The 842,018-nt window shown below is 36.9% G+C and overlaps 3 protein-coding genes and 1 pseudogene across 5 annotated transcripts; 1 reads left to right on the top strand and 3 right to left on the bottom strand.

Moving 5' to 3' along the window:
- The first annotated feature begins 62,867 nt into the window (after positions 1-62,867).
- On the top strand, positions 62,868-127,760 carry TSPAN12 (tetraspanin 12). 3 transcript variants are annotated; one of them, XM_004741897.3, is made up of 9 exons: positions 62,868-63,011; positions 63,270-63,445; positions 64,422-64,557; positions 76,987-77,069; positions 78,163-78,298; positions 100,077-100,151; positions 105,005-105,112; positions 109,223-109,366; positions 126,183-127,759. In XM_004741897.3, the coding sequence occupies exons 3-9, from the start codon at positions 64,492-64,494 to the stop codon at positions 126,486-126,488; spliced, it is 918 nt and encodes a 305-aa protein (XP_004741954.1). In that variant the 5' UTR covers positions 62,868-63,011; positions 63,270-63,445; positions 64,422-64,491; the 3' UTR covers positions 126,489-127,759. The 3 variants fall into 3 exon arrangements, with proteins under 3 accessions (XP_004741954.1, XP_004741953.1, XP_004741955.1); XM_004741896.3 differs by lacking the exon at positions 62,868-63,011 and having other exon boundaries at positions 63,074-63,445; XM_004741898.3 differs by lacking the exons at positions 62,868-63,011; positions 63,270-63,445 and adding an exon at positions 63,926-64,251 and having other exon boundaries at positions 126,183-127,760.
- A 34,114-nt stretch (positions 127,761-161,874) lies between these two features.
- KCND2 (potassium voltage-gated channel subfamily D member 2) lies at positions 161,875-649,053 on the bottom strand. The gene is given in 6 exon segments (NM_001310177.1): positions 161,875-162,296; positions 164,068-164,315; positions 167,203-167,295; positions 168,165-168,260; positions 177,687-177,849; positions 647,161-649,053. Coding segments are annotated over 6 exon segments (1,893 nt in total). The 5' UTR covers positions 648,276-649,053; the 3' UTR covers positions 161,875-162,118.
- On the bottom strand, positions 469,481-471,455 carry LOC101684547 (importin subunit alpha-1). Its single transcript, XM_045062915.1, has one exon. The coding sequence runs from the start codon at positions 471,312-471,314 to the stop codon at positions 469,725-469,727; it is 1,590 nt and encodes a 529-aa protein (XP_044918850.1). The 5' UTR covers positions 471,315-471,455; the 3' UTR covers positions 469,481-469,724.
- On the bottom strand, positions 577,376-585,537 carry LOC123394808 (annotated as a pseudogene).
- Positions 649,054-842,018: the final 192,965 nt, after the last annotated feature.

Genomic DNA, 842,018 nt, shown 5'->3' with positions numbered 1-842,018 from the left:
ACACAACTAGGAACAACTTTTCACCTGTTCTTTACTGCTACAATTCCATGTCCTGGCGTTTGTGAGTCATAGATTTCAAAGAGTGCTAAGCAAATAGAAAATGTTCTGACGCTAGAATAATCAGCAAAGTTCGGACGATTTGGATTGTTTAAAATAGAACTCTTTGTTGGAATTTATCCTTGGTATCACACTGCTAAAAATATAAATGGGACGTCTGGTGGGCTTCCTTGTAACTAAAATAGTGTCGCTAAGTATATGGGGGTGAATATGAATTTCCCATATTAAAAGATACAGATAGCCCTCGACAGCCTCTTGCATATTTTATGTTGCGCTCTCTCATCGTCATCGTATTGTGATTAAGCTATACGTAGAACCTGCACCCCCGGCTCCCCCGCCAAAGAAGAAATAGTGAGCAAGCGGAAATAACGGATGAAGACTTAATATCTAATGAACTATCCTAAGAATAACTTAATTATGTTAAGTGAATAGCCTGTATTGGCTGTCTATAGTCCTCGGCTGTGTCTTTTTCTACCTTTTGGCTCCTCCCCGAAACTGCTCACCCGTTGATATATTTAGATCTTCACTGGTCAATTTCCTTTTTCTTAAAAACGTTTGCACTCAGTAAAGACTGGGGATTTCGTTCTTTTTTTTTTTTTTTTTTTTTTTTTTTTTTTTTTCTTTCCCCACCTGTCTTACCTCTTCGTGTTTTGGGAAAATTTGTCTTTGGATCATAATTTAATGTTCTGTTTTTATATTTTTCAGATTGGAGTTGAAACATTTTATGCATTTGAGTTTCCACCTTTAGCCCTCCCTTACCTTTTCTTATACTCGAGATTTTTTTGCATTGCTCTTGGTAGGGATACTTATCTGTCATATTGATGAATGTCGAAGGAAACTTACCTCAATTCTAATAATTAACCTAGTTTACTTTCTGTGATTTTATGTAAAATCTAGTGCTTTCAGTCTTCCTCCTCCACTCCTTCCCTCCCTTCGTTTCTTCTGGCTGCCTTTGAGATTTGTTGGATGGTTTTGTGGTTTCTCAGTGGTGAATCTAGGGATCTAGTCATTTCTTTCTTCCTCTTCATTCCTACCATTCAAAAAATGCTTAAACCATGCTTAGGATTTTAAAGGATTGCTGCATCTCAGGATTAGTGTCCTGGAAAAATTGCAGAAAATTACCAACCATTATCTCTCCTATTTGCTTGTTTTCCATCTTCTCCATTATCTCTTAGAATATCTATGGAACATCTCTAAGACTTTCTCACTTTATCCCCCCTCCTTTTTTTTTTTTTTTTTTTTTTTTTTCTTTTCATATGGTCCATCTCAATATTTTCAAATAGCTTTTTTATTTTTAAAAATTCTATTTAGTTCTTTTTGAACCATTTTCTAATTTCTTATACAAATTAAACATATTATCATAAGATAAACATTAAATTGTCTGTGTTCTTCTATGTCTGTTAAATCCCAAACTGAAAGTTTTATGGGTCTTTTGTGCTATTTGTTGTTTCTTCTAGCTTTTGCTCATGGTGTCTATTTCTTTGTGGGTTATGGTTTTGGATTCTGCACTCAAGTTTCTGGGGTTGTAACTGTCAGGATTCTCTAAAGCCAGAGTTAAATTTGAGTTTTCCTAGACAGTATTTTCTTCTGCAAGTTGCATGGAGGCACCATTAACCCTACAACCAGATTAAATTTTCCACTTAAAGTGTTCGGACTGCACGGATAGATTTCATTTGGCCTCAGATCCAAGTGGCTTGGATTTGAATCTCAGAGGACATTCTCAGAAGAGACTTTATCTTCCTTTTCTGGATTCCAAGGTCAAGTCAACCATGTTTCTTTACTGACTTGTGCATCAGATCTCTTTCTCATTCACGCTTACACTGGGAATGCAGCCTTTTGGGGCCTCAGATTTGCCCCATGGTAGATTCCTACTCTTAGATGAATTCTTGGCTTTCTTTCCTGACCTTGGCATGCTGCACAGCTACCAAAGCAGGAGCTGTAGGTGTCCAGAATTTGACAGATAATCTCTTAGCAACATCCCACTTTGGCCTTTACTTATTCTCAGGTTCCTCTCATTTTGCTTTCTTTCTTTCTTTAGTTCCTTTTTGAGAATTCCTTCATTTCTTACCAGTTCATCAGTGTATTTGATTTTTTTTTTTTTTAATCTAGTAGGTTTCACTGTTTTCAGCAGGTGGTTATTCAGGGTAGCAAGAATAGCATGCTGTGAGAAATAAGAGTAATAGAAATTGAAGGCTTATCATTTCAGTGAAAACTGAGTTTCTTCAGGGAGTTTTCCATATTAAGGAAAATGAAATAATAGATGGATCCCAGTTCATTGAATATACATACACACTTTAGAGAAACCAAAAAATAATAAAAACATACATGCTATATATTTTAATGAATGTAATTCTTATCCTTGGATCATATATCAGCTGCAGAACATGGTACACATACACACATGATACTTTCTAACATTGTTAGGTTGTACAGGAGATGCTTCTTCGGGTGGCTACCCATTTACCCCCACTACCACGTTTCTGGGCATCATGGCTCATATATAGGGGTGTCCATATCTGTAGTACATTACTGCACTTTCTGATCCTCGCTCAGTAATTTACCAGGGACAAACCAGAGCTGGGCCTATTGGATGCACTCTTTTGGGATTTGAAATTGGGAATGAAGAGACTTGGAAACTGAAGGCATTATGACCGATCTGCAGCACAATAAATAGACGGTCCACGAGCTCCGGCTGCTTGGAATTCCTGAGCCACTCTAGGGTTCTCCTTGTCTTTCCCCCCCTTTATCTGTCACTTTTTTACTAGTCACAAGTTGTCTGACCTTGAGAAAATTATTTAACACTCTGTCTCCATTTCCTGATTTGTAAACTGGAAATAGCCATAGTATCTAGTGTTAGATCGAAATGATGTTGTCTATGCAAAGCGCTTAGGTTAATGCCTGGTAAATGATATGATGCGATCAGTGCCAGCTACTATTACCATCATCATTAAGACCCTTAAGTCCCCTCCTAAGCGATTCATATTGCAGATGCCTCTTTGTGCTTCTCTTACATTTGCTTTGTGCCCCTGCTTATTTTGTGGTAGGACAGATACCACCTCAAACTCCAGAATTATCCCACCTCCAACTGTTGTACCTCACCGTTGTGTGAAATTCAAAGGAGAAGTGATGAGGGGAAGGTTATGTTAAGAGGACTGTGCTGAAGGCTACTGGCTCAGGGGAAGCAATTAGAATGTAGGGAGAAGATTCAAAATGGATGCGAAATAGGCCTATAACCAGGAGTCTAAGAAAAAGGAAAATTCAACTCCTTCATATAGCATGTTTTCAGGCTGAACTTTGCCTTCTGTCTTCAGATCCTGCTACTTCCCTATCTTATAAAGAAAATCACCATTCGGAAACCTTGCTAGTAAAACTTTGAAATGAAATATTCTCTTAACTCTGTGCCCAGTGGTGTATCCTCCCTGAAAGACTTTCGTAATAGGGGAAGAATGCAGCTAAAATTCTGTCTTTACATGAATGACTCTGATTTTACATCTTTTAAAGTCCATTGACTCACTCACTCACTGGATCAGTTATAAGCAGCAGGATAACAGCCTTCACGTTACATACCTATGGATGTTTGCAGCCTTTTCTACTCCAAGTAGCCAGTAAGAAAGACCCTTCTAAGGAAGATTCTAGTTGCCTGACCTCACTTCTGGGTGTTTGCAATGGAGAATCTAGAGAAGGGAGGGAGAAGACAACATGGAATTAATGGGAAGAGAGTGGGTGTTTGCTGGGTGGTCGAGGGAGGTAAGGAGCAGGGGGATGGAAAGATGGATATGAAACGGTTACAAAACCATTCCCTCAAAAAAAATGGGGGGGGGGGTTTCTAGATAAAATATAAGAAAAAAAAAAAGCTTAAAACTAAGAGAATGAAATCCTTGGGTGCCAGAAGTGAAGAGTCTATTTAAAATTTCAGTAGTGAACAAGAGCTACAGCTGAAGGAGGCGAGGGTTTATAGGCCTTAACTTTTGGGTCTTGGGTTCTGACAGTAGTGAAGACACTAAAATGAGAAGTGAACTTCTAGGCCCAGAATGCAGCTGGGGTGCCAGGTCAGCAAACTGAAACTTAAATGATAATTTTCATGTCCTGTAAATGCTCCACTTGCGCAGAAATGCAATATCTCCCAATCAGCCAATCCCCAGATGCAAGTTAACTCTGGGTCCCATATTTATTTCCTTATTCTTTCTCATGCCAAAGAAGGGTGACCATGTGACTCCAGCTACTCTGATACTTTCTATTTTTTTCTTCCCTGGTCTTTATTCTTTATCGTATAAACCCATTTTTTTCTGCCCCATTTTTGTGGTTCTCCGAATGGAGACTGTCCACTTCATGAAGTGTTAAATAAAGGTTTTTTTTTTGTATCCTCTAAATTGTCTTCTTTAATCTTTTTTAAAATACAAGCCTCAGGTCATATTCTTGTTGGGAACTAAAGATAACCATCTTGCAAAAAGCCAGCAGTCCCAAAAGACTGCTTCTGTGAAACTGACTGGGAGAGACATCCAAGAAGCCATCCATCCACCTAAAATCAGGGGAGAGAAAGCAGCCCAGAGGAATTTAGACTGCACCGTGTGTGAGCGTGGAGTCCAAATTTGTACTTCTCACAAGGTGCAGGGACCCTTTGCCAAAACAGTGGCCACTGGCCTGGCCCAGTGAAACATGAAGGGGGCCCAACTGGGAGACAAATACAGTATACTCATTAGGATTGTGCCTCAAGCTAGGAAATAAAGAACAACTTCTGTTGGAAGTGAGCTCATATTCAAATATTATAAATCACTTAAGGAAATGAAAACTCTGAGAGACTTCAGCAGTTAGGAAAAACAGGGGAATTCTAAACATGCAGGTGTGGGAAGTCATGAATGAGGAAATCAGAAAGAACAAACAAGGAGAAAACAGAAAAGCTATAAAAATTGGAGAGTCAGTCTTCAAGATCAAAGTTCTAACACTTGATTAATAGGAGTCCCAGGAAGAGAGAACAGAAAAGAGAGAGAGAGGGAAAAAAAAGTAAACACTAAAGACTATATACTCTATGACAACATTGAGATGAAGTTTCAGAATAGGGAAAATCAATCCATGGTGATAGTCATAGGTGAGTGGCCATGTCTGGGGAAAGCAGGTGCTTGACTAATCTTAGAACCCTTGCTGACAAGAACTATTTCTTATGCACTCCTCTATTAATTGCTTGCAGAAGGCACTCAATTCATACCTGTTGCATGAAAAAAACAGAAGCAGGATTGGCTGGATTATGGCTTTTGAATCAGACAGACCTGAGCTTGAAGACCGACTATGTTATTGTTCATGAGACCTGAACCAAGTTACCTAACGTCCCTAAGATTGTTTCCTCATCCATGAAATGAGAGTAAGGAGTGGTACTTGCCTTGTCAAAGTGTGGGGAGCCTCAAAGGAAATAATGAGAGTACCTAGCACAGTGACCTGTGCAGAAATGTAATCATGAAACAATATTATTTGTAGAAGTGACAGTACCATTAGGTAAAGGGTCTAGTAAGTGCCATTCCAAGGGCTTTGGGATGAAAATGTTTGCCCCAGAGCAGTCAAATAAGGGAAATCATTGTCTTTAGAATTTAAAGACAATAATAAAACTAACTTTTACAGTCTGCTTTTTATTTTTTCTACATGCCAGCAATTCTAAGTAATGTCAGTGATAAAATATTTCTCCCTGAAAAAAATATTTTGTGGGTCTAAGTTCTAAACTATCTCTGAAATCATTGTTGAATTTAATAAAAGACATTACACATTCCTGTTAAGTAGTGGCTCAGAAATAAACATGGAAAACCAGTGACTCATAAACAGTGATTAGAAAGACAAAGACACAGAACTTGAGTTATTTTAATTATATAATGCTGTATGATCCCTTGGAGTTTCTCTTTGTATTTAAAATTTAAAACAGTGAAACTATAAGCTACTAGGTGTAATATTTTTGCTCATCAAACACAAATTTAATTCATACATGAAACATTACTGAATTTAAATAGTATCTTGAAAATAAAAAATGTGTTCTTTTAAAACTGTTATTTTTGTTAAATGGTACTTAATTGTTATTACATTTTAATGTAGTTATTAGTGCAACAAACCCATATGTTGTTCCCTTTTCAAAAAAATCCTTAAATATAATTAAAAAGAATTAATCTATTACTTTTTTCCTTTTCACTGTAAAATTAATTATTCATTACAAGCATGATTATGTAATGAATTTTTTAAAAAATTTCATTTATTTATTTGACAGAGAGTGAGAGAGAACACAAGCAGGCAGAGCAGCAGGCAGAGGGAGAGGGAGAAACAGGCACCTTGCCAAGCAAGGAGCCCGACATGGGGTTTGATCCCAGGACCCTGGGATCATGACCTGAGCCGAAGGCAGTTGCCTAACCAACTGAGCCACCCAGGCACCCCTGTAATGAAATTTAATAAAAGAAACTTTATGCTGTTTGAGTTTCCTTTCTGGCCATTATCATTATTTATTTCATTTAATGATTTTTTTGAAAATGATTTTCTTGTAAAGAAAAAGGATGTATTAAGAAAATGATTTGTTCCCATGTGTCAGATATGTTAGGTATAATTATTAAAGGCTTCTCACAGAAGGCAAGTGTAAGTTTACTTATACACAATGGTATCATTGTAACTATTTCCCGTGCTTGATTTTTGCAAGCCTTAGGCTCTTGAACAATCATTTTCATGAGACAGGTAATGTAAAGATAAGTTATCAAGCATCTTCTCTTTGTGATGTGATATGAAAATATTTCAGTGACTGGGAAGATTTTTAACATTGCTAGAAAACGTTTAAAGATTCTATTTTTCTTTTTCCTTTTTCCTTTATCAGTCATGTGCTCTCTGATATTGACAAGAAGTGCTGTTTGGAAAATTAAAGCTTTAAAAAAATTTTTTATTTAAAACTTCCCAATAATGAAGGGCTTAGGAAGCCTTATTTTGCTAGTAGGGGTAAAGTGTTTTTTTTAACTTGGTTAGGGTATTCCTCCCATAGAGGAAGTGAAGCGTCAAAATATGACAATACAGTGCATTTTTACACTGTGTATAAGTATCTTATGAAACTTAGTATGTTGTGGTATAGAACGTGCCTCGCCCACTAATCTGGAATTCCTCAAAGGTAGAGACCATGTTTTATTTATCTGTCGATCCACAGATCTGGCAGGTAATATGAGTTCAATAAAGATATAATGAATTATTGAATGAACGAATGTATGAACATGAAGCACAAGTTCCTAAGTTTCCAAGTTCAGATCAGACAGGGCAAGATGAAGTTATCATGATCGCTCACCACTGACATCTCTGTGAATAAAATAGGATCCCAGTGGTCATTCGACTAACTGGACTGGAATGCTGAGAAGAATTTCCTCAACAGAAGGCTTTGAAAAATTCTCAAATACAGTAGACTTACCTCCAAAGTGGTTTTTAATTAGGCCTGCCTAGAGGAGTAGGCAGAGGGAAGATGAAAGTAATGTGAAAATTTATATTTTTAAAAATCCACTAAAACCTAGATATTAACTGAGGCCAATAAATAAGCCTCTGCCTTTGGCTCAGGTCATGATCTCAGGGTCCTGGGATCGAGCCCCACATTGGGCTCTCTGCTCAGCAGGGAGCCTCTTTCCCTTCCTCTCTCTCTCTGCCTGCCTCTCTGCCTACTTGTAATCTCTGTCAAATAAATAAATAAAATCTTTTAAAAAAAATCCAAAATTTATAAATAAATAAACAAGTCTTGTAGGGAACATTAGAAAGAATATTAGACTATTACTACAGTTCATTTCAGTAGACTTTTTTTTTTAAAGATTTTATTTATTTATTTGACAGACAGAGATCACAAGTAGGCAGAGAGGCGGGCAGAGAGAGAGAGAGGAGGAAGCAGGCTCTCCGCTGAGCAGAGAGCCCGATGCGGGACTCGATCCCAGGACCCTGAGATCATGACCTGAGCCGAAGGCAGCGGCTTAACCCACTGAGCCACCCAGGCGCCCCTCAGTAGACATTTATTAAACAGCCAACACCACCAACACAATCATGACCAGGACACAGTCCCTATTCTTGCAGGATGCATAGCTCAGTAAGAGAAACAAAAGGTTAGGGATATCATTTAAATATGATGTGGTAGGTGCTATCATATGATCAAATTTTAAGGGAGAACTAAGAGGAATTTATAGAAATTTAATTAATGATGGTTTCTTTAATGAATAGTGAACACACAGATTCAACAAAAAGACAAAGTGCTGGAGACCAATATAAAGATGTAGTGGATGAAATATCCATGTATTTAAGTACTTTGTAGCCATTAAATGTTAGGGTTTTTTTTAAAAAGTATATTTATTTGAGAGAGAGAGAGGGAGGGAGAGAGCACCAGAGTGGGGAGAGTCAGAGGGGTAAGGAGACTCCCTGCTAAGCAGGGAGCCCAGCACTGGGCTTGATCTTGGGACTGGGGTCATGACCTAAACCAAAGGCAGATGCTTAACTGACTGAGCCACCAGGTGCCCCTAAATATCAGGCTTCTGATTCCTATCTAGCTAGATATTAAAACACAATATATTCAGAGATGCTAATCAGCTGATTTACACTGATATAACCCTAACCAGTTGTTAAAACATTTGGATAAGATGTTATACAGCATATGTCATCAGGAAAACACAAATTGAAAAGCGATACCACTACACACCTATTAGAATGGCCGCAGTCTGGAATTCTGAGAGACCAAATGCTGGCGAAGGTGTGGAACAAGAACTTTCATTCATTGTTGGTGGAGATGCAAAAGGGTACAGCCACTTTGGACAATGGAATATTATTCAGTGCTAAAAAGAAATGAGCTATGAAAGCATAAAAAGACACGGAGGAACTTTAAATGCATATTACTAAGTGAAAGAAGCCAATCTGGAAAGGCTGCATAGTTAATTCCAACCACATGACATTCTGGAAAAGGCAAAACTATGGAGGCAGTAAAAAGATCAGCGGTTGCCAGGGGTAGGGAGGGGGAATGGAGGTATTTTGGAGCAGTGAAAATACTCTGTATGATGTTACAGTGATGGATACATGTTTCTATATATTTACCCAAACCCACAGAATATGCAACACCGAAAATTAATCATATTTTAACTATGGACTTTGGGTGATTATGATGTGTCAATGTGAGTTCATCTACTGTGACAAAGGTACCTGTGGGTAGAGGGTATTGATAATGGGATCGAGCCCCGCATCAGGTTCTCTGCTCAGTGGGGAGCCTACTTCCCCTTCTCTCTCTGCCTACTTGTGATCTCTGTCTGTCAAATAAATAAATAAAATCCTTTTAAAAAATGTGTATGTGGTTAGATACACACAGATAACGGTTCTTCTCTCTCGATTAGGAAGTTAACAATAGCTATTTCTGAGCACAGTAGACTCTATAGGTGGCTCTATTTTCTTTACAAATTTCTCTCTTTCCCAAACTTTAAAATTATTTTGTATTCAGAAATATATACAGGGATAGAAAAGAGACGATGAGAAATGAGAACAATCAGATTATTAGCTTATGTATTGAGTTCTGTCTGCATCCGCAAATTTTCCAAGTCCTGTAACACTGAGCAAAAATCTCTTAACTCTTCTTAGCATAATCAATTTTGTTCTGAGTTAACTCATGCTGAGTTAATACTGCTATGAGGATCAAAGCGGCGTCCAGGTTTCAAAAGACCAAGCCAAGTAATTAAGCAAAAGAAGCATTCAGGATTTGGAGTCGCATTACCTAGTCCCATTACCGGCCCTAGGTCAGACACATGAAGGTCAGGATCTGGGGGAAGCAGATACACAAATAGGAAATGAGATCAAGAATACAAGGAGGAGAGAGTTATTTGCCAAGTTAAATCCCGGAACACAAGACAACATGAAAAATGCTAAGTTGAGGTCAGCTGAGGCAGTAGAAATAATATAATTCATGATTTGAAACTAATTAACTGTTAACAGAGAGTCTTCTGAATGGCGGCTTTGGTTCTGCCTCACCTGTTGGCGCTGTGCTGATAGCTGGAGGGGGCGATACTGAGAGGCAAAGTCCAATCAGCATCATGGTTATCATTTGGATAGCTTTTCCATCTAGCTCAACATGTGAGTGTGTTTTTAGGACTGAAATAAAGGGGTAAACATGTGAGTCTATATGTCACACTTTATGTCACATTTTATGCATGCACATTTTATATACTAAAAATTTTTAAATATGACTTCCGGAGATACAGGAACGACGATGTTACTGTAGAGGTTCTACCCAGTGTAACTGGATACAAAATAGAAAAGAAAGAAATGGAAAAAAATGGAAAAGAAAATTGCCCATATCAGTTTGCTAGGGCTGCTCCACAGACCGAGGGGCTTAAGCAATAGCTCTAGGTTTTGACTGAAAGTTTCGGATATTTTTCTGCTGACATAGCAAATATAAGATATAATGTTCCCTGTGAGTGCTGTCAACTAACTTTTCTGCATGGTAGAAACTGCTTTCTAGACGGTTCTGAGGATTTTGTCTCCCATTTACAATGCTTTCTACTTCAACGCCATGTAGTGTCACCTAGAAGGAGTTCATGATGATCTACAGGTGTCCACGATGTTGAGAGTTGTCTTTGCCTAGCTTACTTATTATGACTTTTGTTATTGTTATCAATATGATAATAATAGGGTTATTATGACTATTATTACCAAGGGGAAGGATAATACCACTGAATATTTTAAAAAATGGCTTATCTCAAACTCTGACTTTTTTATGTCATTGTTTTGTATTTTTGTTGACTTGACTACCTTGTGATCATGTGTTCTGTTTTGGTTCTACATTTTTTAAATTTTTTTAAGATTTTATTACTCTGACTTTTTTTTTATCACTGTTTTGTATTTTTGTTGACTTGACTACCTTGTGATCATGTTCTGTTGTTTCTACATTTATTTTTTTAAGATTTTATTTATTTATTTGACAGATAGAGATCACAAGTAGGCAGAGAGAGTGGGGGAAGCAGGCTCCCCGCTGAGCAGAGAGCCCAATGTGGGGCTCGATCCCAGGACCCTGAGACCTGAGCCGAAGGCAGTGGCTTACCTCACTGAGCCATCCGGGTGCCCTGTTTCTACATTTTAGAATTCATGGAATTTTTGTGACTTAATATGTGATTTTTGTAAATGCTTAAGGGTATTTCTGAAAAGTTGTTTTTATTTTGAGGATATTAAATGCAGTATCTGCCTATAACTTCTACAGTATTGTTATTTAGGGCCTTTCTAGCCTTACCTGGTTGATCTATCATGTGCTGAGCTACATACTGTTGTTGTCTTTCTACATCTACTTGTGTTTTCTGCAGCTTTGGTTTTTTGAGTTTTGCAGCTGTTATTTGATGCACAAAAATCCTTGAGAGATACTGTGGATTGCATTCTTTGTTGTTTAAAAAAGTGTTCAATTTTTTAATGCCTTTTGCTTTGCCTTAATAATTGCCTTAATACTAATATTACAAATCTTGCTTTTTCCAACATGATTCATATTTTTTTTGTTCTTTTTCTTTCAACCTCACTTTATTTTAAGTAAGTGTCTCATGTCTGGTTGATCATTATTTTATAGTCAATGTAATAGATTAATGTATTCTATTACATATGATAGGACAAACATGTGGAGATCTAGTTCTAATTGTGTATTGTTTTGTTTTTATTTGTTTCCTTTGTTTTCTATGATTTTTCCAAGAAAGAATGACATAATTTAAAAGATTAAAATATTGAAAAACTCTTCTCTCCCCAGCCATCAGTTGCACTGATTACTGCTTAAGTCTGGCTGTCTCTTCTACATTAAGGAAGACAGTAATCATGAGTCTGTCTTAGTGTCAAATCCCTGGTCATGTAAAATCTCGTGACTTCCCAGCTCTAAGCTTTTGAGTTCACATTTTAGGTATTTTTCTGCTGATGTATCACATATAAGACATAATGTTCCTTGTGAGTGTTCCCGACTAACTTTCCTGCGTGGAAGAAATTGCTTTCTTTTCCCTCTTGCTTGCAGTGTTTTCTACTTTAAAACCATGTGATATAATTAGATAGAAAAGGAGTTCATGATGATCTATGTGTGTCCCTAATTTTTAGAGCTATCTATTTCTAGTTTTGTTTTTTTTAAAGAGTTATTTGCTCAAATGGAACTTTCCTCCCGTTTCTTTAATGCTCAGAGCCTTGGAGTCAAGGCTTATTGAATTATTTAGGAAAATCTTCACTTCTCCTAAATCGTACCACTTACATAAACTTACATCTAATGGGGACTGTGACTCTTTTTTCTCCTCCCACATTCCCTTTCCAGTCTACATTATAAACACACGCTCATACACAACTTGGTTTTTAGGATTATGCAATCATACATTCTTTTCTCAGTAGTAAGCATGAGTGTTATCCGTTTTCATTGTAAACTCTTAGAGATAGCGATGTCAGTAAATGCAATTTGATGATGATAAATATTGAATAAATAGTGCCTAGCCACCAACATTTCATTTTTAAGAAAAAAATTTACTTTAAACCATGTGTAATTTCAACTGAAGAAATAAATTTGGGGTGGTAACTTATCTATTTCAAGATCAAGATGATTAATTATTTGATTCGTCAACAGGAAAATGGAATTTCCGTATATCTTCAAACTTGACTTTTAGCCCAGATTTAGACAAATACACACCTTCTCTTTTTAGTTCATTTCATTTACAGCTGAATTAGTCATAGTTTCCTCACAGTCTGTAAAAACATCAGCAGTTATTAACCAGTTTATTTCCATTTTATCAAAAATTTGTGTGCACTAATTTATGTCCTCATGATCTACTCCTGTTAGCACAAAGATCTCACATCTCTAAAAGTGGTAATTCTCAGACAAAAGTTTAAAAAAAATCTACTTCTACTTAACATTTTGTTCGTGTGTGTGGTTAAAAAGAACAAGTTCTGAACACCCATCTTTACAATTGTTTTATATGAGTTAAGATGTACTGTAATTTTAAAAGGTTTATTTTAGATCATTGAAGTAGTAGTGAACTATCTCCAAAAATGGACTCCTATTCAAACTTGTTGATTAGAGATGGTTTATTGCTCTTCACACTAAGGCAATATTAGATATATAGAGATATATTTTGACTTTAATTTTTCTTAAAACTTTTTATAGTGCACTGTCTTCAAAAGACAATGTGTGTTTTGAAAATAAATAATTGGTGTATTGATTAGTAGCATGTGCTTAAGAATTGGACAGCATGGGATTAAATGCCTTCTTCCTAACTCACTGTCCATTACATAAAGTCATGGAGTCTTCTTACCTCAGTTTACTTATCTATAAAATAGGGATAATAACAGTTCCTAGTTCACAGGGTTATCGTACAGATTAAGAGTGGATACACATAAAGTTCTTAAAAGAAGACCTGACGTTTATAAGCGCCACAATAATGTTAGCTACAGCCCCCCCCTCCAATATATAGTGGAGCAATTAAAATCATGGCCATCAGAACTGGGCAAACCTGGGACCAAATCCCAGTTCAACCACACGTCAGCTCAGTACGACCAGGGCACTTAGTTACTCTCTCTTTCAAGCTTGAATCGTCCCTCTCTGTTAAATGAGAGTAATAACGCATCCTTGCCATTTTAGAAGAAAAGGTCAGCATGATACCTACCATGCAGTAAGAACCCAATGGCCCAGAAACTCCCAATATGTTTTAGGAAGACTTTTAAATATTTTTTAAAGATGTATTTATTTATTTGAGAGGGAAGGGACAGAGGGAGTGAGAGTCTTAAGCAGACTCCCCACTGAGCATGGAGACTGACCCCATGACCCATGACATCATGACCTGAGCCAAAACCAAGAATTGGACCAAGGGCCCTGAGTCTTAAAAATATATATATATATAATATATATATTATATATATACTGCATATATATAAATATATATATATATATTTATATATATATATAAGAGCAACTTTTAAATGGTATGGTTTAAAAAAAAAAAGAAGGCCAAAAACAAACAGACAAACAAAAAGAGAAAAAGGAGCAGGGAAGAGGGGAGAAAGAAAGAAAGAGGCTTGTATTCCATGGTATTTTTTGGTATATAGAGAATATTGTTCTATTAAGTGCCAGACTTTGGAGGCGGACAGTAATGAAAATTCCCTCTGACTCAAGTTAACTTAACTCTGTGTCTCTCATTCCTTACTCTGAAACCTGTTTAGTCTATGTCCTCATTTATGCACATACAAATTTCATGCTGATCCTAAGTTCTTGCAGGATTGTTAAATGTCTGTGTGGGGAGGCTCAACTTCCCTAGAATAGTTCCTTCCCAGATAAGTCACCACTAAAAATACTGTTCTTTATAAAAATGCCTATTCCTTGGGAGTTGTCAGAAAGGAGTCTGTTTTGTGAATTGGCTTATCTATTACCTCTTAACAGGGAAGTGAGGAGCAGGGCACTACAGAATAATGTTTGAATGAGGTACACGATGAAGAGTATTTTAAAAATTCAGTTGATTTCCTGGAGGGTGTGATCTGTTCCGCAGGCCCTAGGAAGCTCAGAAAGTAACCACCTTTGAAGAATATTAGATGTAATTTTCTTTAAATTTAAAATACAAAATGAAATGGCTGTTTTTTGTAAATACCCATATCTTACAAACATAGCAAGAAATCATTAAACACACTTTTAGAATTTTTGTAAACTTTTGTTAATTTATGGATCAAGAAATCATAACATTAAAATAGTTCCTGTTTTACAATGGTTGAAAATAACCTCTTGGGGGAAAAAAAAAAAAAAGCACGAATTCAGGACTAGAGGTCAGTACAAATAAGGACCATGACTCACAGAAATCACTTTAGCATTCCATCTCAAAAAGCAAGCAGTATAATTTGTATTTACATTTATACTATGCACATATTAGATGTATTAAGACTGAATCAGAACAGTAGACCTCTCTCCACCAATTGGTCCACTAGCCTTTCAACTGTATACTTCCTCCCATCTAATGCCTTAGCTGAAAGCACATTTTACATAGGATATATTTAGGCATTTCTTTCTCCAAGTTCTCACTGCTGATTGAGCTCTGACCCTGTTCCTCAATTCTGAGTCATTGTCGTGGTAACCCTTGTGCTCTGAATATTGAGTATTCCTGATTTATTGTTATTTTCTGCCTCCTTCTTTATTGTTTTAACAATGATTGCCACAGGCATTATTTATCTATTGTGTCACAACAAATTTAAACTTAGTGACTTAAAACATCAAGAAACGTTTATCATCTTTCACGGTTTCTGTGTCAAAACTAGGGAGCTGCACAGCTGGGCAGCAATTCTGACTCAGGGTCTCTCAAGAGGTTATAGTCAAAACTCCTGCCAGGATGACAATAATCTGAAGGCTTGAGTGGGACTGGAATATCTGCTTTCCAGGTGGCTCTTTCATGAAGACTGTGAATTGGTGGCAGCTTTTAGCAGCGAACTTCCATTCCTCTCCATATAGATCTTTCCATATCATTGTGTGGCTGGCCTCCTTCAGCACAAGTAATCCAAGAGAGCTTTAGCAGAAACCACAGGAATGGCCTAACCTCAGTCTTCATGATTCAACTTAACTAGGACCCAAGAAATCTAAGTTCTACTAGATATACACATCTCAATTAATTTATCCAAGAATTAGTAACCATACTGTGACTCCCAGTGAATTATTAGCCAACAAGCTTTGTATCTTGTTCCCTTCTTAGGCTTCATAATATTACACCAGTCAGGGTAAGCCCCTCTGCTTTTTTTTGTCAGTTGGGGTCTTACACAATTCCCTTCTCTTAGATAAAGTATGTATGGAAACCAGAGAAAGAATATTAACTTCATTAAAATATACATTGGAACTTTTTGTTTTTCCAAACTGTCCTACCACACTTGTTTTCCTTAAAATTATTATTTGTTTGGGTTTTGACTCTCTATCCCATGTTGACCGTAGAGAACAAAACTTTCATGGAGGAAGTTACTGCTTGCTCTTGCTAAATTTAAGTTTTTGGGTACTAATCGCTTCAAGTATAAGTTTTCTTTGGTAAGAAGCAATTTTACCTGTGGAACAATTAATGGCACATAGCTCTGTAAGTCAAGGTACTTATACAAGAATGTGGCAAAATGATAATTCTATGACCGATTCAACCAAGGAGTGCGGTTATTGATGGAATTCTATAAGCATAGAATTCTATAAACAAAGATACTTATATAGAGAATGTGGTAACTCATACATTCCCTTTAGAACAAAACATTGTTTCATTTTGTTTTGTGTTGCTCAATTCTCTAAAACAAAAACTACAGCCCAAGGCAGGTTATGTAAATTATGTTGGATTTAGATTTGTAGATTTATTGAGCAGACATTAAATTTTTAAAACCTGATCTAATAGTAATTAATGGCCTATAATTTTTCTAAATATATATTTTAGAATAAATGTATGAATCTAGTATAAATTGATTGATTCACTGGAATTTCAACTAAAATCTATTAACACATACTAAAACAAAGCAAAACACATTTCTTTAAGAAGTAGGTCCTTGCTTTAAAGTTGGTATCCTTAGAATATTTTATTAAACTGTAGATCAGTGACTCAGTGAAATTCACAGGAGATAACATTTTCCATTAAAAATTCCTGAAACAGCTCATTGAAAAAGCTATATGAGTTAACTTTTGGTAATTTCTAGAAATATTCTTGAAGCTGGTAGAATTCAAAATTGAAAATTCTGGGGGAACTGAAATAATCTCTCACTTTGCTTCTACTAGTCCTAAATTTCCAGTCTGCATCCTTCTGGTCTTTCACTATCTGTCCTTTATCATTGGGAAGGGAAAAACAATAACAACAACAACAACAAAATCATATGAAAAGGTAAACAAGATAAGGAAGTGAAGATGGATAAGGCAAGAGGCTCACTTAGAGCCATTAGAACCTGTTTAGAAGTTGTGCTGTGGACTGAAAAGTCTGTGTCACCTCAAAATTCATATGGTGACATTTTATTCCCCAATGTGATCGTACTTAGAGGTGGAGCTTTGGGGAGATACTAGATTAGATGAAGTAATGAGAGTGGGACTCCATGATAGGATTAGTGCCCTTGTAAGAGGAGACCAGAGCCTCCTCTGTCACCCCCACATGAGGACATGGCAAGAAGGTAGTTCTCTATATTAAGAACAGGGCTCTCACCTGGTGAGGTACCGAATCTCTAGGCACCTGATCTTGGACTTCCCAGGCCCCAGAACTGTGAGAAATAAATGCCTGTTGTTTAAGACCCCAGTATGGTATTTTTGTTTTCATAGTCTGAACTGACTGATACAGGCAGATATGTCAAGGGCGAATGTTCTAGGCAGAGGGAACAAATAGTAAAAAACCTTGAGGGAGGTTATGGAAACAGCAAGTAGCCTGGTACCAAGGGAACAGGGTAGAAAAAAGGAGGCTACATCAACCAATAAAATATCCTTAAACTTGATCAACCAAAATGGCATCATTTAGTCTTATGCTAACCCAGTAGGCTTATTATAATCCTATAACCAAGCAAAGGTTGGTTTAATTTAGAGATTAAACCTTTTATTTAGAGAATAAATATTTTAATAATTTATTCTTAATAATAAATTATTAACCCTTTAATTATTAACCTTTTAATTTAGAGAATTAAACAAAATGTTCTGCTGTAAAGTTAGTGGCTATCACTCTGGGAGCAGCAGATTTGGAGATTATTAGGAAAACTCTTGTCCACATCATTCCAGGACACTTTCCCCAGAGGACATTCTGTCTTAATAACAACCACAGAAATTTTACCCTTAAAAGTTACTCTGTTTTGTGTAATGTCTTACTCATTCTGAGAGTCTGTCTCCTCTCTTTTCTCTAGAAGAAATCAATCTCCATAATAATACAAACTGCAGAGTCATGCATGTAGTTTTGAGCTCAACGAACTGATAAGATCCGTATGTTTTACTTTCCCTGAACAAACATACTGCGGCCACTTCCAAAATGCACTGTCAGCTCTCATCAACACTCTTTTAAATAACTCTCCAAGTTGGCCGACCTATCATAAGTTAGCATAAATGCCACAATCAGTTTGCTTTATGACTTAACGTACCTAAAGAAAATCCCTTGATTCTTTTTTGAATATAAACTGCACATCTAGCAAGCCTAATTAAGCAACTGAGGTTTGTTGAGAGTCACGCTGAATTTATGGGTCTCTCTCCCGTTCTGGCATTCTTGTAATTGACAAGGTCCAGCTGTAAAATCTGAGTCTATCATCTTATTTTCCATGACAATTTGCTGAAGAGTTGGGAGGATTGTCATATCCTGAGAAGATCGGAGGGAACATCAGGTTGAGGACCAGGTAGGAAAGATTAAAACTCTTGGCTGTTTTCAACCTCCTAGCTTCCTCTGTACTCTCCTGGGTTGTGGAAGCTGTTTTCATCCTAGATCTGTTTTTTTATTCAAAGGCATTGTTCTAGCAAAAAATTATAAACTAATTCTGTGTCCAGCTCCTGGGAAACTGGATAATTCCCGCTCTGAGTTCTTTCTGACACCAAGAATTCTGCAATCTCTGACACCGACTGAACATCTTATAATTTAATCTTATTCTGACATTAACTACCCAAAGTGAGCATTAGACTCCACAGATTTAAGGGTTCAGTTCCACAAGATTGCACTGACTTTGGATGGCAGTCCCAAGGCCCAAATCCCTGAGCCATCTGTACTTCTGCCTGACTTGGCTACAAATTATGGGATCCCCACAACTCCTCAAACCACGTCATTTCAGTAATTCACTAGAATTAGAAGGAAAAACCCTTTATTTATATTTACAAGTATATTATAAGGGATTCAATTCATGGACATCCACATGGTAGAGATCTCTGGGTCAAGATTCAAGTGTTGGGGGTAACAGGGAGCTTCCATACTTTCTCAGGGCACACCACCCTCCCAGCACCTTGATGGCCTTATTGTTTAGATTTTTGTAGTGTTTTTTTCCTAAATTGAGATTTCATTACATAGACTTGGCTGATTTAATCGTTGGGCTTGGTGATTGAACTTAATCTCCAGCCTTTCTCTCCTGCTGAGGGGTTGAGGAGTGATGCTAAAAGTTCTAACCCTCTAATTACCTGGTTGATTTTTCTTGGGATCAGCCTCATCCCAGAGCTGAGTTGGAGCCTGCCAAGTCATCTCATTAGTAAAAGTCAGGTATTGTTAAAAGGGGATCATTAAGAATAACAAAAGAAACTCCTATCATTCAGGAAACCCAAGAGTTTTAGGAGCTCTGGGTCAGGAACCAGGGACAAAGACCAAATGTATTTTTTATTATACAACACCTACCTATTTCATATCTTTCCTACTGGACACCGTAAAAAGTTTAGAGTGTTTTTAGGAACCGGTTTGAAGGTTCCTCGCCAAAGCTGGGAAAGATAAACTACAGAGGAGGAAAGACTTAAGTAGACTGTCAGCTATTAAATGTTGGAGGAATGATGGTGTTTATGGCAACCATTTGACAACAATCAGTTCGGGCAACAATCACCAGTAGATGCCAGAACAAGTAGTGTGAGTGTGGTGAGAACTAAGATATCTAAGTAGTCTCAAAGTATCTCTCCCAAAGGACTTATTAGTTCAAAGGGAAATAGATAATTTTACAATGGAGAAATCTCGCAGACGTTACCTAAACACAAGGGATTAATGTGAATATCAACAGAAATGAGACAAACCGATATCCTGAGTCTCCTCACATGATGCTTTGGAAGAACCCCAAATTTCTTTTGTAGTATTCTTGCCAAAGACGTAGAACCTGAATCTAATCATGGGGGAATATCAGACAAGTCCAAATTAAGAATATTCTACAAGATAACTGGCTGATAGTCTTCAATGATTGTCAAGATCATGAAAGACAGAACAAAAATGGCAAAGGAACTGTTCCAGATTAAAAGGGGTGCCTGGGTGGGTTAAGCCTCTGCCTTCGGCTCAGGTCATGATTTCAGGGTTCTGGAATCGAGCCCCGCATTGGACTCTCTGCTCAGGAGGGAGCCTGCTCCTGCTGCCCTGGCCCCACCCCGCCTGCCTCTCTTCCTACTTGTGATCTCTCTTTCTGTCAAATAAATAAATAAAATCTTAAAAAAAAAAAAAGAAAGACTAATATTTGTGAACTACATGCCATGTATGTTGATTCTGGACTGGATTTTTTTTTCCTTAATTAAGATGTTATTAGGAGAATTGAGAAAAATGAAAAGGATCTTGAGATAATAATATTGAATCATTGTTAATTTTCTGATTTTCACAATTTTACCATAGACATGTAAGAATGATTTTTTCCTCAGGAAATAAATACATGCTGAAGTGTTTGGGGCAGAGGGATTCATGTCTGTAGCTACTCTTGAATTGTTCAGAATATATATATATATATATATATATACACACACACACACATACACACACACATATATATATACACATAAGTATATGTATATACACATACACACTTATCTATATGGTATGTTAAGAATTGGGGAAACTGAGTGAAAGATAAACTTGAAATTATTTCAAAATATAAAGTTATACACAAGAAGTTCAGCTGCCCTACTTCTTTTCAAGCCTGAGGAAATCTATTGGCTTATGGGACCTCTTATAAGGCCCCAGAAAGGGCTCTAGTGATGAAATAGTGTGCCATAACAAATTACCAAAGTCTTGGTGACTTGAAACAAGAGAAATTTATTGTCTCACGGTTCTGGAGGCCAGAAGTCTGAAATCTAGGTGATGGCAGGACAATGTTCCCTTCTAGAGCCTCGAGGGGAGAATGCTTCCTTGCCTCTCTGGCTTCTGGGGGCTGTCAGCATCTTTGTGCCTGCATCACTCCAGTGTCTGCCCCTGTCCTCACGTGGTTTTCTTCTCCGTGTCTATGTCTCCCCTTCTCTTATAAGGATACTTGTCATTTGTTTTAGGGCCCACCTGGGGTATCCAGGATGATCTCATCTCAACATCTTTAACTTAATTACATCTGCAAAGACTCTTTTCCCCAGATGAGGTCATATTTGCAATTTTGGGGGTTAGAACATGGGTATCTCTTTTGGGGGCTGCTTCATACCGTTGTATGTTTTTTGCAAAGTTTGCCAAAAAAGATGTTTCCAGGGCACATGTCTCTTTCCACTGCAGTGTTTCCTTTGTCATATTTTTGCTAGTGTTAGGTGGATTTGGAGTTGTAAGCCATTTGAGGATCTGAGGGGAATTTGAGCTGGACAAATATTTAATGTGAATCTAAAAGGATATATGTATGTATTGTAGTCACTTGTAAGTACAGGTAAGTTATTGCTAGCATCCAGGTGTAGGAATGGCTTGCAGAAATCCTTCTGTACCCACTGTAGGGACTCACATAGGGCCAAGATACAAAGGTGCAGAGTCATAAGGATATCGTGATATGAATGTGTCTGACAGCAACCAGCATTGAAAGTATATGCGTCAAGTAAAAAAAGGTGAGGGCTTAAATTTGTGAAACGAGAAGTTAATATGTGGACATGTCTTCCAGTCATTTGGTGTATAAAATCGTGAGCAAAAGATTTAGTTCTCATCAATGCCTTGCCCGAAAAAGAAGAAGAAAAAGGAGGAGGAGGAAGAGGAAGAGGAGGAGGAGAAGGAGAAGGAAAGTTTTTTCTTTTATCAAGAATATACTTAATGGGGTGCCTGGGTGGCTCAGTAGGTTAGACCTCTGCCTTCGGCTCAGGTCATGGTCTCGGGGTCCTGGGATCGAGCCCTGCATCGGGCTCTTTGCTCAGCAGGGAGCCTGCTTACCCTTCTCTCTCTGCCTGCCTCTCTGCCTACTTGTGATCTCTGTCTGTTAAATAAATAAAATCTTAAAAAATATACATATACTTAATAATACAACAAATAGAAATGTAAATGCACAATGGATATTTGTTCAATATGGAAATTAAGCTAAATTTTACTTAACAGGATTCCTGTGTTTAGGAAACTCAATTTTAGTAGGGCTATGAGCATTTAGTGTAAGTGTGGGAAATTACACATTTTATATAGATACTGATTTTTGTATTGAATTTTGTATTTCTATTATTTTTCTTAAAGGGGGTCTCCAAACCATATGTGCCACCCCAACTAGTCTAAGGCATAATGAATAGACACTGAAATTTGAATATGCATAAATGTTAATAATTCCGTTTTAATGTGAAGCCATTTTTATTTTATAGATGCAGGACTTAGTCTCTCAAAAGAGGCCCCAGCACTGTTATTTATAAAAAACATAGTTTTTAAAATTAAAATGTTGTTCAGAAATCTCAAGTAACTGTAATCAATTGTTTAAAAAGGCATCCTCCCAGAAATAGACCCTCAAATCTATGGTCAACTAATCTTCGACAAAGCAGGAAAAATGTCCAATGGAAAAAAGACAGCCTTTTCAATAAATGGTGCTGGGAAAATTGGACAGCCACATGCAGAAAAATGAAATTGGACCATTTCCTTACACCACACACAAAAATAGACTCAAAATGGATGAAGGACCTCAATGTACGAAAGGAATCCATCAAAATCCTTGAGGAGAACACGGGCAGCAACCTCTTCGACCTCTGCCGCAGCAACATCTTCCTAGGAACAACGCAAAAGGCAAGGGAAGCAAGGGAAAAAATGAACTACTGGGATTTCATCAAGATCAAAAGCTTTTGCACAGCAAAGGAAACAGTTAACAAAATCAAAAGACAACTGACAGAATGGGAGAAGATATTTGCAAACGACATATTAGATAAAGGACTAGTGTCCAGAATCTATAAAGAACTTAGCAAACTCCACACCCAAAGAACAAATAATCCAATCAAGAAATGGGCAGAAGACATGAACAGACATTTCTGCAAAGAAGACATCCAGATGGCGAACAGACACATGAAAAAGTGCTCCATATCACTCGGCATCAGGGAAATACAAATCAAAACCACAATGAGATATCACCTCACACCAGTCAGAATGGCTAAAATCAACAAGTCAGGAAATGACAGATGCTTGCGAGGATGCGGAGAAAGGGGAACCCTCCTACACTGTTGGTGGGAATGCAAGCTGGTGCAGCCACTCTGGAAAACAGCATGGAGGTTCCTCAAAATGTTGAAAATAGAACTGCCCTATGACCCAGCAATTGCACTATTGGGTATTTACCCTAAAAGATACAAATGTAGTGATCCAAAGGGACACATGCACCCGAATGTTTATAGCAGCAATGTCCACAATAGCCAAACTATGGAAAGAACCTAGATGTCCATCAACAGATGAATGGATCAAGAAGATGTGGTATATATACACAATGGAATACTATGCAGCCATCAAAAGAAATGAAATCTTGCCATTTGCAACAACATGGATGGAACTAGAGCGTATCATGGTTAGCGAAATAAGTCAAGCAGAGAAAGACAACTATCATATGATCTCCCTGATATGAGGAAGTGGTGATGCAACATGGAGGCTTAAGTGGGTAGAAGAAGAATAAATGAAACAAGATGGGATTGGGAGGGAGACAAACCATAAGTGACTCTTAATCTCACAAAACAAACTGAGGGTTGCTGGGGGGAGGGGGTTTGGGAGAAGGGGGTAGGATTATGGACATTGGGGAGGTTATGTGATTTGGTGAGTGCTGTGAAGTGTGTAAACCTGGTGATTCACAGACCTGTACCCCTGGGGATAAAAATATATGTTTATAAAAAATAAAAAATTAAAAAAAAAGGCATCCTCCAATCAAATAATTAAAAAGTGCCTGATTTTTAAAAATGAAACATTTTCTGAGGGCCCTGGGTGGTGTGATCAATGAAGCATTTCTCTTCAGCTCTGGTCCTGCTCTCAGAGTTGTAGGATCCAGCCCCATGTTGGGCTATCTGCTCAGGGGGAGTCTGCTTCTCCCTCTCTCCCCAACCCCACACCCCAGTCCCCACCCCAGTCTCACTCTTGCTCTCTCAAATAAATCTTAAAAAAAAAAAAATGAAACACCTACTGGTAAAAATATAAAAACTTGGGTTTGAATTGTTTCTCCTAAATGACTACATGTATATATTTATATGCAGTTAAAATATATATGAATTAAGGAGTTTTGACCAAAGCTTCCAGCAAGTCTTACTTCAAAAATAAATTTAATTTTTGGTTTGATGAAAACAGTCCACAGGCTAACTAATAAATAAGTAGCTTAATTAACACAAGTATTTTTTTTAAAGGTAGTAGTTTTAAATCTTATTTAATAGAAAAAGCCCTAGATATAAAACATTTAAAGTTATGGGCAAAAGGTTATTCAAACCAACCTTACATCTCTCTATCCAGCTCCTCTTTATTTTATACAACATTTTGAATACACTTAATGACCCTGGATTGTTCACGTAAAAATGGTTAAAATGGTGGGGCACCTGGGTGGCTCAGCCAGGTAAGTGTCTGACTCTTGATTTTGCCTCAGGTCATCATCTCGGGGTCCTGAGATAGAACCCCACTGGGCTCTATGTTGGGGGCGGAGCCTGCTTAAGATTCTCTCTCTTTCCTTCTCCCCTTGCCCCACCTTCTGTTCTTTCTCTTTCTTTCTCTACCTGTCCAAAAAAAGAAAAGTGGTCAAAAAAGCAAATTTTCAGCCACGTGTATTTACTACAAAAATGTATAATTAGCATACAAATATTTCATTTTTATTTATTTATTTTTAAAATTTATTTATTTATTTGACAGAGAGAGACACAGTGAGAGAGGGAACAGAAGCAGGGGGAATGGGAGAAGCAGGCTTCCTGCCAAGCAGGGAGCCCAATGCGGGGCTCCATCCCAGGACCCTGAGGTCATGATCTGAGCAGAAGGCAGATGCTTAACAATTGAGCCACCCAGGCGCTCCCAAAATATTTCATTTTAAAAAGCTCTAGAGGTTTTCCAAAATTCTTTATATTTTTGGAAAAAACTTTTCATACGTCAACATCACACATAGTGCCATGATCAACATGTTTTGTGACATAAAATCCAGTATCTTTTTGATGGATATAAATAATAATCCTTATGAAAGCCAGTCAAGGAAACTCAGTTTGTGGCTGCCTCCTTCCTCCCTACTTGCAGCCTTAGTAAAACTTTGGCTGTATGGTTTCATGTCCCCATTACTTTTATTTATCTTTATTTTTATTTTAAATTATTTTAAATCCCATTACATAGATGTCTGCTTTTACTGTTTTTTTTTTTTTTCTTCACTAAGTGTATCCTCTTTGCTGCATTCAGATTTCCAAAAAGGGAGTCATATGATCACAGTTAGTCCCTATCCAAATCACAGCTTCTGTAATTAGCAGAGCTCTTAGAAGTTGCTGGACCAGGTCTTCTCTGGGTCAGGCAATGATCTATTCACCATCCGCTATGCATTGGCCAGATTTCCCAAGGCATGAGACACACACAATATCATCGAGCATTAAACAACCACTTTGAAGGGTTAGTGTAGCATGCATTGGATGCATAGATACATTGCATGCGTTGAACATCTGTATCAGCCTCATTAAAATTAAGGCCATCACTATGTACATGCCTAGGCACACACTGTGAAATAATGCACTAGCTGAAATAGTCACTCAAAATCCGCTGGACTGAAAGACAGACTTATCTCGGTTTTGGCTTCATATTCCTAATCCAACTAAAGGCTTAAAGAATGGTGATCAATCATGGCCTGTTGCATATTTGTGGAATCTCATCTGTCATAATTACTTTATCTTATTCTTAATATATTTCACCACCATCGATTAAAGCCATGGTTCATCTAAAATGACCAGATAATATCACCACAACGAGATAATATCACCCCTACCAAGACTCTGGACCACAGCCAGCCTTCTGGCATTTCAGGGATCCCCCATGCAACCCAACACCACTGTGAACAGGCTGTTGAAGCAGCTGTTACCATAAGCTGCAAGGGGGTCTTTGCAATCGTTGAGCAGAAGAAACCCACAGCAAATTACACAGAGCAAGTTCAAGTCTTGCAATAATGCCTTGAACAAAACAGAATCCTCTTGGGTAAGAGTTGACTTGAATAAGCCAAAGCAGATCTGGAAATACAGTAGCCATTTCCCAATAAAAGTTTCTCCCTTGGTAAAATTAGAGAATTGGTTAATTTATGTATGCATACATTTGTGTCAAGTATCTGACTCAGGATTTTAGTGGATATGATTTTTCAGATCACTCCTGTTGATAGAAGAAGAACGAACCAAGGTTAGGAGGAGTAGGAAAAGGAGGTAAATCAAGCAACAGGGAGAATGCTTTCTTTTGCAGTCAAGTCTTGGAAAAGATAAAGACTGTGAAAAAGAAGAAAGTCCTGAGAAGAGGCCTGAGTGAGCTGGGTCACGTACAAAGTAATGGTGGTGGAGATGAACTGGAGCTCTGGGGGCATAAAAGGAGCGGGGAGCGGGGGGGAGTGGCATGTAGATTTCAGTATGTCAGTATCTCTGCATCATTCAATCAGAAGGGCCTTAAGCAAAAAACAGTGTTCTGTATGCGAGATGGCAAATTTATTATACAATGAATGATGCTGGCCTTTCTCCTCCCCCTCATCTACTAAAATAAATTCTGAATTCATCTAGTTGGTTCCTACCACCCACCCCCAACTGATCTCCAGAAAAGGTCCTGTTGTGTTCCATTTGTCTTTGGGGCTTTCATGATGAACTATGAGAAGAAGGAATGTGGGCTGAATTGGGGAATAAAATGGCTTGAGGATTAAAACTCTCATGGAAGTTTTACAGAGGAATTTTGAAGAGAGTAGCACAGAATAAGAGAGAGGAGCTGATGAACGAAGGGAGAATTTTAAATATTATGTTAGAAATAGGCCTCCTTCGTGGACTTCAAGATATACATGTGAAGGGTTAAATTATTTTAAAATTATCTCTTTGGTTTCATTCTGACTACATTGCTGAGCTGAGCCTGGACCTCATGGGCTGTGAGTCCATAAACATCAAACAGCTGTGCATATATCTTATTGAAGCTGCAGTGGAGAGAGGGAGGCTGGGTAGTGATTTAAGTGGTAAATCAAAAATAATAGTAGAGAACAAATTATTGCTTGCTTTGATCAATCGTTATTGATCTAATCCTTAGCAATAAGAGTTTATTTTCTGCTTTGTGTAGTGAACATAAAAGTGTAACAACTTTAATTGGTTAATTCCTGAATTCAGTTACTCTAGTCTATTTTTCTCAACTAAATTCTGCTACACAGGAATTTTCAAAGATGTGACCTCTACAGTTAGGAAGCTATTATTATAGTTGCAAAACTTTCATTTTCCATAAATTTTATTGCTCACCCCAGCTGTACAGTTTTGTCTGTCCTTCTGCACGTAAATTTCAGACATACCATAAACATACAAAGAGACATGTATTCAGGTATGCCTTTAGACCCCAATCTTTCCCTTTCTTTCCCTGTCCCTGTCCCTGTCTCTGTCTCTTTTTTCCTCTCTCTTACACACACACACACACACACACACACACACATACACACTTTACTTACTGGCACAGCTGAAAAAAAATGACAATAAAAAAGATGAATAATGCATGTCCTTTGGCCAAAGTCAAATAATTGATGGCAGTTCTGTGAGACTCACAGTTTCAGCCATTATAAAAAGGATCCTGCAGTTTAAAATATAATTGGTAAAGGCCTAGATGTCCTGGCAAGACACAACTTGAATTTGCTGCAATCTGAGTTGAGTAAATTTGCTGCAATCTGAGTTGAGTAAATTTGGTAAAAGACCTCACTATAGCTAAAGAGCCTAGCTTCCAGTGGCTCTATTTATGACTTGTTGGACCTCAAATATATAAAGGCTCTGCATGCCCTAAAATGCTGCAGGGGATCCACAGCATTGAGTTAGCACTGGCCGAGCCCTGCCAGAGAAGCAGCCATCTGATCAGGTCCAACCCAGAGTTATTAACAAGGTCTGTTCCACAATAGCAACAGCTAGTGTAGAGCAGCCTTCTGGTTGACCAGGTGGTCTTCTCAGAGGTAGTACTATTAAAGGAAAACCAGAGCTGGACAGTACTTAGAGCACTAAAAACAGGTTTTATTCAGAAAAAACTATTGGAATAGGTGAAAGGGACCTCAGAATTCTAGCAAAACCAACTTAACAAGAATCTTGCTCAGATCGGACAAAGCGAGATGGACCCAGCAACCCCAAAGTCAGGGTTTAGTTGAAAATGGGCTCAGAAGAGCCTGATTCAAGTTTAGACATGGACAGAGTGTTTGTCAGTGTAGACTGGATGAGTCATCTGTGTCTGCATCCATGTTCTGTGACTCAAGTGTGTGGTTCAAAACGGGTCAATAGCAAGGGCAGCTTCAGAGCTTGCCCTCTCCACGAGTCCCAAACATAATGTCAACTTCTATAAAGTTTTCATTTTTCACTTTTGAAAGTAGATATAAAACTTAACTCACTTTCCATCTCTAATATATTTTATGAACATACAATTTGCTATTGGAAAGTTTTTCTTTCTTCAATCCTCTAAGACGATGGAAACTTCCTGAAGATAGTGAGACTAACTGATCTGCGCGATGAGAAGTCCTAAGAAAACCTATTCCCCCAAGTTTTTGCTTTTCCACAAGTGAAAGCTAGTCAACCAAGATGAACTCTTTGCTCTCCATGACAAGAGCCTTTCTTTACATTAAAATTCCTACTTCTCTCTGGAAAGTCCCATAGTGGCCTCTATCAGAATCTCCTTGAGGAAACTCTACAAATTTGGCTCAGTTTTACTCATCACACACCCACAAACATATAACCTTTTGCCTCACCCTTAATTGTAATTAAAACAAAATCACTTTCAGGAAGATGATATTTTATTGTGATAATTAGGGATTAATGGAATAACTTTAGATAGGTTTCTAGTTTTTTCTCGGCCTTGGGCAGAAGCATGGGACTGACCACTTTTTGCACTTAAAGTACCATTTCAGCACTGACGCAGCTTTTGAAACATTTGATGAGGGAGAGATATGTAGTGTCACAAACGATTCTCTCCTTCCCTCCTGAGAGTATGTATTCAAACCCCAGAGGCCTTAGTTTCTCCCAAAACACTTGTTGGTTTGTAGGCACCTGTGTTTAGCTAAACTAGAAGTATAATCTTTGATTCTTTGGTCACTCTTCTAATGAACGTGTGAGTGTCTAGCTTTGCTTCCCAAGGCCCCCTTAGGTTTCCATCAGCCTTCTCATTTCCCCCCATATCTCATTTCCTTGTGTATGTGATATTTCCAGGAAGAAAAGTAAATGCCACCGTGACAATTAGCTATGGCTTCCACACCTCTATCCAGGAGGGAGCCACGCCACTCAGGAGTTCACAGTGTTACCTTACACTGAATTTCCCTGGCCAACATCAGTATTTTCCAACTGGTACAAGAATCTGGGACCATGCATTCTACTTAGGTGGGATAGGGCTTAAATATGAGGACCTAATCTGCCAATGGTCTTCTTCCCCATACCTCGTCTGTGGAGACAAAGGCCTTCAGACTTTCTCCCTTGTATTAGGACTTGGAAACACGGAGAGACAGAGACATTCCACAGATTCTCCCTCATTAAATGAGCCATGAATTACTCAGGCCTAGATTTCAGTCACCACTGAGTAAGAGACTAACCATCTTTTCTGTGATTAATGTGGCATTGATGAGTCACTTACATATATCCTGTTTTCACTATGTTGTTAAACTTTAAACAGCAACACAGAAAAGGGTATGTGGGTCAGCACATTTTTTCCACTTTCTCCTTAAGAATCATTTCCTTATATTTTATACACCATCCTCTCTTTTCTGAAAAGATTATTGCCAAACCAAGATAACAAAATGCAGTCTTAAAAAGTTATAAAATGAGAATTAATGTTCTTTATAAATTTATTCTTAGAGGAATTAGAAAATCTCATGGATTAGCTCAATTTACTTAAGAAATTTCATTTCATCACATGTCTTAAGATCTGGTGCAGTTCCCTTGGAATCAACTTACTAATAGACAAACAGATTCATAATAATTTAGCTTGATCTATATTCATTTGAAATGCATTATAAAATTTTTGAAAGTCACAATTGAAAAGAAATAATAAATAAAGCTACAAGCTAGCAATATTTTATGTCATTTAACCAAGTTAGTTCATTGATACATTTCTTAAGAACCTACTCAGAAAAGAAAAAAAATAAATGCAAACCTAGGTCTAATTGAGAATATCAGTGTGAGAAGTCATTAAGTTATTTTTGAGGGTACTTGGCTAGAAAAAAATTGTGCAGGATAGATTTTGATATTAACTGCTCCGTGTTTGAATGGATTGAGGCCCTGGTTAACAATGGATCACACAATCAGTTCAAGAAGGAGAGAAAGGGCTCAAAAATGTCAGAAACCTGATGAATGTCTATTCCTTTTTTTTTGAAGATGTACTTAACTTATTTCAGAAAGAGAGAGAGAGAGAGCACTCACATGCACAGCGGGTAGGTGGCCGAGGGAAAGGAAGAAAGAGGATGTCAAGCAGACTCCCTGCTGAACACAGAGCCCAACTGGGGTTAGATCTCAGGAGGCTGAGATCATGACGAGCAGGAATCAAGAGTCAGACACTTAACTGCCTGAGCCACCCAGGTGCCCCATCCATGTCTACTCTTGATAGCCTTGTTCCATGTTATCTCTTTTTTCCAATATGATCCTTCTACTTTCCTAACAGATTCCTCAAACAAGTGCCTTTTATGTATTCCTCTGTATCTTGCAACAATTATTTGTATTTTATAATAATTTCTCCTAAAATTTTCCATTTTTATATCACTAAAATGGACATGTATGCTTAGTTTAAAAATAATGTTTAATTAATTCCCTTATTTTAAAAACCATGTTTTCGGGGCACCTGGGTGGCTCAGTGGGTTAAAGCCTCTGCCTTTGGCTAGGGTCATGATTCCCAAGGTCTTGGGATCCAGCCCCCGCATCAGGTTCTCTGCTCAGCAGGGAGCCTGCTTCCCCTTCTCTCTCTCTGCCTGCCTCCTGCCTACTTGTGATTTCTCTCTTTCTGTCAAATAGATAAATAATATCTTAAAAAAATGTTTTCTTGGTCTTTCCAGTTTGAAAAATATTATTTAAACTAATTATTTAATAAAACCAGATACTTGGCTACTTCTGACAAAAGAATAGATTTACTTCCCATGTACAAGTAAGGACTACCTAATAAACACCAACAGCTGCAAAGCCATCAACTTTCTGCTTATATCACACAAAACATACATTTTTAAAGAGGCAAACAGATGAGCTTTATATCATGTATACATAGGCATTTGTGAATTAAATACCAAAAAGAAAGCTCGGTCCCAAACTATAGTTACCTCCATCTCAGGGAAATCTATAAAATTAATACATCAGTTTTCGTTAGAGTTAAATGCTTCACTTAACATTAGTATATCTTGTAGTTACTAGAAAATATGTTCCTTTTTGTTGGTGGTGATATTTATTTTTTGTGGAGGTATAATTGACACAGAATGAAAATCATCATTTTTACATTTAAAAATACACACCACAATCAAGACATAATATAGTTCCATCCTTCTCCCCAATTCAATGATAGCCCTTTTGTCATTATCCTTACTCCCCATACCTAGTCCCTGGTATACAAAACTCTTCACTGAATTGTTTTCCATCCCTATAGTTTGCTACTTCCAAAATGTTGTGTAAACAGAATCAGACTCTGTGTAACTCTTTGACTCAACTTAAGCAATTTCTTTTTACCTAGTGTAATGCATTTGAGATTCCCCCATGTTTCTGTGTGTGATCAGAAGTGTTTTCCTTTGTGTAAACCTGGCAATTCACAGACCTGGACCCCTGGGGGGAAAATATATATTATATGATTATAAAAAATAAAAAAAATAAAAAAATTAAAAATTAAAAAAAAAAAAAGAAGTGTCTTCCTTTGAACAGCTAAATAGTAACCCATTAGTGGATGTACAGCTGAAGGTCATGTAGCTTGTTTCCAGTTTTTGGCAACTACATAAAACTGCTATAAACATTTAGTTTATTCTTACTATATTCTTTTTTTTTTTTTTAAAGATTTTATTTATTTATTTGACAGAGAGAGATCAGAAGCAGGCAGAGAGAGAGAGAAGGAAGCAGGCTCCCGGCTGAGCAGAGAGCCCGATGCGGGCTCAATCCCAGGACCCTGGTGAGCCGAAGGCAGTAGCTTAACCCACTGAGCCACCCAGGCGCCCCTCTTACTATATTCTTAAATCCCCATTTAGAGTGAAGACGAATTCATGGGAGTGAGAGTGGTTTAATAATTCAGTCCAATCAAAGCATTACACTTGACTTTTTTGGAGGTATTTTCCTGACAAAACAACGTGTTACTTATGATTGCCATATAGGTAAGTATTTCTTGTCTGATATCTTTGTCATCTAGGAATTCTTTAGAACTGAGGGTTAGGCCTAGAATGTAATCCTCACCCATTTGGGACTCAGTTGTCCTCAGATTACATAACATGAATATAAACTATTAAAATAATTCCATGCTTGCTCTTTTTTTTTTTTTTTTCCCATGCTTGCTCTTTAAAAGCAGTCAAAGAATGATAGGAATCAGAAGACCCTTACCTAGGAGAAATAGCATTTAATGGTAAAGTGATCAGAGATGCATAAAAGAAGGCTAATGTATTCCTTTTCGAAGAACAGCTGACCAAGGTGAAAATAAATTAGCATTACATGAGGCAAGGCAGAGAGTTTTGCCTAAATGCGTAATACAAATGTGAGACAGCGTCTTTTAAGCTACGTAGCACTTGATATCATTTAGAATAGTGCTCTATGCATAATGGTTTCAATAAATGTTTTTTAAATGATGCATCATGTACTTATCTGATGAAAAATAAAATAAAAAATAATACATCAATGGATATATGCATCAAGATGTATATATCATGTGTATATTGCATATGGCATATATGTATAGATGCATATATCATATATATGCATCAAGATGCATATATCAATAATGCATCAATATACATATATATATTTGCATAGAGAGATGATAGATAGGTAGATAGATAGATAGATAGATAGATATAGACACAGCAAGAACCCAAGGAAGAAACATCAGTGTACTATGATGTGCTTCATTTCCCACATTAATAAGTCACACTTTTTTACTTACTAAATATTTTTCTATCGTCTTTCTATTTTAATTCTCCATGCCCTAATTCTTCAGACACATAATATGTCCAAGAACAAGTGATTTATTTTATTATGTAAACTGAAAAACCTTTAAAATGCCTCCTGAGAAGCTGATTATTTTGGAGGAATTCTTTCACAGTGAAAGAAAAAATACAATTTAAAGAATAATGGGGAAGGAATTTGGAAATGAAAGACATTTACAAAAAATTAGGATGCTTTGTGAAATGGAGGATGTACACTAAATCATTCTTTTGAACCTAAAGTTGGCATTTAACGTTCATTAGCTGAAAATTATTTTTTCCCACAGAGTTAATATTGAACAGATACTTAAAGAAGGGGAAACAAATGGTGAACTTACATGGTAAACCACATGCCTCATTCTGACTTTCAGACAGATTGATCATTAAGGGAAATATTTACAGTTAAGCTAGCTATAGGTGAACTACTTTGAGAGCCACGGTTCACAGAGCTGTGAATAATATCGAGAGTATTTATTACACAAAATGTTATTAGGCTAAAATCACCTCAAGGAACTTATTGTCTAGAAATAAATGTAAAAATAATAAACAAATATAAAAATAGTAAGTAAGTATTTGCACATAAGAATATTTATTGAAACTTTCTTGTTAAGATTTTATTTATTTATTTGGCACAGAGAGAGAGAGAGAGAGGGCAGAGAGGGAGAAACAGGTTCCCCACGGAGCAGGGAGCCTGCGAACCCGGATGTGGGGCTTGATTCCAGGACCCTGGGATCATGACCCCAAGTCGAAGGCAGACAATTAACTGACGGAGTCACCCAAAGGCCCCTGTGGGAAATTTTTTAATGATTAAAAACTACAAAAGGTTTGAATGTTATTAATAGAAGAACAGGTAAATAAATTTCATATGTTCACATAATGCAGCTATCCGGAAGTATGAATTCTATGTTTATTGACTCAAAAGGATGCATATGATGTATTTTTAAAGAGAAAAACAGAGTGCATATGTATTGATGAATATATGACTTCATTTTTGTAAAATAACAAAACCAGTGAGGGTGTACATGTGAGAGAAAGAGAGAGTGTGAGAACGTGTGTATGCATTGGTTTGCTCCATCACGTGGAAATGCAGGTTATTTCTGTTAGGTGGGCAGAAGGTATTTAAAAAAGCATGGAGTAGTGAATCTTCCTTTATCTTTGTGTGACTTTTGCTTCGTTCACTTGCTATAATTAGCATGTGTTAATGTTATGATTTATAGGCATTTATCAAAATGAAGATTTTAAATTGCTGTCTGAGCAAGCATCAGCTTACTTATCCCTCCATCTGTAGCTCTTCTCCCTGTAACAAATTCATGGCTGACCAAGCAAAAATTCTTAATAACTGTCTGCCTTTGAGTGTGAGGACTCCTCTACCTAGAGGCATAGTATGAACTAGGCGTCCTCTCACATTCTTTTTGACTCTGCACAATAGTTATAGTCATATATTTATTCATTCAGATTGAACTATGAAATGACATGACACATTGTAGCCCCAAATATTGTTCTCCCATATAACTCTGTCTCTGTACAATTAGGAAGTATTTTACAATAAAGTCAAGTGAATGGCAGACTTTCAAGAAATTTCAACTAGAAAACTCTCATTAATTAATATATATACACAAGTCAAGAATCCTTCCTTCTTCATACATATATATATACAGATAGTAGAAACCTATAGGTACAAACTGAGATAGAAATAAATATGATGTGAGAACACAATGAAGCTAGTTACCATTTTAAAACAATAGTGTTTGCTAATGTAGCAAACCATATGTTTAACTATTCAATTGCTCCTTGGTTTTATCCCTCTGTTCTTCCAGTTATTATATGTAATATTTCCTTTCTATCTCAGAACTTCTAAAGGATTCTAAACAGTCTCTTTATACTAAAAAATTAACATTGAGGAAGTTAATGGGTAGAGTAATGAATGCCTTCTCTTTCTTTCCTCTCAGAGAGGAATGAGAACAGAAGGCACTAGAGATAATTTTTCATAACAGTTTTAAATAACTTAAACATGGAATAAAATTTAAAAACTATACAAAGAAAAGTAGAACTGTGTCATCCTCTTCCCCATTACACCAGGTGACCACAGCTACACAACAGCAATAAAAATCTACAAACCATAAGTAACTCTTAATCTCACAAAACAAACTGAGGGTTGCCGGGGGGAGGGGGTTTGGGAGAAGGGGGTGGGATTATGGACATTGGGGAGGGTATGTGCTTTGGTGAGTGTTGTGAAGTGTGTAAACCTGGTGATTCACAGACCTGTACCCCTGGGGATAAAAATATATGTTTATAAAAAATAAAAATTAAAAAAAAAATTATATATTATAAAATTTATATAATTATAAATTATATATTTTAAAATTAAAATATTGATATATAGAAGTATAAAAAAAAAAATCTAGTGAACCTTTCAACCATTTCCTCTTCCGAAACTGAGTTCGGGGAGGCAAGAGTCAGATCTCTGTATTTCATAAGTGTTCCTAGTGTGGTGTCTTCTATACTTCTATACATATTCAATAGTTAGATAAATATGGGTTAAAATATCTCCTTGCAAACATTTTCTGTAAATAATTCAAGAGTTTTATAAAGAAATAATTGCTACCTGGGCCCTGGATGACAAAGAGAAAATAAAACCATCCTCCTCTTCTTCCTCTGGTTTCCAGGAAATTTACAGATACAAATACTCTCTTTATGTGATATTCTTGTACGTAGATGCAGGCAATCCATCAGTTATGGGGGAATGTGGGATGTGGTCAAATTTGGGGGGTTGAAGGATGGTCCTTGGTATATAAGAAACAATTTAGAATGATCTGCTTATATAGTTCTATAACCATATGACTTAGTAAATTATAGCATTCTGTAACTTATGGGCACTTATAGGCAACAAATGATGTAACCTAATGGGCAACACTGATGTTTTGAAATGGGTACTGGGAATTGGTTAAGGGTATGAATTTTGCAGTCAAACCACTTGGACACCTGTCCTGCTCCACTCATTAGTAGCTAAGGATGTTGGTGATTTAATTTCTCTATATTCAGCTTCATCATTCTTGATTACACGGCCTACTTCATAGGATCATGAGGATTACAGAAAGGGTTGCTTGCTAAACGCTTAGCAAAATGCCGGGCACATAGTCAGTAGTCTATCTATGTTAGCCCTTGATGATAATATGTTCTGGGCCATTTCTTGCATTCACTGAACTAGAAAAATCATTTTGTTGGACTTCTGTATGCTTCCATTTTCCAGGTCCCACAGTAAATTAAAAACAAAACAAAACAGAAAAAGCCCAAACATTCAATGTAAGACTAATATCCTATCAGTACATATTTCCAAGATGGTCCCAGAAAAGAAAGATATTTCTATAGTTTCATAATACCAATTAATACTTTTTCCCAGAAATGACGTGTTACTTGCTCTCATATTTCTGTGGCCAAAGCAAATCACAGCACCCTGTGTCACCTCAACGGGTAAGAGAATGCAATTCACTCCTGTGCCCCAAAGTGCAAAAGCCAGAAATTCTGGTGAGGAGTGTTGATGTTTATCGAAAAAGAGGATTTCTTATTTTGAACATGAAGAATCTGAGGGTCAGCGATATTAACAACTTTGGCAAAACCTCTCTGTTCTTAGAATGGTGGTATTAGAATGTCAGACTCACCAGTCTATACTCTTTCCGTCACATGACTTTGCTTCACATACGTTCCCTTTCATATTTACACTGATGTGATACACACAATACAGATTCCACTTGAATCAGTGCGAAAGGGAGCACTGTAAGCTGTTCCAGAGCCGGGCGCATGCAAATAACGGCATTCATTATGATAACAACACCTAGTATCTTCCTCACGCATTTTGGATGAAGTATTTTTATGCATTGACAATGAAATAAAATGTCTTCGAATTTGCAGCGGCAGTGCATTATTTTGTTGTTTTTTTGTTTGTTTCTTTGTTTTCTAAAGGATTTTCAGACTCAGGTGTCCCGAAGAAACCTCTCTCTCTCATGCACTTACAGCCTAGTAAAATCCATGGCACGCAGTTCAAAGAAAGTGCACCAATTAGACTAAGAACATTTTTCCAAATTCAGGGAACCCTTCTCCGCATTTGAGCATGGTCGATGGATCAGTGAAGCTATTAGTTCAAAGGGACTAGTCAGTTTAGTAAAATAAGTACCTTGGTTACCCATTAAATTTGTCTTTGTAAATAAAGTACAGCGAGTTTCCCTTTGATCTTACGAAGATAGTTCAGCATGCCATACATAGCACAGAGATGAAAGTAGACAAGCCTGCTTAAAATGAAACATGCCACTGAGTGATATAAAGCTTTCAAACTCTTTTGAGCAGAAGCAGAAATGATCCTGTAAGTAATATCCTTTCTTTGCAATATTTTCCTACTGCATTTGGCATTAATTTCAGATTATTTTTGATTAATATGAATCAACAATGGGCACTGCAGGGAAAATGTTATAAAATATTAGGCATAAATATGATCAATGATTTATGATAGGCTGCATCTATCTGTTTCATTTCTTGAAAATTACATCTACCTTTCATATTATTTCATCAAGAATCCCTTGTCACTGTCCTCTCTAGCCAGGGCACCAAATTTTTAAAATTTAATAAAAATGCCTCTATATCCTTATATTTTATCTTCCCCTGGCTGGTTGGCATGATTTGTCATTATTGGTACAGGATGGTGCATTTAAAAAACAGAAAATAGGAAAAGTTGGATTGTCGTATTTTCCATTTCAATGACCCATTCCTAGCCTCAGGTAGATTTCTTCTGGTGTACTTCCCTCCTTAAATGTCAAGTTTTCTCCTAGTTTTTAACAAGTTCAGGCCAAGGCTTTTGCCAGTATTTAGCTTATATTCTGAGAACTGGCATAAGAGAGAATTTGAACCCAAGGAATAAATTTTTATTGAAAGAATTTTCGACAGAGGTAATAGGATGCAAAAAAGAGGTCTGAATCATGTGTAGCAAGTGGCTCCTACTGGCATTCTTTTTTTTTCCTTTTTTTTTTTTTTAACCGTGATCCCTGTACCCAATGTGGGGCTTGAACTCACAACCCCGAGATCAAGAGTCACCCGCTGTATAGACTGAGCCAGCCAGGTGTCCCTCCCATTGTCATTCTTGCCACAGGTTTGGGAAAGATGGCTGAGGGATATACATAATATTCATGATAATTCCTACTCCTGATCTATGGCAGTCTGATTTTATAGTCTTTTTAAAAGTTTATTGAAGAGGGGCGCCTGGGTGGCTCAGCGGGTTAAAGCCTCTGCCTTTGGCTCAGGTCATGATCCCAGGGTCCTGGGAACAGGCCCCACATCAGGCTCTCTGCTCAGCGGGGAGCCCGCTTCCTCCTCTCTCTCTGCCTGCTTCTCTGCCTACTTGTGATCTCTGTCTGTCAAATAATAAAAATCTTTAAAAAAAAATCACCAGATACTTAAAAAAAAACCATTTATTGAAGAAACCTTATTTTTTTGCAACCCTAAATTATTTATAAGGGTTGAGCTTTCACTATTTATATGACTGCCTTTTTTATTTGACAGTTTTAAAATGTATCTATTTTTCAGCTGAGTCATTATCATAAACAATGTCTTCCATTTTTTATTTAGAAGTTACTTGGAATAAATTAAAATTATGTCCATATTTGACAATGTGTTTCTTGCAGATTAAAATAAATTTCTATATTTTTTAAGTTATGTATAGATCACAACCAAATTATATTTCTGTATCTATAAGACATATGGCAGGCAGAACAATAGCCACGCAAGGATGTCTTGGTTCTAATTTCTAGAATCTCTGAATATATCACATGATATAAATAAAGAGACTTTGAAAATATGGTTAATCTTAAAGACCTTGAAATGGGGAAAATATGGTTAATCTTAAAGACCTTGAAATGGGGAAATTATCCCTGAGTGTATAGATGGGCACAACCTGATTACATGAGCCCTTACAAGAACTTTTCAGGCTAAGGAGACAACCAGAGGGAAGAATGGGTAGAGAGATGGAAAAAGCAGGGCATAAGCAAGTATGGATGGTCTCTAGAAGCTACAAAAGACAAAGAAATGCACCACTCCCAGAGCTTCCAGAAAGGAAGGAAGCCCTGCAAACATCTGGATTTCAACGTAGTGAGACCTGTATTGGACTTCTGAGCTCCAGAACTGTAATAAATTTGTGCCATTTTAAGTCACTTAGCTTGTGGTAACGTTACAGCAACAATGGAAAAATAATGCAGATTTTGGTACCAGGAATGCGGTTTGAGCCCATGCAGTACACAATATACTAAATATCACCTTTGCCTAGAAATGCAATTAAATAATGAATTCAAAACACAAAGCTACATATGCAACTTCATTTAATAACTTTGTGATCAGCAGTTCTGTTTCTTTTGGGTTCTCAATGAAAATAGCTTTATTGATTTTTTTTCCAATTATATTCATAACCTAAGAACATTAACTCAGAAAAAACAAACACAAACAAACCAAAAACCATCTGAATTCTCATTATCTCAAGAAATCCTCCATTAACATTTTAATGACTTATTATTTTGCACATCTCTCTTTTTGTACATACATACATACATACACAGATGTAAAATTTTTCATAAATAGAACCATTACACTTGCCATTTTTTATCATGCATAAATGATCTTCTCTTTGAACTATATTATTCATAAACAAAAATATTAAGACACATAACTAATGAATACATGACAATAATAAACATCTCCATACTCACCACCCAGATTAAGGAATAGAACATTCACAGTATTTAGAAAATCTCCTGTACACCTTTCCAATTGCATTTCCCCTCCTCCTCTCCCAATAGCAACCACATCTTTTTACTTTTACACTAATCTTCCTTTATTTAAAAAAACACCACTGGGGTACTTCAGTGGCTCAGTGGGTTAAAGCCTCTGCCTCTGGTTCAGGTCATGATCTCAGGGTCCTGGGATTGAGCCCGGCATAGGACTCTGCTCAGCAGGGAGCCTGCTTCCTCCCTGCCTCTCTACCTACCTGTGATCTCTGTCTGTCAAATAAATAGATAAAATCTTAAAAAAAAAAAAAAACACAAAACACCACCTATGTATTTGTTCCTAAGCAACTATTTTTCAGTTTTGAAAAACTGAGCAGCAAAGCAGATGTATCTATAAAAAGAAAGCAATTACTGCCATTAAATGAAAGTTCCCAGGAGGATGGAAACAGAGAAGAAGCTCTCCATCTCCCAGAGGAGTTTTAGATCCACAGAATCTATTTCGATTTTCCTGGGGACTGGTCATCCTTCATGAATTTGGAATTGAGAGGATTAAGATTGAATCATAATGGATCACGGTAGAGACATGCAAAGAGTGTTTAGAAAGGCAGACTAGCTTCCTGGCCCAGTGGAACTTGACATCAACCTGATTTAATATATTAATAGGAAAAACAAAAAACAAAAACAAACCAAAAACCCAACCACCTGCAAATGAGAAGAGGGATTGATCTGCAATAGAAGCCTGGGGAGATGAGAATCCCAGAGCCGTGTGCTGGCTCTGCTTAACCTGGCTCCATCAGCACAGAAGCGGTCCTGGTCCAGGTATACAAACAATCTTTTCCTGGTCCTGTGGCATTACAGATTACTCCCTCCTGGGGAGAGGGATGTCACCAAGGAATAAGTGGAGAGCACGTACTCCCCAATCTTTCTGTGGAAGGGTTCCACAGAAGAGAAGAGAAACATTCCTGGCTCTTCTTTCCTCTGTGTACCCCTTCCAGCAGAAGAAATGTCTGACCTCGTAAGTGAAAAGTAGAAGAGAGAGATGGTATGCTGCCATTCTCTTTCTATCTTTCTCTCCCTCTCTCAGTCTCTCCCATCTATGGAAACCAGCCTTCCCACAGGATGCCTGCATTTTGGTCTATCTCTTTCCCTGCTGACCACAGGTACAGGTACTGGTACTGCCTGTGGGAGTCACTGGGATTGAGCATCTGGACTAGTGACAGAGTCAGTTGGTCCAATTCAGTGAAGAAATATCATCAAACATCAAACACATTTAGTTGCATAGTTAAAGCTGTGTCTCTAGCCATCATGAGTTATAAAGTTTGCATTTTGAGCTCCATCTGTTTGATTCCATGCTTGCCTTATAGTTGGTACCAAACTTTTGGGGTGAGAAGGGATGCTATCTATTAGGCTCCTCTAAACCATGGTAGGTAGATGAGATGGTCTCATGCTGATGTCATTAATCATCCAAATCATATATTTAATTTCTCTTGTTCTGATTCATACTCACCGGGCAACCTTCAGGTAATAACTCATCTCTTTATGAGGTCTGATTAAAGGAAGATAATGTGTGCACTAGAGGATTTTAAGTGCCTGGCTTCCTTACCTGTCCTACTTCTCCTTGGCATTTTGTTTTGCTACTTCCCTTTTGTAAGCCGGGTTACTGTGCATCTGCCCTTAAGAGGTGTGTCTGTCAATAGAATGACCTTGGAAGTTGTGAGCAAAATAGTCAGACAAAGCTCCGAGACATTTTAGAATTCCGTATAGTATGGTTTTAATAGCAGGAAGAGTTGGATGGTTTGATGAATGTGAGAAAATGCAGGAATGCCTTACATTGAAATGTCTTTATACCTAGATGTGAATACATTTTACTTGTCTTAAGAACTAAGGAAAGCAAAATCCATTTAAGAGGCATGGCCACCTGGGTGGGAGTTAGAAACTCTAGCCTGACTTGAAAATTAGATAATAATGTGATTTCCTTTTAATGGCTATGACCCACATGATGTTTCCTTCTTTCACTTTCAAAGTCCTTATTATAGTTTGCAATATTCTACAGAGTTCAGTGTGTTCCCTCCCTGTCACAGACAGGATCCATTCTATCACAGGACTAGCCTCAGCTCATTGAGAAGGTGAGAAGGCAGCTCCAAAGGATATATAGGGATATAACCCCTAAAATTTTGTGAGACAGTATGTTTCCTTTGTGGAAAAGAATGTTACACATCTAGGAAGATTTAGAATTAGTTGCAGAAATGTTTTAGAGATCCAAAGCCCAAGGTTATTATTTTCACATTAATTAATGTGTGCATACTTATGATATTAAATATCTATAATGTATAGACTTTAACCTGGACACCATTTAAAAGTGGCTAATTTGGGATGCCTGGGTGGTTCAATGGGTTGGGCCTCTGCCTTCGGCTCGGGTCATGATCTCGGGGTCCTGGAATCAAGTCCCGCATCAGGCTCTTTGCTTGGTGGGGAGCCTGCTTCCTCCTCTCTCTCTCTCTCTCTCTGCCTACTTGTAATCTCTTTCTGTCAAATAAATAAATAAAATCTTTAAAAATGGCTAATTAAAAACTGACTTATAATTGTGCATCTAGATGGAATATAATTTGAACATTTGAACACTCAAGAAAACTTATAGGAAACCATTTTTAAAATTCCATTTGTTAATTTTGTAAATATGCTTAAATACTTGAGGAAGTTTGTTAGATGATTTATGTATGTGTTGAAAGAAATTGAGTATGTTAACTGTATCAATGCAATTTAAAATGTTAAAAGTAGTTTAATTAACAAGGTTTATAACTCATTTTAGATAGTAATTAAAGGCCTCCTTTAAAGTGTGAAAATTTGCTAGTCTTCTACATGAGATAATACAGTTTATAAAATGAACCGACAACTGTAAAGAAGAACTCATCCTTTTCTCCTTAAAACTATAATAAATTGAATATTTAAAAAACTAACAACCTATTAATGATTTTTTTCCCACATAAAAACCAGTCTGGAGGAACAAAAACTCTCATTTAATAGAAATAGCTTTTAGTATCAGACACAAGTCAAGCTCCTGATAAAGTTGAAGCTAGTCCCTCAATTAGGTCATGGGAAATTCTTTAGAGAATGCCAGCTTCTGAGGGCCCTTTGGGAGATGGGCACTGACCTTTACCATACTGCATTCTGACCACATTATGGGCAAGTGCCTTCCTTTTTTTGGAACGTCTACAATTTATTGAGGGCTTTATTAAAAATAAGTATTTCTTTAGAATGATGAATATTTAAAATACAGCATATCATTGAGATTAAAGCACATACTTTAAATAATCATAGTTTCTTATGTTCTCAAGCAAGTCAGCTCTGGTAATTATGAAGGTAGGTTTGTCATTTTAATAATAGAATTGAGCTAACTTCCTAATGACTTTTCATGAGTTTGCACTTTAAAAGAGCTTTTATTCCTTCTCTAGGTCCTGTCGCTATGTAGGAATAGATCACTAGTTTTTATTATTATTTTTTATTTTTTAATTTTTTTAGATCACTAGTTTTTAAAGGGATTTTGGGAACCAGATAGATCTTGATCAGAAATCAGCTAAGCCTTACACTAGTTCTGAAAACTTGGGCAGATATTCAACCTCTAAGTTTCTCAACCATACATTGGGGATAGTAATACTTATCTTAAAGGGTTGTTGTAAACCTTAAAGGAATTATATGAAAAGAGTTGGTACACAACAGGCTCTCAATGAGTAAGATGTGATTCTTATGGGCAGTGTGAAGTCAAGGGTATGAATGTATTATTAGGTGAGAAAGGGTTAAATTCTACAGTGGGTCGTGTGTGTGTGTGTGTGTGTGTGTACACGTACACAGAGGACCAGCTGCTTTGACAATATGCTACAGCAGTGAATCATGGCTGGCTGCCAAACAGAGGCTCCAAAGACCCTTGTACAATGTTAGGCAATGATCTGCATAGTGTAAACGATACCCTGCAAAAACTCTAAGTTCAGACTTCATGGGGTTGAAACTCTGGCCTCATACAATCTCTCAGAGATCACATATCCTGTATCCATTGGAGTGAGAAGAATCCCCCGGCCCAACAATTACCACATACTAGATTCGGGGCTGCCTACTTAATTCCTTAAGATCTCCTTCATTCACCAACCAAATGCCCTGGTGTTAGTTTTGTTCCTATAGCCAGTGGATGCCTAGGTTCTTCTTCGTTTTTTGTTTTTTTGTTTTTTTTTTTAAGACCATTATTATTTGATGGCAAAATAGAAGATTTTGAAACTCTAGTAGAAACTGTGAAAATTGTCTTCTACACACTGTTATGGTTGATGAAATGCTGAAAGTGGCGTTTTATATCAGGTGCCAATGCCAAACAACATTCAAAGAATTGACCATGACCTGGAATTCAGACAGAGAGAGCTTGCAAAGACGTTGACAATATTTGGGTAACAACAAAAGTGAGGTTTTGTAGAGAGCTGTATGAAAGGGAAATGATCCCCTCCATTTAGCCTTACTGGAATTCATTACTCTTCCATGAAGTCTTTGTACATCTAAAGACACCTAAATGGAATCACAGGGCTGGGATCTAATGAGAGACAGAGCAAAAGCGAAGACCCATTCCGTGAACTAAAGAACACTGACATCAAATACTCTCCCATCGACCCAAGGACACTTTGTTGATATCTTCTCTTTAGCATGCCAAAAGCCAAAATTTTCCAGCTGATAATCTGTTTCCTTGAACCCTTCCAGTCTGGCCTAGAGGAGACTGAATCTTTTAAACATTGAAATGTATGTTGATTGACTACCTTTAAATTACCTTCAACAGTTCATTACGCTTCTTGTCATGATATAGATTTTCATTGGGTAAAACTATTTTTATTATCCTATTTTGGAGAAGCTAACTTTTTTAAATTTGAGAAATAGGTTTACAGCATCTCTGTAGACGATTTTTAGACATTGAGGGAATGCACGAGAGAGACGGCTCTTAAGGAGGTTACAGTCCAGTGGAGAATATAGACTAACAGGTAATTATGACACACAATTTATGTGTTACAAGAGGTTACATAGGGTGTTATGGGAGTGTCAATGAGGGACACTTAATTCAGCCTGGGGCTGTCAAAGAGTTTAGTTTTAGGTGTCCTGTGTTGAAAATGCAAGCAAGTTGTCAATGGAAGCTGGAAGGGTGGTGTTGAACTTTTAGAGCAAGTAAAGGTTATGGATGGAACTCTAGGGACTATTCACAATCACAAAAAAGCCAAAGGCCTCTAAGAAGCATTTGTCACTCATATGCAAATGCTATGTTATTCCTTATGATTACTTTCAAGTGTACATGAAAATGCCATTTAAGTATAAGTATTATTTAGAGTGGCTTAAGAGTTAATGAAGACTTTTGATGATAGTTTTGCTCAGGAAAATTAGAAAGGAAGCAGAGTTTTTAAAAATTATAATTTCTAATCTCACTTGCAAAGAACCTTTTTGACTAATCCCTATAACACAATCTATAAAATTAATAAAAATTAAGTAAGTCATAAAAACTATGAAAGTGTGGCACCTGGGTGGCTCAGTCATTAAGTGTCTTCCTTAGGCTTAGGTCATGATCCCAAGGTCCTTGGATGGAGCCCTGCATTGGGCTCCCTGCTTAGGGAGGGAGGCCTGCTTCTCCTTCTCCAATTCCCCCTGCTTGCATTTCCTTTGTCACTGTTTCTCTCTCTGTCAGATAAATAATATCTTTTAAAAAAACTATGGAAGTAATGAAAATTTGGTCAAAAAGTTAATACAAAAAGGTCAAGTGTTTCAGTTTAATTTCGTTTACTTAATATATATATTTTAGTTACATCCAGACCTATTTAAAACTTCATAGTGGGGGCACCTGTGTGGCTCAGTGGGTTAAAGCCTCTGCCTTCGGCCCAGGTCATGGTCCCTGGACCCAAGGATTAAGCCCCGCATCGGGCTCTCTGCTTAGCAGGGAGACTGCTTTCCCCTCTCTCTCTCTGCCTGCCTCTCTGCCTACTTGTGATCTCTGTCAAATGAATAAATAAAATCTTAAAAAAATAAAACTTCACTGTGATTTTCTGATTATAGCTGGTATATGTTATTAGTAGAAAATTCAGGAAAATGCAAAAATAGAAAATTATGAAGAAGAAAACAAATTAATCATAATGTCACCTCTCATACTCCATTCCTAATATTCCTGAACACTTTGATATTTTCTATAATACATGTATTGACACACTTACACATGTGAGTTTCCTGATCCATTTTTAATTTGCGAGATATAAAAATTATTCCTCTGGTCACTATTCTTTTACATGTAGAGAAACAGTATAGTTTTAGTAAAAAGAACTCAAAATTTGAACTAGCTGGATCCATTTTATAGTTAGATGAAATTGAATAAGTTGTTGAACCTTGAGCTGGCTCATCTGGCTGAAAATTCTAGTGCTATCCATACAGCCATGTAAACTTGAGCAAATTTATTTCCCATCAGGAACTTCAGTTTTCTTATTTGTAACAAGAGGAAGATAATTCCTATTTTATATGGGGAATGAATTGAGAAGAGCGAATATATTGATGTGACAAAAGCTAACAAAGTGGTTCAATTGAAAGACTGCCATTTTCTTGCCTTGTTTGTTGCCAGTGGAGACAGAGAGTGGGCTGGGTTTGAGATGCCTTTCACAGTAGAATTGACAGAACTTTCCATCAGAGTGAATTAAGTATAAGAGAGAAATTTAAATCAAAGATAAAATTTGGGTTCCTGGTTGAAAAAATGAATGAATGGTGATTCCATTTACTCACTGAGGAGTGGTGTGGATTTCCATCACCGCGGGCCCCATTTTGCACACATGAAGTCCGAGATATTCTGTAGTTGAATACTAGAATCTGGAGTTCCCAGCAGAGGGAGCCTGGGATAGAGAGGTACTTACAGTTGTCATCAAAGTAGAAATATAATTTAAAGCTTGAGAACTCATTGAGATTGTATAAGGGAAGGGAGAGACTGTGGAGGGCAAGAAAAAAAGAAGAAAAATAACTAGAAGGGACAGAATGGCTGAGGATATGCAGCTGTTCCCCATTCTATCATTTCCAGTGCCCTGCAGGGAGAAAGAGCTCTTGAAATTAATCCGACTGTCTCTTTCTCGGGTTAATTTGGCTGAGTAGGGAGGGGACAGTAAAGACATATATGTAAACCTTAAACAGAAGCAGCTGCGGAGTCTTCTGGGTAGTAATTTGATGATGACTATTTATTTAGCTTTAGTGGAATAATTTTGTTGAGTAGATAAAACAACATAACATATTCTTATGCTGATTGTATATACCTTTATGTCTTACCAATTGTTTTAATTGCATGGGTGCATTTATAGAAGGACATTTTACTTAGAACGGAGATGTTTTTAAGATGTAAAACACTTAGATATGCTGTATGTTAGGTCTGAGTTAGTCCAAGGAACAAACATTACTGTTAAAATTCTAAGGCACTATATAATGATTAATGATAAATGCTCGGAATTTTGATGAACCGAATGCTCGATTCTCTTTGTGATTTCCACATTGTTATTACATACAATTAAAGTACATTGGCAATTTACATATATTATATTAGGGATAGTAGGTGATTTTTGGTGGGTATTTAAGTGGAAAGCAATAATTTAATAAGTCAAAAGGAGTTTAAAATTATTGTTTGAAAAAACCAAGACTCTTTTCTTAGTTTTTCTTATTTAGCTTGTAAAATTCAGGACTTTCCCCCACCTTCTTTCTCTTTTCCTGAGGAATGAAAGAGATGAAAATCTAAAGCATCCCTGTTATGGTCTGTGCTGAAGTTACTCAGTCAAAAAACAAGTTCAGCAAGTTTTAAAGAAAAGGCCTGTTAGTTAAGTAGAAGGCAAATATTTTCATTAGTGCTGAGTGGGAAAGAGAAAGTTTCATGTGACACATCAATGTTCAATCACTTCTCACCTGAGGCCCTTTTAACTCAGAGAAAAGGGAAAAAACAAAATAACGAAACTGAAATGAGGAGAGTTTACATCAGCAACATGTTTTCCTCTCACAAAATGCAGAAAGAAGAGACCAGTGCTGTTTTATTCAGCACCTCTGTGCTTTTTCATGTGAAAGAGAAGCTCACACAATTATTTTGGATATGTCTTTGACTAGGATAGAACAATTGAGGATAAGAGCTTAAAGAAAGATGTTAAATGTAGGAAGGAAGATGGAGAGAGGAAGTAGTTCTTGGAGCCCACTGCGTCCTCTGTATATAAAGGAGAGGAGAGCCAGATCACGTTTTATCTTGAGAGCATCATCTCACACCTACAAGGCGCCCTGAAGGTTTTATTTACCACCTGGAAGAGATGTGATGTCTGGACATGCCAGGGCCGAAAACAGGCTTTGAGGATGAGCCTCTAGAGCAGAGAGGGATTTCTCTTGACAGTAGTCCTACTCCTGGGGAGCTCAATTTGAAAAGGAGAAGTAAAGGTGTTTCATTTGAGACCTGTGAATGTAATTATTAGTGAGAAGTGTTGATTTCTGTTGGTCGTGGCACCTACAACCTAGCTCCAGAGAAAGCTTGCCCTGGGGAGATAAATCAAGAACTCACACTAAACAATTTGTAGGAGAAAATACTGGGGTCCCAAATCACTCTGATCATGAACCTATTAAAAGACCTATTAGGGGCGCCTGGGTGGCTCAGTGCATTAAAGCCCCTGCCTTCAGTTCAGGTCATGATCCGGGGGTCCTGGGATCGAGCCCCACATCGACTCTGTGCTGGGCAGGGAACCTGCTTCCCCCTCTCTCTGCCTGCCTCTCTGCCTACTTGTGATCTCTCTCTGTCAAATAAATAAATAAAATCTTTAAAAAATAATAATAAAAGAACTATTATGCTGGTGGGAGAAGGACCAGCTCATTCCTCCACAGACATATCCTTCTCCATCTTCACTCAAGGGAAGAGTGGAAAAGATGGTAGGAAGAAAGATAAGGCAGTCCCATGATCTGCCCCCATGACCAGGAGCCACAGGGTACTGAAATGGAGCTCAACAGAGGCAACAGAAATTAAGACACTACGTTGGCCCCTGTATCTATACATCAAAACTCCGGTGTTATTCAGAGACTCGATGAAACAGTCTGGACCATTTTAAAGGAAAGAAGGGTACACAAGCTTGCAGCGTAAAAACAAACAAAACACTGTGATAATTACATCATTCCTTCCCCTTGCAAACATATTCTCTCATGAGGTGAACACTGGCTGCACAGATCCCATTCAGAGGTTAGATTTAAAATTTCTAATACCATTATGGTTCAGATGCCAACAAGTTAGCGTGAATGTTCCAAAGCCTTGGGATGAATTCCTGGAGAACACATGCTGCCCGGACCTTAACGCTTTATTTTCTAGTTAGTGCAAAGATAAGAAAATGGACAGGGTGGCTGGGAGTCAAGGGCTCAGAGCAGCAACCATTTACCAAGTAGTTCAGGCCATTTAATGTTTTAATGGCCAGCACGACCATATCAATGCTTGTCAGATGAATAAAAACTGATGCAATTGAAGAACAGTTCTCAAGTGCTTCTTCCGTCTTAAAAACTTGGATCATGGTGTGCAGCTTATTTTTTACGTCTTATTTCAATCAATGAATCCGAGCATGCTTCCTTGATTATTCATCAGTATTTTGTTTACTAAACATTAATTTTGATGATAGAAAAGATTTAAAAACTCCTTATTTGGAAACTTTCTCTATACCTCAGATCTAGAATCAAAACTGAACAATTATCAAATGGCTTTTATAGGTCCAAATCAAGATTTCATTCATGTATTGAAATGTTTTAATGTATACACACATTTGCAATATCTCAGGACCATTACACATAAGGAGTTGGAAAGAATTCATTTAGCACAGCCTTTCCAAGCATGGTTTTTTAAAACATAATCAGAATAGCAAATAAGCTTTGCTCATCATAAATTATAAAAAAAAAATTACTCGTAGGAAAGATAGATTTTTTTTTTTTCTTCCATGAATGCAGACGGGGAAGAAATTGACTTGGCTGCAGCTCAGTTCAGCAGAGTGCCTAGATGGACTGTTGTCCTGCCTATCCAAAATAGAGCATGCACATTAAGTTGTTTTCCAGTCCTGATAAGAAGTTTGTTCCTACCTTCTTAAGAGCCCTCTGTTGATTAAGGGTCATATCTTCCAGGAGGCAGTAAGAACTTGTGATCCCAAGAATCAAGACAGACTTGGTCTAGTTGGGTGGATGAAAGTTTTCTTAGTTATGGGAGAAATGGAAAAAATATCATTGGGGAAGTTGGAGGGTTTTGTTTTGTTTTGTTTTTGAGAATCAGAGGCAGAAGTTAGTCTTCTCTTCCTTTACTTTTTCCCAGAGAAAGAATGACTTAAAAAAAAATCTATTGCCAAGCATATAGACGATAGATAGATAGATAGACAGTAGATAAGCAGGTAGGTAGGTAGGTAGGTAGATAAATAGGAGCCTCGGCTGGCTCAGTTGGTAAAGCATGCAACTCTTAATCTCAAGATTATGGGCTTGAGCCCCACAGTGGGTGTAGAGATTACTTAAAAATAAAATCTTTAAGAAAAAGATAACTTAATTTTTATCCTCTTTTAAAGATTTTATCTATTTATTTATTTTAGAAGGAGAAAGAGAGAGAGAGAGAGAGAACACAATCGGGGGAGGGAGAGGGAGAAGGAGAGAATCTCAAGCAGACTCAGTGCTGAGCTAGGAACCCATGTGGGGCTCAATCCCAGTGATCCCTGAGATCATTATCCAGGCTGGAATCAAGAGCTGGACATTCACTCGACTAAGCCACACAGGCGCTCCTAAACAGATAATTTTTTTTTAAAAAATCACCGTTGGAACACCAATGAGTGATGAGTGCAATCTTTGTGCTTTTGCTTCTATCTCAGCCAGCTGGTTAACTCTTCCTTTTTTTGGTTCATCCTTCCCTCTTTAGTTCAATCTTCTCCTCTCCTCTCCTCTCCTTCTCTTCCTCCCTCGCCCATATGGCTCCCCAGCCCTCACCCCTTCCCTTTCTTGTCCCTTCCCTCCCTCATTCCCTTTCTGCTGGAACTCAAGCTGCACAATTCTTCCCTAATCCTTTTTCTCCTCCTTTAGCACCTCAGCACAAATAACCAAGCACAATGTTGGAAATTTGTCTGGGGAAGTTTTGTGGAGGAGACAAGGGCGTATAAGAAAGATTTTATGATGTGGGTATTGTAAAAAGTTAAAAGTGGTAAAATATTCAGCTTTTCTATAGTTAAGATCATTAGAACAAAGTATGGAAAAAAGATACAGATTAAATGAAATGTGCCTTAGTGCTGCTAACTAATTAAACCAAGTGAATACTTATGATTTGTTTTATCATTTTTACATTAAGAAAATTTCTCAAATGGAGGATAATTACAGCAGGAGCCTAATTAGATGCTAACAGACCATACTCTTCTGTTCTGATGCATTAATGATTTCTTTTGTGTTATAATTGTTGCATTCATCAAGGCGAGTTAAGCGTTTCTTCGTCAGTATTCATGTAGAGGACGCTTAGTGCAAAGTGGGGGGTCTGACTTAGGAATGAGCCAGTTGTTTGAAATGAGTTTGATATTTCTAGTCCAACTCACTGCAGTTTTATTATCTGCATCGCAAAAATTTTTAAAACATTTGGCACTAGTTTTAGTTTTAGCTGAAAACATGTCTTTCGAAAACCACCTTTCCCCCTTCTATTCAATTGAAAATCTCAAATGTACTTAAACTGAGCTATTACTGATTACTAATGCACTAATTATTTTGTGATGACTGTCAAGTCATAAAAATCGTATCACATTGTCATTTTTATCCTGTAAATGAAAGAATGGTAGGTTAAATGCATCATGATTTATGATCTTGAATCTGAATTAACAGAGGAAATTAGCAGCTACTAATTAGCACAGATTTATAAAGCACAATTATGCCTACTATGAATGTCCAATGAACAAAAAAATTATAGGACTAAGTATGAATGTGGATGCATAATACAACTGTATGTTTCAATCAGAGCCATCTTCCAAGTTGAAAGACAAAAGAAGAATAAGAAAGCAAATTTAACATCTACAATGCCTAAGTATGCCTGGAGGAGACATGAGTATTTGGTTATATAACACAAGGACTATTTCTAAAGATATCTTAGAAACAGGAGATTGTCTTTGTTTTTTAAATTAAAGACAATATATAAACTTATATTGTAAACCCAATATTGAATCTTAACAATTGGGATGTGATCTGTCATAACAATATCAAATCACTGAACTATTGTTAACAATAAAGTTGAAGGACATCCCTTCCTCATCAGCACATAGTATTTAGATTTAAGAAAAGGATGTTAAGTCATAAATATTTTGCCTCTAAAGAAATTACTATAGGTAGTAACTTATCAGAACTATGAAGAACGATATTTTAAATGTTATTGAATTGTTCAAAGTTGGAACTATGATACTAAAATTAACTAAATTAAATTCTTTCTTATCCCTCCAGATGGAAAGCCATTAAACAACTCTGGGTTTCCTGGCTCAGGAAAAGTCTGGATTAGAAGCTCAGTCTTCTGTTTCCCAGGTCAGGGGTCATTTCACTCACTAGATAGGTGTGAAGTAGCTCAGATACAAAATCAGACTTGGAAATATCATGATCTGCTAAAAGTAAAATTCTCTTCAAATATTTCCTCAGTCTTTTTTTCAAATGGTTAATGTAATCATACTTTCATGACCAGAGGCCACCGAGCTTAAAATCATAGGTCCACAGAATACAGAGGGGTAAAAAAACACATGAACACACACACCTATACACACGATCCTTATGTGAAATCCTTATGCAAAAACAGGTAACACAAAATCCTTACACTAAAGCTCAGGGAATTTTCTAGACTTTCATTAGAGTATATTTCCTCTGATTTTGAGTTCTGTTCCATCATCTTGGTTCTGATTTTCTGCCCAGAGTAAATTAGAAAATTTGTTCCTTTGCTTTTGATTGGAAGGAGAGCAGGGAGCAGCGAAGGGGAGAGCTGTGCAGCTGATTGCAGGGACATTTTGATCAGCAAAAGTAACAAACAAACCAGCAAAGACCAGCTTGACAGTGAGGAGACAGAAAGCAATATGACAAACCCAGCAGAAAAGCTGATAACCCACTTACTTCCCAGACCTGTGAGAGCCACACTGAAGAGACTTCAGAGAGATCACGTTAGAATTTGAACATGTTTAGGCAAAACCAATACAAAGACACAAAGACCATAATAATCCCTACAGGTTAGTGTAGGAAAGGGCCAGACACTGTCCCAAGGGCTTGAGGTACATGCTGGAAGGGTCAGGCAGACCTAGACTTGCTTCATGCTGGCTTTGGTAACTAAGGAGATCCAACCATCTTGGTGCACAACATCAAGAAAACGCCAAGTTAAGCAGTCGGTAATGTTGTGATGGTTTAAGAGTCCAATCCCAACAGGTCCCAGAAAAGTAAGAAAGCAAATGAAACATAGCGAGCAAGATCTAGCCTCTGGAGGGAGAGATTAAGAATAGTACTAAGGCCTAACCAAGAAGATGGGGTTTGGGGAAACATTTCTGATTCTAAATATAACTCTAAATTGGAATGCCAGGTAGTAAAAGCCGAGGCAAGAGCCCATAATTAGTACTGGGCCAATAGAGCCAATCAGGATAGGCTGCAGCTGGAGGACAAGGGGATTCTCGGAAGCCCTGGCAGCAAATAGGCTTGCCTTTCCTGCTATAGCATCTGCATTGCACCACCAGGCTTGTTGCAGCCCCAGAGTGGGGGTGAGCGTGCCCACCAAGGCCGGCGGCAATTTAGCCAGCAACTGCTGGGGAAGACGGGTTGGTATCCTCGCCTTCGATGAAGCAGATGGGGTATTCCCTTTTCTTTTCTTTTTCTTTTCTTCTCTTTCCTTTCCTTTCCTTTTCTTTTTCTTCTGTTCTTTTCTTCCTTTCCTTCCTTCCTTCCTTTTTCCTTTTTTCTTTCTTCTTTTTCTATTTAATTATTTAATTATTGCTTCATTTTCTATTTAATTATTGCTTCATCACCCACGGTCATCTTCTAAGCCCCTCACAGCTTGCTTTGCTCCTACCCACCTCCTCTGGGCTGGTATTAGCAAGTGAATTGCAATTATATGATATTTCTGTGTTCTAGGCCTAACAACACATTTCATGCACACACACACACACGTATAACTATATATAATGTATTGATACATATACACATAGTTGCTTATACAAAATGTTCTTATAAAGGCCCAAACTATTGAGCCTAGAACATACAGCAACATTTGGTGATTTTTATAATCGATATCTTTTTATTGATACTCTCCGTGTGACATGACACTGCCATCACACCTTCCTTTCCCTCTGCAGCCCTACTTCCTTTTGTGCTGTGAACATATTTATAATGGCTACTTTGAATCTTTTTCTGTTAGATCCGACATCAGGTCACTGTCACGGGCAGTTTCTGTTGTCTGCTTTTTTTCTGGAGGATGAGTCATCCTTTCCTGTTTCTTTTCAGGCCTCAATTTTTTTTTTGGTTGTTGGAAACCAGACATTTTAGGTAATATATTGCAGCAACTCTAGGTACTAGCCGCTCCCTCCCACTTCAGGGCTTGCTATTGTTGTTTGCTTGTTTATGGGTTTAGCGATTGGCTAGATTATTTTCATGAAGTGTGTTTCTCCCTGCCTTGGGGGTAAGCCTCTGGTGGTGCTCCTCACAAGGGACAGCGTAGGGGGGACCACAGCCATTTCGGGGGGACTGTGGTCCTGGTCAGGAGCTCATCTACTCTTCCCCTGACCACAGTCAGCTGGTCAGTTCCACTAACTGCCTGCCAATCCTGGTATTGTTTTCAGCCACCGTCCCGGGTACCTATTTTTCTATGAAGTCATCCAAACGAAATGCGGATTCTTGGGGCACCTGGGTGGCTCAGTTGTTAAGCATCTACCTTCAGCTCAGGTCATGTTCCCAGGGTCCTGGGATCAAGCCCCGCATTGGGCTCCCTGCTTGGCAGGAAGCCTGTTTCTCCTTCCCCCACTCACCCTGCTTGTGTTCCCTCTCTCGCTGTGTGTCTCTCTCTGTCAAATAAATAAATAAAATCCTAAACTAAAAAAGGCAGTTTCTTGAAAGGAATAGCTTCTGAGGTCAGTGCTCTTAATCCCAGTTTCTTCTGAAAATTAGCGGTCTCTAGCTCTATCTTCATTAGATCTGTGGATCTCTTCACACTTGTTTTGCACCAGAATATCACTTAGGGGGAGAATTGTGTGAAAACTGAGACCTGTGGGGCATCGTTTCAAAGTCAGCCATGGAACAAAATAGATAGCTATGTCGTCCGCATGAGAAGTTACCAGGAATTTGATGTTGGAGTATAAGCAGTGATAAAAGGAGAGTGAGTCAATGTAGAGACTTCAGCAAAAGGCAACAAGGAAGAAATAAGTAGTGCTAGAGTAGTCTGAGAATTTCTAATATTCGTTTTTAAGTTGTATATGATGCTGCTACAGAAATCCCTTCAGCGTTTCTGAGATTTCAGTCAAAGGCAGCTACAAATGTAGGTTTGTGCGAGCCATACTCTGAAAGGGGAGGAATCTTTTCTTGAGGGCTGTCACCCTTCAGAGAAAAGAAGAGTCTGTGGGATGACAAGATGACCCATAAACGGCCTCAGAACTCTAGACGTAGTGTTTCCCATTACTTTTCATCAAAATAATGCCCAGAGGGACTGCAAGGGGAGAACAGAAGGACTTTGCCCACCGCTGGTGGGAAAGAGGCTCAACTGATTCTGTTTCAACCATTAAGGACAGGGTGACCCCAGCTAAATTTGGGCCACTCACACCTTCCATAATATTCATGACCACTTTAAGGGGAAGTACACAGATAAGGAAACGGAGGCTTTTGGAGGTAAGGCCGTTTGCTCATCATCACATGACTAGCAAGTTGTTGAAGCCAGCCTTCAAATCCAGGTCTGACTGAAAACTCCTGTTGTAGATTTCTTCTGTTATTCTCCTGCTCATGTCAAAACCTTCTGTGGCTATCCTTGCTTCTGAATGAGGTACAAACTCTTCTGCCCAGAATTTAAGATCTCCCTGAATCTGGACACTACAAACGTTTCTAATCTTAATATTAAAACTCTTTAAACTAGGACTGCATCACCAGGACACGGAGGTAGGGCAGCTTTCCTTGACTTTGTGAACATTTCCTGTTTTCTGCTGCCCAACCCCTGTGCCCCTGACTTCTGTTTGTCTGCCAGGGCACCTGCCTGTTCCCATTTGCTGGGCCTCTCTGATGCTGCCATCTGTCTTCCTGCTAGATTTCCACCTCCCGCTTGCCAACACATTCCCTTCATACTTAGTTCCGCTCGGCTGCCTGAATTTACATCGCCTTTTGATGGGTCTTCACTCAAGTTCCAGTCACACCCTAATTGATTGGTCTAGTTTCTAGGTTCTGGCCATCCGCGCCCACTCCCATAACGGAAGGAGGCACATTTGTGAAACTTTGCACGTGTAGTAAACATGGTGAGTTCATGGGATTCGTGGGATAGCTGGCAACACGAGCCTAAAGAGGGAGGTTGTGGAAGGGAGGGAAGAGGGGACGTGATTTATGATGCTCTCAGTATATGTGCAAGTTGGGAACAGTAAAAGAAGGAAAAGATCAAGAAACAGAGTACACCTAAGTAACATAAAGTTTTGGCTGCTATAGGCTGAGCTTTTACGCCCAATTCAAGGAATGGCTGTTGGGACCTACTTAATTAAGTTAACATATGGTCAGCCTTGCAGCCCTCGTTGGCTGCTGCTACATTTTAGGCCACCTTCCCCTGAAGAGAGAACCAACTCATCTTCACATTGGCAGGCTCGGAGTGATTCTCCTCTGTGACCCAGTGCTAATGCAACGGGGGTTCATAAAACACCATCAGTATGCAACTCACAGCAAAAACATATAATTTCATTCCTACTAGTCACTTGGGGAAAATATGTATATGTTTTCTAAATCAAACATATTACCTTCCAAGTCTTATTTCTAGTCAGTTACAATGATGATAAAGCTAAGAAAAGCATTAAAATGATAGAAATGCTTGTAAGTTTTTAAAACTATCTGTATGCATTATGTATGGATGTTTTATGTCCCTGACATGGTATCTCTTCTTTTATTACTGTGAATAGTAATCATTTAATACTGCTTTCTAGGAAAGAATACTGACAATACAAATATAGCAAAACATAATGGCCATTGTTAATTCTTTATAAAAATAAAATGGATCATCATCAAAGACAGCAGAGACACTGACTTTCCTTCTTAAACATTGGTCATTTAATCATTCATACTATGAAATACGAAATGAAAATTTACTATATCTTTAGTTTGCCATATATGTTGTAGCTAATACACTTACATACAGATAATAATATAGGAACAGAAAGTCCAAGTTTCAATGGTAAAACTTTTTTTTTTAAGATTTTTAAAAAATATTTTATTTATTTATTTGACAGAGATTCACAGTGAGAGAGGGGACATGAGCAGGGGGAGTGGGAGATGGAAAGCAAGCCTCCCACTGAGCAGGGAGCCCTGATGCTGGGCTCGATCCCTGGACTGAGGCTTGATCCCAAGGCTCTGGGATCATGACCCGAGTGGCAGACACTTAACGACTGAGCCACCCAGGCGCCCCGCAATGGTAAAACTTTTGTAAAAGCTGAATTATCACCACAAAATCACAGTTGTTCTTGTCACATAAAACAGTTGGTTTGCTACATGGTAAGATGAGGACATAAGTGTGTTTGCATTAGCTAACTAAAAATAGTTTCTAAAATTAAATATTTTAATCTAGTGTAAATAAATAAATGTTTTATTAAACCGCTTTTGGAGAAACCTGAAATCTTTAAAGCACAGTCAGTTGATTGGAAGGGGCAGCAGATGAAGACAAATGTTTAATATTCATGGTCACTCTCTTCGTTCTAGTTGTTGTGTTATGGGCATGACAGGAAGTTGATGTAGTGGGATAATGGAATAATTCCTGAGGGATCTTAGTCAAAAAGGTAGGCTTTAGCAGCTATTTGTAAATGGAACCCGTACAGTTTGTTTCAAAGACCTGTAAATTCAGACTTCTTACAAAGGGAAAGAGTTCTTACATTCTATAAATTTGGCTTTCTGAAGAGAAGCATTCTAATGAAGTGATAAATTCTTTGACAGTCAAAATTGTGTTAGAACTTTTGGTATCTCCTATCACAATTCTGAGTTTTTTATAGCAACAATTCAATTTGATAAATATTTATCAAATAAGACTGGATTTTTTGTACCAATGTCAACTGATGAAATTAACCCAAATCTCTGAACTTTGTACAGATGCTGGGTTTGGATAAACTTCAAGAGGAAATTCTTCCAGGAGATTTTATGAGGATGCGATCCTTTCATCAATGGTATGGTGTACAAAGGCAAATACGGATGCGAGACGTAAGCTTATGTCATGAGATGGAAACGATGTGATAGGGTTGTCTTGGGATCTTTTGCTGTTGCCAGTAGGTTCCTGCTTCATTGGTTCTCTCAGTAACTAAGGGCCTTTGCTGAGTACTGCCAAGAAATAGTTGGCTGAGGGCTAGTTTGTATTAGCAGTGAACAGGAAAGAAGATAGTAGCATCCATTCTTTTCTCTACTCTGAAGTTCAACCAGAATTCTGCCTCTTTTCAGGTATCTATCCTCCTCCTCCTCCTCTGTTTGGCCTTGTACTTCAGAGAAGTATTACCCGAGACAGAGGGAACACATCTGATTGTTTTAAATCAGTCATGGCAGGCTCACACTCCTTGCCAATAATTGGGCATACATGACTATGAGGCAGGCCTCTAGCTAATGAATCACAAGGGATGACCCGCAACAAAACTTCTGGAAGAGGTTTCCTTGATCCTAAGGGAGACCCATAGAAGGGAATAGTTCCTCCTCCTCTACAAGAAGTAGCAGACTAGTCTGGATTTGCACCGCCATCTTGCAATCATGAGAAGAGGAAGCCCAAGGCCACTAGCTTATACCTTGTTATATCAGAAGAGTAAGGTAGGGAAAGATCTGATTCCTTGATGTCATTGTCGAGTAGATAAGTTCTTCTTTTTGGACTTACTGTAATGTGAAATAGTATATTTACTTATATTCTTACTGCTGTGGTGTTTTTGGCTGAATTTTCTAGTTTGCATGGGGCTGTCAGAGGTAGAAAATAAAAATGTAGGATGCACAGCTAAATCTGAACTTCAGATAAACAATGAACAGTTTTTAGTATATGTAAGCTCCATGAGGTATTTGTCCCATGCGATATTTGGAACATCCTTACACCAAAACATCCTACTTGTTGTTTCTCTGAAATTCTAGTCTAACTGGGCACCTTGTATTTTATTTGTCAACATTAGGCTTGTAGTTGAGAGCAATTTATCTAATACTGAATTTACCTGATTTGGTAATGAAAGGCTTCTCTCAGATCCAACTGGATACAGTCTTTCAGAGGTAAAAGGTGAACGTAGAGTTACCAGTTCCAGCTTGAGTATGTGTATTTATGGAATCCAGCCTCATATTCTCAAGAACTGATAAAAATGTCTAAAATCTCTTTCTTCATGAGACTTATCAATGAATCCATTCCCCAATCTGAAATATTATTGTAAAGCAGATTAACTGTGGAAAGAGTCAGACAGATCCTAAAATCTCGGTTTCTTTATTTAACTCCCTGTATGGGGTAGGAGAAATCAACCATCTGAGTCTTGGCATCTCATATTTAGTTAGGAGGAATTAATAAGATACATTTTGAGAAGCACCATTTATGTCAGACACATATTACTTAAAACATATCAAGTCTCTTTCTCGTATTGATTGTAAAGAGCTCTCTGAGGTGCACTTGTAAGTCTTACACTAAGAGGTCAGAGAAGTTCATTCTTCCAACCCAGTCCCTATGCTCCTCCTACCCTCTGCACAACTTGAGCAGAGTGAGCACAATCGATGTGGACAAATGAGTTGCTTTGTGGGGTGAGAACCTTGTATCATCTTACCGCATAGCTGAGCTTTACTCCTTTTTATTTTTCAAGTATGTAGTATGCATGTATGTATGTATTTAAATAGCTGAGTTTTACTCCTAACTCAGGGACTCGCACACATGAGATTACTCATAAATAGTGGCTCTTAGTAGAGCCTAAACTGAAGAGTATAATTGGTAGAGCCTAAACTGAAAAGAATAATTTTTCCTTTTCCTGGAGGGTAGAGACCCATCTCTTTCTTTTTTATTTTTTTAAAAGATTTTATTTAGTTAGTTGACACAGAGAGAGAGAGAGAGCGAGAGAGAGCGCGCACAAGCAGGCAGAGCAGCAGACAGAGGGAGAGGAGGAAGCAAGCTTCCTACTGTGTTAAGAAGCCCTATGTGGGGCTGATCCCAGGACTCTGGGATCATGACCTGAACAGAAGGCAGATGCACCCCGAGGCCCATCTCCTTCTTAGTATCTTTAGCATGTGGCACTGTAGGTGCCTCACACTGAAAAAGTATATAACGAAGCCTACATGACCCCAAAGTTGGGTACTTACCTCATGGGCATGTGCAAAGACAACATGATCTTTCTACTGTGTTATTCTATATTCAAATTGTCATGTCCTATTTTTTTCTATCTTCCTTTTGTGCAAAAAAGAAGTTATTCTCACGGAGAATCTTCCCATGCTCCTATAATCCTGAGGAAGAAGAGAAATGGAGGTGGAGCGAATGGCAGCCCGTTAAGGAGTTGAAGTGCTGTCAGATGGGAGGCCTGCTCATGCTGGGGGACTCCAAAAGTCAGGAAGACGGTTGAAGGGGAGAAGATGAGTGGAGGAGGGGTGGGCAGGATTGAACAACCAGAACCACCTGCTGCTGCAATGCCTCCAAGGTGGTGAGGACACCTCCATGGAAGTGTTGACACAGACTCTGATGACTATTTATCAGGAATATTATAGCAGCTCTGTTCTTCCGAATTTGTAAAATGAGGATATTAATTCCAATTTATCAGCTCCCAGGGGAGGGATTTGATCCAGCTAAGTCTGAAGAGACTTGTTTGCTGGTTTTCCAGCATCTGTAAAGTGCTAGTTGCAATGGTTTCCAAACTTCACTGCAGAGTAAAAGTAACTGGGAAACTTGGAAACATCTAGATGCGTAGGCCACATCTGCAGAGATTCTGGTTTAATTGGTGTGGGGTATGGCGTAAGTATTGGGATTTTTTTCAGATCTCTCCAAGTGACTGGATTGTACAGATACTTTGAGAATCACTGTGCTAGCATACTAAGAAATTAGAATTCTGGATTTTGGTCTGGAATCTGATTTAAACAGAGATGGAACATTGAGCAACTTCTCTACCTTCTCTTGGCTCTACATTTCTTACTTATTAAAAGGAAGCGGGATGGGAAGGGTATGTGCTTTGGTGAGTGCTGTGAAGTGTGTAAACCTGGTGATTCACAGACCTGTACCCCTGGGGATAAAAATATATGTTTATAAAAAATAAAAAATTTTAAAAAAAGGAAGTGGGATATACATATTTCTAAAGTACTGTCCTCAAAAATTGTATTAATCTAGGGCCCTTAAAGGTTTACGAATTATGGGGCACCTGGTGGCTCAGTCCGTTGAGCGACCAACTCTTGATTTCAGCTCAGGTCATGATCTCAGGGTCATGAGATTGAGCTCTGAGCTCAGCACCTAGTCTACGTGAGATTCTCTCCTTCTCCCTTTGCCAGTCATGTTCTCTCTCTCGAATACATAAATAAATAAAATACATTATTAAAGTTTCTGAATTTTGAAAAGGCAACTTAACTGCTTTCTCCAAGTAGAAGAGAGCTCTATTCAGGGACGTGGGAATTCCTTTGCACTTTTTGTCAGTTTTCATGGCAGTCGTACAATCCCCTCAAATGGGGATAGTTCTACCTCACAGAGGAAGTTGTGCACCAACAGTGGTCAGATGCCGGGTTTCTCGGCACTCCTCTGCTGAGAGCTGGTGTACAGCCTAATTTGAACACAAACTGGTAGAAGACATAAAACAGGTTTCTTTACTCTTCTCCATGTTTCCAGAGCATACTCTGTTGCCAGAGTTAGTCATCTGATGGATTATTGCAGGTTCTTCTGGATCTTTTGTGTCAGAAGTCTATCTTTGTATTATTTGGGACTTGCTGCCTTACATTTCGCTTAGTGACTTGTTTACCAAGATTGCTCCTAACCCTAACCCAGAACTCTTGGGTTCTCTTTCAGTCTTGATTTTACTTCTACCCAAATGAGAGTGTGTGTCTCATTGTCACTCTGGTCATGCAGCGACTGACTGCAATTGGGTGACGAGAAACACAGAACTCCAATTTTCTTTTTTCCCCTAAAGAAATTTAAGGAGGGCTCCCATTATTAGGTTTTCTCAAAGATATTGCTTGTATTTCATGGACTCTGTATTTGTTGGTATAGTTTAATTTGCCACACAATGTGCACAGAAGTAATCATAGATATGTGGACTATCATGAAGCATAAAACATCAAAACTTTATATGGGGACCGATTGAGTGATTTTTTTTTTTTTAAGTGTGAAACTTCTTCCTTCCAAAAGGGAAGGTAATTTTGGAGGGATAGTCTACTATTATTACTTTACTACTTCCTGAATTTCTAGTTTAAAAACAAATTCAAAGACCCATTACTCTGTACCCAATTCAAGTTAAGTCATCCAGTTAAAACTCAGACAACTTTATTGGGAGAAGGTTTTGGAAACTTTGGGTTACTTGTGAGAGTTTAAAAAAATATTTCTTTCTATTCTGCATATCAGAGTGGGTGTTCACATAAATTCTATCAGTGCACCATGGAAGAGGGAATGAACAGTTTTTGTTTTTGTTTCTTTTCTTTTTTTTTTTCTTTTAAACCAGGAGGGCAACAAAGCAATAAGAAGGATCATAGGGCACCATGTTAGTGACAAATCACAGGGGGTGGTTCCAGAAAGGTTGTGAAAACTAGTTTCTCGTTGCAGGAATTGGGTTGGGCCACTCCTCCCCCCCTTCCCAAACACAAATATTTTCATATAATAAAAGCCTGTTTCCCTATGGTTATAACCGAGCCTCTCCTCCTCGGACAGCACCATTTTAAAGGGGTTTACTGAGCGGACCTTCCCAAAGTCCGTAGGCTTTCTCTCTTTCTGGACCGTGTCTCGTCGAGGTGAGGCGTCCCTTCGGGGGGCTCACGCCGGGTGAAGGGACAAGAAACACCCACTGGGATCCAGCCCGGGCAGCCGGCGGCCGGAGCATGCGCTGAGAGTTTGTGCAGCTGGCCCTGGCTGCCGCCGCTGCCTCGTCCGGACTTGGCGAGGACTTGGGAGGGACAGCGGCGCTGGGAGGTGGCTTAACAGAGACTTTCCAGCAACTGCTGCCCAGGACTTTTTTTTTTTTCTTTTTTCTTTTTTTTTCTTTTTCCCAGGAGGCGGCGACGGCGGCGGCGGGGGGAGAGGAAGAGAAAAGAGAAGGAAGCGTCTCCTGCTAGAGCCAATGCAGCCCTTCGGCTCCCCGGGAGGAGCGTCCCTGCCCCGATGAGCCCCCGCACTGCGTCCCCGACCGTCCCCCGGCGGGAGTGGGGCACGGAGCCCAGCGCCGACGGTGAGTGGCCGCACGTCTCGCGTCTTTCCAGCCGGCTGTCCCGCCAGCCCGCCGGCGGCTGTCCCCGGCGCTGTGTGCTAAACTACTTAGAGCTGGCGGTGGGGCTCCCCGCCGCCGGCGCTTCCCCCCGCGCCCTGCCGGGGGCGCGCGGACGCGGACGCGGTGGCGGGGCGGAGCGGGGTGGGGGGGGGGCGGGGGACCGTGCTCGGCTTTGTGCTGCTTTGGCGGCCGGGAGCGCGGGGTCGCGGCAGCGGCCGGGTCCGGGGGAGGGGGACGTGAGTGACTAACCCGGCGTCTGCACAGCTGCACCGGCCCTAATTCCCCGGCGCCCCTCCCCGCCCCCGCCCCGGGCTAATCCATCATTCCCGGCCGAAGCACCATTTCTCACGTTCTCCCAAAGAAACCCTAGTCGCGGGGCGGAATCCCAGCTCAGCGCCGCAGCCCCCCCCACCCCCCCCCAGTGCCCTGTGTTTACACCCGAACTGCGGATGGGGAGGGGGATGCGGAGTTGGGGGACCCAGGAGCTGTCCTAACGAGAGGGACACTTGCACCCGCGGACTCGCCGGCGGCGCCTGTGACGTCTCCCGGGGATAGTGTGGTTTCCAACCTTGGGGACAGTTCTGAGCTGAGCTGTCCCCGAGGAGGGGCGTGGACTGAGGGAGGTTTTAAAGCGCGTCTCATCAGAATGCAGAGGACACCGCCGCGCGTCCCCTGAGAACGGGAGTTTACTGTGTGCCTTCATTCATCCCGGAGTCAATCTTTTCTCTTCTCAGCAGGTGTTATCCGAAGCCAGTCTGGAACTTGAGGCGAGTTTAGGTTACAATTACAACTTTAACAAATGATCTTCGACGAAGCGATGTCTCGAATGACCTAGGCTTCGGACCAGACTCGGGACCCGGCTGAGGGCGGGCAGAGGAGGGATGGGCTGGGGGTGCGGAGCGCGGAGATAAGTCCCCTGTTCTCCCTGCCCCTGCAGATCGCTGCGACTTGGCCGGTGGGAGTAGGATGTGGTGAAAGGATGGGGCTTCTCCCTTTCGGGGCTCACAATGGCCAGAGAAGATTCCGTGAAGTGCCTGCGCTGCCTTCTCTACGCCCTCAATCTGCTTTTTTGGGTAAGTCGAGCAGTTCCTCTGCACTAACAGGTGGGGACGGCTGGACTCGGTTTCCTCCAGCCACCACTTAATGCGCCAGAGGGCATGGCTAAGCATTAATTAATTACATAGGATCGCACCCTCTACTTTTCAGAGAAGTCAATTTTGACCTTAAAATGCCTTTGATCTAGCTCAAGTGCCATTCGTGATTAGAAAAAAAATAAATGGACGCCTGGATACTGGTGGCAGTAAAATTAGACTTGAAGTTAATCTAGGGATATAAATAAATGCACGTGCTTGTGCTTGTAGATAAGAAAATTATGCCATACTACTTAGGGAACTGTTTGTTTTCAGGAATTTCAGATAACTGTCCAGGCTATAAATTGTTTCCTTACCTCATACTAGCCTATAAAATTTGGTTGGGGCAAGGAGTCCTACTCTGTTTTCGTAGGAATTCATACACAGATATCCTATCAAAGGACCGGGTAAATTTCTCTAGAAGATTCCATACAGCCTGAAAAGGTGGTTTTCATGCAACTCTTTCTAAGTTGGCAAAGTTTTAAGGAATTTTGTGTATGTATGCTTTTGGAAAATCCCATAACCATTTAAGGAAATAAAATACATAAAATTTAACAAGCTCATGGAAATCTTTATGCTGTATGAGCTAGTGACTTTCTATGCTTTGCGCCCAAGCATAAATTTTCATTATATGTTATTAATAATCACCTTATTATTTGTGAAACTTATGAGGAAAATATAAAAATTAAAACTGATGCTTTGAGAAGCTGTCATACTTAAGCGGATCATTCTTTGCCAATTTTGTGTTCTATTAATAATTCATACTTTTCTATTAGAAATATTAATGTGTGATTTATTTATGTGACTGACTGGCTAGCATTTGCCAACCTCTTTGCATAAGAGGTACCTGTCGTCTCTAGAGGATGATATTTTGGTTTGAATTAATTCCTATAGGTGCCTCAATTTTAAAGTGACAAATTAAGGTTTACTTTAGTGAGTAATCTGAAAGATAACCTAAACTAGCATAATTTTTTTCCTCTACATGAAAATGAATAAGCATCAAATAGTTAAATTTACCACTTGGAAATGTAAAATCACTAATTAATCTTATTGCATTTTTAATTCTAAATATGTACCTTTTTCAATGGGTCATTCAATTACCTGCCTAGCCATAAGGTTAAGATTTTGAACTTTCTTTTTTTTTTTTTTAATGTATAATATCACTTGTATTTACTAGCTTTTCACTTTTCTGCTTTATGCTTTTTGATTCTAGAATCATCACATTTTTATAACTAAAAGGAGATTTAAAGATGACTTTGTTGAACTTCTTTACTTTGAGAATGAGAAAACTAAATGTAGGTTAGTGGCTGGTTAGAGGTTAAATGGTCCAATGGTGACAGTATCAGGAGCGCCACTAAGTCTTCTTGCTCCTAGTTAGTGCCTTTACATGGATAATTACCAAATTCTCAATCTTGGAATTACTAGGATTTTTGTTGTTGCTGTCCAAAGAATGATGATTTGGATTTTCTTAATAATCCATATTATGTGGGGCAGGGGAAACCCCAATTATTTAACAAATGTATTGTTCTTCTGAGTAATGAATTTATTTAAAAAAGTTTATTCCTTCAATTCCTCCAGGGCTTGTTTTATCTTTGAAGAATGTAAAATGTTATGTCTTTGTTTTTATCCTGTACTTCAACTTTCTCACTTTCTATGTGCATGTTCTGATATATTTATTTATTAAGATCCCGTCACCCTTTGTCCAGCTTTCTTCTGCCAACTTTTCCTCCAGCAAAATAATCCATGTTAACCGCATCGTATGGATCCCTCTGAATTTTCCTTTATTTCATACAAAGATGTATTTAGTCATACCTATCCACATATATGCATTCATGTACATTTATATGTACATTCCCTATACATATATATATATTTTTTCGTTAAATTGTTTTTCTCATTTAGTCACATGAGTGGGATGACTACATTGGAGCATACCAGATATCAACAATAACAAAGTAGCTAATCTTTATATAGTTCTTACACTGACCAGGCACATTTAATGCTTCAGCCTAGTCTATGAAATAGGGATGAAGGTTTTTTAGAGTTGTTGGGAGGATTAGAGTTAAAATATGCATAGTGCTTGAACAGTTGCATTTAACGATGCTCTCCGTGTGGTAGTAGTGACAGTAGATAGTAGTATTTGCGGTCGTTACCACTCTGACTGCAGTAATGACGCTCAAGTAGATTATCAGGAAGTGGATTGCTTGGTCAAAGGAATGCCTGTGTTAGTAATAGCAGTAATTGTTATTCTTGTGATTAATACCGCTACCACTGCTACATTTCTCGGACCCAGAACTCCTGTCCTGGGAATCTGTTCCTTAGGAAGAACACAAATAACACCCCATTATATGCGCACAGATATTTGTTGTCATCTTGTTGGTGTACAAGCACCTTATAATTGTTGTCAGTTGGAAAAGTTTAAAGTATTATTTCACTGTTACTTTGTTCCCTGTGCCCCCCCACAGTTGAGCATCAACATAATTTTCTTTAGACCTATATATATTTCATGTATATTATTTCATTTCATGATTCATATTCATTAAATATTTCATATTTACCATATAGTATGCCTTATTGTTTGCCCATTGATTTCATTTATGTTGTTATACAATAGTTAAACAAAGTTTCATATACTGTTTTTAATAGAATTTTTCTCTAAGAATATAAATATTCTTTCATTTTCTCTGTTCTTTCAAAGCACCCCCTTTCTTGTTTCCATTAAGATTCCTTTTTGCCTATGGATTTTAAGCTTATTTTATATGATTAAAAATATCTGTTGGGGTTTTTGTTGGAATTGTATGAAATGCACATCTAACTTTGGGAGAATTAGCATTATTCTTTCGGTGTTAGAACAATATTTGCAGATGGTATATTTCCTTACTGAGTCAGATGTTGTTTTCAACCTTGTGCCAGGTGCATTCCTGGGCTTTCCTACACTACACAAGCATCTAATTCTCGTAACAGCCCCGGAAAATTGTTTGTTTTGCGGGGGGTAAACAGAGGTTGCTCAGAGAAGTTCAGTAACTTGCTAGTAAGTGCCAGAACAGAGACTCAAGATTCAAATTTTTTTCCTCCAAGGTTTGATAGAAGTTGTACTGCTGGACATGGTGGGGAGTTTACTTGCGGTGGAGAGGCAGACACACTCCCTAGGAAGGGATTAGCTGTCCACCTCCTCAATCCAAGTCCGCTGGAGCAGTGCTTCTCAAATCAGTCACCTGGGCATCTTGTCAGAAGGCAGATTCTGATTCAGGACCTCCGGGGCTGGGCTTGGCAGTCTGCTTTTCTAGCTCCTCTGTGATGCTGTTGGTCTGAGTGCCACGTGTTGCAGAACAAGGAACCCGTCCTTGCTTTGAGCTGTCACTGGAATCAGAAGCAGAATAAACCAGCGTAGCCTATAAGCCCCACTTCTTAAATAGACCTCACATTCGGAGTATGCAGAGGGATTGTTCTTGCCTCAAATTTTGCAGAACCGTGAATCCTGCCCTTATAACCTCTGGGATCAAAAGCTGTAGCCTTTTACTCCTCACTTGGCATTTTGAAATTCTTTTCTCCCTATCTATGTTCTATTATATTGCTACCATTTCCCTTTCTCTACCCAAAGGATGTTAGGGAAAAGAAAACCAAATCTTAACTGAAGACCTATACAGTTTTAGTTTGCTGTTCTGAGAGCTAAAACTTAAACAGAGTGGTTTTTCTTTTGAGTATGTTTTTATATGAGGCATGGACCTAAGAGGAAGCAAGTAGGTCACCAATGCACTGCTTTTTCCCCATTACTATGGATCCGGTCATCTCGATTTGCCCTCTGTTGAGTGGCTTTTCCATGTTTTGAAGAACCTTGATCCCAGTACAGCTGAACTGGAGTTGGCACACAGATATTGGACCCTCTGGGTTTCTCACGAGTGTTGTGGTTTTGTCATGAGAGAAGTCACTGGGGACGCCCTGCACGTGAGTAAACCGCCCCGAGAACTCTTTTGACACCATGATTCACATTCTGGCCACAAAGAAGCAAGGAAATGAGTTATTTTTACTTCGAACTTATCCCACTTTTACTGTTTAAATGGCATATTATTTAAGTAAATAAAAGCTTTCCTCCATTTAAAGACAGCTTCTGTGGCTTTATAATATGAACCCTTGCCATTCACAGATGGCAATTTTCTGCTATTACAAATATGGATAAATACAGTTGTTTTTGGAAGTTCCTGCCATTGATGAATACTTAACATTTATCAAATATGTTTGTTTATTATTTTCTAAAAATATAACATCCCATCTTTAGTTTTTAAGTCCTATAAGAGCCATTGCTTTTCGCCTACCATTACTAAAGATCGTAATAATAGAGATAAAGTTCTCTAACGAAAACCTGAAAAATGGACAGGGACTCTAGTTCACACTTGGGGCTATATGCAGGGTAAATGCCACAGCAGAAGTTCAGTGTTATGTTTCTTTTTCCTTGCCCATAGGTAGTGAACCTTAGTTGTTTGGCTCATGGCAGACCCTAAAGAGATTCTTGGCAAGAGGACATTTGTGTCCACATGGCATTTATTTAGTTATATAAAAACACGACTTTTTAAAATTAATGCCCCTAACTTTATACTCTGAAAGTCATTGACGTTTTCTTTAATTCTAAGGGATAGGTGAGAGCCTTCCAACAAATGTCAGTTTTTTGTTTTGTTTTGTTTTGTTTCTTTAATTTTTTTTTTTTTTAGATTTTATTTATTTATTTGACAGACAAGAGATCACAAGTAGGCAGAGCAGCAGGCAGAGAGAGAGGAGGAAGCAGGCTCCCCGCTGAGCAGAGAGCCCGATGCGGGGCTTGATCCCAGGACCCCGAGATTATGGCCTGAGCTGAAGGCAGAGGCTTTAACCCACTGAGCCACTCAGGTGCCCCTGAGTTTTTTGTTTTTTTTTTTTTTTTTAAGATTTATTTATTTTATTGAGAGAGAGAGAGAGCACACACAGGAGTGGGGGGGCAGGGGGAGAAGGAGAGAGAATCTCAAGCAGATTCTGCGCTGAGCACAGAGCCTGACGCAGGGCTCAATCCCACGACCCTGAGATCATGACCTGAGTGAAACCAAGAATAAGATGCTCAACCAACTGCCACCTAGGCACCCAAAAGGTTATTGCTTTTTCAAAATAAACTTTATATGAAGTTACATGCTTTTTATATAGTGTGGCCCCTGCTGAGCCAAGATAAGCCATCACATGGTCCATAAGGACCACACTTTGGAGAAGGGCATGGGGGATTCTTTGGGGCACGTCCCTACTGCAGACCCGAGGGGTACTGACATTGGGCTGCCAGTCTCCAAATAATTGAGAATTGATTTACCTTTATATTTCAATAAATCACAACTTGAACCCCCCCCCCCGCCTTTTTTATGACAGCAAGGAATTTTAAAAGTGGCTAGTTCAGTTCTCCATTTTCAGAATGAGCAAAGGTTCTAGAAGTTTGAATTACTTGTCCAGGTTCTCTGTAGAGATCGAACTGTAACTAAGTTCCCCATCTCTCTTCTGCATTCTGCTCTTTGCGACCAGATTTGACATAGAAAGGAAAATTCAGGTAGGTGGTTTTAAACATCTGTCAGCCTAGAATAGAAATTAGTGGTGTCACTGTTACCTTATATGAGACTCTATGTTATGGATGGCAGACAGTTGAAGGACTTAAAATTCTCTTTTGCGACTATGCCATTGCTATTTGGTGGAAACTATAGATGTACACCTCACAATACATTTAGGGAATGTGCACACACATGAAATTCTGATTTAGAAAACAACTTGATGCAATCCTTATTTTTACATAATTAGATTTGAGCAAAACCAGAATATGTTTCCAACACAGCAAATTTCATATGTATAAATATTTGTTGAGAGCTAACATTTTCTAAATGTTTTACAAGACAGAATGTAGCAAATGTCCTGCTAAGTAGTATATTAAATATATTTCTCTAAAGCAATATTTGTGTTATTTTCTAAACATTTGTGTTATTTTCTAAACATTTCCTTGAACTACAAACAATATTTTACAGTGCTGGAGAAAATGTAATAAGGAGTTATATGCCTAGTTACATATGATAACCAAGGTGTTCCTAATCATTTAATCATGATGAATTGAAGAATTATTTTAATTTGGAAATTAGTAGAAAATACCATTATTAATAAGGAGTACTGAATGGCTTGCATAATTTGTGCTTCTAGATTCAATAGCATCAAGGTTAGTATTGAAGTGACCTCATTTCATTTTAGCATAGTTTCTTGGGATAGCCTGCCTTCTGTATGTTATGGCTCTGATATTCTCAACCCCGATGAGTAACATCACTCCTTGAGAATGAAACTGTTCTCAGACATTTAATGTAGCTGGAAGTAATGTCATAATAAAAAACAGTTTAGTCTCAGAGTTGCTTGTTTGCCATAAGATAAGGCTTTGGATTGGTATTATTTATTTTGACTAATGTTCTAGGCACGGCTGCTGTGCTTGGGTAACTACTGTGCAAAAGAACAGTAGAGTCAAGTAGAAGTTTGTAGTTTAAAGGACACTTGAGAACACTTAAACCAGCTTCTGACCTGATATATAAATCTTCAGTCTTGTAATTCAGCAAGCATCTCTCTCCTGGAAAACTTCCAGTGGTACAAAGCTTAGCTCTTCTTAAAGCATCTCCTAATTTTGCTAATGTTCTCCTCTAGCAAGTTGAAATGATTTCTCTTTATTATAATTATTTTCTCACTCATTCATCGACTATCTCTTGGACCTCACTGCTGGGCCTGGTACTCTGCTTGGTGATGGGGCTTTAAGCAGTAGTCTGTGGAGTGAGATGGATGGGTGAAAACAGAAAGCAGTCGATAATTGCTCTGTGCAGTCTGTCCAAGAGCACTGGCTGTGGGTAAGGAGGGAGTAGGGAGAAGATCTTTACATGCTGGCTATTTGAGCTGGTCTTGATGGGTAGGGTTGCTCTACTCTGCTCCTGAGGATGGAAAGGCTGGGGCAGGGTGCATCCCAGACAGAGGGAACCACACAGGGAAAGACACAGGGGCTTGGGGCGTGGTGCATGTTGGAGAAGTGCAAACAGCTTTTTGTCATCTGAGTACAAAATGCATGTGGGAAGCAGCTGGCAGCGAACAGATTGAAGAGACAGTTTCAAGGTGATTGAAAAGGGCCTCTGTGCCCTGCTGAAGCATTTAAATTTGAGTCTCTAGGAGAGAGTTGGGGGTAGTGGAAGTGAGAGCCAAGAAGGTGCCCGAGGGGCAGCGAGGAAAGCTGGATAAGCAGAACTCCATCTGTGTTTCCTGCAGCTACCGAAGGGCAAATTTGATGTGGAATCTGTGAGCCAGAGAGTTCATCAGAAAGTGGTTGTAACTACCTGGCAAGAGACTGAGGGCCTGAACTAGCCAGAAGTGGCAGGAAGCGGGGAGGAATTCACCAGCCGTGGTGGGGGAACAATCTGTAGGACTTGAAAGTAATTAGATGTAGGACTGAGGAAGAGGGAGAGGTTCAGGCTGTCTGCCAAGTTGCCAGTTTCTGTGATTGAAGTGTTGATTACACCATTTACTGAGATAGGAAACACAATGGGAGGGACCCAGAGGTTTTGAGAGGAATGGGAATGAGTTCAGTTTCAGAGATGTCAAAACTGAGAAGGGCCATACAAGTCCAATAGGTAGCTGTATCACAGAGCTTTATCCCTGATCCGTTTGCTAGACCTTTAGATAGCTGAAGATTCCATTTCTGAACTGATTTAGGAGTCGTCTCATAAGCTGACTGAGAAAGATTAAGAGAAACCCCTGAGGTCAAAAGTGACTTGAGGTAGTAGTAGGTAATATACAGAAGAATCCTATTCCTTTCATCATATAAATCCTCTGTGAAGTTGGGCTTATTATCATAGCAGTTTGTATGTGAAAAAACAGGCTTAGGAGAGATTCAATGATACCCAAAGTCATAGAGCTAAAACGGGGCAGGCGTGGAATTCCAACCAAGGCTTTTGGATTTGGTGGTTTCTTACAATCATTATGGCCAAGCCCATATGCCTTAAATGGCCTCCAAGACTGTATTATCTGGTCCCTGCTTGGCTTTTCATTCTTACCACATGCCAGTTTCCCTTCCTTGAGCAAGGAACAAGTCATGCTGTCTTCCATCCTGGGATCTTTGCTTTTCTTTCTGACTGAATGTACTTTTTCAATCACTCTTTCCCTAATGAACTTGATAATTAACGCTCAGATCTTCGTCTCTGAGAGATGTCCCTTTGGCTCCATGGAATAGGTCAGGCATCACACAAAGGAGGCTTAGAGCAACTTGTATTATTCCTTCCCAGGGCTTACTACAGTTTGCGGTTACACATTTACATCTTTGATGTCTTGGCTAATGTGTGTCCTTTTAGTAAATTTCACCATAGCCTAGAGATGGTGCTGGTTACTGCCGTACCACGTATCTCCAGCACATCACAATGGACCTGGCCAAGAGCAGTTGATCGAGATATATTTTTTGAATAGAAGAACTACTTCAAAACCCATGCACTTAACCATTCTATGCTGCCAGAAATGTTTTGGAATATACCACGTGGAAGAATTATACATTTTTTGTTATAAATGGAAAAACAGTGTATAAATGACCACTGATAACAGACTATGCCAAAATAAAGAATCTGTTAATTTATGGATACCTGTCTCAGAACTATGGTATTGAAAATTAGCTAAACAGCCTATAAGAAATTAGAGGATGGAGAAACCAAGATGAGTTATTACATTAAAGAATGATAAAGAAAGGAATTATTTGTAATTGGCAAGAATTTGAAGTAATTAGGGACACCTGGGTCGCTCAGTTGGTTGGGTCTGCCTTTGGCTCAGGTCATGATCCCAAGGTCCTGAGATCGAGGTCTATAATGGGCTCCCTGCTCAGTGGGGAGCCTGCTTCTCCCTCTCCCACTCTGCCTGCTTCTGTTCCCTCTTTTGCTGTATCTCTCTGTCAAATAAATAAATACAATCTTCTTAAAAAAGTATTAAAAAAAGAAAAAAAGAATTTGAGGTAATTACATAAAATAGCACATTAATAGACTTTCCTGTTCCCCCATGAAACTTACAAGGTATTTAAAGGTCCACATACAGCCAAGTAGAGGGAGAGCACGTAGGTTCAGATTTAGTCGTGTGGTCCAGGTACCCTGCTAGCCCTGTGCATTTTAATAGGTTCTATTATTATCAGGTATAGAGAAGCCAACAGATCAGATGACTGCCATTGAAAAGATAGTTTATTATACTCACAGATCATGTGTGCAAGACAGTACGTGTCTCATCACAAGGGCTGAGAGGGGAAGCGTTGGGGTCCATCTCAAGACCATAAGAGAGGGACTGGCCTTGTACTTTTACTGTGGTTACATCAACAAGGAACAGGCCAACATTATATGTTAATAAACAAACAAACAAAAACAAGGAACAGGCCAGACAAAGCAAGTAGGTTTGGGATTGTCTAGTTTAAATACTTTGAGCAGCCGCTGGAGTACAGGGGCTTTCCTCGATTGTCTGGCACCTAGACCTTGGGGTAATTACAGCAGTTGTAGAGTGGTCCAGAGGGAGAGCCCACAATAACTGAGGCGGTTGGGTGTGGGGTCTGGATTGGTTGGTTTGTATTGGAAAATGGGAAGTGAGAACCTGGGAGAAAGACTCCTCCCGAGGGTGGCAGAGGGCAGGCAGCCAAGGCAGGGGGGCTCAGGTACGTTATCAATTTGTTCAGACCCAGGTGTGTCCAGCCCGAACCTACAGAGCAGATGGTAAAGCATCAAATTCACAGAAGCTAGAAGCATGCTTGATAAACTGCGGTTGACCCACTGTGTAACTTTTATTAAGTTTATCATCTGTTTTTATCCCATCAGGAGTGAGGATAGTAATAACTGGCCTTATTCTTCTCTGAACTGTGGTCCCAGGATCCTTACTCTGTTTTAGGCCATTGACCCCTGAGACTCTGTTCACCAAAGAATATACTTAAGACATTCAGTCTTAGCCTGGCCACTACAGACTACCCCCATTCTATCCCTCCCCTTTTCAAAAAAGAACCGGCTCGTGCAGGCTAGTCTCCTCCCTGTGGAAATTAATATGCTCATTTCTAAATGTGGAAGGGACTTAGTGACTAAGCCTAAAGCAAAGGCTTGGATTTGAATCTCTGCTCTGCCATTTAGAGTCTATAAGACCTTGAACAGATCACTTCATTTTCCTGTGCTGCATCGTACTACTTATAGTCCATAATTATCTGCCTTATCTGTTTATTCCTTGTGTCCCACAAGGAGCTTCACAAAGGCTGAGATCTAGCATCTCTTATTCATTGTTGGGTCTCCAAATCTAGTACAGACAATTTCAAGGCAGACAGTATGTACTGAGTAAATATTTGCCACTGGATGAAGAATGAGCGGATTCACTAGCTGATTTTCCAAGCAGGTAGCCATATTTCACTGTACAAGAGGTCACAGAGATCTGCCTGTTCTGTTTGCCTTGGGGCCTTTATCCAGAAAGCGTTTTCACGAGCATGGTTTGAGTCACTATAGACCCATTCCTGTCTTGTGTATTCATTATTTCTGTATTTAAAAGCGAAATCTATAATGCATAATGGTAATTGATGTTCACTGAGATGCCAGAAATGAAAAATCAAATTCAAGTCAAATTAAATTCTTAAGATAAGGATAAGGCACACGTTAGAAAAATTTCCATCTAAATAGGAAAGATCTTCAGAATTTAGGGGTTAACCTTCAACTTTTTGAAAAGCTTCCCAGACTCATTTTGAATGTGCTCTACATTGTTGCTTTTAAAAAAAAAAAAAACAAAAAAAACCGTGTTTTTTTTTTTAAGTATGGAAAATTTAAAGCATATACATAAGGATCCTTTAAAAAAAAAATCTTCATATCATTGTCTTATCTAAAACAACAACTTCTTAACATTTTCAAGTACCCAGTCATGTGAAAACATCCTCTGTCGTATAAAGGTCTCTCTGCGGCTGTTTTGTTTGAATTGGAAGCTAAACAAGGTCAACATACTGCATTTGGGTAATCTCTTAAATTTCTTTTAATTTATAATAGTTTCTCATTCCCTCTTTTTTTTCCACATGGCCAGTTTTTTAAATTAAAGAAACCAGATCATTTGTCCTGTGATTATTTTTCATATTCTTGATTTTGCTCATTGCATCCCCACAGTGGCCTTTAACAAGTTTCAATCTTTTCCCTGTATTTCCCATAAACTGATAGTTAGAGCTGGAGGCTTGGGTAGATGCAGGTTTGACTTTTTGGTAAAAATACTTCAAATACTTCTGATTGCCTCACTTTTGTGGGGGGAGGCACATTATCTCTTCTTGTAATACTAAAACTAATCAGTGGGGGCCGGTATATTACTTCAGTGTGATCTCCCTGTTCTAGAAGTTATGCAGTTTTATGCATATTTTACATTATGCAGTTCTCAGCCCTGAGTACACATTAGAACATCTGTGGAGCCTTACACATTTCTCATGCCTTTGCCCTACTTTCAAGAATTCATCCAGGGTGGTTCTGGGCTCATTCAGAGTGGTTCTTGTTTGTTTGTTTTGTTTTATTTTTTTAAGAAGTCCTAGGTGACTTTAATGCACAGGCAGGACGGAGAACTACTTACATAATAACTTAGGTAGTCATTGAGGATCTTTGCCTAGAGATCCATTATTTCAATAAGGGTTGTAAATAGTAATATTCTTTTAATGCTTTCTGCATGTATTAGCAGAAATTCTATAAAAACTTTCATGAAGTCTTTGATTCTTTCTTTAGTTTGTATAGGAAATGTAGGATTAAAAATTGGATTCATACCAGTTTTCTGAATATTGAGTTGAATGTCCACCATCCTACAAAGGTGACAAGTGAGTTTTAAGTATTATTATCCATTCACAGATTTTAGCGTAATTGATATTTCAAATCATTGCATTTATTATTATTATTACTGTTATTTTGATGCCCAAACTGTTTGACCTTTATCCAGTGGTAACTCTTTCAAGTTCTCTTGTGACTTTCTTGGCAACAACAATAGTATGGATTTGATGGCTTCCTTGTTATTTTGTATGACGTGTTTTAGGCTCATCTTGTACATCTAATAATTTAGTCATTTTGTGGCCTCTTCATCTTGTACAGTTCCTGACTTGAACCTAGAATCAGACATTCAATTGTTGAGCTATCTGTGTCCTCCTCCGGTGACATTCTCTTTAGTGACTATGGCAGGATTACAAAATGAAATGACAGATATTTATAACAATAGTGAATTTCTAAACAGTAATTGGAAAAAAGCATAATAATCATGTAAGAAAAAAAATCCTTAATTGCTTGAATGATTAATCCTGCAGAGAATGTTGTATAAATCCTTGATCACCAATTGGTATTTTTTTTTCCTTTCCAGTTAATGTCCATCAGTGTGCTGGCAGTTTCTGCTTGGATGAGGGACTACCTCAATAATGTTCTGACATTAACTGCAGAAACAAGGTAGGCTTCATAATCAATGGTTGCTTTCTTTCATCAGGTTTCCTTAGACCCTAGTTTCTAAGTCATTTTGCCCTCAGCTGTTTAGATGATAATGCTCTCCCATGATCAATAACCTTTGTTACAGACAGTTGCATTTTCTAGCATTCTCTTTAAGGTATGACACTTGTTCTAGAAAACATTTCTGGGTACGGTGGTGCCAGTTGCCTGGCCTCTGAACAGTGTGGCAGCCACATCATGTTGGTGCATAAAGGACAGCATAGCTACTTTTCTGAAAGAAAACTACTGCCAACCTTCTTTCCTTCATCTCCCTCAGCTAAGGAAAAACCAAACTCAACATTGCCATTTTCCTTTCAAATGTCAAAAGGTTAATCCACTAATATCACAAGGGGCAAATCACTTAACTTCTCCCAGTCTCCATTTCCTCATAACTGAATGCGGACTCCACATATATGGCTCTAAAACGTCTGGTGAATGGACTGAGGTACATGTTTGTAAAGTCCTTAGCACAGGGGAGCTAAGCACACAGTAATGGCTGATTTTTGTTTTAGTACTCTTACTAGTATGATTCTAGTTAATGATTTTTTCATGGTTTTCCAGCAGAAATCACCTCCCTTCCTCTTTCTTTTAATAGAGACCAATTTCCTTTGACACAGCAGTCTTTTGCATTTGGGGGAGGATCCGTGGTTTTGGGGGAGGGCCCAGAAGAGGTGCTGGCCAGGTCAGAGAAGAGAGAAACTCTTCTCAGCTGGGATACAGCGGGGCCTCTTTCTCCCCCACTCCCCAGGCTAAAGCTTCAGAGCTGATAGTAGCTGGACTTCTTATTGGGGACCCCATCTTATAAGGTATTTTACATGAGTTGAGGTAGAAATGCTACCACTTGTATAAAAAAACGTAACGAAATGAAACAAAAACAAGACAAGCAAGCAAATCAGTGATAGCGCAGTGATTTTGAAAATAGCTACACAGTCGTCAGCTTTGAGGCAGGACGATTTAAAGGATTATGAACATGAATCTCCGTTGTGTCTTGTACTGTGTCGTAGGTGCATTTCGGTTATATTTTATGTGTAATGTGACATCATTGTTCTTCTTTCAGGGTAGAGGAGGCTGTCATCTTGACTTATTTTCCTGTCGTTCACCCAGTCATGATTGCTGTTTGCTGCTTCCTTATCATCGTGGGGATGTTAGGATACTGTGGAACAGTGAAAAGAAATCTGTTGCTTCTTGCATGGGTATGGTGTTTACATCTTCTCTTTATTATGGGTGAAAAGACCAACCAGTACTGTATTATTTTTTCATCAGTGCACAGGATTACGTGCTTAGGGAACCGTGATAGCAGTTCTCTAATCTGTGGTAATTGTTCAACATCCTGTGAGAAGGGAAGCGTTCTTTCCATGAGAGATGATTTCAGCACACGTATTTGTTGTACTCAAATGATGAGGTATGGAAATGTGAATGCTGTTTAATTATTTCACTCAGGCTATGTGTGGATATTTTCATTTGAAAGTATGAGTTGTTTCCTTGTATCATGGACCTTATTACCACCCGGACAGGCCCCTCGGGACTAGAACAAAGAAGTTATGACAGAACACTTCGTTCTCTCTCTCTCTTCTTTTTGTAAACAAGCCTACCATAAAAACCTATGTGGAAATTCAGGTGGTGAACTCAGGATAGATATTAAAATCCCAGTACTGCGTTTACATAGATTAGTGGGTAAATGGGAGTCTTGGTTTTCCATAATCATAGAGGGTTTTGTTTTGATTCTGAAAGAGTTGGAGCAGATTTCTTCTTAAATTCCCTTCAGCACTCAAATTCTATGATGCTAAAATTTAAGATTCAACTTCTAATTCAAAAATTAGGAAACTCTCTTTTAACATTAAACATTTGAGTTAATTTAAATTTTCAGCTCATATGTGTGTGTGTGTGTGTGTGTGTGTGTGTGTGTATGAGCACAATGAGTGTATAAAATATTGCATGTTCGTGGCACCAGATAGAAAAGCTGCGACCATGTAATAATCACAGATATCTCAGATTCTGGAAGAATTAATTCATTAGATATATTCCTTTCTTCTCAATAGTTCTCCATGCTAGCCGTGCATTAAATTCTTATAGGGAATGTAAACGAACATTTTAATGGGGTGCTAATATGCTGGATATCTGAGCAGAAAAAAAATCCTGATTTGTAGCCTTTGAAGATTTCCATGAGCTAAATATGTGGTTGGTTTCCAGCCACCAACGTGGTGTCACTGAATGCAGAGCTGGGGAGAGATGGGCACAAATCGGTTCTCTCGGGGGTCAGCTCCTGCACACCAGGGCTTGACTGGCTCCCATCCCAAGCCAATTACAACAGAATCTCAGTGTGAAGCTGAACTAAAACTTTGAATTTCACAGAAGCAACCTGTGTGAATGTATTAGTTGGCTTTTTGGAGGCTAAGTCTTGGCTCCATGGACTCTTTAGGTCCATGATTGGGAGACAGAGAGTGCTCACTCAGGGAGGGGAGCATGCCTAGACCTTACTTTTCTCTATTTTAGTATACAGGGAGGAGCATGCCAGAAGGGTTTGGAATCTTATTTTGCCATTTAAGATATTTGGACAATAATTTAAACATCAACTCAAGGTCTTACTTTATATGAAACTTACAGTTTAAAGGTCAGAGAAGGTATATTGAACTTTAAAAAAGTCTCAGAATCCTTTTTTTCCCTTAATTTTATTTACTTATTTATTTTAGAGAGAGCAAGAGGGAGAGATTGAGAGCAGAGAGAGGGGCAGAGGGAGAGAATCCCAAGCAGATTCTGCACTCAGCACGGAGCCTGATGCAGGGCTTGATCCCATGACTCTGAGATAACGATTTGAGCAAAATCAAGAGTCTGATGCTCAACTGACTGAGCCACCAAAGTGCCCCACTCTCAGAGTCCTTTTTTAAAACTGCAATCTTAGGGGATCCCAGGTGGTTCAGTTGGTTAAGTGTCTGCCTTCAGCTCAGGTCATGATTTCAGGGTCCTGGGAGAGCTGCATCTGGCTCTCTGCTCATTGGGGAGCCTGCTTCTCCCTCTCCCTCTGCCTGCTGCTCTCCCTGCTGTGCTTTCTCTCTCTCTCTCTCTCTCTGTGTGTGTGTCAAATAAATAAATAAAATCTTAAAAAAACAAAAATCACAATCTTAGAATGCTGTCTGATTTACACAACAATTTAAGAATAACTGTCTTCCCCCTGTCTCCAGCTTGTGTGATTCTGGATGGTCCCTGGACTGTGGGTTGGGGCGGGGTGGGTTAACATATTTCATAGAACCTCAAAGACTTTTAGGAACACATTTTAGAACCATTTATGCGTTCCGTTAGGCTGCTTGAATGCTAGTAAAGCAAGTTGACGAAGAACTAATTTGGTCTTTGCTTGAGGTAGGAAGAGTCATGGTTACCTGTGATGAGAGTCTAGTTTGTGAGGCTGGAAAGAAGCTTATGATGCAAAGGTGACATGGGGGACTGCAACCATAATAATGGCAAAGATGATGATGATAAAGTAGTTTATATGAAGAGTTTTATATGAACGAATCAATTTTGTCTCCTCCACAATCCTAGTGAGATAGATACTGTTATTTTCATGATACAGATGAGGAAAAGAGGCACAGAATTGTCACTCTGCCTGAGTTAGCTAGTAAATGGAGAATATGCTCTTCAAACCATGGCAGTCCAGTACAATATATTTTTAACAGCTTCACTATTTTACTTTATAGCTGCTGCCTTTTCCTAAGTACTTACAAATGTTTCTCACATTATGTAAAACATTTTTGTATGATCTTTTTATTTCTTCAACCTGGTAACAGTTATCTAAGGTAGATAATTATAAATGAGGTTCAGAGACGTTCAGTAATTTGTCCGAAGTCACTCAGCAATAATGGGTGGAGCTTTGATCCAAACCTCAACGTTTTGGACTGCCAAACCCATTTTCATTGGGCCTTTACCGATGTCTCTAGTAGATGCTTCTCAACCTTTGAAGCCTAGCACATTTTCCTAATTATATATATTTTTTATAACAAGCTCAAACTATCAGACTACAGACAACTTGATAATATGAACTATTTATCTTGCCTGTAGCTTTTTTTTTTTTTCCTTCAAAGTCTAAGAGATCATGAGTGCTTCCCTAACCTCCTTTGTCAAAATCCCTAGCACAGCCTAAGGGCTTCCATTGTTTCCCAATGGCAAACTCCCACCTTTCTTTTTTTTTTTAATATTTTATTTATTTTATTTGACAGACAGAGATCACAAGTAGGCAGAGAGGCAGGCAGAGAGAGAGAGAGAGAGAGGAGGAAGCAGGCTCCCTGCCGAGCAGAGAGCCCGATGTGGGACTCGATCCCAGGACCCTGAGATCATGACCTGAGCCGAAGGCAGTGGCCCAACCCACTGAGCCACCCAGGCACCCCTGCCTGTAGCTTTAATAAATGTTTATTACACCGAATAATGGACAGGACATTAGAACAGTGCAAGTAGGAGCAGCCAGCATCTCAGAGGGAAGATGGAGCTAGGAAGGCATGAACAGAGTGAGATTTTTAAGAAGGAGACTGACCCACTAAACTGTAATTACTGTAGAATCAAAGCAGATCTTCATTTTGGTGCAAGAAGTAAACTACCATCCTCACCACCTTATCTTTGGATGTTATTTGAACACCAGGGTTGATGTCAAGCAGGTTTATTGTTTGGATCTATACTGAAATTGTTAAAACCCCATATGAAAATGATCATCTTTAAAAGCAATAAAATAAAATAAAATGAAAAAAAGGAGGAGCTTGACTCTTAGATAGGGTTCCACTTCAAGAAGAACGACTTCTTTTTCCCCCCAAGTTTTAATTTAAATTCTAATTAGTTAACATATGGTGTAATATTGGTGTCGGGAGTAGAATTTAGTGATTCATTACTTACATAGAACACCCAGGGCTCATCATAAAAAGTGCCCTCCTTAATCCCCACCATCCCTTTAGCTCACCCCCAGCCAACTCCCTCCGTCAACCCTGTTTGTTCTTTATCCTTAAGGGGAAAAGGCTGCATAAAGGAGTGGAGGGACATTAATGCAAAATATGTCAGGATGTTAGGTCTTTGGCAAATATTTGCATGCAACACTCTCACGTTTTCTTCTTGTGCCCTTTAGCTTATTATCTTAATCAATATTTAAAGAAGTCCAGTACCTTCAATCCAACTCGTTCATTTTCCTGTATTAGAAGTCTTGTTTCACTTGTAAATAAGACTAGCGGGAAGAAGTTTGTTTTTTGTTGTTTTTGTTTCTTTAACACAACCAGTACCTCAAAACAAAACAAAACAAAAAGACAACCAGTATTCCTGAGATTGCCATATCTTCTGAATGATTACCAAAAACCAGTCAGGCAGTGGAGCTGCTCAGGCAAAAGTCAGAACATCTTTATTCATTGGACTGATCAAGAAAATGTGGGAGACTCTCGAAACAAGTCTTTATAACCAACCTGCCCTCCCCTCACAACACTCCCCCCAAATACCAACAACTGGGCAGGCAAGAGGCCACCCACAGGAAAACATTTCTGGTGAACTTTGGTCATGAACTTTCACCCTTCTATTGAATTATGGTTGTAAGTTGTTAAAATGCCTTAATTTACGGTCCCCATATAAGGTACCCATATTGGATGCAGGACGTACAATTAAATTTGGAATTCAGATAAGCAACAAATAATATTTTAGTAGAAGCATGTTCCATGCATTATTTGGGATTTATATCTACAGAACATTATATATTGTGTATCTGAAACTCAGATTTAAATAGGCATCTAGGAATTTTGTTTGCTTAATCTGGCAACCCTACTCTAACTGGATTTGTTCTTAATAAATGTGAAGTTGTCATAGAACAGAAACTTTTATGTATTTATAAGAATATATCTTTTATATTTATAGGAATAATTAAATTCTAATTATATTATGAAAACAAGGCAAAAATGAGTAGGAAAATAAACTTGAATATGCCATGATTTTCAGAGTGATTTTAATAACAGAAATTCCTTCTCTTTTTTGAAGACAAATGGAAGCTAATGGAAATTGGTTTTAAACCTTAGTTGGGTACTCCCAAGGCTTTTAGCTGTAGACTAAATGAAATTCATTTGTTACTGCAATCCTACCTTCCTATTAACATAGGCATTAGGAAAGTGGAGCCAGCTCAGGGGAATGTAAACAGATTGAGCAGACATGTTTACAATATCGACAACAGCTGAATGTAGCCATCAGGAGATCAACAGCTGAATGTAGCCATCAGGAGATCGTCACTTGTCAGAGTGTGATGCTAATCTACATTCTACCTCCCGCAAACCAGTTTAGTCAAGCACTGGTCAGAACCTACCTTGGAAGCACTTCATACGTTTAAGACCAAGGACCTTGTGTTTCCAAGGGAAGGTTTTTTTTTTTTTTTTTTTTTAAATCCAGTTTTATTATCCCAGAACATTTGCATATGGCTAGTGATTATATGGAAGCACTTATAAAGCTTTCTTAAAATATACTGTGATTGAACCAGATTGAAATGATTCCCTTAATGAAAATCAAGTAAATTTTTTTTTTAAAGATTTTATTTATTTATTTGACAGAGAGAAATCACAAGTAGATGGAGAGGCAGGCAGAGAGAGAGAGGGAAGCGGGCTCCCCGCTGAGCAGAGAGCCCGATGCGGGACTCGATCCCAAGACCCTGAGATCATGACCTGAGCTGAAGGCAGTGGCTTAACCCACTGAGCCACCCAGGTGCCCCGAAAATCAAGTAAATTTTTAATGGCCATGAGGATATGAACCATCCTTGGTTCTTCTGTTGGTTGAAGTCGTCATGTAAAACCAGATGATCTTGAAATAATACTTTTCTACAGACTCTCCATTTAAGGGCTTCTTTCAAGTAGTTATAAATTTTATAATTATATAGCTAGTCATAAGCAATTGAGTTAAAATTAAACTATTAAGTTAAATAGCTTTTTTATTTTCTTTTTATGATTTTGGGCGATAGCCTAGCAAATATGTTTCTCAGTCGAGGTCCATCATATGATTGACCACATCTTCAGCATCTGCTCGGTGTTTTACTCTGTTCTCTGCGATTTTATATGGTTAGACTTATTTTAGAGATGGGGGAAGGAAAGCTGCCCAAAGATATACAGCCCCTAGTTGCTATCATTAGCATTCAAATACAGCCCTTGCTAGGGGCCTGTGCTGTTTCACTCCACCAAGCTACTGTTACAATACATTTAATTAATTATCAGCATTATTTCTGTAAGACTTAAGTATGCTTCATTTATAATTCCAAGGCATTCAGTAGTCAATTAACCTTTGAAAATATAATCTTTTAATGTCCTTATCATAAAAGAACCTCTAACAATTCTGCCACAGTTCCCTCTTCTTTTGTCAAAGAGTCCAGCCTTTCTCCTTTCCCTTCTCCCCTTCTTCCCTCCTAATCCCTGTTTCTTTCCTCTTTCCCTCCTTAAGCAGATATCGTGTACCCGCTCTGTGGTCGACCCTGGAGATACAAGGGGAAAGGGGAGAATACAAAAAAAATAACAAGCGAAATACAGCATGAAAGTTATAAAGAAATAAGTGTGGGAACACAGATTAAGGAGCAGTTGGAGACTTCCAGCAGGTTTCCAAGGAAGGTCTTTATCTGAGCTACTTAGAAAAGTTACTGAAAATGTGTCCGAGGTTTCTCATGGAGACAGGGGGGCAAGGGGCTTTAGAACCACACGGAGTGTGCAATGACACAGAGGAGTAAAGGAACATGGCAAGTTTAGGCAACTTAGATGTGACACTGTAGTGTCAGTGCACAGCGAGAAGCACATGTAGTAGTCCGATTGTGAAGATCTTTGTAGGAGAGAGTCTGATGTCCCTGGGGCTATGAAGAGCCCATGGGTTTTTCTGGCATTTAGGGCTGAAGACCCTGAGAAGCCCTGTTAGTAGTGACACAGGGGTCTTCGAAGCCATAGCTGGGGTCTGAACTAAGACTTTGGGGACTGGATGGAAGGTGGCTGAGTCCAGTAGACCTTGCTGAAAAAGAATTATGGATACATTTAATTGCACGTGCAAGTAATATTTGTATTACTTGACATCAGGAAATGAGCTATTATTCTACGTTTATGCACTTTCCCTATGATCGAAACACATCCCTTCAACACATACAGATTATTGTGACATTTCTTTATTGTGAATTCTTTAAAAGCTATCGTTTTCAAAGTTAGTTGTTAAACTCACAAAAGGTCTCAGGCAGAGGAAACTGAAGGTGATGCAAGTGTTTCTGGGTCCAGAAGCTCGGTTTTCACCACTTGCTTTCATATGCACAGAAGCCCAGCACAGAATTCCGTGACCTCTTTTGTTTCCTCAAGTCATGTTGGTTTGACTGACTCTAATTATGCCCCAGAAAAGCACATAAGCAGATGTCTTTAAAGTTAGTGTGTCCGAGACGGGGACCCTGGACAACTCTGTGATATTCCGGCCCTTAGCATTGGGTCTTTGTGACAGGATTTTTGAGTGCTTGTTGGACTTTTTGCTTATTTCGCGGTTCAAAGTGTGAACAGTTCAAGCTTTTATGTATATATTTTTAAAGATTTTATTTATTTATTTGACAGAGATCACAAGTAGGCAGAGAGGCAGGCAGAGAGAGAGGGAGAAGCAGGCTTCCCTCTGAGCAGAGAACCCAATGCGGGGCTTGATCCCAGGGCCCTGAGATCATGACCTAAGCTGAAGGCAGAGGCTTAACCCACTGAGCCACTCAGGTGCCCCAAGCTTTTATATTTCTGACCCATGCATAATTTAGGTGTACTCTGTTGTGGTAAACATTTTAAGCTTCGTTATATGTTGTTTCTTAATATTTGTTTGAAATAGCGTCAGTTAAATATAAGCCATGTACATGTCTATCCATTAATTTGGCAAATGTCATTAGTCTGCACAGCATTTAAATCCAGGTATCTCTGTGGCAACACATGCAACTGAAAGGTCCGTCCTATCCAGGAGTGTGGTCGCCCACTCAGCAAACGGTACCTTGGAGGCGAATTCAGCAGTTGTGTGGTGGGTTTTCTCCGTCATTTGCTCCTGCTTTGTCAGTCGGTTGACTTCCCTTGGCAAATGTAAAACAGTAGATGTTCCTTTAAAATCCTGTGGCTGTCTAGATGACTCGGAAACGGTTCTCTAAAAGTACAGAGTTAAAACAAGAGGGCAAGTGAACGCAGGTAAAAAGACAGAGAAGTGTCATTTCAGCCAATGAGGAAAGTAGCTTTCAGAGAAACTTCTTAGAAAAATGATGTTTAAGATTTACTTTATATGCAATGTCTCATTAAGTTGGTGATGAAGTAATAGCTTATGAATTAAAGGTTTCTTTTTTCATGGAATTTCATAGATTTAGAATACTTTTTCAGAATTATGATCCATATGTATTCCCCTTTTATCAGATAAAGGGTGATAACAGGACCTGGTTATGTGCTCAGATTAAAATGAATCTTCTCCACTCACGTGACAGAAACACTAAAGTTTATTTGAAATGTATAACTACTGTTGTGGTATCACTTAGCATTTGTTGAGCAATATATTTGAGTTAGTCTAAAATAAGTGTGGTTTTCCCTGACTTTTCATCAGGGGGGGCAGATGAGGGATGAATTGGGAGACAGAGGCAGGCAGGGGCTTACAACAGGGTCCCTGCTCAGGGAGAAGGTATTTTGGAGGAACCGAAAGGCTGGTGGAGAGGGCAGTTGTGATAGGACTTGGAAGCTCCTGATGTGTTAGGAGAAGGGCATTTGTCAGTCATAAGGTAAATATGTGCCAGGTATGCAGGGCGGAGAGTTGGCTATGTGAGCTTTAACCAGATTCTGGAAAGTCTTGAATGTTATGCATACCTGCTCTGCCGTTGGAAGTTCTGTGAGCCTAGGAGTCATATGATCTCTCTTTTGCTATTTAATGCTTCTTACTTGTTTCAGAGCCTTCTGCTCCTGTACCTGGGAGAAAATAGCTACCTGGTTTTAGCCACTCGGGGCTAAAGGAGCCTCACACTTAGATAACTTTTTGTTTGTTTGTTATAAAGATTGATTTTATTAATTTATTTATTTAGAGAATGCACGCACAGCGGCAGTGGGGTGGGGGCTGAAGAGGGGCAGAGGGAGAGAAAATCTCAAGGATCTGGTGGGCTCAGAGACCGACATGGGGCTTCATCTCAGGACTCTGAGATCACGACCTGAACTGAAATCAAGAGTCAGATGCTTGACCCACTGAACCACCCAGGCACCCCTTAGAAAACCTTTTTTTTAATGATAGAAGAGAGAATGGAAGACATATTTTATTCTAACAGTGTGCCTTTACTGATGAAGAAATAAAGGTATTCAGATGGGGAAGTCTATCTTTCATCTTAGAGTTTTTTTTAAGATGTGTATTTATTTTAAAAAGTTCTGGGGGCACCTGGGTGGCTCAGTGGATTCAGCCTCTGTCTTCAGCTCAGGTCATGATCTCAGGGTCCTTGGATCAAGCCCCACATTGGGCTCTCTGCTCAACGGGAAGCCTGCTTCCCCTCTCTCTCTCTGCCTACTTGTGATCTCTGTCTGTCAAATAAATAAATAAAATCTTAAAAAAAAATTCTGTTAATCTGGATGTGTTTAGTTCAGGGGTCATAGCAAAAACATGGTTATCCAGCTGAAGTAGGCACCAGGAAACTGGGTGCTGGGCTAAGGTGCCCTCAGGGAGACAAGCCAGGTTTAAGGATGCGTGGGGGAAGGGTTAGAACAGTAGTTCTTTGGAGTGCCACAGGAATTTTCCAGCCTTCAGGGAGAAAAGGTTTCATAAATAAATGGCTGGTATCAGAGGATTATTGTAGAACTGCTTAACTTGCTCAAGAACAAACTTCTCAAGCCCATGAAGCATTTACCCACAGATAATGGATCTGCTCCCTTCGAATGATCATTGGTCTGTTTATAAAAGCAGGTCTTGGAGGATTTCTAGTTTTCAGCATAGATATAGCTCAAATATTTGTTCTGACAAGGGTGCATTTCTTTAAAATCATTCTGTAATTCATACAATTTAATTCAAACCATTTGTCTTCACTCAATTAGACTGAATTATTGATGTTTGAACAACTTTGGTGAGAGTTTAAAGATTTTATCATTATTCACACGTGGTTTTCTTTCCCTGAACATTAAGCATGATTGTGAATTGAGTTATGTTCATATGCTTTCTTCTTTTAAGGAAGAAAATATATTTTTGGCTCAGGAAGAAAGTGTTTTTACTTGAGCAGATTGATCAAAACAAGAAAAAAAAAGACACACCTCTGTACTTATAATAAATATTCATATACATACATTTGTACAATTTAAAGGGAACTCTTTATTTTAATACTCTTTAACAAATAGGGTCTGTGATTATTCTGGAGAACATACAAAAATAAGTTCAAGTGCCTATCTTGTCTGAAAATAAAGGTCAAATAATTAAAAGATTGTGGTTTAGAGGAAGATACTTTCACAGACATAGTTACATATAGGTTCAAAAGTTACCGGCCGATACTAAAGTATAAACTCTCTTTCTGCCCAATAACACATCATTGTCTTGTAAAAGATGTTGTCATAAAGGTGCCTGCAAGAAGGAGCTCCTGGCCTTCTGGTTTTGGGGAAGAATCTGGCCACATTTGTTGGGTCTGAGTAAGAGGCACACTCTGGATGAGAATTGAATCTGGTGTTCTTTTGGCTACTGTTGCCTCGGATATTTCTTTCCTTTTTTCTTTCTTTTAAATTTAAAGATTTTATGTATTTATTTGACAGACAGAGATCACAAGTAGACAGAGAGGCAGGCAGAGAGAGAGAGAGGAGGAAGCAGGCTCCCCACTGAGCAGAGAGCCCGACGCAGGTCTCTACCCCAGGACCCTGGGATCCTGACGGAGCAGAAGGCAGAGGCTTAACCCACTGAGCCACCCAGGCACCCCGCTTAGGATATTTCTAAGCCTCCTTCCTGTTTGCACTTTCCTGCTCAGGGTCTGGTGATGGTGAGCCCTGTCTCAAATTCTGAGGAACGGCCCCAAAGTATATAAAGAGAGCCCTAACTTCAGAAACCAGTAACACCCTGTAAATCTTTGGAGCTCTGGCTAAGCACGCGGACCTGTGCTGACCCAGCTTACAAAGCAGCAGAAGCTGTCTGGTATCATATCCAGCTCCTTGACTGCCTCACCCTTAATGTTTTGCCCCCCATGATATAGATCATTGACCCTGGAACTCGCAGCCCCTGCCTAAGTCCCTCAGATTCTGGTGCAACACATTTCCCAAATAGTTTGAGCAGTGCATGAGGCAAGTATATACAAATCTGAGCTTTGGCAACATCCTTGATAAAGAAATTAGCTCAGCTCAGTGCAAACGCGCTGAAAGGGAGCACATTAAGAGGAGTTACTAGAAATATTCTTCCATAGTTATTCAGTCAGAAGCATGGACAAAGGACCACAGCGTGCCCATATATTTGTGCCTTACCCTGAATTTCTGCAGGGGTTCAGGAGTTACAAGATTGTGTTTCTTCAAAAATTGGCTTACAGTTCTGGCATTTTCCTAAATTAGACTGATCTCATTTCATTTATGATTCTGAGAAGAAGGGATATTTAATGTTGCGTTGTCTGTAGAATCTGTAGAAAGACATGGAACACGGTGAATAATTAATTGGCTGTCAGAAAGTACCAAACCTATGACATCGCTTGGAGAGCAGGCTTAAACGGAGGCTTTGTGTGGGTGTATATTTTAAGCAGCAAGTCCTCTTGGACTGTTAGTAGTTTTGTCCCAGTGGATTCTTAACAGAATGTCAGCTGTTCCATTATCTTGTACAAATATTTGGCACTGGAATTCTCTTATTTACTAACTATAAGTAATATAATATTTTTAAACCTCCAATCACCAGGAAAGGAAAAATAAACAACTGACATAGGGATACTTAGTGCTGAAATCTTGCAGAGTTTAATATTTGACAGGGTAGAGACTGGAGTTTATCATTTATCATTTCATGAATGCAGGCTTTTAATCAAACTTTTTGTTTATTAAAAGTGCTGAGTATGTGGCATGTAGCTAGAAGTCAAAAGGCACAGGGTTTTTAAAATATTAAAATGTCCAGTAAAGTATGTTATATTTTGAAATTATTTGTATTTGGAGGGAGGGGAATCTCAGGTTGTACTAATTTTCCAAGATAAGCAAATCTGACTTTTCCAGTTTCAAATTACTTTGAATGTTACTTATGATAAAATGACCTCAGTTTTTAGTTATAAACTAAGAAAGTAACAGGCTAAAATAACTTCCACAGTGTTTATAATTTTTACTTTTCTCCCAGTGAAATATATTCTTACCGAAAGTATTCTGTGATACTTGGTTGATTATCTGCTCACACAGAGAAATTTATTTAAAGGTGTTCAGGGAAAACATTATATTTTGTTTTAATATAAAAATTAATTTCCAGTTGACATTAATATAAAAAAACAGTTTGGGAAAATAAGTGCCTGGTCTATTTGTGGTAGGTTGGATATAGGGTTTTTTTGTTTTTGTTTTTTTTTTTTTGCTTCCTCTCTCTATAAAGCTGGATAGAATGAAGATTGTATTTGTATTAATTTGTATTAATAGAATATATTTTCTATAAAATTATTCTTCGTAATCAAAAATATTTTTCCTATATTTCTCAACTACTTATAAAATTCAACACTCTCTGAATTTAAGTGCTCAATACATTGATTGGCTTTGTTTGTTAGGAAATATTGCTTTTATGCTTTTATTAGACTAATAAAAGTTAGAAATAAAAATTTAAAATTAATCTATTTTCCCAAAAGTGAAAATTATTTGATATTTTATACAAAACAAATATTACTTTCTTAGAAATTTTATTATTATTGGTTATTAACAGTAAAGAATTAAAGGTATAAAAAGAAAATAAATCACTTGCTCTTATTAGAGTTTTTATGAAAGTTCCATTTAATGAACAGTTAAGCACTCATTGGCTACACAGCACCAGACTTCATTATAAAATTGTAAAATGTGAATAAAAGGAAAAATTAATTTTACTACTGGGAAGAAGCTGATCTGACTGACTTAATATAAGTTCAAAACATAAAAAGAAAAGATGGAATTTTTTATATAACTTGTCAAGGATTTTACTTTGCAATTGAAGCAGCTTTTATGACTTTAAATAACCATCATAGGTGGAAAAAAAAAGCAGAATTTTTTGCCATCCTTAGAATTTTGATATTATTGGTGGTCTTTTATTTTTTTTCCCCCAACTAGGAAGGATCAAGGAGGGAGACATGGTTTTTCATTTTTTTTTTTTTATTAACACATAATGTATTATTTGCTTCAGGGGTCCAAGTCTGTGATTCATCAGTCTTACATAATTCACAGTGCTCACCATAGCACATACCCTCCCCAATGTCCATCACCTGCCATAAGGTTTTAAATCATTCCCTATCAGCTCAAAGGTAAGAAAGGTAAGAAGTTGTGGGTCTAGAGATGGTGGCTTATGAAGTATGGCTAACACTACCACCACAGTCCCTCATAGAACACGTGCTATGTGCTAGCCACTGTTGGGTGTTTTACATGCGTTGAGCCATCAACTTCTGCTGACCAGACTATGGGGTTGGCACTACTGTTATCCCATTTCATAGATGAGGACACTGACACACAGAAAAGTTAAATGGTTTGCCCAACTATTAAGGGGCGAAGCTAGGATCAGAATCTAGGACGCTTGACCTCAAACCTGTGCTTCGTAAGACTTAGTGGTCTGTTGTCTCTCAGCTGGGGATGAATTTGCCTATGGCTCCATTTTCTCTTTCTAAGAAATAGAAATAATGATGTTTTTGTAATATTTCTTAAGGAGTAAATTATATAGTGCTTGTAAATCTCTGTGCATGCATTTATGTGTGCGTGTGTGTGTGTGTGCACTCACATACACATATTTGAATATATAGTTATATACTTGATTTTTTGTATACTTTTAATATACTCTTATATACTTTTCATTTTATTTACTCACCATACTTGAATATACAAACATATATATCTCCCCATAAAGTGAACTAAATCTAGGCCTCCCTCATTGAATGAAATTGTACGTAACATAGAGTTCGAAGCTTCATAATTCAGTGACTGAAGTGTACTTGCATGGAAAATATTCCAGCTCACACTGATTTAAGCAGACCATATGTGTGGTTTTAATGAGCAATATTGCAGGAGAGGTCCTAATTGCCAAAGACAGTCTAGTGAAAGAGAGAGACCTCTGAGTTGGGTCTATAAATCACATTTAACTATACGTTTTGTATTCTGTTACAGCACTCTTATTTTGAACTACTGAAGGTACATTGAGCAAAAAGATGACAGCACCTGAGCATAAAGTTTCCAGTTGCCACCCACCTCCTTTAGTTCCAGTAACCATGAAGTATAATTGGGCCACTTACAATTTTCAGCCTTTTGAATAACTTTGTCTATGTAAAACCTAGATCATCCTTCCCCCTCCGACTTTCTTCTTTTTCATGTCAAGGCTTCAGCGTGACTATTGTTTGTTCTAATTTTGCTTTTACTTTTACCGGAGTGCTTCATAATTTACAGTTAATTTAATTCTCAAAGTCTTATTATGAGAAATAACAGTCTTCCACCTTCCCATTTTCCACTCTAAGAGGTAACCACTTTCAATATTGTTTTAGCAGATTCCCTGAGAATTTACTTACCCATCTCTAAATCTCCTATTTATGTAACTCTTCTCACACTCTTTTAGTCTTTAGCTTTAAGCACTACCCATTGACCTCTTACGATGAAGAACTTATTAAGATGGAGATCTGGCACCCTGTCCTGTCCTCACGCCCCAACCTCCCATGCAAACTTCCTGTCACACTTCAACACGGATACGTCATAACTCCGGATAGTTCAGTCTTTAAGATTATAATTATGTAAATGCTATTCACAGCTGGGCCAGGGAAACACTGGGTTTGATTATTCTTTCTGGAATAATAACTTTGTTTTTCTTGGAATTAGTAACTCTATTTTCTATGTATTTCTGTCTAATTCAACTCTAAACTCTGGTGTAGCTCCTCTCTTTATATACTCAAATATTTGGAGCACTCAGTTGAAATTTTTTTTTTTTTTATTAAGAAATCTATCTCAGAACATCCTAGACCTCTCCAGTCTAGACCCACTGAAACTCTTGCACTTATGGGCTGTCCCTTTACTTACCATTCTGGGATTACCTTTACCTCACTCTTGTTTTAGATCCTTGTTTTCTAGATTCCAAGTCATTGTCCACACATCTTCCAGTAGTTTCCTGAAGAAACATACAGAGGACATACATTTTTAAAAGTCTCTATGGCTAAAAATGGCCCTATTTGCATTTTCATGATAATTTTAATTGCTATGGAATTATAGGTTAGAAATCATTTTTCCCCCTCAGCATGTTGAAGACATTCTTCCATTGCCCTTTAGCTTCTAGTATCCTACTAGAAATCCAAAGCTTATTTTGGTTTGATAGGAATTTTGAACCTTTGAGAAAAAGTATGTAAATTTGAACTTCACTGATCTTTGCCAGTACTGTACTCTGTCTTCCACTGTTTCTAGTGTCCTCTGTTTTGCTGTCTCCACAGGATAAATACCCCAGCTTCTGTATTGGTGGGTCTGGGTAGTCACCCAGCTGTCTAGTATGGAGAAAGGGACATGGGGTCTAACTTCTTCCTAAAGAGATTTGCAGCAAGTCATTCTGTTTTCAGCCCTACCTTCATCCGTGTCCCCTATCCATCCATCCTATCTGCCAGTACCTGAGCGTTCAGGGGATTCTGTTGTTTTCAGTTTTCCTCGCTACTAGTTAAGCCTTCAGCTTTTGGGGGACTGCTGAGAAGTTCGCACATTCCAAACTCTACTTGCTGTCATCTCCTCTTCCTTTACCCCTGAGTTTACACCTTTTATAGAAAAGATCCCTTATTTTTTATTTTAGCGAAATTTCAGGGGGGTGAAGGGATAGGGGCATACATTTATTAATCTGCTTTCTTTAGGAGGAAATCCTGGGGTGGGTGGTATCAGGGAGCGAAATCGTTTTTATAAATAAATGTTTCTTTAAGAAAGGACCTCCTTGAGATTTTCCTATTTTGTCTGTATACATATAATGAGATGAAATAACCTTTAATAGTGAGGAATAAATCCCCTCTGTTTCTACTAGAGATGCATTTACCTACAGGTCACCAAGGACTTAAATAGGAAGATTGGATTTCCGGTCCTTCTCTTCCTCTTCAGATACTTCCAGTGGACAAAGGGAGTGGTTCAGCCTTTCTTAACATTTTGTGGCCAATCTTAGTTTAAAATAACAAATTAAAAAAAAATAACAAATTGATTTCACTCCTTTTTAAAAAGAAGTTGGGTTCCCCACCCACCACTTCCTGCTTAGCTTCCTAAGAAAGATGTTTGGAAAAATACCAGCTATATTCTCACTGGATAGGGATTTTAGTAATGATTTTTATCAAACCACTTGTGGGATTGAATGTCCTTTGGTGAGAGTGATCCTGATGGAAGGAGATGAACAATGTTACTCACCATTATCCTCTGATCCCAGTACACCGAGCCAAGAAATAGGCCTCAAGTTCCTGCTGTATGCCAGTCAGCATGTTAGCATTTAAGCCAAAATGGTATCCCTTGTCCTTACTGAGTTTGTATTCTAATAGATGCTGTGATGTGATAGCTCCTATTAGGGGACGCTTACCACACGACACCACTCTACCTGATTGAATCCTTAGCACAACCCCACAATGTAAGTCTTAGCATTCTCATCTTACAGATCAGGAAACTGAGGCTTAGTGGTTTGCCTGAGTTCATCCAACTGATATGTACAGGAGCCAGAATCTAAAGCCCGAGTCCATTTTATTTCAGAGCCCATGTTCTTATCTGTCTTGTTTAAAATGAGAGAGTCAACAAAGCAATCTCACATACAGTGTTTTATTTGATCTTCTTTTATCCAACACAGTGAAGGCTCTCATTTTTTTTTTTTTAAAGATTTCATTTATTTATTTAAGAGAGAGAGAGAGAGAGCATGTGCCAGTGCATGAGGGGAGAGGTGAAAGCAGGCTCCCTGCTGAGCAGGAAGCCCCATGTGTCAGTTGGGGCGTGGGGGGCTTTGGGGAAGGTGTCTCAGTCCCAGGACCTTGGGATCACAACCAGAGCTGCAGGCAGCCACTTCACCAACTGAGCCACCCAGGTGCCTCCAGAGGGCTCTTATTTTTTAACTGGAAGTAGTTCTTCTCAGCTTGAGAGATTTGGTAGAAAAGAAAAATCACTAATTAATTGCATCATTTAGGGGGATGCGTCCTCTTTTCTGCTTGCTTTATTTGATGCAGTTTCTTCATGAACAAATGCTTGAAGATAAAACTTATTCGTAGAACACAAATTTTAGTTTAATTACAGTAGAGAAACTTAGCTATTTTAAGGAACTCTGTGTTGAATAATTTTCCAAGCAAACAAAATAGTTTGTCATGCAAATGATGGCATTCTAATTTACTTGTATAAACACCAGTTTCTCATTCTTCATTTGTTTGAAATGTTTAGTCCTTAGTTGCTGAGGAAAGACAGAGGAGTCAGTACGGGGCTCCTTTTCTTTAGCTTCGTTAAATTGTCCCAAATGTTTAAAGGCACCCCGGATTATCATAGAACAATGCACAAGGAAGACAATAGTAAAACTAGAGGGAAAAAATAATAGTAAAACAGAGAGGCAGTATTTCAGATTTCTTTGAATTTATAAGCAGAAGTCAGAGGGAGTTCAGTGTTAGCAGGAAACTCAGTTCAAATTAGAGAATCTCGAGAAAATCTTTCTCATTGGTAAACTGATCAGTATTTCCACCAAACATTCATTGACGACAGGTGCTGCTTAGAGATAGGTGCTTTCTGGGGATAAATTATGTTTAAGAACAAGATGTCTGCCAGCCAGGACCCATGGTCTGGCAGTTAAGTTCTGTGACCTGTGTGTGAGGCAGCCAGCTGGTTTAAAAGCCAGAGCCTCTGAAGCCTGGCTCACAGCAGACAGAGAGAGGAGTGCTGCTCCACGAGGAGGGAAGGACAAAAGTAACGTGGTAAAGAACCAGAGAGGCAATGCTGGAGAATGACGATGAGGCAGAGACCTTGTCACCTTATGGGGCACGCGGGTTCTCTGTAGGAGAAGAGAGGACAAGTCCATTTTGGATTGCCCTGTACAGAATGGTTCAGAACAGCATCCATATATGTTTTACAGGTTTAAATTTAAAAAAATGCAAACCACTTTCCCATTTATCCCATCAGCCTTGATGATAATAGCAAAGAAGGCTTTATTTTTATCTTCGGGACACAGAGGAGCAAACTGAAGCCGGGTTAATGATTCACCGGAGGTCACAGCGTGTGTTCCGACCTGGCTTTGGACTTCAGTCTTCCAACTCCAAATTCTGAGCTTTTCCCACCATTCAGGAAGGACTGCACCCAAGGAGACGAGAGGGGCAGATTGGTCTGCACACTGGATGGCACAGACCGTCTCACCCAGGCGTGTGCGCAGGGGGGATGCGTGGGAGGCACAGATGGACGCCGTCAGGAGAGATATATACATGTTCCCAATACTGTGGAGGATGACGGATGGCTTTGCAGGGACCACATACTGTAGTGTGTGCACCTCATACCCTCATACCATAGCAGAGGTCAGCAGGAGCTGTTGCTCTCTTCTTTGCTCGCTTTGCTCTGTTCAAACTATGGATTAACAGATGCCTCGCTCAGATCCAGCCCTTAAACAAAATAGTGGCAGAGTGATTCTCTGCTCTATAATCATTATGAGGATGACCATCGAGGCCTTGGAGCTCACTGGAAAAGAAAAAGTAGGGATAAATGAAGTTGATCTCTGTATGTCGTGTTAACAATGGATTTGGCATTTAATGTTTTCCTTGGACTTAGAAGACACAATGACACAATGACATCAAGGCAAGGGCAGCCGACCACAAAGATGTAGCATCGTTTGGAAAAAATATATATATATATTCATATTCATATATTTATGGTTTGAATTAAATTTTAGATTTGATTTGGTTCAAGAAAGTTTTATAGCGTGGTTAAAACGTGTATTTTTAATCTGAAGGTCAAATAAATCTGTGCTTCTGAGTATAAGTCGAAGAAACACAGAAGAACTGCTTTATGTGGAAGAACTTGCATCCGATGACATCACTGGAAATCTGAACCATAAAATCATTTTAGAGTTTTCCCAGAGTTAAAGGGGTGTCTTATATGGACACCCTCCTTCCCATGATGGGTAATTTTAGTTTTGAGTTTGTTTGTTTATTTTTTTTAATACGATTTATTTATTAGAGAGAGAAGGAGAGAGTGTGCGTGAGTACGGAGGGGCGGGACAAAGGGGCAGAGAATCTCAGACTCTGCACTGAGCAGGGAGCCCAAGGTGGGGGGATGGTGTGGGGCTCGATCTCACAATCCTGAGATCAGGACTTGAGCCCAAACCAGGGGTCGGAGAGGATGCTCAACCAGCTGCGCCACCGGGCACCCCTCGGTTTGGGGGTTTTAATGAGAGATTGTTTTAGTTATATGTATTTTAGGCATTCCTGGGGACGCTTAAGTTATGGTGTTGCTAAGCCATGGCAAAGCTCACCGCAAGAAATGAGAGGCGCTGTCATGCGTGTGGTCAGTGCGCGGCTTCCTGGCAGAGAGACTCAAGGTGTTGCAATATTGCTTACTTCTGGGCACTCCGCCCTTGCTTCTGCCTTCAGGGCCCTTCTGCTGCAGCGGTACGGTACGTCGTAAACTGGCCAGTGACTCTAGGAGGCGAGAAACAAGAGAAGTGACTCAAGTGGGACTTACAAGGATATAAAATCAATCCAGAAATCTGCATGGTGATCCCTAAGGCATAGTAAAGTTATCTCCTGACCAGCAGCAGCGGCCATGTCTGTGTTTTATTTTCAGGATGTTGTGCGTTTTCGGGGCTGCTTTGGTTTTCATCATAACCAAACATCAATTTTGGAAAAAAAAAAAAAAAAAGGTTAGGTATTTGGGAAAACAAAACTATCCCATGGTGTAATTTTTCTCTGAAGTTTACTGTCTGGTAGGGTCTTATCAAAGGCAGAAAAAATGGATCTAGCATACAATTATTGACTATTTGGTCTCTTTGTAACCTATGGTGTACATGTAGTATTGTTCATATCTAGAAATCTCTTAAATAAACCATGAAAGAGAGTTTGGAGAAAAACTGGCTTGGAGTGCTGTGTTCACAAAATTTCTTCTAATCATCATTTTAAGGCAAAAATCTTTAAAGTAAGGCAATGAGATTTGAGCAGATTGAAGCTGACCAAGAGTACTGCATATGTTGAAAATCAAAGTGCTTATAAAGTGGGCTACCCTTAAGAAAATATTACTTTATCTTTTGAGCCAATTTTTATTTTCAGTGTGTTAGTTTCTAAGATATTATGCAACCATGTCTATATTATTTCTGTCTTTACATGAAAGAAGTAAATTAAAACGAATAGCAGTGATTTCGGTTTTTAAATCATAGGAGTAGTAGAAAATCAGCTCAATTTTCTAGATCTTTTATTTCCCCTCCCCTTTTTGGGGAAAAATCATGAGCAAAGAAACTCAGCGTTCACGCTTTTGACAGCTCACAATCTTATTATCAGTCCACCCCCCCCCCCATTTCTCTGCTGCTGTCCTAGCTCAGCTATTTTTCACTTAGTTGTCCTGATCACATCTTTGCTTTCCTATAGGTTGTTTTTTGTTTTTTTTTTTTTTACAAAACCGCCAGAATTATGTTTTTATAATGTATGTCAGACCGTGTCACGTGCTGCTGGATTTTGATTACACTTAGAATAAAAGCCAGAGTCCTTTCTACGGCCCCTGGAGATCTGTCTGGCTCTATTTCTCTTCCTCTTCTGCTTACACTCCTGTACCCATCCACCCCGTGTGTGCTCTAGTTACCTCCCAGTTCTTCAGTAACTGGCTTGACCCAGAAGGTGGCCTGGCACTTGGTATTTCCACTTCCTGGATTGCTTTTGCACCAATCTTATCAGCCTTGCCTTCTTGTCTCTACTGACTCATCTTTTTTTTTTTTTTTTTTAAAGATTTTATTTATTTATTTGACAGACAGAGATCACAAGTAGGCAGAGAGGCAGACAGAGAGAGAGGAGGAAGCAGGCTCCCCGCAGAGCAGAGAGCCCGATGTGGGGCTCGATCCCAGGACCCTGGGATCATGACCTGAGCTGAAGGCAGAGGCTTTAACCCACTGAGCCACCCAGGCGCCCCTTTACTGACTCCTCTTAAAAACTACCTTCGGAAAGATCACCCAGCCCAAGGCAGCTCTTAGCCTTCTACTAGGCTATCACTCCGCTTTGTTTTCATTTATCGTTTAAGTAACAAATACTTACGGAGCACCCACTTTGTGACAATAAAGTTCCTGCCCTAAGGGAGATGTCATTGCAGTCAAGGGGGTTTGTCAATAATCATCACTCCCAGGGGCCCATACCCTGACCCAGTGACATAAAAGGAGCAGAAGATCCATGACGCCCTGAATTCTGCCAGCATTAGTGAGAAGAACTTTCAGGGAGCTCATTCTTTCTCACACTTTTACTGTTTATTTCTGCAAGGTACCTCTGCAACTGGAGAAGGGTCGAGGTGCCTGTGGCACAAAGAACACAGCCAAAAGGCTCTAGCAACCCCTCCCCCCAAACTACTATGCACATTCTTGAGCAACTCACATTGTCTACTTTTTGCATTAATTTTGTCACTTGTAAAATGAGGTAGTCCTATCCCTTTCACGAGGTCCTTGAGTGAATGAATTATGAAAGTACTTGATAAATAGAGCACTAGTCAGATGTCCCATTCAGGTGAGTATCAGATATTGCCCGTAGATTTCTTTCAATTTGTGGACACTTTTTTCCTTTCCTCCCAAGGGAGCTTCTTAAATATGTGTCTTTGTTTACTTGTCCTTTGGGTAAACAGCGCTGAATAATATTTAGCTCGTCTCTGGTGGCCATATTTTATTTTGATTCTATCCTAACAGCATTAATTTTTTGTTCTTCTGCAGTACTTTGGAAGTTTGCTTGTCATTTTCTGTGTGGAACTGGCTTGTGGTGTTTGGACATACGAGCAGGAAATTATGGTGAGTTCAAAGTGGGGTATAGTCACGTTCTGGAACAATATTCAGTTCAGCCTTTTGAATCATATACTTTGGAGTTATTTAGACACATGATTGTGGTTTTGAATGTTTTGTTTGTTTGTTTGTTTATTTATTTGTTTGTTTAAGTAGGCTCCATGCCCAGAGGGAAGCCCAAAGCGAGGGTCAAATTCATGACTAGGAGATCAAGACCTGAGCCTAGATCAAAAGTCAGAGGCTCAATCCACTGAGGCACCCAGTGCCTCTAATTTGAATGTTTATCCTGTATAATAACAATGCTGGTCCTATTTCTGAAAATGAACACTTTCTTGTCTGTGTCTAAAGTGTAGTTTTAAATCATAATTTGTATAATTTTATTTGCTGTACTGTATGTCTTTAATTCCACAGGTCTCTAAAACATCATTGTAATAGACCAGAATAATACATGTCCTAAAATCATTTTTCCAACTTCTCAGTATATAATAGGAAAGATTTGCATTCACAACAAGATCTGGGAAAACTTGAAAATCTACATGTAAGCCTCATAAAGTGCCCATCTCAGCTGTATTCTGATGACTAGGAAGCATGAATTTTCTGTTTCCAACAAGCTGAGCCAAATTCCTTGAAGAAGAAGTATATTTGAAGAGTTGCTGTGTGTTTACTTCAGCCTCGAAACACTCTTGACAGTTTGAGACTTGGCTACATGAAAACAGCTCTTAAGCATTTTTCTCTTTCATTTTAGGAATTGAAATCAACTTTCAGAGTGATGTGAGAATGAGCAAGGATAGGGGATTTTACCAGTCCCGTTGGGTGTATCACTTGCTCCTCACCTCCGCTCACATAGGGCGTGATGACTTTCCTAATGTTTGCCCGCTTCACAGGTGACAGGTGCTACATCTATCACCCATGAACTTGAGCCCCTTTGCATGTCTGTTTTCTGGCTGTTCTCACCGTGGCAGGCCAGGTTTGTCCCCTCCAAGTACCACAGAGTAATTCTGTTTTGGGAAGATGATGTTTTTCTTTTTCTTTTTCTTTCTTTCTTTTTTTTTTTTTTTTTTTTAAGATTTTATTTATTTATTTGACAGAGATCACAAGTAGGCAGAGAGGCAGGCAGAGAGAGACGAGGAAGCAGGCTCCCTGCAGAACAGAGAGCCTGATGCAGGGCTCCATCCCAGGACCCTGAGATCATGACCTGAGCCGAAAGCAGACTTAACCCACTGAGCCACCCAGGTGCCCTGGGAAGGTGATGTTTTTCAACAAGAAGTTCTCAGACAGTTTACAGGACAGAATCAGAATAGAGGGGAAAGCAGAGGAAGAAAGGGTAGGGACCGGGCATTCACATTTGTGACAAGTTCCCCAGATGAACCTTTAACATTGGAACATGTAGAAGCTTTCAAGAAGAGAGGGAGATCATTTTGTATTTGTTTCAGAGAGGTATTTCAGTACTGAAAGTGAAGTCCTTTCGGTACCGGTACTGATACTGCGGTAAATCTGTTACTGTATTGTGAGACTGTTTTGAATGCTAAGTGGTAATTACAGACTAATGAGTACTTTGCATACTCTAATTTGCATGTAAACGATGCTTAGGCGCAGCCACCCATCTGAACCTGCCTGAAAACACTCCTGCTTCCCATCCATGTCTGACAACTCTTAGTAAGAAGAGAGAATTTATGATTTTTTTTTCTATTAAAAATTGAAAAGTCAGGGCAGGTTCTGACTAGTTTAATAAAGTTAAAAGCTTTCTTCAAAATGAAATCTCCTGTTAAAATAGGAATGTTCTTGCTGTCTTTGAGAATCATATTTTTCACTCCATCCCTAGAAATATCATATATTTCGGGGAGTGAAAGAGTAGTTGGTGGCTCCAGACTCTGGTTCTGGGTTTCACTGGTAAAGAGACGGTCGCTTCTAAATTTTTTTGTTTTAAGGAAGTACCTGTATCTCCTTGACATTTAAGCAACAGATAATAGTCCTAGAATTAGTCCCTGATCCTTCACCACAGCTTTTCCTTATGTTCTTTTTGATAATTAAAAGGGATTTAGGGGCGCCTGGGTGGCTCAGTGGGTTAAAGCCTCTGCCTTCAGCTCGGGTCATGATCCTGGGGGCTGGGATTGAGCCCCACATAGGGCTCTCTGCTCAGCGGGGAGCCTGTTTCCTCCTCTCTCTCTCTGCCTGCCTCTCTGCCTACTTGTGATCTCTGTCTGTCAAATAAATTAAAAAACCTTAAAAAAAAATAATGATATGACATAAGAGCTATACAAACCGTTTCAAAATCCATAGAAAGTAAATTCATTTCTAAATCCCTTTTTTTATTATTTAGGATTTTATTTATTTATTTGACAGACAGAGATCACAAGTAGGCAGAGAAAGGCAGGCAGAGAGAGAGGAGGAAGCAGGCTCCCTGCTAAGCAGAGAGCCCAAGCGGGGCTCAATCCCAGGACACTGGGATCATGGCCTGAGCCGAAGGCAGAGGCTTTAACCCACTGAGCCACCCAGGCGCCCCTCTAAATCCCTTTTATTTATTTTTTATTTTTTTATTTTTTAAGATTTTATTTATTTATTTGACAGACACAGATCACAAGCAGGCAGAGCAGAGAGCCCAATGTGGGGCTCTATCCCAGGACCCTGCAATCATGACCAGAGCTGAAGGCAGAGGCTTTAACCCACTGAACCAGCCAGATGCCCCTGTCATATCATTATTTGTTAAATCTCCCAAGTTATAACAAATATGAAATGAATTAATTTAAGGGATTTGAAAGGAAATGTTTTGATTCTAATATAATCTAATTTTAGAAGATACTTTCTTCTATTCAGTTGGGGGCCATCTTCCTGGTGTCATGGTGGTACTGAATGGATAGACGCTGCCCTTGAAGTTGAGTGCATAAACCACTGTTTGCTTATGTAAATCTCCCCCATTAAGTCACCCGGAGAAAGCAAAGGCTGTTGGGGCTGTTTCCAAGGGAAATGTGGAAAATGGTTCCTTGGAAGAAAAGTTTGTCAGAATTTTTTTATTGCTTTTGCACTAATGGCAGTGTGAAAGAAAAGTGCCATTAAAGTTTATTAGCTGCCAAATTTTGCAGAACCCAGCCTTTGCATAGAATGGGCTTTGTGCTCTTAGCTGTTCCATGCAAGAAGCCAGTAAGTGTGTGTTTTCCTTCATGGCCAAATCACAGTATTTTGTGCCAGAACCTCAGTGATCTCCTCTGTTTTTTTTGCCATATTTGGTCTCACATCAATTGTGGTTACAAGAGGGAAACAACTTATATTTACTTTGTAAAATAAAATGTATAATAAGACTATTCTAATAACCAAATCAAGAGATTTGACATCAGTCTGTTTCCCATTATTTCTGTTGTTTATACGTGGTCACCTCCTATTCATGATTCCTTCTTCAGAAAAATCTGTCAATATTAACTGTTTCAGATTATAGACTTCTAGAGATTTACTTCATTTCCAGTTTTATAGACTCAAAGAGATATGAAAAAATAATGTCTAGTGAGTAGCTTGAAATTTGGTTTAGTTCCCTGAATTTTGTTGAGACCATGTGAACATGAAGTACACACAATCAGGCTAAAGGAGCAAAGTTGTGTGCCCAAGTGTTACCATGTTTTCTTTTGTATGTACATTTCCAAGTAATAAAAAAAGAGAATTAACAAAGGAAAACAATAAAAAACTTTTGTGGTCAGGAATTTTAAAGCTACTTGTACTGATACTGCTATTTTTAAAATAAGATTGCAAAATAGTCCTAATCTTAAGTTAGCGTCAGGCTTGCTTGGCTAAGCCTGGTCTGTATTACCACATACATCAGATATGGATGTCTGTCCAGTTTCCCAGTTATGCATTCTAAACATAATACCACATGTGTGGGGAGACGAGGATGTGTATGCGTCAGTTTCCCCCCAGGGCCCTGGAGATAAAGCACCACGTGATGCGCTGACTGGATTTTCGGCCAAATGTTGTGCTGTGTACCTTAAGCTCTGCCATGATTAAACACTCTGTTAAGGGACACGGTGCTTGGTGACGTGGGTCTAGAAGCACAAAAAGTGCTTTAATTTGTGAGGTATTCTTCATAAAGAAGAATACCTGCACCCAAAATCCAGTTTGGGGAAAGATATTTGCACACTTATTCCAGAACGAGGCATGGCTTGAGCTGAATTCTTTCCGTTCTTAATTCCTATCCCTTTATTTTTGGTACTACAATCTGCAGTCACTTCATTTTTTAGGAAGGTTTCATGTATTTATTTGAGAGAGAGAGAGAGAGAGAGCAGGAACATGGAGAGAGGCAGAGGGAGAAGCAGACTCCAGGCTGAGCAGGGAGCAGGACATGGAGATCCATCTCAGGACCATCCAGGACTATCCCAGGACTCCAGGATCATGACCTGAGTCGAAGGCAGATGCTTAACTGATTGAGCCACGCAGGCCCCCCTGCAGTCCCTTCAAAGACTGACTCCATAGCATTATGGAATCAGATCCAAGGGCATTTCTGGGCTGGGATCATTTATTATGAGGAGCTCTTCAGCCAAACATGTAGGACGTACAGTAAACCACTTGTTTTGTGATTTCCTTCAGCTTGACATTGGCATTAAATGATGTTATTTTTTTTTTCTTTTCTTAATGTAAAGAACTTCCTCATTTACTGCAAACATCTACACATAGAGATTGTTTCATAAGTAGCTAATAACCTTGAGCTTAATTTAGGCCGCAAACAAATACAAATTTTAAAATAGTATTTCTTAATTGCAATACATTCCAATATGTGTATGAGTGGGGGAGCAATTGTTTTTGGGAATATGGGAATGTTTGTGTGTCTGAATGTGTGTGTTTGTGTGTTCCAGTTGTGATATTTTGTTTGTTATCTCCAGGTCCCGGTTCAGTGGTCAGACATGGTCACGTTGAAAGCCAGAATGACAAATTATGGCTTACCTAGATACCGGTGGCTTACTCATGCTTGGAATTTTTTCCAGAGAGAGGTAAGTTCTACAATTTCTGAGGTAGAGGGTATGGAATAAGTGGCATACTTTCAAAACACATGTTCAAAGCTGTGGCTTTGGTCATTTTCTCTGCACTGAAAAGTTAAGCCTGTGATTCAGTTACACTGATGTAATTCTTTATTGAGAAATTCCTTAAGTGACACCATGCCCTGCTTTTCTTCCTGTATTTACCATTTCCCCTTCATTTCACGTGGTCCACGTATATTTTAAGAATTTCTTAAAAGCCATTTTGCTAAACTACTGTGAAATTTCCTCTTTCTGAACGTTTCTTGATAAACATCCAAGTTTTATTTGAGGAGATAAGTTTTCATGACTTTTAGAGCTGTCTTTATTTTAAACAGTTACAATGTTTTAAAAAATACTGGCTCTCGTTTGTGAATTAAGCATCAGTATATCATTAAAAGTATGAGTTTTCTAGTCAGAAAGATCTTGGTTCAGATTCTGGCTCTGTTGCTTACTAGTCCATGAACCTCTATAATTTCCTTAGCTTCTTTCAGCCTCAGTCTCCTCATCTGTAAACTAGGGATAAGACCAGTACTTGCCTTCTTGGGTTTTTGAGAAGATTAAATGGGATTGTGGGTTTGATCTCATTTAGCTTACGCTTATTGACGATAGCATGATAAAGCATAGGTTCTTTTTGCTTTTCTTCCTAAGTTCCATAGAGCCCCGCATGCATTCATCTTCTCAAACACGGACTATATGTAGATTTTTAAAATCTGGTGACTTGAAGTTCACCACTGGTATGGCTACAAACCAAGCTCTTCTCCCAAGCTGTTTCCTTGTGATTGGAGATTCCTGGGTGACCAAGTATACCTGTTTCTTTCCCATCGTTTTTGAGCTGAGCCACAAGACATGTGAGAGTCAGTGTCTTACAGGATGAATATCCAACTCTCTGCCCAGTTACTCTATCTGGGATATGGGCAGAGGTTTCAGTCCAGGATAATGGCCAAATTTGGCTCTTTGTGTTACCGTTGTTGAGATGGTGAAAATTATCATTGTAACACAGATTTCCTATTTATTTAAATGCTTCCTGGCTTTGTTTGTTTACCGTTCATTTGTACTAAAAACAACATGAAGGGAAAATAGATGAGACATTAGGGAATTTATAGTAAGCTGTGTTCAGCTATTGCCCTGGATAGAAGCTGCTCAGATTTTCTTTATTTTCTGGGGTTTCTGATGTAGACCATGATAAAAAAGAAGTTTTTTCAAGGGGCTCCATCTAGATAGACAATGTATAACATTGCAAATGATAGTATGTATGTTTTTAGCTTTATTGTGTGGTAAGTTCCCTCCTCCATATCATAGACTTATTTCACACAAAAGGAGGATGATGACCTCTGGGCACCCTGAACGGATTTTTTAAAGGCTCCCATGCTAGTGTGTCAGGGCTGCGGCCAAAATAAATGATCACAGACTGGGTGGCTGAAACAACAGGAATGTGTCATCTTACAATTTGGGGAGCTAGACGTCCGAGATCAAGGTGTGCAGGGCTGATTTCTTTGGAGGCCTCTCTCCTGGTCTTGTAGAGAGCAGTCCTCTCCTTTTGTCTTCACAAGGAGAAGATCTTCTCCTTGTCTGTCTTTCTTTTATATGTGTCTGTGTTCAAATTTCTTCTTATAAGGACATCCATTATATGGGATTAGAGCCCATCCTTGTGACCTTGGTTTAATTTAATTACCTCTGTGAAGATCCTATCTCCAAATATGGTCACATTTTGAGAGCTAGAATTTCAACATGAATTTTGGGGGCAGGGAACACAGTTCCTCTCACAACACCTGGCTCCTGCAATAAATTGTAGAGCTAAAAGTGACCTCATCAGGCCCCAGTTGTCCTGATGACTCCTTCAGTGCACTTCTGGGCATGGACCTCACTGTCAAGGACTTTCAGATGAACCCTAGGGATCTTTTTAAATATCTTTCTAAAAAACTGATTTTTAAAAATGTATTTACTTGGGGTGCCTGGGTGGCTCAGTGGGTTAAAGCCTCTGCCTTCAGCTCAGGTCATGATCCCGGGGTTCTGGGATCGAGCCCTGCATCGGGCTCTCTGCTCAGCAGGGACCCTGCTTCCCTTCCTCTCTCTCTGCCTGCCTCTGCCTGCTTGTGATCTCTGTCTGTCAAATAAATAAATAAAATCTTTAAAAAAATGTATTTACTTGCTTATTTTAACTTAATGATTGGAGAACCAGCTTTGAAATAAATAGGCTCTGCCACACACTAGCCTGTGGTCTCTGCAAGTTGTTTGACCTGTGAAAACCTCACTTCCGCTGTAGGTTAAATGGTGGCGGTATTTTTTTTTTCCAGTTTGACACGATGCTAGCAAGAATGGCTTTATCTCATAATGTGATTTTAAAGGAGGTGGGAAAACTACAAGGAAATGTAGATCATGGTCATGTGTGTGGCATAATAGTGGGTTCACATAGGGGAGTTGTAGGGAAAATTTCACTGCCAATCTACTATCTTCTGTTGACAAAAACAACTATGTAACAAGAAAAAATATCTCAGTGACTTATTAAAAGAAAAAAAAAATCTGACACTGAACATGATATGCTTAAGTTATTTGGAAAAATCATTTCTGTGGAGCCCCTCATTTCTTGATGAGGCCAGATAAATGGGCTGTTCTATTGTGGATGGAGTTTGAGTTCCAAGAACTGTACTTTTGTCATCAACATAGGAAAACACATGTCCTTAGGAAATGAGAGAAGTAGGTGTTCTCTGAGTGCAAGGACTTAAAAAGCCTGGCTTGGAAATGTAGTAGTTTATGATTTTTAGAAAGTGAAGTCTTTTTAACTACATATGTTTTTTTATGGATATTCAATGACTTATGTAAAATGCATGATGTTAAATTATGTTTGAGTTAATGTGTGATGTTTATGGCATGTCTGTAGCTTTTAGAGCAAGTTTATAAAAGGAAAATACTAAAAATATAAAAAATGTTTCTCTGAAAATTTTAGTATTACTCATAACACCAGTAGTTCATCATTTATAATCCTCTTAAAATGGTGTTTTCTTTTTAAAAATTAGATATTTAGGCAAATGAAAAATATAAAATCATTTTTCGTATTTTCTTTGTTTCATTTTACACAAGAAGTTCAGAATTCTCCATAGCTGATTTTAGTTGGATTTTGAAATGGTGGATTGTGATATTTTATCATACGGTGTTAATCCTGGACACAGATTGGTCTGTGGGGCTACATAATTTGTAGAGCCAGTCACTCTTGGCAAAGATCTTTTCAGTGATTGCCCAGAGTTCTTGTTTTTGACTATATGGAAGAGTAACTCCCTCCACCCAAGGGCAGAAAATTATCATGGTTAATTATTCTGAATCTAATCTACATATGTCCTTAAGCAGTGTTTCTAAACTTTGGCCAGAGAAAATTTTTGTTAAAACTTGGTGAAATGAGACAAAAAAGAACAGAAGACAGTGTAGTTTTTCTTGAATCCAATTTCATTCAAGCTAAAGGCACATCTTTTCTTCGGGATTTATGGTGAGAGAATACAATACTTTATTTCAAGACTCTCACTCAGTGAAATAAAAATGTGGTTGCTAAACTCGAGTTTGTGTCTCAAACATTTTTGAAAATCTACTGGTTAATGAATTCAAGTTGGGTCATTTTTGTGATGTGTGGTTTTGGTCAATAACTCTTTCTCCAGAGATTACAAAAACTTTTAATCTTTGAATTTGTTAAGCAGTTAAATTGGTAAGTAGGTGATACACAAACAGATTAGAACAGATAAACTGTTCTTTCGTGGCCAGAGGTTTAATGAGAACTGTAATAATCCAGTTAATTGTTACTGTGCATAATGACTCTGTTGCTGTATGATCACTTAGAGAGGATTGTACAGTTGGGGGAGACTCAGCCATGCCTCATCTGATTTCTTGGGTTATAAGCATTATTGTTCGGAATTGTTCCGCTATGGAGCCCTTTGCCACATTTCTGTCGTCAGTATAGAATGTACACATATCTTTAGGTGATGACAGAAATGAGTTTTAGCTCTGGGTACAAAAATTCAAGAAATCTAACGTTTAATCTTCTGTAAGTTAAGAAAATATTTGTGTAGTTTTTGAGCCTGACCAGTCATTCTTTTGCAGTTTAAGTGCTGTGGAGTGGTGTACTTCACTGACTGGCTGGAAATGACAGAGATGGACTGGCCCCCGGATTCCTGTTGTGTTAGGGAATTCCCAGGATGTTCCAAACAGGCCCACCAGGAAGATCTCAGTGACCTTTATCAAGAGGTAAGGTCATATGTGGTTAACGTATCATGTATACGAGTTTTCTTATAATGACTTTTAAATAAAGGATCAACAACATGGCCATGAAATTCTCCTCTTCTAAATACAAAGACCCTTGAAATTTTTCTCTGTTATGTGGAGAAACAGCATAAAGCTAAAAATCAGTATAAAAATCCGAACCTTATCACATGTGAACAAAGGAAATTGGAAAAGACCATGTTTAGACTCAACTGGGTTTTAAACTGTATTGTCTAGAACCAGTTTCTCTTGCCTCCTAAGGATCCTTTGAAAATAGGTCCATGAGGGGTATGTAAAGAACTCTGCATATTCAGGAAGACAAGGCTGGGAGTTCCCAAACACGATATGTATTTTAGGGCCTCCACTAAAACACATGTAGGGAAAAAAAATAATCAATACCGCTCTCCAGGGAAAATTCTGTCCTCTACTCTTCAGCTCCCCCTACTGGCTAATTAGGAACAGCGATGTTAGTTGTAGTTGGCAGATTGAATGGAGTTAGATGCTCACTGGGTTTAAAATCAGTCATCCCATGCCCAAGAAAGTTGCATGTCTGTGTTTTCTGGGAGAATTTATCCAAATCATCAGTTATTCCTTTATTATCAGAAGTTCTCCTACTCCTTCATTTTTAGTGGTGAGTTTTTGAACTTTGTTAGCAGTAGAATCTGAATTCAAACTAAAATCTAGAACTATACCATCCAGTACAGTGGCCAGTAGTAACCCATGGCTATTTAAATTAAAATTAAATTAAATGAAAATGTCATTTCCTTAGTTGAAATAGCTACATTTCAAATGCTTAAAGGCCACTTGAGACTAGCGGCTTCTGTATTAGGCAATGCAGATATAAGACATGGCCACATTACAGAAAATTTCATTGCCGACTCGAGCTAGAATGGAAGGGCAAAAGGCAAATCAGATGGAAGGGAGCTCTCAGGCTGAGGGGCTGGGATCATTTCCCAGAAACATCTCCAGTCAAGCATCTGGATATCAGAAAACAGTATTGAAAAACTCTGGCTTACTATAACATAAAAACTCCTACTGCATAATATGTCATCCATACCTACACATGCACGCACGCACACACACACACACATACACACACACACGTATATATAATATAGCTATGAAGAGTGAAACTTTAAAACAGAATGTCATGATTTATAAAACATGCATTTTTATACCTATCTCAAGACCTTAGGACGTTATACATTTTTCCCTAGAAATACTATTATTGTTCAAACCATCTTTTAGGCTGCCAAAATCAGTTGCAGAGTTGCACAGAAATCACTTTCATTAATTTATGGTGTGTATTATTTGAAGAAGATGGTGGATTACGTACACAAATCATCTATCTTCTTTATATCTTAGATACGAGTAGCTTTTGGCTGTTAAAAAAATTCATCTCAGAGGACAAGACTGTGCCTCATTAAGCATATCCAAAATAAAGTGCTTTGGGCTCCGAAGACATGCCACAGAGAAGCATGCCAAGTGTTTTTTTAAGAGACTCAGAATTGTGTTAGTTTCCTAGGGCTGCTGTAACAAAGTGCCACCAAGTGAGTGACTTAAACAGCAGGTCTTTGTGGCTTTGTGGTCCTGAAGGCTCGAAGGCTTGAGAGCAAGGTGTTAGCAAGCTTGGCTCCCTCTGAGAGGGGTGAGGAGAATCAGTTCAGTGCCCATCTGTCAGCCTCTGGCGGTTGGATGCAATCTTTGCTCTTCCTTAGTTGTAGAAGCATGACCCCGAACTCTGCCTTCACATTCACATGCAATTCTCCCTGTTTCAGTGTGTCCCCAGATTTTACCTTCTCCTAAGGACACCAGTCCTATTGCTTTAGGGAACTAACCTTTTGCAGTACAACTTCCACTTAATTAATTACATCTGTGATGAGTCCATTTCTAAATAAGATCACATCCTGAGGTTCTGGGGGTTAGGACCTGAACATATGCATTTGGGGGAAACACAGCTCAACTCATAACAAAAATTGTTGAAACAACTGAATCACTCAGGTTGTTTATTTGAAAAGATAACCAAAGAATAATTGGGTCAATGTCTCTGAGTTCATGATTATGCTACGTCTTTTCTTCTCAAAGTCTGAAATAAGGACAGTCAACTAACAAGTTCAACAGTGAAAGCCCTGTTCATTCCAGAAAACAGAAAACACAATAAAACAGTGCTTAATATTTCCAAGATATTATTAAATGCAAAAACAATTGTGGATATTCAAATGTATTATAACTCACCACTAGGTTTTAAAGACACAGGTGATTACAGTATAGATGTGAATGGAAACCTATCCACTTTCCTAGTGTGAACTTTTGTTAGTTTTTAGGAATGGCAAGTCAATATGGGAAATCACTGGGCTACACCACCATATATAATAATCTCTACCTTCTTTAGTGATTAATATTGATAATATGATTACAACTGGCATTGATAAGAATGGCAAAACATGAATCCATTTACCAGATCTTCCCATAAAGTCTGAATATGGACAGAGTCACTTTGATTGTACTTTCTTTAGTTGGAAAGCATTCAGTTAAACATCTGATAGGATTTTCTTGCTGTCAAAATGCAATTTGTTTTTACTAGTTTGTCTTAGATTATTTCCACGAGTAGTATTTGTCCTGGAATGCCTTACTTTGGGACTGTCTATAATTGCTTAATCCATGAATTTCGAGATTGAAAGAGGCCACAGGATTGTGTGCATGCCAGTTGAGGAACCAGACTATTTGAAAGGCTTTTTCATCAAAAGACTTTCAGTAGCAAGCTGGCATTGTCAGTTACGAGATGTTCTGTAGACAGACTTCCCGCAGAGATGGAGGTTCATTATATCAGAGTAAGTCTGCTTTTACATTTTATAATTAATAACAGATGCTGGTATTGGTAATAATATAGTGCATAATTATATGCATAGTTGACTTACCAAAGTGGATCACTTAGTAGCTTTATGGCACAAGTACAATTAAATCCATCATTAAAAATAAGATTTAATTCTACTTTGCCCTGGAGAACATATGTTTCCTAATTGAAGAGTGCCCAGAGACCATCCACCTGGAAGATGAGGGGTCTAGAGGGAGGGACAAGTGAGGGACAGCTGGAGGTATTTATGTTGCTTGTTCCGAAGTAGCAAAGACTAAGGGGAGATATTTTAGATGTCTTCAAATATTTCAAAGTTCATCACTCAGAACAGGAACTAGACTTACTCATTGTTGCTCCAAGGGCCAGACGCTAGAGGAAGGAAATTTTGAATCAATAGAAGGAAGACCTTGCTCATCAAAATCCGTCCGATTGTGACACAGGTTCTCTTGTAAAATAATGAGTGTCTCATCACTAAAAATATTAAAGTCAAGGTCAGATAACCATGTCATTGGCGGGTAGAATGGGTTTTTAAATTAAAAGTGGATCTGGACTAGATGAACTTCAAGGTCCCTTTTATCTTTCCTATTCTGTAAGCTCAGAGATAAGAACTGGCTTTCTTCCTGCAATCTTTCTTCAGTAGTCTGAAATCAAGGAAATAAATCATTCGCAACCATCTGGTGGCCTGCATGGTCCCTGACCCAATAATGTTTTATGACACTTTTGAAACCTGTGAAAAATGACAGAGCAGAAATACAGCGGCAATTGCACATTTTAGAAACATTCCCATCAGAAGTATTGTTGGGTTTGGTACACAGGTCCTCCAATACCTGTAATGAGCTACACACTTGTAGAGACGTGTAGTTGTAAAAGTCACAGATGAAACTATTTCTGATCAACAGTTTGGTTCCATCACACTCATGAAGTCAAATGTTTTGTGAGAGACTCCTGGGCCCCAGGTGCTGTTATAAAGGCTGAGGATACAGCCAAGAATGTTGCAGATAAAAATCTGTCCTGTATAATTTATATTCTAGTTAGGATGATAAATATTTAGCAAGATTAAAAACAGCAATAAAAAATAATTTCATGTAGTGGTAAAAGCATTTTGAAGATTCTGAACAGGGTCATATGCTGGAGGCTGGCTTTATTGGCGAGGGAGCTACTTAGAATGGTTAGGAACCCACTCTTTTAGGAATGACATTTGAACTGAGAGCAGTTGATGCCAAGGACGCAGCCATGCAAAGATCCGCTGAAGAATTTTTTTTTTTTTTTTTTTTTTTTTTACCCTAAGAAACTACAAATGCAAAATCCCACCCAGGGCTACCCTAGTGATTACTGACTACTTACTACCTTGTTCTTTGGGATTGCTTGTGGAACCGCAAAACATCAGACCCCAAGCTGAAGTTGGTAGAATAGAGGCCTGGGATGCGCCTCTTCTTTCTCTCACCTGCTGAGTCGTCGACCGTATCGTTAGTAAAGGTCTCTGTCTAGACCTGATCTGGAGTAAAAAAACAAAACAAAACAAAAAACCCAGAGAGACAGAAAAATAAAGAAGGCTAGCAGAGAGAAAGTCTTGCCTGTGGACCTATGCTCTTGTTGGACAGGCTTCAAGGGAAAGGTGATACCACTGAGATCGTTTTCACTATTTTTTTGTGCATTTTTTTTCTGTGACTAGGATCCATAGCTCTCACCAGCTTTTCTTGGGGTTTTTATACCTCAAAGCGTGAAGAACCATGGTTGTGGAGATAGTTGCAGTGTTTGTCACCGCACATACGAAACGAAGCATGAACATCTCCTCAAAGGGACTGAAATGCCATTTTCGTCGTCTGTGTGCCCCCTCAAGACAAATGCGTGGAAGTAGACAGGTTCACAACAGGTCCTACTTCAAATGGACCAACTCAAAATGGAAAACAAAGACGAATGGAGAGTAAAGTAAAATGTGCCCCCGTAGACACATGTCTTTGTTTTGTAGTTAGAAGAAAGACCGCTATGAAAAGATACTGACTGCTTCTTCAGAAAAATGGTATTCACAGCAGGTTATATGAGGGCTGGACAGAGAGACGGTTTCCGCACAGCTGAGTGCCTTCAGAACACTTTCCTTTTAGACCTTTAGTCTTTGCATATTCTGTGTGGTATTGGGTTTGAATAGCGCATATTCTTTATGATTATTCCCTTTGTGCCAAGTAGTTTTGCCCCAAACCATTTCTGCCTCTTTAGGTGGTAGGTGTTTATTTCTTCTCTGAGTAACAGAAAACATCGATAAACAGGCTGAGAGAGAAGGGCAGGGAGCATGGAAGTGCAGGGGTGTGATCTCTCTGAGCCGTGGTTTACAGGACGAGGAACCCAGATGGTGACAAGTATATATAGGTCTGCAGCGGTCACAGAAGGTACAGGGACATATAGAGATGTTGCCCCGCCTCACCCCAGTTCAAGGTGGAGGCAGCTCGCAGGGCGCCATGCTTGATGGTTCATGTTTTGGTGGACACCCAGAAGAGCAGAAGCGGGGCGGGGCAGAGAGTCTCAGGCAGACTCCGTGCTGAGTGTAGAGCTCCACGCAGGACTCGATCTCAGGACCCTGAGATCACAGTCTGAACTGAAACCAAGGGTTGGAGGCTTAACTGACTGTACCAGCCAGGAACCTCCTCCCTAGGAGATTCAAGTTTTTGCTCTCTCTGTTGTCTGTTATCTCCTGTGTGAGCCGAGAGTCATGAATCTGTGCTGCTTTCCCACAGACGGGAAGTCTGCTCCTCCTTATCTCCTTTATACTCTGTTGTTGGCAAATGGCATTTGCTTTATAATCTATGCTCCCTTTTTTTTTCTGGGCAACATCTCAGCCCTCAACACTTTTTGCTAACACTCTTCTCCTCTGAACAGTTAGAAGGTGAGTCAATACTATATCACACACAGCATCCTAAACATAACCATTTTCTTAGCAATTCTCTGTGGTAGAGACATGACAGAGTGTTGAAGATACAAAAGGAGTTGGTGGGAGATGGGGTCTCGCTTTCTGGCAAGTTCTACATAAGTATGAGATTGATGACTTTTCTCCCAGGTAAGCCGGCTCTTAAACAACTAGTAGGATTCTTCTTACAACCAAGGAAATTGCACACACACACACATACACACACACGCTAAACAAAATGAGGGCTAAGTGTTGAAAGAGAAGTTCAAGGCAGGACACAAGAAGAGGTAACAGTTTAGGGCCCCCCGCCAGGGGCTGGCCAGTTGCATTAACACAAAGTTAGTCGAGTCTGCATAGTAATGATCCACACATCAATGGCTAGAATAAGAGATAGGAACTAGATAAACCTAAATTGGGGCACAAGAAGGAGCCAGACACAGGGTACGCGATCTTTGATCGCCACGGTCTTTATGTTAGAGATATGCAATGCGAGCACGTAGAGGGGCTCGTCATTCATTGAGATAAACAGGTGCTAGTCACGTGCAGAAAATATTTGGAAGGCATGGGCCGAAGAGGGCATTGCAAGCGAAGGGGCCATGGTGCGAAGTTAGGGCTGGAACTCAGCTGGAGCACGGGGGGCGAGGAGGGCCCCCTGCCAGGGCTGGACGAGGCAGGAGGTGCATGAGGAAGAGCCCTGTCTGCCCGGCCACCGCAGGCATTTTATGCTGAATCCTGTGAGTAGTTCCCAAACAGAAAGGCAAGCACGTTCACAAATCTGAGGCATTATTATGAAAAGAAGGCTTAGCCCTGAGTAGTCACAGGATTCTGATTTATTAATAATGAAACTCCTTTCTCAGATAAACACACACACGACCTCCTGCCCAGATAGTAAATGGTAGGCAGCTTTCAGGCTCCATGGTTATTTAGATGGACTATCCCCAAGAAGTTCTATTCTCGGGGTTCTTTTATAGGAAGTCAAAGACAATCCCTCCTGCCTCTTGGCTGACTCCATGATCTCCTCAGCACCTGCCGGTGGGGGTCGGATTGCCTCTGACTTGGGGTGATGTCTGTTCTATCATCCAGAGCCCTGCAGGACCCGTTAGTGCTTGGTAGGGGAAAATCCCTTTCATCTCCGGGCTTCGCTTGATCTAATCGGGCTTCTAACTGTTCTGCCAGTTTTGCCTCAGGTATACACATGTATTCTTCTTTTCTTTCCCTCTCTTTCGGACATGGATCCACTGTAGGTTTCCTGTTCCCTCTTCACTGTTCCACTTTTCTTCTTGTGCCCCGTTAATGAAGGCTTGCAAATGTTGCCTTTAGAGTTTTGACGCAGAAGAAAGCCATTTATAATATTTTGACCTGAAAGAAGTACGTCCCAAAGTAACAATTTTAGGTCTGTGCTTCAGAATCATTCTGTGGGCATTGTGAAGCAGAGTGGAGGGGAGGACTGGGTCTCCAGGCGGGGAACAGAGCTAGGAAACGGTTGCACGCGAGCCATGGCAGTGATTAGGTGGCACACCGTAGACCTAATTTGGGCAGAGATGTGCATTTTGCGTGGACTATACAGGGAAAGAGCTGCTTCCAAATGCAATGAGTTGAATAGGGTGGGAGTCTATTTTTGTCTCATACACCGTAAACTGGTGGTGGGGGAGGGGACGGGGGACAGGCTGCTGGGCAACTCTGCTGCATGGGTTCATCCAGAGACCCAGGATGGTGAGAAGGCTTCATCTTTTTATAATACCTGTCTTCCAAAATTGCTCCTCTTTTTCTCCAGTTCCAGTCTGGGGGTCGAAGGAGCGCGAGGGAAGGAGAGCATCCAACACATTCATCGCAGCTCTGGTCGCCTCTGCTCCCGTTCCGTTGGGAAGGCTCAGTTGGCGCTGCTTAGCTGCAAGGGAGGCTGGGAAGTGGGGTCTCCGGCTGGGAGGCTGTGTTCCCGCAGAGGACACTGATTACTGTGAAGAATCACTAGTGAGGAAAACTAAGGAAGGGGGACTAACAGTTTACAGGTATTGTCAGTGTAGATGATGCAGTGAGTGCATGGCGGGAGATGAGGTCCCACATAGAGATGGTGTGAGATCTGCACTGGAGGACAAGGTTGGGAAATGCACCCCCTATGGGAGACCCACCTATTGAGGGCAGAGGAGAAATGGAAAGCAGTGTCCTGGAACGAGTTTCCTTAGTGAAGAAGCCTGGTTCAGAGGTGAAGACTTTGGAGGTTAAATCTTCTCTTGCCCCTTACTAGCTGTGTGACCTTGCGCAAGGTTTTTGTGTTTCTGTTTTTGTTTTTTTTCTCAGCTGCAAAATGCGGATAACCAAAGTACCCTGCTCAGGCTTTGTTTTGAGAGTGAATTAACATCTGTGAAACCCTTAGAACAGCGCCTGTTTACATGACATACTATAAGTCATAGCTGAAAGATAAAGTAAATTAGGGATTAGAAAGCACACCTTGGATTTTTCAAATAAGATACACGGTGATAGAGCTCTGTAAACATGCATGACCTTATTTGAGCTCTAAAATGTTTCTTTGAAGGAGCAGTATTATTAACTCCATTTTACAGATGAGAAAAGTGAGGCACATGAGGCTAAGTGACCCAACCCCGTGTCATAGCTTGTCAGTGACTGAGCTCAGATCTATATGATTCCAAACCCCGTATTTTTAGACACTAAAGTTTTTTTTTTTTTTAAAGATTTTATTTATTTGACAGAGAGAGAGAGAGATAGAGATCACAAGTAGGCAGAGAGGCAGGCAGAGAGAGGGGGAAGCAGGCTCCCTGCTGAGCAGAGAGCCCGATGCGGGGCTCGATCCCAGGACTCTGAGATCATGACCTGAGCTGAAGGCAGAGGCTTAACCCACTAAGCCACTCAGACGCCCCTAGACACTAAAGTTTGGAGATGTGGGATACCTGGTGAGGGACAAGCTGAGTGCTTGTAGCTTCTTTTTCCCTGGTGAACCACAATGTCTTTATTTGTAGAATGAGATAATAACAGTACCTACCTCATTCTAGTAGTACAAAGATAAATGGAGCTTCTTAATGAGAAACTCTTAGCAAACCACTTGGCAAATAATAAACACAAATCTTCAATGCGTGGTGGTAGCTAGTGACAGTAATGACGATAAATGTACGTTATGAATGTATTTATTAAAGTAAATAGAACAATTAACGATCTATGATTAGATTTTTAACCAGCCAAATTGCACCCAGTTCTGAGAGTAAATAGAAGAATAGTATGTATTTTTTGGTTATATGTATTTGTGCTTGCTGAAAGTAGATTTTCAGGTCAAGGTTTTTGGGGACGTCACGTGATTACCCACTCCCTTGTTTTAACACCTTCCCCCTTCTTAACAGTTGAAATTTAGGTGGCCAAATGAGAGCCCAATGAGAGACACTGTTTGAAGTAGTAGCTTGGAAATGTGCTTGTGCTCCTTCAGGCAGGGAGAGCTTGCTGCTGGAGGGGGCCTCACCGGCCAGGACGGCGCTGTCTGGGTTTTCTGACTCTAGAGTCTCTTTACAACCACATCTTTTTGTAAAAACGAAAAATGTTCTGTACATGCAATCTTTTACATTTGGTGATTCTGTCTATGCAATGGGAATATTGTGAGAAAGAAGGTATAAGGGACTGTCATTAAGAAACAGGAAGACTTTGGGTGCCTGGGTGGCTCAGTTGGTTAAGTGTCTGCCTTCGGCTCAGGTCCTGATCCCAGCATCCTGGGATCAGCCCAGAGTTGGGCTCCCTACTCAGAGGGGAACCTGCTTCTCCCTCTCCCTTTGTCCCTCCCCACCTCTCTCATGCTCTAGCTCTGCTGTGTCTTTCTCTCAAAAGAAAAAAAAAATTAAAATTAAATCTTTTGAAAAAAGAAATAGGAAGACTTTTTCTACTGCATTTCCTATGCATGGGTTTGCTTAACCTTACTCTTAAGAGAAGAGGAAGTCCCATGGTGAATTTTATTACTTGCTATTTAATTTTTTTTTTGAAGAAACATTTCTTTCCCTGCAACATTTATGGTTATCAGTGGAGAACATTTGGTCCAACCTGTGTGTAAATCTCATGGACTCATGAACTGCATTCAGCTTTTTTGATTTTAGAAGAAATAAGGCTGAAGATTATATATTTGTACCTGATAAATAACACAGTCATTTCAAACTTTAAAGTCATTACCAAACATCCATTAGAAAAATATCAATACTGGCATATATTGGCACCTAGATTTTATTTATACCTTATCTTCATAAGCTGATTACAAGTCTGCCTAATTTTTTTAATGTGGGCTGTGAATATTGAGTACTAAAGAGCCAAGGGGTTCTTCCAATTTTAGAAAATCATTTTGGAGATAGATCAGAGCCTAATTTCAAGTATATCATTTCCTCAGAGGAAATGAGCTCTCCTGACATGCCTTCCAACAGATTCTAGGAAATGGGGGGATTAGGGATTTTTTTTTCTCTGATAAAAAGGTACTGTTATTATTTATAATTGACAGTTCACCAGAATTTTAATATTTCAGCAAGTAAAGTAGGTTAGCCATTATGTTTATTCATACCTTTGAATTTTCTGAAGTTATTAATGTAGGACTAACATAGCTTTGTTTAGGAAGAAAAATATTCAAGGTAAATCAACTTTGAGTATTTTATTTTGAGAAAAGCAAGTAAGTGTAATTCAGTTCTTTCCAATTCTGAATAAAACCCCCTTTGTGAAATGGAATGCAGTTTTGAACTCTAACATTTCTGTTTCCTCTTTGACTCACTCAACAGAAATGTTTGTTTATGCAACTAAGTCTCTATGAATAGTACAATAGAATGTATAGAGAGGCACATCTGTATTTTTTTTTTCTCTAGACTTGGTGTCTTGTTTTTCAACAACAGTGTCCAAGTTTCACTGAAAAGTGTAAACCTTAAGTATGACTATCTGACTGGCTGAAAATAAGCTCCCAACTTAGGTTCAGATTGAATCTCTTTGATGAGGATGATGTGTGGAAGGGACCATCAGCCCTGGAGCTCTTTCTTTGAAGCCTGTAGAGTGGCGGAGGAGGGCGGTGCTTATGCACAGTGCTTATATAGGAATCTGGGAAAACACTGTCTTCAAGAAGAGGAATGCTCTTTTGGAAAGTTAATCTCTAACTTTAAGTAATTGTGTAAATGATTCACTGATATTCAGCATGAAGCTTGATATGCGGCAAGTTGCTACAATGCCTTCTGGTCATCATCAGAAAATATAGAATTGTATTCAGTATAGAGAGATTTGTACTTAAGGAATTCTTTTTTTTTTTTTTTAAAAGATTCTACTTATTTATTGGAGAGGAAGAAAGAGGGAGTGAGAGAGAGCCGAAGCAGGGGGCAAGGGCAGAGGGAGAGGGAGAGGGAGAAGCAGGCTCCCTGAGCAGGGCTCCATCCCAGGTCCCTGGGATCATGAATCGAGCCTAAGGCAAATGCTACTGACTGAGCCATCCAGGCAACACCCTCTATTTAATGAATTTTAATGACAAACTTAAATACTAAAATTCTATCTGGTTTGAGGGGTTATCTATGTGCTTTTTAAACTAAGTGAGGTAGTGATAGGGCTGACCTATTGTTATAAAAAATTAAGGAACCCAAGACGTTCGCTTTGAATAAGCAACCATCGCCCACCTCCATGTGGAAATAGTCTTTAGGGATTATGACCTGAGATCCGGAAGGAGACTAGGTCCTGACTCTGTGTCATATGATACACTCTCACGTCCACACTTCTCGGGAACCTGAAAAGCTTTTTGCTTGGAATCCAAACCTTTACAACAGTCTTGGCTGTCTGAACATTGTACTGCATTTTCTAGTTTTTTAAAGTTAAAAATCAGTGTTATTTTCAGAGTAACATTGACCAAATCAGCACAATCCAGAAAGAGCTCAGTAGGCTGATGCAGTGTATATATTTAGAAAACTTGAGGGAAATAGGAATATTTAGTTTGGAGAAGAGAGTAGTTCAAGAGAAAGTGATGGCTTCAGATAACCGCTCTCCACTTTATGGAAAAGAGATCATTGGAGAGCAGAACCAGGACCAACACATCTTATTCAGAAGGCAGGTTCCAGGGACACATGGGTGGCTCAGTTGGTTAAGCGTCTGCTTTAGGCTCAGGTCATGATCCCAGAATCCAGGGATTGAGTCCTGCATTGGGCTCCCTGCTCAGCAGGAGTCTGCTGCTCGCTCTCTGCCTGCTGCTCGCTCTCTCGCTCTCTCTCTCAGACAAATAAATAAATAAAGTCTTTAAAAAAATGGAAAAAAGAAAAGAAGAAGAAGAAGACAGGTTCCGATAAGGAAACGTTGAAGTATTAATGTTTTCAAATGTGGACAGGATGTCTCTTGAGGCAGGGAATTCCTTTCATTACAAGTACATTTTCTTTGAAAGTTCTTTCTGTGTGTATATGACCCATCCTTTCTTGTTATTATTATTATTTTTTTTACATCTTGTAATTTTTGTTATTGTTGAGAACTAGACCTTTTAAATAATAACCCCAGAGTTTGTTGTGGTTGTTGTTTTCTTGTTCCTTAATAACTTTCCTGAACGAATTCTGTGAACTCTGTATTCTTTGTCATGTGTGGCCATTGAAGTCTGCTCAGTTAATGTAGGGGTCAGTTGCTACCTGGAACTAGTAAGCCTCCCAGTCTCTGGCAAGGGTGCACAGAGCTTCAAATTTAGCCAGAGGTAAGATCTTAGTGCCTTCGGGTCTTTCCTAAGCATGGACATAGCCCTGGGCAGCAGCACCGCTCAACTCAGGTGTGTAACTTTGCAGATCCCCACAAGTATCCCAGAACTTTGTGAAGGCCTCTGGGGACTTCTCATTCCCCCAGATTTTCTTTTTAAGCTTTTTGGCTTGCTCCTCGTGTGCAGTTATTATGTGCTGCCTCAGGTAACCTCAGTGTTCCTCTGGTTGTTTTTGACAAACACCCTCAGGGAAAAGGCTATTGGGCTGGTGGTGCTCCAACTCAGGTTCAGAGAAAAACAGCTTGCAAGTGAGGTCTTCCAGGGAACCTCGAGATAGGACACATAATGACAATTCTCTGAGGATGGGGCTTTGAAGGGGCTCCAATCCTATTCTGTTGCCTCTGGCTTCCAGGCCACTGGTTTTCACCATAATTACGGGCTGTTGATTTTCAAGGCTACTGCAGGGCTGGGTAGAGGGGATAGGAGAGAGCTAATTAAAATGTGACAGAGCTTGCCTATCTGACTGAGACTTAGGTACTTTTCTTGAATAATGCTCCTCAGATTGGTACAAACTTTGGTTAATTTTCAAAGTTCTAAAAAAGTCGATTTTGCTAGTTCTTTCATTGCTTATATGGAGGAGAGAATATTGAGGGTCCTTTCTCTGCCAGTTTTGCTGATGTTGTTCTGGAAGTGCTTTTTAACCATATTTTTAAAGGTTAAAAAGTTGAGCTCATTAATTCCAAAGTCCCCTACCACTCTAGCACATTCAGTGTTAACTAGTATATCACATCTCCCAAACCATCCCAGATGATATAATTTACTACCCCTTTTTTGTAAACGTGGTTGTTTAAAATATAATTAGGACAGACTCTCCCCAAAACCAAAATATGAAAACACAATAGACTGTAGTTATCAGTCTCTGCTTGATTTTACTCACAGATTGGAAAAAGAAACATTACCTTTCCTGTAGCTTTTTAAAGTTAGAATGAATTATTCAAAAGGGGTAGGAGATCTTATGCTAATAGGAAGACCTATATATCATGATAATGCTGCCTCATTCATAACATTGTGCCCCAAAAGAAAAAGAAGATGATCTGGGTAGAATTTAAATAGCAGTGACTACTGAAAAGGTAAAAATCAAGCGATAATTGACTTAAAGCATTTCACAGGATTGAAGCATCACCGTATGTGTTTCTTGGATGGTTTACATTTTATTCTCAAGTTTATTTTAATTATTATAAGATTATTTATATGTCTATTCTGTTTATTTACTTATTAGACATCCATTTTTTTCTAAGTACTGAGAATATAGGTAAGGAATTAACTAAACATAAGCCACAGCCATTTTGTATCAATTTCTTTTTTCTAAAGATGGATCTGGTGATCTGGTACTGGCAGTGAGGTTAAATAATGTATCCATATAAATTAATTTTCCATATGTTTGAAGCTAAACCTTTTCAGTTTAACTCACTTTAATGTGACCCTCTCTGCTTCATGAGAAGGTAGTGATCTAATGTCTGAGTGACAAAAAATCATTTTAGATCATGACTTCACTGTCCTGAAAAACAGCATTAGCCCCCACGGCTCTTGGGAGCAAGGGCTGTTCCATGAATACTCAGTGGCCAACGCATCAGATCAAAACTGACAAGCCCTGGACTCTTACTATGGACTGACCCCACTCTAAGAATTAAGTATATTTATTCACTTAATTTTCCCACTATCCCAAGTAGGTAGGCACTATTATTATCTTTTTCAGATGGGAAAACTGAAGCAGAGAGAGTAAGTAACTTGCCCAAAGTCACATAACTTATAAGTAGGAGAGCAGGGATTTGAAATTCAGAATTCTGGCTCTGTGGTTCACGATCTTCTAGTCTATCGTGTAAGATGCAAGGATGCTTGTTAGAATTACACATAAACATAAGAGTGAGTTGGCTCTGAGAGCTTAGTTGAAGGAAACTCTTTGAAAAGTATTTGAGCTTTGGTGAATTTTCTTTGTAACACATAGAATAAGTCTGTGCGTGTATGTGTGTATGTGCCTGTACATGCATATTTGTGTGCATAGTAAAAAAGGAAAATGGCCAGAGAAGTGATTTTATTAAACCGGTGTTAATTTAGTATTAAATTTTAAATATTTTGGTTTTGCTCTTTGGTAAAATTGATGATGCTTTGCTTATCTTTTGCTGTTAATCTGCATTATATGATTGACCAGGAAACTGTCCAGAAATGTGTCTTTGGCTAGTTTTACATGATTTTTTGTTTCTTGAGAAAAATGACTAGCGGGAGTGAAGTTACTGATCAATGTCTTTGGAAATCTAAGAATTGTGTGTTATTCATTCTTCTTCAGTATAATGCACAGATTAACAAACTGATTCAGTAGTCTTGCTTTCCTTATTTAATTGAGTTCTTTGTGGAATCTGGAGAAGAAAACAAGGAAGCAATTTTTAAATTAATTATTAATTTCTTTTTATTTAAGTAGTTGCCTCAGTAGGGTAAGCAGGCTGAGACACTGTTACCACAAACTCAGAAGAAAGGTTTTGGAAAGTCAAGTTCTTCTTGTTGGGAGATAATTTTCCATGATTCTCTTGCATTTCTGCTTGTCTTGTGAATAGAAGCACTGGATGTGTTTGTTTTGGACTATCTTTTCAAGGGTGGTTTTTAAATTCTATTAATTAATTAATTAATTAATATGAGAGAGAGAGAGAGAATGAGCAGGGGGAGGAGCAAAGGGAGAGGGACAGTAGACTCCAGCTGAGCCTGGAACTTGATCTCATGGTCCTGAGATCATGACCTGAGCCGAACTCAAGAATCAGACACTTAACTGACTGAGCCAATCAAGCGCCCCTCTTTTCAAGGGTTTTTGCACAGAAAACAGCCTTGAAGGTAGAGTGTCTCCCTCCAGAGTAAAGGGTGGGTTTATTTACTGTGTAGTATGAGAAAGATAATGTCTTTCTTCAAAGCAAAGGACAAGTATGTTTACTGCCTACTGTGAAAGATTAGGGCTCCCAAAACTTGAGGGTTCTCCTCCATCACACAACCTGCTGCGTATGCAGGCATCATGTGGCTGTCTCTGTGTTGTCCTCGGATCTCCAGGAACTGCCACATACTCTGGCTGTTGCTATTGTTATGAGTAATAAAGTCTCTGGTCTCTTGTCTTCTGCCAGAAGTTCATGAAACTGCGACAAGTGAAATTGTTGGCTTCCAAATAGAGTAAAATCTCAGAATCTTCAAAATTCTTGAAATTTATCATTCTAAAATTCTTTCCTAGATTTTCACCTTCATTTAGAATGAACTTCACTTTAGAAGAATGAATTATCATTTCTTTGTGGGGATTCAGTTGGAGACATGGCATGTTCCCCAGGCTTTGTTCACTGGAGAAGTATCTTATGGCAATTGTTAGTCACATTCTCCCGCCTTTCCTTTGCCCCAGCCATCCCATGATCCTTGATTATAGTTCTTTTTTTTTGCCCCCTTTTCTCTTCTTTCGGAATTCTCTTCTATCTATCACAGGTACTCCATAGTCTTTTATACATAAAACTAAATACAAGCAAATGAAGTCAGGTGTCTTCAGTGTGTAGGGGAGCTAAAGATTCTTTCAAACCCTTATCTGGTGGAACTAGAACTTGATGTTATACGAGAAATCCACCCCCCCCCCATCCCCGGCCGCAGAAGTGTACTTCTGCAGGCACTGGGAAGAAGTGGGTGCATGTGGAGTTGGGGAAAGGGAAGAGATGGACTTCTGCCCACCAGCGTATTTCAGTAGTAGACTGGGCAAACATTCCTGATCCTTGGGGGAAAGTCTCTGACCAAATGAGCTATCATCTAACAGTGAACACAAATAATAGTAAGGAAACATTATGTTTGAAAATTTAGATTATTCTTTATCAGGGGTCAGCAATCTATGGCCTGTGCCCCAAATCTGGCCTACTGCTTTTTTTGTTGTTGTTCATGAGGTTTCGTTGGAACGCTGCCATGTGCATTCATTTACGTACTGTCTATGGTGGTTTTCTGGTTACAGTGGCAGAGGTGAGCAGTTGCCATAGAAACCATACAGCCAGCAAAGACTAAAAGATCGACTATCTGACCCTTTACAAAAAAAGGAGTTTACCAACCCCTGCTCTAGTCATGTTTTATGCCAGTGGTTTTCAATTTCCGGTTGTGAGGAAGACAGAAAAAGGACTGAGCTCAACAAAATCCCCTGGGCAGGCTCACCTCCATCTGCCCTCTGATTTCTCAGAGGTGTTCCCTATCGAGAGTCACTGTGTTAAACTTTCATGATTCAAGTTGTTTGGTTCCATGAACTGATGTAGATTGTTGTTTTCATTGTTTTGGCCCTCTGTAACGCCCCCAAAGTAATACTGTGTTATCTCTTTTACAGGGTTGTGGGAAGAAAATGTATTCCTTCTTGAGAGGAACCAAACAACTACAGGTGCTAAGGTTTCTGGGTGTCTCCATTGGCGTGACACAAATCTTGGCTATGATTCTCACCATTACTCTGCTCTGGGCTCTTTATTATGATAGAAGGGAGCCTGGGACAGACCAGATGATGTCCCTGAAGAATGACACGACTCAGCACCTGTCATGCCACTCAGTGGAACTGTTGAAACCCAGCCTGTCGAGGATCTTTGAACACACATCGATGGCAAACAGCTTTACTACACACTTTGAGATGGAGGAATTGTAGAGAATGTCCAAGAAGGAAACCACAAATTCATTTTATTGGACTTGTGAATTTTTGAGCACACACTTATCTGTTTCAGAAATGTGTAGAAATAAAAATGTGGCCATAAAGGAATGACTAAGCATAGAATTTTCTACCCTTTAAAATAAAGAGGGAAAATTTCATTTTATAAGTCACCCCCTGGACAATGGTTGATGCCCTTTATAATGCTGAGGACAGATCTAATACCCACTTTATAGCCTGTATAAGATTTTTACTGAACACAATTATGCTTTGAGGCTTAGACTTTGGCGTAGTTTGACCAACATTTCTGAAGCCATGTAAACAAGTTAAGCTATGATGGATTTGGGGCTACAGTAAAGTTTTATTTACTTCCAAAAACTTGCTAGTGTATCAAGTAGCAATGAACTTCTAACATGGGAAATTAGGCAGTATTAATGAACTATATTATTTGGTGACATATTCTTTTGAGAGTGGGTAGATTATACATAAGTAAACTCTGAAGATTGGTGACTACCTAAATGTGATTTTTTTTCTGGCTACTTAAAATATTCTTATTACTTACAAGAACAAATTAACACATTGTCTTAAACTGATCAGGGATCTATGTGTATATAAGAGTCTGTGTTAAGTCTGTAAAATTCCATAGATTTCAGTTCTTATAATGTTAAGAATAACAAGTGTGAGTGAAAAGGATAAAATTGTCCTGTATAGCACCATTATTTTTAACCTTTCCTGTTAATAGAACTTTAAAATTCCATCTTGGGCTTGTATTACGTACATAACTGTTAACTTAAATACTTAACCACTAATTTTGAAAAATTGCCTGTGTGATACATAGGAATCATTATAATTCAGAATGTAGTCTGGTCTCTAGGAAGTATTAACAAGAAAGCTTACACATAATGTAGTTCATTCAGCACAATCTTGGATGTTACCTTTCTCCCAAACTAAGGCCCTTTCTGACACTCAGCACTTTTTAAAATCAGTTCATCTTTGTCTTCTCCAAACAAGAGGCAATAGTCTACAAGTCCGAATATAATTCTGCAGAGAATAGTGTTCTTTTTCTCCAGAAAATTGCCATTAGAATCATTAAAATAAGTGACAATTTAACTAGAGATATACTTTGCCTTATTTCACTGATTAAGATACTGTGGTGAATTACACAGATTATTAAATTTTTTATGAGAGTAAAATATATTTATTTGAAATGGGGAGAGTGCATTTTACTGTATTTTGTGTATTATGTTCATTTCTCAGAAAATGGAAAGAAAATTAAAATGTGTCAATAAATATTTTCTAGAGAGTATTAATTTGTCTCTAATTTTTATACATTATAAGCATGTTTACCACTCAACAGGATTAGCAAGGGGAGAGAAATAAGAAGAAATCACTGAGGGGCACCTGAGTGTCTCAGTGGGTTAAAGCCTCTGCCTTCCGCTCAGGTCATGATCCCAGGGTCGTGGGATCCAGCCCCGCATGGGGGTCCCTGCTCAGCAGGGAGACTGCTTCCCCCTCTTCTCTCTCTGCCTGCCTCTCTGCCTACTTGTGATCTCTGTCTGTCGAATAAATAAATAAAATCTTAAAAAAAAAAAAGAAATCATTGAGTAAAGTGACAATAATGATTTCCAGACTCTGGAGCTAGTCTGTAAGAGGATGTATCTTCAGTGAAGAAAGATGAAAAGATACCCATTTATTTTTCAGGTTTGTTTTTGAGTTAAACAATAAATAATGCAACTTTTTTCTATAATATAAAAATATGCACATTCATGCTAATTTATCTTCTCAATGCTTTACATCCCAGTCTCTTAAAGTAATTTTTAGAAGAAAATGAGCCTAAGAAAAGCACTATTTGAAACCACCTGCCAGATTTCATCTCCTCCATAGGTTGAATTGAAAATTGAGTAAATTCTTTGCTCATTCATAACCAAAAGCATCCCTTTTTATAATTTCCTCAATACCCCCTCCCCATAACTTCACCTAAAATTGAGACAGCTATGAGTAGTATTTGAATTATTTGGATAATGGTCAAATTATCCAAATAGCTGCTTTTCTTTTTTTAAGATTTTATTTATTTTTTTGACAGAGAGTGAGCCATCATAAGCAGGGGGAGCGTCAGAGGGAGAGGGAGAAGCAGGCTCCCCGTGAAGCAGGGAACCCCATATGGAGCTTGATCCCAGGACCCCGAGATCATGACCTGAGCAGAAGACAGACAAACATTTAACCTACCGAGGCACCCCGGCGCCCCTGAACGCCTGCTTATTTTGTTGATGTGTCTCAGGGACAGAAAGAACAAGCATATATTGTGTTGACTTCAGTTAAAAAAAAAAAATCCTCAAATTATAAATAAAAGTCAATTTCTCCATTTTTAGACTTCTGATATTTTGATTTATCACCTGATTTAGTACTCTAGAACAGCCAGCATAAATTTAGGCAATGATCTTATATAGACTGTACTGGCTTAGGGAGAAGGAAGAAACGCCGTTGTGGGGTGGGGGGTGGTCGACGCAGACCTCTTAGGGTGGAGGGGGTGCATGCAGCTGGAATAACAGCTGCCAGACACCTTAAAAAGTCTATTGACTATGGGAGTGCTGAAGGAGCTCACTGTTTGGGTATGCTGCAAACAAAATTGCTAAGTATTTTGGGGAGAGTTTTTTCATAAGCTTTCTTTTTCAAAAATCACTACGTTTTTAAAGTAAAAATTTAAGACTATTTTCAGAGTAGTTAATAGTCCATTCAGAGCCTCCTGGAGATTCAGAATTGATAATAGGAGACAGTGTCTGTTCTCAAGCACTGTATGATCTGGTGGCGAGACGCTCGTGCTGATCACAGATAAAATTCATAGGAGAAGACACAGTGAGTGGGGTCGTGGTGAGGAATAGGAGGCTGAGAAGAGGGGAAGTAAGGCAGCTCCACCAAAAAGGTGGCTTTCCAGCTGAGTCAGGAAGGAAGAGTGATGTTTCCCTAACTCACGGAGAACATTCCATGACTCTGAAGTTAAAAAGTTTGTATTATCGGGGTGCCTGGGTGGCTCAGTGGGTTAAGGCCTCTGCCTTTGGCTCAGGTCATGGTCCCAGGGTTCTGGGATCAAGCCCCACATTGGGCTCTCTGCTCAGCAGGGAGCCTGCTTCCTTCTCTTCTCTGACTGCCTCTCTGCCTACTTGTAATCTCTGTCTGTCAAATGAATAAATAAAATCTTTTAAAAAAAGTGTGTATTATCTGGCGGGTGGAGCTTATCCTTTCATGTTGGTTAGACAGAGCACAGGATGCTTGGAGAGCTACCATGGAAAAGGAAATGGGTGAAATTTAGGTTTTTGAACTTCACTTCATAAGCTAAGCAGGGGATCATTGACGTATTTTCAGAAGAAGCGATTTGTCTTTCAGGAATTTAACCAGAAGAGCCGGTGAGTGAGAGACGGGCGGCAGTGAGACAGGTGCAAGTATCATGCAACCCCATGGGGCGGCCATTCTTTATCTTGTGTAGACACCGGCCACTCCAGGTTCTAGAACACGCCAGACTCTGGCAGAGGGCTGACTAGATTGCTGCTGCTGTGGTCCTGGAGAGAGAAGGATCCTCACCAGGGCAATGAAAGTTTAAAAAAAAAAAAAATGCATGCATTAAATTACACCAGGGTGACTCCACAAAAACTGGCATCAGATTGAGTATGGAATGAGGAGTAAAAGACCTGAAATTTCTGGATTTTGTAGCTAGTGCATTGGCAGTGGCATTAACCTGGATAGAAGACTGGAGGAGGAGCGGGTGTGTGGGAGGGTAATTAATTTGTTTGGGACATACTGAGTCGGACATGCCTGCAGGACCTGCAGATGGAGATGTCTTCAGGCAGCTGTAAATTCCAGTCTGGAGCCCAGAGAGTTCACTGTCGAGCCTGAGAATTTGTATGCATTTCTTTCTGATCTCAGAAAGCCTGACAGAAAATGGGCAGACAACCAAATCCAATACGAGAAGAATCTTAAGCGGGATGCTACAAGAGCTTCCTTTTGTCTGAACTCCCACTCCTGAGAAGGTGTCAAGCGAGGTAAAGAAAAGAGAAATGAACATACCACGGAATCTTCTGTGGCAAAAGGAGCCGCCCTTTAAAAAAGAATTACTGCCAAGTGCTGTGTTGCTTATCCAACCCCACTTCCAATGATTGCCCTGTGATTTACAAGTGGAGTCATCTTTCCTGTTAACGGAGTTCTTTTTCCTCCTCTTCAAGCATCTCTTAGAAGCATGTATGGGAGAGTCAGTCATGACCATCTTGAAAACCATTTATTTTCTCTTAGAATACGTTATTGCGATCATTCTTCATCTTATGCATTCCTGGTGCCTACCGAGGGCCAGGCCCCAGGGTGCTAGGTATATTACACAGATTTTTCTCAGCTCTCTACAACTTTTTTGCAGTCTACATGCATTGTGATCTTCATTTTACATATGAAGAAGAAGAGGGACTCAGACAGGCGGAGGAAGTGGTTTTTACTAGTGAGTGGTAGTGCTCTAACTTCCCCCCCTCACCACGTTGGGACATGGCATCTCCATCAGCCTGCGGTGAAATTCAGCCATTGCCTTCCATAGAAAGCTGAATCCTCCTCCAGGTCAATCAACATCTCAGGCCCAATGTGTCTCCGAATGAGTATTTTTTTCTAATTTCATTCTTTCCACTATTTCCCAGAACAAGTCCAAACTATCTAAAATTTTGATTGAAGCCATATGCTTCTCTTTTCTCCCACCTCTTGTCTCCTCCCAATGTGTCTCCGAATGAGTATTTTTTTCTAATTTCATTCTTTCCACTATTTCCCAGAACAAGTCCAAACTATCTAAAACTTTGATTGAAGCCATACGCTTCTCTTTTCTCCCACCTCTTGTCTCCTCCCATTGATCCATCTTACATGCATACACAGCCAAATTCATTTCTTTTTTTAAAAAAAGATTTTATCTACTTATTTACTTTATAGAGAAAGAAAGAGCAGGGAGAGGGGCCGAGGGAGCAGGAGGGAGAGAATCTCAAACAGACTCCAAGCTGAGTAGGGAGCCCAATATAGGGCTTGATCTCATGACCTGGAGATCATGACCTGAGCCAAAATCAAGAGGCAGATTCTTAACAGACTGAACCAACCAGGTGCCCCCAAATTAATTTCTTTAATCAACTTTATTTAGGTGAGATATATATATCTCACATGTTTTAAGTACTAGTTTTGCAAATATATACATGCCTATAACTACAACCAAAACTGAGGTGTAGAACATCTCATTATTTCAAAAAAGTTGCACCTCATGATTTTGCTATAAAACTCAACAATCCCCATTCCTAGCCCCAGGCAACACTGATTTGCTATGTCACTCATTTCTTATAAAACACAATTCCGATCATATCACTTCCTTATTCAAACACTTCCAGGAGTTTTTTGTTTGAATTAAGACAGAGCTTTCGAGCTCATTCGTGTATGTGTCATTTATGTGGCCCTTTGGGCTACATGAAGGTCAGAAATGACTGACTATCCTAGGTCTTGCCCGACTAAGTGTCTAATACATGGAAGCAATAACTCAGCGCCCAGGTGTGGCTGCAATACAGGGTCTGAAACAAAATAGAATTGAGTTTATGAGTCATAAAACATACATGTGTGAGTAAACCAAGGAGTCAAGGCCTTCTCTCCTGCTGCTCGGCTGTGCTAAGGCATTTCCCTGGCTCACGTGGTCCTACATGGCACACTCTACTTACACATACAGGCTGAAGGAAGGGGAAAGTGGAATGGGAGGAAACATGATTTTTCCTTTACGGGCACACACAGAAACACACATCACGCCCATTCACCTCTCAAAGCTCTAAAGAAATAGTTTTTATTCCAGAAACCCGTGTATCCAGTTGAACTAGGAAGTTCTATGACCATAGAAGGAAAAGAAATTGGTATAGGTGTCAGTTAGCAAACTCTACCACATTCCTCAGTGCTTGTAGGTTAAAATCTTCTACTTGAACTAATTTTTCCAGAACTATCCCTTTTACTTTCCCACAGGTTCATATATACCAGCCACATGGGTCAACCATGGTCTACTCATTGCCTCTGACATTGTGGGATGTATCTTGGACCTCCTTGCTTTAGCTCACTTCACAGTGTTCCTCCAACATAACTTTATCTCCACAGGCTCACCCTGTACTCAGCCTTTTTTATTTTATTTTTTAAAAGATTTATTTATTTCAGAGGGAAAGAGAGAGAACTCAAGCGGGGGTGGGGGGCAGAGGGAGAGGGAGAGAGAAAATCCTTAAGCAGTACAGAGCCTGATGTGGGGCTCCATCCCAGGGCTGTAGGACCCTGAGATCATGACCTGAGCTGACATCAAGGGTCAGACACTTAAATGACTAAGCCACCCAAGCACACCTACCCTCAGCCTTTAAATCAGTGACTCAGCAGCCACTGCCTATGTGCAGCTTCCCTTGACCACTCCAGCCCTCGGCAAACCTTCCTCCTCTGAGCTCAGCACTTATTAGTTGCCATGATATCTAGGTAGCTCCTTGTGTTTTCTATTTTATAACACTATTTTCATTTCATTTCATTTCATCTATTTTATAACACTAATTTTCATTTCAATTTCATTTATATTATTATTTTCTCTTTGCATGTTGTTTTTTCTTAGGAACAAGCATGCTACGTTGTATCCCACTCAACACTTTGCTTAGGGCTGGGTAGTGTTTCTTGGGTATCAGTGCATATCTATTCACTATGTGCATGAATTAATACATGCATGAATCATGAGTTAGTTAAGTGAATCAAAAGCTATTGTCCAAAGTGATTCCAATAAGGAGAAACTACTCTAAAGGAGGTTATCTGTTCTTGACTGGGATAGAAGACACTGGTTTATCATGGGCTAAGTACTAATTTAGCTGTAAGTGGTTATAGATTGGATCTGCAGAATGTAGTTAGAGCTCAGTCATGTCTTATATACGTCTGAGTGAACTATCAATATAATAGTCTTGTGGTGTAACAATATAATAGTCTTAGATTTATAAAATGCTTTTATGCCTAACTCCAAACCCTATAATCTACATTTGTTAAACTGGAATGTACAGAGTAAAAGCTGAGTTCACATCACTGGAAAAAAAAAAAAAAAACCAACTCTGTGGAGAGTTAAGGATTGTAGCAGATTACTACTAATCTTGTAATTTTCATGTGGTTCTAGAAAGTAACTTTAAAAAAATATGTGGCATTTGAAATTTCTGTCCTGAGTGTATCGATATAGCATTTCATTTACCCTTCTCATAGTACCAGTGAGGTAAGATTTATAAGAAAGAAAAGGTACCTGTGGATCAGAGATCTTAAGGAACATACCCAAAATTAGACAGCAACGAAGTGCAATTTTAACCAGGTTTGTCTAAATTCAAAGTTCAGGCTCTCAACTACTTCATAAGAGAGCTGCTATATTAAAAGATTTCCCAAATTATTTTCAATTTCTTTGTCATGACATGTTATTTCAATATCCTGCTGAATTTTGCTAATTTGTATTTTTTTTTTTTTTTTTTAACAGAGAGATCACAAGTAGATGGAGAGGCAGGTGGAGAGAGAGAGAGAGAGAGAGAGAGAGAAGCAGGCTCCCTGCTAAGCAGAGAGCCCAATGTGGGACTCGATCCCAAGACCCTGAGATCATGACCCGAGCCGAAGGAAGCGGCTTTAACCCACTGAGCCACCCAGGCGCCTGCTAATTTGTATTTCTTTAGAAACTTTTTGTATATATTCAAAAGTTATATTCATTTATTTTGTGTGTGAACTCATTTATATTTGATAGATATTATATCATGGACAAGCTAAAGTCCTACAAATTATTTATTTTCAATTTTTTTTTAGTCTGAGAATTTAGAAGGTATTCATCCTGTCTTTATTTCTATGAGATAAATTTTTTTAAATATGTTTATTATGAACATTAAGAATGCAAAAATAGGACTTCCACTACCAGCTAACATGGAATAATGGAGATTAAATGTATCCTTCTGCTTGAAATATACAATAACAACAGTTTTTGGGAAACAATGTTTTTTTAAGACACTGAAGATTAGGCAATAAAGAGAGTGATCTTTGAGAAGCTGGGTGCCTGGGTGGCTCAGTGGGTTAAGCCTCTTTTTTTGACTCAGGTCATGATCCCAGGGTCCTGGAATTGAGCCCCTCACTGGGCTCTCTGCTCAGCAGGGAGCCTGTTTCCTCCTCGCTCTCTACCTGCTTCTCTGCCTACTTGTGATCTCTGTCTGTCTAATAAATTAAAAAAAAAAAAAAAAAAAAAAAAGATTTAAGAAGCTGGTAAGGAATGAAGTGAGTGCTGTGGTTTCCCCAACTTGTTTCCTTGAGAGAGTTTCCAGAATATGGTGGAAGGAAAGAGAACCTAAGCAGAACCTGACTTCCATATTTAGAAGAGATAAAGCTCAGAGTATAGGGAGACCAAGGCGGGTGAGTTTGAGAATAATGGAGAAGAGAAAACATGGATAAAGAGCTCAACAGATATGTGAAATATCCCTTTTGAGTATTTAGAAGAGTACTGAGCAACACATTCAAAAGGATTATAATAACTTATATGTTAATAAAAAATAAAATAAATAAAGCCCACTTTCTATATGTGGTTGTTAAAATAAAGCTTTCTCACTGACCACTCTCCCCTTCATAAAAAAAAGATTAGAGCAAATGGTACTCATGTCCATAACAAACTGGAAATGGTGCTATTCTCACCAGCCAGATGAGAAAACCCCATAATTCATAGGGGTGTAGTACAGAAAGTCTGGGTGGCTGAGCCTGGGTGGCACAGTGGGTTAAGCCTTTGCCTTCGGCTCAGGTCATGATCTCAGGGTCCTGGAATTGAGCCCTGCATCAGGCTCTCTGCTCAGCAGGGAGCCTGCTTCCCCCCCCCCCACCTCTGCCTGCCTCTCTGCCTACTTGTGATCTCTCTCTTTCTCTATCAAATAAATAAATACATACATCTTAAAAAAAAAAAAAGAAAGAAAGAAAAGAAAAGAAAGAAAGCCTCACGTCAGTAGTGAGGGATCATTAGCCCTAGAATAAATATGGCTCTACTGGCACCCAAACAATTCACAGAAGTAAGACCCTAGATTATCATACTGTTTCCACGTAATACAATTGTATCCAGAATGAAGCTCAAAAATATTTCATGAAATATAGGGGTGCCTGGATGGCTCAGTGGATTATCTGCCTTTGGCTCAGGTCATGATCTCAGGGTCCTGGGATCAAGCCACACATCAGGCTCTGCTCTGCTGAGGGTCTGTTTCCCACCCACCCCCCTGCCTGCCTCTCTGCCTACTTGTGATCTCTCTCTCTCTGTCAAATAAATAAATAAAATCTTAAAAAAAAAAAAGAACATTTCATGAAATACAAAAATAACCAGTCTCCAGCAAGGGAAAATTCAGTCTGACATCCAGTCGAAGACTACCATCATGCTAAAAAACTAGACATTATGATCCATAATGAGAAGAAACATCACTTGGAATGGCTCCAGAACTGACAGAAACATTAGCAGATGAGGATATTAAGAGTAATTACAGTTATATTCTATGTGTTAAAAAAATTAAGTGAAGATAGGAAAGATATTTTTAAAGTAATCAAATCAAACTTTTAGAGATAAAAACGACAAAGCATGACATGAAAAATATGCTGCCTATAATTAACAGCAAATAAGCCATTATGGAAGAAACGATTAAAGAGTTTCAAGACATAACAATATAAAGTATATGAAAGAAACCTGAGACAGAAAAATAAATTAGAACCAGTGAAAAAGGCATCACTGAGCTGGGACAACATCAAGTGGTCTAATACACATGTAATCAGAGCCCTCAAGCAAGAGGAGCAAAAGACAGATTTGAAGAAACAATGTTAGAAAATTGTCCAAGCTTGACTGTGAAAGCTCCAGGAATATAAGAGGACCTCAACCACAAAAACATGAAGAAAGCTACACCAATGCACAGTATAATCATTTTGCTCAAAATCAGTGATACATAAGAAATCTTTAAAGCAGCCAGAGGAAAAAATAAAATAAGTAAAGCAGCCAGAGGGAAAAAGTCATGTTATACAGAGGAACAACCATCAAGAAAATGACCGATTTCCTGGAAAAAGCAAAGCATGCAATATGGCAGGTGAACAGTATTTTGTACTGAAAGAAAAAAAAAAATTGTCAAATTAGAATTTTCTATCCAGTGAAAATATCTTTCCAATGAAGGTAATACAAAGATTGTTCATACATACAAAAGCTGAAAAGCATTCATCACCACCAGACTATACTATAAGAAATGTTAAAGGTTATTGGAGGGCCTGTCACACAAGTATTATATAAGACATTTTTTCCCTCATTATACAAGGCAAGAAAAAGAAATAAAAAACATGCAGTCTGTCTGTCTTTATTTGAAGACCATATTATTGTCCATGCAGAAAATGCAATAGAATTTACAAAAGCACTACTAGTACTGGTAAGTGATTTTAAGTCAATATGAAAAAATAAACTACTTTCTATACGCCAGCAACTAACAATCAGAAATTGAAATTACACAACACAAGTTACAATTACATTAAAAATCCCCAATACTTAAGGTTGTATCTGGGGGAAAATGTGCAAGACATAAACATTGAAAATTATAAAATATGACTGAGAGAAATTAAAGAGTATTTAACTAAATGAAGACTTAGAACATGCGCCAAGATCAGAATGTTTAATATTCTTAAGATGATAATTCACCCCAAATTGATCTTTGGGTTCAAATTCCAGACACAATCCCAACAGGTGTTTTTGTAGACATTGGCAAGATAATTCTAAAACACACATGAAAATTCAAGAACCTGAAGTACATTTAAAAAGTTGAAAAATAGAGGTGCTTGCGTGGCTCAGTGGGTTAAGCCTCTGCCTTTGGCTCAGGTCATGGTCTCAGGGTCCTGGGATTGAGCCCCACATTGGACTCTCTGCTCAGCAGGAATCCTGTTTCCCCCTTTCTCTCTGCTTGCCTCTCTGCCTTCTTGTGATCTCTCTCTCTTTCTCTCTGTCAAATAAATAAATAAAGTCTTTTTTTTTTTTTTTTTTAATTTGAAAAATAAGAGCAAAGTTGGAGGAGTTAATACTACTGGATTTCAAGATTGTGTGGTACTGATGTCCAAATAGACAAACAGAGAAATGAAGCAGAATAGAGAATCCAGAAATAAACCTTCTATATATGGGCAACTGGATTTTGACAAAGATGCAAAGGCAATTCAGTGGTAAAAGGATAGTCTTTTCAACAAATAGTACCGGAACAATTAGATATCCATATGCAAAACTAAAACAACAAAACAAAATAAAACCCCAAATTTCTTCCATACTTTGCACGACTAAAAACAATGGTGCAAGACCATTACATGAAGATAAAATGGCATAATCCAACATGAATCACAGGCCTACATGTAAAACTAAAACAATAATACTTCTAAGAAGGAAACATAGAGAATCTTCATGACCTCAGAATAGACAAAGAATTTTTAGATAGGATACCAGAACATAATCTATAAAATAACAAATTGATAAATTTAACTATATCAAAATTAAAAACATTGCTCATTGAAAGACACCATTAGCAGAATAAAAATACAAAGCACTGACTGGGGAAAAATATTTACAAAGCATGTATTTATAAAAATCTTGTATCCTGAATCTATAAAAATTCTCAAACCTCAATAATTGGAAACAAATCCCTTGTAAAAAAAAAATGGGTAAGATATTTGATTGACACTTACATATGGAGAATAAGCACATGAACAAAATGCTAAAACCCATTTTTCATTAGGAAAAAGAACCACAATGTATCATTTTCTAGAAAGGCTAAAATTAAAAGCTTGACAATGCTAAGTGTTGATGGGGACACAAAGGAACCGGAACTCTCAGACCCTGGAGGTGCCAATGTAAAATGGCTCAATCCTTTTAGAAGACAGTTTGACAGTTTCTTAAAATGGTAAACATACATCTAACCTTTGGTTCAGCTGTTCCTCTCCTAGGTACTTATTTACTAAAGAAAGAACAAAGCACATTTCTGTACAGAGTCTTATACATGAATGCTTATGGCAGCTTTATCAGCAATAGCCCCAAACTGGAAACAAGCCAAATGTGTCCTTGAACAGGGGAATGGACAAACCACATTAAATCATGTAATAGAATATTACTCAATAATAATAAAAAAAATGAATGGCATATTGGCCCCTGCAACAACATGGATAAGTCTCAAAGTAATGATGTCTAGAGAAAGAAGCTTAACAACAAAAAGGAATGACCTATCGATATATACAACATGGGTCAAAGTCAAAAGAACTATGCTGAGTGAGAGAAATCAAACAATAAATAATGCATATTGCATGATTCCACTTATATCAAACTCTAGAAAATTCAAACTAACCCATAATGACAAAAGCAGATCAGTGGTTGCCTCGAGAAGGAAAGGGAGGGAGAAAAAATTAACACGATCTCGGGTATGATAGGTAATTGAAGATGTATCTCAAACTCTGACCATGTAGAGGTGAGGTCAGGTCCCCACTTGCCTGTTTGGAATTTGGTCTCCTCTTGCCTTGCTCCTACTTGGACGAGATATTCGCAGTCCTGACCGGAGCTTTGCTGATATCCGTTCCTCATTAAACATTAGAGTAATTTCCTCATCTCAGTGTCTAGTAGGTAGTACTTTATTAGGACTTGAGAACATTTCTCCTGTTTAGTGTGAGGAAATTTCCCCTGAACAGAGCTGAACACATCAAATGCTGAGCCTGCTCTTAAAGTAGATATATTAGGGCCTTGCAATGATTCAGCTAGCTAAGCAATCAGAGGCAGTATCTCTTTCTTTCTCAGAGATTTCATTCTACTCCAACCCAGGGCATCTCTACTGTGCTCCCAGAGTGTGTGTGTGTGTGTATATATATATATATATATATATATATATATCCTCTTAAAAGAAGTTTTAACAATATAGGCCTGTAAATAATGATCTCTGATTGATCTAGTAAGAAAGATGGAAGGCATCTGTTACTTACTGGAGCGGGAGAAAGTTCCCTTTGTTTTATAATTCATTGTTAGATGCTTGTCAAAGGGCAGGTTCCTGAAACTAGAACATTTAAAGGGAAAAAAAGTTGCATTTTCCAGAATTAAAACTAAGCGTCGGACTATTACCTTTTATGTATTATGGATGAAGTGTGTGAGAATTTAACTGCCCTTGTGTTGTTAAGTTCTTCACACGTGCATAGCTTAAAAACCTATTCCCCTCTGGAAAGCTGTGCTCTGGCAAAATTGGAGGAGAAAATTGCTGTGATGAAGGTATAATGTGTGTTATTATTCTGCTTAAGGTTCAATATGAATCAATCTGACAATCAGATTTCTAATGATGGTTCCTAGTTCCCTTCTACTTTTCCTAGTTTTCCTTGGAATTCATCTTATTTTCTCTTGCCAAGTTTGAGACCAATTCAATTCAATTTAGTAAGATTCGTTGAACATCTGCTCTGTAGAACAGGTTGGGCTGGACCCTAGGAAGATCAGAAAAAAAAACCACAAAACTATAATCCCTGCTTTGAGAAACTCCCAGTGTCATTGGAGAGATCAGACAAATGGACATGGAAGAGTTAACCAGCGCTTGGTACCGTTTCTGGCAGCTGAAGGGACTCATTAACGTGCGAAGAGAATCAACACCGCTGAAAATTTATATGAGGCTAAATGCAGAAGTACGTGGTACAGATATAGGATTTCAGAGAAAGCAAGACATCAAAGCAGGCTGAAGTTTTGGCACATCATGGGAAAATTGTACTCGTGGTGGGGCCGATTTTAATGAGAAAAAAATGAGAAGCATATTTCAGGTTAGGATCATTATAAATAAGCCAGAAAAGACGGGCATTAGCGGAGTGTATGTTCACAGCAGGAAGGAGCCCGTTATGACCAGAGAAGGTAGGGCAGGGTCAGAGAGTGGAGGGCCTCATATGAATTTTGGACTTTATTCGGAGGCCATGGAGAACCCCACGTGGGTTTTTAGCAGCAGGGCTGTATTTTTGAAGTTTACATTTGCATAGCATGCACAAGAGGCTGAAGAAAGCAAACACTTGCAGGCAGAGAGAACTGAATGTAACAGTGTAAGGAACTGGTGATGACAACTTGAAGTACCATGTTGCAGCTCGGTTGGCAAGAAAGAAACCAGCCATTGGCGAGAAAGAAACCAGCCATTGGAAGGTAGAAAACAATGAGATGATGACAAGGAAATAAAATTTGATCTCTGATTTGTAAGTCAGAGAGATTCGTCATAATACAGCCCCAGAGACAGAAGGGAAAACCAGAAAGCAGAAATGTTGTAAAGAAGATTTTGTTTTGGACTCAAAGTTTGAGATTATCATGGCAGAGTCAGGACAACACAGGTTTTTTTTTTTTTTTTTTTTTTTTTAAGATTTTATTTATTTATCAGAGAGAGAGAGGGGGAGAGAGCGAGCACAGGCAGACAGAATGGCAGGCAGAGGCAGAGGGAGAAGCAGGCTCCCTGCGGAGCAAGGAGCCTGATGTGGGACTCGATCCCACGACACCGGGATCATGACCTGAGCTGAAGGCAGCTGCTTAACCAACTGAGCCACCCAGGCGTCCCACAACACAGGTTTTTAAAAGAAAAGCTCAGGTTCGAGATAGATGTTTGAAAACAATTGAATTCTTTTCTGTGAACTCAGCAGCCTTCTGGTTCATTGTTGTCCCGTGTTTCATAGGAAAAAATTCTCGAACTCATTCCTCAGCTTTTCCTTCTTATATGGTTTCAGAGTAGATCATTTAATGAAGGGCCGCGTTCTTGATGTTTAGAGGCTATAGTTCTCACTTCCCCCTGCGGCTGCTGGAGTCTGGCCTCTCCCTGGTGGCCTCCCCCTTGGGAGCAGTCCCTTCCGGAAACCTGGTCACCTCCAGGACTTACTTTTGCTTCTTAAAGCTCTAGAATTGTGTATGCTTGTCATTCCCCATATTTCCTTCTTTCCTCTTGAATCCTGACACAAAGCAAATCTGTGTAAAGAGATTGCAGGCACTGACTAGATGGGGCTTCAGTTGTGTGTGTGTTGAGGAAATAGAACTAGTAAAAGGACACCGAGAAGAAATGGTCAGAAAATTGGGAGAAAAATGAACACGTCTTGTAAGAGAAGTCACTTAAGGGAAAATTATGGGATTTTTTTTTTTTAATCAGGTAAACAGACAAAACAAAGACACTGAGAATAATGTGGAATGTTTCTCAAGGTGAGGGACAATGTGCAAAAATTCAGTTTCAGTGTAATAGCATTCCCACACATTTCATTCCAGGGTCAGTTAGAATTATGCTGCTAAAACAGTGGGCCGACACAACGTTCGATGGCATGGTAAGATATTCAAGATCCCTAGTGCTAGGTTGTCAAAAGACCCAGAGGATTTTCAAAGCACAGGGTTAATACCGAAATCTCTAGTACTGTCCAGGGAACATAAAAGCAAATGCTTCTCTGGTCCTTACTAACTGGACAAGAGGAAAAGCATTTGCCAGACTTGATGATGGCATACTATCAGCCTCAGCTTGAACAACGGTGCAAATGGCGATGCTACTGATTACATTCATGATAATTCAATAGTTCTATAAGATCCATCTGTCCTTGGCATAGACTACATAAGCGAATTAATTGGGAGAGGTGACAGAAACACCCACCCTCTACCTTTGAGATTTGATAGTGGCACTAATTTCTGAAATATTATTGGTGATTTTCCACATTTGAAGGGAAAGGCTATTCCAGCTACATTCATTTGATTGTTGGTCTCACTCTATAGACCAAAGGGTTGAAGTGGGTATACTTCTTGATGTGTCTTTCCCCACTATACAGCCACGCTAGTTAATGATGGCAGGTGCCTTTGGGTAACTCAGAAGATTTATACAGCCTTCTGGTGGTGGTGTGGCAGGCAAATCCCTGAAGGAACCTAGTCCTCCTTCCATCACTTAAAGAACTCGTGTTTACAATCTGGTTCAAGAATGCAGGTTGCATGGGAGCGCCTGGGTGGCTCAGTGGGTTAAAGCCTCCGTCTTCGGCTCAGGTGATGATCCCAGGGTTCTGGGATCGAGCCCCGCATCGGGCTCTTTGCTCATCAGGGAGCCCTCTGTTCTCTCTCCCTGCCTCTCTGCCTACTTGTGATCTCTGTCTGTCAAATAAATAAATAAAAGTCTTTATAAAAAAGAAAAAAAATAAGGGGGATTGCATGACAAGTTGTGACTCCACTGAGTCAATTAAAGTCAAGACCATTCACAAGAATTAAAGATTACATTTTTTTCCCTTAGGATGTAGAGTGTCCAAATATATTTCTTCAAGGAACATGATAATCAGTTAGTACTACCAAAGATCTCTGTGGGCTAAACTCTTTTGATTACTGCCCTCCTGCTGCTGCCCATTTTGATAATCACCTCCAGCTGTCCCGTAAGGCTGAGAGCCAGGGAGCCCTTTTCAGAGGGAGCATCTCTCAACAACACCATGGGCTTGAAATACCTTGAGCTCTTTAGCATGTAAGTCCATTCTTTACCAGTATATTTCTCAATGCACTGGTAAAGGTAGTGTTTTCTGGGGGTACTGCCTTAAGATAGAGTTATTGGGTGGGTGAGTGGGCCACATATGATAAAAACATTCCAAATTCCTGTCCCCCAGCCTTTGAATCCCTTCTACAATAAACCAAAGACATTCTGGTATCTCATTTAATTTGCATACTCACCTATAGAGAATAATTTTTAAAACATAAGTAAACTTTGTAACAGATCTAAGGGTAAGGTTTGTGTATGGAAAACCAAGCAGGGAAATGAAATCTGGAAAAACTTCACCTGTAATTTTAAATTCTTCATTTCTTAAAAGTAATCTCTACATCCAAGGTGGAGCTTAAACTCATACCCAAGAGTCCCTTGCCACAAACCGAGGCAGCCAGGTGCCTATTTAATTTTGTTTGACGTTAAGAAAAAATTGTGGTCAGACATGTCTAATATAAAATTGCAGCTTTAACAAGTCAGCGGCATAAATCACATTTCACAATGTTGTGCCACCAACACCAGTATCTATTTCTAACATTTTCATCAACCCAAACAGAAACTCTGTACTCACGAGGCACTCCAAAACAATTTCAAGAGGAAATTAGAATGAAAAAAAAAAAAAATCACAGTTTATAGAGGGATGACTGGTACATGGTAATAAAAGGATCTAGTTACAAGAAACGAATGAGGGGTGCCTGGGCAACTCTGTTGGTTGAATGTCTGCCTTCTGCTAGGGTGGTGACCTGGGGGTCCTGGGACTGAGGCGTGAGGAGGGCTCCCTGCTCAGTATGGAGTCTCCCTCTCCCTCTGTCCTTCCCCCTGCTTGTGCGCGCACTCTCTCTGCTCTCTCTGTCTCTCAAATAAATATATAAAATCCTAAAATAAGCTTCCACGGGCTTCACTCTCCCGGGTACTCTGGTGCCTACTCTGGTGCTCTCTCTGTCTCTCAAATAAATATATAAAATCCTAAATAATAATAATAATAATAATAATAAAATAAAATAATGAAAGCATACCAGATCAAGTGTTTTACTATTCTAATTTTGTCATGGATTCATGAAGACTAGAGATGGCAATGTAAGGACCCCATGACCTCACAGCTGACTATCTGAGCAAGCTTCCACGGGCTTCACTCTCCCGGGTACTCTGGTGCCTACTCTGGCTCTGTTGCTTTTCCAGTTTCTACTGGAAGTTTGTTTCTTCCTCCCGATGATGATGCAGAATTAGAAGACAGAGGCTATGGGACTTAAAAGCTTACTTGGAAAAAGCTATAAGATGAAAAACAGAAAGAGTAGTTGGTATCCTACTTTTCAGGGGAGGAAACAGAGATGTGGAGAGGAGGTTGGTGGGCTGCTAGCTGCTGGGTCTGTATGTGACCTCCACCCCAAGGGGCTACAGTTTGTGTGTGGCTTTTTTCCCCCTTAACTTTATTGGGGGGGGGGTGGTTCATTTTTTATTTGAGAGAGAGAGGGTGAGAGTGAGAAGGGCAGGCAGAGGGGTGGGGGAAGAGGAAGAAGCAGACTCCCTCCTGAGCCAGCGCTGGCCTGGGGCTCGATCCCTGGATTGTGGCCTGAACCAAAGTAGGGTTCTTGGCCAACTGAGCCACCCAGGTACCCCTCTCTTTTCCCCCTTAATGTTAAAAAGTTTAATTCTTGAACAGCGAAGTAAAGTTATCTTGATCCTGTCTACCATTTTTTGTTTGTTTTGTTTTAACCAACCTCATTACTCTTTGGAGCAACTTTGGATCATGGTAATATTTGACTTAGTCAAACAGTAAGTACAAAGTTTGTTCAAACCTGCAGCTTATAAATTAATACTACAAGAAAGAGAAGACTCACAACATACGCCTTAATGGCTTAAAAAATCCACCCAGTATCTCCTTGTCTCACTGTATTTTAAAACATTTTCTCTGCTCTGTCCTACTGTTTTAGAGAATTAAAAAATATATTAATAATCATAAAAAATAATAGAACAATCTGAAGCAAACAAGTCAAAATATTAACATTTGTTTCTTCTTAGGGGTAAGAATGTACTGTGTGTTTAATTTCCCTACTTTACAGTATTTTCAAAATATTTCATATTAAAAATATTTTAACATCTCAAACAATTGAGATGAAGCCAGCAGTTGTGAGCAAATATGTTTGTTGTACAGATCACATTGCAAAACAATTTGCTGAAGTTCAGAAAAGTGATTCTTAAAATAAAAGCCCTTAAAAAGAATCGACTATAAACAAATTAACTTCTGAGAAGACAAAGACAAAAATAGATGAAATTTATGTTCTAACTTGAAATTTTTTATGAAGAGATGCCAATTCTGCATGTTTCTTTGACTAGTTATGTAGGTCAATCTCATCATTATGATGGTTTTATTCATTCACTCCTGGGGACCAGGAGTTTCCCCCACAAATGTTGTTCTCCTTTATATTAAAGGCAAGGAAAGGAGAAAGCTAAAAGAAAAAAAAAATCAAGTCTGATGCCACAGTTCTCTCTTTTTTTTTTTTTTTTTTAAGATTTTATTTATTTATTTGACAGACAGAGATCACAAGTAGGCAGGAGGCAGGCAGAGAAAGAGGGGAAGCAGGCTCCCTGCTGAGCAGAGAGCCCGATGCGGGACTCAATCCCAGGACCCCGAGATCATGACCCGAGCCGAAGGCAGTGGCTTAACCCACTGAGCCACCCAGGCGCCCCGCCGTAGTTCTCTTAATACCTAACTAAGAGCACAAATATTTTGTTTATACACATTTCATCTATATGTAAGGATTTTTCAAAGTATGGGTTTAATTTATAAATGAACCTTAATATGGTTATCTGTTTCAAGTTGACTGCTGTGATTAGCAGGATATTTTTTAGTGATTTCAACTCAGAGGAGAACCCGAAGCTAAAAATGCTAGCTACCCTGACTTGGAATCTACAACAATCCCCTGAGATTTTCTGTGTTTTTTTCCCAGATAAAATAGCTTATACCAAGACTTATCAATGAGGAGAAGGAACAAGCTCCTAATAATCACTTATAAAACTAAAACAGAAGAACAGCTGAATCAGGTGTTTAGAGCTATATGGGGACACAGGTAGAAATGTGTGCTTTGAAGCAAAATGTGCTGAGCTCATACACTATATGAACAATTTGAAAGAGGAACATTCAAGGTCACCTGAATAAATGCATTATATCCTCAAACAAATCAGTGACCTTTATCCACTATTCCCATCAAATATACCAGTAGTAGAGGGCGCAGACAGGATGGCTTGTGTGATCAACCTAAAGCCTTTTCATTAAAAGGGCTTTTCCCATATGTTATTTTATTTAACCCTTTCATCCATCTGTGAAGTGGGCAGATCTTCATTTTAGAGATGCAGACATTGAGGCTCAAAAGGCTTGGATGCAAGGGCACCTGGGTGACTCAATAGGTTAAGTGTCTGCCTTCCCCTTAGATCATGATCCCAGAGTCCTGGGATCAAGCCCCACATGGGGCTCCCTGCTCACTGGGGAGTTTGCTTTCTGCTTCTCCCTCTGCCTCTCCCCCTGCTCATGCATGCTTTCTCTCTCTCTGTCTCTCCCAAATAAATAGATAAAATCTTTTTTTTTTTTTTAAAGCCTGGATAGCATTTCCAAGTCCTCACCGACAGGTGCAGGGAGAGCCTGAGCTTCTATGCTTCTTTTATATCTCACTGACTCTTCATTCTCCTTACTCTCTGTATGTCCTCTTGGTCTTGCCCTTCCAATTTCAGGGAGACTTGGGGGCGGTGGAGGCTTTAAAGTAATTCGTTTTGGAAATACTTTGCAAAACCCATTGCGTGTTGAAGCTAACCTCTACAGATTGTGTTTTATTACCAGGAATACTAATGGAGTTAGACAGTTCTTTGACCAAAGTGGCTGACTATGGAGAATGTTCACCAAACAGGGGTCCATGCCACGAGGTCTCACTTCTTTGTGGAGAAGAGATATCAATTCTGTGTCTCTCTCAAACACATTTAACATACTTGATATTTTCCCCCTTAGGAGTAAAGTAACAAAAATATTAGAGGGGATACTTATTAGACATAGTTACAGAACATTTGTCATCTCTAATATGCTGATGAATTAATTATCTATTGCTTCTTCACATCTTACCCCAAAACTTGGTGGCTTGAAACAACAGACGATTGTTCTCTCATCGTTTCTGAAAGCTGCTTGGTGGAGTGGTTCTGGCTCAGGGTCTGCTGTGAAGACACGGGATGAGGCTGCCGTCATGACTGGAGGTGTGACTAGGGATGAAGGATCTACTTGATTCACTCATACGTCTGGCAAGTTGATGCCAGCTGTTGATTGTGGCTCTCAGTTCCACTCTGCGTGGGTCACCCCACAACCTAGCAGCCAGCTTCCTCGGCATTGGTAATCCAAGAGAAAGTGAGAAAAAGCCAGAGAGATCACCCAAGAGAAAAGCTGCGGTCTTTTTATAATCTAATCTTGAAGTGATAGCCCATCACCATCGCCAGATTCAATTCATTGGAAGTGATTCATTAATTGCAGCCCATGCACAAGGGGAGGGAAAGTCAGCCCCACTTTTTGGAGGAAGGACTATAAAAGAATTCATGGACAAATCTTCAAATCACCACAATGCCTCACCCCAATTCTTAGCTCTTGTAGAAGAAAGCACATAAAATTAGATTTATTTCTTTTCAGCTGGTTCATATGCTAGTAAAACTGATAAAAACTCTCTTGCTATTTCCCATCCTTCAGTGATAGTTCCTTCCATTTTCTTTGTTGCCCCTCCTCCTCTGTTTGTCTGAAAACGCTTGAGTGTCCCAGCTGTTCACAGTTTCTTCTCTATGTACACGCTCACCTACTAACATCCGCTAGAGTCATGCTTTGCCCGCCATCTTTATTCTCACAATTCTTGTATTTGTCTTCAGTCTTAACCTCTCCTCACAATTCAAGTTTTATGTAGGCAGCTGCTCCTTGACCTCTCCATGAAGATCGCGCGCACTGAGATGGACCACAGCTAAGAGAACCCTGAGCCCCTGCTTCTCTCCTGGGTTTCTCTTTCTTGGTAAGTCCACCCAGCTGTCTAAGCTCTTAGTTGTCTTATGTCTAGTCCCCCAGCTGGTCCTGTCAGTACTTCCTTCATGAGCTTTCCTGAACGCAACAGACTTTCTTCCTTCCCTGTTGATTGTGGCTGCTCCAGCTCTAGTTTGAGCTACTTGTCTTCCCGTCTGGACTGCTCCTACTGCCTCCTACTGGTTGTTTTGTCTCGTTTTGTTACTTCTTCTCTGGTCCTTGTAAGTATTCTCCATAGCCACGGTGCCAGTTTGAAAAGGAAATCAGTTCCTGTTACTCTTCTGTTTAAAACTCTTTGTGGCTTTCTATTTCACTTAGAATAATAAATCCAAACTCTTTGCTTCGACGTAGAGTTTTGTGCATATCCTTGTCCCTGCCCACTAGCCAGCCACACTGATCACACACACACACACACACACACACACCACACCCCCCCCCACACACACTTTCTCTCTCACATATAATACACAATTTGGGTGGGGGGAGCCTAGTTGGAATTTAAATCTTATTTCAATTAGAACACATGGTTTGAGTAGTAAATATGGGAAATAATTGAACAGAAGACCCAAGGTCAGGAGTATCATTATAAAAGTGAAGGAGATTATCTACTTGTGCATGTTCCATCAAAAAAGCCCCCCCCCCAAAACCAAACCAAACCAAACATGATGAGGAGGATTGGGATCAATAAGCTGGGCACACCAGTAAGTAGGGCGCTCTAATTTAGTGAACAGTAGGCTGATAAATAAAGATGGTAATATAAGTGCTATTACTAAAGGTATATTCCAAGTTAAAAAAAAATGCACAGTACTTGGGTATATTAACACATGCTGGCTGCACATGTGTATTTGCATTTATGTATTTATTTGACAGAGAAAGCGAGAGAGCCCAGGCAGGGGGAGCAGCAGAGGGAGAGGGCAAAGCAGGCTCTCTGCTGAGCAGGGAGCCCAATGTGGGACTCGATCCCAGTACCCTGGAATCATGACCTGAGCCAAAGGCAGATGCCTAACCACCTGAGACACTCAGGCGCTCCACGTATCTGCATTGTGTGTGTGTGTGTGTGTGCGCGCGTGCGCACGCACGCGCGTATGCTGTGTGGGTGTGTATAATGTACATACAGCTCCATGTGTTAGTATGTACCTTAGTATATGCATGTGTGTGTCTGGGCGGGGGGCTTGTGTGTGTATCTTGGTTTGTCTCTGTGTGAGCAGGACCATCCTGATTGATAAGCAGACTGGGCAAATCAGCTTCCTTGAGAATACTCAGGGGCCACAGATATCTTCTCCCTCAAAGAGAATATTTCTCCAGAGATTCATTAAGTGGTCTCTTTTCAATTGCAAATATCCTGGGAGCTGCATCCATCATCTGTATCTTCCTCTGAGTTATTGCAATTAGACTGTGTTCCTCCCAGCACAGCCTGAACAACAGTCAGAGATAGGAATGAATGCAAGGGGCTCAGAGAAGGAAACCCAGGAGACTGTGCTGTGCACACAACACTGGTTACTCCTGTATCTAACTGCTTACTTACAGACCAAAGCCAGAGGTCCCTGGATGTTAAGCTTCCAGGATTTGGACTCAATACCTGGAGTTCAATTCCAAGTTTACAACTTATTTGCTGGGCGACCTATGGATATTATGTAACATTTCTGTGCCTCTGCTTTATAAACTAGAGAAGCTGGATATACATTTTATAAGGGCTAATGATTAATGAAGTAATACATTTAAAGCACTTAAAAACCGTGTCTGACATAGAGTCAGCATTTAATAAACATTTACTAATGCTTTTTCATTTTGTTATTATGTCCGCCCTGCTCTTGGACGATTCATGGACATGTTCCAGCAGAACTCATCATTCAAGTTCCAGCAGAACTTGTCATTTCGGCAAATGACACTTTCCTCCTCTCACCGACTCGAATCAGAAATTGACAGATCTCCTAGAATCTCCTGGTGCTGCTCTCAATCATTACCAGGTCTCCCAGACTTTAACTCTAAAATGTTGCCTCGGTCCTCCACTCCTCTCAGGGGCCTACCTCAGTCATACCTTGTCACTCACTTGAGTTACTGAAAAGGTTTTCAGGTTGGTCTCCCAGCCTCCTTTAATGCCTTTTTTCCAACTCATTCTTCCACATAAAGCAACTACAGCGATCTTTTAAAAGCATACGTTGGATCATGTCACTCCCTTGCTCAAAATTCTTCACAGTTTCCCATTGGGCTGAGGACAAAGTGGAAGGAAGGTTCTGTAAGTTCATACCTCTGGCTTCTGCTGCCATCCCGTCTCTCACTCAACAGGGCCCAAGCTTCGGGCCTCCTCACAGGTTTTCAGATGGCCCAAGAGCTTTTCTATCTTGGGGATTGCAATTTTGTTTCCAGGATGTGTGTCTCTCCCTTTTGGATAATTCCCACATCTCCTTTGGGTCCCGTAAGTGTCACTTCCTCACAGAGAACTTTTCAGAACTTCGAATCTTAACTGAGGTCCTTTCTGTTATTTCCTGTTGTGCCACTTACCACGGGCGTACATTCTCTCTGTTGATTTGCTGCGTGGTCAGTCTTCTCAACCAGATGCGAGCACTGTCCTGACGGGGATCGTGTTTGCCACTTTGGTGATGAAAACACAAGCACAGAAGTAGAAGCAAGTCACAAGATGTTCCTAAACTTCTCGCCTTTAAGAGATGAAATCCAGAGTTGTGGGCTGGACTCAGATTTAGTACTATTTAATATTACTGTTGACAAAATGGGAGACTGTTAGAGGCAGAAATGCATGGGCTCTGAATTCAACCTGGAGCTGAATTCCGTCTTAATCATTTACCAGCCCCCTAGCCCTGGGCAAGTTGTTTAACTTCCTTTGACCTAAGATTCCTCACTTGGCAAATAGTTATCCTCATACCAGCTCGGAGGTTGTTACAGAGAAATTGGAAGGAAGTGAATGGCTTGGCTCGTGCTGATTGCTTAATGAATAAATGTTAGCTGTCATTTTCACTGATAGACCTTTGTTTTGGCACTTCACTAGGAAAGCGAAAAAAATAGCAGTGAAGAATGATAAATGATTGATTCCTTTAAAATATCCAGAAAAATCTGGCCCCAAATCAGATAGAGGCCTGAATTAACAGGGAATGGAAGGGAAAAATTAAAACCCATGAATTTCACTGAAGTCAGACAGATTGGTTCTTCACACTCCCAGGACAAAGGTTCATGCGCTTCCCAGGCCTGGAGCTCTTTCTTCTGCAGGTCTCACACAACTTTTCCTAGAGGCCTTTCCTTGAACACCATATGAAGCTTTCCCTCTGCTCACCTTCCCTCCTCAACACTGTATCTGCTGAGCTGAACACCATATATGCTTTTTCCTAGAACACATCTCACTATGAACTTAGTTTGCTTAATTATATTTCTACCTGTTTTGGGTCCAAGTCAACAAGTAGACTATGAATCCTGAAGCGTAGCAGAACCCACCACCCCAAAATCTGACTGTAGGCGGTCAGGACTTGCTACTCCCAGCTACTCGGCTTTGGTATGTTGATGACTTTGAGCTGCAGGCGTTTGAACAGTAGCAAATGACTGGGGGGGGGGGGGGCTTCCTCTGAATTCCCCTTACCTGCCTACCCCCTTCAGACAAACTTCGTCACAAATGATGATACCTGGGTGGCTCAGTGGGTTAAAGCCTCTGACCTTGGCTCAGGTCATGATCCCAGGGTCCTGGGATCGAGCCCCATGTCGGGCTCTCTGCTCAACAGGGAGTTTGCTTCCTCCTCTCTCTCTGCCTGCCTCTCTGCCTACCTGTGATCTCTGTCTGTCAAATAAATAAATAAAATCTTAAAAAAAAAATAAATTAAATTAAAAACAAATGATGATACCTTCAGGCTATTCTTCCTTCCTCAAATCATTTACTTTCATCTGCTAAGAGGCCTCCATTACCTTTCCTCTTTCCCCACTGAGGTGATGTCTGTTCCTGAAGTCTAGGCCACCCCAGATGGTTATTCACTTTCTTTGTGTCTCGCCCATGTGTGTATGAGGCATACTCACAAATGAATGTGTCTATTTTTCTCGTTTTAACCTGTGCTTGGTTACAGGGGGTCTCAGCTAAGAACTCAGAAAGTAGAGGGAAAATGATCTTTCCTCCCCTAAAACACCAACAAGGGCAGGACCTTGTTGTCCCTTTAGCCCAGCGCCCAGCACAGTGCCTGGAATGTACAATGTGCTCACACGGGAAGTCAATGAGTAGAATGGCGACCTCCTTCAGGTTACTTTTAAGTAAAGCAGCAGATAGATTTCTTTATCAGGAATAGGTGACCTCCACAGTCCGAGCTTCACTGTACAACTACCCGCCCCCCCTTGCAGTACTATTTTTGTCATAGCTGAAGTGTAATGCAAGACCATTTCTTAAAACAGAATCTCTCGCTAGTAGATCTCTTGACATTTGTTTAATTTTAAGCTGCAGACATTATTATACTGCCCATTCAGGAGCTTAAGACAATTTTCTGGAGTTGCAACTCACCCTCTAATATTCAGGATGCATTAACAGCCCCCTGAATGAGAGGACTTGCTTCCTTCCCCTTGGCATGTCCCCAGTTCTCCATGGACTGTGACATGCAGTGATTACCATGGACTGGAGAACATGGCCATGGGTACTCTCTGTGATCCCTACAAATTATGGAACCCAAAGAAAGTGGTTCAGCCACTTAAAAAGTAGGGAGGAAAAGAGGATAGAAACTCATAGATGCATTTTGAAATGAAGAATTTCCAGTTCTTGGTGCCCTCTTCCATTTCATGGCAATAAAATAATGGGAGTTTTTCACAGTTCCACTATAAGATATAGTTACCTTTAAATTTAAATTTAAAACAAATTTATCTAAGAAATGGATTAAATTTTAAGGAAATCTATTTGTTGCTTTACTTAAAAGTAACCTAAAAGACACAGATCCTCAATACATTTGCAAGTTTCTTGTCTGCCCTCCAGCTCACCACTATCTTATTTTCTCCTTGTACTCATTAATGCAAGTTCGGGCATTCATATTGAAGCTTCAGACAAAAAATAATGCTGTTTGGTAATCCTGAGAATGTTATTTTTGATCCGTCTTTTCAGGAAGATTCATTTAAAAGCCTAGACATAGCTACATTATAATTTTCTACAATCAACAAAGAAAAAAAAATGCACCAGAAGATACAATGATTACTGGCAAGAAAGTAACCTTAAATGTCCTTAAAGTTCTATCTCATCAGGTTCTGAAATAAATGAAACTCCACATTCTGCCGTTTCAGTGTGTGTATGTGTGTGTGTATGTGTGCGTAGTCCTCCCTCTAACATTTCCCTCCTGAGTTTTATCGGAGACATAAAAGAGATTTCATAACAGAACTACTACATAAATTATAGAGTGATCTATGATTAAAAATAGAAATGTACATACAAGACATTTTTTAAGAACTTATTTTTCATATAGTAGTATTTTATATATCTTTACATGTTCCTATTATGAAAAATGCATTGGATGCTTGCATTCACTTATTTGCTTGTCTTTCCTTTATATTGTAAATCCATTTGTTGAGGCTTTCCTCCTCTAATATATTTTGGGCATCAAATATATTCTTCTCTGTAATGAGAAAGGGAAGCACAACTATTTAAAAATAAACAAGAGCAATTATAAAGTTCATTTGTGTTTAAGTTTTGACCTCAGTCAGGAATTACCATAGAAATATACTTAACTAGAATCAGAGATTCTCAGACACACAAACTGAAGCATTTTACACACTCACTTTTTGATTAATGGCCTGAACTGAATTTGAGTTTATTGTAATTATTTTAACATTCAGTCTAAATGTATGTTGACATACTTAATATAATTCAAGGCTCTAGGTGATGGGGGAAATGATTTGGACTAATTTCAGATAATCCTACAAAATTCATAGTCTATGTCTAATAGTAAATAAATGCAGAACAAGCAAACTACATTCTCAGAATCTTGGCCCAGGAACTGAACACCAGGTAAGGTAGCCAAAGAAACAGATACGGTGTTAAATTTATTTGGTTTTCAAACTCCGCATCTTCCAAACAGTATGTGGGTTCAGGTTCCTGTAAGACACAAATGGCTGCATTTCTTTTAGTCTCTCATTAGTGGGCCCACCCACACTTGGATGAATAAAGCATTTCATTTTCAATACTAGCGGAGTCATTTGATATTATACATATTTGTCTCCTTTTCCAAAATGTAGTGTGGTTTTTTAATATTAGGGTTTACCTGCTGTATATTCCTACCTAGAAAAAAGAAATGAGAATTTTTACCCTTCATTATCACCATCAGTAGGATTTGACAACGATAAACCTTATATAATATTACATTTTCTATACATTTCTTTTTAATCCTAGTTTCAACTCAAGTTTTCATGGGAAAGTTTTGAACACACTTTTAATACTTATGACTAACACATTTACCTATTGAGAAGTAGGAAAGATTGAAATGGGAGGTAAAGAGATATTATTAATAGCCCAATGTTATTTTGGAACATAAAACAAGCAAACGATGAAGCTCAGAGAAGAAGTTTTATGGCAAGTAGTTATATCCCAAGTACCATTTTAAAAGGTACATTAAATTTTCTACAGTTCTATATAAATCAAATGTCTGTGTTTACACCTTTATTGAAGCTCTCTATTTTATTAGAAGCAAATAAAAAAGAATAACAAGGACTTACAGAAAAATTTTGGAATTCTTTGTGAGAATGTAAAACTCCAAGGATATTTTAAATTGTATCATATTAATTTGGGATCCTGCAGTATGTGGTTATTTTGCCTATCCAAATCTCTCTGTACCTTATTTTGCATGAGGTATTAAATGTCAATATGCACTTCCCGGTCAGCCTCTGGAGTTTTTGCCTACAAGAATCTGAAGAAGGTACAAAAGATAATGGAGGACGGGAATTGTGGTTATTGACCTTAATTCCAAAATATTTCTGTTCCGTTATTATAAGCCTCCTAGACATAGACTATGGGCCAATGAAATGCTACAGTTAGCACTATGTCCTTGATCAACAACCTTGAACATTTTGGCAGACCTTGTTCAACAGGGGAGCAATTGGAGAGAATAGATATTTTTAAAGATTTATTCGTTTATTTATTTTAAAGAAAGAGAGTGAGCACAAGTGGGACAGGCAGAGGGAGAGAGAATCTCAAGCCGGCTCCATGCTGAGCCCAGAGCCTGATATGAGGCTTGATCCCGTGATCCTGAGATCACGACCTGAGGTGAAACCAAGAGTCAGATGCTTAACTGACTGTATCACCCAGGTGCCCTGATAATGGTTGTTCTCTCTGTTACTGGAGAATTATCTCAGTGTGCATGCTGTGCTATGGAATTGTTGGAAAAATTTTTGTCAATTAGAACACTGATGTATTTCCCAGCTAGGTTCCATTTTTATTGTAATTCATCAATGATCAATCAGGAATAGTTAATAGAAGCACACTTTTCAAGATAAGAGAAACTTAGAACAAAGAAAATGGGAAGAAAAATTGTCTTTGGTAATGACATAGACTTCTTCTTGCTCCCATCTTCCATAAGTTTTGTTTCACACCAAAAAACAAAAGCAAAAAAAAAAAAAAAAAAAAAAAAAAAAAAAAGAAAAGAAAAGGAAAGGAAAGAGCAAGAATGTATATTTCTATAATATAGAACTTTATCATAGAAATGTAGAAATGCATGATTTAATTTAAAAATGTATAGCATATGAATTAGAATATCCAGAGCCATTGTTTTTTAATGTTAAAAGTTTTCTCAACAGAAATGTGGCTCCTGGGCACCTGGGTGGCTCAGGTCATGATCCCAGGGTCCTGGGATTGAGTCCCATTATTGGGCTCCCTGCTTAGCAGAGAGCCTGCCTCTCCTTCTCCCTCTGCCTGCTGCTCTGCCTACTTGTGGTCTCTATCTCCCTGTCAAAGAAATAAAATCTTAAAAAAAAAAAAAAAAAAAAAGAAAGGAAATGTGGCTCGTACTATCACCTAATGGATCGATCTCCAAGAAGCAATGTGCTGGTATATATTTAGAACACAATAAAAGCTAGCAGTCGTTATTACCATTGTTATCTTTTCATGATGGTTATAATCATTATTGTTTAGTGTTCACAACAAACCTACAGTAGAAATTGTGTATTGGAAAGGACATATTTGGGTTTTATTTCTGTGGTTTGTACATCGGTTCCTTACTAGGTGGGCTGGGAATAAACAGAATGCTTACCAAGTCCAGATTAAGTCCTATGTAGACTTATGTATGATGTTTTTACTTTTGACCATTTTAGATCCAGTGGTGCCTCGGTGGCTCAGTCAGTTCAGTGTTGGACTCTTGATATCTGCTCAGGTTGTGATCTTCGGGTCCCGGGATCCAGCCCTGCTTCCAGCTCCCTTCTAAGTGTGGAGCCTGCTTGAGATTCTTGCTTCCTCTCCTTCTGGCCCCCCACCCTTAACCCGCTCATGCTCTCTTTAAAAAAAAAAAAAAGGAAAGAAAAGAAAAGAAAATTGTGTATCCAGTGCCTCTGGTTGGGAAATTTATAATTCATCTACCCAAGGTTGAGGGTAGATACTTGGCTCTTTCAAATCGTTCCCATTTCTCAGTATCACTTCCTTATTCTGTTCTTTTAGGGATTTTTTCTCTGTTGTACAGGGAGCCCAGGAGACCTCTGAGCAATTTGTTGATGCTTGAATATTAAAAACTGATCATAGATTAAGATAAATACCTTTTGGTGTTATCATTTGTAGCTCTAACAAGGCTAACTTGATCAAAATCAAGAAGGCTGAACTTAGAATCAAAGCCCAAGGATGCTTCTCTACCACCTTGTAGCCCCTGTCACATCCCCATCTTTGTTCTGGGGTTCCTCCAAATTTCTCTCCACATCTTTGGTATCCACCCTTCAATACCCTTCTTCGGCCAGCCACATCCCTTGGAACTGACCACCTGGACCCACCTTAATGGTGAGTGCTGCTGCTGCTGATGATGATAAACTTAGCTTTCTCTCTAGACTCCCTGGTCTGTTGTCAGAGTATCTCTCAGATCTTTCAATGGGATTAATCAGATGAATAAATTCGAAATGGGGCATTAGGATTCACAGCAGTGTTATGTGGTACTCTTCTGGCAAAACTATTTTAATAGCTTTCTTTAGATTGCCTGAAGCTCTGGTAGGAAAGACAGAAGGGAAATTTAGGGAAGTCTAGTTTTTTATCACAATCAAATTGTAAATGTCAAGTTTGGCTTCCTTTCCTCTTTTATTTTGCCGTATCTAGTTTTCTAATCTTTCTCCAAGCCAGGAGGTAGGGATTCATGTGCCCTTTCCCTGCACTCCATGGAGAGAAGACCATGGCCTAAAGAAAGAGGGTTTTAATTATATTATGAGAGGGTTTTAGAAAGTACCTTGAAGAATACTACCTTGAAGAAGCCTCTGTTCAAAACACATTTTCAGGAGGTCGAAGTAGAAAAAAATGACTGCTACTATGGCAGAGAGAAAACTACTTGTAGTGTAAGACTGTAAACAGCAGTGCAAAACAGAGTATGTCGAGCTATTTTCCAGTATGTAACTCCTCGAGGATGATTTGGTTTGGATTTTTAATCTCCAAATCTCCAAAACCCATCACAATGTCTGGCTCATGCGATGGACTCAAGAATTTGAATTATATGTAGAATAGACAGTAGTTACCTAGTAGGTTTCCATATAAAAAAGAGGGGGGAATGATTAGGGAAAGGGAGAGAATAATCTAGTAAATGAATGATTAATGTTTGAAGAGAAAGAAGGGAAAAAATGTGGACAGTAGAGAACAAAGAATTAGAAAGTATGGATGTACTATTATTCCCACTAAAAGCTTTTTGCAATAAACATATTTTATAATTGTCTTAAGCAACTGTGCTGTTCAAAAGTAATAATTCCTTAAAAATAAAATATCTTTTGAGAATGTTTTACTAGCCTAAACACAACCAGCTGATGTAGGTCCAACTTAGGCTCTTTTTTTTTTTTTCTTCAAAAAATACAGTGTGTCTATGCAATTGTGTTGAAAATTCTGATGAAATTTACACGGTGCAGAGCAATAACCATTTTTGTACCTGTGAGTTAATAAAACAAACACCTGATGACACTCCAGGGAAGAGGAGATGCCTTTCTTATGAAACTCTGAGGAGTCATGTATTTGATATCAAGAACCCTTTTTATTCTTTTGAGTAATGGTGCCGGCAGACATTGATATAACTCCCTGGAGCCTATTTCCAAGCCAACACTGTAACTCAGTTGAAGGAATAGGGAGATGCGTTAAACCTTAACGCAGGATTGGCATCTCAATAAATCAAGGACTATAAAAGAAAAGAATTAACAAGGGAAAGAAAAAGGGCCTATCCACCAAGAAGATCACCAGTTATCACTATTTAAAATCACTCTCTGTACTAAATGATTTACTCCCTGTTTTTCCCTCTTCTAATGATCTCTTAACTTTTTCTTGCTTTTTGTTTCCCCCTGAAGAGATATCATCAGATGAGCACGTTTTTAAAAAGTGAATAAAAATCTGGCACTGGGGTGGCTCAGTCAATCAAATGTCTGCCTTCGGATCAGGTCATGATCCCGGGGTCCCAGGATCAAATCCTGCATTGGGCTCCCTGCTCAGTGGGGTGTCTCCTTCTCCCTCTGGCCCTCTGTCCCACTTGTGCTAGCTATCTCTCTTCTCCTTCCCAAAAATAAAGAAATAACATCTTAAAAAATGAATAAAAATCTATGTGTATATATCTGAACAAATATGTACAAATATACATACATACACAAACATGCAACTGGACAAATAAATCACTTTGTCTGTTTCCCTGAATAGAAAAGAATCTCTGACTAAGAATCTGATTGAGGGGGCACCTGGGTAGCTCAGTGGGTTAAGCCTCTGCCTTCGGCTCAGGTCATGATCCCAGGTCCTGGGATCGAACCCCTCATCAGGCTCTCTGCTGAGCGGGGAGCCTGCTTCTCCCTCTGCCTGCCTTTCTGCCTACTTATGATCTTTCTCTTTCTCTGTCAAATAAATAAATAAATATTTTAAAAAATCTGATTGAGTTCTGACCAAAGTTATTACCTCAGAAACTTACTTTGCTTAACTCAAGTAGCGATAGTCAAGAAGTGTGTAAGGTTCGTGCACCAGCCTTCTCTCTGGTGTGCACTGTCCAAAAGGCAAGTAGCATGTAGGGTGTAGGCTAATAAACTGGGTCACACACTGCACAGAATATCTAAAAGTATCACATAAACAAAGACAATTAGTTGTAACCATGCTACCCCTTTTTGGGTACTGACCAACAAAACCTCATAATACACTTAAATTAGTTAGTAGCTACGGAGTTGTACTTGCCAAGATTCCCAAAGCAGATTATCTAAAACAGTGGCAGTCTTTTATCTTTAAACAATATTAACTGTTTTTTAAAAATGTCTCCTCCTAAATTCCCATTGTTGGCAGAAATCTACTATCTCTACCGATCTGGACTAGACTTAAGTGTTATTCACAATCAATGGGTTCTGTGTTTGTGCATGTTACAAAGTTCTCCCAAATATGGGTATGACACATCTTAGGTTTTGGAAAGGAAGGAAGTCAAAGAAAAAGAGCAACAGCCAACCATGCTGTCCTGTTCAAGCATGCACATGTTTTATTTAAGTATTCTCCAAAGGTCTATTTTTTTTTCCAGCATAATGCAGATATTATGCTATCCTTTGAAATAAGATATATGAATTTCAAACAAAATTGTCAAAAACAATGACCTCGGTTACTCCATATGGTACACAGAAATAATTACATTTCACTTACAATACAGATGCACTTAACACAGTCATCAATAGTCATTCACCACCAACACAGTATATTTTTAAATCACCTAAAACACCAAAAAATTTTTTTTTTCTTTTCCAAAACTCTAAAGAAATTAATAGCTTGGGATAAATGATAAGTCAAAAAGGAGGCAGAATTGTCAACTAAAATACTCTAACTGTATTTTTTTAAATGTAGTATTAAGAACATGAAAATAGAACTTTTCATTGGGAATCAAAAGACCTAAGTATTCCCGATTGTGGTTTCCTTAGTCTACTTTTTAAAAAGTTTTTTTCAACAAATGCCATCAAAGAAGTTTCACTATATTTGCTCTAGAAGCATAAAGTGACATGAGGCAGGTGTTAATATAATTATTAATATTCACGCTCCAGGAAGATTAGTAACTTTTTAAAAGACATACTAGGAATGAAGCCAGTTCTTCCCAAGAGATAGTAGAGTGTATCTTACTTTTACTCAGCAAATGTTTATTAAGATCTACCATGTGCACAGCACTGTTCTAGAAGCTATTCTAGAAATGGGAAGCAAGAATTTCTGGCTTTACTTGAAAATGGTTGGATTAATTCCTTCTTATGATAAATTATGATAAGCATTTTAAAATCTCTATAGTAGAGGGATAATTATTCATTCTTTCCATGTATGGAAGCTAAACTTTATTTCTTACAGTGGTGGTTTGGAATGAACAAAACTTTTCATTGGACATAAAACTTTTTTACACTGTCACGTGCAGACATGTCTGCTGAAATATTTTAAAGGTGAAAAGGTATAAAGACTTTTCACTTAAATGTACACAGAGATCAACTTTGCATCATCAAATTCCTGTCCTCCTGATTTAGTGGAGAAAACTGCTCCTTGCAGTAAGTATATAGGAACCTTGCTCAGTAAATTTGTGCTGCCTTCTCCAATGGCGTAGAAGCGTGCTTTCGTCAAATATTGCTACATAGAGCACTCAAGTTTATCTCTGCGTTTCAATTCACATTAGTTATTCTCAAAAAGTATTCAAGATCTAAAGTAAAATAAATAATACATCAAGCAAGATTCTGGGATCACTGATTTTGTGATAATAATCCCAGCCTACTCTTTGCCTGAAACGCATAGTGAAAAATCCAGTGTCTGGGCTTTTTTCCCTAACAGCAAAGAGGTTAGAGAGCAGTCATAGATGTCAACTCCTTTTTCCTATTTTTTGACAAGGGGATTGATGATAGTAATCTACTTACAAGATAATATGTCGGGGAATACAAAAGTAGGAAAGTCATTTGAACTACAAAACGTTAGTCCAGTCGATGACGACAAACCCAATAGAAAGGCGCTATAGAAGTCCAAGAACGGATAATGCACTGGCACGGGGACACAGTGGACCAAAGGTTATTACTGAAAAACATTTATGGCACAACAGTTTTGGATTAAAAAGTTATCTAAAACCTGGCCACACCGGAAGTGTTTCTATGAACGTGGCTCTTACCGTTATCTATGAAGATCTGGAAAGTACGACAACAAAAAATCCTGATTCCTGATACAACAGGTGTACAATGAATTATTGCAGTTGTAACAGTATCTAGGTGCAAGGTAAAACAATAATTAATACTGAACTATCTGAACACTTTAGATTTACTAATGAGCATCCCCATGATAAATACCGCAGCTCTAAAAGGAGTGTATTGGCACAGCCCACCATGGAACATGAACAATCAGCTTGTTGTAAGTGCACAGAAATTCCCCTTTCTACAATTATAGTTTATCATGCCTATTCTGAAGACAACATAAGGACACTGAAATCACTGCTCCAAAGAATTCTAGCATGCATTATGATGGTTTCCTTCAGTCAATACAAATGTGTCATAGTTTTTTTTTAATATGTAATAATCTTCATCATAGCCAATGTTCATGGTTTTAACAGGAAAAATTTTTATCAAAATGTTTTCCATATTTTTTTTGTTTTGCATTCAACCGGAACATTATGTTCAAAGATTTGTTTTATTTATTTTATTAAAAAAAGAGTTCAGATCATAAGAAGCATCGATAGGCGGCATTTCATTGTGCTCATTCACAAAGTCAAAGGGTCACAGACTCTTCCTCTGTAGAACAGGTCAAACTCTGTCTAGAAATGCCATTTGGTGGTTTCATTTCCATCCTCAAGTTTGGAAGCTTTGCTTTTATTTCGCAGCCAACCTTCTTGCTTTACTCTTTTCATCTGCAAAAGGTTTATTGTTTCTTCTTTCTTCCACATTGGAATTCTTTCCACAGCCGGAGAGCTCAAATTCTCTTAGACCTGGTTCCAATTGTCTTACAAAGCAGACACTCTGACAATATTGCCTCCTGAGTACTCCGGAGACTCTGGCCTGTCATCTCCTTCAGGGGTGGTCACTGGAGGTGTTGGGATGCTTATTATTGCTGTAGTCACATAAGGTTGTTCACAGTTTAGTTTAACACATTCTTCCATTTTGGCGTTTAGACTGGATCGGCTGATGAGGAAGAAATAGATTTTTAAAAAGTAAGCTGTTTACTTAAACAACGTCTTCCTACAATTGAGGGATGTGTTTTCATATTTATCAGTAACATGTTAAATATCCGAGACCAGTCACCACGATTTTTTGAAAACTAAGGACCAAACCTAATGTGTGTTGAGGTGAACATTAGCCAGGTTATTAACATTAATCGAGTCTCTAAAAGCCAGCTCAATTTGGTTCAGTCGGTGTTTCTCAAAGTGTTTTCTACAAAAATGCAAGGAAGAGAATCGGGTCAGTTTTGGAAAGCCTGAGTTGAGCAAAGTAAAATAGTTGTCTTTAAGACCTCTGGAAGGGATGTACCTCAATGACCTGTGAATATGTCTCAGTTCTTTGGACCACAGGGTCATTTTACTATCCTGCCTCTTGGGGAAAGAGGATGCCTTTAAAGCTCTCCAGTTAGTGACAGCCAATTTTAAGAATCTCCAGAAAGTTAGCCATTACCAATAATTCAAGATTTTCCCAAGTGGTATTCTTGCATGAGTTTTACACTCCATGTAGATGAAGGGAAAAGGGGAGAGGAAGAAGAAGGGTGCACACAGGTTGCTAATTACTCCACTCTAATTACCTTATTTTCATGGAAATCTTATTTAAGATGTTTATGTCCTAAAATTTTCTTTCTGAACATTTCTCTGCTTTCTACTTAATTTTGGAACAGATGTAGAACAATACAGAGGTAGAATATCTTAGAGACACAAATCTTTCATTGTTCCAAAATTTAATATTCTGGTCCCAGAGACATCTGATTTATGTAAATCAACATAGCCTGAATTCAGAATGTCATCCAGGTTTTTCACAAAGATTGTTGAGTGAGAACAAAGGAGCAGCACTGAATTAATGGATTGTTAATATAAAAACATATTTATTTAATTTGGGGAACAAAGCAAAATTATGTTGGCAGAAATTGATCGTTTTAATGAATTGTATAGTTCAAATGGATTACTTTTTATTACATGTACTTGTTTGTGGTAAAAACAAATAGCAAAGAATGAGAAACGAAGGAAAATGCCAATAGAAAAATTTCACTTCAATTATCCACGAATGAACCAGAGGTGAACGAGTTTAGCTTTTTACTTATCTTTTCTTATATTGGATTGATTTTTTTGTGTTTGCCGTGGCCCCAAATATCTTTATGATCAAAATTGGATATTGATTCAAGAGATTTGTGTAGGTATGGTTTTATTTTTCATTCTTATGTTGAAGGTGTTGATGTATTTTTAGGTGCTGCTGAGTACTTTTCAATGATATCAGTGTCAATTTAATTTGTCTCCATAGTAGTGCTGCCTATCTACCATTTCCGGGTCCTTGCATTTACGTAGGGGGCTCCTGGGTATAAAGCCGTGTGCTCAAATAGGAAAAAAAAAGTTGCAGAGTGAATGAGGCAGATGTACAGATGTGCAGGCCTGACCATCTCAGCTTCTTTCTACCCCGCAGACTTACTCCTGACTCAATGAGTATCACAGCAGATCCATTTTCCTACTTGTTACTCGGGGTATTTGTTTTGTCTCATTCTAAACCCTAGGAACTAGGATTTGGATGCTAGGATGCTTCTAAGGTGTATTTGTTCAAAATAAATACAAAGTATTTCCCCCTCCTCCTCCCCCACCTCCCCCCAGCTCCTCGCCCCATACCCCAAATTGCCAAATACATCGAGGCAGCAGCATGCCTGCAGGTGGAGAAACGCTCCGGGAGGGGGCACAGGTGTGTGTACACAGGTCACCTCGGTTACCTGTTAGAGAGCGGGGTTCTCTCCACACATCGGATCTGGATGGTACTGAGTTCTTGCACACTGCCCCGGTGGCTGCCGGACACGTTGGCATTCGGGATGCGGAAGGTTTTTTTGTGTCGTCGTGAGCAGCAGGTGCTGGTGACCCCTTGTTGTGAAGAGAGAGAGGGGCTGTGGCTCGAAGGCCGGTTTCCCGTGGCAACTTCCATGCAGCTTTCCTCAAAGACTTGCTCATCCACGAACTCGTGATTCTGGGCCGGAGCGGGGAGGGCACGAGGAGGAGGCACAGAAACGCATTTCAACGTTAAGGAAGGCAACGGACGGCTTTATTTTTTAAAACCAACATGCCAGTACCCTGAGACGATCCCACGGGCAACTGAGACCGTTTTCATAAAGTCCGGAATATCGAAGCCACCTCGTGCTGGCTTTTGCTAGAAAATAAAATCTCCCTAGTTAGCCCTTGAGATGGACATTGACGGGCTGACTTAGGATCTCTTTATGGACTAACTTCATGTTGAAATACCACCTGTGAATTGAAACATCATTTCTGGAAGTGAAGAAGCAAAGCGGGAGAAAAAATTAAAAAAACAAAAACAAAAACAAAACAAAACAAAAAAACTCTTGAAAATGCACATAAGACGGTGCTCACAGTGAATGTGTTAATTCACATGGACTTTTCCTTTTTAAACAGATTGGAATCATAGATAAGACACTATTTTAATAGAATGCCCAGAATTAGACTGTTATATATTAGCAAATATTTTCGCCTGGGATTGAAAACATTTTTTTTAATTAGAAAATGAGATCCTGAAGATACTTTGTATTTCTTTAGAGACTCCTCTAAAGTTCCCAGTGTACAGACAAGTGATTTATTAGTTAAAAAGACAAAATACTGCAAAATGGCCCACTTTGTGTTTGATCCAGAAGGGGTTAGCCCTGAACTCGGAGATCTCCCTTCTTATCTTCATGATATATCACCACCTCTGCCTCTATTCGGAGTTCTTCTAGCCAAGAGGCACACAGTGTTGGGCATCATTTGATATGCCACATTTTAGAAAAACCACACTGCAAATTTTGCTTTTAGAATATTTAATAAAGACTCACTTCCTAAAGTGCCTGTGTAAGAATTTCGCCTCATAAATAAAAGGGAAAACATTTGGGTCTGAACTTCAGGAGAGTGACTTCAATTACTATTTTTTTTTTCTTTGTGTAGGTGGGAATAATCTCGTAATGGAAAGCTTTGCACGTGCCAAGTTCCACGAAACCATCTCTCATCCTGAAATATTAGCAAAACAATTGAAGCAATTCACTGGCCAAGAGCAAAAAGAGACTGTTTTCGTTACTCATTCTGTTATTTCTTTGCTGAGATGAGCATTTTGAAATAAACAAAATTTATACACTGTTTAAAGTCAAGAGAATCATATGACCAGACAAGACAGTTTCATTAAAAAATGAATTTCAATATCCAATTTTATGGAAAAAATATAGCTCACAAAGGATTCACATGGTGTTTTCTTCTTTTACAATGCACATCGCACACACATAATACAAGTATATAATGCATGAGATTCTAATTTATCACATCAGTGACTGTAAGTGAGAAAAGTCTTTCCGCTGCTAGTTATTTCTGTAGGTAGATTAATTTAAATGATAGCAATTGGTGTCAAATAATTTTTTTATTTAAAAGGTATAATAGTAAAAAATGAAAATAAAAAAGCATGGAGATAAATACATTTGACTATTAATGTTACTGTTTACCTTTCAAAGAGTTATCCTTAGCTACAGACCTTACCCTGTAAGTGATGGATCGTTAGTTACAAAGGCAAATATAATCATGTAACTACCTTGTTTAAAGCCTTCAAATAATTTTCCATTTATTATGAGATAAAGATCAAAATTCTTCACATGCCTCCAAAGCCTAGCCATTATCTAGACTTCCACTGTCTCCTCTTGGGTCACTCTACTCCTTGTCTTCTGATCACCCTCAAGTTCTTTAGTTCCTCTAAGGCCAAGTTCCAGCGCCGCCCCCCCCCCGCCCCCGCCCGCCTACATCATCTTTTACCCCTTCCTTTTTTGCCAAACTAGTTCTTCGACTTCCTGTGGTTCTCCACGCAAGTTCCTCTAGGAAGCCTTGTCTGATGCTGTCCTCTCATGGCTCTGCCTTCTTTGTGTCATTGCACTGTGGCCCCATTTTTCCTTCTGCGCTCATGACCCTTCTCCAGGAATATCGGTGTTTTGTCCCATCCGTGGAACCTTGATGAGGGCAAAGGCCACACCTGACTTCGTGGCGCATCTAGGGTCTGGCTCACTGTCTAACATGTAGTAGGTAAGCAATACAAATCTGTTGAATGACTATATAGGTAAATGAAAAAAAAAAAATGCATGGGCGATTTGTTGGAATTGGGAATATAAGGATATACCTCTGGGGAGTGGGTGAGCAGACCTGATTCAAATATGCTGAAAGTTTGAAAGTTTTGTTCTGCTTTATGGTCAAAGACTGTGACCCTTTTGGACAAGCCAGCCAGGGAATGGGTACCTCTGCTAATGTGGAGATCTGATTGAGAGCTTGTAAGCGGAGAAATGCAGACTCAAGCCTCAGCTCCAAGGGGCTTGCCAGTGAAGAACTGTGTCATTTTTCTTATGGGAGCATATAGTTTTTAATTACCTGTCTTGTTCATTACAACCTGTTAGGGAAAGAAATGCTTATATTCGGTTAGTCTCTATTTTTTTGTTACTGCTATTGGTATTCCTTTTATCTAAATGTCAGCAACGCTTGAACTACATTGGTTTTTGTTTAATCAGCATTTCATCATCAGGGGAAAAATATTTTCTAGGACCTGCAGTCAGCTCTTGGGAAACAACTTTCCATCCGCATTAAACTGATATTTCACACTAAAGTTAGGATAATCACTGAAGATAAACCTAGTTCAAATAATTCTTTAAAATACTTTCCAAGTTAAAATGTCACTCTAGTCTTTCAAAGCAATTTCAAATATCCGTGGTTTTTTTTTTTTTCATTTTTAGTATATTTTCCAGTAATGTAGACAGTGAAATCATACTAGGAAGCACTAAGTATTCACAAAAGCAAATGGGATTCCTGTCTCAGTAGAGGGACGGATAGTCATGCCTTTTCCTTACCGTGGTTTTTTCCAGGCAGTGAAGCAGGTGGTGGTGCTGGGTTTCAAAGCTGGAGCCGGATTTGCTAACAAAGGCTTGTTCATCCTCTGAGGACTGTTAACACACACAGAAGAGAGAAGTGCTTTCTATTTTATTTGCAAACAATGGGAACCTCAGCTACCCATTTCCACAGAGAGATCTAGCCTATTTCCTGAGATTAAATGGCAGCATTTTCATTTTTTTTTTTTTCTACTAAAAAGGAACCCATGTGCGGTTGCTTTTAATTTTGGCAATCAGCCTTTATGTTCCTGTCACATTAGCGGTCTGGTCTTTCAGGCTTGCCTCTCTGAATTGAAAACTTAAATAGTTTTTACTCATTCATCTACCAACTACCTTTGAAAGTCTGGAAGCTATTCTTTTTGGATAATAAAATTTAATCTAGTATTTAGATAATCCTGAAACCATGATCATGCTCACCTACATAAAAGATATTTTGATGGCACGATGACTGGAATCCTAAATATTAAAGGACAGTTTTGAGGTAAAAGTTACTGTTTCCCTTGGATTTCATACCGTGTGAGCTTTACAACACTGAAGGGGAGGGTTCCCTCTCCATTAAGAAATAAAACAAGGCATCTTAACCCCACTCAAATGAATTTTAAGGAACATAAATAATTTTGAAAGAAAAATAGGTATTTGAGTTGAGAATTCTGAGCTTTCTCTTGTTTACATAAGACAGTACAGAAATACTGCCCAGTCACGAATGGGAGTCACGATTCACTGGCAATATTTCATAGCCTGGGCCCTAACCTGCCACAGCCAGTAAGACCGTACAGCACCAGGTTATTTAAAAATGACAATTTTGTTGTTTGAGTAGCCATTTTCCTAATTACCCACAATAAAATTATATGGTTAAGTAGAAGTAAATCAATATGACACTAATAAATGGAACAGTTAAAAAAAAGTGAAATGCTGGACGGTACCTGCAGTTGGTTACTGAGTAAGCCATTCCGTTTGCTCTGCATGTAAGCATTGGCGCTTCCGGTTTTGGCTGCCCGGATCCTGGCGAGTCTGGCTTTCTAGAAGCCAGAAGAAAAAGAAATGTTGTGTTAATACTTATGGATTATTTTCTTCAGTGAATGCACTCCTGTCTCCTGCTAATGTTAGCATACACAGTTTTTAAAGTAGGCTAGCTTTTCACATGTAATTATTGAAAATTAAATTTTCACCATTGGAGTACTGTCCTTTCCTTCACTTCTTCAGGAAGATCAATTAACTACTTTGGAGTTGGGTTATGCATTTAAGACTTGTAATTAAGTCGTTAGAGTAAGATCCAGTTTATTTCATTATTGTTTCTGTCAATTGTGTTAAGAGAAAAATGGCAGTATTACTTTATTTATATTTTCACTTATCCCAATCTCAGTAACTTAATGAAATGAAGACTTAGCAAACCAGCTTCCAGATCATTTTCATTTAAATTAATGTCCTTTTAAAAACAGCAAATACATTCCAGGGACCAATGGCCTGCTTGCCCGCCTTCTTTCTTCTTTCCATTCTGCCTTTTGAAAGATTAAAACAAACAAACACACAAACAAACAAAAAAACTGCACTCCCAAATATCAATTTTTTGCAATTATTTTGTTAAATTGGGCAAACTGACTCCATGCTGAATAACATGGAGTCTCAAAAAAACCCAAAACACAAAAAACCAAAAAAACCTAAAAAAACCCCTGCCATAATTTATCCACTTTTTCTACTGACACTGGTCCATGCTAGAACATGCTTATCTGATTTCTTTTTCTTGAATTTGTTGAAATGAGAGCATAGTGAGCCAGTCCAAGGAGATTGATAACATTATTTTTAAAATTTTAAAACATTTCTGCAGTAGATAATTTTCTTCAATTTAGAGGGCTTATAGGGTGGTTACTTCAATTGTTCACAGTTCCAGAAAGATCACCAACGTGATAGTACTGAGCGAACCGACTGTTGAGCCAGATTTCTGGTATTTCATTCTCCTTCGGAACTCCTGTTGTTTCTGGAGTGAGTCACGGAACGAGTCTGGCTTTCACATCCTGGAGGGCCCTATTTTGGTTGAACATTCGGTTTGTAGGATTGTATATCTTGCAAATGTACATAAGAAAGCAACTGGAATAGTTTGGTAAGTTCTTACAGACTTACCCCATAAAGACTCCTCCTTTTCCCTGTCTAAACCATCCAGATAAATATTATCTGTAATTTCAAGCCCTGGGATGTTCTTTCTAATAAAAATGTAAACATTAACTATATTTTTTTTAATGGAAAATGAATATATACGTATGACAACAATTTTATTAATACAAAGTGCATCAAAAATAAGTAAGTCTTTCTGGATCCTGGAGCTGCCCTAATTCTGTGCTTCAGAGGAACCACTGGTAGTATTTCTAGAGAATCTTGCCAGAAATTTTCTAGGCATACAAAAGTGTATGTGTGTGTGTGTGTGTGTGATCATATATGTATACACACATGTTTTTACAGTTGGGACAATATGCATCATACTCCTTTGCACTCAGCTGTTTTCATTTAATCCAGTTTGGAATTCCTTCCATATCTACACATATAAACCCACCTCATTCATTACAAATATATAATAGACTCTTGAATAAAGCATCCTTTATTTAGCCAGCCAACCACCATGAAATCTTGAAAGCTTCTTTTGCTTATACTGCCTGCCTTGAACATCGTGATGAATTTATCTGTAAGACAAATTTCCAGAAGCAGAACTATTCCTAGATCAAAGGCTGTGCGTGTATGTTTTGTTTGATAGGTTTCACCAAACTTCCCTCCAAAGTTGTACCAAGATGCCTTTCCACTCACAGGGTTTGGGAATAGCACTGAGACGTCTGAAGCTCTCAAAATAGCATTAGGAGATCATCCGGGCTTCGACACCACCCCTTCTCTCTTCCTCTGTGAATTTATTCTTCCTGTTTGCTGATTCCAGGTTAAAATAACAACTTTATTCAAAGATCATATTTATAAATGATACGAAAAATAGACCAATTTCACTCTTTGCTGCCAGTATACTGTTTAGATCCCTCCAAGTACCGAGACAACACAAGAGAATGAAGTTGGAAGGTAGGAAATTTTTTTTTTTTAAAGATTTTATTTATTTTATTTGACAGAAGAGATCACAAGTAGGCAGAGAGGCAGGCAGAGAGAGAGAGAGAGAGAGGAGGAAGCAGACTCCCTGCTGAGCAGAGAGCCCGATGCGGGACTCGATCCCAGGACCCTGAGATCATGACCTGAGCCAGGGCAGAGGCTTAACCCACTGAGCCACCCAGGTGCTCCCCCCAAAAATGTTTTCTAATACAGCTGCCAAATGCTTGGAGAATGACATAGAGGAGACTAATAACTATGATATAGGCAAGGTAATTACATTCAGTAGTTGCCAAAGAAAGGGATAAAGGAGGGAGGGAGGGGGGGAGAGAGGGGGGAGGAGGCAGGTAGGGAGTGGGGAGGAGAGTGGGGAAGAATGAGACCAGGAAAGACACTAAATGTTTCAGAAGATTGGTGAGACTTTAGGATTCAAATTTCAGCAATAATCCTTTTCTGGAAACCAAATGTATATTTAAGTTACTTACTTCTGAATTATTACATCAATCCAAAGTCATTTTCAAATGTGCTTGTCATTTCCCATTGTTTTATCAAGACTGGCCTGAAATCCTGGCTGTGCGACCCAGCTTTTGAAGTTAAAAATTTCCTACCTTCCAGGGCGCCTGGGTGGCTCAGTGGGTTAGGCCACTGCCTTTGGCTCAGGTCATGATCTCAGGGTCCTGGGATCGAGTCCCGCATCGGGCTCTCTGCTCAGCAGGAAGACTGCTTCCTCCTCTCTCTCTCTCTGCCTGCCTCTCTGCCTCCTTGTGATCTCTGTCTGTCAAATAAATAAATAAAATCCTTAGAAAAAAACACTTTTTTTTCATAAATGAGACATTTATTTACATTAACCAAACATTCTGTCCAGCAAAGGAAAATGACATGGATTTCCCGCACTGGAAAGCCTATACATATGGTGGTAACCGCTGCAACAGAAGGAGTTCTAAGCTTAGGGAAAAAGAAGCAGTTGTCTTAGAGACAGAATAGCCATTTTGCTAAGCCATGTACGACGGTAGAAAAAACCTTCCATCTCAATTTCAATCACGGCTTTTCTTTCATTTTACAACAATACTGTATGAGTTAATTGGTTTAATTGGTTTTGTGGTACACCACACCAAATGTCTGTTGAATAATGCTAGCTTTTATGACCTGTGATTACATCTTTGCTTTCGGTAGGTAATTGAGGAAATTTCTTTTACAAAGATATTTTAGAAAATCAGTTTACTTCTGATCCACTCAGTATGACGATCTTGGCAATGGCGGCTATGTGAATGGGAGGTTAAAAGAAAACTATCCACTGGTAAGAGGAAATGTATTCCTCGCAGCCCTCCCCCTCGCCCCTCCCCCCTCGCCCCTCCCCCCACCCCCAGTTTTGTAGGAAATACAACTTCTTGACCATGCCAAGTACCAGCAAATGTTATGGACTGAAAGGAAGGTTTCAGTAAATACTTTAGCTTATTTGGGAAGTAGGAGGCTTCCAAATTTTTCATTAAACATAAAGGCTTATATTGTCTGGGTTAAAAAAAAAATAGCTTTGAAGTTATTTTCTGAATCCTTTATCTGCCTTGAGAAACACCGATGGTGTTGGGAAAAATAAATTGTCTAAGCACATTTCCATGTCCCCATGCGTCTCAATTCTTCATAAATTCAGTTTTCTTCTTAATTCTCTAAACTCAGAAGGATTTCTCAAGGTTGGGTTTCAAGGGTTATGGGTAAAATCCAAACCAGCCAAATGAAACAAACAACTGGTTCTGTGGTCACAAAAAGTTTGGGACATGCTGAGAGGTTAACCAGGTTTCTCTGCTATTGGATTCCTTACAACATACATTGTGGATGTTCACTGTGAAGTCAAAAGTGGGGGGTGTAGTATATAATTTTTCTCAAACTAATTTGACACAGAACCCTTTTATTGTGGAGTAGTCAGTAGCTTTCAGCAAGTAGATTGTTTTTTAATTGTACCAAATGACATTACATAAACTTTACAATGTAGTCTCTGGACTGGAGGCAGGGGACCCAATCAGAAAAATATGTAGAGTATAAGCCAAAAATGCTTGAGATAGCAATGTTCTTCAATGCAATCTATCTTCTAAATGAGGTACGAGATAGACTGTGAAAAGCTATTGGACCATGTTGCTGCCAGATCACAAACTGCTTTCAATACTTCTGAAAAATAAAGGTATCCTAGGTAGCTTTCAAAGTGAGGTTGCGAAAGCTTTTCTCTTTTATAATGTGAGGCAATTGCTCACTCCTCAAACACCAGCCCACATACTGCTTGTACCATCTATTCTGGAAATTCTACTTGGACTTGTTTCTTTCATTTAAGGTTTAGTAAAATGCCTTATGTGGAGGTATCATATTTAGCTTTATCAGCTTTTACAAATTTAAGGCATTTATTGGAATCTTTCCATTTGTTAAGATAAATAGCTCCTCTAGAAATGAGACAGGGGCACCTGGGTGGCTCAGTGGATTGAAGCCTCTGCATTCGGCTCAGGTCATGATCTTGAGGTCCTGGGATCGAGCCCCTCATGGGGCTCTCTGCTCAGCAGGGAGCCTGCTTCCTCCCCACCCCCGCCACCACCACTGCCTCTCTGCCTACATGTGATCTCTGTCAAATAAATAAATAAATAAATAAATAAAATCTTAACAAAAAGAAATGAGACAATTTAGTGCCAAATACTAATAAAAAGAGACAGAGGGAAGAAATCAGAAGAAGATAGTATAAGATCCCCACCCAGCTCTGGAGCTCTGTGAATCCTGGTGAAGGCAGGGCTGGGTAGAAACAGTGCTGGCATTTGGGTCAGTGGAAGGGACACTGGATGGGTCAGTGGAAGAGAGGGCAACAAGAGTTAGCTCTAAGTGGGAAGAGGGAAGAACTGAAAGAAGGTGGAGGAAGGCACCAGAGATAGAAATCATACTTCCCAGTATTGCTTTCAACTGGTCGTCAGAATGTCCACCCTACGCTAGGAATGGAGGACACTGTCAAGGTGAACAAGACCTCGTTGTTCATTCTTTCTTTATTACACAAACATTAAATGCTATTTATGCCTGGCACTGCACTCAGAACAATGGAGAGGGAGAATAGAGTGTAAAATATGATAATAGAATGAGCATAAAACTGCGGAAATAGAAGAGAAAATAGAGCAATTAATGGTGTCCACATCATTTGGGACATTTTTCATCATGTGGGCTGAGTGTTGCACCCTGAGTAGGAGTTTGCCTGGTGGCTCCATTAGGTGGTGTGGGGATGGAATGGAGACTTGAGGGCGGAAGTAGGTAACTCAGTAAGGCTGAAACACGGAGTGGATATCAAGAAGTATGTAACCTCCAGATTCTTACAAGTGTTGATAATGGGGGTTCTTAAACCACAGATAAAAAATCTAGTTATCCACAGAGATATGGCATAGGAACTCAGTGGTACTTTTTACAATTGGATAATCTAAGAGAGATCACACTCAGACTACAGCAGAGTGCTGTTTGTTTTAATTATTCTAGACTGCTATAAAATTATTTGATTTGGACATTAAAGAATGTCCTAGACAGATGTTTCTCAAAGTATGGTTCCCAGACCAACAGTATCACTATCACTTGGGAACTTGTTAGAAATGCAAATTTTCAAACTGTAATCCCACACTGCTGAATCAAATGCTTTGGGGGTGGGTGTAACAATCTGTATTTTAACAAGCTCTTCAGATGATTCCAATGAATCTAAAGCTTGAGAACCACCAGAGTAAAGTGTGATAAATGAGTCTTGGTAACTACTTTCTGTATCAATGTCAACATCTTTATGTGACAAGTAAAAAAATTCACTTACATTGTACCTTGGCTGCACATTGGCTCATTGGCTCACTGTATTTAGAATTATCTATAAGAAAAATCCCTAAAGAGACATAGCTCTAATGATGCCAGAATTTCCTTGTCTTAGACTTTAATCAATAGGCATGTAAGCATAAGTATGTCATCTGTGAAACGGAAATAATACACTTCTTTAGTGAGTTGATTGTGAAAATATAAATGACATATATAAGGCACCTGGGATATACTAGAAAATCTAGAGAGTGTTGTTGTTTTTGCTATTAGCACTATCAAAAATTATAATTACTATTACTATTATACATAACTACTTACAAGCTAGCCTTGTAAATATGCAGATGATAGACTGGTGTGATTTGTATCTTCAAGCAGGGTAGTTCCCTGCCTTAAAATATCAACCCTACCAAATGTCATTGCATCAACTCAGCTTTATTTTGGAAAACAATTTCTACTCAAAAAATACTTTTTGAATAATTGAGTGGATAAATAAATCTATTCAAACACAATTACCAGTGGTGGGGGTGAAGGAGATATGTCACAGTTCTATATTCACCCACAGGTCAGTGTTTAGTTAAGATGTGATCAAAGATGGCTAGAAATGGGTAAATGATGCACTCTTTTCAAGAGTGGGGCCAGGTAGTGAAAGCGGGAATACTTATGGGGGGAAGAGCCTAGAAGAAGGACAGTGTCCCTAAATGCTCAGGGGAATGTTGTCAAATGCATATTGTATATATTTCATGCTTTCACTTGAGCTTGAAGTTGAAAATGGGACGAAACACCAAAAAATATGGTCTAAAAAACATTTTGCAATATTTCTTTTTTTAAAAAAGATTTTATTTATTTATTTGACAGAGAGATTAGGAGTAGGCAGAGAGAGAGAGGAGGAAGCAGGCTCCCTGCTGAGCAAAGAGCCCGACGCGGGGCTCGATCCCAGGACCCTGAGATCATGACCTGAGCTGTAGGCAGAGGATTTAACCCACTGAGCCACCCAGGCACCCCTGTAATATTTCTTATTATTTGGTCTGACTGATATTTTTACTGAACGGACTATTTGCTTGAATGAATAAGCTGGCTATCGTTTCATAAATATGATATTTGTCAAATCACCAATTCCAGATACACCTGAATTCTCTTAACTAAACTCTTTTATCGAATATTTATTCCGTTTCTTTGCTTTTTTAATTTCTGGGAAGGAAAATAGGAAATATTCCTTGATAACTTAGTTCCATACGCATTGTTCTTTCATGGTAACTCTGGTCAGTTTACTGATCACAGACTATTTGCTGCACATAACACATTAGGTTATTACATTTGGTTTTATTAATTTCTCTAGTAGTTATGGTATATAAATAACATGGTTTTTTAAGTACCTTATTCAATATTTTAAAAATCTTATTTATTTATTTTTGTATTCTGGATTTATTTATGCAAAAGGTTTTCTGAATTATTCTAAGGTTTTTTTTTTTTTTTTTTTTTTTTACTGATTTGTCTGTTGCAGATGACAAAGTTTGAATGCAGATATTTTGGCATTCATTTTATTTGAAAATCTGATTTGTACTTCCTACAGTTTCAACATAGAAACTTTTTTTTTTTTTTTTTTTTTTTTTTACATTGAGGAAATGAATTCTTTTATCAGAGAAGAGGTTTCTAGAATGGAGATAGATGGGTCTTGGCAAACCAAGATTTTTGTTATTTTAAACAATGTACACATGTGCCCGGGAGAAAGAGTGTCATGTGTGGGCAGAGCCACAGCTGTGTGCATGAAAGTCTCTGGTGGAGGGGTCAACTGTGGCTAAAATTTCTCCATTTCTGCTTGCCAGAGGTGTTCCCTACATGAGACTCCAACTGCTCATGGGTGCCTTTTGCTAACCTCTGTTTTTTGAGTTATCAGTTCCATATATTCATATTAACTGGACTGTTCTATGCTCTATGATAATCAGTTAAATGTTGGACACCTTTCCAAACATGGGGGATTCTGAGAAGCAAGAACGGACAAGGCTGAACATGTGATTCTTTGCACATGGACGAGGATCTGCAGTGATGGACATGAACATGTTCTCTCACAACACGCTCAGTGATGCTAAGAGTTACTTTATGAGATTTTACACTCTACTAAAAGTCTAACATTGTTCAAAAAGCATACTTCAAATCCTGTTCTGGAATTATGTACAAAGCCCATTATGAACTGCACCCAAATCTCTCATAATATTTTATAGTTACACTACATTACCAGGATTTTGCATCCACAGTCATGGTTAGGGATAGTTTTTGGGAAAAAAAGAAAAAAACTATCCATAAAGGACAATGATACAGTATTCATGAAGAATACTGGAAATCTAGTACCACTATGCTGAGGAAACCATAAAAGAGATTCCCGAAATTATTTCTAGGCAGCTAAGGCCCTGACTCTAAAGGTGACTATTTTGACAAAAATCAGGGAAGGGAAGGGTTATAACATGTACTTAGTTCTTCTGAGAACAGTCTCCCTGGGTGGTTAAGTGTGTGAATCTGGGAGCCTGGTGGGCTTGGACTGAGTGATGGCTCATAATTTACTGGGTCTTTGCCCTCAGAATTTCTCACTTCTGGATACCTTAGGATCTTCATCTAAAAAATGGGGAAAATAATGACAACTCACTCTTAGACTCATGAAAACAATATGAATTATTTTTTAAAAACATCTGGCACACAGTAACCTAGCAATAAATGTTAGATATTGCTAGTATTATGATATGCTTACATAGATTTACATATCTTTGTGTATGTTCTTCATCTTTCTGTGAGGTAGGTATGTTTTCCCCCTTTCACAGTTGAGTACGCATCCTGCTTACTTGTAGAGGGATGAGTAGCTGGCATGAAGTTCAGAGAAACTGTAAACTGCTGGGCCAGGAATAAAACTCAGCTACTAATGATCAGATTTCTCCTACTTCCTGGGTCAACTATTTAAAATATCTGAGACATATCTTAGTTCCTCTTAATAGTCCTGGTCTACTGGAACCAGCTTGACCCCTGGTGGATAGAGACTAAATGAATCAGATCTAGAAATCTGATTCTGATAAAATTTGCCAAGACTCTTATCTTTGATTTTGCTACTATCATTAGTGCTGTTTACTACCTAATTCTTCCTCTCTGCTTCTGATTGCATAATAGGATTCTATTTCCCTGCCCACTTTGAAGCTACACATGGCCACGTGACTTACTTTGGCTCATGCAGTAAGAATGGAAGTGAGCTGGCCCACTTCCAGGAGGAGGTTTTAGGAGTATTGTGATTCATCATGCCCCGTTACCCCTGCTTGAATGATTGCAGAAGTACCTTGGCAAGATGGGAGTTTCTATCGCTGGACCAGTAATGGACCTGCAGCATGACTGAGAAATAGTCCTTGTTGTTTTAGGTCACTGAGATAGTAAGGTGTTTTTTTTTTTTTTTAAACTGTGAAATAGCCTAGCTTGTGCTGACTGATGCAGCTATCATCAGAATCTAGAACACTGAATAGCCAGTTAGGGATTTTAAAGCTCACTATAAAAAGTGGGAGATGCTAAATTATGGCTGCCTAGGGCTGAATACACACCTTCTGTGCTCTCCGTTTGTCTGCTCGTTGATTTTGGTGGTAGATCCGACTGAAGTTAGAGACGATCACTGGAACAGGTAGAGCAATGACCAAGACCCCACTCAGCGAACAGATGGAACCAAAAATCTTCCCTGCTATGGTTTTTGGTACCATGTCACCATACCTGGGTTAGAGAAAACAAAAACAAAAAACATATGGTTTTTAGTCACAGAAAGCTATTTCTGCCTGCTACAAATAGCTTTTTACCTTAAATTATTTTTTTTTGGACCAATCTATTTCTACTTCAGGATGACTATATACATGAGTTAAGGCTTTAATACAACAGAAATTATGAATATTTGAATGTAAAAAAATTATCTTTCAATCTTGGAGGAATTGATTCTAACATTTAGATATCATTTTGATTGGAAAATATTTTAAGCCAGATGGTGTAATGATAGCTCTTCAACGTGTCCTTTATATAATATGGCAAATTTCTTTATATTTATTTATGGTCAGTAATTCCATGCTGAATTTTATAATCTAGATAACCCACTTTTCCACTTAATTTTTCCAGCGTTAGATTGGTTACAAAATTTAAGTAGATAAAGTGGTATAGCACATTCCTTTGGTCAGATATAATCACTTAAAAAACAAGCTTTCCAGGGTCTTATTAACTTTCACTTGTTAAATTCAATGGCCATTTCTCCATGATGATCTTATTCATTCTCTCGGTTGTATTTAATTAGTTTTCTCTCTCCTTGGAACACTCTCTGTTCTGTTCCAGTATTGGAAAATTCCCTTTGTGGTCCTCCTACCTCATGGCTGCTTCTCCATCTTTTTTTCTGGCTTTTGTCTCCCTTATCTGATTTCTAAATCATGCAGTAACTTAGGTCTCAGACTCTTACTGTCTCCATATAAACCCCTTCCTATGTGATTTCATCCAATCCCATAGCTGGCAGTTACCTATATGCTGCTGGTATCCTACTTTATATTGACATCCCTGACTCCTATTCTGAAAATCAGACTCATATCTTCAATGGTCTGGTCTGCTTTTTCCTATCCCTGGATTTTTTAAGAACCTATTAAGAGCCAATTAAGACAAATGAGCCAAAAAAAAAAAAAGAACTCTTATTTCTGCCACCCTCAAATCTGTTCCTCCCACAGTCTATCGCCTCCGATTACATGGAACTGCAAACCGTCCAGTTGCTCACACCAAAACTGAAAGAGTCGCCCCAATCTTCACTCCCCGCATCTCATTTCCAAGCTAGTCTTGTTATCACTGACCCAGCTGAATTAGATCCCATTCAGGTCTCTTTCCTTAACCTCCATTTTATCACAACAATCCAAGTTATCTCTGTCCTTTGCCAGGGCCATGGGTAGATATAGCTTCTTACCTGAACTCTGTCTTCCATATTTATCACTTTACAATTCATGCCAACATAGCAGCCAGACTTATGGTTGTAGAATGGAGAACGGACTGTTGCTACTTTGCTTGAACCTTCTAATAGACTTGGAACTAAAATACATCCAAACTCCTCATGTTCATCTCTGAGGACCCATACTGTTGAATAACTGCCTATATTTCCAACCAAGTCCACTAGCCACCTGGCTTTCTGTCCACATGCGCGGACCCCAGATCATCATTATTCAGGTTGAGACTTACATGTGTCTGTTCCATAAGTTATTTTCTGGCTATCTTATCCAGATAGGGGTCTGGCTATCTTATCCAGACAGGGGTCTAATTCTCTCCTCTTGTCATTCTCAATAACATTTCCCCATTGACTACCCTTCACAGTACTGTTAACACAGGATATTTTATAATTTATGAACGTATTTATTTTTTGATTACCCACCCACCCTGCTGACATTAGAATATAACATCAGCAAAGCAGGATCTGCTCTACTGAGTGTCTCACCAAAACAAAGCAGGGTTTTAGTAAATATTAGTTGAAGAATCCATTTTTCCCTACCTTACTGATATAAGGATTTATCCCTAGGGAAAGGGAAAGAAGATCTTTTGATCATAAGACTAGAAATTACCCAGCTCTGCCTATAGATTCCCAACTAGTCCATGTTCACTTTGAGGCTCTGGGGAGCTCAGCACTTTGAGAAGAGCTTGGGTATTGGAATCCAGACCCAAGGAGGTTTAGAAGGACTTGGGATTGCATTTTATTCCAAAGGGTAGCCTAGGAAATGATCACTCTAATTAACATCGTTTTGTGGGAAAACATTTGTGTGTCAATATGGAAAGGAAAGTTGCAGAGGGACTGGCCCAGGGAAAGCTGGTGAGAGTGACAGCAGGCTCTACCGACTAGAACATTTGGTGACCCCAGTCCAGGCTGTGGTCCTTGTTTTGAAGGCTCAGTTACTCTCTCTTGTCAGTGTTTGCGGGTGATCAGCAGTTGAGCTAATTCCCTGTAACTAAAATTCCCACAAGGTTTTGGCCTCAGAATGACAATATTAATTTATAGTACAACAAACAAACACAAAAAATAAAAAGAAAGAATGAACAAGCCCAGGAATTGGAATGTTGTGTCCATATGAAACAGGATCTCTTTCTTTTTATTTTTTTAGGTTTTATTTGTTTATTTGAAAGAGCACATGAGAGAGCACGTGAGCAGAGGGAGGGGCAGAGGGAGAAGCAGACAATGGGGACTCAATCCCAGGAATCGGGAATCACGACCCAAGCCCAGGACTCGGAGATTACGACTGGAGCTGAAGGCAGCCCACTTAACCAACTGAGTCGCTCAGGTGCCCCAACAGGGTCTCTTTCTGTAGTCCATCAGGGAAGGTAAATCATAATCTGAGGTTTATGTTAGTAAGGAAACAATCACACATAAAGGAATTCATAAGGTGAGCAAAAAAGTCTTGAGGACTTTCTTACTATAGGGACCTATCAATGGAATTGGAAGATCAACTTTTTATACAATGCTGTGTGCGTGTGAACCAACTTCTGTTTGCCACAGTTCACATTAAGTGCCCAGTCATAGTTTATTGACTTCTTTTTTTTTTCTCTGTGCACTGATTATACAGTAGGTCCTGGAAAAGTCTAACACACACACACACATACACACACACAATCTGTTTTTCAAAAAAGGGATTTGATTTTAAGGTCTACCAATCAGGATCTAGAAAGTGTTTCTCAAAAGAAAAATAAATAAAACTCAACTATATTTGTTGTGGGCAGAATAGATAAGCATTGAGTCCATGCAATTCAAATAAACTTTGTAGGATATAAATACATTAAATACAATAAATAAGATAGAGAAATGAATCCAAAGTAAAGTTTGTCCTGTGTCTCTCCAAGAGATTTTTTTAAAATTAGTATTTATTAGCTACTTTTTGTATTCTAGGCTCAACTGTATCATAGAGTAGGCAAGGCTAGCACTCTTGTAATTACTGGAGAAAATTAATGGCTAGACTGTGTTGAATGGACCCAAAGTTCAGTAAGACTTTAGGAAGACAGAGGCTGGTAAGTTCGGGGGTAGGGGGTGGTGTGCAGGGATGGAAGACAGTCATACATCCAGAAAGTCCTCACCGAAAAGAAGAAGGGAAAAAATAAACTCTTGAGGAATTCCGTCAAAGCGATGCGAAGCCAATTGATAAAGCAGGATTTCTTGGGAAAGCAATTTTTGACAAGGTGCCCAGGATTCAACTAGAGAAATAATCACTGCAAATCCTTTTCTGAATGTAAACAGAGATTATAATATAAATAAATAAAGCAGAAAGTGAACTTGTTACTCAGAGGGGGGAAAATGGGTACAGTGCGATTTCTTGTTCATTTTGTAACTAAGGGGTAGAACGGAAGGCTCTGAGCCAGCTGGCGGAAAGGCAGGAAATTCACAGTCTGGAAGAACCCATGACGGAAGAGAGGTAACAGGGGTGCTTCAAGGTCATGCAGCTATGCTAATCTGCGTCAAAGCAGCATTTATTCTTTACCTCCACCATATTTGCTTGACAATCCAAATTTCCTTCACAATCAGGAAAGCAGGGTGAGTGCGTGAGGGGACCGGCCACGCCTGCGGTGATCACGGGATCATGGCACGAAGTGAGGGCTAACACGGTGCTCATCGGTGGGACCTTCTCCTCCCATCGTCCTACTCCTGGGTAGAAGGACTGATCTTTCTGGTGATACGGAAAATGAGGATGGGCCCCAGGGCCCCGCTGTTGTGCGGCTGGGGCAGAGGGTGATGTGCGGAGGGCACAGGGATCGGGGCAGGCACGGGGGTGGGGGGGTGCTGCGGTGCGGCTGCCCCTAAGGGCTCCGTGGGACTCCGTCAGGTGGATCCCCTGGGAGCACCTGCTGCTTCCTTCCACACTCCCCTCCGTGCTGTATCTGCTGCTCTTCCTGCTCTTCTTCCTGTACCCCCTCCTTTCCCGGATCGGACTGCTGTTGCCCTTGGCGATATGAAACCTGTATCACTAGTTCGACTCTGTCGGAGAATCAGGTCACATACCCAGTGTGGTTCGTGTCTGTTCTAACCGTGGTCCATTTTGTCTCTCTTCTCACTTAGAAATCACCTTGAGAATGGAAACAGGTAATTTTTATTTGCAAACGTATAGTTGGGCCCAGAATCTACTGGGGATAGGGAATAGCTTTCTGGCAAAATCAGCTGCTTTCCTTTGTTTAACAAAGGCTCTTTTAACTAGTATTCAGATTCCTACTAAGAAGCAGAATAGCATGATACACCTCAGGAATCATATCTCAAACTCGATAGAGGAAAGGCTTAGAATAGAAAGCTTCATAATGAGAGGTGACAGTCAGCTCGGCTAAATGATTGTGTAGTTTAAGTATTGCCTACAAAACTGCCATGTTTTAATGGTGATTTCTATCCAAGGTGTCTTGTTTACTGGTTGGCATTTTATTCTTTTCATTCCATATGAAAACATGCCTCATTTTTCCTGAGCCCCTATCTTTAAATTAATGCTAAGCCCAGTGATATTATATATTCTAGTCTTTCTTTTTTCTTCAGAATTTTATCTTATGTCCCCAGTCTTCAAACATCCATTACCCAAGAAGACTGACACCGAAACATTATGTAGACGTGGTTTTGTTTTTCACAGAGACTTTTTTTTTTCTGTTTTTAAAGAAAATTTGTTGAAAGATTTTATGGGGCCTCTAAGGTCTCCTAAGATAAATACTGAATTCCTAAAAGAGAGAAGAAAACAGGAGAAGGGATGGCATAGTATATAAGAATCACTCTCCAAAATTCTACATACTAGAAATAAGCAGACTTGGACTTTAATGCAAGGACGTTTCCCTCTCTTTTTACTTTGCTCCGCTTCTCACTTTTCTCACTTTCCTCCTCTGCTCACCATGTACAGCCAGTCCAGTTTCTTTCTGCTTTTTGTTTTTACTCTGGACATCTGCCAAACCTTACGTTTATTGCCTCTTTCCCTCCTCAGACCAGTGAAAAAGGTACAACATGGAGGTATCTCTCACATAAAAAGTACTAATTCTAAATTTGCACATACTTCCCAAAATGCTTAATTAAAATGGTGGGTTTTTTTCTGCAAGTTAAAGACCCTGGTGAACAGAAGGCCAATTCCCCAGAAGAAATTCCATTACTGGTTCTTGAAGATTTTGATTTCGGATGTCAACCAGAAGTTTTTGCAAAGTACTTAAACTATGGCATGCACTCAATGACAGAAGAGTAGCTAAATCTGGTTAATTCAGACAAACAAGTAGAATGCGTATATTTTCCTTCTGTCTGTCCATTCGTCCATCCATCCATCCATCTTCCCATTTTATCAAGTAATATGAAAAAGGTTGAGAAAATGTCTGCAAGTTTAAAAGATAATACATTGTAAACCAAATTTTATTAATATCTACTCAATTTTTCCAGAAATCATATGTCTAAAGTACAGTGTCTTTAGATCTCTAATGGAGAAATATTTCCTGGAATTTTCTTACGCAGTGCTCAAACACAATACTGTTAGCTTCCTCGTCCTATTCTTATAGTTTCTATTTTTTTTCTTCTCTTTTTATTTGAAGAGCATAAATGTAGGCTCATTTTATAAAGGAGAGATCTTATATAAGCAAAGCTCCTCAGTTAAGGAATGCCTTTTCATCTGTGAAACTATTTCCCATGGATACTAAGAAAGAAAACAAAAGCCATGGATTTTATCAACACTCACAAGGGTAGAAAAGATCTTCATATAACAGGAAGGAAATGTTGATTTAAATAGAAACCTCAATGCTTACTGGAACTCAATCTCTTGCTCTCCCTTTCTCTTGTTCACAATGAAAACGTCTTGAATTGCTCGGTGGAAGAAATCGAGCGAATGGATCGTGTGCACCTGCACAGAACTCCAGGAGCATCCTGTATATTGTCTAGGGCAGGTGCTGGCTCTATAAAGCTACCACATTAGGGAAAAACAAAAACGAAAGCAAAACCCCACAACATCATATGGAATATGAATTTGTATTTGGAAATGGAAGTGTTTGATAAAACAGGTCACTGGCTACGATATGTCTGAATGCGTCTCCCCCAAATTCATACCTTGAAATCCTAATGCTTCATAGGATGGTATGAGGAGGTGGAGGCTGTGGGAGGCGGTTAGGTCGTGAGAGCAAAACCCTCACAAATGGGATCGGGGCTCTTCTAAAAGGAGACCCTACAGAGTGCCTTAGCCCCTTCCACCACATGAGTTCATAGCAAGAAGGGCAGTCTATGAACTGGGAAACGAAACTTCGCGGAACCTGTTGGTGACATGATACCTTGAACTTCTCAGCCTCTGGAACTGTGAGAAATAACAGTTTGTTTTTTATAAACTACCAAGTCTGTGGTATTTTGTTATAGAAGACTGAATGGACTAAGACAGTATCCTTAAAAAAGTTAAATGAAAGTGATATGTATAATAACAACCTGGTGAAATCTATCAATTGATTGTGTGTGTGTGTGTGTATATTTTAATTACTGATTTTGTGCTTCAATTTTCTCCTGGTATAATACTGGTTATAATACAATAACCACTGGTCAGAGAGGTTTGTGGAATCATTTCTTCTGATCTGAAAGCTCCATCACTTCTCAACTAATAATTCTATTCCTTATGGTCTCAGTAGCTATTTATTCATGGATTTTCTGCTATCAGTTCAGCATTCTAGAAGGATCATAGTTTGATAGCTAATTTTTATAGTAGCTGCAATGTTTACAGAAAGCAACTAACTGTTGTTTTTAAGTGTTGCTATATAACACCTGGTATGCAACTTGTTTGCCAGAGGGACCCTAGTATTACTTCAACAAGAGGAAGATTCCTCTTTGACATTTTAAAATCAATGTTTGCTTAAAAAGCTGCTTTGATTTTATCTCCACCTCTCTTGCTTGTAGGCTCAATCCTACAATATTCTAGCTGCGTTGAAAGCTTGAGAATTTTTTTGGATTATCTCACATGTATAGTTATTTGAAGTAGTCTGTGTTCGCTTCTGTTTCTTTAAGTCTCAGCCAAATTTCTAGCTACTATTCTTTTAAAAGTGTATGTTTTCTTTTTCCTTTTCCTACTGTCTCAACATTAATAATTTCAGCACCTACTAAAAGAAAGGGGCAGCTAGAGGATGTCCCGCCTTAATTAGAGGACCTTAACCTGGAATCGATGAATTCTTAGGGAATTCATGGATAAAATTCAAGTGGGTCAGAGAACTCCATGATAGTGTGCCTTCATGGGCATTTTCCTAAAAGTTTTCAGAGCTTTTATTAAATTATCAAAATTTTCTGGCTCAATAAATGTTAAACACTTTGGTTTGAATACGTAAGGGCATGTCAATCAATGTCATATATTGTTGATATAAATGCTTGAGCACATGTTGCCCAAAGGAAATGCTGTAAAGATATCACCATTATTTTACAACTGCAGAAATGCCAAATACCCACTAGGGGGCATAAAAACCTAAATGAAAGTTTGGAAACCAACCAGGATCTTTTTTGGTTTTCGTAAGCTGAGAGAAAAGTATTTCCAGTAAGTCGCCTGTACCAATTCCTTATCTTTGCCTACACACATCCAATATTTAGGATATATTTTGGGCATCGTATTTCTCTGGAAATAGTTAAACAGGACAAAACCTCACCAATTTCATAGATTATCTATTTTCAGGGTGTTGCCAAAAAAGATGCAAAATAATTCTGATAGCATTTTCTATTTCTTTCAGCAAGATAGGTACGTTTCTGTAATGCGAGATATCACTAAAGCATAATTTTAAACAAGAAGCCCTTTAACCAAGACCCTTAGTGTGAAAGTTAGGGAAAATGAAAGGACTGGGTTTGCATATAGAGAAGAGGAAAATTGAGGAATGGCCAAAATGCTTTTAGCACGTCTACTCACATGCTCTAACCTCTCAATGTTGCATTTCAGTCGGGCTTACTAACCGTGTGCCTCTAGCTTGTGTCTTTTTCTAAAACAAATTCGTTCCTGACTCCTGTTTTTTTTTTTTTTTCCTCTTGTTTTTTTGCCTATTATACGATCAAATGAGGCTTTAAGGGTTATAAATGCAGCATACGATTATGACCTCACATCCTAATGAAGTGCTTTTTACCTAAATGAATATCATCAATAGAAGTCTTTATGGTCGCCTTTAAAGAGTGTTTTCTTATTTTCAAAGTATGCTAATCAGAGCCTACATTTGTAATATTTACTTTATTCATTTTTAACAAGGTTATAAAAACACGCGTACAATTGGTTCGGTGGGGCACAACCTTCTAAACACACCAGGAGCTGACTTTCCCAGCTGTGGGACCTCCGGAACTGCTTTCTCCTGCTTCGGGTTTTTAGTCTTGGTTGCCTGGAGCTCTCCTTTCACCCTCACATTGTTTAGAGTCGGATCATGTCATTCTCTCGCATAAAAGCCTTCCTTGTTGCTTTATCACCTGCAGGAAAAAGCTCCAGCTCCTTGAGAGGACAGTCACGGCTCTTCAGGGCCTGGCGGTCCCATCCTCCTCGGCTCACCCACACAGACCCGGTGCTCCATTTGGGAACAAATCCCTTCCAATTACTGGCATGTATTCTGTCTTTCCACGCCTTTGTGTATATTGTTCTTTCTAGAACATCCCCCTTTGCATAAATCCTTCCGGGGATCTCCTTCCTAATTGACATTGATAAAGCTCAAGGATCAGTTCTTAGTTGAAGAACTTTTTCCCTGCTTTATCTCTGTCCAATCAGAGTGATGTTTTCCCTCCCCACCGCCTCCAAGGCTGCTTGCAACTAACGAAGTACAATTAGTTCTTTAAAGGTCTGTTTTCTCTCTATAGTAGGAGGTCCAGGAGGTCAAGGATCAGGTCGTCATTATAAGCCCAAGTCTAGCACAGACCTTGCCCAGAGCTGAGCAAACACTTGAAAGCCAATAAATGTTTACTGCTTAAATAAATTCTCCAGGGAGAGGTCTGAGGGTAACCAATAAATACGGGAGGGACTGAGGGAGATACACATCCTCTGCTCTTTCTCATCTCCCATATTTCCTTTCTTTCTCCAAGCCTGGCACCATCTCCTTCCCTCAATATGTCTAAATTCCTCTTTGGATACTTAGATGATATGCCCAGAATAACCTAGCTCCACACTGTCAATTAATTTCACTTTTTATACCCAGAGAAATCATTTTTAACCTACATGATTTTTAAATGAACAGAGAAGCCGAGAGAACTGACAATTTTCCAATTCCTACTTGTTTTCCATTATCACATGCTTAACCAACGTGTACCCTGCTAGAATTTCAAAATACAAATCCTCCCAGATTTGACAGATTTTGCAATCCTCAAATGCCCAGCAACGTGAATGAATAGGACTTCGGGTTCTCTGAATCTTACATATGATGCTGGGAAATAAACCGGGCCTTTCCCTATCTCTCTAATCTTCTCGAAGATGCTGCTATTCTTAGATAGGGAGCACCAACAATTCTCTGAAAATTCCATTGTTTGGGATCCATTTTTCTTAACTTGGTCCTTTCCGGTTATGCCCTGGGAGTATATTGGAGGAGGTCTGCCTGTCTTTCCTCCGACGAACACTAATCCATCAAGCGTATCAGGGTCCCTGTGAATGGCTGGTCATTTTGGCTTTGGGCGGATGGCACCAGCTTCCAAAGGATGCCTGTCTTGGTTCGGCATCCCAGGGGGTTCATCTCCAATGCTATCAGAGCGGCTCTCACGCTGGGGGCTTTCTTCAGTTACCTGCGGCTGTCAGCTTCCTCTTTTCCTGTCCTTTGAAGGGTAGCTCTTGGAGGAAGAAGCTCCCTGCCCAGCCGCTGCCTGCGGGCGCTCACCCAAGGAGCCAAATCCCAGCGCCATTTCACCAGCTCTGTTCCTAAGTTTGTTTTCTTATAACCAGCCACCTATCTCACTTGCTGATACCATCGAAATTATTCACGGCCTACAATCCATTCAAAGACTCCTAAGTGCCTTTGCCATGGGGAGAAGTCCCCAGAGTCATGTCTGCCGCGCTAGGCCGAGGGAAGCAATCAGTTAGGCTGCATCAAAGCATGAAGTGGAGATGTTTATCCTGAAAGTTTTCATTTCTTTCCACTTGAGTTTACACAGTCTCAAACCTATTAGCCATTATAGGCCTCATGACACCTTTAAGATGTCTTTAAGTATTTACCTATTTTATTTTGGACTGTACTTTTTAAATTACTTATAGATTATCTAGTAATGACCTAACACATCTCTTACTTCTAATTCTGCCTAGGAAGACCTGATAATGTTGCCACCCGTTGTCTATTTGAGCTTTATGGAAAAGATTGCACAGAATTCTCACTGTACTGGAGGTAAGACTTCACCCTCTATTAGGCCAGGGAATTAGGCTCTGTTTTAACGGTAGCAGTGTCTGACTGAGACCCCAATGCAGGCTGTGTCCCTTCTGTAGATCTGGGAGCTGGGAAGTCCAAGGTCTAGGCACTACAGAGCTAGCGTCTGATGAGAACCCACTTCCTAGTTCATAGTGGGCCGTCTTTTCGCTGTGTTCTCACATGGTGACAGGGAGAAGGGAGCTCCCTGGGTATTAAGCCCACTCATGAGGCCTCCACTTCATGACCTGGTCACCCCCAAAGGCCCCATCTCCTAATACCACCATACTGAGTGTTAGGATTTAACATATGAATTGGGGGGACGCAGATATTCAGTCAATAGCACGATCTAATGGCAGTCCCATGACTGGCCTGGTGCCCCTCACTCAACTGACCACCTTGGGCAGAACTTAGGCTCCTGTTGTCTTGTGGTGGAGTTGAAGGTCCGGTCTGTAGCTCACCAAAAAGGCAGTTTCTCATGAGTCATACAGCCAGGTGGTAGACCTGCCTTGTTCCTTCTTCATGTATGCATGGCTCTGCCTAGTCACTGACTAGGGACTTCTTTCCTGCTAAAAATTCCAGAATTCTTTAGGCATAAATAATTTAATATGATTATGCTTCGGGTAAGGAGTCACAGCTGTTTAAATAGAAAAGGAAAGCAGTGCAGAGGAGCTGTGATTTAACCTCCCAAAGACAGTCAGGTATTTCTACTCAAATTCGAGTCTTCAATTTAACCCAGAAAGTTTCTATATCCTTAAACAAACTTTGTTTTTGATGAGGATCCAATGGCCTGTATTTACATTAGAGATGCTTTTGGAGAACAGTTCTATTCCATTCAACGTGAGTGAAAGTTACTTCCTGAAGTTATATGAAGATATTACATGGAATTTTATGTTTAGATTCTTTTGCCTCTTCTTAGGCAATTAGAGCATTGATTTGCCATTCTTTCTATTAACTATTAACTAGTTAACTATTAACTAAATTAGGGTATATCCCAAATAAGCATAAATGAAGAGGGTCTTAAGTAAATTCATAACTCTACCTCTATAATTCTAACTGGTCAGATTCCTATACGAAAATGCTCCTGTGGTTTCATTCTGACTGTATCTAGTTAAAAAATAGTAATAATAATATGAAATAAATAAAAATGAAACAAAAATATACCCAATTAAACATAAATGAACTAAAAAGAACCTTCTATAAAGAAGTTATTTGCAGGGGGCACCTGGGTGGCTCAGTCATTGGGTGTCTTCCTTGAGCTTGGGTCATGATCCTGGGGTCCTGGGATCGAACCCCGTGTTGGCCTCCCTCCTTGGCAGGAATCCTGCTTCTTCCTCTCCCACTCCCCCTGCTTGTGTTCCCTCTCTTGCTGTGTCTCTCTCTGTCAAATAAACTTTAAAAATCTAGAAAAAATAAAGTTATTTTCAGGGTGCCTGCCTGGCATGCAACTCTTGATCTTGGGGTTGTTAAGTTTGAGCCCCACGTTGGGTGTGAGATTACTTAAAAATAAAATCTTAAAAGAATTATTTTCCTGATGTTTCATTTTAAGGAAAAAGAGGAAACAACATAGGTGAAAATAAGTTGAAATTAGAAATTAAATTAAAAAATTTCCAGAATATGGCCTACATCCCAAGCACATAAAATGCATAATTTCTTACATCTCTTTGTATGTTCCTATCTACACTTACTTCTTCTGGAAATGAGATTAGATTACAGGCACAATGCCTTACTTTTAAGGTAATTAAGGTAATAGTATTGCCTGTATTCCGAGTCCAAACAGGAAAACAGAAACCATTCTAATTATTTCCAGCAGCACGGACTTCATGAAGAGAAAGAAGGGGCCGGGTGTGGCACTGCAGTCCCCGAGAGGGGCCAGCCCATCCTGGGGCTAGGGCTGAGGCAGGAGATGGCAGCCCAAGCTACAACCGTCCTGAGGCTGGAGAGGCAGAGGACGATACAGCTTTCTGAGCCCAAAGGCAGAGTCCCTCCCTCGTGGTGGCTGGATCTTTACAAGGCCTGTAGGGAAGGACCTAGAGCCACTGACGAGGGTCATCTGCTGTCTTAGGGGATGCAAAGAAGGACAAATACTCTGGGGTCTTCCCACCAACCATACCCTCCCATCTCCTGCCAAGGCTCCCTTTGTCCAAACTGGGAGAAAAATCAGATGACAGGCCAGCCTGGGAAATGCAGCCCACTGGAGGCTGGAGACTAGTAAAAGGCATAACCAAACTGGGGACCAGGGCTGCCCCCCCCCCCCCGCAAACCTGGGCTCTGCCTTCCTCACCAGAGCTCCCCGCTAAGGTCATTCTGGTCTAAGATGTTATGACCCAAATGCAGAGCTGTTATTTCGTGGACAGACTCCAGCCCTTCCCCTAAAAGCAGAAAATTACATTTGGTCCGAATGAGAATCCCGGTAGTGAGACTGAGGGGACCTCGCTGGGTTGGGTAGGGGCTCTGGGTGTCACGGCATCCTGTATTTTGAAACAGCGCATGCCTAGGAACCTGTGCAGGACTGGGGGATGGCTGGATCTTGTAGAGCAGGCTCTAGGCTTTTCAGTTTCTGTCAAAGAGGTGCATTTCAATCCTTTGTACATTTAAAATGAGCTAAACAACCGAAGTATCTGTTTTGACAGAGTGAGGAGAAAAATGCAAATGTGAAGCTACATTATAAAGATGTCCCATTAGATTTGATGATTGTAAAATGTTCTACTTGTATGAAATGGGCACAGTGTATAATAAAAGCTGGTCCCTGGGGCTTCTGAGCCTCATGGTGACTAAGTGCTGGCAAGAGGCTCTTAATTAGAATAAATCATTTCGGAGTTGTATCCTTCAACAGATCATTGAGAATACCATTAGTAATAAATTAAAGCATATTTTAAGGGCAGGTGAATATATGTAAAACGAAGCTGCCTTTTTAAATGAACGCAGCTCCACAATTAGTCCCGTTGCCCATGACCCTCTCGTTGCAGGGGCTTTTCTTTTTTGTTGTTGTTTTTTTTTATTACCGGAATGAAAGTCTATAGCTAAACATGCCAGAGCCAGGCTGTTAGTTATAAATTTAAATGAAGAAAAAATATTCTTATGTTTAAAGGAGACTATAAGATGGTGGGTGAGGGCTTGGCAATAAAACAAAAACATAGAATGTGTGCTTTAAATTAAACACAAGAAGGAACACAGTGGTTCCATTATAGATGTCATGAACATGGATAGCTAGAATACTCTTTTAAAATGTGTTTGACAACTTGATGTTTCTACCACTAATGAGAGCTGATGATAATGGCTTATTTACAGTTGTAGGGTAAAGCCTTCCCAAAACACAGCGCTTTAGCCTCTGAGAATAGTCACTACGGGATCAATGGTGGTTGATTTTCATTATGAGAAAACAAGGCTTACACTTGAAACAGGAGAAGAAACATCCTTGAAACATCCCTCAAAACATGTGCTGGTTTGATAAGCACAAATAAAATTGTCCGCTGGAATAAAAGTTCTTAAAGTAGTGACCTTCCACATATAAAAAAAAAAAAAAAAAAAAGAAAGAAAGAAAAAGAAGTTAAAGTAAATGATAAAAGCTGAATGTAAATATTCTTCTTAAATACATTTTCCTTCCTTCTTTTCTCCCTCTCTTCTTTCTTTCCTCAAAATTGTATCTAGTTCTAATAATGAGTGAGGTACTTTCCTACTGATAATAGATCTAACACTTGGTTCTTTTTTGCCTCCAAAAAGATCTCACAGTTAAGCAAGGTAGTAAGAGTAATAAGTAATTGAACTCTCATGATCTCAGGTTTCTATTTATTTATGCTTTTTTTTTTTTCTCCTATCTCCAAGATGCCTAAGGATATTGCTTGCATAGTGCTCTATCTGATCTACCGTCTACTAGAAATAATTGTTAATTATCTTGTTTACACTACTCTGCTCTTCACAGTAAGGAGGATCAGACCAATGGCTGACTCTTGTCAACCCTAAGTGAATCTCCTTCCCTCAGGCACAATTCTTTCTGAACTACTTTTTAAAAAAGATGTAAACAGTGTCATTGGGTTGCCTTTGTTGTTCTTAATATGCTCATTTAGAGCACTTTTTTTTTTTTTTTTTTTTTTTTGGTAAAGGGCAGAATGGTAATATTTTAGGCTTTGCAGGACATATGGCTTCTGTTACAACTACCCAATTTTGTTGTGGTACAAAAACAGCCATAGATACTCCAAAATGAGCAAGGATGACTATCATCCAATAAAAATGTCTACATTCATAAATAAATAAAAACTATTTATGGACGCTGAAATTTGAATTTCACAGAATATTACGTGTCAAGAAACATTCTTCTGATATTTTTTTCTAACCATTTGGATATGTAAATGCTCTTCTAAGATCTCGAACAGTATACAAACAGGTGGGCTCTATTTGCTTTATGGGTCCTAGTTTACCAACCTCTGACTTAGAGCGGCCATTCTCGGTACAACCAACTCGCTTTTGGGAAGGTTAACGTTTGCTTTCCTGTTGAAGAGTTGGAAACCATCCAACAAGACATTACCTCAATCCTGTTAAATGTATTTCATCAAACATTCTGTCATTCTTGACTGTAGGAAATGTACATCCTCGGGAAAAGAGGATGGGGAGCCTCTGTATCTCAGCTCACCCACTTCTTCCTCTACTGCCCTCTCCGCCATTATGGGTTGCCCGATGCCAGTAGGCATATGACAGGTGAATGGGGGAATGCGCTGGTTGCCCCGGTGTTGTCCAGTATTCACATAATTTGGGAATGGGGTAGGGACAGGGAGGGAAGGGTTTGTTATGTGCCAAACACTGTGCTGTGTGTGGAAAGGCAGAGCTTAAAGGCAGCAGTGCTCATTCTTAGTGACTTCTAGCAGGGAGAGAGGCAGCATAGGAAAGAACAACGAGGTGTAATAACTCCTGTGATAGAAATAGATCCTGGGACTTCTTGGGAGTTGAATGTACTTGGGAAATAGTTCCACAAGGAGGCAAGATTTGAACTGATCCAGAAGATTAAAAAGGAGTTAGCCCAACAATAAAGAGAAAGGATGTGTTGTCAAGAGGCTTTCAGGCAACTTCTTGCTGTAGAGATAGTCTTATGAGTAGGTGGGGTTAAGTCCCTGTCTACGAGGGTATTGAAATAACTTCCTGATAAATGTCTCTCATGCTCTTTGAATGACTCAAATTCGACAATTAGAGACTAATTCTGCCTAAGAATCCTTATCTTTGCTAAAATACAGCTATTCTTGAGAGTGGAAACACATTACGCCTATGAACTGTTGAGTATCTCTTTGGGATTGAATTTATACATCAAATTATTTTCTTGAAGGCAGGTTTTAATGGGGAGAGGCTGGCGAAGTCACATTCAAAGCAGGGAAAAGGGCCCAGGAATGAAGCCTGCAGCACTGAAATGCAAACTTGGACTGTTTAAAGTTTTACTCAGGGCTGGGTTGTGCCTAGAAAAAGCTTCCTTCGTGAACTGACTTTTAAAAGGGCGTTTGTTTGTCTAGCAAGAGTGAACGGAGCCAGCCATTATGCCTTAGAGACCCTGTATTGATCTTCGCAGACAAACCACTAAATAGGACTTGACTGCTACACAATGGAGGATTAATTCTCCTTTCCACATAAGCCTACAGTGGGCATGTCAATGTGCATTTATGAAACCCCCCTCTGTGTGGAGAAGGGAGCAGAGAATCTAATAAACAAATTAATGTAGGGAAGTCGAAAGGGGAAGGTGGCCAACAGGTTTTGTTTTTCTTACATTAAACTCTATTAAATGAAGTCAGAAGAAACACAGGTTTTTATATAACTTCCTAACTTTATTCATGTTTTTTTGCCTTACTGCTTATACATAGTATGCTGTTCATTATTTCACATTTTAGAATGAATAAAATGTAAATTTTTTTTTTTTTTTTGCCTTCGTGAGGCTTTCTTGTTGAAACATCCCAAAAGATTCTAGATTTGAAATGAGTGAGTCATTTCAAATTATGAGCTCTTGCTATCCTAGAAACATGTTCGTTTGAGTGGAATTTTGCTTAGGCTTACTAAAGTAAAGGGTAGGGAAGTTCTCTTAGTTGAGAATTTGTCTGAATGATCTCAAATAAATTTCACATTTATGGAAAGCAGTTTTTTTTTTTTTTTAAACTAGTCTGATTAGGCATGGATACAAGTTTAAGTCCCTAATTATTAATTAATGACAAAAGTCAAGTGAATCTACAAGTGGTTTTTTAGGGAAGATAGCAAGTGGAGAACTTAGAGAGTTATATGTTGCATTTAATATAAAGTCAGAATATTTTGGTTCTGTGAAGAGCTGTCACTGTATACCTACTGAAATATAGTGCCATTATTGAAAGAGGTTGTGATATGTGTTAATTTTAAGCCCTCTGATCTTTCTCATGATTTGTGATGTGCTGTTTTAGTATCTCAGCTTTCCTACTCAAAAACAAAAGTAATCTTGCACTAATTATAATTCTCGGATACTAACATAGGAAGTAAATGACTCTAAGGGCAATTTAAACAGGTTTGTTTTAGTCATTTTTGCACCTGTGTATATAGAACATCCTTCACGTGGCAATGTCTTCTGTGAGCAGGAATATCTCACTGGCATAGAGTCATGAATTCAGATAAGAAAGCAGCCAGCAGTTAAGGGTTATTAACTGAAAGCAAAAACATAAGTAAAGGAATATTCTCTATGCTTTCAAAATTAGATACGTCAAGTCCGAATAGTTTTTTTTTTTTAAAGATTTTATTTATTTGTTTGACAGAGAGAGAGATCACAAATAGGCAGAGAGACAGACAGAGAGAGAGATGAGGAGAAGCAGGCTCCCTGCTGAGCCGAGAGCCCAACGCGGGACTCGATCCCAGGCCCCTGGGATCATGACCTGAGCCGAAGGCAGAGGCCCAAACCACTGAGCCACCCAGGCGCCCCAAGTCCGAATAGTTTTAAAGGAGCAAAATCACCCTTGAACAATTTCTGACCTTACCCATTATGCAACTATCGTTTTTCTCTTTTTCAAGACTCATCGTAACATCTCTAAAACAAAATAAAACAAAACAAACCATCAGAGACAAACACCTACCAAAGCCATGCCATGTGCAAGCAGAGAGATGTGAGTCACCTATAGCAACAACCTCTACTAGACAAGATCCTTTTTAATCAGTCAGGTTTGATCAGCAGTGGCAGTGCCCTATCTCTAATGCCTCAGAAGATGAATGCCAAGGAAAGCCAGAGAAATGTGTGGAGGTATACTGGGGATATCTGGTCTGTGGTATCTTGAAGCTCTTGATTCACAATCGTTAATTGCTGGTATTCCAATAAGTCTTTAATTATCTCAAGGGCTATTTACTATTTCCAAATGGGTTTTTTTTTTTTGTAATCTAATTTGTATCCAAGTGACTGGAAGAGTATATATATATATATATATATATACACACATATGTATATATATATGTATATATACATATGTGTGTATATATATATATGCAATTATCCCCCCCCAATTAAAAATGGGTGTATGTTATAAAATCAGAACTTGAGAGGAAGGACCTCTCCATTCCCAAAGGCTAGGGATGGCTACTGTAATGAGATTTTCCGTTTTGATGCTTTATTTCATTATGCCGTATTGCCCCCCATGGGAAGGTAAATGCCATAAATATTAAATGTGAGCAAACAGGATGATCCAGAAAGAACAGACAAAATGTATCTGAACATTGCTGAATTCTTGTGATACCAAATTAATATACGATTCTGGGAACAAGAGTTCAAAGATCAGAAATAACAACTGGTAAACTACATCTTTGTGATCAGTCGTATCTATGGATAATTATTTGCAAGCACAATGTTGGTTCATCCTGTGTTGTAGTATAAACAAATCTATGAATTATAGCTGAACACTTTTTATATGTTAATTACATTGTGTTCTATAACCAACACATGTTTTTACTTACATAATTAGATAAAAACAGTAATTTATTTTCTTTGTCAGAACTTCTTATCATCTAAAGAAAGCTTTATCTGATCAACTTAAATGGTAAATTAAAATTCTCAATGATTGAACATATTTGTACCACTCTCAACGGAAGCATGTAGGAAGGAAATGACTTTTTTTTTTCTTGTATCAATTGCATATCTATTAGCATTTGAGATTAAATAATAAATGATGTGCTCAAGAGAGCACTGTAAAAGATGTACTATCCCCCATATATGAGTAAAAACCTCTTTTTGTTCTCTAGTTCTCCTGAAATAAGCTGTTGCCCAGGGTAAAATGCTGGCCATCAAGCCCCTGCTATTACTGCTATGTATGGAAATTGCTTCTGATACTCCAGAAACACTAAACCAAACCAAAACAAGAATAGCATGTCACCACAATCCAGACCTTCTGAAGTCCCATACCCTCACCTTTAAAACTGGGCAGTTCACATAATTAATAACATGATAGCAAAACCTCCCAATGATAGCGACGTTGGCAAGTCCCAGTTGGCACAACAGTCCCAGTTGGCACAACAGTTGTTTCGGGAAAAAACTGATGCAACTAAATTTCAGATTAGCAAGAGATGACAGGATGATAGGTTCATTGGAATGAGGGTTTTACATGGAGGCACTTGTCACTATTCATGTCCATCTCTGATGGCACATTTGCTTAGATTTGTGACCTCAAACCAAAAACCTCTACTACTACTGATTATCAAACACTAATGAGCACTAATGTATTATGCCTCTTGTTACTGTTCGCCAGTTGTAGGCATTTTAATCTGAAGCAACATGATTGTGAGTGATTTCATTTTCATTTTGACAAGACATGAAGTCAGAGAACCTGCAGTCAAGTTCAGCTCTGTCTCCTCCCAGCCTTGTGACATTGAGTAAATCATCTAACCTGAAACTGTTGGCTTATCTATAAAGCGCAGAGATGAGCATATTCACTCTTTAAAAAAAAAATTAAGATTTTATTTATTTATTTGACGGAGAGAGATCACAAGTAGGCAGAGAGGGGGACGGGGGTGGGGGTGAGGGGCATGCCCCCTGCTGAGCAGAGAGCCGAATGCGGGACTTGATTCCAGGACCCTGAGATCATGACCTGAGCTGAAGGCAGAGGCTTAACCCATTGAGCCACCCTAGGCGCCCAAGCATGTTCACTCTTTCTGCTTCCTGGTTTGTGTGGAGGTTATAACCTCAGGTGGACTCCTTGCTGTTGAGATGAGTTGGTGCCTGGAGTCCCCAGAGACTCCTGAGGAATTTTCCTGACCAAGGGCTGAGTGTCCATGACACTGGTCAGGTCAAGTCTACCTTGGCTAAAATAGCAAATCCATTTATTAGACATGATGGTAAGAAACTTATATGGAAAAATCATCTATAATACATTCATAACCCCACCATGTGGTAGGTACTGTTACTCTATCTGTTTTGCAAATAAGAGAAAGGAAGCTTGATAGGATGAGGTTCCTACAAGGACAGTCATGAGAGAGGCAAGAGGGGCTAGGGGGGCCTGACTTCACATTCCTCAAAGAGCTCATATGCCGTTGAAAGTTTTACAAATGAAACTGTGCAGACTGTTGCTGTGCAGGCTTATTAGTGACAGAGCCAAAATCTGAGCCCAAGTATTCTGGGTCTTGCCAATGAAATAAAAGTCTTTCCAGAAGCAGACTGGGATCAATCCTGAATCTGTTCAGGAAATTTAGGCTCAGTGATCACTTAGGGACCTGTAGCTGGTGTTTTTGAACTTCCTGTCTAAGATTACTGTTTCTTTTCGTTTCCTTCTGTTTTAAAATCAAATTTATTTTCTTAGATGGAAATGCTTTCCCCCTTTTCATTATGGACTTCTGTTTGCTCTCCTTGTCTAATGCTCTTTTATTCATTGATATTTTTCCTAGACTCTAAAGCTAGGTTAAAAAAAAATACATTTCAGAATCCAAAGTCAAAAGAAAACCATAAAATTGAAGTTTTAGAAATTACAGTGGTTCCACTGATACAAGTACAAATTAGACCTACCAGCCCGAAAAGATACAGCTTTCTTATCTCAGTGCTTTTCAGGTCCAGGTTGACAAAGAGGAGAGCAAGAAGCATCAGCAGAACCTGTTCACATCAACTTTGAATCTTTTCAATTGGGAGGAAGCACCAGAGACATCAACTATCATTCAGAGCACAAATACTATGAATATTCAGTCTTCTTAATTTTCCCTGACATTCTGTAGAGTTTTTGTTACACAATAAGTTCTTTTACTATCAACTTGTATATTTTGACTTGTTCAATTATTGAGTTGCCTGATTATAACCAGGTGCTTAAATAGAATAAATTATGACCCTAACCATAAATACAGACTTCAGTGAACCCTCATATTAAAAGAAACCAAAATAAAAAATAAACTCAATCCCACAAATCTGTACCAAACTGCTTTAAAAAAATTTTTTTAAAGACTTTTTATTAATTTGTCAGAGATAGAGAAAGAATGTGTGGGGAGGGAGAGGGAGAAACAGGCTCCCTGCTCAGCACGGAGCTCCATCCCAGGACCCTGGGATCATGAACTGAGCTGAAGGCAGAGGCTTAACTGACTGAGCCACCTAGGCATCCCTAAACCGCTTTTGCTGAGAAATCAAAGCTTCAGAGAGTAGAAATATTCTCTGAGCTAACGCTGAACAGAATTTATACAAAACACAAAAACCATTTGAAGTCTTTTACTTATTCCTGAAGATAGACAAAGAGTTCATGTCAAATCCTCAGTGACAAGAATCTTATCTCCTTAATGTGATCTAACTTAGGGAACCCTATTGGCTTCCTTTTCTGGACATGACCCTCCCCATAGCCTGTCTGGCTCTAGTTGTTTTCATAAGAGAACATGACTTTTTTCATTGTGGGCATTTGGTACTTTTCTTTTTGAGAGAGAGAGCACACGAGTGGTGGTGGGAGGGAGAGTGGTGGTGGGTTGAGGGGAAAGTGAGAGAGAAAGAGAGAAGGAGAGAAAAGCTTAAGCAGGCTCCACGCCCAGCATGGGCCTGAGGTAGGGCTCCATCTCGTGAACCTGAGAAATGACCTGAGCAGAAATCAAAAGCCAGACGCTTCAATGACTGAGCTACCTAGGCACTCCTGCCCCCTTTGGTACTTTTAAATTAAGTTTAAAATTAAGTTTGAGAAAGAAACTCTTCTTAGCGATCAGACATTGAACTGTTTTATACAATCTGGTAAAGTGAATACAAGTCATTCAAATACAATGTTGAATTCACTGCATTGCAGAAACTAACCTCCGGATTGAGTAAATTAAAACTGTTATACAGGATGTAGAACACAGACTTAGAGAACCAAACGTACCTACACAATATAAGGATGAAATCTGTGTCTTTGGTGCTTTGATCCAATGCTAAAATCAGTATTTTCAACGAGAGAGTATGACATCTCTCCGACAATTGAGACCTCTACTTTGTCATTTTATTTAATCACTTGTAAATCATATATAATATATTTTAATGTATATAAAATGTAATATATAATCCACATTGTATTTTTGGTATCATATATATGAATACTAAGGAAAAAGTTTAGGACAAAGTTTCTAGTTGCAGTGTAGTTTAAGGAAATATACTGTATATTTATAGCTTCAGATAAATAGTGGCAGGAAAGTAAAAAAAAAATACATGAGAAAGTGTAGACAGACAAAAATATGTGTACTCTACTGTATAAGAACATAACAGAGCTAACTGATGAATGTAAATTTAAACAGTGAGACAGAGTTGGGTAAAGGATACAATAGCTCTAGTTTGGGAGAATCACACAGATATTATCATCATTGTATCCCTGGCTTTCCTGAGCTTATTGAGAAAGAATTGGGTAACAATGCATTACTCTGCCAGCCCTGGGTACAAATTCTAATGCTACCATTTACTAGCTGTGTGAGTTTCTCAACCTTTAGGAGAATAAATTTTCTCATTAGTTCAACAGAGTAGCAAATCTGTTTGTTAATTTTCCTGATACAGGCTAAGTAATGGATATTTAAGCCAAGACAGTCTCAAGCTGCAATGGTAAATAAGAAAAACTTGTTTTTGTTATGGTGGCTAGAGCATATGTCCTCAGAATTGAAGTTCATGGCAGAAAAATACAAATTTTTTTCTGGAGAAAAATGCAAAATCAGCCCAGACCCAAAGAATGGTGAGGACGGTTGACCTTGTTTGTAATTGTCTCCTCTCTCCAAAAGAGGCTAAGAGAACGATGTCCTTCTGTCTAAAATATTTGCAATTGCATTATTGTCTAATTTAACTTTTACTCAATTTTAATAACGAAGCAGAGGAGAAAATATTGCTGCACTAAATTACCTGCTCCCTACTCAGATTTGAATATTTAATAGCTCAGTCAATGGCAAAGCAATTATAAATGTCTGCAAATAAAAATAATTCCTTATTCCTGGTGTATAAACATACGTATCTGCCTCCTTTACTAGTTACAACAGAAGTCTGAAAAAAGACTTGGGAGTGATTTGTCATCCTTCGTTGTCCTCCCAGTGTACTAAAATCAGGTATCTTTACCTTATTATAATATGATTCACTACTGCGAATTTAGAGTTTGGATATAGCACCCTCGGGCACAGATTAGCAACACACAGTGGATTGAGACACTCATGTCTGTGTGCCCTACGCAGAAGCACCAGACCAGGTGCTCACCCAGGCCCCCTGCTTCGTTTAATGCTCTGCTACTGAAGCTCTTAATAATTCTTTGTTTTTTGTTTTGCAAATGAAATCCTGTGGGACAACGGCGCATGTGTGCGAGCAGAGGAGATACACACAGCATTTGCGTCAGCTGTTCCTTGCCGCTCTATTTGCATATGGCACTCCACATGTCCCCGGAGCACAGAATTCTGGGGGACTCTCTGTGCATGAGAAGTCTGCATACAAGGCGATATTCAGATTTGCATCTAAAGCTGCTATTGCTCTATATCAAGATAACAGTAAATTTCATGGTAATAATTTAAAGTTTTAAGTTTTCCTTACTTAGAACCACATTCAGTAGCAAACAAACAAACAAAAAATACGTCAAGTGAAAGGGAGCTGTGGAAGAAAGAATAAAGCTTTATTTAAAAAAAAAATTTAATTTATTTATTTGACAGAGGGAGATCACAAGTAGGCAGAGAGGCAGGCAGAGAGAGAGGAGGAGGCATGCTCCCCACTGAGCAGAGAGCCTGATGTGGGGCTCAATCCCAGGACCCTGGGATCATGACCTGAGCCAAAGGCAGAGGCTTTAACCTACTGAGCCACCCAGGTGCCCCAAAGCTTTATTTTTTTAATACCCCTGCTTTTTGAACAAGGACTTGCTTTGAACAAGGGCTTGCATTTTTATTTTGCACTGATCCCTGACAATTATATCACCAGGCTGGCATGGGTAGGGTAACAGAGTGGTTCATTCCAAAGGCTTTGGAGGCACTGAGAGCTTGATTTGAATCTTAGCCATGGCTCCTCTTTTCTAAGCCTCAGTTTTCCCATCATTTGGTTATTTAGTCAACTTGCATTCCTTGAACCCACTGGGTATACTCTGACCTTACACGTAAAGTGGAAGATGGAAAGTATACCAATAAACAAAAAATAATTACATGATCCACATTATGGTAAGTGCTGTGAAGGAAGTCCAGGATATCTGGGGGGAGAAAGAGCTGGGAAGGATGTTGAGATAATGTATTTTGGGTGATGAAATATTTAAGTTGAGACACAGAAGATGAGTAGGAGATAGCTGGGAAAAGGATCGGGAAAGGGAAGAATTGAAAATACCTATTTCACAAGGAATCTGTGAAGCTTATGTGATACGTATGGAAAACAGCACAGTTCTGGCTAACAGAGAAGGCGTGAGGAGCTTTGGTCATTACTACAAGGCAGATATTAGTCAGTCTTAAAGTGATTTTTAGCCTTATTCTCACCTTTGGTTCATACTAGGCAATGTGTGTGTAAATATTTTTCTAGAAAGTTCATTAGCAACATAGTCACTCATTTAATGGTATTTCGCTGACCTTTGAGTACGTAATACAATTCCATTCTGGCAATTCTCTTTCTTTGTAGAGCTCTTTTGTAGACACATATATTAGTTTCTAACGAATTTACCTGGGAGACCCGGAGTTCACGGTCTGAATGGTTATGTTCTCGGACTCAGTCTTGCTTCAGTGGATTGTGAGAGCAAACTTCCCCTTGGGCACAAGAGCACTTCACTTAAGAAAGCTAATGAAGGTCTTTCCCTTTCTTTTCTTGTCCATCTTTAGTTTTCTTTTACTTGTCATTGATTTTTAACAACTGTTATGAAAATAAAAAATAATGTCTTTCTTCTCTTTGAGTTGTCACTTTTGCCTCTCTCTTTCTGCCAGTCACAGAATTGGTGTCTCCCATACGCCTTTTATCTGAAAACAGCCTCTTGTGTCATCTGGCCTGATGAAATCCCCAGTCTGAGGTCAATTTCACTAGTTTCTTGCTAAAGCAGACACATGTGGCAGGTGTTAGCAAATGTAAATCTACCCCCAGAAAAACGCTGTAATCAGTGAAGTTGGTTTTGCTGTAACTTCATCTACCTCATCACGAGCTTTCTTAATAGCCTTCCTTCAAGGTGACGGAGTAGACAGAATGATGTCTTTCTTTCTTTCTTTTTTTTTTTTTTAATATTTATTTATTTATTCATTTATTTGACAGAGAGAGATCACAAGTAGACGGAGAGGCAGGCAGAGAGAGAGAGAGGGAAGCAGGCTCCCTGCCGAGCAGAGAGCCCGATGCGGGACTTGATCCCAGGACCCTGAGATCATGACCTGAGCCGAAGGCAGCGGCTTAACCCACTGAGCCACCCAGGCGCCCAGAATGATGTCTTTCTACATCTGCCTGGCTGATTTTCGCTTTGTAGCATTCTGAGTGCTTGAAAATCCCTCATTATCCTAAAAAGCATGAGCTTCAGGCTTTGAGAGGAAGTCTGCCAATGTGGTCACAAGGTTGTGCATTTATACATTTAATTCTCCAAAGTCAGATATTGTAACTGGTACAGATCAGTGCTGCTCTTTCCACTTCAACTATCCCTCTTTGGGATTGCCTCTATGGTTAGAGAGTGTGGGAGCATCTTGTGGGATCTGGCTAAAAGGTTATGTTGGAGATATCTTTGGTTTGTTTAATGGGCTACATTCATGAGATCTGTAGCACTTCCATGAATAATTATTATTGCTATTTATCTATGTTTGTTTATTTTTAAATTCTAGTACAGTTAACATACGGTGTAATATTAGTTTTGGTGTACAATGTAGTGATTCAGCACTTCCATATATCACCCAGTGCTCATCAGGACAAGTGCACTCTCCCTAATCCCATTCCCTACTTCACCCATCCCCCACCTGCTCCCCTCTGGCAACCACTGGTTTGTTCTCTGTAGTTGAGAGTCTGTTTCTTGGTTTGTCTCTTATTGTAGCTCTTTTTTTTTTTTTCATAAATTCTGAGTATGAGTGAAATCATAGGATATTTGTCTTTCTCTGACTGACTTATTTTGTTTAGCATTACACTCTCTAGCCCCACCCCTGTCATTGCAAATGGCAAGATTTCATTCTTTTCATGGCTGACTAATATTCCATTGCATATACATGCCACCTCCTCTTTATCTGTTCATCAGCTGATGGACATTTGGGCTGCTTCTATATCTTGGCTATTGTAAAAAATGCTGCTGTAAACTTTGGGGTCCATGTATCCCTTTGAATTAGTGTATATATATATATATTTTTTTTTTGCATAAATACCCAGTAGTGTGATTACTGTATCATAGGGTATTCTACATCATAGTTCTATTTTTAACTTTTTGCGGAAACTCCATACTGTTTTCTGCAGTGGCTGCACCAGTTTGCATTCCCACCCACAGTGCACGTGGCTTCTTTTTCCTCCTCATCCTCGCCGACACTTGTTATTTCATGTGGATAATTATTATTGTTATAGCTGTCCTGGTGTAGGGACTCTCTCCAGGAATACACCTACCACCTTCTGTGCCCGTTTCCCTGTACCAGACACAAAGGCACAAGGTTAGACTCTGTATCAATATGTAAATGTGTTGGAAATCAGCTGACACTGGAAATAGGTAGGTTTCTCCCAGACTAGTCAGAAGCTAGTCTGAGAAAAATTCTTGCAGTCCTCATTTGTGTAAAGCAGCAAGCAAAAGCTGCAGCACTAATTAATGCCAGGTCAAGAGGCAAATTCTCTCCTGTCAAGGATAGAATTGACAATGCAAGGTACACTGCGCCCTGTACTTTTCATGGAAAATTTAAAGTAGAATTGAACTGCAGTACAATTCTAGAAAGACAGAATTTTTGTCTTTTTAGGAAATAACCCTATAATTATATAGCAAAAAATAAGTAGGTCTGTTTTTATGGCTCTCAACTATCAATGAGATAAAACCAAATTTTGATCAACCTTGCTCTAGAAAATACTGTTTACATTCTCTCTGAAGAAATACTACAAATATTATTACACAAATAAGTGAGCAACCTAAAAATGTAGGAAAATGTATTATATATATATGTATTAAGCAATTAATCTGTAGGGATATTTACTGGATTTTGTGATATTTATGTTACTTCCTCAAAGTGTATAACTTATTGCACTTTCTTTTCCAATTATAAAAAAATTTACTTTTCTATATATTTTGCATTCATAACTATTTATTTATTTATTTATTTATTTATTTATTTTGGTCTTAAAAAGGGGCTTCAAAATCATATGAGCTTCGGGATCCATACAAGTTGTATTCATCCTGGATTCCAACTCCATACATCTTTTCACCAGAAAATGAGTATTAGTGTGGAAACAAGCATTTTGTGTTACCCTTTGTACTAATTCTATGTTAGGGTTTGAGTCTCTGCTATGTACCCAACCCCGAGGGTCTTTCTATAAGCCAACTCTACGAAATGGACAGTGGGCTACCCCAATCACCTGACCACCCTCTGCTTGTACCCCCCGTCACAGAGCTGACAGTGAAGTAAAAGTTAGTAAATCAGGGACCCTGTGTGGAGATAAGAGATATGGAAGGCGGTTCCAGAGAGCTGTGGGTATTAAAGCAGGAAAGAGAAAAGAGAGAGAAATGGCACAGATGATCTGATAGAAGAATCCCATCACATGAGCAGAGAGAACTTTATCTCTGTTCAAGTCCCAGTTCCAGACCTTCTGTGTCCTGAGATCCATGGAACTATCTATCACCTTATAACACCCTTGCTTCCCATCTCATTTATTGGGATTTGAGTAGCTCTCTATTCCTGGCCTCCAAAAATGTCCTCCAAAGTCATCCTTCCCAATGAATTTGCATTTTACTGGAGGACTCTGGAAAATAATAGCTATGATTAATTGAATGCCAGCCAAATCATTGAATACCAATACCATCTCCAATCTTCACAACCTTCCCAGCAGGCAGCTAGCATCAACATTGGACAAGTGAGAAGACAGCCTCGGTGAAGGGGATTGACTTGCTAAAGGTCGTGGAACTGAAAAGCCAACCTGGATCGGAACTCAGCTTTGGCTGATTCCAAACTGTGCATCATTTCTGTTTTACTATACTGCCTGCCAATGTCTAAAGCCAAAGGAATGAATTTCTGCTGACGGACTTATTTATTTATTTATTTATTATTATTATTTTTTAGATTTTTTATTTTATTTATTTATTTTTTAGATTTTGTTTATTTATTTGACACAGAGAGAGATCACAAGTAGGCAGAGAGGCAGGCAGAGAGAGGGAGAAGCTAACTCCCTGCTGAGCAGAGAGCCCGATGTGGGACTTGATCCCAGAACCCTGAGATTATGACCTGAGCCCACGGCAGAGGCTTTAACCCACTGAGCTACCCAGGTGCCCCTGCTGACGGACTTTAATACATGATTTTGAACATATGATTGCTGGATGTTGGAAGCTGCATAGATAATCTAATCTAACCCTTCATTTTCACATTAAGGTCACTAAGGTCTTAGAAGCCATATTGCTCAAGGTTCCAGAATCAGTGTCCAAGTGGAACCAAGAACAGAAGTCCTGTGGGTTCCTTCCATTAAGATTGATCTATTCAGGGGCGCCTTGGTGGCTCAGTGGGTTAAAGCCTCTGCTTTTGGCTCAAGTCATGATCTGAGGGTCGTGGGATTGAACACTTTATTGGGCCGTCTGCTCAGAGAGGAGCATGCTTCCCTTTCTCTCTCTCTGACTGTCTCTCTGCTTACTTGTGATCTCTGTCAAATAAATAAACAAAAATCTTAAAAAAAAATATTGATCTATTCAGAGAGTATGTGAGAATCCCAGACATAGCCTAATACTTATTTTGCTTGAATAAGACTCTCTGTGTCTGGTAAATTCACATCTAATAATTCACATTTTTTATTTCAAAAGAGAACACTAATAGGCAATGTTGAAGGAACTGAAATATTAATTCCTTTATAAAGGTTTTAAATTTAATGCCACATGTTGATTCATATTAAAGACTTTATATGTAATTTGTTTTTAAAACTGGAAAAAATGGCAATAATACTCATTATCAATAGCACCTGTTGTATCACTATTCTATAATCTAATATTATATATACAAATGAAATGCAGATAAATAAACTAACCTATATGAGGCCACTCAAATGGCAAGAGGCAAAATAGGATTTAACCCAGCTCTTGGTTGGCCTCTAATAGTAAATATTTTACCAATTTTGTTAAAGTTTAACGTATATATAAAAAAAGTTTAACATATATGAGATTAAAAATGTGGGCATTTAGACATGGTTTATATTATGTCCTTGTTATTCTGTGTTTCTTTTCTTACTATCTGTGAAATGATTATGGCTTGCCATTGAAATCAACGATCTGGTCAATAGCTTTTAAATATTCTTTCAACAGAAACCTTGTAACATAAATATTCAGGGCTGTGAATTTTCTCATTGAGCAGAAATAGCCTTTGAAAAAAAGATACCCTATAAGGAAAACAACTCACCTGACTAGAGCTTTAAGATTTAAGAATCCCTTCCGTATTTTAAACTAAAGTTCAAGGATTTAGAAGATTTAACTTAGGCTCCTAGGGAAAAAAAAATATCGGGAATTCTACCATCCTGCATAATGCATCACCCAGAAATAAATCAGAAATTATTATGAAATTCTGATATTTTAGAAACGTCTCTCTCTAAAATTTGCTTCTTGGCTATGTTATGGTTGATTACACTGATATTGATTTTTGTTTTTCTTGAATAAACAGATAGAGGTTATGAAAGGTAATATTCTTCATCTACACACTTTCACCCAGGATTCTATTAGAAGGAAAGTAGATAGGACTGGATAGTATTCAGCCAACAGCCATTATAATGTGAGATGAAATGAATCTAAATTTAGCATAGTGCCTGACATATACTAAAAGCTCAATAAATGCTAGCTATTGCTACTTTTATTATTGGCTATAGAAAGATGCAAAGGAAACCATCAGAGACGTGGATGACTTCCTAGAACGAACATAGCATTTTGTCAAATGTTTCATGAGACGTCCAAGTGTGCTAGGCGAGTAATGAAATAAAGGGCTTTATGTAGCTACAGGATGGGATTTGGTTCTCACCTGACTTTGTGACAGCCATGTCACAGCCCTTGTCGATTACTGTGGAAGTTTGATCTGACCTGCTGATGTGACACTGCTGACACCACAGTGTGGCCAGTGCCACCCGCAATGGATCAGCAATTTTCCTCCAGAAAGTGCCACATATCTCTAATAAATATCCAATTTCTCACTTTGGGATGCACTTTCTTTTCTCCTTTTCTTGAACTTGGGGCTCCCATTTAGGTTCTAGTGTGACAACTATTCTTCTGAGTGTTACAGCAGATGAGTGGGCTCATGTCATTTTCCACATGTAGTTATCTAAAAGGAGAAACTGGCAGCCAAACACTCCATCAACATAGCCACATTGTTCCAAGTTATTTTAACTATGAGGGGTGAAAAAAAATCAGTTCGATATCCAGGTAATTATTCTCTACTAGGATTCACAACCTTTGAAAGGCAGTTTGCCAAGGTCTTGAATATCACCATCTGGAGGGTGATGGCTAAGTGCTGACTCCTGTCAAGAGAAGTAAGAATGGAAGAGCACTGACCTTGGATAATTCCTGAAGGAAGTTGCTAATGAAGGGTAGGAGCACTATGATTTTGCTGTTAATTTAATAGGCAGTTGGTTGCAGCAATGGTTGTATCCAGAGCTCATGTGCCAGTGAAAATTGGCACGAGTGAAAATTTGACTCATGTTCAGATACTTTTTGTCTTTGACAGCAGCAATCTAAGAGTTTCTCAATAATGCCAATGTAGCCCCCACAGCACTGGACAAATCAGGACATCTAGATTATATATTCCACATTTGAGGCTAAGTTTTCTATTCTTTTCATTGGCATATTGGAATTGTGTAAACAGAGCTAAGACAATGAGCAATCACAAAATGAACTAAGGTAACTTCCTAGGCAACTGATTTAGAAAGATGAGCATGAACACGCCTTTATTTATTTATTTATTTATGCGGGTGGGAGAGCAAGTGTGAGCAGGGGTGAGGAGCAGAGGGAGAGCAGACTCCCAGCTGAGCAGGGTGCCCCACCTGGAGCTCGATCCTAGGGGCATAAGGCAGATGCTTAACTGACTGAGCTACCCAGGAGCCCCATGAACACTCCTTTAGAACGTAAGCAACAAACCATCCTAATTTCCAACCTAAATTCACCTATTACCTTTTTCACTTTTTTTTTTTTCCCCAGAAAGGGTGTTTGGGAAACTTTAAATCTTCAGAGTGAATGGAACCATGTGGTGGAAATTCCTACCAAGTCTCAGAAATTGCTATATAGCCAATATAGGTGATATATATTTTCTTTAGGATAGAACTAGAACCATAATTTTTGGATGGAGCCATCCATCTAGGTATTAATTCAGTTAGTTATTACTATGTGTCTAGGGTCTGGCCAGTGAAATATATACAGAAAAATTGGAAAGAACTTTGGGAACTTTTCTTAAAAAGGAAAGGGAACATCTTTATTTTTCCCCTTTCCACCATCCATTGCCTAGAGCACAAATGTAGTAAGTGGAAGGAATCCTATCAGCCTTCTTTTTGTCATGAGGATAGAGGCTATATTCTAAGGATGGCAGAACAATGATCTGGAAGGAATGTAGGTCCCTCAAGACTTTATGAAATCTCTGTATCAGCCTTATACTTCCCATCTTTATTCTTTTATGTAAGAATTAAATGGACTTCTATCTTGTTTAAGTTATATGATAAAACTAATCATAAGACAGATCATAATGAACCTTATGGAAGTTTTTTTTAACATAATATTTATTAGCTATTGTCTTCTCATTCATGATTTGGCAGAAACCTATGTGCTTTCGCACATGAATCTTAACTATCCTAGGGCAAGTTTTGGGCTATAGCTACATAACTGAGAAAATGTATTTAACATTTTGTTGGCTTCAGGGATGTTTGGGTGGCTCATTCAGGTAAGCATGCAAGTCTTGATTTTGGCTGATATTATGGTCTCAGGGTCATGAGATAGATCCCTGTGTCAGGGTCCACACTCAGCACAGGGTCTGCTTGTCCCTCCCCCTCCCTCTTTAACCCTGCCCCTGTCTCTCTCTCAAATAAATAAATAAAATCCTTAAAAAAATGTGATGGCATCATTAAAGACTTTGCCAAACTGATTAATGTTGTTGTTTTAACTTTTAAAACATAAATTTTTCTATTTTAAGTGCTCAGAAGTTTGTGTGTTATGAGGGGCCATAATGTGTTAATAATGATTTATGTCTTGGTTGTAAGATCATATCTAAATGGAATATTAACTTGAAACTAAGAAAAAACTAAAAGACAACTTATTTATCATGTCATAGTTTCATTTGATGGCCACAAATAAAAATGTGGCTTTCTAAATTGAATAGGCTATCACTCATTTGGGGATAACATCTCATATAGCTTCAGTAAGGAACAGTCCTACTAGGTAGAAACTTAATATGAATACTTTGAAAGTGTTCTTTTCTAAAGTATAATTAGCTTCAGATGAATTAGGCATATGAAGCTTCTCTCTTTCTACCAGCTCATTATTTGCAGGAAATACACATGATCAAAATATTTCCATCAAAAACCCCCCTCTTCTTACTAGTCCATATCCATCCTTTTTACTTTCTTATTTATCTCCTTTTCTTTGGAGATAAACTTCATGAAAGATGAGTCTACACTCACTCTCTACCCTCACTTTCATGAAGATTTTCTGATCTATTTTTTCTTGACCAACCTTTGACATTTGCCACTGTTCTAAACATCATCACTGAAACTGTTTTGATTCTCAGCTTCCATGAGAGTTCTTGTCCTGGATCTCTCAATTTAGTAGCCACCCCTCATTCTCATTCATTTGTGTCTTTTCTCCCATCACGCCTAAAATATTGGGGTTTTTTTTAGGATTCTATCTTGAGTTTCTTTCTTTCTCACTTCAAATACCACCTATTTTCTGATGACTCATGACTGTACGTTTTATTCCCTGAAATTCAGAGTTGTATTTCTGTAATCGTTAAAAAGAAATCCACAACTCTAAGACTGAATTCACCCACCTTAAATGTCAAGCTGTTGCCTCCACCTTCTCATCCAACAGAATTCTCTTTTGGGCGATGGCATCATCGTTTTCCTTGTCTATCTCTCTTTGCCTTGGAAAACTCATTCATCCTTTAAGATTAATTTCAAGTCTCGTCTCTGCTTGGAAATGCTCCTGACCTTAATGGGAGTTTTCCCTCTTAGGTGCTCCTGCTCTTTACCCCCTGTAACATCAAGGTCTTACTTCTGTTTAATATTTTCACCCTGAGTTGTCATTATTAAGTGACTTATAAATCAACCTCACTCCACTATTAATTCCTTTTGAGCTGAGTTTTGGGTTGTTTGTATCTGCGTCTTTAGGATCTTCAGTCATGATTCACATAAATCAGCTCAAAAAATCCTCTTGAATAAATGAATGAAAGCTTCTCCCACCTTGGTAAATAGAGCCATAGCTTGGATACATTATTCACTAATTCCATCCCATTTTTCATTTGCTAGACTTTAATCATCTTCCATCTCAACTAGTCTTCTCTTATCATAAATTAAATCCTGTTAATTTAGAGACTTAATTACACTTAAAAATGTGTAACACTTATGTGTATAAGAAAGGAGAGCAAAAGAATCATAGTTGTATTTTCTTGCTTCTCCATCTTCTGAACCCAGAGAGCACGGCCAGTTTCTTGGTGGTGAGGGAGAAATTCATGTCAGAGCCTGGTGATGGGTATTGAGGAGGGCATGGATTGCGTGGAGCACTGGGTGTTGCATAAACAATGAACCACGGAACACTACCTCAAAAGCTAATTATGTACTGTATGATATCTACATAACACAATAATAAGAAGAAAAGATTCCAATTCTAAATTCTTCTTAGAGGGCAATTGTGCTTAGAAACCTAACCTCTTTATGGGGTCTGACATTGGGATTCACTCTAAACTCCGGTCACTTAATCTATAGCCTGGTCCCAGTAGGTACTTACTAAATATTTGGTGAGTGATTTTATGCACAGATGACTTCATCTGTTTTTCAAGTTGAGATATGATATGTGGTTTAGTTCAATAGTCTTGGGAATCATAAATGGCTGACATTTACTGAGAGCACAGTATGTGCCGGGCACTGTTTCTTACCATTTTATATGCATTATCTCATTTAATCCCCCTAACAACCTTATAAAATAGATTTGTTATTATTGTTATCCTTTAACAAACTGGGCAACTGAGCCCTGGAGAGGTCTAGTAAATTGCCTAGAATATCACCACTAGCAAACAGTGGAACCGAAACCAAGACCAGCAGTGGGGCTCCAGGCTGCATGCTCTGAGGTATTCTGCAAACAACAAAGGGGCTCCAGTTATATTTTTAAAGTAAATCTATATAGTCGAATATGCTTCCCTAAAACATGAGGATTATGGGTAATCTAAATAGTTAGTCCTTGACATTTTTTCAGGGTATAACCATAATGGTATTTAAAAATCCACAACCACAACTGGGTGAGCAGTAAATAAAGGCTCTTTATTATTTTCTAAAATGTCCAGCGATTTTATTTGAGAGCAGCTGATGGAGGATGTTAAAAAGATTTCTGCCGAGTGTATTTCATTGTTCAGTGGCAGGCTACTTTCATGGTAACTGTACACTTCACACCTTCGGTGAGTGTTGTTCTTACCATTATCGTCTCATTAGCTTCTCAGCTTCTAGTTTTCACTTTCTGGCGGTTGGTCCACTGGGGTAAATCTACCGCTGCCTCACTCTTTTGAATGTTACATGCTCTCACGTTTTTATGAAACCTCTCTTAAGGCTAATCTGTATATCAACGCACGCATGACTGACATACTAGAGTATACAAGAAAAATTTATACTCTGCAAAAGCTGTTAAAAACCTGTTCAGCATATCAGACTAGGGACTCTTTCTTATTAGGTATCTTGTTCATTTTAAGTATCCTCAAGCTCTTCTTAACTCCAAAAACAAATAATTATAATAAAAAAAAATCCTTTCACGCCCAGATAAATCTAAAAAGGAATGATTTTACCCATCTGGGCAGAAAAAATATTAACTTTTTAGGGTTTGGCATTCTAAAAATCAACACCAGAAAGATGCTTAGTTAAGTAATGCAAAAATTATTGGTTGCAGTATAAAAAGTTATCCGCTGATTACTTTACCTCACAGTAATCTCATTTGAAAGGAGAAAACACATAAACCATATCTGTAATTAGAATGCAAACTCACTCATTTATCAGTGCTTAGGGAAGACTGATCCCCTGAATACATTTTCTTCTTATGGGAAAATGGTAACACTTTCACTGACTTAGCAGTTCAAAGCTATATGAAACAGAACGGCTTCAAGATTAAAGAAAAGGCTAATGTTATTCTTTGCAAATGTACGTAGCTCTAAGTTTTTCAAACATTTAAGTAATTATATTTGCTTGAAAAATCTATAAGCATTTTACTTTCTTGGTCAAGCAAGATAATTTGGGGCTTAAGTTCAATCCACACAGTTTTGTAATATGATCACTTTAATATGGGAAGATGTCCCAAGAGTTCACACTAGACTTCTGTCAAAGTAATACATGTTGGGTGGGGTCTCTGCAGGCCACTCCTAATTAGCAATGGGAATGGTTAAATTAAACTTGGCTCTGGCACTCTTACAAAGTGCTAACTTGGCCTTCAGTTCAGCAAAAATATTTTTCTGTTGAAGAAAAAAATATACAGTGTAGTGATTTCCTTTTACCCATTCAGTGCCAACAAAGAATGTCTGCAACCTATATGTAAAATAACATCCTATTGGATTGTCCAGGAAAAGTAAATCCAGATTTTCTCAAAGTAAATTACAGTTAGAGTTAGGTAGCTTTATGCAACAGAAATGTTGCTTGGGATAATGACATTTCTGGCTGGTTGCCTTGTTTGATGCTCCCAGTAGTGGTTTCCATTGAGACTATTAAATAAAAGGATTGATGTGATATGGAACTCCAGTCAGTGGTGCCCCTTGTATGAGGATTAGTTGACTCTTTGATTTATTTTGGCATTTCATTTTACACCTCTTTTTGAAATCAGCTCATGGCAGTGTGGCCAATCAATCACCTTCCATCTATAAACTACTCAGTGTACTTTTACTTTGAGATACTTTATATGTATTCTGATTAGTCTTAGATCATCTCAAACTTTACTAAAAATAAATGTATCAAGGTCTTTAAATGCAGAATGGAAAACGCAGAGGGCTCTGTGGGTAAGCAGAAGAAAATGAAGTTTCCATTTCCACTCTTGTCATCATCATCATCATTAATAAATGTATTTATCAAGTCACATATACACTTGTCCTTTTTTTTTCTTCATTATAGTTCCACTTGAAGGCATACATATTTGACATTATTAAAACATGCTAATTTAGATGGTCTCATCCATAAATAGTACTCAGAAAACAGGATATTCACATGCAGAAGAATGAAACAAGACCTCTATCCTACACTACTCCCAAAATTAACTCAGAATGAGTTAAAGACTTAAACGTAAGACCTGAAACCATAAGAATCCTAGAAGAAAACAGGGAAAAACCTCCTTGACGTGGGCCTTGACAATGATCTCTAGATATGACACCTGAAGCACAAGCAACAAAATAAAAAATAAACAAGTGGGACTACATCACACTAAAAAGCTTCTACACAGCAAAATAAATGGTTGGCAAAATGAGAAGGCAGCCAATGGGACAGGAGAAAATATTTGCAAACCACATATTAGATTAGGGATTAATATCCAAACTATATAAGGAACTTCTACAACTCAATAGCAAAAAAACCAAATAATCAAATTAAATTGAACAAAGAACCCGAACAGACATTTTCCTGAAAAAGACTGTCAAATAGCTAACAGGTATAGAAAAAAGATATCCAACATCAGTAATCTCTAGGAAAATACAAATCAAAACTACAAGCTATCACTTTACAGCTGTTAAAGTGACTATTACCAAAAAGACAAGATGAAAAGTGTTGGTGAAGATGTGGAGAAAAGAAAGCCCTTGTGCACTCTTGGTGAGAATGTAGATTGGTACAGCCAGTATGGAAAATGCTATAGAGGTTCCTCAAAAAACTCAAAATAGTATTCTCATTTGCTCCATCAATTCCACTTCTGGGTATACATCCAAAGAAAGTGAACTCACTATGTCCAAGAGATGCCTGTACCCTCATGTTCACTATAGCATTATTTGTAATAGCTAGGGTATGGAAATAAACTAATTGTCTATTGATGGAAAAAAATAGATTGTATATATTATGTATAATATTATAACATATATAGTGTTATCTACATCTATAACTGAATACTAGTCAGCCATAATAAAGAAGGAAACCCTACCATTTGTGACAACATGGATAAAAATTAAGGGGATTATGGTAAAGGAAACAAGTCAGAGAGAGAAAGACAAATATTGTATGATTTCATGATATGTGAAATCTAAAGAACCCCAACATTCTTAGAAGTAGAGATCAGATTGGTGGTTTCAAGAATCAGGCTGTGGGTGATGTGGTGATGAGATGTGGGTGAAGGTGGTCAAAAGATACATTCAGTTATAAGATAAATAGTTCAGGGATATAATTATATTTAATAATATTGTATTATATATTTGAATGTTGCTAACAGAGCAGATCTTGAAAGTTCTTATCGCAGGGATGCCTGGTGGCACAGTTGGTTGGGCATCTGACTTCTGGTTTTTGCTTGGGTCATGATCTCAGGGCTGTGTGATGGAGCCCCTCAGTGTGGAGTCTGCTTGGAACTCTATCTCCCTCTCCCTTTGCCCCTCCTCTCCCTTCTCTCTCTCTCTCAAATAAATAAATAAATCTTAAAAAAAAGTTCTTATCACAAGGAAGTAATTTTGTAACTGTGAGGAGATGAGTGCTAGCTAAACTTATTCTGGTAATTATTTCACCATATCAAATCATTTTATTGTACACCTTATGTATACATAAGGTCATATGGTCAATTATATCTCAATAACACTGGAAAAAGAAATATTCTGTTTATTACAAATAATAATTTCTAAATGTAAGTATTCCCAGTTATTTCTACTTATAAATGAATATGCATTTTTTTGCCATTTTTCTAATCACTCTGACATCATCTACATATAATTTCTGAGATTTGGATTTCTAAGCAACAAGTTTTAATTAAACAATTTTCACTGTAAGAAAAAAATGTGCTAATTTAAATCAAGCTGATTTCTCTCCTACTTAAAAATCAGCAGATAGTGTGGCAGACTACACTGTCATTCTCTCACAAAAGATGTGACATAAAGTGGGAAATCTCATTGTCTCATCAACAAAGAAAATACAAAACATTAAATTTAGCATGTTTTCTATTGTGAAATGTTCTTGTCTTTATAATTAGAGTGAGACACACTTTTTTCTGCATATGCTTGCTGTTTCTTAAAATGAAAGTCAAGCAATAAGGCAGAAGACTTCTGGGATATGTATAGTTTGAACTAATCTTTTTTTCTGTTTTTATTGTTATAAAGCATAATTATGCTTTATCGTGTTTTCAGCATCATGGTACTCAATAATAGGTTATGCAATAAATCTCTCTTCCCTACTTTCTTTCTCCTTCTCCCCATCCCTCCTTTCTTTGCTTCCTCCGTCTCATTCTTTATTGATCATCTATTGGAAAATATTTTTAACCACTTCCCATTTGCTGAGGATTATGTCTGGCTCTGAGGATAAATTGGTGCCTTGGAGGGGGAAAATAATCCCTCCTCTCATCAGCTCACAATCTAATAAGAGAGACAAACATTAATCAAAGTAGAACATAGTGAATACAAAATGTTATAACTGTATAAAGCAGAAGTAGATGATGCTATGAGAGTGATTATTTATATTATTAATATCTTTTCCTTTTTTCCTGCAACTAGAAGAGAGTTGAACCCAGAAAATTAATAGGCAACGTAAATATTTATGTGTGTTGATGGGCTGATCTTGAAAATGTATGACTGTTGGTACTTGCGTATTTTGACATTCGGGAATCAGGAAGTCGAATGAGAGACATCACAACCTAAAATATTTCGATTTCATGTTTGCATTTTATGCTTTTTTTTCCCCAATGAGTAGTTGTTTTAGTGGACTTTCATAGGTTTATTCTTTCTTTGATTAAATGAATAGAAATTCCTTTGTTCCTTTGTGTATGGGATGGGGGTGTACTCTGGAATTCAAAACAGTGGGTTGCCCCAAAATTCTACATTCAGTCACATTACAACCACTCGATAGAAAAGAAAGCTTCTTTGCTCATAGGAGTTTCATCATAATGAATAGAGCTGAGGCAGCTTCACAGCATGGAATGCCCTTTAGGGGCTGAAGCCTCTCCCAAGCCCTGTGGCTTGGACAGAATAGAGAACTCAAAGTCCCCATCTACATAAGAGCCCTTGCCATGAAGTGACAAAAGTCAGTGGTCGCAAACAGCAAGATACTCCCTTATTGGATAATAATTCTCCCCTTGTTAATCCTAGAAGGGATAGGTTCTTTGTAGGGGGCCTTGGAGTCTGGGATAAAATTAACTTTTTATTAAAGGACTTTGCCTGGGAAATGTCTTTTCCTCTCTTGCCCTGCCTGCCGAAGCTGCAGAATTTGGGTCCTGTCAGTGTGTTTATGTCACATAAATATAATCTAGTGTAACTTTTCCTGTTGTTATAGTAGGTGACTATTTTTATGGACAAAACTGGAAGAGAAAAATAAAAGAGAGCTACCGAAAATCTGTAATAGAGAATTTGGAATTAAGTGATTCACAAAGTACCACAGTCAAGGACTGTCATTTCAGAAGACACCCTTGGTGCCAGGCAGCTATGGTGACTGTTGCACTTAGAATTGGCCTTCATGTAATATACCACACACACAACACAACACACAGGCACACCTGTTATTTCTGCCCATCACCAAAGAAAAACTCTTGTCTCCACTTGCTTCCGTGTCTCTGTTGTGTTCCACTTAGACCCTTCACCGAAATTGCTCCTTTCATGATCCTCTAACTTGCGAGAGTTGAAGGTCAATTCATGGTTTTTCTGTTGCTTGACCCATTTGCCATAGCTGACAACAAGCTCCTCCTTTGCACAAGTTCCTCACTTGGCTTTAAGGGGCCCGCCTTCCCCTGGTGTTCCTCCCACCTGCCTGGCCTCTGCTTCTAGGTCTCCAGGCTACATCACCTGCTTTGCACTGGAGCCACCCAGCTCTCAGCACCAGGATCGTGTCTCTTCTCTTCGTACTCACTCCGTTGGTAACCATATCCCGTGACTGGCTTTCTTACATTTATACTCAGGTCATGCCTAAATGCCTATCTCCAGGCTAGATCTTCTAATTGGATTTCAGACACACAGCCAACTGCCCATTTGAAGTTGAGTAAGCATCTCAGCATTGACGTGATGAAAACTCCCCTCCTAATCCCCACCTCCAGCTCTGTTGCTTCCTGTATTTCCCCCCAATTAGGTAAAGGTAGACTCATTCCATTTTTGGTTCAGCCAGAAAAACTCAGAGCCATCCCAGACTTCTTTCTCTGACATTATAGTCCAAACTGTCAGAAAACCGGGTCGACTCAACATCTGAGATGCACTGTCTCATCTTTTCTCTGCATTTCTTCTGCCAACACCCTGGGTCCAGCCACCATCTTCTCCTCCTGGATTATTGCAACAGCCTCCTGATTGGTCTCCCTGCTTGTGCTTTGTCTGTCACAGACTAGTTTGGTCTAGCAGCCAGAGAGATCCTGTTAGAGCAGATGTTTGAAATGTCTTACAGCTGTTACTTCTTTCCTTAAACCCCTGCGTTGGCTTCTAGTTTCACTGTGGATAAAATGAGTCATTGACATGGTCTACAAGGCCACAGGATCTGATAGCCAGTTCACCCCTGCCCTCATTCCATACCAGCACCACTCACAGGTCTCCTTGATGCTCTTCACAGACCCCAGATGTGCTCCTGCCTTGTTGCTTTTGTACCTGTCTGGGTATAAAAGCCTGGGGTTCTGTTTCGCAAGATATCCAAGGCCTGTAGGTCTTCACAGAGATGTCATCCTCTCAGTGTGGATTTTCCTGAGGCCGCTATTTAAAATCTCAATTTTCACACTTCTTTCCAACACTCCTCATAGCCACTCCTGTTTCTTCCTCTCCGTTACTTGCATGACTCTCTAACGTACCACATATTTTACTTTATTTTTGCCTCGATCTGCCTTCTGCTTACCCCCTCCCCTCACTAAAAATTAAGCTCCAGTGAAGGCAAAATAGTTTGTTTCTTTTACTCACTGCTGTGAATAGCTTATAACAGTGCTTGGCCCATGGAAGTAATCAATAAATATTTCTCAACTGGACAGGTGTGATTGTCAGAAATAAAATTTATTATGTGTGACTCTGAAATGTATCCTCATCCTGTCTAATGTATTTCTACTTTCCTATTCCTACCTGCTTCTCACACAGTCTTCCACTGCCTGCACCATCAGCGGATGGGTGGGTAGGCAATAGTGATGGTGTGGATGATGCGGATAGCATTAGGTCACTGTATGGGCTTGTACTCTGGTGTCTCTGCCTGTCCATGTGAGCACATGGTTCTCCCTGCTTCCCTGAGGCCACCCTTCCAATGATATCTGGAAATAAACAAATGTTGAGTGTCCTAATGTATACCTACCTATGTTTATTGTAACACTGTTTAAAATAGCCAAGCTATGGAAGCAGCCTAAGTGTCCATCAATGGACGAACGATAAGAAAAATGTGGTGTGTGTGTGTATATATATATATATATATATATATATATATATACATATACATATACATATATGTAATAAATAATGTATTTTATAATAGAATATTACACAGCCTTAAGAAAGGATGGGATCATTCTTTTGAGACAATATGGATGGACCTAGAGGGTATTATGCTAAGTGAAATAAGACTAAGAAACACAAATACTATATGATTTCACTTATAAGTGGAGTTAAAAAAAAACACTAATAAACAAAAAACAGAAGTATAAATACAGAGAACAAACTGGTGGTTGCCAGAGGGGAGGTTGTGGTGGGGGGAGGAGGCCAAATGGGTGAAGAAGAGAGGGAGCTACAGGCTTTCAGTTGTGAGAGTGAATAAATTATGGGAGTAAAAGGTACAGCATAAGAAGTATAGCCAATGATATCATAATAGTGATGTAATGGGATAGATGGTAGCTACACTTACAGTGAATGTGACATAGTGTATAAACTTGTCAAGTGGCTAAGTAGTACACCTGAAACTAATGTAACATTGTTTATTAACTATACTCAAATAAAAATAGATAAATGAATGTTGAGGGTCAAGCCCTCTCTGGAAGTTGTTTGTGGATTCCTTTTCTTTATAAGAAGATTTTATAAAAGGTAATAGAACTATCTTTGTGTGCATGCATGTTTCTTTTAAAAAAAAAAAAACAACAACAAATTTCAAAGTCATTGTAAAGAAGATATTTTTCTGCATGCCTCATACCTGCATAATATATTAATTCTTCATTGGCAAGTCCCAAGGCATATTCTTGTTTACAAATGCCTATCCCTGAAATAATATTTCCATTTTTTACCAAAAAAATTATCATTGGAGAAAGGAATATTTTCTAATGTCAGGATCACATAGAAAGATTTGTGCTGTAATCTGCAAGGTGCCAAGGAGAAGATAAGGAGGTATAAAGCATTCTTGTTGATTTGACTAGAACCACACACCCCTCAGCAGATGGTAAAAAGGGTTTAAGAGGTGGGCACTTTTAAATACCCTCTAAGCTCTCCCACTCTCCTATAATGATACAGAGGACCAAGAATCCTGCTGCTTAGCCAGAGGATGCTCTAGGGAATTATGTAATGGAGAATATTCCCAGGATAAAAGTTTAGTCCTCTATCCTCACTTTATTTGTCTCCAAGGAGAAAAAAAATGGGATTGCAAAATGAAGTCGACCTACACAAACACCATGCTACAAAGGAGCACATTATTGCAATTTTCAAGTACATTATCCAAGTTGTTTTTGAAAGAAGCACAGTGATGATTTATGACCAAGTTTTCATATAAATCATAATTATAAAACCAGAATATTGATCCAGAAATAAAATGAGGGACAACCTGCATCATAAATTTTATGATTTGGGATTTATTATATATATTTCAAGTAAATATTAGGTCCAAATGATACAGATGGTGACTTTAACTTCCTCATTTTTTTTTTAAACTCATTCTTTACATACGAAAGTAAAGCAAACTACAAAATCAGATTATTGAATTGGAAACATTTTAGTTCAAAGACAAAATTAAACACCTATTTCAATATATATCTAAGGCATAAACATTTTTTTTAAAATTTGTTTGCAGTATTATTCACTGAGATTCAAAATTGGTGACAAGAAAAAAAGCAAAGAATACCAGTGTCTCCTAGTATTCTGTATGGTGCTTGTTCAATATTTTAACTTTGCATTCTGCGTTGCATTTTTCTTGTCCAGAAAGTGAAAATGTAATGTGATATTTCCAGTGAAATATCACTGGAGGAGATATTTCTGAGGTGATATCACTGAGGTAGGCCCACTACTGTGCATCTTTCAACCTACTGTCCCATTTCCTCATAAGACAAGGCTATAACATAGTGACACGAATTGGAAGAGAGGATTGACTATGTGGAGTCTGCTTTTGGATCCATCATAGAGTTAACCCATCTGCAAAAAAAACCCCCAAAACAAAAACAACCTTTTTTCCCCTTCATATTCAGGATGTAGCTATTGGCATAAGGAGGTAAGACTTTCCTTCCTGTGCTCAATCATAAATATATATTTTATATTTTATATATATATACATATATTATACATATAGCATATATATTTTATATTTTATATATTTATATATTATATATATAAAATGTGTGTATGTGTGTGTATATATATATATAAAGATTTTTATATATATATACACATATATATATGTGTATATATATATATAAAGATCTTTTTTTGAGAGTGACTTGGTAACACTGGGAAATACAGACAAAAGTATTTTCAGAGTGGTGCAGGTAACTTTATTTTTAAAATCACAACAGGCTTGAGTCTTAGGCTTTAATTTTTTTTTTTTTCTTTAAGGATTATGTTTTTTTCTTCAGAGATTATGGAATCAAGATGGAGTCTTGAAACAAAGACTAAGGATGACAAACATGGTTTTCAGAAGCTCAAAGATGAGAACAATGAATTACTCATTGTTATGTGTAATGTCTCCAGGGCCCAGGAAGACCTCCATCTGTAGAGAAAGGTTTTGCAAATTGCAGCCCATGGGCGAATTTGGTCTGCCTCTTGTTCTTGTATGGCTTGCAAGCTAAGAATGACTCTTAAATTTTTAAATGGCTGAAAAAATCAAAAGGATATTTTATGACACATAAAAATGGTATGAAATTCAAATTTCAGTGCCTATAAAGAAAGTTTTATTGGAACTCACACATGTTCATTTGTTTGTCTATTTTCTGGATTGCTTTAACATTACAACAGCAGAGTTGAGTAGTTTTGACAGAGAGTCGATGCCCTGTGAAGCTGGAAATATTTACTATCTGGTGCTTTACAGAAAAAGCTTGCAGACTCCCAGTACAATTTATACAACTCTTCCTTAAATTGGCACATAGATCATTTGCAATTTTTTATATTATATATAAATTCGGGGATAAATGCATCTGTTACATAGTATAGCTTTAGTTTTTGTAGCCCTAACTGTTAAGAAAGCCACATTCATCCATAGATTTGATTGAATCTGAGATTGAGGAAAGGGCTTTCCAGGTTATAGTAGGGATTCAGACTCATAGCCCAGATTGGATGCCAAATGTGTTCCATATTTGTTGCAATATTCCTTTGTCTATCTTTATTTTACTATTAAAAGTACAATGAAATAGCTGAACCTCAAGAACAAAAGAGATACTTTTGAAAGAAGTACGCTGTTTTTAAAAGGTGAAATGTTTTTAAAGGTAAATTTCAACCTGTAATTCACTAACTGCAAGGATTATGTATTTATGTGCCCTTAATCTCATGAAAACACCTTGATTAGAATATTGCTAATAGTGATTTACCATTTAATCTTAATTTAGAATCAAGATATTCATATGTGGGACTCCAGAATGCAAGCATGTTTGATGTAAAGATTCTATATATATCCCTCATGGACCAATATCTTGACGTGTGCTAGAGAAAAAGTTTTCTAATTACTTTCTGTTTCATGTACAGAAGAGTGTGTGGAGAGAAGGGGACTGATTAATTTTTTCAGTCTTTTGAATACGCTCCTTGAGATTTAGGAATTCTTGTTTCTTTTCCCTCTAAAGGATTCAGAAGAAAAGTAGAAACAGATTCTAACAGAACAACTCCTGATCTCCAGGGAGTGGGAGAGAATGAGGTTTCCTTCTCATCAGAATGGTATCAGTTTTTACTTTTTCTTATTTTTTTTTTTTTTAAAGATTTTATTTATTTATTTGACAGACAGAGATCACAAGTAGGCAGAGAGGCGGGCAGAGAGAGAGAGAGGAGGAAGCAGGCTCTCCGCTGAGCAGAGAGCCCGATGCGGGACTCGATCCCAGGACCCTGAGATCATGACCTGAGCCGAAGGCAGCGGCTTAACCCACTGAGCCACCCAGGCGCCCTACTTTTTCTTATTAAGAGAGACTTCTTAAAAAATTGGCTTGGTCAGAATATTCCTTAGAAATTGCTTTTCCTAAGAGCTTTCTCTCTTATGCAGAACAAAACATCTTATCAGGATTCAAATAAAGCCGTGGAGTAGAAATTTAACTGCTTTCACGACAGCAGATACAGAGGTGACACTGCGGAGCTGAATGGAAACTAGATTCTGCAGTGACAAACGGCTCCTCGAACAGGTGTTGGCGATGCTTGAATTCGTACATTTCTGTCTTCAGCTGTGTGATCATGCATTTATCTCAGAGCTCCACATTCTGCCAACGGACGCTGTGACATCTGATATCATTGCATCAACTTCCTAGTGGCACAGTGGTCCTTGCACATTATCAGATGGTTGTCCCTACAAAGGTAATCTGATGAGAAGGAAGTATGTGTGAGACCCTGGGCAGACTCCTGCATCCGGGAATATAATGGACCACGACTGTTCTAATGACTCTGTAGAATCCTCGAAGCTTATATGATCTTAGTGCTTAGATAACTACCAAATCTATAGCAGACATCTTCCCTATAGTGGAGAAAGAGTCTCTTCTTTCTCCTAGTCTTGGTGTAGATACACACTGAGACTCCATCTTTCTCTGTACTTGTCTTCCTTGCCACCTCTGTAACTTGCTTCTGAGCTGTAGGGTCTGCCGTCTTGTCTAGAGGATTTCACCCCGAGTAATTACCCAGAGATACTTGGTCTAACCAGGGTGTGTAACTTCTTCTGTGGCTGAAAATCGGCTTGGATTGCAAAACCTCTGCTTTAAAATGGGACGCCTGGGTGGCTCAGTTGGTTAAGCAGCTGCCTTCGGCTCAGGTCATGATCCCAGCGTCCTGGGATCGAGTCCCACATCGGGCTCCTTGCTCGGCAAGGAGCCTGCTTCTCCCTCTGTCTCTGCCTGCCATTCTGTCTGCCTGTGCTCGCTCTCTTTCCACCCCCCTCTCTCTGATAATAAATAAAAAAATCTTAAAAAAGAATTGTTTAAAAAAAATAATAAAATGCAAGCTGGTGAAAATCATAAAAAATATTTACCAATCCACCTTAGTCCTCATGATCTAAGAAGAAATTCACATACCCTGGCATCAGGAGTGCTTTTGCAATTTTTTTTTTTTATTATTATTCATCTTTGCCTCCTTGAAAATAACTTGTACTTACTTGTTGTTGCTTAAGCCATCAGGCCCGAGGCACTGAAATGCAGTGTGCTAAGTTAAACTTCATGAAATGTATTTTAGCAAAGATGAACTTGCTATATTTGAAGGCCCCAGGTGTAAGGCTACTCCACGCTAGCATGCACACAGAGTTCAATCCTTCGTGCAAAATTAGGCCTTGTCTTGACAGAGGCTTTCTAGTTAATCAGCAGTATCCCTTTTGCTTTTAGGTGATGATGAAGTACTCCATTTTCTTATTACAACTATTTTACTACATAAAGGATCTATTTGGAGATGGCCCCTATTATCCCAATGGCTCATGTAGGAAGCCAGAAAAACATTAAAAGAGAGAGAGAGAGAGAAAGAAAAAACATGATGATTTTATATAAGCTGCAATGGAGTCATCTGTGTTTATTCTACCATGCTTACCATTATTCTATCTTTATATAAGTTCTCAGACCTCAAGTCTGCTGTCCCTGAAGTGCGAGTTCTACTTCTGCTTTATTTTCCCTCTTAAAGAGAAATGAAAGGAATTTAACTTTTCGATTATTCGATTATTCATTATTCATCCCCTATCTTACTTACGTTTCTGACCTAGAACTAGCTTTTGTCATGACTATGCCAGTCTTCTCTGCTCATTGATTACAGTGCTGTCCTCAAATTTCCATGCTCCTTAATTCTCTTTTTTCTCTGAGCATGAAATGTTCAAATTGTTATATGTATTCAAGTTGTACAAATATAAAAGGCTGGTTATAACATTCCTTAAGTAATTATTCCTTTTACTAAGTGTCTTAGAGAATGGAACTTTTCACATTTGTTTTGGGTGTTTGCTTCTTGCATTGACTATAAAAACATGACCAGTATCTTTCCAATTAGTTCTTTTGATGGTATCTCTCTCCACAGAGGATAAAGCACTTCTAAGTTCCACTGACAACTTTTAACCCTGTCCCCTTCAGAATCTCCAGGACACTCATTACTAGTCTGTCCTCTTTCTGACTAGTTTAAGAAATGTGAACCAGTACATCACTATGGACTAAACTTCCTCCTCCATCTCTACTTGTAGTGTCCTCACCAGAGAACATGTCCTCACTCATGATGTCCTCACTCTTCAACAATGGTAGGACTTCTTCATTTATTCATCAAACATGCACTGAATGACAGGCACTATGCTTGGTGCTTGGTATAGAACTTGGCTCTGATTCCTAGGGGGATGAAGCAATTTTCTCAGCTTCTCTACTATCAGGATTGGTTAGAAGTCAGAATGTAATCAGATTTTTCAGGTGAAAAATTGTACTCATATTCAGTTTCTATGGCAATTACTGGTTTTCCCCTCACAGTTACTTTATTCCTACCCCCCTCACAGTCACACCCCTTTCTTCTTTCCTGAAAGAGGGTCTCATTTTGCTTAGGTATGGACTAGTGTGTTCTTCTGAAAAAATGGCATCCAACCAGTGTTCTGTGAGATAAACCAGTATGTTGTCCAAGTCAGTCATGGTGACCCCATTTGGCTCTGCCAATGACCGGTTTGCCAGTAACTGGAGACTGGACATGTGAAGCAGTTTTGGCCAACAGGCTAGGTGGGGGGTAGGGGGGTGGGGGGGTGGTCCCTGCAAGTCCCTGACACATGGGAGGCTTTATTCATTTGGAAGTTGTTCTATGATACTTACAGCTGCTGTGGTCATCTTAAAGCCATAAAGCAACACACCAAATTAGAGCAGAAAAATGAAACCAACATTATTAAGCTACGGAATGAACCATGAAACTGCCTAACCCTAGAGTTCTTGTTAGGAGAGACAATAAATGACTATTTCTCAAAGTACTTTTAGCTGAGCACTGTGTTACATGTAGCTCAAGAATATTAACTGGAATGTTACCACCATATTCCCCATTAAAGTAACCCTGACTCACGGCTTCTTTTCTGAAGCCTTGCCTCAGCTTTAGCTGTGTAATGCTGTTATAAAAGAGAGAGTGGTGTGTATTTCAGTAATCATTAAAATGGTTGATCAGTAGGACCAGTTTTTATAATATTAGTGCAGAGATGGGGTAATTTTTGGCTGGTTCCATGGAGTCTTTGTGCTTTTCGTATATATTGCTGTCTTATGGAAAAGCACAGCACACCATATGAATCTGAACTCATTTTACATTCTGGTTTAATTCACAGTCTAGATTTTAATTTATTCTGATTCTATCAATTAGGAAAAGTGACCGTTACTGAAAATGCATCTAAAAGATTGCTGATTTTTAATTTTTAAATGCTCTGGTAATATAATTTATCGTCTACACCAACAGATGTATTATTGCTCTAATATTTGCTAATATTATCTTTTATTCCTCCACATATCTCTGAGAGAAATAGTTGATATAATGAAAGCAACCTTCACGTAGAGAAAACATACAGAAATCTTGTGAAATTACGTTAATGTTCCTTAATTTGGAAAAAGGAAAACCAGGGAAGGTTACTACTGCACTGATGAAATGAATTGCTGGAAGTTATGATAACTTGTGTTCTAGCAGAGTTGGAGATTGTGTTTTTGAAAATGAGACAATAAACTACAATTAAAGTTAATTTATATTCATTACATTATGTTGGGTTTTATCATTTGCTTTTAAACGGTGTCTTTTCTATTGCACTATTATCTACTTAAAGTTTAACTGTGCCTTTTTGGGAGTCTCATTTAATTATCTCTAAGTTAGTATTAGCTGCTTAGTTAGCCTAATTATGTTATTATATGATAAATAAAGTGCTTGTATATGGACATTCAGCAAAGGATATTTCCATGTATGTTATTAAAAATAACTCTAAATCTCTGATATAAAACCAGCATTCACATATTCTACCTGTTTTTATTTTTTTATAATACTGCTGGCAAATGGACTTCTTGATATTCATCAATTAAAATATGAATAATTATGACCAAACGTAGACAGAAATTATAAAGCCGAAACCTCATTTACGAACCTGCTCTAGCTTGATGAAAATTTAATAGAAAGAAGGTTAAAACCTTTATACTGAAATCATAAAGCTTACTCCTTCATTTTATAGAAATGGATTTAGAAACTATTTGTTACTGATGCATTTTAAATATTTCTAAGACAAATGTCACCAGATGTCGGCACAGGTGAAGAATGGTGCTTGCAGTATGAATGTGTTTAGTTAGAACACGATCGTCTTGCTTTTTTTGTCATCTTCCCCATGGCTCTGACTACCCAAACCTTCCATGTGATGATAATAGAATCTGGAAGCCTTACAGTTGGACAGAATTTTTCATCCATATATGCTGTCTCTATACCCCCTACCTCCATGGGGCGGGGGAGAATTGAGACACAGAAATCCAAGCCTCCTTAATTATTTGGTAGCAGCAGAGGTCCTGACGTCTAAATTTCAGTCCAGTTCTCTGAAATGATTATTCCTGGGCAGTCTTAATTCTTCAGGGGCCATGTATCCCATCCAAATGTCAGTTTGAAATGTCTACTTTGGAGAACTGCCTGTTTATATAGCTAGAGACGCAGTACATATAAATAAGCTGTTAAAACGACTCAGTGCTTGCATATGAACTATGGGATTTCACCTTAAATACTAATTAGCATGGTATTACTGATCAGCCAACAGCTACACCAACATGTAGCACATGTTAGCATGTCAGTCAGGGCCCTCAGCACCACAGGGGGTCTGCTCTCTTGATTTAGTGTTTGGGAGTTTATTAACTCTGTCTAGAGGGCTTGTTAGTGCCTTAAATCCATTTTATCTAAAATTAAACTCATCAACATTTCCTACAACTTTAGTTCTTCATTTCTTGATTCAACATTTATTGAGTACTTCTTTGTATCAGGTAGTGCCCTAAAAGGAAGGGATTTTCATAGCATTAGATAAAACAGACCCTTTCTGCTTTCCCATGAAGCTTATGTAGTATTGGATTTGAATACAAATAAATTAATATTTCATATTTAAAAAGGCAGCAATAAAAACTTTGCAAATGAAGCAATGCGAGTGGTCAGAGAGGTGGTGGGCTAGGGAAAAATGTGGACTGCATGGCCAGGGAAAGCCTCTCTAATATGACATTTAGTTGAAGAGCTGATGTATGTGGTACTTCACATGCGTTATTTTGCCTTATACTTTCTTTTATTCATTCATTCATTAACTATTGTTATGTGTCCTTTGCTGTGAGGTATGCTGCTTGGTACTATACTTGGATGAAGTAGTCATGTGGTTGTTGAACTCATAGGACTCACAGTTTGGAATCAGAGATCTCACATGTATATGTAGGAATTACTAAAACACAGCAGATAATGGGAAACGTAGAAGATAAATACTGGTAAAGTGCCAGGGCGTTCAGAAGATGGAAATTAAATGAAGAGAGTGCTTATTTGTATTAACCTTGTCTTCCCAGCCACATGTTTAGGAGGTGGGAATGATACATTTTTCTTCTTTGTACCTCAACTTTGTAGCATGGTGCCTTCCTTGTTGGCGCCCGGTTTGAACTATAGAAGTTTGCTGTAGATCATGCCTAGTGTTCTCTGACTATTGTTTCTTCCATCAGTTAGTGGTTGTCTCCTTTAAATTGCCTTGTAGGGGTCAAGTATTCACATGTAACCGAATCATGTCTAAATAAAATAAAATAAAATAAAATAAAATAAAATAAAATAAAACGAAAGGCAGCTTTTTCTTTTAATTCTCTTATCTCTGTCTACTCAAATTTAAACCATCTCCGGACTTCTTCCTCTGCCTTAATCTATCAGTAGGCGGGACATGAGACAAGACTTTGTGTCCCCTGTCAATCTCTGCAGGTATTAGGGACACAGGAGCGACATATGTGTAAGTTCGAGCAAATGAATAAATGAAAGGACTTTCTTGGGAATTAAATTTGGCATTATTCAAATCACTTATGAAATGGACTTTTCATGACTGAAGGAAGCAGAGAAATGGAGAAAATTTTAAGTCGAAAAAGAAACTTTTAAAGGACTATACAACTTGGATTCCATAGTTATTTTTGTTGGAGCAATAGAATGACCACCTCTAGCTTGGTTAGGCCGCCATTTTTTTTAAGCAGGTAAAATAATAATAATAAATAATAATAATAATAATAATAAAAAGAACTTAAATAATTCTGGGTGTAAAATATGCTGCCTATGTGTTTAACTACATGCAGGACTGTCTCTTTAGCGATCCCTTTCAAATCCCAAGTGTCTCATTTTAGAAGGAATCATTTCGGTTCCTTTTTCAGTCAAAAGATTAAGCCGTTTTAATTTTCTGAGGGAAGAAGCCCCAAAGTCACATAGAAGTTTTTAATCCTGCCCTCATATAAGCTGAATTCTCCAAAATGCCTGCCTCTGAGGTAAACAGAATCCATTAAAAAGTAGTTATTAAGCCCTGTGAACAGAAAACAATATTAGAAGCCTAAAAATGATAGCTTTGGGGCAATGAAACTCATTGGAAGTAGAGTACAGAAGCAGGAACAGGAAAGGGAGAGGGATCCTTCAGCATAAAAAAGGATTATGATGAAAAATATAACTAATTTGCATTTTCATTGTTTCTTTCAATAAAAATCTCAAGAAACTTTACAGGACAAGTAGGGTGATAAAATGAGGCCTCAGGGTAGGCTACCAGATGGAATAATATATACAGGAGGGAAATATATACAAATATGGAAACTTCACTGCTTATGTAAGCTATGTAACTGCTTAAGCATGTTTTCTGTATATATTCTCCACCACATTTAGTGCTTTTTAAGGGCTTATTGTTTAACAACAATATACATTTTTTAGAAAGCACTGTTACCTTAGAAGGGTAACTCTAAAGTCAAGTACAATCGGGTCAAGTTTCAGAAGTTTTTATGTTGTGAACTAAAACATACACACCCCCCAACGCTGCACTTTTGTATTATAATATGTCCTTGCTAAAAGGAAGTATAAATACATGTAAAATATATAAAATAGGTATGAGAGAAAATAATATATACGTGTATATGTAAATAAACACACATACATATGTGTGTGTGTGTGTGTGTGTGTTTTAAGAGTTCTAGGGAATAAAAAAATAGATATATTTTTGTGGTGCTAAGTCCTTTGCAATTGAATACAATACAGAATTGGAAATTCACAATTCTTTTTTAGCTTCTGGTATAAATGTAGGTGATGTTCTTGCTAAGGTCAGATTCCCCTACCTATCTTAGAGTTAATATTCAGAAATCATAATGAAGTTTAAATGTAACCCATGCTAACACACTGCATGTGTTCTGTTCAGATAAGGCTTATTTTCAATAAATGGTGTGAAGGATCAGCCTTAATCTCAATTCATTAAAGCCATCTATTGCACTGACAATTCAACAAAAATGGCTCATAAATTAATGATCACATTTCCAATAAAATATATAGATGGAACACCGATTAAGCTATATGGACTGCTGGTTAGTTTCATGAACCCTAAAATAACACTTGCTATACATATTCTTACTGACCTAGAAATATGTTTTAATCTCCTTTTAAAACATAAGCCAACATTAGTCAAATTAGGAATTAAAGAACTCCTTCGTATTGCAAACTTTTTCTACTGAAACTAGTCTTTGGAATATCTTAGCATTTTGAAAGCAAAAATTAAAGTACTAACATCACTTATAATAATTGGAGATGATGTTTCAAAGACTATGGAACCTCATCCAATTTATGCTCTTGATGTCTCTGGAAGTAAGTGTTCCAACATTCCATCTTCTGGATGTTCAAATTTCTGTAACATTTAGATCAGCATTAGATCTTTTCTATATATTTGCATTCTCACCACCAATTGTAAACAGTCATGGACATTCAACTCAATAGCAGACCTACCTCTTTACTTAACTACTTCACAATGACTAGCTGGATACTGAGTTTGGGGGACTTGCAAATGGTCCTTCTCACCTTATTTTCATCAGTCTTTCCTGGATCTTATGACTTGCTTGGTTTATTGGCTTACTCTTGCCTGGAACTGATTCTTTCCAGGGTGACTGGCTACTCACACACCCTCTGACATCAGTCATGTAAATGTTGTATATTTCCACTTACTCACAGATAACTTTTGGTAGCTCTTTCTCTATTGTTACAGATATCAATTCTTAAAAAAAAAAAAAAAAATTCTACCAGGTACCTCTGATTTCTGCCTTTATTCAGTTCCAAAGACTTTGTTATAGCTACCCTCTGATCTTAAACACAAATAGCTTGGTCACTGCAAGAGTCACCAAGATATGAATAGCAGTTTTCAACTTACTGTGATCATGACCTTGCTTGATTTTTCCATAGTGATTACCCATTGAATCAACAGAATACTTATTTAATCAGGACCCAACTTCACTAGTTATGATTTTATGATCTCAGGTTTCCATTTTTCAACAACAGAGTAAATTTGATTACTTCATATAAGTTTTTAAAAAGGATACTATTCTTAGTTCTTATGTAGATTGTGGTCACTCAGATTCCTCTTTTCTCCTTTCTATTATGAATCACCAAACAATTGGATTTGTAAGCATCTTAGCCATTGTATTTTGAAATAGCCAGAGATGCAAGGGGAAGAAATACTGTAAAAAAGAAAAGCAAAAAAACAAACAAACAAACTAGAAAATAAACCTGGTTACCATGGCAAATATATGTATAGTAATTCTCGAGAGAAATGTAAATTGTATCAGGATTTTTCCTCACTTCTTAACTCATCCTTGATATCTTGAAGTATGTCTATCTTCAAATGAATCGCATTATAATATTCAGTACGTTATTAAAGAAATATGAGTTTCTGACCAATATAGAATCCCTGTATTCTTCAAAGCATGATTGTAATGTTAAGCCAGAGACAGAAAATACCACAGGTAATGCTACAACCTAGAAAGATTAACAATCCATACAATTTAAAGACATCTAGAAACGAAAGTTAGTGCAGTTAAATTCAATGATGCAGAACTGAGCACAGTGGGACTACGCGATGCCTAACCTGCAATTAAACCAAGTGAAATACACTCAAAATGCATTTTATGTTAATGGTAAAATTCTGTTTAATTGCAAAAAAGGAAGGAGAGAATTTTTAAAAAGACTCCACAAAAAAAAAAAAAAGAAAGAAAGAAAGAAAGAAAGAAAGAAAGAAAAAAGAAAATGCTTTCAACATTAGCGATTGAAAAGTATCTAACCAAAACAATTCAATACAACCACCCTTTACTGAGCATCTCTAAGTGTTAGGTTGTTTTGGTGCTGGGAATAGAAAATGCATCAGTAGATACTACATTCAGATAATTTACAAACTAGCCAAGAGGTCTACAGCGATATAGCTCATTATAATACTCTGATAAGTGAGATCATTGAGGAAGAAGCGAAGTGTTAGGAGAGCACAATAACACTCGGGGTCATTCTCATTCCTGACATCTACGTTCTAGCTGAAGGCATATAGGCCTGAGATGGAAATAGGCATGTGGCAGATGGGTAGTCTCTCTACAATTCATTCTTATACATATTCCAGAAACTGAGACATATGCTGCCTATAAGCATGAATTCACCATAGAAAAACAGGGGAAACTCAATAAAGAATCGTAAAGTTAAAAACCCAAGGAGTTAGCAAGCTTGCTAACTTGCTAACTTGAACAATTTGTATTGATTCTAAATAACTAGAGAGATGAATAAGTTGTCATTTGACAAAAGACTTGTAAGATAAGACAGGTAAAGAAAGTCATAATTCAAAAAAAGAACAAGTTGCAGATAGGAAAAGTTTTTATTTTTTATTTTTTTACGTTTAATCAAGGCTTGGAGAAGATAAAGTTTTGGTAAATAGTCATTATAAAAATTGTGTAAAAGTCAAGGAATTACTTTATATAGAGATATACACCAGGGCTTCTGGGTGGCTCAGTGGGTTGGGCCTCTGCCTTTGGCTCAGGTCATGATCTCAGGGTCGTGGGATCGAGCCCCACATCGGGCTTTCTGTTAAGCAGGGAGCCTGCTTCCCGCCCCCCCACCAACCTCCACCCCACTCTCTGTCTGCTTGTGATTTCTGTCTGTCAAATAAATAAATAAAATCTTAAAAAAAAAAAAAGAGGTGTAGAGCAAAGGCGTATTTATTTTGAAATCAATTTTGTTTCAAAGGCATACTTTACTATTTAACTTTTTTGAGAAAAGAATCCTCCCCTCACATACACACTCCAGGTACAATATAAGTAAAAATGCAGTAATATTAATTTGAGGGCCTTGCGCCTTGTGGGCACATGTGGTTGACCATGAAGCTAGAAGTTTATGAAACTGTAGAACTGGGAAGACACGTCAATAAATTACTTTCAGAATGTGGTTGTAATTTTTTAATAGGAGAAGGGAAAATTTAATAACTGGAGGGATTAGGGTACTTATCTGAAAATATTTATCTACAAAAATTCTCAGACACATAGACTATAACCAGGTCTACTAATGGCTTTACCTTAGGAAATTCTAGATACAATTTAACACATCTAAACCTGCACTCATATTCATCCCTCAATTTATTCTCCCATCAATTTACATTTATTGAACTCATACGAGACCCTCAGGATGCAAAGACAAGTTTTTCAAAGACGTTAAATCTAGTGCCTTAGATTCATAAGAAAAGTGTCTGTTATTGGACTAATGTATATAAAATGCTGTTGGATCTTGAGGGGCACATAGAATAGGCTGGGCTGTGGCAGGCCATTTAAGTGAGGCTTTTTATAGGTGTCACCTGTGGCCACTATTGAAGGAAAAATTAGAGTTAAGTAGATGAAGAAGGGAAGGTAGGACAAAGGCATGGAAGGAGGAACAGTGAACATTCAAACACTCCATGTTGTTCAGGAAGCCTGGAGGGCAGATGACACAGGGCCTGGAGGGCATAATGAGAACTTGGATTTTACTTTGTAGGCTATGAGGAAGCATTAGAAGATTTATTGCAGGGGCGTGATATAATACGATTTGCATTTTGGTAAGCTCGTTTTGGCTGCAGTGCAAAGGACTGATTAGAGCAGGACAAGATGAGACAGGAGACCAGGTAAGGGTCTGATGAAGCATTTAAGTGGGAAATAATGACATGGAGAAGAAGGATGGGCTCGAGAGCTCTAGGATTAACACTATCTGGTAACTGAATAGAAATAGGTGGCTGAAGAAACAGAACGGTTGCAACGAAGACTCCCAGATTTCTGGTTCAGCAACTGGTTAGATGTAGATGCCTACCATCAGTGTGGGACTAAAAGAAGAGAAGCAGATCCTGAAGGAAATAAAGTGAATTTAATTTTAAACATGTTAGGTTTGGGGAAGTTATGAAACACGCAGTTTGAGATAACTAGAATGCTGTTCTATTTATGGATCTGGAGCTGAGGAGAAGAATCATGTACTAGTTTGAAAGGACTACCATAACAAAATACCAGAGTGGATAATTTAAACAACACATATGTATTTCTCATAGTTCTGGAGGCCAAGATCAAGGTGTTGTCAGATTTGGTTTCTTCTGAGGCCGATTCAGCCCATAACAGATCTGATCTATAGAGAGATGTGGGACTTGCTCACTATAGTTTCTAGCTTAACATAACATAATGATAGCCAGGGTCACCCAGGGAGAATGTAAAAATTGATTTCACTCTCAGGATTGACCTACAAGATAAATTCCATGGAACTCTATATAGAGATTAGGAAAAAATGATAAAAATAGTCTGGAGGAACAGCATATTAGAAAAATTTTTATGTCAAAATGCAGTATTCACCTGTGACTTTCAGAGCTCCAAAGGACTATGGTTTGACATAAATCCTTATATATTATGGACACACCTTCATTTTTGAAGATAGAGGCAGTAGAATCATCTTTGGAAACAAATTTCACTGGGATTCATGTGAACTTTCTCCGCCACCTTCCGTTACTGCTGCCGTTATTACATGTGTTAGTGTCTATGAGACTGGTTACTGTGGAAAAGGGATGATGCACAGGAGATTCAGTATGGGATAAGATCTGAATAGTTTCTCCCAGCTTCCTACCAGTGCTGCAGACCTCCTACCTCATGGAAGCCATCAGTGAAAAGACTCTGACTCTGACAGTTGCTATTTCTATATTCTACAACTAGAGAGGCTCAGGGTTTGGGAAATCATCAAAGTTTTTCTTATCCTTTTCAAGAAGGAGGCAGCAATCCTAGACATCATTTTGGGGGGCGGGTAGGGGTGTCTTATTGCATCTCCTTACTTGTGGAGAATCCTAGTAACTGAGGGATGCAGTCAAATAGCTTCTGTTTCCTATTACCCAGAGTACCAAGGCAGCAAACTAGAGAAATGGCATCTCATCATATCTATTATTTTCTCTTCTTGTCCTCTGAATTTATCTAGATTCCACTGGCAATTACATTTTAGTTGATTAAGAAAAAAACATAGAGTTACTTCCGAAGCCAAGTAAATGTAAGTTCTGTACTCCTTTTTGTGTGAGATGATAATCTGGGTGGCCTTGGAGAAGGACATGGTTGAAACTCAAGAGATTTGTTTGTATCCTATGTAGAACTCTACTCTTGGGTAATTCATTGCTGTTTGGACCTCAGTTCTATGCATGTGAGATAATGAGGCTAGACCATCATTATTTTTTTCCTTATGGAAATAAAGGAGGCTGGGAAACTCTGTTTATTAAATCCTATTTACTTGGTTCTGCTAAGATCCATTTTGAATGTCTTAATATTTTACAATTATTATGTCTTTCCTAAAAGGGCAGAGATTTACCAATCCATTTATACCCTGAATTAGTAAGAATGGACTGTTAAAGTTCCCTGAGAAGAGCTGTTTAGGAACAAGATCATCATAAAACACTTTTAAAAGAAACTGATCAAAATTAGCAACTGGTGCTGGATAACAAAGAAAAATGCCAATGTGGTGAAAGATAAAAATAATGATTTGGTAGTTCTATCATCATAAATATCAACGAGCACTGTAATTTTAATGTTGCTGAAATTGGCACTAGGGCATTATTGATTTTCTGTATCATCTAATGGTTTCCTGCAAGTATCTTTTATAAAAGTGCATTATATGTCTTCTTAATAATCTTTTCTCGAGTCATATAATATCAAATCCTGCAGAAAACTATTCATTCAGCAGTAAGTTAAAATCATCAAACATATTTCTATTAAAATTTTATTAAACTTGAATGAATACCCTGAAACTGATACAATGTAATTTTACTATTCATACAGCCATCTTGATTCTCTTATGTAAGAAACATCTTAAAAATCAGTAACATTTTTAAAAAGGACTATTCAAATTTATTATAATTTTATTTTTTGGCATTTTTAGTGCAGGGGTAATTATTTTAAAGGCCTATTGTTTTAACAACTTTCCTTTCTCAGGAGAGTCCCCCTCCCCCACCACCCAGTGCTTCTCACTTGGGCAAAAATGGTAAATGGTATTCTCAGATCATGACCAACATGAACTGTGTGTGTTAATTTTGTTCAATTCCCAACTGCTTTACATCTTGACATAGAAGAATTACTGCATCACCCAATGTTAGAAATATAGAAGATAGAAGATAATTACTGAACTTCATGTTACCATTGATGTGTGAAATTTTTTTAAGGAAGAAAATTCATTCATTTGGATAAGAGGCACACTGGTTAAATGCAAACTTTGTCCCATGAAAAATTTATTCTTAATACATTTTTTTTTTCTCTAGTAAGCCATTATTTCAGAGAGCTTCAGTGAATTTAGATTTTATTTGGAGGATATGAGACACACATATTTTAATGTGTATATTCTTCCTCTTTGTCTCTCAGGCATAGTAATAAATAAATTTTTTAGCTGCTGAGATATTTAAAGGTGTTTTGTGCTTCTATTGGGGCTATCAGTATACAGTCAGTTTCCTTTGGTGTTTCATGTCATCTTTACCTTCTAACACCTGAGAAGAAGATTTGTGATACTTATGAGGGAAAGGAGTCAAGGTCAAAGCAGAGGGATGTATTTGGCCTTGGCCCAGTTGTCTGTTTGTTCACTTGTTCATTCTTTCTCCTTTTTCTGAAGTTCAAGAAAGAGACAAGTTTGGGTATATTCTTGTCCACTGAGTAGAGACAGAAATTGGGTTGCTCAGAGAAGGTTAGATATATTTAATTGAAGAACTCTAATTATTTTAGATAAAATGAGAATCATGAGTTATTTCTTATACTCTCCAATTTTTCTTAAGACCACTCTTAGAAACTGAAAAAAGAGCTAGAGGCCCATTAATCTTATCCAGTGTCCCGTTTCTTATGTTCTTATTAAATACATGCATTGCTCTGACCCAGTATGCTGCTTCATAGGTTTTTATATACATACAGCATAGAATTCATATTTTTCTTCTTTGTCATTATTATAATGACCTGGAAATGCAACTAAGACAGACAACCTGTTAACCCAAGCCTGGATCTATGGATGGCTGCATGGATTCTGGGACCACCTTGAAGCCGCATGGAAAAGTCTTGTATGTATGTATGCACATCTACACTTCTCTGGGGGAGGTCCACAGCCTTTACCAGAATTTTAAATGCCCCCATAGAGGACGTCTGGGTGGCTCAGTTGGTTAAGTGTCTGACTCTTGATCTCAGCTCAGGTCTTGATCTCAGAGTTGTGAGTTCAAGATCCACAGTGGACACCATGTTGGGCATAGAGTCTACTTAAGTTAAGAATCTTTGTAAATGGACCATATAACTAACGAACAGCCATACCTGGTTTTCCTTACCTAATTTAAAATGAGAAATCACAGCCTATCTTTGCTGTAGTAAGCCTTGTTATACTAGGGGATAAAAGAGACAAAGCTTAAAATTAGTCTGCTACTTTCTGCCTAAATCATAGATCACGGATTGAAGTTCAGTTTGTGATGTGTTTTTTTTTTCTTACAAAGTCTTTTCTTTTTCAGATTTATATACTCAAGAGGGAGAAGGACAGAGAGAGACCATGTGCACACATGTGCATGTGCAGAGGTGGAGGAGAGGCAGAGCGAGAAGGAGAGAGAGTCCTAAGCAGACTCTGCACTGAGCATTGGGAAGGGGCCACTAACATGGGCACCAATGTGGGCCCAATGTGGGGACCGTGCAGGGTTCCATCTCATAACCCTGAGATCACGACCTGAGCAGAAACCAAGATTTGGATGCTTAACTGAATGAGCCAGCCAGATGCCCCTCTTCAAAGTCTTTTGTAGGACTTACATGGCCTTTCTCTCTTTTTCTCTGTTTCCTCTACCCTCTCCTTTCACCCTTTGCTTACTTGTCCTTTGTCTCTTCCTCTGTGTAGCAAAAAGAATGACTTAGAGACCTAGTGCATAAATTTGGCCCTAAAATTTTTTTACTGTTAATACCCTAAGTATTCAGGGATCCACACCACCACCTGGAATTATCTACAGAACCACATAGAAGTGGTAGGTAAAAATGGACAAGTTGAAGCATTATCCTTTGATGGAGTTTGTTTTTGGATACAGTGGAAGGACCTAGTGGTTAAGAGGCTAACTGTGGTGACTTAGCCTAGCAAACTCTGTGTTGGGTCCAGATGGTAGGCACTGGGGATGCTTCTGCAAAGAGCTTACACATACTCCACAACTGGACAAAGAGCAAGACAGTGGGGACATTCTCTCTTGCACATATGTGATTCTATCCTTGAATAAATAGGGATACAAAACTCTAATCTGCAGTTCTTAAAAGTAACCTAAGATATCATTCACGTTATGTGGCCCTGTTTTATCTGAATTGCACTATTCTGGTATGTACTAGACTGCATGTTCTCTAAGTCAAATAACTGCATCTTTTACCTTGGTATTTTTAGAAACTAGCTGGATATAGGGCACATAGTAGGTATTCAAAACTGGTCAGCTACATTTCTTAATCCTGTGTGGTAGGAATTCACTTTTTCTCCCCTTGCTGATTGTGGCCTTTCTCTTTATTCCCGATTTTTAAGGCCATGGATCACAATGTTCCTTAAATCTTAGTTGTCCCACCCCTTTCTCCAAAACTGGCATATTTAGAATTATGGCTGACAATTTATCAAATTGGTCCAATTAGAAAATATTTCATAATATAATGCTGTGTGGCATCATGCCCTCACATGTGGATAATTATCAAACCTGCCTGAGGTTTTAAATTAAAATCCTTTCAGGGGCACCTGGATGGCTCAGTGAATTAAAGCCTCTGCTTTTGGCTCAGGTCATGATCTCAGGGTCCTGGGATCGGGCCCCGAGTTGGGCTCTCAGCTCAGCGGGGAACCTGCTTCCCCCTCTCTATCTGACTGTCTCTCTGCCTACTTGTGATTTCTCCCTGTCAAAATAAATAAATAAAATATTTAAAAAAATAAGATCCTTCCAAATTTCTGAGGGACTTTTACCCCAAAATAGTTTTCTTAATAATATTGTCCTCCCTTCCAGTATTATATTCTGGTTGATTTGAAATTTTGTCCAATCAAGAACTTAATATTTAGTATGTTCAGCTATCTGCAAAAATATGGGCCATATTTGAAATACTGTCTGTAATTACTAATGGAACATTTGTAGATTTATCCTTGATCGGGTGTGCATACTTATGGATAATTTTCCCATTTGTTATTTGAATAATTGTGCTTATAAAATAAAAGACACAACCACAGAAAGATCCAATCTAGTTTGATCATTGCAGAACTATTTGAAGAAAAAGAGATGGGTTGTGTGAGTCAATTATCGTAAAGAGAATGGAAAGTAAATGACTCTAGCGATTTCTTTTAGATTAGTAAAAGCAGCACAGAAAGCCTCCCAATTCCCCTTCTTCCTCCTTAACTAATTTTATGTTGGCTTTATTGCTGGCAAGTCCACAGGCGTACACAACACCTCTCTTCCATACCCTGAAGGAATTAAAGCTGTTGACAATATTTGGAAGGAAATAGAGAACTTGAATCTCTTTTTGTGCTATATAGGTATGAAACTCAGTAAAATAAAACTAGTTAATGAGGAATTAACTCAATTTAAGATAATGAAAAGTGCGTTGATATATCAAGTAAAGGTGTGCATGGAAAAGCACACTGAGCTTGGGGATTGCTCAGGAGAGAGGTAGATGTGTCCCATTCAACTGAAATACCTGGTATGGTTTTTAAATGCAGAATTACAAAAAGACACAAATAATGATCAACTCATCAACCAACTAACTCATAAAATTAGATTATTTCAGTAATTCCTCAATAGTTTGTTTTATGATTATGATACACAAAGATTATTTCCCTTCACCTGTCATCCTCTTAAATATCTACTTGTTTATATTCTAACTTGAGTGGCAAAAAAGTAATTTGGTTTATGAATTGGAGTGCCACCGCAAAAAAACTCAACTTTTCTGGAAAGATTATCAGTATTTGAGTCCCTGGGTTTTAAAATCTGGTTAATTAAAACAATGGATCTTATAAAATAAAAAGCAATAATCCAGAACAAATTATAATTAATATGACATTCAGTATCTTTGTAGTTAGATATCCTCCTATTTTTTTTTCCTTTTTTTGGGGGGGGGGTGTTATGAGGCCTGGGACTGTAAGATGAAAATCTGGCAAATAATCTGCTACGCTTTGGTTTGAAATTTATGGCAGAGTTGACCTACTTCCAAATATCCCTTATGGATATCAGATGCTAGTGTTGTTACTTGTCTTCGAGGTTTTGTTTTCTACCAGTAAATCAACTTGATGTTGAATTCTAGTTTCTTCCAAAATTTGGCTACAAATCTTTAAACTTCCAATTTTCTACCACTTTTGACTTTGAATAACTAAGAAAAAAAATTGCTCTTTCCTGAAGCCCTGTAAACTGACTGTGAACAATTTGATATAAACATCAGAGAAATCGCTGCAATAACTCATGTTTAGACAATCTTTGTACCTGTTACTATGTGGGCTACTCAGAAAATTTAGCTGAACATTGATGATATCATCGGAGACATTCAAACTGCAAAAGATGCTTTAACCCTGACACCTAGAAATCTTGACTGGCTGCTCTCTGGGCTCAAAAATTGGTTTATAACTTGCTCCAATCATTAACCATCATTTTTCTTTTGTTTCCATAGAAATGCTTTATTAACTACCTGATTTCTTGCACAATACAGGTCTAACGTCAAAAGCGCAGGTGCATCACCATCAACTGTTTAACTGAGCTGACCCATTTTCAAGCCTAACAGATTAATCAATGAAATAAGGAAGCAATCTACAGCTCAGCTTTTATTATATGAAACTTCCAGGGAAGTTTCAGAGAAGGGAACTGATGGGGTTCAGAGCAGGCTGCTCCAGAATGTGCCACTTTAGCATGTGGATTATTTTGAGCTGAAGAGAATCAAGGCTAGGAAGTGTCATGAAGAGCTTTTCACCTCTTCTCTTAAGTGCCTAAAAGAACTTAGGTAGAGGGTCTGGTCTAGGCAGAGAGCTATCACCAGAGATAGCTACAAAGAGTATGAGGGAGGTGTGGTAAGCTGGGAGAGTTCAGCTTATTTATTCAAATTCCTCTCTGTGCCCAGTTGCCTCTGTGTGGCATGACTAACATTTGTTTACCAAACATTTGCTCTTCCCATCTGCCTGTGATTTATCTTCTTCCCTTTGATGTCTCAGACCCCTACTTTCTTCTCCTTAACTCAGGGTGGCATATAAGCCTCAGTTGCCCCACTTAAATTTGTTTTCCTTTTGTTGATCTGTCTTATGTCAGGTTAATTAATGGACCAGCTAAAACCATCTAAAAAGGTAGAGAAAATTTTTTTCCTCCCCGACGTATGTAAACATTTTTGTGAGTACAGAAAAAGGTGAGGAAATATAAATAATACATAGGTTAGTATTGGTTACCTCAGGGAGATGAAACTGGAGAATGCTGGGGTAAATAATCGCATTTTTTAAATTCTTTATTGTATTTTTATTGTTATAGCTAGCTGTTTTGCTATGAGAATAAAAAAACTGAGTGAATTAAGAAAGCAAAGGCTTACACAAATTTCCAGTTGTTCTTAAAGCTTTGTTTATCATAGATTAGCAAAACTGTCATGAAATTTGAGGACTATCATGGACTTGTCATCTTTTTAATTGTCCCATTATTTTATAAAATAAAAAAGTATTTAAATATCAAGTGTGTAGGGATGGCATAAAATTGCTTTATGAAAAATCACATTGCTATTTTGCACTTCTTATCGTTGACTGGTGAAATATGATCGTAAACGCATTTTGTTTGTAACCTCTCCTTTTTGTTAATATGGTTAATGTGCACGGACAGTGGATTCCAAGTAAGAAAAGTAATAAGTGATTATTTCTCTAAGACAGATACTTAGAAAATTGTCTAAGAAATTAGAAGAAGAGGCAATTAAATTGCTTCCGGCATACCATGTGCCATCATGGGTCACAAATTTATTCTTCTCAGTCACATTTACATATTAGATATCATCTAGAGGAACCTGCTCTTCCACAAACTGAGGTTAGGTCCAGATTGTTTGGTGAGCTCCAAAGGATTTCTGATAAACCGTAAAATAGTTCTAGCTATATATACCTGATTAGTCATCCTTAGAAACAAACAAAGTTGGACCATCTGTTTAAAGTTCCTCCTAGCCTGAAAGCATTCGGATGAATCAGTCAATGTGTTGGTAGTCATTGTAAGGTAAAAGTCTTTGGAATCCGCTGAAGAAAATGAATAGGTGTCAGAAATAAGGACCAGATCCAGATCTTTATTGTATCTTTGCCTTCTGGTCTGATACCTTTTCTTGTGGATGTTTTGTTTTAGTGGATAATTTGCCGCATAGGTAGATTTTATTTAGATGGTTGAGTTATTTGGAGTAGGAAGGTTAAGAGAATTTGAAGGATGATTTCACTTTCACTTAAGAACAAAATAAAAGGAGAAATATTTCTATTAGATATGTAAGCTTAGTTTGCCTTCCCAGACATGCTATAAATAGCACATGTCTTTGTTTGTTTTGTTCTATTTTACTTTGTTTGCTGGTAAAGCATATCTATTATTGTAAAAAGCAATAGAAAAAGTCAACAACAGTAATAAAAAAAAGAAAGACAAAGGAAGAGCCATTGTAAAATTGTGTTGTAAGGAAAGAAATATAATCAGATCACTGAAGCCTTGTTTATTTGGGACACAGGCAGGGATAGAGAGGTAGCTTAGTTATACAGAAGTTTCCGATACCCAAAATATTGTTATAACAAGACTTTTACCTGATTGAAAGCAACACGATTGCAAATGCTTAGAAGTATATTCAATTAACTTTAATGAAAAAAAAATGTATGAAGTATCTATCAATTCTCTCTATGGCAAACACTGTAGTAACACAGAATGATCACTCCATAGAAAGTATTCAAACAATGGTCAAAGCTTAAAGTCCGGTCATGGGATATGTTGGCATTAAGAAGCTCAGGTATCATTCATTATCATAAGTGGAAGTGCCATCCACCAGAAGATTGTGTAGACGTAGACCTGCTGCCCTCATTTTACTGCTTTTGTGTTCCTCACTCAGAGCCTCAGCAGCCTGTGGCTAGGAGTATCATTACTAATAGCATTTTAGAATATTTTATGTTCAAAAGAATGATGAACTGCTTCTTCTATGTTTAGACACATAGAGGTTTATGCCTCAGCTTCTGGGAGTAGTAGCACAGATGTCCCATTTTGGGGTTTAGGAGAATCAATCCTCTCTTCTCCCCAACCCCTCCCAGTCTTACCATTTAGATTCAGATATGTTGAGCACACTTGTCTCTACAAACTGTAGGAAGTTTAAAAAGCCTTATTTAAATATCATTTGAGAAAGTTTACCATTTAAAACTTTTAAAGAAAATGATACTCAACCCTCCTTCTCCTACTCTTCTCAGTTTCTAGGAACAAGGTCTCTGGGATGGTTCCTTTTTAAATGTTGAGTGGAAAAAATCTATATGATAATGAATATGTCTTTTATAAATACATCATTATATCAAACTCAAGAGCACCACAGGTTGGTTCTTCACTGGAACTAGGAGCCTGTTAGAACATATTCTTCCTAAAAATCTTTAATGGCTATACTATACCATTGATATTTTTGTAGGCAAGCAAGTCTTAGTTCATATTATAATGACCTGTGTTTGCCTATTTGCATATAACAGTTTCCCAAGGCCATGCAGACAGCCCTTTTCCAATCAACAATAAAGGCACAGTTCGTGTTTTCATAGCAAACTAAGACTAAATAAACTTAACATAAAGGTTATTTCCATTGAAATCCAACCAACTGGAAAGAAATAGGAGGTCATTATATTTAGGGAAAAGCAATGATCCGTTCTTAATTGAAGATTCCTTTTTACATTTACTTTTATTTAGGGAAAAAGCATTTTTCTTGATTAGAAGCTTACTTCACATGACCAGTCATTGTTTCTCTTAACAATTAAACAGGAAAGAGTATATATATTTTAGTCACTGCTTTTAACTGGTCGAAAGACGTCAGAACTGATAAGAATCAAAACTTGTTTTCCTTTGGACACTGGTTATCAAGTTTTAAAAAAGTTAGTTGAATCTGAATAATATAATTAAAGGTATGTCATGCCCGTATGTTGCAGTAGGGGGAAATGTCTATCACAAGTTATGTTCCTTATTATATAATATATATCAACCATGACCACCCACAATATCTCATCCACATGTAAACCTACAGAATTTCTGAAGGGTGATATTTTTTCCTTCTGATCTCTGAAGCAACTAAAAAATCCCAAAGTAGTCTTTCTTGCTATATTTGCCTTGTGGAAATTAGTTTTCTGTTTAAATATAAATGACTCATTGGATTGACGTGTAAGGACAGTTGCAAATTTACTTACTATTTTCTCCTCATGGTATGCAATCAAAAGTACAACATCTTAATCAAAGGAAAGTTTCACAATTGCAATTTAAGTATATGATGCAACTATGCATTTGCCAGTCATTTTCCACCATTGTATATATAGAACTTAAATAGGTCACATAATGCCACACACAAATACTTCTTTGCAGGTGTTGTCTTTTGATATCATTGCCATGTTTGTTGGACTAAGGGCTCTAATCAAGGGAACCATGTGGCTGTGTCATTTATATCAGTAGTTGTGACTCAGATTCAAGGTAGTAAAGAGTTTTAAAGAGGAACCTGGTCCCTATCAGCTTTATTGTAGGATATGCAGTAGCTCAGATCCACTCATCTTAGAGCTGTAGCCCAAAGACACACCATCTACATACTTAGCACATATGAAAACATGGCAAGGCCCGAGGGAAACTGTGAAGTCTTGCAAATTTGAAAGATCTTTTCTCTTTGTTCTTTGCTCCCCTTTCCTCAGGAGGTATATTTATTTATTTATTTATTTTTTAAAGATTTTATTTATTTATATGACAGACAGAGATCACAAGTAGGCGGAGAGGCAGGCAGAGAGAGAGAGGAGGAAGCAGGCTTCCCGCCAAGCAGAGAGAGCCCGATGTGGGGCTCGATCCCAGGACCCTGGGATCATGAACTGAGCTGAAGGCAGAGGCTTTTACCCACTGAGCCACCCAGGTGCCCCGGTATATTTATTTATTTTTTCTCTTTCCCTTTCCAGCACCTAAATTCACCATCTCTGAATTTTGGGCTTTCCTGTTTTATAAAAAAAAACCCAAACTGGGCAAAAATGGTACAGACTGAATAGTTAATCTCCCCCCAAAATTCGTATGTTGAAAGTTAATATGCCATGTGATGGTATTTGGAAGTGGGACCTCAATGTGGTAATTAGGTCCTAAGGGTGAAATCCTCATGAATGGCATTAGTGTCATCACAGAAGAGCCCCCAGATTTGAAGGGGCGGGGGCTGGGAGGTTAGGGGAACCAGGTGGTGGGTATTAGAGAGGGCACGGATTGCATGGAGCACTGGGTGTGGTGCAAAAACAATGAATACTGTTACGCTGAAAAGAAATAAAAAATTAAAAAAAAAAAAAAAAAAAGAAGAGCCCCCAGAGAGCTCCCTGGTCTCTTCAGGCATGTGTAGAAACCCAAAAGATAGTCATATATGAACCAGAAAGGAGCTCTCACCAGACACTCTATCTGCTCCTCCAGAACTGTGAGAAATAGATTTCTATTGTCTATAAGCCATCCAGTTTACTGTATTTTTATTATAGCAGCCCAGATGGACTAAGACAATTGGTCCCACTTGTAGATTTTTTTTTCATACAAAGTCAGGAAGGTTTAAATCCCTGCATATATTTGACCTCTCTTGCTGGTGTCAGTTTGAAGGAAGAGTTGGGTTCTATTCATCTTTGTATTTTTCTAGTACTCAACACATTCTTGCTGTCACAGACCCATCCCCCAGTGCCTGTCACATATTCCACAAGTGTGAAATGAACGTGTGTAAGGAGCACAACTTCAGTTACAACACTTTAATGATTGTAATGTAAGGCAATAAAAGAATCACAATAATGATCAAAGGAGTGCATAGTAGTGAATACTAGGGCAAAGGAAACAGCTGCCCTTGGTGTGTTGGGGCCGGGACGCTGTCAAGTAATCACTCCCTGTTTAGAAGTTAAGAATCAGAACTTTCTTTGAGGGTTTGAAGGTTGGGATGTATGATGGACCTGCTGATATGGATAAAAACTTAATTTTCACATCGTAATAGGAAATACAGCCAAAGGTGAAAATGCCTGTCCCCCAAACAGGTTGAATGAGGGGAGAATAACACTGATTTAAAAAACAAAACAAAACAAAACAAAACAAAAAACCAACTTCATTTGCTTGTATAAGATAATGCTGATTTCAATGAGATATGTGATGAATTGCTTATTATTTATGCCTAAGCCCCATGTCAGCCAGCGGAGATTCTGTGTATGTTAAGTATTTGACAGATTTAATTTGTTTGATTAAAAAAATAATGAAGTCACTCATTTGGCTTCATGTTTGGGGGGGACCATCATGAATTTAAACCATGAGAGGATACAAATACAGCAAGTATTCTAGATGTTGGGAATACAGCAGGGACAGAGCAGATTCAATTTCTCCCTTGTTTGAAGCTTACAACTACCCCTACTGATAACTCTTCCTCTTGACAAAAATTTTGCCCCTCTCTAAAATATCAAGAACACATGGGCAGTTTTCTTTGTTTGAGGTCGATTGGGGGAATTGATCCGGTTCTGTTGGAAATATGGATGAGGGATGAGGTTAACCGATATCCAGGCCAATTATCTTGCTTAGTTCTAAACAAGCTTCAGCATGAATATTAGCAAAATCCTTCAGAATGTGTTTTACTGCTTAAGAGTAAACCCAGGTAATATAAGCCTCCATAAATCTGTCCACTACTGAAAATCAGCCACAACACACACCAAATCAGCAAACACATACTAAACGAACATAAACTAAGAGTAAAATCTTCCTACCTACGAAGTCAGCTATAGACTCAAATGAGGGACAGTTCCATAATAGCAGAGAAAATTTGATCTATTTATCAACACCTGTTCTGCATCTTTTATGAGTAAAAATAATCTGTTTCTAGTAACATATGCACAAACTACTGTTTTTGATAGCAGCCTACTCCATTTTTAAAAATGGCCTTTGTCTATCAGAAATGAACGGTCTTCTCAGAATTAGCAGTGAGAATGCATGGAAATTGAACTCCATTCCTAAGCATATCTGGCCCAGTTAAAAAAAAAAAAAATCACTTTCTTGTCAGAGAGCTATAGCTGCTTATTTCTCCTGCATGTCAAATTCCCAGAAAACACAATGTTGTTTTTTTTCCCCCCCCCTCCCTCTGTTTAAAGAGCTGTTTCCCTCCACCTCTTTGGCAAAAAGTTTTCTTGGGATGTGAGTTTGCTGCATTTGCATGGTGGCCCAAAGGCCTCATACAGTCTCAGCTGGATAGGTCCCTTGGAAAGGGAAATAGCTAACATATCACATTTTATGATGAGGCTGCCAGATTGTTGTTCCTCTAGATACACCTCCTAGTTGTTCTGCACGAGAGACTCCCTAGGGTGGATGGGAGAGATAAATGAGGGGTTGAGGGGAATAATAATTCTGCACAAGGTGAAAGGATAAAGGAAAAGCAAAAAACATCATCGCTTAGCCACAGGATAAGTCATATTAATTAGTGCGCCTATGACACCACTCTACAAGTGGAAATGAAATTTATGACAAGAGAACTATAAAATGGATACACCTCATAGATAAATATCACTTGAATGCTACACTTCACAGCTTTTCCACATTGTATAAAATTACTACATTATTCATGACCTTATTAAAACACATTATACATCCACTTGGATATGAATTCTAAATACTTAATCCCAGTATGCTCTGTGTATTTAAAAATATAATAAAAGATCCATTCCTACCATTTCAGATTTAGACATTTTCCTTACAGTGACAAATTATGAGAGGAAATAGTTTTCTATGGTTCATTTGGTTAAATACCTGTGAGTCAAGTCTAGTCCACAGTAATGTAAAGAAGCAGTGATGTGCGTAATCTAAAAAGCATGAACACACATTTGCCTCTAGAATATACCCTTAAGTACTCTCTGACTTTCTGCATATTCACCTCCTGAACTTTGTTTGGCTTAGAATATTATTAAAATTTATATTTATAAATATACCCCCAACTGATGACCAGGAAAGCTGGACCATGAGAAGAGATACATTTAGTATAGAAGGCCATTTAGTATTAAATACATGCCACAGGGGTGCCTGTATTGACAGATACAAGATAACCTCACTTATAATTGTAGGCAAATAATAATGCTTATGTTTTCTGCTTTTTGTAAGTAGGATGTACATAATTATTCACACTAAAAAGGCAAATTTTTCCTCCCCTTTTCCTTTCTCTCAGCCCTCCATTAGTTTTTTTTTTTTTTTATATTGTGGTAAAAAAACAACATATCATTTACCATCTTAATCATTTTTAAGTATACAGTTCAGTAGTGTTCTCTCCACTGGTTTATAAAGGTGTTTTAATAAATGCTGCTAGGTCATGGACAATCTAGAATCTAGTGTTAAATTGACTTGTGTATATAAATTTTTCTAGAAATATGTGAGAACAAGAGTTTATTGGAAAGCCCAATGTTCCTTTAAGAAATATATTTGGCTATTAATATATTCCCCTTAAAATTTTGTATATAAACAATTCTGCTAACAGACTAAAGTTATATTTCTTTAATTATGCCTATATCAGCATTGTTTCTCTTGTATGATGAAAGGAGTAATCACTATAGTATAATAATTATCTTTTTTTTCCAAAGAGTAATTAGGAATGCAACCCTGAATAAGTAATGGTGTGTAAATTACGGCTGGTGTCCCAAGGATCCAGTAGCTCACACATCCTTCTTTTCAGAAGTTTTTTCTTTGATTATTATGCCTCATTTATGCTATCAAATATAGGATTCATCCCTTTTTTATAGCTGATGCTGCTTGTTTTGGAGTAAAGTAATTGAAGTTTATTGACTTCCTGGGGGGAAAAGTAATTTAAAGATTTTTAAAAATATTCTCCCTCTAGAAAAAACCCAAACTTTCTTCTACATACATATAAAAATAGATTAAATAGTATAACTCTTGTGAATTTGCAGAAAAGCTTTCCAACATGATAGTTATTACAAATATGGTTAGGAAGACATTCTATGTTTTAGGTATTTCTTTTGTTAACTCATTTAATGCATTAAAAAAAATTGGAAGTATGGTTGATACACAGTGTTATATTAGTTTCAGGTGCACAGCATTGGGATTAATTCTATACACTATGCTATGTTCGCCACAATTAAGTGCAGCCACCATCTGTCACCATACATTATCACAATATTATTAAATATGTTCCCGATGTTGTACTTCTCATCCCTGTAGTTTGTTTTACAAATGGGAGTTTATACTTCTTAATCCCCTTCACTTATTTTGTTTGCTCCCCAATTCCCTCAACTCTGGCAGATACCAGTTTATGCTTGGTCTTTATGAATTTATGGTCTGTTTGTTCATTTTTTTTAAAGATTCCACATATATGTGAAAGCAAGGGAATTGGTCTTTCTCTCTCTGACTTATTTCACTTAGTGTAGTACTGTTGGACATTTTGGTTGCCTCTCTATTGCCTCCTTATCTTAGCTATTGTAAATAATGTTGCCGTAACCCAGGGGTGCATGTATCTTTTCAAATCAGAGTTTTCATTTTCTTGGAGTAAACACTCAGAAGTGGAATTACTGGGTTTTATGGTATTTCTATTTTTAATTTTTTGAGGAACCTCCACGCTGTATACCAAAGTGTTTGCACCAATCTACATTTCCATCAACAGTGCACAAGGGTTTACTTTTCTCCACATTCACATCAACACTTGTGATCTCTTGCCTTTTTGAGACTAGCCTTTCTGGCAAGTATAAGGTAGTAGGTAGCTCACTGTGGTTTTGATTTGCATTTCCCAGAGGATGAGTGATGTTGAGCATCTTTTTGTGTGTCTGTTGGCTCATTTAATACATTTTGAATAGGTGATAGATACACATAATATGTTCAAAAATAACAAAATGTATGTCATAATAAGAGAATATTTCTATTTTATCTCCTTCTCTGGGAGGCATTGTGACTATTTTTTGTGTACCTTTTTAGGGATAGTTATTCATAGACAAGATTATATAAATACACATGTGTGTGTTCATGTCCATACCCATATCGAAAGCTACATCTGTATTTATATCCATGTATCTACATCTTTCTGCACTGATGATTTTATACTACACTTACCATAATCAACTTTGCAGTTTTGCTTATTACACCAGTATATATTGTGATGTCTCATTATTTTTAACTATTGAATTGTATTTAATTGTATGTAACTCTTTGAATATACTTTACATACAATATCTGAAATTTATCTAATAATTAAATAACCTAGTCCCCTACTTTGTTGACCATTTGTGTGGTTTCTAATCCTTTGCTACTGAAACTACTACTATAGATACCCTTATACATATGTTACTTCACAAAGGGCCAATATGTCTGCAGAATACATTCCTAAAGTTAGTGTTGTTGAGTCAAAGATTCTCTGAATTATACATCATGATTGCTCTTTCCAAATCACTCTCTACATAAACTGTATCATTTAACGTGCCAACCGGCATGGAAATAAGTGTCTATTACATCACATTCACTGACAGAGTGTTTCATGTTGGAAGTACAATATCGCCAGTCAAATACCTGCTTAATTAAATATGGATATGATATTTCACAATCTGTAAAAGAACTTCTTTCTTATTGAAAATATGAAATATCTTGAATTCTTGGAGTCATTCCAGGATTTGAGGAAACAATCAAGCACAACTTGCTACTGAAACCAGCTAAAGAATCATGTGAGATATTTCAACCACTCCTGTCTTCTCTGTAATAAAATGATAAAACTGAATGGAAAAGGGCATTAAAATAATTGCTAATAATAGACATTTGTTGATCCCTAACTACATAGGAAGTAGTACTGGGCATAGTCTGAGTACATCTAAGCCACAATTTAAAGTTAGGTAGACAGAATGTATTAAAAAAACATATATTTTAAAAGTCTATTGCTTGTTAACTTTCCCCAAGCAAAGTTAATGATTTCCTCTTCTGCATTCCCATAGTGTTATACTTATATTCCACTCCTTCTCACTGCGTATTGTACTCATCTGTTGACTTCTCAGAAACCCTTCTGGACTGTGAGACACTGAGGTCAGGAACTTGAATTATTGGGTATCCTCAATAATTTGCATAACACTGGCTACATAGCAAGTGTATAAATATTGTTTGTTTTATGAATACATGGGTGCTGAGGAACATCTCTTTTTGTCCTCATAATAAATTCATGATATAAATAATACTGTTTTAGGTGAGCTAATTGGCATCTATGAAGAATAGCTTGTTCTATGTTGCATATGAGGTAGTTGCAAAGGCAGAATTCATGTCTTAAGACTTTCTGATACTAAACTCAGACTTTGGATGAAAGGTGAAGTACCGACTACTGGGGAACAAATGAATTAATGAAGGCATCACTCAGGCTCAGGTTAGATCACTAAGTGGCCCATTATTCAATTTTGCAAAATCACTGAGATTTGGTCTCAAATCTTTCTTCTAATGATCTTTGACTTTTCCACTGTCCCTGAGGGGTTCTTTTCTATAAAGGAGGATTGTAGAGAAGTGAGTTTCTCCAGCGGTCTCTGCTCTTGTCATCAAAAATGTATCCTCTAGATACTGAAAGTTTTCCTGCTAATCACCAAGAGAGAGAAGTTGGGGTAAACAATGTAATAAGATGAGGAAATTACAGAGGATCTGAAAAAGTTAACAGTTGTTTTCCTTTTATGGTATCCAGATATCTCAGATATCTTTTTTTCTCCAGACTCAACCCATGCCCAGTTCCCTCTCTCCAGCAGAAAGAACCAAAATTATAGTTGAGATGGACAATGGTTTTGAAATTGTGAGCCTTCCAAATGCCAACCTTAACCTCGCTCATGGAACCACAGAGAGAAAGTCTATCTCCTTTTGCTGCAATTGTAATCCGATTAAGATCATTTTCAGGGGCACCTGGGTGATCCAGTCCACTAAGTGGCACACTCTCTGTTTCGGCTCAGGGGCATGATCTCAAGGTCTTGATCTCAGAGTTGTGAGATCAAGCCCTATGTTGGGTTCTGCGCTTAGCACAGAGTCTGCGCAGAGTCTGACTCTCTCTCTCTCTCTCCCTCTGCTCCCGCCCATCCCATGCTCTCTTTCTCTCTCTCAAATAATTAAATAAATCTTTTTTAAAAAGGGGGGATCATTTTCAGAAATCTTCATAGTTCTCAAGGGCCATGCTCCTAGACTACACAAGGAAACTTGAGCTTCTGATTAGTTATCTCTACTGTCACGGTCTTTACATTATAAGTTAATAATGGATCCCTCCATTTTTTTTTTTTTTTAGTTTTGTTTGTTTTTAGTCACTGAGGAATATAGTCAGCTGAGGTCAAAAGGCATGAAGGCATCTAGAGCAGAATCACATTGCCTTTTTGCCCTTTTAGTTCTTCTTTCTACTCTGACCCATGTCCCATTATATTGCATTATCTGTGATAGAAGGGCTTTTGGATAATTTGGGGTAGAGAGGCAATTTCCCCTTACACTAAAATTATCAGATTTCCACTGGCTTTGATAAGCTGGATTGAAGAATATTATTTGTCAAAAACAGGTAGAATCATTAGTATATTCTTAAAGTCAGAAATAGGCAAGGTGTTCATGGGGGACCAAATGGTTTCCTTTGGGGAAGACAAACAAAGATACTCATTTTAAGGTGGAGGAAAATGTGCTCTGAATAACTGCTTATTTTAAAGTGATTTATGAACCCAAATTTAAAATCTAGAAAAATGAAATGGGATGCTGATGAGAAGCAGAATGATATAAATTTATGACTCATTAATTCAACATGAACTTTTTAAATACCTACAGTATGCCCAGCAGTTTGGTGGAGATAGAGCAGTAATCAAACCAGACAAAAGTTCCTGTCATCTTGGGATGTATTTTCTCCTGGATGAAAGAAGATCTAAGCTACGAATTAGGTTAACTGGGTCCTAATCATAACTTCAAGATAGACTCACCATATGAATTTAAGCAAATCACTTCACCTATGTCTAACCTAATTTTCAAACCTGAGGTTTATTCTACTTGTCTCACACATTGTTGTATAAAAATAGAGAGTGAATGTGAAAGCACCATATAAAGCCTATCAAGTTGTACCGAAGTAACAGAATGGTACTTATTTTATATTTTTCATCATAGCTCTGTATATCATTGCATTATGAGATATTTGCATCAGGTATTGATTCTGAATTCTTACTTATACTGGTAATCCATTTTGATCAAACTCTCTAGCAGAGTGACCACCAAAACAACCAAGAAGCCAGATCTACTATGAAATGCACTGGCATTCCATTTCCCCCATAAAACTGTGATGTGGCTAGGTGAAGTAGATGAGAATATCAGATAGAAGAAATCTTGAATAATATCTGTAGACCAAGAAAAGTTTAAAAATATTTATGACCCTCCCCAGAATTCTAGTGGTTTGTGTCACTCTTCTCAAAATTCATATGAAAACTTAGGTGTAGTTCTGGTATTCCATTTTTCTTTATTTGATTTTTATGAACTCACAAACATGAGACTTAATTCAATCTAAGTCCAATGCTGATTAATTTCTTTTACTCCTCAATGACGTATCTTTGCCCTTTGGAGAAAAGTTAGTTTATTAGGTCCTTCTGTGTGTGTGTGTGTGTGTGTGGGTGTGTGACTGTCTCTCTTTCCTCCTGCCCCTTCCTTCTAACTATTTACTTAAACAGTCTTGAAATATTTCATTGTTTATCCATGGAATATGATTGATTTATTTATCTTAGAAGATTTTTTTCTTCTTTGTAATGAATTTCAATTTTTTAATATCTCCACATTACAAAAAATGCCACAGAATTAAAAAAAATCCTATCAGTGCTAATGTGCAAGTAATGATGCATTTCTTAGCTAATAATATAGACCTACATGAAAAAAAATTCACAAGACTGCATATCTTGATTATGACTGGGAAAGGACATGCTATTTTGAATTCTAGTCCATAATTCTGCCACTTATTGCTTACATATCCCTGAGAGAGTCCCTTAACAATGGTAGGCTCACTTTCCTAAACATTTAAATGAGAGGTTAGGATTAGACTATCTTTAAGATCTTCACTTCCCGTGTCAGTGAGTCTATGAAATGACTTGCTTCTATAATAGGTTCATTTCAATTTGCTAAGCAAAACCTTCATTAATGTGATTAGATGGCTTATGAATTTTTAATTAATGTCATCAAATAAAAATTGACTTCTGAGAAATTAAAATACAGTTTACAGTGACTTTGCAGTACTACTAAGAGATATAAGTTAGGTTATAAGAAACAAAGCAACCATTTGCAAGAAGTGTTATTCCAGTTGGAATACATGGGTAAGTCATGTTTTGGGGTTGCTGCAGTAAACTCTATGTACAGTGCACACGGAAGTGTAATTCTTCAGGGTTTTCAAATTCCCTAATCTACATGGATTTTTGTTATTTTAAAAGGATTAAGGAGATTCTAAAATTTGAAATTCAAAATCAGCCAAAGTTCATTGATGCATATGGAGGCACAAGCTAACACAGTGGCCCAGCTCAGCTCTTCCTGCATTGAGATGTCCCTTCTATTTCCACACTGTTGGGATTCCTCTCTGTGTCGGCTTGTCTTTGCTGCTGTGCCTTACTGCTCCTTTTGGGGTCCCTCTTCTTTCTCTCTCTCTCTGACTGTTCTCTTCCTTTTTTATCTCCTTGTCTGTCTTCTTACTCTCTTCTCTATTTTGATGTCCTTATATTAGCATATATTTCTTCATTTTACTCTTTTTCTTCCACTTGCTACTCTGAATTTACTTTTCACTTCCATTTCTATGGCACCCCTGCATGGAGCCTCTATTTTCCTACTATTATCTTTTTTAATTCTTCTTTTTTTTGATCTGCACTGTCTAAACTCATTCATTCCATCTGTGATTATCATTACATTCACTTTTTTCATTCTTTTAACCACTTACTGGGTCTCTGTTTTGTGCCATTAAGCTTTTTTCAAAAAAATTATTTTTTATTATGTTATGTTAGTCATCATACAGTATGTCATTAGTTTTTGATGTAGTGTTCCAAGATTCATTGTTCACATATAACACCAAGTACTCCATGCAACATGTGCCCTCCTTAATACTCACCACCAGGCTAACCCAACCCCCTCTCCCCTGCCCTTTAAACCCTCAATTTGTTTCTCAGAGTCCATAGTCTCTCACGGTTTGTCTCCACCTCTGATTCCCCACCGTTTCATTTTTCCCTTCCTTCTCCTAATGTCCTCCATGCTATTCCTCCTGCCTCTCTCCATGGGACTAAATATTAGAGAACAAAATAAGTATTTAGGAGGGAAGAAAAGGAGATTTTAAAAAGTCATATCCTTTGTTATAAGATGAAACAATTCATCCACTTAATCAATAAAAAATAAAAAGTGACTGCCATTGCTAATATTACAACTGAAGATTCAAACAAACTTGGACATGACTTCTATAAGCAAGGCAATATGCTTGTATGTACTTGTATAAAAATACACACAAAAGAACTGTATCTATGTGTATATCTATATGTATATCTATATATCTATATATGTAGTTAGCTAAGTCTATAGCTATACCATATATGTGGGAATAAAAATCTATATGTTCTGATCAATGTTATTGCTAAATTTAGTAAAAGTTCTGAGTATTTTTCCATGTTAGATGACATAAAACTATAAATACCATATATGCATGTAGACAAACATGAATGTTAAAACTAATGAAGACTTAGAAGAAAATTAATCCAGTAAGTAGTTAATAAAGAAGGTTAACAGTATGACACTGAAGAGCAATTAGACATGAATGGTAAGCTAGTCACGTAGATGAAAATGTTTAGTTTTTTTTCCACAGCCAAATCTGTCAACAATTCTTGCCCTCTTAACTTGAAACTAAAAGAGCTTTATTTTCAATGTGGTAACAAACTAATGAATTACTTCCCTAAAAAAAATTAATGTGTTTGTGAAGGAAGAGGTATATGAAAAGAATTTTGGAGTATAGCATACACAGAAGACAAACAGCTTTAACAGACACAAAATAAAAATAATGGCATGTGGTCAATTGGTGGTTGTCAGATAGGAGGAGAGGCAGGGCATGTCCATGGCAATATATACTCTACCTTTCATAAAAGCCACGGTAGCTGTGATTTAACTCTTTGAAGGTATTATCCTCATACCTCGAGCCAGCCACAGAGAGCTGGGTTCAAGGGCAGTCGGGCAGCCTGGAGCTGGTACAGTGAAAGCAAAGTTTATGCCCTGAAGGTTGATATGATGTTAAACGTAAGGCAAGTGATGATCACAAGTCTATAATTTAAGAAATATTTGGTTAATGAGGAGAGTACACAAGGGTAGACCTAACAACAGAAAAACCTTAAATCATACTGGAAGCCTAGTAGTATGGGGATTATCACTTGAGGATGTGTCATATGAAATAAATACTCTCAGCCCAATATGATTTTCAGTGAATACTTTATCATTTATGCAATTTCTTAAAACTGTGTATCTGAGGGTGTCTGGGTGGCTCAGCGGGTTAAGCCACTGTCTTTGGCTCAGGTCGTGATCCTAGGATGCTGGGATCAAGTCCTGCATCAGGCTCTCTGCTTCAGCAGGGAGCCTGTATCCCCCTCTAAATAAAATCTTAAAAACTAACAAACAAACAAACAAACAACGTATCTGAGAAATGGAACTGAAAGTTTAAGAAAAAAAATGGCTCTTTGAGTTGTCTTTCCATAAGATCAAACATACCCGAGTAAATAAAATCAAAAGGAAATGCACTATTGGGTATTTACCCTAAAGATACAAATGTAGTGATCCAAAGGGGCACATGCATCCGAATGTTTATAGCAGCAATGTCCACAATAGCCAAACTATGGAAAGAACCTAGATGTCCATCAACAGATGAATGGATCAAGAAGATGTGGTATATATACACAATGGAATACTATGCAGCCATCAAAAGAAATGAAATCTTGCCATTTGCAACAACATGGATGGAACTAGAGCGTATCATGCTTAGCGAAATAAGTCAAGCAGAGAAAGACAACTATCATATGATCTCCCTGATATGAGGAAGTGGTGATACAACATGGAGGCTTAAGTGGGTAGAAGAAGAATAAATGAAACAAGATGGGATTGGGAGGGAGACAAACCATAAGTGACTCTTAATCTCACATAACAAACTGAGGGTTGCCGGGGGGAGGGGGTTTGGGAGAAGGGGGTAGGATTATGGACATTGGGGAGGGTATGTGATTTGGTGAGTGCTGTGAAGTGTGTAAACCTGGTAATTCACAGACCTGTACCCCTGGGGATAAAAATATATGTTTATAAAAAATAAAAAATTAAAAAAAAAAAGTGAGGCTTATATTTGGTTAGCAGAGAATGTACTTTTCTTATCGCTCTCTTTATTAACAAAATAGACCTAATTCAGTATTGAATGTCTTTGCTGAGATGAAAACAAAATTATTTAATTCTTTTAATTCTTTTTTAATGGTAAGATATCTGTAAATTCACCAGCGTTTTGCTTAAAATATCTTCTTTTAGAAACTGAGCTCTAGGGTTTTTTCTGTCTTTGCCCCCCATAAAGTGAAAGCGACATGGCTATTCATAGCCATGAATCTTGGAATGGGAATATTTTTTCACTGCATGTTGGTTGGGGCAGAAATTAAAAAGAAGGCTGGTGAGAGTCTGACTGCGTACAAAACAAAGGCAAATAGGAGAGCTGAGATAACAAATCGCAATGAACAAAACTGAAAGACTGTATCTAATTTTAGATAAGCAACAATCCACAAAATCACTAACGGAGACAAATTTTTTTCAATGTCTTTGGGCATGATTACATCTAAGAGTAGAACATGTCTGAGCTGTGGAAAAGGGAAAAGAAGGAGCCATTATTGTGGAAGGAGAGGAACAGGCAGGAGACAGGCCAGAGAGAGATCACGGATGCCAAGGCTGTCGCATGGCTGTTGCGGGGTGAATTCTCTTCAGGTTTCTTCTCATTGTTCCTTCAGAAGGAGGGAGTCACTTATTTGGCCTGTGTTAAATGTGTCACATATGGCAGGAAAGAAACCTTAGGTCAGCGTGTCATAGGGAAATGTCTGGCTTGCTAAGTAGTTCCTGCAGATCTGTTTTTAGGGATCCTGGTGCTCCATTTTTAGGCTTCTGAAGTGAAGTGATCCCCTGGTCCAGATCTGCACAGAGCCACCTACACCCTGGTGGTCATGCTGACATGATGGTGTCTATTTTCTCACCTCACTAAGTGCGAAGGCTTCCAATTCTCCCTGAGAGAGAAAATGGAACTTGACAAATGTCTACCAAGTCCATAGCTTTATACTTATGAATGTCAGCATATCTGGCCATCAGACACATAATCCTATAGTAGCAGGCCACTCATGGATGTGGTCAACCATTGGCTCTGTGAGTCTGTGTTAACGTGCCATTTATCACGTGCCCAGCTGGGAGGCAGACTTTTATAGCAGTGGGGCCCAGGGCTACAGTTCTGTTCAATCTCTTCATTTAGTTGTGAGGATTGGAACTACTTCCGAACGTGTATCTGTTTTACTAAACCAATTTCCTGAGTCATTTAACAACATATAACAAATGCCCTCCTAAATGGGGATCACGGCAGTAGACACACAAGAAAGATTAAAGGCAGATATAGAACATATACAAAGCTTGCAAAGAGGCAGAACTCCACAGAAAAAAACAAATAAACCAGCAATACATTAAAAATAGAATATCTACTCCTTGTCTAGCACAGTTTGGATACTGTTAACAACCGTCAAAACAGACATGGAGAAATTGGGTCTGATTCTAGCCTATACATGTAAGACAGGACCAAATTCCCATCAGAAAACAAAACTACAAGAGTTTAGAAGATTTACTGATAAACATTATTTTGAGTCTAGAATATATTAGAAGAATTCTAAAATATATTAGAAGAAGGGGTAAAGGAACATACACACACATAATTTCTGTAGAAGGCCTTGCTCTTGAGTAAAGGTGTTCTTAATTAACTCCTAAAGATAGGACCTGGCTTCTGATAGTGACAAGTATTTGCCGGTAAACAGAACCTAAACCTATCATGAAATTATTAAGTGGATTTTTGTGATGTGCACATCCCTAGCTTTGGGGAAAAGATAAACATTTTCTGCCCATAAAGAACATTTAATCCAGTTGAGACAAAAACGGATGCTGTCATCGTGACCAGAAATAAAATCTTTGCTAATGATTTCTTTGCTTTGATATATTTTATGCTAACATTATTTAGTATTATAGAAATTAAATATGGCCATTTCCTGGTACTCATTCTTTTCTAGAGGTTTGGAAATTGATTTTTAAATCATTTATCCGAGCAGTTTCCTTGGTAGAGTTAACAGGTCTATCATTTATAGTATTTACCTTTCTAGAATCGTCAGATTTTATTTGATAATATTGTCTGGCTAGAATCTCTGGGCCTCAGAAATGGAACTAAGTTCAAGTATGTGACTAATATATTTTCCAGTAGACTCAAAAACAGGAAAGTCCCTGAAGTGGACAGCTCTCCCAAATAGAACGATTATCTGACACTCTTATATTTTCTATCTCTTTATGGAATATTCTGAAATTCCTGTCCTCGTCTTTAAATAATATCCTAAATTCTCAGATGTGGTAAGCTGTGTCCCTACAGAGATTTCATTCGATTTCTTGAGGACCAGGATATGTTCATCTTTAACAATATCTCACTTGAAACACATACATACAGCAAAGTTCATTTTTTTTTTTTTAATTTTTTATTTTTTTATAAACATATATTTTGACGTGGTTTTTGGTAAGCCACTATGAAGAAATGTGTCTAGATGACTTATCGTTTTCCTGATAATATGCCTTAAAAATAGTTAATAATAACAGAACGCATAAAGCTAATAACATTATATTCAACACTATACAGTTGTTTTACTGTAAATATGAAAACCAATTTTTGAAATTTTGAAAAAAAAAAGGTTATTGTCATCCTTATTTGCTAGTGTTCCAAGCACAGTCGGTCTTTAAAAGGACTGTGGCTTCCAAAATGTTGAGATGATTTCCCTAAGGCCTGAAATACCGTGAGTCATTTATTTTCCTAAAACCCCCTCATAGAAACGTAAAGTGAACACTATATAGTTTGAGATATAAATAGATGTAACTTTGATCAGATCATTTGCACTTGGGGCACAGAGCATGCTTTTACAATTGAGTAGGGTATATTTCTAAGTTAACAGTTTTGAGAGATATATGGAAGTTTCAATACTGTATGATAAAGTTGACTTCACAAATTAGAATATTTCTTATTCTGTGTTCAGCACCTGCAGCCCATCATAAGCAGCCTCCTTTTAAAATCTTATTATGTTAATGACACTCACAAGATTAAAACTGCATTTCCCTTGGCTAATATTCTTATGTCCTGACTTATGCACAAAAAGATATTTATATGTGGAATAAAGAATGGCTTCAGAAGATAGCACCTTACTCTGTCAGAGATTCTACTGTATGCTGCTCTGAATTGGTCATTCATCTAATTAGCAAACACATTTTTTCATGTTTACTATGTGCATAGCTAGGGACAGTTGCACTTGCAAGAACTTCTGTGATAGATCTTCCAGAATAACGTTCTCTGGAAGCTGGAGAGTGCCATACAACAGATGTTATTAGTATTGTAGGGATGAGAACTTTGTTACATAAATTTCGATACATATTGTGGAAAAAAGTATGTGGCTTTGGTTTCACACAACATGATTCAAGTCCTCATTATTTTGTTTTTTTAGATGTGTAATTGCTTTAAGAATCAGTTTTTTAAAAATCTACAGAGTCTACTTCATAGAGACATAGATTTAAATAGGCAAAGTATGTGAAAATGTTTTGTAAACTCTGAGGTAGTTTATAAATGTTCATTGTTATGATAAAACATAGTTCTTGCCTTAAAGGAGTAGAATATCTACCAGAAGAGAAAAAAGCCTCTTAAACTACACTGAGACATCTTTATTTCTCTTTAAAGTATTTCATTACATCTATGGAGTATATTTTATAGAATAAGAAATGTATATAAAGACTTATAAGCAAAATATATAATAAAAATCTGTGTAACATTATATTTTCTTATGTGAAAGGACAGTTCTGGATGTGGATATTTCTTTGAGGGCAAGATCAGTATCTTTAATCTGAGATGTATTTGTGATATAAATAGGGAAAAGATTTTAAAAAAAACCTGTCGATAGTCAGCTCTCATAAGGATATAGAGAAAATAAGGCACCTTACAAAGAGAATCCCAAGAGCAAGCATCCAGCTATATTTTAATTACATTCTGATTTAATAATATTTTTGTCATATGAACTTAAAGCAGGTATCAAAATCCCAGCAACCACGAGGTCAAGGGTTCTTATCTTGTCTGGAAATGACAATGGCTGGTGTTTCAGGCCACCTGTTAGTAGGTAGATAGGAGAGTGCTGTGCTTTTCTTTTTTCTTTCTTTTTCATTATCTTTTATCTTTATGTTCCATAACACAGAACACTGGTTACTATTCCCAGGAAATTTTTATGATTGGATTTTTAAGTATCAAATGTGGGGGAAAAAAAAAAAAAAGGGAAACTGCTCAGAAAAGTTTTAATAAGATTCTCACTCTAAAAGGAATATCCAATTGAGTGATGTAATAATGACATTAATAGTGTCTTATTCATTTCAGGTCATGGCATGGATATGAAGCAGAGACACTTTGAAGTTTTATCCATCAGCTCATCGCATGTGGGGGGCATTTCTCCTGGGGTGCCCATGCGGAAGTCCAATTAAAGTCAGTGGGAGTCAGGATAGTCAGGAAAGTCAGGGAGTCAAGAGAAGAGAGGCAGGCACTTGGAGAAAATGTCCATTATCAATGTGGTTTACACAAGGTCATGGATTATTTTGGTCACTAAAAGCATGCCAGTGGGGGGAAAGCTTGGCTGGAAATCCTCTTGCCTGCCTGTCTCCAGGGACTCTGGAGGGCACAGGGCCTTTTAGAGTAGCCATTCCAGAAAGACTATCTCGTTTCGTTTTCCCCATGTGTTCTTAGGTTCAACATGACAGGATTAGCTGGGGGCTGCCAAAATGACGGTCCCTGAATGAGCTGATGCCAGATCTACACAGACTAGGTAATTGGAACTGCTGGGTTAACTAAGCAGCTGGCCTAAACGAAGCCCTGAGGACTTCAATCGGATTCCATTTTAATTCTCTGGATAATTAGACAGCCCACACTGGCTGTAGAAAGAGCATTCCTCAGCTATCTCTCTTTCCCTTGTCTTCCTTCTCTAATCCTCCTATGAGAAATGTATCTCGTGTAGCAAAAAAAATGCAAATTCTGCCACCAACCTGGTCCTCGGCTGGATCTCTCCAATGGCTGAACAATCGTTTTCTGAGCAAGAAACCAAATGAAGGATTTACACCAGGAGCTCTTAGTAATAACCAAATTCACAAAACAGCTAACATAAAAATTTTCCTCTTACAAGGCATTTTTTGAAGAATTTGCGTTATAACTTTAGGCTGTCCTCAACGGAAATGCACATTTATACAAATACAAATCATTTGAATATATGGAACTATACAACATTGATAAACAAGATTTACAATGCCTCTTATGTTTATGATGTATTTTTATGCAACACAACCATTTAATGAAAGGGTTCAAAAAGCCTATTGACATTTACTTTTCTTCTTCCCATATATTTATTAAGCGCGAATATAACATTCACATTAGCATCAAACACACGTAAAATATGAAATTGCTGGAGAGGAATGATGACATATTTTAGTACTTTGATGGCGGTGCCAACATTTCATTTAGGATATTTATATGTGTCATCTAAAAAGGACAATAAATTTCAGTGAAGGCTCAATATATTACAAGACTTTTCATCAACACGCGCCACAGGGTAGGCTAAAACCACAGAGGGAAAGAAGAAATACTGCTGAATAATCAATCTTTGAAAGCATTCAACGTTATTAAAAAAGCTACATTTAAACTATCCATAAGTCTAAAAAATGAATGTGTCGGAAGTAGTGTGATGCGTATGTGTGGGTATGAGAGCTGTAGGAACACCTACCTTTCTAGTTCTCAATATGAAGATCGTTTGGTAAACAAAAAAAGTTTTTTTAAAAAATACGATGAGGTGTAAGTGATCCTAAGGCTTGGACACAAACCCCCTTCCTGGGGGTGGAACAATCTCTTTATGTGACGTGTCTGTTAGTTTCCAGCAACTGTGCTTGCTGGCTGGCACAGAATTATTCCCCACACGACCCAAACACGCACCAGAACAAAGTGGGCAAACTTTCCAGTTTTAGGAACGGAAGAGTTGGATTGGATACATCCATAAACTTGTACCTGCTGCTTACACTTCCTGTGTTCTGAGTTTCCGCTGATTTAGTGTCTAATATCTCAGCATGATAGACAAGTGCTGACGTGAATCTATAAAACACCACTCTGCCCATGCTATGGTAGATGACCAACAGCAATGGGAAGAATGGGAGAAATAGGGTTTTTTTCCCCAGGGGTGGAGTCACACCCCTTCCTGCTAGACTTGCGAGTATCCTACTTTAAAGGGAAGGGGCAGCGGCCCACGGTTGTATCCCTCACATCTTTTGGAAGGAATCATTTTACTCACTATGAAAAGACCAGCCTCACAGTTTCTTAAGTTTTGTTTCCCGGTGCTTAAAAATGTATCATATTGAAAAGAGAAGTTCCCCAAAATCCTGCAGTAAAAGAAGACCTCCTGATTCTGTTATCTTCCAGAGTTACTCTTTTTCACTTGCATTTGCTCTGTGAATAGAGTCAGAAAAATTGATAGAATTTTCTGTCCTGCAATGCCAAGAACATCTCTTCCCCGTGATCTCTCCGACGCTATCAAAGTAGTTGTTGTAGCTCCTTCTCCAGGCTTTATTCAGTAACACCAAAGTGCGTGTGTCTGTTAGCATTTCAAGTTCTCTCGAGTATATTTATGAAGCACCAAAGGAAAACCATTCTAAAATTCATTATTGAAAAATGGGCTGAAAACCACCCTTAACAGAATATCACTGAAGAGGAACCTGGCAAAGTGACAATCTGTATATTTTTGTTTTTCACTTTCTTAAGCATCTCTCGGTCTCTCTCTCTCTCTCTCTCCACACACACACACACACACACACACACACACACACACACACACCATAAGCCCTGTCTCCCAGTGATGCATATGATTTTAAATAATTGGCCCTATCTTTAACACTTTTGATGGTCTCTTTCATTTCTATACAAGCCCAGAGCATGTATGAAGCACCTGCTGGGTGCAAACACACTTTTGATTTCCAGAAAGAACTTTCCATTTTGAAGTAATGGGAAGTATGCAAGACTCCTCAGTATGAATGCACTATTTACAAATAGGATCTTTTATTCTCAAAATCTTAAAAAGAAAATCATCTGTCATCAAAGTGAGAACCGTACATATATCATCTCTACTTTTCTCCTTTGGAGTGATATCATATTCTATCTATGGGACACTTTTAGAATCTACATGAAATTTAACCCTCAAGAGAATAAACTTAAATATCTAGTTTTTAATTAGGGAGGGTATCAAAATCCCTCCCTGAATGTTACGGGAAATTATCCCTTTTGCAACTTAGTTTTCTGTGATATCTCTTTCAGTTCTGGCCATCCCTAGAGGTGAATTTACGTGTTCTCTTAAATTTATGATACTGAGGGCGCCTGGGTGGTTCAGTGGGTTAAGCCTCTGCCTTCGGCTCAGGTCATGATCTCAGGGTCCTGGGATCGAGTCCCGTATTGGGCTCTCTGCTCGGCAGGGAGCCTGCTTCCTCCTCTCTCTCTCTGCCTGACTCTCTGCCTACTTGTGATCTCTCTTTGTCAAATAAAGAAACAAAATCTTTAAAAAAAAAAAAAATTTCTGATACTGAGTAGATCTGTCCCTCAGTTTGTGGTTCAATGTGCCTTACAGATGTCAAATCTCTTGAAGAGTGCTAGTCATGGAATGTCTGCCCTGAAGATGTCTTACAACTCTCCATTACTTTGTATCGGGCTTAAACAATAAAATGGGGAAAAGGAGGACAACTCAGCATGCAGGAGAGAGCTTCTGTAGCAAAACACATCTAAGAAATTCCAAAGAAGGATCTTAATCCTAAATTTACCTGCCAAACTTTTTACTCTGACCTTGAACAATCAGTTGACTGCAGCCACTTTATTTCTCCTCTACTATGTAAGCCAGTATACTCTACCACCTCAATTTTAATGCCTTTTTGAGGTTTATCTTTACTGTTTTCCGTATCAGTTGTGCTTGCATTTTTAAAGAATGGATATCTTCGGGGTCTGCTTCTTTATACTTTATTTTTAGCTCTGAGGCAGACCTTCCACTGGGTCTTCATTTTCAAACTCTCAGCAAAAGCTACCCGGGAGCCAGTCTCTTCGAACTAGGTCCTAGAACTCGGTGATGCCTATCATGTTCTTCAGACTATTGATGGGGATAAAGACACTTCAAGCACTTCAATCATCTTAAGAAATTTGAAGAATATATTTTCCAACTCTGACTTGGTAAAAGTTCACCATAGGCGGGTTTCTTTTTCACCTAAACAGTGATTAAGTCAAGTTAAACTACTTGTCCTCGTACAAAATAAGCACTGGAATGGCATGAGCAATCGTGGCCTTAGGTTAATGCTTACATCGGGAGTGGATAGAATGGGATCTTTTCCAGGTTTGTATGGTGCTGTTGATACTCAACGAAAGTACTAGCCTACAGTTGCTTTTTATTCCTTAAGTGGACAATCGCCTTGTAATAGGCAAGAAACGCAAACATTTTAAAGAAAAAAAATAGAAAAAGAATAGTACTCTCCCAATCCATCACCTGTTTTGAGTCTGGTTATAATCCTATGCCTTGGCAGGACAGGTCTTATTATAATCCACATATTCTGGACTCAAAAAAGTTCTGGATTTTTCAGCAAATCAGAAACAGAGGATGAACCTGGTCTTCAGACTTAAAGCCTGCACTCTTTTTACTATGTTCCCCAATTTATTTAATTCAACTCTTCTTTAGAAATCTATTAAAAAAAAAAAAGCTAGATTCCAGGTTATAGAGACCCAAATCGAGAACTCCTGAGACTCAAAGTGTAGCAAACACTTACTGGCACCTACTACATGTTTGGAAATGTGATGTAAGTATGAATCAGAGTTAGTTACTCACTTAGTCTAGACTGTACGTCCCTCAAGGGCAGACAGCACTTCTTACTCATCTTTGGCTCCGAGAGTGTAGTGCTGGCATGGAATGATACACAGTGATTGCCTGTTGAATGAATTACATAGTGGACCTTGAGTCTGGATGAATTACCTTCTCTTTCTGTTTCGTTTACATAATAGAGCCACAAAGGCGGAATTTATATGTACCAGGCTTCCTGCTTCGAGTTCTGCAAGTCCTTAACTGTGGGGTATCTCCTGGTTGATCTAGCAGAGGGTGTGTAGGCACAGAGCAGAAGATCCAAGCTGTGATGCACTCGGTGAGCTGTAGACGGAGAAGCTGCCAATTTAGGGATCGTGCAAAAACGCTTCTGCCTCTACATGGTTTTTTTTTTTTTTTTTTTTTTTAAACCTAAATGACATTCTTAATAGTTTACTTCACAGATCTTCACAGCCAGCTCCCCGGTGCATGCTTTCATGTCACCAAGACATTTTGTTAAGACTCATCTTGTTATATTATTATATGGGCAAAACTTAGATCTGAAGGGAACTCAATTTCTTCACAGTGGAAAAAAAAATACAGCTTCCCTGAGTAAGAAGGAGAATATGGGCAAACACAGAAAAAATCCTAATCACAAATTTTAACCACTATCTAGTTGACATGTGCCTGCTGTGCTAATTGCTTCATTACTTAATTATGCAAAAAATAATAACATCCACGGCAAACATAGTCCGTGAAGCATTATTAAAATACAAAGAAACATGCTCTAGACTCTTTAGTGCAAACACAAATATTTTATAATAAGGAAAAGTGCTTATTACATTACAGTAATAAGGAATTTGCAGCTCACTTAAGTTCTTCCTTTCAGTAAACCTGAAAAACGCTTATGCACATGACTTCTGCTGTCTGCAGTTGTAATTTTGCCTCTTGCTCTGACTCCAACCTCACAAAGTAAGATTTTTTTTAGACATTGTTGTATATCTCCTCTCTAACACATAATTGCTGATTGCCATGTATTTGTTAAATAAATGAATAAAGAAGTGTATCAAGCAGGGAACAAATAAACTAATCCATCAAGAGACTAACTGAGGAATTAGAGATGAGGACCAGGAAGCCCATAGACACAAGACAGTAGCTTCTGGAACAGGAAGGCCACAGCCACAGCTGTGTTTTAGAATTTAGCAATAGTGTCCTTGGTCTTGGGATTGCTTAAAGAAAAAAAAAATACTTTTCCCTAAACAAGTAAATTAATATCGTCATTTCAAGTCTTTCTATTCCATTGTTTTAAATGTTTTTGAAATTCTTTAAGAATTTTTTTCTAGAGCGTTTAAAACTCATCCAAGAAATTTGGTTTCATTGTTTTTCTACGTTTTCCCCTCAAAAACATTATTTTGTCTCTGTAATTATTCTTACTGTATATAACTCCTAAATTTGGATGGCTTAAAAATTCAAAGGTACACCTGAAAGTCAAATATTTGCAATTGGTGAGGTCATTCCAAAGAAAGGTTTTTTGACTCTGCATATATCATGAAAGATGGAGGAATCCCCGGAATAAGTATATGTGCTCCAGAGAGTCTGTTGTGAAGGAGCTAACAAACATTCATCTGATGATCTCTGTTGTATTTTCAACCTTTTGCATTTTAGCAAACAAATCTCAGTCCTTCCCTTAAAACTACTCCTGTTTGTGTGGTTCTTACAATGCTCTCATGATTTCAGGGAGTCTCCAAGTAGAGAAAAGGAAGTCAGGTATTGTCCCTGTTCTCGAACTTTGTATGAAATACTAATGCACTTAACAAATTGCAATAGAAACCACAGTGCTTGGTCCTGCCAAGAGGTCTTAAGACGAAATAGACAGATTCCTATCCCAGTCAACTGAATGGTCAGAACTGTCATTTTATGTATTCATTAACCTGTTACATCCAACAGTTGCTGAACATCTCTATATGTACTATGACCTGTTCTTGACTGTAGGGTTATAGCTGTGAATAAACCAGACAAGCTGGTAAAATAAGAAACTGAAGTGTCAAGACTGTTTTCAGAAGGAAAGTGGAAGGTATGAGATTCTATGAGATTCTCACTAATGGGGGTGGGGCTCTAACTTGATGAGAGGAATTGGGAAAAGCCTTGCTATGGATATGGTGTCAACAAGTAGATTTTGAGGATTAGTAGGAATCATCCAAGTGAAGAAGGGGTAAAATATTCCACAAAACGGGAGCAGCCTAAAGTGGCTTGGGTATGAGGAAGAGGTGGTATGAGATAGTTCTGCAGCAATTCCAAAATTGTTGATGTCTAGTTCCAGAAAGTCAGACAGTAACCCGACGTGAGGATGGAGTGGGGGGGCAGGCAGAGTCAGGGGGGTCTCATCATGACTTTGGACATTACCTTAAGGCTAGTGAGAAGCGATTATAGGGTTGTAGACTGGGAGGTAACACGGTCACTTTTGCACTTTAAGATTTTTATTTTGGCTGCAGAGTGAAGAATAGAAAGGTGGTACGCAAGAGAAAATGTGAGGGGTCTCTTAGAAGTTACTGCAAGTGCTGGGGTTGGTGGGAGGGGGAGAGCTGACAGTGGCAGTGGGGGGAGTGGGGGGCTTTGCAAGCTGTCTGGGGTACAATCAACAGACTTGTTCATGGACAGGATGTGGCAGGTGAGTTGAGGGAGGTCACAAGTATAACACTGAGGTTTCTGCCCTGAATATTGAGCATATGGTAGTACCAATTCCTGTGCTAGGGAGCATGGTGAATGGAGGAGCCAGTGTTGGTTTTATCCAATATGATATGTGTTTGAAACATAGTCATAGAGATAAAAGGAAGCAGACTTTCAAGTAGTCACATAAAACCATCCGTCCTTGGATCAAATTTTAGTGTGTTCACAGCATGTTTTCTCACTTAGAACTATAAACAAAATGTTAATGTAAGAAGCTATTATAGTATTATCCAGTTAATAATTTGTTGCTTGTTGAATAGCCCCATTTTATGAATAAAGCAAAGAGGTTCAGAGAATGGAAAAGCATTTTTTTTTAAAGATTTTATTTATTTATTTGACAGAGAGAAATCACAAGTAGATGGAGAGGCAGGCAGAGAGAGAGAGAGAGGGAAGCAGGCTCCCTGCTGAGCAGAGAGCCCGATGCAGGACTCGATCCCAGGACCCTGAGATCATGACCTGAGCCAAAGGCAGCGGCTTAACCCACTGAGCCACCCAGGCGCCCTGGAAAAGCATTTTTTGTTCAGGGTTGGAATACAAGCCTAGACTCTGTAGCTTCAAATTTTATAGACTGTGCGTTAGATCAATATTACACTGTCTAAAATGAAAAGATTTTACAAATGTCACGGATCATGGTGATATTAGATAGAACTTAGAAAGATGACTTTATCTTTATGACCACATTTTTCATGTATGTAACAAAATTTGTTTTCCTTACACTCAAATAGATTCAAAATACTTGCAAGACGCTCAGATTTGAAATCCTTGCTATTTTATCCAATTTAAAATGGATATGGATTATCTAAGTGACATCAGATCAGGCTTATATGTTTACTTAACTGTAATGCAAATGCTGCCATTTTGTAAGAAACCACAAAATCTTTCTCGTTTTATACCACGTGATGAATTCAGAGAAGCAAAATGGTTTGAGAACATGGGCTATGAAAATGAATTCTGTGAGTTCTAATGTTGGGGCCACGGTTCGCATATAATTTTGACAGAGCACCTAAAGTTTTTTTTTTTTTAAATTTTATTTATTTATTTGACAGACAGAGATCACAAATAATCTGAGAGGCAGGCAGAGAGAGAGGAGGGGAAGTGGGCCCTCTGCTGAGCAGAAAGCCCAATGTGGGGCTTGATCTCAGGACCCTGAGACCATGACCTGAGCTGAAGGCAAGAGGCTTTAACCCACTGAGCCACCCCAAAGCATCTAAAGTTTTTAAACTCTATTTTCCTTATCTATAAAATGGGAAATAGTAACCCTCATTAATTTTTTTTTAAGGGAAAGTTAAATGAAATAAACATGTGCTTATGTTTGATAAACATGTGCTTATGTTTGGTTCTCATTCCAGTCTGATTGCCATAGGAAATAGTATCTTTTTCTCCCAAATTGCTCTTTCTTGACCATCAACTGCTAGCATTAGGCTTGGTTTCTCTCTAATTCCATTGTAGATTCAGGTCATGCCTTCATATTGTAGTCTGCATTTGAAAAGTGATTTTCTCTGTGTTGATAAATAGCTACTCCAAATGCACTAATCTCTTTGGACCAACCTGCCAAGTTTGCCCTAATGAAACTTTATAAGCAGTAGCATTGTTCTTCTTTAAATAGTTCCAGTGAATCCACAACCAGTTATAAGAGCAACAGTGAACAAACAGGCAATTGATTTAAAATGAAAGACAGACATCCCTAACCCTACTTCCTCTCAATTCCTCTTTCCTCTGAGAAGGAAAAGAGATTTTTTTCTCAATATATGAAATGACAATAAATCAAGGTTTTATTTGTGTGATTTACAATGAATAATACAGCCTACACAGTGCTGTTACCAGTAGCATTAGTTTTCTAGCAATGTGGCTGACAGGGTAAGAACTGTTGCAGGTTTTCAGGTCTCTCCTTAGGCCAAGATTGGAGATTCCACCCTAATCCAGATTCTTGGTGTGTCTTTGCAAATTGGCTATAGACAGCCAGGTAGATGTCAGCGGTGTGACACATATTAGTTCCAAGTTCAAAGGTCACTTCTAAAGGTAGCAGAGCAGGGTATCCGACCTAGCTCTTCCCCATGCGTCCTGGGGACAGGCTGTCTCACCTCCTCACAGCCATTTCCTTGTCTGTGAAAAGGCAAACACTTTGTGATGTTTTAAGGACGGACCTCTGTATGTCAGTAGTAAAAGCCGTATCCTGAATGTTCTCATGAGTCAAATAACTCCAGGGAGAGCCCTTCTCTTGGTCTGGACGTTCTCTACTACACTTCTCCAGAGAAACTAGTAACTGTCATTTACAGGTGGTTGTCTCTGGCTTTAAAAATTCTTTTCTTTTAACTACTTTCAATTTCTGGGATGCAAGGTGTATACAAATACAAGACAGAATTATTTATTTTCTGGAAGTAGGCCGTTGTTTTCCCACTGTTCAGGATGTGTGCATATTTACTGCTGAAATTGCATCCTAATGATAGCAAATTGCAGAATTATGAGATATTCTGTACCATCTTTTTTTTTTTTTTAGAAATAGAAAATTGAGAGAGTTTAATAGCAGATGCTGTATTATGAATATATTGACTGGAATTTCTCTTCTCTAATCATATTGAAACTATGTTATGTCCCAGAGAGGTTATAAAAATATATAGAAATCCATTTATTCCCCAAGAAAATTGGGGTCTTAGAGTAATGACAAGAACCTGAAATCAAGTTGGGAGCCCTGACACTATGAACTGAGACAGTTGTCCTAAATGATTTTGTTTTGTGAAGCCACAACATACTGAGTACATGAATAAAATGAGGACAGTGCTTACCACATAGGATACTGATCGTTCTAATCTTTCTCTGTTGTTCCTTAGTAAGACTCTCTCAAGCTAGAGTTTGTACATTTGTATAATGAAGAGTTTAACATCCCCATTTCTAGGCTAAATTGAGAATAATGAACTACTTGTATTTGACGCTCTTATTATGAGCTGATTAAGTAAATTATGCATATATAAAATCACTTTTCCCTATTTTCTACTTAGAGAAATAAAAGCTAATCTAGGCAGTATAGTCCAAAAACAGTCATTCCTTTCCTACACTGTATAGCACTCTAACTCCATATAGTTAAGTATGCTGTTTAGAAGGCCCTGCATTAAGTAAAATATGCAATTTTATTTCCTGCCAGAGGAAAACTCTAATGTTGATGTCTCTCTTTATCCTCCCACATATAAAAGCTTGCATTTTTAATGTTATTTCTTATATTATTTTAAGACTTTAAATTATTTACACCTTTAACATTATTTTAAGGAAAGTAATAAGTTTTAATAACTTTAGACACTAGTTTTGATCTTAAAAATCACTGGGCCTCAAATGGAAATGCTGTGACCATCTGAATTCTGGGCTATGTAATATGATTATATATATCATATATATAGCATATACAGCATCTATCTATCTATCTATCTATCTATCTATATACACACAAAAATACAGCAGCATCTCAGAATAAAAGGTCAGATAGATAAGGACTCAGTAGATAAAGATTGTAAGCCTATCATTTAAACTTGAAAAAGCAGTATTTTATGAAACCCTGTGTTTCATTTAATGCCATCTGAATTAAAAAAAGGATCAAAATATTACCTTGATAAAATTTTCAGACATTTCCCAAGATAATAGGTACTCATTTCCTTTTCTATCAACAGCTTGGGAAGCATTTGTTAGAAATACATCTAATCTCTTAAACTGCAGTTCCTTAAGGCTGATGTGATCACTAAACCAAAGATTTTCTAATTTACAGATTTACTTAGCAGATGTAGTTAGTACTATTCTCATAACATTAGCAGGCATATCTGCCTAATTTCAATTTCTTCCTTAAAATATTGTTGTAGTCTGCTTCTGGCAAGGATAATTTTCATATTAGTGCAACAACAAAGGAAAATGGAAAACTTTAACTTAGATGTTTTAAAACTCAGAAAACCATACTGTGCAAAATATGTATAACTCAATAGCCTTTAAGTGAGATACCATAGTTATTCTTCTAGTAGCTTGGGAATTCCCCAAATGATATAAACAATGAGCAGAAATTTTATCAGTACTACATGGGTATTTTTATTGAAATGTTTTCTGAATAGTTCTTTCATAAAATATTTGTAATAAAGACTGTAGTCAGAAATATAAAAGGACACTACATCATTCTTTTTTTTTTTAATTTTTTATTTTTGATAAACATATATTTTTATCCCCAGGGGTACAGGTCTGTGAATCACCAGGTTTACACACTTCACAGCACTCACCAAATCACATACCCTCCCCAATGTCCATAATCCCACCCCCTTCTCCCAAACCCCCTGCCCCCGGCAACCCTCAGTTTGTTTTGTGAGATTAAGAGTCACTTATGGTTTGTCTCCCTCCCAATCCCATCTTGTTTCATTTATTCTTCTTCTACCAACTTAAGCCTCCATGTTGTATCACCACTTTCTCATATCAGGGAGATCATATGATAGTTGTCTTTCACTGCTTGACTTATTTCGCTAAGCATGATACGCTCTAGTTCCATCCACGTTGTTGCAAATGGCAAGATTTCATTTCTTTTGATTAAAGGGACTATCCACCAAGATGATCTAACAATTGTAAATATCTATGCCCCCAATATGCGAGCAGCCAACTACATAAGAAAATTGTTAATCAAGATAAAGAATCATATTGATATGAATACATTAATAATAGGATATCTTAACACACCTCTCTCAGAAATAGATCATCGAAGCAGAAAATCAATAAAGAAACAAGAGCATTGAATGACACACTGGACCAGATGGACCTCATAGATATATACAGAACATTCCACCTTAAAACAACAGAATACTCATTCTTCTCAAGTACACATGGAACCTTCTCAAGAATAGACCACATACTGGGTCACAAATCAGGACTCAACCTATATCAAAGACTGAGATTATTCCCTGCATATTCTCAGATCACAGTGCTTTGAAACTGGAGCTCAATCACAAGGAAAGTTCCGAAGGAGCTCAAACACCTAGAAGCTAAAGACCACCTTGCTTAAGAATGCTTGGATCAACCAGGAGATCAAAGAAGAACTGAAACAATTCATGGAAACCAATGAGAATGAAGACACTTCAGTCCAAAACCTATGGGGTACAGCAAAGGAGGTCCTAAGGGGGAAATACATAGCCATCCAAGCCTCCCTCAAAAAAATTGAAAAATCCAGAACACAGCAGCTGTGTCTATACCTTAAAGAACTGGAGAATCAACAACAAATAAATCACCTCCACACATAAGAAGGGAAATAATCAAGGTTAGAGCTGAGATCAATGAGGTAGATACCAGAGATACAGTAGAACGTATCAATGAAACTAGAAGCTGGTTTTTTGAAAGAATCAATAAGATCGATAAACCACTGGCCACACTAATCCAAAAGAAAAGAGAGAAAGCCCAAATTCATAAAATTATGAATGAAAAGGGAGAGATCACAACTAACACCAAGGAAGTAGAAACAATCATCAGAAGTTATTATCAACAGTTATATGCCAATAAGCTAAGCAACCTAGATGAAATGGATGCATTCCTGGAAAACTATAAACTCCCAAAATTGAACTGGGAAGAAATTGACAACTTGAATAGACCGATATCTAGTAACGAGATTGAAGTGGTGATCAAAAACCTCCCCCAAAACAAGAGCCCAGGACCTGACGGATTCCCTGGGGAATTCTACCAAAATTTCAAAGAAGAAATAACACCTATTCTCCTGAAGCTGTTTCAAAAAATTGAAGCAGAAGGAAAACTTACAGACTCTTTCTATGAAGCCAGCATTACCATGATCCTCAAACCAGGCAAAGACGTTACCAAAAAGGAGAATTTCAGACCAATATCACTGACGAATATGGATGCTAAGATTCTCAACAAGATCCTAGCAAACAGGATCCAACAGCACATTAACCGCACCATGACCAGGTGGGATTCATCCCTGGGCTCAAAGGATGGTTCAACATTCGCAAATCAATCAATGTGATAGAACAAATTAATATGAGAAGAGAGAAGAACTACATGGTCCTCTCAATCGATGCAGAAAAAACATTTGACAAAATCCAGCATCCGTTCCTGATTAAAATGCTTCAAAGTATAGGGATAGAGGGAACATTCCTGAACTTCATTAAATCGTTCTATGAAAGAACCATAGCAAATATCATCCTCAATGGGAAAGCTTGCAGTCGTCCTGTTGAGATCAGGAGCATGACAAGGATGCCCACTCTCACCACTCTTGTTCAACATAGTATTAGAAGTCCTAGCAACAGCAGTCAGAAAACAAAGAGAAATAAAAGGTATCCAAACTGGTAATGAAGAAGTCAAACCCTCTCCCTTCGCAGATGACATGATTCTTTATATGGAAAACCCAAAAGACTCCACCCCCAAACTACTAGAACTCATACAGCAATTCAGCAATGTGGCAGGATATAAAGTCAATGTACAGAAATCAGTGGCTTTCTTAGTGTATAAGAAAGTGTATAGTGTATAGCCATCACAGACATCCAGAATCTTGTCTGGTCTAAACATGCCAACTGCCTTTCCAGTGTAAGCCAATATGGTTCTCACCTCTACTACCTCAAAAGCCTTCTGACTTACAGGCTTCCACCTTGACCCCTTACTTACTCCATTCATCATTCAGCAGGGAGAGCAATACATCTAAAATGTAAGTGTGCTTAGTTCATTTCCACCTCACTAAACACAAAATCAGAAGTTTTTTGCATGGCTTCCTAGGTCTACCTCATTGCTTTATGTCTTCTCCTTCAACCGAGTTCATCCTGTTTTCCTTGTTTACACTAGACCAGCCAACTGAAACTTCTTTCTGATACTCATACAGATTGAGTAGTTTCTTGCCTCATGGACCCTTAAACTTATTTCTTCTGCTTTGAAAATTCTTTTCACAAGATATGCACATGGTTCTTTCTTTAGCTTATTTCAACCACTTCTGAAGGGACACCTTAGACAGCTCTCCCTTGAGCTCCTGTATATCTCACTTCCTCACCCTGCCCATTTTTCTTAATAGCTTCATCATATTATTCATCACATACTTGGTGTCTCCATTCTCTGACTAGAACGTAAGCCCCTGAGTTGTGGAACTTTCTTTTTTTCATTGTGGTTTGCTTCACCAGCACATTATAACAGTGCCCAACACAAAGTAGGAACACAATAAAAATTTACTGAATTAATTCAGAAAAGCTGCATGAAGTGATGCTGTGGAGAATGTGGTAAATACGGATTTAATTACAGAAGTTTCCTGGAGTGCCATCCATTTATGTAGTGGCTGGAACTGGGCACTTGGGCTGAAAGAATATGCTTCTTTGAAAGACTCTAGAAATCCTAGGCATATAAGGGAAAGAATGTTTTCCCCCTAGAGGCATGGTTAGTTTTGATTTCATTAATGTATTTTTATTTGGGACAGATACTTGCCAAGGGAAATGACATTTAAGTCCCTTCAGTTACAGATCTGCAGGTGTACTTCGTCTCAAAATCTGACTTATTCACCTGATGAAACTATCATTAAAATTAAAATGACTTCAGAGGAGATTTCCTGTGAGGACAGTCACAGTTGGTTGGCAGCATCATAGCGAACATTGCCTCAGTGTCTGATAATGTACATATTCCTTTGATTTTTGGGACTGTGGAAAGTTTACAGTGCTTTGCTCACTCAGTGTCTGAGTACCTGGGCTCCACCTCTAAGGTGATCTTATCATTCAGAAAATAGCCTAGATTTTTGGTTTGCAGATTTGTTAGGTTTTAATACCTTTAGCTTCTTCATCCTTATTCTCAATTTATGAAAAGGAAATAATCCAAACACTTTTCTTAATTATTCAGTGTTTTTATTTACTTCTTTATAATGAATCAGTGTCTTACAGTCTGGTTTTTCTCCTTTCAATATCTTGGTGCATTTGCTGCCCTCAATACTTCTTAGATTAAAGAAAAGATATGCTGCTGTATTCCCTCAGTGCCAAAGATTCCTGGAACCAATCTGTGCAATTTTTATGTCAAACATTCTGGGCTAATTTACCTTTTCCTTTAATTTCTCAAATTACTAATTATTATAGAATAATTGAAGTCTTAACTTCAGATTCTTTAAGGCCTCCCCAGCAAAGGCAATAAAAACAGCAATTATTCTGTCTTCAAATAATTAGATGCTTCCTCAGTTATTTATAATAAATTAATTGCAGTTTTTAATATTGTATGTAATCTATTATAAATGCATCTTCACAATGCCTATATATAATTCTACAAGCATAAACATCTTTGATTAAATTATATGGGTAATAAACGACAATATTCCCACTTTAAATGGTGGAATAATCCAAAACATCACTTTAATTCAATAGAAGGGGTCAATTCACTAAGAAGATTATAAATTTGACTACTAGACAGACATTGACAAGTGAATCTAATCAAAGAACAGTTCTTTTAGAACTGAAATAAACTAGAATGGGTAACATTTAATAGGAACTTCACTTTTCAAAAGAGGCATTTATTTGAAAAGTTGACATAAATAATCATTATGAATTATATTGTAACCTTTTAAATCAAATATCTCTTTCTTAAAGTAAATAACATATCTCATTTATCCATTTTCATTTTTATTTTATTTAAGCGAGGGAGTTGGGGGGAGGGGCAGAGGGAGAGAGAGAGAGAGAAAGAGAATCTTAAGCAGGTTCCATGCCCAGTGTGGAGACCGATGTGGAGCTTGATCTCACAACACTGAGATCATGACCTGAGCTGAAATCAAGAGTTGGACACTTAACTGAGCCACCCAAGCATCACTTATTTATCCATTTTAAAACAATCCTACTGGAAGTAGGATGCTATTATGTGTCCATCTGCCTGTCTCTTCAGCTCGATGAAATTCCCTTTAAGGTTGGGAACCGTCTTCTCTGTGTTACCGTGATGAGCACAGTGCTGGACACACTGCAGATGCTTAATAAGGGTTTGTGGAAAAAGTGAATCAATTCCAGTTCCATCTAGGTTCCTGCTGTACTGAGTGCTTACTTGAAGCTATATTGGAATATAATAGCCTGTGGTATATGGTGAAAATTGTACTGTGCACAAATGGGAGTCAATGTTGACCAACTCTAGATAAAATATCACCCAAGCTCAATGAGACTGAAATCTCGTCTACTGCATATCACAGAGCTGGAAGAGAATACAGGGATCATGAGAAAACAAGCGTGATGTTTTCTTCAGGAGTTTCTTTGTAGTGATCTATTTCTTCAGTGCACTACACTTTTCAAAGCATATTTACTGTGAGTTTCATTTGAACTTCCAAACAACACTATGAGTTACAAAAGACAGAAACCAAAATCTCCCTTTTAAAAATAGGAAGAAAATCTTACAAACAGAAAAGGGGTGATATGCCCAAATAAATCAGCTTTCAAATTTTGAATACAGTTGCATCTTACTGTCTAATGCAGGCTTTTGTAACATTTACTTTCAAGTAAGCTCCAGTATTCCAGAAGAGGCTGGTGTCATTAATTATGGACTGATTTAAGCATGTGGCATATATTTTTGTTACTTTTGGTGAAATCAAATAGTGTTGATTGATGATGGACTTTGACCACAACCAGTCATCCACGTACTCTACACAAAACTCGTTAACCTCAGGAATCACCTTGGTTCATACCACCTCACTATGATCACTCTTTTAACTCACATTTCCTTAAAAATATATACACTAATATACACACTGATAATCAGCATATACTTTTATGAGTCCTTGTTATGTCCCAAAATGATTATATGGTACTTGAAAGAAGAGGCCATGTCCTTTCTTTTATGTGTTCTCCACTACAATATGTAATAACAAAATGGGTTTTCAATAAATTTTTTATCATACATCTACAATATTAACTTACTCTTCTTAGAGTCCAGTTTTCTCTGTAGAAACAAAAATGGAGCAGCCAAATTTATAAACTATTTATTTATGAAGCAATAAAACAGAAAATGCAAGAAAAGTAAATGATTAAATATTAATGCAGACCACACATTCTTAATAGTGATATTAAATTTAAAATAAAAGCTATAAGGAGTATAAATGTTGTTAGAATAATTGAAAATATGTTCTTATTTTAGATTGTAAAATGTTGCAAAATTTAGAGTAAACTTCCCTACATATTTAAAGTTACATTCTCCCAAAGCAATTTTTTTTGGAAAGATTTTTATTTATTTATTTGACAGAGAGAGACACAATGAGAGAGGGAACAAAAGCAGGGGGAGTGGGAGAGGGAGAAGCAGGCTTCTCCCTCTCCGTCACCAGGCAGCGGAATGTAGAACTTGATCCTAGCACCCTGGGATCATGACCTGAGCCAAAGGCAGATCCTTAAGGACTGAGCCACCCAGGCGCCCCTCCCAAAGCAATTTTAGAAAGATAATTTAAAACTTCTCTTTTTCCAATTTGCAAAGGTAGGACAAGATTTTAGTGATTTTATCATTATTAGTGATAGTAAACTGTGAAATTGGAGTCACCAATGAATCCTTAAGTTTTTGCCTGAGACCATGATTCCCTCAGCTTTCTCTTAAGAAAGTCGTTCTTGTGAAATTTTCAGTCAGATTTCACAATTTGAAAAGCATATGCTTCTGAATATGCTTCATTACAATAATTTTTGAATTTCTTCATGATTTCTATTGAGTCTTCTACAAGTAAAATAAATTTTTCTACCTCATATACAGCATGAATTAATGGCCCCCATGCCTTAGAACTTTTCTTTTGGAATTAAATGAATCACTTTATCTCAGTTTAAAAAGGGAAGGGGAAGAAGAATTCAACTGAAATATTGATATTGTATATGGAACACTGCAACATAAGTATGAAACCTGTAATAAAGTTCTAAAATATATTCCTATTTTACATTTGAATTACAGTTAAAATTATGTGATAGCACATAATATTTTTGCAAAGCCTAGAGAAAAATCCAGAGATGTGAAAATTGGAATGGGGACTGCATGCAATGTCTTTAATGAGATCATTACATTTTTCTGTTAATGGCAGTTGCCTTGCCTTGCTATTTTACTCTGTTTTTTTTTTTTTTCTTCTTCTGCCAATTACTTACTCTGCTTCATTGGTTCTAAGTAATACAATATACTAAATCACTTGATCTTAGACATCACTTATGAGGGCTACTCTTGGGTTAATTTTATGGCAGCTGTATACTATAGTTAGATGTTAATACCATACAAGATGGACTAAGTCTCATTCTAATCCCCCCCGGAAATGAATCACATAATAGGCAAAATTGCAATTAGATACTTTTAGATATACATTAGTGAGTGATTTTTCTCAGCTGTGAGCTTTGTAAATTTGATCAAAACTTGTGTTGATTCTTTTACAATAAAATCAAAATTGCTTTCCAAAAACATGACTGTTGACACCTATCATTAAATGTATTATTAGACAATGTCATATTCTATTTTTATATTTTAATCTCTTTGGAAAAATATCTGACTGGCCTACTTCTCTCCTCATGGGTTATTATTAATACTTTCATGCTTTAACTGTTTAATGTCAATGTTATTAAATATGACAAAATAATGACAATATGTACTAGATGCAAGTCTCCCAATAGAAAGAAAGAAGTTATTTCCGTGTTTCTCCTTTTTTTTTTTTTTTCTTTCTGGTGGTAAAGTTGCTGGAGATCTCAGAAGTCTGGAGATGCTCAAATTCAGGAAAGCTGCACCATAATTAATATGTGTTATTGGTAGGAGAACACATGAAAAAGGATCCATGAAACAAATTTATCTTGAGACCAAAATATACTCCTGTATAATTGCTTTCAGGCTTAGTTAGAATATGATTTGACATAGCAACAGGAATGATATGTATGTTTGTTTTATACTTGATGTCAAATTAAAATCTTAGAAGTTTAATTTAATATATGGTTAGAAGCTAAAGTTAAGAGCTTATTGGATCTCTCATCTTCTCTTCACAATCACACCAACCAGAATAACTTTCCTAAAAACACAGTGGTCATTTCACAGATTACTCAAATTTTCTACACTTGTTCACTGCTTATTAGACAAACATATGCATCAACCAATATTTTCAACTTACTTTTTTTTTTAGTTTTTATTTATTTATTTGACATACAGAGATCACAAGTAGGCAGAGAGGCAGTCAGAGAGAGAGGAGGAAGCAGGCTCCCTGCCGAGCAGAGAGCCCGATGTGGGGCTCGATCCCAGAACCCTGGGATCATGACCCCAGCCGAAGGCAGAGGCTTGAACCCACTAAGCCACCCAGGCGCCCCCAATTTACTTTTAACCTAACTTAAAATCTCATGCTTTGGGCACACTGGCTGTCCTTATCCTCAAACATTTCTTATTGCTCTGCTCCTTTCATAATTTGCCTCGTGTTCTTCTACAAGTCTAGAATTGCCTGTCATCTGCTGTGACCATTCACGCGTTTATAATTCTTCAGGACCTCAGTGAATTCTCACCTCCTCCATAAAATATTCTGTAGCTTCTTCCTCTGAACATCTTTTAAAAAAAGGATTGTTTTTGAAAGTAATTTGACAATCTAAATCATGTGTTTCATGTTACCTTTTAAATTCAAGAAATACTATTGAATTTCTCCCACACTCAAGGCAATGTCTAAGTGCCACAGGGCCTCAGTCACAGGAACGAGAACTGTTGTTGAAAATGTAGACTCTCAGAACCCTGCCTAGACCTACTGAGGCAGGATCAAATGGTAAGTAACGAGAGTCCCCAAGCAACTGAAGGTAGAGAAGCAAGGCTCTGGAGGATACACCCGTAAGCAAATTGTAATACTTGCCCTCATACAGTTTATTGACTAATAGCAGAGCATTAAATAATGAGGGCAGAGTGAAAGTGAAGGTCAGGAGAGAAGCACAAAGTTTCCAGGGCAGGGCAATGTTAAAGGTGGAAAAGCTCACAACCAAATATAATCATAACTAGTAATGTCATGAAGTACTATTAATAATACTCATTAGCTTATTCTGGTGTATGTCCTGGCCCAATATTTGGCTTTGAACATCTCCTGCTTCCCATCTCTGCATTAAAAAGGGGGGAGGCACCTGGGTGGCTCAGAGGGTTAAGCCTCTGCCTTCAGCTCAGGTCATGATCTCAGGGTCCTGGGAGTGAGCCCCGCATTGGGCTCTCTGCTCAGCAGGGAGCCTGCTTCCCCCTCTCTCTTTGCCTGCTTCTCTGCCTGCTTGTGATCTCTTTCTCTCTGTCAAATAAATAAATACAATTTTTTTTTTAAAAAGGGTTCTCTCTGTCAAATAAATAAATACAATTTTTTTTAAAAAGGGTTCTCTCTGTCAAATAAATAAATACAATTTTTTTTAAAAAGGGGTTCACATATTTTAAAAAGGATTCAAACCAAGATATATAGTGTGTACTAAGCCAACTTTGGTTCTGGTCAGGATTTCAATCCACATCTATTTTCTCTGTTCTTTCAATTTTTTGACATTTCCCTGCATATACTTATTATATTACTCATATATTACCACTTCCACTGAATATGTGTTTTTCTCTCAAACTTGACTGTAAAGATTTTGAAGTCTTCTTTATGTTTCTTTGATGTTCTCACAGAAATGATTAAAGGTACCAAATAAATATTTCATTGATGTCTGAAAATTAACGATTCTCTTAAGGAGAATTTTTTCAATTTTGGTTATACAGGGCATATGCTGGCTTGGTTTACCCCAAATTTCTAGATGTAAAGGAAGATGGTCTAAAGTGTGTGTCTGTTAGGAAAAGGAGTTATTTTAAAGCCTGAGAGAATAAAATAATGGCATTTGGATGAATGTCCCATGATTATGTTATAAATCTCAGAATATGGTGAAAGGTTAGGATATGTTTTATGTATTTATTTATTTACTTATCAACAGTAATGATTAGCTTGTATATATAATAATTTTGTGTGAATTATTTCATTATTAATTATTTAAGTTATCTAATAATCTTTGGTAAATAATCTTTGGGTAAAAGTTTCCATTCCCTAACTCATAGAAAACCTTACAAATCTATTTTGAAGTAGCATTAAGCTCCCTCTCTTAAAAAAAAAAATCCTGTAAATGCAAATATATTGGTTTTTATGCATCTCTAAACTTTGGTGTTGATACCTTAATACTTGAACCATCTTAAGAAGGCTTAACATATGTTGAGTATCTTAAAACAAACTCAGACACATCAGTTCTAGGTTGTTTAAAATCCAATGTAACATGACAGTAAGCCATTTGTGTAAGTGAAAGATTATTTTTTAATAAGTGGCATTTTCTTTTGCATTTCAACTAGTACAACATATGTACTGTGTTGTGAGACTTCCAGTGGTCATTTCATTGGTTAGGTCATAATAAATTAATGAAAAAAAAAAAAAAGAATGACCCCCAAAAGCTCATTTCATTCTAAAAAAAAAAAAAAGACATCCATTCATTTTTAATATAGTTGGATGCTAGTCTTCACAAAAGTATCAGAGGTAGCTGGACTCTTTCCGACATAATGAACAAAAGAGGATAAAACCCCATTCACACCCCTCCTAGACTTTCTACCTTCATTAGTCTATAGCAGTTGTAAATAAAGCTACTGAAACCTACTTCTTTAACCTTATTTTCTTCTTGCATGAAGCCATGCAACATTTTCCTTTTTCTTCTTTTTGTTCAGTCTCAGGATGTGTTTTTCTATTATCAACTGTATACATGTTTTGAATTATTTGTACGTGGTGACAATAAGGCATAACAAGTTTATTTTAATAGGAAAAAAACTCACATTTAATATCACCATTATTTTATAAAAGATAATGTTTTGTAATAAAGAGCAGATCTTAAAACCAAAAAAACTGTTTTAGTGGAAAGGCTCATTTCACGGTTCATATTATTTACTTTTGTCCCGTGATCATTAAAATAGTTATCACGGACTTCAGAGTACATTGACTTGTATTTGGGGGCCTCTGGGGTAAATAATAAAGGCAGGTACATCGTGCCCAGAGTCAAAACCTGGCATCTCATCCTCCAATGTGTCTAAGAGAAGCACAAATGAAAGGTTATAGGATAACTTGGAAGAACAGAGAAAGGCTCAAGGTGACAAGATAACTTCAGGGTATGTTTAAAAAATTTTACCCAGGATGAACCTGGGTTTTCCCAGGATCCAGACCTTTACACATTAAGGTTTTTACTTGCCCGGTGGCATCCAACTTATTTGTATCAAGACCTTACAACTTGGCAATCAATTCTCGATTTTCCTAACAGCAGAGGGAAGTAGCCTAATTCTTAAAATTAGAGTTTTTACAAATTCTTGGACAATAAATTGACAAAAGTTCACTTAGTTTTCCCAAGAAAAGCAAAGTCCTTTGTATTAGGACACCACAGGGAAGAATGCCTGGTAAAAATCTTTATTCCTCTGTATTAAAACCACAAATGATTTTTACCTTGTTTAGTTTTTTGGAATTCAGTTTTTGTTCCTTTACTTATTCAAAATGTAGGAACAAAACATATTACCTCCATTGCCCCTACTAGTACTACGGCGAGGTGCTGTGCTAGAGCTACAGCAGCAAGTAAGAGCAACGTGCTTCCTGCCCTCAATGTTTAATTCTGAACTCCAAATTGCGGTCTTTTGTGGACTCCACATTATGGGTGTAAACAAGTAAGTGACTGAGTGTCTCTTAAGAGTAAAGAGTTTGTTTGCAGTTGGCATTCTGCCAGTTTTCCTATGAGAGAATGAATGGCAGCATTTAAACGAAGAACTCATGATACTAACTTTTAAATATTACGTAACTGAGATCATTTGTCATAGTTAATAGACCTATGCCTGTATTTATGAAATTATTCTCAAGATTCTCACCACTTGAGGTAATGTAAATAATTTTTCATGTAATTAGACAGAAAAAATGTTCGATTTTTAAGACATTAGAAGGAAGAGACTCATAGTGCCTAAATATTAGCTTTGTGAATAAAGCTAAAACTTGGTTATATTTGTTCACAAAACAGACCCTTTTCAGTCCTTCTTTCTCACACATAATCTTGAACAAGACAGACATAAATCTTGCCTTTATTTCTGTTTCACAAATTCATAATTTGATGTTCAGCTTTCAAAAGATCAACAATAAGCCAAGAATAGTCATGACAATAAGAAAAATAAAATTAAGGCTTCCTGACTGGTGGGCTAATGCTCTTCAAGGAACTGTATCATGTGACTACATTTTGGTTGTTTAGTTTCTGTTGTCATTGTTACAAATTCTATTTCATGCCTGTAAATTGTATTTCCTAAGTTTACAATGCACAAAATACTATTTATTACACCAGTGGTTGGTTTTCAGATCTCTTAAATTCAGGCATGAACAGCTAGCTGTTTCATCTCGGCTATTCCCATTACATATATGAAGTTACACATCTCAAACATTTATATTTTGAAGCTTATTGAAGATGTTTACCTTCACGAAAGTCCACATATATTTAGTCAATAGGCCAGGTTAATGTTAGAGTAAAAATTTTAGTTGTGTTTTCATTTCTTCATATGATAACTCAGTTCATTCCTCATTCAACAAATGTTTAAGATAAGAGAAAGTAAGTAAATAATGACTCCCAACTTCTGCAATTCCTTTGGCAAATCCTTCTAAAATCTCTAATGTGAGAATAGAGGATGTCATAAAGAAATAGTCTGTTAATGTGTTTTTCTTTAACTGGTATGTCTAACCATATGCCCATATGTCTAAGTATATTAACTGCTGATAAACTTCTATAATAAATAAGACATTTATAATTAGAGACCATAAAATTAATACAGCTTTAGTTCAGTTTAAAGACACAATTTGAGAAAGATGACAATTAGATCAATGGTCATTGAGCAGACAGTTTAGATGACTGTCTTCATTATCTACAGACATTTTTAGGCTTTTGTGAATATAACTGTTGGTACCTAAAATTTAAATAGAAAATATTTTAAATGCAGGTATGAAATTATCTTTTATACAAGAGTCACTTGACTCATATAGGACCTATATTTTGATTCTGGTTTCAACTTAAGAAAGTGGATAAATGGGCTTAAAGTAGTTTCATTATAAAAACCTGGAACACACATTCACTATAATTTCACTATAAGGCATCATGCAGCACAAAGTCTGGCCTAGAATTGGTACTTTGGACATTATCCAGAAGAATGTAATTACTAGAAGCACTTGGCTATACCTGTTTCATGTATAACGTGCTCCCAGGTCATAGCCAAAGGGCAGTATGACACTGAAACTCATATATAAGTCATCCACATGACACATCTGGAATTCAGATGCATACATCTTATCTTCTGAACATGACATTTATGTTGCTGGTGGGGTTAATATGCAATAATTAATGTGATCATCAGAGTTAGTTAATTCATTTTTTTAACGATTAACTCTATGGTTTATTGCATATGCAAACATGGCTGTTGTGCTCAGATGTTTGAGAAACCAGACGAGGTAGAACTAAAACCAGAAAGGGCTGAGAATCAAAGATACTGTGTAGAAATAAGAAGAGGAATAAGCATTTGGGTCTGAAGGATGCGCAAGCAAGTCCCATCTTAAAAAAGATTGTAACTTTACAGTGTAACCACACACACACACACACACACACACACAAGTTTCAAAAACTTCTACCTTTACTTACTCTAAAGAAATCATATACAAGATATAGTCTATTTTCTGTTTTGTATTTTTTTCCCATTAAAAAATATTACTGGGCCCTATAAAAATAAGTAGATTTCACCTCACTAAGGTGTTGTGACGTGTAGCTGGGGGACAAAGTGATTAATTTTAGTGAATGGTTCTTGTATACAGTACATGGATAGGTTTGAAGATCTTATTAAAGACAAATTATTTTGAGGGGAGAGTTCATTTCTATCAGTTTCTCAAATGGATTCATGACATCTCCTCAAGATAATAAAAGCTAAATTATATAGAGCTATTTATAGTTCAATAGTATATAATACACAAATATGTGTATGTGTTATTTAGTCCTTACAATAGCTTTTTTAGATTGGTATAAATTTCCTCAATGAGAAAATTAATGCTCAGACATTTTTAGGCTTTTGTGAATATAACTGTTGGTACCTAAAATTTAAATAGAAAATATTTTTCTATTTAAATAATTTTTCCTTCCATTATTAGTAAATGTCAAAGAGGACTCCAATGCCAGCAATTTGATTCCAGACCATATTTTTAAGCCTGTGAAATCCAGTAAACTTAACTTCCTCCTTCCTACCCTCCCACCATCCCTTCCTTCTGTCCAAAAAAAGATTTATTTATGACTTGCTCTGTGCCATACACTGAGAACATAAAAGAAATTGACTACCCTGAGAGCCCTTATAGTCTAGTGAAAGACAAACAGAAGTCAAGGCTGAGGGACATTTCAAAAACCACAATAAGAGACCCCAAAGCAGAAACAGACACAAGCTGACCACGAGACTAAGGCAAATTTTTTTAGACAAGTTTTTGTTTGTTTGTTTTTGTTATAAATTTCATAACAGAGCAGAAAACAATGCTAGATTTGGTAGGTTCCAAATATGTAATCTGCCATATTTTGTTTATCCTGAAATTTTGGGTACTAGACTATCCACGGCACATCAGGTCACCCTGGAGGGTGTTTGGTTTAGATTAAGGTTCATTCCCTTAAGCATTCACCAGTTCACTCTCGAGTTACTGTTTACAGTAGTTGCAATCCATGCACCATCACTGGTGCTATCTTAGTTGGGGAAAAGGGCTCAGGTGGTGCAGTGCTGCAATTCTTCATCATGGAACTAGTTTTAGCAAAGGTCAAATTCTCCTGGTCTGGATGTAACTCATGAAATTCACAATGGGCATGCCAACTTCTCTAACAATATGTTTACTATAGATTCAGAATTACAGCAAATGCATAATCATTTCAGGTTAAATTGCTTATTACAATGGAAACAGAACTGGACCTATTAGCTAAGGGCATATCTTTCCTTATCCATTTCACCTAAATTTAAATAGATACATTTTTGCAATGGATGCTGGCTAACATTGATTGTAACTATTAGGAACACTTGGAAGGTTGGTGAAGAATCTCACAGTAATTGATTCAAATTAGTGTTATCTGTTGGATTATTCAGTGTGATTTTAAAGTATTAAGGTTGTAAGAAAATGTCAAGTGTAGAAAATGTCTATAAGGTAGAAATCAAGAGTCAATATGGGAAGCTACAACTAATTTCAATTATTCTATAATTCTTCTTCAGGTATTATCTTTTTAGCCAGTGATGAGCTGTATGGGAAAATATGTCTACTTGATTTATAGTCCCTCTGTATCCTTTGTCTAATTTTGATACTCCATGTATACATCATACATTGCTTATTGAAAATTGGTTGTTTATGAAAAGTAATTAATCTTTAGAGAACATACCATCATTTAAAAATATCCTATAAGATCTGAAGTAATTCCAAAGGAAGTTTCTAGAAACATTGTTAATAAAGCTAACGTTTCTGGAGAAAATATGCAGCCTCCTAAGGGGATTATTTTGAGGGGAAAAAGCACTTTTTTGGATATGTAAGTTCTCATAATGTTGATAAAATTTCTGCTATGACAACATTACATTGCAAAACACGTAATAATAACCAAAGGAAAGACAAAAACTTTCACACTCCTCGGGATATATTTCTAATGCTGCTGCACTGTTCATTTTAGCAGATTTGATATGACATTTAAAATACGGGGCGCCTGGGTGGCTCAGTTGGTTGGACGACTGCCTTCGGCTCGGGTCATGATCCTGGAGTCCCGGGATCGAGTCCCACATCGGGCTCCCAGCTCTATGGGGAGTTTGCTTCTCCCTCTGACCTTCTCCCCTCTCATGTGCTCTCTCTCACTGTCTCTCTCTCAAATAAATAAATAAAATCTTTAAGAAAAAAAAATAGTGTCTAAGCATCCAGTGGGTCTCCAGGTGAGAACTTCTGTCACACTCAACAGAGGAACTGAGAGAACTGTCCGTGTATAGTTTTGGATGAGTGTCTACCAACTCTGAGATTGGAATGGGATTTCCCATTTCCCTTGGCCATCCCATGAGTGATGATGCTTCTCATTCTGTGGACGTCTTCAGACATCTCAAATTTAATATGGGCAAAGCATAACCTTAAACCTGTCCTTTCCATTCTTTTTCTTGTGCATAAATATACCCCATTGGTGAAGCCAGAAATCTGGAACCCCGAATCATCAGCAATTTCTTTAAAAAATATAATCTCAAATCCAGCCATTTCTTTTCTTTTTTATCAGCCGGTCTCAGATCATGCTTCAGTTACCTCCTAGCCTATTTCTTCTTTTCCATCTCCTTTCCACAAACCATTCTTCCCACAGTGAAATGATCCTCTTAACAGATAAATCTAAGCATGGGCTTCCCTTTTCATGATCCTTTCTGTCACAATTTATTTCCCTCAGAAAAAAATCTAGTCTTTGCCCTGCTTTTATATAGCTGTGAATTACTCACCCCAACCCCCTCCCCACCATAGCCTTGTTTTTCTCCCCACATCACTGGAGCCCCAACTACACTGGTCTTCTCTGATTTCTTTGAATAAGCAGAGCTTATCTTGACCTTCCGAATGTGGTCTTGTCATTGGTTGTGTTGAGGTTCCCACTCTTCACACTAGCTGAAAATACCAACTCTTAGAGAGCCTGATTCTTTACCAACCTATTTAAAGTATATTCTTCTAGGTTGCCCTCTATTCTGTTTGTTTATTTTCTTTCCAGCACTTACAAGATTTTTTTTTTAATCTATCCCTCAACAGTAGAAAGTAAACTCCAAAAGGACAAGAGACATGTCAGTCTATTTTATCATGCTGCAACCCAAACACAGAATCTGGCACCCAATGAGTTCTCAAGCATTTGTTGGGTGAGTATCACTGTTTCTTAGCTATATTACTGTAAAAGCTAAATGTCTGCCTCTTCTGTGCTATTGCAACCTCTCTACCCTTTTTCTGTCACCAGCTTGATCTTTGGGAAACTAACCACAGTGTATTTTAAGTTTGTTGACTCCAAAATATTTATGTTTCCTCTAACCCACAGAATAAAGTCAGAGGTACTTAGATGAGAGAGACACGTAAGACTCTCCAAAATCCCCCAGGATTGTCTCCATTATATCATACCTCTTCAAAAATCATGCACCTTGTGTTCCAGCCTTATTGACCTACCGAACTCACTTGTCATCCAATAAAATAATATCCCAGATATTTGTCACCAGTAACCCTGAATGTGTAATTACTTCAAATCAGTGAAAAACAATCTACCTGCCTGATGTAGAACAAATTCCAAGAAATAAGAACTCCCTGGATTTTTCAACTCAGTGCAACACCAGTCATTTTAACATGTCATCACTGAACACCAAGTAGCTTCAAGGCAAAGCATTCAGTCTTGAGGGCAGGGAATGCTCCTTCAGAAAAGGAGTCCATAGAGTTTGCTGCAGATTCAGATCATGCCATGAAACTATAATATGAGGAAACCCACACCCTGGAGAAGCAATTATTTGCTACATTTTACTCTCTCCTATTTTCTAGTACAAGTAGTGGGGCAGTTAAAACAGTGATTTATATAGAACTAAATTCTGGTAAACACAAGCAGGATTTACAGGAGAAATGCTGAAGGAAACAGCAATAAACAACATGGAGGAGATCTTGACTATGGGGAAGAAACAGCAGCACTTTAGCATCTTGTCACTCTGAGACAGGGTTGCCCCTTATCAAATAAAAATGCACCCAGGAAAGCTACAACAAGTGTCAACCTCTGGGAAGACAACTGGGCATATTGCCTTGGAAGGGAGCATGTCTCTTGTTATTTATTTGCCCTTTAAAAGAGTAACACATTGGACCTCTCCACTAACATTACCTTCCTGGGCCAGGCTAGGAAACATCTCCACCTAAGAATACCTTATAATTAGACCCTGTGGCCTTAGAAACTGAGCCCTTCTCAGCGGGGCTTGCAATCTTTCTGCCAACCCAAGTTCTGTTTGTAAATAATCTTGGAACCAGGGGTGCCTGGAAGGCAAAGTCCATTGAGTGTCTGACTCTTGATTTCAAATCAGGTCTTGATCTCAGGCTTGTGAGATCCAGCCCTGCAATGGACTGTGTTCTCAGAGGGGAGTCTGCTTCTCCCCTTTTCCCTCTCTCTTTGGCCCATCCCCCTGCTCATGTTTGTGTGTGCTCACACTCTCTCAAATAAGTAAGTAAGTAAGTAAGTAAGTAAATAAATACTTTTTAGAAAGTAAAAATAATCTTGGAGCCAGGTTCCTGAGGACAACTATCAGTGGCAATGCCACTTTCTAGCACTGTTGATTCTGGTAAGTTCTCCTTCTGTTTATAGATTTCTGAAGCAAAAACAAAGGACAATGGACATGTCCATGAGACATTACAGTACAGTTGGAAGAAGAGAAACGAGTCAGGATTATAGGTGCTCACATGGTTATCACAGCTCTCTAGTTCTATGAATTTTTTCTTTGAAATCACTCAAGTTTTCAGGGCCGCCAATTTAACTGCACATAAAGTCTTGTTTACATATCTTACCGGTTCTTCCTTACACTGAATTCTATGAGTCTATGGTAAATACATTTAAATTGTCAGTGTGTGTGTTGCCTGAAGAGAAAAAGTCAAGGTATGACACAAGACTAAAACTTATTAAACTTTTCCACTATTTTTCTCCTAAGCAGAAAATGGTAAACATCCCTCTCTGGAAATTTCATTAAAGTCTCTTGTTTCATCCTAAAAATTATGCAAATGTTGTATTTTACTCCATAACCTAGCCTTGTTCATTTTAATACAAAATGATAAATATAAGTAGAAAAAAAAAAAACACAATACAAAACATTTGTACCATACCTTTCCTGTGACATTGACTATCTCCTGGAACCCATCAGTTAGTAAATGAGGTTTCAATCCGATGTTCATCATATTTTACTGAGTTTAGTTGGAGAACATATACATATTAGTGGGAAAGGAGTATGTGTGTATATGGAGAGGAGGTTGGGGGCTGGAATGCAGAAGATTGTTGGCAAAGGAACTGAATGAAACAGCAGAGTACTACAAGTGCAGATGAAACTAAATGAGGTGAATTTCTAGTTCTATAGACTTTATTAGGGATGAAAGGGCCCTGAGGTTCAAATCAAGCAAAAACCTCAAAGTGACTTTCTATTGGAGCACTTTGTGACAACTGTGTAAAGCACTGAGCTTTGAGTATAACCTTTTCAAATTATTCCAAAAAAGGTTAAAACGCTTTATTAGAGATTTGTTTATGGTTAGAATGCTTTATTAGACATCTGTTTATCTAAAAAGCATTATATATGCAGATAATTTTTAGATTCCAACCACAAAAGTAGCATACGTCTCAGAGTTTAAATGTACTAGGATGTGAAATGTGGAATTCAAGTTTGGTTCATCTCTTTATAAGGATGTAGGAGCTGCCTTTTAGGAATTTTAACAATCAAGAAAATATAAGAGAGGACTGTAATTCTAGTCCTGAAAATGAAAAAGGACTTCGTAAGGAAAATGAAGGACCTGCCTCCTCAGCCAGAATTTCCCCTCTGTGTCAGGGATAAATGACACCATGGTGTATTTCAAGGACCAATTCAAGGTATAGGAATTTGTTCATTGTGGAAGAGAAACAGAAACAAATGCTGAATCATAACTGTCTTTAATTATGTAAATGGTTGCTAACTTTTTTCTTGAGGTTTTACTTGTTCAGCTGTCTATAGGCCCAGGGTTAGGCCGATTGACCTTTCGAGTTTCTGTAGTAGTATGCTGTTTTTCTGAATCACAATGTAATGCTGGTACATATCCCCCAAATCCAAATCACCCCAGGAAGAAAGACATTGAAATTAAGCTAAATATTCAGTTTTCTATTATACACGGTGCTGAATACCTCGCTCCATTTCTGTGGTTATCTCTGTGCCTTTCCTAGACTCATATGCACACTCTCCGGTAATGAAGTTTTTCTGAATTTTTTATTTTATAATATGAATTTATAAAATGATTTATGGTATACAAGGTCTGAGAAGAACATGCCATCCTTTCTCAATTCATCAATGGAAATTCGGTTATTTTCATATCTTTCTTCAAATGCCTAAAAAAGTAACTGAATGAGATCCAGGTAATTGTAAGTCCTTATGAGTTTATCAAGCTTCTGAGAAAAAATGATAAGGGCTATTTACAGAATAATTAAGTGAGCACTAAGAAGCACCTCATTCTTTCAGAAATTAACCTCTAGGATTGAAATGCATGTTTCTTAAGGTTTACAGTTCACCACTGAACTATATGGATGACTGGAACCTCAGTGCGTGTGTGCAGTAAATATTCTGAGTATTCCATGTCTTATTATAAAAGGGGCCAAACCATTATTTGAAGAATCATGCAGAAAAGTGTAAAAGAAATATGCATGTCTCACATGTAATGAAGTAGAGCAGACATGACTGTCTCACCTCTCCACAGATTTGTCCATAATTTACTTAGTACCTTAGCAGCACACCACGTGTGTTATTTCCTCCAGTGCTGAATGATTCTTAATTACTGTATTTAATGGGAAACACTATTTTACACAAAATAAGTGTTGTAAGGGGACATAACTATGGAACCAAAGTGCACCATTAGCGCTTTATTTCGTGAACTAGAAGTTTAAGTGTTTGGGCAGAGGGGATTTGAGAGACGAGTAACAGGTTTTTTCCCAGATTCAGTTGCTTGTTCAAATTCAGCCTGAGTTGTTTATCAATGCTTTATATACAAATTCAGGGAAAAATTAGCAACTGTGCAATAGCTCTCTGTCTGCTCATTAGTAGTAAGCAATTCACAAAAGACATATCTTGGATAGAGAGTGCTATTGGCTAAACGTTCTGTAGAGTGGATTGGGAAAGCTCTGAGAACCAAGTTTCTGCATTCATTGTGAACATGGCACATTTCGGAGTTCAGAGAACCCGGATTGGTGACGCATAAACATACTTTTGTTGGTTAAGATAAAATTGAACAGAGCAGTTACTGCAGAGCCCCACCCATGGAGTCTAAACACCATGGGCCAAAGACTTCTTCCTAGGGAACATCCTTTTCTCTTCTAGTCTCTTTTAATGTCTTTCCCAAGGAAACACAGGCAAGAGCCCTGTGATGATCCCAAGGTTTTATAACCTTTGATGATATTTTAAATATCACTAAAAGGATATCCTGAAAGGTCATTTGATCAGGAGACTTGCCTCAGAACAGAGTCGGTTTCTCATTTTGTTGTGGAGAAGAGAAAACTGAAATCTTTTTATATTGGTATCTCGCAGGTTTTCGTCTCCGCGTCCTTACTCATCTGTTTCTTTCTAATCTCCCCAACTCCGTTAGGGTTTTGGGACAGAGTCGAGTTGGAAGAACGATTCTCTCCAATGCTCCTTTTACATCCTTTACCCCAACTCTAATCAAATTAGTATCACAAACCCTACTCTCTCACAACCTTTCATCCAAATTTCATCTCTGTGCTAACTTACACCCCCTGAGAGGTGTGGGCAAATGTTCCAGAGCCGGGCCAAGAGGAAGGGGACGACTGCTGCAAGTTGCCGCAAAAGGTCACGTTCCATTACGTTAGTTTTCTTTAGGATTCTATTTCTTAACACCAAGTTTGGAATGTATAACAAAACTGCTTCCAGCGTCACATTTTAGAAAAGCACAAAAAGATAGGCTGACAAATGATGTGTATAATCATCAGGCAGTACCTGCGAACTGTGTGGAGTTTGCTGAATAACACAGCGGAAAGGAACCAGGTATTAGTCATTGGGGCAGTCTCGTCTATTACCAACTTTTGTTTAATGGCCCGGTTCAGTACTTGTGGAGGGCTGCTGGAGGCTGCAGGACATTGTGTTTAGTAAGCAATTATCCTCCCCTAATGATAGAAGTAAGGCTGAGATCATGTGTGATTCTTTGGGGGAGCAAGATGGGTTTTTTCAGAACTGATGTGAGGGATGACTTTTGATAGACGTGGGGGTGGAGTTGTTCTGAAAACAACAGCTGAGTGGGTGAAGAGACTGAAAGGGCAGGCTGGTTCATAATCTTGGAAATACACATTTGCCTACATAACCAAGCAATAAAACAAGGTGAGCAGATGAACAGCATGCTGTTAATGTTCCCCTTCAGTACGGAGATATGCATTTTTTAAGAAGCGAGAATGCACCTTCTTTAAAAATGATATAACCGTGGAATGACTATACAAAGCTCTGGAAGTAATTAGTTTCCTCATGAATAGTGATTACATAGTATATCTATGCTGTGTTTATTTCAGGGCGGGTGATTGATGTTTTCTCGAGGGCCCTGCTTCTCAAGCACCGTCTGCAGATAGTACCGGCGTCTCTTGGAATCTTGTTTGGAATCTCCGGTGCTACCCCATGGTAGAATCAGACCCTGCATTTTATGCATAGCCTCCGTGACTCATTGCATATTAGAGTAGGACGAACACTCATTCAGGAGATTCTTTATTTCTCCTTCCTTTGGGGATGGACGTGGTTAAACCCACCTGCCCCTCATAAAACACTTGGCTCCAGCACCACGAACTTTTCCGTTATTGAGGAGGGATCTGGCTTCTTATTTTTAAAATGTTTCAAAGATGGTTCTGTGATCCTCGGGGAGCCCGAGAAGTGCAGCTGGTTCACCTAAGAGGTGCTACGGAGGCCTGCCTCACCTCCTTTCAATATCCTTTCTATTGCCCTTTCAAGTTCAGGGCCATCGAGGCAGACATCTGTAGTAGAGTCACACACACCGTGGCGTATCTGGGTTTCATAAGGAGTAAATATGATAACATATCTGAAAGCACTCAGCCCTCATAGGCACTCAAATAGATCTGGGTTATTGGTGGGCTAATTTTCATCTTCTTTCCAAATTACTGCCAAACAGCATGGCACATTTAAGGACTTGGTATTTCTGCTTATATGAGCAGGATGTGAACTTCTCAAGTCCAGGGAGGAGGACATCCATACCATTTTTCATTTATAGTTAGAGGGTGCCTGGAAGAAGAGCAACTCTATGCGCCTGCACCTGTGCCTAGGAAAGCCCCACCCTCGGTTTAAAGCTATCTTGAAATTTTCAAATGATTTTCGTACAACCAGACGTACATTTTCATTATGAAAAGTATGTGGCTGGGCTTGTGTGGAAGAGATAGTGGTAAGCAGAGCCAGCTTCTTAAACTCAAACCAGGGATTCTGTCCTTACATTTTCTCACTGCAAACACTTTAGATGGGAGCATTCTTCAAAAATGGCTTTCATTCTACAAAGTCAGCATCACCTTCAAATTTCAAAAATTCACAAAACATGAAGGGTTTTTTTTTTGTGGTTTGCTGTTTGTTTGTTTGTTTGTTTGCAAGGCAATTACAGGAGAATAGTAAGTAATGTCAGAATAGCCACACTACTGTTGACCTTTGAACAACATGAGTTTTAACTGCATGTAAAAATCCATACATGCAGATTTTTTCAATAAACACAGTACTATAAATGTGTTTTCTCTTATGATTTTATTTTCTCTAGCTTACTTATTTCTAAGAATATAGTCTATAATACATATAACATATAAAATGTGTGTTGACTATCTATGTTGTCAGTAAGGGTTCCAGTCAACAGTAGCTTATTAGTAGTTGAGTTTTGGGGTAGTCAAAAGTTTTATGTGGAATTTTTACTGCATGGGTGGGTCAGTGTCCCTAAACTCCACATTGCTTAAGAGTAATCTGTAGATGCATTCATCTCTCATTCACTGTATATTGATGCATTTATACCAATGGATCAGTTTCTGGCAAAGTCTCAGTAACTCTAACTGCTAAGAAATATTGAGGAAGCTCCCAAGACTACTTCAAAACAGTGTGAACAGTTATGTCAGAGTTGACAGAGTGCTGTGCAACCCTCTCCCTCTCATCAATGAAGTGAAAAATGCTGGTTAGCAATTTCAGTCAATCTCTGCTCTAAGATATCACAGGGGAAATGGAAGCTTTTTTAATTACACGATCTTAATTTCCCTCAACTTAATAGGCTATGGACATTATCAAAGTTCTCAAGACAGGGATTTAATAGCTACTGTAGTACTGCATTCTTAACTGTGCAAGAAAAAAAAAAGTCCAGAATCCTATGAACTGCTTTTACTACCAGCACAGTGCTGAGAGATGATTCAACCTACTGAAAGCCAAGGTCATATCCCAGCCTAAGAAGGAAAAAATCCCACAAAGAGCCAGATTTTCTGAGGCACTTGGATGGCTCAGTGGGTAAAAGCCGCTGCCTTCAGCTCTGGTCATGATTCCAGGGTTCTGGAATCTAGCCACACATCCTGCTCTCTGCTCAGCAGGGAGCCTGCTTCCCCACCCCGCCCCGCCCCCTCTCTCTCTGCCTGCCTCTCTGCCTGCTTGTGATCTCTCTCTCTCAAATAAATAAAATCTTAAAAAAAAAAAAAAAAAGCCAGATTTTCTTTGTGTAACAGACAACTGAGCCGTGTAAATGTGACTCCTTAAGGCACACCATCTAACTGGTCAGTTACTTTTTTTTTTTTTTTCCCCTCCATTTGAAAGGAGGCAATTTAATCATGAAAGCCAACCTGGCCTTTGGAAGTCTGGCCGATTGTGCCATGTCGGCCACTAGTTCCAACTGTGAAGGAATTTTTCAGCCTCAGGTGTTTTGAGGAGTTGGTGGCCATATTTAACTTTAACTGTTAAAGATTACTCGTCTTCCTGATGCCATGGTCGAGTGAATAAGGTGCTGGAAATCATGTCATTCTGGAGGGTTGGGGTAAAGAACAGATAGATGATTGTGGGAAGCCCAAACAGCTAAAGTGAGACAACAGAGGAAAACAAGGAAAAAGGACTTTGAAAACTAAAGTGAAGCTCAGCCTTGAACTTCTGGAAACAAAAGATGAGAGGCAAATTAAACTATTGTGCTGGGATCAGAGGTACTAGAAATTAGGGTTAAAAACCAGAAGGTCCTATAACAAAGGAATTTGTGAATAAAAATATGGCAACACCATTAAGAAGCCATCTAGAGTCACTGGGGTGGCTCAGTTGATTAAGTGGCCAACTCTTGGTGGTGGCTCAGTTCATGATCTCATGGTCATGGGATTGAGCCCTGTGTCAAGATCCACGCTCAGCATAGGGTCTGACTCACATTCACTCTTCTCTCCCTCTCCCTCCAGCTCATGCTCTCTCACTCAAATAAATAAAATAAAATATATATTTTTTAAATCCCTTCTATATTCTTGCAAATAGAAAACATGGCTGGATAATTTTATCTCTTCCTTGGTATCCTATTGCCTGGGACTTTCACTTGTATTTGTACATGTTATATAAGATTACTGTTTCTAAGAACCTCTACAAAGCAAATAAATCTAAAATAAAAAAGTCATGTAATAATCAGGAGGCTCATGCCTCCATCCCATGCTATTTTGGATTTCAATTTATAATTTCCTTTTTTATATGGCTTTTTGCCCCGACACTGGATTATATCCAATCACATTATATCCTTCCATTAAATTTCTCAAATTCTTACATGAAAATTTATTTTTCTGGAGAAGAGGTCTGATCATGTAATCCTCAACAGCTCTATGCCTCCTACAGAGAAAACACACCCATGCCTACACTCCTTAGACTGACATTAAATGTACTATTTCACCGAAGCTTAATCTTTATGTAACCATGTTTGTCACTACTCTTCAGAGACAGAGCAGAATAGACCTCCTTCCCCTTTCCTGGTTTGATCTAGTGTTTTCTTAATATCCATGCCATTGTTCCTACTGCTTTCCTTCTCTTCCTTCTCTGAAATTCTCTTCCTCCATCTTGCATGTTCCAATCCTACTCATGCTTTGTCCAAAACAAATGGCATAGTCTCTGTGTAGCATTTTGCACTTACTCTCTGAAAAGAGAACAATACTCCTTTACTCTTTTTTTTTTTTTTAATTCACTGTCTGTCTCTTTTTTGGTATTTACCATGGTTAAAATGTATTTTGGCTATACACATGTCTTACTTCTCACATTGGGAATAATTTGAATTTATTAATTTTGTATCCACTGAAAAGTTTAGCACAGGGCCTTAAGCATAGACGACATTGAATAAACATTTGAAGGAATCAATGTAATAAATGAATATTTAGTTGGGATAAAGGGATAAATAGAAGTAAATAGTAATATGAAAGTAGACAGAACCAGAAAATAATGCTGAATGTCTGTTGGTTTTTTAACCCTACAAATGTTTTAAATTCAATATTCAGGAATATTTAGCATCATCCTTAAGATGTCTTTAATGGAGTGATATCAGTGGAAATGGCAAAGTAGGACCTCTGAAAATCTTACCTCCCTTAAAAGCAATGATATCTCAGAAAAACTGTCAAAACACATTTTTTAGAAGTCTGGAATTAACCAAAAGTTTGCAACAATCTAGTAAGCACTTATTAAAAAAGAATGGCTGAATCACCCTAAGAAAAGTGAATTTTGTCATATTTTAACTTGCCCTATTCTCATTTCCTTCTCCTTTAAAACTAATAGCTCTATAACCACTGTGAAAGCTAACAGGCTGACAGGAATACACGGTTAGTTTAACATATGAAAACCAATCATTGTAACACACACTATCAATAAACAAGGGGTAAAAACACAAGATCATCTCAAAATATGCAGAAAAACCATTTGACAAAATCCAACACTATTTCATGGCAAAAACCACTTACCAAACCAGAAATAATAGAAGGAAATTTGCTCAGCTTAATAAAGGGAATCTATGAAAAACCCACAACTAGCATCATCCTGAACAGGGAAATATTGAAACCTTGTTCCTAAGGTTAGAAAGAAGACATTTTACTGGAGTTTCCAGCCAAAGCAATTAGACAAGAAAAAGAAATAAAAGACAACCAAGGTTGGGGTGCCTGGGTGGCTCAGTGGGTTAAGCCTCTGCCTTTGGCTCAGGTCATCATCTCAGGGTACTGGGATCGAGTCCCGCATTGGGCTCTCTGCTCAGCAGGGAGCCTGCTTCCTCCTCTCTCTGCCTACTTGTGATCTCTCTTTCTCTGTCAAATAAATAAATAAAATCTGAGAGGTGAAGTGGTTTAATTTAAAAGTCGAGAAACCAGGGGCACCTGGGTGGTTCAGTGGGTTAAGCCTCTGCCTTCAGCTCAGGTCATGATTCCAGGGTCCTGGGATCGAGTCCTGCATTAGGCTCTCTGCTTGGCGGGGAGTCTGCTTCCCTTCCTCTCTCTCTCTGCCTACCTTTCAGCCTACCTGTGATCTCTGTCTGTCAAATGAATAAATAAAATCTTAAAAAAAAAAAAAAGACAACCAAGGTTGGAAAGGAAGAAGCAAATCTATCTCTATTTGCAGATGACATGATTCTGTAAATAGAAAACCCTAAGGAACACACACACACACACACACACACAATTATCGCCAAATTCAGTATGATCACAGGAAACAAAATTAATAAATGAAATCAATTATATTCCTATACATGAGCAATAAACAGCCCCAAACCAAAATTAGGAAGACAATCACACTTACAATAGTTACAAAAAGAATAAAATGCTTAGGAATAAACTTAATAAAAGACTTGAAAGTTTTGTACACCGAAAACTACAACACATCATAGGAAGAAATTAAATACTTATGTGAATGGAAAAATCTCCCGTGTTTGAATTGTTAAGATGACGATATTCCCAAAATTAATCTATAGAGTCAATAAAATCTCTATCAAAATCCCAGTAGGCTTCTTTGCAGAAACTGACAAGCTATCCTAAAATTTATATGGAAGTTCAAGAGACCTGGAATAGCCAAAACAGCCTTGAAAGTGAAAAAGTTGTGGTACTCACACTTTCTGATCTCAAAACTTACTACAACTCTACATAAATCAAGACAGTTTGGTGCTGGTATAGAGATAAACAATGTAGATCAATGGAATAGAAGTAAGAATTCAGAAATAACCCCCCCCCATTTACAGTCAATTTGTTTTCTATAAGAATGTCAAATGGTGATTCAATTAGGAAACAATAGTACTTTTAATGAGTAGTACTACTTTTCAAGTAGGATAGCTACGTATCCCGTGTAAAGAAAGACCCCTCTGCACATTATATACAAAATTTAACTCAATATTCATAATGTCTAAATGTAAGAGTTAAAACTACAAAACTCCAAGGGAAAAGATATAAGTGTAAATCTTTATGATTTTAGATCAAGCAATGGTTTAGATAAAACACCAAAAGCATAGGCAACAATAACAAAAAAAATAGATAACTCAGATTTCATCAAAGTTAAAATTTGTGTGCTCCACTATCAAGAAAGTGAAAAGACACCTATGTAATGGGAGAAAATATGTGCAAGTCATATATCTGAAAAGGAATGTGTATCTAGAATATATAAAGAACTCTTATAATACAACAATATGAAGATAAGTAACTCAAAAATGGGCAAAGGAGGGCACCTGGGTGGCTCAATGGTTTAAAGCCTCTGCCTTCGGCTCGGGTCATGGTCTCAGGGTCCTGGGATCAAGTCGGGCTCTCTGCTCAGCAGGAAGCCTGCTTCCCCCTCCCCCACTCTCTGCCTGCCCCTCTGCCTACTTGTGGTCTCTGTTTCTGTCAAATAAATAAATAAAATCTTTTTTTAAAAATGGGCAAAGGATCTGAATAGACATTTCTCGAAGAAAGGTATATAAATGACCAGTAAGTATGTGAAAAGATGCTCAATATCATTAACCATAGGAAAATGAAAACCAAAACCACAATACTACTTCCCATCTACTAGGAGGGCTATAATAAAAAAGATAAGTAAGTGTTGGTGAGGGTTTGTGGCATTGGAACTCTTGCACTTTGCTAGTAAAAATGTAAAATATTGCAGTCAGTTTGAAAAATAAATTGGCAGTCCCTCAAAAAGTTTAACATTAAGTTATCATATGACACATCAATTCTACTAATTATGTACTCTAGAGAACTCAAAAGATATGTTCACGCAAAACCTTATATATATGAATGTTATTTAATAACAATTAATCATGAAACCAAAATGTGGAAACAAGCCAAATGTTTATCAGTTGATGAATGGATAAGCAAAATGTAGTATACCCACATACTAGAATATTATTCAGCCACAAAACCAAATGATATATTAATACATGCTAAAATATGAATAAACCTTGAAAACGTTATGCTAGTTGAAAGATGCTAGATACAAAAGGCCACATATGGTGGGCCCTTAACAGGAAATGTCCAGGATAGGCAAATTCATAGAGATAGAAAGTAGAATATTAGTTGCCAGGAACTTGGGGAACAGGAGAGTGAGGAGTGACTGTTAACGCATATGGAATTTCTTTTTTGGGGTGAAGAAGACGTTCTGGAATTAGCTTCATGGTTGTGCAACTGTTTCAGACACTGCCTAATATAGCATGGGAGTCAAATTTGTCCTGCTGATAGCCACTGATCAGACCTATATTTATTGATGTGGAAAGGTATCAGAGATGTATTATTAACTAGTTATAATAATAATAAATCTAGAACAGCAAAAAAATTCCACTAATGTTCATTTCAAAGTTTACCTGCACTTCAGGAAAGAAGCAAATTTGAAATTAAGAGGGTAAGAATAATCTGCAAAATAATTTTCTTATATGAATAATAAATAGAAATATTCTGCCCACATCAAAGATATGGTATAATGATTAAGACATCACATTTATAAATGTGTTTCTTTTTATAATTGTTAGATGGAAGATGATTGCACCATAAAAAAGATATTTTTCCTGTTACAGTCTGTACTTAACACAGTACTGCAAAATATTCAGTCTGTTTTCCACAATGATTAAAGCATAATTATATAAAGAAAAATAAATCAAACTTTTGCATATTTGAGACAAGAGAAGGCAAGGAGCACCTGTTTTCAACTTTAATTGCTAGAGAGAACACTGAATCTAAATTGGATTCTCTAAAAGAAGAGACATCACCTTAGTTTAAAAATACCAAGGTAAAAAGACAGAAAAGGCAGGGCTTCTTTATCAAAGTTGATTTAATAAGAGTGATAGACAAGATTATAGTAACCATTGACACAGAATAGTATACAATAATAGTAATCATTTCAGAATTCACAAGATGGGTCAGAGCTTGCACTGCCTATTTTAAATTATATTTAATTCCATGATGCTATTAAGTATGGCTCAAGGGATCACTCCCATTTTACAGCTAAGGAAACTGACATTTAGTAAGGTTCAGTACATACAGGCAAGAAGGGGCAAATATTGGGTCCTGAATTTCAAAGCCCAAGCATTTTCCCAATCACCCACTAAATTTCAAATTCTTAAATCTTTTTTTTTTAAGATTTTATTTATTTATTTGACAGTGAGAGATCACTAGTAGACAGAGAGGCAGGCAAAGAGAGAGAGAGAGAGAGATGGAAGCAGACTCCCTGCTGAGCAGAGGGCCCAATGCGGGGCTTGATCCCAGGACCCTGAGATCATGACCTGAGCTGAAGGCAGCGGCTTAACACACTGAGCCACCCAGATGCCCCTCAAATTCTTAAATCTTAAGTAGAATCCTTGAAAGGGATTAAGCATATACCTATCATGATGAGCAACGAGTAATGTATAGAATTATTGAATCACTATTTGTATATCAGAAATTAATATAATGCTGCATATTAGCTATACTGCAATTGAAATGGAAAAATAAAAAGAAGAAACTGTGTAGGACAAAGGGTATGAGTTATATTGCATTCTTATTACATGAATTTCCATGCCATTTTTGCCAGTTAGAGATAAAAATCACTACAGTGAGCATCTTGCAAATATGTTTTCATGAAACAAGGACCAGAGACAATTTTAACACAGGAATTTGTGGTGGGCCTGGAGAAGGCCAGGATATGACAGCTGGTTCTATTGAAAGAGTCAGGCCAGGAATTCAGAGCCAGGGATGCTTAATAAGTGTAGGGCCAAGACTGAACCATTGAACCTTTCTCACTACGGACCTCTTGCTCTTTCTAGGGCACCGTGCTGCAAAGCAGGTAACACATATCAAACACAGGGCTCAGGACCAGTGCCAGACCCCAACGGTGTACTCAGTATAGGTAGAGAACTCATATTTACCCACTGCTCAGAAAAGCTGAAAGCCTCACTCTAGGAAATGATCTAGTCTGGGGCTCTGACACCTGGGCAGCCCACTGGGGAAATTTGAGAAGTTGTTCTTTAGACGGAAGAATCATAGATTCCTTCTAGGGGAGGGAGCTATAAATGATGTGTCCCTATTAATTATTATATTTGAGCTTCATAGCAACCCATTGAAATGGTAATCAAAAGTCTATTATGATTTTATTTTACGTATGAAGAGATGGGGAGTCATAGAGTTTAAGTAACTTCCAGAAGATCACATGTCAATGAGTGGGAAAACATGGGTCTTTTAATTCCATAGGTACTGTTCTTTCTCTTATACCAGGCTCGTTATGTGGTCCTCAGAATTTTTTCCTAGGACATGTTTTGCTCGATTAAAGTATATCGGTCTAGGCTAATAATAAGTGAATCCTTCGCACAATTTGTGTCAAGTTCCTTCTCATCTTTCTCTTAGGAGTAGAAGGGAACATTTCAGTAGATTTCTAAAAGCAATATTTACTCTCACAAACTGCTTCTGAATTGGAGTCTTTATTTCTGTCTGTTTTACTCTATTTCAAGAATTCCTTTAAAAATGTTTCCATAGAAACACCTGGAGAAGAAAATGATGAGCTATATAACATTCTCGGTGGAAGTCTTTCTGAATTTGGACATTCATTCCTCAAGAGAGTTGAGATGGTTGTTTTTGAGGTAAAATCCATTTCTAAAAGGGATTCTCTTCACATGTCTCCGGAACATTTTAGGTTATAAACTCACACTCTATAATTTTAATGAAATATTCCAGAGGCTGAGAAACACTGAAGTTTTATTAGTGTATTTTTAAGGGGATGTCTTCATCCATGTGACCTGCATTAATGTCTTTCTCTGCTTAGCGTCCCCACACCTTGCAAAGGCTGAGGTTGGGTCCCAGAATACTGGAAAGCACAGAGCTCTGCCCAGGCATACTGGACAGATGATTGCCGCAAGCCTGCGCCACTGGAGTGGGATGACGAAGAAGAAAGCGACCAAGAAAAATGTGCGCTAGAGCTCAGTGATGCACTTGGTAGAAGAAAAGAAGAAACAGATTAATCTCAATCCTGGGAATTTTGCCACACTTACATAATCATTGAAACCCAACACTTGCCCTTAATAACGCCTTTAACACCCATGAATTCTCGAAAATGAGGAAATCCGATAAATGCAGAGGATTTGAAATTTTCTCTTATTCCTGTTTACATGACTTTATTATTTACATCTGTACCACAAAAGGCTTGAAGTGGAGGTCATAATTCTGTCAGTAGGTATGGAACTCTGCAGCTTTTGTTCAGTGTACAGGGAAGAGCAATAACTAAAGCTGTCTGCGGCCGCAGGTCCTAAATTATATGCTCTTATCTTCACTGGACAGTTTTATATTTGAAGATTTCCCTTATCCCCCTCTCGAGCTGATCAAATTGCAGGAGTCACTGAATGGAATTCTATGTTGGCCTCTCACATGAATAGGTGGACCTATAAATTAGCTAAATGTTATGCATTCCAAGGGATACTCTAGTTCACTGTTGGTGAGAAGCTTTAATGCTTCTAGTAGTGGACTGTCATAGGGACTTTTTGTGAAGAAAGGTAAAAAAGGGTTGAGCAGGACGGTTTTGCAGTACTGAAGGACCGCTGAAACGTACAGCTCTGGAATTACATGGTACCACCTTAACATGTTGCATGCTATACAACACAATACCGTTAGAGTTCTCTCGCCGTCACAGGAATTTCCTAGAGAGAAGTGGATCCTAAATTCCCCATCCTCAGATTACCTCTTATTAACAATAGCCAGTTTCTGTAACCATCGCTACTATGGTGGAGTCAGCTGTGTCTTGGAAACCACTTTAGTTAGCACCAGAGCACCTTTGCTTATGCTGGTCTACTGTGAACTCTCTTCCCCTCCTCCTCTTCCCTTTCCCTCCTACCCTTTTCTCTTCTTTTTCTTCTTCCTATGGGGTTCAGTTCGAGGGCCATCTCCTCTAAACAGACTTCTCTAGGAAGAATTGGTCAATGGATCTTATGTGTTCCTTCCATATCTTTTCAGAGTTCTACTACTGCAACATCAGGCATGTAAGGGCATGCTATGTGGCAAACACTGTTTTAACACAATGGCCGCAAATATGAGTAAATACAATGTATTCCTACTCTGAAAGGATTCATAATATTGTGACTCTTATTTATGCATCTGATTCACCCAGTGTATGTATGTGTGTGTGTGTATATATATATATATGTATATATATATGCATATATATATATACATATATATATATTCATTCCAGAATATATATATATACTGTGTTTCATTGATTTTTGCATTTCTCAGTACCTGCACAAGGACCTGCACAGAAAAAGAACTGTTTAAAGTGCTTGCTGATTGAATATAAAACATATTTATGAACTTAAAACATATATCCTAGTTATCACATAAAATGTAACTCTTAATAAAAACATACAAATACAAAAACAAATAAAATTGGATGAACCAAATTAGGGCATTATACATGATACAACATTTATATTTTTTTAGTGAAAAATAATACACGACTCATAGATCATGTATTATTAAGAAGAAAGCAAACAATCGTGTATTCATTCAGTTGTTCAATTAATATTGATTGATTCATTCAGTTGTTCAATTAATATTCATCAAGGTAATACAAAAATCACATTAAGATATCTTCCCAGTTCTGCATATTATACTGAATTTTGAAAATCACATAATAAATTATCTAGAATTAGGAATAAAGGAAATTTATAATCAGTTTTTTCAAATCTTTAATAAATAATGGCAAATTATGTCTTAGTATAAGCAATGGTGCTCATTTGGTTATTAGACACATTATTATTGTTATTCCTTTCTATTTTGAAAAATCAGTTTAGAATTTACTTTCACAATCTGTCAGTTTTCTTTTGAATGAACACTTAGTAAATTATATGAAACTAAAAGCTGATGCAGTCTGAGGTCCACTTGGAAATGTTGGCATTCTTAAGTCTCTAATACTCTGTCCACAGAAGAACTCAGTAGAACCCATTCTAATGAGATATACCTGAATATTTTACACACCATAAGAGTTGATAGGACTATACTTTAGTATTCCAAATTTTGAACTTGAAAGAGTAGAAATAAATTATTAAAACATTAATATTTGGATGATTTCCTTAGGATTTACTGAGATTAAAAAGGCTTCCCAATCTCTGTCTGCTCAGAGTATACAGAAGGTTAGAATGGTATTGGATGTTTGAAGTCTGATTTCATACTATAAATCTGCAAAGAGGTTCTGCTCTCTGACTTGCAGCTTTCACCCTTTGATTATCCATTATAGACTTTTACAAAATTCCTTAAGTTAACAAATGCAAGTCTACATTGACAAAAGAAGAAAAATAAAGACCATCTGATAATCTCAATACATGTAGGAAAATGTTGACAAGATTCACATCCTCCCACGACAAAAGCTCTCTGAATGTATGAATAGAAGTAGGAATGAGAGTAATTTCCTCAACGTAGGAAAACGGCATCTACTGAACACCTAGATGTAACATTGTATTTAATTATGAAACACCAAATGTTTTTCCCCTATAAATAAAAACAAGCCAAGGATGTCTGTGCCTATTACTCCTATTCATCATTTGACTAGAAGCTCATGCAATAAGCCAAGAAAAAAGAAAAAAGGCATACAGATCAGAAACAAAGACATAAAACTGTATCTATTCAGAAAAATGATTTCTATATAGAAAATGTCAACTAATCTACATAAATGCTACTAGAACTAACCCATGGTTTTAGCAAGGTGGCAGGATACAAAGTCAACACACAAAAATCAAACCTATTTCTATATATCAGTAATTGGAAATTTTTAAAAGTACCATTTAAAATAGCATCAGAAACATGAAATATATTAAGCCTAGCAAAAATGTGCAAGATTTGTATTATAACCTTTAAACATTGATGAAAGAATTAAAGAAAACCTAAATAAATAGAGAATAGAGAAATATACTGAGAAAGACTCAAAATTGTTAAAATGTCAATTCTTCCCAAAATACGTCTAGAGATTCAGTGTAGTTCCAGGAAAAACTTCAACAAAATTTTTTGGCAGAAGTAAATTTATTGCAAAATTGATTTTGATATGTAAAGAATTCAGAATAACAAAAACAATTTCAAAGAAAAGCAAAGTTATAGGATTCCTTTTCTGATTTCAAGACCTACAGAATTCAAGACAGTGTGGTATTGGAAAAAGATAAGTAAACATATCAATGGAGCCAAATAAAGAGTTTAGAAATAGACATGCATGATCAATTGATTTTCTATGAAGATGCAAAGGCAATTTAACAAAAATTATAACCTTTTGAACAAATGGTGCTGGAACTTTGGACATCCACATTTCAAATAAATGATGTTCAATCCATACTTCACGCCATGCACAAAATTTAATTCAAATGGACCAGAACCTAAAAATAAAGTGTAAAACAACAAGACTTGTAAAACATAGGGGGAAAAAAAGAAAAAATTAAAAAAAAAATAGGAAAAAAGGTTGTCATAACCTTGGGTATCAAAAGATTCTTTAATATAACACCAAAATTGTGATCACTAATGGAACAAAAACTTACATAAATTGGTGTTAATAAAATTTAACATTTCTGTTTTTAAAAAGATGCTGTTAAGAAAATGAGAAGTCAAGCAACAGCCTGGGAGAAAATATTTACAGGAAAATTCACTATACAGGAATTCTATCCAGAATACACCAAGAACTTGCAATTCTCAAAATGAGAAAGCATTCAATTCTATTTTGAAAAGTGGGTAAAAGTTCTGAACAATTATTTGGTTGAAGTGAGAAAAAAATGGAAAATGAAAATAAACCCTCCTCAAACTTGACAATACCAAGTGCTGACAATCAAGTAAACAACTAGAACACTCATCCATGGCTTGTAAGCATAGAAGATATCGAACCCCTTTCAAAAACAGTTTGTCAGTTTCTTAACCTAAAAATACCACTCTCAAATGACCCAGGAACCCCATATAAAGGACTACACAAACTATGCTTCTTATCTGTATGAAATGAAAATTTAACAATACCGTACAAATATGGGGCTGCTATATAAATACACTGAACCTACTGAGCAGTAAGTTATTTCCATTATTCATTAGTAAAAGGAACTACTCTTCAGGGTTAGGGCTACTATTCCTACTAATGTGTTTGATTTCTCAATACAAAAATAAATAATACTAAGCTTTAAGTCATAAAGGACAGACTAATCTTTTTTTCAATAGAATAACTTGATTTAGATATCTACTAAAGGAGAAAAACATAAATAAAGGCTTTTACTTGCAAAACTGAAGTGCGGATGGCTTGGGGTTGATGTATCCTATCTGGAGGAAAATTGCATGTTGTTGAGGGGAGTGGGAATGTGCTAAATACTTTTGCGGAGGCAGTTTTTAGCATCTGCAAACAAATCTTCCACACCAAGCGCAGATGGTCCTCTGGACTCAGAGAGTCCTGTTAGAGATAGAGGGTGATGCATCCTTACCCAAATCACAGCTTCTGGCAATATAGCAAGGCTGTCTTCTAAAAGAACAAGGCAACTCATGTACCAAGACTGGCCAGGTACTGAATCTCATGAAATTTAAAAGTATTTACATTTTCCAAATAGTCTTCAAGCATGAAATTTTTAAAGAAAAAGAATGTTTACCTTAAGGAAGATCCTACTCCCCAGGATCTTTAGGACAGAAATTATTTAAGTTGTCTCACTTTCCCAAAAGATGGTTCCCAGGTCTTTGTCTATCATGGTGTAGTGAGAAAATGCAGAGCTCTTTAAGCTCTGGATGTGATGCACCCCCGCTCTAAAGGCTGTAAGACCCCAGTAAAGAATACACTGGAATTCGTGATGCAAAGTTTCATTAAGGGACACTAAACAGCACATTCGTCTTTTCATACATAAATAGCATTTTTATTGGCTGACTTTACCGCGATGAATGTTTTTTTCAGTTATTTTTATTCTTGAGTGTTAACTGATTAGAAACCTTATTGAACCTATGAAATCTCTCATTTCAACTCAATATGTCAAAAGTTAAACCCATTCCTCCTCCTCACAAATCTCTCTTGATTCTACATTTTCTGCTTTTGTTAAATATATGCCATTTTTCTCTTCATGTGGGCCACAGCCCTTGATCTTTGACCCCTCTCTGTCTCTTATCAGTATCAGTATCCCCAATCAGGCATCAAGTGCTCTCATTTCTCTCTCTCAAATATCTCTTGTGCAATTCCTTCCCAATTCTACTGCTGCCATGCTAGTTCAGGCCCTTAAACTCTTTCACATGAATTACTGCAGTAACCTAACTGATCTCTCTTATTCCAGTCTCTCCTTCACTTTCCAACCTGGGAAAAAATATAGAATAGTAATTAAGTATAAGAGTGCCAGAAATAGACTGCTTGAGTTTGAAATGCAGTCCTGGGTAAGATACTTTGTGTTTCAAAAAAAAAAAAAAAAAAAAAAAGATACTTTGTGTCTCTAAACCTCTGTTTTCTGAGTTTCCTGTGAGGTCGGCATACATTTGGTACAGTGCCTAGTGCATAGAATTGCTAGACACAGGTTAACCATGATCATTTACCTCCTCTTCATGTTGCAACACAAGGCAGTATAATGACACGTGCACTGTTTTACCAGTGTAAGGCCATGAAATTTTTTAGGGTAGATACCAGATCTGTTTGTTTGTTTGTTTGTTTGTTTCCTTATTAAGCAACAAACTATATACAAACTAACACATAGTAAACATAGTAGGGTAGATTCTACTTATCAGGCATAGGCTAATCCTGATTCAGATTCTAATAATATTTACCTGAAAAAGAACATAAAATTTGAAGTCAAACACGCTGAGTTCAATATCTGACTTGACATACAAACTAGGAAGATTTCTTAAAGATTCAGAACCTATTTGTGCCTCCTTCCTTCACCAGGAAAACTTGCGTGACAATCTCTGCAACACAGCTTTTTGTCGTTTTTACTAACACAAAATGTTATTTTCCTCCTCAATATGTGAATCCCTAATACAAATATGCATAGGGATCCTTCAGGTGTGGGAGCCAGTGCATCTCTGGTTTACTATTCTCTAAGCGTGCATTGGCCGGTTTCATCATTTTCATACATGAATAACAATTTGGCAATAGTCTGACTAATACTTAATTTGTTAAAAAGTCCAAAAGTTAGCATAATTATAAAAGAATTCTTCAGGGAAGTTCGGATGGATATCTCCTGTCTTACATTCTTGAAAAATACAGCAAGTCCAAGTAAATAAAAGGCAGACAGTGTTTTACCTAACAAAAAGACACTCTTTGGAAAAATTCACTTAACATCTTAATAATGGGGAGGATGAGAAATTTTACCTTCTGGTTTCACAAAGATTAGTCAAGGCAAATACAGAGCTATGTTAAAAAAATACCATTCATTCATTCACTCAGAAATTATTCCGTCTCTCAATCCTTCCACCTCTCTGCCTCCTTTCTTTTCTTTCTTCCAGATCATATGATTTGAGTGCCTTTTAGGTGTTGCATGCTATAAACACAAACTTTTACCTTTGGGGAACTCACCGTGTAGTTTTCAGCGAAACTCACTTGCTCATTTGAAGTCATCTCTCCCCCCTGCCCCACCCCATATAAGACTCAAACTTATGACCCCAAGATCAAGAGTCACATGCTCTATTGACTGAGCCAGCCAGGCGCCCCTACACTTGATCATTTTAAAGTTCAGCTCTTTTTACACGGTGGCCTCTCAAAATGGGATTAAGAGGTGTGTCTGATACTGCTTTTACTTAGCTATTTCCAAGACCGAATGTATTCTTTGAGATATTGGCAGTGACAGGGCAATTTCTTTAAGAGGGATTCTCTAAGTGCTGATTTCCATTTTGGGTTTTAGTGGGAGCTGGAGAGGGACTCTTACACTTGGAATGCAGAAGACACAGGTAACACCTCTCCTAAGAGGTAGCCTGTGTACTTCGGACACACCAACCTCCAGGCTGTTATTGAATATTGAAGGAACTCTTTAACTGTTTCTGTATGTTTGGGTAAAGAAGTAGGTGTTCTAAGAAAAGAGCAGTGGTGTAAACCGTGATTTCTAGATGCTAATCTGTTTATTGGGGTTGTAGAGCTGAGATCTACTCCCAGAATTTCACATTATGTTGGTCAATGATGAAATTCCCAGATCATTTTTTTTTTTAAGATTTTATTTATTTGACAGAGAAAGAGCAACAGGACACAAGCACAGGGAGCTGCAGAGGGAGAGGGAGAAGCAGGCTCCACGCTGAACAGGAAACCTAATGTGGGGCTTGATCCCGGGACACATGACCTGAGGTGAAGGCAGATGCTTAACCGACTGAGCCACCCAGGTACTCTCCCCAGATCTATTTTTAAAAGTTTTAGCAGATGATCCTGGTGTTGAATGAGGTTTGGGGCCCCGTGGGAACATACCATCGAGTATTAGAGCTGCTGAATGTAGTCAGCCAGTTCCGAGCCCACATACGAGTGGTCAAATAAAGGGGATGCACAGCTCTAAAGATACGTGAGTGAGAGAATGTTCCCTTCTCCTTCCTTGAGGAATATTTGGGTTGAGGGGCTAGACTGCAGGCAAGGCTTGATTTCCTTCAACTGGGCAAGGGATCAGAGAACCAACATTTGGTTTCTTCGAGCGTCACATTTGTCCTTTGGGTGTGGCTAATGGTCTGGTACACTTTTGCTTATTTAGGTCTGATCATTTGTACATATTTCCACATCACTCCATAACTCTATCGAACACCATTTATAAGGCCTATGGTAGGAAGATCTCTTGCTGCCAAAGTTATTTTGATGACTTTTTCCTACTTGGCTGTTGGTGAGGGTATTTGTGCTGAGGAAGTGGCTTTCCTATCACAATCAACTGCTTGGTCTGGCTGTAATAACAGTAGGACGTGACAGGGAGTTTGTATTTGTAAGGAGCCTATAACATTCTCCTCCAATATGTAGAAGGACATATAGAAGCGCCTGTGGACGTCATCAGAGAGAGAAGTTTGCTTAGCTCCTTGCTTGTGCATTTTAAGTAAATTCTGTTTGGAATTTCAATCAGGAGGGCTTTTTTTTTTTTTTAAACCCCAAGTCAAGTAATCCTTAGGAACAATGAAGAGATAAATTAGTATGTGATTGGATCAGCTGGCACGTCCTACATCTTATTTGGGTTCTAATGCTCGCTCTGGGAAGGAATATTTGAGAGGCAGGAGATTTTCTTTCATTTCATCTTAGTACCTAGCTAAACTGAAAAAGGTTTTCACAGGATCTTTTTGAAACAATTTTATGTTTGTTCTTATATCGTCAAACTGTTTTTGCTGGTATTCGTGATGGCCAATTTCTGTGAACATTTGAACAAAAACTGTTTGCTTGTAATATTTGATATTTCTCAGTGCATAGTGGCAACAAAAACTCCACTGTCCCAGAAAATATGAGTATCAAGAGTGTTTATCGGGATCATGTTGTAATCCCACCAGACATTTCCTTCTCCTTTTAAAATTCATAAATACCTCCAGAGTTTGTATTGATAGGAAATGGATTCTCGTGAAGACATTCTGAAGAGCACTTCGAGGACTCCAATGACTGCGCATCTTAATTTTCTTCAGATCAAACTGAACTTATTTCTATTAGACCTAGACACACTCATATTTTCTCGTCTTTACAATTTGTATAATTGTGTCCAACTAGATTTAGTGTGTAATAAAGGGACCGTGAAGAAGGGCTGTGGCACGCATACTGAATCCCAAGGTTACCAACATGTCTTTGTGATTTTATAAGGAACTCTGTTGGGCTTGCCTGCAATTGGGTATGCAATTACAACTGTAATAAACCATTCTATTCCATTTGCTTCTGTGTGCAAGAAGGGGACCCTGGCTGTGTTGGTGCAGGGCTGTGTTTTGTCAGGGTTGTTGATGGCTGGCTATGTGCTTGGTGACTGAACACACCTAACAGCACAGTCACACCCGCAGACGCCTCATTAAAGTCCTTCCAGGCACCCACCGCCGTTCAACTAAAATAGGGTGACGAGGATCCTCTCTGACCAGCAATTGTTAGACTAAAACTTTTTTTCCTTACATTTTGATCAGGGCCTAGAATCTCATTAATTATTGTTTACAAAATCACCAGTTGCTATTATATGGATCCATCTACACATTTATATTTTGCTTAATGAAATGGGCTTTCATTTTGTAACGCCTATTAACTTTAAGGACAAAGCGAAGAAATTGCATGTTAATAACAATGGCTATGATTTATTGAACTTTACACATGTGGCAAATACGGCACTAAGGGTTTTTGTGGCATGATCTCATTTATTCCTCTCAACAACCTGTGAGAAGACTGATAGATGGGCAGGCTCCAAAACTTGCCCAAGATCATAGAACTAATAGGTGGTGAAGGCAGATTAAATAATAGGCTAAATAAATTTATGACTTGACAGCATTTTAAGCACAGGTTTGAAGTACAAGACTGAACATGGTTCTGACACTTTAATAAACAGAGGGATGGGGGAAATTGAGTTTTGCAAATTATAGGTTGTGTCAATACTTTGTATTTCTATATTTTTTATCTGTATTATTTATCCTAGCACTATCTTATGAGGTGTACAGGTGTTGTGGTATTTTCCTCTACTTGTCGAGAGGATAAACTTCTGCCCAAAACTGCAGACCTGGGGCTAGAATCAATCTACTAATTCTGTTAGTGGGGCACTCTCCATTGAACCATCCTGTCTCCCTCATGGGGCCAATCCATTCTTTTTCTTATTGTGATATTCAGTGGGCAATAATTCAGAATAAAGCAAGCTACAAAAGAGCACACTTTAATAATGCTATATTTTTAACCCCAAATTTTCAAATATCTCATAAGTATTTACCAAATTTGCAATTTGTTGTTGTTGTTGTTGTTGTTGTTGTCACAGCTAGATAGGAAAGAGTTGAGATGGAACTTTACCGAAAGACAAGGAACAAGAGTGGTGGGAAACACTAGGGAAATGTCTATTTAGGTCTTACTTTTTGAAAGGAATTATGTGAGAGATCTAGATGAAGCAATACCTTCATAGGAAAATCATCAATCCATAAATTTACCACATGTATGAATTGCAGAGGAATTGTGGTATAGATATTTCAGTGGTCCAAGGAAAAATTTTTTATATGTTTATAAGGTAAACACAACTTTTCAGAACTTTTCATAAAACTAAGATATAAATAAAATTTAACTTACCAAATCCTCACAATAAGACTTTTGTAAAAGATATTGTAAAGGGAGTTCTAGACAATGACCTTTGTGAAAAACCAGATGGCAATCATACACTGCCAAAATTTTATTCAGTTATAAGTTCTACGAAAGGCGACACCACTATGGTTCACATATGCCATTTCATGAAGGCCTGAATTGATCCAAGGGTACTATTAGAATATTCAGAAAATCTCACCAAAAAATGTGGGTGTGCGGGTGCCTAGGAGGCTGAGTCCATTGAGTGTCTGACTCTTGATTTTATCTCAGGTCATGATCTCAGGGTTGTGAGATCAAGCCCCATGTCAGGCTCTGCAGTGGGCACGAACCTGCTTAATATTCTCTCTCTCCCTCTGCCCCACCTGCTCCCTAAAACAAATGTGATTGTGGAGCCACCTACCCTATTGAGAATCAGATGACAGCTGTGATTGGAACTTCTCACTGGGAAAACATGGACACAAAATTACAGTTGTAATATGTTTAATGAAAAAATTCTATGTAGAACTGAAGATCTAGTGGCATTCTTTATTCCCAGAAGCCCATTCCTCACATTTTGAATCTCTCCAATAATTAAATGGATAATTTTAATGTGTTGTTAATGTTTACTACAACCAAGCTTTTGGTAAAAATTAACAAGGGTTAGAAGGCTGAAATTTCTGACAAAAATTTGTAATTTTTGATGACTCACCAAAGGGAAATAGAATCCACTGTGAAAAAGGATGGATTTAAGAGTCTTTATGAGGTTGCCTGAGTAACTCAGTTGTGTCTGCCTTCTGCTCAGGTTCCAGAGTCCTGGGATGGAGCTCCCTGCCGAGCAGGGAGCCTGCTTCTCCCTCTCCCTCTGCAGCTCCCCCTGCTTGTGCTCCCTCTCTCCCAATGAATAAAATCTTTTCTAAAAAAGAGCCTTTATGAAAATAAAGGAACAAAACCAACATATGAACTTTCGAGGCCTCTGTCAGACAAGAAGTGCTTAAGATGATAAGAGTAGTAAGAATACCATTTTCAAACACTTAGATATTCCCAACTCAGGTTTCCACTCAATTCTATAATGTTAGCACTATCAGTATATTCACGTTACATAGGAATAAAATGAGGAACAGTGACGGTAAGTAACTTGCATATGGTGTGACTCAAGATATGATACCTGAATTAACAAAATTCATTTGGAAAGATTTCAGTTCTACACTTAAGGAAAAATGTGGCATTTACTTTTCCTAGGGAATCAATTATTTTAATATAAGTTAAATGCAGAAGAAGCAAACTTTTGTATGAAAATGGATGTCAAAATAAAAAAGTAACAATCATAAAATGTATTTTACTGCCTGCTGCCTTGTCCTACTATTCAAGGATTTTAGGCTCAGTGAGCTGGAAAGCACTTCAATAGTGACTCTGTCTGTCCCCTTGCAAATGCTTTGACTTGTAGTAAATGATTGCCAAATGGTCCTGGTCCTATGGCTTTAAAAAATCTAGAGTCTTACCTGGCAAAATTGTCTACCAAATTTTTCAATATATTTATGTACAATATATATTAAATGTATATTTTGGTGATCTGGTAATTAACATTTAAAGTCTAAATTTCTATTTGTTCCTGCATTATGAATATTCATCATTCATGTCAGATATTTATTTCATGCCATGAGTTTTTCTTATCCCAGGTGTATTTATTCTAGTATGCACTTATAATTCTATTATCCATTATTTCTGTTAACTTAAATTCTAATCTCAGAAAGAAGATTCTCTAAGTATTGTAATGACTGAGTTCAGCTTTGTTAAAATAAGCATTGGCTGCACATGTGAGCTAGCTCCTAATGTTAGGGTTAAATAATATTTGTCAGTTTTGGCCTGTGTCCTCAGAAGAATGGTTCTGGGCCAGGTTATGGGAGGTGTTTTCTTTTCTTTTCTTTCTTTTTTTTTTTTTAAATTTATATGACAGACAGAGATCACAAGTAGGCAGAGAGGCAGGCATAGAGAGAGGAGAAAGCAGGCTCCCCGAGGAGCAGAGAGCCTGACGTGGGGCCTGATCCCATGACCCTGGGATCATGACCCCAGCCGAAGGCAGAGACCCTAACCCACTGAGCCACCCAGGTGCCCTGGGAGGTGTTTCCTGATGAAAGTTTTATTGCCTTGCTTTACAAGAGCACACATTTTGTTTTGCTTTAAGACAACACACATTTTAATTTTGGGTTTTCAAACTTAGCACCACAGAAACCCTAAGACATTGCTCTATGAAGCATTATTGAATAAAATCCTGCCAGACAGGCAGGTGGATAATTATGTCCCGAACTTAAAGAAATTAAATAAGGAGAATGTTAAAACATACATTAGGCAATGGTACAAAATTAATTCAGCCCTCTTCCTGTTCCTGTCTGGTTTGCCATTCCTTCCTCCACCCCTTTATAAAGTTTTCATTGTAATTGGTGAGTAGATGTAGTTTTCTTCACACGCTTGTGCTCCTGCAGCCCATGTTGTCAGGAGGAGTGGGAGTGAATGCAGCTGTGAAACAGAATCCAGTTCCATCTTCCCCCATAAATAGTGGGGTGAAGGGTGTTCTGCTTTCTGTAAGCAGCTTCCTGTTGGATTCAGTTTTAAGACAATGGGCCCAAGCTAAGTTTTGATCCTGATTTCTAGGCTGAGGGACCCACTGAGGAGAAAGACACTCATCCTTGTTCCCACAAGGGCCCTGGATACAAATCCTGGGACATCCAAGAACTGAACTAGAATCTGAGGGCCTTTGCTCCTAGACGTAGAATCCGGTCTCTTGCCATACTGGGCTTCATCTGGACCACTCTGGTTTTAACATACTTGATACAGGTCAGAAACCATATGTATGCATATATAGCTATAGATATAGATATATATGAGAGAGAGAGAGAGAGAGAGAGAGAGAGCAACATTCCCAACAATCTCATTTGTGTCCCGTCCTGGTCATTCTGATCCTCCCAAGGAAAACTACTTCCAATCTCAAATACTCAAACCTGGAGTTTTAAAAGAAAGTTTCTAATATTTATAAATCTAGAAATCTGCATTTCTGCCATCTTTTGAGAAATCAGGTACAGCAATCCTAGGCCTGTGTTCTCTGGAGGCCACGGCAACTGAAGTGGGAGCAGCTGACCCTTGGCAGTGCCTGCCGTCTCCTGGCCCCCCTGGTTCACATCCTTATCGTGCCACCTGCCTGGCCTGCCGCTATAACAGCCGGCAGCATTTGCCTTTTTCTATCTATTGATCCCAATTTCAATGTCTTTGGAGTTTTACCACTCTGAGACTTGGGTGTAATAAAGTGGTATTGGGACATATAAATAAGTAAATCAAAGAGGAAGAAAACGTCACACACACACATACACACACACACACACACATTTGCATAGTCACTGCCCTCTTTTGTTATTCCTTGCTGCAATAAAAATCAACTCTCACTGTATGTGCCCTTCAAAGGGACAAAGTTCATTCATAACATTTTAATTCTGGTATTTAGGAACAAAATGTGAGTTAGAATGAGACAGGCTCTTTTAAATTGCCTTCCAATCACCTGTTAGAATATAATGAAAAAATACGAAAAGCACTTAAAGTCAGAAATGCCACTAATTCCCCCAATTTACTTGGGTAAAAGTCTCATTAATTTTAATGTGAATTTTTATTACACGAGGACTATGGAATCATGTACATTGTAACTGTATAAACACTCAGCTGAGGAGACGGTAGCATTGTTGAAATAAGAATAGATTGTTTTGTTATTTACCGGGCAAAGAGGTTGTCCTTTCTGACTGACACTTTTGTACTCGTGAATGGATATGAATACATCATATATCATAAAAGTATATGCCAACTTCTGAACACAGGACTCAGACATTAGGATCTATCACAAAATCCATAGGAGATGTCTATAGATTAGCATGTATGAATACTACAAAATTACTTTTTCTCTTATTTGAAACCCCTAAATTAAAGTGATAAGAATAAATGGAAGCTGTAGTATAGACCATGTGCATTATTCTAAAGGCAAGGTAATGTTTCATGAAAATGGGACATTGTGAAGATAGAAGCTTTTATAAAACTGAGAGTGCTTGTTTTTCATCATTATACAAAGAGAACAGAGTGACTGATGTTACAAAAGAAATGTTGAATGAGAATGGTTATCTCATTTCTGATTCACTTAATTTTCCATCTTTCCTTTTTTTTTTTTTTTTTTTTTGGTCTAAAAGATAGATAACTGTTAGAAAATCTAGTCACCTGGAAAAAAAAAATCCTGTATTACGATATGCATTCCCTTGTCACTTATAACCACATGAATAAACCATTCTTACTGATCATGAAACAGATCAAGAAGAATAGTCTATAGCTGTCTTCAGGCTAAAATTTTGAAAAATTATGACACCTTTGGAAAAAAAATTAGTATTCTCGGTGTCTACTTGGCTAGGTTAGAAATGGAATCTGGGAAAGATTTCTATTTCCGGTTTTCCCCTTCTGAATCTCTGACTCAATATATTCAGCTAGATTTGGTATGTTTTAAGGAAATGTCTGTGGCCTGAATTAGGGGTCTTGGAGACTTAAAAAAAAATACCATACTCATCACTAGTCTTTTAGAAAATGTTGACTAAAATTGCAAAAATAGATACCAGCTTCCTGTCTGCCTTGTAGAAAATGTTTATAGCAGTCAGGCAGCAAACATGTTTAATTTCTAGAGCTAAGATAGTAGATGTGTTAAATATAGATATGTTCAGAGAGTGTCCCCTTATCTTAAAAACCTATTAATAATCCATGTTTATATTTCAAGTAGAAGTTTAAAGTTAATTTACTAATGTGGCATAGTATTGAATCTACTCCAAAATCAAAGAAATCATCTATATTTAGTTACTCTGGGGGATTTTTAGGAAGTTGCACTTGATTCTTTAATGAGAACAAAGTGTTATTTCACCATGATAAAGATCTTGAAGAAACTCGAAAAGTAACGGTAGTCCTAGTCTAAATGAAACCATTCAAGCAGGGCTATGAATGTGCCTTTGGCAGAGATTTATAACATCTACTTAAAATGCTATCCTGGTAGGAAATGAGAAGAAAAAGAAGAAAAAAAAATCCTCTGAAAGTCAGGAAACCATTGAGAAAGCACTGAAAATCTTAACAAAATACTGTAGATCACTAATAATTTATCTTTAGCTATTTGACAGTCGGGCTACAGAATGCACAACAATTGTATAGACTTTTATAGTGTAAAGGAAGAATTACTTAAAAGTAACAATAATTTTTAATGCCTGACAATTTCTAATGTAGGTTCATTTTACAGTAATTTTGATAATAACACTGTATCTTACAAGTTTAATTATGGATAAAGATTCTGATGAATGTTAAGTGTAACTAAAAATCTCTTTTGTCCTTTGACAAGAACAGAGACAAAAAATAATGGGGAGAATTTCAGTATTTGAGTAGGTAAAATGAGACTTGAAAAGCCTTTAGTAAAAAATAAATGAAGGACCAGATCATTAGTTTAACTTCAGAATACATAGGCGTGACTTTCTTTTTTTAAAAAAAAATGTACATGAATATAGTTGACACACAACTATCATGTTAGTTTTAGGTATACAGCATAGGGATTCCACATCTCAATACATTAAGCTATGTTCACCAGTGTAGTTATCTACATACGCATGCTTTTCATAGGAAATAGGTACGGTGTCTTTATTTTGCAATTACCTGGCTTTTATGCATGGGCACACACACATTTGTATGTGTTCATAGCCATCATATGTTTTATATTGTATGATATCTAAAATACTTAGGAACCTGATCATATAACACTTATAATAGAAAAAAAAAACCTCATATAGAGATTAAAAAGCATAGTCCTGGTATTTTTCTTAAGGATTATGAGAGTGAATTCTGAATTTATAGGCTCAGCTGGACTGACCCATATGACTAATAAAAGATCAATCTTAAAATGCTACCAATTCAACCCAGTGAAACCTGAGGAATTTTCTCATTAATGAGGACTAAATGAATAGTCAGTGATGGCTCAAAGATACCAGGAAAGATGATCTAATTTACCAGAGATGAACATACTAGAGCTTAAGACACATTACCATTGCTTCCAAACATCAGTTTTGGTATAAAGATCCAAATACAGTTTCAAAACACTCAGCACAGAGTTGTATCACTGACCACATTTTGTCTATAGTCCCCTGATGTCCTGCCCCACTTCCTGGAATTCATTCTTTACCTGCTTAGGAGGATGACACCTGCCTTCTATTAGTTTCCTACCTTTCTCTCTCCCCTTGGTCCCTGGTGTGTGATCTCTTCTTTCCTTAATATATAATACAAAAACATCTTCCTCCAGTCTACCTGAATTTCAGGCCTTGAATTCCTCTACAAAGTCCTGGTACAACATATTTCTCTGCATTCTCTCCTCGGTTTATTCTGTCAGCCCAAGGCATGCCTACCAAGTGAGCAAACTCACAGACTGCCCCAATCCCCATGTTTTACGTATTTCACATTGGACCACATTAACCCCCTGGGTCAACCATGATGTCTTTCCTTACTTTCTGACCTATTGCTCCCTTTCCTCTGCCTGTGCTCTTCCATGCACGTTTCCCTGTAAGTCCAAGAGACAGATGTCCTCACTGAGGTGAATTTCATACCACTTTCCTATTTCCCAGCACGTTTTCTTTTTTGCATCCCTATACTTGATGTGCACAAAAAGCAAGCATAAGAACTGTCACTGTTATACTTGACCATTCCCAAGAAGGAGAGGCACTATATATGCATCAGGAGCTTGGAGGTACATTTATAGTTTGACAAAGCCCTGCCTAACCCAAATCTTCTCACTTGCTGCCATCCTAAAAGAGGGTATGCTCATCCAGGTGGAAAAAGTCGCTGCTCTAGCTCATATAAATATCTCTTTCCCTCTATCTATATAAAATCTTGGGGTGCTTGGGGGGGGGTTAAGAGTCTACCTTCAGCTCAGGTCATGATCTCGGGGGTCCTGGGATTGAGCTTCGCATCGTTAGTCTCTCTGCTTCTCCTTCTCCCTCTGCCCCACTTCCCCAGCTCATGCTCTGTCTCTCAAATAAATAAAAATTTAAAAAAAAAACCATCTCCTTATAATTTCCTACAGTTGAATTATTTTTCATTCCAATGCTGATATGAGAATAAATAAGGTATTCTTTTTCAACAAGCCCAATACAAATGTAAATTTTCAGCTATTTTGCTTGTTTTAGCTAATATTTCATCTTTACTCAAAGTGGGCACGTGTACGTGCATATGCGTGTATGCACACACGGTCTGTAGAAGGTTGTATGTGGAGAATCGCAAGAAAGTGGGTCCATGTGCTTAAGATTCCCAGCAGGGCCCAGGACTGCTGAGGGTCACATCATGTCTCTGTGAGAGTTTAGGGAAAATCGGGGGGTCTGTCTTTCCAACACAAGGGTGTTTTGCAGGCAACTGCAGCCTAAACGGGTCCTTTTATATTGCTCCCAGTGCACTTGTTTCAAATACTAACATGTTCAATTTTTTTCACCGATAGTTTAGAATGGCACTGAACATAAAATCCATCTTAGCTGAGCGAATGCTTTTCTTCTTACTGTTAAGAGAGTCGGTTTGGAAAATTACAACATGAGTCATCTAAGAAATAACAGCAGGGATACCAGCAAGGAAACTTTAAAATGTGCTGAAAGAGCCACCAAAATGCAAGACTAAAAATGATCAGTAAAAGCCACGACCGAACACAATCAATAAATGACCCGGGTCCAGGGACAGTTTTGGGAAATAGATCTGCAAGGAATGCTAAACCCGGTGATACGGGAGGGCAGCATATGTGCTATGAGGTAATTCAAAATGTAACTTATGCTCCCAAAGAGGATAGAAAGCTTATTTATATTATTAAAGCATGCACTCCATATGTCTCTGTCGATTGTGCATTCCAGATATTTACCTCAGTTTCACGAGAATTTCTCAAGGGAATAAAAATTGATATGCTTAACGCCTTCTGAAATTCCACTGGGTTTATTAGCTACCTCCTTTTCTTTTCCGAGACAGTGTTAAGTCCCGCGACCTCCCTGATGTCCTGTGGTGGGTGCCTTCCCAGCTGCACTCTTCAGACATTAGCCTGGATGGTTACATTTTTGCGTGGTTCTTTTTTTTTTCTTTTCCCTTCAAAGCTTAATGTCTTCTGTATACTCTTACCTTTAAAAAAAGTATTTTTTTACTTGAATTTATGTCACTGTACACACACACTGTATATAGTGATCACGGCCTGAACTCTGTTCCCAGAATTTCAGAATGTGACTATTTGGAAATGGGGTCTTTAAAGAGGTAATTCAGTTAAACTGAGGTAATTAGGGTGGGTCTTAATCCAATGATTGTTGTTCTTATAAGAAGAAATGCCCCAGTGAGGTACAGAAGGAAGACCATTTGAAAACACAGGAAGAAGACAGTCATTTACAAACCAAGGACAGGGACCTCAGAAAAAAACCAATGCTGCCAACACCTTGATCTTGGACTTCTAGCCTCCAGAATTGTCAGAAAATAAATTTCTGGTGTTTAAGTCATTCAGTCTGGAGTACTTTGCTATGGCAACAACTAGCAAGGTGATACAATATAACACACACACACACAACTCTGCCTGTGTGTGTGTGTCCTGACCCCAGATCAACAATGTATAGCTCAGTTTCAAAAGTTAAATAACACTATATCAATAATGTAAAACTCATAAGAAAAAGTCACATTTTGGATTGCATATTTGGGATATCAGTGAATACGGTCATCAAGAAGAAGAGAAAATGGTGATGAACAAGGAGTGGGTCCTGCAGTGTGGAACGTATTCACTGATTTCCCAGGTTATACTGAAAATATATAATATACTTTCTGCCTTGCAGGAGCACACAGTGAAGCTGGAGGAAGATGTGAACTTCCCAACCACAGAAAGCTACAGAGAGAACTCCAGTGATGGAAACGAGGTGAGAGAGAAACTAGAGGTAAAAACGAAGAAAACGATAGGAAGCCATTGGAAAGCTTCCTGGGTGATATAACAGCTGAAAGTGAGCCTGGAAAGGAAGGGAAAAAAATGAGTAACATAAAGAATAAAACACCCGCTGGGCCAGGACTGAGGCCAAGGATAAGACAAAAGTTGACCAAAAGATGAAGAGAAGTTTTCAGAGAAAAATTATTTGTTTACTTACATATATCTTATATTTCTATTTATATTATTCTTTGAAGATTTGCTGGCACATCGACTTAATCCTTGGGAGTCTGGGAATGGGTAGGATCTCTGAAGATGAAGGGGAAAGAAAAAAAAAAATGAGGTCGAAAGTAAATATCTGAAGGGAAAAGCAGACTTTATGGAATGGCTGGGTAGAGAAATACTAGGGAAAGAGGCAGAGAAGGAATCATTGGAGGGCTTAGAAGAGAATAAAGACCTTGGGTGTGACAGAATCAAAGGCATGGGGGAAAAGGAGTAGCTGATAATAGAAAATGCAGGGGCACCTGGGTGGCTCAGTGGGTTAAACCTCTGCCTTTCGCCTGGGTCATGGTCTCAGGGTCTTGGGATGGAACCCTGCTTCGGGCTCTCTGCGCAGCAGGGAGCCTGCTCCGCCCACTCTCTCTGCCTGCATGTGATCTCTCTCTCTGGTCATATTAATAAAAAAATATATTTTAAAAAATATAGAAAATGCAGCCAAAAGGTGAAGGAAAACAAAGAGAACTTTAACAAGCAGATGATCATTTGCAGCTTTAAAATAATCTTAGTACAGGATTAGGGTAGAAACTGCAGAGTATTAAAATGTGGGATCCATGTGTGGCAGAAAAAAGAAAAGTTTAGGTTTGCTAGAAACAAAAAATGGAAGGGTTTCTATTAGGAGAAGGGTCACATGATTTTTAAAAAATTTTTTTTATCACTATGGAGAGAGAGGTGCTGGGATCTCTGAGGGACCGTGAGGAGGAAAGGATGAACATGACTCAGTACAGGGGCTAGAAGGAGCCAGGAAAAAGGGTTTTGAAAAATCCAAGGAGAAAATGTCAGGAGCAATTAATTACAACGCATTTTCCAGATGAAGAGTGATACAGGTTATCCTTAAATATTAAGAGGATCGAGGGTTTTCTTTTCTTTTTCTGTTACATGATAAGCTGTTAAGATCTACCAATTCTGGATTCCAGGCAAATACTTTGCTGCTTGTGCTCATCTAACCCACTCTCTGAGCAGAATCCTAAAGCTACAAGCCACATTTCTCTTCTGGGAGGAAAAAAATGTAGGTGGAGGATTGCGTCTCTCCACACAGAGAAGAGCTGAATAGCTGCTATTTTTGGTCCTTATTGTATTTTATTCGTCGTTTACAATCTCATTAGATCTCCATCGGTATACATTTTACTCCTCAGTGAGAAGTAAGACATTTTTAGGGAGGATTGGATAAGGACTTTCTGTCTTAGGCTCTTCGATTCAATCCATACATTTTGTTTTTCTTTCAAGATTGTATTCAAATTGTAGTTAGTTAACGCATACCACACTCTCAGTGTCACAATCCACACACTTTTGTGTAGCACCTATGGGGTGCAAGGTACTGTCTGTGGTTAGGGCTGACTGTGATAAAAACTTCACAAGAGTTAGAAATTAAATATTTTCTATGGGGGCTTCTACAGGCAAGTGAGAAATAAACTATAAACTTGCTTTTTGATAAAGGAACATTGAACTAGCTCTAAAAACGACAATCTGTTGACACTGTCGCACTTAGCAAACCTTTTCAGAGCAATATGAGTGAGCTGAGAAAACCCTGCCCAGTGAGTATCCCTTTCTATTATGTTTTCTAATTAGGCATTTGCAGGAGGAATCATTTAATCTTGAGTTCTCAGAAGTTTTAGTTTCACATTCCTGTTTAGCAGACTTACAGGATACATTTTACTGTATACTATCTCAAAGAATTTTGGAAATAGGTATCATGTATGCATTCTTAGCATTGAGATAACATGTAGAAATTATTTCGTCCCGTCTTCTACTGAAGTTAGGAATCCATTCTCAACTATCCATACACGAAGGTCATTTGGTCTTTTTATTTTTTAGTACTTTTAGAGACGGAGAGCTCACTACCTTTTCAGGTTGATCATTCTGTCAGAATAAAAACAAGCCCAAATACTAAAGTGGGGCAAGTTATTTTTCTTTTGCTCTCTGCTTTGTAATAGGCTCTCTGCCTATTACAAAGCAGAGAGCATAAGACTTTAGTTTGTCAGAACATAAAAATGGCTTCTTGTAATTTGACCGCGTCTTTCTTAGTAATAGAACACAAGCTGTAAGGAAAGGTGAATTTTGTAAATGTGTTCAGGAATCAAAAGAGAACACTAGACATTTGGAGCAGGGGCAGGTGTTTGGAAACAACACAAGATGGCTGGCAAAATCATCACTCAGGGTATGTGGGTGCGGTGCCCTAATTCTGAGTCGCGTGTTCTGCTGGGTCCCAAGTGGTGGGTTTGCTTTGCTGACTGGGGATTAAAGGGGAAGAGGATGGGAGAGGACAATAAAGGCGGACAAGGAGGAGAGGCAGTTCATTGTCCTCGGTATCATCTCACTCTCTCTTCCTCTTCTCTGTAGGTTTGTTTTGCCTTACCGAGAAGCGTTTGGCTCTATTGAAATGTGAACCCTGATGGAGATAGCATGACTGGTTAGGATCTGTGAGAAGTGGAATTTTCACATGAAAAGTGATCCATGGGCATGAGGATAATCAAGGGAACACTGGCGTATCTACGACTCAGTCCTCAACCACACGTTTCTCAGTATCCAAGAGGGAGGCAGGGTGTCCAGCCGCAGGCCCCTTTGCTGGTGGATCCCAGACGCAGGTCTTCCCCACCATTCTCTCAGTGTTTCGCTTGTTTTCAGCTTTAGTAAAGCCCTTGGGGAAACTTGCCCAGTTTTATATTATACTCTTCCTATAGTTTATTTCTGGTGTATTATGGTTAAAATAAATGTTTTTTATTTAACTTGAAGTAAAATTAGAAATATATGAACTCTGCACATCTTTGGAGAAACATCTTTATTAAAGTGCTCATTTAGGAGTGGATCTCTAGGGGTAGTTTTCATTTTATAAGAAGAATAAATGTAGATTTTATAAACTTTATTTCTTGAGTGGTATATCTTATTACTCACCTTGTTGAGGATAGAAAATAATTATGAAGCAATTATTGGCTAACGGTAGGCCTGTGGGGCAACCATAAGTGATAAGATTTAATGTGCTAGATTAGCATTTTTTATGGCGATATAAAATGAGTTGAATTTTAAGTTGGTGTTTCATTGCTTTGCAAGAGGATATTTTCCAAATGAATAAAAATTTAACTGAAATGTTTTTTTCTTAAAAATACAATTTTTTTTTTAAAGTCCAGGAAGGCATAGCTAACTTAGTGTTGCTTACCATAGGCTGTAATGGCAGACAAGTAGGTCTCCATTCTTATTCCTGCAGCCATGAGAAAGTCACTTAACAGAATTGTAGAAATGATGTATGTTCCAGGAAAGACATATTTCACAATTGGCACATTCGTAATAACTTATGAACAAAAAACTTGTATAAATCAAAAGGAAAAGAATCCAGTGACCTTCCAGCTTTACTAAAACTGTTCTTTTCTGTCTTCTCAGATTTATCATTAAGTTTTTCTTAAAATATGAAATTGATCATTTAAAATCCCTCAACGTTGTTTTTTAAAAAAACATTTTTTGGGGGTCTATTCTTTGTAAAGATATTGGGGCCAAAATCCTTTAAAAACCAGTAAGACAGGGGCATCTGGGTGGCTCAGTGGGTTAAGCCTCTGCCTTTGGCTTCGGTCGTGATCTCAGGGTCCTGGGATGGGACCTGTGCTCTCCACTCAGCAGGGAGCCTGCTTCCTCCTCTCTCTCTGCCTGCCTCTCTGCCTACTTGTGATCTCCATCTGTCAAATAAATAAATAAAATCCTTGAAAACAAAACAAAACAAAACAGTAAGACATTATTCAATAAACACATTCGTCTTTATCAGGCTGTAATCATCTGTGGTTCTCAGCTTCTACTACAGGCCTGACTGTAGTAGACTGTTTCTCAAGAAAGTGAAGAAAAGTTTAGAAGTAAATCTTCCACTCATGTATACAACTGAACAAAAATGAAGAACTATTTTAGTGAGAGGATGGTATCTAGGTCTCTTTCACATGCTGCTAGAGGAAGTTTAAATTTGTAAAAAAAAAAAAAAAAAGAAAAAAAAGTCAGCGGGGCGGGGGGCGCCTGAGTGGCTCAGTTGGTTAAATATCTAACTCTTGATCTCAGCTCAGGTCTTGATCTCAGAGTCTGGAGTTCAAGCCTTACATTTGGCTCCATGCTGGGTATGGAGCCTACTTCAAAAAAATTGTAAAAAAAAAAAAAAAAAAAAAAGACAGAAACAAACTGAAAACTAGTTTGGCAATATGCATAAAGAGCTCCAAAACATTCAGATTCTTTGAACTTGCAAACTCAAAAATCTAGCCCAAGGAAATAATTAGAGGTAGTCAAAGGCACAAAGTTGTTCCTCATAGCATTATTTATGACTACAGAAAACACTGAAAGCAATGTTGAAGAATAAGGTAAGAACTAAATAAATTTGTAAGATGGAACATTTTGCATGGGTTTAAAATACTGTATTATAAAATTGCATGATATTGGAAAGTACTTTTGTTATAATACTAAAGAAGAAAGAAATCCTCAAAATATTTGATTGTCAGTGAAGGATTATTTGTATTATTTATCAATTCACTCAATTCTCTTCTTTTTATCCAACTTTATAATATGAGCATTGTTAATTTTTGTACACACAAACTATACACACAGACACACACGGTCTAGACAATTCCTTGAAAAATGACTGAAAAAGAATATGCCAAAATATAGTGAAAGACAGAACTCATTGCTGACTTCTTAAATAACTTTTTCTATTTTCCACAATAATCATGATGTGTTCACAATTGGCCACAATATAAAGATATGGGAGAATTAGGATATTAAACTTTATATACATCATGATCCCAGCTTTTTAGTAGAAGAGTGCATATGTACATATATAAGGGAGAAGAAATTCACAATAATGTGAACAAAATGAAATATATAATCTGAGAATTAAGAACTTTAATTGTGACTCTGTCACAATTTTATAAAATAAATTTCATTTATTTTAGAGATGAGAAACCTGTAGTAGTAAGGGATGAGAAAATTCTTCCAAGGGCACGTGGGTTAGGAATGTACTTCTCCATATGGTGATGCCAGTGTTACCACTGGTCCAACCAAACACAGCGTGAGAATCAGGGCTGAATCTCCTGATTTGGAAGTCTCCTAAACTCTGAGTACCATACAGCTAGCTATGTGCACAGACTTGGGGGAACCAGAATCACTTTGTAGTAAACTATTATATGAGTAGTTCTTTTATTTATTTGATTGAGATATCTTTTCGTAAAGAGTGGAGAGTGGAATTCAACTTTGTAGTACGGATCTGCTTTATTTACAAGTATAAATTCTGTACAATTCAAATAAACCAGCTACCAAAAAACAAACAAACAAACAAAACAAAACCCCAAAAAACAAAAAAAATCATATAGTTCCCCCAAAGATCAAACTACTGCTATTTGTTTTGCTGACATTGCAAAAGCTGTTTGAGAGAGAGAGAGAGTGAGAAAGAGACAGAAACAGAGAGAGGAACAATCTAGAACAGGGGTTTTTAACGTTGGCTGAACATTAGAATCACCTGGGAAGCTATAAAAATCCCAATGCCCAGGCTGCACCCCAGTCCTGTAAAAGAATTTCTGAGAGAGCTCAGGCATTGGTATTTGTTATTTTTAAAAATATTGGTGATTTTCTAAAAGTTGGTGATTTTCAATTTCAGCCAAGTTTGAGAACCACCAGTCTAGTAGTTTCTCATAAGTTCTTTTAATTCTTTGATACTTTATCCTTTGCTGCCGTAGTCCCTTACTAAGTGGGCAGGTTCCCTCTTTCTTTTCAACGTTGGGGTCCTTTTTTCCAATGGCGTAACCAAGGGCACATTTACTGCTATTTTTTTCTTTCCTTTGTTTCTTCTCAAGTGTGTTGTCATTGCTGTTTTTAATCATTTTTCATTTTTATTTTCACATAGCATATGTGGAACTTGACCGTTGGCAAGTATTTCTATTCATACGCATGGTCAGAAGACACTTGACAGTGATTGAGTTCAAGCTACGTTGGTCAGTTTACACCTAAAACCAACTCCTTACGGAGGCAATTAAAAGAATGTCCATCAACTGCTGAAAGTGAATACATGTAACCATATTATAACCAACTGTCCACAGTGTCATTGTTCACATTCTGGATTAAATTCAGTGATAGAAAAATATAAATACTATCCTCTCTCTCATGAAAGAACAACAACAACAACAAAGGCAGGGATCTTAAACCTTAATGTTTCCTAGGATTCACTTCCATTAGTTCTATGATTTCTTCCTTCTAAAATGACCTTTAACTTAGCCTCTCTTTAAGTGCCTAATACCAACACAAGAATAGAAGGGCAGAGATTTAAGTGTTTAAAAACACACACATATTTAAAAATGCCCAAATTTAAGTTCTTTAAAGATGAGAACAGTATACAGAAAAGTGAAGATAGGATTTGCCATGGGATTCTAAACACCAGCCGGAAATGCATTTTGCATTCCCTTGATTTCTTTCTTTCCCTTCATTTCTTAAGGGGAAAAAAAAAATGTCTTTAGGTGCCCTGGATTACGAAGAGAAGCAGTCCGCACTTGGTGAGGAGAGGATAGTAACTGTCAAATAAACTTACGGGGGAAAAGTGCAAATTGCAAAATAATTGTTTCGCGGGGCGGGGGGGGGGGAAGCCTCATTTTGGTTTGCGGAATGAGCTAAATTTGGAAATGTGTTTCTACATCTCTCGTAGAGACTTTCAACACTTTAGTCAGACCTCAAGGACAATAGTGGCTGCTAAGCTTCCAGTGTGCTCTTCACAACTGCATCTGAAGCCTGATTGATAATGCGTAATAAAGAACAAAAAAATGGGAAAAAAATGAAGCATTACAACACAGTAACAGTTATTTTTCTCATATGTACAAGCATGAGTGTTGTGGGAGATTGAAGTACCCAAGTTTTGCTGCTCTAGTAGAGTTTTTAAAGATAGAATTTAAAGAACTATAACTGAGAAGAAAATACAATAATATTTCAGATAGAATATCTTAAGGGATGCATAAGGTAAAAAGAATTCTTACACTCTAACAAATCAATTTTCATCAAAACCTGGAAGTATTTCACGTTAACCATGTAAGCAAATGTTTTATAAATCAAAAGGATAGGAGTATTTTTAAAAAGAAAAGATCTTACGCATTTGTTGTTGTATAGGTGTGTGTTTATGTACGTGTGTGAGTGTGTACAATTACTAATCGACATCTCCTTGGTTCTCATTTGGAACTATTGGAACTATGTTATTAGACTGGTTACACAGATTATGTTCACACTTTCCTTATCTGCCAATTGCAACAAATTATCACAATACGTGCCACTGAGTAAGGGAATGTATTACCTGATGATGTATGCATAAAGCATTTGTATAAGTAAGAAACTATATAGAAATCATATATGTAGAATCTATACAGCATGCATTGTTTTTGCAAATAGTGATAGTAGAGAATGAATTACCTTTCAAATCCATTCTTTAGTGCAACACCACAACCTATGCCCCTAGACATGTACTACGTTCATATTAATGTAGGAAAACATTTTTTGAACAGATGGGCTTTGTATATTGTTTAAGCAACCAATGACGTATATTTTAATTTACTATGGAAAAAAACCAGACATTTTTCTCATGAGAGAACTCAAGCAATAGCTCTAAACTCAGCTTTTGTCTAAACCTATATGGTAAGAATCAAGGAAATCATTCTTTTCATTTAAGCAGCTGACAGATGGGTGAAAGTTACGCAGAGAAACACTGCCAAGAAGGCATTGGTCACAAAGATAAATCCGGGCAAATCCCAGTTAGGAAACCTAAGCATTTCTGTTCACTTTTGTTCAACTTTCTATCACTATTTCCTTGTTTTATCCCTTTAATCAGGTTTCGGAGATAAGAGAGTAAGACGGAAATGACGTCAAGGGAAAAGCAAGAGGAATGACGTTCTGGGTGAAAAATACAACCAGCAAACCCACAGTACATTCCAGGTACCCTATATCTCACTTTGAAGAAGACCGGGCAAGTGAATTGTATTGTTGGCAAATCCCGGTTTAGTTTTAATAGTATAATTGGTTTTATTTAGCCAGATGTGTAGGTGATCTATGTTGTACAAGGTGGTTCACTGAGAAAGACTTATATAGCTTTTAGAGGGAAGACAGATGTTGAACATGTGAAGGGACCCTAAGGAGTAATTTCTTGTCATGATGCTTTATGTAAGATAAAAGCCTAAACCTAAATTGTTTCCTGCCCATGTTTTAAGGACAGAGTGAGAGAGGCATGAAATCTAGTCTTCCCTCAGTCCAGGAACTATTTCCAAGAAAAGCCAGGCTGACTTACCTTTCACCCTTTTCTTTCTGTCCCTCCTTCCTTCCCTTCCACAGACCCACCATATTGAATAATGGTTCTGTGCAAGGCCTGGAGCTTAAAGAACTGTGCCCAAGTTGGTCCATGATTCCTTCCATATTACTTTTCCTGGTCTTAGTTTTAAGTCACTTATTAAACCTAATAATATTTTCTTTCTAAATCCTTTTCTCTCTTTTATTCATGTTTCAGCTTCTCTCTTTAATTCAAAGCTAGAAAGTGAGATAGATTTATTAATCACAAATGAAGGCTAAATATAGTAAATGTTGAGCTAGGAAAAGCTGGTTGGGGACACAGAGTCCATATATCTACTGTACCACAAATGTCTGAAGATGGGTTGCCCTGAAGAGGAACTCAGAAGCTGTTTCGGTGAAGGTAGGGTGTGGGTGTGGGCGTCAGAGGGCCGGCAGGGGTCCCGGGAAAAGGAGATGAAGATACGAACAGTTTGGCCTAAGTCCTCAACATCGACAAAGTTTCAGTGCTATTTGTATCCCGGTGGCATGTTTATTTTTCAAATCTTCTTAACATGACCCCACACAGGACCATGTAATAAAGAGCAACTATTTATACCACTTTGGCTATTAGCCAGGAAAGGAAAAGTTGCACTTAGTTTGAAGAACAGGACGGGGGTTGTTATATTTGTGAAAGAAACACTGCTTGGTGGTTGGAATGTCAAGAAATATGTGAAGATGAAGGTAACACTGGGAGAAAATTGTAACAGAGATAAAACTATAACAAATAAAGGAATGGCCAAATCCTTCAAGAGAAGCATCGTTAGTGAGAAAGTTAGCATTTATACATGCATATAGAAGAGGATAGCATATAAATTTTTAAAAAAAGAGGCTAGCATGAGATTTAGTAAAAATTAGTTGTTTTTGAGAGAAGAAAAAAGCAAGGATTACACCAAGATTAACTGTAATAGAAAACTTAAAGGGAATCTCAAATATCACCAGCGTTCCATTGTCAATGTCCAAGCATCTGATTTCCTTATATTATGCAGATATTCTGAAATATTGTTCTAACAAATGCAAATTCTTTACAAAATATTAAGAGGTAAGAGGAACATCAATTAAAAAAAGCAGTATTAAACCAAGCGAGAGATTGACACTTCTCTAAATACCCTTAATGTATTACCCAACAGAGACAGGGCTTGGAGCATTTCAGTTATCTTTTTTCAACCATCATTAGCATTTGTCAAATACAAGTCAATCCCTATCTGAAAGGTCCCCTGTCTCCATTACCGCTCAATCAACCTGTCATTCTTGTGGCCCTGTGCAGGCTGCTCTCCAATAACAAATCAACCTCAACTGTCCTCTATCTCAGAATCCCAGTTTATAAATAAGACTTCACAAAATCATCTTAGAGAGATATTATACTAAGTTTTATTGGAAAGATCATTTAAGCTATATTTCTTTTTTTTTTTTTTTTTCTTTTCTCCAAACTAAGTTTTCTTTCAGTAACACCTGCTAGGGATATAGTTGGCAAACATAAGGACATTTTCCCTGATGACAATGTTTTATATTTATTGATGCAATGTCAGTTTTGTGTTGTTGTTGTTGTTTTTTTAATATTGATTGTATTTCTTTTTGGTGATGCAGGAGCACTGTGTGTGGGGCAGTAAGCAGGAAGGTGGTAGAGCAGTTTGTAAATGAGCAGAGAATGTAAGGCTTTTTTACTCCTCTGAGTTCTTTTTTTTTTTTTTTAAAGATTTTATTTATTTATTCGACAGAGAGAGATCACAAGTAGGCAGAGAGGCAGGCAGAGAGAGAGGAGGAAGCAGGCTCCCCGGTGAGCAGAGAGCCCGATGCGGGACTCGATCCCAGGACCCTGAGATCATGACCTGAGCCGAAGGCAGCGGCTTAACCCACTGAGCCACCCAGGCGCCCGACTCCTCTGAGTTCTTAATTTTGTTCTTATTGAAGTACAGTTGACATACAATAATATATTAGTTTTGCGTGTACACCATAGTGATTCAGCATTTATGTAAGGAAATGTTCACAATAAGTCTAGTTATCCCACCTGTCACCACACAGAGTTATTACAACATTATGACTATATTCTCTATGCTGTCCTTTACATCCCCGTGACATACCTGCTTTACAATTGGAAATTCGTACATTTTAATTCCTTTCACCTATCATCCGCACTCCTACACCCCCCCCCCGCAACCACCTGTTTGTTCCTTATATTTATGAGTCTTTCCCTTTTGTTTTGTCTGTTCATTTGTTTTGTTTTTAAGATTCCACACATAAGTGAACTCAAAGGATATTTGTTGGGATGCCTGGGTGGCTTAGTCGGTTGAATGTCTGCCTTCGGCTTGGGTTAGGGGCCTGGGATTGAGCCGCACATCCGGCTCCCTACTCAGTGGAGAGCCTGCTTCTCCCTATCTGTCTGCCTGCTGCCCCCCATTTGTGCTCTCTCTCTCTGCCAAATAAATAAATAAATAAATTCTTTTAAAAAAAGAAAACGATAATTGTCTTTCTCTGTCTGACTTATCTCACTTAGCATAATATACTCTAGGTCCATCCACATTGTCACAAAATAGCAGGATCTCATTCTTTTTTTTTTTTTTTTTTTTTTTCTGGTTGGCTAATATTCCGTTGTGTATATATTTACCACATCTTTATCCATTCATCTATTGATGGGACACTTAGGCCGCTTCCATATCTTGGCTACTGTAAACAATGCAGTGACCATAAAGGTGCATACATCTTCTCAAATTAGTGTTTTGCTTTCTTCAGACAAATAACCAGAAGTGGAATTACTGGGTAGCATGGCGTCTCTATTTTTAATTATTTGAGGAACCTCCATACTGTTTTCCACAGTGGTTGCATCCATTTACGTTTCCAGCAACCGTGCATGAGAATTCCTTTTCTCTACATCCTTGCCAACGTTTGCTATTTCTTGTTTTTTTGATACTAGCCATTCTGACAAATGTGAGATAATATCTCATTGTGGTTTCGATTTGTATTTTCCTGATGATGAGTGTTAAGCATCTTTTCATGTGTCTGTTGGCCATCTGCCTGTCTTCTTTGGTAAATATCTGCTCAGGTTCAGATTTTTAATCAGGTCTTCTTGTTGTTTTTATTGTTAAATTGTTTGAGTTCTTATATATATATATTTTTTTTTAATATTAACCCCTTGTTAGATTTATCATTCACAAATATCATCTCCCATTCAGTAAGTTGCCTTTTCACTTTGTTGATGGTTTCCCTAGCTGTGCAAAACCTATTTACTCTGATATAGTCCCAACTGTTAATTTTGCTTTTGTTGCCCTTGTATGAGGAGACAAGATCCAAAAAACTATTGCTAAGACCGATGTCCAAAAGTCTGTTTATGTTTTGTTTTAGGAATCTTATGGTTTCAGGTCTTACAAGTAGATCTTTAATTCATTTTGAATTTATTTTTGCATATGGTATTCAAAAAAAAGGAGTTCAGTTTCCTTCTTCCTGCATATTTTCCAATTTTTCCAACACCATTTATTGAAGATACTGTTTTCCCCCATTGTATATTCTTGCTGTAGCTTAATTGACCATGAAAGTGTGGGTTTATTTCTGGGCCCTCTGTTCCATTAATCTATGTGTTTATTTTTGTGAGTTTTAAATTTTGATTTGTACTAATAATAACATCCCCCAAAGTGAAATAAATAATTTGGGATATTAAGTTTTATTTATAAATAAGGGGTCGCAATCAGGAAATAATTGGATAAATAATTCTCAGAGGCAACAATTAACATTAAAAATTGTATTGTTTGGAATACAGCACTGGTGGGTATTTTGCTTGTCTTATCATTAGTTGAGGAATGAGATTCATCAAGGCATCAAGTCTGGAATTAGAGCATCCACTTACTTGTGAAGGTTCTTTACTAATACTGTGGTTAAAAAGATACTAACAAGAACATACAATGAGGTCACCTCAGAAATATCTTTATATAGAAAGGATAGGCACAACATGAGTAAGCTGAAAAATAAATGTACCTATTAATGCAATCAATTAAATAATAATGGTTTTAATAATTAAAACCATCAACAAAGTGAAAAGGCAATTCCCAGATCAACTTGAAATCAGAACTCTGCCCCAAAGGTAACATTTTATTTCTTATTCTATGCCTTAGTGCTTACCCTTCCCATCTCTGGTGGTGCTAGTGAGAAACATGGAGACTAGAAGTGAGTCACCCACCTATTCAGATAAAGTTATCGAACATTTCTTTAAAAGTGCCAGAGGACAAGCAATCTTATTTATTTATTTATTTATTTATTTATTTATTTATTTATTACAAGCAATTTTAAAAATCTGATATGCCCTACCCACAGAAGAGATGAATATTCAATTCCAAAATCCCAAATAATTAAGGATCCTTATCATTATCATAGCAAACACTTACACATGTACTGAAGTCTAAATCAACTCATTTGTCCTCATAAAAACCCTAAGAGTTAGTAGATCCTCTTACTACCTTCATTTTAGTGATAAGGGGATTGAAGATACAGAGAGATTTAGTAATTTGCTGACGGTAAAGAATCAAAGAAATGTTAGAGACCAAGCAGCCTGGCCCAGAATCCATGTGCTAATTTTTCTCTCAATACTAATTGTAATCTGATTGTTCTAATCCTGATGGTTAATTGCACTTCAAAGCCATATTTTCACGATTGGAACATCTGACACATAATTTTAAGGAACTCTTTTTAAAGTCCTGAGGTTTCATTTGAATAAAATCTTTGCCTGGAGTAAGGTAGAAATGTGTTTCGAAAAGAAGCATAAGCCCTTAATTTTTCATTCATCTACAGTCATTTGAATTATTTGAAGTTCAGTAAGACTTTTTCTTTGATAAGTCTTTTATCCCAACAGTGGAAATATACATTTTGCCAAGGATAAATAGGAATCTGCTGAGTCTCATTAAAAACTCACTAGCTCCAGAGCCAAATGATTTTTAATTCATCACAAAATATTTACAGGGTTTTAGACTTGAGATTTTTAGTTTAATATATGGCAGTATTCATGCAACCCCACTGAATTTTCTACATTAATCTTCAGAATTAGAAAAGGGTGTATTTGCTTCTACCTCAAAGTCAGTAAACTTAGTACCTCCACTTATATTGAGAAAAGAGTTATGTAGATGTTCCTGGATATTTTTTGCAATGCTTTAAGTTGAAAACTGATTTGTGTCAACCATTTTTCTTGTAGGTCTCTTACCGAAAACACACAGAAGAAAGTGCTAAATTAATCCTTTGTGCAAAGACTGGTTAAATCCAAAAGTAATACATGCATCATTGATGCAACATGTACATTAGCTGCAAAGGTAAAAAAATAATTGCTTACCCAGTTTAGTGCTATAGATTGTGATCTAGTCCACAAATATTTAATTTTATTTCCTAAACATTGGTTTTCTTTACTAGCCTGGTGGCATGTGTGAAGTTGGAGTGTGAGATTTAAAATCTGCAACCAGCTTTGCAGGCAGAAATATAAATCTTAATGAAAATGATATATTGTGTCATTATCATGTCAGGAGGCAATTACAAGCAATGCTTTATAGTGGGAGGAGAAAAGCATTTATTCATTTTAGATATTTGTGTTTCTTTGAAATATTTGCATATAAAGACAAGTGACTACATAAGTTTACCAGACGTTCTCACCTTGGGAACTGAAATTCTGAAAGTGCTCTACCATATCGCTCTTGGAAACAGACCTATAGCTGAAGCTTTTTAGGTATACCTGAAAGAAAATGAACTTCTGAGTTCTAAAGTACGGCAAATTTATTTTCCTCTCAGATCCTGGGCTATTTTCAGATGACAGATACATGGATTTCAAAACCAGGACTATACCAGAGGGCAGTGATTTGTATCAAGTGGAGGGGAAAGTGTAACAAATAAGAACAGAATAACCTTTGTATTGCAAGTTTGTATTATCAGGGAATTATATTAAGCACATACAATTATGTATGGCTGTTTACAGACTGAGTAGCTGGAGCAGACTATGGTTATATTTATTACAGAGTTTTTATAAAAGAGAACATTTGTATTCTATGTGAAAGCATGGCGATCGCTACAATTGCTAAAGAGATAATAAAAACGTTGACTCCAATGGTTTTTGAACATTGTCAAGTACAATAGAGTCCAGAACCTGGATATTTTTTCACAGGATTTTTTTTTTTTCCTTCACAGAAATAAGTCTGAAATAGATGTTCTGATGAAAGATAATTTCCTATTTCTAAAAATGCAAAATAGGTTTATATACAAACAAAATGGTGCTTTTCAATGCACTCATTAGTAAGCATAATCATAAACTTCGTAAAGGAGCCAGCAACTTAGCCTAGTGCTTAAGATTTAGCTATGAATGTAAATATATTTAAATTTATTTGTATAAAGTTCTCTTGGAAAATCATGTATGAAGAAAGATGAGCAACTTAAACATTAGGAAAAAGTAATGTCCTTACAAGGAAAACAAAATATATACATATATACATGTAACAGCAGAATATACATATACATACATTCTGATTATACAGAATATACATATACATATATTCTGCTGTTATGCTGATATTTTGGATGTTTCTGAGCCTCAGTGAGTCTTATAAAATAGTAAATGGCAATTCTTGTTGAGGAGGTGACAGAAAATTTTTAAAGATGTATTAACATCTAGACTATTTTACCACAAGTAATTTTCCCAATTAATTCTTCCCCTTCACCCTAATTCAGGCATTGTTCTGCTATTTCAGAGTAGAAGAACACAAATGCCAAAGTGGCCCTTTCAACATGCATGTCAGTAAGAAAAAAAGAAATTACAAGTTCCTGAGCAAGTGCTTTTATCAGTACCAGAAGTTCTCAGAGGCTTTTTCTATCCATGACAACCATCAGCTATCCCCCGTGGACAGGAGCTATGGTCTGTGCGCCCTCAATATTAAGTCCCTTAAGTTTGCTTTGATGAACAGGATGGTGTGTACACAAAGGAATTAGAGAATAATTGTGTAATCCTTGTGTTAGATCACTGGAAAATTGGCTAATCATTCTCATCTTGACAGAACTTCTGAAAGTTAAAGTATTTGTCAACAATGCAGGCTTTGATTTCCTAACTAGGACGGAGAAGTCTTGCAAATTTCTTCTCAGGTAGTCTACAAAGACATAAAGCTATAGTTTTATCCCTCAAAGAAGGAACACTGTAGGAAGAGAATCCTAAGCCTCTTTTTCCTGACTTAACAGACATGCACTTCATTTTAAAAATCATGGACTCTCAGGAATCCTCATTCTTGTCCACAGAACACTCTGTAACTTCACATTTGTGCAGAATGAGTCTCGCAAACAGAATTCCTTAAACCAACGGTATCAGGACTTACTGAAAAAAAAAAAAGGGTTTTCATAGAAAAGCTGTCAACACAACTATATTATGGTCTGATACTTTTATCCATTGGATGGATATCTGATAGGGCCTTGCCATCATCCCTTTACTGGAGATACAATCTGAGAGGCTCTTACGATCCTGGAATGACTATTTTTACCAAATCTTATTCCCTCTCTTTTCTGTGATAGAGACTATAAGTAATACATAAGACATATAACACAGTGGTACTTTTGAAAATATCCTATATTTCCTCTTGAAATCCAGATTAGCAACCATTCTCAGACAGAAAAATTTTGCTTCTGTAAACTAAAATGATTTAACATGCAAGAGAATGTCATAGTCTTCAACCTGGAAAAGAAATTTTAAAGAATATTCAGTACAAGTTCTTTGAGCCAATATGGGCCTCTATGTCTACAACCATTAGGTGTTTGTCTAAGGTCACAGAAGAAGTGGCAGGGGCGGATCTCCTCAAGTCCCCTGTGGTCTCCCTACTCCATTTTACAATCTAATGCCAGTAATAAGAAAATAGCCACATGAAAACAATATTATCTTTGCCTATTCTCTGGGTACTTACTTATAAGGAGATAGGGTCCTATTTAAAATTTAAGAGAAATATATTATTTATATTACTGTAACTTGAGTATGTGTGAACACAAGGCTTGAAAATGAGAACCTCGCCCCCATTACAAATGTCTATAAATGTTACTTTGCATGAACGGGCATGTTCAGCAATCTATTAAATATAATTACAAATACAGTGTCTTTTGTAAGAAAATAAGAACGAAGATGGGTACATTTAGTAGAGGATTCTAAAGAGTGAATTGATTAAAACCTGTATCAGAATCATTTAAGGTTCTCATTAAAATGCAAAGTCCTCAGTCCTGAACTAAAGTACTGAATCAGAATGTCTAGCAGTGGGAACATTAATTATATATTTTATTATAAGTCTTAGGTAATAATTAGGTTCAGAAAAATTGAGAATCACATGTTTAAGGCTTATGCAACTACCTAAGGATTATTAGAGACAATTCTTGACATTTCTCATGCTTCACAGAAAACAAAACAACAACGAAAAAAGAATGTGTTCCCTTGGCTTTTATATATTTTCCTAGAATGCATATAAAACCCAAGGTAAAAATTCCAAACCACACTAATTTTGTGGAGAAGACCCCGAAGAGTTAATTAATTCTGATGGTTTTGAGGTTAAGTCTGATTTTATTACACTCTATTAAGAACTGTATTGCAGAACTATATGCATTTATATCCTTGTTGAGTAACATCTTTCTTAATGAAACAGCTCTAATTTATTGAAGCAAATACTTAGTAACCAGTCATTAATTCACGGGCTACTATTCTGGCTTTCTCCAGGGAATCCTTTGACTGATGGGCTGCCAAAACGTGGATGGGAGAGCCAGATCTGCGGTATGGAGCTCTGCACAAGAGTGAGTAGAGTGTGCCAAATAGGGCCGCTCATAAAAACAGCAGTATCCATGGCACCATTTCACAAGGAATCGTTAACAAGAACAAAAGTCACAATATAGTATAGATTATATATTTGCCTTATTATGATTCATCAGCTCTAGCTTCCTATCCCTTTTGATCTTTTCAGTAATTCTGTGCTTTTATGGATGACAAAATGGAGGCTCACAGAGAAAAAGTTATTGGTCCAAAAGTTTTGTGTATTATATATACAGATAAGGTTTATCCCCATTCATTTACTCATTTTTTTTTCCTACTAGATAACACCTAAAAGTGAAGCATACACACTCTTTATCCTTATATCCTATATCCTTTATCTTTATTAAACAGAAACACAGAGATATAAATAGGCACTGTCAATGTAGTTTTATAAATGTTCAAATGTGGTAAGTACAGGCTGCAAAGACTGCATATAAGAGATACCTAACTGGGCTTCGAGGCCCTGCAGGGGGATTCCTGAAGGGGAGGACACCCACATGGATGAATTAAAGAGTAGCAGTTAGCCTAGTAGGAAGTGGGAAAGATGGGAGTTAGAGGGGCACCTGGATGGCTCAGTTGGTTAAGCGTCTGCCTTTGGCTCAGGTCCTGATCCCAGGGTCCTGGGATGGAGTCCCAGGTCCTGCTGCCTGCTCAGCAAGGAGTCTGCTTCTCCCGCTCCCTTTGCCCCTCCCCCTGCCCATGCTCACCCCCCCCCCCCCCACCGGTCTCTCTCTCTCGACTAAATAAATAAAACCTTAAAAAAAAAAAAAAAGATGGGAGTTAGGGTATTCCAGGTAGAGGGGCCATGGCAGAGTGTTCACTATGGCCTGGATATAGAGGTGGAGGAAACCACCAGTTGGATCATTAACGATTCTGTACATCAGGTTGAGGTATTTGGACTTCAATCTGTTGGTGAGCACAAGACATTGAAGATACTACATCTACGTTTTAGAATGATTCCTGTGAGTGTGGAAAAGGGACTGGGAAGAAGCAGAATTGAAAGCGATGTGACCAGTTCGAAGGCTTAAAAAATAACTCAAACCTAGGTTGGGACAGTGGGGCTATAGAGGATGGACATGTTTAACATATAGAGAAGGAGCAGAGCTGAAAGAGCTCAGTGATGGATGTGGGTGACGGGGGAAATGAATCCTGTAGGATGCTATCTCACATGCTGGGTGATTCAGTGAAGAGCTTTGCCATCTGAGATAGGAATAATTCGGTTTCTAAGGGTGATCTGGCTCTAACATGTTACGTTACTCTCCAGCCAGCTCTTGATTGAACTCATGGAACTCATGGAACACACTTTTATTTCTTTTTCACACCACATGTATCCTCATAAAATGTTCAATTTTCTTTTTTTTTCTTTTCTTTTCTTTTTTTTTTTTTTTAAATGATTGTATTTATTTATTTATTTGGCAGCAAGAGGCAGGGAGAGAGGGAGCACAAGCAGGGGGAGTGTGAGAAGAAGCAGCAGGCTTCCTGCTGAGCAGGGAGCCTGATGCAGGCTTGACCCCAGGACTCCAGGATCATGACCTGAACCAAAGGCAGCTGCTTAACGTCTGAGCCACCCAGGTGCTCCCAGAATGTGAAACTTTTAGGAGACAGCATTTTATTACAAAGGAGAATGATGTAACATTCTTTGGCTAGTACGGAAAATGATTATGTTGAGTCTTCCCCAAACAGATATGCCAGGATTCTATTTTCGAAGAAACATTAGTTGGAACTTCTAATTACAGTTAACAATAAGTGGCTTGATCAGGGTCTAAGATAAACCAAGAATACAAAAATTTTATACTGTTTGACATTTCAAATTCAAACTTGTTTGTACTACAGATAGGCTGACAGTTTTTCCTGAACATTATTAGAGCTTTCAAATACCTTTTCACAGATACTTTATCTCATAGAATTTATTAGTGACATTAGTGTTTTTCATGATCTCCTGATAATGTGACATACTTATTTTTGTTCACTAAGTCATTTCTTATTGTGTCCATCTTTGCTCATTACTGATATATACAGTAAAGTGGTAATAGTATTTACTAAAATACATCTGAGTTTTATTTTATGGAATCATGTTACAGTTTGTAACACATGTTTTGGCCCCATATGATGGCAAAAAATTGTCTTTTAACAGTCTGTTTCATTTGGGGAAAGTAGTTCAAACTTTCTGGGTCTCAGTTTGCTCGTCTGTCAAATCAAGATGCATTTCTTATATTTCACGGTGTTGGTCTGAAGCTGAGTCTTTACAAATGCTTAGAGCAGTGACTGACACAGGTATATATATGTAATTATTCATCTCCACCTTCTCTTGCCAGCCTTAAATCCAACCTTACAATTTTATTCATTGTATTTCCTCTTCCCCCCTCTTGTCCATCTTTACTTCTACTACTGTCCTTGACAACACAAGCATAGTGGCCTTGATCTCTTTACGTGCTGTGCCCTATACATAGCAGGCTCTCAGTTGCTATTAAGTAACACCTGAAGTAATGTATACATGTTGTTAAAACCTGACTCTGGAAAGGGAATTCCAAAACTCTTTTCGGTAATCACTGGAATGTCTGTATATCCTCTTAAAGTAATTGTTTAGAAAGATTGATCATTTGGACATAAGCATAGTGGTATATTTGTTAATCATTCCAGCTGTTTATAAAACTGCTGGGATGTCACAGTATGAATGGCCAGTTCACCAGCTAATCAACGTTTAGTGTAGCAATTGAATATTTTGCTCCCTACTATTTGTGTGGCACTGGGGAAGTCACATAAACTTCTCTTGAGTTGCATTCTCTTTTCCTCTAAAATTAGTAAGTTGGATGGGAATTATCTTAATGATCCTTTAAAACTTAAGATTTCAGTAGATTTGAGCAATTATTTAATATTTGAAATATGAGACACTGAGAAAAACACATCATGTGGAAAATTTCAGGCAGGGGGATATTAAACTAATGACCTTGGTTTCTCAGCCTGTTGCTTAGTTCAATGAGACAGGCTTGTAGACAGGGTTTTCTAAAAGACAGTTTTTAAAATTTAATTCTGCAAGATTTCCCCTGTCTTAGCTTTCCTTTGTATCTCTTTCAAACACCAAACCCTTCTCTCCAAAAAGTGCAAAAGATTTTAGCTTAAGCTGGTTACCACATTAAAGTTTTGACCTTGAGCCTGGAAAGGGCTCTATAGAAACTGAATCCCTATCATTTAAGATTATATTGGCTCTTAAAAATGACTAGTTCCAATATTTTATTGTCACTTTTCTCCCTGATTATTTGATTGAAGTTTTTTCAAAAGGAAAAATATTTTAAATCAAATTTGATTCATCATTTCACTTCAAGTAGCAAGTCTTTTAAATGTAGCCTTTTAAAACTATTGAATACCTAAAATTTCTTCTGATTAATCTATGGCAGGCTTTTTGTGTGATAAAAATGGGCTGCAAAAATGATTTCTGGGACCTGGGAAAAAGATTTTCTTGGGGAAACCATCCGTGTTTATATCAGTGTTGAATAATTTATGAGTCAGTCATATTAATGCTAAATTTTAACTGAGAACAACCCAACAATTTTGGCCCACATGCGCTGTTTGCTTAAAATGATTATTTTATGAAAGACAGTCATGTTATGATTTCAGTAGAGAAATAGGAAAGTCATTCCAGTTCTATCATGGTGCATAGAAAGTTGTTTTGAACGCAACATTAAATCATTTATTTTATGTTAGTTCCGTCCTTCATCTGAGAACTTTCTACTCGTAAGGACTGGTGGATATTTCACAATGCATCTGTAGGACATCAGAGTTACTATTTATTAAGGCCTTGATTAATCATCTGATGGCTATCATTGGGAAATTAACCCATAAACTCCTATTTTGATGTAAAAAGTGAACATATCGGGTTTTGAAGAATATAATTAACTAAAGCCAAGTGCGAATGTATGGCAGCCCAGCTCTATCACAGACTGGCCTTCCTGGCATGCTCCAAAACACGAGCTACATCACAGCAACAGTTGTCTCAAAGTCAAACATACTGCCCCAGTTTCTCCTGGCTATACTTTTGTTCCTATCAGACCATACGCCTACATTTTTTGGTTTAGGAAATATTGCCACAACTAGATAACGATCAAATGGTAACCTGTAGAGTAAATCTTTAAGGGTGGCGGCTGGTATTTAGCCCTGAGTCCCTGGTCTTCCTCTTTCTACCTAGATGATCTTGAGAAGATTCTCTAGTCAGCTTAAGCCTTCGTGTTCTCATCTGTAAAATGGGAGGGCCTGCCTACTCTTCAATAGTGCTTACTACTTGGGATTATTTGTCGATCAAATGCGAAACGGTATGTGCACAATGACTGGCAAATAAAAAGTATCCAGCTAATTCTAGCTATTATCATTAGCAGGAGTAGTAGTATGGTTATCATCATGAAATTGAATTTAAAAGTATTAGAAAATATGTAATTTTGCTAATGGCAGCACTATGGCTATCATTTAATCAAGGAATAAATTTCTGCAATTAAGGCTAATCATGTGCTCATAAAAGGTGATTCGATTTCTGAGGAATATATTAACATTTACATTTTAAACCAGTATTTATGTCTACATGCCAGTAATGCAAAAAAAAAAATGTATTTACTCTGTGAACTCTGGCCATCACTCTTGTCAATCATTCATCGATTCAGATAATTTATAAACTAAAGGGTTCTTGGCATGATGTTTTGGACTACCTACCTCCTTCTGTCCTATTGCGCCCTGTAGGAAATAATGATTTTCTAGATATTTACATTTGTTTCTTATCAGACTAGGTTGAGTCTACATAGACAAAAGGAGTAGATATTTTGAAGGAATAGACAATTATAGAAAAAAATGGGAATTTAAGATCGAAATTATCCTGCAAATAAAGGACAAATTCATCAGCTCATCACTTGAAAAGCTCAGGGAACAGCTGACTCAATCTGTTTCACCATAGGACACAGACCATTATTTTCAATGAAAGAATCATTCAAGTGAAGATATTATAAGAAACAGAGTGGCTAATTAGCTGTTCACATATATCCTACAGATCCCATTTAGTTTTTCCCAGAATCCTAAGTTATGCACAGATAGATAAAATTAATTTAATTCTGAGCTGAAAATAAGGTGTTAATGTCCCCCTCTATCTCTGAGGGTGAATACTTAGGGGGAGGGTGTGTCTGTGTGTAGGAGGAAAGGGTTTTCAGGACTGTTCATGTCACCAAGTATGCTATAATTTAAGGGTGTGATGGTTGTCCTTCTCTGACTGTCTTATCCCAATACCTATGATTGCAACGCCTCTCCTTTTGTGATTCATCAGGGCCATTTCTATTCTTTCCCTCACATAGCTTTCTAGTTACTTTTATTGTTTAAGCCTGGAATAAAATCTTACCTTATGAGAATCAGATCATAATTTTTTGGAAGTGTACCCTTTTGTTGAGTTCTAAACTATATGAAAGCATAATTAAATTGCTACAAAAATCAATGTGACGATTTTCTAAAGGACTCTGAATATTTTGTAGAATGACAAAAAGAAAATTAATAACAAAGGCATCAGGGGGAAGCATTAGTAAAAATTTAAGAGGCCTATATTGTTAATTTTCTCAGCCAGTTCGCAGGATGTTATCCAATTAGGGCAATTGTGAATATTCAGATCTTCTCTTTCTTCAGTAGTTTGGTACTTGAAAACCACAATACAAAAATGATTCTTTTTTTAATTGCTCCTTATTTCTTAGGTGCCTCTACAGCTGCCACATAAACTAGGATTAGGCTGGGTGTTGACGTGCAATTTAATGCAAAGGATTTTTACTGAGCACTTATTAAGTGTTAATATTTGTTACGTGAAATTCAGAAACAACAGAAAACAAATCCTGAACCTCTCAGGGAGCTTAAGCTACAGTTGGAAAGATACAAATCAATTGAAAATATGGATGTGCTTTAGTAGAAAAGCTGTAACTATGTTATTTTACTAAGTAGGTTATCAGTCATAAAAACAAGAAAAAATGTAGGTGTTGAAGGGGTTAGAGAGCTCTCTTTGGAAAAGATGGACTTTGTAACAGAAAAGGGAAATAAAAAGGGATATTTCAAGTACGGCCATCGGCATGATGAAAGTCATAGAATCTGAGACATTATGTATACAAACTTTTTTTTTTTTTTAAAGATTTTATTTATTTATTTGACAGAGAGGGAGAGATCACAAGTAGGCAGAGAGGCAGGCAGAGAGAGAGGGGAAAGCAGCTGAGCAGGGAGCCCGATACAGGGCTTGATCCCAGGACCCTGAGACAATGACCTGAGTTGAAGGCAGAGGCCTAACCTGCTGAGCCACCCAGGCGCCACCAAACTGGTTTTTAGTATATGGTTTAGTATATGGTTTTAAAGATATGTGTATACAATTTTTTAAAAGAGTGACACAAAATATTCTAGAAAGTATTTCTCACTGGTAAGAGCAAGCGATACGTTATCACGAATGGGAACAATGAAACACCAGCAGCCTGCTGTCAAGATTCAGAAATAACAGTCTAGGTTACAAACTGCAAGTTTTGTAACTTTTATAGACGAACACCCTTGTTGTTTAAACTATATGCACAGCAACACCTGTGAAATGTTAGTGAATGGCACTGCAAGTTCTCCAACGGGATGAAGGTAATAGAGAGATCCCTACCCAAGATAACTCTGCTTCATGCAATGTTAATATGTCACAAATTCCTTAGAGTGATTTATATTACATGTCTATTACACAGGTAAATCCATTTTATTAATATTATAAGTCTAGGTCGTTTGCCAGCACATATTTTTTCAGGTAATGCTGTTTCTCTGTGCATGTGTGCAAGCAATCTTCTCTCTTCCAAATCTGTGCTTTAGGAGCGAGCCCTCATTCTCCATCCCAATAAAATGAAATGTCATCGTGAATAAAGCACTACAGCTACATTTCTGATGAGATCCTAAAAGAACCTGCGAGAAACAGACTTTGAAATAATGATTAAAAAAAAAAGAAGAAGAAGAAGAGGAAGCAGCAGCAGCAGCAGCAAATTCCCACCTGGTGATCTGTCTGTTCTAAGGGGAGAGCCTTAAATGTTGAAAGCATCCACATGACAGACCTCTGTGCTCTCCTAGAGCAGACTTCTGTGCTCCTTGAGAAGAGGATCTTCATTGGGTTCTGTTCTCTTCTTTTTAATAGTACATACAGAATAGCTGGGTCACTTAATCTGGCTGAAATGAGAGACTCTGTGTGTGTGCACTCTGGGGCAGTCAGGCAAGCACTTGATTTAAACATTATTCACTGTGAAGATGGTTCCTTCTCAATGGCTCACCAGAAGAATTTATTCATTTTAGTGTTTGTTCTTTATATCTTTTACTTTTAAGGCATTGAGGGACAGAAAGACAAAAAATAGTGTTGGACGGTTTTTTTTTGGGGGGGTCACTATTTTTCACTTACTATCAATCTCTTTGCTGGCAGACACAAGAGGATGGTAGGAAAGAGTTTATAGATGTAAGCACTCTACTGTATCTCATGTGTGTGGAATCAAGTTTGCCCTTAATTCACAGATTGCTGAAGACCTAGTGATTTCTAAGACTGTTCTCAATTTTAAACTCCCTCATGCTGAAACATCAAAAATCAGGATCCTTTAATACAAACAATATAGCATATTTAATGCGTTCTAAGCTATTTCCTTTGAAACATTTTGGTCCACAAGGAAAAAAACATTTCTGAATTTTGTATATGGGTAATACTAACTTAGCAACGATGTACTGTACTAAAGCCAGCAAATTTTCTGGTGGATCTGCTCATATTCGGGGATATTGAGCAACTCAATTGGAAACTTAATCTGACTTAAATGTTCCCTGAAATAACTGTCATTATCTTCACATTTGATTTACACCGTATACCTATTTAAATATGCCTTTAAATTACATTCGCTGGCATCGCATAAAGCCTTTTTACACCCAGATTCTAATCTCTACAGTTATGACACTAAATCCTGGGCAAACAGCTGGATTTTGTAGAGAGCTGTAGGTCTTGAATTTGAAAGACATTGGCCTGACAGATCTGGAGAAGACTTTGCAAGTCATTGTTCCTTTTTACCGAGGAAGTACAAAACAGGAAAAAAATCGCATGTCCATGTTTTCTCCCCAATTTGAAAATGATGGTCAATATGATGAATTATCCGTCCTCACCCTCACCTCAGCCCCAAATCTTCCCCTAGTTTGCAGTTTGTAAAAATGCATAGAGGGGTAGGGGATGGCATCGCCGGCCACTAGGGGTCAGCAGACACCAGGAATGCAAGGTATCCTTGTCCCCATGAGGGAATTAGAAGACAAAGGACCTACAGACAGACCTCTGGGTGAATGTACAGCCTTGTCATTCCCTGGCGCACACTTCAATTTCAATTTCAGGTTGTAATGAAAGCATCTCCATGCATCTTCGTGTGGGATCTATCAGGCCTTTATAGATTCTCAATATTCCATCCTTAGATTCACTGCCTTTGAATATGTAAATGAATCCATGGAGGAGGGTTAGAAGAAATCGAGAAAGTCAGGCAACTGCAAAAAAAGGAAGGTGGAACCTGCTATGTCGGAAGCACAGCTGGTTAGGTTGCATTCTGCGGCTAACTCCAAAGATCTAGGAGATCTTTCTGTAATCCAGGGGTCCTCACTGTGTGATCCCAAGACCAGGAACATCAGGATCCCCTGGGAACATGAGAAACGTAGATGCTTGGCATCTCCCCAAAACTACCAAACCAGACACTTGGGGGCTAAAGGCCAGCAATCTGTGATTAATAAGCCCTCCAGGTGTTTCTGATGCCTGTTGAAGGTTCGAGAACCATGGCTCTAACTTAAAAGTTTGTAGGATGATATGAAACTGGCCCGGAGTAGCAGGAAGGACATACTGTATTTACTTTAAAAGATCTAATTGAGTTGATTCTTTCAACGACTAAGTGAGTGACTGCATCTTGGGTCCTAAGTTACTCTTTACTATTTGATACATACTTGTGGCCAAGACAGATCTTTGAATTCTTTCCAGCTCTGCTGGAAAGTAGGCTAACCCTTTTGGGAGTAATAACAAAACATTAACAATTCCCCCCCTTGAAGCGCATTAAATGTAAAGGCCCATGAGGATGTGAGCTGCTTATCGAGGTCGGTAAGTCACAGGATGAGATAATCCCAGAGGACCTCCAACTTTTGCCCAAGCAACCTACTTCATAAACTTTTTCTTGAGGGAAGAGCAGGAAAATTAACAATGCCCAGGATGGGAGCCTCAACTCACACATGTCTCCAAATCATGTGATGTGAGTATAAAAAGCTGCCAGACTCTCCTTTTCTCCTGTACTTGATTCCAGCCCATCTCTTTAAAAATCTCCCTTCGGCCAATAAATAGTGAAATTCATTTTCCTTTGCCAGGTGATCTGATCTCTGGGCTCACAGGTTGCCCAAAACTCATCCCAAGATGCAGGGCGTTCCTCTATTTAGAAATGGATCAAGATGATAATTTATCACCCCCAGCGGTCAGCAGCTATAGCAGCAGAAACTGCCTACTGAACAGCCAGTCTGGGGGACGTTGTATACAGGGGCGTGGGCCATACCCTCTAGGGACCTACTACCTAATCGTAAAAACAAAGCAGTAAATAATTAAAAAAAAATAACACAGACAACAGTGTAAGGTGTTCAAAGGAATGGTAAATGCCAGGAATGAATGGGGAGTATGAATTTGGAAAAAGTGTGGATTTTAGCAATGTTCTCCCACTGTCAGTCACGCCTTCACAACCAGTACAGAAACTGCCCATTCTCTTCATCCAATAGAAAGTAACTTCTGTGAATTCTGTTGGTCCATTATCACTGGAATTTTAATACACTCAGATCTCACTCTAATTTACATATATGACATTAAAAGAAAACATCCCATTGTAGGATTTGCATATCCTTATAGGAAACTCTAATTTCCCTGGAGGGTAGACAGTTACTGCAATCTAGAGTCTTAGAGTCTGTTCCCATTTGGTTTCTTTTATCCTGTGTCTTGATCCCTGAAGAAGGCAGAAGAGTGATGCATTATAACCGGTCCTAGCATTCTGTCTCTGATTACCCAGTATCTTCCAGGAAGTGCTACGATTCGAGAGTCTACTTGAGGGTAAGGCATTTCTCTCGTTCAACTTCATTTCTTTCAGTACCCGAGCTCAGTGAGTGCCTGGCTCATCAGAAACATTCCATGAGTATTAGCCAAATGACTGAATACACAGATTATACACAATGGCCAGCACACACTGCTATCCTGTTTAGAGCAGACACAGTGTGATAGCAGGAAAGGTAAGAATATCTCTAAAAATCTAGATTTCTGATGGCTTAGCTAATGAGGAATCATGTGGTTTTTACACTTTTTTTTAAGTGTGAGAGAAAGCTGACTTCCAATAAAAACAAATGTGATAGCATGTCCTTCTGTACACTGAGAAAATGTGATGCGTTCTATCCAGTGAAAAACCCTGACTCACAGGTACAATGTTATCGCCAGATAGAAATGCAATTTCAAATTTTCTCCACATACATTGCATGATTCAACTTCGTTTCGCCAACACCTAGCATGGTACATGGCATGGGCAGGTGCATAATTACTACTGAACAATGAATGAGTAAACGCATATGAACAAATAAAGGAAACTCAGGAGCTATGCCCGTGTGTGGAGCATGTCCACTACTAGGGGCTCTCAGGGACCTGCTTTTAATAGATAAGAATGATTTGTAATTGCATAGTAATTTATTTTAGCAAAAATTTTTATAGGCTTATGGACAGTGGGAATCATTTTTTCTTAAGTTGTTCAAATATTTCCAAATAACAATTCTGTTCCCTTTCCTTAGTAGCATCTATCTTTTGCAAATACTGTGAAGAAGAACTTCATTAGATTCCTGCAAGTTTATTAAAGATTCTGAATGACTAGAAAAGAAACGTAGAAGCTTTCATTGTATTTAAATGCTGGTTGGCATTTTTCAATCTTCTGTTCTCTACCATAAATAACTGAATTCTCTTTAGTCTTTGCTCCTCTTTCTTTGTGGGCTTCCAACATAACACGGTCCTCTCCTCAGGGCTGGCCCCACACTGAGCATAACACCCCCAATTTAATCTTTTCAAATGAGGTACTTCCATTTGAGAACTGCAATGCAAAGGTTGCTTTTCCAACTCCATTCATGTGTTTCTTTAACCGGGAAAGTCCGTTTGAAGGTGGCGTAGTACTTTGCCTCTTTCCTCAAAATTTGTTCTCCTTCAAACTGATAGCAAGATTCCACAAACATCAAGGCAAATTGTTCTTAGTCTAAAGGCAGGGAGTTAAGGTATGTTTTATCCCCAAAGGGCTCCCAGGAGACCTTGAAGAGCATGTGTGAATGCAAACAGCATGAGCTTCCTGTGGCCGACTACAAAGTGCTTGGCTGCAAAGCCATTTCCTGTTTCTTAACATAAAATGGTCTCAAGTACAGTCAAGCACCATCTGGAAATCGTGCAGGTATGTAAGCGCACAAGGAGAGTTGACCCACCGAATGCTATTAATTCTGTGTCCCTAGGTCGGCCACATGTTGCGGATCTCCCTGGTTTAACTAAAATATGAGATAGACTGATGGAGCAATTCTAATCATTTTATTCTGACCACTGGGCTAAGAGATAAGAATCTCTGGTCATCATGTCATTGAATCTTGTATTACCTCATTTTTCCCCCCATTGGTAATGTGGGAATAATAATCCTATTCACTGTAGGTCTCACTAAATCACCTTGGTAATATACTTCGCTTTAAAAAAAAAAGGAGAGAGAGAGAGAAAATTAACTCCAATGTTAATATCTGCCCACCAAAAGGCAATATGACAAGCAGAACCGGGGGCTGCTGTTTATGGGGGGGGGTGTCATGCGAACCTGAATTCCCACAGCAGAGGCACCTTCCAACTCCAGCAATGTGTAAGATTTGGCTCTGCACTCGGGGAGTGGCGGGGGGGAGATCGCTAAATAATCCATGCTTGGATCTATTCTTCCCGACTATCCCTTATTGTCTTGATGCCCTTTATTATCATCGCTTTTAATGTGGCTAGCTTCATTTTGTTTGACCAATACTATATATAGGAAACCCACCCCCCCAACCCCAACAGTACAACAAATGACGTAACACTACAGGAGAGCTGAGGTTAAGAAAAGAATGCTCTCCGAAAGAAAAGATTTCCCCCAAAAGCAATTCTGAGCAGATGATATTTTCCCTACTTCATGGAGTACTTGTTCAGGCAACTCCCATTAATGATAATGGGAGCTAATCGGTGAGAGAATAAACACCTTATAACACATTACATTTAAAACTCAGCATGAACCGAAAAACAGCTATTTTACTCAGTTAGCAGGATGGATGCTTTTAGAGTAAAGGGAAAACCCGCTGTTGAGTTCACAATTCCTCTAGGTATAAAGGAAAGAAATTATTTTAAATGTTATTTGTATCTGTAATCCACTACAGAGTTCTAGCTATAATTTGCAGCAACATGTCAGTTAAGTAATAACAGATATACTATAACACTGTTAATCAACACACAAACACCGAGCGCGGGGAGATGTGGGGAGACTAAAGCCTCGGCAGGAGCGTGCCATTATACTCAGAGAAAATGACTCTTTTCTCCACTTCTCTGCTTTCTCCTACTTCCTCTTCCCATTTAACTTTTCTCTACATTTCACTGTGTCCTCCACAGAAAACAGCTAATTTCTGCCAATCGTGACTGATCTATAGAAGAGAAAGAAATGTTTCTCAGGATAGAAGTCCCCTTTAAAATGGCATGCTTTCTGATTTCCAGCATTGCCCAATCACGACACAGTTGGGAGAGGCTTTCACTTCTGAATGTCCATGTCTAAAGCCCATGGGCTGCTTCTGCCTTCACTCCAAAAGGACCAGCCCTTGTTTCTCTGCCTTTTGACCTCATAATGGATGTTCTGCCAGTTTTTCCTGAGATATCAACCTTGTTAACATTCAATTCCTACAACTGAGTACTTCTTTGGAATCCAAAATCTAGGAAAAAGGTGACATAAAAAAATGACACCATCCAACTGAAATGGTCATGGGAGCAAAGTGTTGCCGTTTGGTCTATGAGCTCAATGCCCTCTTTGGTCAGTCCTCCAAGGTGTGTCCCTTGCTTACCCTCTGGTCCAGTACACAGCACCTCCCTTGTCAGCTTTTCTGGTGCCACCTTTTAAGTCTTCATCAGCAACACAAAGCCATGAACTTACACCAATGCAATCCCTTTCTTCTCCCACTCACAGCAATGTAACTTTGTACCAGAGCACCTGCATCAGGCTCTGTGTCTTTCCTGAGGCAAAGCTCCATAGGCCCGTTCTTTCTTTTTAATTCATTCATTTGACAAATATTCAATGAGCATATACTGCTAAGGTACTGTTGTGAAACCTTCCTTTCACTCTAAGAAATTTGTGGAAGCAACACCTCCCTTGCTTGATTGGGGGTAGGGGGGAATCAGTCTCTTTGAGGAATATGGGCTGGCCAAGAGGAGAAAGGCAGGCTGGCTGGAAGGGAAGCAAGTTTGGAGGACTCAGGGCTGTCACATTCTCCTAATTCAAACCATATACACACTGAGGACACCATTTTAAACTGAGGAAGAAGCCTGCATACAGCCGGAGTAGAAGACAGCAAAGAAGAAGATGGCTTCAACAGTACTTTTAATTAGTTCATTTAGTCATAAATAAGATTATCTATCTCCTCCTTCCATTCCTTCTCCTCTACCCAACACTGTGATTTGGGTCAATTTCATTCTGACACAACATAAGGCAGACTTTGAAGAAGTCACAAGTGAGGAAGACTTCAACAAAAGTGAGTGCTTGGGCTGTTCTGAATGAGTCTCCAGACTCCTCCTATGGTTTCTGAAGTGGGTCTTGATTACCCAGGTAGATGCGTGCTCTGTTGGAAATCCTACCAGACACTTCTTTCACGCAATTCTCTGGAGCACCCAGTTGCTAGCTAAAGAAACAGTTTTTCTTTATAGAACTGAGGAAACTACAAAATGTTTTAAGGTCATATAGCCAGAACAACTCCTTCCATATATAAAAGTGGAAACTGAGTCCCCAGGAGTTTTAATCTCTAAGTCACTGACACAAAACTTGTGACAGAGTCTGAGGTCAAAGCTCTGTCTGAAATACTGTTGTTTCTCTCCATCCTGAAAAAATGGCTGTATCTAAAAATCTCTAGGACACATGAAGGAGAACAAAGCTGACTGCATCACATTCTTAATATATTACTCAAGTCTCAAGTCAGTATTAATGTAGCATCAATCATGTGGTGACATTCTATACCACTGACAATACAAAGAGTATTCAGGAAGCACCTGCTAGTCTTTTTTGCACTTAAAATTAAACATAGAAGAACAGCATAATTCTTAGTTGCCTAGAGTTATTTTAAGTAAAGTACTTTTTTAAGATGAGTGAATAATTTATCCACATCCTCAGGCTGACTGTGAAATCCTTATCACCCCTGGATGTACTGGACCCTTTAATAGCAACAGAGAGAAAAAGCAGAGGCAACTGAGAGTTCTAATAGCTTCTACAAGACTGCACCAAGCTTATCCCCAAGTCTCTGCTTGCCATTTTGCCGGAGCAATAGGGGAAGAAAAAATTCTTTTGCAGTAAGAACTGAAAAGAAAATGGAGGGTCAGGGACAACATGACCCAAAAAAATCCACTTTCCTAGAAAGGGAAGTCAGAAGCAAAACTTCTTCAGATAAGATCAGAGTAGAACGGAGAATGATTTCAGTCACCGAGCTCTTATTGAAGTTCATGATGCAAACCCAAGGGATTTTGGCCAAGCAACACCAAGGCTGGCTAAATTTGACTCATTCACAATTTGCCTCTCTATCTTTGACATTTTAAGACTCATTTTAATTTAGCAGAATGAAGAGTTAAATATAAGTAACTACTAAGCACTCAGATGAATTTCTCGTAACTCCTAGTATAGTATGTACTTTATTTTCAATTTATTGTTTTGATACTAGTATCAGTGCTTATAGTTTATAATTGCTGAAGAACATTGATTATAAGATGACTTATCATTTCTGATTTTGATAACAAAATCTAATTTCATTGGAAGAATGAGGATATAAATATCATTTCATACTGACTGAGAATCCATAACTGAAAGTGCAATTTTTAAAACATAATATTTATACTCCAGAGTCATATATTATAGATATAATGAAATGCATATTATCCCAGGTACTACTGTATAGAATGGGTAGCTTTACATAAATGGTAAATAAACTTAAAATCTGAATTACATTCCTAGCCACATAGACAATTACTTTTTGAGCACTCAATAAATTATTTATTATCCAGGAATTTATCAACCCAACTTTCCAACTCACAATTTGGATGAATTTATGAGTTTTCCAGGAATAAGAAAAATTTAAAAGAAAAGGCCATCAACTTGTCAGAACTTCTGGTGGATTGTACTTTTGTATCTCTGACTTAATAGTCATTGATGTGGAGAAAATCACCTAAATATTTTGAGTTTTGGAATTCTGATTTCAAAACCAGAAATAGGTAGACTTTCTTTCTCTTAAATCAGAGGGTTAAGTTAGATATTTTTATTATTTTAAAATTATAACTATATTAAAATTATATACTTATATAAGAGAACCATGTAATATAATGGATATGCATCACTTTGAAAATTTGCACATAACATGATTTATCTTACATGGCTTATATAGATCCCTTCTCCAAAATTCAGAGGACAGTCTTATTGTTGATGTCCTTATTCTACCTATCTTCTCCTTTTCAACCCACATACACTGTGGGATTGACAGTGTTAGAACAGTGTTCAACAAGCAAGTACTGGCACCAACTAAAAATTTTGATTTTCAAAATAGAGATCATTACTTTCCTGAATTGATGGGGACCATTGGGAAGAAGAGGCAGAGGTCAGATGATCACCATTTGATATTTATCTTGTTAGAATATTGGGAGGAAAATCAAACATTTACATTTGTTGCGAACAAGCTCTTATATATTTTTAGCTTTTCATGTTTTCATTTAAATATCTTGAGCAATCTCTCCTTATAGACTATGATTTTTCCCCCTTTGTTTATTTCTTGGTATGTGGTTAATTCAGAGTCAAGAAACTAACCCTGGATTCTGAATTCCACAATCTTTGAGCTCTAACAGCTTGACTGTCTAAAGAAAGATTTATTTCACATTTTTATTTATTTATCTATTTATTTATAGCTGAATGAGAGGTTAGAACATGTTCTTCATTTATTTTCAGGATGATTTTTTTTTTCTGTAACTCTGAGTATTTTTTTTAAACCACTTTAACACCAATCATTTCTATCTTGTTTTCTAAGTCATGCTTGCTAAACCCTACATTTCATTTCACAGTGGATCAGTCCTATGTAACTGTTGTTCTATTATTTGCAAACTACAGGTACAAAGAGCCTCTACACAGATTATACTTGAAATTTCAATCAGATCGATGATAAAAACTAAAGACAGAAAAATATATGTTTGTCTAAAAGACTAATTTATCATAGGAATTGTTCTGATTCTTTCCTTTAACAACTTCTACTACTGACTTGTTAAATAGTTTATATTCAAGAGTAAAGCTTTATAGCATCAGGAAAGGATGTTTTACTCATGCAATATACATAATTAAAATCTTTCTACAGGTATTTATTCCACATTTTATTATTTATGTAACATTCTAAGACAAAGTTGAGTACTCAAATGTGCCAATAATCTTATATTAGTTGAGGCTGTTCAGCTTCTTCTATGAGATCTGGCTTACCTGCAATGAAGGCAGATTAGGAAAATGGACATCTGCCTTGTTATTTGATTGTACTCATTCTCAGTGCCTAACTAGTGCAGAGGTAGGCACACAGAAATGCAGAGACGGATGGGTGGGAAGTAGAAGTAAGTTCTGCATATAATACCAGCATGAATCCAGTTACTTTTGCAAGTCATTTTTCCTTTCAAAGATGTGTCTAGGATTAGAATGTAAGTATTTAGCTTATACCTATGGCAATATTTGGTGAGATACCCATGGGGGGAAAAGGGAGTACGTTTATACAAATGTGAAAAGATATATAGAATACATTGCAAAGCCATGAAAGGACTACTAGTATTGAACATGTTAGGAGGCTTTCTCTAAGTAGGAGTTATCTCAATTTTTTTTACATTCAGGCTGGTTCTTATTTCCAAGGTAACTGATGGAACTGTCAGCAGACTTAGACCCAGTTGCTCTTACCCTCTCTTACCACATGACTTCTCAAGAAGACCAGGTGATTTTGAACTCCTACATTACTTTGTTTAATGGATTAGCTTTTTCAGTCACTGAGAATTAAGAAAGGAGCAAAGGTCATCGAGACTGGCTTTTTGTGAGCACATGTGTAATTCTTTTCAAGGACAGAAATGTTGAAGAGCAAAATCTGTCTTGAGAATCTAATCCTGGTGTTGTTGAATTGATGTTTGCAAGTAAAGCCATGATCCATAGAAATTTTTTTTTTTTTTTTGAAGGCTCAACTTATTGCAAAGCTAAGGTCAAGAGACCACTCCTAACGTCAGGTTGATTTTAATCCTTCATGAAATTGTTTTATGAAGAATCTTGTGAATGATAACAAATTTTAAAATGTTTCCTTAGATAAATTTCACTCTGGGATAAAACAAACAAGATATTTTACTTTTTATAATTCTTTTTATAATCCTACTTTTTATAATTCCATCATAAAGAAAAATATTAAAGCACACATTTAAATTAAATTACTTCTTCACTCCCAATTGTGTATAAGGTGGTACCTCTATTATACAATGGAATTCAAGTATGAACCATTCCTTAGAATTCCTGCTAATCCTCCCAACTGTAGTTTCCCTGCTTTCTTGTTTGCTACTGCTCATAACCTAGTATAATTTGCCTTAACATAGAACACTATCCCTTTTACAAAATTGGTTTTCCACAGTATGGTCCTGCCTCAATTAGAACTTATCTTTTTTGGGAGCACCTGGCTGGCTCACTCTGTAGAGCATACAACTCTTGATTTTGGGGTTGTGAGTTTGAGCCCCACATTGAGTATAGAGATTACTTAAAAATAAAATCTTAAAAAAAAAAACCTATCTTTTTGGGGAGTAGTCAGTTCAAAGAGGAATAAACATTTCCATATGAATTCTAATCTTTTTACTTGTCAAAATTACAATTCAAATTGGTCATGGAGTAGACAGTAATATCTGCTTTCTCAAGAGTCATGTGATCATCACCTCCTTGTCCATCCTTGGTCAGTTTCTCAGATTAACTGGTTAATGTGGTGGTCTATTTCAACTACACATTATAACCAGGAAGGTCCTATAAGGTGACAATGTTTTTTTAGAGATTATAATTGCCTACAATGCATGCATCCATCAGAAACGGATGAGTTGGCTGTGTTCGATAATATCTATCATTCAGAGGGCAGATTGGCTGAGAAAAAAACTTCTAAGCTTCTTTGCAAGTTAGATGTTTAGATGAGCAATGCAACAATGGCTTAAAAAGAAAGATAAAATAAAAGGGACAGATAGATTTTTGAGAATCAATAGAAATTTCAAATAAAAGATACATCCTGTATGTAAGACAATTGTCTTTGGCTTTTAAAGCTTACTGATCTAGATATAATTTCTACCACAATAAGACAGCGTTACATAGTGGGGGGGGGACCCATAATTTAAAAAAATCTAATTACCTTATTTGAATTCTTATTAAAATACTACTTAGCATCACTACTAAAATACCTCGTAGTATTTTAACAAATACTTAGTATTTTAATTATTTAAGCAGCTAAACAAGCTACCTTACTTATCAGAAACTCCTTTTTAAAAAAGATTTTACTTATTTATTTGAGAGAGAGAGAGAGAGAGAACAAAAGTAGGGGGAGGGCTAGGGAGAGAGGGAGAAGCAGACGCCCCACTGAGCAGGGAGTCTGGATCCAGCCAGGGCTCAATCCCAGGACCCTGGGACCATGACCTGAGGCACCGGCAGATACTTAACCAACTGAGCCACCCAGGTGCCCCAGAACCTCACTTTTAACTTCATTTTTCTTATCTGTGATATGGCAATGTGATCAAGAATTTTAGAATATAGGATTTTTTGTTCTCTCCTTCCCATATCTTCTAAACCAGAAATTTGCTAGCCCTTTGTTGAATTGGAAAAATATATGTAAGGAGAGAACAAAATGGAGAAGGCAAGGAACAGCTTGCTCTCCTTGAGAAAACTGAGCAACTCTTGGAGAGTATGAAAGTTGGACTGAGGAGGAGACTGTCGAAGCAGCCAGAGCGGGAGTGGACAGAACAGAGCAACGCCAGAGGGACTGATGCTGGAAAAATAAAGAGCGAGCTGGAATTTGGAGATAACATTGCTTAGATTTATTTTAAGAATTTCTGTGACACACGCATTGGAAACCATCTATATTCTGCACAAAAACTATAATGAGTATCTACAATATTTTTTAATACTTACAGAGACCAGGATGAGTGGTGCATGTGTGTGTATGTGTGTGTGTATGTGTGGGTGTGGGTACACACAAGGTTGTGTATATTATCCTTTTCTGGATGCAAAATAGTCAAAATTGACTTTCTGAAGAGCAAGTCAGATCAAATGGCCCAGTTAACAGGGATAACCCTTGCCTTTCAGGACTGTTCTATCAGCTAGAATTATTTATTGCATTGCCTGACACATAGCAAGTGAGCAATAAATTGTAGCTATTTGCTGCATCCTAATGCAAAGAGTTGCTACAACAGACATCATTTCAATATTAGCCATGCTTTCCAAGGCACGATGCTCACAAGCCTCAGGTGCTCAGGCTTCCAAATTGTATCAGATGCTATCCTTAGGTTATAGGAAAGGTAAAGATCTTGCTACAATTATTTAGGAATAAATTCCACTGGCTTGTGGAGGGGTCAGTCACTTATAGGACACATTTCATTAAAAAAAAAAAAAAAAAAGAAAGGAAATATACTGAAGTGAACTGAATAGAACATGGAGGAAGGGTTTGGACATTTAATTTTCTTTTTAATTGATTCTTTTATTTTTTTAAACTAGTATTTAAATTTTAAAATATTATTTATTTACTTGACAAAGAGAGGAGAGAGCACAAGCAAGGGGAGGAGCAGGCAGAGGTAGAGGGAGAAAGAGGTTCCCCACCAAACAGAGAGCCTGATGTAGGGCTTGATCGCAGGACGCTGGGGTTCATGACCTGAGCCCAAGGCAGATGCTTAACTGTCTGAGCCACCCAGGCACCCGGTCTGGGCATTTCAATGAGAACAATCTTAGCATTAGTTCTGATTCACTAAATGCTGCTGCTGTGCTGGAAGCTGGACAATTATCAGGATAATTTTATTATTTTTCCTCACAGTTATGCAAAATCAATACATTAGAAATCCTGTGTTATCTGGGAAGGAATAACATGAGTCAATTTCTTTTAGAACTGCTTTATCCTAATAATACAACATGATAATTAGCCAAGTAAACAGTGTCAAGTGCTGTGACTGTTTCTCCCAAAGCCAGTTATAAAACTGATTTTAAGACACTTAAGAGGTGTTGGCACTCAAAAATGAAATAAAATTACCCAATGGATAGTAAGTGCTTACTGCAATGAATCTGAATCTAATCCAATATATTGATATTGTTGTTCGACAATTGAGACTGACACTGTCTTTGATTTATTTATTGCCTTTCAAACTGGAGAGCTGAGTCTTGAGGATTTGAAATTTCAGGATCTATTTCTAGCTCCATTAATTCACCAAGTTGTAATAAGCAAATAATTGACTCGTGTTCCTGATATTAAAGCATTAAAAAGTATTCAATAAAATAGGTCACAGAAGCACCACATTAAACAAATAAGGGATTGTAAAGCGGTTATGTGTTTAAGGCAAACATTACAATGATCTATTCCTTCATCATAAAGATGCTGAAAAAAAGACCCAGTATGACATTGGTTATTAAATACTTTCTAATGAATTGCTCTAATTTATTATCAAATATATACATGTACATACAATTTTTATGATTGATGATATAATATGGTCCATTTTGATGATTAATGATATAATATGGTCCATTTCTCTTTCTTCCTGACCAGAAGAATGATGACACCACGTTTACATAAACCACGAAGGCCAAGACCCTCCTCCTGATCTCAGATCACTCTAGTGCTTCCAGGCTTGTGGCCAAAGACAGCTGGAAAGTAAGCAGACTATAACCTGTCTTGGTTGCAGTGAAAGGACTTACATGCTTAGATGATGCAAGCCTCATTGGTGAGCACAGAAAATCCTTTTTCAGACTGAGGATGCTGGAATTTGGACTTGTAAGCTCTGTGGTCTTTTGTATTTTATGAGGTACTGTCACAGCTATTTTTAGTGTGGGTAGATGATGCATCCCTCCCTAGTCTATAGGGGAAAGTCTATAGGGGAAACTATTTCCATCTCCACCATCTTCTGATCTTAGTAAGCTTCACCAATGGCCATTCTCCTGATCAGCCAGATTTGGGAACAATGGATCTCTTCTATAGCAGTGGTACTCTAAGGAACGTGGGTTCATGCCTTCCTTCCCATTTAAGTTGAGAAAAGGAGAGAAATGGAGAGTACAGATTTAAAAATCGAATACCAATTTGATGAATACATTTGTGATTTTTGAATCTAGCAGCATGTAGCATTCTGTATGTCTTTAGTTATTTTTCATAATTTTTTTCACTACGTTTTTAAAAAGTATTGGGGGAAAACTGAAAGAGAGCATAGGCCAGGGTTGACAGAAGGAAAATGAACAAAACTGTTCAAAATTCTGCCATCCCAAATTATTTTTAATAAAAATTGTTTTTCAGTAAATTGAAGAGAGGTTACAGAGAAATAGATTATTTTGAAACTATCGAGTTAGTAAATTAACCAGTTTGATCTTACAAAATATTTTTTAGTTATGGGGACAGAGACTAACTCATTCAGCCATTCATCAGTGAAAGCTGTTATCATTTCTTTTCTAGTGAAACAGAATCAGTCCCATACAGGAAAATTGGTCAAGAATGTTAACATATTATTTTGATGAGTTTGATCATATTTTTATTGACTTTACTACAGTAGTTGAGAGTTGCCTGGGTAGGTAATAGTCATCCTCTGAGAAGGCAGCTTTATTGGATACAACTTCTTTTGTAGTTGACCTGCTTAAAAAGTGTGTGAAATTTGAGCATTACTCTGTATATGAATGTCTGAGACTAATTAAGAAAAATTATAATGTCACTCTTAAATTTTGACATGTTTTAAAAACACTGTCAATACTAGTGTTACCAACAAGGTATGGCAATGCTATATGGGTCTTCTCAAAGCAGCTGGCGAATATTTACATAACTAGATTAGGACTTGAAACTAAGCATATGTGAAAATATATCTTAAATTTATAGATGTATCAAGGTCTGTATACTCATATTACAACTGCTACAAAAATTTATACAAATAGCCTTAAGGTGACTGGCCATTTTGTATTATAAGTATGGTTAAATAGCATTTTCCTTGTTGTAGAATATCTACTACCTACTGCTAAAACATTTTACAAGTACCTCTTATTTCATTTGCCGTCCTAGCTACTTCCTTTTCTAATTCTCATCTTACAGGGTTCACCATGGTAAAGGCTTGCCCTTCTTTAGAAGAAAATTTTCTTCAAGAAAGAAGCAAGGCCCCACCCTGCCTTATTTTCATCTGTGTAGTGCTATACAGCATTGGAGTTGTGACATGAAGAATTCAGAGTTAAAGGGATTTCTAGCTGCTCTAGGAGTTACCTCAGGTTAGGACTTACCAGCCAAAACTTGTTTAGTGGGCTCCATTCTGGGTGATGCTTGAGTCATAGCCCCAGGAATTACATGGGGGCTGCCAGTTAGCATCTCTAAGAGCCTCATGTTCCAATCTTCCTTACATGGTTCTGCTGCCCTGTGCTCTCTGTTGTTTAGCAAGCTCAGAGTGAGATTTTATATCAAATGCTTCACAGACATGGATATCCCTGTAAGGGATCCTAAGTCCCAAAGCTCTCCTCAGAGCTTTCTCTTCAATGATTTTGGTTATGAGTTTGAAGGTTTTGGCAAGCAAATCCAGAGAGTTGCCATAAATATCCCTGAACTCCTAAGGCAAATTTGCAAATTGATGGAAACAGACATGGATGCTAGGGTTTAAGTGCTTCTGAGGAAGAATACGGATGAAGATATATGCATATCCATCTGTAATATCTATCAGTTGATGATCTATTTATTTGATTTTTGGTAATAATCTCCCCTTCTGTTCTTGCCTATAAGATATATTATATAATAATTATATAATAAGATATATTATATGGACTTATCTACCCCTCATATATATATATATAGTATCTATTATATTAATAATATATAATATTAGTAATATATATTAGTAATGTATACTAATATATATAAATATTAGTATATTATAAGTAATTATTGTCTATTTAAAAATAATTCAGATGGATGACTACCTTAACTAGTGGCCACATTACCTGAAGATTTCTAGGACAAAAATGAATAAAAGACAAGAATTAGCGGGCTGTATTACTTTTCAATTATCTTTCATCTGTGCCTTCCCCCCATATGTGAACATATACACGTAAGTAATTCAGCACTACAGCCTGTGCCGAAGGGTCTTCTGGGGATCATGGACTATCTCCAGCTGGATCCCTTTATCCTGCTGCAGACAGCACATTCACTGATTTCCTATCATTATCCACAAATGACCCAGTACAATTTTAAAATGATTGATCCATTTTTCAAAACATTAACGCCAAATATTCTATTGGAAATTATGAGAACTAGAATTTCAAATAATTTTACTAAAATCCAAAACATTGGGAAAATAACTACTGTAAATACTACTTTGTGAGAAGTGTGTTAGAATAGTAGGAGTCAGGTTTCCAGGACCTGCTTTTCAATTAAGTATGTGCTCTTAGGTAAATGATTTAACCCTTGCTACCTCTGTTTCTTCCCTTGAAGAATAAGGATTTTTGTAGCAAGTGAACTCTATATTCCCTTCCACCTCCAAAATAAGCTTTCCTAGTAAAAAAGGACATGTCCTCATCTAAGTGTTGCACAAAACACTCATTAAATAAAAGTTTGTAAGACAGGTTTTTTTTTTTTTTTCCCCTGAAGACACCAGAAACTGTAATATACAGTATAGAGGAAAATAATATTAAACCATCTATGACTAAAAGTGTACAAATCGGCAGAAGTAAACGCATTGCTGGGCTATGTATAACAGATGAGAAAAACACACAGAATGTATATATATTGTTATTTCTGAAAGAATAATAACAGAAGTAAGTCATACTTTAGCTATAGCAGAATGAAGACATCCAAAGGATATAGAATAGGCCATAATTCTCCATAAGACTACTATAATAGTAAGGTTTTATTGGGATTCAACCACTTTCCCTTTATTTATGGAGACGTGTATTTCAACTGTATTTGTAGCAGTTACAACTCTTTAAAACCAAAGACTATACATAAAACACAATCTTGCTGGAGTGATAGAATGACTTTCTGGAATACATTCTTCTTCAACCAGCACACTTTTCATTTAAAGAATATTACATATCAAAGATCAAAAATTATTTCCTTCCCATTCTTTTTGATGAGGTATGTGGAGTATTTTTATAAACATTAAATATTATCTTGTAATGGACAGACAAGAGAAATTTCTAAATTTAAATAACCCTTAGATTTTGATTTAAAATAGATTCAGATTTATAGAAAAGTTGCAAAGATAGTAGAGAGGACCTATATACCCCACACACCATCTACTATTTTTTCTTATTTCTACTATTAACACGCTATATTACTGTAATACATTGTCCCAATTAAGAAAACAACATTGGTACATTGTTATTAATGAAAGTCCACACTTTGTTCAGACATAATTAGTTTTCCCCTAATGTCTATTTTATGTTCCAGGATACCACCATACATTTAGTCATCATGTATCTTTCGGATCCTCTAGGCAGGGGCAGTTTCTCAGATTTTCCTTGTTTGGATGAATCTGAGAGTTTTGAGGAATATTAACCGAGTATTTTGAAGAGTTTCCCTCAATGTGGGTTTGTCAATTGTTTTTCTAGAGCTTAGACTGAAGTTAGGGGTTTAGGGAGTAAGAGCGCCAAGGTAAAACGCAATTCTTACCACATCATACAATGACACATGCTATCAATAGGACTTATGCTGATGATCACATGGCTGAAGTAGTGTTTTACAGGTCTCCTCAAATGCAAGATTATTCCCCACTCCTGCTCCTTCCATACTCTCCTCCTAGAAAATGTATCACCAAACACAGCTACACTCAAGGAATGGGAGTTATATATCACCTTCTCGTTTGGAAAGTATCTCCATAAATTATTCGATTGACTTCTGATAGGAGGGTCATACAAAAGACATTTCTAATATCCATTTGCCAGACTATCATGAAATGTTGCAAAACAAAGCATATATATCTATATATATATTCATTCCACCCCACCCCCCCCCAAATCCTTGCACCACGGAGTTAGAGAATTTTTCTTGGTCTTAGCATTCTACTTTTATTACTGGGATAACTGTCAGTGCTTCTTTAACCTGGTCACTTTCATTAATTATTTTGTACTAATTATTATTTAACCAGGTCATCTTATGTAATTGATATTCAAAGTATTAACTCCCTTTACTTACAGTAGCTAAAGACCCCAAAGAGAGACCTGTGGAAGCATTTATATGTCAAGGTGAAGGGAACCATGGACAGATCTTGGCAAGATGAAGTAAGAGTGGGATGCTGTAGATTCAGTTATCCAATTAATATGACCTATACTAATTTTCCATAAAACCAACATATTTCCCATTTGTCTGAGAGTAAATATATATATGACTCAGTTTATTAGAAATTATTTTCAAATATTCCTAACAGATTTACATTAGTTCACCCACATCTCATCATTACTAAGAGCAATACCAAAATTTAAGGACCTTTGTAGGTAGAGCTCTGAGTTAAATATAAGGTATTTCCCTTACACCTAAAATCCTATCCCTTATACTTAGGGAACATAATTACTAAAATTAAAAATATGCCAGGAATACTTTGTCAAGTGTGAGATGAACAATATGGAAAATGCTATGAGAATCTATGGAGAGAACAATTTCCAAAAAGTAGGATGATTTCAAAGACCTCCTGGAGAAAATAAAGTATGAGCTGGACCTTGAAGGCTTTGGCCAAAGGTAAGAACATGCACAGTGCCTAATATCAGAAGGCAGACCTCTTTGGTTGGAATAGTTTCACATAACAGAGAGGAAAGAAAAATGATTGAAAGTTTGGTAAGTGGAGTAGACTTCAGAAGTCCTTGATTTCAAGGGGAAATAAGTTGTAAGTGGGTTGAGACTAAAGGTTTTTAAGATGAATGGTGATTTATTTAAATAATCTATGGACATTGACTTCTGCTGATATTAAAATGAAGAATACTTACTAACATATAAAGAAGTAAAGAGAAGAGATAAAACCAATTGTCAACTTTCCACCAGAGAACTACTGAAAATATTTACTTTATATCCTTCCAGGACAGTATGTGTGCTGTGTATGCTTACATATGCATTTCATCTTCTTAAGACATTATATTAATATGATTATATAGTAACTTAGCCTATGTTTTCATCCTATATTGCCTGTGAGAATTTTTCTCTATCATGACTTTTCATAATTATTTTGTCTTAAATATGACTCCTGTAAAAGGCATATATTTTTTAAGTTGGATATTTTATTCCATTTGTTTTTTCATAATTGATATAGTCCATCTTATTTCTTCATCATGTTTTTCCTATTCTGCTTTTCTATATATCATTCTTCCATTAAATTTTAGGGTTTTTTTGCTTATCCTTTGTTTTTACAATGATTTGAGAGGAACATGTGATTTTTTAATTTCAGCTGGGGATACTTTCATTTTCTGTAGTTAGTCCTTGATCCTGATTTTTCTCAAACTGTGTATGTCACAATTAACTCTGTGAATATCTCTTTTTAAATTAAAGTATAGGGGTTGGGTGGGGTAAGGGGATGGAATAACTGGGTGATGAACATTAAGCAGTGCACATGATGTAATGAGCACTGAGTATTATACAAGACTGATGAATCAATGACCTCTACCTCTGAAACCAATAATACATTATATGTTAATTAACTGAATTTAAAAAAATAAAAATTTTAAAAAGAATAAAAAATAAAATACAGAATTTTAAAATCAGGATATAACAATTTAAATACTGTATCATTGATTTTCTTAGGATATTAAAAATAATTATTTGGAGGCACCTGGGTAGCTCAGTGGTTAAGCATCCAGCTACTATTTTCAGCTCAGTTCATGACGTCAGGGTCATAAGAGCCCAGGCTCCGTGCTTAGCGGGGAGTCTGCTTGAGTTTCTCTCCCTCCACTCTTCCCCCACTTGTGCTGTCTCTCTCAAATAAATAAATAAATCTTTAAAAAAATAACTATTTAGCTTAGGTTTAAGTGATTTTTAGATTTATTTTCTAAACTTTAAACTAAATCTTACTTAAATGTGAGCTTATTTGTTACTTATTTCTCTGTAGTCTTATCACATGTCCTCAGATATTGATGTTCGGTATTTTTTTTTTTTTAAGATTTTATTCATTTATCTGTTAGAGAGAGAAAGACAGAGAGAGAGAAGGAGTTCAATTACAGGCAGACAAAGAGGCAGGCAGAGGCAGAGGGAGAAGCAGGCTCCCTGCCGATCAAGGAGACCGATATGGGACTCAATCCCAGGACACTGGAATCATGACCTGAGCCAAAGGCAGCCGTTCAACCAACTGAGCCACCCAGGCGTCCCAATGTTCAGTATTTTTAAAGAACACCGTCATAGATTTAATTTTAATTTAAAGAAATAATAATGATGCATTCAAACCATGGAGAAAATTTCCAAATATAATTGGTATTGTTGCAATCACCACATAGATTTAACAAAAATCACCATTTTCCTTGATTTGTTTCTTGTTTTAAAATAATAAAATTTAAGGGGTGCTTGGTTGCTCAGTCATTAAGCTTCTGCCTTCGACTCAGGAAGCCTGCTTCTCCCTCTCCCATTCCCCCTGCTTATGTTCTCTCTCTCTCTCTGTCAAATAAATACATAAAATCTTTTTAAAAATAAAATAAAATTTAAAATTATGACTTAATCCCCACATCTCATACATCAAGAGTTCTGTTTGATATGCCTATTGAACAGCAGAGCAGAACACAGAGGAGAATTTGAAGCTTGAGGCCTGAGCGTTTATGCAATATTTAAAGCCAGAAGACTGGATAAGATCACCTAGAGAGTAAGTGTAGATTAAAGAGAGATGAGGCCCAAGGTCAGGTAGCTGCAGAACTCCAGCATTTCTTGAAATGGGAAAAAAGAACCAAGAAATGAGACTAAAAGAGTAGCTATTCAAATAAGATGAAAACCAGAAAGGTGTTGTGGTAAGGACGCCCTGTATAAAAAGTCTTCTGTAATGGAGATGGTAATTAGCTATGTCAGAAGGAACTATCAAATACAATGGGGCCTGAGAATTGGCCACAAGAGTAAGCAGCCTTGATTTTACTGGTGACCCAGAAAAGAGAAGCTCCAGGGAGAAAGTGGGCTGAGAGCCCGATTGTAAAAAATATCAAGGAAGAAGGTAATAGAAACACTCTTTGAGAAGTTTTTCCATAAAGGGTGACAGCTGGAGAGGGATATTTGATCAAGAGGTTTTTTTCCTTAGGGGGAGGGGTATTACAGAAAGTGTATATACTGATGGGAATGATCAATCAGTACAGAAGAAAGAGAAAATTAATCACAAGAGCCAAGACTTTGAATGCATGGAAAGGGGTGAAATGCTGTTTAAACTCCTGGAATTCAATAGCTTTTACAGAGTTCCTCCATTGAAACGTACAAAGAGAAGTATATGGGTAGAAGTGAAGGCAGGCTGGTAGATTTGGTGGTAAAAGAAAAAGAAAGTTATCATCAGAATGACTTTTCTTTTTTTTTTTTTTAGATTATTTATTTATTTGACAGAGAGAGAGAGAGAGAGCGTGCACACAAGAGGGGGAACAGCAGAAGGAGAGGGAGAAGCAGGCTCTCTGCTGAGCAGGGAGTCCCACGTGGGACTCGATCCCAGGACCCTGGGATCATGACCTGAGTTGAAGGCAGAGGCTTAATTCACTGAACCACCCAGGTGCCCCAGAATGCCTTTTTTAAAGGGGTATAAAAATCAAGGTAATCCGCTGAAAGAGGTAGAATGGGGGAGGAGACTCTTGAGATTTTAAGAGAAGACAAGGTATATCAAATAGTTATTTCAGAATATGGAAGCATGAATTGACCAGAGAAATATGGTAGGATATCTGGTCAATTTGGAGTCAAAATTCTGTGGCCCTAAGTTTAACATCAATCAGTACAACTGTTAGGCTGGTAGTAGGAGGAGAGTTAGATTTTTAACCAAAGCTGAGGTCTGACCAGTGAACTTGTTAAGGAAACAAAACAAAACAAAACAAACCAGCCAAAGAACATGAAGATGAATGCAAGAGAGCAATAAAATTATGAAGATGAATCCTGTAATCTAAGTTATGGAAAAGGGCAGTGACTAAGGTTAAAAGAGTGAGGGATAGTGAGAAACCTGGTAGCATCAATGATCACAGGTACCTGTGGAATTAAATAATGTCTGAAATTGGTCGAGGAGAAGTGAGGTAGGGGAGTAAGTGGGTGGGGATCAAACAGTGGAATATTTGAAATTGGGATTTTAGAGATGTTGCCCATGATGATGGGTATTGACCAGGTCTTGGGAGCCCTGGGAACGGGTGGGTACAGAAGGTGAGTGGAAGAGAAGCTAGTCAGAAGAGGTGACTATACATCGGAGTGTTAGAAGGAAGACTTTCATGGACTTACCAAGCATGTTGAAAGAGTAGAATAGATATTAACTTTTCAGTGAGCTGTCTTTGGAAGTGCCAATAGTGTTACCTAGCTGCTGCAAAGCAGGGAGTAGAGGTAATCATCAGCAAACACATGCTTGGAATCACCTGCTTCAAAAGAGAAAGGAATGGGTTTCTAATAGAAGCCAAAGTAATCAAGGAGGTATGACACAGATTTAGTACTGATCACTTCTTCGGGGAAAACGGATAGCCTCCTTTTTGAGGCTCGTCTCCAGCAATTCCCAGTGGTGATGATGGTAGTGTTGGTCATACTGGAAACCTATGGAGTGTGCCACTGTGAACTGTGTTCTGTCCAAAGAGACCGGCAGGTCATTTAAACTGCATTCTGACTTGAGTTAAAGAACTGAATGCCTCTGCACAAGAAAATGACTGCATCCATTAAAACCGACTATGAAATAATCCTGGTGGTAGGGTGTCTCTTCTCATATTGGGGGTTAGCAGTCTATTTATTTAGGAAAGGCACTTTTGTTACTAGCTTGATTTGCTCTTTGGGATTTTACTGACATAGTTGAAATTTAGCCAAGGTAATAGAGCATTTCAAATTCAACTAGAAGAAAAGCAGCTGGAGGGCTGCCATGAAAAGCTTTCTAGAAGAGAAGAGGGTGAAGGTGAAATGGCCCAAGTATATCTGAAATCCTGGCATCTTTTACATTCGAATAATTCAGATACTTAGTTTCATTGCTGAAAAAGCCACTAGGAGAGGATCTTTCTCACTTAAACGCAAACTTAAATGCTGGCGAATGCCCAACCTTAATCCAGTAGGCATTATGGGAACCTCAGAGGGACAGGGAAGAAAGGAGACAGGAAGCATGTCCTGGACTTAGTTTCAAAAGAGGTCCATGTGCTCCCAGATAAGCATTCACCACACATATTTGCTGTACACTACCTTCACTAGACTTCCTTTGTAGGAAAAGCTACCAACAGCCAAGGAGGAAAAATATAAAGCATGAAAATTTTCCACCTATTATTTTTAGGAGACATCAGCTCATAATACCCACCTTTTCTGTATTGAGTCCTGTATTAGTTGCTGGTGAAAAAAACACTGTAGGAAGTAATCAGTTACAGAGGTTTATAAACAGATCTGTTAATTTGAAGGTCCCCCAAATGCTACAGCTATATCCTCTAGTGTGCCCCGCTGGTCAACACATTTGAAGTTAAGAGACAGTGACGCTGCGAACAGGGGTCAAATTGGAACAAGTGTTATTGTTATGCATGACTAGGAAAGAGCTAACCTCAGTGTGGAGTTGAACAATTTTTGTGATACTGTAGTTATGGCTCTGAAGAGTGTGATTGCTGCAGGGAATTTTGTATCACCCTTGTGTTTCCTTTACTTGGGTTATTGCTATAAGTTAGCCAATATCTGTTCCATGTTCTGGAAGGTGCTGGTCAGTCTGAGTATTTTAAGATGGAGGGAGTCAAAAAATATAGAATATATTTACTCTTTTCTTAATTTAGTCTTACTTTAGTTTACTTTTAAGTGACATATAATGCCTTACATGACCATGAATTAACATTGTGTCCAAACTGTATATTTAATTAGATTGATTCAAGAACCCTAAACTAGAATAGCTCACTGCTAAGTGACCTTCTAAAATGTCACCAATTTGTTTTTTTCTTTTTTTTTTTTTTAATAATTTATCACTTTCAAAACCTCTTCTACACATGTAACAAGTTCTCCTTTGCAATCTAACCTCTAAATCATTCCCCACAGCTAGGAAAAACTGAAAATTTAATTTTATATTGCAATCGACAGTCTAAATTCTATGACTGCTGTCATTTTTAAAGAAGCTTTCCTGATCCAATTTAAAAACAGTGTTTGTATAAACTACTGTGAAAATCATTCTTCCTTCCCTGAGGGTCTGAGAGTATTGGAACAATGTTTGTCTTTGTAGCAGGAAAGTAATAAAATCACAGAGAAAAAGTAAGTATATCTGAATTGTTGTAATACATTATTGCACAGCACAATAACAAAAATCACAGCTACATTTAAAAAATGTATTTATTTTTAACACTTTCCACAATTAGGTCCCAGCAACTCTCTGTGATCTAAACAGATGGATACATATCCCTGTTCTACAACCTGTCTGCTCCTTAGTACTTACCTCTATTTCACAGATATGCATACATTCATCCACTTATTCATTTAATACATACTTCTTTCTATTTCCTGTAAGCATAGATTTCCATATAAAGATGGATTAGTCATTGTCCTGATCTTTAATTAACCAAGGGTCCAGTGTGGAAAGGGGACACATATGCATACAATTATGAACAATGCAGAGTGCAGTAAATGCTGTGGTAGAACTTTAACCAAAGAACAATGGGAACAGAGGAGGAAGATTTTGAAAGTGCATTAGGGGCAGGTAGTGAGATCCCTCATCTGGGTCTTGAAAGATCCACAGAAACTTTAAAAATGTTTATAGCCTGTTATTGGCTATAAAGGTAATAGAAGCTACTGGTTCAAGGTGGCTGATGAAACATCTTTCCTTTCAGAAGCTCTGAAGTGGCAGAAGAAATATAAAAGTAAATCTATAGAAGAGCTGTTAAGGTTTATTTCTGTTGTGTTGGCTAATTTCTTCCTAATTTCTGATAGGGCTGGGCTGGGGTGTGCCCTCAACAAGGGAGTCTGTGAGGAGTTTCTGGAAAACATCATACCAGTGGGAACAAACTGACTGCTAAATCCATCAGAGTTAAGAAACCTGCAGATCCACACAGAAGAAAATCAAGACCCTCAACATTTTGAAAAGCTACCCTGAAAAACCTCAATATGGAAGTTCAGGGGTACCTGGGCGGCTCAGTCAGTTAAGTGTCTGCCTTTGGATCAGGTCCTAATCTCAGGGTCCTGGGCTTGAGGCAGGAGCCAGGCTCCCTGCTCAGCAAGGAGTCTGTTTCTCCCTTTCCCTCTGCCCCGCCCCTTGCGCATCCTGCCCAAGCTAGCTCTCTTGTGCTCTCTTTCAGAGAAATAAATAAAATCTTAAAAACAAACAAACAAAACGAAACTGAAGTTCATAGCCTGGAGGAAGGGGTTGGGGAAAGTTGGCAGAAAATAAAAATGAGAAGACCATGGGTTTTTTTTTCTGAATTATTAATTAAACGTGCTGGAATACTAAAGTAGGCTAATGTCAAGGCAATCTCATTACATACCAAAAAAAAAGTCTGTTAAAAATGTAAACTTAAAGAGAATAGTCTATAATATACTAGGGAATTATAGATATATTATGTATAATCTTGTGAGCAGAAAAACAACCAAGCCATTCAACCAAAAACTGGTTAAATTACATTACAGCATATTCATTCCAGGCAATAAAATGGAACTTTTCTAAAAATGTGGTGTATATATTATTAAGTAAAAACCCCATCAGAATAATAAGTATAATATAATCCCAGATATGGAGAATTCATATGCAGTGACATAGAATGTATATACATTCTCTCTCCATATAAGTAACAGACAAAATTCTAGAATACATAATAAACCATAAATAGAAATTGCCCAAGAGGACAGAATTGAAAAAGGAGATTGGGGGAGGATGGGTGCAGTGAAGACATTATAGTTGTATTTTTGCTTTGTTTAAAATGTGCATGAATTTATTTATTTTATAATGGCAAAAACATATAGCTATTTTAGAAAAGTTGAAAAAATACAGAAGTGTATAAAGAAGCAATAGAAACCATCCACACTCCCACAATCATGAATGAAAAGCAGGATCTGGATATCTAAAAGGACTGAAAACAATTTCTAGCCAGAGAAACCTTAAGTTTCCTAAGTTTGACCTTTCTGCCTGCATTTCCTACTAACGCCAATGTTAAAAATCAAATATCACTTGCTGTATAGCTCTCTTCCCAAAATTAAAGAAAGAAAGAAAGAAAGAAAGAAAGAAAGAAAGAAAGCGAGCACAGACCAGGAAGGAACAGAGGGAGAAGCAGGCTCCCCACTGAGCAGGGAGCCCCATGTGGTGCTCCATCCTGAGGTTCTGGGATCACGACAAGGCAGATGCTCAATGGACTGAGCCACCCAGGTGTCCTGCTGTGAACCTTTCTCAGGCCCAATTTAATATGTAGGGCTAATGCATACCCAGCAATCTCATTAGAAATGTGGTGTCCCTAAAGTCAGGAGCCTTCAGGTGTTTGGCAGTTTTAGGGATGCCCTTGAGCTGAGTCCAACTAACATGCAAGAAGTTATAAAAAATAGGACCCTTCAAATGTTTTATTGATTTCCAGGAATGAGGTCCCTAATCACCACTATACTTGGCTTGCAACATGTTTTATAGATGTTTTTATTAAAGTTGATTTAATTTCCCTCAGTTCACGTGTTCTTGCTAATTGAATCATTTCCCTCAGTTCCCAGAAGGCCATAAAATAGAGAATTTATTATATACTGTGCAACAATATACATTAGGGTAAATATATTGATGTGACTTTTCAGCCAGCACATTGTACAGATCTGATAAAGTGCCACCATAATTACTCAGTGAATCTGATGTACTTCATTATATTATCAAGAGCTCTATTGGTTACAAAAGTTAAAATGATCCATTGTTGTTTTTATTGAATTAAAGTCAGATATTTCATGTGCTTTCAGGTATAGAAAAGACATATTACCTTCTTCTCAAAAATGATTCTGGATGCTTATTTGGGGGTTCAGCTTATTGTCCTTCTGATAATGAATGAAATGTCAATAGAAATGGAAATATTAAAAAACATCAGAGTTTTCTTTGTTGAAAACAAGTATGTCCAGCATGAATATCCTGACGTTTTTTAAAATTGGCATTAGAACAATTACAAATTTAAATAAATATTTTATATAATGGGTAATTACCAAAACTTGATATTTAAGATTTAAATTAATCCCCCCCCATATGTTTCATTGCTTATTTTGTTGGGTTGTTGAATGCTTGATACATTAAACAACGAACAAATCAACAAAGTATCAGGTTCCACTTCTCAAATTTCTGAAATGAATTCAATCTGTTTTCTTTGGGGTACATGGAGCACTGAGCACTGTATTTAAAGTTTTTTGTTAGGTACAACCAGAACAAAAAAAGGTAATAAGAAACTTCCTTAAGAAGTTTATTGTAGGTAAAGTTTTTTACCTACATTTTTACCTAGTCGTTACATTTTTACTTTCAAGTGCAATCTTCCTTCTCTATACGAAGAGAAAACCTCAGGAGAGTTTAATGGAATTATTTCCCTCCAAAGCCACGGAAATTCCATACTTGGGATTCATCCCAAACCTTTTGATTTAAGATCCATTTCTCGGGCGCCTGGGTGGCTCAGTGGTTAAGATCCATTTCTCCCTCTTCTACACTCTGCCATCTTTTTGAAATGTGCAATCAATATCAATTAATTAAATTCTGAATTGAATCAGCATTTAAAAAGTAACGTCTGGTGAACTGTACATAAAAATTCATAAAAGAGAATGTATAGAAGAACACTCTCATTTGTCAGCATGGTAAGGAGCTTAACCTGGTGAGAATGCTTTGCATCAAAATAAAAGGCAGTAACCTCCATTCTCCTGTGGGGAAGGTTTTAGAGAAGGAGGGAAATCCCAGGCTTATGGAGGGAGATCATCATTTGTTAAAGGAGAAGAAAAACATGCTCGGCCAGGGTGTGAGTATTAGAAATACACAGTAAATAATTAGGGCACTGAGGAGGGCATGTGATGTGATGAGCACCAGGTGATACACCCAGCCTATGAATTGTTGAACACTACGTCTGAAACTCATGATGTACTCCATGTTGGCTAATTAAATTAAAAAAAAATCAGGGTACAATAAGGTTATTTTCTGGGAAACTTGAATATATTTCTAAAGGAGAATATAGACAAGATTGAGTGCATAGAAACAAATATCAAAAGTCTCAATTTGGCTTTGCTGAGATAATACGGCTGAACAGGGCATTTATGATAGTTTGTCTTTTTTCACTCATTAATTTTGCAAATGATTACTGAATGAATAACAGTATTACAAAGGCAGATGGTGTTTGCTTGCATTCGTAAGCAAAAGATTGTATAATGTTAATGTTGGAAAGCTATATAAAGGGTGTTGAAAGATTTGTGAGTCCTTTCAACCCTTGCAAAGGCATGACTTCACCAAGTATGTAGCCACCTAGGCAAAGACTGGGATTTCCTGCTAGATACATTAATTGTGTCCTTAAAATAGTAAGTAGGAAGTCTGGATTTATTTCACTTACACCCGCTTCTATTATGCTGATTTAAAACTATACAGTCATAGCATTCTGAACACAAGTTGGTGCCCCAAAATAAAATAAAAACATTCCCAGAATGTAGCAATGTAAGTACTTAGAAACTAAAAATCCAGATACTCAGAGGGGGTAGATATCTTGCCTCCAAACATTTTATGACTCAGGCTCAGAACCTGAAAATCTCAATCTTCATTCTGGAGTTCTAAGCTTTAAAACTTCTTCCCCAAGTCATAGTTTCTAGATATAATTTTCAAGTTTTTTCTCAAGTGGTTGACAACTTGAATTTGTACAGAATAGCAAGTAAACATTTGGGGAAAGAATTAAAAGGCATCACAGATGGGGAATTTATCCTATCTAAAACTGACAACAACGGTAACAGTAGCTAACACAAGATAGAAGACATTTAGCCTAAAATACAGTTCAAGATAAATTATGACATTACTTCATTAATTCAGAATGACTAAAGAAGGGAATCAGGAATAAATGAAGATTGCTAAGTACTTAAAAAGAAATACAAGTTTTGAGTCACACTATATAGGTGTAGTATAACAGCTTTGCTATCCTAAATGTTGAATACACTCCCAAGAAAGTGTACCTTATTAATTATCCCTTAGGATAATTTGGTATTCTAAACTAGCTAACCCAAGCAATTTGTTGGCAAAAAGGCATCTCTTGTGAGTATTTTAAGTTTCACAGAATATGCATTAGGATATTGACTAGTCCCAGCATTATCAGAATAATTAACAGCTAAACTAAAATTGGCAAAATAAATGAATAAAGTACATCCTGAGATAAAATATCCGTGACTTTTATTGTATTTGTTCACATACTTAGTAATTTGCAAAATTCAGCAATTGTCTCCCTGTCATTAGTGTGAATTAACAAAACCCTACCGTAATAGCAGTTAGGATGGTAATTATGGAAAATGAAATTACATTTCTAAACAAATGAGGGTTATGTTCATATTTAGTACTGCCTGAAGACTAAATGCCAAAGGAAAAGCATTTTAGGTTATATTTTAAAAGCTAGCAGGAAACTGAAGCAAAAACTTTAAAAAGCAACATAATAGTCGCACATATTATTTTACTGTCATGCTCTACTCCTATATCTCAACCCCTTATTATTCTTAGTACATCTTATTAGTTCTCTCTGACTTCGGCCTTTTTAGGACATTAGCTCACACTTGGTTTTGTAATTCAAGAAGCATTGATTCTCAAAAATTTTCTCATGAAATGTCTATACTTCTCATATTTCACTTCTCTAGATCCAACAGGTTTTTTTTGGCTTGCCAAGAATAGCAGTGTTTCTGCTTCTCATTGAGATGTTTCAAAATGTTGAATTGGTATGCTCTGGCTCATGATTATTTTTGTGTAAAAATCACGTCAGCTTTAAAAAAAGAATCCATGTAAACCCTAAGCTGTCTGTCTGTGTAAAGCTATAAAAACATACACAGATGACTATACAGTCAAATAAAATCATAGGGATTGTAAATACTTATTTACTTTATAAAGTGATAGGACTACTTTGTTCTGAATGTCTCAAAATTGTTTTCATTATTTAGGGCATATGTAGAATTTTTTTGCCTCCATGGATTTTTGCACAATACTTTTTCATGACAGGAAGCACAGTTAAGAACTCTATTCTGTATCATGTTAAAGAACATAGCTTCCGGTAACCGAAGGGGGTACCTAAACGTGGGTAGTGGACACAGCATCATCACAATACAGTTCACCATACCTGAAATGTGATGGGCTCATGTATACAACAGGTGGTGACCTTCTCCAAGTATTTCATTGCTTATCTTTTATTTATTTTATTTTAGATTTTATTTTTAAGCACTATCTATACTCAGTATGGGGTTTGAGCCCACAACCCTGAGATCAAGAGTGATAGGCTCCTCCAACTGGGTCAACTAGCCACCCCAAATTGCTTATCCTTTAATAAATTATTAAACATTATTGGTGATTCAGGGCATAAAGGTCATGAATGGGTCTCTCTCAAGATAGAAAATTTGAAGCCAAATTTGATGCCATATAATTTTTTAAAAAGATTTATTTATCTTAGAGAGAGAGAGCCTGGTGAGGAGGAGCAGAGGGAGAGGCAGAGAGCTAATCCCAAGGAGATTCCATGCTGAACATGGAGCCCAATTCAGAGCTCGATCCCATGATGCTGAGATCATGACATGAGCCAAAATCAAAAGTTGGATGCTTAACCAACTGAGACACATAGGTGTTCCGGTGTCATATAATTTAATGTTCTAGTTTTATGTTCAGACCAGAATGTAATATTTGGGTCCACCTTGGATTAAAGTTAGTTTTCTAAAATAATTCTTTTACTGAACACCATAATTAGTTATGACTTACAGCAAGTCAAAAACTTTCCTGGGGGGTGGGGAATGATCAGAACCTACACACAGTCCTGCAGGGTTGATGTCTTCTCTGAAAGGAGGATTATGGAGAACTGTTCTTTTGGCTGAGTCTCACACAGAGGTTTAGACACAAATGAGCTCAACACACTTGTGGGCACTTCAAATAATTTAGCATGGCTAATTCAGCTCAGTGTCCGTAGGAGACCCTGATGGAGAATGAAGCTGGAAACTGAGGTAATGATCAAATCATGACAAGTATATGTAAGTACAATAACCACATGCTCCAGTTTGCCTAGGACAGTAGCAGTTTATGCATATCATCAAAAAAGTATCTAGCAACACAAAAAGGTGAGATAAATACCATGTCTGCTCTATTTAGAAGCTGAGGTAAAGACTTAGTTGTTATCCTATACATAGTAGGAAATGACACAGTTGGAAACGACATTCTGCTTTTTGAGTCAGAAAAGAATATATTGTAGCACTGAACTTTTAGAACCTTGTAGACCAGTGGAATAGATGGAACATGTGCCCAGTACACATGGAGGAGGAAATGGGAAGTTAGCTGTTTCATAGGAGGACTACGGCAGTTCTACGCAAGCCATTTCTTACCACAGATGAATCAGGGACATCTTTATTCAAGATCTGACATTTGAGGTGATTCTGGATGACAGGCAGGGTTTGGACCTTCATTCTCCTTGTCCCCAGGGGTCCAGGCAGCTCAAATTTACATAGAGGGATAACCTACTACTCCACTTGGTAACTTATAAACATTTAAATACCAGGATGAAATTAGAAGGCATACAATAAATTAGTATCTTCAAAGATTTAAGAGCTGAAAATAATGGTCCAAATAGGCTTTAAAGCTACACTTTACACCACAGTATCCTTGATTAGATAGATCTGTGAAATCCATATATACTCAAATCACTTTCTGCGTCAAGACTTATAAAAGTGCAGCTGTGCAGACAGGGAAAATAAATTAGCATAAATGATTAGGTTTATGATCCCACCAACTTAGCTGATGAAGAGGGGAGAAACAGTAGCAAAGCTTCTGAACTGTGTATCTATTGCAGGATTTGCAAGGGTTCTTAACATCTCTGAAGTAATGAGCAGTTGTTCTCCACCCTTTGGATTGTCCCTGACAATAAATAATTTTTTCTTAGTTGGTCTGATGTAGCATGTGAAAATATTCCAGGTTTGTCTGATGGTTTGTAACACCATGACTCTACGCCTTGCGAGGTTATGGTAGGGACAATTTCGCTTCCCTCAGCTTTGCCTGTGGCTTTATGTTTTAAATCCATTTATGTACCCAGGCTGCATTTCAAAGGCATTTCCTGATATTACAAAATCCGATGGGTTGAAGACACTTTTACCCTCCTCATCTATATCATTCACATACACAGGCTCTGGGTTTTCTATCTCTGGTTATTACAATTTAGGAACAATCTCTGGGTTTTCTATCTCTGGTTACTACAATTTTTGAAAATACTATGAATTCAAAATAAGAATAAAAAAGATAGGTATGTCTAAGGAACAAAGGCAAGAAGCATTTGGCAAATTGGCAGAATACAAGGATACCCTTCATTATTCAGTATTTCCATAAAATGAGCACTTTCCAGAGATTGGCTTTATTATTCATGAAACCAGCACTAAACTCACCAGATTTTGGAGACACAGAACCTGAGACTTGTCACACTGTTATGTGCCTAACATTATTAAAACAAAAACAGAAACAAAAAAACACAAAAAACCTCCATCAAATTGGGGATTTAAAACATAAAGAATCTGAATATTCAAGACTTTTATTTACCCTTCCTGGTCCATTAGGGATGATTCCTAGGACTGTTGTTGTAAGATGCTGAACAATCCCTTTCCTAGGATTTGTAGCAGCCTTTGAAAGGGAACAGCTTACATGGCAATCATAACAAAGCACATTAGAACAGCTCGTTTCTAAAAGCAAAAAAAGGATGCGAAGAAGTCCTGTTAACCCCTCTGCATCCTTCCAAAGACCACTTTGCATATATTATCCCATTGATCTTTCAATATATCTATCTTGGGGTGAGTAACTAATGTAATTCCCTTAGCTAAAGCCTGATGAGATTAAGCGATTCACTCAGGGTCATGCCTTTAAGTCCTTGGTTGAGAAGTCAGTCTTTGTATATCCTGTTTTAACGCTGTACCCTGTGTCCAACTGGGGTAGATTAACTTAGATTTTTGAATAGTGCTTACACAAGACTTTTCTAGAAAGCCCAAATGAAAGCTAACACAGAGAACCACAGCAGCAGAAAATAATTGCACTTCTTAACAGGCTGAGGATAAGAAAGGCCAATGTAGGTATACAAGAGAGTGATTAGGAAGAATGGCAAGGAACACCATAAATGGAGGTGCAGAACTGAAACTGAAAAAGAGGAAGCTGAGACTAGAAAGGGTGTGTTGCAATTTTGTGTGTGAAGTGGAATTCCATATCATTTCCATTGTACATTTGCACAGAATAATGGAGGTTGATGGCACCCTGAGATATTGCTGGGTGCAATATTTGCCTTTAGGCAACAGAAAAGCTGATGATACAGAACAGAGGGAAGTCAAGACTCTCATTAAAAATAAACTGGCCTTTCTTCCAATATGCCTAAAAGATTCTTCTGTTATGTTCCATTAACATACTACATGTAATTTAGGTATGCTTGTGCACATATATGTATATGTAGATACATACAAACTACACACACACACACACGGATTGATGACAAGTAGATACTCTATTTATAAAGCATTTTTTAAGTCAACTCCATGCCTAATTGGGGCTTGAACCCACAAGCCTGAGATCAAGAGTGAAATGCTCTACTAACTGATCCAGCCATGTGACCCTGAAGCATTTTTCATGTCCTAATAACTTTCAGATCTTTTTCTTCAATCTTGCAAAAACGACCCTATGAGATAAGTAAGGGGTATATTATTATGCTAAGTTTAGGGGTTGGGAAATAAATATCTCCAAGTGTTAATTAAATATGATTAAAAATTCAGTTTTATTTCTTTGCTAAATGTCACCCAGTGTCCAGATTTCAATGTTTTCAATATTTAATCAAAAATAATGCATCAAGGGTGCCTGGGTGGCTCAGTGGGTTAAAGCCTCTGCCTTTGGCTCAGATCATGATCCCAGGGTCCTGGGATCGAGCCCCGAATCGGGCTCTCTACTCAGCAGGGAGCCTGCTTCCACCTCTCTCTCTCTCTCTCTCTGCTTGCCTCTCGGCCTACTTGTGATCTCTGCCTGTCAAATAAATAAATAAATAAATCTTTAAAAATTAATAATGCATCAAAGTTTTTCAAAGTTGAAGAAAGATAAAAAATGTTCTACAAATGTAAGATTATTTGATGATGCTTATAAAATAAATCTGATACAGGTAAAATATGCTTGCTTGATTGATTTAGAAATGACTTCTTTGATTTGTAATTTAGAGTTACAAGTCAAGATTAAAGAAACATTTGTAATATAATCCTATTGGCCATCTTATATTGAATGCTAAGGGCAGACCTGTGCAGTTCCATGCTTTGTGGACTGGACATTGTACACTTCGGGATGAAGTTATTTTAAATTAGAATATATTTTCCTCTTACTACATTTTAGCATTCTCATGTTAAGGTGCCAAGGTTATAGGTTTTGCTTTCATGGGAGACAATATGATTTGCATAGTGCTTAAATGGTAGAAAACTACTGTCATATAATGACCCTCTTTCTATAGTGTCATCTATGAATTATATTTCCCAGTCAGGCTACCCTGAATCCAAGCTTGGCCCTATGATTATTTTCTACCAATGGAATACGTACAGATTGTTGCTTTAATGGGTATGTCTTCTCCATTTTCTCTTTTCAGATGCAGAAGAGGATGGCAGAGCCAAAAGGTGGATGAAACCAGGGTTCTTCAATCACTACATGGAAAAAAGATACCCATCCTGATACTTGAGAGCTAAATAAACTCCTACGATATTTATCCACAAAAAGTTTGGAGACTGTCTATAATAACATCTAGGGTGACCTTTACTAATATACACATCCAAACTCATTCTCTCTGTCTCTTTCTCATTTTTATAAGATGCTCTGAATTCCATATTTTAATCTTTTCTTCATTTAGTAGTAACTTACTGTTTTTTTTAAAGATTTATTTATTTATTTATTTGACAGACAGAGCTCACAAGTAGGCAGAGAGGCAGGCAAAGAGAGAGAAGGAAGCAGGCTCCCTGCTGAGCAGAGAGCCCGATGCGGGGTTCGATCCCAGGACGCTGAGATCATGACCTGAGCCGAAGGCAGAGGCTTTAACCCACTGAGCCACCCAGGCGCCCCGTAACTTACTGTTAATAAAAAATCAAATGTGTCATTGGCCTACCTGATCTTTTGACTAAGACAATAAAATATCTTTAGCTTCATGTTTGTCACATAGTCTGGTTACTATCACACTTCTTCAACAGCTCAATCCATTTGTCTCTATTCTTTCTCAGGAGCATCCTTGGGCACGAACATTGTTGGTGGTTTTTTTTTCCCCACTGTTTTTTCCTTTCATTTCACTGATTCATGTTTTCTTTTTCCCTAACCTTCTTAAGGTCAAGAACTCTTTTAATCTCATTTGGGAAATGTTTGTTAAATGAAGATTTCTATTCATCTACACATACAGAGTTCTTTTTCTCTGATCCTGTACAGAAGTCAATGATATCAGCACATCAAATTAAAAGGTACACTATAAATGACAATACATTGTCTGGAAACAATTAGTTTCCATCCTCAGTAAGAAGTTGAGAGATACCTTTGTTCAGAAGATGTTTCACAGGTCAGGGTTATAGCTATATTTAGGAAACCCCTAAACTTAATTTTGTCACCATTTTGAAAGGGCCCTACCTCTTAAGGCTATATTCATAGCAACTAACATGATGTAAAACTTTACATAAAATCAGAATGCTAACTAACTCACATGATGAACTGCAAAACTAACAAATTAAGCCAGCATGTTCACATTTTTATAGCCGTTACATTTTCTTCCTGTAAACCTAATCACTTCAAAAGCTAACTTGGAATCAAAAGGTTATTGAAAAACATGACAAAGTAACAATTTGTGGATTCAAATATTTACTGGATTAGACTAAGGCATCCTGACGGACCCATTTATGCAATAATGCCAACTCTACCAATGAAACTCTAATACTTGAAATCCATTGGCACCTTCATTTGCCACATTGTACTAGCAATTTGATTTTTGTTTAAAGGAGTTTTGTTTGGGGGCGCCTGGGTGGCTCAGTGGGTTAAAGCCTCTGTTTTTGGCTTAGGTCATGAGCTCAGGGTCCTGGGATGGAGCCCCACGTCAGGCTCTATGGTCAGCAGGGAGCCTGCTTCCCCTCTCTCTCTGCCTGCCTCTCTGCCTACTTGTGATCTCTGTCTGTCAAATAAATAAATAAAATCTTTAAAAAAAAAAAAAGAGCTTTGTTTGTATGTCTGAGCTAATTCATAGTGTAACTTTCCTTCCCTCATTCACCCCTTAAAACATATTTATTAGGGGTGCCTGGGTGGCTCAGTCAGTTGGACAACTGACTCTTGGTTTCGGTTCAGGTCACGGTCTCAGGGTTGTGAGATGGAGCCATGCGTTGGGCTCTGCACTCAGTGCCAGGTCTCCTTGAGATTCTTTCCCTCTCCCTCCCCCTCTGCCACTCCCCTTTCTCCTACTCTCTCTCTCTCTTGAAAATAAATAAAATCTTTAACAAAATATTTATTAAACACCTATTTGTTGCAAGCGCCAACAAAGGTTACAAGGACAGACCTTCTTCCCAGGGTTTGCAATATGTGAATTATTATGTTAAAATAGTCACAAACATGAAAGATAATTATAGACCCTTAAAAAGAAGTGCTCCAAAGGAATGAGCGTTATGTAAGTGAATATTCAACACAAATAGATCCTGAACTATAACGAAGGTGTGGAAGCTGATATAGGAAGGACGACTGGGTACTAACACCACAGATGGGGGAGTGGTGAGTAGGGAACAGCAGGGACATATTTGGGACACTGACAGAAGGGCGATGCCGCTGAAGAAAAGAGAGTGAGAATGTGAGGACCCTGAAAAGCAGCTGGAGAGACTGGGGGGTATTATGTAGGTCATGCTCTGCCTTGTTAGCCAAGTTAAGAATTGTATCCTTTAACCTAAGAGCTCAGTAGAGCTATTAGAAGGTTTAAGCAAGGTGACAGGGGCAGTTCTCCTGCTGAAATCCATCATTCTGACCACAGTGGGATGTGAGGGATGGACTGGAGGAAGAGGAGGCGATGGGGGCAAGTCCAGAAGGGAACCGAACCTGCTCGAACGGACACTGGGAAAGATGAGCCGAGACAATGGACCTCTCAGGGATTCTATGAGCGAAATCTCAAGAGTCGGTGTTTTCTTCCTCATTTTCAAGGGTTTGGTTTTTTGTTCCCCTTTTTATTGTTATTTTTTATTTTACTGGAAGCATAACACAGCACCTATTCCTGTCCAAGTTGAGACTTCATCAAGCTACTGAATTAGGTGAGAAGACTGTAATAGGGCTTGGTGGGTTTAAGAAATAGGCATAATGATTCAGATATTTATTCTTTTTTTTTTTTAAGATTTTATGTATTTATTTGACAAAGAGAAAGATCACAAGTAGGCAGAGAGACAGGCAGAGAGAGAGGGGAAAGCAGGCTCCCTGCTGAGCATAGAGCCTGATGTGGGGCTCCATCCCAGGACCCTGTGATCATGACCTGAGCCGAAGGCAGAGGCTTTACCCACTGAGCCACCCAGGTGCCCCAGATATTTATTTAATACATGTCAGTAAAATCATAAAAGTCATATAACCATAAATTATTTGAAAACACAAATGAGCTATCACCATAATTCCATTATCCAAAAGAACTATTAATATTGGTATGTATTCTCTTCCTTTTCAAATATTAAAATTTTAAAATAATTATAAACTTAATAAACTGGATTTTTAAATATTTTTCGTAAAATCACAATCTTATGAGTTACTATATACTCACAACTATCTTTTATATAGATGTATTAAATTTTGTTGAGTCTGCATACCAGAATTTGGGTAAGCATTTCCTTATTGCCTAGTTCATTTCAATATTTTTGTTACCATAAATGACACTGCAATGAATATCCTTATGCATAACTCCTTCATATTTAGATGTGTTTCCTTAAAATAGGTTCTCAGAATTGGGATTACTGAAATAACAATATTTGTTAAGTACCAAATCCTCTGTTACCTCATATTATGCATAAATAACAGACAAAACTATATAAATAAGGACTCTTTCACCCATATTTTAATTATTTTTATTCTTATATGGTTATTATTATTTATTCATTACAAAGAACTATTGTTAATATATTCATTGTGAAAGTGTACTCACTAAATTAATAAGAACAAGTGTTACTTTTGAAAAAATATTTTCACCATGCAAATATTATGATCTTAAATAATTATGATAATTTGTAATTTATATTCATGGCTTACCTGATAAAATCATTATATGTCTTAACATTAACTCTGATTGCATAAATATTACATTAACTTCAATCAGATAAGAATTTTAGAAACTATTTTAAATAAATATGAAGGTAATGAGTCAGCCTTGAGTGTAAAAACCCCAACTATATATGAGTAGATTTTTTTTTTAAGTTTATTTTGCCTGATAGTTCCGTTAATGAAGTAACACTTTCAGATGAAAGAGAATGGAGGCAAGATATATACTAGTTTACTATTGATTCCACAACAAATTACCACAAAGTAAGTGGCTTAAAACAATATACGTTTAGGGACGCCTGGGTGGCTCAGTTGGTTGGACGACTGCCTTCGGCTCAGGTCATGATCCCGGAGTCCCGGGATCGAGTCCCATATCAGGCTCCCAGCTCCATGGGGAGTCTGCTTCGCTCTCTGACCTTCTCCTCGATCATGCGCTCTCTCACTGTCTCTCTCTCAAATAAATAAATAAAATATTTAAAAAAAAAAAAATAAAAAAAAAAAAAAAAAAAAAAAAAAAAAAAACAATATACGTTTATTATCTCAATATTCTAGGTCAGAAGGCCAGGTGGAAGGTCCTGGTTTCTCTGCTCTTGGTCTCACAAAACTGAAATCAGGGTGTCAGTCGGTTGAGGATCACACATGGAATCATGAGATATAATTCTCAAGGGAAACCATTTCCCAGCTCATCCAGGTTATTAGCTGAATTTAGTTCCTTATTGTAGGACTGAGGTCCCTCTTTCCTTGCTATCAGCCAAGGAATTTTCTGAATATTCACTCAGCTCCTTAAGGCTACCTGTATTCTTTTTCACCGTGTCCCTATTTTCAAACTAGCATGTCCAGTCCTTGTCAGGCTTCAGATCTCTCAGACTTTCTCTTCTGTGGTGTCTCTTCTTCCAGCCAGCGAAGTTATCTGTTTTTAAAAGGTCATGTGATTAAATTGGAACTACCTGAAAAATTAATGATGTTTAATATCCGCAATCTTAATGACATCTGCCTTTGACCAGGTAAGGAAACATACTCACATGTTTCAGGGATTAGAGCACAGACATCTTTGGGAGCCATTATCCATCCTGTGGTAAAGGGGTAGCACCACATTGAAACATTGTTTCAATTCTTCATTTCTCATCTATTTATGAATTTAGGTCAGATTCCATATTTCCGTGCCATAACATAACATAACAATATTTCCACGCCATATCCACATGTTCAGGGAATGAGTGAATATAATCCGTATATGTATCTTCATTGTTCAACTTTATTCTAGCAGATGGTTTAGGATATGGATGACTTTTACAGAAAATCTACCGAATTCAAATGAAGTGAAGAGTGTGATAATTTTCCAGATGATTCAGGGGGAAAAATCCTACGGACTTGTTGATTTAACATCTTACCTTTGTTTGATACCTAAGCTATTTGCTTCATTTTGTTCTTTAGGTTACTTTTTATTTTTAACACTATTTATTTATTTATTTATTTATTTATTTATTTAACAGAGAGAAACAGAGAGAACACAAGCAGGGGAAGTGGCAGAGCCGGGAAGACAGAAGCAGACTCCCTGCTGAACAGGAACTTCCCACGCCCGTCAGTGTGGGGCTTGATTTCAGGACGCCACGATCATGACCTGAGCTGAAGGAGGAAGTTTAACTGACAGAGCCACTGAGAGGCCCCTAGGTTATTTTATTTTTAAGCAGTTAACATTTGTCTCAATGTGTCAAGTGAATTAAAAAAAAATTTTTTTTTAAAGATTTTATTTATTTGACAGAGAGAGAGACACACAAGCCGGCAGAACAGCAGACAGAGAGAGAGGGATTAGCAGGCTCCCCATGGAGCAGGGAACCCGATGTGGGACTCGATTCCAGGACCCTGGGATCATGACCTGAACCGAAGGCAGCCGCCCAACTGACTGAGCCACCCAGGCACCCCTAAAAATTTTTTTATAATGAAAAGTATTGAGTCAACACTATATAGTCTGTTGAATTTTCTTGCCAGGAAAGACTCCTTGGATGGATAGGATAGCATAGATTTGCCTTAGGAAAATATTACAGCAGAATCTTTCTGATAATGAGATAACACACATAAAGGGTCAAGGATCATGTTACACACGTGCAAATTCCCATCCATTTTTATAAAATTTCCAGACCTGATGCTTATTATCTTCGATAGAGAGAAAATCATAGATCCGTATTTAGGAAACTCTTTCTTCAGATGGTTGTAGCTCTCTGGCCACAAAGTGCCTATAGAATATACTACTAATCAATGGCTGAAATTAGTAATCCCCAGAGAAGTCTACAGGGCATAGAGGGGACCAAATGCATTCTCGAGTCTTCTAAGAAGGCTTGTAGCACACATGCATGTAAAATTTTTAAAACGTGTTATTTTACTAGCACAAGAGGCTTTAGACTAAGAGTAGTATGAGACTGAAAACTGGTTATGAAATGCAAGAGGATTTGTATTTAAATGCACTCCTGAAATGAATATCCTTATCAGTTATTCTTGTATATTGAAGATAGATAAAAGTGGCTAAACTTGACAGAAGTAGTGTATTCATAATAGTTACCCTTCATTGAAGCTATGTGCTAAGCACTTGACCTCCTAATTTTTTAATCGACATAACAAATTTAAGAGAAGGCTTTAAGTCTCTTTATTTTGTATACTGAGAGGTTCAGATAAGTTACATAACTTGTCTAAGGTCGTTATAGCTAGTAAGGTAAGGAGATTGTAATTTTAACTCAAATCCTTTGCTTTTTGACTGATGCTGCACTGCTCCTTATAGAAAACAGACGCTAAATAGTGATTTTGCTGACACTCCACAGTATGATATTCACTACAACTTGAACTTCAGCTATGGACAGTATGAGTGAACAACAGTCACAGAAACAGTTACAGAAGATGCGATTCTGACTCAACAGCTACACTGGGAGTAACATTTTCCTGATTTTCTTCAAAAAGGATATTGAATATATCATTAACAAAGTCTAACTCTCATCAGTTTTAACTATGACTTTGCCTCATGCAATACAGATCAATTCGCCAAAAAATCATTACCTTGTGAAATTGTGTGCAAATCCAATTTTGATATATGGAATTGCTCTTTAAATATGCAATGGGGTTACTTTAATAAACATAATCATGTTGTCAATAATTTGTAAAATGAATAATCAGTTCCTGGTTTACCTCGGTTTCATTGACTAGAACCTGACAGGCTCTACATACAATTATTTCACTGGAACAAATGGTCTCCTTTGGAGCAAACGAAACTTTGACAACGAGGTATCAAGGCTGATTTTATACTTCTCAGAACAATCTCCAGAGTTTTATTTAGAATTTTATGCAACACATTTTAGAGCCTGTCTGAATTAGTTGTTATAGAAAGGCCACCCTGTAAAACCCTTCCACCCATTAAAAAGTCTTCCTATGGCTCTGAAGTGGAACATAGAAAGCTCTACGTGGTTGAGCATATACATGTGTATTTTGGATGTGTGGACATGTATTTGTGGGTCCCATCTCTATCAAGTTAAATATTAATGAGGTTCAGCTGATCCAACCCCATGAGCTCAACCTGCATCACCTGGAGAGTCAGCCAGTACAAACATAGACTTGTGCCAGGCAAGGCATCACATCACTTCCGGATGTGAGCAGCACAAAAATCTTCATCCTGAACCTTTAGTTTCTTCCTCAGCTGTTTCAGGCACTAGCCTACACCACTGCTCCCTTCAGGTGGCTCAGCTCTGGAACTCATCAGGGATTCTTTCTGGGATTCTGTTCTTTCCCATAGTGGAGGAAAGGGTAATGCTGGACTAAGAAGTAATAAATCTTTTGGAAACCTGAAGCAACATTTGCATAACTATATAGACTACTAAAAGATTAATTTTAAAAAGAATACTCTCTTGTGTGTATTTGTTTGGATACATATGTTATCAGAAGCATACTCAATAAAATCCCAGAAAAATTATTTGAAGTGTCAAGCAAAAGAGAAACTAATTTTCTAATGATCTTCTTTTATAATAAAACATTCAGTACTTATAATTGAAAAGGAAAGGCCTTTGATTTGGGGGAATTTATATATTCATTTATTCAACAATATTAATTGAAATTTGGATCAGATGAATCATATCCAGATATTATTCTTGAGGATCTTAGAGACTGATAGAAGATAAGATAATACAGAGCTCTATATTAGAAGGAAGAAAATGCTAAGCACCTGAAAGAGGTTTAATTAAAATGCTAAGGTGCTGGTTATTAAGTTATTATTTTTCAATGTCATAGTTCTATGCTGTTTTGTGATGCTGGAGCTGGCTTCTCTTTTGCCAGCTGGCTCCTGTTTGTGTTTCCCCAACCACAGGAGTAGATGCTTGAAGGAGGGAGAGGGATAAGCCAATCCATGGCTTTGCTTCCTGCTCCTATCAACACCATCCCAGCAACAAACTCTTCATCTTCACATCATAAATTGGTTCCACTTGCCATTTCTCTCTCAATCCCCAAAGCAGATACAAACCCCAGAGAGTTGGGATGCCTCATTCTCAGGCATCATTCATTCTGTGGGGGCGGGACCTCTGCTGAATTCCCATGGCACCAGCTGGGATGGGGCATATCCTTCTTAGAGTTGTAAATCCCAGCCCCACAGGGACCCTTCTCTGAGCTCCTGGGTTCTCATAATCCCAATGTCTTTCCTTTGTTCTTCCAGCCTTAGGATATCTCCTTCCTACAATTACTGTCTCCATATAACCCCAAGTCTTCCCTCTCCTTTGGCCTAAAGTACCTGTTTAATTCTAAATCAAATTCTCTCTGGTAAAAGAAGTGGCAAAGGATGTTATTCTGACTAGATTCTGACTGATACTGACATAGGAACTTGGAGAAAGGAATATACACTTCTAGATGCAGAGACCAGGAAAGGCTTGACAAAATATATGCCTTTCCACTGGGCCGAGACAGGTAACTTTGATGTGAAGCGAGACTGAAGGTCGGGAAAATAGAGGAGGAGGTGGCAGGAAAGCAGTTTACAGAGGGAGGACGAGCAGGTCAGCTAGGCTGGAAGGAAGGTATGTGAACAGGAAGAGTGAGAACAATCCCAAATGACTTGTCGTTTTGGGTATACAAATAACTCAAAGTACAGGTTAGAGGCCTTTTAATCTTATGAAATAATACAAGAGAGTAATAGGCTTTAAAAATGGAATAAAATAAGAATGCAATTTAAGTAGGAGTGAATTTCCTGACTTCGAAATTCATTTGGAAGTACACGTTCACCATCTAATTTGTTGCAATTAAAAAGAAAAAAATCCTCCTTTTCAAATAAGTAAACACAAACAAACAAAAACAAAAAACCCTCACAACTTTACATGTCTGGGTACTGGAAGGTCCTGTTTAAATATACTTTATAAATATTTATGTTAGATAGGGACTAACTTATAATTGACTAAGTATGATGTTTGATTTAATCCCTAAGAACTAGGCATCAGTCCCCCTGGGCATTGTGTGACATATATTTGTGGGATGCTTACACCATGGGCGTTTGCAATTTATATACTTGTCTTCGAGAAAACTGAACCATGACTTCTGCTTCACAACTGATTTCATGTTCTTTTGACAGTTTTTTCACATTTTTGACAGTTACAAAGCATTCTCTGCCTTCTGGGTTTTTGGTGTGGGCAGGTAAGGATAGGAGCAGGTCATCGGTCATGAGTAAAACCTTCAATCATACCAGTTTTTTAATGTGAGAATCAGATTCAACTTATACCACTTACATTTGCAACATTTTTTTTCCAGGAAACTGTAAGTATGAGTATCCTACGGATTAAAAAATAAATCATTGTATCAACTGCCTAGTCCTTCCAGCATATGTCCCCTTGACCCCAATGGAAGCAACATGTAAACACCCAAGGCCAGCGTTTGGGCCATTACTGTTAATGAAGTCACATTTAAATGCTCATTAGTAGGTTTAAATTGTTATTAATAACACACTGAATGTTAGTCTGTGTGTTTTGTTAGAGTAGTAACACGGTTTTAATCAAACTGCCCTTGAAACAATTCTTGAAGTATATAGTAGTTTTAAGACCTTTGGTTGAATATTTTAATCACTTTATTAATTTCTTTTTTACTTTTTGTGAAGATTTTATTTATTTATTTGACAGAGGGAGAGACTGAAAGAGAGGGAAAACAAGCAGGGGGTGTGGGAGAAGGAGAAGCAGTCTTCTCGCTAAGCATGGAGCCTGATGCCAGCTCAATTCCAGGACCCTGGGATCATGACCTGAGCCAACCTGATTCAAAGGCAGATGTTTAAGAACTGAGTCACCCAGGCACCCCTATTAGTTTCTTAAAATAATTGTCTTCACATTAAATGTGATTTTATATACTTACATATGCAAACTATACTTACCTATGCAAACTTACCTATGCAAACAGATAAACAAAGAATTGGCAATTAGGAAAAAATAACAACAAGTGTTACAGCTATTTAGAACTAGGTTTTTCTGTATCTTTATTTTCATCTGCTTACTTTGTATCTATCAAACTAAAGCAACGGTTAATTCCATTAACTTAATGTAATGAGAAGATCACTTCCATGAAAAAAAGATCACTCCAATAATTTTGTTTTTTAAATGGAGTACCCGAGTCTATGAAAATGTTAAGTTCTTTTTTAAAAGAGATTTTATTTATTTATGAGAGAGAGAGTGGGAGAGAGTGTAGGGGGAGGGGCAGAGGGACAGGGAGAAGTTGACTCACTGATGAGCAGCAAGGAGCCTCTTTAAGCCAGATGCCAGGGCCTCCCCATACTCCCCATACCCCAGAGATCATGACCTGAGCTGGAGTCAGAGGCTTAATCACGCTGGCACCCCAAAAATGTTAAGTTCTTTAACCTCACGTAGACATAACCTAAATCTGTATCATAAGTAGCAAAGAGAATTTAAAAGCTAAACGAATTAGATAATAAAAAATAAAAATTTTTGTCTGTGTGAGAAGAAAAATAGTGATGTAATGTGACTATTGATTGCCTATATTGGTTGGCTTCAAAGTCTTGAGAGGTTAAAACCTTACAAATGTGCACTTCTCAAAACATGTGTGTGTACAGTCATCAGAATTTTGTGAGCTGCTCAGGTTAATAGATTAAGACATTACGACTGCATTTCATTAGAAAATCGCTCCATTTATCCAATTTAAAGAAACTGCAAAGTCATCTCAAAACTATAATTCTTAGTTGTTTGAGAAAGTCTATCCTTTCCGCTTTTATAAAAAAGGAGAAAAAAACTTCTCACTAATTTGTTATAATTGAATCTAACATGCATGTATCATCTACGAATAACCTCATCAACATTCAGAAAGGATTACCTAAATGAACCTGTCTACATATTGCTCCTTATAATGAGCCCCCACAAGACTAATGACTTATTAGTGCCATGGGCAATGAATGATTAATTAGTTGATTCTAAAGCAAATTGTTAAGAGTATAATTGCTACCTTTTCTTAATATCTGAAGGTTAGAAGAAGTTAATGCGATGCTAATATAGCCCAATAGCTTAAATGAAATTTTTTATTAGCAAATTAAAAAAAAATTTTGAAAAAACTGACCATAATATATACCAAGAATTTTAATATTTACATTTAACTAAAGTTTAATATCTAATATTTACAATAAAATAAAGCATAATTCAAAGTATTTCTTACTATTCTATCAGTTCTTACTTTTAATCTATATTTTTCATTAATATCATTACCAAATTTCAAAGAAGAATGTACTTGCATTGTGTTTTAAAATGGATTAATTCCTCTGTTCTTTTGAAGGCTGGTGAATTCTGTGCTTTGAAAAGTGAATTGAACCATGGGATTGTTGATCTTCCTAAACACAATCAACTCTCAATTATTCAATGTCAATGAAGGGAGCCATCGGTATGAATAAATAATACAGGTCGGTAATTCACAAAATCTGGGTTAAGGAAGAGGCAGTTTATCTCAAGCTGCTCCAATCCTCTGAATGAAAAGGGAGCCTCTGTGTCAGGTTTGGGAAGTGATGGGGAGGTAGGGCTGTTTTAATACAAATGAGCTGGTCTGGGATCCCTATTCTATTAGAACATAAATGCTTTCAATGATGAACAGTTGTATATTAGCCTGACATTTCCTATAACTGTATTTTGATATATTCAAGGTATTCCTCTTCAGAGAAATCTGCAAGATAAGGTGTTACCATTCCCATGTTACAGATAGAACACAAGCTCAAGAAAGTAAAACAAAACAAAACAAAACAAAACAAAAAACCCAACAATAACCCAAAACAAAAAACTCACACATAGTCCCACTGATAAAAAAATGACACTATCAGAATTTATAGCCAAATGCCTCTGCTGTGCAGAAAATGAGATAGTAACAATTTACTGTATTCCACCAACGTAGAAAGCATTCTTGGGATATATAAATTACCAAGGAAGAAAAGAAATATTATTAATAAGTGTATCCCACTACACAGTGCATCCCTCTACACATTTCATAAGTTATACAACACTTTTTAGATTCATTTACTCCTTCAACAAATACCTATTGAATGCCTACACTAGACCAGGTGCTGGAACTAGTAAACAAAACTAGTCCGCCCTCAAGAAGATCACAGACTTGGGGAACAGGACAAGTAAAAATTAAAGTATTAAGTGCACAATAATTTCAAATGTTGGTAAGTTTTGGGGGAAAAACAAAGCATCCTTGATGAGGTGATTATCCTTGATAAGGTGATTATTTTGAGAAGAGGTGTGGAAAAAAAAAAAAAAACACAACAAAACTGAGAATGAACCATGAAGTTCTCCAGGTGAAAGCATGCTCTAGAGAGAGGAACTGTAATGCCCTGAGTTGGGAGTGTTCTTGACGTGCAAGGACTAGTAAGGAGATTAAAGTAGTTGGGAATGAGTATGCAAGGGAGTCAGTACTTCAAAAAAAAATTTAGTGCTTATTAGGCAGAGACTTTTCAAAAATGTATGGAGGATTGCTAAAAGATGCATGTCAAGTAGTTCCCTTCCCCTAAACAATCTTTAGGAAACTAGAATCTAGTAAAATGGTACACGTTTATTAATAACTAAATTGAGATGAGGTGCTTTTGGCTAAAGCTGGGCTGGATTTTAGGTCTTCAAGTTCCCCAAACAACACTTTCCTCGGAATTTTCACACAATGACAAGTTTCTGGGGCGGGGGTGGGGGGCAGTGTGTGATAAGAGTTTGTATCTACACTACCTGGGTTCAAGACCTGGCTCCAACACTTAGGAGTTGGTTATCTTGGGCAAGTAAATTAAAATTTCTGGCTTCAGTTTCTGCTTCATCTAAAATTAAGTTCATACTATTGCTAACCTCAGAGGGTTTGTTAAACATGAACTGTACTATTCGTAAAGTACTTAGAACTTTACCTGACTGTCTCTGGCATCTAGAACATGCTGCATTTTATATGCTACCATCAACCCATTTCGTTGATAAGGGGTCTTTGAGATTAGCCTGAACATTGGTGCTAGTGATGCATGCTACTAGGAGGTCTTTGTCACAGAGGAAAGTAGAAACATTGCTTCAGATACTAAAGCTCAAACATGATGGGAAGAAAGGGACTGGCTTTCCACAGGGTTTAACTACAAGATGGTCCAACACAGGTGAGAGAGTATCTTCATGGCAATAGCTATGACAGAGTTCCTGCTATTTGGTAAGAGTATGGCTAGAAGAAAGAAGTAACAACTTATCCTAGATGGAGTCAAAACATGAGTCCTACATGAACAGACATTTCTGCAAAGAAGACATCCAGATGGCCAATAGACACATGAAAAAGTGTTCCACATCACTCAGCATCAGGGAAATACAAATCAAAACCACAATGAGATACCACCTCACACCAGTCAGAATGGCTAAAATTAACAAGTCAGGAAATGACAGATGCTGGTGAGGATGTGGAGAAAGGGGAACCCTCCTATACTCTTGGTGGGAATGTAAGCTCATGCAACCACTCTGGAAAACAGTATGGAGTTTCCTCAAAAAGTTAAAAATAGGGCTACCCTATGACCCAGCAATTGCAATATTGGGTATTTACCCTAACAATACAAATGTAGTGATCCAAAGGGGCACGTGCACCTGAATATTTATAGCAGCAATGTCCACAAGAGCCAAATTATGGAAAGAACCTAGATGTCCATCAACAGATGAATGGATAAAGAAGAGGTGGTGTATATATATACAGTGGAATACTATGCAGCCATCAAAAGAAATGAAATCTTGCCATTTGCAATGACATGGATGGAACTAGAGGGTATCACGCTTAGCAAAATAAGTCAATCGGAGAAGTACAACTATCATATGATCTCCCTGATATGAGGAAGTGGAGATGCAATGTGGAGGTCTTGGGGGGTAGGAAAAGAATAAATGAAACAAGATGGGATCAGGAGGGAAACAAACCTTAAGAGGCTCTTAAGCTCACAAAACAAACTGAGGTTTGTGGGAGTAGGGGTTTGGGAGAGGTGGTGGGGTTATGGACATTGGGGAGGGTATGTGCTATGGTGAGTGCTGTGAAGTATGTAAACCTGGCGATTCACAGACCAGTACCCCTGGGGCTAATAATACATTATATGTTAATAAAAAAATAAAGAAGAAAAATAAAAAACATAAAATAGTTTATACCTTCTTTATACCTAAATACCTAAATAGTTTATACCTAAATAGTTTATACCTTCTTGATGGAATTGTGGGAATTATTTTCTTACCTAGAGGTAAAATCCATTTTAAGTTTATGACCATAAGTTGGCAAATGTTTTTGCAACTAGATTGCTTTATGGTGCATTGAAATAAACAATAAAATTAATGTCCTTGTAGCGACTTGTTAATGTGATAGGGTGCATGTGCCATTCCATGAACAGATATAATAAACATGAAAAAATTAAGACGCCATTTGACTTTTAACAAGCCATTCGATTCCTCCAGTATATTGCCAAAAGAGGTAAAAAGGTGAAGCTGGTAAACTGAAGTGATGATTCTAACCCTAGATAAGAGATTATTTTTGAACACTTATCTCTGGATAACATATTTTAATGTATTTTTAAAAATGTACTTTTCATTATGGAATTGTGTTAAGTCTACACAAAAACTGCTAAAAGTATAGAGTTCCCATATATCCCATGCTCAAGTTCCCCTATTATTAATATCTTATATTAGTGTGGCACATTTGTTATAATTAATGAAGCAATATTGATATATTATTAACGAAAGCCCATCATTTATTCAGATTTCCTTAGTTTTTACTTAATGTCTTTTTCCTGTTCCAGGATCCCATTTAGGATACCACATTATATTTAGTAGTCATTTTTTCTTAGACTCCTCTTGGCTGTGGCAGTTACCATAATATTTTTACATTAAAAATATAATTACAAGTTAAATAAAAATCTTAATTGATACATTCCTTATGCTGATTTGAAAACTTCTTGGCAGAAATATCTCTTCCATGTTTGCCAGTTTATGTCACATGCATATTCAGAAATATGTTTTGTTTCTAATATTTTATCAGTATGTAGTATGTTATCAGTATCCAGTATTTTATTTAATATTTAATCTGTGCCAGTCACTGGCAACAGTGGGGCTGGGGGCAAAGGTGGGGGAATTATTGAAGAAAAAAAATCATAAAAGGTAACTTCTAAATTGAGAATGTGTATTTGGAGGAGGGTAAAAGTGGATTCATCGATTTTGCTTTTGGTGATAGGTAATATAAGTGGATGCCACACAGTTGGCAGAAAAGATGTAATTCTTATGACACAACAGAATTTCCGCCATTCATAACAATGACTTTACATATTGTTGGGGCCAGTTTTTAAGGTAATTAATGAATCAAGGAAACAGTTAAATATGCATTTTTGAAACCTGAGGCATTTGTGTTTTTTTAAAGACTATTTAAGAGAGAGAGAGAGAGAGAGTGTGTACCTATGTTCAGGGTTGGGGTTGGTGGTGCAGAAGGGGAGGTAGAGGGACAAGCAGACAAGCAGAGTCTTTGGCGAGTGCATGGAGCCTGATGTGGGGCTCAATCTCATGACCTGAGATCATGACCCAAGATCATGACCCCAAGGTCATGACCTGAGCTGAAACCAAGAGTTGGACATTTAACCAACTGAGCCACATAGGCACCCAAGAAATAAATTTAAACAAAGAGGAAAAGAAAACCAACCAATTCTGTTGATAATTTTTGTATTTTAATAAAAGACTAAAATTCTGTAAATGTGCCTCAGTTTACACGGTGGCTAATAATGAACAAAACTCTGAATTTCATTAAAATGTTCAAAATGGCAATATAGACTCCTAACACCTCTTAAAAAGGTATTGTTTCACACGTCTCTATGTGTCATATGTCTCTAAAGAGAAAAAGCTTATCACGAAATTAAGGATGATATACTTTCAAGCTAAACTTCCAAATATTTGACATTTACCATCAATGAGCTTATGTTTATGAACTGTTTATATGAAAATCAACTTAAACATATATAATCCTACTGCCATGTCATATCAAAAATCCTTTTTTATATGTTTTTTAAAGTATAATTTGGAATGTACATTAAAAAAATCTTTAAAAAAAACATAGTGCCTTATGTAAGATAAGAACATACTTCTTTTTCACCAGAAAATCCACAGTTAAGAGGTGTAGGGCTGATATTCCTTATATCCATGATAGAAGGAATCCAGACAAATTCTATCCTGATATTCCATAACACATAGGGTCCCCTTCTCCAGATCACTTCATCTTTTAGGATAACTCTTGAAATTTTAGTCATCATATATGCATTCCAACCAACAGGGAAGAGGAAAGAGAATGAACATGCTCAGGGCATCTTGATGGCCCAGTGGGTTAAACATCTAAGTCTTGGTTTCAGCTCAGGTTACGATCTTAGGGTCATGGGACTAAGCCCCGTGTTGAGCTCCATGCTCAGTGTGGAATTTGCTTGAGATTCTCTCTCCCTCTCTCTCTGCCTCCCTGCTGAGCATGTGTGCATGTTCTCTCTCTAAAATAAATAAGTAAAAGTCTTAAAATAAAAGTAATAAATAAAAGAATAAACATGCCCCCTCCCATAGGGGAAATTTCATATAAAATGCACACTCATGACTTCTGCTTACATCCCACTGGCCAGACTTCATCTCTTGGTCACACCTAACTGCAAGAAAGGCTGAAAGCAGTCTTTATTCCATATGATCACACCCCCAGCTAAAAATTGGGGTGAATATCAGTAACGAAAAAGGAGAGGACAGATATATTGAGGATAACCAGAAGTCTCTGCTACATATGTTAATTTCAGAAAAGTCAACAAATGTAACCATTCTCAACAAATTTGATAAATAACTATAGATCTGGTTCATAAAAGGATGTTCTAGATATAACATCTCTATCCTTTTCAAGTCCCTATTCTGAAGAACAAAAGTAATGAAAACTATTTTTCAAAAATGTTTAATGTAATTGATCAAAAGATGAAGGCAATGACTTATGTTCATGTATGTATTCACTAAATAATGTAAAATAACCAGTTTGGGTGTTCAGCTGAACCAACCAAATCAACTGATTATCACTATAAAACAAAGAATGTGTCATATGTATTATATATATAAATTCATAAACACAGCTTATGATATTTATTTATTTTTAAAGATATTATTTATTTATTTGACAGACAGAGATCACAAGTAGGCAGAAAGGCAGGCAGAGAGAGAGAGGGAAGCAGGCTCCCCGCTGAGCAGAGAGTTAGATGCGGGGCCGAATCCCAGGGCCCCGAGATCATGACCTGAGCCGAAGTTGAGGTTTTAACCCACGGACCTACCCAGGCACCCCTCAGCCTATGATATTTAATCAGATATGCCATCCTTAGTTTCTTCTTGTTTGTTTCCTCAGAAAATGAATAAGTAAGATGATTATTATGATTCCGACACCGATTAAAGACTTATGCAAATATCATGTATCGCAATTAAATAAGAAACTTAAACAGGTCTTCACTGATAATTCTGTTGTGGAAAATTGTGTCTACAGATAGTTCAGCTACAACTAAGAAAGCTCTCTATTCTGCGAATTGTTATCTTTGTCTATGTATATCCTTTATTCTAAATCTAAATTCTCTATTTAGGGCATGATTTCTAATAAATGAATTAGGGATTTATTAAATTTCCTTCCTCTATTAAAATCATCCCACAGTTTTAAATATTTTCCACATTACTGAGTTAATCAGTAATTTTGCTACCAAAGTGTTTTATAGGCTCAAGTTCAAATAAACTTTTTGTATGCTTGAGCAGTCTTATGATGAAATACGGTCTCAAAAACCTTTTCTATTATTTTTCACTGAGTTTTTGTACTCTATATATCTTTGCTGTATGCTCGTTCAAATTCCTTTTGGCAAGAGATAGAGTACAAATGCACAAACCCATGAAAGTATCTAATCTGTATGCAATCTATGGCTATAGAACAAAGACGAACTAATTGGTCCATAAGTGGAATCTATGATCTTGGCATCATTTAGTATGCTGCTCTAATCCAATTAACCAACCGCTGCCCTTGTCTATATGCTGCTCAAGGGTATGAATCATATTATTTTTGTGTACCCAGCATCTAGCACATTTCTTGATACAAAAACTGAGCTCAGTATTTATTAGTTAAAACTATAATCCCAGACTATTTAAAGAAATATCTGCTTTTTTTAATGTATTTCTTCTGACTTCCAAATTTTATGGGGGGAAGATTTAAAAAACAGAAAGAGAAGGCAATACTGCCATTTTTCTTATTGAGGGCTTCAAATCAACAATAATTTACATTATTGAATGCAAATACAATATAGAAATTACTTTTAAAATTCCTTTATTAATATCAAAGAAAACATTTTAAAGATTTCTCTATTTACTTTTCTTGATAAGAAGATAGATTTTAATGTCAAATGTGCTTTTTTTTTTTTTTTTTTTCATTACAAGGTCAAAAGGAGTGAGAAGTGATAAGGGCAAGCAGCACCTGTACCCAGGTTACTGAATAGTGGGTAAATTTAAGACTAAGCAGATCTAATCCTCATGACTCAACTGTTCTCTATAAGTTCTTTTTTCTCCTTTATCTTTCTTATTGACTCTGAGTAGAGAATGTTTCCCACTTTTGCTAGCTATTCATGTATCATTCTAATATCTCTCTGGGTTTAGGTAAGCCTAGGGGGAAGTGTCAAAGCTGGAGAGTATGTAAGCTGATGTGGTCCAGGGGCAAACGACTTCACTGAACTTTAGATTTTTGATTGACATGACAGAATTTGATTTTAGAAAAAAGAAAAATATTTTTTTTGTTATTTTAATCACAAACATGCAATTTCTCTATATTTTCCTAATTTTTACTCTACAAGAATATTGCTTTGCTGTAATACTAAAATAAAAACAACTGATTGAGTTTTTCAGAGTTGTATTTGCAGCTGAATGCTTTACTTCTGCAATTACAAGTTCTGTTTTTGTCTTGTTTTGTTTCTTTTGCACTCTGCCCTGAGATTTGTTTTTGAAGATTCCTAAGATAGATGTCAAGGGGAAGAAGGAGAGAGAAGATGGGTCTTTTATTTCAAAAGGGTGCATTGTTTTTTTTTAATCTTCAACCAGCTCATGCTCGTCTTTGCCTGACATATTTTTACTGAGTTTCAAAAATAAAAGAATAAAAATAAGATAATGTTTAATGATGTTAGTCAATGGTAGCTAGCAGAGCCGTTGCTTTATATTTTGTGAAAATGAATTTATGACTTTAAATACTGCCCAAGCACTTTTATTATTTTTTAAACTGGGTAAAATGTTCTCTTTAGCTGAAAAAAAAATATGAACCAGAATTTGGGCCCTTTATTTTAAAAGTTAAAGTGCTCTACATTTTGTAATGGGACAGTATTTCTTAATGTCTTATCCAATATTCAGATGCTGACAATATTTACCCACCTACTCACCCACTAAAAAAGAGCATATCAATATTCATGAGTGATCTAGAATTCTACCAGCAGAAGGAGCATTCATTAAAGTCCTACCACAGGTACAAGAAGTATATCTGTATATTGTAATGATAGAAATTAGGCCTTTGGCTGAACTCAAACTTTAGTAATACTTTGCAGAGCTTTCCATAATTCATACAACCACCCCCTAATCCTTAATTCAAACGTGTATACCAATATTTTTCTAATTTTAATGACAATTGTACCACACAGTCTTTTCATATGGCAGGTTGCCCAGAAACTGTTTCAGTAAATTACACACCAAGATGATCTACTCTTTGGATTGTCTCCAGAACAAAGACTATGATGTATAATTAAAACCAACTAACAATTAACTGTCATCAACTATAACATGGGGGACAAGCATTGTAAATTTAGTTATTTACAATAAGAAGCAACATAAAGCCTTCTTTCAATGAATGATAAAAGTAGATCCATATTCTCAAGGTTATAATTTTAAGGTTTATATAAAATAATGACGAAACAATAGAAAGCTAACATTCCACATCTCATTGTATTGAAGTAATTTTGTTAGCGTAATAAGGAATGAAGAACTCAAAAATTATTCTATTTATTGCAGGTTTTGAACTAAAGCATTATTTTAAGAGACATAGTAATATTACTTTGGCATCATTATTAGTTATATAAGTGCGAGGTGGTGAATGAGCCAAAATTCTGTTTTGTACACTATAATATATTTGTGCATACCAAAAAGAGTTACTTAATTACTGTGATGTAGCTTTTATATTTAACACCCACTTAAGAATCAGATCTTGAAGATCTGAGCTAACAAGTTTCTTTCATTATTTATTCTTATATAACCTAGGGGAAAGACAGAGGGAAGCAGCTATCTAATTATGACTGTTTTAGAAAGATAGAAGAGAGGAGTAAAAATTTTTCAAGGCTTTTTATATATGGATGCAGAGGCGGATTTGCTGTAAAACTAATGAAGTTTCAGGGCCCCTCTCTTGCAAGGGCTCTTTCCAAGGTCCTGAACTGAATTTTATATTCATTGTTTTGTATTGTTTCTATTGCCTAATGTGTCTCCTTCCCTCCCCACCCATACTCTCCAAGTTGTATAAAACAACAGGTTTCATACAAAGTGGACCTGCCAATCTGTTTGCATGAACATTTGGATGACCTTTTGCAGTCTTGAATAGTTGGGGACCTCAGGATTGAGAAGGGACTAAATATAGAAACACTGAAGTATTATGAGCAGAATTGTGGACAAGTTTTCATCATTGTCAAAAGTAAATAGAGAAGAGGAGTGAAGGAAAGAATGCGCAAAGTTGCAGGAAACAGGCTGGATGGTGTAGGAAGGGGAGAGAGTAAAAGGGAGGAAGGCAGAAAGAGCAGAAAGTTTGACAAACCTACGTGGGTCTTAAAGAGTGACTAAGAGGACCCAATCTCACATGTGTTCTTGTCCACACAGCTCTCAACTCTCTCTCTCGTTAGGACATGAATTTGTTATCTCTGGCTCTAAAACATAAACTTTGCAGTATTAGCATGGATTATTGTTGGTTTTATCCTGAATATGCCATTTGATTTTATTTCATAAATAAAGTATGAGTTGCTGAGAAAGCATGCGATACACATTCAACATATGATCCTCGACTTCCTCTTCCCTCTTTTTGTCTTTGAATTTGGTCCATTTTAGGATGTTTGCAAAAGAACTAAGTGTTTGAAGAGAGGTGGATTACATGTACTTTAACAAGATGTTAAAATAGATTCCAGCCTAGATCCTAAGGCAATAGGTAGCGGAAGAGGAAGGGGGTTATGCCCTGCAAGAATTTTGCAAGAGCTAAGTGGAAACTGGAAACCCAGCTTTGCCTTGCCTTCTTCAAGCCTGCAACTTGGCTGGGAAAGCAGATATGAAATGAGAGATTTGCCGAGCAGATTTCCTGGAAAGAGCTGTCTGTGAGCCTGTTTCCACCAAGACGGAAGAGAGTTTGCTCCCAGGGTACCTTATGTCAAGAGACAGAGCATTTAATGGGACCACTTGGGAAACCTTTACACGTTTCCCTGCTGTTGGGAGACACAACCAGGGTCCAGCTTCTAGGCAGGAAACCTCACAGGAAAGAAGCTCCCTAACTGTTTTGATGCTGAACTGACAGAGAGTGGCTGCTGTGTTGGAATTAGCTTACATTCAAGAAAAGGAACAGAGAGTCCTGATTGATAAGACCACCTAAAGGGGCAATGGAGGGACACTCAGCACACCAGAGCTGGAAGTGGACTGGCGAATTTCTAGTAACTGCTAAAGCAGTGAGCAACCAGCTGAAATAAAGAAACTTTATCCAGACTAAGAGAATGTTAGGTGACAGGTCTCTGTTAAGCAGCCTATGGGAGAGCTTAAATATCCACTAGGCTCAGGGAAGGCAAAGCCATTTTATCAGTCAACTTTCCTACCTCTCCTCTCCGCATGCCTCTCTCCATCTTTCTGCAAGTCTTTGAGCTCAGAAATCTTACTTCACATGATAGTGGAAGAGGGAATAAAAGCTTGGGACAGGGGAAGGGGATTGGAAAGGCAATATCTTAAATTGCAGCCACCCTTTATGAGCCTCCTCCCAAGCCCCCCCCCACCCCCACTTTGGAAGGTGAAAAAATTTACTCTTAGGATTCTGATTGTTATATAGAACTGAATGTAACATGGAACTGTTTGCTGCTAAACAAGGCAGCAACTATGGACGTTTTTAACCCTTAGCTAGAGAATTCCCCACAGTGAGGAAATTTTTAAGGGGCAGTAGGGACAAAAAATAAAGATGTCTTCTGATCCTATCACATTTGTCCAGCTTATTCAGAGGACTTTACAGTTTTAATAATTGTGAATATCCTTTACTTAATTTATTTAATAAAACATTTAAAAAGTATAGTTCCTGAAAAACTTTAGCTTTGTCAAGACATTCTATTTCTAGCCGCCCAAAAGCAAATATTTAATGGAAAATTAAAATTTAAAAGTGAGTATTTTTAAAAACTGGGAACACCCAGGGGAATTCAGAAAGCCATGGAAGGAAACCTATAGTCACATGAACCAAGAGTTGGGATTCTCTAAACAAAGCAGAATTGCCAGTAGAGGCTGAATTTCTTACATTCATTTGTCTATGTATGCCTGAAAGTTCCCAGACTGGAAATATATCAGAGAACATAGTGAGTTTAAAAGCTAAATAATTCAAATAGATTTTGACTTTAAATACATTCTTTACCTTTTCCAATAATTCTTTTTTTTTTTTCAAAATCACACACACACGTATACATACATATATTGCAAAGGTAATGCTCTGAAAGGCCAGAGGGCATTTACTTAAGTGCCACTTGTTTCTACCTCCTTGGCAAATGTTCAATTTTTAGACTGGGCATGGAAGAAATATGATAATGAAGTGCACTGCTTGAGAACCTGAATCACAACTCGTTTCTTTTCTGTATGCAGTTATTCTCTCCTACAATGTACAAAACCTTAAGGGACCTGTCATATAAATATTTCTAAAGATCAGTCAACACCTGCAGCATTGCCATCCATCATTGCTGAACAAGTTCTGTTTTACACAGTAATCACATAAATCGAGTTATAAGAGATTATAATTCTTTAAGACACACCTCTTGTTCCTTGGCAAGGTCATTACTATGCTGTGAGTCTGTTCCCCAAGATGACATATGTCAAAGTATAAAGAATGGTGCAATGAAGAAGCAAAGATCATGGATTAACAGATTCTGGAGTACGTAAACTTACTTAAAACAACAACAACAACAACCAAACCCTTAAAATATAGCTTTAGGGTTTAAGCTAACATTTGATGAGTGCTTATGAAATCTAGTGAATTTAGCATTGCATTTTTCATACAAGTAGAACAAATTCTAGCCAGAAGTCAAACACAAGATTTAACCATTATTTGTGGTACACCAGAATGGAAAGTCAATGAAAAGTCGTATTATTTATTCAGTGGCTTTCACATGATAGATAGGACATTATCTGTTATGATACTTAAACCCATATTAATCATAATTCATGGAAGTATATGTGTTTCAGAAGAGCAATTTAGGGGCACCTTGCTGGCTCAGTTGAAAGAGCACGAGACAGACTCTTGATCTCGGTGTTCTCAGGTTGAGCCCTACACTAGGTATAGAAATTACTGGAAAAATACTAAAAAAATTTTAAAAATAGAAAAGCAAAGTTTATCTCTGAAATGAGGCAAAATATCAAGTTATCTAACTTAATTAAATGTTGTGAACCTTTAGAAATTTGCAGAACAGAAACTGTTTGTTTTATTTTGCTGTTTGTTGGATTGGTTGGTTTTGTCAGGTGGTTTTTTGTTTTGTTTTGTTTTGTTTTTGTTTTTTGTTTTTGGATTGAATTACTCCCGGATACTGCAGTTTTTTAACATGTGGTACTGAAAGTGTTTATTTGGAAGAATTTCAAAATTATAAGCACCTTAGAACTTCTAACACTAGAGAAATGTGAGGATCCTCACGGATTTTGCAAGAATGTTTCAATAGTGAGGCCTTAGCATCAAGTTAGACGGCCTTAGAAGATACAATGTACCTTATTATCAGGTAAGAAAGAAAATAGTAAGCACTATTAAAGTAGTTATGGAAAATCAAAGTGCTTAGAAGACAAGAATCATTCACTTATGTTTAAGATGATTGGTGAAGATGATGTCTTGAATGGAAACTGTATCTATCTGGGCCCTTCTTTGTGGGGCTTTAGTGAACCACAGAATAATCAGTCACTTCCTATCTCTGGACTCTGCTTAATCTAAATAGCACCTTAACTCACATCAAAAACTGCCAAAAATGCAAGTTAGAGACCTTGTCTGATCTCTGAGAACAGTATCTAATTTTGTAAAATGATTATAAGGGAACATTCAGAGCAAATCAGCTCTTTGGCGTTAAAAAAGCCCACAGACAAAACATAATTTTATGACTATGTCAACATAATCCAGGATTTAGTTAAGTGTTGCTTTCTTTTGTATCCACAGCTTTTGCATTTTTTGAGGATTCAGTATGTACTGGGTACCCTGGGCTATATGGGGGCCATGGTAGCCAAAATTAATCAAATGGGCATTTGATACTCAACAAATAAGTCATCTAGTAGGGGTGATAAAATGGAGACAACGTACTATAACAAAACAGTATGTGCTGCATAATATCAGATCTGCACACACAGAGAATAAAAAAGCCAGCCTTGGCTTCCAGATGGGGACAGCACCAAACACTGCTGTGACAGCATGAAAGCTGAGTCTGAAAGTTAAGTAAAATTTGCTCTAAGAGAAAAGTGTATGATGGGGACAGGGCATGGGCAGAGGGGACTGAAGAAAATTGAAGAAGGACATTCTAGATAGAGAGACCAATACGATTAAAAGCCACCCCCCAAAGAATTTCTGCGATGAAAATTATTACTTGAAAATAGTTTTAAGTTCTTGGAAAGTAACGCTGCACCTCTTTTAATGTGCTTTTAATAGATTCCAAATACAGAAATAAAATATCTTTTTGCTACCAGTGATGAAAATAAGGAAAATATATATAGTTTCCTCCTTTATTTTGGAACTTCAAATGTAAGATAAATGGGCTAATAAAAATTATTTGTTATTTGTTTCTAACTCAGTTATAATTTATTTACAATAAAATACACAAATATATTTTGAACACTCATTAATTTCCATAAGCCTGTAGGAGCTGGCTTTGTAAAAATTCCCCTTATCAGAAAATCCATTTAAATACAGCTCAGTATATAATGAGGTTTCCTTCCCTTTGCTTCCGCTGAATATTTAGCAGTATAGAAACTTGACAGGTTAGGCAATTAGAATATAATTTATGATACAAGGCTCATGCAGATGAACTGCTTCCTGCCTATAATTTTGAATGCAAGGCACATCACAGATTTCTTATGTTAGTCTCAAAGAAAAATTTTCCAAAGAACTTAATTGTATAATACATTAATAGTTTCACTTATATCTTCAAGTGACCATGCTGGAAAATAGTATCTAGTACAATTCATTTGGCTTCTTTAAAAGAAATTTAAAAAATAAAATAAAAAATGTATACTAGGCCTCAGCCTTAGCTTCAGGCACATTTATTTCCTGTGGGTAGAGCTAACATGTTCAGCTTTCCACAGTGCCTTTTAATATATTGTTCACCCTTGGTTTATTAAATGTTCTTTTTTTCCCCCCAAATATTTATTCACTTATTTGAGAGACAGAGAGAGAGAGAGAGAGAGCACATCCCAAGCAGATGCTGAGCACAGAAACTGACGCCTCAATCCCACAACCCTGAGATCATGACCTGAGCTGAAAGCAATAGTCAGCCCCTTAACCAACTGAGCCACCCAAGAGTCCCTAATAAATGTGCTTCTAATAGCCCCTCTAAGTTACTGTGCCTTATTATAATGTGCCTGTCTCAATGAAAGAGACACCTGATATTTGTAACACGTTGGTAAATTAGTATCTTTTTGAAGGGATATTAAATAAGGACCAGTAATGGGATGCCTGGGTGGCTCAGTAGGTTAAGTGTCTGCTTCAGCTCAAGTCAGGATCTCAGGGTCCTGAGATTGAGTCCTGCATTCAGCTCTCTTCTCAGTGGGGAGCCTGCTTCCCTCCCTCTCTCTGCCTACCTCTCTGCCTCCTTGTGATCTCTCTTTCTCTCTCTCTCTGTGTCAAATAAATAAATAAAATCTTTTAAAAAAAGGACCAGTATGGCAAATTGCAAAAATTATCAAGACCTTGTTTCTTCCTCTACTTTTGTTTCATTGCTTTATTTCTCTAAATACCTCCTTTGTAATCTGTACTGTTTTGTGGCAGAGGCTCATAGGTGTCCTCCAATATTCATAATCCTCTTTTTCTACCGTAGTAAAAAGTCTGGCTTTTACCTGAGTACCTATATTGATTTGAGGTAAAACTACTTTGCCCGGCTCTTTTGTTTAACTAAGTTACACTATGCGATGAATTCAGGTTAATAAAATCCAACTAGAAATGCCTTGTACTTCTGGGCTTCTGGAACACTTCCTTAAAATACAGTATGGCTCTAACCTTTGTCACTTTTTCCATTGTCCACGGACCTTGAGAGTAATAGCTGGAGCTCCATTTGCCATCTTGGAACACAAGAACAAAGGCTACATCTTCGGATGACTAGAAGGTGTCTGGGTCCCTAAGGACTTTCTGAAGCAGAGTCCCACTTACCTCTGACATGAAGAAAATAAAAATCTCTATCTTTCTAAAACCTGTTAACATAACCCTAATTTAAATAACATGTAAATCTAATCTTATGAAATACAACTTCTCTCTTATCTACACTCTGAGAAGTCACCTCTTTCAGAAAGTCCTACAAGATTGAGCAATATTGCAAAGATGCCCTTATGAATATTTCTCTTTTCAATTGTGGAGATACTGACCCTCTAAAGGCCCTTAAGGACAAGATGATCTCTTGAAATATACATCACATGAGAGGGACCTTAGGATCTTTCTAGCAATTGATAATGCAGTTAAAGAGCTCTTGGTAGATTGGATGTTCTTATTATTTTTATCTCTAAATATTAGCAGTATCCTTTATTTTTCAGTCTAGTTAACAAAGAGAATGATTTTTTAAAAAAATATTTTATTTATTTATTTGACAGAGAGAGCAAGAGAGCACAGCAGGGGGAACAGAAGGAGAAAGAGAAGCAGGCTCCCCACCAAACGAGCAGGGATCCTGATACAGGGCTTGATCCCATAACCCTGGAATCATGACTGGAGCTGTGGGCAGACACTTAAGCATCTGAGCCACCCAGGTACCCCAACAAAGAGAATGATTAATCAGTAATTTTTCATGCTACGCATAACACTTAGCGGAGAAAGGATATTATTATAGTCTCAGATATATGACAGTTCATGTAAATTATCTTTATCTTAAAAAGAACCTAGACAAATTCAAATGCCATCATCATCATCATTAAGCCAGATTAATATCTTTTCATGGGGTTGGGTAATGAAATTTGTTCAGCTCAACAAGTGATTGTACTAGGGAGTACCTGGTGTGTATACAAATTACCCACAACTCTTAGGAGGGTTATCATCTTACAGTGAAGGTAAGACAAAATAATTACTACACAAAGCAGAGCATGATACCTGCTGCAACGTACGACAGAGATCTGGAAAAGAAAAAGGTTGCAGCCAGTGATCAGGGATTAGGAAAAGTGTCAAGAATCAGGCGGCAGTAACAGGTTGTGCATGTCAATTTCTAATATGCAGCCTTCTCATCTGACACTGACTGTGGCCTCAACTAGAACCAGCAGTGATACAAACAGGATACAGAGAAAGGTTAGAATCTACCAAGTGAGTCAGGCTTGGAAACCTAAGTTCTCCAACCTCAGAGCCCATCAGGTCACCTTCTTCAGGTAGACTGATGCAGGTTTACAGGACAGCTTTTGCCCAAAGAGATCTCTGAGCTAGAGTGATCCCTTTTCCTCTTCTTATTGAACTTTTGTTTCAAATAGCCACTGAGCTTGTCCTCTTGATTTCCATAACTTTTAGTAAGTTTGCCTGTTTTTTGTGTTCATTCAACTTCCTCTAGCATTTCTTTGGCCATGTCACATGCCTGCTGCCCACCACCGGTTTGCTACATGTGACCAATAAGGTAAATGAATATTTTACTCTTTCAAAGCCAAGAAATACTTATCCTCCCTGCTGTTTTAAAAACAGAGCCACTGGGATGCCTGACTGGCTCAGTCTGTGAAGCCTCTGCCTTGGCCTCAGGTCATGATCTCAGGTCCTGGGATTGAGTCCCGCCTGAGGCTCCCTGCTCAGCGGGGAGCCTGCTTCTTCCTCTGCCTGCTCTGCCTGCTGCTCCCCACTGCCTATGCACCCACTTCCTCTGTCTCTCCCGAATAAATACTCTAACAAAAATAAAGATGGACCTACTGTCTCAAGACCTTGCTTTTCCCAAAACTCAGACATTAGTCGTACGGTTGGTGGAACACGAGCATAGGTAGAATAGTTGAACTGTTGCTTTCACCTGTCTTTCTAGTAATGTACCTCTCAATCTTGACCTCGATCAGAATATGTGAATGCAGCTTCTGTAACTGACCTTTAGTCTACGAAATTTGGGAAAAAGAAGCTCAACTGAAGATCTACCATAACAAATCTGAAATTGTAATTTTCTACATTTTCTTTCCTTTCTGGATACAGGGAAAAGTTAATGTCATTAAAATGCATTAAGTTGATCAGCCATTATGCTAATGAACAATCTGCATAGTTCTGGGTCAGCAACACGACAGCCCCAACTTTTCTGATTGAAAGGGACATAGTGACCTGGGCACGTTGGTTTGACAGGCTTGTTTCTTATCACACAATGATAAAGTAGGTCTCATCAAAGAGCTGAATCACATTGAAATGGGTTAAAAAAAAAAAAAAAGTGGCCCTTCAATCTTGCTTTAAAATATCCAAGAGAGGACTGCTAACATCTTTTTTTTTTTTTAATGGAATGTTTGATCCCATTAATTTTCAAAGCAATGCTGTGCTTAAAAACAATCCACATCGTCTACTGCTCATAGACTGGGTTGGAATGTTAGCTTTCATAAAGTATAAACACAAGGGGTTTCCAGGTTAGTATGCTAGTGAAAAAACAAATATATAAAACTAACATGTTTCCAAGATTTCATTATATTCCCAAAGGATCTATTTATTTCAGCAGCTTTATTATTACTAATGCACATGATTTCAGGGGAGTAGAAAGAAGCTGAATTTAAATAACTACTTGTGGCAACACAGCACCAATTATATACTCCATGGCTATTTATGTCCTCTGGTGATCAACAAGCAGTGGGAAGTAAAACTGACAACACACTGGTACAATCACAATTATGGGTCAAACTTCAACAAGCCTGTTTAAATGGTTCCATTAGGTCCTACTTGAAATACTGATTTACATATATTTTGACTATTTTCAGACATGTTATCCACTTTAACATACAGCGATATAATCATTTCCTCTAAGGATGCATTAGCTAGAGCACTGAAAAATAAAATAGCATGCCATGCACACAGATTTCTATAGAAGTTAAATTGCATTAGAATACATCCCCAACCATATTTTAGAGGATTAAAATATCATTTCGATTCCACAGCAGGTCTATTTAAGAGGGGATTTGGATATTTTTAGAATCATTTAAATGGGTTTTGCTTGGATAATTAATGCATTTCTAAGGTAAACAAAAACTGTACATATGATAGGAGATGTCTTCTTATAGAGACCCATGACTTTGTTAATTTTAATTATCTTTTATATTTATCTGATCTACATATAACTCTTCCAGGTGTTTTCTCTCTCTACTACGACTGCAACTCCTCTGCAATGCTTTCTAAATATTACTCTTTCAGAGAAATGTTTTAATGTGACACAAACATCTTGTAGAAATGGTTTCCTTTCATATATGATGTCATAAAATATAGAAAAAGACATACATAATGCATACAAAACTATATGCATACAAAACTCTAGGAAAATGACAAAATATACAAATGAAAATGCATCAATTAACTTCATATCTAGACATTACTGCTACTGGAAGCTACTTGATTTCTCCTCTGGATGACCTTTTCCATCTTCCTCCCGAAACACTCCAAGCTTTTTCTTATGATTGTATTGCTTTAAAATATAGTTTGTGTACCACATGTATCTCTCTAAGTGGTGTATTATTTAGTTCTATGATTTTAAAATTTTCTCAAAATGACATTATCCTATATACAGAAAAAATGGCACTTTTTGCTTGTTTACATTTTTACTATTTTGTGATTCATTCATTTTGAATGTAATTACTTGTAGGTCAGTAATTTTTACTGCTTACTTAATATTCCATTGTAGTAATAGATTATGATTTTTTTGCCAATTGGATATTTGAGATGTTTCCAGTTTAACACTATTCTGAATTGTGCTCCTTCCTGTGAACACTCTGGATAATATCTCCTGATACAAACATCCAAGAATTTTAAAAGTGGTGATATCAATTTCTAGTCCCACGAGCAACATACAAATTTGCATTATTTCACATCTTCACCAATCAGTGGACTTTTTAAAATCCTTAATTTTTGAAAATACAGTGGATGTGAAATGTTATCCTGTTATAGTCTTTATTTGTATTCTCTTATTAAAGATAGTATTGAGACTTTTTTTATTGGTCTCTGGTATTTTTGTGTTCGTTTTGCTGTGAAAAGGAAATGCCGATTTAAGTCCCTTATCAATTTTCTATGTGGTCATTTCTTTTCCTCTTTTGTATTTGCAAGAACTTTTTATGAAATCATACATTGTTTTTTCAGATGTCTGTCTCCATCTCTTAAACTTTAAATGCCTTGAGGGAAAGGATCGTACCTTCTTTGTTGTTAGCTCTCTCGCGATCAGCACCATGATTCAATTAGATAGTTCTCTCTTTTGCCGATAGTAACGTGCCCCTTTTGCTAAAATTTCTTCTTAAATCATTAAGGAAAGCATTAATCATTGTCTACAAGAAACTTATGAGATGACGGAATCAGACCGGGTGGCAGGAAGCGAAGAGAAGCTTCATGATATATACATGATCCAGTGGAAAGATGGCGTCAAATTCTGGCATGGGACACAAGCTTCTCTAAAAGTGATTTCAAGAAATCCACCTACCTTAAGACTTTTGTTATAAATCACACATTATGTTATGATTTTCAGTTACTACACAGAAGACCTAATATTTTTGTGCATCTGTGTCTTTTCCTTTTTACTAAATTCTCATTCCACAAGAATGAGTAGAGACAGGAACTGAAGTGATCCAATATCTAGAGAAATAAATTACTTCTTATTTGATTGATGGCCGTGAAATAGTGTGGTCAGGAAAATACTAATGTCTGGAGAAAATTTATGCAAGGCATAAAGAAGACATTTTTTCATCTGAAAACATGAAATTGTAATTGCTATTTTGCACAGCATTATTAATAAAAAGTTCGATTAGACATGATTTAAATGGCCAAAGATTTAAATTAAAATTTCTACTACTACATGAAAACTTTCAGCATTACCGATATTTTATTAAAAGATAACAAATCATAATTGTCAGGTTGTAATTATTTACATTAATTATATAACTGCACTAATCACATAAATGGGTAGTAGCACTTTCAAACATTCTCTAATTGCTTCTAAAATTTCAAATGCATGAAATGAGAATTAAAAGTAAAATGAAAATGAAGAGATGGCAGAATTCCGAGAATTCATTTTTTAAAAATAATGTGTCTTTAGTACTAAAAATAAATCCACACGTTTTGCTAGGATTGATATTATTCCTATGTCACTAACACTTAAAGACATGCCCATTTCTTGTGCATCTCTTCGCAGAACTTGCTCTGTTACATGCTAGGAGTCTACACTATTTTTCCCACCTGTCTTGGGTGAGTCTTTTCAACATAGTTCCAAGAAACTTGAAAAATAGTTACCTTTAACGGTGACTGATAGGATACCAAGTACAATATGTTATTTCTGCAAAAGGAAGGAAAGCCTTTCTAAAATACTAGAAAACCCTTCTTTATGATTCTAGGATGTCTGTAATCATATATCTATCTGCTCTGTTGCTGTAGGAATGACACAGCACCTCACTGTGGACACCCAATAACTACTTGTCTCATAATTAACTGATACACATATATTTTGGGGACCACAGTCTTACCCAGTAAGAAAGTTTTCTTTCTCTTCTGTGGTATCTTCAACCCAGTGAACTCAACACTCTGAATGTTTATGTTTTGTTCTTTTTTTTTTTTAAAGATTTTATTTATTTATTTGAGGGAGAATGAGTGAGAGAGAGGAGAAGGTCAGAGGGAGAAGCAGACTCCCCAAGGAGCTGGACTCAATCCTGGCAGTCCGGGATCATGACCTGAGCCGAAGGCAGTCGTTCAACCAACTGAGCCACCCAGGCGCCCCTGTATGTTTATGTTTCTTAAACATGATTCATAATCTAACTGTGATAAGGCTATGCCACAAAAAATTTCTGCCTTATTTTTTTTTAAGATTTTATTTATTTATTTGACAGAGATCACAAGTAGGCAGAGAGGCAGGCAGAGAGAGAGAAAGGGAAGCAGTGTCCCCAGTAAGCAGGGAGCCCAATGCGGGGCTCTATCCCAGGACCCTGAGATCATGACCTGAGCCGAAGGCAGCGGCTTAACCCACTGAGCCACCCAGGTGCCCCTCCTCCTTATTATCAAGTGTTGGGACGCATTCGATCCCTCCTGTACTAGAAGTATGAATGGCAGGTTTTCCTTCCTATGTCTCATCAGCGTGAAAGCCCAGTAGAAGTTCTTTAGTCATTTGGTCTTTAGCGTCCAGTAAGCATTCACTAAGTCCCTCGTTCTGGCTTGTGACTGTGGCCTATTGGGCAGGTACTCTGTCCAATCATCCCCCGAGTTTCAGTATAACTTCAGCAATGAGAGGACAGATTTACTTGCTTAAGCAGAAATTTTACACCAGATGGTCATGACTAATGCTGAATATGAAGAGGGATGTTACTGCCTGAGCTATCCATAGTTTTTTCGGTAAAGAATTCTTTTATCCAATCACTCCAAATCCCTGTGTGGCTCTTTGGCACTTTCACAATCCTCCAGGGAGTGCTTAAGGTATAGACAAGAGCCACAGAGGCATGGCATAAAAATCACTGTACATCCTAGACATGTGATGTGACGCTACTGTTTAACCCAAGGTCTGCACTCTGGGCATCGGCACAATTTATGGGCCATGCGCTCTGGCGGTATTTTCCTGAAATCTATGGATTCCTTTTCCTCATAGATTTCTGAATACATAAAATAAAACATCTGAGATTAAAATAAAAATCATGAATACTGAAGTTGTTATGAATTTATTAAAGTCTAAAATCATGATATGCTTTCTATTAACAAATCATGTAAAATAATAGCTAGGACTGAGTCTAATAACTACTTAGATCACAAAGTTATGAGTATTGGAAGTCCCTATAAGAGTGACTACTGTAGGAGTGTCTGGGTGGATTAGAGGGTTAAAGCCTCTGCCTTCAGCTCAGGTCATGATCTCAGGGTCCTGGGATAGAGCCCCGCATTGGGCTCCCTGCTTACTGGGGACACTGCTTCCCTTTCTCTCTCTCTGCCTGCCTCTCTGCCTACTTGTGATCTCTGTCAAATAAATAAATAAAATCTTAAAAAAAGGGGGGGGGTGACTACTGTAATACAATAGGCGGCAATGACAGTATAGTGATACTACTGTGTCCATTTCTTACACTCACAATGAGAGAAAAGCTAAATAATTATGAGTGAGATTTGAGGGGAAATTAAGTTGTGATTTTGTTTCCTCACAAGTTCACAGACACTAGAGTAATACTGAAATCTCTGATTCTTGTAAGTAATATGCTTCAGGCCAGAATGACCTCCGCAGTAGTGAGTTGTGGTGACCCAGACTTTCTCTGATCCACCCCCAGGGTTTAAGCTTCCAGGTCACCCTGGCAAAGCCTAAATTTGAAGCCTAGTTTAATAATAGTGATTCTGTTTAGAGTGACAGGATGATTCCTGGTTCTTCCTTTTCTCCTTGCTCATCTGGCTGACCCACCAATAGAAGCAGGTTTTTAGACTGACTTACTATCTGAAGTGTTTCTGGGTGGCCTTTCTATTTCTGCTGAAATTATCATAGAGCACTTGTAATAGAAATTTAGGTAATCTTTATTACTCTTAAATTTACAGGATCCACAATATTTACTACTCCAGACTTCAGATCATCCTTCTATATCCCTGTGGGATGGGACATGAAGCCCAGTGCTTGCTTTAACTACATAAAATACCACTTTTCAAGATTAACACTGCTTCTGGATAGAGGTGTGATGATGTGAATAATTACAACTGAAATGAAAGCCTTTTCATCTCTACTGGAATCACCGTAAATGGAACATGGAAAAATGACAGAATATGCCTCTGTCAGCAAGTTGGGTGATCCGTCAGGGAGAGAGGGAGAAGATCTTTGTAATGGATGTGGCATTTCTGTGAAAAGTATTTATTTAAGGAATATTATGATGACTGTTTTATTTCAGTTGGAGGTTTGTCACTTAAGTTGCAAAACTGCCTCAAATGAATGAATGAATGCTTATCTTTCAAAAGGAAAAAACAAGAAATTCACTTATCACATGATAGAATGAATTTTCTATTAAAGTTATTAATTTGTAATTTGTATACTGCATACATATCAACACATAGTTTATTATATATTTATTACTTTATATATTATATAGTTTATTATATGTATGTTAATCTATATATAAAGTAACATATATATAAAGTTTAAATCCGTATCTAAATCATTCCATACATCAATTGAACAGAACTTACACAGAGTTGTAATAATAACAGAGTGATCTATAGATACATTGGTCATTTGTATTATGTATGAATTAATTCCCATTGATGCTAAATGTTTTAGACATGAAGTATTAGCTGCACAAATATAAACTATTCTAGATGGAAAATAGGATTATTTTGGCCTGTGTTTAATATACAGAATATGAATATATATGCAGAAAGATTGAATTTATTTCTAGCAGAGTGGTAATTTTAATCAGGATACTTGTTAACATTTAGTGATAACTGTCAATTTATCTGAATGATCTAATATTCTATACCTTCAAATGATAAGGGAAAATCGAACAGATTATTTAGAGTAGGTTATTAAATATGTGCTTATTTTTTATGTCTGGAAAATATACTTTGGGCTTAATTAGCATACTAATTACATACTCAAAATAAGTCACAATTGACTATGCTGGTTTTCCTATGTATATTACTCCTATTTAAAGGATAATAAGGTTTTTAAATATTTGTGGGGTTTTTTTTTGCAAATATACATAAAGGGACCAAAATGACAATTCATAAAAGATTATACAAAATTCATGAATAAATATAAAATAAACTGAATAAAAAGAATGAGGATAATATTTTTCCAAATAAAAATTATTTTACATTAACAAATTTATTTTAATTTTTAAATAATACAAGCTTTTACAAAAATTTAAATAAAATAACACTCTTAATACTTTAAGACAAGAAAGACACTGTTCCTACTTTCCTGACACCCGCCCCCACCTTTTTAATTGCATATCTTCTGCCCGGATGTTGCTGAAATCAATCATTTCCAACCTGTTTTTTACTTCTTATGTAGAATATTCAGATTCTTTCCATATTATTGAAATAGTCTTACATAAGGCAAAGTCTAGGCACTAGCAGTGAGGTGTGGTTCCAGTATTTCAATACCAGGCCCTTCCAAAAACTGACAGTGTGTTTTCCAAATAACAGTCTTTCTCCACAGCACCAGGGAAGGGGAGGGTTTGGGGAGACCACACCTGGTATTGTGATTGGTCCTCTTGTCTAGGTTCTGTGAAATTCAGTGACATTGGAGATAGGTGATGTCACTCCTTTTTCTGTATTCTGCCTCATCACTTCCACTTCCTTCACTTTTCCCAATATTTTAAACAGTGGTCATTTTCCTCTACCTTAGACTTGCGGTGCTTAATTGTACCCAGAAGAGTGATTAGACTGCTTCTGATATGGAAAGCTAAACTGTTGCTTGCTTTCATATTAAGGGTATCTTTCTCCCCTCTTCCCCCCTTTACTTAAAGAACATGTCTTTTTTTCTAGTAAAAGCTGCAAGCCTATTTGGCGAGAAAGCCAAACCTGTCGAAAGTTAATTTATAGAATCGTGATGCCAGGCATTGGTGGGAGCCAGACTGGATTACTGGAGTGCTCCTGTGCTATGCTTTTCACATTGGCTTCCAGTAGCTTAGCATATCGATTTTACAATTTATGGCTTTCAAAGCCATTTGCAGCCTTGATCCTTCTTATAGTTCCAATTTGCTTATGTCAGTCAGGAACACTGAAATTGTTCCGTGGCAGCATGTTTCCTTTGTAGCTCTGATTTTTTAATAGTTCAATTCATTTAAATTGGGATTGAAAGTTAACATTGATTTTCTTTTTTAATGTCTAGCATTCCTCAAGTTCTTGTCCCATATATTTTGGCCTTATTATATATATGCTTAAAAGGACAACACGGTAGGTAGTAGTAGTACTTTACAAATTCCCCTTGCATTGTCTCAATTAGTACAACTGACTCAGATCATTGGTGAACTACCTAAACCAGGATAAGGACAACAAATAAGTGGGCCAGACAGAGGAAGACGCTTGGAATTTCTCACCGCTCAACATGGACATTTTCACTCATTCTTTTTATTTGAATTTTGGCACACCACCTGCACCTAGAATCCATGAAACAATATACAAATTTTTTATTTTATTTTTTTTAAGGAGGCTCCACACCCAACATGGGGCGTGAACTCACCACGACCCTGAGATCAAGAGTCACATGCTCTACCAACTGTGCCAGTCAGGCACCCCTAAATGTTTGTGGAAAGCAAACTTTGGCCCTTTCCTCATATACTGTTTGGCTGGTTAACTGCTCCTTACCTTAACTTTCTATGAATCTCCCTTACCTTCCCTCTCCAACTTCAGAAAAATCTGTTTCTCACAATTCCCATGTGTTTTTAGAGTTCTACAGCATTAATTAACTTACATCCTCTTGGATTCCACACCCTGCAGAACTAAATTTCATTATTTTCTGGTCTGGTAGGTCAACTACCACTCCTCTGTTTGCTCTTGGTTTCTAAAATTTCTATGTTATTCCTTATTCATAATTCTCCCATTATTAACACTAATTTTAAAGGATATGTCTATTGCAGCATCATTTTTTAAAAGATTTTGTTTATTTATTGTGGTGAAAAAGAGAGAGAGAGAGAGCACAAGCAAGGAGGAGAAGGAGAAGCAGATTCCCTAATGAGCAGGGAGCATGACCCTGGGATCATGACCTGGGTTGAAGGTAGGTGCTTAACTGACTGAGCTACCCAGGTGCCCCACAGCATTATTTACTATAGCCAAGACATAGAATCAACCTAAGTGTCCACTGATAGATGAAGGTATAAAGATGTGTAGATAGCTATACAATGGAATATTATTCAGCCATAAAAAAGAACGAGATCTGGTCATTTATAGCAACATGGATGGACTTAGAGGATATTATGCTAAGTGAAATAAGTCAGAGAGAGAAAGACAAGTACTGAGTGATCTCACATATATGTGGAATTAAAAAAAAAAAAAAACCAAGCAAACAAAAAAAACAGAAACAGACTCATAAATACAGAGAACTGGTAGTTGCCAGAGGGGAAGGAGGATGGGTGAAATACAGGTGAAGGAGATTAAAAGGTACAGATTTCCGATTATATAACAAATAAGCCACAGAGATGAAAAGGGAATATAGTCAATATTGTAATAATGTAATATGGTGATTGGTGGTAACTATACTTACCATGGTGAGCACTGAGTAATCTATTATTGAATCACTATGTTGGACACCTGAAACTAACAGGACATTTTATTTCAACTATAATCTTTAAAAAATACATTAATTCTTGAATGACTGAGCTCTCATAGTTCAGATCGGTTCATTCATTTATTTCTGCATTTAAAACCATATGTTGAACACATATGTACATTAGGTGCTGGTAATACAGCAGTGAATACCAACAAGCTCCCTTCTCTCACATTGTTTACTTTCTAAACAAGGGAGATTAAAAAAATACAAAAACAAAAAAGTAAGTATGGTCGTAACAAATGCTAGGAAAAATAACAAAACATTGTAAAATTTCTGCAAATTACTTGTTTGTTTTTAAAAATTTTATTTATTTATTTGACAGAGAGAAATCACAAACAGGCAGAGGCAGGCAGAGAGAGAATGGGGGAAGCAGACTACCTTCTGAGCAGACAGCCCGATGGAGGGCTTGATCCCAGGACCCTGCGATCATGACCCAAGCTGAAGGCAGAGGCTTAGCCCATAGGGCCACCCAGGCACCCCTGAAGGTTACTCTTTTAGAAAGAATGGTCACAGTAGCTTCTTGGATGAGGTGGCAATTGTTATGATTTTTTTTTCATATTTCCTGTTTCGTACAAAATTTCTTTAGTGTCTTCCACATACAGAGTACATGGTTTTATCCATGGAGAATCCAGTAGAGGCAAGACTTCTGTGAAACACCTCACAGTCAATCTTTTGTCCGAGCAAATCAAGGACTACTGTTTTCCTCTTTTGTGCTTTGTGAAAAGCTATGGTCATGTTTTTGTCCTGTTTCCTGGGCAGGCACTGTATATCCATTCCTACACTTTGATATTTTATGTTGCCATGGAGTCAAGTCCTTCTTGGCATTATTAAAGGGACAATAGAGACTTTTTGTACTCTAAGATAATAAACTCCAGGAATTTTAAGATTTGATATTTAGATGAGAGTTTTATAAGTTGAAGAAATAATTCCAAAATACCCCCTTGGTCATTGCTCATTAATATAATACGAAACATACCAGTTACTGTAACAAAATATTAATGGTTTTAAGTATTATAATAAATAAAAGATCAGGGGTACCTGAGTGGCTTAGAGGGTTAAACCTTGGCCTTCAGCTCAGGTCATGGTCTCAGGGTCCTGGGATCAAGCCCCCCATCAGGCTCTCTGCTCAGCAGGGAGCCTGCTTCCCTTTCTCTCTGCCTGCTGCTCTGCCTACTTGTGATCTCTGTCTGTCAAATAAATAAACAAAATCTTTAAAAACAAATAAAAATAAAATATTATATTCTAGTTAATCCAAAACTAAAAATGAAAACATTAACAAATAAGAAGTTTTTATAATGTTGATTAAGATGTTAATAAAACTTTTAAATTTATTTTTACGTATATAAAAACACATATTGTATATATCTATGTAAAACATAATTATAAATAAATATAAAATATTTATGTATTAAATATATATGTAATGTGTGCATATATGTATAGCTATAATGCATATAAACCTGGATCTTAGCAATAGTGTGCACATGTATGTGTGTAGCTTATTTTATTACAAAGGAAAAAGAAAAATACAAGGGTATAAAGCTTTCATTTTGATAGCTTTTTTGTGAAACAGTGAAACCCTGATAAGTTTTTTTTTTTAAGGTTTTATTTATTCATTTATTTGACAGAGAGAGAGAGAGAGACAGCACAAGCAGGGGAGCAACAGGCAGAGGGAGAGTGAGAAATAGACTCCCCACTGAGTGAGGAGCCTGATGTGGGGCTCGAGCCCAGGACCCTTGGATCATGACCTGGGCCAAAGGTAGACACTTAACCAACTGAGCCACTCAGGTGCCCTCCTTGATAAGTTTTTAAAATAAAATCTACCATGAATGGTAGATTCCATCTTTCAAACGGAGGTTCTGCAAGAATTTTTATTATATATTTGATATGTTACATAAAAAGTGATTAGCAAAAATAAAAGCATTCAAAGTAGAAAAAGTATTAAAAGGTATAATAAGCAAGTTTAAGTGGGAATGTTGAAAACAACCTTTTTAATCCGAGGGAAAAAATGTATTTGTTAAATTGTATTTCAATGTATGCTGAAATACATTCCATCTGAGAAATTTGTTGCTTTGGGTAAATGGATATTTTCCTCTTATCTGTGTAATGAAATAGATTCCATATCTGCATAATAGAAAGTAAATGTAAAGCCTTTATATAATTATGGAAAATAACTCCACAATGGAAGGCATCATGAATAGAAGACAAGAGACACCTGTCCACCACCCTGAAGTCTTGGGTTAGTGGTATCTGAAGCCCTTTTGAAATCGAAGGGGAAACAGTAGAGTCGGTGACAGTCACATCAGCATGTCCTCCATGCTTGCCTACTTTGCCCTCATCTCCTGTCTCCAAGGCAGGATTTCTTCTTCATTTCTAAAATTCACCTCTCCCTATGTTCACTGAGGTTTTTTGTTCCTGTGTCTCCTAGGATCTTGCTTCTCACGAATCTCTTGTCTTTATCCTTACTTTTTTTTGTCTAGTTTTTTCTCTTCCACGATCACATACTCATATTCTTTCATGCTAAATTTTACAAAGCAAAGCAAAACAATAAAAGAAGAATCTTCTCTGGTTCTTCCCATTTACGTGCCTGCACATATCCATTCTCCCTTCTCTTGTCAAACTTCTAGAAACAATATTCTATACTTGGTGTGTCTAATTCTTCATCTTACTTACTTAACTTAATTTATTTAATTAATCTGACACAGCCAGTCTTTCACTATTTTAGTTGCCTGAAATTGCTTTCTTCAGGGTTACCAGTCCCATTCTAACGTTCAATTTCTGGACCCTTGCCCTATTGAATGTATCTATAACATTTTCTACTACTGTTTCTTTCTTCCACTTCTAACCCTTGCTTGTTTTGACACATCAGGCTCCTGATTTTCCTTCCTCTCTGGGATGAATCCTCTCAGCTGCCCCTGCTACATTCTTTATTTCCTTCCCTCTCTAAAGGCAAATATTTTCAGGAATCCTTCATCAGTCTTATTTTTTAGCTTCTTATTCCTCTTTTCAGGTAATCTCAGATATTTCTATTGTTTTACTTATCACTTACATGAAAATGACTGGCAAATCTCTGTCTAGTTCTGACTTTTTAAAAAGCTGAAGGATCCAGACTTGTGTTCCAACTGCCCGTTGAGTATTTCCTCCTGGTTGTCAGGTGTCTCAAACACCGCAGTGCAAATTCTAAATCATCATGTTTCCTTTTCTTGTGTTTCTGTTCTCAACACTCTCTTTGTTGAAACCCACATACCTTTCAAGACTTAGGACCGAAGCTACATTCTTCTTAAAGTCTCTGACAATCATTAAAAAAGGGTAATTATTATTTTTTTAAAGCAATCCTTAAATAAAATATAAAGCCTTTATGCAAAAAGTCCTACAGCACAGGGGTTGAGAATTTAAGCTTTTAACTCAAGGGATCACTAGGTTTGCAACTTAAGTTCTACCTCTCAGTAACTGGGAACTTTCTCAAGCCGCTTAACCTTGCCAAGGCTTGTTTTTTTTTGCCTATTAAATAAAGATATCAAATATTCAATAAATTTAGCAATGATTATTATTATAAATACAATACAATACAATACTAGAGTATAATATATGATCCTCAATATATAATATATAATGGTAGCTTGAGCTGGAGGCATCTGGTCTACCTCCAGAACAGAAGGAAAAGAATAAACAGAAGGACATCCCCTCTCTCTCTCTAAAAAGACTTCTTGGATGTTGCCTATCTTCTGTTTCTCAAAACACAGTGGCAAGGGAGTCTGTGAAATGTGTTATTTAGTTGGGTGCAAGGCCATTATGAATAAAGTAAAGGAGGAAGAAGAATGGATTTTCAGGTAGGCAACTAAACTTCACTGCCCTAAGGACTATGGTAGTTTTAAGTTTAGCAAGATTAATCAATTAGACTTAATTATGTTAGTTATATAAGCTTAATTAAGGCAATTAATTTATCTAGTGATTACTTCTGAGAGAAGAACAGTTATAGATAAGTTTATAGATTAACTTGAAAAATATGATGAGAGACTGATTTCAAGGCTCCCTAGATTCACATTTAGAACTAATTTGAATAGAGTATGGACTGCAAGTTTAGATGCTCTGTGGAATGGGAAACGTATTTGAACGTGAAAAAAATCAAGTTGGCCTTTAAAAGTAAAAAGAAAAGATTTTTTTGTCTTAGAGATTTCTAAGAGCTTTCAAGGAACAATTTTTTAGGCATCTAAAAAATGTCACAAAAAGTTTACTTTAATGACTGGAAAGAACTCAAGACACACTTTCCTCATACAATTCTGAAGCTAGTAACGTACAAATTTGCACAGAGAGAAGAGAATTAAATCCGATTTCAAATATGACAAATGCTTGCATAGTACCAATTTATGAATTTTAATGGCAACTAAAAATACATCATCTAAGGGGCATCTAGGTGGCTCAGTGGGTTAAAGCCTCGCCTTTAGCTCAGGTCATGGTTCAGGAGTCCTGGGATCGAGCCCAGTGTAGGGCTCTGCTCAGCAGGGAGCCTGCTTCCCTTCCTCTCTCTCTGCCTGCCTCTCTGCCTACTCATGATCTCTGTCTGTCAAATAAATAAATGAAATCTTAAAAAAAATACATCTTCTAAAAATCTTTATTATGAAAAAACTAAATGTAGAATTGTAGAGACAAAAATAAACCAGACCCTCATAAAATTATCAAATTCCAGAGTTTTCATGATTTTTGCCCCATTTACTTTAGCTACTCTCTCCCCAATTTTTCTGAAGCATTTTAAAAGAAATCCCTATATGTCATTTTACCAAAAAAACTACCTTTTAAAAAATAGTTATTCAGTCATCATTCTATCATGAATTAAAAAACACTGTGTCTCCCATATGTGTCTTAGAGGTTTGGCAACATATGTCAAAAGTTCTCAAATGATGCCTTTATCAAAAAAAAGAACATTTTGCATTTACAAATGCTTTCTCTTCTCTATTATGTAGCTCTTCCTGTATTGCAGTCATCCACAGATCTTACTGTTAAAAGACCTTCCTTCTCTATGGTGAAAGAAGAGAATTTAGTGTATGCACAGACCCAATTACAGTCAATATTCAACTTACTCTAATTGCCACATGAAAGCTGATCTATATGGTCAAAGAAGAATCTAACATAAGACACGGTACTTGTATCACTTTAAACCTTAAAATCTTTATAAATAAAATTCTCAATAACTGAACACAGAAGCTTGTGTTTTGAGCAGCTTTCATCACCACCCCATCACTATCATTTATTTCTGGATTATATCTCTCTTCTATATTTGAGTATTCTGATTCTTTTTCCTTTTAGAGGAATATTTATACATATCAGATAGAAAATACATGCTGAGAATTACTAGAATAAACACTTCAGAACTCTCTGGAAAAACACAATATATTTTAAAAAAATATTTCTTGAAATTATTTTCCCATAAAAAGCAACTACTGTTGAAAATAATGATATATATTTTGAGGTTCATTATACGTTCGTTTTAAGAAATAAAAGGTAGTTATATATATTTCTTCTAGTTCTTTTGTAACTCCAAATGCTTACATTCCTTCCTTGTCTTTTCAGTTCACAAACTCACTAAAAGTAAAAAGTATTTCAAAATCAAGCTAAAAAAAACTATTTTCCATGAGCTGATAAAACAGAGATTTGTATATTTGAAAATGTACCTCTTTTTAAAATATTAGGTTAATTTTATTATTTAAGAGAGCTGATATTTTACAAACAGTGTAATTTTTGCCTTAACCTGATTGCTATACAGATGTTTATGATCAAAATACTCTACACAAATACATATGTTGGTAAAATTTGAGTGGAGATAACAATGACCTATTAAATCTACAATTAATATTGAAATATTACTTTACCTTAACTCTGAGTATGTTCTGCCTTTGAAATGAAAACAAACAGGAATCTGTAATATAGATATATATATTTTCTAATAAACACCAGTACAGTTTCACTTTAATAGGGTGTAGTTTAAGCTTCTTAGGAAATATGTTATGAGATCTTGCTTTTCTTTTGTCCTCGTTGATGAAATTGTATGCAAGAAGCCTCACAACACATCTGCAACACTACAACCTTGAATTTTAAGTTGATACAGCCTGTAGTCAAGTGTGAGTCATGAATTTCAATACATTTGTTTCAATTGTTCCCTACAGCAAAGATGCAGAAAATACTTATTTCCCTGGTTAGTATCAAATTCAAATGAATTTTATCATTTGAACCAAGGAAAAGACTCTAAGGTACTATCCTTCCTACAAAAATGCATAATGAGGGAGAAAAATATTAATGGTTTAATACATTATTAAATTAGAGAGGATCAAGTTTCCTTCTATTTTACTTGGATATAATTATAAAATTTCCGCTATGGTTATTTTCCCGGCTAGTCTAAGAAAGAGATAAAAGATTCTGTCTCTTGAGTCTGATAGAAAACATTACAGCCAGAGGCCAGTACAAGAAATTGTTATTGAGTCAGAAGTATGAATTGTTAGTAAAGCTTCTTTTAACTCAGTGTTTTTCTCATAGCTATATTATTTAAAAAGATTTAAACAAATCATCACCCAGATCATCGGAGCTCTAAAAAAAGTTTTTAAGTTTTTTTTAATTTTTCATATTATATTGGGAAAATAAATCTTTTTTTCATGATTCATTATCTGAGTTGAGGATAAATTAATTTCCACTCTCTCCATGGGCCTCTGGCATAAAGAAAAAATGAAGACCATAGCAGAACTTTGTTTCAGTAAGATCCCTATAATAAAGTGAAAATGTTACTTCATTGACAAGGTGGGTTTTTTTGTTGTTGTTTTTTTTGTTCTTTTTTTTTTTTTTTTACCTGATAATCATCAGAACTTAATATTGATGGGGGCAGCTAGTGTGACCAAGTGATAATTTATGAGTGATGTAAAGTCAATTAAAAGTGTGACATAAGTAAAAATTTATGAGTGATAAAAGCACAACTTAGAAGTGTCATATATAATATAAGTACTATATCTTTTATGTTTGTTCCATGCTTTTTAAAAAGTATTTAACTTTTTATATTCTTCGAATATTTTTAAGTAATCTCTACACACGATACGGGGCTTGAACTACCAAACCCTAGATCAAGAGTTCCGTGCTCTACCTACTAAGCCAGCCAGGGGCCTCTGTAGCATACTTTAAGTAATACAATGTTTTGGGACACATTTCTCATTTGGGCTGCATTTAAGGGTGATGCTCATAGTTTGTATAGAGATTATAATGTAATTGACTTTATAAGGTCTATTTCTTATTACTTTTTGCTACAAATTGTTGAAAAATTAATGGGATGCATGATTAAAAGACCATCATCATCATCATCATTATTATTATATTGTTAGCATATAAAAGAATCCACTCTGAGTACTTGAAAGAAAAGCTGGTGATGAGACAGAAAATAAGTTCTGTGAACAGTATTCTGATAAAGAAAGCAATTCTTACTAGTTTTGACTCCAATTTGTGTGTCTTGTAATAATTATAGGTATTCATGCTGGTCTTACAAGTATGGAATCCGAACATCCAACAACTGTTGCTGAATTATTCGGTTGGCCCTATGTTACTCTAATTGACTTAACTCCAGATAAATGCCACCGCAATCTGTGGGGCATGCTTGACTGCAGTGCCTTAGTAGATGATAGTTTTGTGCAGTTCTCTTTTCTCTTAAAATTTTATCTTGTAGGGCTTCACTGTTCAAAATGCCGATCTCGGATACTTAGTACATAGTAACATTGTTAGCTAGGTAGCTTACAGTAAAGCAGCCATATACAATAAGAGCCCTTCTAAACAAATTTGAGCTATTCTGTTGCAATTACCTTATGTCTGAATCTTAGCTCCATGTACTGATGCTAGGCCAGAGGGAGAAATATGCTGGGGTTATTGTACAATCTAACGTCTCAAAAATGTCCCATGATAATGGCTCCCTAATTTACCACTGTAGTCATGAGATGAGGCCAGCCTTGCTGGTCAGCATTTGGAAAGGTTAAGGCTGGGCAAAAAATGTAGAGCCCATTGTGATACTCAAACACAGCAACTACTCTTTATGGTTTAGACAGTTCTTTCTTTTCCTTTTATTGGTTGTAATTTGCGATTTCTATTTTATTAGGTTGCATTTTTTTTCTAACGTACGTCATCAGCACACATCTTTTTTGAACACAGAGAGGGAATAATGGGATTTTTGAAAGGCATAAGAATAGAACTGGTGAGTTTAGGTATAAAAGCTCTATTTGCTTCCTATCCCCTCTCTCCCTTCCCACATGGACATACACAGACACATGCCACATAGCAGGAAAACAACAATTTTATAGGCATAAGGACAGGTCAAGTATAAAGTATTGATTGACTTAGAGAGCTCATGATATCAATAGAATGGGGTGGGCTGGTTAGCTTCACGTTGCCTCGTTTGCTTACGTGGGTAAATGGTATGTATTCAATTCATTAACTTATATTCGAAAACAGCTTTCTAGCCCAAGCACTCTTACAGGCTCTGGAATTACAATAGTGAAGAAAACAGATACCAATCTCTGGTTTCAGAAGCTTACACTCTAGTAATAGCTGGAAATTTCTTGCTCCATATCAGACACTGTTTGTTTTATTTTTCTTTTAAAGATTTTATTTATTTATTTGAGAGAGAGAGAGAGAGAACGAGAGGCGTTGGTGGGGGGATGGAGAGAGAGAAGCAGGCTCCCTGATGAACAGAGAGCCCAGCACAGGGCTCGATGCCAGGACCCTGAGATCATTACCTGAGCCGAAGGTAGACGCTTAATCAACTAGCCACCTAGGTGCTCCCCAGACACTGCTGAAGTTGGTTTATGTGTTTAAACCTCCTAACAACCCCATCAGATAGGAACAACGGACACAGATAAGAACACCGAGATATTGAAGGTTTAGTGACTTGCCTGTGGTCAGGTAAGTGGGAAATGGTACTGGAATTTGAACTGGGTTAATTTCTCCCCAGGGTCTATGCGCTCGTGGCCAGGCCCCATGGAAGCTTTAAAGGGTTACCATTAACAAAGCAACTGTTTTCTCAAAATGAATAGCATTCTTTTCTAATGGAATGAAAAAGCCTTTTTTTTTAGGTTCGTTATGATGATGAGTATCCACCTTGGAAACCTGGTGCGTTTTCCATCTTTCCATTACTGTTTTCTGGCAATTTTCAGCATATGATTTGAGGTGCTGAGATTTGATTTAGCAGGAATTTGATGGAATTTTGTCTCTTTGTCCTTAATTTTAACAAAATTTAACCAAACTGTTAGATTTCTGTTAACTTAGCATTCAGCAAGTCTACATTGTCACAGCTTACAAGATTTATGTGTAAGCGCATTAAATATTCTGACTCTTACTATAAAGCTATATTACATGATTATTGTGAACATGAGAAAACCTAGAAGCAAAGAGCAGACTGACTCTTCCTCCATGCATTCTATCTGTCAATTCATCATGCTCTATTATTTGACACTGGAACCAGTTATTTGAGCTCTGGGAACCTAAGTTTCTACTTCCAAAACACAGTCACTGAAGACCTTCCTCCACAACAACAGGACTGGTGTGAGGATCTGACATGGAAGATGTAAATAAAAAGACTTTATACCTTTGAAAAATTATGCAAATTTTAAGTTGCAAATAATTTGAAGGAAAAGGATAGAGCATTTAGCCTTCTGCATAGCAAGCGTTATGCAAGATCATTAGGAAAATCCTTATTTGAGGGAGGAGGAAATAAAAGGATAAAGAGAAGTATTTTGCACATAGCAGCCACTCCAAAAATGTTAGTTAACTTTATCTTTTCCCCTGATAGAAGCTAGAATATGTCCCTATCTATTTATGTACAATTTTCAGAGCTAAATTAAAGAAAAGGATAGAAATCGAATTACCTCTTACTTCTTAAGGGTATAAATGCTTAATCCCCCTTTTCCTCCTTTGGTTTTCTAACATAAGACTTTTCCACATAAAAATGTCTGAAAGGGATTGGCTTTTCTTATAGCACAATTCTCATGAAGTAGAAGGTACAATGCTCAGTTTTGTTGTCTAAATCCAGGTCCTTAATGGTCAGAAATGAAGGCCTGGAGGCGAGGAAATGACTGAGGGCACGCTTGGCAAGGACTAGAATGAGAATATGTAGAGAAGCTCATGACCTTGACATCTTCCACCCTCCTTTCCTGGAGAAACTAGATGAAGATCACCAGTGCCGAGATAGAGACACGGTGGTCAGGGCTGTTGGGATAGCTGAAGGAAGCAGCAAGGGCAGAGAACACTCATGTTTCTATTCCTCAATAAGGACTCTGAAATAAATGACCCCACATGTACCTTCCAACGAACTTGGCAGACCAGAATGGCGGACTTGAGTCCCCAAGTGGATGGAGTCCATGGCCCCCACCTAGATGCTGTGGCTATAGGAGGTGGGCACTACAGAAAAGAGTGAGGGTAGCTAGCTTTGTAAAAAGGACTGTGTGTTGCTCAAGCTGACAAGAAATGTGGCAAGATCACAGAGTGAGGCAGTGACAAGGACACAGGCAAGGCCCCTCGTTAGGCCACATCCCAACTTACATGACTTCAGATTTCAGTCAGAAGAACAGCAGGACAAGCAGCAACTGGTTGGATAAACAGTGCTACCCTGAAGTCCCCAGCGGCAAAATCCCCCTTCTCCGAACATGGTCACAAAGCCTCCTCCCTCCCCACCGTGAAGGAAGGTGAGGGAAAAATAGCTAAGAGACTAAGCATTTCGTACGTGGGAGCTGACTGTTTCTCTACACTGTTACAATTATTAAATTAAATTTTAAAAAAGTCTTTGATTAGATGAAAAGTTTTTATTTTTCCTTGTTAACCAGTACATAGAGTACACATGAAGGAGGCCAGGTTAATTATAGACAGATTGACGGACTTTTATTACCTCTAAGCGTGAGTTGGTGTTTGAGTGACGTGTGCTATCCTGATAAAGGATAACAGGGTGGAAGAAAGAAGACATATTAGATGGGTGATCAGAGGATCTCTTCTTTTTGAAGAGAAGGCACTTGAGCAGCATTCTCAATGATTAGAAAGGCTCAGCCAAATGATCACAGTGGTGAGTCTTTCTGTTGGAAAAAGCACAGAGACCCTGAGTCATGAATCCTGACCTGGATGGCTTCCTTTAATGATGCTTTTTGTTGCTGTCAGCAGACATTTCATTCCCTGTGAGAGTGGCCATAAGATTACGTCCATAAAGGTTTAAATATTGGACCTTTAAATAAAGGTCCAATAAGTCTTTTATTTAAAAAAAAAATTATTATTTTTTTAGAGAGAGAGCGCAAGTCAGGGGCGAATGGATAGGGAGAGAGAGATAAGCAGGCTGGAACCCCAGCACGGAGCCCAACGCAGGGCTCGATTTCACAACCCTAAGAACATGGTCTGAGCTGAAATCAAGAGTCAGATGTTTAATTGACTGAGACACCCAAGTGCCCCAAGGTTAAGTCCTTTAAATTAAGCATAACCCATTGTTGCTTTGGATCACATTCCATCAACCACCAGCACAATCACAAACTCCATGCCTAGCTCTCACAAGGACCTGAGAACCAGGAACTCGTCCATCTCTGGGTAGTGTAGCCGAGCCTTGGCATTTCCTGCACACCTAACGCTGGGGCTTTGCTGGCCCTGTGCAGGCTCCCAGGGCTGGTTGTGACTGGAAAGATCCACATTCTGGGGTCAGTCTACAGTCATCCTGGCCGTCAGTGCACTCCTGACCATTGTCTATCACAGATGGATTTCATGTTGTCTTTGTTTTCAAGTCCCTATTTATTAACTGTTCACAACTCTTTGTCATCTCTTACCAACTCTTGTTGTGGCTTTCGGTTTCATGTGGATTCCCCAGGTCCATGGCCAGAGCTGGTCATAAATGCCTTTCCAAATGTCACCACTTATCTTTACAAATTTACCATTATTGCCAGTTTTGGATTTCCCATTGTTCATAGCATTCTGCATTCAGGTGATTCCTATTTCAAGAGTCTAGTTCACTAAGTCTAGTAAGGCTGTTTCAAAGCTCAAACTTATCACAAGACCCCAGCAGGCTCCTCAATAAAGTTAAAAACCCAACCAACCAACCAACCATTTGATTCTCAAAAAATACTACTAATAAAGAAGAAATGTAGTCTCTCTTATCATATAAAACATAGTAGCTCCCTTAGCTCCCTCAAAAATTTCCTTATTAACATTTTATATAACAGTTAAGAATAGTGTACCTATAATTTGGTGTGATGGTCGATTACATGGAATTTTGGTCGGCATGTTAAATAGCTCTAGTATCCTCTGTGTCTATTAATTGGTTAGTACTATGGGTGGAGGAAATGCCAAGGTTCACTTGTAATTTCTAATAGTTTTAATATTACATACACAACACTTTTTTTCTTTTTTTTTAAATTTAAGTTAATGGAATGTATATGGGGAATTGTTAAGCTCTATGACCAATTCACACACTGGCTTAACTGTGTGGCCTTACCAAGAATATAAACTCAATCCATAAATGATGATTGGAGGGCACCTGGGTAGCTCTGTGGGTTAAAGCCTCTGCCTTCAGCTCAGATCATGATCCTAGGGTCTTGGGATAGAGCCCCGCATCAGGTTCTCTGCTCAGTGGGGAGCCTGCTTCCCTTCCTCTCTTTCTGCCTGCCTCTCTGCCTGCTAGTTATCTCTGTCTGTCAAATAAATAAATAAAATATTTAAAAAAAAAGTTAAAAAAATGACGATTGGGTGCATTTCCCTATACAATATATTGCATATATAATGTCATATAGTAATGCATGTATAATATAACAAATGTATTAAATTACCATGACATCTATCTATTCCTCTCCATTCCCCCTTATCTACTAAAATAGTTCCCATTCTATGCCTTTCTAGACTGGTTATTAATTCTTATAAAATTATAAATTCCTTAAGCTTTGGAGGCGAGTTAAATGTCACTTAGTTCCTTCTCATTTCTATTTACCATTCCTCTGAAAACAAAACCAACCAAACAACTACAGCAAAGAAAACACATCCTCTAGTTAACAAGTTTATGGAAATTGGATGAGGAACTGGCGGTGGGGAGGGGTGTCTATGAAGGAAAGAATCACCTTTGCATGTTACCTTTGAAAAATGTTATTGTGGTTTGAGATCTAGGACATAAAACATCAGGTTCTGCATTAAAAAAAAGAGGTTGACATAAGCTCACCTAGTAAAGAGATAAATCAGCAGGGCACATGCAACACACTTCTGTTAAAGTGCTTGATAGCAGAGCAGGAAATGAAGTAGGATCTTACAGAAATACATGTTCCAGACTTATGGACATTACTAGTGGGAAAAAAGCTTAATAGTGCACAGCTCATTTAACAAAGTTTGTAAATTTTATCCCTTTCTTTTGTATAGATATAGCTTGTGGTCATAGTAGTGGGGCACAGTGGTCTGCAAAATTTGAGCTTCCTTCATTTGTTAGAGCATGACTGTTTCTTGGGAAAAGAGGTACTGTAGGTATTAACTTTCATACACAAGTGTAGAATAAATACTAACGTCTTTATTAAAAGGACAACAATTTCAGATATCATGCCATTCTAGAATTCTAGGCTCAATACTAAGTAAGAAGGCGAAATGAAATTCCACTGTATCCTCCCATCATCAGAGGTAAATTACTAGCTAGAAACTCAAATCTCGAAATATAAGTCAACCAATATTCTTAATCCATGTAATGAACCAATCAGCCAAATGTGACATTTTATGCTACTGATGGGACTTTAAAATTCAGTCTTCTTGTTTTTTCTTTATGAACCAGAAGTTAGATTTTTAGCATCTGATTTGGGTAATATCAATGCTAGTATCCTGCCATTAGCTGGGTAGTTTTTGATTGAACAGACGCCTATCAGATTTATAATTATTTCAATCAGAAAAACACAATTGGACTAACAGAGAAATGAAGAAATTTGTGCTGATCTGTATTTCACCCCAGTTCATGGCCACAGTCCAGGGCTGCTAATTTGGTTTTTGACTCTGTCATATTCCTCTGAACCTTTCTGGGGGGGGATATCATATGCATCTGGCAGATAAAAACAGACAGGGATGGAACTGGGACTTGAGCTCTCAGTTCTCCACTGCTAAAATAGAACATTGGCTAATAATGATTTTCTAACAATATTAGTGTTGTTAGACTCTTCTGTATCCTTTTGTTGAAGTTTTCTGGCACCAGGGAGCTAAGAATGAACACGCAGGACATATTTAATGCTAAAAAGTTACACATCCACTGAAGATACTTAAAATTCCAACATGAAATTATATGTAGCACTTCACTGTGAAACAGAATTTAAATATGCCACTCATGGACGAAATCATGAATTCCATTTTACTTTCAAATACACATCTTTATAAAATTACACTCGGCTAATAACTAAGCCTATTCCATTACAGAGGTATGAAAAAGATGAAGTGCTGAGTTTCACAAATGAGAGGAGCCGATTCATCTATGTTTTGTGAATTACTCATGCTTGACATTTGAGGAATTTATACCAATAAAATGCATAATGGATCAAAAGTTAGTAAGTTTCCATTTCATTTTTAAATACAGGGACTCTCAAGTGGGGAGTGGTACTTTGACGATGGATGAGAGGCACTGTGTGTGTGTGTGTGTGTGTGTGTGCGCGCGCGCGCGCGCGCGAGTGAGTGTGTGTGTCTATGTGTATTGTATTCATAAAGATCTTTCCAGAATCTGCTATTATCATCCATGACCATGCTTCCTTGGTAAGTTCTAATATGGAAACAAGTGGGATTTCATGGTCAGCAGTATCCCTGCCTTCAGTCAGGGATCAATGAAAAATAAGCCTGAAGCTGGGCCTATATCCTGTGCAATCTCATTATGACAGGTTTCTAGGAAATCAATCTGTCTGCTGTTTATTGCACATTTCTCAGATAGATCACATTGAAATTCAGCCCTAAAGTTCTTCAACTCTCATTCCATAGAAAACAGCAACAGTGGAACCAATTCACTGTTAAAAAATACATAAATATGTAAATAAAATCGTAGCATATAGATAGGCTTGTTGTTGCTATGGCTTTTTAAATATCCATAGAAGGATACAATTTTCTAAAAATATCCTATAGAAAATTAAGTTCCTAACTAGAAGTCCCTTGAATTTTTTTCCAAAAAAGAAGCATACAAGTATAATTTTGGGAGTTTTTGTGCAAATTATCAGTAGAAAGAACCATTACCACAATACCATCCGGGGGATGCCACAGATCTGTACTGCAGATAACATAATGACATTAAGAAAGGCACTCCTTACAACAGAGTTCGGACAAAGCCATCCTTATTTCCCTATCTGCTTTAGAGGAAATCATATTACAGCAAAGGGGCTCCATTTGTTTTTACTTTAAAGCTGCAAATAAATACTAATTCTCTATCTCTTATTCGTATGTCTGTGAAATGAGAATGCAGGAGAGAGTTAAGTAAAGTACTTAGTTAATATGTACGAGGGATTTAAATGGAAAACAGAAAAGTCCTAATACATGAATGCTGTTTTCTGCACTTAAAATACTTTAAAATGTGGAATTAAAAATTTTCACATCCCATTTACTAAGCTAGCTGCATGCATTCTCCCCAGTATCCATTACTTTGCAGTATACGTTTTCTTTAATAGAGGCCTGAAGCTTCTAGAGCTTACCTTGATGAATGCAAGTTTGTATATATATGCATAATTGTCATTTATCAACACTAATGTTAACAGTGAACTTCGTAAGTGGCCATTAAAAATTCTCAGTAAGGCCTGATTTTTCATTGCAAAAATACTACAGAAGTACCTTTATGGATTTATGTTCCAGATGGTAGTACCATCTGGGAGCTAACTTTCATTGTCTAATAGTTTCTTGTTACATTTGCATGTATTAGGCATCAACACCCACTTCTGGTTAAAATCACTTTCTTTCCTGAGTCAGTGCTTAGTAGAATGTGGTGTGTATAGCTTATTATGAACTGATCTCAGGTGACAGAAAGAAGAAAACAGACTGGAAATTTCATATTGCTAATAATAGAATGCACAGCAATAAAGCAACCTACATTGACCATTTCCAGACGTGGGATCAGCAGCATTTGTGCCTAACACATTTGCATGAAATGTGTATCCTAAGCAGGTTGGGTCTGCCACTCTGTTCCCTTGTGAATGTAGACTTGCCAGATGGTTCCAATGATACTTTATTTTCTTGAGAGGCTGCATTTAAAGAACACCTGATGGCCTCCAAATGCACCAGAAATTAAACTGCTAAATTTTCTAGTACATTGATAAAAATGAGAATAAAATGGAGCGAACAGCAACTACACCATATTACCCTTTGCTTAGGGACACCGATCCTATCCTAGCTCAGTCTTGAGAATCAAGGAACTTATAGTTAGGCCAGTCTCTTTTATTTCACATATCATGACTAAGGTTTGACTTCTTTTTCATCAAATGTCTACCACATGTAGTTTTTCATACCCAACCCCATGTATTTAACTTCCATAATCTCATTATATTGTCATGGTCCGTCTTTTATGATACCATGGTAGGCCCCTCAAAGATGTGCATATCGTAATCCTTGGAACCTATTAGTCTTTTAGCTTATGTGTTAAATGGGAATTTGGAAATGTGATAAAGTAATCATAAAGGTCATTCCAAGATGAAGGCAAAGAGGTCAAAATCATAAAAAGGATACAAGATGATGGAAGCTGAAATTGGAATGATGTGCTTTAAAGATGGACAAGGGACAATGAGCCAAGCGATGTAGGCAGACTCCAGAAACTGGAAAAGATGAGGGGATGAAAGGAACACGCGGTACTGCCAGGTAGCTTGAGTTCAGCCACCTAAGAATCATTTTGGACTTCTGGCCTCTAGAACTGTAAGGCAGTAAATTTGCGTTGCTTTGAGCCCTAAGTTTGGGGTAATTTGTTACAGCAGCAATGGGAAAGTAATGCACTTACCCTTAGAGTCTGTGGGCTCAAGCACTGTTTTCACAGAATTATTCAATCATTTTACTATAGGAATACTCTCTAGAGAGGGACAATTTGTTACAGAGGGAGAGTAAAGGGAGCATTGCCAGAATAATAATCTTGGGAAAGTAAGACCGGCTGGAAGCCAGGACACAAGTGGGAGGATTGTATTCAGCTAAGAACAGAGACAGTTGGCTTCATTTTTTTAATCTCTAATGATAAGAATATCATAGACTGTGATATCATTGGCTGACAACCTCTCTTAGTTTTCTTCCAAACCCCGTGAACAGTATTACTCTCCATTTTTTCCTGGGTTTATTTTCTTCCATCTTTGAATGTTTTCTATTCCCAATGATCCCATCAACACACTGTTTCTCCTTCCTCATTAGACATCTCAATAGTCAGTCTTATCCTCCTCTCACTGCAGTTATATCTGTGGATTGTTTAATTAAAATGAACACCTTTTAGAGCAGTGGTTCTCAAGTGGGGATGAGTCCGCCCCCCAGGAAGGCATTTGGCAATGCTTGGAGACATTCTGGTTGTCACAGCTTGTGGGGGGCGGTGGAGATGTGCTGCTGGCATCCAGTGGGTGGAGCTCAGAGACGGCTGCTGAATATCTATCTTACAAGGCACAGAACAGTCCCTCAAGCAAAGAATTATCAAGATTCAAATGTCAATCATGCCATTGTTGGCTGTTGAGAAACCTGTTTTTTTTTTTTTAATTATTATTATTATTATTACTATTATTTTTAAGAGGGAGGGGGCGGGGAGGAGCAGAGTGGGAGGGAGAGAAAGAATCTTAAGATTAAGTTTAAGAGCTAGACTCCGGACTTGATCTCACAACCCTCAACACCTGACTCAGGACTCAATCTCACAACAGGACCCTCTCACAACTCAGAACTCGATCTTACATCCCTCGATGACCTGAGTCAGCGGGGTGCTTTACCGAATGAGCACCCAGGCACCCCATGAGAGACCCTGTTTGAGACGATACACCATTCTTTATGTTGTAGCTCTCATTTACCTTTAAGTCAAGCTTCCTGAAAAAGTAGACTCCACACTTACCGTCTACCCTCTTTACGCCTATTACTTCTTCACTGTACCACACCAGGTTTTAACTTCTTTATCCTTATCCTCTCCTTTGGGAAGACTCTCTCAAACGCAGGAGTTTAGATATCACCAATGTGCAAATGAGGCTCACATCTTTCTGTTTTGCCAATTTTACCCCCAAAGTCGACAAATTGATCTCACTGACTGGTAGGCACCCCTACTTCTTCATTTCAAACACCTCAAACTGAACATATACAAACTGATCTCATCAGTTATCACTGAAACTTATTCTTTTTCCTGCATTTGCCACTTTCTTCCCCTCTAAATTGTTCAAGTCTTTGATATTTTGTTTTCTTTCTGTGGTCCAATCACTGCCCCATGCACTTACTTGCCAATTATGCCTACTTGTTAAAATTCTGTTCAAGTTTCCTCATGGAACCCTCTCCAGACATCTCCAACTACCAAGAGCTGAATCAGATCTCTCTCTTTCTCTCTGTTCTTCCTTTATGGTCTTAGAGCTTCTTCTTCTGCTACCTCAATTATACAATCTGCCATACGGTATTAGCAATCAACCACACAGAAATAAAAATCTATGAATCGGAATATTTCTCCATAAGAACCCACATTGGCTATCTCTTGCTTGTTTTGATACAATCACACTGGACTTTCCCAGCTTCCTTCACAATATGACCTAAACTTTAATGACCCCTTCTATTTGGCCTTTCACTCCAAAATGCTGGAGTTCAACCTTCGCTCTGCAAAAACAAACAAACAAAAAACCAAAAACTTCCCTTAACTGTAAGGGGCAGAATTCCATGATGACCCCATGACCTTTGCCCTCCGGTGTTACTCCTGTGATTGTTACCTCACTTGACCAAAGGGATTTTGCAGTTTCAGTTAAGATTACTAATTAGTTAATTTTAAAACAGAGAGATTATCTAAATAGGCTTAATTTAATCATGCGAACCCTTAAAAAACAAGTTTTCTCTGGCTGGTAGCAGAAAGAAATGTCAGAGACATGTGAACCACGAGAGCTTCAAGTGCCGTTGCTGACTTTCATGATGGAGAGGGGAGGGGCCAAGAGAAAGAAGGGAGGGGCCTCTGAGAGGAGATAGTGCCCCCTGCCCAGTTACCAAGGAAACTGGGACCTCAGAGCCCTAGTCCCAAAGAACTGGATTCTGCTGACAACCTGGAAGAGCAGGAGGCAGTCTTCCCCAGCCTGTCTAGATAAGAACTGAACTTTGCTGACATCTTGATTTGAGCCTTGCGAGACCCAGTCAAACTCAAACTTCTGACTCAAGGGCTGTGAGGTAATAAATGGTCATTGCTTTAAGTTGCTAATTTTGTGGTCATTTGATAGCAATAAAAACAGTAAGCAAGGCCCAACTCTTCTACCACCTCAGGAAACAAATCAGTCCTTTTCCTATACTACAGTTCAAATAGCTATTGTGATTTCAAAATGGACTTGCTTTTTTAACCTCAGGATTTCAAGCCCCTTAAAGGCAGGCATTGTGGTTTTTTTTGTTTTTTAAAATTTTATTTATTTGACAGAGAGACACAGTGAGAGAGGGAACACAAGCAGGGGGGAGTGGGAGAGAAAGAAGCAGGCCTTCGGTTGAGCAGGGAGCCCGATGTGGGGCTTGAACCCAGGACCCCGGATCATGGCTTGAGCCAAAGGCAGATGCTTAACAACTGAGCCACCCAGGCGCCCCCAGGCATTGTGTATTATTTATATCTCATCTAAAGAATAAGTAGATGAGATTAAAAAGATTCATGTGACAAATAATTAGTCATACCTCGGTTTGGCTCTCTGGAAATAAATGTTTTATAACCTTGAACAGTCAAATCAAACTATCCAACTAGCTTGCAAGAATGGACACAGCCAGAGGCAGGACCCTTGACAACCTAATTTGATACACTAGTATAGTCTAATTGACAGCTAGGGGAAAACCAGGTAGTTCTATCACATGCTATGGGGTAGCCTGGAACATGCTCTTCTTGAAAGAAATGGGCCAACTACAAGAGAAAATTGAGAAATGTTTGCCTTACCCAATGCATTCAGTCCTGGCATTCTACTGCTAGATATATATATATATATATATATATATATATATATATATATATTTCAATTCTTATCTTTCAAGAAAGGACTGGCCTTGTTTTCTAGATGTGGAGATTTTGCTTGTGTGGTAAAAAGCCCAACCCATGACCAGCAATCCTTTTCTAAGAGTAATATAATTTGCAGTGTCACCTTCAGTTCTTATAAACCAGTATATAAGTGGTAAAAGATATAAGAATCAAAGATGCCTCCTTTATTTCTTTCTGTATCTCAAATACTGTGGCTACTATTGAATTCAACCTATAATTTACAACCAACCCAAGAGTAAAAAGTGAAGACCAACAGCAGAATAATCATTCTATTAACTATATGATTCCATTAATCATTCTATTAACTATACAGATTAGGCACTTTAAAGCATGTGTCTCTCATTGTACACTAGGCCATAGCAAAATGTGAAAGAACCAGAGTGACTGAAACTTATAGAAGAATTCTGCTTAACATAATGCATTACCTGCAATACCTTGTAATACAAAGTGATTTGCAAAATAAAAACAAAAGCTTAGTGTTCATTTATACATCTATGAGTCTGAGTTTAGAGATTACAAACATGAAAAAAATCAAACTTCTTAACATAACTTTTAAGAATAGCATTGACTGCATTTACTTTGAGAAACCTGATTATTGTATTCTTCCAGATTATACAAGTTGAAAGGCAAAATCATAATTCCTCTGTCTTGAAGGGTACAATACATATGCCAAAGTATAAAGTAAGTCATGATTTAATTATCTTAGCGCATGTAAGAGAATGATTACATTAAAAAAGTAGACAGCAGAACAAACTAGTAAGTTACATGCTACCTTCACCAGTCTCCATAGGATTTCACAAGAGCATAAATAAGCTTTTGTTGTGTTAAGCTTTGAGATTTGGCTATTTGTTACTAGCAGCAGCATGCCTACCTTGGCTTGATCTGAAGATGGTTGAGAACATAAGCATAGGTAAACAAATAAATGAAAAGAGGATTAAAGCAGAGCAACAAACTACTGCTCTCAGTTATTTGTTTTTATATTTGATATTTGTGTACTCCATTGAAAATATGAAAATCAATATAGTGACACGGTTTTGTCTTGCGGTTCTTATTGGAAAAGTACATTTCTTCATCTCTGGGGCCTTTCTAGTAGTTCCATTCTTGTTTTATTTCTTTTCATAGAAAGGGTTCATACATTCTATGATAAAATAGGGATTATTATCACTTAATACAGCATAAAGTAACAAGGTAGATGATTATTTCAGCCAATAAGAGAAAGGGCTCATGGCAGAGAGTGTGCACATTTTCTATAATGGTATATCTCCAAAAGCATTCTAGGGGTTTATATACTTAAAGGTATTATTCTAGTAAAAGAACATTATTAGAAATAGTAATATTTTTTTCCTGGCCAGAGACTCATTATAGTTATGGTCTTCACTCTTTAAAATGCTCAGTTACCTGCAAATTTAATCTCAATAAGGCAAAGCTGAATGAACCTCAGAATCTAGAATTTTTTTTTTTTTAAAAGAGTAGAGTGGCAGGTATTTGTATTGGACTTTCTTCTTTTAAAATATCAGTACTCTATTTGAATTTTTTAGGGTTTAATAACCTTATTCATAGGATGCTCCTTCAGCTATCAAATGTTAAGTATCGGTGAACAGCCTTAATTCTTTAGACCATTGCATACTAACAATGACAACAGAACTCCATTGTTTTTTGGACAGTGGACAGATGTTTTTAACAATACATTTGGAAGTGCACTAATAAAATACCAATGAAATTGCTTGTAGAGAAAGCAATCAATACCAAAAATCTTAGACATCTCATGGCATTGTGAAAATACTGCAATCTTGTAATTTTATCTGACATTTCTTATATCTAAGTGACTTAATTTCCACTCAGGTTGATGAACGTGATTGTCTTTTTGGTTATTTTTAAAGACAGATGCACGTAAGGATCCAACTTTCCTGAGCGTATTTTAAAATTTCTTGAATTTACTAAGCATACCCACTGATTTGTTAGATCTGCAGTGGAAAACTACAAGTACAGGAGTGGGCAGATTATGATTTTAGAAAGGTGACAAAAGCAGAATTAAAGGAGGGCAGAAATCTGTTTTTTTAAAAAATAAAAATAGCATTATTTATATTGCAAAAATAACACAATTTCCATTAATCTGCATACATATTTATAGTCTTCTTTGAAAATGCATCCTGTACCTCCTAGAAAACCCTGAGAGTAGAAGTCTCTGTCAATTACATAATTTCAAATAGCAACTCAAATATTTAGCCACTTATAACCATACTCATGGTGAAAAGAATAACATGAATGAAAAGGAAACTGTAAACAAAGCCACGTAGGTTTGAACAGGGAAGTGATGTCAGAATCTGTGGGTCTTCAAATGAAATTGAAGAGGGGGGCAAAGTATCTGAAATATCAGTTGCATTCAGTTGCCTGAAGACAGAGAAGTGATGGATGAAATGTTTTGTTAATCGGAAAGAAAAAGTAATTGTAACTTGCTCTAGGAACCCTAGTAAAAACGTGCTTGCAGGGCACCTGGGTGGCTCAGTCCGTTAAGCAGCTGCCTTCAGCTCAGGTCATGATCCCTGGGTCCTGGGATCGAGCCCCACATTGGGCTCTCTGCTCAGCAGGGAGCCTGCTTCCCCCTCTCCCTCTGTGTCCCTGCTTGTGCTCTCATTCTCTCTGTCAAGATAAATAAATAAAATTAAACAAATAAATAGTTTATTAAAAAAAATAAATAAAGAAAACTTTTTCACAAAGAGGACAAAAGCAGAGTGATCTCAGTGGCAGCCCTGACAAGCCACCGAGGCTAATTAGCTGCTATCCTGTCCATCGGTACTACTCATTGCAGGAGCTGGGGGCTACAGGAGCAAGTTCCTTCAGCGAGGGTGCCTGGGGCAGAAGGTGCTAAAGACACCATAACCAAGGAGGCCTTGAAGTGGCAAGCAGTCTCCTGAGGGTTTTGGCATCTAGGAACATGGAAGGTGCTAGGTGACAGCAGAATAAAAATTACACAGTGGGTTTAACAATAACGTATGAAGTAGAAACAAGGGACACATTTTCCCTTTTGTCCAAGTTATACATCAAAGCAGGGGAAATAAAAAAAAAAAAAAGAAAGCACTCTCTCAACTATCTGGGCAGGTATTCATTTTTCTAATAGTCTATAAGAAAAAGAATTACTTATCTTGGTTGAATTTGTAAAGAAGAGTGTCAAGCCTCTTAAATCTTCTTGTCTCTTATGTGCTTCTTTTTGTTTAAATGGAAAGAAAGTGGTCTTTCTTTGAAAGAGGCAATCACCCTAATTTGAGGGTTCAGCTTGCCCCGAGTTTCTCCCTAGCCCATAAAATATAATTAGAATCAGTATGTAAATGTCTCTGATAACTTCCACAGGCTGTTTTTAGCTTGTTTTATAGCTTACCTCCTTACACGTGTTCAAAATGGATAATGTTTCTGTGGTTTATATTCTAGATTCAAATTTCAATGTTAAAAAAGTGGGGGGGGGGGGCTTGGTACTGAAACAAATCCCTTTAAGTTTTTTAGTCCCTTAAGAATGCCTTAGGGGACTGAGAATAAAACTGTAATGATGAAAGAGGAGACAGGATGCATGAAGAGATATTTGTAATCAGGATGTAGGGAAGTGGAAAGAGAACCATTTTTGGAGTCAGGCCAAAGTGAGTTTGGTTATAAGTTTCTCCCTAGACAGTTGAGTTTGGGCACATTGCCTATTTTTGTCCAGCTTCAGTTTTCTAAACTGTAATGTGGGGTTAATAATTTAGATCTCTAATATTCTTCTTTTTTGATTGACATTACACTACAGCTTTGACTGCTCCTGGAAGTGCCTGGTCTATAGCACTCATTTGATAAAATTCTCTAAAGAGAGATCCACGAAGTCTACATAAAGATAATAATGTTATGCTTCATTACGGAGGAAGTTGGTGACCTAGGACACACTTAGGAAAAGAATTTCCTTCTTCCAAAGTTTGAACCAGGGAAACATTCCCTTCTAATTGGGAGCATTTGTGTTTCTGCCTAGATTAAATTCTAAGATGAGACTCATTAGCAGAAAGAAGCAAAAGGAAGAAAAGCATGGAAAAAGAAGCAAGTAGAAGATGAATTCTCAGTTTATTAATTGTACCTTTTTCCTTGTTCTTTTCTCCCTGACATTTAGAGGACAAGAAAGTGTCTTTATGCTGGCATTTATTTAGGGGAGAGAGAGGATTCCTGGACTGTGCATTCAGAAGACTGAGGAGAAATTAGGATGCTGAAATAATAGAGTCTAAAATTAAATTACTAGGAAAATACATTGTGAGGCTTAAGGAGGAAAAGTCAGACAAAAAAAATAAAGAAATCTTTATGAGTTTTTATCCTTCAGTTGGGGTTTTTATTCAACCATTTATTAGACAAAAATTTATTGAGTGTTTACTACATGCCAAGAACTTACTGTTTCAGGAACTGTGGATACAGCACTAGCTGGAGAGAAAAATCCTAGCTCAGATGGAGCTTATGTTCTAGGGGAGGATGGATGCAAATTATGCATAAAATAAATAAACGATATAAAATACTAGATAATTACAACTGCTATGGAAAAATGTAAAGCAAGGAAGGAATGGGACATGCCATGTTGGGCTTGAGAGAAGACATTGTAATTTTAAATAGAATGATCAGAGAAGGGTTCACTAATAAGGTATGATTGAATAAAGACCAGAGGAGATGAAGGAACATACCATGTAGATAATTTCTGGAAGAACATTCTAGGCAGATGGAACAAACAACAAATTAAGATTAAGCACCCTAGGCAGGAACACAACCCTTATGCTGGAAGAACAGCCAGGAGGCAAGTGTGGTCAGAGTGTAGGCAATGCCAGAGTGCAGGAAGTGGCCAGAGCAGTAGCAGTGGAGAGGACAGGCCAAGACTTGTACGGCTTCTCAAGCCACTCTAAGTAGTTGGGATCCCCCCCACCCCAGGAGAGATTTAGAGCCACAGGAAGATTCTGAGAGATATGCCATGCTCTGACTTCCATTTTAATTGGTTCCTACTGGCTGCTTTGTTTCACAGACAATAGGAGTTAGGATGTGGGGATGGCGACGATGATGATGATGATGATGATGATGATAACTTTCTAGATACAAACTGAAGAAGAGTCAACAGGATTTGCTGGGAGATCAGACAGAAGTGTGAAAGAGGAGTCAGAGATGAAAATCCAAGGCTTTTCTGTGTATGAAGGATTCATTATCTTCATTGAAAGTTACTAACTAGACAGTTTTCAAATAATTTTGGTATATATGTTTTCATCCTCTTTGTCTTGGGCACCCATACCTCCTATTACATAATTTCAAACTTTCATTTAACCATTATCCTAACTAGACTTTGTTTCTCTTGAAAACAAAGAATGTGAATTATTCATTCGACTTTCTCGAGACTTGACTGACACACACCGTGTGGTTATATGGTGGGCAGAGAATCAACAACATGGCAGTTTCATTTGGCCCATCCTGCATCTGAAGCCATTTTTAGATTGTGGAAACTCTCTCACTGAAGGAGGCTTGGTTGACATCAAAGACTGACTGACTTACAGAAGGTAGAAATGTTAAATATTTGCTTCCATAGCTTCCCTTGTGTCTTGGGACCAGACTCATGATCTGGGACCCTTCCTGCAGCAGCATCCAAAAAGAACACAGCCTGGAGAATCAGTGCACAAATGCAGGGGACAGTTGGCATTTCCTTCTCTCAGCTGCCCTTCCTTTGTCAGATTAATTCTGAGGTATGGTTTCAGATAAAATTTTGACTGCCTAGACTTCTCAGCTGTTCTATGAATTACCCAAGATCCTTTTATGAACTGCCTTTTTGCTTTAAAAAAAAAAAAGTCCTATTTAGCTTTGTTACTTGGAATGAAGAACCTTCACCACTGTAATGCTCCATAACCATTTACTGAAAGCATGAATATTACACTCTCCTTTAAGAAATGCATTACCTTTCCCTGCGATAGAACAGAATAAAGAGGCTGCAATTCCTACTTCTATCATCCTGTTTGTCATTTGCAAAATACTGAAAGATAAAGAACACAGGTCAGTTGAGAACTGACAGGAAACAGATGAGAGGTACTAGAAACACTTTCTGATTTTTGGGTCACTGACAATTTGAGGACCTGGTAAATAGTATGGATTCTTTCCATATGAAATTGCACATAAGCAAAAGCTCAGACATTTTTCATGAAATTTTAATGAGATCAAGTGCTTTGGCATCTTTTCTCTTTGATACAACTTTGTATGGTTTTCAATAACACATTCCAAAATGTGAACACTAGATCTACACTAAATCTATTCTTACTGTGCTGCTTTACACATGTTATTAACATGACTATTATTTCCAATCTGTAGCTAATACAATAATCAGTCATAGTAATGAAATAGCATTTACTTACTGTGATACTCCTACAGAGAAAGTAAGCTGGGAAAACAGAAACAGTTGAAATTCTCTAGGTTCTGTATTGATATAAAGATATTAATATTGTAAAAACCCAAAGATAAGCACAAAGTTTGAAGTGCTAAATCATTAATGCCAACTAAAAATAGATTTTGAGAATTGTACAGATTAAGAGATCATCCAAACTGACATCATTATTTTATAGAAATGGGTTTCAAAAATGTTGGGTAGATTGCTCAATGTCTCCCACTTAGTCATTACTTACAGGGGAATAACCTTTCTTTTTCATTTTCTTTTTTTCTTTTTAGACTTATTTATTTGTTTATTTGAGAGAGAGAGAGAACAAGCAGAGGGAAGAGTGAAGGGAGAGGGAGAGAAGCAGATGTGCTGCTGAGCCCAGAGCCCAATGAAGTGCTCAACTCCATAACCCTGAGACCATGACTCCAGGTGAAATCAAGAGTCAGGTGCTTAACCAGCTGAGCCACCCAGGCGGCCCAGGAATATCCTTCCATTACATCAGTTGTTTTAAAGCAGAAAGCATTACATTACTCATTGTTCAAGTGAAATTTTAGATTCAAACCCACGCCAATTTTTTCTCTATGAGGACCATGGCTTGAAGGCCATGCATTCTATCACCTCTGCCTTCTGTTATAATATGCAATAATAGATAAGAATGATGGTTTATATGTGTACAGGTCTAAGTGCTTTCAGATACCTTATCTCATTCAACCTTTCCATCAAGACTGTGCAGTGAATATTAATGATTAAGTTCATTTTACAGATGAACAAATCAAAGTGTAGAGCTGCTAAGTAACTCACACAAGGAAATAGAGTAATGGAGCCGGAACTTGAACCCAGAGCTATCTGACAACAAAGCCTGCATTCTAAGTCACTATACTCAAAAACCTTTCCATATTAAAAGGTTATGTAGTTTAATTTTATGGTCTATTCTATTTTCATATTTTCCTTACCTCTTATCTATAAAATGAGCTCTTATATAAGAAGAAAGTGATCAAATTAGAAAGCCTTTTATCAGTAAAACATCTTTTATTGACTTCTGTTCCAGTTTCGATAATCACAGACATAAATACTGTCCAAACAGTTCCCCAAACAGAAAAAATACTAAAGATGACTCTCTTGACTTATCAGTACATGTGGGCTTAGCCTGTGACTTGCTATTTAGAAAATTATTCTAAGCTACTGAGACTTCTAAGTACCATGTAAGCATAGCAAATCAAGAGCTAAGGCCCTTCTGGGGATATGCCAGCATCAGAATGGTGAATAGATTTCATCTTTCTGGATCAATGCAGATTGATTGGTTGTGACTGTGTTGTGCTTGATTAGCAAAGTCTGAAATAGGCATGGAAAGGGAGGTGACATCACTAAAGTCATGTGTTTGGCTATTATGTATAAACCTTATGTCACTCATTATTTGGGCTTTATCAGTCTACACCAAACTTCAGTCATTATTTAGAAACAGGAATCTGTCAGTCTGTAATTTTTAGTGTCTGGAAGAATTGATAAAATAAATGTATATAGCACACAGTATAGTACCTGGCCTATAATAATATATTTTATCAATGATACTTCTTATTATTTTCACTGTTTTAATTTTTATAAGAAACATCTAAAGAAGCTACAAAACTTCATTGGTTTCTTACTTCCTTATTGATTTCTGACTTCTGCACTTTTTACTTCTTATATAACAAAAGCATCTGCCATTCAAATTCCCCACTCTGTCCACAGAGGAGTTCTAAAATATATTTTTTTCCCGAGAGCTGATGCTCCCCTGGATCTAGTGATTTATTGGACATTAAAGTAAGCCACGCAGTTGACTGGTTTCCTTGTGTAGACTGCAATCAATTGTGAGTAGATACAGAGCACCACGTAACAATATATACTATTGGCTTTGTTAATGGCACATGCAACAGTGGAAAATTCAGAACTTCTACCTCAATCCCCAAATGGACCACTGCAATGGAAAAGTTCTTTCTGAGCCACAGGCAGACAGAAAGCAAAGAGAGGTAATGTTTTGCTTGAGAAAGAGGCAGAGAAAAAAGGAAAAAGGGAATGAGAGAGGAGAGGGAAGACGAGTGAGAATTACAGAGGACTACTTTTTTGCTTTTAGTCAAAGAAAATTCCACCCATCCTTGGGGCATGGCCTAGTGGATGTCGGCTTCCTTGGTCTCCTGCCAACAAGTAAATCCCTCCATCTCCCCTTCAGGGAAAGCTAAGTAGGAGAGGTATTAGAAGCATTCACCTTAATATCATCTTTCCTGGGCAGAGTGGATTATAAGTCTCGCTCTCTTGTGGAGATGTGAGATGAAGGAAACGTGCTCTATCCCAAACATGGTCCACAGCCTACAACTTGAGATGTCTGTATACTTACCCTGAGACAAATCACATTTCCTTAGTCTCTTTTCTTAATACCTCTAAATCAAGTCATATGGCAGAGACTACAGCATGTACACTGCATCTGAAATAGAATTCCAATTTCCATACATGCATCACTGCTGCTGAGAGCCCTTCCCACAAATCCACAGGGCTTTCACCACTGTCTATGGGGACCTAGTCCTCTTTCTGTTGCTACTTTTCCCTTTGTTACTCCATTTCTGCTCCTCATGTACAACCCCATCCCCAAGCATTGAAGTCACCAAACTTTTACTGAGCCCCCATTACGTACTTGAGTGAAGAATAGGTACCTTCTCTACTTGAGTCAAACACATGTATTTAAGTACTACATGTGATAGCAGCTTCAGAGGATATTATATGATGTCTCACTGTAGGAATTCTTACTAATTTAGATTTTTTTCACAAAATTTTATACTATAGAGGGTGACTATCACAATATATCTAAACGTCTCAGTTTTGCTCAATGGTGTTTTTCATAAAAGGCTGAAACTGGCAATTTGTCGTTAAAGATCCACATTTGAAATAGGCTCAGCAAGCTGTAGCTTTATGTACTTTGACGTCACAGTTGTCAAGGCACTGCAGATAAATTACAGAGTGAATGGCAGGCTTAACTAAACACTTTTTTGTTGTTTTTGCTTCCTCCCTAAGGAATGATATTCTTATCTTAATGGCTTAGAAATTATGCATTTGTTTCTATTAATGTACATAAATCTAAGTCTTCACATTCTAGCTTATCACAATGAAATTAAAATTCTTAGCTTTCAATGAAGAGTATTTTTCCAATATTAAAAATGTTCAGCTCCTGGGAGCTTGGGTGTCTCAGTTGGTTGAGCGACTGCCTTCGGCTCAGGTCATGATCCTAGAGTCCAGGGATCAAGTCCCACATCAGGCTTTCTGCTCTGCAGGGAGTCTGCTTCTGCCTCTGACCCTGGCCCTCTTCTCATGTTCTCTCTCTCACTTCCTCTCTCAAATAATAAATAAATAAAATCTCAAAAAAATGTTCAACTTCTAATGAACCAATGTTTTATTAAAACAAAATAAAAAATAAAACAAATTAGAAACATATTACACAGTCTTATATAGACTCTAAAATTGCCTTAAATGGTGGTTAATTCTTATCTTCACTCGCATGAGGAAAAAGCCAGTAGGACTATCTAGGCAAGTGTGGTGTTTGAAAAACAGATTTTTAAATTTGGAGGAAAGACTTACATTTCCTCATGTATGACTGTTTAGGTGAGAGGGGCTGATAAAATCTGTATGACAAATACTGACATATTAATACAACCATAAGTTCAATTTAAATACAAAAAGGAAATTTACTTGTATTTACCTATTATATGATATAAAAAGTCAAAAAATTCAAACGGATATACACTTTTAAAATTAAGGTTTTCTTTGTCTAATTTAATCTGCCATGCAATTTAGAACATTTGTTAAAATAACTCATGAAACAAAGTGGTGATCTAATCTAATAATTAGTAAAACTGAACTTGAAAAAACAGAATTTTTGTATTTGTTTCATGTCTGACCAAGAGTAATATATATAACCTATACATATGGGAGAAAACCCAGTTTTACAAATACAGTCACACCTATAAGAAAACCCAAAAAATGCTTATAAATATTCAGAAAAGAATATTAATTTTGCCAACTGTAAGAGGTAAAGTGCTATATTCTATGACAAGATCTAAGAGCTGAATAAGTCTTAGAAATTTATCTTTTTACCTACTACAAGGTTTTGAGCTGCAGGTAATAATATCCAACAAACAATAAACTAAGCATAAAGGCTATTGTTCTCATAGTAAAAAACATTCATATAAAAGGAGGTACAGTGTCTTGTCCAGAAGCTTAAAAATATACAGCCTTTAAAGAGTTTCTTCCGTAATTCTTTTGACCTTTTTTTCAGTTGTAAAATGGCTATAAAAGCCCCAAGTATCACAACCTCACTTATCAATATTGAGTATATTGGGGGGGGGGGGGGAAATGGCCTCTTTTAACACACCTTTCTATTCCCCACCCCCACCCCTTTACCCCCAGGGTAAAAAATTAAAGACCCAGAGAGCATTTCTGCTCATCTTGTTGGCCAGATCTAGGCGATATTGTCCATTCTTGCCTTCAAGGAAACTAGAAAATCACTATTATGCAAATCGGTTTTCAGAAAAGAAATAGGTGTCAGAGGCTCTGTTTACACAGCCGATGGGGTCACCTGCAGTATGGTACAATAGTATGAACGACAGCTGTCAGGTCGCACTTCCTAGGTTTGAATCCTGGCACATCCATTTCTAAACTGTGTGATCCTCCTGGAGTTTCAATTTCCTCATCTATATAAAATGGGGATAAAATAGTGTCTCCTTCAATTAGTGTGATCTATTACTTATAAAATATTTGGTTAGAATTTATGTAGCAAAACCTACATTATTTGATTAACTGCAGTAAAACTTGGAATCCCTTTAAGTGATTCTTTAGAGAAATAGAAATAGTATACTAATTTTTTAGAAATGCAAAATACATTAAAATAGCAAGTGAAATTATATTAGTAGATGCTTAATGGTCTCTATAACTGATTAATAGCTGTGTTAGACTCAGTAAACTCCAAGTCATTTGCTCTGTCATCCCCATCCCTCATAACAATAGAAACCATGTATAGGGTCAACAGACTTAGTCTCCATTTGGCATATGAAATATAAAGGAAATATGTAGTCATTCTGTGTCCCTGAGTCAGAAGCTAGAATCCTGTCCTAATTTCCCAACTTCATTTGATGTATGCACGTGTGTGTGTGTGTGTGTGTATATATGACATACAATATTCAATATTACAATATTCAATCTTCCTTCCTTTAACAACTGAAATAACTACAGTCCAAAATTGGAACAAAAAGCAAAAAATGCAAGTAGAGAGATGGATTTGGCAGGGAAGAGCTCCTAGTGTAGGTATTGGTTATCAATTGGTAATTATTATTGAGGACCAACTGTCAGATGTTACACAAGAAGTATCGAATTTATCTCTGCCCCTAAATTGTACAAGATCCAGTTAAAGAGTCAAATTCAGCATGCAACTAAATCAATGTAATGCTAAATTCTGTTGCACTGAATCTGATTGCAGGAAGTCTGAGGTGGCGGACATGAGGGTGGACTGTAAGTGCTGTATAGGAGGGTGTGAGGGAGCGCCAGCTGTTCCTGAGATGGAAAAGAGAAAACATCAAAGGCCCCAGTGTATGGTTAAGGATGGTTGGATGCACTGGCTAGATAGAAAAATGGAGAAATAAAGTGGAATATCTACTTTGAGAAAGATTGGATTAAATTAATATTTACTGAGTACATACTACGTGCTAAGCCAGCGTTAGGTAATAAAAATGAAGAATCCAGTAGGAAATGGTCCCTTCTATCCTGAAGCAGCTAGATTGAATGGCTGGGTTGGATTAAAGGAGAAGGTAGATAAAAAGTTCATGTGGCTTAGTGAATAAGTCCTATTACTGGTTATTTGTTGATATTCATGAATTAAGAATCCTCTAGAATAATTATAAAACATGTGTTACATTAATATCTTTCCCTAACATATAACAAAATAGACTAATCAGAGCAACTATATTTTGAAACAGCATAATAATAAAACCAGTATGAGAACTGGATTATTTCCTGCTTTCCCAATATAATACTTATCATATTATTAATAAGATGTTAATATTGATAATGAATATTTATTGTACATTACCATGTGCTAAGCACCCTTAAAAGTGATTTAAACTTATTATTTTAACTTCACAACAATCTTATGAGGTAGGAATTCTAGTACTTTCAATTAGTCAGTAAGGAAACAGGCCCAGCAATGTTATGTAACTCACCTTATAAGATAATAGAGCTGGTAAACAGTGGAACCAGTGTATGAACAGTCTGGTTCCAAAGATGTCCTTTTCACCACCATTCTGTTTTTATCAATAAAACTTATTTTTTTAGGTTTATTTATTCATTTGTTTAAGTAACCTTTATCCCCAACATGGGGCTTAAACTCTTAACACCAAGATCAAAAATCTAACACCCTTCCTCCTGAGCCAGCCAAGTGGCCCCTCATCTATAAAATTCAAAATGAGTATACCATCCAAATAGTAAATCTTTTCCAATATAAAATTCATCCTGAAATTTCACAGAACACAAATAAGACATTACTGTTTTTCAATAATGGCTTTTCTCATTTGTTTACTAAAATTGGTTTTTAAAATTTCACATTTCTACTAAGATGTTTTATAAATATGTCTGTAATTTGTGCCCAAACTCTTATTTTCAAAGTGAGTATATACTGAAGTATATTGCAGTTTTTGCCTTTATTTGGTGATATCAAGGATAACAGAATCAATTTTACTGTAAATACAATGTGTGAAGAAAGATGTTCAACATCAATGCTCTAGTCATTCAGCCTGACATTTCTTTGTGAAGTGGGCAGAAAATTAAATTGCCTCAAATTAGAGAAGAAAATCACACACCATGAAAGTAACATGTCCAATGACAGTTGAGGTCATGCTTCCACTGAAGTGTGTGTGAATTTTACCATGTGAGTATCATTGATGATAATGGGAATTGTGCAATTGCCCTTCTTAATGTGCTCTGAATCATTACCCCTTAACATCCTCAAAATATCAAAAATTTCCTGGCATTTTATGTTGGTTTTATAGTATGACATTTTTATTATATATTTGTTTGAAAACTTGAAGATAACCTCATTAAGTTTCTTTAGTTTTAATCTTTAAGCTAGTCTCACCCAACCACCCCCATCCCCAACCAATATTCTCATATTCTAGATTTTGACTCTTTTGAACTGCTCTAGGTTTTAAAAGGAGCACTTAATATTGGGAAACATTAGTTATTTTTTTCAGAATCCAAATTTTTACAGCCAAAATTTTTCGAGACGTATTTGAGACCTCAGTGTGTACTGCTCGGTGTCCTTAGTAAATTAGAGGATAGACCAGATGCTTTGATTTTAATGAGCTACTGATCCAGTATTCAAAGTAAGAAATGAATGACAAGTCTAGGCAATAACTAAGTCATTATATTGCCTTCAAGAAAATTAGTGAAAGGTGCTTTGTACCTAGGATAGAAACAGGTGAATACTCAAGGTCTATCAAGAGTAGAGAATTTATTCATTCATTTATTCATTCTTATTTCATTAAGCCATCATAAGTCAGAGTATGAAGACATGAAGGAAAGACATTTTAAGCCAAAGAAGCAGAAGAATAAGGAATGAAGGCAGGAAAGCAACTGAAGTTCAAGAACAGATCTTGAACAGGAATAAAGTATTACCATTGGGGGTTCAGAAATGGGTGGTGGCATTTTTGGTTGTCACAGGGATGGAGAGGTGCCACTGGCATTTTCTGTGATGAAGTCAAGGAGACCAAAGATTCTATAACCTGTGTCATCCACAACAAAATGCTATCCCTCCAAGAATGCCAATACCTCCAGCTGAGAGAAACTGGAGGATATGGTTTACAAAAGGAAGCAGTGATAAATGAAGTAGGAACACTGGACATCAAATGCCATGGAAATAAATGTGTCATAATTGGTAGGCAACGGGAAGATTTTGCAAGTTTTGGAATTGGAGTATGTTATGGTCAGTCTTTGAAAGTATTGAGAATGAATATTATAGTTCAACAAAATGAATCTGTCATGCCTTGGCAAGGTGATTGAGCTGGGGAAACACTGGCCATGGAGAGACCTGCAGGAAGACTTTACAGGTTGGGAGAATGAAGAAGAGAGAAATGATGGCAATATCAATTTCTCCAGGGAAAGAGCCTGAGATCCCAATACCTTACTTATATTCTTTTCCTCTGCAGGACAACTTTTTTTCATTTTCCTTGTAACTCATTAACCAGTGAGACTTTCAAGTTTTTCTGAGGGTTAGGACCTGAGAAAGGGAAGAAAATTCTATCTAATCTTTCAAGGCCAGAATTTCTTCTATCCCACTCTTTAGTCTGTCACAATAACATTGCCTTGAGGGAGATAGTGGGAAAGCAAGCATCAGAAATGCAATTTCAGCAGCACTCCTCACTCTGATTAGCTGTAAAAAGCAAGCATAGGAGCTGTTACTCTGAGGCTACACACCTGAGGTTGTCTGTCAAAACTGACACCACGTCAGCTCTTCATGAATAAGAGCCACTAGCCCAGAAACACTTGGGAGTGGTAGAATGGCACGTGCACGCACACCTATACAAACATGCACGTGCCTACATACACACTCTTGCATATCCGTTTTCCTCTAGAGCAAACCAAAGGAAGGTGGCCAATTAATGATCCCGAGAACACTCATAGATCTTACATTTCTTCTTTGATCTTTAAGTAAAAATTAAAATAGGTTGATTGGGTTTTTTTTCTGAGCTTGCTTTAAAGCAAGAGTTGGAAATGATGGACACACATGGCCAACCACACTGGCCGGCTCTGCATAGACGACGCTGATGGCTATGCAGAGAGCAAGCTGTCAGAATGAGTCACAAAGCCATTTTGTGTTCTCGAAAATGTTGTTGTGTAACTTCCTAGATGGGTGTCTATGAAAATCATTTGATATCTGTTATGTTAAACACACCCAGCAATTAATTGCTATCCAGCTATGTAAATCACAATGTTCAATAGGTTAATTACACGTTGCTTCAAAAAGGATTTGCTATTTTCTCTTTTCGCTCTGCTGACTTTTAGGTTCCCACTTACTTCCGCATGGCATTTTGTATTTTGCAGAATTCTGTAAAGTCTCTACTTATTATTTTCCTTCTCAATGAAAGAGAGGCTGTTCAACATCAAGAGCTGCAAACCCAAATCCACAAAGGTACGATAACAGGTGGCAGAGGGGGCTGCAGTCAGAAGTGCAGAGCATGCCCAACCAAAGGTATTCATGTTCCATCTTTTTAACAGTTGCCATGCCGGACACACGCAACATATGTGTTCACTACACTGCCCACAGACTGCAAGCTTGAGGTCCCAGACCATAATGCATCCTTCATCATTTAGTTCTTGGGGGCACCCACAGAGCACAGTCCATGGAAGATTCTCTTTGTTGGCTACATGGAGTATACCCCTGATGCTGGAACTTCTAAACTTCTTATGTACACTGTGGTGGTGAAGCACTTCTTGTTACAATAGGAAGGAAGTATACGCTGGTGTCTATGGTACTTTTTAACCAAGAACTGGGCCTTGTTCTGGATCGTGAATGGACCTCCTTGTGTGTCAGATAACCAAAGGGAAAGGAAGGATAAGAAGTGGAGACTAGGGAAACCTGTCTTGGATATCCGCTGGCTATAAACTTGCTGGCAGTTTACACAAACCCAGAACAATAGCCAATGTGCCAGAAAGAAATTTACAGCCTAGGGGAGAGTGTGGTAACCATAAATCAGGATCACATACATTATTTTCTGATAAACTTACTCCCTGAGCACAATGATATTTCCCTTAATTAATTTTAGTTTCATTTCTAGCCATTTGTTAAACTCACTCTGTGATTAGTTGTTGTCTAACTAGGTGTAGAAAAATCTTCTACAGGTTAATTACATGTTTTATAAAAGAATTTTCTATGGCCCATTTTCTCTGGGTTGCCTGTTAGATACTCATTTATTTTACAAGTCACTTATAATTTTATAGATACTATCAAGTTTATACTCATTCTTTACATAAAGAAAAAGTAAAAAAAGCCCACCCTTGCCATTCAACCCCAGTATTAAAAATAATCTCTGACTTTGCTAAATGAGGCTCCAAATCAAAGACCTTTCTGCTGAAGAATAAAATGAATGGATGGTGCCTAACTTGCTGCTGCAACAAATAAAGGAAATACATATTAAAGTCCTACTGTGTGCCGTGTACTCATATACCTCTCGCAAATTTCAGACTAATTCTCCTGACAACTTTGAGGCATGTTTTCTTAATACAGGTGAAACAAATTCTCTAACAGAGAAGTTACATAACTTCCACAGTTTCACAAAACTGCAAAGAAAAAACTCGGGACTAAAACACAGGTCCCTCTGGTTCTATAGAACATTGCTCAATTTCAAAATATTCACAAATTATCCTTTCCCTTATTAACTAGTTTTGTCTTTCTAAAGCCAGGCAATTGGTTTGATTTACTTTGTCTTCCATGAAATTGTTGGCTGTACTGTTATGTAAGGTCCTCTTGTATTATTTTATTTTCACGTAGCTATCAGTGTGGATAACTGGAAATGGAATCAATAGCAAGAGGGTTCTGACTGCTTCTTACTCAGCCAAAGGACTGCTAAAAACACAGAAAAGGATACTCTCTCACTTTGAGCATTTTTGGTTACTTGCTCATTGAAAAACAAGCCCTGATATTAAAGACATTCTTTTTGCAAGGATAGGATAACTGAAGATATCTCCAGAGAGGAACAATCCTGGAAAGATAAAAATATACAAATACACAAATGCTCACTCAGATCAGAGACCCTGGGATTCAGAAAATATATAGGAGCTCACTGTAGGAAGAGGCACACGTAAGCACAATTCAGTGTGTCAGAGGCTCAGGTAGGTAGCTTGTTATACACAGGAGTTCTGGAAGCGTCCCTCTTAGAGGGAAATGAATGAAAATAAATTAGATATAGAAGTTCTAAGCACACATTTTTGGTCAACTACTCTCCTTTTAAAACAATTTTTTAGTATCTCATTACCTCCCTTCATTCCCTCATACAATTTCTGAATAGCAAAGAGAATTCAGAAACTTAAAATAACTGAAGAAAACCTTGTTTTCTATCTACATGAATAAAATGAAATAAAATCTTACATTCTTATAAACTCTTCATCATCCCTCATCTGAAAACATTAGCCATCTGTTTTAATTTTGTAAACAACCTCATCTAAAAGTCAAAGATTAAATTATATTTTATTCTTGTTACTCTTCCTTCCTAGAATATGAATATAAAATACAATATTTGTTTTCAATAATTCTTTAAGGAGAGCTAACTGAGATCACAGAGCTAGCTTAAGAATTTCTTTTTCTTTATTGGGTCTTGATTAATATAATTCTATACTCAAAGTAAACACAACTCCAGGAATCCTTGAATTCAGTGAAATCTGCTAGGGCTTATTTGATGATACATCGAATGTGATTCATTACTGTCTAATATCAGTATATGTATGCAAGATTGAAAAATAATGTTTCATAATGATGAAGCCATCACCATAAAATCCTCTGTGCATCTTCAAAGACTGGATTGTATTTTAAAATAGTTTGAATTGTGAATGTTATTTATGACCTTCCAGTTTCTGGTTTGAGCAGAGATTCAAGAGGTCAACGCAAGCACAGTGATTCGCGCACGCGCACTCCTTGGGGAGGCAGCTGTCTGAGAAGTGAAAGAGCCTACTTAGGAACGAAGTATGTTCAAACCTTACTTCCAGTTTTTTATTTCCCCTAAAAGCCTGTAATATAGAAAATGCCTAATGAACCAATGATGCAGGTTAATTTTTATGGCAGCATTTCAGGGGAGAAGTTGTGTGAAACGAAGATGCACTTATCAACCCCAAACTTAATCAGTTCTAAAGAGAAGGCCCCGTGGTTTCAGTTTACGGCTCCTCACGGGCCCGATACTCTGAAAGACACAGAATAAGGACTTGGTCAATCCTTAGTATTTAGCGGTGAGGAAAAAAATGATGTAACTGATGCTGGAGAGCAGGAATCCAAGTATTTCTTAGAGTTTTGGCTTCATGCTTTTTATAGAGACAAGATGCCTCTGTGCTTAGAACTCAACTATTCCTTCTAACACTACTGTTTTGATTAAATATTTCAAAACAAATAAAATGCAAAGAGAAGATCCTTTGACTCAAAACCAATGTAAACTCTATTCTAATTGGTAGACTCCAGATCCGGGGGGGGGGGGAGGGGATCTATTTCAATTATTTCCTTAAACATGGTGCCTACAACATATATTTGCAGCACACTGTACCCTAGTTTTCCCTAAAATGCAATTCAAAGTGAAAACTCCTTCAAAATATAATATCTGCTCTCTTAACAAAGTGAAGGCTTGATTTTCTCAGCCTGAAAGTTCATCAATGGAGCAAAGAAACATCAGTCATGATGTTCCACTACTGACATTCTTGAACTAAGATCCAGCCATACTGAACGAGATTCAAGTTTCTAGAACAAAGAGGTTCTGGCACAAATACGAAGATTGATAAATACTGTGAATTGAGGAATGCATGAATGTTATAGGGGAAAAAAAAAAGGCTGTTTAAAACAAGCTATGAGTCAGACTGAATGTACACAATAAAATCTGATTTATTTAGTGCCAGAAGAATCAAAGCAGACAGAGATATCTTGGCAGACCATTTCACATTCTTGTGAAATATTTTTTAATGTATGACCTTATGATTTTGAATCATTTTAGATTTAACTGGACTGCAGGAATTCTCATTGTGCATGTTATACGATTTTATTACTCTTATGATCATGAAGTAGCCACAATAATCACAATAAAAACAAACAGACTTTAGTGTTTATAAATGGCTTTCTGAAGGTCTGGATACCTAAATACCTATATCTATCCATCTCTCTATCTCTTTCTCTGATTATTGCCTTAATGTTTGAAAAGCATTATTTAAATTGACCTATATAAAATGATTCCATTTAAGGCTGAATAAAATAAATACATTATTATCAAATGACTACAAGAATAATCTTACCAATGAGTGGAAGATGTTCCAGGAAAGCATCTGGAAATTGTTCTATCACTGTAGCCAACTTCTGATAACATCTGGATTGAATTTTTCTCAATTACTGCTTTATCTATGAAGTGAGATTCTGGATATTAAATTAAGCACTTGATCACAAGCTGCCACATAACCAAAACTGTTTCCTGGAGAAAATGAGGTTGCCTATAGATACCTTTGTTTGGAGGTGTGCTGCTCCTCACCCTCCGAATAACTTGCCAAGCCTGGCAGTCGCTCACCTGGTTTCCAAAGCAGGTACCTGACCTTCTGTGAGGAAAACAAAAGCCAGACCTTCTAGACTTACATGATGTAGCACAATCCAGAATCTCCACTCTTCAATTTCTAGTTATCCAAGTCAGAGAAGTGATTTTTACGGAGCATTATTTAAGAGGCACGCATTCCCAAAGGCACTCAAAAATTTATTGTCAGATAAAGTTGGATCACATTTGCTTAGCCATTCAGAATTTGGCTCTATCAAGCTGCATTCTAATGTGATAGCTTCAGTTTGTTTCCAATGGTTACTACTAGGAAAAAAAGTTTCAAATCTAGAAATATATTTGCTGTATTATTCAGTATCTGATATGGGAAAAAGTAAAATAAATACATCACTATATTGTTTAGTATCATATATGTAAATACATAGCATAGGTTTAATTAATTTTATTTGATTACTTGAAAATTATCTCCAGGAGGTTAGTTTATTATTATATTACCAATGTGACTTCTGTTTGTGGTATTTTTAAAATTTTTTATGCCTCTTCCCCTGACTCAGATGATTAGAATGTTCCATGCTTATTGTATTAAGCAGTTACTAACATTAGAAATAAGGCTTAGTATTAGGTTTTGAGTTTCAAAATCCAAAAGATTTGGAAGAGTAAGACTGAGTAAATAGAAATGGTTCTTCCTATCTCAGCTCCCATGCCAGGGTAAAATTTCAAAGGTAAGAAGAGAAAGAAAATGAGAAGCAAGAAAGAAGGATTTAAATGTTTGTGACATCATTGAGAAAGAGTGCTTGCTTTACTGATGCTGAAAGAATAAGCCCCGGTGCTGGGAGAGAATCACAAAAATTTCAGATGAATTTTGGCTCTCTAAAAGCTAGATCTGACGAGGCACGTAGGCTGAGAGCAGCTCGCAGAGTTCTCTGTAGCCTAGAGCAGTACAGGAGAAGCAAGATTCCACCAGTGAGAAACGCACAGAGAGCCTGCAGGCCTAATGTGTCCTTGCAATGAGGACGACGAGGCTGCAGTGGCCACCTGCAGGGACCAGAGACCACAGACCAGACAGACAGGAGGAAGTCTCTGTGGGTGCGGGCAGGGAGAGATGATGACACTGAGGGCCAGATGGCCCCCCACCTGGCTTTTTGTAGACATAGTCCTGGAGGAGAGTCGGTTAGGGCTGATTGAGATTGAGTTTCTGCCACTTGATGGAACTGGGGTCCAGAATACAAATTAAATTCAGCTAGAGAAAAATGCAGAAAACTTGCTTGCATACTTGAACAACTGAATTTAAACATGGAGATTTCTCTTTGCTAAGAGTCTACAGACATATTAACCAAATATTGCATTCTAACTTTTGTATTTGCCTAATATACCTAATTATTTTGTTAACGTTCTACTCTGTTTCTCAAGTAAACTGCTTATTGACAGATCACCCTTTATCTGTAATCATGGGGTACATCCAAATCTACTAAGAGAGTATTTGTCTACTCTTTCCTGTGTCTCCTTTCTACTTCTTTTTTCCTTTTATTCCCCTTAAGCTTGTCAATGATGAAGGCCAATTTTTACTGGAAATAATATATTCTTTTTATATATGATAACAGTAGTTTATCAGTCTTAAAAGTATATTAAAGTTTTATGCCCTTCCCTTCTCTTACTGTTCATGGGTCTCTTTATTTTGGTTTCAGGCACTATAAGTCTCAAGTCTGTCGTCCTATTTTAATTGATTTTGGTCAGCATTTCAGCCTTCCCACTGTACTCTTAGAATAATTTCCTAACATTTTCATCGGATTCGACCGGGTATCACAAGACTGCAGATACTAAATTCTATTTTCCTTCATACAGTGTACAGTACCTTAAGGGTGCAGGGAACTCTCCTATGGGAGCTGAGAAAACACACTCATTGGTCCAATACTCAAACAGACATACGCCAGTGGGATGGGAAAGGTTAAAGAGTAGAGAAGATGAGCTCCAATGAGGATGGTCATACATACCTGAAAGGTTTTATGTGCCAGAAGAAAATGTAGTTCGATTTAGTAGTTTGGATCCCTTTTAAAATTGTATAATAATTATTATTATGTATAGTTAATTTTCAAATATTCAGACTGAGTTTTGATTAGTTCTAAGTTGTATGAACGAGGCTTAATTTTTAAATAAGGTCCTACATTTATTCCAATCATCATTACATTATGCTTTATACTATATCCTTTAACAGTGAGATAACTTCCTTACTTTGTATCCAGTTACCTTTACATTTTAAGAGACACTAGATTTCTAAAACATACTGCAAACTAGAAGGAATGGGAGGGTTAGCTAGTCTAAAAATTTAGTTTTTTCGACTCTACATATAAATTTTAATATTTGCAAGGTAAATTATTCATGTTTGCTTCTACAGATTAGATGTGAATAGTTTTCTACCTTGAAAATATATCACATTCCTTTAAAAAAATCGTCTGCCAGTCCTGTGAATCTTGACTAGAAGACAATGTGTCCTCTGACATCTACTAATGGACAATGATCACAGACGAGTGCAGGTGGGAAATGCTATTTTGGGGTAATAGCTCACACCTGGAAAGGTCTATTTTTTCTCTAGGATCTTTTCACACAGCAGTGAAAATAAACTAATTAGGTCAAAGCGTCACATTGGGACCCATGAGCTTTGACGGTCTCTCTCGGTTGTAATCCCCACAAGAGGCCACTGTCCAAAGGCAAATAAGCAATAAACTCCAGCCAGAACAGAGGCTCTTGATTCAACCATTTCTCCTTTCGATGTAGCCGCCACTGTGTTTCATTGCATTTGAATTCATGCATTGTTCACAGGGAAGGAAATAGGCATAGAGGGAAAAAGAAGATGTGAGAAAGAAATCAGAAATCAGAAAGCAATGGTGTTTTTTAGAACCATAGCCTCTGCTCAGCCCCAAGTACCAAGGGGCCCTGCTTAGGAGAGAAGGTCCACAATCAGGGCTCAGGAGCTCCATTCTTCAGTTGCTCTAGGCACCTATGGAAACTATACCAACAGCACTCAAGGAGATGGGAATTCCAGGCATGGACATACCTGCTTTTATTCTTTTGATAATTTCATCCACAGCACAAAAGGGGAAAAAAAATAATAAAAGGTCAAAGACTAGCAAAGACTTGACATCTTTCCTTTGGCAGATCCCTTCTGTAGTTTAGTCCAACTCTTCCTGCAGGTGTGGCCTCCCAACCAGCCTACCCCTAGGATCTAGCTGGGGAATATGAGAGAGTAAGAACCAACCATACTGGACCCATTTTTACTTGTTTCACCAGTTCTTTGTAATGCAATGAAGCAAATTAGGCTTTGAATCATTGAGTTCCCTTAACAAAATATTTTCTGGCTATTACTTCCCTTATGTATAATTTGGACACTTAAATTTTCCATTCATTTAATAGATGGTTACTGATCATCTCTGGCACACAGGCATTGTATAGAACGTAGAGATGCAAAGATTTAAGACATTCTAAGCCCTCAACAGTGAGTAAATAGTATGACACGCACTTAACCTACATTTAACAAAAGCTTACAAATGTATTTTTTTTAAATATTAAGTTAAAAAACACAATTTTAAAATTAGATAATCATAATCTCATCACTCACTCTAACACTTCTTATATTCAAGTTTCCTTATGTATTTTGTCTATTTGCATAAACCATACTCTTACATTTTAACCTTGTTGTTAATACCATATGACTTCATGTTTGCTCATGTTCTTAATACTGAACTTATTTTGATGATTGTAAAAGGCCATCATTTTTCCATTGGTTAGAATTAGATTGTTTTTACTAATCATCATCTCATTCAGCACTCATTTATGGAGCACTTACTACAAATGAGGCAATAGTGCTGGTTGTCAGGGATACAACATGGTTTTTATACTTCAGACATACAATCTAAGTAGGAGATAGATGTGTTAACAAAGGATTAAATGCAGTGACATGTGTGCTTATAGATCTACAGGTATATCCAACCATATGGAGTTCTTTTAGCACCCAAAAGACCAAATAATAGCCCATTTGATATAGTTCAAACCAATATAAAGTATTTGGAATCCCTGATCATGGGAGTCAGGGAGGGCTTCAGAGAAGAGGTAGTATCTGTGTGGGATTCTGATGGAAGCTTTGGGTTTATACAGCACACTGGTGGGGAAAGCAGTACTGCTCTATCTTTGCCTATTTCACTCTAATGAGGGGTCATGACATCCTCTGGGTATTAGCAACAACCCGTCAATGCACACTCAACAAGGTAGGGGAATGTGAACATCTCTGAGAAGGGTGAGAAGGACGTTAGAGTTTGAAGAAATTTTCAGATGATTCTCTTCCTCCTTCCTCCCCCAAACTCCTTTCTGTTATCTCTGAAAAGTCCCAGCTAAAGATGTGAAACCCACCCATTCAATGTGATTGAAGCCCGGAGGAACGGCTCAGGAGGGGTAGGAGGCATAAGTGGAGGCTGGGAAAAGGCCGCGGAACTCAGATTACGGGGCTTGGCTTTGCAACTCATGGAGAACCACAAAGGCTTTTGCAGGAGCACAGTGAAGGGATCAAATCTGGACTTGGAAGAAGTTTGAGGATAATGTAGTGGGCAGACTGACAAAGAAGGGACTGCAGATGAGAGAAATAATTCTCTAATGGAGAGACAATGACGTTTGAGCTAAGGCAACTGCAGAGGGGTCTTCTTTTATTAAAAATTATCTTTCTATATTACTAGGAATGATGTTACTTGGTAAAAAGTTATGACTATTTTCATTTCTCTTAAAAGATATTTTCATGTCACTTTCTATAAGTGCTGTGTGAATAACATGCACATATGTATGTACACACACACACACACACACACACACATATAAGAGGTACGGATAGTACTCCATTTTATGACATGCCTCCCCCAAACCGAGGATCATTCATGCCATGCTAGCCAAATAAATCCACTGATATGATACATGCATTGAGAGGAAGTTTTCTTGGGTTATCAAGAAAAATGTAGTGCCTATGTCAATAGTACCAGTGTACATATATAACAGCAAACACAACCAAAAATACATTAACAATTCTGGGCAGTCTTTATAGAGGCATTAATATACCAGGATATGCCTTGAGAGGAGCCATCAGGATGGGTGAAGTATTGAAAATCTTCTCATCTGAGAACTGCTCAGAAAAACTGCTGATATTTACATTGGGGTTCAAAATACTAAAGGAACAAGCATTGACTGTCTTCAGGTATTTGAAGGTTTGTCAGAGTGAAAATATTAATGTTTCAGTTGATTCAGAAGACATATCTCAGATGAGTGAGCATACATCTATCGGAGTTAAATGTAGATTCATCCTGAGGCCATGTATTTTAGGAATTAGAACTGAGCAACAGAGATTTTTGCTGTTGTATGAAGTAATAACCCTCCTAACACTGCATATATCTAAGCTCTTAGGAACAGTTGGGAACAGAAGACTCTGTGTGTGTATGCGTGTGTGTGTGTGTGTGTGTGTGTGTGTGTGTGTGTGTGTGTGACAGAGAGAGAGAGAGAGAGAGAGAGAGAGTAAGGGAGGGAGAGATGGTTAAAGTGAGCAATCTTTGATATCTATCAACAGACATAATTCAAACGCAGTGCCAGATAATGCCAAAGTACAAGTCCTAGTTATTTATAGTAAATATGAAACGTAGGGTTATGTGCAACAAAAATAATAATATGCAGAGTAACCCAGAAGTTTCCTTCCCCCAGAGGCACTGAACAACTCTCCTTTCCTATCTGAGATAAGGACCGGAAGATGATCCATTCCCTGAATCCAGCAAAGGCAGAAGCTTTGGGGTCTTACACTCATTCGTCCCCACTGCAGTCCGCTGGCCCCTTTCGAAAAGCTCACCTTAAGCAGCCTCCCTGACGCTACAGGGAACACTTCTGTCCTTACTGAACTGAATTCTCGAAGTCACTGATACTTACCACTCCATCCTTGAAACTACTTCCCAAGCCTTGCAGAAAAAGTTGTTTTCCCCCCTCTTTTCCACTGCATTGTAAGCCCAGTGAATGCATGGGTCACATTTGTTTTATTTCTTTGTAACGAGATTTCAGCATAGTATGGAACAATATAGTAGGCTTTTTTTGTCATTCTTTTTGGCCAGCTCATCCTTCTCTATCTGTCCTTTAAATACAGGTAAGCCTATGCTTGCTTTTTAATTTTTTTTCCTTTTTTAATCAGATAGTGATTTTTTTCTTACTTCTTCTTTGGCTTTAGTGAATCATCTTCGGGATGAACACCAGTTCTAAATCTACATATCTAATACCTGAGCTAATATTCTAAAGCTTTAGATATTAGACTTTTTGGTCTTAATAACTTTCTGGACACTTGGAAATTAATGAGGGACAAAGGGCTTTTATTTATGTGCGGTGTATTGACTGATACTTAGTAATTTAGCTATCAAGACAAATTTTTTAATTCATTAAAAACAATAAAAATGTCATTGCCCATTAAAAACATGTTTTTTTTTTTTGTTTTGTTTTTTTTTTTTTTTTAAAGAAAAGGGTGGAATTTAATCTTTATTTACAGGACACTGCAAGAGAGGAGAGTCCACATGGAAATAAGAAACCCACTGGCAGGAGGAGCTTCATACAGTTTTTACAGTTTGGAACTGGTCAAGTAGAGTTTTGTTGTAAAAAGTGCTACAATAACAAAACACATTTAAAAAGAGTTCTTAGTAGAGAAACAGTAAGACAAACTTCTACCAAACAAAGCACACCACAAACAACTTTCTGCGTCGGCTGTACAAGCTAAAAGTTAAAGGTCCCAGCAGTGCCATCCTGAACCTGGAACGTATAGCCTTCAGAGGTAGTTTCTGGCACAACATTCTGATCTTCCTCTTCCTCTACAGAGAAATACTTCTCAATCAAGTTTAATGAAGCTTTGTATACAGACTCATTTTCATGGTTTTGTAGAGCCTCGATTTTGTCCAAACCTCCACATTCTTCAATCATTATACTAAGTTTCTCGGTTTCACCTAGTTTCTCAGCAGCCTGAAAGATGTTGGAAATGGCATCCAGAATGACCAGAATAATTTTGGTGTCCTTCGCAGTTAAGAGGTTCATCAATGGTTCTATTATGCCACAATGGACGAGGTATACAATCTGTTCAACTGTCCCACCACTTGTATAGTTGGTCACAGCCCAGACAGCTTCCTTTTGTGTCTTAAAGTCTGCCTTAGAGAGAACACCAACGAGGAACGGGACTAATCCATGATTCACAACTTGCTGTATCTGGTCCTGGCGGCCAGCTGTGATGTTTGACATTGTCCACGTGGCTTCCTTCTGAATATTAGTTTTGGGGTTTGTTAGCAGGCTGGGAAAGATAGCAAGCGCTCCTGCGTCTATTACAACCTGAGTCTGTTCATCTGTCCCAGTGACAATATTTCCTATGGCTCTTAGCGCAGGAGTCACAATGGGCAATTCAGTAGCTCCTAGAAGCTTCACAAGCTGCGGCACAACTCCTGTTTTCACAACCATTTCAATCCGTTCGTTTGGACCATCGGTCAGGTAGGAGATGGCCCAGCAGGTATCTGCCAAGACCTCTGGATCATCGTGATGCAGGAGACGAACTAAGGTAGGAAGAATCTGCTCAACGGCATCTAGCGGGGGTGCAGGGTTCTTGTTGCGACAAAGGTTTGAAAGTGTCCAAGTAAGGTTCCGCAAGTAGCCACATGCTAACGATGACATATCAGGAACCGCGAGGAGAGCCAGAAGCGGATCAACCGCACCGTACTTGATAACCAAGTCTCGAAAAACGGAACCATCCCCTGCGATGTTTCCTAGAGCCCACACAGCCTGTTCGCTGATGTGGGCGTGGGAAGATGCCAACAGGGAAATGAACGCTGGGATCGCGCCTCCATCGACCACAGCCTTGGTCTGTTCTGAGGTCCCGGAAGCAATGTTGGTGAGAGCCCAAGCGGATTCAAACTGAATGGGACTACAATCAGTTCTGCCCAAGAAGGACACAAACTTTGGAATCAAACCAGCCCGGATTATGTTGTCTATGGGGGGCTGCTTTTCCCGAGAAAGCAGTTTCCTAGCAGCTTGAGTAGCCTGGAGCTGGCTTTCCAAATTGTTGCTATTTATGCCCTTGACAATGTCATCAACTGACCAATTTACAGTGCCCTGGTTGTTGCGGTTTTCCTGCAGTGGAGAGGTAGCATCATCGGGAAACGAGCTTACGTTTCTCCTTTTCAGCATCTGGTCATCCTTCTTCGCTTTCCTCAGCTCCACATTAACTTCTATTCGACGCCGCCTCATTTCTGTACTGTCTTTCCCCTTGTTCTTGAATCTGTTAAGGCGGGCAGCTGGTGAATTAGCATTCTCGTTGGTGGACATGGTTATGAGACAAAGGGAGAAAGCTACACGGCCGGCTCAGGCTTCCACGGGAGGCGGTCCGGGACGCGCAGGCTGCAGGTCAGCTGCCCTCAAAACGTCCACCACGAATCACCCCAAAGACGGTGTCTAAAAACATGTTTTTATGATCAATATATTTGAAAATAAAAATTGAGTGGAAGAGTGTTGTACATTTTTGTACATTGTATTTTTTTTGCAAATGTGTGGCTAATAAAAGATAGTTGCATAATCATATCTGCCATCCACCTCTTATGATACACTGTTTTGGTTGAAGTATGTTAAGGAAATAGCTGGGAAAGAGATTGATATTTCAATAGTCTTATTATGTAATTATAGTCTTCTCTGATATTACACTAAAACTTGGTAAGTGGTAGAAGAATCTACATGGTAGATTCCATGTAGAATCTAAAAATACATTTTTATGGACAGAATTGTGTACTGTAAAATTCATATGTGGAAACCCTAATCTCCAATGTTACTACACTTGGAAATAGGGCTATAAAGAGGCAATTAAGGGTGCCTGGGTGGCACAGTCAGTTAAGCTTCCCACTTTTGGTTTTGGCTCAGGTCATGGTCTCAGGGTCCTGAGATAGAACTCTATGTTGTGCTTGGCAGTCAGCACTCAGTGTGGAGTCTGCCTAGTTTCTCTCTTCCTCTCCCTCTGCCCATTCCTACTGTGCGCTCTCTCTCTCTCAAATAAATAAATCTTAAACAAACAAAAAAGGCAATTAAGATTAAATGATGTCATAAGGTATAGACCTAATCTGATCTGACTGGTATCTCTATAAGAAGGAGAGGATACCAGGGTCACATATGCACACAGAGAAAAGACTGACTAAAGACAGGGAGAGGGCTGCTAACTTTAAACCAAGGCAAGAGGACTCAGGAGAAGTCCTATCTGTCAGCACATTGATCTTGAACTTCCAGCCTTCAGAACAGTGAGAAGATAAGTTTCTGTTGTTTGATCCACCCAGCCCACGGCATTTTTGTTATGACAGCCCTAGGGAATGACTATACAGATCAGTCAAATTTAAGAACTCTGTAACGTTAAAATCCACTGGTCTAGCTTTCACTTTGAATGGATTTGCTCTCCAGGCATAATCTTGAAAAATCACCCACAGGTCACTTGGAAAATACTGATTCATTGAAATACAGATTTTCCAATCTTCACCTTCTTAAATATGATATCCTTTCCTCTCTAGACTCCTAATCAATGCATATGCTATCTTCCCTGTGTGGAACATTCTTTTTTCCTGATATTCATTTCCTACTCCTGCTCCTTCCATGCTATGGTTTCACCGTTGGTAACACTTTATCATTGCCCAATTCTGCTTCCATAGCATCTGTGCCTCTTCTGTCACAGCATTTCTTATTGCATCTTGTAATTGACTGTTCCATTGTAAGTGGCCCCTGTTAGATCTTAAGCAATATGAAGGCAAGTATGGTTAAGAAGTTTGTCACACAGGGGCGCCTGGATGGCTCAGTGGGTTAAGCCTCTGCCTTTGGCTCAGGTCATGATCTCAGAGTCCTGGGATCGAGTCCCACATCGGGCTTTCTGCTTGGCAGGGAGCCCGCTTCCTCCTCCTCTCTCTCTCTCTGCCAACTCGTGATCTCTCTCTGTCAAATAAATAAATAAAATCTTTAAAAAAAAAAAAAAGAAGTTTGTCACACAATCAACCAAGGCAGTTTTTACAGAATATTTTTTATAGAGTTTTAGTTGTAGAATAGATTTATAAAAACTGGGTTTATATAAATAATATAAAATATAAAACTGAGTATGATAAATTTGCTTTGCTTTAATGTCCCATGTTTGAGTGTTTATAATTTTCAAATTGAAAATACAGCTCTGAGAATTTAATAGAAATTGTTCTATAACTACACTACTTCCATTCCTAAAACTTTCAAATAAGATGTAAACCAATTAAAATACCAAGAGCTTGTCAGATTGGCCTTATAATGTAGCTCATTATTATACAAAATAGAAACAGGGAAAATTTTATGATCAAACAAAAGGATACCATTGCTACAGAAAATGTATAGTCTTGAAAGAGTTTCAGATACGTCAAAGACTAAAAGGAGAGGGAGATTCAGGGATCTTTCTCAATTATTAGATAACTGCTTTGTCTGTTGAGAAAAGAGTAGAAGCAGCAATGGAGTAAAAAAATACTCCAGTATCAAACAAAACAAGAATTGGATTTTTAAATAGAAATACACCAATATTACCTTTTTACTAAACAATCAGTTGGCATAAAGTTTCTTATAAATATGGATAAACATTTGATACCTTTTTTATACTCTTAGATTTTAACTTTCGTTTCACATATTAAAAAAAAAATACATTACATTTGTTTTCAGCTTTCAATAGTCCACTCACAATTCACTGTACTTTGTACCAGAGTTTTGGCATTGCCATAATAGTGGGTGAAATATTGGTATGCCCAGCTAAGTCCTCCTCATTTGTTAAGGTTAATTTTTAAAAAGATTTTTTTTCATTTATTTGAGAGAGAGAGAAAGCACAAGCAGGGGAGAGGCAGAGGGAGAAGGACAAGCAGACTCCCTGCTAAGCAGGGAGTCAACATGGGTCTTGATCCCAGGACCCGGGGATCATAGCCTGAGCTGAAGGGAGACACTTAATGGAATGAGCCAACCAGTGGCCCTAAGGTTAATGGTTTCAAGAGCTTTCTCCTGTGGAGACCAAAAGTGGGCAGTCCAGGGCTCAGGCTAAAATTCACCAAGATGTCCTAGTTGGCTGAGTTATGTTGAGTGCGGTGTAGTCCATGGGGGCAGATGGACAAAGTTCTGCTCACAGAAGGGCATTCCTGAACATGGCAAGGGGTGTTAGAAAGGGGTGGAGAAATAAATCATGTCCCATGCCCTAGGAATTCTGGATACACCCGTGGTTTAAATTTGTATGAAATAGTTACAGATGCTGGTTTATGATCACAACAGGAAAACAACACTGACTTAGGAAAAGGAGATGTGAAACAAACTGTGAGAAGGACACTGGGAAACACTGGGGGATTTGCTCTGAGACCATTCTCTACAGCAAAGAGAAACTCTAAAAACGTGAAAAAAAAAATGACAAGTTTAACATGCCAATCTGGGATTTTTCTGTATCCATTAGGTGCACTTGACAATGAAGATATTTCCGACTTTCGCCACTGACTGGAAGTAACAGTATTAAAAATCCAAGGAAGACTTGCAAACCAAGAGTATAGCACCCCATACAATAATCTCCAAAGGGAGCAGTGTAGTCTAAAGTGGCAGAAAATATCAATAAAGCATTTTAATTTAGCTTTGTTATTTTGCTTTTAAGACTGAAACCCAAAACTGATCATCAGAATCTTAACTCGCATTTCGATATTATGTAAGTCTGTTTAAATATGAAGAAATCCTAAATTGTTTCTTGCATCTGATCTCTGCTAAATGAACACCTGTCTTTGAAACATAAGAGAATGTTATGAAAATTAAATGTGGATAGTATACTTTTGAGAATTAAAATTTAACAAATACATTAACTTTTAAGTAAAGATATGTCTAAGCAACACAATTTAATTTTTATTTATTTCTTCTTTTCACTTAGTGAAGCATTATCAGTGCCCACAAATTTAATTATGTGCTCTTCTCATTTCAGATGTAGGAGGTAGTTTCTTATTCATTTTTAAAAATATGGTCAATTGTTGATGCACCAAAAGATAATTTACATGTAAACAAAGAAGTTAACAAGTATTATTTTAGGATATTCCCTTACTTCTGAAAGAAAATCGACAAGTTCTAAAATATACTAAGACGAAAAGCATAGGGAATGTGGAGGACAGAGGAAAGTAAAAGAAGCTGCTGAAATTTAGGAGGGAATTTTTAAAAATACAAAAGAAAAGTAGCAGTCGAACTAATAGAGACAATCAAACTGCCCATTCCCCACAAAAAACACAGGAAAACACATTACCTGGCCTGGTAACAAATCCAAGATTAATGTGCTTCCTGTATGTCTATGGAAAGGGTAATGGGACTTTGGTGGGGATGCAGTCTAGAACCAGTCCCACTCTGGGACTTGGTAGCACACTCACAGCACAGTGTTACTATGCTAAACAACAATGGGAGATGTTGAATAGAGCTGGGTTACAGAGAAAACCCTGCAGCAGAGCATCAGAACGGAAAATTTCTGTGGTGTAAAAGTAGCTAGACATACAGCAGTAGTAGCTGCAAAGTAAATAGGAGATGTTGGTACTGGGGTCACCAAGGCGGCAGGATTCCTGCATTTATTTCAACTACTTCATCTCTGAATGTCACATTCCTTAGAGTACTAATTCCTTAAAAAATAGTTATTTATTGACCAATGTTGAGAAACACTGTCTCAGTCAAGCATCGCATTATCTGTGGCTTTGGCAGTGCTGTGTGTGTGTGTGTGTGTGTGTGTATGTGTGTTTGTGTGTGTGTGTGTGTGTGTGCGTGTGTTTCATTCTGCGTATTCATTCCAATTTCCCTTTGCTAAGTGGCAAAATGTTCTGTATAATGAGAGTGGGCAGGGCAAGATGCTTTTCTAGTAACCTAGGTAGAGGGGGTGAGCCAAGAAATTACTGTTTATTACTGCATTTTTCACTCCATTATATGCTCAGTTTGCACCTGTTATATAAATATAAACAGAGCAGAGAAGAACATAAGGAAGAGAAAAAAGCATATACAAATATGCGATACAAAGAAAACTAATTATGCAGACCTTTGAAAAAGAACAGGGAGAGAGAAATGATTCTGAAGTTTCGCTATAAAAATGGAATCAAGTTGTTCCCCCTTTGAGTAAACTCTGCCTTGAAATATTTTTTTTTCAGGCCAAATCTATGATAGCAGCAGATATTAACTGTGGAAATAAACTAGCAAAATGCATGTTGCACTAAAGGACAAAAATAGTTAGCTCTGTCTCCAAGCTGTGGAGAAAAAAATGTCCTTCACTAATTTGTCTCTAGATTAAGGGGTAGATTAAACTTGACTTCACATCTATTGTCAAGTAAGCTGGCAATTTATTTGTAACTTCATTTATTTTTATGCCTTTTATTATTTTCCCAAGTAGCTAGGTTCAGATTTCTTACATGAGGCTGATTTGTGGACTCTGCCCATGAAGGAGAAGATGAGGTCAAATCCATCCGTAGGAAGGCATCATTTATTAGAAAAGGGATCTATTTCAGGAGACAGTGCAAGAAACTGTATAGCTCCAGATCAAATATATCTTTCTTTCTATGGATTCTGTTTCTGGCTTCCAGAACTAGGCTTATGGCCATTCATAGAAATGAATGTGACCAAAATATCTCATCACTTTAATTTGTTGTGATTGATCTGTATGGCAGTGCTGATACCACCATCTTAATTAGTTGCAGCAAATAGTATCTGACAAACCATTAGATAACATATTCATTCTTTCCATAGAGGTCTTATGCTGAACCAGATTCTTTACCTACTTTATCTCATGTAGTCTTTATTTAGTTCTACTGAGTGGTAAATATGATCTATAATTTGTGGAGGATAACCTTGGAGACATTAACATGCATGGGATCACAAACCCAACAGTGGCAGTGTTGGAGCTTAAATCCCGAGGAGTTTCCCAAAGCTCTGCTTCTTAGACACTGAGCTACACCAACCTGATAGTCAAGTTTATGTTGAAATAATATCAACTTGCCATCAAGATTTATATAAGCTGGAACAGTTTGTCAAAGGCATAGGTAGAGCCAGGATGGAGGAAATAGAATAATTAGCCATTATCTTTTAAATATATTTTTGAAAGATATTTATTTATTTGAGAGAGAAAGCAGGGGGAAAGGCACAGGGGTAGGAAGAGGGAGAGGGAGACAATCTCATGCCAAGAGCATAGCCAGACACAGGGCTCGATCTCACAACACTGAGATCGTGACCTGAGTCAAGACCAAGATATGGGCACTTAACCAACTGAGCCATGCAGGCGTCTCTACCTTTTCAATATTTTTATCAATAGTGAAAAGAATTAGGGAAATACCTTACAAGTAAACCTAATAGTAAACAGGCAAATGTGAAAGGTTGTGAGAATTTATATATCCCAATTTACTGTATCTTATTTTGTTCAGGTTGGGCTAAAATGTTCTGGTAGAAAATAAAGAGTAAAACCACTAAAAGAAGCTGTGTGGTTTTGACTGAAAGCCAAATTTTAAATTGCAGTTGTATATACCAGAACAGGAAGGGTTAGTAAACAAGGCAATAAAATGTATCATTTTGTTATAAGAGCCAGTAATACTTTGTGAGTGTAACGGGTTCTTCCAGAGACAGAAATACTCCCTGACTGTCACGGAGGGTAAAGGAAGACAAGTTAGTCCAGTTCCAACTGTGTCGCATCTTAAATAAGGTGATTCTTGCATTCAGACCACAGGGAGACTCTACAAGCAGCATTATAAGAGAAATACACACAAACAAACAAACACACCCAGACATCAATTTCACTGTGATCCATGAGACTGATCTTCAGGAGGGCAGTATGTTTTTACTTTTGAGGTTAAACTGAAGTTTTGGTTTGACAACCTATTTCTGGTGTCTCCATAGAATTGCCTACCCCAGAGCCTTGCAAGAAATCCAATTTAAAAGGAAAACCTTTTAGATAGTACTGAGCTGATGAATAAATCATATTCACCTGCAACACTTTCAAGGGTATGCCCCCAGGTTAGAAAGAGGGTTCCTGCTACATTTGGAGGGGACAGTGAGGCTGATAGGGAGAATTCTGTAAGACCGGAAGGAAGTAAATGACTACCATTCCGTTGGAAGGGAAGTAGCTGGGGGCAGAGAAGAAGTCAAGTCAGAAGTCAGACACTAGGGTCTTCATTTAGAGTCAAAACAATAGGGTGGTGAAAACTGACCAGATGGGTTTGGAAAGTCCCCTTGCAGGGGATTTGCTTCTTTCTTCTCCTCCAGGTGTAACCCATAATGATTACAAGCTGCCGACAGAAGTCCCATATTCAGCAGGGCTCTGACACTAAAGGGCAGCTGTTCAGAAATGGGTGAGGAAAGTATCAATGCAAAATGGAGGCAGGGACACAGGCTGCCTTGCAGAGTGCTCCTTTGCAGACACGGAACATTCTGAGCAGATGGAAAATAGCAGTTAGCTGAATTTACTTTGATATTCTATCTTGACTCCTGAAGTAGAAGATATTCCCCAAATCTTGCAGGGTCCCACTGGGGTACAGGGAGGACAAGCTGTGTCGACAGCCAGAAGACTGTCACAGAGCTACCTTCACAACAAGTGCAATAACCAAGTAGCCAAGACTATGAGCTAGGAAGCCCAAAGTAAGGGCCTAAAGGAAGAAGGGTCTCAGCCTTGGGTTTTGCAGCTTCTGTGAAAGAAGAAATGAAATCCAGAGAACTGGATAGGAAGGATGGGAACATCATGGGTCTCCCCTTGTTCTGTCTCAGCGTTAGGAGTTGCTGACAGTGCACACAAGGACCAAAGCAGCGTCAAAAATGCATTAGCAGTTACCAATGCCAGATGCCTACAGGAAAGACGAGACCCACCATGTCACATGAGGGTGGGGTGGCATAAACCCAGAAGACAGCCCAAGGAAACTGATCCTTTGCCAAATTCAAAGGATAACTGCATTAATGAAGCTGGGAGAAAAAAGGGAAAATAGTTCTGAGAGGAATCTGGGATTTGAACTGATTGTATATTTTCTTGAGACTGTTTTGAAATGTTTTGAAGAAGAACAGCAGAGGTTTTAAATAAGAAAAGTTTGAGAACCTTCTATTCATTTTCTACCAGCCAGAATGGCAAGGCTCATAAGGATATTTAGATCACTTATAGAACATAAAGAGAGTACAGATTTTGGCTTATCTGCATTAGAGTGTGCAAAATTTCAACCATGCTACATATGTCAGACCCAGATGAGAGGATCCACCCCTTCACTCTTTTTCCACATTTAGCATTTCATCAACTTAGTAATTTTCCTAAAGACTCTGTAAGGAAGATGTACTAAACAGCCTTCTGCCATTCTGCCATCCTGCTGGATCTCTGCAGAAAATCTCCCAGCAGCCACGCCTTTGACATGGGATCTCCTAACCGTGCACAGCTTTCTAAGAAGTGACCACCACTCCACCAGCTCCCCGTTCTTTTCCCGTGGGGAGCGGTTTTGACAGGCTGGTTGGTACAAAGATTATGGATTGAGGGGTTCTATTTTGCCATCTAGGCTGTAAGTAATAGCCTAGCATTTCAAAGCTTGGTACTGGGATAAAAGGGTGTAGCCTGAAATGATGACTCCCATTCACATGGCTGTAACTATAAATGGGAATGCTGTAGGGGTACCTGGGTGGCTCAGTAGGATGAGCCTCCAACTCCTGATTTCGGCTCAGGTCATGATCTCAGCATTATGAGATCAGGCTCCATGTTTAGTGGGGAGTCTCTTGAGATTTTCTGTCTTTCTCCACCCCTCCCCCCTGTTCAGTTCCCTCTCTCTCTCTCAGATAAATAAATCTTTTTTAAATGAAGGGTCTCAGGGCACCTGGGTGGCTCAGTGGGTTAAAGCCTCTGCCTTTGGTTTAGGTCATGATCCCAGGGTCCTGGGATGGAGCCCTGCATCAGTCTCTCTGCTCAGTGGGGAGCCTGCTTCCCTCTCTCTCTCTGCCTGCCTCTCTGCCTACTTGTGATCTCTGTCTGTCAAATAAATAAATAAAATATTTTTAAAAATAAAAAAAATTTAAAAAAGGATTCTCTTTCTCCCTCTGCCCCTCCCCTGTCCACATGCTCTCTCTCTTTCTCCAAAAATAACTAAATAAATAAAAAATTAAAACATTTAAATGGGAATGCTGTATAAATTGAGATGTAGGAGTATGTGAGATCGAGTAGTTCCTGCTGGATTCACATCAAGTAGTGTTTCCAAATGATGAGCTTTAAACCTTTGCAAAAAGAATCCTAGTGTTGTTGTAGAAACTCTTGATCCAATAACATAGTAAAATGTTTAAAACACCTTCACATCGCTTTTCTTACAAAATTGCACTCGATGGACATGCCCAGCTCTCCATTATTCAAAACAGAACTTTGAGTTTCAATGAGGATGTCATGTGTGCAGGTCACTTGACTGGAAATGCTTTAGTGTCCTAGCCACAGACAAGGGCTTTGTCCTGTACTTTTATTTCTAGGTAAATTGTCTAACCTTTCTGAGCCACAATTCCATCATCTCTAGAAGAGAGGCAATTATCTACATTTAGAATTACCATGACAATAGTGATAACAGCGCTCAATTTGGATATAAAGGACATTGACATAATTGTTGTTGTTGACAATTGAGCATCACCTCTTGGCCATATCTGACATTAATGAAAATGGCAGGTACTTGAATTGCATAGGCGACAATTTGGAAATCTAACAATGTCAAGTATAATCTCATAACTTAAAATGTACTTCAGTAATATCTTCATTATTGTTATTAATACCTTTTTTGATAGACATGATTACTTGTCACACTGGTAATAATCATAATTGTTATTATAACAATTATAATATATTGTTATCACTCAGCATTCCAATTTGTTCTCATAAATTTCAGTTGTTGTCTTACACAGCTCATGATTTCATGTATACCAAAAGATAAAAGTAAATGCTTGATTTCTATTTTGGTAATTTTCAGAGGCATAGATTTTCAGCAATCATGGGGAAGATGTTGTTCTCTTCCTGGGATCTTTATAGTTCTTCTTCTTCTTCTTTTTTTCCATTTGAATTCATTTCTTTCCCCTCTTACTTATGCTCATATAATGAAAAGTTATCTGGGCTCCTTAGTCATCAAGGGACAAGATGACAAGATTAAGGATTTTGCGTCACTGTCTACTGCCAGAGTGGATCAGATACCTCTCTTGGATACTCCCCCCCTCCCTCTTCACTCCAGGTAGATAAGCACCTCCTTTACTTATGTCATCCTTGACTATTAAGCAGGCAGCGTCCCCCTGTTGTACTGAGCTGTAGGACTCTCTCCCAACTAATTACCTGAAGCTGAACTCATGATGTATCTTGGAAACTGCTCTTTCAAGAGGCACCAGTGGTAACCTCTTCCTTTCTTCTTCCCCTTCTATCAAGACCTATTTTCATTAATTTTGTGAGTAATTGTTGAGCACCTACAACCTACCAAGAAATATTACATTGAATCTCTTCTATTTATGCACTTACTGTAGGAGGTAGTCGGTTCCGGTTCCGATTTATAAATTCTTTGTTTCTCTCTGTTTTACTCTCTGAATAGATGTAAAAATAAAATAGCTATAATATCCACTTATAAAAATATCTTTCTTGCAGTGCAGTATTAATCATTACTAATTACAGAGTAATTATTCTATACTAGGCACTAACTAAAGGCTTTGCATGGATTGATCGCATATAGTTCTCATAATGCAGATCTTTTGTCATAATTTTTAGAAAAGAAACAGATTTAGAAACATTAGTAAATCTTTAAGGTCAAACTTTAAGAACCTGGTAAAAACCAGACATCAAATTCAGAGAACTGTACTTTTAACTGTTATACAAAACTGATGGTTCTTTAGTTCTTGATTCTCTGCCCAGGGTTTAGTTAGCAGAGCCCAGGGAGCATTAAAAACAAACAAACAAACAAAAAAGAAAACAAAACAAAACCCCCAAAAACCTAAGTTTCCACTCCCCCCTTTCCCAACCCCATGCAGTGAGGGGCACAGGGAGTGAAATTTATGTAAGCCAGCCATGTTTATTTTTCCAAATTCAGGTTCAAAAGCCCGATAATGAGTGAAATTATTTCTTAGGTCTGATCATAGGTTGTAACCACCAGCTTTTGATGGTTTTGGTTTTAACTCTTTCTGCTAATGGAAGAAGGATATATTGGGTTAGGTAGGTAGATAGAAAAACAGCTATAAATACACACACACACATAATTACATGCCTATACATATGTATGTGTGTGTCCCAGACACATGGGTACACAGACCTGGCATAGGACAGCATCGTCATCACTGTGGAGTCCCACTCCCGGATATTATTAAAATGCCACCTGGTCACTATTGTATATCTGGAATTCTATGTGTGTGTGTGTATGTGTGTGTGAGTGTGAGTGTGTGTGTGTGTGTGTTTGTATATTTATAAATCTCCTACCATGGCCATTCCTCACATTATCAGTTGAGGTACTCCAGCAGTTATAGACCCATTTTGGATTGGCTTTCAGAGTGACCTCATACTGGATCCTGCTGCCGATCAGCTGGATTAAAGGGTGATTCCTTTGTACATACAAATGCCTGTAACATGTTTCCAAGACAAATGGGATTTGTCTACATTCCAAATATACTTAAATTTCACAGAATTCACTTATAAAGGGTTTTCTTTTCTTTGACCGTTTAAATTTTATTTCCTAAAAACTGCAGAAATTCACAGCGGCCCCTTCAGCAATGCACAGCAGATGGGAATTGGAAGCTTTAATAGATGCAGGAGGATAAAGTTGCCCCTCCCTAGTAGTAGACCTTTTATTTCAGGATAGACAGTGATCCAGGTTTAAAAATGACTTGTGGGTGATATATATAGGAAGTACAATATGTTCCAATTTGACAACAGGAACAGTACTTTTTTAGAAGAAAATATAATGCAGGGATTCACTCATATTCAATTATGTATTTTTAAAAAGGCAGAGGGATTCAATGGTACAGTGATAAATTATTACACCAATGGAGAATTTGGGGAAGGGCTATCTCACTGAATATTCAGGAGAGAACAAGTGTCAATGCAGCCAGGCAAGTGACTTAACTCTTGGTTTTTCTTCCCACTGAATTTCCTGCCTGCTGGAATAAATTAATGCCTTATTTTAGCAATGGTTAGGAATTAAATCAATGGGATCTGTTTAATGGAACAATTAAGTGGAAAAAAAAAGAGTATAATCACTTGTGGGGGGCATGGGTGAGGGACTAGACAGCATTCTCAGAGTTGAATTTCAGATACTCTAAGCCATTGGTTTTACCAGACTGCCACTCCTCAATTAATAGAGAGGTGAGTTGGGCTCAAGCGTCCAGCCAGTGATGCTAAGTATAAGCATAGCCTGGGGAATGAATTAAAAAACACCCATGTCAGGGCCCATTCTGAGACCAATTTCAGCAGAAACTCTGCATGGGGAGCACATGATGAAGGGGTATTTCTAAAAGCTACTTCTGTCCATGGTGATGCTAATAAGGAGCTTGTGTTGAGATCTGTTGGAGTACTCGAGATGAATTAAGTCCAGTTCAAGGTAGACCTTGGTTGCTGAGAGCAGTCTGTCCTTAAGCTGCATTTTTTAAAAAAATCACAACATAATTTCTCCTTAACTTTTCTCATTTATCAGGTTGTAAAAATAATAAAAGGTGCCTGTAACTCTTACCAAGCCCTCCATTTTGTGAAATCATGGCAATTAATGTATGAGCCCCTTTCTTCATTATCACAATGAGGATATAACCTTCTGAAAGGCATTCTTGTTTATATCTAGATAAATGCTTGCTGAGATCTTGGCATTAAGATGATAAAGTTAAGCTTCTACTTTCTCTTAATAGGATTTAGAAAGAAATGGAGAGATTAATATCACAACTGAGGTAGAAAGTAGAATTGACCTTTTGTATGAAATGAAGGGCAATCTACAAAGTTGTTCTATCTTAAAACAAGTAAAATACTTCACAAACCAACCCAACCCAAATAATTTCTTAGATTAGTTTTTACCAAGTAGCTTTCTTTTAAGTGAATATTTTATCATATTTCTGAAATTTATAAAAGACCATTAAAAGAAGTCTAGAATGCCCAGTGTTAAATCTACACAGTAGGGCCTAGATATCTGATTCAAAGAAATTAAGTTCATATCCACCATAAGCCAGATCTTTTTCTCTCTTTGAACTTTGGATTTTGTGTTGTGCTGTTCCCACTGACACTGTAAATTAAAGGATAAAATGGTGACTTTCCACTCTGCTTCCCATAATGATGTATTCTTAGCTGAGCTTAGGTAAGAAATTTGAATGTTTCAGAAAACCGGATTGCTTTCTTTCCTGCCTCAGGGACCAAACTGGCACAACATAGAATCATATATCATTCCAAAAAATTTATACTTGCTTACAGTATTAGATTTTGTTTTAGCCTTTTATTTCTTCTCAACAGATTTTTCACAGCCACAATACTGGAGGCTGTTTCTGAAAACTGCTAATTTTTAAAAATAGACCAGTCAACCAAATTAGCAGGATGACTGAGGGAGAACTTTATTAGGGAGTGAACAGCCGTAAGGTCTCAATAAATCTTTTCAGTCATCTGAAAAAATGAAAAGCTTAGAGGGATGAGGGGGATGGGGCATGATTAACTCAGATTTATTCAAACAACCAAGAAAAGCAAATGCATGATTTTGTAGAAGTCCCTTTGAAATTTCATTTCCATAGATTCTTTCTTGCCTGAAGGGCACAATCATTTTATGTGATAATATAGATTTAGGAACTAGATGTCCTATCTATTAGAGAGTATTTATTTTAAACTAGTTATCAGCTTCGCTCAATCTTTCCTTCATCTGCAAGCTTTCTAAACACCTGCATTATGCATTAGCTCATTATATTATAGTATTTTTTGTTTGTTTGTTTTTTAATGTTTTCCCTGCTAGTCTGAGTCTCTCCAGTGCAGTGCTTACATCTTTTGTTTATGGCTGGCATATCGTAGGTACTTGAAAAAAACATTCAGTCAACTGAAATAAGGGCTGCATTAATCTTTGAAAGTATAATTTCGCTAATTTTTTTTAATGTCGATGACTTCCCTGATAGATTTCGAGATTTTTCAAGAGTATAGTAGGCACTCAGTAAACGACTGTTTCTCATGAAATTGTATCATTGTTTCAGTACATACTTAGAGTTGTTAAGCCAGCTTTTATGGGAAACAATTATAGGGTATTGTCAATTTATCGAATACTGTCAAAGTCAATTGCAGGAGACTGAGCTTATCTGGAGTGTCAAGGGAGGATTCTTTGAAGAAGTGATATTTGAGTCAAGATCAAAAACCCAAGTAGGCAAACGTGGTGAGGGAGGGAGGGGGAAATAGGTGCGTTGAGGGTGGGTAGGTACATGTGGGTAGGTACAAGCAAGAGTAAGTGAAAAGGCCCTTAGGTAAATAGCAGACTCACACCTTAAAGCAACTGATACAAAACAGTGTGGCTGGAGCATGGTTTAAAGCAAAAAAAGATTAATAATAATCGTATTTGCCTTTCAAACTCTTCCCGTTATGTCAAACAAGAGAGAACTCTAAGAGACACTGTGGGCAGGCCAGATAGGACACTGTTGAAGGAGTCCAGGCCAGAGGAGATGGTGGCTTGTACTTGGCATGATGATGGTGGTGATGTTGCGAAATGTGGTGACCCAAACATATGGGGGTGAAATCAACAAGGCTTTCTAGTGAACTGAATAAAGGGTGAAAAGAAAGAAGAAGGTCAGAATGATTCCTAAGTTTCTGGCTTTGTGAACTGGTGGATAGTTGTATCTTCCATTAAGAAATGAAATCCAGGAGGAAGGCAAGCATGCAATATTATGAAACTTGGGACATACTGACTTTGACATGCTTCTGGACATCTGAATTATGATATGTGGAAGACAGCTGATAAACTCCTCCAGAGATGAGCTGAGGATGGGGATGGAAATATAATCAGAGTCATTGGCATGATGTATAGGATGGAAAGGAAAGGGGATGTCTTTCACTGAGCCTACACAATCCCAACATTTAACAGAAAGGTAGAGAAAAATGAGCAAGCAAAGAACATTGAGGAGATGGGTGCAGAGAGGTAGGAAGAAAAACAAAAATTATGTTGGTATAGGAAAGAAACCCAAAGACAGAAACACAAATTGTTGCAAGATGGAAGGTGTGGTCAGCTAAGCAGAAGGCCCCCAAACTTTGAATTTAGAAACATGATGGGACAGAGTAGATGGTGCAGATGACAAAGGTCCTATCAAGTAGTTCCCTATACACGTTCACTTCTCTGTCTCCCCTATCACATTGAAAACTTTTGTAAGTAAGAGGATTTTGTTTTGTTTTGTTTTTCTTGTTTAGACTAGGTTATCTATGGGGAATAAATGGAGTAACAGGGATGCTGGAGTTTTATAGAGAACAGAGCAGTCTTGAAACAATCTTTTCATAGGGTGGGAGAAAAAAAATGTGGTAGGATTGCATGGCTAATAAATATACAATAATTATAATTTTAAATGCATTGTTACTGTCTCTAGCTGTTGGATGCATACATGTAGGACAGATGAAGCAAATAGTTGGCTTCATCAGTGGTTGGTGATTTTTATCTTCAAAAAGTCAAAGCCAGTGGGGAAAGGGAATTTAGGATATTGACAAGCACTTATTGACCTAATGATTCATGCAATTTAAGCTGCTTAAGAAAAAAATAGAAACAGGGGTGACTGGATGGCTCAGCTGATTAAGCGTCTGCCTTCAGCTCAGGTCATGATCTCAGGGTCCTGGGATGGAGTCCTGCATCGGGCTCCCTGCTCAGTAGGGAGCTTGTTCCTCCCTCTCCCTCTGCCTGCCACTCTGCCTGCTTGCTTGCTCTCTCTCTCTATCTGTCAAATAAATAAATAATCTTTTTTAAAAAATCTAAAAAAAAAAAAAAAAACAGAAGGAAAGAGCAATAGCAGCTAATGAGTAATGTAGCCTATGATAGTGATATGAAGTTGCCTAATGTCATGATAAGGTAGAAGAATGACCTTGTTCGTCAACAATCAAGCTAATGAATAAAGAGAGGCCAATAATAGTGACATCAAGGAAATGAAGGTCACAATGAGGTAGAAAAATAAGCATATAGATAATACTTGAACAATAAAAATTATACTTCCAAAGTACAGTGCTTAAACTAGTGATTTCTAGAGGAGATAGGTTCTGGGGGATAACTATAGAGCATGGCTGTGCACACAGCTGATTGCCTGCAGTACAGCCCAGAAATTTATGGGAGATGAGGAGGTCAAAATGAAACACTAAGTCTAGTAACTCTAGTAACTAGAGCATCATAAGCACCATCAAAAGAATGTGTACCAATGCTGAATGGTAGGAATTGAGTTGCAGATGAAAACTGAAGTAAGTATACTCAACAAATCTTAATTAAATGATCCACAATAGCAAAACAGTCATATAGGGATAAGGGTAATTGGAAAATAGGTCATTATTTTTTTAATGTTCACTTGAGACTTTCCAGAATAATCCCCAATGGCTTTTCTTCTAAGTGAAAATAGAATCATCTGCTTATTAAAAAACATAATATCTTTAAGTTTTTTTTCTCTGGAACTATATTTTCTATATAAATTATTAAAGTGAGCTTTTGTTATTATTTTTAAAACATAGCACAATTCTCAATATGAAATAAAGAATATCAGTAATGAAGGATGAAATTTTCTAAATAGAGGCCTTTATTCTGAATTGTGTCTTTCTTCTTTGGCAGAAAAGAATTATAACCTCATCAACAGATTTAGCACAGGAGGGAAAAATTGAGCTTCAGTCTAATATATTAACTTACTGTACATGTTCTAAAAAAAAAAAAAAAGGAAATTGCCTTAGGAAATATCTGAAACATAATAAATCAGTTTGAGAAATAAAACAGTGCTATATATCGTGATGCCAAAAAAACCATCCTGGAAACACTAATTTGTTTGTCTTCCATAGGAAAAATAAAACACTATCTAGCCAATGTTAATCACCTAACATGAAACTTTCACTTAACATATTCAGATAGGAAGTATCAACTAACAGTAACAAACGAATTTCTCTTTTCCTAGCAACTTGAAGAAAGTTTCTGGTGTTTTATTATAAACCATGGAACAATGCTACTTTAAAATTCCAAGGACAACTTATATGAAAAGGGATCAATTGCTACTAAAATATAACTTTGATATTTTATATGGACTAGTTTGAAATTATTATTTTCTCTAGATATATGCATGTGTATGTATTGGTGCATGTATAAATATTTTGGAAAATTGAACAATTATTGACATTATATAACAAAGAAATGTCAAAAGTGATATATATTTTTTCTAAAATAATAAGCAAATGTAGGCATATTTGTCCAAACTAACCCAGAAGAAATGATGGTTTATTTAGTACCTGATAACTCTTCTACAGTTGGCTATTTTCCAACTGAAAAAAAAAATCTAAATGAAATATTAATGTTTGATGCTGTACACAGCTTAACCAGAGTTAACCATATATATCACTTCAGAAATTCTTGAAAATTCTATTATGGTCAAATAGTACTTTATCATTTCATTGGATTGTTCAGCAGATTCCTACTAATTAGCCACTATCAGTTACATCAGTGTTGTGAATGTTGAATTTTCCTTGAAATATCTTACTTCTTAAATAAACATCCTTCATATAGTAATGGGAGGTTGGTGCCAATAGTCATAGCTCCCGTATCAACCCCGTATCACAACAAACTTCTTCTGCAGGCAATCTTCATGCTTTTTCATTTGGTAGGATCTCACAGAATTAACCAGAAGCAGGGAATTTATGTTTAACATGTGAATGTGGAACACACGATCTGTTGTAAAGGAGTACTGGCAAAGCTTCTGTAGAAGTTGTAGATTTCAAAGTGCTGCTGTTTTAGTGTGGCCTGAAGAATCTTAAAATAGAAGCATTAGGAGCTTGGGTTGATATTCCAGGATATTATGTTCTACCAGAGAGCAAAACTGATGGAATTTCCTGAGAACACTCACTGTACATAAAAAGCATTTTGGAATATATTTCAAACTTTACACCACAGTGAATGCATTGTTTTAGAAAAGACTAGCAATGCAAAAAGGCTTGGTGACTACAAAAGGTGGGAAGCTCAGGGGCAGAGCAGCATGAGCCATAGAATGATTTTAAGGCATAAAGGAGAAAAACAAAAAATAAGGAGTAGGAAACCATATAGGAGACCAAGAGAGGTGGTGCAGTGCAAAAATTATATGTAAATTTTTTAAAAGGAATAATAAGAAAAGAGGAGAGCATGTAGGTGAGTCCAAGTTTAAAAATAAATAAATAAATAAAGCCTTGGTAACAGATTAACTGCAATTAACTATAAATTAACTATAAATTAATTATAAATTAACTATGAACTGGGGATCTTTTTTTTTTTTCTTAAGATTTTAGGTATATATTTGACACACAGAGAGAGAGTGAGAGAGAGAAAGCACAAGCGAGGGGAGCAGAAGGTAGAGGGAGAGGGAAAAGCAGGTTCCCCACTGAGCAGAGAGCCAGACACAGGGCTTGATCCTAGGCCCCAAGATTATGACCCGAGCCAAAGGCAGACACTTAACTGAGCCACCCAGGTGCCCCAGTGGACTTTTTTTTTTTAAGATTTATTTTATTTACTTGAGAGAGGGAGAGAGAGCATGAGCAGGAGGAAGGGCAGACGAAGAGGGAGAGAATCCTCGAACAGATTCCCAGCTGAGAATGGAGCCTGACGGCTCTGGGCTTGATCCCAGGAACCCGAGACCCAGACCTAAGCTGAAATCGAGAGATACACGCTTATTCAATGGAGCCACCCAGGTGCCCCATAGTAGTATTCTTAAACTCTTTTTGAAACACATATGAAAAGGAGATGGTACACTAAGACTTAAAAAAAACAAGCACAAAACTGAGATTAACCCAGTCCAAAGACAACCATTATTAATTTCAAAGAGAAAGAGATCTGGCATCAAAACTAAGCTCATGCTAGTTCAGTAATTCTGCATTTAATTATTCATTTGTTTGTTTAAATGTGTAACTTTTCGGTGATTCAATAATAAAGTTTAGCCACAACGGGAATCAAGTATTTTAACTCAATCTCTTTTCATTTGTCTCATGACTGAGCAATCTTAGTGAAGCATTCTTTCTAAAATTCTTTTTTAAGATTTTATTTATTTATTTGACAGACAGAGATCACAAGTAGGCAGAGAAGCAGACAGAGAGGGAGGAAGCAGGCTCCCTGATGAGCAGAGAGCCCAGTGTGGGGCTCGATCCCAGGATGCTGAGATCATGACCTAAGCTGAAGGCAGAGGCTTTAACCCACGAAGCCACCCAGGCGCCCCTCTAAAATTCTTTTGGACCAAGTAGAACATAAATAAAAAACAAAATGTAGTATAATATTGTTAGAAATAAAACACATTAATTCAGGTTTACCAAGTAACTGTTTGGCTGCTGGATAGGACTCAGGCAGGGATAATTATGTCTATGTAGATCTGCTGTAAGATGCAATTAGTTACATGAGTTGCAAAAGCTCTACCTAGGTAACTGAGGGAACCAGTACAATCAAAAGAGATAGAAGAGTCACAAGACCCAAGTACTGATGCATCATTTGCTACTATTTCCATAACTTAGGAAAGACACTATATTTCTAATCCTCAATTTCTTCATCCATAAGATAATAATGAATATAACCTGTATAATATATGATACTTGAGTATTTACTCTACAAATTTTTAAGAAAAAAATAAACTTTAAATGTTATTTTCTTGCTAATGTATTTTCAAATACTTCCTGCTGTCTTGGTACTCTCCCTTCCTCTTGCACTGGGTCTTTTCTTTCTCTACACTCCTCCCACCTTTTTTTTCAAACATATACATAGTTGCTTCCAGAGTGGATCTGATCAGGTTCTCATTGCCTATTTTCCAATTTATCTTCCTAACTTGATCGATAACTACAATTACAATAGTAATCTTTATTTTTAACTTCTTTTAGCATTATTAAAGTTGAACTGTAAAGAATATATTAAGGTCACCAATACCTGTGTCAGAGGAAAAGTTAGGAAAAGTTATTGAAAATAATGAGGCAAAAAGATAGATTATGCTAGTCACTATGTAACCAGGTATCAAGTAAAATAAAAGCTAAGATATATGTGCTTTTCCCTATGGGTATTGTCTTGACAATCTTCAAGGATAATGGGCAAGTAAAATTGTAATTAAAAATGCCATATGTGGGGCGAAATGCCATATATGGTAACATCTAAAAACATGAAATGCATAACAATAATCTTATCAAAATGTACTCAAGGTATTTACAATGAAAAATACAGAACATTGACAAGAGAAAGTAAAAATGACATAAATAAGTGTTGGGATAGGCCATGTACATGGATTAAATCGGAAAACAGAATATTATGAAGCTGTCAATATTCCTTAAATTGATCTACATATTTAATGCAGTATCCAAATTTCAGATGAAATTTAGGTAGAAATGACAAACTTATTTTTTCTTAAGATTTTATTTATTTATTTGAAAGAGATAGAGCACAAGCAGAGGGAATGGCAGGCAGAAGGAGAAGCAGGCTCCTCTCTGAGCAAGGAGCCCAATGCGGGACTGGATCCCAGGACCTGGGATCATGACGTGGCCAAAGGCAGATGCTTAATCAACTGAGCCACCCAAGCATCATGAAAATGACAGACTTAATCTAAAATTTACATGGAATTACAAAGGTCCTTTAACAGCCAGAATAGTCTTAGTGAACATTTTGAAAGAATTACATTATATCATTTAAAGACAATATAATGCTATAGTATGAAAAATAGTGTAATGAAGGCAAAAAGACAGGCATATACATTAATGGAACACAATAGGGAATCTATAAATGGACTGATACATGTTTGGTTTTCAATATAACAGCTAGACATCCATATTCAAATAAATAAATCAACCTTGACTATTTACTTCATGCCATATAAAAATAACCAGAAGTGGATATTAAATATAAAAGCTAAGAGTATAAAATTTCTAGAAAAATATATGACATCAATGGGACTTCATATTAGACAACTATTTCTAAAATAGGACAAAAAGCAAAAGTTTTTAAAGAAAAAAAAGATGAACTGTAGTGGATCAAAATTTTAAAATCTTCCTCTTAGAAAGTCTATTAAGATTAAAAGGCAAGCACAGATTGGGAGAAAATATTTGCATAGCAGGTATTGGCTAAAAAAAAAAAAACAGCCCCAAAGACAAAAAATAACAACAAAAAATAATTTATATCTCGGTTATATAAAAATCTCTTACAACTGAATAAGTGGAAGTCAAATAACCCAGTCAAATTTAGAAGCAAAGATCTGAATGTTATTTCAACAAAATACAATATACATAGAAAAAAAAAAAAGCAAACAAACAAAAAAAACACCCAAAACAAAAATACAAAACCAAAAACGAAACAAAGTAAAACATGTTTACAATGGTGAGTCTTCAAGGAGATGAACATTAAAGCCACAATGAAACACTACTTCATACCCATTAGAAAGAATCAAGTTAGAAAGGTTGGCAAGGCCAAGTTTGGTTAAGGGTAAGGATGTTACAGCAACTGGAACTCTCATACACTGTTGTTGGATATGCAAAATGGCAAAAAAAAAATTGGGAAAGCAATTTGACAGGTTAAACATACCCAGAAATCTCAAACTTAGATATTTTCTGAATGGAAATGAAAACATATATTTACAAGTACAGTATGTTAGTAATGATAGCCAAATGACTATCAGCTGGTGAATGGATAAAAAAATTGTGGCATATCTGTTCAACGAGAACAAACTGTTGACACAGCAATGTGAATAAATGTTAAAAACATTATTTTATGTTGAAGACACCAAACATAGATGACTACATGCTGTATGATTCCATTATATGAAATTCCAGAAAATTCTCTAATAATAGAAAGCCATTCATCTGAGTCATCTGGGTTTGGGTTTGGTGAGAGGCACACAAAGGAACTTTGGAAGATGATATAAATGCTCTCTATCATGATTGTGGTAGTGATTAAAGGACTATGTACATTTGTCAAAACTCAACAAAGCTTATCTCTAAAATGAATGAATTATGTTGTTTGAAAATTGTACCTCAATAAAATCATTTTTTTTCCCCAATCAATATGGCAGGTAACTTATTAATTGTAGTAAGTTCTACAGTCTTAGCCACCAGAAGAACCCATGTCAGTAGGTTGTTCTAAAAATGGCAAAATAAAACACAATTGGAAATCACATTTATCAAACAACTACTCAATACCAGTAGTGCATAATTGTTTGTTATCATAACTTTTTAAAATTTTCACCTTTTTATTCATTTCCTTTTAGCCTTTTTATGTCATGGTGCTGATCGGAAGGAATAATAATTTTTGTACTCCAGTGGGGACACATGGATAAGGCTGCTCAAGCTGATGGTAACAATTTGCAGGCTGCAGGCACCCCAGTCCCCACACAGATTAGCCCAAAAGCATGGGAGTTGCTACTTCTGCACACCTATACCCATGACTACCTACACACTATTGGGACAATAATTGTTTAATGTAATATATCATGGGTTGTTTTAAGTGCTTTACCTATACTGCTTAATCATCCATATTATCCCATGAGGTAGCTATTATTTTGTAAGATATCTCATATGAAAAAAATCAGAAACTCATAGAGGTTAAATATCTTGTTTCAGGTTCCTTCCCAAGAATGAGGCCATACCATAAATTCAATTTAGAGCTGTCTAAATTCAACATTTCATTCCACTCTGTCACAGCACTTCCCAGCAGCTCTATGTCTTTTAAATTGGAGTAAGTCATGTATATTGCCTTAGTCTTGATTAAAAGATGGAGCAATGATTCTCAGACTTAAGTAAAAAAGGAGCAGGTGAATTTGCTCTTAGGATGGCTTTCCAGTCTTTCTTCCTCTCAGGAAACATGCATCAACATATCATTGTCTCTCTCTTTCTTTTTTTCCCCCTAATGCTTTTTTGCTCAGGTCATGTATTTAAAGAATTCACCTACCGTACCTTGAAGGCAATGTGTTTGGTGGACAGCAGTCGTCAAATATGTATTTAGGAATTATTTGGGAAAACAAATCCATAGAATAATGTCAAGAAGAGAAAAAAGGAGAGCAATCTATGTATGACTGTGCTCCTCAGTGAACGACACCGAAGTCTGAGTGCGTGGGCATGCACACACACATGCAAATGGGCCGGGTCAAAGGTCACAACTAACTTGTGAAGAAACAAGAAGTCCCATTCTGAGTTGAACAGTGATAGATTCTGTACAAAAATTTCTAATACCACACTTGGATAATGCTAATCTTCATATCTTTTTGTGTATATTCATCATTTTTCCCCCCAGGTTATGTCCTTCGTGATCCTTCTGTTGTCAACAGTACGGGCGGTGTAGGTGTTCTCATCACCCCCCATGTCTTCACCCGTTGTGTTGTGACATAGTAGTGACTTGCAAACTTTATTTCTAGATCAGATCTCTCTCCTGGGTTCCAGATATCCAAGTTTGAGTATCTTTTAGCTAGATCCCTCTGTGTGTACCCTTGGGATCTCAAACTCCAAACCACCACAGCTCAATCTAAGGATTTGTTTTCCTGCCCTATTCCTATCCCTTACCCCATTCTATCCTTTTGTTCTTTAAATTGATTAGTAATACTGCTTTTCACTCAGACTTCCCAGCTACAAACTCAACACTCATTCTCAGCTCCCTCCTATCTTTCATACCCCTTCAAACATCAAGAATTTAGGATTATATTTATTTTTGAACTAGAACTTTTTTTGTCCATTTCTGCTGCCACTGCCTTGGTTCAGGCTCCCTTTCTTAAGCAACTGATTACAGGAGACTCTTGTTACTGGGATGTCCCTTCGAAACTATAAATCTAGATATGACCACCTTTTCCCCATAACTCTTCCTTGACCTCCCATCATCTACATAATCAAAAACCCGCACATACTGAAAACTCTTCAGTATGACTTTCTGGCTTCATCTTTTGCCTCTTACGTATTCATACAGTGCTCTTCAGTAATATCAAATTAACTAAAATGTCTAGAATACACGAAGGTGTTTCCCAAACCTGTGCCTCTATTGGTTTAGTCCTCCTTCCTGGAATGCCTAATCCTTACACTTTTCTTTTTTACCTTTCACCTCATGAACTTCTATCCTTCCCTCCCAAGACAGCTTGGACATCATTACTCTGTTATGCTTTTATAGGATATGATAACTATGAATATTTACATAGGGTTTATTATTACTTATTATTACTGTCAGAGTGGTTTATATGCATTAGCACTTAATCCTCCTAGCAACTATCTGTAAAATCTCCATTTTACAGATGAAAAAACTGAGCCACAAGATGGGCAAGTACTTTATCCAGGACACATAACTGGTTAGTAGTGAAACCAGAAAGAAAAGACCAGTGGTTTTAATCCATGTGTACAAATACTCCATTCTCTACCTTGGCATGGTCTTATTACTGCATTCGTTGAGGGATATTAATGCTATTTTGTGGACTTATTTGTGAATAGACTGAGCTCTTTTTTTTTTTTTTTTAAGATTTAGTTATCTATTTTAGAGAGAGAGTCTGTACGTGTCAGGGGAAAGGGAGATGGAGAGTGAGAGGGAGAGGGACGGAATCTCAAGCTGACTCCCTGCAGAGCACAGAGGCCCCTGTGCGGCTCAACCTCACAACCCTGAGACCATGACCTGAGCCAATGGAGTCCGTCGCTTAACTGATTGAGCTACCTAGGTACTCCAAGAATACACTGAGCTCTCTGAAGATGGTGTTTATTTGTAATTTATCTCTACATCCTTATGCCTTAATCTAGTGTTGGCATACAGCGGGGATAAGTAAACTTTGAATTAATCAGACATTTTTTCCTTCCTATTCAACAGTGATCAACACTGGTGTTTCCTAAATTTTGCTCCATGTATACCTTATGCTACAGGATGTTCCACAGAACAAGGACTTTGCAGTCAAATGCGCTTGGGGACTCATCTAGCCTACATCCTCTTCCTGGGGTTTCACGATGCATATTAATATATTAAGGACTCTATAAAGACCTAATATAAGGAAACTTGTTTTCTTTTTTTAAGTTGAAACTTTCCCATGCATACCGAATTTCTAAATTATACTCCCATCTTTACCCACCCCCGGGTATAGACCTCATATCTCCTGGAACTTTTCTGAAGTTTTGAAAACTGTGTTCCGGGAAATACTGCTTTAAAGAATAAAGTCAAAATCACTTAGCCAGACATTCAAAAGCCATTATACCCTGACTCTAAGCTGATTTTCTAGTCATTCTACTCCCTACAGATATCCTTCATTTATCCATACTCACTCTTATCTAAGAAATCATTCGCCTTTCTGCCTTTCTTATCTCCTTGCCTTAGCTCTGGGCATTTCTCGAGCCTAGAATGACTCTCCGGCCCTAACTCCAGCCTTCATTACTTGGCTCAGTTCTTATCTTTGGATTAATATGTAGCTCACCTCTGCAGAGAAGTAATCTTCTCCTCTGTACTCCTTTAGCAATTATTGCCTAAACCATTAATTTTCTGTTAATCATGTACTACTTTGTCACACATTTCTATCGTCAATTAGAAAGGTTATTTAAATTTTTAGCAAGCGTATGTTTTGGTTTAAAATAAAAATCTATAAACCCTTTAACCCATCCCTGAAGTCTCTCCCCATTCACTCCGTGTGGGACATATAAGCAGGCATACCAAAAAAGGCTGATCTTTTTGCTACTGCTTCTCAACCAGCAGAAGGGATTTGCTTAAATCATAAGCTCTATCGTATATTAAGGCAGGAAAGAGAATTTCAAATGATGGGAGTTTACATATTTTATATTGTACAAACTAGGTTAATTTTGAGATTCCTAGAAGAAATAATGTGTATCTTAAAGAAATCACTTTGAATTTTATTCAAAATGATTATCCTTCAGCAAGGAAAAAGAACTGTATTCAAGAAGTAAGAGCAAATTTCATCTATTATGATTAACTACCGATACGACAGTTACTTCACCAGGTATCTTAAACCTCTTTGGTTCCCCTGGGGGAAAAACAAATTACATTAAAATATTTTGTCTGTGATTAGAACTGAATTCTAAAGTAGCTCCTCCTCCATAAGACAAATGTACCTACTGGAAAGCAAATAACTGAAATATGAAAGTTACAAACAAATGAATTTTCCTTCATTTTTATCACTAACCAATATTTACCATACCATGACAGAAACCAATAAACACTCAATGCAATTTATAGTCTCACTAGCATATGGTATTTTCCCAGGAGCTTTCCTAATGTCTAAGCCACTACCTTGAGAAGTATTGAATACTCCTACTTCTATTCTACATTTAATATGTGTCATGCTTCTGCCTTTAGGAAGACAAATTAGTCATATGATGACAAGCAGTTCACTAACTACCTGACAAATCAGATGGCTTTTTAAAAAAAAAATCTGTTCTCTTAATTTTGATTTTGAGGTGACATTTATTATTAGGAATTTGGCAGATATAAATTTATAATGGTATGCACATGAATTTTATATACATGTATATATATAAAATGCTTATTTACTCACTTTTACTTGAAATGTTTATGTAAATATTATGGAAATATGTTATTTCCTTAATCTCATGTAAAAATTAGGCTGTATTTTTGGCAAGTCAACAGAATAAGATGCCATCTTTAAGTAAGATGTGTTTTCCATCACCCTTTCCTATTTCTAAACCTTACTTGTATCTGTATCAATCCACACCACTCTGAAAACCTGGGCCTGCCCAACCATCAGTCACTCAGGGGGAAATGTCAGGAGAAGACACTGGGGACTCATCCGGGATTCACCACACTGGATATCAGTAGTGACATGCTTTGTAAAGTTGGCTTGAAGTAGCCCATGGTAAATGTTAACTTCAAAACTGAAAATAACAAATGATATACTGGACTTTAACCAGTCTTTATTACTCACTTTGACCTTTAAAATACAAAAGCTTTACTAGATATCTTGATTTCTGGCCCTTTTGAAAAATGTGGATCCTTTGCTCTCTCAAGACAATTTATGAAATTTAGATGGAGGTATTTAAATTAAGTCAGCAGCTTTTCTCCAAAAGCTTTTTTAACTGCATCTTTTTAACTTTTTAACTGCAAATATACAACATTCAAATTTTGTTAAATTCATTCCCAAAGGGGTTTTCTCTACAGTTGAATATGCATTGGGGTTGAATGAGTCCACCTGCATATAGTTAGAAGATTATCTCATCTTTACATATATAGAATGAATTCCCTGATTGTATCTGCAGGGCCTCTCACTATGCTTGGCATTTGTTAACTTGCTCATTCAATGTTTGTGAGTAAGAAGGAAGGGAGGAAAGAAGGAAAGAAAGGAGAGAGGGGGATAAAAGAGAGGACACATTCACAAAGGGTCCTGAGAAAATCAGTGCTGATAAAAAAAGAATCCTAGGACTTTCTTCCACACATGGCAAAAATGAAAGCAAGAGAGGTGAAGAGTAACACAATTTCTTACTGGCTGAGCTGAGTCTAGAACCCCCGCCCAAACCACAGGTTCTTTCCCCTCCCTGTCGGATATTGCCTCCCTAGGATAGAAGGACTGACAGGAGCAAGCACTTCTTCCCATTCAATGAATGAGTGTACTTTTTCTTCTTTTTTCTTTTTTTCTACAAAGTCTATGAATTTTTCTCATTTTCCTTGTTTTACACTATCTCCTCATCTTTAAAACATGTTTAGAAAATTCAACAAGCAATAAACAGTTTTTTTTGTTTTTTTTTTTTAAGAGATGTGACATTAAGAGATGTGACCAATGCAGAGAGAGACATTCGGTATCTGCTGTATTCTACCAGCAATGCTGTAAAGGTTAGAAAACTGACATATACTAATAAGACCCATGGCACTAATGAGAGGGTCTGGTGCCATCTAGTATCTTAAAATCCTCCCCAGGGTTCATTACTATGCCATGTTGATCATGTCATTTTTAGTAAATTCAGGAATGACTTATTCCCGGCTGACAGGTAAGTGCAGATACTGTTACACTACCTCTGAAGCTCTGTCAGTGAGCTTGTCAGAAAATAAAGCAGAGCACTCTTATTAGGAAAACATAAAGGTCCCAACTTTCTAGTTTTTTTGTCTTAATACACTGAAATTTCCTGTATGCTCTGCTGGAATAAGTAATAATCAGGGTCTGAACAAACATGCTTTACAGAAGAAAAAATCATCTTTGTAGCTTTACATAAAGGTTATATTATCTTTTTTATCTTGGAAATAGATTTTTTTAAACTTTAGTTTCAATGATGTGCAGAAGAATCTTATAGACTCTTTTAAGAAGATCTTGATTTTTCATTTGTTTGTTTATTGGCAGAAGAAAAAATTAAATTTCTATTTTCCTAGACAGAAAAGAGTCATTGTTTGTGTCTGCACAAAACTGCTTCTAAAATATTCCTTTGATAAATAAAATCTGCAATGCAAGTGTTGATATGTAATTACTTAAGAGTGTGTTCTTCCAAAAGATGATATGGTCTTTTTTTATGCTGCTTTTATAAATTAAAATTATGCATAGGGAATTGTTTTCCATCACAAGTCTTAATTTCAAAAAAAAAAAAAAAAATAGGATATTTATACCATGTGAGTGACCAGATAATGTGAGTAAATTTCTGAACCAATCTGTGGCTGTAATCCTCTTACCTGAGACATCTTCTTACCTTGAAGCTGAAAATTATCCTTCATACACCCTTGGCCACCAATCTCTCGCCCAGGGACTTGAAATTGGGATTTAGATATGATAGTTCAGTTTGGGTTAATCCCTGGAAGGGAGTGTTTGTATACTCTTAGGAGCTTTGGCTCAGCCATCTTGCCATGTGGACAATGCATGAGACAGAGCCAATCTGTAGACGGAGAGAATCACGGAAATGTGAAACACGGAGATGAATGAAGGATGAACACCATTCCTTGGGCCCTGAGGTCCTGACTACTCCCCAGTTCTGCATGCAATCACATTGCTTCTGCATGTCTTGATTTTCTTTCTTTCTTTCCTTTTTTTTTTTTTTTTTAAAGATTTAGTTTACTTACTTGAGATAGTAAGCATGGAGCAGAGAGCCTGATGTGGGGCTTGATCCCAAGACCCCAAGATCATGACCTGAGCCAAAGGGAGAGGCTTCACCTACTGAGCCACCCATGCACCCCCATGCCTTGACTTTCTGAGACGGTTTATTTTTAATCAAGATCGCCCTTTTCCCCTCCCTTTGCTTTGCATTGCTTTTCTACTTAAGCTTTCTCAAATTACTTTCTGTAATCTGTAAATAGTCTTATTGGGTACTTAGTCGTTGTTGGTGATGGTGATGTATGTGTTTATATGTGAAATAAGAATAAGTACCAATTAAGTTTTTGTTGTTATTGTTGTTTTTAAAATATCCAACTGCCAGAAATGAGGCTCTAGTAGAATGGGACAAACTACAGATTAACACGTTAAGAAAACTATGGGTATCCACCAGGTTGGGCCTATCAGGGAAGATGCCTCCAGATGTCAGTGGATAAAATCATAGAGCATAAAACAGAACAAAACAAAACAAAACAAAACACAGAGTGTAGAATATTTATCCAGGGGGGTTTTACACACAGTTCATTCATTGAAAGAGAGAGGGAAGGGAGGATATCTCTGCATTGTAGCAGAGCTCCTACCACAGTGACTAAAGTCTAGGGAAAGTATAGTATTTAAATTTGGGCTATCCCTGAGATAATTTTTGGCGATAATTGCAGGTAATTTGACAGGGGTTGTTAAAGCAGAACCCAGCCACTCAAAGTGGGTTATCAAACAGAGTCTTAGGGGTGCCTGGGTGGCTCAGTGGGTTAAGCCTCTGCCTTCGGCTCAGGTTATGATCTCAGGGTCCTGGGATTGAGCCCCACATCGGGCTCTCTGCTCAGCGGGGAGCCTGCTTCCTCCTCTGTCTCTGCCTGCTTCTCTGCCTACTTGTGATCTCCATCTGTCAAATAAATAAAATCTTAAAACACAACAGAGTCGTAGTTGCAAGAAAAAAGTTGAATTCTCAAGTACTGTATTCCAGTGGTTCCCAACCAGAAGGGATTTTGCCCCACTGGAAACATTTGGTTATATCTGGAAGCACTGGTTGTTTCAAGTGGAGTGGGGGTTTGTTAGTGACATCCAGTGGGCAGAGGCCTTGGATACTTCTAAACATCCTGAACTTTATAGAGTAGCACCCCACAATAAAGAACAATCTGGTCCAAATGTCAACAATGTCAAGGTTGAGAATCTCTGCTTAACCAGTAAATAAGCTTAAAGTAGAATTTTTAGATGCTCCATAGTGAATCTCCAGACTCCACAGTTCACATCTATGGAATTAAATTAGTTTCAGATAATGAATACAGGTTGTGGAAAGAGGAACTTCCCCTTGATAGAGTCAAGAACAAGTTCCCAACTGGCCTGGTCACTGTAGTTATTTTTATGTATTATATTCTTAGCATATGTCTAGTCTATGTAAGTAGTACCCAACTTAACTGGATTTCGGTAGCCTCTGAAGCTTGTCACTACTGTGCTTCTTGAAGGCTTAAAGCAATTTTATCATCCTAAGCCAAAATACAGAATAGGCACTATGATCTGTTTAATTGTAAGCCATAGTAGAAATACTAAGATGAGGTGCCAAAAATACATTATAACAAAAATATTACAGTAAGAGTAAAAATGTATACGATTTTTAATTTGTTATCTAATAATGTGTGAAGAGTGAATATAGCCTGAAATAAGATGAATCTACATAATTTCATTTTTAAAAGTAAATACAGGAAAACTTGCTATGTGAGTAGAGAAGTATTTCATCTACCCTATCTCTGCACTGGGCCTCAGCCTGGGTAGCTATTTATACTGCCCAAAGATTATGAATGATGTGAAGTTACAGAGAAGCACCCTTCCACACATTCACCCACATATGGCAATTCAGCAATACTGTTTGGTGGACTGTCTATGAAACGGTCTAAGAATGACCCTGTCTTTGACTCTCGTATTAACTGTTTTAGCTTCTTATCGCTCTTGTAACACATTAGTGGCTTAAACTTAGTGACTTAAAACAACTCCAGTTTATCATTTTACACTTCTGGAGGTCAGAAACCCGAAATGGGTCTCACTGGTCCGAATTCCTTCCTGGGACTCAAGGGGAAAGCCTATTGTCTTTTGCCTTCCAGCTTCTAGAGGCTTCTCACAGACCATGACCCCTTTCTACCACAAAACCCACCAGTGATTTGTCTTTCTCAGGATGCCTGAGATCTCTGGTTTTGACTCTTTGGCCTCCTTTTTTTGTAAGGGAAGGACCCTTGGTCCAGCAAGATAATACAGATAATCTCCTTATCTTAAGGTCAACTCTTTTCTGGATATTGAGATAACAGACATCTTTAGGGACCATGATTCCTTCTACAACACTTTCTAAAAAAACATTTTACAAATAAGTAGATCCAGTTTATTAAGCTGTATTAGTCACAGAATTGAGCTTGGCGTTTGAAAGGGAATAATTACATTAGACACTTAAACAAAGAACGTAAGCAAAGCCTTGAGGTGTTAGAAGATTTCATGAATCTTGTAGAAGATTCATTTCTTAATAGAGTCTACCTCCTGGAATAGTCACAAAATAAATGAAATTGTAATTTAGGAAAGGAGGAATCTCAAGATAACACTAGATTATCAAACAGCTATTAATTTTACTGTTACCATAAGATTATGGGATTTCTAATTTCATTAATCTTTGATATTCACAAAAGTGCTCCCTATACCCCAGCTTGCTACCCCAAAGATGCAACATCAAAAGCTGCAAAAGATAAAATACTCTTTCCTACATCAGGAACAAAATCAAAGCAAGGGCTATAGAGGAGAGCGTGAATACAGCAGTGCCCAAGTGATCCCTCATATTGGCAATGAAGAATTCTGAGATGACATTTCAAAGATACGGACAAACTCGGGATCATTGATATCAATAATAAAGCTGATAGCTTTCTATAAATTGAAATTACCCCTTGGAAGAAATATGCTTTAGCGTTTGAGCCACTTATGAATTTAGTAGTAATTTAGCAGAAAGTGTACAGAAAATCACCTTACTGCTTCACAAATATTTAGGAGAAAAAAAATAAAAATGACATAAAAGTAGATCAATAAGGCATTTTTCCCCCCTGGGAAACCCAGGGATTTCCATCATATCCATTCTTTATTGACATTTTCACTTTGAGAATATCACAAACACTGATACACATAATAATGCCTCTGAATAGATTAAAAACAGTTCTTTCTTTTAAGAAGTCAGGGAAATAAACTGGGCATTTAAAAATGCTTACATCCTAAGATAACAAAATAACAATTTGAAATAAAATGAACACTTTAGTACTTAAAAGGATTTTCTTTTATCCACTATACCTAGTTATTCTAGGAAACAACAAAAAACAAGCAAACAGGGCGCCTGGGTGGCTCAGTGGTTAAGCCGCTGCCTTCGGCTCAGGTCATGATCCCAGGGTCCTGGGATCGAGCCCCGCATCGGGCTCTCTGCTCAGCAGGGAGCCTGCTTCCTCCTCTCTCTCTCTGCCTGCCTCTCTGCCTACTTACGATCTCTGTCTGTCAAATAAATAAATAAAATCTTTAGAAAAAAAAAAAAAAAAACAAGCAAACAAATCTGCTCTGAGGTATGAGAAGGTCATGAATTTAAATAATAATTTAAAGTTATAGCACAGGAGATGTTATATGGTATAAATAATTGTAAACTCAGTTGTAAAAAAAACAGGGAAGTGACATGTGGGTTATTGAAAATAAATGCCATCTATATTACCCATCCTATTCATATATATAGGTATCCTGCGTGTGTGTGTGTGTGTGTGTGTGTGTGTGTGTGTATTCTCAGTCTGACCAAATGCACTTTGAGATCCTGGAAGGCTAAGAGGATGTCTACATTTCTTATATCCCATACAATACCCCAACAGCTACTTGATCTTCATAGGCAACAAGGTTTTTTGTTGACTGCATTCCCCAGCACTGAATATTGACATTATCAGATTTAACAAAGTGACTAAATGACAAACAGCTCTAACACAAATTTTTTAGACTACAAATTCACTGTTAGTGGAGTTAGGCAGATTCTATATTTCAAGTAATGCTTCCCAACTTTATATATCACACTGGTCTAATTAAACATTATGGGCCCAGAGGAGTGAGCACTGGTTTCATAACTCAACAATCTTATCATAAGAAGATTTTACAAAATACTTCATTAAGATTATAACCTCATCCCCTAAAGCTCTTTGATCTAATAATTTAAAATACGCACATTATATAAATAAACTCCTTGCAGAATATAATCTATATACAATTTTTTAAATTGCAGGTAAATTTAAATCCCTGGGAGCATTAAATAAAAAATGCTAGAATTTATGTATTGAAATTTCTCCTGTTAGGCAACAAAATGAAGCATCTTTGATTGGAAATAAACAGTTTCACTCTCAGGTACAGTATCATGTGACTAATAGCTTTAAAATAGCAACCAGTTTCGCAATAAGCATAGAAAGAAATTATTGCAGCATTAATCCACATAATGTAGCTGCTTTGATACTGCCTTCTCTGGTATCTCCAATATCTTGCATATCTTAAGGTAAATCCACTATACCCTGTTACAATTGAGGAAAAAAAAACTATTAGAAAATCCAACTCTTCATATACAGAAAAGAAACATTCATGGTTCTCAAAAGCTGGACCACTTTAGGTTGCTAAGATCACCAGGCTCTGTACTTGCTGTTCTTGCTTTCTGTGTTCTGGTCAGCATCCATTTTGTGGGGATGGGTTGCACCCGGGAAGCTTCCTTAAATTAGTTCCTTTCATCTGAAGATTTCAAAAGCTTTGCTGATGGCTATTATTTACAGTGGCTGAATAAATGGGAGCACTGAGCTAATGGGAGGCTATAGCCATTCTATAAATGAATTACAAAGTAGTACTATCTTGTTAAAACAAGTCAGGATGTAAACGTCTTATGCGTTTTGCTCTATTCTAAACCCCTCTTCCATATTTTAAAAGCAACTTTCTCTATTTTTTTTTAACTTTTCTCTAACATTTTTAGATGAAGAATGACCTCGCTCACTTGTTCAGACATGGAGTCACTGGTCCCTAATTATTTTCGAAATGTAGCCCGGCTGATGTGCTACCTATGTGGGCATTCATAAAAAGGTGGGAGGGGTGTGTATGACATTATAACATGCAATTTGAATGTGCTTTAGGGTAAAAATTGTACAGAGGGATAAAAAAGAAGAGAAAATCTTTAGCCTGAAAAGTGATGGAAAAGGGAACAGAGGAAATTACTATTATGGTTAGAGAGTTAGAATATCTAAAAAAAGCAAGTCTGTGGCAAAATAATTTTGGACGGGGGCTACTAAGAGATGAGGAGAAGGGATGTGTGCAGGAGGAAAAACTTATAGTTAAAAATGGGAACTGGGGGTATATGACTTCTTATAAATACATTTAACACATTTTTCATGACTGAAATATCTATGAAGGCTTTTCAAAGTCATGGCTCCCACAACCAGGCCAATCATCTGAATCACCTAAAGAGCACTCATAAATCAACTTCCATTGTGTGCTCCCTGAAGATACTGATTTATTAGATCTGACTTAGAGTTCAAGAACCTAAACAATATTTTTCAAAGATTCTGCGCTGAATCTGAAAGTATAAATGCTTGAAAAGATCTAACCTTCCACCATGGCCAACCCCTAAGAAGCAATTCCAGCTCTGGGAATAGCACATTCTGGACTCGTTCCCATCCACTGTCATGAAGAAAGTCAACTTAAAAATAGGATCTGAGGGCGCCTGGGTGGCTCAGTGGGTTAAGCCGCTGCCTTCGGCTCAGGTCATGATCTCAGGGTCCTGGGATCGAGTCCCGCATCAGGCTCTCTGCTCAGCAGGGAGCCTGCTTCCTCCTCTCTCTCTGCCTTCCTCTCTGCCTTCCTCTCTGCCTACTTGTGATCTCTCTCTGTCGAAATAAAATCTTAAAAAAAAAAAAAATAGGAACTGAAGAAGCAATGGACCTCTGTCCAGGTATCAGAAGCAACACTCAAGACTGTTTTTTGCTGTCTATATGCCTGCATGGTCTTACCTTGAGATGCTATTCTGTTACTGGCCTTGATTTTGCCCCCTGCTTTTTTTGTGGTTTGAACTCTTGGATGGTGACCCCAGTATAGCCCAGTTGGAGCCCCAGATCCTTTATCTGGATCCGTAGGTGGTTCCACAGTCTGCTCACATTGCCAAGTTTGTACTCAGCTTTACTTTCTATTAATATTGACTTCATGAATCTAACAGGTACAGAATCCAAGAAAGTTTGAGCAAACTTTCACCAGTATGTCTTAGGCTTTCTCTCACAGAGTACCCCTCCTCACTCATTCTGTCAATCCAGAACCAGTGAACAATGGCTTAGTGATTTTGCTGGAAGTTACTTCAATCAAGAAGAATTTTTAATCACATTGATGATATTCATGTTTTTAAAGAATGATCTTTGCACTGAATCAGAATCATTGGTGTCCTTGTTTGTTTTTTGTTTTGTTTTTTAAAGACTATTTATTTATTTGACAGAGACACACACAGCGAGAGGGAACATAAGCAGGGAGAGAGGGAGAGGGAGCAGCAGACTCCCCGTTGAGCAGGGAGCCTGAGGTGGGGCTGATCTCGGGACCCTGGGATCATGACCAAAGCAGACGCTTAACCGACTGAGCCACCCAGGCGCCCCCAATGGTGTCCTTGTTAAGATGTACTTCCTCACGCTGCATAACTTACTGAATTAGAAACTAAGTGTGGAGTAGTAAAGAATCTGCATTTTAAATTCTGAAAGGCAATTATTATGTACATTAAAGTCTGAAAAACACTGGAAAACACAGTGGTCATTTAAAAAATGAAACAATTACTGACTGCTTTAATTGATTCCATAAACAATTTATTGCCTTCCATGTGCCAGATACTCAATAGGCTTTGGAAGCCTAAAGATGGTTTGAAAAGAATGTATTTCATTTTGATGGGAAAGACAGACAAGTCAATAGATGGTTGAAATAGAGCCTGACTAGGTGTTATAAGGTGATAAGTAAACACAGGGCTCTCTAAGCACATAAAAGGGTTGCCCCACTTGGCTCCAGTGAATCTGGAAAGTTGTTGTTTGACAGCTGTGTACGAGTTTGCTTTATTGAACTGCCAGTTGCCAAGTGTTTGCTGTGTGCTTTATAAAATGTTTCTTTACATTCTTTCCAACAAGTCCACAGTGCTCTTTATTGTACAACCTTTTTGCATTCAGGCATTTAAAAAATTTTTTTGAACATTTTATTTATTTATTAGAGGGAGACTATAAGTAGGGGAGGGGCAGAAGGAGAAGCAGACTCTCTGCTGAGCAGGGAGCCCGATGCGGAGCTTGAGACCCGAGCCGAAGGCAGAGGCTTTAACCCACGGAGCCACCCAGGTGCCCCTAGATGTTTTAAAATAGCATAATTTTTGAGATTGAAAATGATTGTGTTCCCATGTAACTTAAATCAAAACAGAAGAGTTATGTTAAGACAATCAAAATGCTTGACCTCTATTTTTGTTGCTGCTCAGTGAGTTGCTATATGATGTTCTGAGATAATATAATTGAGTTGATAATCTTTCGTAAACACAGCCTTATTAAATTTTTAATTCATGTAATTTGCTAGGGATAAATTAACCTATTGGCAAAATATACATGAAAATTATGTGAAGAAGAATAAAAAGAATTATAAAAACCAAATCTCTGAACTATACATACATTATTTGCTGCTAAGCTTGTCCAGATGTCAGGTTACATGAGGTTTTAGTAAATATGGACTATTTTATTTTATTTTTTATTTTTTATTTTTTTAAAGTAGGCAGAAAAAAACAAGGAGGCAGAAAGGCAGGCAGAGAGAGAGGAGAAAGCAGGCTCCCCGTGGAGTAGAGAGCCTGATGTGGGGCTCGATCCCAGGACCCTGAGATCATGACCTGAGCTGAAGGCAGAGACTTTAACCCACTGAGCCACCCAGGTGCCCCAGGGACTATTTTAATACAATATATACAACACTATATAAATATTAAGTTTTTATATTATATCACATAAGCGATGGGAAATATTATTTTTTAAAGAGTAAAAGTAAAACTCACTTTTTTTTTTTAAGTGTGAGAAGTCCGCAGTCATTCATTCAAACAATATATTTTTCTCTCTAATGTAGTATACCATAGATTCTGCCCAGAGTCCATGGTGTTATCAAGGAGATAACATGGGTGGATACATGCTTGACAGTTACTGCTGAACCAAATGTGCTATTAAAATATTAAATATCATGTTGTACTTAAAATATTTAAAACACTGTGTTTATGCTATATAGAATGAACAACAGCCAATGCTAAAGGGAACACAATATGAATCTCCTTATCTTGAGTCAGTTGGATGAGGCAAAGACATATACGTTATAATTTCAGTTAAAGTAAGGCAGATGTGAAAAGGAAGTACAAGCAAAGAGCTCCAAAGTGGATGAGCCCGACTTTAGACGGAGTCATAAGGAAAGGTATTGTGAGGGAAGGAGAACTAAGATGAGACTTATCACTGCTACTATTAAATATAATGATAATGATAATAACAACAACGTTCATCATTGCTACCACTTACTGGGTGCCTTCTATTAACCATGCATGCTACTAACTGCTAGGCTAATAAGTTCTTATTTAATATCCCCCAATTTAACTGGATGTTACTTTCCCCATTTTATAAGTAGAGAAATTACAGTTAAGAAAGTTTAAGGGGCACCTGGGTAGCTCAGTGGGTTAAAGCCTCTGCCTTCAGCTCAGGTCATGATCTCAGGGTCCTGGGATGGAGCCCCGCATCAGCCTCTCTGCTCAACGGGGAACCTGCTTCCTCCTCTCTCTCTCTCTGCCTGCCTCTCTGCCTACTTGTGATCTCTGTCTGTCAAATAAATAAATAAAATCTTTAAAAAAAAAAAGCTTAAGAAATATTGCCAATTTTGCCATGTATTTTCTGCCACACTGCCCTATAACACGGCTCTAAAGACTGGACCTAAATACAAACAAAATCTGTGAAAATAAAAGTGTGTTCAGGTAGTTTATTGGTTTTCAGCCTTTCAAAGTTATAATCTATTAAATGGATCTAATGAAAGCATGGAATCTTTCTCCCTGGCAAATTACCTATAAATATATCGGCTTACAACTTTTAAAAGTACCCAGCAATCTGAGAAGAGAATCTGATGAAAACTAGATCCTCATCTCTGAGTTGTTATCCATGAAATCAAGGCATTCACTGCTCTCGGGTCTCTGGAACCCTTTTATCTCAGGATTGGGGTCCCAGCAGAGGATGGTATATTAGACACAGGGAGTCAATTAGGAGAGGAACTTACTCTGTAATGTGTCTTTACCACGTGAGGCATTTACTCTCCCCTTTCTCTGCAACCAGCACATCCTGTGGGCACCATCATTGAGCTTCTCTCCATGGCCGCCACCACTAACCCATGGCTTCCATCATGTGGCCTACCCATTGTTTTCTTGCCACCAGTTTTTATCCCACTCTGGTCCATACTCTACACTGCCTTAAGAGTATTTTTCTTATAAAACAGTTTACTACTACTTTATTTAAAAGCCTCTTTTGCTTGCTTTTTATACTCATTACCAGAACTTCATAACAAGGTATGGGTTACTCCATATTCTCAAAGGGCCCCAACCTCACTTCCCTTCCTGAAAAACCAAACAAGCAAATGCCCATTCATTATCTTCATTATATACATTTATATTGGTTTACTTCTATTTTTTTCCATCACTTTTTTATAAACTCCTACTCATATTACTAGAGCTAGCTCACATACTTTCTTCTCTGGGAAGCCTCCACCAACTGCCCCACTCACTCACTTGCATGAGACTTTGTTCCAGCATTTCTGGCAGCAGTGTTTTACAAGAATGGACCTGCTCTATGGAAGTGTGTTCTGCAGAGGTGAAAGGCTGAGGTCAAGGCACACTGAGCCTTATATCCCAGTCATCCAGCCTCGTGTCTGCAATATGCCCTGTGTTCAGTAAACAATTTTTTACAAAGTGAATGAATGCTGAATGAATGAACAATCACGGATGTTACACATTACTTCTAGAACAGTTCTCAATGTATATTTTTTCTAGTTTGCTTTTATAAAATTTATTAGTGTTCACTTTCAATTACCACTTCCAACATGTCATTATCATTATTTTATTGCTAAAAGAATAAACACACACACAAACACACATGCGTACACACATGCACACCGATCCCAGTACCGCATTCAGAAAATGGCCAACTTTACAACCAGCTGGTTGAGATATAATTACTTAAAACATATTTGGCAGGCAAAAGAGCAATATATATACATGTATATGTATATATATTTCAAAACTGTTCAAGCTCTTGGAAACAGCAATTCAGTTTTTAGAAATTTGTCCACCATAAATAATTATTTTAATTCTAATATTGCTTAGTATAGACTTAGTAAAGCCTTAAGAGATATGTAATTTCTAACCAGCATGACAATGTAGAAAAATATTCAATTATATGGGGAAACGTCAATTATATATTGTTAAGTGAATAATGAATTACAGGACAACACAGACTTTAGGGATGACAAACACTTGACTAACAGATACATTGTGAAGTCTAGGAAGGCATTCAAAAGGAAACAACCCTGCAAAACAAATTAGAAAAATAAATGAAAAATTAAATAAAAGAAATTAAAATGAAAATCTATCACATAATCAAAAATGGTGTTAAATATCATTCTATGTTTCATAAAATCAATTTAACATCACATAAAGTAGATATTATGTTGTAGGCTACACAGAAGTAAAACAAGTACCATAAGATTTCTACTACATAAAAAGCTCTCAGAAATCAGGTCATGCTTCATGTTTTTCCTGATCTCAGATGAATAATTTAATAAAAGGAAAAAAATGAAGGGTAAAAGAACCATTTTATTTGTTCCCATGCTTCATACTTTAAGGTCAAAATATACCTAACAATTTATAATGCAAGCACTATCTGTAAACAATTAATCATTAAAAATGTGTAATAAGCACTGGGAAGATGTAAAAGTGGCCCCCATGCTTGCCAAAATATGTTCTTTCATATGTTGTAAAACGAATCATATTTTCTAAGGTTAGAGATTTAAAATTGGTTATTATTTTCCCAAGGACTCGGTATAAAATTGTGTGTGTGTGTGTGTGTGTGTGTATGCAAAAGTTTAATGGAAATACGCCCCACATGCTATAAACTTGTAGCTGTATGATAAACGTTGATTTTTATGAGAGCCCCCAGATAACTTTAAATCATTAATTAAAATATGTTAAATTACTTTATTCATTCATTCTTTCATTTATTCATTCAATAATATATGGATAAGGGCCTAATACATATCACTAATGTGCTAAGCTTGCTAGTAACCAAAATACTTTCACCGCCCTCATGAATCCCAAACTGGAGTGGGTAAACAGTGCCTAAGAAAATAATCATACGGGGGCGCCTGGGTGGCTCAGTAGGTTAAAGCTTCTGCCTTTGGCTCGGGTCATGACCCCAGGGTCTTGGGATTGAGCCCCTCATTGGGCTCTCTGCTCAGCAGGGAGCCTGCTTCCTCCTCTCTCTGCCTGCCTCTCTGCCTACTTGTGATCTCTGTCAAATAAATAAATAAAATCTTAAAAAAAAAAAAAAGAAGAAGAATCATACATATTTACAAGGTATTAGGGAAATTTATGGGGGTATGGAGGAAGTATCAGAGAACTGAAATGAATTGGACTTTAAATTTTGAATTAGGCTGAATTGATGGAGAGAAAACCAGGGACCCAAAAGAGAAAGCAACAGCAGAGACAGTAGGTGCAAAGGAGACTTTGGATAGTAAGAGTGAAGGGTCCTATGTGTCTGGCTTTGTGTTGACTGTTGAACTACAGGAGGTAACATGCAGAGAAACATAGTCAAGAGTGAACAGAACACATAACAATGAATTTTCACTTTATCCTATATAATGAAGAGTCAGAGAATGTTTTCATTTGTTAGTTTGTTTGCCACAGAATGTTTTTATTGTCTGTTTGCTTATGTAGTAGATAGGTAAGTAGGTAGGCTAGAGGACTGGCTAGTTGGCCAGACAGCTGCTGATTTCAGCAAGGAAGTCAAACAAGCAGAAAATTTGGAAGAATAGCCAAGAGCAATAAAAGTGAACTGACCAAAACTATCATGATAGTCACTATGGCCATCAATTAAATACTTAGTTAATTTTTTTTTTCTTGTCTGCTGAGTATATAGTGACTCTGGACCAACTTTGCCACCCAGGTACCTTGTAAACAAAGGCTTTCAAACTCCACTTAATTATAATATAGCTGCCTCGAATTATTAAAATTGGTTATTACATTATTCCTATGATACTTCTCCAACTTTAAAAAGCATTTTTAAAGGTTTTCTTTTTTTTTTAAAGATTTTATTTTATTTGACACAGAGAGAGATCGCAAGTAGGCAGAGAGAGAAGGGGAAGCAGTCTCCCTGTTGAGCAGAGAGCCCAATGAGGGGCTCCATCCCAGGACCCTGAGATCATGACCTGAGCCAAAGACAGAGGCTTAACCCTCTGAGCCATTTTTTAAATGACTGACTTTTTTCTATCTCTGTATTTCTATTTTTCTATAAACCACCCTGGTTTATTAAAACTTTGCTCATATCAAGTTAAGTAACAACCAAAAGAAGAAGAAGAAAAAGAAGCAGCAGCAGCAGCAGCAATAGCTATAGGTAACTTTATCCTTCTTTGAAACTCATAAAAATACAAATTACCAAGACATTATGGTTATTTAAAATTTTTCTGTGTATCAGAAAGGCTAAAAGTACAACCCGATGTGTACATCCTGTTGCTTTTCATTGGACTTCGGCCTCAGCTACCAAGTAAACAGATCAAAAACTTACAACTTAGATGTTGATCAGCACATTTTAAAGAAATTAAAGAGCACTGTTAAATTTGGCATAATGTAGAAACTACTTACAATGCTACACTTGAGAGTTTTAAAAGTCCTTAACTTTGGCAAGACCATTATATAGAAAAAGGAAACACATCCTTTAGGATTTCTAACTTTTTATTCTACATTTTGTGGTTGTGGTCCAACTAACTTAAATATAGCAGTGGAATAGAGAAAGAGTACCAACTACTGACTGGATAAGTGGAGAGTATGTTCAAAATATGTAGTCATATCTACCAGGGACTATAATAATTTTCTTGGATGTGTTCTGCATCTAATTAAAATGACATTTTCTACTTGGGTGAACAAGTTTAATAAGACTCAAAATTCAACTTGAATTTTGCTAATATTAGCTGTTAAAATGGGCACTCTTTTACTGGCTGAGACATTTTTTCTCTCATGGTAGTTCAGAGTTAGGTGATATGTTGGTATTTATCCTATGGAGAATGATATGTACACATAGATATAAGGCCTTCATTCCTAGGAATATGTAGATAAACTAGGAAAGAAAATCAGATAACCAGTAGAGGAATAATTCCAAAAGATTAACTTAAAGGAAATTGAAAATAAGATAATGTGGATAGCTCCATTTTCCAGAACCTGGAGGGATATACTAAATACTGATAAAATAAGACAGTATAGTCATTTAGCAAGACAAGTCATTCAGTAAAATACCAGCAACAACAATGCCCACTCATTCCTGATTTGTTGTATTATATGGTCATGACAGTCTATAGTATGTCAGACATGAACTCTTGTTTTTGCCATTCTTCTCCCTATGGCTGGCATTTATTAAACATACAGAAATCATTTAGCGAGTTCTATTAAGGGACACACACACTCTCTCTCTCTCTCTCTCTCTCTCTCTCTCTCTCTCACTTAAACTACTGAACATTTATCTTCTATTTAACTGAGTTAGCTGTAAGTCACACTGTTGCCTGATGTTAGCAAGAACTCACAGGGGCGTCTAGGTGGTTCAGTTGGTTAATTCGGCTCCAGTCATAATCTCAAGGTCCTGGGGCCAAGCCTTCCATCCTGCTACCTGTTTAGCAGGGAGTCTGCTTCTCCCTCTCCCTCTGCTGCTTTCCATGCTTGTGCTCTCATTCTCTGTCTCTCACTCTCTTTCTCAAATAAATAAAATTAAAAACAAAAACAAAAAGACCACAAACTTACAAATAATAATCAACCTAACTAATTAAAATTATAAATCTGTGAAAAATATAAACTCAAATCAGTTGACTAATGCTCAATTGAAAATGAAATCATAGAATAAACTCTTATTTTTAATGTTAAAATATAACTATTATGTCCAGTTCAAAGAGTAAATGGTTTAGAGTTGTTCCAGGCTTAGTCAGTAGGGTGCCATGGGCATTTAATCTAAAATATGCTTCTTGACCCTGAGGATAAAAATCAGTAAACCATTAGTTGAGGCACACCAGTTGATTCTGTGAAGCTCTACATAAGAGTCTCACATAATGTCCTCAACAATTAGGAGAGAAACCAATTGATCTTATGATTAATTTGAGCAACACAGAATGCACATTTAGGTCACAGAGTGAATACTGGGTTTGACATTGACCAATTTAGCTATCTACATGGATCAAATTAAAAAAGTAATTGCTAGCATGTGGACATATCAGACTGTGAACTTGTATCTATTAATCTGGCTTTATTTGGAAGTTCAGCTGTTAAATCTGTGTAATCTCTTTACCTCAATATATGGCTGAACTTCTGGGATTGCTTTGTTGGAAGTCCTAGGTAAACATAAAAGGTAGCTCCAAGTAAAAGCAGCAATTTACTTGCATGGAGAGTGCAAAATTTGAGTGACTGTGGTGAGGAAGGAAAAAAAATGCAATTTCTATGTCATTGGAAAAATTGCTTATTCAATACTCCACACAAATGTCAATGTTTTCTACCTTGAAAATGAAATAAGGAGTCAAAGAACTGGAACCATTTTACTAGTTAACACTTACTTTAAACTGAATTACTAGTTAACACTTACTTATACTGAATTATACTTAACACTTACTTATAGTTTGAAATTAAATATTAAAATAGTTCCTGAAAACTGCTTCAAATATATTTACTATGTAGAATGTATAATTGTAATGAAAGAACATGGAATAATCTTTTAAAGTATACCATATATTGCAGATTTTTAAAAAATATAAGCAGAGCCATATTCTTTCAGAAATAATGTCCTCTTCATTGATTATATAAAACTATAAATCTCCAGGAGTGAACTCCAGTATAGCTAAACATCCAGGACATAAAGGTTTGAGGAGATGTCATAAGAAAGTTTCAATGACAGGACATCTAAACTTAGCATCATTAATTTGAATGGCAGGGAATAGCAAGTTTCTGACAACCAAATAGCCAAAGAAGAATCTATTTGCTTCCAGCAAAGTTAAAAGAAACTCCTTTTTTCCCCACTCAGCCAAATGCAGGTAAAAGCAACATAAATCTTAGAACATATATGACCATTCATTTGATTTAGATAGTTTAAGTGGTGATTTGACAGCAGGAAGTTCAGAAAATCACTACAAGTCCCTTCCATTTCCGATTATTTTTCCCTAATATAAATTCATTATAGCACAAACTTATAACAATTATTTATGTCCTAAAAATATATTATCTGCCTGTATTAATTTATCACATTACTTTCTCTTAGGAAGTCCTATTTTTTAAAGTAGTATGAAAAAGTTGCTTCCCCTCCAAAAATATCACCATTTTGAAGTTTATAGTGATTAGAGAATTTTATATTTTTGATTATTAGACACACCAGAATTGCAAGAAATTTCTCAGAAGGAATTTCAAAAGAGGTGAAAACAGAAAGTAATGGCCCTTATTCACCTATGTCATTTAATGGTCTTATATGGAGATGTTCCAATGAGGTGCTGAGAAAATCATCACATGAAACAATTTGTAAGTAATCTAGGCACCAAAACAAATTAGCTGGCCTGAAATTTCTAAATCTTAAAACTTCATACATTTCCATAATTAAATATCATGGGAAATAGGGTATTTAAATAAATTTTAGTTTATCAAGGATACATTGATACATGATAAAGAGGAAAGAAAGTACATAAAACATTACAAACAGTATGTAAAACTTTCTAATAGTATGTATGTACCTTTCACCTGCTTAAAAAGAAATGAGAAGTATGGGTGCCTGAGTGGCTCAGTTGGTTAAGTGTCTGTCTTCAGCTCAGGTCATGATCCCATGGTCCTGGGATGAGTCCTGAATCCAACCCTGCAATGGGCATCCAGCTCGGCAGGAAGTCTGCCTCTCCTCAGTCTCTCCTTCTGACCCTCCCCCTGATTGTGCTCTTGCTTGCTCTCTGTGTCTCTCTCAAATGAATGAATAAAAAAATCTTAAAAAAATAAAAAAGAAATGAGTAGTCAAAGCATTTTTAGATGATACTAACAAATTCTCTTTCTGAAGATATCTAAGACTAAGAGCTGAAGTTAAAGAATTTTGAATGGCTTTGTGGTGCCAATAAGATGGAAGAAACTAACTGCTTTCTCTGAGCCAAGCACTGTGCTAGGCTATGAATAAACTAGTATCTGATAAAAACATTTAATAAGGTCCCAGGATACAAGATCAATGTATAGAAATCCACTGCACTCCTATACACTAATAATGAAGTAAGAGAGTGAAATTTAGAGAGCAATCCCATTTACAATTGTACTAAAAATAATAAAATACCTAGGAATAAACTTAATGAAGGAGGTTAAAGACCTCTACTCTGAAAACTATAAAACACTGATGAAAGAAATTTAAGATGACACAAATGGAAAGATATTCTATGCTGGTGGATTGGAAGAATAAATATTGTTAAAATGTCCATAATACCCAAACAATCTATAGATTTAATGCAATCTTTATCAAAATACCAACAACATCCTTCACAGAACTAGAACAAACAATTCTAAAATTTGTATCAAACCCCAAAGGACTCCAAAGAGTCAAAGTAACCCTGAGAAAGAAAAACAAAGCTGGAGGTATCACAATTCTGTATTTCGAGTTATTCTACAAACTGTCCTAATCAAAACAGTATTGTACTGGCACAAAAACTGACACATCAATCAACAGAACAGGAAAGAAAGCCCAGGAATAGACTCATAATTATATGGTCAATTAATCTTTGACAAAAGAGGCAAGAATATGCAATGGGAAAAAGAGGATCTCTTCAACAAATGATGCTGGGAAGACTGGACAGCTACATGCAGAAGACTGTAGCTTTGTATATTACACCATATACAAAGATAAACTCAAAATGTATTAAGGACCTAAATTTGAGACCTGAAACCACAAAAACCCTAGATGAGGTCTACAGACAGTAGACCCTTTTCTGACATCAGCCATAGCAACATTTTTCTAGATATGTCTCCTGAGGCAAGGGAAATAAAAGCAAAACTTAAACTACTGGGATTACATCTAAATAAAAAGCTTCTGTACAGCAAAGGAAATAAACAACAAAATTAAAGGACAACCTACTGAATGGGAGAAGATATTTGTACATGATATATCCAATAAAGAATTAGTATCCAAAATATATAAAGAACTTACATAACTCAACACCAAGAAAACAATCCAGTAAAAAATGGGCAGAAGACACGAACAGACAGTTCTCCAAAGACAAATATATGGCCAACAGACACATGAAAAGGTGTTCAACTTCACTCATCAACAGGGAAAGGCAAATCAAAACTACAATGAGCTATCATCTCACACCTGTCTGAATGACTAAAAGAAAAAAAAAAAAACACAAGAATCAACAGGCGTTGGCAAGAATGAGGAGAAAAAGGAACCCTCATAACACTGTTGGTGGGAATGCAAAGTTGGTGCAACCACTATGGAAGACAGTATGGAAGTTCCTAAAAAAATTAAAAATAAAACTACCCTATCACCTTGGAATCACACTACTGGGTATTTACCCAAAGAACATGAAAACACTAATTCGAAAGGATATATGCACCTCTGTGTGTACTGCAGCATTATTTACAATAGTCATATTATGGAAGTAGTCCAAGTGTCCATTGGCAGATGAATGGATAAAGATGATGTGGTGCATTAATGAAATATTATTAATATATAGGAGTATTTATACTGATTGTATATAATATATATAATGGAATATTATTCAACCATAAAAAAGAATGAAATCCTGCCATTTGCAACAACTTAGATGGAGCTACGAAGTGTAATGCTAAGCCAAATAAATCAGTGAGAAAAAGACCATATGATTTCACTCATATGTGGAATCTCAAAAGGAAAAAAAAAAAAAAATCAAGGAAAAAAAAAAAAAGAGAGAAAGAGAGACAAACCAAAAAGCACGCTTAAACTATAGAGAACAAATTGGTGGTTACCAAAGGGGAGGTAAGTGGGAGGCTGGGTGAAATACGATTAAGTAGATTAAGAGTACACTTTTCATGACAAGCACTAAGTAATACATAGAATTACTAAATCACATATATTGTATATATAATTGGAACTATATTGTACATTAACCATATTGTATGTTATTAAACTATATCATATGTTATTGTATGTTAATCACTATATTGTATATCTAAACAATACTGTATGTTAAAAATAATGGAGTTAAAATAAAAACACTCTATAAAAATTTTTTAATAAATAACATTGATATCTAATTTATTGCTTCCAAGAAGTCTGATAATTACATGCCATTATCCCTATTTTTTAAATATATGTAGACTATGGTTCACCAAAATTAAATATTGTGCAAGGGCACACAGTAAATGTTATGAGATGGGACATGAACTCAGATTAATTCAAAAGGTCTAGATATTTTGGACAGTTCAAAAAAACAAAGGTAGAGGAAATGAGGTTATCAAAGCTACTCTATTAAATTTCATTTTTCATGTGGAGGGTCAGACATCCGCTCTGTGCTATTTGGAGAAAAAAGTGAAAGTAAGAGAGTATGGTAATAGATATGTAATTTTATATGCTCACTTATGTTTGGTTTAAACATATATTCTTACCCTTGGACTTTATATAGAACAGGAAAGTCTGTATGGCAAAGAGTTTAGGAGTAATAAGGTATTCCTAAATTCTATGATATGGATAGTTACTCATTCTTATATCCTAAATATAGCAGTGACTTGAGATAAAAACAATCAGCTCTGGGCCCATGAACTAACTGCTTGTAAACACTGTAGGAGCAAAAATAATACTTCTGAGAGTTCTGGCAGAGGAATTCTGGACTAACAAAAGAATCAGCCCGGTTAAAGAAAGGGTTTTGTAGGTCATTGACCTGGGTTTTGTTGTGATAAATAACTTTTTACATAAAGAACAAATTAGCAAATACAAGGACAAAATTACTCATAACATCCAAATAATGACTCTGGAAGCTCTTTATCGGTCTGACTTTGAAGAGATTTCCTCTTAAGACATTCTGTTTGTGGGGTGCCTAGGAGGCTCAGTAGGTTAAGTGTCTGCCTTCAGCACAGGTCATGATCCCAGGGTCCTGGGATGGAGCCCCACTCTGCTCAGCAGGGAGTCTGCTTCCCCACCCCCCCTCTGTCTGCCTCCCTACTTGTGACCTCTGTCTGTCAAATAAATAAATAAAATCTTAAGAAAAAAAGACAAATAGACCAAAAAAAAAAAAAATTCTGTTTGCTATAACCAAGTTTTTGATACTAGATATCCTGGATATTTGATATTTGGATGCATTTGGTGAGTCAGGAAGAAAAGGCAACCAACATCTTTCACTTCCAATCAACACAGATTTTAAATTGAATTATTCAGGGAGTAATGAATGATATATAGAGATCATACATGTCTATTATTGAATAAGTTAAAAAAATGAACAATGATATACTTATATATTGGTAAACAAAATGAAGAAAACTAAAAATCATAATTATCTCTTAGAGCTACATTATTTAATACTGTATCTTAAACATACAGATAATTTTTATCTAATTTTTGAGGTAAGTATATAGTATAGGAATTAAATGGAATCTCTATTCAGTTCCACTCTACAAGAACTGTGTGACCTAAGAAGATTCAGTTTACTTGAAGACTCAGTTTACTTATCTGTGAAACAGAAATAATAAGTGTACATCTCTCATGGGGTACTGTGAGGATCAAGTTAGATAACTATGTGCACACCAACATGTGTTAAGTTCCCTGTGAGTGACAGAATTGATGATGATTATCATCAGAGTCACCATAACAAAATTTGTGGCCATAAACAGGGAGTATGTCATTTTTGAAACTGATGGTGCCTTACGCATTTTTATATTTCCATTTCTAGTTAATGTAACATCTTACATTTATGAAACCAAGCAAAAGAAAAGCAATGTAGAAAGTATTTGGTGTGAAAAATTACTAAAAACATATTTCAATTTACTAAAATTTGAAATTTAAAAATTACTAAAAACATTTTTGCTCATTTTTCACTCATTAGTTAATGAGATTAAAGATTCTAGTAGAAAATTAGCATTTTCACCAATTATCCAATAAGGACCATGAACATGAATTTATTATGAGATAAAAAAATCCAAAGTAGCTCTCTTTCCTTAACAGCTAACCAAGGGAATTTCTCATGATTCCACTTTTATTTATTTATTTATTTATTTATTTGACAGACAGAGATCACAAGTAAGCAGAGAGGCAGGCAGAGAGAGAGGAAGGGAAGCAGGCTCCCCACTGAGCAGAGAGCCAGACGTGGCACTCCATCCTAGGACCCTGGGATCATGACCTGAGCCGAAGGCAGAGGCTGTAACCCACTGAGCCACCCAGGCGCCCCCTCATGATTCCACTTCTTAAACTTGAGAAATGCCCACACCCAAAATAATGGTTTGAAAAGAGCTCCCTATAAATTACGCTTGAATTGTTTCTATATTATATCACCATATTTAAACACAAACATAGGCTAAACACTCTCCATGCTTATAATTGTGAACCTAAAATAACTAAAATGCTACAATTTAAATACAACAAAACTATAAAACCAATAAAAATCAGTTTAAAGTTCTGAATTAAATTAATAAGTTCATATAAAGAATGATTTCTAAGTGAAACAATCTTTAGCTTTTGAAATCTAAGTAATTGCTAAACCATGAACCTTTTACATTCAGCAAGCCCATACTAACAAATATACTACATAAAGATCATTCTCCCTTCACTTTCCATACTAGACAATGTAAAAATCTTCTTTCAATGGTGTGTATTAAAGTAATTTGCCATCTCTTCAGTGAAAATGCATTATTTATGGATTGTGCATTTCTATTCTTTTCTCAGTAGCCCTACAAAATTAAATACCATAACAGGGTACCAAAATGTTTATACATACAAATTCCAAAGTGAGAAGTAAAATCTAGCAATAGAATATATATATTAAATAAGAGGCTTAAATTTAGTTTAGATTATCACCAAAAAGATATCACTCATTCCAAGACAAAACTATTGCAGTGAATACACACATCTCTAAGAATATACGCATGGAAAGCCCATATATGTAGCTTTGTTCTAGTTCATCTGGACTGGTTTCCAAGGAAGAATCTCCACTGTGTTATGATTCTTACTTCCAGCTAGCTCCCATTGATTTAAAGTCTTTTAAAAAATTCCCACCTGTTTATTTTGTATCTGTCTTTTTATTTCCAAACTTCCTGACTCAGGACTCTAGCTCTGGTTCTCTTTTGTCTCCCTCCTAAAACTATAAACCAGTATTACCCACACTCCTTTTACATCCTCTTTTACCCAGCCTGAGTCAGAGACCCAGGGCCCTGGCTTGCTGAGCAGAGATTTATGTTCATGCACACATTCATTCATCAGCCTAGACTTACTGGGCATCTACGTTGTACAATACCACATGCTGGTACTGGGGGGAGGGCAATGGATTATCCAGATATTGTTGGGCCAAAATGTCTCTTACCAAACTCTCATTTGCATCAGCAGGTACATTTCACTAATGACAGAGAACTCTATGCAGCTGAATTTAAAAGTTGGCTTTTTATTGTATGTTAATTAATTGAATTTAAATTAAATAAAATTTAAAAAATAAAGGTGATATCCGGGAAAAAAAGTTGGCTTTTATTCAATGATAGAAAAATACTTCTCTAAGGGCAGAGCTTAATTTCTAAATCACCATAAAATTTTCTATGTCGCCAATACTTTATCAGACACATCAAACTTCCATTTTCCCATAAATAATTAGTAAACACTCAGACGGTAACCCACTTAACACAAAAAACTAAATATATAAAAACTTTAAGAATATAAACACATTTATAATAATCTACTTTTATGGGAAACAGGCAACAGTTAATACATATACATCAGAATTCCAGCCTAAAGCTATTGTATACTTTTTTTGATTAGATAAATCTATGCTGCTAACTGGTATTCACGTGTGATGATGACCAAGAGACCCTGTAAAATTCACCTTAGTGGTAGCAATAATAATATTTGTAAGAACAACCTTTTACCACCAGCATTTTATTAAGAAGGGCCAGAGCACTGAGTCAGAAGAGTTTATTTCTGCACCATAAAATTTAAAAAAATAGAAGTTTCACTACTGTTAAAAAAGTAAATTCTTAACTGTTGAAGAAAGGCAGTTAATAGAGAAGATCCATTTAGTCCAACATCTGATGATCAAGGTTTTCCTATCTCTGTCATTCACAAAAGGACATTTGAAGAATTATTTTCCGAATCAATTTATAAAATACAATTTGGATTTCATGCTGCTTTCTTAATAGCTTCCATAATGAGAAGACACAGGGGTATAGCTATAAGGAGTACCATGTGCTTAGAAATTTAGTGCAAAAGTCTCTATTTGGTTTATGTAATGGCATATAGGCAACAATACAGTCACTCAAATATAAAAATGACTTAAAAAATATTCTTCATAAAATTGTTTATCAGAATAGAAAACAATTAGAACTTTTGCCATTTTGGGCAATTTTTCCAAGTCATCATCTTTACTTCCTTTAATAGACAAAACAAAGTTACATAAACTTTGATTTATACCAAAATATTTTGACAGTAATTTAGAAAATCTCATAAGTGACATGGTATTTTAAATAAATATCACGTGATATTAAATAAGTATCCCATGTCACTTAACTATTTATTTCACAAATATTTATTAAGAATCTGCTATATAGCAGACATTATTTTACCACCTGCTGGGAATTTAGCAGTAATCAAAACAGAATAAAAGTCCCTATCTCCAAGGAGCTTACATTCTAATGGAGAAAGAGAAATGATGAACAAGACAACAGCAACAAAAAGTATATAGTATGTTAGACAGTGATTAAGTACCGACAAGAAAAACAAAGCAATGGTGATGGACATGGTGGTTTAGTTAATTTTGTTTTGTTAGAATGGCCTCACAGGAAACACAACTTTGAATAAAGAAATGAAGTTGGTGAGAACAAAAATATCCTTTACTTATTGTCATAAGTTCATTGTAGATGCTTGTTAAAATAATGTAAGTAGAATATAATTCCTCAATAATTTCTCCTCCATTTCCTTCAAAACAAAACAAAACAAAAAACTTCTGGAAAGCAGCATTAACGTAAAGAATGTTAAGACAACATTAATAATATTAAGAAGTGCCTCTTTAGAGGGGTGAAGAATAATCAAATGTTTCAGACAGGGGTGCCAGGGTGGCTCAGTGGGTTAAAGCCTCTGTGTTTGGCTTGGGTCAGGATCCCAGGGTCCTGCATCCGGCTCTTTGCTCAGCAGGGAGCCTGCTCCCTTCCTCTCTCTCTGCCTCTTGCCTACTTGGGATCTCTGTCTGTCAAATAAATAAATAAATAAAAATCTTTTTAAAAATGTTTCAGACAACAGAGAAATTTGTAAAACTGTCAGAAATTGCCAAGGAGAATAGAAATAGAAATTATTTCTATTTTTTAGGTTAAAAAAAAAAAACAACAAAAACTAAGAATGATAGAATCCCATAAAGATTTCTGAATTTCTAAATACAGAAGAAATGGATGTCAATTCTGACTCTTTGGGCTTTTAAGAATTGCTAATTGATTACTAAAGATTATCTAGAACCATATTTAACATATTTCATGACCTCTTCAGGGCTACCTCCTGTGGATCCCATTCAGCCCTGAAATATTTATTGACATCACCCTTTGATCTGAAGAGCCACTGAGAAGGCAAGGAGACAGCAAACAGAGGAGGAAAGTGTGGGCAAGAGAAAACTATTAACTTGGTGATGCATCGATTACGCATGATCATGTAACGCTGATCTCACCAATAGATGCAGAATAAACATAAAAAATAAATCTGACTTTTATTCTTGAGAAACCCGAGATATTCTAGTGTCTTCTTCTAAGCCAATATCAGAGTGCAGTGACTCCTGAGGTAAATACGATACAAATGCTTCTGACTTGGTCTGTCCAACCACCAAACCTACATTTTAATGGCTGTGTCATTCTGACAGACTCCTGAGGGTAGACAGAAAAGGTGAGGCTTGTGCTGAATTCTTAGGATCAATACAAAGGAGTGTCAAACCAAAAATAATGTGTGCGCAGTCTTGGAATACAAAGAAGGCTGGATGGAATCCGGATCATCAGGTGAGCCCTGCACTCATTTCCAGTTGATACTGAAAATAACTATGTGCTGGAATGAAAATAGCTCAATGCAGAACGACTGGAAACCAGTGCATACGCCAACTGAGCTATAATTATGAAGAAAAGGAGAAACATATGAAAATACTGGTATAAGACTGATAAAACTGTGTGTATCAAGAACATTTTTCTTTCCTCAAAACCTTTAACGCTGTCTTTGGCTAGGCATAGCTCACAGTTCAGCTATTTCTAGCACATTAATGAGTCTACAAATGAAAACATCATATCCTTTGGAAGCGTGTATTTTTTTTTTTTTTTTGCTGCATAAATTATTGGCTTTGATAGCTGTTTCTTACCAAGAATTTGGAAGAATTGAGTAATCTTTTTCCTGTGCCAATTTAGAAGTTAAATTTGCCCCCTTTTGGCATTCATCCATTTGCTAATTCTCCTCACACTAGAGGTAAATATGACTGGGGCTGACTTGGATATTTCAAAAGATGGAAAATCTGTCCATTCAATTAACATTTACTAAGCACCTATTTTTTTTTGGTCAGGCACTGATCCAGGCATGGGGTGTTCAGAGACGCATTAGGGGACTCTCACATTCAAGTAACTCATTATTAACAAAATGGTAAGATTCACACTTTAAGTAAAGTTGTGTACAAGTGGCTGTATTTACACAAAGGAAAGAGTAACAAAAAGTCTGGGAAGATATGAGAGACTGCTAGTTTTTCCTAAATACTCATCTTCCTTCTATAAAAACAGAGTTTAGGATAGACATAAGCCACCCCTGCTAAGACTACACAACCAGCTTTCTTTGCAGCTAGCTAAGGCCACTATGGCCACGTGATTAAGTTCTGACTGCTTGAATGTGTGCAGCAATGATATGAGCCAGTTCTGAATTTTGCTCTCAGAATGGCTGGGAGTGTTATTTTCAAGCAAAGGTTTACTGAGCCTATTACCTTTCTCTTTCCCTAATATCTTTCAGGCAAGAAAATCAAAGATTTTGTGCATCTGTGTAAAAATGATTTGGATTAAGTCACCTAGAGGATATAGTTTCAAGTGGTGTGTGGTATTTGGCATACCTGAACTAGCCTACCAGCCACATGAGTGTACCATCTTGAAGGTGGCCTCTTCAGCCCCCAGGGGAGATACCCCAGCTGGTAGAGTATAGAGTTGCCCAGCCGCATCTGCTAAATTCTGCCCAAAGAACTAATGAATGAACAAAAGGAATGATTGTTGTTTTGAGTTAAAGAGTTTTGGAGGTAGTTTGTTATGCAGCAATAGACAACTGATACATATGTCCAGTTTAAAACAAAAACAAAAACAAAACAAAACAAAACAAAAACAGTCCTGGGGTACCTGGGTGGCTCAGTTAAGCATCTAACTCTTGAGCTCAGCTCAGGTCTTGATCTCCGCTTCATGAGTTCCTGCCCCATGATGGGCTCCATGCTGGGTGTGTAGCCTACTTAAACACAAAACAAAACATGCACACACCAAAAAATTCACCAAAAAACAGTCCCTTAAAAATTATTTTAAAAACTTTAGGAAGTATTCAGGAGTTTCAGATGTATGCTAAATACATGTGTCACTGATGGAGGGGAGGGGAGTAATTTGTGCTGATGGGCCTAACAGTATCTAATACTGTAATACCATTTAAATATTCACTTTGTTGACAGTCTTTTGGTTTCTGTTCATATTTATTCAGAAAACTTATCAGTGGATATATAACTAAGAAGACAGAATGCAACATACATGAACTTTGTTACATTTTGCCACATGTAATTTAACCAGATTAGTAATGTAGATAGACCTTATCTCACTAACCTAGCCTCAGTTACACATAAGCAAGTTTGTGATTAAGATGGCTTGGAGGATAAAATGAAGGGTGAAGGGCACCTGGGTGGCTCAGTGGGTTAAGCCGCTGCCTTCGGCTCAGGTCATGATCTCACGGTCCTGGGATCGAGTCCCGCATCGGGCTCTCTGCTCAGCAGGGAGCCTGCTTCCCTCTCTCTCTCTCTGCCTGCCTCTCCATCTACTTGTGATTTCTCTCTGTCAAATAAATAAATAAAATCTTTAAAAAAAAAAAAATGAAGGGTGAAGCACATTTCATCTTCTTAATAATTAAATATTAGTTAATAGTGCCAGAGAATGTCCTTTTAGTTAAGCTTTGCATTATATTTTTTTCTTATGGTTTGAGATGTACAGAGATAATATGGCACATACACCAATGTGTGTGTGTGTGTACATGTGTAGATATATACATATATTTATAAGTATATATTTTATACACACATACACACCAAATGTGGAGTCAAAGGTTGCTTGTCTGTTTATTTTTATTATTTTTTTTTAGAGATTTTATTATTTAGCTGAGAGAGCATGACAGAAAGAGAGAATAAGCAAGGGACAGAAGGAAAGGGAGAAGCAGACTGCCCACTGAGCAGGGAGCCCAATGTGGGCTCCATCCCAGGCCCCTGGGATCATGATCTGAGCTGAAGGCAGATGCTTAATCCACTGAACAACCCAGGCACCTCTATTTTTATATATTCAAAAATGTTATACTCAAGTCAAGTCCTGTCACTTATTTTGCCAGTGTGTCAGCAAATAGTGAATTTGGTTGTTTGTTTGATTTTTTGTTTGTTTTGAGAGGTGAATGAATTTTGACTAAACTTTACAGCATATGAATGCTAAACTTGATGAGTGTACTACATATTTTCTCATAGTTTTAAAGGACCCAAATAGTTCAAATAATTATTACTTGCTAAACAAAAATAAGAAAAACTTAACTTTAATATTATTCACAGATAGTGTTTATTTTCCTTAATTAAGCAAACCACTTAAGTACCTTGATGTCCATAATCTGCTACAAAGACAAAAGACAGTAAAGAATAAATGCAAGTACAAGAGCCATCTTTGTAGCCCAGATTCTGTTGGCTGATACGAAGTGGACAAGACAGAAAGAAAATCTGGCAAAAAAAAAAAAAAAGGAGATAGGAAATGACAGAGAAGTAGCTTAAGCAATGCATTGAGGAGCCAAGGGAAAGTGAAGAGTGGTTAGATTACATTCAAAACTAATTTCTGAACAATTCTGCAATATCTGGACATTAAACTCACTTGAAATACTGACTTCAAGAGAAACCATAAAATCACATCTATGTATTAGAATCATGTGGGCTTAGGTCAAAGTTGCAAACTTGATGTGTCTAGTGGTTCAAAGGGTGACTGTCATTTCAGATGATAGGAATGGTGTGACCGGCAAACACAGCCACGGAGTGACACTGACTGCTAATTTTTAAACTGAATAGGAAGTAGAGAAAGATCACGGGTAACATGTGCTAGAATATATTCTTTAAGAACACAGAAAGATGGTTTAAAACATAACTAAAGAATGATCCTTGCAATTTCTCCATAGGATTTCTTCTTAACTAAGCACCACCAAAGTCTTCAAAATATTGCAATATAATTCAACTTGATTATTATTACTTGGTGAAGTTACTTTTTAGCTATATGAAAGTTAGAAGTGGTAGGATAAGAAAAATATACTTCTGGAAAGACACTTACATTAATCTTTTCAGGTTAATGATGATCATTGACTCAGAGTAACAAAAGATAAGAAGTTAAAAGGAGTAATGAAATAGATGTTTCTGTTGCAAAGTGAAATAGATGTTTCTGTTGCAAAGTGAAATAGATGTTTCTGTTGCAAAGTGCAACAAACATGTTGCAGTGGGACTTAAAAAACAATCACCAAGTCATTACATTTGTATTTGAATTCTAATAAGGATAAACATTATTGGTTCATTTGGGACCAAAAAACAGTGTCTTTTATAATTATTCTCAGTTGAATAGATTGCTTTTCTATGCTTGCACTTTTTCAGTAGCTAACAAAATTTACCAAGTTCATGTTCCCAGCATGGAAATCTTGCTATATAAATTTTTCATTTGTGATTTAAATGCCCTAATCAATATTTGACTAATTAGGTCTCAGTTTCATCTTCAGTCTTTAAACCATGAGAAGATTATGTGGGGAGACTAAAATAAAATTGTGTATTTTTAGACTCTGAACATTTCTCAGCTTTCTTGAATTAAGGGGAAAAAAAAGAAAGGAAAAAAACAATACATTTTCTCCTAGTTGGAATATGTTTCATAATCAGCCACATATTCTTCAAACTCAAGGAAAAATAAAAATGTGTTCAGCAGACAACGTTGACTCAACTAGAATAACTATAAAGTCAAGTAAGTCAGTCACATAAAACTACTAACTTTCCTAACTCTTAAATCTATAAAAAAATTATGCATTTGACTTTTAAGTTTTCTCATTGTTTGAATAGTTTTCTGTTTAACCTAATGAGAAAGTACTAGTTTCTTCCTCTCTCTTAAAAAAAAAAAAAAAAGCTTTTATTTATGTATTAGAGAGAGAGGGCTAGTACAGTAGGGAGAGGAGTAGAGGGAAAGAGGTAAGTAGGCTCCATGCCCAGCGCAGAGCCCAGTGCAAACTTGATCTCACAACTCTGAGATCATGACCTGAGCCACCCAGGAGCATCCCCTCCTTTCTCTTTCTTAAAATTAAATGGCATAGTCATTTTTAAATAGAAATTATTTTTACATACCTAAAAATGCTTTTTACCAGAAATGAAATTTCAATCCAATCAAACCTGACAATATTACATCATAGAAACTATTTTCTCATAGTTTGGAATACTTTCTTTATAATTTTTACTTACCATTTTTTAAATTTTTTGCTAATATTTGGGAAGATTCTGTCTCTGAGGATAATTGAATCTTCCTCACTTATATGTGAAATTATTAACATTTCTATGTACTATTCTATCCCATTAATTTATGACTTATTTTTCCAGGTAGCACTAAAAAGGCTTTCTTTCATCCCTCTCATTATATCAAATTAAAAAGATAATGAAGAATTTGGCAGAATGTGGCCACAAATAAATCTGTCATGTTTTATTTTCATTGTGTATCATATTATTACCAATAAAATTTGAAATCACTTCCCTTAAGCAAAAACAATTATAATATATAATTACCTTTCACAAAATAAGAATTTTATTGTGTGTGGCATTTTGTTTCTGGAGTTCTTTAACAATATACACTGAAAAATGTTCCTATCTTTAAATTTTGTGTAACTAACACCTTGGAATTTTCGATGTGTTTGACAACTCCTTAAGAAACTATTTTGTGAATTTAAAACCATTTATGTAACTCACAATTGTTGGTAGGTAGTCACTACTCTCGGGATAAATATATCTACAACAATTTTTAAGAACATGTAAATACGGGGGTGCCTGGGTGACTCATTTGGTTAAGCAACAGCCTTCGGCTCAGGTCATGTATCGGGCTCCCAGCTCCACAGGACTCTGCTTCTCCCTCTGATCTTCTCCCCTCTCATACTCTTTCTCTCAAATAAATAAATAAAATCTAAAAACAAACAAACAAACAAACAAAAACCAATATGTAAATATGTATACTTAAATTCTGCAAAGCTGGTAATATATCATGGGGCAGGATGCTACCTCAGTTTGGGGAAAGGACTTGTATCTATCTTCCTTGGTCAGAGTTTGTTACATATTTGGTCATGATTTGTCCCTAAGGTAGTCAATGCTTATATAATGAGTAGAAATTTTTCTTAGAAAAATATTTCATGTGGTGTCATTAGTAAGTTGGTAGCTCTAAAATTTGCTTATAGCAAAATCACATAAAAGGTAAAATTTATTAAATACTATCCATCTGATGATGACTGAGGTTTGAAAATCTATTAACTAGATTTTAATTTTATTAATGATTAATAAGATTTAATTTTAATTCTTGTGTATTGTCTTTAACTTTTATTTTTGTTATTTCCCAAAGTCATATGACTTAGGAGTTTGGGCTATGTCTGAAGTCACTGCAGGTCCTGAGTCGTCAGGCTCCAATTCATCATCCACACACTCTCTAATCTAGAGACCCTACTTCCTTCAGAACAAATCCAGGGCTTTATAAACGGAAGAGGAGAGACACAGATAAATGAACAAACCCAGTGCCATCCTATAACATACAGTCACAGAAATGCAGTCCTGATTGGTTCTCTTTCTAGGACAATTAGTGATGACATTGGTAAAACAATTCTGGCAAGGTTTTATATTATTCCCATAAAAAATACTTATGACCATCAGTGTCCCTTCCTTTGTGCAGTAAGCATTTCTGAGAGTTTTCTACAATTTGAACTGGTACTGTGATGCTTGCCTTACTTCTACTTTCTTATAAATTCATATTTTTGTATATTAGATATATTTATTTATTACAATTATTATGTAAGTCCTCTTTCCTTTAGCAAAAACTAAAAAAATATACGTCAGGACAGAATAGGTTGTGTTGTGCTAACAAACCCCAAAGTTCAGTATCATATCATAATGTCATAATTAGTATCAGTGAGAAATTTAAATTTCATTGACATGAAGTATATTAGTGCCTGTAACATACCAGGGCAGACACTGTACAAGTGATACATGCAGCGATCTAAGCCAACTTAGATGTCTCTACCATCTAGACATAAGTCTCAGTTTGCAGCATCAAGGTGGAGAGAAACTAAATAACAAGCTAACCTTCTTTCCACATGTCACAGGTGCTTCTCCAATCACATTTCAATGTCAAAATCACATTTCAGCATGAAGTAGTCTGACTCCAGACATCTGGAAAGTCTACTTCCATGTGTAACTCAACAAAGAGTCCTAATTTTTTCAAAAAATTTCTTCGAGGAAGATTTCCAGGCCATAGACAGAAATAGGGTGTGCAGGGATTTTAAGAATGACTTTAAGAAAGACAAATTTGAAATTTCCCTGGCAGTTGCCCACAGACATTTGTACATATTTTACTTTATTGAAATAAACAATATTTAACATATAATTTTTCAAAGTAGTATAGTCAAGGGGCAAAAAGCAAGGGTCATGAAATTTGAACTGAAATTAATCAGTTGTGACCTTAAAGCATGACACATTATCTAATTATTTTTGTGCCACCATTCCATCAACCAAGTAATAGTAATAATAATTCAGTAATCATTTCTATTTCCCTGACATATGTTATTACATATGGATGAGGAACTTCTTCCATGGCTGCATGCCAATAACCAAAATATTATCAGTGGTATTTTCAAACTCAACTATATTACCAAGATTAGAAATACCATGGTTTGTAGAAGGCACACTGTCTTAATTTCCTGGGTTATGCTATATGTCAGAATCATTTTATTCCAGTCTTAAGAAAGAGTTAACCTTGAAGAAAAAGCACACTGAACATTTTTTGTATAAAAAACTTGTATGGGTAGAGATCTATCTGCTTTTAAATAACTATTAAAATTTTCTGGCCACTTATTTCAGTTTTATTATATTTTCAGTTACAAATGAGCTCTCCTCTTAAACATGCATATAAATTCCCAGCATAGATTAAAGTAGAAGACATGAGCCATTTGCTACTGAGGAAAGTAATATTACAACTAAGAATTTTATCACCCTCTCAGTCCCTAGAATAGTTCCAGTATATGAGATTCTATATTTTTAAAAAGTAAGAGACTTAAACAAAAAAAAAATTATTCAAAGAAACTTTCTATTTCTTGCTACATTTTGAGATGTTGGCATTTTTTTACCACTTATTTAACAATGAATGACCTCTTAAAATTATGTTGGAAGCAGAAATTATCCCTAAAGATTTATATGGATAGGTAAGCCGGTTAAACATAACAAAACAAAACAAAATGCCCAAAACACATTCTTGTGAAACTGCTTTGCTTGTAGTTTTGTTCTAATAATAATATCCATTATTCCAAATCTTATAGACTTAACAAAAGACTTTTATGTTAATTACTGTATTGTATCATATTATATTCAGTTAACTTAATCACTTAAAATTTTATGTATTATGTGTCACTAGAGAAAATATATGGGTTGAATGAGTTCTTTAGCTTATTTTTAATTCCCACAGAATATTCCATGGGAAAAAAAAAACCTCATTCCACCTCACTTGTCAAAGGAGATCTGCAAATTTTGTGACTGCTGGTCTAAGGTTTGTACTCTAAATGTCTTTGTCAAAATTTGTACCCGTTGAAAGAAAGCAGTAATATAATACTTGGATTTTAATGAGTCATCTTTTCATCCCTTCAAATGTTAATTGTGGCACGTGCTAATAACAAGGTAAATTTTTGAATACTACATATAAGAATAAATCATTTTAAAATTAAGATTATATATTTATATGTCATGTAAAATTTTACTTGTATTTAATTTTAACCACAGACATACAGTATATCTATATAAACTATTCATATAAATGCTTTTTCTTTTTTTTTTTTTTAAAGGGAGAGAAGAAAAGATAAACGAACACTCTTGTTTGCTTTAAACGTTAGGCTAAGATGTTTCTGATATTCATTTATTCACTAAGTAGGAGTCTAGTACTTCAGATGCATCATTCTCCTTTTTCTAGTTGGGAAAGGATAAATAAACAAAAAGCTGTAAATAATTTAATTGCTTCATTGGGGGTCACATTACATATGCAGTGTGAGCATATGAAGAGGGACACTTAAGCTGGCTGACTGCATCACAGAAGACATTATTAATGATATTTTATTTCCATGATAAAATTGAAAGGACAGAACTTTTCAAGGTGGATAGATTGGGGACGAGCATGCTGGGCTCTATTATATTTCCATGTGCAAAGCCAAGGAACTATAACAGAACATCATTAGTTCCTAGAATATTTTCCATTTGAAAGAATAGTACAAAATAAATATACTGGCTCCCTCTCTTACAAAAAAAGACAGAGTTTAGTGATCTAAATGGCAAACTGGATATAAACTTATGTCTGTCCAACTCCTTAAACAACTGCCTTGACACTATATATTCCATTTTTTAAAATTAGGGTTAGGGGGTGGGGAATGACACATAAACAGAGTTGGTGCCTTAAAATATTGTCATATCTAGGAAAACTACTATCATACTACTCACAGACTTTGGAAAATTAAATAGAATGTACTTAAGAAAATTAGTTAAGTGGTGAGAGTCAAATTTTAATAATCCTTGCATAGACCCTGGCTTTAAAGGCTTGAGCCCACCATACCTCTAGTTGTTTGTCTTCTCTGGATATATTTTTCATTCATTTAACAAATAAACTATAATATCCTAAGATAAATGCTTCACTTACATATCACAATTTGTTTTTAAAATTAAATCTATACCCTGTAGTTCTCTGAGCCTTCTAAAAGTTCTCTGAGGGAGTTAAGAATATTTTTTACTTCCGGCTTTAAGAGGGCACAGTTAACTCTTATAAAAGTTAAGTTACCTGTCTCACATCACACAGCTGATAGATGGCTGAGCCGGAATTTGAACCCAATGTTTCAGATTTCAACGTCAGCACTTTCTTCAATACCACATCTGAAGTTAAACCAAAAATCTAATTCTAATTTGAAAATGTCCTAACTTCAATTTGAGTCAAAGTATTAGGAGAGACTGTGTGTATGAATAAAAGACACGCACAGAAAGCCCTTCTCTTATGCGAGAGGAAAAACCCGAGCCATAGATTCTGTGTCAGAATCAGTTACTGTTCCTCCAGTGCCACAACAGCTCAACACAAACAGACAAAAAAAATTAGCGAGTCATACAAATGCTTTAAAAGAGATGCTAAACATGCAGAAATTTGGGAACAAAAAACTTAATATGGGTGGATTTTTAATGCTGTCATTTTAGCATCCAGTTGAGACTAAGTTTTTTAGGATTCTTGGTAGGTAGAATTAGCTGATGCTCTGAAATAGAAGGAGTCAAGGTGCAATGGCTAATTCAATATTGTCATTCAATTCGATACTTCAAGGAGGGTAAGTTCAGGTGTAGGGGTTCTAATAAAATGCAAATATATATATATATACACACACACACACATACACACATAAACATATATGATATTTTATATTTGTATGGCATATAAATTATTTTATATTAAAATATATTTATATTTTCTTTTTATATAAAATAAAAATAAGAGAAGGTCTTTAAAAGTAACAGTAGGGGGATCTCAATTACCATTGAGTGAACATATATGAGGTTTTTCAATAATCTACTCTCTTAAGAAGGCAAAGAAAATCTTAAATTCTTCAAAAGTTGCCGAAAGGTTTTTGCAAGGATTGTCTATTTTGTAACTGGGTCCTTGGCTCACAATGTAAATGTAGTCTCCTCCCACTCAATAGCACCCTTCTTATGATAACTGGAATTCGTCTAAAATTCAATACAATTTCAAGAAAAGGAGTAGAGTACAGAGAAAAAGTCATTGAAATTTTTTAAATTTTATTTTTGTAATTGCTGTTGTTTGTTTTAAAGTTTGTTATTTGAGGGAGAAGGAAGGCATATCAAATATTAATGTACTTCTACTTATAGTAGAAATATACCAAGGGTGTGGGTATTGGATAATTTAAAAGCAAATAAATAAGTAAAACTTGAAGCCTAATATACAACTTGGATTTCAATAGGAAATGTTTGCTATGACAACTAATTTTCCTTACAGAAAAATTTTTCTCCTTAAAGCCCTACATATGTTATTTTGATTAAATGAATATAACGTGTCTTTTCAGAGGTCGTGCTAGCCTTAATTGGGGGCAGAATGGGGTTATTTTAAAATGTTAAGAAATCACTTCATGATCATTGCAACACCCACACAGACTTAATTCATTTATAAACTTGAGCTTTATCAGGAAAACACTACATTAACTGGCTTTTCAAATACCAGAGAACGGTTCATTAGCTTTAACTGTAATATTATGATGACAATTCATGTAATATAATGGAGAACCACATCTTTTTATCTACATAAAAATAATGTAGTCTCTGATGAATTTAGGATTTCTGACAGTTCGGCTATCAAGCCTTGATATACATTCATGTAGCATATTGAAAAGGCATATTTCCATTGCTATGGTACATTTAAACTGACAAGGAATAGAACTGAAGAATGATTCTTTGATCTAAAAGACTTTCTATGGTATATAATAAGCATTAGGCCATGCAGCATTTGCATATAGGGGATTGAAAGGAATCTAACTTTCCAAGTATATTCTGATTAGAAGTGACATGGACAGAAGTCCTCAGTTAATAGTTTTTAAATAAGCTGTTATTTTTCATAGTGTTTCGTGAAGAAAAAGGTAGCTCTTTTACTTATTCCTATTTTAAAAACGTGTTTCCCTGGAAGCAAAAATACCTAAAACCATAAATAACACAGTCTAAGAGACTTCAGAGATTTAAAATTAGCAGTTATGGAATACTCATTAAACAACTACAACAAAATTAAAATAGAGAGAGAGAGTGAAACAAAATCATGCATTCTGTATCTAATCGGTTCTCAGCACTATGCCAACTGTTGGGCAGGAGGCAAGTGACTTCTCTTCTCAACAAGCTCAGGTTCCAATGTGAGAGATGACTACAAGGCAGGGATATGGTGAGTTTCTTTTCCAGGAAGGACCAAGGGCTCCATAAACTCTGAAAAGAGAAGTACTTTGGCCAGAATAGATAAAGATTGGTGAAGCTTATCAGAATAAATATTATCATATTTGTATCATAAAGGGATATTCATATAACAGGGTGAGCAGAGGGTGGATCCTCACACAGGCAAAAGAACTACAATCCCTACAGGCACAGAAATGCCAAAAGGCAAAGCGTGTTTGGGAAAAGTGCTTTAGTAATTTAGAACAAGCTCTGTAGGCTTTTAGGATGGAAGTAAATGTGGGGCCCTATGAGAAAGGAGTAGAGTTGTTCATTAAAGATTCTAAATTTTATCTGGGAAAGCAATGTGCAATCATTAAAGAAAGTCTCTAAATGAAGATCAAGTATATATTCAGAAGTTTAACTGGTTGGCAGTTTGGGAGGTGAAATTGACATAGGGCAAGGCAGAGAGAGACCTATATGGAGAAATCAGTAATTCAACTAAGACTTATCTTATAATAGTCACAGCAAATATAATTAATTAAGCGAAACTTTAGCTCACATCTACCTGCCTTTTTTGCCTCCTGCAATAAACTGAATTATAGAAGGAAGTAAGTTAACTAAGAAGAATTATAAAATGCTCATTTAAAATCCTTATCTTTGAGAGGTTACCAATACAGACCTTCTAGTTTCCTTCAAAAAATTTTTAAACTTTTTTACTTGAATATCTACTAAGGGGTTACCCTTGTTAAAAAGAAAACCACAGGCCCAACATGGCTTCACTTACGCCAAATCATAAAAACTGTACCCAATACCTAACTCACTTGCAATTTCAATCTCCCCCAGAAATGTAGTCATAACCGGTCATTTGGGACTTTTCCTAGCAGCTTTGATGAAGTAATCTGTCACATGGGCCCTCTCCTAAAGGAAGAGGAGGTAATCTGCCTGATCCGCAACCCTAACAGGGACTGAGATCTTGCCTGAAATATCCTTTCTTTTCTTTTGCTAATAACTTCCTTCCTTCAAGAACCTTCCATTTTCTAAAACACCTTGGGGCTTTATGAAACCAAATCTTTTAAACAAAAATAAGCTAGCAGTAGGATCAAATATTTCAATTGTTTCTATTTCTGGGTATATTAACTAGCCAGAAAACATAGAATTATAAAATATTTAATTTCCACACGAGTTCAAATCTTACTGAAAAAAATCAGAACGGAGCTAGAAAAACTTCAGTATTGCTTAGTTTGAATGACACTGCCTAAGATCTTCAACAGTGAAGAGGAAAACTTGTCAGCAAAATTCTGGTGGTATTTTTCTGAGCGCAAACGTGATATTGGAGGGGAGCAGAATCTGCACCCTGCCCCCCAAATATGTCTCTTTGGAAGGATGACGGAGTTGGTTATTTTTCAGAAAGCAGATACAGGAGAAGCTCTGAAAACCCAGCAGAAGTGACCCTTGTGTAAGAGACATTTACATTTAGGAAGGAAATCTCCATTTGTAAGGGCCCCTTCCTCTCTGTCAAGAAGAGTAAAAGGACTAAATCTCTACACACTCCTATCAGTGAAGATGGCCCTGGCTTCAGCCTGTGTAAATCTGTTCACTGTGGTTTGTCTGACAACCTTCCCTTACTGCACCACCCCCCTTCCCCGCCCCCTGTTGTCTTTAGCTGGAGAAGGTATTTCAGGTGATGGTTTAAGCCACTTTAGAGGTGTTCACTTTTCCTAGATATATCTCAGCTATACAGAAGGTACACATTACTAAATTTTTGTTTTTCTCCTTTTAATCTGCCTTTTATCACATGGTAACTCAGACAAAAACCTAGAAGGGTAGAAGGAAAAGTTTGGGTGTTTTATTTTCCCTCCTTACAATACTCACACAAATAAATGCTTAAGAAAAAAAACAAGCCTAACAAATTTTATTAACAAATAGATTTTCATTTTGTCTTCCGCCTAATCTATCCACAGATCTAAATGGTCAAATTAGGAAGGTATGAGTTATTTAAAATGCTAAGTGTTAATATTCATGACCACTTTCTCCCCTGTGTGGAGACAGCTTTTGGCAAAATCCTAAAACTGCAGAAGGTCCCTCCTTACAGTAGCACAGATATGTCAGAAGAACAATTAAGTTCCTTATTACTTTCAGAAACTAAGAAGCAAACTCAAAGCTAAGTCGGTTCTAAGGAGGAGGTAAAGAGCTTTTCAGATTTGCATATGAATTACTCCTTACAAAAGAGTTTCCTGCTTTTTAAGGTGAGATGTTAAATGACACCAGTTATTCTGGATTGAAATGTGCCAGTTAATTCAGGTTAGAGATGAGGGTGGGATCTAGGCACAGGTTTTGGTCTTAAGCAAAAAGATCAGGTTATTGTATTTTTTTCTACTCTCTTTATGGGAGAAAAAAGAAGTCAGTCAATGTTCTATTTAAAAACTCTAGTACTAGATCAGAGGAAAGCAAAAACAAGATGAAAAACTGCCAGGAGAAATAATCTCTATAAAAATGAAGCAAATTACACCCGGAATTTTATAATTAGCAAACATACAGAGAGAAGAAAGTACTTGAGCTTTAGTAACTAATATAAAAATTCTGATAGGACTCGGACACAAGTCACTGAAAGGTATCATTTTCCAGAGAACATTCTAGTGAAGTTACAGGAACCCCGAGGGGATATGAAGCGAAGGGCACCTATCTGAAGTAAAACTTTATAAAGGGAATTCAATTGACATACTTCTAACTTGGGTCCAAAAAGTCCAGGTTCATAAAGACTCGTAGTTGAAAGGCTGGTGGCAGCTATTCCATTTCGGAGACTGAGCAGAGAGCTTTGATCCTGGAGTATTTGGCAGTGCTAAACTTAGTACTGTTCCCTTACGGAAAAAGACACCTATCAGGAAAGAAGTTTATTAGTAAAACAAAAAGACAAATTTCTATTCATACTTTTCACCATTTGGGCAGGAGTTCCAGAATTATAATTTAAAATGGGGAAAAGCAGTGAGACTTGTTATAAAATAAGCTTATAATTCCATAAGATGGTTTTCTCTTTGTGGAAAATTGAAGATCATTACAAATTTTATGATTTGTGTGTGTGTGTGTGATCTACAAACTATGCATGTTTTCATCCCAAACAAAACAAAATGAAACCAAAAAAATAGTTCACATATATACTGAAGTAAATTCTTCTGCAAAAATAAAATTGATTCAGATTTTTAAAACTAACATTTACCATAAGACTCAAATCATAGGGAAAAAAACCTAAGGGTTGCTGGAGGGGGGCGGTGTGTGAGGATGGGGTCACTGGGTGAGGACTCTTGATGTAATGAACATGGGTCTTATATAAGACTGATGAATCATTTAACTCTTCCTCTGAAACTAATAATATACTATATGTTGAATAATTGAATTTAAATTAAAAAATTTAAAAACTAAGTAAATAAAAAGTGACCTTTATTATATAGTGGAATAACAATAGCAATGAAACTGGTCTCATGACCAGTTGAAAGCAACTGGTCATGAGAGAATTTTCAGATCAAATGATGTATAGCAATTTAAGATGTACATGAGAAGTTGTTGGGGGGGACATAATTTAAAAGATAAGAAAGATCAAATACTTTGGAAACTGGAGAACCATTAGCAAAATAAGTACTTCATGAAATAAACGGTAAATTACTCTCATAAAAGTATCATTAAAATTATCTTAAATCTCAAGAAAATTTCTCATAGAGATTGTAACTCATTTCTAAAACAATACCAGAGGCTGAAGACAGAACAAAGCAAAACAAACAAAAAAACAGGTATTCTGACATTTAAAAAACTTTTCTTTTATGACATGCAAATTTTTATGACATGGCCACTTTCCCTGAACAGCCTATTCCTAGGAAAAGCCTTGGTAAAATCCTTTCTGTTGATTCAACTGATCCATTTATGAAGATTTTCTAGAGTGAAGCACGAAGACCAAAATTAAACTGTTAGAGGGGCATTTGGGTGGCTCAGTTGATTAAGCTTCTGACTTTGGCTTAAGTCACGAGCTTGGTGTCCTGTTGGAGCCCTATGTTGGACTCCCCACTCAGCAGGAAGTCTGCTTGTCCCTCTGCCCTTTCCTCTCTCATAAATAAAATAAATCTTAAAAAGAAATATTAAAACTATTAGAGTCACTGGCATATACCGCTTGCTTTCGGGACAATTAGATGAAGTCACCTAACTTTGAGTTATCTATTAATTCATTCATTCACTCACTCACATATTCATTCTGTGAATTTTGACTAATTTTTTTTCAATCATCTCTATACCCAACCTGGGGCTAAAACTCATAACCCCAAGATCAAGATCACATGCTCTACTGACTGAGTCAGCCAGGTGTCCCTTTACTGCTTTCTATTTGCAAGCACTATGCCAGTCTGTAAAGAGAGAAAGCTTATAAAACACAGCCCTTATTTTCAATTCTATGGGAGAAGTGTGCAAACTGATACCTTATAAAATTACATATGTTTTCTAATAAAAGTAGAAAGGAACAATAGTGAAATAGTTTGTTTAGGTCCTATTAACTCTCCCCTTCGTGAGATACATCTAGCTAGCTGAAGTTCAGATTACCCACCAATATTTTAGAGTATGGCACTTTATTGTCCTTTGGAAAAAACAGGTTTCATGGAATATTATAATCCATTTGCTGAGAAAAATCCAAATGAACACCTCTCCCTTCATCTCCCCACACCAAGCCCTAGTCAGAAAGCCTATCAGAGTTTTTCACAAGGGTTCTCTCCTTTGGTACTAAGTTAAACAGTCTAAGAGATCTCCCAACTCAAGGAATGTATTAGCTATGCTATGTGTTCATTTTTAGGCCAGTCCAGCTCTGGAAAATGACAACAGATTAGCATCGTAGTGTCACTGTGGTGGATTAGAATCTACTCACAATTTCATGTTCTTCTCTATAAGTGTATAGCATGGTTGTGTCAAACTCAGTGGTGGTCACATGACTTTCTTTGGCCAATGAAATATGGGCAGGGGCAATATGTACCTCTACCCAACAAAAGATTTAAGAAGCAGCCTACAGCTTGGCATATTCACTCTCTTATTTATGATACAGGCATGTTCCAGATGCTGCTCCATTAGCCTAAGTTCTACAATGAAGATAGTAAGACGTAAAGTGCAGTTAGCTTTTGAGAGACTTATAACACCAGGGGGGGAAAAAAACCCCAAGATATTACTATCTAAAATAATATAATCCCTCCCCTTCAGCACTGTCAACACTTTCCAGTTTTGTTATGTTTTCACTGTAAAGAAGCAAAAGAAGTTCATTCTAAAAGTCATTTGGACTTTTCCTGTAAATAATTTTTGTTTTGATATATGAACTTTTCAGGTCACAAGCACACCTTACAATGCCCCAAATTAAATCCAACTCTGTCCCTTTCAGTTTTATGATCCTGGGCAATATTTCATTTTCTTTCTTTCCTTTTTTTTTTCTTTTCAGATTGTATTTGTTTATTTGAGAGAGAGCAAGAGAGAGGATGAGCAGGAGAGAATGGCAGAGGAAGAGGGAGAAGGAGAATCCCACTGGTGAGGGAGCCTGAGCTGGCTCATTCCAGGACCCTGGGATCATGACCGGGCAGAAGGCAGGTGTTTAACTGACTGAGCCACCCAGGTGTTCCAAAGAATTTCATTTTTTGTGCCTCCCATTCCTCTTCTATAAAATAGGAATAATAAGTTTACAACTTAGAGGGCGTTGTGAGGATTAACTGAGTTAACACAAGCAAAAAAACAACAAAAGCATCTGGCACATGGTAGTGCCTTGGATATTAATATCTCCTATGAGTATTAATATTATTTGCTATAAATATTGTTTACCAAGATATCTATGGTTTCCATAGGTAATACTTGCAATTTTACATCTTTCTGAACTCAATTCTAATCCATTTAAAAATATTGTTAACTTTACTTTGAAAATGTATCCAGAGTCCATATTAACAAAATGATAGCACTTCTGTATTCAAAACTGTGCAATGGCTTCCCATTTTTCTCCTCACTATAGCCAATAATGCCCTCCAAGATCTCTATGGAGCCATAAGCCTCTGATTCCTCTCTAATCTCTTCTCCTGCTACCATCTCTTCACTCACCCTACTCCAGACAACTGTCCTTCTCCTCCTCCTTAAATACCCCAGGAAATGCTTCTGCTTTTGAGTGTTTGCTCTAGTTCCTCCCTCTGCTTGACATGCTTTTCTCCCAGGTATCTCCACTATTAAGTTCCTCACCTGTTCCATGTCTTTGTCCAAATGTCACATTCTTAATAAGGCAAACACATCAAACTTTTTAAACTGCAACTATCCTCCCTGTACCCAAACACACTTGGCACACATGACTCCCCTTAACCTTGTCTGGTTTTTTGTTTGTTTTTGCTTTTTGGGTCTTTTTTTTTTTTTCTACAGTACTTATCACCTCCTGTCATACCTCGTGGTTTGCTTATGACACACATTTATTATTACTACCTTTTATTTCCATAAAAATGTAACCTTTGTTGGAGAGAGTCTATAGGGGAGCAAAATTTGGCCCTCCAAATATGTCTCTCTGGCATGTGGATTATTGTAGGCCAATTATTTTTAAGAAACAGAAAACTCAAGAAGTTTTTCTTTTTCCCACTAACTGTCTAAAAGAATTTAGACAGAGGACCTGTTCCCTGACAGGTGCTATCATCCTAGATAACTATAGTATAATATGAACTATGTGCGGTAGACAGGGAGAAACCTCACAAAGTCCATTTGTTAAAATTCCGCTCTGTTTCCCATTGTTTCTGTAAGGCCCAGCAAACATCTGTTTTCCAAATATTAGATGTTTTCGTCTCCTTATGAATTGTCTTCCTCCCCTTTGAAGTCCAAGACCACTATCCCCTTCTCTTTAGCTCTGGATGGCATATAAGCTTCAGGTGCCCAAATACCCATGGGCCTCATATTCTTCTGGAGCTCCTGCATGTACATAATTAAATCTGATTTTCCTCTGTTAATTTGTCTCATGTCAGTTTAATTCTTAGACCATCCAAAAGAACTTTCAGGGGTGAAAGAAAATTTTTCCTCCCCAACAGGTCCTTTGTTTCCTTCTCTAATTCCAAGTAATTAGAGTAGTGCTTGGCACATGATAGATGGTAAATAAATATTGTTAGCTGAGTGAACCCACAACAAATTGAGCAAAATGTATAAATTTCCTTTTTACAAACAAAACCTTTATTTAGCAGTTAACTATGCCATCATGGAAAGTTAACTTCTAAGAAACTGTGCCTACGAAAAAAGATAAAGTACTAACAGGTAAATGAAGCCCAAATGATGATATGTATAGACAATGGGGGATCTTATATGCATGCAGATTCTACATTTGGATTGAAGAAGGTCAGTTATTTCAGGCTAATAAGGAAATCATGCTCTCAGAAGCCCTGAGACTATAGCACTGTTTCGATCTGTACTTTAATATTTAATTTCATATATTTCCTGAAGGAAACTGATTAATAATTGCAGACAGTGAAGCATACACTTTAAACGATTGACCCCCGCAAGCTGTTGTTTTTTGAAGATTAAAATAGTGCCTTTCTTCTTATAAAACAAGTCGCTGGTGTGACATCTTTCTAACTTCACAGAGCTAAAAATAAACTGAGGCAAAATATGAAAGATAACTAATTAACCACATCCTTCACAGGTTTTTTTGTTTTTATTTTTGTTTTGAGACAACAAAGTGGGTTGGTGCGCATTTGGAAACTTTAAGTTGATCCTTATAAATATTAATTTGAAATTATTATGCTTTCCAAAATCCCTTTCTATTTTAACCAATTTGCTTCAACCCCCACAAATACTGTTAACTCTCAAACTCTAGCTCATACACATTTATCAAAGAAGGAAGGATTGAGGATAATAAAACCAACACCAAAGACAATCCCATCTGCACACCCATCAGCATCCTTGTATGTGTGTCCGACTAGAAGCTCCAGTTTAGTTTGGGAAATGAACAGCTACAGGCTAGCCACTGAAAGTATAATCTTTTAAGGACAATGAATAACTGAAATCTGATGAAGTAAATTGTTTGAGGAGGAACACAGTGTTTAATTTCTCTCTGATGCCTTCTTTAATTTAATCTTGTCCTTCATCTTCCATGAAAGCCTTCTATGTCTTCATTATCGTCTTCTTCCCTTTTCAATTTTTAAATTCTTAATGGAATCCAATAATTACTTCCAAGAGATTTGGCTTATAGTCAAATTTCCTATAAACACCTTCATATTATTAATCAAACTTCAAATGATAGAAGAGAATTAATAGAAATGAATACTTCTGAAAAGTTAAATGGAATGTATAAAGGGCTAATGCACTTTGGGTTAGGCTACGGTAGTACATTTTATTACAAATAAAAATGCTGTCGAATATTCATAAACTTATAACCAGCTTTCTACTAGCAGATAAAATTAACTTTTAGAATAAAGAAAGATAACTGTCCCATATTTAATAAGAAGCAGTTTAAGTAGTGTTTTTAAATTTATGAAGAATAAATGAATTAAGGTAAATAAATGTGTAGTAGTTTGACATCCACACACACAAAAATACTTAAGCTGGCAAAAACAAACAAGCAAACAACAAAAAAAAACCTTGAAACCCAAGAAACTTACACTAAAAATAAAAACTCTACCCTATTCACAACTCACAATTAGCAGTTTTACCATTAATGAGAAAAATTGTCTCTGGATCTACAAGAAGAATCCAAAGAATAATATAAGATTATTAAAGGTTTAGGAATTCTCAGCCTTTACATTTGGGATATTTCTTTCATTGAAGCCAGTGAAAGGTAAAATCTAAGGCTGAAATGCTTTGGACCAAATGAACCTTGACATAGTACTATAATCTGAGACCAATCACAGCGCAAGATGAGCGCTGTGTTCAGACATTTAGATGTGACACTCCTGGTTACGGCTTGCCCGGCTGGATTAGTATCAAATAAAACAACGATCCCAGGCCTTTTTACACTCTGGCAACAAAGATCCCAAAGGAACTTAAACCTCTAAAGCAGAAATTTGTCAGGGTTGTTGCAGCTCTTCCCTAGTCACCTTGCCAGGACAATGAAAGAAAAGAATTTAGCTATTAACAGCTGTGTCCCCACTGCTACTGTTTCCTTTTGAAATGATTATAAACTTAATTGGTCACTACTTTCTGAAATTGATTGACACTACAAACTGAGTCTCCAGGTTTTCTGAGAAGCAAACCCATAGCTATTTAATAATTAGAATGACACTTCTAAAATTTTGCAAGGAAATCTCTCTACCACTCCTATATCCCCACCCCATGCCTTTTGAAGAGCATTAGTTCTCATTGGGAGGGAGCCCTTTTTTATTTCTTGATTTCTTTATTTATATTTAGGTTTTTAATAGAGACACAGTGAGAGAGGGAACACAAGCAGGGGGAGTGGGAGAGGCAGAAGCAGGCTTTCCGCTGAGCAGGGAGCCTGATGTTGGGCTGGATCCCAGGGTACCTGAGCTGAAGGCAGAGGCTTAATGACTGAGCCCCCAGGTGCCCTAACCATATTTATTTTAAAGACTAGCTCAAACCAAAAAAAAAAAAGAATAGCTCAAACCAAATTATTTTTTAAAAATTATTTTCTCACCATCAAACCAAATATATACAATGATTTCCCTGACCTATCAGTATACAACAATAGAAAATACAGAACTACCCCCTCCCTACCCTGCAAAAAAATCCATTTACCTCTGTTGCATGATCTCTTATAAGTCTGGCCATTCTGCTAATCAGCTCTTAGCCCATATTTAAAAATGGCAAAATAGCTAATGTTTCAAAACACGTGGTCTGACGCAGCACTCGGGATTGGCTGACAATTACTGAGACACTCTTGGGCTCCCTGGGAAATAAACTATCTCTGGCTTTAGGCTATTGGTGCAAGGAGTGATTCCATACTCAGCTTTCTGTGTGATTGGGAGGGCTTCCTCCTCCAAGCAGGGGGAGCTACATCTCCCTCTAAGGTCTTCCAGCACCATGCAGCTGACTTTCCCAGAGAACATGTGAACAATCAGCACCTAAACCCTCTTGCTTCAGGACTGAGAGCCCACACAGACTCTCAGTCCTCACACCGGCCAGATGGCTCTCATACTCACCCTTTCACTAGAGCTGAGCAGAGAGGGCAGCATTTCCTCCCCATAACACACACTCATGGTGGTCCCGCAAAGCTTTGACCTAACCAGACTCTCTCGGGGGACAATAAAACATAGATTGTTGGGACGCCTGGGTGGCTCAGTTGGTTAAGCAGCTGCCTTAGGCTCAGGTCATGATCCCAGTGTCCTGGGATCAAGTCCCACATCGGACTCCTAGCTTGGCAGGAAGCCTGCTTCTCCCTCTGCCTCTGCCTGTGCTCACTCGCTCTGTCTCTCTCTCTCTCTCTCTCTCTGACAAGTAAATAAATAAAATCCTAAAAAAAACAAAAACATAGATTGTTGCGTGTCCTTTCTTTTGGATGAGCATGTTTTGTAAGTTGTGAAAATCTGTTCCTTCACAGACGGTGCGTGATATTGGGGAATTCATCTCAAGCCTTGGTTGCAATACAAGCGGGAGACAAGACCCACCTTGCTCAAACGTGTCATAAGGTAAGATGGCAGATCCTTGGCAGACATCAGGATTTGTTCTTCTTAAGAATATGATTTCTTTTCTTTTTTTTTTTTTTTCAGATTTTACTTATTTATTTGAGAGAGAGAGAGAGAAAGAACAAGAGAGACAGCACAAGGGATAGGAGAGGCAAAGGGGGAGGGAGAGGGAGAAGCAGGCTCCTTGCTGAGCAGAGAGCCCCATGGGGGACTAGATTTCAGGACCCTGAGATCATGACCTGAGTCGAAGGCAGAAGCTTAACTGACTGAGCTACCCAGTGCCCATGATATATGATTCTTTACCTAAACATCCATTTTTCATATTTACCATTATTTATGTTGAAGCTATACACATGACTTTTATTTAGAATACGTGTGTCCTGTTAGAAAAGTTGCATTTATCTTTTCTTATAGGGGCATTTTCCAGTTCTTTCTTTTCTTTAGCCCTAACGATATGTGTCAAAAAGTATTAGGTAATAATACTTGACACGCTGGTATTTTTCTCACCCCTGCATTCCCTCCGCACAGCCTCAGCACCTCTACCCTCACCTTAATCAGTAGAAGGCAGGATTGTTGAGGGCGCTGACTAAATCCTTGACTGCAATAAAGGCAAACACACACCTGCATCTCTGTCTTCACCATGAGTAAAGATTGAAAGAGGGGAACAAAGCTCTAGCAGAGACACTGATCTTTTGTCTAACTTGGCTCAGCCTTTCAGTCTTTGAGTTCTGCAGGTCCTCACCCCATAAGCAACCTGCTGGATCATTACTCTCTGACACAAGGCCCAGTCATGCCTCCTCTACCCAGGCTTGAACTTTTGCTGACTGTATCAAAGAGTGACTGCTTGGTTCAAAACGCATTTCAAAAGTAGGCTTTTTCAATTAGTTCTCTTGAATTAGCTCCTTCTTTCCTCCCTAACTTCCTTCCTTCTGTTACCTTCCTTTCATCCTATCTCAAAGCAATATATAAAGAGATAAATAACAGCTATGAACTTTACCTTGGCTGTGTCATAACATCACCATCTTGTTATATCTTTAAGTGCTTCTTTCTAGATCTTTTTCTACAATAACAATTTTATATTCCAATATAGTCTCTGTGCAGTTTATAACTTTTTGTTTTGCTTCTTACAATCTTTGTTCTCCTGCTGTCATCATCTTAGCTTATCCCTTCCTTAAGGTGTGTCTGTGGGTGGTTTTGCTTTAAAAGGTGACCTACTCTCTTTCTCACTGCTTTTTTCCAAAGAAATCTGGGTATCAAAAATGCTTCCAGTTACTATACCAGGCTTCCTTCTGGAGAACACTTAGCTCAGAGCTGTTGATAGCACACAGAGCAATGGTGAGGTCCTCCTAAGAAAACTTGGCAAAATAAAATACAAAGCAGATGTCAGGGTTGAATTTATAAACGAGGCACACTCAGGATGTTATCCGCAACTGAGAAAGGAAGACAAATCCCAGTGGTAGAAAGATAACATCGAAGATTAATACATTTGACCCTTGAACAACATGAGGGTTAAGGGAATAAGCTCCCCATGCAGTTGAAAATGCACATATAACTTTACACTTCCCCAAAACTTAACTACTAGTAGCCTACTATTGACTACTACTTGGAAACCTTACCAATAATACAGTTCATTTACCACATATTTTATAAGTTATATGCACTATATCCTATATTCTTATAATAATGTAAGCTAGAGAAAAGAAGATGTTAATAAAATCATAAGAAGAGAAAATATATTCATGATACTGTGCTGTATTTATTGAAAAAATTCCACATACAACTGCATATAAGTGAACCTATGCAATTTGAATCCTTATTGTTCAAGGGTCAACTATACATTCAGCAAGTATTTACTGAGTATCTACTGTGTGCTAAGCATTGTTCTGGATGCTTGAGATGCATCAGTGGACAAAACAGACAAAGGTGCTAGATTCAGTAATATGATAATACAGAAACTTGAAAAACGTGATGCAGTTAGCCAATTGGATATCTGGAAAAAAGTGTCCCAGTCAAAGACAAAAGAAAAAAAAAAAGGGCAGTAAGAAGACAGGTGAGGCTAAGGCAGAGTGAGCAAGACAAACAGCTGGAAAAGACATACCAGAGCGGCAGAAGGGTAAGGAGATCTCAGAGAAGAGGGTCCAGATGGCAGAAGATTATGTGGGCCATGTTGACTATTATAAAAAAAACTTCTGGATTTCATCCTGTTTCAAATGAGAAGCTATTGCACAGCTCTGAGTAGAGAAGTAACATGATCAAACTCAGGTTTTGGCAGGATGACTCTGGCCACTAAAACGGGATAAGGATTTGAGTAGGGATTCTGGCTAAGCAGCTGGTACAATGATAATAGGTAAGCGATGACAATGGCTTTGACCAGTGTGGCAGCGATGAGAAGTGGGGGCTCTCTGGCTGTATTATGAACATAAAGTCACAGTTTCCATGTGTGGGAGAAAGACACTGAGATCAAGGATGCCTCCAAGATGTTTCATCTGGAAGCTGGAAGGATGTGTTATCCATTACCTGAGACACCTTGGAGGATTTTTTTGTGGGGAAGACCAGAGGTTGTTTGACGCATATAGAATTTGAGAAATTTATTAAACATCTAAGGTTAGACCAGAGTCACTCTAAAAGACAAATCTCTCTTTTCCCTTTTTAGTCCTCCTCCTCCCAGTTATTGCCATTCCCTAGGTCCCAATTAATAATTTTCTACAGAAGATACTGTGCTTAGAACTTCCGGTTCTGTTCACCGTGGGTCCAACCTATAGGAGTGTTCAACAGAAAGGCAGAAGATACAGTATGATTTCCAAAGGTAAAACACATTTCATTGTGGAAGTGATTTTGTTAGTAACATATAGCCGATGTCACAGGATAACAGGCTTTTAGGAAGCTCAGGAGGAACTACAGGAAGTTCTTTTTCTACTGGAGGAAGTTGAAGCCCAGGGATGATACAGGACTTTGAAAGGGTTACTCAACTCCTTATTATAGAGCTAAAGCTAGCACCTGGGAATCTTGTGATCTCTTTGAGCCTGTGGCCTCTTTGTTGGTTGATTTCCTGTGTTTGCTTTATTCATATGCAGCAGTGTTCACATTCTGTTTACATATTTTTATTTGAAGATAGAGTTAAATACCAGACTGTTAGCATAGGGTTACCACTTTCTTGGCCTCAAAAACAAAACTTTTTTCTTTTCTTCCTTTTCTAACAAAATGCCTTTGAGACCTTCAGTTAACCTCAAAATGAATAGAACTATGGATTGTAAAACGTCAAGCAGATAAATGAGGTGCCCCAATAAGATGGTCTGGGATTTAAACCAGAGAAAATGTAACTTTTAACTTTTAAAGACATTTAAATGAGTAGAGTTGGGCTACATTAAAACCATGACATTACAATAGTTCTGAAAAATCATTTATTGAGAGAGCGCTGGACTATCACAATTTTGAAAAAGAATTTACAGCAGCATTTTTTCTTTCTACTACAGGTTGGTTATGATGTCAACTGAAAAGTTTGGGATCAAATGAGAACAACTAATGGATTAAATCCCACCCACTTAGGTAATACTGAGCAGCTTTCAATTACAACCATCTATAGTTACGTGAAATGGAAGATTATTGGTTTGGTTATCATTTTTAAGCTGTACTTCCTATATCTTCTTCAGGAAATCCTCACAAGGGCATGATGTTTATTGGATTCACAAAGAAGGCATTAGATTTATCGAGGACTGCAAATCCTTCTATTTAGTTCTGACAGTATAGAAATAGCCTAGACTTCTTTATGGTGATTAGTCAGCTGCACGATAATCTTTAAATAGAATTAGAACTTACTTTGGAACTTCCTTTCAACCAGGTTCTCTCATTACATTAATGAGGCAAATAGGGATTAATGGCGATTATAGCAAATCAGTATGTGAAATTGTTGAAGCTGTTTTTAAGCACTTCTGCTTTTGCCTTTCCACTTTTCAATCTTCGATCATGTCTTTCTCCTTTTCATGCAACACACTCAACATGCAACTCACTCGCCATGCAGTGTTCTTGCTCATTCTTCTCACCTGCCCTAAATGCCTCAAATCCCAATTCTCCATCGTCAAATCAATGACTTTTACAAATTATCCTTTTAAACCCAGGAAGCTGATTTATTAAAAATTTAATGGAGGCAGAGAATCTACTGAGAAATTAATTTCTGTTTTATTTTAGAGCTGTAGTCATTAAGAAAAGCAAGAGGGTAAATTTTCCCATCTCTAAGAATGCAACAAGAAATTATTCCTCAAGGCTGAGCTCTGCTTCTACCAAGAAGTGGGAAGCATATTTTTTGTATTTATTTATTTTAGAGAAAGAGAGGTGGGAGGGGAAGGTGGGGGGAGAGAGAATCTCAAGCAGACTCTGTGCTTAGTGCAGAGCTTGACGCTCTGCTGGACCTCACGACCCTGAGATTGTGACCTGAGCCTAAACTGAGATGCCTAACTGACTGAGCCACCCAGGCACCCAGGGAAACACATTTTTGGTGTGTGTTTCAGAGCTAGAAAGGAGAATTTTTCAGCTATGATAGGCTAAAGACAATTCATTAACCAGCCTTTGGTTTCAGAGTTTAGGTCATTGTATACTTGGATTACATAGTAAATTGAAGCCTGCAGAAATAAAGGCTTTTGAAAGTCAAAAACAGAGGGACTCTTTCTGAGATTGTGTAATCAACATCAAACATCAAATGTGTAGTCAGACAAGCATGGGTTCTCTTGTTACAATGAACGACCAATACTGAAAGTCCTACCGTACGTCCATCTCTCTGGAAAGGATGGGTGTTTGAGCTGAACCTATTTGATTTAAACAAAGATGTATATTAGTGTCTGCACAAGTATTTTAAAAGAATCTTACCTGTTGCTTATAGATAGTAGACTCATAAATAATATGAAGTAGAAAAAGAAACAAAAAATGATCACATCATTTTAAGTCTTTGATGAAGTGAAAAGGGTAAAATACCATTTCTATTTTTTGAACTCTGAATTTCCATAAGTGTTCCATCGTTTTCTTGTCTGTAAAATTTTACTTTCATTTAAACTGAAATGTATGTAAAAAGTAGAATCAGGATTTAGAGGTAAGGAACAAATCCTTTAGAGGTAAGGACCAAATCATGAAGAGAGGCTATAGAAAAAAGGGTTAATGGCATAGAAAAATAAAATCAAATGTCACCATGTCCCAAATCATCCAAATCAAATGTTTAATTAAAAATTAAGTTATACCTGGCGATTCACAGACCTGTACCCCTGGGGCCAATAATACATTATATGTTAATAAAAAAAAATTAAGTTAGAGCTACTCAGATCACTTTCAAAGTGAATGTTATACAGCTAAATAACATTGGTATAGAAGTATCATCTTTGCATAGAGTTTATGTCTATTTTGTTAAATTTTTGTAGCTTTAAGCTTGATAGTTTTCCAAAGCTTGCATATCAAAGACTGAAGTATATGACGTGTTAAGAGGATGGTACATGCGATAATATGAAGGGTAGGCAGAGATAGCTTTGATAAACCTTACCCATAACTAAAGAGCTTTGGAAATCTTTGGTCAGTAGAGTTACTAGACCAAAAGATAACTTTATGTAACTACTTGAGATCAAGACATGTACCTCTCTCTGCAAAATCTATCAGTCTTCGTACATGATAAAGCTCAGCAAAAATAGACTGTAACAACCTGGTTGTAGTAATCATCAGCATCCTTGTCAGTAGCCTACCCAGAATTCTCCATGAAGAGTTATCCTGGCCCCAAAGGAAAATACCATATTTATATAATTTCCATACTTGTTAATTTTCTGGTTAAGAAGATACATAAATTTGTTCCCACATTAAAGTGCTTTTCATTGTCAAAGGGAACTTTCTGAAGTCTACCTACCTTATTTATAGTTGACCGTTCCTTTTATGGAAAAGATACAGGAACATCCAGGGAAAAAATTTAGCTTACCATTTATACTAAATGGGCAGAACTTTTTGTTTGTTGTTTGATTATAGATGTAGGTTTACTAAACATTGTGAAGCCACATGAGACCTTAAAATGTCATGAGGTCTCATAATATCTGAAATGCCTGGAGATGTCAAGCACTTTGCAACCTATACAAGTGGTGGTACAAGCCATGCTATGTTCAAAAGGTCACCAGAGGGGAAATATAAAACAATTTCCCTTCTTCCCACATATTCACTTAATAGCTTAAAGTATACAGAATGTCTGTTGTTACAGAGAGAGGAGGAACACCTTTATTGGCAGAATATTCAAGAAAATGTTTAAACACATGACTAAAATCTTTCCCGGAGTTGCCATTTATAAGCAGACTTCAGAGAGAGCTCAATCTGTTGCCATTCTAAAAAGCACTGGATATCACGTGCTTACTCCAATTTGTAAAATACCACTACTACCAATCTCTCATGAAGAACAATGGGAAGAATTAAATACTAAGGATCAATGAATACTTCCTTTGGCTTGTGAGGGTCATTCTCTATCTTTTGAAATATCTGACCTATATGCTACAGAATAGCTCCTACTGTTGGGTCAACAAAAGTGTACAGTGTATCTATCACAGGTGCATAGGAGGTAACAAATAAAATCCTTACTTGTAATCATTTAGACAAAACTTATCTGCATGAAATATTCAAAGATCTATGAAAAATAGCATATAATCAAATACTTTGCAGAAGAGTTTAGTCTATAACGTAGGTTAGTAATTCGCTGATAATAAACCTCAAGGAAGACTGACCCTTATAGAAACTGAACTTGAAGGTAGCCTTTACAAAGCCATTAGATTAATGAAGAAGAGTTTGGTAGAGCACTTCAGACAAGATAAATTCATGAACAAGTGCAAAAGAGTAGACTTACATACAGAGTCTAAACATTAGGGATACAGCTGATACTGAGCTAATAGAAACAGGGGTCAGGCCAGGAGACAGGATGAGATAAGTTTGGATAGGCAAAATGAAACAAACAGAAGGCATTAAATCACTAAAATGGAAAGTCTGAACTCCATGCAAAAAACCATGGCAATTGTTTACTTCACAATACCACCAAGAGATCATTTTAGTTTTGAATCAATCTGATTAAGGTTTATGTATTGATATTCAAGCCAACAACTTTAAGTCTGCTGGATTTTGCTATGGATAAAGAAGGATGGAGACAAACATTTCTAACTTCAAGGACTATACTAATGCCAACCTTGAGAGAATTTTTCAAAGCACCACCACTTGTACTAACAAAACTTGCCAACCTATGATATACACCAGTTACACACACATTGCCAATTCCTATATAAGTAACTTTGCCTTTATGGTTAGTTTCCATCATAAGAAATAGTCTTTCTCTTCTGTCAATTTTTTTTTTCCAGATTATAGTTATCCATGAAGTTCTAGTTTACATTTCTCTCCAGCATATGTGTCAGAATCACTTCCATCTATACTATTCTTAACTCTTAAATTTCAAAACACCTATAGTAACTTTTTTTTTAACTCACTGGAAATAATTGTCATATTTGTTACCTACTACATTGGATTATGTTCTACCAAGATTCAAGTGTTAGCCACCTCCACCCCATTTAAAAATTGTGCCTTTAAAAAGATAATTGAAGCTAAATGAGGTGAGAAGGTGGAGCCTTAATCTGTAGGGCTGGTGTCCTTATAAGAAGAGACATCACGAGTACACACGCATAGAGAAAAGTCCATGTTCCGATACAGCCAGAAGGCAGGTATGTACACACTGAGAAGACTCAGGAGAACCCCACCTGCACACACCTTGATCTTGGACTTCAGCCTCTAGGATTGTGAGAAATCAATTTCGGTTGTTTAAGTCACTCAGTTCATGGTATTTTGGTGTAGAAGCCCTGAAAAACTAATATACTGCTTGTATTTACGTAATCCTTATCTCCCTTATTTGACTCTGATCCTCTAGAAAGCAGGAAATAAAATTATTTAATTTTTGAAAAAATCTTATAATGCTTGTGATATTTTATTTGTTGCAGTAATATTATAAGGTATATACATGCATACATAAAGGAGTGAATTTAAGACTCTGTATTACAGAGGAAAGTAATTTTTAGAAAGATTTAAAATACTACAAGGATAGCAAAGTGAAAATACTTAAGAGTCCCAGGATAAAACAGGAAGAGCGCATTGTAATGGAAACGATGTGGGTTGGGGAGTCATAAAACCCTGACTTTGAATTTTGACTCCAAAGTTAATAACTGGGTAAGTTGTTCTTTACTTTCATCAAACTGGATAATAACAATAAATACTTAATTTCTACTAATATTAGAATTAAAAGAAACTGCTAAGCCCTGATTCTAATTTCTGGTGACACTTGCTTAATCAATGTAGGCTATTCTGACTATTTTTACATTGAACAGTTAGAAAAGATATAAATTAGGGAAAGAATAAACCTGTAAGGAGGGGTAAATGTATTATGAGAGATATGAAAGATGGTGTGAAGTAGAGAGGACAGAAAAAGAAAAAGCTCCCTAAGGGCAGAGCAGAACTGAAGAGTGCAGCTTGGTCTGGAACCCTAGCTTTTCAAAGATACCTATCCACAGGGTCATGCACTTTTTTCCAGCAAGGCCACCTAGCCTGGAAATAACAAGAGAAGAGAATGATGGATTTGCACAGAGCTTGAGATTAGTGTGGAGTGTAAAACCAAAATAAAAGAATATATGTGGAGGATGAGAATGCTGTGAAATAGAGGCTTAGTCCGTGCTGGATAAGAAATATCACAAGACAAGAAGAAGCTGGTAGCAAAGGTGGGCATGGATATGGAAATCATGATCATGATTTTTTTCCTGTTTCCATTTCAGCTATTTCTTTCTTTCTTTTTTTTTTTTTTTTTTAAGATTTTATTTATTTATTTGACACAGAGAGATCACAAGTAGGCAGAGAGACAGGCAGAGAGTGAGAGAAGGAAGCAGGCTCCCCGCCGAGCAGAGAGCCCGATGCGGGACTCGATCCCAGGACCCTGAGATCATGACCCGAGCCGAAGGCAGCGGCTTAACCCACTGAGCCACCCAGGCGCCCCTCAGCTATTTCTTGATTTGACCAATTGGATGGCTTTTCAAAATTCCACACTTGGCTCCACCCAAACTATGAGCCAAACTGGGTTCCTCTACTCCATTCAACTATTGGAGTTAAGTCATGGCAACAGAATTTTGATGTTATCATCATCTCATTTCTTACCTATTGTCATGATACACTCCTGTAGGACCTGTGATCATTCAAAATTTTCATCTATAATTTAAAACTCCCATTAAGATACATTTAGATTTTATGTTTTTAAGAAAAAGACTAATACTTGCTATTATCCTTAAGGTAGCTATATGATCAGCAGTGTAATTAGAGCTTGTATGATGTTACAGGCATACATAGGAAAGCACACATTATTTCATGACATTATGAAAAAATGTTATAATTATATAATCACCAGGGATGGCATTCTGTCTGCTCAGGGAGCATATAACATCCCAGTAGTTTTCCATGACAGCATTACTGATACAGGGTTGGCAGAAAGGATTAGGAGCCCTCCCTTGGTTCAAGGTTAACACAGGAATCACAGAAATCATACTCCGACTGAGACTGGTTTGTCCTTTCTCATCAGTTTTCGTCATCTAAATGAATTACTGAATATCCTAGGAGCTCTTACCTCTAAAATGTAACACTGTAAATGTTCCTTACTGTAAGAATTTAGAAAAAAAAAACAGTAATACAATGTTCTCTACATATCTAGGTATAAGTTAATCATGCAAATTTGCTCGAGAGATTAGAGAGGTTTTGGTTTATAAAGAATTTTCATGAAGGATTTAGAAATATTAAGTAAAGTTCCTCAGAAATGACAGATGATGATAAAAAAATGATGAAGATGTGATTTCCACTGCATGAATTTTCTACTAGAAGAAGCCGAGATGCTGGTGAGCTTCAATAGAAAGCGAGCAAGGGAGTGAAGGTCACTTCTTGCTTCTTTAGACTGAAGAAAAATGATGAAGTTTACCTGGACATTCACTTGATGACTTCTTCACCCCTTCCAATATTCAAGTGGACATATATTTTGGATACACATCAAAACTAAAGAGTATTACAGTTTACATATCTTGTATATAAAATGTTTGTGATGAATTTTCTTTAGAGAATTTGTAATTAAAGTTGCTCGAGCAAAATAAAAAAATCTTTTGAAGCATATTTGCCTTTATCAAGGTCTCCTTAGTCACACGGTTCTTGAAGTGTGTGCACCCATTTATGCAATGGATGTCTTATGTAAAAGACCATAAAGATTATCTAAAATAAACCTCTAAGAATGGCAAATGGCTGAGATATATCTTTGCTTTAGAACTGAGGCTGAAGCTGCTTCCAAATCAACTAATACAGTCTAATTTTTTAATTTAAACTTTTAATGGATTTCTTTAAAAAGAGCAATAATAAATTGACTTGTTCACAAAAATAACATCCTTACTATGAATAGTAACTATATTTTGTAAAATAAATTAGAAAAGTGACTTTTTTTTTGCATTTTTACAAATCTCCTTAATGACTGGCTTGATAGAAGAAAGCAGGATTCTCCTATCTGCTACTGTATTGATCTGTTAAGATATGCTCTTTTGGTTGAAATATATGAAGACAATCCTGTCTCACACAGATAAATACTTGGGAAGGAATCGTATATTTTATTAGTATTTTTAGATAGCTGGGGATATTTCTTTTTTGATACTATACCAAATCTCGACAAGTGGCACTTTTTTTTTTTAATTTTTAATTTATTTATTTGACACAGAGAGAGAGAGAGACATCCCAAGTAGGCAGAGAGGCAGGCAGAGAGAGGGGGGAAACAGGCTCCCTGCAGAGCAGGGAGCCCCATGCGGGACTCGATCCCAGGACCCTGAGATCGTGACCTGAGCCGAAGGCAGACGGTTAACCCACTGAGCTGCCCAGGCGCCCTGACAAGTGGCACTTTTTAAAGATTAGTAACAAGGTGGAATGTGAAACCATATCTATGAATTTTTCATTTTCTCTTGCATTAAAATCTGTTCCTCTAGCTTACACTTTGAACAGACCTTTTACCCCTGCATAATTTTGCAACATCCTGCATTGGACATCTATCAAATATTAGTCCCTTGAGCTACATTCATTTTTCAAATGTTGACACATTTCAACATCATATCATCATATTATATACACACACATATGTATATATAATACAGATATTGACATTTTTCAACATTATCACCAGTCATATCAGAAAAGTCTTTAAGTTTTAGGAGGTTGTAAACCTCATAATCATGGTTATAACAGGCTCACTTCATTAATTTTTGAGAAAATGTCTGCCAAATATCCACAACTGAATAACCATGGTCGGCCTGTCCCTGTCAGTTCTTCTTTCAGGAAAAAAAAAAAAAAATTATAAAAAAGAGTGGCTAATTTGGTTTGCCACTTGAACAAGTGCACAAGGGTTTCTTCTTGAGACAATCGGGGGCATTCTGTTTAAAGGAGTGCTTTAGGTATATTTAGCATTTCATCACACGACATATTTCTAAATATTAAAAACTTCAAAGGTTGAGATTTAATAAAATTAATAGCTTTTCATTGCTTCCACACTGTTTAGTGAAACCAGTTTTTAATTTTCACCAGCAAAATTTGACGAGGATATGACAATCTGGGGCCACTGCCTTTGTTTGTGTTCAGGTACCTTTACTCATTGTTTTGGCAACATTGGTACGAATGTCAATACAGTGAAAAAGGCAAATACTGCCATAGAATAATATTTAAGTAGTGTGACTGTGTGAATTCCCCAAAAGTGTTTCAGAAATCTCCAGTGATCAGTGGAGTGCAATTTGAGTGATCTTATACTAACTCAAAACCCTTTCTGGAACTCCAGACCCATATGCTCAATGGTCCACCAGATGTCCTACAGGCAGCACTACTTTAAGATGCTTAATTGATTAGTGGTCAAATCATCATTGGTTATTCCTTTTCCCCCAGGCTATTCCTCTTTCATTTCCTATCTTAGGTACCATCCTTACACAAGTCACTGAAGCCAGAAATCTAGGAGTCACTCTTGATTTTTCTTTCCCCTTAAACCCTTATATCTAATTAGTCAGTATGTCCAATCTCTTACATATATTCATTTCTGTCCAGCGCTATTAAGACTGAATTAGTTAAAGCCTTCCACATCTCAAAAAATTGCCCTGTACCTAGTTTCCTTCCCGTAATCTTCTTCTCCTCCTACTCATACTTCATTTTCTACTAACACTAGCTTTTGATAAAGCAAATTTAAATACTGCAATATTGAAAGATGAGGTTCTTGTCAACAGTACTGGCCTCAATTCCTTCCTCCGCCTCTTCCCAGCTGAGTAACCTTGGCAAATTACTCAGGCTCTGTGTGTTACACTGCTTGCCTTTGTAAGGAAGAAAAAAAAAAAAGTAAAGGTATTTATCATATATGGTTGCAAAGACAGAGGTAATTAATATAAAGCATTATCTAAATTCATAGAAAGTATCATCACATAGCCTGGTATCTAGGAAGTTGTTGATAAATGTTGAGAATTATTTTCAGTTCTTTCCTTCAAATTCTTCTCATTTTGTTGTAACCATTATTTGGTATGTTTTTCTCATTCCTAGACTATGTTCTCCTTGAAGTTAGAAACTTTAACTTATCTTCACTTTATGCCCGGGGCATAGTAAACATTTGAAGTACAGCTGATACTTAATAGTTATCAGTTAATGAATGCAAAAGAGTTTTCTCTGAATTATCTACAAATGTGGACTTAGTTTAGTACTATTTGAATTATTTAAGTCATACGTCTCAATTCTTTAAGATTCTACCTAATTACCAGAAGACAACACATTATTGTAATATGTAACACACACATAAACTAAATGACATACTAGGACTAATATGCCTACATATTATCGCCAATTGGCAAAATCCTAAAACCATTTTTAGACACGTTTCTTCCAAAGACTTGTAAGAGCAAAGGTTTAAACCTTCCTGGGGTTGGCTTGAAGATACATGAATACCATTTTGGGGGGAAGAATGTCTACTGCTTTCTTCCATATTTTCAAAAAGAGGTCTGTGACCCAGACAAGGTTAATAGCCACTGGCGTAGAAGATGGCAGAGAATATAATACCAGGAGTTGGCAGAGTTCATGACCAACTGATAGAGATACATGTTTTAGCATGCGAACATTTTGGAACATGTCAAATCACAGAGCGAAGACAACTGCCTACCAGGTCTACCTTTATTTGAACTTTGAAAATAAATCATATGAAGTCCACAACCCTGAACCCAAGTACCTGATCTCTGAACAAGAACCAATAAATAAAATTGTTAAATCACAGGGCCAGTTTTACTGTGCACTTCTTTATAGTGTATTTGTATTTGTTGCCAACAATGCCAGGGGCTTAGAGAGAGCCTGTGCTGAGTATAACCTTGAATTTTGTCTCTGTGTATTCTGTTGGATTTTGTAAGTGACCTGATTTAAACACATAAGTAAATTTTTATTTTTTTTATTTTTTGAAAAGATTTTATTTATTTGACAGAGAGAGACACAGCGAGAGAGGGAATACAAGCAGGGGAAGAGGGAGAAGCAGGCTTCCCGCAAAACAAGGAGTCTGGTGTGGGGTTTGGATCCCAGGACCCTGGGATCATGACCTGAGCCAAAGGTAGATACTTAACCGACTGAGCCTCTCACGTGCCCCAACATAATTTTTAAAAAATTAAAAATTTTTTAAAAGCATATATACAGTATGTAATATATGACATATAATATGTACTATGAATGTACCTTATAAAACAGAATATATAATATGAAATGTGAACTATTATATGCAATATAAAGGATATGCAATACATAATGGATAATACATAACAATGCTCTCTAAAAATTTATGGATTTTCTACCATACTACAATAATTTTCATAGCTGATATAGATAATTCTGTAAGATTTTAAGAAGTATAATTTGATTAAAGTCATTATCCTGTCAATAATTAAATCCATTTATATTTCAGTGACTAAACTGAAATAGCTTTATAGCAACACTTAATAGGGATATGCCAGTTTAAGATCAATTTTTCTTTGGACTCGTTTTTGTGTTATTGTAGTTTACATGTAATTTAATGTTTAAATACACAAAGTGGACCTGGGTGTATATTACTTAAATCAGTATTTATCAAAACATAAGTATGATTGGAACCACAGTGTAGGACGTGGAAATTAATTTTACTTGCAGTTTATGTTGAAGGTGTTCAGCCATGGGCTATCATGTGAATAGCAATCTGTCCCTAAGTTCAAATTTTCTAAGGACCTGAGGTAGAAATAACATGGATATTATAAGCATAAACATTCTGAAATCAAACACACTGATGAAAAATTCACAGGATTACCTCTAAATTCACTAATGAAATAGTCATCATACTGAAATAATCATTATCAACATTTCCACCTTTATTATCTGTTCTTGTCTGCTTCATAAAAATTAGAAAATTAAATGCAAAATCTTTCCATTAGTGCACTGTTAAAGCTGTAAATTTAAAAACAAATCAGAGAATATGAAAGTTAAGATCCTCTTAGTAACATTAACTTGTCCAAAACTGATTATATATAATTCCTGAATTGCTGGTTAGTGTTCTGAGTGTACACTTTATTATAAGGCAAAAGAAATGGAAGGAAATTGATGCTGTTATGGAAACTATAACTTTTTACTTTTTTGAGTTATGAAGGCTGAAATTTGCAATCTTAACATTGTATTAGCATGGGATTCTGCAATTTAATAAAACAAGCTGGTTGAGAAAATGAACTATGCTCACTCAGTAAAAATGATATCTGTTTTCTTGAACGGAACATGTATAGCACCTATATTTAAAGGTAACAGATGAAAAATTTAATAATTTAGTAGTTTTTATAAATGCTCATAAAGTTACCTCATAAAATGATAGTGTTATATATGCCTGCCAGATTGGTAAAACTTCATTTATGTAATGTTACATAAAATTATCAGAATTCTTAACCATTAAAGAATATAGACGAATTCATACAGTACATATACATATCACATATATAATTAATGCAATTACTGTTTGTTACATTTGTAAAGGTACCCAAAAAGTACTATATGGAAGGAATAACAAATAAAATTACGATGTCATTGTTATTATGATATCTGTAATGGGCCACAGACTGAAAGGAGTAACAGATAGCCAAATAACAGCATAAATGATAAATAATAGTGAAATTAAAGCCCCAAGGGGGCCACTCTTTGTATGCAAATGATTGGTGATAGAAGAATCTAGAACACCATCTGGGTTATAACAGCTGCTTAAAGACACTTGTCGGATTGGGGTGCTTAGGTGACTCAGTTGGTGGAGCATTGAATCTTGGTTTCGTGTGAGGTCATGATCTCCCAGGGTCAGGGGATTGAGCCGAGAGACAGGCTCCAAACTGAGCCTGGTGTCTGCTTGAGATTCTCTCTCTTCCTCTCCCTTTGCCCCTTCCCCTGCTCTCTCTTCTCTCCCAAAATAAAGAAATCAAGTCTTAAAACAAAAACATTTGTTGGGTAAATAAACTTGCATAGGATCTTGAATAATATAGAAATGGAAGAGCTTCCCTTAGTTAGGTTCCCTGAGAGACTTCGCAGCTGGGCATATCTGAGTAACCAGCATAGGAGCTACACACTCCAGGGGGTGGGTGGCAGGGAAGAAAATCAAGATCAAGGTGTGTCTGCAATGATCCCCCTAAAGAGATTATTGGAGACTTGTGGCTGTGCATCAGGCCATTTTACTTGTATTTATCTCACTACGTTAAACAACCAGACGGGTGCATTAATTCCAGAAAGACAGTATTAAAAGGTCTACATTCCCTGGGAAAACATCGTGTTTGTGTGTGTGTGTGTGTGTGTGTGTGCATGCCGCACGTGCATGCATGCTTGGTGGTAGGGGGTTAGATCGGGTAGCTTGGACATGTGGTAGTGGTGGTAGTGATGGCCTTGGGCTTCCCACACAACTCCAGATACCCATCTAATTAGTCCCATGAGAGGCAGCAGGAAAACAAGGTATATCTTGCTTATGTGAATGTACAAGAACAAAAGTAAATTTCTTTGGAAAATTGAGAAAGAGGCTGTGTCATAAACGGGAGACATGATGAGATATTAAAGGAGTGGGACGACCCATTCTAGGGTGGGTCAACTAAACTTATTCTTCAAAACTTATCGCACAGATACGTGTCAATATGTGTATTCACATAGTCAACAAACACTTATTGAGCATTTGGTGTATTATTAAGGATTATCTACCCAGGCTACTTATGTCCAAATCCTCCTCTACTGCCACGCTAAGGAGGCAGGCATGACCTTTCCTCCAAGCACATTATAATAAACTACAAGAACTAAGGAGCAACAGTAAAACAAATATATATAAATTTAGAAATACATACTCCTATATTTCTAAAAAGCAGAGAGATGAATAATCCCCAAACGTACGTTCAATAATGGCAGCACTTCCTAAAGTGCAGCAGGATAAGCCCCTTTCTTTTTGGTCTTTCATGCCACTTGTTAGCATGCTGGATCTGGGAAAATGCATGTGTTCACAATGCGGTGCTAAGGTCTGTCTCACAGAGGACAGAACAGGCTGGCTGCTTTGATCTCTGCTCCTATCAGAGGAACTACTTCTTTGTTCTGTTGCAGGTACCAAAGTACTTAGAGCTCAACTCCTTCTTAGGTAAGATCTGGGTTTTTATCGAGGTCTGTATTCTCTTTGACAAGGTGGGTGGGCCACCTTTGTTTAGTTCTAAATCGATAGCTTTTTCAATCCTTAAATATCATTTGAACAATCACATGATCATGGGAGACTTGAATAGCACGATCACAAATGGCTTCTTAAAGTTCTGCCAGAGAAAGCCCACCAAAGGAAGTCAGTGCTCCTAGCAGCCATGCCTCTACTAATCTTCTTGGGAAGGTGTCTGAGTCTGTTTGGGCCGCTACAACAAGATACCATAGACTGGGTGGCCTCTAACAACAAAATTCATTTCTCACATTCCTGGAGGCTGGAGAGACCAACATCAGGCATAGCATATTTGATGTTGGGTGAGAGCCTGCTTTCTGGTTCTCACAGGGCACCTTCCAGCTGTAACCTTGCACGGTGGGGGTAAGCTAGCTTTCTCAGGTGTCCTTTTACAAGATCACTAATCCTATGCATCATTGATGCAAATATAAAATGATGCAGCTGCTACAGAAAACTGTATAATCACTCCTCAAATAATTAAAAATAGAATTACCATATGATCCAACAATTCCATGTCTGGGTGTATATATGCAAAAGAAATGAAAGCAGTGTCTCTAAGAGATATCTGTGCACTCATATTCCTAGAAGGATTATTTACCATAATTAAAAGGTAGAAACGCCCATCGATGAATGAATGGTTAACTATAATGTGGTATATACACACTAAAGAATATTATTTGGCCTTAAAAAGGAAGGACATTCGACACACTGTATGCTATCCAACACAGATCAACCTTCAGAACATTATGCTAAGTGAAACAGCCTAATTGCAAAAAAAAGAAAATAACCGTATGACTGCATTTATACGAGAGATCCAGAGTAGTTACATTCACAGAAACAGAAAGTACAGTGGTGCCTGCCAGGGGATAGGAAGAGGGGAAGAGGGGGCAAATGTGGTTTGTTTCATGTGTAGAGTTTCAGTTTTAGAAGATGAAGTATTTCTGGAGATTGGTTGAACAATAATGTAAACATATTTAACAGTACTGACCTATATACTTAAAATGGTTAAGAGAGTAAATTTTGTTACATATATTTTACTACAATTAAAAATAATCCAGACTTAGTTAAAAAAAAAAAAAAAGGGAGATATTTCCATCTTGCTACTTATGCTGTGGGAAAGCATACCACGAAGTGAAAAATATACAGTTAATTACTTTCAAGTAAAGCTGAAGGGATCAGTCAAAACTTCATTCCTCTAATTTTAGCACTTTTTAGCCAAAAGTTTCAAAATTTTAGGCATCTGAATTACACTGTTTTGGTTCTTCAAAGAAATTCTCTCCCAAGTATCTGCATAAAATTAAGTTTTTGTTTTTTGAGAGAAGAGAAAGTTCTGCTCATTTTTCTTTTAATCCTTGACCTATTCACACTTTAAGATCAGTTCAACATTTCTCCCCCTGTGAGGTCTTGTCTCTTTGACTGTGCTGACACTCTTTCCTTTGGGCTCCCATTATGTCTTGCAAGTAACCCATTTATTACATTTACTGCCCAATTAGATTTATACTAGCTGTGAGCTCCTTAAGGGTAAGGATGCTTCATATTCAGCTGTGTGTCCCAAGAACTCAGCAGAGAGCCAAGCAAGAAATAGAAGTTCAGTATTTATTTATAGGATGTTGCTGAAGCCATCTCTTGTAAAACTGCCTTATGAAATAATTGTGAAATAAGTCCCTCTTAGAGATGAGGACGATGGGAGAATAAAAAACCACCTGCTCCTTTTTACTAAAGAATATATTATTTTACCAAGTGATATAACATAGTTTTGTTTTCCTTTTTTGACTCGAGTGCCAAGAAGCTAAATGCCAAACGTTTGTCCTAAATTCAAGTTTACCCTGAGCATTAGTAATCTAGTGTGAGTAATCTGGTATTATTCCACCACTAGCCCATCTTGTCTTGTCTTTGCGTCTGTGCTATCGTAACATTATCTTGTTATAAACCGCCTCAAGTCTATTTTGGAAGAAAGTGAGATATGATTAAAATATGTAAAATATGCAATACAAGGCTAAATATGAAGGTGCTGTTTTAAAGCTGTTCTCTTTGGTTTCCTTTCTTTGTTCCATGAATAATGTTTCCTACATTTCAGCATAATCCTAAACAGCTGTGCTCTCATTACTGCAATATCTGTTCCTATACACTCGATGTTGTCTGGTTCAGTTCTGAGTAGGCGGCATAGTCTGTTCTCCATAATTTGTTTTCTAATGTATATCCACTTGTGTGTCATATTAGTTATTCTATTTTTCCCTAAACTGTGGCTAAATTAAGCTACTTTTCAAAGTAATAAGACAATCCAGTCAAGACCCTTTCTACGTAAGATATGCACAGTGCAGTTGGTATAATTAAGATAACAGGAAATATGATTTCCTTCATAACAATCTGAAACCATAGAATTTATTAGGCCTACATCCAGATGTAGATTCAGGATAACTGTGATTCCTTAGACAAGTCATTTGAGTACTTAGATGAATTTCATTGTTGAAATGTATTACATGTTCTTTCCTACTCTCACTGTTATTCACTCCCTGAAAAATACACTTGACCAAATTTTCGGTGTCTTGCAAGGCACACTATACCATCCATCCCTCTGTGAAACAGTATCTGCCTGGCTAGTACCCAGATAGCTTAAACTGATCCACCCATTTTCCATATTTTTATAATACACAGTATTCATCCTTCTAATGTAACATCTAGTAACACATCAGCTCAGCTCTGGAATGGACCAACTGGTACACCTGTAAGCCCGTATGCCCCTTGACATACATTTAGACTGCATTTCCCAGACTCCTTTTATCTGGGTGTTTCATCTGGAAAGTTCTGGCCAGTGGCAAGTAGGCAAACATAATGCTCACCACTTTAAGGCGTCATGACTTACAGCACTTTTTAAATGCTTCATGCACTCTCGTTCTTTGTACTCTTCTACTGGCCACATGAAGAGGATTCAACAAGGACTACAAGATTATAGGGAATGGCAGAAGTCCTAGATCCTCTAGGACTTCTATCTTATCTTCTAGCTATCAAAGGACTGTATGATATGCTCTGGGACTTCTATCTTATCTTCTAGCTATCATACAACATATGGTAAAGCTCCTCCTCCACTCCTTGTTTGTCTTGCATCAGTTTTTACCCCTCATTGATCATATAAAGGACAGAAATTTATCTTCATGCTCTTTAAAGTTCTCTATATAACTGGAGCACCTGGGTGGCTCAGGTGGTTAAGCGCCCAACTCTTGGTTTCGGCTTGGGTCATGATCTTATAGGTGGTGGGATCCAGCCCTGAGTCAGGCTCTGTGTTCAGTGTGGAATTTGTCTAAAAGATTCTCTTCTTCTGCCCCTCCCCATGGATCGTGCTCTCTCTTTCTCTCTCAAATAAATAAATAAATTTTTAAAATTCTCTATACAACCAATTACAATCATTTAATAAGATTAATTCAACATCAGTGTATTTTAACAGAAAATACATATCATTTTCCATCTCATCACATTATCATTCAGTTATATGCATTTCACTATTCATGAAATATTCTAAATAATTATTTAATGCAGTTTTATGTTATCCAATGATCATGCTAATTATATATCCACGTAATTTAAGAAAGTTAAAAAAAACCTTACTGCTCACTTTATAATTCACTAAAAAGAAAATGATAATGTCTAGATTTTCTTTTTGTGACTGTTGTTTCCAGTAGATGTTATAATTAGTGATATACAGCCAGAAATTGAAAAAAAAAAAAAAACCAGTAAGAGTCCACAAGCACATTTTCAAGTCACTGAAATAACACATAGTTGGTGTGTATGAATGACTTCATGAATCATTTATCCATGGTGATGGAAATAGACATTATGTACCCTAGAAGTCTTTGTTGTGGTACCTTGTAAAGATGTTCAGTATTTGAATACTTTAAAGGGAGGGAACTAACATTAATTAGATGTTTTTTCAGTGCCAGGTGTTTTACATAAATCGTTGTTCTTACCCCTCACAATAACTCCATGAGGTAGTAGTTTTTCTCCTCATAGCAGAGATGAAAGTTAAGAAAGAACGTAGCTCGTAAGTGGCAGAGCTGTGACTGAAACCCACAACTGCCTTATTCTTTCATACTTTTTCTTTCTAACACAGAACTCTCTCTAGCATTGTTCACCTACATATATTTTTTAAAGATTTTATTTATTTACGTGACAGACAGAGATCACAAGTAGGCAGAGTGGCAGGCAGAGAGAGAGGGGGGAAGCAAGCTCCCTGCTGAGCAGAGAGCCCAATGTGGGGCTGGATCCCAGGACCCTGGGATCATGACATGAGCCAAAGGCAGAGGCTTCAACCCACTGAGCCACCCAGGCACCCCATACCTACATATTTTTTACGACATATTTGTTTGAAGCACTTTACTTCTCTATTCTAAATATCAACACTTAAATTGATTAGTTGTTATTATTTAATGAGTTTCTATATTATGCTAGCTGTAGAAAGTTTTAAAAATCACATAAGAGATTGCCTATTATAATGTGGTCCTATTGAAAGATGGCCACTTTCATTCTTAGGATTGTTTCTACACCATTTTCCTTCCCTGCTCCCTATAAATTCTGGCATTTACTTTATTGTCATTAGATTACATTGCTCATTACCTTCATTGCTGCAGTCGCTGGATTATCTTGCAATTAACTCCTCCATGTTTCTCACGTATTTTAGATCCTGCCTCTCTTTCCAACATAACTCTTGATTTAATTCTAGATACTTTCAATATATACATATATGATCCTTCCTGAAATTTGGCCTTTTGATTGCTTGATCTTCTTTCCTCTAAATATCTTGTCCTTCATATTATTTTAACTAATCAGTGCCCTGGCCATTTCTAGACCTATTCATTACAAGGAACGCCCATACTTCCATAATTGGTTTCATGTATCCAGTTCTCTGACCATCATCTCCTATCTTTTCAGCCCAATTACTCTAGTATCTCAGCTCTAACAATCCCCTGGGACCATCAATCAATTGAACTATAAACATCTCAATGTCCCTCAACAACCTTTACTAGGCAAATTACAATCCTGCTTAAATCTAACTCTGCCTCTTCAGCACTTGCATAGTGCAGCTAATTATGCATGCAGAAATACAGGACAGCTCTGAATGATCTCACCTTAAATTCAGTTTGACAAACTCTTGGAGGTCCCCCAAGCCTACCCACAATCAACTATATTTCACTAGTTTATGTATTTTCTACTATCCTGTAGTACTATTTCATACCTTCTCCTTTCTTCTTCAAAGACTTTTTTTCATTTATTTGAGAGTGAGTGAGAGCACATGAGAAAGAGAATGAGCGGGGGGGGGGGCGGGGGGGGGATGAGACAGACTCCCCACTGAGCTGAGGGAAGAGACCAACATGGGGCTCAATCCCAGAACCCACAAACCCAGAACAATGACCCCAGCTGAAGGCAGATGCTTAACCAACTGTGACACCCAGGCACCCCTTTTCTACTTTCTTCTTAAATTTCCAACACATTCATCCTAATACTCCAATTTGATGACTTTGCTTCTTTTTCTTTTTTTTTTTTCACTGAGAAAATTAAAGCAATGAGAAAGAATCTCCAGGAACTCTTATAGCCACATATGTCAATCTGCAACTGAACCCATACATTCTGCTCCCTATCAGGTTTCTGGAAATAAATGATATTTACTCCTTTCTAAAACCTTCCCTTGTGTACTAAGTACAATTTCCTATCACCTATCCAAGGACCACACAATGGAATTTATTCCCTCTTATCTACATTATTATTTTTTCTTATGTAGTAGAGATGAATACCACCAGCAAAAAATGTTATTCTTTTCTCATCTTAAAAATCCTCCATTAAGTCCCATTTCACCTAACAACTATAACTCTGATTATCTTTTCCCTTTTGTAGCAAAATATCTTGAGATATTTGACTATACTCAGTAACACAGAATTCCTTTTCTCTTCTTCTTCTGGAATCCTTGCCAATCAGATTTCCCCCTGATTATTACACCAAAATGATTCTTGTCAAGATCACCAATTACATCCAGATTGCTCTATCCAGTGGTCACTTTTCAATTCTTGAAACTCATCAACATCAAGTATATTGCCCTTCATGTATTTTCTTCACTTGGCTTCCACTATACCACACTCTTGCTTCTCTCCCAGCAACACAATAATGTTCCACCTCAGTCTCCTCTGTTGGTTTCTCTTCCTCTTCCAGATCTCTTAACACTGGAGTTCCCTGATCTCAGTTCTTTATTCTTTCTTCTTCTCTGCCTACAACCACTACACTGTTACCTCAATCAGCACATAACTTTAATAACAGCAATATGCCCATATTACCCAAATTTATATGCCTTTCCCAGATGTGTCTTCTGAATTTCAAACTCATATATACAACTGCCTACCTGACAGATCCACTGAGATGTCAAATAGATATCTCCAAATTAACACATGTAAAGCTGAACTTCTCATCTCCCTTGTCCCTGCTAACCTATTTTATTGAGTCTTTTCCAATTCTCACTTAAAGGGATGGCCCATCCTTCCAGCTGCTGAAACAAAACTCTTGGCTTCATTCCAGATTTTTCTACTTTCACATTCATATCAAATTTGTTGGAACTCCTGTAGTAATATCGTCAAATATAGTCAGAACCCAATCCTCAAAATTTCCATTGCTACTCCCTTGATACCAAACTATCATTATTACTCTAATCATTTATTAACTGGTTCCTGTTTTCATCTATCTGCAAACTCTCTCAAGACAACAGTCAGAGTAAAATCCAAATTAGATCACATCTTTCCTCTGCTCCAAACCATCTACTAGTTCCTCTTTGCAGAGTCAAACTCAAGTCACAACAAGACCCTAGAGTAATTACAAGGTCAGCCTCCCCTTCCTTTCTGATCTAACCATTTCCTCACCCATTCATCTCCAACTGCCTGACTTTACTATCCAGTGAACTTACTAGGCATATTTATGCTTTATAGGCTTGTGCTAGTATAACTCTTTCATGAAATGTTGTCCTCTAGATAACTGCTTGCTTATTTTCTTGAAGTATTTCAAGTCTTTGCTCAGATGTCACCTTCTCAATGAGGTCAAATCTGACCACCTAAACAAAAAATGCAGCCTAATTCCCTTTTCTTTTCCTCTGTTCTATGTTTTCATTAGCACTTATCACTTTCTGGTATATAAATAATTTGTGTGTGTGTTCCTCTAATGTAAACTAGTGTCCAAACAGTGCCAGTCACATGACAGATGCATAATAAACATACAAAATAATAAATGTATAAAATATTACAGCATAAGCTTGGTCAAACCCACACATGCATGCATGTTTACACACACACAGCTCGAAAGAGAACTGGAAATTTGTCTTGATAACTGAAATACGATGATCCACATCTAAAGGATAATTCATAATTTTGTATATGAAACAATAGACTCTTAAAATTGTAAAGAACCTTAAAGGTTATATAATCCAATCATGCATATAATTTATATTTCATCTGCATGTATTTCCCCATATTAGTTCTCTCGTCTATTCTTGAATGCTGTAGTAACAAGGGACCTTTTACATGGTTTGTGGTGAGAAAATTAAAAGTCAAGGTTATGTAGTGTTGCCTAGGATTACATAGCAATTAAGGAAAATAGCAATATTAGAATCAGAAACCAGTTCTCTTGCCTACTAGACTAGCATCCTTCACCGTATTCTATTCTGTATAGAAAACCTTCAGTGCATTTAAATATGTCTACTGGATAAACCAAATAACTGATATAATAAATGATAATCTAAAAAAATACTTATTCAACTAAGTCAGGTTTAAAGCTTTATTAAGAGTCTGTATAAAGACGTACCTCAAAAGAACATGAAAAACACTCACTCATCTTGAAATTAAAATTATTTTGTTAGTTTATTCATGATAAAACAGTGATGTGAAAAAATAGTACCAATAAGAGATACCTGACCTAGAGAAAAATAATCCATGAAAAATATGAGGTAGAGAATTCCATAGGTAACTTCAAAACACCATTATACTATTCTCTGATAAATCCACCTCACATTAGAAAGGTGAAAATGAGAATAAAAGAATGGACGTAATTTAGATTAAACAAATCCTTTGAAAAGTTTCCCTCCCAAAATAATTCAGGCAAAGACTAACTACATCACTTAGAGAATCACTGTACTTTCTACTAGTAGATGAGCTAAAAGAGGTACTGAAAAGAAAGAAAACCTAAACACCATGTCTGAATTGTGTAAGTGTTTCATATTTTAATTATGTTTTGGGTTTCTGCTCAGTAGAGCACACTGTGATACAAATAAATTTAAAAGAAGTTACAAAATTATAGATGATGAAATATTCATAATTAGGATGCCTAAATACAACACAGAAATCATGACTAACAACTGTAAGTACTCAATAATATCATTAAACTCTTCAAATTCCTAGAGATCTTCATATCAGAATTCTCTTGTGTAAAGATGTTATATTTAATGGATTAAAGAACAATTTTTATTACTGTGAGTCTCTGAAATGTAAAACAGCCTGACATTTCTGATTTACTATGTCAGCTTATCATGTTCAAATAGACTTTATTCTGTGCAGTTCAATAAAAACTTTTAAAAACTTCAAAAGAACAGTGTCTTAGAATCATTTCTCAGAAGGAGGAAGTTCTTGATACTATGTCAGAAAATAGGAAAACTTTGTTTTCAAAACAACAAACACACCTCATTAAAACTTCTGTAAACTGATTCTCATTGAGTACTTTCCCTTCAAAGACTTCCTATACTTGTGTTCTTGTTTTGCCATTATATATGTATTTTATATATATATGCTTGCTTAAATATACTTTTGTACACTTGTGCATATAGATTCTTAGAAAATAGAAGTTATGGAATTATAATTTTAGAATGGGGAGGGGGTTTACCAGTAATCTATTCCAACCTGATGAGGTTTACTTGTAGAGGACTGAAAGGGAAAGACATTTAAAAAACAACTTCTCAACAGAACTCAGGTCTACTGACTCTTGTTGAAGTGTTCTTCCTAGTGTTCTATACTACTGCTTCTCCGTATACACTAAGTTGACAGAGCCTCACTAAATAGAGTCTTTGCTAGGCACTGATATTTTATGTCATATACACATTAGATCTGATAATCTCTGCTTGAACAGATTTAGAAAATGACATAAACTTCAACTGCAAAAATTGCAACCTGCATGAAAACTCATTCGTAATATCCTCCATGTTTTAAGTCACCTGTATGTAAAAGTTAAATAAATGAAAGAACTGCTGCTGTTTTTCCAGGTAAAGGAAAATAATACTATATGGCTATTCTTGTTTCAAAACTCAAATATAATATTTTAAAGATGTAGACCATATTCTGCAGTGTGATAAGTATAAATATGTGTAAAGTATTAAAAACATCTATTATTTTTTCTGTTTTCCATATATAAGTTCCATGAAGGGGAAAAAAAGGGAGGGGCAGGTCCAATCAAATTCTAACTAAATACACTGCATAGTCTATCTTCTCATTTCAAGCAGGGGCACAGTGTTTGGGGTAATAAATAAATCATTACTGGAGAGAAAATAACTTCTTGAGCCAGTGTTTATTTTAATGATAGTAATTCATTAAAACTATCTAGTGACCCCTTGAAAAAATACAGCAGTTAAAAAAAAAAAAAAACCTCAACAGCTAACATCATTTATCAAGGATGAAAAGCTTTTCCTCTAGAATAAGGAATAGGACAAGGATGTCCATCTCACCACTTTTATTCAGCATAGTGCTATAGGTCTTAGGCACAGCAATCAGACAAATAAAATAAAATAAAAGACAACCAATCGGGTAAGGAAGAAGTAAAACTTTCACTATTTGCAGATGGCATAATACTATATACAGAAAACCGTGAAGATCCTCCCAAAAACTATTAGAACTGATAAATGAATTCAGTAAAGTCACAGGTTATAAAGTTAATATGCAGAAATCTGCTACATTTCTACATGCTAATAATTAAATAGCAGAAAGAGAAATTAAGAAAACAATCCCACTTAGAATTCCACCAAAAATAGCAGAATACCTGAAAATAAATTCAACCAAGGAGGTGAAAGACCTGTACTACAAAAACAATAAAACACTGATAAAAGAAATTAAAGATGACACAAACAAATGGGAAGAAACTCCATGCTGAAAGAACCAGTATTATTAAAAATGTCCATACTACTCAAAGCAATCTATAGATTTAATGTAATTCCTATCAAAATATCAATAGCATGTTTCAAATAAAAAACTAATATTCTTAAAATTTGTATGGAAACAAGAAGACCCCAAATAGCTGAAGTAATCTTGAGAAAGAACAAACCCCAGACTTCAAGATATACTGCAAAGCTGTAGTAATCAAAACAGTGTGATACTTGCAGAAAAAGAGACACATAGATCAACAGAACAGAATAGAGAGCCCAGGCCCAGAAATAAACCCATAATTTTATGGTCAGTTAAGCTTTGACAAAGGAGGCAAGAATGTACAATGGGGAAAAGACAGTCCCTTCAAGGGATGGTCCTGGGAAAGTTGGACAGCTACATACAAAAGAATGAAACTGGACCATTTTCTTAAACCATACACAAAATAAACTAAGAATGGATTAAGGACCTAAATGTGAGAGCTAAAACCACAAAACAATTGGAAGAAAACATAGGCAGTAATTCCTTTGACATTGGCCATAGAAACATTTTTCTCAGTATGTCTCCTCAGGCAAAAGAAACAAAAGCAAAATCAAACTACTGTACTACACCAAAACAAAAAGCTTTTGCACAGCAAAGAGAACTATCAACAAAACAAAAAGGGAACTTACTGAATGGAGAAGATATCTGCACATGATATATCCAATTAGGGGTTAATATCCAAAATATATAAAGAATGTATACAACTCAACATGGAAAAAATTAATAAATAATCTGATTTAAAAAATGGGCAGAGGATCTGAATAGACATTTTTTCCAATGAGGACATAGAGATGGCTAAGAGGCACATGAAAAGATGCTCAACATCATTCAAAACAAGACTGAGATATCACTTCACACCTCTCAGAATGGTTAAAATAAAAAAAACACAAGAAATAGGGGCACCTGGGTGGCTCAGTGGGTTAAGCCGCTGCCTTCGGCTCAGGTCATGATCTTGGGGTCCTGGGATCGAGCCCCGCGTTGGGCTCTCTCCTCAGCGGGGAGCCTGCTTCCCTTCCTCTCTCTGCCTGCCTTTCTGCCTACTTGTGATCTCTGTCAAATAAATAAAAATTCTAAAAAAAAAACCAAAAACACAAGAAATAATAAGTGTTGGTGAGGATGTGGAAAAAAAGGAACCCTTGTGCACTACTGGTAGGAATGCAAGTTGGTATAGCCACTGTGGAAAACAGTATGGAGATTCCTCTAAATATTAAAAAATAGAAATACCATATGATCTAGTAATCCCACTACTGGGTATTTACCCAAAGAAATTGAAAACACTAATTTGAAAAGATATATGCATCCCTATGTTTATTGTAGAATTACTTACAATAGCCAAGATATGGAAGCAACCTAGTGTCCATCCATAGATAAATGCATAAAGAGTGATATACAGATACAATGGGATATTAGTCAAACACAAAAAAGAAAAAAAGAATGAAATCTTTCCATTTGCAACAAACATGGATGGACCTAGAAAGTATAATGCTAAGTGGAATAAGTCAGTCAGAGGAAGACAAATACCATATAATTTCACTCATATGTGGAATTTAAGAAAGAAAACAAAGAGACAAACAAAAAACCAGACTCTTAAACATAGAAAACAAACAGGTGGTTGCCAGAAGAAAAGGAGGTGGGGGGATTGGTGAAATAGAGAAAGGGGCTTAAGAATACACTTATCTTGATTGAACTTTGAAAAATATAAAGAATTTGTAAATCATTATATTGGACACCTGAGACTAATATAACACTGTATGTTATTTATACACGCATATATTCATTCATACATACATATAGATCTATACACCCTTGTCAATCCCACTCCTGCCACCAGTTGGAGATTTTAACAAGTATCCTAGCTGATACTTATGCACTGAATGTATCTCTACACTTTTTCCCCCTCATCCTGCCAGCCATCTACCATTAGTACAACTTACTGTATCAGAAAAGTACTCAATTTAAGGAGACCTAGAATAATTATCTATGAAGGAGGATTTTTGATTTTTGTTAGCTTGATCAAAACTTAGAATGGTTTGTGTAATTACCCATTTCTAATGTTAATATTATTGCCACTAATTATATTTCTATGTTGATAAGCTATAAGAAAAGAAATAAATTTCTACCACATATGGAACCAGCCTTCAAAGACAGAATGTGTCAAGGGACTTGGAAAGAGCTCAAATTAAGCCATATATGACTGCAAGGAACAAACAAACAAAAGGAGGTGGCACTTTCATCACAGAAGACAATATGGACAATTTGGGGGAATCTCAAATCTAGGAGATGATAGTGGGAAAGCAGGGTGATTATTCACAGAATCACAGGCTCTCAGATCAGAAAACGTCTATAGCAATTATTCAATATAGTTTCCCATCCTCTCCTTACATAAATTGTATAATATTCTTAATAAGAGGTGTGATGGCTTCTGATTGAACACTTCTCATGACAAATAAATGAGAAGGGGAACAAAAAAATGAAACAACCTGTAACTATATACCACCTTAAATAATAGGGTTAAGCAAAAAATAACTAGGATATAAAAAAAATAAGTAGGATATATAGTTTTGAGTTTTTATATTATGATATGTTTACTTCTTTGCAATATTAGTTGTATTATTACTTCTTTGTGCTTCCCTAAATTTGATTAAGTATTTGAGCCAAATAAAACAAAACTCATGATTAATATGAATGTAGTAATTAAACTGTGCTTCTAATGCGGTAACTTGAGGGAAGTTTTACTATGAAATGGCAATTCCCGTACTATTGCTGCCTGTGAAGAGAAGAAAGAAGTAAATTAAAAGGAAAAAAAAAAAAAAGCCACAGAAAACCAAGTCTTGCTATCAGGGTCATTAATATGCCTCCCATGTGGATCACTCACCTCCCCCCCCCCCTTTTTTTAAGGCTTAAAATGTATTTTAATAAGTTTACTGCATTACTGCTACATTTCTCAGAAAAACTCCAAAGACATCAGGGACAAATCAAACATGGTACACTAGTGGGGGGAAAAAATGCACAACATAACTACCTAGGATAGGCAAGGGTAAGAGCAACTGTCCAACCTTCAGCACAAAGTAACCTTGCTCCCAAGATTGTACTAGGTCTATCAAGAAACCTGTGAACAGCAACATCAAAGACACAAAAGGGCCATTCCTGGGTTGTCCTTACCCAAGAAAAAAGTTGGAGGCAACTTAACATGAGATTTTTTTAAAGGTACAATCCAAATGAAAATCTCTAAGAGAAAATGTCTTCCTTAGGACATAAGGGGTAATACATGGGATATAATAGAACCGTATGTATCTTGTCTGTGACCTCTGTGGACATTTGCCTGGATTCCCACCTGTGAGTGAATGGAACAACGAGACTAAGGTCACTGGGGGAGGTTTGGTTTTGTGGTGTATGCGGCAGTGTCTCTGGGTTTCCAGGGTATAAGAACAAGAAAGCAAATACAACAGGATGAGTAAAGAATGGAATGATCAAGATTAATGGGAGCTCTAACTGGATCCATTTTGCCATAGTTCCTCCCCACCCACACCCCCAGGCCCTCAACAATCAAGGGAGACTTCAGGAATGCACCACACAGAATCAACTTGCTAAATGATAAACCACACAGAACTGATTTGTTAAATACCGCCCCTCCCTCACCCTCAGCCTCCCCCAAACTCCCTCAGAGTAGTGCGGGCAAGGAAGACCCAACTATTGGGAGAAACCTCTAACACTTTTCCATGGCAGAATTCAGGCTAGGCTAGGGTCCTTCTTTTAAGGGTTTATGGAAAACTAGACATGGAGATTTTTGTTAGTATCAGAGATGTTCGTCTGGAGCAAATTCAGCTCCAGGAGCTGCATGGTTGAACGCAGGGTGGGGGTGAGGCGGGGTTTCACTAATTGCCCCAATTTCTTCCACTGTACAGCTGGGCCAAAGCATTCAGTTGTTGGTGGGGTCAATCGCAAGGTTCCATCTGGCATAATGGTGACAGGTCCTGGAGGAGCTGTGCCAGCTGGCACTGGAGCAGGGGCACGGTGACTCTGTTGTTGATGCCCACAGCACCTCCCATTGCCACCCGGCCCATCTGTATCTCCTGTTCTCTTGCATCAGGGCACGTTCCCTTGAATCCTTCCCGCTGTAATTGCCTCATTTCTTGCTGTTGCCGCCGCATCTCCTCCTCACAGCGCCTGCGCTCCTCCTCCCGTCTGAGCTCCAGTTGCTTCCGTTTTTGCCTTTCTTGGTTGTGCAGCGCTTCCATCCTCCAAAGTTCTTGATGCTACATCAAATTCTGTCTCATGAGCATGAGCTGGTGTCATGGCAGGCAGCCTCCGTCTCCAGCTTCTCACAAGTCCCTTGATGCTGCGGTCCGCTTGGTCCTGCTGCTGCTTCTCCGTCTCTGAGTGCCTTCCAGCACGTGGCATACTCATACTCCGAGGAGCCAGGCTGTGCAGATTTGGGTGGCTGCTCTCACTCTGTGTGAAATGGCTCATTCTTTATCACCAGCTTCTCGGGAAGTCCGTCTTCATCATCCAGCTGGTCCATGGGCTCCACAGTCACAGGCTGAGTAAATACGGTCAGCAGGAAGGAGCCTTCACTGCCTGTCCAGAGCTTTCTGAACAGCTGGCTTCCCTGAGAATTCAAGTTCCTTCCCCTGGGGGCCTTTCTCGATCATCCACAGTGATGACAGCCCTCTCCACCTGGCCAAACATGGAAAAGGCTTCCTCCAGCAGTTCGTTGGAAACACACCAAGGAAGGTTTCGGACTGCACTGGGTGCGCTGCGGCAGGCAGAGCACACACTCAGCCGCTTTCCATGGAGCGGCACATTGACCAGCTCTGCGTGCGAGATCTCCCCTAGTGTTCCTGTTTGCCAGTGGATAGAGCCAAAGCCCTTCTTCTTAGGAATGAAGACTCCACTTGCCATCCCATATTTCTCAAAGAGTTTCCTCTTCTCATCCTCAGTGAGGTCAGGAGGAGGACTGCCCACAAATTGCTGGTTGTGTCGGGTGAAGGTCTTCTCTCCTGGTTTCCCAAAATTCTTCAGATTAATAGTCAAGTGTTCATTTTGGCTGCTGGCTTGTTGTCCATTTGCGGGTCCTGGTGGTGGTGGTGGCTGCTGCTGTTGCTGCTGCTGGTGACGCTGATGATGCTTCTCTGAGTTAAAGGTTTTGTTGCATTTTGCACCTTTTTATCGACTGTTCTCTTGGCAGAGTAACAGCAACACTGTTGTCCTCTTGGATTACTTCTTAAAACTAATTCTACTCCCTCAGCCTTGACCTTCTCAGTGGAGGAGGAGTGTCACCTGACAGAAACTTGGCACAGTCCACCTCTGGTGATTGTCACATCCACCTTGGAAAATAGATTCCTAAACTAAAACGTTATTCTATTTTGGAGGACAGAGTTAGGGTAGAGGGAGAATCTAGTTTTTCTTTATTTACTGCAGCACCGATTAACATCTTATGCCTAAAGAACTTACATACCAGGAAGACTCGTGATATTTTACCATGTTGGGTCCTGGGGGTGATGCAAATAAATTAAAGCTACTGGTGACCCAAGTACCTGTGCGAATTTTAAGATGAAGTGAGACACATACTCTTGTCCCTAATCGAAGACAAGTTTCCAGAGTGGAATACCCTTACACAATAATTATGGGGCCAAGACCCTTAGCATAAATGCTAGATATGGAAAATATGGTTTTATCGACTGTCGTTGAATGGCTGGTTTACATGCTCTCAAAAGGTAATTTTTACTCCTGAAAATGCATCTTCCAAGTCAGGAACAATTATCATCTCTCTGTAAGGACACTAGTTGACCTATGTTTCTTCAAAATGGCATCTGTTCAAATACTTCAAAATTTCTATTTTGATGCTTGAATATATTATTCTTTAGGCTAAACTGCCATGCTCTTTTACCTCTTTTGATGCTCATAAGATATGAAACCCCCTGTTTCTTCTTCTAAACTCAGGTTGATCCATGTTCCTTTTAAAGAGCTATATGTTGTAACAGAAAACAAAATAAAAATGACTTCAAATGTTAAAAAAGTGTATTATCTCAAGAACCTAGTTTCTCCCACCACTACACTGCAGCAGACAAAATTCTGATTATAATTCATTTATATAAACTAAAAAATGATTATATTTACATGGCATTTTAAAATAAACATTTTTAAACTTACTCACAAGTTGTTAAGATCTAAAGTGCCAAAAGATGTTTTGGAAAGTGTTTTGGAAAATGGCCCTCAGAGATTGTCTGGAGATGCATGAAATGAAGTAGTAGTTTGGCAACAATAATGTATTTTTATTAATGTAAATAGCTAATTCTACTGAATCAGTATCATTGTTATTATAGATGGAATTGGTTAGTTGAAATATCTGTGTTGATTAAAACAAAAGAATAATTGAATATAATCAGTTAAATTTCAGAGAGTCAGAATTTATATCATCAGTGGACTATATTTTGGAAAAAAAAAATAATACTTAGATTCTTCCCACAAATTTTTTTCTTGTATTTTTCTTACCCTTCAAACTGTGCCATATGGCAAAGGTCCTAAAACACTTTCTTGGAAACTGTCTGTTGGTTTCATTAAGACTTGGGTTACTTTTCAACAAATGGGGCAGAATTTCTAAGAATCTGTCTATGTTTTATCATCCATTTCTTCTGGCGATTGACAGTAACCATCTGCAGGTGTAGAAAGAAACTAAACCTTAATGGGACCCAGCCAAGTAGTAAAGTTTCATTTGAATACAATTACATCAATTTATCTGTAGTTGCAATCTCTTTTTTAGAAACAGATAATGTTTCATTTATTTCTTGCAATAAACTAATGAAAAAGTCACCGAACAAATTATGAATTTCCTTTCCAGATAATGTAATCCTGCTGAGCGTCAACTGTCTTAACACATCAGAATTAATATACAGAAGTGATTCAAACAGGGTAGGACCCAGGTCTCCCTTCCTCCAGCCCCATGCACTTCCAATGGACAGAGGACACTGTAGGGAATGCTTATCATAAAGACTGATTCTAGAAGGTAGCCAAAACACTGAAGACTATTCACAGCAACTCTGGGTGAGCGTATTGATTTACATAATTTAAAATAGTATGTGAAGTAAAGTAATTCTGAATGTGTTAAAAAGCTGTCCTTATTATCTTGGCTAAATTTTTGTTTGCTTAATTTTGAAAGATTGTCTAGTTCCCTTTTCACTTAATAAAATGATTTTGTATGAGCCTTTATGTAAAATTTTCAACCATTTAGGCTCTAGAAACTAAAGTAGGCCATTGATTAATGCCTTTTTTTTTTTTTTTTTTAAGAAAGAGGAAGAGAGAAATTTTAAGCAACCAAGTAACAGTGAGCTTTTATAATCTGTTTCTCTTTTGTACAGCTCTTCATGTGGTCATCTAGAGCAGGTTTCTGTCCCAAGTTTTATGAAAGACTCCTTTAAAAGAAGCTCCAAACTGGGATGCCAGAGTATTAAACATTCAGCGAAGCATTTAAGAAAAGTACGGGATATAAAGACTTCAATAGCCATTCATTTATACTGGAAACACGACTTGATTAAATGAAAAGCTAACTGTATTTGGGTTTCTTACATTTAATAAAGAACCTTCCAACTAATGTCAGCCAGATCTACCTACTTTTTCTTACTTGACATAATTAGTACCCTCAATCCTGTTTCACAAATGTTATCATTGATTTATAAGCACAAACAAAATATATGTGGCTTATTGCTTAATGACTTACACTTGACAATCCTAAATATAAGCTTTCATATGCCACAAAAGGAGCTGATCATTGGCTTCAAGTTAGGAACATTTAAAAGATGACCCCATAAGTGGCTATTTGCATTTCTGTGGTATTTTAAGGTGTGACTGTTTTATTATTGTTCTAATTTGATGGAGGATAAAGAGTGGCTTCTGATGTTCACTTGCTTATTTTACATTCTACTGATACTACTGCTGTAGACATTGGAGATAATGAGTAATATCAACTTACGTTCAGTGGCACTGCAGGTGGAGGGGGTTTGATATACAAAATGTTAAAACAACAGAAAGAACAAAAAGGTAAAATGAGCACGTGGAAGGAGGTCTTCACAACATCACTGCTTCCATAGAGGAGGTGATTAATGGGATTAAAAAAATAATGAAAGCAGAGCAGAAGGATGGGACACAAGGAAATTTTAAAAGGACAAATGAAAAAGGAGGGAGGCTATGGCTAGAGAGAAAGGGGTAAAATTAGGGTATTTTGCAATCTTAGAACTGGGGTGCCTGGCTGGCTCAGTCAGTAGAGCACATAACTCTTGTGAGTTCAAGCCCCACCAATTTTGGGCAAAGATTTTACTTAAAAAGAAAACAACGACAAAACCTTAGGGGTCCCTGGGTGGTGCAGTCATCTGAATATTCAACTCTTGGGACACAGAATATTGCACTTCAATGTGCAGCCAAAGCTTCATGGTGACTTTAGAGGATTCTTCAGATTTTTTTCACTTACTTCAGAAGAGCTACAAGAGAATTTATTATGGTGGCCTTTTTCTTTTAGCATGACAAATACTTACATGCTGTGTTAGAAGATAAATTATAAGCATAGGTAATCTGTTATACTCATTGTTAATTTCTTCAGTTACTTGTGGTGTTATGAAAGCTAAAACAAAGCAAAAACACTGATCTGATTGTTTCTGCTAACATGATAAATGCTACCAAAATGCCTTTCTAATCCCTTTCCTAACTACACACTACCTTCTCCCTCTCTCTCAACTTCTTTTCTTCCTTTCCTTTCCTCTCCTTCCCTCTTCTCTGTCTCTGTCTCTTTCTTTTTCTTTCTCTCTTTCTTCCTTAGGAAAAACACACCCAGTACCCCAGGCCAAGGAAAAAAGTAATTTTGAAAACTACCAAAAGTTTAGAACCATTAAAAACAGAATATTTCTTAAAGGATAAAAATGAAAAGGGCCTTACCTTGATCCTTTTTCATTATAAGTTACAATCATAAAATGACTAAATGAGAATTAAAATAATATTAATTGCGCTAATGTTACTATTTATTTCTACTAATAAATGTGAGGAAGTTCAATAAGATATGATTAAAATTTAAATCTTAAAATGTTGTTTTCTTAAATGTTTCAAGCTGTCCTGGCTATTAAACTTCAATAGTGTAAAAAGCTAAAATGCAGGAAAATGACACTGTTCTGAGATCTTAAAAAAATGATGAAGAACAAAGTCATGCAATGCAATATTTTAAGGTTATTTTTAACTTAATTTTCTTGTTATTTTTATCTTCAGATCAAGCCTGTTTCATTTCTCAGTTCAATTTCAGCTACATTTGTATGTAGATTTTACATAGTTAACAACATTGATAGTCTATAATCCATTTTAAAAATCCTTTCTGAGGTGTTGAAAGCATCCTGCTTTATTTAGAAACAGTAGCATAAAAATAATGAAATACCCAAATATCTACATATATTAATTTCTCTGCACCTGCATGATTGTTCTATCATTTTTCACATTCTAAAATGGAACTCATCCATCAGTTTGATATGAGCACATAAACATAGTTTCTTGTGCCTTTTGCTTATTTCATCAGCTTCGTGTTTGAGTTTGATAAAAAGAAAAAACGGTATATTAAAAATAGTAATGTTAGCTAATGCTTACTGATTTTTTTTTAATGTGCAAGGCACTTTTCTAAGTATTTAAAATAAAGACTCATTTTGCCCTTAAAACATCCATCTAGAGTAGGTATTTCATGATCCTAATTTTATAGAGGAAGAAACTGACACATTAAAAAGTATAAGCAACTTGCCCAAGTTTCCCATACTAATGAATGGGGAGCTGGGTTCCCAGCCAGTCTATGTTCTAGCGTGCCATCAATATACTCCCTGTATAGATCTTGTTTTATTTACAGCAAAACAAAGGAACAAATAAAAAAAATACTTCTAAATGGTGAAATTAATGGAGCATTCCACCAAATAATCTATAGATGTAAAGTACATCGTAGTATATGCTGCATTTAAATCATGAATAAACAACATGGAGCCTGGATGAATTTGCAGCATAATCAGCAAGAATTTGCCACATTTTTCTAAAATCAGAAATTCTGGGGCGCCTGGGTGGCTCAGTGGTTTAAAGCCTTTGCCTTTGGCTCAGGTCATGATCCCAGGGTCCTAGGATCCAGCCAGGCACGGGGCTCTCTGCTTAGCAGGGAGCCTGCTTCTTCCCTTCTCTCTCTCTGCCTGCCTCTCTGCCTACTTACGATCTGTCAAATAAATAAATAAAATCTTTAAATAAATAAATAAATAAATAAAAATAAAAATAAAATCAGAAATTCATCCAACTCTGTAAAACTCCCCATTGTATGGATAGGAGCAGGAAGAACTTCCTTCATTGCCAACAAAGAATTGGTTATTTGACATCTAGAGTGGCCTGTTTAAGGACAGTGAGGAAGTTTTTATCAAATCACTGCAAATGCCAGAACTCAGAATATAGCTCATTCATTGTCAAAAAGGACTTGAGAAAGCAGGAGTGCAAGATAAGAAAATACAAAATGACCAGAAAAAAGATATGTGTCCTCCTTTTATTTGCCAAAAATCCTCCATTTTCTATAGGGGAAAGCAAAAGAGATCTCCTTTAAATTCATTAAATTTTGTATTTTCACAAAAACAACATCAGAATAAACTCATGGGAGATGTAACTGAATTTTGAAATGGCAAGGAAAATTCACATTAAGGTTCTGAATCAGAAAGTATGCATGGGTATAAATACATAATAAGTTAGTTATATTTTCATTATCTTGTAGTTTCTTCTTACCACATAATATTATTTTATTTCCATGACAGTAGATTACAGTAGCTGTCCATTAGCTAGGTTAAGGGGATTCATAACTGAATTAAGACAGGGCAAATAAGTAACCAATTGAATAATTTATAGTGAGATATTTTTATGGCATTTCCCAGATGACTTTAGTGAGATAAAAAAAATATGTTAAAAAATACTGAAAGCTGAGTTTCACAAATATCAAACATATACTTATTGATAAATCATCTATTAATTCACATAATTTATATGATAAAGAGCATACCACAAAAACAAATTTGAATGTATATTTTTTGTTTATTTATTTTTATTTTTTTGAGCGAGCAGGGGCATGAGAGGCAAAAGGAGATAGAGAGAATCATGGAACCCAATGTAGGGCTCCATCTCAGAACCCTGAGATCCTGACCTGAATTAAAATCAAGAGTTGGAGGCTTAACGGATTGAGTCACCCATATGGCCCTTGAATGTGTTTTTAGACTCCTAATACTTGAGGGAAATGAAAGGGCTGTTAATATGCCTATGCTTCTCATACATAAACTTGTTATTTTCCTATTTTGAAGCTAAGAACCAAAATGTGAATATCAAAGATAAGCAACCTATAGATTAGAAATTTCCCCCATTTCTTGATAATATTCCTGCCTTTCTTTAGGGTTGAGAGACATTTTATGTACTAATTCACTCACTTATTCACTCATTTATTATTTAAGATAAATTGTCTCCTCCTGAAGCTGTAATTCAACATATCCATCTATTCATAGCACAAGCTTAAGCATGCTTATGTTTGAAACAGAAAATCCTGGTTTGCTTCCCAGTCTTCCTATTTACCAGCTAAATGGCTATTGCCAAATTACTTCATAACCACCAAGTTCCTCACCTATAATGTGAGAATGATACTAGTATCTACTCAATAGGGTGGTTTAAAGATTAAACGAGGTAAGACAGTATAGCAAAAAGTAAATATTCAGTAAGTATTATTGACCATTGAGTAAAAAACTAATAATGAATTTGGCTATCTAAGTACTTAGGAAGTCCTTTTATAATGCCTCACAAGAGCTGTATAAGTAAGCAGTGGAAGGTCCATCAACAGAGACTGAACCACTGAAAGATGCACCACCAAGACCAGTTGGGAACGCCATGACATCACATCATAAAATACAAATAAATTCCAATGGCTGTAGTAGCTGGAATAATTATAGGAAGAACTGAGTGAAATAAAAATATATGTCTTGGTAGGTATGTGTTATAGACCGTAGTAGTTGCTCAGTGAGATGGGAGACAACACCAAATCTGTGGAATGAGTGACACACGTGCTGTGGCATGATTTCAAACTGCACTAAAACAGAAAGGACTCAGTGGGAAGGTAATCAGATTATGGAATAGATATTTTCACGAAGTTTTACATATAACTTAATTAAAAATAAATTCCGCAAACTTTCAAATGATCTGGGGCAGGGTTGTTTTTTTTGTTTTCTGTTTTTTTTTTAAAGATGTTTTTAACTTTCTAAAAGAAGTCTCCTATAGGGAGAGTGATTATCTCTGTATACTTCTTTCAAAAACCTGAGTTTGCATATCTTCCCACTCCTTCATGATGAAACAGGGTTGAGTAAATACAACAAAGGCTACAAAGGTGTCAAAAAGTATATTATGTGCCTCATATTAGAATTTATTATTTCCCGGGACCCCTGGGTGGCTCAGTTGGTTAAGCGGCTGCCTTCGGATTGGGTCGTGATCCCAGCATCCTGGGTTCAAGTCCCACATCGGGCTCCTTGCTCAGCAGGAAGCCTGCTTCTCCCTCTGCCTGCCATTCAGTCTGCCTGTGCTCGCTTTCTCTCTCTCTGACAAATAAATAAATAAATAATCTTAAAAAAAAAGAATTTATTATTTCCTATAATTTTATTAACTTATAAATTTCTTTAGTTGCCGCAATTGGGATTGATTCTAGCAAACAAAATTTTGTCTGTAGTCTTGAAACAGTGAATCCCATTTAGTTTTAGGAAAGTAACTCTTGATGCAAGAAGAGAGAGATAATTCTAAACATTAACTAGTTTGTAGAAGAAGCATTTTAAATAAATGGGGAGATGAAAACTTTTACAAACATATTCTGAATTTAGTAATCACTAAGGTTTCCTCCTAGAGCTGTGTCTGAAAACTCATGTTGGGACATCTGCATCTTAAAGGTTTAATGCAGCTCCTTTAAGTGAGTTGGGGGAAATTGGAGCGGGAAACAAATCATAAGACACTGTGGATTCTGAGAAACAAAACTGAGGGTTTTGGAGGGGAGGGAGCTAGGGGTTGGGTGAGTCTGGTGGTGAATATTAAGGAGGGCACATATTGCATGGAGCATTGGGTGTGGTGCATCAACAATGAATTTTGGAACACTGAAAAGAAATAAAATGAAATAAAATGAAAAAAAAAATACTACCTGTAATCTCTAAAGGCCTTTTATGCTAACAAAAGACCATTAGTAACTATATGCAAATTCACACCCTGAATTCTAGAATAAACACTTCCAGAAGTTCTTAAACTACATTTTCCTTAACTTTTGAGCCTAAATTTAAGTAATTTGGCGAGCCTTGTAGACTGCATATTTTATGGCAATGTGGAAGTTTTATTATCAAAAAAGAGTAACACTTTCACATCTGAAAAAAAAAGTCCTTTTTTCTTCCTATTGTCTCACACAATTATCATTAAATATTTATTGACCAAGTATTTAATTTTTTTATCCTAGCTCCACCACCCTCTCAGCTGGATGTTAATATAGTAGGCTACACTTGTTTTGGTCAGAACCATATACCTAACACACAGTTCAGAAATTGGCACTCACCCACTGATCAATGTTTATTGAAGGCCTATTGCTGTGTAGGCATAGTTAGTAGTACAAGGTATAATCCAGGTGAACCATGTCACTGCTTTCTTGCAGTTCACATTCTTGTGAGCAAGAGAGAAAATAAACAAATAAGCTCTCTACATATTTGCAAAGCATGTGAAAGAACAAACTGAATAAATATTGAACAAAAAATTAAATACCGAATCTCTATTCTCTATTCTGACAATCATTATCTTGTACAACTTCCTCAAAGAGGTCTAATTCTCCAGTTTGGAGACCAAATAAAGTATATCTCCCCTACCATAATAGACTATCAATTATTTTTTATTTTACTTCCATATCTATATATATATACATGGATGTGTATGCACATTTATGCATATTGTTGTAATTGAATGAGTCACTTTAAGAAGCAGATTAATCCAAATATAATATGTAATCCCTTTTCCTTTTGAATTTTTTGGAGTTAAGACAGAAATTTCTACTTTTTCTTTCTTTCTATTTTTTGTTTTGTTTTTGTTTTTGTTTTGGCCAGATGTCCAGGATCAAAGTATAAAACAAATATCATTTTTCTATTCTACTCTGTCATAAAGTAATGAAACATTTATCATTGAGCTACACTAAAAAGGTTATGTTCAATTTATCAGAGTGCTCTGCTCAGGCAGCTCAAAAGAAGAGTAGGCCTCATCAGCACACAAGTGTTCTGAGTCATCTTTCCCAATCAAAGGATTACACATTTAACGTATCCATTGACAGTCATATAAAAATATACATATGTAAACTCAATATAAATATTTAAATTTATATACAAATGATAGTTTAATAATATAGTAACTTAAGAAAGTAGAACGTGCCCAGAGACACTTTCATTTGTAAGTTTCTATGTGAGCCCAACCATGTTATTTATCAAACTCGTGTCTTTAAAGAAATCAATTTGTACAATTAAGAAAAACTTTGAAAACCAGGGTTCCTAATTTCACTGGTAATTGAACTATTACTCTCCTGCCTTCTTGTTGATGTCAGCTTTCTTTTCCTACTGTGAGTACTGGGATTCTTTATGACCAAAGGTCGACCACACATGGAAGCACATGTCAACATGACTGCCTCGATGTTAATCTCCAAGCCTAGGGTGCTATTTTCAAATGGTCGATTCTACTTTGAAATACTAACAAGTTTTCTGGGGTGCCTGGGTGGCTCAGTGGGTTAAAGCCTCTGCCTTTGGCTCTGGTCATGGTCCAGGCTTCCTGGGATCAAGCCCAGCATAGGGTTCTTTGCTCAGCGGGGAGCCTGCTTCCCTTCCTCTCTCTCTGCCTGCCTCTCTGCCTACTTGTGATCTCTCTCTGTCAAATAAATAAATAAAATCTTAAAAAAAAAAAAGTTCTGTATCTTTATGCCTCCCTAAAAAACATACATATTCAATGTGCATTTTTTTTCAATGTGCATTTTTTTTTAGAAATCACACACAAACATGTGCACACACACAACACACACATGAACAGAGTTTAATAACTCTATTTAGCACTAAAATAACTATGTGCTAACACATTCAGCATCTGTTCTCTTCAGTTCATTTTTTTTTTTTTAAGACTTTATTTCAGAGAGAGGGAGTGCATGTATGAGAGAGGGTTCAGGAGCAGGGGAAGGGACAGAGACAGAAGCAGACTCCTCCTGAGGGAGCCCAGCGAAACGCAAGGCTGCTTGACTTGACTTAACTCCACATGGGGGTCGATCCCAAGACCCCAGGATCATGATCTGAGCTGAAGTCAGAGGCTTAATCAACTGAGCCACCCGGGGACCCCGTCCATCCTGTCTTATGAAAAGAGGCAGCCTTTAAAATTGTGTGTCCATATCACTCTCCTGATTAAAATAATTGGCATCTCTCAGTGTTTAACAAAGAAACAAATTCCAAAAAATCCCTTAAATTTCTTGATAAGACACAACAAACCTTTCACAATCTGACATAGTCTACCTTTTTTAGCCTACATGACTTTCTTCTGTGTGCAGCTCTCTGGCCACACAGAACCATCTACTGCCTCCAACATACTTATCATTTAAAGCCTATGAATCTTTAAATTTATTCTCTCTACCTATAATATCATTACCCACTTTTTATAGGCATTTTTGAGCAATTTCCTGCTCATATTTTCTCGTTACTATAAATGTCACCTCTTCTGAGTTTCTGTAATGCACTTAAGGCATATTTTATGTATCTCAGCATCTCCTGAATGCCATATTTTGGGTACTCAATAAATGCTTATTGTGTCAATGATTGGTAATAACTGGAATCGATGAGAACAGAAAGACATCCTAAATTTGGTTTCTTCTTTCAAAGACTTCATAATGAAGTATGGAAGAACAAGTGTGTTGGACATAACCAGAACATTTGCTAGCATACATAAAGAAACTAGAAAGGAAAGTAAAAAACATAGAAAATAAGAGTGTGGTTATGCATCTCTGCTAGGCACAAAGTCATGTACCCTCACATGTGGAATCTCCATTTCTGAGATAATTTTTGATTTAAAGTATAAATACATTATTATAGTTTTCATAATAGAATACAAACAACAGAACATATTTAAATATAAAACGTGGAGCACAATAAAATGTTCAATATGAAAGGCTTATTAATATCACAAAAATAAAGACCTTAGGAAAATTATATTTAAAATCATTAATTTTTCTAGCAAATATTCTAATGATGTACACATGAAAACCATGGCTAGAAAGACAACTATGTAATAATTATCTAAGTGTTTGTCCCAATAATTGCACAAATGCAAATTTAACAATCAACTGCTATTTTTTAATTCAGTCAGTCTGTACTTACCACACAATACTCTGATTGTTAATATACTTCCACAGTATTCCCTGCTAAATTAAAAGATTGGAAGGCTGGACTGTGGTCTTTAATGATGCATCCATGTGTCTACTACCTAGTAAAACCTACAAATATCTGATGAATGAATTTACTAATGAACACATGAATGGAAATGACATCACCGAAAGTTAGGACGTACTCTCAAACAATGCATTTTGGACATGGGTTCCAAGCACAGCAACATAGGCGCACTGAACAACTTCATTCATTCACAAAGTATTTTGTTGCAGGGTTCCAAACACCTCCATAGATTCTTTCGCCTTAATGTATTAAAAAGTGAACTCCTCAGGGCACCAAAGTGGCTCAGTCGGTTGAGTGTCTGCCTTGGGCTCAGGTCATGATCCCAGAGACCCGGATGGAGCCCCGTATCAGGCTTCATGCTCTGGGGAGAGTCCGCTTCTCCTTGTTCCTCTGCTCCACATTCTGCTCCTGCATGCTCTCTCTCTCTCTTACCTTCTCTCAAATAAATAAATAAAATCTCAAAAAAAAAAAAAAAAAAAAGAACTCATCTTCAACAAAATTACTGTTCTTGCATTCTTTGTCTTGTCCTACTCTGAATCTATCTACCAGGTTAGAGAGAGCGATCACCGTCCTCCCGCCAACTTCCATTTGCCGTCAGTCATTCTAGCCCTTTGCTTCTCCTTTCTAAGGGCTGCGTCTTTCTCCGTTACTACATCTTCATTCTCATTTTCTTCCTTTTAAGCCATTACAATAAACTCTTAATTGGCTTTTCTGCTTTCAATTTCAAACCACTTCAATCAATTTTCCAAAGCACAGCCACATTGTTACTTCTTGACTCGAAATTCCTTAGCCAGTCCCTGTCTTTGACAGGATAAAGTAAAAGTCCTTTTGTAAAGAGAGAGGTATTTCCCTAATTTGCTGCCCACATGGCTGTGCACTGGCTGCATGGTAGATAAGCTTCACACACACACACACACATACACACACAAACACTGAACCACAAAGACTACCAAATTCTCACATTTACAGGTTTTGCATCTGTGAGTCCTTGGATACTCTCCAATCTAGAACACCAGGCAGTGCCATATTCATTCTACCAGACCTTACTAAAATGACTTTTCCTTTGTGAATATTTCTTTAATTCCCCCCTGCAGATATGATCCCTCTTCCCTTTGTAACACCCCTGTTACCACTATATAATTCATTATTACACTTCTTACTGTTAGATGTCAGTCACCTACTCAAGTTGCGTCTATCTCTAGTGCCTGGAACATATTCAGTTCTAAAATTACTCATTATTTATTATCTTTTAAGTGGTACCAACTGACAAAGGAGCTCAAAGTGGAACAGAACCACTCAGACAGTTTGACTCAAGGATTTTTAATTTCTAAAATTAAAAATCAATTTTAATTGAATTTTAATTTAATTCAAATTAAAAATATTGAAAAATAATTTCAGTATTTTTCTTATTAATCTAAAGCATGATTTTCTTACTTTTCTATTTGCAAACCCTACACTAACACATGCACTTTAATATTTAATGCTGTGATATTGTGATTTATAAGAAAAAAATGTACATTTGGTCATTCAGATGACCAAAATATATTTCTTGTATATATTTATTTGGTTTTTGTCCAAGGTTCCTGGCTCACCACTCCCCAAACCCTACGAATTTCCTAAGTGTTGAGAATAATAAAGTTATTTTTTGCTATGTTAATGGGGTGACTTTTGGAAAGCACACAAGGACTGAGGCTGGTTGTCAGAACTGACCATGTGATTAGAGGACTGAAACATTCAGTTTCAGCCCACTCCCCACTCCTACCCTCCAGGGTAGGGGGAGGGGCTGGAGATTCAGTTTAACAACCAGTGGTCAATGATTTAATCAATCATTCCTTTATATTGAAGCATCCATAAAAACAAAACAAAACAGAACAAAACAAAATAAAGGGACTCAGAGAGAGTGTCCAGGTTGCCGATCACAGGAAGATATGGCAATAGTGGCATACTGGAGAGGATATGGCTGCCCTGTGCTCTTTCTGCAGACCTTGTCCTATGCATTTCTTCTACCTCTCCATTCATGCATTACATACTTTTATCATAAACCAATGGTCTAGTAAGTAGAATGTTTGTCTAGGGGCACCTGGGTAGCTCAGTGGGTTAAAGCCTCTGCCTTCGGCTCAGGTCATGATCCTAGGGTCCTGGGATGGAGCCCCACATCAGACTCTCTGCTCAGCAGGGAGCCTGCTTCCTCCTCTCTCACTCTCCGCCTCCCTCTCTGCCTACTTGTGATCTGTCAAATAAATAAAAAAATCTTAAAAAAAAAATGTTTGTCTAAGTTCTGTGAGCCTCTCTAGCAAGGCAATTAAACCTAAGAAGGGGATCATGGAAACCTCTGATTTCTAGTCAATCAGAATTACAGGTGACAATCTAAGCGTGCAATTGCATGTAAAATGACAAGGGTGTGGGGGCATGGTGGGGGGTGTGGTGGAGGGTGGGGGGGGTGGAGCAGACTTGCAGGACTGAATCCTTAACGTGTGGAAAGTGTCAAAATCAAGTTGAGTTGTAGGACACATAGCTGGTGTCTGGGGTCCTGTTGTATGGGTGGCAAAATACCCCCTCTCCACACACTGGCATTGGTGGGTGTCAGGACCTTTTAAATGCTAACCAACTAATATCTATATGCCAAGAAACTATTTCATGGCTTAGAACATAGTATGATACTAATTAGCATATTTAGATAGAAACATGAAGTGTAATATTGATTATATGACTTCTACTACATTAAATGGAGAGCAAAAATGTTTCTATAGTAAGACTTCATAGAATAGAGATGTAATTATATTAAATCTTATCTCTAGTTTCTCGAAATATATAAAATATTGACTTGAAAATATAGTTATGTAAAGGATATTTTTTAAATGATTCTAAAATGATTTGGACATGTTTTTTCTTTCTTAGTATCTTAATGCAGGAAGGAGATATAAGAACATGGAGCATTTTAGGTGAACTAACTGTAGTATTATTTATTGTGACCTAACTTTAGAAGCAAGAAAGAATTTGCTTCTATATTCCCTTTTCCTTCTATTTCATAGCTAGTATTTTGATAAGCTTATCTACCTTATGAAGAAATTTAAAAGCCCAGAACCTATGCCTGATGTTAATAAGAAAGTCTATTGTAACATATGAAATATATGGAATAGAATGGTGAGTGTAAGGTCTGTGTCTTCTTTTTGGCTTAGATTTTTGTTTAAGAAAAGTGTAATCTGGTACAGTGTATTACTATTCTACAATTTATCCTTTAAAAATAAAAATAGCTCTACAGCTACTCCCTTGTTACTTCATGGCAATTTTGGAGGAATGCCTGAGATTATATTTAGAGCCCTGTAAGAAATAAGAAAAAAAAATCAACAACAATGAATAGCAAACTTAGGGTTCATTCAGGAAGAAAGTATTAGAATCATCTCTAATAATGAGGCTAATGGAAGGGAATCACAGCTCAGAAAATATAAGATAAATGCTCTAATGTTTCCATGCACTAATGCTATAAGGAAGGAGAGGATGGAAAGCAGTAGGTGAAAGGCAAACTATGCTAATCTATTGAACACTGATGATAACGCTAGCATAAAATTGTCTTAAATTTAACATGAAAAAAATATCTACAAAATCGAAGTCAACTGTATGCTGACATAGGGTTAGTGTGCTTAATTTCTAGATTGCTACCAGATATATTAATGAATCTCCATTTCTTTATTTATAAATGTTTATGATATTGTCTCAAAAAGCAATAGAAATTTGTTGAAAGCCATGTTTTAAATCTGGTATGCTAGCATTATCTATGAATTTTATTTGTTTAGATCGACAAAACATACTTCCTGTTCTTCATAATTTGAGGTCTAGAAGAGAGTGTTCAAGTGCTAAAACTGTTGCATATGCCATTGAAGGGAGAACTTTCTCATGAGCTTTTGTTTGGTCCCAGCCTATGTATTTAGATTGCCACAAAGTTATTTCAAGGGACTTTCAAAGCCATATGAGCTTAGTTAGCATTACCTTTAGAAGAAAGATATGTTGTATACACATGTAAGAGTGGTGCTGATGCTATGATTAAATGTAAAGTATTATAAAAGTATTAATTCAGCACATGGTTCTGTCACTGTGGATAACCTTAATCAATAGAGAATTCATCTTTCATATGGAATAAGTAAAAGTGATTGATATTATTTCTGAAAAAAAAATCAGGACTGTGATCTAGATATAACAATAAGATCAGATTTTACATTTAATCATTCCTTGACTTTCCTTCCTATGGCATCACTGTGTACTTTGTAGGGTTACACTTTTCCTATCTTTAGGCAACTCAACACGTACTCTGAGCTCTTAGGTTCACTCATTTTAATTGTGTTTTTCTTGTATGTTCTAATTTGAGTACTGATGCTAATTTTAGAGGTGAGAACTTAAATCATTCGTATTTTCTAGGTCTCGACAATAAAGTAGGAAAATTGGATCAAGACTTTCTCTAAAGTTCTTTCCAAATCTAACATCCCACAACTCTCTTCCACCTTAGAGTACACAGTGGCAAATACACAGCAGGTGCTTAATGAGTGCCTGCTTAATTAATATGGCATAGTTTTTACTACTTTATACATCTAGGCTGACTGCAGGAATGTTGTGTTTCTTAAAGTTTTTCACAAACTAATGGTTGGAACATCTCAGAACTCTCTGCAACTGATTGATTTGAAATCATTGGGTTTATATTCTTCCCACAAAACTGCAGGGTTTTAAGGCTTCATAGACAATAATGAGTACACTTAATTACATATGCACAATAGCAATAATCTCCAAAGACAATTTAATTTCTGAAGCCATGTACTGTAATCTCAGCCAAATCACAGATTCACACAAATCAAACTGGGATGAGGTTTAAGAATGAAAGCCAATCTGTCTCACTAAACCTTTCTTTAAATCTTTGGTAACTTGTAACTTGTAACTCATATTAGGACCAACATGGGTATTTTTAATTAGAGTGAGATGTTCCAGTAAAAGATGCATAATTCACACCATGTTCAGCTGAATTCAGAAAGCACAGCACAGCTTTTTGGGAGAAGAAAGTAATTATAAGAAAGGACACAAACTTGCTAAGTGTTAGATGAGTATGACACATAAACATTGTCGTTGAGATATCTTAAAAGTTAATGAATTAATATAAAATTATCTAATTTAACATTAATGCATCATTTAGAGGATGTGATGCCATGTTTTGATGGTTTTACTTTTCTGAGAACATTTGCCATTCAGCATATAACAGATTAATATAGAGTATTCCTAATAGTTTCTTAAAGAAGTTTGAGATACATTTCTGCTCAATAAACCACTGAATATATGAATGACTTACAAAATGATCTGCAATTAATATGTATAATCTGATTTTTGACAATCCTGAACATCAAATACAAAATTCAGTACAATAAAAAACTATACCATTTCTTTGTCAAATGAAAAGCTTTACCCTTAGGCTTTCTTTCTTTTTTTTTTTTTTTCTTTTTTGGTAGGAACACAACATGGGAGCTACCATCGAAACAAAATTCTGAGTATACATTACAATATTGTTAACTTCAGATACTATGTTGTAAAGCAGATCTCTAGAAATTACTTATCTTGTATCATGGAAACTTCTCCATTTTAATGTTTGGTTACTAAGCAGAATAAGTAGCCAATATGTCAACACGATTTAAAAAGATCCTGTTAAATATAAATCTAAAAGTTACATTAATGATTTGACTACAGCTTAATAAAGCCATTGGAAGAGAAAGAAAATCTTTGTACCAAACTTCAATATGTAGAAACAGGAAGTGTAATGTTGAAAGCTCCAAAAGTCTAGGAGAAATAAGTTATTTCAAAAATGAGTTTTGAGTTAAATGTAAGCTCGAGGTAGTTATGAAAAACATTAGGGGAAATTGGAGAGACCTTGTTAAAATAATTGAGCTTACACAAGCAGTGATAAGAATGCAAATCTGAAAATTGCCTCTGCATCACATAGCTAGCTAAATAATCCTAGAAGTGGAATCATTTTTCTTTCTCTCACAGCAAAATTGGAATTTTAATAGGTGCAAAGAAAAGTGGTACAGAAACCAGAAACACCTGGATTTCCATCTCTTGTGAGACACATTAAGGCAGCTGAAAAAAAAAATAGGGCTGTATCTTTCAAATTTCTCAAACTGGAGATACTTTGAGTTTACTTTAGTAATGTATTATGACTTTACAACTATGGCTAGATTTAAATTTTTGGAATAAACAAGTAATATTTCTAACTTTTCCCCCTCGGAACTACATAAGCTGATTGTTGATGTATTTATGTGTGTTTTAAAAATTCTTTCCTTCTCTGTGTTTCAAGATGTGCCTACTCCTTTCAGATATCTGGAATTTTGATGCCCCTACAAAAACTCCACTTTGGCAACATTACCTAATGATTAAATCAAATTCAATTTTCATCAGTTGGCAATGGGTAAATTTCCTAGGCTGATGCTTACCAATTGATACGACAGCCTCGTTTGTGGCAGCAGTGGAAGAAGTGACACAAAAATATCAGTAAGGCTGTGTGATATCTGCTAGGTTTCTTTGCATTTAAGAAAGCTAATATAAGCATTAAGTATTCCTCATAGAAGCTAGGTGAAAGTGCTTAAGAAAACTAAATGCAGTTAATAGCTCATTGGAAAAACTGGATAGGTTCATGTTTTCAAGCATACCTGTATCACGCCATGAAGAAGGAAAAGACTACTACCCTTAGAGGGTTCAAGTAGGGGGCAAAATTCTGGACAGTTCTGGAAAAAAACTGTATGGCTATTATTTTTCCCAAACTATTCTAAGAGAGGATATTAGCAGATTCTATGGTATGGACGTGGTCTGCCCCATGTCCTGTGATGAACCCACTCAGAACTGGGTGAGCGCCTCACATTCTCTTTTAATATTTTGTTGGGACGTCTTCCCGCTGCTGAGATCTGTTCACACCCCAATGCACTTTCTTGACTCTTCATCAAATAGTCTGATGACTCTCTAGTCGACACTCTTCAGCCCATTACTATTGATTTGGCAGTCCTAAATCTTATTAATTCTCCAGGTCTTGTTGAATCCATCCTAATTTCCAATATGCTGAGGAATGCTGTCAAAATTCATGCTAAATATGGTAAAATCCCAACATTTGCTATTCTGTCATCCCTCCAGAACTCTACACCAACATGTATGGTCTAGCAAGCACAACTGCTAGAGTCCCCCTAAGAGAAAACACACATACCCACACACCTCCCCCCACCCACCCTGCCACAAACCTATATAAAATCTTTAAGCATGACATTAATTCACATAGTTCATTTTCTCCAACTGTGAGGGATCAAAAGTTTATCTTTGCTTTGGTCACTTCTTAGTAATGAACTGCTAGGTAGTTCTGTCCAAATAGTAAAGTAACAATGTCTTGAGCACTGCCTCACTTCTTGCAATACCATTGAAACTACTTCTTAACAACAACAAAAAAAAGCCAAAAACATCAAAATTGTTGCCATTGTAATGAAGTGCAATGATGTAGCATCAAGAAAAAGTAAACTTAACTTGTGTTCCATTTATAAAACTGTAGTTGTCCTGATAACTTCTCTTTCTTCTACTGGCTTGATTTTTACTTTTAGGAAAAGGAGTTTTACCTAAGAATATGTATCAACATTATCTATCACCGTACTCATTTTTCCTAGATGTGAAAGCCCAAACAAAGGTATCTAAGTTACAACTTTGAAAAATCTCTTTTTCCCAGTTAATTCGGGAGACTGTATCATGAAATCCATTGTTCACAAGGATCCCAATAAAATGACATTATTTTAACTATAACTTTTCACCATTATTTGTTATTTCTCAGTCAGCTACAAATTAGAGTAGGCTATCAGTGGTTATAAATGCCACTTGGCAGTAGTGATAAACTTAAAGAAGATGTAAGAATTCTTAGAGAGTCTGGAGAATAAAAAATTAGTTTTGGTTGATAAATCCATCTGTTTTTCAGTTGCATACTACATCCTACAGATAAAAATTATAAACCTACGGCTATACCTTCCAAATTGTGAGGTGTTACATAGTCCACATGTTACTTCTTAGGTTTCGTTTAGGTAATACAACCTAAGAATTATTATCTTGAAAGAAAATTGAGGTTTGATTCATTCATACTTTGAGTGACTATTGAAACATAATTTTAAGGTGTTCACTGATGAGATCATTTAACTTGGAAATTCACCCAAAATATTTTAGTTTAAATTTGTCTCTTACATAAAATACCTAACAAGGCATCAGTTATCTAATTTTTAAGGTGAATATAGGTATAATTTTAAATTTTACTTAATAATATACCTAGCAAGGTGATTTATATGAACATGTAAGGGAAAAGGGAAATTATAAATATTATGCTAAATATAGTCACTGCCATTTAAAATGTCAAAATTATATCATATTATTGGATCTTTATGACTAGAAATACTTCTTCTAGAATTAAATACAATATGTGTAAAAAATATAGAACATATACAAAAGCCAATAATGGTTCAGTACAAACTAAACATCTATGAGATGCCAAAGACCCAGGGCTTATTGCATACATTTTCCTTTAATTTAAAGATCTGTGTACTCTAAAATGTATACCATCCTTGGATTTCAATTATCAGCTTATTCCCAAGTTGAAGCTAATCACTTAAGTCACTAACACTTAAAATTATTAAGTATCAGGAAAGAAAAAGAAACAAAAAACAGTGCTCACAGAAAAACCACAAGGTATTTGATGTTGTTCTGCACGACTTTCCTTACATTTGCTATAGGGGTTTAGGACCATGAAATTTACAACATGGGGAACATTATAAGAACAAGTGACTCTTACATTGTGCTTCAGGGACTGCTCCATAAGAGTGGCACCAGAATGTCAACTATTTCATTGACATGAAATACGTGATGTTCTAAGTCTAGCAAAGGTATCGATGCTGAGATTCATTAGACGAGTAGACAATTTTAGGTATCATTCTGCTTCCGAGTCTTCCACTTAACTGCAGAAAATTCAAGTATCACAGGTTTATAGTATTTCTGCTTTTGCTGTGTCACCCTAAAGTAACCTGGGAAGGTGGAAATTCCTAGAGACTCTGAGCAGCATCTGATACTACTTTATCAACAGGACTTTTCAGATTAAAGTATGATCACTGTTAACTCACTGTTTCCTGTGAATGCACCAATTTATACAGAAAATTTGGGGTCTGCTCTAATGATTTTTCTCTGAGTGGGAGTCAAGCTTATACGTGTGGTGGTGGTGGGATGGCAGGAAGCAGCAGAGGGCCTAATGAAATGAGAAAGGTTCAATTCTTTCAAGTTTGCCCGGATCTGAAATAGATCATATTCATAGATGATTTCCCCCCCTCTTTCACAAAGCAATTTACATTGGACTAAGCTTTAATCAGTTGGTAAACTGATAATTTACTTCAATATATCTTTCAATAATTGTACTTTTCATAATCTCCACAGATTATATGTATTTGTACATGTGTATTGTGTGTGTGTGTGTATGTGTGTGTTCCATTAAAAGCCTCAGTGGTGATAATTTCAGAGAAGAAAAAGCCCTATGACTTCATCTTTCAATGTAGCTAATGGGCAGATGCAATTTTAACACAGTCGACATTTTATAATATTTCATTATTTTGTATATTTAATGAAGATATCCTGCTTGTATTCTATGTAAATACATACATTTCAATGTATGTTATTGTGAATTTCAAGTCATATAACATATATCTCGGTGATGGGCTATAATTATGTACTGGTTTGCTTTGTAATATATATAGGCAACAAATTTGTAATTATTCACATTCTTTATGTTATTTATAGATCCATTGCTTATGCCAGCCCTGACACATATTATTAGCTGGATGGATGACCAGTCAAGACTCCAAAGTCTGTTTCCCTATGCATAAAATGGGATTTATAATTTTTTCTTTATGGTACTGAGGGATAATCAAAATAAAATATATGAAATGCCAAAGAATTACTAAGTACTAATTTGTTTATGCATTTATTCCTCCACATTTCTATAAATTCTCCATTTTACTAATGAGCCTCTTAAACCAAGAGTTAGAGAAAAAGAAGTCCATATGGCCTTTCTCTTATTTGTTTGACCTTAAACAATCAAATAACAAAACAAATGCATTTGGAACATAAATCATGTATGTCCCACATTATCCATAATCTGCTTTCACAAAAGTAATTTTAAAAAATAAAAAGTTCGCTCCATCTTAACAGTTCTCTTTCCACTTGCATTTGTTCTTTTTTTTTTTTTAAGCCCTAGTATAGGGGTCTTTTTGAAGTGAAGAGATCAGACTGTGCTTTTTTTGTATTTATACAGAAGAAATAAAAGCATCCTAATGGAGGCCGAAAATAGAGGTTAAAATTCCCAGGGTTACTTTTTTTCAGCTTCCTGGACAGGGGTGTGTACACTGTTGGCTTATGTCTTACAGTATAATATCAGAGGATTCTAAAAATACTGCATGTTTCCAAAGAAGGACACTGCTCTTTAAATTTACAAAAAATTCCCTGTAGACCCCTTGCACAGAGTTTCTAAAAAAACAACAAAGCTTAGGCACTCCACCAGCAAGGGCAGACCTAGAAGCAATTTGGGAGCCACCAACAAGGCATGCGATGGCATTCTACAAAGACCCCACTGGCACCACTTCAAGAAGTCTTCCTATATTTGCCATCCACATCTTGTAATTATTATTTAAAGGAAAAACAGAAGGGACAGAAAATGTAGTGTCAGTTAAACCAACTATAGCTATGCTTTCTATATTTAATATTAATACAATGTACTTTTCAACTTTTAGTAATATCACTTCTTTTCACACGAAAACATTTAACAGCATATGCTTTCCATTCCCCCAAGACCTCACCTTCACAATGAAACAACCTGCCCACTATTTAATTTTCATGTATAAATTTATATACATATACAATAGAAATACTGCATCTGTTATGATATTAGCTTGAACAACTACCTTTTTCAATGCATTTGCTTAAGATAATTTTCCTACTGAGCAGTAATAGAAATTAAATTTCTATTCCACAAGCAAATCTATGTATCCTTCAATCCAACCTTCTGGTGAACCAGATAAGGAACATTCCTAGTGAAATTTTCACGAGATCACACAGAAGAGTGCAAGTATGTAAGTAAGTAGACAGTTTTTGGCCAGATGGGTGCAGACTTGGTTAATAAAGCTCCAAATAGATCAACAAACTATCGTAAGTAAACTTTCTTTTTCAAGTTTTGGCAAAGGAAAAGCCCTAAGGATGTCTTTAACACCCTGTGTCACATTAGGTGCTTCTAGATCAGGTAAACTGCCAGAGCTGAAAGCCTAAGAAAATTTTGGAAAGGATCTAATCGTACTTGAAAAAAAAAAAAATCACAAAGGAACACCATTCTGACCCTCTTAAAACAATTAGTGAAGACTCATCCATCCATCCATTCATATATCCACTTCCTCAGCTTTATTCTCTGGTTCTGATGCCTACTATTATCAATATCTGTTCATTTTATTTTCTATAATTCCAACAATGATAATGCTTCTTCATGCTCCTCCATTAAAAATTACACTAGTACTAGGCAGGGGACAACACCTGGGGAGATTAGTTAAGAATTTAAGTAATTTTTTGAGGCTGCACATGTGGAGGTTTTGTTGCTATAGCTATGAATGTAAATTTTTGAATGCCCACAACTGAATCAAGTATCTTCTATCCAATCACTTTCTAGCTGCATGAACTTAGCAAAGACTTTACAATTTTGCATAGTTTAGTTGTCTTAAAAATGTGCATAAAAGCATTACCTATAGCTTAGTTTTCTAAGAATATACGAAAATAGTCCATTTAGGATCATTACTGTAATACTATATAGGTGCCCAATAAACACTGGTCATTGCCATTACCAATGGGAGACAGTCTAGAAACTTTGGGCTCATTCTTGAATCTTCCTCAAATTAAAACATCACATTCTATCCCAAGTGCCTCTGTAATTAAAATCCCTAGTATCACTGTAGTGCAAAGGTCTGGCAAATATTGGAAAAATTTTATGTTGTTTTCTCTGATTTTTTTTCTTATAACAAATGGCATTTAATTATTCAAATAATTCAAATTATCTATAAAATCCTTCCAAAAGATTTTTAAAATGTAAAGTAAAAAGAGGACTTTAAGAATATAGAATAGTAGGGGTGCCTGGGTGGCTCAGTGGGTTAAAGCCTCTGCCTTCGGCTCAGGTCACGATCCCAGAGTCCTGGGATGGAGCCCCGCATTGCGCTCTCTGCTCAGGGAGCCTGCTTCCACCTCTCTCTCTCTCTCTCTGCTTGCCTCTCTGCCTACTTGTGATCTCTGTCAAATAAATAAATAAAATCTTAAAAAAAAAAAAGAATACAGAATAGTAAAGGGGGTGAAGTGTATTCACACATTTAGTGAATTGTAAACTAGGAAGGTATATAAAACTTTTGAGTTGGAATCAGAGGGAAAAACCTGCTCAGGACTGAAGGGAGCTCCTGGATTTCTTTTCTTTTCTTTCTTTCTTTCTTTTTTTTGTTTTCTTATGTTATGTTAGTCACCATACTGTACATCATTAGTTCTTGATGCAGTGCTCCATGATTCATTGTTCATAACACCCAGTGCTCCATGAAATATGTGCCCTCTTCAATACCCATCACAGGGCTAACCCATCCTCCTATCCCCCTTCCCTCTAAAACGCTCAGTGTATTTCCTGGAGTCCATAGGCTCTCATGGTTCACCTCCCTCTTTGAGTTCCCCCTCTTCATTTTTCCCTTCCTTCTCCTAATGTCCTCCATGTTATTCCTTATGTTCCATAAATAAGTGAAACATATGATAATTGACTTTCTCTGCTTGATTTATTCCACTTAGCATAATCTCCTCTAGTTCCATCCATTGTTGATGCAGACGTTGGTATTCATCCTTTCTGATGGCTGAGTAATATCCCATTGTACGTATGGACCACATCTTCTTTATCCCTTCATCTGTTGAGGACGTCTCAGCCATTTCCACAGTTTGGCTATTGTGGACACTGCTATGAGCACTGGAGTGCCATTCTTTTCACTACATCTGTATCTTTGGGGTAAATACCTAGTAGTGCCACTGCTGGGCCATAGAGACTTCCATCAAGAAGTATGGATATGTCAGCAAAAATTACGAAAGAGCACAGTTTTGCTAACAAGAGGATGTGCCATGACTCTATGCTCTATTTATCAGAAACCTAAACAAAAAAGAGGGGAAATAAACTGGACATACTATGAAAGAACACAATGAGTCCAAAGTACTCACCAACCCAACAAAATAGAAACTACATTATATATTTTAACATTTTATAATACACATTGGCATTTCTTTAATCAAATTATTTAAACACAGTTTCATTTACTTGTTGAAAATAAAGGCACAGAAACAGACTCAACCATCTGATTGCATCATTCTGCATGTTTTAAGCCAGAAACCGATGCGAGCTTTTTACAAATAATCGTTGACAGGTGTTAATTATCTATGGATAAGAAAAACGTTTCTTTTAAAGAAAAACATAATGGAGGATAAATCAAGTTAAATTGTTTTTCATTGTCCTTAAAAACTGTAAATAATATGTACCATGCCACTAACTGAAAGAAAATTACAAGTTCTATAGATTTATGTGTTGATACTATAAAAGATAATGCAATTTTTAAAATTTTAGCTTAACATGAGTGACATAGTTTCTGGTAAGTCATTTATTCTTATACATTTTAAAACTCTTCCTAATCCTAAAACTAACATCATGTGTTGTTATTGGAACTCTCTTTCTCTTTTTCTACCTCCCTCTTCCTTTCCCTATGCTATAATAGAAGAACATTGTATGTGCTGCAAACATGGGGAAAAAAGCACCAAGTGGTTCCTCTTGGGAAAGCCAGGAAAGGATTCAGGAGCTAAGTAACAATTGAAATAAGATTTGAAGAAACTGACTTTAAAGAAAGAAAGACAGACAGAACCGCATGTGTGAAGGCAAACATGTATGAGAGGATTTTGCTTGTGGCAAAGAATTTCCCATGCCTGGTGTGTAGATGGAAGAAGAGTCTTTCTTGAATGTCAAAATGGAAAAGTTTGGATTTGGGTACATAAAGAGTTGTTACTGAACCATTTCAGTGTAGAGAGTGAGAAGATCAGGGATTGGGTTAGATGGGTGAAGGGACTCTGAAGGTAGGTGGCCAATCAGTAACAGCACCTCACACAGCTGTCCTGGGAATTCCATGAGAAGTACTTCGAACACAGCCTCGTGCACAAGGAGCCGTGTAAGAGTTAAACAAACAAATGCTACACATTTTATTCCAACTATTCACCATAGAAATTCCCTTATTCTTATGCACATCTTTCTTCTTCCTCTAGGGATGTATCCAGTTATATATAAAGTAGTATGTCAACCTTCTAGAAACACTCATATTTAATATAATGCCTCACCTCTTTCTCCATTGTACAAAGCTTTTTTTTCGACAAAGCCTTTCTGGTTGAATTTCATGAAGAATACATATCTAATTTTTTTTTTTTTTTTACCAGGGTCAGGGGAGAGTAATTGCTTAGATGCAAAAAAAGTGAAACACTGGGATTGAGGTCTAATCTTCACCTTTAAAGACATTTAACTCATTCTCCACCCATTGTCTTCCAAAACATCAGTTCTCCAGCCTTGATGGTTTCCTACAGCACATACTGGTTTGTTTTCCATTAGCGTTTCCTATAGAAAACACTTAGATCTTAACCTATCTAATTCACTAAGTCATTTACCCCTATCCACCTGTTTCCCATTTCTTAAAAACTTATAAGAAACCAGTATCATCTGTTGTCACTTCCTCTCCTAGTGTTGGCTTTCAACTCAACGAGGTCTCAGAAAGGAGTAGAGATAAATGTGTCCAGGTTTATTTGTAAACTAGAATCTCTCATGTGTTTTATTCAGATAAGGAAACTGAGACTCACAGTTACATAACCTACCATTTACCCAGATGATAACTGGTGAAGGACAAAATTATTTCTAGATGTATCTGTCTCCAGCACCATGTATTTCTATTCTACATCTATTTCTAGATGTATCTGTCTCCTATCTCATACCTCTTTGAACAAAGTAAATATGACTTCTTGATAAGAAAACCAAAATGATCAGATCTAAGACACGTTTAGTAATCCGTAACAACTGAAAACAATGCTTCCAAGAACAAGATATCTCGACCGATATAATTTGAAATAACTGTGATGATAAAAAAATGCAATGCCTATGCCCCTGGAAGCCTTAATTCTATTATTTTACCTTTACTTGATTTTCTGTTCACTTACTGTTAAAAAATAATTGTAAATCTTGCTAAGCCCTGAAAAGACAAACAGAAAGAGCTCTCGTGCTGATAGCAGTAAGAATGGTAATGTATCATCTCGGCGTGGGACTGCAGGAACTATTTCAGTAAACAGGATAAAGCTATGTTGGACTAGAAAAGCTGGTGCCCTCTTATCACCTTTACAGGCACCATACAGTGATTATGAGAAGCATGGACATAAAACCACCTTTCTAATCATAAGAGGTTTTACATCATTTTTAGCTGGACTATGGAAAAGGCTAAGGGATCTTTCCCATCCCCCCTCTCTTTAGTAAAGCCCTTCAGCAAGTGATATTCTGGGGAAAAGTACAAGAAGTTCTTGGTTTAAGATAGTTGCTTTTCAGTAGCTGCAATGTTAAACTGGTAATTGTTCACATAAACAACTCAAATATATCTGTTTACTTTACATGTACTCATGGAAAAAGAAAAAAAAAGGCTTGCATCATAAAATTCTAAAACTCACAAGTTTTAGCTCTTCTGTCACATCTCAGTGCATTTAATATCCTTCTGCCGTATTATTTACGACTTCACAAAGAAAGTAGTTATTTCCTATTATCTGTTCAATAAATAAGAAGAGAAATGCAGGCTGCAGAGATACAATTTGTTAATGAAACAGCCCAGAGAATCTTCACGGTGTCTAGTCTCAGAAGCTTGCGCAGCATCTATTAAAGCTTGCTTCGGTTTTAAAGAGTAACTGCAATTTTTACACATTGATGTGTTCTGCTCAGATGGCTGAGGCATGCTTTCTCGGTAGATTATGCAACATGAGTAATGCATGCTGTGATAGAACATATATCTGACCACAGAAGCGTGTTTAAACACTTTTCTCTACTTGCTCAACCTTTTTCTATTACTGGGAAGACTGTCTCATTTCAGAAATGAGACAGACGTGGGATTTCCAGTTCTTGGAATGATCTTCAAGAAGAGACAGAAGTCTTGCTTGTTGTAGTTCATACCCAAATATCACGGCACTATGGATGCGCTATGTTCAAGTGATAAGACTGTTTCAGTTCAAGTTACAGGGAGCCCGTCTGGTAGGCAAAGAGGAGGGGGTACATCACTAATCCCTTATTTGTTTACTTTCACCACCTTGCAAATAGGAAAAGAAAAAAAAAATTAGGAAAGAACCATAACATATAAGACATGAAACTTTTTTAAAAGATTTATTTATTTGGGAGAGAGAGTGTGTACACATTCACACACCTGCAGGGGTGGAGGGGAGGAGGCCAGAGGAAGACGGAGAGAGAATCCCAAGCAGACTCCCTGCTGAGCACAGAGCAGGATGCTGGGGTTCCCTCTCAGGACCCTGAGCTCATGACCTGAGCCAAAATCAAGAGTCAGATGCTCAACCAACTGAACCACCCAGGTGCCCCAAGACATGAATACTTCTCATCTTAAACACAGCATGGATTTTAAAGGTAAATCTATGAATAATAGAATTTGATTTTAATCAAAACCTTAGAGTGACCAACTGTTGCTTAGGTCTGATATTCTTTTTCCCTATTTAAAGTACACTCTAATTTCACCTAAGAAAAAATATCTTTTACTATGGTTGGGGTAGAGTAGTTGCTCAGCTTCACAATTTGTGTGACAGACTACAGTGCAAGACTACAGAGATATTCCGCACGTACACATGTCACTAATTATGATACTGAACATTATTTGCGAACTAATAATACTCCCTTTGATTTAAAACAAGTACTCAATTGTATTAATATGTAGTTAGGTAATACTCAAACCCCTAAAATAATTTTTAGCCAATTATATAAGAAATGCATGCTTTATTTTAATAGCAGTAAACATACATTAAAGCAACTGTGAAAATATGTATTTCTTACTAATGGATATAATAGCAGCCATTAACATAAAGATTTATGTAAAAGTCTTTAACTAAGACTTTCATTAAGAGTGGTAATTAAGAGACACCTGGGTGGCTCAGTGGGTTAAGGTCTCTGTCTTCAGCTCAGGGTCTTGGGATAGAGCCCCGCATCAGACTCTGCTCAGCGGGGAGCCTGCTTCCTCCTCTTTTCCTCTCTTCCTGCCTCCCGGCCTACTTGTGATCTCTGTCTGTCAAATACATAAAATCTTTTAAAAAAATGATAATTAATATTTGTGTATGGTTTCTATCATAGAAACAGTTAGTAGTAGTTTATGTAACTTATTTTGAGATTCAGCTAGTGATACACCTAATGATTGTGTATAGAATGGCTTATACATTACAACATACTATTTTATGTTTTTTAGAGGGTCCCAATTCATATATAAATACTTTTTTTTTAAGATTTTATTTATTTGACAGAAAGAGAGACAGCGAGAGAGGGAACACAAGCGGGGGAGTGGAGAGGGAGAGGTGCACTCCCAGCTGAGCAGGGAGCAGGGCTCAATTCCAGGACCCTGGGATCCTGACCTGAGCCAAAGTCAGATGCTTAACAGCTGAGCCACCCAGATAATCTACATATAAATACCTGACAGTTAAACATGAGTACATTCTCTCAGTTCATTTAAAAGAGCATTTTTGAAACTTTTGCTTTACAAAATTCTCTTCTGTGTACTCTATCTCAGATCGCTAAAAATGTCAGGAATCATAAGATCTTAGTTTGACATAGAAATATCTGAGAAGTATTCCAAGCCTTAGAATCACCTGGAACTTCTCCACTGTGCACTTATCTGAGACAAATATTTGTGTTTTTTAATGAGAGAGTTCGGTCTTCTTTATTTACTGGAGTTATTACCAATCTATGATGAAAGACTAAGTTTATAAAATATGGTTATTTAAATAATACACACACACACATATACACATATATTTTCCTAATCTTAATATTTGCTACTTATACATGACTGTGATTTATTATTTTTATCAATCTTTGTACAATTTTCACTTTCCAGTCACTGTTACTAATCTACAGAATGCTCTAAGATCATTCAATGTCTTGGAAGGTGTACATATTCTCTATTTCTCTGCTTTATCCTACTCTTAGATTTATCTCTCCATTTCTTTCCCCTATATCTAGCCATACCTGAAGATTTTTCATGCCTTGCCATGTTTTTAAGTTATTGGAAATAAAACATATTTGGGTTGAAAAATAGAGGAAATCAGCAGAAGATATAGAAATCAATATTTGAAAGAGTTCTATACACACACATCCTCCCCCCAACACACATACACACCTAAACATGGAGTTTTACAGAGAAGATTTTTAAGAAATCTGGCAATTATTAGTTGATGAAGAATATGGCCTCATCAAGTTAGGGATACTTTTTGCAAAAAAAAAAAAATCCAATTTTTTATACTGGTAGGAAGAAATATAACTAATGAACTTCTGTTAAATGTTTATGTAAGAGAGAGACAAGAAATTTTGTGTAATAGTCAACTTGTTCTACAGTCTTCTAAACTTCAATTTATTTTTAAAATTTAAAACTAAATTCATCAAAGGTTATTGAATATTTTCTATAAACAGGCATCCTAAAGAGTTCAAAACAATAACTAAATGACTATTTAAAAAGAGTAATTTTTTAACCAAAAAAAAGTCATGGATAGATTTGAGAAAAGAACATAGTGGACTACCAATAAATAGAGTGAAGTATGGTCGTCAAAGATCTGTAAATTTTGTGAGGCAGTGTCTAAGTGGTGTTTTATGAAAGAGGAGGCATTGAAGACAGATCATAAAACAACACAGGATTCCCAACGTTAAGGGAAGGGACATATAATTCTTGCTGAAGGAACGAATCTGGGCCCACTATATGCTAGCCACTTTGCCTATGCCATTGCAACAAATCCTCAAACACCTCTATCCTAAAGGCGTTGTACTCCATATATTAAGACCAGTACCATCCTGACAGATGTTAAAGAGCCTCTCCAAAGGCGAAAGACAGGTAAGTTTGAAGAGTTTCACGAACTGAACTGATAGCAGGGGTTAGCACCTTTAAAAAAAAAAAAATCAAATTCAGAATTTAAAACACTGCTCACAAACTCAAAATTAAGGTAGCTGCAAAAAAGTTTATTACCAAGAGCTTATAATTCCTTTAATTCTACAGGGTGCTGTCAGGAAAATCCAGGCTATTCTTGGGTAGTGGAGATAAAAATCCAGGGAGGAAATATTTCAGAGGGATGAACCCATACATCTGTAGTCACTAAGGATTTTGAGTTGGAAAATGCAAGTGGAACCGTGTTTTGAGAAAAATGAGCTCATGGTTAGGTATAAGGGAAATGAAAGTGGGGAGCAACGAAGAAAGGCTTTATCACAGCTTTATTAAGATTAAAAAAAAAATCTCTTATTGTCTCTGGATTGAAGGTATGTCAGCTACTTAATTTCCTTTATTGCAGGTTGTCTACTTTTTCAACTTTACCTTATATCTAGCCATCTCCTCATGAAGGCTTCAGGGTAGGATAAAATGTCATAGCAACATAGTAAGGGCCACAGGGGGAAAAAAAAGAAAGAAAGAATATGAATTTATGTCTGGCTTAACGTGGACACATTTTCAACTGAATAGTTTGAACCTCCAGCCTCATAATTTTCATGCTCTTGAAAAAGACACTTGTAAAATTATTTTCTTGCTACTTTTCAAAGCTCTGGTTCAGAAAATTACTACCCTTTTGATGTGAAGGCTGATGTAACTAATTATAGCTAGGAAGACACAATTCCTCCTTTAATAATAAAGAAACAGCAATCTTTCACCTAGAATATAACACGGTGTCTGGATTTGAAGCATGAAAGATTAAATCAGTAAGCTTTGAAATTCTATTATCGTCAAAGAGGCAATGTCTCCAAGGACAATAATATTGACAATAGAAGGAGGTTTCTTCAAGAGCATTTCAGCCCATTAGCATACTGCAGTGCAGTGGAAAAAACGCCAGGCTGAAGGGAAGGAGAAATGCACTCCTGTCCAGGCTCACTTAATCATCAGTGAATATTTAGGTCAAATTAGTCAACTTCTGTAGTTTAACAATAATAGCATGACTAGTTTCAACCACCAATTCACAGTGGAGGGAGAGGAGGAGGAGGAGGAACAGAAAGGGAAGGGTGACGAGAGCAAGAGGACTATGGAAGGAGATGGTGCAAAAGAGAAGGGAGACTGAAAGACACTGAGGGAGGGAGGCCTAGTTCTATATCAGTTAACTTTAACTGGCATCAGAATAAGCTGGAAGGTTTTTAAAAACAAGTTAATGGGTCCCAATCCTAGAGTTTTAATGCAGCCTGTGGGGTGCAGGGAGGAGGGCATGTGAATTAGCATCTCTCAGTTCTTACATGAGTCCAGTGCTGCTGGTGTCAGAACCATACCGTGAGAACACCATGATAGGTATCCATCTATAAGGAGTTTCACCAAGAAAAAAAGCAGGTGTGCAATTTACATTAAGAAAATTGTTCCAATTGCCATCTTTCTGAAAGTCATTGTCATTTTTATGTGCTGTATTGTTTTGTTTCAAAGCACTGAACTTCTCCTACCTTTGCATATGATAGATTCATTATTACTTATATTTGTGCTAGATTAAATGGATTTATTTTATATTTTACTACATATTGGAGGTGGGGGAAAAAAAAGTCTGAAGTAGCAGTATACATTTATCTGATGGGTTAGTGAGAGGTAAAATGGGGATTCTCATTCACTGCTGGTGCAAGTAGAATTTGGTCTACTTGTTTCAGAATATCTTTTGGTGCCATGTGAAAAAATTCTTATTAACTCAACAGCTTAAAGGTACTACTGCAACCACAATTAATAACAACAGGAATTGAGCACTTACTCTGTGCTAGGCATTTGGTTAGTCCTTTCATGTGTTAGTAATAGTCAATCCTCCCAACAACCTTAATGGAACAAAAGAATCCCATAGCACTTTCTTTGGTCCAATCCATTTTTTTAGTTCTTCCTCTGTACAGGTATGATTTTAAAAGCAACACTAACACACACACAAAATGGAGGTCTATACCTACTCAGAATGAGGGTAGAAAAAGGTACATTCTCCATGTCACCAGCTAAGGATGCTTAGGTGGGAAGAGAATAAACTTATTTTCTCCTACTCTGGATGGATATCCATGAAAATAATTCTAAATCTTGGAAATGTCCAAAGAGACATTGGAGTCATAAGAAGGATGCCCCTAATTCGCCCAAAATCAAAACTTTGTCCTTGCAGAACACTGAAAAGAAAAGAAAAAAAAAAAGCAAACTCATTTTCAAAATTTTACTTTGGAGGCTAAAAATGACTTAAGATGAGACATTTAAGAAAAAGCACATATGCTGGGGTGCCTGGGTGGCTCAGTGGGTTAAAGCCTCTGCCTTCGGCTCAGGTCATGATCCCAGGGTCCTGGTTTGAGCCCCGCATCGGGCTCTCTGCTCAGCAGAGAGCTTCTTCCTCTCTCCCTCTGCCTGCCTGTCTGCCTATTTGAGATCTCTTGTCTGTCAAATAAATATAATCTTTAAAGAAAGAAAGAAAGAAAGAAAAAGCACATATGTTATACAATACCTTTTCTGAGTTTGCAAGGACAAGTATTTAATGATCATTATCGTTAACCTCTTAAACCTCTTATTCCAAAAAAGGAAATAATAGCTCTGTTTGCAAATGCACGTCTCTACTTCTATGGGAAAAGATCACCAGTTTTGTTGTTTCATCTATAAGAGGTAAGACTAGCTGCATTTTTCACAATTACAGGTGACTTTGATCATAGATCTCCAGGAATAAACCTCATTATCTACTCTTTCTCAAAAACTGCCTATCTCTCTTCATAAAGCAATTGTCTCATCTCTCCCTGCTGTAATCTATGAAAATTTTATTGCCAATTTTATTGACTTGACAGTTTTCAAGTCATTTTGACTTGAATATCCGTCTCCTATCTTTTCTTTATAACAAGTATCTGCCAAACAAAGTAAAACATACTAGCAATAGAACTTTGAATAGTGTAACATGTAGCATAGGTAACAAAGTGTACTGTAAAGGAGGGGAATGAAGTGGCTGGGGATCTAATATCTTGTTTTTATTTCTATTCTGTCTCTAAATAGCTTGCATGACCTTGTAAAGAGCATTTCACCTTTATGCATCTCATTTCTCTCATATATAAAATGAGAGCATTAGACTAGGTAACCTCTAAAATCAACTCAAGCTCTCCAAATTTATAATTTATTCTGATAAACTGTCTGTAGTCCTCAGATGGTTACAGGTCAAAGGGCTTTCTGGATAAGATCAAAGATGTTCTCAGTGCAGAAATATGCTTTTAAATAGTTTTGTGCACGGGTTCTAACAAGAAGACATTATATTCTCTGATAGAAATGAAATTAACAAGCCATTTTAATAACACTCTTTTAGATTCAAATATTTCAACCAGACATAAAACATTTTTAGGAGTCCTTTTAAACAGTAGCTTAGTGTATTGATTAATATTGCTTAAAGTGCATAGTATGTACAATAATTCACCCATTCTATCACAGTCATAATGCAGCTAGGTAAGTTGTTAGAGAACTGGTTTCAATTTTTAGGAAGTCTTCACTAGTGGTATCAGTTATTGCAGATGAATGAGCTAGGTAAGTAGTTCTCCTTATCATATATACATACATATGATACAGGAGTAGAATTTTATAACAACATATCTAAATACTGTCACGTGTGTAGCTTGTGGTTCTAACATCTAAGAAGTAAACTAAACCTATATTTAGAGACAAAACACATAATGCAGGGATACTGAAATCATACATATGATTCTAGCAAACATGGGTTTTGGTAAAAACTTGTCATCTGGTTACCTACTTCAGTTCTTTCATGTTTTCTTATTCAAGTAAGCACTGTGGTTATGCAGATAGGATGGCAGCATATATTTCTGTTATTTTTATTAATCAGTTAAAGATATAGTCATTTTATATCCTCTATTTGAATGTTACACAAATGCTACCTTTAAGTACCTACCTCTAAGTGTATAATGTAAGCATGTAACTCTAAAATTTTTAAGTTGAAGAAAATCAAATACTATATCCAGCAAAGATAACACTGAAGTAACAAAATTTCAGAAGTGGCTGTGCCTCATTCCTCTGAAGAAACTGCACTGCTGTGGAATTGGACCCAGCGTCGTGGCGATTTTCATAGTTCTTGTTATAAAGAAACTTAGTGATTCCAGGATTTCACAAATTGGCAGGAACAATTCTAACATTTCATTAAGCTTAGAAACAACAATGACCAAAAAAAAAAAAAAAAAAAATCCTATAAAGCCTGTTAAAGCCTTTGGATGACAATGTCCCCAAAATAAGACCTTTGGTAAACGTGGCAGGAGAAACTCAGCGTTCACTGATTCTGTTTCTGTTCCATCGCTTTACTGAGGAGATAATCATGCAACTGTGACAGCATTTTTATGTTTATTGCTTGGATGCAGGTATTTCCATGATCTTCTCTAGAAGTTAAAGATGGCACAAGGGGGGAAGGATTATAATAATAATAAGCTCGCTGTAAGGATTAAATTAGTTACTTTATATGAAACATTTAAAACAGCATTTGCTCCAGGTAATAGTTTAGGAGTTTTAGTTACTGAGGTGCCTGGGTGGCTCAGTCCTTAAGCGTCTGCCTTCAGCACAGGTCATGATCCCAGGGTCAGGGATGAAGCCTTGCATCATTGGGCTCCCTGCTCAGCAGGAAGCCTGTTCTCCCTCTCCCACTCCCCTTGCTTGTATTCCGCCCCCTCTCTGTGTCAAATAAATAGATAAAATCTTTAAAAATAAAAGAAGTTTTAGTTACTATTTGTTATATGTTACTGTTTGATTGTTACATATGCAATTCAACATGCCAAATGGAGATATTTGTACAGATGCTTATTTGGCTATCCAGGGACATGTTATAATTTCTAGGGGCTCCTGGGACTTTTGCTTCTGTGGGTCTCTTCCTTCCTAAAAAAATTTAAAATTATATTTTATAACTGTATTGGTATAAATATAAATACACTAAAATTAAATATTCACACAAATTTGGCCAAAGAGTTTATTTCTCCTTCTTATTTTAAAAGTAAGTAAGCTATTTTCATGGGCTACCTAAAAGTAAGGTGGATCATAGGCACTACGTCTACAGTGTTTAATGTGAAGTTGGCCTACGGACATCAGAATCTTAGTTAACTTGGGAGTACGTGGGGGAGAATGGTTGTCAGTTAAGTTTTTAGATGATAATAAAGAGTTTCACTTAACCATGTTTATTTTTTTGTTGGATTTATGAGAATATTTTATAATATATCAGTAACTATACAAATAACCTAATCAAAAAGAAAATACTATCTTAGCATATGTTCACCACTCAGTGTGAATAATATCCATGTTCATTATATATTTTAAAGATAAACAATATGCTTCAGATAGTTTCAAAATGACAACAAGACATACCAATATTCTTAAATAGCAATCTAAATGCTCTTAGTTGATTTTCTAAGTCTTTCTGCCAAGTTAGCAATCAGAATGCAAATCCACTACTCAAGGACATCATATGAATTTGTGATTCATTCTTGTGGAAAGACCACTTAGTTCTTTATCTATTTGCTGCAAGGAGTTCACTGTGAGTTTTAAGTTTTATCGCTCACCTCTTTTCTGGACACGACACAATGGATTTAAAAATTATAAATAATCTCAGTCTTTTGGTATCGGTTGAGTCCTGATTTGTGACCCAGTATGTGGTCTATTCTTGAGAAGGTTCCATGTGCACTTGAGAAGAATGAGTATTCTGTTGTTTTAGGGTGGAATGTTCTGTATATATCTATGAGGTCCATCTGGTCCAATGTGTCATTCAATGCTCTTGTTTCTTTATTGATTTTCTGCTTCGATGATCTCTCTATTTCTGAGAGAGGCGTGTTAAGATCTCCTACGATTAGTGTATTCATATCAATATGACTCTCTATCTTGATTAACAGTTTTCTTAAGTAATTGCCTGCTCCCATATTGGGGGCATAGATATTTACAATTGTTAGATCATCTTGGTGGATAGTCCCTTTAAGAATGATGTAGTGTCCTTCTGTATCTCTGACTACAGTCTTTAGTTTAAAATCTAATTTATCTGATATGAGAATCGCTACCTCAGCCTTCTTTTGAGGCCCACTGGCATGAAAAATGCTTCTCCATCCCTTCATTTTCAGTCTGGGTGTATCTTTAGGTTCAAAATGGGTCTCTTGTAGACAACATATGGATGGATCCTGTCGTTTTATCCAATCTACAACCCTATGCCATTTTATGGGCGCATTTAGGCCATTCACATTGAGAGTGATTATTGATAGATACGTTTTTATTGACATTGAGTTACCTTTGAAGTCTTTCTTTCTGTAGATTGTCTCTATATTTCTGTTCAATGCTATTCTTAGGATTTTTCCTCTTTTATAGAACCCCCCTTAATATTTCCTGCAGTGTCGGCTTGGTGGTTGCATAGTTTTTTAAGCCTTGCCAGTCTTGGAAACTCTTTATCTCTGCATCCATTTTGAATGTCAGTCTTGCTGGATAAAGTATTCTTGGCTGCATGTTCTTCTCATTTAGTGCCCTGAATATATCTTGCCAGCCTTTTCTGGCTTGCCAGGTCTCTGTGGACAGGTCTGACATTATTCTGATGGGCTTTCCTCTGTAAGTAAGGAGCCTCTTTGCCCTGGCGGCTTTCAAGAGATTATACCTACAATTATAATTTCTCAATTTGACTATCAGGTGTTGTGATGTTTTTTTGGAATGTATAATCTTGGGTGGAGACCATTCAGCCTCTAGTACATGAACGCTGGTTCCATTTGCGAGATTGAGAAAATTTTCATGAAGGACTTGTTCCACTATATCTTCTAGACTTCTTTCTTTCTCCTCCCCTTCAGGGATTCTAATAATTCTGACGTTGGAACGCTTGCTTCATGGCATCATTTATTTCCCTGATTCTTTTCGTGGTTTCTAAGCTGTTTGTTCCAGGCTTCCTCCTGGTCCTTTCTCTCTAATCTGTTTGTCCTCCAGATCACTAATTCTATCTTCTGTCTCAGTTACCCTAGCTTTGAGAGAGTTTAGATTAGATTGGAACTCATTGAGAACATTGTGAACCTCCTCCCTGGTAGCTTTAAGCTCCGCCCTAACATTGTGAACATCATCTCTCATCACTTTCAGCTCGGCCCTAATCAATTCCATTTGGTCATCCATGGCTTTCTCCAACCTAGCTATTGCCTGGATAATTGTTAGCCTGAATTCTCTCTCCGACATATTGTCTATGTTGATAGCTGTCAGTTAAATAAATATCCTACTAGCGTGAATTAGTTCATTCTAAGTTAAGCCAATCTAGTGAGGTGAATCTTTTCCAAACTGTTCTATAAGAAGAGTTTGTCCTTTATCAGGTATATTTTTATTAGGCCCTGGCCTCATTGTTCCCATCAATGGGACCAGCTTGTTCACAGTGATTCTTTCTTAACACAACTTTTGCTACAACCCAGCATATACATTCTTGGTAAGTTCTGTATTTTTATTTGCACAGATCTGTACATACCATAAATAGTTCTAATATGTGCCAAATAATGGTCTGTTTCTACACGAAGGCAGGAAAGTCATTCTCGTTCAACATTAATCCTCAAAAGGAAATATTACTGGGAGCCAAATATTTCATCTCTTCTGTCAAAAACCCCTGGATTGGCTACCTCACAGGAAGGTAAGGCCATATTCAGGCTTCTCAACAAAAATTTTCATGTAGAAACTACCAAGAAATTTCTTCATAGACATGTAACATAAAGAATTTGCCCATTTTCTTTCCTTTACTTCTTACTCTCTGGAATGCAGATGGGATATCTGGAGCTCACATAGCTGTCTTGATCATAAGGGAGAAGCCATGTGTTGAATTTGGTGGAGAAGCCTATGTCTCCAATGTAGAAATAGCCAAAAGAGCTCTGGAATACTGACCTTGTTTATTTGAGAAATAAAGACATTTTTTCTCTTGTTTAGGGATTTTAATTTCAGGTTTTCTCTTATTTATAGCTGAATCTAAATCTAAACTGCATGTATATGATGTTTAAAAATGAGTGACTGTAAGTTAAATAGCACAATAGTAACAAATTTAGATATCCAAGAGATTTTCGCATTCAAAAGTTCTGCCTCTCTCTCTCTCTCTCTCTCTCTCTCTCTCTCTCACACACACACACACACACACATCCAGAAAGGTGAATTTATGATAGCTATGACCAGCTTACTCCTTATTAAGCCTGCTGTGACTCATTTATTTAATGGCATATGTCTTTTTCTTTTATCCACAGTACAAAATATCACTAAGGAAACAAGACAAAACATAACCATCAGTAATAACAAAGCAAAGCTAAATGATAGACCCTGCATTGACCAGCGAAGCTATTCTCAACTCTTTCACTTGCATTGGTGATTTGTAAAGAGCCAGTGGTCATCTCAGATATAGCTTAAGAGCCAGACTTACTAACAGTGATGTTCAATCATTATTAACTTACATGAGCCGAATAAAAATGGTCTTAATTCTCTGTGTGGTTTTTCCATGATGAGCCTTTGAGAGACACATTTCCTATTATGCTGTAACATATATTATTTTGAATTCATTAAAGCAGAAACTACAACTGATGCTTAAATCAACATCCTCATCCCTGAAAACTTTTATGTGGCTGGTTCTCAACATTTATTTTTAGAGTTTATTAACAGGAGCACCAGAAACGTATGGCTGGAAAGGAAGTGCTCTCAGTCACCCATCGTCCAGATGATACTGAATATTCAATATAAAATCAGGAACTCATCAATCACTAACTAGTAAAACTGAAAAGGGATTAAAGGGCTGGAAAATTTTAGTCAGTGGGTTGGTATATTTCATTTTTCTGGTTGTCCTAAATGTGAAAACACTCTTTTGATGTTCAATACCACCATAGCACAGTGACATGGTTGGTGTGTTCTAGTTAAATGAGTTCCCTTTTTGGTGATTGCTCCAATGTTACAATGAAATTACTTGGGAGGGGATAATCCACATAGAAGCCCAAAATAGCTATATAGAGAGATCTTTCTGACAAGGTGCATGCATGTCTAAGTTATCACCTCAATTATGCATCTTTAGAAATACAGAACTTTATTAGCCACACAGTTAAAATGCATTAACTATCACTGCTCTTTCCAACAAGGTAGCTGTTAGCCACATGTGACTACCTACATTTTAAATTATATTAAATAATATTAGAAGTTAAATTTCTTAGCCATATTACACGTACTGAACAGTCACCTGAGGCTAGTGGTTACCATACTGAACAGATCGGATAAAGAACATTTATATCATCACAGAAAGTTCAATGGGACAATGCTGAACTAGATGTTCATGTATCAACACATTTTGGAAGAGTACTAATTCAAAACTGAAAAGTTAACGTGTTCACAGTGATTTCTGACTCAACTGAACTTCTAAAATACCAAAAAGGTCTCCAGAGGATTTCAGTTAGAGGCCAGGAGGCTTAAAACTCCATGAGAAATGATAGTTATTCATAAAGCAGTCAAGAGTAGAAATGTTTAAAAAAAGACAGAGATGCTGGGGTATCTAGGTGACTCTGTTGGTTAAGTGGCTGATTCTTGGTTTTGGCTTAGGTCATGATCTTAGGGCCCTGGGATCAAGTTCGGTGCCAGGCTCTGAGCTTTGTGGTGAGTCTGCTTGTGAATTCTCCCTCTCCCTCTCCCCTGGCCCCTTCCCCTGCTCATACTCTCTTTCACTTTCCCTCTCAAATAAATAAATATATCAAAAAAAAATACCAAAAAAACACACAGTTTCTGAAAAACAGTAATGGTACAGAGAAGTTATTTAAAAATAATCTGATTTAAAAGAGGCATTGTGGAAATATAAATGCCAAGTAAGAGCTCTCAACTAATAAAAAGGGCAATGGAATCATGTCCCCTTATCATATCAAAATTGTACTTCTTAAAACCAAAAGCTTAAAAATTCTTAGAAAATAATTGCTAACTCGATAAGAAGTTTAGTATTTGGGTATTATAATTGTTCTTTCTTGGCTCCTTTTATTGATGTCTCATTTCCAAGTCTGGCTCTGGTTTCTTTCACCCTAGCCAACAGATCCAAAGACTATTTCAAATGTTTGATTCTTCATCTCTAAGTATTGGGAAACTGCTTCTCTCAGTAACTATGTATAGTACAGTAATGCATTTAAAGTATTCTTCCAAATTTATGTAATGAGCACCTCCCAGATAATTACAGTAGCTATAAAGAATCCATTCATAGACTATTTTACTATGGACTAAAAGAGTTTTTTTCAAATAAACAATTAGTATTCCTATATGATCACACTATAGGCAGATACTAAGTTCTGGTTTTGAAAAAATGAAGGATAATATGAAGCTAATTATTAGCCCTAAGTCTTTCTCAGGAGAATTATTTGAAATAAGAAATTCACTTTTAGAGATTAAATTGAAATAGACATTTCCTCTCTCCATGGTCCTAGAAATAAAACTTAATGAGATCCAGCACTGTGAATCTTTTTGAAGATTTGTGGGACAAAATTCACAATTAGAAGTATGACCTCAAACACTTCAGTTGGAAGAACTGGTGTGTAAAACACAGCTTTCCAGAACTGGGAAAAACGTCAACCTCAAATGCAACACTTATACTTTTTATATGCTGTGTATGAATGCAAATCCTGACCCCACCAAAACCAGGCTGAATGACTATATATAAGTACTCCAGCACTATTAAGATAAATGCCAACCTTTTCAATGTGTGAAAAACAGAATTAAATCTTGAGTGCTATACATTAGAAAAAAAAGTCAAATTGCCTGAGGTTATACTTGGGTATTCAGTGTTTACCTCAAAAATTTCCATGAACCTTTGCTGTGGGGTTCCAGCCCAATTGTTATGAATCCTTCCTTGGGGAACAGTTTATAGCTGCCCTAAATTATTGGGAGTATCCAAACCCCTAATTCAAGGTTGTATTGGGGAGCTTCACAGCAGGGATTCTGGAGTCAAGAGGCCTATATCTGATGACAGTTTCTTTACATTGGGCCTCTGAGTTTGCACTACCTCATCTGCAAAATATGATAAAAGTTGCATCAATCTATGAAGTTCCTGTAGGGCAAAAACTAGAGAATCCATTGCAAATCATTAGCACAGTTGCTAGTCCATAATGAATATTAAATACACAATATCCCTTATTTGTATTTTTTTTAATTTCTTTTCGGCGTAACAGAATTCATTGTTTTTGCACCACACCCAGTGCTTCATGCAATACGTGCCCTCCTTAATACCCACCACCTGGCTCTCCCAACCTCCCACCCCCCGTCCCTTCAAAACCCTCAGGTTGTTTTTCAGAGTCCATAGTCTCTCATGGTTCACCTCCCCTTCCAATTTCCCTCAACTCCCTTCTCCTCTCCATCTCCCTATGTCCTCCATGTTATTTGTTATGCTCCACAAATAAGTGAAACCATATGATAATTGACTCTCTCTGCTTGACTTATTTCACTCAGCATAATCTCTTCCAGTCCCATCCATGTTGCTACAAAAGTTGGGTATTCATCCTTTCTGATGGAGGCATAATACTGCATTGTATATATGGACCATATCTACTTTATCCATTCGTCCATTGAAGAGCATCTTGTTTCTTTTCATAGTTTGGCCACTGTGGCCATAGCTGCTATGAACATTGGGGTACAGATGACCTTTCTTTTCTCTACATCAGTATCTTTGGTGTAAATACCCAGTAGTGCAATTGCAGGGTTATAAGGAAGCTCTATTTTTAATTTCTTAAGGAATCTCCACACTGTTTTCCAAAGTGGTTACACTAGTTTGCATTCCCACCACCAGTGTAAAAGGGTTCTCCTTTCTCCACATCCTCTCCACCACATGTTGTTTACTGTCTTGTTGATTTTGGCCATTCTAACTGGTATAGGGTTTATCTCAATGTGGTTTTGATTTCAATCTCCCTGATGGCTAATGATGATGAACATTTTTTTCATGTGTCTGTTAGCCATTTGTGTGTCTTCTTTGGAGAAGTGTCTGTTCATGCTGTCTGCCCATTTTTTGATGTGTTTATCTGTTTTTGTGTGAATTTGAGTTCTTTATAGATATCGGATATCAGCCCTTTGTCTATAGTGTCATTTGCAAATATCTTCTCCCATTCCATGGGTTGCCTCTTTGTTTTGCTGACTGTTTCCTTTGCTGTACAGAAGCTTTTGATTTTGATGAAGACCCCAAAGTTCATTTTTGCTTTTGTTTCCCTTGCCTTTGGAGACATACCTTGAAAGAAGTTGCAGTGGCCAATGTCAAAGAGCTTATTACCTATTGTTCTCCTCTAGGATTTTGATAGATTCCTGCCTCACATTGAAGTCATTTATCCATTTCAAGTTTATCTTTGTATATGGTATAAGAGTATGGTCGAGTTTCATTCTTCTATATATAACTGTCCAATTTTCCCAGCAACATTTATTGAAGATACTGTCTTTTTTCCACTGTATATATTTTCCTTCTTTGTCGAAGATTATTTGTCCTTAGAGTTGTGGGTCCATATCTGGGCTCTCTACTCTGTTCCACTGGTCTATGTGTCTGTTTTTGTGCCAGTACCATGCTGTCTTGGTGACCACAGCTTTGAGTAAAGCTTGAAATCAGGACATGATGCTCCCAGTTTTGTTTATCTTTTTCAACATTTCCTTAGCAATTCGGGGTCTCTTCTGGTTCCATACAAATTTTTGGATTGTTTGTTCCAGCTCTTTGAAAAATGCTGGTGGAATTTTGATTGGGATGGCATTCCCAAACCAGGCAAAGACCCCACCAAAAAGGAGAATTTCAGACCAATAACTCTGATGAATATGGATGCTAAGATTCTCAACAAGATCCAGCTAATAGGATCCACTAGTACATTAAAAAGATTATTCACCATGACCAGGTGGGATTTATCCCTGATGGTTTATGAGAGTGGTTTAATATTCGCAAATCAATCAATGTGATAGAACAAATCAATAAGAGATGAGAGAAGAACCACATGGTCCTCTCAATTGATGCAGAAAAAAAGCATTTCACAAGATACAGCATCCGTTCCTTATTAAAACAATTCAAAGCATAGTGATAGAGGGAACATTTCTCAATTTCATAAAATCTGTCTATGAAAAACCCATAGCAAATAACATCCTCAATGGGGAAATGCTGTCAGCCTTCCCTTTGAGATCAGGAACATGACAAGGATGCCCACTCTCACCATTCTTATTCAACATAGTACTAGAAGTCCTAGCAACAGCAATAAGACAACAAAAAGAAATAAAAGGTATTCACACTGGCAATGAAGAAGTCAAATTCTCTCTCTTCGCAGATGACATGATACCTTATATGGAAAACCCAAAAGACTCTACCCCCAAACTACTGGAACTCATACAGCAATTCAGTAATGTGGCAGGATACAAAATCAATGTACAGAAATCAGTTGCTTTCTTATACACTTACAATGAAAATACAGAAAGGGAAATTAGAGAATCGATTCTATTTGCTATAGCACCAAGAACCATAGGATATATGGGAATAAACCTAACCAAAGAGGTAAAGGATCTGTACTCAAAGAACTACAGAACACTCATGAAAGAAACTGAAGAAGATACAAAAAGATGGAAGACCATTCCATGCTCATGGATCAGAAGAATAAGCATAGTTAAAATGTCTATACTGCCTAGAGGCATCTATACTTTCAATGCCATCCCAGTCAAAATTCCACAGGCAATTTTCAAAAATCTGGAACAAATAATCCTAAAATTTGTATTGTTTCTTAAATACCCTATTTATCCCTTTGTTTTTATTATTCACTCATTCTGTAATGGCCTTCCAACTCTTCATTCCTACATTTGCTGATAGCCCATATGCATCCTTAAATATTGCATTCAAGACTCACTCTTGGCAACCCTCTTCTGAGACTCCCAGCTAGAGTAGGCATCCCTCTGCAGGGCTTCCAGAATTCCATGGTATAATTTTATTACTGTACTCTTTGCACTTTAAGGTAGAACTTTGTGTGTGTGTGTGCGTGTGTGTGCATGGGTGTATGTGTGTGTGAGACTACACTATGGCATATGCCTTTAAGGCACAAACTATGCCTCATTAATTTGTATCCTTAACACTTAGCAAGAGCAAGCCAGAGTAGGTACTCAAATATTTGCTGAATAAATGAAAGAAAAGAATCTTGATATTTTCTAATAGCTACTGAAACAGAACATTATAACATTCTTGCAGCCAAAGCTGAACTAAACTGATGTTTTATTGAGTTTGCTTCCTTGCCATCAATGTGAATCCTTAGTGCTACATATTGAAAATCATTATCTCCAAGCCAAGATAATTTCCCTTTATAAATAGAATACTGCATATTTTTATCAAAACCAACATAAAAGTCAGCAAAATAATGTATTGAATGCCCAGACTATTAGATCAAATTAAGTTAGATACAGGTCTTGATCTCCCAAGAGTTTATAATATAGGAGAGAGAGAGTACAAAATGAATAAACATAGATATTTTTCAAATATATTTTGTATGTATTTGTGTGTACATGTATCTATGTACATATCTATGATATGTATGTAATAGAAAATTAAAGAAATTAAATGTACAATAGGTCTGTTTACATAACAAGCATATTTTTCTTGCAAATCTTTGCCACATTAATGATTAGTATATTATTTTATAAAAAAATAAATAAAGGGGCGCCTGGGTGGCTCAGTGGGTTAAACCTCTGCCTTCAGCTCGGGTCATGATCTCAGGGTCCTGGGATCAAGCTCCACTTCTGGCTCTCTGCTCAGCAGGGAGCCTGCTTCCTCCTCTCTCTCTGCCTGCCTCTCTGCCTGCTTGTGATCTCTGTCAAATAAAAAAATAAAATCTTTTTAAAAATAAAAAAAATAAAGATAAAATATTATTTAATTACAGGAACAACTTTTAGACATGTCCTAATTAATTTTTAGTGAACTCAGACACCATTTTGTTTTTCTTAAGACTTATTTATTTATTTGAGAGAGAGAGAACGGGGACAGAGGCAGGATAGGGAGAGAGAAAACTAAGCAGACACTGCTGAGCACAGAGCCCGACATGGGGTTCGATCTCATGACACTGAGGTCGTGACCTGAGCAGAAACTAAGAGTCAGACACTTAATGGACATGACATTCAGGTCCCAATCTCAGGTCCCATTCCAAAATACTTGTTATAATCTATATGCATGTTCTTTCTAAATCTTAAGTTAAATGATAATGTCTATATAAGTATTTTGTAATCATACCTTTTCCTTTTATAGGGTACTCAATATGATCTAATGGTTTTATAAATGAGAGATGCTACAACAAAAAAATTACTTCCAGGAAGAAAAAAAAGATGATGAAGATTGTTAAAAATATTGCTTGTCTGTGTATCAGGTGTAAGATGGCATCATTTTCTGACTTGCTGTATGTCCATCCTTGCTGACATGATTTACCAATAAGCAAGTCAGATAAGAGTCTACAATGAACTTCTCCTTGCATTCAATGTAAAGTTTATTTCTAAAGTAGTGACATAATCAATCCTCTGCTATAATCAATGTATATTTTATGCAAATATGTGCAGATGATAACTCTATATAGAAGACATTAGGAAATATTCTAGAGAATTTTTTCCTCTTGCAATAAGGGCTCTACCATCTATCCACTTTTTCACTACACTATTTAAGAATGGCTCTCTTGAGGACTGTGTTTTATCTTGAGTGACTTCAATTAAGAAATCTGCAAATCACAAACCAACACATGGCTAGAATACTCTGTTATAACAGTCTTGGTAAATACACTTCGAGAGTAGAAAATTCAGTTTTGTTGTTGCTGGTCCTGACACACTTTGAACTAAGCCTTTCCACAGCACTTCTACCTCCAGAAAGATAGTTACAGTCCTACTACTAATTATTTGACACATATAACTTTTGAGCTTAAATGTTTCTGTGGAGAGTGCACATGTTTTGGGGACAGACAGAACTGACATCGTCATTTCTTTCTAAGTCACCTTTTACTTACCTATGAAATACCAGCAATGCCTTATGTTGTAGAATCACATGTGAGGAGACATAATGTACGTAAAGCAGAGCTGAGCCCAGCGCCTGACCCAGGCTAATGACTCATTAAATGAGAGCTTCTGTCAGGATGATGATGATGATTGCCATTTCATCCCTTGGAATGAATTAGATCAAATAAGAAGGAAGAGGAAAGCTGCATGTGTCTGACCCTTTTCCTCAATCCATCCCAGTTGCCTTAATAGGCTCATTATTGATGATCCTCCTTGGGACTCAAGGGAAAAATGATCAGAAACCTGAATGAAACTCAGCCTCTGGTCAGACAGAACCAGAATATCCCATGGGTGTGGGGATATCTCAATTAGGGTTTTTAACATACTCTTTCTTTCTCATCTCCCTCATCTACTGGATTTCAAATGTCTAGATAGATGCTTTTGACTACAAAGATCTAGATAAACACACCGATGAACGGACTCCTTTATACCTTTTTCAGAAGAACATCATCTATTGTGTGCTCTGTTTCATTTTTATAACACAATTAAACAGACTCATGGAGAAGTTGAAGCCATGTAGCTAGGTAACACTCAAACAATGCATTTTTATTAGCTCCTAGAATGGAATTTAATGATTTTAAAAATCTGGTAGAATTTATCCTTATGTAGTAAATACTATAAGTGAAGAGAAGAAAGAAATGGCTTTATGGCATCTCCAGTAAAAATAAAAGACCTGTTATTTTACCACGAGATTGATACGAGTCATTGCATTTAGGCCCCATTCAGAAATACACACAGTGTTAGTGTCATGACAGTTCATGATCTCAATGTACTTTCTTCCAGTCAGATGAACTTCAGAAGATTTGAGATCAAGGCAATGGGGGGGGGGGGGTCCAGAAAACACATTACATTGCAATGTTCAAATGACTTAGGGAAGTTCACCCCAGCAGAGAAAAGCCTAAGGAGGAACATGATAGCCCTCTTCAAGTACAGCCCTAGAAAGGATATGAAAAAGAAAACTCATTCTGTTCCATCTCTAAAACATAATTTGGATAAATGGGTGATAGAGGAAGGTGTCCACGCCAGCACAATTTAAAAAAAAAAACCTTGATAAAAATTTGAGTCCTGCTGCAAAGAAATGGGCTGCCTTAAACTTCCAATTACACAGAATATTCAAAAAGTTCATAGAAGGCTATATAAATAAGAGAAAATACTAGAGTCTTTCAACTGGTGGAAATATTAACTAGGTGACCTACAGAAAACTGTTAGTTTCAAGATTCTATGGTTCTTAGAAAGAACTACTGTTTGGAAAATTCCACCCAAGTGTCTGTATTTATGAACATGCCACTAAATTTACGTAAGCATCATGAATTTTGATGGCTTAAACAATGAAGATGGAATCAAAAGGGATTTGGATACCATTGCTCATGAGTGGAAATTAATTTGGACAAAGGGAGCAGAGGCACTTAGAAAATCCAGAAGTAATATTTAAATTAATTGCTTTCTTATTGTAGAAATGTGTCTTTCAAAATAACTACAACAGGGGCACCTGGCTGGCTCCATCAGCAAAACATGCAACTCTTGGTCTCCAGGTTGGAAGTCTGAGCCCCATGTCTGGTATAGAGATTACTTAAAAATAAAATTCCTAGACAAATAAACAAAACCCTCCAAAATACAGCTAGAATATTTACAATAAAGACCCATTTAACCTGTTTCAATGTAATTACCTCTGAAACAACATATTTATATCAGAGAGCAAATGTAATATTCTCAATAGTAATAGTGCCTTATTTATCTATTTATACTATGCATCATTTAAAACTACAATGGGTATAGGCGAACTTAAACTATTCAGAAAAAAAGCAAATACTGACTATGTTTTACCAACAAAAAAAAATCAAGAGAAAACAACACATATAGAAATCAGCTCAAATGTTAGCTTACCTGCATGAATCTAAATAAAAACTTAAACATGCAATAAATAAAAAATAAAAATTCATACTTAAAGGGGAAAAAAAAAGTGAGCTTACATGCATCCTAGCCATTCTCTCCTGTTTACTAGGACAGCCCTACAGAGAGAAAGGGAGGCATTGATAGATAAAATCCATGCTCAAATATCCTGGCAATTTCATATACTCCACAGTCTCTAACCTGACTACAAGAATTGATGGCTGACTTTTGTTCTTTCCAGCTCAGGCAAACAATCACTCATTTCAAAGCATTAAAAAGTTCCTCACACGTTTTATATCACACAAACACAAATATATTTTTACATTGAGTCCAGGCTCTACAGAGTCCGTCAGTGAGAAGAGCCAGGATTTAAAATTCCAGCTTTACACTCCTCTATTTTCTCTACTTTTATCTTTCCTTCATAGTGCCAAGTATATTTTCTGGCACATAGGAAGAGTCAATACATTGAGCTAAATGAAATCTGGATTCTGTGTTTACTTGCTAGGTTTTGTATGTGACTGTGCGTTTGGTTTTCTGTGTTTCTGGGCATCATATTTGCTTATGTTAACAGTGTTCTGATATGTTGAACTGTAGGCAACACCTAGTGTACATCAATTTCACAGATTAGTAATAAATACCAATCTTCTAGTCACGGTGAGAGAGTGTTACAGAGAACTGTGTAATAGGGAGCTAAACTAATAAGTCATGTCACAGATTATTTGGGGGTATCAAGGGTTAAGACCATAAAAGATTCAAGTGTCATTTCATTCAATCTCTGCTCCATCCTCCTGCTAAAACTGGTTCTCCCATTTCATAAAAATACTCAAATTTTTATGTGCTCAGAAAGACATTTGTAATTTATTGTTTCATGCATTCCATGGATCTTCATTGATCACTTACGAGAGTCAAAACACATAAGAAAAGTAAAAGTATATATGAGAACAAACATAACTGATAAGTGAAGGGATTATTATTTATGCTACGATGGTTACTTTCAAATTCATTCATGGCAGAATTCATTAAGATTCAAAAAGTGACAAGTGATCCCAGATTTTTGTTCAGTCAACAGTCAACAGACATTTTAGTGCCAAATGAATCCCCACACTGTGCCCAGAATACACTCTGCATTTTTCTGCCACTGGGACTTTGCTTATGCCAGGTAAGGAAACTCTCCTCTATTCCCTACTATGGCTGTCATCACTAATTGGTCATGGCACCCATTACTGGTGACCCTGGACATGCCTGAGAATTTTTTCTCATCAGTCACACAGGAAACATCCAAATTCTAATAGAGTTAGCATACCAAAAAAAAAGATAGATAGATATATTTATATTTTCATAGCTCTTAATAATATGGGATGGTGAGTAATGTGCCAGGTAGACAAACACTATGTCTAATGGTTTTGCATTAGATTTAGAAATATTCTCTATATGGCCATTACTTACGCTGATTGTCTATAAAAGCTAAGGGCATAATATTTCCTGATAGCATAAATCTGGAAATCATTGTCTGACGCTTGGAAGAATGGTCCAGGGTAGATATGTATAACTATGAGCCAACAGCATAGAGATGAGAGAAATAGCACAGAAATGGAGGGGAATTCTTTAGACAGTTAAGGAAAATGAATAAGGATCTGGAAAACAGTTATAGAGGAATCAATCAGCATATTAAAAAGGTGTCAAAACTCTAGAAATTTATTTCATGTATAATTCTTTTAAGGTATGTTGCGCTGAAGACTTAGCACCTGCGGAAATTTTACTTCTGTAAGTAGCTACGCGTTTGTCGCAGGTTGTGCAGTTGAGAGAGAAGCAGCTAGAAAGTACCGGTGACTCCCGAACAACACGGGTTTGAACTGGGCAAGTCCAATGACATGTATATTTTCTTTGATAAATACAGTCCTTTAAATGTATTTTCTCCTTAATACGACCTCCTTAAAAACATTTTTTTCTCTAGCTTGCTTGTAAAAATAGAGTATCTAATAAATAGAATATACAAAATACGCATTAATAGATTGTGTTACTAGTATGGCTTTCAACAATAGGCTACTGATGGTTAAGTTTTTGGGGAGTCAAAAGTCACTTGAAGATTTCTAAGTGTGCATGGAGAGCATCAGCACCTCTAAAACCCATGTGGTTCAAGGGTCAACAGTGTTATGAGTAATGTTCAGTTCCCAAAATGAATTGGACATTAAACTCCACAGTAAAAAGACAAATATATATATATGTATATATATATTCAGTATCTGTGATCCACAAAGCATTCTTCTAGCCATTGTTATAAAACCTATGGGGGAGATTTCAACTGAAGTGTAAGGTTCTTTGATGAGAGGACTTTTGTCAGCAGGCTTACTGAGGCACCTTAAAGCTAAGTCTGCAGTTACAGTATTATTGATCCATGGTCTTTTGTTTTTCCTTATTTGGTTTTTAGAGATACTATAAATAAACAGAAATACAATGAGAGTATAGAAACAAATTATTTTTTTAAAAATTTATTCCTAGCTCTTCAGTAAAACCCATTCCTCTTACTTAAATCAACTGAAATAAAGGTGAAAGTTGTTTTGGCTCAGATCATGATCTCAGGGTCATGAGAGCCACCCCAAGTGGGGCTTTGGGTTCAGCATGGAGCCTGCTTGGGATACTCTCTCTCCTTCTCCCTCTCTCTCCCCAGCATGTGTGTGTGTGCATGCTCTCTCTCTCCAAAATAATAATAATAATGATGATGATGATGATGATGATGATGATGATGTGAAATAAAATACAAGTGGACAGGAATTATAGACTCAACTAGAATGTATCTTGGATTAAAAGTTAAAAAAATTTTGTTCTCAATATTTGAGATTCCACTAGCAGGTCAGCACTTGGTATTTGGCTGACAATGGTGTGACCTAAGGCACAGAGAAAGGACAGCAGCTGCTCTCAGCCAATCCACTGAGCTTTACTGCAGGAAGAAGGCTGACTTAATTCTGTGACTCAAGGCTCAAAATCTTCTGTAGAAGCAGAAGGTTCTTTTACTGGGATACCTGATCAGAGACATTAACTTTTTGTTGGATCTTTTTTGGTATTCTTCCAGAAGAACTTTGTATGTCAAAATTCAGACTTTCTTCTCAGAACACGTTCTATTGTTTTGGTTCCAGCGTCTGATTTGAGCTAAAAGTTTGCCTGATTTTTTAATGTTAGTTCCAACTGTTTGAACTTAAATGTACGCTTACTGGAGTGGTCTAATTTTGATCTCATGTTTTCCACTTTACTGAATAATTATTTAGCATATTTTCATTTAACTCTTACCAGTAGGAATCAAAATATGGTAAAGCAAGCGGAGCAGTCAATACATGGTATGAAAAAATAATACTGTTTATGTCTACAGCGGTGGTGCCTGCCCAGCTTAGGGGCCCAATCACTGTAGACTCTTCCCTGTCCCACTGTAAGAGTCAGATTATCTCCTTATGCATTTTTCTTCATTTCCCTCTCCCTCTCCATATGTATCCTGTTCAGGAAGAAAGGCTTTACAGAAGCGTCATAAGACTCTCCTTCCAATAATCTGATTTGGGATAAATCTGCATCATCTACATTATCTCACTTCAAACCAAGGTTTCAAATGTCATGTCAGACCTCCTAATCTTAACACTAAGCAACATTTGAGCTTGAATGAGATTATATTCATGAGACCTTTTATAATTGAATCATAACTTTTGACTCTAGATTTCTTTTCTTTATGAATGCTGATAACCAGAAATCCTGTAACCACAGCTAATCAGATAGCATCCTCCAAGGCAAGGAAGTGAACATCAATCCTTGGCCATCTTGATCTTCAATAGGCTTTTCACACTCTCTACACCTAGACCTTGTGGGAAAAGGCTTATTGCATACTTCCCTATGTCTACCAGGAAAGAACACAAAGTCATTTTGAATAGACTGACATCATGAAAAGCCAATTAAAAAGCTCAACATCAAATCAGCCATGTAGTAGATTTTTACATAAAACCTCCTTTTATGCTCCGTTATGATCTAAGAATCCATCAGTAATTTGTTTTCTATCTTTAGATCTTCCATGGTTCAAATCTCTAACATGTGATTAAAAATTATCCTCTTTGGAAAGTAAATCCTTTCAAATCAACTTTCTGTTTATAGAGAAGAAAAAAGAGGGGGAAAAAAGGAGAAAAAATATTTATCCAAAGGAAATTTTCATGTCATGAGATTTAGATTATCTTTGTGCCTGGTGCTGTTTTGCTCCTCATAAGCTCTCCCCTTCTTCTGCGGCTCTGAACCAAGACTGCACATTCTTGGCTTTCATTATGACCAACTGGTCAATACCTTGGGCCTCCACTAAGGAAAGCTCAACCCACCCACCCCTGGCAGTTAAGAAATCAGTAACTTTTAATACGTACAACCCTAAATTCCCCAAAGGAAGCAGCTCTGCCTTCTTTACTCCAGTTGCTCTCCAGAATACTAGAGAGTATTGGTTACTGTCCATGAAACCTTATTTCATAGCACAGAACAGAATAAGGCTTTTGAAATAATCAGGTTATCACCTACAGTTAAGATTCTTGAATTCCTATCTATGTTTCTCTCTATACACCTTCATTAAGTCATATTGAAAACTACCTCTTATTATCTATTTTGTCTGGATCATTATTTTACATGCTTTGTTTTTTACCTCATTTCAAAATTCGAGCACAACATCAGTAATACTCCAGGATGATAACAGTAGAGATAGGCTCATACGTTCTTCTAGATCAGTGGTTCTTAAAATTTAATGTGAGAAGTAAAAATGCAGCCATCATGATTCTTATCTCCAAAAATTACTTAAACTGTTTTAGATGAACATCAGGAATACCTTTTTTGTTTTTTTTTTTTTTTTTTAGGAATACCCATTTTTAGTAAGTGTACCAAGTGATCCTAATTCTGGTGGTTTTCAATCCACACAGAAATGTCACTCAGCATTTGCTCAACTCTACATATGAATCTTATTATTTGAAAGTTATATATTTTGATCACATCAATTATATTTCCTATGAAAATACTTTATATTCATATAGTACTTGTTTGGCATAAAAAGGCCAAATCAAAACTACTTCTAAATATTTTGGAAACTATTGCTGCAGACACAGTTCATTATATTGGTGGCTAATAGGATCCACTGACCAGATTATCTTAGACTCTACCTCTTCTAAAAAGAAACTCTTCCAGAAGTATGATATCTTCCCCTCTTCAATAAACAGATCTGTGAAATATGCTATACTTTCCTTTTTTTCTTTGGCTGCCAGGAAGTTCAGAACTGAATTTATGTTCACTAATGCTTTATTTAACATAATTGTTTTTCCTCTTCATCTTTCATAGTTGGCACTTGTTTAATATTTTGGTTCATTTGACAGCAAATTGTTTCAAATTCTCTTTGAAAACTGGCATAGTTAAAGAAATAATAAATTAAGCATATAACTCCAAAACAAATTTGCCAGAGACATGAAGTTTTTGTAACTTGAGAACTCAAATTCATTAACTGTTGCATTTTCAACAACAATAATGAAAAGTTTTATAGGAAGACTTAGAATTCCAGTTTCTAAATAGGAAGTACCTCTTGATTTAAGGTGTGCCTTCGATCAGTATCTCTTCCTTTCCAGGGATCATTTTCCAACTGACTGTCTGCTGGGTGACCCAGTAGAGACTTCTCCCCCATCTATTCCTAGTTTATTTCCTTATTTCCTTCCCTCCCTCCTTGCTCCATCCCTCTCTTCCTTCCTTTCCTTCCTTCCCTTCCAAGCTGTACATACTTAATGTCTACAGTTTGATGAGTTTGGGGATGAGTAAACACCCATGAAACCATCACCGCCATCAAGGCCACAGACATAGTCATTACCTCCCAAAGTTTCCTCCTACTCTCTTACTACTTTTTCATATGCAAAAAAAGTACTATATTCAATATCATATATTTAATAATTATCATAATAATAATCCCTCATGTAGCACTTCTATAGAAGGTAGCATTCTAAGAACTTTATATATTTGCATTGATTTCCATAAAAGCCCTAAAAGGCAAGTATTGCTACCTTATTTCACAAATGGGAATCTTAGGTAAATACAATTTAAGTAATATGACCAACACCATTGAGCTGGTATTTAAATCTAGGTCATTTCTAATATGTTACCCTCTATATTTATGACCTTTTTGAGTGAGTCATCAAAAGGGTTATTGTAGAAGAGATCGAATTCTAAATAATATCTAGTAAGATTTTTATATAGAAAAAATATGAAGAAAAAGGCCTCAAATGCCCCCAAAGAGTCCTTTATAACAGAAGTTCTGTAGACTAAAGGGAGAAAATAAGAATACAAAAAGGTACAAAATGAAATATAAAGTTGTTCTTCCCTCACTTCTTAAAAGTATTATCATTGTGTTCTCCTAGAAAAATCACAGGAGAGAGTACGTATGTATCAACTTATGCACATGTATATAATACTGACTTACATATTTATACATTTTATATTGATGTTTATGTGTCTGTACTTTTAAAAAAATATATGGGTGTATACATTAACACATATTTTAGTAATATTTAAAATAGCAGATATACAGGGGCTCCTGGTGGCTCAGTTGGGTGAGCACCTGCTTTTGGCTCAGGTCAGGATCTTAGGGTTCTAGGATGGGAACACCCTGCACTGGGCCCCCCACTCAGCAGGGAGCCTGTTTCTCCTTCGCCATCTGCCTGTCTCTCACCCTGCTCGTGCTCTCTCTCTCTCTGTCAAATAAATAAAATCTTCAAATAAATAAATAACAGATATGCATCCAGAAACTGGACCCTGTATAATGTGGAGAATAATGAAGAGATGGAAGTAAAAGAAATATGAATAGTCTAAAGTGACTATTCAATTTATTTAGTTTGGCTTTAACAGTATATTTCAGAACGCACTGCTAAAATTCGGTACTTGACTGAAAAAACAATACCCTTTAATTTTGAAATAGAATAATCTTACTTTTAATTTAGATGATTATGAAGGTATTTGGACTCTTCACATGGATATAATAAAGTTCTCTCTGAAATCAACAGGCATTCCTGAATAAAAAGTACCTTATTTCCACAGAGAAGAGTTTTTAAGCATTTTGTAAATTATATTTTCTTTTTTATAAGAATATTTACTATTATCTTCTGACATTTTATAACAAATTCATGTGATTTTTTTTTTAAAGATTTTATTTATTTATTTGACAGACAGATTACAAGTAGGCATAGAGGCACACACAGAGAGAGGGAGAAGCAGGCTCCCTGCTGATCAGAGAGCCTGATGTGGGGCTTGATTCCATGACCCTGAGATCACGACCTGAGTTGAAGGTGAAGGCAGAGGCTTAACCCACTGAGCCACGCAGGTGCCGCTTATGTGATTTTTAAAGCCAAAAGCACAAACACTATGTTAAAAGAAAGACAACAGATCAACATATATGCATCAACATATATGCATATATGCATAAATTAATTATGCTTTTCAAAACACTGGCCTTTTTTTGCAAACATTAAAAAAAATGCAGGATCATCCATGAAGAACTGGAAATCATATTCACTTTAATTTCCATAATTAAGAATTTCCTGAAATGGAGGTAATTTCCTCTTGACATTTATTCATATATCCCATTTCACAGTAATGTATCTCCTTCTAAAGGTCTACGAGGTGCCTTGAAATTAGCAGTTTTTTTCTAACTGCAGTAATATTGTGATAAATTAGATAATACGAATGGAGAAGATGTGGGCAATTTCTTGGTTGTACAAATGTTTGTAGAAAGTTACATGTAACATTTCATAAAATACTATAAAGTCTCAGAAAACCAACTGAATATCATTTTCAATCCTCATTCTTAATTTCATATGAATGAGTAAACCAAAGCCTTGCAAGATATTTTCAGGTTTGATGTTTTCATATTATTGGCCTTGAGTTCAAACATGAAGCTGAAGTTAAAATATTTCACATTGTGAAAATATAAATGCAATGTTTACCAGAATGAATCTTTTCAGGTTGAAAGAAAAAGAAAAATCCAACTACAAGTCATGGAGTTAAACACAATGCAAGTTAGGATCACTACAATTATATTACCTGTTCATTTCAAAAAGATCAAGGTAAAATGCTGCCAATAAAAAAACTGCGTTCTTAATTTCTTCATAGCAACTCACATCTAACCATTCTTCAAAGCAATTCACATCTAATCACTGCATCTCACTGCCTCATAGAAATCATTTTTTCTGAATTTTTATTTATTAATTAGTGAGTAGCAGAAGTGTCAATTGATGCAGCAACTTTGGAAAAATTTGGCTTCATCCCCCAAAGTTAAGTATTCATACCTATGACCCACCATATACACTTATATACATAAGAAAAACATCTCATCTGCACATGCCAACAGTATGCACAACAGCGAAAAACCTAGAACTAACCTGGAAGGCACTAAAGAAAGAGGTGTTGAATAATCACATAATGGAGCAAGAGATTATATAGTGGCAAAAAAAAAATGAATTATTATGCACAGCAACAATATGGATGAAACTTGGTGACAAATTATATGCAAGAACCCAAAGACTGTATGCAACATAGTAGCTTTTCATAAAGTTAAAAAATTGCACTATTGGGTATTTACCCTAAAGATACAAACGTAGTGATCCAAAGGGGCACGTGTACTCGAATGTTTATAGCAGCAATGTCCACAATAGCCAAACTATGGAAAGAACCTAGATGTCCATCAACAGATGAATGGATCAAGAAGATGTGGTATATATACACAATGGAATACTATGCAGCCATCAAAAGAAATGAAATCTTGCCATTTGCGACAACATGGATGGAACTAGAGCGTATCATGCTTAGCGAAATAAGTCAAGCGGAGAAAGACAACTATCATATGATCTCCCTGATATGAGGAAGTGGTGATGCAACATGGGGGCTTAAGTGGGTACGAGAAGAATAAATGAAAGAAGATGGGATTGGGAGGGAGACAAACCATAAGTGACTCTTAATCTCACAAAACAAACTGAGGGTTGCTAGGGGGAGGGAGTTTGGGATAAAGGGGTGGTATTATGGACATTGGGGAGGGTATGTGTTTTGGTGAGTGCTGTGAAGTGTGTAAACCTGGTGATTCACAGACCTGTACCCCTGGGGATAAAAATATATGTTTATAAAAAATAAAAAATTATATATAAAAAAAAATCTCCCAATTAAAAGTACAGTTTTAAGAATGTTAAATACAGGATACAGGATGATAGTTACCTCCAGCAGAGAAAGACAGTGGGACACAACAGGAAAAAGAGGTGCTAATGTTTAGATGTAGGTTAAAATCAATGATATAGCTTTAATTTGGGGGTAGGCTCTTGCCTGTACATATTATGTTTGCATATCACATTATTAAAATTTATTAAACAAATAAAATTATAAACAAGGCTATAAGCGAATGAATGATAGAAGTGTGTCATGAAAAAGATGATAATTAGTTAAATTCCGTGTATCTGGAGTAAAACAAAAGCAATGCATCTTGGCTTAGCTCTTCAAGCGTATAGCTCTTTTAATTATAGGCTACTGAAATACAAGGTCCTCTTATGATTTATCAATTGGGCTTCATCTTGAAGATTTCTCCCAAAGTACTAGCAGTATCTGGTTACCACGTAATTTTTCAGAATGTTAACTTTTTAAAAAAATTCAAGGGAATTAAGGAATTCCCCTTCAGTAATTCCAGGGATTAAGACACTATTTTTATATGTTTTTCAAAGTGGAATTATACTATATAAACAAGTTTGAGATGATCTTCTCAACATATATTCATTGTTATGGTGTTTAATTGAAAAATATTTTTAAAATATTCTTTTATTTGAACCCTAACATGTCTTTTCACTTTATGAAGAAAACATAACAATGATTTTTCTGGGGCAATTTATGAATGCATCTGATATTCTAAAATTTGAATTCCTATTTTTCAGACCAAAGCAAGTCAAACAAATAACTTGACACTGATTTCATGACCTGCTTTTAACATCACCAATATTAAAATGAACAAAATCACATTAGTCATCTAAAATTCAGAGTTGAAACTTCAATTTAATAATTGCCTTTAATTTCAAAAAGATTAACAAATAGCGGATGACCAAGGAAAAAATGACAAGATGAGACTTATTGCATGAACTTGTTTACCTACATTACTAGTTCAGTTATATATGTATAATTTATTGTATAATGGGGGAATATATATATATATATGTATTATATATACACACACACATATATATAACTTTTTATCTATATAAATTTATAAAGTTATATATATGTATAGTACTTGGTTTTATTGCTCTGCTTTGTTTGTAATATTTTCTTTAATGATGAAAATAGATTATATAATAGAGAAAGAAATATGGAGAAAAAAAGTCTTCATTCAATTCAATCATACTTAATTGAGTATTAGATTTCAAAAGATCCCCCAGAAATCAAGCTGATATTCTTCCACTAGCTAGCTTTGTGATTTTGCTTCCTAGTTTTTTCAAGTATAAACTGAGAAGTTTCTACAAGATGATTTCTAAAGATCCCGGCAAATCAAAATTCCATGATTTTAGTAACTTTAGAATAAAGCAGAAAACCAAACATTTGTGAGAGTCCATAGGTTTCTTTTTTTCTTCCCCTGATCCAATAGTGTCCAATATGCATTACTAGGCTGATCTAAGTTAAGGAGACTACAAGTACATGTGTTTACTTTTCATTCCCAAACACCACATTTGGTAAGAACTAGAAACTAAAGTTCCATAGTCCGATCTAAAGCAATATGCATAAGGATTTTCTTTTTCCAAATGTATTAACATGGTATAGGGTTACACAGTTTCAATTTCTGCATCAAGATGAAAAGAAACCAGTTCCCCATTCAAAACAAAGGCAAGCTAGTAATTATCAGAATGTAATTGTCATGATTGTTTCACATGCAAAGGACAGGGAATATCAGGACTTTTTCCTTTATGATGACCCTCCTGAACCCTAGCTTATATTATCAGAAATCAAGTCTCCAGATAGAAGTACTGGGTAGGATGCAGAATTATCTGAAGGACAGAGGTTCTAACGGGAACTGAACACCAAATTGAGATGCCACACTGACTTCCTTAGGGTTAGGAAATATTTTCACAAATTGCTCATCTAGGAGACACACACACAAACTTTTTTTTTTTTTAATGTTGTTAATCCAATTCTTGTTCTTCCAAACCCAAGTGCTCTCCAATTATCCATTCATGTTTATGTTTTACTCTCCAGCATGATGATTCTTACCAAAGCAATGCCTCTGTAAGTTTTCATAAATACACATCTGCTACATGTATGGTTCCAATTTAATTTGAGTTTAAAAATACATATCCTCCGGCATTTTTAAAGACATGTAAACCCTTTTTTTCTTTCAGATTCACAGAAACAGCCAAACACCTGACCAGGGATACATGTACCTACTGAAAAGTGAGGGGAAGAAAAAAAAGGAATGAAAATTCTTTAAGTAGAATCCAAAGTATATATGACATTCTTGTACATGAACATTAGAATTGACAACTATAAGTCTGTAAATCTATATTCAAGATAAATAATAATCCTTAGTCATTTCTCAGATAGCTCCATATTTGTTGAGAAATACTTCGGTCTTTTCAGCTAACATGTAGAATTCATTTTCTCATTTGAACTAGGTTTATTTTTGTAAGTTGGGAATACTTTAATCATGCATTCTTATAAAATACTCCATTTTTCTGGAAAATCTCATGAATAAGTAGATACAAATTTCAAGTTAAGGTAAGTATAATGAATCTAACAAAGGATGAGGATTTATACACAGTGAAGAAATTAATGTTAAAATGACCATTTAAGAAATGTTAAATGTTCAGAACTTGTGCTCATTTAAAGACAAAAATCATATTTTATCTTTACTATGCTCATAATTCTTGAATGTGTCCCCATTATGTCTTGAATTAAACCAGAAGTCTTTATTATGGTCTACAACGTCCCTCATCATCTTGTCCCCTCTACCTTTCAGATAGCATGTTACTAAGCCCCTCCCCTTCTTTGCTTTAATTACAGTGGCCTTAGGTGGAGTACACCAAGGCTCCTCTTAATCTTGGGATCTTTGTACTTCTTTTCCCTCCTCATCTAAAGCTCTTTACCAAGATAGTCACAGAACTCACTTCATCCCTTCAGTTGGCCAACAATCTTGTCTTACCTCATTTATTTTGTTGGTAGCACCAGCTGCTACCTTGAATTATGTATTTATATGGTTTTCTTTCCACCTCTGCCACTAGAGTACATAGTCCTTAAGGTCAGGAAATTGGCAGTTACATTTACTGTTGTGGTCAATGACAGGTAGTAAGTGATCAACAAAAGTCTGTTAAATTGAAATGAACTCTATGAGTCACATTTTGAGTTGCTGGGGGTATATGCTACTGGTAAAACTGTGGGTTTCCAAAAGCATGATTATTGTTATTCTTAAAAGTGAAGAAAATGAGGACAACGGAAGATCAGGCCCACATGAGAGCAAAAAAGACAAGACCTTTCACTTTTAGAACAAAACCTTCCCATTCTATCTGACATTATTTCAACTGTCATCCTACTCTTTCAATGTTATTCTTTCTCCTTATTAACTTGGTAATTTACTCCCTATTCTCCCCACACTTTTTATAATTCAGATCTTCTTTACATAACAGACATGTCAAAATTCCCAACGCAAAGTGCACTGCACCATGCCAGGATATGTATCTACATGTATGTTTACATTTTATATACCTGCCTTTTAATCGCTTCAAGCAGGAACTTCTTTCTGATAGACTACATTTATCTTACGTGTCATTTATAGACAACAGTGCACTATTTTTAAACAATTCCATTTTATGCATAAATGAGTGGGCCTGGAAAGAGAAAAAAGTGCCAGCTCATGTTTACTGGGGGAACTGAGGTTGAAAGACAAGGCAGAACATTTCTGCGCTGATTCGTTTGCATTGTAAGTCATCCCCATATGCTTCCCAGAGGCATCTGCAATTTACCAGCCCTCACCAGGAAGAAAACTGATTAAGGAAATAGCCATTGACAGCCATTAATTCTAACTTTTGAAGAAAATTAGTTACAGATCAAAGAATGGTGGAGTCTCACAGCTCTCCCAAGTCTAAAAAGAGTAGTTTGTAGTACAAAGACAAAATACTCAAATAATAAATTCCAATTTTTCCTAACACTGAATGAAGTGAAAGATTAGATTAGTAAATTATTGCCAGTGTTGAGACTGCTCACAGCTAAGGAGCTCTGCATGCAGGCTGGTATCACCTCACGCCATGGTCTGCAAAGCTTTAATACAGATTTTTCTGCATTTAGGCACTGAGCTAGTAGATAATAAGTCCCCATATGGTATAGGCCCATACTTCAAAAGCCTTTCAATCTAGTTAGGAAGGCAAGGAGTAAAACCATAAGTTATATATAAGATAGCACTTACGAATGTCAAGTAAAATCCTAACTATACATAATGGAGGCTGGGAGGTTGAGAAGGCCTCGTGGAGAAGATCATGGTTGAAGTCTGGTTCAGAAGGAAGAAACTAAAGGGTTACATTCCAATGGGATCTACACTAAAGCAAGGGACAGTCTCAGTGTGGACAGAAATGTAGAGATGGTGTTGCACCCCTATGGTTCTTTCTAATACCAAACTATATCCCACACTGTCAATTCTAGCTATTGCCAATGAGATAGCAATGGTCATATACATATACATATATATACTTAATGTATATTTAAATAAATATGAACAATATATAAATATATACATGTGTATATACTATATACAAAAAACTATATAGTATATACTATATATATGTATTAAGTGCTTAGAAAACAGTATAAGACATGAAGAGTCTTATACTAGGGGGAAAAAGAGTAAAATCACACTATAGCTCTGAAGGATAAATAATATTTCCTTTTCGGTGAATATTCTTTCCAACATTCTTGTTCTTTCAATGATACAGAAGTTAAACTGTATCACTCTAACAACTCACAGGCTAACTCTTTTTTAGTTCATTCGAGTCAAAGAATTATTCTCTTCCTCATCAGGCCAGGTAAAATAGTTACCACAACAAAGCTTGCTTCTGAATGGCCTAAGAGTTCCCTGAACAAGAGCACATGCTTTTATTATGTCAGCTGGGCACCATGAGACTAGAGCCCAGGACTGTATAAGTACATGCAGAGCCCGCAGTGATACTGAGAAACGTGGTGTGAGTCCCAAAAAGCAGAACTAGGAGAGAAATGCATTATGTCAATAGAATAAAGACAGAACGGATTCCTTTCTTATACCTGTAGTATCAGCAGTAATCCCCAGTTAGTTATTATTATACACTCCCAGATAATATTTCAAGGTCTTCAGAAAAAAAAAATAAGTAAAAACATGAAACAAACAAAAAAATGCTGCTGCTGTTTAATTACATCACTATTATGTCACACATGACACACCTCTTCTTGGCAACCAAGTAAATATTTATTTTAAAGAAAAAAAGGAAAATGCTAAGCAAATATACACATTTAAAAATAGGTATGTGTGTCATGTCATATATTACCTATATTCAAATGATGACTAAAACAAAACAAAGACAGTTAAGATTTGGTTACCTGTAATGCATATCACATTTCTCTACATTTCTTTAAAAGTTCATTTTCGACTCCCAACAATGAACATGTTCTATAAAGAATTTTATAAAAATATATGTCATAGTCTGCGGGGAGCCTGGGTGGCTCAGTCAGTTAAGCATCTGACTCTTGATTCCTGCTCAGGTCATGATTTCTGGTGAGATCCAGCCTTTAGTCAGGCTCTGACCTGGGCATGGAGCCTGCTTGAGATTCTCACTTCCCTCTCCTCTGCCCCTCCCTGCCCCATTGTATGGTGTGCACTCTCCCTTAAACACACACACACACACACACACACACACAATGAACATAGTATGCAAAAATAAAAGTGGTTTTTACCAACAGCATGGCTCCTCATCTGAAAGATAAATTTGGTACTTTCCACTGTGTAAAGATGTATTTGATTAACATGCTAGCAATATTTACATGCAGATGCTGATGCAAGGGAAAGTAATTCTACTCATTTTGACTAATAACTGGGTAAACCAAAAGTTTCTATGTAAATGATTCTGCAAGCTTACTCCCAACATTCCCCAAAGCTATGCAGTCAGAATAGTGACTGATGGCAGGAAAATATTTAAGAGTTCATTCTTTTTAAGAATATATATTTAACAACATATGTGTTATATAATACATATATATTAAAAGATAAATAACATGTAACATATTTAATATATTTATGTTATATGAGAGATATATAACATACCTGCATTACATAAAACATGCGTGACATATACACGACATATTTTTATATATAATCGTTCTCCAATCAAGCCACTCTAAAAAGAGGACACATTGATGTGGATACATTGTTAGGAAAACTGAAATGAAAAACTATTTTGTGTTTTTATTTCTTAAAATAGCAATTTATCAAAACTATTAAAATTGAAATATTATAGAGATAGTTTTGTAGAGTCTTATAAATGGACAACTACACTGAGTTTTCTGAGAGTGCAGAAGTAATTCTACTATATTTGTTTCTGATGATAGTATACCATAGATGAACTTCTTTTTTCCTAGATTTGTTTAGAAATCAGAACATAATTTTTGTAGTTAAAATCATAAAGTAGTATTTTATTTTATATTTTTAAAAGATTTTCTTTATTTGACAGAGAGAAAGAGCACAGCAGAGGGAGTAGTGGGCAGAGGTAGAGGGAGAAGCAGGCTTTCTCCTGAGTGGGAAGCCCTACATGGGGCTCAATCCCAGGACCCTGGAATCATGACCAGAGGCAAGGCAGCTGCTTAACCAAAGGAGCCACCCAGGCACCCCATAAAGTTGCGTTTTAAACATAAACTTTACAGAAATGCCACGTAGTGGCTTTCTTTCCCATACTGAAAACTTTGATAAAAACAACTCTGTTTCAAAATTAAAGAAGTGGTGGACCACAGAAATTACACTTCTCAAGTTCTTAAGTTCTATGGGATGGGTAACACAACCTCTGTTTTTAAAACAAGGGTCTAAATGGTTAGTAATCATGCCCAAAATGCAGATGTTGTCTAGCATCCAAGCTCCTCAAATTATTTAACGTGCCACCTGGTACTGCTTCTTACTCACAAGTCATGAACCTGAGGTAAATGGTAAAGTTACCAAATATTTTTTGCAAAGTCACTTTGGATTATTGACAAACATTGGAAAATTTCCTAAATCTGGCACCATTTGAGTACTACCACTCGAATGAAAAATAACAACTGGATGCTATTTCCCAAAGGTCATTAGGACAAACGAGGAGTTCCAGGTTCTTTTCCTTCCAAGGCTGTTTAAGGAAGCAATTAGAATTCACATTATGGAAAGGAGGGAGGTGGGGGAGTAAAAGGGTACTGAGGGCCAGTGAAGGTGAATAGATATGCAGGGAAAGAAAAGATAAAATGGAAGGGCAGATATATATGGCTACTCAGTCTAAACACTTCTAAAAATCTTTCTGATATTCTTTCTTTCACTGATTTTTTTTTTTAAATTGGACTTCTAAGGTTTAACAGGAAATGGGTAGGCTTAAAATTACACTTCAAAGCATTAGTTTTACTGGCAAATTAAATAATTAGTTATATAACAAGCATGGTTAAGTTACAGTACAATGATATGCTTGAGATTTCAAGGAGCACAAAGATGATGAGATGAGTACACAATAGTTCTAAGACAGACCTGGTCGTTTCTTCAGACCAAAACCCAACTGAACATTGTTTAAAAGGACCTGAGAGGTAGATAATTCTGCCAGTCCTGGATTACAAAGCTCTCATCTTTTCTTCTCATGTAGATGATGTTTGCATGAGCTAGATTTTTGATAACCACTGTTTAGGATTCCATTTTCACTTCTATTATCATTCATTGATTAATATTAGCTCTTATTAAAAATAATAGCCAAGTAAAAAGGCTTAGAAAGGGTAATGGGAAATCTTTGGTCATCTAGCAGAAACAGCTCGATATTAATTCAAACTACTGCATATTTTCCAGAAAGTTTAGATCTGACACTTTAGCTTATAAGTTTAAAACTACAGTGAAAAATAAATTCAGGCAATGGCTTTTGTTGAATGTTTTCTGTTCTTAAATAAAGCTGTGAGTCACAATGCAACCAAAGATACCAACAAGGCAGGATCTTTAAAACAGAAATCTGTTTCTCTAGGAAAATAAAATACATTATAACTATATTTTAATGAAGAACTGAAGATGTCTTTCTAAGAAATTTCGCTGTATTATAAAGCATATACTTTCTTAAATGTTCATATATATTTATCAATAAATGGATTGCATTTTGACTGCATCAACATTTCTACATCTTAAAAGTATGACTGCTCTAGTCCATCAGATCATTAATTAGCTTAATTTCCCCAAAATTAAAATTTTCAGCTTCAGTGAAATTTAAGTCTTAAAAGTAACTCGCATTTTGCTTCCAAGTTTTGAGAAAGTGTATGTACTTAATTCTTCTAATCTACTTATATAAGAACACATGAACTAAATCCATTTCATAGATTTGACTGGGGCATTATGATTTAGTTTCTTAAATCATTTCAAAAGGTAGATGCTTATTTTATTTATACAGTAAAAAAAAAAATCATTGATAGCTAACACTTTTTTTTCTTCCTAAAAGCAAAAATAAATTTTAAAATAAAATTAAAAAATTAAAGTCATTTCAGGAAACAAACTTTAAAATAATAGTAGTGTCTCTTGTCTAGAATAGAACTTCTGGCCAGATGAAGTTAGCATCTCAACAACATTCATTTTAATACTGATACTCATATACACAGTATATGGTATTAAATGATTAACTTAATAAAATTTAATCAAAATGATCCTCTAATACTTCACAAAGAATACCAGCATAGACACCAAATTTAAAAACATATGTATTTCCTTTTAATGTTTCTTTAATTCCTCTTAAAGCAGAATTCTCTTTTTATTCATAAGTATTTCTGATCTGAAGTCCTGATAGTGATTTGCACTACCCAATTGTCCCTAACAAAGATTTCATACGACAAGAAGACTACAAGACTCGAAACCACACACACATATAAAATTCTCTTTGGTAAGAAAAAAGCATCTATACTACACCTTCAAAAAAACACCTATACTACACCTTCAAAATTTGTCACAAAACTACCAACAGGATAAGAAGGACATACAAGCAGTAGGATACGAATTTTCACTAATTCATTTTTTTTAATGCACCAGTAGGTCTTAAAAAAATACATGAGACTAAATCAAAATCACAGGCAGTGTTTAGCTTTTGTTTGGCACAATTTAATTAACTTAGTCAAAAATTCTTCACATATAAAATATTCCATTAGTTGGCCATATGACAATATGAGAAATTCTGTTCAATGCAATATGGCTAATACAATTAAGTTGACTTTAACCACATTGTCATTTAAAGAAGACAATTAAATTAGCCAGAAACAACTTTAAAAAGCAGCTTTGGGAATAACTTCTTCCTACAGCCATTACCAAACCCTTACTGAACTGATTAACTATGCAAGGAAAGCAGCAAAAAGCTGAAGAAAGGGCACTAACATCACTACTTGGCTTACCTAAGAACTCATAAAACTAAAAGGCTCTAACTATTTTATTTTATTAGATCCTGTAATATATAAATTGTGCTACTTTTCTGCAGTTTAACTAACACTAATCATTTCACTTTCCCTTTTTTCTACCAACTTAAAAAAAATCTTAATTCTAGCTTCATATTAATTTTTTGAAAAAGCATTAATTTGAAATATGTCCCTTTGGTTGCAAAACACCATTACCCCCAAATAAAAGAATACACAGAAGAATTATAGAAAGAAATCAGAATGCACAAAATTCTATTATACAATTGGCCCCTGGTGACCATCAATCTCACCAGATACTGCTCTATCTTCTACGTGTATTTAATGGTCATAGGCCCATTGCCTGATGGGATCTGTAGTTTCTAAAATGAAAAAGCTGTGAGTAATAGTCATTGACTTCTTATTTTGAAACTATGAACCTCTAGTCTTAAATATGCTGCAAATATTCTACTTCATTTAGTAGAGTTGATCAGCTTCAGCCCTAATATTCGAAAACTGTATAATCTATCAGCCAAAATGAAAATACATGTATATGAATATGTACATATATATTATAAAATTCTTGGATAATGATATCTATAATCTGTGTTTTATAATGTTATAAAATAAGAATTATGGTTCTTGGAGGAAAAATGAATGCCAAAAGTATCTATTTACATGAAAATAATACTTCAAATATACATGAAAACTTTTCATTTGAATACACTGGAACACTTTCTAGGCATTTCAGTATATATTGTGCATATTCATACCTTTATGTGGGTGCCAATTTTGTGTTGTTCATTATCATATCTTCATGTATTGGTATATATATATATATATATATATATATATATATATATAATATTATATTTCCCATATGCAGGAATTTTTAAATTTCTTTGTATATTTATCACTCTCAGGCACCAAAACTCAACAGTTGCCAGCAAATCCCCTAAACACTTCAGTCGCTGTACCATACCCATTTCATAGAGAGTTCCTCAAAACCACTTAGAGAATGCTTTCCTAAACCCCTTTCGAAAAGAGAAGAGCTATTTCCCCCGAATTATGTAACCTTACTGAGTCCACTCACAGTCACCTCCCATACCTTCAACCTCCATCCCATTCCATCCTGGATGGCACTTACCCCAGTGTAGTCATGGTGACGATGGTATACCAGAAGGCAGCAGGGATGCTGGTGAACTTGCTGGCTGAAGACCCCTTCTCTGCGTAGAACATGACCGTAGCAAAAATGATGATAGCCATGGTGAGCGAGAAGAGCAAGAAGCCCAGTTCTGAGGCACAACTCTTCAGCGTGTACCCCAGGATACGTAGGCCTTGAGAGTGGCGGGAGAACTTAAAGATCCGGAAGACCCGGAAGACCCGGAGCGTGACAAAGGCCCCGCTGACATCCTCATTGTCTGTCATCACCAGCCCAATGTAATAAGGCAGGATGGCCACCACGTCGATGATACTCATGACGCTGCGCACGAAACGGTAACGACTAGGCGCTGCAGCCAGGCGAAGCAAGTACTCAACGGTGAAGATCATGACACAGGCTGTATCCAAGCAAAAGAAGGCCACCGCATAGCGCTCCCCGCAAGGCAGTTCTTTAATGTGCCCCGGGCTAGACCCGCATGGCACGGTCTCTACCACATTTGCGATGACTGAGACGGCAATGAAGAACCCTGTAACGTAGTAGAACACCAGGGCCATGGTGCTGGTGTGGGGGTTCTCGAACGCCCGCCAGACCCTCTGCCGAGCAGTCATGGTGGGCAGCGCGCTCTCCCCGGTGTTGTCCGTGTCGGCGTCGTCCTGTAGCCGCTCCGCGTTCTCTCGCCTGCGGTCCTTGTACTCCTCGTAACAGCAGTCGCCAATAATCTCTGGGATGAGGCCGAAGAAGGCCAATTCTTCATCATAAGCAGAGATGCACTCGTGGCGAGGATAGTGGAGCTTCCCGGTGCGGTAGAAATTCAAAATGTGGCGGAAGATGTCTGGGTCACGGTCAAAAAAATACTGCTGAGTCTCCGGGTGGTAGAAAAAGTCCCTCTCAGAACTGCCCAGCAGAGTGTCTGGATAGCGTTCCAGGGTGTCCTGCCATGTCTGGAAACGGGTGCCACTCACGTTGAGCACAATCAGAGCATCTTGAGTCCTTTTTCTCTCCTGCCTTGGGGGAGCTGGCATGGGCCCCGAGGCCACAGGCATCCACCCAATGGCTGCCGCCCTGGCAAAGGGCAGCCACGCTGCTACGCCCGCCGCCATGGTTCCTTGAAGTGGAGGCAAGAAGGGCAACCAGGCCTCTACGATGGGGCAAAGTAGCCACAATCACTCACTTCCGCCCGTCGAACAAAATACCACTGAGAAATGTGGTCCGGAAGTATCACTCCTATTCCACGGTAGAGCTCCTGGTGAAGTCACAGTTCTCAGAAGGGCAAGTTTCCCTCAAACACAGGAATTTGGAGTAGTAAGAAAAAAAAAAAAAATACAGTGTCCTAACAATCACGCCCAGCAGACTCTAACCAGACCTCTTCCAGCAGGTGAACCAGGCCACTCCTGGCACAAATAAGTATACAGCTGACTTTAGACGCAGCAATTTTTTCAAACAGGTGTCTGGTTTTTTCCCTGACACAGTCCGGATAATGTGGGGTCAGTATGCGTTGTGTAGGATAGAGAAAACGAAGGGCAGTCACTCAGTGGTATTCTTTTGGTGAATTAGACAATCCCTCCACCTTCCCTTTTAGCTCTTTTCAAACCTTCCCTTTCCAAGTGGCCCTTCCCGCCAACGGAGTCTCAGAAAGGCGACCTGTTGTTGCAGCTTCCGAGATGCGGTCACAGCCGCTGCCCCACGTCTCTTTGGGAGTCCGGTCGCCACCTCCACTCCTTGGGCCGTATTTGCAGAGATGGAGGTGCTGTGCGGTGGGCACGGTGGGGGGCGTTAATACAGAGCCTCCTCCCCCACGTCTGCAAGCACCCCTTGTGTCTGCCAAAAGCGTTTGCCCAATCGCCCCTTCACTCTCTTTTCAAGTTCAGCTCAGGTGCAGTGTGACAGTTACAGAACACGGGAGCTGGCAGCCGCCGCCGCCGCGGCGGCAGCAGCAGCATCTGCCTCCGCGCAGAACGCGCCTCGCTCGCGGTACATACCTGGCAAAGTGCGCGCCGGGGCTGAGTTGCATAGAGACTTTCTCCTCGCGGTGCACCCGGAAAGGGAAAAGCAGAGAAAGCAGCTCCCGAGCAGCCGAATCCGATGCGCCCAGAGAGCATAAATAAAGCTCAAGCGAGCTCTTCTTCCCCTTCCCCCATCCCTCTGTGCTTCCCTCCTCCTTTTCACCTTCCAAAAGCCAGGCGCAGGCGAGCCGAGCAGCAGCAACAAGTTCAAAAGGTGCGGGGGAGGCGAGAACGGAGGGGACTGGCTCCTGCCAACTTACTGCGCCGCCGCTGTCACCGGGGCCCGAGCCGGGCGGTGCGGGGCTGTGGGGCTGCGGGGCTGCGGGGCGGCCGGGCTGGCGGCGTCGGTGGCGTGGCGGGGCCGGGGCGGGAGCCGGAGCCCGGGCCGGGGCCGGGGCCGTCGCAGGCAATCGCCTGAGCGCAGAGGCAGGAGGCGCTCGGCAGCGCGGGGGCGCGGGAGGGCGGCTGGCTGCTTCCCCGCCAGTGGGTGGTCCTGCATCTCCCCCGGCTCCCCGCGCCGTTCTGCTCGTGCGATCAATAAATAAGGAGAAAATAAATAAATAACCACGCGCACGCCCCGCCACGCAGGTTATGAAAGGCGTCTCCTGCCTTTCCCTGGGCTTGACCTTTCTCCGCCCCCGCCCCCTCGGGCTCCTCTCGCTCCACCCCAGCCACCCACCAGCCCTGGCTCAAAATGTCACCGAGGGAGAGCATCCAGGTGGATCTGCCGGGGAGGAGAGCAGCCTGGAGGAACAAAGGGAAGCTTCACGCGCCCGGCTGCGGTGGTTCGGTGGAGGAGAGGAGGAAGGGGACCGGTGCCGTGCTTCTGCCTCCCTGGGACCCGGTTCAAGGCGAGCGTGGGAAAAGAAAAAAAAAAAAAAAAAAAAAAAAAAAAAAAAAAAAAAGAGAGAAAGAGAAGCTGGGAAGGAGGGTGAGCGGAGCGGAACGCGCAGGAATTGGTTGTCTTCTGGAGGCTACTGGGTAGCAAGACCTGCAGAGCCCCGCGGCGGAATTTTTAAGTGCTTTTCCCTCTTTCTATTTGTTCAAACCAGATGTGAACGTTGTAGGAGCTAATATGTCATCTATCCAACTTGCCGAAAAGTCAGACAGTCCCCCTCGGTCTAGGTCTTGCCACAACTCCTTTTCTCGTCCTTTGAGAATGACAGGAAGGATTTAGAACCCCTTTCCAAATGTCAGCGTCCAGGGGCGTGAGTGTCTTATGAGTGTGCGTCCCCTTCCTTTGCTCTGCGCATCTCTGCGCATCTCTAAAATGGTTAAAGTAGTTAAAGGGGTCCGTGTGGGGGGTAAGTGATGGGGTAAGAGACTAGGAGATTGTCGCGGCCAACCGTTTTGTTTTTCGTGTACCCCGCCTCCTCACCCCAGCCCTCCCTACACCCCCAGGCATTAGGAATCGTCCTTAAAATCAAACCTATACCACTTGTAACCACTAGATGGCGTGAATGGAGAGAAGTTAAATTTACACCTAAGGTTTGGATGCTTTGGAAAGGTGAAGGATCAAAATGAGGTGACCCAATGGAAAATCGGATCACAGCAAATATCCTCAATTCCCCCTCTCCAAATACCAAACATACCTTTTTGGTATTTATGTGAGATACACTACTCAAATTTATTTTGAAATTTAATTTGAAATTTAATTTGAAAATTAAATTTCGATTACTGAATAATAGTGATGATAAAGGTCTTTAGAAATAGTGACACTTCACCTATATTAAGGGGGGGGTCTAGTTTTTACCTAAAAGTTATCTTTTCAAGGCTTATTTTGTTTTTAGTTTGAAAAGTAGTTGGACTGTGATGAAGAGTCTTGAATTGACTCTAAAGCCCTAGAGATCTTAGGCAGGATGTGTTAACCTTAAAAATCTGAAATGGAATACCTCAAAAAAAAAAAGGACACTAACAAAAAATAGAGTCTACAGAAACTCGCCAGAGAAAGAGAAAAACAAACTTTCTAATATGCAGGACTTTTTGTAGAGATGGGAAGGCATTTTTTGTTTACTTGTTTACTGGAGTAGTTTAGGGAATCCTATGTTAGTAGCTAATGAAGTCAGAGCTAATGCACCATGAAAGTTTGGAAACACAGAACTGAAAACACCTGCTGTTTTATCTGTTTGGATGAGTCGCAGTGAAAGATGCTTGTTAACAAGTCTATATGGCCTGCATACATGAAAAGGAATATTAAGTGAAAAATAAAGAAGGGACTACTTAAAAATTACCGTAAGAAAATTAACCCCTTCCTAATCCAGAAAATAAGGTGCCAACATAACAGGAGTCTCCAGAGAATGGAGAGCCATGAATATTCAATCGATGCCAAATTGGCATGACCTCCCATAAAGACCAGGGCAGGCAACCTTAAGAGAGCTTTTAAAACTTCCCAGCAGGACGCTGAACACTAACAAATATAAACATAGATGTTTAACTCTACAAAACCCTTAAGTAAGCAAGAATAGAAAATCCATAATTCTTAAGAAGACTTTGAGGTCTGTTCTCCCCCAATCTCTACAAGGTTCTTGATGCAACAGAAAGAATGTGGGCTTAAAAGCTAAACCCATCTAGATTCAAATTCTAGTCCAAAAAATAACTCATAGGCTTTGTTTCATCTGGCAAATTACTTAACTTTTGTTTAGAAGTTGCAGATAATAAAACTTAACTTTTTAAGCCTATTGTGAGGATTAAACAGGATAATTCTCCTGAATGCCAGTGTAGAATTTAGTACACACAAATTGTACTCAATATCAATTCCTTTTTACTTTCGATGCCTAATGGAAATGCAGACTATTTTATCAACCCTGTATTTGAAATTCCCACAGGTACTTCTGTGTTTACTCTCACATCTGAGTTCAAGAGTCCCCTTGTGATATAGCAGTGACTCTGATATTTCAATGAAATGCTATATGAAGGCTATGTATGCAAAATTCAGCAGAACATTCTCAGTCTCTATGCTTCTCTTGCCCAGGGATTCCTGTGCTTCCTTCTTGTACTCCCATTTTACATACTCTGCTTGGTTGATGGAAAATAAACTCAGCAAGATCAAAATTGAATTCATCACCTCTCTTGTCCTCTACTCAGTTTTCTCTCCTGATGAATAAAGCCCAAGGTAGAAACCTCATGGTCATTCCACAGACACTGTCCTGTTCTTTACCACTTCCCTGTACAATCCCCTCAAAAAAACACACTCATCTAATGCTCCAATAAGCTTGTGTATTCTACCCTCATTACCCATCTATCCTTATACTGTACCTACAGTGATTTTTAAAAACTATTTTGAGATAATTACAGGTTCACATGCAATTGTGAGAAAGAAGAGATTCCTTACACCAATCACCTAGCTCCCCCAAAGTTAACATTTTGCATATTACGGTACAATATTGCAACCAGAAAATTGACATATTGGTGCAATCCACTGACCTTAGTCACATTTAACCTATTTTACATACACTAATTTTTGCATGTTATATAATTTTCTCACACGTATATATTTATGTGACTACCATCACAGTAAGCATCTAAATAAAAGATTTCCACGATGAGGATCCCCCTTTATAGTCAGCTCCCTTCCTCCTCCCTTCCCTATCCCTTGCCAACTACTAATCTGTTCTTCTTGATAGTTTATCAATTCACAAATATTATATAGAAGGATTCATGCAGAATAAACTTTTCAATTTGTCTTATTTTACTCAGTAGAATTAGTTGAGATCTAGCCACATTGTTGAATGTAGCAACGGTTCATTTCTTTTTATTGCTGACTAGTACCACACTTTGATTATGCATTCTCTCACTGAAGGAGATTTGGAGAGGTTCCAGTTTGGGGCTTTTATGAATAAAGCTGCTATGAACATTCATGTACAGGTTACTGTGTGAACATCAATTTTCACTTCTTTGAGATAACTACCCAAGAGCATAACTCCTAGGTTTATGACAAGTGTATTTCTAGTTTTGTGAGAAGCTTCAATAATCTTTTCCAGAATGGCTGTATATCCTACTGGTAAACTCTAAGTTAGCTGGTTTCTCAGCATCCTTGCCGACATTTGGCATTATCACCACTTTTTGTTTTAGCCTTTCTGATAGTGTGTTGTGACATCTCATTGTGGTTTTAATTTGCATTTACCTAATGGCTAATTTTGTTGAATATGTCTTTATGCACATATTTACCATCTGTATATTCTTTGGCAAAATGCATGTTCCTATCTGCTCAGTTCTTAATTGACTTGTTTGCTTTTTACTGTTGACTTTTGAAAACTTTTAATGTATTCTAAATAATGGCCCTTTGTCATATATGTCCCTTGCAAATATTTTTCCAAGTTTGTAACTTGTCTTTTCATACTCCACACAGGACTTTTTGCAAAGCAGGAGTTTTTAATTCTGATGAGATCCAAATTGTCAATTCTTCCTTATATGGATCGTGGTGTTGGTGTCAAATCTAACTCTGCCTAGTCCTTTGTCCCAAAGATTTTCCCTGTTGTTGTTGTCTTTTTTTCCCTAAATATGTTATAGTTTTACATGTTAAACATAAGTCTACGATCTATTTTGAGTTAATTTTTGTATAAGGTAATGAGGTTTAGGTCAAAGGCCCATATTATTTTTTTGGCCTATTTGTTGAAAATCTTATCCTTCCTATATTGAATTACTTTTGCATCCTTGTCAAAAATTATCTGGGTAAGGGGCACCTGGGTGGCTTACTCAGTTAGGTGTCTGCCTCTGGCCCAGGTCATGATCCTGGAGTCCCAGTATCGAGTCCTGCGTCGGGCTCCCTGCTCGGCAGGGAGTCTGCTTCTCCCTCTGACCCTCTCCTCTCATGCTCTCTCTCTCTCTCTCTCTCTCAAATAAACAAATAAAATCTTTAAGAAAAATTAGTTGGGTATATTTTGGCAGTTTATTTTTAGGTTATTTTTTGTTCCAGTGATACTGTCTATCTCCTCACTAAAACCATACTTTCTTGATTACTGAAGCTATCTAGTAATGCTTAACATCAACTATGATTGTTCCTTCCACTTTATTATTCTTTTTCAAAACTAAGTTTTTCTAGGCCCTTGCCTTTCCAAATACATATTATTTTATTTATTTATTTAAGTAGACTCCACACCCAGTGTGGAGCCCAACATGAGGCTTGAATTCACAACCCTGAGATCAAGACCAGAGCTGAGATCAAGAGTTTGATGCTCAACCCACTAAGTCACCCAGGTGCCCCTCTATATACATTTTAGAGTAAACATACCCCTGTCTACAAAAAATCTTGTAGGATTTAAATAAACACTGCATTATACCTATAAATTAATATGGGGAATAGACATGTTTCCTATGCTAATTCTTTCAATCCATGATCACTATACATCTCTCCATTTATTTAGCTCCTTTTCTTTCATCAGCTTTTTGCAATTTTCAGGATACAAATCCCATATACATTTTATTAGGTATATACTAACTATTTCAGTTTCTTTGGAGGAATTATAAATAAATAGTATTGTGCGTTTTTTAAAATCTTGGTTTCCATATGGAACCCCAAATTCGGTTTTGTATGTTGATCATGTACCTGCAATTTTGTTGAACCTCCTTGTTAGTTCTTGGGTTTTCTATGTAGACAATCATGCCAGTTTTATTTCTCCTTTTGCAATCTGTATGCCTTTGATTTAGAGTGTGTTTTTCTGAAAATATAATCACATCACTCCTCCTTTCGATAGTCTTACCTCTTTTTCAGAAATCACTCAGCAGAGAATGCAGAAGCCTTCAGGATCTCAATTCCTTCTACCCTTTAAGCCTCATCTCAAGTTGCCTTAAATTAGCTTACTTCACGGTCTTGTTCAACTATTTTTCGTTTGAAGAATTTCGTGTGTTTTATCTTGATTTCGGGGTCTTGGTTCACACCTCTCTTTCTCGTAGCTCTCAAATATTCACCTTGAATCAGTCTCTAGGACCGACTTCTAAATTATGTCTATTATTTTATTATTATGTCTATTTCATGTGCTCCATCAGAAACTGTAACAATCTAGAAGAGGAGTGTGTCTCCTTCTTTCTCTTAGCCAACAGACTATAAGCTCTTTGAGAAAAGGCAACAGTCTTTTATCTCTGTATCCTCAGGATCTGCCATTGTACTTGGCACACAGTAGAAATAAAGGGACTATCTGTTAAAGGACTGGATGCTCTCATTAGATAGTCAATATTCACTTTTTCCCCATTATAGATTATTATTGTTACGCTCCAAAAGGTTCATAGAATATCACGCTGATTTTTCTACCAAGATGTACAATGGAAAACAAATTACCTTAACAATGAGACAAATGATCTGCATTTGTATTCCTGTGTAAAAAGTGCTTTCTTGGTAGGCTCACTATAGTTGGTTCTCAAAAAGGTCTGTGATGTGTTATTCTTATGTTTATTTTATCCAAAAGGAAACAAAGCTCAAGAAGGTTAAATGATTTTCCAAGATTATATCATATAACTGAGTGGCAGAAGCTGACTCATTCCCAGGCCTTCCGATTCTAAATCACATATCCTTTTAGTTCTATAAACACACTAGTATCTCCAACAACAAAGTCTCTTTGTCCATTTGTTGTTGTCTTTCATACTAGGGATGAAGCTGCAGACAGGTGTACTGTATTACTCATCCCCTATAGCACGTCTCTGAGAGGTCACTGTATTCATTTAGCTGTATAGAATAGTGATTTGGCATATGTATATGTTGCTAAATGATTACTATAATAAATTTAGTTAAAGCCCATCACCACACATACCACATTTTTTTCTTGTGATGAGAATTTTAAGATCCACTTTCTTAATACTGAATCGTATGTTTGAAAGATGCTAACTACCGTCATTGTACTGTGCATCACATCCCAGTCATTTCTATATCTCATAACTGGAAGTTTGTATCTTTTGAACTTTCACCTATTTCCTAATAACCGTGTATTAGGTTTTTTAAAAAATATAGTATCATCTTTATTAAAGAAACAAAATCCTACGTCAAGAAAGAATTCAATCAACTTGTAAAATAAACAAAAGTTTTAGCTAGGAATTAAAATGATAGGCAATAAATCTTGATTAAATTCTATTAATTTTTTGAAAACATATTTGTTTATACTGTTAAATATCAAGAGAAAAAAATCAATATTTTCACCCTAAAATATCTGATCACAAGGTACATATATAGTTCATTTTTTAAAAAGATTTTATTTATTTATTTGTCATAGAGAGAGAAGTGAGACCAAGCACAGGCAGACAGAATGGCAGGCAGAGGCAGAGGGAGAAGCAGGCACCCTGCCAAGCAAGGAGCCCGATGTGGGACTCGATCCCAGGACACTGGGATCATGACCTGAGCCAAAGGCAGCCGCTTAACCAACTGAGCCACCCAGGCGTCCCTATATATAGTTCATTTTTATTCACTTTCTAAGGTTTCATATTATTTTGTGTTTGGCAAATGTACTTTATCCAAAGTAAATTTTGGTTTGGTCTGGATCGTCTGTTCATTAGAAGTACACAAGCCATCTTTTTTTTTTTTTTTTTTTTTAAGTTTATTTTGTTTCCTGGGAAAATAAAAATAAAATCTGACTTACTAGTAAGGTATGGGAGATATGAGAAAGTCACAGAATAGGTAAGGCTAGTTAAATACTGAAAACATACTTGAGATTTCAAATACCTCACCATATCCCTGGAATATGGTCATCAGGGAAAGGGCAATGACCCTGTGTCTGTTTTTGGACCACTATTAAAAAGATAAGTTGGCAACCTACGCTTAACTTCTTTTTTAACTTCTTTTTTCCATTTATTAATACTGCAAAGTCCTTTTCAAAGTCCTCTTCAAAGGATCTTCCCTCTTTTAAGTTCCAGACCTTGAACATCTCCTATTAAAAATAACCCATTTTCAGGGACTTTATTCCTCATATACAGAACAACTTAAATATATTTTATATAATGAAATGGACTTGACTTCCCAGGTTCCCACAATGCTGCTCTGTGACCCTGTCACATCCTATGTGTTTGGAACTCTGTCAGCTAATACATTTTGTAAACACACGTACAAAATCTAGCCATGATGTTATGGCTTCAATTCCACCTCAAGGGGTGCTTGTCATCATAAAGAAGTATAGTGATTGTTTTTAATATAAACAATGTATTGGGGAGGGTGCCTAGGTGGCTCAGTTGTTAAGCATCTGCCTTGGGTTCAGGTCAGGAGCTGAAGGTCCCGGGATTGAGTCCGCATTAGGTTTCCTGCTTGGTGGGAAGCCTGCTTCTCCCTCTCCCACTTCGCCCTGCTTGTAGTCCCTCTCTTGCTGTCTCTTTCTCTTTCAAATAAATAAATATAATTTTTAAAAAATGTATCTTTGTTGCTAAAATTTTTATGAAATTACAGATGGTTGGTGATGCACATGTTGTTCCTATGATCAGGAAAGGCATGGCACAAATTAGAGGGAAAAAACCAGTTTTTAACACACTGCTATTATCAGTCACTTACAATGTGGGAAAGCACCACATCGTATGTGAGAAATGACCCAAGTTATTCAAGATCAGCTGCCCTCAGGGAGCTTGACACCTGGAATAGAAAGAACAGAACATGTAAATATCTTTTAATCCAAAAGTAAACTTACTTGTGAGTTTCATTTCAAGATATTTTCCCTAAATATTTTATCCTGAGAAACCGCTTGTTTGTTAGAGATGAAAAAAAGAGGGAAGAGGAAACATATAAATTAGATTCTTGGACTCATTATCATATTTATAACTTTGGCATTAATTGGTATGGAATAATTCCAGAGCCATAAAGTAAGAACTGTGACTACAAACAAGAAAGAAACCGTGAGCGTTCCGAAGAAATAAAAGATTTCTTTTTTAGAACTAGAGAAAAGTAAATTCTTGCATATGTTACTAATGTTGGCGAAGAAGATAAATTACTCCAAATAGTTTATGGTCGTTGAAAATCTTGAAGAAGTCTATAAAGTTTTCATCATTTAAGAAGCCACATTCTGTGAGAAAATTGGCAATTAATTTGCCTGTTTACTTTTTTAAAAACTGCTTGATATGCTCTAGCAAGCCACTCTGATACGTAAGTATATTTGCTTCATTATTTCTATACATAATTATGTAGTTGGCTTTAATAAATCACTCAAAATGGTGGACTGTAAAAAAAAAAAAAAAAGCAGAACAATGTAATACTTTAAAATATTTGGTTAATAGAAGATCCCTGCCTTACCTTACCTTTAGAAACTGATATTATGTAAATCTTGCTTGTTTACAATTTAACCTGTGCTGGATTTTAATTTAAATAAAGAAAATTATTTAATAGAGGGATTTAAACAGGTTTTACATTGCAGCTGTTCGAGCCCCTCAGGTAAATACTTATTGAGAGAGCTTATTAAAGTTTGTTCTACTTATTTATGTTTAAATTCTTTTTCTTCTCTTGTGTGAAGCCTTTGTGGGGGCAGAACTCCCACTGACTGAGAAGAGTCCTGCGCATATAGATTTGGGAAGAACAAATCTTGAATGCTTATCAAGTAATTGCATTCAATGTGTCTATATGTGTCACATTTTCTACATCATTTCTTTTTTGGAAATATGAATTGTATTCTGAATAAAGAAATTTGGAAAGTTCAGCTTTTTTTACCCTAGTGAAGATAATCACATTAAGAACAGGGTATGCAGGGCGCCTGGGTGGCTCAGTGATTTAAGCCTCTGCCTTCAGCTCAGGTCATGATCTCAGGGTCCTGGAATCAAGCCCCCGCATTGGGCTCTCTGCTTGGCGAGGAGCCTGCTCCCCCTATTGCCTGTCTCTCTGCCTACTTGTGATCTTTCTCTCTGTCAAAGAAATAAATAAAATCTTTAAAAAAAAAAAGAATGGGGTATAAATAATTATATAACATTTAAAAATATTTAAAACATTTTATAAAATATGAGCTTTCTGAAAAGAGAAATTTGGACAATGTGTGATATGAGGTGAAGCTGTTATGAGGGAAGCCTCCCTCAGACTGTGTCTATTTCTATAACTGATTTAAGGAGGAAATAACAAATAGGCTTTAATTTATGATAGTCATATGTAGGAGAAAGCTAAAAAAGAAGAAACTGACAGGAAAAAAAAATCTACTCCAAATAAAGGGTATAATTTAAAAAAAAAAAGGAAATGAAGGGTGGACATAAGACCGTTTGTGAGGGGAAAAAAATGTAGTATGTATGATTATTTGACATGGAAGTCTAAAGAAAGAAAGAAAAAAAAAAAGACAGGTCACACCAATTCTAAGCTCAGTGACTGAGAGAATAAGGCTAGGAGAAGGGAAAATCAAAGGAAGCACTTAGGGAAAGAAGCCGCTCCCCTTCCATACTGGCATGTTAAGACAGTGAGTACAGTAAGTTTTATATGCAGGAGATAGAACAGTTTATCGGAAGACCTGACATCACAGTTCCAGATCTTCTGGAAATTTATTTTTTGATATTAAACATTTGGACATTCATATTGCGTTCTTGATCTGAAATTTCACTTCCAATTCTCTTAGATCCAGTAAATAAATCTTGAAAAGGGGAAAATGAAAATCTTTGAGAACCTGTTAGCGATGAAGAGCGATAATGCATTTCACTGGGGCTCATATTGTGTTTACTCAGTAACTTCCCTCTCAAGGGAATACATTTTCAGCCAACAACCAGTGGACTGTCGGGTTAAAATGTTTTAAAATATTTAAAATTCTCTTTTGCTCATATATTAGGACCAGAGAGAATAGTAATACCTACGTAGCCTGTTATAATGTATAAATTATAAGCATATAATTTAAATATTATGTAAATATCATCTATCACTCTATCTGTCTTCGTGTCTCTCTCTCTCCATCTTAAGAACCATGCGTTTACCCTGCTACTCCTAACCCAACCCTAATATTTTCCTTTCCATAACTGTAGTACTTTTCTGACAATTAAGAATCCTGTTTCTCCTTATCCTACATATTCACTTACTTATTGATCTTCTTTTATGCAACCAATCACCTATGGATGCCTCTCTTCCCTATATGTAGCCTCCAGTACTTTCTGGAGGACACTGCTGCCACTGTCCACCCCCATGTGGTCACCCCCCAAGAACTGAAATCCTTCCTTTAGCCTCCCCTTATGTGGCTGCTGCCATCACCCCTCTAGGCTCTGACACAACATGCTGGATTGCCTCCCTATACTTGGGCTCCAACATCTTGGGTTGTTCTACTCCTCCCTTGGGGTCCCTCCACATTCCACACAGTTCTAACTCCAGGTTTGGTCTACCACAGCTCAACCTGCTTCCTTTCTACCTCACATGGGGATGCACACTTTGCTCAGCCTTCCTTAATGTAGGAATAAATTGTTCAGGAAAGAAAAAAAAGATGGGAAAAGGGAGAGCTATATAAGACTTTAAACCTTAGTTTAAAGGAAAGAGACTTGATGGCTCATTATTTGACTTTCAACAAGCTTTTCTAAGTGCCTACTCTTACCCAAGTTTCATGTGCAGAGCTTCGTGTATTACCCCTGATAACATGGGAGAGAAGCTAAACATACTGGTAATGGTATTCCAAAGTAAGAAACACTAAGAGATATATACCTAGGCATGGGGTCACTGAAGATCAGCACCTACCTCTCCAGGAATCAGAGCCAGAGTCCTTAGGGGCTATTTCTTGGTTGGGGGTGGAGGGTACCACTGCAGGCCTGAGATTGCTATGTTTAGAAGGACCTGCTTGAAGTATTGGCCCTTGGATGGCATCTAGAAACTTGCCCCCCACCCCAGTCAGTAGTTAACTAATAAAGGTTCACACAATATGTGCTGTGCAAAAAATATACTTTAGGCTAAACACCTTCTTTTCTTCTCGAAATCTGTGCTCATACATTCAAGGCAGAGGCTGCCTGCATGACCAGTCCCCACCTACATATCTAATGTGCTCCCCTGGGCACAGACACTGTTTACATGTTGTTGCATTTCATTACTGGAGGAAGAGGACTCCCTGTGGACACCGCATGGGATGGAGAGAGAAAAAAAAAAATACCGCATCAGTCCCTCCAGACACTGTGCCTTTTTTGCATGTGATCCATCCATGTATCTTTACTGCAGCACTGTACTACATTCTGTGGTAAGTACACCTGCGTGCTGACTCCTGTGTCTTTCCAGCTGATCCCTGGAAGCGGGAGTGTCCTGGTGATACTACACACATTCCTAGACTGAGTTTTTTTTTTTTTTTTTTTTTTTTTTTTTTTTTTTTTTTTTTTTTTTTTACTGATTTATTTATTTGACAGAGAGAGACATAGCGAGAGCAGGAACACAAGCAGGGTGAGTGGGAGAGGGAGAAGCCGGATTCTGGTGGAGCAGGGAGCCTGATGAGGGGCTGGAACCAGATGTGGGGCTCAATCCCAGGACCCTGGCATCATGACCTGAGCCCAAGGCAGACACTTAACAACTGAGCTACCCAGGTGCTCCCCTAGACTGAGTTTTAAGTCAAATTTTATTAAGTGAAAATAGCATTCATGGGATTTCTGAGCAGAAGAAACAGCATAAACCAAACATATAAATGGGAATCAACACGACCCTGGGCAGAGGAAGATCCATAACTAATACATTGTTTCCTCAGCAGTAATTTCAAGAAAAGCCATGTCCAAAAATATAAGCAGAAGGTAGATCTCAGAAGTTCCTCTATTAAGTATTCCATATTAATACTTTAGGAAGCATTAGGGATGAGGAAAAAGTAAAACTGAGTGATTCAATGGATATCCTGGACAGAGAAAGAATGATAGGTTTCTATCCTTATTCACACTTTTGAGTAAAATTATTTGTGCTATTATCAATAAATTATTGATAATCTGGAAAATTATTAAGCAATTAGCTATTTGGTATTTTATATTTTCAAAAAAAAAAAACCAGAATCATAGAAGTTCTCTTCAACTTAATAACTATTTCCTACAATAGACTATGATACATTTTTATCCTACTCATAAATTCTGATAAACATCAGAAGAGGCAATAAATTTGGCATTCTTTACTCAGTGATATTAGCATTTTGTTTTATATGTTTTGGGGTGTTTGTCAGTTTTAGAACCACCTTATAAGTTTCAAGATATAATACATCTACAAAATGAAATTTATCACTTACGTATTGTATGCAATATGAAATACTCTGTCAACAACTTAAAATACAGTGTCTGTAAAATATAGTGTCTGTATGGATGAGGTTGTTAAACATTTGCCTTTGAAAAACAAGGCTGTTCATCTTCATTCTTTGCTAGACCACCTTGAGAAAAAACATTGAGACCAGTAGGTTAGCCTTAGATACATTTGTGGTGGGTTTTGGTGTTGTTATTTTACTTTACACTATTATTTTTTAATTTCAAGAACTTTTCATAGGGTATCATTTCAAAGTGAAGGATTTCTACAATTTCACATTAACCATCAGTATTTCTAATTTTTAAAACACAAATCTGTCTTTTAACAAATTTTAAGTTATTTACTATACCTAGATAGTAACTTGAATAAAATAAAATATGAAAATATTATTTTAATTTTATTTTATTTCCCAGATACTTCTTTTTATTCAGCATAGCATTTCTACAAATAGGGCAATATTCTGAGAGTTTAATAAATTTTAGTTTAGGAAATATTTAAAATTATAGAATTTCCTGAACTAGTGATTACTATGACAATAACCAATGAACCGTTTTGCTATTTTTAGAACATATTTGGATATCTTTATGGGAGGCTTCTCAGATTCATCTTAAATAATTTTGTATTACAGGACTATAAAATGGCTAATATCATACTCACTGACTTTTTACTCAATAATTTTTCTTACACTGAATTTTATGTGCCTCTGCCTATTTAATATTCCTCCTTGTCAATCACACTTGGAATGAGCTCTGCATCACAATGCAGAGTAAATAATAAAACATGTTTCATAGTTATGGAATTTTTCCCCAAAGCCTGATGTATTGCTTAGAGAGGATATGCTTTGCTTCAAGTCAGTAAGATGGAAAACACATGGCTGAATCTGAAACTCTGGATTGATATTACCTACAAGGACCTTTTCATCTAGGAGAAAACATTAAGAAAGACACACCTACTTTGCACCCTATATTATAAACGAAGAAATGAGAAGGACAGTTGCCTTGCAGAAGATAACACAGTATATTCTGAATGAAAATTGCATGATATTTGAAAGAACACATGAAAATACATTTTTGAGATATTTAAATCAATTCCTATATCTCAGGTACTATTAAAAAAACAGATGAACCAAATGTAGACTACTAAGTCAAAACTTGGTATTTAAAACTTAGCAATCCTGGGGAGGGTCAACATAAGTAATCTTATTTGAAATAAAACATTACTTGAATGTGACAAGGAGGTAGGTATGTGTTATATTTTGAGATTCTTATAGTTTTAAATGTAATGTTTTGAAAAATTTCAATTTGCAAACTTTTTAAAAGATTTATTAATTTATTTTAGAGAAAGAGAGAGCACAAGTGGGAGGGGCAGAAGGAGAGGGAGAGAGACTCTCAAGTAGGGTCTGTACTGAAACCGAGAGTCAGAGGCTTAACCAACTGTACCACACAGGCGCTCTTCAATTTGAAAACATTTTTGATTGCATATGTTTTTCAAAACCATGTATTATCTTTTATTTTATGTATCTTGTTATACATTCATTACAATTTTATATATTGAATACTATGGGCCAAGCCCTGTACTAAGCACCAAAAATACAGAAACCAACCAAACAGGAAGCACCAATATCACATCTGCTGATGTATCTGCTATTAATGCTTTATTTACTTTTGTTCAAGTCACCATTGCCTTTTAACAAACCACCTCAATACTGCTAGGCCTCCAACAATAACAATCATTTCATTCTGCTGATCATCTGTAATGTGGTTAAGGCTTGGCAAGGAAGGCTCATCTCTAAGCCATGTGACAGAAACTTGCATGGCTGACAGCTGGTGCTAGTTGTTGGATGGAGGCTCAAGACAGAGCCGAGGGCTGTGGCCTTAGTTCCCTTCTATCTAGACCTCTTCATGGGTCTTCCTCACAGCCTGATAGCTGGGCTCCAAAGGCAAGCACAAGCAGTGAGAGCAAGACAGCTCTACCACTTACAACCACAATCACCACATAGTGCCTCTTTCACCTCATTATTGCCTCAAGAGGCTAACCCAAGGTCAAGAGGAGTGGATATGGATACTACATCCTTTGGTGTTGGAGAGGCAGGATTCTAGATCATGTGGGACCTGAATTTAAAAACAATAATAAATAAAGGTCTCCAGATACCTTGGTGGCTCAGTTGGTTAAGCATCTGCCTTTGGCACAGGTCATGATCCCAGGGTCATGGGACTGAGGCACCCTGTCAGGCTCCCTGCTCAGCGGGGAGTCTGCTTCTTTCTCTCCTTCTGCAACTCCCCCTGCTTGTGCTGTCTCTCCCTCTGACAAATAAAGAACATCTTTAAAAAAAATAAGGGTCTTACATTATAATGGCCTTTAGAATCAAAGTGTAGTTACAATAACTTGTCAGGATTCCATACTCAAAGTCTTATTAATAAACTATGGTACCATTAGGTATATACTTCCATTCTAGTATTCTGTTCTAGTCACTGAAATGATGTTATTTAAATGTAACACTATATAACCAATAGTTTGTTTTTAGTAGCAATGATACCTTGAATTAGTCAAGTTGAAAGTTAGTTATTATGGTAAAAGCTCTTCACAATCAAAATTACAATAAATAGTTATGCCACACTATACATGAAGACTTTGAGAACAAGAGTGAATTCTCTCATTTATGGATGGGACGTAAAGCTATGTTTATGTTTTGTATATAGACTTGAGTAGAGAGGGATATACACAAAAATCATCGACCAGGAGTTCTGTGTTATATTGTAACACAGATACGACTTGGCAGCTTCTTGTCACTTGGAAACGTTAAGAAATTAGGGTTGGGTATGAATAAATTATTCTTCTTTTCAATATAATAACTATCAAGCGTTTGTGATAAAAGATCTGTCACAGATTGTCAAACATAGCAAGATCCCCACCCCCAAGGATCCTTTCAGATACTAAATGTAGCAAAGAAAATAAAAGCTAGAACAGAAGGTATAAGCAATATGTAACATGGGAGCGAAGAAGAAGGATAAATCAGTTCTGACCTAGCTGGAACGAAGAGAATCATAGTGATGTATTAGATGTGTGAGTGATCCTAACAAGAGGAGTCCTTTTCAGATAATGAGGTAGAAACCTGGATGAGGGGGGAAAAATGGGACTTCTTCCCAAAGCAAGGGTGTGACTGTTGCCTTTATGAGAACGTTTAACTCAATGGGGTAAAATAAGAATTTGAATTGAAATACTTGTCATTTTCTATGTTGAGTCAATAAAAAAGTTTATTACTTCCTTTTGTAAGTAGAGTACTTTTAAAAAGGTGTAAAGTTACTCTCAAATATATCCATTCCTTTTCACTCCTATTTCTTCTATAAACTCTTTTCCATGTGGTTTATGGCCAAAATTTCCCAACTAGCCCTCTACAACAGTTTCTCTTTCTACCCAGGCAAGATCTATAATGCACAGCACTATATCGGAAATTCAAAATTACCAAAAAAGAAAAACAGATTTATTTCACTCCCCTTCTGAATCCTTGAAGAGCTCATAATTATCTGGAACACAAAGCTACAATGCTCTCTGCAATGGTTCCAGTTTATTTCCTGCAATCTGAACATCCTCCCCCATTCCTCATACCCCCGAAATGATTGTCCACATGCACACATGGTTAACATAGCCATTTTCTTTTTATCTCTTTGTACATGTCGTATCTGTATCCTTTGATTTATTTATTTTATTATATATTTTTAAAATATTTTATTTATTTGATAGAGAGCACTCAAGTAGGTGGAACAGCAGGCAGAGGGACAGGGAGAAGCAGTCTCCCTGCTGAGCAAGGAGCCAAAAGCAAGACTCTGTTCCAGGACCCTGAGATCATGACCTGAGCTGAAGGCAGACACTTAATTGACTGAGCCACCAAGGCACTCCTGTATCCACTGATTTAAATGCTTTTTCTCCCCTTCTCTCTCTGGCAACTTCACTCTTTAAATTTTTTCTTCAAAACCGTAAGTTGCATGCTTCCCCACTTTGCTCCCATAGAATTTATATCTCTATAATAATATCTATCATGTATTAACTTCTGCAAGGATGGAATAGTATCCATTATCTTCATATCTCACTTGATAAACCTACAGTAGGTGCTATCGTCGGGCTGTAAATACAGTGCCCTTTACTGCTCTATTGAACATTACTTCTTGAGAAAAGGAAACCATGAGATGCATTGACCAAGTGACTACACATAATTTAAAACAAGCAAAGTTATGAAAGGTAATAAAACACCATCTTAAAAGAACTTTGACTCTATCCATCATTTTAGAGGCATGTTTATAGGCATAGATATTAATGAGAGATTGCAAAATTGATTGAAGGAACTAAATAGCACTATAAAAATATTTACCATATAAATTTAAAGCTAAATAAATGCTTGTGTATGGATTTCTGCTATATAATTAGCCATATTACTTGGAATTGGTATTTAGAAATGGTAAACATTAATGCAATGCTTTTCCGAATTCATCAGACTGTATGGACCTCTCTTTCCTCAATACATCAGTGGCATTAGTCTTACCAATGAATAGAATACTGTTGGTATACTGTTACTTAAAGTCAAGAAATGTATTTTATGAAAGGAAATATAATTTGACTTCAAGTCACAAGCTGCAAAGTGTCTAGACTCTACACAGATCTATTCCTCTCATCAATTTCAGTTTACAAAACATGCCCATCGCTGAATTTTTATGCCTAGGCAAACTTATAATCTTTAGAAGGATTACATTAAGCTGTTGAGCCTATTCGTACATATAGTCAATCTCCATCTCTGTGCAAGTTTATACTGATTTGAACAAAATAAAAAATCTGCAGACAATTTACAATACCCCAAACAGCAATGTTAGAGTCTGAATAATTGAACAAATGGATATTATATGAGCCTTAAATGTAGATCTGAAAAAAAAAATGCCAAGAAAATCACGATCAATGGTCAATTTATCAAAGATTTTTGAATTGGATTTATAGAGATACAGCAGATTCTAAGCCATCCAGCCCAGTAAGATTAGTTTAATGTATATATCATTAAGCTGGGCATCACAAGTAAATTTTCTGGATACATATGAAAGAGTGAAGGTAGCCAGTACTATGTACCATGTGGTTCTCATTTTTATGAGATGAAAAGCTGGATATATTCTGCTTTCACTTCTGAATCATTTTCTGATTGAGTATCAGAAAAACTGGGCTGAATTTTGACTTTTACAATAATGTGGAAATACCTTTAATAAGAGCAAATATGAGCATTAAAAAAATACTATGATGACTTTAAATTGGTGGAAAAAAGGTACAAGTTAAAGTTTTCTATTGGAAATTGAATAATAGCTATATGACTTATCTAGTCTAGACTCTATTGCCATAGTTACTGCTTCATGATTAATTCCATGCTTATGGACCCAGCAAAGGGAATAAGTTCTGGGAACAGAAAAAGGAGAGGGAAACATTTGAAAGAAATTCAAATTGAAACTTATATTTTGATAGAATTTCTTTATAAATTTCTATAAGTGCCCTTGAAAATATATTTCAGGTTGGATAGAATATAATCATGGGTCCTTTATGGAGTTCTAAGCATTTTATTTTTTAAAATATTCAAACGGATAGTTCTCATTTGAAATACAGTATACTGCATGAAGAGTTTAAACAAAGTATATCTTCTAAGTACAAACTTTAGTATCATCAAATTTATTTCCAGAGGAAATATGACAGCAGGAATATAGATTCATGTCCACGGGTTATTCGCCTCCGCTAAGTCTGATTGTCTTAGTCCATTGTGAGGCATCTTGGAACCTTGGCAGAGAGAAAGATTGCTTGTGAATGTGGCTCAGACTAGCTCTTCAGGGTTCACCAAGGTGAAGCCACACCACAGAATATAAAAAGATGTAATCTGGAGATGATTGGTTGATTTAAGATCATATGCCCAAAAAACCCCACTCTTGAAACCACTGTAACACTGAATGTCAAATCTCCTTCAATCAGGGGCACCCGGGTGGCTTAGTAGTTTGAGTGTCAGACTGTTGGTTGAAGCTCGGGTTATAATCTCAGACTATGTTCTCAGGGTTGTAGAATCCAGACCTGTGTCAGGCTATGCTCTCAGCACAGACTCTGCTTGGGATTCTCTTTCTCCCTCATTCCTCTGTTTCTTCCTGCACATGCTGGTGTCCAACCATGATGTGGCCTGGTAAGCATACTCACATTTAAGCATACAATCTGGTGTTTATGAGCAAGGATGACAAACCCTCAGTGGGACAGCACACTGTCCTAATGACAATTCTCTAACAGCATACAGAAACAGAGAACTAGGATCTGAGTGTCCCTCTCTCTAAAATAAATAAATACAATCTTTTAAAAAAAAATCCTGACACCTTTTTGAAATGAAATTCTGTCTTACATATAATACGATGTCCCCATTTAAGTATATAAGTAGTGTATATTTTAATGAGTAGCCACAATCAAAGTGAAATATCAGCATCACCCCAAAAGCTTCCCCATATCCCTTCCCAGTCAATTTGATCCCCTGCAGTCAACTCTGCAGAAAGGCAATCACTTTGTTTGTTTGTTTGCAATCATAGGATATACACCTATGTCTGAATAAAAGTTCTAGAAAGATTTGTTTACAAGTCTTTTTAAGACATACACTTTTATTTCCTTGCATAAATACCTAGGATTGAATAACTAGGCTACATATATATATATATATATATATATATATATATATATATTTTTTTTTTTTTTTTAAACAAAACACTAACAAAGTTTTGGAAGGTGGTTGTAGAATTTAAATTACCCTTTGCAAGGAATGAGATTTCCAGTCATTCCATAATCTCACCAATAGTTGGTATGGTCAATCTTTACAAATTTAGCTATTTTAGTAGCATGTATGTAGCAGTATCTAATTATGGATTTAATTTGCATTTCCCTGATAACATATGATGTTGAGTATTTTCATGTACATTTTGTTCACTTATATAACTTTTTTTGTGAACCATCTGTTTAAATCTCTTGGCTATTCTGTATTAGGTTATTTACTTAGTTTTGAGTCATAAGGTTTTAAAAAACATTCATCATGCAAATTCAAATTTTGGTACATGCATTGTGAATACCTTCTCTTAGTCTATGGCTTGTTTTTGCATTTTCCTTATAGATTCTTTTGAAGAGTGTAAGTTTGTCATTTTGATGCAGTTCAATCCATCACTTACTTCTCATGTTTGTGCTTTATATATCTTAAGAAATTTGTGCCTGTCCAAAAGCCTTGTGGTTTTTCTCCTATATTCTGTTCTAAAGTTTTATTTTAGTTCAGTTTTACCTTTTAAATTTAAGAGGTACCTTTTAAAATTGACTCATTTTGAGTCAATGTGTATGTATAACATGAGCTAAGGGTCAAAGCTGGGTTTTTTCCCCATATGAATATGTGGGTTTTTTCTCCAGGACAATTTTATTCAAAAGACTTTTTTTTCCCCCCTCACTGAAGCACCTTGGTAATCCTGAAAATTAACTGACCATACATATGCAGGTATATCTCTGGCTTCTGTGTTCTGTTCCACTCATCCATAGCTGTATCTAACACCAATATTTTTTGGACTATGGGAGTAGCTTTATAATATATGACTTTATAAGTGTCAAAAGCAGGTAATCTAAGTCCTCCTACTGTGTTCGTCTTTTCAAAATTGTTTTGCCTCTGCCAGGCCTATTGTATATCCATATAAATTACAAAATCATCTTCTTGTTTTCTACATAAAAAGCCTGTGGAAGTTTTATTGGAACTATAATAACTTTATAGATCAGTTGGTGATAATTGTCAATTTGTGATGAGTAAAGATAGTATAGTTCTCTATTTATTTAGTTCTTTAATTTTACTCAGCAGTGTTTTGTAATTTGCAGAGCATTTTGTGAATTCATACCTAATTACTTTATATTTTTGAATGCTACTGTAAAGTGTTTTTTTAACATTTTCCATTTCCAACTGTTCCTACCTAGGATATAGAAATGCAATCAAATTGGTATTGACCTTGTACCTGTAAACTTATTGACTAATCTAGTAGCTTTTTTGTAGCTTGTTTGCTTTCTTTCTTTATTAAATGCACATGTGCTCCAGTCTACATATAAATATAACTTTAATTCTTTCCAATTTGTAAGACTTCTATTTATTTTTCAGTGGTCTGAGTCTCAAACACAATGTTTAATTGAAGTGGTGAAAATGGGCATTCTTGCCATGTTGTTGATCTTAGAGAAAAAGCATTCAGTCTTTCACCCTTATGTATGAGGCCAGTAGTATATATTTTTCTACATTACCATTACCAGTTTGGGGAAATTCCCTTTCATTATTAATACCTTGAATATTTTATCATGGATGGGTATTCAATTTTCGATAGTATTTTTCTGCAGCCTTCAAAATAATAAGATTTTTTCCTCCTTATACTGATAATATGATGAAATACACTCTGATGTTTTTTAATATGAAGCCAACATATTAAGTGCCATACCAAAATAAACTTGGTCATGGTCTTCCTTTCTATATAATGCTAGATTAGATTTGCTAATATTTTAATAAGGATTTATGCATCATGGCCATAAAAGATATCGCTCTTTAGTTTTCTTATAACTCTCTGGATTACCATTATCAAGGTAATGCTGATCTCATAAACTGAGGTCCCTCTTCATTTGTTTTCTAAAAGAGTTGTGTAAATAGATGAAGAAACAAATGAACAGAGAGATGAAGAGAACTCTTCCAAGATTAAACACCTAGTAAGGAAGAGGCAAAGCTGAATTGTAACATCAGGCAGTCTTACTCCAGAACCTATACTCTAAATCGAATTCTACCTTAAACCTTAGGAGAGCTAGAAACAAAATTCCATGTGAGTTCAGGAGAGACAAGTTGGCTTCTGTGCTGACCTTAGAAGCAAAGGTCAAGCTTGCCAGAGACAATTATGAAAGAATAGAGGCAGGGGGAATTGTCCATTTGTCATTTTACTGACATATAACTTGGGAACTGAAAAGAAACTTAGTCGTTATCCAGCGCAAGACACTCTTTTAAATTAAGAACATGGGGCATAGGAATGATAATTGATTCTAATTAGAGAGAAGTCTGGGAATAGGACCTTGGTTTCCTGACTTCTGGTTCAGAGCTCTTTCTACAAAACCTCCTACTTTGCATACATACTGAACAGATTGTTCTATCATGTTCTATTTGCTCAAGCCTTTCTTTTTCAACAGGGCTATTCATCATTCTGAGGGCAGGGGATACAGCATTTAGAGCCTAGTTCCGAGAACAAAGATAAACGCTACTTATCAAAAACACAAGGGATATTACCTTGTAGTGCGTATTTTAAAAACATATGTGGTACATTTGTTTAAATTAATCAAATGTAATGAATTTTTAATAATATCTTAATAAGTACATAGTAAGTGCTGCTATCTATCTCAGGTGATGGAAACGCAAAGATGAACTGTCAAAAGATAATTAAATACACAATTGATTAAACATATCATCCTACCTCATTATTTGATGAATTCACTTGGAATGTCCTCCCCTATAATATCAATACCCATTTCAAATGATTCCTCCTTTGAGAAGCCTTCCTTAACTCCCCGCTTTCTATCTATTCCCTTTGACCCTACCTCTATTATACCACTAAGCATACCAATCACAAAGACTTGGAAGACTGGGAGGTCACATTCTAATTTCCGTATTCAGATTTGTATCCTCATCCAAACAAAATCCAGCCAAACTCCAACACAGCAACTGACACATAGTAGGAACTGAATAAACTTGTCAATGTGGAATATATAATAATATGCTTTCACCTTAAAGATATATGGGCTTAATAATCAAGTTGAAAAAGTGTTTCTCAAAGTCCATATGAATTAAATCAATGATGTGATAATAACAAAACACTACTTATTCACTTGGTTCTTATATCTCCTTCCACTTTCAGATATCAATAAATTGTGATATTTACATAAATTAATAGAAACTGGTTTTACCTTAATTTGAGTTTGAAACATTTCCAACATTCACTTCTGACATGATCATTAATTATGCATGATATCTCATTTGGATAACACAACACAAATTTATTGAATGGCCTCACATTTACTGAGCTGGGATTTCAGTAGCATGCAAATGACCCAGAATGGGGTTACTAAGAAAGCAAAGAAAGTGAAAATCCTGAGATAAGTTAAAGGAAGAAAGAGTAAGATTGATTGGCATATGACATGAAGCCAAAGGATGAAGGAGATAGGAAAAAGTCTACTGTCTAACCTCAGCAATCGGAAGAATGCTGATTTCTTTCTTTCTCCTTTTTTTTTTTTTTTTTTTTTAGATTTTATTTATTTATTTGACAGAGACACATCTAGAGAGGGAACAGAAGCAGGGGGAGTGGGAGAGAGAGAAGCAGGTTTCCCGCAGAGCAGGGAGCCTAATATGGGGTTCAGTCTCAGGACCCTGGAATCATGACCTGACCCGAAGGCAGATGCCCAAGGACTGAGCCACCCAGGTGCCCCAAATGCTGGTTTCTTAAGGGAAAATTGAGTGAAAGGGAAAAAATACATATCCTATGTATGTATGGATAGGAGGAAAGGAGATTTTATGTATAGACATGTTTATTTTTTTAAAAGAAGCAAGGGAAAATGGTCAATGAGATTTTTTTTAAACCCTAAAACTAAAAGAAAAGTTACCAAACAGAAAAGTTATAAATACTCAGGGCCTAACAAAGCAGATAAAACAAACTGACAAAGATACATTGTTACAAAATTTAAGAAAACAGGCAATCAAGGGAAGATTACAAAAGATCCCAGAGAGAAAGAGGAAAACAGAGCATAGACACAAAGTCTCAATGAAGCTCAGCTTCAGACTTCTCAACAACACAAGCATTTAGAAGATAATGAAATAAATGTCCTTAAAATACACAAAGTTCTAGTTCTTCCCAACTAGAATTCTATTTCAGCCATGTGTGAAGTTAGGATATGGGAAAGAAGGATCTAAAAGACCCTAACTGAAGAGCAGCAAGAAAAATATCTGCAATGCTGGTAAATGGAGATCTTAGAATGTCAGTATGAATCTGTAGCAGATGACATGCAGGCCTGGACCTGGAGCAGGTCAGAGGGCTCAGGGAAGGCCACCCCAGGAAGAAAAAACTCTGTGAAATTCACATGCTTTTGAACATCTTGATAGACATTTTAAAAAGAGTTAAGTAGTTTGGGGTTAAAATAATATAACTGCAGAGAAAACAACTCAAAAATGACAGTTTTGAACTCCAGGGAAAATGAAGAAATTTCCAGAATAAAGTAAAAAATAATTTTAGAGCTATGAATTGGCTTATATAATATTAATTATGTGAACACTTGATATTGATTTAAGCATACTACAATATTCAATACATAAGAAGATGGGAAGAATGCTCGTGTGGTTCTACCAGGTAAATTACAAATTGACCTTTCTGTTACCTTTCCTAGTAAGATGTCAATAGAAAATAATCTGTTTCTGGACTGAATTGTGTCCCTTCAAAATTCCTATGTTGAAAGTTTAATCCCCACTACCTTGGAATGTGGCTGCTTGAGAGAGGGCTTTTAAAGAGGCAATTAGGTAGAACGAGGTAATATGGTAGACCCCAATCCAATATGACTGGTCCACAGGATAAGAGGAGATGAGGATACAGACACATGTGGACTGAGAGACAGCCATGTGAGGACACGGTGAGAAGGTGGTCATGTACAGGCCACAAAGAGAATCCCCAGAAGAAACCAAAGCTCAAAATCTGGAAAATGAATTTCTGTTGAAGCTATCTGGTCTATGCTATTTTGTTATGGCAGCCCAAGCAAACTAATATCTGAAATTGAACAATCAAGATGTCATAATACAAAAAAGCTATATATAGCAAAGAAGAATTAATATTTAAAGAGGAAAATTGGAAAGTAGAGGTGGAAACTATTTTTTTCACAACAAACTTTATAGAACTGACTTACTAAACAGAAACACGAATAATTTTGACAACAATTAAAACTGAACCTTAAAAAATATTAACTTTTCTTAACTGGTTAAATAAATGTAACATGTAAAGCAAACCTTTTTCCCCTCCAGATACACGTTGCATCTTTCTCTGATGAATTTACAGAATATATATCTATAAGCATCCATGTCTTCTAGATCAGATTGAAGTTTGAAAACGGGCAACCACTCCAGGAAGTCAAGAGAGAAGGAAGTGAGTGAGATCGGGCATTTAATCTGGCTGTACTCCTGTTAGGATGCCTTGGGTTGGCTCTGCCTCTCAATTGAAGATTACTGCTCCTCCCAAGGCTCTGGATTCTCTAGAGCTCTTTCTTCCTCTTTTCCTCCATCAAGGAGTCTTTCTCCTCTTCCCTCTGAGTTCCAGCTCACTAACTCCAGGTTATGCACTATCCAAGGTTCCACTACTCCCATCTTTGTAAACAACCCCTCTATAAAGACAGTCCTTGAAGTATATGCTGTTTCGAGCGTGCTAATTGATTTCTGTTGGGAATCTGACTGGTATGGTGAAATATGATTAAATATATTAGACATTAAAACAACTTTCTGATTTCATGGCTTATTATAACATGCATAGTGATTTCAAAGCTACTTCAGAGACTCCTAAGTGGCTCAGACCTGCTTTCGGCTCAGGTCATGATCCCAGGGTTCTGGAATCGAGTCCTGCATTGGGCTCCTTGCTCAGCGGGGAGCCTGCTTCTCCCTCTCCCTCTGTTTGTGCTCCCTCTCTCTCTCCCTCAATGACAAATAAATAAACAAAATCTTTTTAAAAAGCTACTTTGTACTTTAATGTGGTTATTCAAATAACAAACACTACTTATTTGTATATCAAGATTTTTAACCTTACAATGAGCAAAGAAACTAATCATTAACTTTATGTAAGTAGTGAAGTGAAGCAGGGAATGATCGGGCACCCTGATGCAGCTATTATGAAGAATCATTGCAGAAAAGCAGATTATATGATTATCATGCATCATGCCCAATGCATTATCTATCTATCTATCTATCTACCTACCTACCTACCTACCTATCCCAATTATTCTAAAATCAAAGGGGATAGCTTTGCCTTTAATGTAATCGCTTGGGTAGAATATAAAAGAAGGTATAAACTAAGTGGCTAAGAAATACATCGCCTGATTTAAGTCCTTATTTCTTATAATATACCATGGTGTTGCTTTCAACTTCTTGTTGATTGAGAAAAAGGGTGACAAATATTCATTTCCACTTCATTGGTAAACTAACATAGTAAGATTGGGAGGAGACTGAAGGAAGGGATATCAAGCCCTAGAAGCAATTTCTGCTTGCATTTGACCTAGTGTACTAGCTTGTGTGTACTTTGTAAATCCTAATGGACCCTTTTTTCTTCAAAGAAAATTTTATTCCCTGGAGAACAACTTTGCTAGTATTCATTAAAAAGAAATGTTTTTTACTTTTAATTTACTTAGATATTATAGAAATAATGCTCAATTAGAAACACCATTTTCAAAAATGCCTTTAAAATGTTTCAAATCAGTACACAGGAGATCGTGGTAGGGCTTTATATCACTTGGGTTTTTTTTTTGTTGGTTTGTTTTTGCTTGCTTTCTTAATTACTTTTCCTTATTTTTGTCTTAATGTAGCTCTTGTTTTCAGATTACAAAGTTATAAAATTGTTTGAAAAATGTGGAAAAGTAAAAACAGGAAATACAGGGTTGCCTGGGTGGCTCAGTGAGTTAAAGCCTCTGCCTTCGGCTCAGGTCATGATCTTAGGGTCCTGGGATCGAGCCCGACATCAGGCTCTCTGCTCGGCAGGGAGTCTGCTTCCTCCTCTCTCCGCCTGCTTCTCTGCCTACTTGTGATCTTTGTCTGTCAAATTAAAAAATAAATAAATAAATCTTAAAAAAAAAAAAAGGAAATACAATGCACCTCAAATTTTATATTGTGGTTAATATCCAGTGATTATGTATTGATAAATATAGCCATGCTATGCATTTTATTTATATTTTGATTTTTACATACTATTATATAGTGATACTTTTGCCATTATGCACTTTAAAAAGCAAGATGAAAAATTTGTACATTTTTAATAGTAGCAGAGATAAAACTTATTCATGAATTATATGCACATATTGTGATTAGTGATCAAAACTTGACTACTTTTTTCAATCTCAATACATAATTTGGAAGGGAAGGTAATGGGTTGAGGATGAATGAGTGGTAGTGCTGGCAGGTGATATCTAAGGAGATTAAGATCAATCCCGTTAGATGTGGATAGCTCATTGGATTTAACATCAAGCATCATGCATTACAGATCAAATGCTCCCATTTACTAACTACAAATTGGGTAACTCAAGCAACAACAAAAAATTTAAATAGTTGCATGCTCATGCATACATATCATATTTTGTATAACTAATTCCCTAAAGATAGATTTCAGTTGATTTCAGTTTGTTAATATTTTTTAAAAATGTGAACACTGTTGTATATAAATGAGGCCCTAAAGTGCATTCCTCCCCACCTCTTCCTGAGAGACTATTAATTTCCACTGTTCCTCCTGTTTGTTCTGTGCTTTGATCTAGGTGCAAATATGGAATGGTGGTGATTCTCAGTGGAAAGAAAAATGGTAAGTCATTGAGATCGAGGTGGAAATTATTAGTTTTCTTTCTAGGTATTTCAACATTGGAGATTTATTTAATTCTTCTTAAAATAAGGATGCAAGCATTTGATGAGATTGCATATAGGTTTCTTACTCCCTCTCCTATGCATTGTTCCTGGACATATATATTCTATCCCTTGAGGACACAACATGCTAAAAGCTGCTGGGAGGTGTGGTATCCATAAGACCACCGAATTCAATGGCCATGTGCCTCCTACTGCACCCCTTTGCTATAAAGTGGTTTCTTAGTCCAGTGCAATGTCATCCTGGGTCTATCAGAGGACTAAATGCTTTTTTAAGTTTTTAAACAGAGGGGCATAAAGGGCAAACATACACCCTAAATATGTATTCTTTTTGTTCAAAATTAACTATTGACTTTTTCAGGTGGAGGCAGTCAAATGTCATCAATGGGCCACCAAGTCGCTGACTCGTTTCCTTTAGGTAGAATGCTGTATCAGGACTTAAACGTTGGCCTTTGTGCTGAAAAGCTGTATGTTTAGCAACAGCAGTAGCTAAACCTCCTTCGTTGAGCGGGAACTGCTGTAGTTAGTCCCATGCATATCTTCCATCCTTACTACCACTGAGTCTTTTGTCTGTCTCTTATCCCTGCTCTGGAGTAGACAACGACAAAATCCACCTGATCCAAGTCAGAATGACTAGTTCAGTAATTCTGTCTTCTTGGCTATTTAGTGCACCTTCTGTAGTGGAGGCTCTTTGGTGAGGGTTAATAAGAAATATAAAGACCCTTACCCTTAGTGCCCATTTAAATAATGCTATCAACATGCCTTTTCTGTGTACTTTCTTACTCCAGATCATCAGATTTTTCTCTTCCCAGGCCTGGATCCATCAGCCAAGCCACTTGTCCCTACATGTGTCCTTAAATACTCTTACCTTGTGCACATCTCTTTCTACACAAAGCAATGACTGAGCAAAGCACCTGAAGCTTTGCTCACTGAGAGAATTCCCCTTATTGTCTTTAGTGGGACAGAAGTACAGCAGTAGACATTCTGCATTCATGGAGACAACCTGTCTTTCAACAAAGCTTGCTCTTTTTCCTCCTCTGTTATCTGGTGATGTAAGCCTGTATTCCACCCCAGGTGGCCCCAGGTGAAAGGCAGAGAAAGGCATTTGTGAAACTGGTAAATGCAGCAGTGATCTAGGTCACATGCTTTTGATGTGCTATTGCAGGTTTACTTCTAAGTACCTGGCATCTCCTTCTGTCGATGGGATCAGGGTCTGGAAATAGGCTCAGATCCATAAACTTCATGAAGGATCATGACTGTGAGATAGCGGGCTTCCATTTCTTGGTGATTCTCTCCCTTTCCTCTCCTTTCTCCCTCTTTGTCCCCTCCTCTTCCTCTGCTCTCTTCCTCTCCCTCTCTCATGCTCTCCCTCCGCTCCTCATCTCTTGATGGTGCAAATTGAACAATGAGCTCACTGGCTGTCCAACTTTCTTGACCCGAGAGATGCTGTATTGTATTAAACATATCCATACCTCTCTGCAACCAGGTTTTCTTGGCTTTCATGCCAACCTTGTCTCTTGCTAGGATTTTTGTAATTCTACTTGCTTCTGACAATTGAATGTTTCTCTTTGGCCTCTCTTATGGGAGTAGGGAGAGTGTGCCATCTTCCTTGATATCAGTGAGCTTAATCTTACGACTGTATCTACCATCAGCCTCTGGTACAGAGGACAGCAACCACTGAGGTTTACAGTAAAATTAGTGTTTCTCTCATTAGTGCATTCTGTACCATTTGGGGATGTTCTTCACTCGGGTCCTTCTGCAGAACATAGGTAGTTAGCCGATTTTTCAGCTTTATATGGTATATCTATTCTAACCTACTTCTCTGAGTCTTTTTATCTTTTTCTCTCAGCATCTGCCATCGGCGTCTCTATTTAACATAGCATGGACCATTACTTTCTCCATATTTCCAAGAGCAGTGAGTTAATATTTTTTCCTGAGATCTTTGCTAGAGTGTTCTATCCTGTTTTATAAGAGAATGCCCAGAACTTCCCTAAGCATGTTGTGACTTGATTTTAGTACTGGTGGTTGGCAAAAGAGGGAAGGTATGGGTTGATCCTAAAGGGTGTACATGTTGTCCTGAAAGGCAGAGGTTTCTGCTATAGCTTTAAGAAAGAAGGTAGCTCTCCCCTCCAATAGTAAGGAGTGCGCCACTTCTGCAGGCCCACTGAGTTCAGTGGGGACTGGAACCTCAAGGGTTTTGAGTGAGGTGCAACAGATATCCTCAAGGAGGTCTCCCGACCAAACTCTTTCCCACATATGCTTTGGCACAGCACATGTGGAACATGTAGAGGAAGCTACGAATTAACCTTCTGTCGACTTTGCGACTCATATAATCAGGTCCTGGTCCAATTCATTAGATTTTCCCCTCCTCTCTCCCCTGGAAATCTACTACTCTTTCTAATTAAGTCGCAGACTTCTTCCTTAGTTTTTTCTGCCCTCTGGCTGTAGGAGATGAGTCTCTTTTTATGCCGCCAAGGAAGACTTCTTCCTTGCACACTTACTTTCATTCAGTGATTGATGACCTTCTACTTTTTAATGTCTTTCTCTAGTACATAAATGGCACCTAGCAAGAGTTATCAGAATACAATTGTTCTTATAATTTGCACTTCCAAGGAACTTTAAAAAATACTATATGTACAGTGCATATTTATCTTATTTCAAAGATATTAACATGGCCAAAATTTCATAGTTGCAAGTAACAGCCTGCAACCAATGGGGTCTGATTTGGCACCTGGGTGGTATGTGGTCCACTTTCAAAATCTTGTTTTAGAGTCTGCTTCCTTGGGCCATTCCTGATAACCATAGTTTTATGGTGGTTTGCCTGGGAAAGAGATTATGAGGCAGAGATTTTTTATGCTGAAAATTTATAAGGGACTTCCCTCAGGGCCAACATCTGTGGAAGAGTAAAGGAAAGAAAATTGGACAGAGGGAAGAACTGAACTGTGTCATAGTTGTACCAAAGGTCTCAGTCAATCCAGTGGAGACTCTAGAGATGGGATAATGCTTCAAAATTGCTCCCGCTTGAGGCAAGGGCACCAGGTGTTTACGTCCCAATATCAACCACTCATTGAATGCATGCTGAGCTCCGTGAAGATGTGACCACAGATAGGATACTCTTTTCAGCTGAAGACAATTTCCTGAGTGGGAATCAGCAAAGAGCCATTAGTAGCCAACCCTCCCAGTAGGTGCAGAAAGGTGTGCCTCAGTCTTGAAGGGGAATCTAGGTGGCACAAGCCACCACTCCAGTAAATAACACATCCATTTTGAGTCAGATTAGTACCCGCAGATCTGTTTTACATACTTTGTCAAATATTTCTAGTACATATTGCTAGTATTAGTATAAAATGTCACCAACATGTGAATGTGCCATTATATATGAATATATATATATATAAATATATGATCTTATAAATTGGATGAGTCTTGTATACTTCTATTTTTCAAACAGCCTGGAAAAATATAGATAATTACAGCAAACTGTACTATTAAGTCATTAGTATTATCTTACAAAAACCTGAGCATGGTTCTATTTTTTGTTATAATAAAAGCTGATACTGAAAATGAAAAAAAAAAAAAGGAAAGAAGAAACAACAAAGATATGCTGTATTATTTGTAGTTTTCAGTACAAGCAAAAAAAAGGCAGAAATAATTCATGGTAGCCAAAGGGTTTGAAGAGAATAGAATTTTACAAATACTTTGGAGAAAAGGGAGCACAAGATGTGAGGGAGGGGCATTAATAAATAAAGACTGGTAAGTTAATGATGGTTCTGAAGGGTCTGAGCTATTGAGCTCATTTTTAAAAATTCATACTGGAAAGAAATAAAAGAATGGAAAGCTTTGGATTATTTAGCAATCAGACATATCTTGGAGAATTATGAAATGAAAAGAAAATATGGTTTACATAAGAAATTAGTGTTAACTTAAATAAAAAATATTAATAACTGGCCTTTGGTTTCTCTCTCTTCCCTCTCTGTCTCTCACTCTCAGTTTAAATAATTTGTAAATTGATAGCCTCTACCTCTCCTTTCCTCATTCATTGGCTCTTGATTTTGACCCTTAGACTGTTTCTTTTCAACAGTGATTTCCACTCCTCTGAACTGGAGGATACACGATTCTCTCTAAACCAGTGACTTCTTTCCTGCGGTTCTCAGCACAGCAGCTAACTTGTCCATTGCAAAAATGTCAGAGATTCTCTCTCTCTCTCTCTCCCCAGTGACTGTATTTGTCCAGCCCTGGCATAGCCTTCAGGCCGCAGCTGCAGGCAAATATAACACTATGCTCTCAAGAACTATGACATGATGTATATGTAAACAAAATAATCTTGATCTAGTAATTTTCTTTCCAGTAATCTTATCTGTTTGCAAGAGCTCTACGTTTTATAAAGTAAATACCGTCTCTGTAAGAGTTCAGTCTATTTTCTACTCTGGATTTGAAATTAAAGTAAAACAAAACCTTGCCTGAGGAAAAGGTGAAATAGTCATACTATCCTCAACTAATATTCTCAGGTTCACAGAATTAAGTTCTTTCGGCTCTTCCTTACCTCCCAGGTAAGATGAGCACTGCCTGCTTTAACATGTATTACTACTACCAGTATTGAATCTCAATGAGATCTTTTACTGTAAGATCTATTTTTAAATTATTTTAATCTATTTTTATTATAAAGTATGGCAGGAACAAATTTATTTTGTTTTTTATTTTAAGATTTTATTTATTTATTTGACAGAGAGAGAGAGACAGCACATGCTCACACAAGGAGAGAGGGAGAAGCAGATTCCCTGCTGATCAGGGAGCTCCACAAGGGGCTGAATCCCACGACCTAGGGATCAAGACCTGAGCCAAAGGCAGACACTAACCGACTGAGCCACCCAGGTGCCCTGGCAGAAATAAACTTAATTTATGATCATATTTACTCATTCTTACCTGCCCAAGTGCCTATTAGAGTTCTCCTTTGCTAGAGTGAATCCTGGGCCATTGTGTTACACATCACAGTAAAGAATAACAAGCTAAAGTTGTGAAGCCAGAAGGGCCAATAGAATTAACACTGGAAAGAACAGAGAGCTTCTAAAAAGAACAAAGAACACCTAATAGATGTTAGCTACAGTACAAGTGAAGGTGTTAGGGGTGACTTGTATTCCCCCAAAATTCAGATGTTGAATTCCTAACCCCTAACCCCCCCCCTAATTCTTAACCCTTCCGAATGTGACCATATTTGGAGATAGGAACTTTAGGGAGGTAATAAAATTAAAATTAAAATTAAAATAATTAATTAAAATTAGTAAAATAAGTAATTAAAATAAAATTAAAATTAGATTAGGATGGCTCCTAATCTCATATGACAAGCTAGAATGTGGAGATTAGGACACAGACACACGCAGAGGGAAGACCAAGTAAAGAAAGGTAGTAGACAGTCATCGATGAGCCAGGGAGAGAGGCCTCAGAAGAAACCAATCCTGACAACACCTTGACTGACAGCAGACTTCCAGTCGCCAGAACTGGGAGAGGTTAAATTTTTGCTGGTTAAGCCACCTAGTTTGTGGTACTTGTTAAAATAGCCCTAGCAAATGAATACACAAAAGAATAAACTCAAGATGGCCCAACAGAGGTGGTGTTCCAAGGGGTGGCTTGGGGTAGTCTAGAGGGAGGAAAGATTGAAACTTTCGAGACAGCTGCCTTGTGGTTTAGATTTTGGGAGATTTTACAAATGAAGACTCTAAAGCAGTTGGACATGTAGTAGTGATGTGATTCCCCAATGGAACATTTTTTTTTTTTTTTTTGGAGAGAGGGTATATAAAAAACATACCTTTAAATTATCTTGCTTTTCTATGCTGAATAAATGTTCTCAGAATTGGCAGAGATTTAAAAAACCACCAAGTGCTTGATTTTGTATGTATTATTAACTCTTAGTAGCTAATGAGTGCCCTGTATGTGGCAAGCTTTAAATATATTACTCCCTCTTGTCATCACCAAAAAAACCAAAAAAAAAAAAACCCAAAAAACACCCCACGCAAAATACATTCCTAGGCCAAGAGAGGTGAAACAACTTGTCTACGTTCACCCAGAAATTAAATTCAAAAGCTAGAATTTAATCTAGATGAATCTGATCATAGCAATCAACGTCTTTCTAGATTGTACTGCACAGTTTCTCCAAACTCTTTTAAGTATGTTTTTGAAGCAGTTGGTGGTTATGGTAGGCTGTTGTTGCCTTAACCAAGATATCTTTACTGGTCTGAGATCACCCATCTCCCAGCGTCTGTGAGGGGTAGCTGCTAGCAGCTGAGTTCCGTTCTTTCCTTAGAATTACCATCAGGGTGTGGGACACATTTTGCTTCAGGGTTGGATAGCCCTGTGGACATTCCTGTGCTAGAACTCCCCCTGGGATCAGACTGAGGCTGGATTTTATCTGTATGCACAGGTTTGTAGGCTTCTTCCCCTCTCCTATTTTTCTCACTCCCTTTTATGTTTCATCTGAGAATAGCATCTTAATAACTCACTGGCTCAAGAATCCCCATCCAGGAACTAAGGCTGAGTTAGAGAATCTAAGAGAGGTTTGTAGTAACTAGCTAAAGAGTGATACAGTTCAAGTTCATTATAGGTAAATAACAAAAACAAATAAAACCTAGCAGTTTTTAACACGTAAGTAGGTGTCACATCACAATGAAATGATAAATGACAAGATATTATCTAGAAAAATTGCTTTTTGGGATTCACAATATTATGAAGAAATGAGAAGCATTATTTTTTAGCATAGACCTGTGCACTTTTTGCCAAAGTACATAGCATGGTACATAAATTTCACAAGTTTTTATGTGTCAGAACTATTTTTGATGGCAAGTGATAGAATTTCAATTCAAATTAGTTTAGTCCAAAAGAAAATTCATTGTCCTTTGTGTCTGTGGAACTCAAGGATAAGTTTACTTTGTGGCTGAACCTCGGGGATTCAGCTACTCTCTCCATCCTTCACATTTATTTGACTTCATTCTATATACATATAAAGATGCTTCCGTAAAGGTAAGTTTTCTTTCCTAATGCCCAGGAAAGATTCTAATAGGTGCCCCCAGGACATTTGATAATTTTGAAATAATGACAGTGTCCTCTAGTCTGTAGTTCTCTCACTGAACAACCACGGTAGTACATCTATCCCTGCAATGGGAAGAGGCAAATATATGGTTGTGGCCTTAATACGACTGTGGCCTTAATACAGCAGGGAGCTCCCAGTGAAGCCATGAAAATGGCAAGCGAATGCATTTTAGGCCGACGAAAAATACTGTTACAATATTCTGCTAGTGATAGTACATTAGTGGAACATGAAGAAGATAGTGAGGTCCAATCGGTTTGGGAAATATTGGATTAATCAAGTTGGAATGCATGTATTAATATACAACTATTCAGGGGGGAGGGGGTTTGGGAGAAGGGGGTGGGATTATGGACATTGGGGAGGGTATGTGCTTTGGTGAGTGCTGTGAAGTGTGTAAACCTGGTGATTCACAGACCTGTACCCCTGAGGATAAAATAAATGTTTATAAAAAATAAAAAATTAAAAAAATATATACAACTATTCAGTTCCCTAAAATGTGGCTGCGAACTTTGAATTTCTAAGATGAATATATACTTCTACATTATTTCCAAACTTACTTGACCTTGGGACCTATTTTTCATGATGTATTTTATGGAATCAGACCGACTAGGGCTCAAAACAGATGCCTCTATTTACTAGCTATATAACTGTGGGAAATTAAATTCTCTGGGTCTCAGTTTCTTCAGCTGTAAAACTGGGATAACAATGTACTTAGGAAGTTTATTAGGAGCATTACGAAAAATGCATTACAAAAGTTCAGCTTTATAAAAGTGGTTTATATTGGACCAATTAGTATCAAGTTAGAGACTTCTGAATGACTTCCAAAAGTGTTAAATTGTTTTCTTGAAATGAAATTAAAGTCCTTTTTTGTTTTTCAAAAACTGCTGACCAGTGAAGATGGTGTTTATGAGGATTGATTTATGGATTGGGTATAGGTTGGATTGGATTTGGGGTGACAAGAAAGAAAGGAGCCAGAGATAGGGAGGACAGTTGAGAGGTTATCGCAATAAATCCTGAATTGATGGAGACCTGAACCACGGGAACATAAGGCAATACTGTTCAACTATTAAGAACAAACCATAAAAATGATTAGAAGACTTTTGGAATGACCCAATTCAGCACTTTACTGTGAGAATTTTATTTTTCAAATAGTCTATTTAATTGAATAATCATGGGTGCTAAAAGATGTGCAAGGTGTCCTCTTCTCCCCAGGTTAATAAAATAATACACTGTGAAACACAATAAAATTTCAGAAGCTTAATCATCATCAGTAAAATCTTCCTTTATATACAATTACTCATTTTGTATAGCCTACATTTCTGCTAATAGGGTAAGATATAAAATAGGAATTTTACTTCATATGGTGATCATTTAAGAATAGTCCTATTTTACAGTATGTACTTAGATAAACTGCCATATGCAGTAATGATATTTGAGATAATACTGTAAAATTAAGTAGTCTATTTTCAAATATTTTAGCAGAGTAATAGCCATACAAAAACTTGATTCCTCAAATATAGAAATCCATTTTTAGGATGAGCAGTAGAAATTAAGAAAAGAAAACTTTGAATTTAATATCTGAAAAACACTGTCAACTGATTTATTTTATAGGCTTTATGGAAATATAATTTTATCTATATTTAGATCACTTATATTTGTTTAAAAATACACTAGAAACAAATTAAGAAAATTATTGTACTGATTGATGAATTTATGACTTATTGTAAAATATGGTAGTGATTAAGCATTTATCTTAAGCTCATTAACAAAGAAGAATAAAGAGGAAAAAAAGAACCCTCTGACTTATAGAACACAGCTGCTTTCACAAATAGATTTTTTTTAAAAGAGTTTATTCATCTGTCTGAGAGACAGAGATCACAAGTAGGTACAGGGTCAGGAAGAGCGAGAGGAAGAAGCAGGGAGCCGAGCAGAGAGCCCGATTGGGGCTCGATCCCAGGACCCTGGGACCATGACCCAAGCTGAAGGCAGAGGCTTTAACCCACTGAGCCACCCAGGCGCCCCCACAAATAGATTTTTAAGTTACTGCTCTCTAATGTAAGATTGTTGGTTGCAAAAGAGGAAAAACAAAAGCACAAAAGCTTGAGCTAACTTGAGCAGTAAAAGAGAATGTCAAGGATTCAAAAGAAATATCGAAAAGCAAAAGTTTTGGAATGGGCAGAGATGGGATGGTTTTGCAGTATGCTGAGGCTACACTATTAATGTGATTCAGCTTCCAGCTTTAACTTGCTATCTGTGGCTTTTACCTGTGCAAAGTAATGAAACTGACCCAACTTGGGTTAGATGTCAACCTTAATTCAACTGGCTGTGGCCGAGAGTCTGGGTTCTGTCATCAATGGATTCATCTGTCCTTCTCAAAGAAGAGCTAATGCAGCTAGTCTACTATGCAGAATCCTAGTAGGTAAACAGGACATTTGCTGAGTCTAATCAATGAATTTACAACTTGATCTTTAAACAAGGATAGCGGAGAAAACATATACATTAATTTATTAGCTTAAAACTATCCTAACCTTGTAATTCCTGTTTTTTTCTAGGCAAATTTGGAGCTGCTCCTTGGTGCAGCCAGCTGTGCATCAGTCTTACAATCCAAAGATCTTGAGTTCTAGGATGGTTAATAGATGAACTTTTTATGTAGGAATCATTTTTAGCAGTCTATTTTGAAAAAAACCAAAAAAACAAAAAACAAAAACAACAACAACAACAAAAACAGAATCTAGTACAATGTTTTACAGTTATTGCTTCTGTTTTTTAAAATTTTTTAAATGTAAGCTTAACAAAACCCAATTTCAACATCAATCAAAATAAGGTTGCTTTGACTGAAGCAAGAGAAGAAGCTATTAACATCTCACTTGCTTTGATTCTCTGCTTTCCCCTTATAGTAACCTCAAAGTTCATTTCCAGAGACTCACACCACTGCAAGATACAATCTGAAAATTAGTAGTGTAGTTTAAAAAGAAAAAAAAAAAAAGAAAGCGAGAAGATGAAGATGTAGGATTTTGAATCAAAGGATAAGAGTTTTATAAAATGCTGATTCTGGAGCATATTAAGGTGAAGACAAGCTAAATCACTTAAATTCTGCAAATCTTCATTTGTTCAGCTTATAACTATAGGTAACACCTATGCCATCTAACCGAATATAATAATACCTGAATAAGACGTCACTCACAGGAAACTATGCAATGCTATACACGGTTAATTGATGCTGTAATTGACATTGATTTCCCCATCTTCCAAGGAAAACATCCAGACTGCTAGTTCCTTTGTGTTTCCCCAGTTCCACTGACCAATTGCTCACAATTTCAACAGTTTCTTCTCCTTTTAAGTAATTATATTGCCTTCCAAGGATATATTACTTAGTGACATCTGTATCCTAAAACAACAACAACAAATCAAGTACTCGATTATCTTGCTATCACATAACCTCCTCCAAACATGCTAGTGGTGATCCTCCTTCTTCTGTGGTCATAGCAGAGTGGGAAGAACAAGCATGAACAGAGAGAAAGCTGCTGAGTCACTGATTCGACCCCATCCCTGGAGCTCGTGAAACCCAAATGTCAATAGCAAATTCAGTCTCCCTCTAAGGTTCCTCTGGGGATTGTTCCTGGGGATACAGAAGCGTACCTGCGGGAGATGGAGACTGGGGAGGCTAATGTGCCTTCTTAATAATATGCACTTGAGAATGATTATAAACCAGGAGATGAGTGACAGACAAAAACTGCTTGAGTTGAAACATACATTTTCGCTCTATTTTGGATTCTGGTATTCTGACAATGTATTTTGAGCACAGCATGTTTTTTTTTTTTTCTTTTTCTTTCTTTCTTTTTTTTTTTTTTTTTTTTTCTTTTTTGGTCTTGTTTTAATTCTCATTCAGCTGCATGAAAGCCACTCTTCTCAAGACTGAAGCTTTCCTATAGTAATGTTGTCTGTTTGGACTTGAAGTCACTAGGGCCCTGGCACATATGGCAAGAATACTCTATTTTTAAAGATATATTGTGTCTGTTAATACAAAGGTCATGATGTAGATTTTTGCACTTAGAATCAGCATGAGAAAGTGGGACTGTTCTTGCAGATCTTGGCTCCATCAGCAAATAAATTAAAATAAACTGGAGGCTTGAAATAGAAATAATCCTCCTTCCAAGTGTTTCATTTAGAGAATGACATCCTGTTTTCTTCAGAATATCATGGCAATTCTGCATATGAATGAATTTGGGACTAGAAAAGGCCCAGCAAATGAAATACATGCAAAATAACTTTTAGAATTTTAGGCTTCAGTAATAAAAATAAGTGATGATGTTTTTCTGTTCAAAGTGTGAAGGGAAAAAGGAAACCTGAACCTTACGTAAGTTTTAGAATTTCAAACCAACTTGTGATAGCATGGTAAGCTCAATTCTCCCTATAAGATAATAGAGTATATCTTCACTATAATTTACCAGTTATCTTACAAGGAGAATTTTGACATGGTTGGTTATTAGTTATAGGAGTCAGACAGCTTTCTGATTATAGTCATAAGTAAAAAAAATTATATTTCAAAAATGACTGGACACAAGCATCGTTCACCTGGAAATACCTTGATTAGGCTCCCAACTGAGTCTGGAAAGGCTTTAACCAAAGTTTAAAATAACTATTGTCAAAGTTGTAGGAAATCTTAGTTGTCAATGAAACCCTATTACTATTCAAAAAAAAAAAAGTACTGCAACATACTACACTGAATTAAAACATACATTTCACTTCATAACCTTAAATATATACATCTTCCATATGTCACTGCTAAAACTGACCCAGCAGTTGTAGCAATCTTGGCCCATGTGTCTTTATGTTGGATTTTACTACTATTCTCCACTTAAAAGGAATCTGGAGCAGAGCTGAATCCCTGTCTTGAGTAAAGAAAACGATTAAGAGGGATCTTTTATATCTTCCCTTTGTCTAGAATAAAAGAATTTTCTCAAACCGTAATATCTTTTCAGAAAAGAGCATGAAAGCTTATACTGGAAATGCCATGGTAATTTTTATATCAACATCATACTGGTAATGATAAAAAAATAATTCCATGGAAAAAGCTGAGTCTGTAATATCCATGTGTTTATGTGAAAGTTATGTCAAATGTTGGCTGGATGTTCACTAAACTTTCCCCCTTTTTCTGAATGCACTTACACTGTTTTCTAGTTCCTTCAATTACAGATGGGTCATATGTTTGGTTGATACCAATGAAATAGGAGCAGTTAAAAGCTCCGCAGTCTCTTTTACCCCATCTATCAAATCAATCCGAATTTTAAACCCACTCTCGGGGACCGTGTTGTACTGTGACATGAGTGAACAACAAACCTTTGTATTGTTAATTCTCAAAGATTTGAGGGTTGTTCATTATACAGCTAATATTATTACCATAACTAGTATATATTTCAATTAGAAAGAGATAATAAAAAATCAAAGGTAATTGGGATACAAAAGTAAGGTATTAAAAAAGATAGGATATAAACAGGAACTCGTAGTAAGCATTGGGAAGTAATAATAATGCCAGTATTTCAGAAGCAACCACAACTATTCCAGGAAAACGAAGAATGTGATGAGAAATGGCAATGTGAGTTAGATAAGAGATTATCCTGGGGTCCAGCAGGTAATCAGCATCACTTGTCACAAACAATGAGCAAAGAGAAAAAAAAAGTTTATATATTGTGATCAACATGTTTTCTTGGCCAAATGTATCAAAAAAGGAGAACTACTAGTGAACACACAGTCCTCATCTCCTAGGAGATGAATTTTCTAAATGATGTTATTAATTATAAAATACTAATAGGAGGTAGCATACATTTTCTAAAAATATATTTATTTATTTGTTTGTTTGTTTATTTTAGGCGGGGGGAGGGACAGAGGGAGAAGGAATCTCCCACCATCCTGTGATCACACCTGAGCGGAAACCATGAGTTGGAGGCTTAACTGACTGAGCCCCCCAGGTGCCCCGGCATGTGTATATTTTTATTAGTGCTGACAGGACAGATCAAGATATCATGATATTAAGGCAATTGATTCTGTCACACTAGTAAAACCAAATTTCAAATACATGGTATACATTATGAAACTCAAACTAGGCTTTGAAAAATAAAACCAATATAAATGATTAAACAAAAAGTGCTAATTAACAAATCAATACGTTTAACAAATATGTGTTTATTTATTGAGTACTTACTAGTTTTCAGACTGTGCTCTCCATGTTTGAGATATGCATACCTATAGCTTACATATTAATAAGATTAACTGTCAAAAAAGAATCTCAGCCTGATGGTGAGTATTTTAAGTTTGAGTCTCCAAAAGAAAATCATCTTAATCCTGTATTTTGATAAGAATCAGTAGACGGATAACTCAAATCCTTGGCTAGCTTGATTTGGCATTCTTTTATGTTCACTTCTAGTAAAAATAGTGCACATTTCTTGCAAAGATTCAAATGTACATTACTAGAACCATAAAGGATCTCAAACAATTAAAGCTATAAGCAAAGTTATAAACAAAACATTAGATATAATGAAGACATATTTCCCGTGAGGATTCTATGTTAAGTGATACAATATTTTAAGTCTTTAGTGTTCATTTCTTTTACAAGATGTTTTATCTGCTGTTTAGGATGTTCAAATGCACCTATAATTAAAAAAAAAAAAATGTATCAGGTACCGGGATGGCTCAGTTGACTCTTGGTTTTAGTTCAGGTTATGATCTCACAGTGGTGAGATCCGGCTGTATATCAGGCTCTGCCTCAGCGGGGAATCAGCCAGAGAATCTCTCTCTCTCCTTCTCCTTCTGCCCCCATCCAGCCCTCCACCCCCCAACTCATGCTTGCTCTCTCTCTCTAAAAAAATAAACAGATAAATCTTCAAATGTATTCACTGTAAATTTAATCAATACAATTGATGAGGTAATCTATAAAATCTGTAGGTAATACTTAAAGACTTAAGGAAATTTGGTTTTCAAAGTTTCATTCATTTGGTCTGAACTCCAGGCAGAGCCAGTACCATTTTGGGTTTGCCTTCTTTCAACTCTGCCTTCTGAAGGGTCCTGAGTTAAGATAAATGTGAAACGTTTATTGGTTCATGCCATATTAAGCAGCTTGAGCTCAGGTATCAGAAGTGCTCACTGCTAAACCTCTGATTGGTAGGTTTCAGCTGAATTCAACTGGCATATTTTCTAAGAAGTGTTATTTGCAATAGTTTATTATCTGAGGAACGAGAGGGGCTCCATTCCCAGACTGAAGTCATCTATATATGCTTCAAAGATAAATTACGCCTACTAACCGCTAGCCCATGACCGATGGTGGAAGCTGTGGTCTATGATGTTTGTACCTAACACTAGACTCCTCCTCACTTTCTTTTTCCCTTTCTCTCTCTTTCCTCCTCCTCTCCTTCCCCCTCTCTCCTATCTTCCTCAATCTGTCTTTCTTTTGTTTTCTTCTCTGTCTCTATCCAAGAGGATTTAGATGGACTCTTTTATCATAGGCAAACGGTATTAGATATGAATCTCTACTCTTTATACAGATTACTGGTAAATGCTAACTGACTGCATTTCACTCAACAGAGAAATGCTAGTTCTATGGAGTGGGAAAGTCTAGGTCAGTAGTAGTTTACACATAGTCTTCTAAATTAATTTTATAATTTAATTTCAATTTGCTTCAACAATAGGATTTGAGTTAACCTGAACTTCTATAATTGCAATAATACAATGCAAAATATTTGAACGGGGAAGATTATATAAAAATTCTAGTCTAATATGGTTACAATTGATTAATATATCTTATTTCTCACATACACTGAAAAAAGGATATAATCCTATTTCAAGTTAAAGGAAGAGAAAAAAATTTGTTGCTATTCAAGTTGGTTAAGCAGCTGCCTTCTTCTCGTGTCATGATCCCAGCGTCCTGGGATCGAGTCCCACATTGGGCTCCTTGCTCAGCAGGGAGCCTGCTTCTCCCTCTGCCTCTGCCTGCCATTCTGTCTGCCTGTGCTCGCTCTCTCCCCCTCTCTCTCTCTGATAAATAAATAAAATCTTTAAAAAAAAAGTATCATGTATATTATCATACAAGGGCATGCCTATGCAATCTTCTTTATTACCCATTTTGTCTACTAGAGCTGTATGAGTCCTGAAATATAATCTAGAAAAATGTCAGAGTGTTAAAATAATATGGTTCAGGTATAAAGATAAAAACAGGACTAAAACTTAGGGGAAGATAGGGTATTATGTACTTATCCTTTTTTTCTTATCTTTCTCAAATAATGATTATTTTAGTCCATTTTTGGCAAAAGCTGCTTAGAGCTCACTCAAAACTGGTGTCTTAGTTAATACCAATATTCTGAATGACTTTTTTGCATTATTTTGATTTTCTATTTTACAATAACCCCATGGAATAAAACAGTTTATTAGCCCCTTTTGTAAAGATGAGGATATTGGGACACAGAAAAGTTATGTAAACATGGAGGGACAAAGCTGAGATGTGGTCTCAGGCAGTCTGGCCCTAGCACCTTCGCCTCATATTACTGTGCTACTGTGAATCGTCAGGATCTGCATAAGTGCACGCCCTGGTTATTGATGGACAGGTGATCCCTGTGTCTTCACAGAAGCACAACAAATGAAGCTATAAAATAGTGAGCCTGAATCTGCTTCCAAGAACTGTCTTCACCTCTCAACCTGAAGAAATGTTCCAAGAGGGCCATCAATGAGGCCAAAACTGTCCTAAAATCTATCTTTATATTTATTCAAATAATTGGCTGAAACCCTCCATTTCCATGTCAGAGACTGAAGAGATAATATAGTATTTAAAATTTTAAAGTTAGGTATTAGACATTAGGCACTTTAATTGAAATAGAAATTATTAAGCCTACCAACTTTGGGCCTGTCATGAAATGTTAGTTATAAAGAGTTCCACCCCCATTCCTAGGTTATTAAATAATTGACCTAGCAAATGAAATTATTTAGCATATAGCCTTTCCTAAGACTGCAGTCAAAATTATTACCTGGAGTTTTGGCACAAGTGATAATGCTAGGCTATTTTTCCATTATTAATTTTCTTGTCAAGCAATTACTTTAACCAATTATTAAACTATCTGGAATCAGTGGATTACAGAATAGAAATGGCTTTCCTTTCTCCAGTTACTGCCTTTTACCATGCTGTGAAATATGCACCCTCACCCCGTTTTCTTTTTCTTCTGTTCCGAAATGATACCTTCAGAAAATCTATAGATCTTAATCTCTTTTTCATAAACTTCTGTCTTGTCTAGGCTATTTAAAAATTCCAATTTCATACCCAGTTTAAAGCTTTGTGACCTCCTCCATTCTAATCCACACTAGTTTACACTTGTGCTCACATGATCTAGAATGCAAGTCCTCCTCCTGAATTAGTTAGTCCCTTTCCTCTCCTGGTAGTCTACTGCTCCAGCAGGCTCAGGTGGAGGAGGGGAATGGCAGAGGACTTGACACTAATGAAGACTGACGATGCACTGTGGGGGCAGGTTTCCAAATACTGAGCTGTAGTGTGATTGTTATGAGAAGATCTCAGAAAACCTACAAGTGCACGGTTCGCTATCCTTGAACATGGTCTGTGATCAGACTTCTTCACCTGCACTCCACACCCACCCCCAACTACACTTGACCTACAAGAAACTCGTAAGTACTTGTCTTACTAGAGGGGGTACAGCAGCCTGCTCTATGGATAACTCTCTGACCTGCTGTTTTTCTCCAAGTCTCTTCAGCCTTTGCTCAAATGAACACAGAAGGTAAAGCACAATCTACTATATAAAAAGGTGTCCAGGGGAGCTTAAGTGGCTCAGTCAGTTAAGCCACTGACTCTTGCTTTCAGCTCAGGTCATGATCTCAGGGTCATAAGTTCGAACTCTATGTAAGCCTCCATACTAAGCATGCAGTGTGCTTAATGTTCTCTCCCTCTCTCCCTACCCCCCTCCAACTCTCTCTCTCTCTCAAAAAAAAGAAAAAAAAGAAAGACGTCCAGCTATCAACTAGGGTACAACTCTCCATTTCATCTATGCCCCACCCCTCGCCCAGCATCCCTCTGACTGGTTCTCCTGCACTCCCTTTATTTCCTTTGAAGGCAGCCCCTTTACTTGACTCAAATTTGGAAAGGGAAAAAGCAATAATCAACCTCCTCTGAAGTTAACATCTTCTTAGAGTCACGTACATATAACATGAAAGAAAAGATAAAAAGGAGAAGATTGGATTAGTCATTTGAATACAGTCATGTTATGTACTATAGGACATGTTTGCCCCTCTTCTCTGCATTTACTATCATGAATTGATATTTGATATATTGCCTCATGATAAAGAAATGCAACAGATTTTTGTGTATTGATTTTTTACCCTGCAACTCACTGAATTCATTTATTAGTTCTAATAGTTTTTGTTTGTTTTTGTGCAGTCTTTATAGATATATAGATATCTATATATATATATATATGTGCATGTGTGTATACACATATATGTGTGTATACATATATATGTATACACACACACATAAAATATCTGCAAACAGTGGCAATTTTACTTCTTCCTTTGCAATTCATTATCATTTCTTTCTTTCTTTTTCTTCCTAATTGCTCTGGCTAGGACTTCTAGTACTATGTTGAGTAGAAATGGTGAAAGTGGCATCCTCCTCTTGCTCCTAATCCTAGAAGAAAATCTTTCACCTTTTCACCACTGAAAATGAGAGCTGTGGTCTTGTCATATATGGCCTTTATTATACTCAGATGTATTCCATTTACACCTAATATGTTGAGAGCTTTATCATAAAAAGATGTTGTATTTTTCAAATGCTATTTCTGCATTTATTGAGAAATCATATACTTTTTATTCTTCATTTTCTTAATATGCTGTGTAACATTTATTCATTTATGACTGTTGAACCATCTTTGCACTCCAGGAATAAATCTCACTCAACCCTGTTGTACAATTCTTTCAATGTGCTGTTAAATTCAGCTTGCTAATATTTTGTTCAGGATTTTCACATCTAAGTTCATCAGGGATATTTCCAGTAATTTTCTTCTCTTATAGGGCCCTTGTCTGGTTTTGGTATATGGAGAATGCTGGCTTAGTAAAGTGAGTTTGGATGTGTTCCCTGCTCTTAAAACCTTTAGAAGAATTTGAAAAAGAATAACATTGATTTTTCTTTAAATATTTGATAGAATTCACTAATGAAACCATCTGGTCCTGGATTTTTATTTGTTGGGAGTTGTTTCATTACTAATTCAATTTCCTTAGTCATAATTGGTCTTTTCATATTTTCTATTTCTTCATGATGTTGTCCTGATAGGTTGCATAGTTCCAGAGATTTATTATGATTTTTCCTGAGAAATACCTATAATTTATTACTTAGAGTTTGTTTGTTTTGTCATATCTATCCTCTTGCATCCTTACATTTTATTTTACCTTCTTTTTCATTTTCCTCTTTATGCTAGAGAAATCCATAAATTTGTTCTCCACAATATTGATTAAAACATCTACCAATTCAAGTAAAATTCTTGTTATTTACTATCACCATCATTTACTTACAATGCAGATTTCAGATACAGTGCATATAAAACACCACATTGTGTATAGATATGTATGAATAAATGTATTTGTGTGTGTATGTTTCAAATGGATGGCCGTCTTTTACTCTAGCCAACACTGAACTCTCTAGTCTAATATTAATCCAAACTAAAAATCATCACCCAATTTTATGTTGATATAGGATTTGAATCTTGGTATCAGGAGCAGTCAGTAAATTATTATCTCTAAGTTATCTATGAAGATTTAGCAAAAAGTCAAAGCACTCAAAATTAAAGATTAAATTCCAAACTACTGCCAAATTTTCAACAAAATTGCCATCTCATGCAATTGACATGAGAATTGCAGTCTGGAGCTAATGCAGAATCGTGTTAACTCCAAAAATATTGATTGCTAGCCAGACATCATATAAAACAGGAATCTGCTCAGCCTTCTGTTGCCCTAATGTTATACAATAGTAGTACACACATATCCTGGACAATTTCTTCTTTCTTGTACTCATTAAGATACACCATGCAAGGATACCAGGGCCTAAAAGGCAAACCAAATTCCTTACAGAAAGGTCCCTAGAAAAGAAAGTCACTGTCTTGCCTCCTTTCTCAGAAGTCTCCAAAACATGGTGGGGCTACACAAAGGGACAGGATCAAAGTACCACATAGAGGTGATAGATGATGGTTGGGTTCTTTCCTGAGGCTGTTAACAACTAAGATCATAAAACCATGTGAGCAGCAGTGAGGATGTTATTTTATATTATGGCAAGAGGGCAAGTATCCAACACATTTAAAATATGTACATTAAGTTAATTGCTTGGTAAAATAAGGCAGTGTGATAATCATCCCTAAATTACACAATTTGAAATTGGAATTTCATTCACCAGGAATTATTTTTTTTTATTCTTACGTTTGAAGCAATACCAAAATACCGTATGTAAAGGTCAATCAATAACTTGATGCATGAGTCATCTTGTTTAACTGATAGATGTTCTTGACCATTTAATCAAATGCTGTAAGTCCTGGATCAATAAATTGTGATATATATACATAGCATCTATATAATCTGTATTCACAGATATTTAACTATATATACATATAGTAGCGGAATAGTTGTACACAGAATTTTTTTTTAATTCATTTATTTGACAGACAGATCACAAGTAGGCAGAGAGGCAGGAAGAGAGAGAGAGAGGAAGCAGGCTCCCACCGAGCAGAGAGCCAGACAGGGGCCTCGATCCCAGGACCCCGAGATCATGACCCGAGCCGAAGGCAGAGGCTTAACCTACTGAGCCACCCAGGTGCCCAGTACACAGAAATTTTTAACCCTCAATCTAAGAAATGAGACCTGCAGAATATCTTTGAAGAAAAAATAAAGCATAGCATGTTGAACAAATATGAAACAACCTAAAGCATCTACATTTTCTTTTTTATGTTTTATGTTTTCATTTTATTTATTTTCATCATGGTAAGTGTACGCTTTAATTCCAAACCCTCATTTCCCCCACTGCCTCACCCATCTCTCCTCTGTTTACTATCAGTTCTTTTATAGCTAAGAGTCTGTTTCTTGATTTACCTTTTTAAAAATTTTTTTGTTTCTTAATTTCCACATATAAGTGAAATCATATGGTATTTGTCTCTGACTGACTTATTTTGCTCAGCATTATAATTCTAGCTCTGTCCATGTTATTGCAAATGGTAAGATCTCATTATTTTAATGGCTGAATAATATTCCTCTGTGTGTGTGTCTGTGTGTGTGTGTGTGTGTGTGTGTGTGTGTGTGCCAAATCTTTGTCCACTCATCAACTGATGGACAATGGATTGGCCTGCTTCCACAGTTTGCTATTGTAAATAATGCTACAATAAACACAGGGGTGCAATGTCCCCCCCCTTTTTTTGGTAAATACCAAGTAGTGTGATTCTGGATCATAGGATTGTTCTATTTTTAACTTTTTCAGGAACCTCCATACTGTTTTCCTCAGTGGCTTGCAAATTTGCATTCCCAGCAACAGTGCAAGAGGATTCCTTTTACTCCACATCCTCACCAACACCTGTTGTTTCTTGTTTTTGATTTTAGCCATTCTGACAGGTGTGAGGTGATATCTGATTGTAGTTTTGATTTGCATTTTCCTGACAATGAGTGATGCTGAGCATCTTTTCATGTGTCTGTTGGCCATCTGGATATCTTCTTTGGAGAAATGTCTGTTCATATCTTCTGCCCATTTTTAAATTGGATTATTTGCTCTTTTGGGGGTACTGAGTTGTATAAAACTCTCTGCAAAGTAGGTCTAGAGGGAACACATCTCAACATAATAAAAGCCCTATATGAAAAATCTACAGCCAACATCATACTCAGTGGTGAAAAATTGAGAGCTTTTCTGTAAGGTCTGGGACAAGATAAGAATGTTCACTCTCACCATTTTTATTCAACATAGTACCGGCCATCCTAGTCACAGTAATTAGACAACATAAAGAAATAAAAGGCATCCACATTGGTAAGGAAGAAGTAAAATTCTGGGGCACCTGCCTTGCTTATAACTCTTGATCTTGGCGTTATAGTTTCAAGCCCTATGTTGGGTGTACAGATTATTTTTTAAAAATCTTAAAAAAAAAATAAAGAAGTAGAACTCTCATTATATGTGGATGACATGGTGCTATATGTAAAATATCTACATTTTAGAGAAATAGGGAGCTCCTTCTCTTGAATACCCTTCAAACAACTCTTTTTTACATAGATTCTGGAGTTGCTGTAACTGAATGTTTAAGATTCAAACAAATTTGGGTTATATTTAAATAGAAGCTGATTTTATACATACATTTTACTTCCTAGGATTACAAAATTACAATTAGATGCTTCAAAAGGAATACTTTAGGAAAATAATGTTGGGTCTTTAAATTCGGAGATATCTCCATCAATGGAAAATTTTGCTCCCCAAATTCATTTTTCTGTATTAAGTATATATTACTGTATTACTTGTATATTAATTGATTCAATTGCCTTTCAGTGGTTTCAATTGCACCAATTATATTTGTATTAGTACAAATATACAGCTACAAATATATTCTATTATACATTGATATTAACTATTGAATTAATATGTAATATCATACAGCCAATATCTCTTTTATGAAATTCAGTTTACTCTTGCTAAGTTACACATAAGATACTTAACACTAGTCAAGTATCTTTTGACTTTAGGCCTCCTGGCATTTCTTGATTTCTAATAAATGACCTATAAATATTTGAAGAAGAAATGTGTGGTATTATCAGTCACCCTAAGAAGGAAGGGAGCAAGAATTCCAGATGTTTAGCCACGGGGTAAGGAAAGCTGAATTCAGCTTGTCTTAATTCTATTTGTGTGGTTAGTGAGGAATCTTTTCTTAAAGGTATCTTTAGAATAGAATGATAATAGGTGTCATGTGCTTCCTTTTTTGTCTTAAGGATCCTCCCTACTCAGTTATATAAACTCACATTAAAGGAGAAACAAATATATTGATAATTAAAATAAATGAAGTTTCTACTTTAAATAAAGGCAACTTTTTCATTATGAAGATACAAAATGACTAATATTTTAAAAGTCAATTCCACTGATTTCATTACTAATAATCCTGAATTAGAGTGAAATAATTTTTCAAAGCCTCTCATGATACTGCCTTATTAAGGCAGCAATATTTAAGATTTAAGAAAGACAGGGGTGCCTGGGTGGCTCAGCGGGTTAAGCCGATGCCTTCAGCTCAGGTCATGATTCCAGGGTCCTGGGATCGAGCCCCACGTCTGACTCTCTGCTCAGCGGGGAGCCTGCTTCCCTTCCTCTCTCTCTCTCTCTCTCCCTGCCTCTCTGCCTACTTGTGATCTCTGTCTGTCAAATAAATAAATAAAACCTTAAAAAAAAAAAAAAGATTTAAGAAAGACAAAGGTTTGGAAAAAGTGCTAGGGATCTTCATTACAATGTTTGCAAATACCATCTATATGCATAAAGACTAAAGAAGTTGAAAAGATGCCATATGAGTATAGTTTGATAAATTTTGCACCAAATTTATGCACATTGTTTTCTCTATATACCCTGGGGGATTTTTTTTAACTTTATAACACATATATCACAGAACTGAAAATGCTCTTATCTGTAAAGAGGAGAATAGCACATCAAATCTACATAAGGAATACATCAAGGTTGTTTTTTTTTTTTTTCAGTGGGAATTCTAGCTATCACCTGTTTCTTCAGTGCCATTAGAGGAGAACTTTCATTTTTTCCAAGAAGGAAAAAAAAATTTAAAAATAATTATACAAATATAATTTTTGCTATCATATATTCTATGATACTTTCTGTAGTTTTTAATTATACTTTAAATTATTTAAATTTATATCAAATATGGTTCTTTTTAAATTACTACTAATACAATATCTTGAACTTGTATAAAACACATACAAATAACAAAAATTATAATCTGTGAAAAATTCAGATTAAAGAAAACATAAGTAATAAAGAAATGCATTATTTTGAACTGCATACTATAAAGAGGTGGGATAGATATGTCATCTCTCCCCTTTTGTTTATTTTCTAAAGTATCCCAGGATGAGAGTAATTGGTACCATAGTAAATCTAACAGGAATGGTTTTATAGATTGTGAAATTGAGGTCCAACAGTGTCAAGACAGAAGGTCATAGAACAAATCAATGGATCAGAATGGACAAGACCTTGGTAATTTCTCTTACTCTCACTATTACTCAATGAAAATATTTTTAAAAAATAAGGTTAAAAGCTGGCAGTTGTTTGATAAGTTAAGACTGTGCAGATAGTCAATATGTAAGATTCTGGACATGTAATTCTTTTTTTTTTTAATTTGGCAGTTTCTCTTGATTATATATTTATGTTTGGTTTTCATTTGGCAATTTTCCACTTTCCTCAATTGTTTAAAATAGCCTTAGGCTCATAAATTTCTGTGAGTTGGACTTATAAAAAACAGAAATAAACAATAGGCAGAGGCAATTACCATGAAGCGGGAAAACAGGCCAATAAGCGGAACTCAGTACCATATTTGTTGCAATTAGCTGGAATTATTGGCATTTTATGTTTTAAAGATAAACAATAAACTGTTTTATGCTAAGTAATCACGTATCTCTATTTAACTTAGAGTATAATATAGAATCCTTTAACTACCAGAGACATATGTTTGTGTGTATGTGTGTGTGTGTATAGACATATCCATGTGCATTTGTATATGCATCTCCATATTTGTGTCTATAAATTTTATTTCCCAGTACAGTTATAAAAATTTTAATTTTTTTAGTTTAAAATTATGGGAAATAATTGAAATCCCAGGTCTTCTTGCAAAGATTTCTACTTCTGAATGGTTTATTGTCTTCTTTTACCTTAAAGTCTCTGGATACTCTCAGTATAAAATCAGCTTTATGAAATTGCCTACTCTTTAGTGAAGTCCACCCTGATGCAGCCAGTAAATATCCAAACTGGGAATCAGAATGGAAGAGTAATCCTGAGTCCCAGAAGACAGCAGAGTCATGACTTCAAGTTTCTGATGGTTTTTACCTTTCAACCTTGGAGAATAAATTGAAGACTGAAAATAAAATGTACTAAAAAAATTTCAAGTTAATATAGTATTTTAGAAGTATGCTACCAATATGTGGAAAAAAAATGGCTTGAATTTAAAAATGGAAACCAAAGTACAGAGAGTAGGAAAAAAAAAAAAAACAGATGGATTCTGTTTAATACCAACTATTGTCTATAAGGTATTAAGAAAAAGAATGTTCTGTTTCTCCACAAAGATTTTAAAGAGATACATAGTAAAAAAAAAAAAAAAAAAAAAAAAGTGACTGTTGAGGCATGAAAAATACAGCTTAAATCTCAGTTCATGAATTACGACATTATACATAAACAAGCTAATTTGGGGGGAGAAGTAAGCAGATCTGTGGCTCTACCCTGAGTGAGACTGGAGGGGAAGTTAGATGAAGTCTACAGTTGGGTCAAAAATAATTATTTGATTGGAGATTCACAGACCTGTACCCCTGGGGATAAAAATATATGTTTATAAAAAATAAAAAATTAATAATTCAAAAAAAAGATTAAAATAAATAAATAAATAAATAAATAAAATAATTATTTGTATAGGTAAATCTCAACCTGTACATTTGAAACCTCTGGGTACTGGAAACCTCTTGTTTTTCTCATTGGCATGGAGGCTGATGAGCTTATCTACATTGCTTTGTCAGCTACCTATCCGTATTCCTTCAAGGGTGGGATTTATGGGAAGGCATGGGGTTTCTAACTCCCAACAGCCGACTGTTCCCTATGATCTCTAGAGGAGGGAGACTCCTCAGTGAGGGTAAGGAGAGAGAGATCTCTAGTTGGCCCAAATCATTCAAATGAGAGGATGCAATGTAACATTTTTCATGCAAGAAATCAGAAAAACAGTTAATTATTTTGTAATCCCTCCTTTTAGAAAGACTGGTGAAGATGTTAATGAAGAAACATAAACAAAAAGAGATGACACTCATGAAACAAGAGATTCCTAAAGGTGAATTATGGAAGGCATTTGCAATATCAAAGGCTGCACAGTCAAAATTAGAGTAGGAAGATAGCTGTGGAAGGGTGGTGTCCAAGGGGAAGAAAGGAACCTAATGTGCCTGGGCATTTAAAATAATTGTTGTGCTTTGATGGATCTGTTAGAGCATATTAAAAATTAGCTACAGATAGGGGCAACTGGGTGGCTCAGTGGGTTAAAAATTAGCTACAGATAACCAAAATAAGTAATTAATAAATCCAGAGAAAATTTTTTTTACAAGAATGGAAACTTAATCCTAGTACTTTACATTGTCAATAGTAATGCAAACATCCAACAATTTCAATATTGATAGAATAGGTAGATAGATATAGATATATAGATATATAGATAGAATAGGATTCATATAGATATATAGATAGAATAAGATTCAAGGTGGAACAGGAGATTCAAAAGAGCTAAATAACTTATAATAGGATATCTATCAATATTCTATGAAATTTTTAAATATATAAATAATTATATTAACATATTTTTTAAAAACATGGGCATTAATGGCTGAAGAAATACTCAAGAGTTTTGAAAGTTGTTGACTACGGGAAGTGAGATTAGAGGACACCAAAATGTACAGAAGAAGATTACCATTTCGGACACATCTTTTAACAGTCAAATTTGTCAAAATTTTAAAGTATGAGATTACCTTATTTAAAAAAATAATTTTTAAAAAGTAAAACATGAGTGATTCACAGACCTATACCCCTGGGGATAAAAAATATATGTTTATAAAAAATAAAAAATTAAAAAAAAAACGTAAAACATGAATTATACACACACACACACACACACATATATGATATATTTATTTCACAGTGCTTTCTTACCCATCTGATTCAATTTTAATAACTCAGTTATTAGTCCAAAAAGTTTGGTAGGTTTTATCTTCTTATCCAGCTTTCAGATGGCCTCTTCGAGGCTCAAATAAATAACTTGCCTAGGGTTACAGTTTCATAAGTGGTGCTAAAAGTACAACCTGAATCTTCTTCTGGGTTAAGGTTCTATTTATATATACTGCTGCTAAGATGTTGGTTGCTAGTTTAATATGCTTTCTACACAAGGGATATATTTTACTGGAAATGTCTATATATAATGTTTTATCTCCATTGTGGAAGTACTTGTATAATATGATATGTCAAAACAGATGAAAAAATTTACCCACTTAGTAATTCTTATTTAAATTGTCAAAAACATGGGGACTCTTGAGTGGATCTAATCAAGTTTAATAAATTTATAAGTAGTTTATATCAATTTTCAACAGCAGAGAACTTAATCTAGTTTTTTTTTTAAACACTGAGTTGTAGGAAAAATGTGTTTTATGGCAAGTTAGAAAACAAAAGAAAATGAGCTGTCCCTGTGGAGGTCTGTACCGTGTACAAGGATAGATCTCTCTTGTCCCGCAGTGCTAACATCAAGGATGCTCTAGACACCTACTAGACATGCTATCAGCCATGCTCAGCAACTCCTAGAATTCAGTTTTTTAGAATTCAGTGAAGCTATGGAAACAAGTGGGCTTAACAAAAGACAATTTAGGTTCTTGGATCATATATCCAATGATGTCATAGTCCTTTTGTTCAAGCTTGATTAAAAGTGATAAATTGTGGGACTCAGAGCTGACAGCTACTGCATATGTTAAATATATGAATGGAAGAGAGGTTTTTTTTTTTTTTCTTATTTATAGAAGAGCAAAACCAAGGAAATAAAAAGCATAAGGAGTAGATTTAACTGATCTCTTCTCCCTGTTTTTGAGGTTGTGAGTTTTATTTCCTCTTGTCTGGTGAGAAAGCAGTTTTGCCAATGACAGAAAAGATGTGTTATGAAAGACACACTATTTAAACAGATGACTTAAATATAAATATCAAAGACAAAAAATATATACCACACAGATACATCTAAAGGTGGGGTTGTAAAATTAATTACCAAACTAAGGACATTACTGATCTCTTTTATTTTGGTCCTGTATTGTACTCTCTCTCTCTCTCTCTCTCTCTCTTTCTTTCTTTCCTTTCTCTCTCTCTCCCTCTTCCTTCCTTCCTTTCCTTTCTTTCTCTCTCTATCTTTCTTCTTTCCTCCCTCCTTCCCTTCTGTCTTTCCTTCCTTTGTTCTTTTTTAAAAATTTTTGTTTTGTTTTGTTTTAAGAGAGAGATAGAGCAAGGGGAAGTGCAGAGAGAGAGGGAAAAGGAGAGACTCTCAAGAAGACTGTGCTGAGCACAGAACCCAATGGAGGGCCTGATCCCACAACCCTAAGATCTTGAACCCAAGATCTTGACCTAAACCAAAATCAAGAGTCAGATACTTAACCAACTGAGCCACCCAGGCATCCTTTCTTTTTCTTTATTTTTTTAATAATCCAGGTCCAAATCAGTTCAAGTTTTTTCAGACAGATGCTTGAATAACAGTAATATCATGATTGCAAAGAAATTTGTCTTTTGTAACTGTTTCAAGCTCAGGTATTAATATTCAGAAACTTTATCAACTTGTATGGCAAGATCTTTAGTTTTCCATTCCTTGTTATTAAGATTTTGCAGGTACTGGAGACATGACTCCTAATCTATGTGCAGATACTTCTGGCAATAATTCTCTTTTTCTGAGATGGGGCCATCAAGGAGTTATTTTCTCAGTTCATATATCCCATTCTTACTTTGCCACTTGGCAAGTATTCTTTCAAGGGGCAGTAGCTGTGCATAAAAAATGATGGAGTTTAGTTCTTTAGCCATTTCATCGGATTTATATGTTTTTTATTTACATAAGAGAAAAAGTCAGTGACATAGGTCCCACATTTGCTTCGAATGTTTTGCCAAATCTTATTAAGACTATCTGCTAGTCAGCTTCTCTGTACATCTACTCTGAGTTTCAATGACAAATTCTGCAACCCTTTGTTAAATCATTCCTCCAGCAAATATACAAGCACTGAGAATATGCTGCATCAAATGCTTGGGTTTAGCTATACAGGTGGGGAAAAGTAGTCAAATGAGGCAATAGACAAAATCAATTAAAAAAACTATGGCTGGTAGTTATTTTAATTATAATTTTGAGGAAATACAAGATTCTAATGTATCCTCTAAATTATTAATGGATATTTATTTCCAGTAGCACTGTGACAAGATAATTATAACTACTTTGTTAACTGGCCTTTATATTAGTTTCCCCTAATACAAAATACCTTTAAAGGTTAAAAAATTTAGAAATACCTTAAAAATGAGTCTCCTGCCTATAAAATATCAGAAACCTGATGGCTCAGAATAACATAAATTTATTCTCTTAAGTCTGGAGGTCTGAAATTAAAGTGTCAGCGGGACCATGTTTCCTCAGAGTTATACGGCAAAATGGTTCCTTGCCTCTCCTAGCTTCTGGTGGTTGCTTTATAGTCCTTAGCTTGACTTGGCTTATAGGTGCATCACTTCAATCTCTGACTCTGTTTCCACTTGGTCTTCTTCCCTCTGTGCCCATCTATGTCTCTGTGTCTTCACATGTTCTTCTTATAAGGGCATCGGTCCTTGTATTTAGGCCCAACTCTAATCCAACAAGAACTCATCTTAACTAATTATACCTGCAATAAGCCTATTTCCAAACAAGGTCACATCCTGAGGTTCTGGGTGAACATGGATTTTTTGTGGGCTACTACTCAATCCAGTCCATAGTTTGTAGCTCAGAATACTAAAGAGATGCTTTATATTAGTAGAAATTATCATTTATTAGAAAAAGTGAAAGCTCAAAGTCTGGGATTCAAATTCCTTCCTTCCCATTTGACCTTGGGCCAGTCAGTGATCCACTGTTCTTTGTAAAAATGTGGATAATAGCAATCTCAGGTGATTTCAGATAAACTGATTTATTTAAAGCCTGGCAATGTCAGGTAGATGTCATCTCCTCCCTCATATCTGTATTTCTGAAGGAAGAGAGAATGTAACAAATCTATCCAGATAATTAAGAAGTGATTCTTGTATAAAGTTGGGGAAGCCAAAGCCAAAGTTCATTGCACTGAGTCTGTACATTAAGAAATGTAAATTTTTTACGGCGGGTAATCATATCTAAGGAAGTCCCTTGCCCTTAGAGTGAGAGAATAGTTGCTATGCAGAAAAAGGCTTGTTCTCCTAAGCACTGGCCTAAGACTTGAAGTTGTCAGGACTCTGCTAAAAATCCCCATTGCTGAGACTTTGACCTCATCCTCCAAGATGAGTCAAGCATCAATAATGCAGTTAATATTCATTTTTTATTTGTCTGGAATGAAGACATGATATAATACAGAAAGGGATTTTTAGAGAAATTTCAAGTAATTTGCTGATGAACAACTCACCATTGCTTGTACGTCTCCTTGCAGTAATATCTTACTGGACTAAACCTTACATAGCTCTAACTTAGCCAGTTATTACCCTCATCCACTTTCTTTCTTTGATTTTTTTTTTTTTATGAGCACATTTTACCCCAAATGCACCCTGTCAATACAGTCAGCCCCATAACACCACACTGACAAGGAGTCTTTGCCCAGTGCTACCTCTCACCAGTTTAACCATTAATAATAGCTGAGTTAACTAATTGATTTACACTTTTATTTCTCTGTGCAACTTTTTTATTTTTTTTAAAGATTTTATTTATTTGACAGAGAGAGATCACAAGTAGGCAGAGAGGCAAGCAGAGAGAGAGATAGAGAGAGAGAGAGAGAGAGAGAGAAGCAGGCTCCCTGCCTAGCAGAGAGCCCGATGCAGGACTTGATCCCAGGACCTTGAGTTCATTACCTGAGCTGAAGGCAGAGGCTTAACCCACTGAGCTACCCAGGCAGCCCCATGTGCAACATTTTTTTAAAAAGATTTTATTTATTTATTTGACAGAGAGAGAGGGGGAGATCACAAGTAGGCAGAGAGGCAGGCAGAGAGAGAGAGGGGGGAAGAGCAGGCTCCCTGCTGATCCCACGATCAGAGAACTGATCAGAGAATCTGATGTGGGGCTCGATCCCAGGACCCCGAGATCATGACTTGACCCAGAGGCTTAATCCACGGAGCCACCCAGGCACCCTTCTCTGTGCAACTTTTGAAATAGTTTGACTTAGCAGAAAACATTTTTTTCAATATTCTCTTCACTTCTTAAAAGTTCCTGTAAACTTGACTTTATTCCCTAAGTTCTGTTTTTCAAAATTCTGTAAGATACACATATTCATTGTCATCTGGGACAGCATAAAGGGGGAATAAAGATGCAAGAATATGAGTCTAGCTTTTTCAATTCCTAAAGTCCATTCCTGGGGTGGACTATAATACATGACAATTTTAAAAATATTTAATGCCTTTTATTGAACTATGATCTTTTTTGCAAATATGCACATACATGGGAAATAAACTATCACTAGGATGTTCTATTTACCAAAATATATAATTAAACAGCTATTAATACTAAGAATTTATATTTTTGTAGGAAATTCCAGAGTTATGGCTTATATAGTCATAACCAGTATTTTTTATTTGAAAAGGAGATCTTCATTTTTACATATTTCTGTTTTTCAGACGTAATTGATGATTTTGGTATCTGTAAGCAGGTGAAATACAACACTTTACAAAAATTCATGCTAAAACTACAACTCTTTCTTCTGGTACTCTGTGTAATAAAACTCTTAAAAGCCATAAAAATATAACTGTCTTTGTATATTATGCCCAAACTAGTTTGGTCATGCTGAGGTCCCAATATATGTATAAATATATATAAAATAATAAATTTTGTTATACAATAATGTATAATGTATATAAAATATTATAATATTTGAAATGCATTCTAATAAGGAGCACTTAAATGTGAAGTTAGAAAGGTGAGAAGAGCTGCATACACAGAAAAATCACACAATCCCATTTTTGTTATAAACTGTTTTTGTGGCCCATATGTTATTTTACTGCTTTTTCTACTCGTACATGAAAGATGAATAACTGAAAAACAGCAATAGATCACCTACTGTAATCTGGTTTTAGTTTATTGTTGAACTATCATTGTTTTTGGTAAGGATATTTAATAAAATGATGAAGTTTATGTAATCTTTATTATAAAACCACTTTCATGTAAATAGTATATTATAGCATGCAAAATGAAAATATGGCATTTTTATCCTTTGCTCACATTACACTACTTGAACATAATGTACTTAAGATTGCATTAATTTCTTCACTGGGCCTTCAAATAGCAATGTCTATCATTTTTAACTACTTGGTGTAAGAAAATGTTCATGAAAAAGAATGCTTTTACAAGTTGTTTTAAACTCCCAATAAGATAATACCTTGAATATTTCTGCCATTTATATGATAGTTCATGTTAAAAAATTACAGAAACATTGTGTTTAATATTGGAAGGAGCTTATTAGAAATAAAACATTTATCTCAACTGGTCTGTTTGCTTTTGACAATTAATATTATATAATCTTTTATATTGTTCATTTTGTCTTGGCTGCCAGGAATCTAAGAGGAATAATTCTGTCTTGGCTCTAGTATAACTACTGTATTTGTTTTTCTAAAATATAAATTATCATGTAATTATCTGCATTGTATACATACAAAATATCCTTTTAACTTTTTAATGATAGATAGAAGGTTATCCACAAAGCTTACACTAATCTCAGATGGTGACCAAAATTATATCTTTCAGTTACCTTTCTCAAACTTAACTCCTGTTTCATTTGTACTAATGTTTCTTTCATTTAGATTCTGAGATATGGGATCAAGTATTTCAAATGCCAAGGAATGCTTCCAAACTGCCTTCAGAGTAATTGCAATGTTCTACAGCAACATCCATGCATTCACTAATTCATTCAAATATATATATTCTTCAGTGCTAGAGCAGGTACATCATGCCTGCTTTCGCAGATACACTATATGCCATCATGTGCCCTGTTCTCTGCTCTAGGAGGATTATCTATTTAACCACATGAATTGGCTTCCTTACTCTTGGCCTCAGATTGGGTTAAGCTTCAAAGATGTGACAAAAAAAGCCGAAGAAGGAAGAAAAGGAAAGTTGAGGCCCCCTTTCTGTTTGGCTTCCTTGGGATGAGTATGACTTTTGTAAGGAAGACGCAGCTCCTCGCTTCCTCTAGGTTCTAATAATCACTCTATTCTGTTTGGTACTTTGGGTATCAGTGTGCTAAGAGCCTTAGTGCTGCTAGACCTAGGAATTAAGATATTTCTTATGATCTCCCCACCTAATCACACCTATTTGTCCTTCATTAAACATTCCTTGAATTATATTTTCCTAAATAGAGCATGTTGTTCTTTTCATGCTGGGACTCTTAACTGATCTCAGAACATTTTAATTACAAAACTCTACTTTAACTGCTGGAAATACAGTGTGTGTGTGTGGGGGGGGGGTGGGTGCATACACACATACACAGAATAACTTCTCCCTCAAATAAAAGCCCAGGCCCAGATGGCTTCACTGGTGAATTCTACCAAATATTTCAAGACAAAAAAATATAAAATATAAAAAGATAAAGACAGACAAGTAGAGAGATCATTTTATAGAAAACAGATGGTTTAAAACAATAATTTATTTCACTTACAATTCTGAGTAAACTGTTCTGGGTTCTAATGGGTGTGGTTTGTTTGTTTGTTTGTTTGCTTGCTTGCTTGCTTGTTTTTTGCCCTTGGCTAAGCTCACACATGTATTTGCAGGCAACAGCTGGTTGGCTGAACTTGGGCTGGTCTAGGATGGGCTCAACTGGGAAAGATCACTCTTCTGCATGTGGTGTCTCAATATCCAATAGGCTAGCCTGGGCCTGTCTGTAAGGCAACCAGAGTACATTCATAGAAAATATCCTTGCCTCTAAGCCTTTACTCATATTCCTTTCACTCTCTGAGCATCTGGCCAACCTCTTAGCTATGGCCCATGAATTCATGCTTCCCTTCTTCTAGACTGAGTAGATGATGGGATACACAAGATGAATTTATAATCATTGGCAGGATTTTCTTTCTTCTCTATTCCTGAATAAGGCTGCATAACAGGAGTATTACCAATCCTGGTTATCTAAGTTTATTTCCAGGAACTATTTGTCAACTAAGACCTCTTTCTTCCCCCTCCTTGGTAACATGGACATTGTAATAGGCAATATCCATGAGGCTATACATGTGATTTGAAGACAGTGGACAATATAGCACAGAGAGGCATACAGGATGTGTAACTGTATACAAATACAACTTCTTTTGTTGACAGAGGTCGGGATGTCAGTATTTGTCAAAGTGTAGTCCTATAAATAACTCCTCTACTTGAAAAAGGAATGTTCTTGGGTACTCAGTTCATGACGTGGAACTCAGTTGACACAGACTTCTCATATCTTCTGATCAGACAATCAATTAATGACAAGTTAATAATTATCAGATGGAGAATAATCATTTGTCTGAAGAGGCCAAGAGTTTTTTCCAAAATTTTAAAGACCTTCTCAGTATTACATCATGGTACTTACATTAGACTCCATACATTAACCTGATCTACTTCAGAAGTGTTAAACAACATGATATCTTGGGAAATAAGGACCAAGAGGTAGCATGGTTTGAACTGCAGCAGAGATTAACTGGAGATATTCTGTTTTTCCTTCCAAGAAAAAAAAAATGACTTCACTAAAAGGATGTGAAAATAATATCCAAATATGATATATATATATATATATTTATATTTTAAGATTTTATTTATGTATTTGACAGACAGAGATCACAAATAGGCAGAGAGGCAGGAAGAGAGAGAGGAGGAATCAAGCTCTGCTGAGCAGAGAGCCCAATGAGGGTCTCGATCCCAGGACCCTGAGATCATGACCTGAGCCGAAGACAGAGGCTCAACACACTGAGCCACTCAGGTGCCCCCCAAATGTGATATATTTTAACCAATAGCTAAACAAGCCTACTAAGCACTATGCTTCCTTTAGTCAAAAGGGAGTGAAATGAGTTTAAATATATCTTTTGATTTAGAATGGTTGTGATGATATACCCCACAACACTAGACCTCCTAGAAAATTCATTCGGATGGCAGAAACCTAGAATTTCTTGGGATTTATTTCTTATAACTGGCATCCACGTGCTTTTCCAAGGTGTTTAGGGTATCTACTGTGTCTTACTCACAAGAATATATCATCATTTGCCATCAATGTACTCTGGTTATTAATGACTACACCCACCTCTAACATGATTAAAGGATGGATAAAAAGTTCATGCATGAAGGATCAACTCCAAATGTCCGAGTTCTCTATTTGTTTGGATTCCTCTGAATTCTCTATTATAATCTTGTCTGGATTCTCTATTTATTTGTATTCTCTATATTTGTTATCAGGTAGGGTCCAATAAACTACTTACAGTATTTAAAATACAGGGAATTTAACACAGAGAATTTGTCAAAAAGGTGAAGGACTATCTGAGGATCCATATAATAAATGATGAGGAAGTACCAGCTTCATAAAATTGCTGTAAACTACCCGCTTGGACAGACAAAGGAAGAAGGCCATTTTACTATATTCCAAGAAACATAAAGTCAACCAGAAGGAGTTCAAACCACAACAGACCTATCTGGTGAAAGCTGGAGCCGTGGGCAAGATAATAGGTATTTCATGTGAAGGTATTTCATTTGACTCAGAGAGAATGAATGTTCACGTTAAATATCCTGGCTTTTCCTTTCCTCCCACTTTCTTTTTTTTTTTTTTTTTAAAGATTTTATTTATTTATTTGACAGAGAGAAATTACAAGTACACTGAGAGGCAGGCAGAGAGAGAGAGAGAGAGAAGGAAGCAGGCTCCCTGCTGAGCAGAGAGCCCGATGCGGGACTCGATCCCAGGACCCTGAGATCATGACCCGAGCCGAAGGCAGCGGCTTAACCCACTGAGCCACCCAGGCGCCCCTCCTCCCACTTTCTAAACCACTTTCAGTTCTTTTTGTTTACTCAACTAAACAAGCAGTGAGCCAACTTGCAGAAATTTGGGGATGCAACTTGTAGGTCTCATACTTACTACAATACAGAGCAGAGCAGGGAAAAGGTGGAGAAGAAACGTGAGCACCAATAGGCCAAAAAATGACATTACACCAAGTGTTCTGGTTATTGACTTTTGAGTATTAAACCAGTCCAAAACTTAGTGGCTTAACACAACAGAAATATTATTTTGCTCATGAATGGGAATTTGTGTAGGGTTCTGGTGTATTAAGTGTTGGCTGGGTAACTTGGAATCTGACATCTCAACTCACTTACTCGCTTGTTGGGTACTGGTGATGGTTATCAACTAGGACCTCAGCTGAGCTGGATGACTCTGTCTGGCCTTTTCATGTGGCTGCTTGGCATACTCATGGTCAAGTGGCTTGGTTTCAAGGGTAAGTATCCTATGATGATTAGATGTAAGCTGTTACTTCTGAGTTACAGGCCTGCCTGGATTTCAGAGAGAGAGACAATATACTTACTTACACCTTTTGGTGGAGGAGTGTCAAAATCATGTTATAAATAAAGCACATGAGATAGAAGGCATTGGTTTGGGCATGCTTAGGAAGTATATGTGACACACCAAGAAATCCTGAGAATTCACTTTAGTTCATGCCAACTATTGAGCCTCTGTAACAACCAACTAACAAAGCCAGAAATTATGTCCCTTACCTTTTTGAATTCAAATCTCTGGTACATGTAGCCCAACTGATAAATTGAGCCCTCTGGTCTATCATCTTAGAATCCATTCCCACACATTCCCAGGTTTTTCACAATATAAATTAGCAGATCTTGAGATTTGAGTTCATACTTTTTTGGGCTTAAACTTATATTATTTCTTTAGACAATACTGGACTCTGACTCTTGAAGCCTAGAAGGGTGTTTGCAATTAAGTGATGGGAAAACAAAACAACCCTCTTTCCCTTTGCCAATAAAGTACCTTAGAGACATCATTACAACATCTTCCAGGAAGCTATCAAGACCCTTATAAAATAGAGAAAAGCTTTTCCTGTTTCCTAGGGAGACCCCGAGTTCTCTATGATACCTCCCTTCCAATTCATAGGAATCTAGTCATGACTAGATTCCTAGTCATGACTCTGAATTCAGGTAATGTTGCAGTTTGGTACACTGTAGATTAAATGTATATGGTTACAGTTAATTCTTTTATAAAATTGGAGAAAATCCTTGTCTTTTGGTTAAACTTTGAGATTAGAATTTTGGATTTTAAGTTTACAATTCACTTTCTTTAAAAAATTTCAGTGTAGTTAGAGACAATCAGCCCACTAACTCTTTCTTGAATTACTCATTACCATATATATTTTTTGATACTGGTTTGTTGATCCATCAAAGACTTGCCTTCAATAATCTCTTCATTGCAGATGAAAAAGGTTATTTCTTACAATGCAGAGATGTAATGGAGGCCCCCACCCCATTGGTAAAAACCAGTAAACACCAACTATTATTATTTATTATTATTATTATTTTACTATGAGGCATGAATACATTAGATTTTGAGTACAAAAGCAAATGATCTGATTTAATTTTTAGCATGTTCATTCGAGATATTCTTCTAAGAGTAGATTGTAGGAAGAAAGGGAAAAGCAGAAAGCTTGAAAGGAGTCTATTGGAATGATACAGTGACAGTTAATAGTGACTTGTACAAGCTATACTGGAGATGGATATATTTTGAAGGTAAACTGAACAGCATTTGATGAGTAATTATGGATAGGATATGAGAGAGAAAAGTCAATGGGAAGGATATTGTTGTCACTTATTAACATGGAGAAAACCGGATGAGCAGTAGGATGAGAAATTTAGGGAAGGGAGTTTCACTCCTGACATGTTAAGTTTGAGATAGCTATCAGATATTCAAATTTAGATGTCAAGGAAGTGGATGAATATTTGAGTCTAGAATTCAGGATGAGGTTTAGGATGGATGTACTTTTAAAAACTGACAGTATATAAATGCTGACAATTCATTTCATGTATTGACGAAATCATATGCGATCCCTTAAGAAGTCATAAAGACAAAGAAATTCAAGTACTAAATCTAGGAACTCTACAATCTTTATAGTTCTAGTTTGAGGAAGATTAATTGAAATCTTAAAAAGCTGCAGGCCATAAAACCAAAGAAAAAATGGGAAGACATTGATGTCCTCTAAGAGGAAAGTCAGTCTTGCCAGGAGAAGGGTAATCTGAGTGCCCAATAAAAAAGATAAAGAAAGTAAGATGCAGGCTGAGAAATGACCACTAGGTATGGCAACACAGAGTTCACGAAAGCAGTTTCTGTGGAGAGAGGATGAAGGACTGATTGTATCAGGTTTGGGAGAGAAATGCAAATAGTGAGCACAGGCATTTACAGAGTTTTGCTTTAAGGGGTATCAGAGATTTTGAAGTCATTCCTGTTTCCCTTTAAAATGCTATTTCTATTTTATAAAAGTTAATGTATATTTGTATTTTATAATAGTTCTATCCCATGTTTCTATAATATATTACTATTATGAACTCCCTGCTATGAAAGATGAAATTATTAGCACTATAACTTTCTTTCTTTTTTTTTTTTTTGGTTGTTTTTTTTTTAATTTTTTATTTTTTATAAACATATATTTTTATCCCCAGGGGTACAGGTCTGTGAATCACCAGGTTTACACACTTCACAGCACTCACCAAAGCACATACCCTCCCCAATGTCCATAATCCCACCCCCCTCTCCCAACTCTCCTCCCCCCAGCAACCCTCAGTTTGTTTTGTGAGATTAAGAGTCACTTATGGCTTGTCTCCCTCCCAATCCCATCTTGTTTCATTGATTCTTCTCCTACCCACTTAAGCCCCCATGTTGCATCACCACTTCCTCATATCAGGGAGATCATATGATAGTTGTCTTTCTCTGCTTGACTTATTTTGCTAAGCATGATACGCTCTAGTTCCATCCATGTTGTCGCAAATGGCAAGATTTCATTTATTTTGATGGCTGCATAGTATTCCATTGTGTATATATACCACATCTTCTTGATCCATTCATCTGTTGATGGACATCTAGGTCCTTTCCATAGTTTGGCTATTGTGGACATTGCTGCTATAAACATTCGGGTGCACGTGCCCCTTTAGATCACCACGTTTGTATCTTTAGGGTAAATACCCAGTAGTGCAATTGCTGGGTCATAGGGCAGTTCTTTTCAACATTTTGAGGAGCCTCCATGCTGTTTTCCAGAGTGGTTGCACCAGCTTGCATTCCCACCAACAGTGTAGGAGGGTTCCCCTTTCTCCGCATCCTCGCCAGCATCTGTCATTTCCTGACTTGTTGATTTTAGCCATTCTGACTGGTGTGAGATGATATCGCATTGTGGTTTTGATTTGTATTTCCCTGATGCCGAGTGATAGAGAGCACTTTTTCATGTGTCTGTTGGCCATCTGGATGTCTTCTTTGCAGAAATGTCTGTTCATGTCCTCTGCCCATTTCTTGATTGGATTATTTGTTCTTTGGGTGTTGAGTTTGCTAAGTTCTTTATAGATTTTGGACACTAGTCCTTTATCTGATATATTACAAAGCTGTAATCATCAAGACAGCATGGTACTGGCACAAAAACAGACACATAGATCAATGGAACAGAATAGAGAGCCCAGAAATAGACCCTCAACTCTATGGTCAACTAATTTTCAACAAAGCAGGAAAGGATGTCCAATGGAAAAAAGACAGCCTCTTCAATAAATGGTGTTGGGAAAATTGGACAGCCACATGCGGAAAAATGAAATTGGACCATTTCCTTACACCACACACGAAAATAGACTCAAAATGGATGAAGGACCTCAATGTGAGAAAGGAATCCATCAAAATCCTTGAGGAGAACACAGGCAGCAACCTCTTTGACCTCAGCCGCAGCAACATCTTCCTAGGAACATCGCCAAAGGCAAGGGAAGCAAGGGCAAAAATGAACTATTGGGATTTCATTAAGATCAAAAGCTTTTGCACAGCAAAGGAAACAGTTAACAAAATCAAAAGACAACTGACAGAATGGGAGAAGATATTTGCAAACGACATATCAGCACTCTAACTTTCACTTTAATTTCTCCTTTCATACAACTTTTGCATTTTTAGAATATGTTTAATTAGACTTCATAGCACTTACATTATCTGGTCTGTACCAACAATTCTCCTTATTTCAGAATCTTGGTTCTATATAGGATTTCAATATATACCAACAGTCCTTCTAAATGATACCTTCATTTCCAAACTGTGTATTTTGACTCTCCTGGTGAAATCAGTAAGTAGCTTTTCCAAAAAGTGCCTGTGAATGCTGTCTTCTTTGAGCTTCCTCATATTCGAGTATATCTTCCTTTTGTTTTTATACTTGTATGAAAATTAGGCTAAATATAATTTTCTTGGTAACAATATTTCCTATGTGTTTTCAAAATGTTGCCAAACTGTTCTTGGTTTTGTGGGTAAGTCTAAGTCCAGCCTGATTTTCACTCTGCAGGTGACTTTCATATTCTACCTAGATGAACCAAGTATACTTTAAAAAGAGTTGACCTTTATAACATCCAGTATATAATTCAATGTTGATTTTTATCTTTTAATTCATTTTGGTATAATTGGCATATTTTAATGTACTTATACAATTTTTCATTTCAGGGAAATTTTGCTGTGTCATTTCTCTGAATACATGTTTTAGATTTCAATTGATGCATTCTCCATTTTAGGAAACTTCTGTTAGATCATCAGTCTCTTTGTACTTATCTCATTCTTATCACTTTAATCTCTTTGCCCTTTTCCTCAGTGTTTAAAGTGACAACAGAGATTTCACCAGTAACTGTTCTTTCTTGGTGTTTCAAATTTATTAGGTAAGTTATTGTATTGTTCCAGTTTATAACGTGCTTCCTTTGCTCTGTAACCTCTATACATCACTATTAAGCAAACAACATAGGCACCTATGTGTTTGCATATGTGTGTGTGTGCATGCTTGTGAAATTTTTAATATCAAAATGGTTTTCTGAGAGTGTTTCATTAGGAGACTTTTTTTACCTTTTAATCTAGTTGTTTTCCTTCATTCGGTTTTGTTTTTCTTTAACAAAAAGAAAAATCTCAGGAAAATTGGGTTAAGTTATCTTAGTCAGTGTGTAGATTGACATTAGAACCTGAGTCTCTTTTTTTTCCTAGTTAAGCATTATTCTATTATTTTATTTTAATTTTTTAAAGTAATCTCTAAGCCTAACAGAGGGCATGGACTCACAACCCCACGATCAAGCATCGTATGCTCTATCAACTGACCCAGCCAGGTACCTTTTATATTTTATATCTTTCTAAGAGCTTGGGTCATTCAAAATGTATAAACTTCCAAAAAATTATACTGTTCCCCAAGTTTTATCATTGTAACCTGTGGAAAATAGCTAAGTAGACTATTAGGTTCAGCAGGTCAATGGTTCTGTTTGAGGTGTATCAGCTAAAGTTTCTTCTTTCTTCTTTCTGGATTGGTCTTTCCTATTCTGTTTCAGAAGTCAAAGGAACTATAAGCCATGGGCAATAAATTTAAGTAAGCATCATCTGAACTGGGGTATTTCATTATATATTCTAACAAACTGATGATTAATATGACTAGTCCTATGCCTTCCTGGGCCATCACAATGCTGCATCTCTTAAGAGCTACTTCAGGGATACATGGATGAGAAATACATGTGGGGAAGAGGGAGGATGCCAGGGCAATAGAGGTGGACTAACCATGAAGCTAGAGAAATATACACTTTAGGGGCCCTAGTTTGGCCGGACCTCTGCAGGAAGAAGAAAAAACAAAGTTTTATTCTTCTAACCATAAGAGTTCCAGCAATGTTTTCCTGGATCAGCTTCTTCTGTCAAGTTTTCAAGTAGAAGATATGTATGTGGTCGCGACCCCTTGGCAGTCTGGGGTCCCTTTCAGTCTCTCTCTGGTTAAATGGCATTGCAGTGGCTGCTGAGATTTGGAGGGATCTGAGGGCAAGTTGAGTTGGGGATATGTTTCATTTGGGTGTAGATGAGATTTATGATTGCATTTATTTTTGCCAGGAAGAAAATAATGATGTTATTTATCTGCAACAACCTTATTAACTTTGAATGTTTCACCTAATAAGCTCACACCTTGGTGTGGACTCAAGGCTTCATTTCCAGATCTTAGCAGCCTTGTGCCATTTTGACCCAAGGCAAAGCATTTGTGTACATTGATGAAACCAATCAATTTATCTTATTTTTTGTTTATTTATTTAGCTCATTCTCGTGCTTTCTTTTTTCCAATGAGCCCAGAAATGCTTTAAGAGGTATGTCTGTAGAAATTCAAAGCTATTTGAATTGTAGGAGAATTTTTTTCTATATCTAGTTTCAAGAATCCGAAGTCACTCAGCATTCAGTATTTAGAACATATATTTAAACTTATGCTATCCAGAAATATATAGAATTAACTATTACCTATAGTCTATGTCTTAGATAAACAAATGACCCATCCCATTTTTTATTGTTTCAGCTATCTGAGGTCAAGTTAGACAAGGAGGGAGTGTCATTTCCTTGCCATTAGTGTTCACTTCCTCTGATGATTTTGTCTGGCAATTTATTTCCAGATTTATTAATTTTTCTCATATGTATGTATTTATAGTTAACATTTAGCATTTGCTTTACTAATTTCATTGTTCCTATTGTCTTCCTGCAATCTAATTCTTGGATTAAAGAAGTATATACTCCAGAAATTCTTCCCTTGGGGATTTAGAAGTTTCAAAATACTCTCTTGAGAATTTTCATGTTTGAGTAACTTTACTTCAACATCCTACCTGCTTAGGTATAGAACCTGTTAATTCTCCTTTGAAAATGCCATTCGCTCTTTCCTAGATTCTATTTTTTTTTTTTTTTTTTTTTTTTTTAATTTTTTATTTTTTATAAACATATATTTTTATCCCCAGGGGTACAGGTCTGTGAATCACCAGGTTTACACACTTCACAGCACTCACCAAATCACATACCCTCCCCAATGTCCATAATCCCACCCCCTTCTCCAAAACCCCCTCCCCCCAGCAACCCTCAGTTTGTTGTGAGATTAAGAGTCACTTATGGAAGGTCTCAGGTACACAACCTAACCCTACACCTAAAGGAGCTGGAGAAAGAACAAGAAAGAAACCCTAAGCCCAGCAGGAGAAGAGAAATCATAAAGATCAGGGCAGAAATCAATGAAATAGAAACCAAAAAAACAATAGAACAAATCAACGAAACTAGGAGCTGGTTCTTTGAAAGAATTAATAAAATTGATAAACCCCTGACCCGACTTATCAAAAATAAAAGAGAAAGGACCCAAATAAATAAAATCATGAATGAAAGAGGAGAGATCACAACTAACACCAAAGAAATACAAACTATTATACACAATGGAATCCTAGATTCTATTTTGATGAGAAGTCTGGTATCAGTTTGATTGTGCTTTCTTATAAATAATAATTTCAGATTTTTTTGTTTGTTAACATTATCAACTTTGGTATTGTATATATACTATATATACATATATATGTACATATAATTTATATATTGTACATTTATGCATTTATTCTGTATATACATATTTATATTTATTATGTGTATATATAATTGTGTGTGTTTATGTATATACATATATATAGAGAGAGAGAAAGAGAGAGACATAATTTTTTTTTTTCCTGGAGCTGTATGTCCTTTTTGATCTGTGTATACCTCTTTTTCATCAGTTTTGGAGCATCCTTCTCTTTTATTTCTTTAAAGAGAAACTCTTCCATTCTCTCTTTCCTCCTTCATTCTCCATTAGATTTAGAATGTCTGCTTCTATTTCCTATTTCACTTGTCTTTCTTCTGTATATTCTTCATTGTCAACCCTTTGTGCTCCATTTTAGAATGATTCCATGGCTAGATCTTAGAAAAGTAGTATTTTATTCAGCTATTTAAAAAAAAATAAATCCAGCATAACTATAATTTTACTATTTGACATTTAAATATTTTAAAAACTATTTCAACAACCACCTAAAATTTTCAACTGTATTTATCTATGTTTCCTTTAATAAGCTGTCTTATTGATTATATTTGTTTGTACTTATTTAAAATTGCATTCATTTTAGATTCCCATAGATCACTTCTATTTCAGACTTCAAGGTTAAGAAGATTTATTTATTAAAAGTTAAAATTTATCTAAGCCTCTGGAGAGACAAATTAAATGCATGATGCTTTATTTTCTGTCCCTATTCCAGAAGGCAGACACAGACATAATAAATAAACAAACAAACAAATAAATAAATAAGCAACAGTGCAGGAAAATTCTAACATAGAATCATAGAAGCAAAGAAGGTCCAAATTGAAACAGATTATAATATGTAGGGGTTGATTTAACTCTTTCCCCATATTAGATTTTAATAATATTTTATGCAACTGTAATTACTTTGATTTATCATGATCAGCCTTTTATGTCATTGGCTTTTCTCATATATTTGTTGAGTCCTGATTGTACTTCCTTTGCGTTTGAAGTTTTCTGTTGTATATGCTTTTGTTCTTTTTGCACAGTTAGTTTGGGTGGTTCTACAAGTTATTTATGCTTATTTTCTGCTTAGCCTTCATGAGGAGGAGGGTGGGCAAGCATGCAGAAAAGCAAGATCTGCAGGTAACTTCTAGGTGGGGTCTTCCTATTCCTCTTGTAAATTATTAGTCACCTGAGACTGTTTCGGCTAGTTATTTTTGGTGTATCCCGTATGGAAGGGAAATTATACCAGCCAGAAGCTCCACGATGCCTAAAGGAATAAATAGCAGTGAAAGGAACAGATATATAAGCAAATTTATAAAGTAGTCTTATATTTAAAAGCAAAAGAAAAAATTAAGTATAACATGTGAATTTTAAAGCAAATAAATAAAACCTACAATAATAGCAAGACGGTGAGGAATGGGATAAATGGAGTTCAACTGTTCTAAGATTCTCAAGTTGTTTGAGACATGCTGAAAGCATTTATTTAAGGTAGACTGTAAGCAGCAAAAGTTGCATATTTTAATCTCTATATTACTAGTTAACTTGTAAAAGAATACTAGCTAACTTATAAAAGTAAAATAGCATAAATAACATGTGTACTATGGAGATACAACAAAAAAAATAAAAACTTGATTATTCAAAGGGAGGCTAGAAAAGAAGAAAGAAATAAATAATATACAGAACAATTAGTAAATAAATAGCAAGATGGTGGTTTAAATCTCTCTATATCAGTGGTTAAATTAAACGTTAAAAAATCCCTTCTAATTAAATGACAAATTTTGTCAGAAAGGATTAAAAACAAAAGACACAATTATTTTCCCATTATAAAAGTCTCACTATAGATAAAAATATAAACAGATTTGAAAGAAGAGTGACTAAAAAAAAGTATCCTGTGAAATATGCAAATACTCAAAAGACATTTGGCATAATGATAATAATATAAAAAAATTGAATGTAGAAAATATTATTAGGGGAAAGGAAAGACACTTTATATGGATAAATGGTTCCTATAAAAATGGAGGTATAATAATCTTAAATTTGCTTTCAAAATGCAAAAAGCCAAAATTTGAAGATTTAGGAAAAAAAATAGACAAATTTATAATCATAGATGAATATCTGAACACAAATCTTAGTAACTATTAGAAAAGACTGATACAAATGGCAAAAATATACAATATTTGAAAACATATTTCACCAACTTGTTCTATTTGACATATATAGAACCCTACACTCAAAAGGAACAGAATGTATATCATCTGTAATATAAATGGAACACTTCTCAAAATGAACTATATGCTAGACACTTAAGTAAGTATAAAGACATTTCAAAGTATTAAAATAATACAGAAGATTTTTCTGAATAATGTGGAATTATTTTATTTTTTTTTTTAAGATTTTATTTATTTATTTGACAGAGAGAAATCACAAGTAGATGGAGAGGCAGGCATAGAGAGAGGGAAGCAGGCTCCCTGCTGAGCAGAGAGCCCGATGCGGGACTCGATCCCAGGACCCTGAGATCATGACCTGAGCCGAAGGCAGCGGCTTAAACCACTGAGCCACCCAGGCACCCTGAATAATGTGGAATTAAATTGTAATGATTTCAGTGCAGTAACAGAATGATTATAAAGTCCCTAAAGGGTTCAACCCTAAGCATAAACTTCAAAACAACCCACAGGTCAAAAAAGACATTGAAATGACAATTACAAAATACTTGTAACTGAAAAACAAATAAGACTTATCAAAATGTGTGAGAAGCAGCTGAAGCAGAGTATATAAAGATAATTACAACCTTCCACATATATGTTGGAAAAGAAGAAAGAATGAAACATTTCAAGAAGCTACAAGTTGAAGAGTCATCACATTTCCTATGTTTGAGTCTCATTCTACCTTTAGGGTGGTAACTCTCAGAGCATTATTTTGTTTATAATTTATATATTTTCTACTGTCACAATGATTTCAAATATATTAAAATGAAAAAAATATATATATACACACAGCAAGGAAAATTAATCAGTATAATGATGAGCATGTAATGTACATATAACACTAAAACTGCATTAAAAAAGGTTAATTTTTTTCAGTAAATTTATCTATTGTCTGTCAGCTCTACATTAAACTTCTATATTCTGCATGATTCTCTTAAGACTCATTTCATTGTGAGCTGGCTTCAATTCAGGTTAGAGAGTAGGCCCTAGAGAAATCATAGGAAGTGGGAGTTGTGGAGAAGGTACTGACTTCCTGTTTTCCCTGTTCCTATCTGTTGTCCTAGAAGTAGCAGCAGGCAAATCTCCAGATTTCCATTTTTTGTCATTTTCAGAGTCAACCTAATTGTGTTCCCCACAGGTAACAGAAGAATTGAGAAGTATCACCTTCATAACGGTCTGAGAATCAGCTTTGTTGTGTTCCCTCTTCAAAGCAACGAGGTTCTTTTAACTCCACCACTTCTTTTTTCTCTTTAGACTTAGACATGGTAGCTGCTCCCTATAATTATTAATTTTTATTTTCTCTGAGTCCCCTTTCAACTCTTTATATCTTGCAACAGCCATGTAACCAATGTTTCTCCGAAATTACAGGAATGGTTTCTAATTTCTAGATGGATTCTGACTGATCCAACTTCCATTAAAAGAGGAAAATGAGGACTAATTTAAAAACATCCCTAGAATTAATACTAATATTTCTTGAAGTCCAGAAGTTTACTACATAACAAAAAATAAATATCCTCATCATATCTCATAATATTAAGTAATGCCCACAGATAGAGTGGGGAAAAAAAAAGTCTATAATTTGAACAGGTGAAAGTTATAGCAAAATGCTAACAAACACCAGAGGCAGAGGCACAAAAGAAAATACCTAGGTGGTTCTTCAGGTAACAGAGTTCTCTTCAAATACTTCCCTGAACTGAGTTACAAAAATCAAGATGGCATACTATGTCATGTGTTTTTATTCAATTATAGTAAAACATAAACTATAATCAAACAATTTACAAATATTGTTTATTAGTATGATATACAATGTAGATAGATAGAAAATGAATAAAGCAAAATAGTGTTTGGATTTGATACTGTATGAAATCATACCCAGGAAAGACATCTGTTTTACCACATTTTTAAAAAGCAAAGATAACTACAATTTATCCCAAGTAAGAAGAATTTACTATAATGATTAATATGCATCAAACTACACACACACAAACCAAATAACAAAGACTTAAGGAAAGCAGAAAACGTAGGCAGGAATTTTGCTATAGCTTCGGTAATCACTGTACATAGACAGGGCTCTATTGCTCTATGGTGATCTTTCTTTCTCTTCTGTTGCAAACTGGTTTACTCTTGGCTCTAATATTTTTTCTTGGTTTCATAAAATATGTGCACATTTTCTTATTTTTGCTTCCACAAAACTTAGTTGAAAAACAATACATTTTGTCTCTCAAGTTTTTCTCTATATTATGACCTTGGCTTTTGATTCTACTGCTTCCTACTCATTCTTTACAGGTTTCTAGTTCCCATTATGAAAAGAATGATATTTACTTTTTTTCCTGTTAGCTTTATATTTCAGCCCACAATATAGGTCGCCATCGGTGTTAATTCGGGTACCCAACGTTGTTTCAATGAACAGTAATGAGGGTGGGAGTTATTTTTCAGTAGCTATTGAAGAGTAAAGTTTTAGACTCCAAATGGATAAAATTTAAAAACAGCTTATTTGGGATAATACTTAATAAAATCTCAACTAAAAAATATTTTACTTCTAAACTTATAACAGTATCTCCTAAGTAATTTGTGGGTATTTGAATCAGAATATTCTGTGGCCTTTTTAAAAGATATACATACTGGATTTCACTGCAGATCTATTTTATCTGGTTAGAATTGGAAAATAATGCATTTTTACTGTTTCTCAAGCATAGCCAAAGAATCAAAATACTTAGAAACATTTCCAAAAAATGGTTACCAAAATACTACTTTAGACCATTTTGAGTATAGTATGTATCATCGCTTCTTTAAATACTCCAAAAGTCATCCCAGTGAGAGATCTGTGCTTGGGTTCTTTTTGGAGCAAAACTGCATATCCACTACTACAGATTCTTAAAGATTTGAAATACAGACACAAACATCAGATTGGCATCAAGATATCAGTTTTCTTGGGCACCTGGCTGGTCCAGTAAGTGGAGCATACAACATGCTGATGGCCAACCTGGGCCTGAGCTGGAGGGAAGGGAACTTGGGAGTATTAGTCTCGTATTAGTTCAATGCCATCCTACGATACCTGGGCAGCTCCCTTGGGGTATATGGACCAGAGGGAGGTGCCCCTGGTGGGCATGGTGACTGATAACATGGAGAATCGCCATTGACAATACTTCTTCCTTATCTACACCAATTAGGATGCGGGCAAGGAGGAGTATGTAAAGGAGTATGTGAAGACTTTTGAGAATTTGCTGTTCCAGAACCAGGGGCCAGGCCTTCATCGTGGGCAACCAGATCTTTGTGGACAACAACTTGCTAGGCTTATTACTGATTCACCAGGTCCTGGCCCCCAGTCACCTGGACTCCTTCCCCCAACTTGTGCCTGCGTGGCATGCCTCAGTGCCCAGTCCAAGCTCCAACCCTTCCTGGCCTTCTCCGAGCATGTGAACCTCCCCATCAGCAGCAGTGGGAAGCAGTGAGAGCTCATGGCCACCCTCGGCAGAAAGTCGGGGTTGCCTGCCTTCCTCTTTCAAAGACCAACAGCATTTCCAAGCAGGAAGAAAAAAAATAATAAATAAACAAATGAATAATAAAATCTTTTTAAAAAATCAGTCTTCTTTCTGGGAAGACGAAAGTAGATTAAAAAGCTACAAAAATAAAGATTTCTGCCACCTTTTCCAAAATTCAGAACTGAGATACAGGAACAAGAAGATTTGGTCAGCGGTTGGAAATTTACTCAGGCAGCCTAAGATAAATCACTGTTTTATACTCGTTTTGGTCTGAGAGTGAGGATAAAATAGGCTGCAATTCAAACTTGCTTCTAAAAGGCAGCCCTAGACTTGTACCCAGATGTGCTTATTTTATGAAACCTATATTCAGTGAAGAATGATCTGTTGCCACAAGCTAGCCTAAAAGTGAAAAGAGAAAACCACACTGAAATGGTCATATTTAACACCTTAGCCTTTTATAATAGAGAAAGGAATAACCAGTAGCTGTAAGATTCTTGTCATTCTACAAATCAAATAAATCACTTCTCCTGAGAAACAATAATCACAAGAGTGAAGAGAGAGGCAGAAATAGCTTTCCCGATAATCCCCAAAGGGAAGAAGTTTCCATTAATAATAATCCAAAGAATTTAAGAAGAAAATTATCCACAGCCCAACTCTCCAAGTTGTCTATCTGAATGATACACTTTCGGAAACCCTTAAACTTGCTTTTACTTAGCTATATTTAAATATCATTTTTGGACTATGTAGAAGAAGACATAAGAAATGACCAAAGACGTTTGTGGTTATTAATTACAAAGATATGGTTGAGAAAGTCTGTTCACTGTGCTATACTGCCTTGAAGAAGACACACATGGAAAAATTCACACTGTCCTTAGTTCCAAAAATAATTGTTTTTCTCCTAGGCAGCCTCAAACATATTCTTTTCCTTGTTTATTAATCTTGGAGAATGGTGCAACTAGTCAAAGATGTGGTGCTATCCTTTCTTCATATTCCATATACAAGCAATTACTGAATTTTATAAATTCTACCTCTTTAATATCTGTCATCCTGCTACAAATACCTCAGTTGCTGGATTGTACTTCAATAGCATTCCAACATGTTTCATTGCTTCGTATCTTGAAATACAATAGGTCACACATTTTGACCAATGTATCAATATTTAGGCACTGAATTGAAATTAGGCATTTCTGCATTTGTCTCAGATTAGACTGTAAATACTGAGAAGGTTGGAATTATGTCATGGACACTATAATCAATATAATTATTTTTTTCTTCTTATGATAGACATTTGTGAACTTATCCTAATTTCTGTGTCAATTCTGACAAGAATAGAGGACCTCATGTATTATTTTAAGTAGTAATGTCTCCATGGATGTATCATATTTTGTCTACTTTTGGATCTTAGCTAAGCTATTTGCCCATTTACTTAATTATTTCTCTTGAATATATTTTAGGTCCAAATCACTTTTGGAATTAGGCAAGATATAAATAAATTAAGCAATATAAACATTAAGAGACCTGGGCTGGCAGACAACCTGCAATGTCTTTGGGGACAACCAGTCTCCTGCAAATCACATTTAGAGAACTATAAATCTTGTCCAGTGCATATCTATGAGTTTCTATGTCCTTTTTACCGGTAGTCTCAGTGATAACATGCTTCAATCCAACTCTGCTCCCAGCTGTAGCCATAGAATGCTATATTATTTCATGCTTCACATGCTCTCTGTTTTTGACCTTTTAAACATTATTAATAAATGTCACAACTCTCTTTGACCTCATCATCTTTAAGAGACACTTCTTAAAGCACTGCTGAGAGGCATGATATTTAACAAAGGAATTGGGAAAAAAATGCTGCAGATAAGCTTATAGGCATGCAAAAAGAATGAATAGTAATTTTCCAATTCTGTTACCCAGAGTCTCTGGATTATCTGGAGATATTTGGGGGCCTACTGTGAGTGGGGGAAGAAAACCCAGATAATTGGCTAGCAGGATATTTCTTCTTTCCTTAAGTTTCCGCTTCGGCCATAACATTCTACTCTTTGGAAGTTTGTGGTGGAGAGTTTTTAAAAAAATATTTTAACAAGGACTATATGATTTCAGACCGATTTAATTGTTACAAGCATTTTTTGGTTCTGATTTAACAAGCTTACTGGTTTTATTTATTTTTCAAGTGAACACGTGACCCAATTTTCATTTTCATAAATGCTAACACAATGGGAACAAAAGCATTTTCAATTAATCAAGGATTTCTCCCTCCTCACTTTTCCTTAGAAAGCTTACCCAACTCACTGACTAGATAGTCTTTATTATTTTCATCTCCTTCCCAAAGCCCTCATTCAAAGTATGTTGATGCTTTAGTTAATCATGAATGGGCCTCCGTTTTTATCTAAAGTTTAGTAGGATTAATCAATCACTCCATTAAAAAATGTATTAGTCATTTATCTACCTGCAGAAGGGCTAGAATCTTGATATGCAATTCTTTGAAAAAGTTACAGATTGTTCTTACACCACTGGTTTTATATATGCCAAGCAGAACTGCATCAGATTAAAACAAAGTTAAAGAGGGGAATAGTAAGTACACAAGAATTTGAAAAAGAAGGCATGAGAAAGAACATTTATAGCAGTTAACTCTAATTCAATCTGTGTAGCAGATCAATCTGGAACAGAGAGGAGTATAAATTGCCTTCTAACTACTTCTGTTTCACTTAATCAGGAAAACTTCAAAAAGCAAATATCTCAAGATAAATTGCACTCAAGAACAGTTGTTACCAAGCATCTGGCAAAATACCTAAAGAGGATTATTCTCATTAACAAGATTTTTTAAATCTACATTTTAAGACCATTAAATGAACTTAATCTTAATCTGCATGATCACTACTACTCCATTATCTATTTAAGAAGAAAAAATACAAGAACCATTGTTTCCTAGATGAACCAGAACATTTCCAGAATGATGAAAAGTATTCCAGCCCACTGAGTATAAAATTAGATTGCCGAATGACTGTGGCTGGCTTGATTCTGAGGTCATGATGACTCTTCCTTATGCTAAGCAGATGAAATGTCAGAATAAAATCATAGCCTGGCTTTAGTTATGAATCTTAAATTAAGTGAGATAAAAAACCTTTTGAAGTGTCATGTACCATGATGAAGTTATATTTCCTTATTCTTATCCAGGGTACGGGAAACCTTATTATATACCATAAAGACAACTTGCTAGCTAAATTGACTTTAAATGAGCTTGTACTCACCTTATGGGACAAAGGAAGCATATTCTCAGTGCCGTTAGTTTACAATCAAAAGCATGCTACGAGATTCACATCTTGTTTTACTTTCTTTGTTAATATTGTAATTGGTAGGGAGCAAAAGATTCAAAACCCAGCACATCATGTGGTGTATAATTAACCACAATTTTATTTCCTCCTCCCTAGCTCCCCCAGTGGCAATATACATTAAAGAACACTGTGCTTTTGTTCTAGGCACTCTGTGTTGGCCAAGAGTCTCTAAATGTTTTAGTCAAGGTTACCACCATTCTACCCTCAGCATATTTGGATATAAGAAATTATTACTATCATAGATTCTCTAGTGTTGGTAAAATTTTTCATAGATTTGTGCCCAGTGACATCATCTGTTACTCAGGCTTCTGGAACTTGAAAATTAATATTTTAGTAGTAAAGAAATTTTATTTAAATTTTTCCCTTGTACCATGTCAAAGTTTTGGGACAATAACATTCTCTGCAGGACTAAGCATTTCAGAACTAAAAGCAGGAACAGGCCCTCCAGGTTTATCTCTTCCATTAAGCTCTACTTGGGAGAAATTAAAATCTAGGCTTTTCAAGCACATAGCTTTCTAACTCTTTCTCTCTTCTGCTTATCTCTGCAAATTTTTAATCTCTTACATCTGATAGAAAACTATACATGTCAGCAGAGAAATACACATACCTATGTACATATACATACACATATACTACTTATAACAATAAACAAACTTTAAATCAAAATTATGAGGTTCAGTTTTGAGTAAAAAGTTTATTTCGTCAAATACTCTAGCGTTCTACTCAGATGTTTAGTGTTGCATTATAAAAAGACAGGTCAAGTGTGTTCTGGGATCTGAATTAATTTTTATATTAACAGAATATTAAGCATGGTCCCCAACTTCACTTTATGTACAAATTGTTCAACCCCCTAAATATATCTTCCTAATTAATTTTAGCCATTTTCTACCACAGAATTCTAAAGTACTTTTGGGTATTCCCTCCCTGTCAATGAATGGAATGGATTGCTTCTATCATTCTAAGAAAACTGATTAATACTTCCATGTATTATCTTTTGAAGGTCTTTCTAGAATTTTAATAGATAACTGGTTATAGTCAAATATGACCCAATATGCTATCTTTTGCCTGAGACAAATTGATGATAACCATCAGTTGGATCATAGTATTCTGTGGGACCAAATTTTTAAAGAAATATTAAAAAAACAGACTATTTAAGATCATATTAACTGCTTTAAAATATGCTAAGCTGTATGCTAGATATTAGAAGAGGTAGAAAACAGAGAATAACGAATTGATAGCATCAGCCAAAAAAACTTTTATTTTCTAGAATTTTAGTTTCTATAACCTGGTTGCACAACAGATCACCAAGGACAGTTTTTTAACAATACTAGTGTCTAGATCACAACATTTCTGAAAGAGAATCTCTAGGAATCTGTTGTTCTAAGAAGCTGACTAGATGTTACTTCCACAGCCATTCTGATTTAAAAATAAATAAATAAATAGGACAAGCATTTGGAAACCACTAATTAAGAATTTTATGCTTAAAAGTCCTTAATTACACTTTGAGTTTCATTTCTGACATGTAAGTAACTTGGAAATCATCACATCATCCTTACAAGATCAGCTAGAAAAACTAAAAATCAGTGACATCTAAGACATATCAGAGAACTGAGGGTGCAGAGCCCCAAGTATATAGAAACAGGACCAACCCGTCTAGCAAAGAAATTTGCCTACCTGGAGTAAGTGGCACGGGAACGATAAACTGGCAGGAACACTTACCATGTAATTTCGATGCACTGCTGAATGTGCACTAGTGTTGAAAAGGAGAAAGTCCTCAGGACCACATATTACCTCTAGAAGTCTCACCAGTTTCTCAGAGTGAGGATCCAAGAAGGACACCTTCATGGCTCTGGTAGAGAAAAGGGAAGAATAATCAGTATGCAACATGTCTAGAGCCTTCACCATAACAAAGGCATACTCTCTTAGGGAAAGAAATTGAGCACAATTCTGAGCCTAGTCTTAACCCATCCAGCCTTTGTGTTTCAACAGAAAAGAGAAAAATAAGAGTCATGAGGCCTCTAGAATATTGTAGCTAGAGAAGGAAATAGATGGTGGGGGATGAGGAGGGTACAGAGGTAGAAAATGATGTGAAGTTTACAGCTCTAAAAAACAGGCCACTAAAATAATGAGATATAATTGGAAGACCAGAGAATGTTCACCTTCCTCAAATGTTACTAGCCTACAAAAGTGAATTAAAAAGAGAAAGAAAGAATGAGAAAGGTAGAACAGGGTATCTAAGAATTTTGGGACAATTTCAAAAGTATAAAATACATGTAATGTATAACAGAGGAAAAAAAGCAGAGAATCAGAAAAAAAAAAAAAGTAATTATGGCTAAGAGGTTCCAAAATTGATGACAGACACTAATCTACAGAACCAGGAAGCTCAGACAACACCAAGCAGAGTGAAGAGTAAAAGCAACATAAACAAACAAACAATAACAAAACTAAAACTAAAACAGACAAGTCATTACAGCTAAACATACCATATTCCAACTGCAGATAAGACAAAGAGAAATTTTAAAGTAAGCCAGATGAAGGTCACCTGGCTGACTCAGTTGGTGAGCATGTGACTCTTGATCTCCAGGTCATGAGTTTGAGCCCCATATTAGGTGTAGACATCACTTTAAAAAGTAAAATAAAATAAGCCAGATGAAAAAAAATAACTTTATCCAATGAGGAACAAATATAAGATTACAGTGGGCCTCTCATAAGAAATCTTGGAAAAAAGAATAGAATGGAGGGAAATATTTAAGAATAGATATAGATATATTTAAATTTAAAAAAAGTCTATCTATTGAAACTACCCTTCAAACATGAAAGAGAAATAAAGATTTTTCTCATGAAACAAAAACTGAGGTAATTCATTGTTAACCAGACTTGCACTGAAAAATCTTAGAAGAAATTCTAAATGCAGAAAGCAAAGCATATAGATCAGAAACTTGGATCAGGATAAAGAAAAAGAATTCACAAAGAAAGACTAAGTGAAGATGAAATACGTTACTTTTTAATAATTAATTTTAAAGCACCTTGCTAACTTCAATATAATAGCAATGTTTTGGGGATTGTATCATATAGATAAATAAATGACTGAAGTTACTAGAAATGAGAGGAAAGAATTAGGAAATCTCTATTTTAAGTATTTGTACTATATGTAAAGCCATAAAATGTAATTTGAAGGTATATTTAGAGTATTTAAGTATGTGTAATGAAAATTCTAACGCAATCATTAAAATTTTTCAAAAAGCAGTGTAATTGGTGTGCTAAGAGAGATGATCTTGTAAAATACTCAAAGAAAAACAGAAAAAGTAAAGGGGGGGATGAAACAAGAACAAATATAACATACAGAAGTTACAAATACGGTATATATTGAATTATAGTAATAGTTAAATATAAATAGTCTAAATATACCAATTAAAAGACAAACTGTCAGAACTGATAAATGAAAAAACCCCAAATCCTACATGTTGTCTAAAAGTAACTCATTTTAAATAGAAGGAAATAGATAAAAGGACAGCAAAGAGATGGAGAAAAATATTTTATGCTAACATTAATCAAAATAAATCTGAATTAGCTATATCAGTTACAGACAAAGCAGAACAAGGGTGATTTTCAGGGATAATTAAGTGCATTAAGTAATGATAAAAGATCGATCCTCTAAGAAAATAAAACAAACAAAATAAATATAAACTCAAGGGGGCACTTGGGTGGCTCAGTGGGTTAAAGCCTCTGCCTTTGGCTTAGGTCATGATCCCAGGGTGCTGGGTTCAAGCCCTGTATCGGGTTGTCTGCTCAGCAGGGATCCTGCTTTCCCCTCTCTCTCTGCCTGCCTCTGCCTACTTGTGATCTGTCTGTCAAATAAATAAATAAAATCTTTAAAATAAATAAATAAATACATACATACATAAATAAATATAAACTCAACAGTAAAGTGTCAAAACACATGAGGGAAAAAATGATAGAACTAAAAATAGAATAGATAAATCCACTAATTTAGTCACTTTTCATTCAGTAAGTGATAGGCCAAACAGAAAGAAAATCAGTAGGATATAGTTGGCCTAAACAGCAATATAAATATACTTGTTCTAAGTGACATTTACAGAATGCTCAATCTAAAAAAGGCAGAATATACAATATTCACATTATTCTCAAGTCCTACAAAATACTAACCAAGATTTTCCACCTTTGGGGCCATGAAACATACTTTTGCAGATTTAAAAATAAGAATTATACAAATTATATACAAATTATACAAAGTGGAAATTATTCCAATCTGTTCATTCTCAGAACAAAATGAAATTAAAGTAGATTCAAAAATAGATAACTAGAAAACCTCCAAATAACTGGTAATTAACCAATACACTACTAATAATTTATGAGTCAAAGAAAAAGTCATAACACAAATTAAAATATTTTGAAGTAAATGAATATAAAAACACAATACATACGAATGTGTGGGATTCAAGGGCAGTGATTAAATGAAAATTTATAGCATGGAATAAACATTGGAAAGAAGGTTGATTTAAAATCAGTAATCTAAGTTTTCTTTTTTTTAAAGATTTTATTTATTTATTTGACAGACGGAGATCACAAGCAGGCAGAGAAGCAGGCAGAGAGAGGGGAGGAAGCAGGCTCCCTGCTGAGCAGAGAACTGGATGTGGGGGCTTGATCCTGGGATTATGACCTGAGCTGAAGGCAGAGGATTTAACCCACTGAGCCATCCAGGCGCCCCAATAATCTAAGTTTTCACCTTAGGAAACCAGAGAAATAAGAATAGTTTAAACCTAATGTAAGTAGAAGAAAAGAAATAATAAAAACAAGTAGAGTAGAAATCAACTAAATTTAAAATAATAGGAAAAATATTAAAGCCAAAAGCTTGTTGTCTGAAAATTTAAATAAAACTGATACACTAGAAGGATGCTTGCATGGCTCAGTCCATTAAGCGTCTGCCTTCAGCTCAGGTCATGATCCCCAGGTCCCAGAATCAAGTCCCTTATCAGGATCCTTGCTAAGCAGGGAGTCTGCTTCTCCCTCTGCTTGTGTGGGTGTTTTCTCTCTCTCTCTGACTAATAAATACATAAATTCTTTAAAACAATTGATAAGCTAGCTAGGCTAACAAGAAAAACTTTCATCTAGAAAAAATGAATTTTAGAATAGATTTAGATTTACAGAGAAGTTTTAAAGGTGTTAAAATTTCATATGCTCAAGCTCAGTTTCCTTTTATTACTAATGTATCACACATTAGTAATATATATTTGTCACAATTAATGAAACACTATAGATCCATTATTATTAACTACAATTCATACTTACATTAATAGTTTCTTAATTTTTACCTAGATCCTTTTGTTATTATTGCTGGATCCAATCCAGAATATCACATTGATTGAACAAAAGCAATTGGGAATTATGTGATTATTCTACCTCTGATGTTCAATGTCAATCTCAATTTTGATCAACAAGCTTGTGTTTTTTTTTTATTTCCTTAGGATTGTATACTTTCTATACTATATTATTTCTATACTATTTATTTACAAAAGTTTCTTAGTTCAACACTCTACTGGGAGTTTTAGATATTTTAAGTGTATATTTTTATTTTGTTAAATTTGCATTTGAACTTATAATTCAATTTCTTTTAAATAAGGCACTTATAGTAAAGAAATTAGTTTAGCCAAGAGATTGTGCTTACACATTATACCACATTACACTTTGTTTTAGAGATAGTAAGATTGAAAGCACAAAAAGTGAATTGCCTTGCTAGGATAACAGAGCTAGTTAGCAGCAGAGCCCAGGCTAGATCTTTGAACTCTGCTGTGCTTTTTCCTCTTTCCAACATTGCTACTTTTCCATCCTCATCTCTGGTCTTGTTCTTCCAGCCTTAGATATAAATTAGGATAATTCTTCCAGTTTTGTTCCCACATAACAGAATAAATTAGAATAGCATCTGAGTAATCTCTAAATATATATCTTTCTAAAAAATTTACAGCTGCAAAATATTTTTTGAAATATAATGCTTTTAAAATATTTAGAGATTAAATTTTTTCCAAACATCTCACAAGTGATTTCTTCTTGAAAATGTATGCATTTTATTTTTATGGCATCTTTTATCATAGATCATTGCAGTACAGTTTTGATATTTTTATCTTTGAGATATTATAAGCCATTTTAACCAAGAGATGGCCTATACTTACACCTGTACTGACCTAATAGACAGTAATGGCTCATTTGTAAGTTTTATAACCTAAGGGTTTAATATTTCACTGGAAAGACTCTAATGGGCTTTGGCATGAGAAAAATCTATGGAGAAGTCAGATGAATTTTTATAGATTATTAGGTAAATAACAGACATTTGAAACAATACACACTTCAGTACCAGATTATATAAATGTTAGAGATTTGTTTTTTTCTTTTTTCTCCTATCAACTGCTTGAACTTCTATTACATTTATCATTTTCTATCACAGTTCTGGTTTCTAAGAGGTGGATATGCATATTATAAATGATTGCTGAGCACTTTTGCTTAAGAGAAAGAGTACTGTGGGGTGCCTGGGTGGCACGGTCAGTTAAGTGGCTGGCTCTGATTTCTGCTCAGGCCATGATCTCAGGGTCCTGAGATCAAGTCCCACATCAGTCTCCATGCTGTGAATAGGTCAGTCTCCGCGCTGTGTGTGGAGCCTGCTTAAGATTTTCTCTTTCCCTCTCCCCATCTCCCTAACTTGCACAGCATGCGCCTGTTTGCTCTTTCTCTAAAATAAAGAAATAAAATAAAAGGGAAAGAATCCTGAGAACTTTTAAGCCTTGTTACTCATCACTGTCTCCATTTTTTAAAAAATCACATTCATTATAACAAATGTTTCATACAAAACATAAAATCGTAATTTAAAATACTGGTTTTTGGGGCACCTGGGTGGCTCAGTGGGTTAAACCTCTGCCTTCAGCTCAGGTCATGATCTCAGGGTCCTGGGATCAAGCCCCACATCAGGCTGTCTGCTTGGCGGGGAGCCTGCTTCCTCCTCTCTCTCTGCCTGCCTCTCTGCCTACTTGTGATCTCTTTGTCAAATAAATAACTAAAATCTTTAAAAAATAAAATAAAATATTGCTTTTTATGATTAGCATGTAATAGTGTTTGCTTAATTTCTAAAAAAATTTTTCTAATTACTGATTTTGTCACCCTGCAGTTTATTAACACATTTTATTGAAATTTCATGCATTTAGCCCATAGTTATGTTATTTATTAACAGAATTTCTTCAAGTATTTTTACTTTAGGATGCTTTTTAGAAAACTATTCCTATTAGAATAATGTCAAACAATTTTCATGTGAGTAGCCCAACCGGACAAAACTTTTTGGAAGATCTGAAACAGTATATTGATTAACTTATCCTTGTGGATGTCAGAAAATCCTGTAAAACCAACATGCTCTGCCACACCCCAAAGGCAGGAGTATACTTTGTCTGAAAAGCCTAACATACCTTATTTGAAACAAAATATATATCAATGCATGGTCTAGAATGATTCCATTCGATTTCAAACGAGTCTAAGGATAAGCAAAAATGATAATGGTTATTGAGTAATTACATAGATAAGAAATTTTGAAGGAATAAATCTCTCAATGAGGCAAGGAGGTAGGAGTGAGGAAAAAGATGATAGGGTTAGCAGCCCTGCAGTTATTGATCTTGGTTGGCTCAAGGAAAGCAGAGAATAAGGGAATTCACCCCTACAGGAAATTCCTGCTATCTGAACATGACATTTATGGAAAGCTCCATCTAAAAACAGCAAAGAACACATTGTTCTCAAGTTTGTATGGAACATTCACCATGACAGACGACATTCTACACCATAAAGCATAGTTTGATGGATTTAAAAGAACAGAAATCATACAAAGTATTTTTTCAGAACTGGATTCAAGCTAGAAATCAGTAACATAAGGACAGTTGGAAAATTCCAAAATACTTGGAGATTAAACAACACATTTCTAATATAATACATGACTCAACGAAAAATTCTCATAATAAAATATTTTAGCTATAATAAAAATATAAAGATAACTAAAGACATTTGTGTGATGCAGCAAAAGCAGTGCTTAGAGGAAAATTTATAATACTGAATGTATATATGGAAAAAAAAAACCAAAAATCAATAACCTAAACATCCCCTCAGGAAATGAGAGCACAAGAATGACTTTAAATTTTAAGCAAACACAAAGGAAGACATAATAAAAATTACAGAAGTAATGCATAAAATTGAAAACAAGAAAATAATGAGGAAAATCAACAAAACCAAAAGCTAGTTCTTTGAAAAGATTAATAAAATTGAAACATCCACAGTCTAACTAGGATGAAGTAGACATAAATCACAAATATCAGAAATGAGAGAGTGTCATCACTTCTGATCTCAGGGACTTTAAAAGGATTATAATAGAATAATACAGATAGCTCCATGCCCGCAAATTTAATAATGTAGATGAAATAGAATAATTGAAAAGCACAAACCAAAACTCAATCAAGGAGAAATCAATGACATGAATGGACCTATATCTATTAAATAATTTGATGTCTAATTTATAACCAGAGCAGATAAATGTGTTACAAAAAACTACAGATCAATATCTCTCTTTAATACAGATGCTGAAGCTCTTAACAAAATCTTAGCAAATAAAATCCAATAATATCTTAAAGTATTATACTCTACAAGTATGCATTCTCGTTATGGAAGACAAGTTTAACAATCAGAAATCAAAGTAATGTACCAATAAACTAACTATAAAACTAACTATAAAAAGATCACATTTATATCAATTTAAAAAAAAACTTTTTACAATTTCATGTAAATCTATAGTTTTCTCAACAACAAAAACATAAAATCAAAAAGACAAAAAATGGTATCCTGAGATACAAATAACATTAAAAAATTTTAAAAATATGCCATGTTTTTTGATAAACTACTTAACATCCTAAAGACTTAATTTTTTTGTAGGTTGATAAATAAATTATATATAAATTTTCTGTGGCTCAATAAAATAGCAAAAAACAATTTTTGGACTTAGAATAAAACACACACACACACACACACACACACACACACACACACACAAAATGGACCAGTGAATAAAGAGAATCTAAGGGTTTGTACAATGTGAAATACTGAATGTGTTAAATAAATGTCATTGTCTTAGAAAAAAAAATGTGTGTGTGTACATATTATGTGTGTGTGTGTGTGTGTGTGTGTGTGTGCCCAGTAAATAACTTTCAAAAAGAAAAGAGAAACTATGTGGGCTTACCAAGTTCAATATAAAAGAGTACTGCTATTACATTATGTTTAAAAGTGTTTTATTGGTAAATAAATAAAGCTAGGGGCAGTGTTAAGATAGAAGCTCAATTTTCCATTTTGCATATATTACTATTACTAATGGAAAAATAAGTAAAAAGTAAATAAAATATAAAAATGATTATATGCTTTAATTGCTATCATTAGTATCAAATTTATTTCATTTACTTTAAAATACAGTACTGAAGCTTTATTTTGTTTATCTTTTCCTAAATACAAAATATATTTTAATGTTTGTGCTTTTGTTTTGTATTCTAGGAGAAGTATATCTTCGAACTACCTTTGTCTTGATTGTTCTTTTCTTATTTCCATGTTAGCAGATTTAAATTTCACATTATTATGTAGCTATGAGGGGTTTTTTTAAGATTTTATTTATTTATTTATTTGACAGAGAGAGAGAGATCACAAGTAGGCAAAGAGAGAGGCAGAGAGAGGGGGAAGTGGGCTACCCACTGAGCAGAGAGCCCGATGTGGGGTTCCATCCCAGGACTCTGGGATCATGACCTGAGCCGAAGGCAGAGGCTTTAACCCACTGAGCCACCCAGGCGCCCTGTAGCTATGAGTTTTGATGTTCTGTTTTGATTCTTTTTCTTATTCTATATAAACATTTAGAAAATACACTGAAATTTTTTCCAAAAGTTGGCAATGTCATTTCCTGGACTCATTACCTTTTGAACTTGCTTTCCTGAGAACATTTCTATTTGTTATCATTAGTAAAAATCAATTTCTTGAAGCTCATTCCTTTAACAAAGTAATTTCCTTTTCCCTACTCTGTTTATATTTAGGGGGTTCTCACTCAAAGTTGCCTCTTTCCACCCTTGAATAATGCCCTAGGTACCTTTCATTAATCCTATGTTATACATACAACTATATGAATATATACCCTATAGCTATCATTATTTGATTCACAGGGAATGGTACCAGTAGCCATTTCTAAAAAATTTCTTTGTTACTTATTATTCATCTAAAAAATCAGGACTGTCTAAAGATGTTGTCTTAATAGTAATGAAGCAATTTATTTGTTCTGTTTGAAGGCTTTTTTAAAAATCTGACTTCTTGCTATCTGGAGGGAGATTTAGTTATTTAAGCATAACACCCAATTCATAATTTTAAAAAGTACAATGCAGGTGTTTTCAAAGGGCTAACTTTTTAAAAATTTATCTTTTTTAAAATGGGATGTTTTATTCCTATTCCTTCTCAAGTTGCCTTTCATATTTTGCATTTTTTACATATCTACCATAAAATAACTGGTTTCTCGAACATTCCCTTTGACTCTGGGGTGGACAGTTTTTCTTTCTTTATTAAATATAGCTCCTAACAATATAGAAAATTAGCATCCTAACACAGAAAGTGACTTTTTGAAGCAGCGTTCTGCCTTAGCAAAACCCAAAAATATGTGGCATTGACTTAACAGCTGCATGGCAAAAAGTGAGAAAACTAATACTGGAGATTTTAAAAACAGTAATCCATGTTTGTAACAGCAAAAGATTTACTTAATCATCATCTGCAATAAGGAAGGGGAAAAAAAATACCAAAAACCCACCATGTATTTGGTGGGTCAGCTGCTCTGGGGAAGAAGCTAGAATAGCACTTAGAATACAAAACCTTGTTAGGTTGCCTTGGATTCTGCAGGCTGGATTTAAAGCCCATGTCATAAGAGATAGGTTAATACATGAACAAACTGTCCAGTTGGCGGTCACAGATGAAGGGGTAAAGGTCCTTCGAGCTGAAGCCACTGATTCTAACTCTAAACAATGGTGTAGAAGAACCAAAATTTTGGTAAAATATCTCTACTGAACAGTGTGCAAGAACGAAAAAGAGAAGAGGGAGGGAGCGAGCATGAGAGAGTGCTCAAATCTGAGAACTGAACTGAGGCAGGGCACCTGGGAGCAAAGCAGCCAAACATAATGCAGGTTTGAGATGTATGATGGGGAAAGCATAGCATGTAGTTAGTGATGAAGGCAATGCCTAGTAAATTTGTGAATGGCTCTTACTGGTAAAGAAACCATGATGTTGAACTAAAAACACCACTGGCTTTTGGAATCATTTAGACCCTTAGTCTTCCATAAGCAGTAGGCTTTAAAGGGAGTGCGTTACCAGGGATGGAGTGCCCCAAAATACTCATTCATATCCGCTATGGCCAAAGAGCATTCATGACAAACAACGCACAAGACAGTTCCTCCCAGAGAAAGGAGTCAGGGCTTAATAAACGTTGGTGTTCATTTTTATTGTTACAGTTCAATAAATGCCCTCTTGTCAGAAACTTGAGCTTTAATCACTGTCAAATCAAAAAAAATTCTTTTCAAATTAAAGAATTTGATTTGATTCACTTACATTTGAGAAGGTCATTTAAAAATGAATCAAAGGCCATACCTATTGTTACTTCTTTATCATTTGTATTCTAACAAAGGCTGTATTATCTATTATAAATTATATCCCTTTCCCTCTTTTATACTAACATGAACATGTTGAGAAATGCACTGAGGCACACACACATATGTATGCATGTATAATGCGCTCTCTCTATATATATATAGATATATGTATAATTTGTATAATACAGGCTATAACATTTGTACAGCTACCTAATACAAATGTTGAGTTATAACCTGTATGTATACAAATACATATTGGTTTCCTTTGTGTAAGTTCAATACCAGAATATTTTGTCTACTCCCCATAGGCAATGCTAAGAATGAAGAGAAAATTTTGTTTAAGAATAAATAAGACTTCCGGAAACAATATAGGTGACTACAGAGGGATGAGAAGGGGATTTCTCATGGAGGTGGAAATGCACAGTTATATACTGGTTAGATACTAGATACTCTGTTCTGTGTTAAGAAATTTTACTCACAATAACAAAATGAGAACATTACTGTCCACATTAAATGAGGAAATAAGACAAAAATAAATTATTTTTCACTTTGCACAATTGATAAGTGATAGACTGGCGTTTAAATCCAATTATTTTACAAGCGAAAGAGGTACTGAATTGACTCAGTATAGCAATGAAATAAAAACGAAATCACCTTCAGGAAAATCAGTTACTCAAAACAGACACAGAAGTTATTTAGGGATCATTTTACAAGAAAGAGTTGAAGCAAGTTAGGGAGGCTGAAGGGACTCCATTTTAGAAAGTCTCCCTCTCTGCTGTTTTTCAACATGGCCCCATTTACTCATGTTTCATATTTTGCCTCTGAATAAGCCAAAGAAGCTATGTTCCCACCTCAAGGGGGGAAGCAAGATAGTGAATCATTCTCTGAGTTGTGTCCTACGCCCTAAACACCTAATAACACCCAACAAACAGATCCCAAACACATTCCAGGACATTCACTTCAAACCAGCCTGGGCTGACACTGGCATCAATACTCCTGCCTTTGATCATTTATGGAGTAACAACTATTGCTCACTTGACACTTGCCTTTTGTTGGACCCTACCCTGGATTCCTGGGGGAACATGTACCCTGGACCCTTTTGATTTCTATCCTGCATGAAGCCAAGGACCCTCTTGGCTGGTCCTGTAGGACCCGCCCTTGGGTTCTCAGACTCACTTTGTCTGCATCAAAACCATTATTATAATCTCTTCTCCTTATTACCAACTTTTTTAAGCCCGAAAGTTAGATCAAAATGCTGCATGTTACAAATATATTCATTTTTGTAATGAATTTACCTTTTTATTCATCATAGAAAGGCTGATTCAGTATACAATATTTAATTTGTTTAGAAAATTACTGATGCACCTAGTTGATTGTAGTAGCTTTTAAAACTGGGTAATTACAAATCTAAAATCTGAACATTAGACAAGTTATTGAAGAAATCTTTTATAGATAATGACCGATTTTTGTGAATGATTTTGTAATTCATTAGTCTAAATTCTTTTAAACGTTGCCTGCTAAAACATTATCTCTAGGTAAATTATTCTTGTGTTCCTTTAATGACAATATTATATGCAATTCAAATACCAGCTAATTTAGCAGAAATTATTTTTTTTAATTGGCTCAACTGCTGATTGAAATGACAATTTTTCCCTTCAAGAATCTAAAGTGATATCCCAGACACATACATCAGGTGAAATAATACTTAAAAAAATTACTTATCTATATGAAGATTCTAAAATATAGGGCAGCAATAGAATACAAAGATATAAAAGGATAAACATTTAGTTGAATTATAAGTACAACCATTTCATTAATACTTTAAAATATTATTGTAGAGGGGCACCTGGGTGGCTCAGTGGGTTAAGCCTCTGCCTTCAGTGGGTTAAGGCTCAGGTCATGATCCCAGAGACCTGCATCAGGCTCTCTGCTCAGCAGGGATCCTGCTTTCCCCTCTCTCTCTGCCTGCCTCTCTGCCTACTTGTGAACTCTGTCTGTAAAGGAAAAAAAAAATCTTTAAAACATTATTGTAGAAAAGAAAAGAACAAAAATTTTTAATGACAAACAATGTATTTCTGGCAGTGAACGTGAAAATATAAGTATCTGTATCTGCCATGTCATATATGTATAATAATCTTGAAACCCAGTGAGTGACAGCGACAAACATTTGTTAATCACTCCTAGATCTTTGCATTTCTGGCTGCTTCTCTACTGAGCTATATAACTGTGATTTGCTGAGATTTTATCTCTGCTAGACTTAGCTGTGACTGGCCACAGACTAAGTGTTAGAATTAAGTCTGCACCACATATCTTCTCATTCTAGTACACAACTTGAAGGAGCACCTCTCCCCTGGGACATGGGGTTTCATCAAAGAGGAAGACAGCAAAAGGAGTAAACAGAAACATGCAATGCCTCTTATTGTTTCTGCTCAGAACTGGCATAAATCACCTCAGCTCAAGGAACTTCTGTGCACTCATTCAGGAATTCATTAGGAACATTTCTACCGCAAAGTTACTTCAGTTACAGTTTTATCAAATTTTGTTCCACTATTTTGCATGGGTTGAATATTTTCTGTCTACAATTACCTCCTCATAGCCGACCACCATGTATTTCTAACACCAATGCCACACTGTTGAGGTTTGGTTACGGCAACATTCTACATCTGCTGTCACTCTCTTTAGCCGGTTTTGTTGTAATTACGCACAACATTCAACTGGCAAGTCTGATGCTTACAATGGCTTGATTTATGTCTTACTTCAGCATCTGAGAGTTTACTGTGATTCTTCAGAGCTCTATTGGGTTTATCTTTGCTGGACTTGGATGTAGGATGCAAGTTGGGTGAAATATATCTCCATGTGTCTCCTCGATTTAGGAACCAGAATGAAGGAGCATATCTTAAAATGAGATGTATTCTCAGAGTGATGAATGGAAACGCACAATGTCTCTAAATATCTCTGCTCAGTAATGCCAAACTCTCTTTTATTTGCATTCTACTTGTCCAAAATAAATAAATAAATAAATAAAAGAAAGAAAGAAAGAAAAGAAAAACTACCTGGCTAAGGCAAAGGTCAATGGGAAAGTAGTTTTTTTCCACCACATTAAACTATGGCAAGAGAGAGAAAAAGAGGAAATACTGTGAATAAATAATACAATCTACACACTGGGTAAAGTAGATAAATACCTTTGTGTTTTTTATGCCCTTACTATTAGGCTACTTTATTTCAAAAAATAAATACTACAGAAAAATTATTTCATGAAGCTAGATGACACCATTATCAAGTGGACTACTTCTGGTTTTCTGTTTTGTAAAATTAATGCTACAGTCTTATATATAAATCAAATCATCAATTTTAAATATATAGTTTTCAATCCCTACACGATAGAACAATGCAAAGAAGCTTGATGTTTCTGAAACAAAAGGCTGAGACAATTATTATTAAATAATTATAATTACAGTGATGAATATTTAAAGTGCAAATGTTTCTAACAATGTTGTTGTATTTGGCTTATCAGTTTCTCCAACTGTATGTTAAGCTGTGTTGGAAGATAACATTACTGATATTTTCTGCTAAGGGGTAACAATAGAGGAGGGTTTGAGGATTATTTGATATGTTATTAATGTTCACATAAGCTCACTAAAAAAAAAAAAAAAAATGAAGCTGACCTTGCCTACATGCTCAGCACCATGAATTTTATCACCAAGGAAGAATGTGTGCAATGATTGCAATTACTGTTTCAGCTTTGGCAAAAATCTAGCAGTGTTATGAATCAGAATGATTCTGTAATTATTTTGAAATGAATCTACGCTCAAGTAGTTAGACATGACTACATGAGACATTTTGCTACTAAACATCTTTGAATGTGACAAGTTACTAATTGCTTTATATTAATATTTTATTAAAATATTTCATAAGCTAGATTTAATTTATACATTAGAAACTAAAATCCTTGTTCCTAAGACTGGTCAACATTTATTAGGCAAACACAATGGGAATGCAGATTACACACATTGCCTTTTCAATTTATGCCAATCTCAAGAATTCTAAAATTACATGAAGTGTTTTTATACCTAGCAGTAACTAAGCCTTAACCACTTGCTTCAGGAATAGTGAGTGGTCCTCTAAAATGTGTCTTTCCTTCTGATAAAATGGTAATAGTGTATTTCCCTCCTTTGCAGTGAGCTATGTCTCTCTAAGTTATCAATGGATTATGAGCAAAAGTGGTGTTTTCCACTTCCATGTTTAGTCTACTATCTTGAGGACTTGTCCTTTCCATTGAGAGAACAGTTAGGGACCATCATGATTCAGCTTCGAGACAATGGAAATGCTTTATGGGATTGTGGCTGCACCATGATGTAGAAGATATCCAAGTTTCTGAATGTCCAGGCAGAACAGAAATGTCCTATAAGTGCTGACTATTAATTTAGAACTATTACATAAAAGTGAAATAAACTTGCCTGTTTTTTTAAACTGTAATTATGAGGCTTATATAAACACCAAGAAACTCATTATGGTCATTTGATTTAGCAACAAGGCATAGTAATTATAACGCTACCTTCTTACATAGCACATATGCAGACAGATGTTAAGATAGAACCCTCTCATCAAAAGCAGTCTCTTATTCTCACTTTCTTCTTAATGGGTTAGCTAGTAATATGTTTTTGATAAAGAAAAAGATGGATCTCATTTTATATGATTTTGCTAACTCACACAAAATAAATATACCAAACACCAAAAATTACTATTGCTAAGTAAATAATGTATAAAAACACATCACTTTTGACATTTCTCATTTAAAGCTAATTATTGCAAAGTTCTTTTCTTTTCTTTCTAGTGAATGTTGAAAATTCACTAGAAAACAAATAATCAAAATGACATTTGGAAGGATTGTACATGAAGTTTAAAAATTCTAATCATTAATATACAAAAGATCTCATTCTTCTATATTTCAACTACTTATCTTGAAATGTAATTTTTTAAGATCCAGGGAAGATAATTGTTAAACATGAAATGAGATGATCTATACCTTACATAAGATGGGTTCTTTTCTACAGTTTAAACCTAGAAGGGTATTCAGGAGCAGCAGGGAGCTAGGCACTGACATAAAGCATAAGAATGAATATACACTTCTGGACAAAACATATTTGAAATCTGTTAGTACTTTATAAGCATTGACCAAACTATTTTGATGCATGATTTTAATGATTCCTGAATTTTTTTCCCCTACTTCAGACAAGTAACAAATAAAAACAGCTAATTTTTATGCATTTGCTCATTAACTTAACTTGATGAAATAATAAGCAATGTTCAGAAGAAATACCATCCTTGAAGACTTTTTAAGTGTCCACAGTCTGGGCTCTCCAAAGTGGAGTCCTGAGAAGCACAGGGAAAGCAGTGGGGAAAGTGGGACAGAGAAAAGTCAAGGATGAAGGCATTAACAAAGAAGCTGGTCTGAAGAACAACTAGGGTTCCGTCCTGCCTGGGGGTGGGGCCTTCCAAGGAGCACTGGAACAAACTCCAGGGTTGCCTTACCTGAGGGCAGGCAAACTCTAGCACTTTCCTGCTAACCCCCATCATGCACCAATGGAGGTGGAGCAGTGAAACATTGCTCTCAAAGGTGACAGCACCACACTACAGAATTGCATCTGATGGGGGGAGTAAGCTCCCTGAATGGTGGAGAAAAGCTTGCAGGCAGAGAAGGGAAACAGATGCAGGGCCTCTGGTTAAGAAGCAGGAGCTTAAGAAGCTAGTTGGAAATCGTCTATAGTGACAGGTGACCTCATATGGCCCAAGGCAAGTGTGCTGGTTCACCGATAGCATCTGCCACTCTCTACTTTAAAACTATTACATTGTATCTGTTTATTCATCCAATATTCATGGAACACCTTTCATTGGGAAAAAGTTCTAACTGCTAGGAAACACTAGTCAACAAAACAGAACAGTCATTCTTATGGGAACTGTATTCCAGTGGGGAAGACATACATTTAAAAAAAAAAAAAAAAGCACATGAACATATAGTGGAGTGGTATAGATAGAATGGTTAAGATTTCAATAGTGAAACTATCTATATCCTCTTTCCCCATTCCCCAAGCACAGGAGAATGACAACCAGCAGGTTTGAGTTCATGTTAAATAAACACTTTACTCTATAGCTACCTGAAAAGAGTGAAACAGACTGCCTCTTGAATTTAGGATAATGTTGAACAATCCAGAGATTATATGATATGAACATATTACCTATATAATATGGATAATTATATATATAATTATAAGTAACATATAAATATATAATTTTATATATAATACATGTAATATATTATATATATTGTATGTTTGATTAAATGATAAACTCATTTCTGACTTTGAAAGAAATAATAATTTAACTTTCAAATTCATTTACATTCTTAACTTGATTTAACCTGGAAAAATTCTCACCATGTTTTAGAGCTAAAGAATAACATTTGAAATATTTCATGTTACCATAAAATACATTTTGATTCAAGTTGGATATACCTTTTCTTGTAGAAAATCTCCTTAACCATGTCTACGGCACATGCATTAATCATTAAATTTCCAGCCTGCAGCGTAGCACCTGACATGTAGTATGTGCTATATTATCTGCCCAAACTATATGTGCATGGACTTATTTTAAGCATTAATTTAAATATTTGAAATCATTATTCTATAAGCATTTTAATTTCTATATTTGTAATCAAGCCATCTCTGTATGCATTTTTTTCCACATCTATTTAAATTTTGAAAGTAAGTTAGCTGCAGGGTTTAAAGAGGAAAAAAATATCCTAAGTTTAATTGAGAATGCTCTGCAATAGAAACTATTTAAGTGAAGTTTCAATACAGTGGAAGTGAAGTTTCATGGCTGATAGTGGAAAGCATGCCCAAAACACATAGTTCCTAAAATATCCTATATAAAGTGTTTTTGTATACAAATACCAGGAAATTTAGATGATTAAATTTATGAGATGCATGAATAATAAGTTAAAGAAGTTGCTGTCTTCTTTTGATTATTTTTCTCTGAACCTGAAAAAAAATAATAAAAAATCATAAGCCTCCAAATAAATAGTAGAGATCCTTGCCTCCAGGAATAGTTTTAATAAAACAATAGTACTAAATAAATAAAGTCTCTGTTGTTTCTTCTTTGAAAAATATGATACAGATTGCTTATATAAAAAAAATATATATACACACACATATATATGTATATATACTTTTTTTTTTTTAACATAGAGAGAGAGAGCATGGGAGGGGTGGGGGAGGAAGGGACAGAGGCAGAGAGAGAATCTTAAGCAGGCTCCTTGTCCAGGACAAAGCCTGAGTTAGGGCGAGATCTCACAATGCTGAGATGATCTGAGCCAAAACCAAAAAAATCAGATACTTAACTGACTGAGCCACCCAGGTGTCCCCAAGTAACCATTTTAAACAGTGATAAAGCATACAGTGTTATAACGTTAATAAAGCTTCAGACATTACAGGAAATTACTATATATACTACATGTATATGCACATATACACATGTACACACATATATACACAGTCACACACACGAAGCAGAGGCTTTAGTTAAATTCTATGGTAATTAATAAAGTTGGTGTAAAGGCATTATAATGTGATACTTTCAGATGAATTTTTAAAACTTACATATATATTATAACTGATTCCAGAAACGGACAAAACTACTACAAAATCACGGTCATGTAAATGTGATAATTACTTTCCATGAATCATTTCTATTAAATATAGAACTCTACAATAGTATTTGCCAAGCCACATCTTTTAGATTTGCTTAAAATTTTGATGTGTATGTTCTAAAAAGCTATCTACATATATATGCCATACCATTCAATATAATAGAGAAATATAAAATGAGTTATAAATATAAATGTAAATATAAATATAAATGTGTTTTTTAATCTATATTGACAAGGTGTTCCTTGTGTTCAGTTGAGGATGACTTTGGATGTCCAGTATAGATTGGTGTAGATTTGTTTTTGATGAGTTGGAAGTCTGAGGATAGCCTTTCTTACGATGGCATTCTCATTCTAGATTTCTGAAATAGATGCCTGTAAGTAAGACACATTTCTTTTTTTTTTTTAAGATTTTATTTATTTATTTGACAGACAGAGACCACAAGAAAGCAGAGAGGCAGGCAGAGAGAAAGGAGGAAGCAGGCTGAGCAGAGAGCCCGATGCCAATGCCAGGTGTGATCCCAGGACCCTGGAATCATGACCTGAGCCGAAGGCAGAGGCTTTAACCCACTGGACCACCCAGGTGTCCCAGTAAGACACACCACTGCTACACAAATGGGTAGTGTTAAGCTATAGGACAATGGCAGCATGGTGTTGAACAAGCATTATGACACTGTGCATTATGGGGGAAAAAAAAAACTAATTCTAAATATAATTGTGATGTTCACTGGATATATTTTAATACTTACTCACTTGTCTTTGACATATCCTCAAACAAGTCTGCAATCATATCTTAAGAAAGTGTGAAAAGACCGTATGTTCATTCCTAAATACCTAATTATTTTAATAATTTTATTTTACTTGGATCATATGTATAAAGGTGATATAAATTGGTACATTTAATGTAACAATAAAGTCAATACATGTGATGCATTCATTATATCCTAACCTGGTCAAATGTTTAGATTCAATTATATTATCTTTCATATAAACTGGTTTTAATACATACATAATACCTACCTAGCACTGTGTCAAATACTGAAAAGGCCATGGGACAAAGAAACAAAAGAAACAACTCTTCCCTTCTGGGAGTTAATGACAGCTTAAAATATTTTACCTGGGGGTAGCCATGATGGCAATAAAGCTTATTTTGTATTGATGGATATTTGGTAGGATACAATTTATTTGGGTCTGAGATGAAGAAAGTAACTAGGAGGAGTGCTTCCTTTCTCCACCCCTTTTTTCATTTTCTTTGTATTTTTCATCATCCCCACCCCAAACTTGCTTTCAGCTTTCCCCTTCTGGTCTCCTCCCTTGACCACCTCCCTTCCTCCTTCTTTCCTTTGCATAATCGTATTCTATCATAGTCAGGAAAACAAATAAAAAAACCTTGCTATTTTTCTCCCATATCATGGCCTATCACTCTCAATTTCACTAGCGCTGAAGGCTTTGCTATCTCTCCCATCAGTGTGTTAAGGACAAAGCAGATGATGGGCTTGGAGAAGTTGGGCCTCAGTTCATGATCCACTGGTGATTTATTTCTCATGTGTAATTCTAAAGTAACACTTGGTTAACCCACCGCTGAGTATATGGCACTTGTGCCATATTGTTTCCTAGAGAGAGAATACCTTCTTCACCTCTTACCATGTAACACTTTAAAACCTTTTGAAGCTCAGGCTAGCTGCCTCAAATTCACTCTGTTAACACAGATGACATAGAGAAAGAGGAAGAAAGAGAAGGGGCAGGGGGAGAGAACTGCTTGCATGCACACAGATACTGTATTAAAATGTGAATTCCTGTCTGCCAAGTGCTGAATTGAGCTGAATACACAGATGGAACTGAAGTGAAGGACATTAAATATTCCATAAATTGGTATTAAGCACTGAATGCATATTATGTCCTGAGGTGTATAAAAGAATGCCAAAAATTCTTTAATTCTCTTTTCAGTGGGAGCTAGACTATATTCTTATTTCCTTTGAATCTGGGCTTGCTCAGAACTACTTTGATCAATAAAAGTCTGTGCTCATGCTCTAAAGCATGTAACAACTTTAATCTTTACCTCTTGAAACCTGAGTTACCATGAAAGATGTCCAAATATCCACCTCCATGGCTGGGGTGACCATTTGGAGAGGCCCTACAACTATGTGGAAGAAGCTGAGCTCTGCCTTCAGTCTTTCATTTCCAATGTGCCAGACAGATCAGCAAAACACTAACACGAGGGTGTTGCTACTACACGAAACACAAAAATTTCCCTGAGGCTGTGTCCATATTTATACCTCACAAAACAGTGAGGCATATTAAAGGGGTTGTTGTTTAAAGCGTTCAGTAGTCCACTGATTATCCATAGATTAAAAAGATCATGCCCTGTGAATATGAGAGAAATCTAGTCTCCTAACTGCTTATATGACTACTGCATATCTTTCAATAACATTTCATGTCTATATATATTGGTTGTAACTTGGACTGGGTCTGAGTTGAGGAAAGACAAGGGGACAGCACTGAATCGTTTCTTCCACCAAAAACCTTGATCTATTCCCTTTCCTTCTTCCTTTGTGATTCTAGAAAGAGGAACAGGCCCAGGAAAAGAGTATACACATACAGATAGGACAACCTTAGAGGAATGAGTCAAAAGCCAGCTGAGTTGTTGTCAACGGCCTTTAACACTGAACTAAAGGTAGGGCTCAAAGCTGTGTTTTAGTGAATGCAGCTGTGTTTTAGTGAATGCATCACTGCTTATAACTCTCCAAAGAAATTACTGGAGAAGTCATGCTCCATCCAGGCAGCTCTCCATAAGTCTGAAAAATTTTTCTGTGTTTCAGCAGCTCCCAGCTTTGCAAGACAGTTTCAAACTATGTTTCAGTTTTCCTTTGAAGTTTTATAAAATTAATTAATTAATTAATTATTATTATTATTATTGCCTAGTCTGCTGCTTATAAAGGACTTCTTTCTTTTGAAAAAGATAGCTTTTGAAAAAGATCATTTCATGAAAGTCAATTATTCTCAAAAGAGTAAGAGGGAAAAAACAATAATAGGAATGGAGAAGTTGGGTGAGACACAGTTTTGTGACCTACTTAAAACAGGTCAAAACATTTGAGATTTCTTGATGTCAACTGTTCAAAATGAGTTTAATAACATGTAGTCTTCTAATCCACATACATATAGAATCCTGTTCTGTGGTTGTGCTGCACTAGGAAAACATTACCAAAATAAGACATAGTCTTGTGGATATTCACATCATTATCTGTCGGCTTCTGTGGGTTTACTACTGACACATAACTATAGAGGATTTCTCCCCTGAAAAGTCTGATTAACAGTATTTCAAAAATATCTTCTCTATTGTGACCAAATAATTTGAAAAAAATATGGAAAGCTTAGTGGCGTATTTTGTGATCATAAAAAATACAAAGTAAAAATCAGAATTTCAGATGTTACCAGACATTCCATTGCCCAGTTTTTACAAAATATTTCAAAATATCTGAGAAACCAAAATTTCATCCTTTACAAGGAAAGGTCAACAATCAATCTATTGTCAAAATCTTAGATGGTTTTCTACTACCTATGGGTTTGATGAAATATACAGAAAAAATGAAATTTTACTACAATGTGAAATAATGACCTCTAGCAAGGGCTATTGACTTCCAATTGAAATACTCATGAGAACACAGAAAAAGATACAATGTTACAGAACTACTAAAAATTGGGGGCACCTGGATGGCTCAGTCCAGTTTGCATCTGGATCTGCTAAGAATGGGATTGAGCCCTGTAAGGCTTCTCGATGGCTGATGGCCATGGAGTCTGTTTAAGATTCTCTCTTTGCCCCTCCCACCTGCTTGTGTGTGTGTGTGTGTGTGTGTGTGCGCACTCTCTCTCTTTCTCTCTCAAAACAAATTACTAAAAACTGAACCACTGGTCAAGAATTTTTCAAGTTCCAAAGAAACGGTCACGAATCATAACAGAGATAGGACCCTAACACAAAAAAATGAAAAGTGTTGAGAAGACAAGGGCAGATTTTCATTCAATCACAGAGAAAACAAATCTCCCCAAACTAGAAACGAGAAATATCTACTCTTTTTTCTAGCCAAAACATACATCCATACACCTTACAGGAGAAGTCTCCGGTTTGTTTGTTTTGTTTTGTTTTTTCCCAAGAATGTGAACCACCTTGGATGCTTTAATTCTCATTCATTTCCATTTCAGGGCTGAGTTGACATCCAGTGACTGATAAGAGCCTAGCATATGAAGTCCATTACAGGGAGGACAGGGATGGAAAATGCTGGAATGTTGGTGTGTGAGGGGTTACAGTGGCTCATGCACTGTTTCTGAAAAGGAAGGAACTGTAACTTGCTTCAAATATTCCAGTAATAAATTCCTGTCATTAAAAAAAAGAAAGGCTTTTAATTTTAATAAGAATGTTAGTTAGGGATACATTTTACAATCCAGATTCATTTCTGACTCAAAGAATTCGAAAACAGCAGAAATAATTTACCCATTCTCTTTATGTCAAAACCTAAGCCAAGTTAGAGATCTCCCCAATTAACAACTGGGAAACAAAGAACAACTGAATTCCTTAATAAAACCAATGGAAAAAAGTCAACATAAAAAGTAGAATAGTAATGAAGATAAATATTAAAAATATAATTGAATACTCTCAAAAATTAAAGAAAATATTGACCATACAAAATAGATAAAAGATGAGATGATAACAATTAATTCAAATGAAAAAGGTAAGTGATAGAAACAAAGCATGGGGAGATAGGGAGGAAGAGAGGGAAGAACTCACCAGGATATAAAAATATTATAAGACAAATTTAAGTTCATAAAACTTGATCTACTTTTGAATGAAAACAATATAAATTTTATTCAGTGATGCAGATGAGAACTGTAGAAATGTCCATTATAATCCAGAGAATAAAGGCAAATATTTGGAATGGGAGAACATTAAATACACACTATTGATAATGCAACAACAAATAACAGATATAAAGGATAGAGAATAAAATACAACTAAAGAATAACATGTATCCTTGAAAATAAAAGAAAAATTGACTGAAATAATATAAACATGGATACAAGAATAAGAGAAATAGCAAAAATAATTCTTAAGAGAGCACAAATATAATAAGTATTCAATAACCATCTGGCTTTTGTAAAAGCTTTGATTTTTATCAATAGAATCAAATGGAAAGTAGAATCTGATGTATACATGTTTAAGTATTCCTAATAAAAATTCCAATAGTGATTTAAATTTGAAAGAACAAGGAAGGATAAATGAGTAAGGCTATCTAAGAACATATTTTTAATATATATATACACACACACACACATATATACATGTATATAAAACAATGAGTACATTTTATACCAAATTATTAATAATATAAAAAATAAGATCAGATCTGGGTGAAGGAAATAATAAAGGGAGTAGCTTAATAAAAGTCACAATTTTTCACTTAATTCTCACTAGGCACTATCCTTTGTGTTTTACACAAGTGAACTTATTTCATATGCATAATTATTTCATGCATGTACTTGCATTAGTTGTCTGATCTACTGTCGGAAGCAAGAATTCCTGTCTCCTCAAAGGTTGTAGAATCAGACTAGACATGAGATAGATTAACAGGAGAAAGTTGAATTTAATAGGTGTACATATAAGTAATCCACACAGACATGGAAATTCCAAAGACAGTCAGGCAAAATGAGGTATATATGTCATTTTGCATTAAGGAGAAGGGTGTAGAGATCTGAGATTTCAGAGGAAAGGAAAGCATTTCACAGGGTGATAAGAAGAGCAGATGTTTGGTGATTAGATATTTGCCCTACCATACAGATGGGTTACCCAAATAAAATTTATCTCTGTTAATAATGCTTATTCTGGGAAAGACCCCCAATTTAGATTCTTCTGTGTGGTAAAGGAAGGAACAAAAGTTTCTCTTAAGCCCAAAGGGTCTCAAGTGCCTTCAGCTCAAAATAGTCCACATGACAAAGTGGCACATTCTGTGGGAAGGCGGGGTGGGATAAGGTGTTTCCTGAACCCCCTCACTGCCATGACAAATTACCTCAAATTTAGGGCCTTAAGACAACAAACTTACTATACAGAGTTTCTACAGGTTACATGTTCAACCAAATTTTTGCCAGTCTAAAATCAAGGTGTCTTAGGGCTGTGTTTCTTAATGGTGTCTCTGGGGAAGTATCCACCTCCAAGTTCATTAAAATGTTGACTGAATTAACTTCTGTGGTTGTAGGACTGAGGTCCCTATTTCTTTGCTGGCTCTCAGCCAACTACCATTTTCAACTTTTAGTGGCTGCCCACATTCCTTGACATGTATTCAGAACCAGCAACTGTGGGATGAGTCCTTCTAATACCTGGAATCTCTCTCCTGCTTTCTACTCTAGCCAAATATCTCTGGCTTCCTTCTCCTTCCTTCCTCTTATGTATTTAAGGGGTCATGCAATTATACTGAGCCCACCTGGGCAATTCAGGATAATCTTTCCATCTTAATGTTCATTGATAATTAACCTTAATTCCATTTGCAAAGTCCCACGACAGTGGTACCTAGGTTAGCATTTGACGGAATAACCAGGAGGTGAGAATCTTGGGGGAACATCATTATAATTCTTCCTACCATAGTACTATTTTCATCTCAGTTTTACAGATGAGTAAACTAGGTGCTAAGTCATTAAATATCCACCAAGGACATAGAGTCAAAGGCAGAGAAGCTGGATATTGAACCAAGTATTCTATCTTCAAAGTCTATGATATCTATCATTATATCATAAAGAATTATGCCAAGGAACAAATCCTAGCACAACCCTATGTTATTGATGATTCTAATGACATCACAAATGAGAACAATTATAGAGCCCTGAGACACAGCATTTACTAACATTAATTCCAGAGGCATTAAATATTTAAATATAAAAAGATAACATTTCAAAAGTATTAGAAAAAAGTGTTAGTGAATTTCTGTGTCATTTTGAAATGAAAAATGAATAAATAACTAAAAAACCCATATAGAATACAAACATCATTATCATTGACTATATTAAATTTGTATTAAATCTCCAAATCTGTAACAAAGGGAGAAAAATTCCTTTATAAAATCCAATCCCCAGGTAAAAGTTCTTAATAAAAATAAAAAACGTAAAGGTATTATCTTTTTCAGTAGAATCCTCTTAAAAATCTTGTATCAGATTTCATACTTAAAGGTGAGGAGAGACCAGTTGCATTCTTTTTAAAGTCAGGCAGAAGAAAAGAATGCCTTTCATCACTGCATATATTGAACATTGTAAAAAAGGTTCTGGTGAGCACAGAAAGTAAAAACAACAACAAAAAAAGAACAAAAGAAAAAAGAGAAAGATTAATCAGAAAGACACAAAACTCTTATAATTCACTGGCAAAATAACTGCTTACATAAAAAAACTAACAGACTTCACAAAAAAATTATTGTAATAATAAAGAGAGTTCCACAAGCTTTCCAGAATAAAACAAAAATTAATTTACAAAAATTGATTGTATTCTTAAACACCAGCATAAGCAATCAGAAAAAGTGATAGATGAAAAAGGGATTTTCCTGTTGTTTCTAAATTTTGGCTAAGGCACAAGACAGAGGAGGGCAATGGGCAAAGATGGCCTTAACCTTCCCCTCAGCTCATCTAAATTTCAGATAGGCTTTTCCCTCCCTTCAGATAGACCCTGAACTCCCTTTGCTTAAAACATTTACTTTTGGGGGTGCCTGGGTGGCTCAGATGGTTAAGCTTCTGCCTTCAGCTCAGGTCATGATCCCAGGACCCTGGCATGGATCCCCAGGCTCCCTGCTCAGGCCTGCTTCTCCCTCTCCTTCTGCCATCTCCTCAGCTTGTGCTCTCTGACTCTCTCTTTATCAAATAAATAAATAAAACCTTAAAGAAAATAAAAGAACACTTAATTTAGGAAATGTGTAATTGTAAATTACATGTAAATCTTTTTAAAAAAGCCTCTTGCTGGTTTTACAACCAAAAATGTCTTTCCTGAGGACCTGAGAGCCATACTTTGAAAAGTACTCATCAAGGAAGACAGAAGACCTATCAGGAACCAATTCGGTGGGAGCCTTGCTCTGTGTTGTAAACTACTTCCTGTTTGGAGATAAGAATAGGTCATTTTTCCTGTGGGGAAAGACAATTAGCAAACACAGGTGGCCTAAGACTCCCCCAAGACTCTCCAACCCTTTATTTCAAGCAGGGCTGAGCTCAGACTGAGCTCTGGACTCTCTGTCCTACTGCAACGGTGTAGAATAAATCCTCCGTGCCTGTTCATTTTGATCACTGCAGTCTTTGCTTTGACACCACAATTACACTGGAGAAGAAAGGGGAACCCAGAAGTTGTACAGAGGTTGGTAAAAGAATGTGGGAGGAAGAGATGGGGACAGAATCCTCTAGCCCAGGTCTCCTAGGCATAAGTCAGTCCTACACTAGCGGGAGGGAAAAATCTATGAACTTGAAGGAAGACTTACATTTTAAATTGGGTTCTACAATGGAGCCATCATGTTAATACCTCAACATGAGTTATAATCACTGAGATAAAATTTGTTTCTGTAGCTGAAAGTGTTCTGAAAGTGATGGCTTCTATCTTAGCAGTCATTCACGGCAGGGAAGGAAGATCAAACAACTTACTTAAAAGCACCTGTTAGATAAAAATATAGATACTTCTTGATGTACACTACACTTCCAAGTTTAGTACATTTAATCAGATATTTAAATTTCTTTTTAAAAAGTACACCACTTACAGTATTAGCACTGAAACTAAGCATAAAGACTTAAAATATGTATAGGGCTTTACTGGGAAAAAACATAATATACTAAAATGCATTTTTAGAAGACAGAGCATTGGTATGTTAATTATTCCCAAATACATCTTTTATTTTTATTTATTTATTTATTTATGTAGGGGAGGTAGGGGCAGAAGGAAAGGGAGAGAGAGACTCTCTCTCTCTCCTGGTGTGGAGCCCAACACCAGGCTCCATCTCATGACCTTGAGGTCATGAGCTGAGATGAAATGAAGAGATGGACACTCAATTGACTAAGGCACCCAGGCACCCACATTAAAATTCAAATTAGACTAGCACTGTTTTTCCTTTTATAATGTTTTAAATTTTTACTTCAAAATAATGTAATCCACATAGATTAAGATCAATTATGTATAAAAAGTAAAATTTATAGAATAAAATACAGGCACTTGTTTTAATCACTTCAAGTAAGAGAATATTCTTTTTTTTTTTTTTTTTTTTTTTTTTAAAGTAAGCTCTAGGACCAAAGCGGACTTTGAACTCATGACCCCGAGATCAAGAGTCAAGAGTCACATGCTCTACCTACTGAGCCAGCCAGGCACACGAAGGGAAGACTTTTTTAATGAAAGATATAAAAACTACAAAGTCTGTCTGAAAAGATTGGTGAAAAATATATAAAAAACCAGAACATTTAGTTAAGAAGAAATATGAATAAGGTGGAAGCAAGGATATGTTTTATGTATCAGGAAAATGACAGCGAACAAGACAGATCTAATCTATGCATCAGGGAACTTCAACATTGATGGTAAATGGATTCAAGCCCATCTTAACTCCAAGCGCATGCTGTTTTACTACACAAAAGTAAACATTTTGGGGTAAATCTAATTTGTGTGTGTTTTTTTTTCCTTATAGGTCTCTATTTGCCCTCTAATAAAGTAACTGATCAAAATCTCCATTTGTAAAAGAAACTCAAACTTCAATACTTTGTAAATAATTCAATTAAAATCTAAATTATCTGGATGAACTATTTATTTCTCTTCTATATATCAGTTTGCTGATGGCCACCTGTTTCACTGTACTTAGAAAGCTGCCAAACAAATATACCCTTTCCATTTGGTGATAGGAAACAATTTCCAGGCCATCACCTTCTACATTATGTTTCATCTTGGCATTAATTTTAATGAAATAATAATGTATTTGGCTCCAGAATATCATCCACCATCCAAGGATCTCCAAGTATGTAACAAACATTAATTAAGTAGCACAATAGCTCTGTAAGAGAAAACATCATTATCACAATCCTGAAATTGAATAGATTGTTGAACAGGGAAAATAATGACAGGGAACCCATTTTGAACTAATCAGAAGGGGACAGGTTGCCAACTTGAATCCTCTCAGTTCATTACCTTACTCAAAGAAATAGAAAAAATGTTGGGGATGAGTAGGGCTGAGCTCAGAAGACAAGGAAACCCAATCATGACACTCAGATAAAATATCTTCCTCCTTCGCTTAATTTAGTATATAAAATCTGTCATAATACATTTAAAAAGATATTTGGTTGACAGTTTAAGAAACCTAAAAGCATTATATTTAAAATCACATAAAAGCTCCTAAATCAAACCTAGTTTTTAAAAGAAAGACATTTGTAACTGAGGAAACTAGTTGATGCCAGGCATATACAAATCACTTAGTAAGAACAGACAAACAGAAAACAGAAACCAAAAAAGAAAAAAACAAACAAACAAAAAATGTGGTTGCTGAAAATGACTCAAAATTCCCATTCTGACATTAATTAGGAGATAACTGCTTACAAAATACAATATATCTTTAAATCTAATATAAAGTACAGAGTTAACATTGTCCTCAAGGGAAGTCACTTATCTGTAAATGAAAAACATGAAATTTAGGTTTTGGGGTTTTTTTTTTTAATAAAAATTTTCTATCATATGTGAGACTTTCAATTGCTGGGTAAAGAAATCAGTAGGATCATTTTCCATTTGGAATGGTAACATTTGATTCTTCTGCATCCCAAGGCCAAAAATAGTCATTATCTTAAAAGAAAGGGTCAATAAGAACTTCATAATATGTTATCCACACCCAACACATTTATTTATAAGAAATGTATCTCACTCATTCTCTTTATCACGCGGCTTTGTTGTATTTAACTTTAATAACTGCTGGACTTTGGACCTTCCACTATAAAAGAATTTCACACATTTTGCTGATTCGGAATTGGCAGTTCCTCTCCAAGGTAAAGCTGTGAACATCAGAGTGAAGGGCCTTGTGTTTTGCTCAGGTAATATATTACATTTGCATTCCCTGTAGCTCTTATAATTTGTAGAGGTGGTTAGTGTTTGTATGAAAGACGATCTTAAAATTACTTCTATCCTTTTATGCACAAGGATCTGAAAAATGCTAAATGAAGATGAGACTGGTCATTAAGCTATGGAATATGCGGAGGATGTTCTAATGCATTTCTGCATTTGGATTATGTCATCCAAAAAGAGTTTCTCAGTTATTTTGATTGCTTTTTCAAAAAATACTTGACAGCTGCATGTTCTGTTAATATATGAGTTCTTAATTTCAATGGCCAGTAAGGCAAAAATACCTAGAGTTAAATTAGGAAAAACAAAGTGAAATTCTAGGATTATTCTTTGATAAATTCTCTGATATTTCAGGTTGATATGAACCAAGTTTTCATTTTAATTTCAAGTTTAAAAGTTATAAGTTCCTGATATTAAGGAGTGAATTGTTGATGGTCTTCTGATATTTACTATATTCTTAGGCAATTTAGGCTATAAAAAGCAAATAAAAGGCTCTTCGTATTCAAAAAATATGTATGTATATATATGAGTTCTTGGGAATAGGCATGTTTGCTTACTTATAATGTAGTAAAGTTAAGATCAGTCCTATTAAATTCTTATTAAATAAATACTAATTAGAGCAGCAATGTCCACAATAGCCAAACCATGGAAAGAACCTAGATGTCCATCAACAGATGAATGGATCAAGAAGATGTGGTATATATACACAATGGAATATTATGCAGCCATCAAAAGAAATGAAATCTTGCCATTTGCGACAACATGGATGGAACTAGAGCGTATCATGCTTAGCGAAATAAGTCAAGCAGAGAAAGATAACTATCATATGATATCCCTGATATGAGGAAGTGGTGATGCAACATGGGGGCTTAAGTGGGTAGGAGAAGAATCAATGAAACAAGATGGGAATGGGAGGGAGACAAACCATAAGTGACACTTAATCTCACAAAACAAACTGAGGGTTGCTGGGGGGAGGGGGGTTGAGAAAAGGGGGGTGGGATTATGGACATTGGGGAGGGTATGTGCTTTGGTGAGTGCTGTGAAGTGTGTAAACCTGGTGATTCACAGACCTTTACCCATGGGGACTAAAAATATATGTTTATAAAAAATAAAAAATTTAAAAAAAATAAATAAATACTAATTAAGTAGTTTATTGGGAATTCTAAATGCTTAATAGGAGTTAATCTCCTGAAAGGAGAAGTATTAATGCCTTAAGTGTTGCATTTAAAAATAGAAAGATAAATTGACTTTTGCTTAAAAGTTCAATTACTTAAAATATATCACAAAAACTACTTTTTAACATCTCTTACCTGAAACTTTATCTTGACTCTATTTATTCTTATTTTGTCATCCTTAATTTAGCTAAAATATTGCACATATAGATCTATTATTTTAAGAGACTATTACTTCGGAATTAGGAATTTTGATGAAAGAGTACTAGTAGAAAGGAATTAATATTTTCTTGTTTAAAATATTAATCATAATATATAAAACAAGCTTCTATTAGGCATGTGGCAAATCTTTTTATGTGTTTGCTCATTTAGTCCTTACAGAATCCTGTGAGATAGGCATTATACTAAAGTTAACATGATTATATCTATTTATTTGAGGAATAGGCACAAAGTAAAAATGTAATACATCCAGAGCTACAACAAGTAAGTGACAGGTCTGTATTTTGAGCACAATACTGGATTGTGTCTTGCTAAGTAAGTAGGATCTGTGTGGATTTCTGTCACCTGTCAGAAAGATTAGGGAACATGGCTAGTTCTAGTTTCCTGAAACTTATAGATTTGAAGGAGTGAAATAGGACTTTGGTTTTCAATATTAGATAAGAAAATCTTGGTCTAGACTTTTTTTTAAAGATTTTATTTATTTATTTTAAAGAGAGAGTGAGTGAGTGAGAAAGAGCTCAAGCCAGGGAAAGAGGCAGAGGGAGTAGCCGACTTCCCGCTGAGCAAAGAGCTCCATGCGGACTCCCAAGATCCTGGGATCATGACTTGAACCAAAGGCAGAAGCTTAACCAATTGAGCCACTCAGGGGCCCCTGTAGGTCTAGATTTTAAGACACAAGTGATAGTGTCTATATCTGAAAAGACCTGATAAATGTTGGGGAAAAATTATAACTTTGATAGTTTTTCTTAGTAATTATATTTTCCAATGTTATTTATATACTATGAATCCAAGTATCTGTCTCTGTTCCTAGGTTCCTGGGAAGGAACATTTTTTTCCAGATTTAAAGTATAAAATCTCTTCTGCCTCTTATAGATGATCATTTATTTCTTTGATAAGCAGACCTGGATTGATTGCTGTGATTATGTGCAGTGGAATAACTGTAACTGGTAATTTCAACAAAAAATTATAGTCAGAATGACATTCTCTACAATGTGAATTAAAAGGCTCTAGGCTACTGATGCTAAATTTAAAGTATATTGCAACTGACTTTCAGGTTAGAGTTATCATTCAATAGTCAAATTCTATGCAATACTAACAAATCTTACAGGAAAACTCTAGAGCATTTATACTAGTATTAAGAGCTTCCACAGCAGTACAAACTTAAATTATAAACTAAGACAATACTGTGGCAATTAGCGCAAATTACACAACATGCCCGAGCGTCTGCATATTGAGCAGAACTACTCTGCCCTGACTGGTGTCCAAAACTAGCTCATTTTGGTAGCAACAAAATCTTTTAATAATTGCACATATCCTGTCACACATAACATTCTCCTGGTTAGCACTAAAGGTGGCTTTCTTGTTTGCTGCCTAATTTTCACCCTTGTTTTTCTTTCTTTTTGAAAAAAAAATGTTTTGCTAATAGTGTCTACAAGTTTCGTTCAAGAAGAGCAGATCAGTATTAGGAAAAAACTAAATTGCACAAAGCAAAATGTTGCTTGGCAATATAGTTTTCTTAATTGACATACTATTATTGAATATAATTAGTATTTTTCAACATTGCTTCATTTGTAAGAATGTAATTATGATAAAATATCCTGGTCCTAAATTTTATTTTACTCTTAATTACCTTTTTAGAGAGAGAGGGAGAGAGAGAAAGAATGCAAGTGGAGGTGGGGAGTGGGGAGTGGGAAAGAGAGAATCTTAAACGGGTTCCTCGCCCAGTGTGGAGCCCAACCTGGGGCTCAGTCTCACAACCCTGGGATATGACCAGAATCAGAATCAAGAGTTGGATGCTTAACTGACTGAGGTCAGTTGGTCCTAAATTTTAGTTTCTATTGTTCATGTGCCCAGCAGACATGGTAGTTGGTTGTTTTGTTTGTTTAGGTTTTTTTGCTTTTTAAAAAAATTTTCTTTTTTTTTCCTTTTTTTTGTTGTTTTTCAGTGTTCCAAAATTCATTGTTTATGTACCACAACCAGTGCTCCATGCAATATGTGCCCTCCACAATAGCCACCACCAGGCTCACCCAAACCTCACCTCCCTCCCCTCCAAAATGCTCTGTTTGTTTCTAAGTCCACAGTCTCTCATGGTTTGTCTCCCCCTCCAATTACCCCCGACTCACTTCTCCTCTCCATCTCCCAATGTCCTCCAGGCTACTCCTTATATTCCACAAGAATGCCCAACTTTTGTATCAACATGGATGGGACTGGAGGGGATTATGCTGAGTGAAATAAGTCAAGCAGAAAGAGTCAATTATCATATGGTTTCACGGTATCTTAAAAAAAAAAAATACAATCATGGTATTTGTTTAAGCTTTGCCATATATAACCACTACTCACGAGTGTAATCTAATGAAATAATATTGGATTAACACATCAGTAAGGTTCTTATTTCACTGGCCATTTTTTTTTTCATAAGTTCAGAAATCATGTTCTGTTGATGCTTTCTAAAATAAACAATGGAATTTATGTAGAGCATTTCCTTAAATTAAGAAAATGAAAAATAAAAAAAAAAAGGAGGAGAAGGATGTAAAGAAGAAGAAACATTATATGATGTATCCAATATGAGGTATTATTTTCATCACATTTCATTACCAAGGACGGACTAGGTGCACAGAGAAGCTACATAACTCTCCTAAAATCACACAGGTAATGGAACTGAGATTTGAATCCCCATGATTGAGCTCCAGAACCTATGTTCTTAACTCTTCTGCTACATGATCCTTTCCATAACTTGGGAAAATGTTGCTTTCCTAACACTTTACCTTTGTAGTTCAATGAACTCTTTTTAAACATGAAAATCTACTGATCCAGAAGTAGAATATTTGTTTTTAATTATTTTTAATTATTATTTAAATTATTTTTAAAATTACTTTTTAAACCACACTGTCTATTCACATGCTTGTAATCTTTCACGATGAAAACATATATTAGTAAGATAATCTATGAGTATCCCATATCTTTGACTATATATATATAAGTTATATATAGGCATATAAATATACACACACACATATATTGTGCTTGGCCAACTGAAATAAAACAACATAGGGAACACTTGATTTTAGAATCAATCTGAGCCCCGTAGGTTTTGTGAAGTTAATATAGAGACCCTAAGGTAAAAAAATAAAATAAATAAATAAATAAATAATTTGTTTCAAGTATTTGATTGCCTACAGTCAGGGTTGGATAATGTAGGCTATACATGGAAAAATATATAATAAAATTTTCAACTAATAACTATTTTACTGGCAGTTACTGTTGCTAAGGGCTGTCCTCTGTCCTGAGCAATGCACAGTGGATATGCCATTCCTGTTCTCAGGGAGTTTACAATTTAGTAGGGGAAGTCAAGCATTTAAGAGACCTACCTAAGTGTCATATCTGTCTAAGAGGTAAAGTACAGATGGCTAAGGGAGCAATCACTACTTGGGAGAGTGAATTCAGTCTAGTGTGCTCAGGGAATCAAGAGCATTGAGATCTGAAGAGCACAATTATGAGCTAAAGAGATCTGAGGGGATGGTAGGGGGAGGAAAGGGGGGAGAATGTTCTAAAGGAGTGCTGTGATACTTGAAAGAATTGCAAAACAGAACAGCATGGAAGGAAGATTCTTCAAAGCACAGAAGGATTCTTGAATACTAATCCAGGAGGAGTTGGTTAAGTACTTGAGGGACTCCAATTGCTGTCAGTCAGAAATCTTTGGGCTTCATTGTCACTTCTGCCAAGAACAGAGAAGCTGTCCCAGGGGTCCTCGAAGAAGGCCATGGTGTAAGAGGACAGAACTCTTGCCTACTTTCCTCTGCACTGGGCTCCTAACTCCCCAACAAAATCCCATTGTCCCTACAATTTGGCCACATAAAGCAGCACCCCTTTTCACAGAAGGAGAAAGCTGTCAGACCTGTGCCCACTCCTTACAGCCCAAGTGGTCGAGGATTGTGCCCCTCCATCCCGCCGTCACATCTCCCACTCATAAGCACTCTCTCCCGCCATGTCTTTCCGTGGATGATGTAGCAGAGCTGACTGCTCAAGAGAAAATCAAAGCAGTACCTGGGGTCAGAAAGATTAGCTTTCAATTTCTTCTTTTTCTTCCAGTACAGAATCATTTTCTCTGTGTGTGCAAGCGTGTGTCTGTGTGCTGGTGTCTTTCTGTGTGTGAAAGAGCTGAAAGGCTGCTCTCCGCTTAAGTCAGGAGAGTATTCTAAAAAGAAGAAACTGACATGTTTATGAAGAAACCAGTTTCTTAAAATATTTAGGATCCTTGGACATAAAGGAAATAAACCCGAATTCAGAAATTAGTAATGCACACTGGCTTGCATGGTAAAAGCTACAAACTATCTACCAAAGTCTTTTTTCTTGTTTTTCACCAGGGCATACAGCAAAAGCTACCACCCAACCTTTACTACAGTTAGATATGGCTATAAAACTCAATTGTAATTAAAGTAATGTGAACAGAGTGATACGTGCTACCTCTAGGACAGATCCTTAAATTTTTCTGTGTGCATCCCTCTATGCTCTTTCCTCTTTTGATGCCTACAATTAGAAAAGCCTCATATTGAAGATGGAAGAGTTCCTACTGATCTGGGATTTCAAATAAACACTTGGAGCAAGACTCCCCTCACTCCATCCCTTCCTCGCTCCCCTTACCCCCCGCCCAACTCTCTCTCTCACACACACACACACACACTGTCTTGGAATACTGGCCTCACACTATTAGATAAGACAGAAATATGTTATTCTTCCCTTGAGTGTTTAACATTTTGTTATTAGCATCTGTAGCTTAGCCTACCCTAACTGGCACAGAATCTCTAAGTTCTCATTTCTACATTTGTGAAATATTTTGTATTACAGATAAATGAAACTTTGTAGCCAATTAATAGGATTCAATTACCTCTTGATCAGTTAAACTCCTTTGATAAAATAAAAAAAAAATTGTTGTATATTTAGGTTTTTTTTTATAGCTAATATTTTAAACTCAGAGAAGCAAAACCTAGAAAATAATATTCTTCAACTAAGAAAAATGTTTTCTTTTAATGAAGAGTTCTTTTATAGGACCATTCTTTGGCTGAAGTGCCCTACTACTCTTAACTATGTATTTCCAATAAATGAAATTGAGTTCTTATAATACTTTTCCATAACTCTTAGAATAAGGATTCAAAATGGTAAAACCCTAATTTGAACTTGAAACTTTCTCTCTCTTATATTTTAACACATATTATTTAAGTATGCTGGACTTTAGTGTGTTCTTCTGAAACACAGTTATCAAAGTTTTTTACATAAAATTTTAAACATTTTAAAAAATTTAAAACCTATTAATAAGCCATAGTGCTGTATATTATTAAAATATCTTTGCACCTAATTGGAAATTTATTAATACTGGTCATGATTCTAAAGTTACTAAAATTTCCCAAGATGTTCTGGAGGAGCTCTGCTTTATCAAACTGTATATATTATGCCATGAACATTCAAAGTCAAGGTCTCTGGAAGCCGCTGGTCTAGGGCTACTTGTATGAAGGAGTCCTATGAACTTCCACTATATTTGCCAAGGCAAATTCCTTCCCATTGCATAATCTTACTTTTTGTACAGATAAGCAAAAAACAAAACACAACAACAAAAAAATAAAACAGAGCAAAAAATCACAAACTCATAAAATTCTTTCTTTGGTTAGTGATGATCAAAATACTAAAATACCTATAAGCATCTTTTATCAAAAAGAACTTCTATTAAGGCTCAGTTTCCTCCAAAAAAAAATAAGAACTATTCATAATTTAGCTTGAAATAATAATAAAATTGGAAATTGGCTTTCATATGAAGTATATTCCATTTTTTTCCTCTTGATTCAGTGGTTTCTTGTTTAATGTAACTTGTTACAACTCAACTAAGCCAATTTTAATGTCATCTAAACAAGTTTCCAATTTCATCTTGTATCTTAAACTGAAATTAGAAGCAAAAGTATTTTGTTGCTTATACATTCTTTTTGAGAGTCTGAATACCATTGTTTGTTTTTTTTTATTCAGAAAGTATAGTCATAGGAATCTCAGAAAGTAGAAAAGGCAGTAATACAAATTCTTATATGTTCATGAAATCAAGCACTCATTACCAATTCTTTGCAAGAACAATCTCGATTTGAAACCGCCACCTGAACCCCAATAAACATATATCCATATAAACATTCATGCATAAAGACATATAAACAATCAAAACTGCTCAAATACCAAGAGTAAACTGATATTAACAAACACTTTAAATCAAATAATGTTGAAAATTTTACTAACATTTGCCTCTTTTTTGTGTTAAAGAAAAAGAATAAAGAACATAGTATAATTATTTACTTCAGGAAGAGAATAAAATGTGAGGAGATATGGCTACATACCATGGGTGAACCACAGTCATTGAAGCTGTATGAGTGAGTTGTGATTCTTGAAGCAGAATAGGGATTCCGTTTATAGATGACAGACTGGGCACATGCATTTATTCCTTCTCTCCACTAATTTTCAATTAAATTCATTTGAATTAGCAGGAAAGATATTCCTTTTAAATATATAATAGCAATATAACAGGAAATAGTAGAAAAAAACTAGAAGATAGAAAAACAGATGAGATCATGTTTGGAAAAGGAAAAAGCCTTATCAACCAAAACAGGTGCAAAATAAGACTATTGTGTAGGTAAGAATAGGCTTTGCCATTGAAGCTACTGAGAAACTCCAGGTTCAGTTTAGATCAACTAAAAGTGAGCTGTGACAAGATTTTATGATCCCTAATTGAAGGACCACTTAATAGGTCAGTCACTCACTGGAAGTGAAGTAACTGGATTGTTATGTTTACCTCCAGATAAACTCATAAACTCAAAGTGGTGAGAGCATTTTTTTTTTATTGTTTTGGGGGTCAAAATAAAAACAGAGTGGCATAAATCCGGATTTTCACAATAAATATGGAGAGGTAATGGGTGAGGAGAAAAGTCAGCCCCATTGCTGAAACACACTTAAATATCAAACTCCTAGTAAACCTCTTCTTAATTTGGTCCTAATAGCAGTCTCCATCTGGCTCCCTATGTTCACAACATAAGGGAAAACTAGCCTACAGTACAAAGCAATACATCTCAAGATAATCTGGCAGTATTATGAAAAGTAAATATGGGGGTGCATGGGTGGCATCGTCAGTCAAGTGCCTGACTCTTGGTTTTGGCTTGGGTCATGATCTTAGTGTCATGGTATCAAGCCCTGTGTGGGGCTCTGTGCTTAGCGTGGAGTCTGCTTAGGACTCCCTCTCCCTCTCCCTCTCTCTTTCTCGCTCTAAAATACATAAATCTTTAAGAGTAAATATGTATAGGTTCTTTGAATGAACATTTGTGCTTCTGGTAGCCACCCTAAAGAAATACTTGTATATACAGGTGTATGTGTATATATATATACACACACACGCATGAATATTAACAACTTTATAATCAAGGAAGCAGCACTATTATTTATTATTAGGGCACTGATAAACAAAGTATAGTATATCCTTACAAATCAATAGCATCCTATCATTAAGAATTGTGTTGTATGGAGATGAAAATAAGAACAATGGAAATATTATATATCTTTTTTTAATTTTTAATTTTTATAAGCATATAATATATTTTTATCCCCAGGGGTACAGGTCTGTGAATCGCCAGGTTTACACACTTCACAGCACTCACCAAAGCACATACCTTCCCCAATGTCCATAACCCCACCCCCCCTTTCCCAACCCCCCTCCCCCCAGCAACCCTCAGTTTGTTTTGTGAAATTAAGAGTCACTTATGGTTTGTCTCCCTCCCAATCCCATCTTGTTTCATTTATTCTTCTCCTAACCCCTTAAGCCCCCATGTTGCATCACCACTTTCTCCTATCAGGGAAATCATATAATAGTTGTCTTTCTCCGCTTGACTTATTTCACTAAGCATGATACGCTCTAGTTCCATCCATGTTGTCGCAAGAAATATTATATATCTTGATTGGAGGGATAGCTATATGGGTATACACATTTGCCAAAGTGAATATAATTATATACCTCAACGTGTAAAGCTAACAGAGAAGGCATCATGAGTTTTGTTGAGATATGTTAGGACATAAAATTAGGAGATCTGAGGATAAAATATTTTGTAGATATTTACATCTTAACAAAAAGGGAAATGCTTATAATAGCAAAGAGGAACAAAGAGTATCATGAAACTTTAAAATATATAAATGAATGAAAGAGATGAGAATGTAAATTAAAGATTTTTCCTACCCCAATAAACCAGAGGATAATATTATTTTGATATGAGTATCTGAGAACGAGCCGTTAACTGCCGGTTCTTCAAGTTGGCTGCCCATTAGAATCGCTTGTAAGCTCTACAGGATGCCTTGAGTCTCATTCCCAAAGGTCACAATTCAGTTGGAGGAAGGTATCACCTGGGCATCAGGAATAGGAGTGTTAAATGCCTCCCAGGTGATACTAATATGTAGCAAATTTTAAGAACCATTAATAATCAATCATTCTCGGGTTGAGCTGAAGCCAGTGGAATGAGACTCACCTAAAGTTAAACAAAGGTGGCTTTAGAAGCATTTGATGTATTTCAGATTACCAAATAGATGCTGTTGACACAGATAAATGATTTCATACACAAACCATTCAGAGGTGGGTATGCAGATCCATCTTTTCAAGCTGCTTAACTAAATGATATGAGATTTGCTAAAGAAGCTACATTTCTTAAGTTGAATGAAGAGCACCACCTCTTCTCAATCAATAGATTTGTTCTCATTCTGTCTTCCTACTCTGACACAAAGATACTTAAAGGAACATTAACTGAAAGAAGAGTATATGGATTTTTAAACCCTTGTTCCAGATACCCATTTCTGCATCCCATATTGTGAATGAAGTGTCCAAATGGAACAGAAGAATACCTACTGACCATCTCTGAAACATTCCCTCTGGTACCCTCATACTAACATCCAAATATGACAGAGTTCTAGTGGATGGTTGGAACTTCTCCTCAGAAACAATGTTAGGAAACAGTCCTCTATCTCCAGGGACCAGTTAACAATGAAGAGATATGCAGAAAAGAATGTTTGATGACCAACTCTTAATCTTTTCTCCAAGGGATGGGGGCGGATTCCAATTGCTGAGCCAGAATGATCTACTCTTGCTTTTTCTCTAGCCAACATCTCTGTGTGCCCAATCATAATGGTTTATACCCATGATGGAAGGACTAAACTCACAGGGGTAAGATAATCTTATCATGTGAAAGCCAAATGCAGATAAGCTGATTATCATGGAGGGTCTGAAGCAAGAGAAACTGGATACAGAACTCTAAACATTTCTTATTATCAGCAAATGTGCACAGCAGCTGTGGGTAATCACCAATCACAACAAGCAGATAAACAGAAGAGGGGAAAATATTGTGGATGCACCCAAATTCCAAATCTTGGCACCTAACTGAATTTAGCACAGAGCATCAGCATGAATTCAAATATGTGTGAATCACAGTAATCATGTGAAATGCTAAATCACACATTCCATGGTTTATCCAAGCTATCAAAAACACCAAATTCCATGTACAACCAGTTCTATTAAGCTTTCAAGGGTCAAACTTCTAGAGTCACATCACACACACACACACACACACACACACGTGCACACACACCCTTTCCAACAATGAGTTGTTACAGTATTAGATAGCAATTATTAAACAAAAAAATTAGATGTATAAATCAGAGATACTGATGAGAACATGAATCAAAATTAATGTAACAAAATACCAATTCAAACAACTATATGTGTACATATATGTATACATACATATGTCTATCCATTTATCTATCATGTACATAGCCACACACATACATATATGTATGTAATCAGGAAATTTACTCTCCAATATTTATTAAACTTCTCAATAGAACCAATAAACTCATTGTTTATTGTACAGGGTAAATCAAGCACAGTAAAGGTCAAAGTGAGAAATCCCTGTCGTGATAGAAGTGTTCCACTTTTTACTTTGGTGGTGTTACACCAAACCCACTTGTGTTAAATTTATGTAAAACTAAACACACACACACACACTACACAGATGTCTGAGTAGATCTGAGTAGACTGGTAGATTATATCATTGTCAATATCCTCATTGTGATATTGTGCTTTGCTAGATAACTGCCATAGAGGGATACCAGATAAAGGGGACACAGGATCTCTGTATTGTCTCTTTTCACTGCTTGTGGATCTACAATGATCTCAAACTAAAATGTTTACTTAAAACTAAAATGCAAGGTGGCAAGTGCACAGATAAAGGAAAGCATGAGTTGTTACAGGGGACATAGTAGGGCTATACAATTGAAATTAGCAGGTTAAAGAATTTGAGTGGAAGGAAATTAGCCAATTAGCAAGTAGAATTGAAGCAGTCCACGCTTAAAGATCAGTTTATGCAAATAGTGTAGTTTTGTCTAGACCATGCTGTTTTTGAGTACTGTTAAGTAATTTAAAATATCCTCTAGGCAAGAAACAAGAGATTCTCTTGGTGAAAGGGTTACTGGCCAATTATTTATGGAATATGTGATGACATTAATGCTTATGGATCCAAACCTTAAAAGATATGTGAAGCCCTTAACATTTGTATCTAGAGACATTAAAATGATCTAAAGGCCATAATAGTGAATGTCATGGATGAGACTAAGATGGAGACCTGAGCAACATAAATAGTTGAAAAAATCCAAGCAACATTCAAAGCAGAGTGCCTGTCCCAAATTGGGAGCTGGACAAATACTTGCTGAATGAAAAGGAGAAAGTGGTTGTAGAAATGGTAAGAAGGGGAGGCACAGCCTTCCCTGAATATCTATTAATATAAATGGTGTGGTAGACAAAGTAATCAAGATGACTCCTAGATCTCTCCTTGGGATAACTCAGAAAGAAATGACTCCAGGGTTACAGATATGCATCTTAAGTGTTTAATTATACCCCTTATCTCCATATAAACACGAGTGTTAGCTTGTAACTCCTTTTCTCCTTTCTTTCTCCTTTCTCTAATGGAATACTGGACTACACCTTGTATTGGGAAAATTGAGTGCACATCAAAGATTACCAGGGAGAAGATAAGCAATTTTAGTTTTTTGTTTAGAGTATCTCAAACCATGCTAAGTCCTCCAAAAATTGTAAGATTATATTACATTTTTTATTTCACTTTGGAAAGAAGTGTACACTATACTTTTTGTTCCAAATATTCAAATAATATGTCCTCCTGGAAATCAAAAGTATAACAGTCACCTGGACTAATAAGCAATGACCCTCAATAATTTGCAATGCTTTGAAGACTGCCAAATAGGTGGCAAAAACTAATTTTAACTTCAAGATAACATATTGCATTTCTTTTATGAAATCCCTGCAGTGGTGAAAATGGAAATTATTGACTCTGGGAACCAGGCCTACAGTGCTGTTAATCACTGTATTGCTATTAATTGATTTCCTTAGGAGTAAGCCAGATCCAGGACACTAGTTATTAGACCTCTCTCCCACTCCTAACAGTGATTTTGATATTCCTTATAGAATTTTTAGAGTGAAATGTTTGGTTTACAGAACAGAGATGCCTTTGTATGAAACAAATAAGAACCAGTAAGTTTAAACTATACAGTAATGGACTGACTCTTTGAATGAGACATGAATTGTTCTTTTCTCCTTGTCAGTGTTATCCTACATAAACAATTTGAGAATGCATTTAGCTCAGTTACCTTGTATGTGTGTGCACAAACCTCAAGGTGCACAACCTTTTATTATTTTGAAATAACATTGAGGGACTTTGCTACTTTGTCCAAAATACCTAGAGAAACCATTCCACTTTGTCAAACAAAGCACCCGAATTTCTAAAAGCTAGAAACTAAAAGCCACTACTTTCATTTTTTTTGTTGTTCACAATCCATAAATGGCAATGGAAAGCATGAGATTAGATATTAAATAAAACTACAATTCATAAGAAAAGATATATAATGATATATCCAAATAATAGAACACCTATGCTGACATGAATGTATTTATGGATGTATTTAAACAATGAACATATGTCTATCTAAACTAGGCAAAATCAGAGGACTATTATCCAACACATTAGAAAGTTTGATTGATTGATTATTTTGCCCTTTTTCTTAATAGACTATTACAGTAGTAGACAAAGGAAGAAATAAAGTACCCAGCCAATCGATCTGTATCATACTGGAAAGGTCAAAATAGAATTGTACATTACTACTGTCAGAAATATATAAAACATTAACATTTCCATACAATATTCTCATTACAGAAATTGTAATGGGGACTGAAAAAGACACAATATCCCTCCATTCTATGATCAAAATAGCTATTAAATTGTAAATGGAACAGCATAAATCTAATCATAGGAGAGGTACTGACTGGAAGAAATACTATGGATTCATTCCTTTCTTTTTCAGGATCTTGAGTTGAGGTCTCCCTCAAGCCATGCTGCGTAAACTTGGATATTTGTCCTACAAGAAACACTGGAACTGACATATTTGCACCCATGACTTACAAAATAACATCTCTGTTAGAAACAGACTAAGGCATAACAAAATACTGAATAATATTAAATTTAATAACTATGACAAAAATAAATATAATAATTAAGAACTTCAATTAAGAATAACATTTTGTGAGGTGCCTGGGTGGCTAAGTCAGTTGTTCGACTCAGGTCATGATCCCAGAGTCCTGGGATCAAGCTCTCTGCTCAGCAGGGAGACTGCTTCCCCCTCTCCCTCTGTCCCTGGCCCCCACTCATGCTCTCTCTCTCTCTTTCTCTCAAATAAATAAATTTTATTTTGAAAAAAAGTCTATTACAGTTAAAAAAATTACATTTTGCATCTTATTAAAATGAGGAAGTATAGAACCTTGACAAGAGCTATATATATATATATGTAAATATTTTATGAATAGCTTTAAATTGAATAGATTATGATATATTTAAATAATTCTTATAATTATTACCTATGTAACTGTGTTATTCAGAAAGGGTTGTAAAAAATATAGTATTTCTAGGGGTGCCTGGGTGGCTTAGTTGGTTAAGTGTCTGACTTTGGATTTTGGGTCAGGTCATGACCTCAAGGTCATCAGACTGAGCTCCAGGTTGGGTGTGGCTTAAGATTCTCTCTTCCTCTCCCTATGCTCCTTCCCCTCTCTAAAAATAAATAAATTTTAAAATTATAGGATTTCTTTTTTTTTTTTTAAACACAAACCTGATAATTTTTTTTTAAAAGATTTATTTATTTGACAGAGAGAAATCACAAGTAGACAGAGAGGCAGCCAGAGAGAGAGAGAGAGAGGGAAGCAGGCTCCCTGCTGAGCAGAGAGCCCGATGCGGGACTCGATCCCAGGACCCTGAGATCATGACCTGAGCCGAAGGCAGCGGCTTAATCCACTGAGCCACCCAGGCGCCCCAAAATTATAGGATTTCTTATGAAACTCTGTATTAATACTATACTAACTTTGTACTGTATTATGTGGGATTTTTTTTAAAGTCACAGTGTGTACATGAGTTGTACACACGTGCACACATACACCAAACCATGAATTACCTTGCTTATTTAATATTCTTAACAGGACAAAACTAGTGGATTCACAGAGCATATTTTTTTAGAGATATGAATTCTAATAAGAAGCACTGAAAATTTGCAGTCCTTCTTAGCCTTAAAGACAGTTTGCATTCTTTTTCTGCCTCCTGGCAATTCAGTTTAAGTTGAAATTCATGTAGCAAACATCTTATCATAATTCTGACCTCTGAAGGAACTCAGTAATGATACTGGAGGCTGGAGGCTTCATTGTTATTTTAAAATACACTTACTTTGGAAGAAAATAGGTATTAAACTCAGCATAATTGCTGAATACAAAATATTTATGAAAATGAAAACTTCCAATAATTTTTTTGATTTTGAAAAAAATTAACTTGGCCTCAAAAATAATATATAAATCAATAAATATTTGAATGCCTAGGAAGTACAGCACTTATGTATTATGAAATACACACATGATAAAAAATGGGGAATGTTCTCAAGGAGTTTATAATCTAGTGCACATATAATAAAGAGGCTAAATACCTGTAATACTACGGAAGACGTTAAAATATACAGTAGGGAAAGTGAGAGGGAAAAAAAGGTCATACAGGTGAAAACATCAGAAAATGTTTCATGAAGGAAATGAACAGGGCTTAATAAGCAGAAGTGTCAGAGGAGAAAGGTTTAGATGGATACCCCAAATGAAGAAATAAAAAAGTGTGCAAAATAAATGGGGGTAGTGCATGAAGAAACTGTGAGCAATCCAGGTTTAAAAAATGGTTTAAGCATCTGAAGAGGCACTGGAATGCAAAGGCTAAAAAGTATGGTTGGGTCATATTGCTAATAGCCTGAATTTGCCAGACTGTACTTGATACGGAATGGAGAAACTAAAAGTTTTTGGATAAGAATATGAAGAAGAGGGGCGCCTGGGTGGCTCAGATGGCTAAGCATGTGCCTTCAGCTCAGGTCATGATCCTAGGGTCTTAGGATCCAGCCCTGCTTCAGGCTCCCTGCTTAAGGGGAAGCCTGCTTCTCTTTCTCCCTCTACCGCTCCCCTTGCTGTGCTCTTTTGTTCTTTCTGTCAAATAAATAAATACAATCTTAAAAAAAAAAAGATATGAAGAAAAAAGTCTAACATAGTCATTTATCTAGAATGAACTGTATGAATCACCTTTCCAATTCATTTATTTTTCAAAGGCTTTTATGTGGATTAAAGAATAACCCTTCTAGGGACACCTGGGTGGCTCAGTGGGTTGAGCCTCTGCCTTCAGCTAAGGTCATGATCCCAGGGTCTTGGGCTCGAGTCCCACATAGACTCCTTGCTCAGCAGGGAGCTTGTTTCTCTCTCCGCCTCTGCCTGCCTCTCTGCCTGCTTGTGTGCTCTTTCTCTCTCTTTAAGAGGGAAAAAAGAAAAAAAGAAAGAAAGAAAGAAAAGAAAACAATAACCCTTCTATGCAAAAAAATAAATGGACTCCTAAATTTGAGCTCATCATTTTACTCTTCATATTTATAAAGTATGGCACCTCAATTGCACTTATTTACAGAGCTTGGTATAGTGTTTAACACCCAAAAGAGAAGCAAAAAATGTTTTCCAATGCTTGAAAGAGTGAAATGTATAGAAATTATTAAACTTATTTGAAGACCATTATTATTCTCTAAGCAGCTAGAAATTAAGGCATGATGGAGAAGGGAGTACCTCTTACACTACTGGTGGGAATGCAAACTGGTCAACCATCGTGGAAAACAGTATGACGTTTCCTCAGAAAGTTAAAAATAGAATGACCCTACCATCCAGCAATTACACTACTATTTGCCCAAAGGATACAAAAATACAAATTCAAAGGGATACATGAATTGTAATGTTTATAGCAGCATTGTCAACAAGAGCCAAATTATGAAAAGAACCTAAATGTCCATTAACTGATGAATGGGTAAAAAAAGATGTGATATCTAGATCTATAGATATATAGATAGATAGATAGATAGATAGATAGATAGAGTGGAATACTTCTCAGCCATGAGAAAGAATGAAATCTGGCTATTTGCAATGATGTGGATGGAGCTAGAGAGTATTACACTAACTGAAATACAGAAAGACAAATACCATGTGATTTCACTCATGTGGAATTTAGGAAATACAACAAATGAACCTGGATGGGAGACAGGGGTTGGGGGAGAAGAAAACCAAGACAGACTCTCAACTATACAGAACAAACTAATGATAACTAGAGGGAAGGTGGGTGGGTGGATGGGTTAAATAGGTGATGGGGATTAAGGAGTGCACGAGCACTGGGTGTTGTATGTAAGGGATGAATCATGAAATTCTATACCTGGGGGTGCCTGGGTGGCTCAGTGGGTTAAAGCCTCTGCCTTCAGCTCAGGTCATGATCCCAGGGTCCTGGGATCGAGCCCCACATCAGGCTCTCTGCTCAGCGGGGAGCCTGCTTCCTCCTCTCTCTCTGCCCGCCTCTCTGCCTACTTGTGATCTCTTTCTGTCAAATAAAGAAATAAAATCTTTAAAAAAAAATTCTATACCTCAAACTAATATTTCACTGTATATGAATTTAAATAACACTTGCTGGGGAGATTTAAATAAACACTTGGGGGGAAAAATAAATTAAGGCATGAAATAGGACATGGAAGTGGTAATAAATAGAAATACTGAAATTTAAGATTAAAAAAAGGAAATCAAAGGTTTGAGTCCAAGGTTTTGATCTGGAAGACTTAAAAGAATGGAAAACAAGTCATCAAAAAACAAATTAAGAGAAAGAAAGTTAAGAATAGTAGGGTTGGGGCGCCTGGGTGGGTCAGTGGGTTAAAGCCTCTGCCTTCAGCTCAGGTCATGATCCTAGAGTCCTGGGATTGAGCCTCCTATTGGGCTCTCTCCTCAGTGGGGAGCCTGCTTCCTTCTCTTTCTCTCTCTCTGCCCGCCTCTCCACCTACTTGTGATCTCTGTCTGTCAAATAAATAAATAAAATCTTAAAAAAAAGAAAAAGAATAGTAGGGTCATCAGTGTTTGAGAACATGCTAAATTCCAAGTACGCATGAAAGACTAGGGTGAAGGTAGGTAGGATAAAGTCACAATTGTGGGACAGGATTTCTCAAAAAAGGTAATTTCTACAGGTGAATTTTTGTTTATAATCTGCACTACAGAAATGATTAAAACAATGAAAATAAATGCTACCCAACGAATAGAAGCTATAAAAAAGAAATTCGGGGCACATGGGTGGCTCAGCTGGTTAAATGTCCAACTCTGGATTTTGGCTCAGGTCATGATCTGAGTGTCATGAGATTGAGTCCCACCCTGGGCTCCATGCTGGGGCGTGAAGCTGCTTAAGATGCTCTCTCCCTCTGCCCCTCCCCGCTCCAGTCTGCATGTGGGCTTGCTCTCTATCATAACTAACTAACTAAGAATGAATGAATGAATGAATGAATGAATAAAAATTCAAACATTTTACCATTTAGAAAGCCGACATTTAAAAGAAAGATGGTAAGGAAAAATAAAGAAGTCAGGCTGAAGGACAAAGATATTTGGACCAATGATGAACATGATTCAGATAATATTGCTGGTAATGAAGAAGCAAATAACATTATATGCCAACCACTGTGCCAGTTATTTTTAAAGCCTTTCAGATTTAACTCCTAAAACATTATCTATCAGGTCTAGATTATTATTTTCCCTTTTTCTTTTTAGGTATTGAGGAAGTGATATTCAGAGTGTTCAAAGGAAGAAACAACCTCAGGATTTAAAAAAAGAGGGGGGGGGGTAGTTTTGAACTTAAAAACCCTAGAACTTAACTTTAAACATATTTCCTTTAATAGTAAGAAAAGAAAAAACAAAGAACAAAACAAAACACCAAGGTTGTACAACCCCAAAATCCATTCTCAGTGAAAGTAGAATAAATCTGCACAGCTGGCACAGAGTATTTAAATAAATGGAACTGAAGAATACATAATATATGACTTAGCAAAGAGGAAGAAGTCATATGTCATGGCCTTTAAGTTGGGATGGAGGAAGAAAAGCTAGCATAATCTTTGGAAAGCTTCAGGAACTGCTGTACCAGGCGCTAAGAGAGCATGGGCAGCTGTACCAGAAAATGAGAGCCTGATGGGAAGTTGGTTAAAAGACAAAAAAAAAAAAAAAGAAGAAGAAGAAGAAGAAGAAGGCAGTCTGTATTTGTCTCCCACTTCATATATCTTATATAGGCACGCAATGTGGAAGTTTAGTTTTTGCATTAGGTCAGTCTCTGATTATCCACCCTTTTTCCTAAACAGATCTAGAAAAACAGCAGCCAGATTTATACCATGCAGGCAGGAGATCTGACTGCCTTACAGTAAATTCAATGCACACAGAGCTTCCAATCAATTTTTAGTGCCTCATTTGTAAATATAAATGGGCTGCCAGCATGTAAGGATGAATGATAGAGACAAAACAAGCAAAGAGGAAAAAGGAAATGGTGACAATGATGGAAGCAGAAAATATATTAGTAATATCTTCAGAGCTATTGGAGAAGATATAGCAGCATTAAACAATACTTTAAAATCATTCAGACAAAAAGAAAAGAAACCTTGGAAAATTTAAATAGCCATAAAATAGTAAAATGATTGGAAGAAAAGTCAATCTTATCTCTCAGGGAAAAGAAAAAGATGATGGTTTTCAGTAAGAGAAAATAGAAAAGAAAATTGGTAAAGAAATTGAAGTAATCCAAAATCTGGCTAACACCTCTCCAACAGAAGGAGAAAAGTGAGAATGAAAGAAAGGGAATCTCGAAAGCAATCATTAAAACAAACAAACAAACAAACAAACAAACGCTGAAATAGGGGCATAGAATCTGGAGTCATAGGATCCAAAAAATGCTCAGCAGAGAGAATGAAAAATGGACCCTTATTTAGAGCATTTTATCACAAACATATAGGAGCACACAGAAAGGAAGGGCAATGTCCCACCATGGTATACAAGTCCTAAAATTAATATCATTTGCTTCACATCCTTCCACAGGAATGCAGGGTATCCTAACCTCTTGGTACTAAAACACCTGCCTCCTCCAGCTTCTTGTCCTTCACTCCATTCCAGAATGCGTCCCCCTGTGGGCCTGAAGTATCCTTCTCCCCGGGACTGTAAGTACATGTACCTAATAAAAATGGTGTTAATCTCCTCTGCTCACTGTCAGAGGTCACATGTTCAGACATCCCTGTAATCACAGAACATGAGTTCCTCCCTCACTAATGGGGTGAATAAGCGACAGCTAAAACACTAAAATATTTTAAAGAACAGAAAAGTCAAATGAAAGTGATGATAAATCAGAAGCAGATTTTCAAATGTAGCAGGAGAAACAGGACGAATTTTCAGCAATGTTTTCCAAATTCTGAGGAAAAACCCATTTACAAACTAAAATTCTTTATCCATTAGAGTATCTAATACATGTCAGAAAATAAAAGTACTTTAGACTTTCAAAGTATAGAACATTTGAGTCGCCTGTACCTTTTTATAGGAAGCTGTGTGAGGATGATTCCTGCCAAAGCAAGAAAATAAACCAACATAGAAGAATTGTGATCCAGAGTAGGAGACTCAACACAGTAGGGAGATGAAAAAAATCCCGAGATCAGAGCAAAAAAGAAGTCTCCATGTGATAGTTGTGCAGTAGGACGAGAGTGCACAAGGTCATATTTTAGTAGGGAAGTCAAATGTCTCCATTAGACATGTGTTCAGCAAAATAAAATATACTTGAAAATGAGTTGAAAGCTGTGGCCATATGGAAAATTTTATGATGAGGCATTTTACAGAGTTTTTGGAGTGTTTGGGGTGACCTATTCCTAAGTTCAAAGAAAACCAAATCAAAGCAGGGTGGGGGTTGTTAACTTTAACTCAAGTAACACAATCAACACAGAGGAAGGAAACAGAATCAGAATACATTTCTTGGTTCACAGTGAACAATATCTGAAAAGTTATCATGGAAATACAATTGTTTTTGTTTTTGTTTTTGTTTTGGGAAATACAATGTTTTTAAGAAAAATTAAGGTATATGTATATTGAGAGGAAAAGAGAAGGAATAAGTGAGCCAAAAAGCTAATAATATCTTACAGTAAGAATTTGTTAGGTAGTGTTTAAATTGATTAAACAAGATACAGCAGTATATTCATATTCTTCAGAGTTATGGAGATATTACCAAACAAAATAGTTCAATATTAAATGTATTTGCCTTTGCGGTATAGAAGAAGTCTTAAAGAGTCAGGGAAAATTTTCTTTAAAGTAGTTATTTAGAGGGTATGTGGGTGACTGAGTCAGTTAAGCATCTGCCTTTGGCTCAGGTCATGATCTCTGGGTCCTGGGATTGAGCCCCGTGTTGGGCTCCTAGCTCAGTGGGGAGCCTGCTTCTCCCTCTCCCTCTGCCCTCCCCACACCCACTCTGCTCATGTTCTCTTTCTCTCTCAAATAAATAAAATCTTAAGGGAAAAAAAATTAATCTTTCCAGGAGTAGTCTACTTTCAAACCAATTTAATGTAATACATTTATTGAGAATAAATATTAACTTATAAAACAAATCTGGCTTATATTTCTGATTGTTGAAAATGTGTCTCACAGTCATACCCACTGACAAACCATGTGGTGTTTTCCACTATTTTTTCTAGTGAAAATACAAGTGTAATTGCTTTCACTATGACATTTTTTGCTATATTAATTCCATTTTTTAAACTTAATTTTAGTGCTTCAATTCATTCCCCTCCAGCTCACATGGTAAATTAATTGGAATCTTCTTAAGAACCATTATGATGCTCTCATTAAGATTACCCTTTTGGGATCAAATTATGTTAAAAATAAAATGATTCTGGAGTTCTAATTTATCTCTAGTTTATGGCAATTGGGGACCTAATTTATCTAGTGATGATCACCCTGAATCACTGGGCCATAGGTGGTGATGGGTGCCTCATCATTTTTTAGGATATTATATCTCTGAAGATTCTGGTTGTAACTTGAGATATTAAAAAAAAAAAAGTTGATGATTCACTAAAAATCTATAGCAAGGTTACATTCAAAAACTACGTTTACAGAAAGCCTTTTATTATTTTTTTATTAAGGTAAAATTAACATACAACATTTCATTATTTCAGGTGTAAAACAAAGATTCCATATTGTATATATTTCAAAATGATCACTGCAATGCCTAGTTAATATTCCTTACCATATAGTTAGTGATTTTTTTCTTATGATAAGAAATTTTAAGATTTAGTTTCTTAGGAACTTTCAAATACACACTACAGTATTATTAAATACAGTCACGTATAACTGGAAGTTTGTACTTTTTTTTTTTTTTTTATGTGGGCTCCACTCCCTGCCTGGAGCCCAAATGTCGATGGGGCTTGAACTCATGATCCTGAGATCAGAACCTGAGCTGAGACCAAGAGTCAGATGTTTAATCAACTGAGCCACCCAGGTGCCCCTGGAAGTTTGTACCTTTTGACTGTCTTCATGTATTTTGCCCACCCCCTACCCTCTGCCTTTGGCAATTACCAATCTGTGCTCTGTGTCTATAAGTTTGTGTTTTTGTTTGTTTAAATTCTCACATATAAGTGAGATCACATGGTACTGGTCTTTCTCTGACTTATTTCATTTAGCATAATGCCCTCCAGTTGCACTGTAGAAAGCCTTTTAATGTCTGATAATTCACTCCAGGTCTAAGTGATAACATGATATAACGATAATAAAAGGCCATTATTAGAATTGAGTTTGTAAGTCTACATTTGGAAACTAAACATTACTGAGGTAATGCCCCTGCATCCTAATGTGCATACAAAATGATATTCAAAGATAATCCTAATATTAAACATGCTTTTACTTGTCCAAAAAACCCCACATCCTTATATTTGTAAGAACATGTATATTGCTGTTTGGTTCTAAAGTGATGGTCACATGAATATCTACCTAAAAGTCGGTTTAGTGTTATGGTTACATTTAATAGAAATCTGCACTTTGGCACTGTGGTTAAGGAATAGGGGTTCTGTATCTAGCAGCACCTATAGGGATAACTGTTGGTGGAAATACAAATGATGGGAAGCTCCAGATAGCTGTGCCCCACTTGAGAGTATAATAAAAAGAGGGTAAGGTGGACAGGTAAAGATGTATACCAAGGGGTATAAAATAGGAGTGCATGCTTGTGGCCACTCCAGGGTAATGAAAATAACAAAAATGGATCCTTAAACTAATGTCTCATTTTATGCAGAATTTTTTTTTCTAACTTTAAAAATTATCCTTTGAATTTAGAGAAATCTAAAACATTTTACAAATTAGGAAAACTAACAATTTAGTAGTGAATTTTGAAGTTAATATTTGCTAAGCTAAATGGATTGAGTTTTTCTTTTATGTTGACAGAATCGGCTTAAGATAAAACTGTAAATCTGAAAGGAACCTCCAGTAAGATAATTAGGTGAAGAAAGTAAATAAATACCTTAATCAATATTTAAGGTACTTGTTTTGGACTCATTTTAGCCTTGGAAACAAGATAAACATTTAAAAAACAATTTTAGAGGTGCCTGGCTGGCTCAGTGAATAGAGCATGAGATTCTTCATCTCAGGGTTGTGAGTTCAAGTCCCACACTGGGCTTGGATCTTACTTAAGTGAAAATAAAACAAAACAAAACAAAATAAAAAACAGTTCTAGTAGGAGCTGGTAAACCAAACCTACTTACAAAAAAAAAAAAAAAATGAGAAAAAGTCATACAGATGCATCAGTGACCTATGTACAAATTAAGACAAAAATATTTATCTGGTATAATTATGATTCCAATTAAATATTATCAAAATTGCCACAAGATCAAGTATCAACAGAATATGAATAAACATCCAACAATTCCAATTCCAAAACAGCCAATTAAAACTGAGAAGATGTGGAAAACAACACTAATATCGCCCATGAATTCTATAGCTATTTCAAATTATTTCAAGATCCATAGGACTTAATGAACTAGTTTCAGGGGGCTTCTGAAATCGAAACAGCAATTCTCATCACTTCAAATAAGGTATCTAGGCACAAATTCGTTTTCATAAGTGTCTAGGAATATTTTTTCTTAAAACCTAATCATAATTATAGGAAACATCACTTCTGATTTCTGTTTAGTTTCACCACTATAGAAGATTTACTAAATTTTTACCAGCCAGAAAGAAATAATACATACTGGGAAGACAGATGATTTAAAACTACAGCTGAAATCTGATGTTAACATAAAATTATCATAAAACCTACTGACTCTAAATCAAGAAAACTGATTGGGGTGATACACCTTTTATGTTATTACATGTATACTTCTGATATTTGTGTACTGCATAAAGGTGATGTCTCAGGGCATGGCAGTGTCCAAGTGTAATGAAGAGTAAGGTCTTCCTGATGAGAAAAAAAAAAGAAAATACCCCCTTTTTTTTTTTTTTTTTAAACAAAGCATACAGTGTTCTATGTAACCAGAAAAAAAAAAAGTGAAGAGTGAAGGTCACTCACTAGCCAGAAATTTATTGATACTTACCACTGGAAATTAATAAGAACACATGGGGCATTTATGCTGCTTCCAGTGGTCTTCTGATTTTGGGGGGGGCTATCATGTGGCTTTAGAAAGTGAATTTGAACCTACACATGTATATGACTATGACTAATATTTGATTTGTCCGTTACTTGAAAAAACTGAGCTCATTCTTTATTTCTAAAATTGTAAAACTCTGTTCTCTGCGAGGCTCATGCCCACACTGGCTGTCATCTCCCTGCAGGGAGAGGCCTATTCAGCCCTGCCTGAAGGGATGAATAGAGTACCTTGGTTTGTCCTTCTGATGCATCAGTCACTATCACTCAGAAAGTGAGATATGAAAATGACAGAAAACATCACAATAGCAAATTGACATATACAGACATGTCACATTCTGTCTTACACTAAAGTTTTCCCTGTGAGATTAAATATTAATTTTTTGTAGATGGGAAATTGTCTGCAAAATAACAATGTCCTGAATTATCATTCCACGAACAGATACGGAGTTTATTCACAGTTTTAATTAATGTGGTCTGAGAGGTTCCGCAAAGTCACTAATAAAGGGCAAGGGTAGTAGGAGAACATCTGAGCTATTCGTAAAGTTGTCGTGTTCATCTCAGACAAAGAATCCACAGAAGTGGATTTCTGAAGACAGAGATGGCTGAGCCTTTATGAAACACTGGACTGTCCCTAGACAGGAAAGATTCTGAGCCTTGTGACATCCTCATAATGATGCAGGTAGGCTGATTTAAAATCTACTACTACCAACCAAACTTTGACACACCTCAGAAAACACTGGGGAGGTGCTGAAAAGAAGAGGAAGGGAAAACTTTTAAGTTAATGCAGGTTGGAGGAGGGAAAAAAAAACAAACCACCCTAACCTGACATCCACCCTCAAGAAAATTTTACCATACCTATGTTCTCAGAATGGGTATAAATAATGATTTTTCTTAAAGTAGAGTACAAAATCCCATTGCACAACTACTAAAAATTACTATGAGCTAAATTACTTGGTATTTTGTGTGTTGCTAATTTAATAAGCACTTCAAGAGTAAAAATCTATCTTGGTAATGAATTGTATTAAATTAGTAGAGCTAAAGATCTAATCTATCCTTTTCTTAGTGATTCATGCTATCATTTTCTTGGGAAACTAAACATAGAAGATTATTGCTCAAAAATGGGTAAATGTTCAGACCCGAAAGGAAATTTAAATATATTTAATCGAAATTTCTAATTTTGCAAATGAGGTAATGATAGCCCATACAGATGATACTCAAGCTCAGTGGCATAGAACACACCATTAATATCAACTCTCCTACTCTTACCCGCCACTCTGTTCTGCTGTATCACACGCTGCCCATGCTTGTGTGAAGCGAAGAAAATGTCTGACACAATGTCATGTGACCTGGTAATACTGGAAATGAGAATTATGAGATGACAATCCCATATTTAATTTCATCTGAATATCTGATGCCTGATACCTTCAAGTTTTTCCAAAGCAGAAATGAATTCTTGATCAAATATGATATTTCTATTCTCATCCCAGTGATTTTGTTTACATGAAATGTTTGGGTGAAGAAGATAAAAGGGCCACCATTTCAAAACAGTACAGTAGGGAATTGTGGTGATAAATAGCTCTTCAAAGACATGATGACAGATGCCATTAAAAGCCACAGGCTGTTAAATCTAGAGACTCGCGTATGCTTTGTTCTTGATTTCTAAATATATCCCAGGTTGTTTTCAGAACTTAAAACACAGTCATGGGAGCCTGGTGATTAGAGAAACTATTTGAAGTTTCACAATCAGAACAGCTGGCCCAGAGATGACAGAAGATGATGCTGAGTTTTATGAAGCAAATGCAAAATAGTAAGTGGAGCATGTTTTGGCAACGAATGAGAGAAACCAGCAGAGACTTATTGCATGTGTCAGATGACATTTTAGGTTATATGTGTTTCCCAGACACAATGCTTTTCAAGTGGCCCTCTTACCTCTAAGTGAAAAAGCTGGATGATTATTTGAGAAATATAAAAAGGAATAGAGTTTTGATTTCAAAACAAGCATTAAACAAACATATGGCATGAGTGTTAAAAGAGCAGGTCACAAGTTCTAAGGGCATAAGACTGTTACCATCTCTCACCTAAACTACCATAATCATTCTCTAACTGGTCTCCCGGAATAAATCTTCCTCCCTTAAGAGTTTTATTGTTCGTGGACAATACAGAGGGGTCAGTTTTTGATTGAGGACATCTCATTATTCAACCCCAATCTCCCAAGGCCTTTCATCACATTTAGAATAAAATTCAAACCCACTTCTTTTGCCTAAATAGCCCTATGAGATTTGTCTCCTGACAAATCCTCTACCAGCCTGTTTCTGTCTGATACTTTGAACACAGTGGATCCCTTGCTGTTTATGAATATGCTAATTACCAATTAATTCCAAGATATTTGCTCTTGATGCTTCCTTCCTCTGGAATAGACTTCCCTCAGATACCCATATGCTTGGCTCTCAAATTTCATTCAAGTTTATGTTCAACTGTCATCTTTTTACAACCTTATCTGAAACAATTTCCATTGACTCTATCTCTTTATCCTACTTTATCTCCTTTATGGTATACAACATTACTTGTGCTTTGTTATGCATCTATGTCTTTTATTTACACACTGTCTTGTGGACTTGAATGTAAACTCCATTAAGTCAGATTCTCATCTGTCTTGTTTATCTTATATCCTCAGTGCCCCAAACAGTGCCTTGCACACAACAGCATTCAATAAATATCCCATGGAGTAAAAATGAATAAAGAAATTTTTACATTATATAATGTTGCCAAAGTATTCATATGGTTTTAAAGTAATTAGAGTAATTAAAGCTTAGCTTATCCAAATATACTGGGCTCATTAAGGGATGGGAGTGGGGCGATGTCCAGTCTTATCCCTCATGGACTATACTTATATTTATGACCCGGGATTTATCTCTTAACTTGGATGTGGCTCTTCTAAATTAATACTAATGTCTGTTATTAATGTCTTCTTTTGGACTATTAATTGATTTTCTTGGTATCTATTTTAAACTATATTCATTTCCCAGTGTTTGTTGTGGAAAATGACAGATTTCCAGTTGGATCTCAAACATCATCTGATTCAACAAGGAAAATAGACACCACACCAGTCTTCCTTTTCCCCACAGCTTTCCCCTAACTTTTGTCCAAAATACATACCACACCAGCCCTGTGCCCTGATTTAGATGAAATTGTCAACTCTGACTGGTAGAGCAGAACAACCCCCAACTGGATCACATCCCTGATTAGATCAGAAACAGGGCTATACCCTCCTAAGATACACTCTAAAAAAGGAGGAAATTATATTACTGTCATAATACTTGGTTTATTTAAAGTGACAACATCTATTACCACTTGGCACTTAAAATATTTCTTATTCTCTTAAGCCAATTTGTACGCTATTTCAAATTCATTGCATATTCTAAGCAACATAATACTCAAATCGAAGCTGATGAAGTCTATATGACACTTCTTTAAAAAGGAAGTCTGCTGCTAGCATCCTGACAGAGGTGGTTCCTACAGCTGCAGGAGGAAGGTTAGCCTGAGGCATGTGAAATAGACAAGTACCTCTCTCTAGGCATTTATGTTATAATATCTTGACTAGAGGTCATATTTTAATTTTCATTGTTTCTTTTTTTTTAAGATTTTATTTATTTATTTGACAGAGAGAAATCACAAGTAGATGGATATGCAGGCAGAGAGAGAGAGAGAGAGAGGGAAGCAGGCTCCCTGCCAAGCAGAGAGCCCGATGTGGGACTCGATCCCAGGACCCTGAGATCATGACCTGAGCCGAAGGCAGCGGCTTAACCCACTGAGCCCCAGGCGCCCCTTCATTGTGTTTCTTGAAGGAAAGTAGAAGGGCATGCTCAGTCTAATTTAGTGTGTTTCTATCTTATTAAGAAGTTAAGATATTTCTAAAGCTTAGGTTTGCCAAAAAGGCTGAATACAACTGAAAACCTTGAAGTTTTATCTCTGGTTCAATATCATCAATGTCCTCACTACTCTCTCTTCCTGATGAAGCACTGGCATGCTCTCTCAAAGATGAAAAATTATTATGCAGGTCTGTCAGTTAGGAGGCTTGGCATTAATGCCAAATACCATTTTCTATGTTTGTATCTTTCTTTGTGGTATATTAACTGGGTTTATTTTGACTGTCCTTCCAGGTACACATTCACTCTCCTCCAACTCTGCTTTTTGCCCTGGGAGACTGACCCATATGGATTTCACTAGAACGATCCTTTGTGCTAGAGTTAAGGGCAGAAAATAAAGAATACTGCTAGAAGCATGAAAAGAGGTTAGGAGAATAAGGTCAATCCTGGTTCTCTTCTATGCTGTCTTCTTTCTCTGTGTATGTCTCATGACATCTCTCTCTCTCTCTCTCTCTGGATTATTCTACAAATCCCTCTGCTCACCACTTGGGCTTCTGTATGTTATTGGTAGACTATTGCTAGCACTAGGACAGTCCATTACTTCCTGCATTTTCTTTATTTGACTTCCTGCCCACACCCTGGCACAATAGTATATTTATTTACTTCTCCACCAATTTCTCAATTTGAGGGTCATGTTAGAAATCGGAATGGTATCACCATTCAAGCTTAGTCCTGGGGAAAAATAAAATGCAAGTCCAAAGAGATTAAAATACTATTAAAGTGCTTTGACAAATCTTAGCCAGTTTAATTTTTAATCATCTTTAAGATTCTATTGCCTTGCTTATTTCAAGCAAAGGAAAGTGATCTTAAAAGTAGTAACTTTAAGATATACACTGCCTTTTCCCCTCTCTTCTTTAGGACACTGAGTTTGAGATGATTACTATGTGACTTATTTGATAAAAGAAAATCAGAATACTCAAGATGCATGGATTAGTCATGGAAATGACAAAGATTGTGGTTTTAAAAAAACTTTTTAAAATTATTAATTATTTTTATTAATATATAATGTATTATTTGCCGGAGGGGTACAGGTTTGTGAATCGTCACACTCACACACTTCACATCACTCACCATATCACATACCCTCTCCAATGTCCATAACCCAACCACCCTCTCCATATCCCCTTCCCCCCAGTAACCCTATTTGTTTTATGAGATTTAGAGTCTCTTACGGTTTTTCTCCCTCTTGATCGCATCTTGTTTCCTTTTTCCTTTCCTTACCCCCCAAACCTGCCACTCCGCCTCTCAAATTCCTCATACCAGGGATATCATATGATAATTGTCTTTCTCTAATTGACTTACTTTGCTCAGCATAATACCCCCTGGTCCAATCCACATCTTTGCAAATGGCAAGATTTCACTTCTTTTGATGGCTGCATAGTATTCCATTGTATATATATACCACTTCTTCTTTATCCAGTCATCTGTGATGGACATCTGGTCCTTCCATTGTTTGGCTTTTGTGGACATTGCTACTATAAACATTCAGGTGTATGTGCCCCTTCAGATCACTACATTTGTATTTTTAGGGTAAATACCCAGTAGTGCAATTGATGGGTCATAGGGTAGCTCTGTTTTCAACTTCTTGAGGAACCTCCATGCTGTTCTCCAGAGTGGCTGCACCAGATTGCATTCCCATCAACAGTGTAGGAGTCCTCTCCAACATCGGTCATTTTCTGACTTGTTAATATTAGCCATTCTGACTGGTGTGAGGTAGTATCTCACTGTGGTTTTGATTTTTAATTCCCTGATGCCTAGTGATGTTGAGCACTTTTCCACCTGTCTGTTGGCCATCTGGATGTCTTCTTTGCAGAAATGTCTGTTCATGTCTTTTGCCCATTTCCTGATTGGATTATTTGTTCTTTGGGTTTTGAGTTTGATAAGTTCTTTATAGATTTTGGATAGTAGCCCTTTATCTGATATGTCATTTGCGAATGTCTTATCCCATTCTTTCAGTTGTAATTTGGTTTTGTTGACTGCTTCCTTTGCTGTGCAAAAGCTTTTGATCTTGATGAAGTCCCACTAGTTTATTTTGCTCTTGCTTCCCTTGCCTTTGGTGAAGTTTCTAGGAAGAAGTTGCTGCAATTGAGGTCCAATCTGCTTCAGTGTGTCATTTAAAGCCTTTACTTCCTTGTTGATCTTTTGCTTCAGTGATCGGTCCATTTCAGTGAGGGGAGTGTTAAGGTCCCCTACTCTTACCGTTGATGTGTTTCTTTAATTTTGTTATTAATTGGCTTATATAATGGCTGCTCATATGTTAGGGACATAGATATTTAAAATTGTTAGATCTTCTTGTTGGGTAGACCTTTTAAGAATGATAGAGTATCCTTCCTCATCTCTTATTACAGTCTTTGGCTGAAAATCCAATTTATCTGATATAAGGATTGCCACCCCAGCTTTCTTTGGATATCCATTATCATGGTAAATTGTTTTCTACCCTGTCACTTTAAATCTGGAGGTGTCTTTGGGTCTAAAGTGAGTTTCTTGTAGACAGCATATTGATGGATCTTGTTTTTGTTTTTTGTTTTTTTGTTTTTTTATCCATTCTGATACCCTGTGTCTTTTGATTGGGTCATTTAGCCCATTTACATTCAGGGTAACTACTGAAAGATACAATTTAGTGCCATTGTATTGCCCATAAAGTGACTGTTGCTGTATAATGCCTCTGTTCCTTTCTTGTCTACTACTTTCAGGCTCTCTCTATGCTTTGAGGACCCCTTTCAGTATTTCCTGTAGGGGTGCTTTGCTGTTTGCAAATTCTTTTAGTTTTTGTTTGTCCTGGAAGCTTTTTATGTCTCCTTCTATCTTCAGTGAAAGCCTACCTGGATATAGTATTCTTGGCTGCATATTTTTCTCATTTAGTATCATGCCAGTCCTTTCTGGTCTGCCAGGTCTCTGTGGATAGGTCTGCTGCCAATCTAACATTTCTTGTCCTGAGCTGCTTTCAGGATTTTCTCTTTGTCACTGAGACTTGGAGGGTTTGCTATTAGAAGACAGGGTGTGGACCTATTTTTACTTATTTTGAGGCAGGTTCTCTGTGCCTCCTGGATTTTGATGCTTGTTCCCTTCACCAAATTAGGGAAATTCTCTACTTTGATTTGCTCCAATATGCCTTCTGCCCCTTTCTTTCTTCTCCAGGGATCCCAGATATTCTAATATTGTTTCATCTTTTGGTATCACTTATCTCTCAGATTCTCCCCTTGTGGTCCGGTAGTTGTTTGTTTCTCTTTTGCCCAGCTTCTTTATTCTCTGTCATTTGGTCTTTTATATCACTAATTTTCTCTTCTGCCTCATTTATCCTAGTAGTAAGAGACTCCATTTTTGGTTGCATCTCATGATTAGATTTTAGTTCTTTTATTTCTCCAGAAAGTGTTTCTCTAATATCTTCCATGCCTTTTTCAAGCCCAAGTAGCACCTTGAGAATTGTCATTTTGAACTCTAGTTCTGACATATTACCAATGTCTGTATTGATAAGGTCCATTGCCATCAGTACTGCCTCTTATTCTTTCTTTTGTGGTGAGTTTTTCTGCCTTGACATTTTATTCAGAGAAAAATATATGAATGAAAGAATAAAATACTAAAAGTGTGGCAAAGACCCCAGAAAAATGTACACTAACCAAATCGAAGAGATACAAAACCAGGGGGAGAAGAAATTGGGATAAAAGAAATAAAAGAAAATAAAAAGAAATAAAAATAAAAATAAAAGAAATAAAAATAAAAAAAAAACAAAAATAAAAAATCATATATATATACACACACACACACACACACACACATATTAACTAATGAATAGAACAGAGCCACCTACTTGATTTTGGGTGTATTTTGGTGTCTTAGAAGAAACTACCTCCCCAAATTTTAAAGAATGAAAAACTTATATATATATATGTATATATATATATATACACACAAAAATAAAGGTAAACATGATGAAGGGATAAAATATGACTGTAAAGATGAAAATTTTTAAAAATCCTAAAAAAAGAATTGATAAGATAAGCTGGTTGGAAAAATTAAAAAAAAAAAAGAGGAGTGAATGTGCTCAGCCTGGAGACTAGAACAAAGCCATGTGCTAGATTAGGTTATATTTTGATCTATTATAATAAATTGTGTCCCAAAATTTTTAAGACAAAAAACAACCTATATGTATACAAAAAATAAGGTTAAATTACAATGAAGGGAAGAAATAGGACTATAACAATGAAGGTTTAAAAGTTTGTTTTTTTTTTTTTAGAAAGGTATTGTTAAGATAAACTAGTTAACAAACGTTAAAAGAGGAAAGAGGAAAAGTTAAAAAAATAGAATAAGGAAAAAAAATTAACTTTGCAAGACTAAAGGATCATGGGGGAAGATGCCATGAATTCTATGCATCACCTTCCCCTTACTCTGGAGTTCTGCTCCTCTCCTTGATCGGTGAGCTTGGTCTTGGCTGGATGGTCTTCCTGATCTTCTGAAGGAGGGGCCTGTTGCAGTGATTCTCAAATGTCTTTGCCTGAAGCAGAACTTCACCACTCTTGCCAGGGACCGGGCTAAGTAATCTGCTCAGGTTGGCTCTCAAAGCTTTTGTTCCCTGAACGCTTTCCACACCACTTTGGAGGATGGGAATGAAAATGGCGGCCTCCCACTCTTTTGCCCAGAGGAGCTGAGAGCTTGGGGCCCCACTCCTCAGTGCACCCCGGAGACAAGCAATCACTCCTGTCTCCCTCTTCTCTGGCCACACTCTGAGTTCACCTGGCCTGTGACTGAGCATTTCTATCTTTGGCACTCAGCCCCATCTGGGGTCTCCAAATCCAGCAGATTCCTGCCGTGCTTCTCCTCCAAGAGCAGGAAGGTGAGTCTCCCCAGATCTGCCACTTGTGGGGTCCCTGCTCAAAGAGCAGTAGTCCACCTGTGCCTTGGATCATGGTTTAGGCAACCCCAATCTGAAAGCTCACTCTTTGGATCTGTCTTTATAGTTAGCTTCCCTACTCTGATACCTGGCAGATCTGTCACACTCAGACACCCCCAATCTTTCTGTGACCCCGTGGGACCTGAGGCCACACTGTCCCCGTGAGGGTTCCACCCCTGCTTAGCCTCTGGAGTGATGCCCCTCAGTGGAGCAGACTTCTAAAAGTTCTGATTTTTTTCTCCACTGCTCGCCGCTTGTCAGGAGCTGACACCTCCCCCCACAGTCTATCTTCCCATCACTTTGGATTCACTTCTCTGCAAGTCCTATCTTCCAGAAAGTAGTCAATTTTCTGTTTCTAGAATTGCTGCTCTTCTTCTCTTCTATCTCCTGCTGAGTTTGTAGGTGTTCAGAAAGGTTTAATACCTATCTAGCTGAACTCCTGGGATCTGATGTCATTTCAGTCTGCTACTCCTCCACCATCTTGCCTCTCATTCTTGTTTTAAAATACTTTTTAAAAAATTTTTATTTTTAAGTAATCTCTATACCCAATGTGGGACTTGAACTCACAGCCTTGAGATTAAGAACCATATGCTCCACCTAACTGAGCCAGCTAGGAGCCCTTAAAAATATTTTTCTTCACTGATTCACAATATATAAATTCTGCTCACCTATGAAAAACACATGTATTTTTCAAAAAAAAATTATATTTAGGAAAATTTTATTTTTAATTTTTCTTGATTTATAAACTTTAATTATTTTAGAGGTGGGAAATGGGAGAAGGAGAAAGATTATCTTAGGCTCCTCACCTGACTCACGGCTCTGTCTTGTGACCTTGAGATCATGACCTGAGCTGAAATCAAGAGTCAGACGCTTAACTGTTTCAGTCACTGAGGTGTCCTGATACATTTTGATTTTATGTTTTTATTCTTAATTTCTAGATTTATTTCATTTTAGTCACAGAATATGAATGGCTGATATCTTATTTTTGGGAACTCTATGAGGTTACATTTGTTATTTAAAATAGGATCAATTGTGGCTTATTTTCTATGGAGGCAGAACACGCACACTTACAGTTTATAAAATGTGAAATATTTAAAAGGGGCTTACCAAAGAACACCTTGCTTCCTCTCTGAGTTTTGAACTAATCGAGAATGAAAACAGACAAATAGTAGAGGGAGCAAAAGTACTAACTTAATTAATAGTAGAGGCTAGATTGGAAGACATATGCTACTATAAACCCAATAATTTATGAGCTAATTCATTTCCTGTAATACAGATTATAGGATAGCACAGTGGAGTTTTAGTTTGCTTGACAGATAAACTCACGTATGTCCCTGTCTCTCATAGGCATAAGTGAATACTGGAAGTCCTAAATTGGTATGGGGGATAAAAAAATAATACATTTTATTTAGCTTTTTGACATTTAAGAGTGCTTTGAAACTCAAACCTATATTTAAAAACTCAGATAAAATCTTAAATTTGGCAGATCACCCTTTTTCCCTGAAGTGTATCTATCTAGCTACTGCCAATTTATGTATCTATCCTTTTTATTCACTTTTAAAATAAGATTTTATTTATTAATTTGACAGACAGAGGGAGAGTGCACAGGCAGGGGGAGCAGCAGGCAGGGGAGGGGGTGAAGCAGGCTCCCCACTGAGCCAAGAGCCTTATGTGGGGCCGGATCCCAGGACTCTAGGATCATGACCTGAGCCGAAGACACATGAATAGAGAATCAAAAAGTTTTAAATCTCTATGTGTGCTTTTCCATAATGTATTGTTTCCCATTTTGTTCAACTCTATTTGGCTTACACAGAATTAGACTGAGGGGAAACATCCAGGCCTCTTTTTCATCAGGCCCAGTGGTTTGAACGAGAAGACAACAGAACTGAACCGAAGCCAGGCACAGTCAATAGACGCAGCTCTGCCAAGAGTGGAAGACGGCAGTGAACATACATTCAGTGTCACTTACAGGTGATAGCTTAAGTAGACATGATGTGCTAGCCTGGATCAATGAGTCCCTGCAACCAAATATGACAAAAATGGAACAGTCATGCTCAGGGGCTGCCGGGTATCAGCTTATGGACAGGTGCTTCCCCCCGCTCCTCTAGAAAGTGAACCTCCAGGCTAAGCTGGAACCTCCAGGCTAAGCTGGAACACAAATACATCCAGAAACTCAAAATAGGACATGCGGGTTTTAAGAGTGGGAGTTGACAAAATAACTTCTGTGGACAAATTACTAAATAGGAACATTTCAAGACAATTTTGAATTTGTTCACTGGTTCAAAATGTTTTTTGATGCAAACTATAATGGAAAAGTATGACCCTGCAGCTTACAGACTTGGTCAAGGAACTGCAGGGGCTCCCTCCCTTGTAGCTCTAGCTCTGAATAAACCCAAGAAACCTCTCAGCTCTAGTAGTGAGCTCCCCAGAAGCCCTCACTGTAACACAGAGAACCATGGTAACCCTGGAGGCCAGCCTGGGTGTGGTGTGAAAGAATCCTGGTGTGAGCAACAGAGATGATGGAGCAGCTGAGTCGATACAGCAGGTCAACATATCAAAACTTACTGTCTAAGACTCAGAGACAGAGAGACGTTTCTACTTTGGAAAGCTAAGGAACATGGAATTGATTTGCCAAGAGAGCGAGAGGGAAAACAACCTTGTATTGCAGAGCTGTGTGGACATTCTCTATGGCACAGATGAAGGCTTTGTGTTACCTGCCAAAGGGGGGGCTGCAGGAGGGGCAAGAAGATATTCCCAGGCTGGACCAGCAGAGCAACATCTGAATTCCTCACTTCAAATCATGTGCTTACCAGTAAAATACTCCCTTCTTTATTCCCATAGGGCTTGCTGGTTTCTTTATGTAATCAAAAAGTGCCTCTTCTTAAAGTGCACTTTGCAAAAGCATTACTCCTTTTCTGAGGAGTTTGGGTTAGGAGCTTTGTAGCGAAGCACTATTAACATCTAACTGGGTCACCCAGGGAACAAAGAGGCAGACCATGGGGCTCACCGTGTGGACTCTGGTGACACTCATTGCTGGAGAAGGTGTTTCTATGCAACACACTGAGGTGGAGTCCTCAGTAGAGAAATGTAAGAACTCATTTGAATTTTAAGCTCATGTGAAATCCTGGCAGAGAATGTTTTAATAAATAAATGCCTGAAGAGTGCTTAACATATGCTTCCATATTTCAAAATATAAAATGTAACATGACAAGAGATTTTACATGTCTGACATGGTGTCTGTGAAGGAAGGGCCAGACCTCTGGACCTTTGGAATCTGGTGTTCACCGGCCTTGCAGGACTGCTTGAATCTGCAAAGGCCTAGACCTTGGCCCAAAAGGAAAGTTCAAAAAGTTGCACTGTCAAGCCATTTGGCTTTATAGCCAAATGATATCCCCACTCTACAAAGCAAGAGGCATTGTAGTCTGGATAAACAGAAGGTGTGTTTCGGGCCTGAGGTGTTTGAGTTGAAGAGCTGGAAATTCACTGACTACTTCTCTGCTGATTTTCCAGTTATTCCTGACATTTCTATGTATTATGGTTTGTTTGTTTGTTTGTTTGTTTTAGGAAATGAGGTGTGCCCAGGATTTAAATCATCTCTGGGATTTGAATGAGAGTTGGTGTCCCATTTTACTGTCTTCTAAGCTTACATTGAACATGTTTCTCTTCTCTGCTCCCCCTGCCCACTGGGGACTTCTCTTTGGCTCCTTAAAGTTTTCTGCTTAGAGTTTAAGTTCAGCAGGTGGGTGGTCATGTTGCAAGTTCTCTGTGGAACCCTGGCAAAGGGTGGGACCAGTGAAGGCTCTTCTTACCTTGGAATCTGCAAGGCTGGGTGTTCTTTGTACCTGCTGTCCACAGCCCCGCACTGTTATCGAAATACTTTGTCAGCGCACTCACCTCTTTGGAGATAAAACTCATTACTGTGTTTGCTAAATGTTAGTTCTTTTTTATACAGTACCATGCCTGAATTATTAATCTATAACATATTTCATTCCTTAATGCTTCCTCATCGTCTTTCGATCTCATCACCCCTAGTCTATTCAGTTCCTTTGTTTGGCAGGATTCTGCAAAATGTGCATCACCCACTACTAGCAAGACTGCTCACCCCCTGATGTTTTGATTTGTTTCTAGTGGTAGTTTGCCTTCAATGTATGTAGAAAGCAGATAGTTTATGTAAAATTGTTGTGTAGTGCATGCTCTATGTAGAATTCAGAGAAAAATCCAGATTCAGTGATTAACAATGCCCAAAAAATGCAAGTAACTAGCCATTGTTTCAATAACAATGGTACTATTTCTCTTTTGGTCGCCTTTTAAACATTTTATTGGGAACCCATTTTCAACCTAGTCTTTCTTGAAAGATCTTTTTTTTCTACATTAAATAGTTCCTTTTTTGTTTAAGATTTTATTTACTTAATTGGGAAGCAGGCTCTCTGCTGAGCAGGGAGCCCAGTACGGGGCTCAATCCCAGGACCTGAGATCATGACCTGAGGCATCTGAAGGCAGATGCTTAACCAACTGAAGCATCCTACGTTAAACAGTTTCTAAATAAAATTCTGTATTTCAAGTTATTAAACTAATGTAAAGTAAAGTAAAATATAGTTTTCTGATCTGTCAGTCTCATCTTCCAAGTTCCTGTCTTTTTTTACAACTATAAGAGAATTCTTCATAAGACCCCATAATGATCTGTTTCCAATTATGAACATTTTTCCTGAGATTTCCCAGATTTCAACATCAATATTCTTATAGAAGAGAATGAAAATCTGTATTTTTAGGAATTTTTCTTAAAGTTTTAGAAAATTGTCAAATACCCAAGTCATACCAAATAATACTGAATTGAAAAATGAAAGTTCTTCAAATTTCAGCATCTGTCTCTATATTCTTTTTACTGTAAGTGCAGGATGAAAGGGATCCTTGGTCTCCCTTCTGTTCCAGGGCTCTTGTTGATTAAAGTCTGTATTCCCCAGGGGCCTGTTTCCTCAGCTCACCCTCGGACTTTGTTCCTGTTCTGCCCTAACCTACACTGTTTGCACTTACTTTCTCTTTCCTCTCAGAAACGACTACTTTTTTATTGATGATGATTATGACAGTAATTTTTATTTTTTGGAAATTTATGTTTTTATTGTGGACTGAGAATTTGCCCGAAGCTTATTACAAACAGTAGAGTGTTTAGTTCCTATCCTTCCTTTATAGAAGGAGAAATCTAAGCTAGGTGCACTTGAGTGACTTTGTCCAGGGTCCCTGTAGCCTCTCCTTTAGCCATAGAGTGCAATCCACAGATAACCCACTGCCAGGCATTAACAGTGAGTGATAAAACAGAAGACGGCTCTACTCAATCCTAGAGATTCTCAGAGGCAAAACCCTCACCTGACTCCCTGTGGTACATGGACAACTATGGTGCTGCATAAAGATTCTCTGCTTCTGTTTGGAGAACAAAGGAACTATCTTAGCTTTCGATCTCAGATGGTCCCAGTAAATTGTCTCTGACTCACAGCAAAGGAACTAATTCCATATGTAGACCTGTGTCAGGAACAAGGTGTGTCTGTCTCCATTTGGCTAGACGAGTTAGTATTGGGGAAAATATAATTGATGAAGTATATATTTTCCCTGAAATACATTTGCATGAAATACATGTTTATGCATGCCATGCAAATTAAGCATATATACATGTATGTATCTGTATATGTGCTTTGTAAATATAAATACATCAACGGGTAGGTAAAAGCACATATACAGACATAGGAATGGATCTAGATAATCCAGAACAGTAGCTCAGAGCATGGCTTCTGAGTCAGTCTGCTTGGTTTTGAATCTCAACGCCCTAACAAGTTCTTCTATTTTTAAAAATTGATTTGGTAAGCCATCTGAAGTACAGTCTAAAGGCAGAACTGAATAATACAATGGAACACAACACAACCAAACCAAGCCAGTAAGGGGGGAGGGATAAAAAAAAAAACAAAACAAAACAAAAAAAGAAAGCTAATAGCGTGGATTCCGATCAGAGCCCCACTACTTACTAGAAATAAGATCTTGGACAACTTTTTCACTTTTGTTCCTCATTTTCTGAATCTGTGAAAAAAGAATAAAATTCCAGTCAGCTCAACTAGCTGTGAGGAATAAAAAAGAGTGTAATATAGAATTTTACCTGGTACATTATAAGAACGTGAGAAATGTTAGCTATTATCGCCATCAATCTATTCAGAAACTGGGAGACAGAGAGCTACTGTTCGTTGAGCTACTGTTCACGTGTTTAGCAGATGCTTTGCAAAAAAACATGGATTACAGCCTCCACTGCAGTGCTTTTTCTCTACTTGAGTACGAATGAATATGCAAAGCCTTAAAATGAAGGTCTTTGACGATGATAACTCTAAAATTCTAATAGTGAATAGTGATACAACTACATATAAAACAAAAAGCAAAAGAGGGTGTGACTGAATTCTAATCTCAGCTGAAAACACAAGAAATCGTTTACATGAGTGACAAACTAAGTAAGGTACAGTTTCTGCAAAGCAATGGAGCCAAATACTAAAGACAGAATGAAGGTTTATGTCCAACTCTCATACCAGCTACCCTGGCTTTCAAAATTAAGGTTAACTCAAGATCAGAACTAGCCCACTCTCTCGAATGTGATATACTACGGAAGCACTAATACGGGTTCTACCTGGACAGGTATTGTCAGAAATAAATGTTATCTGATAAAAATGTGATTATTGGATATGATTTAAGAACATCTGGATTGGGCTAAGTAATCACCATGGGGCTCTAGTCAACTACCACTGATAAGAAGTCACAGTAAACTCTATCATTTATAAGAATTCATAGTAAATTTTAATACCTCTTTTAATCATTTCTCCCAAAGAGATCAATTCAACATAAATCTAAAGAATTTTACATATCCACAAGCATAAAAATTGCAAGGATAGGATATAATTTTACAAAGAAATGGCATATCTAATAATATTAATTCAATAGCTATTTCCCCAATCACTAAATTTTTAAAAAATCTAACTATATAAATGTTTATTCCAATGTTTATTACTATTCTAAAATAATTACATTTGGGAATAATTTTGATGTCAACCATTTTATAGTTTATCTCTTTCAGAGGTAAAGCACTGCAAGCAAACTAATAGCATATCAGTGTGTTTTCATTTAATTCTTTAATCTCTCAACAACCCATAGGTGGCAATCATGGAAATTTTGATATGAGGATGCAAAATATTTTTGTACATTTATGTGTGTGTGTGTGTGTGTGTGTGTGTATACAAGTGTATATATTTGTTTTTGACACATGTGGAATGAAATATACTTCCTTACACATAACTTTGCAACTTGCTATGTTACTTTTTAAAAAATTTCTCATCCTAAAACATACTTCTAGATCTCTTTGTTCCTGATAAGTATATTTAATGATTTTATAATTTCTTTTATGTGAATAATTCACAATTTATTTAAAGACATTCCCTACTAAGTGGATATGGATGTTATTCATAACATGTGGCCATTATAAACAATGTTGCAGTTAACATGCATATATATGTAAAATACCTTTAATATTTCTGTAGTAATCAACTTTATAGATAAAATATCATTTCATTATTAATAATACTGTGTATTAACAATCTTATATTTTTAAATATTCTAATACATGGGTAATTTAAATTGTTTTAGTTTTCAACATTTGGTGATTTTGTTGAGAAATTAGTTTACTTCTTTAAAACTACTGCTTATATTTTTCTTTTGTCCATTATTCTAATTTTCTATACTTCAGGAAATCTTTATTAATGTTTCACCTTCTATATTTGTTGTAAATATTTCTCCCCCAAATGTTGCTTGTCTATTAAACATATTTATGATTTTTAATGCAGAGAATATCTTCATCTGTGTGTAAGCAAATCTGTTGGCCTTTTTTATTGATAGCTTCTGACTTTCTTTTTGGCTTTCTTAACTAAAATCAAAGTGAGTGGCAGGAATTCTGTATGAAAACCAACTCAGAGAACACGTTCACAAAGCAACTATAAATTAGTGAATGGGGGCACTTGGGTGACTCAGTGGGTTGAGCCTCTGCCTTAGGCTTGGGTCATGGTCTCGGGGTCCTGGGATTGGGTCCCGCATCAGGCTCTCTGCTTGGTGGGGAGCCTGCTTCCTCCTCTCTCTCTGCCTGCCTCTCTGCCTGCTTGTGGTCTCTCTCTCTCTCTCTTTTTGTCAAATAAATAAATAAATAAATAAATAAATCTTTAATTAGTGAGTGGGATTATAATTCTTGTAACATTAGTAGGTATCAAAGGCATATTACACAGCTAGAAAAGATATGTGGACTGCGAGTGAGCGTTGTTATAGCTGATCAGACAATGTCATTTGAAGATATGTCTATAGGAATCTCAGAAGAGCTCTTCTTTACTATTTTAGAATAATAATTAGCATATGCTTTTTATATAAATCATGTTCTTTCACATTTAAATTGATTCATCTTTTGATGTGCTAATGTTTGGCAGAACTATAGTAAAACTATATTAAGAACATATCTTAGCATATTTTTTTCTTAGAGGTATCTATTTACAAAATATTTGAAAGTAATTTTCAGACCAAATTTATTCATATGCCTGGTTAATTATTCATATATCATATCATCATTAGGTCTGTCCTTTTGAAGGAAAACAAAAATGAATCGGATAATGCTAAATTAGTATAAGGTGCTGTCTGAATCCACTTGAGCTACTATAACAAAAATACAAAAGACTGGGTAGCTTATGCACAAGAAATTTCTTGTAGTCTGAACACTGGGAAATCTAAGATTAAGGTATTAGCAGATTCAGTGACTCATTAGAACCCACTTAGATGGCTGTCTTTCTGTGCCCTCACATAGCAGAAGGGGTAAGATAGTACTTTGGGGTCTCTTTCATAAGGTTAATAATTCTATTCATGAGGACTCAACCCTCATGGCTTCATCCCCTTCTGAAGGTCCCACCTCCAAATATCATTACAATGGGGATTAGGTTTCAATACATAAATTTAGGGGTGGCGGTGAGCACAAATATTCAGTTTATGGCAAGGCCTAGGAAATGTATATACCCCTTCTTTAGTGTGTTGTTAATGTTTACTTGATGATCACAGGAAAAATATTAACTATATCCTTTAATAGTTCGCAAATGGAAAAAATGACCTCAAATCCAGGTTATCTTATTCAAGTTCAGATATTTTTATTTATTTTGCTTTGTTTTCCCACTGTATAATAAAACAAGTTAAACTAAAGGTGCCTTCATAAATTACTAAAATAATTTGAACATCGATTCTGTGAAGGCAAAAATTACACTGGACAAAGTTAATCAGGCAAGGAAGACCTCAAAGATCACTATAATAGGGGAGAGAGGTTGGAACTAAGTCTAAACTCAACTCCAATGAAGTAGAAGGTGGTATTATTCCTTAGGGCTGGAATGAGTGGAAATTTAGTGGAGAATGTTATAGGTCATCTATATTTGTTCAATTGGCTTACCCAAAAGCAAGATAAGGTTGCCATATCTTTATGACAGAAGGCAGTTTTACAATTCAAAGCAAGGCACCTGCAGAAGTTATGTCCCTATTCTCTCACAGAAACAAAGAGATAAGAGTACCGGTCACTTTTGATGATTATACTTCAAATAAATGGGTCTTACTTCTTAGAGCAAACCATTTCTGGGTTGTAAAACTTGCAAGAAGCTTTTAAAAAGATTTACATCTCAACAAGGCAGAGAAAGAATTTACAATTACAAGCTTTCTAAAGTAAATGCTCTAAGAAAGGGGAGGTCAGGAGCCTATAGCCTGGAAGAAGCTTTGTCTAAAGTGTAGCAAAGCTGAGGGGAACATTAAAGCCATCTTGATCAATATACACTGAAAATCTCAAACTAAAAGTAGATCTTGCACATCATGCCACGTGTAACCTCAGCATGAGATTCAAACCCCTCACGCTGAAGGATGTTTAACTATCAGTTACATTCAGAGATATGTATGTTGAATTTCAGTAATTGGAAGAGTGATTTTTTTTTTTTATTGAGTGAACACATTTTGTTGCAATTCATCTTTCAGAGAGTGTGTAACTAAACAGTAAAAAAAAATGTATCCTTTTAAATTAAATAATTTATTCTTTTAATTTAATAATAATTATTTTAGATTAACAATTTACTCTAAATTATTTTTATTCTTTACTAAACATTAAAAATTATATACTTGATATTTTGAGTGTTTTATTTTTAAAACTCCGCAAGCTCTGTCATTTGTATTTGTTTTGAAAAACCAGGTGGTTGTGGTATTGTACTTTTAATAATCTTAGCTTATTTTTCCCTCAAATTTGCTTTAAAACCAAATAAACATATTTGTTTTAAGATAGTTTATTGCCACAAATGTTAAAATCTAACTCTCCATAATTTTTCCTAGATGGTAAATTTGATCTATGAGTTGTAATAAGTTGTAATTGATTATGGATGGTTTCATAAATATTAACTAGAAATATATATTCAATAATAAATTTGGCATTTGCTGGCAAATGTCTAAGAGATGTGATATCAAAAATAATGTGTTAGAAATGACACGTCTCTAGGGCAATGCTGAACAATATACTGAAAGTTCACAGCATTCACTGAAGCAATTACCATACTTACTGTGCCTTTAAATGTGTCTTCACTTATAAATCTTTGGGCAATTAGCTTTAACAACGCCAACATATTTTCATCTATTAAACACCTCCACATTTTTCTAAGCTATTATAAAATTCAAGCACCTTACAGTGAAAAAAGATATATTACACATTAAAACTAGAAATAAAAAGAACAGTAAGTGGTATCTTCATATTCTGTAATGTAAAAAAACAGAGGTAGTTAAAAGAGACAAAAACACTAACAACTAATATTTGACAAGGAAGCCAAGAGTATCCCACGAAGAAAAGACAGTAACTGAGACTGGAAGAATTGAATATTCATATCCAAGACTGAAACTGGATCCCTATCTTATGCCACTTAAAAAAATTAACTCAGGAGCACCTGGCTGGCTGCCATAGGAGCATGTGACTCTTGATCTCAGGGTTGTAGGTTCAAGCCCCACATAAGGTATTGAGATTCCTTTAAAATCTTTAAAATAAATAAAAATAAAAATAATTTAAAAAATAAAAGACCTCAAAATAGATTTAAGATTTCAAAAGAACTGAGGGGTGCCTGGGTGGCTCAGTGGGTTAAAGCCTCTGGCTTCGGCTCAGGTCATGATCCCAGGGTCCTGGGATCGAGTCCCGCATCGGGGTCTCTGAGCCTGCTTCCTCCTCTCTCTCTGCCTGCTTGTGATCTCTGTCAAATAAATAAAATCTTTATTTATATATATATGAACTGAAACCAGAGAAGTCCTAGAAGAAACATAGGGGAAAAGCTTCTTGACATGGGTCCTGACAGTGATTTTTTTGATTTGACATCTAAAACACGAGCAACCAAATAAAAAAAAAAAAATTAAATAAACAAATGGAACTATCAAACTAAAAAGGTTTTGCCCAGCAAAATGAATGATTAGCAAAATGAGAAGGCTACCTACAGAATGGGAAAAAATATTTGTAAACCATACATCTGATAAGAAAGGAAGGAAGGAAGGAAGGAAGGAAGGAAATGATTTGGCCAAATAAAGACATGAATAAAGAGTTTTCCAAAGAGGATATTCAAATGGACCAACTTGAGGAGGTGTTTCACATCACTAATATTAGGGAATGCAAATCAAATCCACAATGAGGTATCACTTCACACCTGTTAGAATGGCTATCATGAAAAAGACAAGAAAGAACAAATGCTGGTAAGGATGGAGATTCTCGTTATTCACAAGTTCCAAGATCACTCTGATAACCGAAATATAACCCACAATCTCATAGTTTTCTTACTAATCCTAACAGAACACAGCAAATATGAACAGCACGTTGCAAAATGTGTTTACATTGAAAGGCATATTTTTTTTTAAAAAAAGATTTAATGGCTTTCAAAATATAGTCCACTAGATGAGAATCTTACTGTAAAATTTAAAATATTAGCAAATTCAAGGTATCTTTGATCGTGAACTTTTTAAAGAGAGTATAAATTAAATTATTAATTAAACAGATGAAATTTCAAACTTTTGACATAAATAATACTAATAGGCAATAAAGAAAATATTGACATAAGCACCAACACTGTATGAACACTGTACTAACCATCTGGGATGTATCATATAGTAAATACGTGAAAATATGCATTGAATAAAACTAATGTATAAATAAGATAATGTTGAGAGATGATAGAATGAAAGAATACCAGAATACATATTATTATTACTTTAAGGATCTTGGCCAATATTTGAGCCTGAACAATGATGTAAAAATGATGGAACTCAACTGCAACACAATATCATTTTCTTTAAATATTAAAATACACATTATAAATAAAATCCTTTAAAATGGCTACTAGGGTGGGGCACCTGGGTGGCTTAGTGGGTTAAAGCCTCTGCCTTCGGCTCAGGTCATGATTTCAGGGTCCTGAGATCGAGCCCTGCATTGGGCTCTCTGCTCAGCAGGGAGCGTGTTTCCTCCTCTCTCTCTCTCTGCCTGCCTCTCTGCCTACTTGTGATCTCTGTCTGTCAAATAAATAAATAAAATCTTTTTAAAAAAATGGCTACTAGGCAAACCAATGTGATTCTAGAAACTAGAAAGACTGCCAAGAGAACTGGCTATCAAGATAATTGAAGCCTATAAACCTAGGGGAGCACAGGATAGGCAAAGAGAGGCCAGGAAATTCATATTACCCTCAAATATAAAGTATAAAAATCTGGACAAAAAATTAACCACTTTCCAGAAGGTAGAATGTGCAGAGAAGTGAATTTGAAGCAACATATGGGAAGATAGACCATGCGGGGAGGGGCTGGCTCCCAGAGAGAAAGAGAGCAGCAGAGCATAAAATTGGAACTTTCAGAAGTCTGCTCCACTGAGGGATGTCACTCCACAAGCTAATTGGGGGGTGGAGCCCTGGCAGGAACAGTGTGGTCTCAGGACCCAAGGGGTTACAAAAAAACCAGGGGTAACTGAGTGTGGCAGAGCTCCCAGGTTTCGAGCAGGGAAGCAGGCTGCAGAGATGGAGTTAAGGAGTAGGCTCTCAGCTCCAGGTTACCTTAAACCATCATCCAAGGTACAGTCAGGCCACTACTCTTCTATCAGGAACCCCACAAGTGGCAGATCCAGGGAAATCCCCTCCTTCCTCCTCTGGGAGGAGTAGTATGGAAGTGGGCTGTAGAAATTGGCTGGGTTTGGATACTCCAAACAAGGCCAAGCACCAGAAATAAAAATGCTCAATCACAGGTTGGGTGAGCATGGAGTGTGGCTGGAGACCAGGAAGACAGGAGTGATTGACTGCTTTTCTCTGAGGGCACACTGAGAAGTGGGTCCCTGAGGTCTTGGCTTCTATGGGGCCAGAGATTGGGAGGCTATTTTCATACCCATCCTTCAAAGCTGTATGGAAAGCAGAAAGAGTTCAGGGAACAAAAGCTCCTGAGAGCGAACTCAAGCAGACTGCTTAGCCTGGCCCCTGGCAAGGGCGGTGCAATTGTGCCTCAGGCAAATACATTTGAGAATCAATGCAACAGGCCCCTCCCCCAGAAGTTCAGTAAGTACATCCAGCCAAGACCAAGTTCACCATTCAATGAGAACTGTGGAATTCCAGAGCTAGGGGAAAGCAACACACAGGATTCATGGCTTTTTCCCCATGATCCTTTAGTCTTTCAAAGTTAAATTTTTTAAATTTTATTTTTTTCTTATTCTATTTTTAAAATTTTTGCTCTTTCTTATTTTACATTTTTTAACTATTTTATTTTATCAATACCTATTTAACAATCTTTTCTTAATTTTCATTGTTATGGTCATATTTTATCCCTTCACTGTATCTAACCTTAATTTTTGTATAAATATAGTTGTTTTTGTTTTGTTTTGTTTTGTTTTCTAATTTTGGGATACAGTTTCTTCTAATAGATCAAAATATAGCCTAAATCTAGAGGATGGCTTTGTTCTAGTGTCCAGCCTGATCACATTGCTTCCTCTTTTTTTCACCACCTTCTTATCTTACCAATTCAATCTTTTTCCTTTTTTTTTCAGCCACCTTCTTATCTTACAATTTTGTAATTTTCATCTTTAGATTCATACTCCATCCCTTCATTGTGTTTACCCTTATTTTTCTATATATAAATAAAATTTTGGGAGGTAGTTTCTTCTAACACAAAAATACAGCCAAAATCAAGTGTGTAGTGCTGTTGTATTCACAAGTCATATATATATATTTTTTTTCTTTTTTCTTTCTTTTCCCCTTTTCTTTTCCTCCTGGTTTTGGGTCTCTTCTGATTTGGTTGGTGTGTGTATTTCTCTGGAGTTACTGCTACCCTTTTAGTATTTTGTTCTCTCATTCATCTATTCTTACCTGGATAAAATGACAAGGCACAAAAACTCACCACAAAAGAAAGAACAAGAGGTAGTACCAATGGCTATGGACCTAACCAATACAGACATTGGTAATATGTCAGAATTAGAGTTCAGAATGACGTATATCAAGGTGCTAGATGGGCTCCAAAAAACATGGAAGATACTAGAGAACTCACTTCTGGAGAACTAAAATCCCTTTCTGGAGAAATAAAAGAACTAAAATGTAACCAAGTTGAAATCGAAAAAGCTATGTATGAGATGCAATAGAAAATGGAGGCTCTTACTACTAGAATATATGAGGCAGAAGAGAAAATTAGTGATATAGAAGACCAAATGACAGAGAATAAAGAATCTGAGAAAAAGAGAGACCAATAACTATTGGACCACAAGGAGAGAATTTGAGAGATAAGTGATACCAAAAGACCAAACAATATTAGAATAATTGGGATCCCAGGAGAAGAAAGAGAGGGGCATAAGGTGTATTGGAGAAAATCATAGTAGAGAATTTCCCTAATTTGGTGAAGGGAACAAGCATCAAAATCCAGGAGACACAGAGAACCCATCTCAAAATCAGTAAGAATAGGTCCACACCCTGTCCTCTACTAGTAAGCCTTCCAAGTCTCAGTGACAAAGAGAAAATCCTGAAAGCAGCTTGGGAAAAGAGGTCTGGAGCATACAACAGTAGATATATTAGATTGGCAGCAGACCTATCCACAGATACCTGGCAGACCATAAAGGACTGGCATGATATTAAATGAGAAAAATATGCAGCCAAGAATATTATATCCAGGTAGGCTTTCATTGAAAATAGAAGGAGACATTAAAAAGCTTCCAGGACAAACAAAAACTAAAAGAATTTGCAAACAACAAAGCATCCCTATAGGAAATAATGAAAGGGGTCCTCAAAGCATAGAGAGAGCCTGAAAGTAGTAGACCAGAAAGGAACAGAGGCAATATACAGCAATAGTCACCTTACAGGCAATACAATGGCACTAAATTGATATCTTTCAGTAGTTACCCTCAATGTAAATGGGCTAAATACCCCAATAAAAAGACACAGGGTATCATCTTGGATAAAAAAACAAAACTCATCAATATGCTGTCTACAAGAAACTCATTTTAGACCTAAAGACACCTCCAGATTTAAAGTGACAGGGTGGAAAACAATTTACCATGGTAATGGACATCCAAAGAAAGCTGGGGTGGCAATCTTTGTATCAGATAAACTAGATTTTTCAGCCAAAGACTATATAAGAGATGAGGAAGGATACTATATCATACTTAAAGGGTCTGTCCAACAAGAAGATCTAACAATTTTAAATATCTATGCCCCTAACATGTAAGCAGCCAATTATATAAGCCAATTAATAACAAAATTAAAGAAACACATCAATGGTAATAGTAGGGGACTTTAACACTCCCTTCACTAAAATGGACAGGCCACCCAAGCAAAAGATCAACAAGAAAATAAAGGCTTTAAATGACACCCTGGAACAGATGTACATCACAGATTTATTTAGAACATTCCATCCCAAAGCAATAGAATACACATTCTTCTCCAGTGCACATGGAACACTCTCCAGAATAGATCACATCCTGGTCCCAAATCAGGTCTCAAATGGTATCAAAGGACTGGGATCATTCTCTGCATATTTTCAGACCACAATGTTCGGAAGCTAGAACTCAATCACAAGAGGAAAGATGGAAAGAACTAAAAAACATGGAGGCTAAACAGCATCATACTGAAGAATGAATGGGTCAACCAGGAATTTTTTTTTTTAATGTATGGAAACAAATGAAAATGCAAACACAACTGTTCAAAATCTTTGGGACACAGCAAAGGCAGTCCTGAGAGGAAAGCCTATAGTATGACAAGCCTTTCTCAAGAAACAAGAAAGGTCTCAAGTACACAACCTAACCCTACACCTAAAGGAGCTGGAGAAGAATGGCAAAGAAAGCCTAGACCCAGCAGGAGAAGAGAAATAATAAATATCAGAGCAGAAATCAATGAAATCCAAACCAAAAGAATAGTAGAACAAATCAACAAAACTAGGAGCTGGTTCTTTGAAAGAATTAATAAGATTCATAAACCCCTGGCCAGACAAAAGGACCCAAATTAATAAAATCATGAATGAAAGAGGAGAGATCACAACTAACACCAAAGACATATAATCATAAGTACATATTATGAGAATTTATATGCCAGCAAATTTGACAATCTGGAAGAAATGGATGCATTCCTAGAGACCTATAAACTACCAAAACTGAACCAGGAAGAAATAGAAAATCTGGGCAGACCCATAACCAGTAAGGAGATTGAAGCAGTCATCAAAAATCTCCCAACAAACAAGAGCCCAGGGCCAGAAGGATTTCCAGGGGAATTCTACCAAACATTTAAAGAGGAATTAATACCTATTCTCTTGAAACTGTTCCAAAAAAAAAAAAAAAAAAAACTAGAAATGGAAGGAACACTTCCAAACTCATTTTATGAGACCAGCAATCCTTGATCCCAAAACCAGACAAAGATCTCACCAAAAAGGAGATTTACAGACCAATATCCTTGATGAACACAGATGCAAAAATTCTCACCAAAATACTAGACAAGAGGATCCAACAGTACATTAAAAGGATTATTCACCGTGACCAAATAGGATTTATTCTTGGGCTACTAGGTTGGTTCAACATCTGCAAATCAATCAATGTGATAAAATAAATTAATAAAAGAAAGAACAAGAACCATATGATACTCTCAATAGATACTGAAAAAGCATTTGACAAAATACAGCATCCTTTCTGGATCAAAATTTTTCAAAATGTAGGAATAAAGGGTACATACCTCAATATCATCAAAGCCATCCATGGAAAACCCACAGCAAATATCATTCTCAATGGGGAAAAACTGAGACCTTTTCCCCTAAGGTCAGGAACACAGCAGGGCTGTCCACTATCACCACTGCTATTCAAGATGGTATTACAAGTCTTAGCCTCAGCAATCAGACAACAAAAAGAAATTAAGGGTATCCGAATTGGCAAAAAAGAAGTCAAAGTCTCACTCTCTGTAGATGATATGACTTTATATGGAAAACCCAAAAGATTCCATTTTAAAACTGCTAGAACTCATACAGGAATTCGTAAAGTGTCAGGATATAAAATCAATGCACAGAAATCAGTTGCATTTTTATACACCACAGCAAAACAGAAGAAAAAGAAATCAAAGAGTTGATGCCATTTATAATTGAACCCCAAACCATAAGATACCTAGGAATAAACCTAATCAAAGAGGCAAAGAATCTGTACTCAGAAAATTATAAAGTACTCATGAAAGAAATTGAGGAAGACACAAAGAATTGGAAAGACTTTCCATGGATTGGAAGAACAAATATTGTGAAAATGTCTATGCTACCTAAAACAATCTACACATTTAATGCAATACCTATCAAAATACCATCCATTTTTTTCAAAGAATCCTAAAATTTATATGAAACCAGAAAAGACACTGAATAGAGGAATGTTGTAAAAAAAAAAAAAAAAAGCCAAAATTGGTGGCATCACAGTTCCAGACCTCAAGCTCTATAACAAAGCTGTCATCATCAAGACAGTATGGTACTGGCACAAAAACAGACACATAGATCAACAGAACAGAAGAAAGAGCCCAGAAATGGATCCTCAACTCTATGGTCAACAAATCTTCAACAAAAGAGGAAAGAATGTCCAATGGAAAAAAGACATTCTCTTCAACAAATGGTGTTGGGGAAATTGGACAGCCACATGCAGAAAAACGAAACTGGACCATTTCCTTACACCACACACACAAATAGATTCAAAATGGATGAAAGACCTCCATGTGAGACAGGAATCCATCAAAATCCTTGAGAATACAGACAGCAATCTCTTTGACCTCAGCTGCAACAACTTCCTACAAACATCACCAAAGGCAAGGGAAGCAAAGGCAAAATGAACTTCATCAAGATCAAAAGCTTTTGTTCAGCAAAGGAAACAGTCACCAAAACCAAAAGATAACTAACAGAATGGGAGAAGACATTTGCAAATGATATATTAGAAAAAGGGCTAGTATCCAAAATCCATAAAGAACTTATCAAACGCAACACCCAAATAACAAATAATCCAATCAAGAAATGGGCAGAAGACATGAACAGACATTTCTGCAAAGACATCCAGATGGCCAACAGACACATGAAAACATACTCAATATCACTCGGCATCAGGGAAATGCAAATCACAACCAAAGTGAGATACCACCTCACACTAGTCAGAATGGCTAAAATTAACAAGACAGAAAATGACAGATGTTGGAGAGGATGTGGAGAAAGGGGAACCATCCTATACTGTTGGTGGGAATGCAATCTGGTGTAGAACAATACGGAGGTTTCTCAGGAAGTTAAAAATAGAGCTACCCTGTGACCCAGCAATTGCCCTACTGGGTATTTACCCTAAAGACATAAATGTAGCGATTCCAAGGGGCACGTGCACCTGAATGTTTATAGCAGCAATATCCACAATAGCCAAACTATGGAAAGAACCTAGATATCCATCAACAGATGAATAGATAAAGAAGATGTGGCATATATATACAATGGAATACTATGGAACCATCAAAAACCCTGAAATCTTGTCACTTGCAACAACGTGGATGGAACCAGAGGGTATTAGGCTGAGTGAAATAAGTCAGAGAAAGACAATTATCATATGATATCTTTGATATGAGGAATTTGAGAGGTAGGGCAGGGTGTTGTTAGGTGTAGGGAGGGAAAAAATGAAACAAGATGGGATTGGGAAGGAGACAGACCATAAGAAACTCTTAATCTCACAAACTGAGGGTTCCTGGGGGGTGGTGGTTGAGGGAGAGGAATAGGGTGGCTGGGTTATGGACATTCGGAGGGGTATGGGCTATGGTGAGTGCTGTGAAATGTGTCAGCCTTATGATTCACGGAATTGTACCCCTGAGGCAAATAATACTTTATACGTTAATTTTAAAAAAAGAATAAAAATCTGAGGTTGTGTCCCTATCTTACATTTATTAAGAATGGTGAGTTCTAGGGCTCTCTGCTCAGTAGGAATCCTGCTTCCTCCTCTCTCTCTGCCTGCTTCTCTGTGATCTCTGTCTGTCAAATAAATAAATAAAATCTTAAAAAAAAAAAAAAGAATGATGAGTTCTAGAAAGGGCTATCTACATGGAAGATGTGAAAAACTTAAGGTATGTTGTATTTTTGTTTCTGGATATTTCTCCCCTTCACTCAAAGACTACATGCCTCTTCACACTGGTATTTCTACAACTTTCCTGTGGACAGTGGATGTACTTCTTCCCCAATAGCAGGCATAGCCCTGTGCCTTGCTTGCGCGAATAAAATACGAGTGAAGGCAAAGTGTGCCAATTCCAGTTTTATGCAGCATTGCATGAGTTTGCTAATTCTAATTCAAGTGTGAATTTCAAAGTACATAATGAATAGAAGAACATTCTGGAGCAGAAGGGTGATAACCATCCAATTATGTAACAGGTGTTCTGGCCTCAGATAGTTATTCCTCCTTTTATTTAATGATCATTTAGCAGTGATTATTAAACAATGTGCCAGGTTCTATGACAGGCACTGAGGACACAGAGTGTGGTCATTGAATGTCATTGCAGAAACCAAAACAGAACTTGGGTTTTACAAGAAGGATTGCATACTGTCTCTCTCAAGCTTTTTCCTTTATCTGTCAAGCTTTCAGGCTATAGAAATGTAGTTAAAACAGAAAATAACTTGGTACTAAACAGTTACAAAGTAGGGAGTACAAGCCATATGGATATGATGAGAATATTGTCAAAACACGTCAAAGAGCAAAGAAAAGATCTGGACAAAGTTAACCCAAGCAGGAAAAAAGTGACAAGAAATGGATACTAATACATGCACAATGTATATTAGTTTGTATATGCTGAAACAGAAGAAAAATTTCCCATAAATGAAAAAAACACTACACATAGTATAACAATATTTTTTAAAGATTGATTTATGTGAGGGAGAGAGAAAGTACACAAGCAGGGGGAGGGGAATGTGGAGAGGGAGATAAAGGGGGAAAAAGATGAGATGAAAATGTGAATTGCAGATTAAAAAAAAAAACAAAAATAACCCTTGAAAAAACAAAATTAATTCAAAAAAGCAAGAGGCAGAACAGACTAGGTAAAACTAGCATAATCACACAGACTCTTTTTTATCTTTTTTTATAAAGAATTAGGACAGAAATTCAAGTTCAAGGAAAAAAAGTTTTAGTCACTAGATAGGGGATAAACTTGCATAAGGGGGAACAATTCAGCACAGCCTCATTTGTCTAATAGTGTTAAGTGTTTGAGAACACTGCAATGAGGACTGACAAGCTTATTATGATGATGCAAAGTGTAATCTAAGAATACTGTACTCTAAAGAATGAAGAATATTCAACTTTAGGTCTGCATGTTCTCAGGTATTTCCCAAAACGTGTTGACATTGTTTGTGTCTAGTTAATAGACTATGGTATTTCAAACACCAGGCACTTACCAGGTTGAAATATTTCTAACTGTGCATGGCTGATACTTAAATAATACTACTTCAACAAGTTAATGAAAGCATGATTGTAAAATATCAATTGACTAATAATGTTCTTACAAAATCCTGTCTTGCCTTAAGTACACAGTTCTCAATTCATAAGATCATGTAGTCTGTGGTAAGTCACAACAGTTTTTATTCATAGAAAAAAATTAATTCAAGTTTTGTAAGTAACGAACTGTGGGATGATGTACAAAAAATATAGAAAAACACATATATACAAGATCAGGGAGAGGGCTACTGACCGATCAAATCAAGAAACTGATTATTGACGCCTGGGTGGCTCAGTGGGTTAAGCCGCTCCCTTCGGCTCAGGTCATGATCCCAGGGTTCTGGGATCGAGCCCCAAATCAGGCTCTCTGCTCAGCAGGGAGCCTGCTTCCTCCTCTCTCTCTGCCTGTCTCTCTGCCTGCTTGTCATCTCTCTCTGTCAAATAAATAAATAAAATCTTTAAAAAAAAAAAAAGAAAGAAACTATTATGTTAAAGGTTTTCTCTTCTTTTTTCTTCTTTTCTCTTGTTCTTAAACTTGAACACACAAAACTCACAACTTCAACAGTCTCTCTCTCTCCTTCTCTGTTACATACACGTATGCACACCCATCCATCCATCTATTTCAAGCTGTAACATTTTCTTGAAGACGGGCCCCTGGGTGTCTCAGTCAGTTAAGCAGCTGACTTCGGCTCAGGTCTGGATCTCAAGGTCCGTGCTCAGGGGTGGTGTCTGCTTGTCCCTTTCCTTCACCTTTTCCCTCTGTCCCTCCCCCTTCTTGTGTGCCCACGCGCTCTCTCTCTCAAATGGTTAAGTAAAATGTTCAACATTTTCTTGTAGTTCAGAAATAGAATTATTAAACAGTATTTGAGGACCTCCAATATAACATCTCCTACCACTCCATAAAATATCTACAAATACATACAAAATGAAGAAAGCCTACAAATGTAAATAGAATAAAGAGAAGCATATGATGTCTGAATCTTGTAATATGAGCACATATCAAAAGCCTAGCAATTTTGTGGTGAAGAATTTACCAAGCTTCCCTTCATTACAAAGCATGTTTCTTTTGTTTCTTTTTTTGCTTCTTTCTCCCTCCTGGACCTGCTTCTCTTCCTCTTACCTTTTCTCTTTCTCTCCTTCTCAATAAACAGCAGCTGCCTGGAAAGTGATAGAGGATGCTTTAAATTTTTCTTATGGCCTATCCACTGCATCAAAGAATCAGTCTTTGATGACATGAAAATTGAGCAACCAAATATATTTTGGCTGTTTGCTGATTCTTTTTTTTCCAGACAAAGTACTGACCTTTCAGTTACCTACCATTTTTCACATGCATTCAAAGGTAGAGATTCTCAGGAGAGAGAAAAAAATCACGGAGGATAAAAGAGAGAGAGAGAGACTGTGTGTGTGTGTGTGTGTGTGTGTGTGTGCGCGCATGTGTCAGGTGGGTGGTGGTTGTGCTAACGATGGCATTTTAAATTCTCAACTGTATAGTTTCCACAAATAAAGCACTAGAAAACAGTAGTTGACAGAAAAAAATACTTCATGCTTGTTTTGAAAAATCTTTCTCATGTCAAGAGGTACAGGTGATCAAATAGTAGGCCCACAAGAGGATGCTGCCTCATTCGAGGAGAAATGTGCAAGGTGAGATTTTGAGGGAAATTATGGATTGTACTTGGAGCTCTAGATAACAAACTGTCCTTTATATCTAAACCAAGAAGGAAAATGCACAAGTGAACAGAAAGCAAAGTACAAGAACTACTATAATAGAGTGTTAATAGTTATTACAGTAACTATTATATTAACAGCAACCATTAAACTTCTAAATATTCCTCAATTCCAAGCATTGTTTTAAGTACTTTGCAGCTATTATATTATTTGGTTCTCAAACTAACCAAGAAGCACTAGCTATTACTAACATCATTTTATAGCTCAGCTAATAGAGAGTGTTCAATCAATTCCCCAGGGTCAAAACCATTGGTAAACCGTGCTGGTGGTGCTGACGTCGTATATAGGGCTGAAGTTTGCTGCAAAGACCTTGAACTGCAGGCTGGTCCTAGATTATTGATAGAAGGTGTGATTTTAACAACCAAAAAATACTCACTGTATAAAATTTAAAAACAATTTTTATGAGGAATGACACTACATAGTCATGTATTGTTTGGATATGAACTAGGTTTGAACCTTGAATATTGCAAAAATTTGTTTCATGCTTTCATTTCTTTAAGGTTCTGTACTCCTTTTCCTACTATTTTATTTTAAATGCTCTAAAAAATTGCCTAATTCTTTGCAATTCTAGGTCCTAATTTATTTCATCTTTAAATACAGAACTGTTAATGAGCCTTTTTTCCCCTGAGAGTTATCTAACCTGAAACCAAAAATGCCATAACCTTTCTGAAAGTGTTTCTAATTGATTAGCAATTACAAGTAATTCAATTAAATGAGCTCATTTTTATTTTTAATGAAGTTGTTACTGTAATAATTATTTTCTGAGAACTGTACTTCAAGAATCTAAACATAATTCTATTTGCCTTTGTGAAAATTAAAACAATGTCTCTCTTTCAATGCTTCATCTCTCCCTCAATAAGCAAGCCTTTTGGTACTTTTGCAACATTGAGACACGGTCACAATATTTTCACATAAAGACAATTGTTACATGGTTTTATTAATTTATATAAAAATAGAATAGTTTAGGGATGCCTGGGTGGCTCAGTTGGTTAAGCGGCTGCCTTCAGCTCAGGTCATGATCCCAGCGTCCTGGGATCAAGTCCCACATCAGGCTCCTTGCTCAGCAGGGGGCCTGCTTCTCCCTCTGCCTCTGCCTGCCATTCTGTCTGCCTGTGCTCACTCTCTCTCTGACAAATAAATAAAATCTTAAAAAAAATAGTTTAACTGGGATGTGGAGGATCACATGGCTGCTATAATTTTTTTCCGGTATTGAAAGACTGCAATGATAACTCTTGCCACAGAGCAGTTGAAGTGTTAATTACTATACTTGTTTCCTATACAGATGTTATTAAGGACTGAAGGAAGAAAAACATGTCTTGAATAAAATACTAATAGTAATAATAGGAAGGAAGGGAAAGGGGTTAGAAAATTTTTAAAATGATAATATTTCCAAGTTGAAAATGTATAGTTAATTATTTAACTTCCATGCTTTCTCTGAGAGAGGGTGATTTTGAATAAAGGAGAAGAAAGTAAGCACATTTGAGAGTTAGGACAGAGCTGAGGCACTTAGGTTATATGTTTTCTAATGTATCCATAGCTCTATGATATAATCTCATGGAACACAAATACACTCAGCAATGCACGTTAATATGCAGAGAAAGGCTTAGTATGAAGAGAATCCAGAAGACACCCTGTGAAATAAGAGCAAGTTATAGAACTGAGTAATATGCTTACCCAGACCAAAGAGAAGCTGTAAAACAGGTGTAAGCATTTCCAGATATAAGATGAATTGGTGATTTGGGTGACTGAAACAAGGTCAATTTCCTCCATTTGTTGAATCAGGTAGACAAGGGGTAGTGATTAATGAACTAACTTCTGCAGACACAGTCAGATGAGAAATGGTATTGATGGGCTAAGGGATGGGAGGTGATTAACTCCATTTCCTCAGCTTCCTATTTGTTAGGGGATGAGGACAAGAGCAGTTATCATTTAAGAAAGGGCATGGGTGTCTGGGAAAAAAAAAGTTTCCTAACTTTTTATCTCTTTCAGAAGAAATTAATTTCCTACTACTGTTTGTACAATAGGAAATAATTCAGTGATCTGTACATTATTAGGAAAATTTGTTTAGTACATTGAGTGTGTTTGATGATGTAAGATTGGATGATAGCAAAAGATGCAATATTTCCATCTCTGAATATTTTCCTAGACTATGAGCACCAAAATACTTCACTGAAACATTCTCAATACTTTAGCTGACTCCCAAATGTGAAGACAACTCCTATAAAAAGGGAAATATTTTGGATTAAACATTATAATAAAGCCATATTACATCTTAAAAATAAGAAAGGAAAATCTTTATGGAGTAGAAAAGATTTCTTTTTTTTATATAATTTTTTATTTTTTATAAACATATATTTTTATCCCCAGGGGTACAGGTCTGTGAATCACCAGGTCCACACACTTCACAGCACTCACCAAAGCACACACCCTCCCCAATGTCCATAATACCACCCCCTTCTCCCAAACCCCCTCCCCCCAGCAACCCTCAGTTTGTTTTGGGAGATTAAGAGTCACTTATGGTTTGTCTCCCTCCCAATCCCATCTTGTTTCATTTATTCTTCTCCTACCCACTTAAGCCTCCATGTTGCATCACCACTTCCTCATATCAGGGAGATCATATGATAGTTGTCTTTCTCTGCTTGACTTATTTCACTAAGCATGATATGCTCTAGTTCCATCCATGTTGTCGCAAATGGCAAGATTTCATTTCTTTTGATGGCTGCATAGTATTCCATTGTGTATATATACCACATCTTCTTGATCCATTCATCTGTTGATGGACATCTAGGTTCTTTCCATAGTTTGGCTATTGTAGACATTGCTGCTATAAACATTCGGGTGCATGTGCCCCTTTGGATCACTACATTTGTATCTTTAGGGTAAATACCCAATAGTGCAATTGCTGGGTCATAGGGCAGTTCTATTTTCAACATTTTGAGGAACCTCCATGCTGTTTTCCAGAGTGGCTGCACCAGCTTGCATTCCCACCAACAGTGTAGGAGGGTTCCCCTTTCTCCGCATCCTCGCCAGCATCTGTCATTTCCTGACTTGTTGATTTTAGCCATTCTGACTGGTGTGAGGTGATATCTCATTGTGGTTTTGATTTGTATTTCCCTGATGCCGAGTGATATGGAGCACTTTTTCATGTGTCTGTTGGCCATCTGGATGTCTTCTTTGCAGAAATGTCTGTTCATATCCTCTGCCCATTTCTTGATTGGATTATTTGTTCTTTGGGTATTGAGTTTGCTAAGTTCTTTAAAGATTCTGGACACTAGTCCTTTATCTGATATGTCGTTTGCAAATATCTTCTCCCATTCTGTCAGTTGTCTTTTGATTTTGTTAACTGTTTCCTTTGCTGTGCAAAAGCTTTTGATCTTGATGAAATCCCAATAGTTCATTTTTGCCCTTGCTTCCCTTGCCTTTGGCGTTGTTCCTAGGAAGATGTTGCTGCGGCTGAGGTCGAAGAGGCTGCTGCCTGTGTTCTCCTCAAGGATTTTGATGGATTCCTTTCGCACATTGAGGTCCTTCATCCATTTTGAGTCTATTTTTGTGTGTGGTGTAAGGAAATGGTCCAATTTCATTTTTCTGCATGTGGCTGTCCAATTTTCCCAGCACCATTTATTGAAGAGGCTGTCTTTTTTCCATTGGACATTCTTTCCTGCTTTGTCGAAGATTAGTTGACCATAGATTTGAGGGTCTATTTCTGGGTTCTCTATTCTGTTCCATTGATCTATGTGTCTGTTTTTGTGCCAGTACCATGCTGTCTTAATGATGACAGCTTTGTAATAGAGCTTGAAGTCCGGAATTGTGATGCCACCAACGTTGGCTTTCTTTTTCAATATCCCTTTGGCTATTCGAGGTCTTTTCTGGTTCCATATAAATTTTAGCATTATTTGTTCCATTTCTTTGAAAAAGATGGATGGTACTTTGATAGGAATTGCATTAAATGTGTAGACTGCTTTAGGTAGCATAGACATTTTCACAATATTTATTCTTCCAATCCAGGAGCATGGAACATTTTTCCATTTCTTTGTGTCTTCCTCAATTTCTTTCATGAGTACTTTATAGTTTTCTGAGTATAGATTCTGTGTCTCTTTGGTTAGGTTTATTCCTAGGTATCTTATGGTTTTGGGTGCAATTGTAAATGGGATTGAAGGAGTAGAAAAGATTTCTAAACAAAAATGTTCAAAAAGAAGGAAAATCATAAATATATATATGTATATATACATATTATATATATATATATATATATACACACGCACATACATACACATTATAGATAACTTTCAAGGATTGATTGCTTACAATGGAATAACAGTCTTCATTCATTAGGAAAATAAATGTATTTTGATTTATCTGAGAGTGCATAAACTCTCAGAGGATGAATATATTCCAGAAAGAAAATTAAAAAGCACCAGAGAAAAAAAACAATGAGCTACAAGAACAACAGGTAAACAAGTAAATCAGTTAAGTATATTGCTAATCCATATAACTATATTTTTGAAACACAGCAGTTAGAATAATCTAATTTGATGTATTTAAAAGCTAGCTAAATTAAAATTTTAAAAATTAATAAAATAGAAATTAGCAAAGAGAAACTTGAAAAGAAAATTAAAGTAAGCTTTTAAATCACTGAAATATGCACATATATGTATTTTTTTGTAAAAATTTAAGGGAGGGGACTGAAAGTATATGTGGAGAGATAGGTCATTCAAACCAATAGAGTAAGAAAAACAAAAGTCAAATCCATTCAGCGTTAGAGAAATCAAGAAAGGTGAATAAAGCAAGCACACGCGCGCACACACACACACACACACACGCACACACACACACAAATTGTGAAATAGAAAACACAAAATAGTACATAACAAGTAATCCCAAATAAATCAGCAACTATAATGATTAAACATTCCTTCAAAAAGCAGGCTCCTTTTGGATTAAGAAAAAAATGAAACCTATCAAATAACTCCAAATAGATCAGTAATCATAAAAAAAAATGAACATACTATAGATCTCATAATAAGCACAGGTTGCTTTTGATTTAAAAAAAAAACACAACTCTCTGAGTTAAAGATATATCAAATGTTTTAAAATTAATATGGATACATTGACTAGAAAGACAGAAATTAGAGAAAATAAATATAATCGACGTCTTCAAAGGGGTTTTCCTGGAAAGATGGAAAGAAGGAACACAGTAGCTGGTGGGAAAAATGGGGAAACAGTGGGACTGTGTGTTTGTTCATGGAAATGATCCAATAAAAAGTGAAAAAAAATTGAGGATAGAGGAAAAAAGGTGGATAGTTGCTGGAGCCATGTTTTCTATGGGCGATAGTGCCTGTTTGAGTTTACGAATCAACAAATAATTTTTTTTTAAAGATTTTATTTATTTATTTGACAGAGAGAGACCACAAGTAAGCAGAGAGGCAGGCAGAGAGAGAGAGGAGGAAGCAGGCTCCCTGCTGAGCAGACAGCCCGATGCGGGACTCGATCCCAGGACCCTGAGATCATGACCTGAGCCGAAGGCAGCGGCGTAACCCACTGAGACACCCAGGCGCCCAACAAATAATGTTTTAATATAATACCTGAATCATGAAAATTATCCATATAAGAAGAAATCATAACAAAAATATCCTTACTGACATATATGGACAGGGTAAGGAATAACAGCTAAGGTACAAATGTTCTAATTCATGATGGCACATCAACAAATACTCTTAAAAAGAAATTATAAAATAGGCTCAAGATAGATAAACCATCACATATATACATATAATATGCACATAGACACATATATATGTACATAGGATAGATGCAAACATTAGAAGAGCTAAAATCAAGAACTTCTTAAAAATTTGTTTAAAGATGTATTTATTTGAGAGAGAGAGCATGAGAGAGAGATCACAAGCAGGTAGGAGGGGTAAAATAAGAAGCAGACTCCACGCTGAGCCTGATATGGGACTCAATCCCAGGTTCCTGGAATCATAACCCAAACTAAAGGCAGACACTTAATGTACTGAGCCACCCAGGTACCCTAAAAACTTTTAGCACTGGTTGCCTTTATGAGTGAGAAAGAGGAAGGGTGCTTTTATTTTGAATTCTATATTCTGGGCCATTTGAAAATGATTACCACTTAAAAGCATCATCACTATATTAGAACAAAAAAATAAGATATATTTTTTAAAAGATTTTATTTATGCATTTGAGAGACAGAGAGAAAGAGTGAGCAGGCACAGGAAGGGGATAAGGAGCCTGATGTAGGACTCCATCCCAGGACCCTGGGATCATGACTTAAGCTGAAGGTAGACACTTAATTGACTGAGCCACCGAGGGTGCTCGAAAAATCAGTTATTTTTTATGTTAATGAATTATAATATATTTTATCAATGGAACATAAAGATGCAATTACACAGAATAAGATAAATATATATGTTGACAAAGAAAGATATTCCAATTAATCAGGTGAAAAATTCCAGTTGCAGAAAGAATTATGTATTAAATTCTAAAAACATATATTTATTTGAATATAGAATTAAACTGAGGAGATCTGCTTTCAAGTTAGACTTTTTAAAAAATAATGAGCATGATTTAATTATACTTTTAACTAATAAGGTGTATGAACTAATACAAATTCTAGAAATCAGGGGTTTCTAAAAAATATTTGAATTATAGTGTAATGATATATGCCATTTTGGAGAATAAAACACTTTCTTCTTTTGAAAGAATAAAGAATAAGGTCATGGAGGCTCCATTAACTTATATCAACTTGATCACTTTTAGTGACATCAATTACTGACCACTGAGAAATGAGAACCTATCTTTCATTTAGAATTTCTAAAGAGACGAGAACAGTAGGTCAGACCTATCTTTCTGCTTTGACTCCCTGTGCAGTATTTGCTATACATTTGAATCTCTACATGTAAATTATGATAATAATTCCAATTTTTTCATAGGGCCATCTGATATTTTTAAATTCTATTAGTTTGTAAATTAAATACAAATTGACAATTTTTATTATAAAACGTAAATGTTTTAGATATTCTGAATTACAATTGTATTAATCATTTCAATGTTATGATGTTGTCCATCAATGTATGGAAACTAAGTCTAGCTATGTATTTCAGAGTTTAAGTCCACAGACTCAGAAGCCAGAGAGTACCTAAAATTAAATCTCTCTTGGTTCAAATATTTAGCAGTTGTGTGATTTGTTTAAAAAAAAGAAAAGAAAAGAAAAACATCGCTAATGCATCTGTGTATTTCTTTCCTCATTCATAAACAAGAATTTTTAAAAAGCACTTAATTTATAAGGCCAAATTAAAAATTAGTGCTTGTAAAAGTACTAGGAAAAGAGCTTGGTATGGAGTAAAATGCTATTTTATAACAGTAAAATAGTAAAACAGTTTTATAAACAGTAAAATACTGTTTATTAAAATATAGATTAATAGGAAAATAGTTAAAGTCTGGTGAAGTAATATGTTATATCAGACATAGTCCAAATTTTTCTCTAGTCTATTTCTAGTGATACATCACAAACTTTCAAGAAATTAATTTTTTGCAAGTAGATATTAATTGAATGAAAACACACTGTGTATATATTATTATGTACTTATTTCCATGTGTTTTTTCAAAATTAAATGGCCACTGTATTATCTCATGTTATAACAGTAATGATGAACCCATGCTGCAGGACAATTTCTATCAAATGAGAAAAGAAATCTAGTCTATTGAAATTATTAAAGGCATCTGCCAAATAAATCAAAGCATCAGGTTAACTGGTTAAGAGCTGGCTTGAGAATATGATTCCAAACCTAGATAGTCACAAGGATTATGTATGGAGTTTTTAAAAACAGATATTTATATTCTGCCACCAATATATAATCTAGAATCTCTAGATTTCTAGGGCCAGGACCACGGAATCCTTCTTTTAAAAAAGTAAAATAAAACAAAATCTTCTGTGAGATTAAGAGTCACTTATGGTTGAGGGTTGCTGGGGGGAGGGGGTTTGGGAGAAGGGGGTAGGATTATGGACATTGGGGAGGGTATGTGCTTTGGTGAGTGCTGTGAAGTGTGTAAACCTGGTGATTCACAGACCTGTACCCCTGGGGATAAAAATATATGTTTATAAAAAATAAAAAAATTTAAAAAAAAACACACAAAATCTTCTTCAGATGTTGTAGTATAAGCACACAGGGGAAACCCTGGTTAAAATAAAAATTCTTAAAGAACTCTTTCAAATATTTACTTCTATCATTATTTTATTTGGGCTTGTGACTTTGTGTATGAACTAACCACTAAGTATTAGTTTCGAGCCAAGAAACTTAAATTATGCTTTCTTTGTCTCATCTATGTTGCCCATTCCACTTTTAATGATCCAAGCATTACCAAGTTCAAATGTGTATACAGTAGCCGTCAGTTCTCCATGTGCTCAATTTGTATGGTATGAGCAATACGACTCACATGGAAACAAGGGGTTCACAAAGATAAAACACTTTTCACTGCTGTCAAAAACTAAAAGTCTAGCTGATACCATAATAGGACCTTGCTTTCAAAAATCAACATCAGATGATTAGGTCATTACCCAGTGATTCAGGGCACTGGAATATAGCAACTAAGCTACAGAAGACTTAATTTTTTATTAAGGAGATGGGTAGGATAGATCGCCATTCTCATTCAGAACGGGCCAGCTGACAAAGCTCAAATGTTTTTGGTGATTATGCAGTGAAAGCAGAAAAGAATATAACTTTCATATGACTTGGCAAATCATGATTTCATCGCACTATGCTATTTATTTTCTAGATAAAAAAGATGCAGCTATGTCGTTGATAATAATAAGGTATGTGGCAATGAAGAGGTATTTGTTTAAGAAATATTAGATATAATATCTCAGTAGGCAGATTACATAAATCCACTTGCTTTTGCACCAATCTGGTACAATTTGCTAGTAATGGGACCCAAGTAAATCTTAAGCAGATGATTTACTGCGACTGCAAGGGGTTCCATGTTAGAGTCAAATCAGCTGTAATTGTCTATCTTTCACTAATCTGTAATGAAGAGATGAATTTTAGTAGGCTGTTACTGGTTTTAGATTTCCATGTCTTTCATCTCTTCCATGAAAAGACAGAAAGGTACAGATAAGTTCCTTCTTTCCTTTGGTCGTCATTCAGGGTGATATTTAACATTAACTCTACTGGTATGGGTTTCCATGGGAATGATGATTTTGGAAAATGAGGAAGTAGGCAGAAGGACTTGGGGTCTTAGACATTTTCATCTTCTGCCCTAAAATGTTTGTCAAGCAAAATGAATTGTAGTTTCTACTTGCATGTTATTTTAGATATGTAGATATTTAGGTATTTAGAAGGAAGTATGGCTCACTCAGTATTTTTCCCCATAAGCGTTGCCCAAATGTTATCTTCGTTCAGTTCTGTGAGTTCCTTACTTCCCATTTAACTTTTCTGTTCAGAAAATATATATTTTAAGTAAAAATGCTACTCCTTTTTTCTTTTCCAAAATCATCACATTAATTCAACAAGAAAATCAAAGAGATTCAAACTAGTTTCCTGACATGTATTAAAACAGTGATGTAATTAGGTTGTTCACACTTCACATTGTCTCTCTTATATTGAATCACAAAGGCAAAATTTATTTTTCATGTATTAAATTTTACTTTACAAAGGCAAAATTTATATGGACACTTTATATTATCAAAGTCCAATTCACTTGTTTTGGCATGTGGATTTGATACTCTCTTTTTCACAGGGCAGCAGGTAAAATAGTGCTATTCTAAATCCTCCGGTAAGCCCCCTGCTGGGTTAATCCACCTTGTTCAAATTAAATAAAAGTCTGCTAAATCTCTAAGAGGCAGATGGGAATCTGGTGCCAATAGGCTCTCAAAGATTACCTTTTTTTTTTTTTTTTAAAGTAAAATCTACACACAACATGGGGCTTGAACTCATGACCCTGAGACCAAGAGTCATATGATCCAGACTGAGCCAGCCACGCACCCCTCGAAAATCACTCATAAAATTTTTCTTTTATTAACAAATACTCAATTTCCTAAAGACTTAAATAGCAAAATTTTAGGAGATAATAAAGAGCTACAATGATCGCCACGTCTTCTTTAGCAGAACAATGTACCTGTTCCAATACTGATGGACTGTGGATGGTAGACATGCTTCTTACAAAATTAGGAAATGGTGATTCTTTAATTCATAAGAGAACATACTTGACATGATTTTATGCCTGTTATCATGAGTAAAGAAGCTATTCAGACAAACCCTAGGCAATACTCTTCTTTGAAAGCCCCTGTTATTTGAGTACCAGACAGAAATTACAGTTCATTAAATCTCTATTTTTCACACAGTATTTGGAGAAAATACTTTGCAAAATGTTTTTATGCTGAGCTAACTAGTAGCTTCAGTAAATAAAATGGCCAATAATTTATCTAAGATTTTAATAATATAAAGTGATATTATAATTACATATTTTAATTGTGATCGTACATGTTAGTAATGCAATAATGTCTCCTGCTAAACTACCTACCTCTTTCCTTCCTTCCTTTTCTTTCTTTTTTCTATTTTTGGGTCTTTGATGATTTGCCAAAAGTAGATTAGTCAGTGTGTAATAACTGTATAATTGTTTGCAGTGGTATTGTTAGCTGTTCATGCTTTTTTAAATTCATGTGATTATTAAGTCTCTCTGGCAAGTACATTCTATGTTATACACATAAGAAGAAAAACCACATTGTAGAACACTGTAAATTATACAAGCTGAGCTCTAAATGCTATACAAATGTAGCCTATGAGTAGGTTGAACTCCCTCCTGCTGTATGAGCACAATACTAGATAGGAAAACTGTTCTGGAATTCTAAAGATGAACAAACATGGAAAGAATATAGAACACCAGCTAACAAAGAACTGAAGAAAGCACTCTCCATTTTCCCCCAAATAGTTTAAATTCAATTATTCAGTGGCATCTATTAATAAATATTTTGATACTTAATAACAATAAAAATTCAATTAATTATATTTATATAACTAAATACATTTTTCTTATAAAAATGGCTACTTTCCTGAAAACTGTATCAGTTTAAATCTAGTATTTCTTGATATTTACTATGATTTAATGTCCTACAGATATAATTTTAGCCTACAATATAAATGAGAGCCATATTCTAAAGTAAAACATACCTATGTAAAAAAGAAAAAGTAAATAAATATTCCAAGAAAAGATAATAAACCGATTGTGATGAAAACTTAATGCTTTACAATCAATAGCATTGGTACTTAACAGTCAGTGTTTGAAAACAGACATTTCATCTCTCACTCAACAAAGGAAATCATAAAAGTATTTTTTGGAAAGGAATAAGGTATCTCGAATATGGAAAGAAAAGCTGGTAATGGAATAACGTGTATATTTTTGGTACTGTATGGATAGTGACAAACTGTGAAAATTCAGTAGCTGATAGGTATAGTCTCTTCATCTTGACCCAAACCCTAGAAATAGGTAAAAGATTTAAAAAAAGAAATATACCCATATGAAAAGATTCATGGAGTTGAATGAGAAAAGAAATCACAAGTCCGACTGAGCAGGAACGCTAATGCAAAAGAGAAGGGACATGATTTTCTAGTTACCAGAGTCAACATTTGAATCAGCATTTGGAGTGTTGCTGTAGAATCCACCAAGCAAATCAAGATTTTGCTAATAATGTCCAGTAGGGTAGCAGAGATATGGATCCCCAGACAGGGTCAGTGAGTGTGAGAACTCAGGAAAAAGGCAGAGCTGGCTGAGCAGCTGATGAAACCAGGAGTGTGCAAAAGCCCTCTCTAAGCCAGAGAATGTTTAAGGCCACAGGAGACCTAGCTATAGGGGCTAAATAGCAAAATAGGGAAGACTAAAGAAAAAATTAGTAAACCTAGGAGTTCGTTCAAGTTATAGTGTACATTATGTAACTGTTGGTTTGAAACCATTACTCATACCTATTTCTTGTGATGACATCTTCATTTTCTTCTGAAAATCTACTTCTCCATACTCAATTCCAGAGTCTCATGAGGTCTGGAGCTGCTGCTGCTGCCCTCTAGAGACCACAGGAGAAACATTTTCTGGGAAGAAAGGCATCTGAAAAGCTAATCTAGAGGAGACATGAAGACCCAAGCTCTATGACTTGAAAAGCACATCAGGTCCATCTGTAGTCAGAAATACTCTTGACTTTCCATTTAGATGAGTTTATAAATTCCATTTTAGATTGAAGTAGTTTAAGTGATTACTTGCCACTTGCAACAGACTTTAATATGTGATATAAAAGTCAATAAATGAAAAGAAAGAAAGTTTAAGAGATACGGGGCACTGAAATGGAGGTACCACATTTCCAACTTTTTTCTAATACAAACTCCTGGAAAATGTATATGTTTTTACTTGAGAATAGAAAAAACCAAAATTGGCAAAATGTAGAAAGAAAGAAAAATCAAGGTCAACTAATTGCTAAGGAGGATGAATAAATAGAAATGACATCTAGATGCTTCATGATCCTATTTTAAACTGGCTAGAATTTAAAAATTCCAAATTTCCAAATGTGGAAATTTGGTTGCTCTGCCTAACTCCATTTTTCAAACCCACCACTCTGTCTGAGGATAATGGCTGTTGGGCTTCTAAGCCCAATGCTGTATCCGTCCCAAGCCTCTTCCAAAATTCTTTAATGTTTTAGTTTAATGTCCTTGATTTCTGTGCTGTTTGAGGAACTTCTCTTTATGTGCATCTCCTTGCCTCATGTATTGGTGAAATCAGGATTCAAGCTCTACCACATTCCAGTTTAATACATGTGTTTAGATAAACAAACTCAGTCTACACATTCAGTTTCCATCTGCCACCTTTTGGTTTCAGGCACTCACTGCTTTGGGTAACCCTGGTATTGCATTCAGACTCCTCTGCACAAGCCATCAGAGCTGTATTGTGGTCAGTGCATTTTCTAGATGTGGGCAATTTAGTTTGCTAAGAGATTCAACTTGTTTTCTGATTTAAACATTTTGAGCTACTGGAGCATATAACAACTAGCTTCTGAATATCAGAGTAATGAAAAGTTGTTACAGCTTCCTAGTTTACAGGAAACATGTGCATTAAATGTGCTTATGTGCATTTTAAGAAATTCTAAAGTTATATTCTGCAAGAAAACTCTAGGAATTCAGCCAAATATTCCATGACTTGGCTGATATTCAACAAGAGCTTTATGGGGGACACTTTTACTACCCCATTCTACATGACATTGATTTGCCTTTGAACCCAACTAAAGTCCATTACTCCGTAACTCAAATTAATGGGTATATGTATAGGAAACTTCCTTACCACAGCAGTATGGCTCTCAATTTTTTTTTATTTATTAAATTTACTGAATGTTCAAGATACATCAATGTTTAGGCACTTCGAATTATAATAAAGGATGATGTTCCATATAGTATATGTCGCAGATTTTTTTTTTATCTTGGTTATCTGGATTGCACAAATTTAACTACTTAATATATTATTTTGTTCAAATAATTAAAAAAAATATATAATAATGATAGGTACCTGTCTGACCTATAGGGGGATGAATGCTTTAGGGTTCATATTAATATATATTCAGCTGTAATTTTGGTTACTTCATGATGCAACTACTTTTCAATGAACCACCCAAAAGCAATATACTTAATTCTCCATAGCTGAGTAATGCTAATAATACAGAGCTTCAAAATGACTCCTCTAATCTCCATTTTCGAATGTCGAGCCACTAATCAAAGCAGTGATTCTGAGAATGAAGTGAATTACATAAGACAATCACAGCTGATATCCCAAGGGATCAGCAAATAGTTCACTGCAGCCCAACTAATCAACTTCCAGATAATGTGCCAGAGGTCCAAATGCCCTGTAAGAATTTTCTTCTATACTGCACACAACACTGTATTTTAGCTAACTGAAGCTGGAGGAAGAAGAGAAAGAAGAGATACATTTTTATAGCTGAACACACTTATGTAATCATCCCTCACATTACTAAACAGAACATTCCTGGGATGCCTGGCTGGCTCAGTTGGTAGAGCGTGCAACTCCTGATCTCAGGGTTATAAGTTTAAGCCCCACATTGGATGTAGAAATTACTAAAAAATAAAATCTTTAATAAACAAACAAACAGAACATTACTATCACTCAAGAAAAACCTGGAGTGCCTCCTTCTCTCACTACCACCCCCAAGGATAACTATCTTACATAAATCCACTATCTTGCATATAACCACATCTTACAGCACTGAAAGTTTTGTCTTTCATATATATGGAATCATAACATACTATCTTGTGCCTGGCTTCTTTCACTCAACATTATGTTTATGAGATTCAACTCTATTGCCACACATGGATTTTTCATTCTATTTGTTATGTATCATTCCATTACTTGAATATCTTAGAATTTAATTTTCATTCTACTATTGACAGCCTTTTTGATTTTTACAGGTGGTGTTGCTACAAAGATTATCCTATTCTACCAAATTATTCTATTTTTATTTTGGCATTTCCTTTGATATATACCTACAGTGGAATTTCTAGGCTATAGAGTATGTATATGATCAATGCCACCTGATATTGACCAACAGTTATACAACTGTTTATATTCATACCAGCAATATATGAAGATTTGGGTTCTCCATCATTGGCCACATTTGGGTTTTACTAATTTAGCCATCTGGGTGGGTTTGTAGTGGTATCACTGTAAAATTTATACTTGCATTTCTTTGATAGCTGTATTAACTGGACACCTTTTCACATTATTTGGCTGCTTGAATATTTTGTGTGAAAAGCTTTTCAATGATTATATCTTTTGCATATTATTTCTAGTGGGTATAACTTCTATGACTTATTGATTTGAGGGAGTTTAAGATATATTATAAATGTTAGTTGTATGTTAGATACATTATTAAAATGTCTTTCCCACATTGTTGCTTGGATTTCATTCTCAATGCTATTATTTGATGAACATAAGTTCTTAATATTAATTTGCTTCAATACTTTGTTTGGTTAGCACTCTGTCTTGTTTAAGAAGCCCATTGCTATTTGAGGTCATAAAGCATATTCACTGTTTTTTCTGTTTTGTTTATATTTAATATTTATATATTAAATCTACTTTGGGAAGCCATCTGGCCCTGGACATTTGTTGAGAGATTTTTGATTACTGACTAAATTTATTTGCTGGATATTGGTGTGTTCAAATTTTCTTTCTTCCTGTTTCAGTTTTGGTAGTTTGTATATTTCTAGGAATTTGTTCATTTCTTCTAGATTGCCCAGTTTGTTGGCATACAATTTTTCATACTATCCTGTTTGTATTTTTTTGGTGTTGGTTGTGATCTCTCCTCTCTCATTCGTGATTTTGGCAAGTCACGAATTTGGTAAGTCTGCAAGGGATTTATCAATTTTCCTTTGGTAAGTCTGCAAGGGATTTATCAATTTTCTTAATTCTTTCAAAGAACCAGCTTCGAGTTCCATTGGTGTGTTCTGGTTTTTGTTGTTGCCGTTTGTTTGTTTCTATATCCTTTATTTCTGCTCTAATCTTTATTATTTTCTTCTCCTGCTGGCTTTAGGCTTCATTTGTTGTTCTTTTTCTAGCTCCCTTAGGTATATATTTGTATATTTAAGATTTTTCTTACTTCTTGAGGTAGATCTACACAGAAAAAATAAAAAAGTCCTCTTAGAACCATCTTTGCTGCATCCCAAAGTTTTGGACTATTGTGTTTTCATTTTTATTTGTTTCCATGTATTTTTATTTCTTTTTTAATTTCCTGATTGACCCATTAATTCCTTAGTAGGATATTCTTCAACCTCCATGTATTTGTGGTCTTTACAAACTTTTTCTTTTAAGTTTCATAGGTTGTGATCAGAAAATACATACGGTATAATCTCAAACTTTTTGTATTTATTTGCTGAGGACTGATTTGTGACCCAGTATGTGTTCTATCTTGGAGAATGCCCCATGTATATTCTGCTGTTTTAGGATGATATGTTCTGAACATATCTGTGAAGTCCATCTGGTCCAATGTGTCATTCAAAGCTGTTGTTTCCTTATTGATCTTCTGCTTAGATGATCTGTTCAATGATGTAAGTGGGGTGTTAAAGTCCCCTACCATATTGTATAATTATCAATGAGTTCCTTTATGTTTGTTATTGTTTTACATATCTGTGTGCTCCCGAGTTGGGGGCATAAATATTTACAATTGTTAGATCTTCTTGTTGGATAGACCCCTTTATTATGATACAGAGCCTTCTTCAACTCTTTATTAGTCTTTGGTTTAAAATCTGGTTTATCTGATATAAGTATTAGTATTCTAGTTTTCTTTTGACATCCATTAGCATGATAAATGGCGCTTCATCTCCTCACTTTCAAACTGCAAGTGTCTTTATGTCTAAAATGTCTAGAATGAGTCTCTTATAGGCAGAATATAGATGGGTCTTTTGATCCATTCTGGTACGCTATGACTTTTATTTTTTTTAACATTTATTTATTTTAGAGAAAGAAAGAGAGAGCATGAGCAGGAGGAGTAGAGGGAGAGGGAGAAGCAGACTCTGAGCTGAGCAAAAAGCCAGATGTGGGTCTTGATCTCAGGACCCTGAGATCACGACCTGAGCTGAAACCAAGAGTTGGATGCTCAATGTACTGTGCAACTCAGGTGCATATGTCTTTTGATTAGAGTATTTGGTCTGTTTACATTCAGAGTGATTGTTGATATGAATTTAGTGCTACTTCATTACCTGCTAGTCATTTTTTTTATAAGTCATTGTTTCCAGAGATTTTCTCTGTTACCTTCTAAGTCTTTGTTATTTTTGATCTTTCTTTCCCACTCAAAGAGTCCATATTTCTTGCAGGGCTGATTTAGTGGTCACGACCTCCTTTGTTTTTTGTTTGTCGGGGAAAATCTTTATCTCCCTGTCTATTCTGAATGACAGCCTTGCTGGGTAAGGTATTTTTGGTTGCACGTTTTTCCCATTCAGCACATTAAATATATCATGCCCTTTCTTCTGGCCTGCCAAGTTTCTGTGGAAAGATCTGCTGCCAACTTTATTTGTCTTTCCTTGTAAGCTAGGAATTTCTTTTCCCTTGCTGCTTCTAGAATTTTTTTTTCTTCCTGTATTTTGCAAATTTTACTATAATATGTCTTGGTGTTAGCTTGGTTTTATTGATTGTTGGAAGTCTGTTTCCTTCCCCAGATTAGGGGAATATTCAGCTATAATTTGCTGAAAAAAATCTTCTGCCCCCTTTTTTCCTCTCTTCTTCTGGGACCCCCATTATACAAATGTTATTACAGTTTATGGAGTTGTTGAATTCCTTAAGTCTACATTGGTGATCCAAATTTTTTCTTTCCCTCTTCTTTTCAGCTTCATTGTTTTTCCACAATTTCATCTTCTGTTTCATTTACTCATTCCTCTGCATCATCCACCCTTGTGGTCATTACATCCAGTCAGTTTTACAACTCGATTATAGCATTTTTATTTTGGATCTGACTAGTTTTTTAGGTCTTTTATTTCTGTGGTAAGGGACTCCCTTGTGTTGGCTATGCTTTTCTCAAGCTTTAACTATTGTTTTAAATTCTGGATCAGCTTTATTGTTTATATCTGTTTTGATTAGATACCTGGCTGTGACTTTTTCTTTTTCTTTCTTTTGGGATAAATTCCTCCACCTTGGTATTTTGTTTAGGTCTTTGTCTGCTCTGTGTTAGGAAAGCCAGTTATATTTCCTGCTCCTGAGAGTGATGGCTTTATTAAGAGGAGGTCATATGCTGTCCAGGGGCTGGTCCTTCAGGAAGTGTTTCTGGAGTATGCTGTATATACTCTGCTGCTGTGTTTTGGCTGCTCTTTCCCTCAGGTCATTCCTCTGCAGAGCTTCTCCTTGCCTATAGGGGAGAGTGTTTGGACCTTTTACAGAGTGGTAAGTTTTAACTTAGTGTGTTCTGATCTGCTTGTTAAAAGCCTGATCTTATTTCCTCTAGAGCTGAAACTCTGTAGCATTCTGTGTTCAGTAAACCTGGAACATGCAGGGGGTTGTGCCAGCCATCCAGGGGAGGAGCAGCTTCTCTGAATTCCAGCCCACTTGCCCTAGTAAAGAAGCACCTGCCGAGTACAGAGGGGTGGGGCTTGGTGTAAATAGCTCTGGCCTCCACTCCTGGAGCTGTGCCACTCACTGAAGTCTGTCTGTGCTGATGGGTGGGGGGAAAAAATAACGCAAGCCCTCTCCCACCTCCCTGGAGAGGGGACCTCGTGCCTGCTGTCATTTGGGAAGCCCTCACAGGAGAGCAAACAATCTTCCCTACCATGTCCCAGGTGTCCCTCAGATCCCTGCTTTCACCCTGTCTGTGTCCAGGACATCTGCCTTCTGAGCAGTGCAGAGCACCTGTGTTTTATCTCAGGCATGCCAGTTGAGTTTCAAAACTCCAGCCTTTAGGAACCTGGTATGGTGTGGATGCTCACTGGTACTCTGGGGGAGGATCTTGCCACACTGGGCCTGGGGCTGATTGTCCCAGAAGGGCAGTCACACCAATGTGCAGAGGCTTGCAATTTAAAGTACAGCAAAAAGCCTGAGTATAGGTTTGCCAGCCTCAGCAGGTATCTCTGCCCCTGTGATTAAGGGGTGATGGAGAGTCACCACTTAATCACCCCTTAATCACAGATGGAGAGTCACCCCTTAATCACGTGATTAAGAGTCCACGGGCAATAGAGTCCACGGGCTCTTTTGTCCCTGGGGAGGTAATGCCACCTCCCCCAGTTGCACTCCAAGAAAGGGTGAATGTCTCTCCCAGTGTTTCCCAGGGATCTTCAGATAGCACCCACTGCTCCTGGGCCTTGGCCCTCCTTCTCTGCAGGTGCCTCACAGCAGCGGTGGGGTTCCACACTGGACAGAGCATGGACTTCTAAACTCTCTTCTTTGAGCTCCACTGGCTGTAAAGACTCACAATTATCAGCCCCTCTCGTTTTCCCAGTCAGTGGTTTTGAGGAAGTGTTTTTCTTGTGTGACCCCCTGCGTGCGGCGTGCTCTCGCTTACTCCCTCTCCATTTATCCCCTTCCCCCCTCTCTCTGATCAGGGCTCCCCTCCCCTCCACAGCACCTATGATCCTTTTCTCCCCCAAGTCACACCTCTACACCTTCTACCCTCCACGATGTTGCCTCTTTTATCCCTCTAGCTGTGCAGTTTATTCTCTCATTCCTCAGATCGATTTCTTGGGTGTTCAAAGTGATTTATTTAGTTAGCTGTGTTGGAGGGATGGGGCAGGCATAGTCCTCCTACTACTCTCCCATCTTACCTCCCCGATTCTTTCCCATATATTTTAAAATTATTTTCTTACAACTGAGCTTGACAGTTCTCTATATGTTCTGGATACAAATATTTTATCAAATATGGTTTTGAGATATTTTCTCCTCGTCTGTGTCCAGTCTTTCCGTTATTCTCACATTGTCTCTTGAAGGGCAGACATTAAAACAAGAAGAAAGCTGTCATATTTCTAAGGTAGTTAGTGATGACCTCTCACAAATATTCATTATCTGTGACTTTTCTCTATTTTTTTTTTAATCAGCCTGAGAAGAAGAAACATTCTTATCAATCCACCAATCACATCATTTGTAAACAAAATAATGCTTGTTAGCATAAAACCAATTGTGCCTTTATCATGGACCATTCATATATAGAAACTTCTCCATAAGAATTAAGTCTATCTCTGGGCGCCCGGGTGGCTCAGTGGGTTAAGCCGCTGCCTTCGGCTCAGGTCATGATCTCAGGGTCCTGGGATCGAGTCCCGTATCGGGCTCTCTGCTCAGCAGGGAGCCTGCTTCTCTCTCTCTCTCTCTGCCTGCCTCTCCATCTGCTTGTGATATCTCTCTGTCAAATAAATAAATAAAATCTTTAAAAAAAAAAAGAATTAAGTCTATCTCTGGGGCGCCTGGGTGGCTCAGTGGGTTAAAGCCTCTGCCTTCGGCTCAGGTGATGATCTCAGGGTCCTGGGTTTGAGCCCCACATCGGGCTCTCTGCTTAGCAGGGAGCCTCCTTCCCTCTCTCTCTGCCTGCCTCTCTGCCTACTTGTGATCTCCCTCTCTCTCTCTCTGCCAAATAAATAAAACCTTAAAAAAAGAAAAAAAGAATTAAGTCTAACTCATGACTGATAATTTCAGTGACTCTTCATAATTTTTATAAATGTTGAAGTTTACAGTCCTGTGTGAAGTCACCAAAAATTTCTATTTTATTCAAAAGCCTGACTGTTGTTTTATATCTGAGATTCAGCATTATTGGCTTCAGGTTGTTGGGCTTTGTAAACGAACAACCACTAGCTTTCCGGGATCTCATAAATAATTCCCTTTGCTCTATTGCTATTCTTTCAGCCCCTCAGCCAAACTGTGTTCCTTCAACACATCTCAAAATATATCTCAGTGAGTCTGTAAACATACTCCTCTCCGTCACTTAAATTATCACACTTGGGTGGTTTATATCCTCCATTTCACTCCTTTATTTTTTCTTTCATTCCCAGCCAGTAAGCCGAAAGATCTGTGTGGTCCAAAATGGTTCTGGCATCATCAGATAAGAATCTGGTGTGTTAAATACTCTGGAAACACTAGCCAAATTACACTTGCGCACTGAGATTGAGCAATACTAGAAACTATTTCTGAAAGTTATCAATCTCCTGATAATTTCACATATCTGCATTTGAATGATGCAAAATCTGAATACTATTCAAAATAGGAGCTTGTACTTTGAAGAGTTGTCTTGTTCCTATGAAATAAAGCTAAGAAGTGACAAATAGGGAGGGATTATAGCAAAAAATAGAGAAACAGTTTTTCACTAAACATAAAAATACAGGTAAAAAAGCCTACTCTTATTGCTATCATTTAGTAATGTTTATAGAAGTTATGAAAAGTTAAATGATACAGGTAAAAGAAAAATCTATTAGAGAAGGAACAAAAAACAGAAGTATAAGGAATTCTATAAATTCTATAAATGAATAAAATGAGCCTCTTTCCTTATACCAGCAATAATAAACTAGAGAAAATATTTGGGGAAACAAATTTTTTAAAAGGAACAAAAATGCAGATAGTTTACACCTATTAAAAATGGTATTGAGAAATTAAAAAAAATACATTTTAGCAATTTAGAGATGCAAACCATGTATCTTACTTACACATATTAATTTATAGGTTTAACATCATTCCCCAAATATCTTACTATGATTAAGTCAAATTAGATGATGCCATTCTCAGAGCCATCTATAATAATATTCAGGTTTTAATAAATTTCAAGATGTTAATTATAATAAATGTAGGAAATGATTGAAGGATATAAAAATACTCAAAACTATATCACTTAAATCTGAACATATCAGAATCAAGAGTGGGAATAATGAAACAGACCTATGTATTAGATCAGGCCATAGAAAATTACAAAAAAAAATAATTCTGTACTCCAAATAGGTCTTCAATCTTTCAATTCCTTCCTATCTATAATGTCTCTATACCAATAAAAACAACCATTGTGTATAACAAATTATTATAATAGCCTTGCAAAAATCAGACATAGGAAAGTATGACCATGATAAGTCAAAGCAAATAAAGATTCAAGTGTAACAGAACACTGAATAAGCATTAAGAGGCAGTTAATATTCCCACGATAAAAGTCTGTTTTAAAAATAAAATAAAGTAAAATAAAAGATTTTAGTTTCAGACTATAGTGGATTAAAAACAAACCATACACATACACAAAATCCCCACCAAATTTTGCAACTCTCCTTATCAATGCAAAACAAGAAAATCTAAAACATTGTAAGGCACAGAATAGAGAGCAAGAGGAACATCTAAGATGAAATCCCTGATGATAAGCAAAATTGAGAATAAACTAAATTATCACTCAGTCATCTTACAGACTTTGTATTTTAGCTTTATAAAGCAGCATTTAGCTATTCTTTCTAGACATGGACTATACTTTCTTGTTATTGCAACCATTAAAAGCAAAGTGATGTGTTAAAGATCTACTTTAAGTGCAAACTCAAAATAATAAATAAAACAAACTACATATTAAAAAAGGAAAAAAGCGAACCTTCTGTAGGATGATCTTAAAAGATTTTTGCTTTTTTAAGGTTCTCATTGAAGAATAAAAAAGGTGTACATAAGAAAGTAGAAAGGAAGGGTAGATAAGCAGTATGTCTTCTTTTGCCTTTTCTTTATCTTCTTAGTTTTAAACTTGTACCTCTATAATAAAATGTTATCACTTTAATTCATGTCTCAAGTTCTGTTCCCTAGAGGATGAGAACTAAGAAAATAGCCTTTCTGAAAATGTACTGAAGATAAAACAAGAACATTTATTCTTGTGTCCTGTAATCCAAGATTGCTTAATTCAACATGAAAGCTGGTAGGGTTGGACAAGACCAATACTCGGAATCCAGATCGTATTATTAAAAGACAAGTCTGGGCAGGTTATAGCAATATGAGAGAAGATAGATTTTCCTGGACTTCTTTAATGCAACTCTGTTCATAAAGTCACTGACACTGTTGGAGAGATGCAGTCTGTACTTCCTTATAACCCTGCAGGCCATTATTTTGAATTTCCCAAGACAGAGGTTAAAATGGATATAGAGGCTGAGAAGGAGCCAGTGATCTAAATGGTAACTGTAATGCAGATACTAACAGGAGAAACAGGGCACAGATGCCTGTTGATTACAGAGAGAATTTTCTAGACAACGAATTAGATCTAAGGAGTATAAGTGGACAAGATCTCCAATGTTGCTTAATAGTAATGGATTTCAACAAAAACAAATCAAGAAGGTGACAAACAAACACATACAAAACCAAAACTAATAATAAAAAATACCTTTTGAAGATATATTTTTTGACAAAACTCTAAGGAAATCATTATTTTGTAGCCCGATCTACAAAATATCTGGCTTCTAAGGGTCAAATCTTGCAGAATGGAAGGTCATCTGCATATTTATCTCAGATACGTTCAAGATGGGTAAGAATAAGGAAGTATAAATGTAAAATGCGGACAATGTTAAAAAAAAACACTCTAACATCAACAAAAACAACCAGTTAATTATCAATTTAGGAAGTTTTTTCTTTTCTTTTTTTTTTTTTTTGTTTAAAGATTTTATTTATTTATTTGACAGAGATCACAAGTAGGTAAAGAGGCAGGCAGGGAGAGAGAGAGAGAGGAGGAAAGAGGCTCCCTGCAGAGCAGAGAGCCCGATGCGGGACTCAATCCCAGGACCCTGAGATCATGACCTGAGCTGAAGGCAGAGGCTTCAACCCACTGAGCCACCCAGGCACCTGGAAGTTTTTTCTATATTTTAGTTTACATGTGCTATGAATTCATAACCATGATGTCATATTTTCTGTCCTCTCTTCTCAAAAAAGTTATCTTTTTCTCATAGATACTTATGATATTTTGTGGCTGATTAAATCATTATAGATTGTCAAATATTGATGATTCTAATCTGAGATTAATTTCACTCAAAAATCCTAGATGTGAAGTTAGATGTTATGGCTATATGAGATCATTTTAAGTCCTTTTAGAATCACATATATATGATATACATATATCTTATATATATATATATACTATATATATATTCCTATTATATGATACATGTGAATGGGCTTAGTCAAAAAGTGTGAACCCTAAATACTTTATTGTTAAAGATTCTTTTGTTTTTATTGGTTGCATCGAGGGATACAAAATGGAGTCTATCTTGAAGAATCTGAGATTTAAGCTGATTGAACATAAGTATCAAAAAAAAAAAATCAGGAAAACTGGTCTCAGGTAGTGTTTAAGCAAAGAACTCAGCTCTACTTGAACCAATATTATCTCTAGATTTCTTAGGTAAGGAAGACAGTGAATTCTATTATTGACTATTATGAACTAGATATCCTACTACTAAGAAGTAGAGAGATATTACTAACAATAACACAAACAGTAAGAAACAAAGAAAGCACAGAAAATCATTTGGTATATTAGCTTATTTGCATTGTTGGTGATATATCTCTTTAGTCACTGAGATGTCTAAAGAGATACATATTACAGTAATCTAGAAATATTCTCATCTAACTTGTGGCCTCATTGAGCACCTCAGCCAAATACTATGGCTCCTTAAAATACATATATGAATTTTCAATGATATTGTAAAAATCACAAAGATGTTTTACTCCCCTCTTATTATATAGAATAAATACTCTAGGAGGACAAATTACATTTTTTTCTTTAACTTTCAGAGAGGACTAATGATAATGATGTATTTGAACATTCACTATATTCAAGTGATTAACTTTTATACTAGGACAGAAGGCTCTGTTGAATAGATTCTGTTGAAGGCCAAAAAAAAAAAAAAAAAAAAAAGGAGGAAATGATCTATTTCAAATGCGCTCGTTACAATTGTGTCCACTTCAGCCAGCTAATGGCTACAGTTGAAACTGTAATGCTTACTTTTAAACTCACTGGATTTCAATTTGTTTTACAGTGAATGGAGTTTCAATAGCTTCATGTTTACAATAAACAACTTGCAATACATTCTACAATTTGGGAATTATCCGAGGTCCATGAGCCAGAAATACTATACTTTTTGGCAGTCTACTAGCCCCTGGGACTTCCGTTAAATAAGAAATGGTTTGAAAGAATATAGAATTCTAGGGTGAGAAAGCCCAAGAATTTAAATGACTTGCTTGTTGCAGATGCCTTCTCTGGGAAAGCTGGAAGAATGCAAATTTGATTTTTGTTTTTTGAGCACTTCCACTGCATTTGATATCATACACATGCACATGCACCAGACTGTTTTATAGGAATTTATCACTTTAATGGTTTCACTCAAACCTGTCTTCTCATGATGAATTGTGAGTATCTTATTTTATATGATTAAACCTTACACATCATTCTGTTCATGACTAAAGGCAAAGTTGTTGTGATCCTCTAGAAAATCTGGCAAGGTAGTAAGTGCTAAGTACGGAAGAAGTAAGGGTTCTACTCTAGCAATTAGTTCAGAAACACAACAGGCAGGAGGTCAAGAACTATCCATTACTGAGGCACATGGGTGGCTCCGTTGGTTGAGCCTCTGATTCTTGGTTTTGGCTTAGTTCATGATCTCATGGGCTGTGGGACTGAGACTCAGTTGGGCTCTGTGCTTGAGATTCTCTCTCCCTCCTGCTGCTCCTTCCTCTCTGCTCCTACCCCTTGCTTGTACTCTAAAATAAACAAAATCTTAAAACAAAACACCTCTCCATTATCATCTCCTGTTTGAAGACATTCATTCCAAAGCATAAGAAACAGAGACTTATTTAATAAACAAATATCTGTATGCTATTTGTTATAGTAGGTAAGTCAGGGGGAAACACACAGATTGCCAGAGTAATCTTTGATTGTTTTTTCTCTACTGCAAAATAGTTATTTCTTCCCAAGATTTACCAAAATAGTTATTTCTTCCTAAGATTTACCTTCCAAGGACTTATCAGACATAATAACAGATTCTATATTTCCTCATAATATTAGCTATGAACAAATGGTTAAGTAAAACTTCATATTGAGAAATATTTACAAACACATGACACAGTAATACACGTTCCAGGTGAAATTCAGTAGAATTTATATTTTAAAAACCTGAATTTCTGCTTTGTTATACATTTTAGAAATAATTTGAGATTTTTAAAAATAGTGAAATTTCTAACATCAACTTAGTAAATATATCTGTGATTCCCTTAAAATAATTAAATGGAATGAGATTTGAGCAACCATGAGAACTGAGCTCTACTCTTGAATGATAAATTGGTTTTTTAAATATTATCTGAAAGGCAAGAATTCTAAAATTTATGTAAAATAAGTATTTCAAAAAAATATTTTCAAATGCAGTTTCACATGTAAGTGGGGTTTTTAAAAATATTTTATTATTATTTATTTGACAGGCAGAGATCACAAGTAGGCAGAGAGAGAGAGAGAGAGAAGTAGAAGCAGGCTCCCTGCTGAGCAGAGAGCTCAATGTGGTGCTCAATCCCAGGACCCTGGGATCATGACCTGAGCCAAAGGCAGAGGCTTTAACCCACTGAGCCACCCAGACGCCCCACATGTAAGTGGTTTTTAATATATTAACTAAACACACACACACACACATACACACAGATACAAACATATGTAAGCATGACAAGCAAAACAATGAAAGAGCTAGCCATTTGCTTGAAACTGGCTAGTCAAGTGCATCTATTTTTAACTAGGCCAGGAAACTGCCGGCAATAGGAAGCTTTCTTAAGTCTCTTATTTATCAAGCATGATTGTACATTGTTTTCGTTTTTCTTCTGTACCTTCACAATTATGTATTAACCTATATCACAAATGTTTGAATACTTATTTTAGCATTATGAAAGTTCAAAATTCAAATGCAAAATAATAAACTGCTTTATATTTATATGAATCACATTTATAATTAATTTGGGCTCAGAGGGGATTGAGTATGTTAGCAACCATAACTCAAGACCTGCCTTCTGATTTAATAGCTTTGTAGCCATGGCAAGTTATACAACTTCTCTAATCCTCGATTTCCTTACTTGTAAATCTGGAATCACTCATCCCTACCTCTTAGAATTTTGTGTGAAGCTTCCATGAAACCATGAGAGTATACTTTATAAACTGAAAATATCATATAAAGGTGAGATGCTAACACAGAGGCAGAATATTGTATTACGCAGTAAGTACTAGGTAGTAGTAAGCCCTCAGAACATTTTTGCTAATTAGACTACTTCATAGACTGAAACGAAAATATTAATTAAAGTTGGGAGCATTATTCTTCCTTTCTTCTTTCCTTTCCCCTTCCTTTCAATCCCACAGCTTTAAATGGAGGGGATAGTCCTTTTTCCCTAAACCAAGTCATGAAGAAAACAAACATTTCCACAGATTTGTGAAGATGCCTACAAAATTTCAGGCATAGGTGATAAGGATAGAT

Source organism: Mustela putorius, unplaced genomic scaffold (genome assembly GCF_011764305.1).
Source record: "Mustela putorius furo isolate JIRA1106 unplaced genomic scaffold, ASM1176430v1.1 tig00003845_pilon_pilon_pilon, whole genome shotgun sequence".
In the NCBI taxonomy this organism is placed as follows: Eukaryota; Metazoa; Chordata; class Mammalia; order Carnivora; family Mustelidae; genus Mustela; species Mustela putorius.
Note: the sequence above shows the minus strand (reverse complement) of the source record. Positions and strands in the feature narration are given on the sequence as shown.

What these genes read in the sequence shown, in the direction of transcription:
- TSPAN12 (XM_004741898.3), top strand. Translation starts at nt 64,492, where the DNA reads ATGGCCAGAGAAGATTCCGTGAAGTGCCTGCGCTGCCTTCTCTACGCC. An exon ending in CCCTCAATCTGCTTTTTTGG is followed by an intron (nt 64,558 to 76,986) that starts GTAAGTCGAGCA and finishes TTTCCTTTCCAG; the next exon opens with TTAATGTCCATCAGTGTGCT. An exon ending in ACATTAACTGCAGAAACAAG is followed by an intron (nt 77,070 to 78,162) that starts GTAGGCTTCATA and finishes TTCTTCTTTCAG; the next exon opens with GGTAGAGGAGGCTGTCATCT.
- LOC101684547 (XM_045062915.1), bottom strand. Translation starts at nt 471,314, where the DNA reads ATGTCCACCAACGAGAATGCTAATTCACCAGCTGCCCGCCTTAACAGA.